Here is an 841,243-nt window from a genome sequence, read left to right as displayed (position 1 = left end):
CAACACCACGAGTAGCTCGCACCTGCTCTTACGAGCACTTCTATAGCTCAAAAACTTTTTTCGTGAGGACAGGTCCACTGATGTGCCCCTATCGTTTCCGTTCCCCAAACAAATGTTTTGTCCGCACCTTTTACACACGTGTAAATAAAGGTTGCTAAGAAGCTGGACACCGCCGCGATGACATACTCGCCTTTTCCCGCTTTATTGGAACTTTCCAACAAAAAATCTGCCGCACAACCAGTTAATCGGCATAATGTGGGAATCGTCACTAGTGTGGTTCCCATGTGGCGGCGTATTCTGATTGCCATCTCCGCAGAGACTGCCCTTGAATAATTGGAGCGGCCTGGAGCCGTATTGATCACTTTCAGGGATATCACTTTCAGCGGACGCTCATTGGCTAAGTCTGAACGCCCGTCGCTCCTGTGAGGCTTCGCGTACGACTCCACGCGACGCAAATGGGAAAATACCAACAAGAGTGAGCAATCGCGAGTTCGGCCCCAGATCTGCTGAGGCAGCAGAAGTGGATGAATAGCTTGGATGCGCTGGCTGTTAGCCATTGGCGGCAACGATGCGCATCCTGCGCATCCTGTGGCCTCCGAGATCGGTCAACGGACCATGGCTGCTGTCTCAGAGCCTGGGACATCCCATTTCCACAACTTCTGCATGGACTTCTGTCACTTCTGCAACCAAAGGAAGCATCTGGAAGGATGTTCATCACAGTTTTGATAGTATGTGGGGTCATAAATATTAGCACATGATTATTTCATTTGCTTGCGAACAATAGTCACTTGCAAAACTCATTTCATTGGAATATATTAGTCGTATGTAAAGTATTTCACAGCGTTAATAGAAGCCAATCCCTTCCATTAACGCAAAGGTAGTCATTGCAAATGTAGCGCAATCCATTGAGTTTCACGGTATCGAACTATATAACGCGAACGGACAGTCCCGTTATGAACACGGCAGCAAAATGTTCATTTCCGGTGTGCCTGCAGTTTTTGCCATATGTCAGTGTAGTCTGCTGCCTCCGTGGCATCAGCCTATAAAACCACGCCCCTTGGGAAAAGAACGAATAACAGCGCAAACAACGGGACGCGCAGACTCAGACGGATATTTGCCTGTCTCAGTTTGCACGTCCCGTCGTTTGCGCTGTTATTCGTTTTTATTGTTTTTTCAGACATGTACAAACCGACCCGGTTAGTTAGCACCTTATTGTTCTTTGGAAATGTTATACCACGCAAGCACCGGAATCATTTTCCCATATTAACGCACAAAGAAATTCTTACGTTAAAGCATTTCAAAGAGCGAACACCGGCCAGTCATGTAGCTTAACATGTCAGCGAAGGTGGCTGGCCAATGGCAAAAAACGCTTATGAAGGAAAAGTTTAGTGAAATCAGCCCCGGATCCTGAATTCACAAGGCTTCAATGGTTCAGGCAAATCCCCATAATTGTTCATCAATTGACTCGCCTGACCGTCTTTAATAATAATGCACTGACCATCAAGGCTGGCCGGGGCCTGTTCGTATACAACTGCTCTAAGGTGTGCGAACTGCTTCGTCAACACGGGTCCCCCAATGTGGCCACACCTCAACAAAACATTTTCGCGTGCCCTCGCATCTCGCGTTCTGTGCCGCCTTTCATATCGTGCACTTCTCAACCACCTGCGACAAAAACGAGCTGACGTCAAGTGTGCTTTCCGCTGCGGCGCAGTAAACGTTATTAGGTTTATTGTCATTTTCTAACTCATTTATAATATTAACACCTCCTCACTCGTAACAGTAAGAAGGGGAGTTGCCAAGGTGCTCTTTACCACAATCTCTCCACAACAACCTCTGCATAACAGAATAGAGCAACAACGGAGATAACTCGATCACCCGGCCACCCGTACAGATGCCGCATCATATCTGACGCATACGCGCGTGCATCGAGCCTATACATGCTCGCAGCGCGGCCCGCAACCCAAGGCGAATGACACTAGAGCTGTTGTTTTGGTCGTGAAAAGGAACGCGCTGCACGCATAACGCGGCCGCGGTGTCCTCGCGCAGCGTCACCGCGCACCCGATTTCCCGCCAAGGGATTTATACTTCCCCCGTCCTTCTCAGCTGGAGACCTCGCCGTCTGGAAGGTAACGCACTTGCGTGCAACGCTGCGAGAGCTGTGTATGAATGTGCCCGCGCCCGGAATACCATACGTATAGTACAGCTTCCATCCGCATGCCAAGTAGACAGGCATGTGTGTGTCTATTATGTACACAGACGCAAGTGCACGTGTTCGACGCCTGCTGCCGGCGCTTTCACGCTGTGCACGTGATGGGTTTCCTTCCACGGGGTCGGCGGCACTCGGCCGCTTCCTCTTGTTCGGGCTCGCGCTTGAGCCCGCGTCTCCGCTTTCGTTCCGCCACGGTGTGGGATAAACAGAAGACCGACACGCCGTGCTCTTCTCGTCCTGTTTGTCTTCACCCGACACCTTTTCCATTGCCGAGCTATTGGGGTTGGAAGCGTATTTTGGGACAGCCCTTTGGGACGAAGGACACGGTGTTTCTTCCGCGCTCTGATGAGTTTAATGATCCATTCGGTTCTAGTAAAACTGACCCGCCCGAAAGCGAAATCATTAATTAATTCATTCATTCATTCACTCATTCATTCATTCATTCTACAACTACACGAACATTTGTTGAACGAGTGCTTTATGCTCGGCATTAAACCAGAAACCTGATAAGTGTATATCAATTAAATTATGGGGTTTTACGTGCCAAAACCACTTTCTGATTATGAGGCACGCCGTAGTGGAGGACTCCGGAGACTTCGGCCACCTGGGGTTCCTTAACGTGCACCTAAATCTAAGTACACGGGTGTTTTCGCATTTCGCCCCCATCGAAATGCGGCCGCCGTGGCCGGGATTCGATCCCGCTACCTCGTGCTCAGTAGGCCCAACGTCATAGCCACTGAGCAACCAAGGCGGGTTAAGTGTATATCAAGACAATAATAAAATTGAATGATTCATTATTCATTCTTTCATTTACCAGATTGCCCCACCTCAATCGAACGGCCCTTCGCGTTACAGCGATGGCTGATAAACCACCACTTCGCACTACGTTCGGCGTCTCGAAGATTCCAAAGCGAAGCTTTCCTCATATATATATATATATATATATATATATATATATATATATATATATATATATATATATATATATATATATATATATATATATATATATATATATATATATATATATATATATATATATATATATAAAGGTTATGTGAAAAGACAAGCGAAGTGGCTTATGTAACACTCGTACGCGGACCAAGAACAGCGATACGTCAATAGATTGGCGAATTATATTTCATGGTTTCCTTGATTTACTGCTTTTTATTTACTTAGCCATTCGGTATGTGCCACTCGGGCGGTGCCCATTATTAGCAAACCCTCCAGAATCAGTATGCCCCACTGTTACACGAGAGGTACAGAATTCCTGAATGTTTTTTGATACGTGTCATATCTTGCTGTGCATCCCTTTGTTTTCCTTTGCTTTTTTTAGCCCTTTTGTTCAGAGCGCTGCGCATGGCGAACCTGGTGAAATCGGTCTTCTGTTGGCAGCGTCCTTAATATAAATTTATGCATCTATACTTTCAAGATTTACGTCAAATTATGCTTTGTAGCCATTATTTACTCATCCCGTACCTCATCTGCATAACGCAGTGAAAGGCCAAAGATTTATCTCTCTCCGTTGCCAAAAGAACAGCACCAACACCAGCGTTAGCCACTGGAATAAACAGGGCCGCCGATAAGTCCATTTCCACTGCATTACCGCTGTTACCGGAAACGTCCGCTCACCATTCAAAGCGCACGCTCTTCTTTTTATTTTCTCCTCCCTCCCGCTTTCCGCGCCCTACATTTGGCTGCTGTGCTCGCCCTACATGTGCGCTGGCTTCTTTCCTCAAACGAAGCAAAGCTGTGGCGGATTGTCCGTTTCTGAGCGGCTTCCCCGGCGGGCACGTGATCGGTTTTCTTCCGCGCACAACACGAGAGCGCTTTCTCACCGCCCTGACTCCGCTGTAGTACCGTGCAGCATAGTGGGAGGCGGAGTTGGTCCTTACAAGAACTTCGCTACACTCACTACGTAGGAAGCTTGTAGCTTGTGCGTAGACTGCCCGCGAACATAGTTACGGCCTCGCACTTTCAATCGACTATGGCCAACAGAATTTCCACAGCCTACTGAAGCATTCCCGCGTTAAAAAAAAAAAAAATTAAATGCTGCAGGTTTATATGCGAGCACCACGGTCCGATTAGGATGCACGCCGTGGTGGGGGACTCCGGAATAATTTTGACCACCTGGGGATCTTTAACGTGCAGCTAAATCTAAGTACACGAGGGTTTTCGCACCCCAGCGATATGCGGTCCTGACACGTGACCTGTGGGCCGTCGGTACTCATCCCGCAGGTCATGAATCACGAGGGCAGCGAGTTTGAATAGACGAGTCGCCACATCTGAGGCGTGCCCACTCCTGCTACGTCTCGTTTGTGAGACGGCAGCACAGTATTCTGATGCTTTTATTTAGCGAAGTTTCTATTTTTGAATTTCGCGCCATATTACAGGCCCGGTACATTCACGAATTGCAGTGTCTTCGCGTGCTTGGGTCGTTTCTGTGGGGTGAATGAAATGTAGTTTTTTTTTTTCTGAAAGCTGAACAGTTTAGGTCTTTCTTTTTATCTTTATAATGCAGTGTAAGTGTTCCTTGTACATAAACAAACAATTATTCCCCAGCAAACGCCATGACATGCCATTTACGTCAAGTGAAGCTAGTGCGGGTACGTCAAGGTGTCATCGGCCCGCGTATTTCGTTGTTGCGCATTTTCTGGCTCAACACGCAGCTGCGCGCTCCACGGCGTCCTCCAATATGGCACACTATGACTCTTCGAGAGGTCAAAAACTCGAGTGGTATGTTAATGCCATTTCATCAACTCACCGCAGCTGTAGGAGCTGCTTCAGCTATCCGTGTGAGGGAGAGAAACAGAAGAGAGAAAAGGCTGGGAGGTTAAGCAGACGCACGTCCGGTTTGCTACCGTGCACTGTGGGAAGGAGTATACGGTAGAACAGAGAGAGAGAGAGAGAGAGAGAGAGAGAGAGAGAGCAGTTTAATGCACATTTGAAGATTTGCACCGAGTCTGCACACGGTGGCCAAGACCTGTCGACATGACGTGCTGCAACAGCGCTTTCGGGGCGCTCTAATGAAGGCGCACTGACGCTGCTCGACGCCGAAGACACATTTTTCCGCTTCTAAATGAATCGGAAAAATAGCTAGCGGATACGTAAACGAGTGCCGTGCATTTTACCTAAAGTAATTGTTGGCCGCACTGCCAGCGTCATAGTCACGAAAGTGGACTTCCAATGCACCATTTTAGAATCTTCTACTCCGCAAAATCACGCCGATTTTAATCTTTTTCATATAATTTATTTTTCGAATTCAAGCCTACGTGACTGCATTTTTTTTCTTGCTCGTTCTTTGTTCATTCAAGCTCGCAGAGACCATTAAGACGCGTTAGACTTATCGAAGACGTTCTGAAAGAGATATAGAACACATATTGAAATAGGCATATTGACATACTGACATATTTACAATATACATACAGACATATTGACACATTGAAATAGAAGTGGGCGCATGTAAACGCTTGTCTGTTTTCACCTGCTTCGTCATGTCCTCTGCATAACACTGCTTGAATGTTATTCAATATGACACAGCGACAAAGTCAAGTCGTTGCCCTATACAATCAAGTTTATTTCTGGTATACGATCGGCTCTGTCACGTGTATTCGTCCTGGTCCATCCATCGGTGGCGCTGGTTGCAACCAGACGCGCGCACTCGTGTTCATTCAACTACCGTAATAAACCGATCCCTGAAGTTGATATCCGGTGCCTGTACTCATAGTGTTTATGTGTGTCTCCCAGAGCTCTGGTGCCTCTCCTTCGCTTCATCCGCGCTCTCTATATACATTGCCCTTAATTGAAGGTTACTCACTGTGGCCTATCACCAAGAGCTTCTAGCTCATCAATTGGTGGCTCGCTTGCTAGCACATATGCACGCGCACTTAATCTCTCTTTCTTTACTTTTTTTTTTGTTGTTTACAAAGACGAGCGCTGATTGGAACCATCTTGCTGCCTCTGATCGCGTCGATCATCGACTGAGAATAGTTCATGCAAGGCCGCTGTTACTAATCATTCTGAGTAATACTATTACTGTTCGTTCGTTCGTTCGTTCGTTCGTTCGTTCGTTCGTTCGTTCGTGCGTTCGTTCGTTCGTTCGTTCGTTCGTTCGTTCGTTCGTTCGTTCGTGCGTTCGTTCGTGCGTTCGTTCGTTCGTTCGTTCGTTCGTTCGTTCGTTCGTTCGTTCGTTCGTTCGTTCGTTCGCTCGCTCCTCGCTCGTTCGCTCGTTCGTCCGTCCGTCCGTCCGTCCGTCTGTCCGTCCGTCCGTCCGTTCGTTCGTTCGTTCGTTCGTTCGTTCGTTCGTTCGTTCGTTCGTTCGTTCGTTCGTTCGTGCGTTCGTTCGTTCGTTCGTTCGTTCGTTCGTTCGTTCGTGCGTTCGTTCGTTCGTTCGTTCGTTCGTTCGTTCGTTCGTTCGTTCGTTCGTTCGCTCGCTCCTCGCTCGTTCGCTCGTTCGTCCGTCCGTCCGTCCGTCCGTCCGTCCGTCTGTCCGTCCGTTCGTTCGTTCGTTCGTTCGTTCGTTCGTTCGTTCGTTCGTTCGTTCGTTCGTTCGTTCGTTCGCTCGTTCGCTCGTTCGTCCGTCCGTCCGTCCGTCCGTCTGTCCGTCCGTCCGTTCGTTCGTTCGTTCGTTCGTTCGTTCGTTCGTTCGTTCGTTCGTTCGTTCGTTCGTTCGTTCGTTCGTTCGTTCGTTCGTGCGTTCGTGCGTGCGTGCGTGCGTTCATTCGTTCGCGCGTTCGTTTGCTTGTTTGTTTGTTTGCTCGTTTGTGCGTGTGCGTTAGTTGGTTTGTTTGCTTGCTTGCTTGCTTGTTTGCTTGTTTGCTTGTTTGCTTGTTTGCTTGTTTGTTTGTTTGTTTGCTTGCTTGCTTGCTTGCTTGCTTAAGACTCCTGCTCTCTTCATTTTTTGGCATCTGTAACAAACTCTCACTCCTTCCAGCAATGCTTCGAACCTGGTAAAAAAATAATGCTCGCATCGGCGCTGGAATCAAGGTGTTGTTGAAGGAAGTCTCAAATTTTAAACCGTACAATAAATCTAGCCCCGATCCCACGTGCGACCGTCTTTGGCTAGGGCCTTGGCTCTGACTTAGACAACACTGCACGTCTTTTGTGAAACAGGAATGTGTAGAGGTTGCTCCACTCCGGAGGGTCGGTTCGTTTTGTTTCTGGCGCTCAATTGGTAGAGCATCGCACGCGACATGCGAAGGTTGTGGGTTCGGTTCCCACCTGCGGCAAGTTGTTTTTTCATCCACTTTAATTTCCATTAATTTGTCATTACTTTCTTTCATTTATTAAGCACATGCAATTTCCCCGATGTTGTACTTGGTGTCAGTGTTTGTTGGCTTCTCATTATATGACTAATAATTATCGGGTCCCTCGGTTAACCCCCTTTCTTCTCGTTTATTACATAACGAGGGTCTCGAATCCGGCAACATTGATGCCTTCAGGTAGCATATGTGGGTTTATTGACCAGTTGCCTTCACCCGAAAAGATCACGTTCTCGTGACGCCTGCGGCGAAAAAGACGTTCCACGTCCGCCGCCAAGGTCTGTGAGAGCTGGCTAACACTCCCAGGGTTCTACTAGTACACATAAATACCCAAGAAAGTGGATGGGGGAACGCTGCCGCGGTAGCTCAATTGGTAGAGCATCGCACGCGACATGCGAAGGTTGTGGGTTCGGTTCCCACCTGCGGCAAGTTGTTTTTTCATCCACTTTAATTTCCATTAATTTATCATTACTTTATTTCATTTATTAAGCACATGCAATTTCCCCGATGTTGTACTTGGTGTCAGTGTTTGTTGGCTTCTCATTATATGACTAATAATTATCGGGTCCCTCGGTTAACCCCCTTTCTTCTCGTTTTTATATATATATATATATATATATATATATATGAACGAGAAGAAAGGGGGTTAATGGAGGGCCCCGATATTTATTAATCATATCATGAGCAGCCAACAAACAAAGGCGCCAAGGACAACATAGGGGAAATTACTTGTACTTACTAACTGAATTAAAGAAATGATAAATTAATGGATCCCACGTCCTCGCATTACATCGCATCCACTTTCATTTCCATTAATTTACCATTTCCTTAATTCAATTATTAAGTACAAGTTTTCCCCTATGTTGTCCTTCGCGTCCTTGTTGGCTTCTGATTATATATATATATATATATATATATATATATATATATATATATATATATATATATATATATATATATATATATATATATATATATATATATATATATATATATATATATATATATATATATATATATATATATATATGCCCTTTTCATATACGAACGAATGCAAAACAAGAAAAGAAAATGCAGCTACGAATGAAACTGTATGGTGGCTCCTCACGCTCACCTCGTGCTGAGGAAAGAAGTAAACATTCAATCTTGGATGTGCGTATCCAAGTGATGCGCACACGCAAACGAATACAAGTGGGAACTATAGCATCTAACCCTATCAAGGGTGGACGAAAAAGGGAAGCCTCAGCTCTCTGTCAACGGTTTCAATCAATCAATCAATCAATCAATCAATCTTTACGCTTCCCTTATGCGCACAACATTCAGTCAAAATGCGCGACAAGAGAAATTGCTGCTCTTTCACTGCTTGACCAAACTCCAGCCAGCAGTACAGTAGCATTCATGCGTGGAAATTCGCACTTTGCCTCAATAATTTCTTTTGCTTTTAATAATTTTAAGTTCAGCGTAACCCGTCGCATCTGTGCAGCTTGGAGGCCTTACATTACTGTAATGTGGAAGACACATAGTAACTGTATACTGACGGTACACTGTCGAAACGAGAAAATAATATAATAATATTATTAGTAAGAGTAATAATAATAAATATAGATGCGAAGTAGAGTATACGAGATACAGACGAGACTCCAAGGGGTCTCTCCGTCGCCACAAGAACTTCTATAGAGAAGCGTGGTAGATATTGGAAACAAGGTGTAATCCCTCGTCCTCGTTGTAATTTTTCTTAGCACAGACTCCTCGCCCGTCCTTGTACGCACTCCATCAGCTGCGCAACATTTTTGTCAGGGGCCACCCTGTCTGACTGAGCTCTTTTCTTTTCCTCTTACCTGCCCGCTTGTTCTTCGAGAACGCGTAGGATAATAAATAGGGGAAACTCGACGGAAAGTTGGGAGCGCCGCTGAAGAAGAAAGTCCCCCAAGATTGAGGAAACTGCTCCGTCCTTTTCTGGCTTTGCGGTTCAATAAAGAAGCCAAGCGGCAAAGCCCCAGGCGCATTTTGCGCAGCATGTCCGCACTACGAGGCGCAAGAATTGAGCTGTCACAGTCAGACTGCTCCTTTCTTGCGTAACTATGGCTTTGGGTCATCGCTCACGGTCAGCGTGCTACGAATCGGAAAACTTTTTCGTTCTTCCTCAAAAAACTTTCTAACTTTTACACTTTTTTCCCGTCCTTCTTTAGAGGCGCGAGTTTGCCTCCGACTTGGTGAGAAACAGAATCAATATTCTCGTGCGGCCCCCGAAGCGAACCTGCGAACCTATCGGAGCTTGCGACACGTCTTCGAAAGGCTTTGCAGGTTCCACTACACGATTTGTCATATAAGTAAGCTCTCAACAAATCTACGCTGAAAGCGACAACGATCAAATGCTAACTTAAAAATGAAAAATGAAAATCTTAAGCACATGATCAAGCGCACATGCTGCGGAGACGAATTCGGCGTTGCGCTGGCCGGCAGCGAGAATCGACTTAAAACCGTGGGACTGGAAAGCTTTATTATGGGATTACTGAAACAACGATAAGAAAATGTGGTAATGCTAGCTGGTATGGTGCCTTCCACATCACCAAATTAAGCGTACCTCTCAACGCAATTATTCTTATCTACAATTCCTATTAGTTAGTACACATTAATAATCGCCTTTCTTGTTATGCTAATGTTGGATGGATCCTTCTCCCCTGCCTCAGTGTAGGGTAGACAACCGGACGCATTTAATATCTATCTATCTATCTATCTATCTATCTATCTATCTATCTATCTATCTATCTATCTATCTATCTATCTATCTATCTATCTATCTATCTATCTATCTATGTATCTATCTATCTATCTATCTATCTATCTATCTATCTATCCGTCCGTCCGTCCGTCCGTCCGTCCGTCCGTCCGTCCGTCCGTCTGTCTGTCTGTCTGTCTGTCTGTCTGTCTGTCTGTCTGTCTGTCTGTCTGTCCGTCTGTCCGTCTGTCCGTCTGTCTGTCTGTCCGTCTGTCCGTCTGTCCGTCTGTCTGTCTGTCTGTCTGTCTGTCTGTCTGTCCGTCCGTCCGTCCGTCCGTCCGTCCGTCCGTCCGTCCGTCCGTCCGTCCGTCCGTCTGTCTGTCTGTCTGTCTGTCTGTCTGTCTGTCTGTCTGTCTGTCTGTCTGTCTGTCTGTCTGTCTGTCTGTCTGTCTGTCTGTCTGTCTGTCTGTCTGTCTGTCTGTCTGTCTGTCTGTCTGTCTGTCTGTCTGTCTGTCTGTCTGTCTGTCTGTCTGTCTGTCTGTCTGTCTGTCTGTCTGTCTGTCTGTCTGTCTGTCTGTCTGTCTGTCTGTCTGTCTGTCTGTCTGTCTGTCTGTCTGTCTGTCTGTCTGTCTGTCTGTCTGTCTGTCTGTCTGTCTGTCTGTCTGTCTGTCTGTCTGTCTGTCTGTCTGTCTGTCTGTCTGTCTGTCTGTCTGTCTGTCTGTCTGTCTGTCTGTCTGTCTGTCTGTCTGTCTGTCTGTCTGTCTGTCTGTCTGTCTGTCTGTCTGTCTGTCTGTCTGTCTGTCTGTCTGTCTGTCTGTCTGTCTGTCTGTCTGTCTGTCTGTCTGTCTGTCTGTCTGTCTGTCTGTCTGTCTGTCTGTCTGTCTGTCTGTCTGTCTGTCTGTCTGTCTGTCTGTCTGTCTGTCTGTCTGTCTGTCTGTCTGTCTGTCTGTCTGTCTGTCTGTCTGTCTGTCTGTCTGTCTGTCTGTCTGTCTGTCTGTCTGTCTGTCTGTCTGTCTGTCTGTCTGTCTGTCTGTCTGTCTGTCTGTCTGTCTGTCTGTCTGTCTGTCTGTCTGTCTGTCTGTCTGTCTGTCTGTCTGTCTGTCTGTCTGTCTGTCTGTCTGTCTGTCTGTCTGTCTGTCTGTCTGTCTGTCTGTCTGTCTGTCTGTCTGTCTGTCTGTCTGTCTGTCTGTCTGTCTGTCTGTCTGTCTGTCTGTCTGTCTGTCTGTCTGTCTGTCTGTCTGTCTGTCTGTCTGTCTGTCTGTCTGTCTGTCTGTCTGTCTGTCTGTCTGTCTGTCTGTCTGTCTGTCTGTCTGTCTGTCTGTCTGTCTGTCTGTCTGTCTGTCTGTCTGTCTGTCTGTCTGTCTGTCTGTCTGTCTGTCTGTCTGTCTGTCTGTCTGTCTGTCTGTCTGTCTGTCTGTCTGTCTGTCTGTCTGTCTGTCTGTCTGTCTGTCTGTCTGTCTGTCTGTCTGTCTGTCTGTCTGTCTGTCTGTCTGTCTGTCTGTCTGTCTGTCTGTCTGTCTGTCTGTCTGTCTGTCTGTCTGTCTGTCTGTCTGTCTGTCTGTCTGTCTGTCTGTCTGTCTGTCTGTCTGTCTGTCTGTCTGTCTGTCTGTCTGTCTGTCTGTCTGTCTGTCTGTCTGTCTGTCTGTCTGTCTGTCTGTCTGTCTGTCTGTCTGTCTGTCTGTCTGTCTGTCTGTCTGTCTGTCTGTCTGTCTGTCTGTCTGTCTGTCTGTCTGTCTGTCTGTCTGTCTGTCTGTCTGTCTGTCTGTCTGTCTGTCTGTCTGTCTGTCTGTCTGTCTGTCTGTCTGTCTGTCTGTCTGTCTGTCTGTCTGTCTGTCTGTCTGTCTGTCTGTCTGTCTGTCTGTCTGTCTGTCTGTCTGTCTGTCTGTCTGTCTGTCTGTCTGTCTGTCTGTCTGTCTGTCTGTCTGTCTGTCTGTCTGTCTGTCTGTCTGTCTGTCTGTCTGTCTGTCTGTCTGTCTGTCTGTCTGTCTGTCTGTCTGTCTGTCTGTCTGTCTGTCTGTCTGTCTGTCTGTCTGTCTGTCTGTCTGTCTGTCTGTCTGTCTGTCTGTCTGTCTGTCTGTCTGTCTGTCTGTCTGTCTGTCTGTCTGTCTGTCTGTCTGTCTGTCTGTCTGTCTGTCTGTCTGTCTGTCTGTCTGTCTGTCTGTCACCACCGCAATCGGGTAGCAACGCCGAGCTTGTCTGAGACCAGGTTACACCGCAACTGTTCAGCGGAAGCACTTGATGCAGGAGCTGAACAGTGCAAACACGCAAGATATTAAATGCGTGTTTCGTATCAGTTTAATTTCAGCAAAGTAGCGCCAGCGAGCGGAACTTACAACTAAAATTACCGCAGTGCATGAAATCAGCATTTCACATCTCTCTCTCTCTCTCTTCTTCTTCTTCTTCTTTCGCTTAATTTTAGCAGGACAAGAAAGCCGAATAGCAAATATCAGTTCGACGTCCTGCACTACAATGTCCCTCACAGACGAAATTAACAGGTGGGAACTCAAACGCGTAATGTTATAAGATTAAATTTTCCGTATTGCTTTCCTTGTTTAAGTGTGTTTTGAACAGCGTTGTTGCAAAAAAAAAGAAAAAAAGAAAGCAAAAGAAAACTGTGGAAAAATGGGACGACGTCGTGTACCATATACTTGTCATTGCAAATAAACCCCATGGAGTGTGCGACTGACTTTGTCGCTCGAAATTGAATTTCGTCAAGTACAAACATTGACCAACATGCCCCAAATTTCCCTGCTGCCGCAATACCTGGACTCACGCACGAAAGAGCCCCGGGATTAATCCTAATAATGTTTCGCATTCAAAATAACAAAGAATAAGAGGATAGGTGAGGGCACCACTGTAAGTTATCGGCGCCCGGGCAGCCGAAGACAGGATTCGAACCCACGCTCTCATGCTCAGCAGCAGAGCTTCATCGCTCGACCTCGCAGTTACACAGTGGAAGTTCTTGTGTGACACGTTACCACCGCTATCCACGTGGAAAATAACGCACAATATAGAGATCCATGGCGTATAGCGTTGAATGCGACTGTTTTAGACCGCTGGAAAATTACTACTCCTTCCTGAAATATACATGGAAAGAATAAACCTTAATTCCAATTACGAAAGAGTCCCTAACGCGGTGCTCGACTCCATCCTTTGGTATGGTCTCTGATTTCCACCTGCTGGCCCCAAAAGTGTAGGTCTAACCGGCAGCAAAATAAACAAATAGAACGGCTGGAAAGTAGATCTTTCGCGCCTGACTCTAACCAACTACTGAAGCACTCTACCTTTTCCAGTCTGGGCTTCGCGAAGACGCAACCTTCGAGCCTCAAAAGAAAGAGAAAGCAATAAACCACATACGGGAAAGGCGCAAGAGTTAATAAAAAATAAGAAGAAAAGCAAAGTGTTATAGCTGTGGCGTGAAGCTGGTGAGCTTGGAAGTAGATGAAAGAAAAACACGCCACTGGAACGGGCTGTCGTCCAGAAACGAGTTCTCCTCCCGTGTGCTTCTTGGTGGTCGTCGCCTGCTGCTGCTGTTGCTGCTGCTGCTGCTGGCCGCTTTCATCCTGCCACCGTGGCGGCCGGTCTCCCGCTCTTGGCCTTGAAACGCGGCTTCTTGTGCCTTGCTTTGCGTCGGCTTGAGTCGCTTCTCTTCTTCTGTCGCCGTTTTTCAAGAGCGCCGTGGTAAGGCGGCGCGCTTTCTCGCGCGCCGCTTTTGTCTTGGCGTCAACGTAGGTGCAAGAAGACTAGCCGAGCGTGCCGCCCTCGACTCTGCCGCAGCCGCACGGGCGCCGAAGGGTGTTCCCCCGTTCGAAATTCCTCTCTCCTCGAACCACCACGCGAGCGGTGAAGGCGGCGCTGACGTCAGCTGCCCGGAGCAGAACATATCCGCACGATGCGACGTTGCTTTATGAGCGTGCATTGGGAATAAGGCTGGTTTGCCAGCTGGCGATTCGAAGCGCCGCTGCAGACGTCTCACCGTGAGGTTGGAATTTGCTAAGACGTACGTAAACGTGGCAGCCGATCCCAACGATTGTGATGAATGCCTAAATCAATAACAGGCGCTTTCTTTTCTTTTTTTTTCTCGTCGCTCGTTGTTTCGCATGTTCCGTATCCTGTATCACGGGTTCTCGCAAGAGTTCTCTTCCTGTCGTTCGTGCGGCTTCAGGTGGGCATCATTCGTACCTTCAATTTTAGTCGGCGTCGCGCCATTGATTCGTTCACACGGCGCTGGAATTGTGGATGGCTCGCTGTAATTTTCTTCGTTCAAGCCCGTACAGCCCAGTACAATACAATTGTGCGCCATGCGGGAGTTCTCACGAGTACGTTACAATGAACACGATACTTGCAAACTGATGTATGATGTCACAAAAGAACCCCGTATTCCATTTAAGTAAACAAGTAAAACATCATTCTGAGATATAGAAACCGAAAGCTCGTTTATAATGCTTCACCGATGCTACAGAAACATTCTATCTGCTCAGTAACAAGGAAAGAGTAAATAGTGTTTTATGATCTCTTGGTCTTTATAGAAACGTCTGGAATTTTCCATCTGCAATTGTTTATTCTTTAAGCAGGTGTTGTATTCCAAGAAAAGATTATCAAGACCTGCTAGCGCTTTTATTTATTTTTAAAAATTTTTCTGCGTTGAAACCTATTATTTTAATTCATGCAACAAGTAGGCACTGTCATTTTATGTTGCTTCATACTCTTCAGCTGAAGCTGTCTCCATGGTGACAACAGGTAGCAGACGACGCCGAGTAAGCAGCCTTTAAATTTGTACCGCTCAATGCTCGCGTATTTGCTTTTGTTCTGAAACAATAATGGCGCAATGATTCAGTTTTGTTATATACGGCGTAGCGCAATCCACACTCGTGGCAATCCGACGTCGACGTCTGTGGCAAATCAATTCTCTCCTGGCTGCATTATACATATATGCTATCTTCGAAGCTCCCCAGCAAGCTCTCATTAGACGGCAGTATGTAGTGCTTAAACCTAACTGCCATTCTTCTAGCAGCAAGCCTTGTCGTGCTGTTCTTCGTTACTCCATTTAATAATTGCCTCGCAGACAGTATTAAGCACAGCGAAAGGTGTCGTTGATCATGTATCTAACACGTCTATACAGAAAAGACACACGCGTTCTCGAGGCTTCGTCAATCTCTGGCTAAATCCTACCCGCACGTAAGCGCCACATTGTATCCGGTTATGAACACCTTCTCATATATGGCCGTAAAATATGGCCGTCGAATAAAGCATGCATGTAAAGGAAATGTGCAACGGGGACAGCGCGCCTCCTAAATCAGAGAGAGAGAGAGAGAGTAGTCATAAGGGAGGGAGGTTAACCAGGCTGAGCCCGGTAGGCTACCCTGCCTGCACTGGGGGAGGGGGAAAGGGGATTGAAAGAGGAGAAGGAAAAAAAGAAGTTCGCAGTTTCCGCTGTTACACACACAAGCGTTCATCACCGAGTCACTCACAGGCGGCCGTACAGGCTGGTGCATTTCTAGAAACTCACCAGCACCTTTGTGGCCTTTGCACGTTGCAGACGCACGAGGCCACGGGCCTAGCATCTCCTCTGTGAAAGGACGGTCTAAGCTCTAAGTGTCCCAAAGCTGTCCTAAGGGCGCTCCTCTAGTCTTCGTGCCCCCTAACCAAATTGTTCTTCACACGAGGGTAGTGATGTGGATTTGTTGGCCAGTCATGTACACATAGAATCTCCGAGAACTGGAAGACTTCGAGGGTTCGAAGTTCGAGGGTGTACTACATGGGAGTAGAGATGCAGTGCACGGAGTACAGGCCAACAATCCAAATGTGCCTGGAGTGCATGCAAGAGGGACACCGCTCGGACGTTTGTCCGAACCCCAAGAACATATGCCGTGGCTGCGGACTCGAAAATCCACCCCCGCAAGGACATGAATGTGAAGTGAAGTGCGCCATGTGCAGGGCGGCGGGGCACGAGACGCGTCGGTGCCCGAACAAACTGATTGCCGCCAAGCGCGTGAAGACGACTCGCCAGTCTCGATCGCGGGAGCGGTCGGGACAGAACACCAAAAAGGCACCGGGGCGCTGGTTCGAGTCCATGGAAGAGGAGGACTTCTACCGGCACCGATCGCGATCCAGATCTCCACACGGAAGCAGAGCGAAGAGCAATACCCCGTCGAGGGACCCCTCCAGCTCCAGGGCTTCACAGCGGTCAAATTCGCCACTGCCTAAAAAACAGCAGGTGAGCTGGGCGAGGGTTGTTTCTCCCACTGCTCCAAAACAGAATACTGGTGAAAATGATAAACGCATTCAAAAATTGGAAAAGGAAAATGCGCGACTAAGAGAACAGCTCTCAGGAGAGGAACGCAAACGACAATCAGATGAGAAACAAGTGTCAGAGTTAGAGGCGCGCTTCAATAGCACAATACCACAGCCGGAAATGCCGCGTCAATCTGAACAAATAGCCAAAGCGAAAGCGGCGGCAGATATAAACTCCGTCTCCGCGCAGTCTCCGACAACCGAAATCTCAAAAAACGCGCAGATAACGGCAGCGCAGATCCAGACAATGATCGCGGAAAACTTGAAAATATTTATGCATGAAATGCTGGCATTAATTACCCAAAGGTTAACGGAATTTCAACAACAGTGCACGAAGGACTTCGAGAAACACAAGGGGTTCGTGGCGGAACAGCTTAGGGCAGTCTCGAAGGCTGTTCCCACCAAAAAACGCGCAATTGCGATAGGAGCGGGTTCGGCTAAAACTAAAATAAGCCACTGCGTAACAGAATCCGACGGCTCGGACACGGAAACGTCACGGGCTTAAAATAAGAGTGGGCAACATGGCTAATCACGCTAAGAAATCGCAACGAATACAAAATTCAGACCAATTAGAGATATGGCAATGGAACTGCCGCTCCTTCTCCAGGAAAGCGGCAGTGTTCCACCAGTTTATCAAAAACTCCGGAATCGCTCCGGACGTGATATGTCTGCAGGAGGTCGGGGCCAAGCCGGCCAAATTGCAGGGATACTACACTCTGAGCGATCCTCAAAATTCGAAGGTCGCCACGCTGGTGAGCAAGTCGATAAACGCTCAATTATTAGCACTTCCGCCAACTGAGGGAGAGACTAATTCCATAGTTATCAGTGTGATGCCAAAGAAACGAAGTAAGGCACACACACTAATCACAAATCTGTACAGTCCTCCCAAAAGCAAAGGGAACGACCTACCCCACATTCTCTCAGCAACAAAAGATTTAGCGGGCACCAGGGATAAGGCGGTGATAGTGGGTGACTTTAATGCACCCCACATACTATGGGGATACGCGAAAACGTCGCCCAAAGGGTTCCTACTCGAGCGCACCGCAACGGCCTTGGGCTTACGGGCAATCAATCAGATCGGCAAACCGACGCGCACGGGTAACAGCGTCAGTAGAGACACGGCGCCCGACCGTGCCTTTACAATAAACATCAGAGACGCACAATGGGTTTCCTTTGATGAAAATTTGGGAAGCGATCACGACATAATCCGAGTAGCGCTCTCCACGCCCAACATACGGAGAACAATAGGAAAAACTAAATTAACTGACTGGCCTCGTTATAGAAAACTCCAGAGAGCTCTGGAGGAGTCGGATACAGCCCCGACCAACATGCGAGAATGGACCGAATTCCTTCGACGAGCAGACGGGGACACCACTAAAGCCATTGAGCGTACAGCGGAGGTGCCGGTGATAGACTCTCACCTGGTCAGCCTATGGGAAGAGAGGCGGAAACTGGCCAAGAGGTGGAAAAGGCAACGTCTAAACAAACACCTGAGACAACGCATCGCTCTCTTGGCAGAGCAAGCCCAAGGCCATGCCAACGAGCTCGCTAAAAACGAGTGGGCGACGTTCTGTGGAACCCTGTCAGGAACTCTGGGAACGAGCAGTACGTGGCGAATACTACGAAGCATGCTAGACCCGATGAGCACGCGTACTGAGAACAACAAGAAGCTCCAAATTATAGCAGACAACTTCGAGGGTACAGACCAAGATCTCGTTCATGCGCTTCAGAAAAAGTACATAGGACCCTCACCTGCTACGGCATCGTCGTCCGCGAGGAGACAATACGCGGGGGAGGCGAACCCTAAATTAGACGAAGATATAACGTACGCGGAAGTGTATGAGGCGGCACAATCCGCAGTTAAAAACTCGGCACCGGGCCCAGACTCGATCACAAATGCAATGATTCGAAACATGGATTCGGTAGCCCTAGCGAAAATCACAAAGGTATTTAATAGCGAGTGCTGGGCCAAGGGAGACTTGCCCCAAGAGTGGAAATTGGCTAAAATAATCATGATCCCCAAACCAAAAAAGAATCCCTCGATTGATACACTACGGCCGGTGTCGCTCACGTCCTGCCTAGGTAAGCTCTATGAAAGGGTTATCCATAGCAGATTGCAGCGATACCTGGAAGAGCGGAGCTGGTTCCCGGACTCCATGATAGGATTTCGCACGGGTTTATCTTGCCAGAACGCGTTCCTCCTACTTAGAGATGAAATTCTAACTAATATACCGTACGGCGACGAGAGACTAGTCCTAGCACTAGACCTTAAAGGATCATTTGACAACGTCTCTCACGCCGCAATATTGGAAGAACTCGAACTCGCGGGTTGTGGTGAGCGCACATGCATACAATTACTTAAGAGCGTTTCTTTCCAACCGCGAGGCGAGCATCAGTATTGGCCAAATCACTTCGGATTTATTTAAAATGCCTGACAAAGGAACACCTCAAGGAGCTATATTATCTCCTCTTCTCTTCAACATTGCGATGTGTCGACTCGCGTGCGATCTGGATCGGATACCCGACCTAGGTTACACGCTCTACGCAGACGACATCGCGCTGTGGACGAGCAGAGGTTCACTAGGGGATAAGGAATATACGCTCCAAAGTGCAGTATTAGCGGTGGAGAAATTTTCTAGATGGAGTGGCCTGAAGTGCGCACCCGAAAAATCTGAGGTTATCCGGATACACGCGAAAGGCTACAAATCCAGAGGATCGATTAACATCGTGGTTGAGGGCCAATCAGTCCGAGAGGTACCCACGATGCGAGTCCTGGGTTTGTGGCTTCAGAGCGACGGGAGAGCACTACAGACACTCAAGACCCTCAAATCCACAGCCAACAACATAGCCCAAATGATACGTCGCGTGACGTATCGAAAAGCGGGAATGCGAGAAGACGATACCCTAAGGCTCGTACAGGCCATAGTGGTTAGTCGAATAACCTATGGCTTACTGTACCAAATCCTGAACAGGGAGGAGGAAAAGCAGGCTGACACAATAATTCGAACCGCTTTCAAAGCTGCTCTGGGCCTGCCTAAATGTACTTCAACGGAGCGCATGTTAGCTTTGGGAGTGCACAATACTTTCGACGAACTGAGGCAAGCCACCCTGATGCGACAGAGGGAGCGCCTCAGCTTCACAAAAACTGGTAGGGCAATATTGGCTAGACTCAATATCCCAGCATACCCCATTTATCTCACAGAGCAGGCCGTACCTCTCCCTCCTTCGATGAGATCCAAAATTACAGTAGCCCCAATTCCAAAGAATATGCATCCAGAGTACAACAAAGAAAGGCGCAAAGCACGTGCACAACACATTCAATCAGCCTACTCTAACAACCATAGGTACAACACGTACTACACGGACGCAGCTCTGTATGCAGACACGACCGGGCAGCGCTACCAAAGGAGGTACGCCCTGGCAGTCGTGAACGCTGTCAGCCAACAGCAAATTACCGCGTCGGCCACGGCGGGATCCCCAGCCTCGGCTGAAATATTAGCAGTGGCGATCGCACTCGCTCACGCGGAGCGTTCGCAAAGGGACTCGGTCGTGGTCACGGACTCCCAGGAGACATGTCGCATGTTTCTCAAGGGGCACGTGACTGCGGCTAGCCTCGCGATAATCCCGAAATCCTTCAACAACCATCATCGCCTACTCTGGTGCCCGGGCCACGCGGGGGTACAGGGGAACGAAAAGGCTAACGCGTTAGCTCGAGGGTTCACTAACCGAGCGACGGCGTCCTCTTCTAACCCCAACCACCCGCACTACCCATCACAAAATTCCACCAATTTAAATGCCAAAGACATCCTTGCTCATCAGCGTGGAGTCCGAAGAAAATACCCGCCGCCTCACCCACAACTTAACGGGGAAGAGGCCGCCGATTGGCGTAAAATACAGACCGGGGTGTTCCCCCATTTAAAATTGCTAAACGCCATGTATCCCACTCGTTATAGGGCCAACTGTCCTTGGTGCGGTGGCATACCTACCCTAATGCACATAACCTGGGAGTGCACTAAGCACCCTCATAGGCCAAACACCAGTAGGACAATGGAGCAGTGGGAGGCACAGCTCGCCCGCTCCGATCTGGCAGGACAAAAGTCCTTAATTAGCCAGGTCAGGCAGGCGGCAGAGGCCAGTGGGGCCCTGGACTGAGAGGCTCCGACCACCCCTCCTTCAAATCTTTAGAATCACAATAAAGTTTCTCTCTCTCTCTCTCTCTCTCTCGAGGGTTTATCGTTTATTATAATCACTTCGTCGCCACATTCAATCTTCTGTTTTCCTCTACTTCCCTTCCTTGGCAGCTTTGGTAATATATGCTGGCTCATCTTCGTCTGGTTCTGGTCCTGACCATGGAATCTTATAAAATATAGCTCCATGGGCTTGTCGTTTATTCTTTTGTCCATGTCCTCGTGTGGCGCTACACTTCATCCCATGCAAATCAATATGCTCTAGCTCTCAGGTTTTGCATCGCTTGTACGCTCGTATTTTGTGCTACTTGCGAGCGCTCGCATTGATTAGATGTCACGTCGCTACTCGAAGTGTCAACTCGACGTTAACAGCAGCACTAAAAGCTTTGCAGACGATCTGCAGCAGTTCTATATATAAACTACAGCTATACGAAGAGTTAGTTCCTTCGTGACCAGCAACGCAATTTCGCAATCCATCTGCCAGACTTAAGAGTGAAGCCCTCGTGTGGATGGGACTCGCAGTGAAACACAATAGTGAATCGCATAATACGACAACATCTAGAAATCTCAGCCTCCCGAAATCAATCCGATATGTGTGCATAAGCCGACAGTATGCTAGCTGTCCAAAACAGTAAGAACAAATGATCGATGTATGATTTCGGAATCAAGAAAGCGTAGTAGTGGGTTTTTGTTGGTGACAGGCAGGAATTTTCTGCAAATAACGCGTTCTGTTGAAAGTTTAACAGAGAAGCTACTAAACCGGACATGAGCTAGGGGCACCTGAAGTCACAAGCCGCTGTATGATGGTGTAGTAATATTCTGTCGGCGGTGTCTTCCCGCAGACAGGTATCAGCTTAGCTCGTGTAAAAACCACACCTTACGTACTTCACGATATCGGCACAAGCCGTCGTTTGCGGATTTTTCTTTTTTGTGACACGGACTCTTATGGCTCTCATCTTAGCCGATAGAGCCGTTGATGATAATAAGCTGATAGCGCGGAAGGCACCGCAGCGGGCGTGCCATTGGGTGTTACTGGTCTGAGCTCTGTACACTGTGTACAATTGTGAAAACGAACGTCCGAATCGCGTTTCATAGCAGTTAAATGCACCCTTATTTGCAGTGAAAGGAAATAATATGCCACGTAATATTTTCTTGGACTCAAGATCACGCGTACGCCTGCAATTTACGTTCCAGGCAAGTAATCCTGCCACAATGATGTTTACTTGAACGTTAAATGTCCCCTTTAATATTGTTGCATTCGCACAAAACCCAGAAATAACTGTCGCAAACAAGAAGTCGCGGACCGGAAATAATGTTGAAGCGGCCGGCGCCCTTCCGCACGACACAGCTATTCCGCACAGCGGCCGACTCTTGTATAATTTCCACGCCGCGAACGTCTTATGAGAGACAATGCCGTCGTGAACTTTTCTCACCGCCGTGTGCCTCGCTCGCAAGAACGAGGAAGAAGCGCCGAAAACAAATTCACAGCTTCGGGACACGCCTACGCAGCTGCATCGCTCACGCCATGTTTCTCGTCATTGCCGTGCCTCCGCGCAGATGTTTCCTTTCTCTTTTGTTCTCCTTCTTCGTTCGTCGCTTATCGTTTTACTTATTGCGGCGATGGTTCTCGCACGCGCGCGGAAAGCAGCCGCGGCTTTCGCCAACGCGCGTGGCGCCTTCCTTGCACGCTGCTCGACGAGCAGCAGGTGTCGACCTGTATCGTTCTCGGCGGGTTTTTTTTTTCCTTTTATTTTTCATTTTTCTTTCTTTGCATTTGTCGAGCTTCGCGTCGTCGTCTGCTGGCTCGCTTGCCGGCAGCTCTCGTCGCGATGTCCCCAGCCCAGCGAGCGACGGAGGTGCAAAAGCCAAACACGCTATACTGACGACGACGCGCGCGCTCGCGTGAGACGGCGAGGCGGGGCGAGCCGAGAAGCAGACGCCTTCCTGCATGCAGACGGCGACTCCGCATATACGTGCGTGGCTTCGCCGCAGCCTTGGCTCGGCTGCGTTATCGACGAGCGACGCGTCGTGCGTTGCGTATTGCGGATATTTGAGACTTTATCGCTATATTACGTGCTTCTGAAAAGTTAGCCGCGACTAAGAGGAAGAAATGGAAGCTGGCCAGGTAACGTAATGGTAGAACATGGTGCCGTTGGTCTATTGGAGTTATACCGGTGTGACGCGGTCACTTTCGATCGCGATCTTGCTCGATCCCGATCCAAACAGTCGCGATCTGCATCGCAATCGAGGCTCTTGATTGCGATCGTAGGCTGACGACCATGTTGTCATGAGAGTTGCAAACGATCAGTAGACGATGATAGCCGTACCCACACTGACAAACGAAATAATGTTTGAATGACTAAAAAAACAGCTTTTTATTACGATTTTTACAGCATATTTAATAAGCGCCTTGTACCCACTCCAGTGCGCTAGAGATCACCCAGTAGGTGCCCAAACCATATCCGGATCGTTGTTGGACCGTGAAGCAGCGACCGCTGCCGATCGCGATAAAAAAATTCGATCCAGATCAGGCCCTATCTGGATCAAAAGTGACCGTGTGACCATAGAGTTTCTCACTATAGCACCTAGAGGGTAATCTGGCGCCATCGCCTATGGGAGTTTCTTAAGGGGGCACCGTGCCGTCATGGGAATGACGGTATATGTGTCTGCGAGGCTCGTGTTGGCTGGTGTTGTAAGAGGCTTCGTCTAAAACGCGGATATGGCTACGCAAATAACGCGTTCTCAAAGTAAAATCTTCATAAAATGTTTCCATTCACACATATTACATCTTTACTCACCCACGATGCATGACCAAGCGAAAAAAAGCAAGAACAGACGACCAGTGGCGTAGCTAGGTCGTCTGGCACCCGGGGCCCATAGGTCTTCTGTCACCTCCCCCCCCTCCCCCGGGTGTAGCCGGCGGAAAGAGGGGTGTCTTCAGACGTATATGACACCCCCCCCCCCTCCACAGGCCCCTTGCACCCGGGGCCCGCGGCCCCCCGGCCCCCCCCCCCTATTGCTACGCCACTGCAGACGACCAACTGTTTCAAAGCGAGCGCGAACCTTGTCGTCTGTCCTCCAACTTTAGTGGCCCGCTGATACTTTTTACGCAACATGTAGTCGTACACACAATAACAAGTTCTCATAGTTAAACAAAACATGCTTTCGCGTAATAATAAAGCTAAAACAGCTTTTCGCGTGCTGTTCTAGTAGAAAATGAATCATTGTGACAGACGGAACGCTACTTGCCAAGCGCGTCTTCAAGGTGTCCTGTCTCTACGAGAACGATGCCAATCCGAATCCACAATATACTGGCATTCCCATGCATACCACAGAGCAGCAGTGCCAGATTTCCCTCTAGGTAATGTAGTGAGAAACTCTATGCGTGTGACACCGTATTACAGAATGAGTACCAAAGATGGGAAACGCAGTACAGGCCGACAACGAACTAGAGGTCGTATGAAGAAATTAGAACATATTCAGGCATAATATAAAACGATCTGACGCAGGATAGGGGCAGTTGAAGATCGCGGGCCTTCAGAGTGTAGCACTCATAAAATAGGCTGCTGCTTATGACGTGTGTGTGTGTTTTTTAAGCGAAAGCCTTAGATGGCTCATGGGCCGAAAAATCTGTTGTTCGGCCTTATGGCACTAAAATTCAAGCTTCAAGTTGTCGCCAAGCTCCAAGATGTGGGCGAACCGGCCATATCTTCAAGTTGAATTCCAATTTATGCCGTGAAAGTCGAGAGTGGAACCCACGACCTTTGGTGAGAGCCGACCCCTCGACCTTTGGTGAGAGTTGAAGTCACGACCTTTGGTGTTAATTAGGGCGAAGTTAATTAAGGCACGCGAACCCACGACCCAACTTGGAGATATGGGCTAACCGGCCATAGCTCCAAGTTGGATTCCAATTGACATAGTGAAGTCGAACCCTCAACTTTTGGTGTTAGTTAGGCGAAGTTAATTAAGGCACTCGAACGCACGAAATTAGGTGAGGGAAAACCAGTAATAGGAAGTAACAACGCATTTGAATTAAAATGTGAAGTAATGTGATGAATGTCTCGTGATTGCGCAAGCTTTAGCGTTCATCCTCTTCAGTGCATGCTAAAGTGACTGTCAACTTTCTTTTTCCAAGTACAAGTTTACTTTGACAACAAATACATGGCTCTTAAGAGAACTGATGTAAATGCAAACAAGTGCCCGGCAAAGGGTCAAAACCCTTCCCTCCAGATGACAAAACGCTCAGCACGGCAAAATAGAAGAGAAAAATGGAGAGAGAGAAAAACTACAAAGACGTGCATTATACTGTGTGGTAAAGCGATGCACGTAATATAAATGGTTTCAGCACATGCAGTGTTTATGAAAACATATATCCAAATAAACACAACAGTAACAAGCAATACTGCTTCCACATTGAAATGCACGCATTCAAATATATTGCAATTTCTATAAAGAAAAAAAAAGACACTTTCCATTAGCAGGAAGAGCTAATACAATTGTGATGTCTGTTAAGGCGAAAGCCTTAAGTGGCTCGCTGCAATGGCTCATACCCGAAAAAAATATACAATACAATCTGGAATGGCTCATACCTCCGTAAGCAAGCAAAGATGCAATGGCTGAATAAGCATGAAGACACGAAAGAAAGAAAGAAAGAAGGAAAGAAAGAAATAAAATATCAAATCAGGAATGGTGCATACCTCCGTAAGCAAGCAAACAAAAATGTAATGGATAAATATGAAAGAAGAAACGAAAGAAGTAACAAAAGAAGGAACGAAAGAAAGAACAAACGAAAGAACAAAGAAAGAGAGAACGAAGAAAGGAAGAATGAAAGAAAGGAAGAATGAATGACTGAAAGAAAGAAAGAAAAAAGACGGAAAGAAAGGGAAAACGAAAGAAAGAACGAAATAACATTTAGATAGTGTACTTGGTGTTCGCATTTGTCGTCGAGGGGATCGACCTACAGCGCCATACGTTTACTTTACACTGCAACTCCTTATGGCTTGCAAGAAGTCTGACCCCTCCGATCGCATAACTTAGTGCATTACCACGTGCGCAGTAGGATTTCACCTTGACGTGTTACAGAAGTGTAACGTATGCTGCCGATTTTAAGTTTTCAATATATAGTCCGATAGGGATGTCTCTGCGCACTGTCGTTGTTCGTGTTGTGATGTCTTATTTTTGTTGTTTTTACAAGCGCTACGGATGTTGCTAACTGGTAAATAAATAAATAAATAAATAAATGTCAATGCAGAAGAGTAAACAAGGGGAAATGGTGGGGGAGGGGGGGGGGGACCACTGAGATCGATGCATTCCAAGGAATGCCACGGATGTGCATTTGCCGCCAACAAACGTCATTCGCTCCCCACCTGCGTTGTGGCTTCGCGAAGGTGGTGCTCAACCTTGGAGTGCTGAAGTCTTTCTCAAACGACACGTATAAGCTTCACCTCATCTAGAATAAGACTTCCAAGTTTATTCGTGACTTGGGATCGGCATCTACGGCCGACCGGTGTGCCGATCGCACCGTTCCGCCCGTGTACGCTTCGAATTCCAGCGGGTGTTGGCCGATCGACGTACGCCCCCGACACACATGCCATTGAACTGAGGGAAACGCCACGCCGAACCGAACGCTTCACGAGCACGTGAAGTTGACGGAAGCGAAATGTTTACTTCTGAACTCCGTCGTTATACGCAAAACACAACTAGTGACGTCGTTTCAAAACGCAATCGTTGAACTGCATTCATCACCCCGCAGTTGCCGATTTTCGTGATGTGGATGAATACCTTAGAACGAGGTTCTCTCGAAATAGAAAGCACTAAGTGTCAACAGAGCAGCAGCTGTCTGAGCAAATGTCACCTTCCGCCGGGTCGCGCCCTTCTGCTTCTCTTCAGCCGACGGCTCGCGCAAGCCCCGGCCCACCGTTGCCCGGACCAGCGGCGCGCGCTGCCTGCCCTACGCGACTGCAGCTGTGGCTCGCCTGCAGCCGCGGCTCGTAAAGCATTTCCGAGTTCGCTCGCTGGAGCGAACGGGCCCCGCTACAGCGACGCGAGTCGCAGCCGATGCGCGAGCCAACGTTACTTGGCGCGAGCGTCGCCGAGCTTCGGAACCAACGCGCGCCCCCCCAAAAATACACCCTCGCTCGCAGACTGGGTCGCCGGGCCACTCGAGGATCGCGCCCGATCTGCATGCCGCAGCACAACCGACCTGACCCGCCGCGCCCACGAGCCGCACAGTGATTCGAAGAAACAAAGCGCTGTAGACTGTATGGGCGTGTCAGTGGCGTAGCCAGAAATCTCGTTCGTTGCAGCTCGGCCTCCTCCTCATAAAATTTGCAATGAAATTTGTCCAGGGATCAAATACATTAATAACTGCGTTGCCATTGCCAAAGACGCTGCAAAAGAATTTTTGAACGCTACGCACTGTCAAGACAAGTAAAATATGTATCTTTTCATATAAGAATACACTCGTATGTCCCAAAAATTATGCCCGGAATGACTGATATCAATGTTTTCATGTTTTTGTCTATTAAGTAAAGAAAAGATCACACGAACTTTAGACCTATATTAGTTCGAAACCAGCAAAGCGATGCATGCCGCTGATATGAAAAATGTAAAGGCTGTGAAATGAACAAGTTGAGGGCAAATATTTCAATGAATCTCTGTCATTCGGTAACCTTGTTTACATTTTCGCACGTATGCGACGGCCAGGAAAAAAATCTCGATGACGCTGTCCTTTGTTCCAATGTACTGCGCAGGAGCAGCTGTCACCGGTCACGTATTGTATTTGCACCAAAATTACAGTCGCAACAGAGAGCACATAAAGAAAGCACGAGTTCTGCAGAATATACGAGGGCGACTCAAGGGAAAGTGAGAGTTGATGTTCGCCTCGATGTCAGTGAGGGAAACTTGAAGATATTATGGATGTCGCGAAGTCACGTTACAGTAGGCAAGCCAGTGACGCTGATTGCAATGGGGTTAACTGTTTATTAAGATAGAATATGCAAGCGATAGAAAGGAAAGTATTTACACGGACATCACTACGAGTAACATGTTAGAATTTTGGTCTTCTTTCTCAGCCGAATCTCCACCGAATCCCCACCAACGGCCCCGCACGCACCTAAAAGCATTCCCAGCAACCCCCTCGCCCCATCGTTCGTCCAATCACACTGCGGTGCGCGCAGTGTGCACACAACGGGGCTCCAAGGTGACACTATCGGGAGTTCCAATACGTCCAGGTCGTTGCCACAAATCCCTTGCAGTGCAACGAGTCCCCTTTTGTCTCACAACCTCGCAAAAAAAACACACTTCCCGAAGAAAGCACTTCCGCGTTCTGTTCGGGCATCTGGACAGCTTGCGAATGTCTCGGCACAGTGCGGTTAAGCGTCGAGGGGCTGACTTCAAGGCCAGGGCATTGCTTCCGCGAACCGGGTGGCGGAAGCCGACACACAGTCACCCCTCCTACGCGCTCTTCGTAGCCCGAGGGTCCCCCACCCACGATGCTATAAGTCGCCGCCGTCTTGGTGTCGAACCACTCGTCTCCTTTGACCACCCCGCGCGACAATTGCATGCAGCTGTCCGCACAAACGACGCCGACTTCACTGTGAGCCAATACAAATATATATGACAAACGCGGTACTTTTTTAAAAGTAGTATCCAAGCATTTAGACATTTGTTCCGCTGACTAACGAGTCGCGTGATTCCCGTCTCATAAAGATCCTTGGGCTGCTGCTTCAAAAAGTCTGTAACGGACTCTCACGTCATCGTCCGACACGATTCTGGTTCCCTTGAGCTGTACCTTCAATTGCCCCAAAATGTGGAAGTCGCAAGGCGACAGGTCTGGAGTGTATGACAGTTATTGCAGTGTTTACCACTTGAACTTTGCCACTTTTGTGTTAAACACACCAACGACGGGAGGACGGGCATCGTTGTTGAGCAAGATGTCCTCATTCCTCAATTTTCCACGTCGTTTTTTTGATTGCGACACGCAGCCGATCCAGCATTTCACAATATCGGGAACGATTGATAGACTCTCCAGGTTTAACAAATTCGATCAGTAACGGCCCCTGACGATTGAAAAAGAAAGTCAACAACACCTTTCCGACAAGACTGACGGCCTTTGCTTTATTTGAGGGTAGTGAATTCGAATGTTCCCACGGTAACCATTGCTGTCGTGTTTCAATGCATGATTCGTCCATGGTGACAACTGCAGACAAGAAGTTGTCATCCTCATTGTGATATCGGATCATATCAGTCGAGGCAGCGCCGAGCCTCTCCGTCTTCTGGCGGTGGTTCAAAATCTTTGGCATCCACTGCGTACACAAGAGCCGATAACCGAGATGTTCAAGAATTATGGTGTGAACCAAATCGCGAGTGATGTTCACACGCTCTGTCAGTTCATCGACGCGTATCCTCCGTTCTTGTCTAATCATCATCAACCTTCGCAATTGTGTGGGGGTGATTGCACGGTGGCTTTGGTCCGGTCTTGGACCGTTTTTGCAACTTTCACGTATTTATTTGAACCGTTCACTCCAACGCTTCACAGTGGCGAATCAAATACAATGTTCAACGTGCACAGCAGCCATACGGTGACTAATTTCTTTTTGGGAAACACCTTCAGCTGTCCAAAATCTCACGACACCACGCTGTTCAATCTAGCATCCATTATGTCACGCAACCGTGTTCAGTCCAGGGTATGAGAGCATTAAAGAACATTTATCCTCACACCTGCGTATCGATTTTGTACATGAGAGATGCCTGTGTGCTACACGCATGCCTCGCATATAATAAACCGAACCATTATTGCGCAGGCTTGTTTGACTCACATTCATTTGAATCGCCCTCGTACATTAGAAATGCGAAGATACAGTGGGATATACAAATGCGAAGATACAGCTTGATAATGGGTAAAACAGTGTCACTGGAAACAAAGTTCTGTGCACGTATACACAAAACCTCGCAACAATATATTTAAATATAAGTATAAATCCTCAATAAATCTACATGTCTAAGAAAAAGTCACTGTGTATAATGCATCAAACAAAGCAAATAAACATGGTGGGCAATCACAGATTCACAGATTACAGAATCCTAAGGACCGCGCCTTCCTCCCTCCACTCCCCCCGATGTATCGCGCGCGACAGAAAACGCCGTGCTTCCTCCCCGCTTTTCTCCCTTGCGCACACAAGACTGAGCCGCCATCGTCCGCTCACCCATGCCACCCCCCTCCCCCCCCCCCCCCCCCCACTAGCTTTCACTCGCACGTGCAGCATGCGGCGCGCTGTCGATGTTATCGTGTAATAGATGTGTCGATGCGGCGGTCACGATGTTATCGTCGATGGACTTGGACGATAACATCGATAACACACACACACACACACACACACACACACACACACACACACACACACACACACATATATATATATATATATATATATATATATATATATATATATATATATATATATATATATATATATATATATATATATATAGATATATATATATATATATATATATATATATATATATATATATATATATATATATATATATATATAGGGTCCGAATTTTAGTACGTCACAGCATTTCATAAAAACAGGCGCCGGCCAATCCTTACAAATGACGTAGGACTGGCTAATGTGGCAAAGAGCTCAAACCAACGGAAAGTTCAGCGAATCCGGTTTTATGCGTGACGTTCATTCGTATATAGGAACTTTTCGTTATTCAGCTGCCGGCTTTGCTGAAAATCATGGCTGCTGTATGCAAGCAGTCGCCCGAACCGCTCCATATATGCATAGCGTACAAAGTAAGTACGCATTCATTACCGCTTTTTGTTCGTATGAGCTGTTTGCCATTGGCCGGCAGCTCTAGCTAATATTTCCAATGTCACGTTTAGCTGGGGCTTGCGCTTACGTACGAACAGTTCTAGCGTGATAACTTTTCGCAAGAGAACGCACCAGTCAAACGTTATGGCGGACGTTCTATATTCTTAGCAAAGGTGCTGGATGAAAGCCAACACCACTTATTAATTATAAACGAAAAGCTTTGTGGATATGACCGCAATCTGTTTAATTCATAAGCACTGTTTGTCATTGGCCAGATGCCTTCACATGTTAAAATTCATTTGGCACGATCATTTGGCACCAAATTCACAGCACTTTTAATTCGTAATAATAATACTAATAATACAAATCAATCAACCAATCATGTTCATTTAATGCGCCCAGGAACAACCCTGAAGTTGGAGTGCTGGCGCAGGATAAAAAAAGAATAATACAAATACAAGTACGGGGGAAGGAGGAAATGAAATAGAAAGCGGCAGTTATGAAAAGAAACGGTTTACAGAAATTGGAAAAAATGTTCTTTTAAGAGCAACTCGCAAAAAGCGACAAGTGCAATTTAACTATACAATAAGAGTAGTCGGCCACAGAAATCACTGTCATTCCCCAATGAAATCCATATATTGTATACTCACTGTCATGCTGCTGCTTGTTAACAAGTTCTGCAGTAGTACGCAAACTGTGCTCAAGCCACGTGGCACATAATATGTGCTTTCCCTGCAAGTCTCTTGATGGCCGATAGAGGAAAGAAAAAAAAAGAAGTGCTTGTGCAGGCATGACAGAATATCATAACAGGGATCCATTCGTGTCCCTACATCACTGGTTTTTCCCAAGCGATGTAGTACCTTCGTGTAGGAGGCATTGGTAAACCTTCTCCGTGTATTCATAAATGTCGCAAGACCAATTTTTGTTCGCGGAGTTACCTCCCTGTCAGCATTTGGGCAGACGCCTCTTGACACCAAAATGTCGGTGTACGTCCCGTCGATTCCCAGCTTCCACTCGAATTGCGCCATCTAGATCAACGCCGGCGCCCACTCCTTGCCTTGGCTTCTAGCAGCTGAGAACAGCACGCGTATACCATGCAGTACATGCACAGCCTGGCACAATGCGTCCTTCTAATTCGTGTAATGGCGGTATTTAAAAAATTAAAAAGATTGACGCACTGTCTTTAAGATGCTAAGGCGAACCCGGGCCCACACATAAAGCGAACCAGAATGTAACATGTTGGGCAATTGTGGTGACGCAGAGAAGAGGAAAAAATAAATATGTATATTCTACAGTACCTGAAGGCGACAGGCTTGAATGCCCGACTTTAGACATGCTGCACCTGCCTTAGTGCATGCGAAAGTGCGGCCAGAAGTAGTTTCTTCTCTCTCTCTCTCTATTTCTTTCATCCCCCCTCCTCCCCACGTGTAGGGTAGCAAACTAGACAACGTCTGGTTAACCTCCCTGCCGTTCCTTCCTGCCTCTCTCTCTCTCTCTAGGTGATACCATTTTTCGAGAACTGGGAAAAAATAACCTTCACATTACGTGCAGTGTTCTACACTATCTGCTTAGCAGTGGGAAGGTCCACTGCATAGTCGGTTTACCGGCATTTGCGAGAATAGACTATTGTTAATAGCAGAGCAGCACTCTCTACAAACGACTGGGATTACCTTTTCAGTCCGCGTCTACACTGGCGCAATGTGAACCTCTGTTGTAACGCGAAGCGAAGCCCTAGGAATGCAAAGTACCTGTCCTAAAACTATGCGAGGGTCTTTCGTAACGAAGGAGAGGCATATCTGTCTGCTTTAAAGAACAGAACTGCCCTTGAACCACGATGCAATTTTTCGTTTTGTTTTCTTTTTTACTTTCGAGGACCGCAGATGAATCTCTACACACTTTTAATAGGGCTCGGGATATACTCAAGTGATTCCTGAATTTCCTTTTGTGTTTGCTACTCTCTCTCTCTCTCTCTCTCTCTATCTATCTATCTCTCTATCTATCTATCTCTCTCTCTCTCTCGCCGTGCTTTCTTTTTCCCTTCCTCTTTCACTTCATATAGCCTACCTGCTGAGCTCCACAAGAATAAACGCGTATTCATATTGCCCCGCGGTGCTTTGCATGCATTCTCGCCAGAAACTCGTAGGCGCGCGCACGTCTCACAGCCACAGCGCGTTTTGCAAATGAAATCTCGCGAGAACGAACCTGCCTATGCTCCCGAAGCAGCTCCTGTCTTTCTTTTTTTTTTTTCCAGCGTCGTTTCTTTCTTGTTGTCCTTGAAAGAGAGAGCTTCCTCGCACAAGGAACGAGGCAATTACATTACGTTCGTTAATCCTACTCGGGGTACCGTGTGAAGAAAGAAAAAAGAAATGTAAGAAGGCAATGGGTGAGGGATGTCGAGCTAGAGACATGGACAGACAGACACTCCTTGGCAGCGTTCCCATCGCATCAAACCTGATTGCAGTAACCGTGCTTCAGCTTAGACGGCGCTGTCAGAGGGTGGCATGTTTTCAACCCTCTGCGAGCAGCTGTGCCGAGACTTAAACAAAACCAGCTGTCACTAGCCGAGAGCATGTGTCTCTACAGAATCGGTACGAATCTGTACGAAAGGAGCAGGTGTATCTTGTTCTTGTTCCCCAGTAAAATGGCGCAACCCACTCTGGGGTATCGGCCATGAATAGGGTGATGAAGGAACTGTCAGCATTTTTTTAAATTAATTAAGGTGAAATGAAATAAGTATCTTACAAATGGGATTTAAGGTGTCTACTGTTACAGGTATGAATATCAATTATCTAGATATCTTTATTTTTATTTTTGTGAACATTATAAGTATTTACAAGAATTCTAACATGCAATTCGTTTTGTCTCGCGCAGAAAAAGCTGTAGGATCCTTTCATTCTTTTATAGCTTGGGCATAAAAATCCTGCCTCTTCTGCCTAATTATTTCTGGCTTCTTCCTACCTTTCCGCCTGTGCATTCCCTTGTTTTTCATTATCAAAGGTTATGTTGTTTATTATTGTTGTTTGATCAATGCTCTCGTAATACGCCTATACGCTTGCAGTACAAACGCTGTATACGTCGCTTCGTGGGTCATTCAAGTTTCGTGGCTATGGAATGGCGTAGGCTTTTCAGTTAATTGTCATCGCATAACAGCTGCTCGAAAGATTCGTGAGCATAGAGACGACTTGTAGACGTTCTTGAGTATATAAGAATTACACCGTTATCGTGGTACCGGGCGTCTTTCAGATAATTGTTGAGTTGAATTCTTGCTGGCTATTCTTTCGGGGAAAGGGCATAAAACATCCACACTAAAACTATTAAATTTGTTTATAGTTAAGGAAAGCGTTTTTCAGGAGCTGTTGGTGTCTGTAGATCGTGCCGGCGTCTCCTGTCACCAGAAGTGCAACTTGTCAGTGGCACTTCACAGGATGTGCCATCTCGCGTGAGCGTTAAAATAGTGACTTTGGAATGGTTTTGGTGATTGTGTGTAACACACAAACACGCGCCATTCTGAATGAAAGTGTAAATTTAATAACATTCCCCTTTTTTGTGTCATGCTCTTTCTTCAGCAACGTTGAGAGATATGGCTGAAAGTTGTCGGTTAACTGTTTCGAGGCTGGTGGAACATGCAACGTGCTACCGTGCGTGATCGCTCGGCCTGTGACGAGAAACTTGCGTCGTGCTCGGCGTGCATCTCCACCACATGTCGACGCGCCGGAGCGTGCCGCCGCAGAAACGACGGCTGCACACGACACGTACGTTAACCGTTGCCGTGAATGCGCGGCGATCGACGCAAACACGGAGGCGAACGCCATGCACGGCTGCTGCGTATATATCGCGAGAGGGGGGGGGGGGACGTAACACTCTGCCAAAGGTGTACTGCACGGCTGCTTCTTCCTCGTCTATTTGCATACGGAGCCTCTGATGCAGGCGAGAGGAACTGGAGAAGGAAAGGAAAACGTTCCACATTTACGCTGCAACTTCGCACGGCGGTGGGCGCAGTTGAGCGGCGCTCGCGACAGCGTTGCACAGTCGGCACTGCATGCAGCGTATACGCCTCGTCGAGTGAGCGTTTCTGCGCGCTCAGCAGGGTCTGTGCGCCTATCGGTACATGCGAGGCAGGCCCCGTGGAGCGAGCCTCGTTGGCCCAGCAGTAGATCAGGCGAGCCTGCCGCGAGCGCGCGACTCTCGATCCGGACGCCGATTCCGGCGCCTGCACGCGCGCCGCGGCAGAGGTCTCGCCGCAGCTGCGACGACCGTGCCTGCGCGCCGTCGCTTCGCTCGGGAAGCGCGACGAACGTTGGGGCATTGCGTCACACCCCGGATCGTCCGTGCCCGGGGAATCACCGGGCCCCGATCGATGGCTGCCCGTCGGACGTTAACCATGCGTGCGAAGCTGCGCGCGGGGAAGGCGTCGAGGCTCTCTGCGTGCCTTTAGGGGCGGCTGCTGCCTCGCGACTGCTCGCGCCGTTGCCGTGATGCCGCTACAAGACCGGTCCGGCGCGTTTTGCGGCGGAGCTATATCCAGGCGCTATCATTGCGCCTATTTGGCACCCATGTACGCTCGTAACGTCCTGGCATACTAAACGTGTGCAAGTATACATCTCCATGCTGAGCTCGCGCGTTGAGAGGCGAGAAGTTGCAGCACGAGCTGTAACTTCTCGCCATAACGAGCCATAACGAGATAACCAGAGGACAACAAGTGTACACCCTCTAAACAACCCTTGTACACCCTCTAGAAAACTACTAAGCAAAAAGGCCATACTTTGAAGCGAAAGCGCATCGTGGGCAGAATAAGATAATAGTGATTGAACACTCACCAAAAAGACAGATGGCGTCTCGATCAGCTTAAGTAAGATCAGCTTAAGATAAGTAAAGCCATAACTGAGAAATCGCTAGTGCGTGCTCGGATGCTGCACACCGTGTTCTAGACAAAGCTTTGGGATGACGCAACAAAACGTTAAACCAGTTTCTAACGTCGTCACGTTTTGTTTATGAGAGACAATTGTCTAAAACCATAGCTGAAACACTAGCTTTTTGTATCGGGTCCTCTGTACTAATTGACTTGGAAAGGACTTCTCGAAATGGTGTGGGCGAGGTATAGTTTTGATTTGCTGTATGGCATGTCTTGGAGTCAAAGTCAGCTCCCCATGTGCGGCGCGTATGTCTTGTGCGCCACAGTTCGTGCAGCCCACGGTGCACACGCATGACACGCCCAACAAACGAACAGGCAGAAGCGCAGACAGAAGGAAAGACAGGAGAGAGGGAAAACAAACAATAGAAAACGGCAAGCGGCATCGACAGAAACGAGCGGTCGGGCGCGCTTCTGCGAGGATCGAAAAAAACAAAGAGGCAGGCGCAGCGCGGCCAGGGCTACCACGAAAGGCGCGCTGTTTGGCGGCGGCAGCGTTTTTTTTTTTTTTCCAAGGTCAGCGAGCGTCGGGCGAGCCAGCCTGAATTTCCCGCCCGAGCTCGCCGGCATGCTCCTCGCGGCGCGCGCGCGGCAGCAGCTGACGTCGTCCCAGTGACTACCTGTGCCGCCGCCCAGCACAGCTCGGCAACAGCGGCCTTGGTCCGACGCTGTCGGCTTCGAAAGCCGCTACCTACGAGCAGGCGCCCGCTCGGGAGGCACACACTTGGTATTCATAGGAAGCAGGCTCGGTTTTACCTCCGCAGGTCCCTAGTGCGTACGCACACTTCGACTGCTTGGCGGATGTCCTCATTTCGAGCCGTATATACGCGCCTCCCTCAGTGCTTTGTGCCTCACACTGGAAGCCGTGCCTCTTCGGGAGGTCCATTAACGTATCCTTTGTGTAGCCACTGCCTACACGTTCACACCCTCCATCTGTCCGTCCATAGCATAGAAGTTCGTTCACCCACATCAATAAATAAATAAATAAATAAATAAATAAATAAATAAATAAATCCATAATTGCGCAAGCTCACAAATGAGATGCATGCAAAAAGATTTGGACTAATATATTGCTCTGTCCGCCTAGCATCTGGTCCAATAGAAGAAGGTCATTGTAGATCAGGCACAGGCCCATTAAAGATATGCATTTCTAAGAAAGCAATGGATATTCGTTTAACAATAGCCAATACACCAAGAGATTGAACAATGATCGCGAAGTTATTTATAACGTTTGATTATGGAGATGAAAGCGTTTACAAGCAAGCTCAAAGTTGGTGGAACATTTAAGATTTATTTCAATGGGCACAGATTGCAGACTAATGTACGGAAAGACTTTGGCACTCGATCTCTGGGCAGATTATTCCCACTGGGAATATTTACGTTACCATCAGTTCTTGTCTAGTGTGCAGACGTGGGAATGTAAATATGCCACTAGGAAATGAAAAGTTGATGTAGAGTATCGTGTGTATTACTCTCTGTACAGGGCTCACTTCTTTCTCATCAACTTTACTAGGAGGCCTTCACTTCTGCAACACGTCAAAGATGGCAAAATGATATAGAACTCAACGCAGTTGCGCACAAGGGCGAGTACAGGGTAGCAGAGAGAGAGAGAGAGAGAAGTGGTTCTTTATGAAGAAGGGAAAGGTTAGCATTGCCTTCTGCAGCCCTTGCGAGAGCGCGGCTCAGCGCCAACTGGGACGGGGAGAGTGGGGGGGAAGTAAGATAGGATAGGAGAGGAAGAATCAGAATCAGAATTTTATTATTAGAAGTTGGGTTACATTACAAGTATTTAGTATGCAGAAGGAGGTCCCATAGTCAAAGAAGAAGGGCTTAGGATGGGGGGTTCCTACGTTGGGAAAGTTTTTACGTTGAAACAATCTGATACATCCACAAGAGCAGCCAATCGTGTTAGCGAACATATGTTATCAAATGCGGCCAGCCTATGTCAGTCAACACACCTACGCTTTGCTTCATAATAATGTGGCGTTATCTTGGAGTTGCATCTTACGTCAGACGATCGGCAGCGAGAGCACACGTATACGTGTCTGCAGTGCCTATACAGGATATTCAATACACGCACTATCATAGCAGAGTGTAGGTGTAGGCCAGTTGGCGATTCATGATTTCGGGAACTTACCGCAAGCAAAACACGAGAGTTGAAGAAAGGGACAGCACGAAGCGGTACTGACAACTGATGAGTTAATGAAACGAACGCCAAGTTTATATAGATCAGACAGACGTGTGCACCCGGAAAGCAACGTAAAAACCAATAAAAAACACAGAGCGACCTTAAACAGGGGTGCAATACAAATACTAAGATAAACGCTGACGGGCTACTGAGGCACCAAATACGTGTGTATCACATGGAAAGAAACAAAATTTCTTTCTGACTCCTGAGAAACTGCAACTGACGGTGGGCTAACGTAATCACCAACCTTAAAGCGTCGCATGGCCAGTGCCTCTACAATCTCTCTTTCCAGCTGCCAATTTTTTCTGCCAATAATCTCAGTCTTTGAAAACAAAGGAGAGCAGCCTAAGCAACTACGGCGATGAATAGCAAAGTTCGACCCTCCAGCAGCCCCCAGGAAACACTCATGCTCACGCAAGCGAATGTATACCGGTTTGTCCGATGTAGTATCTGCCGCACTTTAGTGGAATCTTATAGTAAATGACACGTGTTGCGCAATGCACACGCGTATTTGCGTGCTTCGTTTCACAGGAGGCAGAGCCTGTGGTTCTCCTTGCCACCATGCTGCACAACTTCGAATGTTTACAAGGTGATGGGAGGACAACATGCGACAACGTGCCATGCGACGCTTTAAGGATTGTGAATGCGTTAGCTCGCCGTCAGTTGCGGTGTCTCAGAAAGAACTTTTGCTTCTTTCCATGTGACACGCACGTGTTCGGTGCCTCAGTAGTCTGTCAGCGTATATCTTGTATTTGTATCGCAACTCTGTTTAAGGTCGCTCTGTGTTTTTTATTGGTTTTTACGTTGCTTTTCGGATGCACACGTGGGCCACATGTATATAATCTTGGCGTTCGTTTAATTAAATCATCAGTTGTCAGTACCACTTCGTGTTGTCCCCTTCTTCAAGTCCCGTGTTTTTTTGTGTTTTTTTTTTCGGTAACTTCCCCCTAAAAATATGCACTATAATGTGTTCTTGCGCTGCGTTCCCGCCGCGTCAGAGTCGTCCGTTAACTGTCGAACGCATCCTCGAACGCCAGGACACGGCTCGTGGATTCCATGAACTACAAAGTGACATTATTGTGACGCCAAGCTGAGTTGTGAGCGTAAAATTTAACCATTTAATGAATCATTCATTGAATGGGGGGCTCGTGATTCAGGTGCAGAAAATGTTGGAATTAACACCTCGTCTCAGCAAGCATTTCGGAAGATATATCGCACTTTCACTGAACGTAGATCTTCCCGCGCGCACGCTGTGCTCACTCTCTCCCTTCTTTTCTCTTTCTATTCTCCCTTTCCTTGCCCTTAGTGTAGGGTAGAAAACCAGACTCTCGTGCAGTGGGCCTACCTGCCTTTGCTCTCCTTGCTCTCTCTCCCACTCAGCATAGCCGAGTGAAGCCATAAACCAGATGGCAAGTTGACTCGGTGACCTATAGCGACGACAGAGAGACGAAGCAACAATCTCCTGAGGAGAGCTTCGCGTGAGGTACGAATAGCATAGATGTTTACAGCCATTTGCCGGATAGATCGCAACGTCTGCTCGCAAGCTTGAGGCGGGCACTCGAGTTTCTTAGAAGATAGACGTTTGATATTTAAGTGGAGACACTCGCATGCAGAACTATTGCTTCCGAGTCTGTTTACTATCTTCTCTAGAGTACCCCATCCCCATATCCTCTCGCTCTCTCTCTTTTTGTGTAAACCGAACCTACCGTCTCTAACCAGTAGTCTGGTATTCGTGTTGGCCTAACGAACGCGTCTGCTTCTGAAGGGCGACTGAATTGTAAGAGTCGCCTTTGTTATGATCGGCCGACAGGACAACAGACGCGGCTCATAGCGAATATGCCGCATTGCTTCCTGAAACCGGCCTGCCTGATGAGCTTCGTCGGTGAAAACAAATTAACAGCCTTCGTACGTGAGAGAGCTCCGGCGCTCCGTTCCCAGCGGTGGCAAGTCCTCATACCGTGGCAAGACTAGCCAGAGGGACCCTATTTAAGGCCATTAATGCCCACTGTTACTTCAGATACTTTGAATAAACTCTGGATAGAGACCCCAGGAATGAAATTATAAATATGCTGCAAATGTAGATGTAAATCCTTAGATATTGTGGCACATACCCACTATGGGGGATTGGCCAACATATATTCATTTTCTTTTCTAAATTTATGATCGCCTTCGTCGCCATTTTCTTCCTACTGCGGTGAAGGTCACCTGGTCCCGCCGAGGTTGCATCACCCTGGCGCGCTATATGTCTCGTAGCTCTGAGCCATACAGTCTGACAAAGTTTCCCTTTGCACCAAGTGTGGAGTCCGGCCTTTTTTCGGCTCGATAACTTCCTTATTTCTGTGGTCAAGAGAAAGCAGTAGTCACTCAGCACAATAGGAGGCACAGAGCTCGGGCCCGGGGGCCGAGGCTTTGCTCCTCCTCCTAGAGAACTCGGCAGGCTGTCTCCTGTCTCCCAGTTCAGAAACGCTCGCCTGATTTAATTTCCCTCTAATACTGGAGCACGCCAACTGCGAAGATTTGCTAAAATGCGGATAGAATGAGAAAAAAAACATTTAGTACTGAAAAGAAAGCCATTTAAGTATATATATATATATATATATATATATATATATATATATATATATATATATATATATATATATATATATATATATATATATAGAGAGAGAGAGAGAGAGAGAGAGAGAGAGAGAGAGGGAGGGAGGGAGGGGTACTGGGATCGGTACCCAGCACCTCCACCAGAAAGTTACGTGTGGAAAGACACAGATTAAAGAGGCTATATACAGGCTATTTACATTGGAGCCAGATCGCCAGGCCGACACTCGCTCGCGCCAAGGGCACAGACCCACTTCGTTGTCGTTCTCGCGGCGGCTCGCCCCTTGAGCATCGCTCGATGATATCGTAATATATATATACAGTGAAAGCTCGTTAATTCGAACTTCAATAATTCGAATTTATGGATAATTCGAACTGTACGATTTGGTCCGGCCAAGCTCCATAGAAGTCTATGTATAAAAAAGTCCGTTAATTCGAACGCGAGAAGGTTCCCTCACGGATAATTCGAACTACGCTCGCCTGGCACATAGCCAGAGAAACGCGCCTACTGCCTACACACAAGGCTGCATTGTTTCCGAAACGGAGAGAACGGCGAGAGAAGGCAAAATCGGAAAAAAATCTAACCGACGCAGGGTCAGCCAGAAGGCAGCGGCGGCTGCCGCCTCTCCGTTCTACGTAACCTCCGAGACTTCTTGCCCGTTGCGAATCTCAGAGGCTTTGCAAATCTTGTACAGCTGGTAATGTTGTGCGGAGATGGCACGGCAAGCTGCAAAACACAGCGAATCAAGTACGTCGCAGCTGCGCTTGCAATCAAGAGCCAACGAATCAGGGCCTTCGCCACCTTCACATGTTCAGCGTCTTTGTCTCGGCCGTCTTCATCGGTTGTGCACCTCTGTTTTCAGCTTAGGAGGTATCGGCCGTCGCGATTCATTGTGATGGTGTTAAGCCTCGGCTAACGTTCGTTTCGGTGGACATCGGTGGTGTGGCACAGTCGGATCCAGAGCTTTGACTTGAAGAGGGCGTGTGCCCGTGGCACACACTATCACTTTCTGACACTCCAGATTTCTGACATGCCCTACTGCTTCCAAATCACAGTGTACTGTTGCCCTCCTTCACTTTCGTTAGTTCGAACTTTCGTTAATTCGAACTGAAGCGGCTTCCCCTTGCGGTTCGAATTAATGAGCTTTTACTGTATATATATATATATATATATATATATATATATATATATATATATATATATCATGAGAGAGAGGAATTTTATTTAACAACAAAGAGGCAGACCTGAGGTGAATGACATTTTGCCTGGCACTCCGCTGAGAGGGTAGCACATTTGAAAAAAAATGAACAACAAAGCAGCATCCTTATACGACAGTGTACAAGAGAGGAGGCTCCCTGAGACAGAAACTCAGAAATGGGAAAATTTTAGCCACAACTAGAGAAAAATGAGCTTCTAAAATATATTTGTTAAGATGGAATGAGCAATCGTCTCACCACAAAGTGAGAACGGTTGGCGAGCGCGCAAGACTTGTTGCGTCACACCTCGGACAAAGAGGCGCTTGTAAATAAAGAGGGTCTGTTTCTCCCTTGAAAACAACAGGGCCCGCATTCGCAGAAAAGCTCTTACGCTAGCGTAGTTCTTAAGAGAAAATTTCAGCTAATCCTAATGCTCGACATACTATTAGCGAAGGTGGCAATCCACTGGCAAAGAGAACTTAGGAACGATAATCTTTGTGAATTCGGCCCCAGAGAGTTCTGTGCGAAGGTGTCCATAGTTAGATAACACTTTTTACTACCTTTATTTTCTTCCCTTCTCAGTGTTTCATAATTTTCGCTTCTTGTACAAATGCAGTTCTTCATAACTTGTTGGCGTCACTGTAGCCTTGAAAACTATGGAACGTACTCGTGAGGAGGGTTTGCCAGGTTTGGCCGCAAAAACACAAACGGACTACGTAAAAGACTACAGAGCGTTAAAAATAAGGAGCTAGAAAATAGAGGGGGGACACGCAAATGAAATACGTTGATTGAATAGATTGTAAGAAAAAAGTGTGAATAAAGTGGTGCAGAATCTAAACGCAGATGTTAACTTAAAAATGACGCCGTCAGGTTTTAAGAACGTAGTCATGGCAGCAGCGTGACCGAAGGCTCCGGATTAATTTCTTTAGAGTGCACCCAAAGCATGGCACACAAGCGTTTACAAGAGGGAATACTGGCGCTGAGATTGTTCAACTACCATGGAAATCTTTTCACCCAGCGAGGCCAGCGTAGTTAGCACCCGCCCCCCAGAGGCGCTGGGATTCAGACCGGTCAAACCGGTCAGCAGTCGATGCAAGCAAGATACGTTTAGAATATTGGCGAGGGAAAAAAAAAGTAGGAAAGAGATTGATTGGACAGGGACCGTTACATGCATAGGTAGCGGCACAAGGTAGATATGGAGGTTTGAAGGAAGAGCGGAACGATTAAAGGGGACATAATGCTAAACTGATAAGCACGTATATATTACGTGACTAGCTCAAGCAGGCTACGTGGCCATCCGTCGCCGTCCCGTTTCGAAGGGGATGCCAATGAGTCATCACCTCTTTCTAATTTCCCAGCAATTATGCTTTTCCAAACTCATGAAGGCAAAAGGTATCTGCGCACGTGCATAATCATTGAGAATTGTTCCATTTATAACGCTGCTGAAGATGACATTTGAAGTCAAAAGGACGTAGCTTAGGCAAATCCATGTACTACATCCATCATCTCCCATGCTGTCTGAACCAGTACACCTGAAGCTCCCATAGACACTACTCCCATGGTTTCCTTTAGTGATTTTTGTAGGAAACTAAATGAGTCAGATACCATTTCTAAAGGCTCGAGCCCCTTCGAGGTGTAAACGTAGTATCTTATATTCCGCCGCTGACCTATGAGACATAGCGAGTGAGCAATCATACAGGTGGTTAAACGAAACAAAGTAAACGACAGCCGCAGCTTGTTTGATTTTTGCTTTCTAGAACAGGCACAAGCGGTTGTGTAACGCGTGTTTTTGTACATGAGTGTGCGTGTTCGGCAAAAAACGTTCGGCAGCATGTTACACTCCTGGAACACATGAAGGCGAAAGGCTGCTGCACACATAGTAATGCATTAAGTTATACGATTGGAGGGGTCTCCAAAGATACAGCGAGCTGCTCTCTGAAGTAAACGTATGGCACTGTAAGTCGACCTCCTCAACGACACATGCGAGCACCTAATGAACTACTTAAAGGTTATTTCGTTCTCTCTTTCTTTCGTTTGTTCTTTCTCTCGTTTCTTCATTCATATTCAGCTATTGTCTCTTTATTTGCTTACGGGGGTATGAGCCATTCCAGATGACGATATTTTTTGCTTCACTGGACTAGACGCCGGTTTTTTCCGGGTATGACCCACTGCAACAAGCCACTTAAGGCTTTCGCTTTAAAAAAACGACACATGTACGGCATAATAGAAACACATTCACAGCACAATATTGTACTAAACAGAGTTTGGTGGGAAAACATTTGCTTTTCTTTATGGATAGAGCTATTGTGTGAGCTGAAGAAGCTCTGACGGGAGAACGAAAAGAAAGATAATCTACATGAAATGTCAGTGGGAAGAAAATCCAAGCCTCAACCTCTCATCCAAGTCATTCAAGCTCTCCAGCTAAGCTGCGATTGGCGAATTTCAATGCGAGTGTAGTACATGGATGAGCTCTTAACAGATTCTCGCCGAAAAATAGCCAGCCTATAGTCAACTTGGCGATGTCCTCGCTATCCTCCTCGGCTTCATGATACCCAATTGGGTGTGTGGCCTGTAATGCTTCTTAAAGGTAACTCGAAAGTCATTACCCAAAATATTTATCGCAGATGCAGCATAAAGTATAAATTGGAACTATGTAGCAGATTAAGCACATTACTTGTTACTGCCAGCTTTTGTGAAAATTGACACCAATTCGATCTAGCAGGCCGTTGCGTCGTCACAGACGAGAAAGGCGCCTTCGGAATATGTTTCGAATACCGCGAGTTGACATCAAAATCCAGAATGTTGTATCAACATGTCGACCTACTACTGATGTTATCATAACCTTCATCTCTGTGCTTAGTCCCATAAAAGCGGTTTCTATAAAAACGATCATGACGAGATGGTTACTCTTTCGACTTGCACGGAGATGCTACCTTCGGCATCTAACCCGTGTATTGAAGAAAATCTACATTTGCAATATACGAGTCGGTAATAAGAATCTACTAGAAGCGCAGTTACGCCTCTCAGGTGCCTTCAGGTACGAGGAGGTTGTAGACAACGCGTATAGTACATAATATATATGGAAGACTTAAAACTTCCACTGCGAGACATAGCTGCCGACGGACTCACCGGTTCGGGCAAAACTGCGATACGCTGACCAAAGGCTGCGGCACAAAAGTCACATGAATCACACATTGTCTCTTGTGTGGGCCTCGAAAAAGAGCCGCGGTTATAAACCTCGAGACATTCCTACAGGCACTCGTCTCGATCAGATAAAAAAGCAAAGAAAAATACAAGAAAAAGATAAACAAAGCCCACTTCGATGGCGCATTTCTGAACTTTCGAGGCTTCAATCCAGAACAAAGGGAACATGCGCCCCCGGCACGCCCAATTCGGGTCAAAGGACTCTCTCCCCGCGCTGCTGTTGCTGCAGCTGCTCCGCCGAGAGGCGCAGTCTCTGCGCGCAGAATCTCGCACAAGAACGACCAACACATTTCTGGTAACGCCCATTTATTGTTTCTTTCGTTCGCGTTTTCTTTTTCCGCCGAAACAACATGATAACTCAAAAGCTCGCGCGTTATGTACAAAACACAGGGGTGAAGCGGTGGTGCGTGGAACATTATGACGATGATGGTGATGATCACATCGCGCGCAGTGAATATGTACAACCGAAGTAATGGACAGGTTGTTCTCGCAGCCCGTGCTGTGTCACGGATGAGAGCACAGGAACAAAACAGAAAAACTGAATTCGTTTCAGTGAAATTGCCGAAGCCTTGTCTCCTATAGTTTTGCATCTCGCCACGACAGCAGGCAAGCGAGCTGCAACACAGTTGTTATCGGGCACAAAACGTGGTCCTCAGAAAGCAAAGCTCGTAACAGCTATACCAGTTGCTAAACCTGCCACAGATCCCGTGATTAAAAAAAGAAACTTCCATCAGCCAATTAGTCTGCCAAAATTCGAAAACGTTGCTGTAAAGTCACTTTTAGGACAGATAAATCCAAGCTAGAATGCTAAGTCGTTAAGGCTTGATTAACATCAAATACTGACATATTTTCTTGATTACTGAGCTAGAGCTGCTATAGCTTCATAAAAAGCAGTCACAATAGGAGGGTTTATTCCGAGGCGCTGTTTGGCAACTGGTATGACATCAAAACAAGCTCTGCTCAGAAAGAGCATCACAAGACACGCGTGTTGAACACGCGTTTGAAGACAGCATCGCGCCCCCTGATCGAGTTTTCCCTCTTTATAACGTATGCACCATAACAAACAGCTGCGCGGCACATTAAAAAAACAAAACAACAATCACAACAATCGCACTTATCCCGCGCACCTCGCACACGCAACATGTGCATAAAATTTCTTTTTATCACTCGGCACCACAGGCTTTTTTCAAAAGCCCACTTCGTGACAAATTTCGACGTATTCCATAGGGCGCTGAATCTGCTCGACGCTGGCCGAGCAAACGCGTGCTGCCTCAGCCTCTGATAGACCTCCTCCTCTCAAGAAAGGGTCGCGCGCGGGCAAATTACTATAACCGGTAGGGGGAAGAAAATAAATAAAACAATCACAGGTGGCTGGACCACAGCTGTCGGAAGGTCTCGAAAAATATTGCTATCCTTTCCTCTGCACACTTTTCACTTTGAACTATCTCGCTTACTTCGCTTTCGGAGATCGCGTGGCACATTGGCACAAAAATATGCGAGCGAAGTTGTGTTCTGGCAGCACAAAATATCATCGCGCTCTTCTTTAAATGCTGGCTCTTCTGTGGAAGCAAGAGCAAAACGACGGCGATTTCTCTCTCCAACAGTTTCTCTCGCGGCGCCTTCGAATGCAAAGCGACGCAGTAGGCAGTGGCCGCCTGATATGGCATATACCAGCTCACTCATTAAATGTGCGCATTACATTTGTTTACTGGATAAGCCTTCTCTGCTTTCACGATTCGTAAAGCCTAAGATTGCAGCCGATCCTCCTAAAAAAACAGACGTGCACCGAGCAAGAATATATAAGCTCCGCGTGCTCATTTAAATCTTTAAGTTAGCTTTGAGTTAAGAGGGTAATGTGACAAGGCCACCTGTACGAACTACTTACAAAACACTGCAAGAAACAGTACGTGATTGTGACACTATTTACAAGCACTAACAGGCATGACATATTTACAGTGATAAAACGGCGTCACGAATGCCGCCGCATGAAGCACATGAATATGAGAAATGGAAATGCCTATGGCAGAAACTAAATCAAGGCAGTTGGCAACAATGCACTTTCTTCCTTGAGCAAGAGCACTCACGGAGTCGAATTTTTTTTGCCGGTTTTCTATCCGTGCTCAACACACATTGAGACAGACATACAGGTATATAATAATTGTGTAAGAAAAAAAATTCCGAGCATTGAAAGAAAGACAAAGAAATTGTCACCGTCTTGTAAAACAACGTACGGTAACCATATATTTTGGTACCGTAAAAGGGTGGGAACTTCATGCTTTGCACAAAGGAAGTAATGACTAGGAAGACAACAACTCTCTTCAAGTCTTTCTTGGTCTCGTCCTAACCTCGCGCATCTAGTTTCTGCCTCTGGCAGTGGCAAGCGGTATAACTTACGAGCGGAATTGAAACAGCTGCCGAAACTTCTTAAAGCCTATGTATATGAAACTTTGTGCAAAGTCTGAAGGTCCGGACTACACTTCAAGCGAGAACGCCAGCTTAACTTGGCCGAGGCAGTAAACGTAACCTACAAAAAAAAAAGCACAAAGCTTACTTTTCCAAAAAGGAACGGTAGAAAAAATATTGTAAAAAAAAAGGCCTGTATAAGCAAAAAAAGTCACGCTTGTTCGTTCAACTTCGCGTACCCTGCATCACAAATCTGACTGCCAACAACCGTCGCCAACAGGGCAACACATACAAGAACGGTGGTCGTTTGCCATTCTCGACAATACATACACATTCTTTGCTTACGCCTTCAGGGGAAGGCATCCGCGTCCACAGACCATCGGTGGCGGAAACAAACACCCCGCTGAGATCGGACCGGGACGCGGCATCTCTCTCTGCGCGAATACCCCTCGTCCAACAACGGTTCTTCGAGGTATACAAACAACCCGGCTTGACTTTGTACACACAGTCTCTACGCGTCGTTCACACCGCGCAGGCGAGAAATGACCGTCCGTACGCGGCGCGCAGTTTGAAGAGGAAGCGAAGCAGCCAAGTCCTCGCGTACGCTGCTTCGATGTCACAGCCAGCTTAGGCGACGCTCGTCGGGGCGTTCTTCTGCGGCGTCCTCGGCGAGCTTGGCGCTATCCTGGCAATGGCCGCCGTGGTCGGCGTTCCGAAGACGGCCTGCAGTCCCGCCAGGAAGGTCGTGTGCCCCACTTGGAGGTTCTTCGCCAAAGGCTTCATCACGCTCAGCGTCACGGTGGCCTGCGCGTCAGGGAGGAGGAGGAGAAGAGGGCGGCGAGGTTAGCGAACGGTCTCTCCTCGCGGCCTTATTCAGCCGAGGGGCTTCAAAGGTAGAGGACTGCGCTGCACACACGCGGGGAATAATTCCTCACTCATTCGTTCCTGCCCTGCTGTGACCTAAATGTCGCCACAACGGCGGGGTTTACGTGACCATTCTGTAATTACGGCAAGCTTTCGGATGATTGCTCCGTATTATTTTGCACTGGGCTTTCTTTGCACGGCACACTAAACGTGAACGAAATCCTACAGCCTCACTTCATATGCTGCAGAGTTTTTGATCATTAGGTTGGTGATGTCCAAAATGCGGTCATTACAGTATCTCTTCCATCCAGTTCAGTATCATAACAAGCCAACAAACAGAGACACCGCGGAGTCTTTGGTGTCTTGATGTCTTTGCTTGTTGGCTTCTTATGATATGATTAATAATAATCGGACCCCTCGGCTAACCCCCTTTCTTCTCGTTCATCCAGTACAGTAGACAATCCTTAGCAGATGCGCTGTGACCAAAAGCTAGCTTTACAGGAGTTTTGCCAATCAGCGCACGGTCGCACTGCAGCACAGTCCGGGCCAACACTTCGCTTGCACGGAATCATTCGTTGAAAGTGGCAGGCAATGCGCTCTAGCATGCACGCACGCGTCAGTTATTAGAGGTCCATGTAGATTTTGCATACGGCCTCGCCAAAGCTAGCCGTGTCGAAATCGCTTTGCCGCAGCGGCGGGGCCGTTGCGGAGAAGCAAAACGAGTTTAGCCCGGTGACCGAGGGGACGCAGGAAGCGGGACGGCGGAGGGCGAAAACGCGGTCAGCCTCGACGACGACGCGCGCACGGCAACAGCAGAGGTGGCCTCACCTGGTCGCTCCATCCGATGCCGAACTTCCACTGCGTTGCGTAGTACTCCCCGTTCCGGGTGAGGAAGTTGAACTCCACTTCCCGGTCGAGCATGGCGTAGGCCCGCTCCAGCGTTTCGGCCGCCGACGAAGGCACCAGGCAGCGCTCCTTGGCGCGCACTTCCTTGTTGTTGACGCGCACCCCGCTATAGCCGGCGACATCGGTCAGCTTGCTCAGGTGCACGTACGCAAAGTCCGTGGGGATGTCCTCTTCGTTGCGGCCCACCACGTGCACGACGTCACCGTTGCCGACGTAGAGCGCCCAGTGAGCGTACAGCGTACGGTCGATCTCGATCAGATCGCCCGGTGCGGGGCGCAGGTCGCTAGCGGGCACGAACGAGCCCAATCCGTACCGCACCACCACCTCTGGGCTGTGCTGCTGTTGCTGGGGCATGTCGACTCGTCGCGAGGATGCTGTAGCACGCTGCTGATTACTAGTATCCAGTGCACTGCTGTGTCAGGCGATGCGCCTCTCAGCGATCGCGTCGTGTTGTCCTTTGCTTTGTTATGGAAACACAGCTGACTGAGGAAGCTTATATTGTCTGCACTGAGGGTTAGCGTTTTCCAGAGTACGGGGGGAAGCCCTACAAAATAAGGACGCGCTCTGTCGATGCTGATCCTCCAACGGTTCACTCGCAGCTGCCGAGCGCCACGCAGGAGCGCAACTCTTTATCGAGGTGTGGGGAGAGAGATGCAGCGACAGAGGGAAGAGGTAGCGGGAGTGAGCGCGCGCTGCAAGCCGCAGAGAGGTGCGTTGCATTTATATTTTGCTTTTTTAGCAGCGCTCGTGACAAGCAAGCGTGGCGATGCTAGCGCCGCTTTGCGAGTGCGCTACAAACCTCTCAACTTCTACGTCAGCGTACGTCATTTTAGCCTCCGTGATTGTAACTGCAGCGTAAACCGTAATCTTGAAGGCTTTGACATCATGAACATCAATAAATGTTGCTAGTAATGCACGAAAATCAACATGCTTGCAAATTGACTTCAAAATTAAATTGTCAGATTGTTTTTGTAAAGTATCGTTAGTCATTTGATAAATTTTATAATCGTATCTTTTTTTTCTTTGAATGGACAGGCTGACTACGCTTGGCTACATCTACATCGTCATTAAGCCCTTCCAGTAGCCATTTGAAAATTGTTGCGTGCCTCCTCGCCGGGTATTTGTGGTGAAGTTGGTGCCTTCTTTTATATTTTACTCTTAAGTGGGGCCGCGTATGCGTTGCTTTAGTTTTTAGAAAGTACTGGAAATATGCCTCTAACCTGCAATGCATAGATCAGGTCGTCGCTTAGCGGCCCATGTGCTATGCCTGTGCGACACATTGTGTCCTCGACCAAGTGAGAACGAAAAGAAAATGGCTCCGGCAAAAGACTTACGGACGAGTCACTCAGCAATGAACACCGCTCCACTTCTTACGATTGTGATTACACAATAGCGTACATATTAAATTTAGGTATTGCATTTGCAAGGTGGAGCTTGCCTTCTGCTCATTCGTTTTAAATTCGAGACTTGTAGGCGCAGTAGATGTGTGTTTTGCGAACGGGCTGTTACGTTCCGTGTTGCGATGCCAGCCTCGCCTCGAGGCAGCTGTGTCAGAATGGCAGTATAACTTTTCATCTCCTATCCCAGAGCATGGGAGACAGCGACGACGAGTACGACAGGCGGCGTGGGAGGGACAAGTTCCGAAGGGAACGGAGCGACTACCAGGAACGACGGGATGATCGCAGCCGTGGACGGGACGATTGGCCAGAACGGTAAGCTCAGGCGTTGTCGCCTGCGTTTTTCAGTATTTTTAAACGCGTTTATGAAATTTATGTGTGGCATTCAAAAAATCCCTGGGCTTGTCCACCGCACCAGGGATTTTCAACTCGGCCGTACACCGTTACGCAAGGCGCGCGGAATGAGCCGAAGTAGCCCATCGAGCGTGTGTGTGTGAGCCCATCAAGTGCTACCGGGGAAAAAAGAAAGGCAAAAAAGGGCCAACATGAATAGCGCTGTCAAAGATGCAGAACTGTCCAATGTTATTTTCCTTTGTTGGAACGTTCTCTAAAAGAAAATTCCGCGGCAGCGTAGATGCCCCTCTTCGTTGACATAAGCAAGTCTATCCACTCTTGTCATTTACAAACGGTTGCTATATTTCTCCAATGCTTTCGATAGCCACGCCTCTGCCGTAATTGATTGGAAGATAGCTTTAAATGGTATTCATCTTGTAATACACCGAGTGAAACTGAATACGGCGAACACTGAAGGAGAAACTGCACATAATGAGGTTTGGTGTGTCCTTCGTTGTTAGTAGTCGTACTCAGTTTCACACAGCGCATTACAAGATGAATGAACACAAGTTGTTATAGTGGCTAAATACCAGCAAGCCAAGTTTCCCACTTTAGTCGGCTCTTGTTTGTCCACATGCACAGTGTCCATTTAGAGAAATGAAAATAGCAGCTAATGGTAATGCTTTTGTTATATTAGCTGCCTGGCTGTTATGTGGTGCCAATCCACTTGCATCTACCTCTCCCAGCAGTCAGTAAATGGTTACAGTGCAATTTTTCTTTCTCTGCAAGACTGTCTTGCTTCATATAATTTTCTTTCCTCTAACTAAACAATTAATGTTGCTACATATGAAGTCAAACTTTTTGTATAGTGCAATATCATTATGGGACAGCTACTGGTTGGGCAAGCACATATTCCTGCATTAATGGTTTGTGATGATACAATTTGCTGCATTTTTACGAAAGGCACTGTTTACAAGTGCCACATTGTGGGTGAGCACTGGAGTCTATCCTGGAAGCTGCTGGTTTGGGACTGAATAAGTGTGCACACAGCAAACTTGTTATAACAGAGTGGTTGGGTCAGAAAATGGGCTTTATTATGAGTTGTATTTCCTTAAGTGCAGAAAGGCCCTAAAGCAGCTGGTCTTATAAAATGCACATTGAAACAAAACTTTGCACAATGGTGACAAGAGGACTGCATATTATTGCACACCGATGAGAGGCACCTTTTCTTCCAGTTGCCTGCAGTGCAGTCTGTATTCTATAATTTATGCATCCCACGAGCCTCTACATGTGGATTTCTATCTTTGCTTTTTGTAATAAAGTAGAGTACAGCAATAACCTCGCACGGAATAATTGTAATAATTTGTGAAGCTTCAAGTGCTCTATGGAACAAAAGGTGCAGCACACAGTTGTGCAAGCACAAAAGGGCATTTATTGCTCCTTTCTATATGACAACGCCAGCAAGCTGAAATACATTAAGGAATAGAACACACTGAGGAATCGATTATGTTCAACTCACCATACAAGGGTATCGTGTGGGTAATGCTCACCCAGTGCGGACACTGTCACTCATGTCACTTGCTGGTGCAGTCCCGCAAACGTAAGCTCATCTGAGCTGTTGTATTCGCCAATGCTGATGCCGTGCTTTGACGCTGCACTGGAAGCCTGTTGTGGATTAATCCCACAAAGAGCACCGACAAACACTTGCCCAGTCCACATGCACCGATTTTCCCTAGCCATAAAGAAGGACCCGCAGTGGTTGCTTAGCAGCTTTGGCATCGTGCTGCTTAGCAGAAGGTCACGGGATCAAACTTGGCTGCTGCGGCTGTATTTCGATAGGGGTGGAATGCAATAACGCCAGTGTATTGGGAGGCACATGAACCCCAGGGGTTCGAAATTAATTCAGAGCCCCCACTACGGAATGCCTCATATATTCTGCTGTTATCGTGTATATCGTGGTTTTGGCATGTAAAACTGCAGAATGAATTTTTTTTAAGAAAGGAAGAAGCAAGTTCCTTCCAGACCTGAGTTATCTTCGTGGTCAGGTAGCACTCGCATAGAATACTCACGGCACCTCCCTTTATAGCGGGAAACTAGGACCCATACTCCACACCATCATGTATGTCATGTAGAGAAGTCAAGCATCGACAAGATTCAAGAGTCATGTGGAAAAGACAAACATTAAAGAATGCGAGAGTTGAGCTTTCACACAAATTCCACCCCAATTCTTTTCTTTTTCCCGTTTTATCAGTAGTCTGGGCAGGACTTTGCCTACATTGTCATTGGCACTGGCTGGTTCTTAGTGAATGATAACATAAATGCGACTGAATGGAAACAATCTAATACCCCTGATACACGGGCACTCTAAAGTCCTTTAGGTAAGGAGACATCGACCGGAAAGGCGTTCAAGTGCAGTGACACACGATAAAGGAGTTTCTCTCTGAAGGCAAAGTTCCTTTGCGGGAAAGGAGATCGCGCATGTACTTTTCGAGCGAAAAAGGAGTTACTCTCGCACACAGTGTGCACAACTCGTCAATAGAAGAAAACCTGCAGCACAACTACGGTGTCCCATAAGAATTTTTTTTACCTTGCGAAAATGTTTTAATTTTTTGCAGTAATGCGATTTGTCGTACAGTGAAGATTTACTCTAGCTATACTCTCAATTGCTTGCATCACGTCACTAGTGCCGCCATGTTGAATTCCGGCAGTGTCATTTGCTGCGTCGTCTTTGGTGTGTTAGCATCGTGAAACCATCGTTCGATGCGCACGTAGGCCCACCTTCTGCGATTGGTGGCTCGAGGGCACAGTGCTGAAGCAGTCAACATGGAGCTGTTCATGATGAGTCGTCGTTTGTTGTTTTCCACTTTCGCCTTGGCTGCGTTTATCTCATCTTCAAGAGATCAGAGAGCGACAAGCGTCAGAGCAACCTCATCACTTACTTCTTCGCTAGCGTTTCGCTGAACCATGATGCAAATGTGCTGTTCTGTCACGCGATCACAATTGTGTGAATAACACATTCAATAAAACTCATTATGCCTGCACGCACGAAGAAAGGGACAAGAAGACGTGAAAAAGGATGACAGAAACATGGCCAGCACCAGAATAAATACAGTATGTAAAGCTATTTTAGTACACTGTAGCATAGCAAAACACAGACTATACATAGTTGCTAGACCAATTTAAATTGCTGCTAAGAGCGTAAAAATGCAAATAAAATACACTAGTATGCGCATTATAAGCCATCAACAACGAAAAAAAAAAGTTTTTGGGTTCTACAGTAGCTAAATGCAATCTAAATACGCAGCTTTTTAAAAATGTTTGCTCTCTTGCTGCTTTAACAATCAGCTCTTTTTTTTCTTGCCACGTTCATCTGAGGAACCATCTAAGGAAGTTAGTGCGGTGCCGTGTGTCATCGGTGCAACTCCTTTCTGGAAAGGGTCCTTCAGAGTAACGAAAGGGGTTTACTGCAAAGGACTTCAGTTTTGCCCCTGTGTCAGGGGTATTAAATGCTTGCACTTCAGTCAGCACCTTTAAATACTTTGAATGAAGCGATAACTTGAATAAAGTTATTTTATTACTATAATTGTCTACTGCATTTTCGTGCCTTGTGTTCTGTAAGTGCTTTTGTTTATGTGTGGGAACAGTTTTTGTATAGCACACAGGTGTGTGATATTGAAAGTGAAAATCAACAGCGGGGTCATGTCTTGCAGCCGCCGTGATTATCGAGACTATGATGTACGGAGAAGTCGAAGTGACCGGTATAGTCCAGCAAGGCACGATATGAGCCCTCCTGTGAAGCGGATGCGTCGAGACTGGTGAGCCTGTCAGCTAATGAGCACACATTTTGCCTGCATTACTGATGAGCACATTATGCAGCTGCATGGGTGTTTTGGACTGGAAAACTGCTGTCTACATACTTTCCTAATGCCTTGCCTTAGTCTATTGCATAAAAAATAATTTCGTGTACTTTATCATGTTTGCAGTACTTTGTTTCATTTTTGTTAAATGTCGGGAAAAGTATGTTTGCCTTCCTTTTTTTGCTCAGCTGCTGTTGGTTGCCTAATGCTGGCATTGTGCATGCAGAGAGGCATGTAATTGGTGTTGGTGTGAATGGTGCTGGCATGGATCATTAACCTATAGCTTGAATTTTAGTTAAGCATGCTTCAAGCAGGAAGTAGTGATGCTGAATTGAGGAGTGCAGACCTACACATTGTGGGCCAGCTTCGATGGTTATGCAGCACAAGCACTTTTCAAATGCGAGTATGGCTTGTAAATGTTTGTAAATTATTTTCGCAGCCATGGTCTCATGTGCTGCGAAGATAAATGAGATATAAAACAGTTCTCTCGCACCAGCAGGAGTGCAAGCTTTCCAGCATAGGCTTCACATACTGGTTATAAGCGCATTCTCTGAATGGCTCAGGGGTCGCATTCTGGAGCACTCCTTTCCCTGCTTTTCATTTTGTGTGACTCGGTATCCAACGTAAAGCCTCACTGCAATGGAGTGAATCCACTAAGTCACCACATCTGCGCTGTCACATTTCTCTCAATTATCGAGCATGGCTCCAGTTTTATTGAAAATACAAAGTGGTGACTTGTTTACCTGCAGGAGTACCGACCACCACCAGTTCAGGCTAAGCGAACCGGAGAGACACGTCAGTGGTTTTTTTGCATATTCGAGCATACCGCTGAGCCCGTTTACGCTCAACGTCCAAAGGGTACTGAGCTCGCGCCACAAGAAACACAGTATTACCCGTGTTGACAAAGGCAAGTTTAGTTGCCTCCGACAGCACCAAACACTGCAAATGCCGGGTCCTAGGTGGCACAGGAAGCAGAGGCTTCTTTACAAAGGTAGAACGTTGAATGGGCATCACTAGCACATCAGCATTGGAGAAACGCTTCCCACACTGCGCCGGGGAGGGACAAAGGCTCCACACGACCATGCCACAAATTCTCACGATGATGAAAGTGCCTGGTTGTAAGAGTGTGGGGCAGTCTCCATCAGCATAAACCTCAATTGCATGTGGCTTGTGCTGGTACGGCCATGCACAATCCGTAGGTACTGTTCTTCAGCTTAACATTCTGAAAGGAGCAACACAACGTAGACGCTAGCCTAGGTGCAAGGCATCAAGACAAGCTCAAGTTTGAGTAATACCTATGGCGGCTGGTGGTATAGAGAAGAAGTATGTATGTACCTTGTGCTGTCCTGGAGATGCCTCCTCTGCGCTTGCTTTTCGCCAGTTGTGCCATGCATGGCTGGGTGTGCCTTCCAACAACAGGCCAGTATAAACTACAAACTAGGCCTTTCGTAGTTAAACGACAGATGAGTGACAGCTTGGCTGTTGCTCCATCTAGCTACAGGTAAAAAAGGAGAGGGGCATAAACAGCAGAATATGTGAATGCCTGCACGACAGTCCCCACAGATTTCAACTTCAATACTGACATTATGGCATAACTTTACTGTAGCATCACTTTGGTGGTTGAGACTACTATGGGAGTGTTCACAATTTGCAGAACAGTGGCCATTTGATCACTTCAAAAGCTCTCTAAAGAGCGTTCTACACTTTCACTCTTGTCGTCCCTGCCGTAGCAGCTCGGTGGCTATGGCATTGTGCTGCTGAGTTTGAGGTCGCGAGTTCGATCCTAGCCGTGGTGGCTGCTTCTTGATCAGGGTAGAATGAGAAAATGCTTGTGTACTTCGATTTAGATGCATGCTATAGAACTTCAGGGAGTCAAAATTAATCCAGAGTCCCTCCAGTATGATGTGCCTCATAATTATATCGGCGTTTTGACATGTAAAACCTCAAAATTTATATCTCTGTGGCTGTGGCATTCTGCCACTTAGCATGAGGTCGGAGGCCCAATGCTTCCCTGCAGAAGTCGCATTCTGATGGGGGTGGAATGCAAAAACACTTGTGTCCCTAGCATTGGGTACACAGTATCAAGAACCATAAGTGGTCAAAATAAATGTGAAGTCCTTCACTACGGTATCTCTCATAGCCCCCATGTGGCTTTAGGACGTTAAAATCAATTGGTAAAACAATCCATGAAAACCTTGTCACTGTGGTGAAACTGTGGGATATGAAAACAGCACTGGTGGAAAGTATTTCCATGTCCAAAATCCATCCAAACTACACTCCAGCTTGTTTTTTGGTAAAACAGGACATTCCGAATGGGGGATCCTCGAGAATGATTGTCCCAGAATGCAGCTTCATTCCTGCACTATACATTTTGTTCTTTTCATTGTAGCTGCCTAGGTTCTCCTGGTGACTTTATATGTGATGAGCAACCGACTTGAGACATAAACATTATTGCCCGTAACATTCAGTGTGCTTGCACTACCTTGGCATTGGGTTGACACGAAGCATGCATGTCACAGGGACTTGCACATAGTTTGGTGCAGTCCTGAGACTTGCTTCTGCCTGCCCGTTTTTGTAGGGATGACCGAGGTGGTTACGGTGGCTTTGACGGTGGCGGCTTTCCGGTGGGCGGCCACCACCCGGGCGCAGGTGGTCCCTGGGGTGGCCCCCCGCAGGACATGGGTGGCATGGTGCACATGGGTGGGCAGCACGGTGGCTACGGACACAGCATGGGCCAAGCTGGGGGTCCACAAAGGTAACCCAAGTCACCTACACACCAACTCTTGAGGGGAAGCTTTACCTCAAGGGTTCACAGCTAAATTTACTGCATGGGAAGGGAGAAGCTGTTCTGCTTGGCATCCACTGAACCTATTATGATGAGGTTTGTTGCATCTATTAAAGGAAGCAAGCGCTTTGGGCAGATTCTTGATTCATGCTGTCAATCTTCTTTACAAAATACTTATTATTATTATTATCATAATCTTTTTCAGCCTCAAATGGTGCCGTAAGACTAAAAAAGAAATAAACCATCATGATTACAACTCTAGCATGTCAATAAATAAACTCACATTTGTGTAAATTGCAAGTATTAGGCCATATAAAGTGGGCGATATTGCCACTAATTTATGAATAGGACTTTTACAGAATTCACCTCATTAGCAATGTAACAACGGCATCATCATACTTCACATTTGTCCAGTCTAGGCAATCTAACAGTTGGCTTTGAGCTAATGCTTTCTCTTGAGTGTATATACTAGGGTTCATGTGCAGCAGGGTGTTCTACCTACTGGGAAAACCTGGAATTGTCAGGGAATTTCAACCCGTCTGAAAAACTCTAGGAATTGTCATGGAATTGATGAAAAACCTAGCCAGGTCATTGAAACTGACAGAGGGAAGTCTGTGCAAAGGTAGACGGAAACAATCCTAACCCTAGATCGAAGCTGGTAAAGTCGCCCCCTTGGCTTCAGCCACAGTGAACAGCGGACTAAAAGCTTATGAAAACAGCTAGGCACAACTATTATTTCTAAGCATCATACAGCAAATGCAAAAATAACGCTATGCAACTCATGCTGGTAAAGCATTTGCATGTCTTAGCCTGGCTCGAAAGCATTCTGGTTAGGCCAATATTTGCGCATTCATATAAAATAATATATGAGAGACCAGACTAACACTGTTATGACACTCACGGACACAAGCGCCTTCCTCCAGTCTGGAAAAATAAAAAATAAAAACCTGCTTTCCTTTTTTCGTGCCTACGGGACCTAACCATAGTATAGCTTTGAACTGCCTACTAAAAAAGAAAAGAAAGATATAGCCAAGCCAGCAAACCAGGTTCAATCCGATCCAACCCGCCCTGGGTGGCTGCCATATTGCCATTCTTCTGTCAACCTGGCATGTAGTATGTGAGCTGCGATGACGCCTGCAGAGAAGTGCTCATTTAACCTTGATTGAATGAACCCAAACGTTTTGGTGTACTCGTCGTGTATTATGGCAGTGCTGGACGACACCAGTAGGGCTGAATGCTAGGTACAGTCGCCGACCGTTTATTCGGACCTCACGGGGACTGCGGAAATGTCCGAAAAAACAGGTGTCGGAAAAAGCAGATTAAGGGGGAAAAAATGAAATCCTTTATTTCCATGCACTTATTCGGGCTTGGCAGTAGGCTTGAAGAAATCGTGAAGGCGCCGTTGCACGCTGTTCCGTTTACGTGCAATCAGATATGCCTGAATCTTGGAGAGGGTCGTACGGTCACTATAGGCGGCTGAAAGCACAGTCACTGCTTGTGCACGCTCCGCATGCGACGGCAGCGTAGCGCGTGGTGTGTCATCGTCCGGCAGTGCAGCAGAAACCTGACGAATGATCTCGCCGTCGTCGAGTTCTGCGCATGTCAGTACAGCAGTGTCAGCACCTGTGAAACTGTCGAATGAGACGGTGTCCGGAATCGCAATGCAACCACTGCGCAGGTCTCGGCAGAACATTTTCCGCGTCAGTAGGGAGCACATCGGAAGACGACAAATCTTAGGCCTCCTGGCACCCGCTTGCTGGCATTCCCCAGCGCAGTCTGCGCGGGCACTGTCGGCGCCATTAGACACTTGACGCGATGTTTCCGTACGCAAGTTATCACTTGACGCGATGTTTCCAGACTGTCGCTTCCATTGGAGAGAACAAATTAATGCTGTCTGTAAGAAACTAGCTTCCAGCTGTTATATCCTGGCTCGTACCCGGCAATATTTTCCTCATGCTTCGTTTCATTGCTATACCTGGGTTATTGTTGTGAAATATGTGGCTTTACATATAAAGCTTACTGCAGTTGCAAAAGTGTGCCCTCAGAATAACAACATATTCCTTTGTTCATCGCTCTTGTAGCATTCAGCTTAATGATCATCATGTACTTTCATTTACGGCTTTAAGAGATTATAAGATTGTTTGTTTAGTTCACAAAATACTCAACACAAGCTTCTCTTTTCTCAACACCATATTTAACTTCCCATGGGCAAACACCGGGCAAGAAGTAACTTTAAAGGGACCCGAAACGATGTTGACGAATTTGTACAAACCTACTGAGTCATTAAAGTAAATCCTTCTTATCATGAATGAACATATCTAAGTGCTCCGAGTAAAGTGTGTAATTATAAGTTTTTAAAATGTACATCGCTGCTGATCACAGCTTACTGCTCGGCTGAATATTCAGCCGCTCCTAACCATTTGATGCAAATTGCCCTAATGACGCGAGTAAGGCAAGCTATCCGATTGGCTGCCCAGGGTGCATCATCAATAATTTTTCTAACTTGTTTGTAATATTTGGAATCATAGTTAATTTGTTTCTATAAAATGAAACCAACAGAAAGAGAATGCACGACAACAATTTCTCACTACGCTTAAGAACTTCCTGCACACAGAAGGCATCGTCTTCTTGTGTTACAATGTGCTCCATTTGGTGAAAGCTCCGCGATCAGTGTCGGTCTTGGTCTTTTTGCGAGCACCATGATTCACCTTTGTTGTGTTGTGGGCTGCAAGCGTAGCGACTTGGAATACGTCAAGCTGCAACATTGCGTCCCTCTGCAAGGCAGCAGATGAGCGGAGTGGCTGCAGTGCATCAGATGGTTGCTATCTGATCCAGGATTTGCGCGTTTGCGGCTATCACTTTGCACCGTAGGATCACAACCACAATAGCATTTCACGAGTCTGGTATTCAGGTATACGCAAGCACAAGGGGACAGGGCCTGGCTCTTTGACCATGCCGTTTCACGGGATGAGCAGCAACGTACGTATATGCTAAAGTTCCTTCATCAGCTTGAGTTTATGCCTCCACCCATCCGTTGAAATGGCCAGCTCACCTGTGGTTACGAGAATACCGGACTTGTGCGGCACTGCGACAGAATGCTCGCAATGCATAGCTTCGATAGCTCTCACTTGGGTTCGACTGCCAAGCAGCTGGTGGAGAGGTTGAAGAGGCTTCACGCTTGGCTCCTAGAGAACCGGAAGTAGACGACACAACGAGCCGTCATGACGCAGAACCAGTGAAGGCGGAGCTTAGCCCCGATCACTTGGTGAACGAGTTCAGGAGAACATGCGTGGCTGTGGAGAAGGGTAACTTGTAATTTTCTGTAGCTCTCTTAATATGAGACGCTTCACATAAATTGTGGTGCGAATGTTTAACTTTAGCTGCACCCTACGCGTCTGCAAAATTTCTCCGAACCGTATCGGAGGCTCTTAAATCTTCCTTATTGTTGCAATGTCTGTGGTGAAAGATTAGAGTCCTTTAGAGCTATAACTTGGGACACTGTGCCTGTGGAAAAAAAAAAGTAAAGAGAACCTTTGACCTTGCATGTAAATGTTTCTTCTTGTCTAGTGAAATGTAATAACTTTTGGCTAGTAAATTATAACTCGTTCACGTAAAATTTTTTTTTTACTCGAGCAAGTATGTAACTGGTTGACCTATATAGTCGAATCTCGTTAATTCGACACGCTTAAATTGAACTTTCGGTTTATTCGAACTTTCGGTTTATTCGAACTGATGCTGTGTTCCCGTCAAAGTTACGTGTATCCCAACGGTCAAAAACGCCCGGTAATTCGAACACGCAAGCATTTGCGATGGTTAATTCAAACATACTATGCTCTGAGAATGCCTTCAGCAGCCTGCCAAATCAAGCGGCAGCGCCTCTGACCAACATTCCTCTGACCCTGGCGTAGAGGAAGAGCTTAGGAGAGACCGCTCAACGCCGTGTGCAAAAGAAAAACAAAGAAACTGGCAGAAATTTGTGCGCAGGCGCGCATCACGGATTACTTTTGTTAGTGACGGGTGTCCTGTACAGATGACGACTGGTTTTCCGGACCCCCGATTGTTCGGACATGCCTGATAATTCGGACGCCTTCGCGGCACTGGCATGCATAGAGTCAAAGTATATAAGAACGTCTGAAATTACGTCTGAACGTCCGATTTTCCGGACTTGCCATGACCGCAGGTATGAAACGGCATTAATTGAAGCCACCACCACCGCCATTCTGATTATTCTGCCGCCTCGAGCCGGCGCTCTCGCATGCAGATGCACTGCAGCCGTAGCCACGTGGTACCACGGTAACGCCAGGCCTAGCTACTTCGGTGTTCACTATCAACCTTCTTGTTGTTCATTGCCGTGATTTTGCATTGAAACAATTCGCCGCTGTTAGCAATGGCGTCGACTCCGCCTTTTTAATCCTCGCCAAAGTCTTGGGAGCGCGGAAAGCATAACACGTTGCACAATGCCGGTTCCTGAAAGTCAGCTTCGCCCCAACACAGAAGTGCTGCTCGATGAAGCATACCAAACGTTGGAAGGGGCAATATTCACGGGACATGTTATGTTTCCTTTAATTATGCACACATGCACCTGCCGTTTTCTATCACAGTACGAGCACCGATGCGCCTAATAACTATAATTTGTAAATACATGGGAATAAATCTGGAACTTCCCGGTTATGTGTTAGCTCAGTGCACATGTTACACTGCAGGTAAGACCACTATTCAGTTAGCTTCCCTTAATCCGAACATTTTTTAATTCGAACAAATTTTCGGTCCTCTTTGAGTTCGAATTATCGAGATTCGACTGTATATCTATTTTCTGTATTGGCCCAGGTACTAGCAACATTGATATTGAGGTCTCATCTCCATTTCATGAACTCTGATGCAACAAATTTTAGGATATAACAAAATAATAAAATTTAGTTGATCATGCTTTATTTGAATGAAGTATTTTTCTGCTGAAACGAAATCGATAATGCGAGATCCATCACTGTATCGGTTATAGCAAAGCTAAGTTTTATTTGCAAGTGCCTCAATATGTATACAGTCAAACCTCGATATATCGAACACGGATATATCGAATTATTGCGTATATCGAACAATTTCTATATCACATGGAAAATCGCATGCATTTTGAATTCTTTATTTCGAACGGGGCCGGATGTAAAATGGATATATCAAACTCCGCCCCCCCACACCAAGTGCGCTCTGTTGACAGGAGGCGAGCTTTCCTGCAACACTCTCGAAGTTAGCGGTGGCGTGATGGGCGTTCCAGACTGCTGCGTACGACAGCTGCCCACATCGGTTGCGCCGAGGGCGCCATTTGAACGTAGCGGCGTACACACGCGGCGGCTTGGAGCCAGCACGGCCGCCTCGATCACGCGCGCCCGGCGATGCTTGCCCCCGCCTTGCGCGCGTGATCGAGGCGGCCGTGGAGCCCCCTAGTGGAGATCAGTGGTGGAGCCAGTTGGAGCGCTTTGTCGGTGCAGAGCCACACATCATGTGCATTGAGGACTTCGTTGGCGGTGACGACAGCACCGGAACAGTGGCGGAGTTAACAGACGTGGAGATTGCAGCAGAAGTGACTGCTGAGCGGCCAAACGAAGACGCTGCCGAGGCTGATCCAGCAAGCGCTGATGTTGCACCGCTCCCGACTGCAACTGAGGCTGTAGCTGCTTTGGCCGTTGTACGCCGCTACTGCGGTGCAATAGAAGGCACTGGACTGTCTCTTGTGGACCGTTTGGACTATGTGGAGGACGCCGTGGTCAAGCACGCGGTTGCCAATATTAAGCAGGCTACGCTGCTTCAGTACTTTCAGCGAACTAAATAAATACTTCGTTTGAAGCTTCATGTGAGTATCTATTGCGCCACGATTGGTTCATTGATTGATTTGCGCTAGTTTTTGACGCGTTTCCTACGTGATTTTAAATATCGAATTCTGGCTATATCGAACTATTTTGCGATCACCGCGCTGTTCGATATATCGAGGTTCGACTGTATTTTGATTGCAAGAAATGTCTGATAGTCACTAACTGATATTCAAAAAGCCTGATTTTTCGGATCTGCACAGTTCATGTAGTGCTGCCACCTACCCCTATCATGAATATATAATGGCAATAACTGAAATTTCAGATGCCGCATGGTGTTTAGGGCATGAACCGTGCTTGCGATGCCAAATGTGGCAGCCACAAACAAAGTTGCCACCATGTTGATTGGCATGAAACCGCAAGCTTGGTTGCCGACTCCTGACAAAGTGGGACTGGTTACGCCTGATGGCCTAAGTAGTGCAGCTGGTGTAGTGGCTGATGGCAAGTCGTGGGAATCTCACTGCCTATATGTTCACACTCGTAGACCTTATCGGTGATTAAGGGTGAGATCAGACACATAGGCTATAGACTGACAGCCATAATAGCGAAGTACAGATTCATTTGCAGTCTCTTCCATGTCTGGAAAGTCTGCCGGCGGCATGGTAACTTATATGTTCGTACTCGACCTTTTCGGTGATGAGTGTGATATCAGACGTACAATCTATAAACTGACGACCATAGTTGCAGTTAGGTGGGCGGATGAGATTAAGAAGTTTGCAGGGGCAACATGGTGACAATTAGTACATGATCGGGGTAGTTGGAGAAGTGTGGGAGCGGCCTTTGCCTTGCAGTGGGCATAACCAGGCTGATGATAATGATGATAGTTGCAGAGTACAGAACCATGTGCTGTCCACCGTGTCTGAAAAGTCCGTTTGCTGTGTGCATGTTTTGGCCAGTGGCTTGGCGTGGTTGGACCACAGTTGGTAAACCAGTATGCTGATGCAACGCATTAACCTTGATCTCACGGCTGTATGTTCATGGTGGCACAAAGAGCGCGTATGTAATTTATTGTTCCCGTGCATCGTATTGACACAGCAAAGTGTCCACGGGTCATCAAAATTTTCAAGGAGACCCACTACTGGCCCTTAGAGGCACCCCACTTGCATAGACCTAATCACAATTCCTTTCTTTTTCTGCCAATATCTGCATGTATGCTTGTAAGAAATATCGGATAAAACAGAGTTGCAATAGATTGTAAAACTGTGATCTTCATGGTAAAAGTAATGCAAAAATAGTGCAAAAATAATGGCTACACAAATTGTAGAAATGCACAGGACAGGCCCTGGACTAAGAACTGACTGGTTTATTACACACAGTAAGGAATAAATACAAATTCTGCTTGAAGTAAGTCTTTCTACCATAAGGTGGAGCAAGCACAACTTTTGGGAACGATTAGCTCATGTAAAGAACGCCGGCTTCCCGATTTCAGCTTTGTTGTGATTATTTTAATCTGCTCAAATCATCAAAGCTGTCCACATCTCGACTTGGCCCATTCACAAGGCCCACGAATTGGCCGAAGAAATTAGCAGTAATCCTATACGTTCACGGGTTTTCACATCTGCTTAAGATTACCAAGGTTGTTTTCTTCTTGAGGTGTGACTTCACAGCAGCTCACACTGCACTGCTGTGATGCCCAATTTCAAGGCAAGGTTCTCTGCCATCAAAGGGGCCCTGAACCACCACTCAGGCTTGGTGGAAAAAAAAACACAGCCAGCAGATAGGATATGTTACTGTGAACATCTCAGCCAAACTTCACAGTTGTGTATGGTGCGTGGATCTCGCAAGCAGATTGTGAGGTCAGCTTTCTTAAATGCTTTCTTTTCAACAGAGGCCTGCTCCTCATTCTTTTCTAGACACATTGTTCATAATGTAGCAGATTCCCATATGCGGCTGCTATTGGCCAACAGCTGACATCAATCAAGAAGGGTGTTTGAATCAATGCACTTCTTCCTATAGTTAATGTGTATAGTTATTGACGCAGTTTAATAAGCAGGCTGAAGTAAGTGAAAATCTGCTTTTGAATTTTGATAATAATTACGTACTTCCAAAAGAAGCCGACTATCATCTGCTTACGCTCGGCCATGGCCACCCACGCAGGAATTAACTTCGTTGGGTCCCACTAATTTAAACTAGTTTTGAACACTCAACTAGCCTTGAGTCATGCGAAACTTAAGATTAGACCACATGCATGCTGGCCAGTGCGTGCTCACTCTTGGCCTCCTGGCTACTCCTGGTTAAACGCCTTGGTAGACTTCGTTTCGTAATGAGCTTCAAAAATGCATAAATTGAAATCGGCTACTGTCTGTTGGACATGCTGGTGCAAAACAGATCTATTTCGCATCACGTAGCACAGCCAGACAGGAGCACATGAGCGCGAGTGTGCATTCTAGCCTGTCTTGCACAAAGCACACGCTATAGTTGCATGTAGCTGTGGTCTGCTACGTAGTGTAGAATCCATGGCCGCCATGGGTTGCCGGGACTAATCCACTGGCTGAGCACACTGCGGCTCACTGAGGATAACTATATTTGACATGTAGGCTGCATAATTGGAAATAGGGCATCATTGTGAACATCCAAAAGCAAATTTGAACTGCGCTTCACGGTGACGTTCAGCAGGTGGAGTGTTGTGGGCACACCCCACTCCGCCATAGCCTTGGTGATTGAAATCATTGAAGGGGAGCTGCAGCACCATGAATTTTGATTGCCAATAATTCCACTTCTGCAGAACGCATTGAAGAACTTCTTGCGGCAGGCTATTTCTGAAACAGTCCAATTTAACTTCAAATGCATTTCTCGATTTCGATAAGCACTGGTTCAGGGCCCCTTAATATGTTTCGTTATTTCCTGGGGAACAACACCCCACCCTCTCCCCACCCCTATGTTCTGATGCTTCCTTCTCCCCTTCCTCATGTTTCACCATTCTCCTCCTCTTTATGAGTTACCAATTTGGGATCAGTAGCTCGCGAATAGTGCACGTGGCACCGGCAAACTCTATTCCTGCAGCTCGTCCTCGATCTGCGCGCAGTGCTTCGTGATACAGTGGAGAGCCAGATGGCCATTGGAAATTTCGGCTTGGACGTGTTTGCTCCATTGCCTTGCTGATGCCAGTGCAGCTTTCTCTGTGCTGTCATCCTCTGTCATGTGAATGTTGGCTGCGAAGTGATCTGATTCGCATCATGTGTCATGTGACTGATTTGTCTGTGATCACGTCCATCGTGTGAATCCAGCCTTATCAGCATTGCCGAAATGAGAGAGGTGGATGGGGGTGGAGGCGAACAAGAGCCACTGGCCGAAGATGAGACGTGGACGAGTCAAGCATCTGCGAATGGAAACTGTTTTTGCAAAGATATGAGTGTTGTCGTGTGCAGTTATTTCCGCAAATTTTATTTTTCCTTCTGGGTTGTTGTAATTGCGGGTGCGGGATATGTGCAGTGGCGGGCTATATGTGGAAAAACACAGTAAGCATGCAGTACTGATGTTGTACAAGGTTATTTTTGTCCATGCGATTTGTTCTTTAAAGATGGAATAACATTTCGTGTCACTGCTTGTACTTGCATTATGCCATGATTGCATTTAAAGGACGTCACTACTTTTGTTAATGTTTTCAATCTGCCTATTCAACAGTGGTCAATTGTGACGAAAATTTTTAGTGCTGCTATGCTCACACCGATGATGTCAATGCAAAACTAGCTGCAATTTCTGTGTTTACTTTGTCAATCTTGAATGTATGGTAGGATTGAACTATAGAGAGTAAGAAATTTATTCTAATTAGGTATTGTTGTGCCATTACCACAAGCCCGGATTCCGAATCTGCAAGATGCAGAATCTATCCTGCGAGCGCCCTAATTCTCCCTTCACAAGTCAAGATGCTGAGCCGTCAGGCAGCGGTGTCCTGCGGGAGAAGCATCGGCAGGCGACGTGTTTAGACGTGTCAGCGTGTGCCAGACAGCCCGGCGCCGCACCTCCTTTTGCATGGAGGTCTCCGCGCGCGCGAACTTTGAACCGGGTGGCCAGCGCGGTCGCTGGTTGGACCCCTCGGACGACCGTCGTGTGCTGACTTTGTATTGGGCCGTTTGAGTGACAATGGTTCCTCGGGGATTATAAAAGCAGCGACGCGCTGCCTGAAAAACAGGATCCGCCGACCCACCGGGAGACAGTGTCGCTCCCGACTGGGGTGAGATGTGTCACGCGTTTTCGCCGGACGTTGCCGTGCGGGAACAGTCGCGTTTGTGTGAGCTCTCGGCCCCAGTGCCGATCCGATCTTGTCCTGTACAATGACCTGTATATAATGTATAAAATCCCTTTCGTTATTCTCATCGACGCCTGGCTCGGAGTCTTCGCTACCAACGCTCTGTCACGAAACGGGTGACGAGCGCTACGGGACCACAAAGTCGTAATAGTGGTGCAGCGGTACAAAGTCGTAACAGTATGTCTGACAGTGCAGCTAAGACACAGTCAAACTTTGATATATCGCATCTGAAGGGGATCACAAAAAGTTTGATATATAGGTAATTTAATATATAAAATAAAAATGTTACTAAAACATTCAAGGAGATTTTACAGCTGTTGGTTCTACATAAAACAGTTGAACCCAATTATAATGATACCGGCAGGGTGTCTACCAACCAGGAAAACCGGGAAAACCGGGAATTCTCAGGGATTTTAAGTAGTCTGGAAAAAGTCAGGGAAAACTCAGGGAATTTGGGCCTCTATCAAGGAAAATTAGCGGCAATTTTACTGAAAGGGTCGAAAGTCACAGTAATGCTGGCTCGAGTAACAGACAGGAATCGTAATGAATCGTCTTTGACGCCCTGTCGTCGGCTGGAGGAATTGCTAGTGTACAGTCAAGGACCGACTTTCCGGATTCCCGATAATTTGGACGGCTTCGCGGCACCGTCACGTACCCCATAGAGTCAACGTATCAGAACGTGTGAAATTTCGGACGTAAGAACTCTTCGCCGTCCGATTTGCCGGACGTTTTGCCGTGATGGCAGGTCCGAAACGGCAATAATCAAAGGCACCACCGCTGCCGTTTTGATTACTTCGCCACCTCGAACCGACACTCTCGCACGCAGATCCGCTTGCAGCCGTTGTCACCACTGCGGCGACGCTAGGCCTAGCTGCTTCGACGTTCGCTATGAAACTTCTTGCCGTTTGGTGCCGAGTTTTTTATTGAAAGAATTAGCTGCTGTCAGCAATGGTATAGACTCCGCCTTTGTGATCCTCGCGATTGACATGGAAAATGCCGGTTCCTGAAAGTCATCTTCGCCTCTGTAAAGAAATGTTACTTGGTGAAGCATACACAAAAGTATTGCAGTGAAGCATAACAAGCGTGGGAAGGGGCTATTGCCACGGAACACAGTATGTATTCCTTAATTATACACGCGTGCAGCCGGTATTTCCTGTCACATTACGAGCACCGATATGTCCAATATGTGTAGCGACAGGCCTTCAGAGCATTTTCGAACGTGCCTGTGGCGCGGTTTGAGTCCCTAAGGGCAGTAAATGACACGCGTTTATTTTTTTGCAACTGGCCAATTTTTCGGACGTTTTCGCGGCCCCTAGGGAGTTCGAAAAATCGGTCGTGGACTGTGCAACTGACCAAGATGCTTCAAATGGTCCTTGGGGCGAACGAGTGGCGAAAGGAGGACAAGAACAGAAATGAACTACGCATTGAGGAATAAACGGGAAAGGAAGCTTGCTGCCGCCGTTTTGAAGGAGCTTGAGCTCAAAAAATAAAGTTTTGGCTGATGCCGAGATGCAGGTGTCCCTCATCCAAACCAAAATAAACTCTTTAAAGCAGTGAAACACAACACTCGGGCGTCGTGCGCGGGCTGAGAGTATGTCAGAACAGTTGAGGTTGACTTACGAGCTGTTGAGAGAGAATCTCAATTGTGACAAAGTTCGGGCCTCATACCACTGAGCTTGCGACAGTTGATAGAAATAGCTCATATTCGAAAATATTTGCTTCTATATGCATCTTTATTTTATTCGTATTTGAGAATGTCCGACTCCATTGCAATGTTTTTCAAAGACACTTTATTTGCTGTGCATTTTACTAACCACTGCCTTATATTCTCTTCTTGAATAACATAAACACTACTCGTTAGTATTCAAATTGGATTAAGTCGCTTTTTTCATTTTTTTCATGTGCCTACTAGGGAGTGACAGCATCAGGCGACATGTTTTAAGCCCGTCTTGACATAAAACATAGTTCTGCATCACTCAGGGAAACTTGCAATGGCACTCAGGGAAAACCTGGAAAACTCAGGGAATTTGGAAATGTCAACTTGGTAGACACCCTGACCGGTTTTAACAATATTTCAGTTATAGCAACGAAAAGCTGCTGCACCGTCAACTTTTGCATGTTTTCTATGGGGGAATAACCGCTTACTACAATGCCCCCATGCTGTATTGGTTATAATGATGAAGTTTGGCTGCTGTGTGTCCGCGCCGAAAGGTAATGGAATGCGAAATCTTTGAAAAGAAAAAAAAAGAAAAGGTGAAATGCGAGCCGCTGCACAATCGCCTGCCTCCTCAACTGCCGCCGCCTGCTTCTCTCCATGGGAGATCACGCCAGGCTTGAGTGCATCTCTCTCGTCACCCATTCACCCCTTTGAACACAAATGGGCTGCGCCCATAGCTCTCTGCCGCACCACCCTCTGAAACACAAATGGACCGCACCGCTGCGCTGATAACGCTGCCGCCGTCGCTACCGAAACGGAAGATGGCTGATCCACGAAAAAACGCACTGCTATAGATTTGGAAACGAAGTTCTTCTAACTGATGAGGCAATCGTCACAAATATGCTTGCATCGGATAGCAACAGTGGCCACGACAGCAGTGATGACGCAATAGGGCAGGTTGCCTCAACATTGTTCCAGCAGGAGGCCCTGTAGGTGATTCAGTCCCTCATGGGCTTGTTTTCGTAAGGGACTTTCCGCAGCACTATGTGGAGCACCTGGATGTCTTGGAGAAGGATGTCGGCAAGCTTCGTGTAAAGCAAGAAAGGCTGATCGATATGCGGTTTTCTTGTGCAAGCCAGTGCAAAGTAAATGGCGAAATGCTTGTGACAATCTCATCCCAGCCTTCCTTCTGGATTTCTCAAGCTGAGATGCTGCTGCGGCAACATTCCTGCATTCTTTAAAAGGCGCCTTTTGGGGCCAACAAAGTGATGCCTCGGTGGAGCTTGTCACTTGCCACCTGTGACCCCTCTTTGCAGTTATAGCAGTGCCATTCTTGAAAGCCGACAGCCACAGCTTGTAAACAAAAAGCGATCGGAGAACGCAGGAAGGAGAGTTGAGCAGTTAAACAAGTCAACACAATCAGAGCCGGATGGAGCTAAGGTGGTGGAGAGGAGAACTGGCCTTGCCGTCATTATAGTTTTTTTTTTTTGAACAGCTATGCCATCCCCTATTTTGATTTTTTTTTTGTACAACCTGGTTATAACAATTATTGGTTACAACAATGGAATTTTTGTGGCACTTGAATATTGTTATAAGTGGGTTTCGACTGTAATTCGTTTCATGTGGGTTCGACTGTATTTGTGTGGCTTGTGCAGTTATTTGCAGGCAGGCAAGAAACTTATAATGGGCTTGAATGAAGGAAACTCTTCATTAGGCGAGTGTTTGTATATAAGATAAAGAGGTCATCAGTAGTTTGATAGGCAGTTTTTATGGTTTTTATTGCTCACTTTAAATTTTAGGTAAAGTGGGAATTATCTCAAGGAGAGTTCCAGACCCATCTACGGGAGTCAACATCACCAAACAGTCTGTCACCACGGGTGAACCTAATGAAGGAACACATTGTGCATTGGAAAGTGCGCCGACTGACTGAAAGCGAGCCTGCTGTTTTATGCATTGTACGATGCATTCTTGTGGACGTAATGTGAGCTGTCTTTTTGATGTCATTGAAATAGTGTTATGATAGGGGCACCTGATGACGCATGCGGTAACTGCAGACAAAGAATAAAGAAAAGCGCTGCGCACAAGTGCTTACAGCACGAATACCTCTAAAAAGTTAATTTCATCAACTATCTCTGACTTATCTTTTCCTCTGCCCTAGAGGGTTGAAAGCTAATAAAGGAACAGACTGATTTCGCCATATGCAGAGCCCTTGCGCAGCAGTTCTGCCAGTGCCATGATGACACTACTAATCCTCACTGCTTTCCTGCTGTACCTAGGTTCAAGGCAACATTGAGGGGAATGACAAGGAGAGTGCCATTGGGGTGGGTTTTTTCATTCAATTTTAGAGGGTGATTTCAGGGTGCATCTCCTCAACCCCACTCCTTTTGTAGAATCTTCTTCTCACCTGCGCACCTCTCAATCTCGACGACGAAGCGGGTCTGTCATGGTACAATACTTGTATACCATGGTTACCCTTCAGCCCACTAAGGACTACTAATACCAGCATCCTTTGCAGCAGTAGTGGTGTAGTGAAACTTGTGAAATCGGGCTATTGGGGGTGCCAGGCAACCTCCCCCAACTTCCACTATTGCACCACATTGTGCCACATGATGTCGTAGGTGCATGGAGAAGTCCCAACTGTCATGCCCCGAGACCTGAGGTTGCCTTCCTTGCTGTGTGTATGATTTCATGCTTGTAGTATGGTTAAAACACGAGTTGCCCTTTCAGGTTAAAATATACAGGATATGAATAGATTGATCTTGTCACACTCAGAGCACATATGTACCTGCCCTATTGGCACCATGGTACCAGTAGTGCTTGCCACTTTGCTGCTTTACTTGGGTTCAAGACAACCTTGAGGGAATGCTGAGAAAAGTGCTTGTAGAGAATTTTTTTTTTTCAGAAAAATAAAAGGGAGGAGGGAATTGCATCTTCTCTACCATGTTCCTTTCTTCCCTCACTTTTCTCCTCATGTCCTGTTTGTCACTGTAAAAGGAAACTTTTCATTTCTTACCAAAGTTTTTCTTCAACCAGCCAAGGACTGCTATGCAGGCACCCTTTGTGGCAGCAGTGGCATATTGAAACTTGCCATGAAATCGCTCATCATAAAACTTGTCACTGCTCTGCTGGTCAGTTACATGGACTACAATTTAGTCCAGTTCGGTGCTGCTTCACTTATTTCTATTTAGGTTGCCCTTGTCTTGTTCTTTTCACCCACTCCTCCTGTTCTTTTTTACTCCTAGTTATACTGCTTCCTCTCCGTTTGTGCCTCCTTACTCTTGTAGGTATGGGCTGTAGACATTCTATTCGTTAACACACTTAAACATGCTGATGGGATCCGTGGAAAAATTCACCATGTAAATGATACTGCTATTTAATTCCCTTTACCTTAGTCACATATAGGTCACATTTCCCCCTTGTTTTTTTTTTTCCTTTTTTGCAAACTTTGTGGTGTTTCTGTCATGTAAATATGGGTTTATTTCCTGTTGAAGGGCAACTCCGGTGTTTTTTGACCATATCAGTATGTTGTCATTTTCAAGTGGCATTGACAGTCCTGTCACTGAAGAGTGGTTCAATTTGCTTAGAAACTCACCAATAATCTTGATGAACCAGTAAGTGAGGTACCAAAACGTGTTGTTGCTTTATGTGATGTCTACAATGAGAGCGATGATGTCAGATCCTACACTGCTGTAATGTAAACATGCAGAACGTGTGATACACACGCAGCACACGTGGTGCCATGCCAAAAAATTGAAGCTGACGATGTCTTTTGACGACATGGGAACTTTTTCCAGCTCTTTCAAACTAGACAGCAGCAACTTCAGCGACAATATAAGCGCTGCTTATTTGCTTTTTGACCTGCCACCAGTGCCGCGCGAGGCAGCTGATGAGCTCCAAGCCGAATGCATTGTGCTGTGGCAAGATTAGCACTGGTCATCATGTCTGTCAAATCGGTGATTGTTGGCTGTTGTCTCCTAGAAAAAGGAGCCAGCTTCATTGTTTCTGGGTGAAGTGGTGGTGTAGACTCTGATGTCATAGATGCATGGTGACCAGTAAAATGTTATACATTCATGGGCATGAGCCGGGAACATGCCCCCAATCTTTAAAATCCATTTTCAGGAAAACCAAATGTCTTGCAGCCGTATCATTTGGCACAGATAATCAGAATGCATAAGATAACTTATATTGAACATTTTATTAAGGCCAGTGGACATAGAAAAATTTCTGAGGTTGCCCTTTAAGATTTTGTTCTGAAATACAACTTGTTTCTCTGCACAGAATGAGACTGTCTTGTCAAAAGGTCACAGCACTGCTAAGCTTGGATTCATTGCTTGTTTCATGGGAACATGGGAACTTTTCATGTGAAGGAAGTGCAGCTTCTAGATGGGTGAAATTTAGAAATATTTCTCAGATGGTATTTTGTAAAGGCTTGGGAAGTGTTCCTGATACTTAATTGCAGCCGTTGCGTGAGTTTGTATTACATTTATTTATTTATTTATTTATTTCACGTACTTTCAAGGCCCGAAGGCGTTACAGAAAGGAGTGGAGTCAAAACAAGAAGTAATGCAGTAAAAAATTAAAAATACAAACAAGTATTAACAAAAAATTTACAAAAGATATTAACAAAAGGCATTCTGAACGGCGGTTTTGAAGTTAGTAGGGTCGGTGATGAGTGCGATTGAGGCGGGAAGGCGATTCCAGTCCGTGCTTGTCCTGGGGATGAATGAGTCACTGTACCGGTTAGTACGGCACAATGGCACCCCGATTTTAAGGCTGTGGTCAGTGCGGGCAGAAATATATGACGGAGGGGTAAGAAGGGTCTCTTTTAAAAGGGGGTTCAAGTGAAAAACTTTGTGAAAAAGGGAGAGACGGGAATATTTGCGGCGTGACGAAAGATCAGGTAAGTTAAGAGTTCGTTTCATTGAAGAAATACTTGCATAGCGAGAATAATTAGATAATATAAAGCGTGCACTGCGGTTTTGAATACTTTCAAGAGAAGAAACTAATGACGACTGAGTCGGATCCCAAATGGCTGAAGCATATTCCAATTTGGAGCGAACTAAAGTTTTATAAAGGGTTAGCTTCAGGGAAGAAGGGGCAGAGCTAAAATTACGGCGTAAGTAACCAAGCATGCTATTAGCGTTTTTAGTAACATAGTCAATATGCGAGTGCCAAGAAAGGTTATTTGATATGTGAAGGCCGAGATACTTGTAAGAGCTAACTGACGTCACAGGTGCACCATTAATAAAGTAGGTGTGCGTGGCAGTGTTACGAGATATACGCATGGCCTTGCATTTATTTGAATTTAGTTGCATGCACCAATTAGAACACCACTCAATTACGCGGTTAAGGTCGTCCTGCAGTTCTTGGGAATCTGAAGGATTAGTAATTTTACGGTAGAGAACACAGTCATCCGCGAAAAGCTTTATGGAAGAGGAAAGAACGCAGTTCGGAAGATCGTTAATATAGATTAGAAAGAGAAGTGGACCCAGGACTGACCCTTGAGGAACACCTGCTGGTACGTTAGAAAACCGAGAATTACAGTTATTAGCGTTTACAAACTGCGTCCTGTTAGAAAGAAAGTTTTTTATCCACTCGAGTACATTTGCGTCCAAGTTAAGTTGAGACAGCTTAAGCAGAAGTAAATCATGGGTCACAGAGTCAAAGGCCTTCGCAAAATCAAGAAATACGCAATCAATGTCGGTACCTAGATCAGAAATTGCAAAGAGATCATTAGTAAATGTTAAGAGCTGTGTTTCACAGGAAAAGAACTTACGGAAACCATGTTGACAGGGGTTGAAAAAGGAGTTTGATTCTAAAAACTCAGCCAAATGTGAATATATTATATGCTCAAGAATTTTACATGAAATGCTAGTTAGTGAGATAGGCCTGTAATTGCTGGGTAAGTGTGTGTTACCTGATTTATGAACTGGAATCACCTTTCCCACGCACCAGTCGTTTGGAAGAACAGACTGCTGTAATGACTGAGTGAAAATGTGTGACAAGATAACAGCAGAAAATACATCAGTACACTTCAAAATTTTTGAGTTCAGGCAGTCTGGGCCGGCAGAGGAGGACGTTTTTTGATTGTTTATTAGGCAGCTAACACCAACCCAGTCAATAGAGATTGGATCCATGGGCGAAAAACCAGAATTGGATAAAACCGGTAATCCACTAGGCATTGTGGTAACATGTGAAGAGAACACATCATTAAATACATTACAGCATTCTTCAGGAGCAACAGGTTGATCGTTTGGGTATGTTAATTGGATTATTTTGCTTGGAGTACCGTTAACTATGGTCCAGAATTTACGAGGATTAGTTTGCAAGATGGACGGAAGGGTAACAGAATAAAAATGCTGTTTCGCACTAGCGGCGGCTGTGTTGTAGTCACTTTCAGTGAGGTAGTAAGCGGACCAAGCAACGTCACTGCATGAAGCTTTTGCGCGACGAAACAACCGCTTTTTTTTGTTACGTAGTCGCTTCAGAAAGGGGTTGAACCAAGGGGACCGTGGCTTGCAAGAGACTGTTCTTTGCGGTACGAAACGTTCGATTAATGACAACAATTTATTTTTGAAAATGCACCAGTTTTCTTGAACACAGCGCTGATCGCAATTAGCGATGTAAGAAGCTGCGAAATTTTCCATTTCAGTGGTAATGGAAGCCAAGTCGGCTTTGCTGTAATCACGGATCACCTTCGTAGTTTTCTTTACAGGAGCCCGTGTATTGATATGAAAAGTGAGTGCAAGGTGATCACTTACGCCTTTTATGTAAAGAATTGGGGAAACTGTGTGGGCAAGCACAATATCTGCACAAATTTGGGCAAGCACAATAATCTTTGTTGGAACGCTGCCGCAGGGAACCTGAGGCAGGCCTTACCCAGCCACCTATGATGACATTCAAGCAATTCCTTGGCTCTCAGGACGATGGCATTGATGACCAGGAAGCCGTACGCAAGTACAATGAGTACAAGATGGACTTCAGGCGTCAACAGCTTAACGAGTTCTTTGTCAATCACAAGGAGGAAGAGTGGTAGGTGTTACTTGATTTCTGTTTTTACTGTTATTGCACCTGCAACTCCTTTAAGCCATAGCTGGTGCCTATTTTGACTAGTGCCACATTTGCTGTAGAGGATAGGGAAGCTAGTTTCTTTCCCAAGTGTAGTTTTTTTTCTTGGTGTTGACACAGAAAGCACATTGTTGTAGCAGAAATTCTAGACCTATTCCTGCATGTTTAATTCTCTACTTACCTCCTGTTTCCCAAAATAATATGCCCTTGTGTCAAGTTTCTTTGAGTGCACTAGGCGCTACTGTGAGGTAGTTCATAAAAGTTAGTCTTCCTTGCACCTCTGTGATAATTCAATTAACTGTCAGACTTAGAGTGAAACCTCTGCTCCAGACAGTTTTGAAACTCAGTGCAAATGCAGCCACAATTTGCTACTTGTGTTTCTTCATTGCTATGGGGTTTGAAAACTGATTAACCATTTTCTCGAGAACCACAGTCGCCTTGAAGAGGTTTCACTGTGCACGAAGTGCACTTTCACATGTCTAATGATTCGATTAAGTCTTCTATATGGAATGGAAAAGAGAACTGGTTCGGCTCTTTTTTTACTCTTGCCTTCATAACACAATCTTTCCACCATTTTCTTTTTAATTCCTTAGTGTGATTGCCACCCGTCTGATTTGTCACCTGGCGCTCTTCCTTTCAGCCCAAAGACGGATGCGCTCTTTGCGCTCCGATTGCACATAGCTGGTTGAGGGTGCGCTGTGCACAAGGCAGTGCTCTTAGGCGAACCCAGTGGTCAGGCTAGCTTGTTAGGCGCGTCCCCGTGTCCGTTAGCTTCCTTTCTGATCAGTCAGGGCGTGCGACCCACCATCGGTGGCTGCGCTTTGGGCATTTACGCAACCGGTGTGCGCAACCGGACGCTAAAAAAGCCCAGTCTGCAGAAGGTGAGGAACCAATTTTTGTTGGTGTGCATTGCAGTGCGGAACGGGGAAGAGGGGCTGCTTCTTACTACTTTTTCTGTGCCCATTTACTGTTGCACTTGTGCTTCTACTCTTATGCACCTGCTGTTTCTGGATTGGGGAGACTCATGAGCAGCATTGAGGTGCAGGATCCTCTAAGCAAAAAGTCTCAAAGCCACTGTGCATGTCTCACAAGTCCTGTCAGGAATCTCATGGGGTTGCTAATGCTCTAAGCTCTGTATCCTAGTATTATTCTCGACTCCGCACTCCACCTCAAAAGTAGATGGCAGTGCCACATTTTGAGTGAAGTGGTCACTGAACTGTGCCTAAGTGACATTGCATGATTCCTGAACAAAAATACTGTAACCAGACACTTCTGGTGTATTCTCAAATGTGCCGGACTGAAGATGTGTTTACCAAGCCACTCATTGTCGTATAGATCACAAGAAAAAGTGTTGGGGTGTACACTGTCTTTCTCAGTCAAGTCGAAGAGCTTCGAGTTAAAACCCATTTGTAAATACAAAAGTAAAACTGAGGAATGTGAGAATTGCGTTTTTAGAGCTTGAGGATCAAAATGGCGGAAACATTCATTGTGCAGCCTGCTTGCAGCTTTGGTCACATGTGCAGTGGCTTTGGGGTTGTTGCCCGTGCCTTTAACTCATTTGTGTTCACTTCCCCTTGATAGAGCATAGGAAGTTAAAAATGAGACACCATCAAAACAACGGGCAATCCAGTCTTACTGTCCATCTGTCTTCCAAAGTGCTGTATGAGTGATTGAGAATGTACATAGTCCACCATGAACAGCTTCAGCTGCAGCGTGCAGTCAGACTTCTTGCGGCAGTGCAATGTGTCATTGTCTTGCATTGTGATGTGATACAGTGATGAGTACTCTACAGGTTACGCAAGCCACAGCGATTGTGTCTAATTTCTGGCTGATGATTTGCATAAGCTTGCTACTTTACATGTTGGTTGGGCAGGGGGAGACTGTGAAGTGTGTTAGGAACTTTCTCAAGAAAATTTGAAAGGGTTCAGGTAGACCTCATGCCGTAGCCATCACCACTGTATTCAATTCAGTTCTGCTACAACAAATGCTGCATCAGGGATATTTTCGCTATGGTGAAGCTCTCTTTATTCCTTGCCACTTGGTTGTAGTATTTAATGCACAGGAACTGCTGATGTAATGAGTGATGTATTGTGCACCATTGCGTACGTAGTACATGCACAACGAGATTGCACAGTTTCAATTTTATTAACTTAAATTTGCACGAGGTCATCTACTACGAACATGCCAACATAGGCACCATATTAATATCTTCGCTCAGTTTTGTCCAGAATGACCATCGAGGTAGCGCATGGATCGTATCTACAATTCAAGTGAAAACTTCCAGAAGTTTGTAATAGTATTCTATTGCAAAGTCAGCATAGACACCAGCAGTGCTCATTTAATTGCATGTATTAAGGATAGGATAGGAATAAACTTTATTTGTCCAGCAGTTGATGTTGGTGCCCGGGGCTAGGCTGCCAGTGGACCATCGCCCGAGGAAGATCTTTCGAGATCCTCGGCAACGGCCCTGGCCCGCTGGACGGCCCACTCCTGGTCTTCGGGTGCCTCGCTGAGGAGGGCGGCTTGCCATCTCTCAGCGAGGCGCCCCGCTTCAGAGGGTTCCGCTGTTGTATTCCCCCTGCCTCTTTGTCCTTGTTCCACGTGGCGTTGGCATTCCCAAAGCACATGGGCCATATCAGCCCGTTCGTGCTCGCACCACGGGCAGCCGGGCGACGGGTGCAGCGCGGGCCACAGGCGGTGCAGGTGGTAGGGGTTGGTGAAAGTGCCCGTCTGCAACCGTCTCAGGTCGACCGCCTGGGACCTGTCTAGACGCCCGTGGGGTTCTGGATATTTTCTTCTTTCTTTCCGATAGTGACCAATCACCTCTCTGTACGTTGCCGGAAACTCCCTGACATCGCAGTCGGCGTCCGCGTGATCCCCAGCTCCGTCCGCCGCGATTTGTGTTGTATTGGTAACAACAGCGGCCGCGGCAGACGGGGTGGCAGCCGCCGTCGCCGTCACTCCTCCGCTGGGGTCCCGCACAACAACGGCAGCGGCTGCCCTCTGGGTGACCACGTCGCGGCGGGTAAGCTGCCTCGCGACGAGGTGGGCGCGCTCGTTGTGGTTGGGTGGAGTGTCGTTGCGTCTTCGGCCGTTAGCAATGTTGGTGTCATAGTTGCTGTTACTGCCAAGCTCCCCGACGTGCGCAGGGAACCACTTGAGGGACTTGTTTGTAATGGTGCCGGATCCGAAGTCCCCGGCCCGGGCGTTGAGCATACGCGCCACATCCGCGGACACCCAACCTTTGATGTAATTCCGAATCGCTGATTTGGAGTCGCTGATAATCAGGCTATCCTCTGCACCTCCGTGGAGTACCGCGAGGGCTATGGCCATCTCTTCCGCTGCTTCGGCCGACGGCAGCCTCGCTGATGCCGTGACTCGGATCGTTCCCTTTGTATCTATGACGGCCATGGAAAAGGCGGGCGCCGCCGCCGTCGGTCGGCCGTGTTGATGTTGCCGTTGTTGCTGCTGCCGTTGTTGTCGTAGTAAGAGTAAGGGTGGTGGTGCTGGTAACTGCGGCTCGCCTCGCACGTTCCCTTGTAGCGGCGGTGGTGGTCGACTTTCCTCGTCGCCATCAGAGTCACCGACTGGCCGCGGGTACCTCGCTGCATCGACGAAGAGGACGCCTTCTTGTCTTCCATGCTTCTCGAGGATTGCTACCGCCCTGCGTATACGTCTTTGCACGTCATGCACCGGGTGCATATTCTTCGGCATGTTTTCCGTCTGTATGGCGTCCCTGACTTCCGGTAGCAGTGATTCTTTCAGTCCACGCGCCTCGTGATATCCAATCCCGAGCAAGTCCAGGATTCGTCTTCCCGTTACGGTGCTCGACAGCCTCTCCAGCTGCGCGATTCTCTGCGCCTCGGCGATCTCCTCGAGCGTGTTGTGTACGCCCAACTCGAGGAGCCTGTGGGTTGGCGTGTACTGGGGTACTCCCAGGGCGGTCTTGAACGCCCTGCGGATCGCCACGTTCAGCTTGTCGGTTTCGCTCCTGTTCCAGTCGGCGTATGCGGCGACGTACGCTATGTGGCTTAGCGCGTACGCCTGTATCAGCCTCGTAACGTTTTGTTCCTTCATTCCTTTTTTCTTGTTCGCGACCCGCCGCACGAGGTGTGTGGCGGCGGCCATTTTCTTCTGCAGTCGGGCAACCAGCTCGCGGTTGGCACCGTTCTCTTCCAGCCACAGGCCGAGCACTCGCAACTTGGACACCGTCGGTATTTGGGTCCCCTCCCTCGTCGTGACGCGGACGCCCAAACGACGAGCGTCTAGCACGGCCTGCGGAAGGGGTCCTTTCTTGCGCGGCCTGTGGAGCAGGATCTCCGACTTGTCGGGTGAGCAGACGAGTCCCGTGTCTTCGAGGTGCCGCTCCACCTCCCGGACGGCCCGCTGCAGTCGGTCTTGCATTTCGCCGACGCTCGTGTTCTCCGTGGTCCACACCGTCACGTCATCTGCGTATATGGTATGATTGATGCCCTCGATCGCCTCAAGACGCTCCGGCAGGCCGATCATGACGAGGTTGAAAAGCATGGGGGAGAGTACGGAGCCCTGCGGCGTTCCCGCACCACCCATTCGGACCGTTTGTGGTGAAGCCCCGTCGATCTTGACTGTCGCCTCGCGCCCATTCAAGAAGCTGCTGACATATCGGTGGAACCTCGCCCCGAGATCGAGTCGGCTGATCTTGTCCAGTATGGCCATGTGCTTCACAGTGTCGAAGGCGCTCTTGAGGTCTAGCCCGAGTAGGGCGCGCACGTGCGTGCTCGGAGCGTTCACGACCTGTTCCTTGATCTGCAGCATGGCGTCCTGCGTTGAAAGGCCCTTCCGGAAACCGATGATGTGGGTGCCGAAGGCGTCCTGTTTCTCGAGCAGCGTCGTCACCCTGTTAAGGCAGGCATGCTCCATCACTTTCCCGACACAGGACGTGAGGGAGATCGGCCTCATGTTTCGGACCTCCAGCGGTTTGCCCGGCTTTGGTATCAGTATAACGTCCGCGGTCTTCCACTCTTGCGGAATTCGGCCCTCCTTCCAGCACGCGTTGATGTACTCGCAGAGCTTCTCGATGGCGTCGTCATTCAGGTTCCTCAGGATCTTGTTGGTGATCCTGTCAGGACCGGGCGCCGAGTTGGTCTTCAGAAGCTGGAGGACCGTTCTAATTTCCTGCACGGAAAAGTCCGCGTCCAGCTCTTCGTTGGGAGCCCCGCAGTACTCTGGGTGACTCTGCCCTTTAGGGCGTGCGAGGTGCGTCTGCACGATCTCTTCCGCGAAGGCCTCTGGGTCGTCCTTGTACTTGTGTCGCAGCTTGGCCATCTCTGTACGGGTCGCCGTTCTGGTGCTTGCCGGGTCGAGCAGGTGCCTGAGAATCTTCCAGGTGCGTCCAACACTCATGTTCCCGTTCATCGTGTCGCACAGCTCTTGCCATTCTTGCTCGCACAGGCGGGTGCAATGCGTCTCGATCTCCCGGTTTATTTCGGCGATCTTCTTGCGTATCTTCCTGTTGAGTTTTTGCCTACTCGCTCTCCGTTGCATGGATTTCTTGGCCGCAACAAGATGTGCCAGCCGGCTGTCCACTCTGGACGGTTGGGGAGCGCCGTCGCCCACGGCTCCGCGGGATCTGTCTGCCTCTTCTTTGGGTGGTTCTTGTCGCCAGTCCGTCCATTCGATCTCATCAGTGGCTTTCTCTACGTCCGCGAGTAGCACTCTGCACCATTCGCTGATGTCTTCGATCGGGCCCTCCTTCTTGTCTTGCTCTCTATTTTTCCGGAATCTGTCCCAGTCTACGATTCTGGCCTTTCGGCAGACGACCTCCTCGTTTTTATCCTCTCCCACGGTCACGCACAGGATCCTGTGGTCACTCCCCAGGTCCTCGAAGGAGTTCGACCAAGTGACCACGCCCGCGCCTGACCAGACGGAGAGGTCTGGGGACGTGTCGCGGCACACTCCCTGTCCGATCCTGGTGTGCGAAGCAGGTTCGTTGAGTACAGTCAGGCCGAGCTCGTCCATCAGTCCGGCTAGCCTCTTCCCTTTCGGCGAGTCGGCTCCGTATCCCCATTGCGTGTGCGGCGCATTGAAGTCTCCGCATATCAGCAAGGGACTGGAGGCGGCCTTGGCCATCGCTACGCGAAAGAGGGCGTCGAAAGTGTGAGTGCGGTATCTTTGCGAGGGGGAGCTATATACGTTGAGCACGAAAAGGCCAGTTTTCCTACATCCAATACTCGGCACGACTTCGATCAGTACATGGTCTATGTCCGACTCTTCGTGGAGCACGAGTTCGTGTTCGATGAAGGCCGTCCCGCGCTTAACCAGGGTGCACACCCTGGCGTCCCTTCCCATGGATTCGTAGGGGGGACCGCACGTCACATAACCCGGAAGCTGGGCCCGGTCGAAAGGTTCTTGCAAGGCAATCACGACAGGAAGTTTGTTATTGGCAAGCGTTTTCATGTATTGTACCATCGTTGCTTTTTTGTTTTTGAAGCCCCTGCAATTCCACTGCCAGACTATGCGTCTGTTGTCGGACTTGCGGGACGCAGCCATGATTGTTATGCAGAGGTGTTGGGGGGACACAATCGTCCGTGCGTCCCTCCTGCCCCGGTGTGGGTGATGTTGGCGTTGTTGTCGCTGGCGAGGATGGCCGGTGCGTTTACCACTTGTGACGATGGTACCCCGGCCCTTCCAGGCAGATGGTGATGATGTTGCTGTTGCTTCAGCTGCTTCGTCCCGTGTTCCAGATCTTCGATTCGCTTATTCATGGCCGCGAGTTGGGTGTTGACCGCTGCGTACTGCGCGTTCCGTCCCGCGTCGGATTCGTTCAGCCTTGTCAGGAGTATGTCAAACATTCGCTCCGTCTTGTCCGTCAGTTTGTTTACCAGCTCTTCGATCGCGTCTATCTTTCTGGCTCCTGACCTGGGTCTCTTCAGTGCTTGTGCGTGGTCCAAAGACTCTTCCGTAGGTGGCGTATCGCTTGTGCCCTTGCGCTTGGAGCCCGCCGCTGCCGGCGCTTCTTCGCCGCAACACATGTCCATCTGCCCTACTTCGCCTCCTGTCGCGGTCGCATCGCCTCGCTCGGCGGCCTCGCGGGAGGTGAAGGAGGAGATCCTCTCATGAGGGGATTCTCTCATGCCCTTCAAGATTTCGTTGAGCGTTTGTTGTAGCTCGTCGATTTTCCTCGCTGATTGTTCGTTCTGCTTTCTGGCCCTGCCCAGCTCTTCTCGAAGTTCCTTATTCTCTCGCTCCATTTTCTCCATCCTCGACGCCAGGAGGGAGTCGGGGGCTTCCCTCGTGCTGACAGAAAGTGGGGTGCTCTTTACAGAGTATGTATTTCTTTCGGCGACTATGTCGGACCAGGTGACCTTGCGCGGCCCTGTCTGTAACTCGCCATGTGTGGCCCGCACGCCGTCTGGCATGGGGCGGTTTCGGTTTCGGCTTCCACTCCGACTCCGGCTTCGACTTCTGTTCTTAGATCTGTTACGACTTCGGCTACGTCTTCTTATCGGCGAGAGGGATCCGGATCTCGAGCAACTTCGGCCTTTTCCCTGCGTCATACTGTACCCCGATGGTGATATGGTCCGCTGAGGGGCCTTTCCTTCTTCCAATGTGTGTTCCCTTTCTTCTCTGCTTCTCGCCCGCCACCTTCTCTCCTTCACTATGTGTGGCAACTTATATTTTGCCTTGCACATTCGGTCGGCCGTGGGGTGCGCCTCGCCGCAGATCCGGCACTTGGGCGTGCACTCGTGTTCGATGCTCGGGTTCTTCGACCCGCAGGCCGGGCATAGTTTGATCTCCGGTCTAGGGCATACGTCGGGTCGGTGGCCGAGCCTGCCGCACTCTTTGCAAAAGTCAATCTGTTTCCGATACAATGATACTCTTATCATGATGCAATTGAAGTAAGCCCATGTGGGGACTCTGTTTCCCTCATACAGCAATATCACGGTGGTCGTACTGCCGAGCCGCTTGGCGTATGTTAAAGAGGGGTTTCTCGAGTTCACCAGAGCATGCATGAGCTGGTCTTGCGTATACTTCAGGGGAATGTTGCGGATAATCCCTTTTGCCATTTGCTCGGGCGCCGAAACGTACGCGTTGGTCTCGTGCCTCTTTCCGTTGATCGTCAAAACCTTGATCTTAGCGATTTTCGTCGCAGTTGTCTCGTCCGGTGTGCTTATCACCAGGATGTTTTGCATGGGATTGGGACAGATCGTGATCATCTCGTCGTCGCCCACTACCGCTTCTTTGCGTATCGCCTCGTCGAGACTCGTTCCGCACGTGTTCCTTATATTCAGCCCGTCTTTCGGTCGAACAATTATCTTGATATCATCCCTGGGTAGTCGGGGCATCCTACTTGCTCGGAGAACTTTGTTCACTATGCTTCGGCCCCCTCGGGGCATCGGGCTTCGCGAGCGGGTGTCGTCCTTTCCCTCCATCTGGGTAGCGTTCGTGCGGTGCCTTCTTCTGTGTGCAACTTCGATCCAACCGTCCGCAACGCCTTCAGCGTCTTCTCCCGCGGAAACGCGTTTTGCGTCGTTGGGTCCGTTATCCGGTGTTTCTCCAGTTCCTGCCTCGTCTATCTCCATCTCGGTGGTATTTCGTTCAATCCCCAAGTCCAACGAAGAATGCGCCAGGCCCAACCGTCGTTAGGCCTGGCCGCGCTCACACGGGACTCGTGCGATTATCGTGCCGTAAAAACTCGCAATGTTCACGCTCACCCAAAAAGTTGGTATCCCTGGGTTCGCGATGACTTGAACTTTCAGATGATATGCCGCTTTCGGGTGTAGGACTCAAAAAAACGGCGGAAACACTCATAAATCGATGGAGCCGAGAAGTTTCGGCTCCCACTGGCGACTTCTTCTTCTTCTTCACACTCGCATGTATTAAGAGGACCCCTAAATAGGTATGGCATTATGAAGGAATGGGTGTAGGACATGGTCAATATTATTAGCTGGTGTGAGGCGGGGAGTCCATTAATTGAGGCTAAGGTCTTGCCTCCTCAGGGACAACAGTTGTTCCCTCCCTGTTGTCGCCTGGTAACTTGAAGGCAGGACGGGATGGTGGGAAGGCCAAGGCGCAAAAGTGTTGTGCCCTTGGTTGCAGAAAACTAACTTGGTGAATGCTGCCATTTCTGGCAGAGCTTGCTGAGCTGTCGCTGGGGGTTAGAGGCGTGGCCATGTTGCTCAGTGAAAAGGAAAATGGTGGTGCCATGTTATAGGGCATTAATAGACGATTGAATTGCCCCGAAGGCCTACAGAACCTATATGTTGGCTTTCTCAAGTTGTACTAATACTAGAGGCCGATGCATGCCAAGTGTAGAACCAACATTTTCTATGTTTGGTTCCTGCGGCGGCACCACATTGGGCCAACATTGGCCTGGCTTCGAGTGCTTGCTGTTAGAGAAGGAAAGTTTGTATCTGAACAGTGTCTAGCAACTTTCGACTCCTCTGTGCAGTAAAATTGATGAGAAAAAAATACGTAGAAGCACTTGTGGGCTGTAGCTTTCAGGAACTGATGTGTGAATGTTTCAATGGTTTGCAGTAGTACTGTACTCTGTCAAAACACTTCAAATGCGACGGCTTTGTATGGTTCTGGAGATGTTATTATGTTATTACAGTCTACACAATGCGTGCATGACTTGATCTTGAAGGCCATGATTTTAGCACACAGCAAGTCATCACTCACCACCAGAGCAGAACATATTGCACATGAGCTGGAATGCATATTTAAAGCAGGCCTTGTACTGCAGCACAAAATGTTCTGCATCTGCATTGTGGTTTGACATGAGTGAACCTCAAAGTACCAATGTGCATGTGGTCACTGAAGCTCTGAACATTCATTGTTAATGCTTAGCAGTGTCATGCAAGGACACCAGCTATGATAACTGCAGAGGGAAAGGATGCAGGAAAAGCATGCCACAATTGTTTTCCTACCTCTGTCACTTTATAACTGGACCATTGTTGCAGGTTATTTTGGTATTAAATTCATCGGAGCTTTTGTTACTAGCTTGAGAACGTGGCCATATAGAGCCAACAGACATTGAAGCCATGGAAAGCATCAGGGAAATTAGCTCTGGTTGAAATTGAACTGTCGAAAATAATAAAGAAGGGGAGATGAAAGTGGACGAAAAGATAACTTATTGTCAGTGGGAGCCAAACCCACAGCCTCTGCGTTATGCATGCTCCCACCGGCGACAAGTTATCTTTTCGTCCATTTTCATTTCCCCTTTTTTCTATTTTCGACAGTTCAGTTTCAACCACAGCTAATTTCCCCGATGCTTTTCTTGGCTTCATTGTCTGTTGGCTTATACGTTCATGATTAACAATATCGAGCCCTTCTGTTCCCCTTCTTCTCTCGTAACTTGAGAACAAGCATTTGTGCTGAATATATAGCTTAGGGCGACCTTAGAGAGGGCTCTGCAATGTCCCTGTGTGTAATTTCCTATTGTGTCATTCTTTGCGATCTTTAATACTCTCTATGGTCTCAGGATATGCATTTAATTCCATAATTGAATATGATAGTAGTCTCTGTTAGGTGTGCTTGAATTCTCACTGGCCAATAAATGAAAAAGGAAATGTATGATAGAGCACAATTGCACGTAACTGATCGAGTATTGCAGGACTTGCTGCACAGGGGCAAAAGAGATGGAGATTTACAAAGGGCACTGTGGTATAGGACAGGACACAGGCCCTTACGCACATCTGCTGCAGACTTGCTGTGTCACTGCTTGAAATCCATGTAGTTAAGCCGTGCTGAGTAATATTCTTTGGAAAATGCCAGGGAATTTCCCAAGGAACAAAGTACTATGGAATCAGATTTTCAAATAAGTTTGTCCAGGGGCCCTATAAAGCAAAACAGCGTAATAGCCCATGTTCATTGCAGTACAATTAGCTGTGATCACAATTTGTAGGATTGTAGGCGGGCATCCTGTATATAATGCTGGCTTAAAGAAAATCTGTGTGGAATGAGAAGCCAAGCAAAATCTTTGGCACAATTTGCAGGAAACCATGCTTCCCCAGAACCATGCTTGTAATGAGAGAATAACAGCCACTCAATCACATTGGGGCATGAACTGGTATACAGCTGGCAAGACATTCTGCTGTTGTGAAGCATAGGCTGGTGGCAGCCACATATTTGTGTAATGCAGAGTATTTGACAGATGGAGAGCTATTGACATTCATCATTATGGTTGTATAACCTAAAGATTAACAGTTCATACTATCATACACAATGATGTACAAGTTCCTGTGCTAAGCTGGTACCTGTCTGTACTGTCCTTTATTGACTGCTAGGTTGAAAAATGTCTTTGGCTTTCTTGCTTCCGTGAACATCTCTACAGCACAAACAGCAGACCATAGTAAGGGAAATGAAAACAAAGTGTTCAAGCTCGCATGAGTTGTATTTAGTAATATGTATTTTTTTGTGTGTTACGCCTCTTGCCTTCCACCTCCCTCTACCTCTTTGTCTCTGTCCTGCACAACCTTCGTGCATTGTTCCTGAACAAGGTTCAAGTCCAAGTACCATCCGGAGGAATGTGGCAAGCGCAAGACAGAGCAGGTGAATGCCTTGAAGCGGCGCCTGGATGCCTTCCTCAAGCTCCATGAAGGTGGCTGGGTGGATGCCATCAGCATTGACGTGGAGAAGTCTGATCGCATTGTCAGGTTCCTTGATGCAGGTGACAGCTTCTCTTTGCCTACTTTCTATACCTTATGTAGCAGATCAGTTCACTGGAAGTCCGCCAGGTGGACAGTTTCATGAAAGGGGAAAAATTGTCGTCCACAGGGAAGTACAGTCGATGACCAATAACTTGGACTCCACGGGAAACATAAATACAGTAAAACCTCTATAATTTGATGACCACCGGACCACGAAAATTCTTCAAATTAAGCGGATTTTCGAATTAATCAAAATGAAAAAAAAAACAAGCAAGAACTTGCTGCAAAAAGAAAACACTTTTATTTTCCATGTCTGAGAATGATTACTTGAAGTAATGCTTTACTGATGCGGGATTGTTTGGCACTGCAGTTCGCCCAAGTGCCACATTCTCCAGCTGGCTCATAACACGTAGCATATAAAGAATCACCACCACTGCACTCAACACTTCTGCGGACGACGTTCACGGAATCTATAACAGCCGCTAAAGCAGGCGCTTGACTCCAAAAATTTGGGCTTGATGGATATTCCAGACTTCGTAAATGCACTGCAGGGTTTCCATTGAGCTAATGCATTTTTGTAACCGATTTTTCGTTTGAATTGAGGCCTCAAAGTTAGATTTACCAGAAAAAATTGTACGTTCCGAACCATGCTACGTGTTCTTGCAGGCTGCCATGTTGGATTTTTCGCTGGCTTGGCTTCCAGTGGGCCACTCTATAACCTCCAAGATTGGGAGGCGCATGCTATTCAATAGATTGTTTTTTCATGGGTGCCACCATATTGCTACGCAGTGGCGCCATCTATGGGCAGTCGGCATGCTGGCTTGGGCGAGCGCTCCGTTTTGCATGGCAGGTATACGCTCGGCGGTAGTTTCTGGCGTTTGTTTTCGTGCTCGTGCGGTCTATTTAGTATGACGTGGCGTATTTTATGTGCAAAACGGTTCTGTGAGACGTACTGAAGTGGTTTAAGTCGGCATGGCTGGACTTTCTGCAAGCGTTGAGGTGGGCGGAGCATGCAGCACGATGTATAGACGCGTGTTTGAGCCTACAATCAGCCTCGTAGGTCAATTCTGTATTTCTGAAAAGTCCATTCACTAATGTGGCCCTATAACAGTATTCTTTTGTTGTAAGTTGTGGTTTAGGAGCAATGAAACATAAGCGACGATCGTAACAGTGTGGGTTACTAACAGTTACTAGAATTTATCTTACTCTCTCAAATGCAACAAATTTCATTGAAATCGGTCCAGGGGTTATCTCGGAAAAACGTTTTTGCGGTTTTACATGTATTTGAATAGGCTGCGTCAAAGTTGGGCCCGAGCTAAAGCTTCCTCTTAAGCTGTTATACTTTGACACCTGTTCAAACTGTCAGCTGCAGATTATATTGTGTGACTACTTGGTTCAGTGGACGCAGTTAGTGGACTACTTGGTTCAGTGGACTACTTGGTTCAGTGGACGCAGCATACCTTACACCGTGAATTACACTTGTGCAGCAAAGCAACTGTTTACGAACTGTGCCAGCATCCGAAGCAGTGCGTATGGTTAATGCTATATATAGCATATGGGGATGTATATATAGCGCATGGTCCAAGCATGCTACATCAACGTTTATAGATCTATGAACGTTGTACGACATGACCATGCGAGGTCTTATAGAGCATTAGCCCGTTTTCACTTTTTTTTTTTTCGAGCAAGAGGATGATAATCGATTTTTTTTTTTTTTTCCCCGGTTTTGTTCATCCAGTTCTCTACGGCGCATTCTTTCGTTCTCTGGCAGAGCTTTGGATGCTTTCTGGCTAGTAGACGAGAAAAAGAAACACTGCATTCTCGCTCGCCGCCATCGCTGCGGGGGCTTGACGGATTGCAACGCGTTCGCTTGAGCGCAACCTCTCCAGAAAATTTTGTCTCGCCGATGTAGGATATCGAGCAGCATGCGTATGGTTCTCTGTGGACCAGGTGTCTTACGTTTTCTTTGATATTCCTTCGGTAGCCACATTAGGTGCCCAAAGTAGGTATTCGATTGTGGCCAACATGCTTTCCTTTGCGTTTTTATTTCCATGCCCCGCCCGACACACACAAAAAAAGACATTGTTGCACTGCCGCAAATTATTGTGTGGTGAAAGTTCGATTTTGTTACTTCTTTTATGGAAAGTAATGGGCCACGGGATGCTTGAGTTGCCGAATCCTCTTATTGTATTGTTACGGGGAGAAAATATATGTATTTACAATATATACAAGGTGTCCCAGCTAACTTGGACCAAGATTTAAAAAATACCCAAGAGCTCTAGAGAAATCGTACTGACTGCATAGTAGCCATAGTCGTATGTACTTACGACCAGTATGTTTTTAATCACGAAGTATAACTTAATTACTTTTAATCAGTGAATTATTTCATTATTGCTTGAATCACAAACATATTAATTGAAAGTTGTAGGGCACTTCAAATAACCTCCGAATCAAGCATTTGTTCTGGCATGGCAAAAAAAAGATTTTGTATTTTTCATGTATGTTATCTTGCCTACATGGACTAGTGGCTAGCGTGCTTGTGCTGACATATAGCAAATGCAGAATCAGATCGTGAAACGGGTATCATATTACACAGATATTTTTATTTTCCACCTGCAGCTGATATTAGCTGCGTTTAGTGCTAAGGCAGAAAACTGAACAAGTTGAATGACGTTTATAGCAGAAAGTGCAAATGGAACATGCGAATTCAAAAGCTTGTCCTCTCTCCGTTTTTGTTTTGTGTGTTGTGCTTTCTGCCACAAATATACATTCAACATTGTTATATACATTCAACGTATAGTGGAGGGGCTATAATAGCTTCATTCGACTTGCGTTAATTCTACTTTGATGGGACCGACAAATTTGATTGAATTAACTGGTGGGTAGAATTAAACGAGATCTGGAGCAAATGCCAAAAGACACCGCTTATTCATTCAGCAGTATTTGACTGATTCTAACATGCCCCGAGTCAAATGCACACCTGCTTTCTGTGTTCCGAAGTAGAAAATAAACATAGGGATATAATGCACCCTCAGTTGCTTTTATTTTCTTTTTTTATTTCTTTTTTTTTTTTGAAGAAATTGGCCAAGGGTCTAATATATCTTGGCGAATGGTGGCCCACTTCCTCTTTCGGACACCGTTTGATATTTCCCGCGGAAAAATCTAAATATTTTCACTTTAAATCTACTCTATGTGACCAGGCAAGGCCAAATGACAAGGTTGTTGAAAAAAAACCAACATGGCTTATTTTTTATGAGCGCATTATGTATGAAGCGTCTCAGTGATCATGGAACTGGCATAGGGATTCTAGTTGTGAAATGGAAAGCATTGACGGCGCTTCTTTCTATGTGGCATAGTGGCACCTCGCACTTCATGTAAACTATTTTTTAGTGATCCTTGCATCCTTCACAATTTTATCTGGGCATATCTACCTACTTGTTCCATAAAGTTCAGGCCAATGTTCAGCAACATCACAGTGGGCATCATTGTTGAGCTGCTGAGTGCTCTTTCTGGTGAAGTTCAGGACGCAGGTCTTGAATTTTAGATTATGGTTTTCCACGTTTCCTTGTGCTTGGCACAGATGTCACGAGGGCCTCTGTCTGCAATCTGTAGTTGAAAGTTCATCATATTCTCTGTCCTTCTGGATAATCCTTGATATACAATAAAGAGCTTTCCTATTTCTTCTGATGTGTTGACGTTTAGCAATGTCTGGACGCTGTGTAGGTTTGCTCTTTGATGTACTCAAAAGCACATTCGGGCACATACCTTTTGAAGTAGTTGTATGCAGTACACGACTCATCTTGCTGCCAGTGAGGCCGCAAAACTCTGTCTTAGACAGAGGAAAATAGTGTTTCTTTCTCTGTTGGAAGTTCTGAACATTATCCTGAAGAACGTATTTCTTGTAGTTGTGCATACGGCAGCTTGTTTTATTTACAGCCAGAGCGCTGGGAATCAAGTCTTTCCTGGCCAACCTCATCTTCATCGCTTTCAATGAAATCTGATGTGTTAGCGGAAGCAATGTGCCCTAGCAATATCCTTTCCGCCGAATGTGTCGTCATATCGTTAGGCTTTTGCTTCTAGAATGTTGCACTGTGTACATACAAGATCTTTGGAGAGAAAAAAAGTATCAACGCATGCGGTCGGTTATCACATATGAGGAACCAGCGGAGGGGTCACTTCATGCTTTGTGACCATGCACTAATTCCACTGCTGCTAGAGTACTCTTAGGAACAAGGCAATATACTTTGTTGTAGGTACAGTCTGAAGAATTTCACACATTTGACAATTTTACAAACGTCGCAGGGCATTTGAGAAAACTAGAAAGAAAAAAAAGTGCTTGCCTGCAGACGCTGCCACTGGTGTGACCTTGGTGTTTGTTTTGGTGCATGATTAATGGTTCTTTAGTGAGATGGAACTATAAACAAGCAAATTGCCAGAGTGGAAGCACTAGATTTAGGGAAATAAACAGATACACCTATTTTTTTATGAATCTGCCATAATGAATACATTTGTAGAATGTACGCAATGTGGTACATAACATTGCAAAGGGCTAAGGTCGACTTCGCCGCAATACAGTTATTTTATGCAGTAAAGCGTATGAATGCATTTTCAGCTTCATGTCCTTGCGGAGCACAGGCAATCTCTTGCCCAATTTTCTTGGTTAAAGAAAGAAAGGGTGTGCATTATAATCGGGTAAATACTGTAATAAAACATTGTGAGGTGCTGATATTGCTTGAAAACCTTTCCAGGGCAGGGCAAAAATAGATTTTTTGAACAGGAGAGGAAGTGGGTTGAACATGTTCACTGGCCTCTATTAAGCTCCACCGAGACATGTTGTTACTATAGTGGTCGCTGTTAGGGTCACCATAGTGGTCGGGCAACATGAATGCTGACTGGTCAAGCATGAATTATCCAGTGGAGTCCACTTTAAGGATCGAAAAAATGAAAGTTTGGGCCCACAGAAATGCATGGGCACTGGCCGGGAACTTCTGCCAGGATCGAATTAACTGAAAAATCAAATTAACCAGAGTTGAATTAACGGCAGTCTACTGTGAAGGTGTTTACACTGTTGCAAGCAGGTGCAGAAGGTAGCTCGTGCACTATTGCTAGTTTTTTTAGTAGGTCCTCAAGTACACTTGCAACATTCCATCGCAGATTATGGCAATGCCTAGGGAGTACTTGTTGGAGTGGTTCACAGCTGTGAGAAACTAGACTGTTGCTGCTTTGTGTGGGAGGCCTACCACAAATTGTGTATGGCTGCTGGGCTGTTTGACAACATGATTGTGTACTGCCTTTTTCAGTGGTGATCTTGCTAGAAGGTGGCACCGAGTACGATCTTCAGGCATTGGATGAGCCCATTCAGGAGGACAAGCCTTCCGAAGGGACCTCATTTTCCTCTGCAAGGTAAGCTCTGTCACTCTGTGGTGGAAGGCCCATGTGTACCCAACAAGGCACAATTGGCAAAGAAATGGCCTCTTATGAGAGCACACATAAGGCTCTGAGTATAAGGGGTGGGGTGAAGGGAAGGGTTCCGGTGGGTTACTAGTAATATCAAGCTGCATAAGATACTTGCCTTCATTTGAATAGACATCCTCTTCGCTACCACTTGCATCTTCCTACCATTTTGCCACTATTGAGCCAGCCAGTGACTAAACATAACGATGTAGCTTGTTGGTTTGACACCAGCATATGAGTTGCTGTGCAACTGCTTTTGATCCTCGACGACTTCCATGATGTTTGTCACGTGATACTAAGTCAAAGCATAACTATTTGCTCACAACAAGTATTCACCACAGAATCCTGTAGGTACATTCGCTGAACGATTTTCTGGACCTCGCGGCGGCCGAAAAATAGTCAGAAAAATCGAACAGTCCAAGAAATTCATTCACCCCTAAAAATAACATTTATTAAGCTTATATTGCCTTAAAGAAATACGTAATAAAGCCTTGCCTCAACTACGCTTGATGGAGATCAGATTTGATTGCTTTTGCGCAGGGGTGGCATCATCTCCATATACAGTCAACAGGAGCGTTGCCACGTTGGCGACCTCTGTTGGCGGATATTGCCATGGAGGGACCTGATTTTGCTATAACCTCCTGAGACCCGGGATGTATTTGGGTGCACAGATTTTTTCCAAACTTTCAGAATAAGTCAGTGGGTTTATGAAGATGAAAAGTGTTAATTGTTTTTTTAACATCCCTGATAGTTTCAGCTCAGCGCGATGTCCAATATATTGGACACCGGGATGCTACCCGGTCTTTTTCACCCAGCGCGCACGTAATGTCATACCGCAGATATTGCGCTCAAACTCCTGTGCAAAAATATTTTAATAACTCGAAAGGCAAAGTAGTGAATAAAGTACAAAAAAGAGCATTCCTCTGCTCAACAAAAATTTTGCTCTTGTGTTCACTTCCTGTGGGCAACTTCAAAACGCTTTTTTTTCCTGGGTGATGCCGAAGAAGAGCCGACATTTGGTGAAAACGATATTTGTTTTCATGTCGCAGCCATGTATTCTGCAACGGGCAGCGTTTGCAGTGTCTGCCAGCATTGAGCAGTGGGTAGTGCTCTTTTTTTGGGGTTCTCGAGGAGACAGTCGAGCCTGCCTTGATGGCGGATGCCACTCGGCTTTGTTCTCACTCTTCGTTTCATTCGGCTTCTTCCCTTGAGCCACGAGAGTCTCGGCAACAGATTGGCGGAACTGCATAGATTTGAGTATTTCTTTCCGCTGTTCCTTTAGGGAGGGTATGTGTCGCGTGTACTGCACCCAGGAGTTGCTGAGGGCAATGTAGAAGAGGTGAAAGATGGCTCTGACTGCCCACTTGTTGGCGCGTGCTTTTATCCTGTAATAACTTATCATTTGGTCTGCCTTGTCAACACCCCCCATGTTGACGTTGTACATGCACACAATATCTGGTCGAGGGACATCGATATGTCCTTTTCCTTACGAGACCACCTGCGACAGGTGTCTTGCGGGTCCTAGCCATGGATTGAAAAAAGAAAAGTTATCCGCTTAATTCATCAGACACGCGAGGCCAGTCCTCTAAAGAAAAAAAAGAGATGCGATTTTGTCCACAAGCCGCTAAATGCCAACAGTACTCGCCTGCTGTTCATAACAAGGCCATCTCAAAGCGCGGTCAAAATAACCGGGTTGAGTCCTAGCGTCCAACATAATGGACACGCGAAATCAAAGAAAGCGTGAAAAAAAGTAAGCGCGCCAAAAATTTAAATTTCGTATTCTGCGCTTATGCTGTTGTATTAACTTTATTATAAAATCAAAAATATGCCCTGAAGGCAGGTAGAAATACGAGAAACAGTGCTTACTTCTCCGGCAGCTGCTGCAAAACGCCACGCCGCTGAATGCCGCCATTGTGGAACTGTTTCGGCAGGAATTTGAACGATGTATTTTCATCAATGCTGCATAGATGGCGCAAACAGGTGTCCAATAAACTGGACAGTGCGGTTTTATGAGGATGAAAGCCTTGTAACAGGAGTGCTGTCTTATTTCTTAATGTCCAATATATTGGACAAATCCCCATAGCGGGGTCTCAGGAGGATAAGTTATTGTGACAATAGTGCTGACCGAAAAAAAGAAGTGCTGTCCCCTGGAGCGTTTCGTCAGCAAAGTAAGAATGGGCATGGCCTCTGAGACTGGAGGATGGCACATTCTCTCTATTAGGTTTGTTCAATTCAGAAACGGTGCATGGCACCAAAAACGAAAAGGTGCAGGTGGTATGATGCCAGCTATGGTGTGCCGAGCTGCACCCACTTGCTGCAAAGTTCAAGGGTGCACTGCACCGCGGCGGCACCTTGCTTTGCACCCCATTCACTCGAGCACGGGGGTGCAGGGCGCACCGCTGCATCTTGGTGAATCGAAGGCCCAGGTGCAGTGTACTGTTAATAGGTTCAAAAAGTGCAGAGAAACTTGGCTGAATCGAATAAACCTATTGAAAGTGTGTGCCTCCCAGTCTTGGAGGCTCTAAAGTGGGCCACTGGACACCAAGTCAGCTGAAAATTCAACATGGCGGCCTCCAAGGTCGGGTAGCGTAACTCGGAAAGCAATTTTGTCCGGAAAATCTAACTTTGGGGCCTAAATTCATCGAAAAGAACCGGTCGCGAAAATGCATTAGCTTGTATGGGAACCCTGACGGTGCATTTATGATGTCTGGAATATCCGTAATGTTCGAATTTTTTGAGTCCGAAAAATCTAACAGCTACTGTATGCACCCAAAGTGGCATCATGCGTTGTGCATAATGCAGAAAGATGCAAAGCGTTCCCATACAGTTCTTGCTGTTTCTTTTTTGTTTTGCATTGATTGTGGAAGTGTACATTTCTTTTCTTCTGTTTTTTGGTTGGAAACCAGTGGTGCTTTTGCAGCACTGTGTGCTTGCCGCATTCTGGTGGTTGCCCAAGTAACCGGTGCACTGTCAATTAACTCCAAATTAACGAGTGCTTGATGCCATTGAATAATGCAAATGCTTAGTAATACCACAGGAAAGTCTGAATAAGCTTTACTAATGAAGGAGGGTCAACCTAATGAAGTTCCCCAACCTTTACTACTTGGAGAACTGAAGTGCACATGGTGCATGCATGCAAATATGGACGACATGCTCATAACGTGGTGTAACATGGTCCAGTGGCATCCATGGATGGTCCCTTGGGAGAGGCATCTTGGCCTTTACGAATAGTGCCACATGTCATCTTTATATAAATCAATGGGTGAGGCTGACTGCCATACTGATTGAAACAAGACGGACTTGCAACATATTATTTGTGCAGAGGATGTGGGTGATATTCTGTCCTTTTGATGGAACTTTTTTCCTAGCGTACTATTAAAACGACAATATGTATATTAGAGAAGCATTAATTTTCATGTCTCTTGGCTCATGCTTGTTGCTCTACAGCAGTAGTTAGTTTTTTCAACTTGCTTACTGTTTTTTCAGGGATGAAAAGGAAGTGAGTGATAAGCCTGAAGTCAAGGAAGAGTCGTCTCAGGTCAGTGTTGACTACTTGGCTTTTCTCTCTGTAAAGTCAGGGTTGTTTCTCTATGGTGCACAACAGTTTTGGTCCTCAGATATCCCAAAACTCCGTGTATGCTTAAATTTGACATATTAGGTTTGTGCATGCATTGAGAAACTCAAAAGCACAGCTAGGATTTAATGTCGTCTTTCTTATGGGAACTTGAACTACATAACAGTCTGCATCCTAGCATTCTCTTGTGCACTGTAGTGCACGTGCACACTGATAATATTTTCAATTTAGCTGAAGCCTGGCATTAGAAGGAGAGTTCCACATACTTTTTTTTTCCAGGGTTTTGCTTGGTGTGAACTGAATATGTTGACTAACGACCTTGCATCACTACAGGGAGGGGACGCACCATCTTCACCGACTCGCTCGGATGTGACTGCTGATGATGACAAGCGACACAAGAGGGCTGACGACGAGGAGGACGACGAGGATGCCAAGTCAGATTCTAAGCAGTCGGGTGGCGGCCGCAAACGCACCTACAGCTCCAGCAGCCAAAGCAGTTCCAGCTCAGACTCTGACTCGGATGACAGCGATAGTAAGTGGCAGCTCCATTCCAAGTTTAATATCTTCTGGATTAATTTTATTGTTGCAATCTTAGTGTAACACTAAAACTAACAGTAAAACAGGTATCTGTTTTAGTCTTGTTGCTCTTACCTTCATTGTTGTGTATTGTGTTGTGGCTTAACGAGCCACAGCGTGGCTTGTTAAGCATCTACGCTATGTAGCAAACCGCACCTACATGCAACTGTAGTGCATATGTGCAGCGTTTGCTTTGTACACGACAGGGCTTGATTGCACACTCACCCTCATATGCTCCAGTCTGGTCGTGCTACGTGGTGCAGACAAGCTTTGTCCTGCACCAGCTTGGCCGATGGATAGTAGGGCTTTTTTTTTTTTACCTACACTTCGTGCAGGATCGTGTAGACGAGTGTAGTGCCGGGCAGAGGCTATGACGTCATGTGCTACACTTGGCTCGCTGAGCTGTAGCCAATCGGAGCAGACAGCGCATGTCTTCTGCATCAGCAGACGAAAAGCATTTGACTCCGTACTTAGCCTTACTTCGCATTTACTGGCTGCATATATGCCCTTGCCTGAAACTAAATGCCAATGTACGAGTTTTCTTTCATCTACAAATTTAGGCAGACTGCAGCAAAATAACATTGCGAATACGCAGTGCATGAAGACAACTTCTCAGTGCGTATGCGATAACCCCTCGTTAATTCGACCCTGGTTAATTCGGAAAACCAGATCATGCAGAGTCGTCCTCTGGTCCCGGCAGCCATATACATTGTATATGTATGCATTATTTAATGCAATTAAACTCTCGTTAGTTCAGACGTGTTTGATTGCACATCGGTTAAGGGGGGACACGGGTCTTTGGGACGAAAAAATAGCGAAAAAAACTGACTTTTTGAAAATGGTGTTTCTGAAATCTACAGCCCTCTTACACAACCAGACCGAATTTTTAAACTATCCTATCTGTATTTTAGCCACAGCATTACTTCATTTCATTGATACTAGCAAAATTTGAGCCGAAATTAATACTAAAATGGCACTTCTCCTACGAAACGCAGCTGCCGTTTCATGCATCCTAGCGCGGACATCTTGGTCTCATTTCAAAGAACGGTCTTCTTTCTTCAATTTTCCGCCAACGCAGGCTCTATGCAGCCATTAGATTCCTTCAGTTACCGCGCCAAAGAAGGGTCCCAATGCGCTCTCTTATTAGTTGTTGAGTGCGCGTTACTTGAGGGCACCATATGTGAATGGCGGAATTCCTTTCTCGTCGTCTGCTCCCCGCTTCATTCGGCTGTGCGCCATCCGCCATATTGCCCTAGCATCAGTGTCTGCTGTGCGATGGCCCATTTAGGAAGAAAATTCCACACGAGGAACAAGTTTGGTGGAAGAAAGGTGCGACGTACATTGATTGAGAACTGCAAGAAGTGCTCCGCAACCCAGCAAAGCGTCGAAATCTTGGTGCCCGCCGGCGCTATCGTCGATCCGATCGCCGATAACGCCGATGTAGGTCTAGTCCTAACAAGCCCTTCGCCCTCATCGCCTGCCGGAGGTACTGAAGGTAGTCTGCGCAATGACACAAAGTTTCTGCAGCCCGCAGAAACAGAAGAGGTCAAAAGGAAAACGCAAGAAAAACTGCAGCGCCTCTCATCAACTCCCGCGACGAAGAGGAAGCGAGATTTACTAGGTGATAGCACCAATACCGCGGTGCGCCTCTTTGACGGGACTGTGTTTACCGTTGTCAGTTTAGATGCAGTGAACACTATGCTTGCGGTGGCCAATTGCAACATTTGTAGGGGGGGCTTAAATATAGTCAGAGAGGAGCATGAATACGGACTTGCTGTCAAGTTGCTTCTTACGTGCGTGAACTGCAGTGTGGTGTCGTCGAACTAGAGCTCGCCGTGCGTGCGCGGTGCACAAGAAGTGAACCCGTTTGCTGTGAACGTTCTCACCGCTCGGGCTATGCAGGCAACTGGAAATCGCCAAACAGCTCTGAATGATGTGTTCTCAATAATGAACATAAGCCGTCGTGGACTCGACACGAAGACATGGCAAAGCTACATCAAAGGAAAGCTGACACCTGCAGCCGATCGCGCGGCCCACAGCCCGACAAGCGAGTGTGCGCGGTCGGTGCGCTATCTTTACACTGAATTGTGCCTTAGCAATCCCGGAAACATTGCGGTGTCGTACGATGGATCATGGATGACCCGCGGACATTTGAACTGTTCACTGGTTTTGTTATTGACTATGTTGTCTTGAGCAATTTCTGCGCTGCATGCGAGCGGGGCCCCAAAGAAGATAATCATTCCTTCGAAGATTGGAAGGCCAGTCACCAGTCACAGTGCCAGAAGAACACTGACAAGAAGTCAGGAAAAATGGAAGTGGAGGCCGCTCTTATTCTTTTCAGGAGGTCTCTCGAACGGCACAACCTTCACTACACCACTGTGCTCAGTGATGGGGAAAGTCGCTCATACCTTGCCTTGCAAGAGAAATAGGTTTATGGATACATAGAGATTGACAAGGTGGATTGCGTAAATCATGTGCAAAAGCACATGGGCACCGCTTCGCACAACCTTGTAACGAAGCACAAAGCACTGGGCTTTCAGAACCTTGGCGGAAAGGGTCGACTGACAGCAGACCTTATCACAAGGCTGAGCGCGTACTACGGGTGGGCGCTGAAAACGCACAAAGGAGATGTGGATGGCATGCGCAAGGCAGTGATGGCTATGTACCATCACATCACCTCCAACGACACTGATGCAAACCGTACACTTTGCCCAACAGGCCCCAACTCCTGGTGCTGTCAAAATGGTGCACAGGCCAGGTGCGAGCTTGTACCGAAACATCCTCGCAACTTGCCTCCTCACGTTTGCCAGACCTTACTCCCCATATATGAGCGCTTGAGTGATAAAAAACTGCTTGAAAGGTGCCAAGGGGGAAAGACCCAAAACAACAACGAGAGCTTCCACTCAATGATCTGGTCTCTTGCATCAAAGGAGCGCCATGCCTCTCTCTTCACTGTGGAGGCAGCTGTGGCGGAGGCAGTGCTGAAGTTTAATGCAGGCAGCTACAAAGTGTCGGCGTCTATACTCATAGAGGTGAGCCTCAACCCCAGCAGAGTAAGCAATGACCGCATGAATGAGAAAGATCAGCGGCGAATGAAGGCTTCAGCTCGAAAGCGTGGATCTGTCGAAAAAATGAATCGAGCCTTGAAAAAGCGCCACACAGGGAACAGTTCCCAAGCTGACTATCTGCCAGGGACATACTAGCCTGTTATGGCTGGCATTTCATGATATTCCTGAATGAATGAAGTTGTGTGTGTTTTTTGCAATTTTCTCAAAACAAGCTTTTCATTCACCCTGCTTGTTTGTGGCAACAATATCTCAAGATCTAGGACAGCTGGAGCTGTAATTTTTTTTATTTGTATATAAAGCTAAATGCATAAAGCTTGAAGTGCTGCAAGCAGATTCTTGTTTTTCATTTTCCTATAATTTTTGTTCCCCTTTTGTTCTTGTGACATAGTAGTCATGGTGTAAACAATGGACTTTTATGAACTGCTAAATTGCTAATTATTGTTGGATTTGAAAACTGCTTGCAGCATTTCACTCCTTAAACATTCAGCTGTCCACTCATGCATTAATCATAGCTTTCTGTCCAGAGTTTTTTTACCTATTGTCTCCACAAATAATAGTAGTGTACTTTTAATTACTTCCATAATTACTTGACCTATAAAAAAATAATTGCACTTTTGAAATCATCTTGAAAATTAAACAAGTCTATGTATTTTAATTGAATTTGGTCTAAAATAAGTATGACATCTAATCGCCATGTCCCCCCTTAAGTCAGACAACTCGAAGCTCGGCGAGTGCCGTATGTGTGTGACGCAAAAGAGCAAAAATGGCGGTGTCTGCATCGCCATAGTCGTCAGTTGAAATCGTATGTGAATGACAGCACTGCTGAACGCTTCGTGCCCATTTGTACCTTTAAAGCCTTTATTCTTGCGTTTACCATTGCACATGGCACTGTATTGGCCGCGTGCTTTCATGATTGTGTAGTCGCCATCCTAAGCGTGCATCAACCGCATGCAGTGATAACTGCCTAGCTGCCATCCATGATCACGTGTATATGGCGACCGCGGTTTCGTTCGCAGTTGCAGCAAACGGTACTTTCGTTTTGACTTGGTGCATGCGTTGGACGCATGCCTTCAAAACTGCAAGGTCGTTGTCTATGATTGCACCGACAGCTGCCGCGGTTGCGGCCACAGTGGTTGCGGCAAACAGTAGTTTTTGTTTTGAGTCGGTGCGTGCGTCACCTGAGTGCCTTGATAACTTCCTAGTCGCCATCCATGCGTTGATAGCAACCGTGCTTTCATCCACAGTTGCAGCAGACGGTAGTTTCGTTTTGACTCTGTGCATCCGTCGGCCGTGTGCCTTCAGAACCGCAAAGCCGCCGTTCATGATCGCGTTGACACCGGCCGAGGTTTCGTCCGCAGCGGTTGCAGCAAATAGTAGTTTCATTTTGATTCGGTGCAAAGCTGTCTACATCGCGATGGGTGGCGACCTGGCGACACTGGCGAAAAAATAATCAGAATGTTCGCATAGTGAAAAGCTTGTCTCAGATGAAAACGCGCGCTGTGGCCGCACTTCAAAGGAAGTCGTGAGGTCTTCGCCGCTGCGAGCGCTAATTAGTCACGAGATCACAAGAATTGCAGCTTCCGCACTGCCTTTGTGCAAAATAGGAACAGGCTTTGCTGATCCATTCAGTAAATTAATGCGTATTGACGTAGTAAGAATTCGTTTGTGTTCTTGATGCCCTTGATAATTCAACATTTGGTTAATTCAGAAAATTTTTCCAGTCCCGTGAAATCCGAATTAACGAGCTAGTGCGGAGTATGAAGCCTGCAACATCCGTGGATGAGATAATTTCATCTTGGAAGATTAGCTCACCTTCCTCTGTGGCACATGGTCGCGCCACCACTTCGCTGCGACACATTTGCAACACCGGCCTGCTTGCTTGTCGTCTGCTGCCTACGCTCATTGAAACCACCATGTAGAAAGTGTAGTTTTCATGCTACGCTTCAGCTATAAAAAATGGTTTCGTGTAGGTGGGCGAAGCTACACCTTTCAGCACCAAGTAAAAAAAATGGCAACTTCCTACATTAGCTACACTCATGTAGCCATTGCAGGTAAAAAAAAATAACCCTATAGCCTTATCCAACTTGCGCATTTTGAAGTGCTATCACACTAAACACGAAGTGAAGTCTGCCAAGGCATCTAAGCAGGAACAGCCAGGAGTAAGAGTATGTTGGCAAGCATGCGTGTAGTCTGACCTCACGTTTCACATGGTTCAAGGCTGCTATGAGTGGTCAGAACTAGTTGAAGTTAGCGAGACTCAACGGCCTCAACACTGATAAGCAAAGTGGCCAAAGTCTATTTTCTACGTGGGTGGCCGTGACCGAGTGCGAGCTGACAATATCCGGCTTCTTCCGTATGTACGTAATATCAGAATTCAAAAACACATTTTCGCCTACTTGAGCCTGTGAAAGGGGGTATCGAGGGGCCCGATCTTTATTAATCATATCATGAGAAGCTAACAAACAGGCACCAAGAACAACATAGGGGAAATTACTTGTACTTATTAATTGAATTAAAGAAATTCTAAATTAATGTCAATGAAAGTGAATGAAAAAACAACTTGCCGCAGGTAAGGAATGATTCCACGTCTTCACATTACGCATGTGATGCTCTAACCAATTGAGCTACTGTGGTGCCGTTTCCCCATCCACTTCCTTGGGTATTTATGTGTTACTACTGGAACTAACCTTCACCACCACTCACACTCGCCTTGGTGGCGGATATGGAAAATCCTTTCTGCCGCAGGTGTCACAAGTACGTGATCGTTCTGGGTGAAGACAACTGGTAAATAAACCCACACATGCTACCTGAAGGCATCAGTGTTGCCGGATTGAGTTACCAATTGAGCTACCATGGCGGGAAACGGCGTTGTTTGGTTGAGATGTTCACAGCAGTGTATGCTATCCGCGGACTGTTTTTTCTTCTTCTTTTCAGCAAGCCCGAAGGGTGGTTCAGGACCACTTTAGGCCTGTGAAAATTGTATCACGTTAATAAAAGTATGGTATTTGTTTTGCAAATCCTTTGTCTTATGTGTATTTGCCTGCAGAGGATGCCTCTGACGATCAGGATTCTGGTGTTCCGGGTGAGGAGAGTGGTGGGGAGAGTAAGAAGGCCTCGAGGAAGAGCAAGAAAAAGTCCAAGAGGCTCAGCAGCTCTCCTCAGGCAAAGAAGGCCACCAAGGCCAAGGAGGAGAGGTCAGAGGATGGCAATGAGGAAGGCAGCAGCACCAAGGGCGAGCCAGAGGATGACGATGAGGATGGTAAGACTCACTGCTGTGTCTTGAGACTTTCACACCAACCGTCATTTGATTTGCACGGTGGTAATTGTAATCTATGTGTGCAGTCATATCAGTAGCTGTGAACGCTGCTCTGAGCATTTCGCACACGTGCTATCCTGCAGCTGTCAGCCTTAATGGTTTTATCAAAACATAATTCTTTTTGCTTTCCTTCTATCATTCGAGCAGCGTTCTTTTGCAGGGTCGCTGTTTTTCATTTCAATTTATTTCTTGCTGTTCGCTCAATTACTGTAGTTGTACAGATGCAAGTAATCTTTCTTTTTATTATTTTTAGAGTTTAACATAGCAATAGAGGCTGTTCTACACACACTGTTGTCAGCACAGTTGTCACATTGCTTAGCCTGCATGGGTGTGAAAAGGGTGTGCATTCATTATTTTTACCTCTTCCTGTAATTTTGTTCCCAACTCCAGCCACTTTTTCTGTGGATTGGCAATGCCTTTGGCCATCCCTTTTTGCTTTTTCTCATTTATCATAATTCTCGCATAAGGCTCACACTTCCTTTCATGTAAAACTTATTTGAAGTTGGGGGTGCAGTAATTAAGCAGGGAAGATTTTTCAAGAAGAATGTTACAGGTGTTGAATAGAAAAATGAGTGTCGGTAAAACAATCTTCTGACGTCAGCCACTGTAAGCTTAAAACAAAGTATTTCTTTCAAACAAAGCTTAAATTTGTATAAAGAGCGCAGGTCCTACACAAGGAGGAATAGATTGATTACTCATTTAATTACTCGAGGAAATAAATTTTAATTTTTGATGGCCAATGTAGGAGCTGTGAGCAATGTGCGAGCGTGAGTATTATGCAAGTAAATACCCCCTTATTTACTAGGAGATCCTTCACGTGCTCCCAATGCACAGGACACTGCAATTTTTGCGACTGCCGCAGCCAGAATTTGATCCCACGACCTCGTGCTTAGCAGCGCAACACCATTGCCTCTAAGCCACCGCGGTGGGTCCCCATTTGGGATACGAGGCAAACAATGCACCTTGGAAATTCATTAATAACAATACATAAAAAATACACCAGTGTACGTAGTCACATTTAATTTATCCAAGTCCTGGCGAGTGCAAGTGCAGCCTTCGACAACGTACTGATCTTGATAGCGAGCTGTGTCATCACTTAGTTTTTTGTATGTGCAATGTATGAAATGAAGAATGGTTTATTTCAAATCCTTATAGTCAAACCTGAACTATAGAAGCAGTTTTCTTCATCCTGATTGCTTAATTAGCTTCAGGTCAGTCGCTCAGCTCTGCCAGCAGTAGACCCCCTTATCGCAGAGGTTACACAGAAATCGCCTCTGCGATTTACCAGTTCCCTTCCCTCTTCCTTACAGGTCGCCCCGACTCGGTGACTGACATCAAGAATAAGGGGGACGAAGAGGAGGACGAGTCCAAGGCCACAGTCGATGAGCAGGCCAAGAAGGGTGAGACTGGCCAGGGGGACGGGTCTAAGGCTGTCGAGAGCGAAGAGAAGAACCGGCCACGGCCCCTTCACCGGACTTGCTCCATCTTCCTGCGTAACCTGGCACCCACCATCACCAAGATGGAAGTGGAGGCGGTCAGTGCTTGTTACTGTAAACGAGAGGGAGCTTTATGCTTTTATACTGCTTACTACAGTCCTGTTGATACTTATTTTGTTAGATGTGGAAGAAGCTGGGCTAGTTGGTTATAATTTAGCACATTGATCAGCATGGACAATGGGACACGTTTACCCGAATATGTGTCGTATTCATATCACTTGTCTCATCATTTCCTGTGCTCTTTGCTGTGTGGAATGTACAAAACATGTTCTAAGAATTCACATACAAAAAGAAAGAGTGCCTTCAGAAGTCCACGTTTGTTCACTCTGCAGGCATTGACCTAAAATCAAAACAAAAATGCATCATAGGTAGTGCAAGAAATAGGCTCTTTTTATCTGCACTTGCCTATTTGTTTTTTGCTTTACTGCACTAATTAATATGTGTGCTTTTTGTATCGCTTGTCCTGTTGTCTGTTGCACTGTTTCAGGCAAAAAGAATGCAGAGGCCTAATGAAAGTGCCTTCAATACTCCACTGTTGTTCCCTCTGAAGGCTTCCCATCTGATCAGCTTTGTTTGTGAGAATGCAGTCTCCTAGTAGTAAAAGCATCAGCAATGATCAAAAACTTTTATTCAATATCATTCAGTTTATTTTTGTTTTTTTATAAAACCTGTTGCTAGGAGTTGGCCAGTATCCTTTAGCACCTGGCGGCTGCCTGAGCTTGACTGATAATCGCCTGTTAAACTTCTAGGTCTGAGCTGCGCGTCAGAGCCTCCCAGGTGTCTGTTGGGTGCGTTTCATCTGATATCTGTGGGCATGTCCACAGCATATGGACCATGCTTGCCAGTTTTTCATAATGTTCGCATTTAGCTTCAAATTGGTCTGGGTAGAGTTTACTAAATAGTAATCGATATGGGTAGGTTCCAACTTGTAATTTTTGCCAGATCGACTCTTCCTTTATGCTGAGTTATTCCTTCCTCTTCCTTTTGCTGAGGGTATTCCTTCCTAATTAATCTATAGTAGTATGGGATTTCTTGGTAGGTGTTCATGCGAGCCTTTTCCGACTATATGTCTTCTGTGGAATGGGGCATTGAGCCCACCCGGATAGGAAGTCCTCAGGCAAACTCGTTTGCTCCTTGATTGCCCATGAGAGCCTAATGTGCTGGAGTCCACATTAGTAAAACCTGGAGCTCCATTGGGTTGTTTGTGAGGATTCTGACCGCCTCAGCTGAGATGCCTCCGCTGTTAAAATTGTTTATGGCGCTTTTGAAGTCGCAGATAATTACTTTGGTATTTTTGGGAGTAGCTGCCAACGCTATCGCTAATTGTTTTGCCATTGTGACCGACCTATTCCTGACCGTGCAGCACACGCGTGTGGTCATGCTCCCGTCAGACACAACCTCAATTTTGTCTCTCCTGCGACGGTATTCCGCAGTGTCAGGGTAGAGTACACCGGACTGTCCTCTGTATTTCTTTTGTAGTGCTTCGGCCCTGCTCTATCTCCTTTCCTCGTGAAACGCTGGGTTCATGTTCTTGGGAAGGGGGAGGAGTCGGATATTGTTTCTTATGTCCCGGGAATATCCTCTTGTAGGTCAGCTGTGTCTTCACAGGGGATCCCGAGTTTGTTCAGGATGTGTCTGCCGTTCTTGGTTGATGATAGTCATTGGTGTCACGATCAACTCCTCTGTAGTGTTGGAGAAGCCTAGTTTCATAAGCATGTCTGTGGATGCGCTTATGGGAAGTCCTAGGGCTGTTTTCATGCTTTTTCTAACGAGCACGTCTAGCTTGTCTTTCTCATCCTTGGTCACCCTTAAATACGGTACTGTGTACGTGATTCTGCTGATCACGAATGCTTTGACAAGCCAGGGGAGTTAGGCTTTTTTCATCCCCCAGTTCTCGTTTGCAATTCTGCGTATAAGTCTTCTGATCTGTTGTGCACTGTCTAGTTGAGTTATTGTCTCATTATTTCTGCCGCTGGCTTGAAGCCATAGACCCAATATGCGGATGGTGTCCACTCTGCGAATTTCCTCCTCCTGCTCTAATTTGGATAGTCAGCTTTCGGTCTTTTATCTGTGCCCCTTGGCTTTCTCTAGTTCCCTCATTCTAAGCTACACAAAGGACAACAGATTTTGTCATCACGTCATCTAACCGAGTCAGCTGAACCTTTCCTTGTGTTAGTATACTTGGCAGGGGGCACCTTTTAGATTCCGTTCATCAGGCGTATTTGTCATTTCACAAGTGTGTCACCATAAGGCAGATGTTCCTATTAACGATCCGGTGTGCTTAAAAGGGACACTAAGTTAGTTTACACTGATCCAGTGTTCTTTCAAAACTCGTATTTTCATTAATTTTGTGGTAAAAAGTTCATTACTGGAAGGGAAAAAAAATGGACAACTTTCTGTTTCTTAAATTTTGTGCCGGAACCTCAGTGCCAGGATGTCACTGTGACATCGTGGGTTTCAAAGTACCGTAAAAACCCGCGTATAGTATGAGGTTTTTTTCCTGTTATTAGCGTCCCGAATTTCCGCCTCGTACTATATGCGGATCCGGACAAAAATTTCAAAGTTCGGCTCGAAGTTTTGGTTTCGTTATTGCTCTGTGGCTACGGCTTGGCTTCGTAATATCTGCATGGCTACGACTTGGCTTTGTTATTGCTGCCTGGCTACGGCTTGCCTTCGCTATTGCAGCGTGGCTACGGCATCGTTTCTTTCTTTGTTGAGTGCGGACCTTGGCAGTTCACGTGTTAACCGCGCTTCGCGAAGTGCATCGTTTTTAGTGAAGGAGCACGATGTCGGGGGCACGGAAGCAGTACTCGGCAGCTTTCAAGCGAAATGTGATTTTAGCGGCAGAGGAAATCGGCAACAGTGCGGCCGGGAGGCAGTTTGGCGTCACCGAGGGAAGTATCCGCGGATGGCGACGGCAAAAAGAAGCACTTTTCGAGTGCAGCGGAAAGCGAAGAAGCTTTCGCGGCCCGAAGAATGGGGCATTCCCTGAAATTGAACTCAAACTGACGGAATTCGTCCGAGAACAGCGAGCCGCGCATCTTGCTGTGAGCGTGGAGCTCATGCAGGCAAAAGCCAGGGAGCTTGCGAGAGAAAAAGGCCTAACGAGCTCCACCTTCAAAGCAAGCAAGCATTGGGTTTATCGGTATATGTGCCGTGCAGGATTTTCATTGCGCCGGAGAACTTCAATTTCACAAAAGCTGCCGGAATCGTTTGAGGAGTTACTGGTGGCTTTCCAGCGCCGCGTTATTTCGTTGCGCAAGTTGAAGAACTTTCAGCTAGGGCAAATCGGCAATGCTGACCAAACACCAGTTTATCTGGACATGCCATCGCCCCTCACCGTGCACGAAAAGGGCTCGAAACAAGTTTGTGTCCGGTCCACTGGGAACGAGAAGACGCGTGTTACCGTCATGTTGTCATGCACGGCAGACGGCCGCATGCTCCCGCCCTATGTCGTCTTCAAGCGCAAGACAATGCCGAAAGGTGAGCTGCCGAAAAATGTCATCGTTAAATGCCATGAGAAAGGGTGGATGAATGAGAGTCTTGTGCTCGACTGGATAAAGTCCGTTTGGTGTAGGCGGCCCGGTGCACTGTTGTCGTTCCCGTCCATCCTCGTGCTGGACGCGTTTCGTGGCCATTTGGCCGACTCGGTGAAGAAGCTGTTGCGTGATTGTAATACTGAACTCGTCGTTATCCCTGGTGGGATGACGTCTCAGCTGCAGCCTCTAGATGTTTGCGTCAACAAGCCTTTCAAGGACGCGGTGAAGCGGTGCTACGCAGAGTGGATGCGGTTGGGTGAACCTGCAGTGACGCCAACTGGGCGGCTGAAGCGGGCATCGCCAGCCACGCTGTGCAAGTGGATCGTGGACGCATGGGCGAACATCCCAGAAGACCTTGTGCGTCGCGCTTTCAAGAAGTGCGGGACCTCGAACGCGCTCGATGGCACCGAGGACGAGTACCTCTGGGAGGATATGTCAGACAAGGAATTGTCCGATGAAAGCGCAGCGGAGGACGACAGTGAATGAAGTGCTGAGTCCGATTTCAATAAATGTTTTCCCCGAGTTTCTCTCACTCGTATTATACGCGGGTAAACCTTTTTCTTTCCATTTCTCGTCCCAGAAATTTCACCTCGTATTATATTCGGGTTCGTATTATACGCGGGTTTTTACGGTATTTTCTCAAATTTTGGCTGTTGTGGTATTGTAAACATTCCACTATAAACTAGCGAAGTTCAGTCTTTAGCTATCTTTGAATGAAATCTGGTCTTTTTTTACCAATAAAAAAATCAACTAGGCCCAAGCAGATTCTGTCAAAATCTATGGTATCATGACAAACTAGTGTGAGTTTTCCAAACAGCCTTGCCAGTGATCTTTCTTTTTTTTGTGTGTGTGTTTTCTGGCTTATGAAACCCCCTGTTATGATAAGAGTGGCTTTTTTGGTAATATAGAAGCGTAACCTAATAATTTTTCTTTTAGCATCCCTGGCAGCAGTGAATTAGATCAAAACCGGAATGCCCTTTCATAGAGAACTGTTTATGGCCATGTTTCCCAATGTTCTGTGCTTTTGATGGTGTGTGTTGTTGCAGATGTGCAAGCGTTACCCTGGCTTCCTGCGGGTGGCCATTGCGGACCCTCAGCCTGAGCGCCGGTTTTTTCGTCGGGGCTGGGTGACGTTTGAGCGCACCGTCAACATTAAGGAGATCTGCTGGAATCTTAACAACATTAGGGTGAGCATTGCTGTCAGTGGGCAATTAATCACTAGTAGGACTGGGTGAATGATCAACTAACCGTCCGATTAAACAAATAATACTTTAATCGTCATGAATTTTTCTAGCACTAATACAGTGATAACTCGTCAATTCGAACCTGCTAAATTCGATCTTTTGATTTATTCGAACCGACGCTGTGGTCCTGTCAAAATCATGTGTACTTCAATGTGCACAAATGGCCGGTAATCCGAATGCGAAAGTGCTTGCGATGCTTATTCCAAACGTACCTGCCACCGAACATATTCTCAGTAGTGCCAACTCTCACAGCTGCACTTCCGGCCCGTCAGTGTGTGCCGGCTGCTGCTGCCGTCTCCCATTGCAAGTACCATATATAGGAACACCCAAATTCGGAAATTTAATAATAAAGATGGGGTGCGGGTTATATGCAAATTTTGCCTTTAGGTGGGGCGAGACAGCAGCGAGAATTTTGCCTAGAAGTCTGGCTTCTGTGCTTCGTAGCCACCGATGCGGATGACGAAGGCAGAGTCAGCGCCATTGCTGACAATGGCTAAGGTTTTCATTTAAAAACATGGCACCGAACAGCCAGAAGCTTGGTAACAAATGTTAAAACAGCTAAGTCTAGCTTTGCCGAGCACACTATGGCAATGAGGATAGTGGCTGGCTATGAGTGCCAGCAGATCATTGTGTGAGAGTGCTTGTTCGAGGCTTCTAGACAATCAAAATGGTGGTTCTAGACAATCAAATGGCACTGGTGGTTTCAGACCTGCGGTCAGGGCAAAAAGTCTGAAAAATTGGACGACAAAGGATTTCAGCACCCGATGTCCTCATGCATTGGCTCTATGGGTCCATGGTGGTGCCGTGAAGGCATTTGAATCATCAGGCATTTCGAACTAACCGGTTGTTGACGAACTGTACCCTCACTGTAGCTAACTTGTGATTGTGTCTGAGTGAGCGTAATATGTTTGATGTATGTCCACTCAATGTCTACTCAAGCAAGGTGTCACTTGGGGCAGACGGGGCGCTGCCTTAACATTTGCCTTACATAGCACCAAGGTGCAGGGGCGTAGCCAGGGGGGGGGCTTATGGGGCTTCAGCCCCCCCCGAAATTTTTTAGTGCTGTCCATGCACCGCTGACCAAAGCGACCCCCGGTGCCGGAAATCACTCTGGATTTTGTCTAGAATGTCTTTTTGACGCTCGAAAAGACATTTAACCGCGAAGATTGCGAACTCGGGCTGGATTTCGTACCAACGCCCATACACCGGCAGTCACATAACGCCAAGCAGTCCCATCCGAGCACAAAGTTTCAAGGGCGCTTTGATGGTGAGCGGGCTCGCCGCGGCATCTCACTGAGGCCACGGAATCTATAGAGCGCATGGATATCAATTGCGGAACTTTATGGGTATAAATCTCATAAGCTCTTGATGTGAAACGTGGATTGACATTTCCAAAGTTGTGCCTTAAATTTTCAATTGCGGAACTTTGTGGGTTTAATGTTGTTATAAACATTTGACGCCAAAGGTCCGTTGACTTTTCTAAAGTCTTACATCGGAACATACAACGGGACAAGCCAAATCAACACACTAGCAGACGAGTTGACAAAGCACTCAGCGAGGTCCAATGAGACGATGTGTTGGGGTGGTTCGTTTGTGCCGTCAGGTCACATAAAAAATATCAACACTTTTTTAACATACGCCAGAACAACCATATCAAGGCACTAAAGCCAGCCAAAGTAACTACGTTCTTATTTATTTTTTCTACTTTGACTTTTATTCGCCGAGAACACATTGAGCCTCTTCAATTTTTTTTTGTTCTCGCTACCTTACCCGCGGGCTGCCAGAGCGAGCCAGAGCGCATATGTTTTTCTCGTACGACCCCGACCACCGCGCGGTGCACTTCGGTGGGCGTTCGGTTTGCTCTGGCCGAGCGAATTTTCACCTGACAGAGTTTTGGAAACTTTCTGGCTAGCAGACGAGAACAAAAAACAATGGTCGCTCGCCGCCATCACTGTGGGCACTCGAAGGACTGCACCGCGTTCCTTGAGCGGAACCTTTCCGGAAAGTCTTGTTTCGCCGGTGTAGGATACTGAGCAATATGCGTATGGTTCTCAGTGGGCCAATCGTCTCATGTTTTCTTCGGTAATAATTCTGTAGCCTCATTAGGTGCCCGATGTAGGCATTCGATTCTGGCCAACATACTTTCCTATGCGTTTTTTTTCCATTTCGGTGCCTCCGCCTCACAGAAAAAAAAATACATTGTTGCGGCGCAGCGAATTGTCGCATGGTGAAAGTTCGATTTTGATACTTCTTTTGCGGAAAGTAATGGGCGACGGGACGCTTCAGTTGCCGGATACGTTTATTATATTATTGCGAAAGCAATTATATGGCGTCGCCGTCGCCCTCATGTTTCGTATGAAGTCCAAGGGTGATAAAATCGTGACCACGCGCTGCATGCTGTATGTGCGAATGAAAGCGTAGGGGGGGAGGTGGAATGGGTGAGCCGACGATGGTGGCTCAGTCTTGTGTGCGCAAAGGAGAAAAGCGGGGAGCAAGCGCGCCGCCTTGCGTCGCACGCAATACATCGGGGGGAGTGGATGGAATGGGGGCGGAATCTAGGATTCTGTGAATCTATGATTGTGCAACATGTTTATTTGCCTTGTTTGACGCATTACATAAAGTTACTTTTTCTTATATACATATACTCATTGGAGACTTATACGTATATGCGATGTTTTGTGTATACATGCAGTGAACTATGTTTCCAGTGACACTTTTTTTGTCCTTTATCAAGCCGTATTTTCACATTTGTATATCCCATTGTATCTTTGCATTTCTAATGTACGAGGGCGAGTCAAATGAAAGTGCGCCTACCCTAACCACGCAATAATGGTTCGGTTCATTAGCTGCGAGGCATGCGCGTAGGAGAACGGCATGTCTCATTTACAAAAGTGACACGCAGGTGTGAAGATAAATCTTCTTTAATGCTCTCATACACTGGGTTGAATATGGTTGCGTCACATAATGGACACTTCAAAAGTTGAACAGCTCGGTGTCGCGAAGTTTTTGACAGCTAAAGGTGTTTCCGAAACAGAAATTATACGCCGTATGGCTGCCATTTACGTTGAACACGGCATTTCATTGACCACTGTGAAGCGTTGGAGCAAACGGTTTAAAGGACGTTGTAAAGACATTCGAAGACCGGGCCAAAACCATCGTGCAATCACCCCCCACACATTTTCAAAGGTTCATGAGCTGATGAAACAAGAACGGGGGATGTAGCATAGATGAACTGGCAGACCGTCTGAACATCAGTCACGGTTCGGTTCGCGCCCTAATTCATGAGCTTCTCGGTTATCGGCTCTTTGGTGCGCAATGGATCCCCAAGATTTTGATCCATAGCGAGAAGACAGAGTAGTTTCGCGCTGTCTTGACTCATCTGATCGGGTATCACAATGAGGATGACGACTTCATGTTTGCAATTGTTATCGGGGACGAACCTTGGTGCCACTACTACGAGCCTGAAACACGACGGCAAAGCTTACAGTGGAAACATTCGAATTTACCACGCCCAAAGAACGCAAAGGCCATCATTTCGGCTGGAAAGGTGTTGTTGACTTTTCTTTCGGTCATCAGGGTCCATTACTGATAGAATTTGCTAAATCTTGACAGGCTATCAATTGTTTCCGATATTGTGAAACGCCAGAACGGCAGTGTGTCGCAATCAAGAACGAACAACGTGGAAAATTGACGAATGGGGTCATCTTGTTCCACGACAATGCCTGTCCCCACGTCGCTTATGTGGTTAATACAAAACTGGCAAAGTTCAAGTGGGAAACGCTGCAGCATCCGCCATACAGCTCAGACCTGTCACCTTGCGACTTCTACATTTTGGGGCAACCGAAAAAACAGCTCAAGGGAACCAGATACAGACTTTTTGAAGCAGCAACCCAAGGAGTTTTATAAGACGGGAATCACGCGACTCGTTAGTCAATGGGACAAATGTCTAAATTCTCATGAAGACTACCTTTAAAAGAAGTACCCCGTTGTTGGCTCACATTTATTTGACTTGCCCTCGTATATCTTGCAGAATTCCTGCTTTTTATACGTGCCCTCTGTTGCGACTGATTTCGGTGCAATTGCTCACGATACACGACCGGTGACAGCTGCTTCTGCGTAATACATTAAAACAAATTACAGCGTCATTGAGATTTTTCACTGGCCATTGCATATATACAAGAATGTAAGCACGGTTCTTGCATGACAAAGTTTCATTAACATATTTGTCCTCAACTTGTTCAGTTCATTGCCTTTTAATTTTTCATATCAGTGGCATGCACTGCTTTCCTGGTTTCGAACTGATATAGTTCTAAAGTTCGTGTGATATTTTCTTTATTGATATTAGTTATTTTGGGCAATATTTTTGGCGCATACGAGTACATTCTTTTATGAAAAAATACATATTTTATTGTTTTGACTGTGCGTAGCGTTCAAGAATTCGTTTGCAGCTTCTTTGGCAATGACAATGCAGTTATTCATGGATTTGATCCCTTGACAAATTGTTTAAGAGGAAGCTTTAGCTCGGGCCCAATCCGACGCGGCCTATTCAAATACTTGTAAAACGCAGAAACCCTTTTCTTAGACAATGCTGCTAATCGCTTTTATTGAAATTCGTTGCATTTGAGAGAGAAAGTTAAATCCTAGTTCTGTTGGAAACACAACTTCGATTTAGGGCCTGAATGTTGTTTAAAATACTTTGAAAAATTCGAAAGTTTGAAAATATAGAAGCACGACGTTTACAAACTAATAGCTATGCATGAATAACAGACATTGTGGTTCTGTAAACGGCATCTATTATAACAGTCAAAGCGGGCAAGTTTGCTATGTCAATTTGTATCTTACGTGAATTGGTTACGTTGTGTACAAGGGTTCTGCACAAGCCGTATTTCAACAATACTAAATTTTTTTGAGATTCATGTGTAACATATCCATTTTGTCCGCTGTACGTGTACTATATATATATATACTCATGGGGCCAGTGGCGTAGCCCCCCCCGAACAAAATTTCTGGCTACGCCACTGCCAAGGTGCAATCAGGAATTCAGCAGGCTCAAATCTGGCTGTGCATTGTTGAATTGTCCATGCAAACCTTTGTTAAAAAAAAAACCAAAATAGTGTATAAAAATGGAAATCAAATCAACCACGAGATTATGGAAGCCTACATGCATGTCAACTCGAGCGCATGCATCAGCCCATAGGATTCAATGCATTTCGCATCACTCGATAACGAAATGTCGCTGTGCTACAATTGTGCATCAAGAAAATTTGCCAGAACGTAACCCTGTATATTATCTACTCGTGCAAGGCTAGCAGGATGCAAAATGTGCGCAAATGCGATTGCTTTGCACTAAAATGGCTTAAAATATATAGGGGTATTACTCAGGCTCGCGCGTGCGCACCTGACCCTTCTCTGGATTGCACAGCGCCGGCGGAGCGGCAGTCGCTCCCTAGCACTTTCGCAGCAGCCCTAGCAGTCAGAGCTGTGACCCCTAACCCGCGGTTCGCAGTGAGTTGCGACCACGGCGGGTTCAGGCCAGTGGGGACAGGGTGAGTCTCGACCTAAGGTGTTTATTCACCTTAGAGTACAAAGATTCCAACAGACAACAACAGCCACAACACATACAAATACAACACAAAACACAACCACAGCGGCGGAGCATTCCGCACGTCTGGGGTGAAACAAACCGCACAATGTGGGAACCACAAAAGAGGCTGATAAGAGTTCAGCTCACCCAAAGTGGAACCGCGCTCGGGCCCTGGGGCGGTGAGTCGCACACAACGGCCGGGCGCAACAGGGGACGGCGTGCGGCGGTCTCAGCGGCTGCATTGAGATGCGGCCGTTCGCAAGCTCTTCTACCGTGAGACAAAGATCCGTCGGGGGAATAGCGCTTCTCCCGAGCGGCGGAGAGGAGTCTCCCCGGTTCCAAGAAAGGGAAAGGAGGGAACGGGGTGCCTTGGCTGCAGCGTCGCGGCCAGGCGCGAAGAGCAGCGGGAGTGGCGAAGGTGCCCTCTCCTCGCTACCCTCCGCGAGCGAGCACGTGATTATCGCGTGATAACCGCGTGGCTGCTCCGGAGATATCGGGATGCGCGTGCGATCCCCCCCTCCTTAAAATAACCCTTTAGCCGCTAAGAGTCCGCCGTCACCTGAGGCTTTCCTGCGAGAGGGACATGCTACTCCGACAGCAACACGGTTTGAGTCCATCCATGCTGGTGAGGGAGCAGCTCTAGCTGCAGACCGTCGTTGTCGCCGTGTAGGTAGTCGCGAGCCAGGCCGGAACGTTGAAGGATGGTACGGAGCAGCTTGACAGCAGCAGGATGCAGTGGGAGGCAAGAAGGGCGCTGGGTCCGGGTCACCTTGCGTCTCGGCGGCGTCACCTGCCCAGTCGGACGTGCCGGGTCCGTGGTGGCGAAAGGGTCCCTGGATTTTTCTTGGCTGCCTCGATTACGCTGACGCGATCCCCGAACCAGCCTCGAGATGGCGCAGGACAGCTCTTTTGATGTTCTCGGAGGTCGATGCCCTCTGGTATGGTCGAACGCTTTTCTTCCGGTTCGTTCCGACACAGCTCGCCCCCTCGCGGGTGTCGGCACGCAAGATCGGCAAAGGCGCGCCGACCCGCCCCGACGATGGCTTGCACCTCGCTGCGCAGCAGGGGTCCACTCTGTCCTTGCGGGCGAAGTCTACACTCGGCCTTGAGGCTGGATGCTTGGTTGCGGGGCTTGCAACTCGGTGGCGGGGTTCTGCGGCGCGGTTCGGCGAATTCTGCGCCGCTGCGACCATTCCGGACCGGAAGTCGCCCGCTGCACCTCTCACCTCGCTGTTAGCCGCTGGAGGATCTTTTCTCGCCGCCTGTTGCCTGCACTGCGCTGCTGACTGCTTACGGCCTGCTCGTCCCCACCGGCAGTGGAGATGGTCTTTCCTTTTTGCTTGATGGTTGTTGCACGGCTCCCGACGGGCGGTCTGCTGCTGCGACAATTCTGTTAGTCCCTCTCGCTTCTTCCAAAGAGAAAGCGCGTGCTCGCTCTGGAAGCCTGCATGCTAGACATCGGAGGAGCATTCCATCCGATATCGCGCACAATAAAATAGCCTCTGCGAACCGGACAGAGTTGGTTCTGCCGAGATCGCAAGTTATAATACCGCACCGGGCTCGAACGTCGAGCCGTGCCACCCGATGCCGCTGCCTGCGGGCGCGGGAGAGCATTCTCCTCGGGCCACTCGTTCCCTCTGTCATAGTAGGGTTTGAGATCGCAGACATGCACCGGTCGGCTGATCGGTCTTAGCTTCAAGTCCGCCAGCCTGTACACGAGCGAAGAGACAGTCTCTCGCACCCGGTACGGTCCTGTCCATTTCGGCGCCAGAGAAGCTGAGAATTTCTTACTGGCGTCGCTCAGGACGTGATTTCGTCTCAACACCAGGTCGCCCACTTTGTAGTGAACTTCCCGATGAGAGCGGTCGTACTGCGCTTTCTGCTCGGCACGTGCAGTGCTCAGGTTCCGTCGCGCTTTTCGTAAAGCCTCCGTTACCTTCGCGCGCAGCCCAGTCGCATAATCGGCGCGTGCCGACGAAACAACCAGTTCCGTGCTGCTTCGTTCCTGTAGAGTAAGTTCTACCGGATTCAACAGCTCCCTCCCAAGGTTGAGGGTGGCGGGTGTATACCCAGTCGATCGATTCACTGTCGACCTGATAGCAAATCCAATTTCAGGAAGACAAGCGTCCCACTCATTGTGCATCCCCGCAAATGCAACTAGCATGTGCTTGATGTTGCGGTTCACACGCTCAGTGGGATTCGCCTGGGTATGGTACGTGGTTGTTCTCCTGTGCTTAATGCCGAGAGCTGCACAAGAGTCCACGAAGAGTTTGGCAGTGAAGTAGGACGCATTGTCCGTTATCAGCTGCTCAGGATAGCCGAATCGTGTAAACACCTCGATCAGCTTTCCCATGATTACGCGTGCCGTCAGCTTCCGTAGGGGGAACAGTTCCACCCACTTGCTGAAATGGTCTGTGACTACGAGAAGGAATCGGTTCCCGCTCGGTGTCCTGGGGTAAGGCCCCATGACGTCACATGCCGCAATTTGCCACGGTGTTCGGCTATTGATCGGCTGCATGAGCCCGGGTGGGCGTACACCACGCGGCTTCACGCGTTGGCACACGTTACAAGAGCGGGCGTAGCGCATCACATCCCGCTTCATTCCAGGCCAGGTAGCAAAGCGGCACAACTTTAGATAAGTCTTAGGGCCACTCGCATGCCCGGCCAGGCACATATCGTGAAAGTAGCGTAAAAGTGCTCCTCTCAGCGTGCGTGGAATCACCGCTTTGAAGGACCCGTGTGTATCCTTCTCCGCGGGAATGTATCTCAGCAGGACGCCGTCAGAGTCTAGCAGGTAGGAATCCAACGCGCTTACAGCATTACCAGCTGTTTCGGAGCGCCGCGCACCCACAGCAATACCAGCTGCGTCCATGTGCGCCGCCGGGCTCCCGGAGCCCCTCAAACACTTTCTTACAAAATGGATCCTCCCGCTGTGCCTCTAACAGCTCCTTTCTGCCGAACACGCTCCCCACTGAACTGACGCAGTCGAAGTGGTTCACGCTTTCGTCCTGAGAAGGGGGTTCATCCGCCCTTCCTTCAGGACCAGCGCCGTCGAGCATTGTAGCAGTTACTCTGCTCTTCGGCTGAGTCACTGAGGGGTCACGATGGGTATTAATATTACCCCTCCTGACAACCTCAATCGTCGCAGCGGTTAGTCCGCTCTCAAGCTCAGTTTCGGGCGAGGTGAGTTGAGTAGTAATATCACTCTTCTCACAGTCAACGGGCGCGCGCAAAAGTGCGTCAGCCACAACGTTGTTCTTTCCTCTCCTGTAGCGCACGGTAAAATCGTATCGCTGCAGGAGAAGTGCCCATCGCGCGAGCCGGCCGCTCGGCTCTCCTAAGCGCCTAAGCCAAGTTAATGCCATATGATCGGTCTCAATTATGAATGGGACTCCATCAATATAGTAGTCAAACTTTTTGAGAGCGAAAATGATCGCCAGACATTCTTTTTCTGTCACGGAGTAATTTTTCTCTGCGGGAGTCAAAGAGCGGCTGGCAAAAGCTACCGGGCGCAAACTACCTTCGTGCTGTTGGAGCAAAACCGCTCCTAGGCCAAGGTCGCTGGCGTCCGTATGAATGACAAATTCTTTGTTCAAATCAGGTAGCCTTAACTCGGTGGTTTCCACGAGCGCGTTTACGAGGTTGCGCAGTGCCTCCTCTTGCTCGGGACCCCACCTCCACTGCTCACCTTTCCTCAACAGCATTGTCAAGGGGGCTTGCAGCGCAGCGCAGTTTGGGATGAACTGTCGATAGAAATTCGCCAGCCCCAAAAAGCGTCTCAGTCCGCCTATGTCTTCCGGTGACGGGTAGTTCAATAATGCCTGAACCTTGTCATCACACGGTAGAAGGCGTCCGTTATCCAGTTTAAACCCCAGTAGCGTTACTCGGGTTGCTGCGATCTGGGTCTTGGTCGGGTTTAGCGTTATCCCCGCAGACCTCAGACGCTCCAACACGTCCCTGAGATGGCGTAAGTGCCCATCAAAGGTACGCGAGTATACCACAACATCGTCCAGGTAAGCAAGAGCGTGGTGCCACCTTGCGTCACCCAAGACACGGTCCATCAGGCGCTGGTAAGTCGCAGGCGCACCGACAAGTCCGAATGGCATACGGGTAAACTGGAAAAGTCCCCTGTGACACGTGAAGGCAGTCTTCTCTCGGTCACAGGGATCTACCTCCACCTGAAAGTATCCTCTGCTTGCATCGAGCGTAGTGAAGTACTTCGCTCCGCCAACGTTGGATACGATCGAGGGAATGCTAGGAAGCGGATATGCGTCCTTGCGTGTCACCTCGTTCAGGCGGCGATAGTCAACACAAAGGCGGGGCGTCCCATCCTTTTTAGGAACCAACACCACAGGAAAACCCCATGGGCTGTCCGATCTTTCAACAACGCCTGTATCGAGCAGTTCGTCCAGAGCGCTGTCTAGTGCTTTCCTCTTAGCCAAACTCACCGGCCGAGGATTACACTTCCACGGAGAGGCGTCGCCTGTCTCAATTTTGTGCCTGTATAGCCCAGTGCAACCAGGCCGCTCTGTGAATACGGCATCATATTCAGTCAGAAGCGCTGAGAGGCGAGCCTTTTCTTCCCCCGACAAACTGCTTGAGTCGTCCAGCAGCGGGTGGTATCGTTCGCCCCTCACTGCGGCACAGTCTGCCACCGCAGCGGGGGTTATGGGCTTTGCGGGAGGGGAGCAGTTCCCCTCCGCGCCTCTTTTCTCAGCGCGGTTGGCCGGACGGCATTTCGACCCGGCCGCAACCGTTCTGAGGGACCTTTTCGGGCAATCGTTTGGTCGGTCTGCGCGCGAAGCATCATCGAACGAAGTTGTCTCTGACGCTTTTTGAAATGAAACGAAAGGTTTCAGGGTGCCACATGCTCGCTCCCTATATCCTCCGTTGCAGACGTCAATAACAATGCCCGTCTTGGCGAGGAAATCTCTACCAAGAATTATAGGAACCGACAGGCCGGGAAGGTGAGCTAGGCGCTGTCGCCTCACCCGCTTCTCCCACCGCACCACAAGCCTAGCAGCACAGCTCGCGTGTGCCGTGCCGCTGGCCAGTCGGAAGGTCACATTACTCTCTCTCAGTCGGATAGCGTTCCGACGGAGATGTTCACACACCTCGTCGCCAAATAGTGAAGCGCTTGCTCCTGTGTCTAACAGCGCAAAAAACCTGCGCCGGGCGACTGTAACCTCTATGAGCGGGACTGGCGTGTCGCTGGGCAATCCAAAACGACAAGCCAGCGGGGCAAGGAGTTCGTGTGTCTCACTTCGCACCGCTGTAACCGCCGCCGGCCATGCAGCATTGCTCACCGGCGGCCCCGCTCGTTTCCCGAAAGCGCGTGCTCTCGGTTCGCAGGCTGTCTGCAATCCCGGGCGTAGTGCCCCGGCTGGTTGCACCGATAACAGAGGAGAGCCGGCCTTTGACGGGCTTGGCGTCCAGTGCCTCGCGCCGTTTGACCGTTATTCCTCTGTATCGACTGCTCCCTTGCAGGCACGCTCTGCTCTCGCATCATCGAGCCGGCATATCGACCACGATTCTGCATACCTCGGCCATCGGCAGCGCATGCTGCACGCATGGCATAAGTGTACGGATCGAGAGCCCGGTCAGATAAGCCCCAACCGTTTCTCAGTTGTCCGTCACTGAAAGCAACCACACCATCTCCACCGGAACGAGTGCGAAAAGTGTCCCCGTTCCACGCGCATCGCGGCTCAAGTGCCCTCGACGCTGGGGGTGGAGGTCGGTATGAGCGCAAGGCGAGTATGTCCGCCTGTATGCGCTTTGCCTCCGAGGCCAGTTCATCCAAATCCCTGAACTTGCTGCCTCTTAGGTACGCTGCGAAGGTGGGATGAGCTTGTCGTGTGACTCTCTCCACCTTATCGCAGTTCGGAGCGGTAGGGTCAGCGGTACGATAAAGTTCGTCCATCGCCCTGACGTACTCGAGCAAGGATTCGTCCGGATGCTGAGTACGTAGCTCCAACTCGCGCCGCAGACGACGCTCGTAATCTGCGGGCAGGAATTCCTCGCGTAATCCCGCTCGGAACTCAGCCAGCGTGCTAGACCGGTAGCCAGTAAGCCGGAACCAGCGGGCAGCGTGATCAGTCAACGACACTGGTACGACGCGTTCCAGCATCTCGTCATCGGGCAGCCCCGTTGCGCGCTGGTAAGTCAGCACGCGATCGAGGTATTCGTTGACGCTAACTGAATCATGATACCCGCTGTAGGTGGGTAAGTCCACCCTCACTCTCGGTCTAGCAGCGGCGGCAGATGTCAGCAGAGTGTCCTGCACGGCACCTGTCAACCTCTCAATCAAGCGCATCGCATCCTGCAACAGCGCCTGTTGAGGCTCGCTCTGGCCAGTAATGCCTGGCACAGGAGCAGAACGCGTCGAGCAAGTATGCCGCAGTGGCTCCATGCTCTCCGCAAACACTGGCGAAGGGGTCGGCGTAATGTGCCTCACGCCTTCAAGGGTACATCCTGCCGGAGAGAGCGCCTCGTGTGTAGTGCTACCCTCTTCGAAGCTTATCAAATTCCCAGGGCTAATGTTCGCCGCAGGGCATGACTGAGCGGTAGCAGTTACCGCCGCTTCGAATTGTTGCCTGTTGGTAGCAACCTGCGACAGCGTATACAACGGCTGTAAATCAGCCCCGTATGCTGCCATGGTTCGTTCGTGTCGTGGCAATCACTTACACAAACAGACTCAACCTGTCACACCTCTGGCCCCACGTTGGGCGCCAAATATAGGGGTATTACTCAGGCTCGCGCGTGCGCACCTGACCCTTCTCTGGATCGCACAGCGCCGGCGGAGCGGCAGTCGCTCCCTAGCACTTTCGCAGCAGCCCTAGCAGTCAGAGCTGTGACCCCTAACCCGCGGTTCGCAGTGAGTTGCGACCACGGCGGGTTCAGGCCAGTGGGGACAGGGTGAGTCTCGACCTAAGGTGTTTATTCACCTTAGAGTACAAAGATTCCAACAGACAACAACAGCCACAACACATACAAATACAACACAAAACACAACCACAGCGGCGGAGCATTCCGCACGTCTGGGGTGAAACAAACCGCACAATGTGGGAACCACAAAAGAGGCTGATAAGAGTTCAGCTCACCCAAAGTGGAACCGCGCTCGGGCCCTGGGGCGGTGAGTCGCACACAACGGCCGGGCGCAACAGGGGACGGCGTGCGGCGGTCTCAGCGGCTGCATTGAGATGCGGCCGTTCGCAAGCTCTTCTACCGTGAGACAAAGATCCGTCGGGGGAATAGCGCTTCTCCCGAGCGGCGGAGAGGAGTCTCCCCGGTTCCAAGAAAGGGAAAGGAGGGAACGGGGTGCCTTGGCTGCAGCGTCGCGGCCAGGCGCGAAGAGCAGCGGGAGTGGCGAAGGTGCCCTCTCCTCGCTACCCTCCGCGAGCGAGCACGTGATTATCGCGTGATAACCGCGTGGCCGCTCCGGAGATATCGGGATGCGCGTGCGATCCCCACAAATACCAACGTATAACACTTGCATAGGGGCCACCATTTTTGTTTACAAAACCACCCAGTGCGTAAAGCGATCGCGTGTGCTGGAAACACGTCATGGCCGCCATCTTGTTTGTTGATTGCCTGTTTGAAGCGGCACGCGTGTTGCTACTGACATGTGACGACGGTTCTTGCACATGTAGGGCAGTGCAAAAATGCAGCTAGAACAAGGAAATTCATGTCTCACAGATGTGGAATTGTTTATGGCGCTTAGGATAGTGGTCACAGCATGGAGTGCCACGCATCGGGCTGTGATTGGGCAATCGTCCGGGAATATGCATTCCTTGCTCAAAGAACGCTGTTTTTGATGCCACCCAACAGGCATTGCATGCGGATTCCGCACCGTACGTAGATTTGTGCGAAGGGGCCGTAATCTCATTCGATTGCCTTCGGGTACACGTGATACAATCACTTCCGTGCCCAGTACCGAATGCGTCAGCATGCATGTACAGGCGACAGCGTGCGCTGGAGAAATGCTGCTATGTGTGTGGAGCACTATCGCTCTGCATCTGGTGCCGAGTTACACAATAACTCGTAAAAGTGATGGTATCTTCGAAAGCAATTGACTGAGACTACTGCTCCACGGCAGTGCTGCCACTGCTGATCAACGCATGCGACGCACTTCGTACTGTCGGCAGTGCAGTTCTATATCCTTGAGCAAAACTTGCCAAAGTAGGTTTACAGAATTTTGACTGTAAAAAGTGCTGTCTCATCTATCTGTCCTGTCTCATTTTGCAACAACGAAATTCTTGCAAAAGCAAATTTGTTTGCGTTCCTAGCCGATTTCATTATTGCGAGGTTCAGTTGTATGTACAAAAATAATCTGTTTTAATTTTTAGTTCATGTACGTTGTACAAGTACAATCAATTGCTTAATTAATCAATTGTAAGGTCCTGATTGAGTAACATTTTTAATTACCGATCCCTAGCCAGTAATGTTCTACCTTTCCCACATAACCTGCCGTAGAGCAGCAGTGGCTGTGTTTTACTGCTTAGCACAATGTGCGAGTCTTGAAGCCTGACCGTGGGAAGCATACCTTCATAGGGAAAGCATGCAAAAATGGTTGCAACTCGAACAACTCACAGTAATTGTAGTTATGGAAATCGCTGTGAGCCATCTATCAGATCATCAGCTGATAGGATGTTGCCAGTCATTTTAGTTGTGGTGCAACAATGGTATGTGACGACCTCATCACATCCGAGTTGGCGAGTTGAGTCTGAGTTCATGGCAGCATATGTTGCAATGTCCAAGGTTTATCTACCGTACAGCTTGCCAACCTTAGGGCAGAATGGCACTGCTTTTTGACGAGACCGGATACAGTAAACAGCACACCCATAAACATTGCAGAAGAATGCAGTTTGGAAAAATTTTAGCTGGCACATCAGTAGATTTTGCTGTGAATTTTGAGTCCTTGTTTCTAGAAACTCAGGCTAGGTGCAGTTTTTAGCAAATGGTTAATTTTTATGCTCTACCTGACTTCACTTTTGCAATAACAGCATGCCCACTAAAGTTACAAATTGAAAGTTGATTACAGTCGCCGACCGTTTATTCGGACCTCACGGGGACTGCGAAAATGTCCGAATAAACAGGTGTCCGAAAAAGCATATTAAGAGAAAAAAAATTAAATCCTTTATTTCCACGCACTTATTCGGGCTCGGCAGTAGGCTTGGAAGAAATCGTGAATGCGCCGTTGCACGCTGTTCCGTTTACGCGCAATCAGATAAGCCTGAATCTCGGAGAGGGTCGTACGGTCACTATTAGCGGCTGAAAGCACAGTCACTGCTTGTACACGCTCCGCATGCGACGGCAGCGTAGCACATGGTGCGTCATCTTCCGACTGGGAGTCATCGTCTGGCGGTGCAGCAGAAACCTGACGAATGATCTCGCCGTCGTCGAGTTCTGCGCATGTCAGTACAGCAGTGTCAGCACCTGTAAAACTGTCAAATGAGACGGTGTCCGGAATCGCAATGCAACCACTGCGCAGGTCTCGGCAGAACATTTTCCGCGTCAGTAGGGAGCACATCGGACGGCGACAAGTCTTAGGCCTCCTGGCACCCGCTCACCGGCATTCCCCAACGGTCTGCGCGGGCACTGTCGGCGCCATTAGACCCTTGACGCGATGTTTACGTATGCCGCGTTGGATCACCGAAACCTCGACACAGCACACAAAGCAAACACCACCGTGCCGACACCAGTTGCACGAACGAAAAACGCGGCCTGCTCACAGTGTCTTGCGCAAAGAAACAAATCAGCTGCTGGATTGTCTTGACATGGCTTACTAAGCTGAAACCGGAACTGCTGCATAGCCACTCTATCTAACCAGGCAGAAACGATGATGATGAGCGGGGATTTCCAGTAGTGCCACTTCGTGGGGCAGCAAGGAAGCTTTGTTCAAAACAAAAATGGCGTTCAGCAAGTCGAACCATGCACCGGTCAGAGTCAGTGCATGGTGCTCTTGACCGAGTTGGCTCAAGGAGTGCCCAAAAAATCAGACAAGAGGTTGCAAGGTGTCCGAACTTTCGGCAGTTGTTATACATTATGGTCTATGGGGAGAATGGTGGTGCCGCAAGGCTGACCGAATAATTGGGCATGTCCGAATTTTTGGAGTCCGGAAAATCGCTCGGCGACTGTAGTGAAAATTTGTAAGTAATTGGTGTTGTCACAAAGCTTGTGATATCCATTACAGCTGTGAATCTTGGTAAGCAAAAAATAAAATTTTGTCTTATACTGTTTTTAATCACGAGAGGAAGTTGCATAAATACAGAGTATAAAAATTTTGCTTGAGTGGACTACAGTTTGATGCCCTGTGTGTCATTCTTTTCAAAACTTGTCATCAGCTTTGAACTGCTGTTTTCATTCTTTTGCTACTTTTGAGATAAAGGCGGTGTTTTGGCTTACTGCAGTTACGTGACTGTGAATTGGGTGCCATTGTGAACCGGGACCTGAGTCGACGGATCCGGTCAGTAAATGGCATAGCTTCTCACAAGCAAGTGATCCGCTCTGACATCAAGCTAGCCGCCCGTATCGTACACAACCTAGACAACCAGCGAAGCCTCTGGATCCAGACTGAAGCTGGCACTGAGCCAGCTGGTAATGCTGCTGCTACGGACCAGCTGCCTCCTATTGAGGTTTGTCATCTTCATTGGCACCACTTTGTGTGCCCTGACTGCAGCAAATCTCTGATATTGCACCTTGTGCAAACCGTTCCTTGTTAATGTGATTTAGTTTCAAGAGGTGGTGGAACCATTTGGCCTGTTTCTGTTGTGATCATACCTATTGGTTCAATGGGATGTCAGTGACAGTGTTGCCTTGTACATATTGTGATATTTCAGATTGAGCAACATGATCTCAACATAGTGCACTTCTGTGACCAATTCATTGCCATAGCCTAATGTTGCTTTATGTTTCTATAGGAGCTATGGGCACAATGAGGAAGATCTCATGCGTTTGCATCCAAACAGCAGCCATCCTCCTAATAAGTTTTAACTGGTTACAGAGGGGTTTTGGAAAAGGACGACATCCTGTAATTTGAGTAAAAGCAATTTTTGAACTGTCCAGAGACAATATCAAATATCTTGGCTGATCTGTGTAAACTTTGCTTGCTTTTGCCAAATCCCGGGTCTCTGGTGTACCGTAATGAATCTTTCTCCAAGTTGAATTTCCTTTCTGTTTTGTGCCTTCTCACAGCTGGTAAAGTAAGGCTGGCATTACTGTCCTTGTTGCACAATATTTTTTGGTGCCCGTGGTTGGTCTCCATTCATGCATGCGTTTACACATTGCAGGGCTTCGGCGTGTCCTCGAAAAATCCTCTGTTGAAGAACATCACCGACTACCTGATCGAGGAGGCATCAGCAGAGGAGGAGGAACTTCTGGGGGGCTCTGCAGACAGGGAAGAAAATGCAGATGCTGAGGACCCCTCGGCACCTGGTGGTACCAACAGCGAGAAGGATGAGATGCTAATAAAGGTAAGATGTGGCATCAAAAGCTGCATGTTACATGTGAATGCAATAACTGTTCTTTCATATTGTTGTCAGTAGCTTGGTTTATGAACACTTGATAGGAACACCTACATCGCTGCCAGTGTTCTAAGCCCCTCTGGTCACAACTATGGCTCTCCTGCACTGCAGAAACATACCAAGGAATGCATGCGTGATGGTGTAGTGAGCCTGACGTAGTTGTAGAGGTGCCGTTGCAGCTTTGGGGCCACCGGAAGGGAAACGAACTGCTCTTGCAAGCAAACCCACTCAGCCATTTCCCATTCCTTGCGGCATTTGAACAAAGACGCATTACCAAATGTGTCTTCATTTTGTGTCCTTGCATGAAAACAGAAGCGGACTCTGCACCTATGCAATTAAACACAACACCTCGAATGATTGCAAACGCTTCAATGTCGAGAAGCCTTCTGACTCCACAGCTGTTGCCAGTAAAATTAGTTCACATGACATGCGAAGAATCACAGTCGTTTTAATTCTTTTTGCAGTTCTGTGCTTCATGTGATAAGTTATGCTTATTTCTTAGCAGTATAGTGCTGCCAACCTATGGCCAAATTTACTAGTATGCTGTCACAAAGTTGAACAATCTCATATTTACAAACTGGATACCAAAATTTTACTTTAACATAAGGTTTGTGACAGGATTGCTCAACTGTTAAGGTGGGGGTACTACGGCAGCCATCTTGTGAGTAGTTCATATTCCCACACCAGGCGACGCCACTGAGTCATGACTGAAGGGATGCTCTTTGCCGATGCAGCACAGCGTTCGCTCGGAGCAGGACATGCCTGCGCCTGCATGTATAGGAAGTTGCTCGAACGTTGTCGATGCTTCCATCCGTTGTTTGTTGTCACCGACGCTTATGAAATCTGATTGTATGAGCGACGCGAATTCTCTAGTACTTACTGGAAGACACGCGGGAAGCAGGGATTACTGTGGACCCTTCGATTACTAATGTATAAAAGCCGACGCGTTTCGCCGCTGATCAGATTTCGACAATCGCCGACTGTGTTTGCCGCTATCGTTGTGCTTAGAGTACAACTTGCTTTGGTGGGCACAGGATCGCCCAATAAAGTCCGTTTCGTCAGTCACAGTTTTGCGACTGTTTTCTTCACCGTCACTACTACGCGGAATACAACTGAACAATAATACGACAAAATCCTTCACACCATGAAGCTCACTGCAGGTTGCCTTTGCAGCGCCACTTGATTAGTGTCTATTCAGGAATCTCAGTAGCGCGAAGGAACACGACACAAAAGAAAAGCAGGATAGTCTGTCGACCTCAGTGTCTACGCGACAATGAGACATTTCCGGAAAGACGAATGCGTCCGTGTCAGGTTCTTTTTCTCCTTTCCCTGTATTTGCGACCGTCTGCTGGCCGTCCCGACGCACTTACCACGTGTAGATGACAAGGCGTGGATTTTATTCGTGGTTGTGAGAAGAAAAGGTAGAGGGAAGTTTTGCTGGCCTGACAATCCGGATGGCTGACAGCTGAACGTCGGCCAGCAGGAGCATAGGGTAAATAGTAGAGAGGAGGGAAAGTGATAACTCAGCGCACTCTCGCATTGCGTGGCCAGCGCTGTTTTGTTCCGCGCGACATGCAGGCCGTGGACAAAAGCGTGCACGTGGGCTTTCGTCTGCCGAGAGGATGCTGTTCTCGTACACGTCGAAAATTTGAAGGTATCTCGTCAAAAAGGCGCATTCTTGTAGAGCAAATTTCGCTATTACTGCGTTCTTCTATTTTTTTTTTTATTTGAAGCCTTTGCTAAAACAGGCATTTGTCTTCTTTATTGATATGTGATGTATGTAGTGTTTTCACTCTATTACATTCCTAGCTTACTTCAAGGTCATAAAAACTCGCTACAGTAGATTGAGGTACGGAAAAGCGAAGATAACGGAAGCACGTAACGATGTTATTTATCACACTTTCTCGACACGTATGGTATTGTGCAAAACAACACATGAACGAGACACTCTAGCTAATAAGGCTGTATATCGGATCCAGTCATTATTTACATGTTTCGGGAGGGGGGTATGAGCTAGCGAGAAGAAGCACAAATAGACGGGGCATTCGCAATAAAGCGGGACACGAGGCTCCCTTTTCATATTTCTCGTCCGTTGATTTCGGGACCGTCGTCTGCATATTGTGTGTACTAAACTGATGTTTTATTATGTATTCATCATTATGAACATATGAGCTCCTCCTTTTTGAGCGCTTCGTCACATGTTCTCTCCTTGACGTTACTTATGACAATGCAATATGCAAAACTTTTTGCAATAAATTCGAGCTCGACTTTTAGTGAAGTGTTAGAATAGTATATTGAATGCACATCAAGTTTGAATAGCCTGCCAAAAGATGTCGTAATCGATAAATACGATCTCCGCGGCGTTCGTTTTTCGGAATGGTCGACTGCTGGTGAGTTTCCTTTAGAAGGTAGGTCGTTTTAGGGCTGCCAACTCCCATATATTTGCAAATCGTCTGTTAGGTTCGTTTGTAGTCACAAATCAAATCGTAAGGCTTGTGCGATCCTCGCTTCAGCAGTGCATACTCAGGTCGATTTTATACCGAAACACTACCAGGGTGCACATGCGCAAATGACAAAAAAAGAACGTGTCGATTAGAAACGTGCGTCAAAATAGGCAGGGCCCCATTATCTAAAACGCGATACCTATAAGACAGAGTGGAACCTTTGACAGCATTTTTAAAATTTTCTTTCTCTCTCTTCGCGAACTAGACCTTGAGGTCAGCTATTACAGTTTTTGTATCCAAACGAAGGACAAAGGAAAGAGCGTACATACAACAAAAAACCCACGGTACACAGCACACTTTCATCACGTACAGTAATATAATATAAGGCTAGGTCGCTTAGCGGTGTTCTTGCCCAATTTCAGATAAGCAGGCATGAAACAAGCCATCGGCGCCACAGTCTTGTTGTGAAATATGCGCGAATCATGTTCTACTAACATGTGCTTCCTTTGTCATGTCAACCAGGGTTCACGATGCTTCAAACAAGGGTAATTTTGCAGATCGCCGCCATCAAAATGCGGCCGGTACGGCCTGGTGTAGAACCAGTGACCTTGACTTCAGCAGCTGACACGTGCGTCACACGGGTCGATAATATTTTTCTAAAAAAATATGGTGAAGAAATTCTGTTGGGCACATGTTCAAGTATCATCGCACTGAGCGCGTATCTGGCTTGGATACGCCAGTTTGTGCTGCTGAAAAATGGCAGCCGTATCATTGCTAATTTCTGAAACCTCTCATGAAAAGCATTCCCGCGCTGGGCATAATTCATCCGTGTCTAGAACCATTTTGTCAAGGCTGTCGGCCCTTTCACCATAATCGCGCGAGCCGTGACCGAGGGGTGTCGCGGAGTGAATGGCCGATCACAAAATCCCGTCCACCGGCTCGAAAGGGGGCAGCTCATCGGTGCCCATTGAAGAGGCCTTGGCCGCTCAGCAGGCGCAGCTCCGGCTCGAAGTCCCAGGCTCGCCGGGAGGACCGAAAGGTCGATCACAACAATGCGTTATCCTTTATTCTGTGCTAGTCTTATCCACCGCTCACGTTCGGCTGATCCCGTTGATAACGTGAGCGGACCGCATACTCGGGTCGATTTTATACTGAAACACTGCCAGGGCGCACGTGTGCCAATGACAAAAAAAGAGCCTATCCATTAGAAACGTGCGTCAAAATAGGGAGGACCCATTATCTAAAACACGACACGTAGGAAAGACAGAGTGGAACCTTTGACAGCATTTTTTTTCTTTTCTATTCTTCAAAAGACTAGTCACTACACAGAGCGTTACAAGTCGTCTGTTCACGGACACTGATGAAAGCAATAAAAAACAGCGCTAAACAACAGGACGATCGAGTGAAGGGACACAGACAACAGCGCTGACTAACAACCAAAGTGCCTTTATTCTTTCAGTCAGCATATATATACTCCGCCGCTGTCTCAAACCACAGAATCAACAGAATTGGGCATGCGCAGGGAGGATTGCAATGCGATAGGAAGGCAATCTCCTTCGGAAGGAGAGAAATAGAGGGAAGGCTTACACGTGCTTCGCCGCTAACATGAATGTGGAAAGCTTCAGAAATAAGGCGTGCGCGTTCATCGAGGTAGTTTGATAGGTAGGTCACATCTTTGAAAAACGGCTTGCAGCCGCATTCATTACAATGTAATGATAACTGACTATCTTTAGCTCGTTTTTGAACTTTCAGTGCTCGCGCATGCGGTCATTGATGCACCGCCCCGTTTGGCTGATATAAAAACGCTTGCATGAAAGGGGAATCTTATACACGTAATCTTATCTCGTAATCATGCTGGACAAAATAAAAATGCCCACCAGGGCCGGTATTTTGTAGCAGTGCGTTATGCTAATCTATGCTAGTCCACTGCTAACAGCCGGCTGATCCCGTTGATAACGTGAGCGGGAGGTTACTCTAAGGACTGCCAGATATGGGACCTTTTTCTGGCATCCTTCGAGTTCACCAGATGACATCGAACTACGTTCACAAGGCGCAGCACGTCCAAACAAGTTGGCGTCCCCCACCGCGTGCGCCGCACGTAGAGCTATTGTCCTGCTGCTTGACTCCTCCCAAAAGTGTAGCTGAAGCCTGGCACGATTCCAGGTAACCTGTGTCCCGAGCAAAGCTAATTTGCAGCTCTGAAAGTTCGCTCTAAAACAACCTGTCTTCCCAAGCTGAGCACTTGCAACCCAAAGGGGACGACGGCTGTAAATCACCGTGAAGCCCTCGGAATCCCCAACCGCCTATTGTGAGGGTGCTTGCAAGCCGCAAGACAACGCCCGTGGTAAGTCACCGTGAAGTCCTCGGAACCCCCATTTGCCTATTGTGAGTGCGCTTGCAAGCCGCGAGGCAACGCCAGTGGCAAGTCACCCTTTCTGCGGAAGAGCCCTTGGAGCAACCCCCCCCCCCCCCCCGTTGTACATGACTGAACTCGCACGGGCGCCTGCCATTGCAGGAAAATGACGACACCTGAGCGGGCTCGACGATTCGCCGAAAAGGACGTGACCTCGAGGCACCGAAGGGGAGACAGGGCACCGGGAGAGGCATTCCTTCATTCAACTCTTTCGGGCTTCTTGCCATGGGCCTCAGCGTCCGATCTACTGTCGGCTTACTTCATGTGTTTACTGTAAATAATGTAAATAAATCTCCAGTTTTCATCTCAAAGTCCTCCTCAACGTCGGGCAACTCCCGCATTCAACGGCAAGATCCAATAACTGGGGGAGAGCGGTGTAAGATTGTCCTCCAGATCCAACACCGCTGACCAAGCACGAAAAGCATGAAAATGCATTATCATCGGAACGGCTTCGCTACAAAATACTGGCCCAGACTAAAGGGCGACAACACGTGGTGTGGATGAGGTGTAATTCGTTCTCTACAGTCTCGTCTTACTGCGCGTTGAGTACTACAACATGCGTGCTTTTCGGTAGTTCATACAATCAGATTACATAAGCGCCGGTGACAACAGACAACGGATAAAGCATCGATAACGTTCGAGAAACTTCCGATACATGCAGGCGCGTCCTGCGTTCAGTGAAAAGCGGTCACAGGTGTACACATGTCAATACAACTCCATTCCAATGCGTTGTGTCAGCCAAAGAAAAAAGAGACGGGAAAGATTCCTTTATTGTGTTACCGTAATCGCACCACCTACAAAGTCTGCAACTGAACAAAAGTTTCACGGAGGAATTTTAGCGCACCATAGGCGAGGCCTCCTCCCTTCTTCGGCCACGCAAGCGGCTCTTACGCTTGGCTGGCACGTGCTTTCACCATGGTTGCTATGCACATACTAGCCCAACAAAAGCAGGAAACAACAGCATGTCTTGGGGCCTTGGCCATGCCTCTGGGAGTGGTTCTTCTATTCAGGACGATTGACAGGCATTGTGGGGGAGCCCACTGCCGCAATCTTATAACGGTTCCCAATGCGAACCGGTTCGCCTTACCACTTACGTCACTAAATAGGCCACTCTCAAGCCTGAGGTGGAAGACAGGCAGTACACGACCAATAAACCAGAGGGTGCCGCCTCTGAAGTGTACGTCATCATATGACGAGGTAAGAATTGCGTAATGTTTCTTCTTGCTCAATAAATATGAACTATTATTAAAATATTGTCCTGAAAGTTTTCAATTGTCGTCGCATGTTGACATATTTTTTATTGAGCATTAGGCAATATAAAATTGCCGTTTCTTAAACTGTTCGTCGCCAAGTAATAATCCACGCGTTAAAAATTGTTTACAGTCGAATCAAAGGATCATCACCAACAGTTGAAGCCCCATCACCAACAGTTGTGCGAAAATTTTGAAAGTTGCTTCTTTATTGTATGATATCGTCGCACAGGGACATTTTCTTCGGGTCGTACGTCTCGCACCGGCAAAGGGTGATGGCTGCTCGTCTCCTTCAGTTCTTCGCACAGCCATCGGATGGTTCCCTTTGACAGACGATAATGACGACGAAACTGCTCATCGGTCATCTCTGATAACGCGTCTAGCACCTCCAGTCGTTGGCGGGTCGGGGAGAGGAACCCGAGGCAAAGAATGAGTAGCGCCACCAAGTTTTCATGTGTGTGAAGTCGTACCTTAGAGATGATCAACGCGTGCGAGCGTGCACCGCCCGCGAGTCTCCCAGGCGGCACGGCCATGGTCGCAAGCAGACAGCCAAGCCACAGCAACGGAACCCAAAGCGGACTACCTCTTCGCCGGTTCCACTCAAGGCCGACTATGGGTTCGCTTTGAAAATTCTTGACTTATGCGTGACGTGTTCAAAATTTGCAGTACCGCCCGCTCTCTGACGGCCGCTGACGCAACCACTATTCTGACGAATCACGTGAGGGCAAGGTAACCGGCTCTCTTTCGGAACCGTTACAAGATTCCGCCCCAGGAATCATTCGGCAGAAAAGTCTAAAACGTTCGTTCCTGAGGTAAAATGTTTTGGCACGCCACATTCGGAGAAACTGTGAACTTCCAGGCTCAGCGCTTTTGTGGTTGTCGTGTAGATGGCGCTAGGTGAAAATTTTGCATGCAAGTGCGAAAATAGTATAAATTTCTTGCTTTCTTTGCAGTTTGTCGTTGTGATTATAGCATATTACAATAAAAAATGACCATAGCTACTAATTTTTAAGATATGAGCCCTTAGATTATGGTACGGTTTGAACGTTGCGTCGACTTTATCGATGTTACCAGTGGCAAAAAAATAGTAAAATTCACGTGTCCCGTACAGCGTTTCTTTTTGCTTCATTGGAAAAGCACGCGTTGAGATTTTAAATCAAGGCTTCTAATTGTCTCATCCAAAACTGCAACTTCGTAGCTTTAGTACCTTTCCGCAAAAATGGGCAGAAGTAGGACCAGAATTCTAAATATTGCCTCATTTCTGTCGCATTATTAGGAAACCTAATAAAGGTACATGAATGAAATTTTGTGTCCTAAATGGAAATTCCTTGAACTCTAACTTATCCAAAATTTAGCTTCCTTAAACATGTACTAGCCGGACTGTTTAGATTAGAAGTTGCGATATTTGGCAATCTTCAAAAGCAAATTATTCAAAAAGTAAAAATACAGCATTATTTTGCTGCGTCTAGGAAAGAGATAAATATGTCGTAAAGCTACAGAGCAAACCGCAATGCCGTAAATGCGGTAGTTTCTTATAAATATGGCCACAACTTAGACACTGTTCGCAAAAACCATGTATTTCGTGCTTGTTCTTGAACATTTATTTCTAAATCACATTATTCAATTTTTTTTACATTACATATGGTTGGAATCTACAAGAAATAATCTTTCTTGTGGTATATACGACAACTTTATATCCTAAGTAGAAGAGCCGCCACGGTTGCTCCAAAAGTACTGAAAACGCGGGGCTCGTGCTGCTGGAGTGGGACCGCCACCTTAAAGTACCCCTAAAACAACTCTTATGTTTGGAAACATTTTAAATCAACTTGCATATATTGTACAAAATGCCATGATAATGATCTTTGTCGAACATGTATGTTGTGCAAAGCAGACAAAGAAAGCCTGTGGGGGTTCCACTCTGCGTGCGGCTAGGGCTGAAGGCGAGCTCCGGATCTAGCCCCACGCAGTCGCTTTGTGTTACTCCCCAACCCGTGGCGCTTGAATCGCGGCTACGTCGAGTTCGAACGAATAAGGCAACCAGCAGCGTCAACTGTAAGAACGTTTATTGCTACCAGCAATAAAGAACACTGGCAGAGGGACGTCCTCTCTGTAATAGTAATAAATAGGCTGACCTCGTTTCCCGGGATAGTCAGGCAAACGTGGGCACTCACGGGGTGCTGCAGGTACTCCAGTCCGGCAGGTTAGGGGTCCGGCCTCAGAGAGCGAGGGTCTCTCTCGGTCGGTCGCGCTGTTTTGTACCTTTTTACCTGGGCGAGGGGAATGGCCTCCTCGTCCGTCAGCTACCTGCCCGCGAGTCAGGGAGGAAGGGCGCGCACGCATCTTGAGAGCAAGGGAGAATCGGGAGAGGGCATAGTGCGCCTCTCTCCTGTCTATGCCGGCTCTCGACGTGACGGCGTGGGGGAAGATGGGCGCGTGTGCTCCCCACAAGCCATGGAGCATTACGGGGAGTGCAATAAAGAAAGAGTGTAAACCAAAACGTAGACTCATCATCAATCCTGACAATCATCTCATTGTTTTTTGGTATGAATGTACTTTCTGCAGCCAGAAATAAAGGTTAGAAAATTCTAATTTTCCATGATGTCGAATAATGGCGTTGTGGGAATACAGTAGAATCTAGAAGATATGATTACGGTTGGTCTGAATTTCGCGACGATACGAATTTCGAAAATCTTTTGGACAGACTACATTACATAGAATACACTACGACTCGGGACTACACGAATAGTTTCTCAAGCCTTTGTAAATGATGCGAATGGGCCAATGACCGGCGCACATGAGCAGGACGACGCGACTGGTCTCAGAGGCGAGAGTAGCCGCCGTGGCTAATGCGCGGCTGCTGGTCCTTTCACACCACTTCTTTTCACGACAAGAGGCAGTCTGCCAAAGCCAAGGCCCTTCAAGAAAGGCTACAAAAGCAACCAGCACACCACTTATGTTGATGCAGCAAAGCAGAATCGCCAAACTTACGTAGTGAGCGTCGTGACCGGAGAAGGAAGTATCCTCAACGCCGCGTCCATAAAAACAGCGTCCACCGTGGAAGCGGAAGAGACTGCCATTGCTTTGGCCATCATGAATCCGTTCGTGCAAACTATCATAAGCGACTCAAAAAGGACAATAGTCAATTTTTCGAGAGGCAGCATAGGCGTCTGTGCAGCGCAAGTCCTATGGGACTTTACAAATGAAAATACTGTTGAACTCGTATGGGTCCCTGCCCATTCGGGGAATCAACGGAATGAGGAGGCACACTGGGTAGCCTGAGGTCTAATCAACCAGGAGGTGTGCCCCTCAGACTCGGATCCCATGGATGAGGCACCGATGACGTACCACGAGATAACAAACTACTACAAGCAAAAAAGGCAAATCTACCCGCCTCCAAACGCAAGCCTCACGCGAGCGCAAGCCTCACGCGAGCGCAAGCCTCACGCGAGGGCAAGCCTCAATCCTGCGTCGAATCCAAACTAAGTCGTTCCCCAGCCCACATTGGCTGGCCATACATAATTATCAATGGGCAATGGAACCCAACATGTCAAAACTGCACAAATCAAACATTGGCTACCCAAAATCACATTCTTTGGGGGTGCGAGGGCCTACGCCCTCCCAGGTCGCTCCTGCCAGCTCCCTCACAACAGATGTGGGAGGAGCTGCTCAGAACGCCGGATGAAAAACTACAAAAAGCCCTTGTTGCCTGGGCCGAAAGGGTCGCTCCTCGTGAGGGGCCATCCTAGGACTCGGGCCTGCCAGATAACTGAGCAGAATCTTAATAAAGTTGTTACCACCACCTTTCACCTCCAGTCTGTGCCGCCAATAGTGTAGCGTACACAGTGCGCTCAGCATGGAACCTGACAAGGCTACGTCACCCATTTCCTGGCAGCTCATCAGCATAAGCCAGCTATTCTTTTTTTCCCCCCCTTTTTTTCTTTTCTTCTCTTTTTTTTCTTTTGTTACGCCAGTTTCTTTTTTTCTTCCTTTTCGCACAGGGTGACCCGATCTGAAAACGAAAGTCGAACCGCTATCGCCATCACAGGCTGCTGCTGCGTGCTGCTGCGTGCTGCTGCGTGCTGCTGCGTGCTGCTGCATTCGTATGTTCAGTGTTCGCTGCTGCCGCCGCCTCGTGCGTTTTGCGCAATTGTAAGAGTGCTGCCACGTGGACCAGCTAAACATGGTGGGCGCAAGTTGAGTGCATGCAGGAAGACCGAATTGTTCGCCGTTCGACGTGTCGTGGAAACGGAAGGACCTTTCTTTTATGGCGAAAATTTAGATCCTCAAGAAGGTCAACGAAAAACTAAAGAAGAAATGTTAATTTTGCAAAGGAGTTAGGCATAGCACTGTTGACACTCTGCGCTGCTGGGCAGCAAGACATTGTGTTGAAGAATGCGCAACACTTTGGTGTGAACGTCAAGCGGGCAAGGACAGCTACACACGTAAAGCAGGAAGAGGTCCTGCTGACATAGTTTCATAAGGTTACTGCAGCTGGCGTCAACGTGGATGGCAAGGTGCTACGAGAAAAGGCGGACAACATTGCGCTTTCCCTTGGAATTGAAAATTTCAAAGTTTCAGGAGGATGGCCAAAGCTTCCTGGGGGATGGTTGTATCATTTTAAAGAAAGACACAGACTTGTATGTAGAGTTGATTGCGGTGAAGGAAAGAAAGTGCATGAGTCAGCTGTCAAAAACTGGCTGAACATACTGCCGGTGCTGATTTCGAACTACACATCATGCAACGTATTTAATGCTCACAAGGCGGGCCTCTTTTTCAGCTTGCAATCAGAGAGGAGCTTGTGTGTGGAAGGCCAGGCTTACCAGGGCAGCTACTAAATAAAAGTAAGCAAAGGGTTACCGTGCTTCTTTGCATGAATGCTGACGGCCCAGAGAAAATGCAGCTTACCGTCATAGGCAAGTCTAAACAGCCGAGGTGCTTCCTATCGGCAGGATGTTTATCTTGCTTGTACAAGGGGAACAAAAAAGCGTGGATGACTGTGAATCTTTTCCGCAAGTTCCTCACAATCCTGGATTGGAAAATTGCAGCAAAAAACTGGAAGATTTTGCTTTTTGTAGACCAGTGTTCGGCCCATCCGAAGGAAACAACCTTCAGCAGCGTCGCCATAAGCTTACTGCCTGCGAACACTAGGAGCCATCTGCAGCCACTAGACATAGAAGTAATTCAGAACGTGAAGCATCACTTCAAAGGACTTTTAGTAAGCAAAAAACGATCACTAAGATTAAAATTTGCGGATCAATCTACTCGATGCGTTGTATTTCTTGGCCATATCGGGACAGTGTGACCTCTGATCCAATCGCGGACTGTTTTCGCAAATGTGGATTTGGCATGGGACCAGATGTGGCTCCAACAGGAGATAATCAAGAGCCTCATGAGGACTTGGTGATTGAAGGCTGGGAGAGTCTGGAAACTCAAGCTTCCGCTCAAGAGTTCGTCACCGCAAAGAACAACATTGCGGCCTGCGGGTTAAGGTCCATTGAAGACTTGGTCGACAAAGTAGATGCGATTGATACTGACAGTGATGGTGAAGACGCCGACGTGTGTGACCAACTGCTGTCATTGTCAGAAACTGTTCACACTCTCGACGTTCTGCGCTGCACTATAATTGCCGACAGCATGAGCGACAAAACCGCTGCACGATCTTATGCGCTTTAGGCGCGTCTTGTCCGAAAGGTGCAAACGAACATTATGGACTTTTTTGGAAAGAAGTAGTTGTGCCCTATAAATATTGTGTTCATTTTCATGTTCAGCTTGCTTGTTTTGGATCATATGAATTTGGGATGATACAAATATTTCACCTGCTCCCGAGGAATTCATATCGACATTCTGCTCTAATAGGATGGGGCAGCATCTATTACCGCATCTGTTACTCAAAACTGGGAATTTATTATTGTGTTAGTGACCTCAGCACTGTTCTTTCATTGACCTCATCACGCTCTTCTTTCAGGTGTTGGACCGTCTCCTGGTGTACCTGCGAGTGGTGCACTCTGTGGACTACTACAACCACAGCGAGTACGCCAGTGAAGACGAGATGCCCAACCGATGTGGCATCATGCATGCCCGAGGGTCGCCACCTTCTGGCAAGGTCACACCACAGGAGGGTAAGGGAACAGCACCAGCGCATGCCCCCAACTTTTGAAGGGACATGAAAGGGGAACACTGAAACAGCTTAGGCTGATGACAAATGCTTTGAGAACTCTTATTTTCATTAATTTTCTGGAGAGATTGATTACTAGAAAAGAAAGACCTACTTTCAATGTGCGTTTAAACCCCAGCACTAGTGCATCAATGCAGCATCATTAGATTTATGTTTCTCTCTTTCCTTTTTTTAAATATGTATACTGCCCATCGTGGCTCAGTGAAAATTACAGTAAAAGCCCATTAATTCACAACTCATTAGTTAGAAATTTTGGATAATTCGAAGTAGCCACCGCGGTCCGTCCAACAATGTATTGAAGGCAATATGTATCACATCCTGCTAATTCACACCTAAATCCACACGGCCACCGATTACTCGAACTCCGCACCATTGTGGATGGGGAGAGTGCTAGCGCGTGAGAGCACGTTGGTGAGGCTGGCATTGCTGCGCGGGCTGCGCAGCATTGTTTTTTCCAACTGTGGCCCTTTGTTTAGGCTTGACTTGGAGAGAGGCACGTTTGCACCTGGCCATAGCATGGCCAATGCCTCTGTTGCAGGTCGCTTCTCTCCCGGAAAGTTCCGTATAAAGCTCAAGGGCGATAAAATCGTTGCCGTGCGCCATATGTTGTATGTGCGAGAGAAAGCGTGCGAGGGTGAGCCAGCAAACACTGCTCAATTTCGCGTTCTCGAGCAGAGTAGGATGAGGCGAATGATGTGCCCTCTCCTGTCGCACGCGCGAGGCACGGTGGTGAAGCAGAGGGAGGGGGAGGGGATGTTCTCTCCAGTGGCTGCGGCACGCCCATCTGGGCGCCGTATCTTGAAAGTGATCTGCGGCGTGTCCAAAGTGTGCGCCTGCATGGGCTTCATCTTCAAAGCGGTCTGCAATGTTTACAGAGTGCGCATAGTGCCAGTAGCTTCGTATGCAATGTGCTTTCTACGCTAGCTGCTACTACCGCTATTCCTTACTTCAGCGTTTTTCAAAGAGTTTCCGCAGTCATCGAGCGAGATGTGTTCATGTTTACCTGTGCGCACGGGACACCGTACTTGTTAATTTAGTTAGTAAGCGAACGTTTACAAGTTTATAAAGCCAATAACTATACTATCCTTACTTCATATAGATAGTTAGCACAGATGTACGTCATTGCAGCCGCCATCTTTAGATATTAACAAGTCGAAAGGAGTGCAATCAAGAGACGTGATGGCATGACAGTACGATGGGCCCATCTTGTGTCGAACGACAAAGCAATACCAGTGATAAACCAGGTAAAAACAAAACAGTCACCGTCAATAAGCAAAACAATGTGCGCGTCATGATACAATGTACTGACGTCATCGTGGCCCCCATGTTTGGGTACTAGCAGTGAGATGTGCGTCTGTGACGTCACATGAAAACTATCTATAGCTATCTACTAATTCACTATAGCAATCGATACTTCGCTTTTCGGGTGAAACTGTGACATTTATTTTTCCTCTGCACCAGTCAGTGCAACGAATGCACGGATTTAGCATGAGCCATCCCAATGTCTGGCACGTCGGACCGTGCTGAGTGCGTCCTGTTACGTTGTTTGCGCCAATGTGACATAGCATCCGTGCGCACATGCTCACACCTCGTCGGACTATATACGTGCCTTAACCGGGCAATTTTTTTCTGACTTTCATTAGTTTGAATTTTGTATAATTCGAATTTTCATAGCATCCCCACAGAATTCAAATTAGCGAGCTTTTACTGTACTGCAACTTACCGAGTTTAGTCTCGCTTCTTTAGGACACAATGCAGACCATCTTTGCTGATAAAATAATTAACTATGTCCGAGCAGATGCCATCAAAGTCCATGATGCCATGGGGAGCTGCCACGGGAAGTTCAAAGTGGTGTTCCTACCTGTCTTTTGTTTTGGCTTCTAGTTTATGAAGCCTCCTCCGACAGCACAGGTGGCTTTTATGAATTCAACTAAGATCTATTTTTGGTCAAAAATGGAAAATGGTCTAAAAGTAGATATTTTGGCAATCACATTTTCAGTTTCTATAACACTTTTTCTGGTTCCGAAATATCATCGCTGAAAACCTCATAGAAGGGTTCCAAAATGTTTGTTGTGTCAGCCAAGGTGACGAAAAATTTTACAGAAATGACGAAATAACTGTTTTTCAAGCCACAATATCCCTGCAACGGCGCAACTGAGCACTTCCATTTTGGTGTCATCAGAAAGCGCATTTCTCCATTTTCAAATTTGCTTCTTCATCCATCTCCTCCATACAGAAACAAGTGCACAAAAACCAAATGATTGAAGGTTATTCCAGAATCTCCAATTAGTCACACCCACCACATGACTCCAGCTCAGTTCGCCATTGGTCTGGTGGTCGCTCCTTAAGGGCATCATCTGTTCTTTGCACATCGTGAGCTCTCGACGTCTCAACCATCGTGACCTTGACGAGTGGGGAAGTGGGCACAACTTGCTAAGCATTTTGAGCATTGGCGACAAGGACTTTGTGAACTAGAACTTCGTGCGTGGAATCCTCAAACATGCGGATAAGCCTTTCGAGCATCAGTGCTTCAGACTTCACTTCCAAGTTTACTTTCAGGCACATCGTGCAAGCAGTAGTGTTGTGCGAATATTCAGATTTTCAAATAGTAGTTTCGAATATTATCGTATTTGATGTTTGCTTTGAGAGCAGGTGTAATATTCATGCTTTTTGAAGTGTTGGCAAACTCACGGTTGCAAGTTTGTTTGCTGCCTAATACAGTCAATGACACATTTTCTGCACGCCTGATTTTTTGGACATGCCTGATAATTCGGACATCAATTATAAGAACGTTTGAAAATTTCGAACACAGAAACCCATCGCTGTCTGATTTTTGGGACTTTTTGGCCCTGACCAGAGGTCCTAAACTGCATTGATTGAATCAACCACCGCCACCTTTTTGATTACCTTGGCGCCTCAAAGAGGCGCTCTCGCATGCAGATCAGCTGGCAGCCGCAGCCATTCGCTACCAAGCTTCTTGCTGTTCGGTACCGGGCTTTTCATTAAAGGGGCCTTGAACTACCCCTTGGGCTTGGTGAAAAAAGACAGTCCACTGGTAGCATGCACTGCTGTGAACATCTCAGCCAAGTTTTGCACTCGTATGCAGTGCGTGGAGCTCGCAAGAGGATTGTGAAGTCACCTTTCTTTGCGACAAATGGCGTAACGTCTGTTCTCTAAAGTCAGCTTTGCCTCAATACAGCAATGTTTCGCCGTGAAACATTCGCGCAGTATTGCGGTGAAGCACACCAAAAGTGGGAAGAGGCTATTGTCACGGGACACAGTATGTATTGCTTAATTTACACCCGTGCACCCGCAGTCTCCTGTCACAGTACAAGCACCCATACTCCTAATAAGTGTACTGGCAGGCATTCAGAGCTATTTCAGATGTGTCTGTGGCGATTTGAGCCCTTGGGGGCAGTAAAAGGCATGCATTCATTTTTTCGTACCGGCCGATTTTTCCTATGTTTTCATGGCTCCTAGAGACTAAAAAAAATCAGACATTGACTGTAATCAGTAAGGCACGATCTTTAAAATAAAAATAGACTCACACGTTCAGCAAAACTGTATAAATATTATGGTGGGAGCTTGAAAGTATATTAATTGTCATTTCATCAACTTTGTTAAACAACAGCAAAAAGAAAAAAGAGCAATGAGCTCCAGATACACCGGTATATGCCGGCGCCATCTTCACCAATCTTGGCACCCTGGTTGCCCGCACTCTTTTCTCACCACCACCACATGCAGACATAAAGTGAGAAAAACAAGTTTCGATAGAAATAAATACTTTTAAAGATTTCTTATAACCTTCATAATTTCTTAAAAACTTTTGTGAGAAAACTCATTAACACCATTTCAAAAAACTTAAACTATAATGTTACGAAAGAAAGTGATAAGAGGAGTGAACGACATTACCATTGTCAAAATAGCAGAAGCTTGGCTGGTCAGCAAGATGGACTCGGAAGGACAGCATGAAAAATCCAGTTTGGAAGTATTTCTCAACCTTCCCTCTAAAAACGAAGCCCGGTGTTTCACTAAATAAGTCATACTTGAATTAATTGTGGTCGCATTCTCACAAATTAGTTCACTTAATGATTGAATGTATCCAAAAATTATGTTGCATGCCACTTTAAGGCCAAGATTTTTGAACAGCAACTATTCAATATTCGATTCGCAAATATTTGGCCAAAACCACTATTTGCATTGAATTTGCTTCGAAGTGAAAATCTGTATTCACACAACACTACTTATGAGCATTCGTGCTTTGGGCATCGCGACCAAGCACATCGCACATGCACAATCCTCAGGACCTGCAACCATGCACATCGCAATCCTAAGGGCACCTAAGCATGCAATCCTAAGCATGCTTCTTTTCTAAGCACCCTGAGGAATGCATATTGGGGAGGATAAAACAGTGTGCAATAATTCTCATTAATGCTGTAAATGTCTCATTGTTTAACATTGTCCCAAGACAAAAGTGCAATGTGTTGCCATGTTGAGCAGCACGTGTTGCTTTGCATTTCAGTGGCAGACTACATCAGCCACTTTGAGGGCAAGATTTCACCCTTCCTCCAGCCTTCGACCAAACTGAGTGATGAGGAAGCAAACAGACTTGGCAAGAAGGACCCTGAAGCGTATCCTTGAAATGGGACGTCTTGCTGTGAAATTATTTGGGTTTAAATATTGTATTTACTCGTATAATGATCGCACTCGCGTAATGATCGCACCCCTGAATTTTGTCGTCAAAATTCGATTTTTTTTATTTCCCGTGTAATGATCGCACCCTGAACTTGCCGCAGCTATATGTCGTGTGCCAAGTCTAGCTAATAATGATCGCGCTTACCATCTGTCGAATGCTACGCGAACGACTCGTCTGCACGCACCAAACATGCTTAAGTAGATGCCTCATTTCATTACTTTCATCACTTTCCGCACTTCCATGGCAAAAAGAGATACAACCAAACTTGCCTTTATTATGGGTAGGCTTTATAATGGTTGTAGTCAACAAAAACAAAAAAGGCGCCTTTCGATTCTTTTCATCTGCACTCGTGAGCACGCAACAAATCTCGCGCGGCAAAATGATAGTAGCCACGTTTACACTGATACGTTAAAAGTGTACCCTATTCATACGCCAACGCTTGTAACACAGCTAAGATATTCGCCCACTTTTAGCGGAAACGTGCCGTGTTAGGATAGTAGTGAAAACAGATGCCGCAGTTTCCGCAGCACGCCGGCCATGGGTTTCTGTCACTGGCAGCTAAGCGCGCCCATCTGTTTTTGTCCCCTCTAAGTGGACATGGCTACGTTATTGCCGCAAACTTGCCGTTATTATTCATCACTGACACGGAAGAAACTGTTTCAATGCACGTAATGTACTCACGAGAAGAAAAAAAAAGCAAGATCGCGTTCGGCGCGTTCGGCTTGTTCCGCCGGCCGCCATTTTTGTTTTGGTGTCCCGCACCCGCATCCCGCAGCAAACGCGGGACGAAAAAACAATTTTTTTTTTTTTTTCGCGGGAAACTTAACCCGCGTAATGATCGCACCCTTGAATTTGCGTCAATTTTTTCTGACAAAAAAGTGCGATCATTATGCGAGTAAATACGGTAATTTTTTTCAGCATTACTCCTTGCTTTGTAACACACATCTTGTGCTCTATCTTAGTTCCTACATGTCTCATTGAGGGCTGTTGCAGCAAGAGGCTCACTTGTGATCTAGTACCCCTTTATCTTATCTGCTTGATAGCCATCCTGTCACTTCATGCAAGTTTCGATATGTAATCATCACAAATGAATAGATTGAAAGTAATGCAAGCAGACACAAAAGGCAGTTTTGGTCGAGTGCAGCATTTGGTGCAATCAAGTCGAGACGCTCTCTGGTCTTTCTTAATGAGATCGTGTAATTGTAGGTGGGGTGACTACTGCACAGCATGGCTGCATTTCTATTAAAAGTGGTACCTGAGTGCACATTGCTGTAGCCTGAATAACTGTCAGTCGAGCTGTTTCCTTGACTAGAAGACATATTCCAGCGAAGTGGAGAAATTTGTGGTGGCCAACACTCAAGAGCTCTCCAAGGACAAGTGGCTCTGCCCACTGTCTGGCAAGAAGTTCAAGGGGCCTGAATTTGTCCGCAAGCACATTTTCAATAAGCATGCTGAAAAAGTGGAAGAAGTGCGCAAGGAGGTGAGAAACTGCTTTGCTTCTATCATTTCTCTTTCGTAGCACTTCTGTTACTGAATAATTTATTGGACCATAGCGTTTTGGGTTTGTAGCTGCAAACTAAAGGGGAAAAGTTATTTGAATATGATATACAACTAAAGACACTTTGCTATGGATCATAGAAGATAAAAAAAAAATACTTAAAGACCTAAAAACTGTAGTACATGCACATAATACTTAATGTGAAGGGACTACTGGTGCCACCTGTCCTAGGGCAGTGTGGACACTGTAGCATGCGGAATGACCTCATTTTATGAGAGACAAGACGGCGTCACCATTTCTTCAGAGAAAATGGCTCCTACTATGAATTTATTCTGGACAAGACAGACAAGTGGCACTACATTCAAGCTTAGTATTAAAGCAGAACGTACTGTGAAATAGAAGTTCTGTATGAAAATGCAAATCAGCGAGCAGCTTAGACCGTGTCCTTAAAGACAACACTTATACGAGTCTCCTTCATTGGCCCAGCACTATTTACATAACAGCTCGTATTGGCCGTGCACCAATTTGTGCACCTGTCTTCAATGTGTCATCCAGTGAACATCTCTACATACCACATTGAATCGGCTGGGCATCAGTACACCGAGACAAAACTTTTGGAACGTGGCCACATCTGTTGCTCGTACAAAAAAGCCATGTGTGCCTTACCAGTTTACCAGCCTCTTTTAACAAAACAGCATTATAGGCCCGTGTCGAAAAAAAATCGATTGTTGGCATCTGACATCGCATGGCGAAAAATCATTTTGAACCACAACCACATAGGCCCTCTGCATGGTGCAGATGTATTACTGAACTAATTGACTTCCTCAAAGTAAAATACGTCAGAAAAATTGTAAGGTCGACCTAAACACAGCCTATAGACATGATAGTGTCAGAGTTTAATTTGAATATACCAGAAAACAATTCTGTTACGCAGAAACTCGAACATAAACCCCTTTTTCGAGAGGTGCAGCCCGCTTGGTTCCTTGCAACACCACCATCCCGCTCTGCTCCGTAGATCCACAAGAAGCTGTGCGCAGTGTTTACTCTCCCCCTCTTTTCCTCTTTCTATTACATTTTTCCCTTATCCACAGTGTAGAGTAGCAAACCAGGTGACCGTTTCCACCCATGCTATGTTTCCTATTCTCGCTTTCTCTCTTCGCACATGGTGGCAACGTCAAGAAGTTTAAATAATCAAGTGTGTCCTAAAACTTGTCAAAAGGCTGTAATCCAAAGCCCTTCACATGGTGCCCTATTTAGTCCAAATGTAGCACAAAATATGATAAAAACTTGGTTGACCAGCTTTGCTGTGCACCTGTTTCGGCGCACTTCCATTCCCAGGTGGAGTACTTCAACAACTACCTCTTGGACCCCAAACGGCCACAATTGCCAGAACACCCAGCCAACCGAGGAGGCCCCGGTGGTGGTGGCCGTGGCGGCGGTGGAGTTGGTCACGAAGGTCCTGGCATGATGGGTCCCTTCCATGGTGGATTTCCGCCACCACCTCCCTTCGGCTTTCCTAGGGGCCACCCCGGTGGATTTCCTGGTACGTACACTTATTTTTCACTTCAAGGGGCTGACAATGCTGAGGTTTCAAAATTCCTGTACAGTGGCCTGCACTTTACTGCAACAGCAGTTAGCAGCTTGAAACAAGTTTGCTCTGTTCTGTTGTAGTCCGACAAGCAGCAGGCTGGAAATAGCTGAATGTATCAAGACAATGTTTCGAGAGGTAACTCATTGTGTGCACCATACCACACAATAAACTTTTCAGACAGAGAAAATAAAAAAATACGGGCGACCATTTTTGGTGTAACAGTTTAGGTTGAGAATATCAGTGAGGCAGAGTTGTAAATGAACACGATTGTGGGGACTATTATGAACAAAGAAAGCCTCTTCTTTCTGCAGGATTCGGCGGTCGCAACTTTCCAGATATGTACAGAGCAGGATTCAAGAGAAACAACTACGGACGGTGAGTTGCCTTTTTTATCATTTTAAAAGCCACTGCTGGCTTGTGCAGGTGTCAAAATATTAGTAGTGCTGTTTCGCTAGGTTTGAGGGTCATACTCATCTGTACTATGTTTTGTACATAATTGGCTGCAATTCCGCTATTTATTTCATTGTTGTATTTTCTTTCTACATTATAAAGCAGCGTCCATTTTGCTGCACATAAACGCAGATATTACAATAACCTTACTAGCAACAGCCAGAAATGACATTCATTCCTTTAAAAGGTAAGATTCAGCCACTTGCATTTGGGCATTGTTACAAAGAAAAGGTAGTGTGCTAAGCGTGTACGTGAAAGCATTATTGATTTGACCAAAGTATTAGACCATGATAGACATTGGCCAATCAAAGTACAAGCGTGAGTGCTTCTATTATGTAATCGTTAGTAGTGCCTCTTTTTTTTTTTAATAGAACAGAAGTATTTTGTTCAGCAAAAGCTGCATGGAACATATGGCAAACTTCAATGTGGTCATATTCAGTCTCGTAATTTAACACTGCACAGTCCCTACTTCGTTATTGTTGCCAAATGCACCTTGGCCATTAACTTTATAAAGCATGCTATGGAGTGGATTACTGCATATGGACTTCCCAGAGTGTAAAATGAACTCCAGCAATACTGCAATTATGCCTGCAATATGTTCTATGTGGTCGCTGACTTAGCGTTTTGTTTCGCTGCAGAAAGGTGCAGAAATTAACATATCCTTACCAGCTCTGCACCCAGAAATGATGCACATTTTTTTAATGGTAAAGTATAAAAGAAATCCGAGATAAAACAGTGGAGTCCACTTATAACGATTATGGGTTATAACGACAAGCATTGTGTATCATAGGTGTGCTTAATGGCGCAGTTGTTTTCCTCTAGTTCTGGTTTCTTTTACTGTGACTACAGTTTAGAGCTTGAAGCTCAGTTCGCTCTGTCTGATGTTCCGTACCATTATACCATTGTCGTGTGGTAACTTTGCCATTCTTTCATTGGTATTGCCGTGACACCTCCTCACCTACAGCCTAGCTCCCACCATAAGAATAAATACAAAACTTGCCCACCACCACTGCTGGAAATCTGTATCACTGTGCAGTTGAGAGACTAGGAGAGTGAATACATCTGTGCACACGTTTCGAAAGTAAGCACAGGCATTACGCTCGCACAGCAAAGCTGGTGCTTTGCAGCAGCCATTCACAATGCAGCTCTCAGTGCAGCAGCCATTGTCAGTGTTTGTCATGCAAAGGGGGCTATTTACTCTCTTGTATGGCAGTCATATATCTTAGTCATCTCAACATTGGCATCACCATCATTGTTACATTGCCTCCATAGTCATCACATCATCATGCTACAGGAGTTTTGCACAGTTTGGGGGGGCAGTGAGCAATATTGGCAGCACTTTGCTTTGACATTGGTTCTTCAAGCGCTATCCTCTTGTAAATAATGATTTAATTAATGTTTCATCCTTTGCCAGTGGCTTATGTTTCAGCTTCACTTTTAGCTACAGGTGAAGCTGGGGGTGAACTATGTCTTTCAGCTACAGGACCTAGCCTTGGCCTGTGTATGTACAATCAGACCAGATTTAACAATGCATGGTTTATAACAGGTTTCCAAACTTTTCTCGTCATCATTATAAGTGGACTACACAACAGCTCTTAGCGCACTCTTGTGCGAACCCTCTAGGCATTATGTGCATATGTCAAGAAGGAAACTACATACGGCATATATAAGGAAAGCCATTTGCTAATTCCTACCTTTGTTGCAACCATGAATGTTTTCAGTAGCCATAGCACACCTTGAAACAACTCGAGTTGTAATTTGGCTGATGTGCATCGTTTTCCTTTATGTTAGAAGGAACTGCATTTTCCATATGGTACGTGTGTTGTGACCGAGTACTACACCATAGCGAAATCGTGAGTCGGAAAAGTGCGAAGCAAGAAAAAATGGACCAGTTTTTGGTTTCTTTTTTTCAGCTTCCGCTCAGACCCCCGGGAAGTGATTGGATATCATGATCTTGATGAGCCACAGGACTTGGAACTCTTTTAAAAGTGATAAAGGGGACAGAAGCAGTGCATTAGGGAGAAGCTGCATAAAGGCAGATTTCTTCCTGCTGATATCATACACATTTTTTTTTTCATTGACACAATTTGTGGAATTCAGTGTAATAACTTCATCTCATTTGACCATTGGTGGTACAGCACCACCGTGTGAATGAATTCATAAAAGTGTGTCTCTCTCAACCCATTTTCTTTTAGACCTTCCATTTTTGTACATGGTGCAACTTTTATGAAAACCGGTGTTCTCAGTCCTGTTATTGGAGGCCTGCCTGTGCTTGAAACTGTTGATTAGTCCATAGTGTCTTCTCTCTGTCAATAAAAAAGAACTGGGACTCCCCACAAGCTTACCTTTCTTTCCGCTTGGCCTGCTGCTCTGTGTGCTGATTACTGCTGCTGCTTACTGATATTCTGGGAATGCGAATGCGAAGTAGCCTTCTTGAACATTGCATTCCTTGCCAGCTTGAAGATTCCTGTTTGCTTTTAGGGATTCAGACTGTCTGCTCTGCCACAGACATGTGTTGATATGTTTATGGTATGATTTATGTTTGATAAACACTCACCTGGTCAGGCAGCATGTTAAAATGTCACAGTCAACAACTCAAGTTGTGAACAAGGACTGTGTAAGGGTAGCGAAACATAAACGAATGGCTGACTTGGTCAGTGACTGCAGTCTCCTGTTTTTCTAACCGTTTATGTCGCAACAGTAGTGTATCATTCTGAAGCTCGAAATATTGAGCTCAATAGTTCAAAAAGAAGTTGCATGTGTTCAGAAATGTGTCTGATTATCAAATTTCTGGGAAAGAAAAGCAGGCCAGATTTGCAATTTCCATTTATTGTCAAATAACCCCCTCTAGAAATGCCAGCAGGCAAGGCTATTGGCGACAGTCTAAATCCAACAGCTGCGAAGGTAGCTGGTGCGACAGGCCAACGAAGCTGGCTTTCCAGCAGCGAGCTAAGAGAAGGCGACAAGGTTGCAGGAATCATCTTAATCTCTGTGTTACAGCAGGCAGGTCTACTGTAACCCTTGGTCAAGAGCTAATTTTTTACGAAAAGCCATCAGAAAAGTCAGATGTACTTGGCGCTGGCCTGGGCTTCTTTTGGTGTTCTAACGAATTTTTCATTTGTACATTGTACTATCTTGATTTGTTTAATGTGCAGCAAGATTCAACAAGCCTGTGTATCAAGTTTCAAGTGTACCCAGTAATTAGTGGTTACCAACCCTTTCTTAATAAGGTGATACAAATTGGCATTCTGAATTTACAATGCACGTAACTATCCTCTTCGGTCACTTGAGGGTGCACTACTGGGCCACAAGTACCACATTCCTTGCCTCCCTTCTCACCCCTTGGCTTCATTGTTGGAAGGTGGCTGCTGAAAAAAGGAATGTTTGACATCCACGTGTTTCTATTTCAGAGGTCTACGTGGGGAACCGAGAGCACTGATCAACTACAGAGACCTTGATGCTCCCAATGACGTGGAGCACCTCTAACAGATAGACTGCTTGTTTCAATTCGTTTGTCGATTGGCTGGAAGTCAAGAGATAGTGCATTCAATCAGGTGCTGTCTGTCTGTTGACATTTAAGAATTAACCCATTCATGCACTGTTGAATATTATTGTTTGGAACATAATCCCCCGAGAATGATGACTGCGCACATGCCATAAAAGCCATATGGTCATTACTGATTCATGGTCATCACCGTGAAATTTGTAATTTTTTACTTTGCTGGCTGTTGGTCCATGTAGCATTGACCTACTGCAGACGGTACTTTAGGCATTTTATGAAAATGTGCAAAGCACCGCCAGTGCGCTTATGAAACATGGAGTATATCATGTAGATTTACAAAGAAGTTTCCTTGCTGTTGTCGAGTGCTTTGTTGGCGTGTGTGTTCCATGTATTAGAGATTTGCCCCCTTAGATGCCAAAGAATTGAACTCTTCCATACGAATGACAACGTAAACATAATTTATTCAACGTATCACTTCCCTTTCTTTTCTTTTCTTTCCTTTTTTTTTTTTTGACACACAAAGCCATTGTCATTTGCACAGTAAGAGTGTACTGTCCCATTTCAGTAACATACATCATACTCACACAGACTTTGACACGCAGGCTCTGAGGTGCACTGTACATGAGTAGAAGCAGTACACTGCATTAACAAAATGCTGCCTTGACTGCAACATTGCATGTTTCTTTTTCCAACCACAGGCATTACATGCATAAAAACAAATTGTTGCTTGTTCTTTGTTAAAGCATCAAAGCTGTTTTGTATTTCTGTATTGTTGAAAAATTGGAATAAATAGGAGGACGGGGGAGCGCATTGAAAGTAGCGTTAGCCTCGATTGTCCCATTGGGGCGCATGCTAAGTACATCTTGCACGTAAAATCAATGCGCGTCACACATACCATAGCATAACAGTTCCTCTTGCATTTCAAAAAAGGTTTAGGAAAGTATGTTACATTGCTTCAAAGTGTAGGAAAAGGTGTTGAGTTCATACATCACAATATTCCTGGAACAGCTTTGGAAGCGTGTTAATAGCTTGATGATAAATCTATATGCTTTTGTTTTGATAAAGAGGTGAGAATGTGTTCCACAGTGGTGTGTAAGCGTGGCTTAGCCTTTGCTGTCTTGGTCGGTAATGCAGCAGTTGGAGAAGCACCCGGTGGGTGACGAACGACTAGGGCTTACTACAAGTAGGCCACTGGAATGACAATAGATGACATACAGAACTCTGGGGTCTAGGTTCTTCAACTGGCTGAAATGTTGCTTATATTGTGGCACATTGCACTTCAAGTGAAGAGCACGGAACACAAGTGCTTGTAGATAGATTTGGCTTAACAATGGCATGCTTCTGCTTTGTTTGTTAGTCGTTTTGGATGCTATATGCCACTTTATTCGGTGCCATTCTGTTATTCTAGACAAAGTGATCTTCACTGATACAGGCAGTGGGTTTCAGAAGGCCGAGTAAGAAATGCGTATCAATTACTTGTCACTATTAAAAGTTCCGCGAACTGTACTTTCTACTTGTTGCAGCCGGTCTGCTAGTTTAAGCGAGCATTGTTCTTTGATCATCAATTCTATCATCTCGTTGCCTTGTTCCCACTTTCGTTGTTCCCACTTTCAGGTTTACTTGAGACATGTTACCAGCAGCATTCCAGCCATGTGGAGGTGGGGGGGCTCATTTGTGGCCTTCTGCATGTCTATCCTCCTGTGGCTAATGCATACGAAATGCCTTCAACATTGAGCTAATCATTTGTAACCTTGGCATGAACAAAGGTCATGCTTCTGTTGCTTATTGTTAGGTTGTAATCTTGCCTTTTGGGAAGAAATGGCAGAGTTGTTTTTCAATATGCCCTTAAAAGCAGCCACTTGAGACTCATTGTAGTACCTGAAGTCCTCGTGGCTTATTCACTGTCGTCGGAATGTTGCTGGAAATGTGATGATGTTTGGAGGGTGGTAGAGTGATGGTATCGGTGCCGTGATGCGTAATCGACGTTTTCGTCATTTAGCTGAGACTCCATTGTTGAGACTCCGGGGCATGTGGGGGCCACCACTATTTGCTCATAGTCTGTAGGCTTCTTCCTGTGCAAGCACATAAATACAGCACAAGGTGAGGTCTCTGCTAAAACATACTCATAAAAGCTTTTATGTGGCTAGCAGCATAAAGCAGGTTGACTTAGCTTGTCGAAAACAAATAGTTCAATGCACCAAAATAATTGCAGTAAATCTGACTGGCAGTTGCATGTATTTTAACTTAAAGCTCCATAGCAGAGGACAGGCACACTACAAGGTGGATATGATGTCAACTCAAGAATTTCATGGTGCGATCACAGCTGTCCCAATATTTTAGTTTTTAGTTGTTGTTTTTTTTTGCCTTTAAAGTATGCAAAGATGCCTTCGAGGTGCAGCCTTGAGCTGGCACATCAATTCAGGTGAAGTTGAGCCTCAGGTTCATTGTTACTTCCAGTGAGCTGTAATGGTGGTGCTTCTTTTCCCATTTTGGTATGAAATTATTTTTGTTAAGTTTCTGACGCACATATTCACATTTTGGAAAAAAACTTTTTGAAGCTTCACAATACAATTACTTTTTGCACTATCTGAAATATTGCTGCAGTTGGTCTTTAAGTTAGGTACTATCCAGGGATCTTTCATTTGCTAGCTAAAAAGAAAAGGTTCGTTTGGTGCATTGAAGAGAACGAAAAGGAGAAATTTAGGGCAGAGCTATTGTCATTATCTATGGATCTGGTCAAAGCATAAAAGTATGTGCTTACAAATTTAACTATTTGTTTATGTTCATTTTCTGTGGTTATTCCATTCTATGTAACTTCATATTTTTAGTTTTCTTTGCAATTCCTCTACTTAAAACTGCCGTTCGTATATGCTGAACTGCTAGCAGGCAATGTAAATAATTATTGTTTTCATCGCCCGAGTGCAGTCATGGCAAAGCTATAAGTGTCCTAGGTGGTTTTTTTTTTTTTTTTAACCAGCCTTACATTTTTTTATCTTCTTTCTTTTCGTTCAATAATTGTGCAAAGACGAAGAGAGGTTTAGGTAAAGCCTCATGGTTGTTTGTGTACTTGTTTTATCTTCATAACTTGATTGTGAAGGAAGCCTTTGTCCACTCACCCTATGCAACGCAGGAATAAATGGCGTAGCCATGGGAACAGTTTGAATTCGGTGACCCCTGTAAACGGCAAAAAGTCTGCATTTTTGGCTTGCTCAGTGATAAATGATGTTAATTGTAATGCCTTGGCTGTAATGGCAATTTCACGCTTAAATAGGGAGTGCTTAATTCTTGGAAAACTGCAATGGCAGCTTAAATTAGTTTTGGCAAGTTTCCTTTTACCTTTATGTGTTTCTTTTTATGTATTTCTTGCATGATAGAATTGGTGCAATTGCATGTTTGCCAAATGGAAGGCATTGGTTGATTCAACAGCTAAATATAGAGAACAGAATTGGCAGCCTTACATTTGTTTTTTCTGGGATGGTACACAATGCTGTACACACTTGGCTCAGTGTTTTTGGTAATCGTGTTACTGGAAACCGCGTTAAAGCGTGGCGTGATCCGACATACCTGGAAAAGCTCCTGGCTTGGTCCTTCCAATGCAGAGCCAGAGGAAGATCAATAGAAAGATGGATGCCAGTGCATAGCCCCATTGCACAAGGAACATAATTGTCAATTTCACGAAGATCTGGAGAAGACGAGTAGTAGACGCACTGTCAAAGACTTGTGGGCCAGACAAAGTCGGCCATGTGCCCTGGACTGGCAATGGACTTACCCCAAGCACTGCAATCCAGCGATTGCATAGTTTCGCATACCAGGTGTTTGATTTCTTTGATATCTCGGGCCATGGTTCCCGACCTAAAATGGAAGCAGTCGTACCACTGGCGTATACATATCTGTAACTTTCGTACATACTGTGTGAAAGATGAAAATCGGGAAGCTGGTTCAGTGCTTGTCCCACGTGTTGCTCCCTTTAACCTGTGCACTCGTATTTAATCAACCAGTTCAGCAATACAAAATTGTAAAGCCAATCTTGGTGCACTTTTGTTACCTTGAACGTAAGCTTGATAACAGTGATGGGTACTTAGCAGTCATTCCCAAGTTAAATTTTCTAGGGGCACTAAGGACAAGCATCGAGCCTGTACTTCACACGAATATGTCCAGTGCTTCATATTTAGAGAGTAGAGCTCTTGTAGGCAAAAGTTTGACGGACATAGAGAACACAACTGACGCCACCACAAAGAAAGTACTAACGTCCAGTTATGCTTTCTTGATAATTGATGAATGGCAGCTAATTACTACCGTTTAAAACCGCCATGTAGACTCGTGTATGGCCGCACTTTTTTTATCGTGATTTTGATGAGGTGTCGGTGGCCCTTGCATAAGACCGGGATTTTAATTTTTTTCGACTACGAGTACGAAATCCTCTGTCATCCCCGACCACCACAATAACGAACGCTATCCTTTTCATAATGAATTCATTCATTTGTACATGCCATGCACCTCACTACTCGTCTCTGCTATTGCCACCACTGCTGCTTATGCTTGGTTTGCCAGCACATTCGTGGATTAAGTAGTTTTCCGTACCAGCTAGGTTGTTGGTGATCTCTGTAAAACTCTTGGCAATGACTTCCAATGACACCGTCGGGAGGGAAAAATGGCGCCAGCGACGTGTTCGTTGACATGGATACACTACCATGGAAGAACATGGAGGGGCCGGTTGTGGCAGCGCAGATTTCCATCTAGCAGCGGCACGCCTTTCGCCATTGCTTTTCTGTTGGAATTTTGTGTGCAAATTTTGAGCTGTGTGCAAATTTTGAGCTGCCAAGTTAGGTTTGCGGCCCGTACACAAGTTTATACGTTACCTCTGGCAAGGGTAGAAGACATTGATAAAGCAGCGCAATTAAAACAGGCACGTTCACGCACACTTTAAAAAAGGGCGTACACATACATTGGACTGCAACTACTGCTTAATTTCTCAAAGACGCCTGCATAAGCATTGCCATGCTTGCCCGACCAGATACCGTCCGTCCGTCCCGCAAGACGACCGCTTTCAAGATGGCGCCCGCAGCAGCGACCGCATTCACCTTCGTGCCGTCTCGCTTCAACGCGAGCTACGCAACGAGAACACAACACAAAGCTGACGGCACTCGCCGCACTGAGCCGTCATGGCAGATCGCTTTCAGGATTGGGGCGCGCGCGTCTCTCTTCAACGCGTACGCAGCGGCGACAACAAGACGGCACACGAGGCTTTCAGCAGCCGGCGCTCATATTTGCCTGTGTGCGCGTGACACCACGCTTGTTACTTTCGTTAATATACGAACTTTTACGGCCGATAAAGCTACTATCCTTATCTTGTACAGATATCTACTAATTTGCCGTAGCAATCGGTGCTTCGACTTACGGGCGAAACCTACATTTCGTGTGTGCATGAACGTGTGTGATTTAAGTGCACTGCTTCATCAAGGTCATGGCTCACCAACCAGTCCATCAGTATCCATTAAGGTAGAAGCATAGATGACCGAGCGATCCCTACATCACAATGCTTCGCTCTCACGTGACCGCCTGCGTTATGACGTAGAGACTCATGCACTTTCTGGGAAACAGGTTGCCATCGCTGTTGCGCTCACCGACGACAATCTTTCCCATGTCTACAGCGACTCCATAGCCGCTATCAGCTTTCCAAAAGGGCACGGTCTGCGCACAGGCTCTCAGAATTGTTATAAAGAAAGAGATAAAGAGGAAGCTTTAGCTCGGGCCGAACTCCGACGCGGCCTATTCAAATACATGTAAAAACGAAAAAACGTTTTTCTGAGATAACCCCTGGACCGATTTTAATGAAATTTGTTGCTTTTGAGAGAGAAAGTTAAATTCTAGTGACTGTTGGAAGCGGAATTTTGATTTAGGGCTAGCATTTTGTTAAAGAGATTTACGAAATTTCAGAAGTTTGACAAAAATAGAAGCACGAAGTTTACAAACTAATAGCTCTGCATCAAGAAGAGATATCGCGGTTCTGTAAACGGCATCCATTAGATCATTCAAAGCGGACAAATTTCATATGTCATTTTATATCTTACGTAAGTTTGTTACGTTGTTTACGAGGGTTCTGCAAAAGTTGTAATTACGTATTAATAAATTTTTTGAGATTCATGTATAAGATGTCAAATTTGTCCGCTTTAGATGTGCTATTAAGTACAATTCACAGAATTGCGATATCGCCTATTTTTGCTGAGTTACAGAGTTGTAAACTTGATAGTTTCGTTTTCTGAAAATTTGCGATTTTTGCCAATTTTTAATAAAAAATTGACGACCTAAATCGAAAATTCGAAACCAACAGTCACTAGATTTTAAGTTTTTCTTTTAAATGCAACAAACCCCGTCAAATTTGGTGCTGTGGTTGCCGAGAAAAACGAATTCTCCTTTTACATGTATTTAGATAGGAGCACCCGAGCTAAAGCTTCCTCTTAGAACCACGTCGTATACTGGTTCCAGGCACACTTAAGACCAAAGATCGGCGACGTCCCCAACCTTAACGAGGCGGCACACGAGGCTGCGCGGCTTCACCCGACCACTCGAAGAACAAGGACGCCCCCACTACACACAATGAAATCACTAAACACTACTACCTACAACGTAGAAAGTATAGCACGCCACACCGCACGCTCCTTCGAGCTCAAGCGGTACTCAGAATGGTACAGACCACCCCACGCAAAACAGACTACACCATTACATGCCTGAGCTCTACGACAAGTGTTATTGTACGAATTGCAATACATCCCTTAACGTATATCATTTACTCTTGCCGTGCTCGCAAGCTCACATAAACTCCGAATCGGACAAGCGCAAGTTTGAAGAAGCAATCCGGAGCGAAGAACTCGCTCCCCAACTCTGGGCCGTCCAGCAAGTCCACGACGCCGCCAGGAAACTCAACCTCCCGGTTCCGTCGTGGGAGACGCCCACTCCATGAGAGCCCAAAGCTCTCGTGGCCTGCAGGACTTTGGATAAAGTTGATTTCCTTCCTTCCTTCTGGGAAGCGGAACCGAAAGCGGTTGGCAAAAATGTTACAAGTGATGTAAGATTGTGATCATGACGTGTTTGCACTGTAGGCAAGCAAGGCCTACGAGATTGGCTTCCGTTCGAGGGCACCGTCGCTGGGTGCGCTGCCAGACGTGCCAGTGTTTTCTTTTTTTTTTCTTCTTGTTTTATAGGTCTAGGACTTTCATTTTTAAGAGGATATTTTAGCTCGGGCCTAACTTCGATGCCGCCTATTCAAATAAATATATAAAGCATAAACACTTTTCTGAGATAACCACTGGGTCGATTTTAATGAAATTTGTTTGAGAGATAATGTTAAATTCTAGTGACTGTTAGAAGCAGAATTTTGAGTTAGGGCCCAGATTTTTTAAAAGGAGCTTTGAAAAAATTTGTAAATTTAAAGAAAAAGAACAACGTAAGCATGAAGTTTACACATTTGTAGCTCTGCACTAAGAACAGACATCGCAGTTCTGTAAACTGTATCTGTTAGAGAATCCCAAGGTGGACAAATTTGATCTTCGAATGTCCATCTTGCATAAATTTGTTACATTGTTTGCAAGGATTTTGCAGAACTCCTACTTGCGTATTAGTGGTCTATTCAAGAATTGTATATAATACATCAATTTTGTCTGCTATAAATGTACTGTTAGCAACAAGTTGCAGAATTGCGACATCGTTTTTCATTGCTGATTTACAGAGGTGTAAACTTGATAGTTCAGTTTCCTGAAGAATTAGCGATATTTAACACGGCCTAAATCAGATATTCGCTATCAACGGTCGCTAGATTTTAACTTTTTTTCTTTTAAATGCAACAAACCACCTCAAATTGGCGCAGTGGTTGCCGAGAAAAACTATGTATCCTTTCCCACGTATTTAGATAGGAGCCCCCGAGCCAGGCACGTACCCAGGGGGGGGCCCGGGGGGGCACGGGCCCCCCCCCCCCGAAATCAAGTGGCATACCCCCCCCCCCCCTCCCCACCCACGCCACCACTCCTCACACATTCCTAAAGCGCCGCCAGATTAATGTTGAGACTTGGCACCTGTTCGTCGGTCAGCCTTATGCTGCCTTTTTCACTCCTTTTAGATGGCGGTAGTTATCGGCATTTCTTGTAATGTGAAGGACAGTTTTCTCATAGATTCCGCACCCGCGCGATTAACTCGAGATGCACTCAGTTGTCACCATCTATTCAACCGTCACGCGCATAGCTGTTGCTTTTGTTAGTTCAACCTTCTTTGTTTAGGCTGATCCTGGGACCAGGAGAGGGATGCGGCTGTTACTCAGCTGGTCTGTACTCTCATGGAACGAGTTGCGGCCGCAGAAAACACCAATTGCGTTTAACTTATCCCTTTGCTTCATTATTTCCTTGAGTTACGGCTCACCGCGACGCTGGCAGATGCCCGGAACCATATACACGTGATATGAGTTAGATAAGGTGGGAAATAAAATGATGTGAAAGAGCGTCCATCATGAAACCCTGCAATAACCCTTAAACCCATAAGCAAGATGACTGTCTCCAGTTATACCTCGTCTGTTTTTCCTTAATTGTATAGCACTTTTCGTGCAAAATTGGAAACCGGAAACAAAAATCGCAAGGAGTTGATAAATTAAGCGATCTACTAAGAAAGAGAGCCAACGCAACAACCAAACTGCAAGCAAAAGCGAATAATAAAGATGTTAACCGTTGTTTATGAGAATATTTATGGATCAACATCTTTTAGTAGAGAAAACGCCGCCGGAAGTGGAGAATAATTACTTGCTTTGAATGACGCTTCTATAGTTATGGGTCGAACCGCATCACGTAGCCACTTCTCTGCTGTGCTTATGTGGGTGTTTTTCTAACCTTTCTCGGTGAGCGCAGTACGTCTAGATTCGCAGAGTCCTGCGCTCTACGCGGTTGTATGGGAATGGCGGCCGCACAGCGTTACGCAATTCGCGGAACTGTCAAAACTGATCAACAAGGTGAAAATAACTGATATTGGAAACTATAACATGAGAAACACTGAAGAAGCCGTGAAAAATGAACGCAGCCTGAAATCAGTAAAAAAGAAACCTGGCATAGGACAAACCATGATGTATGCACTAACAGATGAGAGGGATAATATCATAAGCAATCTCGAAGATACAGTAAAAGCAGCGGAAAAATTCTAAGCTGACCTGTATACGGTATACCCAGAGGAGTCACGATACCTCACTTAGAAACAGTAATGAACAGGATACAGAAACTCTCCTATAACTAGCGATGAGGTCAGAAGAGCGCTGCAAGACATGAAACGATGAAGAGCGGGAGAAGAAGGTGGAATAACAGTCCATTTAATCAAAGATGGAGGAGACATAATGCTTAGAAAACTGGCGGCTCTTTATACGAAGTGTATATCGACTGAAAGGGTCCCAGAAAACTGGAAGAATGCAGACATTATACTAATCCACAAAAAAGGAGACGTTAAAGAATTGAAAAATTATAGGACCATTAGCTTGCTCCCAGTATTATATAAGATATTTACCAAAATAATCTCCAATAGAGTAAGGGCAACACTGGATTTTGTCAACCAAGGGAACAGGCTGGCTTCAGGAAGAGATACTTTACAATGGATCACATCTATGTCATCAATCAGGTTATCGCGAAATCTGCACAGTACAATAAGCCTCTCTATGTGGCTTATATAGATTACGAAAATGCATTTGATTCAGTAGAGATACCAGAAGTCTAGAGGCACTACGTAATGAAGGACTACAGAAGGCTTACGTAAAAAGCTTGAAAAATATTGCTTCATGCGTGTGGTATTTGTTTGTTTGAACGAGGTGCGTGGGCGCCATCACTCCAGAAAAGAGGAGGAAGAACGAACTGGGCTGGCGCTGTGAATATAACCGGTCAGCGCTGCAACCGTTGTTGTAAATATAATCTGTAAATAGTTTCTCGTATTACTGGCTCGTCCTTCGCGTAAGAATATATACAGAGGTTCAACAGCTACCTTAATTCTACACAAGAAAAGCAGGGAGATACCTATAGGGAAATGGGTCAGACAGGGAGACACAATTTCTCCAAAGCTATTCACTGCGTGCTTAGAAGTCAAGCTATTAAACTGGGAAGGCTTAGGAGTAAAGATCGACGGGAAATATCTCAGCAACCTTCGGTTTGCCGATGACATTGTTCTATTCAACAAGAATGCAGACGAGTTACAACAAATGATTAGAGACCTTAACAGAGAGAGTGTAAGAGTGGGGTTGAATATTAATATGCAGAAGATGACGATAATGATAAATAGCCGGGCAAAGGAACAAGAGATCAGGATCGCCAGTCGGCAACTATAGAGACTGTGAAGGAGTTCGTTTACCTAGGTCAATTAATCACAGGGAACCCTGATGATGAGAAGGAAATTCACAGAAGAATAAAAATACGTTGGATCGCATACGGCAGACATTGCCAGCTCCTGACTGGAGGCTTACCATTATTATTGAAAAGTAAGGTGTGCAATCAGTGCATTTTGCCAGTGCTGACATATGGGGCAGAGACTTGAGAATTAGTTAAGGACCGCGCAAAGAGCGATCGAACGAAGATTGCTAGGCATAACGTTAAGAGAGAGAAAGAGAGCGGTTTGGATCAGAGAGCGAACGGGTATAGACGATATTCTAATTGACATCAAGAGGACAAAATGTAGCTGGGCAGGTCATGTAATGCGCCGGTTAGATAATAATAATAATATTTGGGGTTTTACGTGCCAAAACCACTTTCTAATTATGAGGCACGCCGTAGTGGAGGACTCCGGAAATTTTGACCACCTGGGGTTCTTTAACGTGCACCTAAATATAAGCACACGGGTGTTTTCGCATTTCGCCCCCATCGAAATGCGGCCGCCGTGGCCGGGATTCGATCCCGCGACCTCGTGCTCAGCAGCACAACACCATAGCCACTGAGCAACCACGGCGGGTGGTTAGATAACCGTTGGACCATTAGGGTTACAGAATGGGTACCAAGAGAAGGAAAACGCAATCGAGGACGACAAAACACTAAGTGGAGCGATGAAATTAGGAAATTCGCGGGCGCTAGTTGGAATCGGTTGGCGCAGGACAGGGGCAAATGGAGATCGCAGGGAGAGGCCTTCGTCCTGCAGTGGACATAAAACAGGATGATGATGATGATTATGATTATGATGATGATGATGGATGTGGTGGCCCCCCCCCCCCCCCCCGAAAAAAAATCCTGGGTACGTGCCTGCCCCGAGCTAACCTTCCTCTTGTATATGGTGGAGAACGCCAAGCAGGTAGCGTCACCCGGCACAGCATGACCTTCGAGGTTTGAGTTGCTGGATTGCGCGGCCCCTTTGCAACTAAATAACTGGCCGTAAAACACACACAGAATGGTTCGCTAACAGCCTAGATTCAATGTTTGCTCGGGCTAGTCTGCACACGTCACCTGACTTTCGTATAGCTTACAATGATGGCGAGAAAAATTGAGCTCCAAAGAAAGCCAGCAATGTCCTCTGTATTTTACTCCTGGACAGAAAGGGAGGAGAATGCATGGGTCCTTTATTAAGTGTGAAGTGTTTTTAGCTTCCGTTGTCGGCGCCGTTGTCAGATGGGAAGAGGACTTGGCACCCGGAAGTGCCGCGTCCCAGAGCTTTCATGTATTCATCAACCCAACATCATTCGGTACATTGGCCCCGGCGCTCCCCCGCTACCCGGATCGACTGGGCGGGAGGCTTTGGTTCGGGCCAACGGTCCTTCCTGGAAAAGGGGGCTGCTGTGGTGCAGCACAACTGAGTTGCCGCACTCAACACACAAACAGCCATGTCGGCCTTACAGGAGACGAGCCTGGCAGACCCTCGGACTGCCTTGACACAAAAGAGGTCAAGGCATACCACCGTGGAGACCACCAAAGCCATCCGTGGAGCAGCGCGACCACACGAGGGTGCGCCAAAACCGGTTCCGGCTCTGGGTTCCACTGAGCCAAACAAAACCCCGTGGATCAACTGGCACACACGGCCGAGTCGTGCGACCTTAGGAGCATGCATCATAGCTTAATGGAGAGATGGAACTAGACATCTTCCCGCGCTTCCGCAAGCACTTCATCAAGGCCTGGCGCCCGTCCCCCGAAAACCGCTTCGCAGCGTGCCAACCAAACTTCGTATGAGCACTCGACGAGAAACACGAACTGGTTGATCGTCTGTGTAGGCAAAGGATGCAAAAATCGAACAGTTTGATATGGAACACCTCGGAGCCTAAATATACTAGCACACCTTTGGAGAAGCGCTGCAGGAAGCAAACACTGCGTAGAGATATGAACCGAGTCCTCACGACCGCCACAAAAAGGGCACACTCCACGAGCCGGGATGGCTGTGAAGGGCATGTAACTCAATGGCAGGCACCCTCACGCCAGGCGGTACATGAACGCAGCTCGCCTAGCGTCGAGGAAAATGGCCGTAATGAGCTTCCAGTTTGGCCTGTGGATGGACAGATCGTACCTTTGGCGATGCGGGTAGAGGTCTGGGGTGGGGATATCGATATCGACATATCGACGAGGATATGAATCTTGCGGAGGCGTACCAGAGGATTGGCAGCAGCCGCATAAATGGTGGACAGGGAACCTGAGCGAGGCACACGGTGGCAAAATGTGCTCTGCGAAAACAAGCGGAGTCGGGTGCTAAAAAAATAGGAAGTAAAGCTTCGAGTTAGGGGCATATCCGAGTTAAGGGTGACCTAGGTCAACCTGACGTGTAGTGCAGTAGCCACGATGCCCAGGTCTCGGGAATTCCAAGTCATCCCTTATCTTCGGGCAACTTAAGCACCTGCCGAACTACACAACCAGTTGTCCCTTTCCAGATCGAGGAAGCGAAAGAGGACCGTCTGCAAAATAAGCTCGGTTCGGGTTGGAACAGGAAACACACGCTACGTACGTAAGGAAGGAAAACAGAAGTGAGCGAAGAATTGTCGCTCGAGCCGTCGATGAACATGACAACGCGCTGAATTCTTGAACCCTGATTTCAAGCTTCTCCTTAGCCTTCTGTCAGTTTTCAGGAGACAGACCGTCTGGATCGAATTGAAAACCTAGAATCCGCAACCGCGTTTTCACGGGGAGACCATGAGCGGGCTGCGGACTGAACGGAGTGGAGTTCAAGTACATGGCTGCACTTTTCGACCTATTCAACCTTGCACTACTCGCAGCGCAGTAACTGTCCATGACATCCAAAACGGTGCAAGCTGACGCCTCGTCCGGGACGACAATAGACAAGTCATCCGCATAGGCAAAGAGCGCAACCGGAGTGGAACCTGGTGGGAGTAGGAACCTGCCAATTCTACTGTCACAGGACAACCTCTGCAGAAGCGGTTCAAAAGCGAGCACGTAGAGGGCAGGCGAGAGAGGGTCCCCCTGCGTTACACCACGACCCACAATGAATGCCTCCGAGAGGCGATCCTGTATGGGAAAAGCAGAAGTCTGTCGAGGATAAAACGCTTGAACCATCTCCCGAAAACGCACACCAAAACCGGTCTCTTCCAAAGCCCGCAACAGGTACCCATGGCTAATAATTTCGAAAGCCTTCTCCTGATCGAAGGAGCACAGAATACCTGGAAGTTTTCGGTATTTGCCCACAGGAGAAGGTCTCTCACTGCTAAACCGTGAAGCTAAGTGGAGCGCCTCTGGACACAACATGCCTGGTATGGACCCAAAACAGTGTCGAGTACTGGAGTGAGTCACATACACAGACACTTTGCTATGAGCTTGTAATCGCAGTTCAGAAGTGTGATTAGACGTCATGCTCTTAGATCGAAGCTTCTCGACTCATCCTTACAAAGAGAGTGATTAGCCCCTCTCCTTGAGACGCTGACAGAGTCCCTTCACTGAGTAGCCTGTTCACCAATGATGTGAACGGCTTCCCTAACAGTGTCGAAAACTTCACATAAAATTCGACTGTCAGACCATGGGATCGTGGACTGCGATTATGCTTCATAGGCTTCAAAGCCGAAAATAGCTCGTCCTCGACTATGGCTGAGTAATAGACTTCCGGCGGCTCAGCTGGTGAAACGAATGGAAAGACAGCTGGAGAGGCAAGTGGTTCGACATACAAGGTCATGTAAAACTGCCTCACCAGTGCAAGAACTCCATCTGGTGAATCGACTATGCTTCCATCACTTGGATCTACTAGGAAAGAGAGAGTTGTGCGAGAGATGTGAGAGGTGTGATGCGAGAGGTGTGAGAGAGAGGAAAGAGAGAGTTCCCACTGCTCTGTTCGGGTCGTGGCTCTCAAGCCATCTCAGCGTAGCTGCAGGAGAATCCGAAGTTCCTTTCGGAGTGAGGCCAGCGCCGGAGCGACACCAGGCTCGCAGGACAGTGGCCTCGAGAGCAGGAAAGAGAGAGAGAAAAAACTTTTATTTTTACGCCAGCGTTCGAGAGCAGGAGGATCGCGTCGGAGACGATTTTTAATCGCGCTCCTTGCACGCTCGACGCCTGCCCCAAAACTTGAAGCACGCGCACACTCTGGCCTTCACGCCATCCCATTCTATGCCATCTAGAATCTATATTTTGTGCAGCTATCGAAAGAGAATGGATGATACCTTTGAGGTTGCCTGCCTGTCTTTTAGGAGCCGTGGATTTAGACGCCGCGATGTCTTCCCTTGCGAGACTATGTTCTGTCGGCGACCTTCATGTGATCTTGAACCAAAGCCAGAGCTGTTATCCGGCCAAGTCAGAGCAAAACGCGATCGTCCGGGCAACCAGTCAAGACCACATGACATGCGTTAGTTACTTCCCAAACAAGTTACAAAAAAAAATATTGCTTCCGAGTTCTTCCAAATGTTTGTTCACAATATCACTCAAGCTGTAACTTCTAGTACGCAGAAGTTTTATTTGTCATTTCCAATAGCGATGTTCAAAAGGCAGATACAGAGCACCATACACTTGATTGCCAACTCTTGGCGCTGTGACAGTTTCCTGTGCTCTTTTCAACGCCAGCGGTCCGTGAGATGCGCGGTGCGACCGGGCGCCGGCAGCGTTTAATCTGGTAGCGTCCGGCGCACTTCGGATGGCTGTTTGATCGAGACGAGACATGCAATGAGGTTCTGTCTGTGACAGGAAATTATCACGTCCAGGTGGACCAGAGCACATTACGGAGTGGTGCGGTATGGCGTGGTGCGGTGTGGTGTAGTGGGGTGTGCCGTTGCGAACATGCACTACACTTTAAGATTGTGGCTATATATCGTCTCCAACCAATCTGATTTGCCGGTAGCCATTTCGCGCTTACATGTACTCTCGATTACAGGAGAGCCAGCATTTTTTTTCTTATTTTCCTTCCCTTCGCCTGTATTTGTGTGCCTTTGTCTGAAGTTACACCGCAGGCTAAGCCAGCTAGACCTGGCACGAGCCTTGCCGCGGAAAGCTTCAATATGTGACCAATGTGCTTACACGTGCCTGCCGAAACAACTAAAAACTGGCGTCATCTTTGAGAGCACCATTCACGTGTAATTAGAGATGCCACATCGAGGGCAACGACAGTCCTTGCCAGCGTTAGGCGACGATCTGACCTGTTGGGACCGCGGCGAGTCGGTAATGGGGTAACGTTGCTTGTACTCTGGTGAAAGGAAAAATTGTCACCCACCCGAATGTAGCACGAAGCTACAAATGGTTTCTGAGAAATAAAGCTTCGCATTTGACGAAAAACGTGTCGTGGTCCGCGATTAGGGCCCGGGACGAACGCTTTTCCGCGGCGGTCGGTTCACCATCTGAGCTAACCGGGAGGCTAGCAGATTGCAGCGCGGGAGCGAATTAATCGACAGCTTGAAGCACAGGGACACTGAATACGGTCAACTACGGAGGAAGGATAAATGTAAAAAGAAGACCTGACGTCACTTTTTGCGGAACCTCCGTGACGCCGGAAGTTGGCGTTATACTATGCCATTTTGTAGGGGCATTCCTCGCCTTCGGGGCACAACCACGCCGGGCTGCGCAGACGTGCGCGCCAGTTGTTCTTTATTCTATGTGCGCGTGCCATAGTGATCCGACCAACGGGCATACCATCGCGACACCGTCGCTCAAGAAATTTCGTCTGAGTATTATGCTCCAGCGTTGAAAGGAGTGAATCAGTGAGTGAGTAAAAACCTTATTGAATATAAATAAAATAAGGCACGATGGTGGGCCCCTGTTCCAGGGCCCCACTGGCACGAGCGGCTCGCTGGGCTTGGTGCAGAAGAGCCAACTGGCTCTCCCAACCCTCGTCCGCAAGCCATGCTTCCCACTGCCTATTCTTCATTAGTAGAAGTTGCAATATGGGCATCCTGGGGCACTCCCATGTGATGTGCTTTAGTGTGGGTGTGTTTGTGCACCGTGGGCACTCGTCAGTGAACCTCGTGGGGTGTATTCTGTGTAGGTGGTGCAGCTTGGGGTATGTATTCGTCTGAATGCGACGCCAGTCCCTCTCCCGTTGGCTGTTTAAATCGGAGTGAGGATGTGCAAAACGTCTCCGCTCCTGCCTTTGCTGTAGGAGGATGGCACGAGAATTCGGTGGAAGGTCGTCGCTAGGCCATGCCCCCCCCCCCCCCCCCCCCCCGTTGCTCGGACCTTTAATAATAATTTGCAGAGTTCATAATGAACTCCGCAAATTAGACCCTGAGGCCAGTCCCCGCTACTTCTGCCGGATTTTCTGAAAATAAATCTACACTCTCACCGCACTGCAAAAATGATCAGGCGATAACCCGCAGCACATTTTACGCACATCATGACACATTCACCTATGACTACCTGCAGTCTGCAGTTTATGAGAACAAACGCGTATGCTGGTCGTGGCTTTCGGAATCGTTTTCTGAACAAGTTTCGGGGGAAGCGCACTGCGGAGATGTGAGGAGCCACAGCTCGCCGACGAGGAGGCAACGTCGTTGCGCGTATACACGGGCTGCGGCCTGATGTATGTTGTTTTCACGGTAAGTGAAGCTTCACGGAGACAAAGTTCTGTGGTATCCTACGCGCGGTGCCGAACAGTTTACGCGCGCGTGTGTGTGGCTAGCGCGTTGAGCGGGCCCATATATACGAGCGACCATCAGCCGTTTGTTGTGCGCGCAGGCGTAAGTTCTTCTGTCGAGCCTTGTAAACTCTTGCACCGTGTCCGCCAACCTCCACTTCCCAGCTGCGCCCCTCGGGCACACATACATCCGCGGTAAGGAGGCTTCGTCCCTTAATTACTCACAGCAGTCGCTTCTTTCCCGTACGTCCACATGGTCAGCTGTTTTGTGTGCCACAAATGCATCGTCGGCTGTCAAATGCAGGAACACACTGCACAGCAGCCACTGACCTGCAAGGCGTTTATCGTACGTACATATTCCGAAACACAGCGGTTTCAGTATGTGGCGATACGTCAGCACGAATCCGCCGAAGACGGCAAGTATACTGCCTAATATAGTGCTTCGTTTGTGGCGTGGTGCGTGGTGTACGGCGTTGCATGCGCGCTCGTTTCACGCTTTTTACTTCTTCCAGTCCCACCTCGCCACAACAACTGAGAGAGCAAGGTGCAGGTAATATAGCGGAACACAACACGCGGAAACTAACGCAAACCTGCACACACGACGCCTTTGCCACGCAACGAGACCGACGGGACAGCACACGCACACAACAAAACCGTCATTGTGCCTTGACAACATGGCCGCTTAAAAATTATGGGGCTTTACGTGCCAAAACCACGATCTGATTTATGAGGCACGCCGTAGTGGGGGGCTCCGGAAATTTGGACCACCTGGGGTTCTTTAACGTGCACGTGAATCTAAGTACACAGGTGTTTTCGCACTTCGCCTCCATCGAAATGCGGCCGCCGTGGGCGGGATTCGATCCCGAGACCTCGTGCTTAGCAGCACAACGCCACAGTCACTAAGCAACCACGGCTACAGCGAAAAATACCACGTCACTTCCTCCACACTTTTCTCCTAGCGCGGGGACTAGGTAGGGCCTCTCAGTTTTTTCATTCCTCGTTGTGGCTAACCGATTTTCCCCTTCGTGACACTTCCTCCGCCTTGCGGGATTCCGCAGAATTGATTTGCCATGCTCTTTATTTCACGCAAGTTCTGTAGAGTATTCATGCAAGGAATGCGAAAAGAGCCCTGAACAACCCTACGTCAGTGGTGACACCAGACAGTTCCAATTGATTTTCAAGTTATCCGTCGGGCACATAAATGGACAGGGGGCCATGCGAAACACCATATCGGCGGTACACGCGCAAGCTGACCTTTAGTACACTGTACCTTTAGTGAGGAGGTGAGTCTTGTCAGTAATACAGGACTCCGGCTGGCCCCTTGGTTGGTCGGCGTTGGAATCCCTGCTCTCCGCACTCCGTATGGAGCTGTGCTCGTCTGGTGATGTCACCGGCGATTCTGTCGTGGTTACGCTGCTGTGGTCACGAGGTATGGCCGTCTTGTCGTGAACGCGTTCTGGAAATAGCTGGTCCAAGTCGCTCGTGGCAACCTGCGCACAAGGACCGCCGTATGCTGCCCTGCACCGCTAGACCTCGATCGTAAAGTAACGCACGTAAAATATTTCCGGGAAGTTATATAAGCTGATAATTGAAACCCTTAAAGTTGAAAATGTCTAAACTCGCCAAGCGCTTTCATTAGTCACGGTGACATGGTTAGATATCTCAGGTATTGCTTAAAGTACTGAAACAACACGCCGGGCGATCATGGCGGCACCGCCGACATAACAGTAGCATACGGCTAGAGGCTGGCATTATCGACATCTGTCGATGCCCACACTAGCTGATATGATCTATATACAGGGTGTTCCGGCTAACTTTAGCCAGAGTTTAAAAATATGCGAATTCCACGTAGCTCGACAGAACCAAGGTGATGTTAGCCGTCGCTTGGAGATACTCAAACTTTTTTATTTCGCCTTATTGGATAATTAGTCTTAATTACCTTTTCAAATGTTATAATTAGATGAAAAGTGTCAATGTGAAAATTGTAGGACGACATGAAGAACTCCCAATACAGCTTTTCTGTTTTTTCTAGCGTGAAAGAAGCCCGCGGCAATTTTTTGTGCATTTGCGGGCTTCTTTCACGTTCGGAACTTTTATGTAGCACGTATTGAGCAACAGAAAGCTGCATCTGGAGTTTTTCATGTTGATCTACAATTTTCTCGTTGACACTCTTCATCTAATTTTAATATTTGAGAAGTTGATTAACTAATTAAGGCTAACTATCTAATTAGGCGGAATGAAAAAAGATCATCTGAGTATCTCCAAGCAACGGCAAACAAATTACCTTGGTTCTGTCCATCTACGTGGCATTTGCACATTTGTTAAGTTTGGCTAAAGTTAGCTGGGATACCCCGGATATCATACACATAATGTAGGCCGCGCGAGCGCCCATTCGATCGACCTCTGGAGACCATCACAGCTGCCGCACCTTGGCGTCGCCCAGCGCCCCGTAGCTGGTTTTGTCCGTCGTTTGGGCCCGGATGACGGCCGCCTGCTGGCGGAAGCGCTCGTTGCGCCGGCGCTGGATGTCGTAGGTCATGGCCATGGAGAAGTAGGCGTACTCGACGCACGCGTACGTCAGCAGGAACGGGATGGTGACCAGCGGCGCCAGCGTGTTCACTTGGCCCGCCAGGATGAACAGGAAGGTGACCAGCGCGAACAGCACCAGCGCCACCACAGGAACCTTGTTGGGGCCCTTCTGCAGACGCGGCAGCGCGTGCACGAATGTTCACGGTTATGTGGCGCCTTCATTTTTTTTTTTTTTTTTGAAACGCTGCGGTTGATTCAATGCTAAATTGCGTGCGTATATATGATACGAACCGTTATTAAGCAACTTTCACGGTGCGTCACATTTCGTTGCGCCGGCTGGCGGACGTACGAATTCGTTCTTGTAACTGCACAACCTGGTAGAACTTGTCAATAGCTCCGTCGTTATTATTCCTAAGGCACACAAAGCGTGTCTCCAAAACAGCGTCACGAGATGCTGTACCGCTGTTGTGGACTAATTCGGCTAGCAAGTGTACTTCAGCTTGCATTAAATACTTTGCCAAGTCTGCATTTCGCTCTATAGCCGAAAAGCAGTTGTCGCATCCAGAAAACGGAGCTGTGGCTTCGTGCTCACTGGTACGACGCCCTAACCGATTATACGCCGCGGTAGGTACCAATGACTTGCGAGTTTACCAGCGAGCAGTAACCAAATTAAACATGGTGATCCGCACGGTTATCGTGTGGGCAGATACCTATAGCCAGCCAAGATGAATTCTTACCCCGATGCTTAGCTGCTTGCTGAACGGGAGGATTCCGTCGTTTGCCATGTTCTGCAGAATGCGAGGCGTCAGGTACAGAGCCCCTAGGCACGCCGACATGGAAGAGATGTACAGGCCGGACAGCAACATGACGCCGATGGCGGACGCCTGCGATTCATTTCGTTCACATGTTTGCTTTTGTGTTGTTTCGTAACTATTGCTTGCCTTTTCGGCGATGAGGTAATCCGTGGTGAGAGCCCAGCGCTGACACGTGCTTCCCAGACCGAGGACAAATACCAGATACAGGAACAAACTGCACAAACGTTCATTGAACAAGCACTTGTGTGTGTTGTACAATAGGCATTCATTGCGACAAGCGTATATAGTCTATGTAAAAAATATATGGACCACGCGATGCAGGATTCCAATACTTCGACACTGCATCACCGGGTGGCGAGGACGAGCGGCCTTCGCTGAAGCAATATAGGTCATGCAATGAAACCTGCGGCAATGAGCACTGTGTCCTGCGTACTTCTTACGACGGCTGTATACGTGACCCTGTGCGGCTTTAACTCGAGACGGGCCGCACATACCGGTGGGATTGAGAGCACGGTAATGTATTTCGTATAATAATTATAAGTTAGCAATATGACGGCAAGAGGAAAACGTTCGTAAATCGGCAAGCGGCCTAAGATTCCGTCGCAAGCTGTCGGGTCTGGCGCCCGCGGGTCGAAGTCGACCAGCGTCACACGTACCAGGTTCCGACGGCGGCCATCGTGCCTGCGGGCACGTCCTGCACGGGGTTCCTGAGGTCGTCGCTCATGTTGATGCCGGCGAAGACGCCCGTCATGGCCGGAAAGAAGACGCCGAACACTGTGAACCAGTTCTGGCCGTCGCCGTACCGAGGGAAGCTGTTGTTCTTCAGGGTCGCCAGATCGTAGCCCGTCACGCCGTGCCCTGCGGCGTAGGCATGCGCAGCCATAAATTATGCACTCTGCGAAAGGGCGGGAGGGGAGGTATTTTTTACGTGAGGACATATATGTTTCTGTCTTCCGGTTGAGCTGGAGACATAAGGCTGGTGGGTGCTTACGTAGGTAAGGAGATGGATGAGTAATTATAAGATGACGCGCATCATTTAATTGCACGTGTTTTGTTGATTCATGTCTTAAAGCAACCGAATTGTCGTTACCCACGTGACGAAGAAGACAGGCATTACAAACAGCACCCGAAGACCGGACGACAGGAAGGTACACAGTCACACGTGGTGCCACGTATGACGCTCCTGTCTGATGACGACTAAACTAGATCACTACCTTGTTCTTGTTTGTTGTTTGAAAAAAGAAAAGCACTTGTGCCGTCGGCCTTGTTTCATTTTAGTGTCTGGATGCGCGACGCGGCGCACGGTATATGCCACCTTATCCACGTTCGCGTTATCTGCTTTGTTGCTCAGCTTGGTCACCGAGCACACAAATAAAACGTGAAAATTAACCGAATATATTGGAATTTTATTTGGCGTCCGTTCTTCCTCGCCGATATTCGAACACAGATATTTCGACTAATCGTCTTATGCATAATACTAACCGAACATCGTAGATAATCATTTGAAAATATGGCTTACGTAAACAGGGTTGTTCTGTGCCTCTAAACAGCATCGATAGGCGCATTAGATGTGTCGGAGGATGCATGAGAGGCGCCGTGTTCTCTTGCCCAAATACTCAGCGTAGCGGCAAACTCCTTACGCACGCGCACATGCACACACGAAACAATTTCCTATTCGGAACTTTTTTTCCGCTCAGATGCCCTCGTTGCAACAACCTTGAAGCAAAGCTCTGCGGAAATCGAGGAAAATAAGACGGGCTGGTTTTCACATGAGCATTATATCAGGGTATTTTTATATACCGAACTATACCTATATCGGGCTGCTTTCCGATTCAGTTCTTACGCTCTCGACTCTATATTGTCTTGTTCACGCTTTATTTAGTCACGGTAACGATTGAAGCAGCGTATACAAATACACGCAACGGCAGAGATATATAGGCCGCGTCTTCGACGGTGTCTGCGCGCGGAGGATTTGCGAACTTCCCTGTGAGAGAGGTTCTCAAATCCTTTAATTTCGCGTTCTGTTTGTGACTGCCGCGCGCGTATTTCTCTCTCCTGTGTGGGGGACACTGAAGAATTTCGCGTTGTTTTTCGTCTGTAAGAATATCGAGTCCTCTCGCAGTTCAGAAGGCACCTGAGTCGTAGCGCACGAAAGTCCCCACGGCGAAGTCCAGCGCGGCCATGAGCAAAATGATGAGCAGGGCGAACTGGAGGCGAACGACCCACTTGACGCCCGCGACGTTGATCCCTGGAAGAAAAAGTACAAATACAGTCTATATAGTTAAAAGCGCGCTAGCACAGCATATTGTAAATGCCCTTCCACCCACTCTGTATACGTAAATAATACTCGATGTTACTTCTATGGGCGATTGGATTCGCGCAATATATATATATATATATATATATATATATATATATATAATTTATTTTGGGCAGAACAGAGAGGTTATCCTGAGCTAACAGCCCTCTAGCATGCTAGTTTGACGGAAGGGCAAGAGGGGTATTAGGAGGCTTGATGATCAGGATAGACAGCTATAGGTTAGGGCTACATGGAACCGAAGGGCTAGACGCTTTAGTAACAGTAATATATGAAGCCAAAGAAAACATTTCGCAATTTGACTGGCTTCTTATTTACTTTTTTTATGCGTAGAAGTAATTATGGGCTGCACAGACTTCATATTCTTCATAAAGAAGTAAATTGAAAGCGGAAGAAAAGGCAGTCTGCCGACTATGGGAGCTGAGCCCTCGTCGTCCTGTATATGACGCGTGCGGCACTCTGCCACTTCAGCTATGGCTGCGCTACGGACAAGCTGCGTGTCTGTAAACAAGGAGGCGTGGCGACGTATAGTGCTGACCGAGGGAGCAGACGAATATACTCTGACAACTCTACTTGTCATTCGCTATTCGTGTGTTTGGCTGTCTTCGGCAAGCATGTAGATTTTAGAAAGTTGCTTTCCAAGGATGAACCTTTGACTTTCGGGGAAAACGATAATCTGGGTTGCCTGTGTTGTGAAATTAATGTCAGCGCTCTTGCATCACTGTGACGTCACGCTCTGTAGTTTCAATGTAACGAGCGCATATAACTGCAGAGCTCGATGTCCCCATGTGGCCACGCCGCTGCTGTCACATATGGCGCAGGGAATAGGGGCCACATGATCAAGTTATAGAAGGTCACTTGTCAAAGATTACGCTTATAAGGCAAACGGCGAAGACATATCGTCTGTTCTGCCTGTATGATGCATTGCCGTGCCCATATCATAGACAAGCTAGGCAAACGTTCCGCTTAATTGTATGTGTAGCTTAGCCTGTTTGGCACAGACACAAAAATTATCATCCTTCAATGTTAACCGTTTTCTTATTTAGGCACCAACTGCACGAAAAGTTGTAAGAGTATAACGAGTCACTTAATTTGAATTGAATTTAATTCTGGAGTTTTACGTGCCAGAACAACGATTTGGTTATGGGGCACGCCGTAGTGAGGGACTCTGGATTAATTTTGACCCCCAGGGCATCTTTAACGGGCCCCCAATGCACGGGACACGGGCGTTTTTTGCATTTCGCCCCATCGAATCCCCGCCGCCGCGGCCGGGATTTGATCCTGCAACCTCGTGCTTAGCAGCACAACACCATAGCCTCTAGACCACCGCGGCGGGTACAATCTGTTACGAGTCTCGTCGCGAAGAGTGTTTATAGGGACACCAAAGAAAAACACTAAATAACTTCTGACTGGCGAAGTATTTTTTTTAAAACTCAACCTTCATTTTTTCGGTGGAAAAAAATGTTGATTACTACTAGTGTGGATTACTACTAGTGCGCAACCGCAGCGCCAGTATACATCATCGTGACGTCGCAAATTTTAAACTTTTTTTTCTTATTTGGGTCGTTACGGTACGTTAAAACTGCTCAATGCCTTGTGTGGGAATTTCAAAAGAGCGTCCCCACCCGTTTTTCATTATTGCGCGCTTTGCGTAGCGAGAGTGGCCTTTCTGCTGTTCCAGAAACGCGACTTACTGAACGCGCAGCTAGAGAGCCAGTCACGTACCGAGCAGCAGGAGGACGAGCGCCGAGGCGATCCCCCGCTGCAGCCACGGGTCTTCCTCCATCTTCAGCAGCTGGCCCATGGACTCGGCGAAGCCCATCACGTGCAGGGCGCTGCTCACCGCCTGCGCCCACGCGGACGGGTCCGCGTGCGTGTACTTACTCGAGGGCCACGATGAACGAGCACTTAAGTATATTGCTATACACAGTGATTCGAACTGACAGCTTTGACAGAACACTTTGCGTTTACCGCTGTTTTTTGATATCTATTTTGTCATTGCTGAAATTTCTCGAGAGCTTATATTTTGGTCCTTATCACTCAGTAAAACTATCAATATGTTTGCTTTCCTGATTTGTCCGCGAAAAGGAGGAGTTGCTCCTGAGTGCTTGATTCTGCCGCTGAGAACAAGGTAGAGGGTTCGATTTCTGGCAACGGCATTCCAGTAAGTGCGGAATGCAAGAACGCTCAGCGCTTTATAGGTGCGCCACAAAGAACGCCGTGCTGTGAGAATAAATTCGTGGAGCTTCCCACTGGTATCTCTCAAAGCTCACCTCTTGCTTCGGAACGTTAACCCATCCACTCACTCAACCGGTCAGTCAATAGCTCAGCCAATCGTGCAGATCTAACGCACATGTTGGAACGTACGTGAAGCGAAGCTTTAGCGCGCGGCAGTTGGGGAGTAAATGCCTTAACTATAACGGCGACGCGCACAGTTGTGTCTAGAAGCAAAGAAAGCTTCGCTTTAATAAATTAAATAAATCGGAGGTGTCGACTGTTTCGCTGCCTGTCGGCACCTGATAGTGCGCAGAAACAATCAAGCATACAATGGTGCCAAGTGTACTACAGGACAATTAATGAGGAGTAAAAAGAAAAAAAATTCACCCTTGCCAAGGAGAATTGATGGAAACGAAACCAGCGCTAAAGTGCTAAATCTTCTTTCAAAGTTGTTAGAATAAAAACACAGGTCACTGTAAATGTCGTCGTTGGCGTCTGCATAATACACAGAGCAGAGCAATATACAAATTTATTGTTACATCCAGGGATCGAGCGTTCACCACGATTTCTCGGTGTGACAATTATAACTGTCAGACGAAATGCAAGCAGCCATCTACTCTAATACGCTCTAACTTCATAATTTTTTCCCGTAAATTACTATTGTTACTATTATTATTATTATTTCATGCGCGGGTGGCGGTCCAGGCCAGAGGGTTCTTGGAATAAGGTACCCTCCCACCTCGTGTGATAAGTCACTGTTTCCACAAAGGTTAATTATTAATTTAATAATTTAAGTAATTGTTTAATTATTTACTTCACGCAACAGATACATTGCGCTTGTTCCCTGCTGCTAAATTTTGGAACTCTTCTGGTTTGATGTATTAGGATCGCTTTATCATGTTAAAGCTGGATGGAGAGGGAATTTCGTGATCAAACTGTATGCTTGCCTATATCCTTGTTGGTCTTCTTTTAATCAAGCTGAAATGTTGCAGCCTGTTTATGGCGTAGCTACTAGCAGTCCGCCGAGTTTAGTTGCACCTAAAACCTGTTAAATATCTTAGTGTGAAAGTTTATTAAAGGGTCTCTTAAGATCTTTCTTAAGAGGTGAATGGCGAAAGCCTACTCTTCTTTTGTAATTTGTAATCAACTGTAGTCATTACAATTCGTCGTTAGACATATTTGTCATTTCGTAGCCATTAGTAGTCATCACAAGTCATTAGTAGTCATTGTAGTCATTACTACTCATTACTATACATTTCTAGTCATTTATAATCAATTGTGGTCATTACAAGCTGTCCTTAGACACATTGGTCATTTCGGAGTCATAAGTAGTCATTACAAGTAATTAGTAGTCATTACTAGTCATTATTAACCTCTACCAATCTACATTATAACGTTATCATTCACTGACTGTCATTATCAATCATTTTTCATTCTTTAATCTGTCTTTGATCTGTCTTCATAAGGCGTGATGACGCCTCGGCGGACACTGGCGGTCAGGTCTGCTGATACCAACTTCACCATGAGCCTAGAAAGACTTTCGCCTTTAAAAAAAAAAAAAACAAAAAAACGTTTAGTATGACTGCAGCACCTATTAAATGTATGATTACAGCTACGTTCGTTACCTTAAAAATAATTTTAGGTTCTTGCGGCAAAAATTTTCTGCTTTATTTGAAGACGTAAGTGCACCGCGCGTGCATACTTAGACCAGTACATAGTTCTGGTTTAGTAGATTCAGCCATATTTTCTAAAAACTGGAAAAAAAAGTGCGTTAGTGAGAGAGATTTCAATAATAGTGTACTCGATTCCCTCCGCCCATATCCCTTTTTATTTATATATCATTGTCCGAAGTTGCTGCTCTTCCATGCACAATTTTACATTGAGTCATGCGCACAGAAATAAGTATCCTGTCTCTCAAATTGCGTAACGAAGTTCGCGATTGCTTCTGTATTCACTTCTTTTCTCCATTGTCGACCAAACACCGTTGCCATCCGGCGTTTTCACACCAGTTCAGTGCGGCGCTACAAAACGCCCTTTGTGCGACTCAGACGTCTGACAGGACCTCCTTCATTTGCGTTTCAATTGTTGTAAAGTCGAACAGCACCGTGCAAGGCAGCCTCCATTGTGGAGATTCTAACGAATCTTTTCAAACGCCTGCACGAATTCAGGTTTTAGCACTGCCGTGTTTCCCTATCTGCATGCCGTACGTTATTGCGGTTAGGGTGGCTACAGAATGTAGTGCGGTAATTTACCGGCGTTTCGGCTGCTCCGCTTTGTCGGGCTGAACTATTTACCGTATGGTCGCCGGTGCTTTCCCGTAAGGCTGAAACTCTCCATAGAACTATTCTAAATACCTTAGCTTAATCGAGGCATCATGTTTAATTCAGTTGTGCCATACAATTTGCTTCGGCTGTCCTCTGAACGCGACAAACAGCTATGCAGACAGTGTCCTGATGCCTCTAAGGAGTGGCCGCGCAAAATGACGGGTGTATAGGTTCTGTCTGCCCAATTCCTTTAGAACCGCTTCTAGTGTCTGTCCAGACTCGTGACTTTGCGCAAAGATTCGTGAACAGCCACGTCGTTTTCTGACACCGAAGTATAACAGTTAGTTCTTTTTTTTTCTTCTTTTGCCCTCCACTCTTGTATATTCAGTTGCGCAAAAATTTCAATTTATAAGTGTCAATGACTCGCAAAATAAAATTTTGTTATAGAGGTACTTAAATCGCTGGCCCGCGTAAAAGCTTGTGCCAGCGTATCAGAACAGGCCAACGTTCTCTCCTCGACATTCAAACAAGGGGAGGGAGTAAAGAAGAGAACGAAATGCGAGGCCGTTATACGCCTCCCGGTTGACTGTCCTATGCCGGGGTAGGGAGCGAAAAGAGGCAGAAGAGAAAGTAGGAAATAAGGATGTAGACACGAAATCGCGCATATGAGAATTCTCGAGAAAAGTATCATTTCGCGTTTGCTAGTGTGGCATAAATCGTTTTCATTGAAACTTTTGGCAATAAGCGCAAAAGAGAAAGAAAGAAAATGAAATGCTGATGGTACAAAAGAGAGAAACACAGCGCTTGTTTTTTTTTTCTGCGCCCACCACTTTCCTTTGCCTTATTTGCTTCTTTCCTTTCTTTCTTTTTTACATTCATCCTTCAAGATAGAATTTACTGTGCTGTCACGGGCGATTGCCCCTAGCGCGGTTGACTTCAGGAAGTGCAGCAGTGCTCTACGTATCTTTCTGCGTGCATGCTTCGTTGCGGAGATTTAGATGTGTGAAGTGATTTTTTAACGAGAAATGGAAGAGATAAGTGCAGTGCCGTAACTGTCTCTCACAGGAGGACACCTCAACAGCACTGCACGGGGAAGGGGTATGGGGAGAAAAAGATAAAGGCGATAGAGACCGGAAGTAAAAAGGAGAGAGGGACCGGAATAGCACGGTATACCTGGCCGAAGCAGTAGATGAGTGCTGCGGCTCCGCCCACGCGCACGCCCAGAATGTGCGACAGGAGCACGTGCAGTCCGCCGGACTCGAGGTGGCACCGCTCGCAGACGCCGATGCCGGCCAGCACGGCCAAGGTGCACACGACCACCGTGGCCAGCACCATGAGCAGGGCGTGCTCCACGCCCGCGTTGCCCTGCGCGCGGGACGGAACAGCGAATGATGATGCAGGCACTGCAAGCAGGATTGGCCTCGCGGATTGGAATCAACGAGCGGACAGCCCTCGCAAAGTGAATGGGCAAGTTGTCTCTTAGGCCTCTGACCTGACTGTTCGAGTATGTGGAATGCAGCGATAGTGATTCAGAAGTCTGCAGGGAAAGGAATGGGCGGGGTGGGAGGGGGGGGGGGGGGTATCTCCCTCTCAATATGGTAGCTAGAATAAACTGGCACTGCATTTTGACGACATACCAGCCCAGCAAAACAAGATGAAACAAAAAACAAGCGGTTTTCTTGTTTTGCGGTGATCCCGACGTACTCCGAAATATTAAATTATCATAGAGGAACGAGGGTCAAATACTCCCCGCCCCATAACATGCTTAATCAACAAGAGGCAGTTTGCTGGCGGAAGCTGCAAACAGGAATCTTCCCAAATCTACAAATACTAAGCAAAATGTTCCCAAATAAACGGGCCCATGGTGTGGCGCAAAACCAACCCTTTATCACATCACGTGGGAAGCAGCAAAAACAAAACATTCCACAATATAGAAAATCTGAGTGCGGAGCAGTGGGAGAATGTGTATTCCAGCGGTAACCCATGCCTCCAACAGGGGCTGGCACACCATGCCCGACGAGCAGCCACGCTCAGTGGTGCCCTGGAATAGGGGCGCCAACCCTGCAAGACGGGAGTGACCATCGACAAGAAGATGGAAGCACTCGGTCTGACTGCTGAATGACTCTGTAAATTAGAGCAATAAAGTGTATCCTACCCTACCCTATCCTATCCTATCCTATCCTATCCTATCCTATCCTATCCTATCCTATCCTATCCTATCCTATCCACCTCTCCCCACTTCCGGTGCAACTGGTGTGACGCAGTGTGCCCGGGCCGCGTGGTAAAGGGTGGCTCACGCCGTACACAGTTGTAAAAGCGGCTTCGCATAGTGAAAGTCGGCAAGGGGTCGCAACGCACCACTATCCATCCGGAGCGCAGAAAAACGATGACGCCGAACAGGTGGATCATGCACGTGGTGAAGACGCCGTCCCAGGTGCCGAACAGCACGGGCTCCGAGACGAAGAAGTTGGCCGACCACCAGGGCTTGGCCTTGGCACTCTGCGACGGACACGACCGGCCACTGTCAATCGCTGCCTGGCTATATACAGTATCACGGGTGTTATTCCGAAGGCAGACGCACACATATATAAAGGCAGACACAAGGAATGAGCAACGCGCGTTTGAAGATGGTCTAGCGTTTCCGTTGCAGTGCTTTACAAGTCATGGCATTGCAGTTGAATAGAATAACTACGGTACTGCTTTTATTTTATCTTTAATATCAGTTTCTTAAGACGTGTCTCGCGGTTTGTATGAGACAGTGGTTTTACGCACAGGCGCTACGTGCGTTAATTTAATGTCTGTGGTAATCAATACCTAGACATGCTTCATAAGTTCGCTTGACTCCACCATGCTTTACTAAATGTTATCGGGAGTGATATCGATGTCGACCTTGGAGCAGCGCAGCTGCATAATCAACTAAGCAAATAGTCACCGAGAGCGCAGACTTTTAGTTCAGTGAAAATGGCGTCCTGCTGCTAAGCATCAATTCGCGGGTCGCAACGGTTGCACTCGGGTGAGGGCGCCACGCAAGAGCGCTCCTGCACGTAGCTCTCGGTGAACATTGAACACTCCCACGGTAGGCGGGTGACGACGCCCACCCTCAAGTTCCAAGGACGCCTGCTCGGTTCTAATCAATTGTTTATCAATAAAAATGACTACATTGCATCCTAAAGGCGCCCATGACTCAGCTTCGCATGTTATAGAGAGCCTTTCATGCGTGAAAACGGCTCACAATAGAAAAAAAAAAACGCCTTGAAGTTAATGACGCTACAATGACGTGCCGACACAGATGTGACTGCGCCGCTAGCATAAGGCTGCGGAATCGAAACCCGGCCACGGCGGCCGCATTTCGATGGGGGCCAAATACAAAAACACCCATGTACTTGGATTTAGGTGCACGTTAAAGAACCCTAGGTGGTCAAAATTAATTCGGAGTACCCAACTACGGCGTGCCTCATAATCAGATCGTGGTTTTGGCACGTAAAACACCGTAATTTAATTTAATTGTATGACGCCGATGTGACAGTCAAAAAGTCGAGAACGGGAAGTGTGACCTTCTTTTTCTTTTTTATATTTTTAAAGCGCCTTCTTAAACACTCTATAGGGTGAGCTTGGCGCACTGTTCACTCACGAGGTCTTGGTGGAAGAGCTCGTCCCCGCCCGGGTTTCCGGAGGCTCGGCCGCTGTGCCCCGTCGACTCGTCGAAGGCCCCGCCGTCGGCGCCATCGCTGCGCAGCCCGAAGCGGGCCCAGTCGATGTCGCGGCCGCGCTTCACGGTCATGGTGCTGCTGCCGCCGCCGCTGCTGTCGCTGTTGCGTAAGATCTGGACGGAGAAGAAAAAAAATCACAGGACAAAACGTATATAAACGTCTGGTTTGCACGGTAAACAGATACATGCATACAGGGTTCATAAATACACGACAAATTACGCTTCTCGAGCAATCTGTGAACTAGTTAAGCAAAGTGTGGCCCCAAAACTTTCAGCGGTGTGTGGTTGAGTTTTGCGTGAAATTAATGCCATCCTTGCGATTACGCTCTCAGCTGGCTGCATAAAGACCTACGTAATTGTGAGTTCATACTGACCAGTATGCTAATAATACAACGAAAGCAGTTGCCAAGAATGATCTATATCGACGCAGTCTGCATCGCAACTCCGTTGCGTTACGTGACAAACTGCTGGAATGGAAGAATTATTCCATTTCGCGCAACGTATACGCGACCTGAATCTGTGAAAGAGTATAGAGACAGTCTGTCTATGGGTTGCATATCTCTACTCTTGTTCACGTAGCTCATATGGAGCAAACCAGAATACCGTATTGCAACCTGGACACAAGCTTGCCTAACAACGAGTTTTTATGGTCAGAGGAAATTGTGTCCTTAGCGGTAGCGTTCGAACCATGCGGCAGACAGTCCTGCAGCCTGAGAGCCTCTGCTTGGCGGGTGCGTTGGTCCCCGCTACTCGTGATACACGCTTTGCCGTTGAATTTCACTGCTACCATTTATCGAGGATAATACATATATACACCAGGCTAGCCTAAGTATAGCCGTCTAAATGCAGAGTGATGACGTGCGATATGGCCTAGCGTGACCTATTGCTCACCGCAGCGACCGCCTGAAGATCTCTGGCTATACGACCCCGCGCGAGGTGTGATCCTCCCACAAACAACCGAGCACCTGTCCCGAGACAATTAAACCATTAAAAGAAAGAAAGAAAGAAAGAAAGAAAGAAAGAAAGAAAGAAAGAAAGAAAGAAAGAAAGAAAGAAAGAAAGAAAGAAAGAAAGAAAGAAAGGCAGTGAGGTCACAGGGATTCACCGGTATTCACAACAGCACACGTTACCGAAGAGCAGGCGGATGCTCCACAACTATAGGCCGCAGCCTGTCAAGTTTGGTTCTGCCATGCATGCCAAGTGTTCTCGGTCACGCGCTTTACGTAATTGTTCTAACGCGCCGTCCAGCGTCTATAAAGAGAAGGGATTTAGACAAGTAACTTGCCCACACAAAGGCTTTTATAGCGGGGATGCCAGTATTAAATGTACCTGCTACACGCGCGCGGGCGAATCCCAGATGGCGTCGGCGTTCGCATATGCAGAAACATACGCAGGGCCTGAAAAACGCAGCACTCGAGACGGCTTCTGCCCTCTGAACAGTTTATATTCTGTGCGTGCGTGCGTTATTGGCCATCAACATGAGAAATAATTTTAAGACGGGGAAACTGCTGGGCCAATCGCAAATGTCAGGCAGTAGGGCACATCGGGCGACCACGTGAGAGAGGGTGAAGAAGAGGACGAAACGTGTGACAATCTTATCGCACACCAGTTTCGGCGCTCACGTGTCCTTTTTCTCTCCATCTGAACAGCTCATACGCTCTATAGTATATGGAGATTGAGGAGTATCCACAGCGACGTGCAGTTGCAAGTCAGAGGTTCTGCCCTGACTTGCATGAGACAGTTGACATGCGGTGCGAATAGCTTTGCGAATGCGACCACTGATTTACGCCATTATGCTGTTATACCGTGTTCACACTTGGCCACGAAAGCGAGCGAAGACGCAAAAGTGCGCACAATTTTCGTGTCGTGCAGGGCCCGCCTCGTTGATATTTGATGGTGCTTCTTCCGCCAGCATGCGCTGTCTTACAATGTTCCGAGTTGTGACGTCTGTCACTACTTCTCCGTTTCCATAGGGGCACATATATCGACCCGTCGACCCCGCAGATAGCCTTTTTTTGTGTGTGCGTCGCTTAGCTTGTTTGCTCGAGGGCGCTCACTATATATATATCTTTGTCCGTCTGAACAGCAATGTTAGAATACACGAATAAGTGCGTACATGGTACACACACGAGCGCGAACAAACACGCACACGTGCAGTCGCAAACAAATTAAACACGATATTGCGAGACATAGATTCGAGTACGCGTATACATTTCAACGCGGCGGAGGAGGCAGGGAAGGGCACTCGATTCCCGGTATATACCAAGAACGGTTGCAGAATCTATTTCAAGACGCGCTCTTGCAATATCGCGCTTCGTCCATTACACAGGGAATTCAAAGCACGGATAACCAAAATACGGAAGATATTTTATAGCCACAGTGTAGCCATTTGTTACCATAGTGATGGCATGGACACGCTGGACGCGATTTCCAGTCAGCTGGACGGATGTTTATGTTCGAGCGCAGGTTCTGCCTCGCGTTCCGAATGGCTGCGACCAAGCGGAAAACCGAGCACACTTCCTGCTTTTCTCTCGGATTTTGCGGAGCAGATTTCCGCCCGCTTTTGACGCTGCGTTCGCTTTCGTCTTCAAGTGGGAACAAACCCTTTGTCCGATTGAACAGTTGTGAGGCGATTCTTGCCGCGCATTCACAAACGCTCCTCAACTAGATGATGATTTCTATGCTATCCCGTTCGAAACGGGGCGGCAAAAATAGTCACCTAGAATGTTTGAGCTAACCATGGTCATTATCTTATACAAACTAGTATTTTTACTATCTCTATTTGATCGTTTCGTTCTTCATTAAAAGATCTACGTATCTCTATATTGTGGAGTTACCTACGCATGGTGACTACTCCGGCTCTGTCAACTGACGGATGTGCGTTAACTTGATCATTTGAAATGGCGCGCATGTCAGGCTACTGATCCAGTGCAGTTTTGCATTCTCTCTGTTCCCTCACTCATTCCTGTCTGCTCACTCGTCTTGTGCTTATTCCGTCCGCCATATCCGCATTGCAGGAAGCTTCAGCATTCGGTAGCCATCGTTTACTGATGCATGGAAGCATTTAATTTCTGGAGAATAAATGTTTTTCCCCGCTCATTTTTTGTTTTCGCTGCAGCCTTCTTTGAAGAGGCTGACATCCGGCTGTGGCACCAGCTGAGTTTATTTTTGCCTTCTCGTTGTATGCCGATGCTGAGTTTATTTTTGCCTTCTCGTTGTTTGCCGATGTTTACAAAGTCGACGGCATTCAAATTCAAAGCGTCTCTGCAGGTCGCCGTTGGCGAAACGGCGTCTGTTACGCGTTGGGCGACCGTACAGAAGAGGCCGCCAAGGAGCTATATAAAATAGTGGATAACGTCATTCGTGCAGAATAAAAACGGAAATGACATTCTTTTTTTCATGGCATCAGAACAGCTGTTTCGTTCATATGACGCGATGTGTCAAGACTGTACTCGGCTGTCTGCGGCAGCTTTGGCTTTTCGTTCATTTCCACCTGTCTGCAGCAATGTGAGCAGCATAACGACGTAAAAATGAGAGCTCCATTTTTTTTTCGTTTTCCGTAAATCTTAAAGCTGATCTCTCTCTTTTAATTTTTTTTCTTGAATAGTACACTAACGACCGCTCGCCGGTCCCAACTCTGGCGTGCACTTGTCAACCACTTTTATACGTATACCCGAATATTTATAACAGTTTGTAGCTTTTTCTTTTTTCTTCTTGCCTCACGGACCTCTTGGCCTTTTCTGCGCAACTTAATGCCAAACGTGTGACGGAACCAACGTTTCCGTTGACACTAACTTCACTGTCACACTTGTTATTTAAGGTTCCGTAATCAACTCTAGGTGTCTTGGTAGGATATATCAGCCGTGCATGGCGTTGCCTGCTAACTTATTCTGATTCGGAAACTGATTTGTGATCATTTCTTTTTTTTCTTTTCTTTTTAGTGCGCATACTACCAACACACTCATTCCCTCTCCCTTTGTCAAAACGAACGAAGCTACTATACGTGCATGACTGCGGCTGACTTGTGAGCTTGTAGTCGATCTACTATTTGTTTCGCACTGCTCGAAACCTCTGGAGGTGGAAGCGAACCCTCGTCTTTACTGTCCAAACCTCTCTATAATCCAAGAGTTCCGCGGGCGCGACTCCACGCAGCCAGGGGACAGCAACGTCCATGCCCTTGGTGGCTTCGTTTGTTTTGTCAGAGAGTGTAAAAGCTAACCTCGGTGCTGAACACAGTTTATTGATGCGAAAGAATCAAAGGGGCTATTGAGCGAAACAGTTGTGCGTGGTTGCGCTATCGCAAACGCCAGAGACCAGCGGAGCTGGGGGAAGGCCAGTAAAGTAGTGCTAAACCGCACGCTTAGAGTTTGGTTTGCACGAGCGGCTTTGACTCAATGACTGTCTGTGCATGTCTCTAAACCCTCTCTCTCTCCCTTCTCTCGCTTCCCCTTCTCCCAGCGTAGGCTAGCCAACCAAAGTTTTGACTGCTTAACATCCCTGCCTCCTCTCTCTCTCTCTCTCTCTCTCTCTCTCTCTCTCTCTCTCTCTCGACCCAATGATGTCCTGAGGTGAATGAGGACGCCTGGTATCCACCAAAGCACAACGCCAGCGCCAGCATTGCACGTCTATGTTATACAACCTTCTTTCCTTTTCTCACTCTTCCATTTCGACTGCCTTTTTCATCTTTATGATTTTTTTATTCATAAACAAAACGTGCACGACAGGGGCACTCACGATTTCGTTGCACGACCTTACCCCTTCACGCGTCCGCATTTCTTCTTTTTATGGGAGCGGGATCCCTGTTTATGTGCAAATTGTTTTCGTGCACGTGTGCGTGTGTTCTCATCCCTCTCCCCCTCTTATTTCTTTTTCTTTCCGCTCTGCACACCGGGATGTCGAGGAGCACGCTTCCCCGCAGGGCTCACCGCCCATCTGCAAGTCAAGTAGTTTGTCGCCGCCAGCGCAGTTCCCGCAGAGCGCGAGACTGGCCGCATTCGTCGTCGCGTATTGTACGCGCGCGCTGCGGCGCGATGAACAACCTCCCACACACCCTCAGCCCTCTGCTCAGAACGCGAAGTGGGGACATACCGCGTATATAGTGCGGTGATGCGCCGAATCTCCCCGGGCCGCGCATGAATTCGCGGCGATGTCCGCGCGCGCTCCTCAGAATTCGGTAACGAGAACCCGCCGGGGGCACGTCTCTGCGGGATTTGCTCGGGGACACGTTGTAACAAGGTATTTTTACGAGATCGTCCTTCACGTCGGTCTCCCGACTCTTTGTAAGGGCCGGTCCGGAGAGACAAGCTTACTAAGCTAACAGCGGAGTTCTATACGCGTAGCGCTGAGGTCCATGGACCTAGCTCACGGAGCGAGAAATAAACTATTATCTCTCTCTCTCATGTAGAATACCGGCAGCTTATTTGACTAGTGCGGAATGCACACGTCCATATAATAGTGCTGAAGCGAGGTAAAAATACATTCAACAAACGACGTGCCTCAGGAGGCGCGCGCTGTCGACAGCTAAAAAGCCAACGTATTCACCGGGCCCACAACCCATTCACATTCAGAGTCCACGGGCACAATGCAGAGACTGCGCTTGTAATTGGGCCCATGATCTTGCGCGCCACAGCTTCAGAAAGTCACAAAAAGCGCTAATGCGATTGCTGAAGACGACCGCGAGCTATACCGTCTGTGACGCAATGCGGATAGTTCCCATATGTCAGCGACTCTGCAGGGCACATTCTTGACCTTCTCTATTTCTCTTTCTCTTTTCCTTCCCTTTCCCCGGTGCAGGGTAGCCAATCGGGCTCAGTCCTGGTTAACCTCCCCGCCTGTCCAGGTGGTCAGTGCCAGACGTATTCGTTCGAAAAATTTGTTGAGACTGAAGGATTTGTAGCCACGTTGACTATTTGCCTCCCCGCTTGGGCTTCCTGGTTTATATCAAACTGAAGGAGGGTTAACCAGGCTATGCTCATTTGGCTGCCCTACACTGGGGAAGGGGGAAAGGGGCAAAAATTATTAAAAGGAGGATTGAATAAAAGGTGGTCCGTTCAGTCACAAGCGGTCACATGGCCGGCGGATCTCAAGAAAAGCAGCAGCGCTTTTGTGGCGTTGCGTTTTGCAGACACAATTTGTCCTCCATGAAAAGTCTGTTGTCTGACTGACTCAAATAGAAATGCAAAAACACCCCTGCGCTTACGTTTAACTTCACAATGTGAATCCCTACACTAGTGCTTCTTTCATAGTGTGCTCATGAAAATTTTTTTTGTAATACCTCTACCCCATCATACTACACGTAATCACAGGTAACGCCTCCAGACCACGCAAATGCGCAGTCTTGAGCGGCTATCGTCGATCGTGATCAAGGTGTCAACACGAAAGGCACGCTTGCGACTGCAGCGCGCTCGCGGGTCTTCCACCTGTTGACGCGTCCGGGCCGCTTTTCTGGGTCGAGCAGGCTACGCCCGAAATCTTGCCACCGAATTCTTCGCACGCCTAATTAACGTCTTCGAGAGTGAAGTGAAAGCGCACACTTTGCTCGCGTCGCCTCGGGCGCTACGCTCGGGCCACGTCTTGGCAGTTAATCTCATCCCAGCGTCTCCACGGGAGGCTGCAGAAACTGTAGCTCGTGGGAGTGAGCGGGAGCGAAGGGAGGCCGGCGAATTCTCGTCCTATGTGCGGGCGAGCGAGTAATGAAGTCTGCCTGTGTTGAAGTGGACGCGAAAGGTGCACTCCTTGATTCACTTAGCCCTGACAGCACGGAAGGCGCACTTTACTAGCGTTTTCGTGCTGTCGTCGTTACACAACAGGGGTGGAAGCATACAACGATCGAAGCTGTCACATTTAAAGAACGCAACCGTTCGCCAAGGGTATTACGAAAGATAGTCATGCACTTAGTGACCCTTCTTTGTGCTAAGCATAAAATGCTTATAGGCGGCGTAAAGCAGATATTTGTCTGAAGTCATGTCAGACATGTTTGACTCATTTCTACATGACGATGGGCTAGTAGATGGGAGGTTATGGTGTAAAAGACGCAAAACAATGTGTCACTCTTTCCTGTTCCGATGTTGACTTGCGCGTCTGCGAAAGTTGGCGGGCTATGGGCAGGGTTTTCTTCGGGCACCTCCGAATGTACGTGTGTACGCCGCTGTTAACTTGCTTTACCCTGTATTAATATACGGAAAGGAAAACGAAGATTCAAATCAATGTTGGAACCATTAAACTGACACTTGGAGATATAACCTTTTCATACTAAGTTGATGATATACCTTATACGTATAAAGCAAATTTAGTACTTGAACGTGTAACGAAATCATATACGCAAACCATTCTCAAGCATTTACACATATGGCTCCGAGGACGGTAACACCCCTGTCCTCCCGGTAGCTTTCACAATTCCGTTCGTGAACGTTAATTGGGCTGGCCAAGCTTATTTATTTATTTATTTATTTATTTTCGCTCGTTGCCTTTGGCTGGGATGTCACCACGCGCCACTCGGAGCTACGAATGATAAGAAGTACGAAAACTGAAATGGACATTTACAAAATATGTATCTTTTCACCCTCTGTTCTAGGTGTGCATGCATGAAATAAACTATGAATGTATCTGCGACTATACCCACGTATATTATGCAAATTGGTTGCTCTGAGAGTAGTGGGAGTTCTTGAAATGGTGGACCCCAAAGTTAGCGGGTGCTATCGACTCTGCGTGCGTGCATACGAAACAACTCCAGTTGGGTATAGGGGGTGGTTTCTGCTCACACGCACTGTTTCGTCGGTGCTGCTTTTTTTTTTTTTGCGTACGGTAACCTTCCTTTCGCATACCCCCCCCCCCCCTTCCCCCCCAAAAAGGACAAAAAGAAAACGCTTGTGCGCAATCTCTCTATTGCGTATCGCTGCCGGATATGAGGTCGTGGGTATGATTTCAGCCTCAGTATGATCAGCCTCAGTATGGGTATGATTTACACGCGTTATAGCTACTCGCGCTGACCGAAATTTACCTGGGTACCTAATATGCACGTGTGGCACTTATCGCGCGCGTACCTGTACAGCTTTGGAATGCCAAACGCCATTCGGTTATTGGCAACCGTGGTCACACGAGGCGGCTGGGCGTCGACCCTCCGATTTACAACGCCGACATTGACGACGCGCGTGCGGTTGCGTGGTGGTAAAACGTTGCATTGCTGACGTCACGCATTAAAGCAGCTGCGGCCTGTCATGCGGCGCGACGTGTTCCGCCTGAATGGCGATGTCACGCAGCTGGGGGCCAAAGCAGTGGTCTTTCGGCTTCAAATAAATTGTAGGTAAAGTATACGGGTGAAACGAAGATCCCCGTCAAGTAGCTACCGTTTAGAGGATCGAATTAGGGGTGACCTTTGTGCTGTCGGCTCCGAACAGCCTCCGACAATGGGCTGCAGATAAAGCGATGGCATTCAACACCGTGCTGTGTAACATAACACATCGACGTATACGCGCGCAAAACAGCACGCGGAATGGCAGCACTTCTTTTTCTTTTCCTTTTTTCTTTTTTTTAATCTGATGGGCAAACAGGGAAGATGTCAACAACCGAAATGTCTTCGCAGGCGGCTCGAGAAGTTCACTGATAAAGCTTCCAGTCATTGTTGGATGTTTTCCGCTATAATATCCTTATGTACGCATCAGAGCAGCATAGACTACTTCGCAAATTAATCATGCATATGACCAGTCAGGCTATCTATAGCTAGTTGCTAGTTTGTTTGTCACCTGCAAAATGAATAAGTAGTCCATTGTGTTTTAAGGAGGCCTGATATACTACAACATACCAATTCACTTTATAATAACTTCTGTCAGATAGCTACCATTCTTTACAGGGTGTCACTGTTTTCTGTGAGTTCTCTTACGTCGCCTGTGTAGGTCGCTCGCTTCTTCCTGATATTGCTTCTATAATCACGCTCGCCCATATGTGGAAACAATGCACTAGCACTAACAACGACTGATCACAGGGGTTGACGTCGGCTACAGATTCTCTTTAGCATGCTTAGAAACCACGGACCTGAACTAATTATAATAACGACGGAATTTGGTCACGTTATGTATGCGTATTGCATTCAAGAACTGTACCATGCAGAAAGAACTGAATGCAGTGAAGCAGGCAAACGGTCCGCTGTGTTTGCATTGTTTTCTGTTCTTGGTTTATTTTGCAGGAGTTCAGTGTTACGGAACGAGAGGCTTGCCATAACATTCATTATGATAGATTTAGCAAGAACTGCTGTCGCAGATCTGATGCTAGCCACCCTCATTTATCTATAGGCTCGCAACTAGCCGTTATGCCAAGCTCAGCTTTCGTCATGGTAGATTTTTAAGAATTTATTCAATAAGTGATTATTGGGACTTAAAATTCGAAAGAAGGGTTTGTATATACGTGATCTATGGAGGACGTGGCGGTGGGAGGTCTCGGATACATTTTCCTCATCTGGATTTCTGTATAACGCGCATCTAAGTCCAGGTACACACCAGCGCTTTTGCATTCGGCCCCCACAAAAATGCTGTAACCGCGGCTAGCTTTATATCGTTCGTCCACGTGGCCACGCGAGCTGTGCATGCAGGCAGCTGCAGAAAGCTCACCGGTCCAGTGAGTCACAGCGTCGGGTCGTGAAAGAATTTTACCAAGAACACCATTTCGTCTGGTACCAGTTCATTTATGCTTATTTGGTACAAAAATGAAAGCTGTCGGCGAAGATGAGCACAAGCACTAGAAGCGGACGCAAAGTGCGGCGTCAGTATTCGCGAAAGCTCCTACCGCTAGAACTGTTCGTAAGCGCAAATATATCAGATTGCGGGGTTTACGTCCAGAAACTGGACCGTGGGTTCCGAAGAACGCTGCATGCGCAGGGCTCAGAATTGACTGCGTTTATTGCGGCCTCGCCCCCTCCCCCGTCAGAATGGGGTCTCTGCGATCGGAAATCGAACTCGCGACCTCGTTCTCAGCATGTGAACGTCATGACCACGGCGGCGGGTAAGAGCAGACGTGTGATGTCGGGCATAATACTAGCGGAGGCGGCCGGCCAGTGACAAGCAGACGAACGAAAAGCTTTGCGAGTTATAGGGCCCAGTGCCCATATTATAAGGATTCTTTTCGCTTTGCATTCTTTTTGCCGTTCGTCATTTGCTCGCTCGAAGCCACGCCCGCGCTATCAAATGAACAGAATTGGACGAAAATCAATTTTACACAACACGGCCGTAAGTATCGAGCAGCGGTCATCAGTACACTTCGAATTTTATAACCGCCGAGAGAGAGAGAGCCCAAGGCGTGGGCAGCTCTGGGGGTCGCCGCTTCCCTCTCCCTATCTCTTCGTCGAGCCGAAAAGGCCCGCGGAGGTGACGCGCGACCCTGACGCGTGGCGACCTGCGGCGCGCACAGCTGAAGGGAAAGCCGGAAACTCGCACGCGCGTTTGCTGCGACAGCCGCTTCGGTCGCCGCCGCTGCTGCTGCCTGCTGCTGCCGCGGCGTCGAGGCAGGCGCGCGAAACGAGCCGACGACACAAAACAAGGGCTTTTCATCACCGACACGCGCGCTTATTTACGAAGGCGCCGCCGAGCTGCACTCTTGAGAACGCGCGCCGCAACAGGTGCTGCTTGGAAAGCATTGCCGTGCTGTTTTATACCCGCTGAGCTTGTGGGGGACGAGGACTCCCCGAGGATGAGCGGCATGCAGCACGCTCGCTATACGGAAGAGTTTTAATCAAACCCGTTGTCAGAGTCCGCTGGGATTTCATGATTCCAAAACCGGTGCCGTGTTGCGCTGGTCAGCAAGACATCGCGGGATCGAATCTATATGGGACCGGGCGAGGCGAAATAATTAGTTGCGCCCGGCCGCGCATTACCGTTGCGTAGATACAGTTTTTTTTATTTATTGATATTATTATTATTATTATTACTTTTGAACCGCAAGTTTTCGCCCGGAGACACGCGAGGGTTTAACCTTGGAATGAAAATCGACAATGTTTCCACAGAAAGCGGCAAGTTACAAACAAATTATTGCACTAATCTTATTGAATAAGTGGCTTTATGATAGTTTAGTCGCTTAGCGTTGATTTCCTTCACAGACAAAATACCTTGGTACATTCAGCGATTGTGTTTTGTCGGTCGCCTTCATCGTCTCTTACGCGCTGGTATTATTAACCATGAACCAATACCAACCTGCCCAGTTTTCTATCCTCTTCAATGTGGTTGCTGTTCTGCCACTTCACTGACTTTTAATTAAGTTCACCAACAGTCCGTCCGACAGATGATGCTATAAGTCGTACATTGTGTCATAGCGAGAATTCCGAATTTTGGAGTCTTCGTGCACGTTAACGAAGAGGCTTTAGCAGCGAAAGCGGTGAAGATTGTCCCGATTTTATGCGGCCTCAGTGTCAAAAGTGAAGCGATAAACGATGGCTAGTTTGTCTGTGAGCGCAGGAGCGGATGTTTCGCTGATGATGATTACGAAAGGGCAGGCAGATAATTAGTCATGCTAGACGATAAAATATAAGACGGAGATGACTGCGGTTAAGTATTTCACATTGAAATTCTGTCGCAGGATATAAGACGGCGATGAGCACCCTCAATGTACTCGGTAGGTGCGTAGTAAAAAATACTTGATGCTTACTCTAATGTATTGATGTGGCATCATGACTTCGTTCCCGTTCTTTGTGAAGCGCAGGGTACATTATTCCCGGTATGTGCCAACTCGATCCACGAATCAAGCACAACAACGCTTTGCGTTTCACACGTGTGCGCAAATAGTGATATTTAGATACAGCCGGTGCCGCTGTGCAGGCGTCAAAGTGCATGATTCAATAAGCGTTTCTGTACTCCTGCCGTAGTAGATCGAAATTGACGTAAGCTCCGAGCGCACGCTAGAACATGTGGCGAGCAGATGTTCAGAAATCGTGACACGCTTTAAGCCCGCACGGTTTACTTTTATCATGGTTCTTCCCTCGTTTATTTGCAATTTCGCAAAGTGTATTCAGCGCCTCTTTGTCCAGCGAGTGATTATACACAGAATGCATGTTTATGCCGCGCAACAATCTGCACATCTCTCAAATAAAACCAGCGGGAGACGCGAAGACAATAGAGAGTTTTAGCCCAGCGGGTTTACGGCCAGCGGAGCGGAGCGGTCTCCACCGTTGCGCCAGCGGAGCGGCTCGCGAAAAAAGAATTTTAGCCCAGCGGATCACCCGCTCGAGCGGGGTAAAGAGCGGGGCGCTCTGCTGCCCCACCTAGTGGTTCGAATAGGAGTTACTGAGAAATTAAATTGAATTACGCTTGCTTTTATTATGCAACAAATATTGAATAAAGATATATTACATGTTCTCATTGCATTATTTGTTAATAATGTACTGAGTACTAATGTATGGGTCAGCGCGGCAGTCGCCGTCGTCGATGCAGAACTGCCGGCGTTCATGTTCGCGGCTGCCGTCTTGCATTTCCCATACACGCCCGCGCGCCCTTACGCACGCTCGCGCGCTGCGTATACCCTCCGCTGGGGAGTGCTTTCCAGCGGGCGTAAACGCTGCTCCGTAAAACCGCTGGCCGCCTCAGCGTGGTGCGCATGCGCAGTCGCGTCTCCGCTCGCCCGCTCCGCTCCGCTGGCCGTAAACCCGCTGGGCTAAAACTCTCTAATAAGTGAACGTGATAACGCTGAACATTCAAAAGTTGTCTCATCCCGTGCGCAACAGAATGTACTAACCCACTGGACCACAGATCTCCAGTGAATGTCCAAAGGACGTCCTACAAAGGATATTTTGATGTCCGTCGGACATCCCTAGAAGTCCCGATGATGTACTACGGATGTCCATAGGATCGTCCGACGCAAGAGAATTGCACATCCCACGAACGTCCATCGTACATCAAAATCAAATTTTCGGACGTCCGCAGGACCTTTGAAGATAATCCCATTGGAGCACCAACGTCCTACAGATGCCCAGCAGAGATCGAAAACGGGACATTCGGACGTCCCTGGGATTGACGTTCATAGAAACGTCCCCCGAACGTCATAATGGGATATTCGGACGTCCAAGAGATGTTTAAATATGGATTATTCTTATTGCATAACCCGGAGTACATCCCAAGGACATTTTTGCGAGGATGTAGGACGCTTCTGGGACATTTTACCAATCGTCCAAAGGACGTTTGTGGGACATTTGGTTGGGGATTGAGGAGATCCACAGGGTGTCCATATTGATTACAAATTACCATAATTGGGGCTTTCCTCAGAATGGGCCCTACAGTGCAGCAAGCCTGCTGCAGTTTACATACCATTAACAAAGTAAGCTGGTTTTGTGATGACTTGTAGGCAATGATGAAAAGGAACTGCATGGCTCTTGATGATCCATCCCAGCGGTGAATTTCAATTCAAGTTTATTTTGCATCTATACATGTACAGATGACAGGAGTACAGACAAAAAGCCAAATGAATTCGGCTTGACAAGGTATGTACCCCCTACAGAAATGGCACCGTGCACAATAAAGAGAACAGAAACATAACATAATGGATAAACGAGAAAAAAAAGGTGAACATTAGTGAACATTGTATAACAGAAATGCATAAGGGTAAAAAAATGAACAACAGAATGCTGCAAGAAATTATATTACAGAAAGTGAATAGTATAAAATGATACAAATAATACAGCCTTGAAATTCATTTATAAATAGTAAGTTATATGCAAGCAGAGAAAATTGGTTAAGCATTCATGGCATCAGTGTATACCAGAGCAACACAAAAAATCCAGGAATCCAATAAGTCAACCAAATATTTTTGTCATGCAAAAGCTGAAGTACCAGGAGATAAGCCAGGAATGCAGCCCACCGCATCTCAAAGCATGTTAAATGAAGGCTGCAGTGCAACTAAGCATTGTGCACATGGTTCCCTGCTATGTTAAGCAAATACATTACATACAACTTGATAAAAATGCATTAATTCAATACATATAGACATGCAACCTATACTTCTTTGTGCTAACAGGGACGAAGCTACAGAACTAAGTTCTGCAGGCTGCTGAATCATTTGACAATCTCATTAAAAATGCAGCATTTATTTCAATAGAACAGTTGCAGGAAGATCACTCGTTGAACTCTAAAATGCACTAACAGTTTTTAGTAAAACCCATCAATGCAAATAAAACTCGATAATTTCATCATACAAGTTCAGCTATTAGGAGTTATTTATACTGCACCATGGTTAGTAAACGTGCACATTATTCAAACTCTTTGCAAATGCACTTTGGGTAGCAAGAAAATTTAAGAATTCGCAGTGGGGCCACTATGGAACTTATCACAAGGCTTGCTGTGGGCTCACTGTCGTGGTCGCAGGCACATCAATGAAAAATTTGTTGAAATGTTTAGATATGTTAGCCACTTTAAGTTGCCAGAGCCTTTCCCTAGGCCATATTCAGTAGTTACATACACAAACACGAGGTATGCTAAATTAAGATGTTACAACTACATTAGGCAATTAACAAAATTACTCGAGGCTAGTTCAGTGATCATATATAGACAAACAGCTGCTGTATGATCATCCATTTACACTCTAAAAACCGTTGCACCCTTTGGGGTGTATATTTTCCACAGAACAATAATCGTCATCTGACTTGCCTGCATTTCCTTTCTTTAACGCTGCAAGCCCAGTACTTCCATGTCACGAACGGCATGCGCATTATCAGCATGACAGAGCATTCTCGACAGGAAAGTAATGAGCGCAGGGTTTTCAAGAAAGGAAAGGCAATAGTAATAATATTTGGGGTTTTACGTGCCAAAACCACTTTCTGATTATGAGGCACGCCGTAGTGGAGGACTCCGGAAATTTTGACCACCTGGGGTTCTTTAACGTGCACCTAAATCTAAGTACACGGGTGTTTTCGCATTTCGCCCCCATCGAAATGCGGCCGCCGTGGCCGGGATTCGATTCCGCGACCTCGTGCTCAGCAGCCCAACACCATAGCCCACTGAGCAACCACGGCGGGTCAAAGGAAAGGCAAGTAAGACAGATGACGATTATTGTTCTGTCGCAAATTTACACCCCAAAGGGTGCAACTGTTCTTAGAGTGTAGAGCAAATGCACTGTGCATCCATAACAAGTTCTGGCAAAGGTAACCAGAGCAAACATCGACACTATCGTGTGTAGTGACAAGACCATTTCAGTTGAGCTAATAATTCGCAGATGCACCTCGGCCAGTAAAAGAACTTCAAAAACCCCATGCAAGGGTGGGGGGTACAAAGGAAGTTAGTAGGAGGGCTACTGTGGGCTGGCTCACTTCAACGGTCGCGGGCCCATAAATACAATATTTACTGGAAAGTTCAGAGGTGTCTTAGCCATGACGGAAGCTACTCCACTTTCTGCAGGCCTCCTTCAGCGTTTGCACACAGTAGAAGTACTACATATTTTATAGACACACTGGGCATTAAAAAAATTACTCAAGGATCACTTAAGCAGTTGCAAACACGAACATTACTGGAGAGTTCACAGATACAAAAGCAGTTACAAGACACTTGCTTCAGCACAATACCAAACTGATGTCACAAGTACTAGAGTTACAAGACACTTGCTGCACTTGAGTGGTCACAAACATTAATTCACCATAAGTGAATTTGTGTTTCTGTTTCTTCTGCTTCTGTTTACTTGCTTAGAGGCTTGAAGGCCTCTAAGCAAGTAAACAGAAGCTGAATGTGACCTCTCCGTGGCCACAGCCGAATATTGCTGAAACGTCACAGGTACCCTGGCGACTACACAATTAACTAAAAGCTTGCAGCATGATCGCTTCAGCATTATATGAGTTCACTCATATGAAACGCTAATAGAGGATTTGTATGGGCTTGCTTCAGCGGCCACACAAAAACACAATTTCATCCTAAAAATTCACGGGTGTCAGACAGCCTCAATGGAAGTTACCAGAGGCAGAGCGTGGCTGTTCTTCCATGGCAGCAGATACAAATACTTGTGAAAAGATTGCAGGTATCTTGGCGACTAAACATTTTACTAAGGCTCACTGCAGGCTGGCTCAGCGGTCGAAGGCAACTACATTGCAGTTCACGTGTACTAAGAAATTTAGTGGGGCATTTCTGTGGGCTTGCTTGAACAGTCCCAGAGACAAAAAGTAACCCAGAGTTCACAGCTATATCAGCCCATAAGGAAGTCGCCACACGCTGGGTGAAGTCTTTCGTCCATAGTTTCAGATGCAGAACAGAAGAGATCCGGGGTACGCTACACAATTTACTAGTAATCCTGAAGGATCGGTTCCAGTGGTCGCAAACAAGAAAATACATTGCTGAGACCAGAGGTACTAAGAAGGTTAGCAGATTTCCGTGGGCTTGTTTCTGTGCTGGTCATCAACGAAGAATGATGTCGACTCAAAGTGACACCAGGCTCATGGCAGGAACACAGCATGGCTGTAAAGTATGCAATAAAAACGTGTTAGAAATGTTTACGAAAATTGCTATTTAACAACCTGCACATTTAACAGCAATCTGCAGGTTCTGACAGCAACTTTGCTTCTTTGTGGCTTAATACAAACTCGTTGAGCGAACAGTTATCAGAAAAGTAATGATTTCTTCTCTGTACAAAGTTAAAAGGAATTCTAGTCACTACGTCAGGATAGCATAGTTTCGTCCGAAAAGCGAAGCAGCAATTGGAACAGCAAATTACCAAACGGCTATATTTAAGCAGCTGTACGTGTTATCGCCACTTTAAGTTACAGTAAACCTTCGCTTCCTTGTTAAATTAACAAACAGTGTTGTGCCCAAAGCCAAGCAGGAACACATCTCCCTGATGGTAAACACGCTGTATGAACGCTGGTGTGAAGAGGGGGCGGTAGCAACACACGATCGCTTCCTGCTGCTTCCAGCCACAATGCCTTTCCAGAGCCAAATTTACGCGAACTTCGACACTAAGTTGCGCGGGAACAGCGCCCACGAAGCCACTACCCATCGCGGCGCACGTCCGCGTCAGCGTAATTTCATCAGGAGTGTCCGTACAATTCCTATCGCAATAATAATACAAAAATTAGGCGATTGTCGACTATATAACTCCAGTACATATACAATGACAACATGGGGATGCAACAGGCTCGTAATCTTGTCCAGCGCGTCGCGCACACATGTCAGCACAAACGCTGGCCCAAATGATAGCAAATGCGAGAAAACTGAAGCAGCACGGTTGGTCAACCGCCCTGTGTGCAAGGTGCTGCCATTGAAATACAAATGCCTACACTATAGTTCCGTTATTTGGAACTTCCACGATTGTATTGGTCTTGCAAACGCGATTATGCGAATAAAACTCCAACGATAGACAAAACTTAGGCGACACGGTAAATCACCTGACAGAGTGAGTGAATAAACTCTTATTGTGTTCAGCAAAACGCGATAAAACGCGCACCCGACAGAAATTTAATTAACAGTCAAATTAAATTATGGGGTTTTTACGTGCCAAAACCACTTTATGATTATGAGGCACGCCGTATAGTGGAGGACTCCGGAAATTTCGACCACCTGAGGTTCTTAACATGCACCTAAATCTAAGTACACGGGTGTTTTCTCATATCGCCCTCATCAAAATGCGGGCGCCGCGGCCGGGACTCCATTACTAAAAATAGGACAACGTGCGAATTCGGAGCGATAGCCTAATAGGCGTAAACGATTCGATCGTTACAGACATCTGAGACGTAAGCTTGACCTCACCAGCATACTAGCATGCACCTGAGAACGTGTAAGAGATGTCGCCCAAAATTTCGCTATTCCCAGAAACGAACGTGTAGGGCATTGTATGACAGAAACGCGTGGGAAAATTCAGCAGCGCGGCAGGCCAACCATCACGTGCAACAATTGCTGGGATCGCGGTAAAAATGCCCACAAATGTGTAGTTATTTCAATTGCATGCTATTTTACGATCGCTCTCGCAGTCGCAGTTACGCAAAGAAAACTCAAACGGCAGACGAAGCTCAATTGGCGACACGGTTAATCAGTGAGGGCGGTAGCGTGACGCAAATTTAGCAGTCAACGAAGATCGACAAACGTTCCCCGTTATTAATACGAAACAATACGACCACGTGCGAACGAGCTATAGTATAAGTAGCGTAAATGTGTCAATCGTTACAGGAAGCTGAGGCCTAAGCTTGATCTTATTACCCTCATAATAGCATGCATCCGACCACATGCAAATAGGCAGCAGCCTAACAAGTTGTCCCAAAGTTTCGTTATTTCGAAAAATGTTCATGTCACTGTTTGGCACATATATGTATGCTGTACGTAATGGTGAAGTGGCCGGCCGCACTGCTGAACTTAACCACGCTTGTCTTTACGGTTGCTATACCAGCCGTAAAGACAAGCGTGGTAAAGTTCAGCAGTGCGGCCGGCCCAATTAGCCATCACGCGCAGCAAGTGCTCCGATCGTGATACAGATGCCTACATCTGTATTCCACGTCCCAAGTTCACGTACAAATGTGCACGGTTATTCCTTCTTCTGAGGTCAGCGACAAGCTGTCCCATCATACTTCAAAACCACGATTTCCACTTATTGTGTAGGATCCCACCCGTCTTTATAACGCCCTGCGTGACATTAAGAGTATTGAAATAAGTAAATTCAGTTGATCCATCCTTACGCAATTTTTACGATTGCTATCGCGATCGTTAAGCAAACAAAACAGCAATGGCAGACGAAGCTTAAGCAACACGGTTACTCACTACGAGCGTGTGATGGAGTCAACCCTCACTAACTCTTATAATAAAGAAATTGCGACCATGTGCGAACGAGCTCATCAGCGCGCACGTTTCGTCGTTACAGAGCTGAGACGTGAATTTGACCGTAACACCATACTAGCATGCATCCGTTCACGTGTAAATAAGCAGAAACCTAACAAGTCTCCCAGATGTCTCGTTATCGCGACAGCGTGCACGACACTGTTAGCCAAAAAACAATACCAGCCGTAAATACACGAGCTGTTAAATTCAGCAGCGCGACCGGCCATCACGGGTTGCAAATTCTGAAATCGCGATACAAACGACAGCAAAGTTATATTATCCCGAACGAACGCAGTTTTACTATTACTTTGGAAATCCCTGTTACGCAAACAAAACGCCAACAGCACACGTACCGAAGTTTAAGCGACACGGTTATCACTACGAGCACGCGAAGGAATCAGTCAAGCAAGAAAAAGTTTCACTGTTACGTAGTAAAAAATACGACCTCTTGCGAACAAGCCATTAAGTCTAACAGTCTAACAAGTCACCCTAAAGTTTAGTTATTCCAAGAAAAGTGCATGCACTGTTAGTAAGAATATAGCAGCCCTTAAGACAGGCGTATTAAAATTCAGCAGCGCTGCCGGCCATAACGTGCAGAAATGTGCCCCGACCGCGATACAAATGCGTACAAAATTTCAGCTATTTCAAGGTTACGCAGTTGTACGGTTGATTGCTATCGCTATCACGGTTACGCAAAGAAAACGCAAACGAAGCTGAAGCAAGGCTATTCTGGACAGTGTGTGTCGGGAAGCTATTATAATTAATATTCTTTTTCTTATTATTCGCCACTGCATGTTCAGTAAAAACAACGATAACTTTCGTGGGCTCATCCTGTGTGCTACAGGGGAGTTAACGGTTCTAAAGTTTCGAATTCAGAATTTTTTTTAGCGGATATCAGCGCTGCGCAGAAATATAGGACAGAGTAAGCTCAGAAGTTTGCAGAAAAGTAGTACGATGCGATCAAACGCAACACAACGCATGGTCAATCGCCGATTGATTTTACCGTCGCTGCAAAAGATGGGGATGTACTACAATGCCCGTCCTTCGATTATGCGCAGACACGACACTTGCGGGGCTGCTAATAGAAAAACATTGATTTCATGAAATGTCACTTACCTCTTGATAGGCGTAAGACGTACAGGCGCCGCAGAAATGGAGTTCCAAAGCGCATGACAAAAACGTTCACCTGGAGCTGACCAACGCTCACCCTGGAACTTATGAGCACACGGCACAACGATACAACCACCACGTTCAACGAGAGCCCGCGAACTGAACGTGTGAGAGCGCGGAGCACACCAACCCAGCAACCTTTGCAAGCCTTCAGGCATTCCGAGCTTGCAAAGAAGGGTGAAGAGATCCAATAAGACCACGTCGTTAAGTCATGTGACCGACTACGCGCAAATCAGCGCAAAGCGTGCGTGTGCATGCAACAGACAGTGGTGATTCGACTGGGTAAAGACAGTCACTGCTCTGTACAACGGCAGGGGTTGCAGGCGTTGCAGAGCTTGCCGTACTCCTCTTTCTCGACATGTTCGGAGAGCGTGGGCGCATAGGACACGATGGACACGATTGATTCGGTTACGCGGGTTACGCTTTGCGGTAGGTGGTAATGCGCAGCTGTTCCGGCGTTCTACCTGCCGCATTGTGACGTTTCCTCCCGATATGCTTGTGCAGTTTCGGTCGTTCATTTCAACTTCTCCATTTATCGTCTGCTATGGAAGTTTGATTAAGAGTGCAGCAACTTCATATTGCTGGCTGACATGTCTTTTCGGAAGAGCGTGCGCTGAAGGCAGCCGTGGTAGAGATTTATATGCCGCGATATGATCACATAGTACGTGTTGGACTGTGTGTTGGTCCCACATAAGGCCGGTACGGGACATCCCGTTGAACACATCCTTCGGACATCCATAGGATTAAAGTTTTGGGATTTTGTTTAGATCCCAGAAGTTTAATCGTGTGGATGTCTGAAGGATGTCTTAAATAGGACATCCCGAAATTAATGTCCACATGTTATCCACTGGACATCCTGACAGGGACTTGGACGTTCGGATCTTATCGGGATGTCCAGAGGATATTCGTGGTCCAATGGGAAGAGAAAGATGGAGAAAAGGGTGAACTGACGACAAAAGAAAAAGCGGGTAAGAAATATGGCAATATGACAATGGAACGGCGTGTGTACATACAGCTATACCTGCGAAAAGACACAAACGTACACAGCGACAGTTAACGCATCGACACCCCAACGAGCCAGTCAGCAGCATAAGCTATTAGCTAAAACAGGTGGAATACGCAGGGTGGGGCCCAGATAAGAGAGGGCAGAGACCGAAGTGAGCGTTGGGGAAGTACAAAGGCGCAAACATAGCGAGTAGCGCTGGAATTGCGCTAAGGTGTGGGAGCAAAACGAAAAAAACGAAATGTAGAAGAGAGAGAAATGGGAAGTGACGCGAAGCACACATGCGAGTAATAAAAGAATCATAGCCTTGACGCAGTGAACCCGTAGTTACCTTGTGGAAGTCATTTCACTTTCAGCTAGAAATCGAAATTCCTTATCGCTCAGGCTCAGAGAGACGTCCGTGGCGCTGACACGTATCACCGCTTTATAGCGCTATTATGCATCTAAGAGGGAGAGTGAAGTTGGCCAGGTATGCGTAGGGCAGATAACCTCTTGCACTATGTTCGAGTAACAGGACGTGTGCCTAGGGAATGGAAACGAAGTCGAGAACGACAGATTGAATGAAAAAAAAATTACGCAAGACAAGAACACTTGGAGATCGGTATGAGAAGCCTTCGTCGTGCAGTAAACACGAAATAGGCTTGACGTTGTTAATAAACGCAATCTCTGCCCTGCTACAACAATACGCGGCCTCATTCAAGCTCAACTCTGGCTCTGCATATGCCCACGGAGTTTACCAGTGCACGAACGACCACAGAAATCTATGACAGCGACTGCCATACGCAAACAAGGACTGTTCTTTTTTGTTTTTGCGGTGCATAGGCCGAGAAGACTGGAAAATGCAACTTCTTCAGACCTCTCCTGTGTTATAAACTAACTAACTAACTAACTAACTAACTAACTAACTAACTAACTGACTGACTGACTGACTGACTGACTGACTGACTGACTGACTGACTGACTGACTGACTGACTGACTGACTGACGAACGCTCACTCACTCTCTTTCTTTACAACAACTAGCTGGTCGAGTGATAAGATTGAGTGATAGGCCAATAGATCGATCGACTACAAGCGAGAATAATCGCGTGCTCGAGATACGCAAGTAATACGATTCTGAAGGCTTCACGCGTCGCACAAGAAGCGGATTTCGTTCGACGACCTTGATACAATACAGCCTTCCGCGTCTCGTGCGTGCAAGCCTTCGGCACCGCACTGTCGGGCGTGCCCAGCCTAAGCAATAAATGTGGCGGGTCTCCAGTTTTTGCCTCGTTTAGTCGCGAACCTCAGTGGTGCAGCCTTAGCGTGTCCACTGTTCGATGAGAACAAGTTTAGCGCGAGTGTTTGGTCGGGCGATCGATGAAAGAAGAGGCGCTCTTGCCGTGTGAGTGTCCCGAAGCTTGTGTCACGCTTTCCCGAAGCGTATAGGTATAGACTGCCCGCTGCCTCAAAGTGTGTCAACTTTCATCCTCATATGGCTTATCATGAAAGGGGAAAAAATGTCATCCTTGCTTCACCTTGAGGGCCTTCCGCAGAACTGATTTGCCGTGCTGTTTATCACGTAGCTTATATTATTATTTCATACACCTCTTACACTTATCACGTGCTTACAGTTGAATAAATATATATATAGAACGTGTTACTAAGCTCTCTCTGCCCATTCACCTGCCCAGCGGCACATGCCCATTCCCCAGAATGGGCATGTGCCGCTGGGTAGGTGCCCGGACAGACAAGCGGAACAAGAGGAAATTAGTAAAGAAGTCGGGGCAACAGAGAATTGAAGAAGCTAGCTGCAGAGTAGCGAAGAAGTCGGCGTCAAGAACAGCCGTCTGTGGAGAAAGAAGTGAAGGAAACAGAATGAAACTAGAGCGTGCACTGAGAGAGGAATGTTGAGCTACAGACAAGCGAGGAAGAAGTTGGCAGGAGACAATTGAGGAAGACGGCTACAGTGGGTTTGTGCCATTAAATAAAGCATCATCATCGTCGTCGTCGTAGGCTACAGAGAAGTGAATAAGGACTTGTCAACAGAAGCGCCGAGTGTGGAGAAAGAAGTTAAGTGAATTAACAGGATGGGATCAAAGCATGCATTGAGCGAGGAGCTTGGAGCTACATAGAAGTAAAGAACAGTGAAGGCATTCCGGTAAACGTTAAAAAAAATGTATAACAAATTTTGACAAATTCGCGGGATCCTCCTGTACATCGTCGTCTTTCTTGTGTGTGTTGTTTTTTGGCGCTAAATCTTTTCAGTATGCCTCCTATATCTTTTCTTCTTCTTTTACGACTTCGCTATGAAACCCATTAGATTTGAAATATTCTTTTTTAGTGCATAGTGTATCGGCAAAGAGTGCTCGCTGAGCATAGAGACATTAAGAAATGTGCGCAGCCTTTATAAGTCTAAGAGTTGGAAATAATATAGGCGCACGTCGGAGCGTGAAATAACTGTTCTGAATTGAAGCAAGTTGGAGACGACGACGACAGCAGCCACCGTGTATACTCTCTCGTGGGATCTTTAAATCGATGACGAGCAACTGTTTTGTCATCGAAGCCGTGTATATATATTTAAAGTCAGACGTTATTGTATACCTACAAATAAATGGCGTGAAGGAGGCATCCTAAAGGAATAATTCCAATTCTGAACAGGCCCAGAGTGCGAGTGAATGGAACCGATGTCACCGATGTTACCGCGGAGGGCAGCTGCATTCCAAGCTGCTTTTTTTTTGTACTTCGCGGAACCTCAGGTTCGTGAAGAGAATAATTGTTTAGGCCTTAAGCAATATTAGGCCGAGCTGTATTGGTAAATTGCGCTTCTGCCTGCCATAGCAAAACTGCCACTCCAACCATGCATGTGGGAATATTTGGTAAGTCATATAAGACGCATAAACGAAAGGCGGGCCGCTACGCCGACCTGAACTTCCACCACATAATCGCCGTGGCGCCGCCGCCACGGATTTCGGAAACGTCTGCTCAGGTCTATAGTCAATTGCTTATCAGTAAAGAACGACTGCACTGCAAGTTTCGATAACTATTTCTGAAAAAAAAAACGTTTTATGTAAATAGGAGGAAATGCTTTGAAATCCGCGATGTTAGAGTAGCCTCCTTTAGACGAACTCGACGCGAGCGGATCGAGTTGGAAATCGAAATGACCAAGCCCGACCCGACTGCGTCTACACGTATATCTTGCCAGGCGGGTCGGGCGAGTCAACCCACTCCTTCCAGCCGGGTCGACCGAACTCACCTCGACGCTCGCTTGGCTCGACTGGCTAACGCCGGAAACTAGATTCCAGCGCGACAACCGGACTCTATGAGAAAGCATACTGTACTATCGGGTTCTTGTAAACGCACTGGTGGTGAGGATTACGGCGAGAAATTCAGGAAAGTTTGGCCTCCGTTTTGTTAATAATAATATATATTTTTAACTTTTACGCCATATGAATGAAAATGGCGCCTTAAGAGAATGAATTCTGATTTCTAAACTGATTCAGTAATACTATTTAATTCAATGTTGATAGTTCTTAGAGCAAAGAAACACCCGACACGAGAGAACGCACACAGGACACAGCGCTCTGTTCTGTGTGCCTTCTCTCGTGTCGTCCGTTTCCTTGTGCTAAATACTATTGGCGTGCAATACCAACTGGCCCACCAGTATGTTTTGTTTAATTAGTACCTTTCAATGACGATCTCCAATAAATCACACTGAAGCGATCGAACTCAACATAACTCCGATCGGTCGAGAAATGGACTGTCGGTCAGGCATGAGCTTGGTCACGGTAGATGGAGCAAAAAGCATCTGTATGGCAAAAATTATTGTGCCTGTGCTAACGAAACAGGTGGGAGGCTTGACACAACCGCAAGTCACACGTCGAACAGGTGTACGGCAGGAGCGGTCACGTCAGTCATACGGCAAGAATGATTTGCGCAGCAGAAATCACTGGCAAGGACAGATGGGAAGACAACACACCGCTGGTTTAACAATTGACCCAGTTGCTATGATCCAGTTGCTATGGTGTATCGTCTTCCTTTCTTTCCTTGTCAGTGCTTTCTGCTGCAAATCAGCGTGCAGCCAACGGGGTCCGGCAAACACTATCCTCACGTTAGTCAATCTGCAGTGCCACAGGTGTGTGCCTTTCTTACATTGTTCTTTTTTTATTATGTCGCTGTGATTTTTAGACATCCTGTCAGAAAAAGACAGACCCTGCACGGAACTGCACGGCCGCTGTTCACGTTGTCAGCATCACAACACCCGGTATCACAACGCATCAATTCAAAGTCACTGCAGCCCCCTCCTTCTTTCCCTTGTGCACTGGTGATGTAAGGCGTATATCATGGCTTTGTTGCCGTAAATGACACCGGTGTCTGAAGTTAGCGCTGTGTGCGTGAACGAGTCCCGTGCCGCTGTCCGTGTCTCGTATACGGATTGTGCTGCAGCACATTCACGATGACGCCCTGCAGCGACTCAAGACTGCAAGCGGCCTCGCATCGCGTCTCGCTCACGAGCTCGTAGTCGGGTGCAGTTTCGAAACAACGTCGCATTCTCGCTCACGTCGACTGAGAGGAGCGATCCGCCTATGCGCAACGTGGAGCTGAGTTCGCCAGCGGTAAGCGAGAGACGCATAAATTGCTCCCTGACAACGAAAGAACCTCGAATGAATTTCGCGGCAGTCGCCTCCACTGCAGTATACACGCGGCCGCGTACAAAAGGATGGGACCCATCCGAATGCGAACGCGTGCATCGACTCGCACGAGGAATAATTGCGATAGCCCGGGGATCGAGACGTGACGAGAATGAGCTCGCTTTCCGGGATGGAGAGCGCTCCCGGGCTTGGCTCTGGAGAGCTCGGAAAGCTTAGTCAAGAAAGGAAAAAGAAAGACTGAACGTAGAACGAAAAGCCTAGCGAAGAGCAGGGTGCACGACTGAGGCAGTCCACTTGTTACTGTGTCCGTTTTTCGAGTCTCGATTGCCGCTTTTTTGGACACTGAGAACGATCGTGCATTGTATGTACACTGTCTATATATATACGCGTCACGAGATAGCGCCCTAGCAACGGTATCGGTGACGTAGGCGAAAGGTAAAGAGAAATGTGTTCAAGGTTATTTGCAGGTTACTTACAAGTTCATAGGCAAAATAGATGGCGGAGAGATCGCTCAAGAACGTCGCCTTCATCGTCCCGACCTCTGCTCTATTTTCCTTGGTTACTAGCAACTGCGTCTTATGTTGGGGCACTACAACGTTTACCAGCATGAGACAAACACACGTAATTCAAAAGCATGCTTATTCGCCATATTATCCGTATTCCTTACGATTCTCATACCGCACAGGCTTTCCTACCCTCGGCATGAGTCTAATCACAGAGGTATACGTATAACACCATACTGCTAAGACGATACAAAATTCATTCCAACGTTGCCAAATTGAGACATAAATACAATTCTCGCACTGGCAGCGAATGGTTCATGTGAAATTCTCGTAATGATTCCATCATCGGCAAAAATTACCATGTAATCTGCCTCTTGTGTGCAAATGCCTCGGGACGCAATTTTCATAAACATAAAAGCATCATTAGGACTGCTTGTATATATCTCCTTTTGCTGCATAACTATTTTTCTGTGCACAGAGTGTGTTCCCAAATACATAATTCCTGCTTGCTTTTTGCGTATAGAATGTGAAAGTAATACGACAGCTGTTGTGTAAATATCTTTATCGAAACATGCGGCTTTGCCACGCCGTCTGCAAAGCCCAAATATTTGTAGGGGGCGTGGAGTCAAGCCTTTGTTTGCATAGGCGTTTTCTCTACGTCGCTCGTCATTCCTGCTGTGTTCAAATAATTTGATTTCATTTCATTTAATATCCAGGACATCAAACATTTCAAAGCATTTTAATCGGTACAATGGCTGCACGGCCACTATGTCTGCTTACTTTTATGTGTATTAATTTCCATATCGGTACATTAGTTCACAAATCTGATTTGGCGACGAATCTGTATAAGCGTTCACGTAACGCGAGGGAGTAATTTCGCAAAGAAATATATATAACTGGAAATTGACGCCCGCTGCCTTCCTGAGGCGGCTTGGATTATAAAAAGGAAGCGTGTTTATATCGTTCTTGAAGTGAAGTTTCGCCTCAAACTGCATTAAGTTGTTTTTGTTTTATGAAACGAGGAGAGGGGTTAGAGACATTGGTCACCGTACCCCAAATGTCTTTTTCGTGCTCTTATTGCTGTATTGTGTTACGTATTGCTGAAGTAGGCTATGCCGAAATATATTGTATTAACCAATCAACGCCTCGATCCATGTAAAGTGAATCAACCACGGGACCAACTAAATGAAGGAATCAATATAAAACTAGGAAGACAACGCTTTCTTTCTTTCTTTCTTACTTTCTATTTTTCTTTCTTTCTTTCTTTCACAAACTACCCGTGGTCTGCAAGAAAGGCGTAGAACAACACACACCGCGCCACAGGTGGGCGGTGAACTTTGCGTAAGAATTCTGCACAAAGTGCGCTGCCGCAGAAAGCGTTCGTTGGTGTATTATCCTATTTCTCGCGCATGCATTTAAATGTCACCTAACCTTGAGAGCACGCCTGCGTAGTGCGCAGCACATATTGATTTCTTTAGCAATGTCACTTATTTGATGTAACCACGACATATCCTTTCTTTTAAGCATTAAAACACGAATCTCACTGTGATTTCTTGATCTCGCTCACCGTCATCGCTCTACATTCAACATAGCAAATTTCAAGAGAGCGTCAGCTGGGTTCTAACGGTTTTATCAAACAAGATAATGCATATTTTAAACGATTACTTCGCTCCTTGACAATACCTTATATTTTCCTTTTATCCTGTAAACCTAATTGATTTCCGCGTTTTATTGCAGCTCCCTAATTATCCGCGGTGTTGTATATTCCGCTCACTAAATTATTTAACCTACTCGCCCTAAGCTGCATGCATTCTCGTCGGTGGCAGACACCCCGTTATTTGCACACATTTGCTGTTTTAGTAACTTACCACTGGTTAATCAGTGCGTATACACTGTAGTGTACTTTTAAAAGCGGCTTGAAATAAGTAACAAAATTTACGCGAACTCGCGTAGCCTTCGGGAACAAGAGCAGAAAAAAAGAGAATGAAAAAAAGAAAGAAACGAGACACGCGGCCCTAATGCAGTTAGTTGATAGACCGAAAGCTCCGCGCCTTGTTCAGAAATTGCCCGCTCTCACTTTCTCCAAGTGTAAGTAATTGCTTCCGCGGCTGCGACACGCGCATTCACTCAGCGAAACAAACGACGTTTTACGCGCGCTCGGGTGGACCTCTCCGCAGCACAATGGCCATCTCTGTAGACGCAGCTTCTGGCCGTCTGATTGAGCCCTCCCTCCCTCAACCAGCGCCCCTTCCTCTCCTGCCGCGCGGCCTTCTCCTCAACACTCGTAATTCGCCGAGGAAAGTAAACTTACGGCGCCGTAAAGCCATTCCGTATTGCGTTCGCAGGAAGAGATGGGCACTCGCTTAACGGCGCCTTAAGTACCGTGTAAACAGTTACGTGCTAGCACTGAAGCTCACCAAAGCTGTCGAACCGAACGAATCCTCTTATTTAAAAATAATGGTGGTGATAATTTGACACTGCCTCCGTTGCGCCGAAAAGTATGGAGCGGACTGTTTAAAACTTTAAGGTCTAGGAGCCAAATCAGACAACGGAGAGTTATCACTGAAGAGAAAGTAAATTATCGAGCATAAATGTGGGGAACAGTTTTAGAAAGGATTACCAAGGCACTTGGTATGTATGTGCACAGCTCTCTTGCTTCTGTGTTCGGCAACTAGCGTAACATCTGTTGCCGAAATTGGCATCCATCTGCTCGGCGGTCGTCGGCCGTCTGCTAGCCCCAATCTACTAAAGTTGATCGCATAATCCGGCGTCTGGGTTTGCGCGCAGGATGGAAAGAAATCGACCGACACCGGCGATAAAGTCGTCTTTCATTAGTTTCGTTTTCTTCCCCGAAATGCGTCTGACAGGCTCCGCAAGAGAGGGCTCGACGGACACACAGAGGTCCTTCAACCCGAAGTGGCCCGCGGTCCCCCGATGTTACGTAACCAAAAAGAGGCAGCGCCGCGCTTCGCCGCATAACAGAGAGGTCGGCTTGCCCGCAGAGCGCTTACCTAACCCGAGGAGCCGGCACCATATGGAGACATCACGAGCTGCGCTGCCCCCTCCGTCGACTCGGACGGCGATGCTGCCCTCTGAACCCCGCGTAAACCCATCCACAGGCGCCGCGGGACTGGCACCCGCGTGCGATGCGTTCTTTCGCGCCCGGCGCGTGCGCAACGGAGCGGGAGCTAAAAAAAAACAACGAAGAAAATAGAAAGCGGCGCGGCGGACGACGACGCCAGTGGCGCGCTCCGGAAGCGAGCGGCCCGGCGGTTGCCTCCGGCGTGCGCAGGCGCGGCCAGCGGATGTCAGTGTTACAGTCATCCCCCGCACGACCTTGCACGCAGACCGAGGGAAGCGAGTCTTCCCGCCTCGATCGAACGAAAAGCGGAGGGCAAAACGAAGGCAGAACTGGCAGAACAACACCTTCCTGCCACCTGGTGACAGAACCGCAAGAATTGCCCCGAATACCCACGGCACAAGTAATTTGTGGTTTGATAGCATCGACAACAGGTGACGTGACAAGCGGTTCTGTCCTCTTGCGCAAAGTCTTCGCGTCGTCGATCTCCGTTCGTAGTACTCCGCATGTGTAGACAGCTGCTCCGAAAGTTCTTATCACCCAACGAGCAAAACCTCACACGGGCCCCCTAGTTTCGAAAACATATCGGTATGACAAAATTTAATAATACAAAAATTGCTGCGTCACCTACGTTGTGCTTACAAGCCTAGCAAATGCTTTAATTGGCACATCAGCTGGCAAAAGTCAACTTCGATGTGTTGCACAGATGGCGCAATCGTCTGCTAACACTTAAAAATTAGCCGCTCGTTATGGCTGCGTGTTGAAGTCAAGTTTCACTGCTGAGAAACTCGTGACTGTGGCTGCTCCTGTTAACGTCACCTGTGTCCGGATCGATAACGCCACGAGTGTCGCCAACTGGCGGGAATCGGAGCAGACGCACTGGTTTTCTCGCGTCTCGCCGAGCCGCCCACGCTGACCCAGATCGAGACACGCCGAAAGGGCAACGCGCCGGTTGACGCTAATTAGCAGGAGTGGACGTGTCGCACTCTGTAATAGAAAGCACGGACACTATTAACTCCGGACGCAACAGCTGCAAGCTAAAAGGATCGCTCAAAGAGCGGTGGAGCGGATAATGACGGGAGATAGGAAGGTGACGCCACATACTGCACAGCAAATGCAGATAGATGATACTCCAGTCGAAATAAAGAGGAGTGAGTGAGATTTACAGGGTCATCTAATGCGTAGAACAGATGACCCGTCGCCTACTATAGAGCGACGAGGGGAAGAATGCCAAAAACCGAAGGGAAATGTAGCCGACGACAGCGTAAGATAATGCGTACACTGGTGACATGAAGGAATTACCAGGCATGGGATTGAGTAACCTGATGCAGGACAGGAGTAACTAGATATCGCTGAAAGGGGACTTCGACCATGCAGTCAACTTTAAAAAATGTATACTTATGACATTCATATCCTAGTAAAAAAAGAACATTGAGACAGTTGAATTTTTCAATTCGATCCAACTGGACGTCAGTGGCGGCCCAAGTTGCAATTGGGCATCACGAGAAGTCCAGTTAGTTCCAATTGGACATCATTGGAACTTGGTATGCAAAATGGTCCTAAGTGGACCCAAATGTGGGCTGTCGTAGGGACCCGGAGACGAACGTAGAACAGTAGCAGAACAGTTTATTGCTGCATCGTGCGGCAAGAACGGAAGTACAAATGAGAGTGGCCAGAACAGACAGACAGACAGACAGACAAGAAACTTTAATTGGTCCTAAGGGACTACGTTGTCGTAGTCGCGGGCCGCACCCGCGCCAGAAACATGCCAGCCCTATAAGCAATCGCGGTCGGGTCATGTGACTACATGGAAGCTTGACTTGCTGTCGTTACCGGCAGCCCATGGCGCTATCACATACATGAGAAAGCGGAATTCACGGGATGAGTAACCTCGTGAAATAACGAAATAGTTTATAATAGTAATAGCATAATTATAACGCGAGTTTTCAAATAAAATAGCTTTGTCTTTTTGCGTGATCATCGGAGAGAATCATTTAGTTTTCTGGGAAACTAAACATCTCTCCTGAATCTTTTGAAAGTCGAAACTCTCTTGAAAACCGAATTTCGCTTGCATATATGGCACCTGACATGTATCTCTCAAAGTGGAGTCAATGGTGGATATGTAATTGAAAAGAATTGTCATAGTGTGTTCATGCATGAGTAAGCTTCTCGAAAGAAGTTTCAAGTATATCCGCGTCATATCAAGGTTGGAGCCCATCTAGGCTCTTTTTTTCTTTCCTCTATATTTCATGTTGTTCCCTACTGGTCCAATTAGGAGACCAATTGGGTCCAATTGTGCTCAAAAACCAATCGATCCAATTGGACATGTTGAATTTTTCTAATGGGTGTCTCAAAAGATAATTGGAAATATCCAATTAATTCCAATGCTACATTTCCAAACTGCCCGAGCATTTTTTTTTTTCTGGGATCTGCATGTCACCGTAATAAAACACTCTCATAAACAGAATCTCCAGGTTACAGGTGCCACAGGTGTATTAGACTCTATCCTCGCAGCGGGGCAAAATTGTTTAAATATATTTAAATACACACCGCATATTAGGAATATGAATGACAAATTGAACCCTTGCTATACATAGAATAAACCGCCTTCAATGCTTAAACTTCAACGCATGTCATATGTAAGGAGCTCAAAGCCGCCTGATTAAATACGTTGTATTCCATAATTGCTTACCGTACACTCAACAGCATCAAAAATCACGACTCCGACATCAAATATCTGCCCATGGTAAATTGAATTTGCGGTGTTTAAAACGCCCGAATCAAACAAGTGGTAAACTCTCAGCAAGTTTGAGCAGGAAAAGCGACCCCACCGTTGCCGCGTTGTTATATGTATTAGTTCTCTCGTTATTTATTTATTTATTTATTTATTTATTTATTTATTTTGCTGTATAACAGAGAAATAGAGCAGCCGAGGTACTTTCTACCTCAATATCTCCATAGCAACCCAAGTATGAAACCGCGCAGCTACAAAAGACCTCGTCTTCTAATTTAACTTGTCCCAGTTGTAGTTATTCAGCCTAAAAAGATACGTAAATGATGTCTGCGTATTCCTCATGCAGTGAAGAGATACGATAAAACAGCCCCATCTCGCGCAACCTCGCAATACACTTTTCTCACTCCTTGGTGGCTCAGTGTATACATACATGCCGTTCCGTTGATGAATACGAGGCCGTAAATTCGGTTGCCGACAGCGGCGATCGCATTCCCACGGAGGCGGAACGCAAAAGCGCACCCGTGCCGAGCACTGAGAAGCACCTAAAACAATTGACGCCAGACACGGACAGACCGTGTCGCACCGTTTGTGGCTCGCATGTCCAAGCTCATTTCTCTCTTCCCAATGGAATGGTCAGCTGTCCCACGTGCGACTCATGCGGCTGTGGCGAGCGATTCACACACGTTCAATTCAATTTTCCATTCAAATTTATTTACCAGACAATACGCGGGAAGGCCTGCCGGACTAAATGCCGTGAAAACATTATCCGTGCCCGCCCGCGCTGTGATGCCGAGAGGCAAACGACGTGCCCAGTGCTGTTGTCCACTATAAGAACAAAATGGTAAAGGCCGGTGCTCCAAAACAAAACTTCGCGACATTATTCATGCTACTCATGTTCCTTCAGTCTTCATGAAATACTTTAATAGCGCCGCCTGCTACCGCTCTGTGGTCTACGCGGTTGCTTTGTGCCGGTCTCTCTTTATTTCTCTCCTTCCGATTTCTCTTTTAATCCCCCTTCCTACCGCGCAGGGCAGCTAACCGGAACTATATCTATGCACATTCTTTTTCTCTCAAATCTCTTCCACTCGGAGCCTCTGATCATCTTTTAGCTCCTATGTTCATTTGGGACTATATATGAAATCACCCAATTCACAGTTTTCGTGGTCGCTGGTTGATAATAGCGTTCCTAACGTAAAACCAGCTGATTGGCCGATACATGTTGTGAGGGTAAAATGATCGGCATGAGTGTTTGCTTTTCACCGAGTGGGAGACGGAAGAGCCGCGATGCTGACCAATCAACTCCTGTAGCCATCTGTAAGTGCCCTATGTGTCGGTGACCGCCTTTGTTCTACGCAGAATTACGCAATGCAACAACAAACAGATGTGCCGGTTACCGGATTTGTTCTACACATTATTACACAATGGAACAACAAACATTACCTAAATATCCGCATCAAAACAAATATCCTCCTTTAAGCAAATAATTTGTTTCTCAAAGCGAAGTTTTCGCTGTGTTTCTTCCGTGGATTTGGCGTGTCTTCTCGGTCGGGTTTTTTGACGAGAAAGCTGGGCGCTTCCCTGAGACAGGCTTTAAGTAAATTGAGCCAATCCCGGAGATGCCGTCATTAAAACTGGGCTGATCCTGGAGACTGCGTATACAATCCGGAATCGCGCGGGACATGTATTAGTCACGTGTCGGGGGGTTCCGCAGTCGCGTGGATTGGAAAGCGTAGGCCAGGTCGAGCGTATAAAAATCCGCATTATTTATTTCGTATGGATACTTATCATGAGGTCGCAGCAGTATGGTAAAACTTGGTTTATAGAATAAAACGAAACGAAGCGCATACATGAGAAACAAATAGTTTTGCATTCAGAAATACACATGTCACCACTGTAAGTGGGGCCACAAAGAAATACAACGGGTCTTGGCTCACAACTTCGTTAGTAAGGTTATTCCAGTCGGTGGTAGCTCGTGGGAGATAAGAGAAATTAAAAGTTTTTTTTTCTTTGGTTTAAGGGTGTAATCGAGAACGTAATTTTCTTCTGTCGTAAAAAGTAAGTTATAATTTTCATTGTCAATAATTAAATGACCAGTGATTAGCTGCATGGCAGAAGAATTTTAGTCGAAATGTGCGACATCCGTGGTTGACTGATAGGAATCCACTTTTCTTCGTGAGGGTTGAGTTTCAGATGAATATGCGCTTCGCTGTCGGGGTTTCGTTCGGCGAAACTCCGGCTGATATATCCTTAAACAAGAGCCAGGCCTCCACTTGGCGTCGCCTGCAAACCAGCTCGTTTCCACGCCCGGTGTCGTGCAGCCTCTACTACCCGGGTCAGTACTCTAGCCAGTGTAAGCTATGTAAAGCCAGAGCTAATCTTAATCACATTCTGTGGGAATGCCCACAGGCTCCCTCTGAGGGAAGAATAAAGTCTTTAGAACAATGGGAGACCTTATTACTCAGCTCCGATGCGGAGATTCAACTGAAGACCGTCCGACTGGCCGAAACCGCCGCTAGGGTCCAAGGACTCCTTGCCGTCGTCTAGGTGGGAAGGCTTAAAGCCTTCCCTACATCTGTTTGACAAATAAAGTTTTACAATCAAATCGGTTTCCTTTTTTTTCAATTAATGAGAAAGTTCAACTTCGATGCATGGAAAAAAAGTGTAGAAAGTGAGAGTAACAAAAACATTAGCCACAACTTCCTTCTCGAAGAATTGGCTTGAACTTGACAGATCCTGTCATCCTTACGTTTGGAGCCTCGACGCTGGGATTTATTCGCAGACCGACATGGATGTTTGTCCCGTCGTCCAAGAAGTCGTTACGGAATCCACCCGTCTGCTCTGTTAAATATGCATATCTTATCTTGTCGCTCGCTTTTTCTTTCTTTCTCTTGTCTTGTCACTTACTGACTCCCGATCCTTGCTGTCGCGTTTCTTTTCACATTAACAAGCAATTTCTCTTTTCCTCATCAGTTCTTTTTTATCAGTCCTAAAAATATATTTCCTATTGGATGGATGGATGGATGGATGGATGGATGGATGGATGGATGGATGGATGGATGGATGGATGGATGGATGGATGGATGGATGGACGGACGGACGGACGGACGGACGGACGGACGGACGGACGGACGGACGGACGGACGGACGGACGGACGGACGGATGGATGGATGGATGGATGGATGGACGGACGGACGGACGGACGGACGGACGGACGGACGGACGGACGGACGGACGGACGGACGGATGGATGGATGGATGGATGGATGGATGGATGGATGGATGGATGGATGGATGGATGGATAGATGGATGGATGGATGGAATAACTTTAATGAATTGTCCGTCGAACGTCGAAACCAAAACTTTTTCGCGTCTTATTCTCAACGCTCACCATACGCGACGAGAAAGACCGCTCGCAATTCTTGACCAAGCGCTTGGAAGCCGAAGAGAGGACAGAACCGGTAATGTTGCTGAAGCATCAAACTTGGAAAAAAGACGTCCACGCAGACATGAATGATGAGGATATACACAGGCGCTGAATCCCGGCAGTGTTCAAGCCACAAACGTGATGAACTACGTTCTGCTTTGCGCGCGCGAAATTTTTCAAGACACGAAAAGAAAAATAGAAGCAGAGGAAATGCAGGGAGGTTAAGTAAATGAGAGGCCACGGTTTGATATCCTGCACTGCGATGGGGGACAACTGAATTACTATCGTACGCAATTGCAGTATTCATAATATTGTAACTTAGAATGCCCCAACAATTAACATAAGGGCACAGTCTGTTTCTGAAAGTTGTTTATATTTTTTTAAATTATTGAGCCGATTTTGACGAAATTGTACGTACTTGTTTAGTTTTCCATACCGATTTCAAGTTTTTTGCAGGTCAGTTATTTGACGAGTTAGTTAAATATAATTTAAATATATCATACTATGGTTCCGCGCCTCTATTGTGGGAAAATAGCAAGATGTAATTTTAATGCTTGGATCGATAGCAAGAGTGCAATAGAAAGAGTTCAATAATGAAAGCGTTTCTTTTTTAAATTGATCAATGTATGTGCCATTATGATGCATTGAAGTTCACGTTTTGCAATGTGGAAATAATGAAGCAAAAAATAGAACAACATAACTAAATTTAGAACTTTAAAACCTGCAGGCATAATATCACGTATCATACATGCCAAAAAAAGTTTATTGTGATTTAAATCGCAAAAAGAGAACAACTCAGGATAGGAGGGACATGGGTCTGTTTAGTTCATGTTGTCATTATTTGACCAAAATATTCATCCACGAAGCGACATAGATTACAGATTAATGCAAAAAGAGTTATATATTTAGAAAACGTCAGAAAACGTCAAAACGAAAGCGTCAGGAAACAGTCAGCTGACGCAAGACAAAGATAACTGGGGATCTCTGAGAGGAACCGTCGTTCTACAGCATACATTAATTAGGATAATGATGATGTGATGATGACGATGATAATGACCATTGTGAAACCCAAACGTGAATACAAAAACTGTAATATGTTATTTCTTGGCAATTTGTTCGCAAAATTTAGCCGAAAAGTTATTTCTTTAAAAACTATGAATGCGTTCATGTCGTTATTGTACAAAAGACGATAACGAAATACTTCAACACACTAGAGCGCCCACATCTAGTACAATACGCAGATCAACAGCAGACAAAGAAGATAAATTGCTCAACTCTGGCACTATACCCTAGATACAATTTCAGTGGATGACTTTTGAATATAAAGAACACCGTCTCAAGGAACGAAGGTAGTCCTGAGGTAGAAACATAAAAGTAACCACAATAACGGTGCACCTATCTATAAAAGCAGGATCCCCGTGATGTACGGGCAGATGTTTACATCTTTCCGCACGTGACCCGCGATGTTAGCTCCGAATAGTGTTTCAATGACAAAACGGTGATGGTGTTAAGTCTGTACTTTGACTCTCCCATTTTCACCTCCAACATATTTAGAAATGCGTGCTATATTATTCCGTCCTCGTGAAAAGCTAGTTATGGCGTTTACACAGCTCTGATTTTTCACACACACACACGTATACGCATACGCACACACACACACAAGCAGGCACGCGAAAGGAACTCGAATGTAACACGCAAGCCAAAGGACGTTCGGCGCGTGACGGCGATCGAAGAATAACACTCTCAAGAGGATGCAGCGCGGCGAGGTCGCGAGCAATCAGTCGAGTCGATACTTGGTTGTTCTTCTTCTGCCACTTCCCATGAATCCCGTTTCGCCTTCGTTATCGGCGCAGTAGAGCTGAGCAGAAGAGTGATTGGCTCGTGTTCTGTTCCTGACAGCGAACGCTGTTGCACTGAGCTAAAAATACTCGCGTAATTGTAGCTGTCTTTTGTAGGTAGGCTTTTCTGCGCCACGTTGGGACTACGCAGGCAGAGCACGCTCTACAGGAGACAATAAAGAAAATCTGTAGCCGAGTCACGAGAGCCGTCTCCTCCCAGATTCCGCCATCGCTGGACACACGGTTTGCACCTCAAATCCCTGCTGGGCTTTTCTGACGCTAACAATCTTTTCGTGTACAAGTAGGATCAAAATATTGTAGGATTTGCGAGCGCCAGCCAAACTGCATTTTTGCGCCCTCTGACGAAGCAGTCGCCTGGTGTGGAGACAGGGCATTGCGCATGCGCGTTCTCTCGTACTCGTGCAGCAGCTAACGACATTTACCAACGGCGCAAATGCGCCTCAGGTGTTCGTATAATTGTCATCGCAATAAAAAAATTCACTGGCGATTTAGCGGTAAATGCGAGATAAGTGCGTTAGCACTACGTCGCACCGCTTTTCGGTCCTGCATTCATGATTTAAACCGCGTTCAAGCGTTGCATAATGTTGTTCAGGAGCTCACTCGACACACGTCCTGCTTCTTCAATGAGCGAAGTGCCATTGATGGGGATCAGGAGCAGACCACCGTCAGTTTCCCTGTATATCTACCTCTACCACGTGACCGTTTTTTCACATTTCAAACACGTGCACTTTTTCCCCCCACTTTGACACTCCTAATGCTAATTCATTAAGAAGTACACAATGACACATTAAACAATGAACAGCGCGCTCCCTCGTCTTCTGCCATCCAGTCATCCTGGACTACCAGGGCAGCGGGGCAGATTAAAAAAGGAACGCCACACTGCACCTCTTGTAACCGTACGTTTTCGTCACAAGTATTAATACCTGTATAATCAATCTGCTCTAATGATATTGGTGCAATTTCCACACTTTATGCTTATTTTATCTCTTTATTTTTTCCCTACACATCCATCTTTAACCCTTTTAGGCGCCAATGAAGTATTCCCAATGAAAATTTAGGGTCAAATGCAGAATGAATTAGGAGTTTTTATTTCTTCAGTGATCTTTGTCATGGTTGCAGAATGTGGACTGCATGCGAGAACTCTCTTCAAAAACTTCAGATATGAGAATATCAACTATTTCCTGTCTATAGCATGCTTAGAATGTAACTACCTGGCCACCTGTAAAATGTGCCTGGTGTAATACAATCAGAAAAATAATGAATGAAGTGAACCCACTACACGACGGCATGCTTACAACGAGAGCAAACATCTAACCGTCAGCTTTCCAACTCATTTTACTCAAACACATTACGCATATTATTCCATCTTGCAGCACAGGCCCGATCAGAACTGTTTCATGACGTAGGCGGCGCATATTAACCATCTGTATTTTTATCGGTGCTTATGCTTTTGATGTACTATCAAAACAGGTAAACTATAGGTAAACATAGCCTGAGGATTTGCTTATGTACACATTCATTAGCTTGCGTGGCTGGGGTTCCTAAGTCATGTGGACCATTACATTGCAGTAGAGCTGCATGCTTAGGGCAGTCATTCACCCGGCGCTACTGAGTATGTGAGATTGAAACTCCACGGGATATTGGCCAACTCGGAAGCCGGTGTTTAACCGCCTCATATACGCTACGTGCACAATATTGTGTGCGCACGCAATATTGTGCACATAGCGTATATGAGGGCCGGTTTAACTATATGGCTATGTTTACCTACAGGCTATGTTTACCTATAGTTTTCCTGTTTGCTTTATTTATTTTAAATGTATGAAAGTGAGAAGTTAGGCCTCGATAGAGCCGGAGGAGGAGGAGGAAAAACTTTAATCTGGTCCTGTACAAGGTGTTGCCACCTGCCTCGCTAGTTCCATGTTGGGACCGGGAGGTCAAGCCTCCTAGCCCTATCACGGGCGTACTGGACAGCCAGGACTTGAGGGATATGATCAGGAGATCTGATCATTCCTAAAAACCGATTCCGGGAAATGCCAGGGCCGAGCGACCCACACTCCCAGAGCAGATGTTCAAGCGTGCATATCTCCTTTTTGCATGCTTTGCATATAATATTCATGTCTGCAATGTTAAACCATTTCTTTATTTGTGCAGGTGAATAATAAGACTCTGTCTGTAATTGTCTAAGTGTAACTGCTTGTGCTCTGTTTAGCCTATGGTGAGGGGGTGGAAACTCCCTCCTTCCCATGTAGTAATGTTTTGTAATTTCATTGTATGTAATGAGCGTATCTCTATGTAAGTTCTCCAATCCAGCAGAATCAAAACCATATGTAAAAGCGGCCCGGTCTGTAAGGTCGCGGGCGACGCTGTTGGCCGATTCATTTGGATTGACGGGAATGCCATCAAGTGAACCAAGGTGCGCCGGGAACCAATAAATGTAACGTGTAACATTTGTTTGCCTTTTGTTAATTATTCTCGCAGCCTGCGGGGCAATCTTTCCCCTATTGAAAGCTCTAATAGCCGTTTTCGAGTCGCTATATATTTCGATGAATCTATCGTCTGTTAGTGCCAATGCAATGGCAACTTGTTCAGCGTCTTCAGGTTTGTTAGTGTAGACCGTGGCGCAGTTTGTGCAATTGCCCTGGTGATCCACTACCACCGCCGCGAACTTAGTTAGATCTTTGTAGGCAGCCGAATCGACAAAGCAGGCTCCTCTGCCCCCTTTATCCATTTTCTCGATTAACGCCCTGGCTCGTGCGACTCTCCTGTTGATATTATGTTTTGGGTGCATATTCCTGGGTAGAGGTGCGACAATTATGTTGTCTGCGAATTCTTGATTAACTTTAACGTACTGTGCTGAATCCGTAATGGGGTTGATCATGATCTTGTCCAGGATTGATCTTCCCGTGCTGGTTGTAGATAGTCTCGCTATTTGTGATGTTTCTTGAGCCTCCGCGATCTCCATGGTCGTGTTGTGTATTCCTAATTTGAGCAGTTTTGCAGTGCTGGTTCGAATTGGGAGCCCCAATGCGCTTTTAACAACCTTCTTGATCACTGCGTCAAGCTTTTTGAGTTGAGACTGCGTCCAATTGTACATGGCAGCGGCGTATGATATATGACAGAGTACGAATGAGTTGATTATCCTGATGAGGTTATCTTCTTTCATGCCCTTGTGTCTTCCTGCCAGGCGCCTGATCATCCTGCACGCGTTATCCGTTTTAAGGGTGATTTTCTTCACCTCGGTATGGTTTCCACCGTTTGCATCAATGAAAAAGCCTAGTACCCTGATCACGTTGACTCTGGGTATATTGGCACCATTTTCTGTATGTAGGTGTATATTGCTTTCCGATAGAGGTTTCCAGCCCTTAGGCCTGCCCCCCTTTTCACGTCTATAAAGTAGTAACTCCGATTTGTGGGGGGAGCACCTGAGTCCAGTGGGCCTCAGGTATTCTTCCACCGTCTTGATCGCTTCAGTCAGTGCGTCCTGTATCTGCCCTTCACTGCCACCAGCACACCATACAGTGAGATCATCAGCATATATGGTATGGTCAATGCCGTTAATCTTGCCCAGCTTTCTGGACAGACCAATCATGCACAGGTTGAAAAGGACGGGAGAGATCACCGATCCTTGGGGGGTTCCTCGATCTCCGAGCTGAACCACTCCCGAGTTTGTGTCTCCGACCTTTATCTTCGCCGTGCGTGCTTCGAGAAAGGATTTGATGTATTTAAACATCCTCAACCCGAGTCCAATGTCTTCTATCGTTCTGAGGATGTACTCATGCTTGATTCTGTCGAACGCTTTTTCCAAGTCTAATCCCAATATGGCCTTAGTATTTCTAGAATATCCGTCGAGTATGTGGTGTTTAATTTGCTTCATGGCATCCTGCGTGGAAAGTGCAGACCTAAAACCCAGCATGTTGCGAGTGTATATATTATTGTCTTCTAAGTGGTCTTTTAGCCTGTTAAGGATTGCGTGTTCAGCGACCTTCCCCACGCATGATGTAAGTGATATTGGCCTTAAGTTGTCCAAGCTTGGAGGTTTACCCGGTTTGGGTATTAGTATAACCTGTGAAGTTTTCCATTCTTCTGGGACTTCGCCTGAGATCCATGCTTCATTAATGAAGTCTGTCAGCGATTCAATGGACGGCTCATCGAGATTTCTAAGTGATCTGTTTGTTACTCCATCAGGACCGGGGGCTGAATTTCGATTTAGTTCACTTAACACCCTCCGGATTTCGGATATGGTGAAGGGTTGGTCGAGTTCCGGTTGAGCGGCTCCCCTGTATTCTGATGGAAGTGGCTGGTCCTGCTCATTTCTAACTGGTAGGTATTTGTCAATTAGTTGTTTGGTAACTGTTTCGATGGGCTGATCCCTAAGGGCTACGTGTATGGCTCGGGCAAGGCTGTGTCTTTGGTTGGTTTTAGTGCCTTTTTCATCCAGCAGATGCTTGATCAATTTCCACGCCTTGCCGTTCCTGATTTGCCCATCGATTGACTCACAAAACTCGTCCCACTGTTGCTGGCAGAGGGTGTTACAGTATTGTTCGATTTGTTTGTTAAGTTCTGCGATTCTTTTTCTGAGCCTACGATTTAGCCTTTGTGCCCGCCACCTTCGGGTTATGGCTTCCTTGGCTTCTATTAAGTGGGCAAGTTTCGAGTCTATTGCCTCTACATTAGTATCTGTAACAATTCTTTTGGACGCTGTTTTGATGTCCCTTCTGATGCCCTCACACCAGTCTCTGAGATTGAGTTTGGTGGTTTCTTTTCCGCTTTGGGCTCTTAATTTACGAAAAAGGTCCCAATCTACGACCTCGAATTCTCGAGTTCGGCCTTTCTCAACTTCCAGTGTGACTTCTATTACGTAATGATCGCTGCCAAAATTCATGTTTGTATTAGTCCATGAAACATGCTCTGTGTTCTTAATGAACGTAAGGTCAGGTGTGGTGTCTCTGCAGACAGAATTGCCAAGCCTTGTAGGATGTGTCTTATCCGTGACTAAGACCAGGTCTAGCTCATCCGCGTGATTCCACAGATTCCTGCCCTTGGCATTCGTCGTAACGTAGCCCCATAGCTCGTGGGCTGCATTGAAGTCTCCTAATATAATCAGAGGTCTACTTCCAGCTAAATTAGTAGCCTTTTCGAATAATCTCTTGAAGTGTTGTTTCTGGTGTTTCGGATTACTGTAAATGTTGAGTACGAATAAGCTATTGTTCCCTTGATTTTTGTGTGAAGTTGGTACTACAACCTCAACCATGAGGTACTCTAGGTTTTTGTCTATGACGCCTAATTCATGTGGGATGTGTGTAAGCTGCTTATTTACAAGCACGTACAGGCCCCTACCGAACGTTTGACACTCTATGGCTCTGTATCCAGTGAGTGTGACATATCCATATCCTGTCTCTTGAAGTGCGATAATATCCGGTTTAGACTGAAGTGACCTAAGGTATTGCTGGATGATGGAACGTTTGTTATTGTACCCCCCGCAATTCCACTGCCATATTCGAAATTCCCTCTTATTGTGAGCCATATTGCATATTCATCTCCCCCGCCTGGGGAGTTAGTGTAGCTCTGAGGAATGACGACCCGCATTGTTCCCTTACGTCCATTGACATAGTCATCATTTCCAGGGTTTTAATTCTTTCGCCAAAAGCCTTCAGTCCCTCCTTAGGGTCATTCAGTGCCGTCTGTATATGGCCTACATTCATTGTCAACTGTGAGACACTGTCCATAAGCATCTGCATGTTGTCTTTAAAAGACGCCAGCGCTTGTTTGACTTCCTCCATCTGTGTTTCAGTGTTCTTGAGTTTACTTTCAACAGCCCTACGCTTGGCTGACATTGGGCCTTCACCAGCAGGCGCCGGGACTGGGGCTTCTTTGCGTGTATTAGTGCTATCTTTGTTTTCTGCTTGTTTAGCCTCGCTTAAGAGTTTCCTTATTGCCGTCATCTCTCTAATCATGTTCTGATTCATTTCCCTTAGTTCTGCATTCTCTTTCTTAAGTCTTTCTATTTCACGATCCTTACTTTGCTCTGGGGGTGGGTCACAAAGCATGGCACTTACCGGATCGGTACGCGCGTCGTCGGCCCAGATAAGTCTTGTTTTATTGTTGTCCCGGTGAGGAGGCGTCTTGTCCGCTATGGCCGTTCCCTTGACTTTGTCGGCCCATGTGGATCCGTTGATTCCTTCCCCGGGTTTCGATGCAGCCTGTTGGCTCCGATCTCTTGATCCGGATCGCGTCCTGGATTGGGATCTGGATCTGGGTCGGGATCTGGACACGCTTCTTCCCCTGGAGCGTGAGCGACTGCGGGACCTGGACCTGCCGCGGGACCTTGAGCTCGGCTGCGTGTCGTTATTGTCCTTGTTGACGTTGGTTGCTAGTGCTCTTTCGTTTCTCCGTTTTCTGACCACGTATGGAGTTGTATAGCGCTGCTTACACACTTTGTCCGCAGTTGGGTGTGGGCCACCACACAGTTCACACCTGGGTTGGCACTGATGTTTGTCAGTCGGATTCACTGCACCACAGCCTCGGCATATTCTCTCTTGCGGAGACGGGCACACATCAGCTCTGTGACCGAGCCGACCGCAAGCGTAGCATACGTCGACTTGTTTCTTGTATAGTGAACACCTTACAAGGACCGGGCCATATCTGACGAAATTCGGAACCTTGTGTCCATCAAAGGCGATGATCACCGTACCGGTATTCTTGATTCTTTTAACGGCGAGAGCCAAAGGGTTTCTTGAGTTGACTATGTTCTTCTCCAGCTCCGTCGGGCCATCTGCTAAGTCAACGTTCCTTATCACTCCCTTGCACGTGTTGTGAGGTGCAGCCTCATATGCGTTGATCTCGAAGCTGCATCCATTCAGGTTAATTGACCTGATTCTCACATATTTCTCAGCATTCTCTCGTTGCGGCGTACTCGCCACAATTATGTTTTGGTTCACGTTTGGGCATATGATGTCTGATGCAATGTGGTCCGAGCTTAGACCAGCTGCTTCAACGATGGTTTTGCCTATCTTGGTAGAGCCAATCTTGCTAATATTGAGTCCGCCGCGTGGTCGGAGTATGATTTTAAAGTGATCTTTCGGCAAGTATGGCATTCGGGATGCCCTGGCGACCCTGTTCTTGACTCGACTGCCGTTCTCGAATGTTCTAGGCGACGTAGCCATATGAGGCCTAGCTCCGGCTGAATTGCCGCTAACAGCGGATCTGGTAGAAATTCGCCTAGAAACTGCTGCCTGCCATCCGTACTCTTCGGTGCACTTGTCGGGAGGTAGTTCCTCCCCATCCATCATGACTTGCATGCCTGACTCGCCTCCAATTGCCACTCAGGCAGCACCTGGCCTAGCGCGGCGGCAATGGTGGCTGCTCGAAAAAGTCTCTTAAAATGTGAATAGTCGACCCACCGTAGAAATCCTGGTGTCGCCGTAATCCTCTTGATGCTAAGCGTCGATTGATGTAACCGAACCAAGGATACACTCAGACTAATGGGTCGAAACCGATGTTGAAAGCGGGAGCCGATCTTTCTCCATGTTCTTCGATGCTTCTTCTTCTTCGCCCGGCCATCGATAGAGCCGGCTATTCAAAAAATCCCAAAGACGTTACTCAAGCTGGAACCAATGCAAGCAAGCAAGCAAGAAAGAAAGAACGAACGAAAAAATACCTTGACACGCTGCGACGCATACTATAATTAGCCCCTGCACACACATTGCTTTCCGCTGATTCATGAAAAAACAAGCACCGCAGTTGATAAAAATAAATTAACCGTCGCGACGAAAGGATTAGCCGTTCAGATTCATCTTTCTAGCTTGATGAAAATCGCAGTATGTATTATAAGCAGCAACAATCTCTGTCGTACTAACGAACCATTTGGCATCATGGAGAAACCAGTTCTGTATTTGCGACCCAAATAGACATCTAACCAGATGAGTTCTGGAGATATCGGCTAGGTGGAGGAAAATTCGTCAAACAGAAAGTTGGCATTCCTATATAAAAGTTCTTGACGGATGCCAGTGACTGTCCGTTTGAGGAATTTGCTTTCAGTTGAATGCTAATGTCCCTTTTAAGTTATACGTCCTTCGTTTGTTCAGTGCACTAAGCTAAAGAAGCACACGACACAGTGGCGTCACTAGGGGGGTGCTGTAGTTGGGCAGTGAATAATATGGGGGTGGGGCTGAAATCACAAATAATTATTAGTCAAAGAAGCGAGAAGGCGCCGGGCGCTTTTCGCTGAGTGGAACGATGACACTATGCGCTGACTACAGAAAACAAAAAAAAAGAACGAACATTTGTAGGAGGGTGCTTTTATAAAATCTGAATTACTTAGGGTGCCTCAAAAAGGGAAAGTTGAAATGAAATATATATTAGAGAGTAGAGACGTCGCCCCTAGGAGGTACATAAAATGTTTTGCAGAGACACCCACGTAGCGCTCGTCGGAACTACTGCAGAAATACAATCGAACATCATTATGACAAAGCGCTTGGGACGTCCAAAATCCTTCGTTCCTACAAAATGCCGCAGGTCACCTCGTTGTAGAGGTCGCGCACTGTAGCGCTCGCATTGGTGCAGGCTATACGCGTCCAACAAAATAAAAGCTTTATTTCGCATCGACTGAACATGCGCATGAATTAGTCGCTATAATGTTCTTCTGCACACCCCATCCAGCGGAGTGTGCGACTGCATCTGAGGCTATGACATTTGTGTCCACGGCATGCTTAACGGCGAAATTTATCGAATTTTTCCTGCAATATTTCCTGCCCAAGTTTTGAGTTAGTCTGCAGGCTCACTGCTGCCGACCTTCGTTTTCACCCCGTTCTCGATCTCTTCCAAGTTGTCGTCAGTCGCCATTTCCGAGCACGTCATCACTTAGGACACCGCAGGGCTACCACAGCCACTGCGGTGTCCGGACTCTCCAGCGCGGTATTTTTTTTTTATTTGTTTGCTCTCCCTCTCTCTCTCTCTCTCGTTTTTATTTATTTATTTTTTTCGACGTCGTCAGCGCTTCTTCCTACGCGCACCGCAGCTCTGCGGCGGCTCAGGGAAGTGGCAGGTGTCGGTGCGTACGTTCATTCGTTTACATGCGTTTACTCCATGTTTTTATTGTCAACACGCTCACGTCACGGAAATTCGTGTGCCTCGTAAGAAGTGTCCAGTTAATTTACTTTTTTTTTTTTTGGTAAATACGTGCGCTTTTCGTGAAATTCAGTGGCATCTATATTTGAGCGAGCACCGCCATTTTAAAGTGAATAGCTTTCTTTTAAAGCGAATAGTTTTCGCGGTAGGCGGACTTTCTTTGCCGAGGTTACGTGGTATCGCGCAACCGAGTGGCGGGGCGCGCGGTCGCCGAACGGGGCGTGCTTTGAAGCGCAGCTCTCTCTCTCTCTCTCTCTCTCTCTCTCTCTCTCTCTCTTTATTTTTTTTCGTCGCGTTTTTGACAGCCGAGGCACTTTTTTTCTGCTTATCTGGTGATGAAATAAAACTGCTCTTGCCTTCACTCGAAGAAACCGCACTTGCCTCACTTGAAGAATGGACACAGTGGGAAAAAAGGATTCATAGCCCATTGTTTCAAGACCAACGGAATGCCGTCCCAGAGCTCTTATTTATGAACAGCCTGAAAATGCAATCGTCAAAGTCAGATGTGACGCATTCGTTTAGAAAAAAATTGAGTCAGTGTTCTTTTGGTATAGAAATGGCTCTGCACGCTCGACCAAAGTCATTTGTACGAGTATATTTACGATAAGTCGTGATTACACAATGAAATCCAACAGATATATCTGTAAGAGGTTAGAACATATTTTGCATGGTGATACGATACTGAAACTGCAACGCTAATATATATATATATATATATATATATATATATATATATATATATATATTTACCAACATACCTATGCGTTCTTCAGAACAGAAATCGCGTGGATGTTGTTAGCGTTTATCTAAACTTACAGTAGCATTTTATTGCTCGTCTTCTTTTGAGCAATTAACCAAGATAAATAATTAACTTTTTAAATATAGCTTGAAACGTTCAGGCGTCGATAGGAAAGTTGTAGAGCTCCCAAAATATTGCCCAACCCAGGTGCTTCCAACGAGATAGACTTAGCGTGGCCGTTTTTATTCGGGGAAAACGAAAGACCGCGGAGTTTAAGAAATAACATGTGACAGCGCGCTCTGTGCGCCCGAATGTGCCGCGATTATAGCGCTCTCATGAGTGCTTTGTAAAAACATCGCCTGCAGCGTCGCGCCTTCCCTTCACTTACGAGAAAGGGCTTTAACCTTTGCTCGGCTCTGACATTACCGACAGCGGCTGGCGACGGCGCTCCGAACAAGCGCTTCGTCAGCAGCCGCTCGCGCCTGTCGCCGAAGAACGCGCCGTCATCAGCCGTTTATTCCGACATGACGAGAAGAGCAATTTTTTATTTTCCAGCGTTCAAGTCGATGCGGAATAGAAAAAAATATACACAAAACATGCATCATACATCTGGAACCTGTGCGAGAGAAAGCATCATTTGTTACAACGCCGCTTTTCTTCCAAGCTGTACCAGCGGCTAGACGCATGTGAGCTCGACTATTACTGTCGTGCCGCGCAACCGTTTCGAAGAATTTGTTTGCAGTGCGTAAAGCATGCCGTACTCAAGCGAGCAGAAGGCGAACATGGTTTTAGCCTGGGAGCGGCACGGGGCGACAAGAGGAAAGCTGCCAAGGTATACCGCAATTGGCAATGTGGGGGAAGACCTAGCGCGAACACAATTCAGTTTCAGTTTCAGTTTCAGTTTATTATCCGTTCATAACAATTTGTTACAAAATATGGTATACAGACAAGGGTCCCAAAGTCAGAGACTGCGGGAGTTGCTATTATGAGGAGTTATTTGACGCTGAAAGAAACAGGTAGCTTCAAGAAGACGCGGCACAGTAAGGGGACCATCAGGGAAGAGGCTGAAGGAGACATTTTGGGTTTAATGACCGCAAACCTTCATTCCAGCGTGCATGATGTGAGTGGTGAAGTCGGCATTTCAAAGTCTTCAGTGTCAAGAGTTCTTAGGAAGGCTGAAATACATCCGTATCTGCATCGTATCTGCATCAAAAGCTGCAAGAAAGAGACTTTCAATGGCGGCTTGATTTCTCAAATTGGATCCTTGTGAACATGACGAAATACCGGATTTTGTTGACAAAGTGCTCTGGACAGATGAGGTAACCTTCTCTAGAAGTTATCATGTCAATAACATCCATAATGCGCATTACTGGAGCGATACGAAACTGCATTGGCTGGCGCAGACCAGACACCAGTATACCAATGGCCATTCAGTGTTTTGTGCGGTATTTTTGACGGAAGAATAATTGGCCCCATATATTTTGACCACATGCTCAGTGCTCAGCGGTATACGTGAACGACATCTTGGGAGGCCCAGTCGAAGATTTTCGCTGTGATCTTCCTCTTGCGTTTTTAAAGCGAACTTTGTATCAGCACGACGGTGCAGCAGCTCACAGCAGCAGCCTTGCCCGAGCCTGGCTTGACGAAGTCTTCAAATGCCAGTGGGTCGGGCGGCACAGACCAGTGATATGGAATGCAAGGTCACCGGACTTTACACCTCTTGACTTCATCTTGTGGAGACATGTGAAAGACCGAGTGCACCGAAAACCTACAACTACACTAGAAGCGCTAAAGGCAGAGATTGCTGAGGCCTGCAGCGAGATCCTTGTGTTATCAAAAAAGCTACATCGGACGTGCTGAAAAGGTGCCAATGCTGCATTACGGCAGTGGGCGACTTCTTTGAACACATTCTTTAGACAGACATCACAGCGAATAAATCTCTACAACCGTTATCCATGAAAAGAGCCATGTGTGTGAAACTTTTGTACGACGTGGAAAAGGCACGTAAGTAATATGAAATTACAAATTCTCTGCCGACAAGGAATGGACAGGACGCTAAAAAGCAACCTTCCGTGTCAGTTTACAATTCTTCCTTTTGTAACAACTAGCGTAATTCACGCGACGTTATCGAGCTTGTTATAATGCGTGTCTTCTTGTTTGGGTCTTGCTCCTAAATTCGAACTCATGAGCTTGTCATTTTTTTCTCCGCACGCATTCTGCTAGCGTGAGAGTGCAATTATCGCCGCAGAAGCGGGAGCCGCGCTGTATTTCAACTGCCGCCCGAACCCACTGGCGTTTCTCTCGGAACCAGGCACAACGCGAAGCTCTGTCGTGGGCAGCACAAAAGGCGCGAAGCGAGCGATGTTTTTTACAAAGCATGGTTGAGAGCGCTGTAACAGTGGCGCATTCGGGCGCACAGAGCGTGCTGTCATGTGGTATTTATTACACTCCGCGGGCTTTCGTTTTTCCCGAATAAAAACGGCCACGCTAAGTCTATCTCGTTATTTAGGTGCACGTTAAAGAACTCCAGGTAGTCGAAATTTCCGGAGTCCTCCACTACGGCGTGCCTCATAATCAGAAAGTGGTTTTGGCACGTAAAACCCCATAATTTAATTTTTTTAAGTCTATCTCGTTGGAAGTGTCTGGGTTGGGCAATATTTCTCGAGCTCCACAACTTCCCTATTGAAGCCTAAACGTTTCAAGCTGTATTTAAAAAGTTAATTAATTTATCTCGGCTAATTACACAACAAAAGACGAACAAGAAATGGTACTGTAAGTTTAGCTAAACGCTAACAACATCTATGCGATTCCTGTTCTGAAGGACGCATAGTTTTTTTTTTCAATATCTTCGTCCAAGTTAGCCTTGGGACACCCTGTATATGTGTGTGCGTGTGTGTGTAGGCTATCTCTGGAAAAAGATTAAATATTTTCCGCATTTGATAAACCAACCATTTCATGCCCCAAGACACACCATTTGCTGGGCGTGGCTGATTATAATACATTGTCCAGCATTCACCCTCGCCCGTAGGTTAAATGTAGCAAGCTGATGTAGCAAGCTGAGAGATGACGATTATTGTTGTGGGACAAGATACGCCCCAAAGGATGTAAAGTTTTCTAAGAGTGCACTCTTAGAAAACTTTACACCCTTTGGGGCGTATCTTGTCCCACAACAATAATCGTCATCCGTGCTGCCCGCGTTTCCTTTCTTTAACGCTGCGAGCACGGTACTTTCCAATCACGAACGGCATATGCGCCTTATCAGTGTGACGCAGCATTCTCGACAGGAAAGTAGCGAGCGCAGAGTTTTCAGGAAAGGAAACGCAAGCAAGGCAGATGACGATTATCGTTGTGGGACAAATATACACCCCAAAGGGTGCAACCGTTTTAAGAGTGTACACTCTTAGAAAAATTTACACCCTTTGGGGCTTACACTCTTAGAAAAATTTACACCCTTTGGGGCGTATCTTGTCCCACAACAATAATCGTGATCCGTGCTGCCCGCGTTTCCTTTCTTTAACGCTGCGAGCACGGTACTTTCCAGTCACGAACGGCATGCGCCTTATGAGTGTGACGCAGCATTCTCAACAGGAAAGTAGCGAGCGCCGAGTTTTCAGGAAAGGAAACGCAAGCAAGGCAGATGACAATTATTGTTGTGGGACAAATATACACCCCAAAGGGTGCAACCGTTTTAAGAGTGTATCTTGTCCCACAACGATAATCGTCATCCGTCTTGCCCGCGTTTACTTTCTCTAACGCGGCGAGCCCGGTACTTCCCAGTCACGAATGGCATGCGCGTTATCAGTGTGACGCAGCATTCTCGACAGGAAAGTAGCGAGCGCCAAGTTTTCAGGAAAGGAAACGCAAGCAAGGCAGATGACGTTTATTGCTGTGGGACAAATTTACACCCCAAAGGGTGCAACAGTTTAAGAGCACTCTTAGAAAATTTTACACCCTTTGGGGTGTAAATTTGTCCCACAACAATAATCGTCATCTGCTTTGCTTGCGTTTCCTTTCCTGAAAACTCGGCGCTCGCTACTTTCCTGTCGAGAATGCTGCGTCACACTGATAACGCGCATGCCGTTCGTGACTGGGAAGTACCGGGCTCGCCGTGTTAGAGAAAGGAAACGCGGGCAGCACGGATCACGATTATTGTTGTGGGACAAGATACGCCCCAAAGGGTGTAAATTTTTCTAAGAGTGTAAGCCCCAAAGGGTGTAAATTTTTCTAAGAGTGTACACTCTTAAAACGGTTGCACCCTTTGGGGTGTATATTTGTCCCACAACGATAATCGTCATCTGCCTTGCTTGCGTTTCCTTTCCTGAAAACTCTGCGCTCGCTACTTTCCTGTCGAGAATGCTGCGTCACACTGATAACGCGCATGCCGTTCGTGACTGGGAAGTACCGGGCTCGCCGTGTTAGAGAAAGGAAACGCGGGCAAGACGGATGACGATTATTGTTGTGGGACAAGATACGCCCCAAAGGGTGTAAATTTTTCTAAGAGTGAACGATAATCGTCATCCGTGTTGCCCACGTTTCCGTTCTTTAACGCTGCGACCCGGTACTTCCCAGTCACGAACGGCATGCGCAATATCAGTGTGACGCAGCATTCTCGACAGGAAAGTAGCGAGCGCCGAGTTTTCAGGAAAGGAAACGCAAGCAAGGCAGATGACGATTATTGTTGTGGGACAAATATACACCCCAAAGGGTGCAACCGTTTTAAGAGTGAGTGTACACTCTAGAAAAGTTTGCAACCTTTGGAGTGTATCTCTGCCACACAACGATAATCGTCATCTGCCTCGATGCGTTTCCTTTCTTGAAAACGCCGCGCCCGCTACTTTCCTGTCGGAAATGCTATGTTATAGTGCCTAGAATAGTTTGAATAGAATAGTAGAATAGAATAGTTAGAATAGAATATGTTATAGTGCCTAGGTACTATAGCTATGTCATGCTGATAACGCGCATGCCGTTCGTTACTGGAAAGTACCGGGCTCGCAGCACTAAAGAAAGGAAACGCGTCAAGGCAGATGACGATTATCGTTGTGTGGCAGATATACAACCCAAAGGGTGCAAACTTTTTTACAGTGCACTATAAAAGAAGTTTGCGCCCTTTGGGGTGTATATCTGCCACACCACGACAATCGTCATCTGCCTTGATGCGTTTCCTTTCTTGAAAACGCCGCGCCCGCTACTTTTCTGTCGGGAATGCTATGTCATGCTGATAACGCGCATGCTGTTCGTTAGTGGCATAGAGTTTCTCACTCTATTGTGAGAAAATCTATGGTTACTGGGAAGTACCGGGCTCGCAGCGTTAAGGAAAAGAAACGCATCAAGGCAGATGTCGATTATTCACTCCAAGAAGAGTTTACACCCTTTGGAGCGCCCCTTCTGCCACACAACGATAATCGTCATCTGCCTTGATGCATTTCCTTTCTTTAACGCTACGAGCCCGGTACTTTCCAGTAACGAACGGCATGCGCGTTATCAGCATAATAGCATTCCCGATAGGAAAGTAGCGCGGGCGCGGCATTTTCAAGAAAGGAAGCGCATCAAGGCAGATAAAAATTATCGTTGTGTGGCAGAAGGGACACGTCAAAGGGTGTAAACTGTTCTTAGAGTGTTGTTGTGTGGCAGATATACACCCCAAAGGGCGCAAATTTTTCTTGGGTGTGTAATAGCGACCCTAGTTTCGTTTTGCCGAGCAGTCTCTATCTAGCCTCGAAATAAGTGCAATCCAATCCACTAGTAGTCAAGCGATTGGGAAGCGCAGCTGTTTTGCGTAGATGCTGGATGTGGCATTTTCTGTGTTCGTTTAGCTTTTGCGTTTCGTGGTCTTTGTTATTTCGCGTGTCATATCATGAACCTTGTTACCATGTACTAAGCGCAGTGCTGGTGCGCACACAATAGCTGGTGCAAGCACTGGCTGTGTACAATGAGCTATTGACGTTGGCTGTTTTTGTCGCAATGCCAGCGATCACCTGTGGCCGCCTGTGACCAACGAGCTGTGATATAATGGTTGACAACCCTCTATGCCCCATTTCAATTGATCTTATGACTTCGTGCTTGTTTATGTGCTGGTGTTATTACTTGCTAAGCGACTGGAACGGAATGATGTTAAAACCAGTGTGCCTCGGAAAGCTTGTTTACAACGAAGCAATAGGTTTTACGTCAAAATAACATGTGGGACGCCAGAAAATGCGCCTCGTCTCTTACGAAGTTGACCTGTTGTTCGTGATCGAGCCTGATTGTAGCATAGCTGTTCAAGCAGGCATGCGATTTTTGTAGTACGTATTTGACACCGCTGCTTTGCTACTTTTGATTAGTGGAGGAAGGAAATTACTTTAGGCCAGCCTCACTGCGTTTCCTCGATAACTTATCCGCTCTCTCTCTCGGTTGCTTCGCAGCTTTCCTCACTTTTTAGGCGAAGTGTGTTCACCAATTTAGCAAGAATGAAGCTGGCGACTGCCTCGCTGCCGGATTTGAAAGCGCTTGCCGGCGCCATCATCGAACAACAGGAGACAACGCAGGGAGAGGTAACACACATTTTCATTTCTAGTCATACTGACAAACCCCGAGGCTCGCGCGCTAGCGTATCAGTAAGGCCATTTTTATTGTCATGGAAATCGTGGCCTCCCATTGGCTGCCTGATTGCACGTGACCAAGGAAATAGAAGCGCGCGAAAACATGGCAGTTTACGCGGTTTTCTAAAGAAACTAAACCACATACGAAGTTTATATATAAGGAAAAATGTGGGCAGTGTCAGCATCAATATGCAGGCAAATTTTTAAGTATGTGTGTCAATTAAGGGTTAAGTGAAAATGTCTGAACCCTTGTTGTCCATTTAGAGAAACACTTCAAAACTTTCTTTGCGAATTTCCTGGGAGGACCATAAATGGACACCGTTACCAATGTTCTGGCAAAGTAAAATTTGTGTCGATAAATTACTGTCATTGTAAAACTTTCTTAACATAAAGCCTTTGCAAATGTTTTATGGGAGGCAACGTTTTAAACAGAAGAGTCATATGCTGGCAACATCTTCAAATATGTGATTTAATTACAGGCAACTGAAACGCTTAATGCATCTGCTTGAAAAAAGGCGCTTTGCTGGAAATTGGGTTGTGATTTTGCAAGGTTGCAAGAGTCTGCTGTGTTATTTTTGCATGAGCTAACATCCCGCTTGTTACCTGAGATGTCAGTAGCTGCGCTGCCAGGCTGAAAAAAGGTGCTTGTGTGCCTCTTAATTCAGTGGCAAATCACAGCCAGCGCGGTTCCTGTCTGAGAATTTAGCCGCTACCACTCTGAAAGGCTGTCAAGGGCAACATAAGATATATTCATTCTTGGATCACCTTGATGTTTGTGCTCACAAGAAATAATGAGGCTGTTGCGGTAAACGTTGTCAAATGCTGCTGTTGTTGTTGCCTGGCTGGCTTCTGTCAAATTCTATGCATTTTACTGTATGACAAGCTTTGTGGCAATTTCTTTTTTTTCTCATAACGTTCGAACTGTTGGTATAATTGGTAAGAAACCTGCATGTGTTCCTGTTTAAGTACTACATTTTAAGAGGGTTTGCTGATAGCCTAATTTGGGACGTGCTTGAAAGAAATTATACGTAGAATGGCAATGAGGCGTAAATCAAGGACTACACAAAAACTAATATTTAATCTACATTATTATACAAATGTCTTACATGAAGATGGCAGATAAGTGCCCACATGAGAAAGGGAAGAAGGAAAACTTCATGGTGAAGCCTGTGGCTTTCATGTTTGACAAGGGGTCTTGGCCTGACAAATACAAGTTCCCTTGCCATAATGTCAGCGCCAGCCTAAGGTTTCGTGTACTTGTTCACAGTTGGTTATAGCCTTCACTCGCCAATTCTCTCTATTGAAAATGTGTGTCACCACATTTTTTGCATGTTCTGCATCATCAGAAGTGTACTGCTGCAGAGTGGATTAAGAAATTTTTATTTTTCAGTGTGTTTTGTCAAGTTTACAAAATGTGGACTCTATGCGAGAACTCTATACATGAATGTCAGATATGAAACATTAACTATTTCATCTGTAGCATACATTGAAGTGGCAATCCGGCCACTTGAAGTATATGTTGGGTGTAAAACATTGTGAAAGTAATGATATAAGCGAACCCGCTACGTCATGACGTAGTAGTACTGTGAGCAAACACTCAGACATCTACTGTCGAGCTCGTTTTGCTAAAACGCTTTGCACATATTTTTCAAACTTGCAACACAGGTTCTATCAGAATTGCTTTAAAGTGCTTGAGGCACACTATAAATATAATTATTTTCACCAGTGCTCTTGCCTTTAATGCACTATATGCTGCTAGCACTACAGAAAGAGAAGAGTACGCCTTCACCATTGCTGATTGAATGTGACATGGCGTGCATCCCTTCAAATATGCTAGTGCCTTCACTCAAGTGGTCACATGCTGCAAATAATTTGTACACTGAAGTGAAATGAAGCAACATTGCTTAAGTAGAGTGTTCAGCTTGCTCGAAGCTTAATGTATGTGGGTTCTTATCAATGCTGGGAAGAACTGGAAAGAAATGCATCATGACTGGAAAGGACACCAGGGTACGGCAGTAGCAAATTGTGTTTTCCAGTCTATAGTAATTTCTTTTCTGTGGCTCAGGTTCGCAGATATCTTTTTCTATGCACACTCAATTGTGTACATGTAAAACACATTATCTCTTGTGCTTACTTTGCATTTCCTTTTCCTTTTACAACAGAACAAGCTCAAGACATTTTGCAGTGCCTACAGGCAGGGTACTAAAGTGCAGAAGGCTGAATTTTTGCAGTTTCTTGCAAAGGAATTCTATATTGACAGGCAGCAGTTTGAGGCATCTGCCAGGAGTTACTTAGAAGACACTCAGGTATTGCCTGTTTCTCTCTGACTGCTGATTACTTTTTTCTTTTCTTCTTTTGGATAAGACTCGCTTATCTTAGTTGAGGAACTCCAGTGCGTACAGGAACCCGTTCTTTTATTCTAATAATAATTTTTAAAGAATTTGCTGTTACTGCTGTTTTGTTGGCACTTTTTCACAGTAAGCATCTCTTGGTCCCAATCATTTACTGAACCATTTGACATGTTTGCCTGCCAGCTCCACACACACAAAAAAAAAAAAAAACTCACCTTGCTGCATGTCCAGATACTCTAGACAGACTAGGCATGTGGCGATTTCAAGTAGTTTACTAAACATTGAAAACCCAAAATTTATGTGAAAACAAAGCGTGAATAGGTGCTAGTACTTATTTTAATGTCAATAGCATAAAGTCGCTGTTCACTGTAATGAAGGCTTGCATGACTTGAAAAATTGTTGTAATCTGGGGCCATTCACAGTGGAGCTTCATTATAGCTACACTGCATCCGACACAAAAATACTTTCATTACATCTAATATTTGCTTTAAGCATGTATTCATTACAGGCTGGTACTGGCAAGAAGAATTTTAGATTTCCTTCAATATATCCAGTAATTTGTTATATTCTTGTTCGTTACACTGGAGTTCAAAAGTATTTCTTATTTTTCTTGCCTTATTTTAGAACGAGCCAGCATTTCGCTTCAGAAATGAAGAGCGCCTTGGAGCCCTACTCATGCCAAAATATGTGTCGTTCTTTCACATTCTGGGAAGGAATGAAGGTGGCGTCAAGTTTCTTGTTGACATGAGGGGCGATTTGCTTGTAAGTATTGTGTCCACCTTGTAAGCATGTTTCTGATGAAAGCTTTTGTTCTGACTAATTAAATAATATTTGATGAGAATCTTGTTTGGGCTTCTTGTTGCTTGTAGATGTACTCGCAGGTAACTTTCTGGGGCAATGAGAGGAAGCTACAGAAACAAAGTGCGTGCAAGGAAGAGCACTCTTAGAAAAAGTGCCGTATTCCCATCCGTGTTATATTAAGCTGGGGAAGGGGAAATATTGTTACGGGGTTAACATCTATTTACAAATTATTACTATATACAAGAATACAACAGCCACAAGCAGCAGCGACTGATGCAAGGCTTTCAAGCATGCCTCTGGCCACTTTGTCACTGTCTGATCAACAGTACCAGCCCGTTGACTGTCTCATGGCAATATAAAAATGTTATCTACGACAGCAAAATGAGACAAAACGCACGACTATGTTTTAAATGTGACCTATTTTTATGCTTTTCTCTTCCATGTTTCAGCAAATGGGAAACCATCACACATGAATGCTATGCTGATTCAGCGTCTGCTCCTAGAAACATTGGGCTGCTGAGCTACCTGGCGCAGTAGCACATGTGCCCCTACAGCTTTCCTTTCATTGCCATAGAAAGTTGTCCGCAAGTATAGTAAACAGGTCAATATATTGTCATGTGGTGTAGAAACAAAGTAATAACAAAATAGTTACCTGAATAGAAAGAAACACTTTCTTGGGGGATTTTGTGCCCACAAGAAGGACTAATTCATCGGTGATGATCATGACAAACATAGTCTGTCAACAAATCAGAACTGAAGCAGGTTTCATGCAGGTGCTACCTATACACTCGAAACTCGTGATCGAAATCCTGCGACAACGAAATATTTTCCTACCCCCAGCGAACGGCCATAGGATTCAATGCATTTCGGACCTCTCAACAACGAAATGTCACTGTACTACAATTCTGCATCAACAAAATTTGCCAGAACGTAACCCCTTATATTACCTACTTGCGCAAGGCTAGCAAGCTCCAAAATGTGCTCAAATGCGATTGCATTGCACTGAAACTGCGTAAAATACCACTACAGTACACTTGCGTGGGTGCCGCCACTTTTATCTGTGTAAAAAACCAAGCACCGGAAGCAATTGCGTGCACTGGAAACACATCATGGCTGCCATCTTGTTTGTTGATTGCCTGTTTAAAGTGGCACGCACATTGCTACCGGCATGTGACGACGGTTTTGGCACACCTACTGCAGTGCGTAATGTCCACCTTGGTGAGAAAAATGCTGCAAAAACAAGCAAATTCATATCCTACTGACGTGGAATTGTTTATGGCACTTGAGATGGCAATCGCAGCATGGAGTGATCAGGCCATGAGATCGTCCGGGAATATGTATCCCTTGCTTCAAGAATGCTAGTTTTGGTGCCACCCGACAAGCATCGCATGCGGATTCAGCGCCGGATGTAGATTTGTGCGGAGGGGCCGTAATCTCGATCGATTGCCTTCGGGTATACGAGATACGATCCCTTTCGCTCTCAGCATTGGACACGTCGGTGCCTATGGACAACAGCATGCGCTGAAGAAATGTTGATGCATGCATGGAGTGCTGTTGCTCAGCTTCCAATGCCGAGTTACACAAAATCTTACAAAAGTGATTGTACCATTCCGCAGCCCGCAGCAGTACTACCACTGCTGATAGATGCAAACGGCGCACTTTGTACCGTCAGCAATGCGGTTATATATCTTGAAGCAGAGTTTGCCAAAGTAGGCTAACGGAATTTCACAGCAAAGTTTCATTCTGCGACGTATTACTTATCTGTGCTGTTTCATTTCGCAACAACGAAATTCCCCACGAAAACAAATTTTTTCGCGTTCCCTGCCGATTTCGTTATTGCAAGGTTCAACTGTATGTAATGCAAAAATTTCTCAATGACTCACATATAGTACGGTGAATTTTCTTTTAGGAACCCAAAAGCCTCGAGCTGAAAACACACTCAGGTAGGGCAGTAACAGCACATTTTCAAGAACGCAGTGTTCGCATCGAGCTGCACAGGTAGAGCAGAAATTTGGGCTTCCAAACGTAACAAACAACAAGAAATTGCATCAGCGGCACTAAGAAAAGGTAAAGCAAATACATCATGTGATGGTATAAAGTAAACTAGTCTGGAAATACTACAACTAGAAGATGATCCCTGTGAATGCCACTTCTGTGTGGTTTAAAAATGGCGGCCCACTTGAGTCAGCAGGTAAACAAAGCTCCATGACAGAACTTGCTAGTGCAATACTGGTGCAAAATTTATTACATATTTAAAATGAATGCTGCTGTGATATTTGCATTGTGTCTATTGATCCTTTTTTGTACTCTCTGCAGGATTTAATACTGTCACTACCAACAGAAAACCCTTGCTTCTATGACATTCGGCACATGAACGTCATCCTTAAGGATCTTTTGGCACTGTGGTTCACAGTGGGCTTCGTCAAATTGGAACGCATCACGTGGCAGTCCTCCTGTGAAATGCTGCAAAAGGTGACAAACCTAATTAAAATGATTTATTTATACAGTAGAACCTCTTTGATATGTTCCCGCTGCGTACGTTTTCCCAGCGCCAACATTCGCAATCGAGAACAAAAAAAATGACCCAATATAGTTGCGTTCATTTTTGCCTGTTCATACGGTCCTGGAAAACAATTTTTCAGCACCAACGTTCAGTATTTTGCCGAACTGCAATTGTATGATAAGTTTTCTGGCTGCTAGATCCCATCTAAACAAGAAAATGTGCAAGGTGTGCGTGATCGAGAGTAGTATATATAGCTGCCTGCCATGGGAGCTTCACCTCAATACTTGCCCGCCCGTCTCACATGCAAACACTGGCGCGCACTCAATTTCTTCTTTCGGTACCAGCAAATCTCTGGGGTCATCGCATGCTGCATTCACAGCTATCATCACCAATCCTATTGCAATAAGCATCTTAAGGTCTATCTATTTCACAGTGCGTGGTGCCGTCGGAAGCATAGCGCACGCTTTTAATAGGCGATAACTGAAATGCGATGCCATTCCCTGCTGCAGACTGCAATCGTAGAGGTTTTCCGGCCACAAGATCCCATGTGAACAAGACACGGCGTGAGGCGAGCATGATCGAGAACATTATCTAGACACCTATCTCATATGAAAACGGCGGCACGCACAGTTTCTTATTCCGGTACCAGCAAATCTCCGCCAGACTCGTCACACACCACATTTGCAGCTATTGCCGCCAAGCCTATTGCAATAAGCATCTTCACCTATCTGTTTTCTAGCGCATGGTGTGTAGTGCTATTGGTAGCGTACTGCACACTTCTAGTAGGCGACATTCCAAACACGCCATGGTTCTCTGTTGCAAGCGGCGCAATCTGGCCATAACGTTTTGCTTAGGTGGCATCCTGTGCCGCCATCCAGCTCAATTTCGCTTCGGTTTCCTGTCGCCCTCTTAAAACACCACACAATAGGAAAACAACAAAGCGTGTCTCATGCTGCTGGAGAACCACCAGCTCGACGCGCGTTGGCATCTCGTGCCACAACGATCTGCGCAGTGCTTTGCATTAAGTAGATGTCAACAATAGTTGAGTCTGCCAAATTTTTAAAGTCTCTTTAAATGGTACGTTTTCCCGGTTAGCATGTTTTTTCTCATGCTTTCTTTTGGAAAACGTATGAACGAGGTTCTACTGTAGTTTGTTTTTGCATACTGCAGCCCTTCAGTTCAAATGAAATGAACATAAAACAAAACAATCCACTTTAAGGTACAAATAAAAGAGAAGATTCTGAGCAACTTGTAAAAAATTCTTCACTGGTAGTAACTAGGTGTTGCCAGGTGTTTATTTGACTAAGTTCTATGGTCCAAGGGAAAAAAGCTGTATTCTCTCTGCCAATATGTACGGGAACACCATATTTTCCTTGTTTGTGCTTGTAATGAGGAAGAGTTACATAAGCAACAATCTTCATTAGAAGAACAACATAACAAATAGCAGCGAGTGAGGTTCTGATGTGCACATTCGCAAAAATCGCTGTTTGCACTCGGGTAAAGTGTTCCCTTTCGTATTGGCAGAGAGTGTCTCAGCCCAAGAATGAATGACAGATATGTTTTGTTTTTGATCGTTTCTGGTTGATGACAATTTAGCACATTTTAAGTAGTAGTTCAGGAATTCATATCAGGATGAGTTGAAGAGACAGTGCAAAAGTTTCAGAGACTCGACATTGCTTTTTTATAAAGTCGGACCAAGGGGTGCTCAGTGAGAAGATAGTGAAAAGTTTCTATTGTAGTGTCGGCAGCTGAAGCAAAGAGTCTTTTTTATCAATCACTTTAATCAGCTTATGTCAGCAAAGTAGTACAGATTTCAGACACTAGCACTATATTCAAAAATTGGTCTTGCGAGGGTTTTGTATGTTGGAAGTTTGTTTCTTTTGGACGTTATCGTAATGGGTGACTGAGATATTTTAGCTTTTTGTGGGCTTTGTTACAAGTAAAGTGAATGTGATTAGATCATGACAAGTTAGTAGTAAAAAGTAGGCAGAGGTACTTATATTCTTATACCCACTGCACTGAAAAAGCATTAAGTGAGCAATTGAATAGTGAAGATAACCTTCTGTGAAAACCCATAGTAACTGACTTCAATAATGTTATATTCATGTGCCAGTTATGAGACCACCCGAAAAAAAATCTAGAAGAAGAACTACTAAGAAAATGATAATCACCAGGCAACTTGATTATGGTATAGAGAATACAGTCATCAGTGTAAAGATTGATTTTTGTAGATGTTGTGTCTGCGAGATCGTTAGTATACACGAGGAATAGCAAGAACCCAAGCACCGAGTCCTGGGAAATGCCAGGAGATACACATGCTTAAAATAATCAATAGGGATAAAAAAAGACATATTGGGGAAGATTGGAAAAGAAACCACTAATACAGTCAACAACCAAAAGGTTGTTTGATACAAGATCAAGTTTATACATAATTTTAGAGCGGGTCAAAGTATCTAGAGCATTGGAAAAGTCAACGAATAATGCATCAACCTGAAGACCTAAGTCAAGAGCTAGGAAGATGTGTGATTTCTTTTTTTTTTGTGTGTGTGTGTGATAACGATCATATGGACACTCCAGGTGCATTTCTGCCATCGCTGTTGCCGTGATGTTTCGTATAAACTCCAAGGGCAATAACACCATCGCCACATGCCATACACTGTATATGTGAGTGAAACCGTGCGAGGGGAGCCGACAGTCGCAGCTCAATCTCATCTGTGCGAAAAAGAGGAAAGCGGGGAGGAATTGCGCCATCGCGTGCGAGGCAACGTTGAGAGGCACGAGGGGGGGAGGGGGGGGGGGAGGGGAGGTGTACTCCAGCTGCAACGTCGTATCTGGCAGCTGCGTGTGGTCACACGGCCACATCTTGAGAGCGATCTGCGTTGGGGGCAGAGTCTAGGTGCGTCAACAGCTCATAGCTTTGTGCGTGCTGTGTGTTCTCGGCACTCAGCTGTAGTTCTCACTCAGTTCTCGGTGTGCCGTTGCAGCAATACTCAGCACGATGGTCACTTCGCTCGCTGCTGCTGCCAGCTTTCTAACTTCAGCGTTTTGACAGCAAGCATCAGCGTTCATCAAATGGGATATGTTCACATTTGCTGTGCATGCTGGCACCATACTTGTTAATTTAGTTAGTAGACGAATGTTTACAAGTTGATACGGCTTATAAAAGTACTGTCCTTACTTCATGTGGTTGTGTGCTTATTTGCTATTGCAATCGATGCTTTGTCTTTCAAGCAAAATTCCGACTTCAGGCTCCTTTTATTTTCCCCCAATCGATTGCATGTAGGAGTTGTATTCCCATATGATTGCCGGGTGCTCCACAAAGATGCAATTATTTTGTCTGTCCCATTGGGATGAAATGAAAGCTGCTCAGCTTCAGTGCTTTAACAAAAACTAGCACATTCCGCATGACATGTCCAATGGCCACAAGCAAATGTTTCTGTACTCTGTAAAAACGTAAACCTATTGCTAAATGTAAACAGGGGGGACTTAAGGAGAAACGCTTATCAGTCTAAACTGATAAGGCATTCTTTTAAAGATTTATTTTAGTTAATTTCGTGCTATCAGGTTGATCACTCAAAAGAGAAAATTAAGGTCAAACTTCCAGCTTTGTAATTTTTGCACCAAAGCCTCTGTTCCAATATGCCAATGCGTCATCATAGATTCCAAAGTATTTTTTCATATTTGGGTCATTGGCTGTTCAGTAAACAGTCTCACTCTTTTCTAAACAGTTCAATCTTTGCCTTCTTTAGAATACAATGCATTCCTTCTTTACTGATTAAAAAAAAATTAGCTAGGCTCGCAAGCAAGGGCCGTCAAAATTCATAATATTATGGTGAGCTGGTGGAGGAACTTTCAAGCAGCATCACCACCAGATTCTTGTTCTTTGCATATTTCCTACCCTGTCAAGCCTCCTCACACTTTAAGAGTGTCTTTTTTTTTGTATTGTACAAGTGTATAGCAGCAAGATAAACAGTTGGAATAGTTGGAATGGATGCCTACTTGTTAACGGTATTGTTATATTGTGAGTCACAGCTGCTTGCTGATGTGCTCTATGATGTCACTGAATGACTTGTGTGCGCAGATCGGTGTTTTCTTTTTGTGTTTTGCTTTTAATAAACTTAAGTTGTTGGACAGCCCTCATCCTGTGTCCTTCTCTTCGTGTTGCCATGATTTTCTTTGCTGATTTCAATGACGTAGAAGAAGGATTTACTAATACAGCTCAACTGATTTTTTTTTTCTTTTTTGCGTTCCTTGAATTGATTTTCCTGTTTGTGACTGGAAAGTGCAGATATCGGAGTACGAGGCTGTTCATCCAATACGCAACTGGACTGACCTGAAGCGGCGTGTGGGCCCCTACCGCCGCTGCTATGTCTTCACGCACAGTTGCATGCCTGGCGAGCCCATTGTAGTGCTACACACTGCCTTGACCAGCTCCATCTCCTCTTCCATTCAGGTGCACCTTTCTATTTTGCCAGGGACTGTTGGCGACAGATTTTTAAAGACCTGGGTTGTTTCAGTGCAGCCATAAAATCGTCACTTCTCCATTCACGTACATCTACCTCTTTGCTAAACACTTTGCTTGGCTGGAGATATGTTTATTGATGAAAGAAACTTATAGAAATAGGGTAATGCGATACTGCTTCTTCACTGCTCTTTGACATTAAGAAATGTGCAGATCCCATGCACTGTGGAAATCTATGTAAGCGAAGGTTTCTGTGCTGTTTGCTTTGATTGACGATAATTAGCGGTGATGTTGATGGCGAATGATTAATTTCTTCAGTGTCTAGTCCAATATGACAGTGGTAAGTTGATGGGAATGTTACCTTGTCTGCACAATACACAGAACACACAGGGTGATATGTTTGCTTTGGGACATTGCGCGCCATTGTTCATAATCTCTAATAGGGTTGAGCAGTATCATTGCCTCACATGGCACATCGCATTGTGGCAGAAGCGTTAAACTTTAATTGAATTACAAGGCTGTATGCGCCGAAACCATGATTGGATTATTAGGCACGCCATAGTGGCGGACCCAGATTAGCTTTGACACACCGTGGTGTTCTTTAACGTGCTCCTAAATCTAAGTGTACTAGCATTTTTTTATTTCGCTGTTGTCGAAATGCAGCTGCCACAGTTGGGGATTGAGCCCACGACTTTGAGCAATGCTATAGCCGTCAAGCCACCACAGTAGACACAGAAGTGTTGATTTGATGTGTGATCACTGCCATAGTGTTGCCTAGAACCTACAGTGTTTTAATGCGGCTTTGCATCTCTACGTCAGTTGTTTGCTTGACAAATTTGTATGGTGTTTATTTTCCAGAATAACAGAAGTATACCGTTACCGTACCTTCAGTTTGCCCGCAATTACTGCTTCCTTGCCTTCTGTGTCATTTTTTCCCTCTCCCACCCTCTCCCCTGTATGGGAACTGCAAGAGTGGCAAGGTTATTATTCCATCGTTTCGTGACTGCGTCAGTTCTACCCATTCTCTGCCCCCTCTCTACCATTCTATCTGCCTCCCCTCTGTACTTGCACGTTGTGGGGATGCGCGACCCTCGCGCCTCCCCTGATGTTTTTCCCGCATAGCGCGTCTCCTGTTCTCCTGCTTCGCTGCGTGGCCTGCGTGACACGCGCGCGGTCTAAGTGGTTGAAGCGCAGTGCGAGAGATGGCGCGAGTGTTGCGCTGCAAACGCCGCGAGGTTACTTGGGCGCCGAAAGGAAGGCGCTTGCTCTTGGGGTTCAAGACAGCAAGCGGGACGGACGTGCCGTGCCGCACGTGCAGCGACCCTCTTGCCCGGCGGGTCGGCGCACGGCGGGGACGTCTCCCGCGTGCGCGTCGACCGATGCTTCGGCGAGACCGTCTTGTGTGGCCGCCTTTGAACGCGCCACGATTCGCGTGACTATACACGCGAACGAGCAGGCGTTGGGATCCAGCATGGGGCGAACACATTCGCTCGCTTCCGGTCGCGGTAAGTCGGACTTCTAGATTTGTCGCGCGCCCATCGGCATGTTTTGTGGATAGCAACTCGGCTAGCAGGCATTGATGTATGAAAGGTGCAATAAATGCCCTTGTGATTGTTTGCACTACTGTGTTGTCGTTCCTTTGTCCCAAGAGTACGGTGTAAGAATCCCACATCAGACCCCACAACGTTAGTAAAAAGGTAAGCACTGCTGTTTCTGCAGTGCTTTTGAGGGAGGTTACAGATAATTACACCTATCAAGAGGCTAATGTGGTGACATCCAGGAAGCTATAGAGGCCATTGTGCACATGCGACAGACGTGATAAAAAGCTCCAAACAAGTTTCTTGCATCGACTTTCCTCTCGGCCATGCTCCTTCCATGTATATACACGCTCTGAACCACCCCACTACATAGCGTGCAGGCAGCAGCAGCAGACGAGGAAATGTCGAAGGAAGACACAAAAAAACCTTTGCTTTAATGAAAAGCTGCGTGTGAGTCACATTAAGCCACTACACAACAAGTTGTCCACTTTAGCACTGTTGTCAATTCTTTGTTACTTAAAAGGTCCCTGAACCACCCCTCGGGCTTAGTGAAATAACATAGCCCGCGGGTAGCATACGCTGTTGTGAACATCTCAGCCAAGTTCTGCTGTCGTGTGCGGTTTGTGGAGCTCGCAAGCAGAGTGTGAAGTCACTTTTTTCTCAAGTGCTCTCGTTTCAAAAACCCCATGATCCTCGCTCTTTTCTGTGTGCTCTATTTCGTCATAAAGCACACTCCAATACGCGGCTGCTATTGGTCGCTGCGCTCGGCTACACCCCGGCCGCCACGAGTCCAGTGGCTAAGCGCACTGCAGCTCTCTGAGGGCAGCCGCGTTTGGCTTATGTTTAGTGCGGCATAGGCACCAAATCAGAAATTTGAACTGCATGCCTTGGTGACGTCTCCGCCACAGCCTTCACAGTGCAAGGCGTTAGAGGAGGAAGGGGAGCACAGCTGAGGCCGTGTTTGATTGCCGATAACTCCGCTTCTGCTGAACGCATTGAAGTACTTTTTTCGGCAAAGTGGTTCTGAAATAGCCTATCTTCACTCCAAATGTCTTTCTCCACTTCGATAAAAAGTGGTTCAGGGCCCGTTTAAGTGAAGCTGTTTGTTGTTGGCAAGCTGAGCTTTGTGTAAACAGCGGGAAGCTGGTATGCTTTAACAATTGTTGACTGCTTCTTATGCTAAGGTTCATTCTTCACATAACATTAACACAGAACACTCAGAGAATGGGCATTATGTTTTGACAGTGTCTGTTAGGTTTGGTTAGACAGTGTTGGCTTATTGATTGTTAGGCAAGTAAACCCTCATACTCTTTTATTGTTTTTTGGTTTGGTGGCAATGTTTCAGTAACAAATGTGATGATGGTAATAGCAAGAATTACTTGAGCAATTGTAGACATATTCTGTCTTGCTGTGATGGTAGGTTTGCACCCGTACATTCTTGGGCGATCGCTTGACTTAACTTCATTAAGTGATTTGAGTTTACTTGCAGTAATCACTCTTATCATTCAAAACAGAGGCTTGTTGGCCATCGGCACAGTCCCGAGGAACCTGAGCCACCTGAGGATTGGGAAGACGAAAAAATCATTAAGTGTGCTATCTTCTACTCAATCTCGTCAACTCAGAAAGGTAAGTGCTCAGGCATTACTTTATGTTACTAAGTACTAACATCATTAGTTGTCCCTTGTCATGAAAAAATGGTTATCTGACCTTTATTTTTACTAGAAAGATACAGATAATACTTTTATATGTGGCATGGCTGTATTCATTGTTGAACTTGTGTTTGTGTGAATAGCAACTTTCAGCTGTGGCCCAACTCCTGCTGTTTTCCCGGTGAGAAAGTTTGAATAAGAATTCTTAGATTTTGAAAAAATAATGTTTTTCTTTAGTTTAGAATACACACATTTACTATAACCATTTTTTCATGATATATTTTTAATATACTTGTACTGTATAGACTGTTCTTCAGCATTTGTTTTGTGGAAATGTTGGCATATTGTTTTGTCTGTAAATAGACCAGAGTTGCAGCTTCTTTCAAAATTATATAAATGTTTTGTGCCTGGAACACTGTGCCTAGCTATGTCTATTTGAGTGTTGCATGCATTAATTCTGAGATTCCCATCATGGGCTGATGAGCAAAACTGGAATCGGACATGAAAGGTGAGAAAAACAACACAGACAAGTACAATGTTAGCTTCATAACAAGCAGACATTAAACCTTTAAATAAATTAAACACATTCATCTCACTTTTTCTCTGCTGTGTCTCATCCCAGTTGTGCCGAAACCTTCTCTATGAGCGTCATGTGCCAATTAGCTCATTGACACATACAGTTAAAATTGTTCCGCTGAACAGTTTAGGGACCTTTGTTTAGTTTATTACTGATTAGAGAAAAGTTCATGAATAAGTGGGGCAGGGCAAGTCATGTAATGCATAGGGTGGATAATCACTGCTTTATTTGAATAACAGAAGGGGTGCCAAGGGAAGGGAACAGCACTAGAAGATTAGATGGTTTGATGAGATAAGGAAATTCGCTGGCATTGGATGGAGACAGTCCGCACACCACAGGAGTAACTGGCGATTGCTGAGCCGCTGTCACTCTGTAGTGGATGCACAGATGAAGATTATAATGGTATTCATAGTTAGTGAGCTTTCTGTTAATTAAACAGGCATTGTGATAAGGTGAACAGATTTTGGAAGTCCTTTCACGTTCATCTTAAACATTGATAAAATGACCTACTGTGTGTTGTGCAAGCTTGTGGGCTATGCTACTCTTATTACACAAAAGTCGTTGCTATGAATATCTTTAAGGGCAGTGATGGCATGTGCAACTTTTTATTCAACAGGTGTACGTGCAAACCCAGATCTCACTCGATGCCAGAGTACTTGACAGGCTTGCTAAGTGCCCTCTAGCGTCAGCCATTTTCTACAATAAACATTATACTAGTCAATCGATTCAGCAGGTCAACCTCCACATCAATGCATATGTATTCTTTCTTGCTGTGCCCAGGTCTACAAGGTATCGAGCTTGGGAAATATCTTATCCAAAGTGCAGTGAAGAAGGTCAAGGCAGAGTTTCCTAATGTGAATGAGTTCTCATCTCTCTCACCAATTCCTGGCTTTAAGGAGTGGATCATGTCTGAAATTAACAAGATTCTCAGAGGTACTCTACAAGCCTGTACAGGTTTTCTTTCTTGCCCCTATTGGTGTACTCAATAACGTAGACTAGCAGCTCTGAAGTGTTTCTAGTAATAATTCTGCCATAGTTATTGTTTATGAACGCTAGTGCCAATGCCTTGCAACTGTTATGCACTGTTGTGGCTCTCGTGACCCCTTTTTATTTTTCTTATCTTTCCTTGACCAGCCGCGATGGCTCAGTGGCTATGGCGTTCTATTGCTAAGCATAAGGTCGCTGGTTTGATTCGCGGTCGCTGTGGCTACACTACGATGGAAGAAGAAAGCAAAAATGTTCGAGTACTAAAGTTTAGGAACAAGGTAAAGAACTTGATGTGGTCAAATTAATCTTGAGACCCCTCCCCACTACAGCGTCACACATAGCCCTTGCATGGTTTTAGGATGCTTAGCACCATAGTTTGAATCTTGAATTCTTTTCCTTGACTTTTAGTGCGTGGTTGCTCTCTTTCTGCCTCTCTGTCTACCTCTACTCTCTGTCTCCTCTTTCCTTTCCCTGGTTTTTTCTTTTCTGAACTTCTGTGCTACAAAAATTCTGTCTTACTTGGCATATTTTCAGTCTACATTGTGTGTACATAAATATACAGGCAAATTAAAGGGCCCCACCTGGTGAATATTAATTGGGGCATCTCCACTAAGGCATTCCTTTTTAGCTTGAGTGTAACTTTCGGGCATTAGACACCATTTGAACATTAGACTTTTGGCCGTTAGACCAAGTAATCATTCACAATCACCCAATGCATCATGAAACAAGGGCACACATCTGTAATTGTAGCAGTCAAGTGACTGCAGCACTGTTTATGCTTCATGAAACAAGGGCACACATCTGTAATTGTAGCCGTCAAGTCACAGCTGCACTGTTTGCATTGGAAATGAATGTTAACCAACTCTCACTGACCGTGTTGACTCAGCAGCTTGACGGTTCTTCTGATAAGCATAAGGTGGCAGGTTCGACTTGGGGCTGCAGCAACCGCATTTTGATTGGGGCTTGTGTGTTTATCTTTAGGTGCATATTAAAGAACCCCAGGTAATTAGGATTAATGCGGAATCCTCCACTACGGTGTCCCTCATAACCCATTGAGCATTTCAGAATGCTAAACCCCATAATTTCTTTAAAGCAAAGCTTTCTTTGCCTACCATTCCATGGTTTTGCCTGGGTAAGTCAGTCAGTCGCGTTCACGCGGAGTAGATTCAGATTCACTTCCTTTTTCCCGAGCTTGTGTTTTCTTGCCCAAAATTTGTAAGTATTAAATTTTAGTGAAAATTTTATTATTTTCAATATTCGAGACTTTCTTTTCTTGATTCGATTTAAAATCTACTATTTAGTATTCACACAGCCCTACTTATTTCCAACGTGTCACCTTTTATTGTTATCATTATATTTTTTGTATACATCAATAAAAGTTGGCTGAATTCATGTCATGCCTTTCTGTATATTCTCTGTTGTTTCACACTAGAAGAACAGTCGAGTTAAGAGAACTTATACGTCATATGGAAGGGAACAACTGCGACCGTGCTTCCATCGCAGGTAATGCCGAGGCAGGCAAGCTCTTCAATCGTCAGCAGCTGGAGTCTGCTGTGCAGCCATATAGCGAAAACAGGCATCCCCTGGATGCGCTTCTGATGTTGCTGCGCAACAACGGCTGGTTCCACATTCCTGAACTGGTTGCCCAGCTTCAGGTGCCTCTGATGCACCTTTGTGCATTATATCTCTACCACGAGAAGCGGCGCGGTTATGCTCTGAACAACGTTGGTAAGTTACAGTTCTGCACTTTGCTGCGCAAAGCTCTTTGCATTTCAATCCGCATTAGAGATGCGATCAATGTGAAATGATCTTACTCCAGATATTTCTGTATGTACAAAAATTTGCTTTATAAGTAACTTTTGAACCTATACCTTAAACGACAAGTTGTACAGAACTGGTACCCTTATGCATTGGTGTAGTGTAGCCTGAGATTTGCTGTAATTAACTTAAACGACTGCTTTGCAGTCGCCAACTGATCATTCAGACTCAGTGGGGACTGCCAAAATGTCTGAATAACCAGGAGCCTTAATTAACAGATTGGGCCAAACGTGAGCGACTTTATTCCACAAGTGGCCAAAAAAGGTGTGCCGTGAACTTCGAAAGTGAACTATCACTTTCGAAGATATCTTCAATTTTGCATGACTATAGAGCAAGAAACATGTCTGTCTGGGAGTGACTGCATTTTCGGCACAATGCCAAGCACGCTATTTTTCATGTGACCAGCGCAGCAAGCATCCGCATCTGTGAGCAACTTCATTCTTGACACGCTATCTTATCACTGCACAGAAATGCTGCTGCCCCTCAATGCATCCGTTGCTGGTCGCACGAAATACTGCGAAAATGTGATCATTTAAGAATACGGCCCAGGCTTGCCAATGCGTGTTGTTGCACACACATATGCTTGCGCTTGGCTTAAACATTCCATGGCCATGATTTTCTAGCAATGCCTTTTAATGCTTTGTTTCCATTCTTTTCAAGCTTCATCAGTAGTCAGAGCGATGCTCCACATGTGTTGTGGGCCATGAACCGGCCATGAACTGTAGCTGATAAGAAGGGCACAAAATCTAGTGGAAGGTGACAATACAGAATTACAGCCCATATCTCGACCATTGCCGTGCTGCTGCTACAAATTTAAAAAAATTCAGTCAGTACATGCACCGAATTCATAGTGGCAAATACTAGATCGGATAGGCTTCGCTAGTTTTGGTTTTGTTGAGTGCTGGCGACATGACCGACGGCCTTGCTGGCGATGTCTCAAAACAAAAATATTGCTAATCCCGCTTGACTCGTTGGCCACATTAGCAGACAGTCGTACAGACGGAGTCCAGATTATCGCACAATATGCTGTAAGGTGTCCGAAATTTCAGTCATTCTTATACATTTGGTGCTAGTGGCGATGCCCCAGGCCTGTGTGAATTATCGGTGTTTACTGTATATTTCTTTTCTCCAAGCTTCAATGACATAGGTTAGTGTTGACATCACGGTTGCCAGTTTAGCTTAATATAAGCGAATGTGGGCTTCCGTTTTCACCAAGTCACTTGTCAATTTTTACAGTTGCTTGTCGCGTTCTTTTGGGGGGGGGCTTACTCGCGCTTTTCCTGCAAATTTTGTTATTTTAATGCCCATCACGCACGTTTATCGTTAAGTATATGTGACAGTAGCAGGAGTCACAAAGTAAGAAACTGTCCCTATCCATTCATTCGCCCACCCTTAACGGAAACGTGCCATATTAGGATAGTGAAGACAAATGCCACTTTTTTTGCCCGCCATGTGTTTCTATGTCACTGGCAGCTAAGCGCGCCCACCTCTTTTTCTGTCCCCTCAAAGTGGACATGGCTACGTTATTGTCGCAAACTTGCCGGTATTTACGATATAATTTATTACTGATACGGAAGAAACTGTTTTAATGCGCGTAATGTATCCATGAGAAGGACAAAAATCGCGTTCGGCGCATTTGGCTTGCTCTGCCGGCCGCCATTTTTGTTTTGGTGTCCTGCACTGTTCAGCAGCAGCCGCCTGCTTGTTAACCTGTTGTCATCCCGCAGCAAACGCGAGATTAAAAAATGTTTGTTTTCTTTTCACAGGAAATTTAACTTGCGTAATGATCGCACCCCTGAATTTGCGTCAATTTCTTTGACAAAAAATTCCTATCATTATGCAAGTAAATATGGTAGTTATGAGGTGTGTTCAAAAGAAACCGGAATTTTGCTATAACATCTTAATTGCTTGTTGTACAAGATTCTAAGCACAGTCCCCCTCAAATTAGTCCCCTCTACTGGCAATACACTGTTCCCACCGTTTCTTCCATTTTTGGAAAGCCTCCTGGAACACAGTCTGGAATGGCACACAGGTCTCTTGTCGCATTGTCCGGAATCTCCAAATGACACCCTTTCAACGTGGCTTTAAGTTTGGGAAACAGGAAAAAGTCTGCTGGGGCTTTGTCCGGAGAATACGGTGGATAGGGCATAACGGGAGTGTGATGTTTTGCTAGATAGCTGCGAACAAGGAGCAACGTGGAAGCCAACTCATTGTCATGATGCAACATCCAAGTTTTGTTTTTCCACAGTTCAGGCCTCTTACTGCTCACAGCATCTTTCAAACACGCTAGCATTCTCTGGTAGACTTCCTTGTTTACCATCTGGCCACGTGGTACAAGTTCCTGATGTACAATGCCTTTGCAGTCAAAAAGAACAACCAACATCACCTTGATCTTTGACCGACTCATGCATGCTTTTTTTGGACAGAGCGGGCGAAAGTGCGCACCTGCTGGTGCGCCAGGCATTGCGGGAGGGGAGAGGTCATTGCCGAAACGCCATGTCACCCTCGCTTTCGCAAGCCTGTGTTATCCGCGCGTTCCTTTGTCCGCACACGCTCTCTCCTGCGTTATGACTTTGCCTTGGTAACTGCTATAAATAAATTAGTGCATAAAAAACGGAAGAAATTTAAAAGGAAAAATTTTGGCTGTAGTCAGTTTCCAACCTACTACCCCATGCTCAGAAGCAGAGTGTCTTACCCACTGGGCTAAACCAGCACCTCCTAGAGAGCAGGCCTGTGCGCTCTGCTTTATGATGTCATGCTACTTGGACCGAAATTTACATTGCCAAGCCCAGCATGACAAAAGAGGTGCCATCAAAATCGCCGAGGCTTACATTTCCAAGCCCAGCAGGACAAAAGTGGTGACATCAAAATCACCGCTGCTTACTAGGGAGTGGTGATTCTGTGGCAGTCGGTGAACGTAACATGACATCACGGATTGAAGTACACCGACCGTGTGCTATCTAGGCGGCGTTGGCTATGCGTCTCAACGCGCTCCATTTTTTTCTTTTCGGGGATATCATAAGCTTCCATTCATAGCTGCAATCAGTTTTTACTCGCACACATTTCTTTCTCACAGCGAGGGCTTCCCATAACTACTTCATCTCAATGAGTGTAATCTTGAACTGCTCCTTAGAGGCTGACCACCAGCCATTGACTAGAAATAGATTAAGTAGTTCTGGTGCATTAATGATTCTTTCAGCAGCTGGCTTGTTTCATATAAGTAGTATACGCATATTTATGCCTCTCTCCACCATGCCTTTTACGTAAACCTGTAACCTGCACATCTGTAAGCTCAAGCGTTATGCATTTTCTTGCTATATTTTTTCAGCCAACTTTCACCTGAAAAATGGTGCTGTGATCTGGAGGCTAAACTGGCTGGGCGACGTTTCTCCCCGTGGGCTCTCATCATCTTGCTCCATTATGGTGAATTACAGGTGAATGACACCCCAGGTTAAATTTACCTTTAAAAGGCCTAAATGCCTTAATGATAAGTCTAGTGGAAACAGTGTTGTGGTCTAGCTGCACTTTCATAAGCCAGTACTTTCGTAAGGCCTCAACTCTACTGAATTCTTTGTGGAAGCTTGCATGCCGATCTGAACCTATTAATATGTATGTATACGTGGGTGTTGCTATTGTCATTCTACTCGCCAAATGTCTGAGTAATGCAAGTTTTGGATTTTGCGAGTTGAACAGGCATTTTGGGTGCTGATTGCATATTTCAGGGACGCACTGCTTCCAGAGCACACCACACAGTAGCAGTGTAGCCATATTCAAGATTGGCTTTTCGCAATCTTAGCTTTGTGTTACATAATGTCCAGTATGATGACTCACTCTAGCAGCAGTAATTTGTTAACATCAAAGCATCTCTGCTTATAATCTTTCCATTATAGCCACAGAGCACCACAAACTCCGTTATGGTGGTTGAGGTTTTCTGTGGCCGGACATGAGATCGCGAGTTTGATTGACATTTGCGGCTGCCACATACTGATGAGGCTGGAATGCCAAAACGCTTGTGCACAGTTCTTTTGGTGCACAGTAAAGAACTCAAGTAGTAAAAATTAAACCGGAGCCCTCCACTGCGACATCTTTCTTAGCACCTGTGCTGCTTTGGGATGTTAAATCTAATCAATTAATGAATCAATCAATTCCTCTGATGTTTTTTACATGGCATGGAAGTAATGGTGACAGGAAGTGTTACTTGCACGCAGGTTTCTGCTGGTTCAGCTAACTGGTATTCACTGAAAGTTATGTTCCCAAAAGAGCTTGAACGAGAACACAGTCTAAAGGAACAATCTAAACCACTTATTTCCCTTTCAACATTTGCCAGTGCATGTAGCACCAGTTCGATGCATTCACAAATGCCGAGTTTTGTGGCTGTGGCACTTTTGTTTATTCCAAGATGCGCCATTACAGTGCCCATTAATCACATGCAGAAGGTGTCTTACTGCAGCTTTGTTTATAACTACAATTATTTTGATCTGGCCTACCTGTAAATGTCACTGTGTAAAAGTTAGGTAAGCACTCAACATTGGAATTATGCAGACTGTAAATGTTCCCCTAACTTCTTGTTAATTCGGTTTTGTTCACTGAGGTCTCAGTGAGTCCTTTTTGTACAGTGCAATCTTCTATTCTTGTGTTACTGTAAGAAATGTTTCTTCTTCCTTTGTTTATTTATTTTTCCAGTTCATTTAACTAGCGTTGCATATGACTGACAGCATTCTGTGCTGTGTCCTTAGGTACTACTTAGAGGACATGGAAGACTACAGGCACGCTTACGTGGAGAATGGAACCATCACAACTTCTGACATGTTCATGGAACATCTGAAGCCTCTTCAGTCCTTTCTGTAAAGTCAATTGGTGTTTTTTGTCTGTGTCTAGTGAAGATGACACTGGATGGTATTGCCTGCATTTTGGCAGCTCTCACCAATTCATTTTTGTGAGTTCGATATATGTACTTGTTATATAGCAACAACTCTCTTGAAGTGTCAAGAGCAGTGGAATCGCTACAAAATGATTGCCTTTGTTGGCAAAAATTGATAGTTGAGGATGTCATCAGAATTAGTTCAAGAATGGCCAATGAGAAAATTAAATAATTTATTTTCACTAATCAAATTTTAATTATAATCAGAAAGTCACACATACAAAACATGTACACAGGAACAAGAAGTACAGCACAAACACTGTGTTTTATCGCGATAGCAATTATATGGACACTCCAGGCACATTTATGCCATCGCCTTGAGGTTCCGTATGAGTGAAAGCGTGTGAGAGTGAGCCGGAGAACGCGGTTCAATCTCGCATGCATGAGCGAGGAACGCGGCTCGGATGCATGCCCTCTCCTGTCGCGCGAGGCAGGGGGGTCAGGTAAGGGAGGAGGGGCATTCTTTTCTGGCTGCTGCTAGGGTGCCTCAATGTCCTCCTCACCTGCCGCTTTGCACAGAATGGAAACAGTCGCAGCGTCTACTACAGCGTTGGCCGCGCGAATATTGGGCGCCGTAGTAGATGCCTTTGGCGGACACCGTAGAGATGTGTTACTGACGCTCGCGTTTTTTTAAAGCGATCTGCGACGTGGCCAAAGTGCGTGCCTGCACGGGTCTCATCTTCAAAGCGATCTGCAATGTTTGCGGAGTGCACGTAGTGCCGGTAGCTTCATATGTGCTGTTCTTTCAGTGTTCTGCTTGCGTTGAAGCAAGAGATGCATGAAGGTCAATTCGCTTGCTGCTGCTGTGCGATTCCTCACTCCAGAATTTTGACAGAGAGTTTCCGGGCTCATCGAGCGAGACGTGTTTCCGTTTACCTGTGCGTGCGTGACACCATGCTGCTTAATTTAGTTAAAACAAGTTGCCAGGCTAGTTGGTTCGAAGCCATGAGAGATGATGTGTAAGCGCGACTGAACAAGGACGTAGAAAGAAGCAGACACACAAAGACAGCGCTGTCTATGTGTGTCTGTTTCTAGATCCTCGTTGAGTCACACTTACACATTCTATCATTGTTTTTTCTTGTGTCCATATTCTCTAAGCTAGCCTTTCTGAATCTTAAATCATTGCCAACTTGCTCTGCTTTCAGGCATTTTATTAACTTTGTTGTACATACTACAGTGGTGAAATTCAAGCCTGTCTGCTAAAGCCAGACACATACAGGTCCTGAGGCTAGCACCAATTCTGAGTGAGCCATCTAAGAACTTGCAGCGAAATGCATTGGTGTCCTACCTATCATTTTCTCACAAAGCCTTTCATTTGCGATGTGAAACAAAACTATGTGGCACATGACTGCCTTTCATCGCCAATCTTGTGGACAAATGTCCCAAAATGGTGCTATCATCAGAATTCCTGCTTAATGTACATGTCTTGACACTGTTCATCACCAACTGGCTTTAATTCCACAGATGCAGTATGCATGCTGATGTTACTTTAAGAAATAGTTAGTGGAAATTGTTAAATAAGGAGCGTACTGAAAGTAATTACAGAATTTTAGGTGTCTACTGCTGCTGTGAACTTAAGCCAGTAACAATTATAATTTTATGTCAGATGTCTTAAAACATGTTGGACATGTATTGGCCTCACCAGGTCTGGCCATGTTGAGCTGACAAGCGCAGAGCATACAATGCGTGCTAGCGATGGTGTTTGCAAAGAATTACATTGCTACGCGCCACGGAAAGGCCTAAAATTTCAATCCGAATGCTGTTTTCCCTTTACTTCGCGGCGACCGCGCTCCAACCCAGACGGTGACGTACCCGTGTCTCTGCACCTACATACTCGTGTCTGCAGTGTGACCTCGCTCATGGTGACACGTGACCTCGAGAATTATTCAAGGCAACACCTCTTATTTGTGTGATCTGTTGCTTGAATTAACAAATTGAAGTTTAGAGAAATAATAAAACACACAAACGGAATGTCCGCATTTTTTGTTTTACTTTGCACCGAAGCAAGAGAGTTCCCACGGTCGTGCAGTCTTGTATGCAGGTACCAAAACTATACCATTTTCTACTGTGTTCCAGTGCGTGATCGTGCTCTATGATCCGCTTGTTCTGCTTCAGTATTCGTGTAGCCCTGAATTATGCCACTAGTCATGCGTCCTTGTGCACAGCGCGCAAAATCGTGCACTGCATGAAATGAGACAATCACAACAGCTCATGCACAGCACCATCAGCAAAAGTGCGCAGCGGCAGGAAAAAAAAAAAAATGAGGAGTAGAAAAATTAAGGCTAAACCCGTGGTGTATGTGTCACGCGATCTTAAAGGTCCAGTATGGGAGAATGCAGGGAAGGAATTTCGCTTGCGGAGGCTAGACAGGGCAAGTGGAGAGAGCGTCTCGCTTGGCAGTGGAGCTCGCCTCCTGAAATCATGGGTTCGCAGCTGAAATATTTCTATATTGGCTAATAATGAGCCTATTTAAACATGTTTGCAGCGGAACGCTCCTTAGAGGACACATAACAACTTCCAGCACATAACCAAAATTTGCCATGGGGCCTGGTGAGGGGCCCTTTAAACTCATTCAGTCTTCACTGAACCGCCTCGTACTTCACTGGCAGCAGTTCTTGAGCTACCGCCAGGCTCCAGCAAAACCTTGCAATTCTCATTCCTACAATTAAAAAGAACAACTTTATTGAAACATAAATCTGATTGGTGTCTATGGGTGGAGCCCCTATTCCAGCGCCCAACTGGCTTCTGCGGCTCGCCGGGCCTGGTCAACGGTCACCAGCTGGCTTCCCCAAGTCCAGTTTGGTGAGTCGCGCCTCCCATGACCAGTTAGCGAGTGAGTCCGTGATTAGCGATGAAACGGCATGTTTCGGGTGCCTCGGTCATTCGTACATGATATGCTGGAGTGTCAGTGTATCTTCACACCAGGCACATTTGTCTTTGTGTCTGTCGGGGCCTACAGTTAAAGAAACACAAAAGAAAAGCATTACGTTAAGGTAGGTTGGTCAATTATAATTGTGAAATTGCAGACAGGTGGCTTTTGCTGATACTACTTGCTGCAGAATAGAGATTGGGTTTGCCAGAAAATTACTAAGTGAAACACAGTAGTATTGCCTGCACTACGTAGCGGTGGAAGCTTTCAACAAGTATAGTACAATTTTTCAGCAAGGCTGAGTTAATTTGATGACGGTAGTTTGTGAACTACCACTTTTCTACTTCATCTCTGAAAACCTGGAGCAGCTCATTACATGTTAACAAATTGTAGGAGCACCTGGTCGATTCTAGGAAAGTGCTGGTTATATATGAAAAAAGAGATAACATTGTATCTTAACATAGGTGAAAACTCAGCATGACAGCTTTTGTAAAACATTTTTTTCACAAACGCAACATCTCTGACGTCACATAACGGCATCACCACCATTGCAGTTTGGGCCTTAAATCTAATAATGGAAGTTCATCCCTGTTTTGCCCCTCTAATAATTCATATTTTGTCACTGAACCAGTGCAGACAAAGCTGAAGAAAAATAAAATATAAAAGTAATCTGTTGGCCTGGCCTAGTTTAGCATTTCCGATTTCGTGTACTTTTAAACTCGCATAGCCCAGTGGTTGTGCAATAGCTGACTGTAGCCAAGTTAGCGTCAGTCATTATGGTGTGTTTCTTTCACTGAGTGGTGATTTTTTTACCACTTTTTCAGACATGAGCAAAAAACTTGCCTGTTCATAAAAAATGAGCAAGACGATTTGTGCTTGACTGTGTCAGAAGCAATGTTCATTATGTTATGAGGTTAAAAAAGAAAGACCTCCATCTATAAATGATGTCATTTTTGTTTCCTCGCTGCTGTACCTCCAGCATATTCAGCAGTACAAGCATAAAGATATTGTTGTTTACCTATTTTTCACGTGTAAATAAAGAAGTTAAATACCTAGAATGTGTGTGTGCTCTAGTCTAAGATGCTTTATTTTTCTACCGCATTGGACGGGCACAAATTTGAGCTCTGCAGGGACAGCATCTGCATCAATGTTGGCAACCAGCCCAGTATCTTTAGGCTTATGCAAATACAATGCCTTTTACACAAACTGTGTGGTAATGGGACGTGTGAAGGGACACTAGAGAGAAACACTAAAAAACACTTGAAGAACTCCATTTTCATTGTTTTGCTTTAATAAGTTGATTGTTAGAAGAGAAAATTAAGGTTAATGTACCAGTTTTTGAATTTCGCACTGTTACCACAGGCCTTGTATGTCGATGTGAAGACATGGATTTGAAACTGTTTTTTTTTTTCATTTGGCCTGAGTAAAACCTTAAACTTGATAAGTTCAGTCTTTGGCTGCTTCAGAATATACAGTGTAGTTGCGTCTTTGCCAATAAAGAATTAACTAGGCCCAAGTAGACCCCATCAAAGTCAGTGGCATCACGGCGAGCTGGTGTGGGAACTTCAAGGAAGCATCTCCAGCACTCATTTCTTCTTGTGTATTTTCTGGCTTACCAAGTGCTTGCTCAAGGTAACAGTGGCTTTATTGACGTATTGTATAAAAATAACTTCCTAACACAGCTCAAGTCATTTTTCTCTTTAGTGTCCCTTTAAAGGAGTACTGGTTGTGGCATTCCCAAACTGTCATTTTCAATATTTTAAATGAAGGTCCAAGCCTCTAAACCTTAGAAAAATGTGCTATCAAGCACCTGAGTGGCTGAAATAATTTGCTGTAATACTCGTTTCAATGAACCAGTTTCAATGTGGGTACCCTGTAAGTGGTTGAGTCATGATGCCTTGATACACTGGCCCACTCCGTTCCTGTGATCACTACTGCTGCCACGCATGAGTGCAGCCCAAAAGAACATGCATAGCACTGTTTATTTTTTCTATGGGCAACGCAATCGTACCTTGCCTTATTGCTACACAATGTCAGAAAATTTAGCTCTGCGTCATGACTGGCGCAATGTTAAATACCAATGTAACTTGCATGCTTTGCTGCATCCATTCAGGTTCACAAATTGCAGTCGGGATCTCTGTGTTACCAACTGTTTTTAAAAAAAAATTAAATTAAATTATGGAGTTTTACGTGCCAAAACCACTTTCTGATTATGAGGCACGCCGTAGTGGAGGACTCTGGAAATTTTGACCACCTGGGGTTCTTTAACGTGCACCCGAATCTAAGTACACGGGTGTTTTCGCATTTCGCCCCCATCGAAATGCGGCCGCCGTGGCCGGGATTCGATCCCGCGACCTCGTACCAACTGTTTTAGAAGCTGCCATAAAATGCAACAGTTTTCCTTCAAAGTACGTACATTGAAAAGACGTGCAAGTATAAATCATTCTTCATACATGATGCCATTTCAGTCTCTTATAATATAAAGAGCCCACAAGCTTCATCCTGGAGCAGCAAATGGCATAAAATTTATTTTGGATGGTCTGTCTGTACACACAAGTACTTTTATTGAAGTGCATTTTATTCAGGCTAGTACTGTACTGCATGATTCTAATACGGACTTTTTAAATAAAAGGTGCATTCAAATTTGCAGGTGAGTTACAGTCGTAACTGATTCTACTCAAGATCAAAAAATGCAAAACAAATAAAAGGCTAAAAAAGAAGTTCAGAGCAAGGTAGCTAGCCACACGGGCATCGAACAAGTCATTTGAAGAAAGTACGCTCGGAGACATTGCAATTGAGGTGGCTCCGTGATTTGTGGGAGGCCTTCCCGCTGATGATGGTTGCGGGAGCCTCCGGAAGTGTGGCATTTGTAATGCATTAAATAGAACTGAAGATGACTTTCTGTGGTCGCCACACAGCGAAAAGGAGGTGTCGTTGAACTCCAATAGCCGCTAAGATTCAGCTGTGTGCGTGTTTGTGTGCCTTTGTATGCTGTATAATGTTTCAACATCGTATGCGTCGACTCAGGTTTTGTTACTTGATGTGCGTGGTAGAATCGGCACCAATTTAATTTTTTTATTATTTGGCCGATAATATAACTTCACGTTACAATTGGTGGCACAGTATAATCATGCAAATATGGCAATTAGGGAATAAGTGGTTGTGGGTAATTGCCTGTATTCACTGCAGTGCAAATTAGGAACTATTATTATTTTTTATCCAATGGAAAGAACAGCTGGCAATATTGTTTAATGCCGGAAGTATAATAGTTTAAATTCAAAACCTGACAATTCTAGACATGCTACTGTTTGAATCTTGTGGGTATACTCATGAATGAGTATATAGAAGACACAAGTCGCTATTTTCTTGTTAGGTGCTCCTTGAAAATTTTTCCCAAGCTATTATTATTATCTTGTATGATTTCTCTGTGTTATGGCTGTGGAATCGACTACATAGTTGGTAAATCTACAAGGCAGCTATCCTGCGCTGTAAAATTTCACAGTATAGCAGTGCCGCCCGACCTCACTGCAAATGTGAATTGCAATGCTGCATCTCCTATAATGCATATTCAGCCACTGTAGTAGTTAAACACACAGTAAAAGCAAAGTGTGTGTGTGTGTGTGTGTGTGTGTGTGTGTGTGTGTGTGTGTGTGTGTGTGTGTGTGTGTGTGTGTGTGTGTGTGTGTGTGTGAGAGAGAGAGAGAGAGAGAACAACGCCGTTGGCGGTGTTCGGTTGTGGTTTCACTATGCACCAGGGTACAACGTATATACGAAAACCAAATCAAAAGCAGCGCCGACTCATCTCCCCCTCCCTCCCTCTCTGGATCCGGCGGTGCGAACAGTCCCGTTAGCATACAACTTCAAAAAAGCAGCATTTGGCCACCAAAGCACACGGACCGCGCAGGGTTGTGTTACTCCTCCTGCCAATCACAGACGCAAACAAAACTACCGTGTTCTAGACTATGGTCGATGCGACGAACGGCGCTCTTTCGCTGAGGCGCCGCGTGTGGAAAAAAATTGCGAGGGCGCTGCGAGCGAACTGAATTGTGGTGGAAATGCGCTTCGCGGCATATTCAACGCAATTTCGCTGTGGGCCCTGAGACTGATTGCGCGCGTACGCTCCTGATTGTATGCTCCTGAAATAAGATTTATTTCCACTGAAAATTCTTACTGACACCTTTTTGCTGCGTATACATGTTTGAGGCATGGGCTATACAACATTATAACCCGCCGTGGTTGCTCAGTGGCTATGGTGTTAGGCTGCTGAGCACGAGGTCGCGGGATCGAATCCCGGCCACGGCGGCCGCATTTCGATGTGGGCGAAATGCGAAAACACCCGTGTACTTAGATTTAGGTGCACGTTAAAGAACCCCAGGTGGTCAAAATTTCCGGAGTCCTCCACTACGGTGTGCCTCATAATCAGAAAGTGGTTTTGGCACGTAAAACCCCATATATTATTATACAACATTACGTCTTCAATTTTGCTGTCGTTGTCAGGTACGTCGTCTGCTAGCGAGCGCGCTAGTGTTCCTGTATATGCCAGTTTTTCTCGGAAGAAGTATGTGCAGTAAAATTTTTTATCGTTTTACTTGCTTTGATGCGCCCGCGACTCCTGTCGGCCCGTATCAATTGTAGTTTTAGCCAGACAAACTGCTATTTTTAACACTGTTTTCTCAAAATAACACATTATTTTTGCCACCGAAGCCGCCTAGCTGCAACATGAAGCTACGTAGGAAATTTTTATTGATGTGTCATTTTACGCGCGTTCCTTGTTGGTGGAATATTGATCAGGGACAATGATCAAAGATAATATTATAGTGAAATAAACCAGATTCGTAACTGCGTGGCGCGAAGAGATGCAGGTGACCAATGCATCTAATATGCATTCTAGGTAAATCTAAGGGTACATATAGACATACATATCCACGACATATGTGTAAGAGAACAATTATCAAATATTCTAACTGCACTGATTGAAAAAGTGAGAACTCCTGACGGAAATAAGCGTTTCTTTTAAAAGTTGCGCCGGCCTTACGTGAACCAATCGACTTTCCGAGAAAAGGAATCAAGACAATTCTTGGACGTTCATGTGAACAACAGTGTTAGGGACAAGATATTGCCTATGTACTCAGACTGAATCGCGGAGACAGGGAAGTGTTTACCAATTAAAGCAGCCTCCGTGAATTGTCTTCGGTCTCCTTCAACGTACCAGTAGGCGAAATGAAGTATGTGCCAAGTATGGTATGTGCCATTCAGATCTTATTCGACTTCAAATTCCACTATCAAAATTATTGAATAGCCGTTTTCGAATGTAGCGACTAGCAGCACTTTTGAAATTTCAAAGGTGAGGGGCCGATGCAGGACTCCTATTCCGAATGATTGTGCTGCTGGAGAGTCGTGCATGGCTGTTGCGCAGAGGCGCACCAGTGAATATTTGAGAGAATTAACGCACTCGTACTAATCGGTTCTGCTGAACAAGTTCCTAGCTGTCATTCAATAAACGCCCCGTTTTGGTACAGCCTATAAATCTGCAAACTTGATTCAGACAAGAAAAAAAAATTTTTTTTGAGTCTCACCATGTCTGCAAGACTGCAACCCAAAAAAAAAAAAAACTGGGTGCCCAATGTGGTACCACACTTCTTCAACGAACACAGCAGATCTAGATACCTCTACGTGTATGTGAGGCATGCCGTTCCTTTAAATGCTTCATTATTGTCCTTATGATAGTGTCGCGTAGTAGTGACGGAAGAAGGCAGCAAACCTGTAATTATAGAAACTAGCGTTTTATTGGGCGAACTTGTACCCTCAAAAGCAGGCTATACACTCAATAGAACAACGGTAGCGGCGAATTAACACGCTCTGCGATCGTCGAAAATCTCATCAGCGGGTCAAGCGCGTCGGCTTTCATACAGCAGTCGTCGAACGTTCCAGACTGATCGCTGGGACCCGCGTGTCTTCCACAAAGTTCTGCACCATTCGCGTCACGCGATGAAATCAGATAACACAAGGTTCGGCGACAACAGACAGCGGATAAAAGCATCGATAACATTCCAGAAACTTCCGATACATGCAGCCGCGTCCCGCGCTGTGCGATAACATTTGTTAGGCGTCGAAACGTGGTAGCCCGATAAAGATATAGGCAAGTGCACGTGTCAAGTTCTCTAGAGGGTGTTGGTCATACCCCCCCCCCCCTCTTAAAAAAGCATCGACTCGACGGTGCAAACAAACGAAAGTAATAAAGAAAAACACCCGTAGCAACAAAACACCCCGGCCCTCAGTCCCCAGCAGCTGCGAAGCAACTGACCACGGCGGCGGTCAGACCTGCGACGCAGCAGACGGTGGAATCACTGGCTCCGGACAGGCCGCCATTGGAATATGAACCTGGCAACGTTTAACGCTAGAACGTTATCTAGTGAGGCGAGTCTAGCAGTGCTATTGGAGGAATTAGAGGGCAGTAAATGGGATATTATAGGGCTCAGTGAAGTTAGGAGGCCAAAAGAAGCATATACAGTGCTAAAAAGCAGGCACGTCCTGTGCTACCGGGGCTTAGCGGAGAGAAGAGAACTAGGAGTCGGATTACTGATTAATAAGAATATAGCTGGTAATATACAGGAATTCTATAGCATTAACGAGAGGGTGGCAGGTCTTGTGAAACTTAATAAGAGGTACAAAATGAAGATTGTACAGGTCTACGCCCCTACATCCAGTCATGATGACCAGGAAATCGAAAGCTTCTATGAAGACGTGGAATCGGCGATGGGTAGAGTGAAAACTAAATACACTATACTAATGGGCGACTTTAATGCGAAGGTAGGTAAGAAGCAGGCTGGAGACAAGGCAGTGGGGGAATATGGCATAGGCACTAGGAATAGCAGGGGAGAGTATATTTAGTAGAGTTTGCGGAACAGAATAATATGAGGATAATGAATACCTTCTTCCGCAAGCGGGATAGGCGAAAGTGGACGTGGAGGAGCCCGAACGGCGAGACTAGAAATGAAATAGACTTCATACTCTGCGCTAACCCTGGCATCATACAAGATGTAGACGTGCTCGGCAAGGTGCGCTGCAGTGACCACAGGATGGTAAGAACTCGAATTAGCCTAGACCTGAGGAGGGAACGGAAGAAACTGGTACATAAGAAGCCGATTAATGAGTTAGCGGTAAGAGGGAAAATAGAGGAATTCCAGATCAAGCTACAGAACAGGTATTCGGCTTTAGCTCGGGAAGAGGACCTTAGTGTTGAAGCAATGAACGACAATCTTGTGGGCATCATTAAGGAGTGTGCAATGGAAGTCGGTGGTAACTCCGTTAGGCAGGATACCAGCAAACTATCGCAGGAGACGAAAGATCTGATCAAGAAACGCCAATGTATGAAAGCATCTAACCCTACAGCTAGAACTGGCAGAACTTTCGAAGTTAATCAACAAGCGTAAGACAGCTGACATAAGGAAGTATAATATGGATAGAATTGAACATGCTCTCAGGAACGGAGGAAGCCTAAAAACAGTGAAGAAAAAACTAGGAATTGGCAAGAATCAGATGTATGCGTTAAGAGACAAAGCGGGCAATATAATTACTGATATGGATGAGATAGTTCAAGTGGCTGAGGAGTTCTATAGAGATTTATACAGTACCAGTGGCACCCACGACGATAATGGAAGTGAGAATAGTCTAGAGGTATTCGAAATCCCAAAGGTAACGCCGGAAGAAGTAAAGAAAGCCTTGGGAGACATGCAAAGGGGGAAGGCAGCTGGGGAGGATCAGGTAACAGCAGATTTGTTGAAGGAAGGTGGACAGATTGTTCTAGAGAAACTGGCCACCCTGTACATGCAATGCCTCATGACCTCGAGCGTACCGGAATCTTGGAAGAACGCTAACATAATCCTAATCCACAAGAAAGGGGACGCCAAAGACTTGAAAAATTATAGGCCGATCAGCTTACTGTCCGTTGCCTACAAACTATTTACTAAGGTAATCGCAAATAGAATCAGGAACTCCTTAGGCTTCTGTCAAGCAAAGGACCAGGCAGGATTCCGTAAAGGCTACTCAACAATAGACCATATTCACACTATCAATCAGGTGATAGAAAAATGTGCGGAATATAACCAACCCTTATATATAGCTTTCATTGATTACGAGAAAGCGTTTGATTCTGTCGAAACCTCAGCAGTCATGGAGGCATTGCGGAATCAGGGTGTAGATGAGCCTTATGTAAAAATACTGAAAGATATCTATAGCGGCTCCACAGCCACCGTAGTCCTCCATAAAGCAAGCAACAAAATCCCAATAAAGAAAGGCGTCAGGCAGGGAGATACGATATCTCCAATGCTATTCACAGCGTGTTTACAGGAGGTATTCAGAGACCTCGATTGGGAAGAATTGGGGATAAAAGTTAATGGAGAATACCTTAGTAACTTGCAATTCGCTGATGATATTGCCTTGCTTAGTAACTCAGGGGACCAATTGCAATGCATGCTCACTGACCTGGAGAGGCAAAGCAGAAGAGTGGGTCTAAAAATTAATCTGCAGAAAACTAAAGTAATGCTTAACAGTCTCGGAAGAGAACAGCGATTTACAATAGGCAGCGAGGCACTGGAAGTCGTAAGGGAATACATCTACTTAGGGCAGGTAGTGACGGCGGATCCGGATCATGAGACGGAAATAATCAGAAGAATAAGAATGGGCTGGGGTGCGTTTGGCAGGCATTCTCACGTCATGAACAGCAGGTTGCCATTATCCCTCAAGAGAAAAGTATATAATAGCTGTGTCTTACCAGTACTCACCTACGGGGCAGAAACATGGAGGCTTACGAAAAGGGTTCTACTCAAATTGAGGACGGCGCAACGGGCTATGAAAAGAAGAATGATAGGTGTAACGTTAAGGGATATAAGAAAAGAGCAGATTGGGTGAGGGAACAAACGCGAGTTAATGACATCTTAGTTGAAATCAAGAAAAAGAAATGGGCATGGGCAGGACATGTAATGAGGAGGGAAGATAACCGATGGTCATTAAGGGTTACGGAATGGATTCCAAGGGAAGGGAAGCGTAGCAGAGGGCGGCAGAAAGTTAGGTGGGCGGATGAGATTAAGAAGTTTGCAGGCACGGCATGGTCACAATTAGTACATGACCGGGGTTGTTGGAGAAGTATGGGAGAGGCCTTTGCCCTGCAGTGGGCGTAACCAGGCTGATGATGATGATGACCCGTAGCAAAGAAACAACAGACCAAGGAAGTTCGTCAGCGTGCGTAAAAGGATTTAAGACGCACCACGTGGACAACTTCAGGTCGTGCGCGGCGCCGCTGTGAATGCGAAATGCCGTCTGGCACGACCTCATAGTCCAGTGTGCCAATACGTCGAATGACCTTGCAGGGTCCAAAATAGCGTCGCAGTAGTTTCTCACTGAGTCCTCGTCGGCGTATCGGGGCTGGTACTCTACGAAGCGTGATCGTCGGAGGTTGTGTCGGCTGTCGGTACGCTGCTGGTTCTTAATCCGTAGGTGGGCGAGCTGTCGGGCTTCTTCGGCGCGCTGGAGATAGGTAGAGACGTCACCATTCTCTTCGTCAGTGACATGCGGCAGCATGGCGTCCAGAGCCGTCATCAGATTCCTGCCGTAAACTAGCTTGAATGGCGTGATGTGTGTTGTTTTTTGCACCGCCGTGTTGTAAGCAAAGGTTACGTGTGGCAGGACCGCATCCCACGTCTTGTGCTCAACGTCGACGTACATTGCTGGCATGTCGGCGAGGGTCTTGTTCAGGCGCTCCGCGAGACCATTCGTCTGCGGGTGGTAGGCAGTTGTCCTCCTGTGGCTTGTATGGCTGTATTGCAGAATGGCTTGGGTGAGCTCTGCTGTTCCTCTGTCGGTGATGAGGACTTCTGGGGCACCATGTCGCAGCAGGATGTTACAGAGGGACGAGAGTCAAATATCCCCCACCGCACAAAGCTCTAACGCAGGAGGAAGCTACGAGTTGGCGCAGATTTCAGACAAACTCCTTCCCAAATTTATACATCCTGAACAAAATGTACCCAACACAATACAGAGACACCTGCCCATGGTGCGGGGCCACACCCACACTATACCATGTCACATGGGAATGTAAACACACTAAATCATTCCACCAACACAATAACCCGAGTGCGGAGCAATGGGAGAGTCGGCTTACCAGCTGCGAGCTCACGGCCCAAAGGGCCTTAGTGCAGCACGCTAGTGAGGTAGCTAGGCTTAGTGGAGCCCTGGAATAGGGGCCCACCCTTGCTGGAAGAGGCTCCAAGTCGCCGGCGCCCAAGACGGCCGAGACCTCGAGACGCTAAATCCTTGAAGGAACCAAAATAAAGTTTCTCTCGCTCTCGCTCGCTCTCGACGAAAAATTTCGCAACTTCGGCTGCGCTGCCTTTTGGTAGAGCTTTAGTTTCAGCGAAGCGGGTGAGATAGTCCGTCGCCACGACGATCCACTTATTTCCTGTTGTTGACGTCGGAAAGGGTCCCAACAAGTCCATCCAGATCTGCTGAAAATGTCGGCAAGGAGGCTCGATTGGCTGTAGTAATCCCGCTGGCCTCGTCGGTGGTTTCTTGCGTTGCTGACAGTCTCGGCATGTTCTTACATAACGGGCGACGTCGGCGGTCAGGCGCGGCCAATAATACCTTTTCTGTATCCTAGAGCTCGATAGCATCCGGAAGAATCCGAGGTGCCCAGCGGTCGGATCGTCATGTAGGGCGTGCAATACTTCTGGACGCAGCCCTGAGGGAACAACAAGAAAGTAGTTGACGTGGACTGGTGAGAAGTTCTTTACGAGTTGTTTTGAAGCGAAAACGAAGACAATCCACGCCTAAATGCCTTAGGGACAACTTCGGTGGGCCCTTCCAAATACTCGACGAGGTTTTTCAGCTCCGGGTCTGCTCGTTGCTGTTCAGCAACGTCTTCCGCGCTTAATGTGCCAGGGAAGGCGTCGTCATCCTCGTCGTCTTGCGGCGGCGAGTCAATATGGGGGCGCGTGATAGGCAATCGGCATCGGAGTGTTTTCGTCCGGACTTGTTGGTTACGGTGATATCATATTCTTGCAGTCTTAGGCTCCATGCACCCGCGCCAACCGTCCTGAAGGGTCCTTTAAATTCGCTAGCCAACGCTGACGACGCCAACGCTGTCGCTGACGACTTTGAATGGCCTGCCATATAGCTAGGTAAGGGCGAAATTTCGCTGTAGCCCAAACGATGGCGAGGCATTCCTTTTCGGTTGTAGAATAATTGCATTTCGCTTTTGACAACGATCGGCTAGCGTATACGCTATAACGTGTTCAAGTCCGTCTTTTCTCTGGACCGGCACCGAGGCCTAGGCTACTGGCGTCAGTGTGGATTTCGGTATCGGCGTCCTCGTCGAAGTGCGCAAGTACCGGCGGCGACTGCATGCGTCGGCCTGCGGCGTTTGCCGCTTGAACTCGACATCAGATTTGGTTAAATCCGTTAGTGGCTCAGCGATGCGTGAAAAGTCCTTGACAAAGCGCCTGTAGTAGGCACACATGGCCAAGAAATCTACGCACTGCCTTCTTGTCGATGGGCTGCGGGAACTTTGCGATGGCAGCTGTTTTCTGTGGGTCGGGGCGTACTCCGGATTTGCTGATGACGTGGCCTAGGAACAGAAGCTCATCGTAAGTGAAGCGGCACTTTTCCGGCTTCAGAGTGGGCCCTGATGATTTGATGGCCTCGAGTACTGTTGCAAGCCGCCTAAGGTGATCCTCGAAATTTCTGGCGAAGACAACGACGTCATCCAAATAAACGAGGCAGGTCTAGCTGCCACTTCAATCCTGCTAAAACCGTGTCCATCACGCGCTGGAACGTTGTTGGTGCCGAGCACACTCCAAATGGCATAACCTTGAACTCGTAGAGGGCGTCAGGTGTGATGAAGGCGGTCTTTTCGCGATCCTTTTCGTCGACTTCTATTTGCCAATAGCCAGACTTGAGGTCCATCGACGAGAAGTATTTAGCGTTGCAGAGCCGATCCAATGCGTCGTCTATCCGTGGGAGGGGGTTCACGTCCTTCGTGATCTTGTTCAGACGACGATAATCGACGCAGAAACGTAAGGTTCCGTCCTTTTTCTTTACCAAGACAACAGGGGATGCCCACGGACTTTTCGACGGCTGGATGATGTCGTCGCGGAGCATTTCGTTGACTTGTTGCCTAATAGCTTCACGTTCTCGCGTCGAAACTAGGTAAGGGCTCTGGCGGAGTGGCTGAGCGCACTCTTCAGTTATTATGCGATGCTATGCAACTGGTGTTTGTCGAATCCTCGATGACGTCGAAAAGCAGTCTTTATATCGTCGGAGAAGACTTCTGAGCTGTTGCTGCTTGTTCATGGGGAGACTTGGATTTACGTCGAGGTCTGGTTCGGGGACTATGGTCGGCGGGATGGATGCGGCAGAATCTGAGAGGACAAAGGCATTGCTGGTTTCCACAATTTTCTCGATGTAAGCGATTGTCGTGCCCTTGCTGATGTGCTTGAACTCTTGGCTGAAGTTGGTTAGCATCACTTCCGATCGGGCGACCACGTTTCGCCGCCTAACAAATGTTATCGCACAGCGCGGGACGCGCCTGCATATTTATGTATCGGAAGTTTCTGGAATGTTATCGATGCTTGTATCCGCTGTCTGTTGTCCCCGAACCTTGCGTCATCTGATTTCATCGCGTGACGCGAATGGTGTTGAACTTTGTGATGCTTTGTGGAAGACAGGCGGGTCCCAGCGATTAGTCTGGAACATTCGACGACTGCTGTATAAAAGCCGACGCGCTTGACACGCTGATCAGATTTTCGACGATCGCCGAGTGTGTTAATTCGCCGCTATCGATCGTTGTTCTTTTGAGTGTAGCCTGCTTTTGAGGGCACAAGTTCGCCCAATACAACGCTAGTTTCTACAATCACAGTTTTGCTGCCTTCTTCACCGTCACTATACTACGTGACATCTGGTGGAGGTGCTGCGTAGTCGGCGATGTCACGTGGGCGCTCCCCAAGCAGTGTACGCGGCGCCATAGATAAAGAACGAACTTTGCGTTGACGGCGAACCATAGAGAATGTGGGCGAACCCACTCAGTCCCAAGTCGCGGTATGGGCATCGGCAGTACACATGGCCGGCTTCTCCGCAGTACCCGCCGTGGTTGCTCAGTGGCTATGGTGTTAGGCTGCTGAGCACGAGGTCGCGGGATCGAATCCCGGCCACGGCGGCTGTCAGTAAGTGACATTCAAGTGGGAAAAAGAAAATATAAGTGCAGTACCGTAACTGTCTCTCGCTTGGAAAGTCACCTCAACAGTACTGCACGGATAAGGGGTAAGGGGAATAAAAGAGTTGAGAGAAATGAAGATGGAGGAGGATGAGCATGAGGCCGTTAAAAAAAAAAAAAGAAGAGTGAAATGGGGCTTATGGCCGCGTATAAAGGTTGGAGGAATCAAGGAACTCAATTAGAGCTGCAAAGGCTCTTTTGAGTAAACATAAAAAACCCCTAGGAAAAAGAAAATCCGCAGGACGGGCTGTGGCGTTGGTACGAGGCGATTTGTGTTTCCCGAGCTGGGCGTTGGTACGAGGCGATTTGTGTTTCCCGAGCTGGGCTGTAAGCCGCGCAGTTGAGGAGGATGTGTGCGAGTGTTTCATCAACTCCAGCAGTGCAATTCTGGCGGACGGAACTGACAGTGCCTGAAGGGCGAGAGATCAGCTCAGCACTTTTGAAACAGCCAATGCGGAGACAGAGTAAAAGGGCCCTATCGGCCCATGAGAGTCCTAGTTTTGTTTTGGTAGTGGCCGGGGTGGAAGGCCGGCGGCGGTGCGATTGACAGGGTATTTATTTCTGACTGCATGCGATACTAGTTGTTGTGCTGTGTCAAACAGGGAGACGAAGTTGGTATAGGGCGTGATATGAGAGTGTGCCTCTTTGACGAGGTGATCGGCTCGTTCATTACCGTCGATTCCGATGTGCAAAGGAACCCATTGGAAAATTATATCACAGCCCATCTGTTGTGCGTAACCAAACTTCAAGGAAAGTCATTGCGCGATGAGGGGGCCTCTCTCCACTTTGGCGAGCATGAGTAGCGCCACGGTTTCGATGGGGGCGAAATGCGAAAACACCCGTGTACTTAGATTTAGGTGCACGTAAAAGAACCCCAAGTGGTCGAAATTTCCGGAGTCCCCCACTACGGCGTGCCTCATAATCAGAAAGTGGTTTTGGCTCGTAAAACCCCATAATTAAAAAAAAATTATTCTCCGCAGTGATAGCAGAGCGGGCGATGGTGGGGGCTCGCCAAATGTCCGTCTTCCTCGCGTAGGTGCGCTGCGCGACGGGTGGGCATGCTGGCGGCGGCGTAGGTCATCGCTTCTGGCTAGGGGCTGCGGTAATTGAGGTTGCACCTCAGGAACCCCAATCGATCGCTGAACCTCGTCTTTCGATGTCTGCGATCGAGGCCACTTGAGGCTGCGATAAAGGCAAGACTTTGTGCAGTTCTTCGCGCACAATGGCCGTGATGGTCTCTTGAAGGTCGTCGGAACCCAGTCCTTGGATGGCATACTGCGGCGCGAGCACCTGGCGGTTATGTTGCCGGGTGCGCATTTCCAGAGTTTTCTCGATCGTCGATGCCTCTACAGAAATCTCAGCTACGGTCTTCGGTGGGTTACGAATAAGTCCGGCGAAACGTTCTTGCTTGACGTCCCGCATCAGGAAGCGGACTTTTTTCTCCTCCGACGTTTCCGGGTCGATGTGCCGGAAAAGGCGTGCCATATGTATCTCCTCCGTGAAGATCGCGAACGTCTCATTTGGCAGCTCACGCCTGCGCACGAACGGCTGGCGATCCCTCAAATGAACATAGATCTCGTGTTCTCCGGCGGCTGCTACGGTGCCTCGTTGTCCGGCATGGAGGAAGGAAACCGTGTTGTCGGGAATCCTCTGAATCAAGCGTTTTTTTTTCTTTCTTTAGATCACTATCATCATCTCTGTGTTTTCCTCGCCCGCCGCTCCGTACAGAGAATTGAGACAGCCGCGGACGTGTCTTGCAAGCGAGCTGCGATAAGTGCGCGTCCGCGCGAGTCTCATTTTCAAAGCAATCTGCGATCTTCGCAGAGTGCGTGTAGTGCCGGTAGCTTCGTATGCGATGTGCTTTTGACGTTTCGTTAACGCTGAAGCGAGAGGCATGAAGGTCTTTTCGGTTGCTGCTGCCGCGATCCATCACTCCAGAATTTTCACAGCGAGTTTTCGCGCTCATCGAGCGAGATGTGTTCATGTTTACATGCGCCCGCATGACACGTACCGTGCTGGTTAATTTAGTTCAAACACGTTGACGGGCCATGGTTTGAATCCATGATGCAATATGTAAGCGCGACTGAACAAGGACGTGGAAAGAGACGCAAGGACAGCGCTACGTCTCTTTGTGTCTGTTTCTTTCTACGTCCTCGTTGAGTCAGGCTTACATATTCTATCATTTAGTTAGTAAGTTAGTTAGTAAGCGAATGTTTACAAGTTTATTAGGCGGATAAAACTATCCTTACTTCGTACAGCTATCCACTAATTTCCTATCGCAATCGGTGCTTCGCCTTTCGGGCGCGGAGAGAGAGAGTGTAAACTTTTATTTCAAATCAACAAGATTTGAGTCCGGCGTCTTTTTAGTGGGTCTGGGCACCCGCCGCGGACGCGGTTCCGAGACCTTGTCTCGAAGCGGCTTCCTCGGCTCGCTGGGCGGCCCAGAGTTGTGCTGTCAGGTCAGAGCTGAGCAGTGCGGTCATCCAGCGTGACTGGAGGCTGGCGGTGGAAGAGACGGAGGGGTCGCTGCCCGACTTGTTTGTTAGGTCCCGACACTCCCATGGAGTCTACTAGGCCACACCCTCCCTCTTTCTCTGTCATATTTCACTACCCATTCCCTCTCCCCTGATGACGCTTTGCCGTGCTCCCTGACGGGTTGCAGAACCAAGCGTCCTTCCTTTCCTTAGATCACTATCATCCCATAACATGTGATTTAGTGTGGCAACCTCGCCACACGATGTGCATCTGTTTATAGTGTACATGTCTGGATACATGGCATGCATGAGTCTGGAGTTTCTGTAAGAGTCTGTTTGTAATTGTCTGAAGTGTACTGCTTGCGTCCTGTCTAACCTAGCGTGAGGGAATGGGTATATGCGTCTTTGTAATTGGTAGTGTGCCGTGATGTCGTGAAAACTGGTCATACGATCCTCCCATGCCCAGACGTTGCGTGGAACTGCGAATTTTTTTCATTGATCTTCATTTCCATTAATTTATCATTTCTTTAATTCACTTAGTAAGTAGAAGTAATTCCCCCTGTGTTGTCCTTGGTGTCTTTGTTGACTTCTTATGCTTTGACATATTATAGCTGTGCACGGTCTGCGTCAGCTGGCGCAAGATCACCGGGAGGTGCAGTGGACATGCGTGAATAAGTATGTGCTGATAATGAAATTAAGGTGTCAGAAACCAGAAAAAAGAAAAAAACATGAGCCTATTCCACTTTGTGAAGATGGTAGACCAGCGAATCTGTTTAGCACACGAGGTGATGCATACTTTTGAACAGAAGTACGAACTCGCTTATTGTCTTGATGGTGGTCATTAACGGTGATCGTAACGAAAGGTACGCATACTCATTTATTGTCTTGATCGGTGGTCGTTATTTCACTCCGAACTGATTCTTTGATAATGTCAAATCGATGCTCGTAGGCCGCTGGGTGGTCGTTTCATGAGCCATATTTTTTGCTTGCTGACTAGACTCTGGTGTTTGCAATGCTCAATGGGGTAAGAGCCATTGATGATGATAGTTTTTGTTCACGAAGAACAAAAATGTACGGAACCCTAGCCATGTACAACTTTGCTGTCAAAAAAAAAAAAAGGCTTTGCAGGCCTGGGATTTCGACAAAACCATTTAGGCGGTCTAGCTCTTCATAGGAATACAAAGCATACGCCAAGGAAAGGAGGATAGATTCATAAGCGATGGTTCCGAGTGTGAAACTTCGAATTGTGTTCGATCCCATGTAGTCAGCCTCTTTTTATCTCTCAGTTTGAGCTGGGTATTAGATTTCAACCACTTCTGGGACAAATATGAAAAAGCGAAGGTGCCGAGGCCCAGTATAGTGATCTTGGCGGCGCACTGGGTCTATATTTTGCAGCGCGAGTGAATGGATCAGAAAGTGTGCAGGTGAACAAACTTGTAGACCGGCAGTACTAGTCCGGCATTTAGCGCTGAAAAATATGACACCATAACATTTCTCCCATCAGTGTAGTGTCCTTGTTATTCTTACATCAGTGCTGTTTAGAGCGCCACAGTAATGCAGCGCCATTGTGCGCAGCTAGCTTGTAGTGTATTCTCTCCGTCTCTCCGCACGTCAACTCTGATAGTGGCGTATGAGATCCGCAAGGCGTCTTGCTTTGCCATTAGTTCTTGCGTTTTCGCGCCTGCCGCGTTTAGCTGGACTTGTTAAGTAACCAGAACTTCATCCTCACATATCAAGTGCCGCGCAAAATGAAGCTGCTAGTTTCCGGATTGCTGCTGTGCGGGCTATGGGCTGTCGCGCATTGCCAGAACGACGTTCCCAGTAAGTAATACGTCATAGGTCGCATCTGAACGTTATCTCTTTCTCTTCAGCCTTGCTTCTTTTTGAGCAACGATCATGTATCAAACAGTGGCATTTTCTAATGTGGCCAAGAAACTAGTGACAGGCGAAATATTTCCTACCGGCATCAGTTAATGCCCGCCTCGTAGCCAGGCACTACGTTGTATGACTGCAGCGTAACCGCTTTCAGCTGGTGGAGCGATAGTCCCCGGTTTCGCGAGGCGAGACGCCCCCGCTCATGCGATCAGGTGTTGCTGCCGCCTATTGAAAGCATTAGTTTTGCATGTCGTATTTAATGCGCCATCTGCCATTGATAGGACGATCACACTGCATGTGCTAAAAGCGCAGTTTTAATTTTTAGTGATCGAAACCGACAGTCTCTCGTGAACCTTTCGACAAAAAGCTTGCGATTTAGGTGATGTGGCCAGATTTTCCTTTAGGTGCTTACTGAAGCAGCGCGCAGTGTCTCATTATTTTAAGCTTTAGTCGCAGGCATAAAGCGCTGTGTTTAGCACTCGCATCCGAGAGAACCACGCCTGTGTAAGGCTTTCCGCCGAAAGGGCCAAATGTTAGTTGAGCATTAACAGTTGAACACTCATTATTAAATGCAAACTATTTGGAAGGCACCAAAAATTAAGTCGAACCACGTGCGGATTTGTTCCCAAATGTTCGCGGTTAAAAGGTGAAATGGTAAAAAATTGTTAGCTGACCATGTAGTGTGCTGTGCTGACAAGCCATACTTATGGCCTGAGTACTGTTCAAGTAGCAGATATTTTATGAACAGCATATTATTTAAACCCTTCTGCGACACGCCGTTACCTTGAATTCTCACTCAAAACAGCCAAGTTATTTTTATCAGCCCCAGTTGCCAACACGCTTTACTTCAACAAGAATTAATTCGCCTCTGCTTGCACTACTTCATGGATCCATCTAACAAATTCACGACAGAGCTCCGAGATGAAACTAGCCTCATCCATAGCATTGCTACAAAATGAAAAGTACTGTCAATGAGCAGAACTCGTCCTAGGCCGTTTTTACTAGAAACATGTGGTTGAACCCAGCTCGTCCAAGGCACACAGTCGTATAATATAGTAGCCTTTCTCGACATACCTATACTCTTCCCATTGCTGTTCTAGGCTGCTTTAAAAATGAGCTGTTTATTCTTTTCCACGTTCAGCTTTATCACCAACGACGGCAATGTCAAATGAGTCAACTGCTTCGGCACCAACACCTGCACCAGTGCCACCGCAGCCATCGTCAACACCAGCTAGTGTGACAACTGCTTTACCCACTACAATGGCACCAACAACTCCCAATGCCACGACCACAACACCATTGCCTACTACAGTGCCAGTCACAAACGGCACTACAATGCAACCTACAACAACCATGTCACCGACTGCCATGCCTCCTCCTGAGAGGCACTTTGACACGTTGAGCTTCCTGGGTGGTATCATTCTCACCTTGGGATGTCTCGCCATCTGCTATGTGGGATTCAAGTTTTACAAAGCACGTACAGAGCGAAACTATCACACGCTTTAAAACAGCATTTATTCAATGCCTCATGGATCTACAATACAATCTAGTGCGTTAGTAATGAAAAATGATTTAGCTGCATCTTTCATCAAGCACAATGTTGGTGGCTGTTAATCACTATGCCATCCTAATACATCATATCTATTAGGTCATAAAGCTGGTGCCTGCTTTAATGGTGCAGACATGGGATGGTTTTTGTTTTACTGTAATGAAAGCATGGTACTGCTGTAGCCCCGGTATTGCTGTAGCCAGGTCAGCAGTATCAAATCAGCAAATAGCATTCGGTTCACTGCACCATTAAGGCACGGCTTTGGTTTTCGCACTAGATTGCATTTTAGACTGATGTATAAAGGGAGGATTCTGTGATGTGTTGTAGACGTGGATTGGCCAATGACAGCATCTGGTGACCAACTTCCTGCCACTGGTGTTTCATTTCCTACACACAAGAGTGCACATGAAATGTGTAAGCCAGGTTCAAGCTGTAGTCTAGGCAGCTTCAAATAGTGCATCAGAGTGATCAGATAATACAATCCAGATGCATATGCTGGCTGCTCCTGCTTCTACCTTACTACATGTGCAATAATTTCCTATAGGGTAAACTCTAAGCTAAGCTTTTTGGGCTTCATATAAGAAAGAGCAGCAGCTAGCAAGCACAATTCTTTTTCTAGTACTGCTGACCACGCTGTTATCTGCATGTTTAATCACAAAAAATAGCTTTAATTTTATTCAAATTTCACCTGCACAGGCGACACTGGCAACTAAAACATGCGCCCTTGTTTTTCAGTGTCTTGTCTTTGCTTGTACAGTCTATGACCTACATGTCTGTGACCTTTGGCCAACAAAGTTTCCATTTGGTTGGTAACTTAATGTAATTCATTTGACATAAACCAGTCTGTGACCTGGTGGTTTTAAAGGTGCCCTGAACCACTTTTTATCGAAGTGGAGAAAGGCATTTGAAGTGAAAATAGGCTATTTCAGAAATACTTTGCCGCAAAAAGTACTTCAATGTTTTCAGCAGAGGCGGAGTTATTGGCACTCAAATTCGGCCTCTGCTGTGCTTCCGTTCCATCAATGCCTTGAACTGTGAAGGCTGCGGCGACAACGCTCCGCCTTCAAAATGTCACCATGGCATGCAGTTCAAATTACATTTTGGGTGTTAACATAGGCGCACACGATTTCCGATTTTGGTGCCTACGACGTGTTACATGTAAGCCAAATGCGGTTGTCCTCAGCGAGCTGAAGTGCACTTAGCCAGTGGACTTGTGACGATGCCCAACGGCGGCCGCGGTATCTTCACTGCATAGCCGACCGATCGCAGCTACCTATAGCAGCCGCACATGGGAATCCACTTTATTACGAAATAAAGCATCCAGAAGAGAGTGAGGAGCAGCCTTCTGTTTGAAAAGAGAGTGTTTGAGAGAAAGGTGACTTTGCACTCTGCTTGCGAGCTCTACGCACCGTGTACAACAGCAAAACATCGCTGAGATTATCACAGAAGTGTATGCTACCTGTGGACTATGTTATGTAACTAAGCCCAAGGGGCGGTTCAGGGCCCCCTTTAAACTTTATAACATGTCTCTTAACATGGAATTGCATGCTAAGAAAACTTTGGTACTAGTTGCGTATCGAATTAAAAGGTTAGCAATACAGTTTGAGCAAAGGGCCCTGTTGTTTCTATGTATGCAGATAACCTTTTATGATGAAGTGGTAATTGTGGTCATGGTAGAGCCTACATGCTGAAGCCAGTGGTCTGCTGTAGATTGTTTCTGCCTTGAGAAAACCCTGCTCCATACAGGAGTCAAATGCCGAAGGGGCAGAACTTGCTTGACCTGTACTTGGGTGAGTTTTGCCAGCATTCATGCTGGTCAACCCCAGCTCGATGCTGCAGAGCTGTGCCACCACCTTTGCGAGTTTATTATTACTAGACCCTGTTTGGAAATGACTCCTAAGTTTTGTCTTAAGCTGAGCATGTAACGTTCCATTTTGCGGAGTAATGTTTGCAACTTGGCGATGTTGTATAGAGGTATGGTGTCCCCTTCTTCTTTAACAAACTTTCACTTCCAAAACTCTTTAGCTTGCGAAGCGGGTATGCTTGATGGCTGTCACAGGCATGAAAACAAGCGCTTTGTAGCGGCTGTCCTCAGGTCACAAAGTTAGACGTTAGGATCAAAATGCTTTTATGTCAGGTTTCGTAACCAGAGTGTAGTGTCATTGCTTTTTTTCTTTAGCAGTCTACAGTGTGCTGCTGCACTTATCTATGATGTTATGTTTCTTTAACACTCGACGCCCCTGCAATCCTGAGGAATGTGGTAGGCTTTGAGCTGCTATGAGCAGCCAAGCTTTGTGAGTGTGAATGGGCTGCCTTGCCCAGCGTGTTAATGCCGTCCACTTGGCACAGTGTGGGACAGAGTGCATTGTGACATGATGCACTTAGAGGCAAGGACATTCACCTGCCACAGGTTACCTGTATGTGCACCAAAACTCAAGCCCGTGCCTCATTTGTGTGAATTATTTTGAATGGAGATGAACATCGACATACTCTTATGATGGCAGAAAGTACTTTTAAGTAATATTTCTTTTTTGTCGCTCTACTTATGACGAGTGCATAGCAATGTGTGCAGTTTAGTTTTTGTCAAGTCAGTTTTCACACATTTGATTGTGTGGTCTGTATTGTCTTGTGACTGTACCCAGCTTAGGCAAATGTAGTGTTTCTTCAGTACTTAAGACACCCTGTGCTTCACTAGAAAATGTTCACTTTTAGGCGAGATAAGTTTTTGAGAGTGAAGCGTAACATTGTATTGCTCGTCATGCTTTTGTGGTGAAGCTTCAAGTGAGAGCACGTGTTATTTTCCCGACTTAAACCTGCTATTGTAAATAGGTGTACAGATAAGCCAACAGCGTGCAGTTTACAGAACTGTTTGTTATCAGTGCGTCATAAGTAGCAGAAGTATCACTGAAACCGCCCTACTTCAGATTGTGTGGCCACTTATTTAAAAAGCTTCCTATGTGGCACTAAACTATTTTCTTTACTTGAATCTTTGATGTGCTGTTGGTGCACTTCTTTTCCCTGTGGTGCTTAGCACTCTGCTTTATCTTCCTTCACTGCTAGGTTCAGGCCTTTCTTTGTTGGATGAACGGTGTTTTTAATTTTGAAGATGCAAAAAGGATGTCATGAAGTTGCTTAACGCTACGCGAGTTATTTTTAATCTGATGAAGTCTGAGTGACTGTCTTCTCTTGTGTGCTTATGTGACTGCTGTAGTTCAGTGTTTCAATACCAGTTGATTAAATAATTGTCAAATGTGTTCATTTGATGAAGGTCTGTATTTAGTACTCTTGTTCCTTTTGGTGTGGTTATTACATATACTTTAAAGAATAGGGTTGTTTTCTTCTACCCATTTTGATGTAAATAAACATGCTATAAGTGCAGTTTATTTTGAAAGTGATAATAAAAGTCACTCCTTTCTTACTTTGCCTTCTTGTGCAGTTCTCTTGGTGTACTGTATGATCTTTCATGTGGTGGGAAGTAGGCTTGTTGAAAGACATGACTTGTGCTTTGTAAATATTGATTTCCAAGGCCATAAAAAAATTGCCCACTGTGGCAGCTCAGTGGCAACGATGTTGCCCTGCTGAGTCTGAGGTTGCATGTTTGATCCTGGCCGCAGCGACAGCATTTCGATGGGGGCAGAATGCAAAAATGCTCATGTACCGTGCAATAGGTGCACATTAAATACAAGTGGTGAAAATTAATCTATAGTCTCCCACTAGGGCATACCTTATAATCATATTGTGGTATAAAGGTTATAAACAGGGTCAAGGTGCCTCGGAAAGGCTGACCAACGTTTTGATAGATCTATCTCGGGTTGTTTGTAAGACGAGGGGACAAGAGTGGTAGAGTTTACAGCCAGCCGCCACCGACTGCATGTGACGTCACTCTGCTAACCTGTTAAAACTAACCTGTTGAGGACGACAGGGCCACCTTTGACAAAGATAGGTCCTCCTATCAAAACATTCACCAGCCTTTCTGAGGCACCTTATCCCTGTTTGTAACCTGATACGACAGTGTGCCACTCGATCTGTCAGCCCCCTTCTTGATTTTGTATAAAAATACACCCGGAGCCCTCCACTACAGCGTCTCTCATAATTCCTTTTGCCTCAGGATGTTAAATTACATTGATCAATCAAATGAACATAATGGTGAAAACATAGCCACGGCCTTGCTTGTGGGACTCGATCGCTCTGCCATGACTCTGCAAACACCATTTTGGCCATTGTTCACAAGTCACTTGAACTCTAAGCAGAACCTCTTAGAATAGGAACTGTCCAAGATATGCTTTGCATTATATGGTGGTCGGCATGATGTCGAATTTGTTATGCATGGTAATGATTTGTGAGGGGGTTATGCTGATGTAGTATGCATTATTTATTTGTATGTGCATGAGGAATACGAGTAGAAAGATGAGCACATTTACATTGCTGAACATATACATTCCACATCACGCTAACCGCCATAGGCATCCTACGCATATATATCTTTGAGAGCGGACGGCTGCACGTGCATGTATATATATATTGTCACGGGTATAACACTATTTACAAGATGTATTTACAAGGCATATATAAACAGTAGCTGAGAATCCCGAGAGGTTGTTGCCACTTTGTCGTCTTTACCATTGACAACCTTGTCCTCTTTTCCACCACAACACGACCCCCGGCAGAAAAAGCACCATCCCGGTGCTTCAGACGGGGCCGTCGGCAAGGGCATAGTACAGCTTAAGCCTAGAGATATGTACGACGTCAGGTGATGTGGAACCGGGTGGCATGACAGAGGTCTCGAGGATTATCTTGTAAGTGATATTGGTTACTTGACGTAGAACATGGTAAGGGCCTTTGTAGCATGGAAGAAGTTTCTCAGAGAGCCCCACTCAGCAGCAAAGGGACCAAAGTAGCACTAGAGAGCCTGGTGAAAAATATGTGCCACAATGGCGGCGATTCTAAGCGTGTCGTTGAGATTCCTGCGATGCCAACAGACGAGTACGGGAAGCTAGCGCGTATGGTCAGCATGGGCGATGGTGTCGCTGGCATACTCTGTCCTCAAATCCTGTATCAAGGAGAGGGACGCGTCCCGTGGTAATACTGGGTCACTACCAAAGAGTAAGTAAAAGGGGGAATGTCCAGCATTATCGTGGCGTGATGAATTATGGGCGCACGTGACGTAGGGCAGCGCCACATCCCAGTCCTTGTGGTCGGGTGAAACATATTTTGATAGCATGTCAGTAATAGTCCTATTAAGTCGCTCAGTAAGGCCGTTGGTCTGGGGATGATAGGAGGTGGTCAGTTTGTGCTTGGTAGAACATGAGTGTAGGATATCGGAGATGACTTTGGAGAGGAAAGAGCGGCCGCAGTCAGAAAAGGGCTGTTGCGGGGCGCCATGTAATAAAATGATATCCCGGAGTAGGAAATCTGCGACGTCGGTTGTGCAGCTTGTGGGAAGTGCCCGAGTGACGGCATAGCGCATCGCATAATCAGTAGCGACAGCGATCCACCTGTTGCCAGAGCTAGACTCGGGGGGGGGGGGGAGGAAGGGCCAAGGAGATCCAAACCCACGCGAAAGAACGGCTCAAGTGGAATGTCAATCGGCTGTAAGTACCCGGCAGGAAGCGTTGCTGGCTTTTTGCGGTGTTGACAGGGCTTGCAAGCAGCTACATAGCACCGTACGGCGCGTGCGAGGCCAGTAGAAGCGGCGGTGCACATGGTCATAAGTGCGACCAAAGCCAAGGTGTCCGGCAGTTGGGGTGTCATGAAGGGGAGGACCGTCGGGACCAAAACTGCGTCGATACAATATCCTATCGTTGAGAACGAACCACCGTAACGATGGATCAGTAGGAGCAAATTCCATTCGGTCAATGAGGGTCCTCAAAGTAGTGTTATAGCGTTGCTCGTTGGCCATGTCCAAAAGCTGAGAAATGGAAAGAACACTTACAGAAGCGTCCATGCCGGCATTGGTGGCCATGTGTACAGGGTAACGGGACAAACAGTCTGCGTCCTTGTGTAGGCGGCCAGACCTATACACCACCAAATAGGAATACTCTTGTAGCCACAAAGCCCATCGTCCAAGCCTCCCTGTGGGATATTTTAAGCATGAAAGCCAAAAGGGGGCATGGTGTTCCGTGACCATAGAAGAGGGCCTGCCGTGTAAATATGGGTGAAATTTCGCCACTGCCCACATAACGGCCAAACATTCGCGCTCGGTAATAGAGTAGTTCTGCTCCACAGGTGACAAAAGACAGCTAGCGTACACGATGACAGGTTCATGGCCGTGTTGAACTTGTGCCAAGACGGCACCGATTCCGTGGTCACTGGCATCGGTGTGCACCTCTGTAGGGGCTGAAGTAGCGAAGTGTCCTAGAATCGGTGGTGTGGTGAGCATGGTGGTAAGGCAAGAAAACGCGGTAGCCTGAGAGGATCCCTATGAGAATGGCAGACTTTTCTTCAGGAGATCTGTGAGAGGGCGTGCTATGGTGGCAAAATTTTTAACAAAGCAGCGGAAGTAAGAGCAAAGGCCCACGAAACTTCGGACATCTCTTGCGGACCATGGAACAGGGAACTCCTTCGTGACACAAATTTTCTCTGGGTCAGGTCGGATGCCAGTTACATTGACGACGTGTCCAAGAACAGTAATCTCACGATGGCCAAAGTTACATTTCTTGGAGTTGAGCTGTAGACCAGCCTTGCGAAAAACGGCAAGTACAGCTGAAAGGCGCTCAATGTGTGTGCTGAATGAGGGTGGGAACACAATAACATCATCTAGCTAGCAGAGACAAGTCGACCGCTTGAATCCTTGGAGTAATGAGTCCATCATATGCTCAAAGGTAGCCAGAGCGTTGCATAGCCCAAAAGGCATAACTTTGAAGTGGTAAAGACCATCGGGCATTATAAAGGTGGCCTTTTCGCAATCTAGGTCATCTACAGCGATTTGCCAATATCCGGACCATAGGTCAATGGATGAAAAATACTGCGCACCGTATAGGCAATCGAGGGCATCATCGATACGAGGTAGTGGGTAGACGTCCTTCTTCGTGATGCGGTTGAGGTGGCGATAGTTCACACAATATCTCCATGAGCCGTCCTTCTTTTTGACCAGCACTACAGGGGACGCCCAGGGACTTGAAGATGACTCTATGATGTCTTTCGCTAGCATCTTGTCTACTTTTGTTTTGATCACGTGACGCTCTGAAGCTGAAACTTGGTAGGGTCTCCGAAGGATGGGTGGATTATTGCCTGTATGTATACGATGTCTGACAAGTGACGTCTGGCCTAGGGGACGGTTGTTCAGGTCGAATATATCCTTGTAGGAAAGTAATAGGCTGCACAGCTGTTTAGTCTCCGCAGGAGTGAGATTCGGGGCAATAATTTTCCTAATGTTGTCAGCACATTTGGCAGACCGGAAAGGCTCACAGGAAACGTCGACGGCAAAAGTCTCAATGCAACTAATTTCTAAAGCAGTGATTGTAGCTAGGGTGGTATCTTTAGGCAGAATTCGCTTAGCGAGCCCGAAATTCACCACAGGGAGGTATGTGCGATTGTCCATGACCCTCAGTATTGTATGCGGGGCAGTAACGCTGTGGGTGAGAACGATGGCACTTGTGGGAGGGGAGATGTAATCACCATCGACGTATGTCAAGCTCTGTGGTGGAGCGTGAACAAAATCAGTCAATCTTAGGCTAATTTCGTGTGGTGTTGGAGGAACATTCAGTAGAGGCAGGTCAAGATGCACAGTACTTGAGGAACAATCGATGAGCGCTGAATGGGCGGAGAGGAAGTCTAGGCCTAGGATGAGGTCATTGGGCCATTGGTCAAGCACAGTGAAAAGGACGACAGTATGGCGGCTGGAAATGCTCACATGTGCAGTACACATTCCGACCACGGTCACCGTGCTACCGTCGGCGACTCGTACGAACCGAGTAATGGCAGGCGCAACAATTTTCTCGAAATGGCGGCTTAGGCAGCTGGTCATAATCGATATGTGTGCTCCGGTATCTATGAGGGCTGTGATGGATGTGCCATCAACTTGGACGTCAATTAAGGAGCTTATTTCTCGTAAAGAGCCTCAAAGGAGGATTTTACGGCGAATCCGACATTGCAGCACCACCTTGAGGTGCCACATTGCCTAGCTTTCCTGCTGGGACGGTCCTGGGTAGGTCGGCGACGGCGAGCAGTAAAGCTGAGGCGGACGTGGCTGGCAACAATGAGGCGAGGGCGAGCGAGCATAGCGGCGAGTCGAGGTAGTGGCGTCGGAAGCGTTGTAGAAGCGACAGGGTAAGGAACTTCGGGGCAAACTTGAATTCTGGAAGAAGTTTCAAGAAGGGTATGGCTAGCGGCTCCGACAGTGATGGGAAACGTGACCGATTCGGCCACAGCAGAAACAGATCCTGTCATCAGGTGTACGCCAATCCGATGGATTCCTGGTAGTGTAGAAATAACTGACACTGTGAGGTGGACTGCGATAGGACTGAGGCATAGGAGCAGGGCGGGTGTCAGGGCGACTCAAGGAGCAGGTGCTGGGAAGACCCATATAAGCTATTTCCTGGCGAACCACGGACTGGATGAGCGATATTGTCTCAGCAGTGTTGTTCCACGACGTCTGTTGAGGTGAGACAGGAAATGCTGCTTCGAGTTCGTGGCGTACAATTCGAGTCACATTTTCGCTTGGTGGTGGAGATCTAGATTGGTCGGTGGGGTCGGTACAGGAAGAGGTCGCTGCAGTATTTGGAAGCCGTGTAAACTGATTGTATATACAGTGACTCTTTGCCTGCTTGAAGCGGCGGCATTCCTTCATGATGGCATCGACAGTCGACAAGTTTCTAAAGACCAGAAGGTTGAATACGTCGTCCGCGATGCCTTTGATAATGTGCCCAACCTCGTCCCCTTCTGGCATGGATGTGTCGATTTTATGACAGTGGGCTAGGACATCCTGAATGTAGGAGACATACGTCTCGGTAGCAGTTTGGACACGCGTGGCGAGTTGTTGCTTGGCAGCTAGTTGTCGACTGGTCGGATTGCCAAAAACGTTGGACAGCTTTTCTTTGAACAAGTCCCTTCCTCTTCCTCGTGTGTGTGTGAAGCTCTTCCTCGTGTGTGTAAAACCACGTTCGCAGTGTTCCGTTGAGGTAGAGCACGACATTGGCCAGCATTATGGTCGGATCCCACCTGCATCACCTTGCTGACGCGCTCATACATCTTCAACCATTCTTCAACGTCAACACCATCGAGGCCAGTGAACTTGCCAAGGTCTTGTGGCTGAGGTAGAGCAACATACTAGGTATGTGTAGTCGGCATTGCAGCTGCAGATGCGGTGGCTTCCACTGGAAGCATGGTGCCAGGCTGGGTTAGGCGTCTGCTGCGGAGCTCCGTGGCGAAGACGCGTACCCTGCACCTCCACCAAATGTCACGGGTATAAAACTATTTACAAGATGTATTTACGAGGCATATATAAACAGCAGCTGAGAATCCCGAGAGGCTGTTGCCACTTTGTAGTCTTTACCATCGACGACCTTGTCCTCTTTGCCACCGTAACAATATATTTAATCCACAAGTGGCACCTCTCGTTTTGGACCCCTTCATATATATATATCACCTTCCATCCTCACTGGACAGGTGTTTACTCATACTGCTTGCTATCCCCATTTTAGTATAGTAAACTGTGAATTCTTGCCCTGTATTGGGAAATGGATTTTCTGGGTTCATATGGAATTTTCGACCGGCTCGCCATGTATTTGCTATGCTTAAAAGCGCGCCGGCCAGCTGTGTTAGGCCAAAAAATACCGGGCACTCGTGGTCCTCAACACCCCCCCCCCCCCCCCCCCCCACTTTTTAGCTGTCTCTCTCCTCTCTCTCGAAAAAGAAAGGAATAAAGGGGGAGGGGTGTGATTGGTGCGGGCGCTGCGGCTTACGTCAATTACAGTGAGAAAGAAAGAGCTTGCATAGAGGAAAGTGGTGCTATTTCGGCCAGTTACGATGAGAAGCAAAGCGAAGTTTTTAGCGGAACATATACGGATTTGTGATTGGTGGGGGTGCTGCAGCTAACGCCAATTTAGAGTTATTGTATATATAGGCTACCAAAGGTACATGCTGTTACTGTATATGCTACCTTTGGTAGCATATACAGTAACTCTACGTCAATTTAGGGTGCCTCGATGTCCTCTTCCCCACCGCGGAGGACATATCGAGGTGAGAAAGAAATGTCTTGCATAGAGGAAGGATGCGCTATTTCGACCAGTTATAAAGACGGCTTATGATTACTAGCTTTGCGTTCTTCTCTCCGCCATCCCTTGGTGGGTATGTAGCCTATGTAGCGCCAGCACATTCATTTTCACCCGCACTGAGCTTATAAATTTTCTCTATTTCAGGCGAATCGCCTGGGACAAACGTTGCCTGGGACAGATGCTTGTGCCTGGACCTGCATGAAAGAATGCATCGCATATGAACGTAATAAATATCTGTTTTGCCGACCGATGCTAAATCACCTTAATTATTCTCAGCCCTTCTTTTGATGCGTCAGACGTATAAAGAAGTTCACTTTGGTGTGGTGCAATTGAGTTTGGGTTTTGTTTTTCATAAAGCTATCATCATCATTTGTTTAGGCAACAATTGCGTGTTCGCAAGCGGCGGCAAGTCGCACAAGCGACGTTTCAGCGATGTCTCTGTTTAGGAAACCGAACAGAAAATTTCGGCAGAGACTGCATCACAGTGACACCGAAGACGAAGCAGAGGTGACAAATGTTGAGGAGGAAAAGTCGCCGCCTCGAGTGGAGACGCAAGCGGCGGCGGTAGAGGCAGAGGAATCGAAGGCGCCGGCGTCGCTACTTAGTTTCGGTGATGACGACGAAGAGGGTAAGTAAGATATTAACAAAGGGCTAAGAAACAAATATTTGGAGCCACACGAAACGAAAAAATTGAGCTATCTTCACCTGATCACATCCAGCTTTTAAGACAAAAATTTCGTTTAGACTACCGAAAGGAATAGCGAAGGCGATGACAGTTTACGTACGCAGAAACGACTCCTTTTCCTCTCTGTTTGTCATTGTTATCTCTGCAACTTAACCGTCTTTTGGCCAACCGTATTTAATAACACGTGCTGTAGGCTGCCAGTGTGACATTGCTGACAACGAATATTTTGTCAGCATATTGCTTTCGATGTTTGCGCCATTTGTGCTACGTTTCGTTTGACGCACTTCTTAAATTACTACAATGCATTCCTGAATTACATGCATATCAATTAGGTCTGTGCGAATGTTCGAAACTTTCGAATAACGCATCGAATAGTGTCCTATTCTATTCGGTATTCGAATTGAATATATACTATCCATAAATGCGAATACTTTTCGAACACTTTTCGCATGTATCTAGACGTCGTCTGCGTCCAAGTAAGCATAAAATTGAAGCTTGATCAATTTTAACCCTCGTAGACATAAAACACCAGAGCTTATATAGGGGAACAGGGTACATCACTTAGGTAGCCATACTTTACAGGCTGTACAGCAATCATTCGCACACTCTGAAGAACCCTATGCATGCGAAGAAACTACTTGTTTGCTCCTAATGCTCCATTTGTGATTTTAATAAACAACGCTTCATAATGTACTATGTAGGAAAAGAAACTTGCTGAAACCACACCTCGGCTTCAGCTTCACAATTTTTGAAAATGTATCCTAAAGTGAATAATTAAAATTAGTGAATCTTTTTAATTACTCACCTGAACATTGCGATTTTTCATGCAAGTAATGTCAGCTTTTAAAGTTTCCACCTAAACAGGCTGAATATGTTATATGTCGGTATGTTTATTTTTTAAAATCTGTTATAAGAAAAGACGTTATAAATGTATTCTTTTCAGGTGTAATTAAAGGTGTGCAAATATTCGAAACTTTCGAATAACGAATCAAGTAGTGACCTATTCGATTCGGTCTTCGAATCAAGTAGACACTATACACAATCCGTAAATGCGAATATTTTTCTAATATTTTTTTGCATATTTCTAGATGTCATCTGTGCCCAAATAAACATAAAATTGAAGCAAAAGCATAGTCAATTTTCACCCCCATGGGCATAGAGTTTTTCACTATAGCACCTAGGGGGAAGTCTGGTGCCACCGCCTATGGGAGTTTCCTAAGGGACGCTGTGCCGTCGTGAGAATGACGGTATATGTGTCTGCGAGGCTTGTGTTGGCTGGTGTTGTAAGGGGCTTCGTGTAAAACGTAGATATGGTTACACAAATAACGCATTTTTAAAGTAAAATTTTCATAACATGTTTCCATTCACGCATATTACATCTTCCAGTGAAGTTTACTATTCTACAATGCATAATGAAGCGAAGAAAAGCAAGAACAGACGACAAACATTTCCAGAGCGAGCATGAATCTTGTCGTCTATCCTCCAACTTTAGTGGCCCGCTGATACTTTTTACGTTCCATATAATTGTACATGCAACAACAAAATCTCATAGTTGAACAAAACGTATTTTTGTGTAACAATAAAGCTAAACAGCTTTTTACATGCTGTTTTAGTAGTAAATTAATCATTGTGACAGACGGAACGGTGCTTGCCTGGCACTCCGAGAACGATGCCAATCCGAAGTCACAATATACCGGCATTCCCACGCATACCATAGCGCAGCAGCGCCCGATTTCCCTCACCTCAAGGTAATATAGTGAGAAACTCCATGCTCATGGGCATGGAGGGCACAGGGGGCCGGGCTTAGTCAAGCTGCAGTAATGCAGCTTTTTCCCGCCACCCCCTTTCTCTTTGTTGAGAGATGAAATAAAACTTTGATTTGACTTTGATATATAGTATAGACATAAAACATGAGAGCTTGTGTAGGGGAGCAGGCTACATCACTTAGGTAGCCATATTTTACAGGCTGTGCAGCAATCATTCACTCTCTCCAAAGAGCCCTATGCATGCGAATAAACTACTTGTTTGCTCCTAATTCTCAATTTGTGCTTTTTAATAAACAGCACTTCATAACGTACTATGTAATGAAACTTGCTTGAAAGAATATTGGGATGTGGACGTCATATTATATCAGTTGTGATAAAGGCTATTCATTACTCAAAAAAACTATTCGAAAATTATTCGATTTGCATCTGGCACTATTTGATTCGTATTTGATTCAGTCTCAAGAATCACTATTCGCACACCCCTACTACCAATGCATGCCACTTCTGTGTACACGTAATTCATATTACCGTGACGCTAACTTGATCGTTATTTTGAACTTTCCTGTCATGCTGAAACAGAAGACAGAGGAGGAAAGAGGAGGAGAAGATAGCACAGCATTGCTTAGTCCTGGTAGAAGATATGATTTCTGTTAAGACTTTACACTGCCTTCATTTAGCGCTTGATTGTGAAGAATTGTGAATTTACGGACACAACATCGAGGAGGCAGCAAGGCATTGTCCTTTGCCTTTGACCATGTTTTTCCATGCTTGCGGCATCAAATGCTGAATCCCCACAGTATGTAAAGCATAGGTCGGCGCACTCACTCATGAGTGCACTCACTCACACTCACTTGCACTCATTTCAAAGGCGTGAGTGCGAGTGTGAGTGAGTGCCAATGAGCATGAGTGGAAATGAGTTCGAGTGAGTGCCAATACGTGTGAGTGGAGGTGAGCGCCAGTGAATGAATGAACGTGAGTGTGAGTGGAGGTGGAGTGCGAACGCGAGTTGGCGCTTGTGAGTGTGAGTGGAGGTGAGCATGAACGTGAGTGAGTGGTGGGCCTGGAAAAATAAAGGTGAGTGAGTGTGAGTATTCTTCCACACTGCCGACCTATGGCTGGCATACACTACGGTGCTCTGTTGCTCGATGTTTGCTCACCTGTAGCGATGTATTAAACCAGTTTGTGTTACGTTGTCTCATCTACGTGCCGTTCCGTCCTCGATGATCAACGAGGGGCAAGCTTCGAGCGAACGCTGTTGAAGTTGACAGCCGCTTGAAGTCATGAAGTTATTTAAATATAAAGTGTTAGCAATGGAACGACCAAGTTCATTCTATTCCCTGATTGTTTTAAGGAAATATGAATATTTAAAGGAATTTGAGTTAAAGGTGTATTCATTAGGTGTTCTAGAGTGTTTGTGGCCTGTTGACCTAGAACGATTCAAAGAATTCCGTGCGGATGCGTCAATTGTTTTGTCACCACGAATAAATTGAAACAAAAACTTTAGTTGTGCTAGCTTTGCCCTATTTGGCAGTGTTAATAAACCAGCTCTTTTTATTAATTCAGTCGATGAATCCGTTACCTTGTATTTATTATAAATGAACCTTATTGCCTTCCTCTGGATCCCCTCTTATGAATTCTTTTGTGTACGTAAATCAAACATTACATGCGTACTCCTACACTTATCGAACAAGCATTTTGGAGGCCAGCACACTTGTATCTGCTCACTCAAGACGAAGGTGTTTTCTCAGAAAGATGAGTCGCTTTGGTGCTCAGCATATACATTGATTTCCACTTGAGGTTATGTTGTCAACATGGGTTTCCCATTGGAGAGCGCGTGTAAAAGTGATACCTAAATATTTACTCTGAAATACACAAGTGAGAGGTGTTTCATTAATAATGTAGATAAAACCAGATATCTGTTTCTTTCTACTTACTGTTAGCATTACTTGTCTTTGGGAATTTGGTGTCATCTGCCATTCCTGACACCAAGAAAAGGTAAAATTTTGTATATGGTGATCATCATTAGAATTAATTTCGCGGTACAAAAAACAATCGTCAGCGAATAGACGGCTGTTGCCATGAAATCGTGAAGACAAATCGTTTATTTATATTAAAAAGAAAACTTGGTCCAAAACACTGCCTTCTCACACTCAAGATGCAATAGGTGCTAAACTGGAAGCTTCGGTCTGAATATACACGTATTGTGATTGGCAAAGAGTAGCGCACTAACTCAAGAGTGCACTCACTCACATTCACTCGCGCTCATTTAAAAGGCGTGAGTGCCAGTGAGTGTGAGTAAAGGTGAGCGTGAACGTGAGTGAGTGTGGGGCCTGGAAAAACTATGGAGAGTGAGTGTGAGTGGTTATTTTCCCACACTGCTGACCTATGATATAAAGTGATAGAAATTAGGTAAAACCTGAAACTTCTAATAACAATAAAGTGTGCAGTTGAAAAAATTTTTATCCCTTCTACGGGGATGCTGGTAGAGAACACTGTTGGAACATTCTATACACAGTGTGCTAATTAGTCATCAAGTGAAATCTACATGGAATTGATTAAATAGGTGGAGAATAGTATAGTGCCTCTTCCAGGTGAGTGATGCAGGCTGGTATTTGTCCCAACCAAGTCACCTTATGAGATGTGCTAACATTGCATGGATTCAAATTTTGATATTCATGCTGCCTTTGTTCGTAATAGCAGTTGTTGTAACTGGGACGGTTTACAAGCAGGCTTGACTTCGTTCACTTTAGAGGGCAGATGTATTAGGTTTTTGCTACTATTCAGCATAAGTTTAGAAGATAGTATTATTTGTTGTTACAGAGACAGAGGTGTTCAAAGTGCGGAAGTCGACATACAGCCGACGTCTGGCCAAACAGCTGGAACGTGACCGCAAGAAGAAGCTTCGCGAGGCAACGAAGGTGGAAGTCAAGCCAGAGCCTGAGCCACTACCTTCTGCGCTTCCTGAAAAGCCCTCTGCGCGGCCTTTTAGTGATGAGCTTGAAATTAAGATTAAGGTAAGCTTGTCAGAAATTATGACCATAGCTCGGACCACCAATCCAAAAGGTTTAATTTGTCTTGTAAAACTGTTCTTGTTTTGTGGCTTCATAATGTAAACCCACATGCAAGCCTAATTTTAAATGTTTGCCGAGAGCAGCTGTGGTAGCCCACAACCTCAACTTTAATTATTTAAAGTAATGCTAAAGAACAACGCTAAATACGATTACACTGGTAAAGCATTCTTTCAAACAAAACATCAGAACAAGAATGTCGGTGTGATGTCAAGCATTTCAAGGTGTTTTCTCATATTTGGGCGGGTATTGTGTAAGAAAAATGTTCCAAGTCACAGTGCACATATGGTCGTCACGGCCTTGTGTCTGATTCAAAGCTTCCATTCATGTCCATTTTTTACTTGAAAGTATTCTAGAAGTTTTGGACACACATTTGCTTATACTTATTTATGTCTGTCTATCAATCCTGACAAATGTAAGTTGCTGTTGCACAACTTTAACATTTGTCAAGAATGGTGCCTGACTTAACTGCTTCTGTGATGTAAATGATTCACTGCTACCCACTACCAACATGTATACCCAGAACAGGTGCATAAGACATGTCACTAAATAAGCAGGTACTGTAGCAACTGAATCTCATTCTCCCCCAAAAATGTTGCGTCTGATGGACAGTACACATAAAGTTGAGAAGAATCATGCATTCTTTACAAACACTTATTATAATTATGTAATTCACTGCACTTTTCAATATTCTTTGCTTGCTGTGATTTAGAACACATTCAAGATCCTCAACTCTGAAGAAATCAAGGGATCTGAGAGTGAGGAAGAGGAGGAAGGAGAGGGACCTCAGTATCGGCGTCTCAGAAATGTCATCCAAAGTAGGGCTTCGTTCTGTATCATACTTTCCTTGATACCTTCGTCCTCTTTCACTTATGGTGTATGCAATGCGTGTGCTACCGATGAAAAGGTGCTCTGAAAAAATCATTGTGTTAAAAATTGTCTACTGCCTGTACATTTTGCATTTGTGTGGAATAGTTGTATATGTAGATTAGCTTGCATGGTTTGTGGTGTATCACACTTAACTAAAGTGTTGTCTAAAGCCCCTGTTACTGAACATGTCTGATGAAATTGATCCGAGCCACCATTACTCAAAGCTGAGATTGATAAGTTCGTGTTCAACTTTCATGGTATTGGTGATTATTTGAACACCATGAGACAACTTTTACTATTTATTTCATTGTCTTAAATGTGTCCATGTTGTTCTCTCATAATTGTTGCCTAACGACGCTGTCTATTAGGAATGAACCAGTTGCCATAGAACTGCAGCATTAAATTAGCTGTTTTTCATAAGAAATGTTATGACCACAGTGATCGTGGAAGATGAAGATACATGAAAATGAGTTTGCCAGGAACTTACGTGGCGTGCTAAATGCAAGCAAAATGGTTTGGTTGACTTTAGCAAACTAGTTGCAGTAGTCAATTCTGCTGAGTTATACTAAATAGCTTGGCGAAGCATTTGTCAAGTCTGTGATGGAAAGTGCATTAGTCATTCTTCACTGACACCTGATTGTGCATTGTGTTGATCATGCTTGCAGATTGTGGATAAAAGTATGTTGTTGCTATTCTTGATGGCAGGTGGTGTGATTCCCGATGCGGCTACTATCTATGCTTTGAAAAAGCGAAGACAAATGGCGCGCGAGATGGGTGACTTTATTCCCTTGGAGCAGGAGGACCAAAAAGGACGGTGAGCTAATGCCATGCCATAATTTAAAGAAGCCTCATGTGGATTATCAAAGCTCACATTGCTAGTGTCACATTTGCATTTCAATCATGCTAATTCCACAAAATAGAGAAAATAGCTAAATTATAAAGGGGTACTGATGCTTATTTTTGAAGCTTTAGAAACTCTAGGATATACTTCTTGAGCATAAAAGGATGGCTCCTAATGAGTGTGAAGACTTTCAAGATACTAATTTAATACTTAAGTTGGTCTCAAAATGCCACATCTGGTGTCATCAATAATATTGAGTGTCATGACACAAAGCAAAATATGCTATCATTGTGGAAATGAATTCTTATAAAATGAAATTCTTATAAAAAATATTTAAACATGAGTGCTGTAGCAATTGCAGAAATGAAGCAGGCCAATGTGTCACGAGGTCGTGAAGTATCCACTTACAGGGTGCCAAAACTGAAACTACTAATTCATAGAAACAAATATTACAGTAAATTGTTTAGTGTCCCCTGATATTTGCAAGTATTCTTTTCCAGGTTTTAGAGGGCTTGCAACTTCATTTAAGGACAGAAAAAATAAAAGACCGGTTGAAAATGTTCTGTCACAATTTCTTGATTAGGAACGCCAATGCTGACACGTTAAGAGTTTTATTACATAGTGCCCACACAATGAGCATGCATTTTGTAATGATTCTCAGTCGATAAACCTTTGTAAACAGAGTCTGTTGACAGCCACAGCTTTCGTTTGCACCTGCACAGCTTGTTCTGCTCAGTCACAAAGCAGCACTGTATGTTGCTGAGGTGTGGCAATATCCTATGAACTGCATGCAGTGCTGGTGAGGAGGAAGACCAGAGTGAAGACGAGGAGGGTCGCATCAACTTTACAGTGAACACAGCTGCCATAGAGAAGCAGCGTGCCAGGGAGGCGCTTATTCAAGCGCAGGAAGGTCAGTATGTGTGCACCTTTGTTACTGTTAGCTTTTGAGGTCAGTTTTGTCTTCAGTGGATCACACTATGTATCTGCAAAGATGCGTGCATGCATGTGCAATGCATATATGCATTGCAGCATGACAATTGTGAACATGTGGGCTTGTTAATTTAGGAGCAGAATAAATGACTTGTGCGTCATCATTTTTACAGCTTGTTCTTGTGCTTCAGCACTGAATTTTCCGCTAGTGGCTGACTTCAGTGGAGCAGTTGCGAATGTACGACTGATTGATTGATCCAACCGATCAATCAATTGATTGCTTGCTCAATTTATTTATTAATTTTAATGGTCAAAGGAAAGACTGAGGTTATGAGAGATGCTGTAGTGGAGGTCTCTAAGTTAACTTTCACAACATAGCGTTCCTTAATGTAAACCTAAACCTGTACACTCAAGCGGTTTGTTTTTTGAATTTTGCTTTCATCAAAATATGGCGGCTACAGCTTGGAATTGAACCTGCGACCTTGGACTTAGCAGCAAAATGCTATAGTCACTGGGCAGCTGCAATGGGGAGTAGTCAACGTATGTACCACGAATGGTTTACGCATTGTATTATTTCCAGTATTCTCATTCTGCAAAGCAAACTAAAGGTGATTGTTAGCGGATATGATTGTGCAAAAAAATATGGGGGGAGGGAGGGGGACAATATTACTTGAATTAAAACTTTGATTTAGCCGAGTTAGTTCCTAGCTATTCAAAAGGTGCAGCATTACTGAGACAGACACAAAGAAACACAAAACTACATCACAAGTGCTGTGATGTGGCTTTGTGTTTCTTTGTGTCTGTCCTCGTTGCGCTGCACCTTTTGAATTTAATGCTTTCGCATTTAGTGGATCAAACTGCAACTGAACCGAAAAGGAAAGAAACATTATTTTTGCATGTCGGAACTAAAACCGAATGTTACTATTTCTTTTTATTTCATCCTGGAACAAAACTGAAAAGAAGAAAAAATAAAATTCACTGATGATTAAAATACTCCCTAATATGAAATTTGAGTGCAGCACTATACGTGTTTTGATTTCCCATGTCAATATTTTGTACTATAATTATATTAGTACATAGTTTATATTAGGAAAGGAACGTTGTGAGTAGCGCACTTTGTTTCAATACATACGATACATGCTAGTCTGGTGCCTTATTGTAGCCATCGTCTTGTGTGGCTCTACACTTTTCTTCTCACGCTTTGGTTCCATCAACGACAAGAGCGGCCCTTCGTCGCGGGGAAATCATGCCACCAGTGCCAGCGGTGACAGCACCCAAGGGAGCGTCCCATTGAGCCTTACTCGTAGCTGCTCGCCATCGCCCCTTGCAGGAGCAGTGATACAGGTCACACACGCTGGTACCGTGGACTGACCTCGGCAGCTTATGCCGCAGACAAGCATAGCTCTGCCTGCCCCCCCCCCCCCCATCGTAAGCACAGATGAAATTTCCCACACGGCGGTGGATGCCGCGGTCGCCGGCAATTCAGCATATGCACAGGCCATTTTCCCTCCGCTTCTTCTCGCATGCTCTTCTTTCATCTACCACTGCGCTTCACGTTTGTTTTTATCTTTTGCCTGTGCTCGTTCACTCGGTTACGAGGTATAATGCTTTGAGGCACGCTGATGCTTAACGCAAAAACAGGCAGCTTAAGAGCTGTGCTCTAAAATGGTTTCTGGCTCACATTGGCCACCTAATCTGAAACTTTTCATCCATGCATTTCTGGACTTTTCGCTCAACCATGCTACCTCATTTGTAAATGCACTCAAACTTGCTGTCATTTTAGATGAAGCAGTGCCACAGTGCGGTTCTCAACTTGTCATATTGAGAGGCAGGCATCTTAGTAATTGGTGAATGTCAAACACTTCTCTGGTGACGGGAAACCTATATATAATCCCTGATAAGAATAGTTCTTAGCTGGTGTCAACTGAAGTAATTACTATAGAAATGACATATTGTTTGTCACATATCGCTTTCTAGGTGAGCCTACACAATGTGATATTAAAAAGATACTTCTGCCCTGAAGAACAGCATGAACGTCTTTTTAAAAGCGAAGCTTTTCTTAGCGAACCTTGCCGGGTTTCATGACCGTGGCTGTGGCCTGGCTGTTCTCTTGCCGAATAGGCCAACCAATCACAGCAGGGCATGCGCCCAGTATGCGCCGCTGGGTTCCTTGTGCTACCACCGGATGGCACTTGCCTCCACGGCCGTGGCGGTGCTGGCCGTGCAAGGGATAGAAAAAAGAAAAAAAAAAAAACCCCAGGAAGCTCACCTTTGCGCATCCGTGGCTGCACACGAAGTAAATGCACGAAGTAAATGCTTCTTGCAGATAGAATGTATTTTAATTGTGCTTTGTATGTATGCGCGTACTGCCGTTCGAGGTGTCCATCGTGTTTGCAAGTAGTAAGTGACTCCGTTTCACATAAGGCTCGGTATAATTTCTGTTTGGCCGTGCTTCTGTGTGCGTGTGTGTGCATGCGTGTGCGTGCCTGCGCGCATGTATTCATTTTTAAACTCATTATAATACACTCACATAAAGCTTCGCTGTATATAGATTTTAACTCGTTGGATCAGCTGCATTTTCTTTTAGTATTAAAGAACTCTTGAGTTTTTGAACAAAATACATTAAAGCTGTTTCCCTTTAATTATCCTTAGGTTATGTAAAGAACATAAACTGGTTCTAACCGGTTTGAACTGTTATTTGCTTGCTCTGGAGTTGAACTGGAACTGAATCTTTATGCTGAACTGGAATAGAAAAACTTTCCAGTTCAACATTCCGGTCAGATCAATTGGCTTTCCTTTGCTGCAGTAGCGCTTTTGTAAGGATGGTAAAACTGTGGTAACGACTGCTACCTTTGCAGAGCAAAGTGGTGACGAAGTGGCTCGTGAGGATGTTGCCGAGTTGGAGCGCTGGGAGCAGGAGCAGATGAAGAAGGGCGTCAGCACTGCACCAGTAAGTGCAGATCCTCATTAGTTATGTTATATTGGCTCAAATTTATAATGTTCTGCGACACAGGGCAGTGTTTGAACCACTAGCACTTCTGCAGGTCTCATCTGCAAGGAAAAAGACGTGTCGTAAATGTTCTTATCACATTTTGAGTTGTCTTAGGCGAAACTAACATTTTAAATGCCAAGTTTTAAAACTCTTTAATGCTGTTTGAATTAAAATGACTCAAAATTTATAATTTAGAAGTGTATTGTGAAGGAATACCATAAATAAGGCTGCTTAGGTCTCTGTTTTCATCCTACTGAGCACCTAGCTGCTGGCCCAACATAGTATTTACATTTAGAATAAATTAGCCTGTACGGAGCTAGAACCCCCAATCATTGCTTTCGTTTAATGAGAACTAGAACCTGCGGAGATATTCTTGTTCCGAAGCTGCACAACAAAGTAGTTGCTTGTTCCTTTGCTAAAGGAACTGCAGGTGTCACTAAGTGTTGTAATTCACTTTTCAAGATACCTGTCCCGGTGGCTTAGCTTTTTTGGTGTTGCGCTGCTAACCATAAGGCCGCGGGATCAAATCTCGGCTGTAACGGCCGATATTTGAAGGGGGCAATATGCAAGAAGGCCCATGTCTCGTGCATTGGGGGCACGTCAAAGATGTCCTGGTGGTCAAAATTAATCCGGAGTCCCCACACTATGGTTTGCCTCATGATCAAATTATGATTTTGGAACTTAATACCCCAGAATGCAATTGCCACCTTGGTTCTAATCTTCCTGTTTCATGCTGTAATGGAATACAAGTTGATCTTCAACTTATATCTAGGTAAGCCCGAACTTTTTACTTTACAGAAACAAATGATTAACTTTGTATGTGTGTGCATGTTTTTCAGTCTGATCACCACTTATCTGAATAATTGCTATCTGTTTCAGTAGCACTTTAATGCAGTTCTTATCAAGATGGCAGGTGCAGGTTCCATAAAAAAGTTAAAAAAAGAAAGACACCTCGCGTCAATTTTCTCAGCTGTCCCGTAACCACCACAATGACATAATTCTTAACTTCTGGTAGTTGCCTAGATGCAGCTCGGTTGATATCAATAGAACCGTTATGAGAGCTTGAGCAAGGAGAAAGTGTGACGAGAGAAAATTTCTTTAGTACTGTAAGACTTGCAATGCCTTCTCATTACCATTTATGCCTTGGGCAATGAATTTTCACTTGGTGGTCACTTACTTAGGGGTCAAGTGTACGGTTGAATAAGATGGCCACGATAGGAGGGCAGAAAATAAACTACCTCTTGCATTTCTTCAGTATAAGATGCCCACGCGCACGTAAAAAACAACGCAAAAACAGAAAGCTTCATCCATTCATCATGCATGTGAATATGAATAAAGCAGCACGAAGAAAGACAGATGCAACATGTTTCATTTGGGATGAACACACCCTCAATTAGCTCGATGCCATGCCACATTGTCTTTGATGTGTCCAACAGTGTGTTAAGGTGCTGGCGTAAATGTGTGCAGGTTGCAGCAGTCCCGACACCAGAGGAACCCTGCATTGTGCCGGCATACTTCACAGAGCAGCCGGTCCCTGTGTTAATCCAGGACCGGCAGAACCTCAGCTCGCAGGCTGTCCTTGAGCGGATCACAGATCGGTGAGGGGCCCTGTCAGAAATTTTGTTTCTTGTGGCCACATTTGCACGTACAAGAAAATCAAATAGAACAAACCAGGCAAGGAGCAAGAACTCTGTTGTCCACTTATTGCACATATATCCTGCACATTTAGAGCAGTTCATATTTTTCACCTGGTTCTGCACTCCATACAGTACCTAGGAGTAATTCTACTAGTATTCTCATAGAGTTTCATACTTGCAGTTCTGATATGAGAAAGCTTCGCTTTCTTTGTTAATGTAGTACAGGCAGTGATAGCTGTTATGGACTGTCACTGTTAAAGGCAATATTAGTGTAATCGAAATCAGCCAGCCAGGCTTTTGCATAAGGTGCAATGGTGTTGCTCGGCATGCACGCGTTAATCACATGCCTGTCATGAGGTTATCACAAGCTTATTGCAAAATGCATAAGGGTTGATAAGGGGTTGCAGCTATCGCTGCTGCTATGCTTAGCATTTGGAGTGGATTGTGGACTTTTTAGTGATTCATTTGCACAAGAACTTGTATAAAATAAACCACAGTATTTCGGAAGAGAGATTGGCAGCAATTCTGTTTCTTGTGCCAAGGTTTGAAAATGTGTGGTTGCACTTCCAGGCTCAATACAGTCCGTGAAATGCTGGCTCTGCATCGGCGGCAGAAAACGCAGGCGCTGACTGACCTGGAGGTGTCAGCAGAAGCCTCTGCGCAGCTTCGTGAGGAGCAGCCACAGTTGGAAACAAACTTCCGCTTCTTCCAGGAGATGCAGTCATATGCTGCTGATCTTATTGAATGCCTTGATGCCAAGGTGGGTGGGCACCTATAGTGATCTTATTCATTCGTACTCTGAGACCCAGTGACATAGACAGCGCGGATAGGTAATGTTACATGATTACTAGGCTGTACAACTCGCCAATTACTGTAATGTTCCAAATAGTTAAACCTCGATATACTGAGCTTAAATATTGTTACGAAATTCTTGATATAATGAAGTATTTAGCTTTTGATAGTCTCTTGTCCATAGAACACCATGCATTTAAAAGCTCAGTATAACGAAGTGCATTTGCATGTGATTTCAATATAACTAAATTTCACTGCTGCAGCAGAGCAATGCCGGGACAATAAATACAAACTTCCGCAGACGCAGGTCATTAAATTATGGAATTACAAGTGGCTGTTTGCAAATGCACCTCTGAAATCGCAAGCTGCGCGCAATGCGACAAGAGCAACCACCAAAATGGAGCCACTTCATGTTCCGTATAAAGTTCAAGTGTGATAACATCGTATTGTGCCCCGTACACTGTGTGCTTTTAGGTGTGAGTGAAAGTGTGCGAAAGTGAGACAAGAAAGATGGTGGCTTCGCGAGTGCCGCCTGCCCGCGCTAGCAAAGGCAAAGAAAGGGAGGGGAGTCAGCTTACGATTATGTTATCAAGTGCACGCGAGGGGGTGGGTGGGGGCTTAGTGGAGGTTAAGTTGGCGTACAGCTCGATTTCTAGCACGTGTCTTGGCCGTGGCTGTGCACGGCTGTAAGCGTGGCTGAGCTTATACACAGCCGCACACCCTGCTTTAGAGGTAATCTGCTACGTGTGCGAAGAGTGGGTATGCCAAGACGGCATGGCACCATATAAACTGTCTTACTGTGCTTTTAGTATCGAAGGCTGCATGATCACGAGTTTCAGTGACCTGTTGGAGCAAGAGGCAGACGAAGCATTCACTTCTCTCTGCCGGCGCTTTTCCTGATAGTGTCGTCCCAGTGCGGACAACGTCATCAGCCACGGGGTGAAGCAGGCGAAAGCGGGGCTGTCTTGGCTTAATTCGTACCACCGAGAAGATATCGATGCATGTGGCATGAAACCGCATCATTTGTCGCGGACTCATAAATTTATCAAAATGAATTATTTTTCCATTCAAATTTGCTTTTTTTATTGCCTGATGATTCGGAAAATTCTGCCACCCCTTTCCGTGTTAGAAAAATCGATCGGCGACTGTATACATTTGCATAAGAGGATGAATTTCAATAGAACGGAATTTCACATAATGAAGCGAACTGCCGATTTTAGCGACTTTGTTATATTTAGTTTTAACAGTATAATGAAGTTTGTAAAATTGGCAATTTGCTTCTTTGATATGATGATATCTACTTGAAATTGCAACATCCCTCAGCAGTAGTTGCGAAAGTACCAGGTTATATTTCATGGGATTGTGTAAAAAAATGCTTAAAGTGTAATAATTTCTTTTTCTTATGCTCCAGTAATTGTACATGCTGTTTGGATAAATATTGGTAGTCTGCGGTCTACAGCAAGCTAAATAAGCTACATCACGATGCTTTTTGTCAAAATTTTATACACAAGAAAGTGCCTGCAAAATTCATTAGATTTTGCCGTTGTTTAGGACATACCTAAAAAATATAGCAGCTACACGAGAACTAATTACATATTTAAAATCTATATAATATACTCTATGAATGGCAATATTTTCAAATATCTTGCAAAAATAATCAAAGAGAAGTTGTTTTGAAGAGCATCTCCTTTTAAACAATACTAGCATAATTCGCATTAATGTTGGTCTATAGGGCTCTCTTATGTCAGTTACGTCTGGTATGTGGTTCTGGTCATTCATTGCGATAAAACTGAGCTGAAGTGTTTGGCTGGTGATGCACACAGAAAAGAGTTTCTTAAACAATACTTTACTAGCATAACTTGAATGTTGGTCTATAGGGCCCTTTTATGTCAGTCACGTCTGGTATTTATTGCAGTAAAACTGAGGTGAAGTGTTTGGCTGGCGATGCACACAGAAAAGAGTTTGGTGCATTGGCTGATTGTGACCCTTAATTACTTGTTGCAGACACCCGTGATCTTGGCCCTGGAGGGACGCATGATGTCGCTGTTTTGTCAGCGCAGTGAGAAGCTTGTACAGCGTCGGCACCAGGACATAAAAGACCAGGCTGAAGAATGCAACCTTGCAGGTGGCGTTCTTTAAAATCGTCAGTTGTCCCACTCTCTTTCTTCAGGGAATGCATACGTGTATGATAGATGAGGCAAAAGCTTTGCGGACCATGGGAGCTGAATAAAGCTTAATACCCCTACAGCCTAGGCATGCATCCTGGGATTGAGAGACACAGTTTGCATTGGTATGTGCAGCCATAGCCTACTACATTTTTTCTGTCACTGCTGTTGATGGAGGATGAACTACTTTTACCAGGTGCTGCTGTTGCTTCATGCTCACTCCTTTGTTTCTGCATGATGTACTTCAAAAGAAAGTTGACATGACAATAATTGAACCTCTTAAACTATGACAAAGTGTTTGGAAAGTGACTCCCCCAAGTGACCTAAGGTTTGGCTGTCACTTAGCCATCACATGACATTACAAAAACACAAAAGGCTATGGCGCAGCTGCTGTAATGCACTTTCTTTCTGTGCTGTGCACCTTGGCTACCCCAGTGCTAAATGTAGGGACAGCTGGGCAAATTGGTGTGGTAACATTTGTGGTTGGTAATACGATTGTATTTGGCCCTGTTTCATTGCATTATTCCAGTGCTTACTCCTGCAATTATGCAATCAACTATTATTAATTCAACCCTGATGAAACTGGTTAAATTTATCGAATTATTTGGCGGGCCAAATTAAACAAGATGCCAAAAAGCACACTGCTGATTCATGTCGCAGTATTTTCCTGATTCTAACATGCCCTGAATTAAACGTATGCACACTTTCTATGTGTCCAAATTGTTTCCCCTTGTACTTCTTTCTGCTATTTGCATTTAGAGCATCAGAACAAATGATGGCCTAAATCAAACATGTGCTCCAAGCAGATCAAGCGTGCCCTTGTGCACTCTTGGTCGTGTTACCACGAGCTCGCTCTTCTCCTCCCCCTCCCACTTTTTCCTGGCTTGTGTGGGAAGATGGCACTCATCAAGCCGCCATTCTTCTCGGCTCACCCTTGCATGTTTTCACTCCTACCTAAAGCATACAACACGCGGACTGCGATAGGATCTTATCATAGTTGGACTTTATACGGAACATCATGCTGCTCTGCTTTGTCAGTCGCTCTTAGTCTCGCGGCGTGCGTTTTGAGAAGTGCGTTTGCAAGCAGCCATATGTAATTAAACCATTTGACCATCTGCATCTGCGGATGTTTCCATTTGTTGACTTGATATTCTTTTGCAAGGGCAGTGAATTTAATTATATTCAGACCATTTATCACTTATTTATACTGAGGTTCAATATCCATGGTGTTTTATGGACAAGAAGTTATAAAAACCTAAATACATGTACTTCGTTATATAAAAAATTTTGTTATATCAAGGCTTCACTGTCTCTGATAGAGCTCAATATAGTTGAACCTGCATATTACAAATTTTGGATACATGTTCACTGTATGCAAGATATTAATGTATACAGTATAGAAGATGGCACTCAGTGCGTGAAAAAAAAAAAAAATTAATCTCAAGAAATTCAGCTACTTTCCGCAAAGAACAGTAATTTTTGCTTGCACTTCTGACTTTGCTGCTCCAACTTTGCCTGCATTGACGGATGGTCAGAGCAAGCGGATGCAGCTTTACTGCATGTTGAACTCCTCGGCGAGCCAACTGACAATCACTGCTGAATTGCAAGCAAGCTTTATCAGTGACCTTTTGTCAATCCCGCCATCCTTCCTGGGAAAACTGGCTTTCTTCAATTTTGTGTTGGCTTGTGTTCCGGCGTGCGCCTTTGCCGCTCTGCTAATATGCCTTGCGGGGAGCCAGCCACAGGCACATTCTGGTGGCAATCATAGGTGCAAGTAGTTCAATGTATGAGATGTGCAGTTTATTATATGGTATAAATTTGGATGTATTTTTATAGCTGATTTCCTTTTGTTCGGTGCATAGTAAAATTTGTTCTATCCATGTTCACTACGACTGGGTTTGACTGGGCACTTGCTTGATGTAGATAGTGTGTGTATGGGATACAGTGAACAATGTTACTCAGCCATTGCAAAGAATTGAGTTGGATACAACATAAGCTTGAAAGATTACTTGGCAAATCAGGAAAAAGTGTGCCGAAGGATTGTCAGAGACAGTTTTGCGTACAATTGCTGTCTGCAGTGATTGAGTGATGGGAATAAATGAGTCATTGTAACTTGTGTTATTTTTTTACTTCCTATTTTTAGTGAAGGGTTTGCGGGGACTGCCCGTGGAGCCTAACAATCGAGGCAGCCAACAGCGCAGTTGGCGGGCTGCTGAGCGAGAGGGCCGCAGGTAGGCTTTCTTTTTCTTTGGATCACATTTCACAAGGGTGTGCTGTTATTGCTAGTGCATTTACAAGGACAACTTGGTGGGCTAGTTAGTGTACTTCTGTTAACCAGATCAACTGCATAAAAACACACACCATGCAAGAAAGATGTAAGTGAAAGTGAACGTTTATTTCTCTTCAACGAAAAGAGGGCGCCAAAACAAAAGGCAAGAGCCTGACAAGTTCCTGGTCACCCATAGAACACCTGGCATTGCGCACGAGCACTTCACCACAAATTCACAATAAATTTCTCAAGCTGTGTAACGCATTCAGTTAACATGCATGAAATTTGTACTCAAAAAGAATAAATTGCGACACAATTATCGTATAAGCGGTATAAAGATACATCATTTTTTTTACAAACATAAAAATGTCAGTCGAAAAACACAGAAACAATATTACAAAGCTTGCAACATGTGCGTTAAAGAAAAAACATCTCAGAGGCAGTACAATAAATACAAATAAATACAAAGTCTGTTGACTAAATAAATATCTCATTCCGTTTGTTCCAATAGGTATTTTTTTATTGTAGATTTAAAACATTTTTGTGAAAGGTAATATTCAGTTTCAAAAGGGAATTGATTTATTACCGTAGGAATTTGGTAGCTTAGTGTTTGCTTGCCGTAATTGGTGTGTGTGATTGGAACAAGCTTATGTTTCATCCGGAAAGCATATCGGCTGCTGAAATTATCTGAACAAGAAAAGAACAATTTATGACTGATGGATGTACTTAAGTAGACAGAAATTACATACTTCTTTTACTTTAACGATGCCACGTTTCTGAAGTACAGTAAAACCCTGTTAATTCAGATTTCACGGGACCGGAGAAAATGTCCGACTTAATTGAATGTTGAATTTTATTTATTTATTTATTTATTTATGAGGTTTAATTAGTGAATTAATGAGGTTTCGACAATAATAACTCAAAAAATGCCTAAAACATCAGCATACCTTTACTTCATGAAATAACTGGTTATTGTTGCTTGTTGCATGCGAGAAATTTGCGCAGAAAGCACAATTTTTCGGAGTTCTTGTAGGCGGTGCAGTCCGCGCACACTGTCGGGAGAATTGACACAGATATCCTCCAAAACATTAAGGGCATCATCGGCCTCTTTAGCAATGCAGCACAGCACTTCACATGCATCCTTGACAGGCGCATTTTCGCTATCAGAGTCGGGCTCTTCGTTGCCTAGTACATCCAGTATTTCGCCGTCATTGAGGCGACCGGCAAAGGCAACGTCACTATCAATGTGGTTGTATATTCATCCAGCGGGACGTCCGGAGGCAGAAGTCTGTCGAAGTGACTGTCATCTTCCTCGGCGTTTTGGTATCCGCATCCGCATCTTCGGCTTCCAAAGAATCACCGTCACAGAGAAAGCCGCTGTGTCAGGAAGCAGTTCGCAATTACTGCAGGAGCCGAGTTGCTCCACCTATGCCCCCCCATGTGCACTGCACTGAGCAGAGTTACATCATATTTTTTCTTTGCCTCCATACAGAGCAGCATGCACTCAAGCACTTGTCTTCTGTATGCCGTTGTGTTAGGCGGCAAAAAAAGCAGCAGCATGTTTGTCAGCCCCGACACGATTCGAGCGATAGTCTATGGGAAGTTTCTTTATGCTTTTGAAGCATCTCGGCTTTTCTGCTTTGCTGATTATCAACGGCAGTAGCCGCTCCATGCCAGTCATGTTGGCAGCCAAAAAAACTGTTATTCTGTCCTTGCTTCGTTTACCGCCAACGCAAGGGTCTCCCTTAAATGTGACAGTTTTATCCGGCAGGGCTTTGTCGAAGAGGGCCGTCTCATCTGCATTAAAAATGTCGTATCAAAATCGGCTGGGCGTGCGGGTAATTCGGCCCTCCAATCTTCGACAACACCTTCATTCACAGCCCCTTTCTCGCCGCACATGCTTCAGAAGACCAGGCCGTGTCTTTTCTTGAATCAGTCGATCCAGCCTTCCGAAGCCTTGAAGTCTTCGAGGCTGAGCTTCAGCGCTTACTTTTCGGCCTGCGCACAGATAAGGGGGCCACTCAGTCAGCTGTGCATCGCACGAATCGGCAATTCATCTTAAAGGGACACTAAAGCGAAACAATAAATCAGTTTAGGCTAATAAAGCTTTGTTTGAGAACCCTGCAGGCAGTCATTTCAAGATAATAGTTTGATCATTAGATAATAATATGAAGGTCGAAGTATCAGTATTTGAATTCCCCGCCGAAACCTCAATGCCGGTATGTCAGTCTGACGTCAGGGATTCCAAAGTAATGTTTTCGCTTTTGGGCTGCGTTGGCTGAGTAAAGGTTCACGAAACTTGCCATGTTTAATATTCGGTTCCATTAGAATACAATGTAGTCAGTCTGTAATGCTATATAATTAAATAGGCCCTAGAAGGTGCCATCAAAATCCATGACGTCACAGCAAGCAGGTGCGGGAACATCAAGGAGGCGTCGCTACCCGTCTTTCGTTTTTTCGCTTTTTCTGGCTTAGCAGGCGTCTTATCATGGTAAGAGTGGTGTTTTTGGCGTCGTAGAAAGGTACTTTACTGATGCAGAAGAAATAATTTTTCTCTTTAGTGTCCCTTTAACAATGCTTCTTCAAGTTTCAGTTGCGCTGCCATTCACAGTCTCTTCCTGTTGTCAGCGAACTTGTTGCTGTCGTACGCCTGAAGAATCTCCACTTCATTTTTCACATATGTGCTGAACGTGCTTCTCTTCACGTTGAATTTATTCATTATGACCTGCCGAGGCACCCCTGCCTTCACTGCTTTCAATATTTATGCTTTCACTCCAAAACCTTCACCCTTCACCTCACACTTTGCCCGCTTCGGTGGGGCACGAGAGAATGTGGTGGCACGGCTTGCGCGGCGCGGGCAACGAAGTGACAGTGTACACACGATGTCAAGGAAAAACAAAGTATAATTGGAAAAAAGAAAAGCGCAAACAAAATTTAACACACACACACCCAAAAAAAAGTTCTGCCATCCTTGCACATGCACCTGACGCAAACTGATAAACACGATAAAAACGACAACAAAAAATAACCGCACAACTCCATAACCACACAACTGCACAAACAAAAGACAAAGTCGAAAATGGCAGACAGCAATACTTGTGTACAAAGAAAAAAAGCATGTATGTATAGATTAGGGGTGCTAGCATAGACCAATAACTACCGTGCCGATAACCATAGCGATGCAGAGGTAGTGCCAAGCGCAAAAAGCGACTGCAAAGCCAGAAGTACGTCATTGTCGCCATGTTTTTTGAGATGTAGGTTTGTCTATTATGTAGCAATAAAATAAACATGGCGGCCTTTACCTACTTCCGGCCTTTCGGCACTTCCAGAACATGCAAGCATGGCCGTTGAGATCGGCGCACGCAAATCAGAGATGCCATCGCTGGCGGTGCGATTTGAACACCGCCAAGTGTCACCTGATCCTATATGCCTCATGTGCCTCTGAGCTCCACAAACTGCCCGAATTAACCGAAGTACGACCGAATATATCCGAATTAATGGGAGTTTCGTGCCGTAGGGTTATGTACATGTTTGACGGGACCAGACGGTGCGTCCGAATTAACCGAATTTCCGAATTAACGGGGGCTGAATAATGAGGTTTTACTGTAGCGGTGACGTAGGTAAATCTGAATGTCTGCCATGAAACCCCTCAATAGCACGCAAAGTGCTTTTCTGAATTGAAATTAGTTTAAGGTTGGACATTGTAGTTCCCCAACCAAGAATACAGTATGATAACCTTGAGTACAGGAGTGCGTAATGCATGGATATCTTTAACCAGGGGGGCAACAAATGAGATATCCTATACAAACAACCGACTGTTTTACTTAGATCAGACATTAATGTGGTGGCGTGAATATTGCAAGTAAGATTCTCATTGAACCAAACGCCAAAAAATTTCTGGTTTGAAACTCGCTTTAGTTCAGTATGCTCGTAGACAACCTTTCAGAGTGATACTCTCTACAGTATTGATTGGATGAAAAATAATGAAGTTTGTCTTTGATAAATTAAGGCTTAGCCTATTGGTCAATAACCAGTTATGTAGCTTTCTTAAATATGCATTTGCCGTAGCCTCCATTTGGGACAAGGAGGGGGATGAAAAAAATATATTCGTATCGTCAGTGTACATGACCAGATTAGGCAATTCAGATATGTTAGCGTAGATGGGACAAGTGCAATCTACCACCCGAGTTTAATAACTACTTCACGACATATTAGATATGCAGTGGACTTTTATTAATTTGACTCCAGTAATTTGATTTTTCAGTTAATTCGTTCTTGGCCGAAGTTCCTGACCGGTGCCCATGCATTTCGATGGGCCCAAACTTCCAGCCTTAAAAATGGCTTTTGCCAGATAATTTGAACTTGACCAGACAGTGTGCACATGCCTGACCCCTGTGGTGACCCCAGTAGTAAACTCTTTACCAGCACTGTCGGTCCTGGCGGAGCTTAGTGGACAATGAATGCATTAAACACACATCATCTCCCATAGAAAAAGCCTACTTTCTACCTGCCCCAGGAACATTTTCAATGTGTAATGGTGTCTCACAATGTCTGATTATGGTATTAACCCAGTTCTAACTTGCACCTTTTTAATTTTTTTTATTCCAGGGAAATTGAACCAAAAAAACCGCATTTGTATGCTTTGCCGCATCACACGGCTGTACCGTAGCAACGCTGACTTTTCAAAGCCATTTGGCGATACCTACATTAGAATACCGGCTGCCACTGTGCAACGCTGCCCATTTTGCTTGCTAAAAAATAAAGTGTGTGTTACACTTCTACTTTGTTTAGGAGGTTTAATGTTACCTCTATGTTAGTTTTATACTTCGAACACATAGAAAGCAGGTGCGAATTTGATTTGAGGGTGTGTTAGAATCGAACAAATACTCGCAAATGAATCAGTGGTGTTGCTTGACAGTTCTTTCTTTTGTTGTTCAATGCGCCCCGCTGAATAATTTAATCAGTCCTCTACGGTACCATCAGGTTGAATTAACGGAGGTGAACTGTACCAATGCAGTATCCTCGCACAGACAGGCAATGGAAAATACTGCCACATAAGCACATGTAAAGGTCCTACCGAATGCTCCCAGGAAGGATCAGCAGTATAGCAATATTGAAGAGTTGCTTGCACAGACAGTTCCTCTGTTCCCAATGTGAGGCTGGCAAATTAGCCACTTCATTGTTCTTGCTCATCAGCTGATGATCCCATGCACATTCATTCACACAGCACCTAGTTTGCCCGATGTAAACCTTCCCTTATGTTAATGAGGTTTCATTGTGCTCGTCTTGTCTGTGTCTTCATGTGTCGCAATGCCTGAGTAACATGGTCTGCACTTTGCAGAGTGCGCAGACGCAAAGCCCGTGAGGCTCAGCAGCAAGGCTTGGCACAGCAGCGGAATTTGGCGCATCATGATGGCATGTCCACGGATGATGAGCAGCCTGATGCCGACAGGCTGGCCTTTGACAAGGAGCGAGGTGAGTGCTGGTTTGTGCTCTGGGCACTGCAAAACATTTTTTTTTTTTAACAAGTGTAACATGGGCTAGTTGGTCAACATTCATCTTTGTTTTGCAATGTACAACAACAACAAAAAAATAAATAGCAAACGACCAATACCACTTGGGACACACACAGGTGTGTCATTTTTATCCTATCTTGGAAGAAACTGACATCTTCAAGCAACAGCATTAGCTTGAATAAAGGGTGGATATGTGCAAGAGTCAAGCAATGGTCACATTGCATGACTGAGAGCTCACATTTTTAATATTTATTTAGAAAGGAGTGGGTAGGTTACGCTAAACAACAACAACAAAAATATTTTGATGGGCCAATTATGAACTTCTTTTCAAAGCAAGTTTTCTCCTCTGAGTTTGAAACTTATGTCACAGAGCTCATTTTTGCTGTGTCATGCATGCTCAGGACTTCTTTATTTTCTCATACCACTGAACAAATTTGTCTTGAGTGAAGAGCTTGTACTGTGTGGTGTTTGTCTATTTTGTGTTTTTTCTCTCACCAGAAGTTTACTGCATTACCCCTTCCCCTGGAGGGGGCCAAAGAGCCTTCCTTTCATGAGTGAACTATTTAACTACAGAACATTTACATGGACCCTTTGTGTGTTTGTAAATTATGATCAATTTCTTAGAAGCTTCAGTTGAGCTACTTGGCGAAGTATGCAATGAGTGGAATTCCCAGTTCTTTGATGAAGAGAGGACAGTGGGATGATATAAACGTGGCCACCATGCACTGTCATTTTGTGTATAAATATTTTTGCATATGTTCACTTATTTAGCTGCAGAATTGCAGTGTGTTATGTTCGCTGTGCACTCCCTGCACCAGTGCGAAGGTGGAGTTGTATTATGTTGCTCAGCCATAGTCCTTCTGCGGGATCAGAGTTATCTATCACAGCACTTCTGGAACCGAGGTCAGCTTCACTATATTGCCAGTGGGAGGTGTTCAAGGACATTGTGCCTTTGTGCATTGTTGGCATGAACTCAGTTAGCTCAGGCCAGCACAGTCGCCATACTGGCATAGTTATCAAATATTAGTTCTGCTCACCAACTTGACAAAATGCTCTCTCAGAAACCAACTGCAGCATAGTATGGCACAATGCTAGCCTTATCAGTCTCCTTGAAGCAGCTGATTAGTGTGCATGGGATTGCAGAGCTTATCCTGGATGATGCACGGCACGTCTTTGAAGATGTGACGGAGCACTTCAGCAACGTGGCTTCCCTGAAGCAGAAGTTTGAACGCTGGAAGCAGGACTTTGGTGAATCTTACGAGCAGGCCTACATTCCCTTGTGCTTGGTCAAGCTGCTGGTGCCCTTTGTGCGACTGCAGATGGTTGCTTGGAATCCCATTGAGGTAGGACAGTGTGTATTGCCAGGCAGGCTGTGATGTTGTTGACGGGGTTGAACAAAGGGGGTAGGAACTTAATGAAGACTTGCCACAGCGGCTCTGTAGCTATGCCATTCTGCTGTTGAGCACATGGTTGTGGTTTTGATTTCTTGCCACTGAGGCCTTAATCTGAAGGAGGTGAAATGCAGAACCGTTGTGTGCTTTAATTGACGTTCACTTCGTCAAGATCACAGTGAAAGGATAGACAGATGTCTCAACGACGCTGTCTGTCTGCAGAGCGAACTGACAACTATGTTAACACTTCCTTCTTTCACCGGCAGGAGTGCTGCAGTATTGGGGTCATCATATTCTGCTGTCTGCTAGCGACGTGAGGTCCTGCGCTTGCGTATTTCACTGAAAAAGGGCCTTATAATGTGCAGTGTTACATTTTCTGTGGCTCTGCTAGCTCTTGCCAATTCTGTGTTACTGTTTCTCGTGCCATTTGCGAATAAAAATTGAATAGTATGCAACTAGAAACTATCTACCGAGCTCGCTCTTGGATCTTGATTTACATTGCGGTCATTCATCATAGGGACAGTGTCCTTGTTGGTGTTTTTCAGCAAGTTTTCTGCCAGTGCTTGTTGAGACGTGCTTGTGTCATGTCTCGGGTGAAAATTGCTGCACGGTAGTCTCGATTGTGCATTAACATGGTGGTAGCAATAGAGATGTACTGAGAAGTTGGTGCCGTGAGCACATTTTTGTACAAGGGATGTTCCAAAAGTAAGTTTCAAACTTTTTTTTTTTAAAGAGGAGGTGGTACACCAGGTGAAACAAACAATCACCATAACAATCCATGCCCATTGCTGGTTCAACGACGGAAGGAGCGTTGCCGAAGGTGGAATGGCACACGTGCAGAGTGCCAAGGAAGAAAGAGTAGCTGTAGACCAGCGTGCCTGAGGTTATTCGAGTACAAATCACAATGGCAGACAGATGTGTGCTGACAATGTGGTCACCAATAGAAGTTGGTGCTGTTATCTGGCATGAATGGGCACCTGCTCCTTGCATTGAGAGCCGCACTCTCTGGACGTCACTCCCAAAACAATGCTGAAGTGGATCAGGCTGTGGGACAATTCCTTGCATCGCAGGGCACTGAGTTTTACCACAGTTGTTTCTTCAAACTGATTGCAAGCTACGAGACAAATGTCTCAATGTTGGTGGCGACTATGCGGAAAAATAGTGCAAGGCATATCGTTTATGATGCCATGGTGGTTTTTTTTCTTATTTTTTGCAATAAAGTTTTCGTGTGAAAATAAATGACAAAACTTACTTTCGGAACGTCCTATCGCATGTACGAGAAGCCTCAATTTTTCTGATTTGGGAGTGCAGCTCCTTTTTACACATTATTTTGGTCATGAACAATCGTTCTAGCATTATTCTTGCTATCGTGTGCATCATGCAGACATTTATTTCCCATTAGGAAATGTCTGTACAGTCATGTACTTGCATTTTCTTCATTTGTGCCCCAGCTGTCCCAATGCCCCAATGTTAACATTCAGTAGACTAGGTGGGCACTACTTTGCATAAATAACAAATTAGAATAGGGTAACCTTAAGATACTCTAGATTAGAACAACCAATAATAAAAGTAAATTATGCGGTTAGCAGCAGTGGGCAAGGTTAGCATGCGTGCTAATAAGTGCGAATATTGCTGCACTCAGCAAGTCGTGGTTCCTCGCTTTGTGTGCATAACCTGAAGAACGGCCCACTTGCTCTTTTATTCCTCTAGTGCATGCATTTTGAACAATCCGTGCAATTTATTAATTCAAGCATATACCATGGTGGTTGATCTGTACGTTCTCTGTCACTCTCCAGCATTGCAAGAAGTTTATCAGTAAAAAAAAAGCGTAAGTTCCATGTCAATAAGAATGAGAAATGCAACTCAAAGAGCTAATTTGCGAGCATGACCATGAATTGCTCGGAAGCTGCCTTTCTGTGCTTCATCCCGCATGCGACCGTGAAGCAATCCGTATAGCAAAAGTCTCAAACCGTAGCCTAGTACCCCCTGAAGTTATTTATTTGGGGCTCTCCAGTAATCACCTAAAGGGCCCCTCACCAGGTCTGGCCATTTTGAGCTGACAAGTGCAGAGCATACATTGTGTGATAACGATTGTGTCTGCAAAGTATTACATCGCTATGCGCCACGGAAAGATCTAAAATTTCAAACCGAATGCCATTTTTCCTTCTCGTGGCCGCCGCTCTCCAAGCCAGAGGATAACGTAATCGCGTCCCTGCGCCTAGGTAATCGAGTCTGCAGTGTGACGTCGCTTATGGTGACACATGACTTCGAGAATTATTCAAGACACCATCTCTTATTTGTGTGATCTGTTGCTTGAATTGACGAATTGAAGTTTAGAGAAATAATAAAACACACAAATGGAATGTCTGCGTGTTTTTTGCTTCGCACTGAAGCAAGAGAGATGTACTTCTGCTTCGTCTGCTTGTTCCCACGGTCGTACGGTCACATGCGTAGGTACCGAAACTATGCCATTTTCTACCGTGCTCCAGTGCATGATTATGCTCTGCGACCCACTTGTTATGCCTCAGTATTCGTGTAGCACTGAACTAGACCACTAGTCATGTTTCCTTGTGTACAGCGCACAAAATCGTGCGCTGCGCAAATGAGACAACAGCTCGCACGCGATGCCGTTAGCGGAAATGCGTAGTGCTGGAAAGAAAAAAAAAAAGAAAAGAAAAAGCGAAAAAAAAAAGTGAAGGCACGGCCTGTGACGTATGTGTCACGCAATCCTCGAGGTCCGGCATGGTAGAAGGCAGGGAAAAGAATTCGCTTGCGAAGGCTAGACAGGGCGAGTGGAGAGGGAGTCTCGCTATGCAGTGGAGCCTGCCTGCTGAAATCGTGGGTTCGCGGCACTGAAATATTTTTATCTTGGCTATCAATGAGCTGACTTGAAAAATTTTTGTGGCAGAATGCTCTCTAGAGGACACGTAACAACTTTCAGCGTATAACCAAAATTTGCTAGGGGGCCTGGTGAGGGGCCCTTTAAGCAGAGAAATTAACAAATTTGCATTCAACCTGAACAGTGCTTATTACTATGATTGTGGTTGTTTAAATTCAATGTTTTCGTTCTGTTGAAATTTTTCCTCGTTTTTATACGTACTGGCGGTAATTGCGCCATACAGTTCCACACTTCCATTCTGAAAAATTGTGCCCCCTATTCTGTAGCACCCTTAGTGGAAGAAGCAGAAACTACGAACACGGAAAGAACTGGTTTTTGGGTGTCGTTGACACACCTGTCTATTCTTCCACCATGATCATGACTAACCCAGAGCCATTCACTATGGTGTCCCTCATAACCAACTCTCCAACCTCTCAATGTAAAACTAGTCACGATTTAATGATAGTCACAAAGTTTTCCTCTAAGTTGCCCTAAAATGTTGTTTTGAGACATGCTGGGCTGAATAGTAAACTACCGAAAGTTCCCCCAAAATTTTTGTAGTCAAAATACTTTGCGGAAACACCTGTTACAATAACGAGAGCAATTGCAATTTTTTAGAAAGAGATTGGGGATGTTTGAACTCAGTGTCTGGTGTGTGGCAAGGAATGGCCCCAATAAAAGTATAAAGAAAGCAATATCTGGGTTTAAGGATGGACAAGGTGCAGCTTGCCAAATTTTCTGGCTGCCAGCTTGTTATAACACTGTGGCATTTCCATTTGATTCAGTGTGAGCCAGTTCGGTGAGTGTGCTACCTTACTACTTCACTACCTTAAAATTACTGAAAAGCATTTAGAGTTTTTGACTTTGTATCATCAGACTAACATAATGATATTATGATGCTAGGGGAAACTGTTCATTTATTCAGTGCAGAAGGGAAGAATATTTTGGTAGAGCAAGGTTTCTACCCTGCTGAATAGAAATCATGCTTAAATTTAGAGAGGGAGCACATGTGCTGAAAACTGTGAGATGGGAGATGTGTTATCATCTTGATTTTGCTCATATAAAAGGTAGAGGTCGTGTGGTGTATATTGCGAAAGGAGTGGTTAGCCAGAGCTTTATGTGAAAAGGGAACCTGCACATTGCTGGTCATACGCTTGTCCACTTAAGTCCACTTCTTAAGTTTCTTGACAGAGTGGGAGGCCTGTGCTATCTCATACTGCCACATGCATTTTGTGTTTCTTACTTTTGACTCTGCCGTGAGTGTTACCACGCCTGCTTTGTGTCTGCTCTCAAGATTTTAAGCTTCAGCTTTTGCCTGAGTAAGCTCACGGTATTGGATTGATATTGTATTGCAAGCGCTATAGGTCCCAGCATGATGAGCCAGCTTTATCAGGTGAACAAGAGGCAGCTGATTGATCCAGAAGCTGATGATGCCCTATGAATGAAGGGCTGATTGCCAGCATTACCATTTGAATGAATAATTACCGTCCATGCTTTCTGTGTTACAATGGCTACTACCAAGTTGTGCTTTTCTTTGCAGTTTCCAACATTGCCTAGCAAAAATTCGGTCTTTGAAGTAGTGATTCCTGTCCTCCTACAAACATCAATTCTTATGGCAATGTCACGTGCAGAAGCCTGAGAGCCCAGAAGGCTGTGGATGGTACGAAGCACTCCTGTTCTACGGCGAGGACACTCCAGATGACCCTGACCTGTGCCTGCTGCCTCGCGTTGTGGAGCGCGTTCTTCTGCCAAAAATGGCAGGTCTGTCAGTTCTCTCCTTGTGAAGCAACTATTTTTACTATAGCAGTTATATGGACACTCCAAATGCATTTCAGCTGTCGACATCGCCGTCACTGTGAGGTTCTGTATAAAGTCCAAAGGCAGTAACACCATCACCACTTGCCCCACGCTGTATGTGCAAGCGAAAGCGTGCGAAGGGAGACGATGATCGCGGCTCAATTTTACCTGTGCGAAACGAACAGAAGCGGGGAGGAAGTGCGCCATCTTCTGTGGCGCGCGAGGCATCCAACATTCCGAGGCACCTGGGGAGGGAGGGGGCGGCATTGTACTCCGGCTGCAACTGCGCATGTGGCATTGTGCGCAGTCACACGGCCGTGTCTTGAGAGCAATCTGAAATTGGGCAGAGTCTAGTTGCATCGGCGGCTCGTAGCTTTGTGTGTGCTGTGTGTTCTCGGTGCTCACTTTGTGATGAAGTAATAGACAGCATGAAGATCACTTCGCTCACTGCTGCTGCCGCATTTCCTCATGCCAGCATTTCAACAGCGAGTGTCTGCGGTTCATCGAATGTGATGCGGTCATGTTTGCTGTGCACGCTGACACCATGCTTGTTAATTTAGTTGGCAAGCGAATGTTTGCTAGTTAATGCGGCCGATAAACATACTTTCCTTACTTCTTATGGCTGTCTCCTAATTTGCTATCACAATCGATGCTTCACCTTTCAGGTGAAACTGTCTTTTTAATGACAAGTGAGCATATCTGTGGAAAGGCAACCAATCTGACGGAAAGACAACCTGTCTGATTGGCTCTTGTTTAGTTGCTGTACATGTGACATAAGGCTATAGGATCGAGAGACAAGAAACAAACAGCAAGTGAGAAAATTTATAACAGCTAAGTTTCCATTCAACGTAATGCTTGTGCTGAGCTTGTTCCATACTTAGGCTCCTACAGTCTTTTTGGCTAATCTCAGATCATTGCTGATCACGGATTGTGTTTTCTTTTGGAATGTCTCTCAAGTTAGTCTCAGTCACCTTTACAGAGCTCTTAAACTTTTGTGAACTGTCATTTTCTGGGAAGCTGACTTTTCAGGCAAATATCTGTAAAAAAAAAAAAGAGTACAGTCTACGCTCATTACAACAGACCCACATTCAAAGACTTTTGGATATAATGGACCATATTTCAGCCTCAGTTTCTTCTACCTGTTTTATTAATGCAATGAAGTTCGCTTTTAGCGGACCACACTACAATGGACTATCGGCTACAGCGGACGAAATTAGCGGCAATTTTTTTTTCAATATCGGGTGTGTAAAACATACTTTTGCCGTGTTTACACGGGCTGACAATTGACTTGCGAGGGTCAGCCTATGATCGTGGCTCAGCATCGCATGCAGGAGGCGAGAGATAGAGGGCTGGTTCTACTCTGGCGGCTGCTATACTTATGGCATGGCCGCCATATCTTGAAAGTGATCTGCGATGTGGACAAAGTGCGTGCCCGTGCTGACGCCATATCTTGAAATCAATCTGCGATGTGAACAAAGTTCGCACGGTCATGCAGTCACGTGTGTAGGTACCGAAACTATGCCATCTTCTACCTTGCTCCAGCAGTGATCATGCTCTGCGATCCGTATGTTTTGCCTCAGTATTCGTGTAGCACTGAATTATACCACTAGTCATGTTTCCTTGTGCACGCCGTGCAAAATCGTGCACTGTGCAAACCAGACAACAGCTCTCGCGCGATGCCGTCAGCGGAAATGCATGGTGCCGGGGGAAAAAAAACCGAGAAGAAGAAAAAAAGTGAAGGCGGCGCCCGTGACATAGGTTTCGCACAATCCTCAAGGTCCGGCATGGGAGAACGCAGGGAAAAGAATTTCGCTTGCAAAGGCTAGACGAGGCGAGCGGAGAGGGAGTCTCGCTATGCAGTGGAGCCTGCCTGCTGAAATCATGGGTTCGCAGCACTGAAATATTTCTATCTCGGCTATTAATGAGCCACCTCGAAAAATTTTTGCGGCAGAATGCTCCCTAGAGGACATGTAACAACTTCCAGCGTATAAACCAAATTTGCTTGGGGGCCTTGTGAGGGGCCTTTAAGCAGAGAAAGTAACAAAGTGTGCGCGCACGTGGCCCTCATCTTCAATGCGATCTGCGATGTGGACAAAGTGCGCCCAGTGCCGGTAGCTTCGTATGTGCTATGTTTTCGACGTTTAGTTCATGTTGAAGCGAGAGACAGCATGAAGGTCAATTCGTGCGCTGCTGTTGCTGTGCTTATGTTGCTTAATTTGCTATTGCAATAAATGCTTCACCTTTTGGGCAAAACTGCACCTTCTTTTTTTTTTTTTACTTTGGAAGTGAGGCGTTTCGCATATTACGGACTTCGGATACAAAGGATGTTTTTTGTTGGATTATCAGGGTCCATTGCAATGAGAGTCGACTGTAATGACAAGAAATCACAGCTGCTGCAAGATGGGAAGATGTATATTTGTAAGTGCTACAAGAGGCGAGACGAGTATAGGCATGGGAACAGAGTGATAGCACGATGACAACACAGTGTGTGTCCTGTAGCTGTCACTTTGTTGTCTCATGTTGCACTTTAATGCATACAGAACTGTTCTTATCTTTCATCCTAAGGCATGTTTCGTGCTCGAAAGAACAAGTAGATTACTTGATTTGTTTTGTAATTTTGGTCACAGTATAATGGAGGCGTGTGTGAAGTTTTTACTGCAGATTGCATGTCACTGCTGTCTTTTCTAAAGTGGTGAAGCATGAAAGTCATGAATATATGTTGTATACAGCACTGGCAGAGAAGGTCTGGGACCCCATGTCCAGCACCCAGACACTGAACCTGGTGCGGACAGCCAAGAAGCTGGTTGAGGATTACCCAACAGTCAACGCCCAAAGTCGGCACCTACAGGTTTGCCTTACCTTCTGTTGCAGTTTCTGTGTGCATACAAGCGTGTACTCATTTCTCACTGTGTTTGCCACCTTTGTGCAGATGTAATGTATGGGCTACCCTCATGACATTTGTGAACTTAAAAACAGTGGTGTTCAATATTAAATTTTCCGAATTCAAATTTTAATACTAATAAAAAGAATACTTACGAATATTAAATTGAATACCAAATATTTTATCATTTCCAAACAAAAAGAAATATGAAGCTTGTGTAGTGGTTTACATTTGGCTAAAAAAAAGAAAGAAAGAAAGTTCATGTAACGCCGTTCACAAATGGACGTTCATTCAAATTGAGAAGCTTGTGACAAACAACTGCTTTCAGTTATTTGGAACACCATCACATAATAGTAATGGAAGAAAGGTATGGCACCTCAAAAGATGCACCTGTGTTGTGTTTGTTGAAGATTAGTTCAACACAACAGTCCTGCACATTGATCTGAAGGGATGCAAATATATTGAGACTGGAAAATAATTTGCTTTGCCTTATGGGGATCGAGGTGCCTTCCTGCGCCTCATCCCTCAGCTTGTGCTTACCTTTATCTCCGGGTGCTGCTGCTTCAGTGGCAACATGGTGGACATGGCTAGTGCACCAGAGCTGATTTCCTGCCCAAACTACGGTTCTCCCTCCTGGTGTCAAGTCACTAGGCAAGCACATGTCACCGGGATGTGCCCTTCTTGGCCTCCCAAGAGGCAGCCTCCTTTTCGACCCTGAGTCGCAATACAGCGACAATGTAGCAGCGCAGTGGGTGCATGTAGTTGATCAGTTTTGTGGTGAACCTTTGCCTGTAAATGCCTTGACTGTCAAACTGTGTTGTACCTTGGGTTAATAAACCCGGTTTGCTGACATTCTGTTTGTGGTGCCTTCTCTGTGTCGTGTCAGAGAGTCGACAAACCCTACTGTAGCGCCTTTGTGCATTGCGGAGTGGAGGACCACTGCTCGTAGGAGGAGCCTCTTGCAATCTTATTTCCACAGTCTAAATCGAGACAATGAATTCTTACACTGCCTTAAAAGCCAGGCATTTTTATTGAATGACTGGAGGTTCTTCAATATAAATTATCTGCCTCATGCGCTTACTCAGGAACTGGTGCCTCTGTGCAGCAACTGAGGCTCTCCTGCAGCCGAGTCATTTGTAGAAGGCCCTGCTTGCATCCACCTTCCTCTTTTGAGGCTTATCTCTTATATCCAAACAGAAGCGAATATTTGACAGTTTGACAATATTTGAATTCTCATGTCAAATATGAATTGAATATTCTGAAATATTTGATTTGTCTTTGAAATTTCAAATAGTCTCACGCCATTAGTAAAATACATTTTTACAGTTATAATGCAGTGGAACACTTTGTACCACCAATGACAGCCAAGGGCTCAAAGAAGTGCTAATGAAAGACCTAATTGTGAAAGGAGTGCTTACAGATGTTACTTTTGTTCTTTGCCCCTGCTTATTTCTGCATCACTCCATGAGAACAATATGATGGCACAAACTAAAAGGCTTGCCCCTCACCAGTTTCATTTGGCTGCCACTGCTGCAGTTTGTTGTTCCTTTTTTGTTGTTCCCACATGGTTGGATCAAATTGCCATTCACTCCACTGAGGTATTAGACATAACAGCTACAAGTCAAACTGCAAGCTGCCAATCCCTAGCACCCTTACGTCTAAAGTGATGTGTCTTCTTGTGTGGTTGTTCATTTGTTTAATTTAGAAAATATGACCAACTCTATTGTAAGATATAGAGATAAGCAAAGGTACATAATTTCATTTCTGTTTGTCACAAATCTTAAAAAGCAAACTGCAATGACATTTTGGGCTACATAAAAAGCCTACACTCAAAAATTGGATACAGAAAAACCGCCATGCAATTCTTACTTTTGAAAAATGAGTGGATGCATTGAAAAATGCTTCAAAAGTAGGCACTTTTAATAGCGAAAATGAAAAATACACCACGATTATTGCTTGTTGAAAGTGACGCATGACCTAGACCTCATGGCTCATCAGCATGGCATCTGAGTTTAGGCACTGCTTGCAGCTCCCCAAAGCATGCTGAAAAATTTTGGAGGCAATGGTGCTGGGACTTGTGTCATAGCTGCTAACCACCAGTCGCATGCGTTGTCTGCTCAGGCACTATTCAAGTGCAGCTGTTAAGAAAATTTAACACTTGCCAGCCCTGCAGCTTTGCCAAAATTGCTTCTGTAGTATATACTACTCATTTATTACCAATTTAGCCAAAGTGAAATTTAGTTGTAGTTGACCTTTAAGAACTTGTATTCCCTTATTGAACTTGCAGAACTTCTTGGCCAAGGTGGCAGCACGTATTAGTCGAGCTTTGGATGAAGATGTCTACATTCCCCTCTATCCCAAAGAGTAAGTGACCCTGCAAGTCTTGTTTTCATTGTGACCACGCACGCTCTGTCACCTTTGCAGGGTCCTAGAGAACAGGTCAGGAGCGCCTGCGGCCTTCTTTCACCGCCAGTTCTGGTCCTGCCTTAAGGTGCGTATTGGCAGCAAAAAGCAAGCAAACAGGCAGGTTATAGCGAGTTTTGCGGCACTTGAAAACAGAGCATATTTGCACGTACTCCGGTGCTTTTAAACTTTTAAAATACTTGTAGGGTGAAACGACAACAAAGACCTGGACAGCTGTTTTTACAGTAAAGCTCCCGTACTGAGCTGCTGTGACATTCTTGGTGTCTAGTACAGGGTAGCAAACCGGAGGCTTTAATTCTGGTTAACCTTCCTGCCTTTCTCTCCTTTACATCTCTCTCTCTCTTGGTTTAGAACAAGTTCCTTTGATGTATGCTGTGTTTGTCATGGCATGAGAAGCTGTCAACCATATTGGCACCTACTCTGTTTTAGTTTTCATTGATACTTACTACTACCTTGAAAATTATTGCATGACCGTACAGCCATTTCTTTTGTGGTTTCACACAATGCCACTCAAATACTATGTTCAATCAGCAACATACAAGAGAGCATGACTTCTGCATTTGACAGACGTGGCGTAACACTGTGCATTAGGAAGCACAGTTTAAAGGTTGCTATGTTAAGAACTTGCTGTACTATTGACCAATGGTTGCAATCAAATACAGTGCAGTCCATTTGTAATGATACCTTTGATGATAACTGGTTAAAATAATGAACTTTAGTGTACTACATAGATATATATTGACACGTGTACTTGTTTGTCTTTATCCGGCGACACGTTTCACCGCCTAACAAATGTAGCAATAACAAATAAATACTGTGACAAGCAATAACAAATAAAAGCTAGTTTTGTCTGCCACAGTATTGCTACTGTGTTCTTTAACGTCACCACCACGTGACAATATATATGTGTTAGAGAAACACCCTATATACAATGTGTATAGTTCTGCGGAAACTAGCAAGGTGGAGAGAAGTAATTAATAAAGGGAAAATGAGACATTTACCCAAACGTAGCAAGAAAGGAAACCAGTTTTCCCTTTATTAATTACTTCTCTACACCTTGTGGGTTTCCGCAGAACTATTACGTCAAGCTCTTTTTGCCGTTGCTTCTGAGTTGGTGATAAATACAACTTTGCCTGCCATCTGCTAGCCGCCTGGTTAGCTCAGATGGTAGAGCGGCTGCCCCGGAGAGGTGGTGGTCCGGTGTTCGAGTCCCGGGCCAAGACGAATTTTTCTTGAGCTGTGAAGCTTTTCTTTGTTGAGGAACCCGTATGGGTTTCTTTTGTGGCACTTAGCTACTTTCCCTTTATTAATTACTTCTCTCCACCTTCCTAGTTTCCGCAGAACTATTACGTCAAATGTGTATAGTTATAATCTGAATTTCCTAGCACAAACAGAGTGCACTCTATACCGTAGATGGAAGCAAGGTGGCCTTAATTTAGTGTATGCTGCTGTGATTTGGTGGCTATGGTGTTCTGATACTGGTTCGTAAGATCATAGATTCGATTCCTTGCCTTTGCAGCCAGATTGCAATTGGAGGTTGAATGAAGAAATACTTGTGTGCTCTGCATTGGGGGCACGTTAAAGAACCCTCGGTTCTCAGAGTTAATCCTGAGCCTTCAATTGTGACATCTCCCATAGCCTGAATGTTGCTTTGGGACGTTGACAGTCAATCTTTCTCAAATGTTTCAGCTTATGAAGAATGTCCTCAGCTGGCAAGGCCTGCTGGCTGAGGAGCCACTCAAGGAGCTTTCCTTGTGCAGCCTGCTGAACCGTTACCTTATTGTGGCCCTGCAGGCCGGCCTCTCTCAAAGGGACACAGTTGAAAAATGCACCCGTGTGAGTGCCTGGCCTGGTCCATCCTTAACCATTTGAAAGACAATTTTTTCCCCCCCTTTTTGACATGCATCCTCATAAGGTTGTCTCTTCTTCTTTTTTTTTTCTGACCAACATTTTGAGTAAAAGTAAAGTGACCAAGAAATTGTGTGGTATATATCCTTCATTATATAAGGGTCCAATGGTTAAGTACATTTCCTTTCGAGTATAGCACAATTCACGCAACTTATTTTAATTTTTGAAGTAGCTTTGAAACAACCTGCACATGTGGCCATAGTGAAAATAAGACATGCCAGGTTGGCACTCACAAGTAAAGTCAGTGTTTGTGTGCCCATCAGAAGAAACCCAGCAAGCGAGAAACTTGCAGTAATTGTTTTTTGGATTGCTAAATGAGATACAATCAGTTCTTGCTCCTCTTGCAAAAAGAGACCTACGTGCAGCAATATCTTTCCTTCGCGACAGCCTGCTTCTAGCGACAATCGTAACCTATCATATCAATTTTTGCTACAACCATAACCTGAAATAGCATGTTCAAGGGTACCAAATCTAAAGCGCACAAGCACTGGCATGAGCATGCGGCAGTGAATAAGGTGAAACACACATAGCTCTAGGGCGCCACTGAGGATAGCTACTATGGTGTGAAGGGAAAAATTGGATCTGGAAGAAGCCATGAGGTGGCAGCAGAGTAAAACTTTCTTTGGTAGCAGCACCTCGGAGATGTGTCGGGCGGCATTTCATTCCAAAAAAGTGCGTCTGGTTGCTGCTGTACATGTACCTCTTTGGCCATTTCGGACATGTTTCTGCTGCCATAAGTGTACATTGGTGACCCTCAGAGGGTTAAGCTTTGTACAGTGTCACGAGGGCTGGAATGCTTCCTCTGGCAGATATGGCAGAATGCTTCCTCAGACAGCAGCAGTCTATCACTCTGAACTGTTGTGTTCACCTCCGATAGCAGCTGACGTGCATTTTTATTATCTCAATTTGGACATACTGACACTTTCTCTGTTTAACTCTGTCTATCGACAACTAATTCTAATTCTAATAAAGCATAGTTGTTACCCTAATCTTTAAAGAAGGCTGCTTGTGGTGCAAAGAGCAACAGTTGGGTATTACTTGAAAATGAAGTATGCCCTATAGTATATGCAATATCACATACTGGTGTATAGTGGACATATACATCTTTTGATGCATTCAAGCATATTGTTCATTCACATCTATGTCGGCCTGTTTGTCAGTTGTGCCATCACGAGTTCTCCTGTTTTTTCATCACATTTATGACTGCCTTGCTTTGTAGCATTCCAATTATGGCCACAACTTTGCTACGTGAGTGCTTTGTTTCCAAGTTTGTTAAATAATGTGTTCAACAACATGTGTTCAGTAGCACTTTCAACAAACTTTATTAAAATCAAAATAATTTGAAGTGCATCTTGTCCCAGCACGAGGGGCCCTTAGACCAGGGCTTCTGCGGCCTTGGCTGCCGAGCGGAGCAGTGTGGCCTCCCATTGGGAGTGGGCGGAGTTGGGAATAGACACCTCTGTGAAGTCAAAGCTTCAACAAGTTTGGAAGCAAGTTGCTCATTTTGTGCAGAAGAAACATTTGGCAGTAAGCTGCCTGGTTTTGTGTGCATGTTTGATGCAGAAACGCTACCCTGTGCATTTGTGCAGAATAGACACGATCATAAGGCAGGTTTAGACAGCCATTGTGTGTAATCTAGACCAGTATGGAAAAAAGTGAGTTGCGCACATGGAGAGGGAGAGAAAAGGAAATAAGCTAGGGAGGAGCATTACATGATAAAAATGAAGTAAAAATAAAGTCGGCCCAGCACATGATCATGTTGTGGTAAGTTAGTGCTCCCACCGTCGCACTCAGCGTGCACTCTTCCGACAAGACAACAGGTGTGATAGCAGCTTGTGGTTACAAAGATAAATGTATTGCATGGAACAACAGTTGTACAAGCATATCGGTAGAAAATGTGCACAGTGCAGTTGGCAAAGTACCTGAGGAAGTACGCTTCGTTTAAAATCTACTGGGAACAAGACATACTGTTACAAGTTGAGCTCACCCATAACACAGCAGTCGCATGTTGGCTTGAATTTTGGGTGCACGGGAGAGAGAAAAAGCGAAGGGGATGACTTCACGGAGTGTTGGCTTGCAAACACTGGTTTCATGATGTCGTGCTCCCCCCTAGTTCCCTTCTTTCATCCATGGTTGGGCACGAAGGCCTTGGCAGCATTTGTAATGCATCCGTTGGCTTCGACTTCCCTATGCAGCTGGTGTCAACGTTGCCAACAGCATGGCTGCGGGGGAGCCCGCTTCCACAGCTGGAATTGTTAACACGCTTTCTGCGACTCTACCGGCAGCACCTGGAGGGCCTCTGTGCTTCCTCTGCTTTGGGACCGGATATGCATGCCAGGTGATACATGCGCTTGAACTACGAAGTGTTTGGTGCAACTGTAAGGTGCCAGTTTATGTATGAGATGTTACAAACTACCATTTCTTGTACACCAGTATTTCTTATTCAGTAGTGCGCTGAAATAATTATTGTAATATAATAAATTATGATATTCACTTTCTCTCCTGTATCCCTGGTGAACGAAAATCTCGTCAATGAACCAGCCAACCAGTAAATTGAGTGTTCTACACGACTGTTCGTAATATGCATAACAATTAATTAGTACCATGTGAACACAACCAAAGTATTTTGAAGGGCTGATAATCGCCTCCAAGAAAGGCACTATATGAAAGCGGCGAGGAAATGAAAAGTACAGGAAAGGAAGGCTGGTGTTCTTGCTCATGAAATCTGCTTGAATGCAGCTTAACTGTTTAAGCTTTGTGGTAATGCCACTGTCATATTCCCAATATGTTGTGACAATGGCAGAAGCAGCTGTTTTCACTTCTTCCTTGGTTTTGAAAATTCCAGTTTATTGTAAGATCCTGCTTATAATAAAAACTTAAATATTAAACAGGATGAGTGCACACATTCCCCCCCCCCCCCCCCCCCCCCCCCCGTTCACTGCTAAAAGAGACAGGTAAGTGGACCATTAGGGTTACAGAATGGGTGCCAAAAGAACGGAAGCGCAGTTGAGGACGACAGAAGACTAGGTGGGGTGATGAAATTAAGAAATTCGCAGGTGCTAGTTGGAATTGGTTGGCACTGGACAGGAGTAATTAGAGATCGCAGAGAGAGGCCATCTTCTTGCAGTAGACACAAAATAGGCTTCTGCTGCTGATGATGATGACTAAGAAAGCCTTTTGTTTGGCCATTGTAAGACAAAAAGCTATTAATCTTTAAAAGCTTTGGCACCTGAATAATGAGAGATGTACAATATTTATTAGAAAATTTGCATGCCTACCCATTCAGCTTGCATGGCCATGGGAAGCTGGAGGTGGCCAGGCTTTTGGTGCAAAGAAATTGAAGAGAAGGTTGTGCCAGTGACGTAGCTCCTTGCAAGATGGTGCCGCATGATTAATCAGAATCAGAATCGGTTTTATTGAGATCATTAGAAAGATTACAAGTTGTTAATATTCAGAAGGAGGTCCCGAAGTCAAAGACTGCAATGGGACCTCCTTTACAAGGTAAACGTAATAAAACAAAAGTACAGCTAGCAGTTTCAACAAATAGTTAACATAGAAAAATTACAGGTTTTAATATGAATAGCATGATTGAAGAATTACATATGCGTAAATGTCATGAAAAAAGGCACTGTAACACAATCTCGTTAACAACTGATAAAGTAACTGCGTAGGTGACGTGACGAACACAGTATAATTTGTTAACTGGAATGTATATGTGAGGCAGAAACAGAAACCTAACGGTATGGAAATGAAAATTAAATGAAGGCACCCTAAAGAATGCTTGTGAGTATAGACTAGGCATCAGTATTTGCCAGAATGTAATGCACAAATGTTTTTATTTCCTTTTCACAGAGATGCGCTGGAAGAAGTTGGAAAGCTTCTGGCCTCACTGACAGACAAGGCCAAATCATAGGACATGTTGGAAATAAAAGAGGCACTTTTGCAGTGCAACATCCTTGTGGTAGTGTAGGAGTGTCATACTTGTGCGTCTCTGTCATCCTTTTTCCATCGTCATAATTTTATCAATTTTCATTTAGTAGACAATGGGCCTTTTCAATTTCCCACTTCTGGCTACCCGCGGGCTGCCAGAGCCAGCCAGAACGCCTTCATTTTTCTCGGATTGCTCTGCCCATCGCACAGTGCACTTCTGCCGCATGTTCGTTTTACTCGGGCTGGACGTTTCTGGCTACCTGCGGGCTGCCAGAAACAGCCAGGACAATTTTGGTCTGGCTGCTCTCTGAAAGTTCTATGGATAGCGAACAGCAAAAAGAAAGTGATGAGCGCTCGCTGCCATCTCCGTGGGGGCTTCACGGATTGCATCACGGGCACTTGGAAGACTTTTACCTCGCTCAGTCAACTGGCTACGGTCACCTTTAGATTGCATTACTTCTAGAGTTATTTTCTTAAGTTCTGATGCACCGTTCTGCCTTGCAAGACGGTGCGATACGTGTGGTAGTGAACCATTTGAAGTGTTCTTTTGTGTATGTGTGTGTTTGTCCCGTGAAGGCTTGTTCCCAGCACTGTGAACACCGCGCCGCACTCATGCGTAAATGCTATCTGCATCGTGTTCCGCGCAAGTTGTAGACGCTCTGCCTTTTTGTTCTGCACCGCAAATTGCAGTGCATTTTCAGTTCATCTTTCTCTGGTGGTATTCTTTTTCACATCTCTCGCGTATGTGCAGTGATACGTCGATTTTTTGCAGTTAGCAAAGGCATCGCAGCTAGCCTGTGTTCGCTCCGTCTCTCTGTCATATCCTTGGGTGGCAGCTCGAAACCGATGTGTACTAATGATAGGCCATTGATGTTAAAGGCATGCACTTGTTGTGTAATGGCCACATGTACATTAGTTTATTGCTCTCATGATTGACCAGTACTTTTTTTTTTTTGTCGTCTTCTTCCACAGCTTGCTACGATGGTGCTCATATCATGCCAGCGTCATAGAGCAAACATAGAGAGAGAGAGATTCTAGCGTTCCCATACTGCCCCTTCCTGTGCGACGGCGCCGATGGCATTTGCCCACTGCCAGTCGATGCGGTGATTTCGGTCACAAATGTTTTCCCTCAATATATTGCGAAATGAAAGCACGAATACATAACGCGAATCTATAAAAAATGTGTGCGTACTTTTCGTCACGATGACCACCATTCAAGACAATAAATGTTTGTACCATTGTTCAAAATTCTGTGTCGCCTCTTTGTCGTGTGACACAGCTTTGCTGGTCATCCAGCCATCCTCACAGAGTGGAGTGTATCGTGATTCTTTGTCATGTGTTAAGCTGCCAAACTAGCGTAATTACATAATGCATTATATTTGTGTTCAGACTGTGAAGCAATTTACGGATTCAGTGCGTGGATCGAACATGACAAATCGGATAACCGAAGGTTGAGGATTTGGTTTACCGGGGTCGATTGACTTTTTCATTGTTTTAATACTACAAAGTCCACCGCATAACTGTAATTTCATAATGCTTATTACGGCTTCGCTACATGACGACCAAAATGCCCGGTGTGTCTGAGCACGCCCGCTCTAGCTCGCTGCCCGGTGTTGCACACATTTCGAACCCACCGCGATTCGAACCTTGCGTTAGGGACTGCACTGTGCGCAAAGGCCTGTGTTGCAGCATGGTTATGGTCTCGGCCGCATACCACACAGTTCCTGCCTTTAATTTCTACCCTAACAGCGCTGTGCTAAGTTTTTGGACATTTTGGTCAAGTTTCGTAATGACCCCAGTGCAATTTCGTACAACTCAAATGACGTACAACTCGAGTTCCTGTGTCCCAAGGAGCGCAGCGCGCGTACCGTTTTGGCCTGTTCGAAACTGGAGACCACGGCATCCACGGTGCTCGGCAACGCCCGCGGCAGTGGCTACAAGATTAAAAGAAAAAATACCAAGGTTTTACGATTAGCTACATTAACGCATTTCTTTTCTTTTTTTTTTCATTTTCACATACAGGGTCCTGAATATTTGGCTGCGCGTGTTCTAAGGTTGCGCTCACCGCTGCACTGTCCTTGCTCAAATTTTGCAGAACGATCGCATTTCGGCGTCGACTTCGTTTACTTGGCCTGCGCTTATGGGTATGCAAGCATAAACTTGTGTCGGCACCTCTTGTCACGCGGAAAGCAATGTTTCGCCAGTTCCAGGAGCAGGTCGGTGCGAGGGCCGGCTTTTCAAACGCCATTTTTTCGCAAACACTAACAGTTTCTTTTTCTTTTTTTTTTTCTTAGAAACCACGCTATTAATTGTGCCAAGTGTTAGGCTAAACGAAGCTGACGCCAAAATACGACCGTTCTGCAAAAGTTTAGGAAGAACAGTGCAGCGGTTAGCGCAATACAATTTTTTTCTATGTGCATACTTTCACAAGTACTGTTCTCAGTCATGTTGTATGAAAAACAAATGCCATTCGTCGTTCCCGTCGATAGCTCAGTTGGTAGAGCGGTGGACTGTAGAGGTTTCGACTATGGACATCCATAGGTCGCTGGTTCGAATCCGGCTCGACGGAGTTCCTTTTTTTTTGCGTTACTAATTTTTAAGTGGTGGAATACATTTGTTCAGCATGTTCGGTTTACACAAGACACATTTATCTAATGACTCTTCAATTTCGGCTGCCAATATGTTATAATGAACATAGCCAAAAATAAGAAAACTCCATAACAAGAAAGAAAAAAATTGTTTACAACGCTGAAAAGGTAGAGGGGGCACATATACACCTTATTATAAGCTGCATATAAATTGAGAAATTTAAGTGGACAAAACATTGCTCTGCACAACACGTGTTAACAAATCGTGCAATTTTAAATGCTCTGCGAACTGATGCTCTTTCTGGTGCGGCATTACTTCGTGCTTCAATTGTTCTTTTTTTTTTTAGCCAACTTTCAGCAAACTTTGAAAAGAAATGTGCAGGTCCAAATTTGCATGGGGCCCTCGATCACCTGGCCAGGTAAAAAATTTTAACGCGAGAGCGTTAATTATGGAGCCTGTGTCGCAGAAAATCCAGCGTCGGCGTCCGGCGTCGGACGTCGCTTTGCCAAAAAGCAAAGTTGCTCATACTTATACTTTGTCTTTCATTCTTTACAAAGTTATTCCTCGGAATTTTGACAACGGCAGCCCACAAATAAATGTAATGGGGAAAAACACCGACAGCGCAGCTCTTCTATATACTGAAATATTAAGAGGAAGCTTTAGCTCGGGCCCAACTCCGACGTGGCCTATTCAAATACATGTAAAACGCAAAAACGTTTGTTTCTGAGATAACCCCGGCCCGGATCAATATTAATGACATTTGTTGCATTTGAGAGAGAAAGGTAAATTCGAGTGACTGCATGTTGTAAGCGGTATTTCGATTTAGGGCTTGAATTTTGTTAAAAAGATTTTCAAATATTCAACCGTCTGAAAAAAAAAAAATAGAAGCACGAAGTTTACAAGTTCTTAGCTCTGCATCAAGAACAGATATCGCAGTTCTGTAAACGGCATCCATTATATCATTCAAAGCGGACCGATTCTATATGTCAATTTAATATCTTACGTGAATTTGTTACATTGGTTAGAAGAGTTCTGCAAACGATGTATTTCAATATTACTAAATTTTTTTTATATTCACGTGTAACATATCAATTTTGTCCGCTTTAGATGTACTATTAGACGCAATCCACAGAACAGTATTATCATTTTGTGTTGCTGAGTGAGTGTGGTAAACTTGATAGTATCGTTTTTTTGAAAATTTTTGATTTTTGCCAAATTTTAATGAGAAATTGACGACCTAACTCAAAAATTCGAAACCAACAGTCACTAGATTTTAAGTTTTTCTTTTAAGTGCAACAAACCTCGTCAGATTCGGTGCAGTGGTTGCCGATAAAAACGAATTCTCCTTTTACATGTATTTAGATAGGAGCACCCGAGCTAGCTTCCTCTTAAAAGTGTGAAACAACAACAGACGATCGACCCATGCAAGAGGCTGCGTTTCTTCCAGAAAGCTCGCCTTCGAGCATATATCGTTCACAGCCAGCGTTTCGCGGTAAACGTTACGGTTAAGCTGCAGTTGCATGAAAAGCAATTGGGGAATGCTATCGCGTTCCATCCTTAAATCGAAGCTTAAGCGTCCTCCAAAATTTTGGTTATACGTTGGAAGTTGTTACGTGTCCTCTAGGGAGCGTTCTAAAGCAAGAATTTTTCAAATTGGTTCATTAGAGCTGAGAGAGAAATATTTCAGTGTCGCGAACCTATGATCTCAGGAGGCGAACGTCAGGATTGCGAGACGCAGACGTTACAAGCCCGCCTTCTTATTCTTCTCTCTCTCTTTCTCACTTATTATTATTATTATTTTTTGTCCGCTTTCTTCTTGCGCGGCGCACTTCTGCTCGTGGTCTCTCCATCGGGCTAGCTGTTTGTTTTGCGCACGGTGCACGAGAACTCCTGACTAGCGATATGTCGGTGCTACACGAACACTGAGGCAGACACAAGCAGATCACAGAGCATGATCGCGCGCTAGAACACAGTAGAAATGATGTATGCTTTCGCCGTTTCGCTGTATGCGCGCGCGACTGCACGATATAAGAACAAGCAGACAAAACAGAAGTACATCTCTCTTGGTATGGTACGAAGTAAAACAAAGACATGCAGACATTCAGTTTGTATGTTTTATTATTCCTTTAAGCTTTAGTTTGTGCACTGAAGCAACATATCAAATTGGCTTGAATAATTCTCAGTCACTTGCTATTGTCAGTGACGTCACAGCACGGCGACCTACGTAGGCGGATTTGCGCTATTGACGTATCTTCGGCTGGGAGAGCGGAGCCCGCGAGAAGGGCACAGGGCATTTGGTTTGAAATTTCAGCTCTTTTCGCAGCGAGTAGGGGTGTAATACTTCACAGGCACGATCGTTAGCGCGCAATGTATGTACTGCGCTTGTCGGTTCCAAATGGCCAGACCTGGTGAGGGGCCCTTAAAACCACAGAGTTTCATACTATATGCTTAAAGCAGTCAGTAGAATTTAGCTTTTTATAATGTAACTACAAGAGCAAAATTAATTTGAAGAAACTCAGTCTGAGAAGTCAGCCTTATGGGAAATTTCTCTGGCCTACTACTTTGCTCAGGGGAAAGGGGAGAAAGAGAGAGGGATGAGGACAGGGAAGTAGATACGAATACAGAGCATTTGTGGCTAAAGGGTCCCTTCGCATGTGAAATTTTCTAGACTGAAGGTATATTAAATATCAATATATAAAAAATTTCATTCAAATCGGTTCATCAATGGTCTGAGAGAGCATTTCTGCTTCTCACACACATCTGAATAAGAAAGTTGGAGTTGACCTTAAAGGGTCCCTGAAACGGTTTGTAAGATTTTTTTAGATGTGTAGGGTACAGCTAAAGTTAATCATTCGCACCACAATTTGCGTGAAATGTCTCATATTAAGAGAGCTACGGACGATTACAAGTTACCCTACTTCATAGTCATGCATTTTCTCCTCAACTCATTCGCCAACTGATCGGGGCTAAGCTCCGCCTTCATTGGCTCTTTGTCATGATGGCACGTCGTGTCATCAACTTCCGGTTCTCAAGGAGCAAGCGTGCAAAGCCTCTTCAAACTCTCCGCCAGCTGCTTGGCAGTCGACTCCAAGCGAGAGATATCGAGGCAGCGTGCGTTGTGAGCATTCTGTCACAGCATCGAACGTGTCTGGTATTCCGGTAACCATAGGCGAGCTGGGCATTTCGACGAAACAGTGGAGGCATAAACTCAAGCTGATGAAATAACTTTAGTGTAGATGTACGTGAGCTGCCTGATTGGTCTCCACGGTCCAGCCACCTGTTGGCGCAGAGCTTAACCAGCCAAACAAAGAGCTAATATTGCTCTAACCAAGTGTAAAACATTTTAAACATTTACAAAAACAATGTGTTAACGATTACACTCCTGCAAAAAATGTACACCAGCAGCAAAGAATTTCGTTACCGCTACTGTGTGTGATTGAGCTCTGTGCCACTAGGTGGCTGCACCGTGCAGACCATTCACATTTGCGCTTCTGCTCGTCCCTTGAAATGGCACAGTCAAATGGTCAGGCCCTGTCCTTTTGTGCTTGCGTTCACCCAAATACTGGACTCTTGAAACGCTATTGTGTTAGTAATCTTCCGCCATAAAGTGACGGCCGCAAGCGCGCAAATCCTGGCGCCGATCGGATAGCGGCAGTCCGTTGCGCTGCAGCCAGTTCGCTCGTCTCCTGCCTTGTAGAGGGACACAACATCGCAGCTTGACATATTGCCAGTCGCTACGTTTGCAGCCCACAACACATCAAAGTCGAATCATGGTGTCCACGAAAAAACTGAGACCCACTCTGACTGCGGAGCTCACGTCAAAATGGAGCACAAACCAAGCAAACGACGCTTGCTGTGTGCCGGAAGTGCTTAAGTGTGGTGAGAAATTGTTCTTGTGCATTCTCTTTCTGTTACTTTCTTTTTATAGAAACAAATTAACTAACATTCCAACAATTAAAAACAACATTTGTTCACCATAAAGTTAGAAAAATGATTGATTACGTGCCCTGGCCAGCCAATTGGATAGCTCGCCCTACTGACATCAATTGGGTGATTTACGTTATATGGGTAGGGGTGGCTGAAAATTCTGCCAAGCAGTGTGCTGCGATCGGCAGCGATGTACATTTTTAAAACTTTATAATAAATTACACGTTTTACGCGGAGCACATAGATGCGTCAATTAATGATCAGAAGTACATACTCTAACAACTCAGTATGTTTGTACAAGATCGTCAAAATCGTTTCAGGGTCTCTTAAAGCCAAAGCCACCTGTTACATTTTTTGGCTTTGTAATTTTCATTGTAGCATTTAAGCTTGCAGGCCACATTTTTCCATTTAGTAAGGGTTAAATTGGGTGGAATTGAGCAATGCACTACAGCATTGACTTTACCCTGTATGCAGAAAAATGATAGAAACTAAGATGCAGGCACACATTTTAGACATACTGAACTTATAAATATTTATTGATATACACTGCTCCAACATATATATAACATATATATTAGGCATCTTAATTTACATATGTACAAAAATCGCATTGTCCAAAGGAGTGATAGAAATTACCACGGTCTAGTGATATTTGCTAGCAACAAATCTCTGGTATTTGACAAGCGAATGCTGGTTAGGCATCAGTGCCCCTGTCTTCCCTTTCTGAACATAGACTTGGTAGATGTCTCTTGATGACCGAGGAACCATGGGTGGGCTGACTTCATAGACTGAGTCAATGGTGAAAGCACTCTGCCTTATCCTATGGGGAGAAAAAAAAATGCATATTGTCACCTCATGTTTTATGTAATTGGTGTGGCAAGTTTTATACTTTACTGTTTTACCACATATCTTAAACATGCTATTTTCATTACATAAAAGGTTAATGAAAAAAAGGCCCCTTACAATTTCTACGTGCAGTACACCACTAAAAAAGGAATGCTAAGCTTCCATAAACGGTTCGCAAACTTATCCAGGGGCCTCATTGTTATGTAGCAACAATCAACAGCAGTAAGTTTGTGCAAAAACAAATTTAACAAAAATTAAAAGAAAGCCAACGTACAACTGCAGACATCTCTTTGGTGTTGAGATGTTACTGGCATCATTCTTGCAGGTCATTCCTGACATTTTTCCCAGTGTTACAAACCTGGAACAAAGATATGACATTCAAAATCATGCTCGTACAAAGTTGAAGATCCTAGTTATGGTTTTAAAATTAGGAAGCACAAGGGCAAAACTGTTTATTCAAATTTCTTGTTAACCTTGAAGTTCACGACACCACGTGGAATCGTGAAAGTCGGAAAAGAAAACTTTGGCCTTCATTTTTCCCACCACTACCTTCTTTCTAGCAAACATAAATGAAAGCAGAGCGTTGAAAGAATGAGTTCACTAATCTAACCTCAGTTAATGTTGCACTATAGTGTTGCACTTAAGTGTCACTTCTTCATTTTCAAAGAAGTTTTGATATGATTCTTTTGAAGCCCTGGCCATAATTGCCTGATTAGGCAAACACATTCATTAATGAATAGTTAGGTTTTGTCACAGTACAAAGAGAGGACACTCATCACTCAAATTCATGCTCACATATACAGGATGCATGTTTCTGCCACCCTGCCTTCCTTTCTGTTGATAACGCACATGGGGCTGATAAGCGAGCTTTTAACACACTTTTCTACAGCATCCTCCAACAGCAACTGGCAACAGCTTATTCAGCTTTACAAAGCATGAAAAAAGAATGCAAAGAAGAAAGAGATAAAGGAAGTTGGTTAGATGCAGCAATTATCATTGCCTACCTTTTGTATATGGTGAGGTCTTTGGGAGAGGGCTCATGTATTTCCCTGCCATAAGTCTGCAGCATTGTCTGAAAGACAGACTGTGAGAGATAATAGGAAAGTTATGTCAAGGGTAATACAATGACGGACTGCAAATTCAGTCCTGCAAGAACTGCTTGTTCTTAGCCCTTAAATGTTGGAATTTGACAACAGCCTTGCTAGACGTGCTAGACACAAAACGTTCCAACAACGTTTTGTGTGGTTCTCACACACTGGTATGTGCAAACATCAGTGGGATTGCTAAGGCTCTACAGTGCTTAGAATAAGTGACACTTAGAAATTTATATAAATCTACTCAACACTGCACAATAAAAGATAGTTAATCTGAATTTGACAGAGGTGAAAAAAAAAAAGAAAAGTTAAAGCAAAAATGAACAGTAATGTAAGGCAGAAGAAAACTGCATCTGATAAGGGAATGACAGGGAGCACATGAAAAAGCTGTCCTTCATTTGAATATGAAATCCACTAATCAGTACCTGCACTCTTTATCTCTCAAAAAGCAATTGTCATTGGTATGCTCTTGGGAAACTACTGCAGTGGATGGAATAATATTTGCACTCTCCAAAAGTCAGGAGACCTGTGATAGCTATTTCCACGATGTATAAGAACAATAGCACTGATTCTTGCTCCGTGGATGCAATTGTGGTCATGTCTTCCTTCTTTTCTTTGCTCAGAAGATGCAGCATTCTGGTTTGACACCATGGCCTTCCCTGCGGAAATTCCAAATACTGATAGACCGCGTAATGCACAGATCCTAATTCCCTACTATTGGGCTAGGCCAGAAAAGTAGCTGCCATTGGGCACCTGGCGGTGTTTAGTTTGAATCACCAGAGGTAGAACAACTTTATGCACCTTTCTGGAACCACAGCGATTGGGGCACAATTTATAAAGAAAAAAAAATCAAATGAACAAGGTGCGATTGTCTTTCCCTGTACTACTTTAAACCCCATTGCTGGGACTGGCATATTATTATTTATTGAAATAAACCAGTGTTTCGCATCACAGATCAGCATAAAATTGCTGAAAGGTGACCATAGATTCTGTAAGCATTTAAACAAAGTCAAGAGATTTTTCGCCATCTTTGTTCACCCCATACTAAGATCTTATTGTAACCAACCTCAAATGTGACAGGCTTTTGTGACAGATCATTTGACGATGACTCATCGCTTTCCACCATAAACTCGGGATCTGCCTCGCTTGAAACAGAGCTGTCCGAGTCACTGGCACCACTAGAAGTGGACATGGTAGAAGAGATGCCAGTCACAGATGGATTGGGCGGCTTGTTGCCACCAGCACTTTCTCGGTGCTTTCCAGGTCTAATCCGCACTGAAAATGGGCTGTAGTCCGTTGCAGAATTCGGCATGATGTCCCTATATAAAGTAGAGTCATGCAACATTAGATGAGCAACACAAATACATCAAACAACTGCAAAAAAATAGGAGAGTTACAACTAGTATATGTGTTGTTGACATGCAAAAAGCAACACAATGTCATTGAAAAGCCACCCTTTTAGTTGCACCCGTCAATTAAATTAATAACAAGTGCCACTTGAAGCATTGTCAACATTTTCATTTTTCCTCACAGACGAGAAAGACAGGTGTGATGAACTTGTGGATTTACGAGTATGTTTAACTGCAGACAGACCAAAAATGTTAACAAATTAATCTTTTGATCCTTGTTCGCTGGTGTTTTCTGACCATGTTAAGTAGGGGTGTCCGAATAGTGATTTTTGAAATCGAATTGAATAGAATATCGAATAGTTGTTCAATCATTTTTGAATAATGAACAACCATTATCACAATTATCCTACAATGATTCATATCCTAGTATTCTTAAAGTTAGCAAGTTTCTGTCATTACATACAGTCGAACCTACTTATAACAATATTCAAGTGCCATGAAAATTCCATTGTTATAACTGATAATTATTATAACCGGGTTGCATGAAAAACAAAACAAATAGGATGATGGCAGAGCTGATGTGAGAAAACTATAACGGTGGGGAGGCCAGTGCCCCTCCCCACCACCTTCCTCCATCTTTCTGCTGATTGTGTTCACTCGTTTAACTGCTTCTTGGGTTCTACGATCGCATGCAAGAAGCCGCGGCTGTCAGCGTTAAACAATGGCACTACTAGGACAACTGCAAAGAGGGGTCACGGGTGGCAAGCGATATGTGAGCACTGCTGAGGCTTCGCTTTAGTGGCCCCAAAAGGGGCCTTTTAATAAATGCGAAAAGGTTGCTGCAGCAGCCTGTCAGCTTGAGAAATCCATAAGAAATGCTGAGGTAAGATCGCCACAAGCATCTCGCCACGTACTTCTCACTGGCTTGCATGAGAAAACCCTAGGTCTGTCAGCCTTGAGTGCTTTACACGAAGCTTGCCGACATCCTTCTCCAAGGCATCCACTTCACATAGTGCAGTGGAAGGTTCCTCACGAAAACGAAGCCCCGCACGGACTGAATCATCTGCTGAGCCTCCTGCGAGCACAACGTTGATGCAGCCTGCCCTACCACATCATTTTTGCCGTCATCGCAGTTGCTATCCAATGCAAGCACGTTCGTGACGATCGCCTCATCGGTTAGAAGCACTTAGTTTCCAAATCTATAGCCGTGCACTTTCTTTTCACCGGCAACGTCATGCATTGCTGATGATCAGCGGGTGGATCTACCATCTTCCATCTCAGCGGTGAGCCAAACGAGGCTGAGAAACCATGTGGCCAGGAATGATTTCTAGGCAACCAACAAAGATGAACGTGAGCGATTAAGCTGTTTACAGAACTGCGCTGAACAAGGAGCCAGCAAGCAACATGTGTGCAGCGCACTTGACGCAGTCTATCCCTGTTTCGGAGGGTGGTGCGGTGGAGAGCTATGGGCGCAGTGCATTCATGTTCAGACTGGTGGAAGGGCGACAGGAGAGAGGTGCGTGGAGAAGGCTGAAAAATGAGCGCACAGTGGTGGCTGTTGGAGCAGCGGGCCATTGTGCAGCGGGCCATTGTGCAGCGGGCCATTGTGCAGCAACTTGAATTTCTCATTTTCTTTTTTTCTTTTCAAGGACTTCGCATTTCACTACCTTTAGGCTCAGACACCCAGCAGCCAGACTTTATCATTATAACTGATAATGCGGCATCGGGGCATTGTAGTAAGCGGCTTATTTCACGATGAAAAACGTACAAAAGTTGACAGTGCAGCAGCTTCTCATTGTTATAACCGGGTTCGACTGTAGTATGTTATGAAGCATTGTTTATTAAAAGCATAAATGGAGCACTAGGAGCAAACAGGTAGTTCCTTCATGTGCACAGGACTCTTCAGAGAGTGAATTATTGCTGTATGTATAGCCTGTAACGTATGATTACCTAAACAATGTAGCCTCTTCCATTACACAAGTTCTCATGTTGTTTGCCTATATACCATGCCTGTGGAGGTGAAAATTTACTGTACATTTACTCCAATATTATGTTCAATGGGGCACAGTTGATGTTTTGAAATCTTCAAAAAGTATTAGAAAAATGTTTGCACTTATGAATAGTGACGATTTGATACGGAGGCCGAATCACACTATTTGGTTTGTCATTCAAAAGTTTAGAGTTATCGCACACCTTTTAAGTAAAGGCAATAACTGGGGAGATGATTTATAGCCAAAGAAAAACAACGAACTGTGGGGCAATAAATAAGGTCTATGTGGCTTGAAGTTAAAGACACTTTTATTAAGCAACTGCCTGCCTACATAAGGGTGCTCAGAAAGGATGCACTACCTGACAGAATGGCTCAGGTTAATCATGAACAAGTCGTTGAGGCTTGACATCTCATATGGCCGGTACAGCTCCACAAAGCCATCCACTTTCTCATTGGTGACCTCCAGTTTCATCACTTCCAAAAGGGATTTGCCATAGTACTTTAGCACTGTTTGAGAAGAAATAAATGCAAAATGGCACCTGAAAATTTGTCACCCAACATTCTTATGAGCGGTCAGAAGAAGAGAACTTGAAAACAGCCAAAATTGCTCAATGTCAAACTGCGGCTAGGCTATACTTTATCACCAATGCTGCTTGGTGGCATTTAATGCTCCACTGCTATCATTAGGTGGCTATAATTAAGTCTGATATACGTAACAATGGGAATATAATCTGTTGATTTCTTCATAGACGGAAGACTGGAAGATTTCAGGAGTAAAGCATAACAAACTTCGACACTTTTTATGAGGTCATGATACAAAATGGCAGACTGAAGGTCTAATAACTAACCTTCTTCAACAGCAAAAGGCAGAGACATCGGAACTTCTTCGTCAAACCAGCAAGTGTAACTGAAAATGTAGAAAAATTTGCATTATGTGTACATGAGCAAATATCTTGAACACAGTAGTGTAAGTGCATTAGGCAACATTTTCTATCATGTATGAAAGAAACATTTGGTATGCTTGTTCAGGCAAGTATGGATAAAAAAATTTTTAGTGCAGTGATTAATATAATACTATATCAGTTGAAGGAGACCTAAACATCCTTTGCAATACCACCATGAAATAATAATGAAGAGTGCTGATCTTCTTTTCGAACTTAAAGTGCAAGAATTTATGTGGTTCCTCATGTTATAGTGAACGAGATGTATGCTGAAGCATTGCACCCCTTGGCTAAGTGCACAATGCACTCCCACAACATGTGAATTCTCAGATACAGTTGAACACATTTATAATATAGTGATTGGGGTCTCTGAAATCGTTTGTTATACAGGTAACTCTGTTGTAAAGATTGTGCCCTGAACTGCTCACATTAGAACCAGTGCACAATTATCACTTTGTTATACAGGTTATTTCGTTGTAGAGGCATTCATAGAGGTGCTCAACTGTACTCAGATGGTTATTATACAGTGGTGTTTGAAAGTGTATATATTGTGGTCTCCGTCTATAGTGGTGCTCTGCCGGGAGTCACCAAGACCACCGCGTGGGTCCGAGGATCTGAGCCCCTTAGGGGGGGGATGACGATCAGCTCAGCCGCGTGTGTAGCATGTGCCTGAAGTGGACGCTCGTTCGGTCTCCTCTGGGAGCGAAACAGAGCGCTGCAAGGAGAAGGCCCAGAGTACAAGGAAGGCATTTATTATACGACCACCTTGGCGTTCAGGATATCTGTTACACCCGTATCGGCGCGGGGCCCGTGAGCCGAAGCTCCCGCAAGTCAAGCGCGCAAAACGCGGGTTCCCACCCAAACAGACCAATTGGGTGAGCCCCTGGACCGTTTGGGGGCAGACAGCAGAGCAAGTGTTTTACAGTCCCGCTGCTGTTCGGCGTCCTCGGAGGAACGAGTGAGAGGGAAAGCGGTGGACCGCGCGCGCGAAGTTCGAAAGCGTCCTCGCTGCGCTGTGGCTCCTATGCCCAAGACGTGCTGCGCTATGGCGCTGCAACAAAATGGACTACGCAGTTCCCAACACTCTGGGAACCCATGTTCCCTCTCTCCTGGCGGCTCAAGCCGACCGAGGAGCGGCAACGCGGGGAGAAGCTCTCGGACAGCGAAACAGTGCCTACTGACTTCCCGTTCTCCCGGTCACCCCTTTGGTTGGCCGATCTTGCCGAAGGTGCTCGACCCGAGGCGGTTGCGTACCTATTCGCTGCTCCTGTTCTGAAGGCTACGCCAAAGAGGCGCGGCTCACGTGACGTGCGCTGTAGTACTGCGCCGAGTCGTCCTCGTAGGTTACTCAGAGATGAAGGAACGTTGCCCTGGTAGCACGGTCGTTGGGAGCCATTCTCCCGTATAGCAGCGTGTTATCGCGTTTTTGAGATACTGAGTGTCACCCTTGATTTGCGGGAGCTTCGGCTCATGGGCCCCGCACTAATACGGGTGTACCAGATATCCTGAACGCCAAGGTGGTCGTATAATAAACGCCTTCCTTGTACCCTGGTCCTTCTCCTTGCGGCGCTCTGTTTCGCTCCCAGAGGAGACCGAACGAGCGTCCGCTTCGGGCACACCCTACACACGCGGCTGAGCTGATTGTCCCCCCCCATACGGGGCTCGGATCCTCGGAATCGCGCGGTGGTCTAGGTGAGTCCTGGCGGAGCACCTCTATAGATGGAGACCACAATATATATGTTTAATTACGCAACAAATGCATTGCCCACAGCTAGAGAATCTCGGGCACATGATAAGGCCTCGCCACAGAGTAGTGTTGGTTGACATCAGCTTCAGTCAGAATTTTCTTAGGACAAGCTGTTCAGGCTATTACGTAGTGTCCCTTCCAACGCTGCTCCACTGTCTGCCTCGAACTGAACGTTTTTAGCGAGCAACACAGTATACCAAGGAGCGCTAAGCCGTCATTCCACATAGCGTCTGTGTGGTGTTTGAACCAGTCAGCACTGCTCCAATGCCCTGTTCGTCTTCCTCATTCCTCCTCTTTCAGTAGACTAGTGGCACTCCAAAACCCTCTCTACTCTTTCTCACACAGTGCCTGCACCCTACCCTCCACAATACCAAGGTGAGGAAAGGTTTTTAACATGCCCCAATCGTGAAGTACTGTCCCTCCTGTAAAACGCTTCCACATAAAAAGTGATAAAAAAAAAGGAGGGGGGGAAGGGGGGAAAACGTTAACAGCTCATGCTTATAAGTACAACATACAATCGTAAAACAAAGCACACGGGTTCACATATGACATTATTATTTCTACATTAATTTCTGCATTTCAATTAAAATAGGTAATTCACCCTATGCTTTCCTTAGTGTCATTGCCTGTTGGCTTCATATACTGACTCATGTGCTTGTGACTTACGAAAATAGGGCCTCTCTGTTTCCCTTCTTGTTTGTAAACAAGCGTGAACAAAAGTAGTTAAGTTATTCACAGACTCACGGATTGCGGTGACACAGCAACTTCCCAGCAGGGATAGAATTATGCAAGTAGTAGTCAGTCGTGAGATCCCAAAGTGCGAAGTTGTGCTCGTAGGGCCGGTAGACTCCAAGGAAAAGGTTTATGGCATTCTGCTTGTCAGCATCTGCATATAAATGGTGGAATACAAATCTACAAATGAAATTAAGGGAAATAAAATACAAAAGATGGTTCTGAGGAAGTTTAACTAAAGTAACCAGTGGCATGCCTTGAGCATTAATAGTGCATAAGTCTAGGCAAATAGTCAAACAGGATTATCTGAGAAAGTCCATCAACGGATGACTACACAGGGAGCATGACAGCAGGGCACACAAGTAGTAACGAGGAGACAGGAAGCTATTGCTGGAGAGAGCCGATCAAAATTAATTTGAGTCTGAGTAAAGAAGCAGCTGACAAGTAAATTCAATGAGTAACCATGCTGTTAATACAAATGTCTGTCACATTTTAAGAAAAAGCACTATTACATACAAGAGCTTTTACACCATGGAAGGTGCAAAAATAATTTTTAAATATACTTACACTTATGGCGTACAACTTGCAACTGGTACATTATGTATTGGTACAGTACGCACTCCAGCACAGTTGGTATAAGCACAGATGTCTGCATTTCTAAGCTACTATTTTTGTTAAAATTTAAGAAATGGTAAAGTTGAATTGGCTGTATTTCCAGTTAGAAAATCCGTAATGTACAGTGCAGTCCACGGTTGAAAGGAATACATGAGTGCAGATCACATGCAAATGATCTCCTCTAGCAAGTGGGAATTGCCTGACTTTGCTGCAGATGAACTGCGGTTAGGGCACTGTCACCTTTCTACAAATACCTGTGCTGTGCATTGACATAGCTTCAGTTGGGATTTGTAGCTGGATCACCAACAAAAGAGAGAGCTGCAAATCAGTGTGTTCCTTTTAATAGTGAACTGCACTGTGCATTATTGTGTGCACAATGAGGTGTTCTAACCTGAGAATGTATTACTGAGGTAACGGGAGAGGGTCTGCATTATGTCCCTCGAGTGTGAAGATAGGGGCGAAATCTTTCGGTAGGTCTTGACTCGGTGGACCAGCTGAGAACCACCATACTGCAAAGCCAGGGTGTCACCATGGTCCTCATAGAGAACTTCCAACATGCTGCAAGACAGAGATAATTAAATTAAATTTAATTTAATAGATAATTAAATATCAATGCTTGTATTTTGACAGTTTATTGCTGATGAAACCTGCTGTACAGCCGTCATCTAGAGAACTTTGGCTGGGACTCAGAATTTATGCTGAAGTCATGTCAGTTCAGCTCAGATAGTTCAATTCAAACTCAACATGAAATTTATGCCGTACCGAACACTGTCGGTGTCGAAGAACAGGTCAGGCTTTGGCAGGACACCAAGAGCATTCAGCTGCACAAAAAATAATGGATCATTATGCAAGGAAACATGCATGCTTTGTAACATAGATGGTAACATAGATGGTAACATACATGGTAACATATATGGTAACATACATGGTAACATACATTCAAACTATGCACTGTGTACTTGCTCATCAGAAAATATCAGTTTCAAAATGTGCCAATTATAGTGATATGCATAAGTTCATGCACAAGACACACAATGTGTGGGTATTTTAATAGCATCTGTTGTGGACAAACATTGAGTACTTCAATAGTTGATGTAAGGTAGTTTATCTGTGCACTGCTCGGAAACAAACAAACAAAATCTTCAAAAGAAAATGCAGCAAACAATACTCATTTGTCTTTAATGAACACCTCTTCAGCAAATAAATTTCTGATACTAATATGTAATATCAAGTCCTTAACATTAAAACAAAGTGAGTACATTGCTGATAAACAGAATATTCACTAACAGGCACAATTTAGTGCTATAACTTGTGGTTTATGTCAAACCATGACAAAAAAATGCCTGCAATTCCAAATGGCTGTAGGAGAGAGCAATTCACTACTTCCGCAGAATACTGTATGTGGTGCCGTGTGTGAAGGCACATTATGGGCCTAGGCAATCTTGCTGTTGAGAAGGTATTATGGTTAATATGTGACCAAGTGTAAAGTAGCACCATAATAGACAAAAGATGACAGAAAGAGCTTACACAAGCTTACTCTCAACTTATGTTGAAAAACAACTTGTCGCTGAGCCAAAACCACATGCTCCAATTCAGCTCCCACTGGTGGCAAGTTGTTCTTTCATCCACTTTTATTTCCCTCTACTTTATAATTTTTACACTTCAATTAAAAACAACAAATAACTTCTCCCTATGCTTTCCTTGGCTGATATGGTTGTGGCTAACGAGAATTGGGCCCATTGGTTCCCCTTCTTGTTTATATTAGTTCATAAAAAAAATTGAATGTTTTGTTGAGATCATGCACTTACGTTATCTCTTCTCTTTGACACCCTGGTTTCTGCCATGAGACGGCTTATTTATTTACCCTGTTCAATAAGTTCTGCAAGGCCTTCTTAAGAGAGTGTGCCATTTGCAGCAGTGCTCCATTGTCGCACATACGGTATCTACCTGAAAAGCCAAAGCACACTTCCCGAGGGCAAACTGGGCTGTGTTCGTGCGATCCAAGCAGTCAACACAGTTGACACGGGCAACGCCCGTCTGCAGCCGTGCTCCGTAGGTGGTCATGGCACCTCCCAGCATGTACGGCGTAGGCAGTGGACCAACCTGGCTGCCATGGGTGTGGAATATGCCCGTCTTGCGCAGGATGTGGTGCGCGATGTCGGAGAGGCGACCCATCACATTCGCTGCTTTTCTGCATTGGTGAATGCCATGTAATGTGCAGTAGTTCTGCAGAAATCTTATGTAACCAGCCCCCTACTGGCACTTATTTAATTCAGAAATGGTATACCCCAAATTCTTAACTTATGTAAAAAGTTTCAAGCTCTGTGCAGGTTAATCTTTACTGTCTGTGAACCTTTAATGCGCTAGCATGAAAGGTTCCCATGTCGCAGAAAATTCGGCATTGGCGTCTTGCGTAAAGTGTTGGACATCGCTTTGGCAAAAAGAATTTCAAAACTAAATTCTAAACCACGCATACCCAACCACTTCTCTACCACCAAACTTGCTCATACCCAGTCTTTCATCTTTTACAAAGTTATTCCTCGGAATTTTGAGGATGGCAGCCCACAAACAAATGTAATGGAAAAAAACACCAACAGCACACATCTTTTATGTTAGCTCTTCTCAGACAGAAATATTAAAAGTGCGAAACTATAACAGGAGATCGACCCAGGCAAGAGGCCGCGTTTCTACCAGAAAGCTTGCCTTCGTGCATAGCGTTCACCGCCAGCGTTTCCTGGTAAACGTTAGGGTTACATAAGCGGCAGTTGCCAGGAAGCATGAAAAGCAATCAGGGGTGTTTGAATACTATCGTGTTCCACTCTTAAAGGCAAAGCTTAAGCGTCCTCCAATTGTTTACCCTATCATGCCATCAGGCCTTTAGCACAAAAGTACATGCAATTAAAGCTAGTAGGTAATAGTTGCCTCGTATGAATCAGCATCGCTGTTTTTTTTTATCTCTATTGCATGAAATCAGCTGAGGTTGAGGCTAGTTCATTGTTACTGTTGACTGATACATGCTACTGGAACAACAAAGACATGGAGAAATGTACTTTGTTCCTGTGCTTTCCGTGTTTTTTTCTGTGCCTTTAACGTTCCAGTAGTGCATTTTGACCAACATCAAGACCAGTCACGGTGCCTTCAAGGCCTTTGCAATTATACTTATAATGCCTAAGACTGATTAGTTGTGTTGTATACATAATACAACTATATCTGTATATCCAATATGTACATACTGAAGAAATATGGAAAAACCTACTAAACTTGATGGTTTTTTTTTTTTCCAAAGCCTCAAAATGTTAAGCTGTGTTTGACTCAATAATGGACCCTGATTAACTTTGAATTTTATGGAGCTTAGCAGGTAGAATTTTGCAACTAGGTTTAGTAAAGAAACGAGACTAAAAAGTACAGCAGGAACACTAACGATTTGTTGTTTCTAGCCATGTCAAAGGCCAGGTAGGCAATGTGGTGTGAACGAGGGAGAAACTGGTTAAGGTAGTCAATGCTGTCTAAAAAGGGGTCACTGAGGAGGCTCTCGTGGCGGCGTTTCTCACGCTTCTTCACCAGGTTCAGCACGACGACAGGTGCACCATACTGCCGCAGCAGCAGGTTGAAGTGCCGACCCGCTGCAAAGCAGTATGGGTCCACCAAGTCCACTGCACATGAAGTTGCACCAAACACACACTTCAGTTAAAGGCCAACTTCACGCAAAACCTTGTTTGAAATATAAGTGGATGTGTCACTAAATGTTAGCAAAGACATACAATTCTGATTCTGCTTGCTGGAAGTAATGCAGAACTCACAACGGTGAAACCCTGCATGGTTCCTCCGAATGATGTCTGAGATTAGGTGGCACTTGCTGTGCACTGAAAATCTCAGAAGCCATGGTCTGGGGTTTGTGTCGTATCAGCTGAACACCGTTTGCCTATTTCTGGTGCATGCATCCTCTGCTTAGGTGCTATGTAAAGGCTGTTAATATGAAGATAGACAATTACCAGTCTTGCCACGGTTGGTTCAATAGTAATACTCATAATGAATTTAGCTAAGGTGAAATTTCACTGCAGTTGTGCTTTAATAATGCAGTACTGTGTGAATAAGTTTTATCGCTACTTGTTAAAGTACCTGCTGCCAATATAGCATCAAACAGCATTGTTGCTTCCTTTTGTTTCATAACATATTTTCCACTTCTTACCATATTATGAGTGAACACTGTGACGTACCATTAATGGCTGGCTTAGGCACCATCTTGGAGATGTCCTGTGACCAGCTGAAAGGAATTGAACCCCGAACTTGCACGAATGAGGTGAAATTGCCACTTGTGAAGGAGGAAACCGAGGAGTCGTGGACAATTTGCTCCGTTTCCACTTCATTTGCCACGTCACCCTGTGGAATGAAAAAACAAAGTAATCATGTTTATTTACATATTATGCAGACATTAATTAAGAAAGTTGTGACCTAGTGCTGTGCATAGTGTCTGTTTTATTAAATAATAAATGAGCATACGTTTTCTGTCTAAAGTTCATGCTTTAGCAGTGCAAGATGTAGCAAGATGCCCAGAATTATTTAAAGGTATCATAGAGAGAATTGATGGATTAAGCTTGACCATCTGGCACTACTTAATTCATATGTAGTGTTTACGATTGGGTTAGTTGATGATATGTCATAGCTGCAGTACATTAAAGGACATCGAATGGCGCACATGCAAAAATTGAGGAGACAGTTCACATTGAATGGCGTGAGCAAGAGTATGCCATCTGACATTCAGTTCTGCTGTTCATCAAAGGGTTGTAGTATCCGGTATTTCCAGCCACCACTATTTCAATGAATTGTGCCATCACTGCACAATGACTGCATTCAAATGTACTTCTTATTAGGTCCTAACAAGCATGTTTAAGTTCACGCAATAAAATAGCACAGCTTCAAAAATGATTCAACACACTAACTTGCCCAGCTTTGCATTTTACTGGCACATCATAAAATCTTTAGTTGCAAGTCAACGCTCGCTTCTTTTTCGGCCATGACATTGTAAGCTGCTCCATTAACATGGAACTAGTTAAAGTACACCTAAATTTCAGTGAATGAATGTTTCTGCATTTCAACCCAGTTAGTATGCAGCCTCTGCAGATGGGAATCAAACCTGCGGCCTTGTGCTCTGTAGCAGAATGCCCTAGCCACTGCAATAAATCATGTTTGTTTTCTTGTTTCCATTGTTACGCTGTGCAATGAAATGTGTCCCAGGGCACATGATCATGTATGCATTGACCGCTGATCTGCAGGCATTGAAAAAAACAAGAACAGGTACATAAGCTTACCAACCTCACAGTTGGCACCTCTCTTCAGAAACCTTGTACCTGAAAACTTCTGGGAACGGCGGGCAATGAGTGTGAGATATACGGGACGGCCGTACACGCTAATATCTGGGACACAATGTTTAAGGCAATAACAAGAGGCTTACAACTAAAAGTCTAAGCTACTTTATGAAGTGCACAATTATATGTGCCTGCAATGCAAAACCAATAAAAACAAGAGCTTTCATTTTTTGCCTGCCTGGGCACTATGCTGGGGATAAGATATGTACTTAATAGGTCACACAGTGTTACCCACAGATGAAAGAACTCTACTATTTTGTGGCAACTACATTACAAAAAACTTTCAATTGCAAGTGTTCCCTCTATCCAGCCACTGCAGACAAAAGGATACTTGTTTGACCAACAAAACCATGTGTAACATAAAGAAGCCAGTCTGTGTGGAGTTCCACAGGTTCCAGGAGGTAAGAGTTCCACACATACCTCCAGTTAGGTTTTGTACGTCCAGCAAAACATGTGCCTAAAAGAGAGGAATCTAGTCACAAACTGCAAAAGTTCAAAAATGCTACGCAAGTGTGAGCTCACACAACAAGTTCATGTGCATAACAAGTAATGATGTGTATCATGACAATGGTCCCTATTCTCCATTATGTTTGCAATACAAAATATATTTTTTTCACATGTATATTTCTTGCACTGCAAATTATATGAGTCAAAGCACAGACTACATCTGCATATCTATCTGCAAAATTTGCTTTGTGATGCAGTCTCATGGCTATGAGAACTGTACTGCTCTGAATCTGCCCCACCCTTCAGCAGACAACAGTGGTTAGAGCAGTGATGATTGCAATTGGGTGTATAATACAACATATGAAAGTTTGTTTACACATATACGTTGGCAAGGATATTGTTGCAGTGAGAGATTTTGTAAACAACATATGCAACACATTTCACTGCTATTACTGGGATCGAATACGTGCCAGGTGCGCAAGCTATTTGACCACATCACTACAATCACCACAGACATAAGATCTTCAGTCTATCTATACAGGGTTCTGAACATTTGGCTGCGCGTGTTAAAAAAAAAAAGATTTTGTACTCACCGCTGCACTGTTCTTGCTCAAATTTTGCAGAACAATCGCATTTTGGCGTCACCTTCGTTTAGTATAACGCTTGGCACAGTTAATTGTTTGGTTTCTAAGAAAAAGGTGGAAATTTGGCTGCACTTATGGGGATGCGAGCTGCTGCTGCGACGGCGCAAGCATAAACTTGTGTCGCCACCTGTCGTCACCTGCAGAAAGCAGCATTTCAGGGAGGGCAGTCGCCTGTTCCAAGAGCGGGCAACATGTGGCAGCCCTCCCTGAAACGCTGCTTTCTGCAGATGATGGCAGGTGGCGACACAAGTCTGTGCCAGGGCCGGTTTTTCAGATGCCATTTTTCCCATAGACGAAAACAGTTTCTCATTTTTGTCTTAAGAAACAGGCGACTAATCGTGCCAAGTGTTATACTAAACAAAGTCGATGCCAAAATGTGATCGTTCTGCAAAATTTGAGCAAGAACAGTGCAGCAGTGACTGCAAAACCTTTTTTTTAAACATGCGCAGCCAGATATTCGGTAACCTGTATAAGTGCTTCCTGTATAAGCGCTTCATCTTCAACAACCCCTGTGTCACCTACCTAGCAATTTTATTCTAGGGCAGCAACTTCCTATATGACACAGGAGGTTAAGATGCACGCTGTCTTAGTCACCTTGGAAGCCAACCACAGTGACTTGGAAATCACCATTTTCTTGAATGTTAAGAATGTTTTGTTTTCAAGCTTAAAGAATAGTCAGTGGCTGATTGATATCTGTGACAGAGAGAACTAAGCGCTGACAGCAATCAGCCATCATTCAGGTTGTCAAGTTTCTCCAGAAGGTAGAGGCTTTCATGAGTTATGACCACTAAAAGCCACTGAAGGCCATTGTAGAGCGGCTTCAGGAGGCAGAATCAACAGTAAAGCTTTCTGTGGATGAGGTCATTAGGTGCCACTGCTAAACCATGAATTTGCTCCATCTCATAGGGCCTGTGCAACCCAATAATGACTGACCGTGAACTGTGGCAGGGTCTCTGAGAGGGAGACTAACAGGCAGCCACACAATGCCAAAGACTTGCTAAAGGCTGCTATTGTGGAAGCATTGTACAACATCAACAACATCTAAACCAAGATTAAAGGCATTATTGAAGCCAAATTTAGTCAATAACTGTGGCTTTAGGATAGTTTTATTTTATAAAAACAGAGGTAAAAGAAACAATGTGAAAAATTTTTGAACATATGTACAGAATCTTGTCTGAAATATGAGTGCCAGCCCTGAAATCATTATGTTCTCAAATGCCTTGTACACCCAGAATATATGCACCTGCCTCAGTTCATGGTAAAAGTTGCACAGCTACACAACTGGTAGCAAAGTTATTTGAATGAATTTATAAACAGCAACCTTGGGTATATATCCACGGGAGAGGATGTACGCTAAGTAGTAACAAAAATGAGCTAACACATACCTACATGTGGCAATGTACAAAAAGTAAAAACGTGAAGTTTACTCACCATCAGACAAATTACTGAACACAATGTTTGATGGATTTTCTATGCTGGCCTCCTTGCCGACACTTCGAAAACGTCTGCCAGGAAGTTTGTACGCAGGCTTGTCAGCATTCTGCAATGACACAAATTTTGCTGGATGTTTTTAAGGCACTCCGAAACCCAGGTAATATGGGCAGCTAATACAGAAGCTTCGCAATAGTAAATTCACAAAAATGGCTGAGTTTCCGTGCAGGCTAAAGAAGCAATCAGGCTTAGCGTATGCACTTTGCATTTATGTTGTGCATCTCTAAAAAAATGTAGCCATAAAATTTAGAAGGGTGTTTTTTTTTATAAAAGGAGCACTAAAAAGAAATATTAGATTAGGCTGTATAAGTAAATATCGCTTCTGCTATAGTGTAGGCCCACTCTTATCAAGACAAGAAACCGTATAAGCCGGGAAGAAAAAAAAGCAAAGGTGACCAGCAGTAATGCCATCCTGAAATTTTTGCGCCAACCCATTGTTATAATGACAGGCCCTGCTGGGCTCTAGTTAACTGTTTAGCGGTAAATAAGGACTATGTTGCATTCAAAAGATGCCAATAACTCAGCCTAGCAAGTTTTCAGTCTTTCATGTGCCAAAGCTACCCGAATATAAGGAAATACTTGGGTACAGTCAAATTTCGCCATAACAAAGTTCCACCCAACATGAAAATATCTTCGTTACATCAGATATTTGTTACAAGCATTATTCATTACACACTAATATTGGCGAGAAACATTCTGGATTTGCTTGGGTGTATCCAATACTTTGTTATATCTTTGTTCATTATATAAATCTGACTGAAAACACTCGTACATGCCAGCATACTGCTGCTGAGCTTTTGGCAGGTAATTCAAGGAAGCCTGGGCTTCGTTTTTTTCTGTAATAATGAACCCCTTCTAACCAAATACATAAATACAGGGCTTTATATAACCACTACACCAGTGCAAGATTATTTAATGTTAGTCTTTAAGTAGGCATGCCATTTTATTACTGCGAGTCGTAAACCACAGCCTCACATCAATGGGGAGCAAGTCCCAGGTGTCAGCCACTTCCACTTCAGAAATCTTTGGCGAGGACAGAGAGTCTTCTGACTCGCTCTTGAACGTTGTTGGTTTGTTAGGCACAGTGCAGGCAAGTGGAGTAAGGTTGTATTGCAACGTGTGCGTCAGGTCGTAACTGTAGCTGCAAGAAGTAATGGAAGTTAATGGCATAACAGAGGTTCTGCTTCAGTCCCTCTATTGCACAGCCTGAAGCAGTCGTGTTGTTAAAGCTCACATATGTACTGGAGAGAAAGCGGCACCTCAGATTAATGTGTTCATTATTAGCCATCAAAAATGAATAACCATAAAAGTGCAACATTCTCTTTAATAAAAGTGGTGAAAAAAAAATGGAGAGAAAGGTAGTGGTGTAATTAAAGGGTTAAGAAAACTTGACTAAGTACATTGCCTTTATTGTTTTTTTAATAGTATGCCAATGTGCCAACACCTGTGGTGCTACACCCGTGCCACCTGTCACACTTTCTTTTGGATGGCACTGCGATGCTGTGAAAGAGTACAGTTTCATGCACCTCGCATATGATTGATTGCGATACCTTCTTGTACACATAGCTGCCTCATTCACAATAGGTTGTGTGTGCTATGTGTGCAGACTATATTTCTCACATGTAAACTGTTATAGACCAATGAAACACAAACAGGAAAGAACAAAGTAGAACCCCTTTCACCAGCAATAGCTAGAGAGCACGAATTCACACAGCTAAGTATCCATTTATGAACGATAGTGTAGACTCCGAACAAAAAACACAAGCTGAAATTATGCCAACATCATCAAAAATGGCAAAAGTGGGGGAAAAAAATGCATCAGTCATAACTTGTTCACATTTTGTTTGATTTCATTATTGTACCCTCAGGACCGAAGCATTACAGAGGGGAGCAGAGTTAAATAGAAAACTAAATAAGTATATACACGAAATGATGAGAAATGCAAATAACTAAAAACATAATATAAATTCACAAAATAATAGCACAGGTAAAAACAAATACAAGATGAAGTAACAGAGAACCAATATAGTAAAAATTGTTACTATTAGTTGCAACTAGTTAGTGTTTTTTAAAAGTTGGTGGTATATTATACATGCAGTGAACACAGGAAGGTAGCTTCACTCCTCATAAGTCCTTAGAAAGAATGAGTTGTGGAAAGTGGAAGTACTGTAAAACTCCATTTCATTTGTCCATGATATTAAACAAGCATTTCTTGTCATCTCTGTGTCAGTAGGAGGACATGAAAAATGTATCTGGTCTGCCTCTACCTTAAATATGGTGCAAGGGCCACGTGGGAGCAGTTATATGGTTAAAAAGAATGACAATATAAATTTATTACTTTCAGTCTTTAAAAACCTCAACCCCGTATTCAGAAATGTACCCTAACTTGAAGCCCATGCTGCCTCGCGTGAACGTGCCCAAGAAGCTCATTGCATTTTCTTTGGGGTCTTTAGGACAGGCGTCAGTTAAATAAAGTCAAGCGTGGGCTTCAAGTTAAGACGCATTTCTGAATACAGGGGTAACTCTTTGCATAAAGCGCAAGCTACAGCCAGCAAGTGATGTTGTAATTATTATTATAATAAAGAAAGCCTACTGAACTAATCTGAATGGTTAGAAAATGCTGAAAATAAGCATACACGTATGACTAAACGTGCTCATCAAGCAAGGCATTTACCTGAAGTAGAAATTGCTGGACAAGTCGACATTCTGGAAAATCTTCACATACCTATAAAGCAAGGAGGTAATAAAAATATAGCCGAGACAGAGTCCAACAAAAATTGCATAGCATGAATTTAAAATGCCATTCCACCTGTTTTCATCTGGATGAACATTGTGGTCAGTGTTGTTTGGCAGGTAGACCATACGAGTGTCCTCCACTTTGTAAATTGTATGATGCCCCACAATGGCAATTCGTCTCCTCTTTGTGATCAGTATAATGTAATATCCTTCCAAGAACCTCACAAAACCTAGAAAAGATGTGGTTGTTTTGCAACCAGTGATTACATGAATGGAGCCAGAGCAAAGCGATGCGGAACAATCTCCTTACCCACTATGCCAAATGCAGACACTGTTCTATTCAGGCCAGAGCTACCTTTCTGTCCAGTTTTCGGTATCTTTTTTCCTTGACTAATCTCATTGAGAAATTCTCGTATCTCTCGATTGTTGTATTCAACCTAGAAGTATGTCGTGAACAGCGAGGAAAACAATAGTTATTTGGTCGTGTTTTACGGCCAAAGCAGAAACTTTTGTAAAGACCACAAACCTTGTCATCAAATACAAGCAGCTTATTAATTTCCGTCCGGTCAATCTCTAATACGCGAAACTTGGTCTGCGTGTTATTCGAACCGACGAGGTAGTACTTCTGCAATGTAGTAGAAAACCAGAGAGTGCATGTCAGGGTAGTAAATGCTACGCACATCAGTGCACAACAGAAGGACGTACGAGAAGTCTGCACTTCACAACTTTGTCTGAGCAGCTACACATTAGGAACTCCCATTGACAGATGGTTCACCGCAAACAGGCAGTTGTCATGTATGTTACAGGAGCTTTGAACAGCTGAACTAAAAGAACAAAGGACTTAGGAAGACAGACAAGATCGTTGCTGTACTGACGAATGATCAAAACTCGTCTACGCAATGAAAAAGAAAAGATTAAATTATGGGGTCTTACGTGCCAAAACCACAATCTGATTATGAGGCACGCCGTAGTGGGGGGGGGGCTGCAAATTAATTTTGTGACCACTTGGGGTTCTTTAACACGCATTTAAATCTAAGTACACCAGTGTTTTTTTCTTCATTTCGCCCCCATCGAAATGCCGTCACCGTGGCCGGGATTTGATCCACTGTCCTCTTGCTTAGCAGCGCAACACCAAAGCCACTAAGCAGCCATGGCGGGCTTATCTATAAGCCAACTAGCTCAGATAATTACTATTATGTCATGTAGGGCTTGTCACACAATGCACAACGCTGTTTTATACTGCTGGAAGCTTTATAATGAGATAATAATTACGAAGTATGATTCGCAACTTATACGGATGTCACACGGTTCACTTTCAATCGCGATCGGATACCGAGAGAAAGCGCACCGTGTGGCACTGTTAATACTATGACTGGTCAAAAGTAACGACGCAACGGTCGAAAACAATGCATTTAAGCAGGCGGTAATAGTTTACAAGCTCTGATTTGGAATAACACAATAACTTTGCGCTTGATATGCGTAGCAAGCCCTTGGAAAAAAATGCAGTAATATCCAATCTACATATGCATGAAGGGAATGCAAAATATGGGTCGCACCAGTTTCGTCTCGTAAAGGGCCATTCGTTGCACCGAGCTAATGACCGGTTGCAAGACCATCGTAGTTGCAGTAGGCATCTTGTACATCTGCGAGGATGTCATCGTCCACGATTGAAACGGTGACAGCCAAATGTTTCACAAGGATACGGCGGCGTCAAAAGATGTATTTTAGGGAACGAAAGCTGCTGATCGCGTGCACACGTGTACGCAACGAAAACTTCCGGTTCTCTTCGGCGAGTGTAAATGTTACGACTAGTCACGACCTCGCACCAGTGACATCATCTCAAATCATTAAATGGCTCGGTGAAGTGCACGTGCAATACGCCTCCAAATGCTTCATGTTCATTGCAGCAGTAAACGAGGAGGAAAAATGACCACGTGATGTAAACAAACCTTTCTCTTGCCTTTCCCCTGCTTTCCCCTATCAATGACTGGAAAATTAACAATCGCCAAATAACGGCTTTGTGTAAAGAATATATTTATGTTTAATAAGTAGTATATGCTCGTTACCGTCTAAAAAATGATTTAAACAAAAATTTTAGACACACTAAAAAAAAAATTTGTCCTCCGTGGTTTAGCTAAATGTAATTGCCATCAACAACCTTATATCACGTGGCTATGTTGTGACCAATGGCCGAACGATGTTTTCCAGGTGCGGGTTTAAAACGTATGTTACAACGGCAGCACAGTGACGGCTAGTGGCAGTTCTGTGGCTCGTGTAAGCGTTCGACAGCGGCCTTGCGCGTGCTGCATGGAAACCTGAATCGGCAATAGTTTATGCTTGCAGCTTCACCTTCTTACTTGTATCCCAACGCCATGTCTTCAAGGAAGCTGGGTAACCAGCACATTCAAGTTTTTGTACGGTGCCGGTAAGCATATGACTCTCTGTTTTGTCCGTGGTGCGTCATGTTCCGTTGCTATTGCAACGAAGCCTAAAACAAATAGCCTGAGTAGTGCTTTCAGTGTCAGCAGCGACCCATGTGCCATTAATGAAGTGCGTTGTGAGAATTTGAGCGAGTGTTACGCGTTTTCCATGTGGCTTCCTGCATTATTAACGCATAGCCCTCACCTATGTCTAGGCCTCCGAACTCGCTGGAGAAACGGAGTGGCTTCATCAAGGCTGTTGAAGTCGTACCGGAAAGAAAGGAGGTACTTGTAAATGACCGAGTCGTTCCCGAACGCAGCCTTCGCAAATCGTTCACGTTTGACAAAGTATTCGGACCTGATGCAAAGCAGGTAAGCATGTTCCCCTTTCTAGTCCGTTACTGCTGTCACTGACTTTTTTCTTTTTCTGTCGTGCAGATCGATGTGTACCGGGCAGTCATGGAGCCTACCATAGCCGAGGTCATGATGGGCTATAACTGCACCGTATTTGCGTGAGTGTTCTTGCTGTAGTTCTTTCCCACGTCCAGGGATGAAATGGCTGCGCCAACATGCGCCAAAACCTAATTTCGAATGATGTTGCCAAATTTAGCAGGGTGTGCTTGTTCAGTGGTAACTACACAGCCCATAGACATACGTTAATTAGCGCTTTAGCCCTGCCATACGTGTCAGCGTCTGGACCGCTTTGTGCTACAGAATACATTCAGAATGTTTTATAAAAGTGTTACGCTTTTGCGCATGTGCGGACGTGGTAAACATGATTTGAACTGGTGCTCACATCATGGGGCGGTCGGGAAGGAAAACCGCGCTGAATGAATAAGGTCGTGCAGTCTGCTCGGTGCTCATCAGGGCCGTATTCTGAAACGATCCCCTTCGGCGATGGTATTGCCGAAGTGGATAGTTTCGGAATACGGCCCCAGTTTCGTTACACATTTTGGCACTCGACATTGCGCCTTATTGGTGCGTCTGCATCGATTAATGGGCGAATGCCGTGCGTGTGACATCAATCTTATTTCACGCCGGCACTAGGTCCGCTTACTGGCGTGATAGTGCAGCACCTCGACAATTGATCTTTTTACTTTCACGAAACTTCTTGGTCACTCCAGACATCCCCTATTAAATCCACCCTTGCGTACATCCTCTCGCTTAAGCCACGGTCGTCTCATAGCAAACATTAACACCCGATCATCTGCCATGAACACTTCATTCTTCCCCGACCCAATGACCCATTGGAACCATCTCCTAGAACATACCGTGTCGTGCACTGACCGTAAAACGTGCCGCAATATGTTAAATAACCACATTGCTTAATTACCGATACTACCTACCCTTACCCTAACATGATGTTCCCCTTTTTCACAAAAACAACCTAGGATTCATGAAGTCTTTTTTTTTTTAACGAGAAAGAAAGCCGTGAAATAAACAAATAAGATTGGAGAAAAAATGCTGCGACTGTGACACTTGCACAAGGATTGCGTCAATCCTTATGCAAACCTCGTCGCACAGTGGCACTGGGAATGAGCGGCCTCGTTTTCTTTTTTTCTTTTAATCGCAGTGTCCGGAGTTGGTGTGCACAACTTTGGTCTCTATCACATGCGAAGTTGCGCGATCTTGTAACTGTTCGTATGCCCGTAATATAGAGCACTTATGTCGCAGATAAAAAAAATATTGCAGGCTTTGTCTTGTTTTATTTTTTGTCAAAAAAAAAGGACCACACAGGACCTAGGTTGCTATATACATTGTTATTTATCATTTCTCGACGTATTCTACAACCTTTGCTTTGGCACCTTGTTGAATAAATAAGGTAATAAATCTTAGTTCATTAAAATTAATTCTTGCTTGCTTCTTCAAAATAAAAAAGCTCTATTAGAAACATAAGCCTATGAACAGAAAGCCCTCGGTTATTCTTTTTCTTGGCCACATTTAGTTGGCACATCCAGCATGTAATTTTATGGTGCTTTCTGAGAAACCTATATCGGTTTCCTTGTAGCTTCATGTCACAGTGATGTGCATGGCAATTTTTGCCAGTCGGCAACTTTGCTCACCTTGCAGGCTTTCGCAGAACTGATGTGCCGTAACCTAATAGTGTTCTGCAAAGTCAAATAAGGAACGCCTTTTCATCTGCCTGTATTTCACTTGTATTGCCCTTTACCAAGCTGCTCTAAAATGCATCTTTACTGTTCCAAAATGAACTATTCATGCTCCAAACCTGTTCTGAAGTGCAAAATTTGCTGCTCCAAAGCTTCCTTGGCCACTTCCATCCCGGCACATGGCACTTTGATCAACTTCACTGGCAGGTCTTATGTATAGAATTTTCTATTGCTACATAAATCCCAGCTCCATTTGCTTGTGACTATAATTTCTGCTCAGCTGGTCAAAATTTCATGAGACCCTCGACTTTTGAAATACAAGGCCTGTCTGAAAAGTCTTGCCTTATTTATTTTAAAGAAAATTTCAGAGTGCAGGTCGGCCACATTGTGCAAAGTGTGGGGAGCTTGTGGTGTGCTCTGTCGAACCTGGCTGCAGCAGACTGAATGCTTGCAGTGCTGAAGACGTTGTATGTAGGCTCCCAGGCTGTCATCTAGTGAGGAAGAGACCTCGGACTGAGGTTGAGAAGCCTGCGACACGGATGTCCTGTGTCCCCTTTGCTCTTCATGCTCGTATCGAGCATGGAGCGGCATCTGGCAGGAAGCGGGCAGAGCTTCCACCTACGCTATAAGTAGGAAGGCATTGCCAACACGGGATGGATACCAGCACTATTCTACGCCGATCATGTCATCATGCCAAACAGCAGAGCTGCAAGGAAGGCGCAAAGCCTAGGCTCTGCTTAATGTTAAGAAATCTGGGGCAATTACCTTTGCTTATGTGGGTCTCCACAAGATCTCGGAGCTCTCCATACAAGGCAACTCCATGGCTTGGGCCAATGAGTACAAGTACGTAAGGATGACTATCATGGCAGCCCCAAAATTCGTGCAGAGCTATGAGGAGAAGCAACGAACAAAGCGGAAGATCAGTCACTCCTGTCTTGGCTCCAAGGCCCTATGGTCCATCATTTGTTTCGAGGCCTGCAGGGGCTTGTTGAAAAGTGGCTTCACCTGGCCTTGCTTTTGGGAATGTTGCACTATGCCCATCAACCCGCACACTACAGGCCCTACAAACCCGACCAACGGAAGCTCGCTGCACTGCTCTGAGCACACAAGTGGCATACCTAAGGAAGCAGTACAGGGAGATGTTGGTTGTCCCTCTGAAGTGCACGAGGCCATAGCGAAAGTGTCATGAACGGAGACTGAGCGTGATGTCTGATGACCGTTGCGCTTGATAGGTGTACAACTATGTCTATGAAATGAAAGCATCAGATGTACCAGAGTTTTTTTGCCACAGTGGCATAGATGCTCATTGCATAATACGTCGCGATGGAAAGGGCCAAATGGGTTTCTTGTGTCGCCATTCCTCTCTGCCGTGCTCCTTCAATGTATATACAAGCTCTGAATTCCATCTCGATGTGGCATGTAGGACAGCAGCAGTGGAAAAGTCGAATGAAGAGATGAATAAAGCTTTGCTTTAATCTCTCCCAACGGTATGGCTTCAGCAAAGTCCATCTGACCACCTCCCCATAGCTGTATGTTTTTGCAAGCATAGCATAGTGGACGTGAGTACAACCTGCTATCGCTGCAAAGTTGCTGAAGAGCATTGTCCTGGAGTGTACGAACCTTCAGCCCAAAGCTATGCTACAGGCAGACGAAAATTGTGGTGGCACTAGTGTTCGGCTTTTGCAAATGTGGCAAGCAGCCTGACTGGAAAGCAGTTGAGACTATGATATGCCAACTTGAACACTGGTGGTGCACACAAAAACCGCCCGAGTGGTTCAAGAATGGGCAAAAATGCCAATGGGAAGGTTTTCTACGAGTTTTTTTTTTTTTTAGAATTTAAAGGTCAGATCCAGGCTTCGTCCTCCTGTAGATTGCCTGATATAAAGCAATCGCCATCAGGGTTCGTGCTGTGTTTAGCCTGCAAATGGTGCGATCTTCAGTTGCACCTGCTGTTGTGCAGGAGCAGCTGTTTTCTTGAATTCTCAAAGGATTGACCTTCTTATGATAGTTGTGGTGTTTATAGCTGCCCAGAATGTAAGAAAAATGACAATTTTCATATCGGTACTTTCAAGGGCACAAGAATGAAACTGATATCTGGTCGAGCAGCCAAGCAATTGTATTTATGCGACGCCATCAACGGCACACCATCGGGAAAGGCGCTCGAAGCATGCCGGTCCCGCCAGCGTGGAGAATGAAAGTGGTGAAGAGCAGATATTCGGCTGATCCATGACTGTGTTGGACCATTGGCACAATGTCTTTGAGTGACATGTTAGCTGCATGAGCTCTTGATAGCTGTCAAAACAGTCACGGTTATGATACCGACAAATTCAATGGCCATGAATCGCCGTTTGCATTTGACCTGCCATCACAAGAGGCAGCACTCACTGCAACACATCGCGCTGCTACACGAAGGCCAAGGGTAGCTTTAACCACCGAATTCATACATGCTGCTTGCAATTTTAAGTGTTGTCAAGTGCAGATTTCTTCACTTTTATGTCTATTTATAGAGTGCACAATGTCTTCAAAATGCCACCGAGTGTCCAAAGCACTGACTGGTACATTTGTTTACATTGGCATGGTACAGCGGCCTAGCATCGGCGATGTCAAATAACGTGGGAACAAAGCAAAACACGTGGATTGCATGCTTCTAAGCACTGTCACATCAATCTGACTCGCTGTTCTGAGTGACCGAACACCTATCGAAAACGGCGAGCAGGAGACACAAATAGTATGCGTTATGCTGCCTACTTATCATTTTTCATAATTCTTTTTCATGCACAGTGTTCCATAACGCAGACTTAGATTAAGACTTTGGGCATATTGTCATTCATTTAGAGAACACATATTTTTCTAGTGGAGGCATTGATTCCAGTACCCGCGCTGTTGGCAGTCGAATGAGATGTTGGCTGCTGTATTGAAAGGACCTCCACTTGTTGGCAATTTGGGATAAGAGGCAAACAGCGCAACTCTGAAGCAAAATGAGGAGCTGGCATAACAATACATGAACATACATCCATGAGCGCAGTCGCATTTGATTTGGAGAAGTGCCGGCAGCCTTCGAGAACAGCAGTTTACCTATGTTGATAGTGCGCCATGTCATCGCTTGTCGCTTTTGTGTGTGCACTGTACAAAATGAAAGTTGATTTTAAAATTCATATGGTCAATACAAAATTTCAACAGCAGTTTCCTTCATCCTAATGGCTCAATTAGCTTCAGGTCAGTCGCTCAAGTCTGCCGGAAGTGCAGACACACGAACTCTGCAACCGTGATAGGCCTAACCTCTGTACAGGCACAGTAATCAGCTTGTGACCCTTCGCTTTTATGATTTCAGATATGGTCAAACCGGTACTGGCAAGACATTCACTATGGAAGGTGAAAGATCAAATGTGAACCTGGGTTGGGCTGACGACCCCTTGGCTGGTATCATCCCACGTACGCTGCAGCAGCTGTTTGAAGAGCTTCAGTCCCAGGACCTTGAATTTACGATCAAGGTGTCCTTTCTTGAGTTGTACAATGAAGAACTCTTTGACCTGCTCAGTGCACATGAGGACACGTCAAGGCTGAAAATCTTCGAGGACTCCACTAGAAAGGTGCATGTGGCTTCTTGATTAGTTTCCAATTTTGGTACGTTTAAATATCGAAGCTGGCATGAAGTGCACATTGTCCTGAAATTTGGTCCCACGCCGGGGCCTTTGAGGTATTAATAATAAATAAACAAATAAATAGCTGCATTCATTGCCTAGTTCAAGCACTATTGAAGCTTGGGCAACTATGCAGAAACGTGCACTGCTGTGTCTCAAAATTCAGGAGTTCTTTTGGTGTAACGCCTTGTTATTCCCTTCACTGCTTTAGCTGATGTAAAATGTAGATCGACTGATGAATTGGACAGCTGAGCACTTGCAATTTCAGGGGATGTTCTAGGTTTGGGTGTATATTCTTCTCCTAGTCCCACATACTTTTTAGTTAATTGCGAGTACATTTAAGTAGTTTCATGTATCCGTTTATAACTCTAGGCGGTTTGTCATGTTGAGCAATTTTTGGGTGCAATACGGAAATGCTATACTTTCAACGAACATCAATAAACTTTTATAGCTTCTGTACTTTTGTTAGTTGCCTTTCAATCATTGTGTTTAAGCTGAACTACCACTGTACCTTGTGTATGGTGCCTTCATCTAATATAAACTAAATAGTAAAGTTGTTTCCTTTGCATTTTTAGTCCAAGTTATTGTTAGCTGAAGCTTAAGCACTTTCCCACTACTTTCAGCTTTTGTATTACATATGCATTGAGCAAGTTGCTTTGCTTTTGTTTATGTAGAGCTGATTACGTGCAACCACTGCTATTCACATCTAAATCATCACTTCCTAAATGATCTAAATGTTCACTTCCAACATGCATGGGGCAGTAAAACACTGATGCAAAACTTTTTACTTGATTCCCAGTGCAGGAAAAATTTTGATCTTGCAGCTTTTTCTGTGCATTTTCAGGGTTCTGTCATAATCCAGGGCCTAGAGGAGATCACTGTGCACAATCGTGAAGAAGTGTTCTTCATACTCCAGAAGGGGGCTGCAAAACGTCAAACTGCAGCTACACTTCTGAATGCGACATCTTCACGTAGCCACACAGTCTTCTCGGTTACCGTTCACATCCGCGAGACAACAGATGATGGCGAGGAGCTGGTAAAAACCGGCAAGCTCAACCTTGTGAGTAATAGTGTGACCCATTTTAGAAGCATCACACTTCATGCTGTTCACTTGCTTCATTTGTCATTAACAAGGCATTACTGTCGCTAGCAGTTTCTGCTTGTGCCCAAAAACTGTGTTTAATCACTTCAGTCTACCATGATGAGTTCGTTTATGTCATCTGTGTTGCTATTGCCGTTTCCTTGTCGGTTTGACCATCTGATCATAAGTGTCGCACATTATGCTCTAAACATGTGCCAGTTTCTTTTTTCATCTCGCTCGTCACTTGCTGTTTGCTCTTGTGTCTGTGCACTGCATTGATTCTTTGCGATTCTATTATGCACCAAGGTCGACCTTGCAGGGAGTGAGAACATTGGACGCTCTGGTGCAATTGACAGGAGAGCACGTGAAGCAGGTAAGTTCTTGTTTGTGCGAACACCAAGGGAGAGTTTAGCTCTGATCAGCATGATTCAGTATGTGTTGTATTGACTTGACTATTCAATTTTTGTAATGTTTATAGAATAGCATTAGCATCTCATTTTTATAAGCAACGCAAGCTCGATTTTTATGTGCACCTATAATTACCGTGCCATGACTGTCATCTTATTAAATTGTATCGCTAATTTCATCTTGCAGCCTATTTTGTATTCTTCGCCACAGCTCTATGTTGTGGCAGTTATTTAAGCCTTAAACATTTATGTGCGGTACTAGAAAAGCAAGTGGATAATTTCGTTCTACAGCTTGTGTTAATCATTGTTTGCATAATTTTCGCAGGCAATATCAACCAATCTCTCCTTACATTGGGTCGTGTTATAACTGCCTTGGTGGACAAGGGACCACATGTTCCGTACAGGCGAGTCTGGCCACGTTTCTTAACATCGCATTTTTATCTACGCTGGTTGTGTTGGTGCAGGTCAGACATTTTCATCTAGACCTGTCTTGTACAAATGTGACAATAAAGTGCAACGATTCTTTAATCAAATTTCGTCCTCCCTATTAGTGTTCAAAATGCAGGAAAGCCTCATCAATATTCTGGCTTATAGTTGCAATGAATTTCTCGCACTGTCGTCATTGAACCTAATGTATTGGCTGACCACGCGTAGTTACTTAATGCATGCTAAACTGTTGTGTGTGTGTGTGTGCGTGTGCGTGTGTGTGTGTGTGGACCATAGATAGCGAAACTGCAGCAGACATTTCCCCGTGTACTGCCGCCGTCAAAACATCGTATCCATGACATGTTTCCAGCTCCCGTAACTTCTAGCGCTTCCACATCACCATGGGTGACGCAGTAGTGATCATTGCTAGCGTAAATGGAGGTTCCAGAAGTGCTTGATCCTGCCAAGCAAGGAGCTGAAAATGCATCGAGATTGATGAAACACTTCCATACGCAAACTTCTCATTGCAGTCAGTTTCCTCAGTGCCTCTACATGGTAAACTGAAACGTAGATTGCATTTTTTTCCTGTTTCATCCCTGGTGTAGCAAGTATAGTACTGTTAATACAAAAGAGCTCTAACCAGCATAAAGAGGTTGTGGTGGAGCACTTATGGAAACATACGTTGCTGCTGGGATACAAAGGGGTCAATGTTCAGATTGCTAGGTATGAAATCAAATTGTTGCCTTTTCATTGCAGGGAAAGCAAGCTGACTCGGCTCTTGCAGGACTCTCTGGGTGGCCGCACAAAGACTTCCATCATTGCGACCATCTCGCCTGACATGTCCAATCTGGAGGAGACATTGAGCACCTTGGACTACGCTCATCGTGCCAAGAACATCACCAACCGTCCAGAGGTCAATCAAAAGATGACAAAGCGGGCACTGATCAAGGCAAGACGGCCTTATTTTTCGTCCTCTATAATTTTTTCTTCCCATTTGACCTGGCTGTAGCAAGCGAGTCTCTCTGCTTGCCCTTATGTGGCATTTGCATGTTTTTTTGGCTTGTAGACATTCCTCACTACTGTTGCACAATATCTTTAGTCCAAAAAATTTGTTGCCTTCTTCCTCAAGTAGTGCTTATTCCTTTTTGTTACATAAGTAAACTGCCTGTCTTTACATAAACTTTTGCTGCTAAATTTGTGACCTTGACAATTCCTTCGCTGCAGTTGTTTCGAACTTTCCTCTGCCTGGTTTTAGTAATTGTTGTTCTATGCTGTTCCTGATTAGGTGCATGTTATGCTATGCCTGTTCAGGGCTGCATAGTGACACACATGTAAAGCATTGACAAACGACAACCGGTGTACTTGAATCATTGTGGCTCATAATTGCAGTACTTCAAACCTGCCAAATTCAGTCTTTGGCCCTTTGGAATTCCGTGCAGTCTTTTAGTGATAAAAAGGAACTTCACCGGGCCCGAGCAGACTAATAATTCATGCCATGTTGAGCTGGTCCGGAAGCTCAGGGCGGTGCCGCTGCTCTTTTTTTCGTTTTTGCATCTTTTCTCACTTACCGAACCTCTTTTCATGCTAAAATTGGCTTTCTTTTAGCGTTGTAGAAGGATAATATAATAATACAGCTTAAGTTGTATTCCTCTTTAGTGTTCCTCCAATGCTTGAAACAAATTCACTGTTGTAGTGATTTACTAGAACACTCAAACCCGGTTATATCGAACCGGCAAAAAAAAAAAAAGGGGGGGGGGGGAGCCTATCAGTTTGATATAGGGCATAATTCGATGTGAGTTTGCTCAAACAATTGGACGTCATAAATGCGCATACCATTTATAAAAGCACTTTATCGGTGAAACCAGCCAAGTTTCGCATGGGATAGTCCTGTATTTTATTCTCCTTCGGCACTTTTGCTGCATGCGATGCACACACTTCTCCACATTGTCTAAAGAGTTGGAGCAGCTGAGGCCGCAACCTTCCACATTCGTGCAGAAGTGCCGGACTAGTGCGAGAGCACCCTTAACCTGGGAGGATGTGGGCACAGGATTGTTGTTGCTTTCCTCATTGTGCCCACTTTCACTTTTGCTCGGTGCGATGTAGGCATTGTACTCTTCGTTTTCAGGCTCTCCCATAGTTACAACTCTGTCATCCGCATTCACACTCGTTGATTATTGATCCGTCAATGGCTTCTGGAAATTCTGACGGCTCACTTTAAACTTCAACACTGGTGACAGTTTCGTTGCACTCGTAAGAATTTTCACTCGTCACAGACCACGCGGAAGCCGGCACGTGTGAAGCAATTTCAGATGCACCACTTGTACACGGCTGCCTTGATGTTTTGTACATGGCCATGCATACACTTCGGACACCGGGTCCCAAGCTTGTCTGCTATAGCCTTAATCTCCCCCTTATTCTTCAATATCGTGCTGAGTGCTCCTCAAAACCTCGCACGCTGCAACGACATCAGACTTTTCACTGCATCGACTTCATTTATCATTTTGAGCTTCACGGCGAAAGTCAAATTCTGCCGTTTCATCACAGCAACACTACGGATGAAGGCCCACAAGGTGCAAACACAACGGACCAGAAAAGCAGCGAGACAACTTGCACTCGTGCCACCCTTCACGACGAGGGCACAAGAGCCTGATTGGCTGCCTGAGCAAGCGCGTTGCAGCTCGGCTTCCTCCTTATAGAAAGAACTTGTCGAGGGATCAATTCATGAATAACTGCATTGCCATTGCCGAAGATGCTGCAAACTAATTCTTGAATGCTATGCACTGTCAAGACAAGTAAAATATGTATTTTTTTCATGAAATAATACTCGTATGTCCCGAAAAATTGCACCCGAAATAACTGATATCAATACTTCAGTGTTCCTTGTCTATTTAATACGTAAATAAATAATAAATAAGCAAATCAGTGCATGCCGCTGATATGAAAAATGTAAAGGCCATGAATTGAACAGGTTGAGAAATATACAGTGAAACCTCGTTAAACCGTAGTTGGCCGGAGCTCGGAAGAAGTACTTACTAAACGGTTGTACTGTTTAACCGAATTAACATGAGATTGCCCACTTACCTGTTGAAAACGGAACTCTGAGAGAGTGCGATGAAAGGGGAGAGAAACATGCACTATTTATTCACTTCGCGCGACGAAAAGTGTTGTTTTCGTTTGATGCTGCGACGCCTAGCACGACGACAGCGGCCTCAAACTTACTGAAGCTGCATGCCAGCTTTTCAGCCAGCCCCCTCTTCTCTGCAAACACTCGCATGGCAGATTCGTCGTTGGCGTTACATATTCTCCGTGCAAGTGCGCAGTAGTGCTGCAGAAGTCCTGGGGCGCCTTTTTCATTGCCGGGTGCAGGAGTTTGAAATACTTTTCGTTTGGAACAGTTGCGTTATCGCGCCCCTGTTCTTGTCGCGACGATTGCATTCATGAGGCTGACGTAATGCGCAGCTTATGCCACTCTTGGGCCTGCATCGCCTGTGCTGTCGCTTTCCGTGTCGTCCTCACTGTCGCTAGTCGACACTTTGGCAGCAACAGAGGCAACGATGGCGAAAAGTCGAACCTCGTAGCCGACATCTCTTCGCCGTCGCAGCAGCGCTGCCGAGCAAATCCTTCGCATTCCAAATGCCACACACCGTAGTCAACAGCAGATCCCTGTCGCGTGCCAGCGCTGACTTCCTCGGGTCACGTTCGATAGCGCGCACGATGTCTAATTTTTCTTCTATGCTGAACACCCGGCATCTGTTTTATCCGAGCTTCGGAAGGACATGAGTCCTCGCTTGCATGACGCCACAATGCTCTCTGGCACGGCGTTGAAATGATGTTGATGTGGCTTCGCGCGCAAACGCACAGGACGCTTGGAGGCCATTGTTCCAATCTGAGGCTTGTTGTTCTGCCTGGCTGCCCGATGGAGACGATGCACAGTCGTGTTCGCGCGACGAAAAGTGGAAACAGTATGTTTTAACCAATGCGTACGCAATAAGTAGGTACAGTTTATGCGGATACAAAACACATTATGTTCAGTGGCCGCTAAGTCGGGGATTTGACTTTACTACTTTTTAAACGAAACTACTGTTTAAGCGGGTACGATTTAACAAGGTTTACTGTAGTTTCATTAAACTTTGCCTTTCAAAAACCTTGTTTACATTTATGTACAAATGCAATGGCTAGGGAAAAATCTCAATGACTATCCTTTGTTCCAATGTATTGCGCAGGAGTAGCTGTCATTGGTTCTATATTATGAATAATTGCACCGAAATTATAGTCTCCACAGAGCACATATAGAAAGCAGGAGTTCTGCAAAATATACGAGGGCGAGTCAAATGAAAGTGAGTGAATGTGAATATATGACAAACGTCGTACTTTACTTAAAAGTAGTACCCATGACCATTTAGACATTTGTCCCACTAACGAGTTGGGTGATTCCCGTCTTGTAAAACTGTTTGGGTTGCTGCTTCGAAAAGTCTGTAAGTGACTCTTTCACGTCATCGTCTGACACGAATCTGGTTCCCTTGAGCTGTTTCTTCAATTGCCTCAAATTGTGGAAGTCGCAAGGCGACGAGTCTGGGCTGTATGGCGGATGTTGCAGCATTTCCCACTTGAACTCTGCCAGTTTTGTGTTCCCCACATCAGTGATGTGGGGACAGGCATTGTCATGGAGCAATGTGACCTCATTGCTGAATTTTCCACGTTGTTTGTTTTTGGTTGCGACACGCAGCTGATCTGGCATTTCGCAATATCAAAAACGATTGATAGTCTCTCCAGGTTTAGCAACTTCTATCAGTAATGGCCCCTGATGATCGAAAAAAAAAAAAGAAAAAAAAAGTCGGCTTTCTGGGAGAAATGACGGCCTTTGCTTTCTTAGGGGTGACGAATTTAAATGTTTCCACTGTAAGCTTTGCCGTCGTGTTTCAGGCGTTTAGTAGTGGCACCATGATTCGTCCACGGTCACAATTGCAGAAAAGAAGTCGTCACCCTCATTGTGATACCAGATAAGTCAAGGCAGCGCCGAATTTCTGTCCTCTGGTGGTGGTTCAAAATCTTGGACATCCATTGCGTACACAAGAGCCGATAACCGAGATGTTCATGAATTGTGGTGTGACCCGAACCATGACTGATGTTCACACACCCTGCCAATTCATCGATGCTTATCTTCCGTTCTTGTCTAATCGGCTCGTCAACCTTTGCAATTCAACCTTCGCATGTCGGCTCTGGCGCGGTCTTGGATTGCATTTCCAATTTTCAGTCTTCTTTGAATCGTTTGCTCCAATGCTTTGCAGTGGTCAATGAAATGACACGACAGCCATACGACGACTAATTTCATTTTGGGAAACACCTTCAGCTGCCAAAATCTAACTTTCACCGTGCGACAATTCACTGCGCTGCAACAATGTCTTTTTCTTTTGTGGGGTTTGGGGCACCGAAATGAAAAAACTTGAAGGAAAGCATGTTGGCCATAATTGAATGCCCACTTTGGGCACCTAATGTGGTTACTGAAGAAATATCAAGCAAAACCTGAGGTGCTTCGTCAAGCGAACCGTACACATAGCGCTTGGTACCCTACACCGGGAAGACAACACTTTCCAGAAAGGTTGTGCTCAAGTGAACACGTTACAATCCAGAGTCCCCACAATCATGGCAGCGAGTGACTGTTTCTTTTTCCGGTCTGCTAGCCGGAATTGTAAGAACACAGTTACCTTTGCTGGCTTTAGTGTCTTGTACATGGGTGATTTGGTGCAGGCGAAAAAAAAATTTCGATATTCTTTTCTGTGACATGACGGCACAAATGAACCACAACGCTTCGTCTCGCATTACCTCGTTGCTCAGTTTGTCAACTTGTCCGATAGTATTTTGGCTTGTTTCGTTCTGTGGTCCATTGTATGACTTTAGAAAAGTGAATGCACCTTTGGCATCCAATGTTACCAACAACATTAAACCCACAAAGTTCCGGAATTGAAAATCTGAAGCACGATTTTGGAAAGGTCAATGCACCTTTCGCATCAAAAGTTTACGAGAGCTTTATACCCATGAAGTTTCAGAATTGAAGTCCATGCATTCCGTAAATTCCGCGGGGTCCACGAGATGCCGTGATGAGCCCAACCTCCATCAAAACTCCCTTCAAACTTTGTGCTTAGTTGGTGCTCCTTTCGTTATGCGACTCCCGCCTCATGGGCATTGGCACAAAATCCAGTCCAAGTTCATAATGTTTGCGCTCGAATGTCTTTTTGAGCATGAAAAAGACATTCTAGAAAAAATCCAGAATGATTTCCAGTGACAGGCGTTTTGGTTGGCAGTGCATGACGGCAAAAAAAAAAAAATTTGAGGGGGCGGAAGTCCCATAAGCCCCGCCCCTGCTGAAGCGCCAAACGGAATTGAAAACTCATTTCCTTCGACAGTTTTTCAGCTGGGCTCGTTCACTCGCCAGTTACGGGCTCGGTGTACACGCTAGGCTAATGCGGAACGTAAACAACATCAGCTGCAGGCAAGTGCTGAATATCCAGACTGCGAAGTTTGGACGCATGTTTCCATTCGGTTTGAGCACGACAAAGTACACGCTAAGTGCAGGCGTTGCAGCAATCATGATTTGGTTGGATGTTTTAGCAGACTATCGCACTGAGACAGGTGAAACCCAGTGGGCAGGTTGGATTTGTCGGTATCGTAAGTCGGTTCGGATCCACATCGTGCCACGGTCGTCGGTTGTTTTGTTGTTGGCCTGCTACCGCAACATTCTTTCAGGAACACTATCGTGTGCGTCATGCATCCAAAGAACGATAGTTGGTGTCGGCGCCTTGACATCGGCAGCCATCGTAGGCATAGCAGCCTCCGATTAGTTGACACCGGCATCACATTGCAGTCTCGGATTGGTGAACGCTGGCGAAGTGTCGCCATACGTCTGCAAACTTCTAGCGTCGGCAGTCGACAAAATTTCTGCCTGTCGCCATGCTTTGCTTGTTCCCGACCAACACTTTTGACGCATTGGCGCATGCCGAAGCTTGCCGACGTGTGCCAGTGGTTGGGCCTTAAGGAGAAGCAGGTGGATGGAGCTGCACCACTGGGTTTCCCTGCAGCTGTAAGGGAAAGCAAACTTCCGGGGCACTTTTGCCCCACTTGACATTTGATATATCGGGAGTCGCTGCTATTTTTGTTCGATGTAAACATAGTTTTTCCTACATATACACATTATAACTATATCTTGTTCAGAAATTGTTCGATATACTGGAAAATTTGATGTAAATGGGTTCCATAGTCGTGTTTGACTGTATACACCACTTCTTAGCCTTCAGTGCCCGACTTGTGAAGCAAGTTACCTGCGAGGGATTGCGCACATTTTTTTTTTCTTTATTTGCACAAGTCTGCTTTTGTTGCAACAGGGCTCAAAATATTTATCACATCATTAATTGCAGGAGTACACAGAGGAAATCGAGCGTCTTCGAAGGGACCTGGCTGCAACCAGAGATAAGAATGGCGTTTTTGTGGACCAGGAGAACTACAGGTACCTTTTACTAGTGGACGTGTGGCATTTTGTCTTTCTTGCCTACCTTGTCTGTAATGGTAGAAGAGTAAATTGAGATTTCTCAATTAATTGATTATTCTGTTTCGAATACATTTTATACTAGCACCATGAGTTTTCTGCTGAAGCACTGGTGGTGTACGTTATTGTGCTACAAACCTCTCAAAAATATTGCCTGTGTTTAAGCTTTAATGAATTGTAATAAATTTCTGTGACCTTGTGTATGCCTCTTGCATGGTTAAGTAGCTTTAAATGCAAGGTTTAAGCTGTGCTTGCTTTACTATTCTTGGGGTGCAAGTTCAGATGTTCAGTGCTTTTCCTAGTCCTTGAACACTAATTTATTACTGTTTGATGCACTACTTTTTGTTAATACTAAATTCTTACATTTGTGCTTTTTTACAAGGACGATGGAGCTGAGGCTCACCAGCCAGTCTCAAGACATCTTGGAAAAAGAAGCGCAAATAGAGTCCCTAAATGCAAAGCTTCTGACCGTAAGTTACATTGATGTAATAGTTCTGCGGAAACCCGCAAGGTGGAGGGAAGTAAGTAAAGGGAAAATGAGACATCCACCCAATTGTAGCAATTGCTACAAAGCAAACCCATATGGATTCCTCGAAAGAGAAGCCTCAAAGTTTAAGGAAAATTTGTCCTGGTCCGGGACTCGAACCCGGGACCACCGCCTTTCTGGGGCAGCCGCTCTACCATCCGAGTTAACCAGGCAGCTAGCAGATGGCAGGGCAAAGTAGAATTCATCGACAACTCTAAGCAAAGGCAAGGGTTTGACATAATAGTTCTGTGGAAACCTGCAAGGTGGAGGGAAGTAATTTATAAAGTAATTAATAAAATTAGGAAGTTACATTCCCTTTATGCCTTTCTTTTTTTCTGCAGTGGCCCAATCGGTCTTCACTGGTTCTTAAAATCTCACAATATTGTGACATGCTTCAATATTTCATATGGCTGATAAGATAAGATTTCACTTCCATATCTGGCCATAAAGTTGCTGGTTCTTCACTTTCAAAATCTTTTTATCCCCTTGTCATTCATGTACTATGAATAACTGTCCATTTGTTTTTCATTTGAAGCTAGTAAACATGTTCCTTTGGGCTTTGAATACACTTTATCCTTGCTTTAGCATCTCTTGTAAAATGAATTTGGGGTTAAGGAATTTTATGTGGTACGTTACCTTATGCTAGTAAACTTTGTTATGGATGTTTAACTACCCCCTTCCAGTTACTAAACTGACAAGCTTGCTTCTGTATTCGAAATAACCATCAAACCTTGACAAAACAAATATGGATATACCAAATTATCGGATATAGTGAAGTAAATCTAAAATGTCTCCCACAAATATCAGCATGTAACAAATGTTAAAATGAATGAGATATAACGTATTTTCTTGTCCGATGCAACTTCGTTATAGTGAGCTTCGACCGTTTTTTTTTTTTCTTTTTTTCTTTTGTGCCAGTGGGAAGTACACGTGGCCTCTACAGTATGTGCTACAGCAGCGTTTTGTTGCTGCACCATTAATGCTGCCTTCCTGGAGCATGTTGTTCATAATACAGTCGACTTGCATTCATTCGATTTTGGCGGGATCAACAAAACTGGTCGAATTATCCAGCGTGTCAAATTACATAAGTAGGAAAAAATGCTGGAACACGGCACCAATTCACTTGGCTGCATTTGCTTTTAAAGTTACCTTCGCCACTGTGCACCCTCTGTGCGATGAAGCGTACCATGGGGTGGAAAGCTGCCACTGTTATGGGTGCATAGCACATGTTCCTTGATTTACTTGCTTGTGCAGCCTTCGGTCGCAGTATGAGTGCCATGACACCTAATGTTTACTGGCAGGCCTTCAGAGTTTTAGATAGACCCCTGCTCTTTTTTAGTAGCTTTGTACTTGCCTTTGTACTTTCTTTTGAGTTTTTTAGTCTCCCCCTTTAGCAAGCTGTCAAGTGTGTAATTAAAGGGATCCTGAAGCAATTTTGGCGATTTTGTATAAACATACTGAGTCGTTAGAGTAGGTCCTTCTGATCATTAATTTATGCATCTCAATGTTCAGTGTAAAACTGCAAAGGTAAATTTTCGACAGCAACACTATTATGCCACGGCTGAAAATTTATGTCAGCAGCAAAGTAGAATGCGCTTCGTGTCTGCAATATTAGTGGCTTTTGTCTGTTTGAGCTCTGCACCACCAGGTGGCTGCACCATGCAGGAAGCTCGCATTTACACCTCTGCTCCAACGCCCAGTCTGCCTGCATTTACGTGAATACTGGACAAGCTAAACCTACATACCATGCCCCGTGACAATTGCCCCTTTCCACTTTAGTATGCTTCACCGCAGTACTTGTATGGTTCATGGTATAACACCGCTGCATCGAGGTGCAGCTGACTTTTGGGAACCGACTTTATGCGCTGCGAGTTCCATGTTTCGAAGCCGTTGCTAACAGCAGCAAATTGTTTTAATGAAAAACATGGCACCAAACAACAAGAAGCTTGTTAGCTAAACTTGAAGTAGCTCGGCCTATGAGGGTAATCCCATAAGTTTCCGGCCTGACATCTAAAACTTGCAGCGATCTCAATAAGGTCACGTCAGGCACACAGTGCCATCTCTTAGGAGGCCAGTGTAGGAGTTTCAACTCTGCACACGTGTTCATCAGTAGCATGCACTCGCCCGAGAAACACAAGGCCCGCTTCATCACTGCTCGATACTGAATTTTGAGCATTATCGCCACTCACGTTCCTCGCCAAAGAAGGGGTTTCTCAGAGTGTTGTCAAATGTCTGGGTGGTTTGTACGCAGAAGCTTCCCCTCCTTATTTCACCATGAATGAGTGGGCAAAACAGTTTAGCATGGGAAGAGAGCATCGAGGATGAGCCTCGCAGTGGTCGGCACATGGAGGTGATGACCAAAGGAATTGCCTCTTGTTGAGGAAGTGTTCAATGACAGGAAGAAATTGCGACACAGGTGGGACTCGCAGTAACGACCATAATTCATGAGAAGCTTTCCATGACAAAGGTTAGTGCAAGATGGGTGCCCCGAGTCCTTTTTCAGTGCATCATGTGAACTGTTCCCTCAAGTTTTTAGAGCTATGCCATTGGACTGAGAGAGAAGTCGTGGAGTCGATTGTCACCGAGGATGAAACCATTGTCCTTTACTAAGCTCCCATTTCCAAAAGAGAATCAGTAGAATGGCGCAAACCAGGAGAAGCGCCACTGAGAAAAGCCAAGGTCGACTCAGTCGATCAAGATCATGGCAACAATCCTTTGGGATTGCCGTGGGATTCTCTTGATTGACTTTAAGGAAAGAAATACGATCATGAACACACAGTATCAAGCGTAACTTCTCGTTTACTGTACCATGCAGTCTGTAGAAGAGAGGGATTTTCTATCATGGCGTCCACCTCTTTCACGACAACACTCCAGTTCACACGTCGAGCGTTGCAGAACTGCAGTAAAGAACTGCTGCTTCGAGGAAATTGATCACTCACCCTATAGCCCAGACCTAGTGCCCAGTGACTACTACCTCTTCTCAAAGCTGAAGAAAGATCTTCGTGGCAAAAAATTTACTACTGATGATAAAGGGAAGAGTACTGTCCACGAACATCTTGAAGAGAGAAGTCCAATCAATTTTTTGAAGGGCATGGGAATGTGCAGAGGTGCGAAAAATGTGTTGAAGTGGAGATCATATTGAAAAGAGACACAGTTGTTTCATTTCTATCTCCTTTAAAAGTTGGTCAGGCTGGAAACTTTTGGAATTAACCCTCGTAATGTTGCCACGGTGGTGGCTATGGCTGCCAGTGGATCTGCGCTGGTTCGAGGTGGCGAGACAATCAAAATGGTGGCAATGGTGGCTTCAATTGTTGTTCCAGATATACGGCCATGGAAAAGGACGGGAAAATCAGACGGTGTGGTTTTTTTTTTTTTCTGAAATTTCCATGTTGTATATTGGAGTTCTAGCTTGTCTGGTATTCGGCTAAATGCCAGCAGACTGGGCGTTTTACTGGATGAGCGGACGTGCAAATGTGAGCGGTCTGTACGGTGCAGCCACCTGGTGGCGCGGAGCTCAACCAGACAAATGCAGCTAATTGCAGTAATCAAGTGTACTTTACTTGGCTGCTGGTGGGAATTTTCGGCAGTGGCGTAATTGTGTTGCTACCGAAAATTTACATGAACAGCAAAGCAATATACACTTCGTTGCTGCAGTATTATATGTATTTGTCTGCTTGAGCTATGCGCCACCAGGTGGCTGCACAGTACAGACTGTTCACTTTTGCACGTCCGCTCATCTGGTAGAATGCCTAGTCCGCTTGCGTTTACCTGGATACTGGACATCCTGAATATCTCTACTGACTATGGGGTACGTGGTGGTGTGAAAAATCGAGTGTCCTTAAAATCGGTCATCGACTAACTGGCGAAAGCCAATCTTGAGGTAGAAATAACGAAAGTTTGGGCCCATAGAAATGTATGGGCACCAACCGGGACTGTGAGTTAATTCGAACCTGACTAGAGTTGAATTAGGTAGTAGCATGTATTTCTCAACGTAGACGTCGGTGTGCACTAGATAGTGAAAACTTGAATTCAAGTGAATTAGTGTACGCAAACTGTAGGAGGTTATTTTGAAGGCTAATTGCTACTTTGTGTTGCAGTGAGTCATCTTTTCAAGATGCTGTGTTTTCTAAGTAGATTAGGGATTAGCGCAAATGCTTGTCCTAACAGGAAAAAATGTTTTCACATTGAGTATGCGTACTCCTACATGAAATGCTTGTATCATCCTCTAGGTTACGGAACTTTTTGAGAGAACGAAGCAAGAAGTTGCTGAAACTACTGAACGCCTCCAGGCAACAACTGCTGAGCTCCACAGCACTAAGAGAAGCTTGGTTGCAACAGAGCAGGTATGTAGCCAAGCATACTTGAAATGGAAATCGTACTAGTATGCCCTCGTTCCATATTCAGTATATGTGTAGAAGCTTACCGCAACATGTCTGCGTTGCAGTTGCAATTATAATTAACCAATATTGCAGGTGCTGTCCAAAACAAGTATTGAGAAAGAAGAGCAGGCTTACCTTGTGCAAGCCCACTGCAAGACAGAGGCTGCACTTACTGCGACTGCTCAGGAGGTAAAAAGATTAATTACATTATTAATAGCATTGAATTGAATGAAATGGATTCAACTATTGCCATTGCACTTGAGTTTCCATACCAAACTGTGGCAGTTTCATAAAGGATTGCAGTTGTCTTTATGCAAATTTGAACTCTCCTGTACGTGCTTGTTGGTTATCCATGCATCTTCTCTGAATCATCCAGCGAGTACTGTAAAGCGGGATATCTTACAGCAGACACAACGAACCAATTTTACTTGAAAATGATGATATACTGACCGCTTCACAACGCTTAAGAGGAAGCTTCAGCTCGAGTGCTCCTATCTGAATACAGTGCAGTCCACTTATAACGATATCGAGAAAGACGAAAAATATTATCGTTATAACTGATGATCGCTATATCTGGACTGCAGTTATAATATAAAAAAAAAAAGCGGAACATACCTTTGCAGCTCTGAACTCGAATTCGCTACTTGCTCTAAAGAATAGATGTAGAAACTAGGCTGTGAAAAACAAACTTTATTTCTAGTGCCAATGACCATGTCAAGGGTTAGGCGCGCCAAAATAGTCCGAAATCTGCACTTGTTGTTGCGGCAGCTTCAGCTTCACTACCGCGGTGTGCATGGATTCCAGCTGTGCGAACACTGGCGGCAATCTTTTAGTATGCATAAAATCAATTAAGGTGTCGATCGACGACAGTGCACTTTGCGAGGACATCGTGGTCGAGGTCAAGGAGCTACTGTCAATCTCGTTGTCACTGCGCTGCTGCCGTCGCCACCGTCGCACAACTTTGCCGTCTGTCGAGACAGCATAGCTTCGGCATTCGCCTCGTCGGTGACCTCATCGTAGAACGAGGCAGCACTGTCTGCAGTCAAACTCCTTTATCGACGCACCACCTGTGTCACCAGTAGGAACGAGCTCCCAGAGCTCAGTTATGTCAGCGGCTTCCACTGTGTTGGTCTCAGTGGTTTGGGGAAGTTCGTCCTGATGCACAAAGCCCGCCTTTTTGAAGCAGTTGTGTATGGTTGACTGCTTTACTTCATACCATGCACCATAAACAAAGCGCACGGCTTTCAAAAGGCTGATCTTCAGGTCAGGGGGCCCATTTGCATGACCCGACGTGCCAGGAGCAGTGCGGTCAATGGCTAAAATTAGCCACTCCATCATGCGCCGCCAATACAGGACTTTAAAGTTGGCGATCACGCTGGCGTCCAATGGCTGCAGGCCTGTCGTAGTATTCGGAGGCAGAAACATCAATTCGTCAGATGTTAGCTTCGGGTTGAGGCTGTGTGCGCTACAGGTGTCAAGTAGCAACACTACTTTTCTTCCTTGGCCTTCAATTATACTGTCGAACTTGAGCAGCCATTCTTCGAACAGGTCGCGGGTCATCCACGCCTTCTTACTGCTGCGATAGCGGACCGGGATGTGCTGATTCTTAAAGCATGTTGGCTTCTTGGATCGCCCGATCATGAAAGGCTTGAGACGATGGCTCCCGTCCTTGGTAACGCACAGCAACACGGTCACCCTAAGTTTCGAGTGCCTCCCGCCGGGGCATCGATCTACTTTAAGAGCGTGAGTCTTCGACAGCAACATTTGAAAAAACAGCAGTTTCATCGCAATTATGTGTCCTCTGCGTAGCGCTCCAGCACGCCGGGCAGCTTTGTCTGCAGCCACTGCTGCTTTGCCTCTGTGTCCAAAGGCACACGTTTTTGTAAACGTTTTTACACGTCTTTGCCTCTGTGTCCAAAAGCGCACGTTTTTTCCCCTACCACGTTTTTGTCAACGATTCCGTGCCGCTCTTTAAAGCGCTGAATCCAGCCTCTCCCAGGCTCAAAATTTGGGTGTCCCAGAAGAAAAGTGGTGGCAAGTATTGGCCCACTAATAGGCACATTATGCGCGCGGGTTGTGATGAACCAGTGGTAAAGCGCCTCTTCAACATTGGGGCGTACAAAGGGTTTCTAATGCTTTTCCACTTATCGGCACGGCCGCTGATAGCTCCTGCCTTCACAATCGCGGTGCTCCCGGTTTTTCAAGATGGTTGATATCGTCGACTGGGCGAGCTCGTACTTCTTAACGAGGTCGCTCGCCTTGAAGCCGCGTCGAGAGTCCTGCAAAATATCCATCTTCGTGTCAAGCGACACAGCTTTGCGCTTTGTCGGCGCCATCTTCGAACTGGGTTGTACCGTTGGTTGCACGCTGCTTCGGTGGCGTCAGCCTGCTATTGCGAGAGAGAGAGAGACTGAGTGCAAGACGGGCGCCACTGCGCCGCTTTGCTTGCTGCTTTTTTTTTTCTCTCTCTCTCTGTGGACTGTGGCCGATGCGCATGAAGCAGCTAGCGCCATCTTGTGGCGCGCTGCGCCTACTCAGGTACTCTCCTGTGCGCAGGCAGGGAGGGACACGCCTAGTAACGTTAGGGCGCGCAGCGTGGTAATGGCGGCAGATACGAACTTACGGAGGTAAACATCGCCTCGTCTCGACATCGTTCGTTTCGGGGAACTAAGCAACGCAAATGTTACGATTATTTTGCACGGAAAAAGCCATCTGGATGGCTAAATTTCGATCGTTCAATCCGATATGCGGTGAATAATTTATCGGTATAAATGTTTTTTTTTTTCCCCATAGACCTAATGCATAAAATGACACTCATCTCGACCCATCGTTATAACCAATATATATTGTGATATATATATATATAACCGATATGTGATATCGTTATGAGTGGACTGCACTGTACATGTAAAAGGAGAATTCTTTTGTCTCTGCAAACAGTGCTCCAAATTATACGGAGTTTGTTGCATTTAAAAGAAAAACTTACTCTAGTGACATTTGGTTTCGGATTTTTATTTAGGTCGTCAATACTTTATTAAAGATTTGCAAATATTGAATATTGTCAGAAAACAAAACTATCAAGTTTACAGCTCTAACTCATCAATGAAACATGATAATACAATTCTGTGAATTGCATATAATAGTACATCTAAAGCGGACAAAATATGTGGAAATAGAGCTTTTGCAGAACCCTTGTACACAATGTAAAAATTCCACTTTCAATGATCTAATGGTTGCAGTTTACAGAGCTGCGATATCTGTTCTTGATGGAGAGCTAGCTATTTGTAAACTTCGTGCTTTATTCTTTTCACATTTTTGAATTTTTGATAATGTTAAGAAAATGTAGGTTTTAAATCGAGATTTCGCTTCCAACAGTCATTAGAATTTAACTTTGTCTCAAATGCAACCAATTTCATTAAAATTGGTCCAGGCATCATCCTGGAAAACGTTTTTGCATTTTACATGTATATGAATAGGCTGCGTCGGAGTTCGGCCCAAACTAAAGCTTCCTCTTAAGCCTCTTGCCACAAGCGATGTTACACAGCATGCGATGGCTAAGTGGTGGAAGACAGGCATTGTGTTGAGCGCATTGACTATTTTTGGTAACAAGCACGCCGTCGCCGGTGTTGTTAATAAAAGGTGGCAGAAAGAAACTGTGAGCATCCAAAAGTGTAGAAAAAGTTATATCGAAGGGGTTTTTAGGACACAAGGGTTGTGAAGATTCCCGTGAGTGGCACGCATCTTGAGAGGAAAGCCAGAGACTTTGCTTGCATTATGGGGCACGAAAAATGTTGCAGTATATCAAGGAACACCATGACAAAGTTGGCAGGATTGTCAGTGGTGAAGCTGTCTATTGGCTGAGAATACGCAGTAGCAAGCTCGGTAATGTCCTTGTGACTTCGCTGCTTTGTGCAAATGGGCTGGTCATAAGAGATGCTTGCTCTTGTGATTAGAGAAAGAGCACTGCCCTGTCAACGATGTCATGTTGCCAAGCTCGGTAATGTCCTTGTGACTTCGCTGCTTTGTGCAAATGGGCTGGTCATAAGAGATGCTTGCTTTTGTGATTAGAGAAAGAGCACTGCCCTGTTGCTTCTAAGGGAAATAGAAACTTGCAGTAAAGTATTTTTTGAACCATGAGGCCTGGATGACACAAATGTTTTTGCAGTACCTAGCTACGGGCATGGGACGAGGGGCTGAGCAAGCAGGGCTGCAAAATATGCCCAATTCTGGATATCTGTATGGCCCACCACATATACTCTGGCTTTCCACAACATTGAGCTGTGCTTCCTATTGCTGAGGGGCGAAATGCAAAAACGCATGTGTCCTGTGCATTGGGGGCACATTGGTAGATCCCCTAGTGGACAAAATAAAGCCGAGTCTTCTACTATGGCATGCCTCATAATCAAATTGTGGTTTTGGAAATAAAACCCTAGAACACGACTCTTTCCTGCTGCACCAAAGAGTCGTGATATTTAAAGCAGACCACTGAAAGTGCCGTCGACCGGCTTTTTTAAAACTTGAACACGCAGTGCAATATTAATATCGACTTGTACGCGAGATGCTGTTGGTGCCAACTACTACTGGCACGCCTCATTTGGTGCCAGCTGTGGTGGTTACGAACTAGACTGCTTGGATGATGTTTTCGATGGGGATTCATTACCCAATAAAGCTGTAGTAGTGTTGTGGAACACAGTTCATTACGTTGGTTTTGTTCTCGAGACCAAAACCTTCTGCGACTACATGGCTGTTGACGCTGTTGCAATGGAGCAGGTAAACGGGAAATAAATTCTGCACGCTGTGACTGGACTTCATGAGAGCATTGATGGTAAGGATGGACTGGAATTTACTGCTGCAGGTTAAAAAAAAAAAAGGCATTCGGTCACTTGATCAATTGGTTATCAGCATTGGTTTGCTTGGTGGGCAGTATGTCTTTCTGGCAGGCCATACTTGCATCTAGGCCAAAAAATGGTTACTTCCTAAGGACTCTTTACTCTCCTTTCGACTATGATAAAACGAGGTTTGACCAGCTCTGTGGAGGCAGGGTTTGTGTGCGAAGAAACGGCATGTCGAATGTAGTGGACAGATGCATATGCTGATCTGTCTACCACCAGTGGGAGATAGTTAAACCTCGATATAACTAAATTCTCAATATAATGAAGTATTTCTTTTCTTAACCTCTTGTCCATAGAACACCATGTATTTAGAACCTCAATATAACGCTATTTCAATGTAGCGAACTTTTACTGCCGCCGCAAATGTCCGTGGAAGCAGATGACGCTGAAGGATTGAATTGCAAGAAGCTGTTCACAAATGCGCCTCTCAAATTACGCGCTGCGCGACAAGAGCTGAAGGGGAGCCGCATCATGTTCAGTATAACGTCCAACTGCGATAAGATCCTATTGTGCACTGTGCTTTAGTTGCGAGTAAAAGTGAGGGTAAGACAAAGATGGTGGCTTCATGAGTGCCGCCTTCCCGTGCGAGCAAAGGGAAAGAGGAGAGGGAAGGGGAGCGAGGTCCCTGTAACGCAACCAAGCGTGCACGAGTGGGGGACAAGTTGGCATGCGTCCCGGCTTCTGGCACGTGTTTTGGCCGTGGCTGTGCATGGCTGTAAGTGCGGCTGAGTGCATACAAAGCCACGCTATTTGTATGTAAGCTATCTTACCAGGCGTTTAGTATAGGAGGTTGCGGAATCTCGAGTTTGAGTGACCCGTTGGAGCAAGAGGCAGATGAAGCATTCGCTCTCCCCTGCCGGCACTTTTCATGATAGCGTCGCACACACTGCGACAACACTAATGAGCTGCAAAGGTGGAGTGCATGCGCAAGCGTGACTGGCTGTGCTTAATTTGTGCCGCCGAGAAGATATTGTCAACGTACATGGCATGAAACCGTATCATTAGTTGGCGACTCCCGAATTCATCAACATGAATTGCTTTTTAATTCACATTTGCTTTTTTTGATTGCTCGATAATTTGAAAAATTCTATGGCTCCTTTCAGAGTATCAAAACTTGATCGGCGACTCTCCTTGCTTGCATAATTTCAATACAACAAAATTGCAATATCATGAAGCAAATTGCAGATTTTACCAACTTGGTTATATCAAGATTTAACTGTATCACTTTGCTTACAGCAAGGCTACACAGCTTTGTTGTGCTTATATAGACTGCAGCGTGAAGGTAATGTTTTTGTTGTGAAGACAACTATGCACTTTTTTCTTTCCCCCAGTTGGTTGGTGTGGCACAAACCACCACAACAGACATTGACCTGCTGCAACAAAAGCTTCAGCGGACATCTGCCATTGAACAGACAAATAAGGAGCGACAGTATGCCTTTGTGGCCAACTCAAGTGTGCTTTTTGATCAAATTCAATCCAGTTTCACTGCACAGCTTGCTTCGCAACGGGATACTCTCACTGGCATTGGAGGCTCATTCGGTAAGTGCCTTCCAGCGAAGATTTCAATTACTTTTATAGACATACAAGATCTGTGAAGACCAGTGTGTAGTAGCTAGGGATGTCCAAATACTCATTCTTCAAATATTGAATTGACTAACGATATGCAGGCGCCTTTATTAACAAGCTTTGTTACTTCAATATGTTCGCACAGCACAATTGCATACCTGTTAGTACTCCCAAATTTTTCCATGCAGTTTAGAAAACATTTCTAATATAGTACAAGCCCAAAAATAAATTGCGAGAAAGTCCGACCTGTCAATCTCTGAACATGTTATTAACCTGCTTTGAGCAAGTTTCTTAAAAAAATTTTCCCCACAAAATTACTGAGTACCGAGAATTCATTTTTTTGCGACGAAAAATTAAAGTGTTTCGAAAGTGCCGGTTCTAAGCAAGCAAAATTTGCAACGTCACTGAAAAAGCCACTGTGGCCCAAAAGATTACGTTGCTTGTCAATTTACACTGTTGCTTGTATGCTGCATGTAAGGGTAAATCATTGTTAATCAAGTGCATATGAATTTAAAAACGTCTGTGTATGCCATTTCGCCCTTTTCGTGCTTTGTTTGCAAGATATTTCAATCCACAGGTTAGCACATATGCAGTTATGTTGCAAACAGTAAAAATTAGGCTAGTAAGCAGTGCATAATTATAGTTTCAAATGCCCATCAAAGGTCCCACAGCAATTGTGATCAGAAATTGCACTCATGACAAGATCTGCTTAGCACAGATAGTGCCACAAACATTGACAGATGAATGAGGCAAAAGCTGCGTTAGCACTCAACCAAAGTTCTGGTGTACAGTTTGGCATAACCATTGCTTAGAAAATACATGTAACCATTTTTCATATTGCTATGCAAGCGTTGTAATGCTCAAGAAGAGCACGATGGGCTGCGCTCAAGTGCCAGATGAGCGTGCGGCTGGCATGAGTGCACAGCGAGGCCACATGGGCGGTCATTGCTGTAATGGATCGGCCCATTGGACCTGCACTTTCTAGAAAATCGTTGATATTGCAGTTCGGCTCCCTTATTCAATAGGCACACATTTGATTTCGTTCAGCCAGATTGTGCCATCGCTCTTCAAAAACCCGTGCCCCTTGCCACTGAGAGGCTGGCTTTACCACGAAACTCAGTGGCCGAGCCCTGCTGAGTATGCACTACAAATTTAGGTGCGCATTTGCAGATAAAAACAAAAGCGAATGATCATGTCTGCTTTCACATGATCGGCAAATTATAATCCAATTACTAATATTTTTATGTATTGAATATTAACAATATTTCAAATAGTTTTCGGGTCTAATGCAAATATTGAAACTATGATATTCGACTTGCATTGGATGTTTTAGAAAATTCTTGCATTCTGCCGTAAACACCTGCATTTAATATGAACCCGCATATAGTACGAGTTTTTGGGACACGAAATGAAAAAAGCTTTATGCGCATGTAATACGAGTTAGGAAAACTCGAGGAAAACATTTATTTAAATTGCACTCTGCTCTATAATCGCTGTCTTCCTCAGCTGCGCTCCCTTTGGATAGTTCCTTGTCGGACGTATCTTCCCAGAGGTACTCATCCTGTGTCATCCTCTGTACCATCGAGCACAGAGGATGAGTGCACAGCATGAGAGGATTCACTTTATGAATGTGCGACGCACAAGGTCCTCTGGTATGCTGGCCCATGCATCCACAATCCACTTGCATGGCGTGGCTGGCGAGGCCCGCTTCAGCTGCCTGGTCGGCGTCATTGCAGGCTCACCTGAGCACATCCAATCTGCGTAACACCACTTGACCACGCCCTTGAACGGCTTGTTCACGCAAACATCTAAAGGCTGCAACTGAGACGTTATCCCACCCGGGGTGAAGAGTTCAGTGCCAGATTTGCGTAACAGCCTCTTCACTGAATCGGCCAAATGGCAACGAAATGCGTCCAGCACGAGGATGGATGATAACGACAACAGTATGCCGGGCCGCCTACACCAGACGGACTTTATTCAGTTGAACACAAGATTCTCGTTCATCCAGCCTTTCTCGTGGCATTTCAGGACCACATTTTTTGGCAGCTCCTCACCTTTAGGCACTGTCTTGCACTTGAAGACAACATAGGGTGGGAGCTTGCATCCGTCTGCCATGCACAACATGACAATAACTCGCATTTCCTCATTGCCAGTGGACCAGACAAAAACTTGTTTAGAGCAGTTTTCGTGGACGGTGAGGGAGGATGACATGTCCAGATAAACCGGCGTTTGGTCAGCATTGCCTCTTTGCCCTAGCTGGAAGTTCTTGGACTTCTGCAGTAAAATAATGTGGCACTGGACAGCCACAAGCAGCTATTCGATTTCACAAGAGATGCCCGAATCGTTCGAAGTTCGGTGGCATAAGGAAAATCCAGCACGGCACATTTAGCGATAAATCCTGTGCTTGCTTGCTGTGAAGGTGGAGCTCGGTAGCCATTTTTCTCTTTCGAGCTCCTTTTGCCTGCATAAGCTCTATGCTCGCAGCTAGCTGTGTGGCTCGCTGTTGGCTTGCGGACTCCGTCAGGGCGAGTTCGATTTCTGGGAATGTCCCACTCTTTGGGCTGCGAAAGCTTCTTCGCGTTCTGCTGCACTCGAAAAGGGCTTTCCTGTGTCGACGCCGCCTGCGAATGCTTCCCTCGTAGATGCCAAACTGCCTCCCGGCTGCACTGTTGCCAATGTCCTGTGTGGCTAAAATAACCTGTCTCTTGAAGCAGCCGAGCCCTGCTTTCGTGGTCCGGACATCTTGGTCCTTCAATGCGGAATAAAAAAAAGATGCACTTCGCGAAGCGTGGTTTGCACGTGGGCTGCCAAGGTGCGCACTGAACAATAAACAATGCTATATTCATGCAGCAATAACGAAGTCAAGCCGTAGCCACGCAGCAATAACGAAGTCAAGCCGTAGCCACGCAGCAATAACGAAGTCACGCTGCAGCCACGCAGCAATAACGAAGTCGAACCGCAGCAGTAACGAAATCAAAATTTCTAGCTTAAATTACTGAAATTTTTATTCAGATTTGCATATAGTACGAGGCGAAAATTTGGGACGCTAATAATAGGGAAAAACGCGTCTTATTATACGTGAGTTTTTACAGTACTACCTCTTAGTGGCTTAGTTTACACACAATATTCAATTAAGAACGGAGTTCTATAATAGTACACACAATCTTTTTAAAGGGACAGTAAAGGCAAATGATCGATTAGTGCTTGAGAATTTATGAGGTCTCAATATTATGAAGAACAGAGCAATTAGTGTGCCCCGGAGCATTCAAGTGCTAGCCTGATGACAAAGCCACTCCATATTAAAATTCTGTTACTTGTACTCAGCCACTCATAATAAAAATAATTGCATTATAAGGTGACAGAAAATGCTACTTGTCCAGTTCTATTTGGATTTTTTTTTTTTTTTTACAAAAAACTCTTAGTTGGGGCGGTCGCCACTCTGCACCCTGTGCACTTTCACATTTCGGTAGTTTCATTATTGTGTAGTGCTGTGCTGGTTTTGTTGGCTTGTGAAACTCTCGCAACCTCCGAAGCATTCCACGTCCACGTGATCTCGCAGCACTCCCGAATGGTCAATGCCATTGTCCAACGGCAGCTGCAGCATTTCATCCAACGCTCTTGGTTTCTCCATGGCTGTGGGTTTGCATTTCGCACTAAAAACCATAGCTCTGTCTGTCGGCTGCTGTTTTACTTGCTGACGGCAGTAAAGGAAGACTATGGTGTATGTAATGTCACCACTCCCTGCTGGGTGGCTGGTGAATTGAATTGTGCTAATGGTATACGGTCCCTTCAGACTTAAAATTCTCGTAAACTAATTATTTTCTTGGCATGAAACTAGTATGCAAGTTTTTGCAATGGTATTTTAACAGTTTGTGCCAGTTTGCTACTTGCCTTTATTATGTCCCTTTGAAGCACTCTCAGAGGAAAGCGTTTTTTGGTAAGAATAAAAAAAAAAAGAAAACTGGGAGAGTTGGAGCAGATTCATAATTTACAGCACGAAAGGACTGAGACAAGCAAGAAGGGATGACATGAGCTTTGTTGTCCCTTCTAGCTTGTCTCCATCCTTTTGTGCTCCAAGTCATAAAAACTTCCTTGTGTTAGAGAGGTCCAGTAGTAGCTTAGCCGAGTCATTGTTGCAGTTTACAAAGCTCTGTGCTTGTGGCTGTGTCCTCATTTCTTAACATTCCCTTGCTTTAGTAAATGTATATTGCAAAAATGCATTTGCAATTCCTGGAAATGTGGGGCTAAAATTGCGATTTTCGCCAAATAATCATTTTCTAATATTATTTCTTTTGGATTCCTAAGCATAAAAGAAACTTGGTGACAAGTTTGGTTATTACTTGTGCGATAGAAAAGAAATGAGCTTTTCTTCATCCGATGGTGGTATGTGTTACTTGTCAAAAGTACCTATGAACAATATCTTCAAGATGGGGCTGTACAGGGGGAGGGGAGCTAATGTGGAGCCAATTCACTCATTAGAAAGCTTGTTTTTCAGGCATTCTAGGGATGGGTCCTTCTGTTCAGAGTACTGAACAGTGTGGAAGAAACACAAATAGGCATTGGCCATGACAAGTACAGGTTGCCTGCGAAACCAAAACTAAAGCTTCAGTTGGTGAAAATGCAACTCTAGCATTCCATTTTCCATGCTTCGGTTCATTTATGCACTGTCCAGTTACTGCTACCATCGGTGCTGGTTATCTCTATTGTCCCAGATTTTTCACTAGTTCACCGATTGGCAGGAGGTCGATGCTATGGTGGACTGTGCCTGACACAAGAAACTGCAAAATGGGACACTGAGCAGTGTCCATTTGAAGGGGAGGGCCTAACCTAAGCAGAAGGGGCATTCGATTGAGCCTGTGCCGGAAAATAAAATAGCATGTTTTGATGTTTTTGAATAGATTTTTATTTTCTCCTCTTCGGCTAATTCTCACTTCAGGGAAAACTACCTGTTTCGAAGCTCAAAGACAGAAACTGTTGGCGTGATGGTTTTTAGGCTGCAAATGTGCGAGAAACAAGAGTGTTGATGTCTTGAATTTTGAAATTGTTTCTTTGAAGAAATAAGGTATGATTTCTTGATCACAGTAACAAAAAAAAAATTTTTGTTTTCAAATGAATGCAGAATTGGAACTCGGGGAATTTGGAAATGTCGGCTTAGTAGACGCCCTGATGAGTGACTTCAGTGCGCAAGCTGTGCCTTCATGGCCATGTTAATTTGTCCATGAGTACAGCTGCAATATTTCAGGATACCTTGTTGTTGTAAGTGCCAGATTTTAATTGAGATTCTGCGTTTTCTGTAGGAGTGGGCATGAGTTTTATCTTATTTCCTTGAACATGCAGGCTTTCTGTTATGCACCTGCAATAAAATCTGGTGAAGACTATTCCCACAAAGTGGTACATTCTATGAGTTGTTCGTTTCTTCTTTCTTCAGCTGGAAGTCTGTTTTGCATGCTTTCTGATGTCTATGCTGCTGGCACAACTCTTAAGTGCTTTAATTAGGAGCTACCAGCATTTAGATGTTTCAGAATAAAGGCAGTTTGTTTGATTACTTCTGCTTGTTCTTTCGACAGCCTCTCTTAACAGCCTCGTTCAGCAACACCATGCTGCTGTTGCTGCATACACGTTGGAAGCCAGGAAGTTTGCTGATGAGAGTGCAGCAGCCAATGCCTCCATCTTCTCATCACTGCTGTCCACGATGCAAGCTTCCCAGGAACAGCAGGTGGCTCAGACGGCGGCCGACTTGGTAAACGGCATAGTTTTACTGTACAATGGCTTGTTGGAAGGATCAATGTCTTGTTCTTGAAAGCATTGTTCTAATGCTGGTTTCCTTATAATAAGAGCACACATTTGGTTTTGCTGGCTTGCTCCCAGACCAGCATTCTGCACTCCCACATTTGCATTCTCCATCAATGACTTAACACAGCAAGTCGTCGATGTGCAGCAGAGTTACAGCCGAGCAACATGGCTGTGCGAAGCTGTTGTTCAGCTGCTACGTGCATGCTCACAAGTTGCGATTCCAGGTCGCTGCGCTAGAATGCAAGAATGCTTGTATACTGAGCAGAATGTTCATGAACAACTTCACAGGGTTGAATGATTAATTCAGAGGCATCCATTGTGCTAACCTCTCGCAGCCCCTGTGTTTCTTTAAAGCAGTTGATTAATCGATTGCAGCTCCATGTTGACTCTGCAACACCAGTAGTTCTTGCTGACATTGTGCTTGCATGTGAGCCTGCTAAAGGCTTTCTCCGTCTTTTTTCTCTCCAGGCCAACAACCAAGCAAGGCTGCAAAGGCTGTGCCAGTCTCTTGTTGTGGAGCGCATGCAAGCAGCACAAATAAAGCTGCAAGAACTGGAAAAGCACCAGTCGGCCCTAGGGGAGCAGGTTGCATTGGTGGTGAGCACAGTTCTTGCATTTTGCTTCATCATTTTCTCTTTGGCATGCTGCTGTATTTTCTCTGAAAGAACACTAAAAAGACGAATTAGCATAAACCATTCTTTAAAATAATTGATTAGAAGTTGCATAAAGTGCTGCTTTGCTTGAAGTAAATTTCCATGTTTTCTTCTAAGCCTCACTTCTTGCTTGTCCTACTTCTGTAGAGTACTGTGAAACTTCCTTCAAATGTTCTTCAAATCGAAAAAAAGCAACACCCTTTCTCAGCTGGGTGTGTTGAGCTTTACCAAGCTGCTCGAATGCACATATTCTGCTCCAAAACAGACAATCCCTGTTCGAGAGTGTCAAATTTGCTACTTCCAGAGCTACTACGACAACATGCTTGGCTGCTTTCACCCCTGCTCTGTAGGCTACTGTGAAATCTGCATATACAGTTGAACTCCACAAGAGCAAAATGAGCAAGGAAAGCAAAAAATGCTTTTGTGACAATTCCACTTATGCAAAATGAGACAGCACAGCTAGGGAGTGCATTGCAAAATAAAACTTTACGCTTAAAATTTTGTTAACCTACTTCGAGACTCCTTGTTCAAGGCTATAGAACCGCATTGCCAACAGCACAGTGTGCCCCATGCATCGGTCACATCGGTCAGCAATGGTGGTACTACAATGGAGTGGTATTCTTGGTTGGCTGCTTTGTGAGATACAATCATTTTCGCAAGATTAGTGTAATTATGCAAGGGACCTGAAGCAACAACGTTCCTCGCACGCAACACTGTTCCTCTAGCGCCTGCTGTTGCCCATAGAGGACGACACCTCCAATGTTGAGTGCAAGAGCGATTGTGTCTCGTATTCCTGAAACTGATTGACTGAGAATAATGCCCTTCGTGCAAATCTGTCTGGCCACGCAGAATCTGCATGCAATGTCTGTTTGGTGGTACCAAAACCAGTGTTGTTGAAGCAGGGTACACAATTCTTGGATGATCACTTCATCATGGCCAAAGGCGTGGCAACCTACACTGCGGCCACGGTCTCAAGCTTGCTAAACATATCCATGTAGATTTGTTTGTTCTTGCTGCACTTTCCTACAGACAGTGCGCTCTATCCGATTCTGTATGACAAGACAACCTTGCATACATGGACGTGAAGGCAACACCTAGTACCTCATTTTCCTTGTGTTTTGAATGTTACGTCGCCACAACAGGAGGGAGCACACCAACATGATTATGATCAGTGGCAACGACTTCGTCATCTTGAAAAGACGTAACTTGAGTTATGAATGCAGGAAGATCACAAACACGGCACCAATTTTTCAGCAGACAAAGGAAAAAGCATGCTGGCACGCGGAGGCACGCCTAGTCTGGCGGAGGCCACAACACCTCTGCTGCGGGGGCTTGGGTGGAAGAGGTAATTAGCACCATCCATCAAGCTGGCAAGAAAGCAACTACGCTCGCCCTCCCTCTGAACTTATCTGCGCTGGCGCCGCCAGCCCCTCTGGCCTGGCGCCTGCTTGGCTTCTCTCCCTGAAGTTTCGTTTTCTGCCATTATGTATCGAGACGCAAGCATTGGCCAGTGTGGGCAGTTTCGTGGTCCTCGCTCGCTGTGTTCGCTTGCACCATTCGTGCATCGTGCTGAGTGCACGAATACTTCAAGAAGGAGTTTGAATTATCGAGATTTGACTGTAGGATTCTGCAAATTACAAAAAAATATTTTCCTGCCACAGTATTGCCCATTATATATTTGGATTTGCCTTGCATACAGAAATTTGCTGTACATTCTTTCACTCTTGCAATGCAGAGTGCATGAAGGAACCCCAGTTGGTCGTAAGTAATCTGGGATCCTTCACTACTAAGTCTTTCATATCCAACCTTTGCTTTGGGAACTTAAACTGGACCACTCCATTTTTCTCAAGTATCTCTTGTGCGCTACAAAACCACCTGAATACATCAGGTGGTTTTGTACCCACTGTGAGCCACCTGAGACCTATGTCAGTGTTTGTGTTGAAAAACAAGGGGTTTATAAATGAGCTGAAGGATGTCTGCTAAATGTACCATGCAGTCTAGCTTAACTATTGAAAACTGAAGTGCTTTAAATGTGAAAGTCTAAATTTTGATGCATAACAGCCCTTTGTAAAAGGCCCAATTTGGAAAACAAGTCGCCTTAAATGTGTCCTTCGTAAACTGTTAAAGGGCCGTTGAAACGGTTCGGACAAATTTTGTAGACGCGTAGGGTACAGCTTAAGTAGAACATTCGCACCACAATTTAAGTGAAGCGTTGCGTATCAATGGAGCTACAAGTGATTAGAAATTACCCTCCTCCCCAGCCATGGTTTTCCTCCTCAACTCGTTCGCCGAGCGAGCGGGGCTAAGCTCCGCCTTCACTGGCCCTGCGTCACGATGCGACGTCACATCGTCCAGTTCCGGTTGTTTTGAAGCCTGCCCCTGCCCGCGCGTAACCTCTCCGCTAGCCGCTTGGCTGTCGACCCCAAGCGAGAGCTATTGAAGCAGCGTGCGTTGCGAGCATTCTGTCGTAGCGCCGAACGTGTCTGGTATTCCGTTAGCCACAGGCAAGCTGGTCATATCGGCAAATGACTGGAGGCATAAACTCAAGCTGATGAAGGAACTTTGGCGCAGACGTACGTGAGCGGCCTGATCGGTCTGCACGGTCCAGACACTTGTTGGCGCAGCGCTTAACGAGCCAAACAAAGCGCTAATATTGCTCTAACCAAGTGTAAAACACTTTAAACATTTATAAAAACGTGTTGATGATTACACTCCTGCGAAAAATACGCACCAGCAGCAAAAAAGAATATGCTTCGTTGCTGCTACTGTGTATGGTTGAGCTCTATGCCACCAGGTGGCTGCACCGTGCAGACCATTCACCTTTGCCCTTCTGCTCATCTCGGCTCATCCCGTTACGGCACAGTCAAGCGGCCAGACCCTGTCCCCTTGCGCTTACGTTTGCCCTAATACGGGACTCGCGAAACGCTAGTGCGTTAGTAATCTTCCGGTGTAAAGTGACGGCCACAAACGTGCAAATCCTGGCGCCAATCGGATTGCGGCAGTTCGATGCGCAGCAGCCAGTTCGCTCGTACGCTGCCCTGCAGAGGGACACGATGTCGCAGCTTGACATATTGCCAGTCGCTACGTTTGCAGTCCACAAGGCAACAAAGTCGAATCATAGTGCTCGCGAAAAGACTGAGACCAACTCTGACCGCGGAGCTCTCGTCAAAATGGAGTACGTTGTAACACGAGCAGACACTTGCTGTGTGCCGGAAGTGCTTAAGTGTGCTGAAAAATTGGTCTTGTGCATTCTCTTTCTGCTACTTTGTCTTTATAAAAACAAATTAGCTAACATTCCAACTATTACAAAAATTATTTGTTTACCATAAAGTTGGAAAAATTATCGATCACGCGCCCTGGTCAGCCAATCGGATAGCTCGCCCCACTGACGTCATATGGGTTATTTCGGTCATATGGGTAGGGGCGGCTTAAAATTCCGCCGAGCAGTGCACTGCGATCGGCAGTGATGTGCATTTTTAAAACCTTATAATAAATTACACGCTTTACGCAGAGCACTTAGATGTGTCAATTAATGATCAGAAGGACCCACTCTAACGACTCAGTATGTTTGTAGAAAATCGTCAAAAGCGTTTCAGGGTCCCTTTAAACCTTGCAAGCACCAACCTGAGCCTCCTGGGCATACATATTGTCTTGCAGTGTCGCCTTGTCTCCGACGAGGCCACCGCACACCACGATCAGCAGGTGCGCCTTGTAACATCTATTGTCGAAGAAAATGACAAGTTGAATCGTCAGTTGATCTCCAGTAATGAAGAAATCCAGAAACTTTCAGCTGCAATGGAGACGAAAAACGCTGAAGCTGAGAAGGTCAGTACATGTACTACCTCCTTCTGTAATGCTTTTGTTTTATTTCCCCCCCATCTGTTCTTCGCATTCATTTTGCATTTGAACTTGCTGCAGAAATTATTCCTGTCCTCTCTTACATATGATTGCAAGTCTTCTTGCAGTGCTAAGCTCTTATTCAAGCAAGTGGAGTGCAACCTTGTTGACATGCTTCCAACGTAAAAAAAAAAATTTACAATTGACGTATTGTGAATTTGTGATTATAGTGCTCCGTCGATCATAGTTCTCTGATATGTCATTGCAGTAACACCTCATTAATTACTCTAAGAGACACTAAGAATTACGTGACTAAGAACTAAGAGACACTCTTTCCACTTGTCCCGTCTAGCCTACGCAAGTGAAGTTCCTTCCCTGCCTTTTCCCATACCAGAGCTAAAAGATCGTGTGATGCGTGTGTCACAGGCCCCGCCTTAATTTATCCTCCTTGTTTTTTTGCTGCGCTGCACGTGAGCTGTTGCGTTTGTCTCGTTTTGTGCAGTGCACAATTTTGCGTTGTGCATGAGAACACCCGACTAGCGGTATAGGTCAGTGCTGCACGAATACTTAGGCAGACACAAGCAGATCACAGAGAATGATTGCATGCTGGAACATGGTAGAAAATGAGTCGTCTGCGTGCGTGTCAGCACGACGTGGGAACAAGATGATGAAATAGAAGTACATTTCTCTTGCTTTTGTACAAAGTAGAACAAAAACACTCGGACATACATTATGTTTGTGTTTTATCATTTCTCTAAATTTCATCTATTGAAGCAACAGATTACAGAAATAACAGGGGTTGTGTTGAATAATGCCTGTGCCATACGGGCACGCACAACCTCGTTTAGGAGAAGGGAGCGCAAGACTTTCTAAGGGAGTTCGACCTCAAAGAAGTTGTCGTGTTGCACAGCCAGTAACGAGTTTTTAAAAATAGCCACCAGAGGCGCTTTCAGTGGTGTTTGGTTTTTGTACAAGAACAAGAATGTAACTTGTAATTATGCTCTTAATTATTATAATTAACACTCCTCCCGTTAGAATTCAATATATTTGATGCGAAAGACATGCACCTCATTAAGAATCGGAGTGTGCTCACTAAACACAGCGGTGCTGACAGCAATGCTAGCCACTCTGTGCTTGTGTTTTCTATTGCGATGTGGCTATGCCACCATTGTATGGGGAATAGGCTCTGCATTCTGCTGCAAACTATACTAAAACGCAACATCTTGTGCATAGTGATTTCGTGGGCTTTCCTTTTATCTACTGTGCCGGTGCAATTCTGGGTGACCACACACCAACCACTGCACGACTAACACGACAAAGGTCCAATGTGAACGGGTCGAGTCGGGAATCAGGCTGACCGAGCTTGAACTGACTGCGTTTACATGACGGTGTCTACCAACCGGGTCTGGGAACTATCGGGGATCTTGAATAGTCTCGAAATACTCGGAAGCACAAATTCCCCGAGTCGCCCTAATAGTGGCTCAAGTAAAAGAGACGAACCGTAACAAATTCTTTGATGCCGTGTCCTCGTTTGGAGGAGTTGCCATTGTACATTCGACCAATTTTCCAGACTCCCGATTTGTGGGACATGCCCGACAATGCGGACGGCATCACGGCAACACCATGTATCCCATAGTCGCTGTATAAAGGTGTCTGAAATTTCAGACGCAAAAAGCCTTTGTCGTCAGAATTTCTGGACTTTTTTGCCATGGCCGCAAGTCTGAAACGGCATTAATCAAAACCATTAGCACCGCCATTTTTATTTTCAAGCCACCTTGAGCTGGCACTCTCACCCACAGCTCCGCTGGCAGCCATAGCCACACCGCAGCAACGCTAGGCCTAGCTGCTTCGACGTTCGCTACAAAGCTTCTTGCTGTTTGGTGCCGTGTTTTTCATTAAATCAGTTCGCCGCTGTCAACAATGCCGATGACTCCACCTTTGTAATCATGGCCAAAAAGGCTTCGGAGCACGGAAAGCACGGCACGTTGCATAATGGCCGGTTTCTGAAAGTCAGCTTCGCCCCAAATACTGCAGTGTTACGCGGTGGAGCATACCAAACGTTCGAAGGGGCAATTGTCACTTGACATGGTGTGTTTCCTTTAATTATACATGCGTGCACCCGCCATTTTCCTATCGCAGTACGAGCACCAGTATGCCTAATAAATGACTGTAATTTGTAAATACATGTGAATAAATCTTCTCGAACTTCCGACTCGTGTTACCTGCAGTGGTGCATGTGCACTGAGCTAAGTCCTCCATTCAGTTAGCTTACCTTAATCCAAACGTTTAATTCACACTAATTTTCAGGCCCCTTTGAGTTCAAATTATCAATATTCGGCTGTACAACTATGTCAAGGCAATTCACGCCTTCAGAACTGAATGGCAAAGCAGACTGTTTTCCAAATAAGTGCATAACTGCAGAACGAACCATGCAGACCATTCTTTGTCAGTGCATCAGTGCTCTGTGACTGCAGCAGAGCACACACTACAGTCTAAAGCAGGCAAAAGCTACAGGCTACAAAGCTACAGGCAAAAGCAAGGATGCATATAGAGAATGTCCTTGCTTATTGATTTATTTCCTGATACTTCAAAATTTTGTCACCATCTTTTCTACAATACTTTATTGTGAAAAGAATATTTGCAGAAATGAGTACATAAAAACATGTGCACACTATGACCAGTGCTTATTGTTGGCATGCAGTAACCTGCAAGCAATGTTAAAGCACTGTGCGGGCTTGGGCCAGGCAAGCACGCTTTGACATGGTCCCAGGCCACGCTCGCGCCCAACTGCTTCGGGTCAGGCTTGGACTTCAATTTATCCCGTAACAGGCCCAGTTATATATGCAATTTCACAGAAATGTGGACTAGGGGAAACAAGCATTGATGTGTGCTGACACGTCATTCCTCATCACTGAAAATTTGACTTTACTGTTGAGACAAACCAGGTTGTGTGTTGTATTTTCCTGTCTTGTAAAAATACAAAATCTGTTGGCTTGTGCTGCTGCTGTGCATTTATTGAAGCATCACTCCACTTGGAAAATTGTGTGTGGGTTGCTTACAGCTGCATATTGCATGTCCATAGTGTTTGGACACATCAGGAATTCAGTTTAGTAGTTAGGTTCTGTTGTAGTTTTTTACTTGGCGTTGCTTTGGTCTTTAAGAAACCTGGAAGCACTTGCTTAGCACATGGTCATCTGACACGATATATTTGTAATTTTACACTGCCTTTCATTTTCTTTCCTTTATCCCATCTTTCAGAATATGGCTGCTTTCAGGCAGCAGTTTGAGAACTTCTCGCAGTTCTTCTTTTCGTCACAGGCTATGAACAATGACACCATTGCCAAGGTATTTCTTTTTCTGTGTAATCTGTAATATACCTACATATTATAACCTGCTATGTACAGTTAACCCTCGGATAATGAACTTCAAGTAGTATTAAGCTTTTCATCCTCTTGTCTCTAGAGCATCATGTATTTAGAACCTCAATATAGCGAAAAGTGTTCTGCCACAAAGGAATACAGAGACAATCAACGAACTTCCACGGAAGTGAATGGTTAAATGATAGAATTGCAAGCGGCTCTTTCTGAATACACCTCTCAAGTTGTGGTCTGTGCGACAAGAGTGCCAAAGTGGAGCAGCGTCATGTTCCATTTAAAGAACAAGTGCGATACTATCCTGTCTCGCCCCATGCACTGTGTGCTTTAGGTGCGAGTGAAAGCGTGCGAGGGCAATACAAGAAACATGGTGGCTTCACGAGTGCCACCTTCTCATGCGAGCAAACGGAAGGGGGGGAGGGGTGTGACCTTGTGGTAACTCAATCAAATGCACGTGACCGGGCGCAAAGGCAGGGGGAAGAGGGGCCAAGTTGGCGCATATCTGTCTCCTGGTGCAGCCGTTCTTGCGCATAGCTATAAGTTCAGCTAATCGCATATGCAGCTGCGCACCCTGCTTCAGAGGTAATCTGCCGCAAGGGGAAAAAGCAGGCATGCAGAGACGGCATGGCATCGTTTAGCATTTATAAAATGTAACATTTATATCTAATCGGGTCTTCTCTGCTGCCAGCGCATTTTGCTTAAATGCAGCACAATAGTGATACCGGTTGCTCTGTGCCATTACGCTGTCTGGCCGTAAGCGAATGCAAAAAAAAGAACATTCCTGCACACCCACAATTCATGCCTAGGCTATGAGCATCCACTCAAAGCAGTCAAAATGCCGTCCTTTCACCTGTGCGTTAGTTGCCTGGATTGTGATGGTAGCAATGGGATGTCTTTTTGTGGAGGCGCTAGTGGAGTGATATTTTTTCCATTTTGATGGCTCCTAAGAAAATCCTCGCATCTAAGCTGATCCTGGAGTTTCATAACTCCATCTTTAAGAACTGCCGGCTGAGATTCTAATAGATATCGTATTTGAGCGTTTTGTCAATGTTCTTGTTTGCAGATTAATGGACTCTCTGCCAAGGTTTCAGAAGCAGGCACGGTGCAGACATCGGCCATTAAGAGGTAAGTTCCGTAAAAACCGGACTATAGGTCAGACCGGCATATAGGTCGAACCCCCAACTAACGAATTCTCAAAACGAAAAAAACATATATATTTTTCAATGTAAAAAGTACCGAAAGACATGACACCCTTACCGTGAAACATATGTGACTCAGGGGGTTGCACAATGGTGACAGTATTTCTTTAAATGCTGCTTGCATGTGCACCTGGCCAAGTTTTTAGCGGTATTGCGCGACCATCGACCCGCGTGCTTGTCAGCACCTTATTAACGGCGCTGAGCAGCGAAACAAACGAGATACGCGAACGCGAGATACGATATAGGTACGAGATACGCGATAACGAGAAACCATATGCCCTTACTTTCGCTATTTCGCCGCTCCGTGCCGTGATGACAAAGTGCTGACAAACACGCGGGTCGATGGTAGCGCGATACTGTTAAAAATTGGCAGGGTGTACAGTACACAGAATGGCATGAAGTGCGCAAGCGCTACTCCGAATCAGAGCAATGCCTTTGATCAGAGTCGGATGACGAGTGCTTCTCGCTGCCCAGTCCATAGGCGCGTGCGATCTCTACCGCTTTCAAACGGATGCATTCGGCAGTCACAGGCAGCGATCTTACACGCAGCTCTCGGACGGACTCCGCAACCTTGCCTTCTGGTTCTACAGTCCGCTGCGATCCGACACGAAATGACGTTTTCGTTTGGTTGCTGCAAGTTGCAATACGTTGCTTTTGCCACCGCCACTACCGAATGCTCTTTTCGGATACTTCAAGTTCGCGCTGTGCTGCCAGGTTGCCGCGGACTTCCGCGTACTCAATCGTCTTTTTCTTGAAGGCGACGGTGAATTGACATCGGCTTCCGCTCATTTTGAAACAAAATGAAAATGCAGCCTTTAATTAATATAACTTTGCGACAATGGAAACGCAAAATGCCGGTGCCACAACATCGCCACGCCGCCATAGACGCTGCGCTGCTGCTGATGGCGATGGCGGCTGTTTACTTCGCCAATGTCCGGTATATAAGTCGAGGGTCGACTTTTCGCGATGGTTTTTTGAAAAAAAGTTCGACCTATATTCAGGTTTTTACGGTACTACGAAAAGTCCCCGTTTTGGCATTTTACAATGGATTCCTTCAGAGCATTGGTTTTGTTTCACTGGTAAGTGTGTGTATATGTGTACACATACATATACAAAGTTGATATTCCACTGCTGACACAGCAATTTCTTGCAGCTTCACAAAAGCTTCGCAATTTTTAGGTGTCCTCATTAACACAGCCTCAAGTTTGTATTTGACGAAGGTCTGCTGAGAAATGACCTATGGAATCTGCACTGATTGCTAACCAACACTGAGGAGTGACTAGCAGTGACTGCATTTGCTGTTCTTTGCAGCATTGCTAGCAGCAGCGCGCAGGGACTACTGACACATTGCATGTGCAACATGTTTTGTGGTCAGCAGGACATACCTAGAGCACAGCTCATGACACCACATGTAGTTACCAGTTGCCTGCAACATGCTTAGAATGGAGCTCGCTTCTACGATTAGGGTTTGTAGCTATTAGAGGTTGCACATTTGTGCAATGAGTGGGCTGTGAATTCACTTGCCCTTATTTTCAGCAATGCTGAATCGCTCGTCAAGTCCTCGGGGGGCCTTGTTTCCACTGTGGCTGCTCTGCACCAGGACGGCGCCAAGGCAGTGAGCGATTGCTTGGCTAGAGTAAGTAAACCAGTAACATTCATGTGTAGTTGGCCACAGATTAAAAATTCAGTGGCCAATGCACCTCAAAGGCGATCACTTCATGTATGCCAACCAATAGTCTTTAATTTCTCAATTAGTAGTGTGCATATGTGCTGTCTTACCTTGTCGCTGCATGTACCTCTCTCTTTTTCGTCTATAGGTGCATCTTTTAAAGCACTAGAATTCTGTCTAAACAGCATACCGTACAAAGCACATACTGGCATGCAATAGAACATCAGTTAAGAGGAACCTTTAGCTCGGTCCCAAATACGACACAGCTTATTCAAATACATGTTAAACGCAAAAACGTTTCTCTGAGATAACCCCTGGGTTGATTTTAATGAAATTTGCTGCATTTGAGAAAGTTAAATTCTAGTGATTGTAGGAAGTGCTATTTCGGTTTAGGGCCTGAATTTTGTTTAAGATATTTTTAAAATTCGAAAGCTTGAAAAATAAAATAGATGCATGAAGTTTACAAATTCATAGCTCTGCATCAAAAACGAATAGTGTGGTTCTGTAAACAGCATCCATTAGATTGCTGAAAGTGGACAAATTCGATAGGTCATTTTATATATTATGCAAGTTTGCTGCGTTGTTTACAAGGGTTTTGCAGAAGCTGTATTTCCATATTACTACATTTTTTTTATTCATGTGTAACATTTCAATTTTGTCTGCTTTAGACGTACTATTAGATCCAATTCACAGAATCGATATCATTTTTCAATCCTGAATTATAGTTGTAAACTTGATAGTTCTGTATTTGAAAATTTTGGATTTTTTTCCAAATTTTAATAAAATACTTACGACCTACATCGCAAATTTGAAGCCAGCAGTCACTAGATTTTAAGTTTTTCTTTTAAATGCAACAAAACTCGTCAAATTCGGTGCAGTACTTGCCGAGAAAAACTAATTCTCCTTTTACAAGTATTTAGATAGGAGCACCCGAGCTAGCTCCCTGTTTTAAGTGCAATGCAAGTATCCAGAAATATAGTCGATTCCTTTACAAAGGGTACAAATGCATCTCCTCCTCTACTTTTGCCGTGACTGTGCATGGCTGATCATGTTGTGGGCTATGTGCTTTATCTTGGGGTTAATCTGCAGCAACTGCAAATGACAAGCCAAGATAGTGCCTTGATGCAGATTGTGATCCCATGTGTCTAGTGTTGGCAGTTGCTTAATCAAGTTTCTGAGCCGTGGTACGGAGTTCTGACAGTGAGTGCTCGTAGTCAAAGCGAGATCTGTTGACGTTTGCCTGAGTGATGTTCGACATTGATAAATCTATGAATGTTCCTCCATATAGATCTTTTTAAAATTGTTTTTAATTTGTGGGTGCTATCTGGTGACGACTGCTGGCACTAAGCGAAGTCAGCGTGCTCTGCCATGCCTCCAAGATTTATGATAGCAAATCACACTCGCGAATTGGATGCCGTGAGCCACACTGGTAAATTACTTTTGGCATGATCTGCACTGCCTCTCTGGCACTCCTAACCGGTTTGTTGGCGGACCTTCTTACGATTTCTTTATCAATTTTTACTGACTAGATGCTTTCTATCAAGAATATCCTGGGAATTTGGCAGGTTATTTTTACTGCTGACTTTAAATCGCAAATTTCGTTAATTTGAGGTTTAAAGTTTTTCGTTGCTAGTACACCTTCGTTTCATGGAGGTTTCCTACTGTCCTACTTCCTAAATTCCTACTATCTATCTAATAGAATACAACCATTAAATACACTGCCTTTGAGCGCTGTAGAAGTGCTGCCATTGATGTACTAAAATATGAGTGCACTAAATCTGGCTTTTGAGCACTGACAACATTGTGCAGCCATCTATGTAGTACAAGGATAGTTCGTTCAATGAATTTATTTTGAAAACAGAAACATTGCCAAAGTTTAGCAGTATCATGCTGACAAGCTAGGCTTATCGAAAATGCTTATTGCATTAGAGAGCCAGTTTGCTACAAAATTGGGGTTACCATAGCACAGTCCCTGTACTCAATTTTGGTGTGTTATAGAACCCCCATTCATGAAACTGCCCCTCACCATGCCACATAACATATTTTGGTTATATGTTGGAAGTTGTTACATGCCCTCTAGGAAGTGTTCTACCGCAGTGCTTTTTCAAATTGGTTCTTTAATAGCCAAAATGGAGATTTCAGTGCCACGAACTCATGATTTCATGAGGCAGGCATCACCGCCAGTATAACTCTCTACACTTGCCCAGTCAAGCCTCCGCAAGCGAAATTCCTTCCCTGCGTTCTCCCATACCGAAGCTCGAGGATTGCGGGATTAATACGTCACGGGCCCTGCCTTTTTTCATCTCTCCCTCACATTTTTGCTGAGTTGCGCACCTACGGTGACCTAAGGCGTACCTGCGGCTGTTTTGTGGTATAAGTTGGTCCTACAAGAGGATAAAGGTGCATGAACGTGGCACTGGAACACGGTACAGTATTAGTTTTGTTCTCTGCATGCGTGATTGCACGATGTAGAAACAAGCAGACGAAATGGAAGTACATTTCTCTTCCTGTGATGCCAAGCAACAAAAGAAACATTCCGACATTTGGTTTGTGTATTTTATTACTACTTCAAACTTTAATTCCTCTCTTGAAGCAACAGGTTACACAAGTAACTGATGTTGCCTTGAATAATTTGTGTCGCAGGTTACTATGAGCAACGTCACAACATGTACAGTGCTCACGGAATGAAACGCGACACGGAGCATTTAGTAAAACCCTGCATACGTGCAAAGTACGCGAGAGCACCATGTCATGTCGCAAGGAATTTGGTCACCAAAGGTGACGAGGACTCTGATGTAAGTGTATGCACCGAAATTACGTCGATGTGACACGAACTACAGCCGGTGGAAACGAAAGTATGCGCATTACTTAGCCCTAAATTGACGCGTTTCATTCCGTGAGCACTGTACATGTATGTAGGCGCACTTGCTGATGTGTCATTCCCCCCCCCCCCCTTGTCTCTTGTCTTCGAGTGCGGCACCTGCGAGAAGGGAAAATGGCATTCAGTTTGAAATTACAGCTTTCTGTGCCGCGTAGCGATGTAATTATTAGCAGACGTGAATGTGAGCATGCATTGTATGCACTGCGCATATTGGCTCAATATGGCCAGACCTGGTGAGAGGCCCTTTAAGAGCAAAGGTCCCATCATTGAAAATAGATTTAAAGCTGAGATCTAGGTTTCAGGAGCAAGTCTGTTTGTAGTTACTCTTAATGTCAGTTTGGCTCATTGCGAACCGGCAATAATTTGTAACCGCATTGTTGCCATCCTTGCATATGGCAGCTGGTGCACTCTACATTGTACCATCCTGTTAAAACATGTTATGTGCCCATTTTATGCAGGCAGAAGAGGCCTCCGGCAGCCTTTCCAACATCCATAAGGTTGTGGAAAAGAGCATCTCTGATGAAGTGGCTTCGACATCTGCAGTGAGTTTTTTTATATTCTTTAAATATAATCTTTAATTTAGATAATAATAATGTAATTTTTATTTATGTGATGTATATATTTTATAAAATTATATAATTTTTAATGAATTATAAACTATTTTTAATTTTTATTGAAGTGGGGAGTGTGGCCCAGACTTTGTATACCTTCTTTAAATCCTTGAACACCCTTAAATTTGAAAAGAAATTCAAGGGCCCTTGAACCTCCTTGTAAATTCAAGTGCTCCTTGAAAACTGGGTATATGTATATGTTCTCATATATTCAAATTCAGTGCTACCGTATTTACTCGATTCTAAGCACCCCCTTTGTTTAACGATCGCGATGCCCAAAGTCAGGGGGGTGCTTAGATTCGAAAAATCTGGAATGTCCCCCTCCCCCCTTCTCTTTTCGCTGCGACATTGCGACGAGATGGGTGTGAGAAATAACATTTTATTTTGCAAACATTCAAAAGAAAAATCGGTGCAGACAGTAAACCCACTGCTTGTGTAGGATGCTCAGTCACTATCACTGCCACTCGTGTTCGTCGCACCGCTTGAACCGCTGCTCTCGGTATCCCACAGCAGGTCGTCTTCCGTTCCGTCGAAGTTGTTTGTGGTCGAGCACTTCTTAAATGATTTGACCACAACGTCCACTTGGACCCTCTTCCACGCATCCGAAATTCACTTTGCGATAGGTGATGGGGACGCTTTCTGCACTTTTCGCGTTGGCGTCTTCTTCCGGTCAGGGTTTCGCACCCACTCTTCGTACACCTGTCGGAGATTGGCTGTGAAGGGCTTGTTGACTGAAACGTCGAGGGGTTGCAGCACTGGCGTCATGCCACCCGGAATCACAACCACGTCGCTATTGATGTTCCGAAGCTTTGTCTTTACCTCCGGGTTCAGATGGCCGCGAAACGCGTCCAACAGAAGCGTCAACCGCGTGCCTGCAGGTCTGCCGAGCAATGATTCCAGAGCGAGCAAGCGCGTTTGGCGGCTTTGGCTATGCGCTCTTCCTAACAAATAGAGGGGTGCTTAGATTCGCATGCAAACTTTTTTCTTAACTTTTTCGCAAAAATAGAGGGGGGCTGCTTAGAATCGCAGAAATACGGTATTTCATTTTGCTCACGCTTCACACCTTGTACTCAATGCATTGTTCGGCATGTATGTGACCACTCCTGCTTAAGGCCTCTAACCAGAGGCTGGCAGTAATCTTGAAATAAATAAAAAAATAATATTGGAGGCGTCCTTTAAACATTCAAAGTAACATTTCGCACAGCGGCTTGCACAGGGCTTGCACTGTCTATAGGCAAACAATCCTAGCTATGTTTTCTTTTGAGATTGCTGCTAAACAATTGCAATGTGCAGTGTCCACAGCCACCAACGGCAGGCTTGTTTCAATCACTGTTCCCATTGTGGAGCTAGACAAAGCCAGATCAAGTGACCAAACCATACCACCATTTTGCTGTTTTGGTGGTAGTTCATGCCGCAGCTCTCGCGGCCCCATTTTCAAGCCCTAGGCATGCCTTGTGGCAAGTAAGCTACAGCCCTTTTTGTTTTAACGTGAAGAGTTGCGTTGGCTGAAATCGGGCACTACAGTCGCCGACTGATTTTCCGGACTCCAAAAATTCAGACATGTTCGATTATTCGGTCTGCTACGCGGCACCACCATTCTCCCCATAGACCATAGTGTATAACAACTGTCGAAAGTTCGGACACCTTGCAACCTCTCGTCTAATTTTTCGGACACTCCTTGAGCCAACTCGATCGGGAGCACCATGCACCGACTCTGACCGGTGCATGGTTCGACTTGCTGAATGCCATTTTTGTTTTGAACGGAGCCTCCTTGCTGCCCCACGAAGTGGCGCTACTGCAAATCCCCACTCATTATCGTTTCTGCCTGGTTCGATAGAGTGGCTCTACAGCAGTTCCGGTTTCAGCCTAGTAAGCCATGTCAAGACAATCCAGCAGCTGATTTATTTCTTCGCGCACGACACTGCGAGTAGGCCACGTTTTTCGTTTGTGCGACTGGTGTCGGCATGGTGGTGTTTGCTTTGTGTGCTGTGTCGAGGTTGCGGTGATCCAACTCGGCATACGGAAACATCGCGTCAAGTGTCAAACGGCGCCGACAGTGCCCGCGCAGACTGTGCTGGGGATTGCCGGCAAGTGGGTGCGGGGAGGCCTAAGATTTGTCGCCTTCCAATGTGCTCCCTACTGACGTGGAAAATTTTCTGCCAAGGCCTGCGCAGTGGTTGCATTGCGATTCCGGACACCGTCTCATTTGACAGTTTCACAAGTGCTAACACTGCTGTACTGATATGCGCAGAACTCGACGGTGGTGAGATCATGGGTCAGGTTTCTGCTGCACCATGTGCTATGCTGCCGTCGCGTGTGGAGCGTGTACAAGCAGTGACTGTGCTTTCAGCCGCCTATAGTGACAGTATGACCCTCTCAGAGATTCAGGCTTATCTGATTGCACGTAAACGGAATAGTGTGCAACGGTGTGTTCAATTTCTTCAAGCCTACTGCCGAGCCGGAATAAGTGCGTGAAAATAAAGGATTTCATTTTCGTTAAACCGTAGTTGGCCGGAGCTCGGAATAAGTACGTGCTAAATGGTAGTACTGTTTAACCGAAATAGCACATCAACCACTTACCTGTCAAAAACAGAACTCGGGGAGGGTGCGATGAAAGAGAAAAAACGGGCAGTATTTATACACTTCGCACAACAAAAGTCTGTTATTTTCGTTTGATGCCGCAGCGGCCTAGCAGCGACAGCGGCCTCAAAGTGCTGCAAGGCAGCTTTTCAGCCAGCCCCCTCTTCTCGGCAAACATTCGCATGGCAAATTCTTCGTTGGCGTTACGTATTCTCCGTGCACGCGTGCGGTAGCGCTGCAGAACTCGCGGGGCGCCTTTTTTATTGCGGGGCGCTGTTCTCGTCGCGACGATTGCATTCATGAGGCTGACGTAACGCGCAGCTTCTGCCACTGTCTGGCCTGATTGCCCGTGCTGTCGCTTTCCGTGTTGTCCTCATCACTGTTGCTAGCTGACACAAGTAAATATGGCATTTTCCCCAGTTCCTGGCCCCATGTTGCAATCAATGCATTTTTTAATATTTGACATTAAGGAATACATTAATATTTGACATTAAGGAATGTACGATTTATATAATTTTGAAGAAAAAATTTTTTGCTTAAAGGCAGACGTGCGCCTGTAAGCCCATGTAATGAACATTGCCCCAGAAATTGGTCACTTCCATACTGTGCGTTTCCCATCCAACAGTTCAGCCTGGTGTGCTGGTGTCGTTTGGCTGGTGTAGCAGCATGCCTATTCCTCACTTTCTTTCCCTTCTTATTCCATCTAGTGCTCAATGGACCTCGCTTTTGACAGCCTTGCACAGTATGTGCTCATGCGTGCATGTGCTACCACCACTGCAGGCAGGCTTTCATAATGCAATTGACGTTCAGCTTTGCATTCGATGCTGCTGTTCTGCACTTGTGTTTTTATGGACTAGTCTTATTAAAGGTGATGAGAACAACTTTTTCCACTCTTGATGAATTCATGCTTTGCACTGTAACTACTGGATCAAGTGATCCGTTCATAGTCCTTTAATGTACTGAACTGCATGCAGACATCTTATTAATTTCCCCGTTTCTCTCCTCTTCCTTACTCTAAATGTGTGAAAGATGATCTACTTCATTCCAGTGTATCCAGTAGTGATGTGTTTCCAACAGTCCTGTTCCATGTTTCTTTTGTTTCAGACTCTAGTTGAGCAGAAAAGAGTTGCTGATGATAGAATGGCAGCCTGCATAAGGGGCATATCGGAAGCTGTCGCTGCTGGAACAGACGCTGCACAAGGTCAAGCTGACAGAGCCAAGGCCTTGACTGGAGACTTGGAGGCCACAGAGTCGCACAGCTGCGGCCAGCTTTTGTCCATGTGCCAGTGTGGCACTGAGCAAACTGCACAAGCACAGGACATTTCTGAAGCTCTTCGTGCAGGCATTGCGAACAACATGGCAAAATGCTCCTCGGTGGTCTCAGACTTCTTCCGGAATGACCTGCAGGAGTATGTCCCCACTGGTAAGAGGGTGTTCCTTTAACATGCATTGTATACTTTTCTTAACCCTTCGAGGGTCAATGATGTCCCTAAATATACGGCGCTGCAAACAAGTTCAATAATGGCCGATGCCGTATATTTACGGCGCCGTCTGTATGTTTAAAAAGCGCACCAATTTCCTAACTTTTCTGTCATGTGCTGCCGCTTAATGAGAATAAAGGCCTTTTTTTTTTGCCTGCATCCCTTCGTTTTCGTTGCATGGTTTGTTTTAGAACTAGTTTGCTCCCGTGCGTCTATATACTACCAATCGCGCATTGGCGCGCGCACATACCGGCGGTGGTTTGGGTTTTGTTCTGCGGGAGGTTTCGGCTTCTTGCACTTGCAAAACTGATGGCGATCTCGTTACTAATCGCTCAAAGGGCGACCGCTCGTTTAGTGCTCACAGGGGTGCGCATAGGAAGGATGCTGCTATGCATGCGTTTCCGTTGCTTTTCTTTTTCTCTCTTTTCTTTTTTCTTTTTATTTAACGTGAAAACTAATTGCCTCTGGTTGAAGATTAGAGGAAGTTTGTCACACGTGCTTTTTTGACGGGCACACAACCACAGTTTTCTTGAGTGGGCGCACCTACGCAGTTTGATTACGGTATGGATGTACATATTAGTGTAAGAGCAGGAACATTTGAGTGTTCCGAATTATTCTCGTGTGCACATTTTCAAGGCCTTGAACTATGTGTATAAAAATGCATCAAATTTTTAATTCTTATAAGTTTGTTTCCTTTTTGTTGCTATTCATGAATGAAGAGTACATACATACCAATGCAAAATATTTTTTTTTCTCACTTTACGGTCACCCTAGAAAAATTGTGGTAAGTGTTTTTAGAAATAAGTCCCTAAGAATTGAAATCTGCAATAAAAAAAAATCGACCCTCACAGGGTGAAAGAATGCATAGGTTTCAGTCGGTTGGTGGTGGTACATTTCATTGTTTTTTGGCTCCAAGTAGGAGATGAGGACATGCAAGTAAGAGACGAGCTTGTCTGCTCTATTCCACCTCTTTCCGGTATTCTCGAAAAAGGCAGCAGCAATTTTTTATACTGTCCAACGTATCGGGAATTGATCACTGAAATCTGGGGCCATTTCATCAAATCACATCATTGCTGTTAGTCCCATTCTACTTGTGGCTTACATTTTTTGTGGACTAATAGACTTTTGATGCGCAAAAGAAAATTTTTTTTGTTCATTTACAGGTTAGTGAACATGTTAAATAATCGCACCGTTTATCAAGGAAACTTGTATAGCGATTTTTAAGAGAAATAACGAAACTTGCACTGTAATCTCCTAGTAAGAGCATTTCACATTGCCCAATTTATTTATCCAAGAATTTTTAACTGCTAAGCAAATACTATTTCCGTATAATAAATACAATGAATAACCAAAGGACTTCTTTAGCTCTCTGCAAGCTCCATTACTTCTGTTCAGAGATGCTTTCATTGTACAAACACTGAACAAATTTGAATCCAATTTGCTGCATTGAAGAGTGCTAAATTCTATTGACTGTGGGAAGCAGTTTTAATTTATGGCCAGGGATTTCAACAATTAGTTGTCGAAAGGTGCAAGCTTTCTGCCTGAATTCTTTTGCAATTTCATTTTCCATCTCCACAGCTGTGCTCTAAAAATATACAGTAGACTTCAGTCCTTTTGACTCGAGTTAAATTTTTAGGTTCTTTAGGTTTTTAAGTTTTAGATTCAATCCCAACTGGTGCCCATGCATTTCTAGGGGCCGAAACTTTCATTTAATTTTCTCCATCCTAAAATTGGCCTTTGCTGTACAACTTCAACTTGACCAGTCAGCATGCACACACCTGAGCATGCGCCCTTTTTGGCCCTTCTTGCGGTGATTCCACAGGCGCTGCCATGCGATGTGTCCATTGCTTGCCTCAACTGCCCCCATTGTCTCAATGTTTACCATGGGTGCATATGACATCGGTGCGGCTTAGCAAGCCTCTGTTTCAGGAGGTATCGGAGACAATCACTTGGTGGACGATATGAAGCTTTGGCCACAACTTCACAGAACATGCCAAAGCGCTTTGGGAACCGATTAAGCCATGTCCAAATGGCACAAGCAGTGCTTGTTCTGAAAGCGGGGCTAAATATGTACTGCAAGCTACCCAAACGTTCTGCTCCTGAATTGAATCGGAATTAGTGCTTTGCTCAGTAAATTTCCTCAGTGCAGTCGCCACCTGGTTATTTTCTGCCCGATCACTCGCGGGTGTGCCCAGTTTCGATAGATTTGTTCTTGCTGAGCGGAAGGCTTGAAACGTGGCTATTTTGTACATTGTAATGCTTTGTAGCAAAAGATGTATTATTGCTTGTAACTCGCTTACTCTTCTGGATTGCCACAAACCATTCAGCTTTGACCATATGTGCACTACCGGTGCAGTCCCTCATTTGTTGTGCATATATGGTGCACGTATATTCAAGTGTGTACCCATTCACTTATTGACATGTTGGCGATAAAGTTAGCATAGAGTTGGGGGAGAGGTATATAGATACTGTATGCGAAACTATGACAGAAGCGCTATTCCTTTTGTTGTTTAATGAGCGGTATTCACTCTTTGCTCTTGCCGACATTCCAGGGCTAAAGCACTTTCTTTGAAGGTTAGTGAGTGGAAGAACGCTGGTGGATGAGCAAATTTCTGTATCGTCGTGGAAAGTGCCGGTAACACGTACGAACAGTTGCAGCAGTGGTCTGCGAACTTGGCCACACATTCATTCCATTCCTTAATATGCCAGTCACTATTCTTGCGCTCAACTACTGCACATGTCTTCAATCCAGCATGATTGTAGCACAGTGCGTTAGTGAAAACTCAGTTGCATTTCTGAAAGCTGATCATAACCATTACTGCTTCCAACGTGCTTCTGTGCGTATTCGTGCACTGACGCTGAGGCGTTTACAGTATTTACATGATGGCTACACACGCCTTCCAACCCCCCCCCCCCCCCCTTTTTTTTTCCAAGAAAATTGCGGCTGAAATTGCCAACGTGGTGCAATTGGACATGAAACCATAACTTCCTTCATAACGATTGTATGCTTTACAGCATAACCCTGTTGTACTGCGGCAGAGCTGACTTCAAAAGACTGTGTGGCGAAGCTCGCTTTAAAATCCGGCCGCCATTGGGCAACAATTTTTCTAGCCAACGCATCGGGTGTGCATTAGATTTCTACTTCATTTAGGAGCTGTGATGTCATTCTGACATTAGTTTTATACTTTGGACACCTGGAAGACAGACCTGCGTTTGCTGAATTCTAACACGCCACCAAGTCAAATACTGCCGAAATGAATCTGCAGTATGTTCTGGTATTTTCTCTGCACCTTTTTTAATTCAACCTGGGGGATAATTCGATCAATTTCGGCGGTCTATATTCGACTATATTGCAATCTTATGGAATGTTATACATTCTAGTTGTCTACTTTAGACTATGTAAGTTTACAGCCTTGGTGAAATTGTCACAATGTTTATACAAGCTCTGCAAATGTTCCTGGATTATTTGCATAATTTATGGCAGTTAATGAAAGATCATTTTGTTCAATTTCCACGTTTTAGTACAAGCAATTGACAGTATGATGATCTATTTTTTTATTGCGGAGTTATAATTCAGAAAAAATTCATGGCTCAGATAATCAGCTCCCTAGTTAGTACATGGAAAGAAAAGGGCAAAAATAAACCAAATTTGTTTCATCAGTTCCTCAGGCACTAAACAAATAGCTTCTTTGTTCCAGCAGATAATTGGATGGGAGTTCTCTATGCAAAGCTTCCATTTACTTGGTACTTCACTAGACTGTCAGCCCGAGTGGTACCTTACCAACGAATGTGTTGTACGCTCTGCTATAGTATGCAAACTTTCTCTTTGTCTGCCAGGCTGCACTCCTCAGAGACGGGAATACCAGTACCCGATGGAGTTGGCACAGACGTCGCCTCATGAGCGGATCCTGAGCAGGCTCAGGACGGCCACCGATTTCAGCGCTGCAACTCGCCTAGCGCTGCCTACATCTGATGAGGTAATTGCATTAGCGTGTGTGTACAGTAGCCATGACATTGGTCATTGTATGCTAATTTGCATCATCGAGTCTGTTTTGGTAGTTGTAACTGTAATCCCTTAAAGTCAAATATCATGTCTGCTGAACTTTTGTTCACTTCAGGGTGTGTGGATGTCATCTGTTCTTGCGTGTGCAATTGTCAAAGTTATGATTACAATACCTCTTTATTTACAGAATGACCTGACTGCACCACTGTCCAAACTTCCTTCATCTTCAGCATCATCTTCGACGGAGTCGCTGGCCTCTAATCCAGCGGTAAGCTTTTCCAAAATAATTGTACCTTGCCTTTAAAATATACTTGCTGCTGTGCAAGTAAATGAGTCATTGAACCAAACATACTGTATTTACTCGCCTAATGATCGCACTCGCGCAATGATCGCACTCGCGCAATGATCGCACTCGCGCAATGATCGCACTCGCGCAATGATCGCACTCGCGCAATGATCGCACTCACGCAATGATCCCATCCCTGAATTTTGTTGTCAAAATTGGCTCTTTTTTATTTCTTGTGTAATGATCGCACCCCGAACTTGCCGCAGCGATATGTCGTGTGCCAAGTCTAGCTAATAATTGCGCTATCTGTCGAATGCTATGCGAACAACTCTTCAAGACAAACCAAGCGGTCTGCACGCACCATTCATTCTCAAGCAGATGCCCCATTTCATTACTTTCATCACTTTCCGCACTTCCATGACACACAAAAAAGAGCTACAACCAAACTCGCCTTTATATGTGTAGGCTTGATAATGGCTGTGGTGAACAACAAAAAAGGCGCCTTTCGATTCTTCTCGTCGGCACTCGTGGACACGCAACAAATCGCGAGCGGCAACAATTGCAGCCACGTTTAAACTGATACGTTAGGAGTGTACCCTGTTCATACGCCGATGCTTGTAACGCGGCTGAGATATTCGTCCACCCTTTGTGGAAACCTGCTGTATTAGGATAGTAGTGAAGACAAATGCCGCAGTTTCCGCAGCATGCCCACCATGTGTTCCTATGTCACTGGCAGCTAAGCGCGCCCATCTGTTTCTGTCCCCTCAAAGTGGGCATGGCAACATTATTGCCGCAAACTTGCCGATATTAACGATATAATAAGCCGATATTAACGATATAATAATAATATTAACGATAGTAAGAGCTGACCGGAGCAGATGACAGTTCGAAACAAGTGGTCCGGCTGAAGCAGGCGCGAGTACGGATAGAGCGGTTGGGCGGGTCCGCATGATACCAGTTTCTCATGCATATGCCACTGTAGGAGCCACTGTTCTTGGTCTCCTCCACTCGCGGCTCGCTTGCCAAAGCAGCGAGCCATGAAAAATTGGCCCACGACCGATCCCTCCCGCGGCGCATGTTTTGCCGGTAGTGTGGCTGGGGCACTAAGGCACGATGCAGAAACAGCAACCTTGCCATTTGAGACAGGGTGAAAGTTCCACCACAGTTTCATTTTTTGCTTGCGGCATTGAGGGGTTTCTCCTACGCCTTTCCTCTATGGTGGCATCAGAGCAATGCTGGCTGGAGGCGCCGCCGCTCGATTTGGCATGCTGCTGAGCATTGTCGAAGTGCGCTATGTTCTAATCAACCGTCGTAAATGCTTGCGCATTCAAATTGCTGGGCGTTTTCACCTATTGAAATACGCATAAGTTTACGGGACCATGGTCTCGGTTTGAATAAACTAAGTTCGTATTCAAATTAACTAGATTACACTGTAGTTCGTTGCATGTAAACTCTCCCTTCAAAATGCACAAAAATTAACGAAACTGAAGCTGGCTGCGGCAGTTACAATTTTCATACCAAAGTGATGTCCAATCATACTTTTCGTATCTTACTTTTTGTTCCTGGCACTTTCCTGCATCCAGCTCAGTTTTCATCAAAGAAGTCGCCTAAAGAGCGAAATGCGACGTAGTTCTTTCATAATGAAGCCCGCTGGTTCCAAACACCTGCTATTTCGAAACTACGAGTGCAGCCGGGGAGTGCGGCAGATTGACATTTAAGACAAGGAGAAAAATGGGAACAAGGTGAAAGCAGGAGCCAACGTTTCAACAAGTCCATTTGTCGAAACGCTGGCCCCTACTTTCACCTTTTTCTCATTTTGCTCTTCATTATATTCAATAATTTCAATGTCAAGGTTAGTAGGCTGGGCTTAGTTTGGTTGCAGTAATGACATCGGCTGTAGTTGTATCTGTTTCCTAGGACAGCAGCACAAAGCTACTTGGGTTTGGGCCCACTTACATATTTAACCCACCCCCTCTTTTCTTTAATGGGTCTGTTTTAGCCATGTGGCTTTACCATTGAACTTATGGAGCAAAAACGCTTGTATGTGATTCTGAAACGCATGCTTGCAAATCGCATGCAGGGGACCCCTTGACCACTTTCTTCAGAAGGTGTAAATAAAATTTTCTACTTGGTCTGCTTAATGCTTGAATTTTTTTAGAGTCCAGACATGGCAAAAATATGGTTATAGCAAAGCAATTTCAGATTCCCGCCGACTTCATTATAACTGGGCTACACTGTAGTATACATGGCTCTCAAATAGACCACTAATATGCGAGTAGGAAGGACTCCAGCAAAACCCTTGTAAACAATGTCACGAATTCACATAAGATATTATAGATGGATATATCAAATTTGTCCACTTTAGGTGCTCTAAGAGATGCAGTTTACAGAACTGTGTGCTTCCATTTTTCTTGTTCAGATATGTAGCTCTGCACCAAGAACAGATATAGAAGTTTATGAACTTACTAACTTTTGAAATTTTTGAAAATTAGCCTTATATTGTAGTGACTGTTTGATATGGAATTTACATTCAACTTGCTCTGTCAAATGCAACAAATTTCATTAGTCGGCCCTGTGGTTATCTCGGAAGAAAGTTTCTGCATTTTACATGTATATGAATGGCGGCATCGGAGCCGGGCCCTAGCTAAAGCTTCCTGTTAAGGTTATTTGTGCAGGGAGAATACAATGTTATTTTCTTACTTGTGGCATTTTCTCTCATTTCATTGATTTTGCAGCTGGACAACAAAGAAAACGTCGCCCGGGCTGCCAAGTCACGAAAACTGCCCAGAATGACTTCTAAGAAGCAACTGACGCAGCGAAATGCTTAGCACATTTTAACTACGTGAACCATGCATTTCGGTTTTTCTTTTTTTTTTATGAAAACTCGTAATACAGACTTTTATGCTTTTATTCATTGACGACTGCACACCAAGGTAAACTTACTAAAACCAAGAGTTTGCTCAGCATTGGTGCCTCTGCAACAACGCAGGTCTTCTGCAGCAGTCATTCAAAACAATCTCTGCTTGTGTCTGACTTTTCTTCATGTAGACTCCAATCAACGCCACCATTTCTTGTACTCTGAAAAAAAAAAGACAACTTCGAACAGTAAATTCTCAAATTAGATACGAATCAAACAGCAGATTATTTGTTTCCTATTCAAAATTTTGAATATTTACACATTTAGATGCTACCCATTGTTTGATGTCAGTTTTCAAGCGTAGAATGTTTTTGTGTGGCACTTAAAATTAAGATGTGCACACTTTTTGGAAATTCACGTCACATGAGTAAGCAGAAGCAGCAAGTCCGACTTAAAGTAAACATTACAACTGATGTATGTATGTTCGAATGGCTTTGTTCATAAATATGCTTGTAAGTTTTGCTGATGCACCGCTGTACAGGTGGATGCTTCTGTGCATTCAGTCATGCAGTTTCCATTCATTGTGTAGTCTCATCTTTATATATAGTACAGTTTTCAATCGTGACTTCCTGTTGATGTGCTTTTAATAAACTTCAGCTGTAATCTGTATCTGTTGCATTTTTTAGTAGAAGCATCTCGGCATAAGCCTAGCCAGAGGCTTAGCTGCTCGAGTGGCCATGGCTCAGAGTAAGCAGAATCTAAAACAGTAGACAAGTGCAAATGCTCGCTTACGGCATCTGTTCCCTGTTAATCCTTTTTAATGTGAGAAGTTAATCGGGAACTGGAAATGAGACCACAAGCAGCAACTTTTGCAGTCTTCTTTTTTCGGCCACTTGTATGGATCTCAATTTAGCAGTAATATTACATTGCTGATGATGGGTATTGCTGAGCAGCGGTCGCACAGGGAACATTGCACACGGTTTATTGTTGTCGGTGCTGTACTTATAGGGGTTGTTAACAAATTTTGTCTCCTCTTGCTTGTATAGTTACGGTTGCTTAGTTATTGGAACGATCAGCACTAAGCACAAGGTTGACGTTGAAAAACACAGCAAGGGAAGATTGTTGCTAATACATGGTAATTCAACAGAAGCTGTTGCAAATGAGTTGCAACCACTAGTGAGCAGAGCTGTTGCACATTAGTCAGTTGGTTTGACAAACAGGCTTGGAAACTTTGCCAGAAAGTTTTATGCCAGCTTGCAGGTATCCTGCAATAGCATATATTCTCCTAAACTTGGGTAAATTTGTTAATCAGCTTTAAGCTGAAACGGCAGCTTTAATATACTAAGTCCATGAAAACTGCTTGGTGTCCTTTGCAGCCTGAGCGTGCAACCAGAAATCTTGCACTTCACAAAACTTGTATTAGTAAATAATGCTTCTTCTATACCCCCACCCGTTCCAGGCAATATCTCATAATCCAGCAAAGAATCGCTAATTATACTGGCGGTGATGTTGCTGTGAAGCTTTTGCATCAACTTTTCTCTCCCTTCATATGCATTGTGGCAAACCCCACTTATGTTCATCTGTAAAGACAAACTGCACTGCATATAAAGAGGAACCAACAACTCAACCTAGAAACTTTTCAGAACCTTTAAGTTATCAAAGATACCCAAATACAAGAAACTTGAATTTGTGCATAAAAATTGGGAAGAGACCAGACCAATGCACATACATGGGGAAACACCAAGCACATTTGTATGCCAACTTAAGACAATCTGCTGTAAAATTTTCTTTGAAATATTTGAAAACTAGTGTCACACTTGCATACTCGCAGTGAGTCTCCTATTTTTGCAAACCTGAACAGCAACCTCTTGTCAATGGGAAGCAATTCCCAGGTGTCTGCCACTTAGGAATGTTTCGCGAGATGCCTTCCGACTTGCTCCCAAGTTGATCGAAGGCCGCATCAAAGTTTGTAGTACCGAACTTCGCGACAAGACTGTAGTGAAACACAAGGCCTACAATATGTTGCGAGAGAAGAAACATTGGTTGAAGGAAGAAATACAGAAGATGCTCGACGCCAGTGTAATCCGCCCATCATCCTCTACCTTCGCTTCTCCGATCACTATTGCTCCTAAAGGAGATGGCACATTTTGTCTCTGTACTGATTACAGGTAAGTCAACAAACTCTTATTTCCCTTTTCAATGCCACTTATCGACGAAATCTTCAATGAAACTGGGGGCTGTGAGATATTTTCTCACTTGGACCTGTGCTAAGGCTTCTGGCAAGTGCCACTGTCAGAGGAGACTAAAAGTTTTCTGCCTTAGTGACACCATTTGACATATATGAATATAACGGACTACTTTTTGGCTGGAAGAACTCGCCCAAACGGTTTCAGAAGATGAACAATGTTCTAAAGCCATATATCGGAACTTTTTAAAATCTTTTCATTGATGGCATCGTTGTGTATTCCAAGTCTGAGCAGGAGCCACACCGTACATCTGGCGAAGGTCTTGCAAGCACTCGGGAATGCCGATCTGAAGATAAATGAAAAAAAGAGTGATTTCTCTCAGCCCAAGGTCCTTTTTCTCGGTAGAGTGTTCGAAGGTTGCTACCAAAAGTACCAAACAAGAGTCTGTGCATGGGATTTCCACACTTAAGAAGCCGCGTGACCTTCATTCGCTGCAAGTTTTCTTTGGACTAGCAGGCCACTTCAGAGTTTTCATTAAGGAGCTTGCAAAGATGACAAAGTGCCTTACCGAGCTGACAAAAAAGGTTGTTCCTTTTATTTGGTCCGATGATTGTGAAGTTGTCTATCAAAAACTAGTGCGCCGCATCTCGTCTGACCCAGTACTAACATTACTGACTTCAGCCTGCCATTCAAAATTAACAAAAATTCATCACATTGTGGTACAGGGGCAGTGCTGTATCAGAGGGACTGCAGTTCTCCACTAAATCGCCAACTTCGAGGCTTGGGCTTTCAGTATTCCTACACCTTTACCACTTCTTAACTCAACTGCTCTACAACAAAGAAAGAGGCCCTTGCCTTCCTCATGGCAGTGCAATACATTATAACGTACATAGATGGCAGAAAATTCAAACTGTATACGGACCACCAGGCTCTGACCTATCTCCTCAGTCAGTCAGAGCCTAGAGGAAAGCTGGCGCACTGGATAAACTAATTGCAGCAGTACGATTTTGAGGTTATCCACTAGGCAGGCAATGGGTTGACGAATGCACATGCGTTATCTAGACTGGCGGTCAAAGTTACACATGAAGTGTTAAGCATGACAAAACTACGGGAAGGATGCGAAAGACTACAGTTTGCCAATGGAAGGTTCGTGGTACCGGAGACTCATTCTAAAAGTGCTCCACATGTACCATGACACTCCAGACTGGGAATGGTTTCTGGCGAACCTATGATAAGCTTCTACAGAGGTTAACGTGGAAGAATATAAAGAGAGATGTAGACAACTATGTTCAGTCATGTCACTTGTGCCAGGTAAATAAGGCAAAATACCGGCCACGGCCGGATGAGCTTGTATTGCCGCTTCACTCAGATGCACCTTTCGAAGTAGTACATGTGGACTTTGCCGAGTTGAAAAAGAAGAGCGAAGGTGTGCCCCAAACACAGTCATTTCTAGTGGCAATCAACCAATGCACGAGAATGGTAGCTGCACGCCCTGGAAAAGAGTGTTATTGCGCTTGACCAAGCGATGTTTTCGAATTTGGAGGTCATAGTCTCTGACAATGGACACGCATTCATGAGCAGAAAGTTTCAGCAGTGGGCAGACAGTCGCGGGGTTGTGCTGCGGCATGCACAACCCCTAAGCTAACGAATTGGCGGAGAGAGTTATCCGTGGTATAAAGCAGTTTAAGTCAGTGTACCCAAATTTCCGAGGAGGATGGAAGTGCTGCCTAGAAGTAGCCGTTGCACACTATAAAAGGCCACTTACCACAAGCCTTGGATGCAGCCCCACGTCGCTGCATATGGTGAAACGCTGAAACTGTCCGCCAACCAGGAGCTTGGAATTTCCGACAAACTTCAACTGAATGAACAAAAACCACTGAGGAGCGCAGCAGGTATCGTGAAGCAATGAAACGCCAGTTCAACAAGAGGCATCATGGACATATACCTGATATCAAGTTAAATGACCTTGTTCTTGTCCGAAAGGGACTACCAGGAACTGATGTAAAAATTTTTCCATTCTAAGTCGTGAAAAGTGTGTGCAGCAAGCTGTACTCAAGACTCTTGGGTATATGAACAGTGGACAATTGGAGGTTGCAGCGGTGAGCAATGTCCTTCCTTATCACTCCAGGAGGGGTGAGACTTGAAAAGGGGAGTATAAGGGAGAAGAGGAAAGGGTTGCACAGGGGCAGGGGGGGGGGGGAAGAGGAAAAAGTGACAATAAACAAGGATGGCTACCTTGTCATACTGACGTATCAGTTTTATTACATTAATCATTACAAATTACTGACCATGTAACTGCAATCAAAGGGGGCAGACCAAGCAAGAAGGACTTCACTAAGCACATTGCCTTCACTGCCTTTTTCATAGATCTGTACTGTTGACAGATGCATGCCACCTGTCGCACTTTTCTGGATAACAATGATGCTGTGAAAGACTGCCCTCTCAGGTGCCTTGTATGGGGTTGATTGCAATACCTTTTGCATATATCCACCTCTGTTTGACTCTTAATATAGACTTTTAGTTAATTTGACTCTGAATAGTTTTACTTTTCAGTTAATTTGATGGCCACTGAATGTCCCAGCTGACACCTGTAATTTTTTCTATGGGCCAAAACTTTCATTATTTCTATTCTAAAAATGGTCCTTGCCCGATACCTCGAACTTGACTGGTCAGAACACTTGCGCATCACCCAATGGCTGCAACATCATGACTGCAACAGCTTCAGCATCTGTTTTGGCGGTACTAGAGAGCATAGATTATCTATGTCCATTTGTCTTGTAGTTTAGGCCTCTAGGTATGTGCTTATGGTGGTGATGCTGTTGTGGTCATTCATGCCGTCGTCATCTCATTGCCATCGCACTGTTGCAACCCATTAACACCATTTCTGAAACGTCGCCCCATTGTTGTCATACTGCCTTCATAATTCTATTGATATTCCACCAAAAATGTTACGGGGTTAAAAACAGTCAGACGTATATTTACAGGATATTTACAATAATCGTAGTGGTTGACAAGATGGTAGACAGCGTGCGAAGTCCAGAGCGTCATCTTCTTCCGACCTAGCTGACATTTTCTTCGTCAGCGTGTCGCAACATTATTCTGCCTTAATTGTGCGGTCGATTGCTTCGTCATAATCCATTTGTCATATTGTCATCGTCGTGCCATTGTGGTCTTTCTATTGACATCATTCCAGCTTCCTCTTCTGATTCTCATCATACTTATCTCGTCATCTTCAATGCTAAGTGCATTAAGTGTAAGCTTTAGCTCGGGACCATCTCCAATTTTCTTGTTCAAGTACATCTAAATTGCATAAAGCTTTTCACAAAGCAACTGTCGGACAAATTTGAATTAAATTTGTTGCAGTAGAGCAAGCTGCATTTTGAATTAGGGCCTGCAATTTCTTGTAATAATTTCTTTTGTTTTAATTGGGAAGTTATACCCTTAAACATGTGGGGCTTATCTTGGGGCTTATTTTGTCCCACAACAATTATCGTCTGCCTAATAATAAAATACTACTAATAATAAAACTCTGCGTGTGCTACTTTCCTCTTGAGAATGCTACGTCACGCTGATAATGCGCATGCAGTTTGTGACTTGGAAGTACCAGGCTCGCAGCATTAAAGAAAGGAAATGCAGGCAAGACAGATGACGATTCTTGTCGCGAGACAAGATAAGCACTAGAGGGTGCAAACTTTTTGAAGTGTAGAAAAAGATTGCATGAAGGTAAATCTATAACTCTGCAACAAAAACAGATATTGCAGTTCTGTAAACTGCATTTATTAGAGAATCTAAAGCAGAAAAATTTGATATATGAATCTATGGCTTAAGTAAATTTATTACAATATTTAGAAAAGCTTTGCAAATGTCCTCTCAAATTAGTGGTATAATTTTATAGGGGTGGTGTTGAGGCTAGGCACACATGCCCAGCTACGACAGCTGTCATACATGGTGTCCGGCACAGTGTGGGGAGGTGCCTTCTTCCTTTTTGGTTTCAGATCTAATTTCTCGATCGCAATTGGCTCCTCGGCACAAGTGCAGAGGGGAGCCAATCACAATCCAGAAAAGCGATCGGCTCAATTGAGATCGAAAATGCCCCATGCGACTGGGGCGTGGGGTTTCCTACAATAATTATTGGATGAAGCTCTATGGACTGGGGTATTACAGTTACAAACTTGATAGTTTCATATACTGAAATTTTGCATTTTTCAGCAATTCCTTTTGAAGTTGAAAAATCTCTTGAAGTCACTATAGATTATAACTTCTTTTAAATTCAGCAAACTTCATTAAATTTGGTGCTGGTTGCAGAGAAAACCAATTTCTCTGTTCCTATGTACTTGTAGTCCCACAGCTAAAGCTTCCTCTTAATGTCAACAGTCATCATGACAGATTTTGCTGAAATATTAAGACCAGAAAGAAAGTGCCGAATAACACAGGTCTACAGCTATGTTTCTTGCAACAGCGTGTGTCAGTCCTATCACAGGTGGAATGGGCATGCACACGCATCCTGTGCAGCCATATATATGAAAGCCATATAGTAGCGCTGATTGTACTCTGAAGATTTCTCTATTACCTGATTGATGACATGGATGTCATCCATTGCAGAATATCCCTTCCTGAAGCCAGCCTAGCTGTTCCCTTGGTTGACTGAAGTCGAGTGTTGTCCTGATTCTATTGGTGAACATTTTATACAATACTAAAAGCAAGTTAATGGGCCTATAATTTTTCAATTCCTTAATGTCTCTCTTTGTGTGGATTAGTATAACGTTGACATTCTTCCAGTTCTCTGGTACACAGTCATGAGGCACTGCATATAAAGGGCTGCAAGCTTTTCATGCATATCTCCTCCATCTTTGATTAAATTGTCCGGCCGCTTTTCCCCAGCTCATGTCTTGCAAGGCCCTTCTAACTTCATCTCTAGTTATACAAGGAGCCTCTGTATCTTGTTTATTACTACTTCGTGGCTGCTCTGGGTACAGGTCAGTATAGGATCCTTCCGCTGCTTTTACTATATTTTCGAAATTTCTGATGATATTACCCTGCTTAACTTTCGGTGCATACATCTTGGCTTGTCCTGTGCCAAGTGTTCTTCTCACTGATTTCGTGCTGCATCTACTTTTTGCTGCTTCCTCAGTCTTTCTCATGTTATGATTTCAAATATCCCTTACTTTCTCCTTGTTGATCAGTTTTGGCAGTTCCGCAAATTCTATCTGATCTTTTGAGTTGGACGCTTAAATGCTTTGTCGTTTCTTTATTAGATCCTTTGTTAATTGGGAGAGTTTGCCTACTGGTTGCCTTGGTGCCTTACCTCCCACTTCAATTGCTGCCTCTGAAGCCAGCCTAGTTATAGTTTCATTGATCACTTCTATGTTATCATCCCTCTGTTCTAAGGCTGTATATTTATTTGCAAGCACCAGCCTGAATTGGTCTGCTTTTATGTTTAGGTTGGCCTGTTTTTTCTCTAATTTTACTCTCTCTCTCCTTGTATTCAGGGAAATGCTAGCTCTCACTACCGTATGATCACTGCACTTACCCTAACACTTCTACATCCTGCACTGTGTTGGGATTGGCAAAGAATATGAAATATCTTTCATTTCTTGTTTCTCCACTAGGGCTTTTCCGGGTCCACTTCCTGTTGCTTCACTTCCTGTAGAAGGTGTCCATTATTTAGAGCTCATTCCTATCTGTGAATTCTATCAACATCTCTCTAGTACTCCTAGAATTGCTTGTTCACCAGCCTGTTTTTTCCCCACTTTTGCATTGAAGTCACCCATGTCAGTATACTGAGTTTACACTTTTCTCATCGCTAATTCAACATCTTCATAAAAGTGTTCTTTCTTCATAATCGAGACTTGAGGTTGGAGTGTAGACTTGTACTACCTTTATTCCATACCTTCTATTCAGCTTTATTATGACTACTCCTACCCTCTCATTGATACTGTAGAGTTCATGAATGTTGCCCATTGTGTCCTTATAGATTAGAGGTCCTACTCCGTATTGTCTCTTATCTGGAAGTCCTCTGAAGCAGAGGATGGGGCCATTAGTCAGCACTGTATAAGCCTCACCAGTTCTAACCTCACTAAGGCCAATAATATCCCACGCAATGCCTGATAATTCCTCAAGGAGTCCTGCTAAGCTAGCTTCACTCGAGAGGGCTCGTGTGCGTTGAACATTGCCAGGTTCAGTTTGCAGTGGTGGCCTGTCCGGATCCAGAGATCCAGAACCCTCTGTAGCATCGTAAGTCTGACGATCGCCTTGGCGAGGTGCTCCGCAGCTGCTGAAGACTGAGGGCCATGGGTTAATTGTAGGGGTCATGACGGACGTAGTGGCTGAATGCTGCACCAAGGAGGCCAATTCCTGTTCTGGTGAGGGAGTGTCTTTGTTGAAGCTTAGTGGGCCTTGCTAATTTGGTTGCACCTGGACTAGTTTAGTCCCACTGGCTCTCGGCATTTTTTTCCGCCAATGTCAGGCACCACTCCAAGCCTGAAAATGCAGTGTACTGGAGGAGGATTCGAACTTAGGATGCACTTAGGATGCAGTCATGTTAAGTCTCATGGAAGCAAAAACAGGGTGGAATGTGTATGAAAGCGATTGTCCGAAAATATGGCCCCAGGGAGGTAGTTCATGAGTCAAAAAGACAAGCTGTCCAAGTGGGAAAATTTGGGCTCATGAAGTATTCTTTACATGTCCTGAATTTTGATTATCTGTTGGAATATTCCAATGTCTGCTCAATAAATTTCCCATAAAAGGGATGCACCCTATGTTTACTGGATAACAACAATTGACAAATATTAATGTTTGCAGCTTCGCTTTCTGTCTTGTTTAATCAGCACATTCAAGTTTTTTGTACGGTGCCGGTAAGATTATAAACGTTTTCGTTGATATTCTGATATCATTTAAATGATACATAAAACAAAGATGCATTCAGTATCAACAGCATTTGTGCCCCTATTGAAGTGTGTCACAAAAGTGTATGGAGTGTTACATGCTTTCCCTGTGGCTTTGTGCATTCTTTGCACTTGGCCCACATGTTGGTCTAAGCCTCCATATCTGCTGGAGAAACAGAAATGCCTTGTCAGAGCAGTGGAAGTTATACCAGAATTAAAGAAAGTCCTTGTAAAGGACAGTCATCCCAAAGTGTTCTCTGCGCAAATTGTTCACATTTTACAAAGTATTTGAAGTTGATGCAATGCAGGTAAGTATGTTCATCTTTCTAGTCATTCCTTAGCACTGTCAGTAGCTCTATAGCTTAAAGCTTCTTTCTTCTTTCTTTGGTCATGCAGATTGATGTGTACTGCGCAGTCATGGAGCCCAAAATAGCTGAGGTCATGACGGGATACAACTGCTCAGTAGTTGCACGAGCGTGCTTTCTATGGCTACAGATACTGTCACCCACGGCTCTAGCAAGGGGCTTTGATCCACCATGTTGTCAAGTCTAGTGCATTGTCTTTTATTTTCATGTGGGTCCCGCCCCCCTTTACTTAATTCTGACATCAAAATTTGCTGGACTACAGATTTTTTGAGACATTCAACTTTTAGTTGGTTTACTTTTGCATGCCTTCACACTGTTGAACACCATGGTTCTTTAGTAAGAACACGATTGATTTATTGGAGTGCTTAATTAAAAAAAACTTTTCTTTTCCACTTCTTGCCTTGTCGCAGCTGCTGGCTTCTGTTTTGCACAGCGTAATTCACTAGAATTTAATTTTCTCACTCAAATGCAACATATTTTACTCAAATTGGTCCAGTTGTCCCATAAAAGCATTTCTACATTATATATGTTTAAATAGGTGGCATCGGAGTTAACCTCAAGCAAACATTTTTTTCTGTTTGTTCATGGTCATTTGTGCATAATACATCTAGCATGCCATTCTCCTATTTGCAATATATTTTCCCTTTCATTCTCATTTTGCAGCTTGACAACAAAGAAAATGTCACCCAGACTGCCAAGCCAAGAAATCAGCCAAGAGATGCATCCAAAAAGAAATTGACACAGCAAAATGCCTAGCATGTATTTTAACCTATGATTATATGAGATCTTTTATGCTTTTATTCATTGACGATTGCACATCAAGCTAAAGGCTATGTAGACTTAATGTAGACTCCAACAAGTGTTGCTATTATCCCTTACATTTGAAAAAAGAACAGACAATATTCGAGACCATTGAATAATGAATTCTTAAATTGAATACATTGAATCACTTTGCATCCTTCCTTCTGTTTATGCCCACTGTTTGCACCATCTGTTCACATGTTATTGTGGTTCACTGTGTACGGCGATGAATGGAATGGATGCCAAGCAGCCGAGACCTCAATGTGCCCGATCATCATGCTCGTCAACATGAAAAGACTTGTCCGTCGGGTGTCTACGACAGGATTATGCATGAGTGCAAATTCTACTCTCCTTTCTCCCACATTCACCCCAGGGTTTTCTCTGTATTCCTCTGTGGGGCTTGCCAAGGAGTGGTTTTTCTCTGAATTCCTCTGTGTGGGTTCTATTGCTTACCTTTTCTTGATGTTATGGTGCAACGTGAAGGGACAGGACTTCATTTCGATCTGTTCCGAAAACCTACGCACACGAGATGCTATTTGAACTTCAAGTCGAATCATCTTGCTTGCCTCAAATGTACCATCCTCACATCACTCATACAATTTTCAAAACAAGCCTGCAGCTCTCCTAAAGACTTCGAAAAAGATTTGGAAACCATTCATCTTTAACTCTCGCGTAACAACTATCCTGCTTCAGTGCAGCATCACCTATCCTGCCCGCCTGCCTAGCGCTTCCTCTGCCACATTTGTAGCTCATAAACATACTATAATACCATATTCTCCCAATACTAGCGAGGCCTTAGCCTGCATACTTTGCTCTTTTGATGAGCACATGTGCCAGTGAAAGAACTTAGACATGCTTGTATATGTCAAAGACAAGCTTCCTAAAGAAAAGTACCCAAGTGTTGTGATAATATTCCTTGTTCAGACTGCAGTTACGTCTACATTGGCAAGACGGGTAATTTTCAAAGGCACATCAAGGAACACTGTTACAGTGTTAAAACACAAAAACGTTTCTTCTAACACTCTTGCTGAGCATTCTGTATCAAGAGAACACAATTTTGACTGAGGTAGGACCTCAGTCACAACACAGATCCTTGCAAACCTTGTGGCTGCATCTCTAGTCATTACTAATCCAGACCACTGATACCATGCTGAATCTCAATTACGGTAGCCTTCCTTCCATTTTTATCCGCTGTTGATGTTGATGTGTTTTAAATAAATAAACTTGCACTTTTGTCTGGATCTGTTGCATAGTTAAATAGAAGCACCTTGGCATGAGCCCAGCCAAGGGCTATTTCCTAATGTGCTTAGCTGCCTGGGTGGGTATGGCTGAAATTGAGTAGCTACTAAAGAAAAAACGAGAAATGCTAATGCTCAATACAAGGTCTGTACTCTGTTAAATGCGGGAACGCAAGGAGCGACTCTGTCTTCTCTTGTTGACCGCCAGCATATGCATCTTGTTCTTGCTTCATTGTAACTTTGATTCACAAAGGGTGCAAGCAATAGGAGTACATGCAAACAAGGTGCACACGGATTCCCCTTAGCACCAAGTACACATGTACTCAAATCGCCATTCAGCAGTGTTACCACAGGGCATAAAAAAGAAGTGATGAAAAATTAGTCAGAGGTAGATTTTTATCCTGGCAAAATAGCTACATTAAATTATATTTCTGATGGTATGGTTTCTGTGTTTATATTGGTAAACTATTAAGGATTTGTTTCAATGTTCAAACTGTTTTGGAAGTGCATTGGATTATATCTGGCAGTTAAACCTCAATATAACAAACTTCAATATATAGAAGGGTTTGAAAGCAAGCTAGTTGGTACGGGTCATTTATATTAAATAGCGCCAAAAAACACACGGGCAAAGAAGAGCACAGGACCAGCGCTGACTGCCAACAGCATCTTCATTGCAGCCTGCACAAAGATACATATACTATTCGCAGCAGGCTGAAACTCGTGCGCAGCAGGGTTTGATTGACAATGACTCGCCTCCCCTTTCTTCCTTTCTCTCTTTCAGCCTGTTGTGAATAGTATATATTTGTGCCGGCTTCGATAAAAATGTTGGCAGTCAGCACTTGTCCTCTGCTCTTCCTTGTCTGTGTATATTATGGCGCTGTTTAAAATGAGTGAACTTCAATATAACGAAATTATGGATATAACAAAGTATTTAACTCATCATAGTTTCCTTATCCACAGAGCACCATCTAATTAGAACCTCAACATAAAGAAGTATGTTTATACCCAATTTCACAACACGATACACAAGGAATACTGAGACAATATAAATGGAAACTTGCATGGACACAGATGGTCAAATGATTGAATTACAAGCGGCTGCTTGCGAACGCAACCCTCGTATTGCATTCTGCGCTGCCGAAGTGGAGCAGCATCAAGTTCCACATCAAGTCCCAGTGCAATAAGATTGTATCGCGCTCCCTGCACTCTATGCTTTAGGTGCAAGTAATAGCTAGTGTCCGAGAGTGAGCTGAGAAGGATATGGTGGCTTGGTGAGCGCCGCCTCTATCCCCAGCATGCGGCGAGGCTGAAACAGTTGAGCATCTCCTTTGTTTCTGCCCCGCTTTCTCCAAAGAGAGGGATAATTCCCTCGACTTATCATTTAGATGTCTGGGACTCGCTGCAATCTCAGCATCGCAACTGCTGTTCCCCGGCCAGCACCACATCTTCGCCTTCAGGCACCTCCTTGCATTCCTGGTTTAGATTTAGGTGCACGTTAAAAAACCCCAGGTGGTCCAAATTTCCATAATCCTCCACTACGACATGCCTCATGATCAGATTGTGGTTTTGGCATGTAAGACCCCATAATTTAATTTAATTTTTTACATTCCTGGAGAACACAGGGCTGTTGTGTAACATGTAAATGTGTCGCCTGGCTACCGCTGACAGCCAAGGGCTCTATGACTGCCTCGACCTTCTCTCCTTTCTTCTCTATGACCCCTTCGCCAAGGCAATATAAGCCGTGCTTCCTAAGTGGTTGCACAAAATAGCGCCTCTTTCTCTTCACCATCACTCCTTTCTCTTCCCCTGCGAGCAAGGGGAAAGGGGGAGTGGAGCTCGCTCGCGGTAACGCGATCAAGAGCGCGAGGGGAGGAGGGTGGGTGTGGGGGTGCAGTTGGCGCCTACTTTTCTGCGCGGCCTTGGCTGCTTATGGCTGTTGGCCGCTGGTGGTGGTGGTAGTGGGGGGGAGGGGTGACGCGGAAGCATGACTGGCTTCGCAATTGTACCGCCGATGTGAAGATATCACCGACACGGGATGAAAACCATATCTTTCGTCGCCAACTCTCAAATTGAACAAAATATTTTTTCTAATTCAAATAGCTTTTTTTGATTGCCCGATAATTCGGAAATTTTCGCAGCTCTTTCCGTGTAAGCGAAATCCAACGGCGAATGTACTTATCTGCATAGAGGTCAAATTTCAACATGACATTTCGTTATAGGGAAGCGAACTGCAGATTTTACCGACTTCGTTATATCGAGGTTTAACTGTATTTGATTTGAAGTATGTTTCTGATGGCTTTAGACTACGGTTAAACTTACAAAAACAAACACGTTGCTCATTGCTTGCGTTAATTAAAATTTTATTGCTCTTTAATTATATGTCTACTGGAAAAAACTGGATTTCTTGGAAATCATTTTTTTAATCAAGACTTATCACTGCAGCTGTGGCAACTGCGTTGATGAACAGGACTTCGTGCATACAGAACAAACACCCACCCATAAAGCGAATCTCCAAAAGTGCCGACTTCATTTTGTTTGTAAACTTCCAGCTGGGAATCGCAGTCCCATTTCCTCATTCCGGACAACGGGAAGCTTGGAGTTCCATCTGGGGGAAACCTCTGTGATCAAGTGTTCGAATATCAAGCATGATCGCAACACGAGAAATGTGGGCGTGTGGATATGGTCACTGCAGTGGCCACCGTTATCCTTTCTCCATTGCTTCGCAGGCGCCGGCCGGAGACGGGTGAGCGTCTGGCAACTCGAAGGCTCGTAGCGCACGCGCAGCTTGGTGTTGCCGGTGCATCGCGCACGTGGGTGGTTGGTAAGTTTTGACGCCTCTCCGGAGTAGTTTCGGTTGCCTATAGTAAGCAGAACGATGAGTTCTAAGCGCAAGGCTGATGCTGAAAAACACGGCAAGAGGAAGAAGACTGCCGCCAACACTTGGTAAGTCCACAGGAGCTGTTGGAAGCGAGTTGCGACCGCTAGCGAGTCGAGCTGTTGCACGTTATTTGGTTTGCTTGACGATGATCCTCGCGGATCAAGAAGCCACATCACTGGGACCTTTTACTCGGTGCGGGCACTGCAATCGTGGGGTTTCACCTTAATCTCGTTTGTCGCGCGTCATACGACTGCAGTGTTTCGGCGACCGCATAAATACGCTGCTGCCGCAGTCGCCGGCGCAGTACGCATCACGACAGGCGTGCAGACGTCTGTCACTGCGTACTCACTTCCACAATGGCGTTCTTCGTCTTGCTGTGTCTCATCGTCGCCGTGAAGGTGTACAAGAAAGTATCGCCCAATGGTAAGGTCACCGTTTACATCGGCAAGCGGGACTTCGCGCAGCGGGGCGAGAGCTGCGATCCCGTTGAAGGTGTTGTCGTGGTTGACAACGACTACCTCAAGGGTAGGAAAGTCTTCGGCCAAGTGATCACCACATTCCGATACGGTCGAGAAGAGGACGAGATGATGGGACTGCACTTTTACCGACAGTTGTATCTTGCCCATGACCAGATAGTGCCCGAGCGCAACCAGGTTACCCAAGTGTCTGATCTCCAGCAGCGCTTGCTTCGCAAACTGGGCAACAGCGCGTATTCCTTCAGCTTCAGTCTCCCGGCGAATGCGCCCATGTCTGTAACGCTCCAGCCTGGTCCCAGCGACCGTGGCAAACCGCTGGGTGTCGAGTACGAACTACGTGTGTACGTCGCAGAAGACGATCAACAGAAAGCGCACCGGCGCAGCACCGTCAACATGGCGATCCGCAAGGTGCAGTACGCGCCGCTCACGCAGAGCGAGCGCCAGCCGACGACCGTGGTCTGCAAGGGCTTCACCCTCAGCCCTGGCAAAGTGGAACTTGAGGTAGTGCTTGACAAGGAGATCTACTTCCACGACGACAAGATCAACGCGCACGTGTCCGTTTCCAATTACTCCAAGAAGAACGTGCGAAACATCAAGGTCCTGGTGCTGCAGAACACAGAGGTGACGCTCGTGCACGGTCATTACTCCAAGGTGGTGGCATCCGTGGACAGCAGCGAAAACTGCCCGATTCTTCCTGGTGCAGCCTTCTCCAAGGTGTTTCATCTCCTACCGTTGGCATCGGAAAATCGAGACCGGAGAGGCATTGCGTTGGATGGTCTGCTAAAAGAGACTGACGCCTGCCTAGCTTCCTCCACACTGAACCACGAGGATGCGATCGGCATTATCATTTCCTATGTCCTCAGAGTGCAGCTGTACCTGGGACCCATGTCTGGGGACTTGATTGCCGACGTTCCCTTCAAGCTTGCTAAGGCTGAGCCCGAGGAAGTCTATCCAAAACTCCAGGAAAAGAGAATCATTGACCGATCAAAGTTCAAGAAGCAGCTGACCAGGGAGATGAGCACCAATCTTGTGTTTGAGGACTTTCAATGGCACAGGCAAATCAGTGAAGATGGGGAATAGCTACGAAATTCATTTTTGTTCAGGTAGATTACGTTTTGTTGCTTTTGTTCACTGCTGTTTTTATGGATCAGTTCTTTCCTTTAGTTGCATGTCAAGAATTGGAACTTTGTGGTACTTCTTATTGGTAGCACATGTTTGTAAGTATAACCTCATGTTAATAAAGAATAATCTAAGTAATGTGCTCTTCATTACTGCTTCATGTTGGTGTCGTCTGCTAGAACCTAATGCAGATATCTGTCGCCAGATATAAAACTGGCATTCTGTTTGTGAGACAGGCTGACTAGGTTACTATATGCTAATAGTGAGGTCGCCGTTGAGACGCAAGGGATGATGAATAGCAGGAAATGTGGCATCAGAAATATTCTCCACTAGGTAAATGACCGCTGACAAACTTGAAGACATATGAAGGTACAGTATCTAAAGGTACAGAAAGTTCATAGTTGTTACTAAAGTTAACTAGAATGAAGAAAGATCATATAGCTTGGAAAAGTGAATGGAAAACTGCAGGCAAGTTTAACCTCTTGTAGCCTATCAATAGGTGTACCAGTTTTTTGAAAAAGATGTTTGCACTTTTCTCTTTTATACTGTTCAAAAAGCCATTTCCTTTTACCTGTAAACACTACTAAGCGCAGGATAAGCATGTGCCAAATCTTCTGGAATGGCTTTTAGAAAAGTTTCTAAGGATTTTTTTTCATTGACACTTCATTTAAGAGGGGAAAAGACTTGTCAAAGTCGATTGACCACATAAATATTGCTGTGGCAACATTCTCAGTTACATACTTATGTAAATACTTACAGTAAGCAAACTGTTCTCCCTTTAGATGGCTTACACTGATGTCATCCTAGGTGCCATGTTGGTGAACCAGCACGATGAGCAGCTGTGTCTGTTTGCATCCTGTGCAGCTCCAACACAGCCTGTAGTGCAGGGATCTCTACTAAGCTTTCTTTCATGGAAGCAGGTTACCCGTGGCAGTAAATATGATACACTAACGTCAACCTAGGTGCCATATTGGAGAACAGTCACTATGAAAAGCAGTGTCCATGACGTCATGTGCAAGCTGTTATAAGTTATGTGTGAAGTGAGCTTTGCTAATCCTGCTATGGAGAAGGCAGCTTTAATAAAGAATAGCTTTTGAGCTACACAAGCACGCAGAGAGTCTTTGAGTTTCATTAAAATTACTGTGTATGGGCTATTTATGGTAAAGTTTATATTCTGACCCAAATGCTGAGCGACCAATTTAAGTGCAACTGCAGCTGCACATTTGTAAAGCAGCAAATTGTCTCTGATATTTAGGATATATTGTGTGCATAACTTGAGCATTTTATTTATTTTATGAGAAACTTTTGCACTGTGTTTCTGCACTGTTATTTGTCATCACAGAGTATACCAGGTCAAAAGCCAGCATTAGTATGTTCTATATTTCTTCTGTTTCTGACCAGATAACTGTTTGATGAGCAGGATTCGTATGCCTCCTTGAGATCCTTGAAAACCCTTGAAGTTGGAAAGAGAGATTCAAGGGCCCTTAAAGCTACTTTAAAAAAAATGTGCTCCTTGAATTCTTTGAAAGCTGGTATTTGGGGTGTAAAGACGTTTACTAGTCACTGGCATTTGGGACAGACTGTTAGCTCAGGGCACAGACCACCAGCACGAGCAGCGTTTCCTGAGCAAGAGTGCTGGAGAGAATGACCCACTATAAAGTGCTGGAGAGCAAAACCCACTATAGCATTCCAATCCTCCTCTACAATTACCCCCAGGAACGAAAAGCAAGCCACCCAGCAACCTACCAGCTTGTCACTATAAGTGGGTCATAGTAAGTCCTGAGGCAGTCGACATTGACAATGTCTCATCTACAACAACGCACGTCTGAAGACTGTTCAATGGGTTCAATCACGTAGTTGGCGGGGGATGCGCGTTAGATGACACGATAGGGCCCTTCATACTTGGGTAGTAGCCAGGCATGTACTCAGCCCTCCACCCCTTTCCTGAGATTAAGCGGCATACTTCCCTCCATCCCCCGCTGGCCATGCCACCACTCATAAAGCGCCGCCAAATCAATCTTGAGACTTGACAGCTATTCGGCGGTCAACACTGGGTTGCTGTTACAGTTTATGGCGGAGGCGTAGAAGTGATCGCTGATTGAATCAGGGGAATGGACACTGAACTGAGGGCGTGAAACAGATTGGTATTCTCCCATCTAAAAAATGGTGGAAGGTTCTTGCCTTTCTCATTGTTTTGATGTTTGTTTCGAAATCTGAAGGTGCTGCCGCGTGAAAGACACCACTAATATCCTTTCAATGATCAAAGTTTCGCAATCATCCCTAAAATTTCAAGATTTGAATCAAACCCTGTAATAACCTTTGAAGCCATAAGCAATATGAATGTCACCCTTTACCTCGTCTGGTTTTTCCCCTAATTGTAGAGTACTTTTCGTGCAAAAGTGGCAATGGGAAACAAGAGTTGCAAGAAATAGAAGAATTATGCGATCTGCTAAGGGAGAGAGCCAAGGCAACAGCCAAACAGGAAGGAAAAGCAAAAATTAACATATTAAGCTGTTGTCTATGAAAATATTTAGGGATGAAGATCTTTTTATTTAAAAAGGAAGTAGAGAAAATGCAGCCGGAAGTGGAGGATGATTTCATGTGTTTTGAATGGCGCTTTTACAGTTATCAGTCGAGCCACGCAATGTGGGCACTTCTCTGCTGTGCTTATGTGGGTGTTTTTCTAACCTTCCACAGTGGGTGCAGTACGTCTAGAACCACAGCGTGCTACACGGTTGTACAAGACTGGCGAGCACGCATCATTATGCAACTTCCCAAATAACAATACAAGTCGGTTTTGGCATAGAGTTTCCTACAATGTACTAAAGGGAACTCTGGCACTTCAATCGTTGAGCCGCCATGGGAATGATGGGAAGTACATGAATTCGTCTGATCTTCATGCTTGTGGATTTGTTTATTGCACTTTGTATGCGTTCATTGTTGTAACTATCAGAGCATTGTATACTTTTCTAAGTGTAGAAATGCTGTGAATACAAACAATCGCTGCTAACTGCAGCGGTTCAGCCTGTCGAGGTGGCCAAATCGAAAAGCCCGTAGCGTCTCAAGGCACTGACTGGCATGCCTGTGATAAATTTATAAGGGTGTTGTATGTCACTTGCCGATGCGTGCGACCGTGGCGTAATGGTTTCAGTATCGGCCGTCTGTGTTTAGAGGTCTTGTGTTCGAATCCTGGGGTCGGAGAAATTTAATAATCTTTATTTAATAGTTTACTGCACTCTACATTGTTGAAAATTACGAGTTTACATAGTTGCGAAGCCGGATGAAGCCAGAAGAATGAAGTGTAGGCAAATCCATGTACTTCCCATAACTCCCATGCTGGCTCAGCCGCACCCATTACAGCTCGCATAGACACTACTGCCAGAGTTCCCTCTAGTAATTATTGTATGAAACTCTATGGGCTTTGCCACTTGGTAGCGCTGTAAACAAGGGACCCAAAATAACTGTGACTATTCCTCATATATATCTTTCACTATAATTCCTCCACAGCTTATTAGCAAAACACTACTAGAAATCTTCATTTTACACTTTTGCTTGTTTACTTGTTCTTGGCTGTGTTCTTCGTGCATTTCTTTCTTGCGCGAGTCAATTCGATATAGTTCCTGGTTTGCCAAGTAAAGCAGAGGTGTATATTACAGGCGTACTTGTGAGATACTTTATTTCATTTCTGTTTTGCGGTTTTGCGTGCCTTTATAGTGAGTGGTGGGAATTATTAACGTTTGTACTAGTAAAAGTAGACCCGCCCCTCATTTGCATAGAAAAGTTACCATCCCTCCGAAAAAAATCCTTGGTATGTGCATGGTAGTAGCCTTGAAGAGAGACCAGGTGCAGCAGAAAGAACCGAGAGCCACACAAGTGCTCCAGGAAGGAAGGTGGGCGCCGAAGTGATGTCACCGCGAGTGCTCTTCTGGCGCTCTTGGTCATTGGACGTAAAGGCCCAAGCGAGATCGCGGCACTCTTCAGCATGTCTGGCCATGGCAGAAATGGGAGCACATTCAGATGTATCTGGCCGGTATGGTACAATTGTGTTGATGGTGTGTGACGGGTGCTGACTGTACTCTAAGAGAAAGAGTGAAAAGCCGGTGGTGCTCTGAGTAGTGGTGTTTTACACGTAGGTCACGAAGGGCAGAATGACGTCCCAATTTGTGTGGTCAGAGGCAACGTGCATGGCAAGCATGTCGCCAAGCGCACAGTTGAAGCATTCCGTAAGGCCATTGGTTTGAGGATGGTACGCCGTAGTTGTACGATGAACAACATGGCACTTTTTAAGAATGGCTTCAACAATTTCGGACAGGAATACACGTCCGCGATCACAGAGCAGTTCCTGAGGTGAACCATGATGCAGGATGAACTGACGAAGCAGGAAGGAGGCAACATTGCACACTGTAGCTTCTGGGAGGGCGGCAGTTTCGGCGTATTGCATGAGGTGGTCGACTGCCACAATGGCCCAGCATTTTCCAGCTGATGTCAGGGGAAAGGGCCCATACAAATCGATGCCGACGCACCCAAATGGCCAGGTAGGGCCAGGTCATCATCATCATCAGCCGGGCTACTTCCACTGCAGAGCAAAGGCCTCTCCCATACTTCTCCAACTATCCCAGTCACGGGCTAATTGTGGCCATGTTGTCCCTACAAACTTCTTAATCTCATCTGCCCACCTAACTTTCTGCCGCCCCCCTGGGCAAGGTAAAGGTTGCAAAATGGCTGGCGAGAGGCGGGGTGAAGATTTCTAATGCTGACAATCGGGGCAAAAGCAAACGAACTTCTGAATGTAGCTGTACATCCCTTGCCAGTAGTACCACTGTAGAAGCTGAGTATAAAAGTATCCATCCAGTTCAGTTTTTGTTGGATGCCGCGAGCATCTATGTTAGCAAATTTTATTTCTTATGTAAAGGATTGCTGTGGGGACACAAGGTGCGCGTTTCTACGGCATTTTTTTGGTGGGAACTGCAGAAGGCCGATCGTATGCAGTTTGATTCCTCATCCCAGCTGAATGAAGCATTGTTAATTTTTAGTTTGTCGCGTACCAGAGAAACCTTGTCACCGTATGTTTTTTTTTACTTTGGCTGTGTTCCACAGGTTCCCTCTTATTTCGCGAAACTGAGCCAAAAAGTCATTTCCGATTGCGAAGGATGATCTCATAAGTTTAGAACAGTTTTTTAGTATTTTATTTTTGTCATGGAAATATAGGAGTTCCATTGTTAATGTTAACATTAACAATGAAACCTCTGCTGCTGTTAAGGGTTGAACTGATACACAGCCTATGCAAGCCATGCTAGCCTATGAACAGAACTGTCTGTTGCTACTGTATTGACATCAACAATAAGTACCTACTGCATTTACATCAACACAAATAATGTAACTATAGATCAACGCACCTACTTTTGCGACTGGTGACATAAGAAAACATGCTCTCTTAATGTGTGACTTGCATACAAAAGCACTGAAAATTGGGTGAGTTGGTACGTATTCACAGTCGGGAAGCTAAAAGCAGCACGGAAGAACAAGGACAGTCTTGTCTGTTTTTCTGCCCCTCTCTCTCTGTCTGCGTTTTTTCGTGCTACTTGCAACTTCCCAACCATGACTTGCATGTTAGTTAAATTACCCTTATTTTAAGCTTTTTTTCAAAGCTTTTTCCTTTTTACTAAAGGACCTGCATGACTGCCTGCAGCAGAACCATTTCTTTTTTTCATTATTCATGTGGCATCTTCCAACTGTGAAAAGGCATAAAAGGGCTGAGAGCAGTCATGTGTATGGTAAGGATTTTTCTATTCTGATTGTCTTGCTCCATTGTCTGGTAAAGAAATGCTGACCCACCAAAGGATTTCTTCTCACGTGATAACATTGAACATTTGAGCAGTTCTGCTGTTGTATATAATACGTAAACCTTGTTCATTTTGTCCAACTGGATTGCCTTCTTTTGACCTTTCATTCTTTTCTTTCAGCACCAATAGTGCCATAAGTGTCCTGAGCCAGAAATATGAGACACCGCTTCAATTTCTGGAGTTCCTGCTCACACCGTTGTCACTGCAAGCATTTCTAAAAAAGCACTGGGAGAAAGAGCCCTTTGTTTCTCAGAGTCGTCCCATCCAGGCAGAATTTTGGTCGCCACTTTTTGGGAAAGACCATTTTTTTGCTTTGCTCAAAGAAAAACAAGTCTACTTTTCAAAAGACATTGCTGTGTGCAAGTATGAAGGTGGGAAGAGGACAAACTTTGAGAGGCAAGGACGAGCCACGGAGGCTAAGATAAAGAAGTTGTTTGAAGGTGACAAAGCCACCTTGCAAATCCACCAGCCGCAACGATGGGTGGTAATATACTTTTCTCTTTAACTTGCTTGTCTTGGTTGTGGTTGTTTGCTTACACTTTATAGGTCTTGTTTACGCTTTACATAAATTAATAAAAAATGCGTATAGAAAAGTTTGATATGCAACTCTAGACATGGAAAAAAACATGAAAACGACTGTCCATCAAGGAGCTGGAAGTATGTGTAACCATGAAATGGTTTTAATTGCATCATCAAATGCATTTTTGATGCTCATAAAATTAATTGCAGCTGTGACCTTGTTATTGTACATCTGCTTTAGATCACTTTTCACGTGGTCATCATCATAACCAACATCACCTTTCTATATGCACCTGTGTTAATTGACAAATTACTCATTGCCTCACAGCTTTTATTGTTAGGACTTCTAACTCCAGTACATGCCACACATTTCACACGCAGCAGTAGCTTATTTAAACACTGACATTAATGAGCTTGTAAAGTCATCGGCATGCCACCTCGTGACAGAGAGTTCACTTTCAGGCTAAACCAGTGGTACGGGAACTTTTATTGCATTGCTTTATTACCTATAGACCAGTGAAAGACAGATAAGTGCAACTTTCAGAGATAACATGACTCTACAAAAGCATTGCTAAAACCAAGCTCATGCTGCTGAAAAATTTTTCATGCTTAAATATTAGTGACACTTAAATATTTTTTAAAGCTTGTGCTAACTGAAAATGAAGCAAGCATTCATAAGGATTTAATGACATAACTGATTGGAAATCTCTCCTTTTTTTATTGGTCTTGTACTAGTTTGTGCCTTCAATTGTCTTGCTGTTGTTGTGGTCTGTAATGATCACTGTTGTTTATTTTTATTTCTTTGCACCCCTAAAACTTCTGCAGTGTTTACATTGAGTGTGCTACATCTTTCTACAGGATGGTCTCTGGGAAGTTCTAGAGAAACTGGAGTGTTTCTTTGGCTGCCTAGTGGGATGCAATGTCTACATCACTCCCCCATCTGCACAAGGTTTGGCCCCTCATTATGATGATGTTGAGGCAAGTTTTAGTCAGTCGCCCTTGAACTTATGCTAAGACGACATTCGGGAAGAATTTGTTGGAATAGTTGGTAAGAAATTATGGGTTCATTGCTTCCACAAGGCTCACCAGAGTCTTAAAACATGTGAGATGGTGGCACATAATATTGAACTGTACAGTGGAATTCACGCGCAAGCTGTGCAGCTGTGTTCATGTTGTTTTTCCCATAGCATGTATTTACAAATTTATTATCTAACATTGAGCAAGCCTGCACAAAATTTAAAAAAATTTGATTTAAATGTTCTTGTACTTGACATGGTAAGAACAGTGACATTGCACCAAGCATGTTGTGTGTTCTCTCAGCTCTATAAGGTGTAGTAAATAACCTCTTTTAGTTGAATATTTTAGTTAGAGGACTAAAGATTCACTTTCAAGCCTGTATTAAAAAAAAAATGTGGTTTTCCCAAGAACCAGTGTAAAAATTAGTCTTGCTTTTATGCATCTCACATATTGTTTTAAATATAGAAGTCAAGAAACATGGTCGGAAATAAAAGAATTGTTGCATACGTTTTTTTGTCGTGTGATCTCCAGTTTTTGTTTTTTCACTTGAAGTTTGAGGTTAAAACATGTGACATATTGGCTCAGTCGTTTGTTGGACCACTGCAAAATATTCATTTTATTAATTCACGAAAAGGAAATCTCTCAAAAAGATAAGATTTGAAGAAAAAAAAAGCATTTGGCAGCATGTTATTCAGGAAAAGTAGTGGCCCTTCTTTAATATTTTAGAGGCGTACCTAATTATCACTCTTAAAATTTTATATGCATTAAAGTTTATTGCTACTTGCCTGTTGCTGCAGCATATATATATATATATATATATATATATTAGTTGCACTAATTGAATTCTTTGCAGGTATTTATTGTCCAATTGGAAGGTGAAAAATGCTGGAGGCTTTACAAGCCACCTGTAGAGTTGCCTCGCACCTACAGCAAGGATTTCAGTGCTGATGAAATTGGCCAGCCAACTCATGAGTTTACATTAAAGGTTAGTAGGCAGCTGCTTCTCTTTTTTTGCTTGTTAGCTATAGTATATGCCATTTCTACATGGAAAATGCTTTTACAGCTTCTTCGTGTTATGATAATCCTCAATGTAGTTTTGCTACATCTGCTCAGGCCTACCTGATGCTTTGTAGAATGAGAACCTGTCATTGTTACCTTTATGTTGATATATCTATTTTCTCTTCAGATTAACTTAGCCAACCTTGAGTACAAAAATATTTCATTTTCTTTTGCTAGTCATCCCTTTTTTGGCTGTAAAAGTAAACTGTTGTTTATTAAGTGTAGTATATGAAGGTCATATCCATGTCATGGTTATATGGTTGTTCAAAGTGGTGCTTACATGTATCCACATAATTTTATAGAATTGTGACATGACTTGACTTTGTGCATTGTGGAATCACAGCCATCATGGTCCAGTTCATATGTACTCATCCACATGCGTAACGTCACTGTATTAATTTGGGTGATAGCTATTCAGTTAGCATTAATTAATTAATTATTTCTTTTGGGGAGCACGGGGCTAGTCAAGCTGTTAATTCGCCTTCTTTTTCCTGACCTCCCCCATCATATTGGTGAAAATAATCCGTCATCATCATCATTATTATTATCTCTTTTACATAAGCTGGCTAATGCTGTGTGATTGATTCAAACCAACAATACTTAAGGTCAAAGTTTTTTATTAGTCTGCCATTTGGTGACCGAAATACTTGTGCTGCATTCATATAGATTTTCTGTGGATTCCTTTTCACTTTCACTGGGTATTAGATAGCTTTGTTTAAGTTATAGTGTTGCCCATCAGGTTCTCTCACCGGGGCAAGAGAGCATTTTATACTTAAAGCTTGCAAGGAGCTAAGCTTATCTTTGCTTTTATTAATCTTATTTTATTTTTTAAATAATGCTCTTCAGCAAAGCTGAGCTGAGCAGCAGCACTTACGCACTTAATAGGCAGCTGTTTCGGCAGGTAATTGCACCTACAGTCTTACTTGTTATTGCTTCATAGCCTGGAGACTTGCTGTACATGCCACGTGGAACCATCCACCAGGCTTTGACACCTGAGTCTTCAGGCGCTCACTCCACACATATCACCATAAGTACTTACCAGAATCAGTAAGTACTTCCAGGCTTCCTTATGTCACATAACAAACTGTGCACTTGCCACGGGAATCCACGTCTGTGTTGCCTGCTGCCATTGCATGACCCAATACTACCAGTGCCTCTGAAGTTTTTTAATCCCCTTTACTATAGTTGATAGCAAGAATTACGCAGTTTTATAGCATTGACACTGCTGCTTTTATAAGGTCTGTTCCTAAGTAGCTTCAGAATCCAGGTTTTTACCTCCAGTTAGTTGTGAGGTATGTTCCAAAGACTGTGCACTCACCTGCCCAGGATCCTCTTTGTCTTTCCAGCTCACATTTACTGCGCCTTTATGTGCACATTTACTGTGGCTCTTTGTATAGAAAGGGCACCAAAAAACGACACCAAAATAGCCAATAGCTGTTTTCCTGAAGCTGGGCTGCCTTGCGGAAAGAATTACAAAAATCACAACAATTCAATTGTAGGTGTGTTATTAGAAGTGCACTTTAATTCTTTTTAGGAAGACGTACATTGCATGTTTTTCTGAGCTCAAATATTGTTAGCTATCAGATATTGATGTCGTATCCAATCACTGCCCCCATGCAATAGAAGTGGTTTTATACGGCTGTTAGATCAACAACCTTCTATTTTCCTGAACTCTCTTGTAAGGAGGGACATAGTGTATAGAGCTGTCTTGCTTTTAGACCAAATTCAATGAAACGACAGCTTTATTCAGCTTTCTGAGCTGATTTCAAAAATGCAATTACTTTTGATAGGGTAAGTAACTATGGAATTACTAATTAATTAATTGTTAGAAGTACCTTACTTTTGTTAGTGAAGACAATAGGTAAAAGAAATACTGGGCAGAAAGCAATAATAATGCATGAGTGGACAGAAGAACGTTTAAGGAATGTTCAAGGAATTCCTTGAAGTGGAGCATTATTGTTGTGCCCACTATTGCTTTGGGTAATGCTGATAATGTAGCACGTGCATTCTACACTTCTCCTTTAAGGCTGACGTGTAGATTGCTCTTGAATCAGTTTTTAAATCTGACGACAGTTCGCAATTTTGAAGCTCATTACAGTTTTGTGTTTATAGTATGGCTACTAGGGAACAAGAACAAAATCAGATTTAAAAAAAAATGAAAAAAGGAAAAAATCTGCTTGCAGCACGTCAAGCTTTATGCATTTAACTTCATATAGCAAAAATGTTACAGCTGTAGCTGTCCTAGATCTTGAGATATTGTTGCCACAGACAAGCAAGCTAAGCGAAAATCTTGTGTTGAGAAAATTGAGAAAAACACCGATAACTTCAATTATTTGAGAATATAATGACGTATTTCCAGTTAGCATTTGTAAAGGCTAGTATGCCCCTGGCACATGCTCAGTATGTATGCCGCAGTGTGAAACATTTATTATACCCCCCCCCCCCAATAAATAAAAAATAAATAAAAGGGAATTCTGTCAGTTCTCTATATTTCACGTGCAGCAAGCTTGTTCACGAGGAATGAGTTGCACATTTGGCCGCACAGCATCACCGCAGATTGCACATGAAGTGACTATCTTTATTGTGAGACCGCAGTCATGTTCACCTTTGCCCGCTGCCGCACTGCCACCAGGCAGTTTTGGCTTTACACAAGACAGTGGAGCAGTTATAGAATTGAGGGTTACTATAACGAAGTGAGTCTCCATCGCATCCGAGCCAGTCGCGGCAGTGCCAGTATGAGCAAGATAATACAATTTTTTCTTGGTTGCTGGCATTGAAGCAGTCTTGCAGTTTTTCTTGAGCATCCTTCAGGCTAGAGCTTGTTTTACTAAATGTTGCACCACCTGAAATACTGTGCTAGTGTGTTCGTGTGACGTTACAGTCTTCAAAGTATTCTGACAGGTACTTCGGGCCTGTCCTCCATTTTCGTACGTTCTCTGAATGACCAAGGCTCTGTTCATACAAGAGTGATGTTTTTGGTATTTCAGAAACATAACTTACGAATCCAGCTTTATTTAAAATTCCTTTGTTGCACACCTTTACGGTGAGAATTGCCTTCTACCATGTCCCAATCTACTTGTGTCTGGTTTTTGTTCCTAAGTTGTGTGTGTGGCTGAGTGTCCATTTGCAGGCCATTGTGTAAACTCTCAGCGGTTTCATTTCTCATTTTTATACAGCACAGTAGGCGACTGTCTTAAGAATGTTGTACTGGATTTAGTTGATGCTGCTCAAGACTCCTGCCTGCAACTGAGAAAAGGCCTTCCTATGCAGTTTCTTCCGCATTCAAGGCTAGCCAAGGTAACATAACCACATGCACTCATATGGATTGTTGTCAACTTCTCTTTCTTGAAATGGAAAAATTCACACTGTTCAGTGTGTTAGTACTCGCTGCTACTACATCAATGAAAGTCAGCCTTGTCAAGTAAAAGGAACACTTAGGTTGACACTCCCAAGTCAAATTGATGAAATGGCCCTCTCTTGTTTAACAAGCTTAAATCTTGATCATAATCCCATCCTAAACTTGAAGCTGACGTCTCCGAATTGAAATTCTATAACATTGATGCCTTTTATTTTTTTTTAGTAAAAAATAAATGGAATGGTATGCACAGTGGTGGGAATGGACTTCAGCGTTTTGAAGCAGGTGTAGGGTTTTCGCAAAAGTATGTACCAGATGTACGAAATTTACTGTAATGTCCTCGCTAGTTTATATGATTGTCATAAGAACCATGAACAATGTAAGTACAAGAATATGTTATTGTCATAGGCAAACAAAATTCAAGCCTCGACCTCTTCAATAAGAATGTTAGCACAGTTTGTAACAGAAAAAAAAAAGATTGCCGTAATGCTGTAAACATCACAGCAGGAGCCCATTTTCAACAAAACCGTGATTCTGCATTATCCTAAAAGAGAGCAGAACACATTACGAAACTTATGTACTGTATTAACTTATTCTATTAGTTTAACACAGGTCACTGTATCTAAGGAAATTAAAAGAAATTGTGTTATGATATTGTGCATAAACTCTTTAACACTCTTTGGGCCATATCTTGTCCCGCAACAATAAGCGTTATCTGTCTTGCGCCCATTTCCTTTAACACATTTCCTTTCTTTTAATGCTGCGCTGCGTGATGAATGTGCCAGTCATGAATGGCTTGCGCGTTATCAGCATGACGCAGTATTCTCAACAGGAAAGTAATGAACGCCGAGTTTTCAAGCAAGGAAACGCAAGCAAGGCAGATGATGATTATTGTTGTGGGACAGGATAAGCCCCAAAAGATGTAAACATCTTTAAGAGTGTAGGAACAAGCTGCCTGCAGCATGAGCATGTTTGTAAGAACATGTGTTTACAAAAAAAAAAAAAGAGAGAGAGAGAGAGAGAGTTCAGGATATATTGCTGCTTTGCCCTTTTTGTACCAACACAGCACAAAAAGAACATCAGTAAGCATTCCCAAAGCATAAGATCAAGCAAAAATGAACTCGTAATTTGCTTGAATTTTATCACAAGCATATTTGTACAGAACGTACACTTCAGTGTGCACTGCCTTGTTTTTTTATTTGCCTTATTCACCAACTCTGGCTGTTTCACACTATCTGCTATTTTCTCCCTCACTTGCTTCAACACAGCTTGCCCTCCCTGAATGTCACTGAAATTTTTCATCTCATGCCATGCTCAATTAGCAGCTCTGCAATTTTTAGCATGCACTGTGTGCATTTTTCAGCATATGCTCACTTTAGCATACATTTGGTGCAGCAATTGTACAATCTAAGCAAGAAAGACCCTTTGGGAGCAGTAAGGCGCAGCAAATTCCATTCGGCATAGATTTTCGCAATTGGCACAGATTTCCCACCACTGTATGCATGATCATAGATAACAACAGATAAGGATGACATTGCATTCCAAAAAATTTCTTAATTAAGATGATGTCCGTGTGCTCTGTAAATGCTGGCTGCTGTCACAGTGAATGAGTTCCGAGCTGGATGTATTGCTGAGGCCCATGTTTATTGGTTAATTGAGGGATTCCTTGAAGTGCAGCATTATTGTTGTGCCCACTATTGCCTTGGGTAATGCTGATAATGTAGTTTGTACATTCTACACTTCTCCTTTAAGGCTGACGTGGAGACTGCTCTTGAGGCCGTTTTGAAGTATGTTAAGAGCACCAATAGTCCAATGCCCATGGCTGAAGAACTTGTCCACGACTTCATGCGTACACGGCTGCCTCCTTTTGGTGTGGACCGCCAGGCCATTTCAGAGACAACACCAGATGGAGAAGCACCGAGTCTGAATGATCGCATCAGGTTTCGGTATCCAAGCCATGTGACATATGTGGTAGACGGAGACTTGAGTGAAGAGAATGATGCTGCCAATAAGTCTTCGTATTCACTTGCAGAACAACCACTGCAGCAAAATCATGGTGAGGCTGTCATAGTAGTACCTAGGCCTTTTTTGCTTACTATATTAGGTTCTGTTGTTTCGCCCGACAGGCAAAAAACTAGTTCTGCTGGTTACATCAGTGTTCAATGACAGGGAAAAACACATGGTTTCTGCTACCGAAGATGACGAGGAGGAGGTGAGGAGCTTTTGATATATTGGAAGGGTTGTTTCAGACACACGTATTGATCCAACTGAATACCCACATGGCTTGACAAGTAAACAAGAGCTTTCCATAGCTAGAGGCAGCTGTGGTGCTGCCATCTGTGTGTCATAATCATTTTTATTGTACTTTTAATTAATTTAAATTATTTTACCAATCCTTGACTAAGCAATATTAGGGTGCAAACTTGAAGGTCTTAGGGTGCATTGTTTTGAAAACTATCCATACTAGTTGATTGTTTAATAAGCCAGCTTTTGCTGAAAGCATTTCTGTGTAAGTTGAATCTTGATATCACAAACATGGATATACCAAGTTATCAAATATGGCTAAATAAATATTAAATCAACAATTTTTCTTCCTTCCGAAATCAGCAGGTATGCTTATAACAAATTTTAGATATAACAAAAGTATTTTTGTGTTGGCCATGACTTCTACATGACGAGGTTCGCCTGTGTGTACTTCTTGCTCTGATCAGGTGTGGCAAGGTTTAGTGTACACTTTCTTTTTTTCTTTTATTTTGAGGCCTTGCTTTTGAGGCCACTAGAAAGCTTCAAAACAGTATAAAAGTTAGCTTCTCACGGATATTTGGTTCTTTCTCAGTGTTCCTAAAGCTTTCTAATGTGGTGAAAGTAAGAGATGGGTAAATTATTTATTATGTGTGATAAATTATATTAACAACCAGGACAAGTAATACAGTGGAACCCCGGTTACGACCCGGGTTTTACGACGAATTAGCGAAGTCCCGGCGAAGTCGTTATAGAGGCAATGCATTAAAAACCCTGGTTATCCGACGCAATTTTACGCCCGACCTGCGTTATACGATGACCCTCGTAAAGCGCGAAATGGAACGGTGGACGAAAGAAAAGTGCCGCAGATATCTTTCCTCGCTCCGTCTCTCCGCATGCGGAGCGCTTGACACCGCATGCTCGACCGGTTCGCTCCGGCGCAGCTTTCTTCCTTGCCTCGTCTCATCGTTCATTTCTCTCTCCCCTACCAGCAGCCGCCTGCGACGCCCGCTGTGCTGAAATAGTGCCTTTTCTTCTCCACCATCACTTTCCCCCTCTATTCTCGGCGGCGTCACCTCTCGTCGCGTTGGGGAAGCGTTTCTCTCCTTCCACTTTCAGAGTAGCAGATAGCCGACAAGGTAGCACGGAGAGGCCTGGGTTTATCGCATGTGTTCTTAGTCATAATCCTAGCGACCAGCGTTCAGCAGAGGTTTTGAGTTGTCTGGAGCAACGCGACATACGATGTCCCGAAAGCGAACAGTTCTGTCGCTCGGCGATAAGCTGAACATTATCAAGGAAGCGGAAAAGCGGCATGGAGTCACAAAAGCCATCATTGCCCGGGACCTTAAGATACCTTAATCTTCGCTTAAGGCGATCCTGGCAAACAAAGCGGTGATATTGCAGAATGCAAACAAGTTTGGGCTCAAGTGGAAAGCGGCAAAAGAAGGACAGCATGAGAAGTTAGAAAAAGTTCTCGTCAAGTGGCTGCATCAAGCACGGAGCTCTGCGATCAACGGTGACGGCGCCATTCTAAAAAAAAAAAAAGGCGGACCTTATGGCATTGCGTCTGGGCATCAACAACTTTCAGGCATCGAACGGGTGGCTGGATCACTTTAAAAAACGAAACAGGATTGTGTACAGCCACTCCTGTGGAGAAAGCACTTGTGTGGACGTTTCGACGGTGAACGAGTGGATTGAGTCACTGCCGGAGATGATTGCTGTGTACAAGCCCTGCGATATTTTCAACGCCGATAAGAGCGGTATTTTTCACTATATGCAGCCCGAGCAAACCCTTGCGTTTAAGGGTGACAGCTGTCATGGTGGCAAGAGTAGTAAAGAGTGTGTGACAGCACTATTCTGTTCGAATGAAGATGGTTCCGAGAGGCTGCCCGTGCTCGTTGTTGGAAAGTTTGCAAAGCCACGGTGCTTTAAGAATTTGAAGACGCTGCCGTGTAGCTACAACTTCAACAAAAAAATGGCTGTGGCTTAGCTAAGGTTAAGCCCAGGATGCGAAGCATACTAGCCTTTATTTTAACGCGACAGCGTTAAGGAGCTCGTGTCACAGAAAAGCCGGTGTCGTCGGCGTCGGCTCAGGCGTGCGGCGCTTGCTCAGGCGCACATTTCGTTGTCGCGCCGAACGCTGCGTTGCTCGACGCTCACCGCGTCCGATGCGGGGCGCGTAGTCGCTGCGCTGTAGCAAAGCCACCTAGAAACAGTCTCTGTAGCACGCCGCAACCTTCGCTTCTCATTCCAACGAGCAGCTCTGTCTCCAGGAGGCATCTCACCTCGTGAGTGTCTAGCAGAGGCAAGCGCAGCTGCTTATATACCGCCGCGACGCCGCGAGCGATGGCGCGAGTCGGAGCCCCGTTTCACCTCTGTCGTGACATCACGGTGTCATGTGGTCAGCCTTGAAGGCGACGGCGCGAGTTGGAGCCCCGTTTCTCCTCTGTCGTGACGTCACGGTGTCACATGGTATTGAAGGCGACACCGCCGCGCCTGAGGAGCTGGGTTGAGCTCTAGTAATATGCTTCGCATAAAAGGTGTGGATGACGTCTTCGCTCTTCAGCAATTTTTAGCAAGCAGCAGCTGGATAACAAAATGGGTGCTAAGGCGAGGAAAATATTGCTTTTCGTGGACAACGCACCTTGCTACCCACCCGATACGTCCAGCCTGAGGAACACAAAGCTTGTTTTTTTTCTGCCCAACTGCACAAGCCGGCTGCAGCCGCTTGATGCTGGCATCATTAAGTGCGTCAGGCAAGGGTACCGGAAGTGGTTAGTGCAGCTTCGGCTGGCGGCTATGGAGCACAGCGAGTCGGAAAAAAAGATCACTCTGCTCAATGCCATGCATTTTATTTCCAGTTCGTGGAACACAGTGTCGCGAGGCACAATCGCTAACTCATTCAAGCACAGTGGCTTTAAACGAGAAACAGCCTCCTCTGCTGGGGACGCAACAACCTTGATGCCGCTCGAGGCCGATGCAGGCTTCGCCGACGATGATTTCAAGGGTTCAAACCTCACCACGACCTTCGCCGAATATGTGGAGGCCGACAACGTTGCGTTCTGCAGCGAGGTGTCGCTGGATGATGCCATCAGGGAGGCTTTGCCTAGTGCTGACACTGCTGCGACATCAGACGAGGACAACAACGACGGCACAGATGCCGTGCCTGTGCCTACCACGTTCGCCGAGGTGCTACGGCACATAGACGGCATCCGGAACTTCATCTTTTCACGCAATGCCGCAGAGGACCTCCTTTTGGACGTTGCCCAACTCAAGCGAAAGCTCTTGGTTCACGGATCAAACAAGGTCCAAAAGAAACTTACTGACTTTTTTTTAAGTTTGCGCCAGCTGGCAGGAATTGCGGCAGTGGGCAGTGGAGTGCCGTAAAGGTTCGTTTGAATAAAGCATGATTGGTAACTGTACTGCAGCATTAATTCTTATTGCATTTACTTTTTTGGTAATTTGGGTTTCCAAGCCCTGCAGAGTATGTTAGCAGTTTACATTGAAGTTTCTCGTAAATCTATTGCGTGAAATAAGTAGCATTCTTATAGGCATAATTTATGTTCGGATTTTATGACGCCTGCATTTTACGACACTTCACGGTCCCGAGAAAGTCGTATAATAGGGGTTCCACTGTATATAGAGACACATATGGTTCCGTTTGCGTAGAACCCTTCCTTAAATTTAAACTGTGCATGGAGAGATTCCACTTTTGTTCCCATGATTGTTTGGAGATGGCATAACCCAGTAGCAACATAGCCATCTTTAAAGCAATTGTTACTGCCACAACACATTTGATATATGCAATTTAAAAAAGAAATTTAGTGTGTTAAGCAAGGAAAGGAATTTAAAAGGAGGAGGGGAACAATACGATTGTTTCAGCAGATGTCTGTAAATGCAGTCATGATGTTTCTGATAGCTCTGAATTACCCATTACATTTGGGTCTTTTCAAATGTTGTTCATGAAGGTCGGCACATTCTTTTATGAGCTAGATTAATTTGTGCTATTAACACATGGTCCTTATAGCCATTTTAGGCACTTTATTCAAGAACTTGCTACCCTCACAGATTTATTTTTCAAAGCCAAGACACCTTTCAAGTAGCTACTATAATTCCTTTTTCTGTGTAAATATTAAGTTATTGAAAAAATAAAGATGGATTTGGTGCAATCTTGCATAGTACTTTTGAGCACCTATGAGTACAAGGATAATAGACATAAAATGATAACATGACTGTTGTTATTGCATGAAATTACGTTTCTTACTTGTGTTTTAGCAGTATGTGTGTCGTCCATTTCTTTCATGTCAGTGTGTCATCTGTGCTGTGCAAAATAATGTTATTCCGAACACATACGGCATATTTGCAGATGTTTTATTTAGTTCATGATTTTATCTAAGTAGAATCAGCACTCTTACAAGCCAGTGAGAGATGTCAGCAACAAGGCAGCAATGTGCCAGTTGTGAATTCACCATCGGTGTCCACGATAGCAAGCCAGGCTACAAAATGACTTGTCATCCTCATAATATAAAGTATCTGTGGAAGTTGATATATGTGTACTACCAACTAGTGCTGGGTGTGTATTCTATTGATGTAATACTTGTGCCTTTATGCAGGACCTCGAGATTGCAAAGTTTCCTCCCCACTTTCTCGATGCCATTAAACAGTTGTGTGGCAGCAACGATTTTGTACGCTGTGAAGACCTCAGCTTACCATCTGATGAAGACAAACTTCTGCTGCTCACAACACTGTGGTCTCTACATTTGCTAGATGTTGAGGCATCAGGAACTTAGAATAATAAACATGTTATGTTATTGCTAAATCATGCATGTGTGTTACCAATCTCGCATCCATAGACACTGTTGCTTTTGTGTTCACATCTAATCCAGTGAAACCTACTACATATTTCAGAAATGAACTGCATTGTTGCAGTTGTACTGTGCTTACTGAAACTCGAAACAAACAAGCCGTTGGACACCTTATGCCCTGCTTATTGTTAGTCTCACGCGCCCGTTAGCAAAGGACACTGCACACACTAGTGTACACACATACAAAACGGGCATGTATTGTTCATTTTATACAAGAGTGCCAGCTAACCGAAATACAGTTAAAACTTGATATAACGAACTTCAATATTACGAAATTCTGGATATAGCAAAGTATATAACTTTTCTGACCTCTTGTCTATAGAACATCATGTATTTATAACCTCCACATAACGAAGTGTGTTTGTATGCAATTTCGGTATAACGAAATTTCGCTTCCGCCGCCAAAAAATGCCGAGACAATAAATTGTTCGTCTGTGGGCGCAGATGGTCAAATGATTGAATTACAAGCGACTGCTTGCAGGCGCACCTTTCAAATCGTGCTTGGCACAAGAGCGATTGCCGAAGTGGAGCCGCATCATGTTAGTACAAAGTCCAAGTGGGATAAGAGCCTATCGCGCCCCCTCCACTTCGTGCTTTAGGTGTGAGAGAAAGTGTGCGAAGGTGAGACAAGAAAAATGGTGGCTTTGCGAGTGCAAAGGGAAGGAGGCAGAGGGGAGTGATCGCGGTAATGCGATCTAGTGCGCGCGAGGGGCGGGCAGGACAGGGGGTAAGTTGGCGTGCGGCGGTGCATGTCTTGGCCGTGGCTTTGCATGGCTGTAAGAGCCCTGCTATATAGGTAATCTGCCACGTGTGCAAAGAGTGGGCGTGCCAAAACGGTGTAGCATCATGTAAGCTGTCTTTACGCGAGTTCTGTATTGGAGGCTGCATAATCTCAAGTTTCGGTGACCCGTTGGAGCAAGAGGCAGAGGAAGCATTCGCTCCCCGCCGCTGGCACTTTGCTTGATAATGTCGTCCCAGCGTGGGCAACGCTATCAGCTGCAGAGGCGGAGTATGCGCGAAAGTGTGGCTGGCTCGCCTGGAGCACTTCTGTTGTCACTGGAAGGGCAGCTGCTCTCTGCATCCGAACAAAGTCGGCCAAAACTGTCTATCGTACCGCTGATGTGAAGATATCGTCGGCGTGGCATGAAACCTTATCATTCATTGCTGACCGAAATTCATCAAAATGAATTGTTTTATCATGCAAATTTGTTTTTATTGCAATAGCAATTATATGGACACTCCAGGCGCATTTCTGCCGTCTGCAGCGGCGTCGCCGTGAGGTTACGTATGAGTAAAAGCGTGTGAGGCTAAGTAGGCGAACGCAGTTAAATCTCGAGTGCACAGGCGAGGAAGGATGGATGGATGGATGTCATGAGCGTCCCCTTTGGAACGGGGCGGTGGGTTGCGCCACCAAGCTCTTGCTATTATACCGCCTAATGTCCTAACTAGGTTAAACAATGGAAAAAAAAACGAAAAAAAAACACTATGATCTACCACACCCAAATTTTCTGATCCCCTATTGCGAACTGTGTTTTTGTACGTCTCCGACTTTTGATGTTTCCCTACCTCTTACTAATGCCTATTGCGGACATGTTTGCTTTACCACTGCTCCCGCTGAACCCAAGGGCTTCAAGGAGGCCAGTGGTGCCTAAATCGACTGCTGGGTCTTCACATTCTAATAAAACATGCTCCGTTGTTTCCTTAGCTTTACCGCAGCAAGCACATGCCTCTTCTTCCTTCCTATATTTCGTTTTGTAGGTGCATGTTCTAAGGCATCCTGATCTCGCTTCGAAAAGTAATGAGCTTTCCTTTGAGTTATCATAAATGGTTTCTTTTCTGATGTCGTTTTTCCTCTTCAGTAGTTACTCATCGCAGGTTTCTTTTCCATTGTCGCCACCCATGAGATTATTTCAGCCTCTCTGACTTTCCGCTTGACCTTCTTTGTTGCTGTGTTGCCCACCCTTCAGGCTGCATACTTGCTGGTAAGCTTCTTAGTTCTTTTCCTCCACTGTGAATCAATGTTTTTCCTGTACAGATACCTGAACACTCTCCCAGCCCATTTACTTTTTTCCATATTCGTCAGCCGTTCTTCATGCTCAATTCTACTTTGAGCTTCCCTCACTTCAAAGCTAGTCCAGCCCATATCACCTGCACAGCTTCATTTGTAGTATTCCCGTCAGCGCCCAATGCGAGGCGACCCACTGACCTTTGGTTCCCGTCGAGTCCTGACTGTACCCCTGATTTAAAGCAAACAACCGCATTTCCAAAAGTAAGTCCTGGAACCATCACACCTTTCCACATACTTCGGAGGACCTCGTACCTATTGTATCCCCATAGCGCTCTGCGCTTCATTATGGCTGCATTTCTCTTCCCCTTCACTGTTATGGTTTTTTCCTGTGTTTCCATATATCCATTGCCTTTGTTTATCTATATACCAAGATATTTACATTCTGTTACCCGAGGTATTTCTTGGGCCTGTATCTCCACTGTCTGTTCACTGTTTTCATTGAATACCATAACACCTGATTTTCTAACACTAAATTTCAAACCTAAATTGTTGCCTTCCTGTCCACAGATATTAGCCAGACGTTGCAAATCACTTTGCTTGTTAGCTAGCAACACTATGTCGTCCGCATAAAATAAATCTGGGAGTTGCTGCTCTACTACTGTACCTGCCTGTTTGTGAGAGATTAAACCCGATATTACTTCCTTCTAGCGCCCTCTCCATCCTCACCATGTACATATCATAAACAGCAGCGGGGATAAAGGGCACCCCTGCCTCAGTCCCTTGTTGATATGAACGGTCTCCTCGCTCCTCATCCCTTCCCATTCAATACAAATGGTATTTTCTAGGTAAATACCTCTCAAAAGCTGTAGACAACCTTTACCTAAGCCTTCCCCTTCCAGAATATCCCACAAAATGTTGAGGTCTATGTTGTCATAGGCTCCTGTATTGTCTAAAAAGGCCACATACAATGGTCTGCTTTCTGCTTTTGATATTTCAATACACTGAGTAAGAACAAACAAGTTATCCATCATCGTCATCATCAGTCTGGTTACGCCCACTGCAGGGCAAAGGCCTCTCCCATACTTCTCCAACAACCCCGGTCATGTACTAATTGTGGCCATGTCGTCCCTGCAAACTTCTTAATCTCATCTGCCCACCTAACTTCCTGTCGCCCCCGGCTACGCTTCCCTTCCCTTGAAATCCAGTCCGTAACCCTCAATGACCATCGGTTATATTCCCTCATTACATGTCCTGTCCATGCCCATTTCTTTTTCTTGATTTCAACTAAGATGTCATTAACTCGCGTTTGTTCCCTCACCCAATCTGCTCTTTTCTTATCCCTTAACGTTACACCCATCATTCTTCTTTCCATAGCTCGTTGCGTCGTCCTCAATTTGAGTAGAACCCTTTTCGTAAGCCTCCAGGTTTCTGCCCCGTAGGTGAGTACTGGTAAGACACAGCTATTATACACTTTTCTCTTGAGGGATAATGGCAACCTGCTGTTCATGATCTGAGAATGTCTGCCAAACGCTCCCCAGCCCATTCTTATTCTTCTGATTATTTCCGCCTCATGATCCGGATCCGCAGTCACTACCTGTCCTAAGTAGATGCATTCCCTTACCACTTCCAGTGCCTCACTACGTATCGTAAACTGCTGTTCTCTTCTGAGACTGTTAAACATTACTTTAGTTTTCTGCAGATTAATTTTTAAACCCACTCTTCTGCTTTGCCTCTCCAGGTCAGTGAGCATGCACTGCAATTGGTCCCCTGAGTTACTAAGCAAGGCAATACCATCAGCGAATCGCAAGTTACTAAGGTATTCTCCATTTACTCTTATCCCCAATTCTTCCCAATCCAGGTCTCTGAATACCTCCTGTAAATACGCTGTGAATAGCATTGGGGAGATCGTATCTCCCTGCCTGATGCCTTTCTTTATTGGGATTTTGTTGCTTTCTTCATGGAGGACTACGGTGGCTGTGGAGCCACTATAGATATATTTTAGTATTTTTACATACAGCTCGTCTACACCCTGATTCCGTAATGCCTCCATGACTGCTGAGGTTTCGACAGAATCAAACGCTTTCTCGTAATCAATGAAAGCTATATATAAGGATTGGTTATATTCCGCACATTTATCTATCACCTGATTGATAGTGTGAATATGGTCTATTGTTGAGTAGCCTTTACGGAATCCAGCCTGGTCCTTTGCTTGACAGCAGTGTAAGGTGTTCCTGATTCTATCTGTGATTACCTTAGTAAATAGTTTGTAGGCAATCGGTCTATACTTTTTCGAGTCTTTGGCGTCCCCTTTCTTGTGGATTAGGATTATGTTAGCGTTCTTCCAAGATTCCGGTACGCTCGAGGTCATGAGGCATTGCATATACAGGGTGGCCAGTTTCTATAGAACGATCTGCCCACCATCCTTCAACAAATCTGCTGTTACCTGATCCTCCTCAGCTGCCTTCCCCTTTTGCATATCTCCCAAGGCTTTCTTTACGTGTTACCTGTGGAATTTCGAATTCCTCTAGACTATTTTTTCTTCCATTATCGTCTTGGGTGCCACTGGTACTGTATAAATCTCTATAGAACTGCTCAGCCACTTGAACTATCTCATCCATATTAGTAATGATATTGCCGGCTTTGTCTCTTAATGCATACATCTGATTTTTGCCAATTCCTAGTTTCTTCTTCACTGCTTTTAGGCTTCCTCCGTTCCTGAGAGCATGTTCAATTCTATCCATATTATAGTTCCTTATGTCAGCTGTCTTACGCTTGTTGATTAACTTCATAAGTTCTGCCAGTTCTATTCTAGCTGTAGGGTTAGAGGCTTTCATACATAGGCGTTTCTTGATCAGATCTTTCGTCTCCTGCGATAGCTTACTGGTATCCTGTCTAACGAAATTACCACCGACTTCTATTGCACACTCCTTAATGATGCCCACAAGATTGTCGTTCATTGCTTGAACACTAAGGTCCTCTTCCTGAGTTAAACCCGAATACCTGTTCTGTAGCTTGATCTGGAATTCCTCTATTTTCCCTCTTACCGCTAACTCACTGATCGGCTTCTTATGTACCAGTTTATTCCGTTCCCTCCTCAGGTCTAGGCTAATACGAGTTCATACCATCCTATGGTCACTTCTGCGCACCTTGCCGATCCACATCCACATCTTGCATGATGCCACAGTTAGCGCAGAGTATGAGGTCTATTTCATTTCTAGTCTCGCCGTTCGGGCTCTGCCACGTCCGCTTTCGGCTATCCCGCTTGCGGAAGAAGGTATTCATTATCCGCATATTATTCTGTCCCGCGAACTCTACTAATAACTTTCCCCTGCTATTTTTAGTGCCTATGCCATATTCCCCCACTGCCTTGTCTCTAGCCTGCTTCTTGCCTACCTTGGCATTAAAGTCGCCCATTAGTATAGTGTATTTTGTTTTCACTCTACTCATCGCCGATTCCACCTCTTCATAGAAGCTTTCGATTTCCTGGTCATCATGACTGGAAGTAGAGGCGTAGACCTGTACAATCTTCATTTTGTACCTCTTATTAAGTTTCACAAGACCTGCCACCCTCTCGTTAATGCTATAAGAATTCCTGTATATTACCAGCTATATTCTTATTAATCAGTAATCCGACTCCTAGTTCTCGTGTCTCCGCTAAGCCCCGGTAGCACAGGACGTTGCCCGCTTTTTAGTACTGTATATGCTTCTTTTGGCCTCCTAACTTCACTGAGCCCTATAATATCCCATTTGCTGCCCTCTAATTCCTCGAATAGCAGTGCAAGACTCGCCTCAATAGATAACGTTCTAGCGTTAAATGTTGCCAGGTTCATATTCCAATGGCGGCCTTTCCGGAGCCAGGTATTCTTAGCACCATCTGCTTCGTCACAGGTCTGACCGCGGACGCGTGGTCAGTTGCTTCGCAGCTGCTGGGGACTGAGGGCCGCGGTTTGATTGTTGTGTTCATATAGGAGGTTGTGGCCAAGTACTGCACCAGGGTGGCCAATCCTGCTCTGGTGAGGTACCGGTTCTGGTCACCGGGATCAGGCCACACTCCAGGCCTGTTTATGCAATTTTATCAACACGCGGATTTTTTTTTAATCCGGTGGAAAATTGCCGGCACCAGGATTCGAACCACGGACCTCTTGCACGTGAGGCGGGTGTCCTACCTCTACGCTGCACTGATATCATCGAAACGCCTACTTATTCTGAAGCCATTCTGAAGCTCTCCCAAAAGGCCATTATTCTCTGCCCAAGCTTGAAGCTTTAATTTGATTGCCTGCATTGCTAGCCTGTATATTACCGATGTAATGGTCAGCGGTCTATACGAGTGAATTCTATCTTTCTCCCCCTTGCCTTTATAAATTCATTTTACTTTGTTGCCAACTGTCTGGTATTCGTCCATCTCTTAAAGTTTTTTCCAGTGCTTTCACCAGAGCTTCCTTCCTTTTTGGTCCTAGCTCATCTACCAGCCTAACGGGAACCTCATCTAGCCCTGTGGATGTGGATAGCACCAGCTTCTTTTCCACTTAATTGGGTCTCGTTCATGCTCTCTTTTTTCTTAAAATACAACCTCATCATTGCTTTGGAATGATTCGGCTGTTACTTTTCGGATGTAATTTATTGCCGCTTCTCCTTCCAGTCTGTTTTCTTCTTCGTCTAGGATATGTTGTTGTATTGTTGTTGACTTCCTGCCTAATAATTTTATGTGGTTCCAAAATATTCTAGGTGTGGCCTTCTTTTTCTCACGTATTTCTGACAACCAACGTTCACTTTCACCTTTTATTTTGCTTGCACCAGTATTTGAACCATAGACTTTTTCTCCTGGTATATTTCCCATTTACTGGTTACTTCATCCTGCGGCGACTGCGCCTTCTTTCCCTGCCTGTGCTCTCGAAATGCTTTCTGTCGTTCGGCGATCGCTTCTCGTATCTCCTTGTTCCACCAGCTATTCGGTCACTTTTTTCCTTTCCAACGAACATGTTGTTTCTCTTTCCGTATTTCTGTCGTTATTACACTTAGAAGCTCACCATATTCCCACTATTTACTTGGCCATTCGCCAAGTTCTTCCTCAACTCTAGTGACTATATTTGCTATTTGTTCAGCATTCAAATTTGGACTGGTCATTTTGCTCTCCTTGCTCTCTTTCCCAACTACATATCCCATTTTCAAGATGATGCGTTTATGGTCACTCCCTATGCTGCTAAACCCATCCTCATCGATGCCAATTTCTCTCAACTTATCATGAATTCCTTCTGTCATCAGACAGTAGCCAATGGTCGATTGCCGGTTTCCCACTTCCCACGTGATCTGTCCTTCACACTTAGGCCCTGTATTCACGATAACGAGGTTATATGTTGCTCACAAAGGTCTAGTATTGACTTCCCGTTATTGTTGGTATAGCCATCTAAATCCTGTATGTGGGCATTCTTGTCACCTAATAGGACAATTTCAGCACCATTCCCGAAACCCTTTATACCAGCGCTAATGCATTCCACTAACTCTTTATTCTTCTCTTTGCAATTTTTTCCGCTCCACAAATACGTAACGCCCAGCCAAGTTTATTTCCCATTCATTGTACCTGATAACCAAAGATGCTCTTGACATTCTGAATTTGCTCTTTTCCATTAGGCTCCCTGATGGATGAGCATTCTGACTCCCCCTCCCTTTCTTTCCTACTTACTTCTGTTGCACCCTTCCCAAACATAATTCTCAATAACTGGCGGCTCTTCTGAGTCTCTAAGGTGCGTTTCTGCAACGGCATGCACCCCTATTTGTTCTCTATGTAACTGCTCCTCAATCTCTGCCCACTTCACCCAAACCTCCACACGGCGCGAAGGGACGCAAGGGCGAAATACGTCGAAAAGTACCTGGCCACAAAAAACACAACAGTATACACAGATGCTGCAGTATACGCCAAGAAAAGAGGCACAAACATAGTAAAGACAGCTGCGATAGTAATAAGCCAGGACTACAAAGAGATCAGCAGCGCGTCAATGAAGGACTACTCGGTAACGGAAGCTGAGGAAATAGCCGTAGCTCTAGCGGCAGTGGAGGGCTACCGATCCGAAAGGTCTTTAACAATACTCACCGACTCGTAAACTACGTGTCGGAATTACATGAACGGCAGAATAGGACGCAGAGCGCTTCACATCCTCCGCTCCTGCAGGGCTAACAACAAAGTCAGGCATACAATTTTCTGGGTACCGGGACACGCTGGAATAGAAAAGAACCTAAGGGCGGACAAGGCAGCTCGAGAGCACACAAACCGAGCGGCCACAAGCACCGACCCTGAGGAACCCATACCAGTCAACCCAAGCTACTCAGACATATTGAATTACTATAAGGGGGTCCGAATCAAATACCCTCCACCTCACAACAGCCTAAATCAGCATGAAGCAACCTCTTGGAGGAGGCTGCAAACAGGAACATATCCAAGCCTAAACACATTAAGCAAGATGTTTCCCACCCAGTATAGAGACATTTGCCCCTGGTGCGGCGCCAAGCCCACCTTATATCACGTTACATGGGAATGCGTTCAGAATGAGCAACTCCTTCAAATAAAAGACCCGAGTGCGGAGCAGTGGGAGAGAGTGCTCTCCAGCAGCGACCCGAAAGTCCAGCATGGACTAGTAAGGCACGCTCGCCGAGTAGCCACCCTCAGTGGTGCCCTGGAATAGGGGCGTCGACCCTGCGCAGATGGGGAAGAAGACCGTGAAGATGGCCGACCACATCTGCCACCGCTAATTTTTACCCAATTAGAGCAAATAAAGTTTTTCCTCCTCCTCCTCTGCCCACTTTTCCTTTCTTCTGCCGCCCTGCATGTATATATATATATGTAGCCTATTGCATGGCGAGCTCTTTTTCTTGCTTTCCCCCTTTTTCTGTTATCGACGGCGATGCTCATCTGATGTTCCCCTAGGGGACCTTCTACGTTACTATCTACTCTGACGTCCTGAGCGCCCGCGGGCCCCCTAAAAAAGCAACAGCGCGACCACCAAGTCGCCATCCCACTTCTCGTGCCAGCCTGTAATTGAAGTGGATCCCGTCTCGTTTAAAACCACCACAACTTCTCACTTCCCTGTTTACTTCGACAACCTCGAAGTCTTTCTCTCGGCTCACTTTCCATATTGCCTCATTAGCAGCCACTACGGCTCTTTGTACGTGACTGTCACGTACAGGCACCTCCGGCACCGTGCACACCACGATCTGCACCTGAGGGGATAGCTCGCGCAAGCCGTCCACCCCCTTCGCCAAGCGCTGGGCTAGTCCTGGCCCTTTCCTGTTTAGGACGTCATTTAGCCCACCTGCTACTATGACAAGGTTGCGCACATGGGCATTTTCCGCGAGCTTTTCTTTTGCTCGCTCCATGACAGCCTGGGAGCTTAAAGAGTCTAGCAGTCCTTTGGAGAAGAGCTGCAGGAAGCGAACACTGCGTAAAGATATAAATTGAGTCCTCACGAGCGCCACAGAAGGGGCACACTCCACGAGCCGGGATGGCTGTGAAGGGCCTGTAGCTCACCGGCAGGCACCCTCGCGCGAGGCTGTACATGAACGTAGCTCGCTTAGCGTCGAGGAAACTGGCCGTAATGAGCTTCCAGTTTGGCCTGTGAAGGGACAGTTCGTACCTTTGGCAATGCAGGGGAGACCTGGGGTGAGGATATATCGACTAATTCTTGGAGTGGAGTTGAAACTACGTCGATGCCGGGGTGAACCTTGCGGAGGCTTACCAGAGAATTGGCAGCCGCCGCATAAATGGTGGACGGGGAACCTGAGCGGGGCACACAGTGGGAAAAAGTGCTCTACGAAATCAAGCGGAGTCGGGTGCTAAGAAAAAAAGAAGTTAAGCTTCGAGTTAGGAGCATATCCGAGTTAAGAACGACGTGTGTCCACCTGACGTGTAGTGCAGTAGCCACGATGACCAGGTCGGGAATTCCGAGTCCTCCCTTATCCCTGGGCAACTTGAGCAGCTGCATAACTACACAACCACTTGTCCCGTTCCAGAGGAAGCGAAGGAGGACCCTCTCCAAGATAAGCTTGGTTCGGGTTGGAACAGGAGACACACACGCCACATAAGTCAGGAAGGAAAACAGAAGTGAGCGGAGAATTGTCGCTCGAGCAGTCAATGGGCATGACAACGCGCTGAATTCCTGAATCCTGGTTTCAAGCTTCTCCTTAGTCTGTTGCCAGTTTTCAGGAGAGAGACCATCTGGTTCGAATTGGAAAGCTAGAATACGCAGCCGCGTTTTCACGGGGAGACCATGAACGGGCTGCGGACTGGACGGAGTGGAGTTCAAGTACATGGCTGCACTTTTCGACCTATTCCACCTTGCACCTTTTGCCTCGCAGTAAATATCCTTCACTTCCAAGACGCTGCAAGCTGATGCCTCGTCCGGGACGACAATAGACAAGTCATCCGCATAGGCAAAGAATGCAACCGGAGGAGAACCTGGTGGGAGGAGGAACCTACCAATTCTGCTGTCACAGGACAACCTCTGCAGAAGCGGTTCAAAAGCGAGTACGTAGAGGGCAGGCGAGAGAGAATCCCCCTGCCGTACACCACGTCCCACAATGAACGCCTCCGAGACGCGGTCCCGTATGAGAACAGCAGAAGTCGGTCGAAAATGCAAAGCTTGGACTATCTGTCGAAAACCCACACTAAAACCAGCCTCTTCCAGAACACGGAAATGGTATCTATGGCTAACGATGTCGAAAGCCTTCTCCTGATCGAAGGAGCGAAGAATATGTGGAAGTTGCTTGGTATTTGCCCACAGGAGAATGTCCCTCACTGCTAAACCGCGAAGCTGACGGTGGAGCGCCCCTGGAGACTACATGCCTGGTATGGACCCAAAACAGTGTTGAGTACTGGCGTGAGTCGCATACACAGGCACTTTGTTATGAGTTTATAATCGCAGTTCAGAAGTGTGATTGGACGTCATGCTCTCAGATCGGACCTTCTCGATTCGTCCTTACAAAGGAGAGTGGTTAGCCCCTCGTTGAGACGCTGACAAAGTCACTTCTCTGAGTAACCTGTTCACAAATGATGTGAATGGCTTCCCTAACAGTGTCCAATATTTAACATAAAATTCGACTGTCAGACCATCGGATCCTAGACTGCGATTATGCTTCATAGACTTCAAAGCCGAAAATATCTCGTCCTCATCTATGGCTGAGCCACAAACTTGCAGCGGCTCAGCTGGTGAAGCAAAAGACAGCTGGAGGGTCAACTGGTTCGGCATACAAGGTCATGTAAAACTGCCTCGCCAGTGCAAGAACTCCATCTGGTGAATCGACTGTGCTACCATCACTTGGATCTACTAGGCAAGAAAGAGCGTCGTTGCAGGAGAATCCGAAGTTCCTTTCGGAGTGAGGCCAGCGCCGGAGCAACACCAGGCCCGCCGCACAGTGGCCTCAAGAGCAGGAGGATCGCGTCGGAGACTATTTTAATCTCAGAAAATCCGGCGTCCCGCATTGGCCATCGGCTCGGCAAAAAGAATGTCGAACCAAATTCCTAACTACGCATACCCAACCGCTTCTCTACCACCGAAGTTGCTCGTACCTTGTCCTTCGTTCTTTACAAAGTTTTTCCTCGTAATTTTGAGAACGACAGCCCACAAACAAATGTAATGTAAAAAAAAAAAATACCGACAGCGCATGTCCTTTAAATTAGCTCTTCGCAGACTGAAATATTAAAAGTGCGAAACAATAACCGGAGATCGACCTACGCAAGAGGCCGCGTTTCTACTAGAAAGCTCGCCTTCGTGCATAGCGTTCGCAGCAAGCGTTTCCCGGTAAACGTTACAGTTACGTAATCTGCAGTGCTGGGGGAACCGGTCGAAAAGCAATCATCTACCTTAACCTGTTTTTCGCTCCCAGGCACGTGTCAAGGTTACGTGCCGAACGACAATATAGACGGCAAGAAATTGACATGTAACACCATAGTGGAAAAAAGAGTCTCACACGCAGACAAAAAAAAAAAAATCCCCTTAAACGGGTCCAATAACACTACGTACGTGTAACTTGCTATCCTAAGCAAAACGCCAGATGAGCACGCATCTCGGAGGCATATCTGACGCACAAGAGGCTTCATGAAGCAATGAAAACAATACTTGCCGCTAGAAGTAAAAGATAAAGCGGCTAGTGAACTCACCCTGAATTATTGTGTTTAACGTTCCGGAACTGGGGGACGCCGTAGTGAAGGGCTCCGGATTCATTTGTACCATCTGGGGTTCTCTACAGTGCACCTAGATCTAATTACACGAAAGTTTTCGGTACTTAGCCTCTATCGAAATCGGGCCGCTGTGGCCGGGTATCGAACTCGTCGGGTCACTCACCTTCTTAAATTGGAGTTGTCGATGCCCAGCAACGTGCGCTGAGAACTATATGGTGACGAAGAGAGATGTAAATTTGTGTGTGGTTAAGTGATTAGACGGATTATGCAATGCAACCGCATATTTATTTCAGCTTTCTGAGGTCAAGCATTTGTAGAGAACATATAACAGCAGGCGTACAAAATTGCAGTTGTAAGCGGTCGGCAATGCCATGTGACTCGGACGAGAAACCATATTTGGTCACTTGTATTTCATGGAGCACTTGCATCTCAATTAAGACTAGCCGCATATTCTGTATTCTCTTCAGCATGGCGATATGCCTTGTGTGATCAACTTTTGGTAAATTTTGGTAAAACGCATTCGTACATTTATACGCATTTTTCTATTCGAGCAAATAAATATAATAATAAAAAAAACTATCTCCACGCAGAAATATTTAAAGGTTCACATTAATTTCGCAATAAATTGGCGTCACTTTAACAGAGACTGTAATGTAGATAAATTTTGGGACATATATTGTGCATTAAAAGCATTCCACTTTCCAAGGTCATCTTCATTAAAAATTTGTTGTTACGCAATTGTGCATCGGAATATCCGTTGTCAAAATTTCGTATCCGTAATGCCCTTGCTCGAGTTAATTGACGGTTGCATAATCATCCGCCTACGTCAAGCCACCGCCTCAGGGGCGTGACGTGCGGTTTTACAAAACGATGTACGTATATGGTGGGCCTGAAATTTTAGCGGCGGACATGTTGACCCACAATCGCGTATGAAAAGTTTTCAAATGGAACGGCCTCGGAAAATCACAGGCCTGAAGTAACCTACGTAAATATATTCTTTAATATCACTAATTAAAGAGCTGATCAGTGATATACTGTTAATAAGATGGTTGGTCCATTTGTTAAAGCGATTTTTTAAAACGGGCTGCATAAGCTAGGCAGCACATCAAAGTTCCTTTTTTTGTTTAGAAACGAACAGATATGGTAGAGTATGATAATCACGTTGTGGTCCCTGAACCAGGCATCTTGATAAGGGGAAAGCATCTCAATGCCATCATGCAGTGATATAAAAAGAACCTAGTGAAGCACACCTTGGCAACATAATTTACTTGTGAAGCCCATGTGGTCTGAGGAAAGTGCAGTCGTCTTGACTATTTTGCATGGGCATTCGGCATAGGAAAATGTAGCGGGACTGTTTGGGCATTAGATCTTAAGTTATATAGCTTTTGGACAGCAAGTAATGCAGATGTTTAGGGGTAAGCGGTTGAATTTGCGTATAAACAATTACGTGTGAGGGCATGGAGAGGAACACCCTTCCTCCACGTGAAAGGGCACACATGGCGATATGGTGGCGGGGGGGTCATGTAAAGGGGTTGGAAGGGCGCGCATTTAAACGTGAAGCGCCTTCTACGTGCTCATTTTCATATGGTGTTTCTACGTCGCTAGGGCATAATATTTAAGGGAGTGGATGGTTATGCATACGTTCTGCGAATTTAGAGCGCTTCTTTCTAACAGGCTGCTGTTTTGGCAAGTGCTATAGCACACGCTAACTTTTTTTTCGTTCGGTCTGACAGGACCACGGTCCCTCGTAAAATAACTAGGCAATAGCTTATTTTAATAAGCGTATTTTGGAGTTACTGCATGCGAGGTGTGCAGGAACACTACACAGACCACTTAATGGAACAAAGGAGCAACCTGGGGGTTGAACTGACTGCTTGTTCGAGATGGCCGCTGTAGGAGCGCCGCCACAGGTCGCGGAAATTAATATGCAATCTTTTTTTTTTTTCATTTTATACGGCATACATTCAAGCTGTACATAGCATTGCCGACCGAATCACTATAAAAGAAATCATCTGTGTTGTGAAGTCTGGAAAAAGCAGGGAGTGCGGCAGGAGGGGTCCCAATGGTTCGGCGAGGAGCGTACTACGTATGTTTGCTTTCCAGCTTTGATCAGTCCACGAGCTTCCTTTTTGGCGACATGGTCATCAAGGCAACCACGCCGACAGTCAGGACCGTCTCGAGCAGGCTGCCGTCTGACCTGAAATAGCTGGCGCGCGCATGCACAGTGACTCAGGCGATGCGCTGCATGACGAACCCGTGCCGTCATTTATACCCATTCGTGTTGCCTGGCCCTTTATGTCATGACAGTTGTCCCCACAGAATGTAGAACCTTGGATCGGAGGCTTTTATTGAGGTAAAAGCTGATCGCTGCATGCACACACAAAGGCAACCGTTAACTAATGCTGCGCGAAAAGGTATTGGCGTGAAGTGATGGCCATTTTTAAGGTAACATCATTTGTTTCCTTATGCCTAAATTTCTTTATGCAATGACCGAGCCTCCGTGTCACTTTTACGCGTAAGAACAACACTAAAGAAGAGAGCATCTTTAAGCTATAAGTCCATTCCCACCGCATCACTGAAGATGTTATTGTTCAGATCCTTCTGGCAGCCTACAATGTGTCTTTAGACTAGGTTTAAAAGCCATCGTTGCAGTACGTAGCAATGTGCCATTGCTTACCTCGACGCAAGTTCATCCCAATACAGCGAGCTCTCCTGGTGATTTTCAGGGTAGTTTAGTTCCTCCTGAAACAGAAACACAATTCCTTGTATCTTATATAACCTTATATATGTGCCCGTTTCAATATTATTGTATTATTATGGCTAGGAGTGTGCGAATAACGAACGTGTGTTCGTTAGGAGTGTGTGTGTAACGAATGTGTGTTTTTTGAGATCGAATCGAATACGAATCGAATTGTGCCAGATGCAAATCGAATCGAATATCGAATGCTTTTCGAATATATATAATATATTATTCACCCTGTTCAGGTGAAAACTTGAAAAAGCGGGCATTACTTGCACGACGATCGCAATGTTCAGGCAAGTAATTAAAAAGATTCACTAATTTTAATTATTCACTTTTGGATACATGTGCAAACATTTAGAAATTTAAGCCGACCTATGGTTTCAGACCACTTGTTTTGACACGCCCCTTATACCCGAACTTGCCAGTATACCTCTTTGATTTTGTTTTGTTTTTAACACATCCAAAGTCTAATTTTTTTTCTGGAGTCTGACGTCCTAAATTTGAACCAGGGCTATGAGACGCCAAGATTAATTTCGTCTACTTAGGCTTCAATGTGCAGCTGGCATTACGCCCCTATCGGAATGATCACGAAAATCGAATCTGCGATTCTAGGCTGCGCTCAGTAACAGGAAGACGCTGATTCACCGGACTAGATGGTATCCAATTTAATGCTTACAGCACACAAGCACGTTTTAGTTTTTTCAATAACCGACTTCCGCAGGTTCATAATTTTACTAGGCTAGCTTAGCCACCTTCTAACCTGAAAAAGAAATGCAATGGAGAAATTACCTGTACACTAAAGTCTGCTAGACGAACGTTCTGGAACCTTCTTGATGAATGTGGCGCTTTTTTAAGAAGTGTGGTGGGCATGTCACGGCGAACGTTGGATACCGTGCCCTCGATGTCCCCCTTGTCACTTTGCCTTCTTTCGAAAATGTATCGGTCCGTTCTGATGCGAGATGACCGCGCATCTTCTGGGTGCTGACCGCTATTATCCCCTGCTTCCCTGTTGGCCCGTATCGATATCGTTGTGTCGAACATGACGTCATTGCGGTTCGTCTTTAGACGGCTGTGCTCGTCTGTAGACCTTCGCGATGCCTTGTAACCGAAGTCTTCGCGAACCTGTCTAGCATTTTGCATTTTCGCGAAAGCTAACTGGGTTTCACCATTGGTCCGTCTAGTGTCTGCTACAATTCTCTCTCGAGAATCGACAAAGCGCATTTGCTTGTCGCTGCTGTCGTGGCGAAGTTCTCGGTGCCTCACGACACGCTCTACATACCGCAAACGTTGTGCGACACTCTCACGCGCATTTTGCCTGCCTTCTCCAATGATGCTTTTCCCAAGAACAACCTCGTTGCCGCTTCGTTTTGTAATTCTTGCCGAAGAGTCCACAGGCGTAGGGATCCGGCGGCCATGTTCAACACTGCGAGACGAAGCCACGTCGTCATTACAGATTTCGCATCTGGCGCGGTAGACTTGGATTGATGTCTCTCTTGTGTTCGTCCAGTCAAACTTTTCGTGATCGACACCCAGCTGTCTGCGCACTGCACTGACGCTTCGCGCACCCTTGTGCTGTACTGGGCCCGCGAAGCTTTTGTCCAGAATGTAACTGGCCCGTTCGCTGTCGTGTGGCCTAAAACTACGGTCGTGCCGTGTTTCCAGCATAATTTCCTTCCCGTTTGAAGGCCGCACCCTTTCGAGAAGCGGTAAGTAGTTGCCGTGCCTTCCTTGGCGTTTCTCTTGCATGTTTGGCAGTGCACGTTCGACTAAAGAGCGAGCTGGTCTGCGCTCGTCCGTAGCACCAACGGCGTAGCGTTTGCTGACGCGACTACCTCTTACTTTGCGATTTCTGGTGTCGCGGAAAGAAGAATGAAGTTCGCTCGTCCTTGTTTCAGTACGTCCAGTATGTCGCACGTTCCGGGTCACGTCTCCGTCTACTCTATGATTCTGTGTTCGTACGGTCGGTATCATTCTAGGCGGCATTACCTCATGTTTTGGAAGCCCAGATAATGCACTTGACACCCCTTCGTTGTGAGGGCCATCGTCTGTTCTATCCCTCTCTGTGCTGGCTTGTAATGGTAGCATCGTGTTCCGTCTCCTCTCAGTCATTCGATGACGCCCTGTAGCTAAGTTTCTGGAAGACAGCGCTTTCGATCGGAAAGAATTTTTTTTCGCTAAGCCGTGCAGATTGTTACGTTGGTCCACGACCAGGCGGCTTTGGTACATGGCGTCATGAATGTGGTGGTTGCGGTCAATTTTGCCGTGTGTTTGGCGTCTTGAGGCTGGGCGCACTGCGACAATTCTTGACGCGTGGTTCTTTTCATCTTGCTTATGACGCGCCTCACGCCTTGTGTCTAGCTCACGGCCTTGAGCCCTTGTTTCAGTGAGTCCTGAGAGCCGTTCTACGCTCGCCGCCTGCCGGTCAATCGGCTTCTGATGTCCGATACGCTCCACAGAATTGCTCTTACGAATGACTGACGCGCCAGCGTCGCAGTGGCTCCTGCGACTGGGTGTCAGTCGACTGTCTGAAAGAACAAGATCGCGATGGGCAGACCTGACCCTTCTCCTCGAATCTCCCTTCACCCACGTTGGTGCCTCCGCAGTGGTTCTCCGCCGCTTGTCGTCCGTCCTGTGCGAGACTTTTCCGTTCGTGCTGTGGATTGTCCTATCCCCGATTTCGCGTTCTTGCTTCGGTAAACATAGCGTTCTGGAGGCATCTCTGTCGGTGCGGCCTCCAGGTACACTTGCGTCATTAAGCCTTTCTCGTCTGCTGATCCTTTCGAGATCGGACAGAACGTGGCGGATGCTTCGCTCCGCAACTTCAGGCTTTCTCACGTTGTCGCTGCGAAATCGGAGGGAAGTCTCTGCTTTACGTACTGTGGTAGACCGCATATCTCGTACCATCAGTGGCCCCGTCTCGGCACTGCGCAGGTGAAAGCCCGCAGAACGTTTGTCGGGTTCGTTGACACTTTGTCGAGCGGATGCGTGTCGGCGATCCTGTATGGGTATCTTGGACTCCTCCCTCCTCGCGGCGCCGACCGTGGGACTGAATCCGGTCCAGTGCTGGTCAAGGAGCACCCGGTCGTCCAGGTACGCCTGACAGGGAATGGCGATCGCCACCAGAATGAACCACACCGGCGTCAGCATTCAGAGTGAGAGCCCGTCTGCAATGACCACATTTGCTTAGATCAATGTCGTGTCGTCTGCAATAATGTAGGAAGAACGCAAAAAAGAGGCACCGGCTAGAAACACGAGGGGCAGCTAGTGCATGGTCAAGAAAACGTGCAAATTTTGTGCTATATATATATATATATATATATATATATATATATATATATATATATATATATATATATATATATATATATATATATATATATATATATATATATATATATATATATATATATATATATATATATATATAATATGACTTACGTACGCCGACAGAGAGGGACAAGCCTGCGCGCTCTCCCCTCTGTCGGCGCTCTCTATCACGAATGCAGCTTTTTGCGCACAAGACGAGGACAGAGAAGAGGCTAAGACACAGGAGCTACACATCGCTACAATATGATAGAAATGAGATGGGGGTGTTTGGGTGCACACTGTAGAAATTGCATGCGTAATCAGGCAAACGCTACAAGAACGGTCACGTGTAAACCGGTATATAGTGCTTGCACAATTGTCGGCAAAAGTCGTAATCAGCTAACCCGCGAGACCATCGAAGCGGAATTGTTTGACAGGTGTGGTGACACCTGTGTGTCTAAACCGTATATCGCCCTTTCCAGCAAGGAGCAATCCTTCTTGCGTAGAGATATGAATTTTCTGCGCGCGGCGCGCAGGGATGTGTAACAGATTTTGTCACATGTGTGGTCAAAACGGTGTTGCAAGTCTGCGCTCGCGTGTCGTAGCCTCTTCTCTGTCCTCGTCTTGTGGGCAAAAAGCTGCATTCATGTTCTACCAACATGTCCAAACAGTTAGTGAACTTTGTATCACGCTGGCGTTATGGCTGCGAGTGCTCGTGGGCATCAATTGTATTTTGTTTATGTGCGTCATTGCGCGCGTGATCGACAGCGCACGGTTTTTGTTAGTAGCGCATGTTAAATGCAATTTGTAGTGCTACGAGTCTTCATCTAATATATCCTAATACCTTGTGGTCACTGTCAATGCTTCGCCCTGCAGACAAAACTGCCATTTTTTTGTGTGTTTTTGTGTTTTCCTCTTCATTCTCTCTCTCTCTTTTTTGTGTGTGTACTTTGGAAGTACTAGCTGTCATAAGCAACAATTGATGTGTTTACTTTGTCTGTTTAACGTTGCGTAAATAATGATTCTCTGCGAGATGTGTTTACATGTGTATGGAAGAAAACACGCAAGAAGGGAAGCTGGGCGTCGCGTGGCGACGTATGTTGCTGCAACGGCGGAATCAGTTAGAAATTTTAAATACCGGGGTTTTACGTGCCAAAGCCACAAAATGCGGCTGCCGTGGCCGGGATTTGATCCCACGCCCCCGGGCTTATAGCAGCGCAGCGCCGTAGTCACTATACGCCACCACGGCGGGTGTCGCATACTGGCTGACCACTTTGAAGATATCCATCTCATTAATATTGTGGGCCGATCCCGAAGGTGGGGCAGTCGTAACACAGCGTCTCAAAGCGCTAGCTGTAACGAGGGATTGAAGAATGCGAGAAGCTGGCTTGTGACACACCCGCCAGACGTAAAGAAGCACGTGTGCGATCGTGGTCCAGTGTTGAGGGAATCGGGCTGCTGTGCTTGGAAGTTCAGAGGTTCGATCGGGTACGTGTTTTTTATAGATGCATTATAGGCGGACTTCACACACCCTTGTAGGCATCCAACATATACAACTAGAGGTATGTTGAGCGTAGGCGAGCGCGTAACAGTGTGCACGAAATCGCAAGAGATACGAGGTAAGGAAGGGTCACTTTGATGAATGAGAACTGTGCAAGGGTGCGCGCAGCTGTCGAGACCGTCACAATCATAACATTCTAAGTATGCTCTCGCATACTTGGAGAGCTAGTGGGGCTGAGTTGCGGCCTAGTATTCTTTTTGCCCATTTATTCGTAGCTTTTCTTCAATATGAGCCAAGCAGCCGAATGGTGCATGCTGTTAAGACCAGCGTTCACCGCGCTGTGCGTCCCCCACAAGCGACTGATGCGTGCACTAAGGCTAAAAATGTGTGCGACGCATGCATACACTGGACTGCAAACACACTTCCTTCGCGTTTGGAGACTATACGAGGCGGTGGTTCTAAATGGCGCCAATGTCATGACGACTACGAAAATAATTACGGTGAAGGCTGTGGGAGATCAGTTCCGCAAGTTGGTGAAAGCGTATCTTACGGGATTCTCAGAAAGAAAGCTTCACAGTTGGGGAAAAAAATACAGCGGTCGCTCAAGCATAGTATAGCGACCGCCGCACAAAGCCGTTCATCCCGAATTCGATCCAGGATGAATTTTTGTTCTTAAATGCGAAAGCATCAAATGGCTCATGAGGTGGAAAATCCGGCGTCGGCGGCGTGACAACACGATGGTACAAATATGCTACGAAACTCTCTACCTTTGGTGGGAGCCGAACCCACGACCTTTGGTGCTAATTAAGGCAAAGTTAATCAAGAAACAGTGAAATAATGTACATTTAACTGTGACACTTTAATCCACGACTTTTGGTGGGAGTCTAACCCTCGACCTTGGGTGGGAGTCGAGCTCGCGACCTTGCGTTGTGGCATAATGTCTAAGCATCGCGCGGTGGTCACAGTGATTTCGTGCAAACGTAGGGATAACTAGGTGCCCCTTGACTTTCTTTTTTCAACTGCGAAGCTTTCTTTCTGATAAGCCAGTGGACGTGGGTTCCATTGTAAACAGCTTGGTGCTACTTTCGATTAAACGCAGTTTTTTTCTGTGAGGGCAATCTAACAGTGTCATAGCCGGACGTTATCTTTTTTTTTTTTAGGAAGCGGGGGGGGCGGGGGTGGAGGGTGAGGGCACACGTTGGCCAGGGCAGGAGAGGGAGGGAGGCTGAGCAGGCTGCACGCTAACACAGAAATTTCGGGGGGGGGGGCGGTGGGGGCACGGTTTCGCTGTGCCACCCCTTGGCTACGCCACTGCAATGAAGGGTGGTTTCGCGGTGCTTAGATAAAGTCGCATTGACAGGAATTAATCGCGAAAAAACGCGTTCTCGCAGCTTAACGCACACGTCGTGGCACAACCCGCAAAGTCACAGTAATAAAGTATGGCTCAAATAAGAAGGAAAGCCACAGAAAAATAAACATGGGATGGAGCGCTTCACAGTACCAAGTCACGAGTGGTAGCTTACTGCTATTTTAAATCATTGCGCTCTACCAGTACTAACACATGCAGCAGGAACTTGGAGGCTAACGAGGAACTCTAGGAGCGTTGAAGTCCGGGCTTGTTGGTAAGACATATACTTATCGATGTTTAAGCGTAGTGACAGCCGCAGACAAGTGGGCACACACTATACAGCTAGCGCTTGTGCGCGTCACTTGCTTGTTCCCATCTGTCACTGCACTTAAACATTCCTAACAAAAAAATTTAGAGAGGCTGTACAGACGGCGCAAAGAGCGACGGAAGGAAAAATGACGGCCATACTGAAGGGAGTAGCGGATATTCTATAGTTGAGAGAGTGAAGAAGAAACGAAGTTGGGCAGGCCATGTAATGCGTATGGCGGATAACCGATGGCCTGTTAGAATAACAAAATTGATTCCAAAGAAAAGGTATACGCGCAATCGAGGATGGCAGATAACTAGGTGGCGCGATGAAATTAAGAAATTTGCACGCATAAGACGGCGTCAGCTGGCGCAAGACAGGCGTAATTGGAGATCATCGAGAGTGGCTTTTGTTCTGCAGTGGACATAATAGGCTTATGACGATGATGACGAAGACACAGGTAGTTCTGTGTGTCCACTTCTGGTCCTCTTGCGCAGACGCAGCCTAAAATGGCGTTAGCACAATGAGCTTTTACGATTTTGACAATTCTATAGCTTTGAGTAACTTGCCATAATATTTCGTTAAGAAACGTGAGGGTCAAACCAGCCCGAGAGGCAGCACTTACAATTCTCCACGAGAAGGTGTCGCCGCAACGGAGAGCGCCGATTGCAACGCTCCAGGCGAGAAGGCGGCCGCTTTTATATCGGTGCTGCGTGCGCGTGGAGCGCGCCGCTGGATTTTAGCCGCAGACTTATCTCTGCTTGCACGCGCGGCTTAGGTAAGCGTTCTATCCGAAAAGCCAAGAATTTGCTTCAATGTCTAGTGTTGTGGTTCGTGCACTAAGACTTCACCGTGCCAGAAATACTCCGTTGCTTGCGCTGCCAGATACTGGAGGAAGGGATTACTGTCCGGGCCATTGACGTAAGCTTCTAAGAATCTCAGCTATTGACACTGAGAATGGACGATGCGCAGGGAAAGTTTCGCCGCAGTGCTACTTTTAGACTTGGCAAACACATTACACGCTGCAGCGACTCTCCGGCAATTTGTGTTCTTTTACTTCACGGCGCTATAGGCGGACAGGATGCAGAGAAACACCCAGTCTCGGCAGCGCAAACCTAGAAGGCGTTTGCACGAGGAATTCGCACTTGGCGTTACACCTACAATGCTTGCTGTGATAACCGCCTCCTGAGAGAGAGAGAGAGAGAGAGAGAGAGAGAAAGCAACATCACTGTTTTTATCCACCGCTATGGCTCAATGACTATAAGGCTTTAGTGCTGCTGAGAACGCGGTGGCGAGTTAATTCATAGGGAGTCGGTACGCAAGACTGATCGTGTACCTTGCTTTGAGTGCACGTTAATTCCAAATTGTGGATATTAAGCCGCACTCCAGCACTACTCCGTCTCTAATAGCTCGTGAGTTGCTCAGGAGGTTAAACCTCATAAGGTAATGTAACCTTTACTTTGCTGACTAGTACGGTGGTTAGTGGCTCACAACTTCTCTACCAGCACGTTACAGTTGTGATCTAGTCACTTGAAAGGTTAACAGATGTGCTCGTAGCTCGGAGGAGGGAATCATTCAGCCCTCCTATTTGCACCTGCCGAGGTTCGGAGGAATAACAAGATTCCAAGAGAAATGGTCTCAGCCTGGCATGTGCTGATTTTGTTCGAAGATAAAGGCTACTACGTCTTTTACAAACATTTTTTTATTTTTCACACGGCGTAATAAAACGAAGAAATGAAATAACAGCATGCAACTCCGCTTCGTGCGGATGCTACAGGAGTGACAAGGTGTGTTATTGATGAACCATCGCTCATAGTTATCAGGATGGTTAGTTCGTAAACTAACCGCTCTGAGCGCCTTGAGGAATTAAGTTTCATCGAACCCTTGCTACGGTTTTATCTCTAAACGACGCTTTTCCTCAGGCACCAAAAATACGTGGCGAAGCACGCTTTACAGAATAGAAACGTACCTTTGTACAGTACTGAATCTCGTGCGAGTTCACAAGTAAGCGGCATTTTATATGGAGAAGGAAGCATTCTGCTTCAGCACAATTGTAGCTTTGCAATTGAAATTGTTAAATTATTCTTACACTGCACATAATGCTGCGCCTCTCAGCCCTACTATTGTAACACACCTAGCGAAGCGTAAAAAACTCGAAATCTTGCGTGTTGTGTTTTCTACTATGCGCGCCGGTTCTTAAAGCGGTAGTTGTGCCTTCCAACCTCTCTTGCATACGACACAATCCTTATCTATATCGCAAACCTATTTATATGAAAACCTGAACAACCAATTAAGAGTGGATACCAAAACGGATGACAATCGCCTTGGTAATAAATGTCCTTCAAGTACACTCGGATGATTACTAGGCCACAACTGCTCACGTTCTTCTCTCGCGCCAATGCCAAGGAGCTCATTCACGCGATTGCGCGCGCGTCACCTCACGTCGTGCATTTATGTGCGAGAGCAAATGCGCACGTGCGCCAGTTTCCATAGAGCCACAGACGCAGGAATGGAACGCACGGATATTTGAGTAACATCGTGAGACGGGCTAGTTGGTTGAAGTTTATGTTGAACAGATCTTGAAGCACACCCGCACACAGACAAAAGGTTACAGCTGAGCAGACGGGACAGCGCTTCACTCACAACTGAATTTTCTTTATTGAACACAAAGACTATATAAATAGTTACATGATTTCTTGCGCACGCGCAGCTGAGCATATACAGGTGTATAGAGGTTAAGTCATGCTGGCGCTACGTATAAGATCGATCAGTTGTTTACAGAAGAAAAAAAACTTGCATCACATAAAAAAAAAATTTAATCAGGGCTTTACAACTTTACAGAGGGAGCAGGCACTAGCAAAAGAGAAAATCAAGCAGTTTCAAGTAAGTAGACAGATATATAAAGCCGTACAAAAATAATCTATCAGAGGAACACAAGTAGTACAATGTGAAGCAAGAACGAAAGTCAGTCGTAGATTAAAAAAAAAAATCAAGTAGTGCAGCATGAAAGCGGGAGTACAATGTTTTGAAGGAGGTTTGTCCAATCGATACAAATTTTCGGCAAAAAAAGATTTGAAAAATGATACGGTTTTTCATCTTGGCACACATACCTCCTACGCATGGTCAACACGTGAGATGTATGTCGGTGATTTTATCAAAAGCGTTTGAAGGTAGTGATTGTGATAAAATGCTTTGTGGAACAAACAGAGGCAAAACAGCTGCCGGCTTGTTGCAAGTAGGGAGATGTTAAGCTCTGACTTCATGTAGGATACACTGGACGTGCGGTTTTAGTCTGGCAATAGGAAGCGTGCGCGACGATTTTGTGTTGCTTCTAATTGGTTAGTTGAAGTGACACTGTCCTGATCCCAGATGGCTCAAGTGAATTCAAGAAGTGAGCGAATACATGATTTTTTTTTTAATTCTGGGGTTTTACGCACCGAAACCGCGATCTGATTATGAGGCACGCCGTAGTGGGGGGACTCCGAATTAATTTTGTGTACAGCAACATTTCTAACGGAAGTGGTGCTAAGCAGAAGTTTCGTTTGATATATCCCAACTTTCAATTAGCGTCTGCACTGCTTGAATCTATATTATCCTTCTACGTTAGGTTACTGTTACTGGTAATGATAGCACCCAGGTATTTGATTAATGAGACAGCGCAAAGGACAGTGTTATTAGAGAGTTTTAGCCCAGCGGGTTTACGGCCAGCGGAGCGGAGCGGTCTCTACCGTTACGCCAGCGGAGCGGCTCGCGAAAAAAGAATTTTAGCCCAGCGGATCACCCGCTCGAGCGGGGTAAAGAGCGGGGCGCTCTGCTGCCCCACCTAGTGGTTCGAATAGGAGTTACTGAGAAATTAAATTGAATTACGCTTGCTTTTATTATGCAAGAAATGTTGAATAAAGATATATTACATGTTCTCAGTGCATTATTTGTTAATAATGTACTGAGTACTAATGTACGGGTCAGCGCGGCAGTCGCCGTCTTCGATGCAGAACTGCCGGCGTTCATGTTCGCGGCTGCCGTCTTGCATTTCCCATACACGCCCGCGTGCTTTCCAGCGGGCGTAAACGCTGCTCCGTAAAACCGCTGGCCGCCTCAGCGTGGTGCGCATGCGCAGTCGCGTCTCCGCTCGCCCGCTCCGCTCCGCTGGCCGTAAACCCGCTGGGCTAAAACTCTCTATTAGGCTGTTTTAGCAGAGCGTTTTTGACGGTCCGCTCCGCTCAGCGGGCTAGCGGAAGCGCAAGTGCGCATGCGCGACCCGTTCAGCAGTGAGCGGGCGAGCGGACGGGAGCCCCCTCTCCGCTAGAAAGCTTTCTCAGCGGAGCGCGGCGTGCGCGTCAAGCGGGTCTAGCGAAGCAAAATGGCGGCCCCCAGTGCTGCTGGCCCGTCCACGAGGTCGTTTGAATGGGGATTTGTAAAGCGCAAACCTAGAGTACACTTCGAAGATCTTCTTCTATTCGGGAGGTTGTGGCCATGAACCCGTTTCAGAACCATGCCATGTGTGCACGTTTGTTTATACGGACCACGTTTTAGGTGTACTGAAAGAGCGAAAAACCTTGTCTTGGCTACAACACAGCGTAACGGCTTTGTTAATGTAAAGATTCTATATATATATAAGAAATGAAAATGCAATGTATTGCGTGAAATGCCTTCAGACACTTGAGCAATTCCAAATATATTATTTTATTGCGGCAATTCTTACAACTTGAATATTATGTTCATAGCGGTTTTACCTTCTGCGGCAAGGTGGCGCGTCAGGCAAGCCCATGCCTTTCGGACGCAGCCGGGCGCTCCGCTAAAACTGATTCTTCGTCCGCCGCTCCGCTAACTGTGAGTGGGTACGCGAGAGCGGACCGGACCGTCAAAAACGTTCTGCTAAAACCCTCTATTGAGAGTATACTTTGGGCAAGTTGAAATGCGAGACACGCACATGCAATTACATTTAGATATATTTAAATTAATTTGCCATTTGTTGAACCAGTTAAGAATGACATGGAAATCTTCTTGAAGTCCAGTGACATCTTTGTCATTCGTTATTGATCGATAAATTACGCAATCGTCCGCGAATAAGCATATGGTTGAAGAAATATTATTAAGAAGGCCATTAATATAGTTCAACAGAAGTAAGGGCTCAAGTACGGATACCTTTCGAACACCTGATTGCACTGTATAGCAGTAAGTGAGTCATGATAGTTAGTCGAGACGAATTGCGTACGATTAGTAAGGAAAGCACGAATCCAATCAACCAGAAGTGGATCAATGCCAAGCAAGCTTAGTTTGTAAAATCATAGCGAGTGATCATCATCATCATCATCATCATCATCATCATCGTCATCATCATCATCAGCCTGGTTACGCCCACTGCAGGGCAAAGGCCTCTCCCATATTTCTCCAACAACCCCGGTCATGTACTAATTGTGGCCATGCCGTCCCTGCAAACTTCTTAATCTCATCCGCCCACCTAACTTTCTGCCGCCCCCTGCTACGCTTCCCTTCCCTTGGGACCCAGTCCGTAACCCTTAATGACCATCGGTTATCTTCCCTCCTCATTACATGTCCTGCCCATGCCCATTTCTTTTTCTTGATTTCAACTAAGATGTCATTAACTCGCGTTTGTTCCCTCACCCAATCTGCTCTTTTCTTATTCCTTAACGTTACACCTATCATTCTTCTTTCCATAGCTCATTGCGTCGTCCTCAATTTGAGTAGAACTCTTTTCGTAAGCCTCCAGGTTTCTGCCCCGTAGGTGAGTACTGGTAAGACACAGCTCTTATATACTTTTCTCTTGAGGGATAATGGCAACCTGCTGTTCATGATCTGAGAATGCCTGCCAAACACACCCCAGCCCATTCTTATTCTCCTGATTATTTCCGTCTCATGGTCCGGATCCGCCATCACTACCTGCCCCAAGTAGGTGTATTCCCTTACGACTTCCAGTGCCTCGCTGCCTATTGTAAATTGCTGTTCTCTTCCGAGAGTGTTAAACATTACTTTAGTTTTCTGCAGATTAATTTTTAGACCCACTCTTCTGCTTTGCCTTTCCAGGTCAGTGAGCATGCATTGCAATTGGTCCCCTGAGTTACTAAGCAAGGCATTATCATCAGCGAATCGCAAGTTACTAAGGTATTTTCCATTAACTTTTATCCCCAATTCTTCCCAATCCAGGTCTCTGAATACCTCCTGTAAACATGCCGTGAATAGCATTGGAGAGATCGTATCTCCCTGCCTGACGCCTTTCTTTATCGGGATTTTGTTGCTTACTTTATGGAGGACTACGGTGGCTGTGGAGCCGCTATAGATATCTTTCAGTATTTTTACATACGGCTCGTCTACACCGATTCCGTAATGCCTCCATGACTGCTGAGGTTTCGACAGAATCAAACGCTTTCTCGTAATCAATGAAAGCTATATATAAGGGTTGGTTATATTCCGCACATTTCTCTATCACCTGATTGATAGTGTGAATATGATCTATTGTTGAGTAGCCTTTACGGAATCCTGCCTGGTCCTTTGCTTGACAGAAGTCTAAGGTGTTCCTGATTCTATTTGCGATTACCTTAGTAAATAGTTTGTAGGCAACGGACAGTAAGCTGATGGGTATATAGCGAGTGATAAACTTTGTCAAAAGCTTTAGAAAAATCGAGAAAGATGCAGTCGGTGGTAAACCAGGAGCCAAGGGATAATTAAGAGCAAGTTGCTTTTTGAAAACAAGTAGTTGTGCCTCACAGGAATAAGATTTTTGAAAGCCATGTTGTGCCGGACTAAAAAAAAAAGAAATAGTTGTCAGCAAGAAACGTACGAGATGGGCAAATATGATGTGTTCTAACATCTTACCCGGGATAGATGTAAGTGAAATTGGGCGGGAATTACGTGGGTCATGTGGTGCTCCAGATTTATGAACCGTGATGATTCTGCCTGTGAGCCAGTTTTGGAGGAGAAAAGAATTTTGGAGCGACTTCGCGAGTATACGCTCTAGGATAATAGAAGGATATTCGATAGTGTTTTTTATGAACCTAATAGCTATGACGTCACAGCCACACGAAAAATAAATATTCAGTTTCCTTATTAAGCAGCGAATTTCTTCGGAGCTAACAATAATCGGATCCATCGGCAAGTAGTTGGGTGCTGGCAGGGTTGGTTGCTCTGTAACAGACATGTATATGTTTCACGTGCATGCTTGCGCGTTAACTGCACCATAGGATGGTGGCCTTGCACTGTGAAACGCTACACCAAACTTTTCAAATGTGTATCTAGCGTAGTATGCATGGTTCACTCTTAAAACAGCTTGCACCATTTGAGAGTTATCTTGTCCCACAACAATAATAGCCATCTATGTTGCCCGCATTTCATTTCTTTAACGCTGCGAGCCCGGTACTTACAAGTCACGAACGGCCATGCGCGTTATCAGCCTGACATAGCATTCTCGAAAGGAGAGTAGCAAGCGCGGAGTTTTCCGGAAAGGAAAGATACAAGCAAGGTAGATGACTATTATTGTTGTGGGACAAGACAAGCCCCAAAAGGTGCAAAATTTTTCAAGAGTGCTCCCCTTTCTTGCGGTAAAATTTTATTGTGTCGAAGTGAAATTTTTTCTCCCGGTGTATGTTTCAGTTCACTGAAAACGACTCAGTTCAAGCTGGTTCGAACCGGTTCAAGCTCATTTACATAACCGAAGAATAATGACCGGAAGACGGCAACAATTTATTTAGTACAAAAATTCGACGCTGCTGCTAAGCCGTGCTGAAAGATTACGCCTATTTGTTCTTGAGGCCGCACGTCGTTACAAAAGAATTATGTAGATACAGTACCAATGCTGTAATCTATGTGAAGCGAAGCTTTCTTGAGGGAGAGAGAGAGAGAGTATATTGAAAAAACGCAGAGGGTCCTCCAGCATGATACTCTGCTCAGAGGGAAAGGAAAGAGACTGAGGAGTAATCACGGGGTGTTGCACATTATAAACATTATGCATTATACGATGTGTACCTCATATTTCTTCATTATGTCCTTCAATGTGTTATCGGAGAGAAGCAGTTCTGCAGGAATTCGCTTCTGGAACACCACGGCTTTTAGGGTGATGCAGCTTATCGCCTTCATTCTCGTGACATCACTCCGTCCACGTCTCACAACGGGCATTGGCATGAACTGCTGTCAGAATTTTGGCACGGCTAGTGAACGGGGTAGTTCATAAATGTAAACGCTGCACGACATTGAAGTTGTGACCTGCGCAGCGCATTAAAATTACGGAGTTTTACATGCCAAAAACCAAGATTTGATTACGAGGTACGCCGTAGTGGGAGACTCCGGAAATTTGCACCACCTGGGGTTCTTTTACGTGCACCTAAATCTAAGTACACGGGTGCTTTCGCATTTCGCCCCCATCGAAATGAGGCCGCCGTAGCCAGGATTCGAGCCCGCGACCTCGTGCTTAGCAGCGCAGCACCACAGCTACTAAGCAACCTCGGCGGGTGGACGCACAAACTTGGTACTGGGTGGCGTTGCATAGGTTTACAATGAGGACATTTGTAAGCATCTCAATGGTCTCATTCAGTTTTACAGAATTTATTAACCTCTTCACGAAAGATTCGCTTCGCGTAGATTCTCCAACATGTGCGCTTGATCTTCATAATTTTTATTCACAACGGCCAGCTTTTCCGCATTTTCCGTAAAATTTACGAATACGGGCTAATTGTACGATTGTACACGTTTCGCCAAGTTTACAAAAAAATAAATTCTTTTAGCGAAAACGTTTCGCTCATCCGTCTCCGACCGTACCTTTGGAAGTCGGGTTTGGGTACGGGCTAGTTGGTATTCCATTGCAAACTTGACTTACAGCGCGTCCATAGACATAAGGACCGAAAGAACGACAACGACAAGCGCTGACTTCCAACTGAATTTTTATTTCGAATAACAAGCATATATAGCCAAGACAAAAGCGCCCCCTCCAAAACACGAAGCCAGCAAGAATACGCATTCAAAATTCTTTCTTGAGATCGCACATGCGCTCTCGTTCGCTTTAAGGCAGGCAGTTAGGTTCGAATTTTTGAATGCGTATTCGTGCTGGCTTCGTGTTTTGGAGGGGGCGCTTTTGTCTTGGTTATATATGCTTGTTATTCGAAATAAAAATTCAGTTGGAAGTCAGCGTTTTGTCGTCGTCGTTCTTTCGGTCCTTTTGTCTATGGACGCGCTGTCAAGATTGCAATGGAAGTCTCCTCGTTGCGAAATTACCCCAGAGGATACCTGCTTCGAGCATATCTATTCGGACAAGTTTCTGGAGCAGGCGAAATCGGCAGCAGCAGTATCGCTCAAAATGTCACTGTAATGCGAGAATAGTGAGTTGCTTGTCGGTATGTTCTGCTCCATTTTTGTTTCGGCTTGTTTACTGCGTCTAAAGGTAAATCATCCTTAATAAATGCGCATGTATCCTTCGAAAGGCCTGTGCTCAGGGCAAGTTCAAAAATGAAAATGCCACGCCCTGCCTTTTCCACTTCCAGGGCACGAAATATTTAGGAATTTTAATGTTCACAGGTTAACAGGTATTCCACAGAAGCAATACGCAAATTATGAAATTTCATACCTCATATCGGTAACCCGGCTATTGTAGACTCCGTAAAGCGGGGCGCCCGTCATTATTTTTGAGACCACATGTAGTTCCTTTAAGGTGCACTCAAAGCTCAGTGTACGAACGTTTAGCGTTATGCTTTTTACGCCCCTACCGGAATGCGGCCGGAGCGGCTACGAACCGAGACGTCGATCGACATCATGCTGCGCAGCAAAACGCCACAGCCACCGTGGCGGGCAATTCGAACAAACAACAAGCCTGGAAAACGTATAGACATTTATTTCGTAGAACATGACTGCGTGCGTGCCACCTTTTCGCGTTTTTCGTATCGGCGGCTGGTGTGACGCGTCTTCACACCTTGTCCTTCACGGCATGAAGCGCGTAAGTCAAGCTCGTGTAGTCCACCCAGCTCCACGCGCGAGTGAGCGGGTTGTACATGGTGCCGTGGACAAGCCGGACGTAGCAGCCACCTGCGGGTATACAGCCGAAAAGAACGCGTGTTAAATGAATGCGCTCGTTCGTTATCGTTTCTTTGAATTATAAAACGTTTCCCCTCTGATCTTCATTTCTTCAGCTCGATGTGATCGGTTTCTTGTACGCCACGCCTATCCAGTACGTTCCTTCTTTATGCATGACCTTATACGCTTAACCCCCTTTCTCTGCCCTTTTCATCACCAGTAATACTTACTGCGTGTTTTTTCATATTCATCGATCATTTTTGGCAGCAGTCTTTCTATCAACCTACCGCCACGTCCCATGGTTTCCATGCACTGTTTCATGTATAGTCATACTAAAATCTGGTATGTGTTTTGTTGAAAGGGCCGTCGCCACCTGTCGAGAAAGCGATGCACCAGCGCCATCCATGTGTGGATTCAGAAGTGTGTGGTCCTATCTCGGAAGCTATGATCAGCGCATCGTATAAGCAATCAGGACGCACGATACGAAAACAACAACAACAACAAAGAAATAGTGCGAAGATGCAGCACTATAACACTGCAGTGAACATTTTTAAAGATAAATGTCACGATCACTGTCTACTCACACCCCTCAACACTCAAACCTCAACGCAGTGACTTGCACACAAATTTTTCCTTGCAAGTTGTTCCATAACTACCCTCAGTCCCTTTTTAGACTCTAGTGAGCTGTCCAGCCCATTGTTTCACAACCGTTCTAGGCGAGAAGGCAAATACAAGAAGACGCAAAAAGGTTTTGTAACCAATTATTCGGATGTATAAAACATGACCTCCCACATTTGCAGTTCGTATTTGGCAAACAGTAGTTTAAGCTCCCCCCGCGACCAATGTCACCGCTCTCTGTGCCTGCCATGTCAACGACTGCTAATACTTAACTATCATGCTCTGTCCAACTTTTCTAGATTCAATGTCACATATGCTTCTTTGAGTAAGTAAATAAGAGGGAAAGTTCACGGATAATACAAAAATAACACAACGGAAGTGTCTGGGATTACCGCTAAGATGACAGCGCATGCAGCAAGAAGGTGATGTCCGAGCAAGAAGTATGCCATGTGACTGTCATGCAAAAATGAAATAGAAACTTACTTGATTCTAGGGCTTCCTCCATCTGCTCTGGTGGCACAAACATGTTCCAATCATGGAGACCAGGTGGCACAATGCGAAATACGTATTCAGCAGCAATCTTGGCTATTAAATATGATGGAACTGTACGGTTGATTGTTGTGAAGAAGAGGGAGCCGCCATCCTGCCACCAGATTAAACTATGATCAGCTTTCCTCTTTTAGACAAGCATGGTACAAAGAAACACTTATTCGGTGCTTTCATAGAATGTGATTAGGACAGTTCACCATATTTTACTTAAGTGCAACAGTGCTATACATTTCTCAATTAAAATTTTGTGGTCGTGCATTACATTACAAAAAATGTTGTTCTATTAACTTTGTTGGTTAACGTATACGGGTGCACAACAGCACTACATATGATGCAAGCAAGCGAGATACATTCTTTGTTAAAGAAAGCTCAGTAGCAGTATTTTGTTTGCGTACAGTTAATGGACTACTAAATGTTGCTCTGGCAAGAATCCAAATTTTATCATGGTCCATGGTCATGGTCCGTTTCAACTGGGCCGCGCCTCAAGAACTCGACAGATCGCGTGACCTCCAGCACGGCGCGCGGCAAAGCGTGGCAGAATGAAACCGGGGAGCGCCGGTAAACGAAAGTCGTGACGCCGCCGATCCTTAGTCGACGAGCTTCCCTCTAACAATCAACTACAATAACAAGGGGAGACCCACACGGCTGTATACACAGCGCCGAAACCTTGCTATTTAAATTAAGGTACCACCATCCTCGGTAAAGCGCCTCCTCGGGACATCGCGCCGCCATTAAAGTTTCGCGAAAAAAAAAAAAAATCTATTCACGCGGAAACTCCTCTGGGAGTTGTCTAAGCATGCGTAAGCATTGCGCCACTTGCTCATTTCCACGCAACCTGGTGTCGTGTTGAAAACTGATCTGACCAGTATACAAACGACAGGGCTGCGGCGACACTAACTGCTGCGAACGGCGCTTTCATATTGATGCTAGATGCTTTTCGTTGACTAAAAAAAAAAAAAGTGGGGTTTTACGTGCCAAAACCACTTTCTGATTATGAGGCACGCCGTAGTGGAGGACTCCAGAAATTTTGACCACCTGGGGTTCTTTAACGTGCACCTAAATCTAAGTAAACGGGTGTTTTCGCATTTCGCCCCCATCGAAATGCGGCCGCCGTAGCCGGAATTCGATCCCGCGACCTCGTGCTCAGGGCGTTGATGCTGTTCCGATCATTGTGAACCGTTATCGCTCTTAGCGCCTTATCCACCCGTGTCGAACTATTATCAACCGTGATCAACCGTACTTTCTACCGTGCTCTGGCGCATGATCATGCTCTGCGATCCGCTGGTTATGCCTCAGTATTAATAATAAATAATATTTCGGGTTTTACGTGCCAAAACCACTTTCTGATTATGAGGCACGCCGTAGTGGAGGACTCCGGAAATTTTGACCACCTGGGGTTCTTTAACGTGCCTCAGTATTTGTGTAGCACCATAATGGTAGCACTGAATTATACCACTAGCCATGTTTTCTTGTGCACAGCACGTAAAATCGTGCGCGAACGAGACAACAGCTTGCACGCGACGCCGTCAGCGGAAATGCGTAGCGCCGGAAAACACACACACACACACACACACACACAAGGAGAGAAAAGTGAAGGCGGGGCCCGTGACGTATACGTGTCGCGCAATACTCGAGGTCCGACATGGGAGAACGCAGAAAAAAGAATTTCGCTTGCGAAGGCTAGACGGGGCGAGTGGAGAGAGCGTCTTGGCAGTGGAGCCCGCCTGCTGAAATCATGGGTTCGCGGCACTGAAATATTTCTATCTCGGCTATTAGTGAGCCGATTTGTAAAACTAGCCGATAGGTAAAACTTTTTGCGGCAGAATGCACCCTAGAGGACACGTAACAACTTCCAGCGTATACTCAAAATTTACTATGGGGCCTAGGGGCCCTTTAAAAAAACACTGAAGAAACACACAACTGCGGTATAGACACCCACTATTCGAATTTTTCATGACGCGCAGGAGCAACGAAAGCTTACTGCACAAACGGCGCACAGCGGCCGGTGCTGGCGACAGGACAAGACGCAGGTGCTCCCGCCAACAGCCGAAGTGTGTGTGTGCACGGCCGCTCGATCAAAACGCATACAAGGCGCGCCTTGATGGAGTAACCGCCCCTCGGGGAGATAGTAGTGTAGTGCGTTTTACCCCGCCGCGGCTGACGAGGTGCGCGCTTGGGAAATAGGGGTGCAGCCCATGCACGGATAATTTCCGACGAGATGCGCGCTTGAAAAATAGGGGTACGGTCCATGCACGGATAATTTCTGACGAGGTGCGCGCTTGAAAAATAGGGGTGCGGCCCATGCACGGATAGTTTCCGACGAGGTGCGCGCTTGGAAAATAGGGGTACGGTCCATGCACGGATAATTTCTGACGAGGTGCGCGCTTGAAAAATAGGGGTGCGGCCCATGCACGGATAGTTTCCGACGAGATGCGCGCTTGAAAAATAGGGGTACGGTCCATGCACGGATAATTTCTGACGAGGTGCGCGCTTGAAAAATAGGGGTGCGGCCCATGCACGGATAGTTTCCGACGAGGTGCGCGCTTGGAAAATGGAGGTGCGGGCCACGCATGGATAATTTCCGAACTTTTTTCTGAAATATTATGTCCCAAATTTAGGGTTGCGGCCCTTACGCAGACACGGCCTTCACACAATAGAGGGTATTTCGACGTAACAAAATTTCGATGTAGCATATCAAACTAGCGATTTTTTCTACTTCTTTATATAGAGGTTTAACTCGATACTTTGACACTTTAAAGTGCTACTGATCTTGTTTTTAGTAAATTGTATAAGGACATAAGAACTCTGGATTGTTCCAGACTAATAATGTGACAGCATTAATGTTATTACTATCCCATTCAATGAGTAGTGAGATTTGTAAGGTGGGCCAGAAATCACACTATGTACTGTTCCGTGCAAATCAATATGTGCAAGGCCACAGCAATATTCGCAGCTTGCAGAAACCTCTCAAGTGCATGCCATATTGATGGTTCTTGCCTTCGAAGTTTGGTTTTTGGCCTGTTTGTGACCATACAAGATTCTATACGGAAGATTTGTGGAATTTAATCCTATAGGTACCAGTGGGCCATAAGAGGTGCAATTTATATTTGAACAAACAAGGTGCACATGTTGCAATCTAACATGGAGGTGCAGACTGGCTTTCTTAACGCCCCCCCCCCTCCCCCGCCTCAAAAAAAAAGAAAAAAAAAAGAAAAAAACTGACACCAGTCAATATTTAACTATTGCTAACTTTGCTTGAGAATTACATGAGCATGCAGACAAAGGTGCTTCGTTCAATCATGAGCTCCAATGTCTCGGTGAATGCACACTGAAATTAATGGTTGTTGCTTTAAAACTCCCCTCTGTCCTGCCTAAATCGAGAGTTGACCAATACCACATGACTTCAGTTGAGCTGACGTTGGTCAATTTGAGTATTTCTTTAATATCACTGAAATGCTCTGAGAGATGCCAGTATGTACTCTACAAAGGGTATTTTGATCATGGGACACTAAATGCCTGACAACCTAAACTATGTTGAATGACATGTTGGTTGCATTAGATGCTTTTTGAGTAGTTCCTAAAGCTCCGACCATGCTAAGCCATGCTCTCAAGGCATTAACAGTCACAAGACATTTCAGGAGGCGCAGATTGGCATATCAATTGTGATGGCATGAAAAGGTACTATTCAGTAGTTGCCAACAAAAACTGATCTGGTGTTAGGCTATGATAGCATGAAAGAACAAGCAAACGCTAACATCAGAAGATTACCAACACAAAGGTTCTGTCTAATTATTTTTTCTTAATGGATAGCTGTAAATCCAGCAGTTGCAGTCTCGATAACTCAAATCCTCAATAACTCAAGAATGCAACAAATAATCAACTACATTGTCTTTTATGGCACCCAGTTCAAATGCTGTGCCAAGCGAAAAATGACGAACATGAAGCAAGAAGCTGGTCACATCTCAAAAGCTGGAGGCAGTGGCCATGTGGCTCCACACAGCACAGATGTGCACAGCTGGACAGTGAATGTGCCACTGAAAGCAGTACACTGAATTCATTGAGCACTTGAGGGATAAAAGAAAAGTGAGATTGACACTTTGAATTTCTAGATAACCGACAGGATGGGCTTAACTCATGTCAAATGCAGAGAAGTGTAGAATGAAGAATGAAAGGATTGATCTGGTAGCACATCACTAGTTTTTCTCAAGACAGTTATTATGAGACCATCAACCACTGCACTGGGCTGACTGACATGTGTGTGAGTGGTTCATGATACCAAGTGATCATCTCCAATTTTATTGCTGCCCTTCAGCTTCATGGCTGTGTTAAAAGGAGATGCAATTATTTGTTGCAAGATCAAGAATTAAAGCTATATGCTCTAGCTGTGGAGTTTATGGCTGCCTAAAGATGTAAAAAAAGTGAGAGGGGACTTTTGTGCCAGTGCTCATTTAGTGCAGAAGTGTGCAAAAGGAATGTTGTGCAAACTTTATCCATAACACCCGATTGGTGGAGCTTGCAGGTGGTAACGGATACGTGTGATCAAGGTTAAAGTGCAAATAACACTTTGCATTGCAGAATGCTGATCAGACTTTGCAAAACATACTTGCCTTGCAAAATCGTTCACGAGCAGCTGCTTGCAAGCTCATGTAAAACGAATGTGAGTCATTTTATGTGAATAGATGTTTAACTCAATAAATTACTGTGCACAAACAACCTAAACCAATTTTTCATGTTCCACAGAAATCAAACTATTGGAAGCCAACGAAGTTTGACATACATTTTCTTTTTGCCCTTACAGCATTTTCAACTTCAGTGGCTGGCTTACATTCAGAGCCGAGTCATATTTCAACAAAAATAATACGACTCTTTTCCAAAATGCTGACTCGCGTCAAACCCTATTGGGAAGAAACAAAGGTAGGTATAACCTCACATATGATTATTTTTAGTAGTGACAAATCATTGTGGTTTAAACAGATGCTTATTATGGTCTAGCCCCAAAGCTAACTGCCTGAGAGAGAATCACATTTGTTTCGCAGGCTACCTAGAAAGATGATTTTACATTTTAGATTGTTTGCTGCTGTTTGCGTTTCACTCTAACCTGGCAGTTGCCGTCTTACCTCTGTCAGCTCGACACAGGACTTGATGAAGCTTGAGTAATTCTGAACATGTTCAACAACTTCGCTGGCTACCACTGCATCATATTTTACGCCACGTTGTAGTAGAGCGCCAATTTCAGTTGCCTCATAAGATATGTTGTTCTTAATTTCAGGATCTCGGTCTGCATGAGTTCTCGCAACATCAATGCTTCCAGGTGTAGGATCAATTCCAGTCACTGTAGCACCTAGCCTGGCAAGTGGCTGTAAGGGAGAGATAAAAACAAACACATGAGTGTTTCAGTGTGCTTGCCAAAGTACAATGCGACACATATAGCAGCCGTCATGCTTAAAATACATACACATGGATGGATGGGATGGAAGGTTGGAGCATCCCCTTTGAAACGGGGTGATGGCAGTTGCCACCATGCTCAGCTTTTTATTTTTGTTTAACCGTGTTGTAAGTTATTAAAATACATCATTTTCTTCAAAAACGTCTTCCTACACTCTTAACCTTATGTTACCTCTCTGTTTTTGAGCCACCAATCCTCCAATCGCTTTTTGCTACTTTCCACCGCATATTTATTTACATGACTATTGTTATCTCTGAACCCTATGGCCTCGGGAAACGTGACTGTGCCCGCATCGACATCGGGATGGATACCATCACATGTTAGTATTAGGTGTTCTATTGTTTCTACAGATTTACCACACAAAGTACATGTGTCCTCTTCTTCGTTAAATTTCTTTTTATAGCTCCACGTTCTAAGACATCCTGACCTATCTTCAAAGAGTAGGGCTCTGCCTCTTGAGTTATCATAAAAAGCTTCCTTCCTGATCTGCTGTTTCCAGTCTCAATATAGTTCAACACTATGCTTCTTTTCCATTGAATTTATCCAATTTTTACCTTCCGCATTTTTAACCTGTCGTTTAATGCTCTGCCTGTCTTTGTCCTCGTGTCTGGCATACTTACTGGTTAGCTTCCTAGTTCTTTTCCACCATTGTGAGTCAATGCTCTTTCTGTATAGGTATTTAAATATCTTAGCTGCCCACCTGTTATCATCCAATTTCCTCAGGCATTTTTGTACAGGATTTTACTCTGAGCTTCCCGTGATTCGAACGATGCCCTGCCCATATCCCCCTGTACTGCTTCGTTTTTGGTTTTCCCGTGGGCACCTAGTGCTAATTTTCCAACAGCTCTCTGATTTACTTCTAGTCTCGACTGCACTTCTGCACTTAAGCACAGGACCGCATTCCCGAAAGTAAGCCCTGGCACCATTACTCCCTTCCAAATACCTCTCAGTACCTCATACCTGTTGTGCCCCCACAATGCCCAATGCTTCATTATCCCGGACCTCTTTGCCCTTTTGCTATGAGAGACTGTTCGTGCTTTTCTGTGTACATCTGCCCTTTGTTTATCCATACCCCGTGATATTTGTATTCAGCCACTCGGGGTATTTCATGGCCTTGTATTGTAAGCTCCTGATCAGTTGTATTGTTGAAAAACATAGCACCAGACTTAGCTGCAATAAAACTGAAACCTAAACTGTCTCCTTCGTCTCCACAGTAATTGACCAGAGTTTGCAAAACTTCTTGGCTATTTGCTAACAGTACAATATCATATGCATAAATTAAACCCGGTAGTCGTTGCTCAACAACCTTTTCGCCTAATCTGTATGACAGATTATATCCTAGATTGCATCCTTGAAGCCTTCTTTCCATACTTATCATATAAAGCATGAACAGCAGCGGTGATAGAGGACAACCTTGCCTTAATTCTGTGTGTACCTCGACAGTTGTCATACATTTAATTCCTCCCGATGTTATTTCAACATTATTTTCTTGATATATTTCCTGTAGAAAATCAATTACCTCATGACCGATACCTTCATCTTTTAACATGTTCCACAGGAGTTCCCTGTTCACATTGTTGTACGCACCGCTTATGTCCAAGAAGGCTAAATACAGAGGTCTATTTTCCACCTTAGCTATTTCTATGCACTGAGTAAGCACGAACAGGCTATCATCTAAGCACCTACCACTTCTGAACTCGTTCTAATGTTCTCCGAGTATTCTATTACTTTCTACCCATGACTGCATTTTTAATTTCACTGCCTGCATCGCCAGCCTATATATAACTGATGTTATCATAATTGGTCGGAAGGATATTATGTTCGTCTTATCGCCTTTCCCTTTATAAATCAAATTCATTTTACTCTGTTTCCAGCTGTCCAGAATTTCCTTATTTGTTACGACTGCCTCCAATGCTTTTATCAGTGTTTCCTTGCTTCTTGGGCCAAGTTCACTAATTAACTTGATTGAAATTTCGTCTATCCCTGCGGACGTGCATTTTGGAACATTTGCTTCCGCCTTTTTAGTTAAGATTGGTCAGTGCTAAGCTGTTTTCTATTGTGCTATCATGTGTTGCTCCCTAATTTGGGACGATTACCCTATCATCTTTCCTAAATGAGTCAGCTATAACTGAACCAATGTAGTTCACAGCGTCATCTCCCTCTAAACAATTTCCCTCGGCATCATGAATCTGTTCCTGCTTTCTGTGATTCGCTTCACCCAGCCAGCGATCAGAGGACTGCTTTATTTTAGCCTGGACGAGAACCTGCACTTGTTTTTTTGTTGATAAGATTCCCATTTTTGGCCTATTTCCTCTTCAGATAACTGCACCTTCTTTGCTTCTCTGTGTTCCCGTGATGCCAGCAGTCGTTCTTCGATGGCCTCCCTAATTTCCTTATTCCACCAACTTCGTGGCTTCCTCTTTCCTCTCCAGCGGTTTACTCCTTTTACTTCTAAACACAATACAGAGTTTCAAGCACCACACCACATAATATGTACTTTCCGCATCACACACACATTTAAAATTTCAGCTATCGCAAATGGATGATATATATATATATATATATATATATATATATATATATATATATATATATATATATATATATATATATATATAATTCACTGGAATTTTCAGTTTTTCCGTACCTCAGAAAGCAAGCCGCCACCACATCCAACATCGAGAATTTTCAGACCCAGCAGCGGTTTTGTTCTCGATGTAGCGGACGGTGTCACAGGCGATCTTCCAGTTTGCAAGAGACCATCTCTAATCAAAGGAATGCGCAATGCGTTCATTCTCGCCAAAGCAGAAAATTCGCCCTCCGGGTCCCACCACTGATGTACAAGTGCGTCGAATTTACTGCGGTTTTCTTCAAAGACCGTAGATTGGCGTGACCCTGCAGAACTTGCTGTTGCAGTGCATCTGAGCCTGAAAATACGGAGGAATTTGAGCATCGGTCGCCGAATATCGAGCTTTGTATAAGTGCATCATGTTTATGTTTACCTTGTTAGCGTCAAGTTCCTACTTGAGCAGCCGGACGTCAATGCTGTCCGAAGTCGGGCCCACATGACGAACACGAGTCAAGTTAGTGAAACGATGCTCGTATTGATTATTTTCGTGCGGAAGAACTAAACACTGGCACTTTCGATACACAAGAGTGAGTTCGACTACGCATCGGTAGTTCAGTAGGCTATGAGCAGAAGTGAAACTAGAACCGTGATGATGATGTTGATGCCGGCAGCCACATCCATTTGAATTGGGAGGTCAGCGGGCAATCCCAGATTGGGCCTTAAAATAAATGGGAAAAGAAAAAGGAAAACCTCACATTGGATGAGCAATCGCTTATCGTAAAACTATAGAACGCCTGCAACCAATCAACTCAGAAAAATAGAAGCGAAAGAAGCGCCTGGGCACTGCCTAGGCCTGAGTAAATTAGAGCAGCTGCTGACAGCAATCTTGTGTCCTCACAACACATCTCACCAAACGTTTTGTTATTATTCTTACGCTATCACGGTGCTGTACGTAAACTGTCTATAAAGATTTTCTTTTTCTCTACCAGCGCGACATTATGCCTCTAGAACTAACGTTGTCTAGAACAAAGTTTCCAATAGTGGTTTAGAAAGTTTGATTCTGGAAATTATTATTAGTGTGTGTGTGTGTGTGTGTGTGTGTGTGTGTGTGTGTGTGTGTGTGTGTGTGTGTGTGTGTGTGTGTGTGTGTGTGTGTGTGTCTGTGTTAAAGATAAGTAGGACATTAAACAAAGGCTACCTTAAACACAATAAGAACAGCTTGATAGCGCGACCCACCGCCCTGTTTCAAAGGGGGCGCTAATAGCACTTTTCCAAGAGGGACTTTATCTTCCAACTATACAAGTAGTGGTGTGGTACATCTAGACGCTTTAGTCGCGTCGTTGAATGATAGTGATAGCTAATGATAAGAGCTTGTGACAGCTCGTGAGTCGCGAATTTGTTTTGTGGAGCCGCCTTGATAAGCAAATTTGATGTAAACATTTCGATTTTTCTATCGATTGCGGTCAAGTGTAAGTTACACCTTTATTCTATTCACTTGGCTATGTTCCTCAAGGTGTTCGAAGGTGCGGCAATGAACATTAATGAGACGACTAAAGCTACGTGCGCGGTCTGTGGCGCCTGTTACTTTGAGATGACCACTGCCATAACATTATTCGGTGGTTGTCATTACCATTCTCGATTAAGCGTAAGAACAGGTAAATAAGTTTCTTGCTGGTGAAGCAGCGCACAAATACGGACACAGTGAAGAGAAACAGGAAAAGACGACACTCGCGCGAGTGTCGTCTTTTCCTGTTTCTCTTCACTGTGTCCGTATTTGTGCGCTGCTTCACCAGCAAGGTATCATGATCACACACCAACTAGCCCAACTTTCCACTTTACTGAGGTAAATAAGAATACTACTTGAGCCGCAGAATGTCCTTGACCCTAGTTGACGCGATGCATGTGATTACTTTCTTGCAAATCAGAGTAACTGACAGGGGTACTTTGCAAGTTTGTAATTATCTGTCATTGGTACGGCTTTATTTCTTTTCCACAGATGGCAGAAGATCGAGAAGTGTTACGAGAAGTTTGGGATGGGCGGCTGCCGGTGTGCTTCAAGCTTGCCGAGGAAGAAGTATACACGATGCAGCAGCCCGAAGCTTACTACGTGAGTACCTGTTGCAGTATTAGTACTCGTTGCGCAAGAAAACTGAATCAATAGGTGGTTTGCTAAGCGTAGTTCTTGGTTTCTATTCACAGCTAATGATTTCGAGAATAAGCTACTTTCCTCTAGTGGTTGACAAGGTTCATAAGCACTTCTCCAGGCACGTTGATGAGCGATACAATGGAAATGAAATGTGGCTTGAATACAATGGTCTACCTTTGAAATGGTGAGTACTTCATATCGGATGTCGGTATAGTGTGTTAGAACGTAGCGTCCACACGTTCTAACCTATTTTTTAATTTTTTTTCCTTGCAGGCATTTGCCAATTGGTGTACATTATGATTGTAATGCTAGCGATTCCATTTTACCATGGGGCATCACGGTTCACTTCCAGGTACATTTCTCTTGGTGTTTATGATCTTTCTGCAAATTTTTGATGGATTTAGCATACAACTACGGCTTTTTCTCCAGAGTAACTTTGTCGTAATGTCGTGTATCTTTATATTGCGTAGAATTTCCCAGAGAAGCAAATCCTTCATTGCGGAAGTCGAGCTGTGGTTGAATCGCATTTCATGTCAGCCATCAAAGAAGCAGATATGCTGAAGCATCGCAGCCAAGTGGTTAGCACTATGCAGAAGAAAGACCACAATCAGCTTTGGGTTGGATTACTTAACTCAAAGTTCGACCAGTTCTGGGCAATCAACAAAAAATTAATGGAACGCATTGGTGGAGAGAGCTTCAAGCACATACCTTTTCGTCTGTATATGGTAAGTGCATATAACGGTAAGCTGAATCTGTAATCAATTATTTCTTCGTTTTGTTATTTAATTGACTTTATTTACTGCCCTTAAGTGGACCTATTGCCAGAAAAATTTGTGGGGAAGATATTACTAAAATTATATAGGAGGTCAAGTGGGAGAAATTTCTGGAAAAACAGCAATCCAGCAAAACACAGGGAAACAACTGATAGAATGTTTAATAGTCTTTTGTATTGTCATGTTAATAAGCATTTGCTTCTAATATGCATATATCTAATGAACAGAATACCACTATTTGATCAGTTGGGATCATCCTAGTGTTCAGCTGCAAAAATCCTTTGCTACACAACTCACAAACATGTTTTTATGAACTTAAACTGTGCTAGGGATGAGACGCCGAGGTAGAAGAAGACAGGGCGAACGCAGACTAACAACTGGTTTAGTGAAATCACGCTGTGCTGCCTCTTCGAACCATGCACATGGAGGCAGCATTGTGTGATTTCACTAAACCAGTTGTTAGTCTGCGTTCATACTGTCTTTTCTACCTCGGTGTTTCGTCCCTAGTGCAGTTTAAGTTCACAAAATAATGCCTTACCAGCTAGCCTCCCAACACACTTTCCTTGAGTTCACAAACATGTTTTGTTTCTGTTGTAGGCACTAGTAATACGTATTTGGCATTTGTGAGCCGGTGTCAGGCATGTGTTTGTTAGTATTGTGTTTTGTATATCAAGCAAACGAGCAGAAATGCACACATCTTAAGTGCTCAGGATCAGAGTGGTATTAGGTTTTAACCATAACGGATCCTTTTGACTTGCTGTAATATCCGAAGGTATTGCTATCTTTCCGTGCCAGCTTCATAATTCACCAAATCAAGTGAGAATGCGCGGTAGTAAGAGAGGGAATATTGTCGAAATTGAAACATTTGTGAAGTAGGTATGAGAAAATGCCAAATTTAATCTTTATTATAAACTATTGCCAGCAGTGCCTGAGCAAGCTTTTATTTCTTATTGTAGCCATGTGAGTACCTGAAGCAGTACAGGTGTGTTAGTCTTGTAAACACGACCACATTTTCAGGCATTGTGGCCACGATGCCACCACCAGGCTTCATACACTTACTTCAAATCCTTAAAAACCCTTGAATTTGGAAAAAGAGATTCAAGGGCCCTTAAAGCTCTGAAAATAAATGTGCTCTTTGAATTCATTGAAAGCTAATGTTGGGGGTGATATTTGAGCGTTCAAAATAACAAACTCCGCATAGGGGCTATGCCATGGGCAAAGTGTATCAAGAAGCAATCCTAGATATTTTTTTTTTTACTGTTGCTAAATGATTGCTGTGTGGCATGTCCACAGCCACCAACGACAGGCTTGCTTAAATTGCTGTTGCCATTGTGGAGCTAGACAAAGCCAGATCAAGCAACCGAGCGGTGCCACCATTTAGTTGTTTTGCTAGTTAGTTCACACCACAACCATCATGGCTTCATTTCCAAGTTCTAGGCTCCAGGAATGTCTAGCAGAAAGTAAGTTTCAGCCATTTGGCTTTACCATGACGGGTATCTTTCGTTGAAGTCAGTCACTATTAACTATCACCTGAGTGAAATCTTTACAATTTGAAGTGTATGTCCAACTCGGCAGCTGCTTAGCTGCAAATTGCAGCTAAGGAGAAATTTTCACTTTTTAATTGTATCTGTACGAATAACGTTTGTTCCCCCTCCTTGAATTTTGCCGTTCGTCATCCTTGAATTATCCTTGGGAAACATGGGGAAGGCGGGAGATGGAAATTCAAGGCTATGAGCAAAACGAGAACAAGGTGAAAGCTGGAGCCAACGTTTTGAAAAGTGGACTTGTCTTTTTCAAGGCGACATATGCTTTCCTCGGCACAGTATATATAGGTACGGTTCTTCTAAAGGGGAGAGGGGGTAAGCCAGGTGGATGCGGCAGTGAACGAGGGTGTGTTGGTAGCTAGGGTGTATAATTGAAAACAGAGGTTTGCTATTCAATGTCGGTGGAGGAATGTGAGGTAGCCGGTTGACATGTCAGTGTAGGTTCCTTCTTTTGTGAAGGGGCCTGGACAATGAGAGAGGGGTGGGGATAATCTGCTCTGTGGAGGTCATCTAACTGTCATCTTTCTAAAAGAGAGAATGAAAGTAGTAGCAGAAAATGGTGCTCATAGAAAAAAAATTGAATAACTATATAGACAAAAGAATTAAAGAAAGGATGAGGAAAAAAATACTGAGCAACCCGATTAGAAAAAAAAATACCTAGGTGCTGTTTTCTGTAGTTTGAAATTTAGCATAGCGAATAGATTCTCGCTTTGAAAGGTTTATGCCTATTGGTTGCAATGTCTTGAACTTATGGATGAGGTTTGATTCTGCATATTTTCTTTCTCGTGCAGAGAGGAAATTTGAATGTAGGATGTAGAGTTTAAGTTCATCGAAGGTGTCGCTTTGTTGGTTGAAATGCTCGGCGGCGGCGGCTTTGGGAAGCTTTTTAGCTGTGTCTGCGCAATGTCCGTTTAATCTGACGTTTATTGATTGCCCCGTTTCGCCGTCATATTGTTTCTTACAAAAGGAGAACTCAAGCATATAAATTACATCGGAACTAGTGCAAGTAAAGCTAGTTCACATTTCGTGTGCACAGCTGTTTGCGGTGATTTTAATTTTAAGGTCACTTTGAAGGTGCCTGTAATTTTTGCACCTGGGCCAAGAACATGCTTTTATTACAGGGGAATGATGCCGGATGATTTTTGTGTGCGCTAACACATATTTAAAGTTTGTTGTGACAATAGGTCGCCATTGCTACCACCGGGAACAATTTTCTCAGGCGCTCATTACTTGATAATATTTGGTGATATTTTAGTAGGATGTTTACGTTTGGGAGGGCATTAGAATATTTTGTTATAAAGGCTGTTGGTCTCTCTGATTCTGGTGTAGGCTGTTTCTTAGTTAATTCCTACTGCCTCTCCAATCTTGACGTGATGTCATAAAGCTTGTCGAGAGGAACTTGTTTACAGTTTGTTTCTGCTAGCATTGCTTTAAGTTCATTTAGTGGTGGATACAATCGTTGTCTTTGCTATACATTTTTCTTATTCATTTCACTTGTCCGACAAAAATTCCTTGCTTGGAGTGTCACGGCTGATGACTGGTGTAGTCTAAATATTGCTGGCCCTCGCAGGAGCGTCTGCATCAGCAGGCGTTTAGTGTTGTGACGCCATGTACCCAAGTACACGAGGGTTGGACCCTTCTGCGTTTAACCGTCCGTGGTGTCCGGGGAAAGGGTGACCCTGGAGGTTGAGCTAATGCAGAATGTTTGGTCCTTTATGGCCCCTCGGCCGTGGCAACACAGCTCTTTGGCCTCAGCTTCACATAGACGGCACCTCCGGACTGACCCACCCATGTGAAATCAGTAGTTGCCTTTTCCTGTCTCTCTCTCCCCAATCTTCATTGTTTCTTCTCACTTTCAATCTTTTCTGTCCTCTCTTTGCTTCTTTTTACTTCCGTTATTTTTGGCAGCGAGGGTTAACCTTGTGTGGTACCATAACCCTTGGCTGTACATATTTGGTTATAGCGGAAACATACAGTTGGTGTCCGTGGGGCTTGTTCTGTCCGTGGGGCATCCCCTTGTTGGGCTCCATGGGGTGCCCAACAAGGGGATTATTTTCCCAAACTCCCTGATCACCCTCATAAATGAGGGTGCACCGAAGCATTTCAATTTCTCGGCTACCAACGTGAAAACTTTCCAAAGTACCATCTGATACATTCTGAACAACAAAAAAAGAGCGTGAGAGTCATCTCACCTTTTCTTGTAGTGAAATGTCTATGTGATTCTATAAGCCCAGGTTATAAAGCTATGAAGCTAGCTAGTGGTGACGTCCTTTTGGAAGTATGTGATAAGAAACGACATGAGAAGGTAGGGAACCTTGCCTCTTTTGAGAACATTTCAGTTATTGTGACCCCACACAGAACTATGAATTTGATCCACGGCGTTATTTGCAATGACAATGACTTTTAGAAGGCTGGAAAGAGCAAAATGTTATCAGTGTGAAACGGATTAAGATGCTTGACGAGAAAGAAATGCAAACAAAGCACCTTATTGTCACCTTCGGCTCAAGCGTGCTTTCCGAGACAATCGAGGCAGGATAAGTCAAGATCCGTGTCAGACCGTGTATACGAAACCCTCTGCGATACTTTAAGTGCCAGCGATTCGGCCACGGTTCACAGAACTGCCGCAGCCACCAAACTTGTGCAAAATGCAGTGCTCACAAACACTCCTCTTAAAACTGAAAACTCCCTCCACTGTGTTAACTATGATGGGGTACATGCTGCATACTTGCGGTCCTGTCCATTAAGGAAAAAAAAGAAAAGATTGTGACAATCAAAGTGCAAGAAAACATACTATTCAAAGAGGCATGCAGGCAGGTATCCCAGCTGCCAAAGAACAGCTGTGCTGAAGTGGCACGTCAGTGGGCAGTGCCACAATAACCCCTGGCGCCTGTCCGGCCCATACAAAGTGAGCCAGCGGTGACGCCATGCCCCCTTGGCAGGTGCAGCCAGCGCTGGTCCAGTGTGCCAGAAGAAGAGACCATCAACTTCCGGGCTGGTGGGCTCAAGGGTATCATACCTTGAGAGGAAGCCCTCTTGTCAAACGCAGTGCTCACAAGAGCATGTGTCCAGCGCCTTGCAAAAAGCAACGGACGTAACACTGGTTGTGACGGCGCATCCAGTGCCTAAGGAGCTGCGCAATTCTATCGACCACTCCAGAAAAGACAAACTTTGTGTCATGGCGCTTGGAAAAGGCCCTGTGACTTAATTTTTGTTTGTCCAGCACACAGCACTAGCACTTCTCCTATAATGCAAACACAAATACTAAAATGGAGCGTTAACGGACTTCTCCATAACCTAGACAATATCAGAGTACTCCTCCATAGCTATAACACAAAGGTGCTGTGTGTTCAAGAGACGCACTTGAAGCCTACACATACAAACTTACTCCGACAATATGCTATTTTTCAGAAAAATTGTGACAATGCTAATGCCTTGTCTGGTGGTGTAGCCATCATAGTTGATAAGAGAGTAGCTTGTCGCTTTTTTTAACTTCAGGCACATCTTGAGGCAGTCGCCGCACAAGCAATCTTATTTAACAAGTTAGTTACAATCTGCTCGTTGTACTTGCCCCCTAATCAACAGCTCAGAAAAACAGATTGTTATTGCCTAGAGGATCAGCTTCCTGAACCTTTCATGATTGTACGTGATTTCAATGCTCACAACAATCTCTGGGGAGACGCGTAAATTTTCTGGTAAGCTCTGGTGCATGCCTTTTTAATATGAAAGAACCCTTATGTTTTAACTTCACGTATAACTCGCACTCATTCATTGATCTGGCCATTGGCTCCACTTCAATAATTCCTGACCTGAAATGGGAAGTAATAAAAAACCCATTAGTGAGTGACCAAGCTAGTAGAGGAAAGTGACTGTTCACCACATATGCCTCAATGGAAACTAGCAATGGCGGATTGGAAGCAGTTTAATGAATCAACTTATTTAACACAATATTTTATTGATTATTTTGCTGTAGATGATGCAGTACAGTATTTTACAGCTTTTATTATCAGCGCAACAGAAACGTGCATTTCTCAAACACATGGTCGTTCGTGTAAACCATGCGTTCAGTGGGGGAATGATGATTGCAGAGAGGCACAGAAGAAGCAAAACAGGGCATGGAATACACTGTGTCGAACACCAACTGGAGAAAATCTCTTAGAATTTAAACACATCAAATTGCAGGGAAGGCGGACAAGGCGACGGGCAAGGAGAATGAGCTGGGAGAGATTTCTCTCAAGCGTAAACTCCTACACGCAGCAAGTGAAAGTTTGGCATACGCTTAGGAGGCTTAATGGACAGCAGACCCAGCCATTACCCTTGGTTGATGATGAAGGGAATACCTTGAAAGAGCAGGCGGTCACACTTGGGGAGCACTTCGAAACCGTCTCTGGCTCAATTAATTATTCTAGACCATTCCTTAGATACAAAGAAATAGCGGAACATAAGACACTAGATTGGAAATACAGACCGAATGAATCCTATAACCGTCATTTCAGTGCTGCCAAGCTGAAAGCCTTTCTAAACACATGCTAGAGCTCTGCACCCGGAGCCGACAGGATTGTATATGACATGGCCTAAAACTTGCATAAAGATACACAAATAATACTTCCTGCACTTTTTAACATCATTTGGGCCTCTGGACACCTGCCTTTAAATTGGAGAGAGGCTATTGTAATTCCGATGCTGAAACAAGGTAAAGATCCATCTTCTGTTAATAGTCACCGTCCGATAGCGCTTACAGGTTGTCTTAGCAAGCTGTTTGAGAAAATGATAAATCGCCATTCGTTACATTTCCTAAAATCTAACAAAACGCTTGACCCTTGTCAGTGTGGTTTTATCGAAGGTGGCTTTACAACTGACCATCTAGTACGCATAGAGTAGCACATTCGTGATGCCTTCATTCACATACAGTACTTCTTGTCCATATTCCTCGATATGAAAAAGAAGAAGATGTGTCACTATGAAATATTGCCAGAATTGTCGGAGATGGACATTCATGGAAACATGCTTAAGGTTATAGCAAGCTATTTGTCAAACCGCATATTTCGTGTCAAAATTGGAAATGCTCTCTCCAGGCCATTTCTCCAGGAAACGGGGGTGCCACAAGGTGGTGTACTAAGCTGTACTCTTTTTATTGTAAAAATGAATTCTTTATGCTCATCAATTTTGTGTATCATGTTTTATTCAGTATAAGTTGATGACATGCAGATAGGTTTCAGATTGTGCAATCTCACAATTTGCGAGTGACAGGTTCAGCTTGGCCTGAGCAGAGTGTCAAAACGGGCAAATGAAAATTTGTTCAAGTTAAATCTGCAGAAAAGCTCCTGCGTCCTTTTTACAAGGAGGAGAGGCCTAGTCTCGGGTGTTGATATTGAACTCATGGGCAATGCATACCTCTGCACACGGTGCACAAATTTTGCGTGTCATACTTGACTCCAAACTATCCTTCATAGCCCACTTTAAATATATTAACAGATGTTTAAAAACAATTAATAGTCTTAAAGTTTTGTCGCAGGCAACACTGTAGTGATAATAAACCTGTACAGGAGCCTCATAGTGTTCTGTTTGGATTATGGCACTGTATTCTATCACTCTGCCACACCCAGTGCGTTAAATATACTGGATGCTGTTCATAATTTAGGCATCTGCCTGGCCACAGGTGCCTTCAGGACAAGCCTTGTACAAAGTCTGTGCGTGGAATCAAGTGAGTGGTCACTTAACCCGCAAAGGTCATACTCTAGTTTTGCATATTTCCTCAAAGTGCTTTCGAACCCTGAGCATCCTTGTTATGCAGCTGTAAATGACATGACATGTGCTGCACTGTTTCATAATCGCCCAACATTCAGAGAACTCTTCTCGCTGCGTGTTTGAAAGCTTAGTGAAGAAATGGGTGTCTCGCTTCTAGAACACCATCTAAAGACCCCAGCGAGGCCATTACCACCATGGCACTGGGAAATTGTAGAATTTGACATGTCATTTGTACAAGTATCAAGAACACGTTCGAATGCACTTTCTAGAACTGTAAGCAAAATACTTGTGCACAGAATGTTATACAGATGCATCAGAGTCACATGCGGGCATGTCTTATGCAGCAATTGGACCATCTTTTTCGGAATCAAATGTTCTGCACCCACTAGCGAGCATATTTACAGCAGAGGCATATCCATTATTGTCGGCTGTAAAGCACGTCATGCATATGAATTTAGAGAAGGCAATTATATTTGCAGGTTCATTAAGCAAAGTTAAGGCTTTAATGTCGCTACAAAAGTATAGAAATGCTGTAGTAATCGAACTCTATTCGCTTTTGCACTAGCTGTGCTGCTGAACAACGTATTGTAATATGCTGGATTCCTGGACACAGAGGCATTCAGGGGAATGTGCTCCTATTCTTAATCTATATCAACGACTTACCTTTGCATGTATCCTGTAATATGCGCATGTTCGCGGATGACTGTGTTATCTACCGCACCGTACTTAACATTTCGGATCAGATAACCCTACAAAGTGACCTTACTAATATTTCGGAATGGTGTACCACTTGGTTAATGACACTAAACGTTAACAAATGCAAAAGCATGTCATTTACCCGCAGTCATAACCCTCGGACGTTTGCGTACACAATTGACAATTTCGCTCTTCAATCAACCGACACTTTTAAATACCTCGGTGTCACTGTATCAAACGACCTCAACTGGCGTACGCATGTGCATACCATCATTTCAGCTTCTAACAAAACTTTAGGTTTCCTAAAACGTCATTTGCGGAAAGCCCCAAATCACGTAAAATTACTTGCCTACACATCACTTGTACGACCGAAACTAGAATACGCCTCAGCAGTCTGGAATCCGCATCAAGCATATCTCATCGACGCTCTTGAAGCGGTACAAAACCGCGCTGCTCGATTCATCCATTCGTCGTACTCATATGACGTAAGCATTACGTCACTGAAATCACTATCTGGGCTTGCGGACCTCGTTTTACGTCGGCGCATCGCTTCCCTCTGTCTTTACCACAAATTCTTTTACAGTCCTATCCTTCATCAAGCACCATATATCACGCCCGCGGCGCGCATATCATACCGGACGAGCCACTCGCTGCAAGTTTCACGACCACGGTCACGAACATCAACATTTTTAGCCTCGTTTTTTCTTCGCATGGCGGCAGACTGGAACGGCCTCCCCGCCGCCATTGTCGACATAATCTGCCCATCCATATTTTTACAACATGTTACTGACCATCTCCAACCACATTGTACATGATTTTTTCTTATATGTGTTGTTTGTATTTACATACGTGTATGTTGGTCTACATATATAGGCTTTGATATATGTAAATACATGTGTGAATATACTTGAATATGTATACTATGTATGTGTATATATATGCGTGCTTGAACTTGAACGTTACTTGAACTAGTCTTAATTCGAATCTTGTACCCACCCCTTATGTAATACCCCTGAAATCGGGGGTCTTTAAGGAAAATAAACTGAACTGAACTGAACTGAACTGATGAACTCGCTACATCTGCAGCAACGAAACCTCGCAATGCTCTCGTAGCTGACACAGATATAGATCTGAAACGTTTCCTGCGAAGAAAACTGAGAAGCTATTGGCAACACCTTTGAGATGCTGAGACGTCTAACAAGCTTCACCTAATTAAACCTCAGTTAGGCTCTTGGCCATCAGCAACGAAATCACGGGCAGCCGATGTCCTCTTAACTCTGTTTATAATAGGTTACACATACGGCACGCACAACTACTTGTTGACTGGCGATGAACCTGCGATCTATGCTAAATGTAGCAAGAGATTGACCGTCATCCATGTCTTACTGGAGTGCTGGGAAGCAGACACTGAAAGGAAAAGACAGTTTCCTCTAGCATGCAGACAACCTATCCCTTTTCATCCAGCAATGTTTCTTGGTAATGAACCACTATTTAACATGAAATCAGTACAAGATTTTTTTGATGAAGTCTGCTTGCTGCGTGCTATAGTAGCTCCAAAAATTCATAACGGGGCTTCACTTGTGAAGCTGCTGTTGCAGTGATACCGTTTTGTATAGCGAATGACTCCAGTCCTTTACTCTGGAAGGGCGCCGATGAGGCAGTAATGCTACTCACAGCCACACATTTTAGTATATCACCTCTTTGTGGCCTATATTTTATTTTTGCCCAACATAATTTTACCTAAACATATATTTTACGCACTCTACAGCAAATGTTTTTAGGCCTCCATACAGCCGTGCACATATGCACTCTAACATTGACCGCAACATCGACTACATCAACCATTGTCTGGCGCTCTTTGGCCTTCCCTGGCCCTTGCACCATAAAATCCCATTGATCATCATCATCATCATCATCAAATATTGCTGGTTATTCTTTGGCTTCCGGTAAAGTGTTGTTCTCAGTTTTCCATTTTCTATGCAGACCGTCATGTCAAGGAAGTTGATTCGACTAGGAGAGTGTTGAGCAGTAAATTTAATACTAGGGTGAAAACAGTTGAAATGGCTAAATAAATCGGATAGCGCGCTTGTATCGTGTTCCTATATTATAAATATGGCGTCAATGTAACGCAGACAGGTGTGGGGTTTTAGAGGGTATGATTTTATTATGATTATTTTATTAAATGATTTATATGATTTGATTGAGTGATATGATATGATTATAAATGATTTATTATGATTTGAAAATTATAACAGCGCAAACACATGCAACCGCAAACGAACAAAAACGAGACACAAGCGCTGACTGTCAACTAAATTTTATTGATAAGGCAAAAGGCAGAGGTGAAGTCGAAGGAAGGGATGCAATCGGGAAAAATGACATTGTGCATCGATGAACTTACGTGCTGGCAATCAACAGAAACAGAAAAAAAAACAATACTAGAAAAAGGCAAGAGATACTAACAGACAATTAATTAAGTAAGCAGTCACTTCTAAAAATTCAAGCTCTGCATCAAATAGCGATACTGAGAAGGTGCTTACACACTTGCTACCATAGTTCTTTATGTGGAATGCTTCCAAACTGACATGCACTGTCGTGTCGGCACTCTTACTGAGAATCTGTGCTCTTGCGAGAAGTGCTCACCAAACATTCTTGACACACAGAGTAAAAAAAAGTCTGTTAAATGGCATGGTTTCTCTGTTTAAAAGAAATAACCTTATGCTTGTTTAAGCAGACAAAGATACTTGGTTTGTTGTTCTACCAAAGGGATTGTACAACCAAAAAGCACAATTAGGGATCAATAAGAATTTTGTGCCTGTCAAGAAAAGTGCTATTAGAGTCATGACCAAGATTATTAACTTGCGCAAGGAATTACATCTTGACAAACTTGCGAGGGATATTGCTAAAACAGAGGTGGTAGCCTAAATGCATTCTTACAGCCAAGACCCACAAACCAGATATTCCGTTCTGGGCTATCGTTAGTGAAGAAGGTTTGTGGCAGATAAACGTTAGTTGGTTTTTGCAAAAGCATCTCAAAATGCTTGCTTTGGATGATCCGTTCCTTACAAAGAAATCTACCGTTGTCACGCTGTTTCTTGAGAGCACAGATACCATTGGCTTTGGTTGCTCTGTAGGTGACTTCTTTTATTCTGTGCCTCAAGATCAACTTTTGTAGGCCGTTAAGGAATGTGTAGAAGCAAACGGTAAAGTGTTTTTCTAAAATTCAACAGGCTTGTTAGATAATTGTTAATCTTTATGGCAGTTTTACCTGAGATCTACTTTTATTGTTTTTGACAACCTGCCTTTCTTGCAGCGCAACGGTATCTGCATTGGGTCCTGTGTGGCCCCAATTCTTTGTGACATATTTTTAGCAAAAGTAGATAAACTTTTAGATTGGTGTTCTTTAGGGGTGTTTGTTGTAGTGAAGGTTTTTAGGTATGGGAGGGTTGATGATTTTTTAATGCTTTTAAAAAAAGCAGACAGCCTTCACCTACCTCTTTACTGTCATCAGTCGGTTGACACACAACGCTGCATCACATTCCTCCATCTACATTGAATAGTGCACCTTTCTTTTCAATTATACACCCTCGCTGCTAGCACACCTTCGTTCGCTGCTTTGCCTACACACCTTACCTCTTCTCCCCTTTGGAAAAACCATACCTATACTATGTTGAGGAAAGCATATGTCGCCTTGAAAGAGACAAGCCCACTTGTCGAAATGTTGGATCCAGCTTTCGCCTGTTCTCGTTTTGCTCACTGTCTTGAATTAGCCTTGAATTTTGAGCCATATGTTCCAGAGAGAGGTGGCGCCGGTGGTGGCACTGTCTCACTGGTGGCACCTTCTGGTGACAAGGCAACTCGAGACCCTCTTGCAGCAAGAGACAACTCAGGTTCTTGTCGGTGGTCAGTACCTTTGTTGGGTGTTTAGTGTTGCTTAATGGTTGCTGAGAAATCATATGTGATGTTTACGGAGATATAGCATTGTGATAAATTGGAAGTGATACACTACTTAATATGTCACTTGTTAGCTCAGCTCACATGCACATGTGTATCATAATTATTTTTGAGAAACTTAGCTAATTACAGAAAAACAGAACATAGGAAACCGTGTATTGACACCAGGAGGCGATGATAACAAAGTTAAGTAATACCTCGGTTGGACAGGTGAATTTAGTGTCACTTAGAGCAAGTACCATTTTGCCGCGCTAAATGCTATTTTGATGGCTAGGTGCCAAATGGCAGAATAATTTGTCCTTTGGGATGATGATTTGGGTGCTACGATAGGCACCTGTAGTTTTATTTGAATAAGGGCCAATGATGTTGACTATTTAAAGTAAAAATACATATCCTAAAGTTGCATTCAGAAAACCTACTTGGACAGCAGCTCCATTGCGTACTTAGTAAATTTCTCCAATTGCTGTAAAACATGCAAGAAAAACGACAACTGTATGCCAGAAACAGTAGTAGCAGCCACCAATGTTGACCATCAGAAGTGTGAGGCAGTAATTTTTGTCGACTGAAACAGACACAGTTGCAAGAAATCTGCAATATTACCACTCCGTTTTTGTTTTTTTTTCTGTTCTCTACTGTTTCAACTACTACTGTGGTGTTGAGGCCGCATACTTTAAGGGAAGCGAACAAAGTAAATTTGATGAAGTTATTCGGTAGAACCTGTCATGGATTGTAAAGTCTATGCTATTTTTATGAGGGCAGTTTGTCGCTACACACTGCAAATATTGTATTCTTCAAAAAAGTGAGTATATGCTGTGTGTAGTGACTTGGGCTGCTTTAGTAACATTGAATGCATACTAACAATATTAAATTTTCCTTTTATTTCATTAGCCCGATGGAAGTCTTGTCCAAAGGTTAGTCTCACCGGTGGCATCTTCTGGTGACAAGGCAACTCTAGAGACCCTCTTGCAGCAAGTGGCACCTCAGGTTCTTGTCGGTGGTCAGTACCTTTGTTGGATGTTCAGTGTTGTTTAATGCTTGCTGAGAAATGATATGTGATGTTTACCGAGATATAGCATTGTGATAAATTGGAAGTGCTACATATTTCTGGTGAAGCCCCTTCAGATACCATTTAATTCTGCCTGCTGAAACTATAGCTTTAACACATTAATACATTTTGGGGAAAAGACGGGGAATGCGGGAGATGGAAATTCAAGACGATGAGCAAAATGTGAACAAGGTAAGAAGACAAGTCCACTTGTCGAAACGTTGGCTCCTGCATTCACTTTGTTCACGTTTTGCTCATCGTCTAATACATTTTTGGTATCATTAAAACATACAGCAGTAGATCAGGTTAAGAATCTGAATTCAGTGCATCTGTGGACGCTGCGCCGTAGCTTTGAAAAAATATTTCAGGGAAGGAAATGCATTCAACTAATTCACATTCAGTGTATTTGGCACTCAGTCACTTGAGAAATTTGCCTTATGTAAATTGTTAATGTTAAAAGAGAGAGAGAGACAGAAAGACAGAAAAAAAAAGAAGAAAGAATCCACTACATGACTACAATATTTGTGTTCTGACTCTTTCTCTAGTGCATATGGCGTGTATTAATTTTGCAACAGAGGTCTAATCAGTAATGTGTTCAAGATGAAACATTTTTAATAGCAATTCAATCTTATTTCCAGGCACTGCACACAAATCAGTCTCTTTCAATAAGTTTCTGTGAAGTGGCATGTACACTGATGCCTGTGGTCTTTAGATATGACCAATCATTTGTTGTAAACACAATAGCACCGTTCAAAAGCCTATTGTGAATCTTATTTTTTCCAAAGGTATTTTTCCAGAGCGACTACAATTGTCAAAAGTGGAAGTCATAATTTCAAACTGCTAGCATTAATAGGTTTTTATTATCATTCCATATACCATAATTTCTGTCTTTTCAAGGTTCAAATACCTTCCAGCAATAAAATTAAGGTGCTGAAATGACTGTTGGGCCAGAAGGAACAAATTTTACATTATTTGAAAGTACATTCTGCATAGTTAGTCATTTCAAGTCACACAGTTTTGTTACTCATTGTATTTTAGTTAGAGAAAATATCAAACTATTGTAGTAGTTTTTCTAAACCCTTCTCAGTTTTATTTTAAGCGTTGTTTGCAGCAGCTAACACTTAACCGCCTTGTATCCAACATCAGACTATTCATGCTGGTTCCGTATCCCAAGGGAGCATATAGTGATCATTACTTTTTAATTTGTATGTTAGTAATTTGTAAGTATTGATCCTGACACACATTTTGCTATACATGCAGATGATCCGAGCCTTTTTCTGACAGAACATGAACCTTCAGAAAGTGAAGACATTGAGCTGGTTAATGTTAACTTATACTAATCACAAATGCGAAAAAGACAAAAACAGCTTTATTTTAACAAAACAAAAGCTGGTAAACAAAAATATTGTGTTTTACTGTGATCACCAGTATATAACTCTCTTGAGTGGTTAAATCAGTTGTTGAAGAGCACTGATTTTGAACAGAATGAGTAAATGTGTTAATGAAAAAGCGTTCCAAACCAGTTGGAAGAATGCTATCATCTAAATTTAATTTCTACTGGCAGATATAACATTGTCACAACTCTCTCACAACACAGGAAAACTGAAAGTACAAAAGTACATGAACACTGCAGCAAGATGTTGCTAAAGTGTTGTTAAGCAGTCGTTGGCGCGGGCAACACATTTCTCGTGCGCCTGTTTACTTTAACCTAAAGGCAATACACTGTTTGATCTTTTGCATAAATATTGGGGTTGTATTTTGCAACAATCTGTCAGCAATACTTTCACCTTGTTGTGACAGATCTGCCGTGCCACTTCATTTCCCAAATTGAAATTGATGATGTCACCAAGCTCTTCCTTTAGAAGTACTGACTGTTAGGTGTGTTGGTAAACCGTACTCAAGGAAGAATGGCACAAACGAACAGGGGCGAGATAGAAAACACGGACGAGCACTTGTCTGTGCTATCTCATCCCTGTTCACTTGCACCATTCATCCTTAAGCTCTTGTGCTCTTCTGCTCTTGTGAACCTAATTTTGCTGTTGGAGGTTTCGGAATGTTTTTAATCTCCGTTTTCAGTGGGCCAAATGCTGAAAACACTCATATGAGCACGAGACAGTAAGCAGGACTCCTGTTTGACAGGAGTCTGCATTTGTTTCACATGTCTCATAGCGAGTGGCGAGCTGTAAAACATAAAGATCTATATCCTTCACTGAACATGTGCCTGCCCTCGGGTTTCCGCGTTCAAAGTGACATTTCCCTGAATGATTTTCCCAGGTTTTTTTGTTGTGTTGCATGCCTCTTTTGTAGTGACATGCTTTGCACGAGTGACATGGCGGGTTTTCCATTTCTTCAGATGGAGCCAAACATGTGGTCATCACTCATGGGATCCAGGTTCCTCTGGACACACCGCTTCAGTGGATGAGTGAACACCTCAGTTATCCGGACAACTTTCTGCATTTGTGTGTCATGCCATGCTCATAGTGATAGCTTCAAGTGTCCATCAGTGATATTTCGCAAATTTTACATCTCGCTAGTCGAGGGCAGCTTGTCTTGTGGTTGCAGAAAGGGCTTGCAACGACTATGATATATCAAGCGCAAATTGTTTGTATGGTTACTTCATACATTCTGCTCGACTGTGCTGACGATTTGCACCAGAATGGTACTACTGTCATAACGATGAGTTGAGCTGTAAAAAAAAAGTGATTCCTACTTGTCAAGGTGCATGCTTTTCTTGTCCACATTGTGCACTTTTTACATTTTTAGATGTCTGTTGACATCTTTGACTGGTTGCTTAGAGCACTTCAGCAATGCTACAATGACTGTATAAAGCAGCAACATTTGGAGACTAAAGCAGCTCCGCTATGCACAATCAAGTTAGACTGTCACTGTCAGAGCGTGCATAACCCTACAACACAACTCAAATGCTATCTTACTCAACATTGTAGTGCTGCAGAAGCATTTTGGAACCAGTTGAACATGTTGTCATGTTTGATGATGATGCTTGTTGGACGTTATTTCATAGTCACGTTAAGCGAATTACTGCACTGCCATCAAGAAAATTAGATCTAACTGGATCTTGTCAAAATTTACAGTCATGCTTGATTGAATGTGACTCCACTGTTGTGAGATTTTGCGAAAAACAAGTCATTCCCAAGTTTCTTTTTGTTCTTGTGCTGTAAAGCCTACTTATTTTTACAGTGTCGCATGGCCCCTGTCAATGTGTGATACATTGCATAAAGCTGTGGGCGGCAATTTCACGATTGCATTAGTCTGTTACAGCACCATTCATAGACAGCACAACTTGCATTTTTTAAAAAGTGGAATCTGAATAACGTTCCACCAAAAGCTCGAAAGCTGTGCTGCTACAGCCAATAATAATAAGGTATACACAACACATTTTCATTCATCCAATACCAGTCATGCATAGTTTTAAAATGCTATAAAAGTCTTGGCACCAAAAATGTGTATTCCATATGTAGTGGGTTCAGGAATACACCATTTACAAAGCTGATTGTAAAAACCTTCAGTTACCAACTAGCAGCAAAGCTGTTGTAACCTTTTCCAAATGTACCAGAACATCCTGCATATAGTAATCAAGTGCGAGTATAAAATGAAGAACAATTTTGGGGCCACAAAAAAAATATATTTATTGGTACATAACTAAAAACGCTTAGTCAACCCATTCAGTAAAAATTTGGTTAAAATTTTATACATGAATGTAAAACGAGAAGCAAATTTTATAAGCAGCTGCCAGAACAAAGCCCCATATTAAATGCATGGTTTCATGGTACTTACTCGTGTGAGTTTGTCAGCCACTTCGTATTCATGGTAGTAAGCACACAGATTGCTTTGTTCGATGACATGCTTGATCTTCTACTACGAATGAAAAAAGCTATTTAGTATGAACGAATGTCAATTTTAAATAATTTTAAACAGTGCGTGATAGTTGAGATACTTTGGTCATATGACCGCATGGTTTTCATAATCTATTTAAAAATACATATTAACGATGTTCTGTGTCATCTATACACATATTTCAAATTTTGTGTGTTCAGTCTGAAGATTGGAGTGCAGTGTTCGTAAGCTGTGTATGTGTATAGGATTTTTCTTAATTTATTAACTGTCATTTATTTAGATGAGAGAAGTTGTTCTTAGTGCATGTGCTTCTAAATTTATATTGTGGTTGTAAAAGTAAAAAAAGGCTTGTATCCCGATGCAAGCCATATGATTTACAGAGCATATGATGTGTTGCTATTCCATTGATTTTGTCGCTAGATTTAGCGACTTTTTTGTCAATCCAGTGACAAATTATTTTATTTAGCAACTTTATTTAGCAGTGTTAGTAGCAATATAGCTTGTTCTTTACCGGTTTCTCAGAATGTTTCGTTGAAATTAACGGCTCATTTTCAAAAATAAAATTCGTGAACTGATAAAAACTTACATACCTACTATCACTATAACCAAAAAGCACTCATCACCGTGGTTAAACACGGCACTAAAGTGGCTCAACAATAAAAAGAAAAGGCTTTACTGTGCTGCTAGGCATTCTGACTGAGTGCGCATGGCATAAATACTACAACACTGAAAAAACGTACCTATCGTTTGCTAGTCAAACAAAATGCTCTTTCTTTTTGACTACTTTACCAAACATTCTGCAAAATAACTCAACAATTCTGGAATATTATAAATCCAAAGCACTCACAACCATTTGCACTGTGTGACAAGCACAATAAGCCTATTCTTGATCATGAAACCGCCGAAGTACTTAATCACATATTTTCCTCCGTGTTTACTAATGAACCCAAAGGTGAACTCCCTGAATTCCCATATTCAAATTACCATACCGTGCCCGCAATCACTTTAAGTTCTGATGGCATCAGGAAATGTATTGATTCCTTGAAGCTGTCATCTTCACCTGCCAATCGATGGTATTAATTCCAAAGTCGTAAAAAATACTAATTATATAACTAGCGAGATCTTGTGTCACATATTTCAGCAGTCTTTGTCATCAGGAGTGGTGCCAGATGACTCAAAAGTGGGCAAAGTTACACCAGTCCCCAAAAAAAGGTTCATTACGCAGTAATTACCGCCCAATTTCTCTAACCAGCATCTGTTCAAAATTCATGGAACATGTACTTTACTCTCACATTGCTACATTCCTAACGTCTGTCAATGTCTTCCACCATATAACCAACATAGATCTATCTTGTGATAGCCAATTAGCTCTATTTATAAATGACATAAGTTCTAACCTTGATCGAAAAATCCCAGTTGATGCCCTCTTTTTAGATTTTGAAAACGCGTTTGACAAAGTTCCGCATCGATGGCTTCTCCTAAAACTTTCTCGCTTACACCTTAATCCTCTTGTTTTGTACTGGATACATAATTTCTCAACTAACAGACAACAGTTTGTGCACTCTAACAACCACTCCTCCTCTAAAAGCCCCATGCTTTCTGGAGTACCCCAAGGCACAGTCCTTGGGCCCCTTCTTTTCCTTATACATATTAATGATTTACCCGCTAAACTTTCTTCTAACATTCACATTTTTGCTGACGATTGTTTCATATCTTGCCCAATCATTATTTGTACCGACAACCGCACATTGCAAGATGATCTTGACAAAGTTACCACTTGGTGCAACATGTGGCTAATGTCACTGAACACTACAAAGACTTTACTAGTACCTTTTCATCAGGGAAGCATCACCATATTCCGAGGTACGTTCTCTGCAACTCGGAAATATCATCTGTGGAGTCGTGCTAGTACCTTGACCTTACACTTTCAAGTAACCTTTCCTTGTCTTCTAATATCACGAACATTACTAACGAAGCTAATCGCATGCTTGGTTACTTCTGCTGCAACTTGCACTTTGTACCCATTTATCCTTAAATATACTAACTTATCTAACTTTTGTCAGACGTAAGCTAGAATATGCATGCTCTATTTGGGATCCACACCAAGAAGTCCTAACACTCTAGAAGCAGTTCGAAATCGTGCAGCTCATTTTATTTATTCTGATTATTCATACCACACTAGTGTCTCTCAGCTAAAATTAAAAGCAGGAATTTTCAATGTAGATATAAGGTGTCATATGTTTTTAGACTGTGCCTTTACCATAAATTTTATCATTCTGCTCCTAGTACTTCAGCCATCATTCCAGCGCACCGTCAATCTTGCCTATTACGTCACAAAAAATCTCTGTACCCTCCGCCTGCCTGAACCATTGTGCACCTTCATTCCTTTTTTTGTGAAGACTGCGTGGAAGTGGAATGACCTTTCCGCCAATGCCGTGCACCATTCCAATCCACATCATTTCAAGGCTGCCATTGAACCTACATTACACTGAAATGATCACTCATCCCCCGTGTAATACCCCACACTGGGGCCTTTAAAGTATGAATAATAAAAATAATACATATTTTAGCAGCTTCAAAGTTAAGAAAGTTTCTTTACCTTCTAGAACATAGTTTATTAGTAATAGCTACAAACAGGCAGCTTAAATGTATTGTACGGTGCATCAGCTCGTTGATTATGATGAAGCAACAATGTTGTCCATTTACAACAGGTCATATATATTGTGCTGAGTGATACAGGCTTCATGTTGTGTTCATCAAACACATATACTTTTATGCTTCTTAGAACCCATTAGAATGGCTCTTAATATTGCGAGTGCTGCACTGATTACATTAGATTGGTGGATGTTTGAAAGTGTACATAACAGTAAATTAAATTATCAAAACTTATTGCAACAAATGAACAATAAGACAGGTCAACTGTAGAAAGGCACATATACTGGAGCAGCTGGACTCACTCAGAGGAACCTAAAGTATTGCTTTTGTTTTTCATGACTTTTGGACAAGTCAATACTGCACAGACCTTTCAGTTGGATCAAGAGGTGGCAACATAGTATTTGTCCTGTATAAAGGTTGTGTAATTGTCATCGCCATGTTAACATAACCAAATGCAGGTAGCAATATGTGTTCTCCTTTAACAAGCACTAAAACCTAAAACATTTCACAGCGTGGACTATATGCATTTTTACACTAAGAAACTGGTTCCCTGTGTTGTTTTGAATGATGCTGGATTTGTGACTTTATAATTTGAAGGTAAACAGAGTTTCAGCTTCAGATTAGTAAAGTAAAAGCCTTTTACTCAGCTAGCCAATTCACTGTTCATTCCTTATAAGACCTGCCTGAACTAGACATTTTATGAAAAGTTTCGGTAGATAATTTGCCCCACGTTAGTCAGTGTTGTGGTGTTCCAAAATTCCTTCATTTGTGATAGTTTGAAAGACCTTGAAGCAAAATTTTTTAGAGGAGGTACGTGGATAAACCTGAAAAAAAAAAAACAGCTGGTAAGACTGCAAGTAAAGTCTTGCCTCACTGCCATTTCAATTGCTGTTTAGCACTCTAGTGTAATGTAGATTTACATGTTCTTTAGTTCTTACTTTGAATTTGCTTTGATACCTGCTAATGAGTTGGTAGCATTGGTGTTTTGTTGCTGACCACAAGGTTGCGGATTCCCAGCTGTAGCAGCCACATTTCGATGGGGGTGAAGTGCATAAACATTCGTGTGCCGTACATTAGGTGCACGGTAAACTTATTTTGCACCATACAACTGTACAATGTGCAAAGAAGATTATGTACAACAACACAAAAGACTCATTTACTATTTTGTCTTGCTTCCATAAAAACATGAGACACAGTTGGTGAAAACAAGGTTCTTTCCTAACCTGGCTATTTCACCCGTCCCAGATCAGTGATGGAAGTATACCTGCCACACAGTGGGAAAGTACTAGTACTATTGGGTCCTTGAAGTGGCATGTTGATGCAAGTTGCAAGTAGTAGTGCGTGCACCAATGCAAGGGCTATGATACTGCATAATCATTAGAGAGATGGACGTAAACTTGGCAAGTTGAATGACATTCGTTATGATGGCAGTGAAAAATCTGCACTTGGCAGTCAGAGAATGATGTAGGGCTAGCAGGGAACTTGCAGCTAAGAGTTCAGTGTGTACATGCATAGGACAAGTACAAAAAGCCTACCTACATTTGTAGCCCAACTTATACTACTATGTGTGGACAAAAATATTTTGAGCAGGCTGATTTCACATTCAAATGTGAAGGGCTTCTATCATATCACACATTTTTTGTGTGCGTGTGTATGTTTGTGTGCAGTAATTTGTGTGTTGTCAGTACAGAACTTGTCCTGTGAAATTTTTTTCTCTGCTTGTTGCTATATTATTTGTGCTGCCATCATAATTAGTAATATGTTGCCTTGTATCATTTTGTGGACGCGGTATTTTTTCAATGAAATGGGTGTCTCATTCATTGGTTTGGCAACTATGTTTTCACTGTTTCTATGGTCAGCTGATTCTGATTCATGAATTTCACATGCCTTTCAAAATTTTGAAGATTTAAGGGCTTGCAAAATAAGTTTCTTACATTACCATGTAAGAAATCCACACACTGGCAAGGGTAATATGATCACACAGGTCTGCATAAGTGAAGCCTCTAGTACAGATGGAATATCGTAATAAGGCAGACTTGGTGCTCCCCTTCAAGGCAACTTTGCATACAGCTAATGAAATTAAACATTGAAAATCAGCAAGAAATATTCTGTTGCATATTTCAAGATTTTCAAAAGTTCTAATTGAAATAATCAGTGCTGAAATATTCAACAGCCTTTCATATTTTAAGGTGTTAATGTTGGGAGATGGATCTATATTTATATGACAACCTAAAACTGTCGTAACGTACTTGACACAACCATGTCACTGGAGCTGCATTGTACTTTAACAGCTGCAGATGCACCAGATGGAACACACACTGTTGGAAGAGACCACACACATGGCTTTTTGGAATTGAGCCACCCACTGTTTCCTTTACAAAAAAGTGCACTTACTGTTTGTTGCTGATCCATAACAGGCTTGTGAACACTGAGCATTCATGTTTGCTCCTACTAAAGGAGTGGATGGGTGTACTTCACTTGGGCGATGTTTCCTCTTACTCCCTAAGTTTGTGAAACACAGTGTTGTAAAGTTTAAAAGCACCCTTGGTAAATTTTTCAAGCAACAAAGTTGTGACAGATAAAACTTATGGTAACAGCTTGCATGGATTCTCTGCTGCTGCTGCTGCTGTTTTTAAGTTTCTTTTTGATATGAAGCACGATGTCACTGCAGTAGATTATAGTTGCTGCAATGAAAGCAACTTGTACAATGTATCACAATGAATCATTGCGGGCAATATGCGCTCTGCTGTTATCTTTGCTAGCAGCCTGCTCTCATTTGTGTAATGCCCTGTCAGAGAAAACAAAGGTAAGCAAGCAGCTGATATAGATAGAAAACACCATACATTGCAAGTCAACAGAATTAGTGAGTTATGCCACTCAATAAAATGTCAGTTTCAACATGAAAACAATGTCACTCTCTCAAAGCCTGCACAATGTTCCGAAGGGCGGTGGTTGCTTCAGAAGGAGGGATTTGGTTGAGAACAGCAAGGGCTCTTGATGTGTAGGACTCTAAAAGTGCCTTCGTCTTCTCGATGCCATCTCCATTTACTATAGTGTTGTGAACCTATGGCACGCAAGAAAAAGAAACTTTTTAGATGTACATTTGTTACTACGAAATTCTCGCGACAACACATATTTTCGCATCCTCGACAAACGACCGTAGGATTCAATGCATTTCATACCTCTCGACACCGAAATGTCGCTGTACTACTACAATCCTGCATCGACAAAATCTGTCGGAAAGTAACCCCGCATATTACCTACTCAAGCAAAGCTAGCAGGCTCCAAAATGTGCTCAAATGGCTTATACAAAATGCGATCACTTTTGCGCTCGGCACCAGACGTCGGTGCCTATGACCAACAGCGTGCACTGGAGAAATGCTGCTGCATGCGTGGAGCGCTGTTGCTTTGCATCTGGTGCCAAGTTATGCAAAATCTCACAAAAGTGATCGTATCTCCGAAACCAGCTGACCGAGAATACGGCTCCACAGCAGAGCTGCCACTGCTGGTTGACGCATGCAGCGCACTTTGTACTGTTGGCAAAGCGGTTACATATACTTGCAAGCTTGCCAAGGTAGGCTAACAGAATTTTGACAGTCAAGTTTAGTTCTGCGATGCATTACCTACCTGTGCTGTCTCATTTTGCAACAACAAAATTCTCGCGAAAGCAATTTTTTTCGCGTTCCCCGTCGACTTCGTTATTGCAAGGTTCAACTGTATTGCTGTGTGTTCCTCACTATTGAGCTTGCAGCTCAATCTGCAGCACGATTATGATGCACAACATATTACGCAGTTTGTAGAACAAGCGTTCTCAGAATTTTTAATGAAAGCAATAATCTTACCATGCGTTCTGCAAGCTCTTTAACATACCATAAAAAAGTGATATTCATAGCAACCCTGAGTAGAGAACTGTGCTATGCAACTTGCTTTTCAATGCCACACCTCAAGCACCATACAAACGCTGACCTATATTTGGAAAGCTTTACGAGACTGCCACTGGCCCTATAGAAGTAAAGTAGGAGCATGACTGAAATTCTGGACACCTTGTGGCATGCTGTTTGAAAATTTGTACTCCATTTGTGTGACTACATGGTAATTAAGCCACCGAGATGAGCAGAAAAAGTGACTTTTTGTATGGTTATATTGCTGACTGCACCCAAACCAAGCTGACAAAAGCCAAACTGCCAAGTTATGAAGACTATATTTGCAGTTGGTTGTGTGCCTTCATAATATGCACTGTTCGTTCCTTCACATGTTACTTAGCAATACAGTACCAGGTGACTTCTCTGACTGCTATCACAAATTTCTGCCACTCGGAATCCTCAAGCAGTTTCAAATGGTACCAACTTTACCTCAATCTCTGTGCCAGTGAGGGTGGTGATTAAATGAGAGAAGTGCCGACAATGGCTGTTCTGAATTGACTCCTCCCCTTCTCGTCGGCAGGTCAACTGTAGCACTGCAGCTGCCATTCGACAAGCACTGGAAGTGATTTTATTGCTAGTAGTGCCTTGTGTGGGATAATTGTAACCCTCCATTTTTCAATTAATGATTTAATCGCAATTGGTTGATGTGGGATGAGCAAAAACAAGAAAGCAGACGTTGTACTCCTGCTGCATGTATCTCCCCGAAGCACTGCACATGACAGTCACCACCCTTGTTCGACTAAGATTCTTGGCACAGGATACTGTTTTATGAGCCACCTAGGCGTGGAACTACCAGCTCATGAATCAGTGAAGGTTTTACGTGTTTCGATGACCCATTTCACTGCTGGATCTCGTGACTCAACACTTACACATGTGTGTGTGTGTGTGTTGCGCGCGCACGCTGTACTGGTTGCCACCCTATGATGCTTCCCTGAAGGGACACTTTTAAGCCCTGCCTCTTGGTAGGCGCTAATGTGCGGATTTTTCCATGCAATTCTTTTCATTTTCTCTTATCAATTCCTTGAGTAGCACGCCATGCTCTAGCTTTCTTGGCATTGGTAAGCTGATGTAAAAGGTTCTCCTAAACTTTACCAAGCCCCACCAACGTGCACTAGACGAGAATGCACACGCTGGCTGATGCCTGATCTGGCACTGACGTCAACAGCATCACGTGCCTGCTCACCCTGCCTGCCTCGCTGCCATGTCATGTGCGACATCAGGGCCACCATGTACAATATACAGTTAACTTCTGTTAATTTGAGCCTGACGAAACCAATGAAATTCATTGAATTAAACAAGATGCAGAAAGAAGTGCCAAAACACACCGCTCATTCATTTGGCAGTATATTCCACATTTTAACAGAACCCTGAATCAAACGTATGCCCACTTTCTGTGTCCAAAGTAGGAAACTAACAAAGCTCGTAAACAAAGTAGAAATCTAATGCACACCTAATTTCTTAACAAGAAAATGGCTGAAGTGTGTTGCACAATGGCAGCTGGTTTCCTAAAGTCAGCTTCGCCGCAGTACATGTTATGCGGTAAAGCATAATACCACAAGGACAGTTTTGGTATCTTGTCCAATTGCACCATGGAAGCAATTTTTGGCCCAAATTTTTCGAAAAAAAAAAAAAGCTGCATGTTAGAATCTTGTCAATACTGCAATCAAACAGTGTGAGCTATGGTTATTACTTGTAAATTTTCCTATGGTGAGATGATGCGTGCTCAACACAATGACTGTCCCCTAAGCTTCGCTGACACAGACGCTGCCACTAAAGGGATCGCTATTGGGGTTACATATGGGTCGGGCACATGCATGCTGACTCATAAAGCTAGAATTATCCGGTAAAGGTCAATTTTAGGACTGAAATAACGAAAGTATGAGCCCATAGAAATGCATGGACGGTGGCCAGGACCTTTGGCTGAGATAGAGTTAACCATGGTCAAATTAATGGAAGTATACTGTACTTTAAAGCATAACAGGTTCACTTAATCATAAACAGCCACCCAGTTTCCCACCTCAAAACTGCTTGGAAGTGTAAAATAAGTATCTTTTCCAAGACAAACCGCAAGATATCTTTTGTATTAAGTCAAAACTGACTGGTATATTATTATGCAATAGGTGTGACGCATGCAATACTAGAAATCGCAGTACCTTTAAGTAGTCCAGTTTCTCAACATTGTCCCTGTGGCTGCGAATCTCTTCAAGGAGGCATGGATCTGATTCCAGGTGCAAAACAACTGGCGCCGACGTCAGTACAAATGGCATGCCAGGAGGATGCCTGTACGTGTCGACAAAGGGCTGCAGGTCAGAATGAACCTGCATGGACAAAAACATTTTAGCCCTTAACATCCACAAGCTGCCCAGCTCTGCATACCACATCCTCAATATCATTTGTGGAATGCGAAAAATGTTGCAGCGGAGGTCCTGAGTTTCAACACCTTTCAACACAAGTTTCAACACAAACCAGCTCAAGCACATAGTTTAACTTGCTATTCCAAGAAAAAAAAATGATGACAATTATTACTGTGCAGCACACCTGCACCTTAAATGGTGTATAGTTTTTTAGAGCATTGCGCACCCAAAAAATAGCATTAGCAATACACTGTGAACACAGAATCCACACTTGGCCAAGGTTCTTTTGCATGTTGAGTAGGTATCATGTACTTAACTTGAAGCCAACTATTTCCTATACAACTTATAACATTGCCTCTTTATTAACCACTATCCGCATTACTGGCACATTGATAGCATCACAAATTTTAGAAAATATACGCAATATGATAATGAAAATTGGGCGTTCATGTGGAAGTAAATTTTATTGCACATTATCACTAAGCAAACTAACGACCCCAAGATTGTGGCTGTCTCTAAGAACAGCTGCGATTGTGATAAAAACAGTGCCAACCTGCCATGCAAGTCCAATGCTCTTGCCAAACTCGAAGCCAAGCTCTTGGAAGGCCTGTTCATGACTTGCAAGTTCCAGTGTGGCCTGGCAGCTGTTGGACATGAGCGAACCTGTAGAGAGATAGTTCTTCTCCTCCCACTGTGCGATGCCCATGCCTGGGCTAGGAATGGGATTGCCCTGCTGGTCGTGGTCTCCCAGGAACTCCGACTGCATGAAGTCTCCAATGGCTGTTGCCACCAAGTCCACCACCTGTCCGAACAGCCATAAACAGAGCAACAAGAACCATAGCAACCTTCTCTTGCATAATGAATGACATATATAAATGAGGTGAAGCTTCTTGATTGACTTGACTCTTCCATTACCGCTAGAAATGAGCGTTTTGTTTCGAGACGGGGTAGTTGCAACATATACCACTATACATAAAATTATAGCCTAAGCACTGGCATTTTGAATGGATGTAAAGCAGTAATAATTGCTCAGACAGTTTTTGAGAATTCTTATGTGAAACTTATAAGTAGCACCTCAAGGAACACAAATGAAAGTAATAATGTTGCTATTCTAGCATAAGTACTGAGAGTTAAATCTGAAATATGCAAAATATGCACCTGGCTCCTAGTTCCTGACTTTGCAAGTGAGAACAAGCAAAAAAACAATTATGACGATTTGTTAGCATCAATACTAGCCACAGTGCGAAAATTCCACACGATGAGAAAGATTGTTTGTAAAAATTTGTACATACAATGTTGAAACTATGATGGGTAAAAGCAACCCATGATGGGAAAAATGAAGTTTAATTTGATATTAGTGAAACACAATTATCAAAATAACATGCGCTCATGAGTATATACTGTTGTTTGAGACCCCGTTAAAACTGCTCAGACGTCTGATAAAAATATTAGACAACACGAGAGAACCTTCTGTGTCTTCAAACACAAACATTTAGCATACCTTCAAGCCATGCTAACTCAGCGTTTTATCGCCAAGACATAGGTAAATGTTAATATTGCTGAAAGCCAGTCAAGTTGGTCGCTGGCATTGGAAAACATTGCTACAGCACAAGAAAAGGTGAAACAGAACAAGAAGTACCATAGACTGGCACTACCATATTGCTCCTGTGCATTTTGTATATATGTTTCACCTTCGTTAGCACTCTAATTATGTTTTATGATATGTAAATGCGACATCGTAGTTTGCGATGCCTTTTAATTTCACCCACTCCCAAGTCCCGACAGGCACCAGTGGCGTTTAAATATGCTAGTCAAATGCTGGATAATTAAAGGGAACATTGTAATTACTTGAAAATGAAATGCCACATATGGTACAGACTGTGCATAATTTGCATGTGTGGCCTCACAAGCTACAGCAAGCATCATGGTAAAAGAAACTGTTTTGTTGGCCATAAAAGAAATATATCCATACAACTTTAATTAGCAAAACAATGTTAACATAATATCAAGTGCAGTAGTATGCAATTAGACAAGTGAGCTTTAGGTAATATAAAAGCTAATTTGTTAACCATAAATGGAATGCACAAAGAGCACAAGTTTCACTAATACATATCTGGTATTAACAAAAATTATTTTCTGAGTTACCGTTTTAGTCCAGCTTGCATTACTGCAGCTGATTATGTGTTCATGCTGTTTTGCCTATTTGTTTTATGTATTGTTTTATGAGGTAAAAAGAAAGACAAATATTTCATTATGGTTTTCTTCGTCAAAATCTCACTATTTTAATGGAGTTGCAGATCTTTGTTCTACATTTATTTTACCTGAGATGATCACTTGTACCTTGTAAGCAGACACAGTGGAATTGTATTTGCTGACATTGGGCAGCCATCATAAGCTTAACAAAAAAGGGACATTAAATGTGATAAGACATAAGATGCAGTTTTTTCAGCAATACATTGGCCCCTGGGGGCATTCCATCAACAAACGTACCTACCAAAAGAACGCCTCCGAATCACAAACACCAATAAAAATATTTGTGCACCTGCCATGGTGGCTTAGTGCCTTTGGTATTGTGCGGCTTAGCATGAGGTCACAGCTTTGATTCCCGGCCGCATTCCGATTGGGGCGAATTGGAAGAACATCTGTGTACTGTGCATTGGGTGCACGTTAAAGAACCCAAGGCGTTCAAAATTATTCCGGAGTCCCCCACTATGGTGTGCCTCAACATCATATTGTGCTTGTGGTACGTAAAACTACAAAATTTAATCTTTTTTTTTATTTGTGCAGAAACTATCAACAATAACTGCCAATGTAAGCAAATAGCTAATAAAGCTATTCGCTTTATTAAAGGAATGGCGTGCTTGACAGCACACATTTGTTGCATTAAGAATATTTAGGTAGCGTTTATTGTTTCATTGCGTAATTTTGTAAAGTACAGGGCCGTTAACCAGTAAATCTCTAGCGGTAGTATATGTGGACAGCACATGTGTGTAAAAAACTTTCCTAGTTGGTGTTTGGCAGTGAACGTGCCCCGAAACTTGGTTACATGAGCACATGCACCCTTTGTATTGGTGCCTTTGCCTTTGTACCTGCAATGACAGCCCAACCTCTGACCACCAACCATTGACTATGAAAACAGGTGAAAGAGCTAACGAAAGCAATTTGCTTTAATAATGACATCGAAAATGTGTTGCGTATACCCACTGATCACACTTGTGCTGCAAAATCTGTGTAAATATGTGTGAAGGATGTTAAAGAAAAAAAAAACGCACAAGACATCTGGGGAGTAGGTAGCAATGTTGTGGGTCCTGTCTTCTTTACAGTAATGGTTAATAGGCAAATTTCTAAGCTGGCAGGGTATTCTCAAAGTGCAGTACACATGACGCAGTCCTTGTTGCCATAATTCTATTAGTTTCAGAGGTAATGCTACAGTCTACATTAATGGAACCATAATGCTTTCTAAAAGATGCTGAACTTTTGATTCTGTCCTGGTGCTGTCCATTTCTGAGGAAGTTGAAGTTGTTAGAAATTATTGTTTCATGCGGTTTAACATCCCAGCAATGCTGGGTGGGCTCTGGACAATTTCCACAACACAAGGTTTTTTTATGTGTATCTAAATCAAAATAGACAAGTGTCTTCACATTCTGCTCTCAACGAAATCGCCATATTAGCGTTCCACCTCCATTAGCCAGGAATTGAAACCGTGACCATAAGCTCAGCAGCACTACACCATAGTCTTGGAGCCGCTGTGATGGGCGAAGATGTAAGAAATTTTGTCGCTAAATTTTCAGCTGACGGAATCAATTTGTGTTTGAAAGTGTTCAAGTGATCCCCATTTCGCTACATACTTTGCAGTTCTTGAGATCCGTTAGGGACTTGCTGGCATTGGCAATAAGGTAGTCCCCCGTCAGGACGGATATCTTGTTGCCAAATTGCAGGTCCTTGAGTGTGGTGGCATCAGGGAAGAGGTCATTGGACAGGTTCAGCACCCCACGGTGAATCAAGTGTGCCGTGTGGATCATCTCGGTGATTTCAGCCAGCGACCTCTGCCGCTGCGTGATGCCTGCCACACGCTCTTCCTCGAGACAGTCCTGCCGCGTGCTTGGGTGTCCAGCTGCCTTTGACAACAACAGCACAATGAGACCTCTTGTCTGAATGTTGGTGCGTCCATTGTATATCAGCCGCCTGCAAAGGCAAATCATGCATGGGGGCTACTTTTACCAGCAGAAAAATTGAACACATTGAAGCTGGCGTCAAATCATTCATTACAGGAACGTATACAGTGCCAAGGCCACAAGCTCACAACAGTAAAAACAACTAAGCCAAGCCTGTGGAATCAAAGAGCTTAGACATACAAGCACATTTGAAAGAATTAAGTGGCTCATGGGAAAGGCAATATTTTTAAGCGGTGGAAGTTTGCACAGTTTCAAAGTGGCACCGCACCTGATTTTACCTGTCAGCCTTCTCCACATGCTAATGTATGTTTATATAAACATCCTCCCCCACCACCATAATGGATTGTGAAGACAGCTGTTGTCAATTAGATGCTGTGATTTAGGCAGAGCATTCTGTAGTGTCATATGCATCTAATAAAATTTTCAATTTTTGCTCATTATTTAGCTGACTTCTAACAGATGCACACAATAATTGCTGCCAGTGTGAGGTCCGGTCTGGAAGACTTTCTTGTGTCAAGCTAAAGCAATTCACCTATGATGCCATCAACGCATCAGTCAAAGTGGGAATGCAAAATCTTGTGCTAATGTATGAAAGTTGTCGTGCCAACATATAAACTATCGTGATTATTACACAAAAAGGTATGTAGAAATAATGTGTGATGTCCATCTGTTTCTCGTCCAGTGGAGAAAGTGATATTGAATGTGAGGCAAAACGCAATGCACTAAACTATACATAAATTAGGCTACCCGTGCATCAAGTATGGCCCAAAAGCGCCTACATTTTTCTCCGAAGTTATTTTCTGGTATTACAACCGTGGTCTTTATTTCAAGCGCTCGCGCATTATGTACTGTGGACAGTCATCACTATTTGGCGGGAAAATTATTCACTGTTTGAACGCAAACGATGTAGTTCGTATCGGTAGGTACTATTATATTTTTATTACTGCTGGCAAAAGCATAACGGGCTGTGTAAGACGCAAGCGCGCAGTTGCCATGGCGACGCGCTACACTGGTTCTTTGACCGCCTTACCGCAGTGGCCCTCGACGACGGAGGCGGGCTGGATGTAGGCGGGCGACCAGCGCCTCCTCTCCGAATGTCGGGCAAGACGCGACTTGCACGCGCGTTCAATGGCACTGGGTCATCCGGTCAAGGAAGTTCGTTCGCACGGATTCCAGGGCAAATGCCCGACCGCGTACGATGGCGGAGGTTGGGGTGCACCGTTTATGATTCTCTGTTTCTCTGGTTAATTTTGTCACTACGCACAATGCATCATTACAGTGGCTGCAGCATACGCGAAAGTTTATGAACACGCAAAACAAACGAAAAAGAAAATAATAATAAACGTGATACTGACGGGATAAATGGTCTCCACATGCGTTTTCGCGGGGACTGACATGAGCAAGTTTGCTGTGTTTAGCGTGCACAGCCGTATTGTCATCACGTGAGCAAAGCTACGGAAGACGCGCACAAGCTCTTCAAAGAACACGCCACAAACTGGCACATGTAAGTTAGAATGACACGCAAAACTCGGAGATACTTGTCCACACGCAATAGTGGCTACACTGTTACTCACTTTGCTGTCTTCAATACGGGGTGATTGGTACCGATCAACTTCCGCACGTGGAATGCAATGTTGGATGTTTCGTCGTTGAGCAGGCATCGCAAGCTGAAGTACGACGTCGGGTAGCCGACGATTTTCTCTGCGTTCGACACAGCGCGGTTCCAGTCTGTAGTTTTCGTTGAAGCCCAGAAACCAGCTGATGCGAAAGTTCTGCTTGTGTACCACTGACCAACGACAGCACGTCTTGGTGCGCAGAGTGCATGCAACAGCGCTCGACTCATGTCGCGCAGACAACGAAGTTACGTTTCGGGACCGATCAGAAAGATTTTACCCGCCGCCGCGGTCCCGAAACAAACTTGCCCCTACTTCGACGACCCATTGCTTCGAGCAGAAGGAAACCGGCGTGACTGGGTAAGGCTTGCTTAATGTTCAATGTTTGCGCTCACAAAACGGTGGCGCTAGTAAAAACATAAAAACATGTGCAAAAATATTTATAAATATGCAGTTTGTCTTTAAAATACCCTATAAAGTAAACTAAGTTATATAACTCATTGAATATAAACAAATGCGCAGGGTGCTTGGGTTTGCACAATAATTTACACCGAGAGCTTGATGCTGTTACTAGCGCCGTGTAGCGGCATTGTTTGTTACTTTTACGGTGCAGCTAGTTTCGGTTTCGGCGAAAAGCGCTCGCGCTTTCTGTGCGCATCGGTGAACTACAGAATACGTTCGCCCTGGTTGCACCACGCCTTTCCAGCTAAACATGCATACCGAGTCTACGATGTTACGCTGCGAACGAGAAGGAAAACTGAGTGTCGATATTTTAGCCGCAACCATATGAAGCCAAGGAAAGCCCAGGGGAAGGTATTGGTTGTTTTTAATTGAAACGTAAAAATGATAGGCTAAAAAGAAATAAGCGGGACGAAAAAACAACTTGTCGTCGGTTGGAGCCGAACCCACGCCTTACGCTCAGTGGCGTAGCCAGAAGTATTTCTGGGGGGGGGGGGGGGGCACTATCCCGGTGTTCCCATTTGTATACGCCCCTGCCTACGCTGTGTTTGATAAGTCGTTGCGCGCAAAAAAGAGCTGCCATCGCTTATATTAGCACTAGAAAATCGATCGCTGTCGCATGCACAGCAAATCAACAAGTTACGCTTTGTTTGAAGGTCCTCGTGGCTGAACACTCGAACTTCCCGTCCCCAAGAGTCCTCGCGCGCTGCTGTCACCCCACTAGTACGGCGTGTCACTGCCACGGTTGGCATGTCAGTACGCCCTGGGGCGGCAGAGTACGTGGGTGACTTACCCACTCCTGTTATACGTGTATTCGGTTTCGTCACCTGCAGCTACACTGAGGCCTTTCTCAAAGCGATTCTTCCCAGCGCTCCTTAGCCCCCTCTGTCAACCTTTATATCAAAGGCGGAATATTCATTTGATTTATTGGTTCTGGAATAAAGAACCTCACTGTTTTGCAAACAGTCAGGACTAACGAATTTATATTACTTTCGTTTTCATTCTTCTTTTATGTTCTTCGTATATTGCATGACCTCAGTAGACTTCGTTTCCTTGAATTCCAAGGTTCTTGTTTTCTCAAGCAAACATTTTTTTTTTTTACGCATTACGCTAGAGCACCATCGATCGAATTTGCTTTAATTTAGCACAACAGACTCCATCATTTAGAAGATGCGCTTATCTGTCCCGGCTCCAGTCTAGCCTTATAGTATTTTCATTTTACCGTATTAGATTGCTTGCTTGTTCGTTTTTGCAAATGATGAAGATGACGGAGAACTTGCTGCAAATACTTAATCAGTAAATACTCTTCAACATGACGCTTCACAGTATGCTGCTATTCCACCGCAGTGAGTTTTCACGTTTAGCTAGGCAAATGAATCAACCGCGAGATGCAATTTTTGTAATCGCACTTAAATGGCCGAGCAACACAGAGCGATTTACACATTACAAAATGAAATTGTTTTCTTGCATCTTCTTAAAAGAGCGAGTCAGCAAAGACACTCAGCGTCATCAACTATACCTAAGAATAGCTTTTAAATATTGCGGCTACTGATTGCCAACTTTCACTTTCCTTCAGTACCTCTTGTATTAACCACCATCACCTACGGCAGAAGCCATTTCGTAAGGTTCCAAATTTAAAGAATTGAGTCCCACGCGAATTCATTCCGAAAAGGAGAAAAAAGTTGCCACTTTCACGAAGGAATGCTTGACTTGACCCGTGCGGCGACGACTTTGCAGCATTGTTAGCAACGATTAAAATAGCTTTTGGCACATTGTGTTACATTGCAACGTGTGTTGACCAGGCGAAACCGATTCGGTCGCGCAGTCACTGCTCTCGCACCCACGGTCGACGCAGCGGCTGTTTTGCGGAGAACAGCAGCAACGCGTCAATTGGTCATTAAGCACGTGAGCGAGGCGAGACGTTTGGATGGAGTTTCGCGCGAACCCTTGTCTGCAGCAAATCGCGAGGCCCTGTTTCTGTGCAAAGATAGGATAAGCCTTGTCCCATTTAATTTTTATCTGTCGAGCCTATTGTTGTGCCGCCGTTCAAGGCATAAAGCTTCCGCTAATTATCGGTGGTCACAACATGGCGTTCAATAGTCGCACAACGACAGAAGAAAAGGAAAGAAACATTCTGGTAACAATTAAGAGGGTATTTTCATGCCTGAGGATCTCAATAATCTTGGTTTATCGTTTAAAGAAACGATTGTATTAAAGTCATCTGGACCGAGAGCTCCGTCCACGTCCACGTTTTGCTGTTCGTCGTGAGCGTACCAGATACGGGATGGTTATTCGCAAATATTATATTCCAACATTTTTGATAATGGTGTGTAGAGATGTTTTCTATAGATGGCCGCGAAGCTGAGAATAACTTTTTGAAGTTTAATGCATTTAAACCTGTCTTTATCATTTTTCGTTGACTATGTTCCGATGTCTCCAGCGGCCGGGTACTGCCCTTCAAGCCGAAGATGTTACATTTAAGTATATAATCGCCTTGCTTCAAGCCCTCGTTAAGCTTTGGTAGGCCAGCTTTTGTACACTGTTGTTATAATCTGATAAACATTATTATTATTATTATTATTATTATTATTATTATTATTATTATTATTATTATTATTATTATTATTATTATTATTATTATTATTATTATTATTGTTGTTGTTGTTGTTGTTGTTGTAAGGAACTTGTCTTTAAGAGCATCAGACGCTTAAAACCGTATTTTTCTTGTGGTCCTGGTGACAGTCCACCTGCTTTGATCAAGACGTAAGGGTCCTTGCTTTTTCCAGTGCTTACTTGTATTTTTAATTCTGCTTAAAGATGAACATATTCCTAAAGGCTTGGAAAACAGCGCGCGTTGTTCTAGTCATTAAGTCGGGGGTAAAAAAGGCTGCGAGTAACTACAGGCCTATTCCTCTCCTATTCGCAGCATCTAAATTATTCGAGTCAACTCTGCCCTCAATAATTTCATCCTCTATTAGAAATAATATCATTGCTCAGCAGCAGGGATTCATATCGGGACGCTCCATAACCACCATCTCGTTAGCTTCACGAAGGATGCCTCTCAAGCCGTGTATAAGAAGGGACAGCTGGATGTCATTTATTTTGACCTCATTAAGGCGTTTGATGTTGTATGCCACAAAATACTCCTTCAAAAGTTGACGCAACTTGATCTGCACCACTCTGTCACAGCGCTGATAAGAAGCTACGTACGCGACCGGTACTGGTACGTCAGCGTAAATGATCAGTCGTCAGAACTTCATGCGGTTACAAGTGAAGTTGCTCAAGGCCGTCTTGGGCCTTCTTCTTTTCTCGCTTTTTATTAACGATGTTTCGCCAGTCCTTGAAAACTTTTTCAATATCGTTATATGCTGATGACGCGAAACATTTCGAAGCGGTAAAAGAAATGTTAATGATTGCGCTGCTCTTCAGAAGGACATTGCGAATTTTGCGTCATGGTGCACTGCAAACAAGCTGGTCATAAATGCACCAAAAACAAAGGTTGTAAGCTTCACGCGGAAGACTGAACACGACTTTATTTCCCTATAGCGTTAAAGACGTTCTCCTCCCAAGAGCTCAGGGAACAAAGGACCTTGGAGTGTACTTCAATAGCTCTCCGAGTTTCTCGTCCCACGCTCAACAGACGAGCAGCGTTCACTTCGAACACTCGGCACAGTATGTCGGGTGACGAGAGACTTCAAACAACCTGGGCCATCTGTAACTTTATATAAGAGCGTATGCCATCCAGTTCTTGAGTACGCCTCCGTCGTTTGGGATGGCACCCGTAGGTCAAATTGAGAACTTTCTGAAAATGCGCAAAAAAAGTTCACATCTATAAACAACGATTCTGTCAAAAGCATCCCATCTCCATAGAGTTAACATGACACTCGCGTTACCTACGCTCACCCGCAGACGCAACAAATCGGATGTTCTTTTTTCCCCACAAATTATTGCATGGAAAAATCTGCTGCCCACACTTGCTTTCTAATGTGCGTTTTTACATTCCGCAGAAAGGCACAAGGAAACAGCGCACCTTTCAGCCAACAGATTTTACAGCGAAGCTGCATACTTCTACCCTACAAGGAAATTTTCGTGCCGTAAGCAAAAAACTCCCCATCCGTGGGCTGATGCCGAAGATAGTGCAATACCGGCCGGATCCGCGGCGGAGGGAGGTGAAGCAGGCGTTAAGCACTCCCCATACGTGGGCCGATCTCAAATATAATGCAATACCGGCCCGACCCCCGGCGGAGGTGAAGTAGGCGTTAAGCACTCCCCATACGTGGGCCGATCTCAAATATAATGCAATACCGGCCCGACCCCCGGCGGAGGTGAAGTAGGCGTTAAGCACTCCCCATACGTGGGCCGATCTCAAATATAATGCAATACCGGCCCGACTCCCGGCGGAGGTGAAGTAGGCGTTAAGCACTCCCCATACGTGGGCTGATCTCAAATATAGTGCAATACCGGCCCGACCCGCGGCGGAGGTGAAGTAGGCGCTAAGCACTCCCCATACTTGGGCCGATCCCGAAGACAGTGCAATGCCGGGCCGACCCTCGGCGGAGGTGAAACAGGCGTTAAACAGTCCCCATACGTGGGCCGATCCCGAAGATAGTGCAATGCCGGGCCGACCCGCAGTGGAGGTGCATTTCGTCACTAAGGGGCCCACATGCACACCTTCGTTGGTCATACTTCTTCACAGAGTGGAAGGGCACTGATATTTTTTTTTGTGGCCCTCTATCTAGAGTGCAGACGACCTATAAAGCCCATTCGGAGCGCCTGGATATCTTGATGCCTAACTTTAGTGTTTTTCTAAAAGGAGTGCCAGAGGAATTTCAATAACAAACAAAAACTCCTATATCTGTTGTGCGTTCCGTCATTCTGTAATCATCTCTTTTTTTCTGTTTCTCCACTTTTGATTTGGATTCTCTTCGTGTACACATTTTATGCTCTGTTAAAATCAGTATCTGCAAAATTATTATTCTTTTCTTTATGTGCACGCGCGTGTGTGTGTATGTACGGGTGTCAGGGCTTGCACTGTTTTTCCTGTGCTATGTTTTGCCGAGTGCGCCAGCACCAAGACTCTCGAAGTTGTTCCTGTGCACTTTAATAACCACCTTTGGTTATTATTATTATTATTATTATTATTATTATTATTATTATTATTATTATTATTTACACTCTTATTTTCATAATTGTTCTTTTTATTTATTGTGGTTCTTTACTTACATTCCCCTGTATTTTTTTTCTGTTTTTAATGTATCCGTGCGCCAGCACTCAGAATTTAGGATTGTTCCTGGACACTGCAGATAAACAGCCATTGATTGATTGATTGATTGATTGATTGATTGATTGATTGATTGATTGATTGATTGATTGATTGATTGAACGAATGTGGGGCTTACGGTGTCTACCTCGCGGCGTCAACCTTTTTTTTTTCCAGAGTAACCGTGACAATGAGATGGTTTCCACCTGTTGATCAGCCGAGAGAAAAAAAAGAAAAAGATCGTATGCAGTTGCGAAGGAAGAGATGTTTATTTCGTAGGGGTTTCCACTGCAAGGCTTTCAAGAGTTCTACAGCACGTCTTGTACACAAGGACAAAGAACACAAATTTCATACAATACTATTATATCAGAATGTGAACACAATATAAACGAATTAAAAAATCTGATGCATCACTACATGCACATCTGTGCTACAGTAACAACTATACCATTGTGTGCTTGATGCGGGGGAAGAAAGTGGTGCAATTTGGGAAAGGGTGAACGTGCTCAAGTGGCAATTTTGTGACGATTTGTCGAAGCCTGCTGCCCGTTTTTGGCATATGAATATTATTTTCATAGCCGTTCGGCTGGTCGAAAGTGCTTTCGATTCGTGTGGTTTGCGAATGCGACCCTTAAATAAGTTTGGTGGCACAGTTTCAATGTCCACACCAGATGTCAGATGCATCGCACTGCGGGACGGATGCGTACCCGTAAAAATCGATTTCCCTTTCCAATGCACGAAAAATTAGTCTCTATTGACAGACATTAGTGTCGACGACACATTGTACGTGTACGCCTTTCTTTCTTGATTGAGAACGGTGGCAAACTTCAATGTAAAACACGAGGAGAAAACAACAAAACAACACATGGGTACCATATGAAACAATAACTAGTATATGTACAAGACATGTGCATGCTTTACATTTGATGAGCGAGGTTGGTATATATATATTTATTTATATAGACTATCTACACTTAAAGCTATGAGCCTAGATATGAACCCACGACGAGAAATCGGGACAAAGCCGGCTACTGCGGCAGCGTCCGAGCGTACAACTTGCGTACAACAGGGAAAAAAAAAATTAAATCGCGACCACGTGACTGTGAAAAGTTTGCTGCTGTGCACAACTAGCGTGCAACTCGCTCACGGCTGGTGACACGCCTTGTCTGTGTTCCACTTCGTAATTCTGTCCGAGTAGAAGTCTCAGAGGATCAAAATCTTCTTTTAGGAGCAGCCTGTCGCGTACGTTCAACTGTGTACTTCTAGTGCGGGTACTGGTTCTGTGCTAGCACCAACGGCGAATAGCAACAAGCTGGTAGAAAGATATAAAAGTACAAAAGTGAAAAAAACGCCTTTCATATATCCATCGTTGGTTGCAGGCCTTTGCTGTGAGGCTACATAGCCATCTCTTTAAATGCGCTGTACAGTTTGTCACTGCGGCCTTCGTCACGATAGGACGGTGCGAGTTTTGACATTTTTCATGCTTGAGCATCTGGTGAGAGTGCTCCTGACACACTGTTATTGACCTAAAGAACATATGTTGTTGATGGAGTCGAGTGGGGACAAAGCCGTACAAAATTAACGCTGGAAAACGTGACGAAGGCTGCACTGACACATCCCCTCTCACACACGCTCATCACTCGTTCATCGGAAGCCCCTCAGTTGTAAAATTCTAAAAATACATCTCAATCGCATTTCCAGCCTATGACACTCATGTTCTATAGCTTTTCCTAAAGCGCACTTCGCATAATGAAGTTCCTTTTTAGCCACCTACCGTGCACTTCTATTTTGATTTATTGCTTCACATAATATTTACAGCTCATCCAGTAGGCTGCCAAGCTCACCATCGAATGCCAATAGCATGGATCTTTTGTTCGCGCCAAGCTACGGCATGTATTATCGTTCGTTGATGCGATCAGTACTGGGTACTGTCAAGCGCCTCAACAAGAACGCCTCTGCAACGAAATGACCTGCCTAACGAAGCAATAATTCTATCCCGCCTCCATTGTGAGCTGCAGTGCACGACCTTTGCAACGAAGCGACCTTATAACGAATGATTACGGAGGCCCCAAGTTGGCACTTCGTTATAAAGGTCAACTGTATCACTGTTAGGTTCTAAACTCCTTCTGTAATTTGGTACATTCTAGTCGGGCATTTTTTCCCGAAATGGCATACATTTCACTTGTGCAGTAAGCGGGCCGCTCTGGGTATAGATGGTCGAATATATATCAGATTGCGGTGCTTTTAGCAACACTGTAGCACGGAGAACTCTCGCCGACTACAGACACAATAGATTTGAAGCGGGCCCGAACGTGTGCTTTTCGTCCGCCTTCCAGTATTGGTCCGCTGAATAGCCAGTTTTTACTGGCGGCAAAGCTACGACGTGCAGGAAAAAAAAAGAAAAAGAAAATGGTTGTTCGGCTGAACACGTACGCGTACATGGCGCTCACTACCACAGCCAAAATTCGAATAGCAGACATAAAGAGAAGGTTCAATCTTCGTAATGCGTTAAAGGGACTCTAAATAGACGAGTAGGTCAAGCCTTATGAGTAAATTACATTTCTATAATACCAACAATGCCATCCAGAGGGTTAGAGCAGGCTTGTTAAGCTATGAAACGTAAGGTGGGCGGCGACGCCGGCTTGAAGTTTCCGTACTAGTTCGCCGTGACGTCATTGATTTGGACGGCGAGCCTAGCCATTGCAAATATGTACTTCACCGTATTCTGAAAGAGCCAGATGTCTGTAAGCAAGTTTAGAGAACAGTCACTGCTCGACAACGACCCAAATACGTGAAAATACCTTGAGATACGTGACATCACACTGACGTAGCTGCGAAATTCAAGAAATGGAAGTTTGGCATTCACTTTATCTTCTAATGATGGACTGTTCACAGTGAAATTAACAAAATATATGCTTTTCAAAGAATGTTTTATAAGTGTGATTTGATTCAGTGTTTCTATTTAGCGTCCCTTTAAGGGCGCCTCACGACGACCGGTTTCGGAACTAGAAAGGAACACATGGGGAGTGCACGGTGCAGCACAAGCACACTGAAGGTGATGTAGGCTTCATCTTGTTGCACTCGCTGTGCGATTTTCTTTTTCACTGTACATTTCACACTGCACTCGCATAAAACAGGCTCAACTTGCGCTCACAAACTTGTCAAATACGTTCAGAACATTTACAAAGCAGCAAAACTAAGCTGCACTCGCTGTAGAACGCAGAAAATGGCAGTAAGATTCGAAAGGCTCATGGCTAATGAAAGGATGCAAGCTCGATTACTAGGGAATTAAATACGCGTCACGACTCTTACATCGAGTAAAATATGTGGGAAAAAGATGCGATGACGTTACCTGAGTATTGTTCGCAGGTGCATACCAGCCAAAAGTGGCACGTCTGCTAATAAATTGTTGCGCTACTATCAAATTATAGCCAGACGACGCTTGTCGCCTTCAAATCTTAAGTAAGCGTATCGTTTATGTTTTTTTCTTGAAAGAATTTTTTTACAAGCTCGGCACACCATGAACACGTTTAAGTCCATCAGAACTGCGACAGCTCATGCTGATCATCGTGTGTTGTCGAATCTCGTGATGTGTTCTTTATTGTTATTCTTTTCGTTGTGACGTTGTAACTGCGTGTCGTCAAGACTGTCAATAACGTCACTGCAACTTTTGAGGGACAGAATAGTCAAAGCTTCTATAGCGGCATCTCGGGCCTTTTACACGTAAGAAAAGACGGCATCAGAGGCTGAGTAAGTTTATTGCAAAAGGGGGACTAACAGCAGAGCTTCGTACAAGCGCAAGTTTTTTTTTTTAATATTGTTTTAACACATGCAGTTTAGAACTTCCGACGTTTCACAGTCATCTTTGACGACGTTTTCTGCTATACTTTCAGTGATAAATCTGCATCCAACGTTTGTTTTCTCATCGTGATGAGTTGGGAGAACACGTTATCGCGCTTAATTTGCTGTTCTTCTCAGAATTACAGTTACCATGTTAACTTATTCGGCGGCTCTGTGCGTATTCCTGTTTCCTGGGAAACTTAAGTGTGATCCGGCTCTCGCACCCAAGGACGGCAAACACACCTAAAATTTCGCTGAGGGCCTACACTTTCCAAATACCAGAAAGAAAAAAAAGAGAAGGCTTTGATTTTATAGACGAGCGTCTTCATTTGTCGCCCACTAGCGCTTAAGTAAAATTACAGCTATCGCTTTCGTATTTCAGCGTTCAGTATCAACGTTCTTTGCCTTCCAAATTGTTTGTGCTATGCGTTTTGACACTGCGCTGTTGATAATATTCATACGTGTTCTTCTCATCTGCCGATGTGGTGTGTTTGCTTGCCTTTCCTTGAGTTTAAATGTATTTCCTTCAGCAGTTGCGTGCTTCAAAATGTATCGCTCTCAAAGCTGCGTTGTATTCCTCGGGGCATAGCTTAAAAAAAAAATCTATGGCTGCCGAGTTATGTCCTGAGTACGAAGTGAGTTGAAATGCAATTGCGCTTTGCGGTAAAGCAATGAGCTGTTTTGCTAAGTCTAAAACGGGAGGGACAAGACTCGGTGCTACAAAGCAGGTGTGCTGCGCTGGACAGCATACGCCCGTCGCAAGAACTACTGTATACTAGGCACTGCACAGTAATAGATAAACAAGGCCGACACAAGCTAGTGAGGTAGGTAAGGATTGACTGCGTGCGACGTCCCTCGGTTGGGGACTTCCTAAATGCCTCTATACTTGCAATAGCTTTGTCGTTGCAAGTGCCCATACATAGGAAATATAGATGAAACCTTTAGAGTATAGCAAAGGAGATTAACTATAGGAAATGAAAGAAAAAATTTGCTTGCCTATACTCTACGCTGGCTTTACGGAGAAGCTAATCGAATGGTTTCTCTGACACATTACAGAATTCGCCTTTTATATTCAGTTCGCTGTTTATGAAAAGCCAGCAAATAAATAACTTGTGGGGAAGTTGTCCTTGTAATTTGATGCGTGCGACGTGCTGCTGCTCTGTTGAGATAAAGTGTCGGAGCCTTTGGTTAGGAACGCGTTCATCGCCTGGCATGCGATGTGATAAATACTTTTCTTTGTATGAGAAACGATGCATTAGAAAAATGAGCGAAGGCAGCGGATGCTATTTTTTTTTCTTAGAGGCAATGCTGCCAGTGAAATGATGTTAATAAATAACGAGTACAAAAGGCATTCGTGGTTGAAGCGTTTTTAGTTTAGTTGAAGCACAGAGTCTTTTAGAAAAGCAGATGAAGTTTGATCGGGTGATGTTACTTCAGACGCTTACCGAGAACTCGGGGTAAATAATTGCGCAACAAGTAAATCGCTTCCGGACTCAGAATAGTGATCAGATACACGTTTCCAATGCAAGGAATGAGCACAAAATAAATAGTGTAGAACAACTGTCGAATCGTTGAACATATCAAAGATGCGTGGAGCCGGGATCAGTGTACCAGAGCTGATAAATAAATATTTTTCGCGAAAACTGTCCCGTCGTACTGGACCACGTATATTAATTTCCGACTGCGGAACCTCTGCTCAATTGGAAAATAACAGATAACGAGGATTAAGTAAGATCTTAATTTACGAAGGATATCAAGTGAGCACCTAACAACGTAGTTGTTTTAAACTTTCAGTTAGTAAACAGTACATGTTGGAACTTTACTACAGCTCTCAGAACATTTACACAGCGCATATAAGAGGAAGGTCTTTCGCTTGCTTAGTTGAGAAAAAGAAAGAGATAAAAGAGAAAAAAAAGTAACAGAGGAGAGCGAGGCTCGGAGTGTTGATGCCCCGCGTTGTATATAAACAGTCGCGTGCTTTTCGTCTTTCAGATCTTTTGAACTCTTGCTAGCGCCAGCGCTCCTGCACCTTACTACGCACAGGAACGTCGAAAGGGGCAGAAATGCGAGAAACGTTCGAACATGTACCTGATACGCGCACACACACATAAAAAAAAAAGGCGGAATCTGAACAGCAACAAAACCCATTTTAGACGCCACTTCTTCATTCGTCATAAGGCATGCCTCGCAACCTGTATATACAATAAAAAAAAGAAATTACAGTGCTCAAACTTCTATTTCTAGCTATGGCAGTAGAAAACATGGCTAGCAGTGGCTCAGTATATTGGTGCCTGCAGCGAGACGACCACATTAAGTGGTACCGTATAGAGGAACGAGGGAGTGTTCACGGACGACGAAGCGAAACCCGTGGTAGACCACGGCATGCACTCAGGCATGATACCGAATAATGTTCCTGCATATGGCTCTCGTGTAAAGGGACTCTAATACCGATCTACTCGGCGCGCCCTCTTGTTTGTGCGGCATCACGTATGAGGACAAAATAAGCGAACTGTCCTCTCATTGCGTCGCCGTTATGAGAAAGCATTGACGTTATGAATGGCACACCACCCGGCTCGCCTGACGCCATATCAAAGCACTCCTTCTTTTTTGGAAAAAATGTAGATCTTCGCGTAGTCAGTGTTGCGAAGCTAGCGTAAACATCACAAAGCGCACACTTCAGTGGTGCACATTGCACCGGCACGTTGTCACAACTCCTCGAGTAACAATACTACCCTTGTGGGGTCACCAACGTCCTCTTTCATGACTGCGAACAGCTTTGCGTGCTTCACATAAAGATAAAAAAGGAAAAAAAACACAACAACATGCACATACGTGATGCTATAGCAACTCGAGATAACACAGCCTTAGTTCGTTCCACAAGCATACACGGTCCACTCCACTTTGCGATGGTCTCCAGGCGTCGTAGATGGGTACATACAGTCCAGACATCAGCAGTGCGTTGAATCCAGCAAGCCGAATAGCATGGATGTCCCAGTATATAGCGCCCGCACTCGTCCAAGTGCAAACAAGCACTTAGCGCCCGCCAACAGAGTGTCGTTCATTGCAGAATTTTTTTTTACTTTATCTAGAGAGCAAAACAAGTTACACAGGCATATGCTCCCAACTAAATAAATGCAGGCCGTTCACATGCTTTTCGGATGTGAACGTCTAGAAGCCAAAAGTACTTCTATGCTCCAAACTAGGGACATGACCTTGTCCGTACTGATAGAATTTCGACGACATTGCGAACATTCGTTGCCTTCTGCCAATCGAACACAGACCCACAACGTAATAACAGATAAAGTGGGCTGTCAGTTTTCGCTGTTATGATTCGGTGCAGGACACTACACAGGATTTCGTTCATAGCAATTCCGGAGGACACCAATAAACCAAAACCACACGCATTCGGCATATACGAACCGAGCAGCTTCGTAGGACCATAAAGTTTCTAGGAGCCACTTGATCATATGGAGCGCCTCCCACTGCGTTTTTTGCTTCGTACTAGAACAAGAGCTGCAGCAGTGCATTCGTTTCTGCGTTCGTCAACGATATTATCGTGCGCCAGTAAGCGCACAGCGAGAGAACAAAGCAGTGAAGTGTGAAACGCACGACTGTAGTTCTTGTGCTAGCAAAATGAAGAACTCGCGTTGAACAACATGCGCGGGACAAGGCAGTGACATTGGAGAAAGCACCGCCGTGGAACGCACAGACAGTGCAGGAAGACGCGTCAGCCAAGTGCGAGCGGGCAGGTCACGGCTACCACTGCTGGAAGGTCATTCGGCGGCGATCCTGCCGGCCGCTGGAACCTATTAGACGGCACGCAATGTCGAAATATGTCGTTCTCGATCTCGAAGACGTAAGCAACGGCAGTGCAGCAGAATTAGTCCGATGGGGCCGGCTTTTCACTCTGGTGCTGTCACCGGCGGTGTTGTGTGTCACGCGGCACGAGGCAACAAGCCATGCCGACCGTCGCGCCGTTGGCGGGAAGGCCTCGGAAGTCTTGGGAGAGAACGACGACTGCTGGGCTGCTCTGTATTACGCAATAACGCAGGATGACGACCCGCGGCTGCTCGTCTGCGGGACTCAGGGCTTGAAGTCCTTGACGCTCCTGGGCAGGAAGTTTGTGCCCTTCTGTCGCGGCCGGCGACCCCTCTTGACGTGTCCGTTCTTGCCGATGGACAGGTACCACCGCCAGCGGGTGCCGCGCGAATAGCGCATCGACGAGAAGGTGGTGTACGAGTTGGGCAGCTCGGTCAGCTGGAAGATGCACTTCTCCGAGCGGCGCTTCTGCGAAGACAAAATACAGAACGTCACGACGTGAGTCTTTAAAGCGCTAACTTGCACAAGCGTCATGATTAAAGTGAAGTGGCTAGGCTTTCCTAAACATTCATAATCCCATGGCAAGCTATAAGAAACCTGAACTTAAAATGGTATATATAATATATGATGGGAGGTAAATGTATATAAGCAAGCACAAGCAAAAAAAAATAATAGTAATACAAAAACAGACAATAAATACACACACACAGCTGCAACAAGTCGAGCGACTAATGCGGACGTAAAGGCAAAAAAAAAAAAAAATGTCAGATGACCCAAAAGGAGACTGTTCAGTATAGTTTATTAAGGCAGAACACGGACAACGGCAACATAGTAGCAGCGGGACTGTATGAACATGTTATGAAAAGACTGCTTAAGCTATTGTGCATTGTGCAGCACAAAATACAATGCATACGTTGATGCACGTCACGTGACACGATTCATTGTCACTGCGACAACAATGTTCCGAAGACACTTTTTCATCGTCTCCTTATAGGCTACTGTCTAACTATGCATACCTTCTGTGAAGAACGCGACTGAAATATTTTATGCGGGCACGTTGAAAAGTGCAATAGTGTACTTCTGAAAATACATCTTGCTTCGGATTCATCGAGTGTTGCGAGAGGCACACTGGCGAACACTAACAGCAAGAGCGTTAGCCCGAATCGCAGGCGCGTACTACGCTCGCATGCGCACTTGCGTCTGCACACATACCATATGCAAGTGCAGGCGCAATTTTGAGTATTGAAATACTTGAAACAGCTGTTGGGCGGAGCAGTTGCGCGGTGTCGGCGCAGCCGCATATAGTAAGCGCGCAGAATGGGAGAACAATGGTGCCTTGATCACTCATCGCAACGGCTGTGTCAACTGCAACATTGTATCTAAAAAAACATGACGCGCCACTTCCCCACCATGTTTGTATGACATCTAGGTTTGAAGTTTTGTTTGGGCCATGCATTCGGGAGGGGGGGGGGGGGGGGTACGCAGCCTTTGACACTGCCTGTCACTGCCTGTCCAGCTCAGCACAGGCAAATGATAAGAGATGCTTTAAACGGTAGCACTATAATCCGTGTTTTGTGAAGACATATAAGGACATAGGACAAACCGATACGCCAACAAGCGCCAGGGACAAGCACTTGTCCCTGCCACTCTGTTTCTGCGCTGGTTCAGCATCGATAATGCAGTACCAACTTGCCCAAATCGCAACCTTGTTGGGTTATATGCTTTGCGTAAAAGTATGGATGACGTGTAATCGAGAGGTCCCCGTTCAATGTCATTGAAGTGCCGAGTGAAAACAGTGCAGCAGAGTTTGAACACACTCGCACATTAAATATACGTTTAAATTAGTTACTTTTGTTCAGAAAGCGGCGGGCCGACAAGAGAGGATAGAGCCATCGGCAGTGGCAAGCTTTGACTATAGAGCCTAAATATGGCCGCGGTTGTGATGATGTTGCCACAGGTGAAGTTAGCCTGGCAGCCATGACCGGCAGTTGTTAACCTGAGCACCTCTTTTCGCGCCAAATATGTCACCATGTGACAATCAGTGCAGAAATCTCGCAGAAATCCGAGAAGAATACGCAACGCTTTCTTGCACGCTACCCGCATTTCACCCGGGAAGACTAACTGTCTGCACGTCCCTGAGGAAACCTTCTTGTCGTGCCGTCCAGAAGCCTCCTGCTTTCAGAATAGAAGCGCTTGCAAGACCAGATGAAGTGCACTATGATCGGCCACTTCGTTGCACTCACTGCGGAAGCAGCAGCGCGCCGGAGAGCGTAGGCCGGTCCTGTTCTTCCTCTATAAAGGAGGGTGGCTTCCATGAGGCTAAGTGCTTTTGCAATACAGGGCTGATGCGGCGGTTCCCGAAATGAACGAAAGTGGCGACGGGTAGTCTTTTTATGGAGTTGGTATTTCACCGGAGCTCTCACTTTTGTCTGCCTTGAAAGCGTTTCTTTGCTTTAACCTCTCTGAACAAATATATTACAACACTGTGGTGCAGACTCTGCCTCATGAAGAGGGTAAAATAACTTCTAAGTGTGTCCTTGTTATTGTGTGGTTAAGCATGCCTATCTAGTTCTCAAAGCAACTAAGTTTAACGAAATCTTGGCCGCACATCTAATGATTCTCTTCACAACAGCAGGGACATCTGCCCACAGGCTGCGCCAAGTTCTACGCTTTCCCACGATTTCTGCTTCTCAGCGCAGGGGACATAGCCGTAACCTGCAATAAATTCTTACTAGTCGGCCGTCTTACTCTTCGCGTATACTCGTGTGTATTGCATTTCCTTTCCACGCGACAGAGTGGCCATGCAGGCTCGCAAGAGAAAGTCCCGCTGTGACATCTACTATATGCGGCTTGTCGCTGACCGCATGGCGCATCCCCCTTTACTATTCGAGCGATTACTAATTTGTCTCGACGTGTCTTAGCGGGTAGTTTCGTTTGCTTCTACATAGTCCGGAGTGCGCAAACAGGTTTTCCGAATCGCCATTCTCGAGGCAGACAACCGGCTTAGCCTGCCCTAATGTCGATTCTTGCAGATAGTGTCAAAAGAAATCCGCTCGACTTTCCCGCCTTGGCGGGGGAAATGAATTGGTCTCTGGGCCAGCAGCGTCTGATCCTTTTAAGCACATGTTTTGAAACCGTACTCATTGTATGCAGTGCGTAGTCGGAGTGCACTACGCATAATAAAAAATTCACTTTTCATTTTTCTTTCTTTCAAGGATTGAACTTTCTAAAGATAAACCAGGGTCTCCTCGAAAGATTAGTTTACGAATGCAACAGTGAAACTGCATGGCGCTTAAAAACAAGGTGGCACACGTCAAACAAGGCTAGTTAATAGAACCCATGGTACTGTGGTAGAATCTCATACTCTCAGCTTGCACAGTGTCATGTGTCGTTCAGAAAGAGCAACAAAAATGTGACATTTTCCGATCTTAGGCATGTTCTCTTACACTTCTATTTTTCTGATAATGTGTTTCGAAATATATCCAGCCTCAAAGAGACCTCGCAAATTTGAATATTCGACTTAGAATCCCCCTGTGCACGTTACCGGCACTTCGCTGTCCGCAATAAATGCCGGGATCCCTTGACCTAGCATATGAAGCGCTTGAAACAGCTTTATCTGTCGTACGGGATTCGACGTCGATGAGAAGAACGTTGTTTTCGCAGAGCACTCTTTATTTGCAACATAAAAAAATTATGTGCCAAATACGTATACAACGACATAAAGCCATGGCTAATAACGAAGACGAAGACGTAGGCACAACACATGTTCTTTGTAATATTTAGACTGGGGTACATAGCGCAAAAAATTACACAGGGACAAGCAAAACACAGGACGAGCGCTGTGTAATTTTTTGCGCTATGTATCCCAGTCTGAATGCATCCCACCAACACGCCCAAACTTCTTCCCTGCTAAAGTAATATTTAGACCGGACCGGACCGGACCGGTCCGGTGTTACAGCAGTAACAGCACTGCAGCGGCTTTTCTGAACGTCACCTCGAAAACGCTAACACTGCCAGTTTAGTTTTGATAGAACGCTGTGCTACGAGGCATGTATTAGGCCGGGGACCGGACCGGCGGACTCCGACAGGGCGACATATGCCCAAAGCCATGTTGTTTGTGATGTTATTTCGTTGCCTTGCAGGAGCAGGCGCAGTAAGAAGTGCATACGACTCGTTTCTTCACTAAATTGCCCGTTGAATGACAGCACTTGTGTTGTGTCTACGCCTTCGTCTTCAGTGCATACGTTGTTATTATTTTCCATGAATCGACACCAACTTGCCTAGTTTTCTACAATCTTTAGGCGCCGCCAACATTTATCTGATGGCTTCATAGGGTTTTGACTGACAAAAAATCGGGCTCCGTGGTACTCATTCTTCTCCTTCATCCCAAATACATATTGCCTGCATGAGCACTGGGCTTAGCAAGATATATTCGATCTCGTACACTATTCTTGTTGTGCTTCCCAAGAGCATCAAACCAGGATATTTATAAAAGAGTCTTATTCGCTGCATGAGAGTTTTCGCGCAAGTAAGTTTCTTGTTTAAAAGCTGCATGTGACAAACTCTTCAAAACCATTTGCTAGGAGAAGCCGCCCGAGGCCTGCAATCGTTGTCGAATGTAAGAATTCTGAGCGGCGATATTTTCCACAGCAGTAACAGCACTGCAGTGGCTTTTCTAAACGTCACCTCGGAAACGCTAACAGTGCCAGTTTAGTGTTGATAGAACGCTGGGCTACGAGGCACGTATTAGGCCGGGGACCGGACCGGCGGACTCCGACAGGGCCAGTCTGAATTCGCTCTTGGCTTTTGCCAAAGACGCGCAGATGCTAGTATGGCTTTGAATGCCCTTTCCTAATCCACCTAATAGGCCTTCGGGCCAACCCTTAACAAAAACATTTGAGCCATAATCAGCAGTGACAACTGTGAAGCTTCGTGCCGCAGGGAGTACATGATGGGGACCGAATACTTATGTGCAGCGCACTCAGGCAGTTTTTACGAGTTCGTTTTTCTGGTGGGAGCGCGATTACATAGGCTTATACTTAGATAAGCCAAGTTAAGCCAGGATAAGCCAGCCAACTACCGTTAAATGCGATTACATTTTATCCCTACACTTCACGAATGGGCCGGAACAGACAAAAAAGAACGCAAATATGATGAAGAGAAGAAGGGAATAGAATAAAAGAACGAACAAGCAAGATAAACACAAATCAAAGAAGACAATGAGAAAAGGAGCTTTTCTAAAGAGGACGCAATAATCTCAGGACATAATCCTCAGGACATAGATATAACCTCGACAAATCACCGGCAGACCGGGTGGTCGCAGGCGGGCGCGCCATCATCGCTCTTTTTTTCTCTGCGCGATAACTTGGGAACTTCGCGATTTCTTCTTTCTTTTCGGCATTCTCCATCCCAGTCTAGAGAATCGGAGCGGATGGAAGAGGGGAATCAGGAAGCATCGAAAACGGCGGCAGGGGGAACGCTGGCGGCCGCGCAGCAGCTTGCCCTCGCCGTTCGTCGGTTGCCGGCATGCGCGGGCTGTTTACCTACAGCGCAGGCGACGGCTGCAGTGTATGCGGCAGCCGTCAGCGAGGGCGACTGTGTAGCTGCCAATGCCACGCGGGGGGGCCTCCCCCTGCGACAGTCGCGCGCCGTAGACAACAATGTCTGCGCGCGGCACACGTGCTCTGTCGCGACTCGGCTCCAGAGCCTCTTCCGCGTTCGCTCTCTCTCTCTCTCTCTCTCTCTCCTGCTCGGGGCACGGCGCCGGGACGGCACCCGAGCTCGGCGGCGTCGGCGGGGACAGAGACGCGACGGCGAAGGGGTGGAACTCCGAGGCGGGACAGGTGGTCCGGATCGGCGATAGAGCGGCGCACCACTCCGTGAGTGCGTTAAGTGCTTTGTCAAAAGAGACGGGGAGCGTCGGACAATATTCGGTGGTTGCGATGAACAGGACAAGAACGCTTCATTGCATGTGTGTGTCCGTGCATGCCGTGAACTTCTCTCCTTCCTTTAATCTTTCAGTCCCCCTTTCCAAGAACAGGGTAGCCAACCGAGCTCAGTCTGGTAAACCTCACTGCCTTTTCCTTATCATCTCTCTTTCTCTCTCTCAGTGCTAGGGAAAGCAAGAAAGAAACATGAGCGCCGACCTAAAATTGCATGCTTCTATTGTTGGGGACGAGAACAAATTTATGACGAATTTTACCAGGACCCTTTTCCCAATTTGCAAGTGTGCTGCTCCGTATTGCATACGTATTAGTCCAACTTTTGGCGGTACCGGCCATCGTTCACGTGAAGACGAAGTACTGGCTGCACAAAACGTGGCTCGTAGAGCCTCCCACACATCTTTAAAAATGTTTTTGAGACAAGCAAACTGTGCCCGCACGCGCTGGCTGCAAGAACGATTGCGACATTAGCAAGCAAACTTCCTCGCGAGTCCAATGACCGGCGTCCCTGTCCTCGTGCTGCATGACATGAGTGACCAAAGACCCCAGACACTTGGCGTACAGAACCCTAAAGCTTGATGGTTTGATCTTTGCTTAATCAGTGATACTCCCACTCAATCTACGGTTTATGTATAACAGTAATAAAAAAAAAGGAAATTTATGTATTAACTGTAAATGAAAACGACCGCACGCTTGCTAGTCAACTCTTTTCTATCGCTGCATTTCTTCATTGCTGTCATCTGTGCTGTTTTTTCTCATAGAATGTCATTAACTGTGTCATTAACTCGCTCGAATAGGCAGAGGCTGACAGTGGCTCGAGCGTCCCGAAGATCATGACTACGCCTACGAGCAGGCAGCGCGGCAAAGCTTTAAAGTCTGATGGAGAAGCATCACGGTTAAGTTGCGCGTCGTGTTTTTTTTTTTTTTTTTTTACAGCCATCGCAATGGCCGAAACCCATTCAGATTAAACGCCACGCTGACGACAACACGATGTTCGTCAGACAGCGGCGGGCACTGCGAATGAACAATGAGTACCAGCTTTCATAACAAGTGATTTTTATCACTACGAATATTTATGCTGCGCTGTAAGACACGTTATCACGAGGAGAAGCCTGACTAAAGGCTGCAAACTAAAATAAAGAAATAGCTCAGCAACTTCCACAGTAATTGACCTGTGCGTTACGACGCAGCTCAATCTCTTTAAAAAATCATTTTCACAGCTCGAATAAGAAGAAAAGAAAGTTGTGCGATAAAATAAACAGATGTATCAAGTTAATTACCCAGATAAAAATATTTCACGTGTCACTATCATAAAACATGCCATAAGAAGCCAACAAAGACACCAAGGACAACACAGGGGAAATTATTTGCACTTACTAATCGAAATAAAGAAATTGGAAATTAATGGAATTGAAAGTGGATGAAAAAACAACTTGCCACACAGGTGGAGAACGAGCCCACGTCTTCGCATTACGAGTGCGATGCTCTACCAGTTGAGCTTTAGGTAACATGAGATTATTAACTGGTCATGTACAAATGAAAACGCTATCAGACCGATTGAGCTGCGCTCTGGCAATAGGCTAGCTTTCAGAATTTCCCCTTCACCAGCCACGCTTAAAATTTAAGCAAGCGCACAGACGAGGAGATAAGGAAGACAGTCGAACGCATAGCCTCAGTGGCAACAACAGGCGCCGGCCGCACCGACTGATAGCGCGGTTACGTTGGCGATGTAGGCAGTCCACCGCTCGCGGCTTCCGCTCCCGTGCCACTAGCACAAATTTTCTCTTAGTTTCTGGAAGTGCGGTCGCTTTTTCATGACGGCGTAAACGCCTTGAGAGCTAGGAATTCCGGTCTTGACTAGAAGACAAAGGACCCTAAAAATTACTAAACTGGGACGCAGAGCAACGACTGTTTCACACGCAAGGTAAGCATGTGTCTTCCCATGGTTTTGTGGCACTTTAATGCGATCTATAACTTAGAATGTGAGGCTTCTGAATGCCTCGGTGACTGCGCACGCAGCGAATGACATTAAGGTCACACGAAAATAATAATAAAAAAGGCCTAACCAGTAAGTGCGAGTGTGAGACAGAAAACAATCGGATTTATTGGAAGGGAACGGCGCATTTAGTCCGGGCAATCATGCGCGGACCGGTGCTGGCCTCGGCGACCCACGGCCAAATTGTGATATCGTAAGACTCGAGTTCACTGTATGATTTCCGTGGTAAAGCTGGAATTCTTTCGTCTGCTTTCCATTTACGCAAAGTTGGAAGAGGCAGGAACGTGGCATATGCTATAAAGCCCGTATAATCGCAGGAAACAGTCGTAAACATAACCGCATGCTTGTACGGTAAGCTAACAAAAAGATATACACGCAAACTAACGCGGAACGGGGAGTCATAAAAACTGCATGGGCAGACGCAACGATGGAGCCTGAGCTAACAGTTTCTTCTCTGGCTCGGCAAACAGTCGCGAAGTAAACGTTTGCGCTCTTCCACTTGGAAAAAAAAAATGAAAATAAAAACAAAAGCGGAGAGAAAGGAACGCTAACGTTGAGGCTTTACGAGCTACTTTCGGCTGAAACGTGGGCGCGGTAACGTAGTTAGCAGAGCCCGACCAGGCGGCCTAAATGGATGCCTCGTGTACTGAACGTTTCCTCGGCGCAGACATTTCTCGGCGCGTTCTTGTCTTCTGGGGATTTCTGGGCGCTTTCAGCTTGCTTCCGTCTCTCCTACGTCTCTGGCCCAGTAACTGAGGTGAATCAGGTTCCCGGACGACGCAATGCGCTCCGAGAATGAAGACGAGCAAAGATGGGATAAGATAAGTAGGAATGGAAAACGCAAGTAGTGTAGTGCTTTGCAGGCAAGGATCGATCCGGTCGAGGTCGACGTCCTTTTGGACAGGAGAGTTACAATGTAATCGTTGTGGTGGAGCAGGGAGAGGGAGTGTGCGCGGAGCAGATACTCCCCCGCAGTGTAGTCGTTGGCGCGAGGCAAAGAGCAAGCATAAACACTGCTGCCGGGGAGGAAACCTCTTGTATCACCACGCCCACTGCATTAGAGAGCACTTCCGTGTCCTTCCGAGGCCTTTACGGAATGGACAGAAAGCAGTTTCAGAGTTCGTGTATTCAGCTTATGGGATTTAAGACAAGTCTGTTTGGTTATAGTAGGTCTTGAAGAACTAATAGTAATAAAGAAGAGATGGACGTGATATGCATGTTTGCCACACAGAGCTTTGTTTATAGGTTTTTTCTCTGTCTATACTAAATTGTTATAATTCTTGGCGAAGCTCTGCTAGATGACAAGATGGCCTATAGGCTAAATGAAGACTCATTTCTTAGGTTATGTCAAGACAAAAGCTATTGGCAAGGTGTAAATAGCTGGTACATATAAGTGGGTACAGATATAATCTTCGTTTCTGTTTTCTGTCCTGCTAAATTCCCTGCCAGAATGGTTTTACAGTTTTCGCTATGACGAAGGAGAAAAGTATTTATGCTAAAAATTGAATACGCTACAGCGTTTACCAGAAATAATTGTTACGATATACCTTGTCATAACCATGCAGCCTTGCTGTTGAATCGGCAGCCTATTATATAGCTGAAAAAGAAAGGTGGTGTGCGTTTCCAGAGAGCTATGCTTGTTGCGAACTGCAGCAAGCGCTGGGTTCTGAGAGCGTCCTCACCCAAGGTTCTCACTTTTCGTCCCTCAGCGCTCTGCCAGGGACTTCTCGTGCATCTAACCCCGGGAAGATATCATGCATTCCACCATGATAACAGGACTTCCCATTACTGTCACTGCAAAGTTCGCGAACCGCTTGGACACATGAAGATCGAGAAGGGAGGAAAGGCAGACAGGCTATAATTAGACCTTGTCCAATTTGCTGCCCTGCAAGTGGGAAGGAGAATGTGAGAGTGAAAGAAAGAGAGAGAAACATGAGTCCTGATCACACTTTCACATGCACCAAGCCAGGTGTAGCCTACCGACGTATAGTCGGACGTTCAAATCGAGATCTTGTGCAGTATCTGCAGAAATGAAACAATTCGTTTTACCTTATTACGCAATCAAGTATACGCTAGAGAGAGAAAGACGAAATGTGTGATTACGTAAGAATAGGACATACTGGACGAAGATGTGTATAGGTTGTTCCACACTAAAAAAAATGACTTTCGCCATAAGGGCGAAGCACTGAATGCGATAGCAACATGTTAGAATATTACACCAAGTGTGAGAGTCGTAGCTGTATACTGGCAGAATGAACTGAAGTAAACGTAAGCTGCCTAAGTAAAAACGAGCTGTTGTGCTAGGTGTCTTCTGTTTTAATGCTGCCATAGGAGAATTTCATTTATATTTATTAATGAGAGCGGACGTGTTTTTTAGCGACTTTACCAGCGCTCTTCCGTTTCGGGTAAGTTTCCAATCTCTTTCCAGGGCCGATCCTGAAGGTATAGTGCGCAGCCGCACCAATATTATTTTCAGATTTGAGCTCTTTTATTGCTTCGCACTTTTAATATTTAAGTCTGAGACGATTTAAGACAAAAGGCATGCGCTGTCGGTGTTTTGCTTCGTGATATTTGTTTGTGGGCTGCCATCATTAAAATTCTGAGGAATAAGTTTGTCAAGAATGTGAGACCTGGTATGAACAACTTCAATAATAGTTTGGTGTGGCAATATAAACCGCATATACATGCCATACACCATAGCATGGCATATATCATACATATACCTAAATATATACGGAACCTCACGGCGACGCTGATGGTAAAAAGATTGCTCGAAGTATCTATATAGTTGCTGTTTCAAAAGATGTGTGGCACCACAGCATAAAAGTGATAGATCAGCCAATGAAGAGCGCGAAAAAGCACGTCTTCTCTCCGCATCAGAACGATCGTCTGCTCAGTGCCAAGCGCAGCCTTGTGCGCACGTCTGATGCGTTTTATTGCGCTGTGCGATAGAGTAAGGAAAGCACTACGATGGAACGAAAGAGAAAGACGGCACGCTCTGCGGCGTGTAAGCGGCCGCACAGATTAAAGTGAATAGGAGCTCATTCGAAGTGTCCTGTGCATCGGGGCTCTCTGTACCAAAAGCAGACGACGAAGATGACAAATCTGTAGCGCACGTTTCGGGCCAATCCTTCGAGTCCTTTCGACGACTCGTCTGGGGCGTTGTCCGGCATCCGGGGCTGACTTCTTTCTCGCAAGCGTTCGTTTTATTCATTTTTTTTTTCCACTCGGCGCAGCTCTTTGAAGGCACCGCCGCTCGGATGCGCAATCAGAGCCCGCAATAAGAAATAATGTAGTACGCGTCTGCGTTCCTGCCCCGTAGCCATTCCCGGCGCACGTGCTTCTCGCCGCCAAATATCATACGCACCGGCGTGAAAAAGAAGCGGCGTTCCCCTTGACGCAACAGCCCGAGTTTCTTGATTGGCATCCCGGTGAGTTCGCTGCGACACGCACGCGCGCGCTGCGCCGCGGGTGTCGGGCGTCTCACCCGCGTGCGAAGCTCTCGCGGCGTGTACTGCTTTGCTGTTTTCCATTTCCTCTTCGGCCTAGCCAGAGAAAAAGGAGTGTGTCTCTGTGTCGTCGATGCCAAGCCGCAACCAGTTTCGCCCACGGCTCTCGTCACAGCCGGCCAGATTCCGGCGTCGCCCTCATTCGATCGGCGCGGCTGTCGTTCGCAGCGACGCTTGTGTGTACACCTCGTGGCGTCGCGTGTCAATGCTCACTCGTGTGCGGTGACCTTGCCTTTGACGCCGTTTTTGACGTGAGTCACTTTCCTCGTCATAAATGACAGGGCCACACCACTCCCAGCTCACACGCACAGTGTATACGTTGCGTCAACGTGACGGCTCGTATTTTTTGCTGCTGTACGCATCCTTTCGCGGTGAGTGCGAACGGCGCCTTCTGCACTCACTCACTCACTCACTCACTCACTCACTCACTCACTCACTCACTCACTCACTCACTCACTCACTCACTCACTCACTCACTCACTCACTCACTCACTCACTCACTCACTCACTCACTCACTCCATAGCAAATTCGACATTCACTGAGCCAGCGACAGCCTCACGAGCTGAGCCAATATACAGCTCAACGTTTAGCTTCGTACGCTTAGGTTTCTGCTAGATATTTCTTTCCGTTACCTGCCACGCGTTTGTTTTCTAACTGCACAGATTTGCTTGAACAGTGAACTGGCACCGCCAGCGGAAACCTCTAAAGGCCGATCGTGAATGCAAGAAGACTACTCACCTGTCCAGAGAGCTGTCCCTTGCGGTTCATGCAGAGGTAGCGTTTGCTGGCGACTCCGCGAATACTGTACAGCTTCACCGCCACTGCGTTCATCTCCAGGACGGCTGCGAGGATAAAAAGAAGCAATGGGTCAAGCACCGGTTCATGTTCTGTCTTTATTTGTCGGCAGTGACAAAACGATAAGTGCACCTTTATCGAGATGATACCAGATTGCGATATTTCGCTGATTGGCTCATCTCGATAGATTACGAGAACTCTCTTATTATCGCATTAGCCTTCGTGGAGGGCATAAGATGTTTCTCTTGTGCAGCCATGTAGACCCTACCTAAGTAAATAATGAGGAATTACACGCCCCAGTACGACTAACGTCTATGAAACATAAGCAACAGCCCTTTCGAGGAACTTGATGATGGAATCTAGCGCCTCGCAATCGCAGCGCATCACAATTAATGCTCCGACGCGTCGCATACTTGCGCACTGATGCATTTTCGCTCTAATTATGTAAACTCTGTAGCACGCACAATGAATAGATCAAGGTGATGAAATAAAAACTAATTGGGGCCACCATAAATCACTTTTGAGGCCCTGAAAGCAGGACAGACGTTATAAGCACGCATTAACCAGATGACCCGCATTGAACCTCGTCTGATCGGCAAATTCAGCCTTTCACGAGACGAAGGCTCCTTCGAAGCCTCGAGTTTACGGCTCAGTATTGCTGTTTTGCAAAGGCTACCCCTCCCACCAAGAGTAGAGCAAAGAGCGGAGTCACGCTGGACGTCAGCAGTGGCGCAGCTTCGCAAAGCTTTTTTTTCTTCTTCCCCACCACCCCAGTTTCCTCGGATAAGACAGCCGTGCTGGCAAGGAGAAAGGGGAGTGTTTCATTAAAGCTCACTGAGCACCCAGCGTTCGAAGCCCGGGCTTTTTTCTTCTTTGTTTCGCGTGGCTCAGACGTCTGAACGCCCCGTCGCCTCCGCAACGCCACTTCCATCCGCTTCGGAAGGCACCGGTCATTTGTCACGCTGCGCCCGGATAGAGTTCGCCACGACCGAGGAGGCGCAGTTTAGCCGCCGCCGCCGCGGCGGCGTGCTACGGCGTGTGTAATTAAATGCCACCGTGGCCCCCGCCACCACCGTGCCGCGGAAGAGAGCGATTGCGCCGCCGAGATTGTAGGTTGCGCTCAGGCAGGTATGCATGCACGCACGGGGCGTGCGTGCGTGCGCACAGCTTCCAACGCGGCTCGCTCCCCAGTGGGCGCTGACGTCTTCATCAAATAAACGGACTTTTATCATGACGGGGTGGGGCACGATACGACGCCCCGTGCGTATAGGCGAGCGGCGCGTTCCCAAGCGCGGCGGAAGAGTTCAATGAGGGAGGTGATTGCACGCGCCCCGAGCGACGGCGGACACTCGGGAGGCAGACCGAGGGATGGGTTCGATCCCCCCTTCTGCACCCGATCCCGCAGCGTCGCGGACGCAGCTGTCTTCTCGCTGTAGGATGGCAGCGAGGTTGAATGAACCTTCCTCATCGCGCCGTCGTCTCTATCTCGCGCGCAATCTTCTCGCATTCGGTAGTAACGACAATGACGAAACTGAGACCGCATTCGTAACGATCTTTTAGGTCGCAAGCTGATCTGTCATTGCGAAGCATCATCGCAGTTCTCATCTCGTTCTCGGTCGCGATTGGCCGACGCCCATTGTTACAAACGCGCTTCTTGCTTCGGAGCGCTTTGGCGCACGAAGCCCACACGCCATTCCTGTCGTTGAGCACCGGTCGTTAGCAGTGTGTCCACGGCGTCTGTGTGGCCGCTGCAGTTTCCTCAGGCTACACGTATAAGAGCAATGTCTGCGCGACAAGACGTCTGTAGTCAAAAGGAGATAATCATAATGACTTTTGCTTCTGGGCGTCACTCAACGCTAAGGCCGAACGACGGGCATCTCTCTGAGCAGCACTGGTAATTTCCTTCGGTAGCAGTGCGCTCACAGGCTGTGTGTCGTTTCTACGGTCTCCATGCATAAGAAAGCAGCCTTTCTACGCTCCCAGGCTGTTGCATCGCCGCGTGCTGACGTGAGCAAAATAGCGCTGACCGCATTTTAGATGAGAGCGACGTACTCTGTGCATACACGCACACCCAAGCAATGCAGCGACATCGTCCGGACACATTAGGCGCTCATTACGGCGGCGAAAAAATGCCCGAGAGCGCCGATCACCGCTTTTTCCCGGCGTCTCTCCTGTCGCAATTATGCGTCCCCGAGAGACGAGCTCCGCCGCGAACCGGTGCCTGCTGCTCGTGCGGGGAATGCATGCATGCATGCGTGCGTGCGGGTGTCGTGATTAAGCGCGGACGGACCGCCTTCGCGCGATGCCGCCGACAAGTTTCCCGGGTCGTCGCGAAGTGCCGTGAGTAACGGGTTAGCACTTGGGACGAGAATAATTAACGCCGGATCAAACCGCGAGGCGGTGAAGACGAGCGGAAGGCGGTCGTGCTTGGCGGCGAAGATAGACGGCGCGCCGTGGGCAGCTGCGAGTGGGTGCCGCGTTACGCCTCGAATGCCGAGACGGATCCTGTTGCACAGTGTTTTGACAAATCCGATTACCGAGTGTCTTGTGCTCTCCGAGGCATTCTTTTCTCTCGTTTCTGAATTCCTTTTTCATCTCCGAATGGTCTTCTGTTGTGATGCGCCGCGGTATTTCACTGGATATATGACGTGGTGCTCCTGCTGAGCACTAGGTTACGGGTTCGATTCCAGACCGCAGCGGCCCATTTCCTGTGGGGGCGTAGTGCAGAAACGCTTTAACGCACTCATTAACGAGCCACAAATGGTCAGAATATAAACGGAGCGCTTCGCTACGGCGTCTTTCATAACCGCATCACTTTGTGACGTTAATATCAATCAATCAATCAATCAATCAATCAATCAATCAATCAATCAATCAATCAATCAATCAATCAATTAATCAATCAATCAATCAATTAATCAATCAATCAATCAATCAATCAATCAATCAATCAATCAATCAATCAATCAATCAATCAATCAATCAATCCACTTATTAACCACTATGTACATATATATGCTACGGTGTCTTTTCAGACAGTTATGTGAAGAAAGCTTAAAAGAGCGATTACTACGAGCTGATGAATGTGTAGAGAGCTACGAGAGTAATTTGAGTAGTGGTGAGTTAAATGCATGAGAGACGCCACACAAAGAATTTGTGCAATTATGCACTGTCTGCAGCAGTTCCATATACGGCCTTCATATATAGGTCCGGTTGAATGAAAGAAAACCCCTCAATTAACTGCGTCGTGGTATAATTGTGATCTTATGCAACATAAAGGTAATAGATATAATCAAACGTAAGATACCCACGCTTGGTTACGTATCTTCTTTAATCGTTAGTGATACGTATATCTTCTACGTATGGCGCTCAGGCTTGTATGCATTGCTTCCCCTCTTAATAACACAATATAAGAATGATAATTTTTCATCGCGTCCAGCGTTCGCCGCTATAATTGTGTTCTGCTAACGCGCGAGTTTAGTCCGCGCGCAATAATAGTTAATTGGATGGGCTCCGTCCAGAATTTCGTGCTCGCCGCGTATTCTTAATCAACAGGATCGCGTATAGTGCGCCAGATAGAACCATCCCACGCCACAGCATACACGGCAGGAAAGGTAACGCCCAACCGTTCAAGCTTGGAGTGCCCACGCTGACGATGATCATGCCGTCTGGCCTCACGTGGCTACTACGGTCATCAATAAGCCATGTTGGTTTCGCGCGCGCATTCGATACCACGCACACGCGCATGCGTAGTCGGCTGCAAGACAGCTTTCTCGGAACCCGCGCCCGACACCTCCCCTCTGCTTATTGTGTAATCAATTACACACTGCGAGAGCGCCGCGTGTAGCGTAACTGTGGGGAAGGGAAGCGCGTGCTTAGCGATGCGTGGCCGCGTGTCCCAATGACCCCATGCTGAGCGCGGGAGAGGGAGCGCTAATTAAAAACGAGGCTCTCCGTCCGGAGGCGCGCTGTGCACCCTTTCCCTGTGCACGGTGTGTACGAGCGAGCGGAGTGATCTATGCTAAAGCAAACGCAATTACCTGGGTCCCGCTTCGGTTGACCCTTCCTTTGGAACGCCGTGCGCATTCTCTGTCAACTCGCTTCCAGTTCTCGTCCGTCGAGAACCGTCGAAAAGGAAAGCTAAAAGCCGTCGGTGAAGGCCGCGCTCTTGAGAACTCGTTGGCTCGCCGTTGCCCATCCACCGCACGCACGGTGGAGCTGCGACGTTGCCGAAGCACGAGTATCAGTGGCAGCAAGCTCGATGCACAGCGGATGCGATTGAAGACGCCGAGGGGAGGAACGAATTGGGGGGGCTGCGCGGTGGTTCTGGCGTCTTTATCGAACAGGGCGGCGGGGATCGTTAGGGGCGGGGGTGCGCGCTGGCACATCGCTGCCGCAGCGCCTCATTATTGCCGCCATGATGAGTGACCGTTGCGCCGCCAGTCACGGAGTTGCAGTAAATTTGCCCGCCCATTAGTCTTGCGCGCGGAGGCCAGGCTGGAAACCCGATCGTTCCTGCGCCGTAATGGACGCTCAAGTACCACTCGCGCATGCTGTCTATAGATTGTGGCTGTGTTCTGGATGCCGTGCTTCGAGGTGCGGCACGATGCGGTTTCTGTCCGACCAGTGAAGAGGGGGCAGCGGGTCAACGTGATCCCACGCATCGAATCGTCTGGATCGTGTACGTTACCACGTGTAGTATAGCTTAGAAGTGCGCTTACCCTCGTCCGATTGCCCTTGGTCTGTGCATTCGCTTGAGACTGCATTCGAACCCATAGATGAGTCAAAATCCCGCAAGTGTCAGTAATAATAATAATAATAATAATAATAATAATAATAATAATAATAATAATAATAATAATAATAATAATAATAATAATAATAATAATAATAATAATAATAATAAATGTTAGGAGTAATCACCTTTGAATATACAGGATTATATAGCGTACGCCACCGTGCTTGGGCTAACTGCTCAAGTTTTGCTCTCTGCAAGTTTTACACAGCCACCGGGGCTGTGAGAATCATCGTCTGAACAATATATGGAACTTCGCAACCCTATTGAAAACGTACATACGCAAACGTATTGTGAACTGCTATTAGCGCAAGTGAGAGACGGTTCCCTGTTAACGGAGTCAGTGTGGCAGAACGCAAAAACTACCAGCGTTAAAACAACTTGCTGTTCCGTTTAGTTATGTAGATACCCCTCTCTCAAAAGCGTATAGAATTAGTCAGGTTCTCGTATTCTGGGACGACGGTGCAATGACAGCAAGATAACGTCAATACATAAAAAAAAAAGACATATCACCGCTACGTGCGCGATGTCACGTGCTGGATAAGTAGGTGCCCTCATTGCGGCGCAGCGATAGCGAGGATACATGCTGATGCAAATGTTGCCACTTTATCGGTATATAATGTCGGTGACAATTTGGATGCTAGCTTGTCTTGCTAGCTTCGTTGCAAAAATTGTCCCTTTCAAGCTGGTTCAAAATCTCCATCGACACAACCATTTTAGCATCCTTTCTCTTTTGACAACCGTCAGTACTGTGAGTTACGGCTGTGACGTCACTTCTAGAGCGCCGGTGACGATCTCTCTATTAGCCGATGTGAAAAACTGTCGAAGGGCTTTCGCCTTCGGGGTCGATGCGTCACTTTCGAAGTGTGCGCAACCTTGACACCTGAGTTCGGCTTCACAGCGTCCCCCCGCCGAGAGCGCCATGGCCATTCAATCATGTTTTTCACGGGGTTCACGGATTCATACATTGCTTCACTTCTACGCCCCAGCGGGCGGCACCTCTGAGGTGTCTCTCGATTTAGAGTCCAGCTCGGGCAATGCCATCGCCGGAGGCGTCGTTCACTATGTTTTCAACGACACCCACGAGTCGAGAAACTCTATAATTGGCAATTATAAATTGCAACAGCTTTCCACTGACACTTCTGCTTTCTTTTCTTTTTTTTCACTCTGTGATCTTGTGACCTGTGATCTTCGCTCATGTACCAGTGCTTCAACATTAAGGTGAACGCTGCGCTGGAAAACAAATGACTAAGCGCACGCTCAGTGGTGTGCTTGAAAAATAATTACCAACTACGCGGCAAATTGTAAACGGGTTTTTCTGCACCACCCGAATTCGACTTATGAATTCCGGATGAGCTGCACAATAGCGTGAAACTTGTACTTAAGCGAAACCACGCTTATAACCTTTGTTCGTGAGCAATACGTGTTTCGATCGGTTCTGTACAGCAGTAAAACACTGAAAGCGCTGAAATGATCTTCGCTGTTGTAGAGACAGAGTGAGAGCGTACGGTTCGCCTGTCGCACGATGACCGTGAAAATGTAGTTACCGAAAATTAAGCGGTTTTGCGCTATTATGCAAGGGGGCCGAGGAAAGCGTCCACAACGATGACGCTTTGCCGGTCGCGATGTCAATACGCGCTCGCGAACTTCAACGTGATCCTTCACAGCTTCTTCATTCGGAGACACGTGAATGCGAGACCATCAACGGACGCTGATGCCGCGGTCTCGGCAGGTCGAGCGTCTCCCGTCAGGTGCAATCGCGCCGGGCATGCATTCGCTCGCGGGCTATTTCGGAGCGGTTGATCGATTTCGGCGCGGAGTTACGGGACCCGCTTATTGTCCTACGCGGACTGTGCTCGTTGACAAGACGCTGATTGATCGACGCTGCAGATGGGTTCATGAATCGGCCTGTACCCTACTTCTAGCTTGATCGCCGCGACAGTGGACGACGATTTCAGGGCGCATATAGCTAACGTCGAGAAGAGGACCTTGCAGAAGCCATCAAAGCTCGAATTATAATGTCACCCGCCGTGGTAGCGTATAGTGGTTTTGGCGTTGCGCTGCTAAGCCCTCGGGCACGCGATCAAATTCCGGCCGCTGCGGCTGCATTTCGATGGGGGCAAAATGCAAAAACGCCCGTGCACCGCGCATTGGGGGCACCGTCAAAGAGCCCCAGGTGGTCAAAATTAATCCGCAGTCCCCCTCTAAGTCGTGCCTCATAATCATATCGTGGTAATGGCACGTAAAACCCCCAATTTTCTTTAAGCTATACTGTTTTATGCAAAACAAGGACCGTGAGGGATGGCAAAAACAAGCGATGATATAACGCCTCGTCTCTGATGTGAAGCTGCATAATTAATAACTCGCACGCCAAAATGTTGTTCGTGCAGTCGTCCTTGAGCTTCTTGAAAGTTGCCTCCAATAGAAGATAAAAAAGTGTGAGAAATTCTGTTCTCACAATTTTTTCTCCTGCGTTGTCTGCGCTTCTTCTATATATCATTCGTCGGAAGCCAAACAGATAAAGAAAACTTAAAGAAAAGACAGAAAGATTAATCGGAGCCGATTGCGGATGCGCTTATACTTTATCCTGGAGGAACGGTAGAGGACATAATTAAAGGTGCGGCAAAAATAAGATTAACTAGAGTGGAATGTAGCTATGTAGCGCCACAGATGTAAACCCGATCAGGGGGCGAACATCTAAATGTGAAGCGGCACCTCTTTTTGTGCTCCGGGAATTCCCCTATCACCCACGAAGGATATAAATGTACCCGGGAGACACAGCCGCGCTCGGAACGCGCTACTTCCGTATATGGAGCGGATGCCAGACATGCATGCTGGTAACGGTTGAGCCCGCGATACTGCGGAAGTTCTTGTTAACTTGATCACTATACACATGAGGTGAACCTGGAGCATGCCAGCAATTTTTAACGGATCATGGTTCCGCCGAACACACGAAGTCATGGGCTTGCCAGTTTAACCCCGTGGTATGTAGGCCCCAACCCCAGCCAAACTTTTGAACAACGGGATGCCATCCCTCGCAGCGATGATCCTGACGGGCTGCAATGGCTCGTCGGTGGGGCCCTGGTAGCGGAGGAAACTAGAGGGCGGCCGGACCAGGCTGCTCTCCCATTCGACTCGTAAAATTTTTATGCTGAATAAATTTTTTTTTCACTCAATCCGCCAAACAACGAAGCTGTTGTTCTATTCCGACAGGCTTTGTATATGACAGACTGCGTCGCGCGCTCCTTCGCATGTCTACCAAACTACTTTCTTCATTTTTCCCTGTAAGTTGCACGTGCAAGTCACTGCCCCCTGCACTCGAAGTGGTGAAGCGGAGTTACTTCCGGTCGATTTCTCGGCACACGTACACATACTATTTTTTTTCAGCTGGTCCTTGCAGCGTGAATGGACTTCTCGTTGCCACTGATGAGCAGCGTATGCTTAACATGGAAGCCAATTAATAGGTAGCGTATACAGAGACGATATCGCGCGCAGTTGCTAGTTGTGTTGACACGGTGCGTTTCCTCGGAGCAACGACTCGCGTAATTTACTTGCGCTGCTCGTTGGCGTAAGCGCATAAAAAAAGAAAGAAAGGCTGGTTGCCCGATGATAGCTTTGGGCAAACACAGGTAAATAAGTGGAGATTACGTACTTCATCCGACGGCAGGCCCTTAATCCTGACCGCTAAAGGGAGACATGTGTTCTTTCTTTCTTTTTTGCGCCACACTAAATGGGTGCTTCAATGTTGGCATAAGCGTAGGCGCACCTAATTACACTACGATGTTAATTGCCAGTCGTTATGATGCTGCGTCTCGTAAAGCAAACAAGCGCGCACTCAGTATACTTACGCCTATGAGTCTCCCTCCCCCGGCAGTTTAGCCTTTTTGCACGAGCCCATCGGCTTTCTCCAGATTCAGTATTATGGCATTTTTTGTGCACACATATCGATAAGGAGCCGCTTCTTGCCTTATGCACGTCCGCGATTACTGGCTCGCGCTCTCTTGCCGGCCAGGAAAAGAAGCCACCGTGTCTCGGGGCTTCCCTGTCGCATGCCACTGTCGCTGCGGCGTCGCAGAGGTTCGGCAACAACAACACTGCCGGGTTCTGCAGACGGGTTTCTCAGAAGCCAGTGGCTCTCCCGAGGAAGACTGAACACCGACAAGCGTCCCGCACCCTTTCTCGTGCGCGCGCGTTGCAACGCCTGGTGCCCAAATTGGTATCGCTCGCTTTCTCCACGCGCGAAGCGTGCTGTGACTACGTAAAGTGACTTCGGGGCGCTCCTTCAGTGTGTATTTGTTCTTCGGCGCGTGTATTATAAATGCGAGCGTCCCTGCTGATCTCCGGCTGGGTTATCGGGCGCGACACGCTGAATAATATATACGCGTTATTTTGTTTTTCTTTTCTTTTCCGTCGTGTGCATGCACGGCTGTGCGCAGACGCGTGGGTTGTTGATAAATGAACGGGTTCAATTAGTGCGGAACAAGTGATAGCGTCGACTTCGCCAGCGTTTAATTTCACCCCGACACCGCCGCCGCCGCCGCTGCGACGATGGCCAGGTTCCGGCGCTGTCTCGAGGTCCGCGTGTCGCGCAAAAGTGACACTGGTAATTAAGCCTCGTAGACTTTGGTGTGGCCCTGCTGTATACTGCGGGTCATTGAAACGCGCGGCTCGTAGCCTGAAATGAAGAGTAAAAACGATCTTTACAGAGACGAAAACGGAGTCGAGACGAGAAGACGTGTCCATCGTGACTTCGCGAGAACATAAGTTTTAGCCGGGGGCGTGCATTTCTGACGAGTTGCGGGATGTTTTATTCATTTTTGGATTTCTTTATTCACTACTGGGATTGTTTATTCGTTTTTGGGATTGCCGAATTTTCACCTCATGAGTTTACATGTCGCACCTAAAGATTGGAAATAACTTATGTATCCTTACGTGAGTTGAATGCGAAAGCGTTAGGGCTTGTCTAAGTTATCCCGTTAAATTAAAGCTCCACTTTAATGCATCTTGCTCCAATTTGCACCAACCTTAATTCAACTTTAATCCACCTTAACTCCACTTTGGGACTGAGTCACGGCGTCCGTCAGACCCCGTGGCCGTTCACCGTGAAATTTTGCAGTGCGAGCCGCAGCAGGTCCAGCGCCGGAAACGTGACGTCATCATTTCGTCACGTGGGCTTTCTGGCCATCCGATGTTAATGCGGGACGCTTGTCAGATTTACCGTTTCATAGGGCATATAAGACTTCCGCCTTAATAAGCGAGGACAACTCCTCCTATCACCCGTTCCTCTGTGCATTCGAGCGACGTTATCGTGCCAGAGAACCATCACAAGTTAAAAAAGCATGCCCCAGTACCTGCTGACATCTAATTATTTAGCGAACATTTATATGTGTTCGTTGGTTTTCAAGCAACGTAATTGGACTTGGTTTGCTATCGTTATTTCTTGACCATGTGTTCTACATCTAAGCCACATGCCAACGTCATTAAAGGAATGTGAAAAACTTACGCACTGTTCGAAATAAGAACGCTGTTAATTAAAAGACACTGAACAGCTAGCAACCTCACTCGCACATGGGAAACACAGTAAGCTGCATAATTTTAAGGGCATTCATGTGAAAGAGTGTTTAAGCTACCTCGTGATACATACGCAGCTGATTTGATCAGTAGTGCGTAAACAAGAGAAGTCTTATCACACTACCAACGCGCCGACATTTTTTTTTCAGAGTCCTTACGAAGACGAATTTACTTTTCGAAACGTTCGCTGCGGTCTTCGGCTTGCCGCATTCGTCTACAGGGTTTATATATTCCATCAAGTTAATAGTTTCTGTGACCACTTTGTTTTGTTTGAATGCTCTGAACGTCTGTTTGAAAACAGGCTTTCACTCACGCCGTCAACTTTTTTGACGATTCTACAACGAGCGAAACAATCCTTCACTTTAGGTAGCAGAAGCTTGATGTGGGTGAGTTGGTTATGCATACTTGATGAAATAAGCGCTGCGAAGACGCGGACGAAAGAACACATGTACGACAGACAAGGCGCTGTCTTGTCTGTCTTTTCGCGCCTTGTCTGTCGTACATGTGTTCTTTCGTCCGCGTCTTCGCAGCGCTTATTTCATCAAGTCTTCACTTTACGGACCTATCATCACAATCATTCGACTCATAGTCGAAATCAGCCTGTATTTGTGTATTTAATCATTTATTCCGTTTGGTAAACTTCGTAAAACCAAAATACCCTGTCGCTGCGCGCACTTTTCGTTTATATTATATGACATCTTGAGCTGATCTTGCAGTTGAAAATAAGGATCAACTCTGTTCTTTATTGTGACAAGATGTGACGCTTTTCATTGAGCGACCCGCTTCGTGAAGACTCACGATCTGCAGGACTTCATTAAAGTTTTGCCATACTATACCATACCATACCGATCCTAAGCCCCCTTCTCGCGCAAGTGTCACGGACAGGGTAGCGGTCATGCCAATAGAGAGATCTGCGTCCGCACACAGGCGTACCCGTTTGTAGAAACACACACCCGCACTAGAGACACATGTTTCACCCCAATGAGAAATTGCCGTCTGTCTCCGTGCAAATAGCAGAGATGAATCGTCTCCCCAACGAGGCTCGTTCGCGCTCAGACACTCCGGGCAGGGACTCCTCTGTATTTGTGTGCCGAGGAGGTGGTGTTCTCAGCGGAGCTTGTTTGCAGCACAGCGGGAAGCTGATGAAAGCGAACAGAAACGAGCGTTTTCGGACGCAGGTCACGTCGCGCTGCTGCGAAGGAGCCAGGGAGCCAGTCGGCGTCAATCCGTGCTCACGCTTTCTCGTGTGACGCGGTCTCCCGAATGCCAACAGCGAACAGCTCGCTCCTCATGAAGCGCCTCCGTGGCTCTCGCGGGCGGCGGGCCAGCGGGAGGAATCGCCGAAGCACACACCGCAGACACGCAGTCAAACTGCAAGCGTGTCAAGCCGCGTGAAAGTGTCCCCTCGAACGCGCGCGTCCTGTCTCGCCCCATCCGGCGTAACGACGTCTTCGTCATCCTTCACCTCGTCGTCGTTGTCCTCCCGTGTCTAGCGGCCGGATTGGAAACAAGGCCGAAGAAAGCCGTCGAGAGACAGATTCTCACGGGTCGGCCAACAAGAGGACAGATAAAGGGGGAGCGGGGAGGAGAGGCGCAGCTTTGTCCACGAAAAAAGGAATAAATGAAGCGTGGCTAGCGGAGACGTGTGTAATGAGACATGCTCTGACGAGTTCCCCGGGTGACTAGCGTCGTCCAACAAGCTCGCAGTAGCGAAGCCCCTGGTTGACCCCGCGATCCAGAGGTCTTGTCGCGAAATGAGACGCAAGTAGGAGCGTTCACAACGGCAGAAAGGCTATGGCTTTTCTCGGGCCTGCATTCATTTGATGTGTGCAGAGCACCGAGTCGAAGTTAAAAGCGGCGTCACCAGAGCAGTATGCCAAGTGTTAAGATCGAGGTGAAGAAATATGTAGAAATGGATTATCTGCCTCGTTTGAAAAGGACACACGAGAGAGAGAAAGAGAGAGAATAATCTCGAATCTTATGTATTCTTCCGTCTGCTACGTTGCGAGTTGCATCAAAATGTAACCCTGGGACCACCCCAACAGCAAGCCATGATCCATTGTCCTTGTGGCAGATGTGATAACGTCCGGGCTCCCTGTCCAGCCTGACACAGCTAGCTCACAAGTGTCAAAGTGAAGCCGCGGTGGCATCGAGGTGGTGGGTAGAGCGACCTCTGTCGTTGGGACGCATTCGCCAGCCACAACTGGTTCGCGTCAGCGACCGGCCGAGGTGTTCCGATGGATGACGGTGAGAGGCAGCTCGTCGCGGCGACGCCCCGGTATTCCCCCCCCCCCCCCCCCCCCCTGTCAGGGTATGCCTTGGCGAGTGTAACTAGCCCCACGGTCATCGAAATACACGGATAAGCATGGCCTCTGCGCATTCCCTCGCGCAGGCTATCTGCGCACGCACGATTACGGAGAGAAGCAAAGTGCTTACTCAGAGTGACGGTGTTTAGACAGACTGGTTTTGGTCAAGCTCGCTTTCATTGCGTCGCGTGGCTCTCAGCACGGTGTCGCTGCTCTTATGTGAGCAGATGGTCAGTTCATGGCCTGTAGGTTCACATTCAGGGTACCGCTCGTAATGGTCATCATCGTGGTTTGCGCTGCCAGGAGCACTCACGACCATGAACTTGCCTTAACTTGGAGATACGTGTGCGACGGACATTGTGGTGCGGTACTATCATAACACGCGTCAAGAGGTCCGCCATATAGTGGAAAGTGAGCCATGCAGGAGATATTGCCTGTCCGCACAGAGATTAACATATACAAATAAACCAAATGAGCTTACAGCGCCTTTCCAACAATTGGCACGCTGGACAGCTAAATAATAACTAGAGAGGACGAGGAAAGAATAAAGAGAGAAGGCAGGGATGTTAACCAGAATTGCGTCTGGTTGGCTACTCTACTCTGGGGGACGGGAAAGAGGGAATAGAAAGATAAGATAGAGAGAGGGAGGGAGGGGAGGGGAGGGGAGGGAAGCTACGGTGAGCTCTCACACGCATGCGGAGGGCCTGAGCGAGTCAAAGGTGTTCACATAGGCCAGTCGCCCTCAAGAAAGACAAAAGTGCCTTCATAGCTTTGTGGGCCGTCGAGCATTGGGACGGTCTTCAAGTAGCACCTGCACAGACAACGGCCGATCGTCCAGCCGTCACAATGCGATAGATAATGTTTGTCTTTCCGACTGAAATCGATGACAATGGCACAATAAATGGTCGACGTTTTCTTCCACGCCGCAGACGTCGCATGCAGCACTGTCATTCATTCTAATCAAAGTAGTGTACGCCTTCATGAAAGCCACTCCTAACCACAGCCGGTATAGAAGCGATGCCTCACGTCGGTGAAGACCTTCGCATGCTGCAGACCGATTCCATTCTCAGTCATTCTAGGCTTTATGTAATCACTGGCGGGGATTACGACCCCCTCCCCCGCAATCATTACTGCCAGCTCCCTCCGAAGAGGGTTGGAACCAGCTGCTGACAAGAGCAGACAAGAAAACACAACTGGCACTCGTCTCGTGGGCCCAAGACGTCGCCCCCACCTGGGAGCCACACTAGGCCTACCTGCCTTACTTCCAACCCTGCAGTGGCAAATAAAGTTCTTTCTCTCTTCTCTCTCTGGAGGTCGGAGTTGTAGTGAAGGGTTCAGTTCGTACAACCTGGTGCGCCTCACGTTTGGGATGTTCTACTCTGTTAAAGAGAGCTCGCCTGCCAAGTGACGAAGTTGCCCTGCTGCGTCTGTCCTGGAAAGAAGAATGGGAACGATAAGTTGTTCTTGATGTGACACTCGAGCAGCTTTGTCTGCTTGGTCATTTCCACTGATCTTGCAATGGCCAGGCAGCCACTGGAAAATCCAGGGAGAATAATCGGGGAGAATATTTATGCCCTTCGGGCTCACACATTCAGTTTATGCCGCAAAGTCACAAAGCGAAGTGTCAGCTTAGCCGGTGCTTTCTTGTCTCAACGCATGGACAGACAACGCAGGAGCCTTATTTTGTAACGGTCTACATCATCCTCCATTGTTCTTATTACTTGCCACGCCGAGTGGCCGATCCCGGTGGCAACGGTGGCGAGGCGACGTACAGGCTAATGAGCCAGGGCGAAAAATAAAAATGAATAGAATCGTTACAAAGTACGGCCCACACAGTCTCACGATTTGCGCCTTCTTTTTACGGCAGCACTGCGATCTCCACCATGTACGAGCGCAGAACTTCGAGTTCTCTATCTTTATTCGACTTCGGGGTCGTGCCGGCGCAGAGTGAGAAAACCTAAATAAACAATCATTCCCCGAAATCAACCACAAATATTTCAGAGAGAGAGAGAGAGAGAGAGAGAGAGAGAGGTGACAAGCGAAAGAAAGGCAAGGAAGTTAACCAGGCTAAATGCGGTTGGCTACCCTTCACTGTGGAAAAGGGACGAAGATATGACAAGCACAGATGTAGTATATATGCACGCACACGCAATGAGGTCTTCACCGTTCAGCTTGTCACAAGCGGCTACGTAGGCTAGTTCATCTGAAGAAGCGGATGCAGCAGCGCTTGTGTAGCTTCACACATAGCAGACGCTCGAAGTCGCGGTCGCATGGGTCCCAGAATACCAGGCGTGCCATCTAGTTTTCCTGAAGCGGTTCCAAGGGCAAGCATCTGGCCTCCGAGCAATGGGCTGTCGCACAGCAGGTGCTTCAGAGTTTCTTCTGTGCCATATGTGTAAGAACCGGAGCTGTCCGCGATTACAATTAGGAATGAATATGATGGCTGATACAGCAGCGTCCTCAGGCAGTGCCAGCACAGCAGACACGCGCAACATACATTCAGAGTATCGTTATTTATTAACTAATGAAAGTAATGTTTTTATCCTTTCTTTAAACGTGCGTATTGACATTTAACAGGACATGATACAGTAGGCGCTCCAAATTGCCTTTGCTGTGTTATGTCATGTTAACTACGAATCATAATAACAAAGGAGGCCACGTGATTTTCGTTACTCAATTCCGTGAGCACAAGAATGGTCTTAGATGGAATATATCGGAGCACCTTCACATCCTGCAATTTATCAGTATCGCAGGTCTTGCTAGCTGTATTGTGGTGTAGACAATTACTGTAGTATTCAGTATTTGGAGAATGCACAAGGCGACAAAAAAAAGACGATTACTTGCCTAAAAGCTACGTAAGTGCATCAGTGAGCGCACCATCCTCATCGTTTACATGCCGGAAAGTCAAAACAAATTCCACACATAGATAGCATACAACGACATTATAATTGATTGTTGCATATTGAAGAGGGCTTGCATCTCTTACGTCTGCACAAGTTCGGTCTGGTTACATTGCTAAGCAACAAACGCAAAACACGAAACCACAAGGAAAAAAAAAGGACGGATAAATCATCGTTCGGGGCTCGAGGCCTTGCCCCCTCGAAGCTCAGCCGCGCGGGCGTTTAGCAGGGTAAACGGCCGTTGAGAATCTTTGACACCGTGACAACAACCGGAACAAGGCTCGCCGCACGCAGCGCCGCTTTCTCCGCTGTTTCGTCGCATTAGGCCAGCGTTACGCTCGTCCGTCACACCGCATGCAAGCCGACTGACAGGGCAGCCACAAAGGGAGTGCACGCGGCGCGTGCTAACGCGCACGGGCGAATGGCCGCGCACGTCGCTGCGGTGGACCACCCTTTGAGCCATAATGGGAGACCCGCTGCAGGATAATCACTTTTGATGCATATATTTTTGTTGTCCGCACTCCTACTGAGCATTGTCAGCCTTCCCACGCTTGGCTCCGGTTTGCGTGCGCCGCAAGTGCTCTCTCTACGCCTTTGCTCGCAGTAAGCGTTCTGTAGCAAGGGTTGTAGCCATTGTATAGCTACGATCCGTGAAGCCGAGGCACGTTCAAAACCGATGCCTTTCCCCAGACCCAACCCACTGGCCCTTCCTTCGAGTCAGTCTAACAAATAGTACTCGGAGTTCGCAATTGAAAGAGCAAACTGTAAGTGACGGCAAGCTATATTTCATGCGTGTAAAAAAAAGAAAGAAAGGAAGTTAACCCGAACACCATGCAAAGACAGCCGATCGCTTTTCTCCTATGCTCCATGCATGCCACTTAGCTGAAAACCCTGTGGCAAGAGCACATGTTATTGTTACATAGCGATACTATGGCGAACAAAATGTACTAAGATAAGGGATTGGCCTACATGGAACACTGGTACAGTACTTGACCAAGGAGATATGTCTGCAAGGAAGATATATGAGAGCGATATTTGACCTATGTGATGCGAGTCTGCGGGCTTGTGCGAATAAGGCCCCGTAGCCGAGCGCATACGACTGTCGTTTTCTACACTTTCTATTGTTCGTCTTTGGTGCTGTAGCATTCCTACCACGCAGCCTGAGCCAATCGATCCCTGTCGGGTCGACAGCGCCCGAGTCTACACGAATTAAAAGCACCGATGAAGGAGCGCACCAGGTACACAGAGCCTGTGTTCCTAACAGTGGTTGCACAGTGCGAGTTACAAGCTTTCTTTGCGCATTTATTTAGTTATTTTCTTCTTACTGTTTCGTGGCTTACCAGCGCTTTCTAAAAGCAGCGTCGCCACCGAGCCTACACTGCGAGCCAGTGCGAACTTAACGCCCCTGCGGTCCGCCGAGGTGAAACCGTGAGAGGCGGCTCCACCCATTCTCGATGCGGCATAATAGACCCCGTGATTACCGGCGACCACCCCGAAGATTTGGCAGCTTCGATGGGGCTTCCACTTTCGCGCGTGGAGGCCCATTACACGATTAATGTCTGCAAGCAGTACGCGTTGCCTGTCTCCAGCCCTGTACTCTGGTATACACTTGCTGCAGCCGGCACTGAACCACTTCCAGGGTGCTTGTCCACAGACAGTGGGTATTTTTGTCATGACTGTGCACTCCTGGCGAGCCGCTCCTTCGTCTGATGATATGGGCGTGACTGCTAATGAATAAGAATTGGCGCCGATACTGAGGAGGGCTGGCGGAGTCACAACTCATCCACGGGCTGAGCGTGGGGCGAGGCATACACCTGCTAACCGACATGGGCTCGTTCACCCACGGAGAAAGTGCCAGAATGCTGGAGATTGCAGGCGAGTAAGCGGGAATCCTCAGAACTTCGTTGTACGTGACGTTGGCTGCTTGCTCTATGAACTCGTCGCGGAAAGCGAAAGTCCAGCGAGCGACGGCCAAGAAATGGGGCGGTCGCTGCTGCTTCTGCGAACAAGCACGGCAGAGGTGAGCAACCAGGAATGAGGGATTTGTTATTGTTCTTTTGTAGTGTACACTGACGCGGCTTCTCATTATAACAATTTACTGTAATGTTCATTAAAGGAGACGGGTAAGAGGAAAGTGCGCCCTCCGCCTATAGCGATACAGTATGTATGTGTTCGCCGAACCATCTATTTCGTCACCAGCTTATAAAGTTGAAGCATTGCAGCTTTACGCCTGGACGTTTCTTTGTGCGCTCTTTCCTGCTACTGCACAATTATGGCTTGGACCAGATTCGCGTATGTTATCCTCTAATGGCGAATTGGACCCTCCGTGTCGTTTGCCATTGAGTTGTGCGTGCCTCTTTAGGATTGCTCACGCTGCAGGCAGAAAATGTAGTTGTGTAAGAAAATGCAAGTATACAGGAGCGCTGCATGTATGTCCTTTTCTCGCTTCACGCATCGTTAAATTGGCCTAAAACATTCCGGGCGCTAAGGGACCGGCTAAGCTTATTGCTGTATACCAGGACGAACTAGTAGTTCCGTGGTGTCCTAAGTATACGTACGTGCTTAGACCGTCTGTAATGTCATCTTTCATCGTACTTCCCTACCTCCCCTCTTTTTTTTCTTCTGTTAATCTGTGATCTGTCTTTAAGCTTACGCGTGTTTTGTACCATTTTCATAGACATTTATTTTTCGCTTTCAGATATCCGCAAAATATAAGGCGTCCCTTCGTGCACGAGGGGGAAGCTATGCCAACGTTGAGTCTACTTCCTCCAAGAGCCCAGTAATTATGCGCGAAGCATAGAAACCCTCCGTATGCCACAACCGCAATGAAATCTGCCGCTTTTGATGATCGCTCGACCATGCGACCACCACTGACTGAATGGAGAACGCGCATGTATGTGCGCGCATGGTTTCACTGTTTCTTTCCCTCATCATTTCTGCCCCGTCCGCCCCCTAAGGTAGCAAACCAGACGCCATCCTGTTTGGGCTCAGCACGTTTCCTTCTTGATCCTGCCCACGGTGAATGTCGCCTACACAGCCAATAAAAGACATACCAAAGAAAGGAACACATTGAGGGCTTCGTGGGGGTGCGGCGGGAGGTTGTATTTGGCTGCAGTTGGACCCACTTACGCAGCACGCGCATACTACAGAAGACGTATACGACAGGCAGCACTTGTCCCAGACTCCATCTCGTCCTTGCAGACTGCGTGCGCGCTGTGTGCCATATACGCAATCATTCGGGACGTATTCGGCGGAAGTTGCGACCCAGAGCGCGACTAGGCGGCCGCACGCGCCGCCCCGATTCTCCTCGTGTCGGCAAGCGCGCCGGCCAATTGGAGGAAATCACGCGAGCCCCTCGTCGAGACCCGCTGCTCTTCGGCCAGCACGGCGCGGACGACGCCAACTCGAGGTCGGAGCGACGCGGAGAGAGCGATGGAAATAGAAAGGGCAGGGAGCCACGAGAGCCGCGTGCCGCACCTTATGCCGCCCGCGCCGAGATTGGATCTGCATACGGCGCGAGCGCGCTTCCTCGACGGCGGCTCAATTGGTCGGGTTCAACAAACCGGACACCGGCTGGGCGCTGCCTTTGCGCGAGCACGCGTGCGACACAATAGGCAGGCGAAAGGACGGCCCGACGGTAGCGGCGAATATCGGGCCGAGGAGGGAGAGAACGAGTCAACTCGGCGTTTCAGCGTCGTGTTTCATTAAAAGCATGCGGCGTTCTAAAAGCTGGTGTGGGCGTTAGTCGGCTTAACAGGCGCACGCATTATTCTCGGTCGTTCGTTGGGAAGTAGCCTTTCTGGTGCTTGCTAACGGTACCTCCTCTCTTATAGTTCGTGCAGGAGCGCGGTAGCAGATCGCCTAACGCCTCCCCCTCCCTCCCCCCAACCTCCGATCATTGCCTTCTTTCTCACAGCAAACATTTACACATAGAGAAGAAAGGACGTTGTACCGCACTACAGGCGCGTTTATCCGAACTCGAAGATCGCGCTTGCATATAGAGGGAAGCAGACACGGAGAGTGGTTGACACAAAGAGCAGCGACGCGGGCCAGGACAAACCCGGCGTGCAGGCGGCATCTTCAAAGGGCGCGGAACAGAAGCGTTTGTTTTTCGGCTGGGTCCGGCAAACCGCACAACCTTCTTAGGTGTCGCGGTTTCAAAGAAAGAGACGAGTCTTGCATTTGATTGCCTTTGGAAGGGAAGAGGCGCAGCTATAAATTACTCCAGCTTTCTCGCTCACTCGAGTTTGTTTCTAAAACGCGGATGCAAATAGACTATCCTGAAAGTAGGCAAAAACGCTTTACTTTATGCATAATGCTTGCATAGTACCTTCACGGTCGATTCGGATCTCGGCATTGTACTAATTCGGATACCCCGAGCCAGCATCCGTTGTGTGCAACGTGTTGGGGTTCGGTATGAAGGACATACCTAATCGCGCAAAGCTAAATGATAAGAGTCACCGACGACGAAAAGAAAACCTTGGATTAATATGGAAAGATGGAATCGGCTACCAAGAAAGTGCTCAAGAGAATGGTAGGGAGGTTGCTACTCCAGGCTGACCGTAGTTGGCTAGCCTAAACTGAATAAGCGGTAAAGGGTGATGAAAGATGAGCTGAACAGATGATATCGACAGTAACAATGCTCCACGCTCTACTGTAGTCTGCCACGAACTCCAGCAATGTGATTAACGCGTTTCTAATCTTCCATGAGGGTATCCTATGAGTCCTCAAGCGAAGAAAAGTGATACTGAATTAAGGTCCGGCACAGTTTCTTTCTTTCTTTACGTGAACCTGAGGTATCATTAACTAATATTGCGGTACTTATTATTTGCAGTTGGGATATTGCCGCGCTTTTCATTATGCGACCTTCGGATGATGCGAAAGGTTTCTGGGCTTGCGTAAAATTTGTATCGTTGTGATTGTAGCAAACCTAATTTTAACAGTTGACAGAGGTCTTTGCACCCACCATTGCATTTTTTTCAATTTTTACAGAGGGCACGCATGCCCAGGCTCGAGATGACCTCCTCTCCACTCATTGCAGCTCAGGTTCCTAAAATAGAAACAGCATTCACTTGGCCACATCTCATCCGGGAACGACAAAAGCGTCCCTTCCAGATCTCTTCCCTATCCAGCTAGCCCGGTTTTCACAATCCTGGCTGCGAGCCATTTCTGATCGACTAATTATATTCTGTACGTGTGTGTGTGTTTTTCTAAATTTATTGTTGTGATACTCGTACTGTGCGCTGCATTGTTTGCTTCGGCGTGGATTCTACCAAACCTCTCTGTAAAGGGGGCGTGACGAATTAATAAATAACATGGACCGTGTTCATTCTGCCGAAAAGGCTTGGGGCAACGTCCTCGAAATGATAAGAACGAGGCCAATTATTATACTGGGACGCCGTCACTGCAACGAAAATAACCTTTTCTCTTTTCTTGTTTTAAAAATTTTAGCTTTGAACTGAATTGCAATGTTTCTTTCTTTTCTTCTCATGTGCGTTTATGGCTAAATATATACTTCCCGTTGTGATGGTTTTCCTAATCTCCTGAGTACAACACATCCATTTTTTTCAAGAACCCGACCTTCTTCCACAGCTGCAGTTACTTTATGAATCTGCTTGCGTTAGCCTTCATTAAAATAAGAAAAAATAAAACAAGAAAACATTCTTGCTGAGAGACATGCGCCTTCGCGGGAAATGTTCGAGATTCAAAGATGCACTTTGTGTCGTATGTGGCACCGGATGTGCCTTTACATAAAAGAATATGATAAAAAATTACGTATATGCAAAAAAAGAAAAGATTCGTGAGCGATGCGCAGATGCATGCTTCCTTAGACTCACAAAAAAAGGAGAGAGAGAGAGAGGGAGAAACAGACAAAAAAAAAAGAGCTCCCTGAGTAGCTCTGCAGTGGAAGCAAGTATATGTCTTTCCCTTCACGTCTGTACAGCAGAGTGTGTCAATCGGCATGTGTCTCTTCATAGCACTTTACTGGGCTGCAGTTGTGGCGCTTCTGGACCCGTCAACCCTTCTGACACAATGCGGAAATAGGCCGCGCGGACGGAAAAAAGTTTTGGATCTTTGCCGGACGCGCGTATCGGCGCCGCCAAGATCAGGCGACGTCGGAAGCCTGCAGTCTGTGCGATGGCCATTCGCAACCGAGCCATGGATGCGTGCGCTCTTCTCTGGTTAAAACGGTGCAGCATGACGGAAGGCCACATGTGGCGTCAGCAGGTATGATGCCTTATAGATAACGCTAAGCCTAAGAGTTTGTAGCGCTGACTTTGCGTAGGTCTGCCGACGTTCCCATTGCCATTCTATGACGTGAAAACTTACAAACGAGAAAGGTTTCGGCTCGACCGTCGCCTTTCCGTATAGGGATTTGATGACCGACGCTCTATGAACTCTGTCTTACATTAATGCGTAAACTGGAGTGAAGTTACCGCTATAGCGTCATGTTGATCAGAAGCGCGGTCATACGAATTCGCGTGGTCATTCGCGCTGGAGCGCCGTTTACTGTCTCGAGATGTCTCGAACGGCCAGATCATGTACAGCCAGAATATTGTACACTGCACAGTACACTGATATATATATATATATATATATATATATATATATATATATATATATATATATATATATATATATATATATATATATATATATATATATATATATATATATATATATATATATATATATATATATATAAAGAGTAGCGGCCGTCACCACCGAAAGTTGAATGATCTGCTCCTTTCACTTCCAGGTCTATGAAAATAAAGAAACAGTGCAGCCCTGCACTATTTGATACCAGCTCTACAGTTTACGCATCGCTGCACGGTATTAGTGAGCTGTAGTACACGGACTAATCTGTGGGGCCGGCTCGGCACGTCAACAGTCAGCGACAGCTTCGCTACGTGCAGCTGTGCCGCAAAGCAGGCGCCGATCGAAACGCCGGCACGCCAAACGCTGCAGGGAGCGCACTATACATGCAAATGGCCACACGAGAGCGCCGGCCGTTGTTTGCTTACGCATTCCCTTCGTCGCCTGACGTAACAGATTGGCTCTCTGCCAGGGAGGTGCTTGAACTTCTTCACGCTCGCCACCGCACGCGTAATAGCTGTAACGTGGATAAACCGGCTCGGCGTTCTTAACGCGTCGGCCTGAAGGGTGTCGAGTTAAGCGAGGCTTAGTGGCCTGTCACTCTCGTTTTGTTTCGTTTGCATCGTTATACCGCCTGTAGGCGCGCTTGGCATCTTGTTACGATTTGTTTCAAAGCCCAGATACAAGGGTTGTCATTGGCAACAAAGAACGAAATATCGTCGAGGTACAACGACTCCAAACAGGCTTTTTACGTGTACGGGTTGGAACGATATGAAATTAAACACTGAATCAGCATTGATTACGGTCCATTATCCTTAATTTAGCTCTCAAAAACAGAATATACCGCGGGTAGATTCTTAAATAGAACAATAATTTATCTAATAATAGCAAGTGACCAAGAACTTTCGCTAGAATATACCCTCCCTTGCATAGTGGTCAACACTATAATGGTTGACCTGACAGCGCAGTAAATGAGTTATCACAGCAGATGTGCTCGGAACAGGCATTAAACTGTGTCCTTCTAGCTCGTTTTGTTTCCCGAACGCAGGTATACATCTACGCATTACAGTTCTAAATGTAGTTACAAATGTAGTTAAATATAAATATATAGTTATAAATATAGCGCTACATTACTGGCTCGTTTACTGACGCTCCGCAAATCACTCGACGCACAACTCGTGACGGAACTAATACAAGCGAAAGTTGGCGCGCGTGGAAGCGTATGTGCTGTCAGGACATCTTACACCAGGAAGCGCGATGCACTCGAGCGAGATAAGGCCCTTATCTGAACAGCGACGCGTACAGGGGTACGGCCTGCAGCAACAGTGTACGAAAGAGCACAGCGTCGCACTTAAGCGCCTATATATGCGTAACGCCAGCGTTGGTTTCGATACGAGTTGTTGCGCCTGCTGCAGGAGACGGGAGTCCTCTTCGTTGAGCGCACAGTAAACAGGAGGTAAAGGACAAAGTTGTAACACTGCACTTACGCGTCGGTGCCCCTTACTTATCTCGCGATACAACGCTCACACGGGCTCTCGCTTTTTTTCGTTCTTTTTCTTTTGTGCACAAGCTCTTTGGCTCTGAAATGGGTGGGTCGTCACGGCAAGTTCCTCACGCATACAGCGTACAATGAATCTAACGCGTCTCACTCTCTCGAAAATAATACCTACAGTTACTCTACTTAGACGACCGGCTTGTATACACCTACGATGTAGAATACACTACGTGATCTTTCTCACGGTTTCACTCAGGTTCTGTCCTGCCTTATAGTATGGCTTACAATGGCTAATTGGATAAGAACATGGAGAGAGCGAAAGCTCCCAGCACGAACTTTTGGTCGAAATCCCCAGCACTAGTCCTCTTTCGCTCATTGCAGGGTGGACAACCTGGTCTCAAATATCATATATATATATCCTATTATCATGCTTTTGATGGCATCTTTAGGCACTTAACATCTCGTAATATTTAGAACAATAATACTCTACGCACTCTATTTTCTCGACCGTCTAACGATACGTTCATTTTATTCTCTAAACAGCGTGTTACCACAGCTGTCCGCTTATACGATTCCTTGTAATTCAATATAGAAAGCACCAATATAAAGCCACGCTTTGGAAGTTTCTTTTCGTACGGCACCTGCACCCACTCCCGCGCTTGTGTAAATTTTTATATACCGCAACAAGCCTCATTTCCCAGCCTCTTTGGCGAGGTCATCCTTCGCATCGATCAAGCACTCGATTTGTGTACACACAAATGTACCCGCCCGTGCAATCAACGTCTTCTGAAAGACAATACCAGGAAGCGCGAATCACGCGAAACGCGACGACTTGCGTTCGCGGGCGAACCCAAAGCACGGACTCGGGTAAGCGCTTACCTTTTCCCACGCTCTTGCTTTTTTTTGGCAGAAATTAAAAGTGCGGGGTATACGCGCGTCTCTCAAGGTCGTCCCACAACGTGTCATTGCGTCGACGAGAGAAGATTAATGCAGTATTGCCACTTTTCGCCTCTATTCGTCATTCCTCGACGCTCATTCTATTTTCTCTTCCAGTGGATTTCTTTGACTCGCCTCAATCAGACCACGACCACCATTGTTCGATGCCAGAACGGTCACCCACAAGTGAAGCCCGTCTACCCTGCATGCCTCTACTGCCGCACGATGCGACGCGAATGTGGCAGTAAAATGAACGCACGCGCAGACCAAACGACTGCGAAAAGAGCGCAAACAGACAAGATTGGAAATCGAGATCATTCATTTCCACTTCCACGCACGCACGCACAAACAAACACTCACACAAGAATGATGAGGTGCCAGCCGTGGTCCTTTTAATTAGCTCGTGGCGCGTTTCGCGTCCTCAACGGATCGCTTCCGCTCTGTGTCGTCAATTTCCCACGCGCGTGCACCTGCTTGTGCGAGCTGGAAGAATAAGTTCGGGAACGTGACTCCGAGGTTGTCGCGGTCGTGTGGCGCCTGACTAATGCTGTGCAGCGCTGTGGAAGCTGTGACTGGCTTCATCCGATCAGAATCTACATTCTTAGGGCTGTCCGCACATGAAAACGATTCGGGGTTGGCCGGAGCCATTGTTGTTCATTGACAGCACAATACTGCCCGCCCAGGTATATATAACGAAACAACAAATTCATAAGCTTGGCCTCTACTTAGCCGACACGTTTTTTTTTTAATTGAGATGTATAAGACTGTATAAGATGAAATTATACCCTGGTCAGAGCACGCTACTCCTTTTCGGCTATTTTTACGAAGATCACGTAGGCGCATGATACTTTGATAAATACTAGAAAAAAAAAGAATGAATCTAAATAAATATAGAATGCAGAAGGTATAAATTACAATGAGTTACGATGACAACGCGTATATCAAATGTGCACATAGGAAAGCACAAAAGGTCATATGTATACTGCAAGTGACGTGCAGTTCGTAGCTCACATAGACATTTTGAGCGGTACCTAATGTAATTGCCGAAACAATGCGCGGCTTTCAGAGGTATAAACTGCACAGTTACTTTGCATGCCTATATTTTTTGCCGATTTAAGCCGCGTTCCCAAGCAGCAATGAGCGTCCCGTGTATACGCTTCGAGCGCAAACCGGACATTATCCAGGGCGTCCCGCGTTAAAACCTGTAGCGGTTAACGTTGAGTCCAAGTGGCCCGGCCGAGCCTGTTTATTCTCCGCGAAGGGGCCGCAGGCGACGTAGCGAAGGCGGTCCACTTGCTAATTGACGGCGGATTCACACAAGTCCAACCGAAGCAACGGTCACAGGAGAAGAAAACGCCGCTATTCGGCGGCCGCAGCTGATTCCAAGCAGAGATTAACGGCGACTACGTTTCGGGCGTGCGTCTGTGGTCAGCGCACCGCTGACCACGCGGGTGGCACGAGCTGCAGCGTGCGCAGCGCGTCTTAGCGCGAAATCGCCCGTTATTGCGACGCCCAGATAAGGAAAGATAACATCGTGGAACGCGGTCTGGCTTTTCTGTTCTTGTTTCGGGTGCACGGCTTCATTTCTCACATTACGATTACCCCTTTCCTTACATTTTTTGTTATCGTGCCTTTCTCTTTTTTCACTGCTCTTCCAGAGGATGCAGTGCAGACAACCGGAACCTGCTCTGGTTGTACACTCACTGTATTTTATCAGTGTTGTTTTCTCTATCTATCTCACTGTAGCTGCAGCGGAGCTGTGTTTGCTTTTCCGGGGTCTACGGCGTCTTGAACGATGTTTGCAGTATCCCAGTTTATGTTCTCTTTATTGCCACACTGGATGGGGACAACTACCAGCGTTGCTCCACTAATTTGGTGAAATTGCTGACACCCAAGAATGTCAGTCACGATTATTTATATCTATATACTAACGTACGATTCGCGGATAATCCTTATCGTGCATGTCTATGTCACCGGGTTGTTTACAGAGATTAAAAGCGCCAAGTAAACCGCTCGCGTAGTAGCGCACTCGCGCCTTCAGCGATGTAGCGACCAGGAAGACGTTGCCAAAGGCGCGTGTCACTAAAGCTGAACGCTGCGCCGGCGCAGTTTCAGATACAAGTGATGCAAGCTTGACAGTTCAGTGGGGCCGCTGCTCTGTAGGGAACGGGTTATTGCGTTCACAGCAGCTCTCCTACTCTCAAAAATATCGTTTCATAGCTGAGTACGGTAAACGTGTATCAAGCTGACACGCATGCTCATGAGCAAAGCGGGAGAAAGAATAACAGAGTGACAGGCTGTATGCTCAGATGTTACGCTTATAACAGCTGTGAAGTGACACCATCGCGGTATTGAGTAACGTGCATTGCCCGGTTATTTATTATTTATTTATTTATTTATTTATTTATTTATTTATTTATTTTCGTTACACCCATGAAAACAGCGCAAGAACTGATCACTTCATAGAAAAATTCAGACGCGCAAAGTCGTGCGCGAACCGACCTGCAAAACAACGTGGAACCAGATGAATTGCACAGGCTATATAAAAAAAAGGAAAGAAAAAAAATGAGAGAGAGAGAGAGAGAGAGAGAGAGAGAGAGAGAGAGAGAGAGAGAGAGAGAGAGAGAGAGAGAGAGAGAGAGAGAAATCATAAGGGAAAGGCAGGGAGGTTAACCAGGCTGAGCCCGGTAGGCTACCTTGCACTGGGGAAGGGGAAAGGGACTTGAAAGAGAAGGAAGAAAGAAGTTCACAGTTTGCACTGTTACACAAGCGTTCATCGCTGAGTAACTCACAAGCGGTCACACAGGCTGGTGCGTTTCAATAAACGCACTGTGCCTTTGTGGCCTTGCACATAGCAGACGCACGAGGCCACGGGCCCAAGATCTTCTCCTCTGTGAAGGGCCTGTCGTCTAAGTGCCCCAAAGCTGTCCGAAAGGCAGCTTTCGGACAGTTTTGGGGCACTTAGACTTTGGGGCACTTAAACAAAAGTAAGATGGGGCACACTGAAATCGCCTATGGGGTGTGCACGGTACGGGCTCAGTAAATTAAATCCCGAGCTAGCCGCAATGAGGTGAGCTATACCAAACGGCATCAAGCCAGAAAACAGCAATAATAAAAGAAGGTTACAAGAACTATACTCTGCCGAATCGGACATCCAGCAAAGAGCCAAAGCTAAAAAGAAAGAACAAAGCTAGGTTTTCTCAATTTTCGCGTGGCCGAGCCACAGTGCCAATAGTGCGTCTCCGGAGTGTGCGTGAGTGACGTATGGAGCACTTATAGAGCGCGTCGTGCCAGCGCTGGTGAGTATGCTCGTCAGAAGCGGGGGAGAAAGCACCATGCAAAGCACGTCTGTCAGTGTCACCGCGACTTAGCCCCGGGGTCAAGGCGCTCCATCAAGTCTTCCATGCACCCACCCTGTCTCCGCCCCATTTATGTTGCTGCGTACGCCTTGTTCATCTCCCCCTCCCCCCTCGCCCCTCCATCTCTCTCTCTCTCTCTCTCTCTCTCTCCAATATACGCATGCAGATTGGTCATGAACTAGTTTCATACAGCGCCCCGCTTAACTTGGAGTGGAAAAGAACACGCTCAGCCGATGCGTCCTTCCTCAGCTTCGGATCACCTTTCACCGAATTGCGGATGGCAGACGTCACCATCAAGGAGGACAAAAATGGAGAGTGTACTCGGATGAGAAATGAAACTCACTCTGAGTAAAATGACATAAGAAAAGAAGTGTACATTTATAAGGATGACATGTTCTGCTGGACTGAGGAAACTTTGAGAACTGTTTATAATTTGTTGAGAGCTTTCGGCACCTTGCACTTCTTTCATTTAGCGTCCTTTGTGGGACAACGATCGATGACGACGACGAAAGGAAGATCGAGTAAGCTTCGTAATATAAGGGCACACTTTTTTATTCCAATGTGCTACACGTATACTGCTATATTACGGAAGCACAGTCGCAATGTTATCCGAACGCTGCACTTCGTTGGTCGTAAGAGCCAGCGTCGACTGCATGCTTTGTCAGCATCGCTTGGTTAATTACTACGCCAGTTTATGTTTGGTTTGTCACTGGTCAGTGCGCAATGCCAGCGCAAGCCCCGTTCCTCCGTCCTCACCTAACTCTTACCAGGTACACGTTGCTCTCGTTTGCGAGAGACGCATACGCAGCCGCCGCAACACAGTGATTGGTTGCCTTCGGAAAGGCACGCTCCTTTCACCGGGAGCGGCGAGTTCTCTGGGTCCGTCGGCGCCCATGACTTCTGGCGCCGACGCGCAGTCAGGGGAAAGCGGCAGCCCGCGTACGCTGATGATATACTACGTGCGCGCAAATTTAAGGGTGTGTGCACCAGGGCAGGGGGCCATGTACGCAACCATTTCTCTTTCGGCGGCAGCTCTCGCTTCACTGCAGGGGCGGCCCTGCAGCTTCCACTTGAGCTGAGAGAGGTGTTTATGCAAATTGGAGCACGTGGAGAAGCAATGCTCACTCGCACTAGTACCGTGCACTGGTCTAGAAGTTGGGAGACGCGTCGAGGCGCTCAATAGCCAGCGACCGATATGTGGTTCACCAGAATTCAACTCGGTGTGTTTCACATAAATATCGAGAGACCAACGGCTAGGAGCTGCATGCTACGAATAACGCGAAGAAGAGCGGATAAGCTCTTTATACGCACACACATACACACACACAAGAGGAAATACCAAACATACAGCGGAGTGACAGAGTAGAAACTTTCAATCTTCCCACAGACCTCGTTTGAACCTTTGCTGACACTCAAAGTTGGTGGTCTATAAATGTTGCACGAACTTCTCCTATTGAACTCGACAACTGTCCAACGCAAAGTGACCTAGCCGTGATTGTTTGTGGCGCATAACGCCTGCGGGATAAATTACAGAAAAAAAATGACCACACGAGGAAACAGGTGCAGACGAGTTTGTTACCCTGTAATACTTGCCGCACACGGTGGAACATGGGACTCAGTGAACCTCGATATCTTGATCGGCTCATGCAGCCACTGGCCTCAACAGCAGTGCACCCATCTGACGAGGCAGGTTTTAGTTGCCGCTTGGGCGCGCATCCGCCTGCTCCCAGCTAGTGTTCCTGTATAGCTCCCGCAGGGAGCTATACAGGAACACTACTCCCAGCTGAAGACAGCCGAGCGAAAGTGCTGCCGCCGTGCCGAACGGGGTGGTCCGGTGTGGGTCAGCGGGACGCAACAACACGCCTCGCACGCCGCCCTTCACCCCCGAACACGCTCTCACCCTCCTTCCTTGCGCTTGGCTTACAAACCGTCCCTGTTACGATGCGCTCCCCGCTGCGCGAACATGCGCAAATCGCGTTCGAATGATAAAACGCCGACGCCTTTTTTGGGCACCGCGCACGATTTCGGTGTTCGCCAGTGTAAGAAGTGCGAGAAGCACACGATGTCCCATGCACCTGCGCTGACGTGTACACAGAGTCGGCAGCGGTCAAGATGGTTTGCTCCTTGACGCGGCGAGGGTAGTGAACATGAACGACGTGGCGTTGCGCTAGAGCATAAACGCCGCTCCACGCTGGGGACTATGGAACACGTAGTACGTGGGTATGATCGAAAGTAGACGCAGAGAGAGAGAGAGAGAGAGAGAGAGAGAGAGAGAGTAAATCGAGGTGTCGCGACTTTGAGACAATGTGGTAACAACGGTGTAGGATTTCTTCCGCCGCGCTGGCAACTGATGACCAACAGAACCTTTTCCATGCGGTTGTGCTGAGGGAGTCTGTTGAGGAAAACCACTCTGAGTTCTGATATAAAAATACGCTGAACGACAAGGGAAAACACGGTTGACGTGGCGTCGACGCACTAAAAGCAAATGATGTTGACGCTGCTTCGGACGCACGGAACCCTTGAGATTATTTCGAGGAATTCTGCAATTAGAAAGACGGCACGACGCGAGCGTTCGACGATAACACAAGCCTATATACGCGCTTTATTGGAGAAACGGCGACATGCCACGTATGTAGCAATCTCACAGCAAACATAGAAAGCCAAGCCGTCACAAGTACACACGTGCCTTTGCGTTTGCTGGCCGGTATTATTAGTATAGCCAATAACGTACGGGCACCAACCGACCACGAACAACTCGCAGAACGGTACAAAATGTGCAGCTGTACAAGGCGTTTTAGTTCTGGTCAGCGGTAGGTAGCAGGGGAATACTTCTGAGTTGTTCTGACAGCATATATATATATATATATATATATATATATATATATATATATATATATATATATATATATATATATATATATATATATATATATATATATATATATATATATATATATATATAATGAGAAGGCAACAAACACTGACACCAAGGACAACATAGGGGAAATTACTTGCGCTTAATAAATGTAATGAAGAAACGATAAATTAATGGAAATTAAAGTGGATGAAAAAACAACTTGCCGCAGGTGGGAACCGAACCCACAACCTTGGCATTTCGCGTGCGATGCTCTACCAATTGAGCTACCGCGGCGCTCTTTCCCAATTTACTTTCTTGGGTATTTATGTGTACTATAGTAGAACCCTGCGAGTGTTAGCCAGCGCCATCACTCACAGACCTTGGCGGCGGACGTGGAACGTCCTTGTTGCCGCAGGCATCACGAGAACGTGATCTTTTTGGGTGAAGGCAACTGGTCAATAAACCCACATATGCTTCCTGAAGGCATCAATGTTGCCGGATTCGAGACCCTCGTTATGTAATAAACGAGAAGAAAGGGGGTTCGGTGGATTCGGTTCCCACCTGCGGCAAGTTGTTTTTTCATCCACTTTAATTTCCATTAATTTATCGTTTCTTCATTACATTTATTAAGCGCAAGTAATTTCCCCTATGTTGTCCTTGGTGTCAGTGTTTGTTGGTTTCTCATGATATGACTAATAATAATCGGGCCCCTCGGTTAACCCCCTTTCTTCTCGTTTACATATATATATATATATATATATATATATATATATATATATATATATATATATATATATATATATATATATATATATATATATATATATATATATATAATATAACTTGGTCCTCGGGGCTACATAACAGCTCTTCACAAATAATAAAAAGAAAGATATTGCATAAGGGTCAAACGTAAAGACAAAATGTGGTAACGCTTGCTGACTTGGCTTGCTTATAAACGGTGCAAATATGCGAGAATGTATTCGTGACACGAGAGTCCCATTCAGGGCAAGTTGGTTCGCCCGTTCAACATGCCGAACAGGCAAATGATATTAACGTAAAAGATGCACTGTCCAGCGCGTCTTTCCCTCTTGTATCACCTCGCATGCACTTTTCTTCGCCATATCCATGAGGTCACAAACGTCACCACCACCATGCTTTTCCATGCAACCCAAAAACGGGAAGCTTGGCCACCATTTCCTCAGCTAAGAATACACCCTTTTCCTTTCTGAAATCACTCTCGCTATCTTGCCACATACGTGTAGTTCGGAAAGGGCAGCCTATATATCAGCTTAAACTCGTTTCACGTCCCTCATTAGCATTCCCCCTTGAACCGGAATGTGGGTGACACGTCGAAGGTTCTAATGAGACAGTGGCGCCGACCGCGAAGCGAGTGTCTTCAGAGTTGTGTCAACGTCCCGTCTGCCGACCCGACGTCGGAGGAAAGGGCACCGCTCATTCACCTCGGGGCGCGAACCAGGCAACTCCTCATCGGAGAAGTGCCAAACGGCCTGCTTCTCCTCATGCGCGCGAACAAGTGCGCTTCGTTTACGACACGTCACCGCCGCGTCGCCGTCTCGCGCGATGATCGAGTTGGGTCGCTGCCTTCAGTGGTTCGCTTTTTCGGAAGGGCCGCGCGGGTCTCGCTAGCGGGCGTCATCGGGCCGATGAATGAGCGCGCTTTGAAGAGCAGGCTGCCCCCCCCCCCCCCCCCCCCCCGCGACAGAGGCGGCAGCGCGCGTCGCCCTTGTTCCACATTTCGAGGGCGTTTTTCTTCCTGCGAGTTTCCTTACTTGACACGCGCGCTTTCGCTCCCGTCTGGCGAAGCTTCGGACATCCCCTTGCGACGGCGCTCGTCTTCCTGCAGACCTTGCGACGTCGGACAAAGAAAACAGCGGCGCGTACATGTGTGCGCGTATCCGTGTTCGCGTGCCCGGCCCCGTCTTCCGTTGTTTTCACTGGCGCTCGCGTTTCTACCGCAGAAGCACGTGTCTGGGACGGCAAAGGGTGGCAGCGCGTGCAGAGGCTGTTGATACAAACGAATGACACCAATTGAATGAGGGGCGAGTTAGTCCGCGCCAAGCAGAATACAGCTGAAGGGCTCGCGATGAATCCATTGGTGGTACTAACTATGCGTGCATTAGATTAAAACGAAAAAAATTGAAGCGAATATCGTTGGCCTGTACGGTACAGAGGGACGCTTCTGAAATGCGTCTCTGTTTATATATTCTGGGTTCCCACGGGGTAAGATCACGATCTGGTCTGATGAGGCGCTCAGGCAGTAGGAGGTGACTCCGGATTAATTTTCATCGCCTGAGGCGCATGGGGTTCCTTAACACGAGCCTAAATCTAAGCACACGCGAACATTGTAGGCTTCTCCCCAATCGAAGTGCGGCAGCCGCGGCTTGGATGGATCGAACCCGCGACCTCGAGCTCGATCAGCAGCGCCACGCCATTGCCACCGAGCTGGAGGTATACGCCTCCGTTTCCCCAGAAGGGTAGACTTGTGGATACCGGCGGCAACCAGTTGTTTTGGACCATTAGAGAGCGAATGCGCTTCGAATAATTCCCGGGCGTTGCATTGTTGCTGGCTGTGCGCGCCTTCTCTTTTTAACAGCGATGATTATAGTTTTTTTTCTCTTTATTCAGTATAGGCATGTATAGGCGCTGACAAGAGGGCTCTCTGGAAGTACTGAAGAAGGTCGACAGCTGCGCGATTACTGTCATTTTACCTGTCATGGCTGACGTCCAAGTACGTTAACCAACGAGGAAAGCCCATTGGTTCGCGTGAGATAATGACTGCGCGTGATACATTCGGCGGCGCTGTCCAACCACGCCTTCTTTTCGGGAATATCTACATGGTTTTCTTGCATGTCGCTGACAGCGCTAATATCAGTCGACGCATAGAAAAACGTTAAATGACCTGCGGGTTAATCTCTTCGCACAAGCTGTTTTACTTGCGGATATAACGATGCTTCGTCAGCGACGTACAAAAAGAGCAAAATTAACTTGTCCGAAAGGCAGACGCCTATCAGCTGGCGTCCTATAGAGTATGGGTGTCCCACGGTTTCATTTTGGAAAGTGGCTGCTTTGGAACAGTGGACCTGGATCCACAAAGGGGCGCACTTATGTGAGCGCATGTTATGATTGAGCCGTATTTTTACAACGCAGCAATCTTAGGCTCTTTAGAGATGATGAACACGTCTCACTTGTCTCGAATTCTCGTTTCCTAGTACTGTCGGATAACACTTTCGCTTTGTGTCAGCAAACTTCACAGTTCAAGAGGTGAGTTTGTCAGATTTTCAAGAGACAGCCTCTCTTGAAGCGCGGTTGTCTGCATTTTGTTTATGCAGCGAGGCGCGCCAAGAAAAATAAAATAAAAAAGCGCATGTGTAAGCAACATCTGACCCGATAGCGAGCCACCGTCAGGGATCCGCTGTTTTCTCGCGTCCGTCGCACCAGACAGCTGGGCGACGGATCCCGCAACTGGCTCTGCGATATAACCTTGGCCGTTGTCACGACGGTGACGGGCGCGCCTGCATAGTGCGCGCTCTCAGCACGCGGAGGTCAGGGAGTCGGTGAAAGAGAAAACAGGCCGATAAGGAGCAGGCATGCAGGACGATGAACCGGACAAAGCCGCAACCGGCTGTTCTCTTGGTCGTTCCGGAGAAGCGAATACATCACCGAGAGTTTTAAATACTTGACAATACTCTGCCTTGGTCCTTATCACATGGCCCCCCATAAAGTCTCCAATCAGTGCGAAAGAAAAGTATACTGAGAGAAAAAAAATCTGCTGTTAATCAGGTCAGCTGGGAGAGAGAGAGAAAAAACTTTATTTTCATGTTGGTTGGTATGGTGGAAAGGCCCTCAGTCCAGAGCCTCGCTTGCGGCATTCTTCAGTGCAGCACTGATAAACGCCGCAAGGTACCGTTGGTCGTCGGCGCTGGCTGCTTCTGTCAGCCACCCGGCATGGGGTTTAGGGGAAAGATTTGTGGGGGCAGGAAGGGGAGGTGGGGGTGGTCCACAGGACCAGAGGATATGGGATGTGTTCGGGTGTTCTCCACAATATCGGCAGGGTGGGGGATCTTCAGGTAAGAGACCACGGAGGAGGTGCATTCGCGCTGGTGTAGGGAGTGTTTCTGTCTGAGCCTGACGAATCAGTACACCCTGTTCACGGGTGAGCACTTTGCTGAGCTTGGGGAACTTGCGTCTTGCCTCTTGATATGGCCGCAGAAGCAGGGGAGCCCACCTTTTTGTCTGGGCTGGTCGCGGAATGCAGGGTGCCTGGTTCAAAGTCTCGCAGGCGAGCTGATTAGCTCTTTCATTTCCCGGCAGTCCGTCATGACCAGGTATCCAGATTATTTCCAGAGGACCCTGAAGGTGCTCTTGAATAAATGTCGAAATGTGGGCCGGGAGATCGTTGTGCAACAATTTCCTGCAAGCCGCCATGGAGTCGGTAAATATGATTCTTGGGTAGGCTGAGTTACTAAGGGGCGTGTGTTTGATCGCGGTTGCGATGGCTGTCAGTTCCGCTATGGTCGGATCTGTCTCTGGGAGTAACTCAGTATGTACAGTTTGCAGGTCGTTATTCACGACTGCTATAGCGGAGCCCCGTGCACCAACGCTAGCATCAGTGTAGAAGTATATGCCGTCAGGGTGTCTTGCCGTGTACCTCTTAAAGTAGGCAACTCGCTGTCGTCGCCTCTCCTTGCCTCGTTCTGGATTCATATGGCGTGGCAGTGGAGCTATGGTTAGGAGTTCGCGTTGTTTCGGTGGTAGTGGGCGCGTGTTCAGAAGGGGCGCAGCTTCTGGATGATGACCGATACTATGGAGGATGTGCGTGCCTTGACACGTGCGCTGCAAACGCAGTTCTTGGCGACGACGATGAATGCTGATTAGTTCCGCCACCGTGTTATGGCAACCGATGTCAAGGAGGAGCTTAGTGCTGGCACTAAACGGGATGCCGATGGCCAGCTTTGTCGCCTTGCGGATGAGCGCATCAAGGCGATTGATATCTTGCTGACGGAGATTGGTATAGGGCAGGTGATAGCGCAGGCGCGACATAATTAGTGCGTTTCTTAGTTGAAGCATATCTGCCTCTTTAACTCCATTTGCTCGGTTGGAGACCCTACGCATCATGTGCAGCACCTGTTCTCCTTGCCTGAGCAGGTGATGCACCGTCGCAGCGGGACCTCCATCTTTCTGGATATGGAGACCGAGAATCTTAATACATTTTGGTTGGGAAATCGGCACGCCTTCGTTTACAATTTGTATGGTGGGCGGTCTCCATCTTTTGTGATGGACCAGTAGCAACTCAGATTTTTCCGGCGCACATCTAAGGCCAATAGTTTGAGCAGACTCATGCACCCTGTTCATAGCCTGTTGGAGAGTTTCTTGGATATGCCCTGGCGAACCCGTGCTGATCCAGATGGTGATGTCATCTGCGTAGATCGCATATTTGATGTCAGGGATGTCTCGTAGTGCTCTATGGACTACGCACATGGCAAGATTAAAGAGTGTGGGCGAGATCACGGAACCCTGCGGGATACCTCTCTGCGGATGGGGATACTGTTGTGAGATGATGTCGCCTACTCGTAGCGTGTACGTGCGACTCCGTAAGAAGTCCCTAATATAGTTATAAAGCTTAGTTCCGCAGCCAGTAGCTTCGAGCTCTTGCAGCATAGCATCGTGGTCAACATAGTCAAAAGCTTTCTTGAGGTCTATGGCAAGAATAGCTTTAAGTTGAGCGCTGCTGGTTTCCTTCGTGATTTCTTCGTGTAGCTGCAGCAGGACGTCTTGAGTAGATAAGTGATGTCTGTATCCAATCAAATTATGGGGTAGGTGTTGTGATTGTTCAAGATGACTAAGAAGTCTGTTAAGCACGATGCGCTCCAAGGTCAGCTGGGAGAACTCTGCCTTCATATGTTCTTTCCCATGTACTTTCACATGTACGCCAGGACGCACAGATTCTTAGGGGTGATCATTGATCGAGACCTCAGTTGGAGTCCCCATGTGGTCTACCTGAAGAAACGCCTAACGGCCATTTCACACCTTTTCAAGTTTCTTGGAGTGAAAACTTGGGTTACGTCAGTACACGCGATGTTACAACTCTACGGGACGCTGTTTCTCGGGTATCTGAGGTATAGCTTAACTGTACTGAGCAATACTTGCAGAAGTAACATCCGCACAATCGAGAGTGCACAGGCGCAGGCATTCAGGGTTTGTCTTGGATTGCCGCGCTGCACATCAACAGCGGAGACAATTATGTTAGCTCAGTGTTACCCAGTCACAACTCATATGACATTGGCAGTGCTCAGAGCACACATCAGGCACTTTGCCCGCGCCCCTTTCCACCACCTCACCGCGCTGCCTTTTTTTGCCAGGAGATATCGGCGAACCGTGACTGCCTCCCTAGAGATTATACGCCTGCCGAGAGGCTCCTTGCAGCTCTTTGGTTGCACCCTTTCCTCTGCCGTTTATATGATGCGGCATTTATGAATTCATGATTCATGATCTGAATCGATGACGGAGAAAGCAATAGGTTCGATTCATCCAGCATACCATTCGGCTCTCTCTCTCTCTCTCTCTCTCTCTCTCTCTCTCTCTCTCTCTCTCTCTCACACACACACACACACACACACACACGCACACACACACACCCGCACCCCCTCCCCCCTTCTCACACGCACAAACACACCGCAAATACCCTGCCTCGGTCTATGTCCTCTGGTCTGTCCAGAGGATTAGAGGACCATCCCGTGCTTTGAGCCGCGTCTTCTAAGGCAATTTGTACTGAATATAGCCGAAAGAAATAAAGACAGGTATCGCACCGTTCGTGGTCCTCCCCTCCCCCCCATTTCACACCAGTGGGCGCGCTAACTGCGTGTCAGCATAAATCTCCACTGTGGCATACCTGGAATCCCCTCCCTCGTCTGCGTTCTGCCGCGCCGCTCTGGTGGGCGTCGGGAGAGCCGCGCCGGCTTAAGTGGTTCCGACGGGAGCGCGCGTGATGAAATCCCTTTCGCGGCAGACACGCCAGGGAAGCGCCGAAACACGAATGTCGCACCCCTTTTCCTCCGCAGTGCCGAGAAAAGACGCGCCGGGCATTCTGCTTTTGCTATTTTCGGCAGCCGCTTATATTTAGAGGCCGCCGCGAAGATTTGTGACTTTTATTCGCGCCCCTTCTCGCTCCTTGCTTTAGCTCCCTGCTGTTCCGACGCGACCCACAAGAGAGAAGAAGCCCGAGAGAAAGCGCCGCGTCCGTTTGCCATTTCTGCTTCGTCTGCTTTGTCGCCGCTGGTCGCGGGTACGTGAATAGGATCGCGGAAGTAGGGCCCTGGCTATGACCATAAGCGTGCCAAACGGCCGGCGGCGCGCTCCTGGGACGCGTCTGCCGCGGCTACTGGGAGCCGCCGGCTTTCTGGCGAGTGGGCGCTGCACCTGTACAGACCTCATTAGAATGCGACTTCCATTTGGCTCGGACGTCTCGCTATATATTTGCGCGGTTCCTGAGTATGCGTAATGGTGGTCTCCCTATAGTACACCGAGAATCGCCTGCGCAGTCTCGCGAAAACTGTGCGTCTGGCGGTATACGGGTATGGCAGCGTATAAGCTTATATATACTACACCGCGGATTGGTTCCGCGCGTAGCTGCTCGCGTGTCAGCCACACACCGCTGTTGGGCGTGGAGATCGCTGAGATAGTTCGGTGTCTGATTTGCGATATTTGCGGTATTTGCGGTATTAGCGATAGCGAATATAGGTCGCTTACGCTTCAAGGACGACGTTTCAAGGTCAGCAAACTGTAGTACTGTACTCTCTAAATATGGCATGACCTGGGCGATGTAGTCACATAGCCGACTGATGCCCCCGGGATGCTCTTATTGTGGCTTTGCATAAAAACACCTCTGCAGCTCTTACGGGTTTGACTCTGCAGATTGTTTCAACAGTACTGAAGTTCATACGATTGGTGCTGCTTGGGCTGTTTGGAACGTCTGCCCGCACTGCCACTCGTTTCCGTCAGTTTAGTTTTTGTATGCGTGGAAAAAGAGATATGGCTCAAACGTATGCCGTTTCAAAATTTCCTTCCGGAATTTAGTTTCTAGTTTGGTTGCTTTGTGCAATATATCGAAGTCAGAAGTTTATCACATAAACATTACGGCTTTTACACAGCATACAGAAACTTACGGGTCGCTCGTGCACTGTAGTGCAAGGCTGACCAATTTTAGGCGAAGTGCCTGACTGGTGTTCATTCAATCCAATGTAGTTATAATATTTTAATGGGGGAGGTGGACGGGATCGAAGGGAGTGGCCTACACGACACCTAGCGCACGCATCTACTAATTAAAGCTATATCCGGATGCCTTTATCGAAAATTAAGCTACGGACGTTTCCGCACAAAATACATTTAAAAAAAATACGTGCCAAAGCGCTTTTAATACTGGACGTCTCTGTACATAAAGAGATCGTTTGTCTACGATCTGTCGCAAAATGCTTTTTGAAGTAATAGAGATACAATATGTTATTTCTGACAATAAAAGCTGACACAGGGAGTAATTGTAATAGGCTCCGGCGTACGTGTGCAGGACTACAGACAGACCTCAGACGTACAGGCGCCGTATGCTGCCCGTGACAAACTTCAGCGCTGTCTTGCGATAGCACTGTTCGATGAGACGGCGCGACCGAGGACAGTAAGTACCTGTCGCATCGAACAATAACCTTCCCGGAGAAAGCGATGCGTCGGGAAACCCGATTCCGCCGCGGCTGGGCTTCCTCCGCACGCAGCGTGTGGGACCTGTCTGCAACTGCTTGTGTCATGAAATGAAATGAAAAATGAAACTGCCACTCCGCAAATGTCGCCGAGGATTCGGCCAAGGTGGTTGCGAAATTCACGCATTCGCTGCAGCATACGCAAGTGTTCATCAGTTGCTGTTGCTAACGCTGCTTACGTGCATGCGTTACACTGTCTTGTCATCTTCTCAAAGGGACATAAGCAACTCTATATAGGCTGTGTTCCAGCATTTGCCGTGGACGGCAAAATAGATGGCTAAGCGGACAGCGGTCACCTTAATTCTCGTTTTAATTCTGACACACAGGTCAAAGAAGACAGCTTCGCGAAGACAGCATCCACGTTAAGCACGATGCCTGGCTACCTCGCTGTCCCAACAAGATGGCAGGTGAGCATGGAGCTTAGAAACTCGACGGAAAGGTCGTCTGCACACAAGAAGACGTAGTCACGCTTTCCTATGCGCCTAACGTAATTCAATTCGTGTTTTTCATAGGTTCGCACGTGCAGAAACTTAAAATACAGAGATAAGATATACTTTTCTTCGTTTTTTTTTTTTCACCGCGAGGTGGCTTCACGTCGCAGAGGCGCTTTCCGTGCCTCTGACAGACGGTGCTATACGCGTTCCATTACTTGTGCTCCAATCTATCTCCTTAGCTGTCTACATAGACTGCCTCCGATGCTGCCCATAATTGGAACACTGAGGAACTATCTTTGTTGAAGAGTCCATTTTTTACTTGTATATTTATATTTTATTGACACTATATAAGGTAATATTGGCGCACAAATACGCCGCCGGCTATTCCTTGGCTCTTGAATAGGTGGTACATACAACGTACAGGTCTGTGGCATCTACTGCAGCTATAGTGTGTTTCGCATCTTTTGTTTTTTGCTTCTTTCCTGTCATATCAAGCCTCTGGTCTCGGTACGACTGACCTTCTTTTGATTTTATTGAAACAATTAAGCTCCACTTAATGTTTCTTTATGTAACTTTTCTCTTGGTTCTGATATTTGATTGCAGAGAAAACGATGAAAAGAGAGACACATAGCATACTGTGCTCGAGGTGTCGTTAAGCAATGTACTCATTATGCAGAAGTTACGTTGTTCTTGTTAAAGTCTATGAGCAAGTTCTCCCAGCGCGGAGTTCGTACGCCTGACCTTTATTGACCACGGCGCCTTCCAGGACACTTATTTCACCGTAGCCGACGGCCGTTAGTCGCCAGTCTAACGACTCCGCTGCCAGAAATTCAGGAGTCTCACAGACGTCAAGCGTTTACGCTTTGCTCTCCCAGTGCCAGTACCGTGGGAATGACAGATCGTGCATCGCATCGGAGGAAGAGCCACGCGCGCTTGTGTCTCGCCCGAAGCTACTTTCTTTTTCCATTCTCCATCCAAGGAACTTTCATTTCGCGCCCACAGCAGCTCTCAAAAAATGTCGCCCTCCATCATGCGGTAAGGGTCAACGACAACGTACTCGAAGCACGTATGCAAACGTATTTAGGATGGTAACTCTCCTTCTGCACTTTTCTCTCTACAAGCGAGCAATTCAATATCTGAGACAGCGAGGCACGCCTCAACTTTTTTGAAGGATGACGTGCCTCTTGCATACGACGGACCACCCTTCTGCGAAAGTTGACCGTAAATCCAACTCCGCCACGAACTCGCGTGTCTTCACCGCGCGCATTCGGGGGAACGAGGAGCGACACAATGCGGCGGTGTGAACAAGATCGTAAACGACGCAGCGCTCAAGTAGTGACGATAAGCGTAACCAAAGACTCGGCAAATGAGCATACGGAAGCGCGAGAGTGTGAAGGCGCGACTGGTTATGTCTGCCGCGCAGCGTGGGACTCGTCTACGGAGCAGCGAGGGAGAGCAAGAGAAGAACACGTGTCTCCTCTCCCTCCCTCTCTCCCCAAGCGACTCCTGTTCCGCGGCGCCTCACGGGTGGTTACCACTTTAGGACGACGGCGACATTCGTTTCGCGTCTCGATGTTCTCGACCGTCTGGCCCAGCTGTAGGCTTCCGCCCGCGTCATCGCCAATAGACTAAAAGCGGAAACGTCCCCTGCAGAAGGAAGTATTGTGATCCCTAAGCTATACCCTGTACTAACGCGCACGAACATAGTCATACGCTGCTGGTAGTAGTAGTATAATGGGCAGTTAAAGCAGATCGGAAATGCGATCTTGGTTTGAAATATTACTCGGCAATGTTAACAACGTCGTTGTTATCAACGAAGTTCCCGGGAATTCTCAAAGAGACGACCACACGTAAGATGGACAGCACCTTGAACATGTAAACAGTGCATGCTTGTTAGGGAGAGTATGCCTCACTTATACATAGTGTCATGATTAGCAGCTTTACGAAATCACACCCCAGTATTTCCTTCTATGCTTTTTTTATAACATCCTCTCGTTAATGCCTACAACGTGAAAATAAATAAATAAATAAATAAATAAATAAATAAATAAATAAATAAATAAATAAATAAATAAATAAATTTGTCATTTCTGCATTCAATATTCTGCCGTTGTCCTCCAGTGAATGCGGCACTAGAAGCCAGTGGCACCTTCTTATACCAATGTCTTCTGCATTTTGCTGCCATTACGGCTTCTCTATATCTAGGTTTCCAAGAATGCTGTCTTATAGCACTTCGACATACTCAATGTGTTTTACTGTGGATCGTTCGGAAACGGGCGTATACGTATTTGTGCGTCAAAGCACCGAGAACCAACCTTTTCTCGCGCAAATTCCGAACGGAGGTGCAGCCACCGTTAAACTGTCCGCCTGAGGGAGATCTAAGTTAACATCAGTCGTAACCTGGCCTCACTTGCAGCTTCGCCGTGAACAGATGCCGCGTCCTTTGGTTCGAGGGCCCAGGGAGATTGATTCGCCATAAGCGACTCGTAAAGTAGCGACGAGCGCGTCACCAACACACACACCTTGGGTGTGAGAGGTTAAAGTGAGGCCTTTAATGCCTCGTGCCCCGCCCAACCCGTCTCTTCTCTTGGTCTCTGACTCAGCCTATCGCACGAAGATCAGAGGATTGCCCTTCGGACAGCTTTAAGGCACTTGGACGACATATCTTTTTTACAGAATAAAATATTCTTGGACCGCGGCCTTGTGCGTCTTCAGTGTGTGCAAAGCCACAAAAGCGCTGCTGCGCTTCTTGGGGTGCACCAGCCTGTACGGCCGCTTGTGAGGAAACCAATTAACGATGCACGCTTCATTGCGTGTGTGTCCTTGCATACTCTGAAAATCTCGTTTTTCGCTTCCCCTATTCCCTTACCCAGTGCAGACTGACCAACCAGGCAACCTCCCTGCGTTTTCCTCATCACTCCTCCCCCCCTCTCTCTCTCTCTCTGCTCTACATTACGGCTCACGTGTAAATAATTGCAACTTCATGTCAAGTTCTTATTTACTGCGAGTTTCATTGCATTTAAGCGATTTTGAAGAGGTCTGAGGCCGTATTCACAAAGCTTCTCGTCCGTAAGTGCTCATAGGCAGACCGCCTTCGCTAATATGTCCAGCATCAGTTTTGGCTGGAATTCACTCTTACGAAACAGTTGTAGGCTAAGAGCTTCCTGTGGATACGGACCCTGATTGTCTCTATTTTGCTATTTCTCTTGCTCTCTCGTTCAGTGTTGTCGTCGTCGTCTGCGATATTGAGATAGCCAGCTCTTCAGTAGCCAAACTCTCCATGCGCCGCACAACCTCTGTCTGCCTTGCCTTCGTTTGCGGCTGACCTGCAAGCTGTTATATGCGGTCCTTCATCGTCTGCCGCTGTAGTGTCGTATTTAGTGCGATACTTGACATGGTATAGCGATCTTCTGAGTGATGTGGTATGCCGTGGTGTGGCGTGGTGTAATGTGATGTTCGTTGATGCATAACGTTTGGCGTTCCTTGACTGGTGGTGGCACTGTGGAGTGGCGCGGTGTTTGGTGTGGCGTGGCGTAACGTGGTGCTGTGTGGTGCAGATGACTGAAGTGCATCGCAATCAGCATTATCCATCTTTATCGTTCCTTTAAAGACCAAGGAACCAAAAATGAACCCCCACTGCGCTTTGTCGTCTGCCTGTCCCGCAATTTTGCGTGCACCAGCGCCCTTTGTTTACTGTCGCAACGAGCACCGCTTCCGCCTTCGGCTTTATGCTGACGCCAAAACCTTTCGAAAGAGCAAGAGCAGGATGGAAGACGCGCACTACACCTGCTCGGGATGCCCTTTCGTGCTCTACACCAGCGTGCTCTGGCCGGCGAGCTCGGCGCGGTGCACTGTTTGGCGCCGTTGTTGACGAGTCGCTGCTGCTGCCAGCGGCGGCGGCGGCGGCGGCTGCAGCTATTTCCAAAGTGCGCGCCAGCGAGAGAGCCCCGAGGTTTCTGACCCCGCCGCCGGTGCCAGTCGGTACATAGGGGAGGAAAGGAGTGAGCGTCTTTCATTTCGAATCTGTGCAATCAGGCAGGCGAGGCAGAGACGTCAGCGCCCTGCGGCTGCCTAGAATTTCTTAATTTATGCGGCTGCCCGAGCTCGCTCTAGGCGGGTCGAGTGTCGAGTGAGTGATTGTCCGGAACGCGTGCTTCATTTTCCTTCTTTTCCGAACCCGGTTGTTTGCCAGTTTCGTCTCCTTTCTTAGATGCACTCTTCGAGCGCGCACAAGAAGGGTTTTGTTGAAATAGTTGGCCTATAAAAGGGACTTAAGAGGAAGCCGAAAGACAACAAAACTAGCAGGATGAACGCTTGACGAAACGCCAATAAGGCGAGCGTGTGATTTTCACTGCATGATACGCCACGGTAATGCTTGATTATGTAGCAATTCGCTTCACGGCGTCAAGAACACATTACGAAACAGGCGATGGGGGCGACGAAAGGGCTCTGTTATCCGTACTCTTTTTTTACCCCCGCTTTGTGTGCAGTGAATTACGCCACTCTAACAAGCTATGCCATCTACCCTCGAGGTTATGGCGACGTTCACAATCTTTCAAAGGGCGCACAACACAACCACCATGCATGCACACAGTATAACAAAAAGGGCACGCTATAGCGTCATCGCATTGAATCGCCTCATACCATCGCTAATGTTTGTGTGCGTCCTTTTCTTAGAATTAGTTCTTAAATTCCACCATTATTAACACCGAAATTCACGCGTCATATCATGAAAAAAAAATAAATGACGACAAAGGCGCCTCAGCTAAAGTACTCGGCTCCAAAATAACGCGCTGTCTGTCAGATTTTTTTGCCAGAGGTTGTTCATCTAGCCGCTATTTAGTCTGGCGCACGGGTAAGCCAAATAGTTACTTTCCGTGAAGGACGATGTCTGCACACAGGCGACGCTAGTCCATTAAAATAGTTGCAGCTGCAGAAACTTTCTAAGCGGTGCCAGACTTGACTTAATTGTTTTACGGCTTCAGTCTCACCCGCCGACAGACAGACTTCGTGCAAAATACACGAACTCCGTCCTCCGGTGAATATCTTAGACAGGGTCTTCTGTCGGGCTTCGCCTGCATTTACGGCTTAACCACAAGCAACTAACTGCTCCTGCTCACGCATTGTTTGGAATGAGAACTCTGAGAAAGTGGTGCATTTTCGAGTCGATCTTCAAGAGCCAAGGCCGAGATAGCTTGGCCGCGTAACGAGAATTGCCCATAACTGTACTTCGGCTGAAAATATTGTAACTGGAGACAAGCAGAACCAAGTGAAAGGAAGTAAAAGGAAAAGATAGGCACAAAGGGAAGTTAAATGAAAAGGTGGGTGATTGGCAACCCTACGCTGTGTATAATAGAGAAGGGACGAAGTAAAATAAAAAGGGAGAATGTCGATAGCACACGCACGGCTTTACTGCAAGCGGTCACAGAATCCGGCAGAGTTTCAAAGGCATTGCATTCTGTTAGCTTTCTGTACAAAGGCGTTCCGTGTCCGTTTAACCAACAAGAACACGTTGCTGGGCTATAGTATATAGGTGCGCTCGTCCTTGTGGTCGTCGGGTTCACGCAAGGGTATTTTTATTTATAGTGACCCAAATTTGTTTCATCCTTAAACGGTGTATACGATCTGACCGACTAGATTACTGCAGTGGGATACAGCGCTCGTTGTATGAAGAAAAACGAAAAAAAAAAGCGTTCTAATCTTCCTTTTCAGCCGCAGTGTGCACCCGACACTACCAGACATTTGAATACGAAACGAGTATATGAGATAAACTTGATAAAAGGCGGTAATACGGTATATTAAAAGACATAAAGTTCAGGATGGAATCCGTATACTATCGGACAAGGTAGGAGCTCATTAAGGACACGGGCACCCCGGGAAGTATTGGGCATTGGTGAAACGCTGACACACACGCAGACCGGCAGGCAGATGCAAACAAACATCAAGCCCTTGCCCTGACGAGGAAAAAGGAAACGTACGAAACAATAAAACGAAACAGTCAACTCGAGCATATAATATACCGCATTTCCATGTGACACAACGGAGTTCTTCAGAGTAAATGTTGCAGTGCAGCGAAAAAAAAAAGTTACTTCTGCAGAAGAGTATCAAATATTATGACCAGCAATATGATCCGATATGACACACACTGACAATAACTACATTGGCCGAAACTGAGGCCGAAGGTTCTAGTTACGCTCGTCAGACAGTCTCGTCACGAGCGTCTCGTGGTACGCTAAATGCCTTTTGTCTCTGTTAGACAAGGTCATCTACCCTGTGAGAGAGTTAAGGGAGAAGAAACTGTGCAATAACGTCACGAACATTAACCACCCACGAAGTCGTCGGAGAACGCACGAGGTTCAGAGAAAGGCTGGGTGGGGACGACTCGAAACAACGCTGCCGTTCCTACGCTTAACTAAAGAGCCCGGATCATTCCGACCTCCACGGGAGAAACGCGAGAGCCAGGGTTAGAGATGGGGGCGCCCTCATTATCTTCTCGCGGTCTCTGAATCTCAGCTGGGGGAAAAGCGGACGGGCAAGAAGCCTGCTTTCAATCACGACGCCGGGCTTGAACTGCTTTTGGCCCTTAACCCGGTTTAACGGACACGACATCGTGTCCCGAGAAACAACTTGAAAGATGCGCGCCTGAGCGGGGAAAGTCACCAAATTGGAGCTCCGAAGTTCTGCGGCGATCCTCCTTTTGGTGTTCTAGTTTTCTTCGTCCGCGGAAAGCCCCGCTCCCGCCATTGCGCGCTCTTGAACTGCCCCGGAGAGCATGCAGCAGTGGAGCGCCGGAAATAGAGTGACTTATGTTCCAGCGGGTGAATGGCGGCCTCCGCTAGCGTCGCCAGAAAGAGAAAAAAAAGAGAAAAAAAAGAGAGAACAGTCCCGTTAACCTCTCACCAGTATCGTAATGGGTAAAGAGCATTCCACGGGAACGCGGATGAAAAACGGCGCGGCATCGAGACACCGACACGAGTCGAGCCTGGTAGGACAAAAAAATTTGCGTGGTTGCAAATTTTGTCTTTCCAGAAGTGCGCCGTCTCCCAAACTCCGACTGGGGAAGCACGCTCGATCAGGCGTCAGTCGCTCGCCGGTTGCTGTCTTCTCTCTGCCTCGCTTGTCTGTAGAAAGCGAACATGCCCAAGGAACGGTTCCGCTTCCCGGTGATCTTCCAAGTGAGCGTTTGGTGGGCTTGCCGTTACCTTCTCGCCTTTTTCGGCATCGGCCTGTTTACAAGCTATCTTTTCCTTCGCAGAAGATTTCTTTTCTTTCGTCTCACCTTCTCCTGTATAACTGTAACTGACCGAACGCCTGCGTGGGCCCACGCTTGAATCAGTTTACTTTGTCTGAACTTCGTGTGTTGCCAATCCCCCTTCCCCTCTCACTCTTAGCTTTCAATTACCTCAAGAAATACTAAAATACTATAAGATATCCGCCGTGGTTGCTTAGTGGCTATGGTGTTGGGCTGCTAAGTACGAGGTCACGGGATCAAATCCCGGCCGCGGCGGCCTCATTTCGGTGAGGGCGAAATGCGAAAACACCCGTGTAAATAGATTTAGGTGCACGTTAAAGAACCCCAGGTGATCAAGCATTCCCAACTACATGCGTGCCTCATAATCAGAAAGTGGTTTTGGCACGTAAAACCCCATAAAACTTTTAATGCTGTAAGGGGTTCGTCAGGCTTAGTTGCGGTGTTCGCTTGCTGAAAGTCTCAAACCAAACATTTAAAAAAGCATCTCTTAGTAGCCTGCAGAGCCTTCCTCGCTCAAGTCCTCTAGAGATCCAGCGAGACGCATCTCACAGTATTTTCGTTTTAACGACCATAGAAACTTGATTACATGAGCGGTGCGATGAACTCTCGGACCAGGCAATGACCTTTGTATAGCATCAAGATCCTCAACTGAAACGTGGCATGCAACGAAGAAGATAAATTATGCCTCTGCGATCGGTTTCCAGCTGAATCGTCTATGGCAGCACAGAGTTAAACTCAAAAGTCGTTTGCTTGTAGAGTCACTTCACCGCATATTTTTGTGTAAGGCTGTGAAGCATCAAGCATGGAAAAGTTTGGAGACTACTGACGGCGAAGCACAGCGAGCATATGCACAAAACTTAGGGATAACGCGTAAAATTACGAGTAGAAATAAAATGTAACACTACACTTTATTCAAATTGCGAGGTGTTCTAGTTATACATTCTTCAATCCACCGGTCGTATAGTATTGTAACGACCCGTCCCACTTCGCGTTCTTCTTTCCTTTCTATTAGCCTCACCAAAAAGGCCAATGCTAGCAATATCGGCGGCATAGCGGCGTCAGAAGGAATGACGAAGGGCGATAAGAATAACAAAAAAAAATGAAGTGACTAGTTTCAGAATGTGGCCTCGCAGCAAGACAGTCCAAGGAACCGTGGAGTGTTTTTATGATTTGCCTACACGTGCGCCACTCGTAAATTTGAAACTTCACTCTAGCGTTGCCAAGTTTAATATGGTCTGTTTGTCATAGGAGAGCGTGGGCGACGCCCATGTGGCCCTGAAAAATGTTTAGAAGCGCTAGAGCTAACGTAGCAAAGCGCATAAGCGGCCAGATAAAATCTATTTTTACTACCACCGTTTTACAGCTGCTCCTGTGCACGCTTATCCAAGCAAATGAAGTCGTAACCGTCGTTTTACTGCTGCGGCCGAGACGGGATGAAATAGTGCTATGGCATATAGTCTCTCTCACCAAATATGTGCAGTGTTACGAAAACTATAGAGATCTCATATGCAAGTTGGGGGCCACGAACTCATTCGTAAGAATGGTAAGAAAATGGCACCTCGACAAATGTGTTCCTGGCTATGGTATTTAGCCAGCGAACGAGAGAAGACCAATCAGGAACCGCCTTTGCGTGCGAGTGACTTCGTATTTTCGACTCCTGCATGTCCCACGTCATTTCCACAGCACTGCACGGTATAGTGACACTAAGTATAGCAGCATCCATGCCGCCTCTACTCCATCTGAGGCCAGTCAGTCGTTTGCGTGCTGCATTTATATACATTGTAAACGTTGACTAGTAAAACTTGACACTGACGCGAAGGCCCGAGAGTCGATGCAAGTTCCATTCGTAGTCGTCTGCGAGTGTGTGCACGTGCTTTTATGCAAAGCAGTGGGAAGGATAGAGTTTATCCACGCGTTCTCCGAGTAAATAATAATAATGAAAGAAACGAGGCCTTCCGGTTTCAGAACGCGGGTCGCAAGCACGCGGTGAAGCCATTGATTTCGTATTCCGCTAGCGTTTTGCGGCGCTTTGGGGGCGCCCCTGAGCCTACCGTAGCCCACGATAAAAGACGCGCTAGTGGCGAGCTGTATCCCACCCCTGTATCCATCGCTGTACCATTCAAACTGTCATTTGGTGTACCGGCTGGCATTTTACAATGTCCAGACTATGCCGGGAAATACTAGCTCACGCAGGCTATGATAATTCCTTTTTTTTTTCTGGTCGTTCCTTTCTCTTTTTGGGTAACCGAGCAGCGATAAGTCCAGCTCAAGAATTTGTCTGCTCGCCAGAAGTTTTCTCTCTCTCTCTCTTTCGACAGAAACCAAATTATAGGTAAAACTAGGCTGCAAGGGGGGGGGGGGTCACTGTACAATAGCGCCGGATACAAAGAACGCTGGAAGTATTGATATCAGTTAAGTCGAGAGATCAGGGCCTGCATTCACACACACAAAAAAAAATCGAAAAAGAAAAAAAGAATTCTTAGGCTAATAGCGCTAGATGTCAGCCAATCGTCATGTCAAACATATTTTATCGATCGCGGCAAACCAATGACAAGGACCGCTAGCAAACTAAAAGCTTTATGAATTCGGCACCATGCGTCTGGATATCCTTTTTAGGTTTGTTTGATCGTTTTCGTGTAATATTTCTTCATATCGCCTGCATTCCCGAACGCTAATTATCCTGGGAGTCTGTATACCCTTGGGCTAGAAATCACCACGCTTCACTTTCGTAAGAACTGTTTATTCCCACATTTTAAGAGACGAGTTTAATGACGTCGACCTGATAACAAAGATTAAAGGAGCCAACGAGCGATCTCTAAGACTGGCGAGGCTTTTGAAATGATAACTGATTGTTCAGCTCGACGCTTGATAGTCGTATACTTCTTTCAGCCGGGGAACCGAAACAAACGGTGTACTAAAGAAAACAGAGGTAACTTATTTTAGCACTTATGCTGTCACTATAGGGGCCTGTTGACGTCACTTGTGTATTCCGAAGCAGGCTTAGCGACAAACTTTGTCTTCAGTCTTTCGTATGTGCAAATAAAACAAACGACCGTGCAGTCAACTAGCTGCCACTTGTAGCCTCTTAACGGGAGCAGGTCTATCAGTTTTCTTCGTTGGGGTAACACAGCCCTCATACGCTTGCCTGCACACGCGTGACGTGCGCCAGTCGTCCAGCCGAACCTTAGAGAATTTGATATTACTATCTTTCTTTCCTTCTTTTCACTCTCTCTTCTACTTCATTTATTGATTCATTAATTTTTCTTTTTCACTCTCGCTCCGACCGCGCTAGTTAGGCTCATTGAAATTCCTAACTGGCGTGAAAGAACGCTCAATGCGGTCGTGGCGCCTCGTTCGACAAGCGTCGTAAAACACTGTCATCAAGTTGCAGGCCGCTTCGGGCCAAAACGATGATTCGGGTACATCGATATGAACACTTGTCTCCTCTCGCGAGATTATACCCGGAGATATGGTACGGGCGGCTCGCTAGCTCTGCTCGACTCGTCCTCGGCCTAAATCGCCGCCTCATGAATTAAAGCTAATGCCCCGATCGACGCCAGCAATGACAAAACAGCGCCGCGATTGGCCAGAGAGAAATACCGGCGTCGAACTGTTTCATACGTGATGTCCCGCTAAATCCATGCAGCGTATCGGAAGTTACGAGGATTGCAGAGGTGGCGGCTAGTGGTAAGAGGAAAGTGATATCAATTTGACCACAGTTTATGCCACGTATTTGTTATTTTGCACCAATGCGGACACAGGGAAATGTTTAATGATTTTAGGAATACGAAAGAGCAGCTAGAAATGTTTGCCTGGCAGCGCCTCTTACAGGCACATCCAAAGGACAACGGTGACATATGAATGGACGGAAGGGTAAACATTAAATTGAAGTCGGTATCGTTGTTAAAGACGTGCAGTTACATTAGGAGCACGAACAATGGTTGAAATTAATATACCCAGCTGTATGGCGTTTGTGCAATTAGTCTATTTTCATTAAAGGACACACACGCGGCCCCCCCAACTAGATCAAGCCTTTCTCAAAAGATGCCATTATCGTTGCGTGTTTTTGCGCAATTTATACATGCTGTTCTTTTGGTACGTCATCTGTGCGGACTGAGGCGACTTTCTAGACAGTGAACGACGTTGCCTGGTGTGCCACGGAGAGACAGCGCGTCCACATGTTCCCTATTCTGACTGAACAACGCCTGCCATAGCTTTAATAGTGTTGCACAGTTTTACAGAGACCGAGTGCAGAGCCGGCCCACGGTCCTGCAGCTGCGGCCCCAATTAAACGCCGAAGAATCCAGTTGGACGTGGCTCCTCGACGTATGGGCTCTAGCCACCGTGTCGGCACGCTCATCAGTATGACAAACACAGAGCTCCCACGCACGGCGATCTTCGGCGCAGCCGCGGCGCTTCGAAAGGAGCTGTCAACGCGAATTTACGATGGTGCGAAGCCAGGCCTCCCATGTTGACTTAAGCGGAGCAGCTTATTAGCAGCTTAAGGCAGCGATAAGAACTCTCTCCTCGGCCGCAAAATTCGGTGAAAAGAATGGACAGTGTTCTCTGCTCGGTGCGATGCTCGAGCGTGGTCTGCAAACTTCATGGCTGGCCTTCTTTTTTTCTCTCTTTCTCTCTCTATTTCGTTTCTTTTTCTGTGGGAGTTCTGGAATGCGTGATGTCTTCATACGGTGACCCGTATTGGTATTGGCGGAGACGAGGCGTATAATAAGCGAATAAAGTAGGATTACAACAGCCGCGGGCTCACGGGAAAAACACACAAAGAGGCGTTGCCCTAGCGCGCGCGCAGGATGACAAGAACGCGCAGGACTCTGCTGCCGAGTCCCGCGCCATGGTGGGCGCGCGAGAGAAGAAAAACTATACCACCAGCATTACGGGGTGCGTCAGTCGAGGGTGTTTCATGTCGATAGAGCTATTGACTCAGCATACGAATTGTGAAAGGTTTCGTCTTCAAATCAACGGGGAAAAAAAGTGACCTTAAGGTGAAGAAACAGAACGGCGCCTCGGCACGCGAACGTCGTGAGAGCAGAGCGCGACTTTTGAGAAACGTTTTACTTCGGCAAGGCAAGAATGAAATATTCTTTGAGGAAGTCGTAAATGGGAAACGTATATTACTCGGTCTCATGGGGATCATCCGTGAGTGCAGTATTCCAGTAGCACGAAGGATGTACACTAGTCTCACTAATACTGTACAGTGCTATAGAAGGGAGCGCTGGCACTAACTAATGAGGACAAGCGCGTCGCGGCGTTCTTTCTCTGTTCAACATATGTAGACGACTGTGCAGAAAGGGCACTTGCACCAAGCGCTAACTCGGAATGAAGAGCATTTCTGGTAGTTGGAAAGCAGATGACGTTTTAGTGAACGAATGTGGATCATTGATGATATGCCGAATTTCGGCACTTCCACTGTTACGTATATTCCTCTGCGCTGCATGGATTTTGTCGTGCACATAGAGCATGGGTAACATATGGGCAACGCGACTATAAACGTGGAGTATTTAGTAGTGCATTGCCCTCCGGAACATTGCCTGTCACCTCCGCGAAGTGTGCAACGAATAGGCCCGCACTTGTCTTAACGACACGGCGTATATATATTACAGCTTTACCGCACATGGATGTCTTAACTTTTGAATGGAACAGCAAGTTCTGTACATGGGGCTTTCGCACGCTATACACTGAAGGGGCCGTCAGCAATGCGCCAGGTACGGCGAAACGCTATGTAACCTTTTAGAACAAGTACATGCGCAAGCGCCCGGAATCCAGAATACAGCGCGACGAGGCCATCTTCGTTCCAGGGAGGCAGTTGGCCGTTTACGCCCGTGCATAAACGCTACGTTTCGTAACGTGGCGTGTTCCGGGAACGTTACACCGAACCTTATCGACCGTAAATGCAGATCTTAGTTTTCTTTTGGACATGCTCGCACGGTATACGTATTTCAACTCCGTGCTCAGCGGAGCAATGGCCTCAACTAACCAAACCAAGCATTTCATGATGGCTTCGTTTGGTTTGTGTATACCAGCAGCTAAAGCGCGAGAGAAGTTCGCCAGGCATATCCGCTCGTTAAGAAAGAAAACAAGAAACGATCACTGCGAATAAACCCCCGCATACTAACTTCCCTTTTACAGACAGTTTCTGGAAAAAAGGTATGTATACGCCACGGAAAGAGTTGCCTTGCGCGAGTAATTTACGACGTGCGGCCCTCTGTCTTCTTGTTTTCGTGTGCAATTCTGCTCGAAGCGTTCCACGATGAGAAGCGGCAGACAGGAGGCGTTGGACGACGTTGTTCTCGCTGCATGGCGCCCCCTGCAGCAACATGCCGCCAGTAACCCGCCCGTCCCGCAGCAGATCTGCTCCCAACCGCTTTTCTGCGCTTACGTGGTTCGCTGGACTTGGGTCGTACGTCAAGATGCTCATCACGCTGGCCCGCGCTCTTTATTGGTGGTTGCCCGTTTGGCAGCGCGGGGCCACTGCCTGGCGAACACGAGTTGTTTCGCAGCGCCGTGCCACGCTATACCGTATGCAGGGCGTGCACGAGCCTTTTGACAAAGATGGTTTATGTCCGGCGTTCCTCGCGTTCCTGTACAGAGCTTCGCAGCAGAGCACGGAGCATGCATGCGGGCGGCGCATGATACGTCTCGGCGATTTCTGGCCGACATACTTCACCACGTCGCACACGACCAGATGCTTCTCGTTTCGGGTCGAATCTAATTCCAGGCCATGGGCACTCGTTGCAGAACTTTGCCCACGCTACGCTGCACCATCGCTTTGCGACTTCGATGGTCATAGAGGCACGCAGAATCTCCAGAAAGTACGCAATCGACGATGCGCGCTTTATGCGTGCGGGTAACACGCATTGCCTGCCGTTCAGGGGTTCATCTCTATACGCGAGATGCGGGCGCCCCGCCGTCTACACCTCCGTCACGAAAGGCGAGCGTGAAAGACGGCTTTTAGCTCGCGTAAACACGACCTACCGAAACCGCAGTCCCTTAAATCGCACCCGGACCGTGCTCATCGAAAGGAAACGAGGGCGCGGCGCCCTATCCGGATATACGGGAGGTCCGTGAGGGTAAGGTACATTTCTTTCGTGCCCCGCGTCTAACGAGCCGGCGTGCCAGGGACGGGGCTCGATGTGTCATGCAGGTCTGTGCACTCTAGATACACGCATGCTCGATCGCTTCCTATACCGTGAGATGGGACCACTGACCCAGGCCTTCGTATCTTTGGAGGGCACCCCAAGCACAGCACTCTCACCAACTGCGGGCCGACTAGGAAGAGCGTCTGGCGGCCCATCGGAGCGGCGTCTCGTCTGGCAGCGGCCATGCATCCTTGTGACTGACCAGACAGGGCCGTGAGATGGTCCGAAGAAGGACGAGGAGGAGGTGGCGGCTGCCAAGGGGCTAGGGGCGAGACTGTCCAATTATGGACCCCCTAATCACACGCCTGCGCCTCCCGCCGCAGCTTCCTGCAGCTGCGCATGTTCGCATCATCCTCCTTACCATCCACCTAGGCGGCACGTCCTCCGCGTTCCTTCTAGCTGAGTTGCTCCTCCAGTTTTTCACGCCGAGAGCTTTTGATGCTTCCGAAACGCCATGCGTTTTTGCCCCTGCGTGCGCGAATTTGTTTGTTCGTTTGCTTGTTTGTTCGCGTGCGCGCGACCTTTTCGTTTCTCTCTCGCGCCGCTGCGCAACTTAGTTCGCGGCGATCGCTGTTGCTTCGATTGGGGGCGAGGGCGTCGGGCTGCCCCCCGGAACGTGCCCGGCGCGTCTGCGAGTGACGTTCCAGCATGAGAGAATTCCGACCGCGCCGATAGCGTTTGCCCGCTTGCTTCTTTTCTCTTTCGTCTGTGCAGCATTGCACGCGCGCTTTGAATGAATGGCACCGTCGCCTCCAGTCATAGTAACCCGTTTCCATCTCCGCCAGGCAACGCTCATTTGTCGGCAGTTCTCGAAGCTTCGTTCGGAAGGTATTGCCAATGTCCCTTTCGTCTTCTCAGCTCCTCAATCTACTCGATGTCGTTAAACGTTTTGTGTGTCTTTGCAGTGTCTACAATTGCAGTGCGCCGCGAAGCCGCCCAAGGTATGACCATAAATGTCGGCAGAATTGCGGAAGGGAAGAGGGCGGCCGGCAGTTGGCCGTGCAGAGGTCAGGACGAGACGCGCTGTGCGGACGATGGCCGTGCCTCACGGGGCCACTGACATTTGTTGCCAGGCCTGTACATTGGGTAGCAAATAGTCCGCGTTACTTCTGACGGGAAAGGAAAGTGTACCAAGGAAAAAGAAAAGCATATATATGTAGCAGACCGTCCTCGATGTTACCCCAAGGAAAAAGAAAACGAAATAATACATCAGTGTTGAAGTACAGGTGGGGAGGTCATTTACTGTGTAGAACGTATGCCACTGGTTCATTGCAGTATCAGAGAGGGTGCCAAGGCGACGAAAACGCAGCGGATCGCGGCAAATAATTAGCCGAAGTGATTCAAATGAGTAATTTTGCGAACACCGGATGAGAATACGGCTCACGCAGGCCAGGGGTGGTAGACTTCTGGCAGATGCATTCGCTCTTCTGTGGTACTAAATCGGTTGATGATAGCGAGTACCGTAATGTCGAGGCTTAGAGCAGCGTTCCGCAATTGCTAAGTAACATTACATTATTTTGGAAGAACATCATGTTTACCCTGGTCCTGAAAGATGTTCTCAGTTAATATAAATCGAATTGCGTTGTCCCTTAATTTAATATACTTGTACAGTTGCTTAATTATTAATCCCACGCTGTGCCAAGTAAATTTCAAACGGGGCAGTAAACCCCTGTGCGCAGAATTGAGCGCCGGGTCGACATCCGCAACGTCATTTGCTCAGAGCTCCGTGCGTTAGGAAAGCACAATAATAAATCTCTAGATGTGAGCCAGTGACGTATACTCTGTGGGCGCACTCTCATATATACTGTAATTCCGAGAAGATAAAAAAAAATATTGGAACCGTTGGTCTAGTATATTATACCTATGCGTATACTACAGTGCACTCACCTAAACGCACCGTAACAAAACGGCCTCTTATTGGACAAACAAACGAATAAGGCAAGCGAAGGGAGCAAGCAAACAAATAGAACAAACTTAATAATAATAATATTTGGGGTTTTACGTGCCAAAACCACTTTCTGATTATGAGGCACGCCGTAGTGGAGGACTCCGGTAATTTTGACCACCTGGGGTTCTTTAACGTGCACCTAAATCTAAGCACACGGGTGTTTTCACATTTCGCCCCCATCGAAATGCGGCCGCCATGGCCGGGATTCGATCCCGCGACCTCGTGCTCAGCAGCCCAACACCATAGCCACATAGAACAAACTTCGGTGATAACCGAACTGTCATAGCGGCGGCGTGAAAGAGCCGGCGACGCAATCGCACGCAAACAGTGGCTGCAGTGGTTAGAGAGTCGACCGCTGCAGACGTGGTTTGTTTAGCTGATGGATGGGCCCGGCCCGACACACTCAGGTGGACGGCGGATGAAATGACAGGTTGTCGCTGTTAGCGGTGGGCCTGCGCTCCTCCACCCCTACCCGAGCAGCTCGTTCCCTCTGCCACGCGTGTGGCGAGTCCTACCACTCGCCGCTCAAGTTCGCAGCGATGGCACGTTGACAGGTGTTTCGCCCCGCCATCGAGCGAAGACTATTCTTCGCACGAAGGTGGTCTTGGCTGGTCGTTCGCTCTCCCGCGAGGTGGCGCCGCGATTCTCGTTGGCTTTCGCGCTGGTTTTTTGTGTGAGCGAGTGTACGCACTGGGGTTTTTGCTGTTTCTTGCTTGACACGAAGGCGGTAATTTGCACTTGACTTCGAGGAAAACAACGGGTTGAGTTGCTACGCCTACTAGTTAGGCCCGTTGTCGTCGTTAGACACACCGCTAAAGCGGGCGAGGCGTGTTCGTTCATCCCTTTGTGTTCCTGGAGCGTGCGTTGTTACATTGTACTAACGCCTTCCAGTCGTTAACGCTACGTCGACGGGAAATAGCGGGGCGTTAACTGCGGTGGCCTGTTTTCGGCTCCACTAGCGCTATGGTTATCGCTGTGGTGATTTTTAATCTTACAAGAAGGTTCCTACTAGCTGGTTTCTGCAGGTTTCTGCAGCTTGCATTCTGGAGCGTCGATGGCCTCCAGTAACGCAACTAAATGCATTTAACTGCGAACTGGTTTCGCGCAAGAAAACAGTGTATATATATATATATATATATATATATATATATATATATATATATATATATTGTTGGCGCACATTCATGCGATCGGGTGTGCAGCGTTTCTAACCAGCCAGTTTTGCGGAGCTAGCCCCTCCCGCTACCTTCAATTTCAGTTCTTCTTTCTGTAAGATTTTGTTTCCTTTCTCTTTAGTCTCGCGGAATCGGTCGCTGGTTCTGCATGATTCACGCGACAGCGGGACCAGTCGAGCTGTAGCGAGTTGGAGAAGCAGCATCAGCAAGCGGGAGCCGGAAGCAGAGCCACCAACGTACGTGGCATACACGCGGTACGACCCGCGTGGTTTTGTCTCGCGGCAACGACGACGCCAAGGAGGCGGCGGCGACCGCAGACTGCATTGCGGTGCGTTTCGCGCGACTTGCGGCGAGCGAGGCAAGGCGGCGCCGGTCGCGCGGATGCATGCGCGCCACCGGAGCAGCTGTCGCCTCTGTCACGCCGAATTTGTCGCGCACCGGTGGGCGAGAACAGGTTGCGTAATCACGAGATGACTTCAGATCGCCTCGCTTTTGTGGCTGCCGAAAGGCACCTCTTTGACAACGGAAGGCGCGAGATAAAAAAATAGATACAGAGAGAAAATGAAAATCAGAGACGTTAACCAGGTTGAACCTGCTTTGCTACCCTATACGCTGCTGGAGGAGAAGGTGGGAAGGAAATGATAAACAAAGATTTGTAAAGAACTGATGTGCGTGCATGCAACGTATATCGATAGTTTTGAGCATCGATGTGGCTTACGCGGGAAGGCAAGGATACCGCACACTAGCATGTTGTTACTTTTGGGGGTACAATAACAGAAATACACGCACAATATCTGACCGTCAAAGAAAATCCGTTAAGTCAAGAACGACTTAACTGAAAGTAACATTGCAAATAAAAGGAGGCTAAAAAAGTAATGATATACAATGAAAAATATCAAAAGGTGGCATGGCCGCTTAGCTCAGCGCTCTCTCTTCCCATATCGTCATCTTTAATGGAAGTGTACATAATCTTTCTTTCATGACGGCAGATTGAGAGCGTGAATATCTCCCGTGTCGGGAAGGGCCGGCACCTAACATGGCTGGCAAATGTATTTCTGTACGAGCTATACACGGGCAAACTGTAGTCAGAAGTTAACTTTCTGACCATATATACAGTATTCGTAACTCGGTGAACATCTATAACTCCGTGAACGTCGTCCATCGTGTGTCCGGCTCCCCCGCAGTCTGATATTTTAATTTCTGGGCTACATTCATACATGTGTGTTAACAACAACCAGAACGTGCTATTATCGGCGCACACAGAGAACGCCACCCAAAACTAGTCTGTGCAATTGGCAATGTAAATAACCTAATGTTGCCGCAATACTTTGTTTAGTGCCAAAGCAAAACTTCGTGGTAATAAGAATGACCGGCGCCGTGCTGCAGGCAATTAAGAAGCGTGCGCATATGTGTTGTCGGTCGCCTGAACGTCAATCGCAAGCCGAAGCACACGTTTTCCACCACGAAAATCGGTAATTATGGCAGTGTCACATGGTGAAATGATGTCATGATGACAACAATGATAATAATCCGCATTTTAAAACAATCTCTTGCTGTCATGTCACTGGTAACTTTGGTCACAATGGTTGCGTTAGTCCAGCAGGAAGGAGCGAACTCTAAAGATGTCTGTTCTTATCAGTGACGTTGCGTGTGCACTAAGGACAACTGGCGTTCACACCGTTTGTGGTTGACACACACACACACACACACACACACACACACACACACACACACACACACACACACACACACACACACACACACACGCACACGCACACACGCACACGCACACGCACACGCACACGTACACGCACACACGTACACGTACATGCACACACGCACACGCACATGCACACGCACACGCACATGCACACACACAAACGCACACACACGCATGCACACGCACACGCACGCACACACACACTCGCGTATGTGTGTCAGTTACAAGTGACTAAAGTTACCAGTGTGTGTGTGTGTGTGTGTGTGTTGCGACAAGGATATCCTAGATTTAAACGGGACAGCGGTGAAAAGGTGGTATAAAAATAGAACGCCGGAGCGTGTCACGTGGAGGTAGACGAAGGTCTCCCGGACTTTTCGGAATGTGCTGACAATCGTAAGATAACCTGTAATGTTGTTCGCGGCGTCTACCATAGCCGGGCGAAGCAGCATGTCGCTTACTTCGATGTTGGAGGCTGACACATCTCGAGTAGCCGGCTAGAACACTCGTTGAGGTCGACCTCTCACTTTTCTCCATATAACAAATCTCCCCATTTCTCTCTAGAATCTTTCTATTGACATGTACGCAGTGAAAAATTGTGTTCATGCTTATGCGAAAGCTCGCGGGACACTTTGACGGGGAGACATATGCGGCCAACTGGAAGGTCTTCAACCCCGACGATCCATGCTCTATCACTGAAGGTCAGCAACCTCCAGCATCACGGAGAGGGTATTTCGTGAACGGGAAAGAACAGCGATGAAAACACGAGCGAAAAAAAAAAAGATACATGGCGTGCAAATATCAACCCGGAACAGATGGATTAGGGGTGTCGACAACAATCAATCATCTTTTGCGACGCTCTCCGTGCGTGCGTAGGCAAGCTCCGCAGTCGTATCCGCTTGGTTAAGTTGTCGTACAATAGATGGGCGTTTTTGAAATTCGCTTTCCAAGCATCCTGGGATACGCAGTAATGGGACAGGACCTTCGCGCACTGTGCACACCGTAGCTTCTGTGCACTGGTCGCTCAAGCGTGTGCGTCGAGGCACGGAAGCTCTCACACTCGCATCCTCACGTTCGTGGAGTTATTTTTCAACAATAAACTCTTTCTTACAAAACTCTTTCAACAACATCGGGCTTTGTTGCGGTTGTTGCAAACGCATGCCGGTACCCTAATGAAGGGTTACGACAGCGATTTCTGCACAGTATATAACACCCATTGATGGAGTTTATTGTTCAAAAGTGCGGACAATCACAAAATGCGTAGTGGAGAGGTTCGTGCAACCTATGTAAGGCTGCCAAATATCAACAATTCAATCATAGAGGAAATGAGCCATGAAATATAGTTGCAAAAATCGGGCAGAGGAGTAGTTACCTGTGTTGACGGTGGCACTGATCAAGGTTCTGATTCAGTAGCCGTTTAAAATCATTGAAGATAAGAAAACGAGGGATTAATAGAATGACCTGGGCCTGTGGTCTAGCCCCTGTGAGGAGCTCAAACTTCTCTGTAGTGCCCCTGAGCCTGCAGCGAAGGCTCAGGGGCGCGCGCCTTTCCGCGCCTTTCCCGCGGTCATTTGGGCCTGTAGCCAAGTCACCATTCGTTTTTCTCGATACCAGATAGATGGGGTAAGTAAAGGATTAAGGAGAGCATTCGGTGTCTGTTTTGGTGATCGAGAAAAGAAACAAACTAAAATGAATGCAGGGTGGTTAACTAGAACGAATATCCGGTTTGCTACGCTATACTAAGGGAGGGGGCGGGGGCGTATAAAGTTGAGAGAAAGTAATAGAGAGAGAGAGAGAGAGAGAGAGAGAGATCACACAATAACTGCTGTTAACAAGGACAAAGGCAACGAGAGAAAAAGTGCTAGGTGCCGGAATACTGACGGACAAGTACGAACGGTCAATTACGGACAATGCTTTACAAACCACTCGTGTAGTTTTTCTTTTCTTTTTTACGAAGTAGGCCTGCACGCATTAGTTTAATTATTATAGACCGTATAGCACCTTGTGTGGCAAAAAATAAATAAATAAAGTGGCGCCCATCTTTAGAAAAACCCTCAGTTATCGAAATTATAACTGTTACCTTTACATGTGTAAGACACGGCAATGTTCCGCTAATACTGTACATTGTTTCGAGGCCGGCCACTATCGCCTCAGTTTCGAGTCCATTGCGCGAGGTGGTTTGAATGTACGAAGTAACCGAAACCTCAAACCTCCAGAAGCTGGCGTCTCATTTATTGCAATTAGCATATCTTCGTCATTCTTTCCTACGGGACGCGCCCTCGTTTGGTGTGATACCCTCAAGTCGCCTTTTTTCTTCACTTTTGGGTCATATGCGGTTTCTTCTTTTCTTATAGTTCGTTTAACGTGTGGTCAGCGAACATCGAAACTCTAACCTTTAGTTAGAAAGTTTGTTTTTGCGTCGCGACGTCCTATTAAGCTACTTAACGACTTCGCCGATATCACCTGTTCGTATACGAATCGGCCGAATCCCCACGAAAGCTATACCGAAACTAAAAGGACATTTTTAAACAAACTTTCTGTGTGCAAATCAAACAGGGACAAAGAAAAGGAGCAACGCAAGGACTAGGCCGACTCGCTGTTATGCTAAAAGGACAGTCGGCAAAAACCAAACTGGAGGCCTCGTGAGGTATGTAGTACAACCTTAGCTCTTGCATTCACTTTCGGTCGACTGACGTGCGTACAATCTTGTTCGGCACCCCGCACGGAGAAAGCGTCGGTGGTTCCACCAAAAAGGAAAGTACATCCTCTCCAGTGGCCCGTGTGTATCGACACCTCGTGTCGGCCGGGGCATCTTTCGAAGTAGCACTGCTCTTAATGATAACTCCGCCGAACGGGTGGACCGGTTTTGCTCGTTTCGAAAATTATTCTTCCTGCAGTGCCAGCGATGCAGTAAACAGGCGCAGAAACAAGAGCATCGTCGCCGGCCAGTCTTCGTCCGCCGCGCAGTTTGCGGAGCATTCTCTATACCGGCTGCGTCACTGCAACGGTGCGAGGTTGTTGCCGAAGGCGTGATGCTCCTTTCTTATTTTTGATTTTTCCTGTTCGTTCATTTTTCTTTCTTGATAGATAACGCGTGCAGACCGTCGATACCGAAGCTCATTACGGGGCCTGCCTTGCGGCTTCATTAACACCGATACTCGTTTGGGAGTTCCTTCGTACGAAACAGTGGCCATTCGCTCTATAGCTCTTTGCTGGTTCCCTCGCACGTGCTTGAACGTGGGGCTTAAAACCGTGCACCGTAGTTGAAGCTAAATGTGGTGCCAGCTAAGCGGTAGTCCGAATAAAGAAAATGAAAACTATAGCGATTGGCACTTGACTAAGCTTTGCCGATCCTGTCGCTTTTTCTACCGTCGATTGGTCACTCACTGGTCATTCTCAATAGCCAGCGATAGGTTTTCCACGTCGTCGTCCAATGACGGACCGTCGTCACGAGCGAACGGCCGCCGTGAGTTCGATCTCTTGCTGTATCTGGCTCCAGCCGTACCGTCCACAATGCTGCACGTTTTTAGCGAAACTGCGAGTACACGCAGCGTAGAAGGATATACAGAGAGATAGATATTTCTTTTCCAAAGCAAGAAAATACAACTTCCGCATTCCTCGATATTTTCTTTCCGCTTATCCGATTTTCTGTCTGCCAAAGCCAACAGAAAGGCACTGAGCCGAAACGCCCTCTTGGTGCAGAGTTCAGGGAGATGCATGTTTATTTTCTTAGATGTCGTGTTCACAGCCTTCTCGTTGACGCCCTTATAATGCAATCTCTCTGCCCTCCGGCGTCTTCGCTGTGCCTATGTGCTACAATGCAACCAGTGCGAAAGTCACCACCGGCCTAAAAGAACCGGCTTCTTCTCCCGGCAGCTTAAAGCCCGGGCCATCGATGTTTTGATGCCATTGATAGCGCGAGCTTAAAATGGGCCGGAGTAGCCAGCGTCCCGTAATTCCCTTTTCTCATTAACAGCTGCAGCCTGAAGCACGCTCCGTTGTTCTACGGGAAATGGCTTATCAATCATCGTCTGTCACAATATGCCAGCACTGGCTGGCATACGCCTGAAAAGCGCCATTCCGGCGCGGAAATGAGTAGAAAGGATAAGCATGGCAAGCTTAAACCGCCACTCATGAGGTCGCTGACCAGAAGTTCAAGCGTGGCATCTAGTTGCAAGCGCCGCGACAATCATCCCTTGGTTATTTACACCACAATGTTTATGATGTATGAAGGACGCATACGTTTAGTGTTACGTTTAGTGTGTGTTACGCGAGATAAATCGCCTCTCGCCGCATTTACTGGATATCCTTAGGCCACTTGCGCATTGGTAATCGTCTGGTCACTCCTCTGAAGCGCTCATTGCGTGCGTGCCTTAGGATGTCAACTATATTGTGCAAACTGGTGCTGTTATCTCACACGCCTTCTATGTGTACGAAAGTAGCTGGCGGTTTCACTCGTGTAAACACAAAGAAACAAAGAAACAAACAAGCAAACACGCACGCACGCAACGCGACGACTGACTGCAGTGTTGGTGCTGCAAGCAACCAAACTTTGCTGCGCTGCAAGATTGCGGTGCACCTTGTATATGAAACCACAGACGGCCACTGCCATATGTTGGAGGGTTTCTCCAATAAGGCGTCCTCTCAAAGGGGGTCCTGTCTCCGAACGTGAAAGCAGAGCAAGGAATGCGGGGAGACGGAGTGAGAGCATGGCAGATAGGCAACCGTGTCGACGGGCACTCGAATTCACTCGAGCGATCATCTTATCTGGAGCCGCGGTGCCTTTCTCGCCTACCCCACGTTGTGACAGTGTTGCGAGGTGATCCTAGACGAAAGGGCTCGCTGCAGCAGTTGACGGACTACCGGGGCTGCCTTTATTTGAGTATGCGGATGAGCGACCGATAAGCTTCGCTGCACGCGTCGTCTGGGCGAGCTCCTCTTTCTCCGACTCTCTTCGTGTGTCCCATTGAGCGTGACGTAATCGCATTGAACGAAGCTATGTCCGGCAAGAAAAATTCCGGATACGCGTTCACGATGACCCGATTGGTGAAACGACCTTTGACTAGGAAGGTGAACGGGTTCGATGTATCTGGAAAGAGTTGTGGGATTTGATACACTTGCATGAAAGCAGTGTTTTAAAACCGTGCTCACGTCATGACGTCACGTGTGTGTGTGTGTGTGTGTGTGTGTGTGTGTGTGTGTGTGTGTGTGTGTGTGTGTGTGTGCGTGTGCGTGTGCGTGTGCGTGTGCGTGTGCGTGTGTGTGTGTGTGTGTGTGTGTGTGTGTGTGTGTGTGTGTGTGTGTGTGTGTGTGTGTGTGTGTGTGTGTTTTCTGAATCATCATTTTACGATCACATGGTTGGCAATTGCTATTCGCCAGGATACTTCCGCTGACACACCGCTGTCCCATGCGAAATTCTTTGCAACTTCGACTGCCGAAGAACGGCATTTGGTGCTCCTCCAGCCCATTTCTTGTTTTCTTCTTTATCACCGTACTGAATGTCCACCGAGAAATGGTGGCATTATTTTGCTGGCAGTTTCATCAAACGGTCAATCAGACATAGTTGGTTGGTTCTCTTGATGTCGTCATGATTCAAGAGCTACGGAACATCTAAAGTCGAATTCAGGAAGCTTTTCATTTCTCTCCAGCGCTTTTGTTATATTATCGCCAACAGCTGGGAATGGCCAGCGCCCGTTCTTATTCGAACCGTGGCGTGCGGCCTTCTGAAAGCGAGTTTTGGTGTGAGGAACCGGAAACATGTGCACAGAAGACCAGCGGAATAACAAACAAGAAAAGATGCAGGCATGACTACGGAACGATGTACGGAGCTGGGTGATACAGGACGCTTTGTAGAAGTAGTGGCCGAGGCCAAAGAAGGAAAGAACGAGTGGTTGCAGAGGCTCCTTTCCTGCAGCGGAAACGGGCCCGGCTGCCAGCAACGAATGACGAGGTGATGAATAAAACACTATCACCAAACTATATAATCTAAAATCAGTGCAAATGCGGAAATAATAATTACTCATGCGAATAGCCGTGTAAAAGACGAATAGGGAAGAAAGGGGGGGGGGGGTCGTAGCCTACATACAAGCAATGAAGCGAGGAATTCTTCAGCGGACAAGCAAAGAGAAAAGGGGGCGCGCGGAAGCAGCAGCACCGCTGAATGTTGTCATTTGGCGACAGAACAACATGATAAGCTTGTTTACACCAGATTAGACAAGCGTCAGAGGGCGAGTGCGAAGCCACGTGCAGGCATACAGGTATACGAACGCCTTGCGGAGTGCTCTCGTGTTGTGCAGAGAGGCCCCTTACAGTGCAATACAGCCGGAGGGCACACTTCTCCGAAAGAAATTTAGACACAACGGCTAGATGGTGCCCCTCCACCTATAATGACACAATCTCAGTGTGTTAAATAGACCAAGAATCGGTTGGTAGTAGCTACAAACAATAAATGCAGCTATTGAGGAAACATATGGCAGGTGTAAGATATCGTAGTGTGGACGCCTAGTCAGCCTCGCAAGAGCAGGAAAAATTTAAGCCCTTAGGTTGACGTTTCTATTTCCGTTCTCTTCCCCTTCTTCCAACGTTTACGTGCAAAATGTAACAGTGAGTAGCTAAATTTCCAAGCACTGTCCGACTGTACAACCAAACGCTATGACAATCTAAAGCAGTAAACATCTGAGAAAGATTATTTTTATACGTTCGAGGAGGAAACTTAAGCATTAAAAAAGAAAGGTTATCGGTCAAAGAGCCGGCTATCTTAACATTATCAGTAATACATGCCCACTGAGAACTAAAGAAAAAGAACAGAAGTATGGAATGTAAATAAAGAAGTAAGGGTAGGCGTGGCCGTTCAAAGACAGAGAAAGAATGCTTCAGTACTGCACGGGGAAGAAGAAGAAGAAAAGAAAAGAACAGCATGCACAGTTTGAGATCTCACGTAACAGGTGGACTAGACTTAAAGGATATTTCTAATTTGGACGGAGCGAATTTGACCGGTCAATCGAAATACACACATCGCAGAACGATCATCACGGTGCAAGAGGCTAAGACTCGGTACAGTCGGTTGCGACGTGCACTAATGCAGACCGCTCGAGCACACGTTTACTTTTTCTCGGATGATCGAGTGTGCTAATGCCAGCCCGCACTCAAATGTTAAGAGTGATAAAAGCGGCGGAAGCGTGACGGGAGGACTGCGCAGTTTCATACACCCTACACCTTTACGCAAGACTTGTCAACAAATCTCACACCGTGCATAAATGCTCAAAGTAAAACGAGGCCATACAGCGAGACGACGACGACGATGAACGCGCGAGCAGTGGCACGAGCGCGTTCGCGCGGTTACGCCGAGGAACGCCGACGCTCAATTAAACCAGGAACGGGCGCCTGAGAGCTGCGCTCTAAATGTATAGGCTGGCACGTAGACCTACTGTACAGCAACTCCCTTAGAGCCGTCTATACTGAGCGCAGGACCACAGCCCTCTAGATGCGATGGCGGGTCAATTATATGCGAGAATACTTGGGAATGTCGCAAGAAGGCGTGATAAAATTGGACAACATAGTCGGCGCACACAATCCTGTCACCTGGTCAGACAACCAAACTATCTAAATACTTCAACTTGTCAAGGAGATCAAGCGATGGCGCACACTAAGCCAGGTGTTGGACCTCATCCGTGAATTGCTTATACGCTTCGAAAATTTCACGCGCATAGCCTTTGTATCGCATAAGTATTCTGCAATGCTCGAAATTCGGTGTACAGCTGCACGAAGCTGCATGAACGGCTCTTTCGCCCTGTTTTGAGAGCCTGTGCTTGTTGCGTAAGTCGTTTAGACACCGGCCTGTTGATGTTATAGTGTGAGCTCGTGTTCTCCAATCTTGTCTCGTCTTCTCGCACTGTTCCCAAGTACTCTCATCAAGTTCAGCTTACAGTCCTTCTTTGTGGTTTATACTTTGTATAGTGTGAATAAGAACGGACTTCTTTTTCGCGCATGAAAACAAGAGAAGTAACAAAAAATGGTGTGTGACAGTCTCGTGCCCTTCTCGGACGTCGTCGGACACTACAAGAGGGGCTTTCAGCAATTTCTGTTGAAAGCAGGATGTGCGCTTGTAAAAGTAGTGCCAATAATCGGATGACGTTAGACAATTGAATCACGTCGAGGTTGATCGTGATAAATACGTACCTGTAGATGAAAAATGGAGGAAATCATCGGAACGTCGTTGAATCTTAATTGTCTCGTGTAAGCATAAGCGACCGTGAGCGAAGCTTATCGCACCGCCCGCTCTTGAAAATGTAATGGCGACAGCGCGGTGCCTCGTGTGCTGAACGCACTGCTGCCTCAGCTTCAGTAACAACTCCCTCGCGAGAATGCAACAGCCATGGAACGCAATTTTCGTCGGCAAAATATCGAAAATAAAAACTAAACGTGGCCGTGCGGTACCAGCTCATCGATAATCCCCGTATCGCGCCGGAAGTGTCCAAAGCGCGTGTTTTTGGCGCGGCTAGCAAGCCTAGGCCAGTGAGCAAGTGGGCTCGCAGGGCGTTAAACCCGCATCTCATGTCTTACAAGCACGGGCGAAGCCACCGCATACATAACGCTATGTCGAAAGCACGTTTCGTCTCACAAGTGCGCGAAGACAAACATACGCGCCACACTTGAGGACAGGAACAAGCATGGGGGGGGATATAGCAAAATCTGGGCAGGGACTTGGCGCGAGTTATGGAACCGTTCCCCCACCGGATGTCGCAACAGCGTCTCTCCGATACTCCGCAGATGGGAGCCTCGCGCCTTCAAAAATACCGGTCGGCTAACACGCGGGCTCTTGACCGGGTGAACGACATCTCGATGGCCAGCCTGCGTGCGTCTTCACGGCCTCCTCGCGACGAACGGCGGAACAAGAACGGCACCGCCGACGGGGGGTTCCAGAAGAAACACAAACAGGGCCTCGCGTCTGTGCAGGTGGCAACGCTCATTTAATCGCGCGCGTATCGTTTCAGCAGCCCGCTCCTTTACAAATCGGTGCCCCCCTCTGCTCGCGGCGTTACGCATACACGCACTCGACTGGAAAGAGAAACGAACGCGGCCAGCATCGATGACGCGAAGGTCATTTTTTTTCTTCCACGCCCATGACTTATGGATTTTCCGTCGATGCGATGCTGACGACCCCCAGGTCGTTTACATCTCTGACATGCAAGCACGGTCAGCGGCTATTTTCTGACGCTTATTGTTATTCTTTTTGGTGGCCCTGGAAGGACCGGCAAGAGTGAGAAGAAAGCGCGTGTCGGCTGAAAATTGTGAATTATCGTCGGAAGTTTCTGGCTTCGGTGGCACTCGCCTCTCCTCCACCTTCGAACCTCATTTCTCTTCACTCTCTCTTCCTTTAACCGCATCACTAGAACTGCGCAGCGCTGTCCAGGCTATGAGCCATGCAGTCACCAGAGTGATGAAAGAAGGGGTGCCGAGTAACGACGATGCTTATACGTTGCACTTGTTTACGTGGGTCACCCTCTCCAGACAAATTATGTTCGTTCACTAAAGCCCGCTGATGTCACTCCGCGAAATCTGAGGCACATTCCGTCAGCTATTTTCATCACCGCAGTGCGTTCCGCCGGACTTCATACTTATCCTTCTGCCACGCAGATTGGTCAGTCTTGCTCGAGAATGTGTGCAGGTACGTTTCTCGAGAAACTTACAAAAAAACGAAAATAATGGGGCTGCACTTGAACTCAAACAGAACCGCCACGACTATGATGCAATTTTCAATTATATTCCTATTCTGCTTCAAATCTTTATCAGTAATTGACGCAAAGGCCACCACGTTACCAAGAGGACTGGCGAGTAGGTAGAGCAAGTAAGGGCCTAATTAGCGTAATAGAACGTAACGTGTGTCAATAATGGGATAACGTGAATTTATTATCGTTAAACAAGCTTAAGCAAGGTGATCGCGGAAGCGGAGGCGCTTCCCCGGCGTGCACTCGCCTAACTGGCTTCAATCTGAAGCTCCGCGATGCTGCATGGTTCTCGGAGGTTAGCGCGCATGCAGGGCTTGGCGAAGCAGGACGGCTTCGCAACGTGGCCGGCGTAGCGCGCGTATTCTCCGCGTTCATCAGCGCAGGGCGCCGCAGTTTATTGCTTTTTTGGAACAATCTGACAGCGCGCCGTCGGCGGGCATGTTTTTGGCGGGCGCGCGGAGAAGCTCGGCAGCTCGCTCACTTTTCATCGCGCTTTTCGAGCCGGCCGCGACCGGGAGCGTTTTCACGGTCTGCGTCGCGAGGCCCCCTTCTTCTGCGCTCTTTTCTTTTTCCTATACACACACTCTCTCGTTCGCGTACTTTTCTTTGCTCGCGTTCGCCGCGAAGGCTGGGTTGGCCCCTTCCTGCATGTGTTTCTATTTGGAGCCTCCTGATTCAACGTGCGCGCATTTGTTTCGGCGGCCTTGACGTGTTTACAAATTTTAATCGGTGGCCATAAGAATGTGAAACATGTTTCACAGTGTTCCAGCCGCTGCCAATTAGAGCCTCGTTCTCGGAATGAGACGGGAAATACGCGTGCCGTTATAGATATGGCCAAGGAACGCTTGTCATGTTAATGTAAACACGGCGATTACGACGGCGTGTTGGCTTAAACAAGACGGAACAGCCTCGCCTCTATTCATTCCTGAACGTAAGTTCGGCTACGGCGGCATAATATAGTAGTTGCGCAACAAGCCGCTCAGCTTTCCAAAGCGTAATGATGATAATTGCGTCTTTCTTTCCTTACCCCATCATAGTATATTTATGGGTGAGACCATTTTGCGGTATCAGTTTGCCTCTTTCATCTGTGCAGTGGTTGAAAAAAGTAGCGATATTTTGTTTTTGACAGTTGACTAGCCATCCCGCCCTTCTTTTTACCAAAGTGCTGCCGCCAGATCATCAAACTCGGCGCGCATGCGACAGTGTGGGTGTTTTTGATTGCTACCTAAATGCCTCGTACAGTCAAGCGACATGTGATGATAAGACATCACAAATGACATGCATGGGGGAGAAACGACCTACATCCATTATCCAACTCAAAATAAGGCATTGCGTGACAAGTGTATAGAGCGGTTTACTAATGTCACGTTATTGCGTTGTAAAATGCATGCATTAAAGCTTCAACGACGTTACTTTGCGGCCTGCAATTCATGCGGCGCTGCATAATTAACCCAACTAAGCAAACGAAATCAACGAGAGCTGCGTTCTTGTTGTAAAATGTATAGCTTATTGAAAGGACTAGGACAAATAAGCACAGTGACGTCAGTTATTTTATCTGTCGAGCCCATAAGACTAAAACCTCAGAATCACTTTCCTGTGTGCGCAAAGCAGACCAAGTAGTTCTCGTGGCCTGAGTTCGATCAACTTGATCGTTAGGGCTACACGCGAAGCTTTTCCCCCTTCCTTTTTCAGAAAGCTCTCTACATAAATATTCCACGCGGGTAATACAAATTTCACAAATACAGGGATAAAGGACACATCTCAAAAATTATTCGTAGTTTCAGTCAGTATCGGCTATATATTCTTCAGGAGCCATCCAAACTTTCCTTTTTCGGCCTATCTACGCGAAATGAACATTTCCTTTTTTTTTTATCGCGCTGCGTCAGTACAGATGCACTCGGGAGTCATAGAGAACGGACCATTAGCGCGCCATTTATCAAAGCACCACCGCACGAATCGCCAGCAAAAACGCATCGAGTTTCGTGTACCTATAACGCCGGCCCCGAGAAAGTAACATTGACGCGTGCGCCCCTTATTTGCAAGAAAATAAAGCAACCCTCCGCGCGCCGCCCAGTTGAGATGCCGGCGATAGCGGATATTCGGCTGGCCTTCCCAATGCCGGCATAGCGTGCAGCTACTTTTTTTATTTTTTTCGAGATGGTCACTTGCTACACCGTACCCACGGCGGCGCCGATAAGCGTCGGAAAATATGTTCTCAAAGGCGCGCGATGTCGGCTTCGTCTCCGGTCGCCAAGTAGGAACTACGCGTATAAGCCTTTTCCTTGCCTCTCGAAAGGCGAGAGAATGGCACTTTGATGGCGGCGAGAAAGAGGGAAATAAAAGAACAAAACGGAGTATGACCGGCAGATCACCGCGCGCTGTGGAATCTTTGAGCCCGACCTGGGTCCTTCGCCCGTCTTTTTTGCTCTGGAAATCAAATCCAGCTGCCACGGTGTCTCGCTGTCTCGCAACAGTGCCGGGTACTGAACTGGTTTCTCCCGGGGGACCACGCGTGTGTAGAGCTTTTATGGGGAACGCGCGGCGTCTTCTTTTAATGCAGCCCCCTTTCTTTTAGCTTCAGCCGAGAACGTCACGCCGCAGGCACAGGGCCACGCCGGTGGTGAGAACGGAAAGGGTTAACGACCCACCCGGCAGGCCGAGTAGTGCGCGCGGTTCGCCTCGCGGAGAACTGTGCGGCACAACGCGTGAGCTAAATCATTGGCTCGAGCTCATCTGTATACAAGCGAAAACGGCGTGGGATTGGGGGATCGGTGTCTCCGCTTATAACAACAGGACTACGCGCATTGACTGCCTTGCCTCGCTGTAGATGAGGAGGCTGTGAAATGTTCCGGGCAGGGAGAACCGGTGGTCCATCGGCGTGACAGAATGGATGCGAAGTGGTTTGAAACGCGCAGTCGACGGCGGCAGCAAATCAACGGAGTCACTCGACTTAGCCCATAGACGATGTGCAGACGATTTGTAGACAACAATAGACCCCCCCCCCCCTCACACACACACACTTTTTTTTAAAAGGTTGACTTTCGTGTTGCTCGACTACCGACTGGCCAGCGCGCTCGCGCCAATTCATCCACGTAAACGCACACACTACTTCCTTCAAACGCCGACAGCTTTTGTGAATTTGGCCTCGTATAAATCGATGTGTGGTCAACTAATTCGCGGTTAGAACAAATCTCCTGATGACACTTTACGTAATGAGAATAGGCACCAAACGCCCAGGAGGTATTACAATGATGCCGTGCACGATATTCCTTTCAAGTCAATTATTTTGAAGCATTGGCAAACGCGGAAGTGCAAAACACCAATGGCTGTCGTTGTACTTCCTTATGAAAGACCGTGGGCGGCGTCATTTCAAAGTGCGTGGTTGGTTTTGTATAGCTATTTTATGTTATAGTGATACATTGAATGGCTATTACTCTCACTCTCTCTACATCTTAACTGCATGTCTCAGGAGAATGTAAGCGGATCGCCTTCAATTTCACCACTCGTGCTTGTCTAATTTCAGTCCGTCGTCTATACGTTTTTTGTGTGGCTCCAGTTCTTCCCCGCGGCTTGAAACATTATACTCAGCTTCTTTCTCCCCCAGATCGAAATACTATCACCTGATCGTTCCCTAGGCTAGACCTATTACCGATTCGCCGTGCTTCGTACTCTTGCGAGATTTATGTGTGGGCGTCGCGGATCTTTGCAGGTTCCAATTACATTCCCCCGTAATTACCGTCCTATGGTTCCCTCTGTGATCATTATCGTCAGTGTGTCACGTCCGCTCGTTACTGAAGATTTCATGTCCAACGAAACACTCAAGCGCAAAGCGGCTGTGAAAATATTTAGCAGTGAGCTAGGCGACCTGAGAGAAGTTCAAATAACTGAACCCTTTTACGGCCGACTTGCCAATATCGCATGTAATAGTAACAAGGACAGACGTAACGTAATGGAACCGATTCGCGGCAAATCTACCTATATCTCGCCGTGCGATCTGATATATGCGCGGATTTGGGAGGACGAAAACAAGTTGTCGCTCACGCGTTTTGCGCCAGAAAGCGTCGAATCGACGGAAGCCGCTGCACCTTCCCACCTCGCGGCACGCGAATCAGAGTTGCGTGCGTGTAAGGCGGTGAGATTATAAAGTCAAATGACGGATAAGGAGCGGAGTGGCAGCGGCGCGCTGTAAGTGGCCATTTCTCGGCGCGTTCATACAAGTGGGGCTCTCCGTCGCATAATCCTTTTCTTTTTTTCCTTCGCGCCGCCCGGTGGCCGGTCTTCGCTCTGCGTCGGCGGCGCCTCTGACTTCCATTCAAGCAGCGCATGTATGCACGCCTTTTCTGGTGAGAGGCAGGCGAGCAAGAGGGAAAGAGAACACGGGTCTCTCACTAAAAGTGTGCATGGCCACGGTTGCAGCGAGTGCATGCAGACGCTGTTAATTCCACGTGTGCACCAGTAAATACGTGTACAGTAGCGCGTCTCCATTGTGTACGAATTGAACCCGCCGCAGCGGTTCAGTGACTACGGCGTTCTGTTGCTTAGGCTGCGAGTTCGACTCTCGGCACTGGTGGCACGGTAATGAGCTTGTTGTGGTAAAAGTTAATCTGGAGCCGTGAGCTACGACTATCCGTCTCTCAATACGTATCTCATAGCCTTCGTGTTTCCCTGGTGCTTTAAAATCAATCAATCAAGCAATCAATCAATCGAGTACGCTTGAATTGACATCCAGTTGAAGGAGGAATAGGCGGATAGACACGTGACCAACCACCGCTTATTATCAGGCGGGAGTTCGAGCATTATGCATAAATACGCACTACCAAGCAGTTTTGGTTTCACTGTCAGCTGCGCAAAACACCTCGGCGTTCAGCAGGATGACGTAATGTTACTTCAGGACCTCAGAAGCAACCGTGTTTCTTCGCACATTGTACAGATATGTGCAGCCCAGTCTGATGCGGTGGTTATGAACTCATGAACCAATATTTTCCTCGCATCTCGATATAATTTAACAAAGCAGTGCTCATGTTGTTTTGTGACAGGTGGGTAACCTACTGAGTAGATATCGATGAACTGGATTTCCTCTGCATCATCGTGCGCCATGCTGTATACCCAAAGCGAATCAAGCCGTTTGCATTAGATGTTGTTATACGCACGAGCTTACTTTATCGTTTTTTTTTAACGTGGCAATTCACCTTGACGTCACCTAATATCATACCCCTGAGGGACAAAATTAATCTTTTCGGAACGTTGGCTCCAGAGACACCTATCCTTCGAACAGTATACATCATTTGTCATTTCATGCCGTTTTTTTCCTGGCATAAGTCATGGTCTCAAACGAAATATTTCAGTTATCAGTTCCAGCTCTATGTGTTCTTTGTGTGTTCTGTTCACCACCTAATTTCTCTCCGTGTAATCGTCCGCTAGACGTTATCGAATGCCGACGGCACTGGCGTGGATGCCGACACCGAGGAGCTGCGATGTGCGTCGGCTCGCTCCGCCCTGTTGATTGGCTGCGCACGGCAGCCGCGTAAGCTCCACGGCACTGCACGCTTTTAGCAGGAAAGCGTATAGGAGACGCGTTCGAGACCTTGCGGCGCCCCGCCGCCAAAGCCGACATTAATAAGGAGCGTGATCAATCGTAACGCCGATTGGCCCGGCCTTTGACCGTCTGTTCGGGAGCAGCTTCAAGCAGACGGCTATCTGAAGGCCTTTCTCCCTTCTTTTGGCAGCGTACAGGCATGAATGCACAACGGAGGCACGAATCCTGGAGAGGAGAATGACGCACGATAAAGAAGCAGCGGGAAGCCAGAATGATTGCTAATGAGTGGCCACACCGAACATAATCGACAGTTCGCTGTGCACGTAACAGCGCACGCTTGCGCATCGTGAGTTGGCGGCGCGAGCAGAAGAGAAAAAATTGCTCGCTATTGAACACGGGCGTGCGCCGAAACAAAATTCATCAGACGGAGAAATATGTTTGTATTCTCGTGGCATGGGGGGAGGGGGAAGGGGGGGAGGGGGGGCTCGTTTACATTGGGTTAAGTTTTAACGTGGTGGTGACGGAGTGAGTAACGCGACTTTGCCAGTGCCATCAAGATCTATTAGCTCAGGTAGCCAACGATGTGGGCGAGTGCGTAATTTATCTTACAGGGAGCCGAAATCTAGAGCAGATACCGAGATCGTGGGGGGGGGGGGGGGGGGTCGTCCTAACACAAGTACGAAATGCAAGGACATATACAGGAGTCCTAGCTGTTACACTTGATAGTTGCTTAATATGCGAAAAGGCAAAGCGCGCCGCTATAGTTTTCGGATGCGGGATTTTAAGTCGGATAGGCTTTGTGTGATGAGAACATTACAGAGCGACATTACTAATTTAACTGCTGTCTATCTAGTCCATGTTGCTCTGGAGTACAGGGGAAAATTGCTCGTGCTTGAAGGTGCGTGAGCAAGAAATTGTTGATAGACTTGGCTAAGTTGTTTGCAGGTTTTGCGAGGTTATGCTAGGTTTATCTAAGTTGTTGTCTCGGCGGACTTAACGCTGGAAGTTTTCGAGCAGTCGCAAGCCGGGATCACTTTCTTGGCGACGTTAAGCGTTCAGGCGCCGACTCTCGCGTTTATCCCGACTCGGCGTTGCCTCTTCTCAGCCGCAGATTCGGCGTGGCGTTCCGGATCAGCTCGGCGGCGACGCATTGCTTCTCGCTTGGAAGTGCGGCGCTCTTCCAGGTAAACCGCTTCTTCGTCAGCTGTCCGGAATTTCTTCGGTCTTCCCATGGCAGCAGCACGTACGCACAGAGAAAAGGAGGCGAGAGGCGTCTATATAGGTGTTCTGTGCGAGAGATGTGTCGCCGCACCGACTGTCCCGAGCTTTCACTCGCCTGTGACGTCCCGACTCCGCCTTACGCGCGTGGGGTGCGAGAAGGTTACGTGGCTCGGTGCTCTCGAACGTGGTTGCTAGGCAACGCGAGGCGACGCACAGCTGGGCTGAGTTTTCTGGTAACGCTCCACGGCAGAACTAAAAGCTTAAACAGCTCCGCTGTTAAAAAGATTGCTACGTCATGCTTTTAAACCTGCTTCATATTCTACAGAAAGGATGGTTCAGGCTACGTTATATTTGAATGGGATGGTGAAGAAGCAAACGAATCAATCTGTCGAATGATTTCAATGTAGGCGCAGCTCCGGTACAGCTATTTCTGTCGCGTTAATTTGTACACAAACGTGTCTTACAAGACAAGCTCGTGGTTATGAAAACGCTCCTGGCAAGATCAACAAGTCAGTGCAAGCAATTTACTCGTCATTCTACGCAAGTGGGACACTTCCATTTTTGTATCGCCTGTTTAATTTCGATGGCTTGTTGATCTTGCCAGCAGTTATATTTGCTCCCTCGCGTAATGAGAACATTCACCGCGAGAGAGCAAATATAACCGGTTGTCCTCTGTGCCATGATTAAACACGGTTATGCCAGCAAAGTAACAGAAAGCAAGCAGAAGAAACGTGCGAGTTTCGTTACGCCCGTTTCATCGTCTTGCGGCAAGGCCAAAACAGAGCGCGGCCTTCCACAGCGGAATTTTTACTCCACGCGTTCGCCACAGCGGGACGAGAACGTCGCCCTTCTCTGGCGCGCAACATTTTCGCACCGCTGACACCCTGAGCAGGCGGATCTGACGCTGCTAGCTCTCTCCTGCTCCTGACACCTCCAAGTTAGCGACAGAGAGAACGAGAGAGAGTGAAGAGAAAGGGATACCATGAGAGGAGTAGGAGGAGGAGGGTTTACGGCAATGACGGGGAGTATAGGACGCCTTAGCGTGCTCAGCGCCGGTGAGGTGAAATGAGGGAGAGAGACAGAGAGAGAAAGCGCAGGCATCCAAGACGTAAACAAAGCCAAAGATGCCACTGGCTTCCCTCGCGCCCTGAGCTTGACATTGGCAACAGCTCTAAATCTGTACTGATGACGGTCGGGAGAAGCTCACCGACGAGTGAGGAGGAATAGCTGGTGGGGCAGACCAGACACGCGAGAGAAGGCAGATGGGAAAGAACAAGCGAGTAGTTCTAGAGGAATACGGTGACATCTTTTATAATAATGTATGGATTACGCAAAATGACACGAAGGGAAAGAATTGGAAGGGGACGAAGATAATATATATATAAATACATATATATTGTTGTACATTGTTGAAGGAAGCTAAAAAAACAATGAAAAAGAATAAAAAGGTGCTTGTTATGAAAGAGGGCGAGTGACATCTCCAACTGCAGACACCATGACGTGACGAGAGCCGGCGTACGCGGCATGACGTGGCAGATGGCCAGAAGGAGAACGAGCACAGAAGCGAACTGAGGAGAGCAGCCGGCTGAAGAAAGTGCGAGAGAGAAGGAGGAGGAGAGTGCGCGGACGTCGAGAAAAGCGCACAGCGAAGAAATGCAAAAGCAGGAAAAGGTGAGCGTGTCCCTGGCGAGGTCTGCCCGATGAGGCATGGATAATTTCCGAAAGGAAGGTAGGAGTTGATTTATAGCGGCCGCGCAGGTTGATCGCCGCGATGAGGACGCAGGGGCGAGGGGGCGGAGAGGGCAGTGACGCGCATTGGCCTGGAAGCGAGAGAGTGTTTGCGCGCGAGTGATTTAGGAGAACAGTGAGACGGGAGTGTACACGTAAAATGTCGACCGAATCGCGGGTTCTCATTCAGAGGCGCGTTCTGTTTATCTGGCGAGTTCGCTAGTAACTGCCAGCCATGTTGATTAAAACGTTCAGCCCCGCTTAATTTCAAGAGAATGCGGCGACTTGATCAAGGAAGGCAGAGGGACAGCCTCGAGCGGGAAAGAAAGTTGATATCTCTGTTTTCTCCCTCTAAGAAAAAAATAAAACAATGTGAACTGGACCATGGCTTCGAGTGACAGGAAAGCTTGCGTCCATTTTCGTGGAGATAGCGCTCAAATCTTTCTTCCGAAAAGCGCCGAAAAAGTAGAACCGAAAGAAAGCTTTATGGAGGCCAAACATTTCATGCCTTCTTATTTTTACTATTCGACCAAAAGTCTTGCATTTTTCGCTTCCTCACTTCCTCCACTCAACTCGCGCTGAGGAGCTCCCGGCTGCTGTCTTCTAAATCAGTTAGCTTACGCATGCTGCAAGCGCTCCTTGAATAATGCGAAAGATCAATTGGTTCTGTCAGTCGTACCCACAAAACTGATTGCAATGTGGGCATTTGATGTACGCAAGAAATATCAAGTGACGGCCCGTTCTGGCATCCTTTCTACTGTTTTCTATGGTATTATTTAACATGTATAAGCAGAAAAATTATTCTCGTGCGCATTGAAACGTTATTCCATTTAGCAAACGTTAGCAATCCCGCAGGCAAATCAGTTTAATTTTAACATTTCGCACAAGTCCCTCGTGGCAGTCCTGACACGGCGTGACAAAGAATTTACACAATAGAAACAGCGCTTACTATTTCCTCGTGATGATTAACATTAACGCGAGCTGTCACGCTGCATACTAAAATAAAATACAGCGGTGAAGCGGGGATTTGTAGAAGATATCGTCGTGAACAGGACGTTCATAGATGCCTGCTTGACTGGGCAAACATAATCTTGTGGTCCCGTGGATAGTATTCTTTCCCGTGGATAGTATTTGTTTCAAGACGTAACAAACGCAATCGTCGAGTATCGGCTACTGAAGAAAGACAGATCTCAGTGCGCTGATATGCCGGAGGAACCCTATAATCGATATATCTAAACGATGTGGGGAAAATAAAAACATAATCATAAAAAGCAACCGTCGGAGAGGGAGGAGAAGAAAAGAAAATGCTAATGTATTACTGTTTTGCCCGCGGCTGTTCGTCGAAAGTGTTTTTTTCGTTTATTTCCCGCTCCAACACATTCGTTCTCGCCGCTGCCACCACGTCTCGGTATAGGCGGCAGAAAGCGGTCGACCCACTCCGTCAGTATACATATACATACACACACATTCTCGTTACAGCTACGGACCGAGGGACACATTCCCTGTCAGTGCATGGTGGGCCACGTCAGTTTTATTGCGGGCACACTCAACAGCAGCCAGTACGGCCTTGTGCACACACACGTGCGCGCGCATGCGCATTCCCGGAATTTACCGCCGTCACCGCGCCGTCCCTCTGCACAGTCGCTTCTCCCCGCAGCGCACGCGGTTTCGCGCGGCCGCGCGCGAGCGCGTGTGTGCGGGTACGGCGGGAATACAAAGTAGCCCGCAGGCGTCCAATGGCATCATTTTTCTTTCGCCGTCCTCCGCGTGGTCCGTGCACTGACCAGCTCTGTGCACCGCACTGCCTCGTCGGGCTTCGCCGCACGGCTGGTGCCTTATCGATGGCGACCGCCCCGGTGTGGTACAGCCCTTCACCGGACGTTACGGAATCTTGATTGATCCGCCGATCACAGAGTGCCAAAAAAAAAGAGAAAAAAGAAGAGAAACCGATACGGGGAGGGCAGCGAGGAGCGCCTGCGCGGCTTCCTTTGCGTCGCTCTGCGCTGCGCACCTTTCGGACAGCACATGACGCTTAGGAGTGCTAATGGATGGGGCTTTCGACTTCTGCCTTCGGACTACCGCTGACGCCTGCTCACACAGTATCCCGCACGTTCAAAGTCAAGATGCCAGAATGTGGAGCCTGGGGGCAACGCGCTTGCTTTCCGACAGCGAGAGCCGGTGAAAGCGCGGTGTCGATATGGAAAAACAAAACAGCGAGCGAACCAACTAACATATTGACTTAGAAATTCAGTTTGTAAACGTCGAAACTCACCTTACTTCAGTTGCTCGCTTGCGGTCGTGATGTATAATCAGAAGCATGGAAAGCTGGTTTTCCTGCTCTTGCTAATGCTTGCCCTTGACGGTCCCTGTCCAACGAAATTACACCTATGTGCAAGCCGAATTTGGAAACCGTGAGAGGCCATATAGTATAAAACTGTATTAGTTACAACTGACTGCCTTGACCAAACGTTCTTACTGCGGTCTTTGCCCGGCTGCGAGAAAATACGCAAATGCCTGAGCCGAGCGTTCGGGCATGATCGGGTCACCTATAGATGAAACATCCGTAGCACTCAGCCGAGCTGCCTCTGAGTAACGCAGACAATATAGAGAGTGCAGTGGTGCCTGTCTGTTGTTCTGCAACTTGGTTCGATTCGGGTACTATATAAAGGTGAACACTAGCTGTACGTAATGTCTTCATTGTTCTTTCCTGGAGCTAAGTGCGTCAAAGGTTACAATGCCGTAAGAACGCTCAGCTAAGACACAGCGTGTTGTTGACACAATGTTCTGTCGAATATTCTTCTTCAATGTTTGACTGACGAGCGGTGCGAACGAACGAACGAATGAACGAACGAACAGCGTGAACCCAAGCGAGATGGTCAACATGACCATCTCATACCAGTGTCACACGAACATTTTTGATCGCTATCAAGCACGATCCGGATCGTAATTCTCGACCGCGATCCTATCCCGCGTGCAGCTTGCTCAAAGGAGCCAATCACGACCGAGCATTCGATCCGGATCGGGCTTTGTCGCGATCAAAAGTGCGCCGTATGACACCCGTATTGCATACCAAAGCAAGTGCTCGCTGTTTGCCTGTTACAAACGCGTACCAACCGACTGAATAAACGGAATGGGGACAGCGTCCGGCGCTGATGGACATCCATAACTGCGCGTCCGTTCGAGTTGCATTGAGTTAAGCCGGTGCGCGCGCACCACGCCGTCTGCTACCAGTTGCGAGAGAAGGCGTCTCACGCGCGCTCCGCACGCGTTGGCAGGGAATGCGTTTGCTGCAGCTCCGTTTATTTACCATAAATCATTGCTTTCTCTCCCGCCACCGTGGTTCCCTCTCCGCTTCCCCTCTCGCCTGAGCTTGGTGTTTCGAGTTCGACCTCTGCTTCTCCAGACGCGATCGAGCGCTCTTCCGCTTTCGCGCGAGCAGACGAACTCTGCCATGCGCACAGCTCCATATTCAGCCTCTTTATATTCATTATCTCTAAGTATGCTCTGCGCCGTAAAAGGCACAGTTTATAGGATCGAAGTGCTAGCTGTATCTGTTGACACGAAGCAAAACATCCTCTGCTCTTTCTCCAGCTATCTCCCCCTTCCACTCGTTTTCTCTTTTTATCCCCCTACTCCTACCCTCTCCCCCCCCCCCCTCCCGTGCAGGGTAGCCAACCAGAAGTACAATCTGGTTAACCTCCCTCCCTTCCTTTGCATCCTTTTCTCTATCTCCTCTGTTTCGAGAAAAGGTAGGCCCATGTCTTGATTATCGCACCCGCCGTGGTTGCTCAGTGGCTATGGTGTTGGGCTGCTGAGCACGAGGTCGCGGGATCGAATCCCGGCCACGGCGGCCGCATTTCGATGGGGGCGAAATGCGAAAACACCCATGTGCTTAGATTTAAGTGCACGTTAAAGAACCCCAGGTGGTCAAAATTTCCGGAGTCCTCCACTACGGCGTGCCTCATAATCAGAAAGTGGTTTTGGCACGTAAAACCCCAAATATTATTATTATTATTATTGATTATCGCGTCATTGATATTGGTTTTCCACCACTGCTGCATCGTGTGCTAGAAGTAGCTATAGTCTTCGGCGTGCATCGATTGGTTAAAACAACGGAAGCAGACGCAAAAGAAATTTGTTGGGGGGGGGGGGGGGGGGCACATAGTATATTACGGTTATTTGTACATCAAGGGCATTCTTCATGCGCGTGACAGCGCATGATCAGCAGAAACGTCGCGAAATTGCTGAGTGCCTTTCGTTTTACTGTTAGATTGTGTTGGATGTTAAGCCACAGAAAATCATAAGGCGGCAACCGCGTAAAACGCATTGCCCACGTGTAGTAGGCGCAGCGGCGTCTGTTGCAATACGTGCACGCTGTAGCCACTGCTGAAGCAGATAGCCTTTCGTTGCCGCTTTAAGGTAAAATCACGTAGAAACGCCTATCTGCTCCCGATGTAGCCTGGTAATCGCAGCGGCGAGACGCAGCGATTGCAAACATGCCTAAAATACGTTCTGTTTTGGCGTCGCTAAAGTGTTGCGGAAAGCCCTTCATCAGTGCACAGCTCGCGGCTTCCACGCATGCTGCACCATTTTGACGAAACCGGAAACGGGAACATCTTTCTCTCCTCTCCTCAACACGCCCTGCGCCGTCGCTCATACCGTATAGCTTATGTCCGTGTCTGCAGTGTTGGGGTAAAGAGGTTCCTGCGGGTAAATTACGGCAGAGACGATAACAAGACATTGGGGCTTGGCCACGGGCGGCAGCGCAGCCCGGCGGGGTGCAGACAAGGCACGGCGTGCCCAAGCGAAAGCTCGACGAAGGGGTGCGAGTATGTCTACATGCCGGTCGCTTCCGCTTGGCGTGCGTGAATATATAAACACAAGAGTGCAGGAGCTTCAACGAGCGAAGCAGTTCCGCATGCTCGCCGGTGGCTTTCCCTTCTCATGCGCGATATGGTGAGATGGAAGTAAACGAGGAGAACTTGCTCCCTCTGCTCTCTTTCGATATTTGGTTTTTGTCTTCTAAAAGAGTGTTCGGTGCTTCAGTGCCCCTTTTTGCGCGTAATAAAACGAAATAGGCATTGCTACATAATCAGTGTATTAAATCGAAACAGTTGTAGTAAATTGTGCTTTAACGCCCCGAAACTGCACAGTTTACGAGCGACTCCGTAGCAGAGGGCTCCGAATTCGTTTTTATCACATGCGGTTCTTTAACGAGCGCACATAGCGCGGTAGACGAGCGTTTTTCATTTTCCCCCGATGAATGGAACCCACGGCCTCATGTTGAGCAGCACAGCGCCAAACCATTCTAGCCTACAGGCGAAGCGGGAGCTACGGCACGATGACATACTGGCTTTTATAGCGACATTCACGCGTCGTCGACAACAGCTGTCGTTTTTTCCCACTGGTGACAAAGCCTGATATAACCTAGTGAGGCTTCCATCATTACCTAAAGAAAAAAAATAGTAGATAGGGAGTACTTACCCTAAAGAGGTGCGCTGAATATTTCTTGCGAACGACGCAGGTATTGGACCACACTCAAAAGCAACGCTAAGTCCAGATGTACACTCATGAAAACACGCACGGATGGGAACAAAAAAAAAAACTGCGTTTTGACAGCGTACATCCAGCTGCTCGAGCTAATCTTTCCAGACTGCCATCAACATTTAAACGTATGCACAGGCGAGTACGCGAGCACGGTCACTGAACAACGTTTATGACACAAAAAATGGGGGGGGGGGGGAGGGGATTCAAAGAGCCAGTGTTAGCGAATGGTCGCTGTGAGCGTAACACAGGACCGTACGGGTTCCCCGAACCGCCGCCCGCCTAATGAGAAAGGAAAAAAATGACAGAACCAACAGTGCGCTGCTTTGCGCAGCTGTGCTTGCACCCTCGCTTCAGTGCACTCGTAATAGTATTGCGCGTGTACGGCGCGCCATTCTTCATTTGCTCCGGTCAAAAGGAGTGCCCGCTTCAGGAAGCAGCGCGGGAATAACGACACATAGTCCGAGAGGACCAGATACATTCCGTGCTAGCGGAACCCCGTAATAAAAGAAAAAGAGACGGTAAAAGAAGAGAGAGAGATAGGTAAACAACACCGGCACGCGAACCACCGAAGCACTACGCGTATTTGCGTTGCGTCCGCAAGAATCTTGCGAGTAGCCCGTGTATAGGAGTACAGCCAGTAGCGGCACACGCAGACGCGGCAATCCGCGGTTCTCAAAGGAGGGTGGGGAGGGAGTGGGATTACACCGCAAGACCGCCACAACCACGAACGTCGGCAAACGACTTCGAGTGCACATATGAGTGTGCGGCGGCGGTCAGTGCGGCGGCGAAGGGAGGGACGTTAAACCCAGCGTATCGATCACGCGCGCGCCGGCCAACACCGAAACCCCCCGCCCGCCTGAAACCACGCTCGCCACGTTTCTTTCGAGAGCCCGCAGAACAAACTGAGACCTTCTTTGCATCGCGCAGTGGAGGGTATGAAACGACGCTCTGCCTGAGGGAACATCCGTGTGCCGAAGGGGTTGCACGTACTGGACAGGTCAACGTACGGGCGTGCCGAAGATCGGCACGTAGTTAAAAGTCCTTACCCGTAGCCTGGAAAGTCACTATATGTCCCCACGTTCGGCTCTCGCGTCCAGATATCCGTCCCCGCGCACCAAATATTTGTTAAGCTTAAGTGATACGTTGAGGATGCAAAGTCTTCAACTGTGCACAAACTGCATGCGTGTGTGTGACTGTCGCTCGTGTATTAGCGTGCCCGACTTATAATTTTGCAGCTATATGTGCTTGAGGCAACATGTGCTTGATGCACATGGGTACAACTGGGAGTAAACTCGGCAAGGCGTATTTACGTAAAGTGAAAATGGGCGCAGCTGCCGTGTATATATAAAGGTAGGCTTACGCGCGTCCGCAATGAACCTGGCACACAGATGTCGTTATTTTAAACGTGCAGAAGTGACGTAATGAGCGCAAATAACCACAAGACATTGTCTCGTCTTACTTCTTCTTTTCTTTTCTTTATTTTTTTTTTGTCGATGATATGAGACAACGCACGGTTCTTTATTGCTGTCATACAACATTTCAGTTCTCAGATTACTTTGCTTTCCAATTGCACATATGCGTTTCCTCAGTCGCCAAAGCCGCTGAAAATGATGTGTCTGTTGCAAAATGGATAGGATTTACTCTTTCATCTCTAGAAAATGCTCGTCAATTCCTCAGCCATGAGGCGCCAAACGCTACAAAATCAAGACGTCTCACAAATGTAGATTATGATCACGGTGTCTACACTAAGGCAATGTCGCGCACGTGTATAGAGTTGGCCAACGCATTCAACACACTTTTTTTTCTTGCAGGGATTCTGCCAGAACGATTTTCCAGCTCCGACAGGGTAAGCCAGATAATTTTGTAAACCCGCTAAGGCTTTCTCCCGCGAAAAATAAGATGAAACGTAGTACAGGTTCATTTCAAAATAGCACCAGTACGAATTTCATGAAAGCGATATCGCAGGTACTCAAAAGGCGCATATGATACGTGCACTTTGTATAACGTGGCGTTAGCCTACATCGATGGCCGCAGTGTTTATTAAATGCTAATTGCAAAATTCGCCATACTTTACGAAATAAAGTGTGCCGGATGAGTTGCATGATAACATATCTCATCGCGATTACGAAAGACAGGCATTAAAGATAACGGTTGCCATTTCTTCTAACATATCGTACTTAAGCTGCACTGAATATCGGCTATAACCTGCTAAAATTTCAGCACATTTCCACTCATAAATCAGTTATGCTCTAAGTGCGAATAGTTGCTGCTAAACGAGGTCAAATTTATCCTTATATAACAAAGACTCCGAGGTGACTTAGCGGCTATGGTGCTGCGCTGCAAAGTACGAGGTCGCGGGATCAAATCCCTGTCGCGGCGGCCACGTTTCGATGAGGGCGACATGAAAAAACACCCAGAGTCCCCCACTACGACCTGTCTCATAATCACATGGTGGCATAAGCGCGCAGAACCACAGAATTGAATTCAATTTAAATGTAAGCGCTGGTTCGAGGTTTTCAGCATTGTAGGCGGAGATGTACAATGCGGTGAAGAGCGCATCACATCGACCTGGAGCGCGTGGTGCTGCACCCGAACACTGACATTTTATCACTCAGATAAAGAGAAATTCCTGTGAACATCCCTGGCAAACCAAAATGCAGGTGACGTCCACAAGTGAATGCGCTCCGCAATGTGTTTCTTTTCTCTCGTATCACCAACGTTTACATATGGGCAGAAAACATGTTAAATGTTTGCGAACCGCATTTTTAAAACAAATTAGCTTTTCTAAACCAGCCTTAGCACTTTCGTATTGGCCTGAGATCTGATCTCAGCAGTGAAAGCAGGACAACACAGACCCGCCACGACTATGGCGTTGCTCTGTCGAGCTTGAGGTAGCGGCGGCCGCATTTTGGTGTGGGTGAAATTAAGAAAAAAAATGATCATGTACCTAAATTTAGATTCACGTTAAAGAACCCCAGGTAGTCAAAATTTTTCCGGGGACTCCCACTACGGCGTGCCTGATAACCATGTTGTGCTTTTGGAAAGTAAAATTCCAGTATTTAATTTTTTAATCAGAACAACACGGGCTTGCTGAATGAGGCATGCGCTGTGGTCGTTCGCAACACAAGGGGCCCCGCTGCACGCCGACAGCAGGCGCCCGCGCGTCACTGGAACATCTCGTGGAGTAGAAAGTCACCGAGCGACTAGCTATTCACTAGTGACTCCCAATTCACTAGTACAGGTCAGGGCCGGAGAGAGCGCGCGCGCGTCGAGACCGGCCGTGTACAGGTAAACGTTGTAACATTTCGTTCAATCTTCTGAAATAAATATGAAAAAATAACAACAACCTGAATTTGAAGGTCATACGGTGTCAAACAAGGGATTGCGTTAAGCGATAGACTTCGCGGAATGGAGGTGTCATCAAAGCCCCTCTGTATGTAAAGGCCGCGATTGTCGTTCCTTGGGTCTCACGCGCAGGTTTAACCCCCGGAGGTTCCAACGGAAAGGACGCGAAGATGCCCGGTGTGTTCGGTATATTGAGAATGCTACCTAGAATTGAGAAGTAGGTCGGCTCAGAGATACTTACGAGAACTGCGCCCTCCTGTATCAACAAGATAAGCGGCACGAGACAAAGAACGACAGGTCAAATGACACCAGGGTCACGGATATATTATGGATATAAAACGGCTGCATTAGCGTATGTGCGAAATATTGCATCACCGTTATGTATACGATAAACGAGTCAAATGAAAAGCGGCACGAGACAAAGAACGACAGGTCAAATGACACCAGGGTCACGGATAGAGTACGGAGTTTTACGTGCCACGATTTGATTATGAGGAACACCGCAGTAAACATGCGTGTTCTCGCACTTCGCCCCCACCGAAATGCAGCCGCCGTGGCCGGGATTCGCTCCCGCGATCTCGTGCTTAGCAGCCCAACACCATGCCAGATTCACGTCCAAAGATTCTTTAGCATTAAGCGGCTATAAGCAGCATTTGCGCCAGATTCAGAAATATGTGCCAAAGACGAAGTCGTTCTGGCAAAAGTTGTTGCGATAACAAAGCAAGACTATAGAAATATTTAAACGAACAAGAAACGCATTAATGGGAGGCAAAGTCTTCAGCCTCTCGCTCGACGGAAAGAAGCGATGTCGAGAGAATAAACTAGAGCAAAACATCGACGTGCATGAATGTCAGAAAATAGATAATTACTGTTATCACCAACTTCAGAAGTGTGTGCTTCAAAATACGACACTACGGTCGCTATCTAAAGAAGATTTTCTGGAAAATAAACGTAGTCCTCATAAGTGATTATGACATACACCTGCGGTTTTCGTAACAGCCGCGTCTCTTCTCGAACACATTCTTGTCCGTCAGCAGTTCCTCCTCTCCCCTTCCCGTTCTTCTGATGCACCTCACCCGTGGAGTTAGTTCTCCATCGCCCGCTTTGATGAAACAGGCCAAATTACCAACTGTATGATCGGAACCGGGCGTACAACGAAAAGCATTTGTGCGAACGCTGGCACGATACACAGCGTTGTATCCCGAACACGTGGAGTAGCTGCTGCGTTATAGAGTGCGTAAAGAGGTTGCGTCGCGGACACCAGATAGCCTCTGCTTCAGGAATGAAATAATGAAATGAAAAGGCGTCGGCGATATGGAGAGGGACTGCCAATGCAGCGAAAGCGCGGATTGCTATCAGTTTTGAAACACGTGTCACGATAACTGCCGTCGGTAAATTGTATTTGCGCCATTCATCAAAGATAAGCCGCCCGACCCCGATCCTCCCTCATCTTAAGCTCCACTTCGTCGGTACTTTCTGCTTCAGCGGCTCGCATTCGTAGCGCTGAGGTAACTAATGGACTCTGCTCGACATGACCGACGCCTATGAAAGCACTCTCCCCGATGCCACGACCTCCCCGAGCCCTCGTAGCAAAATGGGACCATCGGGATTTCCCGACCTTTTCGCGCGGGTAATCAATAGTTGAAAAAAAAAGAGCAAAAAATGAAACGGGTGCATAGACGTATATGTGAAAAATGTTGCATCACCGTTCCGTACACAATAAAAGAGTTTGACAGTTGTAAAAAAAAAAGGGGGGGGGGAAACATGTGTAAGCAAGAACAAACAACGAAGTTAGTAAAGTGCGTGCTAAAGTTTGCGTAACACGCTGACGTCAGTACGCCGAGAAACCTCACTGTTGCTCGCGTTGGGCTGGACACCGAAGCACGTCACTCGGAATTCTGACAGCCTAAATTAGCCGTAAAACGCCGCAGGTCGCTTCAAGCAATAAGGTTAGGACGCGTGCAGGTGACGTGCGCCGTCGTCAGGTTAGCATGTATTGAGGTCACCTCGTCTCCGTTTACCGCCTCTGGGATATGCACAGAGTAATAAAACGCGGCGAACTAGTTCAGCCGAGCGCCATTTCAAGTGACGGCACGCAATGCATCCTCCTTTGAAAGCGAGCGCGCCGACCTTGCTCGACTCGCCAGGCAGGGTCACCAACTCGCTACTATATACCTAAGGCGACGATTGTGTGTAGACCCGCCCCGGTGTCCAGGCATAAGCTTTCACTTTGGATAGAAGCCCAACTCTCTCTCTCTCTCTCCCTATATATATATATATATATATATATATATATATATATATATATATATATATATATATATATATATATATATATATATATATATATATATATATATATATATATATGCACGCCTACCAGCAATATAAGCATAAAACGCTCGCGCGAGTTCTCATGAACAGTTCCGGACTACGCGCGCGCAAACCAGGCATCCCGGGTCGCGCGCACATGGTGAGCATATTGAGTTCGTTCCTATACCAAGTGGTAAGGTTCACGATTAAATTAAAAAGAAATCGTTTCGCCGTAGTCTTCGTACCGTAGTTTGTAGCTGAGCGCCGTTCGTGCTTCGCCTCACAAATGAGAAGCAAAAAAAAAATTAAATAACGCTGGAGGGGGGGAAGGCAGGCGTGCCGCACCGCACAACGCGAAAGCCATGCGGTGCAACAATAAAGAAGGCGCAGGGGAAGCAAAATTGAAGAACGAGAACTGGTCTAACTCCACGAGCGTCGGCATTTGGCTGCGTGCTACGTGCTGCAGGGGAGCGTCCAAGGTGCCGTCGCAGCGAGAGCGATAAAACAGCCGGGGAGACGCGAGGGGTCACCGGCGAACGATCGAGACCGGCGACAACTGCCGTCAGGATGAACTCCAAAGAGGACCCACGAGGGCACGCCGAGAACCAATTTATCGTAACTTCCGTCTATTGATGCCGACAAGTTGCTGTCGGAGGAAATAAAAAAAACTTCGCTTCGAATTCTACTACTGTCAGTATTACGTCGTAATCTGGCGAACGTGGAGCTCTACAGCTAATCTTGGCCGTATCAGTATCAGTCAAGGCATACGGCCTCGATCCACTGTTGTGCTCAGTGGGCGCTGAAATATATGGATGCGCAAAGAAGATATAGCTGACTGGTCATGAGTAATTATTGCGACGAGAAGCTAAGTAGCCAATGCAGCGTAAATGCATCAAGGCCAACACTGGATAAAGAAGAGAAAAAAACGTGATGCAGATCGGCAATCAACTGCGTCAAGCATTGACACAGACGACCGCCACCTCCTCCGCGCTATCACATGCTGGTTGTCGCGGCATTCGTCAGTCGGCTTCTTCGGCGGGACCGGCGGCGGTCGGCGGAAATTCAGCGCACAATATCAAAGCGACCTGCACACCGGTGCTCAGAGTGAGAACTGCGGTGGAGCACAGAGCCGTGCACTGACCGTATCGATTCCGGTCCTCCCTGGTCCCGTTGACCTTCCCGTTGGCGTGGATGACCAGGTTGTATCCGGTGCGGCAGTAGAGCTGCAGGTAGCGGCTCGTGCCGCGCGGGTGCTTGACGGCCTCGTTGGCGTCGCTCGGGTCGTCGGCCACCATCCCTCCACCACCACCACTGTCCTGCTCCTCAGACGAGGAGGAGCCTTCGCCCAGTTCATCGGCGTCCGCACTAGCAGCGATCGCGGCGGCACGCGCCCGTCCGTGTCGCAGCCGGCGCACCGTCGTCTCCTGCGAGCTGTCGCTGCTCGCGTTGTCGTCGGAATCTTCGGCGCTGGCGTCGACGCCGCGCGACGACGCCGCCGCCGGAGCAGCGCGCGCCTTCGGCGAGGCGGCGACCAGAAGGAGAAGGAGCATCGCGAGGAGCACCACGACCAGGTTCCGGCATCCCGGCAGCGGCATGCATGATCATCGCGGCACCGCGGAGCACTGCACAGCCTGACGGCCCCTGAGCCGGCGCCGCTTTTGAAAGCTCCCCTTTGCCGCGCGAGCGCACTACCCCCTTCCCCCGCGCGCCGCCTCGCGATTGGGCCGCCCCTGCAACCCCTTCGTCTTCACCCTCCCCCGCGCGGCTCTTTCCCCGCGCACTGGTGCGGCCGTCGCGAGAGCGAGACGTCGACGCGCGCGTCAAAGCCGCGTGTGTCGCGCGCGCGTGCGTCCGCTTCGGCGTACCGCGCCAGCCGAGAGGAACGCGTTACAACTTCTCTCCGGGGTCACCCCTCCCACTTCTTCCGCGATTCCTCTGCGGCTTCTTCTTCCTCGGTGATGCTGTAACACCGAATGAGTCACGTGTCCGGAGCGGCCATCGGTGGTCGCACTGAATCCACGCGCTTCTTCGCTCCCCCTCTCCGAGGAAATTCCGCCTCCCTCGCCGAATGTGTTTGTTTTAGTTTTCCGGCAAAAACGAGCGCGAGAAAGCGAAAATGCGGCCACTAAGGCGAGCCCGTTTCCTAATTTGGTTCACAGATTCTCCGGCGTGGAACGCTGCGATTCGAAGAACGTCGGCAGCGATTTGTTATTCCTCGTAGCCGCGAATCGGTGTTGAAATTGGAGATATCGCCTCACAGAATGAAATATGGGTCGCTTTTCTTAGCGCACGTGAAGAAAGTACGCGTAAGGTCTTCTTGGTCACACAACTCATTTGAGCCGTCTTGAAAACGTATTCCTAATTTCTGACCAAACATATGTAGAGTATAGGAAAGTAATCTCTGAATATTATGCAATTGGATCAAGAGAAGCGTGGATCCGTGACTTGAATTCATAAACCGGACAGCGGCTCTTTCTAATATGTGCCTGTTTCGCACCCTCACATTGACATGCGCTCATACCAAGCAACTTTCGGGTTTCTTTTTCTTTCTTTTCCTTCTTTTTTTGTTCTCGCTTTTTGTCTGACCGTCAGTGTTGACAACCTTAATTAGGCCCCTCCTTTTCTTAACTCTATATCAGACGCGCGAGCCATCGCCTCTACAAGCGTACGTTTACGGACAGCGGCGATTAACTCGAGCTACTCACGCGGAAATTCATCCGGCTGGTTTTGCCCTCCGTTCCCGTACACTTGTTCTTACGTTCACTGATAGTTTGGTCGGCTTAGGCAAACAACCCGGCACTTAGCTCTCTCCGGTGTCAAGGCTGCGTGCCGCGACGCTGGGCGATTATTGATCATTAAAGAGCGAGGGTTCGTCGCAGGCAAGAGCCATTTCTCGCCCGCGCAGGGCAGCAGCAGTGCAGCCGTGCACCGCCTGATAAAACCGGGCCCTGCACCTGCGTCGCCGCCGATATAAGAGGAGGCTCCCGTCGCGAGAAACCGGCAGCTGCTCCGACGCACGACGACAGGGAGCCGCGCGAGGAGAGACGTGGTTCGGCTCCTGCGCGGTGCTCTGCGCCTGGTTGCTCCCGTGCGAGCGCGCTGGACTTGACGCGCTCCCAGGCGAAGGTACCGTACGGCGGGCCCGCGGCGGCCGCGTCTCCGAGAAAACGTACGTAGCGCTACGCTCGTCGTAGGGTTGACGTGACCCAAGCGCCTGCAGGTCACCGCTGACCTAAGCTCGGGACCTGCCACAGAGTTGGCCATGTCAAACAGTCTGTTGCACGAAGTCTACTGGACGTGCTTACACTAGCCTTCTTGTCTCATTGGTATGTATATTACGCGGTCGTCACCAGCTTCGTTTTCCTTCCCATGACATTCAGTCCTCAGCAATTAGTTGCCAAAACAAAACACCACATTGGTTATAACAGAATTTTGGTTGCCAGCTGTACGCATCACATGACGGGCCATACTGTGATTTTTCCTCTGGATTTCAGCAGGAGTATCATAGATTTTCCATTGTTCACTACATGCGCGACTCGCGTTCATGTGGACTGACGCAATTTCGCCTCCAAAAAAGCAGCGATGGTTGCTGCCTTGATAGTGACTGTTGTCAGTTCAGCGATTTGTCATAGCGTCTTATTTACGGACGAAAACTGACACGTATGCGGCTTTCTGACGGCACTAGTGCAGGATGCAAGTAGGTGAATTGTTGGAGGACGAGTGATAGAATTTGTAATCAGTAGCCGGAATTCTAGTTCAACAACTAGGAATTTAAATGAGCGTTAACTTTTAAACTCGAGTAGCGTGGTAGGTGTCCTTCATATGCATACAGACAACTTTGTCGCTCTATCCAGGTTATCGGTTATCTGGTTTCTCAGGACATTAATACTTCAAGTTTATTTTCTTAGGCTGCGTAAGTTCTTGATTGTTATTAAGCGTAACTCATGTCGGTGGGACCCGCCGTGGTTGCTCAGTGGCTATGGTGTTGGGCTGCTGAGCACGAGGTCGCGGGATCGAATCCCGGCCACGGCGGCCGCATTTCGATGGGGGCGGAATGCGAAAACACCCGTGTGCTTAGATTTAGGTGCACGTTAAAGAACCCCAGGTGGTCAAAATTTCCTGAGTCCTCCACTACGGCGTGCCTAATAATCAGAAAGTGGTTTTGGCACGTAAAACCCCAAATATTATTATTATGTCGGTGGAGAACTTTACGCAGTTTAAGGCGTTTTATGCTTTCCTTGTTCTCGAAGCGAGGGCCACCCTCTCATTGGAATGTTCAAGTTATTGCTTGCGGCGTTTAGGTATTGAAGCACAAGCTTTAGCTTCGAAAAGCAAAGCGATTTACTTGTATAAAGCCAAAATGCCTTTCTTTCACTGTTTTTTTTACTTGTGTGTTCATGACCTAGGTTCATTAAAACATTTAGTTCACAGTATCCCCGTTTTCCTACTACAGCTTCCAAGTTTACAATGACGCTCTGTTTGTGCGTATTCGGGCTTGTAAGCCACCTAATTATTTTTGTATTTTCTAGCAAACCGGATCTACCCATCCGGTTAACCTCCCTGCCTTTCCCCTTCCTTTTGTCTCTCTTTTGTATGTTGTCAGAGCTTCGTTGGTGTGAATTCTCTGCCCTACCCACACTCTCTGCTTCAGATCTACAGCTGTCCTTCATAATGAATCTTGCGCCGCGGAGTAGTAGGCTGCATGGCGCAGATATCATGTGAAAAAAAGTCGCTAGTTTGTGTATGGTCTTTTGAACGCGAATGGAATGTTGAAGCAGTGCTTTCAGCCAAGCCTCGCCGCGGAAATCCGCCAGACGCTGAGCGTTCAACAAAAAAAAGAATAATAAATCAATAAAAATCCCTTTCCCCGAATTGAGCCTGCGGCTCACGTAGGCAACCGTGCACGTACGTCCTCAAGAGCACAGTGTGGTTGACTATAAAAAAAAAGCTACAGTATTGAGCTCGAAATTAAGACCAATGCGAAACGAGGTAAGCGCAAAACTGTAGCACAACGCAGTGCATTGACCGAATGACATTTTGTCGACCGCTTATGAACAAATAAAGCGACGTACGCACAGCACGTAGTCACCGCGATGGTTTTGTTTTTTTCCGCATGCGTAAACCCACTTCCTGTTAAGCCTGGCAGAGATGCACGTCACAAGCAGGAAAAGAAGGACCGAACGCTGTCTCTCATCAGGCTTTCATGCGTTACCGACTGCGCGTGGAGGTCCGGACTCCAAAAGTAAAAGTGAATGCGTTTCGTAATTTTGTTGTTGTTCACACTTGAAAAAGTTACGAAACTTACATCATATTGGCGCCTTATTGCACCAGTACTCATATATGTTATTCGTTATGCAGCAAAACTACCACTTCGTAATAAATTTTATACAGGCCCGCCGCGTTGGCGCACTAACTGTAACGTTCTGCTGCTGAGCACTTGCTTGCGGGTTCGATACCAGGCCGCGGTGGCCGCATTTCGGTTAGGGGCGAAATGCAGGAACGCTCGCTTGACTAGGTTTCGGTGCGTGTTAATGAACCTTCACAATTAATAGTGAGCACTCCACTGCGACATCCCTCATGACACGCTGTGCAGTTTCGAGGCGTTAGACCCCATAATCGCACGGAAATATATTTCTACAGAAACGCGCGCATGCACCGTACGCATTCAAAACAGTGTCCTACAAGCTACTACCAATACGCGGTAATTTAAATTTTTCATGTTCTCAGGTCAGAGAGAGAGAGCGAAAGAGAGAGAGAGAGAGTGTGTGTGTGTAATGCTAAGCGGACAGGTTAGCTTACAAGCTTAACATTTTACTCCAGATCACTGTTCAATCATACAGCGTTGTCCTCGTATAAAAAAACCACACACTGTGTCGTTCTGCATATGTTAGTGTAGACGAGATGACAGAGCGGCACGTTGGTGGCATTTCTGAGATGCGAGTGCTGCATTCCTGAGAGACATGTATATTAAAATGCACGTAGTTACCTTCTTTTTCTTTTTTCCGCCTCTTCCATGCGTACGAATTAACCAAAGCTCACGATTAGCCTGAGGGCTAGACAGAAGTTAAAATTTGCGTACAACTGTCAGCATACTCTCGAAAAATCGTAGTCACGTACCCTCGAAAGGGTGACAGACCACACTGACGTGAGAAGCAATTGAAGTTTTAGGTGTCGTAATCAGAAAGAGAGCGAAGGATGAGAGAAGAAAGGCAGCGAGCTTGACCAGATAGCAAAATCCGGTTTGCTGCCCTACGCTGCCGAACATGGAAGGCGGAGGTCGAAAGATAAGAAGAAAGTACGGAGAGATGGCACAGACACACGATCACAGCTGGTCACGATCACTGCACGTGATCACGTGCAGCGCAGTGAACACCAATTCAGGCTAAAACTGTTATGTGCAACAGGTATGTGGTCCTTAACAACTGTAAAAGTGCCTGCGTCGCACTCTGCTGCGATGTCTTATGAGGTCGGTATTCCAAAATGGTTCGCTCCGATAATGGTCATTGATCAAAGCGACCTAGCGCAGTTGCGAACTATCGTCTCGGTACATGTACTGCAGCGAGGACAGTCGCAAAGAACGCGTTGAAGGGTCTCCTCGCAACCGCAGTCATCGCGCGTGGCGTTGTCGGCCGTCCCAACGCGAAAAACAAGGCTTCGTAAAGGCCCCTCCTAGCCGTGGCCGACAAAGCAGCGTGGCCTCACGTCGGCAGAGTCCAGTTGCAGTCAGATTTTTCAACGATCTGAAAGGGTGCGGCAATTCAAGTTTTTCTCGCTTTCGTGTCGCGCACTTGGGTTTTTCTTTTTCCTTTTTCGCCCCCACTCCTGCGCGGGCACTTTCAGGGGGGTGTATACGCGCACGCGTTAAGGAGAAGTTTAAAACTTGTCCGGCTTAGGAGGCGGCGAGGGGGAAAAGCGAAGGGCTCGCGCATCCGGAGCTCTACCGAAGCAGGATCGATAGGGAGCCAAGAAAACAAAACGAAAATCACATGGATTTATACACGATTGGCATCCTTACGCCATTTACAACGCAGATCAGTTCACTGGGCATAATTGTTTTTGCTCCTTTCATTCAAGCGAAGTGAAGCGCACTTGTATGCTCGCCGACGCTTAGAGATACCGTGCTTTGCATCGCATTCTAGTGAGAGTGTATCACACTGTTTCGTGTCACCTTTTATTTGAAAGTTATCTTTACCCTCATCGGCAGCTCAGAGGCTACGTTTCTTCTTCTACATATAGCGCGAAGACGCGGGTTCGATCCCCAGTCTCGTTGCCTGAGTTCCGATTGTCGTGGATTGTAGAGACGCTCGTGTGCTTAGATGTAACTAAACATTAAAGAAGACTCCAGATGCTCTAAATTGACCCGGAGCCCTCAAATGGCGACGCCTCTTGCAGGCCAGATGTTGCTCTGGGAAATTAAACTCAGTGAGTCAAAATGGCGTTTCGTGTGTACTTTAGCTTAGGCACTGGATGAGCGCAATAGCGTCGAAACACATTTTTAAATAGAACGTGGTAGTCGGTATATACGAACACTTTCTCGTTGCTTTATCGTGGTGGAAGTAGGCTCTACGTCAGACAGGTCCGCGCGGGTATTTTTTTGCCCACGGATTGACGATAACAGCGTACGTTGAGTGCTGCACTCAGAAGGCCCCCCAAAATACAGCAGTCCAAGATGGCGGCGCCAGCCTCGCAGAAGCCGAAGTCGGCTGTTGAAGGACACGTGCGTGTAGGCGTCCGCTCGTAGGGAAAAGCATGGTTGGTCAATCTGCTTTTTTTTTTACATTTCGTACCGAGAGCGCTTACGAAACCACCTCATTAGCGAAGCCGCGGTAATTTAATTGTGTTCTTGCCGTTGTGCTTTTGTTTTGCTTCCTGACGCAAATAGGATGGGTGGGGCTTCGCGATTCAGCGCAGACAGGGTGAATGTCACAAGAGAAGGTCGCACGTTGTCCTTAATTTCCGCCGGTGCTTTTTTTTTTTTCTCGTGTATTCTTTTGCCTACGAGCGAGCACACGAGGTGATGATGGCCGATGAGTTATATATCTTCCTCGTAAAAAACGCCGTGGTGGGCGTTTACTCTGGTGAGAAAAAAAAGGAAAAAGAAAGACGCGTACGTGACATTCCAAACCTAAGATAGTACCGTGTTATTCGCTCATTGAGCACATCGTTGGGGTTTTTTTTTAATCGATTTATGCACCTCTTGTGTTTCCCTTCTGCTACTTTTTATTTCCTCGTAAAAGGCAGCGCTTGCTTCAAGCGACGCTGTTTGTTTCCCTTTAGCCACCATGCGGCGCGCTAACGTGCAAATACGGGGGTGGTGTAAACGGCGCCGCTGAATATTCATGGGGCTGTTTTCTCTGGCGTTATACACTGCCGCTGCTGCCGCTGCCTACGTGAGCGGTGGCGCGTACTAGTCAAGCCGCCGTTAAGAACAAAAAACGCGGCAGGCCGCGACCGCTAACAGCCGCGGCAGCTGCGGCGGCCTCTAATCCGCGCAGAGGTCGAACGCGTCAGCCAGCAGGCCGATCCTTGGTCGCGATCACGTAGGCCCCTCGCTGCTCGTTTCACTGTGCAACCCGCGATCGAGAGCGTACAATGGTTTTCCTTCCGCACCGCTTGGAGGCGGAAACGAGGATAAATTGCGGGTTACACTGCATCTCAGTGCAGCGTGCGAGTGGCCGGTGGAAGCACTCTCCCGCCGCCGCCGCCGCGCAACTCTCCGTCTAAGCGACCGAACCAGCACCACCGCCGCAACCAGCAGACACATCATACAGGCCCCCTTTCTCTTTTCCCGTTGTTCATTGTCCCACTGCGCTCGAGTCCTTCCGTCCCGACAGACCTCCCCCCTCTCCCTCCATCCCTCTCTCGAGTCTGTTATTCCCATTGCCCTGGCGCCGTCTGTGTCTGGTCTAGCCTATGCTCCATTACCAACGAGTAACTTCGAGCGGTGCCTTGCGTGCGTGCGCTGGGCTTTTCGGGGCAGCAGCAAGAAAATTTCCCGCCGGCGGAAACACGCTCGATCTGATTGCGCGCCCTTTTATATAGGCACCAATCGGTGCCTGTTCAATTCTGGGACAAAAAGTAACAAGCTGTCCTCCTTTTTTTTCTTTCCCTCTCCCTCTCTTCCTTAATTTATTTTCGCTCCTTCACCGAGTTGCGAGCGCGGAAGGAACAGCAGCGTGTAGGTGCCTACGTGCTCGGCAGGCGGTGGCGTAATGGTTGCACAGCTGACAGGAGAAGCCTTGTGTCTGTTTTCAGTGCGTGCGTTGTGTTTGTCTGGATGCGTTCGTAACGCGAGTGACCCCAGCCGATCGCTCGCGCCGCGCCCGACTGACTCGCGCTAGCGAAACGCGAGGCCGCTGCAAGGTGAAAAGCTGCACGGTTGACGTACGTTGCGTTCTCGTCTGCTCAAAGCTGCGTGCTGGAAAAACAAAACAAAAACGAAACAACACAAAGAGGAGCGGACGTGTAAGGCACCACTTCCGCTGAGAAGACGCGTGTAGGCAAAACAAGTGCGTGAAAAGAAGATTGATACCGACGGGACTGAGTATATGAACAATGCTGGACGGCTTCCCACCGATTAGCGCACGTTTTTGACAAGGGGCGTCGTCTTCGCGGAGCCCCGACGGAAGCGCGTGCCCACGTCAGAAATTATGCTCCAAACCAACCATCATTCCGGCAACGTTCGGGTTTCATTTTGATACATCGAAGATCTTTTTTTTTCTTTATTTATTTCATTTGGAGCTGATTCTTCCGGTTCTCATTGTGTGCGTCTGTACGCCATGCCAAAAAAAAAAAAGCTGTCATCATTACGTCACCATGTCAACGATGAACTAAACTAAACAAATATCGAACAGAAGAAGACACCGTGTAGACCTTGGGAATTCCCTTCCACTGATGCTGGTGTCGTCCTCGTCGGCCTATGTAAAGATGCTTTGGGTCGCACTTGAGGATTTCTTAAATTTGCGCCTCTCATTTTTTTTTTCTTTACGAAAAGATTTCACGAAGCACTAGCAAATCTTGCATGTGCTGTGAGAAGCGTATTGCTTCGTGCACACAATTGTGTACACTAAGATAGTGCATTAACAGCAAAAACACTGATTGATATAATGATATCTGAAATGTATCGCGTAATACTTGAAACACCTGTTGTAATTGTTCTGCATTTTGAATAAATGTACAAAATGGTTTTAGCAAAATGAGTGGGAAGGTAGAAGGTTGGGTGCTTTTACTCGATGTCAGTATGTCTTGCGCCACGCATAATTTTCATGTGACCGGATGAGTGATTTTCACGCTTTTCAGAACACGGAATAGCTGATGTTCTCATATTTGATGCTTCTGTAGTGAGTTATCGCGTGAGGTCCACACTCTGTAAACTTAACAAAGCTGACTAAAGAATTGAAAATTCGTAATCTTTTCTGCAGCTGTACACTTTCTATGATGCTGAAGAGGCAAGAAATGCTGCAAAGGTAAGTTTGCAATCATCAATATAACGTGGCGTCTGAAAGGGTAAGACGTACGCTGCAGCCGTAGTCGGGCGTAGCGCTGTCGAAGAAGCCAGCAACCGCAGTGGACACTTCGCGGTAGGTCACCTTTGAGGACGCCATTACCAGAACGCGTTGATTGCCTAAGGCAGCCGAAGTGAATGCACTATCAGGACTTCTGATTTTTCTTATTTATTTATTTATTTATTTATTTATTTATTTATTAATACTGCAACCCTAGAAAGGTTATCGCAGGAGTGGGGCACACAAATTATCAAACATAAAGAACACAATGTAAATTGCATGAATGCAATAAAAAAATAGGGACCATACATTGTCCTAAGAAGTACAAAGTAAGCACTCGTCGATTACAGCAATGAACTCGTTAAATGGCACGTTTAAAATGTCAGGGGGAACTGGTTCCAGATTTCACTGGTTCGGGGAAATGAGCTATATTGACATTTCTCAGCCCTTGTGTACAGTGGTGTAATACTTAAAGGATGAAAATTTATTGTCGTAGACGGTTTAGCAAACTTGATGTGCTCAAAAGCTGTGCAACGTTCAGAGTAATAGTAGTGTAAAAAAAAATTGATACTTTCTACCTGACGCCGTTGTGCAAAAGAACGTTCAAGAAAGGCAGTTTAGAAGGGGAGAAGTCGTTATCATAACGCTAGTACATAGATATAATGGCTTCCTTATATGCGCTGGCATTATAGGAGTGTCGAAGTGGAAAAAAATTATGCGGATCCCACGCACTGTTGGGATCGATGTGAGCGAAGCTTCGCATGCTGTTTTCTTTGATTGACGATAATTAGCAGTGGTGTTGGCGGCGAATGTGTAATTTATTCAGCGTCTTGATTCAGCGAGTTGATGTTAAACGCTACCTTGCGTGCACCGCTGCTGCTTGTCTGCGTAGTCTGGGTGTCCTCGACGCTGAGTGCGCACTTTGGAGCCATTTTGCTGGCGCGTGTTTACGTGCTCCCTCTGCACACGTGGCCAGCACGCCAGCGCCGAGCACTCTCTTCGTGCTGTGGGCGATTGCAAATTAGAAGGGCCGTAGCTTGAGCTGGTTGGCAATCCATAGTCTAATAAATATAATAATAATGAGGAGTTCCGTGTTCGTTCGCGCTTTAAACTTGTTAGTCGACTGTAATGTTTACATTATCACCACCCAGCACCTGCGTTTTTGTCGCATAGGAAAGCAAGCATAGAATGTGTCACACGCACAAGCCGTGAAACTCTGCCGCGGTGGCGGCGGTCGGGATGCGCGGAGGCGAGCGCCATCTGCTGGTGTTGCAAGAAACCCAGTGGCGCGCGCGAGCAACGCCACAGCAGCGCCCGGAAAGCCGGGAGAAGAGGTAAACAACCCTTCGCTTTAAAAATAATCACGTCTATACATATATATATATATATATATATATATATATATATATATATATATATATATATATATATATATATATATATATATGTATATATACATATATATGAAATTCAAGTGTCAGAACGAAATTAGCAAAGGAGAACCCATAACTCATGCAGAGCAAGATAGACACATAATTTTTCTTGTTCAAGAATGTTCCAAACTGAAACAGCAGTATAGTTTTATTTTAATTCATTGTTGTTGTTGTCGTTCTTGTAGCGCTACTGTGCATTGTCTCATATCGCATGCACTCTCCTGACGAATAAAACAACAAAAAGTCTTTCGAATAAGATAGTATTCACCCGCGAGGAGGCAAAGTTGATCGTATCGACTGCAGCAGACGAGGACTGTGTGTGCGCAAGGCCACAATGTGTGCCCCTTTGGTTATTAATCGTTGGCTGCGGAGGAAAATCGAAATCGCAAACACCGGCCAAATAGACTAAGCGGACGTTTGGTTGTGTTTGCTTCGTTGGCTGTGCTTCGCTAGCTACCTGATGACCAGCTTAAAAATAAGGAGACATTTATTTACGTCTCCATCTGGGAGCTTATCAGCGAAGTGAACTGCAAAGATAATGGCTTTGTTAAAGCTAATGTACGGTTCTGAAAGCACGGCCTCGTCGGTATCTTAATTAAAATCTCAAACCGCTGCCTCTCTTTTATTGCCCCGGTTATCCGATCAAAGGCCGTCAACCAGTATCTGGCCAGCCTTCTTTCTTTCTTCTTTGTCACACCCGTTCTCACTGCAAACTCTTTACTGCACGTGAATGCTGTGTTTCTTCCTGCTGCGAATCTCGATCGCAGGTCTGTCACGTGAGACCTTCGAATTTGTAAACACTGTTTCGTCTCGGAGAAGAACAGTTTCCCCATCGGCTCCTGCGCACGTGCCGTCTCTGGCGGAAAGCTGGCTAACAAAGCCAGCCGAGGTTTGACTTCGTTCGTTTCTATTTATATTGATGCGTACGTAATCACTCACGATGAACCACAATGCCGACAGTGTTACATCTGCCGTCATGTCAAGGGCTCCAAACCAGATAAACCGTAGACTTGCATTCGTGTTTGTTGCGCAAAATCGAAGACACGCGCACTGAGAAAGAAACGAAATGGGCGTTGGCCGACTCTCGTCCAGTCTATTACGTCTCTTAACTTTTGGCACGCGTCTTCTTCAATTTTACGCTGCAAATGCGAATGCAAGCTCTAGCAACCAAATGTGCCGCCTTGCCACCTTGACAGACCGAAGACCTCTCTAGTAGGCCAAGTTCTTGAGGTCATGGTCTCACAAACAGCAGCTGTGTTTATTTCGCGCATGTGGTCACAAAATGCCGCGTGCGTGAATTGTAAGCATATTCAACATGCACTAATTGGGGCTATTTCTTGAATAAAAAAAAAAGACAGCAAACAAACTGCAGCAAACAAAGATCGTTCAACACTTTTCCAATGCTGCTCAACAAAATGCTGAGCGCAAACGCACTACCTAAAGACGCCATAGTTCAGAACTTCACTGACGCTTTCTTGGTATTGTAAAGAAAATATATATGTTAATATTTATTGCTTTGCTGTTTAATTCGGTAACCACTTGTTTCAGGTATTCTTTGTGCATTGATTGTAGAGATTGACTTTAATGTGTTTGTGTTAAGCGTACCACTGTCTTCTGCTTTGAAGAGTGGCGAGTTGAAGGCCAGTCATGCTGACAAGTTCAGCTTCTTTCCTTTGGCTCGTCCACTTTCTGTACTTAAGTACATATGATTTTGATTAAACCTTGATTTGATTTCTCCATCTCTTTGTCCTCATCCCTCGCTACACCATATGGCATTTCCTATTACAATTCTTCTTTTTTAATTTTCTCTTTTGGGTGCATTGAGTGTAAGTAGCGTGTATAACAAAGGTACGGAGATATCACGGAAGGGAGGGGAAGATGACAGATGAACTACGTGTACAGAGCACATGCGATGGTCGAGATGACAGTGTCAACCGCGTGATTTTGTTACCCGCTGCCATAGCCACAGGGCTATGGCGTGTCATTACGTGTTATTACGTATTAAACGTGTCATTCTCAGTGTCAGGCATCCCGAATCCAAATTCCGCAACGCACTAAATCTTTAACGTGATGTCCGTGACGTCCGTGAAGGTTCAATCGCGGCTGTGGTAGCCGCATTTGGGACGCATTTAAGCCGCATTTCTATGGGGGTGAAATGCAAAAAAAAAAAGAACGCTTGTGTACTTAGATTTAGGTGCACGTTAAAGAAACCCAGGCGATTAAAAAATTATCCGGAGTGCCCCACTCTGCATGCCTCATAATCAGGTGTTGGTTTCGGCACCTAAAAAACCCAATCTTTCGGAACGCATTCACGATTCAGCGTAGCGTCACCGATTTGGCCTCATTCAGGCGGATGGCAACGGGTGATGCATCGTTGCCCCGAGCGACCCGTAGTGGGTCTGCAGACGTTGACTTGGGCATGGCATCGCAAGGGAGCGTCAGCAGGATTTCGGTATGCTGTCGCTCTCAGATCGGCCGCCGTGATTCAAGGCCTGACTAGCCTGACTTCACCCATTTCATGACGCCATATGTTTCGTGAGAACTTATGCGCGCACAATTTTTTTTTTCTCCTCTTCTTCTTCTTTCTCCTTTTACTCCCTTTACCCCTTTCCCCAGCACAGGGTAGCCAGCCAGTACTTACACTGGCTAACCTCCCTGTCTTTCCTCCTCTTTGTCTCTCTCTCTCTCTATGCGCGCACTGTGTACGCGCATAACCAGAGAGGGGGGAGGGGGAGCGAGCTCACCACGGCTTCGCTCCCCCCTCCTCCCTCTCTCTCTGTCTCTCTCATCCCGTCCCCAGAGTAGGGTAGCCAACCAGACGCATTTCTGGTTAGCATCCCTGCCTTCTCTCTTTATTTTCTCCTCCACCCCAATGGTCCACCGGTTGTCTGCCTTACGCATTCCATCGCCTGCTCAGCTTCATTTCCTCTTGCAACGTGGCTGTTTACGGCAAGGATCCCGGGATTTCTTCGTGGTGCGACGTCGACAGAAAACAGTGGTTGGCCGGCAAAGCAGGAGAGAGCAATGTCTCATAGCCCCGTAAGGCAGGGGCTACAAGCTCTGACTCATCTCAAGTAAAAAGGGGTTTGTGTGTGAGCTTCAGCATAACAGAATTAGGTTCTCTCGTATATTTATATTACAACCGGACGCTATCATGTCTGCAGGTTATGCATGTCGTACTTAAGGGATTTTCTGACGCATGTTTACGTGGAGAAATTCAATTAGTTCAGTAACGCTTATGCGCCACGCGGAAGAAGGGCCTGCGTGGTTGTGGTTCGGGATGGTATCTTTTGACGGACAACACCGCCGACGGCGGACGCCGACGCGGACACCAGATTTTCTGCGACCCGGGGCCCTTAACGCTCTCGCGTTAAAACCCTTGAACGATGACAGAAATACTCGCTTATAAAACCCCGGAGATTACGTTTAACCCTGCCACAACTTTCAGGAAAAATAAAGCAAATAAAAAGCCATTGTCAACTTGCATGACAGCTTTCGGAACATATTACTGTCGTATGTATGTGGTAATCCACCTTGACTTTGGCACGGGAAACAAGGAGTGAACATTCTACAGGTGTTCTTACGAGCAGCGACAGAAGCACAAAACAAGTAGTCACATATACGCAGAAAAATAACCATGCTAGCAGAATCATTGATCACTTCGAAAGAAAGGTGTTCCAGAATGGAAAAATGCAGATCTAACGCGCCTGTTGGAATCTCTATGAAGCGAAACGTTTCTGAAAGGGGTAATCAAATGCTGTACAAGTAACAGCGAGGCGTAGATGTCTGTATATAACGTTTATTACATCGTATAGAAAGTTTAATCACTTGAAATTTTTATCTTCACGCACCACACAGATCACAACTTTAATGTCAGGTAATATTTATGTTTATGTAATGCACCACTTCCAACTTATGCGAAAACGCAAACACTAAATCATGTGAACGCATAGTGTTAGATGTCGACGTAGCGATGTCACGACGATGAGGACGACGATTGATAATACTAATTATAGTTTGTTATTCAACCAAAGTACAAGATACAATGTGCAGGTTTGCCAAAGCCACATAGGGCTTTTCTAGCATAGTCTGGCAGACAGCATGCAACCACATTTTTTTTTTTAAATATAGAACAGAAAATGAACTAGTAAACGTACTTCGGGGTGTTAAACCGAGGTTACCAAGAACAGTATTTCACTACTTCGATACATGGGACAGAAAGGGCTTATAAATTTGACATATCACTGACAGGTAATCAACAGTAATAACAGTATATCCTGAGCACATACTCAAAACACTGCAAATACGGAAGAATACAGTACAAGAACAGAAAAACAAATATGCGGGAACAGATATACTGTATCGCTTATGTGCAGCACTAAGTTAAATCTAGGCTCCTGAGGGATCTTTTAAGCTCATGTTTAGTTGTAGGTAACAATATGGTGCGGTGCAATCTGTTGAATATATTTATGGCATAAAACTCGCGCGTTCTTTCCCGATATCTGGTCCTGCAGCGTGCTATTCTGTCTATTCGGTCTAAGGCAGCGAGGTATGACGCAGGGTATCTTGAACTGATCGTTCCAAAAATGTCTGACGATTGTTTCGATTAAAAGAGAGTTGAAATTCAGCATGGCGAAAAGGATGGAGTGTTTATCAAGTTGCAAATCGTAAGGTTCCACCTTTAACAGAGAGCGCAGTAAAGCATTAATTCTGTTTTGCCATCGAAGGGACCAGTGACCGAATGCTGTAATGCTATAGCGGAGTGCACTGTAAGCTACAACATGTAAAATTGTTTTTCTTATCGATAGTGGCTTGAAGTAACATATCTTGTATAACAAACACAGCACCGCGCATAATCTTTGGCAGATATAGTTGCAATGCGTATTCCGTGCAAAATCACTGTCTAAATGTATGCCTAGGTATTTCATCGAGGTTGAGTAACCAGTTGAATCACAGGCACATGGGGATCAGGAGGTTGTATGAGGTAAGATTCCCTGATTAAGTTGGACCTTTTTTAGGGGTTGTGAAAATAAATGAGTTGTGTTTTGGCGACGTAAGGAGGGGGGGGGGGGGCAGGGTACTAATCAAATTCGCTGCAATCCAGTCCATTTCCTTAATTGCAGCATCTTGTAGGTAAGAGAACGCGTCTGTGAATTACGGTGCACAGGACAGAAGAACAGTGTCGTCAGCATAGTGAAATAACGGAACAGGAATGGTAATAGAAAGATCATTGACCTAGATATTGAACAGCAGTGGACTTAGTTCCGACCACTGGGGGACACCTGCTTTGATTAATGCCTTACCACTTCAGGAATGACCTATGGCATGCGGTAACTGGTCTGTAAGAAATTTTTTCAGTAGTGATAAGACAGAACCACGGAATCCTGTTAGGGAACGCTCTTCCAAGAACAGGTCATGACATAGACTGTCGAATGCTTTGCTCAAGTTTAAGAACAGGGCGTATGCAACCTGCTTTCGGTCAGTGGAGAGGTTAAGCGCGCCGGAACAATTATCAAGAAGAAATTGCATACCTTTTCCCCGTATGAAACCATATTGATTGGGTGAGAAAATGTTGTGCACATTCAGGAAACTGTTCATGGTCAAAAACAGGTCCTTTTCTCAAATTTGAGCTAGACAAGCTAAAATTGAAATGGGCCGATAGTTATGAATTTCATTTCGATAACCGCTCTTAAAAAGCGGAATAAATTCTAACAGTCTTCAGTTTAACAGGAATTTCGTTGGTGTCAATAATGCCGTTATCAATTGATAACAAAACGTATTTGATGCTTGAGTAGTTATGCCGTAGCTAAATAACAGAAATACCATGAATACCAATCCAATTAGTCATTATAAGGCTAAAGACAATCGATTTCTGATCAACTTCTGGGTGAGAAGGGAGGTACGCCAATTCCAGAGTGCAAGTTTGCAGAGTGCACCTACTGTACTGGTTTCCAACAGCTCTTGATATTACAGGGACGGCAGGAAGACATTCCCGCACCCCCACCACACCTTGACCAGAGCCGAACAAACAATATACAGGGAAATCCAGGCAGGATCCTTTCCCCACCCCTGCCTCCAGAACAAAATATACCCAGAGAGATACAACAACACATGTCCTCGCTGCAATGCGTTAGGCACCCTTCGGCACGTCATAGGAGAGTGCAATTTTTTCATAGACCACCTCCCACCTATACCCATAACTAACCCCCCTGCTATCCCCACCCTTTACGAGCGATGGGAGATCTTGCTGTCCAGCCCCGCCCTGGAAGACCAGCTCCGACTGATCCACAGGGGCCAGGCGGCCCTGGAAGCATATGGAGCCCGCGAAGAGGGAGCCACCCCATCAGACGCTTAACGCGTTTCATTTCATAATGGACCAGTAAAGTTGTTTCTCTCTCTCTCACGAGCAAAGAAATGATGTTTGTCGAAAAAAGAAAGATACGGAGAGGTGTATGCACAGAGAAGTAGGAAACATGTCTAAATATATATGCATAAGCATTAATACTACATTAATGCCTTAAATGAAAGAATAAAAGGCTTCTCTACTCCTTCTGTCACAATGTCACATACCCATTCTGAGAGAGAGATAGAGAAGTCGTAAGGGAAAGGCAGGGAGGTTGACCACGCTGAGCCCGGTAGGCTACTCTGCATTGGGGAAGCGGGAAAGGTGATTGAAAGAGGAGAAGGAAGAAAGAAGGTCAGTCTCCACTGTTGCGCACAAAAGTGTGCACCACTGAGTCAATCACAGGAGGTCATAAAGGCTGGGGCTTTCAGAGGTTTTCTGTGTGCCCAAGTACTCAATACCCTATTCTGGGATATTGGTAAAGAATGGGCACCAACCCAGTGGCGCCTACCCGTTTGCTCGTACCCGTGGAACAAATGTATAAACAAAACAAACAAAGAAAAACGATGAGGAAGTAAGCCTTTGAATATAAAGTGCTATTTTTAAGAAGTATGTGTGCTTACGAGATACCTATGAGCCCACGTTATAGGTACACGTGTTATGTTGGGATATATTGCCTAATTCCGCAGAACAGCGGTGCATTCACTTGCACTACGTTGAAGGTCAGAAATATGTGCTATATTTAGAGCTTAGAGCTTAGTCAAGCTGCACAGATGCAGCTTTTTTCTCTGGCCCCTATTTTCGCAGTAACAATGTACTGTCTACGGCGAAAATAAAACTTGATTGATTGATTGATTGATTGATTGATTGATTGATTGATTGATTGATTGATTGATTGATTGATATAAGCCGGAGCATCTGGCGAAGAGATACCGACCGACCCAGCAGCAGCAGCCACGCCAAACCATGGGGGATACAAATGAAGGTATCGTCAAAAATGTGTTATTGTCGTTGATGGTAACGTTGCCTTTAGCGGCAAATAGTTAACGGGAGAAAACGAGTACGCAAGAAAGCAGTCAATCGATGGTTTCCGGCTTCAGGTATTAAGAGGAAGCTTTAGCTCGGGTGCTCCTATCTAAATCCCTGTAAAAGGAGAGTTCGTTTTTCTCGGCAACCACGGCACCAAATTTGACGAGGTTTGTTGCATTTGAAAGGAAAACTTAAAAGCTAGTGAGTATTCGTTTCGAATTTTTGAGTTAGGTCGTCAATTATTTATTAAAATTGACAAAAATAGAAAATTTTCAGAAAATGTAACTATCAAGTTTGCGACTCTAACTCAGCAATGAAAAATGATATCACAATTCCGTGATTTGCATCTAATAGTACATCTAAAGCGGACAACATTGATGTGTTACGTATAAACGCTAAAAACATTGGTAATATGGTAATGCAGCTTTTGCAGAACTCTTGTACACAACGTAACAAATTCAAGTAAGATAGAAATTGACATATCAAATTTGTCCGCTTTGAATTATCTAATGGATGCCGTCCACAGAACCGCGATATCTGTTTTGAAGCATAGCTATTAATTTGTAAACTTCGTGCTTCTATACCTTTCAAACTATCAAAGTTTCGAAATTTCTTTTTACAAAATTGAGGCCCTATAGTGAAATTCCGCTCCCCACAATCACTAGAATTTAACATTTTCCCTCAAATGCAGCAAATTTCATTAAAATGGGTCCAATGGTTATCTCAGAAAAGCGTTTTTGCGTTTTACATGTATTTGAATAGGCAGCGTCGGAGTTGGGCCCGAGCTAAAGCTTCCTCTTAAGAGTAGTTTATGCTCTTACAGAGTTCAGTAGATCACATCACGCAGTTCATTTCTATCAGAGTCCTTCAGCACTTTTTAGGACTCCGTTTCTGTGATTCTATGTGCATGGATTGGTAGCAGGATAAAAAACCTCTATAGTGCGGATTTATAAGCCTTTACGCGCTGCAGTGAGTGAGTGAGTGAGTGAGTGAGTGAGTGAGTGAGTGAGTGAGTGAGTGAGTGAGTGAGTGAGTGAGTGAGTGAGTGAGTGAGTGAGTGAGTGATTAGCTGAGTTGGTTAGCTGGTTAGTTAGTTAGTTAGTTAGTTAGTTAGTTAGTTAGTTAGTTAGTTAGTTAGTTAGTTGTGTGCCAGGCACGTACCCAGGATTTTTTTTCGGGGGGGCCCACCACCTCCATCATCATCATCACCATCATCATCATCATCATCATCACCACCACACCTTCTTCTTCTTCTTCATCATCATCATCACCATCATCATCATCATCATCATCATGTTTTATTTCCACTGCAGGACGAAGGCCTCTCCCTGCGATCTCCATTTACCCCTGTTCTGCGCCAACCGATTCCAACTAGCGCCCGCAAATTTCCTAATTTCATCGCTCCACTTAGTGTTTTGTCGTCCTCGATTGCGTTTTCCTTCTCTTGGTACCCATTCTGTAACCCTAATGGTCCAACGGTTATCTAACCAGCGCATTACATGACCTGCCAAGCTACATTTTTTCCTCTTGATGTCAATTAGAATATGGTCTATACACGTTCGCTCTCTGATCCAAACCGCTCTCTTTCTCTCTCTTAACGTTATGCCTAGCAATCTTCGTTCGATCGCTCTCTGCGCGGTCCTTAACTCATTCTCAAGTCTCTGCCCCATATGTCAGCACTGGCAAAATGCACTGATTGCACACCTTACTTTTCAATAATAATGGTAAGCTTCCGGTCAGAAGCTGGCAATGTCTGCCGTATGCGATCAAACCTATCTTTATTCTTCTGTGAATTTCCTTCTCATGATCAGGGTTCCCTGTGATTAATTGACCTCGCTAAACGTACTCCTTCACAGTCTCTAGTGGCCGACTGGTGATCCTGATCTCTTGTTCCTTTGCCCGGCTATTTATCATTATCGTCATCTTCTGCATATTAATATTCAACCCCACTCTTACACTCTCTCTGTTAAGGTCTCCAATCATTTGTTGTAACTCGTCTGCATTGTTGTTGAATAGAACAATGTCATCGGCAAACCGAAGGTTGCTGAGATATTTGCCGTCGATCTTTACTCCTAAGCCTTCCCAGTTTAATAGCTTGAATTCTTCTAAGCACGCAGTGAATAGCTTTGGAGAAATTGTGTCTCCCTGTCTGACCCATTTCCCTATAGGTATCTCCCTGCTTTTTAAGGTAGCGGTAGAACCTCTGAATATATTCTTACGCCAAGGACGAGCCAGTAAGACGAGAAACTATTTACAGATTATATTTCCAACAACGGTTGCAGCGCTGACCGGTTAGATTCACAGCGCGAGCCCAGGTCGTTCTTCCTCCTCTTTTCTGGAGTGATGGCGCCCACGCGCCTCGTTCAAACAAATACCACACGCGTGTAGCAATATTTTTCAGGCTTTTTACGTAAGCGTTCTGTAGTCCTTGATTACGTAGTGCCTCTAGACTGCTGGTATCTCTACTGAATCAAATGCATTTTCGTAATCTATATAAACCACATAGAGAGGCTTATTGTGCTCTGCAGATTTCGCGATAACCTGATTAATGAGATGGATGTGATCCATTGTAAGGTATCTATCTCTTCCTGAAGCCAGCCTGTTCCCTTGGTTAACAAAATCCGGTGTTGCCCTTATTCTATTGGAGATTATTTTGGTAAATATCTTATATAATACTGGGAGCAAGCTAATGGTCCTATAATTTTTCAATTCTTTAACGTCTCATTTTTTGTGGATTAGTATAATGTCTGCATTCTTCCAGTTTTCTAGGACCCTTGCAGTCGATATACACTTCGTATAAAGAGCCGCCAGTTTTCCAAGCATTATGTCTCCTCCATCTTTGATTAAATGGACTGTTATTCCACCTTCTCCTCCCGCTCTTCATCGTTTCATGTCTTGCAGGGCGCTTCTGACCTCATCGCTAGTTATAGGAGAGTTTCTGTATCATGTTCATTACTGATTCTAAGTGAGGTATCGTGACTCCTCTGGGTACTGTATACAGGTCAGCTTAAAATTTTTCCGCTGCTTTTACTGTACCTTCGAGATTGCTTATGATATTATCCCTCTTATCTTTTAGTGCATACATCATGGTTTGTCCTATGCCAGGTTTCTTTTTTACTGATTTCAGGCTGCGTTCATTTTTTTACGGCTTCTTCAGTCTTTCTCATGTTATAGTTTCGAATATCAGTTATTTTCGCCTTGTGGATCAGTTTTGACAGTTCCGCGAATTGCGCAACGCTGTGAGGCCACCAGTCCCATAAAACCACGTAGAGCGCAGGACTCTGCGATTCTAGACGTACTGCGCTCACAGAGAAAGGTTAGAAAAACACCCACATAAGCACAGCAGAGAAGTGGCTACGTGAGGCGGTTCGACCGATAACTGTATAAGCGTCATTCAAAGCAAGTAATTATTCTCCACTTCCGGCGGCGTTTTCTCTACTTCCTTTTTAAATAAAAAGATGTTGAACCATAAATATTCTCATAAACAACGGTTAACATTTTTATTATTCGCTTTTGCTTGCAGTTTGGTTGTTGCGTTGGCTCTCTCCCTTAGTAGATCGCTTAATTTCTCGACTCCTTGCGATTTTTGTTTCCAGTTTCCAATTTTGCACGAAAAGTGCTATACAATTAAGGAAAAACAGACGAGGTAACGGGCGACAGTCATCTTGCTTGTGGGTTTAAGGGTTATTGCAGGGTATCATGATGGACGCTCTTTCACATCATTTTATTTCCCACCTTATCTAACCCATATCACGTGTATATGGTTCCGGGCATCTGCCAGCGTCGCGGCGAGTCGTACCTCAAGGAAATAATGAAGCAAAGGGAAAAGTTAAACGCAATTGGCGTTTTCTCCGGCCGCAACTCTTTCCATGAGAGTACAGACCAGCTGAGTAACAGCCGCATCCCTCTCCTGGTCTCAGGATTAGCCTAAACAAAGAAGGTTGAACTAACAAAAGCAACAGCTATGCGGGTGACGGTTGAATACATGGTGACAACTGAACGCATCTCGAGTTAATCGCGCGGGTGCGGAATCTATGAGAAAACTGTCCTGCACATTACAAGAGATGCCGATAACTACCGCCATCTAAAAGGAGTGAAGAAGGCAGCATAAGGCTGACCGATGAACAGCTGCCAAGTCTCAACATTAATCTGGCGGCGCTTTAGGAATGTGTGAGGAGTGGTGGCGTGGGTGGGGAGGGGGGGGGGGGTATGCCACTTGATTTCGGGGGGGGGGGGGCCCGGGCCCCCCCGGGCCCCCCCCTGGGTACGTGCCTGTTGTGTGCTCCAAGTGATGTATATGTGATCCATTATGTAATTACAGCGTAGCAAGTCCGTGTCCGTCAGTAGCTTCAAAATGGGGGCGGTGCCCCCCTCATCATAGGCTTCATGTTAGATCCTTCAGCGCGCTGTCATGTGGTTGTACTTAAGGGCTTCACACATGGGCAAGTCACAAGCGCCTGGCTTTGAGCACGCTGTTCTCTTTCTTGGGTTCAGTTTCAGTTTCAGTTTATTCAGACATACATTGCCTGGGTTGAAAGGACCAAAGGCAGATGAACTCTGCCTGACCAGGTCCCTCCACCTTACTTTACCCTATTCTTTTCATTTTGCATTTGTTCGTAGGCTATTTCATTTATTAGACTACAAGTACTGTTGGCAGCATTTCACTTGGGACCAAGGAACCAACAAATCTCATTGGCAAGCCTGTCAGACTTTCATTCAAGAACAGTGAAAAAGCAGCAATAAAAAAAAAGGAAAACAAAGGCCGGGTATAAAGTTGTTGAGCACATGTTCACCTTCCTGTTTTTCGAAGTGGTAAAATTAAGAGCGCTGTTGGGTTATCGTGCGCGTTAAAAAGCTCCAAGGAGAAAAATTACTCATTCAGTGAGGACATTCTTTACGTCGCAGAGAAACCTTGGCTTGCGAGAGCTGAGTGAGGATTTGCGCTATAATTCGGGTTTCCTGCGTCTTCCTCCTTTTCTCTGAAACTTGTAAAGCTGTACGATTGCGCTGAGCTACACGTAAAGACTACTACGCGCTCCTATTGGTTCAATAAAAGGTTGCATTTGTGGCTGAATTTGCACTTCGGGTTTTTCTTTGGCAACAGATTTTCAGCGAGCGAACTCCTTGTTGGCCGTGATCACCTTGTATACGTGCGTATAGGCGACGAGGGTTTTACGTGAAGTTTATGACTTCAGCCTTGGTTTTGGAGAAAAAAACGGCTCACTCTAGCAAACGCTTGTATCGTTATAGTCGGTGTAACAAACAGTGATAACGCACGCATTTCACCCTGTTTTCATACTTTTCATTGCCCTTGTTTGGCAGCGAACGAACTATTTCAGGTTTGGTCGCTTGAAAACATGCATCGGCTAAATCGAATTTATCGTCATATGAAAAGTTCACATTTGCGGAAGTGCGTGCCTTCCGACATTTAATTCGCGTGCTCTTGCTTCTAATTTTAATTCAACTTTATTTTCTTTCATTCCAATACCTTGCCCTGTGGCGCATGCCGGTATGCTTTTGTATTTTGTAAAATATGTTGTAAACAAATACATAAACAAATATTGAATGAATGAATGAATGAATGAAAGCACGGAGGTTCTCCTTGTGCAAGAATTGAATAGCGGTTTATAGAGCTTATTGTCCATTAGCCTACGCTTACAACTGTCTGTCTGATCAGTTCGTTAGTTGGCAGCTCTGAGAATTCTCTCTCGCGTAGCGTTCACTCCTAAGCGGTAGAGCCACAACAGTTGGTGAATGTAACGGATGGTATAACGGCCGCCCGAAGTTCTACATCCAGCTTTGCTGCCTGTAACAGCTGCTAACTTGAAGAAAAGTTACAGATGGTGCAATGAGGGCTGGGGTGGAAAATGACAGACGTAACGGTAAGAGATAAGAGAACGGTAGCGTTGGTTATAGTATAAACGTGGCTAGCGGATATGATAATCAAGTTAAGAGTAAGAGTGAAAAGTAGAGCTGGGTAGGGCGTGCAGTGTGTAGCAGATAACACGTGGTCTAGTATAGTAACAGAGATGGGAGCAAGGGGAGAGAAATGCTGTCAATAGTGGCCGTTTATTAGATGGTGTGATAAGATTGGAAATCATGATGACAGAGGACGGAGTCAGCTGATGCAAGGCAAACGTAGCCGATGAGAGGGCGTACGCCCTGCAGTGGTCTCGAAATTCATGGCATAGGTTGACGAGGACGATGATCGGTGGCAGCAGCGCGGTGCAGCTTTCCTGCGCTGCGCATGCGTAGATGCCAACCGGAAATGGCGGTAAGGCCAGAAATGCTTAAAGGACCTAGTGGTATAAAATATTCTGAAGGCCGCCACAATTATATGAAAAAAGCGTGTCTCAGGTTTATTCCCAGTAGACTTACGAATCTAATGGCAATGCAATCGACGCCCGTGACGGCTTTTAAAGCGTCCCGCGGGCCGGCGCTCTGAGGTCGGCGGCGTCTTCCATATTCCGCCGCAAAGCGCGAGGCGACGGCGGCGAAGCCAGCGCCGTCCTCTCATCGGAGCGCAGAGTCGTACGAGCGGCGGCGGCGGCGGACGGCGCATACACAACAAGGTCGCGCGGTCGACTCTCCTTCCCACCGGAGCACGTGCTAATAATAAGCATACCTTGCCGCTCCGGCCGGCCAACGTGCCGCAGTGCACGTAGTGCCGCCGCTGGCCGAGGCACAGAGCACGGCCGACGTCGATCGGCTCTCTGCCGCCTGCCCCTTTCCCCCGTTTTGTCTCTTTTCCTCCCCCGGCATTGCAAATGCAGAGTAGCGGACGCGTCGCCGCGTGACGTCACGAGTGCGCGAGCGTCGCGTCATGCATACGTGTACCGCTCATAACGGCGGCTGCGCCGACGCGAGAGTAAAAGTCGCGCCGGATAAAGATAGCAGGCGACGCGAGCGCTGTCCGCGCGACCTAGTGACGTTAAGGTGCGAGGGGGAGGGTGCCGGCGACCGATGATGGGATTGCGAGCGGACCTGTGGAAGGAAGGGTTGCGCGGCGCGCTAAGAAGCCCGCTCGAGAGGCGAGGGGTCGTTGACGGACGGAGTTGCGCGAGCGGTGCGGTAGTTTCCGAAGGGCGCCAGCTCACGGCCCGGAATTCGCGCCACTGCTACGCCGTCGCCGCCTCGAATTGCGGTCGGGATTCTCGAAAGCGCGCTTCTTAGACGCTACTTGGCGACGAGCGCTGTACGGTTGCGCTGGAAGGCGTAAAGGGAAACGAGCTGGTTAATCGCGACTACGTGCGGCGGCACACGGGTCTGACTAGACGAGAAATCACGTTGCTCCTAGGACGCGAAAGTAAACGTGCGAGAAAATGTTCTAGGAAGAGACACCACCTTCTTCAGCGCGCTCACTCCTCGGGGTAGTCCCGTCCAGTTTGGTTCATCTCTATGTGATGAGCGAAAAAAGAAAGTAAAACAAACCCCCTTAGTCACTCTCGGCAGCAACATGATTCTTTTGGAGGTCACGAAAGTATTTTGCGATTTATAAGCGCTGAAATTGGTTTGTTTCTCTTTCGCTTTACGGACAACCAATCTTCTGTGCGCTGACGACCGTTCTTATCATCGTGCTCACTAATATGAGCGTAAACCACCATTCAGGTCACTTTGCAGCGCTCTTCAAATGATTCACGAAGACGGAGCACATTTACCGATTCCAAGGCAGCCCTGCAATGCCTGATGTTTGCTCTACGTCGTGGACCACAACACCAACTATTACAGTGCTGGAAATAAGACAGCTGTATATCACTAACTAGCAGAGAAAGGACATGACAACACTTTTCAGTGGCTTCCAGGCCACTGCGACATCAATGGCAACGAGAGAGAGAGAGAGAATGCATAGAAAGGCAGGGAGGTTAACGAGATGTAATTCCGGTTGGCTACCCTGCACGGGGGGAAGGAATAGGGGAATAAAAAGAGAAAAAGAGTGGAAGGGGAGAAAAAGAGAAAGACACGCACTAACAAACCGTGTACACTGCAGAGCTGTAGGGGGTGGCGTTCACACACTCCCGCGTTCCCTCTCTCTCTCTCTCTCTCTCTCTCTCTGCGTGTGTGTGTGTGTGTGTGTGTGTGTGTGTGTGTGTGTGTGTGTGTGTGTGTGTGTGTGTGTGTGTGTGTGTCTTTGTGTGTCTTTGTGTGTTTAAAGTGAAGCTTTCTTTGTCTCATTGATTCGTCCGTGAGCGCGGAAAACGCACTGCAGGACAGCCAACTTACGTATCGGCGTAGAGCACTACAGTTAACACTCGCAGTTGTACAGGTAAGAACAACGTTAACAATGTCGTGCTCTCGACCAATGGGAAAACGCCACGCTACCCAAACCAACTGCACACTCAGACGAACGCAATGCATTCCCGGCCATCACCAAGTGTAGGCCGCCTGAAGAGACGCAACTCTTCAGGTGGTTCCGCGTCGGGTCGCTGACGTTTGGCCGCGTTCTCCCGGTTGCGAACCTCGGGATCAGCGGGGCGACGACGTCTGGTTTCCGTTTCGTTGATGCGCACGCTTGGATCGAATTTAATTACATAACGGTTGCTCTTGAGCACAGCCGCAGTTTGTCGGGGCAAATGGAGAATAATGAATCATAGCCTCGGAAGTGTTAAAGCAAAACTTGCGTTGCCTCCTCGTTGGAAATGCGGCTTCAGCGGCCACGATTGAACCCACGCTAAATCTGTCTCTGACGCTTATGCCGTCTTCTGGCACAGTAAACTACACTTCCACCATTTGCTATTTCAGAAATATGCATAGTTTAACATTACAATTTTTCTGTAGCATACTTCTAATGCATATATTTATCAACGTCCCCCCCCCTCCAATGCAGGTTAAGTCCTGCACATCAACCATGCACGGAAATTTGGAAATTGCTCGGTATTGCATCGTACCCCCGCCACATTGATACGCGTTCAAACTGTCACCATTGCATTCGCCGAAGCTTCTCTGCCTGCGTCATTCGCACCCGCCGAAACGGCCTGCTGCAACGCATCGTGACACATGGTATGTTATAACGTTTTCTTGTATGCTACAAAACGTGGATTAATATACATTTTACAGGTTTACTAACGTGCATGTGCTCCCGTTTGCAATGAAATATGTACCTCAGGCTCACCAAAAATGCTGACCAACTGATATTGACGGGTACACTGAAAAGTTCGCATTGCTATAGGTTTGGACTGGCGTTTAACTCAATTTCAATTTACATTCATAGGCAAAGCAGAAAATCGTGTCGGCGTCCATGGTAAACCCGGAACACTTCCACGAGATCGTTTATGAGTGGTTTTGTTCATTATGCATCTAAGTCCTCCGGAGGAATTCCGTTACAGTGCACACAGGTTTTGAGTCATCCCGCTTCAATTTTATATCGTGCTAAGGGTTAGAAAACCGCGAACTATTTTTTTTTTAAGTCTGTCACCTGCAGCGAGCATTAGTGGACGTACAGACGTAGTTCTTCCAGTGCTGTGCCTCAGCCGCTGGTTTTTTGTCCTCCATACTCCGCGTTTTCCCCGGTAGCATATCGCACAAATAAAACGAAACTGAGCACCGAAACTGAATCACAAAGCAAACAGTGTCGCAGACTGTATATCCGTCTCATCCAGAGTCCATCTGTCGTTCCTCCAGCACCTCCTCCGGCCGCTGTCGCTTTCGAACCAGATGTATTGGTGTTTGGGCGGCCACTATAGGCTTTACATCAAGTGGCCTTCTACTCTATCTTTCGTAAGATCTTTTCCTCCTAGACAGAAGCTCTTTATAGGTGAAACATGCTATTGAGACCGACAGCTATTGAATTCAAATGGTCTAGAGGCCATTCTGCACATACTTTTCCATGGTTTGTGGTTAGCCATCGCCTTTCCATTTTTCCTTTCGCCGCTTACTCTGTCGGCCAGTGCCCTTGGCAGCGAGGCTGACGCGACAAGGGCGGCTGTCAGCGCGAGATTCACTTACGTGAGCTGCGGGTATGTTTGGCAGCTGCTGCTGCTGCTTAGGCAGGAAGCAGCCCAACAACAGCTCGCTTGCAAAACTCTTCTGTTATCGGACATCGCAGACCGCTTGTCTTCGGACCCTTTCGCGGATAACCACGGCTAAGTAACACTCGAGGAAAAAGAAGAACGTGCGCTCCGCCTCACATGGAGTTGCGGCGCGATTTTGGCTCTCATGCAAAAGGACATCACGCGTTGCGCCGCATAATGCTATCGCACTCTCTCTCCACAACTCTTTCTCTTCGGGGCGTTCGTGACTGGCGCGTATTCCGTAATGGAGGCCCTCTTGTTCAAGTACATGCGACCTGGCTCCAGGATCAATTGAATGAATTATTACGAAGCTATTATCGTACACCGGTCATTATTGTTCTTCTCCTCCGCTTCGCCGTTGCGTACGTGAGAGGAAGCTTCCTGTGTGTGCGTGTGGAAGGGGGGGGGGGGGGGCGTTGCATAGTAAACGTTGCCTTTTTTTTTCGTATTGCTCGCGGACAGTTTTAGGCGTCAAAAGTAGGCAATTAACTTGAATTATTTTACAACATGTTGCTTTGATTCGTGCAATAGCTCTTTTCGTGCAGTCTTTGATGATGATATCACGAACTCGATCGGACACAGCTACAGGAACTCAGCTTTGTTACTCTTAGACATATTATTTTCCTTTGTCTAGTAAACATCCCTGTGTGGTTCCTTTCATTTCTGTGCATCTAGTGCATCTCCGTTCCGCACTTGCCATAAAGCAAGTGGAATGCAGGGAGTCTTATTCATTATACCTTTCATTCCAAGATACTTGCGGAGGACGGTGGAAAGGATACATTCCGGGCATTGTCGGTACGCCTGGCAAAGACCTAGCACGTCCGAAGTACGTGCGTGGGAATTGCTTCATGCTTTGACGAAGTCGGCACCACTTGTTGTCAGCCCTCATGGTTGCTGGGACAAGCTCCCGTGCACACTTCGCATGCCACGTCCCCTGGTGAGCGCTGGTCAAATTTTTCAGAGGTCCATCTTTCGAGGTGTCGGCAGTGGTAAAATGCACCTCTTAAGCAGATTCCTTCATTTCCTTAACGAAAAAAAAATACAGGGGGGGGGGGGGGAACAACAACTGGAGGCTACCTATAGAGGTCGCTCTAACGACCTTCAGGGACACGTAAGTGTGGCGACGAAGAATAGAGGCAGAAGAGAGACAAAAGAAAACGAGCGGGTGGGGGCAAAGTCAGCTAGAGGGGGAAGCCGGCTCGTTTGCGTGCGCTAGCCCTCGTGCATACTGAGAAGAAAGAAAGACGTGCTGTTCTTGGCAAGGTCCCTTCGCATCGCGGCGGATCCCTTGGCTACGGCGCTGCTACAGCACGTCGGCCTATCGCGGAGAGAGAGAGGCTCGCTCTTTCCTCTCGCCCACAATGCCTTCCCAATGTCGGCCGCATCGCCGCTTTATCGGGGCGTTCCCCTCACCGGGCGCCTCGCCTGCTTCGGTGTGTCAGGGTTACAAGCCGCGCAGGGATTCCAGGAAGGACACGTCCTGTGCACTGCGCAATCTGTCGGCCACGCGGCCACCCGCGAGAAGACGCGCGCCATGTCCGCATACGGGTGCGTGATTCTTCAGGGCAAAGCAAATCGGAGACTCCCATTCAAGATCGGAACTCGTCAGCGAATTATTGTCCGTTGGCGGCTTTGGCGTCGCGAGTAGCTGTTTGCAGTAGCTGTTGCGTTTGCCGTTCTCCTCCGAATAGAAGGTCGCGGGTTCGATCACAAGAGCAGTAGCCGCATTTTGATGGAGACGGAATGCGAGAACGCACAAGTGTTGAGATTTATGAGTGTTTTTAAGGCATCTCAAGTCGTCAAATATAACTGGAAATCATCATCATGGTATTCTTGAGAGCTTCTAATATGTTGTAGCGCAGGCACAACGACACGGACATAGAATGCGCACGAGACAACACACAGCGTTAACTTCCAAGAACAGATTTATTTTCAGTTTTCACAGACGTACTTACGACACTCGAAACGTCACGGGATACCTGTACATATCAAAGTGGAAAGTTGGGCGTGTTAATTGGTATACAGTCATAATGGTAGCACGAACAAGAACGACGACGGAGTGAAAGGACACATGCGGGATGCAGGTCCTGTGTCCTTTCACTCCGTTGTCGTCTTGTTCGCGCTGTTACCATTACGAATACCTGTACATTGCTAGGTAAGCACAAACAAAACCTCAGAAACCACAATCACGCTTTTGAGGACACACCGAATTTAGAAAGCGTTTTGCTTAGCGCATGCGAAGGTATTCTTTTCTTTTTTTTTTCATAATATCATCGAGGGTTTATAACTCATGCGTCACCAACTTGAAGTTGCTATGTTTCTAGCTTCCGTAACCAAGCGCGTCATTTTCCACTTGCTTTTGTCCGTGATAGTGTGCTTGATGAGGTTCTTGACAGAACGCTGACAGTGGGTGGTGGCAGTGACAGTAATGTAGCGGTAGTAATGTTTTATTTGTCTTTAGCGTTGAAGACTTGCTCGCTGGCATTTGCTTCACCAAAGTGATAGTAAGAAACTGTTCTTTTTATAAACAGTTGAGCAATAAGTATTTCACTGCTGGTCAAAATGTCCGGCGTCTTGGAGAAATGCGAGAAAGACACACGTGATCTCTCGTTTACCAGTTCGATTCCTGCCGCTTTTATTTGTTTATATATACATTTTGGGGACCCAAAGACAGTGTCTTCTGCAGTGCCTGTTGCCTGTCCTCTGTGTCTGAAGCTTCCCTTTTGGGAAAAGAGGGCACTCTTTAAAATATAAAGTGTACATGACCAGGAACATAATAGAAGACGCTGTGCCCTTTATAGCATGCCCCTTTCTACTGTATTAGGCACACTTTTTTTTTTAGCTTGCAGACGAGTGCAGCACTTGTGAACAGAAAATAAGCATTTTTATATAAGGTGGCACAGGCGTAACAACGTGGCGGTGCATTGTAGTGCGCATATATAATACAAGGTGGGGCTTAGGTTGCCTAAGCACAAACACATACCGGAGCAAATATTCGCTACAAGATGAAGCATTTGTGTGCTGCGGCAATAACCCAGAGACTACTCAGTACATCGTAAGGAATGCGAAGGGATTCACCCAGCGAGACCTGGAGGTAACGTACGCTTTCCACAAGTGCTTGGAGTTAAAGTGAACGGGAGCATCAACCGGTCAGCAGTTGGGAAAAGCAAGAAACGCTTAGAGTATCGGTGGGAAAAAAGAAGCAGGGAAGAAATTGATACGACCGGATCCGCTACATGCAGGCATAGGTAGCGATACAAGGTAAAGAAGTTTTGAGAGAAAAAAGGAAAAGATTATGGAGATGTATACAAATATACCGGAATGAAAAACATGTACAGTATGCCTGATTATATAAAGCAAGCTAGGTGGCTATTTGTCACCGTCCAGTTTGGGATGCCAATAAATCATCATCATCATTATCATTGTTACAACCATTACTACCATTATTTCAAACTTCGTACCTTGCAATGTTACGAGATCGAGCAAAAAAAATTACCTTGCGTGACATTTCGCAGCTGAATCGCTGATTATATAAACCTTCTTGTGCACCAGGGCACTTTGCCGTGTAGCACGTAAACTTTGTTTCAATGTTGTAAAGCGATGCGTACTTTGTTTTCTTGCGCACTGATATATCTACGAAGCGTTCTTTTAAGAGACGTCAATTATTGGGCTTAGTTTTCGTATTTGTCGTGTTTGTGAATGCTCGTGGTCGCCCTTTTAATCTTCTTGAAATGTCTTGAAGTAGAAACCAACTCGACCACCAAGAATTTCTATTGCACACCGACCACTTCGGTGTTCCGAAAAAAGCTCTTTGGTGCGGTCCTTTCTCCTATTCTGAGTGAACCACTTTTATTACTTTCGCTTCGCTGTCTCACGCGTAAGCATCACAATCATGCTTTCCTCAAGCAAATTCTTTATTCTTCATTTTAATCCCTTCGTCCTCCTTGCAAGGCGTTCTGTACGAAAACCCTCTGGCCACGTAGAGCTGATAAAGATATTTGTCCTTTAAAAAAAGATTCCTTTTTGTCCACGGTGGCAGTTGGGAAAAAAATCGCAGCCTCATTTAGCTGCCATATATAGCTCCCAACACGTTGCACGCTCTGTCAAACAAGAAGTAGTTCGATTCAGTGAGTGGCTGCGTTACACCCGACACTCCACCTCGCGTGATATCTCTCCTTCCAGATGGCATTGCGGTTATCTAACAAGAGCAACTGACAGCGAATATTCTTTTTTAACACTCCACGCGTGCGAGATAGCACGAGCCGTAGTATTTGAAGCGCATTGTTAATCTGTGGACGAAAGTCCTTATCGGCGGCTTGAAACAGACCCTGTGGTTTAGCGCGATGGCTAAGCTTTCGTCGTGCGGCGAGAAGGTCGCGAGAGAGATAGCTCGAAGGAGCACCACAGATAGACCCTGCTCCTCGTCATACGGCACGAAAGTTCCGTCGCCCGTTCCTTCCGAGCTCGGCCAAACAAGCAAGTTCTACGAAACTCGCGATACACTTCTGTGAGTTCTCGAGAAATGACCAATCGGTGAAGTTGTAGGTGATATAAGCTATTCGAAATGCACGAACAAAACTGTCAGTGTCGATAATTATATCAGATACAACCTGCCTGCTTTGGAAGGATTAACGTCATCGATTGCACTGGTCCGTGTCGTTATGCATAATCTATTACCTTTTTTGGCATGATGTAAACTTGCCGCGCACTCCTCGGCGTCGCGCGAATGGCAAGGTGAAGCTTCCAGTACGTGCTGATGAAAGGAAGAGTTGTCATTGACCGGAATGGTGGTCTAATGCTACTCACAAAACTCTTTGTAGCGTTTCCTTTCATGAATCCCCTTTTATGTTGCAGTTTACACTTTCATAAGGGATACAAGTGCCCGGTGGTGTTATATACAGGGTGTGCAAACTATCATGCACAAAGATTTTAAAATATGCATGTGCCGTGTAGCTGGACAGAACCAAGGTAATGTTCTTTGCCGTTTTTGCATTCCGCCTAATTACATAATTAGCCTTAATGAATCAACTGATCTAATATTACAATTAGATAAGTGTAAATGAGAAAATTGTAGAGCAACATGAAAAGCTCCTAGTACAGCTTTCAGTTGTTCAATATGTGCTACATTCGCATATCTTTTTAAATTTTGATGCATGGTAGTTGAGATACCCTGTAGAAAGGGATCCCGCAGCATGAAACTGCAGCCCAACCTCACGTTATCCTCTGCACAGAATACGTGAATATATATGCGTCAGCTGAGTTTAGAAAGGAAAAAATAAACCAAGACACAAGTGATACAACCTCTTCGAAGTAACAAAAATTTACCTTTGCAGCATTGGGATAACATTCAGACATAATCGGCAGCGTTTAATATCATGAATCGTGCACCTTGACCTTGTTGTTATCTTCGTAAGTAATTTAGAACAGAACTAAACGTGAATTAATATATCGCGTGGCACTTTTGTGAATTTTCCATCTTTAGGAATGTGCGACATGGCGTTCAAACACAATATTCATACGACGAAATCAAGAAAAGAATTCGGCAGACGTGACGTAGGTAGAGGATGGAGTAGTTGACAAAGATTTCAGATGGAGTGCTCCTGCACTCGCATAGGCGATGTGCCGTCAACGTTGGCAAGCTAGCAGTAATGGCAGTCCAAAATAGCCTTTTCTGCAGCCCGGCACTGACAATAGTTGGCACCGATATAAGAAACGGGACCAATGCTGGACGCAAGGACCATACATGTATCCTAGCCAACATTGGTACAATGAGGTTAACACTTTAAGCCTCCATAGGCCCTACCACGCCTATATACCTCGCTACCAATGTTTGCCCATCGTATTGGGCTGACTGGAGAGATATCCTAGCGGTGTTCTACTGCATATATCCTCCTTAGACTCGAAGAGAGCTCAGGGACATAATCGCTTTTCAAGCCTTCTCTTATCACCGATTAGTATGCTACGGACGTGAAAAGCAAATTATTAGTTCAAATACTGCGATTAAATGCCAGGAGCAGCGTCTCAATGTATACGTGGAGAAAGTAACCGTCGCCTCGTGCTCCTTAGTGCAAAAAAACCTCTTTTCTTTATCTAAACCCAGTGAGGAAGATACAACGAAGTTAAATAAATTGCATGTCGAACAGAGTTGTTACGGATATTCTTCTTTTCTTGTAGAATGTCGGACTCAAACAAGCTTCTGATCATGTTGCAACTATTGCGCCAAACGATGTGTTTAATGCATCCTTTAGATGGCATTTCATGCATACGAGCTGATCCAGTCTTGAGTGATGATATTTTCTTCACATCATGTTTAGTTGTAGTCTCGATTTTACATTGTACAATTTCGTGGCTAGCTTTCCTCTACATGCATTGGGTTTCGGGAATTGCATTGGTGTACTACATCAATACAAATACACACAGACTGTAATGCCGGGTAGAGCTTTATGTAATGAAATAAATTAAAAGAAAGAACAATATGTAGCAGATAGACATGTGATCTTGGTGTTATATGCAGGATTTTAATGTCAACTCGAAGTATTCTAAGCTCAATTCACGGGTATTTTTCATTGTCTATATACATAAAATTAGTGTCAGTTTTTACCAAAGCTGCCGGCAAGAATATGATTAAACTATTTTTATACTGTTTCGCATGTATGCGGCTTTATATCCGGTACTAATTTTCGAAGTAATCGTTTCAAGGTCAATTTCGAAAAACTAATAAAAGGAATATGCATTATAATGTGCAAGGAGTCTTGAAAAATATAGCCACTACACGAAGCCGAGCGATAGGCACGTTTGCCCCAGGGAACATGGGCAGACGCTGACAGAGGAGCGGCTTCTTTATTGCAACGGTGCAATAAAGAAGCCGAGTGCACCCCATCCTGTCGGCACCGCTCTACAGCTGTTATCCAACTGCTCCACAGATTAAACATACGACCTCGTCCTCGAGCGGGACATTCGGCGAATTTTTTTCTGCGTGAACTTGTGACCTCTGGTCATTTGCCTCCGTCTGTACCTACCGTACGAGCTAGGCTAACGCCTGTGCATGATGACCCATATGCGGACTCGACACCAAGGCTGTCTGCTACCTATAGCAAATCTTTCAAATTTATTTATTTATTTATTTATTTATTTATTTATTTATTTATTTATTTATTTATTTATTTATCGCAGTAAAGTGGCGAGGAAAAGTGTTGAGCAGGCATCTGGACTTGGCAATACCATATCGCTTAAACAAATCAGTAAAAAAAAATTTGAGGCACAAGCGAAATTCCCGGCAACAAGCAAGAATTTAAAACGCCGGCGCTACCTGCACAGATGTGCGTCAGCACGACCTTCTATTCATTCACTTACGACACTGAAAAAAATTAAATTAAATTAAATTAAATTTAAGAAAGTCCTGACTGCATGCAAAACGACACCTCGAGTGATATGCGCTCACAATGAACAGAATTCGTAACTCTGCTCAGCTTGGTACACATAGGCTCATCCACTCACAAATTGAATCCGATAATAATCAAATGGACATCACCCTAACTACTAATGCTTGCAACCCACTCTCAGGTAAAATAAAAAGAAAAAAGTAAGAAAAGTTACGATAGTAAAAGCTGTTGCATCACTACAACGCTGCTGGTATGACAATCGTTAGAGCATTGTTGCTGGAAGTATAAACACATTATTAAACGTCCACATCCACACTCATGACAAATTTCTCTTTCGTGATCCTTCCTACACTTCTAAAGGATCTCCGCAAAGCTAATTTGCAGAAATCCAAATATTATATTATTCAGGGAAATCTCACTATATTATTATTATTATTATTATTATTATTATTATTATTATTATTATTATTATTATTATTATTATTATTATTATTATTATTATTATTATTATTATTATTTGAAAGCATATGTACACTTGACAGGAAATGGGAGGAAAGAGGAAACAAAGAGCACTATGACAAATCTCAAAGAATAAAGGTCACGCACAAGGGCTGGCCACTGTGGGCACGCTACTAAAGAATGTTAAAATCGAAGAAATAGTGTCTGCAGTCTTCTCATTTGAAGACAGAAATGTGCTACGAACGCGAACCTAATAGCGTCTAGAACACTCAGGAGAGGGCGATGAGCCTGATCACGCCGAGACGCACAACCACTGGGGTGCAAACATTCGTCGAGTGTCGCACACCGGAAGCCAAGGTCCTTCACTAGCGACGTGCGCTGCTCAATGAAAGCGGGACACTCCAATATTAGGTGTTGAAGTGTCTTGCAGCAACCGCAAGACGTACACGAGGGGGGGGGGGGGGTAGGGGAGGGCACACATCCTTGTCGGCGTGAACGTTCGCCCGCGTTCGCACTGCCAACACTTAGCTTGAGTAGTCTTGCTCAAGTATTCAAGTACGACGTGTATCTCATTATATACGGCGTTTCGAATAAACCACGCACATCTTGGGCATGTTAAACATCAATAACAAATCAGGCAATGATTGAGACAATTTTCAGCCAATTCAGACAATTTTCAAGATTACGACATGAAGACTACGTGCACAATTTCATTCCGGTAAATATTCGTTAATGCAGTGTATGGTGTCTTGTACTGATCGGCATTACAGTGGCTGTTTGCTGCACATGCTCACCAATTACGTACAGGAATGCTTCACAAGGGCATGCTACTCTTATCAGTTGCTGTACCTTGCATGTCCGTCGCGGATGTTTTCGACACCACAGGTTTTCGAAGGCTACAACCACCCTTATCGGCTTCTGTACCACACGCCTAATATATCCCCCACCCCTCCCCCACTTCCATTAAAAAGGAGAGAAAAAAAAACCCCGATGCGTTTCGTCTACTTCTGCTAAGGGGCAGTAAGCTCCTCACGACCGCAGGATGCAACCACACAACACACTTCCACCGCGAGTGACAGCTCGGACTTATTACGTCGCTCATGTTCTTTGTCTTGATCAAACAGTCTTGCGCTACGAAACTCCGTCCCAGAAAAAACTCTTATCTGCTCTGCCAATCACAATCTCCCGACATCGGCGTGGAGACTACGGCTCGGTCACGGCACCGAAAAGTTGCGCAGCCCCCTCTTGTCTGCTGCCCCCCGAGCTTTTCTTTCTTTCTTTGTGTGTGTGTGTGTGTTTCTGTTACGTAATTTACGAACCCTCCCCCGTGTAAAAGAAGATGGAGGAGGCGAGGCCTCCCGTTATACCGCGAGCCCACCGACACGTTGACAAGCTGCTGCAGGGGGGCGCGATAAGCGGAAGCGTCACTCTGCGGGGAAGGCAGCACAGCGATCGAGTCTCTGCCGCCGGTGAAGGGAACGAGAGCCGGTGATGTAGTAGGGAGAAGACAACCTCGGATTCACGTGGCACTGGTGTTCCGCACCGTTAAGCCTCCAACGCGCCCGCGCCGTCAAGCAATGCAGTTCAAAGGTAATGGAGCGGAGGTGGATCCATCGTGAGAACAACGGTTGTGAATCTCTTCAAGTTATACTGTCTCGCGTGAACGTTCTTCAAGAGAAGCAGCAAGGGATTGAAAGGAGCAATATCAACGAAGGCAACGGCTCGGCGCGTTAAAATCAGACAAGAAAAACAAGCGGATAGAATAGTGGGTAAATTGGATAACAATAGCTGCGAAAGCGGCTAAGGTCGTTCAATTTCTGCCAGGTGCAATAAAAAAGAACTAGCGAACGGGCGTGGCCGAAGTGCAACTGGCCACAAGGCCATAAAGACGCGCCGTTTGAAGCGTACGGCGATAACAATGGTGGCGAAATCAAAGCAGCCATAGAAAAAATAGATCAACTAACGTTCTTTCCCGCTGCGGGCAACGGAGCATCCACAAAAGCCAGCCAGAAAAGGGAGCGGAAAGATTCAAGCGGCTGAGAGAATAACCGGAGCAACGCGGGGAGTGCAGAACGATGGCTCTAAGGAGCCATCGCAATCCCAGGTGCGCTCGGCGGGATACCGGAGCGAGCGGGCGAAACGGGCAGCGGGCGCGCGGGGAGCTCGGCAGCAGCGTGATCGCCCGCGGTGCGCAGCTCCGCAGGGTCTCTGCGCGGCTTCGCTGTCGGCAAGTCGCGGTTTCGATCACGCCGCATCACCGCTATCTGGGCTTGGCGCGAAACGAGACTTCGACGAGAATGGGCGCGCGGCCGCTTCTCTTTGATCAGGGAGGCCGCCCCGGGAGGTTTCTTTGTTTAGGCGGCGTCCTTCACTTGCCCCGATCATGTAGGAGCATCGAGAGGCTCGGCTGTGCGGCATTCAGTGAGGATGAGCTCACCGAGAAGGCATCGCGTGCGAGACTTCCTGTTGCGGAACGACCACCTTCGCGCGGTTCGTTGCTATTCCCGCTCCAAGTTAATCGGATCACCAACAAAGTAAAAGCGGAGGAGCGAGAGCGCTGAAATGGGTTTCTTGTTGATAAACAGAGGCAAGCAACGAACAACGACGACATTCATTAGCGCGCAAAGGTGTCTGAATTAGAAACATTGAAAGAAAGAGGAGGGGATGGGGAAAGGATGGAATGCTTGGTTTTCCATCGAGGAGAATACGGATCCTCAATAGGCTCCGCAGTGGGAGGCCTTGAATGTAATGTGGCAGCGGACGGTTGCTGAAATGTGCGCAGTAGTTGGACGTCGTATACGTTGCTTTGGCTCCTATATCGCCCCTTTCCCAACGCTATTTCGTGGCAAGTACAGCACATGTGGCCAGAACTTAAACGACGGAATGTGCGCGTAGGGTACATGAAGCAACGTGAAAATCGGCTTCTGCATATGTATACTAGGTGAGGATCTGTCATACGTAGCCCTTAGTATTAGCGATCTAAGCAAAGCACTGCACTTCTACTATACCCAGAACGACTGACAACGTAATACAAAGTTAAAAACGACAGCAACGAGTCGCATACGGCTTACAGGTGTAGAACGCATTGATTAACACGCTAGCGCGGTGCACTCGGCAAGTGTGCGGCGTTGTCTCGTTACGAGTGAAGCAGCTGCATGTTACCCTTAATATTATCTCCGAGGCGGTGGCCCTGTTCCTTTCTGCTCTCTTTTTACTTCAATTTTAACAAGTTTATTTACATTGCGCCTGGACTTCATTGCACTGGTATTCAGGGAGAAGTGTAGTGACCTACGAGCCCACTGAAGCCAGGTACGAAGCCTTCTTTGCCTTTTCCCTCGGAATATCTCCAACCACTACGGCGGTAGTTGAGCCGAGAACGGCCGCACGAGCCCTATGACCACTAGCGTGTTTTGAGGCACATGTGTGCAACACAGGAACACGTCAAAGATTCTGCCAGCACACACCATGTGCATGACATCATCAAGCCGCGGCACAGCTAGTCCTTGAACATCAAGGCGCTGACGGCCCGCCTCCGTTGACCATGGTGGAACCCAGCGAACGTGAGAGCAAGAGACCTCGTCTTGATGAGACACCCAATCAGGAGAACGACAGTACTTCAAACTATGACCTAAGCTATTGTGAAACCACTGAGTGTGATGAAGAACCTTTCAAATTCGGGACCTACAAAAAGAAGTGAAGGAATCCCAGCGTTGTTCCGACCATCAGAAGAAGGACACATTTTTTGGAAAGTGAATCCAAATCATGCTGCATCAGAAATTGTCTCGGCGGCAAAGGAAATAGTTCGAACGTTCCGAGTAAGCAGAGATGGCAGTTTTTAAGTGAGTTTTACCTCATGTGGCATGTGCGAAAAACCCGCTTTTACTGCACGAAGTCGCAGGGATAAGAGTTAAGCCCTATACTGGCTTCGTACACTCGATATGTCGGAAAGATTCGTCACGTGCCACTTCAGTACACTGAAGGGCAACTGCTCGAGTTTTTGAAAGATTTTGGAGTAGTATCAGTCCGTACTGTCCATACTGTTTGCTGCAGTGGGAGCAATTGTCACAGTTCTACTTCAGGCGAACAAGCTTCCAGAGGTAAAGGCACTGTGGTCTATGGAGCCATTAATGAGCCATCTGTCCACATCACTGCTGCCGGATGGCAATCCTGAATAGCCATGACGAAAATGTCGTAGTATTTCAGTGGAACGCTAATAACCTTCGATCCAAATCTGCTGATTTTCGCAAGTTAGTCGCACAATACAGTATACGTGTTCTGAGCATACAAGAGGCTGGAGTACGTGATGACTTCCGTCTTCCTAATTACATAATATATAACTCCTCTCGTCCAGCTGGAAACAGTAGAACAATGCTCTGCGTTCGAAAAGATTTGCCCTCTCCCCTCATTCAATCAAGTAGTTCAGATTTTCCTGAATATGTAGCCTGCAAGGTATATCTCGCAAAACTATATGTAACAGTCGTAAGCATATACCTGCAAGCATCGAGATGTATTAAGATTGATAATTTGGTAAATATTTTTGGCATCACAGGATCAAACATTATCATATGTGGGGACTTTAACACACACAGTAACCTGGGGGAGTAACCACTGTGATGCCCGTGAGAATATCGTTCAATGCGCCGCGGAAAGATGCAGCCTGTCAGTTTTCAATAATGGATCTGTCACATTTATGCGGGGATATCGCTACGCCAGTGGCATAGACGTAACACTGTGCTCTAATGATCTTGTTACCGACGCTGGGTGGACAAAAGACGTAGAAAGACGTGGAAGCGATCACTTCCCAAGTCTTATATCACATCCGCGTTTAAGAAGTACTGGGAAACGAAGATACGTAGATATAACACTTGTCCAGTCGAGTGGATTGTGAAGCTGACGTAGAAAAACTCACATCAGCGATACGAACACTTGTCCAGTCGAGTGGACTGTGAAGCTTACGTAGAAAAACTCACATCAGCGATACAAGAAACAATGAAAATGTGTACGAAACAACTGCCTATTCCTGACGAGTACACATCAGTTTATGGAGAACATCAACATTTGAGAGCTGTAAGAGGAAGATCAGAAAGAGCTTATCACCGGAGTGGAAATATAGAAGCATACGGAAATTCGCAGCAAATCCACTCAGTCATGCGAAGACGATGAAAAAAAATTGGGGGAAAAAATATGGCGTGAATTTTGCGATACGTTGTCTCCCCAGACAACAGTTCAACGAGTATGGATGACTGACTATTCGTGCAATAAGCGGCCCTGTTGCTCAAACACAACAATATCGTGCTCTCGCAGTAGCCAAGGATACTTCAGAATTAGTGATTGCTGAGGAATTCTGCAAAGTTATAACTAGAACAAGCGTATCTATTATTAGTACTGAGTTTTAATGTTCGGTTGAAATGGCAAAACAAAAAGTTCTTGCGTGTTTTCAGTAGAAGCATGCACAATTAGACTACGAATTCCCTATGATGGAGCTAAAATGTGCGCTTGCGTCTTTTAAGACAAAGACTGCGGCAGGTCCAGATTTCATTGCATACGACATGTTGCAAACCATGGGACCTAATGGTCGATTGTCACTTTTGGAATTACTCAATGACTTGTAGAAAAAGGAGTCTGTCCCTGACTCTTGGAAAACGGCACGTGTGATACCTATATTGAAGCCTGGCAAAACACCTCTTTCTCTTGAGTCTGACGAGCTGTTTATGCAAGGTCTGGAGGAAATGATTGACACTCGACTGCAATGGTGGTGTGAGCAAACAGAAGCACTTCCCGATCACGACAGGATTTCGAAGACGGCGATCCACCATGGATGCAATTTCGGATATCGTTACGTATGTTGAAGACGAACGAGCTAGGGGAAATGTCACAACAGCGGTTTTTTCAGACATTAAACGAGCCTTCGACACAGTCAGCCATGCTCACATACTGTGTCGCCTGCTAAAATTAGGAGTCTCTGGAAGGGCGCTACAGTAGATATCCAACTTCTTGAATGGCAGATCAATATTTATTCAAACAAGCGAAGGAAAAAGTTCCTCTCATTCAAGGAGTCCACAAGGCAGTGTCTTAAGTCCGTTTTTCTTTAATTTTGTGATGGCGGGTTTACCGCGGGGAATAACAGCCTTGTTCAATCAACTTTGCAGGAATGCCTAAACATTGTGGACAAATTCTTAAAGGAAAGAGCAATGGAACTGTCTTACAGTAAGACGGCTGTGTTGCCTTTCACTATAGACGATACCTAAAGGATTTTCAGTTATGCCTTGAGGGACAACCTTTAGACATCGTGAAACAACACAAATTTCTGGGGGTTATACTAGACAGGCAACTTTCTTGGAATTCTCACGTTAAAGCCCTCGAAAAACAATTAAACTCAATAATAAATGTTCGTCGCGTAGCAGACACGACACGGGGAGGGTCGATTTCATCCTTACTAAAAATACATAATGCAGTTATAAAGCAAAAGATAGCATATTCTTCACCTTTTTTTGCATGGAATCATCCGTTCATCTGAAGATAGACTCCAACGATTAATAGCTAGGAGCCTTAGAGTATGCTTAGGCGTTCCTCGAGCAACCTCAAGTTCCTTAGTAATTGCAGATGCACGTCATCCTCCATTTCCTATTACGAGGACGGTTAAAACCTGTCGAGACTACTTTCGCGTTTCAGTGCAACACAAAAGGCACCCACTAGCATGTGAACCAATTGAGAGAGACAGCGCGAACATCAATTCGGTGATTCAGTTGCACAAAGATCTGCTACCACATCACGAATTTTGGTTCTCAGATAGCTTTTAACCTCCATGGCGACTCGTAGCTTCAAAAATTTAACTTTCGGTTGAGGGAATTCTTGGCAAACGAGATATGTTTATGCTAGAAGCACAACAACTGGCGTTATACCAACTATACTTTCGATAACCTGGCTATATTCAAGCGTATACATATGGGGCCTTATAACGTAAAACTATTCCAATGTGTTTCTATTCCAATCTGCTGATGTCAAATTTACGTAATCACCGACGCAAGCACTAGGCGGTCACCCGAAGGGTTGTCTGAACAAACCAATCAAACGCTCTCCTCGTTCATAGGAGGTCACTTTTGTTTGCTTGAAAAACGAATAAAATTGCCTACACTGAGCGGCTTATCGTATCTAATTGGCTGACAAGAGGCGAGGAGAACGCTCAAGTGGAGAGGGATTCACTGGGGCAGAGCCAGTGCACTGAAAATCGATAACCGGATGAAGAGGGTGGTGCCGGCGCTTGCGATTGGTCGGCTTTCCCTTACTTAGCTTGTGGTGGCTAGTCGAAAATCAAGGCGGCATGCAACGGAAGCTTAAGAATGACGCTAAAACTACCCTCAGCAAAGAAGAGTTGGCAGAATGAGGTGGTAAACGTGCCCAAAGGACTCGAAAACGTTACATGGCCACGCAAGAAGTTTATTATACGCAAATACACCCATCCTCTCCGGCAGGTGCGAGTAGCCAGCGTCTCAGCGATCGGCGACAACCATCTTTTATTCCTTTCGGAATGGGGCAGCCTGCGGCTATTCCGAAGAAAATTCAGCTTTGTTCGGCGTATTAATGCATCTTTATCGCGTACACGTCACTTTGACGTGGTGAGTTTGTGCGGTTTTGTGACGTCGCGTGACAGGCAGGTGAAGTGGGTGCAGCCCGAAAACTTTTTACCAATAGCTGAGGGCTAATGGCGAAAAAGGGTCGAATCAGAAATAACTGTTTTTCTTTTTTCTGTCAAATCATGCATAATCAGTGCGTACACATCGTATCAGATGGGGAGGTATCGCGGTTTTCGTGACGTCGCGTGACAGACAGGTGAAGTGGGCGTGGTCGAAAAAAAGTTTTTGACCAATTGTGGACGGCTGATAGCAGAATTGGAATAGAAAAGTTTGGAATAGCTATACGTTATAGCGCCCATGGTTCTTGCTAAACAAATTCTTCTTCAGTTGCCTTTGTCATTCCAGAATGGGACCAAATACAAATATTCAAACTATCTCACACGACGTCATCAACAACAGCAGAGCTTTTTGCAATATTGTCTTTGTTACGCTACATAATTTCAATGCAAAAAGGGTAACAATGGGTCATTCTTTGTGACTCGCAGGCAGCTTGGTCTTCACTTCATAGTGACATCAGAAATTCGCGAGACATGGCGTTAGTTAACGAGATACTCATGGAACTCACAATACAAGGGAAGAAAATTGCACAGTAACGCTCCAATGGATACCTGGCCACTGCAATATCCCTGGGAATTTTGCAGCGGATAAGGCAGCTGGACAAGAGCATGTTAATAACACTACACATGGTCTCCTTTTTACACAAGGCACTCCTCTTTACACAAGGCAAATTGCGCCACATACTAAGACAGCTCTCAGCCCGTGGTGGCAAAGTGACATGGTTTGATCAGAACTCGAAACCTTCAAGTTTACTTCACATTGACCCATCACTTCAATTTAAGATCCCGTCCACATTAAATACAACCAGAGCCTTTGAAACGCTGATTCATTGTCTGCGGCTCGGTGACGTGTACACAAAGCAATTTCTACATAAAATTTTAAGAGCTGATAATGCGGAATGCACTTGTGACCACGCAGATGAGGATGTGCAGCGTCTTCTGGTAGAATATCCGCGACACGACACACACAGACAGCGCTTAGCACGTGATTTAGTGGCATTCGATCGCTGCAGGCCCTTCAGCCTCAGGAAGATCTTAGGTCATTGGCCAACAACACTCATTGCAAAGACGAGCGTTACTGGTCCTTCAAAGATTTCTAGAAGCGAGCAATATTCTCGGAAAGTATTGAGTAGAGTCTTTAAATGTGATTAAGCGCATTCTATGTTTTTCTTTTACCGGACTTTAGCCAATTCAATGCCCGATTTTTTGTACCTTCGTGTGAATTGAATCCATGATTTCTTATGTGCCCTGATTTTAGTCTAGCTAAGTGAGTGGCCTTTGTGTTTACTTTAGTGCACATATGCGACTGGACTTTGTGTTGCTGTGTAGTTTTAGTTTCACTATGTTTATTATTTAGTTTCAGTTTATTTCTTTAATAGGTATATATACATGCTTACACAAGTATACAGAAAGAGGTCCCAGAGCATGTGGCTGAAAAGGGAACTCATGTCAGAAAATATGTACATTAGAGCAAATATACAGCATAAAACAACAATATAATAGTGACTAATTTATTCTTTTTTTTAATGCTTATGTGAAAAGGAGTAGCCGGCGTCAATTAAAGGCGACATCTTCTAAATACCATATAATAAAAAAATAATAAAAAAAGAAACTGTACATATCGAAAATTTTTGTAAAGCTGTCTTCTCTGAGGAGCGGTACGGCTGTGGGGTTCGCCTTGTTCGCTCTCGAAATTGGCGCTGTCTCCATTTCTTCTCTTTTCGTTCCTTTTTTTCTTCTTCTCTTCTTAACCGGTCCACCAGAAGAACACCGTTCTGTGCACCTCATCTTATGCCAGCCTTCGTGCGAGAGCGCATTCGTCGTTGTTTGCTGAAAAATGTCACTGGGAATATTTTCTTCACTTGCTGTGTAGCGAGCTCTTGTTTTTCTCGCTGCAGCGCACGTGTTCGCGGTTGTTTTCGTCCCGCTTTCTCGTTTCGAGTCTTTGTGCCCTTTCCACATCCGGCACTTTTCTCGGCGCGCATAAAGACAACTGCATGAACCTAGTGCAGAACACAATGAGCAAACTCTCCGCCCCAGTCTACCGCCGAAAATAACCGTTAAATTGGACAACTAGCGTTGTCCGCTATCCTCACTAGACTTTGCGGCACCTCACGAACAACTCATTTTACCACTGGCCACATGGTCGGCCGAGTACTAAATGCTACTGCAGATATATATATATATATATATATATATATATATGTGTGTGTGTGTGTGTGTGTGTGTGTGTGTGTGTGTGTATAAAGAAGCCAAGAAACAATGACAGCAACGACAGCAAATGGGAAATTATCTACAGTTCTTAATTGCAATAAAGAAATGATAAATAAATGCGAAAATTAAAGTCGATCAAAAGACAACTGGCCGCAGCTGGGATACGAACACACGTCTTCGCAGCTGTCCTTGGTGTCATTGTTTGTTGACTTCTTATGATATATACTATATGACGTCTTTTGCATGAACTTGCGAATGCGGTTCTCGATTGCATAGTCAAAGTTGTGACATTACGCTTATAGCGCACTGATAACTAACCGTGTACTGAGATTTAGGTATACACTTCAAGCGCTATAAGTGCGAAAGTATTGACCGAGAGTCTTCCACAACGTCGTCACTCATTGCTGTCACTCTCTTTGGCATGGTAGGATCGTGCTTGGTTTTTCATATGACCGAATCGAGAAATTGAATCGTCAGATTTGCATTCCTGCCAGAAATATTGTTATTTAGTGCTTCTACAACATTTTCAACTTTCCTTAATAATGAACAGTGAAACGATACAGTTAATAATACAGGAAAATTCGGCATTTCTCTTGGGTGGGGGCGCGTTGTGCCGACTTTGCCCCAGACATGTGTAGGCTTTACATAGGGAAAATGACCGAGGAAATGGCGTCAAGGAACATTGACTTGCGGAGGCGAGGTGAGCTAGCGACTGGACTCTTTTGCGAAACGTCACGTCTGGACGTCATGTCAACGCTGACGCTGTCGTCGCTTTCTTCGCAGTTTATGACGTCACCCCAAAAGGACAGCTCCGAAAAGAAATCCTTGCAGAATACGGCCCCGGTGGGGACGAGCTCCGAGAGATCCACCCCTCGTCGTTCGACGGAAAGTAAGAAAAATGACTCTGCGAACCGGCGTCACCGCGGGAAAACGTCGCAAACATGCGTGACAGGGACATATTTCTCTTCTGCATGTCGCAGCTGTTATTCGCAAAGCCCGAAGGAAAATCTGTGCAGCCAATTCGTAAACAGCAGTCACCGTTTTGTGTCAGTATAATCCGGTAACGTACGTTAGCCTAATATAGGATGGGTGCCGTCGTTCATTCTATATCACTGTAGAGTTGCTGTATGTGCTCCCCTCCCGTAGGGAGCATGCACAGTAACTCTGGGAAATGCAATGGGAAGCGGAGAGCCACCTGGCGAAACGACGACGACGACTATATGGAATCATACTATGGAGGTATTATTATTATTATTATTATTATTATTATTATTATTATTATTATTATTATTATTATTATTATTATTATTATTATTATTATTATTATTATCGAATCTACTTGGCGAATCCCGAGCCAGAAAACCGTGTGAAGCCCACTTGAAAACAATATGATACAATCGACTAAAACCAGCAGATTCACGCTGTAGCAAAGGCTGCAGTGAACGCGATGCGCAAACACGAAGAAAACCACGCAGTAAAGGATCGTGCGTTGACTTGCGAAGGACTCTTATTTACGAAAATCTTGCGCTAAACATAGTTTTGAACACTTGAAGCTAAACATTTCGACAGAATTGCCTGTCTGGTTGGGAAATTGATTATTGAATTGATTTAAAAGCGGCACACCGCCACCCCCCGAAGAACAACCCCCCTGAAGAAGGAGCCGAATGGGCTCCGAAACGTCGGGCTAATAAAATTCAGTTATTTGGTTGGAGTCAGTCTCAAGTTCTAACATAGTTTTGAAGTATTTGTACGTAAGTATTCTGTGTCATCCTTCGTTGGCCGTGGTTGCGTTGTCGTGTGCTTGGTCACGCATAGGAGCCCGTAGGCCCGTCATTGTTAATAACAGCTGCGAAAAAAAAAAAACGATTTTGATCTCTACCGTATGCCCTTTCAAAGTGGAGTTGCTACAAGGTCCTCATTGTTCTGCTGCAACAGCAGCGATTCTTGCAGACACAGAAGCATGCGGTGATTCTTGTGAAAGGTCAAAACCTTCAACATGTTGGATGGGTAATAAGTTGAAAGCGACCTTCTAATCGTCATAACGTGAATGCACGCATAACGTACAGACGCACTCCTCCCTCGTGCAAAATAATAATAATATATCAAAGTAAATTAGTCATATGGAATTGGCGGAATGGTTTCGTTGAGATACAGCTGTCCACAACCTTTTGAAATGTTCCGTATGTGATTCCAATAATTCCGCAAGTTTTCGTATAGTTCTTACGGAATCTATAGATTCCGCATAAATTCCTTAACTTTCCCATAAGAATCATACGGAAAAGATACGGAATTACTAGAATGCGTACGGAACGTTTCAGTAGGCCAACGCTGTGTTGCACTTCGCTTTCGTTTGCTTAAGAATACCTTAGAAATAACATGTGAGAATGAGTATTTCTAAAGAAAACAAGTTGGACGGGCAAAGTTTAACGGGGTTCTGTTGAAAGCGCACAACTGTGACTCGTCGACGACTGGACGGACGCCTTCCGCAGTCTGTAAGCCCTTCTAAAACGGCGTCCGAAGAAGACGTCAGAAGAGTCCGCCCTTTAGAAGTCTAATAGAAATGTATGGCGGGTCGTGCAGGGTTGGAGACAGGTGGTATAGACACGCCGACGGATGCATTGCGCGAAGGTGAAAGGTCTCCAGGTGAACCCATCACGCTCGCGAGTCGTCGTCGTGTCCCGGTGCCCGGATGGATGGCTACTAGCAGCGTTCCTGGAAGCGGCGGCGGCGGCGGCGCCACGGTAACGCAACACGGCGGCGAGGCCTCACTGATTGATCCCTTCTCGAACACTCACTCTCTTTCTCACGTGGGCGTAAGTCTGTACAATTGCTCGTAAGTTTGCGGCAGCACCACAAAGAGAGTGCTTTACGTAACAATTCTGAAGCCTTCGTTGTATATGTGAAATATTCACACGTTCAAGCAACAAAAAAGTATTATACTTTTACAAACATTTTACACACACGCGCACATGAACGCACGCACGCACACGCACGCACTAATAATAATGACTAGTAAAAATGCGGACCCCTGGGATGCACGCTAATTCTGATCGGAATTCATAATTCTGACGTTGCCTGACGTCGGTTGTTTCGGATTGCCGACTTTCCCCCTGAACAGAAAACTGACCTAAAATATTTCGGTTTCACTCCTAAACAAAATAACAAATAACGTTTCGGTTACGTTTTCGTTCCGGGCAAAAATATCGTTTCGTTTTTCGTTTTTGTTTCCGTTCCGTTCCGACACACTGCTTCTTTTCCTTCCTCCGTGCCTTTCGTTCCTCGACGGCGCCGCGCAGAGGCGCGCCGATTTTCCAAGGAAAGCAACCCCAAAAAGCTGACCGTTCCGACGATGTGAAAATACAAAGTAACGACACGAGCTCGAATGCAGGCCATCTTTGCTGTCTGTTACTCCAGCTTTTTCTTTTTTTTTTGCGTTTCTGTGCTCGCACGTCGTGTGTTAGCTCATTTGAAACGCCATTATCGGTGTTTGGGCGTGGATGAGCTCGTTTCCACATCGGGTGTTTTCCTGATGGATGAAGGCGGTCATCTCGCGCCGGCACAAATCGCGCTTTCCAGATACGCTAACGCCGCCGCGCGGATTTTTTCGGAACCCGGGAGGGGGTGATGGATTTCCCACCCACGCGGTTTCTGCAGCTGTGTTGGCGTTTTGGTACTCTTTGATATGGAAAAAAAAAACTGTCGACGAGCGAAAACCAACCGCATGTACAGTGTGCCACAATGCACAAATCGTGCAATATTGGGAAAAGTATTAGGAAAAGCACCACTTTCCAAAAGAAAAAGAAAGACAGGAAGTTGTGGGTGATCAAGCTCCGCATCGGGAAGCAAGTGAGCGAAGAAATAGTCATATGTAGCGAGAATTTCAACAAAAACTTATTTTGGGGCCACCTTGGTGAGTGTACTTGACTGTTGCTCAATGATTTCACTTTATTTTTGTGGCGAGCTCTTACGAAAGCGGCTGAAGAGAAACGCTGTGCCTTCGCAAAAGATCCCGCTGCGGTCCCACGAAGCAAGACTGAGACCATGGTGTAACTGAGACCTAGCGTTGGCCGAAGAAGGCCCTCTACAGATTCCCAAAGTAAATTTAAGTACACAAGTGTCACCGTTTATTAAGTTTTCTGCCTGCACTCGCGCTGTTTCGGCAAATACTCTGCGACGGTGCCTGACGCTGCGTCGCGAGCATTGCAAACTAGAGAACCTATTCCGCAACTGTTCGTAGTCGTTTTGTGTGAGAACGAAACAGGCGGTCTATGCAGAAGGAGTTCGCTGATTTTTTTTTTCTTTTGCTGTATTCAAAGGTGTGTACTGATCGGGGGTCGAGCGCACGTGTTTCTGATTTTGTAGTTTTGTTTGGTCTTAAAGTATCTCTTCTATAACAATGTTGCAATAAACAAGGGCCAGGACTACGTACCTGAAACGGTCATTGATGAAGAATGCGCATGCGAGCTTCTCTACAGCACGCGAAAACATTAATCGTACTGTAAAACGGGGCGCGCTGGTACACGTCATAGTGTCACTCATATATTGTAAATCGGCACTACTGAAATGTTTACGTATTATCTGGCATCATTAACAAGCATTCCGTATATAAGCCGGTGCGTCGAGCCATTTATCTCATCGTGAATGCACCCAACGTTTACCTTATGCAGCGGCATAAAGCGCATACTGCGCTTTGTTTACATCTGAGCGCTACCGATTAACTGCTTGGCGTCAATTCTTGTACATCGCGTATAGATTACGAAACGTAAGGATACATAGTGACCTTTACGGCGCCGGTTACACTGCAGGGGCCCTATAACGTAAAACTATTCCAATATGTTTCTATTCCAATTTCCTGACGTCAAATTTGCGTAACCACCGACGCAAGCACCGGGCGGTCACCCATAGGGTTGTCTGAACAGACCAATCAAAGGCTCTCCTCGCTCATAGAAAGTCCTTTTTGTTTGCTTGAAAAACGAATAACATTGCCTACACTGAGCGGCTTGTTGTATCTATTTGGCTGACAAGAGGCGAGGAGAACGCTCAAGTGGAGAGGGATTCACTACGGCAGAGCCAGTGCACTGAAAACCGATAACCGGATGAAGAGGGTGGTGCCGGCTTCTGCGATTGGTCGGCTTTCCCTTACTTAGCTTGTGGTGGCTGGTCGAAAATCGCGGCGGCATGCAACGGAAGCTTAAGAATGACGCTAAAATTGACCCTCAGCAAAGAAGAGTTGGCAGAATGAGGTAGTGAACGTGTCGAAAGTGCTTAAAAACGTTACACGGTCACGCAAGAAGTTTTATTATACGCAAATACACCCATGCTCTCCGGCAGGTGCGAGGAGCCAGCGTCTCAGCGATCGGCGGCAGCTATCTTTTATTCCTTTCGGAACGGGGCAGCCTGCGGCTATTCCGAAAAAAATTCAGTTTTGTTCGGCATATTAATGCATCTTTATCGCGTACACGTCACTTTGACGCGGTGAGTTCGTGCGGTTTTGTGACGTCGCGTGACAGGCAGGTGAAGTGGGTGCAGCCCGAAAACTTTTTACCAATAGCCGAGGGCTAATGGCGAAAAGGGGTCGAATCAGAAATAACTGCTTTTCTTTTTTCTGTCAAATCATGCATAATCAGTGCGCACACATCATATCAGATGGGGAGGTATTGCGGTTTTTGTAACGTCGCGTGACAGACAGGTGAAATGGGGGGTGGTCGAAAAAAGTTTTTGACCAATCGCGGAGGGCTGATAGCAGAATTGGAATAGAAAAGTTTGGAATAGTTTTACGTTATAGCGACCCAGACTTGAACTTTTATAGTATGCGGCGGGCCTCTCACGGCGCTTGTCTGCAGGCAGAGTTACTCGACCTGAACAGCCGCGCTTGTCGTCTTTCGTATTTCACACCATATTATATGGCCAGCGTTAAACGTAGCCTCTCCCTCTACAACACATCTCTGCGTTTCCTTAGCAATGTTAAGGATCGCGCTTAAAGATACCAGAGGCCCGTAAGCCGCCTGCTCCTGCAGATGCGCACGCTTTCGTATCGCCTCCATCACCTCTATCCCCGCCATATTGCAACGTTCTCCGCGCCACCTATAGGCGCTGGAAAGTGCGAATAAGCGGGGCTTCACGCCGAAGATCGCAAAAGGGACACGTGAGGAGGCGTTTGATTTCGTCAAGAGAACGAAGTCGGGAAAGGGAAAACACGTTTAAAATGTCTGTATGCCTGTGTGATCGATGTTATTATACATACTTATGCACTCAATAATACTCGAATAGAATTCTACCCTCGCGCCCTCGCTGGTTACTCTGTGCTGACGGAAGATGTGTCCTTCGGAAGGTCCTCTCACCAAAGGAAGTACTTCTGCGAAGTCGACGCCTAACGTTGAAAGTATGCCCACGTGTCTAAACTCGACAGTTTTAACAAGCTTAATTAGGACAAGCTGTGCTCTCGAATATAAAAGCTGTATTGTAATTGGCCGTCCACGCTTTGCAAATTCTCGTGATCTTTACTCCTACCTACGCGAGCGCAAACTTGCCCTACGTGGCGTTTATTTAACGTTTTTGTTCAAAAACTTTTACCAACAGGCGTAAATGAATAAGAACTTGGTCACTCTAATCTTGAAAGCTTTAAGTTCGACCGTGAACACATGTGGACAGGTATACAAGCACACAAAAACAAATGCAAAATAAAGGTAGACTTGAGATTAACGGTACATTTGTTTAGATTGATCAAGAAATAAAATTTGAACTAGCGAAATAAAACCTTGGGAGGGAGAAGGCAAGAATGGAAAGAACACATCGGGTGCACATACTGCATGTGTTCGCGAAAGAGGATTTTACTGCGAAGTAGACAAAACAAAGCCGGTAAATTATGAACAGCGTCGAAGATCCATGGTTCTTGGAAACGACGCACATACGTTAAGAATGACCCCCCATATCACTTTGGCTTGATTCCTCGGCGGTAACAAAAAAAAAATAAAAAATTAAACATCCGTCCCAAAGCACTTATTTTCGCTTCGAAACGAAAACCGGCTAGCCTATACGAGTAAAAAACAAAGGAGGACTCGCACGCGTGATAGAATAATGCAGGATAAGCGCGGTTATAAACCATCCTTCACGTAATAATGACATTGATAAGCTTCCAGAGATTCCGGAAACCTTCACGAATTCTGCGCTGTCGTTGTTGTGTCTGCTGTTGTGCTGCAGCGCTTATCCGCTATTTCAAGAGGCGTTCGAATAGAAGGAAACGTTCCGGCATCCGCATCCCGCGCCACGTCGCAATCAGATCCGCGAAATCTAACGTTGTTTCTCTTCCCCAAAACCAGCAGGACAGTCTGACGGGACCCATTTATCGCGCCCTTAAACCACATTTCTGCAAAGCCCGTAAGAACTGCAACAGGTCCACAGCTTTCGACTCCCAAAGAATACACACACATGCACGGTCACTGTTCTCAACACCAGTTGCCTGTTAAGCGACGCTATCCGCGGTTTGCCCCCCCCCCCCCCCCCCCCCCTGGTACATTCTCTCATGCTTATACCTCGGTGCAGGCGAAGAAGCGAGATGCTAACCTCCCACATGTCACCGAAGGCGCTATACAGGCACTCTTAATTCGTCACTGTGAATAACGCATCGGCACGAGGGAAGGCCGAGAATATCGGGGTTAGAAAAATATTATCATTCGAACGTACGCTGACACGCATATTTCAAGAAAGGTGACACAGATATGACGATGGCCAAACTCAGTTCCATGATGATACTTGGCAAAGCATCATTTCTGATAATCACAGGTGGCATCGCCATCGGAACTTTACGGGCTTATTATCGTCGAGCGGTAATCTTTGTTTTGCAGGACTGTTAATACGATAAACGCTGACGCGGCACACTACAAGTGATTTTAGTCCGGGGCATATATTTCGTGTACCATATCATGCATTTATTGTCGAAGCTTCGTGCCCGCAAGGCACAATAAAAGCGTGTTAAACTTACGCATTCATGGAGGAAATATTATATTAACAATCCAGAATTTAATGTAACGGCGCTATAAACCGAAGACCAGACGTGGGAGAGGGGAAGAGAAGCGGACCTAATGTCGGCTCCTCCAAACTGCTGCGCTGGAGGTAAGGAATGAGAAAGACTTGACGTTATTGGGCGAGTTGATGCATGTGAGTCTTGCGTGTTGAATTCAGCACAACAGAGACGAGCACAAAGACTGCGACAGCGCAGTGCGCTTACTGGGTTATAGGACATGACAAAATACTCTAGAAAAAAAATTTGCGGTAGCGGGCCGTCATTTTACTCTCAACGCCAACGAAAAAATTTTAACCCAAAGGCGTCCCAGGACTAACTCGGCAAGCCGCGCAGACATGGCGGGCCACCGCACCGGGTACAGCTGACACTGTATAGTGGCGCCACTGTGTTACAGACGCCGCAGTGGATGGACCTGCGTTAGCTTTGACCACCTCATGAAATTTGGTGCTGTCGACGCAGAGCAAATCGATTGCTCTGTTTTCACGTACCTAATTTGAAGCTCCCGAGGTATAATGCTTCCTCTTTAAGTAAAGTGGTCTATTGGTCAAAAATACGTGTTTGCAGTTTTATATTGACCTTTCTATAGATCTGACCAACATTCCTAGAGAGAAAGAAAAAAGAGCAAAGTCGAAGGTCAGAGCATCGCCGGCGGTGCTCGACTTCGGCTGGGCAGCCACATGTGGACCGCCACGAGGCTCTCGCGGATGCAGGCTGCCTGCGTACAGAAGCGCCGCGGACTGCGCGTCCCATGCGTCACGTCCAAGCAGATCGGTCCGGGGAATCTATCCCGGTCTGCACGGCGCCCGCTCTTGTTGTGCGTGCCTGCGAGCGTCTGTGCGCACAAGCAGTGCTGGTTGCGCAACGTGCGGCGGGGGGTGGGGGCCAGCCAGTCGTCTGTCTCCGGCGAGAACACGAGAACGACCGGTGACGACTTGGCTGCCCGTAGGACGCACTGTGTACACAAGCGGACAGCACGCCGGTGCAGATTAAGCGACACCGATCAATCTTGCTGGGGGCACCCCGTCTCTCCTCACAGGGACCGGAGGCCCTCGTTTAGGGGCAGCCCACCTCGTAGGTGATATGTGTGCCGCGGCGACTCCGACGCTTCGAGAAGAGAGAGAGAGATGATGCGCAAGAAAGAGGAATAACGTACGCAAAGCGCATAGTCACTATACTTGGGCTTTGTCGATTTGCGTTCACGCTTGCTGAGAAAGGGGACGGGTCTTGTGGTTCTGGGGCCACACTTTCATATATACGAATGCCTTTGACCGCGCTTCTTGCGCTTTCGCGTTCCCATCCCGCTTACTGCGAAGTGAAGTACGAGCTCAGATACGCGGTGCAAGAAAGAAAGACGGCAAAGGACGCCGTACTCGAATTTGATCTTCGTTACATCGATTGTTGCTGTGTTTGTTTGCATACCTTGTCGTGACAATGTTCAACCTCCCTCCACAGGCGCCCCAGTGACCTCTCGACTTTCGGCTATGGATGCATGTTCAGTGTTTTCTGCGAGAATCATTGTTCTCAATGCGGCATTGGACAGTGAACATCAATCCAATAAAAATAACGTTTCTTGTCAGTTTCAGGGGTCAGAGGAGGATGCGCGGTGCGAATTTTAGCAGCGCTTATGTGTCTGCGCGCGTGCGCACGTGTGTGTTCAGCCGCCGTGAGGCGAAGCGCAATCAGGCTACAATATCTGCCGTATGATTATGATATACTGTGCAGATGTAGCATGTGCGAAAACTTCAAAATTTTACCCAAGTTTTCGCTAGAGAGAGTCAGGGCGAGAAATCATTATTACGTATGGAGAACTTGTCTATGCATGGAGCCAGCGGCTCCAAAGCTTTTGATGCTGCTTGAGTTAGTGAGCAAAGAAAGAAAGAAAGAAAGAAAGAGAAGGAAAACGTGTGAGCCTGTGAATAAAATACACGAATTTTATCGTAGATGCAGACTATCATTACCTTTAATATACTCACCTTATACAATGCACGTAAATGGCAATGGGGACTATGTACACTGTTAACATTGCACGAGGCGCATACATTCCATCAGCGCAGAGTTCAAGCACGAAGCGCAAGTCATTAGTCACAAGCATATTGAAGAACTGTGGACAATATCAATGTATACAAAAAAAAGTGTCGAAAGTGAGCAGTCTCGCTACGCCTGCTTTGTAGTTGATTTGCTTGGGCAGTCTTGTGTGTTACAGAAGTATGTTCTTTCTTTTTTTTTTCTACGCCTGTTCTTTCTCGTCATCACTTATTGTTCGCTGTCAGCTTAGTGCTGCGAAAGTCACGTGCTTATCACGAAATAAATTCAAAAATTCTCCCGTTTTGTCCTCGAACGATCGTTCTTTTAGGCCCCCGACTATGTAATGCTGGACGTGCAGAACGTCACATCGAGAAAAGAAAACTGTGGGACCAAATCCTAATTTTAATTCCGCCACGAATGGCTCTGCACGCCATCTTCATGGCAACGTGCACAACGCAAGAACTACTGTCCCTATATTCTGGCCTAGCAACTGAATCCATGTTGTCACGCAACTCAACGAATAAAGAGAGAAAGAAAGAGGTGAAAGGTAGAGAGTTTAACAAGATACATTGTCCGGTTGGTTATACTCTGCGCAGGGAGACAGGGTAAGGGCAGGAAAGATGTCGAGAAAATAAAAAAATAAAAGGAAATTAAAAATTACTAGAGTTTTTAAAGCAGTTCGAGACGACGTCGATTGAGACCAGGGTCCAAGAATTCTCGTTTCCGTAAGGGGGCGGTTGCATTCTTGTTGAGCGTGGTGCTGAATACTTTAGTTTGTGCATTGAAACAACGACAATCGCACGGAAGATGCGCTATCGTGGCCATTCCTATGAGCTATATAGGAGTAGGCAGTAGGAGCTACTCCAAGGCATAGAGGACAAGTGATAGTTACCCCCCGACGTCAAAACAGATGCAGCTAGAAAGCTCCATGCGCTTTATTATACGCGAGCTTACGTTGGCCCAATGGAGTTCGGCAGATGTTACAAACCAGCGCCTTTGTTCCCTAAATCACAATCTTAAAGAGTGCCTTCCGCATGACTTAACGCAACTCAGTGTATAATAGGGTTACTGTGATCAATGGCAGGTTAAACAAGCAGAATTGTTGTATTTTTATGTGAAATATAAATGGCAGCTCTCTTTCTATGGTGATGCTTCAGTCATGTCTTGTTTTTGCGGCAAGCAGAATGCGCTAATGGGTTTTCTGCTATTACTCATCTACGGGCACGAAGCGGTTCTTCGTTGGCCGCACCCACACAAGCCGCATAGCCCGTTAAACTCTTCCTTTACCGCTTCAGTTCGCGCGCCGTGCGAGGTCGTCCCAGCGCACCGTCGTACAGCTTGGCGGTCGTCACTGCGCACGGCTTACAAAAAGGGCGCATTCTGGGTGCGGTAAGGGGTTACCAGAGGTCGTCATTTACAGCGGAAAAGTTCAAAACTCTGGCCGCCGTTAAAGCCCACGTGTGCAACGAACGCCAACCGATTTTGCCAACGGCAATCAAGTTTCTTCTCCGCCTTTCAGAAGGCGCAGAAGGAGACCGGCGCTCGAACGAATTCCGGGCGAACATTACGCGTGTAGTCCCGCTTCGCCTGTGGCTCGAACGCCAAGCACGAGCCATAATTCTCTGAATGCTTTCGCCGGCCGGACGATCAAAACGTTCGAGCTCGCAGAGAATCCCGTTTCTGGCGAGCCCTCTTTCTCGTACGCGCAAGGTGAGGGCGCAACGTGAGCTACGAATAGAAAGAAGAAGAAAACGGGCGAAGTAGGCGTGGTACGGTGTGGAGGGGGTCGGGAGAACGCAATTCTGATGGGGTAATTAGACGCCTCCCTCGGCTTTAATTAGCCGCCGCACCGCGTAAGCCGCGCGCGCCCTACCTTTCGCTTATGACCTCCCACCTGCGTCCCTCCGAAAACTTTCATTACCTGGATACACTGAAAGGGAGACAGTTACGGGCGACCATAAGTCACAGACATCGGACGCGCACTACGCTTACACCTGAGATTAAGTATTACACAATTCCGCTGCCGCGCGCTAACGCTTCAAGGGGAGATCAAGGTCAATGAAGTACAATGGCCGCAGGGCTGCGCACTGTGTCTTCGTGCACTGTGCGCGCTCCCTGGCGCACCGCCGTCCGTTGCACGCCGATTGAGACAAACGGAGAACTGCACAACGCTCTTCAAGATTTTTTCGCTTTTTAAATCATGCAGGCTTGTTTATGGAAGTGCCAAGCGTGCCGAAGCCGTTCCTGGTGCCCGATCTAATGTGAACATTTGGGCGTCTGTTGGTGTTAAGGCCGCGCAATAATCACAACGCTGAATGTCACGCCGCACATTCTGCAGCATCACCTGCTTACAGTGCCAACCAGCGCTTCCCACGGCGTAAGTTGTAATGGGGTCATTCCGATATCCATTTAGGTTAACAATGTTATCCGCCGCTGCCGGTGTGCCGCAACTTTCAACCCTGCAGTGGCAAATAAAGTTGTTTCTCTCTCTGTGTCACAGGCATCCCCAGGAATGAGAAAAAAAATGTTCCCGCCGGGATCGGATCAGGGCACTCTGCACGGCAGTCAGCTACTCTGCCACTGCGCCACGCAAGCTTTCTTTTTTTTTCTTCTTTTTTCGTATTTAATATTTATTGCATCATGTATATGCAAGAATCGCACTATACGCGAGAAACGTGCAAGCACTAGCCGACGCATCTCGTATTCATGGCCTAGGAAGGACCTATAAATCCCATTGAGCACACCATGCACCACACAAGAACTACAATATAGTCAAGAGTTCGACGAAAGTTCGTCTGGTCAGGTAACATGATGATGAAGAAATTACGGCCACTGACCAAGTCAAGGTGAAAAAACACACAGAGACGTTTCGGGACCCGCACGGGTTCCTTGATCACACTAAAAGCGGGCAAAAGCCGCAAGTCGTTTTTATGGCAAAATGTGACGTAGGGAACGGGTGCAGTTAGCAGGAAGATTCCCATCAGTCCTGTTGATATTGTTGTCAGTAGTTTGAATGAATAAAGATTCTAACAAGAGTCGCGTCATCGAATTCTTTTCCTTAGCTATTATGACAGCGTTTTCCCAATCGATGCGGTGACTGCGATTATCGGCGTGTTCAGCAAGGGCGTTCGATACTTTTTTCTTGTTGGAGACGTCCCTTTGGTGCTCTTTTATTCTTCTCGTGAACTTGCCCGTTTCACCGATGTAGCTGCAACTGCAGTCTGCGCATGGTATCTTGTATATGACACCGGGATAATTCTTGCTTTCAAGCTGATCCTTTACGTTAACAAGCTGATTTCTCAGCTTGTTGGATGGCATGTGGGCTATTCTGAGATCGTATCTTGACAATACGCGGTTAAGAGCTTCGCTGACGCCAGGAACATATGGGACGCCAGCGCGTTTCATGAGCGACTTGCCTTGAGACGGCTTTGGATGGAGGACCTGGGCTTCCATTTTGTCAATAAACTTCTTGGGGTACCCGTTCCTGGATAATTCGTGACGAATTTTCTTCAGTTCATTCTGCATTTCATGTTCACTTGAGCAGATGCGTGTGGCCCGCGTCACGAGAGATGAGACAACGGATTGCTTATGGCAAGCCGGGTGGCATGAATTGAAGTTTAAGTACTGGCCGGTATGAGTCGCCTTCCTGTGCACCGCAAATGAGAGCCTCGTTCCACTTCGCCGCACGAGGACGTCAAGGAAGGGGAGGCTGTTGTCGCACTCGTATTCTGTGGTAAATTGTATGGCTGTGTCTGCCGAGTTGAGAAGACGTAGGAGGCGTGAAGCGTCCGGCTTTCGCACAATGCAAAAACAGTCGTCTACGTAGCGGACGAAAACCTTGGGCGCGGGAGCGAAGTCAGTGAGGGCCTTCTGTTCAATGACTTCCATGACCAAGTTAGCGGTAGTAACGGAAATGGAAGCACCCATAGCAGTTCCGTTGATCTGCCTGTAAAACTGTTTGTTGTAAGTGAAGTAGGTGTTGCTCAAACAGAAGTCTAAAAGCTCGCAAATGTCTTCTACTTCCAAAGGGGTGCGCTCAGCGAGCGTGTCGTCCGCCAGCAGGACATCTCTGCACGTAGCTACGGCCAGGTCAACAGGCACTGAAGTGAAGAGCGACTTCACGTCAAATGACACCATAGTGTCGTCTTCATCCAGGGAGACGTCGCGCACTTTCTCCACGAAGGCTGAAGAATTTGAAATGTGCGTCGCTGTCTTGCCGGTGAGCGGGCCCAGCACTTGGTGTAGGTAACCTGATAACCGGTGCAGCGGTGACCTTGTAAAGTCTACAATAGGCCGTAGTGGAACGCCTGGCTTGTGAACTTTCGGTAGTCCGTATATTGCAGGTGCGGACCCGTTAGTACACAAGAGGCGATGGTAGAGATGCTTTTGCTGCGGTGGAACAAATTTAAAAACCTTGGAGAGGAGCTTCTGCAGTTTTGTTTGCAGGTTGACCGTGGGGTCTTTCTGGATCGCGACGTACGTATCCTCGTCTGATAGCAAATCCTTCATTTTCTCATTGTAGTCACTTCTGTCGAGCAACACGATGGCATTTCCCTTATCTGCCGGAAGGATGGCAATGGAGTCATTGTTCCGGAGGCCCTTGACGGCTTGTTTTTCGGCAGGTGAAAATCGGGCTTGAGGGTTGCGCGTCCGCCACTTTGAAAGAACACCAATGGCGCGGGTGCGAGCTTCTTCTCTTACTTCGGAAGGAAGTTGAGAGACGGCGCGTTCCACGGCGCAGATTACTCTAGCTGGGTTGGGTGACGCGCCAGTGTTGAAGTTCAAGCCCTTGTGCAGCAGAGCGGCTTCAGATTCAGTAGGCTTGTAGGAGGATAAGTTGAGGATGACTTCCCTGGTTTGCGTGGGTTCCTTCGGCCTAAGAGCGTCAAGCTTACTTTCTTGCGACTTCCTGCACTGGCGGTCTCTTAATGTCGCCATGAAATTTGCATGAAGCTGTACGTCCGGGAAGTCCTGAAGAATGGTGTGTTCTAGCTGGCGCCTTGCGAAGAACGTTTCCGTTTCCAAATCCTTGATTTTCTGTCGGCATTCTTGAACCCTTGCTGCCAATAATTTCCTCTCGGCTTGTCGAATTATCTTGTGGCCCCACGCTGATGCAACCGGTGTCTTCAAGCGCAGACTTTTTGGGACAAGGCCCTCAACTTTGCACGTCTGGTTGAAGGACATGTGGCACTTGAAGGCGGCTATTCTGCACGTAAATGCGACAAACCGGCGAATTTTGGTTACGACGTCTTGCCCGTAGTTAGTTCTGTAGGAAATATAGTCAAGAGTTCGACGAAAGTTCGTCTGGTCAGGTAACATGATGATGAAGAAATTACGGCCACTGACCAAGTCAAGGTGAAAAAACACACAGAGACGTTTCGGGACCCGTACGGGTTCCTTGATCACACTAAAAGCGGGCAAAAGCCGCAAGTCGTTTTTATGGCAAAATGTGACGTAGGGAACGGGTGTAGTTAGCAGGAAGATTCCCATCAGTCCTGTTGATATTGTTGTCAGTAGTTTGAATGAATAAAGATTCTAACAAGAGTCGCGTCATCGAATTCTTTTCCTTAGCTATTATGACAGCGTTTTCCCAATCGATGCGGTGACTGCGATTATCGGCGTGTTCAGCAAGGGCGTTCGATACTTTTTTCTTGTTGGAGACGTCCCTTTGGTGCTCTTTTAATCTTCTCGTGAACTTGCCCGTTTCACCGATGTAGCTGCAACTGCAGTCTGCGCATGGTATCTTGTATATGACACCGGGATAATTCTTGCTTTCAAGCTGATCCTTTACGTTAACAAGCTGATTTCTCAGCTTGTTGGATGGCATGTGGGCTATTCTGAGATCGTATCTTGAGAATACGCGGTTCAGAGCTTCGCTGACGCCAGGAACATATGGGACGCCAGCGCGTTTCATGAGCGACTTGCCTTGAGACGGCTTTGGATGGAGGACCTGGGCTTCCATTTTGTCAATAAACTTCTTGGGGTACCCGAATTATCCAGGAACGTTTATCCAGGAAATATCCAGAATTATCCAGGAAAGTTTTACAGGCAGATCAACGGAACTGCTATGGGTGCTTCCATTTCCGTTACTACCGCTAACTTGGTCATGGAAGTCATTGAACAGAAGGCCCTCACTGACTTCGCTCCCGCGCCCAAGGTTTTCGTCCGCTACGTAGACGACTGTTTTTGCATTGTGCGAAAGCCGGACGCTTCACGCCTCCTACGTCTTCTCAACTCGGCAGACACAGCCATACAATTTACCACAGAATACGAGTGCGACAACAGCCTCCCCTTCCTTGACGTCCTCGTGCGGCGAAGTGGAACGAGGCTCTCATTTGCGGTGCACAGGAAGGCGACTCATACCGGCCAGTACTTAAACTTCAATTCATGCCACCCGGCTTGCCATAAGCAATCCGTTGTCTCATCTCTCGTGACGCGGGCCACACGCATCTGCTCAAGTGAACATGAAATGCAGAATGAACTGAAGAAAATTCGTCACGAATTATCCAGGAACGGGTACCCCAAGAAGTTTATTGACAAAATGGAAGCCCAGGTCCTCCATCCAAAGCCGTCTCAAGGCAAGTCGCTCATGAAACGCGCTGGCGTCCCATATGTTCCTGGCGTCAGCGAAGCTCTTAACCGCGTATTCTCAAGATACGATCTCAGAATAGCCCACATGCCATCCAACAAGCTGAGAAATCAGCTTGTTAACGTAAAGGATCAGCTTGAAAGCAAGAATTATCCCGGTGTCATATACAAGATACCATGCGCAGACTGCAGTTGCAGCTACATCGGTGAAACGGGCAAGTTCACGAGAAGATTAAAAGAGCACCAAAGGGACGTCTCCAACAAGAAAAAAGTATCGAACGCCCTTGCTGAACACGCCGATAATCGCAGTCACCGCATCGATTGGGAAAACGCTGTCATAATAGCTAAGGAAAAGAATTCGATGACGCGACTCTTGTTAGAATCTTTATTCATTCAAACTACTGACAACAATATCAACAGGACTGATGGGAATCTTCCTGCTAACTACACCCGTTCCCTACGTCACATTTTGCCATAAAAACGACTTGCGGCTTTTGCCCGCTTTTAGTGTGATCAAGGAACCCGTACGGGTCCCGAAACGTCTCTGTGTGTTTTTTCACCTTGACTTGGTCAGTGGCCGTAATTTCTTCATCATCATGTTACCTGACCAGACGAACTTTCGTCGAACTCTTGACTATATTTCCTACAGAACTAACTACGGGCAAGACGTCGTAACCAAAATTCGCCGGTTTGTCGCATTTACGTGCAGAATAGCCGCCTTCAAGTGCCACATGTCCTTCAACCAGACGTGCAAAGTTGAGGGCCTTGTCCCAAAAAGTCTGCGCTTGAAGACACCGGTTGCATCAGCGTGGGGCCACAAGATAATTCGACAAGCCGAGAGGAAATTATTGGCAGCAAGGGTTCAAGAATGCCGACAGAAAATCAAGGATTTGGAAACGGAAACGTTCTTCGCAAGGCGCCAGCTAGAACACACCATTCTTCAGGACTTCCCGGACGTACAGCTTCATGCAAATTTCATGGCGACATTAAGAGACCGCCAGTGCAGGAAGTCGCAAGAAAGTAAGCTTGACGCTCTTAGGCCGAAGGAACCCACGCAAACCAGGGAAGTCATCCTCAACTTATCCTCCTACAAGCCTACTGAATCTGAAGCCGCTCTGCTGCACAAGGGCTTGAACTTCAACACTGGCGCGTCACCCAACCCAGCTAGAGTAATCTGCGCCGTGGAACGCGCCGTCTCTCAACTTCCTTCCGAAGTAAGAGAAGAAGCTCGCACCCGCGCCATTGGTGTTCTTTCAAAGTGGCGGACGCGCAACCCTCAAGCCCGATTTTCACCTGCCGAAAAACAAGCCGTCAAGGGCCTCCGGAACAATGACTCCATTGCCATCCTTCCGGCAGATAAGGGAAATGCCATCGTGTTGCTCGACAGAAGTGACTACAATGAGAAAATGAAGGATTTGCTATCAGACGAGGATACGTACGTCGCGATCCAGAAAGACCCCACGGTCAACCTGCAAACAAAACTGCAGAAGCTCCTCTCCAAGGTTTTTAAATTTGTTCCACCGCAGCAAAAGCATCTCTACCATCGCCTCTTGTGTACTAACGGGTCCGCACCTGCAATATACGGACTACCGAAAGTTCACAAGCCAGGCGTTCCACTACGGCCTATTGTAGACTTTACAAGGTCACCGCTGCACCGGTTATCAGGTTACCTACACCAAGTGCTGGGCCCGCTCACCGGCAAGACAGCGACGCACATTTCAAATTCTTCAGCCTTCGTGGAGAAAGTGCGCGACGTCTCCCTGGATGAAGACGACACTATGGTGTCATTTGACGTGAAGTCGCTCTTCACTTCAGTGCCTGTTGACCTGGCCGTAGCTACGTGCAGAGATGTCCTGCTGGCGGACGACACGCTCGCTGAGCGCACCCCTTTGGAAGTAGAAGACATTTGCGAGCTTTTAGACTTCTGTTTGAGCAACACCTACTTCACTTACAACAAACAGTTTTACAGGCAGATCAACGGAACTGCTATGGGTGCTTCCATTTCCGTTACTACCGCTAACTTGGTCATGGAAGTCATTGAACAGAAGGCCCTCACTGACTTCGCTCCCGCGCCCAAGGTTTTCGTCCGCTACGTAGACGACTGTTTTTGCATTGTGCGAAAGCCGGACGCTTCACGCCTCCTACGTCTTCTCAACTCGGCAGACACAGCCATACAATTTACCACAGAATACGAGTGCGACAACAGCCTCCCCTTCCTTGACGTCCTCGTGCGGCGAAGTGGAACGAGGCTCTCATTTGCGGTGCACAGGAAGGCGACTCATACCGGCCAGTACTTAAACTTCAATTCATGCCACCCGGCTTGCCATAAGCAATCCGTTGTCTCATCTCTCGTGACGCGGGCCACACGCATCTGCTCAAGTGAACATGAAATGCAGAATGAACTGAAGAAAATTCGTCACGAATTATCCAGGAACGGGTACCCCAAGAAGTTTATTGACAAAATGGAAGCCCAGGTCCTCCATCCAAAGCCGTCTCAAGGCAAGTCGCTCATGAAACGCGCTGGCGTCCCATATGTTCCTGGCGTCAGCGAAGCTCTTAACCGCGTATTCTCAAGATACGATCTCAGAATAGCCCACATGCCATCCAACAAGCTGAGAAATCAGCTTGTTAACGTAAAGGATCAGCTTGAAAGCAAGAATTATCCCGGTGTCATATACAAGATACCATGCGCAGACTGCAGTTGCAGCTACATCGGTGAAACGGGCAAGTTCACGAGAAGATTAAAAGAGCACCAAAGGGACGTCTCCAACAAGAAAAAAGTACCGAACGCCCTTGCTGAACACGCCGATAATCGCAGTCACCGCATCGATTGGGAAAACGCTGTCATAATAGCTAAGGAAAAGAATTCGATGACGCGACTCTTGTTAGAATCTTTATTCATTCAAACTACTGACAACAATATCAACAGGACTGATGGGAATCTTCCTGCTAACTACACCCGTTCCCTACGTCACATTTTGCCATAAAAACGACTTGCGGCTTTTGCCCGCTTTTAGTGTGATCAAGGAACCCGTACGGGTCCCGAAACGTCTCTGTGTGTTTTTTCACCTTGACTTGGTCAGTGGCCGTAATTTCTTCATCAACAAGAACTACAACTAGCTTTGCTTGCGCAGCAGCTAGCAAGCGCTTGCGTGGCGCATGTTTTCTTTAATTGCGCCACGCTGCGGAATCATGCCATATACACGCGTCCTAGCGTGGCAGGAGACAAGCGATGTGAGATGCACGCCGCGTAGCGTTGATGCATGCACATTTTGCAGTGCAGTCGCATAATATTGTACCAGCGGGCACGCCATGTGGCAATTGCATAGGCAGCGGGACAAGGTGGATAGGTGAGTTTTGCGGAAGAAAAAGGAGTTAAGGAGGTGTATACAAAAATGCTAGAATTAAAAACATGTATAGCATAGATGATTGAGTCCAGCAGGCTATAGGTGACTATTTGTCACTGCCCCGTTTCAAGAGGGATGCCAATAAATCATCATCACCGCCAGCAGCAGCATCGTATTGTGCCACTTGTCACGCGATGTAAGATGCGCGCCACGTAGCGTCGACCATACGTGCAAACTTTGCATTGCAGTGGCGTTGTATTACGCCAGGCGTCCCGACATGTAGCAGTTGCATCGTATCGTGCCACGTGTCACGAGATGTGACTTGTGAGCCGCGTAGTCTCGATACCTGTGTTTACACCTATGGCGCCTCCTCGCAAGGCACGAACCGCTCTTGAAGAAGCGAATCGTATATATAGCTAACCGCGCGGCTGCAACCAGGCAACCTCGGGCTCAGCAGGCCGCTGTGCTGAGACCAGCACAAGCCGCAGCTCGCCGTCGACGGCGGGCGGACAGTTCAGTTTGTTCTCGTGAAACCGACGCAAAGAGACTTCGCCGCGAAGACCCTCTAGTGCGTGCTGCTGAAAATGCAGCTACTATGGAGCCGCTCTTCCAGCATGCGCTATGACTGTGCCCCGTGTGCCGCGCAGGCCCGCGACTTTCTTTTTTTCTTTCTCTCTCCTTTTGTTGACTCTGTGGCGTAAGCACATAAGTATAGCTTAAACAACGACGCACGCTTTAGTAGAAATGATATCCCGATTGATTTGCGACCGAGGAATTTTGGCTGAATATGACAGCAATTTGAATCCGATTGCTTCATCATTTCGTTACCTTTACGTCAGTGCGTTTCCTGACGTGGGGGTAACTCATTGGACTAGTTTGTTAAGTGATGTTCGCGAGCCCCTTTCTCCCTTGCTGACCGCTACTGAGAAAGCCGGCTCTTGCATGCGTTGCTGATGAGAGGAAACTCAGACTGGAGTAAATGCGTTTCGCTTATTGCACGATGCACACTCGGCGCATTCTGAAATCCGTCTCTCCAGACGCTCCCTTAAGGTCTGATTAAAGCCCCCGCTGCACGGGGTCTTCTCGAGTTCATTCACGGCTGCCTCAAGTAAGAGTCATGGCACCACGGTCAAGTCACGCTACAGGAACGCCTCCAGCCGTCGTGATGTAGGACCACCGTAGTCGTCGGGCCGTGGCGCTCAGCAGAGTCGCAGTCCGTGGCGCGCACTCCAAGTCATAAATCGGGGCCCCGCCGTTCGCTGAGTAAACGATCGGTGCCCTTGTCCACCGCAGTGGTTCGCGCCCGCCGCGCGGATGTGCGAGGCGCTGACGGATACGTTCCGGCCAACACTGCTACGCGAGTTCGAGGGCGCGTTTCCAGGAACACCACGCCGAAGCAAGCTGCGTTCGACCCGTGCCGACCACGGCATTCCGCCCGCAACTCGCTTTCGTTTATAGGAGCCACCAGCATCGACGTCTATAATGCCTCTGTATTCGCGCATTGTCACAGGCGTCGCGTCGTTATATGCCCGACAGTTGTGTATGGGGGGAGAGAGGGAGAAATTTAATGGACGCTGAAGATATCAGCCCTGCTACATGCAGGCTTGCTACTTAAGATGAGGTGTTTGGAATGGCATGAAAAGGAAAACATAAAGAAATTTTAATAAGACTAGAAATATGTAAGCAAATCAAACCCGAGTGTCTAACAGAAGTTAAAAGTGTCTCTATAAGACCTGACTGGTGTAAGTAAAGCAGGTCATTCGTGGCTTGAATTGTGTCCCCGCTTTTCTCTCAGGGCCCTAGGAAATCACTAGTCCGTACATTTGTCCTCGTATACCAAGTGATGCCTTTGATGCTAACCGCACGGTGGTATATCCGCGACAACACGCGTACTTATTATCAAATCAAATCGAATCAAGGTTTATTTTCATTATGTTGAGATCCTGTACAAAAACAATGACAGTAAAAAAGAAGCTGTTTTAGAGCAGCTTGACTGTTTCACAGCCGTGTAATAATTTGCGTCAGGTAGGCCTTAGCCCCGTAATAAATATCGAGTAGTTTTAACTCGGCGCACAGTAGTGAATTAAGTTGCCCGATCTACAAAAAAAAAAAAATCACTCGCCATCTCGGCTCTGCGAAAGTGGATGTCCAGCGAAGCTATTGCAAAACCATCACTACAATTGCTGAGGGTGGGTATGCAGTGCTTTGTTGATGATTCGGATGCTTGTTTTGAGCTTCTTCTTTATCGAAACGTACACTGTTCTATGTGTTGTATGGGTGATTTCAATGTATGTATGCGCTGGTTGCTTCACTTTGCCGATGTGGAAACACGCACGAATAATTATGATCCCCAAACCGGGCAAGAAATTGGCAATTGAAAACCTCAGACCCATATCGCTCACCTCCTGCCTCGGCAAGGTGTACGAAAAAATTATAAACACGAGACTACAGAGACACTTGGAAGATAACAAACACCTGCCGGACACCATGTTCGGTTTCCGCGCAGGCCTGTCCACACAAGATGTGCTACTCCAAATCAAGGAAGAAGTCCTCAGCAACGTTTCCCGCTGCGGCGAACACGTCCTCCTAGCAATCGACATCAAAGGGGCTTTCGACAACGTCAGCCACCAAGGAATCCTAGAAGGGCTGGCCAACACCAACTGCGGCGTGCGAACGTACAAGTATGTTCAGAGCTTCCTGAGCCACCGCACGGCGGAGCTGAAGATGGGAGAGATCCAGACCCCAGTGTACCACCCTCCCAACAAGGGAACACCACAAGGTGCTGTCATCTCTCCCACGCTGTTCAACGTCGCCATGATCGGCCTCGCAAGCAAACTGCAGGACGTAGCGGGTCTGCGGCACGCAATCTACGCAGACGATATAACACTCTGGACCACAACAGGGTCCCTCGCTGAAAAAGAAGAACGCCTGCAAACTGCAGCAAATCTAATCCAAGAATACGTCAGCCAGCGGGGACTACAATGCTCGCCCGAAAAATCTGAGCTCCTACGAGTCTGGCGAGGCCGGGGTAACCACGCAGTCCCCACAGACCCAACAAGAAGACTCGAGGTACGCCTAAACGGGGGCCCCATACCAGAGAAGCCATTGCTGAGGGTGCTGGGCATGTGGTTGCAGTCCAACCAGCGCGCTACACACACCCTTACACTCCTCAAAACCAGTGTAAAGGCGATATCACGCATGATCTCCCGCGTAACATCCAAGAACAGAGGAATGAAGGAAAGGGACACCCTCCGACTGGTCAGTAGTCTGGTGGTGAGCAGAATGACATACAGCCTGCCTTACTACCACCTCACACAGTCCGAGACGAAGCAGGCCGACACACTTTTGAGGATGGCATTCAAGACCGCTCTCCGCCTGCCGATGAGTACATCGACTGAAAAATTATTGGCGCTAGGGTTGCACAACACCCTCAGCGAACTGACAGAAGCCCATTACGTCTCGCAACAACAGAGACTAGCGCGGACTCACACGGGCCGGCAGGTCCTACAAACCTTGGGGTTCCCAGCAATAACAACACGAACCCAAGAAACCTGCTTAATACCTCGTCACGTCCAGGACAGGTTTCACGTTGCCCCGATACCACGCAACATGGACCCTAACCTACACTCCGGCAGGAGGAGAGCAAGGGCCCAGTACATGGAGAAAGCGTTCAGGTTCAATACCACGGCCCGTTTTACGGACGCCGCCATGTATGGGACGAACAACAAGGGCGCAGTGGCAGTGGCATGCGACCACCGAGGCAACGTTACCTCCGCTGCATCGACCCGCCCCTGCACGATCACGGAAGCCGAAGAGATGGCCATCGCGTTAGCCATCCGCGAGGGCCTACGCGCAAACCAACCACTGACGATCCTTACGGATTCCCAGCAGGCCTGCCGCAACTTCCTACAGGGAAGAATTGGAAGACCTGCAGCACAAATCCTAGCACGAATACTTAAGGAGGACCCTGAGGACTTCACCACCCAAACCATCATCTGGATACCGGGCCACACTGGCATCACGGGCAACCTGCAGGCCGACAGAGCAGCTCGAGGATTCGTACATAACCGAGCACTCATCACGCCGGCTGCAGAAGACCCGGACCCTGTCGACTTCGAGTATTCAGCCATCGTTAACTACCACAGAGGGCGTCGCTTGCGATATCCACCACCCCATCGAAATCTAAAGACAGAAGATGCCGCTGCCTGGCGTAGGCTCCAGACAGGCACTTACACGAACCTACACATATTACATCGGATACACCCCACAGCCTACACAGACGAATGCCCATGGTGTGGGGCCACGCCAACCCTATACCACATTACGTGGGAGTGCACACTACAAAACATAGAACACCTAGACACGAACACCACGAGGGAGCAATGGGAGGCACTGCTGTCCAGCTCGGCCCTCGACGACCAGCTCAAGCTGATAAAGAGAGCGGAGAAGATGGCAAGAGCCAGCGGAGCCCTGGACTAAGGGCCCCGACCATTAGCGGTTTTCTGATTATTCTTTTTATAAAGTTTATCTATCTATCTATCACTTTGCCGAGCGCTTGTACGTGGTCTCTGCCTTACAGGGGTATGAGCCAGGGCTGATGATGATAGATGCTTCTTTTGAACTCGTTCTTTATTGAAGCGTACTCTGTTCTGCACGTCATATGCGTGATCCTAATGAATGTGCGCACAGTTTGCTTCACTTTGCTGAGTGGTTGTAGCCTCTGTATTACGAGGGTGATGACCCATTCCATTTTTGCTTGCTTAGGGAAGTATGATTCATTGCTGATGATGATTATTTCTGCTCACGGACGGACACAAAAAATGCTTCGCTGTAAAAAAGAACAAATCTTCTGGTGTACAGCTACACGATGTCTCAAATGTTCAATGATGCCCTCGGCGTGCTTGCCCATGCAGTCCCCGTGGGACGTTGTATGATGCACTGAAAACGGTCAATGTGGAGAAATAGGACGCATACACTGTGACGATCAAGGTCGGTCCAACAAGCAACTTGCGTTCGCCATCTCATGTGCGAGACAAGTGCTCTAATGTCCTCTCGGGAAAAAGGGATCTGTGTAGTGACTTGCACAGAGTGGGCCTCCTTGACAATGGCGTCTCCCGACGTTTTCTATAACGTCCCAGTGGTCCAGGTAACCACTGCAGATCTTGTGACCTGCGCTTGTCGCTCACGTGTGTGCAGCGTTTCTTTCACAGAGTTGTTGACTGTGTTGCTTTCAGAACTGCCGGCTATGTATGTCAGGCTATCCCCGCCTGCTGCAACACCACCACCACTAGCATTTCGATGATCGCAAGAGATGAGCGCGAGCATGTGAAAATTACCCACTTTAGGGCAAGCCGATCACACACATGTTGCAATGCCTTCAGGATGGCTGCCGGCTCAGTTGTAATAGACGACGCCCTATGGCACATATTCTATTTGATGGTTTGGTAATGGTTGAGACTGTGCGTGATTCTAGCTCAGATATGCACAGACGAAAGACCGGAACGACAATGAACACTAAGTCACCTTTTGTGCCATTGCTGATGATGCTGATGATGCTAAACAATTACATGCAGCACGCAGTGAGCTTTTTATGTTGTGCAGACTCATTGTGTACGGGAGCCACTTCTGATGGGCGATGTCGAGTATGTCCTTCCTCCATCAGCTATAATACCGTGCTCTGAGCAATATTCTGAGTTTAACCGTTTTCGGGGCCGACAATGAAGGAGATTGCAGGCGATTCAACGAAGCCACAACCTGGATGCGTGACAAATACGAGTGTGCACTGGCGTACGATCTGAGGAGCAGATAAAGTAAATACGAAACCGATACAGTGAAGAAATATAAGCAATATTTCGCACCCTATGACATCGCCCGACGTTGCACGCCCGCCATACCGAAGTTATCCAAGAGGTTTTAGCACGTTTGTCTGATGAGCACGAAATCGCACGTTCTGTCAGCGGTGATCGCAGTTGGATGCGAGTAGAAATGCAAAAGCAGCTGTTTGCAAATATGTCAGCTAGATACCGTGTTACTTACAGAATTTACTCTTTGCTGTGGCATCCTATACGCGTTTTTTTTTAATGTTTAGGCTGATGCTCTCACGGCTACCTTTTCTTTGCACTCTGGGTGTCGAACGTGTACACGAATCCAGTTACGTCGGCGAGTCACGTGCAAACAGTATCGTTCATGCACGAATTGTGTTATTGAACGTCCAGGTGGCACAAACCACGTTGCATGAGTTGATTTTTAACTTTCTGGCTGACAAGAAGATCGGCAACTTATAGATGACTTTTCGTTGTAATTCAATTGAATTCTGGGGCTTTACGTGCCAAAACCACTATTTGATTATGAGGCACGCCGTAGTGGGGGACTCAGGATTAATTTTGACCTCCAGGGCACCTTTAACGTGCACCCAATGCACGGGACACAGGTGTTTTTGCATTTTGCCCCCATCGACATGCGGCCTCCGCGGCCGGGGTTCGAAGCCGCGGCCTCGTGCTTGGCAGCACACCGTGGCGGGTTTTCGTTGACGTGCTCTCTCGCCTAACATCACAGTGCATAAGGTGTAACTGGCGCGCCGATCGTCCAGAAGGCACCTGCAAAAGGTAGGGCTGTGCAAGGTAAATGCTACTTGTACAAGGTAAACATCACTGACACTTCCGCAATATCAGCAACCACCTGTCGCATGAACCACGGAACTGCGACGAACCACTCCCGCCACTGCTGTAGCGCCTTCTGCGGGAGAAAATAGCTTAAGCGCATACAGGGCGTAACCGCCAGAGCATCTGTAAAAGCGCCACTTTCAGCGAAATGAGCCTAAATTTGTTGATGATTTAAAGCCGTGAGGGACGGCTCAGTGTTACCTCAATCCGTTGAAAAGGCCGTCACGGCGGGTAGGTGTAGCGAGTGAAGCTGTTACCCTTTCAATCCTCGTCGCTGAGATGCTATCGCCCCCTTCGGTCATGCGAAACGTGAGCCTTTAAGCAAGCCGCCATGCGTGCACGCACTACCGCTGCCGCAGGCTTCCGCAGTCACGCGGACGATCGAGGCGCTGTCGTGCTGCTAACTTCGGGAAGCGCGCGAGTGAAAATAGCCAATAATCACAGGGCGTGAACGCGCTTTTTTGTTTTTCCTAATTAAATCTGGTTGCATTTTCGAGTTTGCTATTCCTTGGAAGGGACGAAAACGGCTATGAGGGCCTTACATAAACTGTATACGGAGAGCGCCGTCCGCCCATCTTAGAAAAAGCCGAATGAATCGAGGGCCTTGTCTGTCCCTACGGGCTTCTTGTTAGCGGCGGTTCCGGTAGGACGATGTGCGAGAAAGAGAGGAAGGGCGGTGTACTTATGTATATATATCAGGCTCGCTCTTTTTTTAGCGCTGTCCATTCGCGACGGACCGAAGGCTCTAAATACGAGCGCGGCGGTCTGCGCTGAGCGGTGGCGAGCGGCCGAGACTCTTGAGAGGAGCGGGGATTTATGCGGGCGGTCGGGGTCGTTCCTTTAACACCTGTACGGGGGCCTCCCACCGACAACACGTTATCTCTCCCTCTGACCGGCAGCCAGCGAGGAGCCATCTCTGTGGGACACAGTACTGCGCACTTCAGAGAGAAGTAAAAGCGTATCCGCCGCGAACATGAAAGGTATACACATGAACTAGCTGCAAGAATGGAAACACGAAATGCGCAAAGAACACTTGCAAGCGATAAGAACGCGAAGTTATATCGTAACTTTGCAAGTGTCGATAACGGACGTTGGACGCGGCGGCACGCTGGGCGTCGCAATGTGGGCGAAATGGCGAAAGCTGTGCGCGTCTGCACTGAATGCAAATGTTTCTTGGCTAAAGGAGAATGGCATTCAGGAATGCCACAGGAAAAAAAAAAAGATGTGAAAGAAAGGAAAGTAAGAAGAAAACGTTGTAGTCCATTTGTCGAAGCCATGTAGGTGGTTGCCTCGCCGTTATTCTTCGCATTCTTGCCCGGCGCTTGGACGGCAGCCCACCGGCGACCAGGATTTAGAACGGAAAAAAGAAAAGCGAGAAAGAGAAAAAGAAAGGTTAACAGGACATGTAGCGTGCTCACTTGAAGTTGTTCCCTGATAGGCGATGCCAATGCCACAGGAATGCCAGCCTGTAGAATTTGTAAAAGCCGTTGAGCATACTACTGCGACAAGGTATATATAGCGTGTGCAAGAATGATACCTGTAGTTCATCTGGTCGTTTCCGCTGTGTTCGCTTGATCGCATGGATTGTTATGGTATAGCCTATCCTATACTAAAATCGCAGGAATAGATCAATCTGCCGCAGTGTACACCGTACTTCCCTTACATGGTGGCAGAAAAGGGCGCACATCCAACCTTAGTATGGAATCGATGTAGTTTCTCTTTAGTATGGCACATGCCATTGAATCTTTGGCTTGCGTTGCTTTCCTCCGAGAGTGGCTCACACCCACTCTGGGGAATCGGCCAAGAATCGGGTGATTACAGAAAAGATTATCCGAGTCTCAAGAGAATCGCTTTTGAGAAATTTTGAATGGCTAAAGGAATGAAGTCAGATGAATTTTAAGAATTTAACAAGGAAATCGTCCTGATTCAATTATAAACTCCACAACTGCTGCACCAACATCGCCATGAGAATGTCCCAGAGAAGAGGCTTCCGAATATAGAATATCGGGAATCGTTATATTCAGTGCTATGAAATTTTCCTTCTAGAGTGTGTTTTCTTAATGCGGAGAAACGGCGACGTGACAGGACGAAGGGTTCTGTTCCATCTTCACCACAGTATGAGCCCAAGGACGAGGCTGCCAGACCAGATCGATGTAGATAATAGTTTAATAGTTTAATGCATGTATTCGGCATCGGAATTTCGTCAACATGAATTCAACTTTCCTATTACGGCAGAAGTTTCTTTTCCAAGGAAATAGAAGGTGTCGGTAATCACTTAAACTTGTTAATGTTAGATTCCAAGAATCTTGCATGATTTCCGGTCTCTTGAACCTAGCAACAGTTATGAAAGCAGATGCAGGAAGGATCGGCAGAATTGGACCACTCATGGCAGCTCTCGCCAAGATGTCTGCTAATTCATTGATAACTAATCCTTTATGACCAGGCACCCATACCAATATATTTAGTGTTAAGTGAGATGGAATCAAACAATGATATGTACGTGAAATAAGTGAGCCACTATTTGCAGTGAGAGCTGAACATAAGGATAAAGAATCCGTTATCGTTACAACTTCCGAGATTGATGAGTTCACTTTTCGCAGAGCCAATGTAACCGCCAGAAACTCAGCTATAAATACTGGTACGGTACGTAGTCAGAAAGTCTTAAAGAGAAGGACCAGTCAAAAACGGAAGGGAAAATTCCTATTCCAGATTTTTCTTCTGTTTGCGATGCATCTGTCGACTGCGTTTATTTTTAACTCCAGTAAGTGATTTTGTAATAGCCCACTTAATATATTGTAAGAGAGGTGTTTTGCATTGTGTGGGTATATATCGTCAAGAATAATCTGGCGACTCTGTTTCTCATTGCAAATAGGAGGGATCTCGCATAATCGTACATATAAGGGACCAACAAGTCCCTGAACGAAGACGACCTGAGGAGTGTGGAACCGAGGCCAGGAAGATTGAAAAAAAAAATGAAGGTTGAGAAATAAAAATGATTTGTAATTTTATAGAAAATTCACACATCTTTAGGAATGTTTGGACTGTTAATAACAGAAATCTGCACAAAAAAAGAGGGTAAGTGTGTTTCTAGGTATAATACATTGTTGGCAACGAGCTTTGGTAAACCAAAGCACAGGCGTAAAGCTTCCCGTTCCAGAAGAACAAGGAGAAATAATTTATATATGCCGGCGCACCTGAATATAGAACACATCCAAATTCCAAAATTGGCCGTATGCACATTTTATAAATCATCACAAGAGAGTCCCTCCGCATCCCCTATCGACTGTTGCAGAGCCTTCTTATCATTCCAACCGCTCGCACTCTTGTTTAATTTATATATTCAACGTGCGCGCGCTAACTAAGCCGGTTATCATATATTATGCCCAGGTACTTTACCGAGTCCACCTGAGGTATATTCTGCAGGCGGTCGATAAGGTTTTATATGTATTGGACTCATTAAAAGAAAAACTAAAATTGATCATTTTCAGACGTTAAGGGTGAGGCGAATATTCTGTAACCAGGATTCTATGGTGTGCAGGTATGTCTGCTATCGACTATATAAAGAGTGGATGCCATTGTCTGATGCAAAAAAACGCGATGTCATCTGCATATACATATGTGCATATGTCATTCTGGCAAGGTATACGCGTAGTAATATAATAAACAACTAAAGTGGCGTGACAGCTCCTTGTGAAACCCCACGCGAATGTCGATGTCTATTTCACGAACATACTTTTAGAGAACAATAGGAACTCAATAGAAAATAGGAACTCATTAAACCATTTTGTTGTAGATTTTTGAAAATCAAGATTTGTTAATTGATTTAATAAACCTTCGTGTTCTACACTATCATAAGCTTTAGATATATTTAAGGTTACTAGAGCTGCTCTAGCATCATGCCAATTTTATGCGGCTTTGTACGTCCACATGAGCGAGCCAAATGGAACAGCCAGACCTAAAGCCAATTTGGAAAGGGCTGAGTGCATCTTTGTCCTCTACTAATTTCATAAGGCGAACATTCAGAATCATTTCTATAAATTTAACCATATTAGAAGTTAGAGCCATTCGTCGAATATTGTCAAGCGCAAATCCGTCACTATTATCGTTAGGAATCGGAATAATTTTAGCAAGTTTCCCACTGGAAGGTATCCACGAAAATTGAGCAGAAAAATTTACTACGTCTAAAAGAACATCTGGGTACTCCTCGAATACATTTTTTAAACATTTTTGCGGTTATTCCGTCAGCACCTGGGGGGGAACGTGGCATATTGTCCACTGCCGTAGCCAGTTCCATCGTAGTGGTCTCAGTAAAATCACCTGGATTCGTAGCTTGGGACATGGCGATAACAGGGAAGTAAATCGACTTTCTAAAGCCTTTGCGATTTCTTCTAACATCTGCGTCATTTTCTTTTTAGTGAAACCCATCGAGTCAATGTTACTCCGACGCGGAAGTATCTTTCTGCTTCGAAGAAAATTGAAAAGTACTGATCCAGGCTCCTATCAAGCTCCTCTTTCTTCACTTCAACCATGTCTCTGCTACCTGTTTGTTTGTTTGTTTGTTTGTTTGTTTGTTTGTTTGTTTGTTTGTTTGTTTGTTTGTTTGTTTGTTTGTTTGTTTGTTTGTTTGTTTGTTTAACTTCCTAACAGGTCGAGTGAGTCAATTACTCAGTCCTTGCTTGTGGCCCGATCAACGCACCCAGATTCTCCCTGGACACGCCTAGACGAAAGTTATGTGAACCAATATAGGCCTGATTCAGGCACGACAAGGAGATTCGACCCGGCTTTGTCGGGTTCATTTACATGTGGCTTTGTAGAGAACTCGGAACTCAAAAAAGGCCACGCACAACACACCACACGCGTGCGGCCCGCAAGCGACGATATTGAGAGCTCTGGCCTCAGCAGCACAGCAACGCTTATTGCACATGCTTGTCTTTCTCTGTAAGTTCACGTGTGGGGCTTTCAGCTTAAATTCAGGCTTGTGCATTTCAGACGACGCAGGTTGTGCAGCCGATCCTTTTTACTCTATGAATGACCTCGCCAAGTAAATTGTTCGCGTTTCTCGTATTAATATCGATTAATGTGCTTGACAAACAGTGCGATTGGGCTGGTCGGTGCAGATCCGTGGCTGCATGCAGAGCACAACTGGTGGAGACACGGAAGATAGCCTGCTCAAGAGGATGCAGGTGACACGATATGGTTCGTGCCGTGGCCTGTATCTCGTGTCGTCGTCGGTTTTGCACAGCTGCCTCTAGCGGTGATATACCTGCCGCGAACAAGAGAGATAAAGAGAACAAAACCAAGGAAAGTCGAGGTCGCTAACAATAACTCGCTCCGGTTGGCTGTCCTGTACTAGCGGCAAGAGATGAAGGGGGTGGGGTTGGGGGCAGGGAGGAAAAATTTAGCTGTACGTAAACACGCGAGGAGAAGAGCAAAAATGTGCTGCGACTGATCAACTCACTACACCAGAAGCGGAGTCACTTCTCCGCTGGTCACGCGCGCGCCTTAATCCCTACGTGTGTCTGCTCGTAATCTTTCTCGGGTGGAGGAAGCCTCTTCGGAGAATACGTGCTGGGGCTTTCCTTACGCCTTCCGTCACCTGGACCTGGGGTGCAACACGTTAATGACCCAGTGAACTACCCAAGCTAAAGTATTCTGCTGCAGTTTTTACGGCGGACATTCACCAGGAAGCTATGTCCAAGAAAGATGACGCAAAGAGCGTCCAAGCTCCGAACGGATCAGGCCGACAATTACAGGCGTTAGCTCACGGACGACAGCTTCGCCCAGCCGCTGCTGCAATTTCTGCATGAGGAGGGTCTCGATACGCTTTCATTTAAATAGACAGCTATGTCGTAGGGTAAGTGCCACGAAAAGATGTGACAGTCTCTCGAGTATCCTATACGTGACTTGAATGTCTTCTCTAAGTCGTCGCCTTAAATTAAAACTCTACCTTAATCCAACTTGGTCTAATGTGTGCTAATCTTAATCCACTTTAATCCACCTTTATGCATTTTAATTCACGTTCATCCATTTTACTTCACCGTGGGATTTCGCAGTGCGAGCCGCTGGAGGTCCAGCGCCAGGAACGTGACGTCATCGCTTGGTCACTTGGGTTTTGGTTAACGGCGGACGCTGGACGGACGCCGGACTTCCCGCTTCATGGGACATGTAAGGTTTTCGCCTTAAAGGAAAAGTCGCACTGAGAGGTGTGAAAAACTCCACGATGGGAGGGACATGGGATTTCCAACATTTTCAGTCCATTTCTCACGCTGCGCAGTCCTCAGCCTTTTGCCGCAACCGACCTTTCTTCCGGAAAGAAAAAATTATAAAAGCACTCATTTCTTCACTCATTTAACATGCACCAAGACGTATTTGCAGCAAGTGGGACGTTTTTGGGCTTCGCTCTTAGGATAATGCGTTCTTATCGACATGCGGTCGTCGTAGGCAAGAACCGAACGTATACTGCGCCGTTTATCAGCAACAGAAGGCTTTATCCGACAATCTGCTTTCCCATTCGGCGCCTATCAGTGGCGTGTCCTCACAGCACGAACTGCTCGCGCCAGCCACGGACTCCCCTCAGACGCTTTCAAGGACGCCTGCGGGTATTGTGACCGTATAGTCTGATAACCGCTGACCTATATGTATACAGAGCGATTTGCCGGTGTATGGCTGACAGATGCGCCGTCCATCTTTCCTTTTGAACCAGCTGTGATATGCGATGTAACGATGAAAAAGAAGTTGTAACGGTTTCGAAATAAAGAATACCGGTAGGGGTATGCGGGTTCTGACCATGTAGGAAAATGTGACGCAGCTGTTGCGTGCATGGCGAAATTCGCAGCAGCTGACGCTGTGTCTGAGTATAGAACTGCGGCTGCAAAAACGGCTTTTGTATAAATATTTGCGCTCCGTGACGTGCGCTTGCACAGGTACCTTTGTGAAGAAGTAAGTGTATTACCCGGTTTGGTGCAGCTAATATGGAAAGCTCTTTTCTTTTTTTGTAGAAACGTAAGGTTTTCGTAAAACGTACTGAAGCCACGCCGCCTGTGGCCCTGTTGTCTGACCCCATATATAGAGACGGACAACGCTGTTCACTCTCCTGAGGTTTGGGCGTCGGGACTGCTGTAGCAGCTCCGCTACAGCGTCCAGCCGCGTGTGTTGTCTCTCACGAAGCGGCTACGAAACTTTTGAGGTGTGTACTTCCGGAGTGCCGAGCGGAATAGGATTTGTGAGCAAACGTAATATAATGATGTGGCGACTATCATGCTGCTGCTTGAATATCGTTGCAAAATTGACACCAGTCGTGTAGTCAACTGATAGAACCTGTTACTCTTCCGTTTGCATTATCTCCTTTCAAACAGCAGGTCAGCAGTCGCCATAAGAGACGCCACGAAGCAAGAGGCCACGATTTCTCATCAGCTTGGGCGCTTGCGCTTCATTATGAACTTCGAATGACAAGTTCATACGTACAAACAGAACGCGTTAGAGATTTCGAGTTGAACACATCTAGGCAGCTGCAAATACTTCTAGACCTGACATTCGTGGAGTCCGGGCTTTATTTCGACTCGAGTTTTATGCTTCACGTACGCATCGCGAGAACCTCTTCCTGTCACTTGGCGTGCATGAGGCGCACAACCAGAGTTCTTGATCGCGGGATAGAGCGCGCGGCGGGTCTGTTCTGAGGGCGGTACAAGAGGAAGCTGGCAGGGGCATCTAACTCGCCTCACAAAAAGTTATTTCATGCGTGTAGACGTCGGGAAGATTAATTTTGGAGGCACTTATCACGGTAAGCACCTGTGTCATTGAGTGACAGTAGAAAAAAATTGAGGGGGGGGGGGGGGGAGCAGTGTTATTTTGGTTGAAACCAGAACTACTTTGCTTTCGCGCAGCAATTATGAAAAGAACTAATATAAAATTACAAATAAACGTCGCAAGTTTGAGAAATCAAAACAGAGAAAGAGCTTGACGAAAATTATTTAGAAATTTATATCAGCATTTAGGCACAACCATTTGTCCAGAAGCGTTGACGAAAAAGAAACAGGACAACTTTTCAAGGAAGCGTTGACCAGGCACGTACCCAGGGGGGGGCCCGGGGGGGCCCGGCCCCCCCCCCCCTCCCCCCGAAATCAAGTGGCATACCCCCCCCCCCCCCCTCCCCACCCACGCCACCACTCCTCACACATTTCTAAAGCTCCGCCAGATCAATGTTGAGACTACGCAGCTGTTCATCGGTCAGCATTAGGCTGCCTTTTTCACTCCTTTTAGATGGCGGTAGTTATCGGCATCTCTTGTAACGTGAAGGACAGTTTTCTCATAGATTCCGCTCCCGCGCGATTAACTCGAGATGCGTTCAGTTGTCACCATCTATTCAACCGTTACGCGCATAGCTGTTGCTTTTGTTAGTTCAACCTTCTTTGTTTAGGCTGATCCTGGGACCAGGAGAGGGATGCAGCTGTTACTCAGCTGGTCTGTACTCTCATGGAACGAGTTGCGGCCGGAGAAAACGCCAATTGCGTTTAACTTATCCCTTTGCTTCATTGTTTCCTTGAGTTACGGTTCGCCGCGACGCTGGCAGATGCCCGGAACCATATACACGTGATATGGGTTAGATAAGGTGGGAAATAAAATGATGTAAAAGAGCTTCCATCATGAAGCCCTGCAATAACCCTTAAACCCATAAGCAAAATGACTGTCGGCCGTTACCTCGTCTGTTTTTCCCTAACTGTATAGCACTTTTCGTGCAAAATTGGCAACTGGAAACAAAAATAGCAAGGAGTTGAGAAATTAAGCGATCTACTAAGGGAGAGAGCCAAGGCAACAACCAAACTGCAAGCAAAAGCGAATAATAAAAAAGTTAACCGTTGTTTATGAGAATATTTATGGATCAACATCTTTTTATTTAAAAAGGAAGTAGAGAAAACGCCACCGGAAGTGGAGAACAATTACTTGTTTTGGATGACGCTTGTACAGTTATCGGTCGAACCGCCTCACGTAGCTACTTCTCTGCTGTGCTTATGTGGGTGTTTTTCTAACCTTTCGCAGCGAGCGCAGTACGTCTAGAATCTCAGTGTCCTGCGCTCTACGCGGTTGTATGGGATTGGCGGCCGCATAGCGTTCCGCACTTCGCGGAACTGTCAAAACTGATCAACAGGCGAAAATAACTGATATTCGAAACTATAACATGAGAAAGACTGAAGAAGCCGTGAAAAATGAACGCAGCCTGAAATCAGTAAAAAAGAAACCTGGCATAGGACAAACCATGATGTATGCACTAAAAGATAAGAAGCATATCATCAGCAATCTCGAAGATATAGTAAAAGCAGCGGAAAAAGTCTAAGCTGACCTGTATACAGTACCCAGAGGAGCCACGATAGTTCACTTAGAAACAGTAATGAACAGAATACAGAAACTCTCCTATAACTAGCGATGAGGTCAGAAGGGCCCTGCAAGACATGAAACGATGAAGAGCGGGAGGATAAGGTGGAATAACAGTCGATTTAATCAAAGATGGAGGAGACATAATGCTTGGAAAACTGGCGGCTCTTTATACGAAGTGTCTATCCACTGCAAGGGTCCCAGAAAACTGGAAGAATGCAGACATTATACTAATCCACAAAAAAAGGAGAAGTTAAAGAATTGAACAATTATGGGACCATTAGCTTGCTCCCAGTATTATATAAAATATTTACCAAAATAATCTCCAACAGAATAAGGTTAACACTGGATTTTGTCAACCAATGGAACAGGCTGGTTTGAGGAAGATATACTTTACAGTGGATCACATCCATGCCATCAATCAGGTTATCGCAAAATCTGCAGAGTACAATAAGCCTCTCTATGTGGCTTATATAGATTACGAAAAGGCATTTGATTCAGTAGAGATACCAGCAATCGTAGAGGCACTACGTAATCAAGGAGTACAGAACGCTTACGTAAGAAGCTTGGAAAAAATTGCTACATGCGTGAGGTATTTGTTTGTATGAACGAGGCGCGTAGGCGCCATCACTCCAGAAAATAGGAGGAAGAACGAACTGGGCTCACGCTGTGAATATAACCGGTCAGCGCTGCAACCGTTGTTGTAAATGTAATCTGTAAATAGTTTCTCGTCTTACTGACTCATCCTTCGCGTAAGAATATCTACAAAGGTTCTACAGCTACCTTAATTCTACACAAGAAAAGCAGGGAGATACCTATAGAGAAAGGGGTCAGACAGGGAGACACAATTTCTTCAAAGCTATTTTCTGCATGCTTAGAAGAATTCAAGCTATTAAACTGGGAAGGCTTAGGAGTAAAGATCGACGGCAAATATCTCAGCAACCTTCGGTTTGCCGATGACATTGTTCTATTCAACAACAATGCAGACGAGTTACAACAAATGATTGGGGACCTTAACAGAGAGAGTGTAAGAGTGGGGTTGAATATTATTATGCAGAAGATGAAGATAATGATAACTAGCCGGGCAAAGGAACAAGAGATCAGGATCGCCAGTCGGCCACTAGAGACTGGGAACGAGTACGTTTACCTAGGTCAATTAATCACAGGGAACCCTGATCATGAGAAGGAAATTCACAGAAGAATAAAGATAGGTTGGATCGCATACGGCAGACATTGCCAGCTCCTGACTGGAAGCTTACCATTATTATTGAAAAGTAAGGTGTGCAATCAGTGCATTTTGTCACTGCAATATGTCCAATGCCAATGCATTTGCCAGTGCATTTCCCAGTGCATTTTGCCAGTGCATATGGGGCAGAGACTTGAGAGCAAGTTAAGGACCACGCAGAGAGCGATTGAACGAAGATTGCTAGGCATAACGTAAGAGGGAAAGAGAGTGGTTTGGATCAGAGAGCGAACGGGTATAGACGACATTCTAATTGACATGAAGAGGAAAAAATGTAGCTGGGCAGGTCATGTAATGCGCCGGTTAGATAACCGTTGGACTATTAGGGTTACAGAATGGGTACCAAGAGAAGGGAAACGCAATCGAGGACGACAAAACACTAGGTGGAGCGATGAAATTAGGAAATTCCCGGGTGCTAGTTGGAATCGGTTGGCGCAGGACAGGGGTAATTGGAGATCGCAGGGAGAGGCCTTCGTCCTGCAGTGGACATAAAACAGGCTGATGATGATGATGATGATGATGATGATGGTGGTGGTGGTGGTGGTGGTGGGGTGATGATGATGATGATGGAGGCGGTGGGCCCCCCCCCCCCCGAAAAAAAATCCTGGGTACGTGCCTGGCGTTGACCAACCAGAAAGATAATTGCATCTTTCTCATCTTCGGTCCTTGGAGTTACCATACGTAGTAGGCTTAAGGGATCCGTAAGTTAGCATGCGTAAGGAAGTAAGTAACCAATAAGCAAATAAGTAAGTAAAGAAAGGAAGACTGGGATCATCTACCTGCAACCAGATGTATGGTAAGGCAAAGTGCTCCTTTATATATATATATATATATATATATATATATATATATATATATATATATATATATATATATATATATATATATATATATATATATATATATATATATATATATATATATATATATATATGTGTGTGTGTGTGTGTGTGTGTGTGTGTGTGTGTATACGTATGCGATTGCGATGCGATATATATACGTATATATACGTATACGCGTGCGATTGACCAGTTGCCTTCACCGAAAAAGATCACGTTCTGGTGACGCCTGCGCCAAAAAGGACGTTCCACGTCCGCCGCCAAGGGCTGTGAGTGGTGGCGCTGGCTAACACTCCCAGGGTTCTACTAGGACACATAAATACCCAAGAAAGTGGATTGGGAAACGGCGCCGCGGTAGCTCAATTGGTAGAGTATCGCAAGAGAAATGCGAAGGTTTTGGATTCGGTTCCCATCTTTCTTCATCCACTTTGATTTCCGTCAATTCATCGTTTCTTTCTTTCATTTATTAAGCACAAGTAATTTCCCCTACGTTGTACATGGTGTACGTCAGTGTTTGTTGGTTTCTTATGATATCACTATATATATATATATATATATATATATATATATATATATATATATATATATATATATATATATATACTTTCAACGTCCTCCACTGCTGTGTGTCGCTAGTATGGTAGACTATAGTCGTGAGGAATAAGCGCAGGATTTTCTTGTTTGCAGTACAACAGCGAGCTCAAATGCTGCGCGACAGGGACAAAGCTATAATACAGGCCTAAAATGTGGCTACCATGTGAAATGGACGCCACGTGGTGCGCCGCCCGATTCTCGACACGACTTGGCTCTCACGCTACGGGAAAACACCGGGCATGCTTTAAATACTGCGTCGAAAACGTGTTCCTTTCGATTACTTAAGCGAACCAGCGTCTGTGCGACAGTGCGACTCTGTATGTAGGCGTCTTCCTTCTCTTCAAAGAACAAGGATAAGAAATCAAGGTTTGTGTAAAGCATGAACCTGAAGTGTAACTATATATAACAAAAGGGGTAAAACAGGGCGACGTCTTACCTACTGTAGCCCCTGATGAAGCCTCTTTAAAAGGAAGCACGCGCCTCCTTTTTGAGCTTGCGTCCTCGGGACTGAGCTATACCTGCATTGGCGTAATGCAAGAGTCACGCGACTGCTGCACGTGTATATACGCGGCACGCCGACCGTCCACCTGTTGGGCCCGTGCTCGCCGTGGGTCGACGCACCCTGGCTCTCTGCCGAAGGCTGTCGACGGCCCGGTGCTGGCGTTACTCTTTCAATAAACCCCCCCCACTTCTTTTCCCAAAGCCGAGACGCGAGCCCTTCCGTGACGCATGCAAACAAGAAAGGGCGAAGGACGCGCAGCGCGAGAGATACAAAGTGTACGCTTCACGTGTACCCCCTTCAGCACCGCTTTCGCGAAGCCATTGGCAGTCCAAAAAAGAGCAGAAACGGCACGTCAGCGCAGCGTGCCGGACTGTAAAAAAGAGTTCTGGCTCGTACCACGGGGTTCCGGCTGTGAGCTCTCGCGTGTTTCTGACCAAGGGCCCGCCGCCCACGACGTCTTCCAAGTGTATAACCAGCCGCGATCTTGTTTAGGCTTCGCGATGGCTGTTTTTTTTACCGCGCGCTATCAGTGTTTTTTTATTCTTCGACTTTCGAACGCGTGCCCTCGCTTCCTGGAAGCCACTCGGTTCGGCTTCGCTCGCGTGCCATCAGTGTTTAGGCTGCTCGCGTCCCGGCGCATCGGACTGTGCGCCAGTCGGGGAAAGGCCACGACTCTAACGAGAGCCCCGGGATCGTTCGTTTTATGGACACGCCGTGATTGAGTCCATGTTGCGAACCATTGGTCCATCTATCTAGCGCGGGCAGCAGCCAAAGGCTACAGTCGTACTCGTAAAAGCGCCATCGCTTTGAGTAAGTGGCCTCGAAAGTTGTGTCTACTTTGCAAACTAATAAATTAAGAACAGTCACTTAAGTCGAGCCGTACAAGGGCTGCCACGACAGCGAGCTGTTAGAGACCGCGAAGGGAGGAATGGGCCGTGGTTTTAAACACGAGCGAGTCAAGAAGAGTGATTTGGAGAAAAAGCGGGACATGAAGGGTAAGCAGAAGGCACTCACGCGCTTTTATTTTTTTTAAGGCTCTGGTTCTCAATGGTCTTTGGCTTAGGTTTAGAAAGAAATAGAAAATCTGGGAAATAAAGAAGTCAAAATACAGAAGTACGCTCAATTAAGCTAAAAATCGATATCAAAAGTGTCGTAAAGGACAATTATTAGACTACTACCACATGTCACTTTATCGATGACTTGTTTCTGTATGGTGTCGTCATTTCTTGGCGAGTCTCATGCACATCACGTTATCATTTACATGCTGCTCACTCATTATTTTGGTTCTAAGATCTTTCTCATTGTTTCTTTTTTTTGCATACCCGACAAGACCAATTAGGCAAACAGTGGCCACTTCGTTCAGAAGTCGTTATCTACGCGCACTGAAGTAAAAATATATCCCTAGAGAAATTAGAAAGAGCGGCTAACACCTGGCCAACAATATATTATGACTCCGTTTCTAATGTTAACGCTTAGGTAGCGCAGGTTCTGAGAGGCACCGAGGACGTATGTGTTTTTTTACCTTACGCAATGACTTGTAAGAGTTACTGCCCTGAATGCCCTCTTGGCGTACAAATAATGCGTCGAGAACAATGTGCCAATGGAGAAAATAAAGACATATCAAGAGGAATATTTCCTCATGTACTTCCCAGAAGGCATAAAGCACTCAGAGGAGGCATAGAAATAGAGAGGTAGGGAAACAGCTAGAATTTCGTATACCTACAAGAAGACCAAGTTAGGTGTTGCAATCGGCGAAGACGTTGTGAGAAAATGAAAACAAGGAAGTATGACATTGGGGAAAGGGTGAAGTAGGTGAGAACGAGAAAAATGTGCGACTATAAGAGCAGGTCGCTCGGAATTGGATCCACTTAAGAGCTCGTTCACCCAAGTTGCTTGTTTCGCCGACTCTGCTGGCCGCCCCCTTCGCCGAGCACTTGTCTGTCTCATCTTTCTTTTTCTTCTTGTGACGCCATGACATGATCAGCAAAACGCACGGCTTCCGCGAACTTGCAACACCTGAAGCAGCAGATAACATATTTGGTTCTACGGCTGGGCACAGACAGGAGGTGTGTGGACACTCCGTTGTTTTGGATATATAGACTTGCATGACGAGAACGCGTTCGTGTGTTGCACACCACTCCGCCCAACAAACATAATGTCCAACCACAGCAACCGGGAACCAAGACCGTGAGTTCTCGCCCTCGGCGGAAAGCACGTGGCACACCGTTGAGGGCCTCGCAATACACAAAGGACGCCCCATACCTCCGCGCTTCTATCTCCTTCGTCTAAGGCATTACACCATAGACTCAAATCCTCGGCCTTCGACAGGACCGACATGGCGACAACGCCTCACGAGCAGAGGACTTTCAGTCACAAGACTTTCCCGCTGTTTCTGCTTCAAAGGGACCCGTACTCATTTCGCTCGCACATCGCCTACTTTCATCACCTCATTATGTCACGTGAGAAAGATAAGAATACAACAACAGATAATCGAGAGTGTAGTTCGCACGCGCAAAACGCAATTAACCAGGGCCACACCCGACGAGGCATTAAAATAGTCAACCAGATGTCTGCGCAGGGCTCTCAATAAGAGGGGTGGAGTACAGACCAGACTCCCTGACAGCGCGCCCTTTACTGGTGTATTTCCTGCGTGTGCACCGAAACTGCGTTCCACTTCCGACGTGCCTGAAGAAGGATACGACCAGCCTTGGGCAGTATGTGCGTAAGCCTTTGCAGATAAAAGACGGGACGCAAAATCACATGGTCTGCCAGCGTCTTGGCCTCGGTCAAGTCAGAGAGGATCAACGCCTCCTCCCAACGCGAATTAACGGGAAGCCCGGCTTCACATCGCCTGTAAAGATTAATGCACCTATGCAAATACTAATAGGCTACGCAAGAACGATGGCTTCTACGGGTACGGTTTAATTGGCTAGATTTTCGAACCAGCTTACTTGTTATTCTATTTACACGGTACATACATACATACATACATACATACATACATACATACATACATACATACATACATACATACATACATACATACATACATACATACATACATACATACATACATACATACATACATACATACATACATACATACATACATACATACATACATACATACATACATACATACATACATACATACATACATACATACATACATACATACATACATACATACATACATACATACATACATACATACATACATACATACATACATACATACATACATACATACATACATACATACATACATACATACATACATACATACATACATACATACATACATACATACATACATACATACATACATACATACATTGAACAGTCCATCGCGGTTCCCACTCCTCGTTTCTATAAACTGACTGTTTAAGCACTGATTTCTTTAGTTGAACGTTCTCGATATTTTTTTTTTCGTCGCTAAACCTGTACTAAACCATACTAAGCACCGGTCGCATGGACACTAATAAAAAAGGACGTACATGGTCAAAGCACTGATGATATCAGAAAGAAAGAATACTTTCAGTGTTTGTTTATACAATGGTCGCAGCGCTGAGTCTCGCAAATGACAAATACGTAGTTAAGTATGTTGAAAATAGCTTGCTTTGTTGCCTAATTCTCCTGCGCAGAAATTATTGCATTCTATTGTTTCCGCCTTCTGACTAACTGTGCAGACGGGACGATGCATTCCGCCTTGATTCGTTTTTTCTTTTCTTCTTCTTTTTTTTAATCTCCTCGTGGTTTAAAACCGGATTTGCGGTGTTCCGGTGTTGTTGTTGCGAGTGCTATTTTCGGTTGTTGCGCTTCCTTGACGTATTCCCTCCACCGTGCTAACGTTTTGAGCAACCGACGAGACATTTATGGCCGAACGTACGAAACGCAGAGGAATCGTGCGCGAGCTGCAAGGCTGCAGGCGTTGTGGAGGAGGCCACGGGAAAGAAGCCCGGAAGAACCTCCGCTGCTGTGCTGCGCGTCTCACTAATACCGTGCATCGTTACACGATATACGAGGCACACTTAGGCGGTTATTAAGGCGCCGCGAAAAGTAGCGCGTAATTTGAGTGGTACCGTGGCCACACCTGTCGCTGGCGCCAAACGCGATTCGCGCACTACAGTGCAGTTCTTGCACCTGCCTGAGGGACCGTTTATGGTCCTTCTGTGAGTGTTCCGGCATGCGCGCAACGTTCCTTTTCTCCCTCATTACCTCTTTCTATTCCACGCTTTCTCTTACTTCGAGTGTGGGGTAGCAAACTGGACGCTCGTATGACTAACCTTTCTGGCTTTCCTACCAAATTCAGATTAATTTTGTTTCGCCATCTGGATGGCTGTGGTTAAAGAGCTATCATTGCTTCCTCTCTCTCTCTCTCTCTCTCTCTCTCTCTCTCTCTCTCTCTCTCTTAGTGGTACTTCCTTGTACTGCGCACAAGTGCACACACAGAAGGACCATGAACGATCGCTCCAGTCGGTGCTTTTCAAGAACTGCAGTATTGCACGAAAACCGGTTTGAGCCCTTGGACAGATGTGTTCACGGTCCCAGAAAAGTTCCGCACTAATTTCGCGGCGCATTGGTAACTCCCTAAAGCACCAGTTCTGCTTCTCGAACAAGGGAAATAGGATGTGTTCAGGGAAATATTTTACATGCATGGTTTGAGAGTATACCCTTTCTTGGCTACGTGCAATATTTGTTCCTCTATGGCGGATGATAAAAACTATTCTTGAAGCCGTTCTCCAGAAAATCGTTCACTTGTGGGGTCGCTGCTTCTTCGAAATACTAAATATTCTCGAAACGGTATCGCTTTCACTTTACAGAGCAGAAATATGAAAGCGAGTGTCTGTGCAGAATGTCAAGTTACCAAGGTGGTCTACAAAGGGCTTCGGGGACAGGCCTCGTGTTCTGGGGCGCTATATGCATGTTAAGTGCGGTTACCCGAAAGGAAGGCTCGAAACTTTTGCCGCCACTTTACACAACGCATACAAAAACCACTAAATTTAAGCAGGATTTCTTATTCGTTCGAACGCGTTGATTACGCGGCGAAATCACCCGGCCTCAAGCACTGTAACGTGAAAGGCAAATAGATATATGCCGCAATGATTTTTAGAGAAAGAACGACGAGTTGGGCAAGTTGGTTAAGGTTCATCATTAGCGGCAGCGAGAACGACAAGGACGAAGCGACAAAGACGGCGTTGACACGAATTGTAGAGATATGACCTGCCTACAGAATTCTGTTTCAAAATCTCATCGCTCGAAAAGGCAGTCAACCAAGCGCAGCTATCTAAAGCAGCTTTGCTAAATTACAAACGTGAACGTTTCCAAGACCTTTGCCTGTCTTCGCCAGGCATCTCTTTCTTTTCATGTGTATAGAGAAATGCTCTGCGCAGGAGAAATAACCGAATAGTGCCTTGTGCGTTCAATGGCACGTATATTCACTAAATTGAACTTCTGATCGCATATCACACACATATCTGTTACCCGACTGCAGTTTACGTTAACACGGGCTAAACCCTGCTTTCAGAAGCGCACGACGTGAACGCCGATGTGCGCGCCGCACAGTGAGCGCCCGTGGTGGTGCGCTCGGCGTTCCCGCCTGGCTGGCAAGCCGTGCATGACGCGCTGCACCCAATTTAGTGCATGTCGGAGCAAGCACCCCTTCCGCAGCCGCCGTAAAGAACGGCTCGCTGTGTGAGCAGCAATGTTATCGTTACCGCGGGATCGGCCACAAATTGAATTTCCGGATGCCCTTACTAAAACCGGCAGGATGAAATCACTCAACTTGATATTATAAATATTTCGATGCGCTAAACCACCCTCAGTTTTTTTGTTGCCTCTGCCTGCACTGCCCTGTCTTCATTGCTTGTATTCTTTTCGTTCGCTTCACTGCCGCCAGGGGCCTTCTTTTATGGCGGAATAACTTGGTCTGTCTTTGATTATACGATGTAAGCGTATCTTTCAATTCTTTCAAACATGCATATGACACGTCCGGGTACGTATACTTAAGGGTTTGTTGAAATTCCACTCAAAATTTTGGGTTATGTATAAGGGAACGACGTTGGGATAGTTGGTGTTGCGTTTGGACGTGGATACAGCGCGTAAGACGAGGACAATTGAAGAACAACACATGCGCTGATTAACAACGTTGTCTTTATTGCAATGAGGCAATGTACAGAACCAGGACAGCCCCCCGCGTGCGCGTCGATCGTGTCGTCAAGGATAACAAGATTATTGATATAAAGTTTTCTAGTGAAAGGGTGAATCATCGATCGAATTATGAATTGCGAAATATGAATTAAAATGTTTTATTTTGTGTTAGTAGTTTCATACCCTGTAATACTTTATTCTGTATAATTATGCTTCTTGATATATGTACTTAATTTTTCATTTTCTCTTAACGATGTATTGCATTTCGCGTATTCGTTTGTTTTCCTTGAACTTATTAAAAATCTTGCTGCTGTAACCCGCGTCTTGTATGATTCTTTCTTTCTTTTTTAGAACCGAGAGTCCCGTTCCAGCCATTGACTTTGGGACCGTTGTTTGCAAGCTATCTGCTACATGACCATTGTTATTGAATGGCTAATAAACTGAAACTAATGCTGTTCACTGTGCGCATGAGTCGCCATATATAGCACGGGCTTGATAGCCATTACTTTCCTATTTTAGGAGTGTTTCCCCCTGGACTATGCGAAATTAATGCATGTGATATATTTTAAACTAATGAACGGCGTTTTGTGATCAGTAATCATTACCTTTCCGACCTGCCGCGATAGCCCAGTGGCTAAGCCGTTGCGCCTCTGAAGTCGAGGGCTCTGATATCAGCAGCCACATCAATGACCTGCCACGCGTACAGAAATTGGTAACTGCATAACCGAACAAACATCGTGTTGTACATGTGCTCTCAGTGTACACGTGATGGCAGAATTCGCCACGGAGCCTGTTTTGATGCTATTTGACCTATAAGTTTGATGTAGTTAATGCAGTTCCCATCATTCTTCGAGCTTTGCAATTTTTGGCGCACAATTTTAATCCATTTACTAGGCTCAGAGCAAGACACGTAGCGATTGCTCACGGGATGAATTAAAAGAGCCCACAAAAAGACACGGACAAGACAAAGAACAACACAGGTGCTTACTAACAACTGATATAGTTCAGGAAAAAGTAAAAGAAAAAAATTATGGGGTTTTACGTCCCAAAACCACTTTGTGATTGTGGGGCACGCCGTAGTGGAGGACTACGGAAATTTCGACCACCTCGGGTTCTTTAACGTGCGCCTAAATCTAAGTACACGGGTGTTTTCGCATTTCGGCCCCATCGAAATGAAGTAAAGTAACAGTTCATCGTCTGCACATGTGTGGAAAACAAATGCCACCAGGCGTAATAAAAATCAAGCTCAGCTGATCCTTTATCAGAAGTAAGGACTTTGTCATACACAAGCCTTTTTGAGCAACCTGTTTCCACAGTAGTTGTAGAAATAGTTGGGGCGCCATAGTTGGGGATTTAGCAGCTCGAGCCGCAAAAGTAACTTGCATAGCCGAAGCCACAGACCCATAATCTGGGGCTTCTTCTTCTTCTTCTTCTTCTTCTTCTTCTTCTTCTTCTTCTTCTTCTTCTTCTTCTTCTTCTTCTTCTTCTTCTTCTTCTTCTTCTTCTTCTTCTTCTTCTTCTTCTTCTTCCTCTTCTTCTTCTTCTTTAGCAGGATTTAGCAGCTCGTCTTCTTCTTCTTCTTCTTCTTCTTCTTTAGCAGGATTTAGCAGCTCGAGCCGCAAAAGTAACTTGCATAGCCGAAGCCACAGACCCATAATCTGGGTCTTCTTCTTCTTCTTCTTCTTCTTCTTCTTCTTCTTCTTCTTCTTCTTCTTCTTCTTCTTCTTCTTCTACTTCTACTTCTTCTTCTTCTTCTTCTACTTCTTCTTCTTCTTCTTCTACTTCTTCTTCTTCGAAGCCGGTCATTGGAGGCCCACAGTGTTTCAAAGACTGTATACACACAACGGTTTCGTGCCGGAGTGGTTAAACATAAAATCCAAGGAATGTAGCAGTAACCAGCTTATAGAATTGGCACTGTTTGCTTCTGTTCACAAAAGTTTAATTTTATTTCATTTCTCTTTATTTTTTGCCTAACTCCTCTCCAAATGGCAACATACTTTCGTTTCAAGTCCATACACAAACTACGCTCATTAACCTGTTAACTGCATAGACGAGCAAACCTAAACCTGTTGCAGCGTATACTGCAACAGCTGCTTGAAAGGGCAGACACCTGAAGGAAGCTACGTTGCAAGATCAACACCGACTTATGAAAATTTGTGCGCGCGTCTGCAATTTGTCTTATGTATATTCACTTGAAACACAATTCGCATGGAGTGAAATAGGAGAATTTCTGATATTAGGCAGTCGCATATGTATGAGCTGTATAATTATAGTGCAAAAAAGCTTCTATTGACTATGATTGTTTCGCTGCTTAGGTTATACAACTGCAGTCAGAGTTATAATACTGTATGTGTTCCGCAGACTACAACCTTGTGGAACTACTTTCACCGTGCTGTTCTAGATGTTTTTTTCTTCCTCTTCTCTTTGAGTGCTTAATTTACAACCAATGTTAATTTGCTGCACTGTGTCGAACAAAAATAGCGCTGTCAGCATCCTCTTTCACATTAATAAATGTGCAGGGCAGCTTCGCCGCATAATACATGCGCTATGCGTGCTGCCAGCTCGCAGAAAAATGAAGAAGCCCAGACTAGGATCTTTAAAGGAAGGAACATCTGACTGACCTTTAAACATTGACATCTGTAAACGTAAAGGAAATAAAAATAAATAGTTTCGATATATGTTTATGTTACACACGTCGAATAGCACACAGACTAATTGTGTCGTGAGAGTAAGTTAAGTATGGCACGAAACAAACAAACAAATAAACAAACAAATAAATAGAAACGGGTGCGACGCCGCCCCATTCAAGTTCCGAAATCAGCTCCTTGTGTCGTAACAAAATTCGTCAATGGCCGACCAAGACTGTTTAATCTTTGAGAATTTTTTTGAAGTCACAGTCGCCCGTCCACCTTTTCTTTCATATGCATGGTGCCGTGCCTAATCTTTCCTTTCTGCGCGAGCTTTTCCAACAGTGCTCCAGTCGAGCGGAGAAGCCTACTTGCAGAAGCCCTCGCAACGCCTGTCAAAAGAAACAAGCAGCTACTATAAAACGTGCGTTGCGGTGTACCGCTTATTTTTGTTTGTTTCTTTATTACCGTGCCGCATTGATGCTAATCACATTTCCAGGGCTTTCACCGTGAGTGGTCTGAAGACGGTACACTGAAAGATTACCGTTCTCTGCAGAGACGCCGGGCTGAATCTCCGCGGCAGCATTCCCCGACTTTCACAACCGAGGAGTCGCAAAGACTGCTGCGAAAGAAAACTCTGTCTCAATCTGCACCATGCACGTGGCGGTGTCGTGGATCGTGGACTGCGTTCCTGCAGCGGCTGCACGCCGACGTCTGTCGGATATCGCCGAAAGTAATGCGCGCTAATACTCTATTTACGATCGTCTTGAAACACTCGCTCTTCGCTTCCGATCGCCGACTCCAATCGAAGCCGAGAAGCTCGCCCTCGTTCTTATTCTTTTTTTCCCGTGCCTCACGGACCTCCTGCGGCGCGATGCGCTACCATGTATGTCACATATAGCTATCACTCTAGCCAGCAATTGCGTGCTGCGTTTTGGAAGCTAGGAGACGCTATACTCGTTCCGTGCCTATCTATCTATCTATCTATCTATCTATCTATCTATCTATCTATCTATCTATCTATCTATCTATCTATCTATCTATCTATCTATCTATCTATCTATCTATCTATCTATCTATCTATCTATCTATCTATCTATCTATCTATCTATCTATCTATCTATCTATCTATCTATCTATCTATCTATCTATCTATCTATCTATCTATCTATCTATCTATCTATCTATCTATTGTCTGTCTGTCTGTCTGTCTGTCTGTCTGTCTGTCTGTCTGTCTGTCTGTCTGTCTGTCTGTCTGTCCGTCCGTCCGTCTAAACTCTAATCCAATCTAATCTGTAACCTCGCGGAAATTCGTATGCATGCTCTCCTTTCCAAAGCGTAATGTGCTCAGGTCTCAAGAAAAAAGTTCTGGCAGAACCGATCTCACGATGAATGTCGACGTTAATACGACTAGCACTGAAGCAACGTAGCGTCACACCGCATTTGCACCACCGAAACGCGCCATGCATGAGGCGTGTATGCAGCCGGGTTCCTCTCTCGCGCTTCCCACTGGATCTAGTGGCGCCGCTGCGAAGCCTACGCGTGGCGCCTGTTCAACTCGCGGGTTCAGTCCCACCCAGCACAGGATAAATCTCAAACGACGTCTTTTCATTGAAGAGCGGCACATACCTATAGTTAGACATAGCATGTGATCCAAGTTGGCCCGACAGTCGGTTTTGAACCCTATTCCCTGAGCACAGTAGCCCGATCCTGTACCCATTGAACCATGGACCGTTCAGTACGTGATACAAATGCCAATCGTATTAAAACAAGCCAAACTGTCCCAGAGTCTGCTGCACATTCTATAAGTACGAAAGAACTGCCGGGTATGCTCTCCTTTTTACGTGACGTGGCCGCTGGCTTGTCCAATGAATGCGCACTGAGACATTTCATGAAAGTGATCGATCGAGAATGCGGCGTTCGCACTCACCCTTCCAGGCTCCCAATCGTATTTCCATCACGAAGCGTCACCTAAATTTCGCGTTTTAGCGGAACCTGCCCCCCGTAAGGATTTAAAACACGATAGTTTAATTCCACCTGTGAAGGCTGCATCACCCTGTAATCATGCGCGGCGTTTCTGCGGAGCAGATATCGCAGCTGACTTTCTTCCATTCGATTAAGTCAGACTCCTGCCACGGTTGTTAGAAGCTACCAACCCGCTAAAACTGAGGCATGTACAAAAGCGCGAGGTTTACTGCAGAATAAACGATTAGAAGCAATAATACGACGCATGCACTGTTTGTTATTATTGTTCGTCCTGTTTCTCGCATTGCACTTCTCCTGGGTATGTTTAACAACCTTACCAAGCTTGATACTCAAGTTAGTATAATTAATAATTTATATACATACATATCATGGACAATAACACAACCAACAGACAATGAAGCCAAGGAAGAGAGAGAGAGAGAGAGAAACGTTTATTAAACGAAACAGTGTCCCGAGTGAGGCCGGGTATCACCCTAATGTGGGAGGGCTCCTTAGTCCAGCAACCCTCTGGCTTCGACCAGAGGGTAAGCCAAGGAAAGCACCGGGGAAATTGGATGTGGTTGAAATTTAAATGTAAAAAATATTAAGGGGGGGGGCGAAAATGATCGTGGATGAAAATATAACTTGCCACAGGTGGGAGCCGAACCCACAACCTCCACATTGCGCGTGCGTTGCCCTAGCAATTATGCTGCAACAACAGCTATCAATTCGTTCATTAACTTGGGTATTTATGCTTACTAGATATAGTGTTAGCCAGCACCACTCAGAGCCATGTTGGAGGATGTGGAACATGCTTTGTTGCCCGATAGCGTCACGTAACACGTGAACATAGGACCACCGACACGCGGTAAAAAAAAAGACAAAAAAAATCTTATGCTATATACCTTATGACATCAAGGCTGCCAGATTCGAGACCCTCACAATGAATGAATGAGAGAAGAAGAAATACCGAGCTGCTCGATGTTTGTTTAAAACTAATGGGGTTTTATGTGCCAAAACCACAATCTGATTATCGGGCACGCCGTATAGCGGGGGACTCCGGAAATTTGGACCACCTGGGGTTTCTTTAACGTGCACATAAGTACACGGGTGTTTTCGCATTTCGCCCCCGCCGAAGTGCGGCCGCCGTGGCCGGGGTTCGATCCAGCGACCTCGTGCTCAGCAGCACAACACCATAGCCACCAAGCAACCACGGCGGGTTCAGTTCTTGTTAATCGTGACCGTAATGCAGCCAACGGATAATAAAGCCAAGGACAGCATCGGGGCAATTAGGTCTGGTTGAAACTGAAGTGTAAGAAATAATTAAGAAAAAGGAAACGGAAGTGGACGAAAGGATAAGTATCAGCTATCAATTCATTCATTAACTTGGGTATTTATGCTTACTAGATATAGTGTTAGCCAGCACCACTCAGAGCCATGTTGGAGGATGTGGAACATCCTTTTCCTTAACCTTTCGTCCACTTCCGTTTCCTTTTTCTTAATTATTTCTTACACTTCAGTTTAAACCAGACCTAATTGCCCCGATATATATATATATATATATATATATATATATATATATATATATATATATATATATATATATATATATATATATATATATATATATATATATACACACATATATATATATAAAATAAGCACGGGGTGTCGATCATGAACATGCTTTCCCTGTATGGGGGTCCACAATTCAAGAAAAAGGGGGCCACCATTGAAATTCGCAGTAATATAAGCATCTATTTTTTGAAAGTCCCTTTGTGTTATTCGAAGATCTGACGATTATTCAATTAGGTACAACAAGGAGGCTCCGCATTACATAACGTACCGACATGAGCGTGGTTATTTCGAGCTCTCGACGTCTATCATGCTGCAGGGAACTGTAGGGAGCAGGGGAGCATCGTGTCGTGGGCTGCTTCTAATCCTCTTCCGAACAACCCCGACGTGTCACGAAGACCGCTCGCAATCTTCGTCTCTTCGTCAGAGCTCTTTCTTTTTTTCTTTTTCCAATAAAACAAGGAGCCTTCTTTGATGCCCACTTTAGCGCCTGCGGTCGGTAGATTACGGCAGTATGCCCTCGCAAACGATAAGGAAACGATGCGCAGCCCTCGCGCGTTGATTACCTAGAACGTATACAGCAGCTCTTCGGATCTCACCTTCACGAGGATCCGTTTTTCACCCGGAATTTGTCAGCTGCGTGGTCCGAAAGATGTTGTATTTAATTGTGGCATATCACGCAGGCTCGCGAGGTGTTCGCCGAAGACTGGGTATGTTTTATTCAAGACAGAGTGGCTACCTGAATAAAGTAAATTTCACGCGCACGGCGTTCGTATAAACAGGTGTTTCGAGATAGCCCGGCTCCTCAAAGAAAGTGCGTCTGCACGGCGCACACGCCGTATATGTACGGTACGCGTGATTCCTATGCATGCGCGTGCACCGTATGCGCTATGTACGCGTGTAACCGCGCCGCGTGCGTGTAACTAGTGCTGCACGCGTGTAACCGCCCTTGCTACCACTTTCACGTGCGTCTGAAAATCTAATTGGCGGATCCAGAGGAGCCACACCTCTTGGATATACCGATACTCGTGCGCTGATGACAAACGTGAGCGTCCATAAGTGGCCGGACTTCCTCGATTTCCCTATATGGCCATAGCTAGTGCCGGAAGTGTGTTCACTTCACTTCAGATTATTGCTGCCACTCCAGTCACGTGTTTATCCTTACATCTGCACCTGAGTTCAACCACACCTCGGATGACAGCCCTTGCCTATGGCGTGTTCAATTCTGTGTACCAAAAAGAAGGGAACGATCATCAATGCAACAGAATCAGGCACAAATAATCCTGTGGAACATGGGCCATCGTAGTCTACCTTCCCTCGTCGTCTCTTCCTTAATTGTTCAATCAATCAAAGGCGCGTTCCTTTCTTTCGCCGTGTCGTCCGTCACTTTAAAGGTCTATGCTAACAGCTGAGTCCATGGTTTAGTTTGCACTTCCTTGAAGGCTGAGTCACCAAGTTGTACGTCGCAAGCGCATAGAGTTTATATAAGTATGTCATAAAAAAAAGAAACTTGAAAGGTGAGCATTGTGGTCTGCGGTTACTTCCGCGGCTTCTACCGCCGCACTGATCCGTGAAGTAATTACTCTGTGCAGGGTGCGCGAAGTGGTGGTCGCTTTTAAATGGCAAGGCGCTCAAATTGCGTCGAACCAAATTTTCGCATGAATGCAGCGGATACCCGCTAAAGCACCAAACTCGGGAGTTACGCAGACTTGAAAAGCCAAGGCCACTCGCACTTGTGCGTGGGCCGCGCCGAAGCGAAACCTTCCTTTCTTTCTTTCTTCCTTTCTTTCCTTCCCCTCCCTCTCTTTCTCTTCTTCTTCTTCTTCTTCTACTTTTTTTTTTCTCGAGAGCGCCAACTATTGCTCTGAAAAGGCGCCGTGTGCGCATATAGCATTTTAGTTAGAATTGATTGGGTACACCCATTTTGAAAACACTTTCGTGATTATATGCCTTCTATCACTTTCTTCTGAAAGGGAAATCGCCCGCAGAATGCGACTTTCTCGTCCTTCCCGAATAGCCTTCATAACGCTCTCGCCGCTCTCAGGTTGCGAAATGTGCCATACGATAATTCATAAGACATTTATTTAATTGGCAACGTATAGTTACTTAGTAAAACAACTATATTGGTTAATCCACATTTACATACTTTCATATTGCTGCAAGTAAGCGTTGACGAACAAATTTTATTTCCACTACACTATCTTTGAAATTTTCGGCTCTTCCCATATAAAGCATTTGGCATATAGCTGAGGATGTGGCTCCGATGTGTGGCATCCATGTAGTTTCGTAGAACCTCATGGATGCCAGTATTATCCAGTATTACCAGTATTACCAACTTCGTCCAAAGTTTTTACATTTTAACTGTTACGAACCTTGTTTTGCTGAATGTAATTTCATCTTACACCGATTTCAAGACTTAAATATTATTCTGGGGTTTTACTTGCCAGAATCACAATCCGAGGCGCTCCATAGTAGGTGACTGATGATTAATTTGGCCCCCAATGTGCACCCAATGCGTGGTACACGCGCATTTTTGCAAGTGCGTGTAAACAGCGTGTCCAGGACCCTAAGGGGGCAACGGGGACATCAAAGCTGGAATCCGGACTGATCCCAGCTTTGAACTAGACCCGCACTGCCCGTTGGGTGCCCTGGAGATTATGCTCCACCTGCTTTATTATAATCTCAGGTGCTATCCTGTGATGTAACCAACGCAAGAGGGAACACAGAAGATAGGAAAGGCGGCAAGGTCAAGCACTAACTTCCAACTGGCGTGTGTTACAAAAAGGCACGAATATGCCTTTTTGAATATGAATAGGCCTTGGCGCACTCTTATTGATTTGTGCTGCTCATGCTAACTTGCACAATTATACCCGGTTGTGGTCAAGTGCGCTAGGTTATACATTAATGCCTTTTTGTAATAATTAAACACCAGCTGGAAGTCAGCGATTGCTCTTGCCGTTTTTCTTGTGTTCTGTGTCCCCTCTTGCGCTGTTTACATCATCATGGAATACCAACTAGCCCGGACTCACGCCTTGCTCTTCTGAGACCTCCGTTCGAGGCTGACCGTCCTGGAGTGTCGGGAAGCCGAATCTGAGAGAGATATTTTTCCCTGGCGTACTGGCAGCACATCCTTATTCATCCTGTAATGTTTCTCGGTCCAGAAATGTTTTTGAAGCCAATACAGTCATAGGTTTCCTGGAATATGTATTAGCCCAACGAAATCGTGGTGCATCCTCTCTTCAGAGGATGCTGCTGTGATAGTATTTTTGTATAGCACATGCCTCCAGCCCCTTGTGTTTCAAGTGTTCTGGTGAAGCAATTTTTAGATCTGACATATTTTATATATCGTATCATTCTTTCGCAATGCATCTTAATGCTCATAATATACGTCATCGGCCATTGCCATAATATTATTACACGTAGATTTTACGCCCTCCACAGAGACTATATTTAGGCCCCTTTACAGCCATGTCACATCAACTTCATAGAACTCATCTCTCCACTGCAATCTCACTAACACTGGCATGGCGCTCTTTAACCCCACCTGGCCCTTGTGTCACTAAGCAATACCCATTCATTCTACATCTCCCTTCGCCAGAATTATTTTCATGTTTGAACGCTAAGTGAGCTCATAGAAGCTAATTTGACAGGAAATACAAACAGTTTCCCGCAGAAAGATGCGAGAAAAAAAGAAGAGGCGCGTTCTGCGCGCCGCCAGATAGGATTCCCCGCAAAGAATATCTGCCTGCTTGACCAGAGAACACCTACAACCAACTTGGCCAATCAATTAACTTGACTCTACGATGGTAAGTTAAACGACGGCAAACCAGCGGCCGTGTTTGAACTTATTCTAAATTGGCGCCTCTGGCGCAGCTAGCTTCCGAGATTTGCGCGCGCCGACTGTTTTGCTAGTTTTTCTTCGGCTGGCCCATTAACCGCGCTCCCCAGCAAAAATGTAATGCTGCGCGCGGGCTTGGCTACGCCGACAGGGCGCTGTTATGGCTTACCAGTGACTCTACCTCCGCCGTCCGCTGTGCAACTTAATCTCGGAGGCCACGTTTACAATTTTTATTGCTGTTCACATTACCTACAATCTATAATAATATTTTTTCAATGACTGACAATAACTAATAATTAAAAATTAAAAAAACTAAAGTCGCAAGAGGCCGCCGAGAGCCAACATTGGCCTTGGCGCAGATGTGTAGAGGGTTGGGCCGGCGTTGGGCGTACCCGGTGGTTCTAACGGGTACGTTGCGTTCACCCAAATAGCCAACTTATTACTGATTTGGCTTGGCTCCCGTTGGATTTTTAAAAGGCGGCGGTAGTGCGCTTTGGACATTTCTTGAATTTCTTGTGAGTGTCTGTGCAACAACGTGTAACCTTTCTCTATGGTGAAACCTTTACGAGGTGTTTCTGCGTTGTATGTTCGATTTAAGTGGTCTTCGCTGCCGTGGTTAGTTTGTTTGGCTGGTTAGTACATGTGCAAACGGTCTTTTGTGATGTTCTGGAGTTGTGGAAAGTCGTCGCCCCTATTGCAAGTACTTGCGTTGTCGCGACATCATTCGAACACTATACGATCAGAGCAGAAACAAGTGCTGTAACCTACCCCGGTTATTGTGTAGGCGTCAGCTCTCGAAGTATTGGTCAATGCACGGTGGGAGCCCGTTTTATCTGCGGATGCGTGCTTGCACCAACTCTGACGAAACTCTGATCATTCGGGACCTATGAAAGCAGTGCTGTGTTGTTTTTGTTCCCTGCTTAGTTCGCCTGTTTACATACTCGCCTGAATGTGTGCTATTGTGGTTTTTAAGTTTTCCCCCGTGGGTCTGTACCAGATACCTCGCATTCAGCTGCTTGTCACCTGTGGTCGTTTATAACTTTGCTGCAGAATTTTGTCCTTAAGTCGAATAAACTTTGGAAGGAAATCGTGAAGCTTTACTCCCGGAAAGCGCTTGTACGTCCATAGAATTTACAGTTCAAATGCAACACATATCCTCATTTAAATTTTAGAAGAATTTATAGTTTCCGTAAATTGAAATTGCAGATAAACAGAATTCAATAAATTGAAGATTTCTATATGCACACCAAATAAGTTCTGCAAAGTAAAACGGTTTGTTACATTAAAGTTCAATATATGGAGGTCTAATTGTACAAAATTGATTGATATAGGGGTTGATTGGATACAGGGTGTGCATATTCACACGCTTCCGTAGTCAGTCGTTACGTGCCGCTCTACTTGGGCAATAAACCAAGCAACAATGTTAATGTTTTCGAACTGTTCATATATCGGGAGCACACCAAGAAGGTGATCTAAAACCTCCAGGCATATGGTGACTTTCTGTTCCAAAAGAAAAAAAAGTAATAGTAATAATGTGTACAGTGGCATAGCAGAGTAAACAAACAAAAAAGCTGTCTTTTTAAGACAATGCTACATTTTTTTTTCCTAATTACAGCAGCTGTTCAATGTGTTCTAGACCAGTTAGGATATTTGAAAATTCAGTGTGATGGGCCAGTCTGTTTCCCTTAGTGTTATAATGGCCTCATATTCTTGCGAAGTTAATCATATGACTCCTGTATCCTTACTACGTTGAACTCCTGAAATGTTCATTCCGGCCACTGCTCCTCATCCACCATGCTGCTTCTGCTTAATAGTTCTCAAGGCAATTATATTGCCCTCCTCTCCCTATTATTCAGGCGGAGAAACAGATCCACATGGCCATCACAAACTAATTTTCACTTGCACATGCCCTGACGTTCAAAACATTGCAGTTGAGCTGGAAGCTAGAATCAAGCTAGAAGCTAAAGGGAAGCTAGAATTAGCACTAGTGAAATGTGAAGGTTGTTAGCAAAAGTGCCCACAGTGTGTGATGCCACAGTTTATGCGAAGATAAAAGTTTTGAGAAAAATTGTATAAATTTTGCAGTTGATATTGTTTTATTAATGCTGCTCTTGCTTTAGTTATCCTTTTTTTTTAGTCACCATATGTGTTAAATGTCACAGCATTTGATATTATAGCATTGACATATATCAGTGGGGTGGGGGGTCCTCATCTGGATAGTTCATTTCTAATGCATACACTTTGCATGGCTTGTTCGCGTTGCCAACACCTACTGTATTACTTTGCTAATAAAACCTTCACAATTGTTTTTCACACATAAATAAAACAAGCAGTCTAAAAATGCTCCTTTGTCTCATGCAATATAGCGCTCCTCTCAACTAAAGCTGTATGTTCTCGAGACACAAGTTGACAGCTACATGTTAGCTGCAAAACCTCTTAAATTTGCAACAATATTGAATATATTGAGACAAAAAAGCTATCTTGGTGAACATAATGCTGCAGATGCTGACCAGCACATGAGTAGTGCTTCTTTTATTACAAACATTTAATCACATTGCAGAGAGTGTGTACCACTTAAATCACAATCATTTTATTGAGATATTTTTGTGTCATTTGCATGTGGCAGAAGCAGGAAATAGTAAGCTGACTTTGCCTTAAAGCAAACATATGCATGAGAGAGCGCTTAAAGCATTACTTGTTCAAACCGAGGCTTTGGTGTCTAGATTTCACGACGAAGAGAGTAAAATGTGAGGTCACTTACCCTGTATTCTGAAACCATCTATGACTGGAAGCTTCATTCCACTGAGATGAGCGCAGTGCCACCCCTTGACTGAAGACGACGCTGTGTTTCACAGTAATTGACATGAAGTTTAATTAAAGCTAAGCAACCGCCTGTGTCAAGGAGTGGGGCTGCTGTGCATTTGAATCCAGGTGGAGGGTTGAGTGGAGAATAAAGAAGTTAGTCATCTTTACCGATCCTTGAGCCTCTTAAGAGATTTCCTACAACATCTAAGCTCAGCCTTTCTGTTTTCTTACAGCATGGTTATTACAGGTGGTACAAAACATTCCATTGTACAGTTTCTATAATTCTTTGGGAAAACATACATCACCTCACTAAACAGGAATAGGCTCAATAGGTTCACTGGTATCATCTATAGTGTTTCCATCCAAGACCTATTGCTATTACAAGGCATTGCAGACATTCAGTGACGTAGCCAGAAATTCATTTCAGGGAAGGATTCTCCACTGGCCACTACCACTCCCCCATCACCTCTCTCTCTAGCACTATATAAATGTGTGGAGGGTTTTACATCACACCAAGACAAACTCCTAGCACTCCCCGGACAGGAATGCTTTAGCAATGAGGATGCACATTTTTACGTTGCCAAAACTTTGCTTAACTTCTGACAAAAGTTTTTCATTGCTAAGACTACGCCTTAAATTATGCTATCATCCTTGTGCTGTTTTTAAAAATGACTATATTAAAAATAACATTTTGTTTACAAATTCATGTATTTATATAATGTATATTATGACCTTGTTGGTACATTACTTAGGAAAGTGAACTGTGCTAAAAACATGACAGCGCTCTGTCTTGTGTCTTCTTGTTTGCAGCCCAGACTTGTTGCAGCCCAAGTAACAGTGAAGGTCAGCGTTATTTTCTTACCAGATTTGCTAGTGATTGGTTCAGCCATGGCTGTGTATGGAAGAGAGCGGGCACTATTTTGCAAGTCGCCTATTACTTAATTGCAGGCATTATGGGCATGCTTCCCTGACACCTGCCTATTCTAAAGACTGCAAAGCAGCAAGCACAGCACATGCTATGACAGGGTAGGTGAATCTCAGCAAAGGCAACTGGCCACAGCTATCTGGTGTTGAGCGATCGAGCAGTGATGAGACAATCCCCCTATGTCCCATAATTTTTCACTTCATTCTTGATGCCCTTAATGCGTGTCACCACCCTAGCCCCCTTACTGTATCATCCTCCCCACTCCCTGGAGCTCTCTGAAACTCTTTTCACCTAATCACTGTCCCGTTTTTCAACATTCACGGGGTTGTTGAATGACACAGCATTCTATAACATTCCTATATTTATGTTTCTGTGTGGACATCGAAGCCATTCACCTAGCTCCCATAGTTTGTTGTGGCGGCTTCTTAGCTTCCCTGGTCCACATTCTGTAGGCCTTTCTTTCTTGTCCCGTTTTCTCTCCATTTTTTCATTCTTAGCAGTGTGTACAAACTAGCCTGAGAGCAAGGTCTTCTGAAGTTTATTAGCATAATGAAAGTCAGAGTCAATGGAAAATAAAAGAAGAAGGTGGGGGGAGTGTTCTTTATGAGTTTTCTAAACAAGCAAGTTGATATAAGTAAGTTGTATAATAGCAAGCACCAAGTATAAAAGAATAAAAAACACATTTGCACTTCTCGTCTGACGAAATTTACTGTGCTTTTACAGAAATGAAAATCATTGAAAAGGAAGTAAGTGTTTACGTTGAGATACGAGCACATAATCTGTAAGCCTCGTAAGCTTATGTCAAGTAAAACAACATGAAATCCTGAGAGATTGAGCTTCTTAAGTACACGTGTTATAATAGGAACACCAACCTTCTTCAGTATGATAAAAGCACTGTAGATCAAGGTTCTCCACGTAGTGGAAACATTGTTAAATCTGTTAAGATGTGAATGTGGGCAAGTTGGTAACAAAGTTCTAACTTGCTAAAGCACATTACTGTCCTCATCGAACTAATGACTATAGTTTCTTGTACATGTGTCTTGATCACATTCAGCACAACATTATGCATTTTTAGCTTTCTTTAATACATTCTGTAGCCCCTCAATGGATTCAAGATGCTAGAAACCTATGTTGAACTACAAAGTGCTTGCCATTAAAAAAGACAAGAAGTCAGTTCCTGTGTTAGAAATATTTATTAGTTAGAGAAAGGCTAAAATTTAGTATGAACATTAGCCATGTCTTGAAGTTTTCATCCTACTCATTTTACAGTTGAAGCTAGCTTGCTTCTCAGGTTACTTGTGCTTAGAATTAAAGCACAACAAACAGATGAATGGCTTGCCGGGGCGTTATTCACAGAAAGTGGTCACTTTTCTCACTCTCTCCATAGAGTTTCGGCTACTGCTGGTACTGTTGGCCGCATAGCAGCCAGTGCAGAGCCACTGAGTGTCGTGTGCCGATGTGCCAGTTTTTCTTAGCATGTGGACTCTTCTCCCACGAGTTTCTTCGATGTTGTCTTGACGAGGGCCGAACAGTGAATGAGCTAGTTCATCTTGAAATTTTATAATTGGCGTAGAGTTTCCTTCAAGCATGCCACGAATGTTCCACGCATTTATGATGAGACATCCAACAAGCAACTCAACAGCTACCTTTCTGTACCACTTGAGTCCTTTTCTAAGGCAGTTGTGGTATAACGTCATTTGGTCACTATAGTCGACGCCCTTTTTTGCTGCATTGTAATCGAGACCGGCCTGATGTTTCATGATCGGTGCATTGTCCCTTGTTTTCTTCCCACTGTCCACCAAAGTTGCTTCATATTTGGCGACAGATGTGAGTATCAGAACAGGCCTCTTGTCCATCCACTTCAGTGCCTTCACTCCATTTTTGGACTGAAGTTCGGTAACACTGCCATTTGCAACCTTTACTTCAGTGAGATCTTTTGGCAGCCCTTTCCTCACTGAGCAAACTGTGCCACGAATGAAAGTGTCTTCCTTTAGAAGGCGAAAAGTGAGCGGCAAGCTCATGTAGAAGTTGTCTACGGACAGCGGGCACACAACTTCCTTGTAATTTTGCAGGAGTTTCAAGCATACATCTTCGGCATGTCCGATGCCAATTGTTCAGTCACACTTTCCGGCATATACATCAACCTTTAGCCTGTAACCGTCTTTGGTACATGCCTTGAACAGCCTGACTCTGTAAGAACAAAAGTCTGCCACGCCATGGCACTATTGTTTCATCTATCACAACCTCCTTTCCTGGCTCTAGCACAGTGGCAAAAATTTTGGTTCAATTTCTCTACCAGAGGATGGATCTTAAAGACATGATCCTGCAACTCTGCAACCAGTTAATTGTCCGCAAAATGCCGGAACCTCAAAAGTAGGGAAAAGGCGGTCACGGCTCCTATTTTGATGAATGAGTTCAACACCATACAGGTTACTTTTTGCCCAGTAGTGACTGGGATAGGAAGATGGACGAGATTAATACAAATTGGTATTCCAACAAATGCTTTCGTTTGTTGGAGATTGGTTTCCATCCAATTTTTCAACTTTGATTTAGATTTGGGAGTAGGAAGACGGAGGAGACCAATACAAATCAGTATTCGAATAAATGCTTTAATTTCTTTGGCATTGGTTTCCGTCCAATTTTTCAAGCGTGATTTAGATTTAGGAGTAGTTGACTTCAACACTTGTGTGAACCTGTTTGTTTCATTGACCATCATTTGCCAAATGTCATCCGTAATAAACAGTGAACATAAAGATGGGGCATAACGGCTAGATGGCAACTGAATGATAGTGGGCGGCCTAGAGTACGTGTGGTGTCACACTAGGCGAAGTGGTTGTTGCCGGTGTCCATTTCTCTAGAGATGGGCTGAGAGAAATGAGAGCATTGTATCCTGAATCATTCACCTCAGAATCATCAGTCAGGTCTGACTCTCCATTCGACATGCTGGCTGAGGTCTGTGATGGTTCGTAAACACTATCTTTGTCACTGATTTCACTGTCCACTGCTGAACATCTGACACTGAAGCACTTGACTCATCCGCTGGTGATCGCGAAGTTGCTGGTGCATTCTTCTGGCCCAAAACTAAGTTTATTTGTTTTCTCTGCATTGTGCTTTTTTTTTTCATCCGTAAGGGGCATGAGGATCTATCTATTAGACACGCTGAAAAGTTTGGGAGTAGCAAGAAAAATGCAGGTACTTATTCCAATGGCACGTATTTCAAAGACTGCTGCGAAAGTTTGCCAGAAACCCGACTGAGAAATGCGCCGCCACTCCACTCTCCGAAACAAACATGCCACCGCATGTCCAATGCAATAAAAATATATATTAGTTGCAATTTCAAACCTCAGATGGCAACACAAGAGCGAGAATTCTTGCGTGTGGGTCACTGGTGAGTCACGCCACACACAGCATAAAAACGTTTTCGTTGAGTGCATCGTGGATTGCCAGTGGTTCATAGCATTTAACATCAGACAAGTAGTCTACTGGCTATCTATAATCTCACACAACAAAAATCGTACCTCTGAGTTAAAGTGTCATAATGTTATCGCAGCAGCAAGCAGATGAATGCCCGTAACTTTGCTGCTGCATAGGAGCACAGGCTGTGCTGTGATGGCACTCAGAGTGACACGTGACTTAGATTCAAGGCAGCATCAGTTATTTGTTGAATCTGTTGCTGCAGTGAACTAATTAAAGTTTAGAGAAATAATGAAAAATACAACCCGAATGTCTGGGTGCTTTTGTTTTACTTCGCACTGTAGCAAGAGAGATGAATTTCCGTTTCGTCTCCTTTTCCCGACGTTTGCACGCGCGCAGAGAACGAAACTATACGTCATTGTCTACATGTGTTCCAGCATTGCGATCATAAATGCTCTCTTATCCTCTCGCGTTTGCCTCAGTGCTGGGGCACTGACTTATACCGCTAATCACGTGTTCTCGTGTAGAGCGCGCACTATCGTCCGCTACAGGAAACGAGACAAGCGCAACAGCTCGCGCGACACCGTCACCGGAAGTGCGCCGGTGACGGGACCCCTCGGCTCCGGTATGGGAGAACGCAGTGAAGGAAATTTGCTTACACAGGCGAAACGGGGAATGTCGAGAGAGTGTTTATATAGGCGGCGACGCTCGCCTCCTGAAATCATGCGTTCGCGGCACTTCAATCATTCTCTATCTGCTGTTAATGAACCAATTTGAAAAATGCTTGCGGTAGAACACTTCTTAGAGGGCACGTAACAACTTTCAGTGTATAACCAAAATTTGTTATGTAGCCTGTGAGGGGCCCTTTAAAACAAACTCGGTAAAAATCGGGTGTACTGTGGGATGTTGTTACAGCTGCGTCGAGCTTCACAGCCCTCTACACAAGCATTGCTGTGAAGCCTGTGGCAGAAATAGAGTTTTATTCAATCAAAGGACTGCATAGAGCGCGCTCTCGCGTTGTGCTACGTGAATTAAATCATTCGTTTCCTGCCTGCACAAACGTTTGCGTCTCGAGTGGATTTCAAGCACACCGTATAATAACGTGCAGTTCCGTCGTGCTTCGCAGCACTATACACAAGCACTGCCGTAAAGCTAGTGGCAAAAGTAGATGTCATGAAACCAGATCAATGCATATACCTCGCTATTTTGGTGCGCTGCGTGAATGGAAACATTGCTTGCCTGCCTGCACAAACGTTTGCATCTCGAGTTAATATCAAACAAATCATATAATATGTGCAGTTTCGTCGAGCGCTTCACCGCACTGCATGAGAGCATTGCCGTAAAGCCTGTAGTATAAATAGGGTTTCATGAAGTCAAATTAATGCGCAAACCTCGCACTTGTGGTGTACAAGGTAAACAAAGAATTCGTTGCCATGTCTCCGCAGTAGTTGGTCACGTTGATTTGTGTGAGCATATTGGTTCATGTGCCCCATCTACCTCTGTGATGAGAAAATAAGCAAGAATATCAGCTGCTATGTGTCGATGCATATGCTTTTTATTACAAGGTGTAGGAGCAGTACATCTTACTGCATGAGTAAACCACTCATGGAAACAGTACGTTCCTTGAACATTGTAGCTATTTAATAGCCTAGGAAGCGCGCTATATTGAAAGTTGCAATTTTTTTTCTGTTCGCAAAATTCAATAACTCGATGCTTTTTCTAAAAGCAAAAAATTATAAATTTCGCAATGATACGTATGCTGCGTCAGTAAGTTAAGTAGGCAGCACATAATTAGGCTAAACCAGAGGAATATCCGCAGGTAGGGATTTATACAAATGTACAAAGTATTTTAAAAAAAAATTTTCTCAAATGTTTTCAGTGTGGAGTAAGGAGTTGCATGTGCGTCCAGCGCTGATTTCCAGCGCTTAATTTTTGTTGAACCTTGATGTAACAAAGACGTAACACTCAGCACTCTATTTTGTTACATCAATTTTTTTTTTACAATGGAACACTGCATTCTACTATAGGTGCCGCTCATGCGCCCCAAAATTTTGGCCCCTCTAAGGAAGTCACTGTTCTCTAAGTTTCGCCCGAAACTTAGATATCGCTACTTCCAATTGACACTCGTGAAACCAGCAGCCACGTCGGCTTGCCGCCTTTACACCGGCCGCAAATTACTTTTTAAAAATGTGGCACGCGCGGGCCGTGTATATGCACTCTGCTGCGCGCGGACAGCCATATGCACGGGCACGGCCGGGCATATGGCCGTGCCCGTGCGCTCTCTGACCCTAGCGCGCACTTGATCACGGGACGTGGACAGCGCGCATAAAGCTGCCATCCTTCTCGGCTCACCCTCGCACCCTTTCATTCGCAATTAACCCCAGCATGTGGGATGCAACGGAGCACTATAATTTTTGTCACACTTGGACTTTAAACCAAACATCAGGGCGATGGCGAAAATTCGCTTAGGGTGTCCAAAAATTGCTATCGCAATAATACACTATGGAGAAAGGTATTATGTAAATTATCTGTGAATGGGTCGAAACCCCCTAATTTCCCAAACACGCACCCATCCACTGGCACGCTGCACACATGGATCCCGCGCGGCACGCTGCATCATTAAGGCGTATATCGTTCTTCGCTAGCTCTATGATCATTTATGCAGTAGTCACTTGGCGAGAAGCTTAATTTCCAACCTATGCGCAAGTCTCGTAGATGAATTTCGAAAGTACACGGACCATATATATGTTGGCAAAATAATCGGAACTCACTATTTAGACTCGCCAAAATTATAATTAGCTGCTCACTTGAACTCATAAGAATATATATTCTTATGAGTAGTATATACTACTCAGCCGAGCTCACTCGGGCTCAAACTCGCCAAAATACTGCTCAGCTGGGCTTACTCAGACTCATGGGATGATCTCAGGGAGTTGACTCATCAGTGAGTTTGCCAGCGTATGATGTGTGCTGAACCACAAACCTGGCTTTCTTGAATAAAAACAGTTGATCGCTGCAGCATATGGATGCACATAAGTGTAATTCAGAGAGCGCGGCATTGTAAAGGCTGCCACAGTTACCATGCCATGCTGCAGCTCATTTCAATCATGTCAAATGCAATACCCCTGCCAGCTTTTAGTCAGTCGATCAAATGTGATTGCTATTTATCTCATCACAACACCTCATTTTCCTGCCTAAGGCTTTGGGTGAATTTTCCTTGGCATCCATTTTGTTACTCTAACAGGTTACCAGTTATCTGTTGCCTATACGAAATTTGAAGTTGTGCACATGTCATGTGGACTCCATGCCAAACTCGTAGTACTGCATGCGTTTTTGCAGTTAGGTCTAGAGTTACAGAATCGCATATATGTGGGAGTTACTTCAGTTAGCAGCTGTAGCTTTGGAACAAACACGTGCATGAGAGTGTGCTTAAGTGTTACCTGTCAAGACTGGGAGCACCAAGGCAACTTGTGCAGTAAAGGCATGGGCAGTACGAGCCCACAGATTTTACTAAGTGTGGCTGAGGTGATGCGTCTAGATTTCACTATGAAGAGAGCCAAATAAAAGGTTGCCTATCCATCATACCTATTCTGGAACCTTTCCTTGAGCTTTTCTAAAACATTAAGCTCAGCGTGTACACTTTATCACAGCATAATTATTACATGTGATATAAAACATTGTATTGTGCAGTTTCTCCAACTCTTCGTGAAGGCATCTATCCATACATTAAACAGGAATAGGCTCAATGTTGACATATCTCCACAGTAGGATCTCCAGGACCTCGTACTGTCACAATGCATCACAGACATTATTTAAGTGAACTCCAGAAGTGAAGCTCTTCGTTAACATTGGCTAAAATTGTATTTTTATATAGCAAAGTGATCATGCATAAATCTGTATGTCATGACAGAACACTTTGTTTCTCACGGACTTTAGTTTACAATTGTTTTCAAGATCAGGAAAATTGTGCAGTGTGCTAGTTGGTTCAACATACTTAACACTGTTGTGCGGAGTGACGAAGGGACAGGACTTGAGCGAGAAAACAATAGACACCTGAGCACAAACTATCAACTGGTGATTATCACAAGGCAATGATTCTGCTGAAAAGTAGGAACCAAAGGAAAAGACAAGTCGTGGAAGCATACAACCTCAAGGTGGCCCCACAGGGCTCATGTGTCAGCCCGCCGTCTATTTCACTCAGCAATAAAGAGATTAGCATAATCACTGACAATAGAGGGTGTAGGTAGACCGGGAAGAGGACTCCTGTGCATGCGTGTAGGCTTTATGTACGCTTCACTTGCAGAAAAATAAACCAGTTCATAGTTTGCGCTCAGGTGTCATGTGTTGTTTTCTCGCTCAAATCCTGACCCTTCATCGCTCTGCGCAACAGTGTTAAGTTTTCAGGTTGTTCACTATGTGATGTAGGAAGGGTAAAATTGATGGGAAATCCCAATATTCTCGGGCATATCGCGAAAAATATGGCCCAAGTCAAAGGCTTCACTGTCCCCTTATATAGGGCAAATAGTAATAGTTCGAATTCTATGGACGCTGGTTGCTTTTTCTGACTTGACCTAGGCAGTGCTCAGCTCTCAGTTGAAAGGAACAGGTAAACAGGAGGACTTGCCACATAAGCAGAAGGTAACACTCCAGACTTAACCTTAATATACTGTGTGCTTCCACAGCCCTAGGGGGCTAGTCTGTAAGTGTTGACTAAGTGGACTGTCCATTCCAGTACATGCTGAATGAATAGAGCACGAGAGCCCATGGTGATGATTGCCACTTGCTCTACCAGCTTATAGCTCTACCTAATCAGTGTGTGCTGAAACAGTCCACGTAGTGGATCCTTACAGAATCCTTCCCTAGACTGATGTTTATGTTGGTAGGTTGCAAGTATTGCACTTTCTTTCCTTTGATGTGGGCAGTTCCCACATATGGATGCAATTTAACATATTGTATTCATATTGCCTTTGGTCTATACATATCTAATTAATGCTTATAACCAGGCCTACAAGCTCTTGTCCTGCATATTTATATAGCCTTCTCTTTGGAGAATGGAGTCATTCTCCATTATACCCTCAAGCACGTGAAGTAGACACTGCAATAACCCCAAGGGAGGGGGGACAGTAACGCAAAAACCTTATTGGGCTTGTATTGCTGCTGAAGGATGCACATACCATTTATGCTAAAATTCTCAGCAGACATTCCAAAGTTTGTACGAGTTCGACTTTAGCTGGCTAAACTGAATGATTCATATTGAAGGCAATTCTTGCAACATTTGGTCAAACTGAATGAAACTGGACAGCACAATTAGCTGTGTTCATCTACCATTTATACGACTGCTGCCCCGAGCATTTTGCCTGTTGCTTTGCCTTTCGTTTCTGTACTATCAAGTTCAAGTACACACGTACTTTATCACTGTACAAGTAGAATGGCTTCAAGGCTTTTCCTGGGCATTCAACAGTCACTATTTATTCCTATAAACCTTCCTGCATGTGAAGGCAAAAGAAACTTATTAATTCATGCTGGAAGTATAAAAAGACAGGTATTTGCACAGAAAATGTTTATTTTGAGCACCGAGGTTCTTGCTGATGTAGATATGGTGCTGGCTCCCTCCTTGCCCGAAGCATGTGCTTGCTGTAAACAGCACCAGATGATGGCTTCCTAGGTCAAAAGATCAAAGTGAAATAAGAGGCATTTTGTTTTAGCCCCGGAAAGAAAAAGCAGGATTGAGACATTAACATGTATAAAAAATACTTGCCTAAAGAAAAATTAATACACAAGCAAATTCACTAATGAGAGCAGCATTCCGGGCAAGTTGGTAATCCATTGCTTAAATGATATTGCGCGACATAAAAAACGACACGGACGTGAAGGAAGACGACACACCAAGCGCAAACTACAACGTTTGAGCAGAAGTACACACACAAATGTGAAATGCATGATAAACGAGCCTAGAATCTGCCAACAGCAGCTATGGTACAGCTACTAGACAGGTATATAATAATTGGCAAAATGCAAAAAAAAAAGCTACGTGTGCCTTGCGAAGTCTTACGGCGTAGGTGCAGTCAGGTACCTGTACCTGGTTCCTTGTCTGCAGTGGTTCCTCCCCTTTGCCATGCACAATGGTATTTCGACTGTACACACACACAGCTCTCACTTTGATTGCACCTGTGCCGCCTCACAGAGCAGCATGCATTTCTTGAGTCTGCTTGTCAAGCACATTAAAAAAATAAAAAGGCAAGCTACAAAGCTAACATTTTAAGAAAGGTTTTCCAAAATTTAAAGATGGCTCAGTCGCACACAAGGCCCCTTTTTGCCATGAGCAAGTCAAATCTCCTGTTCGATCGCACTTTGCCTAGGATAGTGCGTGCCTGGCTCTGCCGCACAGCCGTGCGCTGGCTTGGGTCAATCCGCGCACGCACCGGCTCCCTCAACGGCACAGTTTTTGCTTTGCACACGGTCAGCCTGGGAATCCGCGATGCAGCTTTGGGTGTCTGCAGCGCACCAGCAGCACTGGCCTTAACGGCGAGGCGGGGTATGCATGATGCCGATTTGGGTGTCTGAAGCGAACGACCAGCAGCACTGGTGCTCAATAAGATGTTGCGGCGGGCAGTGCAGTCTACCACGGACTTCATTTTGGCAAACTCTGCTGCATGAAGCTTGGTGAAGTTTGGAGTCTTCCTCACTTTGGATGCCAACTTTGGCATGGGAGTTTTTGCAGCCGCAGCATACTTCGGCGGCACAACGGCTTCGACACTCGACTCTGCAGCAGCTGTGTCTGGGGCAAAAGTCACAGTACTGTTTTCTTTGCCCTTGGCCAGCCCACAGGCAACGGACTGTCGGATGAACTTGACAACTTTGGCCTTCTTCGGATTGCCCTTGTAGGTGTACCCCAGCTCCCGGGCCAATGCTAGGAGCTCGGCGTATTTCTGAGACTCGAGGTCCTCGATGTCGGGTTGGTTTAAGCCTTCCATGAGCGAAAGAGCGGCCATAAAGAGCGGCCATAAAGAGCGGCCATAAAGGCTCGAGTCTCAGAAATACCTATCATTCTTCTTTCCATTGCTCGTTGCGTCGTCCTCAATTTGAGTAGAACCCTTTTCGTAAGCCTCCAGGTTTCTGCCCCATAGGTGAGTACTGGTAAGACGCAGCTATTATAAACTTTCCTCTTGAGGGATAATGGAAACCTGCTGTTCATGATCTGAGAATGCCTGCCAAACGCCAAACCTCCTATATGAACTGGCAAATACCGATGTCCAAATCCGACAAAGCAAAAACGACATTTGCTAACCCTGATGGGCTCTACGAGTTCAGTGCAATGCCTTTTGGACTCTGCAATGTGCCTGCCACATTCGAACGCATGATCGATAAGTCTTGTGTGGCTTGAAATGGAAAACCTGTCTGTGCTATCTCGACGACATTGTGTTTTCAACCATGTTCTCACAACATTTGCAACATCTTGATGAAGTCCTTGCCTGTCTTGCAAATGCTGGTTTGCAGCTCAACACACGCACACGCGCGTGTGCGCACACACACACACACACACACACACACACACACACACACACACACACACACACACACAAATGCAGTTTGGCCAGCAAGGCCATCAAAGTTCTGGGGCACATAGTCTGCAAAGAAGGTATTCGTCCGGACCCCGAGAAGCTTACTGCCATCCTCGAATTTTGTGTCCACTGCGTCAAAAAGACATGCACAGTTTTCTTGGACTTGCTTCTTCCGGCACTTCATATGCAACTTCGCTACACTTACGTCCCCGCTCCATCAACTCCTCCCCAGTAATGCACCCTTTGTTTCGTCCGACGAATGTGAACATGCTTTCCTGCTTTTGCAACATGCCCTGACGTCAGACCCAGTACTGCGCCACTTTGATCCAACCGCGCCCACCATCTTTCACACCGACGCTAGCAGTCAGTCTCGGTGCCATTCTACTACAATGCGACAACACATTCCGCGAACGAGTAATTGCTTAGGCTAGTCGTGCACTAACCAGTGCAGAAAATTACTACACCATAACCAAGCAGGAGTGCTTTGCTGTTGGGCTGTGCAAAAATTTCACCCATGTCTTCATGGCCGCCATTTCACAGTCGTTACCGACCATAACACACTGTGCTGGCTTTCATCGCTAAAGAATTTATCAGGTCACCTGGGTTGCTGTGTGCTTCACCTACAGGAGTACGATTTCAATGTCACCTACAGGGCTGCAAAGAAGCATCAAGACACCAATGCTCTCTCTTGCTACCCTCTGCCGAATCGTGACGATTCACCATAACCTCTCCGTGATTGTGTACGTCCTGAGTCCTCTTCATCGGCTTTACCCATTGTAGCCCTCGAATGGCTAAGACACAACAGCCCATCTGTCCTTGTGTCCCACTAACGCATCGACCCACACTGCTGAACTATTCTCCAACGCATGGAAGATTCTTCGTCACCTCCAAACGCCTGACTTCGTCGACAACTTAATCAATTCAAGCTGCACAATGGGGTTTTACATCGCAACATTTATCACATCGATGGCAACAAATGGGTCCCGGTCATACCATGTTCTCTGCAACGTGAGGTGCTTGAAGCCTTTCACGATCATGCGACGACTGGTCCTCTAGGCTACCACAAGACTTACAACAGAATATGAAGTTGCTGCTCCTGGCCTGGCCCATCTTCAGCCGTTGCGAAGTATGTTGCACCCTGCGTTCATTGCCAAAGCAAACCCAACAGCTCCTTCTGGCTTTTTACAACCTCTGCCTTGTCCCGCTTCGCCTTTTGAAGTAGTTGGAATAGACTTGTACGGTCCTCTTCCCATGACCTCACATGGAAATCGTTGGATTGCAACGGCCATAGACCATCCAACACGCTATGCGGAGACAGCATCTCTACCATCCTGGACTGCTGCTGAAGTCGCCGATTTCTTTCTACACAACATTATCTTACACCGCAGCGCTCTGCGCGTTCTCCTCAGTGACCGCAGCAGTCTTCCTCTCTTCTATCCTTACCGAAGTTCTGTGCGCCTCTAACACAATTCGCAAGACGACTTCCAGTTACCATCCGCAGACCAACAGCTTGATGATTGCGATGTACAGTCACGTGCAATATGAATTGCAACACCGGTACCCGTGGTCGAAGGGGTTCCAAGGCTGTACGGCTGTGCAGACACATGGTAAGTTCCAGACCGAAACACAGCTTCAATTAGTGGTGTCTATTAAACTGCTATTTCGAATGTCAGAGCTGCTGCGCAGCCGCGGAGCCCCTTCAACAACGAACAAGAGTGTTGCAAGTCATACTGCATGCGACTGTACATCTACCCTGGCCACACGAACGGGGATGCAATCCTGTCGTTCATGACATTCGCCTATAACATGGCTACGCAACGTACCACTGGATTTTAACATTTTTTCTTCATCTATGGCTGTGCACCAAGTTTCATTCTTGATGTATCATTCCTTTCGACTCCTGTACCCCCATCAGTTCCTTTCTTGGAACAGTTTGTGTCTCGCCTCGCAGAATGCAGACGCCTCGCCCCGTTTAACACCGACGTCTCCCAGGACGCTCGCAAGTTTCGTTACGACTCGACCCACTGTGCTGTAACTTTTTCTCCTGGTGACCAAGTTCTTTGGACTCCTGTGTGCGTTCCTGGCTTATGCAAAAAATTTTGCAACACTTCTTGCTTATGCAACACTTCTTGAATGCCCACACCACCATATCGTCGGGCAGCGAGCACAACCTGCGACACCCATGTGGCCAGTGACGAGAGGCGGCCTGCGCAGCTGGCCGGTTGGGGTCATCAGGTTGTCGCCGGCCATCCACTGATTATATTGTTCACGGACACGGTCTTTAACAGGCTTGTTGAGCACGACGTCCAGTGGCTGAAGTGTTGACGTCATGCCTCCCGGAATGACGGCGAGTTCCGTCCTCCCGTCGCGGAGTGCCAGCTTCAATCCTGCGGTCAAGTGCCCGCGAAAGGCATCCAAGACGAGCATGCTCGGACACCGCAAGAGTGCCCCTGGTTGCCGATTCCAGACGGTCTTAATCCAATTGAGCATGAGGGCCTCGTCCATATAGCCCTTTTCATTCACGCGAACGACATCCCGTGGGAAAGCCTCTTTCGGCAGCGTCTTCCTCTTGAATATTATGTATGGGGGCAGCTTTCTGCCATCTGCAGTACACGCGAGCATCACCGTGAATGCTCGTTCCCCGTAGAAAGAAGCTCGACTTCTTTTGCGCCGCGTTCGCACACTGTGGTGAGCGACGGCATGTCGAACCACACCGGCATTTCATCAGCGTTGCCGATCTGTACCAACATGTAGCCATGCTGCTGCCGGAGACGGATAACATAGCGCTGGAATTCGACCAACTTGTCCTCGTATGCCTCTGGCTGCTTCTGCCAGATTGATTTGCGCTGTCGAAGTGCGAATCCCTTGCGTTGCATGAAGCGACGAACCCAATAAATGGAGCCCTTGAATTGTTCCTTGGGCAGTCCGGATTCTCGGGCGATCTCAATAGCTTTGATGCAGATGAGTTCTGCTGTGACTGGCAAAGATCTGGCACGATGCTCGCGGACAAAATCCGCCACCCTGTCTTTGAGCTCCGGGTGCACTGCGCCATAGAATAAAGAACTTCGTCAGAATAAAGAACCGCGCAGCGCCCGCGAGTTGGGCCGCGTCGGTCACCAAGAGGGCGATAACAATGTGGATGCCGAAAGGTCTGCGCTCCTACATGCTGCCAGACGACTATTCATGCTGTGCCAAGGGCCGGTATGTAAGTCAAGGGGTGAACTTTTAGTAATATTTTTGGGAAAAAACCTCAACCTATATTCCGCACTATACGGTACTCGCACTGCTGGAGACATATGCCGTGGCCGAGAACCTACGGCTTCCCGACTACTCGGGTGCCACCACCTGTGCCACACGCAGTTGCACTGCGGCACCCTGCCTAGATGGAGTCCATAAGCCAGGAAAGCCACGCACAGCAATCTATGTCCGCAGCACCCTGGCGCGTGCTGTTCTACCTGTTGCTGACATCGCCGGTGGCCCCTTGGAGTCATGCGCCATTGTGGTACGCCTTGGCAGCCAGGACACGGCTGTGGCGAGCATCTGCATCCGTCCAGGAAAGCCGTGGGATCCCTCCAGCCTCATCCAGCTGGCTGTTTGCCTTGGTGGGCATGCAGTCCTGTGCAGTGACTTCAACGCACACCACACGGATTGGGGAAGCCGCAGCTGCACCCGCTGAGGCAAAGGCCTCACAGATGCCATCAGCTGAGCTGGCCTGCTGACCTTGGAACACCAGGGAGCCCACCTACGTCTACCGCAGAGCTCGCACGGCCATTGACCTCTCCCTCAACACTGAGCAGTGCTCCTACTCCTGGGCCACAACTTCGGACAAATGGGGGTCTGACCACTTCCCTATTGTGATCAGCCCGAGGTCTGGGAGAAGGCCTAGGTCAAGAACTTATGTCACAGACTGGTCCCTGTTCCGGAAGCACTGCAGCAAGTTGGACGATGGCCGTGACTTCCTGAGCGCCATCGTGGATTGTGCTCAGGCTGCCACCGTTCAGTGCTCTACCCAACCAGATACCCCCGCTCCGGACCTCCACCTGCTCAACATTCGTTCCTCCAGGCGCCGTATGGAGCGTGGAGCAATCCGGATGGGCAAGGCAGAGCATTGGACCGAGTACAGACGTGCAGATGCCCGCTGCAGACGCCAAGCCCGGCGCAGGAGGAGCCTCTGCTCTGCCATCGAGGGCAGGTCCAGGGGACCCCTGGCTTGGAGACTGCTCAAATCCCTCACCAGCAGGAGAGGAAGCCTACAACCTGTCCTCGCCGTGGCCATCACGCTGAGCATCAGCGAAGAGGCCCTTGCGGAGCTCCTCGCCAACCAGTTTGCGCTGGCTGTACCACGCACTGCAGCCATCCTGAAGGTAGGGCAGCCTTCCGTCAGCCTGCCTAGCTGCCTGCACAACCACCACACAGGGTCTTCGCTTCTGTAAATGGCCTGTCATCCAGTCTTGGGAGCCTGGCCTCACAGTTCATTGGCCCAGAAAGCAGTCCGAGCGCTTTTTCGCTACCTGAGGGCAACAGACTTGAGTGCCCGACTATAGACATCCTACACTTAAGTTCTCTCTCTTCCTCTTTCACTCCCCATTCCCCTCCCCACGTGTAGGGTAGCAAACTGGACTCAGCCTGGTTAACCTCCCTGCCTTTCCGTCTTCCCTTCTCTCTCACCACCCAGGGTGGCCATCGAGCCAGGTTATGGCTATCTACCAGGACCCGCTGACGCTGCACGAGCTCCAAGCATCGCAGTGCACCAGGAGCCCAGTGCACCAGGAACCCAAATGCTTCGCAACCTGGCCGCCAGCGAGCAGCTGCACCTGCTTGACTGCTTAAACATCTGGCAGTCAGGGCAGGTGCCGGAGTCATGGCGCACAGCCTACGTGGCCCCCATCCTGAAGGCCGGCTGAAAAACGTGAGCTCCTATCGGCCAGTCTCACTCACCTCTGCTGCTTGCAAGCTGATGGAGGCCATTGCTTTCTGGCCGATGAGCAGATAGGCTTCCGGCGGAGCTGATGCAGTGGGGACTCCATCGTGGACGTGGTTTCCACGCTGGAAGAGGCCAAGGCCTGCGGTGACGCCGTGCTCCTGGTGCTTATCGGCATGAAGGGGGCCTTTGACGGCCTGCCCTATCCAGTCGTTCAGCAGGCCCTGGACCTATTTGGTAGAGGGCGTCCCACAAGGATCAGTGGTGAGCCCTTTCCTGTTCAACCTGGCCCGACTGCCTGCTGTCCTGCAGACTGACCCCCACAACCACGTGAATACCTCCATCAACGCGGACCACATCGCCCTATGTGTGCGAAATCCACCACACAGCCACAGCAGTGCGCGCTCGGCTCTGCAAAGAGCCCTCGACACCGCCGCTGCTTACCTGAGCTGCATTGGCCTTGCCATCTCGGCAAGGAAGACGGAGGCCATGCTGCTCCACCCAAGAGCAACCGCCCGCTGCACAGCTGCAACTGGAAGGCGACCTTGAAGCCCGGCAGTGACGTACCCGGGGCTACACGTTCATCACCGGCTGACCTGGCTGCCTGCTGTCAAGACCCTGCATGTCCAGGTCCTCCGGGTCCACAAGGCAGTCTCCCAGCTTGTTGCCCGAGGACAGAGCTGCACCACTAGGTGGGCTCTGCGGCTGTACCATGCAGTAGCCACCTCACGCCTGCGGTACGTCCTCTCACTCGTGGCACTACCACGTGCCCGTCTCAAGAAGCTGGAGCTGCAGCATAGGGCCGAGATTAGGTTCTGCCTGGGCGCTCCCTGCAGCTCTGAAATCGCTGCAACCTTGGCCGATGCAGGAGCATGGTCCCCATCACTCCTGTCACAGCCCACATTCTACAATCAGCCACAGCTGTGCACATCGCTGAATGACACTGCGTTCAGGAATATCGGTCACATACCGACCGCACGCACAACCCCCATCACACCTGCACTGAGCATTACGCTGCGGAGAAGGCTTATCAGTGAATGGCTACTGACAGCGCAGCGAAATTTTGGTTCTAAAGCAATTTTTCCCGACCGTGCAATGAGGCCGCAATGCGAGACCGCAACGAGGCCGCAATTTGGTGACTTTATTCACTACCGCCCTTAGCCGGCAGATCTGAACCGTGCATCAGGAATGTGCATTTCCATTGGGGAACAATAGAAACTCTTATTTAGGCTAAACAAGCGCGCGTACGTACGTACTTACATGCCGCACTCGGGACATCTGCCATTCAAATATTCTGCCATGTAGCAGCACCGTAACCAAGTAATGTTACTGTTACGTGCTTCTGACAAAGACTCTAAATAACTCTGAAGGAGCGCAGTTCCGTGTAATATACGTTCTCTGCATTAGGACACTGTAGCACTGGCTGGCCGGTGTGGCGGTCCCTGCAATGCATCACAAAAGCTCGTGAGGAACCTGGCTATAAAGTATCATCACAGAACACCTATATATGGCATCATGCAGTCGAAAGATTAGCTACGCGCAGTAGATGCACATCAAACGCAAGGACGAAGTATACTTACGAGAAGCAAAAGCCCGAAAAATAAGCGATCCACCGCTTCGTGCACTCCGAGCCTGCCATATGCCATATTATGCCGCCAAAAAGGCCAGATGTGACATCACGGACGTGAAAAAACAAAGACCGGATGTGGCGTCCCGGACGTGACGTTTGGGTGAACCTAACGGTTGCGCTGCGTTCACCGGGTGAACGCAGACACTTTCAGAGGGTTGGCGCGCTAATCGCCGACGCTCAATATAAACCGAAACTAGCTGTCTGCAGATATGGCGACGCCCATTTTGCGCAGTAGTTATGTTGCACTTTTCATCGGAAGAAGCACAGCGCGACAGTCTTCACGATGCATATCTCACAAGCGAATATTAGAGAGAACACTTCGCTTTGGCGTTCCCATAAGTATTGTTGCGTCCGCTTCAATGGCTGCTTACCTGCTAGTGAGCAAACGACCCCTGACTGTGTTGGCCAAAAGACCGACCAAAGAAGTGAGGGATGCTGCGATTCGAGTGAGTAATTTCTACCTGCGTGTACTGGATCGTTCTATTTATTGTGTGAATTCTCAAATTATCTTTGATATTTAGGAGGATCATGAAGAAGCCGAACACGCGATGCATTTGACTCAGCGTGAACGACGATTCATTCGGTTTGCCTCGGTTGAGTACGAGGGCCAACTTTACATGACCCCCGAAGACTTTCTTGAATCACTGACCGAGTCGGAACCAAGACGTGAGTAGCAGCAACACTCGGGGCGACTGCAGTAGCTTAAGCTACAGCTATATGAGCTCGTTTCGTGAATACGCCTTCTTGTTAAGTTATGCGCTGCCGGTACGTGAACTCAATTTCCGCCTGTTCCTTTTGCCAGCCCGATTGCACAGGCATCACCTGTCCAAGAAAGAGCTCGAGCACATGCTTGACCAAACACCCGCAAGAAAGTACGGATCTACAAAGCTTTTCAGAGACCTGAGGGAGCGCGGTGAGTTTTGGCTGTTTATCACGGCCGTAGCTTAAACTTTGATTTGCTGCAAACAGTCTATAATATAATATATGACATGATTCTTAACATTCTTGTTTTTCAGGAATCATATCATACACAGAGTACCTCTTCCTGCTGTCCGTATTGACAAGTAGGTGTTTGAGAACGTGCGGCACGTACAGTACGATATAGCCCTCTGAATAAATTTCATTGCTACATTTACAGAGCCTCAGTCTGGATTTAGAATTGCTTTCAACATGTTTGACACGGATGGCAACCAGAGGGTTGATAAGCAAGAGTTTCTGGTGGTGAGTATTGTATGAAGTGTGTGCATATATATATATATATATATATATATATATATATATATATATATATATATATATATATATATATATATATATATATATATTTGTTTTAATTGAAATACAGTGAGAGTCAGGGTTGGTTCTCTTTTGGAGCACGTCGCATATCATAAATACAGGATGTTTTTTGCAATAGGTGATTAGAATCCAGTCAAGACACTTGAGCATTTGTATAAGTTACATGGCCAAAGTTAATCTATAACACAGTGAGTCAACTCAGGTGAACTGTCTTCAAGGTTTTAATAATTTTCAGTTCCAGCCCTTTTGTGTATCCTCAATATTTAACAAATTTTTGCTCAATTGGTGACATGTGACACATCCAAAATTATATTTACATAGAGATGTTGGCTCATCTATTTCATTTATATATGCATTGCGTTTAAGGCCATATTATATATACTAAACCAAAGAAGTCTCTTTGTGTTATAAACATGCAATAATAACATGTACTAGTATGCTCTAGTGGTAGACTTCACTCTTGCTGTTAATGTGGTGTCCTCAGATCATGAATTGCCTTACAGGGACAGTTTTTGTCACATTGTTAAGATCATAGGATGTCAATTATCAGTTGTTTTCAAACACTTCGCTCTACTTCTCAAGTTAATAAACAGTGCACTAAAGCTTACCCGCCGTGGTTGCTCAGTGGCTATGGTGTTGGGCTGCTGAGCACGAGGTCGCGGGATGGAATCCCAACCACGGCGGCCGCATTTCGATGGGGGCAAAATGCGAAAACACCCGTGTGCTTAGATTTAGGTGCACGTTAAAGAACCCCAGGTGGTCAAAATTTCCGGAGTCCTCCACTACGGCGTGCCTCATAATCAGAAAGTGGTTTTGGCACGTAAAACCCCAAATATTAAATTAGTGCACTAAAGCTCATTTGGCAACTCTTTCTTTGCCTTTAATAATGCTGATGACTTCAGACTTCCACTTTATATTTTATTTAGTAAGATTCAAAATTTTTTCAGTGCTTAATAAGCAACACCTCTGCCCACTGTGGCCCTACAATCGACCTTACAGTGCACAGCTTTGGGAAACTGTTTTGAGTGCATTTCGTAGTGCAACTGCTCACTTACTGTGGCAATTCTCATTCTTATTGAATGCAGTTGGCATATTGACTAAAGCTCTCTTCACTTTTCTTGGTTGGACTCTATGCATTTGCACAGTTCCTATATGTAAAAAGAACACATACTGCGTTTTTTTTTTTTTGTCATGATGTGCAAGCATGTAAGCATGAAGTATTTACCTTTGTTTTATTATGACAGGCTTGCACATGCTCAAAATGTCCTTTGTTTCTTTTTGTCTTCATTTAAATTGACTTCTTTTTACTCTTTATGTTGCTTTTCTTTTGCACATATGCATGTATGCAATATCAGGTCCTGCAAATCCTTGTAGCAGCACTTTTTTTCAAAAAGTCTGGAAAGCTCGGAATTTTTGCAGATGTTCCTCCGGATATTGTAAGTTCATTTTGTTGTGTTTGGGTGTGTCGTTTCTCTCGGGCTTGCAGAAAAATGTTTGCATGAAAGTTGGCTTTGCTGGAATGATATCATATGGCTGTCGCTGTCTTTCTGATTTTTTGTTTCATCATGGATAACCCAGCTGTGTGCTTAGACAAAGTGAAAAATTTTACTTTAGGTTGCGCAAATATAGCCACTTCAAATGGCAGCACTGTGTGTTTTACAGTTTTGCATGGTGTGAATGAGTTTTGCTTTCATTGGTGTTATGTGTGCTAGCAAAAGTTGGCAAAAAATTATAATGCATAAGGAACATGCACTGTATTTAAAGCCAGGTAGCTGTTAGCTGTTGACTCACTAAATTTAGTCATGTGATGTCTGAGCACTTGAATGCTAAAGGCTATACGATTTTCAAGTGAATGACGAGGAGTGCTGGTGATGTTATTTTATTGGAAATTTATGTTATGAATATACGGCTCTACAGTTAGTCTGAGCAGCTGTTAATGATAACTCCTACCTTAAGGAAGCTGAAACACTGTCATCAGCTGTCAGTGTGCTTTTACTATAATAAACATCCCAAGAATTTGGCCTTTGAAGATTGCATGCACGATCCTAAGGAACTTAGTTCTGTGTAAGCTGCAGAAAACCACATATTCTGAAATTTAAATATGACTTCCAGCCCTTTTTTATTTTGTCATCTGTGTAAACTTTGTGACCCGTCCCAAACAGTTTGTTTTTAGTGCGAACGCATGCAAACAGATTCTCTGCTAGGTTCACTCAAGAGAAATAACAAGCGAGTCAGAATAGCTTCTGGCAGGGTGTAGGCCATTTAAGTGAGAGCTCCATAATTTTTTGCCAACTTAGTATGAGTGCATATGTACATTCTGCTTGAAAGTACTAAGGAGATGTCAAGACCTGTCTGTTTGTTTTGGTTCCTGAATGTGAACAGCGGAGAGGTTGTAGCATTTCACTGCATCATTTGCACTTGCTGCAGTGGCTTAGCAGCTGTGTTGGTCTACTGTGGAGCATGAAGCTGCAGGTTCAGTTCTCAACCACAGTAGCAGCATTCGGATGGGGTTGGAATGCAAGAGCACTCGTGTACCTTGCTTTGAGTGCACCTGGAAAAATCCCTTGTGGCCAAATTTAATTCAGAGCCTATATGGTATCTCCCACAGCCCCTATGTTGCTTTGGAATGCTAAGCCACATTGATTGATCGATTGATGCAATCAATCAGTCAGTCAACTGCATTGCATCATGTGCAATGCAATGTGTTGTAGACTAGGATTATGTTCACGTTCCTCTGCTAAAAAGCATTCGGTTCAGCTACTTAGCAGGTGAGGCCCTCTTGGTTCTCCTCCCTATGCCAAGATTTGCTATGTTGGTGGTTTGCAAGTTCTCTTTTATGTACGAGTATTGTAAGCTGAGCCAAATGTGTTATCTGTTGTTTTGTGACTGCTGCTTTATGCAGTGAACACAATGCTTTGAGCACCTGCACTTGTGTTCTAATTGTTCCTGCATTTGCACTCTGGTCCTGCAGTTATTGTTGCAGGTGCCCAACCTTTGCACTGCACTGGCCACATGTACACTCAGAGCGAGTGGTGCAAACTCTCTGTCGATTGCTATCAAGCCACACTCTTGACTTTTCCCACCTCTCTGTCATCTTCTTCCCTCTTTTCCTTAGCTTGAAAAGATATTTAGCACTGTCGCACGACGTGGAAAGAGGCTCACAGGAAATACAGATGTGCCTGAGCTGGTAAGCATGTCCCTAAGGTGGCAACTAGTCACTTCTTGTCATATAAATGGTGCATCTTGAATTTCAGCCTAGTGTAGAGGCAATTTATGTCTCTTTTGTTATCTCCATGAAGTTATCTCTAAAGTTTAATGTTTTATATAGCTATGTGAGATATTTAAATTTAAGTTTCATGGCTGTTCGCTTTAAGTACATTCAGAATAGGAATTCTCAGTTTGAGGTATCGTGCATAAAAGGTAGATGTTAGGTGTAGCACTTACTTTAATAATGATGTAACTAATTATGGAAACTAATACTCTTCCTTAACTACTGATTCTGACATGCACGTTTGGGGTGCAAAGTTGAAGATAGTGCACAAGACTAATCAATTTTTATAATTCTCGTAACAAGAGTGCAACCCTGATAGCAATAGCTTTCACAGCTTGGGTTCCGAAAAAATTTGAAGTCCCATTAATAGTCTCATTACCAATGCATCTGTTCTAGAACTGAAACAGTGCAGCGCTGAACTCCAGGTAGAGCTTCAAAGTGAAAAGTAAATTAACCTTTTCATGGCCTCTTTTCTCTGAAAGGTTTTGCCAATTGAATGTACTGTTAAAATTTTTTACCACACCCTTCGTGGCTTGGGTTTGCCAGCAGATTTATTGAGGCTGTACTTTTCAGTGGGAAGCAGGTGAGCAAACGAGCCAACTTTGCAGATGCTTTGAGGTTGATGATTAGCTGCAGCATGATCTTTATCCTGAGTTTGAAGCTTTTGTAGCATTGAGTCATGTTATGGTCACTACTGTTACAGTGCAGTCTAGTTCCCATGTTAGGACAGCCCAGCAACACAGTTATGAAAGGTATGAAATGTGTCCCATATTAAAGGGCACCTCCTTGTTAATATATTCCTAGGAAATGTTTTTGAATGTTCCTTGCATTAACAGCACTATCTGCAACTAAATGTTTTCACTGCCACACCTAGGCGACCTTCTCTTCCCTTGCATCATTTCTATAATACGTACTTGAAGCTGTGTGCTGTGCCCACACAGGACAATGCCCACTGTGCTGTGCACATTATCAGGCAGAGCTTTTGTACTGGCATGGCTTCAAGGCCACATGTCGGGACCCTCTGCTGTGCCACTTATCCTAGAGGCCATAGTATCAGTGCAGTGGCATCATTCTTTACCACCAGATTACGCTACTACTCCAGTGATGAGATTTCTTCACTTTTGCTTTTGCTAGAGGCACTGCTTAGTGGGGACGCTCAAAGTAATCAAACCAGTGTAATTTGCATTGTCTTCTGCATAAGAGCAAGGAAAGGAGAGGGCAGCGTGTTGAAAATCTGAAAGGGCATGTGGCTTTTCAATTTAAGTTGTGTGCCCCCAGCTGCACATACAAGAATAAGAAAATCATGACATTATCACTGGGTGTCTGTGTAGGTTTATTTTTCATGAAGAAGAAAACACCATTGCAAGGTTCTTTTTATAGTTTTTCCTTAGTAGTTTTCTGTCTTCCTTACACGTATACCTTATTTGTGTTAGGTTGTGGCTGCAACTTGCTGTGTGCATCCCAGTCAGATGTGCTTTGTGTCTGAAAAGCTGTGCTTTTTGTGGGCAGCTGTGAAAATGGCGCGAACATTGCTGCGCTTGCTTCAGTTTCTATCAGCAATGATCTGTTATGCTGCCTCATGTGTTGCAGCGCTTAGCTCAACCACTTGAGCGTCAGTTGCAACAAATTGTCTCTGCTATTGTGCATCCCTTTGAGCATATTTGTTGAAGCTTACAGTTCTCTTTCTCAACCATAGCTTCATGTGACTGTCCATACTGCTTTCACATTTTGCATTTCTGCAGGAAACTTCCCATAACACAATTGACAGTTGCCATTCCGTTCTCGCTGTGTACTCAGTCGTTATTTTTTGTACTGTAGCACAACCTGTGTGATATCTGCAATTAGAAGAAAATGTTGACAGTACTATGCATACAAAGTAAGCCTTAGAAAGCACTTGGAATTTATTTGAAACTTTACGTAATATATAGCATGAGATTTCTCCTCCCTCCATTGTGCACTTGAAAATGCAATCAGCTGAACCACTACGTAATTAAACAATGTGGAAAAACCAGCTTGTTAATGTCGGGAATTGCGTTGGTGAATAGCTAGAGCCCAACTCAGTGCAACTAAGGTATTGTAGGCAGCGGTGATATTGAGTTTAATTATGCAGTAAGAAACCAACTGAAACTGAACCACAAGAGAATTAAATGGACTTACGGATAGCGCTACGTGCAATGAAAAACATTTATTATTTTTTTCCACCTTTGCTCTCTATTTTTTTTTCTTTTTTGAAGAGCAAGAAAATATTCAGTATTCACTTTGTCGTTCAAAGCACAAATTTCCCAATACACATAGTGTTCACTTCTACTTGACAACTTCATTATTCAAACCGCTCTTAAGAAAAATTTTCAGTTGGCCATTTGCTGGCCATTGTCTCCATTGTCTTAGTGACCGTCTCCCACTAGCACAAAACAAGAAGGGCACTTGATACGTGTTTGTGTTGTTTGTGGAATTAACATGTGTGTTGTGTGTCCCACCTTTACCCATCACCAGAGATTGTACTCACTTCCATCAAGGCTTCCCGTAAGGCCTCGTCCTGTGGCGATCGGTGTTTGTAATCATGCATGTAACTGATGGCCTTCGTGTGCTTTCTTGAAAGCTTCTCCATTACTTGCTTTTCCTTTTGTTGCACTGGCTTTGCTGGAGGTTTTGAGCATAAAACCCAGCTTAGGCAATTGTGCATTTTCTTTGGAATTGTTTGTGTCTCCTTCAGGCACTTCATAATTCAATTAAAAGAAACAGATTTCTTGCATCTTCAGCATTTTAAAATATGTTTGGCACCAGAACAAATGAAAAAATTAGATTTTTCAATGAGTTTTTTTGCATCCACAAATGTGGACTCCATGCCTAACTTTTAAGAAATACTTCATGTGAGGAAGCACAATGTACAATTTTATGTGCAGTGTAATTGAATAATGCCTGCCGCTGTGCCAAGGTCCAGGGTTTGATTCCTGGCCCGTGTGGACACGTGCCGATGGAAGTGGAATGCAACAAATGCTTATGTTGCAAGCTTTGGGTGCACAGTAAAGAACTTACTACTGTTGGTCACCCTCCTCTACAGCATCACCTGTATAGCCCCTTTGTTGCTTTGGAATGTCAAACTCAATGAATGAATGAAAATGATCAGTCACTTGAGAAACTTGCTTGACACAAATCATTAACAAAATATGAGAACTCTCTACATGGCCACATACTCTGGCTGTGAACAGATACCCAGACGTCTTTCTTCCAGCTCTCTTCTCCAGAATAAATTAGCATAGTAATCATTTTGTAGCATAAGTTCAACCAAAATTGTCTTAAGATCAATGCAACGCGCTCTAAAGATGAATGTTTTAATTAGTGATTCCGTTTTTTGGGACAATGTCTTGATGTCTGTAATTGTACATGCAGTGCCCGCAGGGTGGTCCACAGGTGTTACAGGCTGCCTACCCCAACTGTCTGTATTGGCTTTCTCGTGAAGCTTGCACTCTGTAAACATTCTGCACTGATAGTACATTTCAAGACACCTATCCGACATCCTATAGTGATGACATTGATCAGATTCAAGCACTCTTTCACTTAAGGTTAGATCGTATTTAGTCCCACATTTTCTTTTTTCTTTTTTTGCTCAATTTAGCAGTATGTGTATGTGTCAGTGGTTTTTCAGGTGAGAGATGATGCATTGTAGCAACAATATCAATCCACACTGGTTGCCAAGCTAGTATGCAAGTTTCCATTGGAAATGCGCTGCCATTTACATTTTGCTGGATTTATTCGAAAGCCTCAAGCAAGGAAGCTTCTGATATTGTCCCTGCTATCAGACTGCCTTTATCTGCTTGCACAATATAAGCATCCATTCAGTGTGATCATGTGTTGTTGCATTATGACAGCTTACTTCTGCTGATTGCTGGCTGATTTGCTTCATTGCATCTTGTTTCAAAAGTGTTTCAGTTAGTACATATCTAGATTGCTAGCATTTGGGACTTTACATTACCCATTCTATGTTGTGCTATGTGTAATATCTTGTAGACTCCAGTACACTTGAGCCTTGTTATAATGAAGCCACATCTGGCACAAGAATACCTTATATTTATTATTCTTTATAAGCATGTATTTATTAAACGCTGATATTGGTGAGAAAAATGTTAAATTTACTTCATTATCTGCAATAATTCATAACGTTCATGTTTGTTATATCTAAACTGGACTGTATACTTAAAGTAGCATTACATGCTTATTTTCTTGATGCATGTAACAAATCAGCTTATTGTCAATCTGTGCATGCTGTTTGATGCTAATTATCTAGGGAATCATTTGTGCTGATAGATGTCAGGATTCTTAAAATCAATAGATCCAATTTGCCTTGCTTTACGGTTAATTACCGATGACTTAAAACATATTCGAAATGGATATTAATATGTCCCAGACCTCGTACTACCTGTGGTGGTGGCATGATGATTGGGCACTTTGACAGAATTTTCATCTTGTGCTGGAAGCCAATGCTGGTATTTCTTGCAAATTCCTTTGGCTTTCCGAGCTACTTCATTTGTTCGTTTTTGGCTTGCAACAGAGTGCATTCTGTATTTGTGCTTTGTCATGCAACGTAGTGCCCTGTAGCGAATTTTTGCATCGAGGCTTTTGTCATGCTTTACTTGCGTGTGCGCTGTGCATAGTTTTAGCAAAATTTACTAATGCCAATGCATTTGACTGAGTGTGAGGATGTGTGAACTTTATAAGTACACTGCTGGAATTTGCATGCATGATGATTTTTTTTTCTTCTTCTGGCAACTGTAATATTTAGGCATTGATAGGTACCAGCTAAACCTAATCTTTTACTACTGCATGCTTTATCTTGATGGTAGACTGTGGATTAGCTCTGTTGAAGTTGGCAGTTAAGCATTTAAGTTGGTGAAGCTTTTCATTTGTTAACTATTTGGTTATTGCTCCTTCTGCTTTATGTACTCCTCAGTTTTTCAATTTGCTTGTAATATAATATCACTGAGGTTAATTTGTCAGCTTTGACTTTAACTGTCATGAGAGCAAGTAGAGAAGCCACAGCTAAATGTCAGGCATAATAGTGGAAGACCACTAAACTTCATTAACTCAGAAACTACACTGTAGCTTTCTCCTTTGCACTGTGCATTTTTTTTTTACCAGCTCTAGTTCTAAAAGTAAACAGGCGAGCACATTGGCTGCTTCTTGTTGCGTGTATGACAAAATACACATTTTCCTAGGAGAACAGTGAAAGCAAAGATTACAACATAGTAGACACAACATTGCTTGTGCACTTGTTTGGGAAGAAAGGCTCGGACACGCTTAAATACGACGACTTTCACAGGTGAGTGCATGTGGTGGAAAGATGCATTTTGTATCTTGCTAGATTGAGCTTGTGTAGATATGGGAATCGATGATAAAAGTACAGAAGGTGTTCTTGAACATTTTAGTCATGTTCTGCCACTCACAGCATCTTTTTTAATGATGCAGGAATGAAAAACCTGAATTCTTTTGTTGTCTGGGCATACACATTGAAAATCGAAGGTATATGCAATATTTAGGTTGTGCACACAAGCCTAGAGTGCATTCCTCAATTTCTGCATTCATACTTCTGTGACTGGCTGTGCTATTCGTAAAAATAAAGCACCTCTGTATTTGGAGCTTTCCTTGATTTTGTTTCCCACTTCCTCACAAGTTCCATATTTATTTGAATCAAGAGTAAACCTGCATTGTTGTTTGAATTTTGTTGCACATTTTTTTGCACAGCAATTCCAGTGAGAAAAATGTGTCATTGACTGTTTAGGCATGCCCCGCTGAGATTTGCAGTGGCTTCCTTCGCAATGGCTTATGTAAATATTACTCTGGTGCCACTGCTGTGTGGGCAGTCCAAGTTGTTTACACACATATTTATGGTCGTACAATTAATGAATTTGGCAATTCCACTCTGGGCCACTCACACTTTGAGTTGTCCTTGTTTTATATGGGTGTTAAACTTAGAGATAAAACCTAATTTTCTGAAAATTATGATGGTACTTGTGCAGTAATGTTGCTAACATACACCACCTCTCTTTTCAATTGACAAGTTTCTCCATTTTCGAAATCGTTAAAAAAATGTGTGGACATAATTTGAGAATCTGGCTTTGTTTCTTTTACAATAACGCATTCAGAGTGAGAATACTCTCACAGATCAAGTTGGTTGCACTACTGTTTCACAGCCTGAGGCACTGGTACATTTTGGTAATTCTATGTGTTAGGAGCACGAGTGTATAATTAAACACAGTTTTCTTTTTCTGAATGATAATTCCTCTTCCTTCACTAGTTTCTGTGCAGAAATCAAAGGCATGTGTTGTTGAATCATTAGTACATGTGCATGGCGTCGCAAATGGACCTGTCGTTCACTGAAACATACTAGCTGAAGCATCTTCTGTGCCCAGGTTTATGGATAACCTTCAAACAGAAGTGCTGGAGCTAGAGTTCACAGAATTCTCGAGAGGGATGCCAACCATCTCGGAGGTGGACTTTGCACGCATCCTACTTCGCTACACGTACATCCACAGTGCCAACTATGAGGCATACATTGACAGGGTTAAGGACCGTATCCCTGAAGAGAAGGTTAGTATGCTTGGAAAAAACTTGCTTCACTGGATGTTTTCATAAAGTTTCTACATAAAATTACTAGAGAGAACTCTGGCCTTGAGATGTTCAGCTACTGTGGGAATAGTGGGTAGTACATCTATTTGTCTAACTTTTGAGCTTGTGGCTCCAGATGTAGTGTTATTATACTTTATCTATCTAAGTTTTCAAGAAACCATAGTTTTCTAAACAGAGAAAGGCAATAAATCTATGTGCACATACATAATCATTGCGAATTGTTCAATTTATAATGCAATATATTTCTAAAGATAATCGCCTTGCAAAGTCACAAAGCCGTTTGAAGCCAGAAGGATAAAGTTTAGGCAAATCAATGTACTGTCCATCATTTCCATTCTCTCTCATAATTTGTGCGAGAAGCTCTGTTGTTGTTCTAGGAATGCATTACCTGGGTAATGCTGCTACTGCGACATAGAGTTGAAGAGCCACAATAGCTATAGTGAGCAGTCATTGCTGGGCATTGTTCCATCCATCAGGTATCTCATTCATTTGCAATTTATCCTCTGTCACATTTTACATGACATAATCAAGTCGCACCAGCATTTAGATCCTTAACTGCAAACAGTAAAGATTCATTCAATGAACAACATTGAATGAATGAGCAACAGACATGCAAAAGTAAAGCTCATTGCAAAGAAACACTTTCCTCTAGCATACCGCCAGCACACCCCTCTCTGTCCTGTAATGTTTCTTGGCACAGACGCATTCTTTGACACCAAAGCAGTTATAGGATTCTTGAATGATGTTGAATTACATGCTTTTAGCCCCATAAATCTATAGCACGTCCTCTTTCTAGAGAATGCTGCTGTGACAGTGGTTTTGTATAGCACATTCCACCAGGTCCTTGCGTTTCAAGGGCTCTGATAAGGCAGTAGTGCTTCTTGCAAGCGCTTACCTCTGACATATTTTACTACATTATAATTGTTTCACAATGTATATTTTTTTGCCCATAGTACAGCTCACTAACCATTGTCATAATTTTATCTTATGTAGGTTTTACGCACTTTACAGCGACTGTTTTTTAGGCCCCTTTACAGCCACGTAACATCTACCCCTCATTACTCATAGCTCCATTGCGAACTCATTAACACCGGCCTGGCACTCTTCGGCCATATTTGGCCCTTGCACCACGAAACACCTCATTCATCATCATCAAGGCTTAATGCAGGCAATCATTCATAATAATAATCGGATAATAATAATAATCGGTATAATAATAATATATAATAATAATAATATAATAATAATCGGTATAAAACAGCACACACATATTGTAATTGGAAAAGCAATATATGCTTTTGGGGCTATCACTATAGGACTGCATTCCTTGGATAAGCGAGCAGAGATGATGCCCACAGCTTGAATAAGTTGTCATAACAGAGGCTTCGTCATGCTGGAGTGAATATATCTCTGAAAGTGACAGATCAGGAATGTGGCCTCTGCATACAAGATGCACTATCATGTACATACAAGCTTTTGGTCACAAGCATAGCAGCTGTGAGAAAAAAATTAATAGCTTTCAAATGTAATTTCTGTTTTGGATTCAGAGCTCAACTACCGAGTTACACATAAGTAATGTAAAATTTTTTCCAGGAATATGTCAGTGTGCTAGTTCTTTCTAATGCTCTGTAATTAATTTTCTATTCAAGCAGTGCACTAATTCTCATGATCATGAGAAAATTAGCCTTGCTGGGTGAATTGTGATTTCTTCTTTTTTAGGTTGTTTTATGTTTCTTGTTTGCAGGGCATCACCTTTGACCAGTTCAAAGCCTTTTGCCAGTTCTTGAACAACTTGGATGACTTTTCAATTGCAATGAGGATGTTTACATATGCAAATAAGCCAATATCACAAGGTACCATCATACTCCAGAATTATTTTTTTTCCACGTGGTACTTGGTGATTGTTCTGTCAATGTTTCAGTTTTCTTTAGTGAAGAGGTTTGTGTTTTATAAAATGCATAAAGCTGGGTTTATTTTATATTATCTTATCTTATTTTATTTTATTTATTTATTTATTTATTTATTTATTTATTTGTTTGTTTGTTTATTGTTAGCTACTGTGTAGAGATACCACTAGTGTTTAGTGCTGAAATTCATTAGTGCATTGATGACAACTCTTTCCTTCCAATATAAGATTCCTGTGTTCAGGTGTCAAAAGTAAATACATTGTTATCATCACCAAGGATCACCCCCAAGGCTGCACTGTTGGTAGTCAAAAACTAGAGAAAGGAATTCTTACATTTGCAGTAATGAGGAACATACTCATTGCAAAACTGAGCAAGAATAGTTGAATTAAAAAAAATTCAGTAGAAGTATAAACACTTGTGAAGAACTAAGTGTAGCTTGAAACCAGAAGGCAAAAACAGAAGGTTCAAATATATTTTGTAAGCGGTACTCTCAGTAAGAATTACTCCAGATTTCAGCTTGTAGGAAAGAAATGTTTTCTGTAAATTATTCTGCTACAAGAAAAAATGTTCATGTGGTCAGTCTGCATCTTAGCAAAATGGTCGCACTGCCATATTGACCTGTTAAAAGAACATTTTGTCTGCAGTGATATCGGACAACACGGTCATGAAACACCGATTGCATTTGTACAGCCATTTTCATGCATACGAATCGACTGCAATGCCATGCGTTTGGTTGTTACAGATAGAAAATAGCAGCAGTGATAGAGCAAGATAGTGGCACTCAAGCACTTCCATAAAATAGTGTCATGGTACTCGCACTGCCCTCTTGTGGAGTGCAAGGTGCCGTATAAAATGTAGCACTTGCTTTGAGCAAGCTTTTAAGACGAGTTCCTGAAACAGGCCATACTGGCAATGGCGAAGTCACTGAAGAAGTAACTGTGATCTAAATGCAGTGTGTTGCTTGTCAGCCTTCGCTGTTCCAATTTTGCTACAGCATATATGCTACGTATAAAGATGCTGTGTCAAATCATCATTAAGAAACTGCCTATTCATTCCACAAAAGGTGCTTGCTCAGGGCGAACTTTAAGAAATGCGTGCTATCGCCTTACGTACCCCCCTTTAGCCCTTTAGCCATGCCTAGGATTTTTTTTACAAATTTTAATGTTCACAAGTTGGCAGGTATGTAAAGCTGCTGTGTGTTGGGTGTTTTTGGTATGCGAACTTAGATAACATTTCAGCGTCAACGAACAAGATTAAAAGGGAGACGTAGACACCATGATGCACTATCGGGAGAGAAAAAGCTGCACGCTATCCAACTGCCACCCGTCTGGGCTCCGAACCACTTTAACACTTTCTTGCTGTCAGTATTAAAATCTAATGAATGGTCTAGAAAATTACGTGCATATGTGTTAGAATGACATGAGAAATTGCTTTTCTGAGGAGCAGTACTATGTAAAGTAGACGCCTTAATTATAAACAGTGACCACTGGCCAGTGACCTATGCAACTGCTTTAAAAAATTGCCACTTAAGAAAACCAAACTCTAAAGGAAAGCAAATGTGCGGTGTTTTAGCTGTTTGATTCGCAAGGAAGCACCCACAATGCAACAAAATAGTGACCTGTAAACTATCTGTGACAGGCAACTGTGGGAAATAGGTGCCAGTGGGGAGAGAGGTTAATATTTAGCTACTGATTTCACCGCCGATGTTTTAATGTCCAAGCTTTAGGTTAAGCATAGGTAGGTGGTGTTGTTGAGATGTTGAGGAACAAGTGGATTTGGGCAGGTTATGTAATGCATAGAGTAGACAAATGTTGGTCTGTTAGACTAACAGAATGGATGCCAAGGCAAGGGAAAAACCATTGAGAGCAGTAGAGGATTAGGTAGTGTGGTGTTATTAGGAAGCTTTCAGACTTCTGATGGATTCAGCTGATGCAAGACAGGATAATTGAAGGTCACTCGGAGAAGCCTTTGTCATGCAGTGGATGTAATGCCGCTGATAATGATGATCTCTCATGCTTCTCTCTTGGTCATATTCAAGAGAAAGTGTGCAAGTTTTCAATAAGGTGCGCACAACGATCACCTAATGCACCTCTCAGTGCTGCCGTCAAACATGCCAAAAATGGACTAATGTCCTCTGTGCCTGACTATGTATTGTGCCACAGATAAATTCAACTTACCTATTCAAAGGCATCCAAAAACATTGCATTACAATATGAGCTTTGGCATCAGTGCTTGGAAAAGTAACTACTTATTCATAACTAATTGGGTAGAGCACAAATATATAATGGTGAATTGTCCGTATGACTGTTAACAACACACAGCTGGTTTCATTCATATAGAGCGCTCCAAGTGCTCATTTTGTTATTTTTAATTTTTGTAGCACATCAGCTGGGACTTGCTGTATGTGTATTCACAACAGAACTTTAACTTATTATTTTATTTTGTTATTCTTGCTGTAGTGTGTTGTCATTTCTGTGGGCCATGTTTACTGTTGCCTATAATAGAAAATGCATGACTAAAAGCACAATGAACGTGCAGATGAATGAACCAAAAATTATCTCAGCATAAGGTGCAGCAAGAAGCATTACATCTTTTTTTTTTTCACTGCACATTCAGCCTCGTGCCATTTTTCATTGTTTTTAATTTTTCATTTTTCCTGTTTCTCACAGAGGAGTTCCACAGAGCAGTCAAGATCTGCACTGGTCATAACCTGGATCCCTACCTCGTGGACACAGTGTTCCAGATATTTGATGCAGACGGTGATGGATTCCTTTCGTACAAAGAATTTATCGCCATTATGAGAGACCGCCTCCATCGTGGGTTGAGGGTAAGGAGTATTTATCATTTGTTTTAGTCAAAACTGCCTGCCTGTATCAAACGTCTTAACTGCAGAACTCAAGTAATTAAGACGAGTTTTGTAACATTGCGACAAAGGCGATGCTGCAGTTAAAGTTGAACAATGTGATGTATTGTGCCAGGTGTTGGTTCCCAGTTCATCTTTTGTCTTTCACAGTGTCTCTTGCTCTCTGTAAAATATCATATATATGTTTTGTAAATACATTTCCATTTGCTGCTGTCTGCTTACGTTTTCCTGTAGCAATACTAAATGACCAGTCATCTAAAGTACCCTTCCAGATTTTCTTGCACTAAGGTTCTTGCCCTGACAAGCTGGCCTCCTTGCCTTCCCTTGTAAACAAGTTTTTATTGCAGATGCCATACCACAGTACTACTCTACTGTGCTTTTATTGAAGACTTCTTGTTCATATTTTGTGCCATACCTTTGGCATTCAACCACAAACCATCTACAAAGTTTACCTTTGTCAACGTTATAGTATACCAAGCAGATAGTATTTGCATCATACCACATGCATGTACCAAGTGCACGATTGATGACATCTTTTGCTCATGTTGTGTCAGAATACAGTGCAATTACTTTTTGTTTTAGCACTGTTTTAGTAATTCATTATGTGTTTGTGCCTTGCGTTATCTTGGCAAGTGTGAGAGGAAAGATGTTTTTTTTTTGCTTTACTTTATGGTGCTGCCTATTTTCTATTACATAATTATTCTGTCTCTTCGTCTCAATGTTGTTAATAGGAAGTAAAGGCATTACTTGTAGTAGGTCCTAAATATGTACAGGCATTTAAAATACCCAACTTCTGACTTCAGAAAGATATGCTGTGCTGTGAGTGTTTTATGGGAGGGAGCAAAGGGGCGCATTTATCTCATTGGTTCGGTGCTGCCTTCTATCTAAAGGTTTGAATACTTTATGTGAGAATAGTTTGGAAGTGGGTACCAAGTGGTGACAAACATGCAAGAGCTGAAAAAATTATTGCAATTGTTGAAGCGCTTCATGAATTTGGCCCACACTTGCTCGTGATAACGAAGTTTTCAAGATGCCCAATAACTTATTCTTCTTTCCAGCACATAGACATGCACATTTAGCTCACAATAAGCACCTATTTTTGTATCTCGAGGTGGCAGCTAGTCTGCAAGACTTGCTCTTGTCAATGCATGTGCAAATAACATGCACATGCAAAAAGGCGCTGGTGCCATTTGTGTTCGACACATAGGCGAGAAGTGCACGTGAGCTTTTTGTGTATGGCCTGTGCTGTGTCACTTTATGCATCAAGCTTCTGTTCGTCTTATAAGGGAAGTGGTTCAATATAATTTTTCATTGAGATTATGAGGATCAGTGGGACAAATGCGTCCCACATTTTTTTAATTAAAGGCTTGCCATAGAGAAATGAAACTCATTGTAAACCATTTCTGAGCACCTCATTTACTCATACCACAAAAATAATTTCTTGAGTTTTGTTAGAAATATGCACCATTATACAAAGGGTTAATTGAGCTTTATGTTGTTCTAGCATTTTGTTCTGTACTGAGTAGCAGGGGCGTAGCCAGGGGGGGGGGGCTTATGGGGCTTCAGCCCCCCCCGAAATTTTTTCGTGCTGTCATGTGCCTCCGACCAAAACAACTCCCGGCGCCAGAAATCATGCTCGATTTTGTCTAGAATGTCCTTAATTCACGCTCTAAAAGGCATTTGAGCGCGAACATTGCTAAATCGGGCTGGATTTCTGGGCAACGTCCATGCATCAGAAGTCACATATCGTAACGCAAGGAGCCCCACCGGGCACAATATTTCAAGGACGTTTTGAAGGCGAGCGGGCTCGTCTCGGCATCTCGCGGAGGCCGCGGAATCTACGGAGCGCTTGGATTTCGATTCTGAAACGTTGTGGGTATAAAGTTCTCATAACATTTTGATGCGAAAGGTCCACTGACATTTTCAAAGTCGTGCTTTAGATTTTCAATTCCGGAACTTTTTGGGTTTAATGCTGTTGTAAACATTTGACGCCAAAGGTGCATCGACTTTTCTAATGTCGTACATCGGGCTATACAACGAGACAAGCCAAATCAACATACTATCAGACAAGTTGACAAAGCACGCAGCGAGGTCCGATGAAACAAAGCGTTGTGGTAGTTCATTTGTGCCGTCAGGTCACAGAAAAGAATATACACATGTTTTTCACCTGTGCCAAAGCATCCATGTCAAGACACTAAAGCCACCATTGTAACTAAGTTCTTATTTATTTTTCTACCTAGACTTTTATTCGCGAGGATATATTGAGCCTCTTTCTCATTTCTTTTTAATTTTTTTTGTTTGTTCTCGCAACCCGCGGGCTGCCGATCCAGCCAGAGCGCATGCGTTTTTCTCGTGCTGCATCGATAACCGCGCGGCGCACTTGGCTGCGCGTTTGTTTTTCTCTGGCCGACTGCATTTTCGCCTGGCAGAGTATTGGACGCTTTCTGGCTAGCAGACGAGAAAAAGAAACAATGCATAGTCGCTCGCCGCCAGCATTGCGGGGACTCGATGGATTGCAACGCGTGCGCTTGAGCGCAACCTCTCCGGAAAATTTTGTCTCGCCGGTGTAGGATACCGAGCAGTATGCGTATGGTTCTCTGTGGACCAAGCGTCACACGTTTTCTTCGATATTCCTTCGGTAGCCACACTAGGTGCCCAAAGTAGGCATTCGATTGTAGCCAACATGCTTTCCTTTGCGTTATTCTATTTCGCCACCCCCCGCCCACACACACAAAAAAAGAAGACATTGTTGCGGCGCAGCGAATTTTCGCATGGGGAAAGTTCGATTTTGTTACTTCTTTTGCGGAAAGTAATGGGCGACGGGACGCTTCAGTTGCCGGATACTATTTTATTATTGCGATGGCAGCTCTATGAGGACTCCAGGCGCATTCCTGTCGTTGCCCTCATGTTCCGTATAAATAAAGGCCAAGGGCGATAACATCGTGACCGCGCGCCGCATGCTCTATGTGCGAGTGAAAGCGTGCGGGGGGGAAGGGGAGGGGTTGAGCCGACGATGGTGGCTGAGTCTGGTGTGCGCAAGGGAGAAAAGCGGGGAGGAAGCGCGCTGCCTTCCGTCGCACGCGATACATTTTGGGAGTGGAGGGAAGGGGGGGGGGGGGGAGGGGTGCTGTGATCTGTGAATCTGTGGTTGCGCAACCTATTTATTTGCCTTGTTTGACGCATTATATATAGTGACTTTTTCTTAGGTGCGTAGATTTATTGGTGGCGTATGCGTATATTTGAATATCTTGTTGCGAGGTTTTGTGCATATGCGCAGTGAACATTGTTTCCAGTGACAATTTTTTACCCTGTATCAAGCTGTATCTTCACATTTGTATATTCCATTGTATGAATTCGCATTTCTAATGTACGAAGGCGAGTCAAATGAAAGTGAGACAACCCGCCCCGCGCAATAATGGTTCGGTTCATTATTTTCGAGGCATGCGCGTAGCACATACGCATCTCATTTACAAGCGACATGCAGAGGTGAGGTTAAATGTTCTTTAAAGCTCTCATACACGGGGTTGAACATGGTTGCGTGACATAATGGACACTTCAAAAGTTGAACAGCTTGGTGTCGTGAGGTTTTTGACAAATGAAGATGTTTCCCAAAAAGAAATTATTCGCCGTATGGCTGCCGTATGCGTTGAACATTGCGTTTCATTGGCGCCTAAGAAGCGTTGTAGCAAACTGTTCAAAGAAGCACATGAAAGTTACAAAGACGATCCATGGCCGGGCCAAAGCCACCGTGCAATCACCCCCAACACAATTGAAAAGGCCGTAGTTGCTCAGTGGCTATGGTGTTCGGCTGCTGAGCACGACGTCGCGGGATCGAATCCCGGTCACGGCGGCTGCATTTCGATGGAGGCGAAAACACCCGTGTACTTAGATTTAAGTGCACGTCAAAGAACCCCAGATGAGGGTGACGACTTTTTGTCTGTAATTGTGACCGGGGATGACTCATGGTGCCGCTACTACTAGCCTGAAACACTATGGCAAATCTTACAGTGGAAATATTTGAATTCACCACTCCCAAGGAAAACAAAGGCTGTCATTTATGCCGGAAAAGCATTGACTTCTTTTTAGGTCGTTAGGGGCCACTATTGATCGAATTTCCTAAACCTGGAGAGACTCTAAATCGTTTCAGATATTGTGAAAGATCGGATCGGCTGCGTGTCGCAATTAAGAACAAACGACGTGGAAAATTGAGCATTGGGGACATCTTGCTTCACGACATTGCCCCTTCCCACGTCGCTGTTGTGGTTAATACAAAACTGGCAAAGTTCAAGTGGGAAACGCTGCAACATCCCTCATGCAGCCCAGACCTGTTGCCTTGCGTCTTCCACATTTGGTGAAATTTGAAGAAACCGCTCAAGGGAACCAGATTCGTGTCGGAAGATGACGTGTAGTCATTTACAGATTTTTGAGGCAGCAACCCAAGGAGTTTTATGAGACGGGAATTACGCGACTCGTTAGTAGGACAAGTGTCTAAATACTCATGGTGACTACTTTTAAATAAAGTACCCCGTTTGTCATATATTCGCATTGGCTCACTTTCATTTAACTCACCCTCGTATATGTTCCAGAACTCCTGCTTTTTATATGTGCTCTCTGTTGCGACTGTAATTTCGGAGCAAGTACTCGCAATGCACAACCGGTGACAGCTGCTCCTGCGCAATACATTCTAACAAAGGAAAGCGTCATTGATATTTTCCCCTGGTCGTTGCATATGTACGTACAACAATGTAAACAAGGTTGTTGAATGACAGATATATATATATACAGTGAAAGCTCGTTAATTCGAACTTCAATAATTCGAATTTATGGATAATTCGAACTGTACGATTTGGTCCGACCAAGCTCCACAGAAGTCTATGTATAAAAAAGTCCGTTAATTCGAACGCGAGAAGGTTCCCTCACGGATAATTCGAACTACGCTCACCTGGCACACGGCCAGAGAAACGCGCCTACTGCCTACACACAAGGCTGTATTGCCTCCTAAACGGAGAGAACGGCGAGAGAAGGCAAAATAGGAAAAAAAATATAACTGACGCAGGGTCAGCCAGGAGGCAGCGGCGGCTGCCGCCTCTCCGTTCTACGTAACCTCCGAGACTCCTTGCCCGTTGCGAATCTCGGAGGCTTTGCAAATATTGTACAGCTGCTAATGCTGTGCGGCGATGGGATGGCAAGCGCCAAAACACAGCGAATCAAGTACGTCGCAGCTGCGCTTGCAATCAAGAACCAACGAATCGGGGCCTTCGCCACCTTCTCATGTTCGGCGTCTTTGTCTCGGCAGTCTTCATCGGTTGTGTACCTCTGTTTTCAGCTTAGGAGGTATCGGCCGTCGCGATTCATTGTGATGGTGTTAAGCCTCGGCTAACGTTCGTTTCGGTGGACATAGGTGGTGTGGCACAGTCGGACCGAGAGCTTCGACTTGAAGATGGCGTGTGCCCGCGGCACACGCCATCACTTTCTGACACGCCAAATTTCTGACATTCCCTACTGCTTCCAAATCGCAGTGTACTGTTGCTCTCCTTCACTTTCGTTAGTTCGAACTTTCGTTAATTCGAACTGAAGCGGCTTCCCCTTGCAGTTCGAATTAACGAGCTTTTACTATTATATATATATATATATATATATATATATATATATATATATATATATATATATATATATATATCAGGCCGGGCTGCACAGTGAGCCCCCCCCCCCCCCCGAACGAAATTTCTGGCTACGCCACTGCTGAGTAGTGCCGGTACTGTGTTTCAAAGTTCACAGTGCTTCTCCAGAATTTTGCATGCATCATTTCCCTGCATTTCAGCACAAGCCTTTCACATTAGTAAGTACGCATATGCCAACAACTTGAAATTCAGGTAAAGCTAGCTGACTGTGTAATGCTTTCATTATGAGTTTGCAGCATTACTCCAGAGAAATCAGTGTTTACTGAGTATAGTGATTCATGTTACTAATTCTGACTTCTGATGCTTGTTGCACCTTTGGATTACCAGAACCAAAATTTGCAGCCATTTGAAAGGAACGTGTCTGTCCAAGTAGGTGTGCAAATTGAGATGTATAGAAATACATATTCTTGGAAAGTGGGGCCATGTGCATACTGCAAGGACATCTCCATCTGCAGTGTATACCACCTAAAATATGCGAGGCATACATCATAAAGTGTAGAGTGTTGTATGAAAGTGTCTTTCTTGTGATTACCTGGCTATGGTCTAACATTAAAATATAATATTGTGGCATAAAAAACTAAGTTCTATAGTTTACATAATGTCTAGGCCACATTTAATGTGCTTATTGGTTATTTGATGAATTTTACAGTTTCTTGACAAAATAATTTGAGTTGGCAGAGGTATGTAGAGAAAAAAGGGCACTACACAAAATGGAGCACCTAATTATGCGACTTCTTAAAACTCATAATGGTTCAATTTGTTCTGGCTCCATTTGCCTTTGGTGTACTGCTGCTAAGCAGAAAGCCATAAGTTGAGTTCCTGACCATAGCACCAGCATTGCAATAGAGGTGGGATTCAAAAATACTAATGAACTTATACTTTATCTAGGTGCCCATTAAAGGGACACTGATCATGAGAAGGAAATTTACAGAAGAACGAAAATCCATTGAAGTGCATATGGCAGGCATTACCAAATCCTGACTGGGAGCTTACTACTGTCATTGAAAAGAAAAGTGTACAATAATTGCATTCTACCGGTGCTAACATATGGGGCAGAAACTTGTTAGTTAACAAAGAAGCTTGAGAACAAGTTAAGGACTGCACAAAGAATGATGGGTCGAAAATTGTTAGACGTAACATTAGGCGTAAGACAGGAAGAGAGCGGTGTGGATTGGAGAGCAGACGGAGATAGCCGATCTTCTCGTTGACATCAAGAGAAAGAAATGGAGTTGGGTACACCATGTAATGCATAGGATATATAACCGGAGGACCATTAGAGTAGCAGAATTTGTGCCAAGGGAAGGGAAGTGCGGTCGAGAACGGCAGAAAACTAGGTGGGGTTATGAAATTAAGAAATTTACAGGCACAAGTTGGAATCAGCTAGTGCAAGACAGGGGTAATTGGAGATCACAGGGAGAGGACTTCGTCCCACAGTGGACATAAAGATAGGCTGATTATTATGATCATGATGAAAGGGACACTAAAGAGAAAAATAATTTGAGCTTTATTAGCAAATTTCGCTTATACAACACCAAAAAAGCAACTCTTACCTTGAGAGGATGCTTGCTAAGCCTGAAAAAAACACAAACAAAATATGGTTGGCAGTGCAGCCTTAAAATTCCCACACCAGCTTGCGATAACATCATAAATTTTGATGGCGTCTACCTGGGTCTAGTTTATTTCTTATTGTTAAAGGTGGGCTGCATTGTATTGTAAAAGAGCCAAAGGCTGAATTTAGCAAGTCTCAAGAACTTCTATTAAGCCACAATGGCCTAACATTAATAAACAATCCTTCAAAATCTGTGCTCTCACACTGACGTACATGCGCCGAGATTCTGTCACAAAATTCGAAACATGGAACTTTGACCTTCATTTTCTCTTCCAATGATCAACCTATAAGAATAAATTAATGAAAATAGCATTTTGAAGGAATACTTTATAAGTCTAAACTGATTCAGTGTTTCTCTCTAGTGTCCCTTTAAAGAATGTCAGGATGTTAAAATATTTGGCTAATTACAATGTAACAGATGCTCTTGTGCCAGCATGGGCACCAAACGGGGGAGCTTGGGAGCCCGTCTAGGTGTTCTATGCTACCTGGTGGATATTACATGTGTACTAACACTCACTAATCAACTTTATGAGCAACAATTTTGGAGTCATTTTGCAATGCAAAACTGAAGCCATCTAATACACAAAACAAACATTTGCCAGCGATCTTGTGCCATACACTACTATCAAGAAATATGCAGCACATTGGATTGGTGTTCTGGTTAACATTTATTGTGACATGTTTTTTGACAGTTCCAATAAGTGTTAAATACCAATGCAGCTACAACGCATCTAAAGTTGTGGCAGTGACAAGAAAAAGCTAGTTTTGTAAACGACACCTGGGAGTTCCGCTTCCTCTACTTCATTCCACAGCCTATTTCAGTCACCTATGTAGTGTAAGATGTCGCGTTTCTTGAATTTATATGTTCTGCATAGAAATCGACACCATTAATGAATCGTGAACAGGTAATTGATTAAAATCTCACAATAAGTAATACAGTGAAAGCTCGTTAATTCGAACTTCAATAATTCGAATTTATGGATAATTCGAACTGTACGATTTGGTCCGGCCAAGCTTCGCAGAAGTATATGTATAAAAAAGTCCGTTAATTCGAACGCGAGAAGGTTCCGTCACGGATAATTCGAACTACGCTCGCCTGGCACACGGCCAGCGAAACGCGCCTACTGCCTACACACAAGGCTGTATTGCCTCCGAAACGGAGAGAACGGCGAGAGAAGGCAAAATCGGAAAAAAATCTAACCGACGCGGGGTCAGCCAAAAGGCAGCAGCGGCTGCCTCCTCTCCGTTCTACGTAGCCTCCGAGACTTCTTTCCCGTTGCGAATCTCGGAGGCTTTGCAAATCTTGTACAGCTGCTAATGTTGTGCGGAGATGGCACGGCAAGCTCCAAAACACAGCCAATCAAGTACATCGCAGCTGCGCTTGCAATCAAGAACCAACGAATCAGGGCCTTTGCCACCTTCACATGTTCAGCGTCTTTGTCTCGGCAGTCTACATCGGTTGTGCACCTCTGTTTTCAGCTTAGGCGGTATCGGCCGTCGCGATTCATTGTGATGGTGTTAAGCCTCGGCTAACGTTCGTTTCGGTGGACATCGGTGGTGTGGCACAGTCGGACCCAGAGCTTCGACTTGAAGATGGCGTGTGCCCGTGGCACACGCCATCACTTTCTGACACGCGAAATTTCTGACATGCCCTACTGCTTCCAAATCGCAGTGTACTGTTGCCCTCCTTCACTTTCGTTAGTCCGAACTTTCGTTAATTCGAACTGAAGCGGCTTCCCCTTGCGGTTCGAATTAATGAGCTTTTACTGTATATGTATATAATATATATGGTCATTAATTCATACAAGGGCGGATCAAATATAAATGCTACTTTTTTTGTGAAGCGCATTCTGTCGATCGACGCATGCTGCCGCTTGAGGGTATGTTAGGTACATGAGTCAGGAGTCACGTGAGTAGCCGGCCGGCCTTGTTACATTCCTTCATTAGTCAGTCATACGATGTCTGAGAAAAAGCTTCACCCATTCATTGCACAACATATAAGTCGATCGCGGATATATAGAATTGTTGCCTATGTCGAATTCTTGAAAATCCCATGTAAAAGGACAGCACTGTACTGTGTGCATATCGAACTCGCGTTCACTGCTATCTCCAATATATTGAACGCTGCACCGCATCCTTGCAAGTGCATTTCTCCTAATAGGAACGCGATAACTCCTAGCGTTTTGTCGGAAATAGTCTACCAAGGAGACGGCACTGTTTAGGTAGATGATGTCACATTTAATCTAAAAAGCAGCAGCAAATGTTAGCAAGATGCGTCTTTCAATGTATGGATGGCTCGGGCAGCAAAGGTCTTATTTGCGCTCCATAATGGCGGATTTGCTTTAGTAAGCTTCACCGCAATGCAGTAGTCTAATGCAATGAAACACAATAATAGTGGAAAGACTGCCTTGCAGTGAAGCATACTACCTGCGGTGGTTCGTTATCGGAAAGAGGATCGCCACGCTGCTTCAAGAACACAAAATACGTCCTGCTCCGATACGTGCCTTCCACAGGAACGCTCTATCGACAAGGCGCCCTATCCTTTCGCTGAGTGACTGCGGGCACAGGATGCCGAAATGAATATGTCCGCACCGATGGGTCTGTCTTGCACATATAGAGTTCCCACAAACTATATTTTCAGGTTCTGCGAGCATTCAAAACGAATGCGATCCCAACCACCAGTTGGACAGATCTTTACATCACAGCTTGAATTTAACAAAAGCGAGTTTTAAGACGAGTTTCATTCGTACATGCAGAGACATATCAGTGGGAATGGACACAGCTTTTCTGCAGGCTGAAAGCCGATTTCTCGTTGCCAACGTATGACGATCGGCCATTTTAAGAGCATATTATCAACGGACACACAGCCGGGCATGATTTGCAGCACAAGCGCGCTGATGGCGTCACATTGCTTCCGCAATGTGCCCACTTCTACTACCTTATCCGGACTAAAAACACGCAACAAGCACTTCGACGTGCACCGCAGTCTCACGGCCAGGCAACCCAGGCTTTTTGGGTTAGCATTGCAGAAAGATCATTCCGCAGCTCGTGACTTGCGACATTCGTCTGCTAAAAGCAAAAAAATCAGTAAACTTTTGTGTGTTCGATGCGGTTTTGCAGAAACAAATTGGTAAAGGTAAATTAACGAGCTTTTCTTGATCTCGGAAGACTGTCTGAGACATAGAGTTTTCGATAAGCTTCAGATAGGCATATCAGATATTTCAAATTATTGATATATCAAACTAGTTCGAGATCCCCTTTGAGTTCGGTGTATCTTGGATCGACTATGCTGATTGCTTATGAGTGTGTAAAACTGACCTAAATAGCACACAAATTCACGACACACTTCAAGGATCCAACACTGTCACGACGTTATGTGTTTACCTGGCATAAGAAATTCATGAAAGGCTTTGAAGAGGTTGATGTGCATCGTATTTCAAGTGTATTTGTGTGATTTATGAATGTTATATTATGCATTGTAATCTGCATCTTTTTCATTTTTGCCTTTGTAACGGTGTATCTTAGTCCTTTTCCTCTGCACCTTGTATAGCCACTGCCATGTAACGGTTACCTGGGCCCCGTCAAGCCGTTTTTACGGCTTTTAGCCCAGCGGACCTTCCAGCATATTGTCTGGTAAATAAACTTGAATTTGAATTTGAGATATCACCATCGAGCACAGACTATTAAAACACGACTGCCAGCAGGCAATCTGCTTGCAACTGCTTTATTTTTCTACCATTGTGGCATTTTGCCCACTGATTTCTTGCACGGATTTGCACCATCAATGCTGCATATTACTTTGAGCTTTCAAGTGAGGTTAAGCTTGCTTATCACTCCAAAAGGCCTGACCAGCCAATACATAAAGGGATGCTTCTCCATGACAACTTCAGACTGCACACTGCAGCTGTCATATGTGTGCAAAATTTAAGGAAACATGTAGATTGAACGTCGCTGGAACACTCTCCTTGCAGCCCTGACTAATTGCCCTATAACTTTCATCTAGCTCTTTGGGCCACTGAAGCAAGCTCTGGAAGGCCAACAATTTGACAACACTGTAGTGGAGGTGTAGCGCAACTGGCTGCTAACACAACCCACTTTTTTTCATGATGACGAGATCAAAAAGCTACAAATTTGCATTGATTATATATATATATTTCAGGTCACCGATTCGCAATATACATACATAGGGAAAGGGTTTGGAAATGCTTGTCGCCCACACCCCACCTACACACAAATAGAAAAATATTTAAACTCTCCACCTGTATTTGCCAGATGTAGCATCCATCAACACTGGCAGTATAGAATGGCAGAATGAATGTTTCTTTAAATTCTTATTGCTGATTTCTTCCTTGTGCACTGTGTTTTTATCTCAAAATGAGCTAGGCTGACATTTCACAATATATACTCTTGTAACTCAGTACTTTAAAGGAAAGATCACCAATTCTACAAATACTGGCTGGGATGAAATGTAAAATTGGATTATTGCAGCTTCATGCAGCTGTTTATATTTGCTAGGTGAGCTGGCTAAATTATGCCTGCTGTATGTTCTTTTCTTGCTGTACACCAATGTAAATCTATGTTTCATAACTTTGTTTCTGTTTTCCTGCAGTCTCATCTAATATCAACAGAAGGCTGGGATGCATTCAAGCTGTGCATTAAAGAAGAAATTCGGAGCCACTAGAAACTTGTTCTGCTGTTATATTGTTAATTAATGTATGGACATCATTCGCATGCATTGCATATTTATGAATTTTGGCATACCTGCCACTCTGTTGCTTTGACCCTTATCTAATTGTGCTACAAATAAAAGGGTTGCTGTGACGTATATGTTGTCTGTGAAAATGTTCTTACCTGATGCTACACAATTCAAGGCTGTTACATGAAAAACAAAGCCTGATCATTTATAACCTACAGATCTTATGTGTCTTGACACAGCAGTTAAGTTGTTTTGGGCTATGTGTCTGCAAAGTTGTCAAAAATTTATTGTTAAGTATTTGGTCCATTTAGAAGGAAGGAAAGTGGGGAGGAAGTGCGCAGTCTTTCATCATGCGCAAGGCTCCGGGGTGGCAGGTAGGGAGGGGGTGGGGGCATTCTACTCTAAGTGGCATGGGTTGCCGTGTGCCCACCCAGGCCGCTGTATCTTGTAAGCCATCTGCGACGAAATGCGCTGTGGTTTTGCGCCTTAATTTGCGTTGATGCGAGAGGCAGCGTGAAGGTGAATTCGCTCGCTGCTGCGGCCGTGCTTCCTCACTCCAGTGTTTTGACGAGTTTCCGTGGTCATTGTTTGAGTGAAACATGTTCATGTTTGCTTGTGTGTGCGTGACACCACGCTTGTTGATTTAGTTATTATGCTTATGTTTACAAGTTTATACAGCTGATAAAATCATCTATCATAAAATTACTATCCTTACTTCATATAGCTGTTGACTAATTAGCTATTGCAATCTATGCTTCACCTTTGGGGCGAAATTGCAACTTCTTCTATTAATGCGAAAGCATCATAGTATGCCCCATTTTGCGAAAATTCAGCGGCGACGTGATTAAAACATGATACCATAAATGGCCGACAGCGCAAAAAGTAAAAATATGTCAAGAAATGCTCAGACCGACGTCAAATTTCTCGGTGTCTTACACAACCCGGCATCGTCTCTTCCCTATTTGCAAAAGCTCACGCAACACTTTTGATGACATGCAGGTTACTGTCGTCATAGTCTTCTATATCGCATGGTAATGATGCGATATAGAAGACGATGACGACGGCGACCCGCACATCCGCACTTCTACCATCTACCATCCGCACTTCTAGTTCCTGCATTGCAGAGCAGGTTGCAATTGCTCTTGCATTGACGGACGGTGTACATGACACGATTTATTCAGACTCCAAGGCCGCTATCACGGCCTTTAGATGCGAAGGGTGGCTCCCCGGGCCCTACGTATCATCCAAAATGCTAAAAACCTCAAACATCGCTCATTGGCCTGGTTCCCTGCGCACCTTGGAACCGTCGAGGGTGCCTCGCTCAACCCCAATGAGGAGGCGCACTCGGCTGCACGAGGTTTGACTGACCGTGCGCCGGGTAACGCGTCCTCTCCTGGGCGACCCGAGCCTCTCTGCTCGTACAACAAGATCTGCAAGCATAATTATCTCTCAAGAAGACTTCTGCCTTTGCCGCACTCCTTGCTGTGCAAGGCCCAAGCAGTCACTCTCAGACTTCTACAAACAATAATTTACCTGAGCCCAACAGCAGTGCACACAGTGTACCCCAAACAGTTCCCAAGCCCGGACTGCCCCCCGTGTGCACACGGGGCAGTCCTGTGAGGTGGTTATGCAGACTTGGAGTATGTCCTGTGGGGCTGCGCCTCCGCCAGTCCCCCTCTCACCCAAGAGGAAATGATGAAACTTACTAACGCCCAGGACCAGACCTCTCAAATCCTGGCAGTCCAGAGGGCCTGCGAGAGGGCCATCAGGTTTCACCTGATGGTCCCCGAGCCATGTGACGTTGAGTTTACTCGCATCTATTGTGGACCGAATAAAGTTGTTTCACTCACTCGCTCATGCTAATGATTCTTCAATACAAAATGGCGTCGCTACGCAACACTTTTGATGATTTGTGGGTCACCGTTGTCATCAATCATGCTCTAACAATCCTTCAATACGAAATGGCACCGCTGCGCTTCGCATATCCATTTCTTGGCCAATCCCCCATATACTGGGTAGGAGCCACACACTTGACAGGAAACAACTACAACAGTGCTCAACACCAAATCGTGAGTGTATATATGGTCTGGCCCCCTCTCTGATTCGTCATATGTGTAGGGTAGATGAGACCATAGAACATTTCTTTATTTCTTGTCGATGACTTATAGGCTTAAGAAAACAAATCCTAGAAATGTCACTCCGCCTTCTTGGATTAGACTGAACTCTTCAGAATCTTTGGGTGCCTCTACACTTGGGCACAGTGGTGGGAAGGTTAGCACTGCCATCTAATATTTCTTTTTTAGAATCAATGAGATTTAAACTCTGAATATAAAATTTTTAAGTCTCCTTTTCTTTCACCCAAATTGAATTTGAATTGTTTTATGTTTGTGGCTATGGTAGCATTTTCATGCTTACATAATCATGTAGGCTCTCCAATCTCTATTTTTCGATTATAACTTAGCCAGCATAAAATTTTGCACTCTTCGACATTTCGCTTTGACCTACCCGATTCTTGGCCAATCCCCCAAACTGGGTATGCGCCTGTATATTCCAAGGATCTAAATCTACATCCACATATAAAATGAGGTGTACCACCGTCAACATGTCTGAAAAGGAACACTGTGCAAGTTTACAATACGCATGACGACATGCATATGAATACCTAAGCAAAAACACTTCACATAAGTGGCTACATTGCTTTCGCATTCCCACGCCTAAGCTGTCTTAAGTGCCCCGTTGAATTTTTTTTTCCTTTGTGGCTTAAGCATTAACTTTTGTTAATTAAGACTTACTTTTACCATTTCAGTGTAACTAATTAGCGCTCCTCTTTAGTGTACATCTCTAACTTAAACATGCACATATTAAAATAAAGAATTAGCAGTGCTGGTTGAAGTTCAGTTGGTGTTAAATGAAACCAGCTAGGGCCTGGACGATGTAACAATTCCATTCCAATTCTTTTCCTTTTCGTACTTCATCAGTGGTCTGAGCAGCACTTCGCCTGTGTTATCACTGAGGCCAACTAGCCACGAGTGGTAGATGGTAAAAAAGGAATGGAATCAGGTAAAAGGAATTGTTGCATTATACCAGCTTGCTTTGCGATGCCTTAAAAACTGAGCTTTTAAGGAAGGTTGCAGTTTCATCCAAAGTAAAAATAAGCAGTGGCAGCACCAGCCAGTAGGCACATTTTTATGTGCTGTAAGGTTCTGACCAATTCATATAGTATTACTTGCACAAAATATTCATAGCCATGCAAGGACAGTCCACTCTAGAGAACTACAGCTTTAGCTTTTTGTTTTTTAAGGTCTTCTATTCACTTGCCAAGGTTGTCTATTCACTATAACATCCTTTGGCTTCTTTCACCTCACTGCCGATATATGGTAGCCTTCTGCACCATAGTACATACCATAACCACTTCCTTGTTAAGAAATGCTGCTCACAGCACCAACATTTTCTCACCGTCTTGGTGACACGGTTGCAGCATCAATATTTTGAGAATGTAAACGCTCGGCAAAGTGAAGTGAACAGTGCATACATTCATTGAAATCACCCATACCACACAGAACAGCATGTGTTTCTACAAAGAACAAGCTCAAAACAAGCATCCAAGCCATTAATAAAGCATTGCATAACCCCCTAAGCAAATGTAGTGGTGGTTTTGCAAGGGCTTTGCAAAATTAACCCTAACTCACCTATTAACATCAAAGGTCGTGGGTTCGACTCCCACCAAAGCTAGAGGGTTCAAGTGCCTTAATTAACTATATCTTATTTAACTGTGGCTAATGAACTTCACCTTGATTAGCACCAGTGGTTGTGGGTTCGAGTGCCATACTGAACTCTATATTAATTAAAACTGCCTTATCATGTTCATTCTAGAACATTTTTTTTTTTTGCTCCAGTAGCAGCAGGTGGAACAGCCTTAAGAAACCTAACACGTCAACTGAAGCTATGGAAACTACATATACTGTATACACATATATATATAAGCACTACTTATACAGGCTGACATAATAAGGTATACATTTATAAGAGTGATACTGAGAGATAAAGAAATGAGCAATCTTCTTCAATCTGCCAACATATCCCTTTTCTACATCATGTTGGTGGTTTCTGACGAAATATTTCTATCTCTCCCTTCTTTACCACACACAAGTGCCTTGGTGAGTTGTTTCTTGTGTTTCGTGTCTTTGCTTCACTTTAAAAAGTTCCCAAGATGAATGTCAACCAACTAGCCAGTTCATCCATCATGATCATATTTGTGAATTTTAAAGGTGTCTGGATGCATCAAGTGGAAACTTTGGAGCAAAAGTACAACAGCAAAGGAAGAAATTGGATGCGTTATGTGTTAAGAAGCATGGTTTTACAAGCACTGCTCGCACAATTTAATTTGTTGTTCATTATGATTAGGTTTTTAGTCGCCAGATTAATCATGAACATCTGAGGCACGCACCTATGCATCCTTATCTTGACAAATTTTCACAACTTTCGCAGCAGACGAATCCAGAGATGACAATGATAACGTGGCTTCATTCTTTGCAACGGGCAGGCATTTCAATTGCATGCCCCAGCCATGAAAAAATAAAGAGAAACCCTAAATAAACAGGACAGTAAACATGCACGACCCACAAGTAAGGGGGTAGCGAAACCAAAGGCCAAAGTGGTGTACACAACCCACAAGTGCAAGGGGGAGGCAAACAAAGGGCCACAGTGGTGTACACAACTATTAACACTTGAGCTTCTTGGCTATTAGGCGCGAAAACACACACGACACAAGGAAGGGGACGGGACAGAGCGCCACTTACAACTGTTTTTATTCGGAGGTACACCACACACTTATATACCCGTCTTATGCGCAAGGACACAATCACATCAAGATTGATATGGAAGCGCACTAGTTAAATATTAGTTAAATAGCCGAAACCATTTCGGCCATTTAATAGTTAAATGGCCGAAAGGAAATATTTAACTAGTGCGCTTCCATATCAATCTTGATGTGATTGCGTCCTTGCGCATAAGACGGGTATATAAGTGTGTGGTGTACCTCCGAATAAAAACAGTTGTAAGTGGCGCTCTGTCCCGTCCCCTTCCTTGTGTCGTGTGTGTTTTCGCGCCTAATAGCCAAGATGAATTGTGACCAACTCGCCCAACAGGACGTCCTTTTAAATTAACACTTGAGCACTTGAGCGTTGCTCCCCTCCAATCCTCAAGGTGCTGCTTGGTCAGCATTGCAGCACTGATGTCAACTGTCCTATTCGTGTCCGCGAAACCCATGGAGGAAGGCAAAACCCAATTATTGGACCAGTGTTGTCGCCACTTATCGGGTACACAAGGAACAAATCACGAGGCCGCATGGGCAATGGGGGCCATGCTCATTCTTCATTTAGCCCATTGGGGAGTTTTTGGGAGCTACTAGATAGGCCACTTTTTTAACGGCCCCTTGCTCTTGTACGGATCGAGATGCTTGAAATTCAAGAAGCACGATCACATTTTTTTTCACTGCTTTGTATTTGTGGCGAAGTGCTGTGTGATGCACTATGGCTATGCTACAAAGTATGCCTTTATTTGAGAAAGCAGCGAATTTGCATGTGAAATGGGAACTGCATTCGCACACACCTAACCAGCCGCGTGTAAACATATCAGATATGTATTATATCCCGACTGCCCCATTCGGAACTGAAATGAGAAAAGTACACTACATCTCCAGGCTTGGAGTGGTACCTGACACCAGCAAAAATGCCAAGAGCAAGTGGGGCTATACTAATCCAGGTACAACCAAATTAGGAAGACCCACTAAGCTTCAACAAGACACTTCCTTACCAGAACAGGAATTGGCCTCCCTGGTGCAGTATTCAGCCGCTCCCTCCCAAATGACTCATTCAATGAACTCATAGCCCTCAGACCCCAGCAGCTGGAGAGCACCTGACCAAGGTGGTGGTCAGACCTGTAATGCAGCAGAGTGTGCTAATAACGTTGTAACTCAATGCTCATTGCCATTATTTGAATCGCACCTATGTTTATGTAGCGAGTGATTTACTGTGTTATTCAGTAACTGCTTGCATTTGTATATCGCGAGTGACCTATGTTATGTATCGCTGTATATTTACTTGGATGTTTTTCACTTTGTATCCACCCTGCTAAGGTCCTGGTAACAGGACCGCAGTATCAATAAATAAATAAATAAATAAATAAATAAAAAAGAATCTTTGGACCTGAACAAGCCGGCAATGGAAACTGACCCTTGCCTTATGAACACCCGAACCCTCTCAAGTGAAGCTTGCCTAGCAGGACTCTTTGAGGAACTATCAGGCATTGTTTGGGATATCATTGGCCTTAGTGAGGTTAGATTAACACCTGCAGACAGGCTAGATGGTGCATTGAAGATCGATGGAAATAAAGCGCACAGGAAGACACACACGAACAGCTGAGAAAAGCACAGGACAGGCGCTAATGAAGGTGCACATATAAAAGAGCCCTCATTGTTTGAAAGATAGTTTAACAACACCTGCAGATTGGCTAGATCGTGCATTGCAGATAGACAGAAAATAAACGCACAGGAAGACACACACGAACAGCCAAGAAAGACACAGGACAGGTGCTAATCCTCCGTCTTGAACAGGTGCTAATCCTGCATTGGAAAGTAAGCGCACAGGGAGACACACGAACAGCTGAGAAAGACACAGGACAGGCACTAGATGGAGGATTAGCGCCTGTCCAAGATGCAGGATTAGTGCCCGTCCAGTGTCTTTCTCGGTTGTTCGTGTGTGTCTTCCTTTGCGTTTATTTTCCATAGTGAGGTTAGAATTGGAACTGGCGAGGCTTATGCAGTGCTGACAAATGGCCACATCCTCTATTATAGAGGACTACCAGGTAAGAACCAGTTCAGAGTAGGATTCTTAATCCATAAGGACATAGCTGGCAACATTGGCAAACTCTACAGCATTAATGAGAGGGTAGCAGCAGTCGTAATAAAGCTGAATAGGAGGTATAAAATACATTAAGGTAGTACAAACCTATGATCCAACCTCCAGTCTCGATGATGAAGAAATAGAAAAGTTTTATGAAGATGTTGAATTAGCGTTGTGAAAAGTGCAAACTCAGTATACTGTATATATATATGTATATAATATATATATATATATATATATATATATATATATATATATATGTATATATATATATATATATATATATATATATATATATATATATATATATATATATATATATATATATATATATATATATATATATATATATATATATATATATATATATGTGCAACTTCAATGAAAAAGTGAGGAAAAAGCAGGCTGGTGAATAAGTATTTGGCAACTACGGTGCGTGATTCTAGGAACACTCGAGGAGATATGTTCATAGAATTAGTGGAAAAGAATAAGCTGCAAATAATGAACACCTTCTTCAGGAAGTGTTGGAGCAAAAAGTGGACCTGGAAAAGCCCTAATCGTGAAACAAGAAACGAAATTGATTTCATACTTTCTGCCGGTCCCAGCATAGTGCAGGATGTAGAAGTGTTAGGTACGGTAAACTGCAGTGATCATAGGTTAGTGAGAGCTAGGATTCACCTCAATTTGAAGAGAGAGTAAATAAAGTTGGTGAAGAAGAAACAGGCCAACCTAAATGCAGTAAGGGTAAAAGCAGACCAATTGAAGTTGGCACTTACAAACAAATATGCAACCTTAGAACAAAGAGATGAAGATGACATAGAAGCAATGAATGAAAGCATAACTAGGCTGGCTTCAGAAGCAGCAATTGAAGTGGGAGGTAAGGCACCAAGGCAACCAGGCTCTCCCAAGTAACAAAGGACCTAATAAAGAAACGACAAAGAATGAAAGTGTCCAACTCAAGAGATCAGATAGAATTCACAGAATGGTCAAAACTAATTAACAAGGAGAAAATAGAGGATATTCGAAATCATAATGTGAGAAAGACTGAAGAAGCAGTAAAAAATAGGTGCAGCCTGATATCAGTGAGAAGGAATTGCAACTTGGCATCGGACAAATGTATGCAGTGAAAGATTAGCAAGGGAATATCATCAGCAATCTCGAAGATATAGTAAAAGCAGCAGAAGAAGGCAGCCACGATACCTCCATTCGAAGTAGTTATGGACAGATCACAGAGGCTCTTTTTATAACTAGCGATGAAATTAGAAGGACCTGGCAAAACATGAAAAGGGGAAAAGCGGCAGGAGAAGATGGACTACCAGTCGATTTAATCAAAGATGGAGGAGACATAATGCTTGAAAATCTATCAGCCCTTTATACGAACTGTCTATCGACTTTAAGGGTCCCAGAGAACTGAAAGAATGCCAAAATTATACTTGTGCACAAAAACGGGAGACGTTAAAGATTTCAAAAATTATAGGCCCATTAGCAGTACATTTTAGTACCATATAAAATATTCACCAAGATAACCTTCAATGGAATAAGGGCAACACTGGACTTTAGTCAACCAAGAGAACAGGCAGCTAGTTTCAGGACGGTATATTCTACAATGGCATCCATGTGCACACATGTCATCAACAAGGTAATTGAGAAATCCACAGGGTACAATCAGCCTCTCTATATGGCTTTCATAGATTACGAAAAGGCATTTGATTCAGTAGAGATACCAGCAGTCATAGAAGCATTATGTAGTCAAGGAGTACAGGATTCTTAAGTCTTGGAAAGTATCTACAGAGATTCCACAACTACCTTAATTCTCCACAAGTAGGAAGATGCCTTATATAAAAAAGGGGTCAGAAAAGACACAATGTCTCCAATATGCTATTTGCTGCGTGCTTGGAAGGAATATTCAAGCTACTAAACAGAAGGCTTAGGAGTAAGGATCAACATAATAGCTCATCAACCTTCGATTTGCAGATGACATTGTCCTGTTCAGCAACACCAGGGACGATGTTACAACAAATGATTGAGGACCTTAACAGAGAGATCTATAAGAGTTGGGTTGAAGATTAATATGCAGAAGAAAAAGGTAATGATCAATAGCCAGGCAAGGGAACAAGCGTTCAGGATCGTCAGTCAGCCTCTAGAGTCTGTGAAGGACATTTACCTAGGTCGATTACTCACAGTGGGCCCTGATCACGAGAAGGACATTTACAGAATAAAAATGGGTTGGAGCACATTCGGCAGGCATTGTCAGATCCTGACTGGTAGCTTACCATTACCATTAAAAAGAAAGGTGTACAATCAATGCATTCCACCGGTGCTGACGTATGGGGCAGAAACTTGGAGACTGACAAAGAAGCTCGAAAATAAGTTTCAGGGAGCAATGCAACGAAGAATGATGGGCGTAATGTTAAGAGGCAGGAAGAGAGCAGTGTGAGTCAGAGAGCAAACAGGAATGGCTGATACTCTAATTGACATTGAGAGAAAGAAATGGAGCTGGGCACGTCATGTAATGCGTAGGTTAGATAACCCATACACTCTTAGGCAAAGTTACACCCTTTGGCTTGCCCCTTCTGCCACACAACAATAATCGTTATCTGCCTTGATGCGTTTCCTTTCTTTAACACTGCGAGCCCGGAACTTTCCAGTAACGAACGGCACGCGCGTTATCAGAAGGGGCACTCCAAAGGGTGTAAACTGTTCTATGCTGATAACGCACCTGCCTTTCGTTACTGGAAAGTACCGGGCTCGCAGCGTTAAAGAAAGGAAACGCATCAAGGCAGATAACGATTATTGTTCTGTGGCAGAAGGGGCAAGCCAAAGGGTGTAACTTTGCCTAAGAGTGTACTCTATGAGAGAACCGGTGGACCAGTGGGGTTACAGAATGGGTATCAAGAGAAGGGAAGCGCAGTCGAGGACGGCAAAAGACTAAGTGGGGTGATGAAATTATGAAATTCGCAGGCGCTAGTTGGAATCGGTTGGCGCAGGACAGTTGTAATAGGAGATCTGACGAGTTCTTTTGTTTTCCGCAGGGGCCGCAGGAATCCACTATCAATCTGATCACTATCATCATTAACAATTCTCGATTTTTACGCCATCTTGTTAATCTTCCTAGCCCGAGAAACTGTGCACGTTTCAGGTTGCAACGATTTACTATTTTTGATCTCTGGAAGAAAGAGGTGGTGTGTATGTGGACCATGATGTATTTTGGCATCTAGCCTGGCCGTTTGCGAAAGTCAGATCACGGAACATCGTTGCTCCGGCTGCGTCGGAGCCCTGCAGTACTGCAGCGCAACTCTTGCCGCAGTCAATCACCCAAGGTAAATTTCATAAGTTTAGCAGTATACCACGATCTGAACGCCCTATTGTCGATCACGGACAGTCCGTGATTGAAAGAACAGTTGTAAAAAATGATCCCATCGGCACATTGAAATCAGAATGAGTTCGTTCCGCGCGCTACCGGCGCTGGCGTAATGTGAAGCGTTTTCCCTTAATAAGAGGAGTTCTATTTGTGTTTATCTTTCTTCATCTCGACTGCATTGGGTGTGATACCTACTTAAGCTAAAATATGGAAGTTTTTTAAATGTTTAGAGGCTGAATGAAATTCCATAAGGTTTTTTTTTGTGCAGAGTTTGTGCGGGAGTAAAACACACTTTGTACTCTGATCGCTACTTATAATTTATTAGAATCTACCTAGGAACAGGCGTCGGTCATAGAAAGTACATTCGCTAATTTGCCTGTCTTGGATCATCTGCAAGGAGTTCATATGAGAATGCTGAACTCACGTCTGAAAGCTCTGTTATAGGTATTGTGAGCGCATTGTTAACGACGCCGCATGACCGTTCGCACGCTGTTTGTGATGCATGCCCTGATTCGCTTCTTTCTTAGCAGCCATGAAAGAGACTGCAAGTTGCCTGTTTTTTCTTCAGTGTAAAAAATTGCGGTAAATAGAAATCATGTGGTCCGGACCCTCTGGACCGTGGAATCAATGGCCGATTCATGCCTCCATGTATCAAAACGTGCCTCATGAACAAGGTAAGGAACATTACATGTGTGCTATTTTCATTTCTTAACATAATGTGTAAACGTAGAGCATTGTTGTGGCCTTAATGTTTCGCAGCCAGCGAAGTTAGCAATTGGTTATCGTTAGTTACGCTATCATAATAGGCTCTGACATTTAACCATTTGTCTGAAGTATACCCCTTGCAAGCGATCATGCGCGCGACGGGAACATGCGACGCGATGGAGTTGGCTAGTTGCTCACAGCACTTCTGGGCGACGAGTGACGAATTGCAGATTTCCAAAACCGAGCGATCGAGCGACGAGAATTAGTTATCTGTTCGCGCGCCGGCCTTTTTCATAGCTTGAAGCCATCGCTTGTCGCTGTCGCGCACAAAACCGCTCGCACGGAGTTTGCGTTTGACGCAAGCTGCGCCAACAAGGTGCATTTAAACATTGTGCTTGAGGTTGGCTCACTTGAAAAATAAAAGGAAATGTAAATTAAACAAGCAAAGCAAAGCTGGTTTGTGTTTCCTTCACATTCCCCGATAATGTGCTGGTGATAAGCATCCAATTTTGAGTAATATAAATTAAGCACTGCAGCAATGCTGCTTTTGTTCTCATGAGGCTGAGGGCTTGTTGAAGTACAGCAAGCTTGTGTCTGAAATGTCATGACCAGTGATAGCATTTGTTTCATTGACAACTTCTATTGCACAATTAAGGGCAGTCGCTTGTTTTCAGCATCATGAAATTGGTGCTCTGGAGCCCAGAAAGGCTGGCCTTGCATGTTGTAAAACTGTGAAAGTAGCTGCGAATGTTTTTTTAGTGGACAAGAAATATTTGTTGTTGGCCTAGGATCAAATCTAAGCACATTGTGATCTCCGATAGCGAATTAGTTCAAAAGAACAGACTGGTGGGCTAGCTGGTACTGCATAACTTGAGTTCAAGTGCAAGAGAACACGTAGGACAACAGAGGGGAACGAAGACACACTTTACCTCAAGTTAAGCAAATAAGTGTCGTTTGCAATAAATAACTCTCCAAATGTAGTTGCTTTTGAAATTAACCTTTTTTTCACATGTCAGTATTCTCCATCTCATCCTTTCATATAATTTCTTGAATAGTTTCTTGAATGAACTCAGTTGTAGGGATCTTGTGGGGCTCACTTTCCTCCTCCCCCAATATCTGCCCTAAGAAAAGTCTTGCTTCTTGCTTTCTCAGTGGACTGGGCCCAACTCGCCAAGCAATGGATCCAAATGCAGCAGGCACCCTCCAGGCCCGAACCACCTATGCCAGCACCACATATGGCCCCACCTATGGCCCCCAGAGTGCCTGCACCACCCTTGCCACCTCCTCAGGCACCTCTTGGGATGCCCCCATCTGTAGCTCACAAACCTATGCGACCACCAATTGGTATGTTTTACACATGCCTTTCTCTGAAACCAAGTGCAACACTTGGTTACGACTTGCATGGTTAGCATTGCTGTGCATTGGTGTGAACGAGACATGCACAAGAGACGACTAAACAGATAAGCGCCAGTGTATGTCTTTCTCTTGCTGTCTCTCTCTTGTATATGTCAACTTCAACTTAGTGCCATTTGAAACAAATTGTACCAATCCACTCATGAAGTCTTGATGTCCCAAAGCGATACACATGCTGTAAGTGATGTATAAAAAGATGGCAGCCATGACGTCACCATCACTTTCAATCGCCTGTAGCAAAGTAAGAGGATGAGAAAAGTTTTGGTCACTCTTAGGAAGCAGTGATTGGGGCCTGTACGATGTGAACAATAATATTGGTCGCCTGGATTTGTTTAACTCGCAATAAAATGCAGTGGCCAGGTATTGAATGTGCTACCACATGCTCAGCACCAGAACGGCGTAGCTTATCAGCCACTGCAGCAGGTGGCACAGTTAAGAGGAAGCTTTAGGGTTGTGCCAGCCAAGTATCAATGCTTGGCCTGTCGCAGGTGATGTATGCCTGTGATGAGGTTCTTTCAATTAATTAATCCTAGCTGAGGCACTGCCTCAGCGCATGAAGTGACAAAGTCGTTTGTTATCACATTGCAAGCCATTCATTAAAGAACATCCAGCACAAAGAGGAACAGAAACTCTACAAACTAATCAAACACACACACAAAAAAAGAATTAAGTCTCCAAAGAAAGTGTCAAAGTCAGAAAGGGCCGACAGTTTCATGGTCTGCAGTGGAGTTGCGAGATGAACTCGAGGTGGCGACAGAGGCAGTCCTTGCAGCATAGAAGCGGTGCTGAAGACAGGCACTGTTCAAGAAAAATCCTGGCCACCCTCAGGTCACCCGGGATCCAGTAATGTAGGAGTAAGTCCGATTGCGACGCCGAGAACAAGGGCAGGTGGCCTTGGCACAGTAGAGGTCCCGGTGCGTGAACTTCATTTTCCCAACGTCTCTTTGGGATCTTTCTGCGTGCGATCACGAGAATGCGATTCACGAGAACGCAGTGACACCCCCCTGGAAGGTCGCCCTAGTCCAGCAGAAGGCACGAAGCTTGGGCCTCACTCCTGCACCTGGAGCACTGGCGAACTCCTTCCTCCACACAGGCTTCTTGTTCCACATCTCCCCGACCTCTTCCTCTTCTTCCTTCCTTTCTGCTCACTTGTTGTTGCTGCTGTTCGAATTATTTCTTCGGCGCGCTCTGCCACCACTACAGCGTCTTATTGTCACCTTCGCATGGCTGACCCACTTTAATCGCGGCACTCGTGCACTTGACACATCACAATGCTGTAGCGAGCCTCAAACATACAGTGAAAGGGGAAAGCCAAGACATATTTTTATTTCATGTAGTTACTTCGATGAAAGACATCATGAGAGGAACATCATTAATACCTATTATCAAACAGTACAAATTTTGTAACAGAGTAAAGTGGGAAAAATGTAAATCTGACAGCACTGTACTATGCTAATGTTGAATACATTTTGTGAGCTCATAATATGATGTGACAAAAACATTTGGCCATCCTGAAGAACCTGTGTGCCACAAATAAGCATAAGAAAAGGCACTTGAACATGAGAACCTTACTATAGGCAAAAGCCAACTAGTCACCCACAGCTTAGCCACAACATTGACTATTTTTGGAGTTAGAAGTTATTATCTTGTCATATATTATGTCTGGCACATTACAGAGTGTGATTTTCCCGCCATTTGTGCCAGCAGGATATTGGCAAATTGCATGTGCTATAAGGATCTAATGCCTGGCTGTGTGACCATAGACGTAGAAAGGGTTTGGAATCATGTGGCATTAGAATGACACCAATAAAAGAGTTGATTGAAAGAGGGCACTGGGGTTTGTGACCTAACAGTTGCCCTAAAGAGGTATGAAAATACATGGTGTTCAAATCTGGATTTAAAATATGTGGTCTTCTGTGGACAAGAAGTTATAAAAAGTTAAATACTTCATTATATTGAGAATTTTGCTATACACTTCAACCTGGTTATAATGAAGTTGAAGGGGAAGCCGAAATTACTTCGTTATATCCATTAATTCATTACACCAACTACGTATTGCCGTTTACTGCAGTATATGCCCAATGATATGCACAACGTTAAACAGGCAAAGAAGACTATAGCTTTGCGGCTTGTATGCAATGAAAATTCAATAAAACAACAGCATTAGACTCTCTATGGGTGCAGCACGTGATGTTTAGCACCTGATGTGACAGCCATTACAATAGCATTCTTAAGCTCCAATGTGATGGTCATTTGCTTCTGCTTTCCACTTGGCTTGCTCATATTGTCGTGGTACCCATTGAAGTATACGGCCAACAGCTTGCCACAGTGCCAGAAACGCAAATGTATATGTGGATGCGTTTGGCTGTTGAAAGTGAAACTACCTGAATCACCGCTTTCTCATGTCCCCGTGGCTCAGCTGTGTGAGCGTGCCGGCTTGGCTTGGCTGGCTTGTGCCGATTTCACGGATTTCATGCACTCTCAGAGGTCACGCAGCTGCGTCAGCACTGCGTCAGCTGCGCCAGCACGGTGCACCGCAGTGAGAGAGAGAGAAATGAAGGCACTATCCTGATTTTGTTGTGCTGATTATTATAATGGCAAAAATATAACACTATAGCACTAGTTTTTACTTCACTGCACGCAAGCAGCATCATCAATATGTGGCACAGCTAGGCGTGACCTCCGAGATAGCGATCTTGGAGAGTGAGCCTAGCTTCACCAGCTGTGTGACGCACTGAGAGAAAGGTGCAATAATATAAGAAAGAAGTGGTGCTTGTGCATGACACCGTGTGTGCATCTACGCGTGGTGGTTAGAAAGACCAGTGCTACTCAATGGTGTATTCGTTGCGGGAATTTTGATCTGCCATGCTGAATGAGTGCGGAACCTAGTAGAAAGCGATACGCTCAGTGCACAACGATTGGTTTAGTTCTTTAAAGGGAGGTTTAAAATCAGTGGATCTCTTTGGGGATTTCAAGGGAGATTGCATTTACTTCGTTATATCCATTTTGTTACATCCCCTTTCACTATAACAAGGTTCAAGTGTATTGCAATTACTTATGTTGAGGTTTAACTGTATAAAGTTTCAAAAAGAGAAGGCATCTTGACCGACTTCATGCCTAGGACCTTGCCCTCTAAAAAATTGATGTCACAGTTAACTGCATCACCTTGACATTGATGATGCATCTGTTGAGAGCTTTAATGGCTCAGGAGGCTCTTTGTGTGTTGTGTACCAAGACACAAAAGACAGTTGTAAAAGAGTAGTGAGGTGAAAGTAGTTAAGGGGGGACACTGGTCTCAAGTAACCTTATTAACTCCTAAGCCTATTTCTGCAGTCACTGGAGAAGGCTTTGGCTGCGTTTGGCACTGGTAGCAAACTGTCGTTGACGTCTTCCAAAGCTACTGCGCAGTTCCGAAAGTTGAACACTTTTTATTTCCCTTTCTATTCGCCGAATATGCTTTGTAGCAAACTGAATTTGACATCATTGTGGGCCAAACTTTGCACGCCTGAGCAGTTCGAGCAGATGATGATGAAAATCGCAAATGGCACGGCATGCTTACCGTCACGTGTCTTAAACAATGAATGAAATTGCTTGTCGGGACAACTCTTTTGCAGGCTTTTTCTTCATAGTGATTTGGTGCATAGAGTAGCATCGCATATCGCAAGAAAAGGCCGTTATTTGCGTGTTCATCAGAAAAAATTCAGCTTGCCAACGTCACATGAAACACGATTAAAATATTGATTCAAGACGCATGAAAATTTCCAAGATCGTGCATAAGTTCCTGAAGAATAAAAAAAAAGTCAGGACCCATTCCACCTTGTTAAGGCCAGGTTGGCCAGTGAAGCTGTGAGGGGGCCACCACCTACAATAGGGCAACAAGACAAACAGTAAACTCTGGAAAACGTTCTTCATATTACTGTGCTATACCGATTACTGTGATATACCGATTACTGTGATATACACTGTGATATACACTGTGATATACACTGTGATATAAAGGGCCATGAGCAATTGCATTTTTTGCTTGCTTATGGTGGTATGAGCCATTGCTTCCGCAAGTATGAGCCGTTGAGGATGACAGTTTTCGACATGTTGTTCTCTATCATGCATTTATTGCTTGCTTGGGGGGTATGAGCCATTGCTGATGATTAAAGTTTTTTTGCGGCGACCCAGCAGGCCTACGAAGCGGCGAAGAGGCAAGACCTCGACGTCCCATCGTGGGAGGCCTAGGCCCAGCTGACAAAACTGCTGGTGCTTATTAAAGTTCACTCTCTCTCTCTCTCGCACTTTTCTGTCCGCAGACACTATTATGCCACTAGGGGGTAGTGGGGTGAGCCATTGCTGATGATGATAGTTATTTCTGGCACTTTTCTGTCGACAGACATGGTTGTGCTGTTGGGGGGTAGTGGTATACAGCTTCACTGTAATATATCAATTTCAAAAAGATTATTTTTCCCCGCTTTTTTGGTCTTTGAAACTTTTGTCCCCCATTAAGCCTTACTGGCAGCACAGAGATGCCAGAAAAACTGAATGTAAAAGGAGTTAAGCACTGTTTAGAGAAACGGAGAAGAGACAGAAACTTTGGTTCTTTATATGTACGTACAAAGCCTGACTACAGAGTTCAGATTCACAGTGATCTGTAAATTGTACTGTGCTACTGTGCTGTCACTGCTTCGCACTTTGGGTGAAGCTGAAACATTTCCTTTCATATGTTGTTGTCAGTGGATGATCAGGGACTTCTTAAAATGAATTCATTTTTTTCAGCACTCTGCACAGCACTTGATAAGGCTTGGCTAGCTGGTTTTCCCCACTCGAGCAAGTTGTGCTACGCAGGTTACTGAAAACATTATGAATGGAAGGTGGAACAAGGCATAAAATAATATGTGCAATAGTTAATGAGGTCTCTGGAGGGGCTAGTTCGTCTTCCACATTCAAGTAAGTTGTGCTAGAAAGGTTACAAGAAACAAGACGGACATGAACCGGATTTCCAGATGTGCACAGACAAGACTGTCATTTTGAGTTCTGCACTTCGTTTCGTGTCTTATTCCAACCTCCAAGTGTCTTGTTTTCAGTCACCTGTGTAGTGTAACTTGCTCGTTTATGCATATTGCTTGTGCTTCTCAAGAAAGAAAGCTGTGCCATATTATGCGCTTTTATCTTCTAGTTTTTCCCATGCTCTCTGCTTGTGTAATCAGGGGGCATGCCACCATCTGGGCCACCTCCACCGACAGGCGGCTACTGGGGAGGACCGGCATCGTCATCCTGGGGTGCTGGGGAAGGAAAACCCTGGCAGTCATCAGTGGGTCCACACCAGGCGATGCCGGCTGGGGGTATGGGCCCTCCCACAGTTGCTTCCATGCCACCCATGGGAGTATCGGAGAAAGAGACCTTTGACTATGGCCACGTTTCTTCAAGCCAGCCGCACGCGTCCCAGAGCTACGATTACAACCATGGCGGTGCTGAACAGTACGCCCAGTACGCACCCCCACCACCACTCATGGACGTAGGTGCAGCTCAGTCATTGCTCCAGCCAAATGAAGCAGGCACCTTGTGGTTAGCTTGTAACACTGTGGAGGATCTTCAGGCATAATTCGCTGTTTGAAAGTGGTAGCTTTGTGAAGGGTCAGCACACACCTACATTGTGGGGGGCTGATGTAACTGGAATCATTAAAGGCTCACACACACACACACACACACACACACACACACACACACACACACACACACACACACACACACACACGATGAAGGCATGGTGCTTCCTATGGAACATAAACTTATGCTACAGGTGCTACAAATTGTCATTTTAAATAACCTTTTCGTATCAATTAAAAAACCTATTTTTGCTGGCTGTTGACACGGTTGCCAACTGATTTTTTGGTCTTTGAGGAGACTGTGATAAGAGTTCAAGCAATGGGAGCAGTCTGAAAAAGTGAGTTTCAGAAATAACCCTTAAGTAATACCCATCAAATGAGACCATTGTAAAAATTGCAATTTGGTTTGCCCAGCGTCACATGACTTGTTGATACTCATTTGTGAAGTGATTGGCTTCTGTGCAATAACAACTGTTTGAGATGTTGTGGTAGTTATGCACTTTACATTTAACTTATCCTAAGAGACACTGCTGTCTCAATGCAATAGTCTGCAAAGGGTTGTGCAACCCACTGTCCACAGCAATGATATTTGCAACACACTGTGTAAGGTAATGTGTAAGTCCAGCAAAACAAAGTGCACTAAATTTTTTTTTTTAATTGATACAGTGCCTTTGTGGGATTTGTGGTGAAGCTGCAAAGAAGTCAAAGTAATTGAATATGTCCTACCTACTCCCTCCCCCCCCCCCCCCCCCCCAGCCTTCATTCTGAAGAAAAGATGTCTGAAAAATCAGTTGGCAATTGTAAATATGAACACTTAACCACATCCTCAGAACACTGAGAGAGGCGCATGGCAGTTTAAGGGAGGCCAAGAACTGCGTACGACGTTTGGGCCATTTGCAGGCATGCTTTCTGGTAAAGAGCAGGACATAGGAAATTTAGAGAATTGTGTGGGGTAGGACTAGTGGAGCAAAGCTTGGAAACAGCTCACGCTGAAAGACAAAGATTTGTTGCGTGCAAACTTCAGCGACATTTTTGTGGTTCTCTCGCAGAGCTATCCAAACACCGGGGGGGACCCTTACCACCTGTACTGGGGCATGGGCCAGAACTCTTGTGCACCGCCGTTCCTGAGGAAAGAGCGGTGCGATGACAGGGAAGACATCCAGGTTCCCTTTTATGAAGAAGAGGTTCCACAGATAGGTGAGCTCTTGAGTCTCTTGTGTTTCAGACATTTATGAGCAGCTCTGATACATCTGCTTGTACCTTGCCTGAGAACGTTCAGTGCCTGAGGTCGCTGGATGCACACTGCAAAATGATTTCCAGCTGAAATCGAGTTACAGACTCCTCAAGAAATGAGACCTGACATTCTGCTGGTACATTTCATACTGCACACAGCACAATCTCCTTTCCTGGTGTCTGTGTCCTTGTTCTTTTCTGGAAAGCATTTTTGCAGTGTACTTATGCCTTGTTCTAAAATATTACCTTGTGTCATTTCAGGATTTAAGTGCAGGAACAGGCAGATTAACATGGAAATTCCCATGTCTGTTGATGTCCTAGATGCCGCAAAGCGCAAAACCTTGCCTGGCTGGATTCGTGAGGGCTTGGAGAAAATGGAGAGGGAAAAGATGCGCAAGCTGGAACGTGAAAAGGAAGAAACAGAGCGACGTGTAAGGCTCAGCAAGCAAACTGAAGATGACGACCCATCAAACACAAAGTCAAAGTTTGTAAGTGAGCTATGCGCACCATGTCCAGTGCGTGGTACAGATATTATACACTGAATATTGCTTTAAGGGTGGGCAAATAGTGATTTTTGAGACTGAATTTTTGAGACAATAGCATTATACTTTTGCATGGGGTTCCCAAGGGGATTTTTCAACTGTTCGATATAGGCAATAATTCGATATATCCGGTTCAATATATTCAGGATCGACTGTATGGTGTACATATTCCATGTACTTGAAAAAACTTCGTATGACCTCGAATTGTTGATTGAAGTGACTGCCTTACATTAGTAATTGCAAGACCTCATATAGTCGAACCTGACTATATCGAACCCATTTACATCGAATTATTCTATATATAGAAAAATTTCCGGACAAGGTATAGTTACAATAAGTATATATAGCAAAAATTACGCTTCCATTGAACAAAAATATGAGCGACTCCCGATATATCGAACGTCCTGTTAGAAAAGTGCCCCCAGAAGTTAGCTTTCCCTCGCGGTGGCGGGGAAACCCGGCGGCGCGGCTCCATCCAACTGCTCTCCCTACCGTGACCATGTTGCGTCGAGCGGGCCGTTGACACCCCCCTGCAAAAAATAATCCTGGCCCTCCTGCAGCCCTTGCACAGACAACCAATCAGCGGCTCTTGTGCCCTTGTCGTGCAAGATGGCGAAAGTACGAGTTGTCTCGCTGCTTTTCTGGTTCATTGTGTGTGCGCTTTGTGGGCCTTCTCCTGCGGCGTTGCCGTGATGAAGCGGCAGAATTCGCCTTTTGTCGTGAAGCTCGAAATCCGTCCGTCGTCTCTCGCTAACCCCGGCTGGCCGCACAGTCCTCCGGAAGCTCAGTCTCGAGGCTATCCCCGAAATTACAGAGTACGTTACGATTCCGCGAAAGGTGAGGGGGCATATTTATGCCCCACCTCTACCCCGCAACATGGACCCCGAGTTCCATCAGGGCCGTCGGCAGGCCCGTAGTGAAGCCATTTGGCGACGCTATGGCTCGCAAGATGGAGTGGTCTACACAGACGCAGCCAGACACCCTCGCGGCGACCTCATGACTGCGGTGGTAGCTGATCACAACGGAGGACTGCTAGAACATACAACAATCACGGCTGGCCGAGTGGTGGAAGCGGAGGAAACCGCGATTGCCATGGCCATGCATGCGGACGCAAATACCGTCATCAGCGACAGCAAGCAGGGCATCGGCAATTTCGTCCGAGGTAGAATTTGCAAACAGGCGTACCATGTCCTCACACGACGCCCCCTAAGCGGCTTGAAAACCCTCGTGTGGACCCCCGCTCACGCGGCTGTGCCCGGCAACGCGTTGGCTCACAGTTTGGCTCGAGATCTCGCGCGCCGAGCCTTGTCCGCGGATGCGGACGGCGTGAATGAGGAGGAGACACACGAGGAACCCTGCGAGACTTATTATGAAATAGCCCATCGGTACCGCTTGAGGCGTCGCGCGCTCCCACCACCGGCCAAGCAACTCGACAAAACGCAAGCGGTCGCGTTTCGGCGACTTCAGACAAATACATACCCACACCCAAAATACATTAACAAAATCACAGGGGGCAGGGAAAGCGACAAATGTAGGCTCTGTTCAGAAACAGGAACACTCACACACATAATGTGGGAATGCACCTCGCTCCCGTTCTCTCATCCCCCCGTCAGCAGCGAGACTGACTGGACAGCCTGGCTCAGTTCCGGGGACGTCGACCGACAATTGGAACTGGTGGACTGGGCGGAGAAGGCCAAGCAGGCCCAGGGCCTTACTTGAGCCCTAACGCTCAGCCACGTCCCTCTTTACCCTTCCCCCTTTCAATAAAGTTTATCACCACCACCGTAAATCGGGTCGAACGCGGTGAGAAGTCAGATGACCTCGCAGTGTGCAAGATTCCGAGGAGCACTCTCAGCATGATCTTGAAGAATAAGGGGGTGATTAGGGCTAAAGCGGCCAAACTCTCGAACCGGTGCCCGTGGCGCCCGACGCGTATGCAGCCCGTGTACTAGCGGTTCATCCGAAATTGCTTCAGCAGTGCTGGCTTCCGGAAGCGTGCTCGGTGATGACTAAATTCTGATGAATGCGACGAACCTGTTGCTGGTGTTGCCGAAGTTTGGAGCGAGCTGTCAGAATTTCTGGAAGCTGTTGACGAATCAACGGTAGATGAGTTTGTGAGTGCAAATGATGGTGTCGCGACCACGGGAGAGCCCGAAAACGAAGACTACATTGCCGACATCGTACCGAGCACAAGTGAAAGTGGGCACAATGAGGAAAGTAACGACAGTCCTTTGCCCACGTCCTCCAAAGTGATTGGTGTGCTCGCACTAGTCCGGTGCTTCTGCGCAAAATGCGGAAGGTTGCGGCCTCAGCTGCCCCGACTCCTTAGACAATGTGGAGAAGTGCATGCGTCGCAGGCAGCGAAATTGCCCAAGCAGAAGAAAATGCAGGACTATTTCATGCAAAACTGAGCTAGTTTCATCAATAAAGTGATTTTACAAATGGTATGTGCTTTTATGACATCCAATTATTTAGCAGGCTAATATCGAATTATGCTCTATATCGAACTGATAGGCGTTTTTCTGCGAGTTCGATATAGCTGGGTTCGACTGTAGTAGGAAACAGTACAATTTCACAGCCCAAGTCCTCTCGCACCACCAAGAATCTGCCGTCTCTCAGTGGTGCAAGCTTCCTTTGTGTAATTGTCATATACTTCGCTATGACTAATACTGCCTTGCCTTTCCGGTGAAACTGCAGCCTCTCTCTCTTTCTCTCTCATGCTTTTTTTAAATCTTATTCTTTGAGTCTGAGCATAAGTGCTGCTACGTTATAACGTGTCCTCTAAAATAGACCATTTAAAAAGTTAAGTGAATTTTGTTTATTATCTGTATTGACCGTGTCTTCTGTAACTCAAGCTAATTGGCCACATACTCTTCTAATAAATTATGACGATCACTTTCAGTTTTGGTTTCTCCTTTTGGTCATATAGCACCATACAGCATGCTATTTTTATGAGAAAATAGAGGCAAGCGGGCACTTGCCATTCATTAAAACAGGAAAGTGCAGAGTTTCTTGATTTCACTGTGTTAATGCATTGTATATGTCCCTGGCCATGCTATTATTAGAAGTGTTAGTTAACATAAGGATACCTTCCCTTGTAATCACTTGCTTGTCTTCTGTGACTGGGTATTTTATTGATTTTGCAAGAGGTGTATCTTGTATCTCAAGATGCCCAATACTTGACTCAATATATTGAAAATAAAGATACAGGTACAAGACTTTTTGAATGTATGAAAATACAGATACAAGATGCCCATAGTATATTAAGGTAGTATCTAAGATAGATGTAGCTTCAATACTGCCCAGCCCTGCGTGGCATGTCGTGGTGCATGCAACTTAATGCCACATTTAGGTGCATTGCTTGCATGTGTTATCCAGAATAAATCAGAAATGTATTGTCTGCAGAGATGCTGAACAGAAGAGTGCCGATTCCGCTGCCATGAAACTGTGGTGGTGCGATTTGTCGTTGTTAGGGGAAACATAGTTTGTGCTGTGTATTGTCGTGCAGTGCAGTGCCTGAATGTGACTAATAATATTTGCCATTCACACTTGTTTTTTTCCTTGTGTTTTTTTTTTCCCCTTTGTTTTACTGCTCACTCATGTTGCTGTATAACGTGACTTTTCAACAGAAAATGCAGTTTTGAATGATCACTTGTCCTGCCTCATTTTAGTGCTTGCGCTTGCGTCTCGCTTTATCTCACAGCATCTCTTTTTCTCAAAATGAGCTTTGACTGACTCACCTCTGTCGCCAGATTGCTACATTGCTTCATGGTGTAGCTTTCGACCAAGAGCTTGATGATGTGAATTGCATTCTTTGGTTGACTGATGTATTCAGATGGGAGGGGCATGTCTTTACTGGATTTTTTCCTCTTTTAGGATTCTGATTCTGAAGATGACAAGGATGCTGTTGACATGTTCAGTGAAGGTGGTCGTGCAAGGCTGTCACCAAAAAGTAATGGTGCTCCACCGCCGCCACCACTACGCGAATCCTCACCAGAGCCAGAGCCTGCGCGAACAAGAGAGGAGGATTTCAGATTTCAGACTCCTGAAGAGCAGCATCAGGAAATGGTAAGCTAATAAGGGACCAACCTCAATATTCATAATGGAGCCTCGAATTGTAAGTTATGTCTAGGCTCTACCAAATGGAGCATACCACGACCCCTCAGCTGAAGAAGGGACTGTGATTCAGTAATGCTCATACTCGTCAACTTTCAAGATTTTATTCTAAAATGTCTGTTTTGTGGAGCTTGTTAACAATTGTCGTATTGACACATATTTGTTTTATATTTTTCATTTGTATCCAGCTTAGGGTAAATCTTGTTTCAAAAAAGAATCCAAATACATTGCCCACCATTTTTTTTTTTTATATTGATAAATCTGACCTCAATTATCAAGCAGGCCCTTCTTGGATGAACATTTCTGTTTTTCCGTGACCCAGATCACTCTTGGTGTAGTTACAGAGCAGACTGCCTGTAGTCTCCTGACATAACTCTTATTTATGAACAGTCAACACCTTGAGTAATAAATTACCAAATTCTACTGTCGGCAGACCTGAGTGCTCCTGGGCAGTTCTTAGGGCGAGTTTCTTGAAAAATAGGTTTTTGGACCAGTGCAGTTGAGACATCTTTGCTTAGGCGTTGCCATGAGTGTCATTGAAGTGCTTTGATCGCATCAGACGAGGGGTTATGCTGTGATTTGTTTTCCTAAGTTGAGGTGTAATTTTGAGGGAAACAACTTTTTTGAATACGGGATTAAGGTAGCACAGAGTAATTTCATGGTAGATATGCAAAGACTGTGTGATGTTGAGAGAGCATGATATTTTTGAAACAATGTGTTCTTGTTCCTACTAGTTCAAAAGTGAAATTACTGACAATAATCATGGTACAGTTAGAAAAAGTGTTGGCAAAAGATGTGTGTTGAAGTACAGCTAGCATTCTTTCTTTTTTTTCTTTCTAAGTAGCAGAAGCTTGATGTGGGCGAGTTGGTTTTGCATACTTGAAGAGCGCTACAAAGACGCCTTGTCCGTCGTACATGTTCCTCTTTTAGTCCGCGCCTTCGTAGCGCTCTTTTCTTTTTTAGTAGCATGTGTGATCATGAGCCTGTATGATATTTGTCTCTTTATTAATTACCTTATTGTGTTGTTTCTCTAGCTTCTAAGTGGTAAACTGTCAACCAAACATGGAAATATTGCTGTTTCTTTAAAAATTTCATAAAATTTTTACTTGCACATCAAATTTCTGCGTCAAGTAATTTTAAAATGTGTGCTGCTATGGTAAACACTATCCTAAAGAAACCAGTTGAGTAGTTATAGTTTCGTACGATTAAAGAGGTTTGAAGCATTTTCTGAAGCCCCCTCCTTGATCTAACTGTGCATTAGTGTGTTATTACGCATGCAGCTGAAGTAATTGGTCATTACTGTAACCGACATTTGTAAGCACATGCTGTGTGCTAAGGAACAGCCCTGTGACTTTTTCAGATGCTGAAAGTGCGGAGGATGCTTACTGAGTTGTTGCTCGAAGTGACCAATGAAGAGATGCACTCCTTGTGCCAGGAGGTTTTCCAGAAAGCAGTCCTCAAAGGTAGCTTCAGTGTAGCATTGAAGTTGTGTGTAGCAATCATTGTGGAGCCGCTCTTGTGCATTTGTGAAGGATTTTATGCGCAATCAATTTTCAGAGTGCATCCTTCTTGGTTATTAGACCTAGCATTATTGCAGTACTCTTGCTTGTTTGTATGCAGTGGTGGAACAGCTGCACCAATTGCTCCCTCATGCTCCAAAACGACATTTAACGGAAAATTGCACCAAATGAAGCATGAGAATGAAAGCTGCCATTTGTAGATCCTGCCTTAGTTGTAAAACTGAAACCAAAAATTTTAACCACGCCACCATTGTCGTCGTCATTGTGAAAGTCAACAAAGTGGCCATTGCTATGAAAATAACCAATGCTGTTAGTTATCCATTTGCTGCTTCTGCAATTTTGTTGCATTTCTGACCAATGTTCCATATGTACTTCTGCTGTGCGGTCTTATCTTTTGTGCCCTTTGTGCTGTTGTTTGACAGCACTCATATCAGTGTGGAGCGGAGCTTGTTCAAGGAGGATGTTGAATAAAAAGGAGACTTGGATAATGTCTGGTCGCGCATTGTTCAGCATAGTTGTTGGCACTGCCACTTCATCTTGTAATATGTGTGCCCAACTGCTGACATATAGATTTCTTATGATTATGGACTTTCTTTGAAACTCTGCACGGTCGGAAAAGCAGATTCTGAGGTTGAATTTTTGATCAGCTTCACATGTTCCACGGCACATTTATATATAGTCAACATCCAATTTTTAGGACTCAGTAGGAACCGCAAGAACGTCTGAAAAATTGGGCAGTCGAAAACGAATGCATGCCTGTAACTGCCCTCAAGGGCTCAAATTGCCACGGCCACATTAGAAATAGCCTTGAAGGCCTGCCAGTACAAATGATTAGTGTCTCAGTGCTCCTAGTGTGACAGGTGACGGCGGGTGCTTGTGTGTTTATTTGGAACGCTTTTTATGTCATTTGACAGTGGCCCCTTCGCACTTTTGGTGTGCTTCACTGCAGAACAATGCATATGCTTTGCTGAGTAACACCGCTGTATTATGGCGAAGCTGACTTTCGGGAACCGGCATTATGCAATGTTTTAGATTCTTGCCGTCCTTTCTGCACCATCGGTGAGGATTATGAAAGCAGATAGGCGCCATTGCCAACAGTGGTGAATCCTTTAAATGAAAAACACGGCACTGAGCAGCAGGAAGCTTGACAGCGAACATCGAACCAGTTAGGCCTAATGACAGCATTGAGCAGATCGGTATGAGCAGATTAGTATGCGATAGCGCTGGTTCAAGGCTGTGAGATCATCAAAATGGCAGCAATGGTGGCTTAATTTAATACCGTTTTGAACGTGCTGTCACAGCAAAAAGTTTGAAAAATTAGGCAACAAAGGGTTTCAATGTCTGATATTTCAGGCATGCGAAAAAGTGGTCGTTCATTGTGTAAGGAGAGATTGAGACCACAGGGAGCTTTCCCAAAATGCCACTATGATATTGTCAGTAACTTCCGCGTGCGTTGGCACCAGACGCTGGCTTTACTGATGTTGTGCCAAGGCAGCTTTCTTGGCCCAGAGTCAAAACAACTGACCTTATTGGAATATTTGAAGCCAGTTGTCCAAGCATAACAGTTTACAGACATCCAGAAAGCGGACACTGCTACTTTCTGCACCATAATTAATCCTGGACTATTTCACATCAATAACAGAAACTGAACTGTGGAAGAGTGCAACTGTCACGTTTTTAGCAGATGCCCACAAATGACTTCAAGCTTGTACGATGGTGAGGCGAAAGTTTTACTATTGCGCAAGCTTGCAGCAAGTGTTTTTATCAAGCCGCGATCGCACTGAGATGCTGTCGGCTCGTATGCTGCCTTCTAAGGGCACCGTGCCTGGGCTTCTCGTGTCTTCTTTGAAGTGCCTATCATGTTGAGCAAGGCCACGATTAATATGCTGTGACCACATTGATCCATCAGTAACAGCGTCCTAAATGAGAAGGAAAAGGAAAGACCAGCTCACCTCTGCATGTGTGAGCCACAGTGAAGTGCCAGCGAGCAGTTGAGCAAGGGCAAGTGAGCGGTGATAGACAGAAAGAAGGGGTAGAGATAAGCAGCGAGCACAGCGTGGCATTTGGTTCAGCTAGTGAGTCGCAGCCGTGTGAAAAACGTGTGCAGGCGATGCTACGGAGTTGCCTTTTTCCTGATATTTTCAAAGTTTAGATTTCGAGATATCTTTTTTTTATATATACAGTCGCCGACCGTTTATTCGGACCTCACGGGGACTGCGGAAATGTCCGAATAAACAGGTGTCCGAAAAAGCAGATTATGAAAAAAAAAAGTGAAATCCTTTATTTCCACGCACTTATTCGGGCTCGGCAGTAGGCTTGAAATCGCGAATGCGCCGTTGCACGCTGTTCCGTTTACGCGCGATCAGATAAGCCTGAATCTCGGAGAGGGTCGTACGGTCACTATAGGCGGCTGAAAGCACAGTCACTGCTTGTACACGCTCCGCATGCGACGGCAGCGTAGCACATGGTGCGTCAACTTCCGACTCGGTCATCGTCCGGCGGTGCAGTAGAAACCTGACGAATGATCTCGCCGTCGTCGAGTTCTGCGCATGTCAGTACAGCAGTGTCAGCACCTGTGAAACTGTCAATGAGACGGTGTCCGGAATCGCAATGCAACCACTGCGCAAGTCTCGGCAGAACATTTTCCGCATCGGTAGGGAGCACATCGGAAGGCGACAAATCTTAGGCCTCCCGGCACCCGCTTGCCAGCATTCCGCAGCGCCGTCTGCGCGGGCACTGTCGGCGCCATTAGACACTTGACGAGATGTTTCCGTATGCCATGTTGGATCACCGAAAAGCAAACACCACCGTGCCGACACCAGTCACACAAGCGAAAAAACGCGGCATGCTTGCAGCGTCGTGCGCGAAGAAACAAATCAGCTGCTGGATTGTCTTGACATGGCTTACTAAGCTAAAACCGGAACTGCTGCAGAGCCTCTCTATCTAACCAGACAGAAACGATGATGATGAGCGTGGATTTCCATTAGCGCCACTTCGTGGGGCAGCAAGGAAGTTCCGTTCAAAACAAAAATGGCGTTCAGCAAGTCGAACCATGCACCGGTCAGAGTCGGTGCATGGTGCTCTCGACCGAGTTGGCTCAAGGAGTGTCCGAAAAATCAGACGAGAGGTTGCAAGGTGTCCGAACTTTCGGCAGTTGTTATACATTGTGGTCTATGGGGAGAATGGCGGTGCCGCGAAGCTGACCGAATAATCGGGCATGTCCGAATTTTCGGAGTCCGGAAAATCGGTCGGCGACTGTATATATCTTTTTTTTTCGAGATTTCGAAAAGCTTTTCGAGAGGAAAGGTGAAAAACACGGGGGCTGGCACCACAGGCAGACAAAAATGTTGACTTGTCCAGTATTTAGTGGTAAATAAGGGTATGTACTTGTCACTGACGACCAAAAGTGCTTGTCACTGTGCCAAATTATATTTTTGCCTGCGCCAAGACCTGCACACAAGGTCAAATGGCTGTTCCACCACTGGTATGGAAACTGTAAACTAAAAAACTAAACAGTAAATCTCTGAGTTCATCTTGATTAGATTATTTGACGATGTTGGACAAAGGCATTAACTTCTTGCATTAGGTATTATGTGGCAATATATTTTTTAAGTAGCAAGTGCACCTTAATTGCATCTGGAAAGCTTGCTTCACGAACCTCTGGCTTTGTGCCAAACAAAAAGCTAGCACCTATTTTTGTGCAGATGTCTGCTGACCCTCAATAATTTCGAGATCTATAATTTAGCAGAATGCTCCAGTAAGCAATAAGGTGAAAGTTTCTCTCTCACTGCGATAAGTGAAGCAGGCACAATAGTTAAGAGGAAATGAAAATATTAAAATTTGTGCAGGATTATTTATCACCTTTTTCAGTGCTGCACGTTGTATCAAGGCTGTGAGGAAGAGAGAATGAACACAATATGAAAGGACTGACTCTTTTTTTTCTTTTGCCTAAAATTTGTTGTAACTGCCTTTTTGTAATATAAGCTATTATTTAGCTGTAATGCTAGAATGTGGGACTGCATAATAATAGGAAGCCTGCATGTCATTTCTTTTTGGTGTGTGTGTGTGCGCGTGCATGTGTATGTGCGTGTGTACATGCATGCGCGTGTGTGTGTGTATGTGTGAGAGAGAGAGATATCATGTTTGTGGGACTTCATGGCTATGATATCAAGTGAGCTGAAATGTATGCAGTATAGCTGGTTCTTGACAGTCTGAGGAAAGTGACTGCAAATGTCTAGGCTGTGTTTTCAGAAACTGCGTTTGTGTTGACACATCTTGTCTTGTGTCTGTGAACAGGAGACTTGGTGTTCCCCTGTGTCTAGGTTGTGTTCTCTGTGTAGTGCACTAAAATGGTTCCCCTCTGCTGTATTGCTGCAAAAGCTCCTGCCCGCCAGCTCAGATCCTCCTCCGCTTTGGCAAATATTACCGGTGGATTGGGTAAGTACACTCTAGGCTGCTGTCAATGCAGCATGTTACATTTTGCAGGCTTATCTGGTGCATTCACACTTTGGGATTTGGTGTCGAGAAAAATGCTTCTTTTGTGTGTGCACTGCAATGCCATATATAGGCTTGTGTAAGGGCTCCACTTATTTGTTTTTTCCCCCCCAATTTAAGCAGAGTGTGTCACTTCAATTCAGTCCAATTTTTGGTCCATGAAAGCAAGAAAATAAAACACTTTTTTTGTCATAATAATGGCACACTATCCGGCCTTTGTTCACAGATGTGCCTGTTAATAGTCCATCTATATTTGCGTCGCTGCTAGGACACAGTTTGCGAGCACCCTTAAAAAGGCAGTCATCCTCATTGCTGTCAATCGCATTAGAAATGCGTGTAACCTACAGGTAATAATGATAATGTCTTAAGGCATTGTATGCCACATTTTCAAGATCCAGGAGCAGACATGCTGTTTGTTTGCCACCTTACTTTCTTCCCCCAAATTATGCGCTGCCAAGTTTGGGGTGTGCGGCCCTTACTCAAGTTTACTATACAGTATTTTTCAGGAGTGTGTACTGGGCTGAGTGAACATTCTGTCAGCCCCTACAGAAAAATATTGCGAAGTTCCACTACGCTTGCTGAATATTGAGAGCTCCTAAGCTTGGTGCATCAGCAATCAAAAAGGTTGGATAGTGCAGCAATTTTTCACTACAGGAAATATCAGTTTTCTGACACCAAACCCAACTGTGAACACCTTGTAGAGGAGTTCTGACCTCAGTTCTGGGCAAGTTTGCTGTTGCCTTGCCTTACACTTCAGTTGTTTTAACACGAAAATCACTCACTAGTCCGGTAGCAATCATTAAACTCTTAAGGTAAATGTGAGTGTGTTGGATAAGTTTTTCAAATATAGCTACAATCTATGTGCCAAAATATTATATGGTTTGGGTAATGCCTTAACAATGTTGCCAACGTGATACATGTGGATTACAGTTGAGAAAGTGGTTTCGGGGTAATATTTTATACGCCCAAGAGGTAAAAAAATAAAGCACACAAGAATTAATGGAGAATTCAGGGAGGCGCACCAACCCACCTCTTGTTTTTGCCTGGTTTCAATCTTTGGTGCCCTACCATTCTATTCTGTTACTTTCATTGTGAAGTTGCCCTGTAAATACAAAGAAATGATGGTTTCAAGTTTAGTCCTCACGTGGCATTACTTTATTCTTATGCTGCTCACAGATAACATATAAGGTGACTGGGAACCAGAAATAAGAGCAGTTGAAGGTGATACATCAACACTGTGCATATTGCTTACTGAGGGTACCATTTGCTATGAGAAAAGGCATATAGAATCATTTGCTGGGATTCCAAATGCAAGGAGCATCTTCTTGGAGCTGTCTCATTTTGTTCCTTATGTTTTCACAACATATAGTTGTTGAGTTTAATGACAGAAAAAGAACAGCATCAGAAATGTGGTTGGTTTCTGCAGTCGGGCAAGCATCTTGCTAGAATGTTTTGTGATGTTAAAGCAATTACTGTTCAGAAAGCAAGACCATTCAGGAGGTTGCAATCTTTCATTTATCTGTGTCTATTAAGGCCGGTAGTAGAGACATCTGATAAGCAGGGCTCCATGGGCATGACCATTCTCAGGCGGTATCAGCGGTTACGGCAGCGACAGCGAGTCGAGCAGTGGTGCTGAGAGCGGAGACGACTCTGAGGAAGAGCTGCAGCGCTCTATTCGTGACAAGCGGGCCGCGTTTGCCGAGTGGGAGCACCAGGTAGCTGAGGAACTCGACGAAGAGGACCGTCAGCATGAGCGCCGGCTGCAGCAGCAGCAGCAGCAGGCAGCTCAGAAGGTAACGGAAGACGGGGGCGTGCGTAACAGCAACAGGCCTGGTGAGTAGACTGGTTATTACTTCAATGCTGGCTTTGCAAGTTCAGTGGCCGGGGCTATGTGGGCAGTGCTTCTAAATAACACCACTTCTGAAAGGAAACTGGCAACAACTGCGTTTATCACTATTCTGCATTTTGATCTCATTTTATGCACCATGATGCATTCTGTTGCGTCACTGTAGACGAAAGCCTGTGTTGGCATGTTGTCTCCAACAGGAAGACAGAAGGGCATGTTAATAGGCTCATAGGAAAAAGTAATAATAATAATAAAGGGACATAAATGGTTGCACATTATTGCTGAATGCATGGCTTTTGTTGCATTGGTTTTCAATCCTTGTTTGTCACAGATGTGGAGGAATATAACTGTTTGAACAAAATGTGTTGCAAGTCCTCTCAAAATTGAATAAGTTTTTGCTAGGAGTTTGCGAATACTTGAATATTTGATTTTGATTGAATCTAATAGCGAACATTCAAATAATTTTATTTTCAAATCAAATATGTACTAATATTCGCCATTTTGAATGTTCAGTTTTTTTTTTAATGTTCAGTGAAATACCCTGCAGGGGTCGGTGCCTTGACATGCGAGGCTTTCCCATGGTGTACGATATCTTTCGGTTCGACCAGGTTGGTGGGACTGATTGAAACGATTAATGCAACATGGACAGAGAGAACAACAAAATCAGCGCGTATGGAAAGAACGAAATCGTGTGAAGATCGGGCCGATTAGCCACAGGAGGGCACACAGATCATATCGGATATTGTACAATAGAGTTTACGCATGCAGGTTCGTGCAGTTCACAAACTTGGCATGTGTGCTGACTTGCATCACATGAAGTTACCGTGGGCCTCCTGATTTGGCTACTACAGGTAGCAAACAATGATAAAACTGAAAGTGAAAGGGCACCCGTTTTTTACCATTGGCACTGACTGCAGTTGACCCGTGTGTCACCGATGACCGTGAGGACTGGTCACAAGTCAGATGATGTTAATGAATTGATGATAATCCGCAGAAACCAGTAGCTATCAAGATAGAAAAATCCTGTCTGTAAAAAACCGAAAAGCATTATATTCTTAGTGATAGAAGATGGCTGTTAAGCATAGTATGGCCAACTGTTAAACTGAATACCTCATTGGTATGTGGGACAAGATAACTCCCCCATTTATTGTATCGCAGAGAAAAATTGATTGATTTTATTCAACAGACTATCTACCGATAAAAAATGTTCTCCAGGCCTTCATATACAAACTGAGCTGTTATCGGTGCTGGCGTACTAATTCGACATTTACTTTATTTAGTAAGAGTAGATCATACTACACATCTTGGTTCCTAGGTACCTTAGTTATTGATAGCTAGCAACATTCTTATGTAATGTGAGTAGCCTCCCGAGCATGTGCAGCACCGTGTTTTTTTGCACAAAGTTTGTAAGCATAAAGTGCTGTGTTAAATTTTCTGATATTCAATATTCAGTTCGCTATTCGGCTTCTTTTTCTTCATACGATTCGATATTCGATTAGAAATCTATATTCAGGGCACACACACCCCGAGTTTTGGCCCATGGACTCAGCACTATCTATACCACAATTCATCATTTATATCTCAGGTCTGCATTACATGAACTCCTGTTGTGATGCGAAGCAGAATTTTGATCTGTGCCTTAGCAGTGAACCTCGTTGCTTAATACATAGAGTTTCTAAATAAATACCCTAGAGGGAAATGTCTACGGGGGCTTTCAGAAGTGTCTACGGGGGCTTTCATGAGCGTTGCCTCAACCTACATGGGAATGATGGGAAGTACAGGCTTCGGATTGACTTCGATCTTTAAACTAGTGGAGTTTGCTTGCAGTGCAGTAAACAAAGCTATACTCAAATATTATCGCATAAAATCCAATTTTATTTCTGCAGTATGTTATAGAATATACAACACGCTACATAAACTTTGTATGACTTGGAGATGGAAGCATGGTTTACTATGGTTTATCACCAGTACACATCAGGGTATGCATTCTTGTGCGATTCTGTTCCCGATTTGATGCCAGAGAAAAATTATTTATTTATTTTTGCAACAGCAATAACAACTGTGCATGTACTTATATAAAATACTCGTCAAGTATTTATTGAAATAAAAATGTTGTATTGTGAGAAAGTGTTGCGCCCTTGAGCGGAATGCTACAAGTGTCGTCTGCTACGACGCCTGCTCGCTGCAAACGCAAGACTTTTCTCACAGATGACGGGCACTTGCGAACTCTCTCGCTCTTTCGAAAGGCTGCGTCGGCTGTCACGATTGCTGAATGTCTTCAAGTACTTTTAAGCACATCTGCTGCAGTGCTAGCTAGGACGCTAGTGGCCTCTTAGGAATGTGCTTCATCATATTTTATATTGACGTACCGCTTCCGAAGCGTTATGGCGTGGCTTTGCACTTATCCATTTTGCGACACTAGATGGTAGGAAGCAGCAACCTTTCCTGCCACAAGTAAGTTTGTGTTCTCAAAGTCCTAAAACACGCATTTCAATGAGCATATAAACGAGCAATGCATAAGGAAGCCCTCAATAAAATTTGATTGTCAAGCCACTAGAAGTACAACTGTCTTGTATCAGTGGTGCCTTCTTTTTCCTATCCTGAATTTTCATAAAGCACGTAGCGCTACAGCGCCAACCTAACACACTTAACAAGCCAAGGTCCAAACGGTCAAAACATGTTCTTTCAACGTTTACAATGCCGTCGCTTTCTCGTCATGTCTTCAACACCACACCGCGACACAAACATCGTCCCAGCCACTGGCCCAGCGCGCTATCGCCACTTCGAGCAACATAGCAAAGGCAGAGAGCTTTGCGTTGCACTATAGGCTATAGGTTATAGCAATTGCACTTGGAGCAAAATCAAAACTGCCAAAAAAATACTTGTAGACTAGTTCGCCAGTCAACAAAATGCCAATCCGAAGCCTGTACTTCCCATCATTCCCATGATGGTTGAACGATCGCAGCGCCAGATTTCCCTCTAGGTATATAGTCGCTGACCGTTTATTCGGACCTCACGGGGACTGCGGAAATGTCCGAATAAACAGGAGTTCGAAAAAGCAGATTAAGAAAAAAAAAATGAAATCCTTTATTTCCACGCACTTATTCGGGCTCGGCAGTAGGCTTGAAGAAATCGTGAATGCACCGTTGCACGCTGTTCCGTTTACGCGCAATCAGATAAGCCTGAATCTCGGAGAGGGTCGTATGGTCACTATAGGCGGCTGAAAGCACAGTCACTGTTTATGCACGCTCCGCATGCGACGGCAGCGTAGCATATGGTGCGTCATCTTCCGACTCAGAGTCATCGTCCGGCGGTGCAGCAGAAACCTGACGAATATCTCGAGTTCTGCGCATGTCAGTACAGCAGTGTCAGCACCTGTGAAACTGTTAAATGAGATGGTATCCGGAATCGCAATGCAACCACTGCGCAGGTCTCTGCAGAACATTTTCGCGTCAGTAGGGAGCACACCGGAAGGCGACAAATCTTAGGCCTCCCGGCACCCGCTTGCCGGCATTCCCCAGCGAAGTCTGCGCGGGCACTGTCGGCGCCATTAGACACTTGATGCGATGTTTCCGTACGCCGCGTTGGATCACCGAAACCTCGACACAGCACACAAAGCAAACACCACCGTGCCGACACCAGACGCACAAACGAAAAACGTGGCCTGCTCGCAGTGTCGTGCGGGAAGAAACAAATCAGCTGCTGGATTGTCTTGACATGGCTTACTAAGCTGAAACCGGAACTACTGTAGAGCCACTTATCAAACCAGGCAAAAACGATGATGATGAGCGGGGATTTCCAGTAGTGCCACTTCGTGGGGCAGCAAGGAGGCTCTGCTCAAAACAAAAATGGCGTTCAGCAAGTCGAACTATGCGCCGGTCATAGTCCGTGCCTGATGCTCTCGATTGAGTTGGCTCAAGGAGTGTCCGAAAAATCAGACGAGCGGTTGCAACGTGTCCGAACTTTCGGCAGTTGTTATACATTATGGTCTATGGGGAGAATGGTGGTGCCGCGAAGCTGACTGAATAATCGGGCATGTCCGAATTTTTGGAGTCCGGAAAATCGGTCTGCGATTGTACTAATATGAAACTCAATGACTTAATATGATGGTAGAAAGGCGATGGGTAACACAGATGCATAACTGCTACTTGAACTTCCTTGGCCATATGCTGGCTCTGCATTCCCTGCTTATCTGTGTCAAGTTTATATGTGGTGTGAAATTGCTAGAACATGCAAAGCTGGCAGGTGGACAGTATGGCAAAGGCACAGTTAAAACTTGATCTAACGAAACCTTATTTTACAAAGTTCGCGATATAACTAACAAATTTCCATTCCCCAGCAAGTACCCATAAGGTTCACTGTTGTCATCAACCCTAATTAAAGAAACTAGCTTGAATTAACATGATTTAATGAAGCTTTTCCAGAAGTAAATGAGTAAAAAAAGCTGCGATTTCTTTCTAATTTCGATGCAGGCAGGTTTTTCTTATAGTGTGCACTCTAATGCTATCGCGTTAAAACATCTAGGCACCATAGTCACAGCCCTACCTTTATTTTGATGAGGCTACACGTTGTGCCCATGCATGGAACAATGGACTCAGCAGTCGCTAGCATTCTTATGTACTAGATGGCGCTAGGGGTGGCGGTAGTTGGGCCACCTTTGCAGACATTTTGCACGTGCAGGCATGGGTTAGTGGCAAATGAAATGCTGCGGTACATTTTGGGCGTTGCTACATTACAACTTTAGATTTCAAAGGACCGAAAAATCCCTTAGTCAATTTCCTGAACTTCCCGATTTAATAAAATAATTCTAGTGTGGTCATCACTTCGTTAAAATGAGTTTCAACTGTATTGGTAAACAGTGGCACTTCTTGGAATAAGACCATTTGCTCTTTACCATTAAAAGGGCCCCTGAAACTTTTTTAGTTGTACCAGAGAGGATGGCTTAGAACACTTTCCCTCACAAAAGTATAAAATTCTACCCTTATTTGTGAACACGCGGCCACCTCCTTCAAATTGTATTTTGTGCTGTTGCAGCTATGTACTGCTTCCTTAGGCAGTAAGTCATCCAGAGGTACTAGTGCTGTCTAACTGTGAACATGGCCAGCTGTATAATATCAGCCAAATAAAGCAAAATGGCCCACTGTATGTGTGTTTGCACGCATGGAAGGTGGGCAGGAGGCCCCTTGGCAAACCATGTAGCTGTACATTGAATACCAGCGTAATCCCTGCCAAGTCATTCATTTATATGCTTATAGGCAGTGTGCTGCAGGGTAGTCTTTTACCAGCTCACCATTGTAAATAGGATAGGAAGAGTAAAGCAAAGTTCACAGCAGCAGGCCTCTATGGCAGTCTTTCTTTTTTTTATGTATTTGCCTATTGTATGTCCATTGGAACAAGCTGTGCAACTTTAGTTTTTTTTTTTCCTTTGTAAAACTGTGGTATGCTGCTCTTGGTAGCAGAAACTTCAAAATTCCTCAAGCAAAACAATTTTCCAGACATGCTGCACAGATTTCATGTGTAAACACCTGTTATTTACATTTCATTGTGAGCAATCATGGTTGTATTGAAGATCCTTGAAAATAACATATAGACAAAGAAAATGTCGGCAGTATTATATTTGCTAAAATTTCAGTGTTTGATGTGAGGTAGGTACAGCAGCGCTGACAAGTGAAATGTGACAGAGTAGCATTCAAATGCTTTCTGCGTGGCTGCAAATAACCATTATGCAGCAGTGATAATGGCCTGTAAGACTAATGCTGTCAACATAGATGTTTAGTTTGTGAAAAGAAAAAGGCAGAAGTGTAGGGAACCATGCCAGCACATGTAAATTAGGGCATTGATCTTATTTTCTATCACATGAAGAACCAATTTCAATTTCAATGTAAGAAATTAAGGAAAAAATTAGGGATATGCGAAAATAAAATTTTCAATTTTGAAGCAAATTCAAATGGTGAAAACCAAGTGCGAGTTGAATTGAATTTTTTTTTTTTCAAATAAGAATAATTTTGGTTTTCCAGAATCTTTTTTCGCTAACCAGAGGTGCAAAAAGAAACTGGGTTTATTGCACAGCGAGTAATGTACAGGAAGATTCTGCTTTGTGATCAACAAAATTCTCTATTGCAGCACTTTTGCTTGACAGTATCAAAAATGCAGTTATTTAATGTTTTTGTGGAGGAAGGGGGATAGCTACTTGACATGTTCAGGCAGAGGCGACACCCTCGACCTGGTATTGGCAGTTGTCCCTTCACGAGTCAAACCGACAGTAGGCACCATGCTTACACCACCACTCGCTTACACCATCACTCACATGGATCTTCTTTCTGGCCCAAAATTTCATCATGTGCATATATCTCAACCTGCGCTTGTGACAGTAAAATTTGTTGCCACAAGCAAGTGAAAATTGCAGGTGGTTGATGAGCCTTTGAAAGTCTTTCCACAGTGCTGATGTGGAAAGGAGCCTCTTCAGAAGCTTTCATTGTTTGGAACATGCCTTGGTTTCTGGTTGTTGAACTTTTTCTTGCGTCTTCTAAAGCCAGATTTTTAACCCAGTTTGCCGTTGAAATGTCTCATCCTTGTGGTACTCAACTACTCTTGACTGAGGGTCTAAAGACATTGCCCAGTTCACGACTTTGTCAAATTTGTAGTTGGAAACCATGTTTTCAGACACTTGGTCAAATTAATAGTAGACGGATGTTTCCACCTGGCGGCTGGTGGTGTCCAGATACATGAGGAGGCAACACAGTTTGGGTACTTACAGGGGCCCATCTGCCCCTCGGGCTTGGTGAAATAACATATTCTGTGGGTAGCATACGCTGCTGTGAACATCTCAGCCAAGTTTTGCTGTTGTACGCGGTGCATGGAGCTCGCAAGTGAATGGCGAAGTCAACTTTCTCTCAAAGGCTATCTTTTCAACAGAAAACCCTGTCCTCACTCTCTTCTAGGTGCAATATTTTGTCATTCCCTTAGACGGCTGCTATTGGCTGATAGCTGACATCAAACTGCAGTCAGCTGCATACCACGGCCGCCATGGAGTGCCGCCATGAGTCCCCTGGCTCAGCGCACTGCAGCTCGCTGAGGACAACCGCGTTTGGCCTATGTTTAGCGCATCGTAGGCACCAAAGGGGAAAGTCGTGTCATCTATGTTAACATTCAAAATGAAATTTGAACCGTGCGCCACGGTGACATTTAGAAGGCAGAGCGTTGCGGGCACACCCCACTGCGCCGTTGCCTTCACAGTGCAAGACATTGAAGAAAGAATGGGAGCACATCGGAGGCCATGTTTGATTGCCAATAACTCCACTTCTACAGAACCTACTGAGTTGCTTTTTGCGGCAAAGTATTTCTGAGATAGCCCATTTTCACTTTAAATTCTTTTCTCTACTTCGATGAAAAGTGGTTGAGGGCGCCTTTAAGCTGATATGTCAAAAGGGCCGCCGTGACAATGCCCCCTTCTTAATTTTGATATGTTTCACTGCATGGCAAATGTGCTTCACCACAACAGCCTGTATGTTTGGCGCATAACACAGCTGTACGGCGACGAAGCCGCCTTTAAGCTTTTACAACAGCAATGTTTAGGAGTTCGAATATTTCGAATAGGAAAAGTGTCCTACGAATCAAATATTCTCACACCGTTAGAAAAAATTGATATGAACATGTTTGTCTTGCCTTAGCATTGCAACAGTGGCTGAATGCCTACACCACCATCAGAATTTTCTTTTTTCTGTGGTGGTGGCCCTTTTCCTTTAACCTTAAAATTTTAACAGTGTGTGAGGTTGCCACTGGTATGAAAAAATGTTTATGGTTCTGCATGACTCACTGGCATAAAATTTACCGTCATGCGCCACTTTACACATTGCATGAAAGGATGCTCAATGGTGGTACAACTGCAGCAACTTCTGCAAATTAGTGCGCAATAAATGTTGCTGTAACTCTTGAGTTTAACAACACTGTGGATTAACTCCATGTTTTTGTATCTCTTGTTTAGCATCTTGCGAACATAACCTACGCGGAAGATTAAGTAATCGTTATGGTTGTATTTGTAGCCGAGAAGAGTTCTACCGACGCTTTAGACACCGGCTCGCCTAGAGAGGTCGTCCACGAGGAGACTGCAGTGCCTGATGACAACGAGGAAGAACAAGAAAGTGCTGGAGACACTCCGCAAGAAGGCTGGAGCCCACCACAGATGCAAGTTCCAGACGAAAAGGTCAACGACAAAAGCAGCAGCACTTCTTCTCCTGAGCACAATTCTTCTGAGACGGACGATAGGCAGCACGAGGACACCTCCTCGTCAAGGAGAGATTGGGAGAAGAGCTCAAGGCGCGAGTCAGTAAAGTCATCATCAGAGAAAACAAGTGTAAGCAAAAAGCGACACGACAGAAGGAGCCGCAGCTCTTCCCATCGAAGGAAAAGTCGGAGTCGTTCCCGAGACAAAAAGGATAAGCGGCGGTCCCGACATTACCGCAGCAGCAGCAGCTCTAGCCACAGCCGTAGCAGTAGCCGGAGACGAACCAAACGACGGAGCCGATCAAGGGAAAGAAAAGACAGGCACAGGCGTCGGAGAAGTAGCAGCACAAGCCACTCCAGAAGCCGCAGTCGAAGCCATGGCCGACGAAGGAGTCGCTCAAGGAGTGCAAAGCGCTCGAGCCGTAGAAAAGATAGGAGTCGGAGCCGAAGTCGGAGGCGCAGACACAGCTCTGAAAGCGCAGGGTCGGGTAAGAGGTCCAGTCGCAAAAACAGAGACCGATGAGACGTGACGTGTTACAGGTGCAGTACGCCTTTTCCTTACTTCTCATTTGAGTGCCTTTGTTCCTCAAAAACAATTTTTTCATTAGTTGCATTCAGTTCATTAAATGGCTTTCTTATTTTGCTGCAAAAATGAGGCCACAAAGTATTATCGAACACAGACTAAAGAGCAATATATATATCTTTTATAATATTTGTTTGTTTAAAAAGGCTCACGTAAATACTTAACTGTTGCTATGAACTGTGGACAGTCATGGACAAGAAGTTGCCTGTGTAAGACAGGGAAAACATGTCTGTTGTAAGTTATTCTGAGCTACCAGACATTTCACGAAAACAAAAACAAGAAAACCCATCACCTAACACTTGAGGTAAATGTTTTCAGTGCTTGTTCAATGGATAACTGAATGGTTGACAAAGCTCTGCTAAAAGTACCGCTTGCTAAAAGTAATAGCAATATGTAAATTAAATGTGCTAAATTGGAGAAAAAAAAAACGTGCCTTTTTTTGTCTGTGTAGTTTTAACAGCGCAAATCAAAACTTTTGTCCGCAATTCCTTTTGATTACATATTTGCAGTCCTTTAGTGAAAGGCTGTTATGGCAAAGCCCTAGGATAGGTTGCCATTTTTAGATTGATCTTATAGTGTTGAGGGATGCTGATAGCAGACATTTACTTAGACTAGACTGGTATATTATACCTTCTCAAGACAGCCTCTCAGTACAAAGAGCTTAGTATTAGCTTGAAGGATTGCAACTGTGCACCGAATATGCTTTCTAAGCTTTTCTGGCTTGCAAACTCCAGCAGCAGACGTAAAATCATGGCATTCTCTTTGCATGCAACTGCTAAATGTGAGCGAGCGCCATGCACAGTTGCCAGCACCAAGAGCAGAACCATCAAACAAACAAGAATGAATCTCGTAATCACGGCATATAGCCTAGACGGGAACAAGAACAAGATGTACAAACAGTACAGCAAATGAGAAGAATTAGGGGATCCGAGGGGCTAAATTTTTTGTTAGTCACAATATAGGGGAAGTTGTGTGTCACGAATAGGGGAACTATATTGTTATATTTATTTTAAATGGATAAATAACCAGGTAAAGGGAAATGAAAGTGGATGAAAAAATAACTTGCTGCAAGTCGGACTGAACCTACATACCACATATTACGTGTGTGGTGCTTTACCAATTATTAAGCTACCATGCACCATCTCGGGCCACTGTCTTGGGTTAGCCCTGGGAGTGTTAGCCAGTGCTGACAAGATCGTTTGACAGCCATAGCCAGTCAACGCCCAAGGAAATGCGAGGACTGAAAGATGAATAAATGGATATGGCTGATGCACTCAATCTGTTGTTGGCAACTGAATTACATATCATGGCTTGTACAGTGTTAAAGAAGTACAGTCGCTGAGCAACAATTTGGACATTGATAATTCGGACAGCTCCACAGCACCGTCACTGGCCCCATCGTATGTTGCGTGATAATTCGGACTCTAAATGCATGGCCATATGCTAATTTGGCTGCCAAGTCGAGCAGAAATGACAATATTTTCGTTTTGATAGCTTGCCAGCATGGTGGTTGGCCATGTCTCTGGCAACCAAGTTTACAGTGACAACCGGTGATCAAGTCTGAAAGATTTCTGCTTTTATTTCACCTGTTGTGGTAGCTCAATGGCTACGATATTCTACTGGTGAGGGCAGTGCCATGGGCTTGGTTCTCAGCCATGGCCATTTTTGAGCTCAGCATTTTGAAGCAAATGAGCACACCAGCAAATTTGCTCCTGCTTTCTTCATGCATTGTGCATCCTTTCCCATAGTGGCAGCAGTTGCAGACTCCAAGTAAACTAAGTAAGTGTTGATGTTTTAGAATGATATATAAAAGAGGGCCTAGTTTTCGTTGAAAGTTCCATATTTTGAAACTGTGTATCAAAACATCAACACAATGTGCAAACTTTTTTCTATATTTTGCGTTTTCAAAACATGCCAATACGTCAGCTATGTACGATGAACAAACTCCTCCTACCAGCACCAAATTTGCCGCTGTAGCTCAGTGGCAATAAAACTCAATAGTAGCTCAGCGGAACAGAAACCGCAACGTCTTGCTTTAGAAAGGCGTCGCGGGTTCTATTCCCGGCTGCAATGACCGCATTTGACCGCAAACCGCAAAAAAATGCCAGGTGGTCAAAATGAATATGGTGTCCTCCACTACAGCATCCCTCATAACCCTCTGTGCAGTTTTTGGATGTTAAGCCCCAATTTGTTTATATTGCCGCCATGCCAAAAGGTACTTATTTTCTGGGCCTAGTGGTTCAAAATGTTTACAGGTGGTTTCCAGCACTCTGGTAGCTCCCTCTCTCTCTCTCTCCAGCCCTGGAGCTTGAGGGGTATGCTTTGTGTTCCATTTACAGGTGCAGACGCGATGTGCACTTCTTCCTGTGGAAAGTCCTCATACACACTCAAGGGCGCAGCGTTGCGAGCACGCTGGTCAAGTATGATTTCCTCTTGTGAATAGTAGGGGCATTGTGTACAGAAGTTGCAGTGTGCGGTACTGCAGCCACATTAAAAAAAAAAATCCTACTGGTGAATGCTCAGTGAGGAACTCTGTCCACCAACCAACCTCCCGTCCTTCCTCCCTGCACTGTGTTGTCAAATGTGTAAATAGAACGGGGCTTTGAAAAGCCTCGCCCATCAATCAATCTATCACTCAGCCAAGTTTACTTTGCACAAGCACTTCTCCTCATTCACTCAGTCCTGCTCTTCGCGCCCAATAAAACTGCATTTGCCACATTTGGTTTCTTGTGGATTGCGTTCTGCTGCAAATAAACTTTGCCAATGTTGTTTACTGTGCTTTAGCAGTTGTCCTTTATATTTGTGCTGCGAACATCACTAGTCTCAACAAAATCAGCTTTGTGGTGTGGATTGATATAACTTGTAAGTCAAGGCTTGCACAACTCAAAACCAACGGAGGGCCAAAATTTATCTTTTATGGGAGCCACATGGGTTACCTCTATAGAGGGAGGTGTAGCATCTTTTGCTTGCAGAAAGGCAGTCTGTTTGGTGTCATTTGCTGTCCTTGGCATGACATTTTAATGTCACATTGGTCCTTGAACATTGGAGGCGGCGTTTGTTCAAAGTTGTCAAGCAATACTTATCGCAGACATAGGTGCTTCCTAAGAGAAATGCCAGTTTCAAGGCATTGTTAGCTGTGTCTCTGTTTTATCATGGTTCCTATTGGAGGGGCTATTCTCCATGCAGGTCAATGAGCTTTGGCTGCACTGTATCATTCGCATTATTGTAGTGCTCTGGCATCAATGAGGAAAGAGTTGTAAAACAGGTGGTCATTGTTTCTTACCTTCGAATGACATGAAATACTGTTTGAATCCTGCTAAAAAGTTCTTTACACATTTTGAAGATTTCCACATGTGCACAAGCATTTCTCTTATTAACGAAAGCATCTGTTGCTTGAAATTATTTAAAAAGACTCCATTTCAGTTTTTGATGCATATAGAAAACATTGCGGCATTCACCATTAGAATGGACTATTCACCATTTCAATGGAAGTGGCTGTGTCTGCATGCTGATACCGAAATGAGTTCGGCTAGTGGCAATTTGCAGTAGACTTCCAGCAATTCTACTCCAGTTAATTCTGCTTTTCATTTAATTCGATCCTGACCAAAGATCCCACGCAGTGCCTATGTATTTCTATGGGCCAAAAATTTAGTTATTTCAATCTGAAAATTGGCCACACATGTCGACGAGATTGGCAGATACTAGTTCCTCTAGCTTCCTGCTTTACACTTGCCGCTACGAATACAAAATTCTAGCAATCTATTTTGTTATTAAATAAACAAATGTACTCCTAACAATGTATGTTGTGTTTGCCATGGGGCTATGCTACCGCGCTGCATACTGCAGCATATTGATTTAAACTTAGTACAGATTCACAGTTTACTAACAGTGCGAGACACAGGACGAGAAAGTAGACAATATATAATTACAGCGCATGCACTGCGTTGCATGAACCAGCCCAGCAGTAAGATTGAAGTTTACAGAACAAATTCCACTTCATGTTCAGTAATCACTCGCAGATCATTTGCAGCTTCCTTCTGGGCAGACGTGAGCTTTCGAGTTGGTGGAAGAATATGATTAGAAGCAGGCACTGCTTGCGCGCTATTACGAGCGAGATTAACTCATAATTTCTGCAGAAGCTGACGCTAAGCAAAGGTAGTGCAAGGTTCCGACTGCACTGGCACGACGACTTTGCTGCAGCCGAATTCTAAATAGTACGTATGCGAATAAAGGTAGCCATATGGGTTTCTTGATAGGTCATCTTGTGATTTGTTGTAGTGTAGGCAGAATGACACAGACAGAAGTTACATGGGACAACACGCGGCGCTGAATTACCACCTGCTAACAGTCGCAGCCTCTAAAAATCTGTTCACAAGCCATATGTTGTGCAGCCCTGTTGTTAATGGATGCTGGGGCAGTGTTCTCAAACTACCACTTTCAGGAATAGTCATTCTCACTACATTTCGTGTAATCGGCACCGAACGCATTGACGTCTATGAGCGACAGCATTTCTGGCACTGTGCCAAAACGACAGTGTGCTTGGCACGCTAAGAAAAGCGCTGTCGCAAGAAATCTTGAGAAATTTACCGTATCCCCAAATGTGGTCATCTTATAATACCTCTCCTACTTATTAGTGAAAGTCACCAAGCAACAAGTTGGCCCGATTTTGTTTTACGTGCACTCAACCTTAAAACATGATAATTTGATGTCTGTTTCTTTGAAACGCATCCCGCGTTTCAAAGAAACAGACATGCAGACGTCCAGCAATGGCTGCGTTGCACCTTTCGCTGGACAACTTCTTGCAGGCAAGAAGAGATCCTGAAGATCATGCATTTAGAGGAATAAGCTGAAAGTTATGGACACAGTTTGCTTCCAAAGAAGAGTAGCAAGCAGTGCCAACTAGATGGAACCTTGAGCGTCACATGGATACTTGTCACTTTGAAGGGTTTCGCCACATTAACGAAGCATGTGCCTGGTTGGCCTAATTTCTTCTTGGGCACCAAGGAGCGATTCTGAAGAACATGCACGTTTTAAAGCAAATATTTTTGTTTGGCTGAGTGCTGTTGGCCAAGTACCTTGCAGAGGGAAAGGGCAGCGTGCGTGTTCAGAGGAGGAGAGGGTGCTCGCTGATTGGTCCGCACTGTGCTTGCTGATTGCCCACGCCAGTGTTTGTCACAACTGACATCACTCAAGTAAAATCGGGCACCAGGAGAGGGAAGCAGTGACAGAGGAGGAGGGCTGCAGAGCATGTGCAATTGTCGAATGCCAACTAGCACATGCTCTTGTGCGAGAGCTATATGGCATCCAAAGGCTTAGATGCTGTGGTCAGTGGTGGTGCTGTGTCACCTGGGCTGACAATTGCTAGTTTTGTTTGACGCCATAGTTCGTTGTGTGTTCTTTGTTGAGAGCGTAAACATTTATTGTAGTAGAGGTTGTTTGGTTATGGTGGGTGGAGCCCCTCCTCCAGGGCCATACTGGTTACAGCGGCTCCAGAATGTTATGTGTTCCAATGTCTGTGTTCCTTCGCACCACGGGCATTTGTTGCTGTATTTGTCTGGGCACATTTTGTGTAGCCTGTATAAATGTGGGAAAGTGTTTGTTGAGATTTGCCAATTGTTCCTATGCTAGGTTAAGCCATTCTCTCAGACAATCATATTCAATGGTATCAATTTTTGTTTTTTTTATGTAAAGCACTTATAGGATAGCTCCCTGGGCTTTGTTATTTAGTCTTCCATCCGGGCAGTTTCCACATCCTTCAGAACCACTTCTGTGCATTTTCTCATTCTCTCTAGATGATGTGTCGTGCATTGTACTCCAGATGGAGTTTAGCATTCTACTACAGGTACACCAGGCGCTCTGAGGGTATGCGTTAGTCTGGTTCTAACAGCCCCTAACAAACTCAAACAACACAGGAGCAGCCAAACAGGCAATACACAATTGAAGTATTTGCAAAACGAAAAAGTTATGACACTTGATCACAACCTTTGTGTGGCCGAATCTGCATAGTAAGTTGTTATGCTTGTGTGAGAATTAAGCATGTGAAATCCATAAATAGAGCAGCAAGCGGTACTGACAACATAACAATTTGAAGATCAGACAGACGCTTGCCACTTTAAGGAGTATTGCCACGTTTATTAAAAGAAGTAGGAGGCAACGACTCTTGTGGCGGCGTCTATATGCATGCTTCTGCCACATGATGTCCATGCCAAAACATCGGTCATCATCTGTGAAAGGGAATTTGGATATGGGGAACTATCACAAAGCACTCCTGCAATGAAATGTGCTTCGAATAATAGTATAGTGGATCAATGCTGTATGCCGTGCTTTTTCTTTCTAGAGCTTTATTCTTTTTTGAGTGAAAAATTGGCTTAACGCTTCCAGATGCCACTTCAGTATTCAGTCAAAATTATTTAGACCTAAGTGAACAACATTAAGGAGTATTGCCATGTTTATTAAGAGAAGTAGCAGGCAACGACTTTTGTGGCGGCGTCTATATGCATGCTTATGCCGCATGATGTCCATGACAAAACATTGGTCATCTTCTGTGAAGGGGAATTTGCGTACAGGGAACCATCACAAAGCACACCTGCAATGAAGTGTGCTTAGAGTAATAGTATAGTGGATCAATGCTGTATGCACCTATGCAATGTAGTTCTGTGCTTTTTTGTTCTAGAGCTTTATTCTTTTTGGAGTGAAACATTGCCTTAACCCTTCCAGTTGCCACTCCAGTATTTAGTCAAAATTATTTAGACCTAAGTGAACAAAGATGTCAGTATTTGAATGTAGAGAAGTGTTGAAACAGCTCACTTGTCGCCAGTCTTGTGTAGTCCACCAGGAATTGCTTTGCATTTTCGCCAAAATGCAAAAGATGGCATTGACACTGACAGTGGTTGCCATGCCAAGATTGAGAAATGAGCTAAATGCTGCCAATGCAAAAAGAGTAATCATTTTGCAAATTGTTCAGCATGTAATCTACACAATTGTGATAGTTCAAGCATTGTTTGCAGTTTTGCAGGCCCTATGTAAATGAATGCAGTGTACTGTAATTCGTTAAACAAAATAGTATGTGCTGCACAGGCCCTATTTTGAGAGCGATCTGATGGGGACAGAGTGCTGATAGCTTTATGTGCACTGTTTTTGTCGCTTAATTTGCATTGAAACGAGAGGTAGCACGAATATCAATTTGCTCACTGCTGCTGCTGCGCTTCCTCACTCCAGCATTCTGACAGCGAATTTCTGCGGTCATCTGAGTGGATGTGTTCATGTTTGCTTTTGTGCGTGTGACACCATGCTTAACTTAGCTAGTGAGTAAATGTTTAAAAGTTTATACGGCTGATAAAACTACTATCTTTATTTTGCATAGTCGTCTACTAATTTGCTATTGCAATCGATGCTTTGCCTTTTGGGTGAAGCTGCGACTTTTTCTTTTACTCAACACAAATGGAAGTCACAATTGATAAAATCTTTTCTATTTTTATTGGCACTTTTGCAAATGATGCAACATCTTTGTACTGGAAGAGAAGCTTTAAGAGGAGTTTTTAAAAAGCAAACTGTCTGGCAGCCTGTAAAAGAGTTAGTATTGCAGATACGACTGCAATACATGCGCATCTAGATTGGTGCATCTGCGGGAGTCTCTGGCAGTGTTTATTAGCCTTATCAGAAAATCCATCTACAGAGCACAGTTTTCCAAGTGAGGTGGCACACCAACATGTTGTTGGACCATACACAATTCCAAAAGCCACCTTTCTTTCGCTTAGATGGGCTTTGAAACACCTTTTCTTGAAGCTGAGCAATGCATTGGAGTTCGGGTGATGCCTTTCGGTAACATTTTCATCAAAAAAAATTCCGAGATTACCTAGTATGAACAGTGATACGAGTCCAATATTTACTTCTCCCATTTCTGCTCAACTAGTTAATTCCTATCAGCCAAGGCAGTGCTGGTAGCAATGCCCCGCCAATCACTTTCTTTTCTACGTAGTGAACTTGTGGTATTCCTTCAAAGCCAGCTTCTCACAAAGCCGTCAAAGAGCAACAGAGAAGGCATGATATAACAGGTGGGATACATGAACCACCAATGCTTCTCCCCGTTTCCTAGAAAATCTGGACCGACGCGGACATGTGCCCCAATGGCCAACATTTAAGGGCTGTTGTTGCATTTTATG

At 45.7% G+C, this 841,243-nt stretch overlaps 18 protein-coding genes, 2 long non-coding RNA genes and 1 other non-coding gene across 52 annotated transcripts; 12 read left to right on the top strand and 9 right to left on the bottom strand.

The window, feature by feature from the left end:
- Nucleotides 1-44,876: 44,876 nt before the first annotated feature.
- On the bottom strand, nt 44,877-49,401 carry LOC135903423 (phospholipase A and acyltransferase 3-like). The gene is made up of 2 exons (XM_065433758.1): nt 48,683-49,401; nt 44,877-47,794 (listed from the first exon to the last, which is right to left on the bottom strand). The coding sequence occupies exons 1-2, from the start codon at nt 49,112-49,114 to the stop codon at nt 47,618-47,620; spliced, it is 609 nt and encodes a 202-aa protein (XP_065289830.1). The 5' UTR covers nt 49,115-49,401; the 3' UTR covers nt 44,877-47,617.
- Nucleotides 49,402-49,784: 383 nt separating this feature from the next.
- Nucleotides 49,785-151,805, top strand: Ars2 (arsenic resistance protein 2). 5 transcript variants are annotated; one of them, XM_065433740.2, is made up of 20 exons: nt 49,785-49,891; nt 50,348-50,472; nt 54,201-54,305; nt 56,926-57,102; nt 75,758-75,931; nt 87,448-87,617; nt 92,898-93,000; nt 96,538-96,589; nt 96,959-97,157; nt 103,316-103,528; nt 104,896-105,119; nt 109,667-109,807; nt 125,858-126,082; nt 126,737-126,919; nt 139,043-139,196; nt 143,775-143,883; nt 145,275-145,428; nt 146,785-146,989; nt 147,349-147,412; nt 150,898-151,805. In XM_065433740.2, the coding sequence occupies exons 2-20, from the start codon at nt 50,351-50,353 to the stop codon at nt 150,971-150,973; spliced, it is 2,850 nt and encodes a 949-aa protein (XP_065289812.1). In that variant the 5' UTR covers nt 49,785-49,891; nt 50,348-50,350; the 3' UTR covers nt 150,974-151,805. The 5 variants fall into 5 exon arrangements, with proteins under 5 accessions (XP_065289812.1, XP_065289814.1, XP_065289810.1 ...); XM_065433738.1 differs by lacking the exon at nt 49,785-49,891 and adding an exon at nt 49,951-50,055; XM_065433739.2 differs by lacking the exons at nt 49,785-49,891; nt 150,898-151,805 and adding exons at nt 49,953-50,055; nt 149,401-149,831.
- Nucleotides 151,431-211,042, bottom strand: LOC135903418 (solute carrier family 12 member 8). 4 transcript variants are annotated; one of them, XM_065433745.2, is made up of 15 exons: nt 210,884-211,042; nt 181,737-181,928; nt 180,464-180,604; nt 179,279-179,470; nt 175,350-175,470; nt 173,442-173,555; nt 171,964-172,165; nt 171,434-171,521; nt 171,230-171,376; nt 170,392-170,661; nt 169,234-169,453; nt 154,759-154,841; nt 154,554-154,671; nt 154,106-154,163; nt 151,431-153,061 (listed from the first exon to the last, which is right to left on the bottom strand). In XM_065433745.2, the coding sequence occupies exons 2-15, from the start codon at nt 181,884-181,886 to the stop codon at nt 152,884-152,886; spliced, it is 2,082 nt and encodes a 693-aa protein (XP_065289817.1). In that variant the 5' UTR covers nt 181,887-181,928; nt 210,884-211,042; the 3' UTR covers nt 151,431-152,883. The 4 variants fall into 4 exon arrangements, with proteins under 4 accessions (XP_065289817.1, XP_065289815.1, XP_065289819.1 ...); XM_065433743.1 differs by lacking the exon at nt 210,884-211,042 and adding an exon at nt 193,443-193,600; XM_065433747.1 differs by lacking the exon at nt 210,884-211,042 and adding an exon at nt 182,945-182,964.
- A 23,533-nt stretch (nt 211,043-234,575) lies between these two features.
- LOC135903415 (malonyl-CoA decarboxylase, mitochondrial-like) lies at nt 234,576-260,947 on the top strand. 3 transcript variants are annotated; one of them, XM_065433735.2, is made up of 11 exons: nt 234,576-234,847; nt 235,237-235,365; nt 237,576-237,719; nt 238,389-238,526; nt 240,882-241,037; nt 245,357-245,521; nt 248,583-248,694; nt 250,075-250,227; nt 251,785-252,009; nt 255,428-255,533; nt 256,836-260,947. In XM_065433735.2, exons 1-11 carry the CDS (start codon nt 234,845-234,847, stop codon nt 256,945-256,947), a joined length of 1,443 nt encoding a protein of 480 aa, XP_065289807.1. In that variant the 5' UTR covers nt 234,576-234,844; the 3' UTR covers nt 256,948-260,947. The 3 variants fall into 3 exon arrangements, with proteins under 3 accessions (XP_065289807.1, XP_065289808.1, XP_065289809.1); XM_065433736.2 differs by having other exon boundaries at nt 234,582-234,638; XM_065433737.2 differs by lacking the exon at nt 234,576-234,847 and adding an exon at nt 234,897-235,116.
- A 28,679-nt stretch (nt 260,948-289,626) lies between these two features.
- Nucleotides 289,627-330,033, top strand: LOC135903414 (PAX3- and PAX7-binding protein 1). Its single transcript, XM_065433734.1, has 19 exons — nt 289,627-289,893; nt 294,537-294,730; nt 295,497-295,602; nt 296,360-296,468; nt 297,290-297,405; nt 300,284-300,375; nt 301,885-302,015; nt 302,625-302,814; nt 304,851-304,971; nt 307,155-307,242; nt 312,622-312,755; nt 313,940-314,139; nt 318,697-318,826; nt 321,592-321,710; nt 324,031-324,107; nt 324,168-324,234; nt 325,857-326,003; nt 328,271-328,413; nt 329,928-330,033. The coding sequence occupies exons 1-19, from the start codon at nt 289,698-289,700 to the stop codon at nt 329,986-329,988; spliced, it is 2,421 nt and encodes an 806-aa protein (XP_065289806.1). The 5' UTR covers nt 289,627-289,697; the 3' UTR covers nt 329,989-330,033.
- Nucleotides 330,034-332,484: 2,451 nt separating this feature from the next.
- Nucleotides 332,485-332,574, top strand: TRNAY-GUA (transfer RNA tyrosine (anticodon GUA)). Its single transcript is given in 2 exon segments — nt 332,485-332,521; nt 332,539-332,574. It is a non-coding gene; the product is annotated as a tRNA-Tyr (tRNA).
- Nucleotides 332,575-337,039: 4,465 nt separating this feature from the next.
- On the bottom strand, nt 337,040-358,442 carry FIG4 (polyphosphoinositide phosphatase FIG4). 3 transcript variants are annotated; one of them, XM_070539198.1, is made up of 21 exons: nt 358,076-358,442; nt 357,046-357,144; nt 356,830-356,956; nt 356,593-356,749; nt 356,458-356,508; nt 354,759-354,924; nt 353,724-353,832; nt 351,533-351,658; nt 351,149-351,249; nt 350,053-350,215; nt 349,257-349,488; nt 347,783-348,026; nt 346,598-346,656; nt 346,227-346,393; nt 345,233-345,374; nt 342,649-342,707; nt 342,160-342,307; nt 339,528-339,780; nt 338,372-338,451; nt 337,642-337,725; nt 337,040-337,341 (listed from the first exon to the last, which is right to left on the bottom strand). In XM_070539198.1, exons 1-21 carry the CDS (start codon nt 358,175-358,177, stop codon nt 337,164-337,166), a joined length of 2,847 nt encoding a protein of 948 aa, XP_070395299.1. In that variant the 5' UTR covers nt 358,178-358,442; the 3' UTR covers nt 337,040-337,163. The 3 variants fall into 3 exon arrangements, with proteins under 3 accessions (XP_070395299.1, XP_070395300.1, XP_070395301.1); XM_070539199.1 differs by lacking the exon at nt 356,458-356,508; XM_070539200.1 differs by lacking the exons at nt 356,830-356,956; nt 357,046-357,144.
- A 279-nt stretch (nt 358,443-358,721) lies between these two features.
- Klp61F (Kinesin-like protein at 61F) lies at nt 358,722-417,396 on the top strand. The gene is made up of 24 exons (XM_070539197.1): nt 358,722-358,944; nt 359,155-359,311; nt 359,378-359,451; nt 364,379-364,637; nt 365,533-365,748; nt 366,076-366,142; nt 366,502-366,580; nt 367,359-367,551; nt 374,015-374,103; nt 374,525-374,612; nt 378,898-379,011; nt 379,141-379,236; nt 385,271-385,478; nt 391,073-391,245; nt 391,767-391,895; nt 395,609-395,776; nt 399,047-399,133; nt 400,226-400,287; nt 401,898-401,997; nt 405,370-405,453; nt 409,207-409,525; nt 413,421-413,560; nt 413,774-413,854; nt 416,608-417,396. The coding sequence occupies exons 1-24, from the start codon at nt 358,853-358,855 to the stop codon at nt 416,698-416,700; spliced, it is 3,168 nt and encodes a 1,055-aa protein (XP_070395298.1). The 5' UTR covers nt 358,722-358,852; the 3' UTR covers nt 416,701-417,396.
- A 13,239-nt stretch (nt 417,397-430,635) lies between these two features.
- Nucleotides 430,636-451,532, top strand: LOC139060207 (ribosomal oxygenase 2-like). Its single transcript, XM_070539195.1, has 9 exons — nt 430,636-431,146; nt 438,640-439,003; nt 439,897-440,016; nt 440,909-441,040; nt 442,055-442,161; nt 444,291-444,411; nt 446,222-446,525; nt 446,596-446,681; nt 451,324-451,532. Exons 1-9 carry the CDS (start codon nt 431,079-431,081, stop codon nt 451,498-451,500), a joined length of 1,479 nt encoding a protein of 492 aa, XP_070395296.1. The 5' UTR covers nt 430,636-431,078; the 3' UTR covers nt 451,501-451,532.
- Arr2 (arrestin 2) lies at nt 431,153-432,814 on the top strand. Its single transcript, XM_070539196.1, has one exon. It carries the CDS (start codon nt 431,438-431,440, stop codon nt 432,635-432,637), a length of 1,200 nt encoding a protein of 399 aa, XP_070395297.1. The 5' UTR covers nt 431,153-431,437; the 3' UTR covers nt 432,638-432,814.
- Nucleotides 451,533-464,020: 12,488 nt separating the features above from the next.
- LOC139060205 (uncharacterized) lies at nt 464,021-469,641 on the bottom strand. The gene is made up of 3 exons (XM_070539188.1): nt 467,284-469,641; nt 466,429-466,493; nt 464,021-465,957 (listed from the first exon to the last, which is right to left on the bottom strand). The coding sequence occupies exons 1-3, from the start codon at nt 469,639-469,641 to the stop codon at nt 465,861-465,863; spliced, it is 2,520 nt and encodes an 839-aa protein (XP_070395289.1). The 3' UTR covers nt 464,021-465,860.
- On the top strand, nt 469,507-512,495 carry Atg5 (autophagy protein 5). 5 transcript variants are annotated; one of them, XM_070539189.1, is made up of 8 exons: nt 469,507-469,646; nt 488,936-489,051; nt 494,149-494,259; nt 494,352-494,482; nt 494,572-494,650; nt 494,769-495,023; nt 507,899-508,007; nt 510,409-512,495. In XM_070539189.1, the coding sequence occupies exons 1-8, from the start codon at nt 469,601-469,603 to the stop codon at nt 510,534-510,536; spliced, it is 975 nt and encodes a 324-aa protein (XP_070395290.1). In that variant the 5' UTR covers nt 469,507-469,600; the 3' UTR covers nt 510,537-512,495. The 5 variants fall into 5 exon arrangements, with proteins under 5 accessions (XP_070395290.1, XP_070395291.1, XP_070395292.1 ...); XM_070539190.1 differs by lacking the exons at nt 507,899-508,007; nt 510,409-512,495 and adding an exon at nt 506,854-507,514; XM_070539191.1 differs by lacking the exons at nt 469,507-469,646; nt 488,936-489,051 and adding an exon at nt 493,464-493,621.
- LOC139060206 (ubiquinone biosynthesis O-methyltransferase, mitochondrial-like) lies at nt 482,772-492,836 on the bottom strand. Its single transcript, XM_070539194.1, has 5 exons — nt 492,586-492,836; nt 492,231-492,510; nt 489,255-489,494; nt 484,072-484,231; nt 482,772-482,982 (listed from the first exon to the last, which is right to left on the bottom strand). Exons 1-5 carry the CDS (start codon nt 492,648-492,650, stop codon nt 482,864-482,866), a joined length of 864 nt encoding a protein of 287 aa, XP_070395295.1. The 5' UTR covers nt 492,651-492,836; the 3' UTR covers nt 482,772-482,863.
- A 4,894-nt stretch (nt 512,496-517,389) lies between the features above and the next one.
- Pdss2 (Decaprenyl diphosphate synthase subunit 2) lies at nt 517,390-527,000 on the bottom strand. Its single transcript, XM_065448342.1, has 5 exons — nt 526,592-527,000; nt 524,691-525,027; nt 521,396-521,644; nt 520,642-520,806; nt 517,390-517,629 (listed from the first exon to the last, which is right to left on the bottom strand). The coding sequence occupies exons 1-5, from the start codon at nt 526,858-526,860 to the stop codon at nt 517,477-517,479; spliced, it is 1,173 nt and encodes a 390-aa protein (XP_065304414.1). The 5' UTR covers nt 526,861-527,000; the 3' UTR covers nt 517,390-517,476.
- Nucleotides 527,001-532,594: 5,594 nt separating this feature from the next.
- Nucleotides 532,595-642,584, bottom strand: LOC135915295 (fibroblast growth factor 9-like). The gene is made up of 3 exons (XM_065448339.2): nt 642,078-642,584; nt 552,195-552,298; nt 532,595-540,476 (listed from the first exon to the last, which is right to left on the bottom strand). The coding sequence occupies exons 1-3, from the start codon at nt 642,529-642,531 to the stop codon at nt 540,273-540,275; spliced, it is 762 nt and encodes a 253-aa protein (XP_065304411.1). The 5' UTR covers nt 642,532-642,584; the 3' UTR covers nt 532,595-540,272.
- On the top strand, nt 547,642-733,799 carry LOC135915296 (uncharacterized). Of its 10 annotated transcripts, none has more exons than XR_011514662.1 (9): nt 547,642-547,874; nt 629,494-629,674; nt 637,090-637,124; nt 651,358-651,402; nt 653,642-653,763; nt 669,071-669,243; nt 688,782-688,887; nt 690,579-690,739; nt 733,692-733,799. XR_011514662.1 is itself a non-coding variant. In XM_070539186.1 (9 exons), exons 1-7 carry the CDS (start codon nt 573,962-573,964, stop codon nt 690,628-690,630), a joined length of 582 nt encoding a protein of 193 aa, XP_070395287.1. In that variant the 5' UTR covers nt 573,821-573,961; the 3' UTR covers nt 690,631-690,739; nt 700,253-700,423; nt 700,547-700,579. The 10 variants fall into 10 exon arrangements, 2 of the variants coding, with proteins under 2 accessions (XP_070395288.1, XP_070395287.1); XR_011514664.1 differs by lacking the exon at nt 629,494-629,674 and adding an exon at nt 592,162-592,242; XM_070539186.1 differs by lacking the exons at nt 547,642-547,874; nt 629,494-629,674; nt 653,642-653,763; nt 733,692-733,799 and adding exons at nt 573,821-574,051; nt 592,162-592,242; nt 700,253-700,423; nt 700,547-700,579.
- Nucleotides 733,800-743,844: 10,045 nt separating this feature from the next.
- On the top strand, nt 743,845-762,861 carry LOC139060204 (uncharacterized). The gene is made up of 3 exons (XR_011514671.1): nt 743,845-743,977; nt 746,961-746,993; nt 762,727-762,861. It is a non-coding gene; the product is annotated as an uncharacterized lncRNA (long non-coding RNA).
- On the bottom strand, nt 756,035-764,247 carry LOC135902126 (uncharacterized). Its single transcript, XR_011514670.1, has 3 exons — nt 764,233-764,247; nt 762,990-763,761; nt 756,035-756,150 (listed from the first exon to the last, which is right to left on the bottom strand). It is a non-coding gene; the product is annotated as an uncharacterized lncRNA (long non-coding RNA).
- Nucleotides 756,331-761,773, bottom strand: LOC139060203 (uncharacterized). Its single transcript, XM_070539185.1, has one exon. It carries the CDS (start codon nt 757,479-757,481, stop codon nt 756,780-756,782), a length of 702 nt encoding a protein of 233 aa, XP_070395286.1. The 5' UTR covers nt 757,482-761,773; the 3' UTR covers nt 756,331-756,779.
- A 509-nt stretch (nt 764,248-764,756) lies between the features above and the next one.
- MICU3 (Mitochondrial calcium uptake 3) lies at nt 764,757-792,678 on the top strand. Of its 4 annotated transcripts, XM_065448334.2 has the most exons (12): nt 764,757-765,048; nt 765,124-765,268; nt 765,405-765,515; nt 765,619-765,666; nt 765,741-765,823; nt 767,254-767,334; nt 769,014-769,085; nt 774,383-774,486; nt 775,577-775,754; nt 777,538-777,646; nt 780,370-780,527; nt 792,463-792,678. In XM_065448334.2, the coding sequence occupies exons 1-12, from the start codon at nt 764,812-764,814 to the stop codon at nt 792,532-792,534; spliced, it is 1,398 nt and encodes a 465-aa protein (XP_065304406.2). In that variant the 5' UTR covers nt 764,757-764,811; the 3' UTR covers nt 792,535-792,678. The 4 variants fall into 4 exon arrangements, with proteins under 4 accessions (XP_065304406.2, XP_070395283.1, XP_070395284.1 ...); XM_070539182.1 differs by lacking the exon at nt 769,014-769,085; XM_070539183.1 differs by lacking the exon at nt 767,254-767,334 and having other exon boundaries at nt 764,758-765,048.
- A 9,847-nt stretch (nt 792,679-802,525) lies between these two features.
- Nucleotides 802,526-835,855, top strand: LOC135915292 (arginine/serine-rich protein PNISR). Of its 5 annotated transcripts, none has more exons than XM_065448331.2 (12): nt 802,527-802,771; nt 803,381-803,486; nt 804,670-804,861; nt 810,126-810,433; nt 811,574-811,721; nt 812,079-812,245; nt 816,176-816,367; nt 817,776-817,878; nt 822,316-822,372; nt 824,017-824,262; nt 832,318-833,038; nt 835,421-835,855. In XM_065448331.2, exons 2-11 carry the CDS (start codon nt 803,408-803,410, stop codon nt 833,019-833,021), a joined length of 2,196 nt encoding a protein of 731 aa, XP_065304403.2. In that variant the 5' UTR covers nt 802,527-802,771; nt 803,381-803,407; the 3' UTR covers nt 833,022-833,038; nt 835,421-835,855. The 5 variants fall into 5 exon arrangements, with proteins under 5 accessions (XP_065304404.2, XP_065304403.2, XP_065304400.2 ...); XM_065448328.2 differs by having other exon boundaries at nt 812,019-812,245; XM_065448329.2 differs by having other exon boundaries at nt 803,343-803,486; nt 812,019-812,245.
- The last annotated feature ends 5,388 nt before the right edge of the window (nt 835,856-841,243 follow it).

This window comes from Dermacentor albipictus, chromosome 5, assembly GCF_038994185.2.
Source record: "Dermacentor albipictus isolate Rhodes 1998 colony chromosome 5, USDA_Dalb.pri_finalv2, whole genome shotgun sequence".
Classification (NCBI taxonomy): Eukaryota; Metazoa; Arthropoda; class Arachnida; order Ixodida; family Ixodidae; genus Dermacentor; species Dermacentor albipictus.
This window is presented reverse-complemented; position numbering and strand designations above follow the sequence as displayed.

Excerpts from the sequence above, each read along its gene's own strand:
- LOC135903423 (XM_065433758.1), bottom strand. The coding sequence starts at position 49,114 with ATGCCCCAGCAACAGCAGCACAGCCCAGAGGTGGTGGTGCGGTACGGA. Across the intron at positions 47,795-48,682 it reads GCATCGGATGGAGCGACCAG|GCCACCGTGACGCTGAGCGT; the intron begins GTGAGGCCACCT and ends CCTGACGCGCAG.
- Ars2 (XM_065433738.1), top strand. The coding sequence starts at position 50,017 with ATGTGCTATGCCTGTGCGACACATTGTGTCCTCGACCAA. Across the intron at positions 103,529-104,895 it reads AGAGGATGACGATGAGGATG|GTCGCCCCGACTCGGTGACT; the intron begins GTAAGACTCACT and ends TCTTCCTTACAG. Across the intron at positions 126,920-139,042 it reads AGGATGAGATGCTAATAAAG|GTGTTGGACCGTCTCCTGGT; the intron begins GTAAGATGTGGC and ends CTCTTCTTTCAG.
- LOC135903418 (XM_065433743.1), bottom strand. The coding sequence starts at position 193,466 with ATGATGCCACATCAATACATTAGA. Across the intron at positions 179,471-180,463 it reads TGCGCTCCGGATGGATAGTG|GGCAACGCGGGCGTGGAGCA; the intron begins GTGCGTTGCGAC and ends TCCCGCGCGCAG. Across the intron at positions 171,522-171,963 it reads ATGGCCGCCGTCGGAACCTG|TTTGTTCCTGTATCTGGTAT; the intron begins GTACGTGTGACG and ends ACGTTTGTGCAG.
- LOC135903415 (XM_065433735.2), top strand. Across the intron at positions 235,366-237,575 it reads AGGAGACAACGCAGGGAGAG|AACAAGCTCAAGACATTTTG; the intron begins GTAACACACATT and ends CTTTTACAACAG. Across the intron at positions 252,010-255,427 it reads TTATGCTCTGAACAACGTTG|CCAACTTTCACCTGAAAAAT; the intron begins GTAAGTTACAGT and ends ATATTTTTTCAG.
- LOC135903414 (XM_065433734.1), top strand. The coding sequence starts at position 289,698 with ATGTCTCTGTTTAGGAAACCGAACAGAAAATTTCGGCAGAGACTGCAT. Across the intron at positions 296,469-297,289 it reads CAGGAGGACCAAAAAGGACG|TGCTGGTGAGGAGGAAGACC; the intron begins GTGAGCTAATGC and ends AACTGCATGCAG. Across the intron at positions 314,140-318,696 it reads TTGCTTGGAATCCCATTGAG|AAGCCTGAGAGCCCAGAAGG; the intron begins GTAGGACAGTGT and ends TGTCACGTGCAG.
- FIG4 (XM_070539198.1), bottom strand. The coding sequence starts at position 358,177 with ATGACATCCTCGCAGATGTACAAGATGCCTACTGCAACTACGATGGTC. Across the intron at positions 356,750-356,829 it reads GTCTGCATTTGGCATAGTGG|GTTTTGTGAGGTTCTTGGAA; the intron begins GTAAGGAGATTG and ends CATCTTTTCTAG. Across the intron at positions 349,489-350,052 it reads GCCTAAGCCAGCCATTAATG|TGGACTTGGTGGACCCATAC; the intron begins GTACGTCACAGT and ends CTTCATGTGCAG.
- Klp61F (XM_070539197.1), top strand. The coding sequence starts at position 358,853 with ATGCTTGCAGCTTCACCTTCTTACTTGTATCCCAACGCCATGTCTTCA. Across the intron at positions 365,749-366,075 it reads AAACCGGCAAGCTCAACCTT|GTCGACCTTGCAGGGAGTGA; the intron begins GTGAGTAATAGT and ends TTATGCACCAAG. Across the intron at positions 401,998-405,369 it reads TGAGCGATTGCTTGGCTAGA|GCAGAAGAGGCCTCCGGCAG; the intron begins GTAAGTAAACCA and ends CATTTTATGCAG.
- LOC139060207 (XM_070539195.1), top strand. The coding sequence starts at position 431,079 with ATGAGTTCTAAGCGCAAGGCTGATGCTGAAAAACACGGCAAGAGGAAG. Across the intron at positions 431,147-438,639 it reads AAGACTGCCGCCAACACTTG|CACCAATAGTGCCATAAGTG; the intron begins GTAAGTCCACAG and ends CTTTTCTTTCAG. Across the intron at positions 446,526-446,595 it reads ACCACTGCAGCAAAATCATG|GCAAAAAACTAGTTCTGCTG; the intron begins GTGAGGCTGTCA and ends TTCGCCCGACAG.
- Arr2 (XM_070539196.1), top strand. The coding sequence starts at position 431,438 with ATGGCGTTCTTCGTCTTGCTGTGTCTCATCGTCGCCGTGAAGGTGTAC.
- Atg5 (XM_070539189.1), top strand. The coding sequence starts at position 469,601 with ATGGCGATCGCCACCAGAATGAACCACACCGGCGTCAGCATTCAGA. Across the intron at positions 489,052-494,148 it reads CCTATTGGGAAGAAACAAAG|ATGGCAGAAGATCGAGAAGT; the intron begins GTAGGTATAACC and ends TCTTTTCCACAG. Across the intron at positions 508,008-510,408 it reads ACCTCAGGTTCTTGTCGGTG|ATGGAGCCAAACATGTGGTC; the intron begins GTCAGTACCTTT and ends CCATTTCTTCAG.
- LOC139060205 (XM_070539188.1), bottom strand. The coding sequence starts at position 469,641 with ATGCTGACGCCGGTGTGGTTCATTCTGGTGGCGATCGCCATTCCCTGT. Across the intron at positions 466,494-467,283 it reads TAGCAGACTTTAGTGTACAG|GAGGAACTAAACTACCCTGA; the intron begins GTAATTTCTCCA and ends TTTCTGTTTCAG. Across the intron at positions 465,958-466,428 it reads TGGGATGAACTTGCGTCGAG|CTATTTCAGGTCAGACGGCA; the intron begins GTAAGCAATGGC and ends TGCGCGCGCCAG.
- LOC139060206 (XM_070539194.1), bottom strand. The coding sequence starts at position 492,650 with ATGTGGGCCCGACTTCGGACAGCATTGACGTCCGGCTGCTCAAGTAGG. Across the intron at positions 484,232-489,254 it reads CCTGTGTCGAGCTGACAGAG|GATGGCGGCTCCCTCTTCTT; the intron begins GTAAGACGGCAA and ends ATCTGGTGGCAG. Across the intron at positions 482,983-484,071 it reads GGAGGAAGCCCTAGAATCAA|GTGGCTGCTACGTCCGGCTT; the intron begins GTAAGTTTCTAT and ends GTATACCCGCAG.
- Pdss2 (XM_065448342.1), bottom strand. The coding sequence starts at position 526,860 with ATGAGTCGAGCGCTGTTGCATGCACTCTGCGCACCAAGACGTGCTGTC. Across the intron at positions 521,645-524,690 it reads CGGATCTCAAGAACTGCAAA|GTGGTGGACTTGGTGGCAAC; the intron begins GTATGTAGCGAA and ends CTGTTCGGACAG. Across the intron at positions 520,807-521,395 it reads GCATTGGACTTGCATGGCAG|GTTCATTCTGACCTGCAGCC; the intron begins GTTGGCACTGTT and ends TTGTCCATGCAG.
- LOC135915296 (XM_070539186.1), top strand. The coding sequence starts at position 573,962 with ATGGCCATTCGCAACCGAGCCATGGATGCGTGCGCTCTTCTCTGGTTA. Across the intron at positions 574,052-592,161 it reads GCCACATGTGGCGTCAGCAG|GTCAAAGAAGACAGCTTCGC; the intron begins GTATGATGCCTT and ends TCTGACACACAG. Across the intron at positions 637,125-651,357 it reads GATTTTCCAGCTCCGACAGG|CTGTACACTTTCTATGATGC; the intron begins GTAAGCCAGATA and ends TCTTTTCTGCAG.
- LOC135915295 (XM_065448339.2), bottom strand. The coding sequence starts at position 642,531 with ATGCCGCTGCCGGGATGCCGGAACCTGGTCGTGGTGCTCCTCGCGATG. Across the intron at positions 552,299-642,077 it reads GGAGGACCGGAATCGATACG|CCGTCCTGGAGATGAACGCA; the intron begins GTCAGTGCACGG and ends TTATCCTCGCAG. Across the intron at positions 540,477-552,194 it reads AGGGACAGCTCTCTGGACAG|AAGCGCCGCTCGGAGAAGTG; the intron begins GTGAGTAGTCTT and ends TTGTCTTCGCAG.
- LOC139060203 (XM_070539185.1), bottom strand. The coding sequence starts at position 757,481 with ATGGCCGCTCTTTCGCTCATGGAAGGCTTAAACCAACCCGACATCGAG.
- MICU3 (XM_065448334.2), top strand. The coding sequence starts at position 764,812 with ATGGCGACGCCCATTTTGCGCAGTAGTTATGTTGCACTTTTCATCGGA. Across the intron at positions 767,335-769,013 it reads CAGATGTTCCTCCGGATATT|CTTGAAAAGATATTTAGCAC; the intron begins GTAAGTTCATTT and ends TCTTTTCCTTAG. Across the intron at positions 775,755-777,537 it reads ACCGTATCCCTGAAGAGAAG|GGCATCACCTTTGACCAGTT; the intron begins GTTAGTATGCTT and ends TCTTGTTTGCAG.
- LOC135915292 (XM_065448328.2), top strand. The coding sequence starts at position 803,408 with ATGTGGTCCGGACCCTCTGGACCGTGGAATCAATGGCCGATTCATGCC. Across the intron at positions 816,368-817,775 it reads AAGAGCAGCATCAGGAAATG|ATGCTGAAAGTGCGGAGGAT; the intron begins GTAAGCTAATAA and ends TGACTTTTTCAG. Across the intron at positions 824,263-832,317 it reads GCGTAACAGCAACAGGCCTG|CCGAGAAGAGTTCTACCGAC; the intron begins GTGAGTAGACTG and ends TTGTATTTGTAG.